General features: G+C 47.0%; 6 protein-coding genes, 3 long non-coding RNA genes, 5 other non-coding genes and 4 pseudogenes across 33 annotated transcripts; 10 read left to right on the top strand and 8 right to left on the bottom strand.

Annotated features, from left to right (window-relative positions):
- Positions 1-180,849: 180,849 nt before the first annotated feature.
- On the bottom strand, positions 180,850-254,874 carry LOC137203976 (uncharacterized). Of its 4 annotated transcripts, XR_010933390.1 has the most exons (5): positions 254,383-254,874; positions 253,574-253,650; positions 215,185-215,231; positions 193,714-193,787; positions 180,850-180,919 (listed from the first exon to the last, which is right to left on the bottom strand). It is a non-coding gene; the product is annotated as an uncharacterized lncRNA (long non-coding RNA). The 4 variants fall into 4 exon arrangements; XR_010933392.1 differs by lacking the exon at positions 215,185-215,231; XR_010933389.1 differs by lacking the exon at positions 180,850-180,919 and having other exon boundaries at positions 193,664-193,787.
- A 229,767-nt stretch (positions 254,875-484,641) lies between these two features.
- Positions 484,642-894,299, bottom strand: TMEM132B (transmembrane protein 132B). Of its 4 annotated transcripts, XM_067701186.1 has the most exons (10): positions 894,102-894,299; positions 892,414-893,272; positions 717,884-718,775; positions 666,718-666,864; positions 573,688-573,874; positions 523,733-523,876; positions 498,706-498,911; positions 494,103-494,373; positions 492,140-492,331; positions 484,642-490,494 (listed from the first exon to the last, which is right to left on the bottom strand). In XM_067701186.1, the coding sequence occupies exons 3-10, from the start codon at positions 718,579-718,581 to the stop codon at positions 489,346-489,348; spliced, it is 2,994 nt and encodes a 997-aa protein (XP_067557287.1). In that variant the 5' UTR covers positions 718,582-718,775; positions 892,414-893,272; positions 894,102-894,299; the 3' UTR covers positions 484,642-489,345. The 4 variants fall into 4 exon arrangements, with proteins under 4 accessions (XP_067557287.1, XP_067557286.1, XP_067557285.1 ...); XM_067701185.1 differs by lacking the exons at positions 892,414-893,272; positions 894,102-894,299 and adding an exon at positions 869,847-869,909; XM_067701184.1 differs by lacking the exons at positions 892,414-893,272; positions 894,102-894,299 and adding an exon at positions 869,164-869,515.
- LOC137204211 (nucleolar protein 56 pseudogene) lies at positions 600,675-601,434 on the bottom strand (annotated as a pseudogene).
- A 3,995-nt stretch (positions 894,300-898,294) lies between the features above and the next one.
- On the bottom strand, positions 898,295-943,073 carry AACS (acetoacetyl-CoA synthetase). Of its 5 annotated transcripts, XM_067701188.1 has the most exons (18): positions 942,801-943,070; positions 938,242-938,345; positions 936,247-936,367; positions 935,576-935,689; positions 930,987-931,084; positions 927,992-928,106; positions 927,724-927,805; positions 923,936-924,083; positions 918,865-918,945; positions 914,939-915,063; positions 910,734-910,798; positions 910,476-910,598; positions 908,506-908,619; positions 907,680-907,805; positions 902,871-902,940; positions 902,244-902,302; positions 901,224-901,426; positions 898,295-899,448 (listed from the first exon to the last, which is right to left on the bottom strand). In XM_067701188.1, the coding sequence occupies exons 1-18, from the start codon at positions 942,931-942,933 to the stop codon at positions 899,311-899,313; spliced, it is 2,019 nt and encodes a 672-aa protein (XP_067557289.1). In that variant the 5' UTR covers positions 942,934-943,070; the 3' UTR covers positions 898,295-899,310. The 5 variants fall into 5 exon arrangements, with proteins under 5 accessions (XP_067557289.1, XP_067557290.1, XP_067557292.1 ...); XM_067701189.1 differs by lacking the exon at positions 901,224-901,426 and having other exon boundaries at positions 942,801-943,071; XM_067701191.1 differs by lacking the exons at positions 936,247-936,367; positions 938,242-938,345; positions 942,801-943,070 and adding an exon at positions 935,774-935,914.
- A 14,968-nt stretch (positions 943,074-958,041) lies between these two features.
- On the bottom strand, positions 958,042-979,657 carry BRI3BP (BRI3 binding protein). Its single transcript, XM_067701193.1, has 3 exons — positions 979,297-979,657; positions 968,446-968,548; positions 958,042-963,037 (listed from the first exon to the last, which is right to left on the bottom strand). Exons 1-3 carry the CDS (start codon positions 979,495-979,497, stop codon positions 962,616-962,618), a joined length of 726 nt encoding a protein of 241 aa, XP_067557294.1. The 5' UTR covers positions 979,498-979,657; the 3' UTR covers positions 958,042-962,615.
- A 2,611-nt stretch (positions 979,658-982,268) lies between these two features.
- On the top strand, positions 982,269-1,013,207 carry DHX37 (DEAH-box helicase 37). Its single transcript, XM_067701183.1, has 27 exons — positions 982,269-982,481; positions 986,176-986,345; positions 989,159-989,271; positions 990,836-991,166; positions 993,285-993,433; positions 994,603-994,695; positions 996,703-996,799; positions 997,688-997,801; positions 1,000,481-1,000,582; positions 1,000,805-1,000,919; positions 1,001,504-1,001,599; positions 1,001,804-1,001,886; positions 1,002,451-1,002,583; positions 1,003,038-1,003,114; positions 1,003,437-1,003,669; positions 1,005,500-1,005,611; positions 1,006,977-1,007,083; positions 1,007,244-1,007,432; positions 1,007,852-1,007,976; positions 1,008,075-1,008,191; positions 1,009,452-1,009,624; positions 1,010,894-1,011,008; positions 1,011,133-1,011,270; positions 1,011,470-1,011,564; positions 1,011,655-1,011,728; positions 1,012,397-1,012,494; positions 1,012,650-1,013,207. Exons 1-27 carry the CDS (start codon positions 982,376-982,378, stop codon positions 1,012,733-1,012,735), a joined length of 3,441 nt encoding a protein of 1,146 aa, XP_067557284.1. The 5' UTR covers positions 982,269-982,375; the 3' UTR covers positions 1,012,736-1,013,207.
- Positions 1,013,208-1,014,639: 1,432 nt separating this feature from the next.
- Positions 1,014,640-1,014,711, bottom strand: TRNAA-UGC (transfer RNA alanine (anticodon UGC)). Its single transcript has one exon. It is a non-coding gene; the product is annotated as a tRNA-Ala (tRNA).
- Positions 1,014,712-1,014,959: 248 nt separating this feature from the next.
- On the top strand, positions 1,014,960-1,015,031 carry TRNAD-GUC (transfer RNA aspartic acid (anticodon GUC)). The gene has a single exon. It is a non-coding gene; the product is annotated as a tRNA-Asp (tRNA).
- An 822-nt stretch (positions 1,015,032-1,015,853) lies between these two features.
- On the top strand, positions 1,015,854-1,021,374 carry LOC137203975 (uncharacterized). The gene is made up of 3 exons (XR_010933388.1): positions 1,015,854-1,016,598; positions 1,017,436-1,017,550; positions 1,020,844-1,021,374. It is a non-coding gene; the product is annotated as an uncharacterized lncRNA (long non-coding RNA).
- On the top strand, positions 1,016,998-1,017,070 carry TRNAF-GAA (transfer RNA phenylalanine (anticodon GAA)). The gene has a single exon. It is a non-coding gene; the product is annotated as a tRNA-Phe (tRNA).
- Positions 1,017,534-1,017,605, top strand: TRNAD-GUC (transfer RNA aspartic acid (anticodon GUC)). The gene has a single exon. It is a non-coding gene; the product is annotated as a tRNA-Asp (tRNA).
- TRNAA-UGC (transfer RNA alanine (anticodon UGC)) lies at positions 1,020,713-1,020,784 on the top strand. The gene has a single exon. It is a non-coding gene; the product is annotated as a tRNA-Ala (tRNA).
- A 5,447-nt stretch (positions 1,021,375-1,026,821) lies between the features above and the next one.
- UBC (ubiquitin C) lies at positions 1,026,822-1,029,351 on the top strand. 2 transcript variants are annotated; one of them, XM_067701180.1, is made up of 2 exons: positions 1,026,822-1,027,072; positions 1,027,905-1,029,351. In XM_067701180.1, the coding sequence occupies exon 2, from the start codon at positions 1,027,908-1,027,910 to the stop codon at positions 1,029,279-1,029,281; it is 1,374 nt and encodes a 457-aa protein (XP_067557281.1). In that variant the 5' UTR covers positions 1,026,822-1,027,072; positions 1,027,905-1,027,907; the 3' UTR covers positions 1,029,282-1,029,351. The 2 variants fall into 2 exon arrangements, with proteins under 2 accessions (XP_067557281.1, XP_067557282.1); XM_067701181.1 differs by lacking the exon at positions 1,026,822-1,027,072 and adding an exon at positions 1,027,250-1,027,274.
- Positions 1,029,352-1,029,484: 133 nt separating this feature from the next.
- SCARB1 (scavenger receptor class B member 1) lies at positions 1,029,485-1,139,708 on the top strand. Of its 9 annotated transcripts, XM_067701175.1 has the most exons (14): positions 1,060,809-1,060,931; positions 1,100,967-1,101,058; positions 1,103,188-1,103,345; positions 1,105,825-1,105,966; positions 1,109,291-1,109,494; positions 1,111,873-1,111,968; positions 1,113,806-1,113,921; positions 1,115,924-1,116,090; positions 1,122,343-1,122,461; positions 1,127,208-1,127,281; positions 1,130,728-1,130,779; positions 1,131,681-1,131,827; positions 1,134,935-1,135,063; positions 1,138,725-1,139,708. In XM_067701175.1, the coding sequence occupies exons 3-13, from the start codon at positions 1,103,224-1,103,226 to the stop codon at positions 1,135,061-1,135,063; spliced, it is 1,368 nt and encodes a 455-aa protein (XP_067557276.1). In that variant the 5' UTR covers positions 1,060,809-1,060,931; positions 1,100,967-1,101,058; positions 1,103,188-1,103,223; the 3' UTR covers positions 1,138,725-1,139,708. The 9 variants fall into 9 exon arrangements, 7 of the variants coding, with proteins under 7 accessions (XP_067557278.1, XP_067557277.1, XP_067557280.1 ...); XM_067701177.1 differs by lacking the exons at positions 1,060,809-1,060,931; positions 1,100,967-1,101,058 and adding an exon at positions 1,029,485-1,030,665; XM_067701176.1 differs by lacking the exons at positions 1,060,809-1,060,931; positions 1,100,967-1,101,058 and adding an exon at positions 1,029,485-1,030,680.
- Positions 1,034,212-1,035,999, bottom strand: LOC137204071 (large ribosomal subunit protein uL11-like; annotated as a pseudogene).
- LOC137204226 (U6atac minor spliceosomal RNA) lies at positions 1,034,670-1,034,780 on the bottom strand (annotated as a pseudogene).
- Positions 1,046,182-1,048,311, top strand: LOC137204193 (uncharacterized). The gene is made up of 2 exons (XR_010933460.1): positions 1,046,182-1,046,974; positions 1,047,077-1,048,311. It is a non-coding gene; the product is annotated as an uncharacterized lncRNA (long non-coding RNA).
- On the top strand, positions 1,054,150-1,054,472 carry LOC137204191 (E3 ubiquitin-protein ligase RBX1 pseudogene; annotated as a pseudogene).
- Positions 1,139,709-1,153,433: the final 13,725 nt, after the last annotated feature.

Below are 1,153,433 nucleotides of genomic sequence, written 5' to 3'. Positions count from 1 at the left end.
GATGAGTGAGGAGGGGCAGACGGAGCTACCTTAGCTGAGCAGGTTGGGGACGGCATCTCTAAGGAGATGGCATTTCTGCTGAGAGCTTATTAAACAGGAGCCAAGTCTGGGGAAATTTCGGGAAGCAAGTCTCTGGAAGAGAAAAGAATCAAGTACAACAGCCTGAGAATCGCTTTTGCAGAAGCAAGTCTTTTTTTTTTTTTTAATTAATTTAGTTAGTTTTGGCCGTGCTGTGTGGCTTGTGAGATCTTAGTTCCCCTGACCAGCGATCGAACCTGCACCCTCGGCAGTGAAAGCGCAGAGTCCTAACCCTTGGACGAGGGAATTCCCTGCAGAGGCAAGTCTTGAAACGTTACCTGATCAGTTTTGATTAGAATGCAAAATGGATCTCGATTCTGCCATCTGACACCTGAGTGATGGCGTATTCACTTCCTAGAGCTGTCAAGACAAGGTACCATCAACTTGGTGGCTTCAAACAAACAACATAATGTACTTTCTCACCACCTGGAGGCCAGGAGCTTCAAATCAAGGGGTCGGCAAGACCGTGCTTTCCAAGAAAGAATCCTCCCTGCCTCTTCCAGCTTCTGGTGGCCCCAGGCATCCTTAGCTGTGGCAGCATCCCTCCAATCTCTGCCCTTGCGGTCACACGCCTTCTCCTCCCTGTGTGTCTCTAACTGTTCTCGCCTCTTCCTGGAAGGACATCCGTTATCTGATTTAAGTACCTCCTTAAATGCAGAACAATTTCATCTCAAGATCCTGAACTAATGATATCAGCAAAGATCCTATTTCCAAATAAGGTCACATTGGAACTTCCAGATGGATGTGAATCTGGGGGGACACTATTAACTCTGTCTGAGTAGTAAATATTCTTGCTGATTCCGTTATGATCATGTAGGTTTGTGACCTCATTCTTTGGTCTCAGCCCGGCAGGGCAACACAGGCTAGAATACATTTGGACACCTTTTAAAAGTCACAAAAGGCATTGAGCATGGGGCATTCCCACGGGTTTATTATCTTTGTGACCCATCAGCCCCTTAGGTTTCAGGTTCTGGAACCTCATGCATCACTTTGTTCTCAGATGTGGCCTCTGAGCCTTGTTGTATATGGAGCTTCAACCATGCTTGGGAGAAGAAATCTGGTCACATCCGGGCCAATGAAACAGAAACACAAGATGAACTCTGGGACCCTCTCCATACTCAGCTGGTCAGCTCCCCACAAGGCTCTTGAACTGCATTTGCATTTCAGACTTTTCCATTCCCCGAGAGGCTAGGAGATTCTCAGAGCAAAGCTGATCGCCAGGGGGGCTGGTTTCCTGACTTACAAAACTGCTGTGTCTGCCCTGTGTCCCGAATACCCTTCAATGAAACCATCTTCAGTCATTGTAGACCTTCGTCTTGATGTACATGAAGATGAAGGTCATAAACAATAGGTTCTCTACAGGAGCCAGTTCTGTAGTATCTACAAATGAAAAAGGATTTAAACTGAAGAGCTGTATGGTTTCCAAAGAACACTCATGGCGTAAGTGGTAAATGAAACGCTACTGGAATGTATTTTTCTCGTTTAGACAACTTGCATCACCTACTTGGGAAATAGGAACTATAAAAGATTTCATGTTTCTTTTAATAATAAAAGAAGGCAAGAGAATTATTGTGGTGACACATGCTTTTCAAAGCAAGGATGCATGTCCGCGAATGTTATCTGATGAAAAATGCATAACCGTTGGTTCAATCATCAGACAATTCACCTGCCTCCTATCCCGTGGGGGTCCAGGCCAGGCCACTGCTGCTGTCAATTCCTAAGCCCACCATTCTGGTCCTCTGGAAAGGGTCAACTGTTCTGTGTCAGGAGATCAGGTGCTGTAGACATTCTGCCCCTATTCAAAAGGATTGTGATAACTGGTGTCCCCTTAATAAATGGAGAGAAAACAGAGCTCATAACCCAAGGTGCTAAATGACCTCATTCCACCCTAAATATATGTGCCTTTGCTCATGAAGAACACAAGGAATCCAGTCCCCAAATAGCTAGAGGGTGCAGGTCATACATACCAGGGCCCTGTAAGGCCAACAGGGGCATCAGCTCTTCCCAGGACTTTGGGTACCATGTCAGCTGTACAATTCAGCATCCATAGAGTCAGGTGTCAAAGCCAATACTTTCTCAGCACAGATGGACTCAGTGATTTCAGAACTAAACTCTACAGTTAAGAGCCCCATGGGCCTTGAACAAATGTCTTCCAAGAACTCTCCCATCCCCAGCATAATCATACTCTGAACCCTCGGTGGTAACTTCTGAATTCCTCTACCACAGAATTAGCCTGGTAAATTTTTAAAACTATAGTGACAAGACATTGCATAATTACCACCTAATTGCAGCCATTTCTTTGCCAGGAAGTCACATATTGTTTTCCTAAGACATTCCGATAAGCCTATTCACACAAGATTAAATACTTCTAGCGCCACATGGCTATTATACTTGACAGCCTGATTAGTAAGTGTAGGGAACTGCAAAGTACAGTCTGAGTAAATTGGATGCTTTAAAATTCACTAGAAGGATGCCTTTCATTACACTGGCATAGCTAGAGAGTCTCTATATATGGTTTTTTCTCAGTAAAGTAGATTGTGGCACCATATGCGGTGCAATTTCTGACTAATAATGCTTAATGGAGGCATGTCAAGCCAACAACTTGTAATATTCTCATTTATGTTCAATCATCCCTTACTGGTTTTCTAATTGTTCTCCCAGCTTTATGGCCGGGACGCTCTCCTATACCACAACAGAACTTCTGTGTCCAAACGAGCTAACTGTTCTCGCCTCTTCCTGGAAGGACATCAGTTATCTGATTCAGGTACCTCCTTAAATCCAGAACAATTTCATCTCAAGATCCTGAACTAATGATATCAGCAAAGATCCTATTTCCAAATAAGGTCACATTGGAACTTCCAGATGGATGTGAATCTGGGGGGACACTATTAACTCTGTCTGAGTAGTAAATATTCTTGCTGATTCCGTTATGATCATGTAGGTTTGTGACCTCATTCTTTGGTCTCAGCCCGGCAGGGCAACACAGGCTAGAATATATTTGGACACCTTTTAAAAGTCACAAAAGGCATTGAGCATGGGGCATTCCCACGGGTTTATTATCTTTGTGACCCATCAGCCCCTTAGGTTTCAGGTTCTGGAACCTCATGCATCACTTTGTTCTCAGATGTGGCCTCATGGGTTCTTAAGAATACATGGGTTCTTAAGAATTCAAAACCATGAGGTTAGGGGAACAAGAGAAGGGGTTTCTGATGGGGCCTGACTTCTGGCTTTTCCATTTTAACACTGACAAAGGCTCCCTCCTTGATCAAACTTCAGCCAGACTCCATTGTAAAGGAGTCTTCTTCTCTACAAGTTCTGAACGTTGGCCTTCCATGTCCTTAGGCTGCTAAATCAGTTCGTCAAGGATCTTCACACCCTTGATTTCTGTCTTAGTCTGTTAGGGTTGCCATAATGGAGATACAGTAGACTGGGGGACTTAAACGCCAGAAATATGGCTCTCACAGCTCTGGGGCTGGAAAGTCCAAGATCCAAGATCAAGGCTCTGGCACATTTGGTACCTAGCGAGGGTCTGCCTTCTGGGTCACAGATGGCCATCTCCTCACTGTGTTCTCACATGGAGGAAAGAGGTGAGGGGGCTTTGGAGGGTCTCTTTTTATAAGGGCACTAATCCCATTCACAAGGACTCCACCCCCATGACCTAATGACCTCCCGCCAACACCACCTCCTACACCATCACATTGGGGGTTAGGATTTCAACATACGACTCTTTTTAGGTGGTGGGAGAGACAAACATTCAGTCATTTTCTGATCACATTCCTCTTCCCCCATCTTTGACGGCTAGGCCTTTGGCTTATCTTTAGCAAGAATCTTGTTAAGACAGTTGAGCAAGAAGCCCCCTTCCCTTGACTTCCGATTTCCCCCCCACTGATCTCCCTCAGCCTGTCCTTCGGCTATAAATCCCCACTTGCCCTTGGTGTGTTCAGTATTGATTTCAGTCTTTCCTCTGTATTGCCATAAGCTTTTTTTTAAATTTATTTGTTTACTTATTTGTATTGAAGTATAGTTGATTTACAATGTTGTGTTAGTTTCAGGTGTACAACAAAGTGATTCAGTCATATAGAGATAGATATATAGATTTTTTTTCAGATTCTTTTCCATTATAGGATATTACAAGGTACTGAATATAATTCCCTGTGCTATACAGTAGGTCCTTGTTGGTTATCTTTTTTATATATAGTAGTGTGTATCTTTCTCTCTGGGCTGGGGTAGAACCCTGGGCGCTGAAAGCAGACCTTGTGCCCCACTGCGAATGAGTTTAACCTTCAGGTCCCACCAAGATCAGAGTCAGGAACCTGTAGACCTTTCGCCCGGTGGCGAGGGAAGTATTTTTCTCACCTCATGCCCGCGCCCAGGCGTCCCGGGACCCCTGAAGACCCACTGTGAGCACAGCCTCAATCCGGATGGAGGCGAGCCTCTCTCCTCTCCAGCCCCGCGCTCACCCGAGCCTGAGCGGGGCGTGGAGGGCACACGTGGTCGGCTGCTCCTGGGCGTGGAAGCCGCCTCCTTCCCTACTGATCTGGGTCTGCTCGGCTCCACCCCGATGCCACGTGTGCATCATAAAAACAGCAAAGGTAATAAGCTTGCCTCTGATCTGGAGATGCACCCACTGCTCCCAGATACCAGTGAGCCCCACAGTCCCGATGAGCACTCTCCCAACCGCCTTGGACCCGGGGAGTTGCCCGCGGGGATGATCCCACACCTCGGCCAAGAGGGGGGCTCCCCGCGAGCTGCGCTGGGAGCGCGAGTCATTTCCGAGGGTCTAGGCCGGCTCTCGGGAGCAGAAGGCTGGGGAAAGACGGGTTCAGAGACCGGCTCACCCCTTGGATTCCCAGTCCCAGTTTGACATAATTGAGGTGAGAGACGGATCGGGCCCCGGGATTTGGGGAAAGAGTGCAAAAAACTCGGCTCCCCATTCCGAGTCCCACAGTCCCTCAGAGTATTGGGGTGCTCGGCAAACCGTGTTCAGCACCCCTTCCTTCGCTGCCTTGTACACCCATGGATCAGGAACCGGTCTGCAGGTGGTCTCAGGTAGGGGAGACCCGGTACGCAGAACCCAATGGGGTCCGCAATTCCAGGGATGGGGCCCCCCGCCGAGGGGCTCCAAATGGGACCAACTCCCTTGCCAGAGCCCGGAGAATGAACTCAAGTTCAGGTTCTCTCCGGTGCCCCTGGAAGCCTGGAGGAAATTGCCCAGCGCTGGGGGCGGGGTGGAGGGGAGAGACAGCCGCGCTCCTGCCTCGCCTTTCCCGGCGCGCCAGCATCCAGCTCAGCGGCCGGCACAGCCCCGGGGCGCACCCTCGGGGCGCATCTTGAGGTCCCGCCGTTCGCATCCCGCCGCTGACCCGCGCGAGTGGAGGACCCCGCGACTGAGCCCCAAGCCCGGCAGCGTCTCGGATGCCTGCGCCCCGGTCCCTCGGTGCCCTCGCCGCTGCCCGCGCTCTGCCACCAGCAACTTTTCTACTGCCGCCGCCCCCCTGTCCCACCCCCGTCTCTGTCCCCGCCCGGGGCCTCCAGGACTATCCCCGGCCCAGGGGCGGGGCCCCTCCCGCGCGGATGCTGGGCTGGAGGTGAGCGGGGCGCAGGGGGAGAAGCGCGCGGGCGGGGATGCAGGGTGCTTGTGCGCTGGGGAAGTGGCACTGCCGGAGGCAGATGGACGTGCCGGGGCGGCTCTCACCGGTGACCCGCACAGCTCGTCCGCGCAAACCGGCTCCACCCGCGAAGAAACTGCAAGTTCGCAGACTCGGTCCTTCGCCCCTGCGGCGCTGGAATTCTGCGCCGGGTACCTGCTACTGTGATGCGGATCCTTTCCCCACCTGCCGGCCGTCCCTTGGGGCAGGCTGTGGGCGCCTCCCACTTGTAAATTGCTCTGCTGTCTTGGGAGCTCGCGATTTCAGGAATTAAAAATCCCATTCATCTGATGTGTAACCATCTTCGGCCCACTAAGAGAATACACAACAGTGAACAAGGGATCTATGCTTATATAGAGGGACATTTACCTGTATTTTAGGTACGCGTGTGTTAAGACTCAAAACATACGTGTAGAAATACACCGTTAACTGCTAATGGAAGAAAGGTTAACTGTTCACTAGTGACCCTTGTTTACTCATGGAGTTTTAACGCAATGTGCTTCAGTTAACTATTCAGGAGGGAAGAGCCCCCTCTCCTGCAGAATTGTTCCCGCAATAGCATTTTCAGCTCAACTTCCCACCGCCCCTCATCCCCTCCTCTTTCCCCCAGATTTTCACCAGCGCCCCCAGCTTCTCCCCTCGCGGTTGCCTCAGGTGCCGCCCGATCAGGTGCTTCCTGTTCCTGTCGGTCTGGGGGTGAGTGGGAGGTAGAGCGACCCGCCTCCTGACAATACACCAGCGCAGAGACCCCTGCTGCCACCCCTTCCCCGCGCCCCTGGCCCAGCGCTGGGACAGCCTCCTTCATCTCCTCTTCTGGGACAGGGCTCAGGCCGCCCTTCTCTCTCCGGAGGCTCAGTCTAGCCTCGGAAAGGAAGCCAAGCTGACTGTGCCCTGTGTCACCATCTTTCTGCGACCGAGGGCATCCTGAGCCCAGAAAGCTTTTCAAAAGAAAAGAAAACTTAAAATCCCGTGAGTGGATGAGAATCAAAGAGAGAGAAAATGAGCAACTGAAAATCCTTTTGTGTCCCCAGACTCGGGCACACGGAGGTGCCAGGCCTCGGAGGAGCTGGGGGTGGGCTGGGCAATGCAGTCAGCGTGGGGCAGGTCCCCCAGGAGATCACCTTTGGAAATCTGGACCCAGGCTGGGGTGAAGGCAGCTCACTGGGTCCCCACGTTGATTCCACTTGGCGGCAGTGGGAGAAGGCAGCCTGGGACACAGGACACAGGCCCGAGGGGTCATAGTTAAATGCCAGCTCTCATAGGTCTGGGGAGCGAGGCTTGTGGCTTTTACTGTTTGCTTGTCTTTGTTTAAAAAAAAAAGAAAGAAAGAAAACTCTTGCTGATAATTTCCCAAGATTCCTTCCATTTGGCTAGCCTAGATGTGACCTCAGAAGCAGATGCAGTTATAAAACACATGTGGGCTGTCTGGTGCCCCTAAAACAGCAGGGCTATCTTCTTCTGTATCTGCTTCTGCTACTCCTCTCTCTCTCTCTCTCTCTCTCTCTCTCTCTCTCTCTCTCTCTCTCTCTATCACTCTCTCTCTCCCCAGCCCAAACACACACACACACACACACACACACACACGTTTCTCACCTTCTGAATTCATCCAAGAGTGCGTTATACTGGCTGATGAATCAGGCTGTTCACCTTTCCCTCCTCCTATAAGATCATATGAACAACAAAACCGTAAAAATAGCCCTAAAAATGTATCCAGCTTCCCCCCGCCTTTCCCTCTTCTCTGCAGGCTTACAGTCTGCACTTCCTGCTTCCCTATCATCTCTAACCTTCCAGCGCTGAATATTACTCTCTCCAAGTTGTAGAACTAATGCAGTTCCCAGTCCAAAATACCACGGGGAAAATAAAAAACCCCTTTCTGACTGTGATGCCCACGTTTATCTTCCTTCTAACGTATCCTCACACCCTCTGTTTCTCTCTCTCTCTCTTTCTGGATAAAGATTTAGTCCATCCTATGCCCCATCTAGTTGTAACTACGATTTACTGAGCACTTGTTATGGGCCTTCCTTGCTTCATTTTGTTGTTCATTTATTTGTTTACTTGCTTATTTGTCCCCAGGGCCACCCGTCCAGCCCTCAATGAAAGCTCCACGGAGCATGACGATTCAACCCTCCAGCTCCTGGAGCCATGCCCGGCATAGTGTGTAACTCGTGACCATTTGTTGGGTGAATTATTCTTGTAAAGCTCTGCATATTATCCATTTTACCACTCAAGAAACCAGGATTCAGAAATATTAAATTAAAATGGCCTAGCTTGCAATGACAATAGTATTTTGGAGCACATAAGTTAGATGCTCTTCTGGGCATAAGGAGTGAGTTGACGCATTGAATCTTTATGCAAACGCTACAGGTATATGCTCCCCTTAGAGCCATTTTACAGGCAAGGAAACAGATGCTTAAAGATGTCCAGTCGTTTGTCCAGGGTCACACAGGTGGCGGGGGCTGGAGCTGAATCCATCCCAGGCAGGAGGCTTCTGACTTCACATTCACCAGGCAGCTCGGTGCCCGGGTGTTTCCAGAAGTTGTGTCCCACCCTTACTGCATGACACGCCGATGGCTTTGTTACCGACCAGGGTCCTTGGACTCTTTAATAACTAGCAATTGATAAGAGGCTGGAAGAGACATTCAGGCAAGGCGTTTTGGGGATCCTGCTGCAGCAGGGGAGAGTGAAATCAAGTGGCAGGCTCCCTTGGGGCGCTCGCTCCCTGAGAAGAAGGGTGGGTCCAGGAGTCGGGCTGGAGGGGCAGCTTAGGTGGTCTGTGCACCCCCTTGGGGATGCTGTGTGCAGGGGGCATGCGCGGTATCCTGCTTTTGTTCCAGGTACCTCAGAAGTGGCAGCTGGGTTTTGGCCTTTTTGTATCTTGTTGTTCATCATTTGCCCCAACTGCGCCTGCGTGCGGTTACTTTTAGCCCCTTACAGTTTCTTTGTATCTGTTGCTTGCAGAGGCGGTTCATCCAGGTGCGAGCCCTCCAGTAAGGGGTCCCAGGTCCCAGCCTGTCTCAGGTTCTGTTGCCTCCTATTTGCTTGCTCATCTCTGGGTCAGATTTTACTTGCTAGAACTTTCTACATCAAACAAAACTGTTTTTTGGTAACTTCCGCTTCTTTTCACACTCCTAGAACCAGCCTCATCACAAGCTTAGGAGACACCAACCCACCCTGGGCAGGGCCACCTCCTCAGAAGTCTGGGTCTCAGCCCCAGAGGGGTTCCGTCTTGCACCCTCTGGAGGCAGCACCAACCCCCGGGTTGTGGTCTTTCTTCTGAGGTCCACACTCGTAGGTACCAACAGAACCTCAGGGTTTGGGAAATTAAATAAAATATTTCATGCAAAGAGGCGTCTGTGTCCAGCAAACCCCGGTTCCGTGTCACTCACGGAGGGCCCCTTTAAGAAGAAGTCGCAAGTACTTTACTTTCCAACATTTAAAGCATACCACAGTGTAAAACATTCTGATTTAATGCGAAATATTTGTAGGAGGATCTGAGTGATTTTTACGGTGAATTCGCTGAAAGAGCTATGAAAGAATTTTGTAGAGAAAACATATTCTTCTGCCCGTGTAAATACATCATAATCTATATTGGAATGTAGCAGGGAACTGATGGGAATATAACAGAACGGTCCATTAGCTCTGATTTTAAAAAGGTGTAAAATTACATAAATAAAAGAAATATGTTGGCTTAAGTGGATATGGGTACAAATCAGGGGAAGAAATGCCACAAAATATTGCTGGTAAATGGATTCGTATATTTTATTTGTGGTATTATAAAAGCAAACGGCAGCACTGTGATTCAGAAAATATGGGTGCCTGAAAAGCAAGTCACAATATAAAATTGGATGGGATAAAAATGAATGGCTTTGTTGGCAAGCGAAGAAATTAAGCAAAACGAAAACATACGTTGGACTGAATTCCCACACAGGTTTGCTGGAGGAAATGTTGACAAGCCAATATTTCTGTATAAATCAGTGCAAGACATACAGTAAAAAATCGAGCTGAAGGAAACCCAAGGTCATTCTTATGCATGCAGTAAAAGCCAATATTTTTCTGGCTATTATTCACACACTAACCAGTGGCAGGGGAGAAAAAAAGAATTGTAATAGAAACTAGCTTGAAACGTAGCTTCAAGAACATCCTAGAAATTCCATTCCTCTTGAAGCCTTGGCTTGTGGTAGTGAGAAATTTAAATTTAAATCTCGTAAGGAAATAACCCAAATTCTAGCTCTGATTCGTTGGGTGGGTAACGGGGTGTTACTTATATAGAAAATCATGCTAGGATGGGAATCTGTCTCCAATCTTTTCTGTGATGTTTGTGTTTCCATTTTTTGCCACTAGAGGTAACGATGTTACCATAGTCTGGAAACCCGCTATTCCTGTCTCCTTCCCTGCTGGGTTTTCAACAGGCTATCTTGGTTCACTAGACATGGGGTAAAGATGTGGCTTTTGGAGAAAGATGGACCTGGCTCGCTGGCAAGTAGAGTAGCTCTTAACAAAATGAGGAGTACATACACTCCATTCAAAGGGTGACCAGAGACAGTGTAAGCAGGTCGTCAACAGATTGTTGTACCTTGCTAATTACTAGAGAAATGCAAATCAAAACTACAATGGGGCTTCCCTGGTGGCACCGTGGTTGAGAATCTGCCTGCCAGTGCAGGGGACATGGGCTCGAGCCCTGGTCTGGGAAGATCCCACATGCCGCGGAGCAACTAAGCCTGTGCGCCACAACTACTGAGCCTGCGCGTCTGGAGCTTGTGCTCCGCACCAAGAGAGGCCACGAGAGTGAGAGGCCCGCGCACCGCAATGAAGCGTGGCCCCCGCTCACCGCAACTAGAGAAAGCCCTCGCACAGAAACGAAGACCCAACACAGCCAAAAATAAATAAAATTAAAAAAAAAAAAACCTACAATGAAGTACCACCTCACACCTGTCAGAATGGGCATCATTAAAAAGTCTACAAATAACAAATGCTGGAGAGAGTGTGGAGAAAAGGGAACCCTCCTACACTGTTGGTGGGAATGTAAGTTGGTGCAGCTACTATGGAAAACAGTATTGAGTTTCCTCAGAAAACTAAAAATTGAACTACCATATGATCCAGCAATTCCACTCCTGGGCCTATACCTGGACAAAACTATACTTCAAAAAGATACATGCACCCCTATGTTCATTGCAGCACTATTCACAATAGCCAAGACATGGAAACAACCTAAATGTCCATCAACAGATGAATGGATAAAGAAGTTGTGGTACATATGCACAGTGGAATACTACGCAGCCATAAAAAAGATAATGCCATTTGCAGCAAAATGGATGAACCTAGTGATTATCATACTAAGTGAAGTAAGTCTGATGGAGAAAGACAAGTATCATATGATATCACTCATATGTGGAATTTAAAATATGGCACAGATGAACCTATCTACAAAACAGAAACAGACCCACAGACATAGAGAACAGACTTGTGGTTGCCAAGGGGGTGGAAGGTAGGGGAGGGTAGGACTGGGAGTTTGGGATTAGCAGAGGTAAACTATTATATATAGGATGGATAAATGATACGGTCCTACTATATAGCACATGGAATTCTATTCAATATCCTGTGATAAACCATAATGGAAAAGAATATGAAAAAAAAGAATGTCTACGTGTGTATAACTGAGTCACTTTGCTGTACCGCAGAGATTGGTATGACATTGTACATCAACCATACTTCAATAAAAAAACTAAATTATAAAAATAAACAGACTGTTGTAAACGAACCCAAACTTCTTTGCTTCATTCTAGGTTGAACATTAAATATAATACCAGCGGCTCAAATTTTTGTTTATTTTGTTTTGTTTTGGTGTTTCTTGAGTAGCAGCCTTGGGGACAACTCCAAGAAGCTATTGCCACAATTTTTTCAAGTATGCTATTCATTGGATTGATCATTAGCAAACTGAGGGATAGATAAAACAACACAAGTCACAGGAGTTTAAAACATTCAGGGCTCTTGATTCCTGGTGAACAACTCTTTCTTTGAGCCTGGAGGATTTATAGGGAAACAGTGAGAAATGCAAAATTTTAAAGAGAGAATGGGTTTTGTAAGACGAAATGTATTACAGTGATTTGCTGTGCCTTTTTGTGGCCTTTTTCTGAGTGGCTGCATCTCCACATGTAAAAAGCAAAGTAATCTTGACTTCAAGCCAGTTTCCTCTCAAGCGTGGACTTGGGATGATTCCTCATTTAAGATGCTTCCACCCTAGCAGCCGCATAGCACAGGGATATCAGCTCGGTGCTTTGTGACCACCTGGAGGGGTGAGATAGGGAGGGTGGGAGGGAGGGAGACGCAAGAGGGAAGAGATCTGGGAACATATGTATATGTATAACTGATTCACTTTGTTATAAAGCAGAAACTAACACACCATTGTAAAGCAATTATACCCCAATAAAGATGTTAAAAATAAAAAAGATGCTTCCACCCTTCACTGTCATCCTTTACCAACTTTCTTTAGGTGATTGTGATCGATCTGAGAGCTTAGAGTCCCCTTCACGGATGGGGGATACAAAGAGCAGACACGGATACAGGCTACAGACATGGAAACAGCCTCTGTCCCAGCCACATGCCTGAGACAGCTCAGAAGATGGCCAGCCCATCCCAATTTACTACCACCATCCTCGCTACTCATAAAAGAACAGCTCAATATCTAGCATGCCTGTGCCTCTCCTGGGAATGTTAATAACGTGTAGATTCTGATTTGGTAGGTTTGCGTTGGGACCTGAGAGGCTGCATTTCTCATTAATTTCCTGATGGAGCTGATACCTGCATCCCATGCGGTGATTTCTCTTAGCCCGAGGCGGGGAATGAAACATTCTATCCAGCTAGACATCAGGCACTGAAATGCAGGCATTTTCTGCTCATGAACTGTAACAGCTAGTACAACAATACTGAAAACAGCCACCATTTGTAGACTCTGCATATTGTGTGGATATATAACATGGATGCTGTAAACCTCACCCCACCCCTGCATATGATGTTACAGATAATTAAGTACTAATACTTACTGACCTTTCCCATGAGCCACGTATTTTTCTAAACATTTCATGTGCATGAGTCATTCTGACCTTCACCACAAGCCTATGAGGTGAAGGGTGTTACTGTCACCGTTTCAATGGTGATACTTTGAGACACAGATAGTCACATGGCTAAATCTCTCCTTTTCTTCAGGTGTTTGCTCAAATATATTCTTCTCTTTTTTTGAAGATGTTGGGGGTAGGAGTTTATTAATTTATTTATTTATTTTTGCTGTGTTGGGTCTTCGTTTCTGTGCGAGGGCTTTCTCTAGTTGCGGCAAGCGGGGTCCACTCTTCATCGCGGTGCGCGGCCCTCTCACTGTCGCGGTCTCTCTTGTTGTGGAGCACAGGCTCCAGACGCGCAGGCTCATTAGTTGTGGCTCATGGGCCTAGTTGCTCCGCAGCATGTGGAATCCTCCCAGATCAGGGCTCGAACCCGTGTTCCCTGCATTAGCAGGCAGATTCTCAAGCACTGCGCCACCAGGGAAGCCCTCAAATATATTCTTAAAGACTCTTGTCACCTCCTGTTTCAAATTGTCACCCATTCCCATCACTAGCAACCCGGATCGCCACTATCTCTTCCCTTTTTATTCGCCACTGTACTTATGACCTTTCAGAATTTAACACAACTTAATTACTTCTGAGGTTTATATTTTGTTGTTTACCCTTTTATGAAATGTAAGATCTCTGAGCACGTTTCCTCTATTTTTTTCCACTGATGTATCTTCAGCACCAAGGAGAGCGCTCGCAATACAGTGGAGGATCCAAAAACTATATACCGGTGGAAGGTTGAATGAAGAGGTGAGGAATGTGCGGGAGGAGAGGGTACATCTGGGAACGGCTGTCAGCCATGGCTGCTGTGGTGGGCATGGTGATGCGGGACTCGTTTGGGGAGCACTGCTTACTTGGGTGGAAGCTAGGCTTGGGAAAGATTGAGAGCCACTAGTCCCCCTGAGTGCCACTGGCAATTCTCTCTACAGCACATGCTAACATGAAGAAGGGTGATTCGCCCAATCCCCTGCAAGGAAAGAGGAAATCATTTGATTGAGTGGTTTAGCAACATGTACATCAAAGAAATCAACCATAACAAATTCCAGCCCATTCAGATGGACAAATAACGGAATGCTCTCTGTTTTGGCCGTTTGTTTTGTAGCTACTTGTAGGTCAAAGTGACTTCAAGATATATGGTAAAACCTCCCCCCAAAATAGTTTAACAGTCAAAGGAAAGAGGCTGTTGAGTGCCCCTGCCCGTTGCCTAATGTACTGACTCTTGCAAAAAAAATTCATGGTTGGGGGGAAATTTTCATCATCTTCACTAATTAGGGGCTGAGGATCTAAGCTGTTGAAGAAGTCTGCTTGGGTGGTTACACTGTGTTCGGATACCTGATTGGAACATCCAGGATCAAAGCACTTGACTAGTGATTGAACATCACAGAGTGTGGGCATCAGTAAACTCCGCACATTATTTGTGCTGATAAAAATAAGAAGTATCTGATCTGCACATCAGCGGTGCTCATGGAGAAGGATCCCTGGGAGTGAATATCACAGAAGAGATACTGTATCCGTGAGACAGAGGTGGGATTACTATCAGGGTCAACATGGGCACACCCAGAAGGAGGTCAGCATGATTCTTGTAGCCCAGAAAGGGAGTATCTCTGACAGCACATCCTACATGCACAGAATAGTGACAGTGACAGCACCAGCAAATGTGTCCCCGTGGAGGGGATCCTTGACAGACTGGATTTCAGACCTGGGCATGGTGTTTTTGTTTATGGAAATTTGAAATGCCAGAAGGGGAGCCAGTTGACGTGAGGGGTTCAGACAGAGACGGAACTCAGACAGTAGGAAGCCGCACGTGAGAAGGACAAAGCCAACAAAGGCACAGTCAGTAAATATTTAGTGAATGGATGGATGGATGGATGAAAATGGCTAAATACAACACTTATTCTACCTTTTAAGACAAACCCAAGGTGGTCGGCATCCTGAGTACGACAAGGGTGCCCCCGTGCTGCAAATTCTTCAGGCTACTTGCCTGACTATTTGAGCAACACAGAACATCTAATTCAAAATAGCAATGGTACAAAAGGGAGTTTATTGGTGTAACTGCCTGTGAGGAGCATTGCATTTAGACAGGGCAGGGATCGGTGGCTCAAACAATGGCACCAGGACTCATCTTCTCCTCCTGGCTCTTCTCTCGTCCATGTTGATGTAATTGTCAAGCTTCACACGGCAGCAAGATGCAACAGGGAAGGGCTCTGCTTTTCAGCTCAAGTCCTGTTAAAAGCATGTCTTCCTTCTCAAAACTAGCCAATAGGGCTTCCCTGGTGGCGCACTGGTTGAGAGTCCACCTGCCGATGCAGGGGACACGGGTTCGTGCCCTGGTCCGGGAAGATCCCACATGCCGTGGAGCGGCTGGGCCCGTGAGCCATGGCCGCTGAGCCTGCGCGTCCGGAGCCTGTGCTCCGCAATGGGAGAGGCCACAACAGTGAGAGGCCCGCGTACCGCAAAAAAACAAAAACAAAAATTAGCCAATAACTAAATAAATAAAACAAAATAAAATAGATTGCTTTGCTTCCTCATCTCATGGGGTCAAAGGCCACCCCTGGCCTTCTGGGGCCATGCCAATAAGATGCTTTGACTGCCTTAATATAAGGCACATGTTTACTTCCAGAAAAGAATGAGGTTATTCTCTGTAATATAATTAGATATTATAATTACTGACTGATTTTTTAAAAATCTACTAAAATTAGTGAATGTAAAAAAAAAAAAAAAAAAAAAAGCCTGAATCTAGAATAACAGAACAAACATGAGTGAAACCACATTTGGAAACTAATTATGCTTTGGCACTGGAATAACAAATAAGTAGTTCTTATTAAGCTGGGCCTCATTATTAGTCAATCTTGATACTTTTCCTTCTAACTCCAGATGCCCCTTCAGAAAAATCTCAGTACACCTCTGGGCAGTGAACCATGCTTTTGGATTTGTGATATGAACTGAAGTGTCATTGTCATTCTTTATGGAAAGGATTGGAACTTGAGAGTTCAGTGGTTCTGAGTTCAAACACCAGCTCCACCTGTCACCTGCTATCCAGGTGAATGTACACAGTACAACTCCTGTAAGTCTCAATTTTGTCCTTTGGAAAATAGGGAAAATAAATCTTTCAAGATTACATGAATATATGTAAATAGCCATGTTTATAACCCATGCAGTGCTAAATTACAAGCAATCTTCCCTTCCCTCTCCCTGAGAGGTCCTGTCTGCACTGAGTGGGAACTCTCTTTTGGAAACTGTAGCCAAACAAGCCCCAGCCTATGATCAAGTGGCTATAACTCTCCCTCTGCAATCCAAGTTTGAGGGTTCAGCTCTTGCAAATCTATTCATTCTGTGCAAACAGTCTTGAGACAAATGATATACTTGGAAGAGCCAACGTGGTTTGGGATACTCAATCCATGATTGGAAAGATGCTGGCCAATTCAGTGCAATAGTCATAAGATGTCAGTGGAAAACACCAACAATGGCACTAATGATGCTGGTTTTCTGAATGCTTTAGAGGAGATGGCAGCCTCCTGCTGCCTGTCTTAGGGACCAGCCTTGCCTCTGAGACACTTAGAGAAAATCAATACCTCCTTGATAAGTTTCTCCTTTAGAGCCAGTTTGTAACTTTCACCTCTGAAGAAACACAATCAATCAAACACGAGCAATTGCTGAAGTCTGAACTGGGCACCGGTTTCTTATACATCAAAAGTTTGGAGGAATAATTTCAATTCCAAGATGTACTTTCTGTAGCTTGTTCACCTGGAAGGTGCCCGTTGCCTTTGAGTTGAAATGTAGCCTGCCCTGGAATTTGGTAACAATGTTCAATGTTTAATAGAAGTGTGAAATAACATTTCTTTGGCTCATCCAACTTTTATTTGGCAGGTGTTTTTGAGTATCAACAATTTTATCAGGCCCTCCATTATGTGTCAGGGGATGAGCAAAACACTTGATTCCTGCCCCCTTGGTGAAATCTACTATCAAGTAAAAAGCCAGATATGAAACAATGAATTTCAAAATTAATCATTTAATTACATTTGAGATAAGACATCAACTAGACGTGCATGATGCTTTTTTCTTAATTAATTTATTTTTGGCTGCGTTGGGTCTTCGTGGCTGCACGCGGGCTTTCTCTAGTTGCGGCGAGCGGGGGCTTCTCTTTGTTGCGGTGCGCGGGCCTCTCATTGCAGTGGCTTCTCTTGTTGCGGAGCACGGGCTCTAGACGCGCTGGCTTCAATAGTTGTGGCACGCGGGCTCAGTAGTTGTGGTGCACGGGCTTAGTTGCTCCGCAGCATGTGGGATCTTCCCGGACCAGGGCTCGAACCCGCGTCCCCTGCATTAGCAGGTGGATTCTTAACCACTGCGCCACCAGGCAAGTCCCTCAGTTGGTTTCTGAATAAAGTTTCGACATTGTTAGCATGAAAGAAGCAAGCAGTCTGACTCTTCTCATAAAGATGAGAAACATACGTTGCCGTACCACACCACTACCAGCACCAAGTAATTCCTCAAGAAATACAAGCCTCATTAGTAAAGGTAACAATTCCCGTCTTGATTTCCTCCCATACTAAAGCCTTCAGTATCCATGGTTGCTTTTATAGTTCAAAAACAATCGTCTTCTTGTTAAGTATCAAGCAGAAAAGGAACTTCTGTCATTACTCCACAGGGCCACAGGGGGCAGTGTTGAAGAGAGGTTCTGTGAGGATCTGCAAACTAATTCGCTGCTGCTCAGATACCAAGGTTCAGGCCACGGTTGCGTGCCACGGTACCGGTCTTTTTAGTTCATGTGCAGTTTTAGCCATTCTTCTCTAGATCACCATGGTTGTTGAAACTCGGCCTCTGTTCACGCAGAGACAGAGTTTTGGGTGAAGCAGAAAAGAGTAGCTTCTATGGTTTTGCCAGGCAAAGGGGGGCCACAGCAGGCTAATGCCCTCAAAACGCCCCTGGAGGGGGTAGTGAGGAGTTTTATAGCAATGGTTCAAAGGGGAGGGCGTGGTCAGCTTTGAACAGTCTTCTGATTGGTTGGTGGTGAGGTAATCGGGAGTCGGCATCATCAGCCTTCTGGTTCCAACCCGTCTGACGTCTACATGCTTGTGGTCAGCGTACAGGTAACTTCTCCCACCTGGTGGGGCTTTCAAGTATCTGCAGAACAGCTCGAAGGACATGGCTCAGAATATTACCTATAGCCCTTGAGGAGGAACTAAAGGTCCTTGACTTTGTTTAATAGCTAAAGTATTATTCTTTTGTCTTGCTTGACAATTTTCCTTTCTGCATGTTCTCACTTCTCTGATTAAATTTCTTCTTTGACTAAAGTTTTTCTACAGACAAAAGGCAGGTGGAGGACATGAGGGGGTGTCTATTCTGGGAAGGCCTCATAGGGTCCTGCTAGATTATACTATCTCTGATAAATACTCCCAGAATCAGCTGTGTGTTTTGTTTTGTTTTGTTTTGTTTTCGGTACGCGGGCCTCTCACTGCTGTGGCCTCTCCCGTTGCGGAGCACAGGCTCCGGACGTGCAGGCTCAGCGGCCATGGCCCACGGGCCCAGCAGCTCCGCGGCACGTGGGATCTTCCCGGACTGGGGCACGAACCCGTGTCCCCTGCATCAGCAGGCGGACTCCCAACCACTGCGCCACCAGGGAAGCCCAGCTGTGTGTTATTTTGAAAACAACTCTCTGAATGGATCTGTATGACCTTTAGCTGAGCCGGGTCACTGGCTGAGACTTGCATCTTCCATGAGTTGATTTTATTTTGGGTAAATGTACCCCTCTGAGTAGATTAATTAGGGTATTCACTTCTACCTGACCAGGAGGTCCTGGATTCCTTATGAAAACTGAGCCCTTTACTTTCCAGAATTAATTTTGTAAACCAAGAGAGTGATGCCATTTTTGCTCAGCCATTGGGATAGAAGCGTTATGAGGGAATACGCTCTGTCCTTTCATAACCCCATTTACTGATTTGAGTAGAAGCCCAACCTTTCAATGAAATAAATGGATGATGAATGAAGCGACTTAGACGTTTGTTATATAAGGATTTTAAGCAAATAGATATGTATATAACTAAGAGGGATGGTTGAGTGACCCTTGTTGAGTCTTCATTCCCATGGCTGGATGAAGTAGGGCCAGTATCATTTTAAATACGCTGTCAGGAGAACCCCGATAATCTCAGTCTTAAGAGACATCCTGCTTTGTACTGTAACAGTCTCCTAAAGATGCCACGGGCCCCTATTAAAAAAAGAAAGAAATTTTCTCATTTTTAAACACAAAACACAAAACATAAAAACATCTCAGCCTGAAGCTTGTCGTGTGGACTAGCTTACTATCTGCCCAGTAACAATGCTTAAGTCTGCGCCTTACATATGTATGTGTAAAACATTCTTGACAGCACTCCAGACTCCCTGGCCCTTCTGTTTACAACCTTGAATAAAAAATAGGATCTAATTTCTCTGCCTGGATCTAAGTGGCCAAACTCCACTGGGTAAAGTCATGCAAGAAGGCACATCTTCATAATTTGAAATCAACGTCCTCCCCGAGGTGCAGAAAGCCCGCCACATCTTCTTCTCCCTCTCATGCTGAAAATACATTTCCACGTCCCCCTCTATTCCCTTCTATCCTCACCTACCATCTTATTTTCAGCAGAGGAGTGTGTCTCTTATTTCACAGAGGTAATTAAGCACTTCAAAATGTTCTCCCAGGGCTTCCCTGGTGGCGCAGTGGTTGAGAGTCCACCTGCCGATTCAGGGGACATGGGTTCGTGCCCCGGTCCGGGAAGATCCCACGTGCCGCGGAGCGGCTGGGCCCGTGAGCCATGGCCGCTGAGCCTGCGCATCCGGAGCCTTTGCTCCGCAACGGGAGAGGCCACAGCAGTGAGAGGCCCGCGTACCGCGCAAAAAAAAAAAAAAAGAAAAAGAAAAAGAAAAAAGAAGGGACTGTCTTCCTTTCTAGAGTCAGTTCCTTCGCCTGTTGGCTGTTGCCCATTCCAGACATCCTCTCTAGGGCCTTACATGGTCATTCTTCTTTCTCATAATCAACCTCTCAGCTCGATTCTTCCCATGTCTTTACTAACGTGTGTAGTTTTCTCTGTTCAAATCAACTACAAGCAAAGCAGACTTTCTTCGACTCCGTATCCGCCTCCATCACTTTCTCTCACTTGCTCTTCAGCATAACACTTCTTGGCGTGATGAAACAATCTGTCTACGTATTTCTGACTCAGCAAATGGTTTTTGAGCTCTTGCCACCTGACTCCCCTATTCCTTCATCACTCACTCAAAATATCTCTTCATCGTACTCCATACCTGTCGTTTTCCTAACTCTAGTAGGTGTATTTCAAAGCATTTGTTCCAATCTACCTGCTCCTTCCTGAAACCCTCTCTTCCACTGATTTTCTTGATTCCACACTTCCCTGAGTTTTCTTCCTCCTTTTGGTTTATAACAGGTAAGTTTCTGTTGGAGGCTTTTGACTCCTGTACTCAGCAATTAGATGTCAGAATTTTTCAGTGTTGGTTCCAACATGATCATGAAAGCCAGGAGTCAGAATTCAGAGGCTCTTTGACTCCAAAGACTGGACTGATTAATCTAGAGCTTAATTATTAATTATTACTTAATTAGGAATTAATACTTGCTAGTTATTTGCCTAAATGTCTCTCAAAAGAAAGAATATAACACAACATTGTAAATCAGCTATATTTCAGGGACTTCCCTGGTGGTCCAGTGGTTAAGACTCTGCCTTTCCAATGCAGAAGGCGTGGGTTCGATCCCCGGTTGGGGAACTAAGCTCCCATATGCCACATAGTGTGGCCAAAAATAAAATTAAATTAAATTAAAAAATAAATCAACTATACTTTAATAAAAAGAAAGAAGGAATATAATGTCCATAATGAAGCGGCTATGTCCCTGTGTTCTGTTGGCCACAGGTCGTTTCCTATGTCACTCCCAACAGAAAAGTTTCTCTCTCCAATGAACACTCACAATGGTGCCGCTTCCCCCGTGAGCGCTGGGTGGGCTGGGGCCCGGTGAGAGAAAGCCAAGGCTGGAGAAGGAAAAGTGAGGGGCACTGTGTCTTCCTTCTTTGGCACTTCCAGAGTAGCCTTGGGGAAACCGGATTAAATTAAGAAACAGTATACATTTTCCCCTACATTTAGACAAGCTACCTAGGTAGAGGACATAGGGATTTATGCCAAAGTCCTGGCCAGGGATACAGATGTTGCGTAGAAACATTAGGCCAAGTGACTTGAGAATATAAGTGAGACTTGGCAGGGCAAGGGTCCAACAGGGAGCAGAACCCTGAATACATTTTTGGAGGTGAGACGAGGCATACAATAATTGAACCCTTTTGTTATGGGCTGAACTGTGTTCCCCAGGCCTTGATATCCCTTCTCTATGTCTGAAGCATCCTGTCCTTGTCTCTATTTGCTGTCACAATTTTTTAGGAACTAATTTGGAAAACATTCAGGAAACGCTTACCACCTTTTCTTCACCTGAATTGCTTGTGTATGTCCCAGCCACAATCCTGGACTGTAGCGAACCCTTGAAAATTGGGGCAGTGGCAGTAATCACAGTGAAAAACTTGAACTTCTTTTTTTTTTTTTTTTTAGGCTAGATGGATTCCCTCACAATTACCAGAACCTCATTAACAGCTACGGTATCATAAGTAAAGAGTTAAAATTATTGACACAGAAAGGTATTGTAACAGAATGCTAGCCTGTGTCATTACTTCTGTACAAAAGCTTCCACAAGTTATACCCATAGAAGTCTCTGCAGACTCTGACAGGTTGATGATCACAGACACAATATATCTTCCACCTGTTACTTTTTCTCCCCCTCCCATCTTCTCTCTCTCCCTCCCTCCCTCTTATTTATTTATTTTGGCTTTGCCATGAGGCACTTTTCCTGTCTTGATTACACTGTATTAAAACGAGGGCTATAATGAATGCAACGCAGATACAAAGATTTTTTCAGGCAAGTCATTACACACGCAAGCTGTGATATTGTTTACGCTGATGGGATTCTCCTCTCATTAATAATCTTATAGGAAGGATCCTGATTAACGAGGAATGGGGCTGAAAAGGAGGCAATGAATGGAATAAAGAAATAAACAAACATGCACGGTGTACATAACATCTTAAAAGCCACCTGGGTTGCACAGCTAGAGGGTCAGCAGAAATTTTGGCTGCAGTAACTGGATCTGGTCATACACTGGAGTCACATGAAGTCTCCAATTTTCCAGTCCTTTTCTGAATCTAGATGCTGATGAGGAACGCAGGCAAAAGCTGACAGCCCTGTGTCCTCTGGTGCATTTCCATAGCGCTGAGTCCTGTAAACATGCTGGGACCACCTGGGCTTTAGTCTGCATCTTGTGGTTTAAAAAGACAGAAAGCTTCCCCCGACTGCAACTTCTCTCTGGGCTCGGATCTCCCAGTGTGCGCCAAATTGTTTTATAATTTCTTATTAAGTAGCAGTGAAATAAAAACACACAATTAGGACCAATTTTAATTATATGCTGCTCTCCCAAAGAGGACTTAAATTACAGTTAAAAATTAGACAGTCACATAAAACCCAGGGAAATAACAAGGAACAAAGAGAAATCTCCAAAGATCCTGGCACGGAGAGCAGGTTTCAGATAATTAGAGATAAACTCGGAGATCTGACTGCTTGACTTTACTTCTAAGAAGGAGACGTTCAATTTAAAACGTAAGTCTGATTTTTTTTTAAAGAATCAACAAATCCGGGCTTCCCTGGTGGCGCAGTGGTTGGGAGTCCGCCTGCCGATGCAGGGGACGTGGGTTCGTGCCCCAGTCCGGGAAGATCCCACGTGCCGCGGAGCGGCTGGGCCCGTGAGCCATGGCCACTGGGCCTGCGCGTCCGGAGCCTGTGCTCCACAACGGGAGAGGCCATAACAGTGAGAGGCCCGCGTACCGCAAAAAAAAAAAAAATCAATAAATCCTTGTAGTGATGGGAAGATATTAAAATAATTCATTATATTTAAATACCAAAATGGAAATTATAGCTTCATGCTAGCAAAAGTAGCATATGATAGCAACATTTACATTCAGGTATGAATCTTTCAAACCTGCTATCAAAAAGTCTCACGATCCGTAACAGAACTTTATTAATTTTAACTTTATGAAATAGGCAATATTATAGTATTGTAAAAAAAAAGTAGACAAAGGAACCCAACATTTGCATATAGATAGAAAAGAATTCAGCTTCAGATGACTAGTGGAAAATAATGATTTTCAATATTTCCAGCTAATTTTCAGTAAATTATCATTTAGGAATGTCACTGTCATGTTATTTAAATATGTAGATTGGTTCTCTCTTAGCTTATCATGTAAAAAATAAAAACGAGATTGCTTTCTCCAAGAAACTGCAACACCATGTGGTTGAACTCCAGGAGAACATCTTTGGGTTTGCCAGGTTTTAACCAAACCCAGCCAACATCTATGAAGTATGTATTTTCCCTTCACTTCATTTCACTACTTTTGACTCAAATTCATAGATTTTTTTTAAAGATTTCACTGTATATTTTATTAGTACATAAGCACAATTAATAACAAGTATAACAGGTACTACGTGTCAAATGCCAAGAAATTCTGCTCATGGAGCTATCACTGTCCTTCATCCAAAGTCATGGGGTCGCTGAGTAGTGGGGGACAGAATCTGAACCCGGCTGGAGGTGGTTTCAAAGGCCTAGCTCTTTTTATTTGTTTGTTCATTTCTTTATTTTTTGTTGAATTACAATGTTGTGTTAATTACTGCTATACAGGAAAGTGACTCAGTTATACATACATATATATACACATTCTTTTTCATATTCTTTTCCATGATGGTTTATTACAGGATACTGAGTATAGTTCCCTGTGCTGTACAGTAGGACCTTGTTGCTTATCCATTCTATTTATAATAGTTGGCGTCTGCTAAACTCAAACTCCCACTCCTACCCTCTGAGTTAGTTTCTGCTGTACAACAAAGTGACTCTGTTATACATATACCTATATCCACTCTTTTAGATTCTTTTCCCATATAGTCATTACAGAGTATTGAGTAGAGTTCCCCGTACTATACAGTAGGTCCTTATTAGTTATCAATTTTATATATAGCAGTGTGTAAATGTTAATCCCAATCTCCCAATTTACCCCTCTCTTCCCTCACCCCCTAGTAACCATAAGTTTGTTTTCTACATCTGTAACTCTATTTGTTTTGTAGATAAGTTCATTTGTACCCTTTTTTTAGATTCCACATATAAGCAATATCATATGATATGGAGAGACAAAGGTTTTTGACAATGGGAATTCACATTTTCTAATCATAGGACATATTTAACTATAAAAAGAGGGCATCCCTGGTATCATTTATGGCACAGACATTTAAGGAGCCCCTGGTACCGGGGTTAGGCTTGTGACCTTTGAACCTGCTGAAAATGACATGTGCCTGAGTACACACTGTTGGCTTCTTGCTTTGTTCTGTTACAGATTTTCCTGTTCTTGACGTTCTACTGAGATTCTATTAAATGATGGGAAAAAAGCACACAGACTGCCTGATACTTTTTCCTCAAGAGAAAAGGTATTAAAGGCAACATCTGGGTATTTCTCCAAGTATCGTACCAGGGGCTGCGGAGGCCTCTGGGTGTGGCAGTCTAGACCTTCCATGGGAGCCTTCTCGGGATCTTCGGAGCGTGCCTCCCGGAGGTGGTGGGAAGTTTTCCACTTGGAGTCGTGTTTAATGTTTGTGTCTGATTCTGGGCAGGCGGCTGGCTGGGACCGCTGTGCGGACAAGGAAGGGCTCCTGCAGGAACACGACTCAGGTGGCTCTGAGGACCCCATTCCCTGTCTGTCAGAGGCTCAAGCCCGTGGTGATCAGGTACAGGAGATGGTCAGCAGACCCAGAAACTGGCATCATCACTGTAAACATTTTGTGCCGTGAGTAAGTAGCACAGACACCACAGCACGTGTGGAATAAGCCCGGCTCCTTCTCTCTGACTCGAGGAAATGTCAATATCGGGCACTGTGCTTGACCAAGCAATGCAGTGCAAAGCCGTCGAACTAGGCCCCTCGATACAAGGAGAAAAAGATATATTTGAAAACCAACGAAACCGCTGAAATGAACTATGGGACGGAGCAGGACTGCCCTGATATCTCACACCTGCTTCCCAGGCCCCCGGCTGCACGGGCTGTCCTGTGTATTAGAAGTAGCGCTAGGATAGAATGAATGAAATTTGTTTCCTCCGAGCTGATGACTTGTGTCCTACAATATGCACTACCTACAAAATCAACTGAATCTAAAAATAAAATGAATGAATACTCCAATTTGAAGCACAAAATGGATGTAAACAATATGACTATCTTTTAGGCCAAAGAAGGCAAAATCCCTCCCCCCCCTTCCCCTCTCCTTCCGTTTCCCCTTCCACTTCTCCTTCTTCTTCTCTCTCTCTCTGCCAATCCACTGGTAAGCCACGATTCATTCATAAAGGTAGCCTCGTTCAATGTCTTAGAAAATGCAGTTTATTTGGCCTTGTTATTTCTAACTTGGGGAAAAGGTTGGACAAATTACAAGTCCCTGGACTCATTTTCTGTAGAACAGGGAAATGAGCTTATTGCCTCCATGACGGATCATCTGCAGATCTCAAATATAAGCACATTAACCCCATATTTATACATAAAGGTTTTGGCAATTTTTGTGCTAGGAAGAGTGGAATACAAAATACATCCATTTTGGAAGATGTGCATTGTATATTTTAATACCTGAAAATACTATTCCATGATCTTCCTAGTTTTGCCTAGAGAGTTTGACTAAATTGTGCTCCGGTACACTGGGAAGGAAATACTAATATTAAACATGTGCAACGTAATCCAGACTGACAGACCCTCTAATCTCAGGATTACTGACTGGAAGGGGCGGTCCCACCACCATCTCTCCCCAGAACTCATTTAGATTTAAATTATCAACATGTATTTATTTAAAAATTCACTGATTTCTTCAAACCCTTGCTTCTCAAGCAATGCTTTTCTTCTCTAAAGGGTTTTCACAGTTGGATTTGGCTCCCTCAGCTCTAGGCAGCGCCGAGGAGGGTGTACACTTAATCATAAATGAATGCGTTTACAACTGCCTTCACGGGATTACCGGGACTCATCTCAAATGCCTCCCAGGTGTTCTCACATTCTTATAATTTCCTGGAAAGGTTTTTTAGATGGTTTGCGCTTTTTATGGGCCATAAGAACTTGACATAACCTAAACTTTATCTGCCACATTCCATTTATTTCTGTGGTAAATGCAAACTAGAGTAATTTAAGTTCTTAAGCAACGCGTGAGAAAATGAGAAGACAAAAATGGGGACGGCCTGATTTCTGCCTTTTAAAATTCTAGCGAAATGAAATTAACATCTCAAGTGCACAATATAACACATGCCATGAGAATCAACGCTACATGAGAAAAACATAAGAACATAGATTATTGAAAACCAAAGTAGGTAAGGAAGAATACGAACAAGGCTGGATTGATCTGGGTCTGATTACACTCGATCGGTCATGAGACCAGGTCTGGAAGGAGAGGAGTCTTGGGGGGGCAGCAGCTCAGTTAGAAAGACTTGGATGGAACTTTGTCTTTTGGACGAAGGTGTCTGGATCCTGGACGCTGGGTGAGAGAGTGGAGTAGCCCCAGCGCGGGAACCTTAGCCTGCCCTTCTCCTGCCTCTTCCCATCAGCCTCCTATGCAGAGGCGGGTACTTTGCAGATTCTTGGCCTTTGTCTACCCTCCAGTACTGCCAAAGAAAGAGATCCCTCCTTATCACACACTGGCTTTCAATACTCAGAAGAACGCCATGAAACAGGTGGTCCCTCGGTTTACATACAATTAACCCCTGCAGGGGTGTACCTATGGGAAACAACCCATAATCACATAGCTGGCAAGACACCTTGTGTTTTCATTTTGGGAGAAGTCAAAGGAAAGGAGGGCTTTGCCACGAGGGCCAACTGAAAGGCAATGGGAGGCTCTAACCCTGACTCTTCCATCAGGCTTCTTGGTGGGGCATGAAGAGGGGGGGGTCTCATCAAGAGTGAGACCCCCTCCTTTGAATCCCATCTCTACCTCGGGCTGGCTGTGTGATTTGCTCACACAGTCACGTTGCTTGACTCTCCTGTGCCTTGTCAGTAAAATGGGAACAGTAACAGCTCCTAGTCTATACGTGTGCGAGGATTAAATTGAATGACGTGGCATAGGGGAGGGGTCTCCTTCAAGGTGGGCTCTGAATACATGGTGTGCAGAGAAAAGTTATCATAGGGGGCCCGAGACTGTTATCCTTGGAACAGGAAAACGGCTTGCAAGGTTGGCTGGCGTCAGAGAGCTAAGTTGACTCTCAGTGTCGAATGGCTCCTAGCCGATAGTTAATAAAAGGGGCTCACTGTGCCTAGGCTGTCTGTGCAAATGATACGGTTCGTGCTGAACACCTGCTGTCCTTGTCACTGTCTGGAATTTTGGCCAAGCCAGGCAGATGGTGCCCTAAGTCACCAGCCCCCAGTAAAAGCCCTGAGTCTGAGTCTGGGCAGAAACCCAGCGTGCATGCTGCCGCATTCTTATAGCTGGGAGCAAGTGTGTCTGTGTGGCCCTCATTGGAGGGACAGCACAAGGGGGCTGCATGTGGACACCCCCAGACCCACCACTGTCCCTTACAGCCCCCCTGAATATCATATCTACGCCACTGAGCTACACCTCAGCTGTGCGAACATCTCTCTGCCAATTCCTGTGAGTCTTTCTAGAGGGTCTCTGAACATGGGGCTGGTCTTGGGAACCCCTGAAACACATAGGGACCAGCATTACTTCCTTATTTTATTCTTTTATGAATGTCTCTCAATTTTCTAATGAAAAAAAAAAAACGCTTTTGTAACTGAGCTGAATTTACTTTTTTTTTTTTTTTTTTTTTTGCGGTACGCGGGCCTCTCACTGCTGTGGCCTCTCCCGTTGCGGAGCACAGGCTCCGGACGCGCAGGCTCAGTGGCCATGGCTCACGGGCCCAGCCACTCCGCGGCATGTGGGATCTTCCCAGACCGGGACACGAACCCATGTCCCCTGCATCGGCAGGCGGACTCTCAACCACTGCGCCACCAGGGAAGCCCTCTTCCAGTGATCTTTGAGGTGACCTGCTTTATTAGTCAGCTTCTGCAAAACCTTCTTTGAGACAGAACTATGTCTTCTTGAGTTCAGAGCAAGGAATTGGAGAGAAATTATTTTTATCCTCATACATTGGCCATATCTTTGAAACTCAATATATATGGTGGTGATATTTTTTTACAACTCTGTAAATACATTTGAGTCTGGTGAAACACCAGCCACATTTAAAAAAATTTCTATAGCTTTTTATGATAAGCATTTTTATTGTTAGCATTTTTCATATGATGTATTTCATTTATCTTTGAAAGGGCAAGAGGAGAAGCCAGTGTCACCAGAACTCAGGGCTGGAGCCTTGGAGGAGGGCTAATCTTCTTCTAGGGGCTGTAATCTTGGAGTGGTGGGATTACTGTCAGAGTCTTGTCACCAAATCAGAGAAGCAGGAAAGAAATACCCTGATACGTCTCTCCTCCTGCTGTCTGTGGTCTGGTTGGTGCTTCCCATTGGCCAAACCCAATTGGAAGGCAGAAGATAAAGGTCAACTTTCTAAGGTTCAGAAAGGCTGTACACGTCATCGTACAGTAGAACCTAACACAACATTGTAAAGCAATTATACTCCAATAAAAAAAAGAAGGATGTCATAGTTGCAGTGTAATAGAGTACATCTGGATTGGTAAATGCTAAATAATCAGGATTAAAAATCTGACATCCAAAAAAAAAAAAAATGGCCAGAAAATAGATCTTGTTGCGAATGTTTGAGAAAGGGAAACTGAGTCTTCCTCGGGGTGTTTCCCACTTGCGGGCAGGGAGGCTGGTTCTGAAAAGCTTCTGAGTCACTTCTGTCTGCTCTCTGGTATTTGCTGGCTGAGAATCCCTGCCGTTATTCAACTTCTCTGAGGTCCTGAATACTGGGAATGCTCACCCCAGCCTTGCTCGGTTATGGGTGTGAAATGCCTTGTATACTAAAAAGGGCTGTGTCTGTTCTAAGAAGATCCCCACCCTCACACGGACCGTTTTCCCCCGGGTTCAAGTCAAACAGACTCAGAAATTAGCAAGTCACTCCCACTGCTGTTCGTGCATTGCTCATCTCTTAAATGTGGTTTAATGAGTCGATTTAACTTTAACTGAAAATTCATTAAAATGTATTTGCTCTAAGTAAATATTTAAATGAATATAACACACACTAGGGAAGGAAGAGGCTTGTTTAATCCCATCTGGCTTCTCTCTGGGAGTAATCTTGGTTTTCCCCTTCTAGGCTGATTTTTCTATTAACCACAGCATCTCCTGCCCTGGGGAAGCCACACTGAAATTAACCAGGCCCCACCCAGATAGAGAGCATCTGGGTTTGGGATACAGAACTTTGTTGGAATTGGCTGCCTTCCAAGCGTTTGTGGTCCCTCTGTCGGTCACACAACTACATCTGTGTCTGGATGATATGAAATATTAAACCAGGTATGCATTTTCCCCACATTCCTTTGCACTTTTGTTTACAACCAGGCAGCTGGGGCATTTCTGGCTTATTGCCCAAATGACAACAGTTATGGAAGAGATGCAAATAAAAGGCAAACAAGTCTATGGCTATAACTTTTGAGATTCATCACAGAAATTTTAAACTCAAGACAGAGCCAATGCTCTCCAGACAGCACAAAGTCAGAGGATGGGGAGAGGGGTGGGCGTTGAGTCAGAAGAATCTTGTTCTCTTGAATTTCAGATTTTAGGTTCTGATCTAAGCAGTAGGGAAAGAAGAAAATGTGATTTGTCAGAATGAGTTTCTCTTGTTCACCTGGAATAAACAATCCACGTGCCTGGGGGACGGTGAGACGATCTGAGAGAAAAGCAAGCACGATCAGGAGGTGTTCTAAGCTGATGGTGGTTGAGTGATGCGTCCCCTATATAGTTTGGGAGCCTGAAAACAGAAGCAGCCTGTTACCCATCCTGTTTGTTCTCCATTCCCACGTGGAGTCCCTCATGCCTCCTTGGTACTGAAGGGTAGTAATGGCCACACGTGGGACTCTGGCAGAGGGACCTGGGGTAACCCTCCAGCCCTCTTGTTTCCCCCCCAAAAGAAGGCACTAAATACTCTCTGGTGTGGCTGCGATTCGCCCGCACGCCTTAGCAAGAGATGGACGAGAAGCCTGGGTCTCCTCGCTGGGACGGGGTCCGGCCCCATGGGTGAGAGGTGGTTGTCCTTCCCAATTATCAGGCAAGGAATATTGAAAGGAGAGGATTCACACGGACATAGAGAACAGATTCGTGGTTGCCAAGGGGGAAGGGGTTGGGGGAGGGAGTGAGTGGGAGGTTGAGGTTAGCGGATGTGAGCTTTTATAGAGAGAATGGGTAGACAACAAGGTCCCACTATATAGCACAGAGAACTATATTCAGTATCCTACAATACACAATAATGGAAAAGAATATGAAAAAAAAGAATGTATATAACTGAGTCACTTTGCTGTACAGTGGTAATTAACACAGCATTGTAAATCAACTATATTTTGGTTTAAAAAAATTAAAATATTAAAAAAGTAGAGGATTCAATCCTCTTTGACATCTAATCAAAATGGAAATTCCCTATTATAAGAGTTTACCTGACTACGCAGCATGTACTAGGATAACACATCATATATTTTTCTTCTTTTATGAAAATTGCACAAAATAAACTTTATCAGAAAATGCAAAGCCATACAGCACATAGCAGACATGTCACATGTATTAGACATCATAAATATCAATGTTAAAAAATGTAAGGAATGCTTGATTTGTATATCATTATACGAAAATTGTATTTCAAAATCATTGTCATGTAAAGAAGCTCTCAAGGAGTACTCAAAAAATATGTGTAAGGACAGTATTACAGAGGTGCGTCAGGCCATTACTTAGTGATATTGCATTCATTTCCTGAAATTTTGTGATATCTGTGGCATTGATCAACTTTTTACGATATTTAACCTGTTGTGGTTTAGGTTCTCTTCCTAAGTAAATATGCACATCCATTCCTGATTTTTATTTGTAATTTTAATTTTTTTTTCTTAGAGATAGTCCCTAAAATTGTATACTCTCAAGACTTAAATGAGAAAGTCAATGGGATTAAAGTAGATCTCATTTCTTTTTTTAAGATTCTATTTTCTATACATCTTGGTCTTTAGATTCATATTTGCACCCCTCCTTTCCCAGAGTGTGGTCCTCTCCATAATCAAAGGAGCCTTACAGTTTCACTTACAGAATTTGGAGATCACTTCCAATGAGACCACACTCTACAAAGTCTGGCTGCTGTATATGAATCTGTTTACTTCTTACCTCCTGGTAATCAGAGCCACAGAGTTGAGATTAGTTAGAGGGCTATCCACAATATGTGAGAAATTGGCCTTTTCTGGTGTGTGTTAGGCTGCAGTGACTTGTGGGTTATTTGTTACTCTGTATATGCTTGCCTTTGCTGACTGCTACACTCCCTAAACTCACTTAACCACATAAAGTAAACATAACTAACCTTTGCAGCTACTTAGATTCAAGCAATTACTCAGCTATTATATAGAATAATAAGTTTGCTGTGAAATAATTAGGATGTGCAGAAATAAATGTTATTAATAGAGCCGTGTTACCTATAATAGTGTAATGAACTAATTGCAGAGTTTAGAAGTCTCGTTTGTTTTGAAGTAGTTAAGGTGACGATTTTTAACGTTGTCACTGCCCTGATATAGTCTAGAGATGAAGCAATTTCTACCTCTGGCGTGGGTGTATCCTGGCCAGTGGGCTTCCCTCCACTCTAACTCTATTTTCTAAAATGCCTGTCAGGGCATTTTAAAAAATAACTAGCCTGCATCCTTATGGAGAACAGATTTACATCTAAAAATTCAGCAAGGCACATACATAAACATCACGAAACTCAACGAAAGTACCTTTCAAGCTTTTGTCAAGCACAGCCACATTTTATAACAGCGCTTAAATCAAGGGTTTGCGTGGCTTATTTTAGCCTTGGGTTTCCAAGCAGTTGACATTAACAGTGGTCGTAGAATCAGCGTCTGTATTTTCGCATTCTAGATTATTTTTCTTTTTAAAGCCAAATATTCAAAGCTGCATCAGTGAACATACAGACTTTCTGCAAAGGCCACTTACTTATCACCCTCATTGATCTGAGAGTCCTCCCTCACGGCACCAAGACTCTTTCCTTTGTGTGGCTAGTGAGGGTTCCTGAAAGAGCTGTGCCTTGTTCATCAATTGCTATTCAGAACCAAATCTTTAGTGTGCGGTGATTTTTGCGTTTCTGAAGAGCTGCCTGTCATTGTACAAGATTATCTCGCTGTTAAAATGGGATCACCTAAGCATACTAATCTTCCAAAGTGACTCGCGCCTGAAAGAAGGCCAATGAGTGACTTTCTTTATGTGTCAATTAGCAAGTCCCAGCTTCTCAGCTGGAAAGATGAGAAAGATGGGGAATCCAATATGGTCCTTATTCTGCCAGAGAACAGCTACTGGGTGACTTTTACGTGCCAGGAACTATGGGACAAGGGTCCTTGCAGAAGGCTACTCAGGAAAGAGGAATTTTAAAGCTAAGCTTTTGCATTTATTTAATGTTTCCATTTTTCTCCCTTGGAATTTGAAGGATCAAGGGGAAGCCTGAGGGCAGAGACAGCACGATGATGTGTGTTTCTTGCTTTGATCCAGAGAAAGGGAATTTAGAGACATGTGAATATCAGGCGTCCAAGCATGGGAAGCCTTATCATCTTGAGGTCAGAGGTGATTGTTTTCCTTGCCTACTTTGTTGTTTTTCTTAAATTTTCAGGAATAAAGATGTTTTACCTCTGTCAACTAGAAATGGGCACTCACCATTGGCTCTTGCCATCTACCTCTACAAGGATTAAATCATGTGATGCTGCAGCCGCTGACTTTCAGCGGCCCCTGAAAGGAGGTCAGGGTGGAGAGCAGGAAGGAGGCCCTCTGTGCTCTGGGAAAAACTGGCAGAACAGGTCTTCAGAGAGTTAGAGATTTTCAGGAGCTGATTTTATGAGCCCAATTCTTGTGTCTCCTCGTATCTAGAAAAGCCCTAAAATCCTTCACGGTGACGACCGCTCCTTGAGACTAGCAGAAACCTTCTGCAAAGAATATGTGCTCAGTTGCATGTACTCCCCCTTCACCAAAATCACATATATTCTGACCTTCTCCCCGCCTCTTTGAGCAGGTCCTCAGAGCTACCTGAAACGCTGTCTCCCGGGCTGCAGTCCTCATTTTGCCCCAAATAAAACTTAACTCGCACCTCTCACGTTGTGCATTTTTTTTTAAGTCGACACATCCAAGGTTAAGAAAAAAAGAAAAACAAAATCCCATCTGTACCCTGTAGGATGTTTCACCTATAGCAATAGAACCACTCAAGCAGTAGTGATTAAGCCATAGACCAAGAAACGTTTCATTCGCAGGGAGTGCAGAGGGTGGTGGTTTTGTGACTGTTCAGCCTCTCCTTGATGTCACTTGGCCTGTTTCCCTCCTTGCTTGCTGTCATACTTTCCCAGTTGGCCTTTCATCCTCATGCTGTCGCCTCACGGTAACAAGATGCTGGAGGCAGGTCCACACGTAACTTCCTGACACTCGTGTCTCCTGGAGAAGGAAACCTGAAGACAAAGCGTGGCCTCAGTTTTATCAGGTAGGGGCTGGGTCTCGGCCACTTCCTACTATATCTTCTCAGGTCACCTGACCACTGCCAGGAAGGACAAGAAAATGTCCAGCAAAGCCATCTGGAGCGCCATGACTAACCACAGCCAATCAGAATCCACACCCTGAGGCTGGACACGTCATTGCTCAGAGGCAGTTAAAAAGGGAGATAATGGATGGGTTGACCACCCAGGGTCAGCTCCATCTTCACCAGACGCTTCATCCAGAGACCTGAGAAGTCCAGCCTGTGGCTGTGTCTTATGTGTGTGCTGCACATGGCACAGGAAGGCTTTGGTCTTGAGTCCGCTGGCTCAGCTCTGTCACTCCACACCAATGCTCCCTCCCGGTCCCCATCACAGTGGCTTGGATAGACGGGCCATCAGCTGTGACTCCTGTGTCCCGCTGACCCCTCTGCTATGTCTCTGCCACCTGAATACCCGTGGGTGGACCTTGGAGGTTTAGACAAGTGCCACCCTCTTCCCCCCGCGTTATGGTCTTTGCATTCTTTGGTAAAAGAGAGCAATTCCCCCTGGGCAAGCATGGGGGGCCTTCCCCAGGGGAAATGAGAAATTATGTCTCTTGGCCACGACGTCCACCAGGAAATGCCCTGCTTTCCGAGAACCGAGGGAGAGAGAAATAGCGTTCCCAGCCCCTTCCTGAAGATGAACCACTGCCTTTCCAAGTCTTCTCTTTTGAAAGCAAAAGCACTTCTTATTGGGATCTGGAAGAATAAATCATGCAGGAATACCCTAACATATTTCAGGGGTGGAGATGAAAGAGGTTTGATTCCTTGTGGAAGAAATGGGCAGAAAGAGCATTCTGGACACAGTGAGAGGGTGGATGAAGCTGCATCCTGTGGCAGGTCTGGGTTCTAAAGAGGAGAATAAGATAAAAACCATGTCTAGTCAAAATAACTCCATAAGCCCAGCAGAACCAGGGTTACTGCTAAAGTGCACATAGATCATTATTGTAATTGTTAAGGGATTATGTCGTATAAAAAATGCAGGTCTTGGGCTTCCCTGGTGGCGCAGTGGTTGAGAGTCCGCCTGCCGATGCAGGGGACACAGGTTCGTGCCCCGGTCCGGGAAGATCCCACATGCCGCAGAGCGGCTGGGCCCGTGAACCATGGCCGCTGAGCCTGTGCTCCGCAACGGGAGAGGCCACAACAGTGAGAGGCCCACATACCACAAAAAAAAAAAAAAAAAAAAAAAAATGCAGGTCTTTTCAACATCAAAAATGCACTCAGTGCAAAATGTGCCTCCTTTCATGACACCCACTTCTGCTGCCTTTTAGTGGACACATCTACAGAAACTCACAGCACAGGGAAAGTGGGTGCATGCAGAAATGCGGGGACCCATCTATCCTGGCACCGAACGCTGTCTCTGTGTGTGCTAATTGGTTAGAAATAATATCCCCAAACTAGGGAAATTCACAAACCTTAGATCCCTCTGCAGTTCAGACTCCAAATTTATTTATTTTTTAAATAAAAAGGGCCACTTTTTCATGAGAAGGATCGCATTTGGGGGAGTAGCTGTCTCGTGATGTGATAACTACAGCATAATAGCAGTAATTATACTTCCTGTTAACTGGCTTTCATTTGATTGTGGAACAGACCTATTAAGTCCAAACAAGGCATGCCATCATTTAATAACATACAAGAAAACCGGAACCGTTCTGTAATTAAGTTTTCAGGGCAAAGATGACTTCAGGAAGTGACCTAAATATTTCTTTTTGACAGAGGAGAATTTTTTTCTCAGCAAACAATTTGGGAAGAAATAGGAGGATTAAAAGACAGAGTAAATTGAATAACCCTGGCAGCAAACAGAGCAGTTGGATTTATTCACCCTGTTGAACAAATGTGATCTTAAGTGATGCTCACAGAATGCATGTTGGGATAAAAAAACAATAAAGCGTCTCCTTTAGCCCCATATGATTTAAAGAAATTCCTGCTATAAATTAAAGATCAGTCTGTGTATTTGTTTTGACTCAAAATACAAGGTGACAGCCAATGGATTAACTTGACAGATGTGCAAGGAAGTTGTGTTAGGTTTGCCCAGGTAACATAAAAGTGTTTATTAAGAAAAGTGGTAACATTCTAGGCAACGGTGCTCCCCCCAAAAGCGTTGATCTGACAGAATATAACCAACAAGCCCACAGAGCACAGTCATACAATAGCCCCTTCCAAGAGAAGCTGTCTTTTTACCCCACTGAAGCCCCTGCCACGCTCTGGGTCTGGGAAAAACCACATGGAATGAGAATTACAAGAGCCTCCAGAATCGGAGGCTCTTTGCCCCAAATAAAACTTAACTCACAGCTATACATCCTTTTTATACGTCCCTTTTTCTCTGGGGACTCAAACGCCTGGGGGATCCAGACCCAAAATATAAGTAAGTGATCCCCACTAAGTGATGAGTGTGAAACCAAGTCCCCCTAAAACTGAGTTCCTCTGCTGAGTTTATGATTAACCTCTCTACCCAAAATGTCATTCCCTTTCTCATCCAACACTGTTCCCCTCAAGACTGAGGAGTATCAGAGAAAAGAGGGGATGGAAATTGCACACAAGCCCCTGTGTCCCTGTGTCTAAAGTAAAGGCCAGGCCTGCGCTGAGTCTCAAAACACTGGCTCAAGAGTGAGTGATTAGGAAATGTGAAGATGGGAAAACAAAGAATGCCTGTTGGCCCGGGAAACTGGTAACAATCTAGACTACAAGCCAGCCCCATAGTAGAGTCACTGAGCTCCCAGTTTCCTAAAAGATGGAGATAAAGGTGTAACTCACATTCCTAAGTTGTTTGTTTGTTTTTTTTTACCTCCACCAGCTGAAAACTTCTGACCGAAAGCACGTACACCCCAGACCAGCTGAAACCAGAAAATTGGCGATGCTCAAAGCTTCAACCTTGATGCCAGCCCATCCGAGAACTGAGCACGAGCTGATCATGTCGCCTGCAGCCCCCTCCCCCTCCCTCCCACTGCCTTTAAAACCTTTGTCTCCCGACCGGTAACTTGGAGATGGTCTTAGGACATTAGTCCAACATCTTCCCGGGTTGCTGGCCTCCTGGATAAAGCAAATTTCCCTTTTCTACAAACACTTGCCTCTCAAGTATTGGCCTTTCAAGCAGCGAGCATCTAAACTTGGGTTCGTTACCGGCCTCACCAGGTTACAAGTTTATCAAGTAGGGACCATGCACCATCTAAGGGGAGGGAGACTTGAGACCCAGTCCTGGGTCCCACTGTCATGTGAGAAGACAGACTAGGGGCACCAGATCCTATGATTTCAACAGGATCTAGAAACCTCGATTTTTATGTGACACCTCCCACCCTTATTTTTATTAACTAATTTAAAAATATTTTACCCTGCCCATTGGATCCAGACTATGGGTAACCCCTCTTCATCGCCTTATGGCAGAAGACGTTTTCCATAAGAGTTGAGAAAGAGGACTTCCCTGGTGGGGCAGTGGTTAAGAATCCACCTGCCAATGCAGGGGACACGGGTTTGAGCCCTGGTCTGGGAAGATCCCACATGCCGTGGAGCAACTAGGCCCGCGCGCCACAACTACTGAAGCCCGCGTGCCTAGAGCCCGTGCTCCGCAACAAGAGAAGCCACCGCAATGAGAAGCCCGCGCACCACAACGAAGGGTAGCCCCCACTCGCCACAGGTAGAGAAAGCCCGCGTGTGGCAATGATGACCCAACGCAGCCATAAATAAGTTTATTAGGACAGGACAACCCGGTTTAAAAAAAAAAAAAGTTGAGAAAGAAAGGCTGTGCTTGCAACTTCACAAGGATGTTGAGGATATCCTAATTCACCCTAATTCACCCCATTCTAGATATAGCTCTGCTTTTTGACTCAGTTGATGAATATCAGGAGTGTTATTTTTTATTTTTTTATTTTTTTTTCGGTACGCGGGCCTCTCACTGTTGTGGCCTCTCCCGTTGCGGAGCACAGGCTCCGGACGCGCAGGCTCAGCGGCCATGGCTCACGGGCCCAGCCGCTCCGCGGCATGTGGGATCTTCCCGGACCGGGGCACGAACCCGTGTCCCCTGCATCGGCAGGCGGACTCCCAACCACTGCGCCACCAGGGAAGCCCAGGAGTGTTATTTTTGCCCCAAATTATCTATGGATTCTGTTCCACAGGAAGACAAAGGCTCCAGGTTGCCTTCCTTGCCCCCTGAAGCAGCTCTGTCTTCTAACTTCTGCCCTGTGTCCCCAGGAAGTGTGACCTTGGGTCGGCTGCCCAGCTTCTGAGTCTCCTTGGATGTCCCTCGGAAAGAGGACAGACGTCTGTCCTCTGCAGATATTTGCCATATTTGTCTGTCTGAGAAACATAGCAGATATCTGCTTAAGCCACTCAAAATAACTGGATTCCATTCAGCTTTGGAAAACCACATAAAATGAGTTTCCCTAAACACTTCCCATGAACGATGTGTAGAATTCACCATCCTTTGTTGGGTGGTACTGTTGATGGTTCAATTTATGCCATTAGGGCTGAGACTAAACGACCCTGTACATTCAAGACAGTGATAACCGAAAATTAGGAAAAAGCAAAAAACATTTCCTCTCTGCCACCTGCCACCTTCCACTTACATACACTCTCGCTTCACCTCCTGGCCCGAGAAGAGTCTGCCTCATCTATTTTAAGAATAGTGCATTTAAGAAAGTGCATTTTCCACTCAGCTCTGACCAGGGCTATCAGGGTAATCCTCTCAATTTCAGCAATTGCAGAAGTTCTCTTAAGTGCCTGCCTGTGTAAGAGGGTCCTGTAATTACAGATGAAATGGCAATCAGCTTTCAATTTTGAACACACGGCGGGGGAGGGGGGGATGTTTTCCACCGTGTCTAGTAAAAGTTTATCAGCTTGTTTATTTTGCTAATGCATTTCTATCCCTAACCACCATGACTTGTCGGGGAGCTCACTGTTAATTAAGGGAAAAGCTGGTTGGGCAGCGTTAGAAATATTGCTGCTTTTTTTTTTTTTCTTTTTCTGGAAACAAGCTCACTTAGAGGATCATTAATGGATGACAATATTCCCAGACCCCAGCTTCTTGGTACCTAAGAGAACAGAAAAAAATTATATCAATTAAAAAGCTTTATGGGACTTCCCTGGTGGCGCAGTGGTTGATAGTCCGCCTGCCGATGCAGGGGACACGGGTTCGTGCCCCGGTCCAGGAGGATCCCACGTGCCGCGGAGCGGCTGGGCCCGTGAGCCATGGCTGCTGAGCTTGCGCGTCCGGAGCCTGTGCTCCACAACGGGAGAGGTCACAACAGTGAGAGGCCCGCGTACCGCAAAAAGGAAAAAAAAGCCTTAAGAAGTAAATTAACCTCCGGAAACTTTAGGAAAATAAACTATTCGTGGAGGTCTCCTGGGAGGCCCCAGTGGGGGTTGAGTGTGTTGGAAAACGGCAAACTTTCTGCAGTGGATAAGAAATGGAATGAATGAAGCCGTGAATATTGGCACAAACAACACAAAATGTTACAAAACACTTTCAGAGAAAAGACTTCCCTCTTCAATGTAAATCTGCTTCTGTGTTAGAGTCCGTGGGGGTTTTATACTCTAGAAAGAATGGTTATGATATGACAAAAATAGTAACAGTAGCCAATGTTACTTGAGCTGCATGTGAAAAGCACATTTCTACTGATTTTCGTGGACAATCTCATTTAATTTTCTCATCCCTAATATATGTGAAGGAGATAATGATCATATACGGACTAGAGATTAGTTACTCCGTGACGTCAAATCACTCAGGGTCTCAGCTAATGAGTTAATGTGAGGGTGTGAATCCCCGCTTCCTTCACATCCCACGACTCCTGTAGCTCACGCCTCCCCAGAGTTCATGTAAGTCCATGTCCCTTTCCCGTGGGATCTGTAAGGATTTATGGATGAAGCAACCACCTGTCTTCCAGATCCACATACCATCAGGGTGGGTCTGGGTTATGGTTCCCAAGCAGTTGCTATTATAAATAGGTTTTCAACTTCCATTCATGTGTGTGTGTGTGTGTGTGTGTGTGTGACATTTGTTAGCAGGTGCATTTACGCATCTAGCCGACTCAAGCCTGATTGCCTGGGTCCAAAATTATCATGCACTTTGACTGCAAACAGGGAGATGATATTGAGTAATTATAATAGGTTCTTCATTTTCTGTAAACACCTCTTCATTCAAATTGGGAAGTTTACTCACCCTTCGATGTAACAAGCTCCCGAAATCTGTCTGGGCAAATAAATGTTAATATTAACAGCTTGCACCAGATGGCAATAAAAATGACTGCTATGACTTAGATGAGAGTGAAGCCCTCACCGACCAGAAAGTCCTAGGACCTTGAAGTTATTGAGAAGATATCCACTTTGCAGAAATTAAAGCTAAAACCACAAATAACCAACATGCCTAACGTGTGGTTTCTGTACTGGAGTTTGCTCAAGTACATTTGTTTTCTGGGTTTTCCACCCTGTCACGGTACTTGCAGTCATTTCTGTAAGTGCCCTCAGGGAAGCTAAATTCGTATGGTTAATAAAGGCGGAATGAGCGTTCTCAAGCCTGTTCGCGACCACAGAACCTCCACGACAGTACGTGAGCATCCAGAAATGAAAACTATGGTTTTTTGTTTTGTTTTGTTTGTTTTTTGCGGTACGCGGGCCTCTCACTGTCGTGGCCTCTCCCGTTGCGGAGCACAGGCTCCGGACGCGCGGGCTCAGCGGCCACGGCTCACGGGCCCAGCTGCCCCGCGGCATGTGGGATCTTCCCGGACCGGGGCACGAACCCGCGTCCCCTGCATCGGCAGGCGGACTCTCAACCACTGCGCCACCAGGGAAGCCCGAAAACTATGTTTTGATACAAGCCAGCTCCACTCCCCAGGACGCTACTCCAGGCAAAATGAAAGAGGAAGGGTCATAGTCTCGAAAGCTCCTGCCTCCTGCCTTTCCCTTTCTTTAGATCTGCAGATAACTTCTCTTGTTGAGATGCTTCTGTTGAGATGCTTGTGAGCTCCTCCCTGCTGCCTTGTAACAAGGACAGAAATGCTTGTTCCAAGGCCTTGTGGAGAAAGGAGCCTCCTTTCATCTCCAGCCTGTGCCTCTCCATCCTATATGTCCTATACCTCCCAATCACACCAAGCCCCCGGACATCTCCCTACTCCCAGCTCCGAGTGCAGCAAGAGTCTGAAAACATTGTATTGAATCCTTCTAAGTATCTGGGGTGTATTGGGAATGCAACGGCAGTTCCATGAACATTTGTGGAATTACCTTAAAAAACACCAGTTGTTTTCTTATCTAGTTTGGATACTAGCTCCTTTATCAGATAGATGGTTTGCAAATATATTTTCCCATCCTGTAGGTTGCCTTTTCATTCTGTGGATGGTTTCCATGGTTGTGCGGAAGGCTTTTCATTTTCTGGAGTCCCACTTCTCTATTTTTGCCTTTGTTGCCTGTGATTTTGGTGTCATGTTACTGCCAGGACAGCTGTGCCGTGACGAGGTTTATTATGTGACACCACTTCCAAGCCTCAGGAACAAAACACAGCAGGAACTGAGGGGGATCTCGATCCAGATGCCTGGGCTGAGTCAGGACCTCGATTACACCCAGGCTCTTGAAATTCCTGAGAACGTTGGAATAGTTACCCCAGTCCCTGCCCCCCAGAACACAGACCCGGTCCCCCCATCAGTGACAAGGGGGCCACGCGGTCAGATGTGTGGGTACTCTTGCTTCCAGATGGGCACTTCCTGTGTGTCGTTGGATGCTAGGTCCTGCTGAAATTCACCTGCTCCAGAAAAACCACTGGGAAAGAAAATCTAAATCTAAAACGTTCCTTTTAATTTTGAAGAGCTTCTGTTTATAGGATAATATTGCATCATATGGATAATTTGAGAAACTCAAAGCTTTGGTGAAATACCCTTTGTTTAAGGTTCTTAGTTTTCTGAGACTCAGTTTCCCACACTGAGGTCATTCACGTGTCATACTCTGCTCTCTACAAGGAACACATGTTCTATTATTTACCTTGTTCTTATAATTTTTTTTTTACTATAAATTGACTCTTTTAAACTTTAATACTTATTTTCCCTTTGTAATAGGCCAAAACATCTATACAATTATGCATCTGATGTCCCAATCATGCTTCTTTTTATATAGAACAAGAATGAACGTCACCATAATGATGAAATCAAATGTTTATCCATATATCTTAATATCTCTCACCTCGTGGTATAAATGTCACACTGGGCTAAATGTTCTTTGAAGTTTATGCATGTCTGCAGAAGTCAGGGTTTTATCAGAGAAGAAGAGATAAAGCAAATTATACAAAATGTAAGATGGACTGTAGGGAAGAGATCACAGGAGTCCTGGGAACTGCCTAAGAGTCCGATGTAAGGATTCAGTCCCTGCTTCTTGAGTGTGGCCAGAAGTTGGGAGGAGAACACACACATGCAGCTGGGGAGACTCAGGACAGACTAGCACTTCTGGCTTCCTCTGTCGAGTCATCTGAATTCCTTCTCTTTACATTCTCCAGAGTGATGCTTCAAGGTTGAATGCTGACCTTGACCATCTATTTTTTTTAAAATCTTTGAAGGTTCCTCATCGCTCTTGGCTAGAGTCCAAACGCCTTCATTGATTATAGGTCCCCGAAAGATCCAGCCCCTCTTTCCCGTCCTGTCTGGTGATACACAACTGTTTCCTTTGCAGCCCAGCCTCAAGCCACATTGAAATCTCCGCAGGTCCTGAGCTAAGCAACTCCCATCTTTGAAGAATGGACATGTCCTTTTCTTTCTGCCTGGTCCACCTTTCACTATTCAAATACATCCCCATCTGTTTCTCCTCCAACCTTAATTTTCTATTATTCAACCTAGAGGCATCCTCCCTAGAGGAATGCTCCCTTGACCCTTACTAAATTTTTTTTTAAAGAGATGTCACAGTTAAAAATGCTTCTGGGCTGAATAATTTCATTTGTTGGATCCCAAGGAGATGGAGGCAGAAAGTGGTCCAACGGGGTTACCTTCCACTCAATTGCTTTCACATGCAGCACCCAGACTGCTACCTTCTCCATGGAAGGAGAAACTTCCAGTTGTCGGTCCTGAATCTCTGAGCTGGCTTTTCTTACAGCTGTGGGTAGGAGACGGGGGATGCTGCAGCCCACTACCTAAGTGCCGTGGGGGACCCTCTGCCCTGTTGGGAAAAAAAAGAACTTCTCCCTCCAGGGAAGGAGCTGTACATCATTGATATTTGTTAGCATCCTCTATCTAAGCCCAAATCCATTATTTCCTGCATCCATAAAATCCAGTTTCAACTTTCTTTTGCATCATTTGAGACACAAAGGGATACGTCCCTCTCTGATTTATTCAGGGCCACTTTTCTGCCAAAAGTGCTTGAACACATCAAAGGAGGTTGAGGAAATGAATCGCATCTTATCCACGTGCCCTGTGTGTTGCAATATAGATATTTTATAGGAATGAGTGTGATGAGTTTGACACCATCTATTACCCTCATCTCTTCCCTTGGAGGGGTTAAAAAAAAACATAAATAAAAGGCAGATGGGAGTCCAATTTGGGAACCGAGATTTTCCTGAGAAGCCTCCAAATTACATTCCTAGGGATTCCTGAGATACCGTGTTCAGGGTCCGGATAAAGTACTCACCGTGTAAGAGAACCATCTCTTCACTAGTCTTTGACCCCAGGAGCTTGTGAATCAGGAAACCTAGCCAGCGGGTAATATGAGACACTCAATAAATGCTTAGAGAATGAATGATTGCATGAGATTGTTTAAATTCTTTGATCTGATCAAAGACATAATTTTGTTTTAAGAATGGATGGTAGCTCTAGTTTTAGCTTTTTGAGGAACCTCCATACTGTTCTCCATAGTGGCTGTATCAATTTACATTCCCACCAACAGTGCAAGAGGGTTCCCTTTTCTCCACACCCTCTCCAGCATTTATCATTTGTAGATTTTTTGATGATGGCCATTCTGACCACTGTGAGGTGATACTGTAAGTTTGATTTGCATTTCTCTGATAATTAGTGATGTTGAGCATCTTTTCATGTGCTTTTTAGCCATAAAAGAATCTTAAAACGAGTGGATAGATGTATAACTGATTCACTTAGCTGTACACCTGAAACAAACACAACATTGTAAAACAACTATACTGCAATAAAATTTTTTTAAAAAAGAATGGATGATCTGTGAGTCTCTTGCCTACCCTTAGTTCAAGACCACAGTTAGGCAACTCTCGGGTGTATTGTTTTTCCAAGTAATACCCCAAACATTTTATTCTTCCATACATATATATTTTTTTAATAGCACAAAGATTTCAGTAGTGGCTTCTGTTTATGTGAGAGATGTGTGGGCAGGAGCTCCAGGCATAGGCATCAAAAACGAGTTAAAAAAAAACAACAGACAAGTTTTAAAAGCCTATGAAATCCCGTGGAATAAGAAACATTCCACCCATCCTGCTGGGTTGCCTGATTAACATCAGAGTCTGATTTAAAAGACAAAGAATCTAAATAAGAGGTTCCTTTGAAAGGGATGTACAAACTCAGGAACCAATTTAAAACCCTTGAAAAATGTGTTTCTGAGCTGTACGTAAGGGGCCTGGAGGGCACCAGGCCACCCCCGTTGCACCACTGAGTTGGAGGTATAGGAAGTAATTTCCATTCTTTTTGTCTTATAACAAGGTTCTTGATGAGTATGAAGATAAAATTGCAGTATTTGGCAATCCCTTTCCTTCAAGGAGCCTGGATCCCTTAGCTGGACCTTAACTTGTTAGGAGGTAATGGGAAATCTGAGGGTGAATTTGACCTACGATGGACTAACTTTTGACACCTAATAAAATCCGGGTTCATAGAGTCTGTGGATGTGAGAAGTGTATCATTTTCATCATCAAACACCTTTCCATTTAATCGATTGCATTCTCTAAATACAATTGCAAATTAATGGGATTCGACCCAGCACATCCATCACCTGGAAATTGGCAGGAGGTGAGGAAGGGCAGCATCTCCTTGTTACACGTGGACCAGAAGAAAATCCTCAGTCAGTTTCTACGTAAAAGAGCTTCCATCTGGCTTTGCAGAGACAAGTCACAGCAAGCCTGCGATGGGGTCTGGAAATGTTCAAAATTGTCCTGCAGAAGTAGTCGTTTGGGGAAAAACCTAATTCTCTGAAGTCATTTATGCCACTTAAAGCCCCCAACATGCTTGTGGCTCCTTTGAAACACAGAGATAATTTGCGTGATTTTAATTATGAAGGTACTTTTCAAATTTATTGCATTTTTAACTGATTTTTGTTGTTTTTAATTGCAGAAGTCGTACCCAGTTGATTCATAGATATATAAGGAGAAAGTCGCCCGAAGATCATTGGGTCCAGAGCTCAACCAGAGCTTCCAACTCCAGTTGGAAGTACTGTTAAGAACTTCTTACACGTTCTTCCAAATCTCACTCTTTCACTCACTCTGCAGCCCACCCGGCCATTTCTAATAAAGCTCCCTTTCTCTAAATATTTACATCAATGTAATTTGATTTCTCATATACAGCTCCATAGCTCACCCCAGCGGTACTTTTAAAGGGTGGATTAGGAAAAAAAAAAAAAAGACAAACAAATAGAAAAACGCCTTTCTCAAGAAAGTTTGCCACAGTCTACCAGAATATTGTCCTGAGTATTTTGAAAATCTAAGATCACTGTGAATATGAACTATGACCCCCCCAGAGTTGCTCGCAACCTGCACAACTGTACGTGGTGACCCTCGGCCAGAACATGAGATGCTCCCCTCCCTGCACCCACAAACAGCCCTCCCCTACTCACACACCCCATCTGCAAATACCTGAGGGCCTCACTTCCCCATGGTCACTTCTGTGCAATTCTTCTGTCCGGTGTTTCTTTCTCTTTTCCCTGTGTCAATCCAGACACCAAACTGAGACTGATTTTCTGGTTCAATAACGTCCCATCCTAACAAGGATTTCAGAGGTTTAGTTCAGTGGTTCCCAAACAGGGTAACTTCTGCACCCTTGGCCAGGGGATATTTGGCACTCTCTGGAGACATTTCTGGTTGTCGTGTCCTGCAAGGGGATGACAGTAGGTAGATAGAGGCCAGGGATGCTGTTAAACAGCCTACAATGCGCAGGACAGCCTTCCCACAACACAGAGTTATCCGACCGCAGATGTCAATAGGGCCAAAGTGGACACACCCTTATTTAGTCCCTTTGCTGAGGGCATCCAGGGCTGTGGGGAAAAGTCCCATCACTCTGCCTCCTGCCACCCCCCTGGTTCCCACCCCAGCTCTCTCCACCCTCACATCCCTCTGCCCTCAGAGCTCTCCATTCCCCTTGACCTCAGGACAAATGGGCTCTTTGCCAGAGCTCCCCACTGAGCAACACCCTGCCCTCCCTGAATCTTTATAGCCGGTCACTTAGTAACTCGTCCCACAGAGACGTCCCCAGCCCAAGGGGACTTGCCAAGACATTTCCCTGGGAAAGGTCTCATGTAAACCAATAAGGGAGCAGAAAACTTCCAGCTTTGCAAATACATATGGAAGTTATATTTTATTCAAATTTGAAACATAGTTTAACCAGTGTGTGATAAGAAACACGAATTCAATAGGACTGTATTTGAATAACTGGGAATAATGGGTGTCACGTAAATTAGAAATAAATCTTCAAGAACCAAGTTACTTCACAGCTGATTGGCTGAATAGATTGTAAACTTAGCTAATGTTACTGCTCCATTATGGCACCAATTTCGCCAGGAAAATAAAAACACCAGCAATTTTCAACTCATTCTCCCCGACATCAGGGCTTGGGATCTGAACCAGAGAAGGGAGACATTACGTATGAGTCTTTTTAACAATACGATCTCAGTTTATCTTTATGCTACTTGGTGATGTGGGTGTTATGATGGTCTTCATTTTATAGACCATTTAACCCAAATTCAGAGTAGTAAAATCAGTTTCTAAATCAGTTCATATGATCTCATCTAAATAAAATTAAATATTTAAAAATATATAAACATGTGAAAAGAAAATATTTCACCTGAGAGGATCATTCCTGAAAAAAAACCCAGAAGCCTACAATTCAGAACGTGATAAATCCAAAGTCATCCAGGAGTGACTGGAATGTTTTCTTTTTACTGGTTAAATGGGCACCTCGCTGACACATTTAGCCTCGGGAGGGAGACAAGGAACCCCTCAGGCAAGATGCGGAGATGAACTCAGAACCTCTCCCCAGCCTGGCGTGTCCCTGGGAAGCCTACAGAATCCTGCGGATTGCACGTCAGACTTAAACCCTGTCCCACCTGCGCAGACCCTCACTGAGATGCTGTAGCAGTGAACCCTCATCCCAAGTCACACCCGCTACAGACAGCACCACTCTCGTGCCCTCCTTCATTATATCTGCCCTTAAACCTCACAAAGCCCCATTCTCTTTCAACCCTTCCCTGTTTTTCCTGTGCGTTACATCCCTTCTTTTTTTTTTTTTTTTTTTGCAGTATGCGGGCCTCTCACTGTTGTGGCCTCTCCCGTTGCAGAGCACAGGCTCCGGACGCACAGGCTCAGCGGCCATGGCTCACGGGCCCAGCCGCTCCGCGCCATGTGGGATCTTCCCGGACCGGGGCACGAACCCGTGTCCCCTGCATCGTCAGGCGGACTCTCAACCATTGCGCCACCAGGGAAGCCCTGTTACATCCCTTCTTGATGAACTTTCTGTCCTCTGTGGATCTCACGAGCAAGCCTCTTAATTATCCTTGTACAAAGACCATCACGACCTGGTCCTCTCGTCTTTCCACTATGCTTACCCAGCCAATTCAAAACTCCTGAGGACTTCAAACACCTACCTAGGCCATACCCATGCCCAGGCTGTCAGGGGCTAGAGGACAATCTCTCCAGATATTCTTGATTTCTCTACTAGTTCCTGGTCTCCAGCCCTGAGCTGAACCCCAAGGCCACTCAACTCTCCCAGGACATGAATCCAGGTATCTTCCTCAACAAGTTCCTTTCCCAATCTCTGAATCATTTCCCACACTCCCAGCTCTCAGGGAAACTCCTGCCTCCCAAGTCTTGGAAGCAACAGAGACTATCAGGTGGGATGGTCCTTTGTTTCCTGACTCACTCCTTGTCTTTACCTGCTATCACATTCGGGAAATTATCACCTTGTTGGTTTCAATGGTCCAGGTCTCACCTCGACATCCTGTCTTCTCCTTTATTCTTCATTCTTCCCATTCTCATTCTCATGCTTCCCATCCAGACGTTCTTCTGAAATTGCCCCTAGAAGATCACTGATGACCTTCTGATGGCCAAAGCCACGTGCCCTTCTTTTCTCTCTTCTCACATATCTTGCTCCTGCTTTATTCTGATTCCTTTCTCTCTCCCCTCCGGACACATCACTTTGAGAAGTTGAGGGCTCAGACTCTGAGATCAGACTTCTTGGGTTCAAATCCCAGCTCTACTGTTTTCTCACCTGGGGACTTTGGGCAAGTTATTTATTGTCTCAATGCCCCAGTTAGCTCATCCTGGAAATAGTTGATAATAAGCAGTATCACAGGTCATGAGGTTGACGTGAATGTTGAATTCTTGGCTTTGATGGTTCTAGCCAAGATTTCTGTATCGAACACTTAGCCCCTGGGAATACTGATGTGGGCAACTGGTTCCATAAGTCAAAAGAATTTCCTGTCATTAATTTGTCTAAAAACCCAATTAATTAAAAAAAAAATCTTTACTCTTACTCTCCATCAAACAGCCATCATGGCTCCTTTATAGATCTTCAAAGGTCACTCCTTTTTCTTCTTCTGCACAAATACTGGGACTCCTTTTATTTTCAAAGGTATATTTGATCTCTTTTAAAAAAAATATTGACCTCCTTTCAAATGCGTATTAAGTTTCATTGCAAAGCCATCTTGCTGATGAATGAAAAGCTCTTTCTCCCCTGAAGATCACAAAGAATCTTTGGAATGAGTCAAGGAATGGGTGACATTTGGGGCAAATTCAGGTGGAAAAGAAAGTCTGCAATTTTGACGTCTTGCGATGTGGATTATGATGGACTCAACCTGTGGGTGCGGGGGACACGTCTCCTTCTTTCTTACTGTTCAGTCTTTATGAATCAAAAGTGGGGGTTTTAAATTCTGCACTTCCACCATCTATTCTCCCACAAGAGTATAAATACAGTCGTTATATTGTAATATTTGATGTCTCTTAGTGTGTGACAGTCTTGAGGGCCTCCTGTCTGTTGTTGTCACATTTCTTTCTCACCTGGGTTCTCCTCCAACTTTCCAAAGCCCCCCGCCTTTTTTTTTTTCCACCTGTATTTATCAAGGAGAAAGTTGAGAGGAGAGGAGAGAGGCACCATGATCAAAGACATTTAATGGTGCTTTGCCAAGGCCAAGTCTGAATCAAATCTTCTCCATGCCAAAGATCGTGCTTGTGTTCTGACTCTGAACAAGGGATCGGGGCAGCGGGGGCAGAAAGCAACTCCATCATCTAATTTCAAACCAAACTTCGACCCCAGGTCATAAAGATACGGGACGCACATCCTATTCCAGCAAAGACGAGGGAAAGGAAGTTCCATCACATCTCCCAGCGCAAATAGTTCAAGCCTGTGGGGTTCCCCCTCTGTTGGCATGAGTGGGACGCCAGTGGTCAGTGACAAAGGTGGTCCCTGCCTCCCCTCTGTCTCCTGTCCTCCACCCCCAGCTGTGTCTGCTGTAGGCAGCACTTGGGGGACCCTGGAAACAGAACCCCCAAAGCATACAGCGACCTTTCAATCCAGTGACTGCGACTAGACTTTTCACGGTTCCCAATCCAGATAAATTTGACTTTCTGTTTTTTTTTAATCCTATTATATTATCCAATATTTTGTTAATTCTCTAAGCTATTCTCTTATATTTTCCAGATCTGCCTTAATAGTCGGCCCTCAATCCGCAGACTTCTACAAATGTGTTTATCTACACACTCAAATGTTACTGATTTCATTCACAAAGGCCAATTATAGCCCAGAAGAGAACTGTTCCTAAGGACTTTGAGAACAAACAGGCAAACAGCTCACGTGGATTTCACTGAGGTCTGATATGGCGTGCTTGAATTCATGCCAGTTGAATTTACTAGACGAAAGAAAAATCAGATTTCTTTGAAGTAAAACACCTTTTATCTCTGGGGTTTAGTTGAGAAAAGCTTAACAGAAAAGAACGTGCCAAACGTAGGGCTGCTAAAGTCTCATTAAATTGGAAACTGGAGAATTATCGACCGTTAAATAATTCACCTTCATTAAGAGGAGAGGGGGAAACATCAGAAAAAGATGTGCATCTTTTCACCCTTGAAATGCATGTGTTTGATTGTTTTCTCCAGGTTAACATTTGTACTAAGGCTCTTCTCCAACACTTCTGCAAATCATTCCTGACAAGTCTTTTCCTTCTTTCCACTGTTCTGAAGTGAACTGATAAGGGCACAGCAATGGAAACATCTCCAGCCTTCTTAGAGGGTGACTGGGCCTCCAGGAGCACGAGATCCTCCTTCCTCTGCAAACTGTGGGCCATCCTACAAGACTTACTCCCAAGAGCATCTTCACTATGTAACCTTTCCTGTCTCCTTGTGGATATACACACACAGGCAGAGCTAATGTCTCCCATATTTGTGTGCCTATAGACTTCCTGACATACCAACATTTACAGATGTGTTATATTTCATAATTTACACTGGGGCCCACCAGCTGAATCCAGCTGACAGCCTTCAAGTTTAAACTGGTAAAACAGCTTCTAAGGAACTCCTACAACTCAATAACAGAAAAAATAAATAAATACACAATTAAAAATGACAATTATAGGGGCTTCCCTGGTGGCGCAGTGGTTGAGAGTCCGCCTGCCGATGCAGGGGACACGGGTTCGTGCCCCGGTCCGGGAAGATCCCACGTGCCGCGGAGCGGCTGGGCCCGTGAGCCATGGCCGCTGAGCCTGCGCGTCCGGAGCCTGTGCTCCGCAGCGGGAGAGGCCACAGCAGTGAGAGGCCCGTGTACCACACACACACAAAAAAGACAATTATAAAACGGGCAAAGGACCTGAATAAACGTTTCTCCAAAGACGATATACAAATGGCCACCAGGTCTATGAAAAGGTTCTCAACATCACTAAACACTAGGGATAAAGCAAATCGAAACCAAGATGAGATATCACCTCGCATCTGTTAGGCTGGTTATTACCAAAAAAACAAAGATACCAAGTGTTGGGGAGGAGGTGGAGATATCGTGACCCTTGTGCTCTGTTGGTGGCAGTGTCAAATGGTGTATCCACTAGAGAAAACAGTGCGGAGGTTCCTCAAAAAAATTAAAAACAGAGTTACTGTATGACCCAGCAATTCCACTTCTGGGTATATATTCAAAAGAACTGAAGGGATCTCAAAGAGATATTCTACACCTATTTTCATTGCAGAATTATTCACAATAGTCAGGACGTGGAAACAGCCCAAATGTCCATCAACAGATGAATGTGTAAAGAAAACATGATACCTACATACAATGGAATATTATTCAGTATTTAAAAAGAAGGAAGTCCTGCCATATGTAACAGCATGGGATGGACCTGGAGGACATTATTCTAAGTGAAATAAGCCAGAAACAGAAGGACGAATGCTGCATAATCCCATTTATATGATGTATCTAAAATAGACAAGCTCATAGATGGAGGTGGGGGGGGGGAAATGGTGACTTATTGGCCAATGGGCGTAAAGTCTCAGTTATACAAGAGGAATAAATTCTAGAAAGCTGCTGTGTCATGTAGGTTCTATGGTTAACAATACGATGTTGTGTACTTAAAATAATTTTAAGGGGGTAGATCTCATGCTAACACAAAACAAAACCAAACCAAATAAAAGAGACAAGAGGAAACTTTTGGAGGTGATGGACATGTTTAATACCTTGATGGTAGTGATAGTATCATGGGTATATACAGTACGTCTCCTACATACGAACAAGTTCTGTTCCGAGAGCACATGTGGAGGTCCCATTTGTTCGTAAGTCCAACAAAGTTAGCCTAGGTACCCAACTAACACAATTGGCTACAGAGTACTGTACTCTAATAGGTTTATAATACTTTTCACACAAATAATACACTGTACATAAAAACAAACACACAAAAATAAAGAAAACATTTTTAATCTTACATCACAGTCCCTTGAAAAGTACAGTAGTACAGTACAACAGCTGGCATCCAGGGGCTGGCATCCAGTGAACAAGCAAGAAGAGTTACTGACTGGAGGAGGGAGAGGAGGTGGGAGATAGTAGAGCTGAAGGATTGTCAGCAATAGGGGATGGAGGGCGAGCTGCAATTGCACTCACGCCTGAGCGCACGTTCGCATGTTTGAAAGTTCGCAACTTGAAGGTTCGTATATAGGGGACTTACCGTACATATGTCCAAACTCATCAAATCATATGCCTGACTCACGCACAGCTACTTTTGTGCATCAATTACACTCAAGAGCTCTGCATGTAAAGAAGGTGCCCCTCCCTCCTAACGAGTAAAAACCTGAACAGACTGAAAAATGAACAACTCTCCTTGAATCCATAAGAAAGGGGAGGACACAGGTCAAACCGCTGTGGCCATCAGGACCACAATGAGGCCATTATCTTTCACCCTGACGAGTGTTCACCACATTCTTGCTGAACATTTCAGTAGTGTTTCATCAATCACTCCAAAAAAGGGGGGGGGAAGATAGAAATGACAATCCCTATGAAAATATAAAATAAAACTTTTAAAATTCAACCCAGGGCTTCCCTGGTGGTGCAGTGGTTGGGAATCCGCCTGCCGATGCAGGGGACACGGGTTCGAGCCCTGGTCCAGGAAGAGGCCACATGCCACAGAGCAACTGGGCCCTTGCGCCACAACTACTGAGCCTGCGCTCTAGAGCCCGCGAGCCACAACTACTGAGCCCATGTGCCACAACTACAGAAGCCCAGGCACCTAAAACCCGTGCTCCGCAACGAGAGAAGCCACCGCAATGAGAAGCCCGCTCACTGCAACGAAGAGTAGCTGCTGCTCGCCACAACTAGAGAAAGCCCGCATGCAGCAACGAAGACCCAACACAGCCAAAAATAAATAACTAAATAAATAAAATTCAACACAAGGAAATTAAGATTTGTAAATAGTAAATAATAAGCTGAAAATGTAACATCCAAGCACTTTATTCCGCCGTATTTTATAGCAGAAAGGATTCACTCTCTGAACTATGTCCCTGCTTGGTTACTTCAACTCATGATGCAACTCTAAGAAAATTAGGAATTATACCAGAAGCGCAAGCAAGTCTCCACTGTGAAAAATAAAAAATTCTAAAACCATGATTTACAAGCCTGTTTGTGATAGTAAAGATTATTCAGCCATCCTTAATTCCGGATAATGTAATAAAAATGCCGGTGAGTTAACAATCATTGAAGATGTCTATGTACAATTAAATTCATTCGATACAGATATGCATTGCAATAACGTCTGTCTAGGGGAAGCAGGCCTATTTTCAAATTCTTATTCTTTAAGCCAGCTTCATGTAGGTACAAACTCTAAAAAGCAGCGCACTATTTGCAATATTAAAATTAAACACTCCAAATAAGTAATTTTATACACCGTTTTCCAGAAAGCCCTTCAACCCCCATCTGACTGTAACCATGAGTGCAAAATAGCATTTTACAATTTTATTGGCTGAAGGAGCAGAACAGATTTAAATATATGTGTAATTCTTCTACATGGTACATATCGTAGCTCTGATTTCTCACACCGGATTTACTTAATTTTCTAACACAAAGTGTGGTTTCTGATAGAAATCGAATTTCCCCATATAACTACGTCTAGCCATATAAACATTTTTAAAAGTTGAGTACAAAGTACGTTGGAATCATTATATCAGCTTCATGGGATGGAAGGGGAGCTTTAATCTAATGATACCGTAGTCTCTAAAAGAAGTTTTGGCTTTTTGAAAGAGTGAAAATATGGAGGTCAGAGATTGAAAACTGGCAATTTTCAGATAAACGATAGGTGCTCTATAAAACTCCGTTTAGGTGCACTGTGGTTAAACTTGATCTTAATTAGTTCCCAATTTTTTTTTAAGAGTGAGATTTTTAGATAAACAACCATATTTCAGCCCTCTCTCCTTCTGTTAGATTTCCTTAATCCTGGCCGGAATTCCTACGCGGCAACAATCAGCTGGGTCTGAGAATAAGGACCCCCAGTTCACCCCAGTCCCGATGATTTCCCATGCCTCCCACCCCTTGCTTCTCACTCAGGTATAAGCGTTCACTGCCCCAGTAAGATTTTAAATTGTTTGTGGCAGTCTAGGAGTTAGGCGCACTTAGAATCAAACCCGATACAAAATTTGCCTGTAAACTGATGCCTATCTAAGCCTTAGAGGGTATCAGAGGAGAAATTAAGAAAACAATCCCCTTTAGCATCACATCAAAAAGAATGAAATACCTATAACAAGAAACCTACCTAAGGAGGCAAAAGACCTGGACTCTGAAAACTATAAGACAGGGATGAAAGAAACTGGAGACGATCAAATGCATATTTTAAAATAATAAATGAGCATGGTTCATGCTGTCAGTTCATTGGAAAACTAGTGGGAGAGACAAACTAAACAGATAAACGGGGACATTAACAAACTAAGAACAAACTGTGAAAACTTTAGGAAAGATATAAACGTGGTCGCTTGGGAATAGTGGTGTGCTAGGTGGGAGGGCTTCCCTGAGGAGGTGACATTTGGATGGAGACCCGGATGGTTAAGAGGGAGACACTAGTTGAAGACTGAGCAGAACGTTCCAGGAAAAAGATAGCACATTCAATGGGTTTTCAGTTTCCATCAAGAGCACCCATTCTTCTGCTCTTAACATGTCCTAGGGCTCCATTTTTCTTTCCATGCAAATGTCCTTCTCTTGTTGACCAGGGAAGACGAAGGCCACAGTGACAGAAGATTCAAAGGAACCTGATAGGTCAGCATGCGAACACACCACTTCAAGCTTCAGAAGACCTTGATTTATACTGCCAATTTGCCTCAAACATCTTCTTTTAGAATACAGCTGGGGCTTGTCCAGAAACTCACAATTCATTTGTTCTTGGTCCTCACCTCCTGTTAATTATCATCCCTTTAAGCCATTCTACTGAGCACAAAAATACCTCCACAAAACAAAGACAGATTGTTGACCTTCAAAAGCGAAAGTGTAGAAGTTACCATCTGATTGCAAAATAAACAGAGCTCATGCCACAGAAGCATCCCATCTCGTTGGGGTGAATGCCGGCCTCTCTCAGAAGGCAGATTTTACTTAAATGCTGTAACACACTCAGGTCTCCACTGGATGGCAAAACGTCACCCCACTCTTAGCTGAGTTAGCTCTCCACACGTTATTCATTTATTTTTGAGGGGCGTTGAAGTGCTACATACCTAGTAATTAATGCCAGCAATTCTTTCTGCTATTTCTCTTTGGACGGTGATTTCACATTTCACAATAATTCTTCATTTCTGTCTTCTGATTGTCTTCTCCCCCCACACACATTTTAACGGATGTGTGCCTCCCAAAACAATCAGTTGCTTTTGGTTAATGGAATGTTGATAAAGGAAACTGTCAAAATCGAGTTCCATCAGTATCCACGATCATTTCTAAGATAAGATGAAATCAAATTCACTGAAAGTAGAGATTAAAATTTTTGTTCACTCTTTCATGGGCCTGGGAGCATTCCTTGTTTTACTGTAGGACTCAGTTCAGTGGTAAACACTTTGAGTTGGCCACCTTACAGCCATCCTGTTCCTTCCTTGCCGTTCTTTAACCACAGAGACCGGGAAGCAAAAATATTTTCTGGATTCTCTTGTAACTAGGTGTCATGTGACCCAGTTTGAATCAGGGTCACATACCTGAAATTTTTTAGGGAAAGCAAACCTATTCAAATAAAAAGCAAAGACCTGTGAGAAGAAGTCTGTTGGCACCACCCCCTTTTCTCTCCCTGGAATATAGATGTAAAGGATGGAGATATAGCAGTCATTTTGTGACCATGTGGCAGGAATCACCCGCTGAATTGGGGGGAAAATGAGGGAAGGATCTGGACTCTTGATGACAACATGAACGACCACTTCATCTATAAACTGCCCATATCCAGGCTTCTTACTACATGAAAACCTAAGTTCTTTATATATTTATAAACTGTAACAGGGATTTATGTTACCCAGAGCTGAAAACATAATCTTACCGTACCTCCCCCTCATTAAGAGCCTTGGACTTAATTCTCTGTGTTCTCTCAATAAAGAATCTCCCCAAAGCATACCTTTTCTTATTATCCTTCTCCATGGTTACTCGAAAACTCCATTTCCTACCTATCAACACAGGAGCATGGGGTACAGTAGAAAGAGGACGATAAGTGAAGGTTGAAGTTTCTTATCTGTGTCTCCCTTGCAGTATCTGCCAAGTTTGTGCAAATTGCTCTATTTCTTGGTTGTTCTGTCTGTGAAGTCTTATGCAGTGTACAGATCAAGGATAGTTAAAATATTCCAGTTCTCTAAGCATTCAGTGTTGCCCTTCTAATCTGCAGCCATTCAAGAAGCATTTTTTTTTATGTGATTTAGCTCAGAAAATGTGAGCTTTCATGTTGGGGGGGAAGGGACACACCCCAGGAAGCCCTGTGGTCAGTTCCCCATGTCATAGCTTTTTGTTCTCTTCCTACTCAGAGGATCCTAGTGGAAATTAAGGAGTATTATGTGGGAGATAGTAACACACCATGACTGCATGTCAATTACTGGCTTGTGACAACTGCCTCACAGAGGGTCTGTGCTTAAGAAATTAAGAAAACACCCATGTGAACTTGGCTTATCTAAGCTCCTGCAAAACGAGAGTTTTGGAAAACAGTATTAAATTGTCATGGGCCAATTGTTCCCACAATTTCATAAAATAATGGTTTCTATATTAGCCTGAGTTAATAAAAATAGTCCTTTGATGAAAAATGTATGTGATGAATAAAAGATGAGCATTTTTAATCAGTTCTTGCTCTTCCAAAAGCCCTAATTACAATTATTTTTTGTATTCACGCAAAGATTTTTATTTTCAGAAAAGTAATCATGGTTTAGTCAACTCAACAATGTTGAACAGTGATGCGGATCATTTTTTTTCAATTTTGGTTTGCAAAGCATTTCATTAAAATGCCTTTTGCTCCAGGTTTCACCCAGTGAATGGAATCTGTGAAAACAGAATAAATGTGACACCGCCTCATCACCTATTTTAAAAAGTGTCCTTGCATAGCTTCCAGGTGATCATTAAGCTACTTTCTGACTCTGTAGATTTACCTGTTCTAGACACTTCACACAAATGAAATCATGCAGAATGCGAACTTTTGTGAATAGCGTATTTCGCTTGGCATCACATCTTTAAGTTTCATCCATGGTGTAGCACGTACTTCTTTCTTTCTTTCTTTTTTTTTTTTTTTTGTGGTACGCGGGCCTCCCACCGCCGTGGCCTCTCCCGTTGCGGAGCACAGGCTCCGGATGCGCAGGCTCAGCGGCCATGGCTCACGGGCCCAGCCGCTCCACGGCATGTGGGATTCTCCTGGACCCGGGCACGGTGTGCCCTGCATCGGCAGGCGGACTCTCAACCATTGTGCCACCAGGGAAGCCCCTTCTTTCCTTTTAATAGCTGAATATTATCCATTGTATTTTCATTATCTATTCATCACTGGTGGACGTTGAGTTGTTTCCATTTTGGGCTATTATTAATAATAATATTATAAGCATTAAGGCCCAAGTCTTTGTGTGCATATGTGTCTTCACTTCTCTTGGGTAAATACTAGGTCATATAGTAATGCTATACTTATTATTTTCAAGAATTGACAAACTATTTTCCAAAGCAGCTGTACCACTTTGCAGTCCTATCAACGGTGAACCATTGTTGAGATTCAACCAATGGCTCAACAACACTTGCTGTTATTGGTCTTCTATTGCATTTATCTGTAAGTTCCTCCCTTGCTTCTGTCCTGTTGTTTTGTATTAAGTCTTGAAATAGAGAAATGTGAATCCTCCAACTCTGTTCTCCTATTTTCAAGGTTGTTTGGCTATTCTGGGTCCTTTGTGTTTTTATCTGAAACTTACAGTGAGCTTGTCAATTTCCACAAAGAAGTCAGCTAAAATTTTGGTTGTGTTTAATCTTTAGATCAATTTGGGAGGATCATCATCTTAACAGTATTAAGTCTTTTGATCCAGAATCATGGGCTATCTTTCTGTTTATTTAGATCGTCCTTAATTTCTTTCAACCATGTTTTTAGTTTTGAATATATGTTTGTACTTCTTGTTAAAATGTACTTGTATTTCATATTTTTCCTGCCATTATAAATGGGTTTTTTTGGAATTTTATTCTCAGTTTGCTCATTGCTACTGTCTAGAAATACAACTGATTTGAAACCTTGCTGAACTCATTTACTATTTCTAAGAGTTTTCATATGGATTTGTTAGGATTTTCTATGTATAAGATTATGACATCTGCATGTAGGTATAGTTTTACTTTTCCTTTTCCAATTTTGATGTCTTGTGTTGTGTTTTCTTGACTGTATGCCTGAGCTATAAAATTAATTTCTTTCAACACTTTTTTTTCAACATCTTTATTGGAATATAATTGCTCTACAGTGGTGCATTAGCTTCTGCTGTATAACAAAGTGAATCAGCCTTACGTATACACATATCCCCGTATCCCCTCCCTCTTGCGTCTCCCTCCCACCCTCCCTATCCCACCCCTCTAGGTGGTCACAAAGCACTGAGTTGATATCCCTGGGCTATGCAGCTGCTTCCCACCAGCCATCCATTCTATATCTGTTAGTGTATATATGTCCATGCCACTCTCTCACTTCGTCCCACCTTACCGTTCCCCCTCCCCGTGTCCTCAAGTCCATTCTCTAAGTCTGGGTCTTTATTCCTGTCCTACCCTAGGTTCTTCAGAACCTTTCTTTTTTTTGTTTTAGATTCCATATATATGTGTTAGCATACAGTATTTGTTTTTCTCTTTCTGACTTACTTCACTCTGTATGACAGACTCTAGGTCCATCCACCTCACTACAAATAACTCAGTTTTTTTCCCTTTTATGGCTGCGTAATATTCCATTGTATATATGTGCCACATCTTCTTTATCCATTCATCTGTCAATGGACACTTAGGCTGCTTCCATGTCCTGACTATTGTAAATAGTGCTGCAATGAACATTGTGGTACATGACTCTTTTTGAATGATGGTTTTCTCAGGGTATATACCCAGTAGTGGGATTGCTGGGTCGTATGATAGTTCTATTTTTAGTTTTTTAAGGAACATCCCTACTGTTCTCCACAGTGGCTGTATCAATTTACATCCCCACCAACAGTGCAAGAGGGTTCCCTTTTCTCCACACCCTCTCCAGCATTTATTGTTTCAACACTGTTTTGTAGCTTTCAGAGTACAAGTTTCGTGATTCTTCTGTCACATTTCTCTCAAGCATTTTTTTTCTTATGAAGCTGTTGCAAATTGAATTGTTTGCTTGATTTAATTTATATTATTCATTCCTAGTGTATAGAAATACAGTTTTTTTTGTATATGTATCTTATCTCCTGCAAGCTTGCTGCATTGCTGAACTCTTTCATTAGTTCTAAAAGGTTTTTAAAAATGAATTTCTAAGCAGTTTCTAAATACAAAATCATGCCATCTGCAAATTGCACCATTTCACGCCTTCCTTTTTAATCTGGATACCTTACATTTTTATTTTCTTGCCTAATTGCCTTGGCTAAAACCTCCAGTACAGTGTTGAAAGGAACATGCAGGAGGAAACTTCTGTGTCCTTCATGATTAAGAAGAAACATTCAGAACCATCAAGTTTGATGTTAACTGTGGAATGTTTGTAGATGATATTTTCAATTTCAAGGAAACTCTGTTACATTCTTACTTTGTTAAGCTTCTTATTATAATAGGGTACTGAATTTCACAGAATATTTTCTGAGTCTATTGAGATAATCATTGGGTCACTGACATTTTTTCTGTCGGTAGACTGTACTACATTAATTGGTTTCCAGATGTTAAAATGACTTTCCTTTGCTGAGATAAATCCCAGTTGGCCATGGTATATATTATTTTCCATATGTCACTGGATTAGTTTACTACTACTTTGTTGAGGATTTTTGCATCTCTACTGAAGAGATATTGGTCTGTAGTTTTCTTTTCTGGTGAGGTGTTTGCAGGATTTGGTATCAGGTAATCTGGGCCTCAAGAATAAACAGAGAAGTGTTCCTTCCGCTTTAAATTTTGGGAAAGATTTTATGAAGAATTAGTATTAATTCTTCTGAAATATTTGGAATTCACCAGTGAAGCTCTGTGTCTGGGCCTGGACTTTATGAGAAGGTTTTAAATGTATAATTCAATCTACGTAATCTATGCTCTTCCCTGATCTGCCCTCTCTCCTCAAGCTCTGTGTCCTGGTGACTCAGCACCCTCTCTGGGCTCAGCCATTGCCTTTTCCCAGTGCAGAGTAGGAAGGAGATCATTCTAAAAGTTCTCCTTACCTCTGACAGCGTATGTTTTCATGACACCACCTTCCTTTTTAATCTGGATACCTTACATTTGTACTTTCTTGCATAATTGCTTTGTCTAAAACCTCCAGCCCCTGAACCAACCGGCCATGGAACCCTTTGCCTGTGGTACACAGGACTCATTATTATGTGAAAAGACAAATTTCCTTCTTTCTTCAGGCAGTATGAATTCAAATTTCTGTGATTTCAATTTTTTTTATATGTGAAATAACCTAAACTTATAAAAGCCAGCATTCTTCCACATACATAGGAAACAAAACTAAACAAAACTTATGTGTCTAGTACAACAGAGTAGATCTAGGAACTGAACTTAGTTCTGCAGGTGAAATCAGGTCAGAATGAACACCCTCATATAAAGCGGTTGACCATATGGACTCAAATGTGCTTTATGTGCTGGGAGAATGGTCAGAAGATGCAGTCATTTCAGGTTCATGTTTCTCCAGGGCAACAATTGCCTAGAACTGGGCCCAGCCCTCTTTCAGAAAGGAGCAAATACCTTTAGTTCCACATGGTGTCCACGATTCCTTAATTATGGATAATAACCCCATTTCCCTTCCTTTCATTGCCTTCCCTGGAACCTACTGGCATTTGAGTTTCCACAAGGAGGAGCTATCTCAAGTCAGCATCCTAATCTCTTTCCCTGCTTGGTGGGATAACTAAATCCCCGATGTCCTGGATGGGCTCTTCCTTATTGTGAGCCTGGGATGCCAGCACACCACACAAGGCAAGGCCGAGGTGAAGGCCAGACAGATTGCAGTGATAAAGACACAGAGGTTGCCTTTAGATTCAGATGGTGTATCACTCACATAGATGGAAAAGGACAAATAGATACAGTGAAACAAAGCAGGACCCTATGGTCCTTCCCCGTGATGTCCTCTGCCTGCTTTTTGTCTCTGGAAAAACATTAGCCAAAGAATAAGTTTAATCAGAGAAGTAAGAAAATGTGGAAACAAAGGAAAACAGTCAAAGGAGACCAAATAATAATAGTTTAGTCACTAAGCATCATCAAGGCCCTTTAGTTCCCCCTCAAGGGCTAGAGATCATATTCTGAGCCGTGTCCTGGGAGCTGTTTTGCAGATACTGAAACCCTACCAGGTGGAAGAAGTTAACTGCATGACGACCAGACTGTAGCCATGACAAAATCTGCCACAGTTCTGAGAACTGGCCTCAAAGGAATGGGAACAACCAACCAACTGTGCCTAAAACAATCAAGATGACACTGGTCAGACCACCAATGACCAAGTTCAAGAAGCCTGTGGGAGCTTCCTGTGTTGTTTCTGCACGCAGCCCCCTCCCTCCGTCTATAAAAGCGCTTGCCCACGACTGTCAGCGTCCTTTGGACGGGCGTCCCCCTCCCCAGGTTGCCGGCATCCAAATTAAAGCAAACTTTCCTTTCCACCAACCTGGCCTCTTTAGTAGCTTTCGAGCAGCGAGGGGCCGGAGCCCACTACCGGTGACAATAAGAGCTAGTTCCCCATAAGCCTGGTCCTACACCTCAAGGGGCCAGGTGACTGCCACCCTGTTCCTGGGGCCTCTGCTCCATTTTGACGGAGGTAGGACAAAATGCCATGGGCGGTGGTCTCAGACCAGACCCTACAGGCATCCCACCCTCTTATGCTCTGGGGGAATACTCGGGGGTCCTCCCAAGCTCTTCCTTATGTGGCCTCTGGGGATAAGTTCCCGGATATTCGCCACTATGGGGCTGTCCGCCTACAGTAGGCCTGTTTGGGAATATGGTCAAAACATCCATGAGTGTCAAGTTAAACTATGATAGTGAGAAGAGTCAGAATTGTCCTTTCACTGTTTCACTCTAATAGAAAATTTAGGGAAGTAAAGTCAATAGTTGCCTGTCACTTCTGTGAACTGACGTTTTTCACAAAACGATCTCATGGTTGAAAAATATATTACTATTTGGGCAGGAACGTACAGGTTTCCTTATAATGTTTAATCATCTTTAGCTTTTCGTTCTCTGAAAATATCTGGTACTCGTGATGCCAAGGTTTGGTTTCTTAAGAGTTGAATTAGGTTTTTGCAAAATTTTTCAAGGGACACCTATGGATTTTTTTTTTCTCCTTAACACATACATTTATGGAAGCAAAGAACATTGATTTGCAATTTAGAGCCCTTAGTGAAAGCTGTCAATCACTGAACCCTCCTTATTACCCAGACTAATCTTTAAACCCAATCTCAACACTGTCTACACAGTAACTGGGAGCTTTTGATTACAAGTCCCTGTACAAGTCGGTCACCCACTGCTAATTCTTGCTGCCAGGAACATGCTGAGAAATTAAACTCTTTGCCAAGAGGAACACTTCACCTTTCTCTCTGGGAACGAACAGAAATTTGGTCGTTGTCTCCTGGGAGGGCTTGGAGCAGCGATGACCACTGACGAGAACATGTTTTTAAAATAGTTTTCACCTCATGGAAAGAGAGCGGCTTCCTGATTCTCACATGGTCATGTCTCCCTCAGGTGACAAATCTCTAACATTTAGACCGTTTAGGGTTTCCCAACATGAGCTCCGGACCCTGGGCCAGATGGTCCTTTGTTGGGGGCCGTCCTGTACATTGTAGGATGTTGTCAGCATCCCTGTGCTCTACCCTCTACTCCAAACCCCACATGGGCACGACCAAAAACGTCTTCAAGTTGCCAGATTTTCTCAAGGGGACCAACTTTCCAGGCCCCGGGTGGGAAGCACTGCTTCAGATGCTTAGTGGTAGGTAATGCCACAGATTTCTTTTCCCATTAAATAGCAGTGTTGTTGAACCAAACTTGGGTCCACTCACCCGTGCACAGTAAGGCCAATCTACTGACACCAGGTTGTGGTGAAGGAAACTGCAGCGCTTATTGCAGGTGCCAAGCAAGGAGTCCAGGGCCACTAGTGTTCAAAAGACCTGAACTTCCCAGTGGGTTTCAGCAAAGCATTTTTAAAGACCGGGTGAAGGAGGGGGTCCCAGGGTGTGTGATCAGCTCATGCACAGTTCTCTGATTGGCTGATGGTGAGGTAACAGGATGGTGTCACAGGGGGTCACGTTATCCATCCTCAGGCTCCAGTAGATCTGGGGGCTACGTGCTCGTGGTCATCAAGTGGTTAACATCTTCCATTTGGTGGGGGTTTTAGCATCTGTAAGACAACTCAGGAATGTGCATCAGATACTATTATCTGGGTACTTCAGAGAGGAGTTAAAGCCCAGGATATGGGGGAGGGTCTGTCCCCGGAAGATCCCAGAGGGTTCTGCTCAGGTACAATAGCAGAGTTCAGAGACAGACAATGAGCAAGGTTCACCTTTTTTTCAGGAGGCAAGTCCCTCTGGTTTAGCAATTGGAATATCAAAGTGAAGCACTCAGGGTTTTTCTGCAAGTAAATTGTACTTCTCACGGAATTGTGAAAGAAAAAGGCACAACAAAAGCTCTCAATATCGTTTACTGGAAATGGAGAGTTTAAAGGTGAAGCTGAAAGGTGGAGATGCAATAATGGTAAACAGTTTGTGCATGCCTTAAATTAGGAAAGTGAGGGAGAGTTATGAGCCACGGACTTAGAACACAGTGAGTATGAGAGTTAGAGTTGCATATACTAATAACATAGAACAGGAGAGGCTTAAATTCAATAAGACAGACCTGTTTTTTCTTCCTATTGTCTAACATGGAATCCTGCAGTGGGGAGTCCAGAGCTAGTGCAGAGGAAATTCATTGCCATTATATTTTAGACTCATTCTATCTTTCCACTTTGCCATCTTTATCACCTGCTTTTATCCTCACAGTTGTCTCATTGTGCCAACAGGCTTCTGTTGCACCGGCCACTGCATCAGCATCCCGAGGAACGGGAAAACTATTTTTTTTTTTGCGGTACGCGGGCCTCTCTCACTGTTGTGGCCTCTCCCGTTGCGGAGCACAGGCTCCGGACGCGCAGGCTCAGCGGCCATGGCTCATGGGCCCAGCCACTCCGCGGCATGTGGGATCTTCCCGGACCGAGGCACGAACCCGCGTCCCCTGCACCGGCAGGCGGACTCTCAACCACTGTGCCACCAGGGAAGCCCAGGAGTCAGCATTCTTTTACGGAGCTTTCCTAGAAGTCCTACTCAATAGCTTCCGTTTAAATCTCACTGTCCAAAAATAGTCACCTGGCCGTTTCTGTCTGTAAGCAAGACTGTGAATACTAGTCTTTATTTTGACCTTGGCCTATGGCTACCCCGACCTGTCAGAGCACCTTAAGTATGACACCCAGGATGAATGGACATTGCTTAGGTAACATTGGAGCGTTGGCCTCGAAAAGACTGAATGTTAAGGTAAGACTGGGAGGAATATTAGAGTTAATTTTAATATTTCACAAGCATGTTAATTATGCACGACTTACAGATTTTTGACCTTTTTTGAGTACCACGTCTGTCTTCCTTTTCTTAGTGTTTGCCTTTGAATGTACTCATTTGTTTAAGTTGATTTTGTTTGCAAAGAGAACTTTATGTTACACAGTAAATGGAAAACCGCTTTGCCCCTAGGGCAGAGTCACGACCCTTTACAGATGTTTCCACACTCTACCAGCTACTCTCACAGCTCTATCAGGCCTAGTTTTTCTGGCAGTACTATCGATATTTGGGAGCAGATAATCTTCGTTGTGGTGATCTGTCCTAGACAAGGTAGGATGTTCAACAGCATCCCTGGCCCCCACCATGAGACGCTAAATGCCAGTACCACAAGCAAAATGTCTCCTGGGGGAGCAGCTGACGTTTCCCTGATTGAAACACTGGTATCACCTCTTATTCCTATAATTGATTCTTATTCTACGATACTCATTTTAGCTATGCTTCTCTGATGGGATCCTGATGGATGCAGAAGATAATTGTAAAATACAATAAAATTATTCAAGAATATAAAATTCTTGCGGGACTCTTACATAGAAAAGATTCCAAGCCTGAAGTTGCGTCTCTCTTCGCTAAACAGGGAGATTAAAAAGTGTAAAAATCCTGCCGGGACCAAAGAGACTCTCCTCTTAATGGAACCAAAATCAAAAGGTAATTGAAATGGAGATCATTTCTCTCTAAGTGATTTAATGTTATTTTATGCCGTGCCAAGTGCCACCTAACACTAGCTTGTATGGTGACTGAGCCACGCTCCTCCGTGCTAGGAAACACGGATCTGATCGAACAAGTGGAAAGGAAGCCCAGGAAGGGAAGGAGATTTATCCAAGATTTGGGTGGAGGCGTAACTCATTTCCGTAATTTCTACATTTTCTAAATCTCGAGCATCTCTAAATTCAAGAACATCCCAATATGTGTTTAAGAGCGTCAAGGTGTTCAGGTATGCGCGACGCTTGGAGCCTAGAACACAAGCTAAGAGGCCCCGAGCAACCCCAGCACGACGTCACTTGAGTTTGGGAACCAGCTACATTCCCAGCATTCTGCAAGGTGATTTGCATCAGACTTTGGTTTAGCAAATAGTTTTTGGTACCTGCCCTTGTGGAATGTAAAACCTAATGGCTGATTTGTTTAAAAAGTACAGTGAAACAAGAGTAATAATAACACAGCAACCACACAACACAAATTCTTAGTCCACATCAAAGCAAAAGCACGTAGCTTACTTCAAATAAAAAAAATTGCACTGACATTTTTTTTTATTTTTGTGGGCTTTTATTGATGGATTTCAGTCCCTAAAAAAAAGACCATGACCCTCGATTCGACTCAGTCTTTCACTGAGATACGGAATCATTTTTCTTCTTTGGACATTCAATTGGAACTGACAGAGAACAGTACTTCTTTGAGTTAAAAAAAACACGAAATTACTTTATTTCTTTCCACAGGAAAAAAAGTCAATAGATTTTCAAGTCAAACTTGATTTTATTTTCAATGCTTTGCTAAAACATATGCCATGGTTCTATGTAGGATTACAAGAGAGCAGGTGAAAGGTTAAATGGGGACAAGCTGAGATCAGTCCTCATAGAAGGGCAGCATAGACTTTTGGACCTCATTTGTTTATGGACCTCAGTGGCACTTGCAAATCTTATTCGTTTAATAGGAACTATGCCCACTCATAGGCAAGGAAGCTTGCCCTGAATCTAACCCAGGAGAATTCGTGTACTTACTTAAACTTACTTTTCCCCTATCATTGGTATTCTTATGAAATTTTTAATTCAAAGCTGAGGTTCAAGTTCCTCGCAGAGCTGAGACATGAGCGGAGGATGGAAGGACATCCATCCATCTTCAAGTGATAATGCCCTTAATATGCTGGGAGGCTTTGCGCTCTGTGGCTAATGATCAATTATGCAAGTTCATTCTTCCACGCCTCCGGGCTCAGATGTGAAGTTCATGTCTTAAGTAGCTGGAGCCTGTCTCCGTGGCCTTGAGTTAGGAGGGAGCCACTCAGAACCCAGAGCCCCTGGGCCCATCCGGCTGTGCTCACAGCGCCCAGACCACTTGTGTGAAACTATGCCCTGCAGCTCACATCCCAAACCAGACACCGAAGCTGGAGGTTTTAAGCTGATCTCCGCAGGCCGTAATTTCTCTAAGAGCCGCGTTCTCTTTCTCATAACCCCTTCAGTGTTAACCTGTGCCGTGTTAAAAATCAAAAGAGAGTTGGATAGTCTGAATTTGAAACTGGGAGATTTCACATTCAACTCTGCTTCTCTTGGAGAAACGATTTTACCTGATAACCCTGGGACTTCATATCTGCAGAGCAACACACCTGAGAAGTAAAGAGACAGTGTCTGTGTCTAGACGGCTGTGGGATGTGCCTCCCCAGGGGCCTTACCGCTTTCTCTTTCGTCTGGTCAATTTACTTTTACTTGTCTTGTCCTAGCAAGCATGTGGGTTCAAAGTTCTTAACTCCCTATATACCACCCAGATGCAGAGTTTCATATTCACCCGTCTTATTTGAGTCCTGTTGGGCAGGAAGAAATTTTCCTCTCCCTTTCGAGGTTCTTCTGGCTGGTCTAAGAATTAAATTGACATGAGACAGATGAACAGGAGAAAAATCAAACACAAGTTTAATCCCATGTATACATGGGAGAGACCCAGGGAAACTGAGTAAGTTGCCAACATGGCCGAGACCCTCACCTTAAAGACCATCTTCAGCTAAAGACCAAAGAAGATGCTGAGGTTAGAGGAAGGCAATTCACATGGAGATGGAAAAGCAAATGTCTGGTAAGTAGATGTTTGCTGAGCCAAGCAGGGACAGTGGGACACAGAGGAATTCTAACAAACAGACTGCTGGGTTCCCCCACCCCGTCTCCACAGCTAGTTCATACTATGGTTACCTATGGTGACGCTCCCTTCCTGGAACAGGTCCTCAATCTATAATCTTTTAAGAAGTTAGGGGGTAGGTCAAAGTTTCTCCCTGAGTCTTTTGGGCCTTGATTGTTTTCGGCTGGAAATCATCCACATGCCAAAACATTCCAGGGTGGCACATTTTGTTCTCCTGCAGCCCGATCACATATTCAATGACGTGATGTACAACCCTCTATTTTAGAAAGCGACTGCCCTTTGTGGTTAAGAGCAGTTGCTTAACTTTAGCTCAAGATGGTATATAGGCCCCAATTACCTTACAGCCAGGGAGTTTCACATTTTTATGGGGCACCTATACATACAAATTTTGTATTTTTCTCCTGTTACCGTCTTATGTCAATTTAACTATTAGACCAGCCATAGAACCTAGAAGGGAAGAAGGGAAATTTTTTCCCACCCTATCTGGTTATCCTGGAGCCTTTGCATTTCTGCATGAAATTAAGACTCGGTAGAGTGGTACCCATTGCTGCCTAGCACGTTACCAGAGACGTGCATCTTAAAACAGTTCATCCACAGTCGGACAGGTTCTGTGGGTCAGGAATGTGGCACAGGCTCCTGGATCCTCAGCTTAGGGTCTCACCAGACCGCGACGGAAGGAGGCTGCCAGGCCCGGGTCCTCATCTGGAAGCTTGACTAGTAAAGGGTCCACGTCCCTGATCCCTCAGGTTGTTGGCAGATTCATTTCCTTGCAGCTGAATTCACAGAAGTTTGCTTCTCCGAAGCCAGCAAATGAGAGATCGTAGAGCGAATCTAGGAACTACGACTAGCAAGTAGCAGTAATCTAGCCATGTCTACTAGCGAGATGGAGTCCTACCTAATACGCAATTCAGAGTGGCGTCCATCACTTTTGTTAGAATCAAGTCACTGATTCGATCCACACTCAAGGGGAGAGGACACACAGAGGCACGAATATGTAGAGGACACAATCACGGGGATGTCTTGAATCCTGACGCCACGCTCAGCTTGCGAAAGCCTTCCAGGGTTGTGACTGGATTTCACTGAATGTATAAATCAATTTGGGGAAAAATGGCATCTTAACAGTATTGAGTCTTCTGATCCCATAGCACTCCGTTTATCATTTCTCTTAGGGATTATTGTAGCTTTCCTCTTGGATCATAAGCTATAAAGATATCAGTAATGATGACCTGTAACCAACTGCATAGGACTTTTTGAACTTAAGATGATTCTTTTTTAAATACACATTTTTTCTCTTTTGGATCGGAAGCTATAACGATGAAGTTTGGAATTCTCTGAAGACATCACTGCCGCTAATGTGAAGGGACTTCATAGATTTGATGCCATCACACAGAAGAAGGCAGATCTGATGATGTTTCTGCCACACCTCCCTCCCCTGGAATTTAACTTTGCCTGAAGCCTGTATCACACCTGGCTTTTCCAGTTACATGAGACAATTTGCCTTTTTTGATTTTAAAATTTACTAATATAGTTTCAGTACTAACTGGATCTTAGAGACCTCTCACTTCATGTACAAGGAAACTGAGGTCCAGCAAGCTGAATTGGCTGGACTAGAAACTCACGCAGCTGGTCCCCTAACTTGCACTCCCTGTTTCTGCAGTATTTGACACGCTACATGGTATGTACTTGAAATTCAGGGTCTCTGCCAGTAGCTGCTTCCCGTTACACCTGAGCTGTGTCAAGGAAGACAGAGAAGAACTTTTACAAGTAGCTTCAGAGGCAAAATGCATGACTAACATTGTCCCATTCTGCGTCTCCCTTCCCAATGTAAATTCCCAAAGCCTCAGATTTCTCTCTGTTTTAACCTAGAGTCTTTCTGGAAGACAGAAACTATATGATGAACGTGCATTTCCAGAGAGTTTGAAGAAGTGGTTAATGAGGCAAAAAGAACAGACAAGTTCCTTTAGCTAAGAGTGGAAATATATTATTTCAAGGACTGAGTCTCCAGATACTTCCATGGTGTTCACAGTTCGTGTTTCCACAATGGGAGAAATCACAAAAAGGAAGATATTCCGTTCGTAGTAAGATCTGCCAAAAAAGACACAAACCAGAGTCAACTATTGTGGTCGCCTCCATTTATTTTGCTAAAATACTCATGCTTGAGTATTACTTGAGTAATACTTGAGTATTACCAAGCAGAAGCTGGTGTCCTACTCTCCCTAATTTTAAGAATAATGGAGATAAAGTAAATAAGTGTTTAAAATGTGTTGAATGGGGCTTCCCTGGTGGCGCAGTGGTTGAGAGTTCACCTGCTGATGCAGGGGACGCGGGTTCGTGCCCCGGTCCGGGAAGATCCCACATGCCGCGGAGCGGCTGGGCCCGTGAGCCATGGCTGCTGAGCCTGCGCGTCCGGAGCCTGTGCTCCGCAACGGGAGAGGCCACAACAGTGAGAGGCCCACATACCGCAAAAAAAAAAAAAAAAAAAAAAAAATGTGTTGAATGTTTATATCTATGTATATACACAAACATGGAATTACTTCATTAAATCATGAAAATAATCCCGAGAGATAGGTGCTTTATCTCTATTTTAAAATTAGAAGTTGTAAAGCAACCATACTCCAATAACAATTAATAAGAAAAATAAATAAAATTAGAAGACTGAGGCGGTCAAAGGCAGTAAAGGCTGTCGCGTGTTACAAAATTCTGATATTGATTCCAATGATCTGAAATTGGCAAGTCTAATTGTCCCACTGGCACCTTCACTTGGAAACTTTCTACTACATTGACACTGATTTTACGTAGCATGTTTTTAAAGCGTGTATGATGTAAACATGATAAGAACTAATGACCTGTGGTATAAAACCCCAGTAGGATAGCGGATTAAATTTACACAGGAAGTGAAAGTATACCTTGTTTATCCTACCTTTAATGCATATAGTTCTATTTTATGGTCACTGAAATATACACGTGTGCATCTCAGTCAAAGACTGCAAACAAGAAGAGAGTGCTGATTTTTATCAGTTGCTTATCATGTAGGCAATTCACCGTTTTGTTCTGATGAAATAAAAATTCATCAAAGGCAAGAGAAACAACATTAAACAGAATCTTTTCTCTGCCCGATGTGGCCTCCTCCCTCCCCTCCAGTGTGCCTTGTGCGGTTGCAGTGTGCATTAACCAGACCTCCCCAGTGGCAGAAATACCTGCTCAACCATAAAGATCAATTTTTCTCCTTCTGGCACCAGCCATGTAACTGGTTAGGAGATAAGATTCCTCTTTCAATCCTATAAAGGCTCATGATGACCCACCATTCGCCTTGTCCGTGCAGACATCTTTGGTGAGCTTTCTGTACTATGCCAGTGTATCATCTCCCTTAAAGGTAAAGATTGGTGCAAACAAAACAGGCTGGTCAGACGAACTGGGGAGACACTGGGCCACACCTAATGGAAGTTCTTGGCTTCAAGACTTACTTATGACATTAGTAGTGTCACTAGCTATATTCCTTGTGTTCTGCCTAGTTTACAGGATTATTGTTTCTGTTTATTATTGATTATTGTTTCATTTAGCCTCCAATAAAAATAATGATGACTATGCAGCTTGGAACAATTGACCAATTATACATTTCTATGAGATCAATGATTGTAATAGTGTAACTCTAAATATGGGAAGAAGCAACAAAAGGGAACCATTTCCTGGACCATAACAGACCAGTATGACAGGTGGCTCAGAGGCCTTTGATGACTGTTAACAGGGGCTTAGTACAGTAAGAGCACACTGCATGGCCCATCAACGAAATCCTCACCTGAACTGGGAATGAGCATTCCCAGCACCATGAGACAGATAGGTCCTGAAATGCCTCCCAAACCTTGGTTGAAATTAAGACCAAAAGGGAGGGGATTGTAAAAGAAAGAATGTTGCCCACCATCCAGTTCAACAAGAATCAAGTCGTTAGTCACCGTGTTTGCTGATGTACGAGACACCCTGAAAGGGATTCAGGGTGAAGGTCAAGATGAGACATTTTGTGCTCTGAGAAAATGCAGAAGTGGCCATAAAACAGATATTTTCAAGAGAAAATGCTATGAACCCAGTTTCTTGCATCTTCCCATACCTGGAAAAGCATTAAAAGCACTAAAACCATGAACTAAAATATCTGTTCCTCATGAACATAGTAACCTTTTACCAAGATGTGATTACACACACCCCTTGATTAGAGGTACCCCTTCGCCAAACTCACATCTATACTGATCTCCCCCCACCACTTACCTCTTCGGAAATATCCTCAGAGCTTTCTAAAAGGCTGTCTCCCAGGTTATAATCTTCAGGTTGGCTCAAGTAAAGTTTTCAATTTCTTTCTTAGATCGGCTCTTGATTAATTTTTGTGTCTACATTTTTCACGCCAGATGTTCACCAAATTCAGTCACTGTTTTTCCCGAGCACAGGAGGATTGTATTCTGTAGCTCCTGCGATTCTTTAAGGTCCATATGACAAAATTCTAGTCAACAAAATATGGGCTGGAGTGATACATGTCGCTTTCAGGCTTCAAAAATGCATGGGCTGCTGCCCTGCGCTGTCCTGTCTCTTCTGCATGCAGGGTGGGACTGAAGGCTCGTGAGATGGTGGAACCACACGATAGAAAGAGCCTTATCTCCGAGTGCACGGAGCAGTCCGCAGCAGTGTTACACCCAACCGTGTGCCTGGCGGAGTTCCAAGGCGTCAGCCTCCTCTTGCAAAGGCCACAGATCCGACAGGCGTCTCATTGCATCCTGGGAATAACGTTTTCCTCTTGCTCTTTAAGCTTTGGAGGAGTAACTGCTTCCCACTCTTGCTAGGTCTTGGGGGCTTCATCATACTTCATTGGTTACCTTAATCCTGTCCACACCCGTTTAAGGGGTCCTGCGTATTGATATTTGATCACCCACTTGTGTATGACATACGGTCTTTCTAGGATCATGACTGTTACATTTCATGCACAATTGCAATACGGAGGAACAAATCTGACTCCATAATGGATCTGTTTCTTTTACTTTAACCTTTGTGTTTTATTGCTTTCGTTACAAGTTAATCACTAAAGGGATGTTGCCTATTGCTTAAGGTATGCATAATGGCCCATCTCCAGTCCCCTGCCTCCCACGCCTGAGTGCTAAGCTAAAATATCTTCATTTAAGCTCACAGGAAACATCCTGATCAGGCCCACCTGTGAATGGCTGCAGGAAAGAAGAAATTACTGCATCCCCTCTGGAGTCTGATGAGGACCAGGCAATATTTGCAGCAACGTATTTGCCTTTTTTTTGTGGTACGCGGGCCTCTCACTGTTGTGGCCTCTCCCGTTGCGGAGCACAGACTCCGGACGCGCAGGCTCAGCGGCCATGGCTCACGGGCCCAGCCTCTCCGCGGTATGTGGGATCTTCCCTGACCGGGGCACGAACCCGTGTCCCCCGCATCGGCAGGCGGACTCTCAGCCACTGCGCCACCAGGGAAGCCCCCGTATTTGCCTTTTTTACTTTACTTCCTTCCTCACTTCCACCTTGTTGTTCTGTAAAAGAAACTAGCACCCAAACCTGGGCAAGACGGTTCTCTGGGACACGAGGCCACCAGCTCCTAGGTCTGAGGGCTTTCTGAATAAAGTCGCTATTCCTTGCCCCAGCACCTCCTTTCTTGATTGATTGGCCCGTCATGCAGACGGCAGGACGAGCTTGGACCCAGTAACACAGTGATAGCTACAGCCGGCACTTACCTATGGCTTACTTCATGCCGTGCTGTCATAAATGCTTGGGAACTATTGATACTACACCCACTTTACAGATGAGGAGACTGAGGCATATAGATTGTAATTTGCCTGAAGTCTAGCAAGTAAGTAAGTAGCACATCTGGGATTTGACCTGGGACAATTTGGCTTCAGGAAATTGCAGTTTTCTACTTCTAAAATCCAAAATGGGGACTTCTCAGGCTAGCGATTTTTCCAATTGCCATGTCAGTGGTGGAATTTATTACACAATTTACTTTGCATTATCACCGCTCACTGTGAGAAGTGCTTGTTCAAAGTCATTTGCTGAGTTCTCCAAGCACCCAGTGATACTTTCAATGAATCCGTTAGAAAAGCTTTTGCTGCGCACCAACCAGTCTGCTCTTATGTATGAATAATTAGTGTGCAGCGTCTCTTATCCAGACAATGAAGAAAAACCAGGCAGGAACAGGGATGATTTATATATAATCAAAGAGGATTATGTAAACCCCTTCACAAATTAATGGAGGTAATAAAAAAATTCACAGCCATTTTTACACCTAAGCCTTCCCATATTTCAAAATAAAGGCAACTTAGTTGGTAAGAGTGATATGCTGAAAGCCAGGTCATGCCAGCTTGCAAGAGCTGATTCCCAAGCATTCTGTGAGCTTGTTGTAAATACAACCATTATCAACTAATTTAAAACCGAACAATGATCCGTTCCCCTGCAACTCTTCCAAAGGCAATAGAGATAGTTGGCACTACCGCAATGAGCAGTGCTGAAGCTGAAAGAGGTTTCCGTCTAATGAATCTAAATCATTTGAAGGTGAAAAATCATTTCAAGTAGATCACAGATCAGATACAGCGACGATATGCTTAATGGGAAGAACAGAGTGAGATGCCCGGCCATCGGTCAAGTCATGGTTAAGCTGCAACCATGTTGTCTCCTGAGAGACAAGACCCACAAAAATCAACAAAAGTATTAACTGAGTATCAATTAGCTAGATGGACTTTACGATAAATAACATATTTTTATTATTAATTGTAAATGGTGCTTTACACATGTTTTACATCAGAACAGCTCATAATAAACTTATATAGGAATACACGTATATATGTTTAACAATTATAGCTATTTTCTCACTACCCCATAAAAACCCAAAGCATGTTCACTTTATTTAAAAACATGGCCACGTAGATAACAACAATATAAGAAAATTATAAAAGTCGTCGTCTCGTCACCTGTTCTACTTTACTGTATCTGTGTAACAGAGTCCACCAGAACTGAGTGATCGGATTGTTTGCTACAACTCACAGTGAAAAACACATGCAGTCACCCCTCCGGATCCACATCTACAGCTTCCACATCTGTGGATTCTACCAACCACGGATCAAAAGTATTCGAGAAAAGAATCTCAGCAAGTTCCAAAAAGCAGAACTTGCATTTGCCACCCCATTTACATTGTATGAGGTATTATAAGTAACCTGGAGGCGATTTAAAGTATAAGGAGAATGTGCATAGGTTATGTGCAAATACTATGCCATTTTATATAAGGAACTCCAGCATCCATTGTGTTTGTTATCCGCGGAGGGAGTTCCTGGAATCAATCCCCCAGATACACAGACAACTGTGGTAAGAAATATATTTCATGTCTCACTACCCATGCAAACACACACTCTTGTACAACGGAAGCAAAATTTTACAAATCTTTAATTTCTTTGTTACATGCAATGAGCTTCAATATTTTCTTCTTTCTTTTCTGTTCTATTTTGTTCTGTCCTGTTCTATAATACTTCACGTAAAATGTTGGTTTCAATAAATAAAGAAATACACATACGTACATAAAATGTTGGTTTCAACTCTTACTGAGCGGCAGCAAGCCATTATGACCTGTGAGAGATCCATGGAAGAGCGTTCCCCAACAAACAGGTGACAAGAAAAAGTCAGATTTTCATTTAAAATGATACATGTACTATTGCAATAATCATCTCACAGTATATGCAAATCAAACCACCACACTGTACGCCTTAAACGTAGCGATGTATATCAATTATTTCTCAATAAAACTGGAAAAAATACTCATAGACTAGAATAGAGATTTAAAAAGAAATGTGCTACAGAGCTACGGCGAGACATGGAGGAACCTTAGAATGTTAAGTGAAAGAAGCCAATCCGAAAGGCTGCATACTGTATGATTCCAACCCCTGTCGTTCTGGGAAAAGCAAAGTAATGGAGACAGTAAGAAGATGGGTAGTGGCCAGGAGTTGGGGGGAGAGTGACGAAGAGGTGGAACACAGAGGATCTGGGGGCCGGTGCACCTTACATGTGTGACACTGTAATGGTGGATACAGGGCATTTTGCATCTGTCAAAACCACAGACGTGTACAACACAAAAAGTGAACCCTAATGTAAACTACGGACTGTAGTTAATAATGACACGATGTGAGTTCATCCTTTGTGAGAAATGCATCACACTAGTAGTGGAAGAAGCTGTGTAGAGAAAAGGAGCGTATGGAAACTCGCTATATTTTCTGCACAATTTTCCGTAAACCAAAGGCTGTCTTAAAAAATAAAATTTATTTTAAATGTAGACTAAGATGGAGATTGTGTGGTATTTCCTACGGCATTTGTGGAGACGTTTTTTTTTGCAGGACTGGCAAACTCCATCTTTACTAGTGGTGACATTTTAATATAATCCCCACAGTCCTGACTGTGCTGAAAGCCTTTATCTTGACAAGGATGTCTTTCTAGCCATACTTTTAGGTGACACGTTTATATACCGCACAGAGAGGTGAAAATTCATTAATGGCTTTCAAACCATCCTCCAGTTTTCTGTGCCTGTGCATTTCCTGCTGATCCTCTAACTGTTTATGTTTTGATGGCTTGTTTGGGGAAAGTTCCAGAACATGAGACGGCTTCATCTCAGATATCTATGAAAAGGAGACTGGATGACAGAAAACAATGGCGTGGAGAAGGAAGTTAAGCCGAACCTTTAGTAAAAGCAACAAAAACTGATTTTGGCTAATATAACAAAAAGTGGGGAGGGATTCTAGGAAAGACAGGAGTTTTGTTGCCGTAGCAGAGTTAAAAACCCAGGGTCCAACGGCACCTAATTTAGCACAGAACACTAACTTGGCTATTTTCTGACAATATCGTGATCTTTCTTGTTCTGCAAAGAGTGCTGTGGTTTCTCGATGCTTTGCCACTTGAATAAGTTTTGCGATAGAGAAGGGGGTCCAATTTAGAAAAATGAACATCCAGATAAATGAAAATTAGTGAACAGGTGACTGTGCCTTGAACAAGATGGCAGGAGGAAAACGAATTCTCCCTGGTCGTAAAAACACCATTATTCATTTGTACTTGAAAATGGGCTTTCCGAGTGTCTAATTTAAAACAAAGGAGCTCATTTTTAATGGTTTCTGTCCTAGACAGTTTGACACGAGGTGCGTGTAATGAATTCATCACAGAACAGCAGCTACACTTGTAAACATCAGGCGGAGAGGCAGGGGACCTGGCAGCCAGGGTGTGGGAAGGTTAGGGTGGATACTGAAACAAAGGCTCTTAATTTTTCTAACCTCTAATCCCTCAGGACCCATCAGATTGTCTCAGGAGGACATGCCCTCCCATCATTTTCCCAAGAAGATTTGCAAGAGGAAGTGAAACGGTCTATATTGTCTTCTTAAAACTGACTCTTATTGCATTCATTAAGAATGTCTTACTAGGGGCAAACGGTTCATTCCAAGGCTTTTTTGTACCTGTGATTTTGAATAAGCCATGAGAGGATTTCCCATCGCACATACAGACACAAAGCTTTAAACTCAATATTGGCCTGCTAGGGAAGGGACATTCAAATGCTTCAAGATTACACAAAACTGCTCCAGGGTCTAACACTGGCAGATTGCTTGAGCTCCAAATATCAAAATGGTTAGCTCACCATCCTCATCTTAGGGATGGGATGGGAAATGTGAAGGCAAAATGTTAGCAGGTGTTTGCTAGCAATTTTTTTTTTTTTTTTTGCTGCGCAGCATGCGGGATCTCCGACCAGGGATCGAACCCGTGCCGCCTCCAGTGGAACCACGAGGTCTTAACTACTGGACTGCCAGGGAAATGCAGATGTTTGCTAGCTTTGAAAGTCCCTTCTGATGTATTTGTTGTTGTCCATATCATCCACAAATATGTACTAGGCTACCATGTGTATTTCAGGCTCTAGGCAACATTCTTTTACCAAAGGCGCAGAGCCAGCATGACTCAGCACAGGCAACAGAGCACAAGGGTTAGAGCTAAAGGAATAGATCCAACACAGTCACGTTTGCTCTTCTCTGTTACACTTATAATTCAAAGAGGAAATAGAAGAGGGGTCAATGTCACAGAGGGATTTGAAATGCTACAGTACTCGTTTTCGAGATGGAGGAGGGGCCATGATCCAAGGAACGCGGGCAGCCTCTAGATGCTGGAGAAGGTGAGACACAGATTCTCCCCTGGTGCCTCTGGGAGAAACTAGCCTTGCCCGACACCTTGATTTTACCCACAAAATGCCCCTTTCCTATTCCTGATTTCCAGAACTGTTAGACAATAAATTTGTTGTTTTAAACCGCTAAGTGTGTGATAATTTGTTATAGCACCAAGGGACATCTAATGAACTATGCATATTGGGGAAAATCACAGGGACCTGAGTTAGTCTAAGTGCTCTAATTAGCTGTGGGTAGTGTGGAGCAAGCCACGGACATTTCCATGGTCAGGGTCAGTTCAGGCCTTAGAGACCATCGAAAACAGGGTCAGCAACTGTGGCCTGTGGGCAGCCTCTAGTCCTGCAAAGCCCACATGCTAAAAATGTTTTTACCTTTTAAATGAATATAGAAATAATTATATAATGTTCTCGAGTTTGCCTTTTCTGGCCCGCCAATAGATTTCCTATTTGGCCCTTTGCAGAAAAAAAAAAAAAAGTGCTGACCCTTGATCTAGAACAAGCAAAAACCAACAACAAAACAAAGCAAAAACAATGCCTCCCTTTGGGCTCTTTGCATTGTTTAACCGGTGGCAAAAGCTACACTGAAAAATAGGTCTTCCCATATTTAATTCCAAACACTTCTCAGGAGTCCACCTGAAGACACTTATGTGTGGGGAAGATGATAGACTGTAAATTTCATAATTGATTTTTCGAAAGGAATAACAACGTAGAAACCACAGACCCAGGATCATCTTGGAATGTGCCACGGATCTTGAAACTGTGGCATATGCAATTAAAGGTCCCTCCGCAGGCCGTTCAGCCGTGAAGTTAACGGCATATTTTGCTCTCAAAATTTGCTTTCTGCTTCTCCAATATTTAGAATCCAATTTCCACCGGCACAGATGAATAATGACCCACCCCAACCTATATAGTCTATGTGGAGAAGAATGATGATCAGACTATTGATTTTCCTTCCTCCTTCTTCTTGCTTCTAGAGACTGGAGGAGAGATAACCTTGTTTTCCTGGGACCCTGAAGTGCTTCAGATGAAGTAAATAACGGGCAACTCCAAGAAGCAGCCGTTAAGTTCCCAAATTAGTAAATATATTTGGGCAACAGTGTACAGCTCTAGGTTTGGGGAGAGAAACTCGGGAGTTTTCAACGAACAAAATGATGTTCAGGACAGCCCTCTTAGGCATTTACAGAAAATTGGAAAGAACGTTACCCAGCGTAGAAAAGATGTTTTGTATAACTTGGAGCTTATTTCATTTACTCGTTGCCAAGAATCTTTACGTGTTTTCTCCATTACCTGTTTTAAATCAACTTTGGGGAGTGTAATTAATAGACAATAAGATGCACCCATGTTAAGTACAGTCAGATGAGTTTTGACACCCCTGGGCCTGGGTCTTGGGGTGCAGAGCCCCCCTTGTCCCCTCCCCTCCCACTGTAGACTGTAAACGCCCACCTTTATGAGAAAACACAGGGATAACAGAGAGAAACCCCTAAAGCTATAAGTGGTACCTGAGTTCTCTACTGGCCAGATAGTGGGAGCCCCTGAGCCTCGGTTTAATAACTTGAGTTTGAATTGAATAAAGCTTCAACCAGTGACACCAAAGAGCACACAGTTTCTGGAGAGTGATACTGATTAACGTGGATAAAGCCATTGTACTAATCAAACTTCTTCTAGCACTTAGAGTAATTAGTTTCAAATACCTTCCACTGAGGGGTACAGCACGACAGACACTTTAATATATATTTTCCTTTAAAGACCATAAATTAAAATGTTGATTTGTGTTTGCTTTGGTGGTCAACCTTCAGTGCAATCCATCGGGATAAAATTGGCCGTTAGAAGCCCAGTGAATCCAGTCTGGATACCTGAACTCAATGACAAACAACCATAAATTATTTTAGAAAGTTCTTCAATATTCCATCACCTGATTTCCTTTTTTTTCTTTTTTCCCCTCTTTTTAGTCAGAAATATTAGTTTTCAGAGCATTTCTTTTTGCTGTGACATAACTACAAAGTTGGACTGTTCCATGTTTGTGCAAATCATTTGATACATAACTAAAATATTATCAGTAGAGATGGTATACTTAATATGTTTTGTTATTGGAAAGGTCAAAGTTTATTTTTCAATTCTTTTTCTTCTTGGTCATATTTTCTATCTATATCTTTGATTTTTCCTTTTCCACCTGTTAGAGTTCTTTATCTATTAGACATCAACCAAGGGTTTATAGTCTATACCATATTTGGAAACACATAAAATTCCATCTTAACACAGATTTCATATTTAACAAGATGGACATAATATTTCTTACAATGATCTTCTCCTCATTGTAAATTCTCCACAGTTTGAAATATATGACATTACATTCCAAAATACAAGGACGCTATTTGAGAATCAGGCCGTCTGCGTATGATCAGGGATTTTTTTTTTTTTTACATCTTTATTGGAGTATAATTGCTTTACAATGTTGTGTTAGTTTCTGCTTTATAACAAAGTGAATCAGTTATACATATACATATGTTCCCGTATCTCTTCCCTCTTGTGTCTCCCTTCCTCCCACCCTCCCTATCCCACCCCTCCAGGAGGTCACAAAGCACCGAGCTGATCTCCCTGTGCTATGCGGCTGCTTCCCACTAGCTATCTATTTTGCATTTGGTAGTGTATATATGTCCATGCCACTCTCTCACTTTGTCACAGCTCACCCTTCCCCCTCCCCATATCCTCAAGTCCATTCTCTAGTAGGTCTGTGTCTTTATTCCCGTCTTACCCCAAGGTTCTTCATGACATTATTTTTTTTTCTTAAATTCCATATATATGTGTTAGCATACAGTATTTGTCTTTCTCTTTCTGACTTACTTCACTCTGTATGACAGACTCTAGGTCTACCCACCTCATTACAAATAGCTCAATTTTGTTTCTTTTTATGGCTGAGTAATATTCCATTGTATATATGTGCCACATCTTCTTTATCCATTCATCCGATGATGGACACTTAGGTTGTTTCCATCTCCTGGCTATTGTAAATAGAGCTGCAATGAACATTTTGGTACATGACTCTTTTTCAATATGGTTTTCTCAGGGTATATGCCCAGTAGTGGGATTGCTGGGTCATATGGTAGTTCTATTTGTAGTTTTTTAAGGAACCTCCATACTGTTCTCCGTAGTGGCTGTACCAATTCGCATTCCCACCAGCAGTGCAATAGGGTTCCCTTTTCTCCACACCCTCTCCAGCATTTGTTGTTTGTAGACTTTTTGATGATGGCCATTCTGACCAGTGTGAGGTGATACCTCATTGTAGTTTTGATTTGCATTACTCTAATGATTAGTGATGTTGAGCATCCTTTCATGTGTTTGTTGGTAATCTGTATATCTTCTTTGGAGAAATGTCTATTTAGGTCTTCTGCCCATTATTGGATTGGGTTGTATGTTTTTTTGATATTGAGCTGCATGAGCTGCTTGTAAATTTTGGAGATTAATCCTTTGTCCGTTGCTTCATTTGCAAATATTTTCTCCCATTCTGAGGGTTGTCTTTTGGTCTTGTTTATGGTTTCCTTTGCTGTGCAAAAGCTGTTAAGTTTCATTAGGTCCCATTTGTTCATTTTTGTTTTTATTTCCATTTCTCTAGGAGGTGGGTCAAAAAGGATCTTGCTGTGAGTTATGTCATAGAATTGGGATGTTTTATTCACATACGATCTTGCTACTTGCACAGGTTGAATATATCATGTCTCAGTGATAAGAAAAAGCAAGATGAGAAGCATAAAAACAAAGCACTAGGAAAGTACAAAATCAGATTACGGTCTTTTTACGCCTTGAAACGGCTCAACAGTCCTTATCTTGAAATTAGCAGGTGCATCCGGATTAGGGCACACGCGCATTCCCAGGCTGTGACGCTCTTCACAGAACAGCTCTTGCCAAGTTGTCTAAAGTCTGGGATACATTCTTCCATCAGGGATTCTCCGTCTAAGAGACGGGGTTCAGCTTTCTCTTTCTCTGCCTCCTTATACTTTCATGTCCTTGGTTAAGAGCTCTGACTCCCCATGTGATTTGAGGAGACCTGGTGCAAGTGTTCTAACCTCACAGGCTCAGTTCAGCTAATGTGTTAACTACCCAGCCCATTCCCATAGGAATCCACTCTTTATCTTTAGCTGAAATGCTTCCCAAACTCTACCCCAGTCCTTCTCCCAAAGGGGAGCCTGCAACATCATTGCGGCACTGATTTCTGTTGGTGTCACCGACTTGGTTTTGGTGCATGACGTCATTAGCATGAGGAGGAGGTCTTTTAACTGCTGCTCCTCTAGAGAGACGCTTCCGTTCTAGCCAAGGTGTCTGCATTCACCAGATTCAAGTCCAATTACCTATTCGAATCACTTACTTTTTGTCATTAGAAGAATGCAGCCTCCCTGCAGTTGCCTCTTCACTCCCTTGCCTGGGAAAATGTGAATTTTCTTTCTGCACATTTTAATTGTAGTTTCTCTTTTGATTTCTCAGAAGGTGCCAAATTCCATTGAACTTTTTTGCAAGTCTTTGTAACAATTTTAAATGCATAAGTGGAGGTTGGGACCCGGCAACACAAAGAAGTTAATTTCAGAAAAAGAATAGCTATACTTAGTTCTTTCTTCTCTTCCCCCCACCCCCCCCCCCCACGCCAGGGCTTGTTTTTCCTGCAAGGTTTTATACATGCATTGTTATAGTCTAGCTTAGAAGCAAATTAAATTATCTTAACGTACAAACAAAATGGATAAGGGGTAAAACTCTTCATTTAAATATACTATGTTCTGGATGAAAAAAGCAGGAGTAAAAATTGATGAGCAATTAAAAAAAAAAGTACTACAAACCAAGATACCGCCTTCTAAAAATACTGGTATCATTCAATCTATTTAAAATTATACAGTGTTTCCTATCCTGTAGTATCACATACTAGTGCCCCTGAATCCTTTAAACACATTTATGGTTTACTAATCACTTAACCTAGATTATATCACATCTTCACAGAAATAGATTTTCCTTCTGTTCAATACTGTCCAGCTTCACACACTGCCATTTCTCCACCTTATATTCAAGCAACAGCCAATTAAATGTGGTGACAGGCGTGGGAACAAAGAACTTAGACCATGCTCTGACCACCTGTTTTTGAGAATTTTATTATCTCTTTCCCTACCATGCTCTTTCATACTTTCATACCTCCGCCTGCACGAATCTCTCTTGTCCCATATTTTTTGCCAGGCATTCTTATGACCCAATGGGGCATCATCCCTTCACAAAGCTTTCTCTCTACCCCAAGCTGCACTAATTACCCCTCCAGCAAGCCCCACCGTGCCCTTTATATGTCTATTGTGTGCATCTCATTATGTAGTTTCTGTATTCGGTTTTCACTTAAAACATAAACTCCTTGAGGAAAGGGAGTGGGTCTCACTTATACCTGAATTCCCAGTTTCTAGCACAGTCCATGGCACATAATAAAACATTTGCAATAAACTGAAGGGATTCATTAAGATCATTTTTAAAAGCCCTTTCAGCTCTGATATTTTATTCTACCTATTGGGTAAATGGTCAAAGAAGGACCCATTATTCTCAATTTAAGATGTGTGACGTGTCAGACTTGGGGCTCCAGCTGTATTCACAGTAGATTCGGTAAAAATTTCTTATGATTTATGGAATCTGCTTAGCTCACGTGAACATAATTCATCACTCCAAGCCCAGGGAGCTCCAGCCCTCTGTCAGATTTGGGAATCGTGTCCTTGTGACCAGACAAAGGCTATTTTCGAGTCTGGTAACTAACATTTCTGTCACCTCTGCAGTCACCTCTGGCTGAAGCACAGAAATTTTATTCCTGGATGGTGTTGACTGAAAAATAGGCATTCCTGTATCTGCTGCAGTGGGCTTGGGAGGAGGCATTTTGGAAGAGTCAGGGTGTTTATCGCCAGAATCACACACACTCTGAAATCTCAGTGGCTTGAAATTGTAAAGGTTGACTCTTCATGCACCTGTGATGCGCCTCTGGCATCTCCTCCCTAGTAGCTGCGCTACTGCAAGTGGTCCACTAGGTCCTCACATCAGGGGAAAGAGTGATAGAAGAAACACTGGATTTTAAATACCTCTTCTCAGAAGCCATATATGTTACTTGCCCTCCCAGAGCAAGTCATCAGTCCCAGTGTAGCTGCAAGAGAGGCAAGGAAAGATGTATAGGGAGGTATATCGATATACGTGAGGCACTTCCTGTCTCTGCCACACGTTCCCAGATATTTGAGATGCCATTCATCAAAGGCATCCTAACAGGCCATTTGGAATAAACGCCATGTTTGGAGAAAAATTCCCTTTTCAGTTTTGTGCATTCAAAATCCAGAGTCTGATAACTTAATTTTCCCTTCCCTATACAGCAGCTTCCGGCTTCAGGCACAGAAATTCTTGGGCGTGAAGCTGTTATATTATGTTAATGACTTTGGGCACAGAAACACAATAGGATGCTTGTATGAGAAAACAAGATTCTGACAGAGCTAGTGGTGGACCAACTTTATGCTCTGGTCTGCTGCCTGGGACTAGTGTCCTAATAAGCTTTTAATGACATTCCCCTGATACCTGGGCGTGAGTCACTCTGCCCACTGCCATCTTTTCCTAGAAGACAAATCAATTAAGCCCCAGGGCTTCCTGACCTTGTCTTTTCTTCTGCCTTATCCTGACAGCATGTGTTTCATTAGCACACTTGGAAAGGCCTCACCCCAATTTGTTTCTCCAGATGTTTTGCTCATCGGATGTCACATAAGATACATTCTGCCTTCAAACAGCCCAGTGGTTTAATGCTAGAGGCTGGGCAGCCATTTTTGGATATTAATGACTCCTTCTAGGGGAGCGTCATTGCGGAAGTTCCCAGATGTCTATAGATGTCATGATCTTTAGTGATTTCAGTGTTTCCCACGGGTAGCTCTTCGGGGTCTGTGCATGTGTTATTTTAGCATCACTTGGTGGTACCTGCTCACAACATTCATTCCTGTAACATTAGTCTAATGGGGATTTTCCATTTCACGCATAGTTTTTGCTTTTTTCATTGGGATTCTACTCTCAGACACACTGGCTCTTCTGTACCATTAATTGATTGATTGATATTATATCAATTCATGGATACTTATTTTATTCTATGGGTTATTAGCCAACACTGTCATAGTTATTTTGTTGTACTCATTGTTCTGGCTTTGAACATTCTGAGTTCCTTCAGGTTGGTTCTTGTAATCTTTCCATGTATTTCTGTCACATCTGAGCACTTCCTTGTACCTTCCTTGTACCACAAGATGCTCCAGGTTCATCCAGTAATTCTTCTGCCTCAGCCCTGGGGTCAGCATTTTTTTTCCCAAGAGCCCTGATTCCTATTATTAAAAATTGGTATTAGAAACCAAGATCTGAGCATTAGGTGTTCTCATTGTTACGGGGGTGTCACTGCTTCTAAGTCCTCTTAGAGGACAGAGCTAGGAAATGTTGGTATACACGTGTGTATACCAACCTGTGCACACACATATATCTATATTTGTGTGTGTGTGTGTGTATGTGTGTGTGTAGTACTTTATACTAATACCTGATTCCAGTCTAATGCCATGGGATTGACTCCCATCCTCTCCATTTCCATATATATAACTTTTTTCTCCAACATTAAGAAATCTGGCTCTGCAATATATCTATGTATTTTTTCAATCCTAGAAAACATAAAAAGTTTAAAAAGTACTTTCATAATTGCTAACCTATACCTCTGTTAAAGAAAACACTAAAGTTTCATTTCAAAACACATGTATTATATTATATTTCACAGACACCAAGAATGCAGGGTCCTTGTAAACCATGGTGATATTTTCTAAATTCCCTTTTTCCTCGCTGGTCTCTTCCTCCACACACAGACACTGCTGTGGCTCCTTTGTCACCCTAACAACTCCTTGAAAACTTTCTTTTCTGCTCTTGCCCGAATACTCCCTGTTTTGCTCACTTGCCTTCTTATTTCCAGCTACAAATCTCAAAGGAGCATCTGGCCAGGCTGGTCCCTCTGTAGGGAGAGGGTCAGAAACTTAACATGCCATGTCGGAATCTTCTTTATTTTGTGGGCGTGGGATGGGAAAGACTGGATATTTTTATAGTAATAATTTTTTTTAATTGAAGTATAGTTGATTTACAATATTGTGTTAGTTTCAGGTGCGCAGCAAAGTGGTTCATATAGTAATTGTGTTTATATTATCACCATGGTTGATGGATGCAGTTGAACTTCATTAGGGAGGTGGTCAGTAGGTTCACCCGTTGGTGTGAGAGGTTCCCAGGCAAGAAGAGCAAATGATCCCATTGTCTCTGTTCTGGTGCTTTTCTGTGGGAGACGCTATAGGTGTTTGGGGTGCACCATTTTCATAGTGAGGTCCCATTCTGGTCATTTCAGGCTCTCACCATCCCAGGCCCTAAATGCCAAAAGGGTGCCATAGTCAATGCGACAGCTCAGATCTCTCCATTTCCAAGTGTCCCATTCTGGGGTGGGAGGGACAGAGCAGGGCATTATCTGGCCCAGGTAGAGTCTGAACCTAAACCTGCTGTGAATCATCTTCTCATATTCTCATTTCCCTGCATCTTGGGGTACATGGGTCTTAAAAGCCACACTGTTTAAGCTGTCGACTGACTAGTTCTCTGAAGTGGAGAAGAATGACCTGCTGGGGGTGTGACAGTAGCAGATGGACGCTGTGTCTCTTGTCCTTCTTCAGCCACGCGTGGCCGACCTGCCGGAGTCCTCATCACGGCTCCTGTTTCCTGTCTGTATCTGCAACTTCAGAGAACATAGGTTAGTCTCCAGCAGACCTTGTAGAAACGGAAGTACATTTTCTCTTCTTCCTTTTTTTTTTCTTTTTTGATGATTATCTGGTTTTATTTGCAATTAGCAAATTTAACTTCAAAAAGCACTATTCCAGGGCTTCCCTGGTGGAGCAGTGGTTGAGAGTCCGCCTGCCGATGCAGGGGACACGGGTTCGTGCCCCGGTCTGGGAAGATCCCACATGCCGTGGAGCGGCTGGGCCCGTGAGCCATGGCCGCTGGTCCTGCGAGTCCGGAGCCTGTGCTCCGCAACGGGAGAGGCCACAGCGGTGAGAGGCCCGTGTACCGCAAAAAAAAAAAAAAAGCCAGTACATAACCTACCAGACTTAAAAAGAAACAATAATAATATAATATGAAATAAATATAATGTGATATATAATTATATAATAGTATAATATCATTACTAGTGTTGCTAACTGATAAATTATATAATATAAATGTAATAAATAATTATGCACATACTTTTTAAAATTTAACATAAATATAAAGTGGATATCTGCACATTGTATATTAAAAATAATAATCATATAAATTATATATTATTTTGTATCATTTACTTTTATGTTATGTAAATGGTATTAAGTAAAAGGAAAAAAATAAATAGATAAATAAATAAAAGTAGCAGAGTGATTAATATCGGACTAATTAAACAAGTAACATGTGTGAGAACATGTAATGATATTTCGCAATGTCTCTGTTCTCCAAAACAATTTACTTTAACGGCTTTTTAACTCTTTATTGGAGATTTAAATTTTATAGGCTCTGCCGTTGAATATTCTTAAGATCCCTAAGTGTTAGACATTCAGAAGTGTTAGACTTTCAGAAAGAAAAGGTAAATGCAATAGGACTCATTAAGCAGACATTAACTTATATTTAATAAATAGCAATGGCATGTTTCTTTCTGCCCTGTGGAATGATAGGGTATTTTTATTCTTTCTGCTTCCTTTTCTAATAAACGTTCTCCAATCTGCCTGCAGCCTCCAATCTGCCCGCAGCCTCCAATCTGCCTACAGCCTACAGGCTGCCTGCAGCCTCCAATCTGCCTGCAGCCTCCGATCTGCCTACAGCCTACAGGCTGCCTGCAGCCTCCAATCTGCCCGCAGCCTCCAATCTGCCCGCAGCCTCCAATCTGCCTGCAGCCTCTGTCCCTTTGAGAAGCGGCTGTGTTATCAAGTCTACATACCACTGACTCCTGGTGTTAGTCCAAGGCGATGTTACCAAGCTAAATGAACTCCCGACAAAACAGTCTGTGCATGGAACTTAAGATTTTATTTACTAGAACAGCATGGTTTCTGGCCTTGAAGAATCAGTCCCCAGCTTTCCCAAAACATTCACCACTTTCTATCTGCAGCCGTGTTTCGAAAGACCAGCGGTTTAGTCAGCTTCTCTGCATCAATATGCCAAGCTACTAGTAGCCTCTATTTTCAACTGAGCGTTGGTGTCTTTGGGGGAGATGAGGAAACTTGACTGATTTAAGTAGACCGACCCTTAAAAAAACATAGTTTTGAACTGCACGGATCCATTCATACAGGGATTTTTTTCAGTAATAAATACGACAGTAAATACTGCACACTCCGAGGTTGGTTGAATCTGTGGATGTGCAACCTCGGATACAGAGGAACTTGGAATACTGAGGGTCAACTATAAGTTATATGCAGATTTTTCAACTACTGGGAGGGTTGGCGCCCCTAACTATACACCCCCCTCCCAGGTTGTTCAAGGGTCAACTGTACTTGCCTGTCTCTTCAAGTATAGTTGATGTATAATGTTGTGTTAATTTCTACTGTACAGCAAAGTGATTCAGTTATACTTATATATACATGCTTTTCCATATTCTTTTCCATGATGGTTTATCACAGGAGATTGAATAGAGTTCCCTGTGCTCTACAGTAGGACCTTGTTGTTTATCCATCCTATACGTACTACTTTGCATCTGCTAATCCCAAACTCCCAATCCATCCCTCACCCGACCCTGTAACTATGTTTTGATAGGCACTCAGATAACTTGGAAGAGACTTGCTGGCATCTCCTTAACGTGAGTTAATTGTGTCACACAGGTTTCCACAGTGGTGGAACTGCACCAGTTCCAGCTCACTTAATGAAACTGAGGGTGGTCATCAGACCCATTAAACTGTAACTTGCTTAATAAATAATGAATTGTAACCTGCCTTCACTTACCAAGCTAATTTTAATTGTGTTTACAAAAATGTGTGTGTCCTCCAAACATCATGTAGCCTAAACAATAAGATGTTTGCCCAAGCTGTTTTTCAGGAACTTGGAGTCAGCTGGTTCCAGTTTGAGTCGGGCCGGCTAAGATTGGTCGAGACTACCTCAACGCTAGAGGCCAAAACCCCACACTCAAAAGATGATAACGCCTGCATTTTCTGAACATGCAGGCCTGTAGCTTAGCTGCACCTGCATAGAATGACAATGACCTCACCCTTTCCTTTTCTCCAATCACCTTTCCCCACACTCCTCATATGCCTCAGACCACCCACCCTGCTTCTTTTTTTTTTTTATATTGAAGTATAGTTCATTTACAATGTGTTAGTTTCAGGTGCACAGCAAAATGATTCAGTTATACATATATTCTTTTCCATTACAGTTTATTACAAGATACTGAATATAGTTCCCTGTGCTGTACAGTAGGACCTTGCTGTTTATCTATTTTATATATAGCCACCCTGCTTCTTTATCCCATAAATATCCTGAACCCCTCACCTTCAGGGAGGTGGATTTGAGATCTGTCTCTTTGCTTGGCTGCCTCGTGAATAAACCTTTTCTCTGCTGCAAAACCTTGGTGTCTCAGCATTTGGTTTGTTATGGGGGTAAACGAACTTGGTTCAGTTACATTAGAAGTGTTACTGAAATCATTTTCCTTACGTTAAACTGCAGAGACCGTTATACCTGGTCCAGTATTGTATTGCTCAGCGTTTCTCCTTTTCTTATTGACTGCTGAGTACCCCCTGGATACTGTCCATCGATCAGGGTCAAAGGGAGAGACCGTCCCATCCATCCTTCACCACTTTCTCTTCACTGACATTCCCAGCCACCATGCTTCAGAAATCTATTCTTTCCCCGTCGCTTTATGTTGAACCCCTCTTCTATTTTTGCATCTCCCTGACAGCCCTTTCCACTTCCTCTGCCTCCTCAGAGAAGGAAATCCCTTGAACAAAAAATGAGTGAAGGAAAAGTAAACGAAAGCTACAGTCCCCTAGTTTCAAATATTCAACTTTTGCAGTTTTTCTACCTTGTGAATTTTTTTATATTGATTAATTTATTGTTTACTTCATTGGGTCTTCGTTGTGGTGCACGGGCTTCTCACTGTGGTGGCTTCTTTTGTTGCGGAGCACGGGCTCTAGGCGCGTGGGCTTCAGTAGTTGTGGTGCGTGAGCTCAGTGGTTGCTTGCGGGCATTAGAGCGCAGGCTCAGTAGTTGCGGCGCACGGGCTTAGTTGCTCCACGGCATGTGGGATCTTTCCAGACTAGGGCTCGAACCCGTGTCCCCTGAATTGGCAGGTGAATTCTTAACCACTGCACCACCAGGGAAGCCCTACCTTGTGAATTTTCTTAATCAGAACCCTAAATACCCTCTGTCAGATGGTCCTGAGTCTCCTGCATGTGGGTCACTCACCAGTGGGGAGGTTTACACGCCTGTGAGGGCAGCTGTATGCATGGCAACCTCTGTGCTCTGGTGCTAGAGTAGCCCATCTGCTGGAGCAGAGCGAAGTGCACTGTGGGAAACTTGCCCACGCCACTGGTGCTGAGAACACTGCCCCCTATTGGCTCCAAGCCATTCAGAATAAGGACCCGCTGTGCCTTTCTCTCCGAGATCAATCTAGATGCTTTTGCAGGGCATGGCGATGCAACTGGGGAAGAGATCAATGTGAACCGAACGTCAAAACCTCACACTCCAGTAACTCAAAACTGCCTATGTTTCTCACGCTCCAAACAGGAAAATGACACTCTAATTTTACAGAGGCTGAAGGACGCTAACAAATGCCATTCATCTGAACGTGGGTAAAAAAGATGCTGTCATGTATATGCTCGGTTTTGTTCCCCAAGGGAAGCTGTGACATGAGACTGAGGACGGGCTCCTGGGGCGAGGGAGACCTGCTGTGTTTATATTTTATGCCGTTGACAGGTCACTTGCTGTCCCACACAGAACAAGTAGCAGCAGATTTCATAAAAAAGCAGTGCAGGCTGCAGGGAATTACATATACACGTTCGCGGCCCTTCTCTGAGAATGGAAGCCATCTGGCCCTTGCTGGATGGGGAAGTATAGCCAGTCTGGTTACTGGCCATTCAGTCGCTAAGCGTTCCATGTTGAAGAAGATTTTCAGACAGACAACAAAAAACAGCCTTGCTGAGCCCGCACTCTGCACCCCGAACCCGATTTCTCTATCTTTAAAGCTTGGTCAATCATAAAGCAAGATCATTTAAATCATTAGAAAATGCTGAAAATGAACCTAAATGCCTACAGATCACCTATATTTAAGGTAGATGGATGGCAACACAGAGGCCTATTGAAAGAGGTAGGACCACAGTAGCCTTTCTCTTTTGCCAGAGGAAATTTCTGTAACTGGCAGCTTCCCGCCCTCTCATCCCACCGGGTCCTGAGTGACCACAGGCAGACTGAGCTCCTCAGATGGGCACGGAGGCCTGTGGATGCGCACGGATCAGCAGAACAAGGCAGGCGTGAGCTGCCGGGGAAGAAGCGGAGGGATTCTCTGCAGGTAGCACACAACCCAACTCTCCACCTGGAGATGCACCTCTCCCACCACGGGGGCAGCCTTGCCCAGCAGGCGTCTGGCTCTGATGCTGGACGTCTGGGTCCCAGGGAAGCCTGGGTCCGCCTCCACCACACAGGGGGCGCCTCTGCCAATGGGTTAACCTCAGCCTCCACTCTCTCGATGGCCACTGCACTGCAGCCACTCCGCCTTGATGGTGACAAGGAACGGAGGGGTTCTACAGAGACAGAGAGGCTAGGTATAGGGCAGATCCCTAAATCAGAGAGCGCCTGCCTGAACCCGGGGCTGCGAGAGGTTCTTGAGGAATGAATGGGCAGTCTGCAACGGTCAGCTTGAAGATTAACAAGGGAGGGGCCTGTGTGGTCCTCACACCGGGGACCCTGAGGGGCTAGGCTCCTGGAACCCCGATGTAGTACTTCGCATCTACATCCAACTATGGGTCGGTGGGTGGCTTGATATCCTGCATACCTAGAGCTTTTTTAATCACAGATCGCCCTTGGCCTGGAGAACACACCACATTCACTAGAACACTGTTTTCTGTGAATAACACACAGCCACACAGCCATAGGATATTAATGGTATAAAGTAAACAAAGAAATTGACAAAGCCACACAAGTGGAAGAAAGCTTGTCATGGTTACTAATTCCCACTGGCCTGAGAAATAGGTTCTTGTAAAGATTAAATGACAAATGGGAAAGGTAATTATAATCTACGTGACATATAGTACACGTACAGGTGATATAATTCAACATACAGACCCCAGGAACGAAATTTATTCATTAAGTTTTCAAAGTTTGGAATAACAAAGGACCAAAAACATCGTTGATAGCAACCAATTTCAGAAAGCAAATTTGGAATTCTGTTCTGATTTTTTTTTTTTTATGTTACTAGGACAGCGTCAATTTGATACAAAATTTTATATAATAATTTTGTTCCATGTGAATTAATTCTTCAAAACCTACTATAAAGAAGTGACCCTACATGTGATTTAACACACTTGCTCTGTTTTTTATATAAATCGGTGGTTTTCATCTTTCTTTCATGGATCTTCAGATTCCACAGAAAGTAAGTCATATTTGGGGAAGGACCTGGGGTATTGGTGAGAATACAGTAGTGAAAGGTTCAGCGTTTCCTGCCTTGAGAGACACATCATTTAGCCAGGGAACCATGTAATGATCTCTTTGGAACAAAGGTAATGGTCTTAAAAATAATATTAACTCAAATAGATGATGGAGTGGCATATCTGCTAGGTGGTGTTTGGCTGTAATTAACAGAAAACTGAGCTCACAACGGCTTCAAATAGACAGTCTCCCCAAATTGAACATCCATAATTAGTTATCTGTTGCTGCTGTAATGAATTACCATAGACTTAGTGACTTAAATCAAAACAAATTTATTGTCTTACAGTTCAGGGGGTCAGAAGTCTTAAATGGGTGTCACTGAGGCAGGAGATAGATGGGCTCCAGGTGAGACATTTACAACTGGTCTCCTGTTCACACTTCTGGGGGGAGAAGAAGATGGGCTCCAGGCCAGACATTCATTACCAGCCCCCTGTTTACATTTCCTGAAGCAAGAGACAAACGGGCTCCAGGAATACATATTTATGACCGGACTCCTGTCTATATTTTGAGATCTGCACCTCGATATAAAAACCAGTAAGAGAAATAGGGTAAATAACCGGACATTGGACATTTTTGTGGCAGGGACAGAGTGGGACTAAATCGTGTTAAAAGATCAAGAGGCCATACATCTCCCATCCTTGGGGCAAGGGAGACACTGCACATGCGCAGAAAGCCTCCTTGGGGGTCAAAAAGGAGGGGGCACCACCCCATAATAGGTGATGCTAAGGCCGTCCCATAGGCCTCTGGGCTGGGATCCATCTTGGAAAGAAGCTGCACGCGTGTTAGGGAGGGTCCTAGGGCAGAGCAGATGTGGAGAAGGCAACCAGATAATTGGCCAGAGGTGAACAGAGACCCGGAAGACCTGCCCTATATAAGTGACCTAACCGCCTCTTTACTGGGGTCCTCCTCGTTAGGGGGGACGCCCACACCCTTGCTCTCCGGGTGTGCATCTCTGCCCTGCTTCTGTCTTAACCAAACAAGCTGTTTCTCTGTGTGCTCTCCCACTTGTTGTTGTGCTGTGTCTCTAATAATAAACTTTGCACCTGTTTTTACAGTTTTGCCTCCATGAGAAATGCATTTTTCACCGGGGGCAAGAGCCAGGGGGTGTGGTGGCTGGGATTCCTAGTTTTCATCCAGGCTCCCCAGGTTCAAGTCCCGGGCAGTGAATTAAGATCTCGCTTCATGCCATCACTCACTGCTGCCTCTCCGAGATCATCACGGGGCTAAAATCAGATGTCTGCAGAGCTGCGTTCCTTTCTGGAGGTTCTAGAGGAAAATCCCATTCCCTGAATTTTCCAGTGTCAAGCGGCTTCTGGCATTCCTTGGCCCGTGGGCACGTCCTCCATCTTCAAAGCCAGCCATGGCCAGTCCAGTCTTTCTCTCATGGCATCACTGTGACGATGACTCCTCTGCTTCCCTTTTTCACATTTAAGAACCCTGTGATGACATGGGATCCGCCCTGTTAATCCAAGATAATCTGCCTGGTCAACAACCTTCATTCCATCTGTTACCTTACTTCTCTTCTGCCGTGTAATGTAGCATATTCCCAGGTTCTGGGCATGAAGACGTACACTTTTGCGACTGTTTTGCCCACCACAGTGGGTGTTCTCAGGATTGACCTGGAAGTAACTGGAAGTCTTCTTTCTTCCTTCCATTCCACAGTTCTTGGTACACAGCCTGTTTTCCAAGGCTCAATCCCTCGTGATCCCAGCATGGCAGTCTCCCATCCAGGTGTCACATCCTCCAAAACTGTATATACAGCAGGAAGGCACAGGACGGTGGCAGGAAGCTCTTTACCCTGTGTGAGTATTTTTTGTTTATTAAGGAGAAAAGTATTTCCCAGGGCCCCAAGATCACTTCCCCTCCTCTCTCCTTGGCCATAAGTGGGTCACATGCTCATGTCTAGACCAATCACAAAGGAGCACCGGGTTGCGATGACTTAGACTAGACTTGATTCATCTTCAGGGCCTGGGAACAGGGCAGCCTGACCAAATCAGTGTCCTGGCAGCAGGGAAAGGAGCACAGCTGTGGAAGAGCCAATAACAGTGAAGCCACAGGAGACCAATAGATCTGAGGGCTTTTCAGCACTAGTTTTCTGGCAGTTAAGGTCAGAGAGAGGAAGAAGTGGGAAAATATTTTTTGCGAGGACTTTAGAAAAGTTTTTATTGTGTGTGTATATATATATATTTTTTTAATACACACAAATTAAGTTCAAAATTGACTTTACTCTCAAGGAGAGAGCATATCGCAGTTAATAAAGACCGCTCCTTAATTTTTTTCGGAACTGTACCCTAATTCTTCCCAAGGTTTATCTTTCTCATTTCATCCAACAAGGAGGGATGAGCTCTTTATCTCAATAAGATGTGACCATCTTAAAGGCACATCAATTCACTAGAAGCAAAAAGCATTTTTTTCAGAGCTGAATTATAGGATTATTGGGGGTCCGTTTTGATTCTGAAAGGCAGAGATAGAATTCTTTCAAAGTCACTTAGGAAATCGAGACCCTTCGAAGTGGCTGAGGAGGACTTTATGTTAAGAACAGTTATTTCATTGGCACCTCTGCGGTTTTCTAGGTCTTACTAAACTTGATCATTTAATGACGTCATATTGCACAGTCATTAAAAAAGTTTCAGGCATTTGTTTCAAGTTGGAAGCACAGTCACAATGATAAATTTGCCAACTTAACAACTGTATACTAAAAAAAAGAGAACGGGACAAAATTCATGTATTGTGATGGGAGTAATTATGGTAAGTATGACATCTGTGTGTCACACACGTGCACTGCAAATGCATATGCCCTGAAATTCATTCCGTATGAACGTTAATCAAGTCCATGTGAACTCGTCGTGGACAGATTTGTGGCTGATCTCTGACTAGGTGCATAAGGAAATGGCCATCGTACTCATTCAGCCATCTCTGCCACCAGCATGCCCTAAATCACGGAGGCGCTCAGCAATGATTCATGCCTTCAGTGCATTTCAGGGAAAAAAGTGTGAGTTTGTGTGAGTCATGAGACTAAGGGAAGGTGAACATAAATGAACGTGAAGCAACCACAGCAGTGAAGAGCAGCGTTTTTCCATATCAGACTGAATTAGAACACCAAGCAGGTGGATAAGAGAATGTGCTCACAAGGACTAGCCTGCCGCCTCATTTTCAAACTGATAACGTGCTGTGTTTTAAAGTCACCGTTCCATTTTCCTGTAAATACTCTGAATTACATGAAATACCATCGTTTTAGAATCATCACAACATGCAGATTATTTTTAAGAGAAAGAAGATTGAAAGTCACTAATACCCTGTCACCAAGAGGCAAAAACAGTTGATAGTTTGGTGACTTTTCTCGGACAAATATACACCTAAAATATAGTGTTATACAGGTTTGTTTGTTTTCAACAATTTTCAAGTACATGCAATTTCAAATAACTCTTCCAAGACACAGAAACATGAAATTTCAACCCACACATGGAAAAGCAATGAGTCAGACGTTTCCCTCGACGCCTGAAGGAGTTTATGGGATGGACGCGTGTTCCGCAGCCCGGCCTCTGCGACCACCTGTTTACATCTCTTGGGTCTGGGCTCAGCCACATCCCAGGGGAAGCCCTGTTAGGCTTGTAGCTCTTTGTGGCTCTGTTTCTCAGACACAATTTTACAATCCGCTGTAAACTCCTCCCGAGGTCAACCTATACCTTCTAAATATGTCTCCTGTATTGAGATCAATAATCCATTGTCCACAGAATCGCCAGCTGCTTTATATCTGGGTGACGCATTGTCATTGTAAGACTGGATGCCTTCTGACTCCCAGAAACGGCCAATTTAACATGACGCCATGCTGATTAGACAGAGCTGTGGACCAGGCAGGCAGGCGTTAGGGGACCTCAGTAAAATCTTGAACAACTAAGACTGCACAGCAATTTTCCTACCTCTTCCTGTCCTCATACACATCAAAAAAAAAAAAAAGAAAGAAAGAAATTATTTTGTAGAAATTTAAAAATCTCTCTCTCTCTTTGGGAGAGGGGGTATTGGGCCAGCAGTTGGCAATAATTTATACCAATTGAATTGTGAGTTTTTTTTGTATAAGGTATTTATTCCTTTCTTGCTTCAAATTAATAGTATTTTTAATTTTTATATAATTTTAAAAGGTCACTGTCCATTTACGGTTTTTACAAAATATTGGGGTTATATTCCCCATGGTGTACGATACATCCTCGAGCCTCTCTGACACCCAGAAATTAAGAGTAGTTTTAAACAAACCTGATTACGTATGGGTATTTATAAATTTGACTTTTCTTTGTTCATCTTCTCTTTTGTCTTTATTATAAATTTTTAAATAAGAAATGCAAACTGTATTATAAATATTTTAAATTCTTTCTGCATATTATGATATTTTGACATATTAAAAATCCTTTCTGGCTGAGAAAGGACCACCCCTCCAGGGACTAGACAATTCTTAGAGATAATAAAGGGCCCAGATGGGAGTTTGCCTCTAATACACAAAATAACGAACCCACAGCCAGACCTACACCCCAGGAGGCATTCTTCCCTTATTTTAATCATCCCAGGGCCAGGTGCCGTAAGCAGGGGACCATCCCTGTAGCACAGAAGTTTTCCAATGAGTCAACCCTGAACTGTTTACTCTGCTGTCTTTGCCTTTCCCCAGCAAACACCCATAAAGGTCACGGGAGTTTCCTGGGGAAAACTTCCCCTCACCGTCTTACACCTCCTGACTGCCCTGGTGTCTTTCCATGTGGTCCTGCATGTTATGTGTGTCTCCCAACTCTAGGACTTGTGAGTATAATAACCTTTGTTTTTGCTGAGTCTCCCCTGTGTCTCCTTCTGTGGCTGCGTCTGACCACCACAATAAAATATATATATACATGCAAAATTTTGCCATTTGCAGCAACATGGATGGACTCGGAAGGCATTATGCTAAGTGAAAAAAGACAGAGAAAGACAAATACTGTATGATGTCACCTGTATGTGGAATCTAAAAAATACAACAAAGTAGTGAATATAACAAAAAAGAAGCAGATTCACAGATCTAGAGAACAAACTAGTGGTTACCAGTGGGGAGTGGTGGGGGAAAGATAAAGGTCGGGGGGTGGTGAGAGGCACACACTCCTGGGCGCAAGATAGGCTAAAGGATGTATTGTACAACACAGAGAATATAGCCAATATTGTGTAATAAGTGTAAATGGAAAGTAATTTTAAAAATTGTATAAAAAATTGAAAAAACCCCAAAACAACAAACAAACAAAATATATATACACATTATTTACCAGAAACCTAATGAGCCAGAAAAAAAGTATTTTTAATTAGCAAATTGCATATCTTAAGTCATGCACTAATGGGAATTCCGCATATGGACAAATTATGATTTTATAGCGTTTGCTTGTGTGATTTCCTTCTGAGATTACATGCGTTATCAGAATTCTTTCTCCTGAACAAATGGAGACAAAATTCAAAACTCTAAAGAGAAAAAGATGGAGGCCGAGGCGAGAAGTCAGTAAAACGTCAGATGAGTTGATAATACTAGATACATACCCCAAAGGCCGCTGTCTTTCAGTAAACATTTTTCTTTTTCTCACAGAGTTTTCCCCGTGCAATGATACCGCTGCACCTACACCTTGTCAACAAGTGGCCGTTCGTAGAAGCTGCTAAGAAAACACAGGGATGGAATGAGCAGCTTTGCTTCCACTCCTACAGGGACCAGGGATGCGTGTTGCTCTTCTCTGAGTAACAGGACGTTCTACACCTGAATCTTCCACAAGTTTCAAGGGAGGAGGGTGCACAGGCAAACACAGCATCCTACCCCTGACCACCACCGTCATCTCCACCACACCTGCCCTTCTTATTCTTCAAGGCCTTCTAGCGTATCACGAACTCAAGCCCGAGGGTGAGGGGCGCGGACTTTGCCTCCCTTGGAACTTGGGGAAGCCACACTGTCCCTAAAGCCTGACAGCGTCCAGACTGTGAGCTCTAGCCTCTGGATCTGAGACCTGCCCATTGCTGATGGCCCCATGACCTCAGGCCTGCCCCCAATCCTCCCTTGACCTCTCAGTTTCTTCACCTCTAACTTCTGGATCCTATAGTTGACAATATTCAGATACCAGCTGGAAATATCTATCCTGGTCATTTTTGGTAGGCAATAGCTATAGAGAAACAACTGGTAAAGTGAGTATTTTAACTGTGCAAGAGTTAACTGGATGTGTCAACATGACTGGGCCATGGCCGGGGCGGGGGACCAGATAAAACATTGTTTCTGGGTGTTTCTCTGAGGGTGTTCACGGGTGAGATTAGCCACGGAATTAGTGTCTCTGTATATGGCCCTCCCCAGTGTGGGTGGCCATCGGCCAATGTTGAGGGCCTGAATACAGCAAAGGGCCCCTTCCTGCCCGCCTAAGGTTCACCTGAGACACCTTTTTCCCCTGCCTTGGACTGGACTTACATTTAGGTTCTCAGGCCATCAAACTGTGACTTGAATCACCCCAACTTTCCTGGGTGTCCAGCCTGCAGACCTAAAACTAACCCTAACCCTAACCCTAACCCTAACGTTAACCCTAGCCCTAACCCTAACCCTGCAAATCTTGGGGCCTCTCAGCCTCCACCATCAACTGAGCCAATTTCTCATAGTAAATCCCCATACGTCTATGTATATCTCCCATTGGGACTGTTCCTCTGGAGAACCCTGACTAATACAAATAGGAATCTTGTACTTCCTTTGTGCACGCCAGGAGGGAATAAAACATGTATAATACCCACCTTTCTGTATGTGTGCAAAAATGAATAAATATACATACACAGATGTCTTGTTTTTTGTAAGTTCTGAGACCATCATTCATTCGTTCCATAAATATTTATTGGGTACGCCAATTAGCTTTTCTTGCATGACAAACGATGAACAACCAAAGTAGCTTTAAATACAACTATCTGTTTACACGTGATGCTCCAGGCTGGAGATGTGGTCTGGCCTCAGCTGCGATGGGCTTACCCTATGCTGACAGTCACCAGGGTCCAGTGGCCTCATCAGGTGTTTGGCAGCTGGGGCCGGCTCTCAGCGAAGCTGATGGAGGTCACAGGCCACGTGCTGTTCACATTCACAGGCTCACCCAGGCTTACTGGGGGGTGGAGGGCAGCCAACAGGATTTCCAGAGCAAGAGAGGGCAAGCTTCAAAGGGCAAGTGCTGTTTAATCCTCTGTTTAAGCAATATTTACTAATTTACTAACAGGCAGAGCGATCCCCAAGGCCAAGTCCAGACACAAGATGTGAAGAAACAGTCCCACTTTCAGTGGGAGCAGTGGAAAAGTCATTTGCAAAGGCGTGTGAATAAGCGGAGGTGAAATTTGTGGCCACCTACCTCAATGGGCACCTATTCTGTGCCCAGCACTAGGTGATGTGATGACAAATGACCCCCCTCCAAAAAGACAAAAGTGAAAAATAAGCAAAAAGAAAAACGGACAAAGTAATCCCAGCCCTCATACCGTAGAGAGACAGAGCTTAAACAAACAGACACATAACACATAAATAGGGCTTCCCTGGCGGTGCAGTGGTTAAGAATCCGCCTGCCGATGCAGGGGACACGGGTTCGAGCCCTGGTCCGGGAAGATCCCACATGCCGCGGAGCTACCAAGCCCGTGCGCCAAAACTACTGAGCCTGTGCTCTAGAGCCTGTGAGCCGCAACTACTGAGCCCGTGTGCCACAACTACTGAAGTCCGCGCGCCTAGAGCCCGTGCTCCACAAGAGAAGCCACTGCTTGCCACAACTAGAGAAAGCCCGCGTGCAGCAACGAAGACCCAATGCAGCCAAAAATAAATAATAAATAAATTTAAAAACAAACAAACAAAACATATAAATAAATGTGTACAGAGTGTAAGAAGGAGTGCCAGGGGAGAACAGCCAGCTAGAACCCTAGCTTGTGATCCTCAGGGCCCTGTAAGGAAGTGAACCTGATGCCACCTGCCCAGGGGGAGGTACCAACCACAGGGCACTCTGGACCCTCAGATCAGGCTGTGACCAATCAGGACCCTATGGGGCTTTCCTGGCATAGGACCCCAACCCCTCATGTCCTCCGCCTGCCTCTTGTCTGTAGAAAAACTTTAGCCAAAGAATAAATTTAATCAGAGAAATGAGAAAAATGCAGACGCGATGGAAAATCAGTCAAACAAGACAAAATAATAATAGTTCAGTCACTAAGCATAGTCAGGGCCCTTTCGTTCCTCCTCAAGGGCTAGAGATCGTATTCTGAGCCGTGTCCTGGGAGCCGTCTTGTAGACACTGAAACCCCTGCCAGGTGCAGATGTTAACTACATGATGACCGGACTGTAGCCATGACATAAGCTGCCACAATTCCGAGAACTGGCCTCAAATAAATGGGAATTGACCCTGGAACTGAAGACTAACTGTACCTAAAACCATCAAGATGACGCTGATCAGACCACCGATGACCAAGTTCAAGATGCCTGTTGGAGCTGCCTGTGCTGTTTCTGCAGGTAGCCCCCTCCCTCCACCTGTGCACCCCTGAAACTTCCCTTTAAAAGTTCTTGCCCCCTGATGGGCAGTTGGGAGTCTGGCTGTGGACACAAGTCCGCCTTCTCCCCAGGTTGCTGGCCTCCTGAATAAAGCAAGCTTTCCTTTCCTACCAACACTGTCTCTTGAGTATTGGTTTTCAAGCTGCGGGCAGCTGAACCTGAGTTTGGTAGCAGGGTCCGTGAAACCAAGTTCCATCTGGGGTCTTTGAAGGAGTTTGTTCTCTCCGAGAACTGATGAAGGGGGGCACCGGCCTTTCGGGGGGAAGCTTGACTGCTTTGACATGGCCTTGAACTACAATGACCAAGAGCCTTCTTTCTCTCTGTGGCAAAACAGACAGGGCAGCATAAACACGGAATCCTCAAATCTATTAATTACTTTGGGTGGTAAAGAATAAAAATATTAATTTTGTTGCTATTGTTGTTTGTTTTCTTTTAAAAAAAAGTTCTATTGGTGAACATTGGCCCTTACGTATCAGTATATGTCACACGTTTCCAGGACCAGAAGCCTGATAGCCTGGTTGTCTTGAAGCATCCCAGCCTTTAACGCCATGTGTGAACCTCACACCTAAATGATGCTGCCCACATACTACACCAGCATCCCAGCCTTCACCCTACTTCCTCCCACTCACAAAGCACAAAGTCATATACACAGGGTCAGAGAATGTACCTCCTATTCTCAGCCAAAAGGATTCCAAAAAGCATCTTAAATCAAATGATAGAGTAAACCCCCAAGAAAGCAAAGCCCTGAAAGAACCTTATAATTAGGATGGTGACATAACTTATTCCCCACCCTTGGACATTTCTGAGTGTGAACGGAGAGTGCTATAAATAATTAGCTAGGACGATAGGCATAAATAGGTCTGCATCACATGTCGTTGACAGATGAGCAATTCAGTTACCTAGTTACAGATATTTTTATGAGTGAGAATGATTCCATGCCCATTTAAATGGTGTTACATTACTCTAGGAATTATCTCTTATTTTAAAAAATCATTTGTCTGAATTTAGGGAGCAACTATTAATAGTATGGAAAACAAATTTTGCATTAACAGTCAAAATGAAAAAGGACTAGGAAACGTATAGGAGCATGGACTTATTTGAAGAAAATACATTTGTCCCTCCATAAAGCAGTTTTTCAGGTCATTTAAGAAAGCAGAGTTGATGGGAAAGTCATATGGAAACAAAACAAAAAGTCCTTTTGCTTTGTGGTGCATCACCTTTCATGTTTTAACTTCCTCCTCTCTTTTGAAGTTTGAAAAAAGCTTTCTTGATAATTGGGCTGAGTGGTACTTTGCTGGTTCCCTAAATCGAATCCTTCTGGGAGTGAAGAATACGGCTCTGCAGTAGCCATGCTGATGGTGCGTGAAAATGACTGGACGATAAGTGGGACGAACCCACTGGGTGTCAGGTGCCTCGTGTCTCCATTGTCTTGGGAGCCTGGAGCTCTTGATTAGAATTTCTGTGGGCTGTGAGTCGCTTACCTTTTTTTATTTTTATTTTTTTGCGGTACGCGGGCCTCTCACTGTTGTGGCCTCTCCCATTGCGGAGCAACAGGCTCCGGACGCGCAGGCTCAGCGGCCATGGCTCACGGGCCCAGCCGCTCCGCGGCATGTGGGATCTTCCCGGACCGGGGCACGAACCCGTGTCCCCTGCATCGGCAGGCGGACTCTCAACCACTGCGCCACCAGGGAAGCCCCGCTTACCTTTTCTAAAAGGGCGAGCAAAAGACGTCTCCAGAGTGGCTAAGGTTGGCATCTCCCCAGGCCATGTGTTGCCCATGTGACTAGCTTGTGAACAATGGGAGAAAGTCCACACATTGGCTGAAAAACATGCCCGTGAAGCTATTTGTAAAGCTGTGGGTACTCTTTAAAACAGGGCATTCTGGGAATTTGACAAAATAACGATATAGCTGGGATTTCGAATAGGATTTCATTATTATTCAGAGCGACAGGAGTTCCCTCTACAAGCCCACACTTGGGGAAATATTTAGAGACAGAGGTGAAGAGGGTCACTTAGAATGATGCCCTGGTGACTTCTGATGGTGAGTGAATGGGTGCCTATTCCAGCTGGTACTTCATTAAAAAAAAAAGCCCCCAACCATTTCTATCTCAGTAATGGATGTCTGGCTACAGGGCCAAGAAAACAGCATGAATATAACAGGGAATACCCAAAGCACCATTTATTTTTAGGAAAAGAGGTGTCACATTTGAATACTTGGGCCTTGACCCATGGCTCTTGAGGGAAAAAAAAAAAAAGAAAAATTTCAACCAGCTATTGTTAACCTGAAATAGAAAAGATCACCAATATAAACAGTATCAAACCCAAACTTGGGATAATTCAAATAGTTTATAATATCATTTTTAATAAAAGCTCTATCTCTCTGGCTCTATAAGGGGACTACATTCTCAAGCCAGAAGATTCATTAATGCAAAATCTCAGGGAATTCTTATTTTCCTTTAATTAGGATTTTTCATGGGCTAAATTACCAATTTCTTTCAGGAGATTTTTACCTTTTGGTTCCAGGAATTCAATTTACTCAAATTTAGATATTCAGCTTAAGCTAAGTGACATGTTTTAGACAATCCCTTCTCAAACCTAATTATTTTATCTCCCTTTATAAGTTACTTCCATATATAAAATGTGATATATGTGGAAATGCAAAAAATTGTGCCCTGGAAAACATTTAAGACCTCCTCCAATGTTAACATTTGTATGATATCAAAACATATTTTAAGATATTTTATTAAAAATGCTCTGCCACCTTCCATTTTCGTCCACATTGTTAAAATGAATTGTAGAGAAATAGAAAGTTAATAATTAGCATTTGGATGGAAAAATCCCCAAAGTTCGGATAAACAAAATGTGGTCTATTCATACCATGGAATAGCATTCAGTTCTTAAAGGAATGAAGCAGTGACCCAGGCTATGGTGTGGACGGGCCTTGGAAACACGACGCTAAAGGAAATAAGCCGGGCACAAAAGACAACGTATTGTGCACTTACATTTACGTGAAATGTCCACAGTAGTCAAGTCCACAGAGACAGAAGATGGGTGGTTGCCCAGGGCTGGATGTGGTGCGGGGTGACGGGGAATGACTGCTAATGGGAACACGGTTTCTCTTTGGGGCGATGAAAATGTTCTAAAGTCAGGTTTGATGATGTTGTTCAATTCTGTGAATATACTAATAAAATAAACTTTGACTTAAATTGTATATTTTATTTTATATATTTTTAAATAAATTTATTTATTATTTATTTATTTTGGCTGCATTGGGTCTTCGTTGCTGTGTGCGGGCTTTCTCTAGTTGCGCTGAGCAGGGGCTACTCTTCGTTGGGGTGCACGGGCCTCTCATTGTGGTGGCTTCTCTCGTTGCAGAGCACGGGCTCTAGGCGCACGGGCTTCAGTAGTTGTGGCACATGAGTTCAGTAGTTGTGGCACACGGGCTCAGTAGTTGTGACTCGTGGCCTCTAGAGCACGGGTTCAGTATTTGTGGTGCACGGGCTTAGTTGTCCCGTGGCATGTGGGATCTTCCCGGGCCAGGGCTCGAACCCATGTCCCCGGCACTGGCAGGCGGGTTCTTAATCACTGCGCCACCAGGGAAGCCCAAATTGTATATTTTAAAAGGGTGAATTTAATGGTATGTGAATTATATCTCAATTAAAGACTGGACTTAGCCAATGGAAGGCACTGATGCTAGACTGTCAGGCAGGAGGAAGAAAGAGTCCAGGGTGTTCCTCCCCTTTGTTCTTTTCCTCAGGCCAGGTTTGCAGCAGTGGCTGACTCCCCTCCAACCTCTGTCTCCCACTCGACATGTCTTTTGAGGGTCTATCTCCACTGGGTGATACTGGGATTTAGTAACACTGCTACTGAGCAGGACCCTCTGTAACCAGGACAGATGCCACCCACACCCATGTCCTCTGCCTGCCTCTTGTCAGTAGAAAAACTTTAGCCAAAGAATAAGTTTAATCAGAGATGTAAGAAAATTCAGAAGCAAAGGAAAACAGTCAAACAGGACAAAATAGTAATACTTAATGGCTACATTAACAAAGTCAAGGACCTTGAGTTCCTCCTCAAAGACTATAGATAATATTCTGAACTATGTCCTTTGAGCTGCTTTGCAGGTATTGAAACCTCCACCAGATGGAAGAAGTTAACTATATGATGCCCACAAGCATGTAGACCCCAGACCAGCTGGGACCAGAAGGTCGATGATGGTGACTCCCAGTTACCTCACCACCATCCAATCAGAAGAATGTCCACAAGCTGATCACACTCCCCACAACCCTCTCCTCCACATGTAGCCCCTTCCTCTTTTCCCTGTATTATCTCCAAGTGAAATCTGAGGAGTGGGGAGTTGGTTTTTTGGGACATGAGTCCACCTTCTCCCGAGGATTGCCAGCTTCCTCAATGAAGCTATCTTTGCTTTTACCCAACACTTGACTCTCAGTATTGGATTCTTGAGTGACCAGCAACCGAACCTGAGTTCAGTAACAACATCATTGCCTTCCTTTGCCCTTCAATCTACAAAATGTGCAGGGAACTAGGAAGGCAACAGTGGAAATAGAGATATCACCTACCCGTGTGGAGTTTACAGCCTAGTCGGTAAATGCCATTCCATTTAAAAGTAAAATGACAGTGGCTGTACAATTCAAATCGTACCTGTGGTCATGCAGTCCTTGACACTGAAAAGTAATGATTTTTCTTCTCCACAGTCTCTGGGATGTCCTGTGCTCTCCTTAAGATATTTGCAAAACCTCAGTAAATTTATGTTTGTGGGGTTTCTTCTATAGTCACACTCCAGAAGCTGTGATCTCCACCGTCTCACATATCTGAATCCCCAAGCTGTCTTCTTTTGTTCTGCTCTAGATCAAAATCCAGCAACTTTTCCATCATTCCCCCAATCTTCCACCCAAAATTTCACTCAAGTCATTTCTAAGTTGAGCAAACTTGAGAAGAGCAATCAGAAGGTCTTGTTGACCCTCAGAGCCAACTTCAGCACACAGACAACTTTCTCCAAAGATATGCCCTCTTTTTGGCCTGATTTTCAGAACTCTTCAACTTCAATCCTTTTATATTCTCAAGCTTACTTTATACATGGTAGTCAGCACCTCACTTCGGAAAGTGGGTGTACTTGTTTCCCATTGTTTTCTTGATCCAGAAGAATTCCCACATAGAGATGTTACAAGAATAAAGAATAATATAACCAATGCCCGTATACACGGAGCAGAATTTGGTTAAAATATTATGAACACTGTTGAAGCCTCCTGGGGGCCCTTCTCCAATTTTATTCTCTCTTTTTTCCCCTGATGGAACTACTATCCTAAATCTGGTTTTAAGCATCCTCTTGGATTCCTTTAATTAGGAGTTCTCAATTCTCCTTGGCTTTGAACACATCACCTTCAATAGCAGGTGAGATGATTCAAAAAGGGGAGATTTCACATTTAGACTGAGGGTTATCAGATCTAATGGACACTAATATTTCATAAAAAGACAATCTATTTCATTACCTTAATTACTTGGTCTAATACATCATTTGCCACCAGGAACACTGACAAATTAAGAGGCTTAAAAAATGGTCTATATCGTATCTGTCATGAATTCACGCTAACCCAGATAGAAACACAGACTCTACCTTTGTATTGTTTTCTTGCAAATAATTCAGTGTTCATAATTAATATTAACTTAACATGTGACAAAGTGCTTGTTTCTGTCAAATGAAAAAGTCTGTTTAAATATAAAGTGGGAATTTTTCCTCTAATTACAGGTTTTAGTGATTTCTGTGCCCTGTTTTCCAGTCCTACAGTATCGCTAGCAGCGCACTTGATACGGGAAGAGAATTTAGAATACTCTATGGGGGGCAGAGGAGAGAGTTGAAATAACTGATGGCTGTGATAAAGTCACAGAAAGCTGCAGGGAGGATTCACATTGCTTAACTCGGCAAAAAGATTACCTTGTGCTCTGTAGTGGTTGGTGGCAATAGAGCTTATAAAAAATAATGTTTGGGGCTTCCCTGGTGGCGCAGTGGTTGAGAGTCCGCCTGCCGATGCAGGGGACACGGGTTCATGCCCCGGTCCAGGAGGATCCCACATGCTGCGGAGCGGCTGGGTCCGTGAGCCATGGCCGCTGAGCTTGCGCGTCCGGAGCCTGTGCTCCGCAACGGGAGAGGCCACAACAGTGAGAGGCCCACGTACCGCAAAAAAAAAAAATAATAATAATAATAATGATGTTTGGGTAAAATCTATATGCCTATTTTGTATATACAAGCAGGTAAACTGGAAACTCTGGGAAATGTATAAGTAAATAAGTGTTTTGTGGGTGTCTTGGGTATAAATGGGACGTATCAGCATTTACCCTTCATTCCATGGCTCACGGGTCCAGCCGCTCCGCGGCATGTGGGATCCTCCTGGACCAGGGCACGAACCCGCGTCCCCTGCATCGGCAGGCAGACTCTCAACCACTGCGCCACCAGGGAAGCCCTTACCCTTCATTTTTAACTTATCCAGAAAACGGGGTGAGGAGATGAGCTGTAACACCACGGGTGTATGGCATTGTGGAGGAGGGGCTGTCACATGTCATTCTTGGAGGGAACATTTAACATCCTTGAAGGGAAGTGGAAACATCCCCTTGTACCTGACTGTCAAAGGCCAACATTTATTTAAGCCCTCAGAGAATGCAATAAACATTTCATTAGAAAACATCTGATCCTAGAATGAATATCCTTCTTTAGGAAACTGCATGTTGACTGCTTACATTTGTATAGAGAAGCACTGTTTGCAGAAACTGAGATCTATAGAGTTTCAGAAGAAAATGTTTTCACTCTGCAATAACTGCATCGGACACTTGCATCTTTAGACGCTATTGTATACTCTGGCCAATTTTTTCTTTGGACCTGGGGAAAAATATAATTTTAAAACACATGAAAGGGATATCGCCCCTCAAGGGTCTGTTTGTGAACAATCTGTGAAAGCTACTCTGGTCAATATTTTACATATTTTGAAGGAGCCTCAGAATGGGAGGCATCACCCCTCTCTGATTAAAATGGATTTCACTAAATATAATAATTCTTGAAGTAAGAGATATTACAGTGTTCTGGAATAAATGTGGGGGTGGGATCAGCGCTGTCTGCCACGGCTGTGGGTCATGGCCAGCTGTGTGTGTGCCAAAGTGCTGGAGCGCGTCTCTGGGCATCACCTCTGTGCCGCTCTCTCTCCACTTGGTCCTCAAAGCTCAGAGTCCTGAGATCAGGGCTGCAGCACCGGGGTGTGGAGGCCATGCCACTCTGAGTGATGACTGCTCCTCGTCTGCTGTACCGTTCACTCATCTGTACAGACGCAGTGATGCCTGCTTCGTCATCAGCCTCTCTAGCCAGTGCCGAGGGAGGCTGTTATCCTCACCCCATGATGGAGAAGAAAGTTCTTGCTCGAGAGAAGATGAGGGTGCTGGGGGCTCCAGGCTTCTGTGTGCAGACACTCCTGCATTGTTGTGTGGATGTAAATTCAGGATTATATGAGAATAGGAAAAGTTTCACCCCACTTCCAGGCACTAGACTTCTTTCACCATCATTCCATCGGATTATCTGTGGATCCCTTTTTTTTTAATTTAATTTTTATTTTATATTAGGGTATAGTTGATTTACAATGTGGTGTTAGTTTCAGGTGTACAGCAAAAATGTTTCAATTATAGTATACATATATCCATTATTTTTCAGGTTCTTTTCCATTATAGGTTATTACAGAATATTGAGTAGAGTTCCCTGTGCTATACAGTAGGTCCTTGTTGATTATCTATTTTATATACAGTAGTGTGTATATAAGTGGGTTTCTTAAGGAATCGGTCCCATCACAGGTTGATGGAGACCTAGGTGATTCCATTTTGACATAACACACTAAATGTTTTAACAGTGGGATGCCAAAATCAGATTACAGAAACTGTGATATGTTTCAACTGTTTATTTTCTCTGAATTCATACTTCTAACACATGACAATATTTTTACATAGGTTCTTGTGCTATAGCTACATACAGTGACACCTCTTAACAGATACTGATTCACACCACACTGTGGATTTCGTTGTCTGGTACTGTGTGAATTTTAAAACATTGTTGAATTTATTGTGTCATGCCTTGCTGCTATCGAGACCCAAAAGAATAAGAAGTCAAGCTGAAAGTTCTATCTATCTAAAAATCCACCTAAAAAAATGCTATCAAGCTGAAAGTTCTATCTATCTAAAAATCCACCTAAAAAAATGAAAAATGTAGCGGAACATCCAGATGGCTGTTCCCAATGTACCCGCCCAGCGTGAGGATATTTACAAATACCAACGAGTCTGCGCACTGCAAACGCCGCTAACTCTCGTTTCCTCTGCACTCTGTGGATTGCTCATCACTTCACCCAAGTCTTCCAAAGCGGCTGCAATTAATCTCCTTGTGTGAGATTCCATCAGCATGGTCATCTGGTTTTTCTCCTGACTCAATTTGGTTGTTTTTTTTGGAAACAAGATAGCAATCACTGTAAAATTGAGATAAAATCTGAGTTTCTCAGAAAGTTTTCAAGGGCAGCTTTGGAGAAAATGAAAGTAAGGTTGTAGCTCTAGAGAAAGGATCAAGTGGATGGAGTGAAACAATGCTGTGACTTGAGAAAATGCAAACCATGGATGTAAAGGGAAAGATGGCAGATTTATAATTCACAAGAGGGAATTAACTGTAAGGTAGAACGTTCCCTTTTTGTTTTCTTGCTCTCTTTCTCTTTTCTTCTTCTCTTTCTCATAAACCTAACACTGAGAAAAAGAAGAGAAGAATGGAAGGAGGGAGGGAGGGGTAAAAATCTTACCTCTAATGCTGATTTTCCATTTTCCCAATAAATGATGAACTTTTTTAGTGTAAAAGGTGTAAAAACATATCAACAATCCATCACTTTGTAGATGTATCCTCTTCCATGAGGTGAGTGATGGGGAGAGGGCTGAAAATAATTCTTAGAAGGCAAGGGAGTTAACAGACGTTCAGTAATAATTTGAATTGTTGAGAAAAAAGGATCCATTTATTCACTGGCCAAGGCTATTTCTGTTAGGTTGATTCTGTCCAGTAAAATGTAAATGTTACTTATTTGTCACTGGATAATTAATCAGCATGTGGTATTAGTGTGCTTAGATCCAAGGATTAATTATCATTATTTAGTATAAAAAATCCATTGAATGAAGTTGTCTTTTAGATGGAAAATGCACGTTATCGGTGGCCTTTTGCCTTGGTCTCACTAGACTATACAGGTGCTATGCTGTGTGTGTTCCTTGACTGAGATGAATTTTAATTTTTGCCAGAATGAAGGGCACAGGGAAACTTGCAGATAGCAAGTCAGAGAAGAAAAACAATATGTCTTTACTTTTGTGCTTGCTCTTTGCTTTTTTTTTTGTCTTAGAAACCTGGCTTGCATTCAAACTCTGACCAACTAATAAAAAAAAGAAAATTAAACAAGGAAGCTATGATATTAAATACTTATGTCTTTGTTCTTTTTTTTTCTGATTAAAAGACACTAAAAGGTGAAACTAGAACATCATGGAATAGGCGAGACTGACAATTTAAGGGGCTAAAAAAGACTTTAAGTTGAATGAATTCATACGGAAAGTTTGAAATTAACACTGCTTTAGAATGCTATTTATGCCAAGTTCATTCATGCAGACAAAATGTGTTAAAAATCAGAGGATCTGTGTTTGATTAAAGTGGAAGGTTGCCTCCGTGAATTATTTTCACTCCCTCCCAAATTGCTGCAACAATAACTGTGAATTGATTTTATTTTTAAGGAGTAAATCAAGAAAGACTGAGAGAGACAAAGGAGACCACAGGAACAAAAACCGCTGGATGCTAAGCTCAATCATATTCCAACAGGGAAAAGCTAAGCGTCAACCCAGCTTATTCCAAAGAACCCCTCAGAGGTTCAGGAATCCTGACACCAGAAGCAGCTGGACAGGCAGGGCTGGCAGCAAGAGCATTTGCTGAAGAAGCTGGATCCCTTCTCTACCGCCTTTCATCCTTCCCAAATGTGGCAGAACACATGATTTCTTTCCTGTGATGACTGAAAAGGGAGGGGGCTCAGGTACACTTGAAGGTGAGCTATTATACTCAATACCATCAGGGCTTTCTGAACCCTGATGAGACGCACAGCCCTCCTCACCAGCTGGGCTCCAGAGTGATGACTGCCAGACCACGCCTTCCACACCGTGTTCACAAGACACCTCTGAGGAATTGCAGGAGCAACTGGGAAAGACACCAAGGTACTGGCATCAACGGTTCAATGAAATAGCCCAGCCCAGCCTGCACTGGACATTCTCCACCATGTCCCTTACTCGTAAATGGGAGTCAGCGGGGTTCACATCCATGAGGAAATCTTCCAGCCCAAAGGTACACACTGAAACAAGCAAGCACATAACGAAAAGCAACCTGAAGGAATTACAGCTTTGCAGAGAGAAGAAAATTTATAAAAGAAAAATAAATAAAGATCAAGACCTAGGGATGGGGGCTTCCCTGGTGGCACAGTGGTTAAGCAATCCGCCTGCCAATGCAGGGGACACGGGTTCGATCACTGGTCTGGGCCCACATGCCACGGAGCAACTAAGCCCGTGCGCCACAACTACTGAGCCTGCACTCCAGAGCCCGTGGGCCACAACTACTGAGCCTGCACTCCAGAGCCCGTGACACAACTACTGAGCCCGTGTGCCACAACTACTGAAGCCCACGGGCCTAGAGCCGTGCTCTGCAACAAGAGAAGCCACCGCGATGAGAAGCCCGTGCACTGCAACGAAGAGTAGCCCCTGCTCGCCGCAACTAGAGAAAGCCCGCACGCAGCAGCGAAGACCCAACGTAGCTGAAAATAAAATTAAAAAGAAAAAGAAAAAGACATAGGGATATAATCAGAAGATACTGGATGTCGAAATTACTCTAAAAACAAATCACTTAGAATTAGTAAGAGTTTGGGGTAAAAAATATAAATAATAAGCCTTACTGAATTATTTGACTCTATGAGGTTGTAAATGTCTAACTTCGACTTTTTTTAAACATTCATGCCATTTCTTTCCAAGTTTTCTTCCAAAAGTTTAGATTTTCATTGAAAAATGGTTGTGACATGTTGAACCATTTGATAATCCCTTAAAAGAGCCTGACTTCTCATAGTTCAAATAATCTTATCCATGAATTCACCCTGCTCTGTGGGATTATGGCCAAGACGAGTCCAGATTCATCAGAATACAGTCAGCTCAAAGGTGAAAAAGTGAAATTATAAAACTGCTGCACACAGCCAGCTGGTTCGATCCCATTACCGGACAGAATCCATTTCAAAACGACTTCAAGGAGTACAATTTAAGTGTTTAACATGGAGATATCGAACTGATGACGCAAGGCTAAAGTATTACTGCTGAAACTCAAAGACATCCTGCAGATAAGAAGTATTCATGCAGAAAGGAAGCTGCTTTTGATAGAACATTCATTCTAGTACACAAGAATCTTTAAAAGAATCGCTTAGTACTAGGAATTATGAAATGTAAAGATGGTCAAAGTAGGTGGAATTAGTGTCTGCTGTAGGGCCGCCATTAAAAAGAGTATCTAGGCAAAGGGTTTCTGTTGGTGTTTCCCATAGTTTACTTACAGTCTTGGAAACCTGTGTTCCTTATCATGTCCCTCCTGTATTCTCAATCCCTTTTGCATTAGAACACACATGGCTAGGTGTTTGGGCTGAATATCTTGGGATTATAGGTATTAACACAAAAGAAACAAGCAAACCAAAGCAAAACAAAAAGCATTGTTTGACTGTTCCTCATGAGAAAATAAGAATTGTGGCACTACGTCTAAGATTTAGGGTGGGAATAGAGTGTGTTAGGCAGGGAAGGGCAGGGGAGACACCGAGCACGGGCTAGCCCACCCCAGGATGTTGGTAAGCAGAGCATGGGGTGAATTTCTGCCCCTGCCTAGCCTTTCTGCTGGTGCCCTTACGCCCTGCATATTCAAGTTTAGTGGACTTGGCCAAGAGAGAGGAGTCCCATAGATAGTTGGAACAAGGGATTCCGAAGACGTTTCCCTATGGGTGAGAAACCAGAGGATGTTTTAAGTGTAGGTTTATGAACAGAGATGCCTTACATTCAGTTTGCATGTTTCTGTAATGGAAACCCTTCCTTTGCCTCCTCTGCCCACCACCCCACTTCAGCAGATTCTACACAACTCATAAATGCTTTGTGTAAGTAAAGATGGTGTAAAAATGAAGGAAGGCACTGAGTTTTAAACCTGGGGTTTTCAGCTTGTAAATGAGAGAAAAGCTTAGAAATAAAAGCCAAAGGGAGACGTGACTATAGGATGATAAGCCTCAGGAATCCTCATAACACTGGGGTAAGGCTTTAGACGTTCACAGAGAAAAAAGGGACTTTCAAACCATCTTATGCAAATGCCAAGGTCCAGCAGGTCCCAGCCAAACCCTGGGCAACCTGTATAAGAAACAGGGCAGATAGGGAGGGTGGGAGGAAGGGAGACGCAAGAGGGAAGAGATATGGGAACATATGTATATGTATATCTGATTCACTTTGTTATAAAGCAAAACCTAACACACCATTGTAAAGCAATTATACTCCAATAAAGATGCAAAAAAAAAAAAAAGACAACCTGGATGAACGGAGTTGATCTTACTTGCCAAAACGAAACACAGGCCACGTGCCGTCTGTATTCTACATTGCGAATGGATAACGAGGAAAAGATTTCCAATGATGGAAGCCCTGAATCACATTTAATTATGTATTTATTTAATCATCTTCATTGAAAAGAATAGCATTCCACAAAATGAGGGTAGTCCTAAAACGGAAGTCTGTTGAAGGGGAGGCCGTGTCGATTCACTTTCTTCTCCGTTTGCCGTTTATTTGGTTGTGATGTGTTAGAAAACTTGTATTATGTAACTTGACGTGCATTGTAACTTTCACCTCTAAGAAGAAGGCCTCTTGGTCTTCAAATGAGGTCTAAGGGTGACTGATAAATTTTGATTAGTTTGGGGAAGTTTAAAATGACCAAGGGTTGGTCCAAATAGCCACGAATAAAAACTCATGTTCTGAAAAGTGCATTTCCCCCAATATTCACAGCATGAGGCTTAGAACAGAAGATCCTGAGACCTAAATCTATATATTCCACAGAAGCAATTGTGAGGCAGCTCAGCTGATTCACGGGGGTCTATGCCTCTGCTATGACCACGGACTTTGGTTCAGCCAGAAGGTAAGTTTCAAAAAATGATAGTGAGTGATCTCAAGGTCAAGGTCAAAGTCACACACACATGCAGTAAACACTCACACAGAAACACATGTGCACACAAACCTGCATATATGTACATGCACACACAAACACAACCTATACCCATGCACACACACTTATACTTGCACACACCTACATGTAGGTACATGCACACACATCACACAGACACAACATATACCCGTGCACAGACACAGAGTAAAGATGTGTTTCCCTGGCAATGTCCACAAGCAAAGTTCAGCAGCCAGAGTTGTGGAAATCTGTGCCCCTTACTGTCACCTCTATATTCTATATTCCCTAGACTATTACATACCTACCCACTTCTGAGACTGGATTCCAAGACTTTCTAAAGATGGCCCCAGCCTGCATTTCCTGCCCCACCTCTGAGTTCTCCCTCCTACTCCGTCTAAACTGGATTCGTCTTGGCTATTTACAATAGCCATGTTTCTCATAAAGTCACTGACAAGGCCTGCACCACTGAACATGAGCCGTACTTATTTAAATTAACGAGGGAAACCTTTTTTTTCTGTCGTTTTCCTCTGCCTTCCTAACTATGTTGAGAAGATCCAGAACAAAATCATAAAGTGAAAATTGCCACAAACAGAAGATGGGCAGCCTAATCTGGAGGCTTTCATCACTTTTTCTAGTCCTTGTAGGCTGAGCCCATCTCCTACAATTTTGGCTTAAAAATCACAGATACTCACATTTGCAACCTCCTTTGAAGGCACAGGTGAGCAAGTGGCTCAATTCTGACCAGTGAGAGGCTAAGGAGCATTTTGGTGCTTCTGGGAAAATATTTTCTGTCCAATAAAAACAGAAACGCGGGCTTCCCTGGTGGCACAGTGGTTGAGGGTCCGCCTGCCGATGCAGGGGACACGGGTTCGTGCCCCGGTCCGGGAAGATCCCACATGCCGCAGAGCGGCTGGGCCCGTGAGCCATGGCCGCTGAGCCTGCGCGTCCGGAGCCTGTGCTCCGCAACGGGAGAGGCCACAGCAGTGAGAGGCCTGCGTACCGCAAAAACAAAAACAAAAACAAAACAGAAACGCACCCTGAGGTCTCCTCCCCTCCTCCTTCTCCCTCTTTTGGTGTTATTATCATGGGAGACAGTGTTGCCCTAGAGCAGCAGTAGCCACTTTGAGACCATGAGGAAACAATCTGACCATAAGACTTACGAGCTAAAAAGATGAAAAAATCTTATGTCTTGATGACATCATTGATCCACTGACCCATTACTGGAAGTATCCTTCTGGAATAGTTATGAGATAATAATTTTTAAAAATAAGTTGCATATTCTGGACATTTCATATAAAAGGAATCATACAGTATATGGCCTCTTGTGTCTGGCGTCTTTCACTTAGCATCCTGTTCTCAAGGCTTATCCGTACAACTCATGATGTTTTACAACACTTAACTGGTGATAGTAACGGACAATTAGGTTTGAACACCCATGGGTATTAGGACAGAGGGACAGTCTCCACAACACTTAGGACCATGTCTGGCGCTGAAACTGTTTAGGTTTCAATCCCAATTCTTCCCCTTCCCAGCTGTGTGGATCAGAGAAGTTATCTAAATTCTCTGTGCCTCTCTTAATTACTTGACTGAAAGGAAGTTGTAGCACTTATTTTATAAAGATTTTAAGAGATTCAAGATAATCAAGAGCTTGCAAGAATGTCTGTTAAGAGTCAGCCTCTACTGAACTATTATTACTATCTGTCGAAGTCTTGAGTAGACGAAATCCCCCAAAGATGTCAATTTCAGGCCAGGAAAGGGAGCATCTTTCCATCTGCCCCCTGAGCCTTATTCACCCCTGTAGCCCAGGGCTGGGAAACCCCAGGGCATCTGACACATGTTTTCTGGGAGAATAAATCCATATTGAGTATGTGTTCCTCGTAAAGTCCCTTTTGCCTTTTCTTAAATTTACTAAATCTTTTCATTTTCAAAAAAAGGCAGACACCAAAATATTGTATGAGATCTCACAACCATTAAACATTAGTAAATCAATGAAAATATTCAAATAAAACGTCTTGGCTGGTCAAAGGCTTCATGTTTCAAATTCTAAGATATATGCGTTTTGTTGCTTTTTTCCCTCAAAAACAAATGGGTAAAAAAACAACATTCGTAAGTGCAGGAAAGTAGATTCACTCTCATTGAAGCAGCAGAAATTTACCGACGGGCATAAAGAGCCTCACAGAATGACTGAAGGCGAGGGAGGGAGAGATTCTAGACGGAGCTTCCAGGAACACCCCCCAGAACCACTTAATAGGACTGGCTTGCGACGGGAACCCCAAAGACTCTGCCATCACGGAAGCCTCCATCGCTATCCTTGACCCCAGAAATACGCGGCTTCCACCATCTATACCCACAAACAGATGCTCTGTGCTTCTGTCTGGTTGCTCAGCAACGCCTCCCGCGGGTGTGCCTGAAGATGAACTGGGTTCACGTGCTCACAGCGCTGCACGCAGGAAACTGAGAACATCATCTTCCGGACTCTGTGTTGGGGATATCAACTCACAACAGATGTTAGCCAGAAGTAGAGTTTTAAACTGGAGTAAAGTGATAGATGGTTACAAGAATCTAATTCCATTTCCTCCTGGGCTCCCAGCTAGCTGTGCGGCATGTCTCGGCATCCTTTGCAGTTAGGAGATGTCACGTGACCAGGCTCTGTCCAATGGAAGTGGTGGAGTCACGGGAGCTGCTTTTGGGCTTGGCCCGTAGACTCCTCCTCTTCCTGTTCTCTCTCTCCTTCGGCTGGCAGGATGCACAGCCCCAGCAGAGGACTCTCAGCCCTAGGGATGACAGGGCCAGAGCATGAAAGGGGCCTGGGTCCCTGAGTGACTGTGTGGAACAGAATACCCCATGCCCCCGAGCTCATTGGACTCTGTCTGGGTTAAACCACTGAGATGCAAGAGTGTATCTGTGTCTACAGCCACCCTTATTTTAAACTAATACAGGGCAGACCTGAATAATAGATCGATGTCCCAGAGAATAAGCACTTGCACCCTCAATTTTAAATTAAAGCTTCAATCCCTAAAATTGCCAGGCATCTTTAAAAGAATAATCCCCATCACTCCAATTAGACTTATTATGGGTTCAGCAACCGATCAGTGTTCAGTCTCTATACCAACACACACCAAACATTTATAGAGCTGTCAATGCCTTGCCATACGTGCTGCCCAATAACAGGCTTCAAAATGCAGTCATATAGGGCTTCCCTGGTGGCTCAATGGTTGAGAGTCCGCCTATCAATGCAGGGGACACGGGTTCGTGCCCCGGTCCGGGAAGATCCCACATGCCGCGGAGCAGCTGGGCCCGTGAGCCATGGCCGCTGAGCCTGCGCGTCCGGAGCCTGTGCTCCGCAACCAAAACCCTTGTAAAACCTCTGTCAAGAAAACGCACCTAACTCACTTTATGACCTGCTCTATCAGGTACTGAAATGTTTGCATATTTAAAGGTTTTCATGGTGCAGAAAATCATTTCTTCTTCTTTACGGGTCATCTACTTTCCTGCATGTTAAGTTAACAGGAGAGAAAAAAAAAGCTGACATTTCCTCTAATACGTAAAATAAATGTGTATGAGTCTCAAATGCATTCCTCCAGGGGAGGTAGGGTGTGTGAACCCAGGGTGTTGGTTCCCTTCAGGCCCCAGGAAAGGTTGCTGTAATGTCTCCGTAATTGACCCTTCCCCAGAAGTTCACCTTGAAAGCTCCCTGAGTGTGAAATTTCTAGTTCAATCATTATCTTCCAGGTTATCTAAGTACTAATCTTTCACCACATTTTAGGAACCAAAGGGAATACCTTAAAAAGTTGAAAAAATGTGAAAAAGTCCCACGTGTAACTGTTACTGACATTTTTAAGACTGGGATCCTTTACGATCCAGAAAACCACTGACTGACTATCGTTCACCTTCTACTCTCCGATTCTTTGTATTTGGCCTGGAAAGGGAAGTGGTGGCATTATGACCTTATTCTGTGTGATGTCGCCCTTGAGATTAAACCTTGTGGTTAAAATCTTGGATTCTGGATTTGAGAAGCCTGGGTCTCAATCCTGACTTCACCACTAACTTGCTCTGTGACCCAAGGGAGCTTTCGCTTCCCCTTTAAGCCTCAGTCCTCATCTATAAAATGATAAAACGGCGAACTCTCCCTGGTGTGTGCGGGTGGTTAATGAGATAAAATACACAGGGCAGTGCCCATCACACAGTTAAGGTTGTTTTAATGAGGTAATGTTATTTGTTTTACTTTTTTTTATTTAAAAAAATTTTTATACAATTTTTTTTTTTTTTTTTTTGCAGTACGCGGGCCTCTCACTGTTGTGGCCTCTCCCGTTGCGGAGCACAGGCTCCGGACGCGCAGGTTCAGCGGCCATGGCTCACGGGCCCAGCCGCTCCGCGGCATGTGGGATCTTCCCGGACCGGGGCACAAACCCGCGTCCCCCGCATCGGCAGGCGGACTCTCAATATACAATTTTTAAAGGTTACTTTCCATTACAGTTATTACAAAACATTGGCTATATTCCTCTGTTGCACATACAGCCTTCAGCCTACGTTACACCCAATAGCTTGTACCCTCCCCTCCCCTACCTCATAATGCCTTCAAAGTCCATCTATGTTGCTGCAAATGGCAAAATTTCATTCTTTTTTATGGCCGAGTAGTATTCCAGTGTGTGTGTGTGTGTGTGTGTGTGTGTGTGTGTGCGCGCGCCATATCTTTTTTATCCATTCATCTGTTGATGGACACTCAGGTTGCTTCCATATCTTGCCTATTGTAAATAGTGCTGCTATGAACGTTGGGGTGCAGATATCTTTTTAATTTAGTGGTTTTGGTGTTTTACGGATATACGCCCAGAAGTGGAATTGTTGGATCATATGGTAGTCCTGGTTTTAGTTTTTCGAGAAACCTCCATATTGCTTTCCATAATGGCTGCACCAATTTACATTCCCACCAACAGTGTGTGAGGCTTTCCTTGTCTCCATATCCTTTTGCCAAAATTTATTATTTATCGTCTTTGTGATGACAGCCATTCTGACAAGTGTGAGGTGATATCTCATTGTGGTTTTGATTTGCATTTTCCCCGATGACGGGATGTTGAGCGTCTTTTCTTGTGCCTATTGACCACCTGCATTTCCTCTCTGGAACACACAATTCATGTCTGGCACATCTCGGTTCTTATTTTATTTGGACATGGAAATATTTTTCAGTATCCATGAGTGTTTCAATCCCAGAGCTGCATTAGCAACAAGTAGGTCCGTTTGTCTCAGTCTCTAGAGAAAAGACCTCAACTTCACTTTAAGGGAAGTTTCATTCATTCTTCCCTTTGACTTGAGATCCACAATGCGCCAAAGATTGGGCGCAAAATAAAGATACCAAAAATATTGCCCTGGTCTGAACAAGCACTTTGCAGGAGTCTGGGGGAGCTGTTCTCTGTCCCTTTTTCTTCCCGTGGCTCACACTCTCCCCCAATTGCCCTCAAGATGGCAACAGTAGTCTACAGACCCCAAGTAAATCTATCCTCTTGAAACTCCATCCTCCCTAAAACAACACAAAATCATCCTCTTACAGTTCTGGAGGTGAGAAGTCTGACCTGGGTCTCAGTAGGTACAATCAAGATACAGCTAAGGCTGGATCCTTCTGGACGCTCGAGGGGAAATCTGTTTTTCTGCCTTTTCCCATTTTTAGGATCCGGGGAGGGGGCTTTACATGGAGAGGGGTGGCTCCACGCTTTTCCTCTCTCCAACTTCAACCCCCCTGATTCCACCTTTCTCCTCTGACAGCCCCCAACCATCCTGGTCCAGACCCTGGGATATGGAAGAGAAGCAAGATTAGGAGACACAACCTATGACATGAGTCTCTCAGAGACAGGGCAGAGCTGGGAGAGATCCGAAATGATAGGAGTGATCAGCCATTGACGTCAGGCACATCGCTGACACTCCTGGGACTTGGCCAGATGGAGCACAGCGCAAACGGATGCAATCTGTGTCTAACGTGGAAACAAGGCAGAAAGGCAAACATAGTGATTCTCTCTATTTCTGGTAAGTCCTTATATATGTACAACAATCCGCATATAGACACCAGGACAACAGCAGGGGGTCGGGGGGAGAAGAGGCACCTGCTCTCCAGTTACCAGGTCCCTCCCCTGACCCACCATGTGCCTTCATCTGAGGGGGGAGGTGAGTTCCAATTCATCCTTAGGCTCTACTTTTGCTCTTACTTGAAATCGAGTTAAGGGGAAAGTGAGGTTTTTTTTCTCCTATGTTTACTTTCCAAAGTGGATAAACAAAATCTAGACCAATAGGGTCGATTTTTTACAGAAAAGGGGTAGAGCTCATATGTTTCTGTGAAAGTATAGAATTATTACCCTGAGTGTCTTGTATGCCCCCCAAATGTGCCCCTTTTAGAAATATCAGAACATTTTATAGAGAGATACGACCAAGCCTTTGTAAGTACTTGAGATGGACGCCCCTGGCCCACATTTCAGTGTCTTCAGACAAGGGACCCAACACAGACTCCAGTCCAGTGAGATACAAGGTCTTTTCAGTTTTGCTGGAACATAAGGTTCAGGGCACAGATATCGTGGTGGGCACACGTTGAGGATGAGGTCAGTGTTAGAAGTTCCCCGCTCTTTCCATTCTTCTAACCTCAGATGAACCAAATCAAGTGCTATTTGGGGATAACTATATTTGAATAAATTGTTGAAATATCATTTGGCCCCAGGACAAATTAAAAATGGCTGCTGTGGGCTTCCCTTATGGTGCAGTGGTTGAGAGTCCGCCTGCCGATGCAGGGGACACGGGTTCGTGCCCCGGTCCAGGAAGATCCCATCCGCGGAGCTGCTGGGCCCGTGAGCCATGGCCGCTGGTCCGGAGCCTGTGCTCCGCAACGGGAGAGGCCACAGCAGTGAGAGGCCCGCGTACCGCAAAAAAAAAAAAAAAGGCTGCTGTTAGCTTTCCAGAGGGTCTGGCCAAATTGGTGTTTACTCTCTCTCAACTCTGCAGAATTTCCGGTGCCTGGAAGGTAGGAAAATGTATTATCGGAGGCTGATGTCTGTGTTTTATAGTATTTGTTGATAGGTATTAAAGAGGAAGATATAATTAGAGTTGTATGAAAGATGAAATCTATCTGGTGCTTGTGAGGATTGTCTGTTTATTCTGTTATTTGTCAATGTTCATTTCCTCAACAGGCAAGTTTTTTAAAAAAAATTACAGATAAAAGTAAAAAGAGAAACACCAAACATGGTTGCGTTGGCTTTGGGAAACTGTCAGATCCATGGCCATATTTAGTTAAAAGGCTGTAGTTAATCCACCTTTAATGCTGTTCACAGACAGCTTCTGATTAACGTGTCAGCACTAACTTCCCAGTCAGATGAGTGTCACTTTGGGAGTGGATTTTCCTACCTAGTAACTAACCCCAGTCAGACCTTCAGATAACTGAAGCCCCAGCCCAAACCTGATACCAACATCATGAGAGATGGAGAAGCAGAACGGCCTGATCAAGCCATTCCTGAATCCCTCACCCACAGACACCATAAGTGATTATCAAAGATCATGACATGAAACCTCTCATTTCTGGAGGTGAGTTTTATACAATAATGGATAACTAATACACTTACTGAGTTTCTTGCAAAAGAAAAACAAGTGCAGACTTTATTCACATATATTCTCACATTCATTTATTCAGCAGATATTTACTGGGCACCAGCTCTGCACTGGGCCCTGAGCCAGAGAGAACATGTCAGCCAGACCCACCACTTCCTGAGTCCCCCATAATTAAAAAGTCAGCCAAGCACAGGGGTCACCACATCACGTGGGGCAGGGGCTGCTAAGTCCAAGAACAGCACACTCAGGATGCAGAGGGGCTGGTCCTCAGTCCTGCAAGCCCAGGTGGGCTTCTCAGGGATGTCAGTACCTCTCTGTTCAACAGAACTTCCTGGTGATTCTGGATACATGGGAATTGGGGTTATTAATCCTGACTCCAATTACTTAGTAAAGATAGACTGACCAAAAGGTGTGGTTTTAGTTCAGTTTCAGGTTAAGGTGGTACATGAGAATCTGAGTGAAAACATGAAAAATTATTGGCTGTTGCCACCCCTAAGCTCATGAGAATCTGCAGTATAAGTCATATGTGATATTTTTAGGAAAAGAGGGGGGAGACGGTGTAAAGAATTTTCCACTGATAAGAGAGAATCTATAATTGTCTATTCATTTATTTAAGAATTATGTTTAGGGCATCTGTTATATGTCTGGCGTTGTTCTGGGTTAAATGATGACGAACGATAGAAACAGGGTCCATCTCTTTATGGGGTTTACAGTCAAGGTAGGGGAGAAAGAGAACAAGTAAAAAGTAAAGGGGTGGGATAATTACAGAGCATAGTGATTATTTTGAGATGCATGAGATAGGAGAGTGACTGAGTTCCAGGCCATTTTGGAAGGGGCTCTCTGAGGAGCTGCCGTTCCAGGTAAGACCTAAGAAATCAGAAAAAGTCATCAATGTAAGAATCAGGAGTACAAAGGGGGAGAGAATAGCAAATAGCATGTGCTAAGGTCCTGAGGTAGGAATGAGCTTGGCTTGTTGAGGAAAGAGCTGGAAGGGCCATGGTGGCTTGAGAGCAGGGAGCAGAGAGGTGGATGGGGAACAGGTCATACAGAGACACGTGTGTCCATGAGGTCTAGAGTGCTAAGTGCGTAATATATGCAAAGCCCTGGGCTGCTCAGGTGTTCGAGAACACAGGTGCACAGTTGTGACCTCTAAGGAGCTTGCACTCCAGATAGGGAAAAACTACGTGAAATTAAAGAACTGCTGAACAAGAAATGCCCATCATCCGTCCCCTCCATTACTCCATTTTCGAAAGCGAGCCCCACCCAGGGCCTGACGGAAGCCTCCCTACTCTTATTACATTCTGACCTCATCTCCCGGTCCCAGATGATTGGTCCAGAAATGAACACCTGACCTCAGCCAGGCCAATCAGATGCTGTCTCCTTGATAGTCCCTCCATCAGTGACATGGGCTTACTTTGTACCCGGAAACCTCAAAGCCAAGGGGCAGCTGAGAAACCAGACGGAGAAAACGCGATGACAGCATGAAAAAAAAGGATAATAATAACAGTAATAGCATAGACTCCATAAGCACATACTAGGTCCCAGACTTTATTCTAAGTACTTTAAATATTAATATATTTAATCTTCACAACCACCTGTGAAGTTGGTATTGTTATAGCCATTTTGCAAACTATAGAACTGAGGCACAGTTTGGAAATGAAAAACACAGAGAGAGGACAAAAAGATACCATTTGGTCCCAGAGACAGAGGACGAATGATTAGCTGCTAACGATCTAAGATCTCGGTGGGATAAAACTGACACAGCTGGGGCTTGGCATGTGAACGGCACTCACTGCTCTGTTGTCTGGTTTTCCACGTAAGGCAGCATGTCACAGCCCACCCCAGCCTTTGAAGAGGTTTGTTCAGGAGCTCCAAGCCCTCATCTGAAAGCGCACAGGCCAGGGGGCTCTGTGAAATGACAGCTGAGGGCGGCCCCCGCCCTTCTCTCTCCTCAGGGTCCTCAAGAAGATCATGTTGACTCCTTCACCCAAGGGGCATGCCCTTCATACTCTCCAGCTGGGCATAAGGCAAAGTTTATATTCAACATACCTTCCTATACTATCTAACCTGCGAATGCCAAGCCTCTGTGCATCTGTGAAGTCTCCTTTTATGCACACACTCTTCCGTTTGGTTCTTAGCATTACCACCTTGCTTCCTAGAAACCATCGTGCAGCCAGAATGTCATGACGTTGTCACTGAATTAATTCTGATCCTGGAGCTCTAAAGTTTGGAAAACCTTGTTGTAGAAGGCCGTTTCCTCTAGCAGACAGCGAGACTAATATTACAGTTCGCTGTAGAACAGTCGATTTGCAAGTTGTGGGATGTGGCAAAATGGTGCCAGAGGTTGTGCAGGATCTTTGGCCAAGAGGGAGGAGGGGTTTCTTGAGGGCCAAGTGGCTCCCCCAAAGGCCATCTTGCCGAACCGAGCAGTGCCTTCTGGGAAAAGCCCAGCGAGGGCTTCTGAGGTTGGCAGTGAGCAACCCTGATTGGGCTCCCAGTGTCGCGTTAAATCTATCCACCAAATGTCGATTGAACCCCTTCATGGGGCACTGTTCTAGGCAGGCAGAGGTGGCAGGGAGAAAAGCAGACAAAGGATTCTGCCTTCACGGAGCTTCCGTTTGAGAAGAGGAAGGTAGAAAAGCCAACGAGATAAAGTATATTGTACGTCACAGGAACACAAATACAGATGAATAAAGCCATAAGGGGGATTGGGATTTTTGTCGGTGGAGATTGTTATTTTAAATCAGGTAGCTTGGAAATGCTTCCCTGAGAAGGTGACATTTGAACAGCTTGGGAGTAGAAACACAGAAAAACCCAAATAAATTGATGATGATGATGATAACAATAGTTACAATAATAATAAACACCTATATAGTACTTAGTGGGTACCACTACTGTCCTAACACTTTACCTCATTGAGTCTTCATTTACAGATACAGAAACTAGGGAGCAGAGAATTACGAAGCTTTTGCCCAAGGTCACACAGGTGATAAGCTGCGAAGACAGGCATTGACCCAGCCAATCTGGCTCTAGCGTCCATGCCCTGAAGCACCCTCTGTCTTCCTTATAATACAGTAGAGAATGGATACGTTTGTGTGTCCAAAAACAGACGGAACTCAAGAGTCCTGCCTTGGCTTCCCACTGTCCCCGTGACATGGGAAGTCATTTACTTCCTCCTGCTTCTTTTCAGAACATCTGTGACAATAACAGGACCGGCTTCCCAGGGTTGCCGTGAAGTTAAAATGAGCTAGAGATATCCAGCTCTTAAAAGAGTTCCTGGCCCGTGGCAAGTGCCTCGTAAAGGAGGTTAGTATCATCATGATGATTGTTCCCTTTTAAATCATGGGTACGGTGTAGGGGAAAATAAAGTCATCCTTGGTGGAGAGAAGTTCAGGAAACACTGATCTGTCATCTCTGGGAGCCTTTCACAAGGACCCACCTTTCCACATTTCTTACTTTTTCAGCCGATAAACAATGTGTCCAATGAGATTGGACCTTCTGGTCCTGACCATTGACAGAGATAGATGGGATGTGCAAACAGGAGGAAAGTGGAGGAGAAGGAAATCCTGTGATTGCCACATTGGGTCCCACAAGGAGAGGCGTGTGTCCTTGTAACACCATCCCATGGGTTTGGATGCTTGATATTAACAACAGCATTAATGTTCCATGATTCTCTCTGTTTAGGGAGGTGTCATGACTTCTCTGGTTTTAAAGATTAGCAGGACCATCTATCCTGCAGCCTCTGTGGGCAATAACTTGTTAAATGCCCACGGAAAGAAAATGCTAGCCTAAGATGGGGCCAGTAGCCCCAAAGAGGAAAACCTAGAGAGTCTTACCTTGATTTTGGACATTCTAGGATCACGAGAGCATCTTTTATTTCCCCCAGGGAAACACATTTTATTTCACCTCTCTAGCTACACTCTGGAATAGTTCCTGCTTTTCTCAGCAGCAGCCTCTGACAAAATTCAACAAACTTTATTGACTGAGAAACTCAGACTCCAACCACTGACGGGCACATGAGAGGGAAGGAAAAGTGTCTGATGCATGGCAGGGAGCGAGTGAGGCTGCACTGCAGGACGGGGAAGAAGCAGGATCTCTCAGGTGTGTGAGCGGGGCTCCTGTGAACTCTAACCACTGTTCTCTCATTTACACATTCCAATTTCCATTCCTTGTGACTCTCAAGAAGTGTAATATGTTACTTGAGCCAATTACCTATGTGCCTTTTGCTCTTCCTCTCCCTCTTGGGCAAAATTCTGATTTAACTTCAACCCACAGGCCAGTTGGGCCCATCACCTCTGAATGTGATTATACAGACGTGAGATGGCTCCAACCCAGATGCCCCCTGTATGTGCTATTGTGGATGTGGAGAGAAACGTTACGTGTTGTACTTTTCATGTTCCACACGTGGTCTCAAAATGGCCCCCAGGCACCCATATGGATTTGGTAGCTGGGGTTCCGACCTTAAAGCCCTTGAGAAATTCTAACTGGGGGACTTTGGGACTATCCTCCAGTATCTGTGGGATCTCTATCTATGCCAATCCATCAGTACCCACACACAAGTCAAAACAGAAATCCAGGCATTTGGGACATCTGGTCTACCCGCCACACTCCCTCTAGCTCAGAGGTTGCACCTGCCTCTGTTGGCTGTTTGCAGTCACAATAATTTCACGTAGACGGGATGTCTTGCTGTCGGAGTTAAACACATTTGACCCAATCAATGGAGTTATTGTTCCGAGGCCAAAATATCTCTGGCTCATAACCTGACTGTTGTTTCCCATATTAAATGAATGTGATATGACTTTCTAGCCCTGCCTTGGTAGAATCCGCCCAGCCCTTTAAGAAGATGAAAGAAATAAGAACAACGTCCTCTGCGCACTCCCCTGACGCACCTTTTCATTTCACCAGTTACACCACAGCAGCAGAACAAATACTACAGCCTGCTGTAATGTTCTGTAATGAACCCAATAAATGGCGGGAGCCTCCTATCCTCAACTGTTCTCATTTGGGATGTGCTTTTCCTCTAATATGTTTCTCCCCCAATTCTTTGTGCCGTGGATCCACTAAAGTAAAACGCTTTAAGAATCTGAAATTCACCGGGAGCCATCCTCCGCCTACGGCACAGAAATTGCTGGCTCTGGCACTCTCCGCTCTGTCAGTGTGATCGGAACATAAATGCAGGTACTTGCAGCAGCAGTAGCGGTCACTGACGTAAACCCGTCCAACTGTCAAAACAAACTTGGAAACCCTGCCTGAGAAATGTGCTCACTTCGCTCTCTTTTACTGCTTCTCCTCCCCCTTCAGCTCAACCCAGAGGACTGCAGGGGTCCAGTTACTATCTTTCTTCTTGGAAAGAGTTGGGGCAGCCACCTTCTACCGCAACCTTTTCTAGAATCAAAACCCAGATGCACAGGGCCTTTGCTTGTAGCAAAAGATGATCAAATCACGGGACCTACACTGTCTTAACATGGCTGCTCATTGGCAGTGAAACCTGACTTTGAAATAAAGACAGAAATTCAAACGTGATAACCAGTCTCCAAATTTCAGATTATTCTCCATTGTAGTTTATTACAGGATACTGAATCTAGGTCCCCGTGCTATACAACAGGATCTTGTTGTTTATCTATTTCATATATAGTAGTTTGTATCTGCTAATCCCAAACTCCTAATTTATCCCTTCCCCACGCCCTCTCCCCCTTTGGTAACCACAAGTCCATTCTGTAAGTCTGTGAGTCTATTTCTGTTTTGTAAGTAAGTTCATTTGTATCACTTTTTGAGATTCCACATATAAGTGATCAAATATCGTATATCTGTCTTTATCTGATTTACTTCACTTAGCATGATAATCTCTAGATCCATCCATGTTGCTGAAAGTTGCATTATTTCATTCTCTTTTATGGCTGAGTAATATTCCATTATATTTATATTCCATTACGCGCGTGCGCGCGCGCACACACACACACACACACACACATACACATATATATATCTTGCATCTTCTTTATCTATTCAACTGTTGATGGACATTTAGGTTGTTTCCATGTCTTGGCTATTGTAAATAGTGCTACTATTAACATTGGGGTGCATGTATCTTTTCTAACTAGAGTCTTCTCCAGATATATGCCCAGGAGTGGGATTGCTCGATCACATGGTAGCTCTATTTTTAGTTTTTTTAGGAACCTCCATACTGTTTTCCATAGGGTCTGCACCAATTTACATTCCCATCAGTGCAGGAGGGTTCCCTTTTCTCCACACCCTCTCCAGCATTTATTATTTGTAGACTGCCCAAGTTGTATTTAATTTATAATTGTCTTCTTCTTACAGTGAGTGACAGTGGTTTTCCAACTGTAGGGTAGATGCCATTTCCTAATTCTCTGTATTTAAGTTAAATAAGCCTGTTTCAAGATAATTTTAAGTAACATTAATACTAGTATTTGTTATATTGTGGTAAATAAGGCAAAAGTCAACAATGTGATCTAAAATGCTGAAAGTGAGGAAAAGCTGTAAGAAGAAGACAAAAAGATGTATCTAACAAACTCACAGATATAGAGAAGAAACCAGTGGGGAGAGGGAAGCGGGGAGGGGCAAGATGGAGTATGGGATGAAGAGGTACAAACTATTATGTATAAAACAGGTAAGCAGCAAAGATATATTGTACACAGCATAGGGAGATATAGCCAGTATTTTGTAATAACTTTAAATGGAGTATAATCTATACAACTATTGAATCAAAAAAATTAAAATAAATAAAATAATCCACAGTCTTGTGTGCCTGTGTGCATTCCGTAATTACTAAAACCACCATTTACAAAAGTCGTGATGAGTAATGCAAGAGTTCATACCCTCTGAAACCTTCTGTTTTAACCTAAATATTTCGTTTTCCTTGGTATTGTAGAAAAAAAGAATGTTGAGTCTACTCACTATATATTAAACAGCATTTCCTAAAGTGTTGGGACTCCCCTGGGTGGTGCCCAGTGTGATTTTAGGGGACCTCCCTCCCCGGCCCCAGACAGAACATTAGAACTGAGAACCATATAGTGAGAAATTGTATTCCCTCTTCAATTCTCTTTCAATCCTTTCCATTATAACAAGGGGAAAAAATCATTTTGAAGGCAGAAATCCTGAACAGCTCTAACATTTGCTAATACTGTTTTTAACCTAGAGAGACCTGGCCTTAAGCCCAGAGCCTTTGCAAGAAGCAGAAGAATCTAACTAGAAAAGTCTGTTAGTAGCAATTACATTTTGTGTCACTGAGGTGATCAGAGTCCCAAGGGACAGTGCCGTAATAACAGAGATTTTAAAAAATTCTTCCCATGAGCAGCAGCCTGTGGGGGGAGGCGGGGGAGAGGGGGTCTCCAAGGTTTTTCAGCTCCTGGAAGGTATCAGAGATCTCGGGCCCTGTCTCTGCATTTCTGTTAGTCTGTCCAGAAGGCCTGGAAATGGGTGACTTCAAACATCAAACCCGCAGGCATTAGCCTCCCAAACATGAAATGTGATGGGTAAGGTCACCCCTTCCCTCACGCCTGGAAAGGCTTTCTCCTGAAAAGACTGGTTTATCTAGGAGCTTTCCTCCCACCTCTGAGCCCCTGTCTGTCTTGGGCTAGGACTGCATCACATGCCCAACCGTGGTCCAGGCACGGAACAAAGCGGGTGGGGTCACCGCGGCTTAGGGCAACCACGATCCGCCCCGCGGATCAGGGGAGGGGCAAGACCCCGTTCCAGCAGGACCCAGGCCCGTACGAAGTTTGCTCGGTGTTTATCTCACAGCCCACCGTCCTGTCTCAGGCAGGAGTACTCTGAATCCATCCCTCCGAGAGCAGAGAACCTCTTCTGTCCTCAGAGGCCTCCTGGGCGCCACACTGGATCTGAGGCTGTGTCTTTAGTATGAAACTCGCAGCCAGCTTCCCCAAGACAAAACACGGGCTCATTCCCTGTATCAAGACAGGCTGGAGCACAGGTTACGACTCTAGGATGGACAACTTCCTGTTACCCCTTTACTGATCTTGAGCCTAAGATGAAAGAGGAGAAGACATTTTTCTGGAAGAACGGACGGGGCCAGGCAGGTTTGAGTGTGACTGAGTGCAGGGTTCTCTCTTTCTGGAGTCTTGCATCTCTTTTTCAAAGAAAACTCCATTACGGATTCAGAAGTTCAGCTAAACCTCTTCAGTGTTAATTAAGGGGAATTTAAGATCGTGTTAAAGTTTGAATTATGAAATTTAGAAAAGAGATATGGCTTTGCTGTCAAATACAGTAGCTAAGGTAATTCAAATAAGACTGTTCAACATTAGGAAACAATGAATAATGAATGATGATAATGAATAATGATAATGAATTCTCATTATCCTTTTGGGTCAATAGCCTGTTTTCATCTTTCTTTCCATGATTATTTTCCCTTGGATGTTGTAATATTCCCACTCTTTACCCTTGTTTGTACAACTAATTTGGATTTGCTCACCAAATGTTTTGTTAATAAACTTATAACATGACCCTGTTCATTACCATGAGTTTTATATCAGAGATACCTTAATGGATAGGCTGATGGCATCCTGAGCAACAAATAGGTGACTGTATTTTAAGAAAAATGTAGCCAGCTTGCAGGCTGCCATTACTAAGCTCCAACAATGCCCCAAGCGTTATGCCAAGACCTTTGGTCATCACATCAATAATGTGGCCGGAAATACTAGAGGGCATCCATGGGGGCTTCAGTAAAGCTTTTCCTTACTTAAAGAAAAAAAAAAAAAGGAGACAAAAGTTTGCCATCTTCCTGTCTTTGAATGCAAACAAGTGAGGATGTGATTGATGTGAGGATCTCTGGCAGCCATGTTGTGACCACAAGGAGACAAGACTAAGGAGCAACCAATATGCAGTGGGTTCAGTAGAAAGACAGAGGGAACCTGAGTTCTTGGAGACCTGGGAGAACTGCTGGACCTGATCTGAAACTTCCAGGCTTTTTGGTGTGTTAATAATAACTTTTTGTTTGAAACATTCTGGTTGAATATTCTGTTATTGTCACAGGGTAGCATCAGAGGATAAACATAGAAGCTGAGCTTCCAGTGTGAAATTCCAAAATCTTTGAGGTGAATGAAGAAGATAGTCAAGGGTTGGATGTGACCTTTCCTGAGACCCTAAAAATGCAAAAGGTAAAACACTGCCTATGTGTGTTAAGCATGAAATTGACCCTGGCACAGTAGTCCTGTCTTTCTCAGAGCAATTTCAAAATGCTATCCCCTGCCTGTGTGAGCGTGAACGCTGCTGTGTGTCCTCATGAAACACTTGACCGTGGACAGATACCTCAGATGCTCTTATTCTGACGTGGATGCACAGGGTGGAGAGTCTCAATGAAGACTGCCAGACGCAAACAAAACCATGGGTGTGTGGAGCTGAATGGGTAAAGGAATCTGCCTGACTTCTTTCGATCCCATGTGTTAGGTGTAATCATGCTATACCATCAACTGTCAGAAGTTCACATAGAAAATATATACATGAACACAAATAAATAGGAAGATATCCATGTTCAAGTTTTATGTGTTAACATTGTTAAAATGTCCCTACTACCCAAAATCATTTATAGATTCCATGCAATCCCTACCCAAATTCCAAGGGCATTTTTCACAAAACTGTAAAAAAACATTCCTACAATTTGTATGGAACCACAAAAGACCCCAAATAGCCAAATCAATATTGAGAAAAAAATACAGCCAGAGGCACCGCACTTCCTTACTTCAAGCTCTATCACCAAGCTACAATACTCAAAACAATATGGTACTAGCATAAAAGCAGACGTATAGATCAATGGAACAGAACTGAGAGCCCAGAAAGAAACCCATACATATAAGGTCAACTAATATTTGACAGGGGAGCCAAGAATACTCAATGGGGAAAGGATAGTCTCTTCAATAAATGGTATTGGGAAAACTAGACATTCACATGCAAAAGGATGAAATTAGACCCCTCTCTTACACCACTCACAAAAATTAACTCAAAATAGATCAAGGACTTAACTATAAGATCTGAAAGTATAAAACTCCTAAAAGACAACATATGGAAAAACCTCCTTGGCAATAGTCTTGGGAAGGATTTTTTTGAGTCTGACACTAAAAGAAACAAAGGTAAAAATAAATAGTGGGACTACGTCAAACTAAAAAGATTCTGCACGGAAGAGAATCAACAAAATGACAATGTAAGGAATGGGAGAAAATATTCGCAAATCATATATCTGATAAGAGGTTAATATCCAAAATATATAAGGAAATCTTAGAACTCAATATAGCCAAAAAATCTGATTGAAAAACGGGTGAGGACCCGAACAGACATTTTTTCAAAGATGACATGCAAATGGCCAAAAATTACAAGAAAAGGAGCTCAAAATCACTAATCATCAGGGAAATACAAGTCAAAACCACAATGACATATCACCTCATATCTGTTAAAACGGTTATCATCAAAAAGACAAGAGATAAATGCTGGCGAGGGTGCGGAGAAAAGGGAACCCTCGTGCGCTGCTGCTGGGAATGTAAACTGATGCAGCCACCATGGAAAACAGTATGGAGTTTCTTCAGAAACCAAAAATAGAGCTACCAGAGGATCCAGTGATCCCACTTCCGGGTATTCACCCAGAGGAAATAAAATCACTATCTTGTAGAGATATTTGCACCTCCATATTCATTACAGTATTAATCATAACAGCCAAGGCATGGAAACAGCCTGAGTGTCCATCAGTAGCTGAATGGATAAAGAAGATGTGGTATGTACATGGAATGGGACAACACGGATGGACCTAGAGGGTATTATGCTAAGTGAAATAAGAGAGATAGAGAAAACCCAATGCTGCATGATCTGACTTATAGGTGGAATCTAAAAATGTTGAACTCATAGAAACAGAGTAGATTGGTTGTTGCCAGGAGCTGAGGCCCGGTGGGTGGGGAGGGATGAGGTGACGTTAATCACAAACTTCTGGTTAAAGTGATGGGAATTGAATATACAGCAAGGTGATTATAATTAACAATACTGTATTGTATACTTGCAAGTTGCTGCGAGAGTAACTTTTAAATGTTATCACAGTAACAACAATAACAAAATGGTAATTAGGTGACATAGAAGATGTGTTACCTTGATTGTGGCGATCATTTCACAATATACATGCGTATCAAATCATCACACTGTACACCTTAAACTTACACAATGTTATCTGAGAATCGTATCTCAATAAAGGTGGACGGGGGAGCGGGCGGGTGGAGGGGGAAGAAAATATACACATGAAGCTTCCTTTCGTCTGCCTGGTAAATAGACTTGTAAAAAATCCAATCCCCCGTAACTATAAATACAAAAAATATTTTTTTCTTACAGTTCAGAAATATCCATCCTTTCTCAGATCCCGGGCTGACATCAATCCTGTCTAGACATTTCGTGTGATTGGATGCCCTCCCCTCCAGCTGAGTCTCCTACTGCATCCACCGTGGGCTTATACACCTGTCAGAATGTCATCCGTCTTAGTTTCACCGCCTGATGAAAGTAGAGATTTCATTTAAAAATTGCTGCATGACAGATTGAGAGGATATAATTTAGGGAGATTAAATAGTCTGGGTTTTAGATGCCTGTAAGTGTCTACGTCAGTGAGCGGTATCAGAATAGCTGGGGAGTGATGCATGGCCGACCCCAGGCCATTTTTCAGCTGAACAGCTGACAGTCACCCACACGATGTTCCAAATGTGTGTGTTTCCTCCCATAATGAGGAATTAAAAATAACACTCTCACTTCTTCCTCTGGGTATGATCAGCCAGCCAACTGCCACCAGGCAATCCACAGGAGAAAACCTCAGCGGATATTATAGAAAGGCTTGGGAATAAAATATATAACATGTGCATGTTATTCCAATAAAATTTTAATCGATTCAGAACGAGTTCCCAAACTTCCTGAGACCACTCGTGATCATGGATTCTCTGAGCTCTTCTTCCAGCTTGTCCTGTCACGCTAAATAGACTGCATCTGACAACACTGATGGGAGGAAAATGTCTTACTGCTGGACTGTGGTTTAGGGGATCTGTTGAAATATCTTAATTCCCCTCTTCCAACTTCAGTCTCTCCCTGCCTCTTTGTCGGGAGGGGTGACATGGATGGGTTTTGCCTACACTTTCTGAGCTGCATGGGAAGTGTCTCAACTCAAGGGAGCTTGAGGTTTTCTTTCACTTGCATCCTTGAAGACAACCCCAGTCGTTCCCCCAACCAAAGCATTTCATGCATGGCACAAGAGTGACGCTGAATCACCCCTGTCCTTATCTCCACAGCTTGAGAGCCTCATTCTCTATTGAGTACCACTCGGGGATTAGCTGAACGATCAACAACCCGAGAGTCTGAGGGCTTGAGTTCTGACCAGGGATCTTGCATCAACTCATGGGAAATTTAGGCAAGCTACACCTGCTTGGTCTCTCCACTCATAAAGTAAATGTTAACTCCAATCTGACCTTCCCAAGGGCCTTGCAAAAGTCGCATGAGATGAGTGCACGAAGCGCTTTGCAAAGTGCTAAGTAGCTCTAAGATTTGGCCCCCATCAGGTCCTACTCTTGTGGCCCCAAAGCTGCAGCCAGTCTCAGCCGTGCCGTACCCTCGTCGGGATGGGGAGTCCCAAGGACAGGATGGACCAGAGAAGGGGAGGCTGATCACGATTTTGACATCACGATGCTATTTGTAACACCATATCTCTTCATATTTCCTCCCAATTCCATGAGCATATGACACACTGAACATAAATAGATATCATGTGACAAAACACAACGTTTCCTCCCCTGGACCTTTCAAATGTATTAAGGGATAATTTTCCCCTGTCCCTGCATGAAAAGTCCAGCAGACCTCATGATGTCTATGCTTACTGTTAGGTAATAGACCAAACTTTGCTTAATTGGGGTCCTGACCATTGTTTCCATTCATAATTAACACTTCAGGGGAAGATGGAGTAAGTCCCTCACAGCTTGTTTTCCCCATAGATGACAAGTAAAACCTGGACAAAATACACACACAAAACAGAAACAAAAGCAAAGCAACCTCAAAAAAATAACCAGAGAACCCTGGAGGGTGCCTAATATCCTCTCAGTTTATTCTGTCACTGCCAGAGCTCCACCAGCCATTTGTGCTGGGCGTCCTGAGCCTTCTCCTGGACATCTGAGGAACACCTGTAGTTCCTAGGCTCTCCTGTCTCCTCCCCGGAGCACCTCCCTGCAGTGAGATGGGGCTGCTAGGGGTAGGTGGTGAAACCAGAGGGTACAGGGTAGTTCAGTCCTGATGGAGCAGAACTTGTCCGGAGGAAAACACTCGTGGCTTGTTTTCTCCTGGCAGCCCCTCCAGGGAGTCCTGTGCATTGAATGGAGCACAGCCAAGCAGCCCGCGTGCCTCTCACTGCTGTTGCGGTTATTATGATATAGGATTAGGGACTTCCCTGGCAGTCCAGTGGTTGGGACTCTGCGCTTCCACTGCAGGAGGCGTGGGTTCAATCCCTGGTCGGGGAACTAAGATCCCACGTGCTGTGAGGCACGGCCAAAAAAAAAGGAAATCGGATTGGGCATGTAGCTCACACACACAGCCCTTGGTGCTCAGGCCAGGACCAGGGTGACGAGAGTGAGGCTACTCTCAGGTGCAAATTTTAAGGGGGCACCAAAGAACTCAGTCATCTAGATAAAGGACATTTTAATGAAATATTTTTTAAGTCAAAATTCATCTAAAATATCTACGATGGACAGTGTCAACATGTTAAACAAGAGCAGACTCTGAACCCGCACTTGCACCATTCTGCGCCACTCACCTCACGCTGATTCAGGCTGTGTTTGCCCCACACACACCCCCTAACACACAGTGCTCTGGCTGAGCTGAAGTTTGTAGGACAAACGCACACACACACACACACACACACACGCACATCCATAGACCTCTCCACAACTCAAATTGTGCTCAAGAAGAGAAATGTAAACTTTCCATTAGAGCAAATAATGGTTTTCACAGCTAATCAACCTGAATCCTATTATCAGTTCATAATTATACTTGGCTGTTGATCCCATGACCCGGGTCTAGAATGTCACAGGGAGCTATGGAAAGCCATTCTCAATGTGCTTTTGAGACGGGCTGGGACCTGGGACCTGGGACCCTCTGCTGCAGGACTTGCACCTGAATGAATGTCTCCTCCAGCAACAAAATACAAAGAAATTATAAGGGACTAAAAATAACTGCATGTATGCGCAGTTGGGGCAAATTATGGACAAGATACAAAAAGACCCAACCAAACCAACCAACCAACCAAACAAAAAAAACCCAGCTGCCACTTCTGAAGAGCCACGAGCAAATACAGGGTGTCAGGAGAAAAGCAGGGTACTGTGCATGCCCCCTGCATACCACGCCACCAAAGCGGTGGGCAAAACACCTAAGCCATCTCTCTGGCCTGACCCCTGAACCCACCCCTACCCTCATCTGATATAAGGAAACAGCTCGCCACGCCCCTGCCCCACCCCGAGCCAGTGAGCAAGGGAAACTGTCACCTGTTTTCGCTCCCCGCCTGCTGCAGCAGGGGTCCCAATAAAGCCGTGCCCGAGCTTCTTGTCTGGACGCTAATCAGTTTCCATTGATTGGGGGGAGGCCAAGGGCCCTGGTCAGTATCACTCTGACATTCTACCTGGCTGTATCAAGAAAGCTGACAGAGCCGGAAGACTTCTGAGCTGGCCTAAGACATTCTATCTGCTAGAGCTACAGGTAACAAAGGAAATGTTACTTTCTATCAAATCCTCGGTAATTACAGTGTGTCATCACACGATGATATTAGCCCAACAAAATGAAAGAGTGTACTGATTCCCGGAACAAAGGAAAAGTTTGTCATTTAAATATAGTTATTTACAATATTAAATACATCATCTTTTGGTATAGTTGTAAATCTGATGTATCATTCAAAATATATTTGCACGTAAGATGAATGCATCAGCAGTGGTTTTGTGTGATGATATATGTTTGCTATATTTGCCTTAAACAATTGATCACATTTTGAAGTTATTTAAGTCCTAAGACAAAATGTCTTTCTATTTACGTATAAAGTATGATTTCCAGTGCTCTTAATTTCTTTTTGGTAACTCCAGGTTTCATCTACTTGAAGAACTTTAAATTTTTTTTTTTTTTGTAGTGTAATTCTGGTGAAGAAAATGTTCACCTTTGTTCTGAAAGACATTTTCATTGGGCAAAATTTCTAGGTTGACAATTGCTTTCGGTTTTTGTTTTTTTCCGTGCTGTGAAGATGTTGTTCTCATTTCTAGTTTGCATTGTTTCCAATAAAAAAAATCTCCCGTCATCTCTCTCTGTTCCTCTATAGGAACTGTACCTTTTTATTCTGTCTGTTTTCAGGATTTCTGTTTATCAGAGAGCTCATTGCTTTCAAGCAATTTGATTATGATGTGTCTTGGTTGGTGTCCATTGACCTTTTTGATTCTCTAGGTTTATAGGTGGTTTTGCTCTTTGGTTTTTTGCTTTTATAAAATCAGATTTGGAAAATGACCTGCTATAAGTTCTTCAAACTTTTATTTATTTTTCTCTCTCCTTTGTTTCAGGAAATCCAAATACATGTATATTTGCCACTTGAAAATTTTGTACTGTTTATTAAGGCTCTGTTTATATTTTTCCAAGTTTTTTATTCTTAGTGTTCCATTTTTGAATAGTTTCTACTGATATGTCTTCAACTTCATTAATCTTTTATTCGCCCTCAATATCTACCATTCATCCTGCCTGATGTATTTTTCATCTCAGATATTGTCGTTTTCGTCCCTAAAATGTGATTTTTAAAAAGATACATGAAAGGGTAAGCTGGGACGAGGTGAGAGAGTGGCATTGACATATATACACTACCAAATGTAAAATAGATAGATAGTGGGAAGCAGCTGCATAGCACAGGGAGATCAGCTCGGTGCTTTGTGACCACCTAGAGGGGTGGGATAGGGAGGGTGGGAGGGAGACGCAAGAGGGAGGGGATATGGGGATATATGTATACATATAGCTGACTCACTTTGTTATACAGCATAAACTAACACAACATTGTAAAGCAATTATACTCCAATAAAGATTAAAAAAATAATAAAAATTAAAAGATACATGATTTTATTTAATATGTTCAGTCTTTCCTATAGCTTCTTAATTGTGTATAATAAAGTCATAATATTTGTTTTAATATCCTTCTCTACTAATTCAGTTATTTGAGTCTGTTTTAAATTCTTGATTTTTCTCTCTTCAAATTTAGGTTACATTATCCTGTTTTTGGACTAGACAGGAAATTCTTACGATGCATTTTTAATCATGGTGTTACTTGACATCAATTTATCCAAAATCACTTCAGAAAGCCCTCAGTCTGCTCCAGTCACATCAGAAGGCCAGGTATTACTTGGTTGGTAATAATAATTATGTTTCGCTCAAATGCTGTGTTATTTCTCTTGGTAGTAGTCTCCAAAGATTTTTGATTGCCCACTACCTAAGCAAAAAACAAAGTCTGTGTAGAATTCCTAATATCATTGTTATGATGAGTATTAGTCGAGTCCACCCTTTCCTGACAAGAATCATGATGATAAGATGATAACTGCGGGCACCCTGTGTTTGTGTGTCAGCGTGGGGTTACTCCTGCCCTATTCATGCGAGCAGATGTTATGTATGCTGTAAGGTAGGGGTGGAGTATGTGGTGGAGAGATGTAATTTACAATTGTTTATACCACCGACATCACTACCATCATCCCGTCTACGGTGGGTTGGAAAACCCTACACGCTCTGAACCATTTCCTCAGTTCATCCAACTTCCTCTCATACCCTTTCCCCTTGGGTACAGCACTGGATCTTTTATTGTTCCTTGAACACAGCAGCCATGCTCACCGCGTAACCCTGGTGGCGCAGTGGTTGAGAGTCCGACTGCCAATGCAGGGGACACGGGTTCGTGCCCCGGTCCGGGAAGGTCCCACATGCCGCGGAGCGGCTGGGCCCGTGAGCCATGGCCGCTGAGCCTGCGTGTCTGGAGCCTGTGCTCCGCAACGGAAGAGGCCACAACAGTGAGAGGCCCGCGTACCGCAACAACAACAACAAAAAAAAGACCTTTGAAATTTTCTTCCTTCTCTTCGGAGCAAGCCTTTCCTCCAGCTATCACTTGGCTATCAACTCATTTGCTGGAGGTCTGTGCCCAACTGTCAGCTTATCAGCGACACTTTTTTTTTTTTTCCCTATTTTTTGGTCGCCCCGCGCAGCATGCGAGATCTTGGTTCGCAGGCCAGGGATCGAACCCGTGCCCCCTGCAGTGGAAGCTCAGCGTCTTAACCACTGGACCGCCAGGGAAGTCCCTCAGTGAGTCTTTTCTAATCATTCCCTTTTCAATTATTGTCTCCACCACTGGGTGCTTTCAATGCACCTTTCCCTCCTTTATATTTCTTCATAGACCTTTACCCCACCTGACCTAATGCATTCACTTGTTACGTTTTTATTATTTTCCTGCCCCTGACACACATGCACACCCATAGCTATACAAACGCCATGAGAGAGGTATCTTTAATTGTTTAACATCATGTCCTAATTCCTGGAAAAATGACTGCCACGTGGTAGGTACTCAGTCCATATTTGTTGTAAGAAAGAAGAAAAATTAATCAACAGCTAATATACAAACTCAACTCACATTCCAATGAATGCCCCGCCCTCTCTTTTTCTCCCTGTGCTGCTTCCAGAGAAGACATGAATACAGCATTTTCTACTTTCCTTTGAATATCTGTAACCTTTCCTAAGAGCACTTTCCCTAAAAGCTGGATGAAACTGAAATGATTGCAGCCTCCGTGAGAAGCTAGAAGTGTGGAATTGCCATAGTAATTGAGCCCCTAAAGCAATTTCCAAAGAGAAGTTTCTAGTTTGCCTTCCATCTTTTATCAGCGTGTAGCGCCTCGACCCACAATATTCATATAAATACTGTCCTCGTGGATGTCAGTTCAGGGGCTTTTGCTCTGATGCTCAGACAAAGCAAGTTGTCTGTGAGATGTGCCCATGGCTGCCTTTTGGGTGGACACAGTGACATACTGTGGTAGTGATCTTGCCCAGTTGTGAATAGATTGGGTTATGAATAAAACCACCTTAAATATATTTTGCTATTTTATTTTATTTTATTTCTTCTGCTTTTTGGATAGAAATCAGTATTTTAGAAGAGGAACAAATGTGTGTGTGTGTGTGTGTGTGTGTGTGTGTGTGTGTGTATATATATATATATATATATATATAGTCTCTACCCATCAGTAAATAGATCTATAGATACAGATATACAGATACTGATATAGATACAGATGATATATAGAGAGATATATAGATGATACAGATATAGATGATATACACATGTAGATGCAGATGTAGCTATCATTGGATTATGATTAGGTCATTCTTTCAACAGCATTTGATTTGGTTAGATGATACCATAAAGAAGAACAGCTTATTAATAAAGAATATTTGTTTCTTCACCAAAGCTTGCCGTAAGTACCATACCCACATGAGCAGAAGCCCCAAGTCTGACTATGTGCGCTCTCCCAAGTTCTGCACCTCTTGAAACATTCTGGGCTCGGGGTGGCTCGAATGTATCCGCGTCCTTCAGGACACATGGAGAAGCTCCTGACAGAAAAGAACCAGAAGGGCAGTGACCCTGGTCTACTTGCTACAGTAACAGAAAAGGCTCAGAACTCTTGTCACTGTTTATTTCTTCAGATTCCTGGGCCCCTCAGAAGGGCGAGTATGAGACGGAAGGACACTTGAAGACCTGCCACTGACTCGGTTTCTTGCCAAGAGGCAGATGGGTAATCGAGTCCCCACCTACAGCCTTAAAGAGCAGCCCCTTTTCTTTTGACAGTTTATCACTCACTTTGCATCCCTATTCCAAGCAGCTGAGTCTTGCCTACTTTTTCAAAAACTGGATATCCTTTAAATCTCTTTTCACATAAGACTTATCCTCCATCCCTTCCCTTTAACTCCTTTAAATTTATCTAATGAAGACTCTGAACCCCTTGGCCTGTAAGATTTCCAAGATCCCAGGTTTCTCTTTCTTTTATGTTCCCTGAATACGGGCAGCTGAATCCAGAGACTGAGTAAGACTCAGTTTTAAGGTATTTGGAAAAATTATAGTGTTTTACAAAGTGCAGCTTTAATCTGTTATTTAATCTTAGCAACCAATGATGTTTACTATCCAAACTTATTCACTCCTCGGGAGTTATGAGATGTAAATGCAATATGTGTGTATTAATATATAATAATAAATATATTATAAGGACAAATTTATATGTTTGTGAATATACTATAGGTCATATAAACGGCATATGCTCTTGAATATGTTGATATATGATCTACATTATATAACTATAGTGTTATATTTTATTTTAAAATTAAATGTAACAAGTTTATGTCAGCAAGTGTCACATGATGTGAAGAAAATAACGCCAGGACCTAGAATAATGTGACCAGTGGTGGTGGATGATGCTACCTGGGAAGCCCTTATGATGAAACTTCCAAACCTCATGGCATTTGAGTTGAGAAATAAATACAATGTAGGCTCAACTAGGCAAAGATCAGGAAGCTTGCACTAGGCAAACAGAACAGCAGATAAAAAGACTCTTAGTTGGGAGCGATTGGGGTGTGTTTTAAAGCACAAAGACAGAAACTGGCAAAAGGTCCATGTAGCTAAAACATAGTAAGATGGCAACCATATTAGGTGAGATTTTTGTCTTGCTGCAGGGTCACTGCCTTGCAGGTCACAGTTACTATATTTCAGACACTATAAATGCCTTAAGTTACAGAGTCAGCCCGAAGGCTGTCCTTCCAATGCAGGCTCTTATTTAGAGACACTCCTATTCCAATGCCCCTTTTAGTGGTTCAGTATATTCCCTACAACGCATACACAAAGCTCTATCATTTATATTTGTGTGTAACTTTCCGCCATCCATTTAAATAGCACTCTTTTGTGGAAAAGATGATATGCATTACATTATACAGGGCTGATTTTATAGAAGAAGGTCCTCTTGGTTTAAGAGACATTTGTGCTGTATCCACAGAAAGAATGAAAAGTAGATTTATTATCTGAGTGGAGAAAAAACCTGTCTCAATTACATGTAAATTCCAGGTGGGAAAATCCACGAGTATTTGCTGCTCTTGGAACAAGCCATTCTCCCAAAGACACAGTCATCACTGTGACCCCCACATTCTTCACGTAAAACGTAAAGACATCTTTCACAGTTCTGTGGCTTGCTAAAGAAGCTGTTCATTCCTAGAAAAGAAAAATGTCAAAATCTGCCTTTTCTCCAATTTCACGCAGCTCTGAGTTTAAACTCTGGTACCTTTCTGGGACCACCGCTTCTCCATCCATATATGTTTGGATAGATTTCTAGAGCAGCATCTCTGGGGCAGGGAATCTGGCCTCACCTATTCCCACGTTTTGGGTGTGGTCTTCTTCTAGAATCTGTACCGCCCATCTTGTGACCTCAGGAAGTTAACTGGTTTGTCCCGTCAAGAGGAATATTAGTACCTGCCTCAGCGTTAGTCTAAGCCACTCCAACCGGTAGAAAAGACAGGATACGTTCTGGGGAGAATCAAATCGATTTTTCCAAAAATAATTTGACATCTCATACGCTAAAAACCCAGATCAATTCAGGGACAGCTACAACTCGGACGCCTAATTAAATTAGCCGGAAACAATTAGAGCCGATCAACATTTAACGACTTTCTGTCGGACTATTATCCGCGCTGATACGGAGACGAGTTAAAAGTTACCCTCATCTCCCACTGAGTTTTTGTTTGATCCTCAGACCTGCTGTTTGTTTCTTCACTTTGAACAGATCAAGTTTTAAGAGTAAAAATGGTGACTGCGCTGATACCCGCGTTGCTCTTGGTAACCCTCTCTCATCCATCTCCACACAGCGGTCTTCCCAGGCGATGCATCCCCAGCCCTGTTGAGAATCGTTGCCACCTTTCAGTGCCCCGAGTTGGCTTCCTACAATACGTCATCCGCGGGAACTGCTGTATTTTGCACGTGGTTTTAATCACAGCCCCCACCGCTGTCTAATTCCCATTGGTGCGCTCCATCTACGATGCGCCCCGCCCCCCAACAAAGTCCACTCTCCAAGCAGAGGTGGCCGGCTGGGCCGCTCAGCCCTTATTTTGCTTAGGCGATTTGGCTACAGAAATGGAGTCCTATAATGGCTTTTCCATTCTTGAGGATCCGAATAGAGAAAAATTGAAAACATCTTTTGAAAAGAGCAAGTGGAGGGACTTCCCCTTCCAATGCAGGGGGTGCGGGTTCCATCCTTGGTGAGGGAGTTAAGATCCCACATGCCTCTCGGCCAAAACACCAAAACAGAAAACAGAAGCAATATTGTAACAAATTCAATAAAGACTTAACAAAAATACTTAAAAAAATAGGGGCTTCCCTGGTGGCGCAGTGGTTGAGAGTCTGCCTGCCAATGCAGGGGACACCGGTTCGTGCCCCGGTCCGGGAAGATCCCACATGCCGTGGAGCGGCTGGGCCCGTGAGCCATGGCCGCTGAGCCTGTGCATCCGGAGCCTGTGCTCCGCAGCGGGAGAGGCCACAGCAGTGAGAGACCCGTGTACAGAAAAAAAAAAAAAAAAAAACTTAAAAAAATAATTTTTTTAAAAAAAGAGCCAGTAGAATCACATCTTTGTGGTCCATCCCAGTGGGCTGAGGGCCTCCTCTCCGTTTTGGAAAAGTACACAGATCTCCTGGATTCATTCTCTAGACCAGGGTTTTTCAGCCTCACGTGATTAGCGTTTGGGGCCAGCAAATTATTTTTTTCTGTTTTTAGTTTAAGAGGTGGCAAGGGGCGCCGTATGCTGTAGGATGGTTAGCAGTATTCCTGGTCTTTGCTGACTAGATGCTGGTGGCATCCATTCCAGCTCCCCTCCACCCCAATCCTGGCCATCAAAGATGTTTCTAGATATTACCAACTGTCCCCTGGGGAACAAAATCACCATGAGGTTAAGAAATGCTCTAATCAATTTGAAAGTACTTTGGCTTTATCTGTCTCAGTTTCCAACTGCACTTATAATATTTTGGAAACAACTCATCCGGGGCTCAGGAAGAAGAGGTATTCTTATTTCAAAACAAAAGAAGCGAACAAAGAAAATTGGATCTACATCTCACACCATACATAAAAATTAATTTCAAATGGAATAAGAACTTAATGTGAAAAAAAAGAAAGCTTTAAGAGCTAATCAATGAATTTGGTAAAGTAGCAGGATACAAAATTAATGCACAGAAATCTCTTGCATTCCTATACACTAATGATGAAAGTATGAAAGAGAAATTAAGGAAACACTGCCATATACCATTGCAATAAAAAGAATAAAATACCTAAGAATAAACCTACCTAAGGAGACAAAAGACCTGTATGCAGAAAACTATAAGACCTTGATGAAAGAAATTAAAGATGATACAAACAGATGGAGAGATATATCATGTTCTTGGATTGGAAGAATCAACATTGTGAAAATGACTCTACTACCCAAAGCAATCTACAGATTCAATGCAATCCCTATCAAACTACCAATGGCACTTTTCACAGAACTAGAACAAAAAATTTCACAATTTGTATGGAAACACAAAAGAATAGCCGAATAGCCAAAGCAATCTTGAGAAAGAAAAATGGAGCTGGAGGAAACTGGCTCCCGGACTTCAGACTATACTACAAAGCTACAGTAATCAAGACAGTAATGTACTGGCACAAAAACAGAAATATAGATCAATGGAACAGGATAGAAAGCCCAGAGATAAACCCATGCACATATGGTCACCTTATTTTTGATAAAGGAGGCAAGAATATACAATGGAGAAAAGACAACCTCTTCAATAACTGGTTCTGGGAAAACTGGACAGCTACATGTAAAAGCATGAAATTAGAACACTCCCTAACACCATACACAAAAATAAACTCAAAATGATTAAAGACTTAAATGTAAGGCCAGACACTATCAAACTCTTAGAGGAAGACATAGGCAGAACACTCTATGACATAAATCACAGCAAGATCCTTTTTGACCCATCTCCTAGAGTAATGGAAATAAAAATAAACAAATGGGACCTAATGAAACTTAACAGCTTTTGCACAGCAAAGGAAAACATAAACAAGATGAAAAGACAACCTTCAGAAAGGGAGAAAATATTTGCAAATGAAGCAACAAAGGATTAATCTCCAAAATTTACAAGCAGCTCATGCAGCTCAACATCAAAACAAACAACCCACCCAATCCAGAAATGGGCAGAAGAGCTAAATAGACATTTCTCCAAAGAAGATATACAGATTGCCAACAAACACATGAAAGGATGCTCAACATCACTAATCATTAGAGAAATGCAAATCAAAACTACAATAAGGTATCACCTCACACTGGTCAGAATGGCCATCATCAAAAAATCTACAGACAATAAATGCTGGAGAGGGTGTGGAGAAAAGGAAACCCTCTTGCACTGTTGGTGGGAATGTAAATTGATACAGCCGCTACGGAGAACAGTATGGAGGTTCCTTAAAAAACTAAAAAGAGAACTACCATATGTCCCAGCAACCCACTACTGGGCATATGCCCTGAGAAAACCATAATTCAAAAAGAGTCATGTACCACAATGTTCACTGCAGCTCTATTTACCATAGCCAGGACATGGAAGCAACCTAAGTGTCCATCATTGGATGAATAGATAAAGAAGATGTGGCACATATATACAATGAAATATTACTCAGCCATAAAAAGAAACAAAATTGAGTTATTTGTAGTGAGGTGGATGGACCTAGAGTCTGTCATACAGAGTGAAGCAAGTCAGAAAGAGAAAGACAAATACCGTATGCTAACACATATATATGGAATCTAAGAAAAAAAGAAAATGGTTCTGAAGAACCTAGGGGCAGGACAGGAATAAAGATGCAGACGTAGAGACTGGACTTGAGGACACGGGGAGGGGGAAGGGTAAGCTGAGACAAAGTGAGAGAGTAGCATTGACATATATACACTACGAAATGTATAGATAGCTAGTGGGAAGAAACTGCATAGCACAGGGAGATCAGCTTGGTGCTCTGTGACCACCTAGAGGGGTGGGATAGGGAGGGTGGGAGGGAGATGCAAGAGGGAGGGGATATGGGGATATATGTATATGTATAGCTGATTCACTTTGTTATACAGCAGAAACTAACACCATTGTAAAGCAATTATACTCCAATCTGTATATATATATTCCCATTAAAATAGATAAAAGTATTATCTTGTTCAATGATAGGGACAATTTCTTAGTCCTGCTTCCAGGAGTATTGCTTTATGATTTAAAAGTTGTTTATCTATTTTCCTCAATAGTTAATTTGGATATATTAAGATGGAATAAACTCTTACCGAAAGGATTTGTAAAGAACTTAAAAAAAAAAGAGAAAGAAAGCTTTAAAATATTTAGAAGACAGGAGAATATCTTCATGATCTCAGTTTACAGAGGATTTCTTAAACAAGAAATATAAACACATAATTTGTGGAGAAAAATAGTTAATAAATTCAACTACATTAAAATTAAGAACTTTTGTTCATCAAAAGAACAACCAGCAAGGGAAAAACAAGCCACAGTAAAATTATATGACGACTGGGATTTGTACCTGGTTCACAAACACAAGGTAACGCCATCAACAGGAGAAAAAAGATCTTCTGGTGTGTCAGTGTCACGAGACTTGGGAAGAGGCCGGTTTTGCAGGGCTGCCACCCATGAAAACCTATTACAAGAGGAAGGCTGAGCTCCTCTGAATAGCTCAGTAATCAGTCATTTGGAGTCGCGGAGCCTACTCCCATGACATCCTGATGCTGGAAGCCACTCTGAGTCCTTAATATTCTATTTCTCAGAGATGCCAATGGCCCAGCAGAGGCCACAGTAAGCCACTGGAGGCCAATGCTTGTTTTAGCAGCTAGCCCATCGTGAACAATGGACATCTTGTACCATATTCCTAATCTGGAATCCTTATTTTGCTTAAGGCCATTGATGTTATTCTTGCACGGATAGTTTCTATTTAAAAATTTCGCACAGCCCTTTATATTTCTTTTTCCCTTGCGCTTTGATTTGCTATCCTCTGTGTTTTTCACAACGGCTGCTTCTTAAACTTTGGAAGCCATTTGTGTTTTACAACTTTTGAAAATACCCATTGCTTTTCCCCCTTATTGCACAACCCGTAAAGTTGTATCTTCTCAGAGGCACAGTTGCACTCATTTCACAGATGGGTTTGTAAGTGCAGGGAAAGACAATCATCATTCTTTTCTTTCTGGTGTATTGACAGCTTTGATCTGAAGTTATTTCCTAGACCATTTCTCTTTCATGCTCATCAGTGGTAACTTTTGTTTGCTTCGGGTAATACCATATATTAACTATAAAGTGATTTCATAAATTCAGCCAACTTAATTGAAGCTTTATTCTCCTCCTAGAGATGTGCTCCACTATTTCCGCATCATTTTCCAACTGTCAGAGGACAAAAATAAGCCTGCTGGTGGTTCACAAGCTTCTCCTAAACTTCCCAAACTACGTGCAAAAAAATAGTTGCTAAAAGGCAATTCTCATTAACAATTAGTGGTTAGATTAATTAGTGGTTTTAAAAATCCCCATTGAGATGTTAGAACCAGAACCCCTAGCAAGCAGTCTTCTGTTTATATATGGGAGTTCAACCAGACGGGCTTATCTCGTGATTACTCTCGGGGTGGCATGAAAACCATATCATGATGGTTTGATTTAATGAGAAGTAAAGATACTAAGAGTTGACAAGCAGTGACTGTTTCCAAGAGTTTGTACATGATTCTGAGGTTTCTTAGTAAATCTGTTTTATGTTAATTTTAGAATTTCTACAAGAAGTGTTTAAAATTGCACCCCTCTTGAACTTAAATTTGCATAAAAGTGTTGAAAGAATTGCATGTGCTTCTGAGTTTGACACAGGGACAGATTTTAGACAGATCTGCTTGTACATTGTGAAATCTGTGTATCTGGCCATGGGCAACTATGTCCTGCTTTCTCAGAACATTGAGTATTACTGAAGTAATGCTGTCCTGATGTGACCGCCAATTGTGTTTATCATACAACATAAGGATGACATAAAAAATCCCATTGTCCAATGATACAGAGGCTTTAAAGAAGAAAAGAAGGCAGGTCAGATTGAAAGCAAGCTTTTTGGATACTGTCTCTAAACTCCAACGTATAAAAAAATGGAGCAAACTAAATAAAAATGGACACCTTATATGGTAAGTTCCACCAAACAAACCGCTTATGTAAAGCAAACAGATCTCTAAGAAAAGCCTGAACATTTCCCCCTATATATTTACAAGAGAAAAAAAGAGAATAAAAGTAAATAAATAAATAAAAAAGAATGTCAAAGGCCAGGAGAACCAGATGTTGGTACCTGAACAAACAACATATGTGCTGACCCGAACTGCCTGGGAAAGATACTGGTGGGAGATTTGTGTGCTTGAAAGACACAGTGACCCAAGTATTTTTTTTTATAACTATTTGCTTAAATCTTAAAGATGGCGGGACATTGGAGTCTTGACAATTATTACAGCAATTCGGAGCCCATTAGTTATGCTTGTTCAAGGAGGTGAAACTGAACTCCCCACTATCAACGTGGCAGACAAAAAAGTAGAGAACTGTAATCCTCCAGCCACACTCTAGCAGCAGACGGGGTCTCGCACAGATAAGCCCACTGGAAAGCACACGGCACGTGGACCTGTGGTTGGCAGATAAAAGCACGTAAGAGTAAAAGTGATCCGTGCCCACTGCGTATGTCTTTCAGAGACAGGACAGACAGGATAAGAAGCAGGAAGAAGCAGGCAGAAGCTTCGAGAATCACCAGTCATAGCTATGAGGGCCGTAGATCTCCTTTGCAGGATGTGATAACCAAGAGAGAGAAGAGGTCTCATCTGACGGGGGACAGAGGCCCTCTGGGAATCCCAGCTGTGTGGGGCTTGTGGAACGTCCTGGACAATCCCCTGTTGAAATTAGCTCTTTAGTCCACCCTGTGAGGCTCCAGGGAAAGAGACAAATCGGCCACCAGCTGCAAGCCAGGTCCACGATAGTGATACAGTGGTGTCCCTATGAGGTGGATATTCCTATCAACTCCATTCTGCAGATGAGGAAACTGAGGCTCAGAGAGATGATGCATCTTAGCCGAAGACGCAGGGTTAGGTTTACACAGAGGCAGTCTGGTCCCCGCACTCATGATCTCAAACTCTATTCTAGACTATCTTTCTAAAAGATAAGAGAACCTACCAGGCAGAGAGGTGGGAGGATATTCCAGGAAGGGCAACGACACGTGAAAGGACTCTGGAAAAGAGAGAAACTGTGGTCCATCTGGGGACACAACGATAGTCAGTCTGGCTGAAGAGGCGGAGAGGAGGCCACGCCGCCAGGTTCCGTCAGTTGCCAGCTGAGTGACCTTGGGTAAGCCGGTCCGGCTCAGCTTTAGGTCCTCATGTGTAAACGGAGATAACGGATAATCAGGGCATTTACTGCCCAACCTCATTGTGTTCACACAAAGTGCTTAGCAGAGCACTTGGCTTCTGGCCAGCCCAGCATCCATGCCAGCCGTCACCATGGTTACTGTTATTTGGGGTGGGGGCGGGGTACTGGAAATGGGGATGGAGGTTTGCACAGGCCCGTCTGCTTTGACTCTAGTGTGCTGGAAATGAAAAGCCACTGCAGGACGTTAAGCAAGGGAATGCCGTGATCCGGTTTATCACAGGGAGAGTTTACTCCAGAGAAAGTCAGAAATTCGGGGGCAGGCTCAGGAAAGGGGACCAGCTTGGAGAGACATTTCGTGATCATGCCATTCCTACCACGTGCCAGATCTAAAGGGCTGAACGTCGGCGGTGAATGATAAGACAGGGTCTCCCTTGAGTCTTAGACCAGTGGGCCTGTGACCAGGTTTGGACCCTGCATCTGAATGATGTGACTCCTGACAAGCAGTCAGAGGTTCCAGTGCTGAGGTCTGTGGCCACGTGCCTGGAATCATCCCGGCAAACCTTCTTCTGAAGAAGGCCTAAGAGTAAACACACTAGCCTTTATGAGCCGTGTGGACTCAGACACAACTATTCAACTCTGCTGCGGCAGCACAAAGGAGCGTGTCTGTTCCAGCAGAAGTTTATTTCCAAAATTTTATTTACAAAAAGAGGCAGAGGAAGAGAAGACAAGATGGATTCAAGTGATGTTTAGGAGACGGAATAACAGAATTTGCAGACCAACTGCATATGGTGACTTGAGTAAGGTCCTCAACTAGCTAATGTCCACATGAAGAGAAATAAGACATATCCTCGATTACCGTCCAATTCATAGACCTTCCTGAAGACAAAGCAATGCAGTGTTTCTCAAACTAGCAATCACAAGCCATTCGTGGGCCCTGACCTTGACTGAACTATCAAAAAGATAACATAGAATAGCATGTTACAGTTCAATAGTAATAAAATCATATTGGATATTAAAGTTAAATCATTTTATTTTAGTCTAATTAGTAAGTGGAATTATTTTCTGTAAGATTTTTTAAAAATTGTGTCTGTGTGTTTTGTGTGATATACGAAATTTTTTAACCATCTTTATTGGGTATAATTGCTTTACAATGTTGTGTTAGTTTCTGCTTTATAACAAAGTGAATCAACTATATGTATACATATATCCCCATATCCCCTCCCTCTTGCGTCTCCCTCCCTCCCACCCTCCCTATCCCACCCCTCCAGGCAGTCACAAAGCACCGAGCTGATCTCCCTATGCGGCTGCTTCCCACTAGCTATCTACCTTACGTTCGGTAGTGTATATATGTCCACGCCACTCTCTCACTTCATCCCAGCTTACCCTTCCCCCTCCCCGTGTCCTCAAGTCCATTCTCTATGTCTGCGTCTTTATTCCTGTCCTGGCCCTAGGTTCTTAAGAACCATTTTTTTTTTTTAGATTCCACATATATGTGTCAGCATACGGTATTTGTTTTTCTCTTTCTGCTTAGTCCACTCCATATTTCGTTCTAGGCCATGGCCAGAAAAGTTGAAAAAATACTATATAATGGAAATACTGTAAAGTGAAAAGAGCACAGAGCTACGAAATGGAAAGACTGGGTAGGTTTTAATCCAATTTCTGCCACTTTTTAGATTTGCAGAAAGATTTAACATCTCTGGAACTCAAATTTCTTATTGGTAAAATTAAAACATTCCTTTTTCTCTTTTTTTACATCTACTCATTGTTCTAGTCACTGGAAATACAAGGATGGACAAGCTAGGTCCCACTCTCAGGAAGCTAACATCCTGCTGGGGGAGATACATACATAAACAAACACATGAAGGAGGATGACAGTAATGGGCTGAGTGGTTATGGGAGTGACGGGTTATGGGAGCGGGTGAAGGAAGGCCTGGCTGGAAAAGCCATGGCGATGTGAGAGTCCCGGTGAGGGGAGTCGGGCAGTGAGAACAGCCCGGGGAGAACTGACGGTGAGGCTCAGAGGTGAGCGAGTCCCTGACTTAAATCAAAGTCATCCAATTAACAATGGCTTTGGATAAACCTGAACACGGGTTTTCAGTCCAAATCTCAAACTCTGCATCATTACGCTGCTTCAACATGGATGTGTTCCTCAAAATTGCCTTTCCTTATGTAAGCTGCTGGATGGTTTTAAATAAATGACAACAAGCTAACCTTTAATGTGGTCCACGTATTAGAGGTCACATGTTACCAGCCGCCAGACTCAATTGACACCTTTATGTACTGCAGCCTCGGTTCTCGGGTTCTCCTTCTCAAGCGGGTGATTTCCTGATTGGAGAGGCACAAACACACCCCAGTTCATAGTTGCCATTTCTCCCCTGCTGCAGATAGGAGTCTCTACTCAACCTCTGCCCGTACAACAGTCTACGGATAATACCAACATAAAACACGCCTTTTCCTTATGCTGGTTTGCGCTGGATTTCCTTGAGTTGCAATCAGAGTCTTAACTACTTCAGATGCGTTTTCCCAAACTCTGTTAGGCTGAATGCGAATGGAGCCTCTTGGGGAAACCAAGCGTTTCCAGGCATAGTTTAAACATGAAAGAAGTCTCAAGGTGTGAGCGCATCATCTTCAGAGAGCGGCTGCGTGCCCCGTGACTGCTCCCCTGTGAATATCCCGAGTAAAAGACAACTTCAGAAAAGGCTGAAGGAAACCCCAGAGGTATCTTCTATAACCAAGGCCAGAGGCAAATCTGTGGGCAGAGAAAATTCAAACAAGAAATAGGAGGGGAGACAAAAACCCACAGAGAATCGGGAGCTCACGAATAAGCCTCTGATCTCCCTGGAAAGGTCTGTTACCAAGAGACAGGACGATTCGATGCCCAACAGCTTGACTTCACATCCTGTCTTTACACAGCTCCATGGAGGGTTTGGGGTAGAATATTTCAGCTATCTGCTCCAGACCCCCATCTGTAAAATGGGGCTAATAAAATATTAACTGCCTGAGGTTATCGTGACACCTTCAATAAGTGAACACAAATAGAGGATGTAGAAAGACCCACACGGTCAGCTCTTGGGAAAATCTTAGCCTTTATCATAACTGCCCTTACTTTCTTGTTCCGGTCACACACCACCTGCAAGAGGCAGCAGAATCCTGCAGTACAGAGGCAGGTAGCCTATCACTCACAGCCTCAGGAACGGCCTGGTCAGAAAGCATGACCCTTCTCTCTTTCCTTTTATAACCTGAGGAGCTGCCAGGGCTGAGGGATGCACAGAGCAAACATTGGCAGCAGACCTCGTCTTCTCAGAGACAGCACCGTCCACATAAGGAACTCGAAGACGTTATTCAGCACAGAGCGTCTCTCATTTAATTCACTCTGTTGCTGCCCAATGGGAGAGCAGACTCTGCGCTCCATCCCCGTTTTTCTTCCTGCCTTGAAAAGCAGCTATTGCTCCCGAGGCGGGCATCTTCTCTCATTATGCCCCCATGCCGGGGACTTCGCTGCCTCAAAACATTTGATTTCTTGAGCAGATAACGATTTCCAAAACTAAGTAAAAGAAAACACTTACATCGGATGGTGCTTGGGGAATTTTTTTTTCTTTTATTCCTAGTGTGTTTACAATGCATCTCTCTTTCATAGGCTCTCTGACACATTGGTTGGGGAACTGCTGCTATAAAAGCGAATTGCGGTGGCTTTAAATTGTTTTATGGCAAAATTAGAATTGAAACCACACGACCCCATCTGAGTCACCCCCCGCCCCAGCTTCGAGCTCCAACCCTGAGGTGACGCCCTGCAGTGAAAGGTAGGTTGTAGCCAAGGTGATCAGTTCTCTGGGTGAAGGGGAGGCACGAGTACGATAATCTGAGTGGGACAGCCTGGGAAACTGGCCTGAACCCTGTGTTCTACCCACACCTTATTCCTCCATCGCCCGGCTCTGCAGCCTTTCTGGGCTCTGCTGTTCTATGGGACCAGGGTTCCCAGGACGTGGACTCTCCCATTTGTTAACCAGGGACATGTATATATATATATATATGCTATATATAACTGTGCCCCGCCTTCCACTGCCAACGCAACCAGGTCTAAACTGGTCACTTTCCTGCTCTGGGGCACAACATTCACCTTCTGCAAAGTGGGACTGGGACTCTGGACTCACATCCACCCCATATGCCCTCCAGATGTGCAGCATTGACTAATCACAGAGAAGAGGAAGGGCACATACCCTGGGTTTTATCCCAAGTGCATCCCCTGCCTCGTCCTAAGAACTCCGCTGGGGTCCTGGGTATGCAAATGCAGCAGAAGTGCAGGGTGGATGAGATGTGGTCACCCAGCAAGAGGCCAAGGTTGGAAGAAGGAGTCCTGAGTGCGCCCGTCAGGACTCTATCCCTGCTGCTTTAAAAGGCAAAACAACAGAAATCGACACCAAAAACGTTCTCTCTTAACATCCATACACATGACAAAAATGAAGCAATTATTTTCTAGGTAAGTCCTGCTCGACCCGCTTCTCCACTCACTGAGAGGTTTGGATCCTAGAGAAGGATGACACTTCATAGGATGCTGGGCCTGCAGGAAGGCATCTTCATCCTGAGACCCCAATCTCGCACCTCAAGCACAGAGTCCATCTTCCCTCCCCCGCACAGAGCCCCATAGAGTCCACCAGCCAGTGGCTGCTACTCCATGAAGGGGATGCTTGGAGGTTTGTAGCATCCACCACTGGCTGGTGGTCTGGAGGACACTTCTGTGTCTCCCAACAGCGTTCTCTTACCTGTTCCGTCCCCTCCCCCAACAAAACCAACACACACTCATACGCATGCGTGTATATTCCCAATTGAGGCAATCATCCCTGCATTGGGCACTTTCATGATCACATTTGCTTTAAATTTTTTTTTTTTTTTTTTTTCCGGTAAGCGGGCCTCTCACTGTTGTGGCCTCTCCCGTTGCGGAGCACAGGCTCTGGACGCGCAGGCTCAGCGGCCATGGCTCACGGGTCCAGCCGCTCCGCGGCATGTGGGATCTTCCCGGACCGGTGCACGAACCCGTGTCCCCTGCATCGGCAGGCGGACTCTCAACCACTGCGCCACCAGGGAAGCCCCAATATTTTTAACCTTAAAAATTTTTTTAAAACTTTCTACAAATTAAAAAAAAAAAGATGTTTAGGTTTTCTATATCTCTTTGCTGCATCTTTATTTCCAGCTCATTCTTTTTTTCCCCAGATAAAACCATCTGTTACTGCTAACCCACTGCAATTGACAGGGAATGTGCAGACAGCTGCAGTGTTTCACTCGGCTTGGGTGTCCTCTCTGTGGCCATGGGTACTTCCCCCTGGTTCCACATCCTTTCCTGACTCATTCTCACAGTCTGGTCACCCTAATTCCTCTGGATAAACTCTTCAGTGCCTCGTCAAATGCAAGGATGGGCAGAGCCCTCAGCAAGTTCACTCCCAGAGTTAAAGGTGTATTGGAAAATAAGTCACTATTTCCTGACACTGGCAAGGACATTATTATTGGTATATTTCTTTTCTAGAAGGTATAGACATGATGCATGTAGGCTTTGAGTGAAGGAACCATGATTTATTCATTGGTTTATTCCTATTGGGGCATCCCACAGTGGTTTGCTCTTACAAACAGCTAAAATATTTATTTCCGAATGAGTAAGTCAGTGAATGTTATAAAACAAAAAGGAAAATAAAAACAAAGACTGTGAGACTCAGAGCACAAGAATGACAATCACACGAGAAAGGGCACAGTAGGAAATCACAAAAATATTACTCATTTCTTTTCTAAATGCTGGGAAGGAGAATGTTTGCCATAAGAGCGTCATCCTGGGGTTGAGTGGGGAAACATTTTCTCCATGGGAAGCTCAGCTCTGGGACAAATTGTGGAGGATCCAGTGATTTCCAAATCTTATCATTACCAGGGAGAATTTTCTGAAAAATCTCTCATTTCCAGAGCCCCAACTCATACCAACTAAATTAGACTCTCTAAGGGATGAGGTCATGGAATTTCCATTAAAACAAAAAAGGCTTTTCAGGTGGTTGCAACGCAGAAACCCTGGTCTAGTTGGTGGGACATAAGATTCTAAGACAGAAGACCTGTTCGGATACTTGCTTCTATCGCTAACTAGCTGTGTGACCACGGCAAGATACTGCACCTCTCTGAAACTATTCCATTTCTATACCTTGTAAAGGAAAAGATAACAACGACCATCCCTTGCCCATCTCGTGCCTGTCCTTAGCATCAAAGAAGTCAACGTGTCGTCTTTTTATGAACTGCAGAGACGTGCAGAAGAAGGTCACTGCTGTGATTATGACTTGGGGTGGGGAGGTGGGTAATCCTTTATACTCAAAACTATGAGTTAGCTCAATCCTTCTTTATCTGGGGCCAGGGACCCATCTTTGTGCTCTCGGAAGGAGGGGACCAGAGAAAGTGAAAGGAGAAGAAAACCAATATGCGAGGGGTGACTCCATTCAGGCAAGCGTTTGTTTAATTGTTTAATTTCAATCAGCCCCTTTAATTGCATGGCTCTTGCCAGTAAACGGTCATTTCCGGTTCAATCCAGACGAACGCATTCCGTTGGCATTTCTGCATCCTCTCTGCAACCCCACTTCCATCTGTTCCTTCAACTCTGTCACTTCCATCTTTCTCCTTGACTTCTAGCTGAAGAGGTTCGACTGACTCTAGGCTCCTTCTGGAAAGTTCCTCATAATGTACCCTCGCACCCCTAAGGGCAGCGTTTCCGCTGTGCCCACCTGCCCCGGCCCCTCCTTAGGCAGCCGGGAATCACCCAGGGATCACAACGCATGCTTTGGCGGCGGGAAGAGGGGCGGCCTGGGGTGTCCGGCGGAGCCCCCCAAGCCCCACCAGGGCACCCGTCCCCCGACCCACCACCTGGTCCTCTGGCTTCTAGTTGTTCATCAGCTGACTGCTCTCCCTTGTCCTTGAAGAATACTTGAATGTCAGGGGGCCTCGTGAACTAGTGGGGGGGCTTCAAGCCCACTCCGTTACAATGGACATTTTGGGCTCAAAAGACTAAAATTGAGTTCATGAGAGGTGGAGATCTCAAAGGCAAGTAACAAATCAAGGTCCAAGAGCGTGGAGTGAGGGCTAAGACGCGGCCCCCGCAAGAGGGGCGCAGGGCGCAGAGACCGGAGGACAGAGGATGCAGGATGGCGGGGCGGGACCCGTGACGATATCACTTAGCAGCTGTGCAGTCTCAGTGACACCTGTGAAAGTGGGTATTGATGTCTAGCTTTACAAAGCTCTTGGAACTCAGGGGAGTTTGGAAATGGTGACTTCCTAAATAAATATCAGGCCACGCCCTGCTTGGAGCGGTGAAAGCAGAACAAGCTTGATTGACACAAGGGGATTAACAAATCGAGAGCCAGGTCTGGGGCATCCCACGCTGCGACACCAGGCGCTGTAACAAGGGAACCAGTCACTATCTATAGCTGAGGAAAGATCTTCAGGATAGATAGATAGGTATTGAATATAGTTCCCTGTGCTATACAGTACGTGCTTCTTCATCTATTTTATATACAGTAGTGTGTATATGTTAATCCCAAACTCTTAATTTATCCCTCCCCTGTCCCATTTCCTCTTTGCCAGGATGTATTATGAAGCGAAACAAAGTACAGAAACAGGTACAGGATGCTACATCTTGTATAAGAACCAGGGGCTGGGGATATAAGGATAAGTACATCCTTATTTGCTTTTATTTGCATAATAAAACAAAGAGACTATATATGAATTAATAGATGTATTTCCTTTCAGATGGGAGACCATAGGGTGGGGATAAATGGGATAAAATAATATTTCTCAATGCATATATTCTTATTTTGAGTCAAAAATTTTAAATGGAGTCTCAAAAACATCAAGAAGCATATTTTCTTAAATCCTTCCCGTTTTCAGGCTGTAGATCACATTTTTCTCCCCCATAGATCACATTCTTAAACACTGCAGTGTCAGGGCACAGAGAAAATATACCTGCCTAGACTGTTCAGGATCAAACCAAATTAAGATGATTCTCTTCTACTGCAGGTGGACTGTATTCATCGAATACCATTGTGAAAGGATTCTCTTCATGGAAAAAAATCTCCTCAGTTCAAGTAACAAAAATATTTTCTGAGCTGTGTTAGTAATATGCTTCTGAGGCCAAGTTGCTGAATATCTCCGAGTGCTGTGAAAACAGATCATCCTGTCATTTGTGTTTTATCTTTTTTTCCCCAGACCCTGAAGTGTTTTTTTGCCTGTAACACACACTGACACACCTCACCTCAGGGGAAACAGCTGTTCTTTCTTTTGGCTGCACACGTTTGCTTTTGACTTCCTATCCCTTCAGAAAAAAATTATGGCTTAAAGACACTCCAACGATCTGAGACAGGCAAAAAAGAGAAGTTAAATAAATGAGGCAGTGATAAGAGCTAGTGAAAAAATGTCAACCAAGGGTATAAAATCTATTTTGAATAATAGGTCATGCTTTTCATTTTAGGTTCTCACCAAACCTAATTAAACTGCGCAATCAGCATGTATTCTTGAGAACCAAATATGACTTCAATTCTATGTCAAAACAATATATGATCACAGGTATTACATATACAGATATGCACGTATATGCCTCTGACATCTACTTGAATATGTAGTCTTTGATATATGACTTCTATATGTCAGACAAATACGGATACATTGTGAGCTAACAGAAGAGCTGGAAATCGTTCAAAATGAAATTCTGCGCACAGACTCTCCGCGGGCACACGCGCACACACGCCTCTTGATACTAGTTTCAGGCGTTTATCTGCACCAGGAGTTGTCAGTGTGCTGGGTTCACGGATGTATCTCGCCCAACAGTTCGTTTTGTTTATACTGAGCAGTTCAAAAGTATTTGAGAGATTTGTTTGGGTTTTTTTGCGGTACGCGGGCCTCTCACCGTTGCGGCCTCTCCCGTTGCGGAGCACAGGCTCCGGACGCGCAGACTCAGCGGCCATGGCTCACGGGCCCAGCCGCTCCGCGGCATGTGGGATCTTCCCGGACCGGGGCACGAACCCGCGTCCCCTGCATCGGCAGGCGGACTCTCAACCACTGCGCCACCAGGGAAGCACTGAGAGAGTATTTTCAAATTGGCAAGTTTCACTTAAAAATTCAAAATGTTAGACTCTCTTGAAAAAGTAGAATAATTGGAAACTAAATCAGCGGCCCCACATGGCGCCAGCTGGCTGGAACAGATAACTGTCTGTTTTAACATGAGGGCCCTGGGGTCCTGATGGGGCTTCACCACTGAGCTGTTGTTTATCATCATGTTAGTTCTGTGTCCACACTTCCCTCAAGTGTGGGGATATCACAGGTAACCACACAGGGATGCGTTTTAGAAGAAAAACTGTAGAGTTGACATAGTGCTTTATAAAGTGAATAATAGGTCTCTTTTTTTATGCAAAAATAAAGCAAAGCAAATTGACCCTTTTCATCCAATGTGCTATCCCCACCCCAACTCCTATAGGCATCAGGCTTTGTGATCTTTGCTCAATACTTGTTCACCTGGACCTGGGACAGGGGACCAGGCACTGAGGAAGAGTAACATCTAGCCCTTCTCCTATAGGCGTTTATGACAAAGATGTGAGGAAGAATCGGAGAATAAGACAGACAGTAAATTAGTGGGATTACAGTTCAGGTACTCGAATCTATGGCCATCAGATTGGCTGGGGTTTCTTGAGATCTTAAAAAGATTTCTATGACTACTAACCCTTGAACAACTTGGGGGTTAAGGGCACTGACCCCTCTGTACAGTCAAAAATCAATGTGTAACTTGTAGTCAGCCCTCCTTATACACAGTCCTCTTCCTCTGTACTCGAGGTTCTGCTTCCAAGGATTCAAATCAACCTCAGGCCGTGTAGCACTGTAATATTTACTATTGAAAAGTTTGAGTATAAATGGACCAGGCAGTTCCAACCTGTGTTGTTCAAGGGTCAATTGTATAAAGATAAACGACACCACTGAAGAAATTTCTCCCAAACAAAATAGTTCACATTAAGACAGGAAGAGCCTTCTTAAACTGATTATAGCACAGCTCCGGGGAGCAGCAGTTATTAAAGCAGGAGATTCTGGAATTCCTTGAGTGTTTTCATCACAAAGAAAGGAATACAATGATAATAAAGAGGGTGGGAGGAGACTCTTGGAGGCGATGGACATGCTTATGGCATAGATTGTGGTCACGGTTTCGGGGATGGATACTTAACTGCAAACTCATCTGGGTGTATACATTAAACATGTACAGCGTTTTGTATGTTAATCATACCTGAATAGAGTGGGATTTTTTTTTAATCAATTACTTGAAGATTCAGCGTCTCCTAAAGCTATTTATCAGAGTAAAGAAGACGTGGTACATATATATCCAATAGAATACTACCCAGCCATAAAAAAGAATGAAATAATGCCATTTGCAGCAACATGGATGGACCTAGAGGTGATTATACTAAGTGAAGCAAGTCAGAAAGAGAAAGACAAATACCATATGATATCAGTTATAAGTGGAATCTAAAACCTGACACAAATGAACTTATCTATGATACAGAAACAGACTCACAGACATAGAGAACAGACATGGGATTAGTAGATACAAACTATTATATGGATAGTATACAATCCTATCCATATATCCATATATCCATCTTGATGGATAAACAACAAGGTCCTACCGTATAGCACAGGGAACTACAATCAATATCCTGTGATAAACCATCATGGAAATAATATGAAAAAGAATGTGTATATATATACATATATATATATATATATCGGAATCGCTTTGCTGTACAGTAGAAATTAACACAACATTGTAAATCAACTATATTTCAATAAAATACAAATTTTTTGAAAGAATATTATCAGAGGCTATCTGAGAAAGAATTCAATTCCCTCCTAGAAAAAAAAAAAAAAGAATAAATGGTGTCTGTCAAACACCAAGGCCAATGATGCAGCATAGGAGTGTGGGTGTGGATGTTTTCCTAGATTTGCAGTTACACAGGTTTCCTAGAAACAACTTACTGTCAAATAAAACCTGGTCAGGTCGTTTAAACACCAAAGGCTGTGATGGGGAGTGAGGCATTCGTGAACCTTTCCTGTCCCCACTGAACACCTCTCCCGACTCTCCCATCCCTCCCTTTGATGACCATTATTTAAAAAGAAAGAAGACAAATGACCAGCCATGTAAGTCACAGGGCGCTGAAAATGTCACGCTAACAAAGCCCGTAGCTGCCTTTTAGAGTGTGTTTGAAGGATTTAAAACCTCATTATTGTGTCCAGGATTGTAAAGAGGAAATGTTAACAGGGGTTTCAATAAGAATTCCCGGCAGAAGAGCTGACTATTTTCTTGTTACGTTAACAGCACATGTTACTGACACAACGAGGAGCCCAGGTGCCATTGCTTCAGGTACTGTGCGGATGTACCCAAGCAGAACCCTAGGGGACCTTCCCCAGACAGACCTGTCTCCCATATCCTCTGCTTTTGCTCCTTTCTGAAGTACCTTTATAATAGCATCTCATGCATACTTCCTGAATTTTTCAGATGCTAAAACCACCACCAAATGGAAGAAATTAACTACTTGATGACCATGAGCGCGTAGCCCCCCCAAGACCCACTGGCGCCTAAGGATTGATAGTGTTAACCCCTGTGACACTGCCCTGTTACCTCATCATCAACCAATCAGAGAACTTTGCATGAGCTGATCACATGTCCTGGAAAGTCCCTCCCTCATCTGGCCTTTCAAAATACTTTCCTGAAACCCTTTGGGGAGTTTGGAGTTTTGGGGGCATGAACCACCCATTCTCCTTGCTGGGCCCTGCAATAAACCTTTCTCTACCCCAAACGCCAACGTTTTGGTTTGTTTAGCCTCACTGTGCATCAGTCACATGAACTTGCATTTGATAACAGGGAGACTGAGGACACCCCATTAGGGCACCCCTCTCCCTCTCTGGAGCCTGGGCTGGGAGCAGCTGAGGTGAGACACCTGCTTCAGATGCCAGGACTCAGGGTTCCATCTTACCATCATCTTCTGTCCTCACCTAACAGTGAGACAGGCTTTGTGTTGATGAAATAAAATGTTATCACAGGAGTTCTGCCCCTCACCTTCCCCTGCTTTTCAGGTTTCATCATCTATTTCTAGAACTTTCCCCTTCCTAGGAACACTGCCTATATTACTTCATTTGAAGGATTTCTCATTCTTATTTGCCACTATATGTTCCATGTCTGTTTACTTCCCCCCCCAAATTCCTGATTCAAGACATGTCTTCCAGCTTTATTGGGGTATAATTGACAAGTAAAAGCGTGCATGTGTACGGTGTGCAGTGTGATGAGTTGATATATGTATGCATGGTGAAATGATTACCACTATCAAGCTATGTGATACATCCGTCATCTCATAGCTAATGTGTGTGTGGTGAGAACACTTACGATCTTAGCAAATTTCAAATGCCCAAGACAGTATTATTAACATGCTGTAAACTAGATCACCGGAACTTATTCATCTTATAACTGGAAGTTTGTACCTTCTGACCAGTATCTCAAGGCATTTTCATTCCATCTCATAACTATAGGATCAGAGCCAGCTTTGAAAATCTTTTTTTAAATTAATTTTTATTGGAGTATAGTTGACTTACAATGTTACGTTAGTTTCTGCAATACAACAAAGTGAATCAGTTATACATATACCTATATCCACTCTTTTTAGATCCTTTTCCCGTAGAGGTCATTACAGAGTATTGAGTAGAGTTCCCGGTGCAATACCGTAGGTCCTTATTAGTTATCTGCTTTATATATAGTAGTGTGTATATGTCAATCCCAATCTCCCGATTTATTCCTCCTTCCCCTCTTTCCCCCTTGGTAACTCTAAGTTTTTTTTCTGCATCTGTGACTCTATTTCTGTCTTGTAAATAGGTTCATTTGTACCATTTTTTAGATTAAGCTTTGGAAATCTTAAGCCTCATTTTATACAAAGGAAATGAAAGCCTTGTTAGAAGATACCACGTTCAGTGGCATTTATCATTAGAAAGACTGGTTAAAACCTCTACCTGTAAACGTTCTTGTTCAACAAAGCTGGAGAAATTAACCTCCCATAACCAAATGTAAGAGTTCCTTAATTTGAAAAGTTCTGATATGGGAAAACCTGAATTTGCATGAGAAGAAAAAAAAAGGCAAAACCAAACCAAAACAAAAACCCAAACATCACAATTTTATCTAATGTATCTGTAACAGAATTCACTTACAAATTGCCGTTTATCCATAATTTTCTCAGAGCCCGTATCCAGGAATATTTCATGAGATACTATTAAGATAAATAAGCAAGAACCACAGCATAAAAGATAACAACAGGGAATGCCATCAACTGTGGCAAACAGGAGTGAACATACTGCCAAAGGGACAGCCACTGATCGGATGAACTGGATTGCTGCCAGGCGGGAATGCTGACACAGTGTTTCCGAATTTTCAAATTTTTCAAGAAAAACAAGAGATTGATAATCTATTTTTTAAAATTATCAGTAGGTAATTAAATGTTTTTTAAAGCAAACAATGCAAATCTTGAGCCGTATTTGCCTCAACAGTCACTGCATTTTAACCTCTGGCCTAAGGTTACCCTGATTGTGTGATCCTGATTCTACTGGAAAGGCTCTGAGGTGGATACGTTGTTTTTCATCTGTTTGTTTGATTGTTTTAAATATATAAAACTTTAGGGTACAGATACTGGTTGGCCTCTTTTGCAACATTAAAAGCTCTTTCCAGCTCCACAGACTCTGCCAGAAATAGGAAGTAGGTTTCATCTCACTTGCCATTTCAAATCAGGTAGTAGTGGCAGCTGGAGAGAGTTCTGTCTTGAGATGGAGTGGGCTCTAGCAGGAAGCAGTGCTGGGATCGATTAGTTATGTCTACCATGAGCACATGCTAGGTAGTGGTGACATGCAAGTCTTATCTCTACCATCTGGGCTCACAAATAAAATCCAAATTCCAACATATATTTCAAAGCTTTGGAAGACCCTACTTACATTTATAGCATACTACACTGCCGATCCCTTTCTTCCAATATGTATCTTACACAACCTCTCCTTCCTCACACACGTGTATAAGAAGAGGTTTCTCACTCACCATGTTCCCACATTCTTCCAAATTTTTGATAATGAGTACCACTGTCTAACATGCAATCCGTTCTTTCTGCTGTTTGCCAGGTATTCAACATTCAACATTCAGCTCAAATATGGTGATATTTGTATATCCTTTCTATATATGCATATATATATATCTCATTTTTTAACTTATTATTTTATATTGGAGTATAGTTGATTAACAATGTTGTGTTAGTTGCAGGTTTACAACAAAGTGATCCAGTTATACATATACATGTATCTATTCGTTTCCAAATACTTTTCCCAATTATATTGTTACAGAATATTGAGCAGAGTTCCCTGTGCTATACAGAGGGTCCTTGCTGGTTATCCATTTTACATATAGCCGTGTGGACATGTCAATCCCAAACTCCCTAGCTGTCCCTCCTCCCACCCTACCCCTATATATATATATACTTTGTATATCTGTCCTAGACATCTGATCTCAATTTCTCTATGCTCCCGCTAAATTTTGTGTCCACGTTTACAGGAAACTTTTTCAAATTGTATTATGCTTCCCATAATACATCGTGAGCCTTTCAAGGGCATAATTTATGTCTTCATTACCTGTGTATACCTAGCATCTAGACAGAACCAGATTCTGTGTCTGTTGAATGAATGAGCAGATGAATGAAGCAGTTACCTTGGATGACACACAAATTTGATTCAATGGCATCTCTTAGGTCAAACTTCCCCAGACTTCAGTTATTCATGTGGTACTTTCACAAGTTCTGCTGTACCAGCATTCCAAAAGTGACTTACAATTTTTAAGTGTCACTGAAAAGAACACGGCATAGCGTGGTGCTTTAAATTTAGAAAGTGAGAAGCTCTATTGTGATTTGTGGGATCAGATCTCTCCATCCTTCTGAGGCAGAAAGCAACTTGCCAAAGTTTTACATCCCTGTGCACACCTGACTATACACCTATAATTCAAGCAATACCATCCATTGGCCATTGTTTTCATGTTAAACTTACATTAATTTTCAATACATATTCAAATAAATATGAGTATTAAATAATTTTTTTTAAAGTTTGTCCCTTTATCATTGAAAGCCATGTTATAAACCATCAGGGCACATGCACCATGCTTGAGGAAATAATGATTTAAGTGATTTGTTCTTGAAAGCACACCGTTTGACACATCACACGGATGACCCAACAATCACTGAGAAGATGCCATTGACTTGAGGACATCTATTTCATGGATGATTAAACTGAAGCCCCGGGTATACAGCATCTCCTCAGTGAGCGTCATGAAGGTAGCTCAAACAGATGGTGTGACACACAGTTCTTATACCCTAAATACCAGCTGCTAATTCCCTGTGCAGAGCAGTTTTATTTTAACAAGATTGCAGCCTGCATGATCCCCTTTTATTCCTATACAAATGGAACTAGTTATTGATTCTCCCCTTTATCACAGAGAAGCACAATTTGAAATCACAGTAGTCATTTGTAATACATGGACACCCATGCCTAATAGCTTCTAGGTATCCTTGTCAGAATAAATCACCAGCACTGCCTACCATAATGAGGCCAGTTGCCCAGTTAGATGCCACAGCAGGCAGAGAGGCTGGGCGTCTTCAGGGCCCAGAAGAACCTGCAGAACACACATGATAGAGCTTCTCAGGCAAATGGGTTCTGGTTCTTTGCCTGGATTTTGTTCACAGAGATTCTGCGCTCCAGTCTGAGGCCCACTCCCTTTGTCCAGCAAGAGTACGGTTAGTTGTTCCAAAAGGAGAGGAAGGAAACTCACGTCACACAAAAATCCCAAATGTGCCGCTGGGTACTAAAATCTCTGCTGCTTTGTTTCTTTTTCTCTCTCCCGTATCTTAATAATAATTAATCACATTTTAAGATGAGTTCATGTAATCACTGTGGTGATTCCATACTGTATTCAAGAATTTTCCATGCCCTTATACCACTTTGAATGTGACTCACTCAATACTTCATAAGAATTTCCTTTAAGTTGACTTTATTTTTTTTGCGGTACACGGGCCTCTCACTGTTGTGGCCTCTCCCGTTGCGGAGCACAGGCTCCGGACGCGCAGGCTCAGCGGCCATGGCTCACGGGCCCAGCCGCTCCGTGGCATGTGGGATCCTCCCGGACCGGGGCACGAACCCCTGTCCCCTGCATCGGCAGGCGGACTCTCAACCACTGCGCCACCAGGGAAGCCCTAAGTTGACTTTATTTTTAACCAAAGGCTAAAGCACTCATCAGTGACTGTATATAATGAAACAATTACCCAACTATTATTTTTAAAAAGTTGGTCTCGGCATCCTCTGAAATCGTTTCACCTCACTTTTGAGAACACTGAACTACGTCATTTGACTACCAGAGAGTCTTTGGGGCAGTGTGTTAGTTATTAATTTATTTTCCCTCATTGCCAAATTCACTCTTTATCATCTGCATTGCCAAAGTGGACGTGGGCCCTTTGAATATTTCTCCATTGCTAGCCGGTACAACATTAAGCTTTGTCTAGAGCGACTGAGAGAAACATTGCAAGAGGAATGAGTTTTGCTTCTCCATATAAACACATGCCCCTCTGGACCACCCCTGTGGAAATCTATGGGGGGCAAAGGAAACTGTGGTAAAGATGAAGTACGCTGTGAGTAGTAGAGTCTTTTGTCTCTGACCCTGGAGTCTCGTGTCTTCTGCTGGCATTCCTGAGACTGTGGAAGAGCAACTGGTAGGCTGTCGGTAGAGCAGAATCTCAGACTCTTCATGATTCTTGACAGTGGGATGGAGAGAGATTGACCAGGGGCTGTTCTCAGAGGTGGGTCTTGCAGGTCCTCGTTGGCCATGCTGTACATAAAGGAAAACGTGAACTTGTAATGACCATGTGGTTCTCTTTCTGCTGGTTCTTTAACCTTGCAACCTAATTATCTCATAAATATTTTTTTAGTTCCCCATTTAAGTGGTCCAGTGGAGTTTTCTTTCCTAAGATAGAAGAAGAAACTTTTCAAGGATTCTTTCTCTTCTCCAATCCACATCCTGCCCAAATCTCATCTGCTTTCAAGGATTTTCTCAAAATTCTCTTCTGATTAAATATTCCAGTGCTTTTCCAGTGGTGACAAAATGCAGCAAAGTCCTTGCCTTGGCTGAAGTGACCATCACAGTTTAGCCCTATATGTCCTTCCAATCTTACCTCCTGATCAATCCCCTATCACCTATGCATCTCTGCCAGGGAGGTATGATTCTATCAAAGCTGGTCCTCCTGCAGGAGGAATTTTTTTTTCCACTAACTACTAGTTAACTCTCCTATAACCATCAAGACCAAGTTCCACTTTTCCCCAAGTCATCAAAATAAAGTTCAGTAAACTCTGTTCTATGTTTACTTTTCTTCCCCGTCTAAATTTCCAGAGGCAGTCCAGGTCATTTAGTGTAATGTCTGTATGTGCCGATTTCCCAAATCAAGGGCTAAATTTGGAAACAGCTTAAAGTCTTCATCTTGCTTCTCTGAAGCAAAAAACCTCAGAAGGGATCTCATCTTTTGTGACTGCATGGCAATTCTTCCACTTCCTTCCAGCCATAAACCACTGTACACAGGAATGGACACATGACCCAAGAAGGACCAAACCCGTCACCAGCCCCTCAGTACGCTCACCCTTCCCCCACCACGGCAGCTGGCCAAGGGGCTGGGCTGGTAACCCAAGCAGGTGAGAGCGCTTCTTTAGGAGGCTTTGAACTGAAACTGGTGAGAAAAAAATTTGTTTTTGGTTACAAGGTTGTACAAATATGAGGCTAGGTCTGTATTTGGCCTCAATCCCTTCCTTGTGGAAAAGTTTCTCTGGGGAAATGAAGACCAGGCACAAAAATGACAGCAACAAAACAACAAAGAAGAACCCAGGAAGTATCTGGACATGGCTCATTTTCTTTTTTTTTTTTTTTATAGCATTCATTTTTTAATTGAAGTATAGTTGATTTGCAACATATTAGTTTCAGGTGTACAACATGGTGATTCAAAATTTTTAGAGATTATACTCCATTTATGGTTATTGTAAAGTACTGGTTACATCCTTTGTGCTGTACTATATGGTACCATATTGTAGCTTATTTCGTTTTCATACATCTTTATTGGAGTACAGCTGCTTCACAATGCTGTGTTAGTGTCTGTTGTACAACAAAGTGAATCAACCATTTGCACACATATATCCCCACATCTCCTCCCTCTTAAGCCTCCCTCCCATCCTCCCTATCCCACTCTCTAAGTCCTTGCAAAGCACCCAGCTGATCTCCCTGTGCTATGCGGCTGCTTCCCACTAGCTATCTATTTTACATTTGGGAGTGGATACTCTCACTTTGCCCTATCTTCCCCTTCCCCGCTCCCCGTGTCCTCAAGTCCATTCTCTATGTCTGCGTCTTTATTCCTGCCCTGTCACTAGGTTCATCGGTACCATTTTTTTTAGATTCCATATACATGTGTTAGCATACGGTATCTGTCTTTCTCTTTCTGACTTACTTCACTCTGTATGACAGACTCTAGGTCCATCCACCTCACAACAAATAATTCAATTTCGTTTCTTTTTATGGCTGAGGAATATTCCATTTTATATATGTACCACATCTTCTTTATCCATTCATCTGTTGATGGACACTTAGGTTGTATCATTTTCCTGTAACTCTCATTGTGAAGGCCATTTGATCTTCTACTTACTTTGAGAATGGATAAGCTCCTCCTTGCCCGTTTGTTCTGGGAGGTGAGTTACAATGACCGCCACTTATTACTAGGACACTGTATTAATTCGCTTCTACTTCTAATTCTGAAGGTCATGCCCTGCGTCTGAATACTCTGCTCTCCCTGGCGGGGAGAATAAACATTGTCAGGAATAAATGGTGTCACCTCACGGTATCTATACTACAAAGGGGGAATATTTTGCTTCACGTAAATTGGTTTTCATTTGCACATTGCTTACACTGGAGCAAATGTCAAATGCCTTTCTTTCATCCCCTTATTTCGTTCCTATTCTTGTAGTCATTACAGCCCTATCTTTAGAGTTAAATCTTTGAACTACAGGGACCGTTAGAATCGACTTTCTGAAATAACTCTATTAAGGATTAACGTTTTATTCAGCTTAGAAATGTGGGCCTATTGATTTAACTTTAAATATCACATTCTTCATTTAGAGTGGATGTTTACTTTTCTACAGTCTGCAGGGTCTGTGCTGTCTAAGAGGCATCGGTCACTAAAGTTCTATAGATTGGTGCGAATCACCAATTACCTGATTTTCTAGTGAACCAGTGAACAATGCAGAACACATATAGATTCCCATTAGTTCAAATAAAAGGCACGTCTCCTTTAACAAGGAAACATCTCTGTTTAGTTTTCTGTGTAATTAATTTCAGCAAAACAGTAAAATGCAATTGCTCTATGAAGAGAATAACTCTGTCTTGGGTGTGGTCCCATATATATGTTTGTTCTTCCCCAGTCTTTTTGAGGGAATCAGATTCTCATTCTAGAGCCGTGAATAGTCACAGCACACATGGGTACCGCAATCTAGCCTTCACTGTAAAGCTGTCGTTCAGCTAAACTTACTGGGTCCCTCCCATCATCTCCACACCTCAAAGAGCACCCCCGAACCCCAGTGAAAATCCCTTGAGCTCCATCAACTCTTTCATAAGTTTTTACTCTTTCAAAAGTTTTTTTTAGAACATATTAAAACCAGCATCACACACCCAACAGAACACATATCCTGGGATAAGGTAAACCCAAAATCAAGACCCATTTCCATGAGACATTAAACTTCTCTAAGCCTTCAGCTCCTTGTCCGTAAGACAGAGATGCTATTACTCATTATAAGGACTTTCCCATGAAACAGCCTACCCAGAGGACGTGCTAGAACTGTCAAGCACCTGGAAGGTATTCAACAAATTTGGGCCTCCATTCTCTCCTGTTCTGAATGAAGGGGGTTGAGGAAGAGCGATAGGAGAAGGCAGAAAGTGGGGCTTTTTCAACAAATAATTGCTAATAAGGAAATTGACAAATTTGGATTTAATATATTATATGGACCTAGTACTTTACTACAGACAATAAAAAAAGTGTTGGTCATGGCCCCTGCTCTCTGATCATAGGATAATGGTATGATGACGATGTACAACTGTAATGGTCTTTTTCTTGCAATTACATGACAGCACACATTTTGTGTGGGGAGATGAAGCCTCCTCGAAGTTCTGGAGATGGTTAGGGGCCGTAGGATACCAGATACTACCACTACTTTTTGGCCGAAGAGTAGACTGAAGCCAGAAATGCTAAGTGTCTTGCTGATGGCGGACAGCATCCAGGTGGCAAAGGAGGTGAAGCATCATCTCCTGACAGCCTGATCTCTTGCCTTTTCCACCATCCGTTTATAACACATCCATATGGAAACAATGTGGAACGATAATGATGAGGGGGAACAAATATTAATGGTTTACCACATGTCAGACCCTGTAATAGGCCTTTTTAATATACTTTTGCGATGGTTCATTTTATGCGTTGACTGGACTGGGCTAAGGGGTGCCCAGAGAGCTGGTAAACATTCTTTCTTGGTGTGTTTGTGTGGGTGTTTCTGGATGAGATTAACATTTGAACCGGTGAACTGAATAAAGATCTCCCTCACCAACAGGGGTGGGCATCACCCAATCTGTTGAGGGCCTGAATAGGACCAAAAGGCAGAGGAAGGGTGAATTTTCTCTCTCTGCTTGAGCTGGGACATCTATCTCCCTTTGCCCTCAGACATCAGCACGCCCGGTTTGTGGGTGTTCAGACTGGACAGGACCTTACACCACTGGCTCCCCTAATCCTCAGGCCTTTGGGTTTGGACTGGAATTACACCACCAGCTTTCCTGGGACTCCAGCTTGCAGACGCAAGATCATGGAGGTTCTTAGCCTCCATAACACCTAAGTCAATCTCTCATAATAAACCTCTTTCTATATAGCTACCAAACATGTATCCTATTGGTTCTGTTTCTCCGGAGAACCCTAATACAATTGCTTATTTTATCCATCTTGTTTATACTGCCAAACGTTTCTGGTACAGACCCAATATGCTAGACCACGGTTCCTTCTGCCCCAGTTGTAGCTACGGAGAAAGGAAGGGTAACTATAACTGGCAACTCTGCAGTTCTTCTTAGCACTATTATCACCACCCCACAGGGCTGTCTATAAGGAGTATGGGAAATACACAGTCCCCCAAAGTGGGTTTTCAGATACAGAGAAAACCCCGAAAATGGATGACTAGTGTGTGTTTGCACAACTGTACTCAAAAAAAAGTTGATAGTAGCCCCAATATTCATTGAATGATGCACTCAAAGGATGTTGGGTAGTATTTGATTTATTTGTTACACTGAGTTTGGCAACATAGTTCCTGGGAAACTGTAAGATAGAAACCCTTAGTTAATAGGAATCGCTTTTGGCAGGAAAGACCATAGAAAGTTGTCTTTATTGGGCAGTGCTTGGGGTCCCTGCTTTAATTAGGAAAAAAAAAATCATGCAGGGCTTGGAAAACTTGCTTCTAGAAGAGACCAATAACATAAAGACACGTTACTAGCCGACCTTTTTATTTTTCTGGGAGAGGTGAATCCTTATGAAAGTTAACCTGATCCTACAGGGAAGAAGAGAAGTTAAAAATAAGGCAGCACATTGGAATCTGTGTGAGTTTCTTGTCCGTGTAGCTTAGCCCATACGTGGTAATGCGACTTCATCGGTAAATGAAATCTAAACAGCAGTGTAGAAGATGTGATTAGAAAAGAATGAATAAAGGATATGAACAGAAATGATCATTTGCTGCTACTCCCACTTGCCAGTAAAACTGAAAGAGAGAATTTCCTCCTTGTTTAATGGATGAGTTGTGTAAGTCTGAATCCTCCCCTTGCTTTATAATCTCACGGGGTTCTCAGCTCAGCCATGATTTCTGTTTCCTCGAGCTCCTAAAGCCAGGAACTCCTTTCGAGCACCCGTATTATCCAAGTGAGATACATCAGTAAAGAGTCATTCAGTCACTAAAGTCCCTGCAGATTTGGGGAGCAATATGATTTAATCAAAAGAATTCTCTCATCTCTGCCTCTATTGGTGCAAATACTTTCTGACTAGAAAAGAATTTCAGGTTCTTCTTTGTGGTATTTCTTTGTGTGTTCCTTAATTCCTAGTATAAGCCAGTATATATTCATTCATCTGCAATGGTTTAGGGGAAGAAGAACACATGTTCATCTCTGACAGACAATAACTTTCAACTCTCACATTTTACTTAAAACAAGTCCTTTTGTAGACAATCCAAAAGCAAGAAAATAAAAGAAATAGAAGTGTCCTCGAAATGAGCAACATCTCTCTTCACCTTGGGCTGTGTTTTGTGGAAAATTGGAGTGCTCTCTTCACGTGACGGGTAAGATCACACGCTCTGGAATTCAAACCCCTACTCTGCGCCTGGCCAATTGGGTTACCTGTGATAAATGACATCACTTTTCTGTGCATCAGTTTTCCCATCTATAAAATGGGATTCATAACAGTATTACCCCCACGGTGTTGTGGTGAGGATTAAGCGAGTTAAAACACAGGAAGCAGTGAGAATAGTGCCTGGTACACTGGCATACATTTAGTGCCCAATCAGTGCAAACCATCATGGATGTTGTTATATACAAAGGTGGTCTCTGCTGCTCACTGTGTACAGCGGATCGCATAATACTCCTCAGAGGGTGATGACAGAGCAAAGATCAGATTACCTCCAAATCTTTGTCTTTTTCCCATAATTAGGGGTATAGTTTTCTGGGATAAATATGCTTCCTTAATGGATCACACTGAACCGCTTAGGATCGAGGACCTCATCTGTACCTGGACCTCGTGTTGATCCCAATGTCTTGGATTTTGAGTTGATGCTCTGAAAGGGTGAGCTTTTCAGGAGATCTTGGGAGGTGAGTATTTTGCACAGAGGAAGAACAGGAATAATCTACGGCCAGAGGGTAGACTGTGGTTCTTTTAAAATACGTTCACAAATTCTTCAACTCTCCTCCCCTCTAATAGGTGGAGACTAATTCCCCTGGCATTGAGCGTGGGCTGAGTTAATGACTCATTTGTCGTGAATGCAACATGTGAGAAGGGACAGTCTGTGTCTCTGAAATTAGGACATGAAAATCACTGCGAATCCCACCTTCCCTTCTCTCTTAAATCCCTCACGTTGGGGAAATCCAGCTGCCGTGTCATGAGAACAGTTAAGTGGCTCCACGAAGAGGCCACGGGGTAAGGAACAGAGGCTCTGATAACACCCAGCGTGAACCTGACAGCTCCGTGAGGGACCCATTCCGGAAGGGGATTCTCCAGCCCCAGACAAGACTCGAGTTGACTGCAGCCCCCATCACATCTTAACTGCGAGCCCACTGGAGACCCTGGGCCAGAGGCACGCAGTGGAGCCACTCCCAGATTCCTGACCCACAGAAGGTTTGTTTAAACACAGGCTTATTTTTCTAAGTTGCTAAACTGCGGGTGACTTGGGAGGCAGCAACATATAATGAGCACAATTAGACACTCAGTAAGTATTTAGTGGCTAAAGTGCTTCTCCAACAGTTTGCAGATGTCTCTGAAGACTTGCCATGGTGCCCGCCACATGGCAGACTTTCTATCAACACTCCTGACTACATTCTTCCTAAAAGAATGTAGGTGATATTCATAGGGAGTCTTCATGGGAAACTTCATGAATAATGGTCACTCTTTGCCCGTCCGGTCCGTATCTCTCATTTGTTGTTTTCTCAATTCTACCCTGAGGATGAAGAGTTTGAACTCTCACTCCTGGCTGCACGTTCGGATACACGATTTAAATATTCACAATACGTCCAGGGTGCTACTCGTTCAGGGATGAACACAAGGACCAAGTCTGTTCAACAAGGGATTCTTGGGAGCTCAGAATTTTTGAGGACGAGCCACCCATTCTCCTTGCTCGCCCTGCAATCAACCTTTCACTGCTCCAAAAAAAAATGGGGGGGGGGGGGTGGAATTCTCGGTGAAATGTCTGGAAATAAAAATCTTTCCATCTGCTAGATTTGAAATTAGAAAGATAGAAACCCTGAAACTGTTGGGGGCCACCCCACAGTAAGAGCCTGACTGGGTCTGAACACAACACAGAGGAAATCCGTATTGAGAAATGGAAAGAAACAAAGTCCTAAGAAAGCCCTCAGTCCAACTTTGCAGTATAACATAGTGGCCCTTTTCAGGTGCATGATCCAGCTAATTGCCTTATTTGGTTTAACAAATTTTGACTTGAGTTTTCATAATTTGTAACCAAAGAAGTCCAATGAATGTAGGGATGTGTGTGAGACCTACCAGATCCTGCTGTCCGCCACACCTGCCCACGTTCTCCTAAACCTTCCATGATGCCTTGGACTCCATTATTGCAGTTCCAAGTGTCGCCTCTAGAGGCTCTCATTCAGAAACCATGCACCTGCCATCTTCCCCTCTCTGTAAACCCAACCCTTCCGGAAACCTTGGTCAGCGAGCTCTTTCTAGATGCTGTGCCTTCATCCAGTCAATGCAGATGCTATTTCAAAGCCAGAGTTCTTTTGTTTTGTTTTGTTTTGTTTTCTATTTAGGAGCCAGCTTGTTACACATTTCTAAGCAAGGAGCAGGACAATTTTAATTTTCCAATATGACAGCCCATCCATCAGAAGACACTGCCTTAAGCCAGATTCACAAAGTGCTTCCCTGAGGCAGGGGAGACTTAAACATATTCACGTCTTTTTATTAGGTCATTAGCAGCTCACTATTGTCTAGTCCAGCTGAAACCAGAACCCTGGGCACAATGATTGCAGAGATAAGTTGGTGGGCACTATTTCTGTGCCAGCATGGATTTATTTCCATTTCTTTTCCAAGAATGAAATAGCTAAGCCCCTGCTAATGATGTGGGACAGGCTTCTGGGGTCCTGGAAGCCACAATTTATGGATAAACATTGTAACCACCAGCCCATAAAAGCATAAACCCATCATTTTGCCAGAAGGAGAAACGTGAAATGATGACCACCCCAGAAATATATGTTTCACGCTTCCTGTGAAGACCTTCAAAGAAACTTGGCAATGAGAAGAAAACATGCTTCTCAGGTGAAGTGGTTGAAAACAGCAGTGTGTATAAAATTCAGAAAAGCTCATTATCCACCAGCCAACCCTTCAGATGGAGAAGCAGTAGGACTAGTACTTTGCTACAGCTCCTAAGACACCCCTCTCGCCATGTTGTCCACAGCCTCAAAGGTTGACAAAGCGATAAAGCACAGGGGTTAGGAGGTCAGGCTCAGAGCTGGTTCATAGCTGGGAACCCTGTGTCTCCACCACCCACCAGCTGGGTGACCTTGGGGAACTTATTTACCCTCTTACCCTCTGATTCCTCATCCGTAAATTGTTTTAAATGTATTTATTTTTTATACAATTTTTAAAGGTTACACTCCAATGACAGTTATTACAGAATATTGACCGTATTCCCTGTGTCATACAATAGATACTTGTAGCCTGTCTTACACCCAATAGCTTGCACCCCTACTCGCCCACCCGAATGTAAATAGTAATTACCTCTCTTAAAGTCTTGTTTGAGGCATACATATGTCGATACTGATAACGTGCTTATAATAGTGTTTGGCCAATAATAAAATTTAGCTACTGATATCCATTATCTACACTGCAGGCTACTAAGGGCAGAAGCCAGAGGATTCCACTTTTGTAGCTCTCTAAATTTTACGAGCATTACCCTGCACACAGATGTTCAGTGACTATTTGTGGAATAAACGCATTCCATGAGAACCAAAGAAAACTGAGGTAACTACTTAGATCTAAGTCTGCACCCAGTGAAAACCCATTGGACTAGACAGCTTCCATATTCCTTTTCTTACCTCCAGTGAAAACCCATTGGACTAGACAGGTTCCATATTCCTTCGCTTACCTCCAGTGAAAAGGAATTCACAGGAGTTGTTCCAGAAAACACACAGCATGCAAGCTACTCCTTCCCTCATTGGATCCTTCCTCCCCTCCTCCTTCTCTTTCTTCCAACTATTTTCACTGAATCCCTACAGTGTTCCAGGCACTCTGCTAAGCCATGGAGAGTCCACTACTTAATGTAACACAGTCCAAGAGTCCACGAAGCTTCCAATCAAGCTGATGTTACAACGTACGATATACATACAAATACCCACATACTGAAGGTCAAACATTGTGAGGTCCTTTTACAAACACAATCTTACTTTATTCTCCCCCAATGGCATTAAATGTGTGTGCATGTGACAATTCAATTATATACGCTGAGAATAACAGAAAGTGAGAAAAATAGAAAACCTACGTGTGATTCTTCCTACACCCGCTTTTATTTATTTTTTTTTCGGTACGCGGGCCTCTCACTGTTGTGGCCTCTCCCTTTGCGGAGCACAGGCTCCGGACGCGCAGGCTCAGCGGCCATGGCTCACGGGCCCAGCCGCTCCGCGGCACGTGGGATCTTCCCGGATCGGGGCACGAACCCGTGTCTCCTGCATCGGCAGGCGGACTCTCAACCACTGCGCCACCAGGGAAGCCCCTTACACCCCCTTTTAAACCAGACTTTGACCTATAAGGACCTAAGGAATAAGCAACAGTGAAATGCAAGGACAGGAAAGAAAATTAGTTCTTTGGTTTTGAGATTCAAAGTGCTCAAGTCCTCGTATTGTAAGTTTAACTGAAGGAATTTTGAAGGTTCATTATGATTAATGGTAGTTTAGGCCGTAAGCACTCTGATTTAGAACTAACCTCTGGATTAGGTACAAACCACTAGACCTTTAACATCTCCATGTCACACATAAGAAATTAAGATCTCAGGAGTTAACATAACTTGCCAAAAGGTTAAATAGCTAGAAAGTGATGACGTCACATTCGAACCAATGTCTAAAAAATTTAGCCATCATAAAACCCTGCTTCTGAAATGTCTATTTCTTTATAACGAGCTAAAGTTGGTTTCCTTTGAGTTTCTACTTTAGAGACCCAGAAAGAAAGAATAATTCTCCTCCATCATCTACACAATGGCCCTTTCAGTGCTTACAGAAAGCTCCCACGCCTCCCCCATCACTCACCCCTGGGCCCTTTTGCTTTCCCCTCACTCAGCTGAGCACGTTTCTTCTGTAATCTGATTTCAAGGACCCTCAGCCCCCTGGACACTCTCTGAATGAGCACATTGCAATTTCCCAGTGTGACTTTTATAACCTGGAATGAAACAGAATTCTAGGACACAGTGGCGGAGGGAGGGCTATTCATTATTTGCCCGTTTTATATAGAGACCAGTGTGCGCTGAGTTTCCATTCTTCCGTGAACTCTATTCTTAGAAAACAAGCAGTACAAGTGGGACGAGAAATGACATGTGTCCCCCAGCCTTCATGCGGGAGAGGCTAGAGGGCCTGGTGGGGACTGAGGTCAACTGGGTGCTGTGTAACAGGCTCAGTGGCTATTCAATCCCCGGTGACGTCACCAAGCAGGAATGCAAGCCTACCTCAAGCTTCTTGAGAAAAGCAGAAATCGAGTTTTCTGTTTGAAATGGCCCATTTGTATAGGTCTGCTATCGAAGTTGTCTCTGGTTCAAGGTGCAGCCTCCTTCAGATGCTTCACCCTGAAGAGTAGGCTGAAACAGGAAGAAAACATCTCCTCCCCTGATCTACTGTAGAAAGGGAGCTGAAATCAGGCTTTTATTTCTATCTTAAAGATTGATTTGGCTATGCCTGAGCTAAATCTAAACTCAAGTGCTGTATTAAGAGCAGGGGGATCATGTATGGTAACAGAACTCAGAACTGTTCTGATTTTCCTAAAATGAATTAATAGATTGGAACTTAAGAGATTCTTTTAACAACTTAAAGGAGGACAGGTGATACTGAAACCTCAACATTTTCCCCAGATCTTTTAAGGGCAAAAGGAAAACTCCAACCAGTGTGTTCAAAACACTCAGAAATGTTTGGAGTTCGAGCAGACTCCTGCAAATAGCATGACAGAGCCAGGGACGGGATGCTGGCGTATTTGTAGACACAGCCAAATAAAATTAGAGGAAAAATTAAGATTTTAACTAGCCAACTAACAAAAAGTGGAAAGTGCTTTATAAGAGTTTGCCAAACTGTGGCATTTTTAAAAAAACGTATGAAATTTATTTACTTTTGGCTGTGTTGGGTCTTAGCTGCTGCACGCGGGCTTTCTCTAGTTGCGGCGAGCGGGGGGCTACTTTTTGTTGCGGTGCGTGGGCTTCTCATCGCAGTGGCTTCTCTTGTTGCAGAGCACGGGCTCTAGGCACACAGGCTTCAGTAGTTGTGGCACGTGGGCTCAGTAGTTGTGGCTTGTGGGCTCTAGAGCACAGGCTCAGTAGTTGTGGTACACGGGCTTAGCTGCTCCACAGCATGTGGGATCTTCCCAGACCAGGGCTCGAACCCGTGTCCCCTGCATTAGCAGGCGGATTCTTAACCACTGCGCCACCAGGGAAGTCCCCAAACGATGGGATTTTTAACGCTGGTAATACTTAACATTATTTTAGGTGATGCGTAGATGAATTTGTCTTTGGTTTCTTTTTTTTTAACTTTTAACATTTTAATGTGTATTAAGAAATATAACACACAAAACTCATGTCTTCATGGATTATAGATTTGGAGCGTGGCTAAATATAGGGTGTTTTAAAGTCTAAAAGGTGAATTAATTCACATGTACAACAGCACAGACAGACTTGGAGGGTATTACGCTAGTGAAGTAAGTTAGACAGAGACAAATACTGTATGTTATCACTTATATGTAGAATCTGAACAATAAAACAAACTAGTGAGTATAACAAAAAAGAACTCACAGATACAGAGAACAAACTAGTGGTTACCAGTCGGGAGAGGGAAGGGGGTAGTGGCAATCTAGGGGAAGGGGACTAAGAGGTACAAACTACTATGTATAAAATAAATGAGCTACAAGGGTATATTATACAGCACACAGAATATAGCCAATAGTTATAATAACCATAAATGGAGCATAACCTTTAAAAATTGTGCAGCACTATGTTGTACACCCGAAACTTATATAATATTGTACATCAACTATACTCCAATTAAAAAATAAAAGGTGAATTAATTAAAAAAAATAATAAGTACACAAAGGCACAATGTTATGTGCAGTCCAGTTGGCAAAAACTGTGACGGTGGTGTGAGAATGCATTATCCCCCGAGAGGGTTTTTTCTGCTAATGTGCAAGCTGTCTATTCCAGGGGGAGGGAAGCAGTGTCGCCAGCTGCAGCTCCCTCCCGATCCCGGGCGAGTCCCTGTCATCACTCACTCCTAATCGGGGCCAGCTTGGCCTCCAGCCCTTTGGAGCCTGGGATGCTCAGATCAAGACCCTGGACAGAAGGCGGCGAGGGGGTGGAGAAAACAAGTAAACCATTAGATCTGTAGATAAACAGAGACAAACAGCTACAGACTGACAGAGAGAGAAAGAGAGGCTGAAAGATGCTTAGAGGCAGAGACAGAGAGAAAGACAGAGACTTGAAGTAGAAGGAAATAAAGACAAAGGAAGGCAGAGAACATTCTAGTGTAAACTTGGATCTAGTTCACCTGTGTTTCTCTGACCTGTGCTTCCAACAATTCAGTCTGGGCTTCACACACCCCGGCTCCAACCGCTTAAAAATAATTACCCAAGTGCTTACTTTTCATTCCTTCCCTGTACCTGCAACTCTTAGCACTTGAGCAAACTCTGCTTCATCTCCACTGTACCCTATTAATAGCATTCTTTTGTTGTCGGAAGAAATCTTCTTACCCAGTTTGGGCTGAATTAAAATTTCATAAAACATCAGGTTGTCATAGGACTAACAAGCACATGACAGCTGTTTAATTAAAATTTAAACTTGATTAGTTGGCTCTACAGAGAGACACACTCCAAAGGGAAAGCATAAAACTGTGAAAAATCAATCCTTGAAATAAAGACTTTATTTAAATAAGTAGTAGAAGCTGTAAATTGGTCGGTGCCATGGGGGTTCCAACGGCTAGTCTTGGGCTGAGACCTCTGTCGCTCACACAGGCCCCATCTCTGTCTGCCTCTTGGCTGTACTGGGAGCCCCTTCAAGGTAAAGAATGGGTATAAATTAATTTTGTAAGTCGGAGCGTAGTAAAGGGCTTTAAAGTGAGAGGGAGCTTCAAAACAAAACACAAAGTATCACAGCAACCTCTCATTTCTCACAGATGCAACTGTCTGAGATTGAGGTACTAAGTGGGAGTAACTTGGAGGAAGGACAAACCCTGCTGTCTCCTCCTTTAAACCTGGACCTGCCACGGTGACCCAAAACCCGACATCTAAGATGCATCTTAGATCATGAATAATGAAAAACCATTTGCGGAATAAACTACTGCAGAAAAGCAAAGCAGAGCAAAGAAGACAAAACAAAACAACGTCCTTTAGGGAAAATTTGAGAGAGAACTCTGATCCCTCTCGTTCCCCCAAAACAATTTAATTTCTTTCTTTTAAATAAGAAAATGGCAAAGACATACAGATGGCCGGCCAACAGGTACACGAAGATGTGCTCAACATCACTAATCATCAGGGAAATGCAAATCAAAACCACACTGAGGGCTTCCCTGGTGGCGCAGTGGTTGAGAGTCCGCCTGCCGATGCAGGGGACGCGGGTTCGTGCCCCGGTCCGGGAGGATCCCACATGCCGCAGAGCGGCTGGGCCCGTGAGCCATGGCCGCTGAGCCTGCGCGTCCGGAGCCTGTGCTCCGCAACGGGAGAGGCCACGCAAAAAAAAGAAAAAAGAAAAAAAACCACACTGAGATACCAGAAGGGCTATCATCAGACTGTAACAAACATCAAGTGCTGGCCAGGGTGGGAGACAAGGGAACCCTCGTGCACTGGAATGTAGGAACGTAGATTGGTGCAGCCACTGTGGAAAACAGGATGCAGGTTCCTCAGAAAATTTAACATAGAATTACCAGAGGATACAGCAATTCCACTTCTGGAAATATATCCAAAGGAAACAAACACACTAACTCATAAAGATATATGCACCTTCATGTACATACCAGCATTATTTATAGTAGCCAATATATGAAAACAACCTAAGTGTCCATGGATGGATGAAAGGATAAAGAAGATGTGTACACACACACACACACGATGGAATATTACTCAGCTATAAAAATAATAAAATCTTGCCATTTGCGACAACATGGGTGGAACTTGAGAGCATTATGAAATAAGCGAAATAAGTCAGACAGATAGACAAATACTGTATGATCTCACTTACATGTAGAAACAAAAAACGTCCAAAACCTCAAGCTCATAGATACAGAGAACAGATTGCTGGTTGCCAGCGATGGGGTGGTCAGGGGTGGGAGAAATGCGTGAAGGGGTTCAAAAGGTAATAAACAAACAGATAGATAAATAAATGTAAGTGTTAGGCTTTGGGAAATGAAGTGTGTACATTTTCCGCTAACATGGACTCAGGCAATTATCAAATTCAATGGAAAACAGATACACTATGTCCAACAGAGAAAGTCAAAGTACATGCAATAAAAGAATGGGTGGGTCAAATGTCATGCTCAAATCTTAAAAGACTGCACATACTTCTGCAATAAACAGACACAAAATTGGATTTTGGGGGATGGGCGAATATTTGAATAGGATAAGGAGTTTACATGATGTAGAATAACCAGGCCACTTACACTTTTTAATAAAGCTGTAAAAAGAAGAAAGAAAATAATAAGGAACAGGATTCTTTGAAAATTATACTCTCAATAAATTATATATAATTCTATACTATAAATTATATAACTATTTCTTCCTCATTGAACTCACCAAAAGGAAACGTGAAGTTAGGGGGAGCTGGACAGATCAGAGATACTATGAGAGAATTCTAATGCTTCATCTAAAAATAAAAATTATGATGACAGTGATGACAAGCATCTTTTGTGTGATAAATTATTCACTACCTTTTCCTTCAGATAGAAAAGTAAAGCACTATTAATCGGGTTAGCCAGCTTAACATATAAATCACAGGCTTTGCCAAATTATTATAATTCAAAGAAATTCTGACGTGCTTTTCATACATTTACACATAATATTTCAGGACACAGATATATATTAAAGAAATTGCTTTGGCTGCAAAGCTGTTTTCATTTTCCCACATCACATCAAATCCAACCCTATCATTTCTTAAGTCTTAGAGCGGTGCTGCCCAATAGGACTTTCTGCAATGATGAAAATGTTCTAGCCTCTGTTTATCAAAGCAGAGTTGTGGCTACTGAACACCTGACACGTGGCTAGAAGGACTGAGAAACAAAATTTTTTAATGATTCGAATGTAAATTGCCACATGTGATCAGTGGATACTGTCCTGGATAGTACGGGGGTGGGTAAATGCCACTCTTTCTTCTTTAACAAAAGAGAAGGAAACCATTGTTTTGTTTGGTTGCTTGCTTTTCTTATTTCACAAAGGAGTCTTAAAATGCAGAAGGACGGATTGGCCAATGCAGGTGTCTCTTTTTCTTAAATGCAAATCATGGCATTCAGCAATTTACAAACGCTTAGTAATCTGGAAGGTTTTACTATTGCTTTCAAAGAATTTATGCTGGAATAGGATGCCTGTCTACTTTTATAAGAGGAATGGACCATTAATTTAGCACTGTCCAAGAAGTAATTCTTTCCTCTTCGATACTAATAATCACATGCTCTTATCTAAAAGGGGCCACCAGCTGGGATGCAGGGGTCAACAGGAATTGAAGGCTTTAAATGCCTTTGTTTTGGGGTGTGTGCCAGCTGTGCTAGCCTCTGCTAGAGATGGAAATGAGAAGAAATAGTATTTAAACGGGGGCAAGGTACCAAAAGCAGTTTGGTAATTTCTGTCAGGTGTGTAGCTCATGGACACGAACTCATAAATTCCATTTGAAGGGGGGACCTCAGGCCAGCAATTTTAGTTACTTTATTCGAGTTGATCCTGCTACTGGACAGGGCAAAAAAAATCCATGCTCTCACTTGATACTTCAATTTATTTATTTATTTTTTTAATTATTTATTTATTTATTTAGGCTGCGCCAGGTCTTAGTTGTGGCAGGCAGGATCTTCACTACAGCATGCAGGCTTCTTAGTTGTGACATGCATGTGAGATCTAGTTCCCCGACCAGGGATCCCCTGCTTTGGGAGCGTGGAGTCTTACCCACTGGACCACCAAGGAAGTCCTGATACTTCAATTTAAAGACTTGTGTCAGACATTGGGAGGCAGTGGATGCATGACTGAAGGATAGAAGCAAAATTACCAAACCTAGTGATTAGGGTGTATAATGCATTCACACAGAATCTGTCTTCAAAAAACAAACAAATAAAAACCCTATCCTTAGAAAGAAGAACAAAGCTGAAGAATTCACACTTCCTGACTTCAAAATATATTACAAAACTATAGTAATCAAATCAGCATGATGCTGACATAAGGACAGACACATGGAACAATGGAACAGGATAGAGTGCTCAGAAATAAACCCATGCGTCAGTCAACTGATCTTTGACAGGGGAGCTGAGAACACACAACAGGGAAAGGATAGTCTCTACAACAAATGGTGTTGGGAAAATGATATCCACATGCAAAAGAAGGAAATGCAACCCCCATCTTCCACTATACACAAAAATCAATTCAAAATGAAATAAACACCTAAACATAAGACCTGAAACTCCTTGAAGAAAATATAGGGGACAAGGATGACCTCAGAAGGATGGAGGCCAGGAGGTCCCTGTGCTCATTTCCCTCACAAAAACAATAAAAATGGTAGAGAACCATAACCAACAAAAAATAGCTCTGGGAAAGCTCTGAGTTACAACAAAGAAGCAGTAGAAATGCTGCAGAATTCAAAACCCAGAATGGCTGTGTAGAAAAGCCAAGGAAGCATTTTACCTGTGTCACCCCAACCCCAGCCCAGTGCCACTCAATGCCAAGAGGGATCCCCTTGGAGGGATTTCACCCACAGGGAAAAGGGGGAAGGGGAACCCTACCAGCCTCAGCACCATGGACATTTGTGGCCTTTGCTACCGAGGACACACCAAGGCCCCAGTCCTCACCAACGCTGAGCCCAGATGACAGAGCAGGTGAGTCCCTGCCTCTGTATCTTCTCTCTGGGGCTGGAGCTGGGGCTGTGCTGGGACCTGCCCACAGAGCCCCAGGGGCTGCTGTGCCCCCTCCCCACGATTGGGCTGCCATGGCGCACTGCCACCTGTGGGACCTGAGCTGTCACTGCTCTGTACCCCACTCCATCACCACCCCCAGAGCCCAAGTCTGATCTGCCCCTCAGGGGACCAGCTGCTTCTTCTCTGCACCATTCTGGTACAAAAATAAATAAAAAATAAATATCAGAAACAATGAAACCCTGTAAATGTGTATGTGTGTGTGTGTATACATATATATATGCAGATGGCTGCATATATTTCTCTTTTTTTTGAACTTTATTTATTTTTTTATACTGCAGGTTCCTATTAGTTATCTATTTAATACATATTCATGTATATATGTCAATTCCAATCTCCCAGTTCATCCCACCACCACCCCCCTGCCACTTTCCCACCTTGGTGTCCATATGTTCATTCTCTACATCTGTGTCTCTATTTCTGCCCTGCAAACCAGTTCATCTGTACCATTTTTCTAGGTTGCACATACATGAGTTAATATACAATATTTGTTTTTCTCTTTCTGACTTGCCTCACTCGGCATGACAGTCTCTAGATCCATCCACGTCTCTACAAATGACTCAATTTCGTTCCTTTTTATGGCTGAGTAATATTCCATTGTATATATGTACCACATCTTCTTTATCCATTCATCTGTCAATGGGCATTCAGGTCCTGGCTAATGCAACAGTGCTGCTAATGCAACAGTATGTCCTGGCTAATGCAACAGTGCTGCAATGAACTTTGGGGTGCATGTGTCTTTTTGAATTATGGTTTTCTCTGGGTATATGCCCAGTATTGGGATTGCTGGGTCATATGGTAAGCCTAGTTTTAGGGTTTTTTTTGCAGCATGCGGGCCTCTCACTGTTGTGGCCTCTCCCATTTGCGGAGCACAGGCTCCGGACGCGCAGGCTCAGCGGCCATGGCTCACGGGCCCAGCCGCTCCACGGCATGTGGGATCTTCCTGGACCAGGGCACGAACCCATGTCCCCTGCATCGGCAGGCGGACTCTCAACCACTGCGCCACCAGGGAAGCCCTCCTATTTTTAGTTTTTTAAGGAACCTCCATACTGTTCTCCATAGTGGCTGTATCAATTTACATTCCTACCAACAGTGCAAGAGGGTTCCCTTTTCTCCACACTGTCTCCAGCATTTGTTGTTTGTAGATTTTCTGATGATGCCCAGTCTAACTGGTGTGAGGTGATACCTCATTGTAGTTTTGATTTGCATTTCTCTAATAATGAGGGATGTTGAGCAGCTTTTCATGTGCTTCTTGGCCATCTGTATGTCTTCTTTGGAGAAATGTCTATTTAGGTCTTCTGCCCATTTTTGGGTTGGGTCGTTTGTTTTTTTAATATTGAGCTGCATGAGCTGTTTATATATTTTGGAGATTAATCCTTTGTCTGTTGATACATTTGCAATTATTTTCTCCCATTCTGAGGGTTGTATTTTCATCTTGTTTATAGTTTCCTTTGCCGCACAAATGCTTTCAAGTTTCATTAGGGCCCATTTGTTTATTTTTGTTTTTATTTCCATTGCTCTAGGAGGTGGATCAAAAAAGATCTTGCTGTGAGTTATGTCAAAGAGTGTTCTTTCTGTGTTTTCCTCTAAGAGTTTGATAGTGTCCAGTCTTACATTTAGGTCTTTAATCCATTTTGAGTTTATTTTTGTGCATGGTGTTGAGGAGTGTTCTAATTTCATTCTTTTACCTGTAGCTGTCCAGTTTTCCCAGCACCACTTATTGAAGGGACAGTCTTTTCTCCATTGTATATCCTTGCCTCCTTTGGCATAGATTAGTTGACCATAGGTGCGTGGGTTTATCTCTGGGCTTTCTATCTTGTTCCATTGATCTATGTTTCTGTTTCTGTGCCAGTACTATATTGTCTTGATTACTGTAGCTTTGTAGTATAGTCTGAAGTCAGGGAGTCTGATTCCTCCAGCTCTTTTTTTTTCCCTCGAGATTACTTTAGTTATTTGGAGTCTTTTGGGTCTCCATACAAATTTTAAGATTTTTTGTTCTAGTTCTGTAAAAAATGCCATTGGTAATTTGATAAGGTTTGCATTGAATCTGTAGATTTGGGTAGTATAGTCGTTTTCACAATATTGATTCTTCCAATCCAAGAACATGGTATATCTCTCCACCTGTTTGTGTCATCTTTGATTTCTTTCATCAGTGTCTTATAGTTTTCTGAGTACAGGTCTTTTACCTCCTTAGGTAGGTTAACTCCTAGGTATTTTATTCTTTTTGCTGCAATGGTGAATGGGATTGTTTCCTTAACTTCTCCTTCTGATCTTTCGTTGTTAGTGTATAGAAATGCAAGAGATTTCTGTGCATTAATTTTGTATCCTGCAACTTTGCCAAATTCATTGATTAGCTCTAGTAGTTTTCTGGTAGAATCTTTAGGATTCTCTATGTATAGTATCATGTCATCTGCAAACAGTGACAGTTTTACTTCTTCTTTTCCAATTTGGATTCCTTTTATTTCTTTTTCTTCTCTGATTGCTGTGGCTAGGACTTCCAAAACTATGTTGAATAACAGTGGTGAGAGTGGACATCCTTGTCTTATTCCTGATCTTAAAGGAAATGCCTTCAGTTTTTCACCATTGAGAATGATGATTGCTGTGGGTTTGTTGTATATGGCCTTTATTATGTTGATGTAGATTCCCTCTATGCCCACTTTCTCAAGATTTTTTTTATCATAAATAGGTGTTGAATATTGTCAAAAGCTTTTCTGTATCTATTGAGATGACCATATGGTTTTTATTCTTCAATTTGTTAATATGGTGTATCACATTGATTAATTTGCTTATATTGAAGAACCCTTGCATCCCTCAGATAAACCCTACTTGATCATGGTATATGATTCTTTTAATGTGTTGTTGGATTCTGTTTGCTAGTATTTTGTTGGGAATTTTTGCATCTGTATTCATCAGTGATATTGGTCTGATATTGGTCTTTTTTTGTAGTATCTTTGTCTGGTTTCAGTGTCAGGGTGATGGTGGCCTCCTAGAATGCGTTTGGGAGTGTTCCTTCCTCTGCAATTTTTTGGAAGAGTTTGAGAAAGATGGGTGTCAGCTCTTCTCTAAATGTCTGATAGAATTCACCTGTGAAGCCATCTGGTCCTGGACTTTTGTTTGTTAGAAGATTTGTTTTTTCTTTTTTTTGAGGTACGTGGGCCTCACACTGTTGTGGCCTCTCCCGTTGTGGAGCACAGGCTCCAGACGTGCAGGCTCAGCAGCCATGGCTCACGGGCCCAGCCGCTCCGCGGCATGTGGGATCTTCCTGGACCGGGGCATGAATCCATGTCCCCTGCCTCAGAAGGCAGACTCTCAACCACTGTGCCACCAGGGAAGTCTCTGTTGGAAGATTTTTAATCACAGTTTCAATTTCATTGCTTGTAATTGGTCTGTTCATATTTTCTCTTTCTTCCTGGTTCAGTCTTGGAAAATTATACCTTTCTAAGAATTTGTCCATTTCTTCAAGGTTATAACCTTGGAAGGTATAGCCTTGGAAGGTTATATCTTTCTAAGAATTTGTCCATTTCTTCCATTTTTATTGGTATAGAGTTGCTTGTAGTAGTTTCTTATGATGCTTTGTATTTCTGCGGTGTCCGTTGTAACTTCTCCTTTTTCATTTCTAATTTTATTGATTTGAGTCCTCTCCCTCTCTTTCTTGACGAGTCTGGCTTAAGGTTTATAAATTTTGTTTATCTTCTCAAAGAACCAGCTTTTAGTTTTATTGATCTTTGCTATTGTTTTCTTTGTTTCAGTTTCACTTATTTCTGCTCTGATCTTTATGATTTCTTTCCTTCTACTAACTTTGGGTTTTGTTTGTTCTTCTTTCTCTAGTTCCTTTAGGTATAAGGTTAGATTGTTTATTTGAGATTTTTCTTGTTTCTTAGGTAGACTTGTATTGCTATAAACTTCCCTTAGAACTGCTTTTCCTGCATCCCATAGGTTTTGGATCGTCGTGTTCTCATTGTCATTTGTCTCTAGGTATTTTTTGACTTCCTCTTTGATTTCTTCAGTGATTTCTCGGTTATTTAGCAATGTATTGTTTAGCCTCCATGAGTGTGTGCTTTTTACGGTTTTTTTTCCCTGTAATTGATTTCTAATCTCATAGCGTTTTGGTCAGAAATGATGCCTGATATGATTTCAATTTTCTTAAATTTACTTAGGCTTGATTTGTGACCCAAGATGTGATCTATCCTGGAGAATGTTCCATGTGCACTTGAGAAGAAAGTGTATTCTGCTGCTTTTGGATGGAAATTCCTGTAAATATCAATTAAATCTATCTGGTCTATTGTGTCATTTGAAGTTTGTGCTTCTTTATTCATTTTCTGTCTGGATGATCTGTCCATTGGTGTAAGTGAGGTGTTGAAGTCCCCCACTATTATTGTGTTACTGTCAATTTCCTCTTTTATAGCTGTTAGCATTTGCCTTATGTATTGAGGTGCTCCTATGTTGGGTGCATATATGTTTATAATTGTTATATTTTCTTCTTGGATTGATCCGTTGACCATTATGTGGTGTCCTTCCTTGTCTCTTGTAACATTCTTTATTTTAAAGTCTATTTTATCTGATACGACTATTGCTATAGCAGCTTTCTTTTGATTCCCATTTGCATGGAATATCTTTTTCCATCCCCTCACTTTCAGTCTGTATGTGTCCCTAGATCTGAAGTGGGTTTCTTGTAGACAGCATATATATGGGTCTTGTTTTTGTATCCATTCAGTGAGCCTGTGTCTTTTGGTTGGAGCATTTAATCCATTCATGTATAAGGTAATTATCAATATGTATGTTCCTATGACCATTTTCTTAATTGTTATGGGTTTGTTTTTGTAGGTTCTTTTTTTCTCTTGTGTTGCCCACTTAGAGAAGTTCCTTTAGCATTTGTTGTAGAGCTGGTTTGGTGGTGCTGAATTCTCTTATTTTTGCTTTGTCTGTAAAGCTTTTGATTTCTCAGCTGAATCTGAATGAGATCCTTGCCAGGTAGAATAATCTTGATTGTAGGTTCTTCCCTTTCATCACTTTAAATATATCATGCCACTCCCTTCTGGCTTGTAGAGTTTCTGCTGAGAAATCAGCTGTTAACCTTATGGGAGTTCCCTTGTATGTTATTTGTTGTTTTTCCCTTGCTGCTTTTAATAATTTTTCTTTGTCTTTAATTTTTGTCAATTTGATTACTATGCATCTCAGCATGTTTCTCCTTGGGTTTATCCTGACTGGGACTCTGTGCTTCCTGGACTTGGGTGGCTATTTCCTTTCCCACGTTAGGGAAGTTTTCGACTATTATCTCTACAAATATTTTCTCGTGTCCTTTCTCTCTTTCTTTTCCTTCTGGGACCCCTATAATGTGAATGTTGGTGCATTTAATGTTGTCCCAGAGGTCTCTTAGGCTGTCTTTATTTCTTTTCATTCTTTTTTCTTTATTCTGTTACATGGCAGTGAATTCCACCATTTTGTCTTCCAGGTCCCTTTCCATTCTTCTGCCTCAGTTATTCTGCTATTGATTCCTTCTAGTGTATTTTTCATTTCAGTTATTGTATTGTTCATCTCTGTTTGTTTGTTCTTTAATTCTTCTAGGTCTTTGTTAAACATTTCTTGCATCTTCTTGATCTTTGCCTCCATTCTTTTTCCGAGGCCCTGGATCATCTTCACTATCATTATTCTGAATTCTTTTTCTGGAAGGTTGCCTATCTCCACTTCATTCAGTTGTTTTATCTTGTTCCATCATCTGGTACAAAGTCCTCTGCCTTGTCATCTTGTCTATCTTCCTGTGAATGTGGTTTTTGTTCCACAGGCTGCAGGATTGTAGTTCTTCTTGCTTCTGCTATCTTCCCTCTGGTGGATGAGGCTATCTAAGAGGCTTGTGCAAGCTTCTTGATGGAAGGGACTGGTGGTGGGTAGGGCTGGGTGTTGCTCTGGTGGGCAGAGCTCAGTAAAACTTTAATCCACTTGTCTGCTGATGGGTGGGGCTGAGTTCCCTCCCTGTTGGTTGTTTGGCCTGAGGCAACCCAACACTGGAACCTACCTGGGCCCTCTGGTGGGGCTAATGGTGGACTCTGGGAGGGCTCATGCCAAGGAGTACTTCCCAGAACTTCTGCTGCCAGTGACCTTGTCCCCACAGTGAGCCACAGCCATCCCCCACCTCAGCAGGAGACCCTCCAACACTAGCAGGTAGGTCTGGTTCAGTCCCCTGTGGGGTCACTGCTCCTCCCCTGGGTCCCGATGCCCACAGTAGTTTGTGTGTGCCCTCCAAGAGTGGAGTCTCTGTTTCCCCCAGTCCTGTCAAAGTCCTGCAGTCAAATCCCACTAGCCTTCAAAGTCTGATTCTCTAGGAATTCCTCCTCCCGTTGCCGGACCCCCAGGTTGGGAAGCCTGACGTGGGGCTCAGAACCTTCACTCCAGTGGGTGGACTTCTGTGGTATAAGTGTTCTCCAGTCTGTGAGTCACCCACCCAGCAGTTATGGGATTTGATTTTATTGTGATTGCGCCCCTCCTACTGTCTCATTGTGGCTTTTCCTTTGTCTTTGGATGTGGGCTATCTTTTTTGGTGAGTTCCAGTGTCTTCCTGTTGATGATTGTTCAGCAGTTAGTTGTGATTCCAGTGCTCTCACAAGAGGGAGTGAGAGCACGTCCTTCTTCTCCGCCATCTTGAACTAATCTCTCTGAATACATTTCTATAGACATGAAGAAAATTACAGAAGGATACACACAGGGTGGGATACATTGCATATGTGGGGGATTAGAAAAACTGGGAGAACAAAAACAACAATAAATGAAAGAAACAAACCATCTGATTCAATCTGTCTTTTCCCAGAAAAGGAAATTGAGGCCCAGAGACAGGGAGTATTTCACCCAAGGTCACACAGCAAGGTAGACAGGAGTGCAGACCTAACAGAAGTGCTGGTGGAAGAGAAAAACACCCTCAGAGTGAATAGGGCACAGCCTCCCTCAGTCCCCAGCCTGGTGTCCTCACACCCCCCGAATTCCTGTGTTAAGCAGTGTGTTCCCTTCCAAGACAAGACCTCTCACCCCCACCCACCGTCTACCACTGTACCTGAGCAGGTGAATGTTTATCTTCTGTGACCCCCGACCCCCCACCCCAGGCCTGGATGGCTCACCTCCGGCTGGGATCAACCCTGTGGGAGGATGCCGGTGCTAAGAGCAGCAGTGCCCCCTGCATGGGCTTCTTCACCAGAGCAGGAAGCCTGGAAAGAAAGCTCCTGAACCACCGCCTAGATTAGGGCCAGGCCATCCTTGAGGTGGCATCTGGGGAAGCAGTTCTGGGAAGAGGCTGGATTTTCTAAGCAGACACCACCTCAGAGAAGCAGCCACACCTACGCTCAGCCAGCTTCATTGGCTCTGTACACCCACAGCAACACTTCCCTCACCCCAGGCATCCACGTACCGTTCACAGCTCTGCCATCACTGTGTAGCTACTATCACTCGCATCGTATTTTCCTCTCAGTTGCCTTCTTTCTTTATTTGCACTTAAATAAACGTATTCTTAAATAAAGTCTCCCTTTGCATCAATGGAAAATGTCAGTACCACTTGTCATCGATAAAAGAAACTTGAATTTCACGAAAGAAAAACAGGGCTATTCAGTGGAAAGTGGGTCCTGTCGCTTATCCAAGACACTTAAGTAAGCAGCTGTGACTCCTTGAGCTAACAACCAGAAACGACAGGGAGCAGAGTTGACAGTGGTGGCTAAATAATGTAGGCTCACAGACGGTAGCAAAAGCGTCACTCTGCTGTAGATGTCGAAGGTCGGGGAGACTGTGTGTGTGTGTGTGTGTGTGTGTGTGTGTCAGGGGTGTATTCAGGGACTCTCTGGACTTTCCATTCAATGTTGCCATGACCCTAAAACTGCTCTAACAGTTAAAATCTGTTAGAGAGAAAGAGGGAACTGAAAGGGCACTTAACTCCTCTTACAGAGTCCTTGACACAGCTTAAAGCACTGTAGTCTGCGTGGTCCCACTTGGAACGCCACGCGGCACCCTGTCCCGGGGGTGTCAGCAACCGTGGAAACCTCAAAGTCCACGGTCACTCAGCATATTTGGTTCCCCAACAGCACTTTGAAGGGGGTACAAGCATCCCCATTTGGTAAGCCCACGCTGTATGCCTGCGCCCATGTGGACGGTCTGATCACGCCCCCTTCTCCCCTTAGCTCAACCCACCCTGAACACCGACACCTTTGCCGTTCTCGCAACACACCAAACATGACCCGCACCTCAGGGCCTTTGCACTTCCTGCTCCCCCCCGGGAAAGGCTCCCTTCCAGATGAAAACATTGCTCACTCCTTCACTTCCTTCAGCTCTCTGCTCAGGTACCACCTTATCCGAGAAGCTTTCCAGGACCACTTTCATAAAGTGCCACCGTCACCCCCATCACTGTACCCCCCTCCCTGCTTTATTTGTATTTATAATACTTTAAAACCCTGCTATTGCATATATTTTTTATCTATCTATTGTGTACCTCTTCACACTCTAAGGGTTATTAACCTGAAGACACTTGGGAGCCCAGGGATGGATTTCATAATCTTGGGTGCAATAAAAATGATAATTTTATGTCCGTGGACTTCTACTGTAAATGTAACATTTCCCTCAAATATTCTATTATAAATATAGGCAACAAAACATTGTAGTATTAGCAGTGTCTGTGACTTTGTCACCAGGAGAAATCAAAGATATTTTCATATCATATTACAGTTATAACAGAGGTTTCAAAATGTCAGTTATACTCACCACTACTTCAAAATTATAGCAGCTATTAGACCTGCCACTAGAGCTTGTTACTATTACAACATAGTGGGAAAGAAGTGCGTGTTTTACTATTTCACAGATTTTGATGCTGCGTCCTAGCATAATTCGTTCCCTTTGTAATGCTATGTGCTTTATTTTATGCATTTAAAAGCATTAATGTGGGGCTCCCCTGGTGGCACAGTGGTTGGGAGTCTGCCCGCCAATGCAGGGGACACGGGTTCGTGCCCCGGTCCGGGAAGATCCCACATGCCGCGGAGCGGCTGGGCCCGTGAGCCATGGCCGCTGAGCCTGCGCGTCCGGAGCCTGTGAGGCCACAACAGTGAGAGGCCCGCGTACCGCAAAAAAAAAAAGCATTAATGTGAGATGAGTCTACAGCTTCCATCAGACACCAAAAGGATCTGCAGAACAAAAAGGGAGGGTGGGAGGGAGATGCAAGAGGGAGGAGATATGGGGATATATGTATATGTATAGTTGATTCACTTTGTTATAAAGCAGAAACTAACACACCACTGTAAAGAATTATATTCCAATAAATATGTTTAAAGAAAAGAAAAGATACTACAGCACTAAGCTATTAGTTCTGTGAGGTCAAGGACCACATTTGTTTTGTTTACTGCTCTACCCACTGTGCCTAGGACAGCGCTTGGATGTCATAAGGACCCAGAAAGCATTCACCGAATAACGTACTTAGTGAATTCTGTCAATGAAGAAACTGATGCTTGAAGGATTTGGGTAACTTCACAAGGACACCACAGCTGGGATGTAGAAGAACCAGGATGCAAATGCCTGCCTGGCTTGTCCCACGGCGCATGCTCTCCCAGCCTGAATTCTGCCTGTCAGGGACCATGGTGGGTCCCCCTTTCATCAAACTAGAGCTCTCACAGAATTGCACGCAGACACAGCAGCTGTTCTGTATGAATAAGCATGTGTGTTTGAAAACTACAGTCTGGATGCACCTACGATCAGACCTCCCTGCTTTAACCCCTTCCTATCACAGTGGTGGATGATAAAACTAGAGATACACAGGGTCTCCCCAGAGCACAGAACCCAAAACGCACATCGCCTGCGGTGAGGCAGGCGCGCGCGCTTAGCGAAAGCCTGGCAACGACGCGGCTCCTTCTACAATTTATCCTGTCCACTAATCACCAGGGGCTCTGACGTGCCCTCTGAGCCGGGCAGTATCACCCCCGGAACCGGGTGGGAATGTTGAGGCTCAGGGAGATGGAGAGACTCGCCCAGTGCCTGTAGCCTGTAAGGGGCAAAGCAGGCACTTGAAGCTAGGTTTTCCCGAATCCCAAAACCATCCACTTAAGGAGGGCTTCTCTCCTGCTTCTCGTCCAGCCTATCTGCTCTTCAACCTGCCCTGCCCAGAGACAGACAACAGCCGAAGTGACAACCGGGCCCATGTCTCCATCGGGCCTTAAGCAGCCCCAGGCAGGAGTATCTGCTTCCTAACCTGCCTGCCTCTGCCTTTAGCACAGAGAAACAGCCTGTAATGGAATGACCGAGCTTTCAGCAGCCTGTGCTGGCCATGTGCCTGCTAAGTATTAAGTAAAAGCTGTTGTTTCCCCTGCAGACATCTCTGTTTGGATCTGTATACATCATGTGCTACATCCATGTTTAATTAAACACAGTGAGCTGGCTCAGAGCCCACTGAATGACTGCAAGGTACCATTTCCCATCCTCACCTGCTTTCCTGCTGGAACGTCCCAGGAAGGTGCTGGCTGGGGCAGATCCTACTCACCCTGTCTGATGATGCTGTCAGGACCTGATGCAAGGGCTTTCTCTCTCCTTCTCTCTGTTCTTCATCCCTTCTTCCTTAACAGAAAGAATCGAAAGCGGCAGAGGTATCACTGGCTTTTGTATTCACTCAACAAACCTCATCACTTATTTTGAGTTCTGGCTTTTCCATGCTCCTTGAAAAAGACAAACACACTCTCTTTGGGCTTCGCTTATAAGGGTCAGTGGTCATGAATGGGAATTGCCTGCCAACTGAAAATGTTATTTCTCCGTTTTCAGAGACACCTGTAGAGAGTATGTGAATGAAAAATATTGCCTGCCGTACTGGTAAACACACCATGCTGCAGGCATCAAGCCATCACATTACAGCTGCCTCAGGGGTGAGCCCTGAGGGAAGTCAGCATAGAAACAGGATGCCCTGGGGAGTTCCCTGGTGGCCCAGCGGTTAGGATTCCGGGCTTTCACTGGCATGGCCCGGGTTCAATCCCTGGTCGGGGAACTGAGATCCCACAAGTCACAAGGCTCGGCCCAAAAAAAAAAAAAAGAAACAAACAGGACGCCCCTCCAACAAGCCCTCAGCCACTGCAGTCTCCCCTCGACATGCACCCCGAGGAGACTCCGGATAAGAAAGCACAGGATGCTGGCCCCAGAGAGCTGAGGTGCACATCAAAGGAAGGGTGTCCGTGAGCCTAGACTCTTGCATCTCCCCATACAAAGAAAAGTGCTAAATTCCTTAACGTGAGATATCCGATTTTCTTCCATGAACAGTAATCTTCCGATGTTCCGATGACCTGGTCTTTATTGCAAAAACTCCTGCACATCCTGACTCTTCCCCCTGGCCTCTTCAGAGCAGTCCCTCAGAGCTCTCTGAGACGCTGTGTCCCGGGCTTAAGTCCTCAGTGTTGTCTGCCAAAGAAGACATGAGTCTCAACTTTTAGGTCGTGCTTTCTTTTTTTTAGTCGACAAGTATTAAAAAGAGACTGGAGCCTTCTCCTTAAAGCAGTGGGCTCAGGGCTGCCATCTGAAACATCTCTGGAGAGACAAGGAGCCTGTCCAAGACTCATTCTTAGCAGGACAATTGTTCATCACCACAGCAGGGTTCAGTCCCAAAGAGGAAAGAACGCTAACAGGTTTCTCCTTCTCTCAGCCCCAGCTTCTAATGATTCCCTGATTGGTATTTGCATGGACGTCCTGGTGGCTCAGCAGGCCGCAGGCAGAGACTGCCCTGTCTCCTTTTTTATAATTTCCCTCCAGGCACATAGTACAGCCCTCCTTTAGGTCTAGAAAACTTCATTAGAGGATTAAAATTAGCTGGCTTTTCAGAACTATTTTTTTCAAAGAATTATTTTCTTAAAATTATGTCCCAAGTCCATACTTTTCAGAAGGTGGTAGAATTGATAGAAAAAGGAAGAAATATCCGCTTTCTCCCCCGAAACCTAGCTTGTGTCCAGAGGGACATGGCCTTCCTTACAGGACTCTACAAAGTCGGTCCTTATCTGAGCTAAAGTAAGAGAGTACTTCACCCCGCCACCCCGCTCCTCGGGTCCTTCACGCTGGAAGATGCCTGAGGATCTGCCCAATGATGTCGAGAAATGCCACAAAATAGTAAGATTTTATCGTGTTGTTATTTTGATTATTCGCCAGCAATTCCCCTGATAAAGAACTTGCCTTTAGAAGATAATGGCGACGATGAATAAAGAGCATATACTTAGCATTTTCCAGCACTGTTCTAGGCACTGAATTAACTAATGTCATCTTTGCAACCAACATGTGAACTGAATATTAATACCGATCCCATTTTGCAGATGTGAAAACGAATACACAGACATTTCACAGCTTCTCCAATGGGAGAAGCCTAGTAAGTGGTAGCCAGTTGTCTGTGCACTGAACCTCTAGGCTAGAAAAGTGGTCCAGGCTCAGCTGGAGTGGCTGAAGGAAGAGTCAGTACAGTGTTGGCCGGATGGAAACTGGAACCGCTACTGAGACCCAAACCAGGCCATCGATGTTCACACTCCTAGAGAACAGGATCCATGTTGGAGCTCAATGGAAACCTCTTGACACTAAAGAGAAATTAGCTCAGCCCTTTGTGGAAGGAACAATGCAGAAAGCAGCTCATGCAAGCTGGAGGTCCACAGACCGATTCCAGCCGGTGCAGATACAGAATGATCCAGAGAGTTTCTATAGCCCCCTCACCAAAGGGCTGAATTCACTGTCTTCACCGAGTTCTACTTACAAACCTGAATAAACACTTACACGAGGTCCCTGTATGCAAATTAACCAGAGTGACCACAACATAACATGGTCCTGGGATGATTGGGGCAGGCTCTCTTCACCTGTGTGCCGCTGACCTCTGGGGCCAGACACGATTCCCTGTCATGAAGGGCTGTCCTCTGCAGGGTCGGGTGCTTGCGTGGCCTCTACCCAATGAGTGCCAATAGCAATCTCCTCACCCTCGGGGAGAATGCCAAAGACGTCTGCAGACATCGCCAAGCCTGATCTGGTGGCAGAATCACCCCAGTTGAGAACTTCGATACAGGGGTTTATCATTCTGATAAAGCCACATTCACAGAGGGCTTTACAATCAGAAGAATCCATGAGGTCCAGTATCAGGGAGGTCCAGTCTCCACAATCTGTGAACCCATCTTGATACTGAGCAGGACCCTGTGGGGCTCCTGGGCACGGAAGCCTTTCTGTGTCCCCCGTTTCTTGATTACAGGAAATAGGCTTCATTCAGCCTCCATGACCTTCCCTGAGTTCCAACGGGCAGGTTCAAGCAGTTGTTAGTAAAGGAAGAGATGGGATGCAGAGACAAGGGAGGAGCAGTCAGGAGACAAGAGTGCAGCCTTGGGGCAGGTCCTGGCTCCCCCTCAAGGGATGCACAGAACAATATCTTTGAGCCGTTTTGCAGATACTGAAACCCCCATCAGGTGGGAGAAGTTAACTGTTGGCTGCCCACAAGCACGTAGACCCCAGACCGGTTTGTAATGCACCCAGCTCAGCTCCTGGCCCACAACAGAGCATATATAAATGTTTTCTCCTTTGTAATAATTTCAATTTGTTTTATAATTAATGTAGTCACGATAATACTTCACAATGTTCACTGGCAAATAATAAGTATTTAGATTCATCTGTTCTAGGCCATGAGAAAGGGCTTATAATTAATGGTACTGTTGTGGGAGAAATGTTTGAAGGAATATTAATCTAAACTCTTAAAAATCTGTATTAAACTGAAAAATATTTGTTTTTTTCTTTATAATGTATTAATCTTTAAATATTTTTCTTTACAAAAGTATTGCATGACTACATTTGTGCTATAAAACGCAAGCATTACAGATGAAGTCAGTCTCTCCTGACCTTTCTCCTTCAGTCACCGTCACTTCTGGGTAAGCAGTGTTGTCAGTTTAATGTCTATCCTTTTAGACGTTTCTTTTCACTTATGCACAGAAGGTTGGTGATGCTGACTCCCGATTACGTCCCCACCAACCAATCAGAAGAAGGTCCACGAGTTGACCACGCCCTCCTGTTTGAACCATTGCTGTAAAACTGCTCCCTGCCTCCTCCAGGTTGGGACCCACGGTCTTGAGGGCGTTAGCCCGCTGTGGCCCCCTTTGCCTGGAAAAGCAATGAAGCTATTCTTGTCTACTTTACCCAAAACCCTGTCTCTGAGATTTAATTCAGTCTGGGGTGCAGAGGCTGGATTTGGCTTCAATCTCAGCATTTTGGGTTCCTCTCATGAACTTCCTACAACCATCCTCAACGTTGGGAGGACGCTGTGGGCAGCCACCCACCAGCATCGCCTGCAGTGATGCCCTGGGGCCAGCACGTGGTTCCTTGGGCCCAGAGACTATTTCACACCCTCCTTTCAGCTGTGCGGTGGCTCAGGTGCCCTGTTTCAATGTCTTGGTCAGTGAGGGTAACGGACCCTCAAGTCTTAGCCAGACCAGGTCCCAACTGTACAAGATTTTAAAACAATATGGCAGGACCCTGAGACACGTTTACAGATGCTGCAAGGACCCTGCCAACCACTCCCCGGGGACCCCCAAACCCAGTCCTCGCGGTCCTACACTTAGCATCGTTGTAGCAGCTCTGGAGGCTTCAGAGATGGAAAAAACAAAGAAAAATGCATAGCCTGTGCTCTCTAAGAGGGCTAGGATTGACAAATAACCACCTCCAAAGGTTGCAAATGTACTTTTTGTTTGTTTGCTTGTTGGACGTTTTATAAATGGCCAGTTGGTTTTTGCTTGTCTTAAAAAAGAAATTGGAGGGTCTGGCCATCCTGCACTCCCATCCCCACATATAAACAATCAGTTGGAATCAGTCCTGGTGCCTCTTTTATTTAAATGGAAAAGTGTTCTCTAGGTCATCTGTCTCTGTTATTCCTTAAAATTTTGCTTACACCCCACCCCATTCACTCATCCACCTTACATGCCTGATTCTCAGGAAATTTTATTGTAAGATTCTTGCACTGACGGTGTGTGAAGCCCTGTGCTGAGCACCATGAGAATTTTATGAACATTTGACCACGGTCGCGCCCTCGGGAGCTGATGGTACAGGAGACCCAGTAGTGCCTTAGAAATCTATAGATCAGTGTTCCTCTTTAGTTGAGTTTCACTGCCCTTTACAGTGTGGGGATTCAGAATGGTGAGTCCTCCATGGAGATCCTCTCTCTTCTAAGTTAATCGCAGTTTCCTCCTACCATAGACTCATCACTACGCCGAGCAGGGTCGGTCAGCACACCCTCCTAGAGATGACAGCTGATGCGGCCACACCCGGAGAGGCCAGAGCTCTGGGACCATTTCCTCAAAACTTGGCAGGTCAAAGGAATAGAAAGGTGAGAGCCAGCTTGAAATTCAGCACCAAGGACAGCCTTCTCATACCCTGTCCCAACCCACTACTCAAAAAAAATCTGACTGTTTTGCATGACTACATCTGCAATGTAAATACTGACTAGGCTCGTAAGGGAGAGTCACAGGCAAACTCTGATGTGGACATAAAATCACAGTGTGGAGGCCCCTTCCATCCTAGGAGATTAGACTGTGTTCTGTCCCAGTAGGTTCCCTCTGCCAAAAAGGCAGATTAGTGTGCTAATTTACTGCTTCCATCTGCAAGCTCTCCTCTCCCCCTTGGAGACAGAGCAGGACCTTATAATCATCACTTAGAACGATTTGGTTTATCAGCCAAGGGTGGAAATGTTCCAGAGCCAGAGATGGTTCATGGGAAACTGGGAAGGTTGACAAGTCGGCCTGGAATTCCACACCAGCTTTTCTAAGCAGATTTCTTAGAAATGGCCCTACTCCTAGTACTATCCATAATAAAAGCTCTAAGAAAATAGGAATAGGATAGGATACCCCACCCAAAGGAATGGAAATGGACAGTTATGTTACATCTTAATAAACATCAGACTCAACGATGAAAGACTGAGTTGTTCCCCCCCAGCCCCCCGAGATCAGAACCAAGGCAAGGATACTTGCTCTCACTACAGTACTTTTATTCAACATTGTTCTGAAGATTTTAGCCACTGCAAAAAAAAAAAAAAAAAAAGAATTATTCTATTAATTCTAAAATAGAGTAGAATAGAATAACATAACAATTTTAAAATACAAAATAACATAAAATAAAATGTCATAACATAAGGAAAATCGGTCTGGCGGTCAGCAAGACATGAAATTGTTGGGCTTCCCTGGTGGCACAGTGGTTGAGAATCTGCCTGCCAATGCAGGGGACACAGGTTCGAGCCCTGGTCTGGGAAGATCCCACATGCCACGGAGCAACTAGGCCCGTGAGCCACAACTACTGAGCCTGCATGTCTGGAGCCTGTGCTCCGCAACAAGAGAGGCCACGACAGTGAGAGACCCGCGCACCACGATGAAGAGTGGCCCCCGTTCGCCGCGACTAGAGAAAGCCCTCGCACAGAAACAAAGACCCAACACACCCAAAAATAAACAAATAAATAGATTTATTAATTAAAAAAAAAAGACATGAAATTGTCCTTATTTACAGGTGATAGAAAATCCCAGGGAATCTACAAAATGGTTACTAATTTTTAAAAAGATTTTTGCAAGGTTATGCATACAAGATTAAAAAATAATCAGTTGGATTTACTTGCAGCAGCCAATTGGAAAATGAAATTTTTTAAAAGTCATAGAAGACCCAAAATATGAAATACCTAGGAATAAGTCTAACAGATACATTTGGGACTTGGATGCTACAAAACACTGCTGAGAGAAATTAAAGAAGACCTACATAGGGATTTCCCTGGTGGCACAGTGGTTAAGAATCTGCCTGCCTTTGCAGGGGACATGGGTTCGATCCCTGGTCCGGGAAGATCCCACATGCCACGGAGCAACTAAGCCACAACTACTGAGCCTGAGCTCTAGAGCTCATGAGCCACAACTACTGAGCCCACGCACCACAACTACTGAAACCCGCATGCTCTAGGGGCCATGTGCCACAACTACTGAAGCCCTCGCACCTAGAGCTCATGCTCCGCAACAAGAGAAGCTACTGCAATGAGAAGTCCGTGAACCTCAATGAAGAGTAGCCCCCGCTTGCCGCAACTAGAGAGGAAGCCTGGGCCCAGCAATGAAGACCCAATGCAGGTAAAAATAAATTTTAAAAAAATGCTAAAAAAAAAAAAAGACCTACATATATAGAAATGTATACCATGTTCACTGAAGTGGAAAAACTTCAGTATGATTAAGATGTTAATTCTCCCCATACTGATCTATAAATTCAATGTAATCCAAATACAAATTCCAGCAGGCTGTTGGTAGAAATTCACCAACTGATTCTACAATTTTCATGGAAATTCAAACAGCCACAAAACAAAACAACCCAAACCAGAGAAAATTTGGAGGACTTACTTGATTTCAAGACTTACTCTAAAGTTACAATACTCAGGGCAGATACATTAAAAAAATACATATAATCATCAACATCACAGGATAGTACTCAGAAATAGATCCATCTATGAATGGTCCTGATTTTTGACAAAGGTGCCAAGAGAATTCAACAGAGAGAAGAAAGTTTTCTCAACAAATGGTGATGGATAAACTAGATATTCATATTAGAAAAAAAAAACCTTATTTCATACCACAGATAAAACATAAATGTATCATATAACTAAATACAATCTTGTAAAGGTATAAAATTTCTAGAAGAAAATATATGGCATTTTGGGGGCAAATTTGGCTATGGAAATATTTCTTAGATAAAACACTAAATGTATGAGTCACAAAAAAATGTATTAGACTTCATAAAAATGTTAAAGTTTTGATCTTTTAAAATACCATTAAGAAAGTAAAAAAGCAAGCAACCAACTTAGAGAAAATATTCACAACACTTGTATCAGATGAAGACAATCTATAAAGAGTTCTTAAGGGCTTCCCTGGTAGCGCGGTGATTGAGAGTCCGCCTGCTGATGCAGGGGACATGGGTTACGTGCCCCGGTCCGGGAAGATCCCACATGCCGCGGAGCGGCTGGGCCCGTAAGCCATGGCTGCTGAGCCTGCGCGTCCAGAGCCTGTGCTCCACAACGGGAGAGGCCACGACAGTGAGAGGCCCACACACCGCAAAAAAAAAAAAGAGCTCTTAAAATCAACAACAAAATCAACAAAAGAAACAACCCAATAAGAACATGGACAAAGAATGTGAAAAGACACTTTATAAAAAAGAAACATGAGTTGTCAGTAAGCACAGATGTTCAAAATCATTAGACAATAGACAAATGCACATTAGTATCAAAACGAGATAACACAGCAAACCTATTCTCATGGCTAAATTTTAAAACAAACAAACTGACCTTGCCAACTGTTGGCAAAGATGCCATACAAGTGGAACTCTGACATACTGCTGGTGGAACTATTAAATGACCAACAACTTTGGAAAACAGTTTAGCGTTTTTTAATGTTAAGTAAATATATAGCATATGACTGACATGTTCCTCTTGTTTACCTAAGAGCAAAAAAATGCACATGAAAAAAAAAATGCACATGCCCACAAAGACTTGTTTACGAATGTTCATAGCGGCTTTATTTTTGAAACCAAAAACTAGAGACAACTCAAATGTCTATTGACAGATGAATGGAAAAACACATTTTGGTATGTCCATCTAATGGAGTATAATTGGCAAGAAAAAGGAGAAAACATCGGTGAGTCTCAAAATCATTATACTGAGTGAAAGAAGCCATGCAAATTAGATTTCATAATGCCCACTGGTATAAAGTTCTGGGAGAAGCAAACCAATCTATCTTGGTATCTAGCTACTGATACCAATCGATCAGTAGCTGCCTGGGGATGAGGCTGGATGAGTAAAAATAGGTATGAGGAACTTCTGGGGGCAATAGAGATATTTCTTATCTTCATTGCGATGATGTAGCTTTGGGTGTTTACATGTCAGAACAGCAAACTGCACACATTGTGCTTGTTAGTTCACTTCAATGTTACTTCATTACGGTTTAAAAAATCATTAAGAAAAGATCATGACTCTCTCAATTTTCATAGTGCAAGTATAAACTAAGAGGTACCTAAAAGCTCACCAAACTCTAGTTGGTAAAGAGATATAGCCACTTTAAAGCATAAGTTTTTAATTATGTTGCATAATTAGTGTTAGTTGTATAACAGTTAGAGAGCACAGAAAAGTCAAAAAGAAGAAATGCATTCACACTTCTGCAATTCCGAGAAAACCATCATATTTCCTACTGTGCAAATTAATAAAGGGAAACCTCACTGAGATGGAGTCGGAAGACCAGAAAGGGGAGCTCTCATGCACATACCACTAAATGTCAATACAGATCCCAAGAGGAAGAGACAAAGTCTGCATCTCCATCAGGAAATGACACTACGTTACCACCTGCAGCAGAAGGAAGAAAAATTTTCTCTACGCCTAGCAACAGCTCAGCCAATGAGAGACCATCACAACTCAGCCAATGGAAAGCCACTATACATCAATCTCCCAGTTTCCTCCAATGGACTTTTTGTTTAGAACAGCCCCTCCCAACTTACCCTGTCCCTCTATAAAACAGAGGACTCAAGGTCTGCTTCATTCCTTCTCCCAAAGTTTCATAGGCTCCTTCCCTCCCAGTTGTGTCCTCTTGCCTCTCAATCAGCTTCCACACCATGAGGACTGACCCAGCAAATGTGCGCCCGTGTTCTGTAAGTCGAGCGTTCAGGACGCATCACAAGAGAGGACGCCATTACTAGCAAAAATGGTTTGATCCTCTGTGCCAGAAATTTTATCAGGATAGTCTTCTCCCTGGAACAGGAATAATCTCTCCAAAAGCCTGATGCTGAAGAGCTCTGACGTACTCAGCCCTGCCAGCCCTGCCAGCCCCTCTCCCAGGAACTTAATGTGTGTAACACGTCTGCCAAAACCTAGAAAAATGCTCACGAAAGAGGATTCAGCTGTGAACATGTGCCAGGATGAAAATGTCAGGCATTTTTGGAGACGATGTAGAGAAGAGGAACGCTCACACATTGCTGATGGGAGGGTAAATCGGCATCACCCTTTGGGGGTACAATTTAGGGATATGTAGTGAAGTTGAAGCCGCGCTTGTCCTGCAAATCAGAACTCCTACTCCTGACTGTATGTATGTGGCTGTACATATGTGTATACACATACAGATACACGTATATGTATCTGTGCGTACACATATATATAATGTGTTTGTACACATGCACACACATAAAACATAAGAATTTTAAAGAGAAAGCCAATTGCAAATGGATCGTCACAGTATAATAGTATAATATCAATACTATTACCCCCAAACCATAGAGAGTTGGGATGATAGCTTTCTATTTATAAATACAGCATTCTATATACATATATGTATATATATATATATATATATACACACACATTCCTCAGAATGACCAAGTTTGGAAGAATAGCTACCTCCTGGGAGGGAGATAAGAAAATGCAGCCAGAATTGGTATGTTAAGGCTTCAATTTTATCTGTCGTGTTTTCTTTCTTTTAAACTACAGGACATTTGACAAAAGTATTAGGATTTGACAAACCGAATGACAGGTTCATGGGGTTTGTTATGCTCTATTCTTTAGTGTTCTGTAAACTGGAAATACTGAATTTAAAAATAGAAAGCTATCATCATCCCAACTCTCTGTGGTTTGGTGGATTGCACTGGTGTTGTTTGAGTCTAAACAACATATTTTTATCAGAAATTCTCCAAGAAAACTCCTATCTGACTCCTAATTCATCTCATAATATTTTACAACCATAGGAAAATTATAGGGGGTTCTTTTTCTTTTTCTTCTCTGTTTTATTTTTTTCCATTAAAGAAGCACCTACCTTGCGGATTGGTTTGAGTGACCTCATTTTTGCTGAGCTAACACTTCTCCAGAATCCAAAACAATAAATCCCAATAACGAGCAAACGTCAGGGGTTTCGGTTTTCTCTGCCAGATCTACAACTGTTTCTCATACTAATAGCTCGTCCTCACTTCCAGCTCACGCGACTGTGTAGAAATCACCATGACACGTCTGGGGACATCTTAGACAACTGACCCAATTATACAGTTTTTTCTGTCTCTCTTGGTCTTTGATGATATCCCCAACCCCTTCTAGAAAATGCAGGTACAGAAAGCATCTTGCGCTGATTCTCTAAATGCAGGCTTTAGGAGCTATTCTTCTCTCCATTCTCCACGTTAAGGTCCAGAATGAAAGCTCTTATCGTGCATAATAATTTAAATTTCCTCTGTAAGCAAATGCTCCTTTTTAAGTCTCCTAACATAAAAAATGAAACCCATGCTTATCGGCTTATGAAAGAATGTGACAGACCCTCACACTATCCGTAATGGGTGGGTGTGACTGCAGTGGTTCTCCTCATTATCCCAGAGGTGGATGTTACGGGATTTGTCTGAGCCAGGATCTTGGGGATTTGCATTTTGATTTGTTTCATTTAATGATGTTTCAGATAAATAACACATTCTCACATGGTGAGAAGCTCAGAAATTACACAGTGAAAAGTTGGCCTCCCGTTCCTGTAACCTAGCTCCTCTACACCCCCCTCTTCATGTCAACAGTGTTATTATCAGTTTCTTTACGAACCTGACAGAGATAATCAGCGCATCTAAAACAATGGTGTTGACTGTGCACATCTGTAACACTCGGACTGGCCCAAAGGCAGAAGGTGCCCTGGCAGTTCTCCACACAGACCAAGGAAAGCCCTGGCCTGGAAGTGATGTCCATCATTTCCACTACAGCCTCACTAGCCAGAGCAGCCACATGCCACCTTTGACCACAAGGGAGCCAGCAACTCAACCCTACCATCTGCCCAGAAGTTAAAAGAGCAGGAATGCTTGGTGAACAGCATCATTAACATGAGGACATCAAGGCTTAGAGGAGCCAGAGTCCACAGCCTTCCCCGAGGACTCAGAACCTGATCGTAACTCTCCCGTCACCGTCTCATGGATTTCCCTTTTATTGAGAACTCGGCCCCATCTCAGTCATGGCAACACATACAGTTAAGGAAGCAGAGCACCCTCGACTTTTCCAAAAATGTCTGCTTCCACATGACGCGATCCTCTGCTATGTTGAGCAAGGTTGCTCTGCCCCGGCATTAGGAAGAGCCTCACTAGCTCTGGTACCTTCATCACCTAGAGGGCAGGCTGGCTTCTCCAGATAAGAACAGCTGTGGCCAGAGTACCAACTCCTTTGCATGCTGGTTAGCTAGCTTCTCCACAGAGACCTTGGAGGGTGACCAAAACGCCAGCCACCTGCAGGCTATGCTGGTCACCAGGGGACGAAATAGCAGCTGCATCTGACATCAGTACCAATTTGTTCTCACTCTTCACCTGCCCTGGCATCTCAGCATCAAGATCTTCACACACAAAGGATGACACTGTAGTTTCAAACTCGTTCTTACCAGACAGGGTTTCTCATTCTGGGCACTATTGATTCAATAGACTAGATCATTATTTTTTGTAAGGGGGACTGTCTTGTGCCCTGTAGGATGCTGAACAGTTTTCCTGGCTTCCACCAACTAGAGGCCAGTAACATCCCTGTGTGACAACCAATGGTGTAGCCACAGATTGTCCACTGTCCTCTTGGGGACAAAATGCCCCCCTCTGCAAACCACTGACCTTGGACAATTATTCTAAAGTAATTCAATCTAACCACACAGTTAGAAAGGACTATGGGGATATAACTTTTCTTACTTGTTCTTTGCTGGTTACAGCCATTCAAACGCCCCTGAAATATCATCCGTGGGACTGTGCTCACGCTTCCATCTGCAGTAGTTTTATTCGGAAAAATGCATTTGTTCTGAGTAATTATGAGCGAAATGCCTGTATGAGGTGATGGCAAGTAGGGATAAAAAGTAATACATTTCTCTTTTGTCCCTTAAGACTTGCTCATGGCTCCAGTTACGGGACATGGAAACAGAAAGAGGCTCCGTATAAGGAACGGCCTCCATGTTCATTACTTGAGGAGCTGTTTTTCTGGATCCCAGGAGAGGGGAAAATGAATTCACTCAGTGCTCCGGAACACATAAGAGAGATGATAAAGATGGATTGAGAGATAGCATCCGTAGTGCATTTTCAGATGACAAGAATTCCAGGTAATACCAAAATCCGGATGGGAGTCAGTCCCAGGCCAGATTCTGGAGGAGGAAGGCCCCGGAATGCAAGGTGATGTCCCTTTTAATGGGTGAGCTGGGCTGACTCTGCCCATGCTGCACTAGTGAGGGGCCGGGGGCCGTGTGATGGTCCTCCGGGAGACCGACCTTTGCCATTGTGAGCACGCCTCCACTTTCTGCCCAACTTGCTGCCGCAGGGGAGGGTCAAGAGTGCTCTGGAAACAAGCTCAGCCTCCTGGGGCGTTGGGTCTCAGGCCCCAAATCTCAACAAAGAGCCGATTTCTGCTCCAGCTCTGAACATTCAAGGTCAGAGCCCTGAGAGCCCATATTTTTGAAAAGGGTTGTGTCCCAGAGCAGAAACGTGTCTTCTCTCTGATCTGGGGGGGGGGCTGACTCACCTTAATGAGAGGGTTTGAGTCTGGAAACCACGCTCCTTGAATACAGAATCAGAACACGTGGTCTATTAGGTGGTACCTTATTAAAGGAGCATCATATTTGAAGTTAGGATAGTCCTAGAAAGCCCAGGCCAACATCCCTAGGATGAAACAAGACACTGAAGACACACAATCACCAAGGCCAGTCTACACATGCACGTGCCTTGGGCAGACACACATCCAGTGGACACACAGCCCATCTTGAACAGCTACTGCATGTCAGGCTCTGTCCTAGGCACTGAGTAGACAGCAGAGAACAAGGCAAGGGTGGCTGTGTGTATAGTTCCTTATATACTAGTGGGAGGAGACAAGTAACCGTAGTGAATGGGATAGACATGAGTGCCCTTCTCAGATACCTTCAGCTCACACAGCCTGCTCAGCACACGGCAGGACTGCACTTCCTGGCCCCTGTGGTTGGGTGGCCCTGGGACTGGTTCTCTGAGCACTTCATGAGCAGAACTGATGTGTCTCTGTTGCCGGCAGGAGCGTTTCATTGCTCATACAAGACCCTCCGAGGACCGGTGACGTACAACATGGCGGCTGCTGCTTCAGCCTAGTTCCCTGGGCAACGACGGCCATCAGAGTCATCCAGCTGACCTGAGATGGCCCCGTGGCACAAGGGAGAAATAAGCCTGTGTTATTCAACGATTTTAAGGTTGTTTGACATCTCAGCATAAACTAGTCTGTTTAACTGATACAGAGATAATGCAAAGACAAAGATGTGAAGGAGAGAAGGATAATTTAGATATAGTCGTGAAGGGAAGCTTCTCTGAGAGCCTTCGACTGGAGCTGCAATCTCAGGGCTGGAGACACAGAAACATCAGGAGAAAAGGTCCTGGGGTAGGAACAGCATGTCATGTCCAAGCAATCTGTACACACACCCTTACACAAAGACTCGGATGGAAAGAGACAAGAAGGAGGCAGGAGGTGAGGAAGGGCTGCCCTTGGCCCCCCTGCAGGCACATCCAGGAGATCCAGTCCATCGGTGGTTAAGTCAATTCGGTAAAACATTGTACCATCCAAGCACTGGCTGCATTTTCCAGGGGGCAGGCTGAACTTTGGTCCTCCTTTGGATGCAGAGACCTAACACCTTGTGACTGACCATTGGCACAGATTAATAGCAAGATACAGCTCAACTACGAAAATAACTAGACAACCAAGAATTGTGCAGGTTTCCCCCATGAGGTGCTATTTACCACTCCAATGAGGGCCCTGAAACTTAGTGTTTTCAATCACATCCCTCTGTATCCCCCAAGTAGCTGGGCAAGATGCCTTTTTCATTTACGTCTCAAAAGAACCCTCTGAGGAAGCTACTATTACCATCAAATGGCACAAAATGAAATTGAATTGGAAAAGTTAAGTGGCAAGCCTAAGGTATCCCAGTCAATAAGTAGTTGAGCCAAGATTCAAAACAACTCTGACTTTAAAATTCATGTTCTTTCTACTGCACCATGTTACCTCTGAGCTAGAACCGCATCCACTTTGGGGGCTTACTTTCCTGGCACCCCCAAAAACAATACAGGATCTGCATACCTCCAGATGAATTCAACCAGTAGATTTCTCTCATCCGTCAAAAGTCGGGTGTCAACCCACAGCAGGCATCACCTCCTTCCATATGCAGTAATTCTGACAGTGCTCTGTGACGTGTCACCCTCCCCTCTGATGGAGCCGTTCTCCAGAGTTCCAGGAATCCAACTAACTCCAGCATAGATGAAAATTGTTGCTGTACTCCTGCTCTAACATTTCAAAGCATCATTGTTCTTCTTTGGGAGGAGTGACCCCTTGGATATTTACAATTCTCAAGCCCAAACTCATCTATGACTTCCCTGTTCAAAGTAAAAGCGAGAAAAATAGTAAATCTCCCTGAAGCATTCCAGAATATCCTGACCTTGATTTCCTCCCTAGTTCACTCTGTTCATCTGTTATTTTGATCCGGGACACAGAGTTATGACTGAAGACGTGCCCCGAGTGCAGGACAAGATGACTTTGATTTCTTGTATCTGTGGGTGGCCAGCTCTTTGCTCCCATCCCAAACTCTTGTCATTGTAGTTCCCATGTGAGTGGACAAATGAAAATAAGACACAGAACATCTAAATGATGGAAGCCCAACTTTAATATATTTTTTTGCCTTTGTTCACGCAGAATACAAGAAATCTCAACCCAAAATAGTCAGGGCAGGGAGAGGTGCAGGTGAAAGTCTCCAGACGTTAGCAATACAGTTTGGGGAGTTTAAAGCCAAGGGAGTGTTCGTCTTCCCAGGAAACGTGCTAATGTTGCCATCAAGCCACCTATGGGGTTAATCCAGTCGGACGCCAATGCTCACGTCTCCTGAGCAAGAAAGGACACAGAGCATCAGGACTGAACCTCAGAGTGAAGGAGGCTTGCCCTTTTGCAGTGATTAGTGCCCTCTAGGGCTCCCCTTTCTCCTCCAGGGAATCAAGGCTTAGCAGCTAGAACGTGAACTCTGAATGCTGCCCTCTGAGCTCCTCTACCCAGGACCAGCCAGCCAGGCTGGTGTGTAAATCACAGGGTAAAAAAGATGACTGCATACAGATGGCCTAATCTCAGTCATTTCTCTGTCAGAAACGCATGCCATTTATTGCCGATACATGCTGCTAATCGCCTTCAAAACGTGATTAAACACCACCAGCCAAGAATGGCTATTATGCTTAACAGACTTAACTAGCAAGAGAGGGGAGCCGCAAACTACACATGGAGTAAATGGGATCTTCTAAATTACACTAGCTGATCTATCGTCATTTTGTTTTTAGTGCAACAGATTGTTACACATATAACTAATAATGCTAAGTGGTAAATGTCAAGCTTCAACTCTTAAGAGCCTCATTTAAATTAAATTTGTATTTATTGTCCTAATTATTTGCCCAGCCATCTGACCAGGACACTTCCTTACACCATAGGGAAAGGGCTATCATCTCCCTACCATAGGGATAATTAAAATACACTGGTTCTTGAGTCAAAAAATTGCAGAATGGAACCAGGCGATAGACATTCTGCTAAAGCCTAACTTTTTCTTTTTTTCCAAGGTCACATTTTGCAAATAGTTTAGAAATTGCAAACTAGTCGCTTACTAGTTAAATGGTCATGAGACCATAATTTTAATTAGAAGCACCACCTCCACATGAACAGTGTAACTGACAGGTCCTCCTTCCAAGGCATCTGCCCAGGTTCTGATAAAAAGTCACCGCTGCGATCTTCCTATGCAGCTCTCAAGGGTCTCTGTTTAGACTCGTCACAAGAAGTAAACAGTCCCTGAGCATCTGGGGACGAATTCTCCCAGGCTGGAGGCAGTTGCCAGGAATGAAACTGCTCTACACTAGACGTATATCCATCTATAAATTGTGGGCCACGTGTGTTACTGCAGGGTCCACTAGCTGGTTCCCGAATAGTTCCAATCCCAGCCCTGCTCTCTTCCGTGTAGTGTAGATGGAACTGACCCCACTTCCTAACATAGGGAGGGCCACATGGCCTCAGCCAGGCGCATCAGAGCATCCCATCCACCTAGGCAGAGGAGCCCACGAGACCCTATGGGGACAAAGCACCACGTGCAGGACGTTAAAAGAAACTTTTAGGAGTTGTCGGTAAAGCACACCTCTCTGTCCTTTCGGGATTTAGAGCTATAGGGACCTGAGTCTGGAGCTGCCAGGTGTTGGTACATGAAGAAAGTCTGCCAGAGACACAGAGGAGGTATGGCCCAGAGATGGTTAAAAAGTTGGTCATGATGTAAACGTTTGAGACCCTCGACCCATTATGCCTGGGTTTTAGTTTTTTAATAGACTTTGTGTTTTAGAGAAGTTTTAGCCTCACAACAAAATTGAGCAGAAGGTACAGAGATTTCCCAGCTACCTCCGACCACACACGTGCACAGCCTCTCCCCATTAGCAACATCCTGCATTTGTTACAGTCGATGCACCTACACTGACTCATCATTGTCACCCGAAGTCCACAGAGTTCACTCTTCTGGTATGTTCTATGAGTTTTGGCAAATATATAAAGATACGCATCTACCGTTACGGTATCATACAGAGTAGTTTCACTGTCCTCAACATCCTCTGTGTTCTGACTCTCCATCCCTCCCTGCCGGCTCCTGGCAAGCAGTGATCTTATAACTGTCTCTGTAACTTTGCCTTTTCTAGAATGTCATAACGTTGGAATCACACATTATGCAGCCTTTTCAGATTGGCTTCTTTCACTTAGCAGCAAGGTTCCTCCATGTCTTTTCATGGCTTGAGAGCTCATTTCTTTTTAGCTCTGAATACCATGCCAATGTCTGCATGGACCATTTATTTATCCATTCACCTACTAAGGGACATCTTGATTGCTTCCAAGTTCTGGTAATTCTGAACAAAGCTGCTATAAACATCCTTGTGCAGGTTTTTGTGAGGACATAAGTTTTCAACTCATTTGGGTGCCTGGGCTTTTTAGTTCCCTGAGCCTATAATGATCTTTATTACTCAAGCCATTAAGAGTTGGGTTTTCTGTCATGTGTAATCATGGGAGTCCTGATTGCGCAGTTACTTCCCAGGTGATATGTGATTTAGTCAGAAACTACCTATGTGACCTCGGATGAGTTACAAAACTTCACTTAGCCTTGTCTCGCACTCTTTAAGGAGGGGTAAGAATATCCTTGTTCAGCATCACAGAATTGTCAACTTCAGAGACTAGGACAGAACACAGCAACAGGCGATGTTCTTAGCAGGCGGCATCACAGAGGCTGTGGCTCTCGGGGTGTTAAACACGCCCCACACACCTGCATCCTAGCGCCAGCCCTGATTACACGTGGACTGGGGTGCCCTCTCCATGGCTCCCAGACACCATCTGAAGGGTCTGGGGACTTGAACCCAGGCCTTTCATGCTGCTTCATGATAGTCACAAGATTTGACCATAAAAAGGGGATCGGTATACCAGACCAGCCTGAAACAGGGGAACTGGGCCAGATGATTATGCGTTAAGTCCCTTCTTGCTAAAAGATAAGTAATAAGCTTCCATGGCCAGTGGCTACCATGTTCAACAGCACGGATATAGAACATTGCCACCATCGCAGAAAGTTTTATTGGTCAGGGATGTGCTGGAGCACCATGGTATCGTTTGAAACATTGGTTAAGCTTCTCTTAATGTTGCTACTGTTGCCGCTCTACACCTGTGGGTATAAACATTGTTGTAAAATTCATGCTGGCTTTTAAGTTGGCATCAGATGCTAATGTAATGTCACATCAACTCTGCACATGTAATTACATCACAATATGTTTTAGTGAATATCTGGGGAAAGAAAATGATAAAAGGGGGTAAAAAAATAAGAAAAAATTATGATGCGCAGTGTAAAAGAATGAAAGATAAGATTTTTTTAGTAGTAATAAAATAGTTGCTTAATTCAGAAAGGTAACACAAGTTGGAACATCTGTCTCCTAGGAACCACTACTATTTAAAACTTGACTTTCTCACACATGTAACTCTGTGGAAAGGAATCTAAAATTTTATTCTAATTTCATACATCATGGTGAGACTTGGGCAAAAAGGTGTGAAATAATTCGTGAGAAACATCATAAAACCAATCTTCCTCCCCACACCATTTTACATTTGGGGGTGGATGGGAACTCACTCGATGTGGAGTGTTGAGGGTGTTTTGGAAGAGGATGCTTGGTCACTTTTTTTAAAAAGGTTTTTTACTGAAGTATAGTTGATTTACAATGCTAATTTCTGCTGTACAGCAAAGTGATTCACTTATACACACACACATATAATATATATACACATTCTTTTTTATATTCTTTTCCATGATGGTTTATCACAGGATATTGAACATAGTTCCCTGTGCTCTACAGTAGGACCTTGTTGTTTATCCATTCTATGTATAAAAGCTTACATCTGCTGACCCCAAACTCCCCCTCCATCCCTCCCCCAACCTCCTCCCCTTTGGCAACCATCAGTCTGTTCTCTATGTCCGTGATTCTGTTTCATAAATAAGTTCATTTGTGCCATATTTTAGATTCCACATATAAGTGATATCATATGATATTTGTCTTTCTCTTTCTGACTTCACTTAGTATGATAATCTCTAGTTGTATCCACGTTGCCGCAAATGGCATTATTTCATTGTTTTACATGGCTGAGTAGTATTCCATTGTCTATATGTACCACATCTTCTTTATCCATTCATATGCTGATGGACACTTAGGTTGTTCCCATGTCTTGGCTATTGTGAATAGTGCTGCTGTGAACATAGGCATGTGTGTATCTTTTTGAAGTAGAGTTTTGTCTGGATATATGCCCAGATGCCTGGACACTTGCAATTAGACTAAGGAAACAATTCCGATTCTATGCCAGCTCTACTAGCGCCAAGCTCTCATCTACCCCACACAAACGATAACCTGTGTCTTCAGGGCCTGTACACATTTCCTCCCACTGTGTTTGAAATCAAACTCAAATTCATACCCCTTTTTTAAGAATACTATATATCTTACTTTCACGTAGAGGTGTGAGAATGAGTCACCAGAAGGATCAAACTCAAAAGCAATCATGTCCTAAATCATGTCCAAAGTTTATCAGAAAAAAGGAAATGAGCTGACCAAATAGCAAAGTGGTAGAACTATTAGGATTTATTGGACAGATTCTTTGTGTCTCACTTAGCCGACGCTCTGGCCTCATGAGAGAGAATTCAGCAGAAGTATTTCTCTAGGGGAGATCATTCTTTATTCACCTTCTTTTTCTTTCTCAGTAAAACAGATACATTTGTTTCTAGGGCCTTTATTATGGTTCTTACTGAAATAAATTTTATTTAGCTTTGGGAAACTTACGTTCTTTCAGTTTTAGTTAATGTTGATCAGCTGTTGACATATTTGGTAAAATTCAAACATAATTAACTGGGTATTTGGGATTTTAATTTGCTTCTTTCTTAGAGTGGATAGCATGGACTCTGTTTTTGTGCGCTAGGCTGACTGGAGCTCTAGGGAGAGCTTCGACTCTTATCTGGAAAGGGGATGTTACCTTGAGAAGAACACAGCACCATCATAGCTAGACTAAGCAAAGCACAGGATTTGTTGACGGTATGCTGGGCTCACTTATGAAATCGAAAGTTGTAATAATAAGGCCAGAAGTTTACCCAGCTCCAGAGCCCGAGAGGAAAGGATTCCTTGACCTCCCTCCAATGCTCTGCTTTTAATAATGACCTGGCATTTCCACTGCAGTCCATCTGCCTCTAATCATAATCTTGAGAGGGGGCATCAGACTGCCTCTCTCTCTCCCTGACGCCATTACGGGTCAAATAAATACAATATTTAAAGCAGAACTATTGTAATTTGCTAAAATGGGAAGGTTTTCTCTCAGGCCAACAGTTCAGCTAAAAGGAAAACTCTAAGGGCGGCTCTCAGAAGGGCTGTGAAGTCAAGAAATACATCAGAGTGCCAGAAAAGTGTAAGAAAAGGGTGAAAATTGGCCAAAGAGGGGTAATCATCTTTTTAAAGAAAGTGGCCATTTGGTTGCCTGTATTTGAGGTCTGTGGTCTTTCGCCTCGCTCTTCTCTCTCCTCCCCCGACCCCGGAACCGGGATGGGAAGGTTTCCTTTGGCACATCTGTCACAACTGCTTTTTGACTCATTAAGTTTTTGTGATGGCAGCTCCCTTTCATCTGTCTCACGACATCCCTTCCGATGGCTGCTTTTAAAATTCTTCTTCGTGTCTTGAAGTGTCCTCCAAATATTGTTTCATGCCTTTTAGACAGCTAATTAGAAGCATCTGATGTCTGGCGGAATAAGGGTGAATTCATCTCTTCAAACTTGTCTTCCACCTTTAGACGAAAGTCTGGGCTTGAGAGGAAGAGGAGAGAGAGATTTTTGACGGTGCCTTGATTTGTTTTAGACTCTGGTGCATCTCCTCAGTTACGGTCACATGATGCCCTAATTATGTTTGGAAGGTTTTGCCAAGTTGGTACAGGTCATCATGACTGATTCACCTGTGAACCTCACGCACAGAGGTAGGGACCAATGGGCCAGAAACTACCCCGCATCCAGGTTCACGTGTAGGAGTCCATCAGTCCTCTGACCTACTAGGGGAGCTTTTAATGGAAAACCATCAGTACACCATATTGGTACATTCGTGCACTCTTTCATGATGTTATGTTCCCCCAAATAGGCCTTGATCCTTGACTGTCTCATTATTTGCAGAAACATTCTTGCATGAATTTCTGGTCTTCAGTTTTCCTCTTTGGTCTTGTAATGGAGGGTATGTTAAGATAAACAGTTTTTTGGTTTTGAACTTTCTACATAGATCTTTTGTACAGTAGTCTAACGTCCTTGACCTTATGGGATTCCATTAGGTTCAGCGTTTTGAGAAACCACCAAACCACTTCATTTTTTCCCCAGTATTATTGAGATATAATTGACATACAATACTGTACAAGTTTAAGGTGCACAGCATAACGGTTTGACTTACGTACCTCATGAGATGATTATCACAGTAAGTTTAGCGAACATCCATCACTTCCTATAGACACAGAAGAAAAGAAAAATATATTTTGCCTTGCGATGAGAACTCAGGAGCTACTCTTTTAACAACTTTCACATATAATATACAGCAGTGTGAATCAGTCATGTTGAACGTAGTTATTTACCAAGTGCTTGTGCCATTTTACATTCCCACCAGCAGCGTCTGAGAGTTCTCGCCCTTCTACATAGTGGCCAATGCTTGATACGGTCAGCCTGTTAATTTTAGATGATCTAATGGATGTGTAGTGGTATCTTACTGTGGTTTTAGTTTACATTTTCCTAATAGCTCATACTGTTTATTTTTCTCATTGTTTGTAGCAGGAGGGTAAGCTAGACCCAGTTATTTACTTATTTAGATAGATAGATAGATAGATAAAATATAGATAGGTATATAGACGTAGAAGCGTACAGATGTAGGAAAAAGCGTGACCTTTGCAGTCAGACTTGGATTTGACTCTTGCCTCCCAGACCCTACCCGATCCCTGGGTGGCCTTAGAAAAGTTACTTCACTTTCTAAGTTTCAATTTCCACATCTTTAAAGTGGGAATAAGGTTAATGCCAACCTTGATAGGAGGTCGGAGGATTCAACTGAATTATATACATGATGCTCTGAGCGAAGTGTAGACCAGATAGCATGTGCTCTAAAAATCCCACAGGGTAGAATTTTCCCCTGTGGGTACATCATTTCAACATATGCGACCAGCTACACATAAAATGATGAGACCAGCCAGGGACTCTTTCAGCCAGGCCAAATGGTCTCTAACAGTTAAGCAGCCCAGAAGTCTCATGTATCATTCCCTCCATGGTACAGACGCAGCAGGTAGTGCTATGATAATTTCTACCCAAGGTAAGGCACAATGGTGTATGCCGTGTGACCTGGTTTGAGTGCAGAGTTGTATAACGCAGGCCTACTCAAATGTAATGTAAGACATACTGTTCATCTGATGACTTGTCTGCAGAACTCACAACACCCCAGAGCGTACGGGGAACGGAATGACTGAATTATAATTATGCTACGGAGTAGAAAATGCAGAGACAACAATAACTCTAGAATCATCTTCATGCTTTCTATCGAAGAGAAGTCCTCTGAACACTTACTACTAGAACGTACTGTACGTGGATGTAACTGGGGGCCCCTGCACTGGTGAACCGTATGATGTCATTTGGCTTGCCCTGAAGATTTCACCACAGCTCTTGCAATCATGCTACGTGAAAGGCTAAGACCTGCTTCGGACAGTCACATTCAATCCTCCATAGAAGAAACCCCATCCTTAGTGCGTGCTCTGGGGGCTTGGCAGCCGCGTTTACGCTCAGTATCAAAGGAAGATGCTACCTTTGCCTCTCAGGGACGTCCCCTTTCAAAATATTCCCCACCTTCAAAAGAAGCAGGGGACGGGAAAGGAAAACTGACAAAGAACTTGCTGTCACCCTCAGGCACTTTGATGTCATTCAACCTCACCTCCAAGTAGGGAAACCATCAAAATATTTAACAAGGCACAGCCGGGCATGAGTCTACTAGCTCAAAACCGTAGCTTTTACCTTCCAGCCAGGACTGCAAAGAAAGTATTCAGGTTGACAGCTGACGGTGGTAGAAGAAGGGCCTTCCATTCAATTTTACGTCTGTTGGACAAGAGTACGTCTTTCTCCTTTAATTCATTCTCCATGAAAAGGAGCATTTGGAGAAACTGTCATCGTAAGGGGTGACTGGCTTCCAAAAGCAAAAAAAAAGACTCCCGGAGGAAAGCGCAAACTTAAAAGTTGTCAAAGGACACAAATCATTTTGTTTCTGTCTTACAAATAATTAGTAAATCTGGAGAAGGAGCTAATCCCCCAAATGAGACCTCCTCCATCATAATTCATTTTCAAAATGGCATTAACAAGCATCTCTTATTTACAATTTCTCTCTGCTATTTCTTGCCTACAAATTTAACAACAATAAAAGACGATGTTTTTCAAACTTTTTTTTTTTTTAATTTTTTTGGCTGCATTGGGTCTTCGTTGCTGCGCGCAGGCCTTCTCTAGTTGCGGCGAGCGGGGGCTACTCTTCCTTGCGGTGCACGGGCTTCTCATTGTGGTGGCTTCTCCCGGGACCACGGGCTCTAGGCACGTGGGTTTCAGTAGTTGTGGCTCGCGGGCTCTAGAGCGCAGGCTCAGTAGTTGTGGCGCACAGGCTTAGTTGCTCTGTGGCATGTGGGATCTTCCCAGAGTAGGGCTCAAACCCGTGTCCCCTGCATCGGCAGGCGGACCCCCTACCACAGTGCCACCAGGGAAGCCCCCACATCTACTTTTTATTGAAGTATAGTTGATTTACAATGTTGTGTTAGTTTCTGATGTACAGAAAAGTGATTCAGTTACACTGTATACATATATACATATGTATAATATATTGATACTATATAGATATTCTTTTTCATACTCTTTTCCATTATGGTTTATTACGGAATATTGAATATAGTTCTCTGTGCTCTGCAGTAGGATCTGTTGTTTATCCATCCTATATATACTAGTTTGCATCTGCTCATCCCAAACTCCCACCCCATCCCTCTCCCCCCTCCCCCACTTGGCAACCACAAGTCTGTTCTCTATGAAAAGATGCTTTTAAGGTGCAGTTCATAGAGCCTTCATGCGGTAGCTCATATATAGAGATTAGAGGAGAAGAAAAGAAATTTGCTATTAGACCCATTTATACAATCCATTTCACAGGAATGTAACTCAGCCATGGGGTGTTCCCAGCTCTAACCAGCAAACTGGGACTTTTAACTTCTGCATGCCTTCCAGAAATGACGATCAAAAGATAAAATAAGTTGTATTTTAATGCTGGGGACTTATGAAGTCATCCCTGTCTTGGCTACTTACTACTGCTGGAAAATGTCTCCCTGAGCAAATCTGGCTGCACCGACCCCACAGAAGCTCTTATGGGAAACACGGAGGAAAGCTCACAGCTGTGAGGCACAGTAAATGCTGCTGAGTTCCTGATACCAACACACTAACGCACAATTCCCAAGTGGAAAGAAAAGAAAGGAGAACGTCCCTTTCCCTTTTGCACAAACTCCTCAACATCCAGACGGCCATTTCATTAAACAGTTGCAGTTGGAATATTTCTACGAGCAAATGACGTGAAACGAAACAAACAAAGAGAAATCTCATCGTTTTGAAGGGAAGATAAAATAGGGAGAGCAACACCTATCAGATTCTGCCCCGGACTCATAAAGCCTTGTACAAGTCACTGCATGTTTTCCTGTGGCTTCTTATGTCAGGTTCCTGTCCCACTCTGGTAGGCAAAATAATGGCCCTTTTGGGCCATTATCATTATTATTATTATTATATTAGCCCTACCCCCATCGTAATCCCTGGGACTATGAATAGGCTAGGTTACATGGAAAAGACGAATGAAGGCTGCAGACGGAATTAAGGTTACTAATCAGCTGACCCTGAGATGGGAAGATGGTCCCGGATTGTCCCAATGTAATCATAAGGTCCTTAAATGTGGAAGAGGGGGTAGAAGAGGAACCAGGGCAGGCAGTGTGACAAGGACTAGACCCGCTATTACCAGCTTCAAAGATAGAGGAAAGGGCTTCCCTGGTGGCGCAGTGGTTGAGAGTCCGCCTGCCGATGCAGGGGACGCGGGTTCGTGCCCCGGTCCGGGAAGATCCCACGTGCCGCGGAGCGGCTGGGCCCATGAGCCATGGCCGCTGAGCCTGCGCGTCCGGAGCCTGTGCTCCGCAATGGGAGAGGCCACAGCAGTGAGAGGCCCGCGTACCGCAAAACAAAACAAAACAAAACAAAGAGGAAGGTGAAGAAAGGGAGTAGCTTGCAGAAGGTGGAAAGGGGAAGGAGATGGGTTCCCCCTGGGCCTCCAGAAGGAACACAGCCCTGTCAACACCTTGCTTTTAAGCCAGTGAGACCCTTATTGAGTTCTAGCCTACAAAACCATAAGATATTATATGTGTGCTGTTCTAAGCCACTAAGTTTATAGTAATTTTCTACAGTAGAAAAGGAAATGAACATAACCAAGTATCACAAGAGGCTCTAGGTGACGGCAGACGGTACACACTGAAGAGAGAAAGCTTTAACAAGCTTTAATACTGACGTAAACTAATATCCATTAGTGATTGACACTTATTAGGCTATAAATAAACACCTGTTGACATGTAATGAGGGTAAGGTACTTTGTTAAAAAAAGAGAGCCTCTCATGTAACTATGAACAATTACAAACAATTTTGCACTTGTCAGGGGTGGTCGATGATGGTACCACAGGCTCCCTACACACACACACACATACACACACACACACGTCTGTACAGGAGGAGGCGTGGCCTAACCCTGACCAATCAATGTGAAGTGCTAGCCACTCGGGGCTATTTACTAGAACTTTTTATATATTCTCTCTCCTGGATACTAAGCTGGTGGAAGACAATCTACAGATACTGGTGGCTGTCTTTCAACATATGAGGAAACTGCCTTAAAAGGAAGGTAACACAGAAGAAAGTAGAGCTCTGAGATGGACAGAGTCAGAATCTTAAAAACATTCCTTGGGCACCTGAGTCTACCTGTTCATGACACTGATGCAATCCCCTCTCACTGTCCCCTGAGGCACACACTGTCACACAGTCACCAGCACCCCTTTGGGGGTGAGCGAGATGAGAAAACATAGAAAAGTCTTCCTGAAAAAGAGCTTCAAGAAGGAGGCACCAAAGACAGTCAGAGGTGCTTGAGCCGCTGGTCTCATTGGAATTTGTTCTTGGACTCCTACAGTTGTGACCTGAGGAATTAGTCTGGAACGTCAAGGGTGACTCCATTCAGCCCCTTTCAAGGATTCTGGGTTTTTCTGCCTGAGGTTTAGTCCAATATCCGTTCTCTACTTTCCTACTTGCTTATGTATTTAGTTAACAGGACAGTGTAGTGAGTTAAGATAAGAACGTGAATTCAAACCCCAGGGCTGTTAGTAACTGCAACTTCAGTGCATCAGTTTCCCTGCCTGTAAATGGGATAGTAATACTACCTCCTTCAACACCCTACAGAGCAGGAGGCTCGGGCGTAGTCCATAGTAATCCCGGGATGCGCGCTTTAGAGCTCGCAAAATTACAGGGACGGGAAAAAAGCAGGAAACAGACCTGCAAATAGTCACATTTATATATTTCAACTTAACACAATGATTAAATCAAATCGTTCTTAAACCAAAAAGCTAATTTGGAAATTTAATTATTTTGAAGGACAGGTCCCCTATGGCTTACTTATCCCATGATGTTGGAGTGGGAAAAAAAGTTAATAGCTTTCTAATTATATCCATTTTCCATTTAAAAAAATCTGGTTCTCATTTATTAGTCTGTCAAGGGATTATCCAGCTACTTGATTTACGCTCGTCACTCACAAGGCAGGAATAAATTAGTGCAGATGTATTAGATCCTGTTCCCTTAAATCTCCCCTCTTTAAGTTGCACCCGTTAAGCCCATCCGTTTTTGTGGAAGTTGTTCATAAGCCTATTTATCAAAAATTTGACTTTATTAAGTTTAGTTAGTAGTTTTCATGAAATAACCTAAGGAATACTGTACACTCGCTACCTCAGATCTGCACACCTGACTTCAAATGACAGAGAGAGGAACAAAAGCAAAAAATAAGGAGTTCATCCAAGTTGTCGCAAACGGCAGGGTTTCCTTCGTTCTCCTGGCTGAATAATTCCACTTATATATAGAATCTAAAAAAAAACAAACTCACAGAAACAGGGAACAGACTGGTGATTGCCAGAGGTGGGGAGATGGAGAGAGGGGAAAGTAGGTGAAGGAGGCCAAAGTGTACAAACTTTTAATCATAAGACGAATACGTGCCGGCGATGTACTGTACAGCATGCGGACTACAGTTAACAATATTGTATTGCGTATTTGAGAGTTGCTAAGAGAGTAGATTTTAAAAGTTCTCACCACGCAAAAAAACACTGTAATCATGTCAGGCAATAGATGTGTTCAATAATTTTATTGTGGTAATTATTCTGCAATATATACACATATAAAAGCACTGCACTGTATCACATATGATGTGTATCACATAGGATATCGCTTATGTGTGGAATCTAAAAAAATGATACAAATGAACTTTACAAAACAGAAATAGACCCACAGACATAGAAAACAAACTTATGGTTACCAAAGGGGAAAGGGAGGGGGAGAGATAAATTAGGAGTTTGGGATTAGCAGATACACATTACTATATATAAAACAGATAAACAAGAAGGACCTACTGTACGGCACAGGGAGCTCTGCTCAATGTTATGTGGCAGCCTGGATGGGAGGGGAGTCTGGGGGAGAATGGATACATGTATATGCATGGCAGAGTCGCTTTGCTGTGCACCTGACACTATCACAACATTGTTAATCAGCTATTCTCCAATAGAAAATAAAAAGTTAAAGTCACCGGGGGAAAAAAAAGTATCTGAAGATGAGTAGATATATGTATATGTATAACTAGAAAATTTTGTACACCTACAAAACATGCAACATTTTAAATCAATTTTACTCTAATAAAAATTAAATAAAAAAGAATAGGTATATATATATCATGTATAACTTAATCACTCTGCTGTACACCTGAAACTAACACAACACTGTAAACCACCTGTACTTCCATAAAAGAAAAAGAAAAACAGAAAAAAATCACTGCATTGTATACCTTAAAATTACATAGTATGCTAATTATATCTCAATAAAGGCAGGGAAAAAAAGAAAAAAAAAGCTGAATGTGATAATTATCTGTGAGATAATTTCAAGTCATTATTGCTCTGAATTCCAGCCTTCCTATGTGGCCTTACCCAGCCACGTCACAATAAAACGTCATCGGGGGCTTCCCTGGTGGTGCAGTGGTTGGGAGTCCGCCTGCCGATGCAGGGGACACGGGTTCGTGCCCCGGTCCGCGAAGATCCCACATGCTGCGGAGCGGCTGGGCCCGTGAGCCATGGCCGCTGAGCCTGCGCGTCCGGAGCCTGTGCTCCGCAACGGGAGAGGCCGCAACAGTGGGAGGCCCGCGTACCGCAAAAAAAACAAAACAAACAAACAAGTCATCTGATCTGATGACGAGGCTCATTCATTCAATGAATGCTTTTTGAGTGCTAACTCTGGTCCTAGAAATGTTCTAGACTCCAGAGGTAAGGGGTGGAGAAAACAGCCCCTGCTTTTATGGAGGTGGCTTTCTTGTGGAGTGAGAGGAAACCTAAACCCACTGCTCTCTACAGGGTCTGGAACCTAAAGGTGCCAAGAGAGTTTCATGGAACATGGATTAACAAGGAGAAAGAACTCCACGGCTGGCAACAGGGTCTGAAATGACAAAGACCAGAATCTAAGTTTTGCTCTTTTTATATTCAGAACTGACTAAAAATAATAGGTAAATGATATCCTTTCAATTCCATCCATTTTCTTAGCAATTCCAAGTTACTAGGAGGAAAGCAAGAAATGGCGATCTCTAAGAAGGTGTGATTGGAAGAATTTTTTTGTTCTGGTCACAGTGAGTGACTAAGAGGGATGGGTGTTGTCAAAGAATGACGTAAATGGAGTCCAGGAAGCTGGGCTTAAAATACCTGCGCGCGCGCACGGGCGCGCGCGCGCACACACACACACACACACACACACATTTACTTAAGAATGAAAAATCTAAGCCCAAATAAGGACAATAAAATAAAACCCATGTAAAAGGATGACCTAGAATATCACTGACTAACCAGGGAAAAAGATGAGACACTATTTTGAAATGCCCCGTGTCGGAACCATTGAATTTGACTGCTTGATGTCACTTTAAGAGATCAAAGAACTCCTATCCTGGGTTCTGTCTTAGGTATTCCCTCATCCTAGAATGTTCTTCTTAGGAAACTTCTAAATCTGACTCCTTTTTATTATTCAAATTTCTGCTAGGAGGCCAGTATCCTCAAGAGGCTTCCCCTGGCCACCCTCCTGTAGTAGGAATGCCCAAGTACTTCTAAGTGGAATTACCCAATTTAATTGGCCTAATAAAATTATACCTAGCTTGAACTAGGTCAGGTATACATTCAGTGAGAAGCTTATTATCTTTCTTTTCTACTAGAAAATAAGCTCTTGGAAGTCAGAAGCCTGGTCTAGTCCCATTTGCTGCTGTATTCTTAGTGCCTAGAAGAATTTGGAACAATCTAGAAATATCTGTTGAATCAGTGAACGAACCTAGTTATGCTATAGAAAAGTAAACTGGGGCCCAGAAATGTGAAGTATCTTGATGGGGGTCGCATAGATCAGGGGTCCCCAACCCCCAGGCCACGGACCAATACCGGTTAGGAACCGGGCCGCACAGCAGGAGGTGACCATCCCCCACCTCCACCCCCATACGTGGAAAAATGGTCTTCCATGAAACCGGTCCCTGGTGCCAAAAAAGTTGGGGACCGCTGGCATAGATCACTAGTGGCAGAGCTGGGATACAAAGGCATGACCTGTGACCTTCAGTGTGCTTGGGTTTGCGAACTCTTGTTGAAAGAACCCTCACATTTGCATTCCTTCTTTCACCTGGATCCTTGCTGCTTGTAATAACTTCAACGGTGGTGATGTGGAGACACACAGAGATGTTAAAAATGCCTTTTTTTTCATACCGTAGAGTCCTGCCAACCCGGAAGAAATTAACATTGAGGAGTCTCTGAATCACTAACATTTCACGTCCATGAGAGGTTTTGGGAAATTTCCTCTCCCCCAAATGACATTAGCCATTTAAGAAACAATTTAAAACAAAAGGGCATTTCAGAATATTGCCAATAACAGTTAGCAAATCTCATTAATGAGATACTCTAATGTGGAAATCACCCCAATTCTTTTTCGCTGCAAAATGCTGTAATTAAGCCGTTGTGTGTGTGTGTTATTTAGCAAATGAATGATTACACTATGCCCTTGAGGCTTCCTGCTACTTTGGAGCGTCAGGCTAATACCCTTGCAGTCTTGTCTGGAACTCAATTTAATGAGCAATATATTCTGAGCCATTCTCAGGTCAATTGACTGCTTTATACAAGAAGATATTAGAGCCACAGCAAAATTACCCAGTGTGCTGCAGGCCATAAAACATGAAGGATGGCTGATATTTACTCAGACGGCGTTTAATTCTGAAAAACAGACCGTTGTTAATTCTGCAGTGGTCACTGAGAACCTCATGTGTGACAGCCTGTGTTCGAAAGTAGGAATATAAGGACGACACAAGATGCTGAGAGGTTTGTTGTCTGTTTAAGGGCGTTTACAAAACATCACAACATCCACGCCATTGTAAGGATGTAAAAGGATGGATGTAAGGATGTAAAAAAAAAATGTATATGTATAACTGATTCACTTTGTTATAAAGCAGAAACTAACACGCCATTGTAAAGCAATTATACTCCAATAAGGATGTAAAAAAATGTATATGTATAACTGATTCACTTTGTTATAAAGCAGAAACTAACACGCCATTGTAAAGCAATTATACTCCAATAAGGGTGTAAAAAAAATGTATATGTATAACTGATTCACTTTGTTATAAAGCAGAAACTAACACGCCATTGTAAAGCAATTATACTCCAATAAAGACATAAAAAAAAAAAGTCACAACATCAACTTGGAAAAATGACAATATCATCCTCTATGCCACCTCTAACTTCTGCTCTTCCCCCAAATCCAAAAGTTAACGCTGTACATTACTTCACCAAGAAGACGTCTGACATCGTGAATCCAAGAAGACTTGAGTCAGACCCTCCATCACTTTTGCAGCTGCCCCAGCTTCACCCTGTGAGAAGACCCTGTGGTCAGAAGGAGTTCAGCTGGTTTCACATTAACACCGTTCACCAGTTGCATTAGCGCAGCCTTTTAAACAACTGGTAATGTCAAGTTCTTCTGAGAGAGATCTAGATTGGATTTTATTAAAATCATGGTCCGGACCTTTCTTGGTGAATAACTTGCAAGTGACACCAAGTAGCCTGACCCCAATGGAACGGGTTTCCTTCAAATCCTGTGCCAATGAAAACACTGACTAACAGCACTGGCCCCCAAAGAAGCTCTGGAATCACCTTGCAACTGCTGCTCCCCCGCTGACTCGTGGCTACAAGGTGAAAGAAGTGGAAATGGAGACACGGTTCTGTCCAAGACTGAGGCGGATTGTACTGGAGGAGGGACCGTGTGTTCGATTCAGTGAGAAAACACATGTTTTCAGTCAATCTTGCAGGTCGGCTCTTGGCCGGTGAGACACTGGAAGAACGTGAGGCCAAGAAGAAAGCTACAGGGTTTGCACTCCTACGACCTCCGGAGTGAGCGAGCCAGGATTAGCTCGGGTGGCTTACTAAGTGTGGAAGGAGCCTCCAGTCTACCTGAACTGCAGGGTCTCCAACGGCCGGTACCCAAGCTCTTATGTGCCCTCCTCCTTCTAACGACGCTACGTTACACGGTCATGTTTGAAGTAAGTAATCAGGCCTGGAGCCCCAGGATGGCTAGCTAGTCTCACATAAGCACAAGATAACAGAGGCGTTTGGGAGGAGGGTGTATAACAGACAAAAGATGAATTTATCAGAAGATCGACCTGAATTGTTCCTAGAAGAGGGACAGCAACAAGCCTTGTGGTCTGTAGCTCAGTATCCATCCATCTCTGTAGTGTGTTGTAGGGATTTGGGGGCCCATCAAGTGAAATATATAACCACGAGATGGCAGCAACACACAATGCGTTTATTTGGGCACGAGGACAGGATGGCAGGTAGGGGAAGTCCCTCTCAGTGTGGGACTTTCCTGCTGAAGTGCAGGGCCCACCGGCCAGGAGAGGAAGGCTGGGGTAGAGGGCAACTGGAAAGGACCTCACATTTCTAGGCAATGTCTCTCAGCGCCTGGTGGGGAATCTCTGAGTCAGAGAGCTCCTAAGGGCAGCAATGGCTTAGGGTCTTATCTATGGCTAGCAGATGCTGACTGCAGTTTTGTGAGTTATGCAAAGCAAGCAGGCACTAGGTGGCTAAAAATCTGTTTATTTGGTAACAAATGCTGGAGAGGGTGTGGAGAAAAGGGAGCCCTCCCACGCTGTTGGTGGGAAGGTAAGTTGGTGCAGCCACTGTGGAGAACAGTACGGAGGTTCCTCAGAAAATTAAAATAGAGCTACCATATGATCCAGCCATCCCACTCCTTGGGCTCTAATTCAGAAAGACACATGCACCCCTATGTTCACAGCAGCACTATTCACAACAGCCAGGATGTGGAAACAACCTAAATGTCCATCAACAGTTGAATGGATAAAGAAGATGTGGTACATATATACAATGGAATACTACACAGCCATAAAAAGGAATGAAATAATGCCATTTGCAGCAACATGGATGGACCTAGAGATGATCATACTAATGAAGTCAGTCAGAAAGAGAAAGACAAATATCATACGATATCACTTATAGTGGAATCTGAAATATGACACAAATGAACTTATCTATGAAACAGAAACATAATCACGGACATAGAGAACAGACTGATGGTTGCCAAGGGGGAGGGGGCTGGGGGAGGGATGGAGTGGAAGTCGGGATGAGCAGACGCAAACTGGTATATATAGAATGGATAAACAACAAGGTCCTACTGTAGAGCACAGGGAACTCTATTCAGTATCCTGTGATAAACCATCATGGGAGAGAATATGAAAAAGAGTGTCTACATGTGTATAACTGAGTCACTTCGCTGTACAGCAGAGATTGACACAACACTGTAGATCAACTATACTTTGTTTTAAAATATGTTTAGTTGGGTTATATTTAAAACAACTGCATGTACAGAAATCTGATTTGGGTGCCAGCAGGCCTTATAGCAAATGAATTTCGCTGTGAAGAAGTGAGCAACAGAGGGCCAGTAAACAGGGGCCCTCTTTGGCTTTTCTTACATAACAAACCTCCTAAAGCAAATGTTTGTGAATCTGCGTTGTCTTGTCTGTCCTGCCTGAGGTCAAGGTAGCACGGGAAATAACATTAATACAGCCAGAATAAAGAGACAGCAGGGTTTGCTCTCCTGGTGAGGTGGCCTTTGTGAACTGACTTGGGTTGCCAGCAACAGTGGGAATGGACTTATTACCTCTTCCCAGGTCTTGGTACAAGAAGGAGAAGCAAAATCAAATGAGCCCACGCCCCCCCCCCCCCCCCCCCGCCCCCAGCCTGTGTCCAGAATGGCCCTTCGCACCGCAATATAAGGCTTGGTTCCTTACAGGAAGGGAGTTAACAGTCAACCGTAATTCTCATGTCTTCTGCGGCATGCTGGATCTTAGCTCCCCCACCAGGGACTGAACCCACAGCCCCTGCAGTAGAAGCGCAGAGTCCTAACCACTGGATCTCCAGGGAAGTCCCGTTTTCTGCCTTTTAAAAAATAGGTTTCTGAAGCCAGTATGGCAGAATGTTAATCTGTAACAAAGCTAGAGTGTATATTTAAGTATGGTTCAAGTAATTCATAACTTTTTTTAAAGTTAAAAACACAATTTTAGTAGAAACCTTTGTTTCCAAGGCACACCTATGAACCCACAGCATGGTTGAAAGTAACTATCTTTTTTTTCTTTTTCTATTTGCTTCCAGTTTTGCTTTGTTTCTTAACAGGAGATGGTTTTGCTTAGCTTCCCCGGCTCTTTAAGTGTTGCACCTGTCTGAGACTTGACCCTGGCTTGTCTCCTATCTGTAGCAAACCCTGTTAAAGTTTCCTGTTAGACTAACGACCCCCATTGCAAACCTGAAGCTCCCACACCTATTAGCTTCTGTTAAAGAGTATTGCCTTCTCAATTTTTAAAAATAGGTCAGATTCTTAGAAAGTCTTGGAAAGGTAGGAGAATGGATTTGAATCTTATGTGAGAGTTTAACCCTTACATGTGCATAAGGTAAAAAAAAAAGGGGGGGCCTATTATTTCCACTTCCTTTGAATATCCCTTAAACTGGACGTAATGCACCTAATTTGTAGCTTTTACTAGGAAAGGACCACCCTTTTTTTTTTTTTGAGAACTAGGTTTTAAGTAACTAGCTTGTTTGTAGACCCATAAACACCAGAATCACACACGTGGGGAGAAGCGGCGGCCGTGCACTTGCTGGACAAACTGAGGTTAAGCAGGGGAAGGACAGAGCCACTTCCTCACCCTACACCAATTCTACAGCAGACGCCTCTCGAGCGGAATGGTGGTGAGAACTGGCTGCATTGTATTTACCTTATTATTGTAGTTTCTCTCTTTTCCGCAAGTGTTTCAGATTAAACGTGTGCATGTTACATGTGTGTATACTATGAATGCCGTGTATACTTAATCTGCGTGACAGTAGCAGAGCGCAACACGACAGAACTGGACACATCTGAACTCCAGGGGTGAGAAAGCCCTCCAGAGGAGACGCCCCAGATGGCAGGAGGAGCATGGTCCTTCCCTGGTGAGATCACTTTGAATATCCCAGAGACCTGGGACCGTGTCACAGACGCAAACATCTCTAGGTCGGGTGGGTGGGGAAAGAAGAAAGGGTGACGAGAAGACACAGAAGAGAGTAAAAGCAGTATGTACTGAGTGCCTTTGATGCCGCCAGAGACTGGTTTCTCTGGATTAACTCTCTTGACCTCCATCAGAAATCCTGGAGTTTGTCGGCATGAGTGTTCTCGACTTGGATTCCTACCTCGTGGGATGTGTCACAGGGGATGTTACATCAAGCCCGTTCTCAGCACAGGGCTCTTACTGCCTGGAATCCGTCCAAACGTTCCACATGGCCTCCGGAGTCGCATCCTTAGTGTTTAACCCAGTGGTATCTGCATCTAACTGCTTCTGAAACTTACGCCCACCCTCGTAAGGGACTGATTCATCTCCTCAAAGTAGCCCTCCCTTCCAGGCCCGCTCTCCCCAGAAGCTCCATCCCCAAAGCCTCCATCCCCAGCCACTATCAATGCTTTCATTGCACAGAAAGCAGTGGGTCTCAAGTTACTCAGCAATGTGATCCTAGCCTCCCCTTAACCGCTTCAAATATTTTGCTGGATTAATACCCCACCTATGCAAACAGAACCCCCTGAAAGATTGGCTCTGGATTTCCAAACAGGAGAGCAGGGAGAGTATGCCTTTGGTCTTAATCGTATCTTGAGTTGGGATTATGATAGAACAAAGTGGGTGGGAATTTTTAAAGGGTTCTTCTATTCTTCTAGACCATAAAGAAGCACAAACTTTTCTTCCTGGGCTGGACCACTGAGCTTTTCAGTCAGTCTCTATTCCCATTGTTAAGGTCAAGTCAGGCTCTGTAGGATGGTTTCTGGTCACATAAGAAGATGCAGTTTACTTCCTTTGAGAATTGCTTCCCCATGACACAGACAACAGTCGTTCAGCGAACAATGCCCTGTGCGTGCTAGCTGGTGGCACAGGGTCTCCGCAGGACACGTCCCCTGGGTGGCCTGCATCTCCTTTGGTCCCATGTTACCTGTCAGAACACTCTGAGCCTTGCTTGCTGTCTCTAATCTCTTCCACTTTGGCAACACTGCTCTTTACTACATGGCTTATGCTCTCATCGCTCACATCTCTTCACAATGAGTCCACAAAAATATTCCAAATGAAGAGTTTTTTCTTTTTCTTTAAACAGAATCCACCAAGTCTTTCCTTATAACACTCTTTTTTAATTAGTAGATTTTATTTTTTTAGATAAATTTCAGGTTTACAGGCTAAAGAGCAAGAGCAGAAAATGTAGGGGATTCTCATCCATGAGCACTCTTCACAACACTTGAAAACTTCTTTCAGGCACTTTGCACCTTATGTTGTTGCAACTACACTGCGCCCAGGGTTGAGACAGAATGCAGAGATTGCAGCTTTTTGTGCTGTGCTCTCTTGGGAATATATTCACATCCACCCGGTTTGCAGCCCAGTACATTCATTCTGTTGAGCACACGCGTCACATCTCATTTGATAGCATCATCCAATGACAACCAACCAAAAGAGGCAATTATTTTTTCACATGTTAAATGGATTTTACAGGGATATTAGCCAGGCATAAAATATCATTTGAAAGGAAAAAAAGCACGTCTTATGGCCCAGGTGGGCTCAAATAGGTAGGTAACAGGAAGAAGGAGAAGAAAGGATATTGAAATGCTAAAGGTCTCATATCTATGTTACTTTGCTTAAAGGTTTCTTTTTCCCCTCACATAACCTTTTATCCCAGCTAAAGAGAAGAAGAATTAATCCTCACAAACCAAAATGATTTTACATCACTCTTTTTTTTAAAAAATATTACAACTCAATCAGTCATATAGTCAAATAAAATACATATTTAAAAAAATTTACAAGTACTTATTCTGTGCAGGAGTGCAGAGATGTCAATTACAACATTATTGCCCAGGCAAACAGTTAGGAAATAACCAAATTATGGATTTCTTTTCAAAGGTAATTTTCAAATTGTGGGAAGTATTTTCCTCCATGGTTAAATATGAGATGCTTGAAGACAAGGTCCTCTCTTGCTGAAAGAGCTGTGTGTGTTCGTGATGTCTGGAGGCTCTGCAGCCATCTTGAGATCATGAGGGAGCCAGCCTACTGATGTGGTTGAGTGGAATGACAGAGAAAGCCTCTGGGTGGCATGATTTGGCTGCAGAATCAACCAACCGTGGAACTACCTACCGCTGGACTTATTATGAGAGGTAACAATCCCCTCTTGTTTCAGCCACTGTTAAGCAGGTGTCTGTCTCATGCAGTTGAAAGCAAACTGCTGAAGTAAGGGCTCTTTCCCATGTATTTTTCACTCGAGGTTTGAAACTGTTCAGCAGCAAACAGAGATTTCCCAAAGTGCTATAGTTTAAATGAGGTGGCAGACGGCCAGTCTCTTTCAGTAGCTGTAATGGATGCTGACCCGGATGTAGATCTTGAAGTAGGAGGCATTGGATTACTGGGTCACTTTTTCCCTTGAAATAAAACTTGAAAAGAAGGCAGAAGACATCGCTGGATAACGTTTGCTTCAGTCTACCAAGAATGTAGCGTCCCTGTCTATACCCACTGGAAAAGGCGAGTTCTATCCATTATGCAATTCCTCATTCATTCACTCATTCATTCAGTCAGTCAGTGAGTCATTCACACAAAATAGTTTATTAAGCATCACTTTGTTTCCAACACTGAATTTAAAAGTGATTATAGTCTAGGGACTTCCCTGGTGGCGCAGTGGTTAAGAATCCGCCTGCCAATGCAGAGGACGCGGGTTCGAGCCCTGGTCCGGGAAGATCCCATGTGCCACGGAGCAACTAAGCCCGTGAGCCACAGCTACTGAGCCCACGAGCCACAACTACTGAAGCCCACGCACCTAGAGCCCGTGCTCTGCAACAAGAGAAGCCACCGCAATGAGAAACCCGCGCACCGCAACGAAGAGGGGCCCCCACTCACGCAACTAGAGAAAGCCTGCACACACACAGCAATAAAGACCCAATGCAGCCAAAAAATAAAATAAATAACAAAAAATTTTAAAAAAGGTATTTACGGCCTAGAGAAGAGAAACAGATAACAAATTGTAACAAAATATATGGCGATAAGCACCAAACCCCAAACCGAATGGCCTGTGAGTTGACAGTGATTTGAAAGCAAGGGAGGGCCTAGCCCAGAGTGGCCCACTGGCCTGACCACTTGAGCAGCCCCTAGGAGAGGCGCTCAGTGAATGGGAAGCACAAGAGGATCGGGTAGATGCCTTTTGCAACAGGGACCACAACTTGTTTTGCCTATTGGATGATGCGCAGCTACCATCATGACCTTTTTCTGCTTCCAGGTGAGTCCCCGTCAACTCCAAGAATGACCTTCAAGACAGAGAAGAAAGGGTGCCCACCAGAAATGCAACGCTCACCTGGGTCACTATTCTGAAATCGTGAGATGTTTTCACTCTCACTAAAAAGCCAGGACGTACCCAGGTGCTCAAGACGCAGGGTGACAAGCGTGAGCCCAAGAGGCCAATGACCCCACAGGGGCGCCACCCCAGCTTTGCACATCAAGGTGTGAGCCTTTGCTGTCGGCTCTCTAGCCGTGTCTAATTTTTCCGTTTCAGTCCTCAACTCTGTACTGCCAAACACAGTAAAAATAACAAGAACGACAGAGTGGCATGGACATATATACACTACCAAGTATAAACTAGATACCTAGTGGGAAGCAGCCGCATAGCACAGGGAGATCAGCTCGGTGCTTTGTGACCACCTAGAGGGGTGGGATAGGGAGGGTGGGAGGGAGAAGCAAGAGGGAGGGAATATGGGGATATATGTATACACATAGCTGATTCACTTTGTTATACAGCAGCAACTAACACAACATTGTAAAGCAATTATACACCAATAAAGATGTTAAAAAAAAAAGAACGATAAATTTTTACAATATCGTTACCAGAATCTTCCCTATGACAAACGTGAACCCAAGTAGCTCTTGCCACCTTAAATCAAATTAAGTCATCTGTGTATAAAAGGCCAAAGAATAAAAGCCTCACAGGCCTGCCATGGAGCCATTCAGAAGCTGCAGGACTCAGCTGTGCTGGTCACGTCGAGGGGCATCACGCTACAGAGGTGCAATGATGCATCGTTCTGCTATCGGGTCTCGCGGGTCTCGGGTCTGCTATCGGGTCTCGCTGCCTTGAGGGTTTCAGCTGTTCTCTGTGTCTGGACTGTGGCCACACAGGTGAGGGATGGCGGAAGATAGTTCTCTAAATGCAGCTCGTTTCTGTTTCCCAGGATCTCCCACTGGCCTTATTTGCTGACTTTTACAGAGACGTCTTTACTCCTGCACTTCAGTGTGCTAGTCGGAAAATGTATCCAAACGGTCCTTTGGTTCTAAATAGATGGTGAGGCAAGAGCTGGTCCCTAGGGGAAGACAATCTATGTCTCCCCTTTCCTCTGGAGATACGGGCAGGGTGACCAAAGACGGTTTTGTCTTTGAAAACGTCCTTTTATTTACCAACACCCTGACGTAGGAGCTCCAGCACTTTGCCATGTGTGTTCATTTTCTGTTTAATCGGAGTCTGAGAACCAAATCACTTTCTGCTTCAGAAAAGTGACGGAGATGAGACGGATGTGTCTGGCAGGCGTGGATGGAATCTGGGGGCCGGTTCTGCCCCTGGGGACGGGAAGGGCCCCCATGAGGTGGGAGGGTCTGAGAGGTCACAGGGGCCGTGCCATCCAGGGCACCGAGGGGGAGGCGGGCTGTGCTGACCACACTGTGAGACAGACCGAGGTACCTGCTGGGGCTACTGGGACTGCTTTACTTCCCTGATAAGTAAGACGAGTATCAGGGCTTGGCTCTTTCCATACTACTTCCTGCCTTAAATATGGCTGTGATGCTCGGAATTCCAGAAGCCATCCTGCGACCAAGAGGGAAGGTCAGAGCCCACCATAGAGACTGCAGGCCTAATATATCTGAACCACTAAACTGACACCAGCAGATGCCTAGATCCAGACATCCTGCTAAGTCAGCAAAATCAAGCACTATCTCAAGTAGGTTAAGCCACTGGAGTTTTCTTTTACTTGGCAGCGAAAGCATTTCGAGCAGACGTTAGCCGTGTGCGCTGGGTTCAGGTTATCTCAACACTCTGAGATTTTATCACCTGAAATTAAAAAGAAGATCAGGTATCTCTTGTCTCCAGTAGCACCAAAACTGATTCTAAGGCAACTTCCCAGTGTGGCCACTTGAAGGAGGAAGAAGAGATTAAAACACACGGCTACAGAGAAGGTGCTTTAATTTCGAGGCCAGTCTGGCTAAAAGTCAGCCTATCACATTCTCTCTCTCCACCGACCATCACTATGAAACAGTTCAGCTACAGCAAGAAAACCCTATTAATGATGGAGTGTGGAGTGCGATCTATACTTCTTAAAAAGAGGTGGCAGCCACTAGCTGCCCCTTCCTCTCCTGACATTAATTATGTAACAAAATATATATAAATACACACATAATTTTGGAACTAATTAATCATGTAACTAAATGACACCCACACACTTGAATCCTGATCTGTGGATTTCCTCATGGCAGTCCATTCTCTTTAGAATAAAAAAAGCAGAGAACAATGTGTCCCTATTCTATGACTGGCTATAATTAACTCCAGAAATATCTGTCCTTCACTCGCATAACAGCACTTTTTACAGTCACTGGAGGCATCGCTGATATACTATACATTGGCGCTGCATTCTAAGAGCTATTAATAAGACGCGGCTTAGATGTTTCGTCTCCACTCAAAGTTCATTCCCCGCCTCCCAGCTTGTGAGTGGCTGCTCTATTTTTAACTGAGCTCAATCGCTGTGATCAGAGATTTGAGATCGGAGATTGAGTTTCTTACAGGAATCCAGGATGAGCTGGGTTTTTCACATGCACATATACACACAGGCTGTCTCTTTTCGGGTCTCAGCTCAAATATTATAGTGCATTGTGTTCCAATTGCAATAAAGTTTCTGAGACAATATCCATTATATGCGAAATTTACATACACGTGGCGAACAACTGCTGCTACGCCTTGGTCTGTGGATCAGCAAATCCTATCCGGGGCTTTATGAACGTTCTCAGTGATGGAAATGCCGTACCCGATGCTCTGGATTCCAGCTGTGCACTCCAGCCCTGCTGCAAAATAGTATCTAACTCCTCATGGCTTTTTTTTTTTTTCCCACAACAGGAAACCGCCAGAATTCAGTTATTGAATTTATGCTGTAAGAAGCATTGGAAATATCCACCCAGTATCAATTTCCATCAAGCCACAAATGTTCTCCTTTCTTCCCTTCATTCCGGTACCTAATGATCACTGGCCAGGAGCACAAAAAGGTACAGGTTGACGCATTCAAACTTCAAAATACCGGCCAGCAGCAAGTCTAGGCCAGAAAAAAAAAAAAAACAGATGGGGGAGGGGGCCTGGAACTCTGCAGTAGAAGCTGCATTAGGGAGCCTTGGATGAACAGCCCAGAAACTTCCTTAGGGAGATAATCTTCCCTCCTCTCTCCGAGTTTCAGGGTGAACCCTGGCAACCTAGACTAGGACTCATAGAATTGATAAACGACTGGCCAAGTCACCAGCACCTTTAAGACCAGCTGCCTTCAGTGGAATTCAAGTTTCAAAAGTCAGTTCAGATTTTTTGGAGAAATTTTATTTACTTATTTTTTTAATAAATGTATTTTAAAGTAAATACATTTATTAAAAAAATAAGTAAATAAAATAAATACATTTATTTACATAAAAAAGTGGTCATTTTTAATTAAAGTGGTCATTTTTAATTAAGTGGTCATTTTTAATTAAATTGTTATTTATATTAACACTTAACGGTTTATTACATAAGTAAATAAAATAAATACATTTATTTATTTTTGGCTGCGTTGGGCCTTCGTTGCTACACGCGGGCTCCTCTAGGTGCGGTGAGCGAGGGCTAAGCGTGATTCTTAGTGGGGCCCAAGCTGGAGTCCGCGATGAGCCTGCTTTCCACTGAAAAGCTTCCAAATGCCTCCACATAACCAGACCTGGAACACAGGGTTTCTTCTGTTCTGGATTGAGCATCACAAGCGTTCTGGAGAGTTCCACGACTAGCCTGAATTCCCATCAAACCAAGAATCCAAATCCAACACTTCTGCTCCCGGATGAAGAGGAAACATTTTATCTCGAAGATGGAGGGACCAAACAAAACCCATTTGCCCACAACCTGTTTCTAACCACTAAATCTCCGATATCATTTGTGATAAGTGAAGGTCAGACAGCTGTTCAGAAACCCAGCATCACAATGACAGGTGCCCAGATCTGGGAGCAGAAGCTAGGCTCAAGAACCCTCCTGAGGGTCCCAGAGAAGTGGCAGGGACCCCTGGCCCCTGTAACAACAGAAATGTTACAAGCAAAGATTTTCACATCTGGCCGTGACGAGACGCCACTCAGCCACAACCCGAGCTGTAGTATTAACGCAGCAGGCCAGCGTGTTGGGTCCAGAGGGAACAAGCCTGTTGGATTATGACAACCGCCTTCTGCCAGGGATCCAGGGATTTTGCCCGGCGTGCCACCTGCTAAGCTGAGAGAGAGCTGCTGGACCGGGAGGAAAAGTAGTGCATGGTGAGGATGGATGCATAGCATAGGAGGTGGTGCTGGGCCGGAATGCACACGGAGGGAGGCTCCGTGCTTTGCGGAGCTGGAAAGGAGGAAGGACGTAAGGTGTAGATCCGATGAGCTCCAGAACCCCTCCTGAGCATCTGAACTATGTGCACCATTCCATGGTGTGTCGGGATCACTGAGACAGAGAATTGATTTCCCCAGGCAAAACGCCAAGGGATGTCCCCGGAGACCCTGTGTCGCTGTCAAGCAGGACCACCTGAAGGACCCATGATGCACAGACTGCGGGACTCGGGAAGAGCAGGACACGATGCCGCTTATCATCATACACTGACGCTGTGCTGTGCTGTGCTGTGCTGTGGACACCCGATCTGGTCCAAAGTGGCCCTTCCCCTCAGCAGCACCAGAATGGCCTCGAGGCTCTGCGATTGTTCTGTGTGAGCAAAAGGTAAAGCAAACTTTTCTCCAAAAGCACAGCCAGGGACAGTGAAACCTGGCGGGTGAAGCCGTGCGATGGGCTGGCTCTTGTTTCTACGGCTCAGTATTGAGTCGGGCTGATGTTGCCTAGGCTTCCGGCCAAGGGACAACAGGGGGGTGAGAGCGTGTGTGCACTGGGTCAGGTCCCACCAGCTTCCCGCCTCACAGGACCTGCCACAGCAGATCACCCATCCCTGGCTCTAACCCTCTGAGGACTCTGCCCTGCTCTCCCATTTGTAAACTGCACCATCGAGATGACGTTCTCCTGACGGTGAGCCCAAAATACTTAGCTGTGCTTGACCAACACATTCTTCTGTGTGTCCTTCTGATGTGGATAAACAAGGAAATCCTTCTCTACTTAAAAGTCTTTAAATGCTAGAGATGACACAGATGCCAGCCCAGAGAGACTTTGAAAGGGCACAGACAACACTTATCCTAAGGGAAGGAGGGGGAGGGTCGACTGGCATCTTTGATGTCTCGATTTCCATAACCATGAACGTGGAAGTCTGTGACTCCAGGTGAAAGGAGTCAAACCAAATGATGAGAAATGATCATCATACAAGTTCTTTTCATTTGGCTGAAATTTGGGGAAAAAAAGAAGAATCCCATTGGGTTCCACTGTGTCATGCAGTTGGAAACCCTTGTTTCATTTTTGTTTCAAAAGAAGTTCCAGAAATTAACCTCCATGTTTAAATAACAGGACAAGGACATTTGTTTATTTATTTTTGGCTGCGTCGGGTCCTCATTGCTGCACGCGGGCTTTCTCTAGTTGCAGCGTGGTGCATGGGCTTCTCGTTGCGGTGGCTTCTCTTGTTGTGGAGCACGGGCTTGCTCTGCGGCATGTGGGATCTTTTAAAATTTATTAACCCAATGAAAAATAGCAATAAACCGTTAAGTGTTAATATAAATAACAATTTAATTAAAAATGACCACTTTTTGGGCTTCCCTGGTGGCGCAGTGGTTGAGAGTCTGCCTGCTAATGCAGGGGACACGGGTTCGAGCCCTGGTCTGGGAGGATCCCACATGCCGCAGAGCAACTGGGCCCGTGAGCCACAACTACTGAAGCTGCGCGTCTGGAGCCTGTGCTCCGCAACAAGAGAGGCCGCGATAGTGAGAGGCCCGCGCACCGCGATGCAGAGTGGCCCCCGCTTGCCACAACTAGGGAAAGCCCTCGCACAGAAACGAAGACCCAACACAGCAAAAATAAATTAATTAATTAATAAACTCCTATCCCCAACAACAACAACAAAAAAATGACTACTTTTCAAAACAAAAAAATGTGAGAAGAGTGGCATAGCTTTGCACGTTTGCACATCTCTCGTGCCTGGCTTAATAGAGGATGGCTGAGTTCTCATATCAGTGTCTGCATTCAAACTGTTGCAATATCACATATCATGCAGCTTCTGGAAAATTCACAGTACACACAGGAAAGAACAAACGTGAAAAAGCAAATAACACCTTGCTGCTGCTGCTGGTCGTGATGAAAGAGTCTTAGGGACTCCAGGGGTCCCTGGAGCCCACATTGAGAACCACTGCTTTATCTATTTATTTTTATTGACATATAGTTGATGTACGATATTAAATAGGTTACAGTTGTACAATATAGTGATTCACAACTTTTAAAGGTTATACTCCATTTAGAGTTATTATAAAATATCGGCTATATTCCCTGTGCTGTACAATACATCCTTGTAGCTTATTTTATACACAATAGTTTGTACATCTTCATCCCATACCCCTATACTGCCCCTCCCCACTTCCCTCTCCCCACTGGAACCCACTAGTTTGGAGAACCACTGCTTTAGATGGACATCATTCCATCGATGAGTACCATCCTCTGAGTATAAAAGGCCATTTATCAGTGGTCTCACATTCGTGATGTGGGAAAGTCTTTCCTAAGAGGCTCTGCTTGACTCAGTTTCACGTCACACCCTCTGCCTTGTATCTTTCGTCCAACCCTCTGGCAACTTTGCCCAAAGAAGCAAATGGCCTATTTTTAGTGTCTCTAAACTGGCTCCACCAAATCTTGGTATAGGAAGGTGCAGACACCGAGGCTCAAAGAAATTGTGTCACGTCCAAGATCTAACCACTGGTAAGTGGAAGCAGAATACAGGCTATGCAGTCAAGTAAGATAATCACAGACAAGTCTCCACCCCTCAAGTGCCCTCCTGATGGTCTGGCTGAACTGGGTGTGTCTATGGCTCACGCGTTCATTCTCTTGACCTTCCCTAACAGAGGGAGAGATCCTGGTATTTCAGATTTTAAGGAAGAAGTTATTCCCGGGAGATGAATTTCAGGAAGTGAGAGGCTCATGAGAATACCTTTCTTTTCTTGCTAACAATTTCTTCCACACCCAGCCTAAAGGAAGATCCCTAATTAGGAATTCCAAAGGTCAGACCGGGAGCCTCTGCCCAGCAGAGGCGCCAACAAGTCGATCCATCCCACAAGTAACATCTGCCCTCCGGAAATCGTCAAACTGGTGAGGAATAGTTACGCAAAATATGGGTCAGACGGACAGGACACGGCCAGGGGCTCTGACTTGGAGAAACTTGAATCTGATAGGATTTATGAAACCGTATTTCTTGCTTTCTATCACAAGGTACCACAGCACATGAGTTGATCATGCATTACTTATCCCACAAATATTTACCAAATATTTACATGTCAAGCAGTGTTCTTAGCCTTGGGGAAAATTTCAGTACTTCAGGCACCGTCCCTGCCTGCACAAAGCTGACGTCATGGTGAGAGCGCCACGGATGCTAAAGAAATAAGTAGGATTATTTCAGGGAGTGATGAATGCTATGGAAAAAGTAAAGCTGGGTAATGGGAGAGAGTGACTGGATGCGTCTCTCTGGGATGGCATAGGAAGGCTCATTACACTCAATGATGATGAGAAACCAGCCATGCATTCTAGATGAAGAGCAGAAGAACAGAATGTCTTGAGATGGGAACCAGCTTGGTGACCCATGGAGCCCACAGAAGGCCCACGTGGCTGGAGCGCAGGAGCAAGGAGGGGGGCTTATGGGAGCAAGTGAGGGCGGATAACAATGTTTGGAGAAGTATTCGAGTTTCTGAGCCCTGGGTTTGAATTTTCCTCCTGTTCCATCACCACTCATCTGTTCACAGCCAAATCTTTCTCAAATGGGCAGAGAAAAAAATCGGCCTCTCTATTTGACACCCAAGCCAGATTTCCAATATGCAAAACTTCCAATATGCAAAAAAAAAATGAAGTCGGATCCCAAGCAATTCAAAATGATCACTTTGCTGGCTCAGTAGAATTTCTCTTTCCTCCAGAGAAACAGCTCCTATAACATTGATCCCGATGTGCCGACCCCAAGGGCAGGTGGAAAGAATCTTTAGCCAAACCCAGCGAAGTACAAGTATGGTATAAAAGTTCTGATTTCCATTTAGAGGGAAAGCTCCAATATATTTATTAAGTCTGAAGTGCAAGTGCATTGCTATGGTGAGAACAAAATCACCACTGAGGACCCTGGAGTTTCATGCAAGATTTTTAATACAGTATTTCAAATTTAATTCAATTCAGCAAATATTTAATGAGCTCTAACAAGCTGCGAGTCTTGGGCTGGGGATGTAGAAGCAACCAGTCAGCAACTGTCAGCAAGGAGCACATAATCAAAGGATGACACAAATTTAGATAGTAAGTTCTAGTGTTTTGAATAAAATATAAAGGGAACAAAGAAGGTAGTGTGAATAATTATTTGCAAAGAGCTTTGTGGATTTCGGCTACATGGCTCAAAAACTGTGCCAATTACCATAATTAAAATATCTAATTTCATAATTAGGGATTATAAATTATAACAATATGGAATACATTATCTTCTTCTTTTCACTCATTAAGTGGTCTTTGAAGTCCTGTCTAAATGACACTGAGCGACAGTCAACCTAAAACACAACAGAAGTAGAGGGTTTTTTTAAATGAAGTTAATAGAGATAAAGGTATATTCCATTTATAGAAGAAATCCAATTCTCACCAAACAACACCCCTCTAATTAGGATAAAAATCACAGTATGTGCCTTATACCCCTGAGTAGCGCTGTCCCTTTGAATTTTTTTAGATTGTTTACTGCACAAATCATTGTTAAGCAGCCATGAAACTATAAAATGTGGGAGAAACAAACAGAAACAGCTATCTACACAGGAACCAAACGCAAAAATGTAATAGGTCGATTCAGCAGACCACGGGCTTTTGCTGTTGCTATTTGTTTAAGTAAAAAACTCTCAAGTGAGCAAAAAGAAGGGTTTTCTGGAAATGCACATGGAAAACTGAGAAAGCCTTCTGAGGCCCTCAGGAAACAACCCTGTCTTCACCTCCAGGACTCTGGAATTCAGAGCCTCACTTCTGCCTTTACGCAGAGGCAGGTGTTTTCTTTCAGCAACTGTGAAACAAAAAACAAAATCCAAATTCGATATTTGGTCTCTCTCCACTTCCTCCCAAGAGCGGGGGCGGGGCAGGGGGCAAGGGGCGGGGCATTTGCCCCTTTTCTGTGCTCTGAGCCTCTCTCATCTCCCTCCTCACAGGGATCTCTTGGGAAATGCTCCTGCCTCAGGGCCTTGACACTTCGTGGCTTCATCTGCAATCCTCTCCCTGGAGCCCTCCGTGGCTGGCAGCTTCCCACCGTTCAGTTCTCTGCTTCATCCCTTAACAGAGCTTCCCTTCCTAGATGACGTTTTCTGATAAGCTCTCCTCCCCACCCAAGCCCTGCTCATCACTCCGTTCACAGTACTCGGGCTTAGTCTTCAAACTCCTTTCTACCATTTGAAATCAGCCTGTGGATTTCTGTACAACTGTGTTTGGATGCTGACTTTCCCGCTACAGGAGAAACACCTTGAGAGAAGGACTTGATCAGCCTTGGTTCGCACTATATCCATGCGGCCCGGAACTGAGCCTGAAAACAGAGAAAGCCCTGGAGTCTCCCCACACTGCAGAAGAAACCAAGGCAGAGGAGTTGGGTGGCTTGTTCGGAGTCGCAGAGCTGGAGAGTATCGTGCTGGGATTCCTACCCCGACAGTCCTAACCAGCAGGCTGGACCGTCCCTTTGTTCACACCCAAGTGCGAAGGCCCTCACAGAGGAGTTAGGGTGCCGGCCTCGCCGGGCCAGGCTGGGCTCTTTCTGTGACCCAGGGGAGAGGGCACAGAAATACACCTGCTCCGTTAGCAGCAGGCTCCCAGTACGTACGGGAGAGATCAGGAGGACAGAAGCTCACATCAGTGGGGGGACTCCGTGACCTCAACCTTCCACCCCGACCCTGTCCATCCGTGATCCTTCAGCATTCTGAGGCTTTTGTGGTAGGCAATGTCCCCCCAAAGATGCCCCTGATCACATCCCTGAACCCCGTGAATATGTTACATCCTGTGGCAAAAGGATCTTTGCAGACGGAATTGAGGTTAGGGACCTTACAAAAGGGAGGTTAGCCTGGATTATCCCTGCAGCCCCAATGTAATCACGTGAACCATTAAAAGCGGAAGAGGAAGGCCAAAGAGTCAGACACAGAGGTGCCGTAGCAGAAGAAGAGGCAGAAGATACTGGAAGCATGGGAGGGACCAACCCACCATGACTGGCTTTGAAGATGGACCAAGGGGGCTCTGAGGCGAGGAATGAGGGCATCCTCTAGAAGCTGAGGACAGTGGACGGCCAGCCAAGAAACAGGGACCTCAGCCCACAACGATAAGAAACAACCTGAATGAGCAAAAAACCGTATTCTCCCCGGGAGCCTCCAGAAGGAATGCGGCGCTGCCGACACCTGGATGAGACTCACATTGGACTTCTGACCTACAGAACTGTGAGGCAGTAAAGTCCGTGGTCACTTGTTACGGCAGGAGCAAAGGACGACTGCAGATTTAGAGAGGAAATACCGTTTTGCCTAGATGACAGGGCTGGTCAACCTTTCGGGAGACTCGTGAATTGGTAAGTGTGCCTTTGTAAAGAGAGCAGCAGGGGTTGTTATCAGATGTCTTCATCGATGAGCTGCAACCTGATTGGCACGCCAGGAACATTAAAAATAGACAGTGCATTGGCTTCTCTGTCATCTGAGTGCACTGCAGCAGATGGGGCGTCCTGCCTTGGAGACGCCCCAGGCACACGCATGTGTATGATTAACCATAACATCAAAAGAAAGCACCCCAGAGAAGGGAGCCCTTTATGTCTCCTGTGAGTCCAGGCTCCTGGCATGCTATTCTTGGAAACCACCCAGCCAGGAGCCCAAGACGGAAAGCACAAGTTGAGCAAGGAGTTCTAGTTCAGAATGTGTTTCTGAAGTAACAGGGCAAAAGGAAAGGCTGTGGTGAACCTCAGAGAAAGAGCTTGGAGATCGTTTCAGCGGCATCTCATCACTAACGTCTAGTATCCTCCGCCGTTCACGGAAAAGTCTCCTACTTTCTTTCTGAGAAGCCACCCTGGCTTGATTCAGCCCGTGTGGTTTGACTTGAGCCCACATTTTCTAGGGGTGGACATGTGACCAGGCTTAGTGGACATGTGACCAGACTTAGCCAATCAGAGTATCCCATCTTTTGGGTTTACAGTCATTGGTTCAGAGATGAGCTTCTGCCTCAAATCAGGCCAATCAGAGGCAGCCTCAGGATCTTTGCTGCAACCTCAGTGTTTAGGACAGTGGCTAGCACAGAGTAGGTGCTCAACGAACATTTAATAAATGAAAAATAGATATGTGTTATTTTATTGCAAGCAAATCAGATTTGGCAAATATACGTATGTATTTTGGCAATGGTTTAACTAATGTCTGTACTGATTATCTCTATAGGTTTGCTTACTTTGGAGGGAGGAGGTGTTTCCCCTGATAGAGTGTAAGTTTCCACCAGGGCAAGGATCACATTGCTATTGTTTCCTGCTGTAGCCCCAATGCCTGGTAGAATTCCTGACACGCTGTCAGCACTCAGGAAATATGGATTGAACGGATGAATGACACTCCCATTCCCAGCCCCAGTACTGTTGTTCTTCCTGGATCTTATGTTTGCTCAGGAAATATGGATTGAACGGATGAATGACACTCCCATTCCCAGCCCCAGTACTGTTGTTCTTCCTGGATCTTATGTTTGCTCAGGAAATATGGATTGAACGGATGAATGACACTCCCATTCCCAGCCCCAGTACTGTTGTTCTTCCTGGATCTTATGTTTGCTCAGGAAATATGGATTGAACGGATGAATGACACTCCCGTTCCCAGCCCCAGTACTGTTGTTCTTCCTGGATCTTATGTTTGCTCAGGAAATATGGATTGAACGGATGAATGACACTCCCGTTCCCAGCCCCAGTACTGTTGTTCTTCCTGGATCTTATGTTTGCTCAGGAAATATGGATTGAACGGATGAATGACACTCCCGTTCCCAGCCCCAGTACTGTTGTTCTTCCTGGATCTTATGTTTGCTCAGGAAATATGGATTGAACGGATGAATGACACTCCCGTTCCCAGCCCCAGTACTGTTGTTCTTCCTGGATCTTATGTTTGCTCAGGAAATATGGATTGAACGGATGAATGACACTCCCATTCCCAGCCCCAGTACTGTTGTTCTTCCTGGATCTTATGTTTGCTCAGGAAATATGGATTGAACGGATGAATGACACTCCCATTCCCAGCCCCAGTACTGTTGTTCTTCCTGGATCTTATGTTTGCTCAGGAAATATGGATTGAACGGATGAATGACACTCCCATTCCCAGCCCCAGTACTGTTGTTCTTCCTGGATCTTATGTTTGCTCAGGAAATATGGATTGAACGGATGAATGACACTCCCATTCCCAGCCCCAGTACTGTTGTTCTTCCTGGATCTTATGTTTGCTCAGGAAACATGGATTGAACGGATGAATGACACTCCCGTTCCCAGCCCCAGTACTGTTGTTCTTCCTGGATCTTATGTTTGCTCAGGAAATATGGATTGAACGGATGAATGACACTCCCATTCCCAGCCCCATTACTGTTGTTCTTCCTGGATCTTATGTTTGCTCAGGAAATATGGATTGAACGGATGAATGACACTCCCATTCCCAGCCCCAGTACTGTTGTTCTTCCTGGATCTTATGTTTGCTCAGGAAATATGGATTGAACGGATGAATGACACTCCCATTCCCAGCCCCAGTACTGTTGTTCTTCCTGGATCTTATGTTTGCTCAGGAAATATGGATTGAACGGATGAATGACACTCCCATTCCCAGCCTCAGTACTGTTGTTCTTCCTGGATCTTATGTTTGCTCAGGAAATATGGATTGAACGGATGAATGACACTCCCATTCCCAGCCCCAGTACTGTTGTTCTTCCTGGATCTTATGTTCGGAGCTGAGTATTTAGTTTGAATTCTGGTTCTTTGATTTGGGAATAGTGAACACAGCTGTATACAACTTTCTCCATCTAATTCCCTCAGAAACAAGGGCCAAGAACAGACTCATTGTACTTTGCCTCTAAGAAAGCCTCAGCCCACGGGTGGGGGTCCCCGATGCAGGATGCAGCCCAGTGGATCAAATAGTTGATGTGTATTACATGCAAAACTGAGCCAGAGCCCATGTAAATTCATCTGTATGTCTCCAACCCCTTCAAGTTCCTCGTCTCAAAGTCCACAGAAAATGTGCCAGTGTGACCACTATATGGCCATCGCTTGAAAATGGTTAAATACATCAGGCAGCTAAATACTGCAAACACCAACCATTCTGTCCCACCACCTAGCTTAGGAAGTAAGTCTCAGAGAGGCCCTAAGGTTCCCTGGGGACACCCACCTCATCCCACCCACCCCCTGCCCTCCCCAGAGACAACCTGACGTTTATATGTATTATTTCCATGCATATTTTTTATTTTCTACTTTTACCACATACATATGTACTCACAGAAATGCATGAAATTACTTTGCACGTTTTAAGCTCGTGCGGTGACATCTTGGTCTAGGTACACTCTGACAACTTGCTTTTCCGTTTTTCTATTCAGTCTTATGCTTTAAAGGCGGGTCCAAGTTGAAACACGCGGCGCTAATTATACTCTCCATGGCTGGTGAATGCGTCCTTGGATAAACACAGGCGCACCTGCATCTCCATTCGCCTGCTGGTGTGCATTTGGGCTTAAACGCTCTGTGATGCTGCCTTTCTGAACAGAGCACAAGAGTGCGAAATCAGACTCCGTGGACGGAAAGAGCTGGCTTCAAACCAGCTTCCTTAACTTTGCTCTCTTGTGAAAGCCACTTCACTTTCCTGACCTTCCTTTTTCTCATCTGGGAAGTGGGGAGCATTCTCATGAGTACTTCTGAAAACTGTTGTGAGGAATTTAGACGGGTGGACAAAAAGTTTTCAGGAACTTTCGAGATGCTGAAACAGGCAGAGTTGACATTCCAGGGAGTGGAACTTCCAATCCCATTTTACTAATGCCCCACGAAGAGCAGTGGACCTTCACCAGCTTGCATTCATCAAGCCAAGCCCCACTCATCCTCCCAAGCCTCCTCCTCCAGGAAGGCTCCTCTGGTTTTCCACCTGGACTTCACTGTCCTCTCTCTTCTCTTTCTCAGGTCACTTCCTGTCCACAACACTTCCTCGGGGTCTTGAACAGCAGCTTGTATGGTCAGAGAACCCCCAGCTCAGAGGTTTCCGTCTCCCTTGAAGCTGCCACACAGGCCTCCATAGTAGGTACTCTGCTGACTCATGTTGATGGACAGTCTTCTTTGGTTCAGCAAGAAAATCCTGATGCCTTCTGCAGAAGCTCATCAGTATTGCTTCATCTCATTCTAGAATTCCTAAATGGAATGTTGAATTCTGCTATCATATCTATTTCTGGATTCATTTATTCAATAGCTACATTTTTGCCTAGGGAAGAATATTTGTTAATTTACACATTTGCCTTCTCTCTACCTCTAGAGAGTCTGTGAGTTCCATGAGGGTCAGGATTATTTATCAGAAAAAAAAAAAGAGAGAGAGAGAGAAAGAGAGAGAGGAAGGGAGGGAGGGAGAGAAGAAGGGAAGGAAGGAATGAATGAACGAACGAACGAATGGATGAACAAACTAAGAGAGGTAGGGGGGAAATTAACCAGAATTTGCACATAAGAGATGGTCAGAAAATACCTGTAAAATGAAAACTACATTCTAGCCATCTCTAGGAACTACAAACTACGAACCCTGAAGGAGTCGACTAGATTTCTTGAGTCTGAGTCAGGGATCTTGGACCATTGAGGCTGACCACCAAGGGGCTGACTTGGGTACATCTGAGCCTCAGTTTTTCTAATTTCTGATGATGAAGAAATTGTGGGCCAGTTTTTCCAAGGCCTGACATTGCTCCTGGTTCTAGATATGGTTTGATGCACAGACCAGATCTTAAATAACATCGAGTGACCGAGTAAGACAGCTGTCTCCTTCAAGTTCTCCTGCAACCCTCTGTATTGAGACGTCAAGGAGAAGTCTCAGTTCAGTGCTAACCTTTCTGTAACACTGACTCTTCTCCTTTGAAATAGAGACAGCAGGCCTCCAGCCCAGGCCCTTCTGTAAGCAATGGTGCCTAGATGGAATTCAATATTGTTGCTTTGCATATGTGGTATTTATATTTATGATAACCTTTTCTTTATCACAAGTCAGTTTTCTATTAACGGTGGTGGATGTCAAGCTTCCTTTTTAGATGAATTTATATGTTTTTTAAAGTGAGTTGACTTAAGTTGTGAGTAAATGATTCTACATGGGGTGCATATCATAGTTAAATTCATGAAGATGACCAATCATAATGGACGGACAACAAGGTCCTACTGTAGAGCACAGGGAACTATATTCAATGTCCTGGGATAAAACATAATGGAAAAGAATATATAAAAGAATGTATATATATGTATAACTGAGTCACTTTTTGTACAGCAGAAATTAACACAACATTGTAAACCAAATACGCTCTAATTAAAAAAAAGAAAATAGATCAGGCCCATCACTGATATGACAAAAAGTAAAGTCACCAAAATGGTAGATGGTTGGCATTATGGAAACACAAGACAAAGCATATATACTTGAAATGATAAATCATCTCTAATGCCAGGCAGGAGGAGGAAACCTTTCCCAGAATTAGACAAATGTCCCTAAAGGTCCTAAGCTTTCATACCCATTACACTTTTATTTGCTGTGTCACCCATCCTTCTGGCGTTGACAATCCCACATACTTCATTTTCGGATCAGAGTCTTACACTACGTCTAAATTCAACTGTTCCCCCAACAAACGTGCACTGACCACCAAGAGGACACATGGCAAGCCCAAGGTTGCACAGGTAGTTGGGGGGTGACTGGCATTCACACCCAGGCAGCTGGAATTTAGTCCTCACTCTGAACCTCTCTGCCCCACTGTCCTATGAGGTTTCTCAGATCTGAAGGGTCTCTCTGTGATGGGAAGAAGGACTGCCATTAGAAATCAGGAATGAACTTCCCCAAGATCTCTTTCAAACTCTCTTGATACCAAGACCAGTCCGATCCCAATGCAATGCTGCCCAGCCCCCAGCAGCGCACACCCTCCAAACCACATGTCACGGCCACTGCTGAAAGTTTCTCAGGGCACTGTCAGATTCAGGTACCAGTACTTAACCTGAAACCAATTACATGTTTTTGAACAAGAAATTGAATTCCCCCTGAAATCCGCACTTCTCAAACTCAAACTGAAACAGCAATGTAACTAATATGTGAGCAGAAAATTCACAAGGTACAAAAATGGCTCCCAAACATAAGAAAAAGGGTTCAGACTGACTTTATAATTAGATGCAATCTGAAACAACACTGAGATACCATTTCTCACCCAACACACTGGCAAAAATTAAAAAGCACCCCAACACATTCTGCTGGCGAGGCTGAGTGGAAACGTTCTCGTATATGGATGGCGAGAGTCCAGACTGGCACCGCCCCTCTGGAGGGAAACTTGGCGAAACGTAAGAAAACGTCATGCGCGCTTACATGTTTTGACCCAGAAATCCCGTTTCTAGGAAGCCACCCTGAAGGTATTCCTCCAAATACCTAAACATCCACGCATACGCGTTTACTCCTTGTAGCACTGTTTGCAGCTGCAAAATATTGGAAACAACAAAGGATATCTCCACATGGGGGGGTCTGAGTAGCCGGTGGCGCGTCTATAAATGAAGCACTTCACAGGCATAAAAGAGCATGGGGTGTGGGATGTTCACCGCAGGGGAAGTTGAGACATGTGCGGGGGGTATACGGGAACTCTGTACTTTCTGCGCAGCTTTGCTGTGAACCTAGAACTGCTGGGGTGGTGGTTGTTGTTGTTGTTGTTGTTTTGGCTGCACCTTGCATCATGTGGGATCTTAGTTCCCCGACCAGGGATTGAACCCGCACCCTCAGCAGTGAGAGTGCGGAGTCCTAACCACTGGACCACCGAGGACGTCCCTGAAACTGCTTTAAAACCCAACATCTGTTTAAAAGGGGGATGAAGAAAGAATGAGGACCCGAACTGGAGGAATTTCCACGCTATACTGTTAAGTGCACAGAAGTGCGCCCATAATACACTCTGGTTCATGGCAGAAAGAAGATCTAAGAAAATGCACGGGTATCTACTTACTGGTGCAAAATCGTTATAGGAAGGAAAACCAGAAACTAAAGAGATTGGTGTGGAAAGAAGGGGGGTATGGGAACGGGGGAGTAGGGATGAAGGGGGAAGGCGCACCTCTCTGAGCAGACAATTTGTATAGCTCTGACTCAGAACCAGAGCAGCGTTTCAGATATTCTAAAAGTAAACACATGATTTTTTAAAACTCAGGATGTAGGACAACCCAAAATGGAATATAAATGGTAATAATGAGCCAAACTATAGTACACACGAGCAACCTGCCACCCTAAAGGAAGCGAGAAAGAAAAGATCTAATCTAAGTAACTTTAGACACTGTATTCATTGGATAGTGTAAGGCTATAAACAACTAGCAATTCTGAAACCACACACACTAGGATTGAAGAAATACGTAAATGTATGAGAACATGAAAACCAGGTTTCTCACCGTCAGAAAAAGAAGTTAAAAATAAGGAAAGGGGGAAGGTTAGCGTGAACCCTGGTGATTTATTAGAATCAGTGTTATCAATATGAATCATGTTTTGGCGGGGGAGAGATGAGGGACGGATGAATGGACGGATGACGGATGGGTGGATGGATAATGGATGAATGGATGGATGGATGGATTGATGAATGGATGGATGGATAGATGAATGGATGGATGATGGATGGGTGGATGGATGATGGGTGAATGGATGAATGGATGATGGATGGATAGATGAATGGATGGATGACAGATGGGTGGATGGATAATGGATGAATGGATGGATGGATGATGGATAGATAGATGAATGGATGGATGATGGATGGATGAATGGATGATGGGTGAATGGATGGATGGATGGATAGATGGATGGCTGGATGGATAGACAGATAGATAGATGGATGTGTGTGTATGTGGATACAAGGGCTAGTATGCATATGTACATTTCGTAGCTCTCTTTACTAAGTTGGCTTAGGAACAATGATACCTCAGTAGCAACCAGCACGCCTAGCACTGAGACCTTGAGATGGAAGTATAGGGCTAGGCAACCTTCCTTAAAACCCCTGCTGTAGCACAAGAATATTTTCCATTTGAAGGGAGCAGACACACAGCCAGACAGACTTGAGACTAAAACATTCAGACTGAACCTTCTAAGTAGATCTTTAAATTCTCCCTGTGTTTTAAATACAGAAAAGGCAATTAAAGGAAATGCAACTCTTAAGTAAGCTTTAATTACAGACAGGTTTATGACATCTCCTAAAGATCGATTTACAAAAAATTTAAGGCTCTGTCCTCTCTCGCAATTCATGTGGCAAATGCTTCTGGGAATTCTAGGAGCTTTAGACTTCTGACCCACCACACCTCAAGCCAAACGGAAGGCAAATTTTTTCTGAAAGCTTATATTGAAAGTCATAAACATCTGCTGGCAGATCCTCATTTTGTCCCAGAGCCAGCTGACCACAAAATGCTGTATCAGAATGTAGGAACATGTCATGAAGCCACAGGGACGTGTACCGATAAATGCCTCGTGCTCGGACAAGCCATCCTCCCTCCGTTTAATCTCAAAATTCAGTGCAGTGGCCACTCAGTGGGTGTTACAACCGACGTCCATGTGCTGAATGAGAAATGAAGCTCTATGTGGTCCCATGTTTCCTGAGATTGCTTTCCCACCCCACCCTTGTCACTACCCTGACTAGGAGCCCAGGAGAGAACTAAGTGCAGAGTTTGGAAAGACAGCCAGAGTCCATGGTGTGCACCGGGCAGAGAGAAACTTCTGGGCGAAGATCTCCTGACCTGGCAGTGCCAACAGACACTGTCTCTGGGGGAGGCCCAGAGACAGCTTCAAGGGCAACACTCATGACCTTCTGGAATCCAGCAATTCACCACCACCCCGAACTCTTGGTGACCAACAATTTCCTCTCCAGCTCTATAAACCTGTCATTTCAAAAACTGTTATATATGGGGAAACAGTATGCATGGCCTTTCTGGCCCTTTTGGGGTGGTTTTTTTTCACTCAACCTAAAGCCCTTGAGATCAATTCAAGCTGCTGTATCAACAGTACATCCCGGGACTTCCCTGGCCGTCCAGTGGTTAGGACTCCGCACTTCCACTGCAGGCGGCCAGGGTTCGGACCCTGGTGGGAGAACTAAGATCCCCGCATGCCCCGACGCTCAGACAAACAAAACAATTTTTCTTAAACTCCTTTTATTGCCGAGTAGTGTCCCATGGTACGGATGTTCTATGTATTAACTATTCACCCGTTAAAGGACCTGTGGATTGTTTCCAGTTTAAGGTTATTACAAATAAAGCTGCTATGAACATTCATGCACAGGTAAATAAGTAATAAAAGAAGTAAACGCCCAGGAGTGCCATTGCTGGCTTGCATGGTAAATGTCTGAATTTCATGTTTGAATTTCGAAGAAACTGCGCAACCGTTTTCCACATTGGCTGTACCATTTTACATTCCCAGCAACACGCGTGAGAAATCCATTTCTCCAAATTCACACAAACATCTGGCAGTGTGTGTGTGTGTGTGTGTGTGCACGCACGCATAAATATATATAAAATAAATGATGATATACATACACGTATAAATTTTAGCTATCTTAATAGGTGTGTAGTTATTTCTCATCTCGTCTTGGTCTTACTTTGTATTTCCCCAATTGCTAGTAATGTAAAACATCTTTTTCATATGCTTACTTGCCATTCATATTTTTCTTCAATGCAATGTCTTTTCTTGTTGTTTGCCCAATCTTGCCAAAATACACCTTTTTTTAAATATTATTGAACTTCGATTTTTTTCCGTCAGATATGTTGTTTGCAAATACTTTCTTTCAGTCTATAATTTCTTTTCACCTTCTTAACAGAGTCTTTTGCAGATTACATATCTTTAATTTTGATGAGGTCCCATTTATCTTTTTTTTCTCTTTTATGCATCAAGCTCTCAGTGTCAAGTTTAAGAATTGCTCACCAAGTCTTAGGTCCTAAAGAGGTTCTAGGTTTCCTGATAAAAGTTGTACTAGTTTACATTTTACATTTAAATCTGTGATCCACTCTGAGTTAATTTTTGTAAAAAGTGTGACATTAAGGTCAAGGTTCATTTATTTTGCCATTGATGTCCAATGACCCCAGCACCATACATTGAAAAATGACTGTTTGCTTTTTAATTAAGACATGATATACCTCTGCTGAGTAATTTTCTTGTGGACAGCCTTCTGTTAGTCTGCCACTGTCATGTCACCCTAATAATTGAGACTTTCCCAGGTTTTAATGTGCTAACACTCTATCTCAACAAGTAAAAAAAATAGGTGTTAGTCTCAGCGTTTTTTTAACCCAGAATGTGATGTCAAAATACTTAGATCTTCTTCTTACACCCTCTTGCTGCACGCATTCGACCTTTCAGCTAGTATTCTCATTTCTGCAAAAGAAGGTGACAGCCTCCTCCCCTTCAATGAGAACACAAGGTCTAAGTGGCCACGTCACTGTCCTGTCTTTCTACTGGTATCCCTGCTGGCCCACTCCCTCCCTTTAGGTTTAGACTGTATTTCTGTACATGCACATGATTTGTCCTTCAGTCTCACGCCAAAGGCTTTCTGACATTAGAAACTATTTTTTCTCTTCTTGAACATACATCTCCCGAGCCCTGGGCAAAAATCTCACCTGCTTCATGCCTTCAACCACTGGCCGACCCCAGGGCAAGTATCTCACAATGAACAAATCAGTGATAGTCATGAGGGCACTGACCACCACGTCTTCCTGTTTGGCAATGCCCCGATGACAACTTTGTCTCCAACTACAGCCCGCTGAGCTGAGAATGTTCCGGGCCCCATAAAGGCCAAGGGTGCCAACCTCTCTGCAAGTGGAACATGATTTCATCCAGCGTCTCCTTCCCTAGCTGGACAGCACCGCCCATCCTGATATTACTGATGGTACAGTGCTCACCTAGCTGCACTTGGAAATGAGCCTTCAAGACTCCCTTCTGATGGGCCCACAGACATCTTAAAGCAACCCCTGTGAGAAAACTGAACCTTCTGGACAGGAGCTGGTATCCTCATTTGAACAGAAGTTCCAATCCCATGACACAGTCTGACACCTCTGAAAAGCACAGCAATTTTCCCATGATGCTTGGTCTTCCTAATCTATTTCTTCAATGTAGAAAATAATCTGCACTTTGGATCAGCTCAGGCAAATGACACACCTCACATGAACTTCTGAGTTCCTATTAAAATGAAACTAACATGTTTGCCTTCAAAAGCTTAAATCCGGCATTAATCCCCCAAAAAGAAAGTATTCTCCAAAAGAAAAATACTAGCCCGTAAGGATAGCTTGCATGTAACACTGGCAACCAATTAGCTTTGAATATAAATTATGACTTACCTCTGCACTGTGAACTTGAGTTCCTCAGAAAACACTGGTTTCTTCCAGGAAGGTGATATCTGCTCTGAGGATGTGACCTGTCACAGGAAGAGAGTTCACAGTGAGAACAATCTTTGTATGATGTCAATGGCCTCCTTGGTCTTCTATGGCTAAGTAGGAAGACGAAGGAAAGAAAAAGAAAGATGCTGAGTTAGATCAAAAAGCAGTTTACAAATGAAGTAGAGAAATCTGAGCTGCACTTCGTTAGTGATGTCATATGTCTGTGAAAGGAATTTGTTCTGTAATTTGCAGGAAATGACTCTCCGTGGTACATGAGTAACGTGGTAGCATCCTTGGAAACAGCCTGCACACTACATACGTGTGTGAAGTGGAATTTGCATGAGTGATCACTTGCATGTGGCTAAAATGTATACGAACGGTCTTTTATATCCTCTTCTCTCACTCAGAGTTCATTTTTGGTGAGCAGCCAGGACCCTGGGCCCAAACATCACTTCTTTTTAACTTTCATGCCCCTTCCTCCATCCTTGGGTAAATTTGCCATGGAATCCAGGTCTCTGCCCACCAGGAGACTCTCAGCCTCCTGGCCTCAGAGCTGGGATCCACTGAAGTCCAAGTAGTACAAGGGTTTGGGCAAAGTCAGCCCGACGTGACCATAGAAATTAATTCAGGGATCCCCATGCAACCCACAGGGACAGGAAACTCTCTCTGAGGAGGAAACCTGATGCTAATGCAAGAAGCTGGGAGACCAAGAACCCAGGGGCTGCCCGAGCTGTCTACGCAAGCCCGCACCAGAAGGGAGAGAAACCCACCCGGACCGTGTAGCCTTCTCACAAGCCCTGGCGTTGAGAGTCGGCCTTCCCAGGCCCAGCGCGTCTTCTGTGCCACGCTCTTAGATCCGGGACGCTGGGCTTCCCCCAGAAGCCCCGCCCCAGAACCGACACTTGCATCTCATTGGGCATATTCATGTCATGTGACCGTTCATTTCTGCAAGGGTGTCTGGGAAATGTAGTATTTTTTTATCCTGAGCTGGGCATACTGGGTTGCAAACACAATCTGGATTCTTTAAGTGAAGAAGGGAGGAAAATGATTACAGATAGAGTAGCATTAGAGTTGGCCACATTGATAAACAGCTCTACTAGGAGGCGATGGCCAAAAGAAATAAAAAACAAAAACTGATAAAGAGTTTTAAATGGCTCCCCTTAGGAGCAAGGCTAGAAATAGGGAGAAATGGAGGACAATTTTGCTTTTTAATATATGCCTTTCTGGATGATCGATGTTTGATTCTAAATAAATCACATGTAGTCCCATGAGCTGAGAGAATTTAGCAATCCTTCCATTCAATGTGCAGTTTCCTCATCCCTGATCCCATGTGATACTCGCACTTGACATAGTTGCTCCGGTTACACAGCTATTTCCTCTGATCTGGACTACTGGTTGGCTTGGAATAGAATCAAAGTGTTTCTTTTTTTCTGTACAGTCTCCTTGAATAAGAATATTTATCTGCACTGGAAGTGGGAGGGGGTTTAGAATAGTGATGAAGACAGAACTTTCTCAAGATTTTATACACTGTTTTATACGCTGAGTGTTGGCCCAGTTGTGGAGTGACTCTTTCAAACAGCAGATCTTAGAAGATTTATGTTTCACCTGATGTTGGCACCTTAGTTTTTTTCCTGGAAGGGCCTGCTTAGTTGAGCATAAATTACAGGGACACCACACACTCCAGTTTGTTTAAACAGCTTGTTAAAATCTCTCCTCCTCATATAAGGATGTCAATTTCTAAAGTATGCAGTCAAGATTATGCCTGAAAAGCACCTTAAATTGCCCATAAAGAACAGAACAATTCCACCTCTTAATAAATCCAGAATGGCCAGCTTCTTCTGGAGTGTTGTGTCAGACTATTGTTTCTTTGGCCCATCTCTAGATGAACTTGAGTTTAGGCACATTTAAAAAAACAACAGCAGGGGCTTCCCTGGTGGCGCAGTGGTTGAGAGTCCGCCTGCCGACGCAGGGGACGCGGGTTCGTGCCCCGGTCTGGGAAGATCCCACATGCTGCGGAGCGGCTGGGCCCGTGAGCCATGGCCGCTGAGCCTGCGCGTCCGGAGCCTGTGCTCCACAACGGGAGAGGCCACAACAGTGAGAGGCCCGCGTACCACAAAAACAAAAAAACAACAAAAAAACAGCAGGTATACATACACACACACACAACTTGTGCACAAACACACGGAGACTGAAAGCTGTCTCAAGACTAGACTGATAGAAGGAGAATTTCAAATTTCAGGAAAGGTGGATTTCTGAAGAGCAAATGCAACTTTTTAACATCAGTTGGTGGTGTGTCTCAGTATCTATCAAAGTGCATCAAGCTCAGCTTAAAGAGTCTCAGGAAGAAGAGAAAAAAAGATTCCCATTGAGTTGGATTTAGTTTTTGACCGTCAGCTCATGCAGGGGCTGGAGTGGAGCCTGGGCAGGGAAGCAAGACGCAGAGATGCCCTGGCCCCGCTGCCAGTGCCTTTAACCCATGCGGCCCTGCAGACCCTTCGCTACTGCGCAGGCGGCAAGACAAACACATTTTCACTTTCTGTCCTGCATCCGCACCCCAGGACCCTGGCAGAAGCCGTGCGCCGCCTGCGTCCCTGCGGGGCTGAGGCCTGTCCCCTCGCAGGTCCCCAGGGCCACCAAAGCCAGTGCTGGGCGAGAAAAGGCGCTTGATGCCACCTGCGCCAGGAGCTTGGAGACCACTCTCCCGCCCCACCCGCCGAGTCGGCGCGGTGATCCCCGCCCCAAGTGTGCACAGTGAAAATAACAGTAGTCGTATCACCAGCTGGTCTTCTAGTGAATGCTCCAGGCTCTGGGCTGTGTCCGATGTGTCCATGACATTCCCTCCACTCCAAGAGGCCGCGCGTTCCCCTGGGGTGAAAGGCTGCAGGTAGGGGACTCCTGGGAAGCCCGGTTCTGTTCCAGAGACTCGCACCCACCAGCGTCTCTGGGCCCGACACCCACTACCTGCACCCCCCAAATCACATCGGACCGAATCTGGGGTGTCAGGGGGAGTCCCCGAATCTGGGGTGTCAGGGGGAGTCCCCGAATTCAAACCCGGCCAAACCCGGGTTTGCTGTAGCTGCGTTGTGAGCGCGCCTTCCTCCGTTATCCACGAGCAGCTCTGGGACCTGGGGTTGGGCAGAAGGGGTGCGAAAAGCCAGGCTCTCCGCCAGTCCCAGTTTGACAAGGTGCAGATGGGGGGTTGGAGGTAATCCTATGCTTGGCGGAAAAGGGGTTCACATAATCGGACCCCGCTTACTGGATCCCAGGTGTAGACCCCACGAAAGCCCGAGTGGGCTGCAGTAAACCCATGCCCTCAGCCACGCCCCCTCCTCTCCGACTCCAGGTGCTTCAGATGGCTTCAGGTCGGGGTTCTGAAGATCCTGGAACGGACACGTTTGCCCCAGCCCCCGACGAGGCTGCCCCAGGGTCTGCCCATCCAGGGAAGGGGCCCCACAGAGGCGCTGCCGGTGGCAGCAGCGCCCTCTCCAGATTTCCCCAACAAACCCCAAGTTCAAGCGACCCCCGCCCAAGGGCCGGCGCGACAGACGCCCCCGCCCCTGCCTTACCTCTACCCGGCAGGGTGCCCCGCACAGCCCCGGGGCCCTGTGTTTGGAGCGCATCATGCAGCCCCCGGGTTCACGCCTCCCGCCCGCGGCCCCCGCGGCTGCCCCCGACCCCGGCGCTACCCGGGCAGCCGAACTGGGCGGGTCCGGCTGCGTCTCCGTAGGTCGTGCCGGATCCCCGCTGGGTGGTCCTCGCCCCGGCGGCTCCGGCTCTGGCGACGGCTGGGGCTCGGATCCCACAACTTTTCTACAGTCTCTGGCCTCCCAGGCTCCGGACCCTCGGGACTCTCGGCCCCGCCCCACCCTGGCCCCGCCCCTTCCCCGGCCCCGCCCACAGGCGCTCCGCCCGCCCCGGCCCCGCCCCGCCGGAGGTGGTGTGAGAAAGTGCGCCCACCCGCGGGAGAGCATCCCTCTAGGCCGCCAGAAGCTTCGGGAGAGAAAGAGCGAAGGGGAGAGGGGCGGTTTCCATAGGACCTTCAGAAATTCGCTTCTCTGCCGCTAAACCCTACTTTGTGCACCTTCGTGCCTTACCTCCCCGCTGCGTAGCCCTGGTGAGTTCTGATACGGCTCACCAAGTCACTGCGGGAGGGGGAGGGTGGTCGACACTCTTCGAGATGTTCGGATGTCTGGAATTAGAATGGGGTAAAAACTCTGTGTGTGCGTGTGTGTGTGTGTAAAAGCACACAATTCTATGTGGCCCCGCAGCACTGGGAGATACTGGTTGCCTCAGGAAGGGGACTGGACGGTTGAGATTGGGGAAAAATTAATTCTACTTGCCGGCCAGGAGCAGAGCGCAGCTAAGAAAACGCTTCCAACCAAAAAGGTTAACTCTAAAATACTGATTCTTAGAGTTCTAGATGCGAGCAGAAAATTAATTTTTCAACGAAGTACGCTAATTCCCCAGTTCTCCACTTCATGTGGAGAAGACTCAGTGGACGTAGCTGCCCGTGGCCACACGTAGCAGCAGGGACGGCTCTTTCTTGCATGGTTTATCACAGGATATTGCATATAGTTCCCCGTGCTGTACAGTAGGACCTTGTTTCTCCATTCTATATATACTAGTTTGCATCTGCTGACCCCAAACTCCCAATCCATCCCTCCCCCACCCTCCCCTCCCCCTTGGCATGCACAAATCTGTTCTCTACCTCTGTGAGCCTGTTTCTGTTTCGTAGATAGGTTCGTTTGTGTGATATTTTAGATTCCACATGTAGGTGATATCATATGGTATTTGTCTTTCTCTGTCTGACTTGCTTCACTTTCCATGATAATCTCTAGGTCCGTCCAGGTTTGCTGTGGGGATTGGAGCTCTGAATTCAGATGTGCTCTAACGGGGTAGAGGAGGGGACGAGAAGATGAGTCATTAATGTGAGCTAGAAGGAGCTGGGCGACGGAGCTGCGACCCCTGACATGGCTGGGAAAGGGATCCTCATTTTCATCTCCCCCCGGATGTGCCCTTGGACGCTGAGAACGCAGAAGCCCAGGAGAAATTGCCTTCACCGCCTTCTCCATCTCTGATTAAGGAAGCAAGTGTGCCTTTGGGGTGGATTAGAACATTCATGGAAATCAGAAAGATACACAGGGCTAGGGTACGAGGTAGGATGGGGCAGAGTTAGCAGAACCGATTATTAGAGTTAGCATAAACAAGTGAGTGTTTGTTTGACTCACATAACAAGGAGTGTGGAGGTAGGGAGCCCAGGATCCAGACAATGGCTCAGTTCATAAGAACCCAGGACTGTTCCATTTTCTGCCCCCATCATTAGCAGGTTGGCTTGTCATGTCACCATGGTGAGATGGCTGTTGTACCTGCAGGTATCTTGTCTGTTTTCCAGGCAGGTGGAGGGGAGCAGGGCGCAAAGACAGCAAGCCTGCCTGTGGAGCTTGGGGGTTTATTTCGGAAGGGATGTCCTCCCCAGCAGACGTCTAACCAGACCCTGGGTGGCAGGCCCACCAGTGCCTACATCCGGGGTGAGACCACCGTGATGTCTCAGCAGGCTGACGTTATTAGGCTGTGCAAACCGGGGGTGGGGCTGGGCAGGACCCAGGGGAAGCGGGGGAGGTGGGAGGGAGGAGGGGCTTTGCCAAGCTGGCCGCTGCCTGGCGTCCAGCAGGAATCATTGTTCCACCCGTGGTGCCGGCTCCTGAGAGGGGGCGGGAAGGAGGGGGACTGAGGCGGTCCACCGTGAAGGAGGAAGGAAGTCGATTTCATCCCCCACCACCTTCCATCGGTCATAGTTTCACCCTGTGAGCGTGAACCCAGCGTGCACACCCATTGTGCACCTGGATGCCGAGCGGTCCTCAGCCCTGCAGCATCCTTCATCTCCGGCCAACAGGGGTGCCCGGGTCAGGGAACAGGGACCACACCTCATGGCTGTTTCGGAAGGTGTGCCAGGCTGTGGCCATGAGGCAGGGCCTGGAGGAAGTCAGATGGGTTGCATCCTCATGACGTCAGTCCAAGTGCTCCAGGGGCCAGGTGACATCCCTACACCCAGATTTCCCTCCATCTCACCACTGACTCTCTGGCACCAAACTAACTCCAAAAGTAAACATCAGATGACCTACTGTATAGCACAAGGAACTCTACTCAATAACTGTAATAACCTATATGGGAGAAGAGTGAAAAAGAATGGATATATGGGGACTTCCCTGGTGGCGCAGTGGTTAAGAATCTGCCTGCCAACTCAGGGGACACGGATTCCAGCCCTGGTCCGGGAAGATCCCACATGCCGCGGAGCAACTAAGCCTGTGCGCCACAACTACTGAGCCTGCGCTCTAGAGCCCGCGAGCCACAACTACTCAGCCCACGTGCCACAACTACTGAGCCCGGACGCCTAGAGCCTGTGCTCTGCAGCAAGAGAAGCCACCTTAATGAGAAGCCCTCGCACCGCAGCAAAGAGTAGCACCCACCCGCTCGCCGCGACTAGAGAAAGCCCGCACGCAGCAATGAAGACCCAACGCAGCCAAAAATAAATTTAAAAACTAATAGTAATGGGGGCTTCCCTGGTGGCGCAGTGGTTGAGAGTCCGCCTGCCGATGCAGGGGACGCGGGTTCGTGCCCTGGTCCGGGAAGATCCCACGTGCCGCGGAGCTGCTGGGCCCTTGAGCCATGGCCGCTAAGCCTGCGCGTCCGGACCCTTTGTGGTGAGAGGCCCGCGTACCGAAATAAAAAAAAAAAAAAAAGGATATATGTACATGTATAACTGAATCACTTAGCTGTACACCTGAAACTAACACAACTTTGTAAATCAGCTATAATGTAAAATAATAATTAAATTTAAAAAATCAAATGATTCCAAAAAGATCAGCCTTTGGTTCCCTCCCCGTGTCAGACTATTGGACATATTTGGTTTTATTTAAAAACAACAACTGGATTTTGAAATGGCCATTGTCTGCCTTTAAAAACTACACACAAATCCCATTTCTTCCCTCGGAACTGTCTTTACAGTGTATCTCAAGTGTAAATTTGAATACATTGACACAAGCCAAGCATTTGCATCAACTTTTTTTTTCTCTTTTACTTTGTACTCTTAAAAAAAAAACACCTTTATTGGAGTATAATTGCTTTACAATGGTGTCTTAGTTTCTGCTGTATAACAAAGTGCATCAGCTATACGTATACATATATCCCCATATCCCCTCCCTCTTGCGTCTCCCTCCCACCCTCCCTATCCCACCCCTGTAGGTGGTCACAAAGTTAACGATTTAAGAGGACATTTGAGATTAACATTTGAAAGATGTTCTCTTCACTGCTCAGTGACTGTTCCTGGAACTGGGCAGGAGTGACAGGAGTCAGATTTTTTAATGGATTGAAATTTCTGTTCAGATCTGCTCTAGAAGGACAAACAAATAACATGTCTGCTTCTTTATGGTGTGTATTGCTTCTTCACAGAACATCCTGGGGTTTTGAGTTTCATTTCCACAGACTAAAAGTCCTGGTTAGGGAGAAAAACAAAAGCATTTTTTTTCTATCCAGGCTTTTAAAAAAGAGGAGACATTTGTAACAAAAAACACTGATAATTGGGTCCATATGTCCCTGGGGAATAGAGTCCTCCACTGAGATCAATATGAAGAGATGTTTGTAATAAAAAGGTCAGCAGGAGACGTACTGAGAAATTAGTTTGAAAACTAATTAGTTTGAAAACTCCAAATGCTTTCACAAATGCAGGCATCAGACGCTGGGTCACCAACATTCTCCCTAGTTTTAATTTATTAAAAAAAAAAAAATCATTCCACCAATTCAGAAAGCCCTCAGGGCTCTGAATGTGTGCTTCCTGTACTCCATTCTGCGCTCTTGCAAGCTACTTGGCGCCATGTCCAATTGTAACTATCCTTGAACTAGAGATTCAAGTTTTGTCTGGGGGGTGGAGATGTGTACTCAGATGAATCACTCCCCAGCTGGGCCCAACTCTGACAGCACTTTGAGTGTGAAAGCTGGCGTTTGGAGAATTAATAAATACTGTGATGCTTATTCACAGTCCAATCAAAGATTCCCTTTCTTTCTTTCAGTGTTAGCACTCCTGGTCCGCAGCATTATATCCGCTTACAGATCATGAGCTATAAACGTCTAGCCCGTCGCTGACTCTTCATTTGGAGCGGAACAGGATTTAAAAGCTGGCTTGTGCAAGCATGAGCAACGTAAAGCTGACATGTTAGGTTTGCATTGGAGATTCAAAGACACAGGTGATGTTTTCTGTTAATTTTAAAAAGAGGAATAAGAGTTATCAGAATTATATCCCAGTGGCTGAAGGAGGTGTCTGTGACGTGAAATGCCTTTTGGCTTCTCTTTGAAAGGAACGTGGATATTAAAGAGAGACCTGTCCCCAGGGGCCTCCTTTGTTCCCTCCCCTGCAACAGGTAAATTCTAGCAAACTTTTTTTTCCTTTGCTCTGGACCTTTATTTATTTGTTACCATTTTTTAAAAATTAATTAATTTTTTAATTTTTGGCTGTGTTGGGTCTTCGTTTCTGTGTGAGGGCTTTCTCTAGTTGTGGCAAGCAGTGGCCACTCTTCATCGCGGTGTGCGGGCCTCTCACTATCGCGGCCTCTCTTGTTGCGGAGCACAGGCTCCAGACGCGCAGGCTCAGTAGTTGTGGCTCACGGGCCTAGTTGCTCCGCGGCATGTGAGATCCTCTCAGACCAGGGCTCGAACCTGTGTCCCCTGCATTAGCAGGCAGATTCTCAACCACTGGGCCACCAGGGAAGCCCCATTACCATTTTTTAAGTGTAGTTAATTTGCAATGTCATGTTAGTTTCAGGTGTAAAGCAAAGTGATTCAGATTCAAAGTGATTCACATAGATACGTTCTTTTTCAGGTTCTTTTCCATTGTAGGTTATTACAAGATACTGAATATAGTTCCCTGTGTTCTACAGTAGGTCCTTGTCATTTATGTATTTTATATATAGTCGTGTGTATCTGTTAATCCCAAACTCCTAATTTATCCCTCACCCCCGATATCCCCTTTGGTAACCATAAGTTTGTTTTCTATGTCTGAGAGTCTATATTTTGTAAATAAATGCATTTATATCATTTTTTAAAGATTCCACATATAAATGAAATCATACGATATTTCACTTTCTCTGTCTGACTTACTTAATATGATAATCTCAAGGTCCGTTCATGTTGCTGCAAATGGCATTATTTTATTCTTTTTTATGGCTGAGTAATATTCCATTGTGCATATGTACCACATCTTCTTTATCCATACATCTGTCGATGGACATTTAGGTTGTTTCCATGTCTTGGCTATTGTGAATAGTGCTGCAATGAACATTGGGGCACATGTATCTCTTTGAATTATGTTTTTCTCCAAGTATATGCCAAGGAGTGGGATTGCTGGATGATAAAGTAACTATTTTTAGTTTTTTGAGGAACCTCCGTACTGTTCTCCATAGTGGCTGTACCAGTTTACATTCCCACCAACAGTGTAGGAGGGTTCCCTTTTTCTTTGCACCCTCTCCAGCATTTATTATTTGTGACTTTTTAATGGTGGCCATTCTGACCAGTGTGAGGTGATACCTCATTTTAGTTTTGGTTTGCATTTCTCTAATAATTAACGATATTGAGCATCTTTTCATGTGTCTGTTGGCCATCCGTCTGTCTTCTTTGGAGAGATGTCTATTTAGGTCTTCCACCCATTTTTTGTTTGGGTTGTTTGTTTTTCTAATATTAAAGCTGTCTGAGCTGTTTGTACGTTTTGGAAATTAGTCCCTTGTCGGTAGCATTGTTCGCAAAGATTTTCTCTCTAGGTTGTCTTTTCGTTTTGCTTATGGTTTCCTTTGCTGTGCAAAACAGGGAGCTCTTTTTTTATTGGTGGTGGTCCCAAGAAAAGTGGAGGAACGGGTGGAGAGGGTGGGGAACCTCTCACAAGGGTCTAGGAGCCGCTAAGGAAATATGAGGTCTTCTTCAGCCCACCTTTCCTGCTTCCAGCTCTGCTTCTTCCTTCCCCAGCTCCACACACGGTATGGCCTCAGCCTGTGTAACTTTCTCCGTTGTCAGTGTGTCACCTCAAAATTATTTCACACTCTTTACATGAATCATATTTTGGCAAAAACCCCTCTGTTGGAAATATCCCCCTAACTGGAGATAGCCTGCTGCTAGAGGGGACCTTGGGCACCTGCCCTCCATCTGTGAAACAAGGTTGGCGAGTGAGGCGACTCCCAAGATTGCTTCCAGCATGAACATTCTGTTATTCTAATTTAGAAGTCCATAATCCTATGCTCTATAAAGTGAAGATAGTCTTTATTTTGCTACATTTTCAGACATAAGGGGCAATGCTATGAATACCCTCATTTAAAATCTTAAGCTTCCAAGTCTTTATTTTGGAAGCTATTTCAAGTTTCCCACATTCTCCAAAGAAATCTCTTCTTTGGTGAGGAAAAGGGATATAGAAGGGGAGGAAAGAGAAAAAAAAAATGCAAGTTGGGGCCAGACAGGGTTGTCTGAGGATAGAGATACCAGATTTAACAAAGAAAATAGAGGACATTCAGTTCACTTTGAATTTCAGATAAACAATAAATAATTTTAGTGCAAGTATATCCTATGTAATATTTGGGATATACTTATACTAAAAAAACCCAAAGTTGTCATTTCTATGAAATTCAAATTTAACTAGCTGCCCTATGTTTTACAAAAATTCTGTGCTTGGTAAATGCTACTGTCCTGTTATTCATTCAGTATGCCTTGCAGAAATAGTTTATTTTCTAGTCCATAAGACATAACCGAGTATAAAACACACTCATTTCTTTAAGACAGATATTTATGGTGGAAAATCCAAGTACTTTACATCATACACGGTTGGGAAATGATTTTAAAATTGTTTTGTAGGAAAAATATATAACGTTGCTCATGTAAATACAATATGCTGTATATTATATATGAGGAAACAGTTCTGGAGTTGAAATAATAGCCAACCAGTGCTGAAAAATTATAAAATCACATAGTTAAAAGAAATACATCAGCGAATAATACTGGAATACAGCAGAAGAAATACCACAGCTGTGCCAGTGAAATGGACCTATTCCTTACATGTATCATTATGATAACAAAAGGCCAGTATGGTAGTTCATAGAATACTGGTAACTAAAAAGCAAAGTACACTGTAAAATAAATGACATTAGTATGAATTCCTATACTGTGCTTGTAGTCAGGGTAAATCAAGCAACAAAACCAACAAAAATATAAATTTTGAATGAATTCTCACCCAGGTTGTCAGATTAATGTAGACAAAATCAGTATTTCAGTAGAAAACGCAGACAGGGAATAAAACCCAACTGGATGAAATTCCAAGGCCATGCTCATCCACGCAGAAAAAATATTTATCTCCCCGAAAATATATATTTCTATTAGTATAGAACAGGCAATAAGGGATCATTAAATGAAATCTGGGAAAAGCTAGCTTGATCAAGAACTCGCAAGAATTTCTATTACTGTTTGAGACATACATTGCAGCAGAAATAAATATAAACCAAACACAGACAGGAAGTAACCCAAATGCTACCTGTAACTGTCTGGGTATCCCAGGTCTTACTATTTATGTGAAGCAAACCAGCCTAAGATGTGGGGTTGCTGTCTTTACTCTGACGTTTTGGGTTTGCATTCTTGGCCACAGGGAACTAGCAACATGGCTGCCACTTTGAAATTCACTGTCCAGCTCATATCAGAGGTGGGAGGGACATACTCGCTTTCAACCTGTAACATGGGTTGCCTGGATATACGATAATTTTTAGATGAGTTGCTTTTGAGAAAAAGCTAGCAAACGTATCACAACTTGAACGAAGTGGGAGGTGAAAATATTTGATTAGAGAGGTTGATCAGCAACAAAATATAAACAGAAAAAACTGTTATATGTCAACTGCAATTATATGTCAACTGCAAAATTCTTAATTCAGCCATGATTAAAAGGAAAGACAAGGGGCTTCCCTGGTGGCGCAGTGGTTGAGAGTCCGCCTGCCGATGCAGGGGACGCGGGTTCGTGCCCTGGTCCGGGAAGATACCACATGCTGCGGAGCGGCTGGGCCCATGAGCCATGGCCGCTGGGCCTGCGCGTCTGGAGCCTGTGCTCCGCAACGGGAGAGGCCACAACAGTGAGAGGCCCGCATACCGCAAAAAAAAAAAAGTAAAGACAAAACCACAGAATTGTCTAACAACTTTCAGAGAAACAGTCAGAGGCTATTGACATGAATATTTACATAAATAAAAGGAAAAGCTAGCCAACATTTACATTCCACCTTTATCTTAACATTTAAATCAGATTTATTCTTATTCTGTATCATGTCATCATAAATTTGAGTTTGTTTCTAAAAAAAGGCAAATGATGTTCTTGTAATATTGATATATGTATTTGTATTTAATGATTAAAAGGACTGTTGATTTTTTTTTTTTTTTTCTGGTACGCGGGCCTCTCACTGTTGTGACCTCTCCCATTGCGGAGCACAGGCTCCGGACGCGCAGGCCCAGTAGCCATGGCTCACGGGCCCAGCGCTCCGCGGCATGTGGGATCCTCCCGGACCAGGGCACGAACCCGTGTCCCCTGAATCGGCAGGTGGACTCTCAACCACTGTGCCACCAGGGAAGCCCAGGACTGTTGATTTTTAACCGTGAACCTGTGAGTGCTGTTACTGACAGCTATATTTGGTAGACAATGTTTGGAAAACAAACAGATGACTTTAATGATATAAACTAGTTTGCCAAAGGCATTGATTTTACTCAAGAACTTAGGATAATTAAACTGCTGACTCTGATCTCACAGATCTAGCTCTGGTCAATTCAACCAGGATAAAAAGACTCAACAAAATCCACCCGCCTCCCTTTTTTTGTGACCCAGGCCAACGAGAGCGCTGTCCAGGTAGACAGTGGAATAATGAACGGTAACATTGGCCTATTTCTGGATGATCCAGGAGGCAACGTTTTTAAAGTATTTAAGCATCTAACACATCACCCCAGAGAGCTAATTACACTGAATTTAGACAACTTGGGAACTTTTATTTTCATTTTGCAGAAGGAAACAGTAAAGGTCAATTGCGATTGCTCTATGCCCCTACGTTACTGCATTGTCCCCCATCTAAAAACTTCTCAGAAGCCTTTCGTGATCCTGACTGACGGCCCTCGCTCCAAGCATTCCCCCCACCCCTATCCTCCAGTGCCTTCCTCTCATTCTGGAACCTAGGAGCAACATACATGTCTTCTGCAGTGCCTCTCCACCGCCCTCTACAGACAAAGCTTCAGTGTCAGCTGGTAAAGGGGAAAAAAAATAAGGGCCCAGATTCATTTTTGCAGACTGTACTATACAGGGTTCTCCAGAGACACAGAACCAATTGGATATACAGAGAGATGTACAGAAGAGGAGATTTATACAGGAGTTAGCTCACCTGGTTCCAGAGGCCTAGAAGTCCCACCATCTACCATCTGCAGGCCGGAGAACCAGGAAAGCTGGTGGTGTAATTCAACCCTAGTCCGAAGGCCTGAGAACCCGGAGTTCCAATGACCGAGGGCAGGGGAAGGTGGATGTCCCAGTTCCAGAGGAGAAAACTTGTCCTTCCTTTGACTTCTGTTCTGTTTGGGCCCTCAGAGCAGAGGGGGATAACCACCCACATTGGTGACAGTGATCTTCTTAGTGTCCTGAATCAGATGCTGATCTCTTCCAGAAATACCCTCACAGACAGACACACAGAAATAATGCTTTGCCAGCTCTCTGGGCATCCCTTAGCACATTCATGTTGACACCTAACATTAACCATCGCATAGGCCAAGCAAAAAGGGGGAATTTATGGCTGGGAGGCAGAAATGAAGTCCAAGTGGCTGTATCCCATGAAAGCCGCAGTGGAGCAGGAAACAAGAAGTTAGAAGAGAAACCAAGAATCTAGTTAGGCACAGAGTTGGAAATCACCGGAAAATCCTCTGCGGTGAAAGACCCATGATGCAGGGGCTCATCTGCCTACTGTGTATGCTACAAGGAACCTGGCACCCAAAAGACATTATGGAGTGAATAAACAAAATGAAATTTAATTCCCTTAGCACGCATGGAAATTCAGAGTGAAGATAACGAACTCTCCTAAAGATGTGGAAAAGGAGGGTTAGCTAATTAGCTAAATATCGAAGGTCAGATTGGCTTTAGCTGATGTGTGTGCGCGCGTATGTGTGTGTGTGCCTCCACTTGCGAAGAGGATGAGATGTGGTTCATTAAAACATGAGTCGGCTATCTTTAAGTAGTCTATTGTCCCGTATATTTTTTAGTTTTATCTTTTCCCAATGAATGTATGTGATTTTATAATTTAAAAAATAATATCCATTGAATTAATAAAAGAAGACGCCGCCAAACTAAGTGACGAGTGGGCCATAAACAGATGGGATATTAATCCTCAGGCCACCAGCTTTGGCCCTGAAGTGATTTTCATTCTTCAAATCCCAAGCCTGGATTAATACCATAACCCCCAAGAACAGGTAAGAGTAAAAAAAATGGAACAAACTGCATCATTGCTTCTTGGGTAACGTATGTCCAGGGCCTGTTCTGATACGGAAGACCAGCAGCATCTGGTTTCAGCATCTGATCACGGTCTCATAGCTTCCCTTCTCTCGGGCCATACTTCACAATTATGACCCCAATCGGCCTCCCCCATAAGTGTTTCTGCTAGCTGCCACCCGAGGAGGAGCTTAGGCACTCAGATTCCTTTTCCAAGGGGAGGCCCCAATGAGCTTAGAGGACCCTCACCAAAATGATAGTTCTTTCTCTGTAATTTTGCCCAGAAAACAGTGTCTCACCTCTGGCTTATGTTACACTCCAGGGCTTGGGGTGTAATGACAGAGGCCACCAGGGGTGGGAAACAAAGGCAGCCTCTGGGAAGAAGGATGCCCCTGTTACCAAGTCGGATCTCTACTGCTCACACGACACGCCAATAAATGGAGAGACGACGTGCAGGGGCAATGAATAGCGACTTTATCTGGAAAGCTAGCAGACCGGGAAGATAGTGGAGTAGCGTCCCATAGAAGTATCTTACGCGAGTTAGATTTCAGGTTTCTTTTGTGCTGAAAGGGGAGGGGCTGTGGCTGGTCGTTACAAACTTATTGGTGCAGGAATCCTTTGTTCTTTCAGCTGTGCATGTAGGTCAGGTCACCATGTTCCTATAAACCTCCACAAGACTATTGTCATTTTCTGTTCGGCAATTTTTTATCTATATGAATGGAAAAGTGTTACACCTTTAAAGGTCAGGGCCTTGAGAAAGAGCTCTCCTGTGTATTTCAGGCTCTAGGCAACATTCTTTTACAAAAGGTGCAGAGCCAGCATGACTCAGCACAGGCAACAGGAGGCAAGGGTTAGAGCTAAAGGAATAGATCCAACATAGAGTCCGGTTTGCTCTTCTCTGTTACACCCCTACCCACTGGGCATCAGAGGAGGGATTGGAGAGCCCAGTGCAACACACCGTGTAGGATGGCCACTTTTCCATCCCAAAGCTTCACTTTCCTCTGGGAAATGCCCCCGCCTCTAAAGGGAGTTAGAGGGACCGTCTTTGAGAACCTTGTGGCAACTACAGAGCCTGAGAAGCTGGATATAAGTGGCTGAATTTACCAACGTCCAACACTGCAGGGAGGGTGCTGGGTGGGATTCAAGCCTCTGTAATCCTGTAAGGGAGCTGAAGTACCTTCAGAACTTGCTTAACATAGAGCTGGGCAAGAGGGGGAAATAATTGTTCTTTTAACCTTAAAAGGAGCTCACGTATCTGGGGAGGAAGGAGACTGAGAAACGGCACCTGACGGTGTACGGTAAGCGGTGTCCATGATGAGAATAGATATGCAGATAATTATCTGTTCCAGATAAACATGCTAACGAGGGTTCATACAGTCCCCGGGCAGTAGAAGTCGGCTTTGCTTGTGTGATTTCCTTTAAGAAGCAACAGATCTTATAAAAAACATGCGTTAGTGCACCTTCACACATGCGTGTTCCTTTAACGTGAAACTTCAACCCAGGCAAAAACCTAGAGGTTGCCATCACCCCAGGGCTGTCGCTGAGCACAGCCCTGTCCCATCAATCAGTATCCATCGTGCATATCCCCAGCAGGAGTCTGTTCCCTTAAGGCACGGATGAGATCCCGGTGGTCCACAGACAGATGGTTGGGGGTTTTCCTTGGGAAAACTGATGCTGTGGTACCACTGGTCCTACACGCCCACCGAGTAGCAATTGTCATGCATTCTCCACCTGACTACAGTCCCCATCTCTCCCTGTTCCCTGTCGTAGAAACTGAGCATCAGTGCCATTTATCATTGCACCTGAGCTGTTATTTTCTTACAGGAGAGCTGAGAGAAGCATGAAATATTTCATGTGTCAATGTCCCTATCCGAGTGAGAAATTTTAAAACTGGAGTGGCCCGTGTGTTTCCGGCAGAAAGGAAGGGAGCCTTCTTTGTGGCAATGACCACTCTTCCTTCACGTCTCGTAGGCAAATCGTGGCTGTGCCACAAGGGGTCTATTCTGCTACTCTCACTGACTTCCCAGGCTGGCCTGAGGTTATTTCTGCTTGGGCACCTGCTATAGGGCTCTATGTTATATCAGAGGACCTGCTCGAAGGAGGAACAGTCATGTGGGAGAGGAAACACTTGCTGACTGAATGATTGATGGAAGATTTATGCTGAATAATAAAGATCCAGACGGGGACGTGTAAAATTGGGCTTTAAATTGGCTGGTTCAGAACATTCAGAGATGGAAGGAGGCAGTTCAAGCTGGAGTGGAAAGGGCGCCTGTTGGAAATGATGACACTATCTAGGTCTTGAAGGATGACCAAGGTCAGGAACAGCTGGTCAGCTTGTGCTTTTCAGTTTCTTTATCATAATCCACAAGGAGAAATGCATTTTATATTGGGACTCACCACACACACACACACACACACACACACACACAATTTAAATGAAAAATTTATTTGAAAGAATATGTACCTTTGTTCCAAGAATATACTCTGATTTTTTAAAATTCTATTCTATGCACTTAAAATATGATAGAAGTCTCTTAAATTAATGTCGGAGCTCATTAAGAGTTGACCCATGGTTTAGGTCTAGGAAATGGAATGTCCACTGAGGTGGTACCTGCAAATGAACGTTCTATAATCTAGACACATTCTAGCTCTAACCATTTTCTCCTTGCCCGTTTTCTGAGTTACCACTGTCCCGGGCTCTCTAAGCCTGCCCAGATGGGAGGACACCACAGCGGTGCAAACGTCGATTTTGGAGGACTCATTTTATTTGTGTCTGATTTTTCCAGTCAGCCCATGAAATCTCTCCGAGTTGTGGCCTTCCCATGGGCAGAAGCCATTTCCTGCCTCAGGGTGGCCAAGGAAGGGTCGATGGCTCTGGTCTGGCTGAAGTGAGGTGCGAGAAGCTTTTTGCCTTGTCCTAAGGAGGAAATAGACTCGGACTCTCCCTGGATCAGGACGTCCCATTCAGGGTCATTGGGAGGGATGCCAGCAGCCTCAGGCCACTGGGCTGGTCTCCAATCTCAGAGAGAACCCAACCTGAGGCTTTCCCGAGAGAGACTACACATCTTCTCTCTTGCAGATTTAATGAGAATCCATCCGGCAGGAACACCTGGTGGACGCCACCTTAGACCGGAAAGGGCTGGAGTGAACTGCTGGATTCTATGACGTGACTCTTCAAGACACTGCCTTCCAAGCTGTGCCTGGCAAGGAATTGCTAATTCACAAACTGAAACTAAATAGGAAAAATCAAGGCTAGAAATGTTGGTGCAATTAATTAAGCCTTCATGAGAAAACAAGGCCTATGACAACAGGAACTGTCTTCTGACCCAAATCGGACGAGCCCAAGGCAGGCTAAGCCCAATATGGTTGGATTGTGGCAAATGTCAGAGGCAGGCTGACATTCCATACGGCACAGGGCTCCTGCAAGGCCTCTGGGTGTGCAGGGATGCTTTACTTCCCATGTACCTTCATCCCTTGGCAGGTGGTCCCACAGCAAGTGGGACTCTGATGGGTCACACGACCACACTGAGCCAGTCACAGTTGCCAATTTGATGGACTACTTGGATTGGCTTTTCCTGGGTTACAGTCCTACCCTGGAGGGCATCTGGAGTCCCTGTGTGATGGGGGTGGTCTCGACCATGGAAAATCAGGAAGCTATTTCAAGAATCAGGGGCTTGAAATCCAAGGAAGAAAAAAATCATTTGTTTCAGTTACACAGGAGTGTAGGGTACTTGCAAATATTTCTGAATTCTCGGAAGCACTTCCCAATCCTTAGAACCTAGTTTCTGGATGTTTTTAATACACACTGGAGTACAATGTAATAGCATGCATCATTAGATTAAAAATAATTTTTACACATTTACCCTGTAGAGTACAATATTCCTTTAGGAGGGAAACCGCACATGCATAGAATGACGTATGTTCACACACAAAGTCAAATAGTGGTTCTCTCTCTCTCTCTCTCTCTCTCTCTCTCTCTCTCTCTCTCACACACACACACACACACACACACACACACACATGCAGCTTGAGAAAGCATATATTTTGCAAACCCAGACACTTATTCTAAAGCTCTGACCCTGGTCTCTTGGGACACACTATGTGAGTACTGTTTAGCTATTAGCCAACACAAGACTCATAACCCTGGCTCTGAAATGCCAAAAGTGATGAAGAGTTGACAAGAAAAGATGTATCCTAAGCCTCCTGCACTAAAGGCCCTTTCAGAATGTTAATTGCTCCTTTTTGGTGTGTGTCCTTGAACTGAGTTTACTTTTATTGTTTTAATGCCTGTCATTTATCGGCAGACAATAATTAGTTCAGAGACAGACTTATGGCAAGCATGCAACTCACAAGTGAGTCATCTTCGCTGTGGAGCCGCCCTCCGAGCATTGCTATTTTCAGGAAGGCAAATTTCCCTCATCTAGTTCCAGAATGAGCTCATCCCTGGCCCACTTTAAGGATCTCTCTCTCTCTCTCTCTCTCTCTCTGGATTTCCTGGACGGAGCTCAAGATCACAGCACAGTGACACTGAAAGCTGAACACTAAATATGGGACAGTTGGGAATTAGGGCGTCGGGAACCTGGGTACTTTCAGGTTCTCTAAGCCATGGGAGGGGGCGCTATGAACACCATCTTAGGACAGCAGCATGTGTCAGCACTGCCGGGGCAAAACGAGATGTAGGGACATCCTGCTAAGCAGCCTTTTCCCCTGCTTGATCTCTTACTGTTCACTCTCCTTCGATATCCCTCTTCTATGATTGAGCCCCATCCAGGCCAAATGCCACCTCTTCCATGAAGACTTCCCATCCTTGATTGACACGGGTCCAGGGATGTCTCAGTCTTCAACTTATCTAACGCTTGGCCTCTTGGAACACTGATGTCATGGTTGACGTCCATCCCCTTTGTGTTGCTGGAAACAGAAACCCAACTCAAACCGCCTTAGTCAAAAAGAAAAAAAAATGGGGCTATGACCTGGGTCTCTAAATGAATTGTTTTGAGTATCGGTTTAGGCACTGCTTGGTCAAAGGACTCAGTTAAGGATTGGAGTCTCTCTTTCTCTGTTCTCCTATGTGTTGGCTTCAATTTCAGGACCTCTCCTTTGGAAAATCAGGGCTGTGGCACCACTGGGACCTCATGCTCACAGAATAACAGCTGTCCCCCTTGGGTGGGACACATTCTCTTCCTCATTGCAGTCCCTGCCTCTCCTGTTGGGGAACCTGGGGTGGGGGGAAACGTGGGTAGAGGATGGGTGAATGGTGCCGAGCAGGCGTGGAGAAGAGATATCAGCCACGCCAGCCCATCCTTCTGCTGAAAATACAGCCCAATGGGCTGAAAAGAGTGTTTTGACAAGAAAGCAGGAAGCCACGACCAATGGTTCTTATTCCTTGGAAATTCCTTCTCCGTTCAGTTGAGGGAAGTAATTGTCATTAGACAACTCCCTTTTTTGAAGCCAGCGGAGGGCAATGGAATAAACTGTTTTATTAACACTAATATTCTTCCCCTGCCCAGTTCCCTGATAATTCTCTTTGCCCGGAAAGAAGGCAGGGGGCACATTCAAATCAAGCCCACTGTACTTAAAGACATTAATCTCACGGAACGATCGGTATTCATGGCAGAGATGTCCTTATATCATGATACCCTTCGTCTGTCTTTGCGCAAACAGCGTAATCTCCAAGGCTTCGGAGCCAGTGCAATTCTTGTGCGCGTGCCCGTGCGCGCGCGCCTCTTTCTTTTTCCTTTTTGGAACTTCTTCCCCTCTGACCACAACGAAGAGCATTTTCTATGAAAATAGCTGAAAAGGTGCAAGGTCATGTTTGGCTTACTTATGAGTCGTTAGCGTAATGATCGTTTTCTCTCTCGTTGTACACTTTAACTTCCTGAAATCCACTTAGTGGATACGTTTAGGACTTAAATGTCACGTTCAGGTCGTTCACACTTAACCTTCAGCCGCTGGACCGGAGAAGCTGTCTTTCTCTGCTCCTGTTTCACTTCCCTCCCAGAGATCAGCATGTGACCCCACACTGCACCCACTCCTGGAACTTTCTAGAGGACACGATGGTGACTGTTTGTCCACATGGAGCCTGGAGATGATAAGACCCAGGGTTCTGCATCCAGCAGCCAAGACTCTTTTTTTGTAGCGATACGCGGGCCTCTCACTGTTGTGGCCTCTCCCGGCGTGGAGCACAGGCTCCAGACGCGCAGGCTCAGCGGCTATGGCTCACGGGCCCAGCCGCTCCGCAGCATGTGGGATCTTCCCGGACCGGGGCACGAACCCATGTCCCCTGCATCGGCAGGCGGACTCTCAACCACTGAGCCACCAGGGAAGCCCTCAGCAAAGCATTTTTAAAGGCCAGGTGAGGGAGGGGCATCCCAGGGTGTGTGATCAGCTCGTGTACAATTCTCTGATTGGTTGATGGCGTGGTAACAGGGTGGTGTTACAGGGGTTCATATTATCGATCCTCAGGCACCAGTAAGTCTGGGGGCTACGTGCTTGTGGCAATCAAGTAGTTAATTTCTTCCACTTGATCGGGGTTTTAGCATCTGGAAAGCAACTCAGGAAATGTGCATGAGATACTGTTATCTAGGTACTTCAGAGAGGAGCTAAAGCAGAGGATGTAGGGGAGAGGGTCTGTCTTAGGACAGCCCCATAGGGTCCTACTCGCTTACACAGGTAGAGTGGAAGAGCAGCTGCTCCTTTAAATGGGGCTCCCACTCAACTCGCCACCACTCCCTCTTGTCTCTTTCACCTAGACTGCTAACTATGCGTCACGCCTGGTCCCTGAAAACCTCTGGTTGCGTGACCCCTTCCCATGTTCATTCATCAACAGTATCTAACCACCTATGATGTCCCAGGGTTACTGTACCAAGCCCTGGAAATGCAGATGAAGAGAACTCAACCCTTTCCTCAAAGAGCGCAGAATCAGTCACAGAAAGGGTGTAGCCAAGGGTCGATTCCAACAGTGATGGCCGTCTCTTAGAGAAATGGCCGAAGAACTGTGAGGGCCCAAAGGAGGGGGTCTTAATGCAGACTGTGTTGGTCAGGGGGCGATTCTCGGGGTAAATGATGCCAGTAATGAGCAGCAATGGTCCAAGCAAAGACAGGAGGATCTCTAGTCCAGGAACAGGTAACAAAAATCAGAACACCTTCAGGAGACCACGAGAATTTCCCAACCCCTTAATGATTCTTTGTTGCTGTGAACACGGAATGGCTCAGGCCCAGTTTAAAGACCTTCATACCCTTTATGACGACCTGATTAAACCCCTGATAAGCCAATGCTCTTGTGCTCCCTCATCTCAATTTTGCAACACTGGACTGTCCAGGTGACTACAAGTTCCACGTGGGAAGGGACTGTCTTCCTCCCTTTCTATAGTCTCCAAGTGTCCCAAAAGGTCTAAGTTCATGAGGGGGAACAGTTACGGCTAACACAGGAGGCACGGCTGCTTGGCCGTGCGTGTCAGCTGAGAGGAGCATTTGAACGACAGTGAGGACACAGCGAAGCCTGTGCCCTGGGATGCACATTCCCCCAGTCCTCGACCGTAACTCTCATCATCAGGGCTCACACTGTCTCCTCCTGAAGCCACAGGATTGAGCTCAGTGGCAGGAACAAATCAGGGACCCTTCACTTTTTGTTGAATGAATCAATCGACACATGAAAGGAAGGGGGAAATTATTGCTCAAAGTGAAAGGAAGTGAGATTTCAGAAACCTTTTCCCTAATCTAGAAGTTGGCAAACTTTTTCTGTAAAGAGCCGTATAGTAAACAGCTTAGGTTTCTGTGGTACAGCCCCGCTGTTACAGCACAAAAGTAGCCATAGACCATCCATAAATGGTGGAGCCTGGCTGTGTCCCAATAAAACTTTATTTATAAACACGGAAATGTCAATGTCACATTACTTTCAAATGTCACAAAATACTATCTTCTTTTGATTTAATTTCAGCCATTTCATAATGTAAAAATCATTCTTAGTTCATGGGTCATGCAGATGTGGGTGGAAGATTGGACAGGGCCTTCAGACCACAGTGTACTGACCAGCGGCCGGATCCACACAAGCATATTCTGAGCTCCAGCAGCTCAGCTGTGGACCAGCCATCCCCTGTTGAGGGTAGACTTCCTGTCTTTCATTAACAGGAGCTAATATATATGGAGAAATCAATCTGTTTTAACTTAATCTAATGTAGTCCTCAAATGCTTCTCTCCCTTTATTTTCTAATACAGAAGTGCAGGCAATAAAATTCTACACCGGCTCCATTAGGAAGCCAAAGAATTAAACAACTCGGCAATCAGTGGAATAATGAAAAACTTTTCCATTATGTTACATCATTACTTGGAGCCAAAGGCATCTGCTCATACAGATGCAGACAGGGCGCGGGGAGCAGTGTGGGATCACCTTCGGTGTTCTAGAGAACTGGTGCGCAGATGGCAGCCCAGGGATGCCAGCAAGCAATTTCGTTGTTCATCAGACCCTTTAATTTTCATTGCCTCTGACAACTTCTCTGAAACTCCCTCTCCAACTGTCCCTAAAAAGGAGCTGACAGACCACGTGCTGCTGTGCCCCTCCCATCACGGTCACTTCTTCGGAATATACCTTTTTCTCATTATAACATCTTCACTGTGAGAACAGGAGATGCCTGTTGCCAGGGCAACCCGGTGTGATGCTTCGGGATGTGTCTCACTGCAGACTCTCTGCTCTGAGAGTTGAGGTAATATACAAATTCCAGCCCCTCTGTTTTCTGCCGCAGATTCTTCCAATGTCTTCCCGGATGATACGTCGTTTTCTTCTGCATTCCCTTATGTGACTCTCCTCAGTTTAAAAGGAAAGTCAAAATACCTCTCTAGAGCTACAGTTTTGCAAAAATAATAACCAAACCTCCTTTATAGGCTCATTCTATACAACAATATACTTTCTCAGCTTCAGTCTGATAGGTTGACCTTCCGGTCAATACTCTCTGTCATATCCAGGGAGGAAATGACCCCACGGCTGCGGCTGCCAGCTTCATGTTGACATTTGAAATAAATGATGGAGAAGGTAATAATAATAATAGCAGCAAGCATTTATACCACGTTTACTGCAAACCAGGTACGTCTAAATACTTTATTCACCAATCTTACGGGACGGTATTATTATCTGAATTTTACAGGTGAGCAGATTGAGGGATAGTAAAGGATATTCAACATAGGAGGAAGGTTTGGAACAAAATAAGGTGCAGAGGTCAGAATATTCTGGTGAACAATTTTTTTTTTTAATCCAGGTGAGTTAGAAGTGCATGGTGGGGCAAGGGAGGTTGAAGATCATACACAGGGAGCCTTGAATAATGCAGAGGTGACTTATTTTTTGCTCTCCTGGATTTCATGAACTAAGTTGGGGGTCATAAAGTATCAGTGTCAATTGTAGGTTCATCCTTGTGTACTTTGCCATCAAGTGTTGGGACTTCTCTTCAATGCCACGCCTAGAATCTCATCTCCTTTGTACTTTGTCTCTAGAAAATCCAGCCCTCTGTGTGGGCCAATTTTCCCCATGTTTTAACTGCACAAACAACCTCATTTCTTTTTTTTTTCCCCAGGAAACACATCTCTTTTTATACTTATTCACTCATTGGCATGATGATTTGATTAATAAAGAATTGTCAAATAAATACATAAATAGCTTATTTCACAACTAAGTAAAATCTTATTCAAAAAATAAATTTTCTACTCACCTATATTTTCCTCCTGATAGCTTGAAGATGATGATGATGTTGATGACAGTACCTAACACTTATTGAGCTCTCACTATAGGCTAAGCTAAGTGGTCCATTCGATTTCCACCATACCTCTGCAACACAGGTAGTACTGCTATTTTCATTTTATAGAGAAAGAACTAGGCTTACTTTGTTTAAGGACCCGCACCAAGTTCACAGGGCCAGCTGAGTCATGGAGCCAGGATCCTGAGACGATGTGACCCCAAAGGCTGGGCTGATGTGCTCCTACATTCTGCCTATTGATTTTTCAAATCCTCTATCACAGGAGTGAGTATGATTTCCATAATTAAGTGCCCCTTAGTCTCTTCCCTTCTGTTGGCTTCAGTCTCTTCTCCTCCAGTGCCACTGCCGTTTCTAAATTTAAGTTCTTATGAGAAGCAGCAGGCTTGCTACCCTTTCTCTCCCCATGCTTATATCCCATGCAAACAGACTATATCCACTGGGGCTGCAAAGAGCCCTTTTATATCAGGACCGCGGTGAGAGCAACAGGGAAAACAATTTTTTTAACTTGAACTTCCCATATCTTCCAATGAAATGTTCAGTTTCCTGAAATGCCCTTCCTAACCTATAGCAATGGTTTCCAGAGTAGTCTCTGGACAAGCGGCATCCTGGCTGAGGTACAAATTCTCAGGTCCTAGAGCAATCACACCAGAAACCCTGGGGTCTCTGCTTTCACAAGCCTTCCGGGTGGTTCTTATGTTGATGACCATTGACCTGTAATATCTTCATAAGTCAATCATTAACGTAACAGCATACTAGAAAGCACGTTATGGGTTGCTCCTTTCCAGAAGCATCTGTAGGCAAGTTCAAAGAAGGTAGCAACCTCTGGGGGATCATGTGCCATGTTGATCTCAGAGGCGCTGTCATTTTCAGCTGGTATTTCCTCCTGCTTGTGTGTGTAAGGAGTGAATCCTTGCCTTGAGCAGACTAAATTAAAACAAGTGCTAGAATGAATGCCTCACACACACAGACATGACATTTGCAGGCAAGTCACTAAGCCCACATGTCCTGATAATGTTCATTCAATTCTAATGAATTCGCTTCTCATTTATCATCTGGTAAGAATGACCCTGGCTCATGAGGACTAGGTCTGGATGGGAAGGAGAAAGGGAAGGAGAAAGTGAAGGAGAACAAAGCAGATGTTTTTGCAATGTTGCCAACAGCCCTGAAGACCAATAGGGTCAAAGAATTGCCTTTCAATGTGACCTTTCCATGGAGGCTTGGGTTGTAGACACCATCCCTGGGTGTCCACGGAGGCTGTCATTCTGAAGAATTTCTAGATGCTCGTGACTGGTCACACTGGATTGGGGTTGGTCTTAAGTCTCAGACCTCTCTTTGATTTTTCTGGCCTTTTCTGAATGTGAAAGACTAGGACACCCCTCTGCCTTGTTTCCTCTCCTACTTGTACTCTGCCACGTTCCAAACAGGCTATCATCATTGGAACTCTTGTCTGCAGAAAGGAAGTTGAACGAAAAACACACTGTCCCTAAATAGCAGGTGTTCTCTGGTCACTCATCTCCCTGCAGGGACCAAATTGTTTCGTAGTTTCTCATTAGGCAGCCACTAATTAACAACCTGTAACTAGCAATCATTTTAATTATAAGCTGCTCTCCCAGTAAGGACTTAAAATACAGTTAAAATGGAAGCAGTCAGACACAGGGATTACCAGGCAAATACAAAATAACTAAGAAAGGTCTCACCCAAAAGTCCTTACTGTATACAGGTAGAAGGTTGCAGATAATTAAGAGACAAAGTTGGTGTGTCTGCCCATCAGATTTACTACTAAGAGGCAAATCCTTCTTTATAAAATTCAACATTGATTTTAAAAATCAATACATCATTATACTCTTGGGAAAAAATAGAATAATTTCTCACATCTGAATATGTAAATAAGCAATGTCAGCTCTATGCCCATTTGGAGTCAGGAATGCATTTTCTTAACCTCGTATCAGAATGGTTTCACAAGACACTTGACACTCCTCATCTAAACTTGTAGGAAATAAATACTATGTCAGCACTGTAAAAAAAAAAAAAAAAAAAAAGGCTCAGGAATCTTACATTTGCATATAAATAGAAAATAACTTGGATCCTGACTACAAGAAGAAAAATAATTTCTACATTTTTATATCATTCCCTGGAAATTCGCTCTTACAAATGTCCTGTCCTTGGGCTTCCCTGGTGGCGCAGTGGTTAAGAATCCGCCTGCCAATGCAGGGGACACGGGTTCGAGCCCTGGTCCAGGAAGATCCCACATGCCGCAGAGCAACTAAGCCCACGTGCCACAACTACTGAGCCTGCGCTCTAGAGCCCGCGAGCCACAACTACTGAGCCAGAGTGCCACAACTACTGAAGCCTGCGTGCCTAGAGCCTGTGCTCCGCAACAAGAGAAACCACCGCAATGAGAAGCCTGTGTGGCGCAACGAAGAGTAACCCCCGCTCGCCACAACTAGAGAAAAGGCCGTGCACAGCAACGAAGACCCAATGCAGCCAAAAATAAATAAATAAATAAACAAACAAATGTCCTTGTCCTTTTATTTTAAAATGGAAGTTAATTTCTGGAACTTCTTTTGAAACAAAAATGAAACAAGGGTTTCCAACTGCATGACACAGTGGAACCCAATGGGATTCTTCTTTTTTTCCCCAACTTTCAGCCAAATGAAAAGAACTTGTATGATGATCATTTCTCATCACTTGGTTTGACTCCTTTCACCTGGAGTCACAGACTCCCACGTTCATGGTTATGGAAATCGAGACGTCAAAGATGCCAGTCGACCCTCCCCCTCCTTCCCTTAGGATAAGTGTTGTCTGTGCCCTTTCAAAGTCTCTCTGGGCTGGCATCTGTGTCATCTCTAGCATTTAAAGACTTTTAAGTAGAGAAGGATTTCCTTGTTTATCCACATCAGAAGGACACACAGAAGAATGTGTTGGTCAAGCACAGCTAAGTATTTTGGGCTCACCGTCAGGAGAACGTCATCTCGATGGTGCAGTTTACAAATGGGAGAGCAGGGCAGAGTCTTCAGAGGGTTAGAGCCAGGGATGGGTGATCTGCTGTGGCAGGTCCTGTGAGGCGGGAAGCTGGTGGGACCTGACCCAGTGCACACACGCTCTCACCCCCCTGTTGTCCCTTGGCCGGAAGCCTAGGCAACATCAGCCCGACTCAATACTGAGCCGTAGAAACAAGAGCCAGCCCATCGCACGGCTTCACCCGCCAGGTTTCACTGTCCCTGGCTGTGCTTTTGGAGAAAAGTTTGCTTTACCTTTTGCTCACACAGAACAATCGCAGAGCCTCGAGGCCATTCTGGTGCTGCTGAGGGGAAGGGCCACTTTGGACCAGATCGGGTGTCCACAGCACAGCACAGCACAGCACAGCGTCAGTGTATGATGATAAGCGGCATCGTGTCCTGCTCTTCCCGAGTCCCGCAGTCTGTGCATCATGGGTCCTTCAGGTGGTCCTGCTTGACAGGGACACAGGGTCTCCGGGGACATCCCTTGGCGTTTTGCCTGGGGAAATCAATTCTCTGTCTCAGTGATCCCGACACACCATGGAATGGTGCATATAGTTCAGATGCTCAGGAGGGGTTCTGGAGCTCATCGGATCTACACCTTACGTCCTTCCTCCTTTCCAGCTCCGCAAAGCACGGAGCCTCCCTCCGTGTGCATTCCGGCCCAGCACCACCTCCTATGCTATGCATCCATCCTCACCATGCACTACTTTTCCTCCCGGTCCAGCAGCTCTCTCTCAGCTTAGCAGGTGGCACGCCGGGCAAAATCCCTGGATCCCTGGCAGAAGGCGGTTGTCATAATCCAACAGGCTTGTTCCCTCTGGACCCAACACGCTGGCCTGCTGCGTTAATACTACAGCTCGGGTTGTGGCTGAGTGGCGTCTCGTCACGGCCAGATGTGAAAATCTTTGCTTGTAACATTTCTGTTGTTACAGGGGCCAGGGGTCCCTGCCACTTCTCTGGGACCCTCAGGAGGGTTCTTGAGCCTAGCTTCTGCTCCCAGATCTGGGCACCTGTCATTGTGATGCTGGGTTTCTGAACAGCTGTCTGACCTTCACTTATCACAAATGATATCGGAGATTTAGTGGTTAGAAACAGGTTGTGGGCAAATGGGTTTTGTTTGGTCCCTCCATCTTCGAGATAAAATGTTTCCTCTTCATCCGGGAGCAAAAGTGTTGGATTTGAATTCTTGGTTTGATGGGAATTCAGGCTAGTCGTGGAACTCTCCAGAACGCTTGTGATGCTCAATCCAGAACAGAAGAAACCCTGTGTTCCAGGTCTGGTTATGTGGAGGCATTTGGAAGCTTTTCAGTGGAAAGCAGGCTCATCGCGGACTCCAGCTTGGGCCCCACTAAGAATCACGCTCAGGCACATAATGGCTCCCAGAGAGAGTCGCATAGAGCCCTCTGCTGCTTTGCCACAATGGTTTTGAATTGGTGGGCACAACGGAGGGCAGACTTGAAGCAAGTCTTGATAAGTAAGCTGTTAGCTGGTTCACAGGAACGAGCATCTAAGCCATTTGCGCTTTCCCCAGGACTGTGTAACACAGGGAGAAGCAAAAGAATCCCATTGCTTCTTTAAGTGGTCTTTCTGCTTTCTTCATTTCCGCTAATGCAGGAGTTTAAGAAACTGAATGCATTGTGTGCTAACGAGCAACACGTATCACATTGATTATTTTTCTTAGTGCCACCCAGTTCTGGCTCTGCTCCATCCATCTGGTTTGGCGAGAAATCAATCCTGGTAATTTTCAGGGGACTCTTTACCCCATCTGTCATGGAACTTTCTAGATTCCTGGAGCTTGCAGAAATTAAGGAAACCCTCTGGCCTTCCATCCTTCGTGGCTGCTGCTCCTTGGTGCCTCCAACCTAGGTTCACAGCATCTGCTCAGAGACATCAGCTCCCTCCTTTTAAGCCACCCTGGGGCCAGAGAAGTTGTGTCCGCCCTGCCTGGGAAGGTCCCCACTTGCCGCCCCTTAGGATGCTGTCCTTGAGTTACAAGATAGAGTGACCAACCAGCCCAGTTTGCCCAGGACTCTTATTTTAGCACAGAAAGTCAGAAAGTCTCACTTCCCAGGAACCCATCAATCCTGGGTAAACCAGGACAGCTGGTCCCCTAAATTACAGCTCTTCCTCCTACAAATTGCGTCACTTGCCTTGGTAACCCTCTAAATAGGCTACACCCCCTCTGATGGAACACCTAGAACCCTCTTTTCTAGGGAAGATTCAGCTAGCCACCAGGGAGAACTCAGACTTTTGAAATCCAAACCTTCTTCTCTATTCCCTGACACAAGGGAAATGTAGATTTCTAGGAGAGAAACCTACAGTGTAAGCTTTGTTCTTGAAAGGGGGACAAATATACATCTTCCATCGTTTGGAAATGGTTCTCAGCCCTGAGTATATGTTAGAATTATCTACGGAACTTGAAAAATTCTCCCATGTCTGGACCCCACTCCTGGTCAATTCAATAAGAATTTATGACACGCGACCTGGTCATCAATAGGGCTAAAACCCATTTGTCAGGGGGCAGTGGAGAAAAGGTTTTGTTTTATTTCAGTTGTGGTTGTAAGAAGTTCAATAAACAGACACAAGTGGACATCTGTGTCCATAAACTATGACCCTTAAAGTCTCAACTACTGACCCACGAAAGTCATAGAAATACAGCTCATGTAAAACAAAAGGTATCCTACAGGCTGAAATTTACTGACGGTGAAAATTTCTCAATTCATCCCGTTTCAGGTGCTCCAATTCTCCTTTTTATGTTTTTTATTGAGGTATAGTTGATGTACAATTATTATATGTTTCAGACGTACAACAGACTGATTCACAATTTTTTAAAGTTATACTACATTTGTAGTTAATGTAAAATATTGGCTATCTTCTGTGTGTTGTATAATATATCCTTGTAGCTTACTTATTTTATACAAAGTAGTTCTTCTGACTTCCATAAATGTTAAATATAAAACCCAATGCTTGGGGCTTCCCTGGTGGCACAGTGGTTAAGAATCTGCGTGCCAATGCAGGGAACAGGGGGTTCGAGCCCTGCTCCGGAAAGATCCCACATGCCGCGGAGCAACTAAGCCTGCGTGCTGCAACTACTGAGCTCGAGTGGCACAACTACTGAAGCCCACGCACCTAGAGCCCGTGCTCTGCAACAAGAGAAGCCACCCAACGAGAAGCCCGCGCACTGCAACAAAGAGTAGACCCCGCTCACCGCAGCTAGAGAAAGCCCGCACAGCAGCAAAGACCCAATGCAGCCAAAAATAAAATTAATTAATTAATTTTAAAAATATATTTTAAAAATTCCAATGCTTCACAGACTGGGCTGACAAATCCTATAATCTCAAGATTTGGGAACAGAAAGATGTTCACCCTTCCCCATCTTCTCCTGAAACCCAATTGAACTCATATTATCAATATTATTATGATCGTTTTAAATTTCCTGATCACCTTCAAAACCTTGCTTAGCCAACTGTGACTCTCATCTCAAAGTTGGATTTTGGTTATGCCAGCTCTCAAGAGTACACAGGGGTGTGTATATTTAAGCATATATTTAATTGTAAATATAATTGTTTACAACCACTTTTTTTTTTTTTTTTTCTGTGGTACGCGGGCCTCTCACTGTTGTGGCCTCTCCCGTTGCGGAGCACAGGCTCTGGACGCGCAGGCTCAGCAGCCATGGCTCACGGGCCCAGCCGCTCTGCGGCATGTGGGATCTTCCCGGACCGGGGCACGAACCCATGTCCCCGGCATCGGCAAGCGGACTCTCAACCACTGCACCACCAGGGAAGCCCTACAACCACTTTTAAATGCTTACTCTCGACTCAATCTCAAATGCCATGCTTTTACACATTTTGACATATTTATAATTGGCTGGAAGTATTTCTCAGACAACTGACATTTTTATTGGGTCAGAAAATCTTGATGTGACCTAAATTTTATATAGGACTATTTATTTCTGTTGGTGATGCAAAATATTGGAATAATTTAAGATCCTGCTGAGTGGGAAAATCAGAAGAGGTAAATGGCATGATTACTGCCTTTTAAAATTCTAACTAAATAATTCAAAGAAGTTTGAATAAAATATATGATACAAAATAAAACTACCTGGGAAATGTTCAAGATCGTCTATTATTTAGAACCAAAGTACGTTGGTAAGAATATGAATGAGTGTGCCGATCTGGGTCTTTTCAAATGTGGCCACTAATGGAAACAGGCTTCAGAAGTGTTGAGTCTTGAATTAATAAGTCCTTGGCCGGAAACTCCAGACCAGAGCTTCTCTTCTACGACAGTGTGGCTAGAGCCTGGAGAGTCCTGGGACCAGTGAGGACAGACCCCAGCTCAGAGACTTAAATTCCTCCTTGGCTCTTTTAAATGTACATACGCTAAATGAAAGCAATTTTTAAAAAACTAAAACAAAATGAGAACATAGATTCGAATTTTAACCTCATTTTGTATTTCTTATTTCTTTCAAGTCTATTTGAAGCCTCAAAATTGAAGGAACTTCAGTATTGGATGAGGGGGTGACCCCTTAATGTCCCTTCCTGCTCTCAGACACTGTGTCCAAGGAGATGAACACTGGGTGACATCTAGGGCTTTCTTGAGGCATCGTCCAGAGTAAGTTCACAAACAAAAGGGCCCACACTTCAGTATTCCTCTTTGGCCTTCTGGCTATGTTCTGGAATTCCTTTTTAAACTTCTGTTATGGGGACTTCCCTGGTGGTCCAGTAGTTAGGACTCCGTGCTCCCAAAGCAGGGGGTCCGGGTTCCATCCCTGGTCAGGGAAATAGATCCCACATGCTGCAACTAAGCTCAGGCACAGCCAAATAGATAGATATAATCTATCTAATTGATTAATTAAAGTTCTCTTATGGAGACACCCAAAAGAAGGCAGAGCACGACTGATTTGCAAGATACCTAATTGCATTAAGGATCCAACTCCTCTTAGTTTTTCTGGGACTTTCCCAGTTTAAGCACCGAAAGCCCCTTGTCGTGGGGAAAAAGCCCAGTCTCAACCATACTGCAGGGGTCGCCCCCCTAGGTTTAGAATATTTTTTGTTTGGCTTTCTCATATTCAGACACAAAGAGCTAATATCCACCGCATGCAGTTCTCTACCTGGAGGATGTGCAGACCACGAGAATGGAATTGGAGCTGCTCAAAGGAAGGAGCCCAACCCGGTTTATCTGCACATAGTCAAAGTCAGATCAGAGTGTGGATTTAAAACACATGAGTTCATACAGACATAAAGAACAGACTTGTGGTTGCCAAGGGGGAAGGGAGCAGGGGAGGGGTGGATTGGGAGTTGGGGGTTAGCAGATGCAAACTACTACATGTAGAATGTATAAATAACAAGGTCCTACTGTAGAGCACACGGAACTGTGTTCAATATCCTGTGATAAATCATAATGGAAAATTATAGATCAAGAATGTATATATATGTATAATTGAATCACTTTGCTGTACAGCAGAAATTAACACATTGTAAATCAACTATACTTCGATTAAAAAATATATATGAGTTCATTATGGTTGGGGGCACTGAAGAAGATGGGGTCCCTGGTCTTCAAATCAAGTGTCCTGTTTTGAAACAAAATGTCACGGTCCTTTTGCTGTTTCTGGAACTGAAAACAAAATCCTCCTTGATCTGAGCCACATCACGATGAGATTTCACAAAGGATCTTTATCAGAGGAGGGGAGAATATTAACTCAGCCATGTTAACTATTATGGTGGAGACCGGGTGCGTAATTCAACATTTATCCCATTCGTCTTGTAGGTACTCTTTACAGCTGTCACAACAGCTAGAAATATTCACGGGAATTACTAGGAATTATCATCTTCTAGTAATTATACGAGAAAAGGTTGGGGGGAACTTTTTATGTTGCATTTTTCTCCTCCCTGACCTCTGTTTCCAAGCTGCTGGAGAGAAGCCAGAGTGTGCCAGAGGCTTTCTGGACGACGCGAGTGATGCAGTTCACAGCACAAGTGATTCAGAGTGAACTAGTTGGGTGTCTGGGGTGGGCTGACGAAATGCAACATGGAAAATTAGCCTGGTCAAACAGCTATAAAATTTGAGTCACAGCATCATAAAAACGCCAACAGACCAAGAACAATAAATATCACAAGCAGCTAAGAACACGGCTGGTTACCATATGCACAAGCCTGGAAACACCGTTCCCTGTCATAACGTTCTTGTTGCAGTTTTAATTAAGCCAGCTCTGAAAGAAAAGTCAATGGATTGAAAAGAATGTAGCCCCCATAGATGGTGGGGCAAATGTTAACCCTGAACTGACTTTCTATTTCTTTGAATCAAAAAATCTGCAAAGACGGAGAAGCAGGAATAACCGAGTTCACTGTTTCCCCAAATAGAAGTCAATGCTTGTTGTCCGTGGTGGTTGTGTTGTATACAGTCATCGTGAACATTGAATTAGCGAATACGGAGCTAGTGATTCTAGAGGAAATACAGATATGGATTCCTGGGCGGCTCTTGTCATTTCTCTAGTTGCGGAGAGCAAGGGCTACTGTTTGTTGGAGTGCTCGGGCTTCTCGTTGCGGAGGCTTCTCTTGTTGTGGAGCACAGGCTCTAGGCACGTGGGCTCAGTAGCTGTGACTCGCGGGCTCTAGAGCTCAGGCTCAGTAGTTGTGGCACACGGGCTTAGTTGTTCCGTGGCATGTGGGATCTTCCCGGACCAGGGCTCGAACCCGTGTCCTCTGCACTGATAGGCAGATTCCTAACCACTGCGCCACCAGGGAAGTCCCATAACGTTTTAAAATGTGTGTTTATGTTTAAAGACAACTTATTTAATATATATTGTTAATTCATTAACATTGAATTCTCGGTGTGAGAACTAGCACCAAAACTCATCCTTATGTATTGATGATTCTCTTTAAGGCACATGGCAGTACTTCAGCTCTAAGCACTATTTAGGGTCCATTTTAAACCAGAAATCATCAACAAAAATGCAAAAAAAAAAAAAACCAGTAGCAACACATAGGTCATGAAAAGGGTGCTTGTTTACAGTAAGAGAGCTGAGACAGAAGGCAGAGTGTCACCTTATTCGACCTTACCTGGGACCCTGCACATTGGCGACTTAGATTTTTTGCTGCTCTGAATACACCCCTGAATGACCCTGAGAGTACTGTGAGTAATGATAATAAATTCCCTAAATCCACTGAATTGATTTATTTACCGCTTGTGAAAATGCATAAAAGAAGACGTCAACTAAAATTGTGGTTGGAAGGCCTGTATAGAGAACTCTCAAATCCCAGCACCCGTCAGCAATTATCCGAAACAGGAAGACATCAGTTACTGACACCATCAGGAAGAGACACCGGCACTCCTAAACAGGAAGTCCAGCTACTCACTATCCCAACAGGAGGAAGAAGACTTTCTTCCTTCCCAGCCAATGGGAAATGCCACAGCTCAGCCAATGAGAAGCCGTGGTCACCTGAACGTCTACTTTCCTCCAATGAACTTTCATTTTTTTCCTCGCTGATGACTTCCTTTCCTTGTCCCACCCTTCTTACTATAAAAGCTACCCCCATGCCGTTTGCTAGGTGAGATGTTGCCCAATTCATGAATCATTTAATAAAGCCAATTAGACCTTAAAATTTACTCTTTTGTTTTTTGATACCCTGAACAGTCAAACTGTTGTTATTTTGAGAAGATTGTGCAAAAACAATAAAAAGGCATATAGTACAGTGAGGATGCCATTAGAAGAGAGCCCTAGAGAGCGTGGACCCTCATCTCCACATCCAGTTGTGGACCAATATCACTTCCTTCTCTTACTGTTTTCCAAATATGTCCAGAGACGGACTCTCCATGAGCCAGATCCCTTTGCCTGACACTGCTGAAGACAGGTCATCTGTTTCAATTTCTGGTTTGTACCGAGGGGAAAAAGCAACCTATCATCTCTTAGGGGAGACAAAGCCATTTGGAGGAATCTATTTTTGTACGGTCAAAACAGCACTACTGGCTCTTGGGGAATATCAAGTAATAATAGTGGAATGAAGGAAGAGGAGAAAGAGAAGAGAGAGAGAGGGAGAAGAAGGAAGAAGGGATGGAAAGAAGGAGGCGGGGGAGAAAAAGAATCTTCAGTCGCCCATAGCCTCTGGACACTCCAAGTAGTCAATGCACAAATTTCTTTGCCTCTTTTCGCATATGAAAAATGAAGCCACATAAGTAATTTTTCACATAAAATTTCATTTAAGGCACCAGAACATAAGCACAGAGAATGAAAATTCCCTTGGCATTTTCTCACAGTATTTTGTGGCTAAAATAACATTCTGCAATGTTACCATTTTGTAATAATCTTCTCCTCGGAGTTTCTCTTTTTTCTCCCCTTTGCTGTTCACCAGAGGCAGCCCTCTGTTCATTGCCTTTTGGAAGGTATAAGACGAGTGGAAAACAGAAGCCAGAGAGGCACTAGGTGTCTACATGGCTGGTCCTTAGGGGATGATGACGGTTCGCACGTACAGAGCACAAGGTGCTGGACACCAGACTAAGCTCTTCACGTTCATTAATTTATTAACATGGGCAGTAGCTTTAACATCATCCCTGTGTCACAGAACAGAAAAATGAGGCCATAGAGGTTGATGACGTCGCCCAGGTGTGCACAGCTAAGAAGTGGCAGAGCCAGGATTTGAACACAGGCTCCTAAGTCCCTCTGGACCCCCGGCTGCAGGGTTTCACAAAGCCGCAATGCTTCACGACGCAAAACCGGCGTAGATTAAACATCATCTACCATGACAGCTACTCAGTTGCCAGCAAACCCTCCAGAATAACATAGAACTATTGTTTTCTGTTTATAAATCGGTATGTACAGCAATAAAAGCTGTTGACAAGATCCCTCTTGCTTGCAATAAATTAATCAGGTAATGGCACACTTCATAAGGATCACTCGTTTTGAAGAAGGTGGCGCGTTTAACCTTCCATGTGGCTGCCCAAGTGTGTTCCAGCGGCAAAGCAATTTCCACCATCAGCCTGGATCTACCTTGGCCAAATGTTCTTTCTATTCTAATTGCCTAAAATGTCCCTTGTTTACATTTGCTAAAGAAGCAGGCTGCGTCCTTACCCAAGCCAGATTTACATGATAAAAATTCAACGATGCACATATATAAAAGTTAACAAGCGTACACAAGCACGTTTTAAGCTTTCGTCAAGTCCCACATTTTCCTAAAAGAACCTCAAAGTAAAGGATTGGATGTCTTTTGGTAGCAACACGTTTTAAGTTTGATTGACATCAAAAGAGTCAAAGACAATTCTTTAAAATTCTTTTTTATTCTCCTTTATGTGTTTATATCTTTTTAAAATGAAATATTCCCCAATGCATCAGTGTGTATCTCAGCCTTCTGACAAGGCCATTTAATTATCAGGGGCACTGACTGGAAATCTCCCCCTTATCAGCGCAGAGGCCGCTTTCTTTGTGGAGCCAGCTGGTCTTTGAAAAGCTTTACAGAGCTAAGTCCTAGTGCTAGGAGATTTTCGCCTTTCCGAAAGTCCGCCTGTCATTGTGACTGGATTATCTAGCTATTAAACTGTGGTCCCTTCAGTACGTCAACCCTCCACAGAGATTGTGCTAGAAACTCAAGAGGTAGGCAAACAAGAGACGCTAAGTAGAGATAAGCAGACTTCAGCCTTACTCCTGGGAAAGACTGAGATTCCAAATGCGCCAATTATTTAATCTGCAAATAGCTAACCCGGGTACCCTCTCTATGCTGGAAGCTGCAGGATGGCAACCTTTAGAAGAGGACTTTAAAAGTTAGGTTGGTGGGTTAAGTTGGGTTTTTTTTTTTTTTTTCTAGTTTTGGAGTTGGAGAATTGGGGAAGTAGGGGATGAAGGAGACAGACCAAAGCCTAAGTGTGTTTCCCGCTTCATCATGGGGAAGGGGGGATTGGTACAATATGAATTGTAAGCAAAACAGGACTGAAAGGAGAAATACTTAATCATGATGAGATTACAGCTGATGGGTCCCATTGGCAGGTGAGGTTGCTCTCCGTTGTTGCGGTCCACCCTGCCTGGTGTCTCGCCCAAGGCACAGACCCCGCACTTACGCCCCCATTGGGCATCTTCTCTCACTTTCCACCCTGATTGAGGACAGTGTCCCCTGTGGGTTGCCTGTAGATTTGGGCTGTGGACTTATAAAACTTCTTATACAAGTCTTTCTGAAATACACTTAAGGCCATTTTCCTGCACACCCTCATTCATTTACTGAAATCCCTCGTTTGCCAATTTCAAACCTCAGTGGCACAGACTTTAAAGACAGTGAGTTCCTTATACTCACTAGCCACTGGAAAAATTACCTTGTCCCATTATTGGTCGTTAAATTATACCCTTTAAAAGGGTGGAGGGAAGATGGAGGAAAGATCAAAGGATCTAATCAAGGGACTGTTCTAATTTTAATTTCAATCAGCTATTAGTACCCAAACTATAATTTAGTGGCCATGAAGGACAGATGGAAAGTATTTAATTCTGTGGTTCAACGCTGTTGTTTTAAAACCATTTAACAATATTTAGCCTTGTTGGCACACATAAAAAATAATTTTCCTTTTGTAACATCTAAGGGGCTAAGGTACACTCAGGTTAAATATACTATTTTGAGTGAATCATAAACGGTATGAACTAACAAAAGCGCAATTCACATTTAATGACATCTCATCACCAATCTTTCTTCACAGCCGTTGAAGGCATGGAACCAGGCAGAGCAGCGTCCAATGGTGACGCACATGGTCTAGGACCTTAGCATCCACTTCCCAGGTGTATGTCATCGATTCACTCATTATCTGGGTATTTTGACAGAGGTGAATTTCGTGCTAAATAGCCAGGTGTTTGGTTAGGTTCACTCATATTTGTTTTTAAGTTTGCATATGTTTGCATCATCATTTTAGAGAAGAAAAAACTAAAAATTATAAGAGTTGAAGTAATTTGACCAAGAAAACTTCCAGCATAAACCTGAATCTTGATCTGTGGCTTCCTTTGCCACTCGACTCCCATAATTTTATTTTATTTTATTTATTTACTATTTTTTTGTGGATTCTGTCTCCCAAATATATTTTTCTTTTTAAATTTAATTAATTTATTTTTATACAGCAGGTTCTTTTAGTTATCTATTTTATACATATTAGTGCATATATGTCAATCCCAATCTCCCAATTCATCCCACCACCACAATTCCCTCCCACCCCGTTTTCCCCCCTTGGTGTCCATACGTTTGTTCTCTACATCTGTGTCTCTATTTCTGCCTTGCAAACTGGATCATCTGTACCATTTTTCCAGATTCCACGTATATGTGTTAATATACGATATTTGTTTTTCTCTTTCTGCCTTACTTCACTCTGTATGACAGTCTCCAGGTCCATCCACGTCTCTACAAATGACTCAGTTTCGTTCCTTTTTACGGCTGAGTAATACTCCCTTGTATATATGTACCACATCTTCTTTATCCATTCGTCTATCAATGGGCATTTAGGTTGCTTCCATGTCCTGGCTATTGTAAATAGTGCTGCAATGAACATTGGTGTGCATGTGTCTTTTTGAGTTATGGTTTTCTCTGGGTATATGCCCAGTAGTGGGATTGCTGGGTCATATGGTAATTCTATTTTTAGTTTTCTAAGGAACCTCCATACTGTTCTCTATAGTGGCTGTATCAATTTACATTCCCACCAACAGTGCAAGAGGGTTCCCTTTTCTCCACACCCTCTCCAGCATTTATTGTTTGTAGATTTTTTGATGATGGCCATTCTGACTGGTGTGAGGTGATACCTCATTGTAGTTTTGATTTGCATTTCTCTAATGATTAGTGATGTTGAGCATTCTTTCATGTGCTTCTTGGCCATCTGTATGTCTTCTTTGGAGAAATGTCTATTTAGGTCTTCTGCCCATTTTTGGATTGGGTTGTTTGTTTTTTTAATATTGAGCTGCATGAGCTGTTTATATATTTTGGAGATTAATCCTTTGTCCGCTGATTCGTTTGCAATTATTTTCTCCCATTCTGAGGGTTGTCTTTTCGTCTTGTTTATAGTTTCCATTGCTGTGCAAAGGAAAAATCCTAGCTCATTTGCTAGGATTTTCTGATTTTTTCCTCCCTCTTCTCTTCATCTTTTCCTTCTGATCTTCCTATTTTTCTCCCTCCCTCCCTTCCTCCCTCCCCTCCTTCCTTCCCTCTTTTTCCTTCTTTCCTTCCTCCCTTTACTGTTTCTGTTTTTCTTTATTTCTTCTTCTCTCTGTTTAAGCATCCATGAAACAGGTTATTCCTCAAAGCTAGGCTGAATTTTGATCTTCATAGATCTTCCTTCTTGTTCCATTTCTTTTTTGGGAATACTACAATTTGAATTAAAAAGAGTTCTTTCAGGCCAATATTTTGCCTACATGAAGCAAAACATCTCTACTTGTTGAAAGCCTTATTTTAAAATTCCAGGTCTACTCTATAACTGGTGATGTACACCTGAATCTCAGAGGAAAGTTTCAGCCTGGGGGTACCTATTTGGCAGTCATCATCATAGAGACGGTAGTTGGAAGAACCATAAGAATAGGCAAGATACCAAGACATCAGCCCATTTGCCGAGCACCAGTGCCCACTAGACCCTAGATTCTGGTCTCCAACACTAACTCAGCCAAAGGAACCCAGCACTTATTGGAAAGTGGCTGATTCTAAGCCCTGGGGCAAAAATGAGGTCAGCAACTTGCTGTTGTTGCCAGAAAGCAAGAATATTTTTAAAACATGGGAAGGAATTCTAAAGGGGAAGAGATCTTTAACGAAAGGCTCATGCTGGCCCAGTTGTGAAAATCTTGAGCATTAAAACACAAAATACTCATAGTACCGGTTTATGGTTAATTGAAATAAATTGAGTTTGTGAAAGGCAATGAGTTAAATTTATTCAAAGAAAAACTGATTCAAAAGGAAAAAAATAATAGGACATTTAATTTTTTTTTTCACTTTTTTTTCCTTTTTTTAGCTGTGCCACAGCATGCGGGATCTTAGTTCCCCGACCAGGGATCAAACCCATGTCCCCTGCGGTGGAAGCGTGGAGTCCTAACCACTGGACCGCCAGGGAAGTGCCTTATAGGACATTTTAACTTAAACAAGTACCCGGTATTTGTGGACACATATGCATGTGTATGTATGAATTTCATTTATTCTATTAATCATTTGGCTGTATATATGTGTAGCTAAATTAATTACATCAATTATATGGTGTTTTAGAATATGCTGAAGTATAAGTAGAGTTATAGGTTTTTAAAAATAAATTTATTTATTTATATTTATTTATTTTTGGCTGCATTGGGTCTTTGTTGCTGCACGCGGGCTTTCTCTAGTTGTGGCGAGCGGGGGCTACTCTTCATTGCAGTGCGCGGGCTTCTCATTGTGGTGGCTTCTTTTGTTGCGGAGAACGGGCTCTAGGCGTGCAAGCTTCAGTAGTTGTGGCATGCGGGTTCAGTAGTTGCGGCATGTGGGTTCAGTAGTGGTGGCACGTGGACTCAGTAGTTGTGGCTCACAGGCTCTAGAACGCAGGCTTCAGTAGTTGTGGCACATGGGCTTAGTTGCTCCGTGGCATGTGGGATCTTCCTGGACCAGGGCTCGAACCTGTGTCCCTTGCATTGGCAGGCAGATTCTTAACCACTGCACCACCAGGGAGGTCCTGGTCATTGTTTTTTAAACTATTTTTCTGCCCCCACTTTCCTTTGGGGACTCTGAATATATGTATATGAGGCTGCAGGGAGGGGGAAGGGGCAATATAGGGGTGGGGGCGTGGGAGGAATAAACCATTTAGTATAAAATAGGCTCAAGGATGTACTGGACCACATGGGGAATATAGTCAATAATTTTGTAATAGCTGTAAATGGAAAGTAACCTTTAATTTGCATAAAAATGAAAACATTTTTTAAAGTTGTTTGAGGTGTATACAGTTAGTTTAATATCTGCGTTTTGAATGCAAAGAACAGGATTCTGGAAGTAGAGAAATACACACAAGGAGCACAGCTTGTAAACAAGGGAGGCAGGGTTTGAACCCAGACCATCTGTCTCTGGAACCTGTGTTTTCATTGAATAACGTTCTGTCCTGCCTGGACCAGGATGGAGTGTATCAACCATGATGAGGGATTATTTTCAAGGCAACACCTAATCGTGATCTTTCATGACAGTAAACCTCTTCCTTCAACGTACAACCGCGTCACTGCAAATCTTCTCTCTTTTAAAGGGGACAGCAGTTTCCTGTCCTTGCCCGGAGACAGATGAGCTGGCTTATGCTCAGAAAAACTCATGGCTACGTACATGGCTTAGCAGTGGAGCAGGGGGGCCGTGACCCAAGGGAGGGAGAGCGGAAAGGAACGCTTTCAAGTCCCTTCACCAATTACATGGCACTGGCTATATGCTATTCTTAGAACTTTACATGGTTACATTTCACCCTCACAGTGACCCCAGGAAATGGGTTCTCGGACTACCCCCAACTCAAAGATGAGAAGGCTGCGGCTCAGAGAGGCTGATTGTCCAGGATCACACAGCCAATAGTTGGTGAAGGTGGGACTCACCCTTAGGCCGTCTGCTCCAGATTCCCCATTCTCAAGGAAGAACTTCCCTTGCCCCCCAAGCAAGTGATGTGAATTAACCATTTCACCCTCCCAACAACTCTGCGAGGTAGGAACTATTATTATCCACAATGTACAGATGAAGAATCAAAGGCACAAAGAGTGTAACTGATTTCCCGGGGGAAAAATTTCCTGTGCATTCGACCTTACCGATGATAACAACAGAAATAATGATAACCAACATTTACTGAGGGTTTATTATATAACAGACATCATTCTAACCACTTTATCTGTATTAGGTATGTTTGCTTATTAAATAGTTTCAATCCCTTCATGATATAGATTCTGTTATTCACTTCAACACGTGAGGCCACCCAAGCATGTGCATTTGAAGGGGCTGCTGTGGTTCATACGGGTGACTGGGGAAGAAGTGAGATCTCCCCCCAGGGCAGGCTGGCTTTGACCCTCACTCATGACCCCTAAGTTACAGTGTCTCACACATATGCACACACATATGCACACACATCTATAGAAACATGCACACACTCTACACAAAAGCGTGTACACACTCATATGCAAGTGCGCGATGTGCTTAACATACACACATGTCCACATGCACAAACGCACACAAATATACCCAAATTCAACACAACATACACACACGCTCATACACTTATTCAACACACATAGACATACACACACACATAATCACATCAGATATCATATTCAGCTATATACTTTATATATATAAATCTTATTCATATTCTTTCCCTTATGGTTTATCACAGGATATTGAATATAGTTCCCTGTCTTATACAGCAGGACCTTGTTGTTTATCCATTTTATATATAATAGTTTGCGTCTTCTAACCCCAAACTCCCAATCTTTCCCTCCCCCAATCCCCTCCCTCTTGGCAACCACAAGTCTGTTCTCTGTGTCTGTGAGTCTGTTTCTCTTTCGTAGATAAGTTCATTTGTGTCATATTTTAGATTCCACATATAAATGGTATCTTATGGTATTTGTCTTTCTCTGTCTGACTTACTTCACTTAGTCAGATAATCTCTAGGTCCATTCATGTGGCTGCAAATGGCATTATTTCAGTTTTTATGGCTGAGTAGTATTCCATTGTATATAAGTCCCACTTCTTTCAGCTATATTCTTAATTACTCTACAGTGATTCTCTGCGTTAAAAGTCAAATCATGAATCCCTCCAAACATAAAAGTTTAGGATCTGCACTCCTCAATCCATACATGTCAGATTTAGAAGCTTTAAAATGCTTCTGGAAGGGCTTCCCTGGTGGCACAGTGGTTAAGAATCCACCTGCCAATGCAGGGAATGTGGGTTTGAGCCCTGGTCCGGGAAGATCCCACATGCCGTGGAGCAACTAAGCCCGTGCACCACAACTACTGAGCCTGTGCTCTAGAGCCTGCGAGCCACAACTACTGAAGCCTGTGTGTCACAACTACTGACCCCGTGCTCTGCAACAAGAGAAGCCACCGCAATGAGAAGCCCGCACACAGCAACGAAGAGTAGCCCCAGCTCACCACAACTAGAGAAAGCCCGTGCGCAGCAGCAAAGACCCAAGTGGACAAAAATAAATTAATTAATTAAAAAAAATGCTTCTGTAGCTACTTTTGATCATCCCTCACACAAAGAGAACTCTAAGCCAACAAGAGTGAAAGGCCTTGGACACAGCATCTGTCTGATGTGTATTTGCTGTTTCTTCTTGTATTAAAATGAAGTCCTGCCCTGAGGAGGCTGAGGCAGGGGGTGATGAATTGCTGGCACTGGGGGGGTTGTCAGGTTTAGTAAATAAAAATACAGGACTCTCAGTTCAATTTGGGTTTTTTTTTGTGTTTTTTGGGGGGGTTTTTTGTGCGTTTTAAAAATTTTTTTATTGGAGTATATTTGATTTACAATGTTATGTTAGTTTCAGGTGTACAGCAAAGTGCATCAGTTATACATATAAATATACCCACTCTTTTTTAGGTTCTTTCCACATATAGGTCATTACAGAGTATTGAGTAGAGTTCCCTGTGCTTATATAGTAGGCCCTTATTAGTTATCTATTTTATATATAGTAGTGTGTATATGTCCATCCCAATCTTCCAATTTTCCCTACCCCAACTCTCTCAGTTCAATTTGAATTTCAGAGAAACCATAAATAATTTTTTAAGCCTAAGTATTTCCCAAACGGCAACCTATCCTATATCTCATCTGAGGACTCCATTTTTAGTAGCAGTATATCCCCAATTGCATTGTATGTTCTATACTTTATCTGGTAAGCCTGAAGCCAGGGAAAGTAGACTGAAATCTCACACGGTGTTAGGGGAGGCTGCCATGTAGTTTTGGAATTTTTGTCAGAAATGGATTTAGTAGGACTTCCCTGGCGGTCCAGGGGTTAGGACTCCGTGCTTGCACTGCAAGCGGCGTGTGTTCAATCCCTGGTCGGGGAACTAAGGTCCCACGTGCTGCCTGGTGTGGCCAACAACAGCAACAAAAATAGATTTAGTAAACACAGGGGTCTCCTGAGCATATTATTTCAACTTCAGAACCACCTGACCGCTTCCGTTGGTCGCTGTGTGCCTCATTTCTGTTCTGCCGGTTACAGGTAACAGACCTGCAGGAACTTATGTCCCCAGGGAAAGTGGGTGTCTGCAGGAGCAGTGGACAAACTCTTTTGTCTTCGCAGAGAATTCATGAGCTAGAAACTCACCCCACCTGAGATTCGTCTTTCCTGAGTAGCAATAGTAAATTATAATAATTTAAATACACAAACCTCAGCCTACAAAATGAGTTCTATTTAAATGGGGCAAATTGCTCATGAAATGAAGCACCTTTCAGGATGTGAATTTTTCTCGATAAGATACCTAACATGTGCGGCAATAATTCCCAGTACTCGGGCCCCACTTGGTTGTGTGGACAGAACTATTACATTAAGTAAATTGCGTAGAGTTACTTAATAAAGGAGTTTTAATCCATCTGTTTTTCAGGGATTAAATGACTTGATCTAAGTATTTCTTTTTGACAGAGGAGAATCTTTCTCAGCTAAGAATGAGGAAAAAGTCACAGGTTGAAAAGGCTGAGTATATATTTAATACCCTCGGGAGCAAACAGAGCAGCCAGCTTTATTCAACTCACTGAACAAATGTGATATTAAGTGGCCTTCACCAAGTTCATCCTGAGACAAAACAAAGTCTGTCTTTTAGTTCCCTATGATGTAATGAAATTCACGCACCACTGCTTTGTTATAAATTAGAGATTAGTGTCGTTTTTTGGTTCGGTTTCAAACACAAGGCGACAGAGATGAATTAACTTTACAGATGTTCAGAGAAATTGTATGAGGTTCACCCACGTAGAACAAAAGGGAGGTAGTTATTAAGGAAAGGGATAAAATTTGAGACAGAAGCTCTCTAAAAGAAGCAATGATCTGCTAGGGTGTAACCTACAGAGAAACTCCAGAGCCCACTTATGAATTCACACATCCAAGGGGTGCCCCTGCCAGGCTCTGAGTCTGATGATTCCAAGGGTCATTAGCCAGGGCTGGGCTTTACAAGAGCTTTGAGACAATCGAAGGGATCAAAGCATCCGAAACAGGCCATTTCCTATCTTCTCCTTTTCCTGGCTTCTCAAATTCACATGCATGCAGAGGCCAGACTAGACATTTAAATAAGGACTTCAGGTGAAAACTGTGGGCCTGGGGAAGGTAGGCAACGTTGAAAGTCATACATCCACCTGGCCCCAGCCACTTGCTCCCATGTGGGAATAGCTCTTCCAGTTTCAAGAGACTCTAAAAATCTAGATTTTTAAATTTATTTTTTAAATTAATTTTTACTGGAGTATAGTTGATTTACAATACTGTGTTATTTTCTGCTAGATTTTTAAAAATTTTATTGAAGTTTAGTTGATTTACAATGTTAATTTCTGCTGTACAGCAAAATGACTCAGTTATATATATATATATATTTTTTTCATATTCTTTTCCATTATGGCTTATCACAGGGTATTGAATATAGTTCCCCACGCTATACAGTAGGACCTTGTTGTTTATCCATTCTATATACTAGCTTGCCAATCCCGAACTCCCACTCCATCCCTCCTCCACCCCCGCCCCCTTGGCAACCACTAGTCTGTTCTCTATGCCTGTTAGTCGTTTCTGTTTCGTAGATATGTTCATTTGTGTCATATTTTAGATTCCACATCTAAATGATATCACATGGTGTTTGTCTTTCTCTTTCTGACTTACTTTGCTTAGTATGATAATCTCTAGGTCAATCCATGTTGCTGCAAATGGCATTATTTCATTCTTTTTTATGGCTGAGTAATATTCCATCGTGTGTGTGTGTGTGTGTGTGTGTGTGTGTGTGTATCTATCTCACATCTTCTTTATCCATTCATGTGCCAATGAATGTTTAGATTGCTTCAATGTCTTGACTATTGTGAACAGTGCTGCTATGAACATTGGGGTGCATGTATCTTTTCGAATTATGGTTTTCTCTGATTATATGCCCAGGAATGGAATTGCTGGATCATATGGTAGTTCTATTTTTAGTTTTTAAAGGAACCTCCATACTGTTCTCCATAGTGGCTGCGCCAATTTACACTCTCACTAACAGTGTAGGAGGGTTTCCTTTTCTCCACACCTTCTCCAGCATTTTCTGTTTTGATTTATTGACTTTTTGATGATGGCCGTTCTGACCAGTGTGAGGCAGTACGTCACTGTAGTTTTGATTTGCGTTTCTCTGATGATTATTTTCCAGCTACTCTTATTGGATTTGTTCTGAGACGTCATCAAATACCGATCGTTGCAGCAGGGAGGCATTGAATGCCAGCTCTGTGCAGGGCACTGTGCTAGGCACAGGGATATTCGGTCAGGAGGACATAGATTCTCAGTCCCCCAGAAACCATTGGTCAACTTGAACTTCCTCCCCAGGACCCCAAGCCCCAATACCTCACCAGCTCGCAGTCTGAGCTCTTCTCTCCTCTGTGTGCCACCTTCCCTCTTGCCCTCAGCATCTGTCACCTGGATTCCAGGACCTGTCACCTGGATTCCAGGACCTGTCTCCTGGCTACTGGACTTTGGAACTTTCTCACCCAGAGACCCCCCACTGCCACTGCCATGTTCCTAAGAGACATCGCCTGGACATATAAGACCCCTCTCCAGAGTTTCCTTGTTCTCCTCTCTTTCTGGGTAGCGGCCGCCACACCACAGCCTCTAGACAGTCTCATGAGGTAGGTGACTTCTGTCCACAAACTTGTCAGTGTCCCCCAACTAAGCCCATTGTCTGCTACTGCCACCTTGTGGTCAAATATTTTCCTTGCTCAGCCCAGCCCGGAAATCGCTCAAATTCACCACACCTCCTTAGATTGTCCCCCAGTGTAAATCTATTGCCATCACTACTTAGGAGCTGAGGGACAATTTTCCATCATCCCCGTGTACAGAGTGGATTCTCAATCAGTTCTTGTGTATGAATGAATGGATGGATGAATAGATGAATGGATGGATAGGTGGGCAGGTGGATGGGGAGACGGATGGATGGGTGTTTAGATGGATGGGTGTGTGGACAGATGGATGGGTCTCACTTTACTACTCTGTGATCTCCATGAAGCCTGGATCTGCTGTCCTCACTAGGGTATCCTCCATTGAAAATCCTCTGCCATCATTACTCTGGATCCCTGAGCCAAGGTCCCACTGGCAATTATATACGATCAGTGCTTAATAGATGCTGTGAACTGATCAATAAGAAGAGGAAACCACCTGCATCCAAGTAATCCCTGATTTTTGGTAAAAGAACAGGGATAGAGCTACATTGCTTGAACCACAGCATCAGCTTCAAGCCCTAAACATAGATACCCAGACCCACATGCCTGTCTCTGCCCTGGAGCCTCATGACACAGGAAGCCAGGGCCTCCCAGCCTTAGAATTAAGCCCTTTGATTGATAAAGGGTTTAACTGAAACTCAGAGCAGTCACATGATGTTTCTGAGGTCAGGAGGGGTTAGTCAGCGAGTCAGGGCCAGATCCCCCGGACCAAAGGCTCCACCATGCTGCTATCTTCCACGTGCCCCAATGTTTCTATCATTTCCTCCGGTTTCTGTATACATCTCGATGTGTGAGCAACATTTGTTCAGCCACCACTGAGGAAGTCTGAAGTCTGTGCTGTGTGCAAGGGATACCCAGGTGAATGGGGCACCGTCCCCAGTGTCTGCTTCAAGCACTAGGCTGCCATTTGAGCATCACTTCATGTATTTATTTACAGCAACTTGCTCATTACTTTCAGATCTGATACGCACAGAACAGAGCACACTGGATGCTGTAAGGAAGCTGCCTGAAAACCAGTATGAAGTCCTTCAGATTTCTTCTTCCTGCTTCTTCCTTGAGCAAAATGACCGTCAATCATCCCAAAATGTATATCCTCAAAAATGAAGGCTTGATTTCTAGCATTTGGGGAAAATAGAATAGAATACTCCCCCGCGCTATGCTCCTGACTTGAATTACTGTCTAATTACAGAACGCAGAGTTCTTTTGGACAGTTTGAATGTGTGAAAGCAATCATATCAAATGATATAGCTAGAGTGACCCGTTAAGGCTGGTGAGAAAACGTTCCTGGCCAGGCCTGTTTTCCCATTGTGGAGGGAGGAACTTTGATCAATTAGGCTTTGTATTTTTAAGGGGTAGGCATCATCTATGGCCACGAATGAACAGAAGGTGTCATTGTCTGAACGCCCTGGGCAGAGTGAAGATGAAGTTGTCCTGTGTGGTAGGATCTGACGCTATGAATGACTGCCAAGGTCAGTACCACGAGGACCACTGCCAGCCGCCAACACAGGTATGAATCAATGAGGACTTGGAAAAGCATTTCAGATGCCCAATCCCTGCTTCGCCCGGCTTCCAGCTGTGGACCTGCTTATACTACAATACATGAGACATTCGTTAAAAATAGAGAAGTCCCCATCTGATTCTAACTAGAATCTCCCCCGAAATTACACTGTATTCTCTCGAGGATACGCTTTTGTTTTGTTTTGGTTTTTTTGTTTGTTTGTTTGTCTGTTTGTTTGTTTGCGGTATGCGGGCCTCTCACTGTTGTGGCCTCTCCCGTTGCAGAGCACAGGCTCCAGACGCGCAGGCTCAGCGGCCATGGTGCACGGGCCCAGCCGCTCCGCGGCATGTGGGATCTTCCCCGGACCGGGGCACCCGTGTCCCCTGCATCGGCAGGCGGACTCTCAGCCACTGCGCCACCAGGGAAGCCCAAGGATATGCTTTTGATCTAGCGGAGTTATGTCCTTTTTCGGCTAATGCATTTTTTGGCTGTGACCCACGGAGTTAATGTGGGTGAAGTCCTCTCCGTGGACATTTCAACGTGGTGGCCAGAGAGGTAATTATTTCTCCCTTCAAGTTGAATTAACAATTTTAAGAAGATGTCACTTTTGTCTTTGCAGGAGGAAAACCAGCTTCCTCATTATCCTTGAACCCTGGGACCCTTTCCCATGGTGTCTGTGTTAGAGTTCTTTATTTAAAACTCCCCTACTGCATTAACACAAGAGAACCATCTGGATGGATGCATTCCAAGAGGGGCTTTGGCAGGAAACAAGGACTTAAGAGCTCTGCCATATAGAGGAATGTGCAACAGAAGTTATATGGTCAATGCAAGAGTCATACAATAACCAGGTATCCTTTTTTTAGAAACTTTCAGAATTCAATTTAATGTGATCAGTGATTTGGGATACGGGAAGGGAGGAGAACGAACTCATAGAGGCCTTTGCCTCATTTTACCTAGTAATTTAAGTATAAACCCTACTTCGAAGTTTATCCAGAGGAATTTCCGTACCTGCTGTTGTATCTTCAGCCACCAAACAGTATGCGCACCAGAAACATCCCAGGTGGGACAAATTCCCAGTCACTGGGGTGGGGAATCGGGGGGAAGAAAGAAGGTAACAGGCAGAATTCACAGGAGACACTCTTCTCCTGCAGGACCCCAGAAAGTTAGACAGATGCTTTGAGCAGCCATGTATTTCAAGGGAAAATAGGTAGGCAAGCTTCAGAGGTTCCCAGGACATTCAGATCCCCTCCCCCCAGATCTGCTCTTTAAGGGGAAACACCCATGTACCTTCTGGCAACACAGCACCTGTCACAGTAGGTCAGGCATGTGCTGGTGAAAATGTCCTAGTGACTTCCTTTTGGGGCCATATGGCACCTGCGACGGAGTGGCCTTTTCCTGACACTGGAGGTGAATTTGCCAACAATCCAGGTTTTCTATGCTTTATTTTCTTTCCCTAAGTTTCGTTCGAGTGATACCCCAAGATCCAGAGAACCATGGGACTCGGCCTCATCATGATACGATCAACAGGGAAAGGAGAGTTGGGCTTAGTCCAATTTATCAGTTGTGCTATAAAGACAAACAAGCATTTGGTACCCGGTGTGGAAGTATGTGTTCCCCAGTAATTACCTCTGAGAAAAGCCCCTGGTACTGTGAGGCAATGTCCCAATGATATTATTTTCAACAGTGAGGTACGCGCTGGGGAAGACACTTCATCCGGAATCAAGCTTGGCTGCTGCTGGATTTGGACATTCATGAGTTCAATGGAACCAAACGGTAAAAAAGAGAGAGGCAAGTCATGCAATAGAGACTTTGCTACCGTCCTTGGCGTCTCACCCTCACAATTGCCGGCCTTGGGGATTTTCTATGAACTTGCAATTTCAATAGGCCCTGAAAATTCTGTCCAGTTGAGACAGGCTGGGACCTGGGACCCTTTGCTGGGACCTGGGACCCTTTGCTGCAGTGCTTGCACCTGGACACACCTCTCCTTGAGCAACAGATACAAAGACCCGGGCTTCCCTGGTGTCGCAGTGGTTGGGGGTCCGCCTGCCGATGCAGGGGACACGGGTTCGTGTCCCGGTCCGGGAGGATCCCACATGCCGCGGAGCGGCTGGGCCCGTGAGCCATGGCCGCTGAGCCCGCGCGTCCGGAGCCTGTGCTCCACAACGGGAGAGGCCACAACAGTGAGAGGCCCGCGTACCGCAAAAAAAAAAAAAAAAAAAAAAAGATGGTAGAGCGGACTAAAAAAACTGCGTGTGTACAGCTGGGGCAAACTCAGGACCCAAAAGACACAAAGAGACCAAGAAACCCAGTTGCCACTTTTGAAGAGCCTGGAGCAAAAACAGAAGGTCAGGAGCGAAAACAAGGTGTCAGGAGCAAATGCAGGGCACTGCGCATGCCCCACCCCCCCCCACCACCGGGGGGGTGGGGCAGACCACCCAAGCCACGCCCCTGGCCAGACCGCTGGACACACCCCTCCCCTCACCCCATATAGGGAACCAGCTCGCCCCCCACTCAGGGAGGGAGGAAGCAGGGGAAGCTGTTGTTTGTTCTCACTCCCCTCTGCTGCAGCAGGGGCCCCAATAAAGCCTCGCCTGAATTTCTTACCTGGCCTCTAGTCAATTTCTATCGATTGGGGAAAGCCAAGAACCCTGGTCGGTATCACCGTGATTGGTTCCCTTGCAGTTATGCACCTCCAGGCACAAAGAAACAAGGATGACTGCCCTAAAGGAATGTTAGCGGCACCGTGGCCGTGATCCCAGCGCATCACGGGCTGCCATTTCTCCAATGACTTAGATATGAAAGTGATGCCCTTAAAATGGATGGATGAGGGCAAGGGTGATGATGAAGACATTATTAATGTCAAAGACGTTTATGAAGAATGCTAGTTGAATTCATGAAATGTGCACATATAGATGAATATATTATTTTACATATGGCTTTAGATAACACAGGTAGACCTAAGTAAACTATTAAAATGTATATCTGACTATCTATATCTCAAAAAAATATGTATAATTAAATTGGCAATAAAAACCTTTTAGGAGATCCTCTCAGTGGAAAACTGCAGCTGATCATCTTAGGTCTGTGGTTAGAGTGGGGATTTTGTTGTCATCTGTGTGCACTCATTGGAAATGTATCAGATATTTGAATGATTCGTGGCATGTCAGATGTGAAGGGACAGGTGAAGTCAGGTGGCATGATCTGGGTCAAAGGTTGCAAGTGTGACCTAGGCACTGGATCTGGCTCTCAGAAATGACCCCTTTGTTCTTGTCAGTGTTCTAACATGTTTGAAGCTTTTACATTAAATATAGGATAGTTGCATTTCAGTAAAATAACTGAAAATGTAATGACTGAGTCCACATACCCACATAGGAGTGATTAGCGGGAAGGGAGGAAGCAGTCACTGCCTGCTTTAGGTGCCACAGTCCCCAGCTCTCCCTATTGCCTCCCAGGGGGTCATGTCCCCCATAGAGACTACATGCCCCTGGCTCCTGTGGGCATGTGTTTGTTTGTTTTTATCAGGGTAGAGTTGATTTACAATGTTGTGTTAGTTTCAGGTGTACAGCAAAGTGATTCAGTTATACATATACATATATTCATTCTTTTTTAGATTCTTTTTCCATCTAGGTTATCACAGAATATTGAGTAGTTCCCTGTGCTATACCGTAGGTCCTTGTTGGTTATCTATCTTATATATAGTAGTGTGTGTATGTTCAGCCCAAGCTCCTGGTTTATCCCTCCCCTGCCCGGCACCCACGCTTCCCCTTTGGTAACCATAAGTTTGTTTTTGATATCTGTTAAGTCTGTTTCTGTTTTATGATTAAGTTCATTTGTATCATTTTTTTGTTTTGTTTTTGTTTGTTTTTGGTTTTTTTTGCGTTATGCAGGCCTCTCACTGTTGTGGCCTCTCCCGGTGCGGAGCACAGGCTCCGGACGCGCAGGCTCAGCGGCCACGGCTCACGGGCCCAGCCGCTCCGCGGCATGTGGGATCTTCCCGGACCGGGGCACGAACCTGTGTCCCCTGCATCGACAGGCGGACTCTCAACCACTGCACCACCAGGGAAGCCCCATTTGTATCATTTTTTTAATTAGATTCCACATATGAGTGATATCCTATGATATTTGTCTTTGTCTGACTTACTTCACTTAGTATGATCATCTCTAGGTCCGTCCGTGTTGCTGCAAATGGCATTATTTCATTCTTTTTTATGGCTGAATAATATTCCATTGTGTATATATGTACCACACCTTCTTTATCCATTCATCTGTTGATGGACATTTAGGTTGTTTCCATGTCTTGGCTATTGTAAACATTGAGGTGCATGTATATTTTCGAATTGTGGTTTTCTCCAGATATATGCCCGGGAGTGGGATTGCTGGGTCATATGGTAGCTCTGTTTTTAGTTTTATGAGGAACCTCCATGCTGTTCTCCATAGTGGCTCCTGTGGGCATTTGGACTGGAGACTCCATGTCTCATCATACTTTCTATTCAATCCCAAAAAAGACTGGGTTCTTCAGAATCTATGGGCTTCTAGGCCCAGTTAAACTTGACCCTGTAAACAGAAATCATCTAATTGGAGACTCAGATGCATGTTTACACTCATCAGTTTGTGGAATTTTCTTTTGAAATAAATTAATTTTTTTATTGCTTAAAAAATGTCCTCAGGGTACAGGGTTGAGCTGACCACACTACGTGATTTGTATCACATTGTCATCACTGGGCCACGAAATGTCCATTTCCTCCCTCTTCCTTTTTTACCTTAATTCGTTAATCCCATTCATTTTGTAGTCAACGGCGCCACCCTAGCCTGTTTGGTATTTGTCTCGAAAAACGCACGTGCCCTTGTGGCATGCGCTGTGATATTTTGAAAATAGGCATGTTTCATCTACATGTGCGTCACCACGCCCTAACTCTCTGTTTCTAGTCCTACCCTCTCAACCCTGTTTATGACCTATCCATGCTGTGTGTAATTTATTCTAAAACCTTCAAGCTGCTCATGTATAGTTGAACACAAACTGGTAAGTATCCGAAAAACCATCTTTGCCGACTATTTCCTGAATCCTGAATAAATGAGAGTTATGGTTGAATTGCAAGCCTAGGCTAGGACTGACCCCCTCACTTTGTATCTGTTCCAAATTCAGTCTTCTTTGGGGGCTCAGATCAGCTCAGAGTTACTCTCTCTTCTCCCTAATCCTGATGGATCCTTTTGAAAATTGATATATAGTTGATTTACAATATTGCCTTAGTTTCAGGTGTATAGCAAAGTGATTCAGTTATATATATTTTTCAGATTATTTTCCATTATATGTTATTACAAGATACTGAATATTATTCTGTGCGTTATATAGTAAATCCTTCTTGCTTATCTGTTTCATTAAAAAATTTTTTTTAATTTATTTATTTTCTTCGGCTGCATTGGGTGTTCATTGCTGTGCGCGGGCTTTCTCTAGTTGCGGTGAGCAGAGGCTGCTCTTCGTTGCGGTGCGCAGGCTTCTTACTGCAGTGTCTTCTCTTGTTGCGGAGCATGGGCTCTAGGTGCACAGGCTTCAGTAGTTGCAACACGCAGGCTCAGTAGTTGCGGCACGTGGGTCCTATAGTATGCGGGCTTCAGTACTTGCGGTGCATGGGCTCAGTAGTTGTGGCTCGCGGGCTCTAGAGCGCAGGCTCAGTAGTTGTGGTGCACAGGCTTAGCTGCTCCGCGGCATGTGCGATCTTCCCGAACCAGGGATCAAACCTGTGTCCCCTGCATTGGCAGGTGGATTCTTAACCACTGCGCCACCAGGGAAGTCCTGCTTATCTATTTTATATATAGTAGTGTGTATCTCTTAATCCCTTACTCCTAATTTTTCCCTCCCTGCCCTTTCCCCTTTGGTAACCATAAGTTTGTTTTCTGGTTTTCTGTGTCTATGAGTCTCTGCTTTGTAAATAGATTCATTTGTATTATTTTTTTAGATTCCACATATCAGTGATATCATGTACTATTTGTCTTTCTCTGTCTGACTTGCTTCACTTAGTATGATAATCTCTAGGTCCACCCATGTTCCTGCAAATGGCATTATTTTATTCTTTTTTATGGCTAAGTAATATTCATTGTGTGTGTGTGTGTGTGTGTGTGTGTGTGTGTACCCATACATATATATATATTCCATTGTGTATGTACTTATACCACATCTTCTTTATCCATTCATCTGTTGGTGGGCCCTTAGGTTGCTTCCATATCTTGGCTATTGTAAATAGTGCTCCTGTGAACTTTGGGGTGCATGTATTTTTTTGAATTAGAGTTTTCGTCATTTCTGGATCTATGCCCAGGAGTGGGATTGCTGGATCATATGGTAACTTTATCTTTAGTTTTTTGAGGAAACTTCATATTGTTTTCCATAGTGACTGCAGCAATTTACCTTTATCTGAAGTATCCTTTTCATTCAAACATCTCACTTCCTGATTTTAAATACTCAGAACGTAAGTCATCTCACCAAAACAGAGTTTTGGTCCATTGTGTTGTCTATTACCAGGAATGCTCTTCCTTTCCTCTTGACACAAACATCCTTCAAGACCTGATTCAGATATCACCGTCCCCAGATACCCAGGTCATTCCCATGTCTTGTGGGCAAGGCTCCCACCCCAGAGAATCTGTGGCCCTACACCTGCATCTCATCCCCCTCCTGACCTGCGTCTACCTTGGACAGCAGCTGTTTCTATGTGCACTGTGTCCTTCTCCTAGAACGAAAGAAATTCCAGGGCAGGGGCTGTGTCTTAGTTTATCTCTGACCTCCTTTGCCTATCAAGGGCTTGCCTGAAAATGCTCAGGGAAATTTTGCTAAAAATAAACGTCATACCTTTTAGATGAGAACCACAGGGCACTTTGCAGTCCTCCCTCCCTCCCTCATGTTCATATGTGACGACTTCAAAATGATGATGTGTTTTGTGTGATATAAACACACACACGGAAACACACGTATGTGAGCTTTCATATCTGCCATGGCAGGGGTATCAGGTATGTTTGATCACTGGAACAAAGCTTGCAACTTGGAATTGGAGATTAAATCAAAGTTGTGAGACATTTCTTCTTTCCATAATAGGATTACAAAGAAAGATAACATGTAGAGTAAAGCATGAGAATAGCTACAGGACTGAACCCTGGGTCCTCAAAGCTGTTTGCCTAACAATGAAAGCCACTATTTTATCTACGGCTAAGAATACAAAAGTGGGACAGGCTATAGGAGGTAAATTTTAAATCATCTGAAGCTGAATGTCAAGGGAAGACATTTTTGAGGTTCGTTTGAACTGGGATAATGTATGTTTCTTCCATGGCCTTTTAATAAAGAGAGAGCTGGCCACCTGTCTTTTTAATACTCCCTAATATCATGCTTTCCACAAACGTTACCATTTAAACCAATTACAAGCCGTTGAAATTGTTTTATTTCAGAATATGGATGTGAGTTATAGTGGTTTCTTATGTATATGATGTCTTTACTAAAATAAGACAATTTTTAAATTGTGTCATTCATTAACTTTTCACCCTGCTGGAGGAAAAGTAAAGTCCTATTCTACTTAGGAAAGAGAGCTTTCTGGAGTTCCCTTTTGGGAAATCTTTACTGGAAATTTTACATGTAAAATAAAATGTTTCTTAGAGAAAGTGGGGAGGGGGCAAGACTGGCAATTACACACGATGTCTTCACTCCTCACAACTCCGTGGGAGTTCATTACATTAGACCCATTTTACAGAGCAGGAAACTGACCACGAGCCTAACCATCATCTTCCAGAAAGAGCCTCCGGCACCTGCTGACCTGCCTTGTGTGGCCTGGGTGCCCTTAGGCCTGGTCACAGCCGCTTGGGTCTCCCCTCACCCCAGGGATCCTCAGGACCCTCTCCTGTGCTGACACCCCCATTTCCTGCGTGTTTCTCTTTCTTGCTTTACTCCCTTGTTTGGGCGGAAACCTTAGTCCAGTAGCTTCCTAACAAGAGTGCAGGACTGATCATTTGTGAGATCATTCTTGAACCACATCTATGTGACACTCTCCGAGGTCCCTAGAACAGCCAAATTCATAGAGTCAGAAAGTACATTGGTGGATGCCAGGGGGCAGGGGCTGGGGGGGAGTGGGAATGGGGAGTTAGAGTTTAGCGGGGACAGAGTTTCAATTTAGGGGGGTGAAGAGTTCAGGAGACGGATGATGGTGAGAGTTGCACAACAATGTGAATGTACTTAGTGCCACTGAAATGTACAGTTAAATATGGTTAAAAGAGTATGTTTTATATCATGTGACTTTGACCACAATTAAAGAGCATTTTTTTTAAATAAAAAAAAAAACCCTAATAATTCACCCTCATTTCAGTGTCCACATGAGTGCTGGCGGCGTGCAAGTATTCTCAGGGACACGGCATGTAGATTTTATTGCAGCTTTGCTCAAAGGAGGGACCTTGAGTAAGTGAGGCTGCAGCCGCAATGACCTGCACCATTCTTTCAACATGAACGAAGCCCTGTGGAGTGACCTGGGTGGCAAGAGTGACAGGAAGTGTCCACATGGAGACGGACAGTGAGAGTCAGGGTATACAGGTGAGGATGGGCAGGCTTTCCAGCACTTCACACCAAACACATTTGAGGACGAATCCGAGATGCAGGGTTTTCCCCTGGGCCTTAGGAAGCTGGTTCAGCACAAGGAAAATTGTACGCAGTCTGGGAAATAAATTAAATATGCAAAGCTACTAAATACAATACCATTTATATAGAAGATAAAAAGGCACGTAATTTGATGAAGCGAAACATCAATGCCTTCCTTCTGCTTCCCAATTGCCACTTCTTTCTTCCCACCAGAGTGGATCATTTTTATTGTGACAGCCGTAGTTTATGGAAAGAAAAAATAATCTGTATTTATAATGGGAAATTGTTTGCATATATCATCTCCACGCTTCACTGTACTGTTCTCCCTTAACAGAAGTTAATTCTAACAGCTGTGCGTGAATCTCTTTAAGACAATCTGATATGTACGCACTTTTTTGGCTAATGGAGAAGTCTCTTCCAAAGAGAGAGCTCAGACTATTAGATAGATATTTTATTCTAATGCTGATCAGTCTTCTATATAAATATCATCTTTCCCCCCACTGCCGCCCCCCAATAAAGCAAGAGAATGTTTTCCTGCAAAAGAATTGAGAAGGGCTGCCCATTTTTGGTCCAGGGTAATGGAATATATTTATCGATGCAGAATCAATTATGCGAATCAGGAGTTCAACTGTGGAGGGTCTCATGGCTCTTACTAATCTTATAAAGATGAAGCATGCTGGGAGTCTAAATGAATGAGACACATCTAGTCCTTTAAAGCACATTCAATCCATAATTTTAACCCAGCGTTCCTGCATTTTTCAGGGTCAATAGCAAAGTGCTATTCCTCCCATCTATTTGGTCTTTAGCCATCTTGTCTTCGTGGATCAGAATCTCATCAGGGAAAAGGAACTAAAGGATAAATCAGCATAATTATAAATACTCTCTGCTTGCAGCAAAATATCTACCCTGATCCAGCTTCTCCCTCATCCATTGTTCTGAGGGACCAGGAGAAACACAATGCCAATTCCGTAGACGAGAGAATGCCTGCCCGCTAGGGTTCCAGAAAGAGAGGGGCTCACGCTATTTGAGATGTGATGTGAGACTTCTTTCCTCTCACGTACATTCTGGGAAAACAATACTCACCATAATGATATTCCCAGTAACTAATGCAAATTCATCGGTGTTTATGGAGTAGTCGCAAGATACAGAGCACTGAATAAATGACACAGTGTGGTCCAAGATTTTTCACTTAAAATTGGACACCTGCAATACAATTTTTGAAAGTTTTTAAAATTAAACTGTAACTGATCTTCAAAGTACACAAATCAGAAGAGAATAGCTTGATGAATTATTACATAGGGAACACAGATGTCCAACCTTCACCTGGGTCAATAAATAAAACATTAGAAATGTCTCCAAGTTCCCTGTGGTTTGCCTTCCTGGTCCTTCTACCCACAATCACTGCCCCAGGTCCCACATCCCAACACCCTAGGTCAATTCTATCTGTTTTGAACTTTTCATAGATGCAATCATCACAGTATATGTTCTTTTACTGCCTGGCTTCTTTCATTCCGAATTCATTCGGTAAGAGCCGTCCCTCTTCGGAGTATATCAGTGGCGTGTCCATTTTCACTTTGTACATGATGTATTTATACTCAGCGCCTTTTATCTTTGGTATATTTCAAATATACCAAAATGTATTTTAACCCATTATACTGAGCATTTGGGTTTGTCTGGTTTGGGGATATTTTAATCATCCTGCTAATAACATTCTTTTTTTTTTTTTTTTTTTGCGGCACGCGGGCCTCTCACTGTTGTGGCCTCTCCCGTTGCGGAGCACAGGCTCCGGACGCGCGGGCTCAGCGGCCATGGCTCACGGGCCCAGCCGCTCCGCGGCATGTGGGATCCTCCCGGACCGGGGCACGAACCCGTGTCCCCTGCATCGGCAGGCGGACTCTCAACCACTGCGCCACCAGGGAAGCCCCTAATAGCATTCTTGTACATGTGTTTTGGTGCACATGTGAAATTGCTGGGTTAGAGGTTATAAATATGTTTCATTTAGATAACACCAAATGGTTTCCTACAATGCTTGGACTAGTTTTGATTTCCACCAATAGAATATGAGAAAACCCGTTACTCAGAATCCTCACCAATACTGAATATTTGTCTGGCTTTCAAATCTTCAGCTATGTTGATAGGTTTTAACTTGTACGTCAACATTTTGATATATTTTTTGATTGTGGATATCAACCACCCACTCCCCAATATTTAAAAGTGCCTTTTCAAATAACAACAAAAAATAGAAAAGAAACAACAACAACAAAACAAACAAACAAAAAGAAAAAAGAAACAAAAACGAAAGTGCCTTTTTAAGAATTCTGCCATTTTTCTAATGGGTTTTAAATGTCTTTTGCTTATTGATTTGTAGAAATCTTATATGCCTCAGATATGAGCCTTTGGTTGATTTTATATGTGCAAATATTTTCTCTCACTCTGTGGTTTAACTTTCCACGTTCTGAATGTGGTCTTTTAATAACTAGAAGTTCCCAGTTTTCATGTCGTCTAAATCATCAATGCTTGTGTGTATTGCTTATTATGTCTGGCTTAAGAAATCTTTGCTTATACAAACAGCAGGTTTTCTTATAGAAATCCTGTGTCTTACCTTTTGCCTACAGCTCTACAATTCACATGAAACTGATTTTTGTATATGGTGTGAGGTAATGATCATGATTTTTTTTCTAGATGCTATCTGAAGAACCCAACACCATTTACTGAAAAGAGTCCCTTTTCCCACCACACTGCAGGGTCACGTTTGCCACCAGTCAAGGGTCCCTAAAGGTGCAGATGTGTTTCCAGGAGCTCTATTCTGTTTCATTGGTCTGTTTATCTTTCCCTGCACCAATACCGTTCTGATGCAATAACTAAAGCATTTTATTAAATCTGATAGCGTAGTTTCTCCAAAGTCACCTGTTTTCTTAAAGATTTTCTTGCCTATTCCAGGTTCCTTGTAGTTTCACATAATTTTCTTTTAATTTAAAAAATTTTTATTTATTTATTTGGTTGCACCAGCTCCTTAGTTGCAGCAGGTGAGCTCATCAGTTGCAGTATGTGAACTCTTAATTGCAGGATGCATGTGGGATCTAGTTCCCTGACCAGGGATCGAACCTGGGCCCCTTGCACTTGGAGTGCAGAGTCTTATCCACTGTGCCACCAGGGAAGTCCCCTCACATAAATTTTAGGATCAGCTGGTTAAATACCCTCTGGGATTTTGATTGACATTATATATAACTGCATTAACATGTTTGCAATATTAAGACTTCAATCCATGAACCATGGTATATCCCATTGGACATCCCTTCTTTAATTTATCTGAATGATGCTTTATAGTTTCCATCGTAGAAGTCTTGAATATCTTTCATTAGATTTAGTCTTCATTATCTTCTCTCTTTATTCTATTTTAAATGGAAACATTTAATTTCATTTTCTAAGTGTCTGTTACTGTGATACAAAAACATGATTGATTTTTTTATATTAATTTGGTATGCAAGTTACCTGACTAAATTTACTTATTGATTTTCTTTATTTTTGGCTGTGTTGGGCCTTCATTGCTGCCCACGGGCTTTCTCTAGTTGTGGTGAGCAAGGACTACTCTTCATTGCAGTGTGCGGGCTTCTCACTTTGGTGGCTTCTCTTGTTGCGGAGCACGGGCTCTAGGCGTGTGGGCTTCAGTAGTTGTGGCACGTGGGCTCAGTAGTTGTGTCTCACAGGCTCTAGAGCGCAGGCTCAGTAGTTGTGGCGCATGGGTTTAGTTGCTCCATGGCATGTGGGATCTTCCTGGACCAGGGCTCGAACCTGTGTCCCCTGCATTGGCAGGCGGATTCTTGACCACTGCGCCACGAGGGAAGCCCCTACTTATTGATTTTTAAAAATCTCTATATCCTTTTAGCTAGTCTGCATATACAATCATGTCATCTGCAAATAATAACAGTTTCATTTCTTCTTTCAATCCTTAAATATATTTTTTCTTTTTATTTATTCATTAGATTGGCTAGGACTTCTGCACAATGGTTAATACAAGTGATCATACTGGGCACCTTTTTCTCATTTTCAGACACAGAAAGATAGCTTTCAATATTTTGCCATTAGTTATGACTTGCTGTAGGTTATATTTTGTGGACATTCTATCACAGGTCAGTATACTTTCCTCCTATTTATGGTTTTACACGTTTCCTTTTCACATCATGGACATGCATAAATTTGTCAGATTTTTCTCCATCTATTAAGATAATTATAAAATTCTCTCTCTCTCTCTCTCTCACTCTCTCTCTCTTTTTATTTTTATTTTTCCTTTTTGGCCGTACTGCATGGCATGTGGGATCTTAGTTCCCTGACCAGGGATTGAACCCATGCCCCCTGCAGGGGAAGCTGGGAGTCTTAACCACTGGACCACCAGGGAAGACCCCCCAATTTTTCTCTTCTATTTGCTGATAATTTTGTGTCCTTTTTCCCATTCAATGTTTCAGAAAATATTTTACTAATATTATAAACTAGCCATAAATATTTTATTTTTATTTTTTAAAATATCTTCACACTGAAATATTTTTAATGAAAATATGAAATCGTCCCTTTTCTCACAATTCCACCCCCAGAGGTTTTCATTCTTTATCTTCTGGTGCAGAATCTTCCCAACCTTTCCCTATAGGGGTCCAATTTTAAAGGGAATTATTAAACATACGATCCACTTTCTTCTTAGCATAGTTCTCCTGGAGGATATTACTATAGCCAAATCTATATTTGATCCCCTGATAGAGAAAAATATATTTTTAGTTTGTGATTTTTCGAGGTTTAGTAAAGACCGTTATATAAAAAGTTATATAACTATCTGGCAAAAAACCAAATGAGCTCTTGAACAAACTCATCAATCGGTTAAATTAATACCAGTCAGCTGAATCTGGTAAACTGATATTTTTAGCCGCCAAACTGAAATGCTTTCATAGATTGTTTTAAAACCACAGACATATTCATTGGATCCGCTAGAAATTTAATGCAGCGTAGAGGAAATAGCATGGGCTCTGGAATCTTTCATTTATCCATCTTTCCCACGGGTGTTGGGCCACACACCACGTGTCAGGCATCTGGGTTGCTGGGGAGGGAGGGGTGAACAGGACAGGCACCCACCTTCACAGAGGGGAAGACAAAAATGAACCTCAGCAGTGCCGAGTACCGTTAGACTGATCTGGGAGCACACGGCACACACATTCGGGAGGGAAAATGGCCTTAGACTAATGGAATCTGGAAACATAGTGGGGCTAGATCCTGGAGGCTCACATGAAATCTGGATTTTGTCCTAACAGCAGTGAAGTCACGCAGCCCATCTTACACAGGGCAATGGTGCAGTCACGTTCCAGTTTGAAATGGACCGAAAGCCCCTTCCCGTTCTCTGGGGCCATTGTAATAGGCCAGGTGACAAACAGTGAAGCCTGGATTAACGTTAGGGCTGCGATCGTGGTGATGAGAGAAACACGGCTAGGAGGTGGAATTGACTAGGCTTCATGATCAGATAGAGAAGCGAGGAGAGAGAGAGAAGATCAAAGACGACATCCACGTCATTCCCATGAACAGCTGGGTGTGCGCGAGATCTGGGAGCGGCCTTATGGGGTCAGCAAAACCTGCTGGGATAGGGCCTTCCATCGCGGGGGCAGGGCGGTGAGCTCAACAGCACCTGTGAACCCTTCCCACCACCCAGGGCCATCATCATGACCATAACTAGTCTCAGAAAACACGCCCTACCCACCTGCTATTTCCTTAAATGCTTAACCAAAGTGAACTCAAGTATTCCTGACCGCGATCCCATAGGATAGGAACGATTTCCTGCCATTTTACAGATAAGATTGCTGAAGTACACAGCAATTGTGGGATGACCCAAGGGTGCCCGGTTAGCCTCTCTGCTAAGCTGAGCTTAGAAAGCTCACAGCAGGTTATATACCTTCCCTGGGCTCCATCCTCTCTGCTGGAAGGGAGGGTCGGACCCACCATGGAAGATGCGAGGATAAAGGGAATCTAATAGTAACACTGGCCTGAGACCATGGCTGTGAACATTAGATGAATCCACGCCCAGAACAGGGTGGGCGCCCAGGGAAGGAAGCCTCATCGTCGTGCACTTCACCTTCGAGGGACCATACCCAGCACCCGCAGAACATTACAGAGGCTCCTGCCAATGGTAAGTCCCGTGGGAATGCTGTGGAGCTCCCACACCTGCCAAGGGACACTAAGGATGTGCCTCTGCACCTCTGGGCCTCAGCTTTGCCACCTGTAAACTGGGTCGCAGCATTCCTCCTGCTTAGGGCGGCCGGGGAATTTAAGTAGGTTCCCGACCTAACACTTGGAGCCTGGAGTAGGGGCTCAGTGGCTGTCAGTCACTGTGGACTACCCTGGGCCAGCAGGGACAGGTGAAACACGCAGAAATGTAGGGCCAGGCCTTGTAGCGACCCTCAGATAAGGGGGGACGGGGAGTTAACAGCTGTCCAAATAGTTCTTCTTTAGTTCGAAAAGCCACTGGTTACTTCTGCCCTTTCTTTGCCTGACACTGCATGCAGGTTAGGTGTGATCAAGAACTTGTCTTTAGCTGCCCAGAGGCCTTTCAGCTCCAAATGAAGTAGGCTAGGGGGGTAAAGGATTAATTCACAGTAATTAGTTACAGACAGATTTTTTTGTTAAAGGAGGGCACAATTTAAGGTTGAGGAAACATATGGAGTGACGTCACCCTTAGTTTCTGGAACTTTTACATAATATGAACCACCTTCCAGGGTCAGGACAAGGGTGAGGCACCCAGGACTCAAAACTTAAGGAGGGGGCTTCCCTGGTGGCGCAGGGGTTGGGAGTCCGCCTGCCGATGCAGGGGACATGGGTTCGTGCCCCAGCCCGGGAGGATCCCACATGCCGCGGAGCGGCTGGGCCCGTGAGTCATGGCCACGGAGCCTGCGCGTCCAGAGCCTGTGCTCCGCAACGGGAGAGGCCACGGCAGTGAGAGGCCCGCGTACCGCAAAAAAAAAAAAACAAAAAAAAAACTTAAGGAGGCACCCAGTGCTCAGTCGCCTGCCTGCACCTGCCCAGCCTGAAAGCAAGGGACTCCTTAAATTTTGCACCCTGGTGTGTGGAGAAAAGGGAACCTCTTACACTGTTGGTGGGAATGTACATTGATACAGCCATTATGGAGAACAGTATGGAGGTTACTTTAAAAACTAAAAATAGAACTACCATATGACCCAGCAATCTCACTCCTGGGCCTATACCCCGAGAAAACCATAATTCAAAAATATACATGTGCCCCAATATTCGTTGCAGCACTATTTACAATAGCCAGGACATGGAAGAAACCTAAATGCCCATCAAAAGAATGGCTAAAGAAGAGGTAGTACATATATTCAACGGAATATTGCTCAGCCATAAAAAGGAACGAAATGGTACCATTTGCAGAGACGTGGATGGACCTAGAGACTGTCATACAGAGTGAAGTAAGGCAGAAAGAGAAAAACAAATACCGTATAATATCGCTTATATGTGGAATCTAGAAAAATGATACAGATGAACTTCTTTGCAAAGTAGAAATAGAGACACAGACGTAGAGAATGGACGTATGGATACTGGGTGGGGGGGCGGGGGAGGGGAGGGGTGGGATGAATTGGGAGAATGGGCTTGACATATATACACTACTATGTATAAAACAGATAACTAATGAGAACCTACTGTGTAGCACAGGGAGCTCTACTCAGTGCTCTGTGGGGACCTAAATGGGAAGGAAATCCAAAAGAGAGGGGATATATGTATACATAGAGCTGATTTGCTTTGCTGTACAGCAGAAACTAACACCACACCGTAAAGCAACTGCACTCCAATAAGCATTAATTAAAGACAAACAAAACAGAAGAAGAAAATCGCACCCTGAGGACTTGCTTGCCGGCCCCAGTCTGACCCCGGCCACCGTCATTGAGTTAAACTTGTCATGTGATTGGTCTCAGCAAATTGCTCAAGCTTCATTGCTGCCAGGAGGAGAAATAAAAAGTCTTACCTCACTCCCTTGTCTCGGACCAAGACCAAAGGCCTGATTCTCTCTACCTGCTACTATCTCCACGATGCTATCCACAGATTTTCTTAGATCCCCCCCGAGTGATTTCCTCACACCGATCTTAGTAATAGCTGCTGACGTGCCCTCCATCACATTGCAGAGCGGATCCCAAGCTGTAACGAGGTCCTATTCTTCTTGGCCTGGAAGGGCTTGAACGATGAAACCAGCTGAGCTCTTTGGATTCGCAGGGTTTCCTCGTGGAGAGGACCCTTTTCCTGCGAGACACTTCGCATTGGAGACCACATCGCTTACAGCTGGGTGACAACTTGAAACTGATTCCGCCAGGGTCAGAGTCACCTTGATATGTGTATACTTAGACATGGAGTCACCATGCTGACAGTATCAGTAAAGAGTCCAATATGTGACCACTTTCTATGGGGCAGACACTGGGCATTTTCACTGTGACCATGACCTTGGGTCCAAAGGGAGGTGCTACTATTATTGCCATATTATAAACGTAATAGCAGCTAGCCAGTATGAGAGAGAGAGAGAGAGAGAGAGAGAGTGTGTGTGTGTGTGTGTGTGTGTGTGTTACTATTCTAAGTACTTTATGTCTTTCCATTTATGGAACCTTCATAGCATCCGAGGAGGTGGGCGCTATTACTATACCCATTTCACAGATGGGATTGAAGGAGATACATGCTTGATAGGCTGTGGAAAAGTCAAGGATTGCGTTTAATCATCTGTATTTTGTTCATGCTATAAACAGCTTCATATGTTTCCAAATTCTTTTTTTTAAAATTAATTTTATTGGAGTATAGTTGCTTTACAATGTTGTGTTAGTTTCTGCTGTACAGCAAAATGAGTCAGCTATGCATATACATATATCCCCTCTTTTTTGGATTTCCTTCCCATTTAGGTCCCCACAGAGCACTGAGTAGAGCTCCCTGTGCTACACAGTAGGTTCTCATCAGTTATCTGTTTTATATATAGTATCAATAGTCTATGTGTGTCAGTCCCAATCTCCCAATTCCTCCCACCCCCCTTTCCCCTCTGGTATCCATTTGTTCTGATTCCCTTCTAAATTACTCAAAAATCGGAGTGTAAGAATCAGTCCATATGCAAACATTAGAGCTTTGTAATTTTGCAATTCCTATAGCATCATTATTCTTTTCCCTTAGTAGGGAAGGTGATCAATGTTACCCGGAAGGGGAAAGTTATTGTGCAGACCCTCCAAGAGGTGTGCAATCGGTTACGTCAATGGGATAACATCACAGACGTAGGCAGGCCTCAGTGACAACCGTCTGTGTTGGGATAAATATGTAAACATAAACCTGTAAGGACTGGTGCCTAAATCAGTGGGCAGAATGAATGGCGGCAGGGATTCTTTTTTTACACGGTTGTCTTTTATGAACTACCACAATCCTCCGCATCATATCCCCTTAGTGAGTGGAAAAGACATGAGGTGAAGAGATTACAAAAGTAATGGACAGGAAAAGAACAGGGGAAAGTGGACAAGGAGGTGAATGCAAGGTTGAGAAAAAGAAAATGACCCCAACCTACCCACAAGAAACTCAAAACCCTCGTTACATTTCCTACAATAAACGTCACCACGCTTTATGTTAAGCTGTGGTTAACGAGGATAAACTGCAAGTGCTCTCACTACCAGAGAATCATAATTTGAGATTTGTTCCAATATATTATTCATAAGTCCCACTTCAGCGAACTGAATATATTTTCTCTCACAAACATAAACTCAAGGGCAGAAGAATGTTTAGCTGAAGACCTTGGACACTCTCGTACTGAGCTGAAGGATTGCCACATGACGAATGGGCATTCCTGTTTCACATGTGAAATTTCTAAGACATGTGCCCTGCCATCTAATTCCCTTGTGCCTCTCAGTGAGATCATGTATGCAATATATAACATCTGTCATATGTTTTAAGCCATTAAATTTGCAGTGATTTTTCCCAGCAGCAATAGAGAGCTGAGAAATACAGCACTAAGCCCTCTGAGAGACTGACCATAGCCCGACCTTTAACTAACATCACCGCAGACACCAGGCGTCCCACAGTGATGCCTGAAAGCCGAGTAGGGGAAATCAACAGGAAAACCATTGTCAAAAGTCATTTCAATTTTATAATAAGTTCCATTTGTATGTATGCAACCATAATCACTTATATGTCTATGTGGCTTCAACATGTACTATGAGCTTTTAGACACAGGATTATAAATACATTTGCCAAGGTATAGAAGCAGGGGTTTTGTTTTTTTTTTTTTTGCAGTGCGCGGGCCGCTCACTGTTGTGGCCTCTCCCGTTGTGGAGCACAGGCTCCGGACGCGCAGGCTCAGCGGCCATGGCTCACGGGCCCAGCCGCTCTGCGGCATGTGGGATCTTCCCGGACCAGGGCACAAACCCACGTCCCCTGCATCGGCAGGTGGACTCTCAACCACTGCGCCACCAGGGAAGCCCCAGAAGCAGGGATTTTAATGCTTATTTTGCAGGTGAAAAGATCAGGGCAATGAGAAATTAAGCATCGATAGTTTCTAACCACGGTCGATGTATCCTTGGTTCTCAAATATGCTACTTGCTTTGCACTTGCTTCTGCCTGGATCAGGGTTTCCCCAGATTTTGCATAGCTTGGTCTTTCTCAGCCCTTGAGTTTAAAATAAAATATCACCTCCTCCTGAGGACCCTCCCTGACCCCCATCTTCATAAAATCACATATCCTTCACTCACTCCTGATGCCCTAGAGACGCTCTGTTCCATCACTCTGCCTTCTTGTTGGAACGGTACATCATTCGTTAAAATTATTTATGTGTTTATCACCATGTACCCACAACATTGGAACATGTGCTCCTATGGGCAGGGATCGTTTTTTTTTTTTTTTGGCTGTGTTGGGTCTTCATTGCTGCGCGTGGGCTTTTCTCCAGTTGCGGCGAGCGGGGGCTACTCTTCGTTGCGGTGCGCAGGCTTCTCATTGCTGTGGCTTCTCTTGTTGCTGGAGTGCGGGCTTCAGTAGTTGTGACACACGGGCTCGGTAGTTGTGGTTCGCGGGCTCTAGAGTGCAGGTTCAGTAGTTGTGGCGCACGGGCTTAGTTGCTCCGCAGCATGTGGGATCTTCCCGGACCAGGGGTCGAACCTGTATCCCTGGCATTGGCACGCGGATTCTTAACCACTGCGCCACCAGGGGAACCCTGGGCAGTGATCTTATATGCTGTGTTCACGATTGCCTCTGTCACCCAGAACAGATTCATTGCAAGAAGATAAGGCCGGATAAAAGACTTGTCAAAATGCGCAAGAAGGCAGACGTTCACGCATTACCTCTGTTGAGCACAACAAATGCAGAAGCGGGAGACGGGTGTAGGCTCTGGAGTCGGGCTGCTGGGACCCCTTGCCAACTCCACTTGCCAGGTCTGTGCAACCCCGGGAATTTGCGTCAACTCTCTGAAGCTCCGGTTTCTCATGTATAAGTGGTGTATAACTTGTACCTAGCTCCCAGGTTGGCTGCGAGGATACCCCGAGATAACTGTCATGCAACGTGCTTTGCACAGTGCCTGGCCCATATTAGAGTCCAAGGTGACCTCTTGCCACTGCAGGCTGTTGCTTACAGAGAGGGCTCATGGAGCTAGAGAGAATAACACACGGCAGCTGATTGGATCATTATCCAAATGCCTCCCTCTGTCTGTATTGATTATGTACACTCTCATCCTTTGCCTTGTGGCTTTGAAGTCCCCCCTACTAGAAGAGGACCATATTTCTCCACCTTACTGATGCCAAGTTTGGCCGTGTGACTTGCTTTGGCGGATGGAACGTGGACAGGAGAAGCAGCGTCCCCCGAGCTGGGATGAAGCTCCCGGAAGCAGCCCCACTCTCTTGTTTTCCTGCGATTACTAGGAGAAGAGCTTGCCGTCCGTCATTTCCCCTTTGGGTATTTATGGCGCCTTGACTCAAAAAGTTTCAGGAGACAAGTCTAATGAAAAACACCTGTTCTGGAATGGACTTCAATTATTTTCTGCATTTTTATGTTTTCCTAAGTGAATTATACTCATCAGACCTTTTGTTTTTTAAGATTACTTTTTAAAAAAATTTTTATGTATTTATTGTCTCGCACCGGGTCTTAGTTGCGGCAGGCGGGCTCCTTAGTGGCAGCTCGAGGGCTCCTTAGTTGTGGCATGCAAACTCTTAGTTGCAGAATGCATGTGGGATCTAGTTCCCTGACCAGGGATTGAACCCGGGCCCCCTGCATTGGGAGCACGGAGTCTTAACCACTGTGCCACCAGGGAAGTCCCCATCAGGTCTTTTGTTGAGAGTGACAAGCCCGTCTCAGATGTGTTTCAGCAAAAAGGGAAAGCCTTGGTTCATGTGCCGAATGAAAGAAGTGCTTCAGAGAAAGTCATTGCTTCAGGCATGGCTGGATCCTGGGCCCAAGGGATAGAAAATGTTCTTTTTCTGTCTCTTCATGGCTTAGCTCCCCCCACCCAGGCTACAAAGACTGAGGGGGATGTGGGAGGAGGCCTTGAATACCTCCATGGTATTGATACAAAGGGAAAAGAGGATGGGAAACAAGATGGTGAGAAGCCCAAAGAATAGGTGCTCTGTCTACTCCTCAGATCTGGAGAGGCCTGGAAAACAGAAACCTTGCTGGAGGAAAATACCATTTAGATTGCTAAAGGAAATTTGCACCAGCAATCGTGCAGTTCTTTAGAGGCAGAGTAAAAAGAGAGTTTTATTGCCATATGCAGTTGTCAAAAGAGAGTGTCTTCTCTGATTCCCTTGCAGGTGAGTCCATTGCAAGGACAGTCTGCAGTTCTGTCCTTCAGGTCTTCAGACTTCCATGTGCAAGAAGCTTTCATATGTGACCAGCTGTTATGGGCTGAATTGTGTTCCCCCCGAATCCATAGGTTGAAGTCGTAACACCCAGTGCCTCAAAACGTGACCGTATTGGGAAATAGGTTCATTGCAGATGCAATTACTTAAGATGAGGTCATTAGGGTGGGCCCTAATCCAATATGACTGGTGTTCTTATAAGAAGTGGAAATTTGGAGGTACACACACACAGAATGCCATGTGAAGGTGAAGGCTGGGGTTGGGGTGATGATTCTACAAGCTAAGGAATGCAAGTGATGACTAGCAAACCAGCCTCTGGAGGAGAGGCCTGGAACAGACTCTCCCTCGGAGCCTCCACAGGAAACCAACCCTGCCCACACCTTGACCTTGGACTTCTAGCCTCCAGAACTGTGAGAGAAGACATTTCTGTGGTTTAAGCATCTGTGGTGCTTTCTCACAATGGATCTCAGAAACTAATGCACCAGCCGAGGAGATACGAAGCTGGATGTGAGATGAACAGATTCCCAGGGTCAAAACACTAAGGGTAAACCCAGGGCCCATCACCCACTGCTCTTGGCCTTTGTCCGTCCCCTTGAAGCATCTCAGTGGAAATTGGATAGAGGGAGATTATGTTACAGGAGCTGGCAGCACGTAACAGCGGCATGCGAACCGCTATAGCTGCGTCAATTGTCCTCAGAGATTTTCTGTGATTAAGAAATCAACTTGGGGAGTCAGCTGATAACGAGCAGCCTTCAAAACAAAGGTTTTGCAAAATATCATTAAATTGTCACAGGCTAGCTGTTTCCACAATTATATACAATAATTCTGTGATGTTAGCCCAAACCAGGCAAAGTAATCTCCTCCTGCAAAATGTATGCGATTAATAAAACATGAACATTTTCATTCGGCCGTTCTTGCCCTTCCAAATACTAATTATATTTATTCCTTTTTATTCATGCAAAGTTTTGTTATATAAACGTAATCATGGTTTAGTAAATCCATGACTGTGTGCAGAACAGTAATGCTGATCACATCTCTTCAGCTAAGACTTGCAAAGTGTTTCATTAAAATGATGTTCTGCCCCAAGGTCCACCCAATAAATTGAATGTGTGACAATAGAATAATGCCACATGCATACCAGGTCCTTTTTCCAAACCTCTTTATTTATTATCAGCCAATGTTGCTGGAGAATGCCCTTGTGCCCAAAGTGATGGGGTAAGGGGGTCAGGATGATGGCGAATACAGAAACACCTCAAGACAGAATGCACGAAAGTCTTTGTTCTAGATTTTTACTTTCTGGCTTGTACTGGGAAACAAGTAATGAAAGCAACAGCCTTGCAGAAATAGTGTGCAAGAAAATGTGAAGATTGTGTCAAGGAAAATGGGCTCCACAGAGCTCTTTTGTAGGTTTCTTTGCAGTCATTGGGCTGGAGGCAATGTACTTAAACTCTCCCCTCCACCAGCACATCCCAGGGAGCTTGGCTGGAGAAAGCACCAGGGGAGAAAGCAGGGAGGGTTGTGCAGAGATATTCATGATGCACAAAAGACCCTGTGGAGGCGAAAGGTTCCGCTGTAGCATCTTACAACACACACTGCATATGCGTGGAACTGGAGGGAGGAAAATGTAACAAGGTACCCAATCTCCTTCCACGTGAGAAAATCATTTACGGTTAATCCCATCTCTTTGACTTTATTCTTCCCAGAGCACCACATTGTGCAAAAAACTCACCAAGAAAGATGTGGGTGATGTGAAAACTTGCAGGTGAAGGAAGAGGTTTGTCTTTCTGTGTAAAGGGTGTGGCGGGGGAAGGCACTAATTTGCACTGATTTTTAGGAAAGCGTCTGTCAGCATCACAAGGATTTACACACAGGTCTATAAAGAGAAAAATCCAGGACAAAGGAGATTTCCTTTTTCTGGTTAAAGGCAGGTCATTCGCCTAGTAGTGAAGTTTAAACATGAAGTCAGGGAAATACAGAGCAGGTTAATGATGAAACGGCTGGTTTACACCATAGCACACCTATCACATTTTTCTATAGCAATCATCTTAAATGCATTTTTTCCCACAAACATTTATGACCTTAATATTACAGATCAGCAGATCTAGATCTACTTAAACAAACTTTTTACTATTCCAAGAATGTACCTGCCCTTTTGAGTAAGCAACCTTAGAGAACAATTCAATTTTATGTTGGTGGGATATAGACCAGGTGTAGGTATAATCTAAATTTTATGGTAGCTGCTGTATAAATATGCACCAACATCTTTTTTTTATTGGAAGCTTTTTATTTGTGGGTAGATTTTTTTTCCTATTTTTTGGCCATGGTGCTCAGCATGCGATGTGGGATCTTAGTTCCCCGCATAGGGATCGAACCCGCACCCCCTGCAGTGGAAACACAGTGTCTTAACCACTGGACCTCCAGGGAAGTCCCTCGCCAACATTTTCTTTATCTCTCTAAGATGGTGTAAAGTCCAGTGCAACATTCTCTCCTGTGTGAAGAGAAAACATAGCAGACCTGAGACCACACTGCTTAGAAGCTCTTGGTTGGTGTCTGGTAAAGGTATTTCCCTATGCCTACTAAACTGCAAATCATATGATTTACGTTGAACACTGCTTTCGTTCTAGGAGTCTGGAATTCCGGTACGTGTCAGGCAGAAGGTGCCTATGTGACCAGCCCCCACTAAATACCCCAGGTGCTGAGGGCCCAACGAGCTTCGCCGGTAGTCAACTTCTCACTCATGTTGTCATAAATTGCTATTGGAAGAATTAAGCACATCCTGTGTGACTCCCCTGGGAGAGGACTCTGGAAGGTTGAGCCCAGTTTCCTCCAGATACTTCCATGTATCTTTTCCCTTTGCCGATTTTGCTTTCTATTGTTTTTTTGTAATAAATCACAGCCATAAGTATGGTTATATGCTGAATCATGGGAGTCCTCCTAGTGAATCATGAAACCTGGGGGTGGGCTTAAGGACCCCCCAATACATCTCTTGTATCTGATTCCGGAGGGAAGTATCCGGTTTTTCATCATTTAATATGATATGAGTAGGTGAGCGGTATGGGTACTCATGCTATTAGTATGAGTAGTATGAGTGTCCACAGGTCCCCAAAGCTACGATATAATCCTAGCTCACATGTGCGGGGTACCTTACAGTGACAAGAGTGAAAGTCTCTGGGGTGAACTTTGTTGGTTGCCTTCCCAATCATCATCACTCTTTCTTGACGGAGTGGAGTCCCAATCTTGTCCAGATGACACAACTCCTACACAGAGCCATAAGCTCATCCTTCCCTAGCTCCGTGGGTACAACTAATTGGTGTCATGGTAAATGGTTTCATTGGCATTGATCGGTTCATCCATTGACATGTGACTTGACATTTTCCAAGAAGAAGGAAGTTCTACTGGGAAGTCCTTGGTGAAGAAAAAATGCATTGATTCCATAAAAAGCCATTAGAAAGAAAAGGTTTCTCTTTTACGAGTGAATATTATGTCTAGATGCTGTTATGTCTAGATGCTGCTACAGCAGTCTTTCTCCCTGCTTGAGGATGAAGGGAAGGCCCGGGATGGTAGACCAGAGAGACAGAAAGAGCCTGGATCCTGGATGACATCCCTGAGCTTCTGAATCCATCAACTCTGTAGGCTGTTGTCAGCTGGACTTCCTGCTGTTGAATAAGAGAAACTTGCTTTTTGCTTAAGACAACCTGAGTCAGGATTATAGACTTTATTTGAAATTATGGAAACATATAAAAATTGATATCATCCTCACTGATGAATAAGAATCTAAGATACATGCTGGATACAACATAGCTTGTCCATGGCAGAGCTAGGAATTGAACTTGGGTCAATTGGGCTCAGTCCCTCCACCATGAAATAGAGAGTGTTCTTTCTCTGAACATGTTAGCATCTGGAACCAGCAGATTCTAGTAGCACCTGGAATTCGAAAAAGACTGGCCTCATTTCTGTCCTTGGAGGATCAATGGACCTTCAAGTACAACGTGGTTTTCTTCTTATTTTATCGCGAAACAAACTTCTTGTGTCTATTTAGGATGACAAGACATCACATGAAGCCTTAAAAATATCCTTAACCTAATACACAGACAACTTGTGTGTTCATGGACTCTGTTTGCGTATATGTTTCATTGGCTTAATGGGAAACACATCCATGCATAATTACTGGATCATGGCTTCCAGCATTTCTCAGGAGAAAGGTTTATACCGACTTTGCTCCTATCACTGGTTCCCTTCCTAAATTTGTAATGCAAAGCTGAGGTTTAAGTTCCTCGCAGAGCTGAGACATTAGCAGAGGATGGAAAGACATCCATCCATCTTCAACTGATAATGCCCTTAATATGCTGGGAGGCTTTGTGCTCTGTGCCTCCGGGCTCAGATGTGAAGTCCATGCCTTACGTAGCTGGAGCCCGTCTCCATGGCCTTGAGTTAGGAGGGAGCCACTCAGAACCCACAGACCCTGGGTTCACCCGGCTGTGCTCACAGCGTCCAGACCACTCATCTGAAAAAACTCCTTGCAGCTCAAATCTCAAACCAAATTTGATGCTGGGGGTCTTACCCTGATGTCTGCAGGCTACATTGCTTCTCAAAGGTCTGTTCTGAGCCTCCCTTGCTTCTTTCAGTGTGGACCTGCACAATGTTAAAAACTAAATTAAATTTGTCACCAACATAAAAAAGCAGGGAGATTTTCAATCAATCCAGGTTGTGCCTCCTTTCCTGCATATCCTCATAGCGATGGCCTGTTTTGTGGCTTTTGAGCTTTTCGGCTATGAAAGTTGGCTTCCGGGCAACCGGGAAGAGCCTAGAAACCCAGCACGTGCAACTGTGTATTTTTATGACTATTTTAGAGTCTGAGATAAAGTGACTTTATCTCATTAGTCTCTTATCCAGATCACCCCTGATTTGGGGCACCACCTGCTTTCTATATTCCAAAATGTCCCGAGGTTAGAACAGTAAAATCTGTTTCTGTTGAATTCAAGCAATGGGGAGAAGAAGACTGCAGGTGACAGAATCCGTAAAGGAATTTGTCTGCAAAGCCACTTGTGAAATGTCTGGTCCCTTCTCTCTGTCCCAGACAGACAAGATGTTGGGTGGAAAAAGGAAAGGCAAAAGGCAAATGGGGACACCTTGTCTACTTTCCCTGGTCACCCCAGCTTCCTCCACTCCTTCCCTGCTCAGGAAAGTTCAGGAGTAGCAGAAAGAATTCTGAATTGTAGACGCAGTGAGGTCACCACTCAGTTATATGACTCTGGGGGCAACCGTCACACTGTGTTTTCTGTGAAGGGACCCTCTCGGGGTTTGGATTTTTAAGGACAGGGGACCACTTGGGAGATTGGAAACCTCAGGCTTTCTTAACTGCTCATGAGCTCATCCATCAGAGCAAATACATTAAAAAAAATTGTCTTTAATCATATTGAAATGTATTTCTCAAGTTGTCAGTCCTCCTAGAACATGCCGTGCACAGAGTAGGGTTACAGTAAGTAACTCTGGTTTGATCAAGCGGCATCAGTAGATAGCTAACAGAAGACATAGATTCGTTCCTGGCGTGGCGTGTTTACTAAAGGGAGGAGAGGTCGGTGTGGATCGGGCCAGGCACTGAGCTTTGCACGCATTTTCTCACCGAATGCTTGCAGCAAGGCTCTGCCGTCGGTGTTCCTAGCACTTTACTGTAGCCATAGCATCTGAGGCACAGTGAGGTTCACTGATTGTCTCATAAGTGATGGAGGCCAGTGCTGAATTTAGACGTGTAACCGCCCACACCTCTCCAGCCATCTTCTGGTCCATTGCCTGGTCAGTTTCTCCTCCTCCTCCTCAACTTTGGACATCCTTATTCCAAAGCTGGCCACTCCCGTGAAGTCCACCAGTTCCAATACCTTCCATAACGGTCTTGGGTAGCAAAGAGCCTGTTATTGGAGAATGAAAGAGGGGTTGATATACAAATTTAGCACAGCAAGGGAAGAAGGACTGGGGGCTCAGAGTTACGACGGCTTGTAAAACAAGACATCCCCACTGGACGGAGAGGTGTTTGAGTCCTATCTCAAAACTTGTAAGGTTTGATGTCTCTTATCGAGGCAGCCACACTCTTCCAAATGGCAAAGCTTCATAAGAGAACCATTGAACCCCCTGAAACCCAGAACAGACAAGACCGATACGTGATGCGGGGACACGAGAGGGCAGCCCTTATCTTGTACACGTCCCTCTCTTGGTGACTTCCTATTCAGCGTGGGCTTTGGGGAGGTAATTCACAAAGGCCATCACTGCCCCGACAACTTGATAAGAGGCTACTTTGGCGGCACTGAGAGAAGCAGATGGGTTCAGAGAAATCACGGTCCAGAAGTGCCGAGCAGCTCGTGGAGTATCTGAAATGACCCGAGAGCAGATCATATGGAAGAATTGCACCAGATTGTTTTTTCTACCTCCATCTTTTTTTCTCACTCCTCGGTTCTTTGAAGGCTGGATATTCCCAAGCATCTCTGTTCACGTAACTTACCACTCAGGGGATTCAGCGGTAAACTCCCTGGCAGCCACTAGACAAACGTCTGCCTGAGCGGGCAAGGCTGCTTCTCCTTACGCAGGTGTGGATTTTCCGGCATCTCAACTTAAAGCAAAATCTGGAAAACGCTTTAAGAGTGAAAGGAAGACATGGCCCTTTAACAAAAACTGTTACATGTTATAAGGGCCATGATATATACAGAATTCTGCGGCTGTTTCCGATTACCTGAAATTGGCTACTGTCTTTGATCTTCTGGCATCCCCACCTGGAGAAGTACCTGCCCAATTAGTTTTGGTTCCATCAGACGTGTGTTTAGAGAGTATTTTGAACTAAATATCATAAGAATCCAGTACAGCTTTTAGCAATCTCATGGGCATGGAGAGGCAAAAATTGTGCTCACAGTGGCCAAAAAAAAAAAAAAAAAAAAAAAAAGCCGGCACTGGAGGGGCCATGATCTTGAAGAGAACAAAGCACAGAGAAGTAAATGCCACCCTCCAGTTTTGTTCTTAAAGCATTTGCCAGACCCTTAAATGCACCGTGGAGAGCTCTCTGCATCGAAACAACCAATGGCTGAAAAGCAGAGCCGTATACAGCATTCTCAAGGTACCGAGGAGACAGCCTTACGAGACAGGCATTGTTTATCCTATTATACAAAGGAGGAAACTGAACCTCAGAGAGCCTGTATCACTTGCTCAAGGGAGCACAGCTGCCTTTTGGCAGAGCTGGGATTTGAATCTGGGTTTGATTTTGCCTAAAGCACTCTTCCCTTGAAACGCTGCTGCCCTCACTTCCATGAAGCTTCTGCCGAAATGTTACCTTATCAGAGAACGTCCTCTGGAGTCTTCAGTATGGGGTGGCCAACTGTTCCAATCCATGGTGCTTCTCACCTCCCTTGCCTGGCTTCTCCGCAGCTCTTACCATCAGCCAGTGTGTCTCTGTGGAACCATTGTGTTCATCACCTAAGTCACCGATGGTGCCCCGAGAGATGGAATTTATTTTGTTCACTGCTGTGTCCCAGCGACTAGGACAGAGCCTGCTCCCCACTAAAAGCCCTGCAAGCATGTCGCTGAATCAAGGAAGGGGAGGCGTAAATTCGAGATCTTGTGCTCTAAAGCTAGGTCTTCAAATCATCTCCATGAATTTTCTAAAAAGACATCGGTTAAAATTACACAATAAGTCATGGTAGTACTATTATTCACAATGGCCGCGAGATGGAAACAACCCAAATGTCCATGAATGGATGAATGGATAAACAAAGTGGGTCATACCCATACAATGGACTATTATTCAGCCGTAAAAAGCAATGAAGCACTGGGAATTCCCTGGCAGTCCAGTGGTTAGGACTCAGGGCTTTCATGCCAGGGGCCCGGGTTCAATCCCAGGTTGGGGCACTAAGATCCTGCAAGCTGAATGGCGCAGCCAAAAAAAAAAAAAAAAAAGAAGCACTGACACCTGCTACAACGTGCGTGAAACTCAGAAATATGATGCTGAGTGCAAGAAGCCAGATGCAGAAGACCACATGTTGTGTGATTGCATTTACATGAGATGCCGGAATAAGCACATCTATTGAGACAGAAGGCAGTTTGGTGGTTTCCGGAGATGGGCGAAGAATGAAGAAATGACGATTTAATGTGTACGAAGTTTCCTTTGGGGCTGATGAGAAAGTTTCAGAGCTCATTAGAGGTGATGGTTGCACATCATCGTGAACGTGTTTCATGCCACTGAAGTATCCACTTTAAAATGGTTCATTTTATGTTATAATAATTTTACCTCAATATCTCTAAATTACACGAGTCTTAGCCCTAGCCAAAGAAACTCTCCATGCTTCAATTTCTTCATTTATAAATGTTTCTGAATATTGAACTGAAACAATCTCATTATGAGGCTCAAGAGTGACTCAATATACGACAGCGATTTGTAAATTATAAAGCATTACAGAAACGCTCGCTGCTGTTTCTAGTCTCCAGTTCTTGAGAGGATGGCCACCAGTTCGGATTCTAGCTAAACCACAGGAAAGTGATTTAAAAAGGGAGTGATGGTGACAGCAATATCTGTCCCTTGATCAGCTCTTAGCAAAGAGAGACATCACTGTATAGGCAATATTTCCTCCATTTCTTTGCCTTGAGTGTCTACAGCAGCTGACCTTGAAGATAACTGTCCTCTGGGTCGGGTAGCTCCCATTCACCCCTCCGGATGCACTGCCCATCCTTCCCGTCCCTGCCCTGTTCTGAGCTCAGGAGACTGGCCTCTCTGTACCACGTCCCCTAAATTCCCTTCCTTCTGACTTCTGTAGCCGATAGAGGCATGGGCAGGTGCGCCAAGGACGAGGGCAGAGAGAGGTCGGGGTATTTGCTCCCCTCTCTCTCCTCCTGCCATGGTTCGGTGGTGTCTCTGTTACTCCAGGGAAGAGTATGCCTCCATTGGTGGGTCCTTTTCCCATGGCCACAGCTCTCACTGGGTCTGGTAAACACTTACTTTTCTTCCCTTCAAGGCTGGAGGTGGAAATGACTATGCTTGTGCATATTCCCAGGCGCTATGCCATCTCTCATTAGCTCCTTTAACTTTGTCCACCCTTCTTCAAGTATTTCCTGTATTAGCTTACTCCAGTTTCTCCTTTGAATGTGCTATTTGTCTCCTACCAAGAACCTGACTGATACACTCTACCTAACGATACTAACAGCACATGCGTGACCCTATGTGTGAGGGTCATACTATTATCAGGAACCGTATTTTATGCATGAGAGAGTTGAGGCCCAGGGAGATTAAGTAATTGACCCAAGGTCCCTCAGCTAGTAAATGACAAAGTAGAGGCATGACCCCAGGCCCTTTGGCTGCACACAATAAAAGCTTTATCCCGTGTGCAATACTGTCCTAATCTAGGGACCTCTCATTGGTTCTGCTTCCAAGTTCTAAACTGAGGGCTATTCAGGCCAGTGAATTTCCCTACCGTAATGTCAGCAGTGGGATTTACTGCCCTATTTATTTTTCATTAGTCACTACTAATTGTAAGAAATGCTTACTCAAAGTCATTAGCTGGTGGCCACTAATCACCCAGTGATATTTCCAATGAAGCCAGTAGAAAAGCCCCTTTGTCACATCTGATATGTGCTTGTTAACGTGCTGTCAGTGTCCAGGGTCCAGTGGTCTGTTTTCCGGATGATGCAAAATGGGGCAGGAGCAGGAACGGTGTAGACACAGAGTGGATTATGAAAGCTCATGTTTACGTTAGTAGGAATAAAAACGTACTTCACTATGTCGTGTTTTAGAATAAACACAGGAAGATACATAGTTATAGATGACACAGTTGTAGGTACAGATATGGATATAGATATATAAAGGCTATCTGCTGTTCACATGCAGTACTAAGGAGTTAAAAGACACAAAGAATACTAAATGAAACAGCCACTGTTCATCATTCTGCATGTTTCGTGTATGCATATGAGAAACACATAATATTGTACAGAAAATAACATCCTTTACAATAACTCGATTGGCTGGCTTTGGCTCACAGGCTGAAATTTAATAATGACCAACGCCTAATGAGGGCTTGCTATGGGCAGGGCACTGTTCTAAGGTTCTGTACATCTTAATTCATTTAATCCTCACCAGAGGCTGGTGAAGTAGGTTCTAGTAATAGATGTATTTTACAAACAAGAAACTAGAAACGAAGCCCCACAGATGTTATTCCACTTGAATAAACTTGCATGGACTTCAAAGCCCATGCCCATAACCTGGTTTTCTACTCAGTGACACATTTTCTTTTTTTTTTTTGAAGTATAGTTAATTTACAATGTTGTGTTAGTTTCAAGTGTACAGCAAAGTAATTCAGTTATACGTATGTATATATACTCATTTTCAGATCTTTTCCATTATAGGTTATTACAAGGTATTGAGTATAGTTCCCTATTCTATGTATTTGGTCCTTGTTGTTTATCTATATTATACATAGTAGTATAATCCCAAACTCCTAATTCATCCCTCCCCCCATTTCCCCTTTGGTAACCATAAGTTTGTTTTCTATGCCCGTGAGTCTTTTTCTGTTTTGTAAATAAGTTCATTTGTATCATTTTTAAGATTCCACATATACGTCATATCATATGATATTTGTTTTTCTCTGTCAGACTTACTTCATTGAGTATGATAATCTCTAGTTGCATCCATGTTGCTGCAAATGGCATTAATTCATTCTTTTTTATGGCTCAGTAATATTCCATTGTATATATGTACCGCATAATTCTTTATCCATTCACCTGTTGATGGACACTTAGATTGCTTCCACATCTTGGCTGTTGTAAAGAGTGCTGCAGTGAACACTGGGGTGCATGTTTCTTTTTGAATTAGAGTTTCCTCTGGATATATGAGTGGCCCCCTTTCTTACTTTCTAATTTGCCTTGAGTGTCAGCTCCGGGTTTCACCAGCTTCAGGGGCCAAGTCGTCCTGTGAACTTTCTCAGCCTTGAGTGAAGACACTGTCCCAAGTGACCAGGCTCACCTTCAACTTGAAGTGAAATGGCCAAGAACACAGTCCCCTTCATCTTCCCAGGCGTGTCAGGAGTTGTCACACCGCCCACATGCCGGGCTTCCAAACAGAGCCCTGAGTTACCAGATGCAATTACCCAGTGAGAATCACAAAATCAAGTTGTCTGAAATATTTCCCTCCCTGTCTCATTTTTAGGACAAACTGAGAGAAAACAAAATCCAGAGCGTTTAAGGAAAGTGGATCCTAAACACAGCCTCTAAGATGCTTCCAGAGCTTCCAGGCAGAAGAAAAAAGCATTGACATCAAGTCCGCAGCCTCAGCAAAACATCCACAGGTGGCGAGACGGTACCGCGACACAGTCCAGTCTTCTCCAGGTGGCTCTGGATAGAAGGTACTCATGGTTGTGGCACAGACAAGCCTGGATCTGCCAGTGTAAGGAATCTCACCCCACTGAGTAACGGCAATAATAAATTGTGGGAATACTTTCCTGTCTTCCACTGCCTTTCCTCAGAGGTGCTCCAAAGGTCCAAGGGGGGATTTATGACAAATTCCTGCACAATCATTAGGCTAGAGGAGTAACAGTCGAGGTCTGTGCATGCTTTGCTCCTATGAGGAAACTTTGGCAGAAATAGAAAGTCTTGTAAGATACTAATTTTTCTCTTTTGTTCTTTGAAAAGTAGCTTTTTTCACATTATTTTAATTCCATGACTGTGATGACGATTAACCACAAGTAAATTTGAGCACTTATTTTGTGCTAGGCTTTGTGATTCTAGTTATACGAATTTTCTCCCTTGACCCTGTAACAACCCAAAATAGACCAATAATACATATAAATATGTATGTATATATATATATATATATATCTATATCTGCAGATACACAAGAAGAAAGAAAAAGAATCTGTACAGGCAGCACCCAGAAAGACCACTCTTAACATTTGTCACGTGATTTCCCAAACTTTCTGTTTTCTCATGATGGTTTGCAATCCCACGTGCATGTGTGTCTGCCTGTCTGGATCTTGACAGTGTTGAATTTTATGTGAGACCTGTGCTCCTGGAAAACAGTGATGGTCAAGAAATATTCCCTACTCTTATGCATCACTGCAAAAATTAGAAGTCACCCTTTCCCATATGACTTAGATAAGACCCAAAGATGACACCGTGTCTACCTAGGACAGGCCAGACACAGGCCCTCCAAATTCCCATTCACTGTCTGGTGAACGATTAGCAGAACTGTTTGTTCCCACCAACCAATCTGGCCAAAATTCCCACTAGTTCGACTTGAGCAAACCTGAATCCGGCTTCTCTCCTTTCCCTGAGCCCCTAAAACTTGTCCCACACTTGAGCATTAGAACAAGGAATAGCCCCTCCTAACAACCACCTCTGACAATCAGCTGACCTCTGGGAAAACCAGTCCTGATCAACTGTCTGATCAATCCCTGGGCTTATTCCACTTCTGACACCAGATCCTTCCTAGCCTTGTGGACTCCTCCCTATAAAAGAAAAGTCCCTTTTCTGCCTGCACTTTGAGAGGTTTGCTGATCTCAGATTGGAACATTCTCCCCATTACAATAGTTCCTTCCCCTATCACAGTGGTTCTTCTCCCCTGTTTCAGTAATCACTTGGCATAAAGTCTCTCCTTACCTAAGTCTAGATCTGTTTCTACCTATCTAGGAAAAGGAAAAGTTAATGAAAGGGGATTGGGCTTGAGATGCTGTCCTTGGGAAGGAAAACCTAAGTCTGGGTCATACTTTCTCCTAAGACGCTCCCCTCCTGACCCAGATACAATGTGGGGGGGATCGTCAAGGCCCCATCCAGCTATTCCCAAACCCTATTCCTTTTCCTCCTCATCAAACAGCTGTGAAATGAACCTCTCAGCCTCCAGTACATCCAATAATTCCTCTGAAATTGGCCTCCAGAGAGGTAAGGAGGTCTCAGAATCCTGGATCACCATCCCCCCCACCCCGACCCTGGGTCTCTGTAAAACTCTAGGTACTAGCTTGGGAATTCTTTGTTAATAAACTTTGGCTATCATTTGCATTCACTCTTTTTTGTTGTCCTCAAAGAAAGGGTTCATTACCTTAGAATGATCGCAGAATTACCTAACTTGCCATGACTGAAAGTAAAACTTTTCATTATTCTTTTATTTATTTTCATTGATTCTTCGGTCAATGATGAATTTTTTTTCATGTGCTTATAAGGATTTTTTCATCTCTTCTTTTGAGAATTGCCTTTTTGATATGATACCAATTTAGAATGAACAACTCCTGAACTATTTTAACCCCTTCTTTTTCATCTCTGAATGAGTGCCAATACAACGAAATTATTTGGGCCATGTCAGGAAATGTTGATTAGGAAACATAAGTCTAAGCTCCTTTTAGAAAAGGATACAAGCTTCTTAAATATTGGTCATTCCTCTGCTTTGGTTGCTGGGTGTGGACAATGCTGCTTATCTTCCAAGTGAATTACACAGAAAAGTTAATTTTCGTCGTGGCTGTTAGGAGAGTATTAATACAGCAAATTCAAATGAAACCTATTTCGTTTCAAAGCTCAAGCTATATACTTAAGACTCTTCTGTCACCAAACTATTGAAGTAGCTAACAAGTCCTCATGTTGATTTATCTGGGGTTTTGCTTCATCCATAAGGTCAAAATATTAAAAGGAAACTATCTAGAGGGTTAAAAGGAAGATAGATTCTATGAAGGGAGCAGGTTTTAGAACAAATGTCAACAGGACCCACTTGTAAATGTCTGCTCCGAAAATCCAGCAAAGGCAAGTTTACAGATCAATAGCCTACCTGGGTGCCATTTGCCTACGTGCGTTCAAAGCCTTTTTACAGATAGAAAAATTGGGCCTGCAGTTAGGAAGTGGTCAAGGATGACACAGGTCCCAATAATCAAACTGCAGACATTCTTCTCCTTATAACCGGAAGCATCTGGACCCCTTGTTCAATGTTGAGGCACATTTCCTTCTAGCCCTCTCCACCAGTTTCCAGCAGTGCCATGTAGAGGGTAATCATCATTGCGACTTTTTGACAACGTGACTGTTCTATGGAGAAGACTTTGCTCCCTGACAAAGCTAGTAAAACATCTGCCAGGATGCACCTAACCCAGGAGTATTCTTACCCATCTGGGTCTCACTGAAAGGATATCAGCCACTACAAGGCAACCACTTGGTCCCTGTTAGGACTGTCTCAGGACATCAGATGATCATGAAAATTCCTCCTGCTGAAGCCAAATCCAACCTCTGTACCCCAGCACCGAATTAAATCTCAGAGGCAGAGTTTTGGGTGAAGTAGAAAAAAAGAGCTTTATTGCTTTGCCAGGCAAAGGGGGCCACGGTGGGCTAATGCCCTCTGTTCCATGGCCCCTTTGCTCAGAAGATATCGACGTTTCTGATATAAGTTTGGTTAGCACTTCCCTAAGAGCTCTAGGAAACAAAAGGTACAACACTAACAGTCATGGGCTCTACCATCCATTTTCCAGAAGGGGCTGGATGGAAGGAGGTAATTTTCTGATATGAACCTGTTTTCCCCCATGATTTCAGAAGATATGAAAAGCGACAATGATGCAATGTCGATGTTTCCTCCTCCTCCTTAGCTCTCACTGTGGGAAGGATCATAACATCCTCGGGGTTCATGGTGGTAGAACACTGCGGATGGTCACTTTGGGACAAGTGGGCCGTAGGCAGAGTGATAAAATCCCCAGGCACCTAACGTTTAGGGGTTGTTGACTAAAACTAGTGCACAACACAGAAGTTGAGAGTTATGTTTTATTTGGCGGACTTTCTGAGAACTTCAAGCCTGGGTGGCAGACAGGACTCTCAGATAGCTCTGAGGGACTGCTCTGAAGAGGTAAGGGATGAGCCAGGATATATAGGGGTTTTTGCAATGAAACCAGGTAGTCAGAACATCAAAAGATGACTGTTAATTAAAGAAAACCAGACACCTCAAGTTAAAGGATTTAGTGCATTTTTTAAAATTTATTTATTTATTTTTGGCTGTGTTGGGTCTTCATTGCTGCATGCAGGCTTTCTTTAGTTGTGGCGAGGGGGGCTACTCTTTGTCACGGTGCGTGGGCTTCTCACTAAGGTGGCTTCTCTTGTTGCAGAGCACAGGCTCTAGGCGCACAGGCTTCAGTAGTTGTGGCTCATGGGCTCTAGAGGGCAGACTCAGTAGTTGTGGCTCACAGGCTTAGTTGCTCCGTGGCATGTGGGATCTTCCTCTACCAGGGCTCGAACCCTGTCCCCTGCATTGGCAGGCAGATTCTCAACCACTGCACCACCAGGGAAGTCCCATAGTGCATTTCTATATATGGGACGTTGCAAAAGTCTAGGCTCATTGGAATCGTTCCTTTGATACGCACCTTAGCTATCTAGGGCCAGTGTGCTGTGTTTTTCCATCCTGAGTCTCCTCAGGGTGCGCTGCCTTGGGGGTGCTGGCTGAAGTGGCTGATGGCTTGATGATGGGGCATCCTGCTTCTATCCTGAGTTTCCTTAGGACTCACTGTAGGGGTAGCTGTCATGCGACGGCTTGATCGCTGCAACACCCTCTGTTTGCTGATGCAAGGGCAACATCTTTTCATTGACAGTCTAATCAGGCTTTTGTGAAGACAAAGTGGGGAGAAGTCCCCTTCCCTAACTGGCACTGCATGTAGCCAAGGAGATCCCGGGGTCCAGCCCTGTCCACCAGTGCCACCCAGCAGCAAGAAAGAGCCAGCACGGTCGTGCTGCGGGTCCCTGTGCCCACCCAGCGCCGCCAGCCTGGGTGCAGCCTGGTCAGTGGGCCCCACCCAGCACCAAAAAAACTGTGCCAGCCTTAGAAATAAAATAGGCAGCTCTTTTCAGCAGCAAAATGGGTTTATTGAGGAATAGCCGAGAACTGCAACTCAGAACCAGCCAGCTATGGTGAGTCGTAGGCGGGTCTGGAGAACGAAGGAGGCGGGCTTGCTTTTATTAGGTTTTAGGAGGAAATTGGGGAGGGTTGTCTTGAACAAACGTTTACTGGAGAAGAACAAGAGTTCAAGGCTGTGGCGGTCCCTCATTGGCTGCAATCGGGGGCTAGTGCCTTGTTGCTGGGGCAGGAAGGGATCTTCCTCCCTTTTTTTTTTTTTTTTTTTTTTTGCGGTACGCGGGCTTCTCACCGTTGCGGCCTCTCCCGTTGCGGAGCACAGGCTCCGGACGTGCAGGCTCAGCGGCCATGGCTCACGGGCCCAGCCGCTCCGCGGCATGTGGGATCTTCCCGGACCGGGGCACGAACCCGTGTCCCCTGCATCGGCAGGCGGACTCTCAACCACTGCGCCACCAGGGAAGCCCCCTCCTTTTTCTTTTTTTAAAAGCAGGAGATAAAATTCCTATGTGAAAAATGTCTTCCTTTGTACCAACAGAAAAGTAACATTCTTATGTCCTTTCTTCCTGCCGGTTATACAGGCTGCAACAAGTTGTACGGGTGAGTTTCCCCTTCAGGGCGTCCTGACTCCATTTAAAATGAGCTTTCCTATATTTATTTTCACAGGTGCACAGAGCGGGTGCCCACCCTTCCCTGCAGGAGCCTGGGAATTGGACGCCTGAGAACCAGCCTGCCTGGCACCACCAAGCAGCAATGAGGAGGTGTTCCCTCCTCGACAAGACCCTGCCCCCAAGGAGCTATTGCCAGTCCAGCCCAGGTCTGGGGAGAGGCCACAAAAAAGGGGTGCCCCGTCACTGGTCACTGTCCCCAAGGTGCTTGAGGGGCACACCCCTTTCTCTTGGCCACTCCTGTCTCTAGGTAACTGTCTCAAAGAGGTATGTCCGACCGGCTCACGCATCCAAGTACGTGGGGCAGAGCTGTGTGGACCATAGCATCCCAGCCCTAGGCGACAGGCAGAGCCCACCCTCTCCCCACCGGGAGCCCTTTCCCCAGGCCCTTCCCAGTAACGAGCAAACCACCCAGAGGCAGGGCCGCCTTCTCCCATCCAAAGGGCTCCTTAAGAACTGGGCTGCAGAGACCCCCAAATCACGAAGGTGCTGCTTAAATGAGTGGAGTTAAGAAAAACCTGTATTTCGCCTTCCCCCATCTTGTACAGTCAGCCATCAGCAAATATTCCCTGAACAACTGAACGTGTGGTCATCCTGCCTGATCGTCTTTATAAACTCCCAGCCACAATTCGAGGGGAATGGGACGGTCCCCATGATTTGGTGGGGAAACAGAGCCTCAGGGAGGCCAGCCCAAGGTCACCGAGCCAGCAACGTGCAGTCAGATGCTAGGACCTGGATATGCCCCCTGAAGAGAAGGAAGGAGGGATGGAGGATGGGAGGAAGAAGCGACTTCTGTGGCTTAATCCCTGTGGTCCACCACCACCAGCTCCAGTTTTCACTCACAAGCCCGTGAAGGATCAGCCCCACAGCGAGAAGATTCCGGAGGAGAAGGCTGACACCTCAGCAGGGGAAGGATAAGAATGACAGTAAAGGTGATGCCACCGCATCAGGTTATAGGTCGTAAAAACACTGACGATCTTGCTGGACAATTTGTCTCTGTTGGCACGGGATTCACAAGGAGACAGAGGGATGGTGACCTGGGAGCAGGCTGGCAACAGCAGTCCCGTTGCAAAACCAGGTCTGGGTTTGGGCAGGGGTTGGGGGATCGAAATGGACAGAGAGAGCAGCCAATCCCAGTGTGTCTTCCAGCGGAACCTCTCTGGGAGCTCGTCATTGATGGATTCAGGCCACATCCCCATTTCTGGGCTTTGGTTGTGTGTTTCTCAGCCTTCCTTTGATCTCCTTTTCCAAACAATAAATGATGTCCAACGGAACGAAAGCACTGACATTTACACAAGTGATATTAATGACATTCACACTAATGATATTAATGACATTCACACTAATGTTATTAGTGACATTCTTGTTCCTTCAACGTTGTTTTTGTGCAGCTTTTGATTCGTGACACACTCATCCATGAGGGGGCATGAGTGAAAGGCTTTTTCAAAATGTCTGATGAATGGAAACCAAAAGAAGCCAATGACCCTTTTTCTCTAACCTTGAAATCCCAAAGATTGACAAAGAACTCTGAAACGGTGCTCTCTCCACCTGGGTGGCTTTTGAAAACTGAGTTGTCCTTCCTGAAACGGTACTCCATCCACAAACTATATGCCCTTGTCTCATAATAAGAAATTGAAAACAAACTCAGAGGAACTTAGAAATAACTCTAAGCGAGCCATAGCTAGAAATAAATGGCATTTCCTACACTTCTCGACTCAAGTAAATAGCATTCCCTGCCCAAGGATGCCAACGCGTTGCATGGTGCTTTCTAGTTTGTCAGATACAGTCACTGAATAAATACAGGTTGAACCTCTTTTCTGTGATCCGTCTAGTGTCTGGAGATGCTGTAGGTCTTTCTCCTTTTGACCTAGGGGACCAGTAGTAAGACAGACATTTGTCTTCTGCAAAGTGACAGCCCAGGGGCCATCTGCTTGCCTGGCATGGTGTGTCCTTTAGTTAAATGAATCATCCACTTTTAAATATCAGAATGTTGCAGGTAAAAATAGCACCTCCTTTTTCCCACTAAAATATGGAAGAGTAATTAATTAGGGGCCCGTTCCTTGCATGGAGACGGCTGACTGGAGGTGAGTGATGGCCGTTCTCTTTAGTTGGGGGCGCACAGGATAGTTCCCCATTGACTGCTCTTTTATTGAATTCACCTTTCCAGCTAGTATTATATGGAGGAGTACGACTTTGAAAAGACAAAGCAACTGCACAAATAATTATCTCATTCCATCTGTAGTCCGTGCTCCAAAGGAAAAGTTAAAGAGTGTGTTATATGTAATGGGGCGGGGAATCTTACCTATTCTCAGGTTCTGACCCCTGAGACTTCTCCAAATTGACGTCGCGGGATGAAGCCCAGGCAGGGCCAGGCAGGTAAGACCACACCGAGCTTTACAGATTGAAGTCATTTCATGCTCCATTGGAGAGCTATTCGTCTTTGCTCAGTCACATACATATGAATCCGGCTAAATACGTCTGTTACCGGGCGCCGGTCTGCTTCAAGAATTCTGCGGACAAGGTCTAGAAGACATTGTCATATTGTTAGGATTTTAAAGCTGTTGAAAAATAATCTTGTGGCAAAGAAAGATGTAAATCCTGATATTTTAACCATAAGCGAGATGCTAAGCTAGGATGGTATTCCATTCTCTAAATGCTACAAGGCAACTGTTCCCAGGTCTGACATGTTAATCCACTTGACATTCAACCAATGACATGGTGTTTTTATAGACTGACACCCACTGAAGGAGGCGAGGACTCATGCCATGCAGCCTGTCCCCTGCCTGCCCCGAACACCTCCATTAATTCAACTATTACTGATATAAAGGGGACACATTTAAATGTTTCAAGAAGAGAAGGTACCTGCAGCTTTCAAAAGACATACCTCAAGGGCAGGGAGACACGCAGAAGGATAAATCCGCCTAGCCTTTTATTCCATCGTCAGGAGGTGAATTTTGGAACACTAATAGAATTACTTTATCCTCAATAAATTCCAGCCCATAGTGGCTTCAGGGCCAGGTACACCTTTTCTATTAACCTTCTTTTATGAAAGCAAAAGAGCGACGACAATGGGCCGTACAGCTTGTCTTCACAGAACCACCTGTGAGTGTCTGTGTCCCACATAAAAGCCTCTATCATGACCAAAATGTGTTGCTCAGATTCAAGTGTGAGGTTCAGGGAGGGATCGTTTCCACAGCCCCTCATCAGCATCCTCAAAACATTAGCAGCTAATTGATAAAGCGCTTGCCACCTTCAGACACGGCTTTAACAAACAGCGCACGGGGCATGTCATTGAACACTCTGGGCAGCCCTACTGGTCAGCTACTTACTACTTACTTACAGCCCTTAGTACTTATTAACTCATGACTTTTACTAACTTTACCAGTGAGGTGACTGAGGTAACAAGAAGTTAATGTGCCCCCAGATCGAACGCTTAGACCTTTAGAACTAGGGAGCAAAGCAGGAGTGGATGCAGGGGGTCAACCTCACGGCCATGTCTGCGCCACAGAGGACGCCCTTCAGAGGGCGGCAGCCGTAACTGACAGCAGTCATAGAAGAGATGCCTGAGGACCCGCAGGCAACAACCAGACCCAAGACGGGTAATACATGATCATTTTAAGCCATTGTTTTGAGTAACCAGTTAATGAATAATCTAGATTTACCAATGACAAAACCGAGGTTATGGAGAGTTTATTTGCCAAAAATCAAAGACATTTTGATGGAAGATCCAGGAAAAAATTCCAGGTTCCTCTGACCCAACTGCTTTTTATTAGTGCGATATAGTTCCCTGTGCTCTACAGTAGGACCTTGTTGTTTATCCATTCTATATATAATAGCTAACATCTGCTAACCCCCAAAATGCCAACCCATCCCTCCCCCAACCCTCTCCCAACTGGCAACCACAAGTCTGTTCTCTATGTCTGTGAGTCTGTTTCTGTTTTGTAGATAGGTTCATTTGTGTCATATTTTAGATTCCATGTATAAGTGATATCATATGGTCTTTGTCTTTCTCTGTCTGACTTACTTCACTTAGTATGATATCTCTAGTTGCATCTATGTTGCTGCAAACGACATTATTTTGTTCCTTTTATGGCTGAGTAATATTCCATTATATATGTACACAACACCTTCTTTATCCATTCATCTGTTGATGGACATTGAGGTTGTTTCCATGTCCTGGCTATTGTGAATAGTGCTGTTCTGAACAGAAGGACGCATGTATCCATTTGAATTATGGTTTTCTCCAGATATATGTCCAGGAGTGGGATTGCCGGCTCATATGACAACTCTATTTTTAGTTTTCTGAGGAACCTCCATACGGTTTCCCATAGCGGCTGCACCAATTTACATTCCCACTGATAGTGTAGGAGGGTTCCCTTTTCAAAACACCCTCTCCAGCATTTGTTAGGAGGGTTCCCTTTTCAAAACACCCTCTCCAGCATTTGTTAGGAGGGTTCCCTTTTCAAAACACCCTCTCCAGCATTTGTTACTTGTAGACTTTTAATGACGGCCATCCTGATGGATGTGAGGTGGGACCTCACTGTAGTTTTGATTTGCATTTCTTTAATAATTTCTAGCTTACTTTATTATAAGAATATAATATAAGTATATAATACATATAGCATACACAATATATGTTCATCAATTGTTTATGTTACCAGTAAGGCTTCCAGTCAATGGTAGGTTGTTAATAGTTAAGTTTTGGAGAAGTCAAATATTAAAAACGGGGGCTTCCCTGGTGGCGCAGTGGTTAAGAATCCGCCTGCCAGTGCAGGGGACACGGGTTTGAGCCCTGGTCCGGGAAGATCCCACCTGCTGCGGAGCAACTAAGCCTGTGCGCCACAACTACTGAGCCTGCGCTCTAGAGCCTGTGAGCCACAACTACTGAAGCCCGTGTGCCTAGAGCCCGTGCTCCGCAACAAGAGAAGCTACCGCAGTGAGAAGCCCGCACACCGCAACAAAGAGTAGCCCCCGCTCGCCACAACTAGAGAAAGCCCACACGCAGCAACGAAGACCCAACGCAGCCAAAAATAAAATGAATAAGACAAATAAATTTACATTAAAAAAAATAAAAACAGATTTTCCACTGCAAGGAGGGTCAGCACCTGTAAGTCCCCATTATTGTTCAAGGGTCAACTGTAATTTGTTTTCTTTCATTTTTTTTCTGTAATTTGTTTTCTAATTTAGGTTTATCACACCTGTTTATGTAGAAAACTATAAAATCAGCTCCCTGATGCTAATAGTAAATGAGGTCAGCACACACTATCCTCCATGGGTCTCCAAACAGCTGCAGCAACTGAAATTAATTTTGAAAACATCCATGGATTACAGCGGTTTTAATCTTCAGAGCAGGGATTCGTTTTCTCCACAGAGTGAAAAATCTTGTCTCTCTTCAATTATCGTTAAGAATAAATGGTCCACAGTAGAGAAACTAGGAGCACACACGCGGCAGCCTGATTCTGCTCCAGCTCTAAGAGCTGTCACTTCTTCCTGTGACTTTGGACATCTTTTTTTCTTTTTAGAGTAACATCTTCATTGAGATATAAACTGAATACCGAAAAGAGTTCCCTCTTAAAGTACACAATTCAGTGGTTCTTTTAGGATATTCACAGAGTGGTGAAACCATCATCACTAATCCCAGTGATGATGGTTGCTAATCATTTCTGGAACTTCCTGAAGAAACCCCATGACCAGCAGCGGTGACTCCCCATCCCCTTCCCCTAGCCTGCAGCTACTAATCTCCCTTCGGGAGATTTCATTTAAGTGGAAGGTTATATAAGTGGAGGAACCTCCATATGGTTTCCCATAGTGGCTGCACCACTGGAGGGTTCATATAAGTGGAATCATACAATATTTGTCCTTTTGTGTCTGGTTTCTTTCACTTAGCATCGTGTTTTCAAGGTTCATCCTGGGGTAGCATGCGCCCGAACTTCATTGATTTCATGGCTGAATAATATTCCAGAGGACAGGTGTACCACGTGGTATTTATTCATTCATCAGTGGATGGACACCCGGGCTGTTTTCACTTCTGGCTCTGATGAATAATGCTGCTATGAACGCTTCTGTATACGCTTTTGTGTGAAGATATATTTTCATTTCTATCAGGTATATTCCTAGGGGTGCAATTGCTGGGCTGGATGTGTTTCTTAATCTCCTGGTGCTTTTGTTTCCCCATCTATAAATGGGCCCAGTGATAGTTACTTCTTCGTGGGATTTCTGTGAAAATTAAATGAACTTAATCTACAGGAAGCATTTAGGACATGTTTCTATGGCAATAAACATTCACAACATTTCATTATCAACATGTCCTTATCTCCATGTGTTCCCCAGCCAGGAAGTTCTACCAAACCCCTCCTTTTGGGTTTTTAAAAAGGCTTTATTACATAGACGTTATTGATTAAATCCTTGGTCATTTGTAGTTGATTCAACCTCCAGCCCCCCTACTCTCCCAGGAAATCAGGGGGTGGGACTGAAAGTTCCAACCCTCTAAATCTTGGTTGGTTCCCTTGGTAACCAACCCCCATAAGGTGTGGTCCAGAGGCCACATGATTTGTGGATCATTAAAGATTTCTATTATATGCATTCGTTTGATACTGTCCTTACTTCAAGTTCCAGTCACACCTAAAAAGAAATCTTGGCATTAGATTTTGTTTGTTTGTTTTATTGTTCAATAAAAAAGAAAAAAATTATGCCTTGTTTTTGGAGAAGCCTTAACCCTTCAGTCTACCTGCCTGGATGAGGGCTCACATGTTCCCTTCAGCCCTTGAAAGAATTACTAACACTCCCTGAAATAGCCATACTTCTTAGTTTTAACTGACAAGCAGTGAATATCAAGAAGGAAATGGCTTATCAAAAGTACGAATAATGTTGACTAGAAAGAACAGAAAGTAGAAAATGGCCAACAAATAAAAACCCAAAGAGATTGCTTCAATGGCAAATTTATGAAAAAGAGAAATAACATAAAATGCTCGTTATCAAATGAGCAAACTCTCCAGATCCTTCTGAATCGCTACAACACATCCGGAATCATCTGTGCTTCGAGGCATCCTATTTGCTCACTCAGCGGTATCTCTGGAGCCAGCTCTGTATTCAAGGAGCTGCATCCTCCTTGAACTCGTGCAAAAACAAACACTCCGGGGTCCTCCTGGATGGGTTCTGTCCCCCACCTGGCAGGTGATAACCCAGGAACCATGACACCGGGGGATCTTCCCTCCCCGCGGTTCACAGAGGGGTGAAATACTCACAGGATCACTTCTCAAGTGCCTCTATGCCCCTGTTGCTTGCTGTGTGTCTTCCTTTCCTCACCCTGACCTTGAACCCTTGGCACATCTCCTGGACTTGCAGGTGGACATCACCTTGTTTTCCTGGGAATCCACCTGTCAACCAGGGCAGAGACAAGGGGTTCCCTGTCTATTTGCCTGTGATGAGTTTCCCTGCAGCACTGAAACTCAGACCTGGTCCTTTCAGCACCCCAATCCCTCCTTCCCCAGTAAAGGACCCCCTGCTTGGGGTTGAAGAGCCCCCAGCTGCCAGCTCCCAGCTACAAGGACAAAGACCCCATCCTGTCACCCTCCCCAAGGGGAAGAAGGCATCAGCTCAGGGGACACGCAGCAACTACACGGGGGGAGGGCTGGGGGGTGGCAGTTACACTGCCAAGCCTGTTCCTGCTGGAAGATTCCCAGCATGAATCCATCATTCCAGTGATGGGGGAGGAGGTAGACCCCCATGCCCACAGGTCCTTGAAAAGTAGGGGAGAACAATGAAAACCAGCAGTCCCACTGCTGGGCATATATCCAGGGAAAGAACAGAAAGTAGAACAGGAAGAACAGTAAATAGTGCCGCAGAAAGTCCACTGCAGCACTATTTACAATAGCCAGGACATGGAAGCAACCTGAGTGTCCATCAACAGAGGAATGGATAAAGAAGATGTGGTCCGTATATACAATGGAATATTACTCAGCCATAAGAAAGAACAAAATAATACCATTTGCAGCAACACGGATGGACCTAGAGATTGTCATACTGAGTGAAGTACCTCAGACACACAAATATCATGTGGTATCGCTTACATGTGGAACCTAAAAAAAGGGGTACAAATGAACTTATTTACAAAACAGAAGTAGAGTCATGGATGTAGACAACAAACGTATGGTTACCAGGGGATGGGGGAGGAGGGATAAATTGGGAGATTGGGATTGACATATACATGCTACTCTATATAAAATAGATATACTGTGCTACTGTATAGCACAGGGAAGTCTACTCAGTACTCTGTAATGACCTATATGGGAAAAGAACCTAAAAAAGAGTGGATATATGTATATGTATAACTGATTCACTGTGCTGTACACCTGAAACTAACACAACACTGTAAATCAACTTTACTCCAATAAAAATTTTTTAAAAAAGAAAAAGAAATCAGAGATGGGAGGTCTGCAGAGAGTGTGAGTTTGAAGAGCGTTGAACGCTATCTTCTGCAGACTCTTCTAGGAACTCTCTGTCCCACGTGGCTGGACCAACAGTTTAGGCTTGAAATGAAATTTTGGAGTCTGAAGTCCTGCACGCGGAATAAATCAATCATGAGTGTGTGTGATAAACTTTAGCCTTTGGCATGTCACGATTTCAAGACTTTTATTGCACCAGCTGTTTCTATAGTTTACCTTCTAAGTTATTTGTGTTCCCTTTATAATTTGTGGAAACGTCTTGCAAAGGGAGTTTTACATAAACTCCTGATTCTGGGAATAGGACTGAAATTTTATGATATTTTGCTATACGTAAATCACATTCAGATTTTGTTCAATATTTTTATTTTTAAAATGATTTCATGTTTTAAAACTTTATTTCTGATAGAGAATATGTTATTTAGTTATTCTTTAGTAAGCACCTTGGTATGTGAATTAGCCTAAGAAGCTCATGATCATGTAAACATTTTTTTCGCAAAATCTTTAGAAATAAAATGTACTTTCATATTTGTTTAACTGTGATTAACATGTGGGCAGAGGACTCACATAAAGAGTCCATAGAAGAATTAAATATACTGAACAAACTTATACTAGAATCAGTCTTAGTTAAAATCGTATTTAAAATAATAATAATTTGTCTTTTTCCTATAAAGTAAGAATTATAAAAAAATTATTGCTAACTATTGGCTAGAAATATTAACATTTTCAAATTATTCATCACTGGTGTGAGAAAATAATAATATGAATAATAATAATGAAAACAACATAAGAAGTACATGAATCTCTTACAATGTCCCAGGCTCTTTGCTATGTTCTGAGTTCTTTATATAATAACTCATTTAATCCTTGCAACAATCCCATGAGAAAGGAACTCTTTAATCTCTAGGTTACAGATGAGGAAACGGAAGCAAAGAGTAGTTAGGTAACATGTCTTAGGATCACAGAGTTAATAAGTGACAGAATAGGTATTTAAATCCAGACAGAGTTGCACAAGTATTGTTCTCACGACCTCAAAATTTGCCCAATACATCTAGAAAATTGTGCCATTACATATCAGGAGCTTGACATCATCATCACCATCCTTTCGCTATTTTAAATAATGCCACCACCTCTTGAGTAATACTCTTTGTGCACAAATGCAGGACTACCACTAGCTCATACAACACGGTGTACAAATTTAGAAAGTGTCACTTTTTCCATGCTTCTGTCAATAAATTTTCATATTATGCTGATTTTGTAAGACTGGAACTTTTTCCTACTGGCTGCTGGAAAAGAATCTGAATAAATAACATACAACTGTGACTACTTTCTCTCATATATAGTCCAGTTGTGCACTGTACAACCTGCACAACTGTACATGGCAGTCTGCTCACTGGGTTAGATCTGTTAAAACATAATGACCAGATATAAGGATATCTCAATTGCAACCCTCAAATTACCTTGCGTAAAGTTATAACTGTACACATTTTCACGAATATGATTACTCTAAACCCGGACATTACTACATTTATTTTTCCTCCCAATCTCGGTAAATATATTTATTTCATTTTCTTTTAATGAGTTTCCCTGATGACCTTCGAGATTGAGAAGGATCGTGTAAAGATCCGCCTGGAAACCTGATTCAAACGTGCCAAAGGGTAAAACAGTCATTGAAACAATCAGGGAATTGAACACTGACTGACTATCAGAAGACGCTAAGGAATCATTGTTAATTTTGTAATGATGTTGCTATAGTTATGCTTTCCTTAAAGTCCTTTTTAGAGATGCAGCCCAAAGTACTTACTAATGAAATGCTTTGATATCTGGAATGCTTTAAAAAATATTCCAGGTGGAGTGAATGCAAAGAAACAAGATTAGCAAAATAGTAATAACTGTTAAAACTTCGTAATGAGTATTTGGAAGTCCATTTACATATTGCTCCATTTTTTATGTTGATGTATTTTGAAATTTTCCATAAAAAAGGAGCGTTACATTTCACGTCGTTAGAATAGAATGAAATAACCCTAGGGAACTAATGCAATAGAGACAAGAACATTAGAATAAGTGTAATAGAAGTAAAGTTTTCCTTTTAAAAAACTGGACATCAATGGATCTTAAATGTCATCTATAGGTTGACATTTACAGAACATGCCTGGACAGGAACAGGAAACTCCTTCTTATGCAGAATATTTTTTAATGCTCCTCTCTTAGCAGTGAGAGGCTGATTATTTTATATCCTAAAGGGTTTCTTTCCTGCCACACTTTTATGTGGAAAGAAAAAAAGGACACAGAGAGGTGGAAATTAACTGATAACTTTATTCCCCAGGTTTCCGTGGGCCTGTGTGTTTCCATCTGATCTTATTCTATTTAAGCTCTTGACTGATGCTATATTTAGAGCAGGATCAAAAGCCCAGTTAGAATTAATCTGGGGGAAGATCTTTCTCATTCAGTTTTTTTTTTTTTTTTTTGGTTTTCATCACAGAATTTATCTCGTGTTCACTGTGTTCCAGGCATTGTGTTGGTACTGGGGCCACAGAGCCAGGTCAGAGAGTCTCTGCAAATATTTCAGAGTTTTGTGTTTACTTGGTTTTGTTGTTGTTGTTTCTTAATCAAAATTAATTTGTGAATAAATGATAGCGTTACAGAATTGGTCAACCGGACCAGTAAGAAAGTAACACCCTAAGCGTGACTCCTCTTGTCTTGATCAAGCTGGAAGGAGTCTCCTCTTGTCTTGATCAAGCATTCGAAAGAAGTAGCCTCGTTCTTTCAGACCAGGCGGTGCAAATTTGTCCCGTCGAGTGTAGGTGTCAGCAGTCTCAGCATCCTCTTCTTCCCAAAGAGCCACGACCGATAAAGCTGCCCCCCAGGCCGGCAGCTAGGGGCGGGGGGCTGTCCACTTCCTGGGCTAACACAGCAGGCGGCTCCCCGTACTGCCTGACATGGAGCAGGGAGAAGTTTATCTCATAAAGAGGCACCAGAAAGGCAGAACTTTGTCTTAACCAACCTCCATCAAAAGAGGACTCCCACGGGAATGCAGGAGAGGAGGGGCAGTTCCATCCCAACAGCCCCTGGGGGAGGGAAGCGCCTATCTCACGGTTCAGCAGGAATAGGCTGCGGATGCTGGCTGGCAGACGAAGAGCAGACACGATGTTTTTAGAAAGATGAACAACACCTGGGATCCGAGATTTAAAATAGCAGAGTAGGGCTTCCCTGGTGGCGCAGCGGTTGAGCGTCCGCCTGCCGATGCAGGGGACACGGGTTCGTGCCCCGGTCCGGGAAGATCCCACATGCCGCGGAGCGGCTGGGCCGGTGAGCTATGGCCGCTGAGCCTGCGCGTCCGGAGCCTGTGCTCCGCAACGGGAGAGGCCACAACAGTGAGAGGCCCGCGTACTGCAAAAAAAAAAAAAAAAAAAAAAAAAAAAAAAAAAAAAAAAATTAGCGGAGTAACTGGTAGAGCAGAGGATCCTGAGTAATCACAAAGAAATTGAAATTGATCCATGAACAGGTCCACAAGCAATATGGTACTTGGCTGTACGTTTCTCCCCCTCTTCCCCCCTTCCTTATTATTATTATTATTTTATTGGTGGTGGAGGGAGTCTACTTTAATCATTTATTTAATGTAAGAATTCCTGGGATCCAAGCAAGCAAAATGCACATGTTTAAATAAAGATTCAGGAGCTTCCCTGGTGGCACAGTGGTTAAGAATCTGCCTGCCAATACAGGGCACACGGGTTCGAGCCCTGATCTGGGACGATCGCACATACCGCGGAGCAACTAAGCTCGTGCGCCACAACTACGGAGCCTGCGCTCTAGAGTCCATGAGACACACACCTACTGAAGCCCGCGAGCCACAGCTACTGAAGCCTGCGCTCCTAGAGCCCGTGCTCCGCAATAAGAGAAGCCACGGCGATGAGAAACCCACGCGCCGCAGAGTAGCCCCCACTCGCTGCAGCTAGAGAAAGCCCGTGCGCAGCAACGAAGACCCAACGCAGCCAAAAATAAATAAATTAATAATAAATTAATTTAAAAATTAAAAAAAATTAACGATTCACCCAATCTCACAATACCCACTGCTCTCTAGCTGCCATGAAAACACACTTTGGGGTACCACTCTGCCATGTTCCCACCATCAGCACCACAAATGCTCACTTCTCATCAGTCCACACTCCCAGGCATCTCTATGAGCAAAGAGCCACATCTCACACAAAACAAGTTTCTATCAGAGAAACAGATGAGCTTGTTAATGGAGGGGATGAAACTTGGAGCCATAATGAGCTACTGTGTCATAAATGAATGCAAATTACATTGTCAGCGCTATTTACAATTTCACATAGCACAGAGCCCTGGAATTATGTCTATGCAATTATTCCATTCAGAGGACTTTTCAGTAAGGGATTCTCACCACGGCCAAAACGCATTTGGAAGCTTCTGTGGTGTGTGGAAGTTAGAACCAGCTCTGAACGGATTCATCACTGCATATTTGGAAGAAAAATTGTGAACAAAGGCTCTAAAGATGGGTCTGGACCTAATAAAAAGAAGGCCCAGGGCTCCTCTGGTGGCGCAGTGGTTGAGAGTCCGCCTGCCGATGCAGGGGACACGGGTTCGTGCCCCGGTCCGGGAAGATCCCACATGCCGCGGAGCGGCTGGGCCCGTGAGCCGTGGCCGCTGAGCCTGCGCGTCCGGAGCCTGTGCTCCACGACGGGAGAGGCCACAGCAGTGAGAGGCCCGCGTACCGCAAAAAAAAAAAAATGAAGGCCCAAAGTCTGGAGACAACATAGATGGCAGTGGACTGTGTGGTCATGGGGTCAAAACACTGAGTCGATTTCCAAGTATTCACGTGGTCAGGTCAGCATAAGCAAAATCTTGGACCTTGTCTGTGTCCACATGTTTCTGCCACCTTTGAAAATCCCTTCAGAGATAGATTCTTTTACATCTAATCTGTAAATATTTGAGTACACTTTTCTGAAGGATAACAACCATTTTTTAAACGCGATCACAATACCGTGTCACACCTAAAATGATGCACAGTCATTTAAATCATCCAGGCCCTCATAAGCATTCAGGTCTTCTCCAATGTACGAACCTGTTTTTAAATCCCCTCTATAGCATGTGTGATTTTGTTTTATTTCCATAGATTAGGATGTCGGCCTTTTCTTCCACTTTGGTTCCATGAAAAGTAGCAAATCCTGTCATTAGATTCACGTTCGCCAAACTGCCCACGGCTGCTGGTTCCCTAAACTGTTCAACCGACAAAACACGGCTTAGTTTGTTCTCAAAGATGAGTTTTCTTACCATCCTAGTGGAAAATTAAAGCACTGATTGAAAGAAAATCAGCTTTTGTCATAATAAAAGTAAGCATGAAGCTTCCAGCTAGTATAACAAAGGTAAGAATTACAACCGCAGGGGAACAACAGTGCACAATAGGGTTGTCTTAACCTATGTAATTTCTAGGGAAACGTCCCCCTATCCCACTATCATGAGACAATGCCATTGATGTGCCGACACGAATGGCACATGTCATACAGCATGTGACAGCTCTGATTCTGTTCTGCCACAAGAGTTACGAACATGGCGTCCGCACCTGGGGATTCTTAGAGAATCCTGTCTGGACACAGTGCCTTCCATGCGTCCTTGATGCGAGTGGGGCACAGATTGTTTAAATGAACCAGCTCACATCCTGCTGCGATCTGGGTAAGAGATAGTTGGAAAAGAACAAAAAACCAAAGCATTTCCAAAGACCGTCCTCTTTCCTCGACAGATCTGGAATCACTGCCCTCAAAAGCTGTCTCCTAGGTGGTCTGTTGACACGTGGTCAAGTGGTCAACGGTCACACCCTCGGGACCCCAGGCCTGTTTCTGTTTCTAGAACAAGCTGAGCCGGTTCCTGCCCCAGATGTTGCCCCTGTCTGTCCTCTGCCTGGAGCTCCTGCCGAGGTCTGGCTCCTTTGCCTGCCCCCTCCTGGAGGACAGCATGCTTGTCCATCCCCTTCAGAACCCTTCCTGGACCTCTCTGACTACAGCTGCTCCATCCCTCCATTCCAGTCTCTCTCCGTCAAATCACCCCGTTTACTTCCTACCTAGTAGTTTCTTCCCACCTAGAAGTTGTGTGTTTATTCGTTTTCATGCGCATTGTCTGAACGGTCCCATTGTGTGTGAGCACCGTGAGGGCGGGGACTCAACTTGTCAAGGTGACCAGAATGCCCCAAGGACTACATCCGTGTGTGGCACACGGGAGGATAAAGGAGGCGTGGAGCCCCTGCAGATGGAGACCAGGCAGACCCGCCTTCCGCTGAGCCCCCAGCACAACCCGCATGGTGGAGGTGGTCCCAGTAACCTTGTCTTCGAGGAGTCGGATCCTCGGCTGAAATCAGGGAGAACATGGTGGGGGGGGAATTTTGCTCTTTGATGTCCAAGTAAGGACAACCTCAAAATAGCAGCAAGTTTAACTTAAAAGTAAGGCTGGGGTGGGGAATGTCAAGGTAACCCAAGGACGGAGCCATGTAACAACAATACAACACGACATCTCCTTCTCGATTTCAGTGATGACGTCAGCCAAGTTTTGGATGCTTCCGGCTCATCACAGCCAGATGCAGGGGCTGTGACAGATCTCCCTGTGTTGGAAGTCTCATCGTGTTTTATTTGAACTCTCATATCTGGCCTCACACACATAAAATTCAGTCCTATTGAAACCGAGCAGGACCCTGTAGGGCTCCTGGGCACAAAAGCCTTTCTGTGTCCCTCAGTTCCTGCGTACAGGAAATTGGCTTCATTCAGCCTCCGTGACCTTCCCTGAGTTCCAACGGGCAGGTTCAAGCAGTTGTTAGTAAAGGAAGAGATGGGATGCAGAGACAAGGGAGGACCAGTCAGGAGACAAGAGTGCAGCCTTGGGGCAGGTCCTGGCTCCCCCTCAAGGGATACACAGAACAATATCTTTGAGCCGTTTTGCAGATACTGAAACCCCCATCAGGTGGGAGAAGTTAACTGTCTGCTGCCCACAGGCAAGTAGACCCCAGACCAGCTCTAACCAGAAAGTTGATGATGCCTACTCCCACTTACCTCACCACCAACCAATCAGAAGAATGTCCACGAGCTGACCACGCCCTCTTTGAACCATTGCTATGAAACTCCTCACTACCACCTCCAGGTCGGGACACACGGCCCTGAGGGCATTAGCCTGCTGTGGCCCCCTTTGCCTGGCAAAGCAATAAACCTATTTCTTTCTTCTTCACCCAAAGCACTGCCTCCAAGATTTCGTCTGGTAGCAGGGTACAGAGGCCGGATTACAGCAACACTTCTTCCTTGCAGCAGGGTCTTTGCTCCCCGTGCTGAAGCTCTTGGGCCTCACGGTGGGTCTCATATGAGCTACATTTAATCAGACACTCCTCCAGCCTCATCCAGAAGACACAAACCCATCCCAAGAATGTTTCAGCACAATTCACCGTAAAGTAGGACCAACGGTAGACATTGGGAATTATATTACCTAAAACAGCCAGAGAGAGAAAATAGAAGGAGGGGTGTGTGTGTGTGTGTTTGTGTGTGTGTGTGTTTGTGTGTGTGTGTGTTTGTGTGTGTGTGTTTGAGGAGGTGGGAGAAAAGGATCATGGGATTACTAGGAATCATCTAAAAAATGATTAAATATCATCTTTGCATGAAGAACTGTCCACAAGCATCCATGTACATTTTTTAAAATTTTATTTTATTGAAGTGTAGTTGATTTACAATGTTGTATTAGTTTCTGCTGTACAGCAAAGTGATTCCGTTTTTTATATATAGATAGGTAGATAGATACACACACACACACATATATATATATATATATATTTATATGTATATAGTCCTTTGTCATATTCCTTACCATTATGGTCCGTTACAGGATATAGAATATAGTTCCCCGTGCTGTGCAGTAGGACCTTGTTGTTTGCATCTATGTACATATTAAACACACTCCATTCAGAAGTTACAAATTTTTTTTAGGGTACATATTTAGGTGATTTATCCCATTGGGTATGAGTGTCAGGCTCCAGGAGCTAGCACCATCTTCATTTTACAAACAAGAAAACTGAAGCACAGAGGGGCTGAGATCCTTCCTGCCAGGGTCCATATGGAGGGGGCAGCACAGCTGGGATCAGACCCAGGCAGCCTGGCTCCGAAGTCTGAGCTCTGTCCATCCATCCTCCCCTCTCTCTGCACCCAGCTCACAGTGTCCCCGTGGTGAGCTGCCTCCTTCCCCACCCCCCTCCCGTGCATGCTCCCTCTTGATCCATTTTTCCTTCCACCGCCATGTCCCCTCTGGGAGCCCATGGATGCCCTGTTCTCAAAGGGTCTCAACAATTTTTAGCACACATAACCACTCTTCTCCTATCCACATAACAAAATAGGTCAGGAGACCAGGGGAGGGAGATGCATGTGGTCAGGGCCAACATTTTCCCTCTCATGGATTTCTGCGGCTTGAATTGCCAAGGATGTGAAAACCTGAGTCTGTCTTCCAAAGCAGCAGAGGCCACAGGGCTTAAGGAAATAATATCCTCTCTCCTGGCTGCCATGGGCAAGATGACACTTCACAGAGAAATCTCCAAGTAGCAGAGACATCCGTGCATCTCTCATCCAACTTTCCATGTAGAAAAACAACAGGTCAGTTGAACTCTGGGCAAAAAAACTTTAAAGTGCAATTAGGATGTTTGCCATTTTCCCCTTGCCCTCGGGTGGCGGGGGTGAGAATTTCAAGTGGCGCGCGTTCATTCGTTTTGCATCAACACTGCTATAAAGGCTACCGGCGGGAACCTCCAGCCTGCAAGTTTTTGTCCAGATGCCCCCTGTGAGGTCCTAAAATAAGCAAAGCGCTGCCTTAGGGATTCAGAAAAGTGGGAAGAAAATTCCAGACTCACAGGTGTTGTTGGATTTTGCAGGGTTTTTATAGTTCGGCTTGCCTCACCCAGCAACAACAAACTTCCAGGAGTTCTGGAAATACACATGAACCAACATAATCAGTCCACAGTTCTAATTAATTTTACCCTGACAGCTAAGGAAAAAAAAGGATTTAGTTTAAAATGACTTCCACTGGGTACAGTGGAACATAATAAACAGTGCAATTTATAATCTCTGCTTCTGGTTAAATTTATTTTTAAAAATCTATTTTGGAGATTCAAATATTAAGCTTTGGTGACAAAACTAGCATCAAATACAATCTCTGTATGTGTCCCTTTTGGGTTAAATTGGTTTTTGGAAGGAACAATAAATACAGCTAGATCCCTGAATTCGGAATGAAAATGAACAGATTCATTCCTTCAGAAACCTTGTCCCCCATACGCCACCAGCTAATGATTTTCCCTTCATCTGCCAACTAAAAACTGTGGTTCTCAAAGCATCTTTTATCTTCACTCACTTGTGATCTCCAAGGCATGTCAATCCAGCTTGTACTGTGTTTGACTCAAATATTGGTTAAATTCCAGTTATGGTTACCCACAACAGTAGTAAAACAGGGATATAATTAATAGGGAGCAAACTCAATATTTCATTCAGACACATCAGCTGGGGAGGATCCTTGCCACATAAGCCCTTAGAAACCTGCACTTTGCAGTCTGTAAGATCCTTTATTACGTCTGATCCCAGCTCAAGAGTATCCTAACACTTTCTTGAATAAAGCGGTAACTTTTTTTTCGGACTACAAAAGCAACATATATTCAAGGTAGAAAATTCAGGGGGAAAAAAGAAAATCATTTGCAGTCTTATCAATTCTACCACCCGTGGTGGTTAACCGTACTTAGTGTATGTCATTTCAGTCTTTTTGTTTTTTTCCTTAAAAAAACAGACACATTGAGGGAACTCCCTGGCGGTCCAGTGGTTAGGACTCTGCACTCTCACTGCCAAGGGAGTGGGTTCAATCCGTGGTCGGGGCACTAAGACCCTGTAAGCCGCGCGGTGCAGCTGAGAAAAAAAAAATTTTTAAATAAATAATAGTAATAATAAAAAAAAGAAAACAGACACATTGACAAAAGCACTCTTCACACCTGGGAATATAAAATGGTACGGCCGCTCTGGAAAACAGTTTGGCAGTTCACTTTAAAACTAAAAGTGGACTTAACACATGACCCAGTAATTCTTGGGCATTTATTCCAAAGAAATGTGAACTGATTTCTATGTAGAAAATGTACACTAATGTTCAGGCAGTAGCCCCAAACAGAAAAATACCTGGATATCTTTCACAGATGAGCAGTTAGATAAACGGTGGCCCAGCCTTACTGAGGAATACGGCTCAGCAAACAAAAGAATGGACCACTGACGCACAGGGTGCCCTGGGTGAACCTCAAGGACATTATTTTGAGTGGAAGAGTCCGTCTCAGAAGGATACATGCTGAAGATGCCGTTCATATAAGATTTGTGAAATAACACAGTTATAGCAATGAGAACAGAATCGTGGCTGCCAGGACTTTGGGAGGGCATAAAGGGACAGCATTAAGGCGCTTTGTGGCAGGGAGAGTTACACACCTGGCTTGGGGTGGTAGCTACACGAAAGTACACGTGTGATAAAACTTCAGACATACACACAGGAATGCACGTACAGTCATCCCTCAGTATCCGCAGGGACTGGTTCCAAGACTCCCCATGAATACCAAGACCCGCAGGTGCTCAAGTCCCTTATGTAAAATAACTGATAGAGTCGGTCTCATACCAGCAAGTTCTGCATTCGTGGATTCAACCAACCGTGGATTGATGTGAAATCGCAAATACAGAGAACTCTCTGTATAACCAGTAAAATCTGAATAAACTCTATAGATTGGACCAGTGTCATTAATTTCTCGATTTTGACCTCACAGTTTTGCAGTATTTTTGATGTTTGATATTACAGTTATACAAGATGTTAATTTGGGGACAGGTTGGGTGAAGACTGCATGGGATCTCCCTGTGTGTTTCTTTGTAACTTTCTGTGAATCTGTAATTATTTTAAAACAATTTTTTAGAAGAATAAAGCAGTAACCTTGTTCTACTAAGAAATGATATATAGTTTTTCTTTCTTTTTTCTAAAACCGTTATCCCGTTCCAGGGCAATTTTAAGATTAAAGTATGAATTAATATGATGTATGAAGAATATTCGCTATTTCACTCAAAAATATTAAAGTTGCTATAGATTTTCTTAAAATAGCATACAGTGCATGCTGCTGGATTTAATTTTCGCTGTACCTAATTGTCATTTTCCCATGTCATTAAGCACAATTTTCTTTTGCAGCATCATTTTTTAAATGCTTTCGGTGTATTTCAGTGTGTGGCTAGATTCTATACAAGCAGTCCCCTGTCCCTGGATATTTAAACTGTGTCATACATGTCACCATCACAAATCCTTTTCGATACCATGATTCATTGCTTTTCTAATTATTTTCCAGGAGAATTTGCTAGAAGTAGAATTTTGCAAGATGCATAAGGCTTGCAATGAACACTGGCCGTTTCCCCCATTGCAGGAGGCTGTGCACGTGTTTATGAGAAACTGGGGTCACACCATCTGGGATGTTGTCATCCTCCACCATGGCCACCTGGCCAGAAGTTTTCTCTCCAGCTGCTGCCTTGATTACAAATGAGCATGCGCTAAACTCCACAGGCTGGGCTCCCCAAATCTGGCTCAGGTCTGAGGACCCGTGAGAAGGAACCCCCAGGGGGCACTTGTTAGAAGTCAGCCCTGCCCTCAGCTGCAGGAGGGGGACTCGGGTTCCTGCCAGCTGGATGATGAAACTCACCTGAACACCGTGAACACCAGGAAGGCTTGAAGACAGGAGAGAACTCTCTCCATCTTCCATCTCAGCAGAGCTTTCCCTTCTCTGGGCCACCTGAGTTCACTGTAATAAAACAGCCATTAGTCGCTCCAAGGTGAGAATCGGTCTACCACCACAGGAAGAAAACGTGATTGGGGGAAAACATGAACAACAAATAAAATATAATTATTTTAGACATCACTGAATTTCCAAGAAGGGAAACAAAAAATAAGTACTAAAAGGAGACTTCCCTGGTGGCACAGTGGTTAAGAATCCACCTGCCAATGCAGGGGACACGGGTTTGAGCCCTGGTCCGGGAAGATCCCACATGCCGTGGAACAGCTGAGCCCGTGCGCCACAACTACTGAGCCTGCGCTCTAGAGCCCGCAAGCCACAACCACTGAGCACACGTGCCACAATTGAAGCCTGCACACCTAGAGCCCGTGCTCCGCAACAAGAGAAGCCACCGCAATGAGAATCCCGCGCACCGCAACGAAGAGTAGCCCCCGCTCGCCGTAACTAGAGAAAGCCCGCGCGCAGCAACGAAGACCCAATGCAGCCAAAAATAAATAAAAGTACTAAACGAAGTTGAAGAAGAGGAAGAGCAGGACGTATTGAAATAAAGTCAATCAATTAAATTTGTAAAAACTGTTCATTGAAATGCACACACGTGGAAAGCGAATATATGATTGCACAGCAGGATGGGGTATCACCTGCACAGCAGAAGCTCCCTTGTCCCCCTCCAGCCATGTCCCCCGCAAGGGCAACCACCTTCAACAGCATGGATTAGCATTGCCTGTTTTTCTGCCTTAAAGAAATGGGATCCCTTGGTAACTTGGGCTCATACAAGTCAACATTATATTTGTGAGAATTGTTTCCACTGCAGTGTGTGGCTGTATATTGTTCATTTTCATTGCTGTATAGTATAATTTATTAGTTCATTCTCCATTCTACTCCTGATAAACATTTGGGAAGTTGCCACTTTCTGACTTGTGCAAACAGTGCAGCTAGAACATTCTAGCACCTTTCTTTCAGTGATGTATTCACACCTATCCATTGGGTATATAACTTAGGAATATCTAAAGTTATATATTTGTTCAGATTTAGTAGATTCCGCCAAGCAGTTGTCCAAAATAGTCGTGCTCATTTCAATTAAACTTTGTATTTTTCTTTCATTTGTGGTTTGGGGAAATGTATAGACTACAAGATATAACTTACTCGGCTTGGATATATGGTTCTTTCTAAAAGGGATGAGGCCGATTCCATGCCTCTGCTCTCGGAACTGTGTTGTCAGAAGACACTAATCTCTTCCGTGGCACGGCCGTCTGGACCCAAACCCTAGCCTGCGTCTGAATCCTAGCTCTGTTACTAGCTGTTGACCTTGGGCAAGCGACTTCACCTCTTGTGCCTCAGCTCTGTCATAGGTAACACTGGAATGTGAAGCGTTCCTGTCCTGCAGGGTTCTTATGAGGATTAAGCTAGTTATGATATATAAAGGACTTGGAAGGGTGCTGGTACACTGAAAGACTGTGTGTGTGAGTTACTCTTACTTTTTAAAGAAAGAATCTGTTGAGGTTTACTGTGCTCCGTGGGCAATTAGAATTTTATATTCAGGGAATACATGGAGATGTTCAAATTTCAGAAGCTTTTCATCTTTTAAAGGATTCTCATTGCAGAAAGCAGACGGGAAGCCTGGTATGTGGTTAAGAACCTGGGCCAGGAGGTAGGAAATGTGGCCATCGAGTCTTTGTACTGGGACTTTGAGTTCCAAGATGGTGGTCCTAGCCCCAGGGGATGGATCCCGTATCTCAGCAGGGATATTAGTGCTGAGACCCAAGTGGAGAGAAGGAGGTGGTTTTAGGAGGCTACGGTGGAAGGGCTGATGGGGAAGAGAAAACTCTGGGCTCAAAGACCCCAGGAGGGAGAAAAACTCACATCTCTGAGCAGCATAAGGAAGGTCAGTGTGGCCCGAGAATGGATACTGATGGAGCTGGAGAGCGAGGCAGAGTCAAATCATGGCAACAACTCTGAATTTTATCCTCCACTCTAATGGCAGCCATTGACATGGGGCGGTGGCCTGATCTCCTGGACTGTGGGTTTCTGATTCATCTTCTCATCAGCTGAACCCGTGATGCAAAGAAAGGATTAAATACACAGGCAAAGAGAAGAATCAACAAAATTTAGCAGGTGATGCAACTGGAGATTTAAACTATTAATGAAGTTGCTTCAAGAATTCTCATTCTGGGCTTCCCTGGTGGCACAGTGGTTGAGAGTCCGCCTGCCGATGCAGGGAACGCGGGTTCGTGCCCCGGTCCGGGAAGATTCCACATGCCGCGGAGCGGCTGGGCCCGTGAGCCATGGCCGCTGAGCCTGCGCGTCCGGAGCCTGTGCTCCGCAACGTGAGAGGCCACAACAGTGAGAGGTCCACGTACTGCAAAAAAAAAAAAGAATTCTCATTCTACCCTGCACATATATCTAAAGAAAACCATAATTAGAAAAGAGACATGCATCCCAATGTCCATAACAGCACTATTTACAATAGCCAGGACATGGAAGCAACCTGAATGTTCATCAACAGAGGAATGGATAAAGAAGATGTGGCACATACATACAATGGAATATTACTCAGCCATAAAAAGAAACGAAATTGAGTTATTTGTAGTGAGGTGGTTGGACCTAGAGTCTTTCATACAGAGTGAAGTAAGTCAGAAAGAGAAAAACATATATACCGTATGCTAACACATATATATGGAATCTAAAAAACAAACAAACAAAAAGTGTTCATGAAGAACCTAGGGGCAAGACGGGAATAAAGATGCAGACCTACTAGAGAATGGACTTGAGGACACGGGAAGGGGGAAGGGTAAGCCGGGACGAAGTGAGAGAGTGGCATGGACATATATACACTACCAAATGTAAAATAGATAGCTAGTGGGAAGCAGCCGCATAGCACAGGGAGATCAGCTCGGTGCTTTGTGACCACCTAGAGGGGTGGGGATATATGTATATGTATAGCTGATTCACTTTGTTATAAAGCAGAAACTAATGGACCTTTGTAAAGAAGTTATACTCCAATAAAGATGTTAAAAAAAAAAGGAATGAAATTGGTATATATACACAATAGAATATTACTCAGCCATAAAAAAAGGAATGAGATAATGCCATTTGCAGCAACATGGGTAGACCTAGAGGTTATCACACTAAGTGAAGTCAGTCAGACGGAGAAAGACAAATATCATATGATACTGCTTATATGTGGAATCTAAAAAAATGGTACAAATGAACTTATTTACAAAACAGAAATAGAGTCACAGATGTAGAAAACAAACTTATGGTTACCAGGGGGAAAGCAGGGGGTGGGAAGGGATAAATTGGGAGATTGGGATGGACATATATACACTACTCTATATAAAATAGATAACTAATAAACACCTACTATATAGCACAGGGAACTCTTCTCAATACCCTGTAATGACCTATATGGGAAAAGAGTCTAAAAAAGAGTGGATATATGTATATGTATAACTGATTCACTGTGCTGTTCACCTGACGCTAACACAACATTGTAAATCAGCTCTGCCCCAATAAAAATTAAAAAAAAAAAAAAGAATTCTCATTCTCTTCGACAGCATCCCTGAGCCACGGTGACATCATGGGGAGAAGGGCTGAGATGCTCGAGAGAGCACAGATGAGAGCACAGATGCTCGCCTGCGTCTCGGGAGTTCATGCCCCCAACTCTGCCACTGCTGCGCTGAGAGCGGTCCAGGACGCCACAGGTCACGCTAGCGGCCCCTCTCCTTAAGGCTTTGGAGGCGCAGGAAGCACGTATACGAGATTGGAACAGACTTCTGCGGTGTCCCTTTGTTTTTCAGTGAAGAAAAAAATGGACAGCCAACTCTGTATTCCCGACAGAATGCATTGTTAACGCACTTCTTCTTTAGAGATGATATGTAAAGATACACTTTGCAAAAGGTGATTCTTCGCTCCCAGGCACGGCTGGTACATCTTGCCTCGGGCCCCGGGGCCCGGGGCCTCCTGCCCACCTGCTGCTGCTGTGTTAAGGGCTTCCCACGTCGCTCCAATCTATCGCTCCGCTCCCTGGGAATTTGCTCTCTTGATGACAGCTGCTTCTGAGTAATGATTTCCTAGTTTGCACGTTTGTTTACCTTGAAGAGCGTGCTACATGTTAACGCGTGGCCCGTCCTATGTGTACTGCATTCTTACGTTTAGTTTAACGCGAATGTTTGTTTTCTGGGGTGGTCTCTGTTTGAATTCATAAAGCGGTCATCTAAGGGGAAAAAGCAAAGATGCTTTCCTCTTGAGCGTAAAGAAACGATCTATAATTGTCAGGGGCAGCTTTTGCCGCTCACGCGTTAGACCTGAGGGATGTGGTTTACCCTCCGGAAGTATGAAGTTGTTTTGGGGACAAGGAGAACTTGCATCTTCAGAAATGCCTCCACCTGTGGGTGTCCTCAACATAACAGATGCTGGGGAGACCTTCCTTCTACCTGGGCACTTTCCCCAAGATCCAGCTGTGCCTCATGCCTCTAGAGAGAGTTGGCAAATACTTTCTATCCATCAATTCTGATTCCTATTCAATTCCTATCAATTCTGATAGCTGGTGTCTTTGTAGAGTGGATTCTGAAAGTTTGTACAGAATCAGTAAACTGTGTCATGGGCAGGCTCGTGGGAGATTACACCAGCACTGCTAGATTAAAGGAGATGGAGATGACCCCCAATTTCCATGGATGGAGTCTCTGTGCCCAGATAAATGCCGGAATATTGCTGCCCATACACTGGACCAGAGCCAGACCATTTTTGTTAGTGGGGTATAGGGTTAGGGGTGCTTAAAACATTTTTAGCCAGAAGCTACATGTCTTAACCTATTAACCCATTTATTTACTCATTCAACATGTGTGATGATGTCCATTATGGCCCCGGCGCTCTCCCAGGCCATTAGTTAATGACAGAGGTCTGATACCAGCCCTCAGAGAGTTTCCGCTCAGAGGGGATGCATCAGTTCCCCATCTGTTGTAACAATTCGCCACAGTCATAGTAAGTCAAAAGAACACAAATTCATTATCTTGCGGTTCTAGAAGTCAAAAGTCTGAAATGGATCTCACTGTGCTAAGATGGAGGTGCTGACCCATCTGTGTTCCTTCTGGGGGCTCCAGGGGAGAATCTGTTACTTGCCTTTTCCAGGTTTAGAGGCTTCCCACATTTCTTGCCTCATGGAAAGTATCCTTCCAACTTCTGCTTCCATCCTCACATCTCCTCTGATTCTGACCTACCTCCCTCTTTCACTTATTAGGACGGCCGTGATCACACTGGGCCACCTGGGTAACCCAGGAGCATCTCCCCATCTCAGGGCCCTTAACTGAATCACATCTGCAAAGCCCCTCTTGCCACATAAGGTAACGTATTCACACATTGTGGGGATTGGAACGTGGACATCTTTGAGGCCATTATTCTACCTACCACTGGAATGGTACAACGTCAATTAATTATGACTGTGGAAATGCAAGAAAAGAAGGAAGACCGGGTTCTTAAAATCTACATTAAAGCTTATGTCAAGTTTCTTTCTTACAACAAGGAACATGTACTTTTATCTGATGAATGAAATCAATTTACTTTCTGTCCTTCAGTTTGGTCTGATTTTTATAGGAATGTAATCTATCCCTCACCACTCTTGTTGAGTTTACGATGCCTCTTTACCCTGTGTATTAAGTAGGTAGAAGTGCTGATAAATTTTATTAGTGAATTTTCAATGAGCGGCTCGTGACTGCAATGTGGCTTTTTATGACTGGGATGCAGAACGCACCATGCAGTTGATGACGCCAATAGCCTTTTGACATAGTAAATCAAAGGGAGATTTCTGGAGACGGCAACTAGGGGACTGAAAGAGAAAAGTGCCCCTTTTTGGCTTACGTGTGGGAGACACCCATAGTGAGACTACATGCCCTCAGGACGATGGAAGGTAGAGGGGATATAGCACAGGGCTTAGAGTCCTGACTCCACCACATTCTACCTGCCAGAGCTGAGACAAGCTACTTAGTTCTTCATTGGTAAGCTGGGCATGATGACAGTTATAGCTAGCTCACATAATCAGTGCTAAGTGTTAGATATTATCATTACTAGTATCCTGTTAGAAAATGCTAAGGGAAAATTAAAAAGCAAAGTTAACAGATCGCAACTTCTCAGAGGTTGTGTGGAGGACCCCAGAGCACATCCTCACAGTGACAGGAACATCTGTGTTTTTGGCCCCTTCCTGCATTTGAAGCCCCTTGCTATGTTTGGGTGTCTTCTGACTTAGGTGAGATATGCCTCCTCCCACTCTAGAGGCATAATATTTAAGAAGAACCCCAATCTCTTAGCCATTGGGATGCTTCAAAGCCAACCTGGGATGAGCCATCACCCATTAAAACAAATGTGTTTTGCTAGAGTTTGGAATGTGTCCATATCAGAGCAGTTGGGAAGGTACGTCTTGGACTGTTGCCCTGATGGAGACCTGAGTGCCATTCAGAGGGTGCTTCCAGACTCTTCTTCAGGGAGACACCCTGCTGTTTTCCTTTTATTTTATGGAAGAAAAGACAGGTGAGTAATTTTTCCCCAGCAGAGTGCACCCCTAACAACCTTTGTCCTTAAAGGTGAGTGGTAGTGGTAGACTCTTGCAAGATGCAATTCTTCCCCTTGAGGCAGAGTGGCTGCATCGGGCTGTGCAGCCCATGATCTCTTCTGGGGATGCTGTGATGTTCGAGGTTTCTTATCTAACTGGGACTACCCACTTACACTCCTCGTGAATTTGTTCTTATCGTGGCACCTACATCTGGTTACTTATCTCCTGTTGATCCTTTTTGATCGCCGCTATCAGCCTGCCACATCGCAATGCCTTACTCGTTTTATTGTGCACCAAATACTTATGGTAAATGGAGGGAAATTGTTTTCTGGATGGATTTTATTTGAGTCAATAAAAAGGCAATATATGAAAAAAAGTATTCCTCACTCTAGTTAAAGAAACAAGTCTGTGGTAACAATATTGTGGCACCTGCTTTCTCGCCAGTCCCAGGAACATGGTTTTTCTTAGGGAATTGCAAAGTGGTTCAAAGCAATGAAGACATCATCTTGCAGGGTAATTCCAATGGCAGAGGTCCAAAGCACAACAAAAAGGTCCCACACATAAACAAATGGGATCTAATTAAACTTAGAAGCTTTTGCACAGCAAAGCAAACCATTGACAAAATGAAAAGACAACCTACTGAGTAGGAAAAAGATATTTGCATATAATATGACAGATAAGGAGTTCATATCCAGAATACTTAAACAGCTCATGCAACTGAATAACAAAATAAAAACAAACAACCCAAGTAAGAAATGGGCAGACGTGAACAGACATTTTTCCGCAGAAGCACAGGAAAAGATGCTCTACATCACTAATCATCAGAGAAATGCAAATCAAAACCAAAATGAGACATCACTTCACACTTTTAATTAAGGTGTGTACACTTTATAGACTACAGTGTAAATATAACTTTTATAGGCACTGGGAAACCAGAAAATTCAAGTGACTTACTTTATTGCGATATTCTCTTTATTGTGGCGGTCTGGAACCCACAATCTCCCTAAGGTCTGCCTGTAGTCCTCTGGAATCTTCTGAGCAGCTACTTAACCCAAGGCCCCCATCCGACCAAACTGTTTAATCTCTTCCATTGGGAAACACCTGAAGCCCCCGGGGGATGATCCCATGAGGCGACATTTAGAAGACTGCCTGGCTATAAGGTATTTTTGTTTTGCTTTAAATACCCACTTCTAAGTGCAAACGTGCCAGCTAGCACGGTACCTTGTGTGGGTGAGTCATAGACTGCTCATGGCTCTGTAGCTCTAACACATTTCGCTAAAGGGCTCCACACTGTGTATCTGTCAGAACTGCGTCTTTTCTGCCAGCAACATTTGAGCTATTTAAGCAAGTGACAGCATACACCTAGGAGAACATATTCAAGGAAATGTGCACCAAAGATCATAATGCGGAATGCATGGACCACTTAAACACAAAATGTGGAAGGGCTGTGGGCTTCTCTCTCTGAGGGGTATAGACCGAGGGGCTCTGGTTTAAATGTGCAGAATTCTCCATGAGCTGCTGCATTAATGCGTCATGAGCCAACCCAGAAAGGGTCAAGTGCTGGGCTGTGCGCATGTTGCTTCTGCTTCCCCTCCTAAACCCCACCCAGCTGCTAAACCTGTTACCCATCCCACATACTCTCTCACGGCTGGGGTCCCCTTGTCCTGCAGCAGGAGCCCCTGGACCGTCCTCAGCAGGGCTCCGGACTGGTTCCCTGTCCTGCCTAGGCAGGATCACCAAAAGCCCCTGTTTGCCCAGGGACATCATGGTTTCTGCCTGTTGCCCCAGCACGGCTGTTAATTGTGACTAGTTTACTCAAGAAAGTGCTACTGAACCAAAGTTGGGTCCACTCACCCGACACACAGCAAAGCCAACCTAGTGACAGTGGTGAAGGAAAGTACAGTGTTTATTGCAGGTGCCAAGCAAGGAGAACAGGCAGCTCATACCCAAAAGACCTGAACTCCCCGATGGCTTTTTTTTTTTTAAAGACAAAGTAAGGGCAAGGGTCATGGGGCACGTGATCAGCTCCTGGACAATTTTCTGATTGGTGGGTGGTGAGGTAACCAGGTGAGGTCATGGGGGTCAACATTATCAGTCTTCAGGCTCCAGCGGTCTGGGGTCTAAGTGCCTGTGGTCAGCATGCAGTTAACCTCTTCCAACTGGTGGGGTTTCAGTACCTGCTAAACAACTTAAGGACATGGCTCAGGATATTATCTACAGCCCTTGTGGAGGAACTAAGGGTTCTTGACTTTGTTTTATGGCTAAACTTATTATTTTGTCTTGCTTGATGGTTTTTCTCTGTTTCTGCATTTTCTCACTTCCCTGATTAAATTTGCTCTTTGGAACCTAGGGAACGCTTAAGAAGCTACAGCTTCTCTACCAACAAGAGGCAGCAGACATGGGGTTGGGGGGAGGGTCTGTCCCTGCGAGGGCCCCACAGGGTCCTCCTTGGTTTCCAAAGTGCCCCTGTTTGGACATAAACGGCTTGATTGCCTAAGCCTGGCCCACACCTGGTCATAAGGATATGCAGCCTCCCAGGTCTTAACTCACTCTGGATGTGTCAGCCCCTCCCCCCAGAGCAGCCTCGACAGCACCTCACCTGGGCAGGTAACCAGGCCCCTCTGAGACCCGCACACATCCTGGGTGGGATTCACATCACTGTTCACAGTCTCCAAGTTCCAAACTCCCCAGGTAGAGGTTAGAAAGTGGTAGGATCAGAATTCAAATTTAAGAAGTTAGTTCCACAGTCAAATACTGGGAACAGAGATGCCTACCAGACACCCACCTGGGGAGTTTCAAAGGAGACCACCAGAGTGGGAAATTAGGGGGGGCTGCGTTGAAGCCAATACCTGAGCTCAGCTTTGCAAGGTGATGACAAAAAAGTGGCAAAGAGGGTGCTTCTGGGCAGAGAGGACCCCATGAGGTTAATGAGCAACACAATAGGCTCTCGGTGTGGGATCTGGACTGGGGGCAACAGGGAGCCTCACCTCATTACCTCACTCATCCCACAAACCTGGCCGAACATCTCATCTGTCACGCCGTTTTCTAGGTCCTGAAGCAGCAGCTGGCACCATCTGTATGTTCAGGCAACTAACATTTTAGCAAGTGAGACAACAAACCAATAAATCATCACTATTTTTTCAGATGGTAATGCACGTTTTGAAGGGCAGGAACCAGAGCGACCTGGTGTGATGGCAGCATGAAGATGCATGCCTAGCACACCCCTCCTTCCCTCCCTGAGGACATGCGTCCCCCTCCCCTCTGCCTGCAGTTCATCTCCTCCTTACCCTGATCTCTCTCACTTCTTGTGTCTTTCCTGATGACGCTGTCCAAAGTGACGGCTAGAACCAAGTTCCACAGACGGCGTGGCTTATAAACAACAGGTGTCTATTTCTCCCAGTTCTGGAGGCTGGGGTAGTCCAAGGTCAAGGCACGAGCAGGTTGGATGGCAGCTGAGGGTCTGCTTCCTGGTTCACAGATGGCTGGGGCTGAGGTGGGTGCAGAAAGAGAGAAACCCTTTTCCCTGCAGTCCTCCAGGCTGAGACCAGCGTTGACGTTCCATCACGTTTAGAATTTTGATTAATAGCTCAGATGGGCTCTTTTCGTTTAGGCAGGACCACTGGACTATTTTTTACCTAGTGGTGGAATAGAGAAAGTTTTCAACCAGGTAGAGGGAGGATTATCCGCTAAACACATTTTTAAAAAGTGTTTTGATCACGTCCCAGGGGCTGTTCCGCCAACAGAACTGCTGCTCAGGTGTTTTTTCCTTCCTTCACTCCTCCTCCTCCTTTCGGAAGAGATTTTTAAATTAATGGAGCAATCATGCTACGGAGGGAGTACAATTATGAGAAATCTCAGCTTAACATCTTTCTTTGAAAGTTCAAAACATTACCTCAAATGCTCCCTTTTAGTCGTTTTGATTTTTCTTTTGAATAGAAATGTTTCCTATGAAACATAGGCTTGATTACATACAGGAATAGCAATAAAGCTATTCTTTTCTACTTCACCCAAAACTCTTGTTTCTGAGATTCAGTTCGGTACCGGGGTACAGAGGCTGAATTTCGGCTATAAGCCTGGTACAGGGACTTCCCTGGTGGTCCAGTGGCTAAAACTCCTCGCTCCCAACGCAGGGGGCCCGGGTTTGATCCCTGGTCAGGGAACTAGATCCCGCATGCATGCCGCAACTAAGAAGTCCTTATGTTTCAACTAAGAAGTCCGAATGCCGCATTGAAGATCACACGTGCTGCAACTGAGACCCGGTTTAGCCAAAGATAAATAAATATTAAAAAAAATAAATAAAAGACTGGTACAGTTCCTAAGATGCTCCCAGAGCTCAGGGTCATGTCTCTCTTCTGATCATCAAAATTGCCTTACACACAGCTTTGAAAATGATCGACGTTCAGAAGATATTGGTTGAATTTCATTCTATTTTGCAAGATTTATCCAGTTGTGCAGTAGCAGAAACTTAGTTGAGACACCCCCATTATGTTAGCCCTTATTCAGCCCTTATTCTTTCCGCCCATTTAACCGATCTCCTACTGAGGTTTTTCCCCCCTCCTTCTTGCTCGATCGCACCCTGAAAGTGACTGCCCCCTAGCTAAAGTTGAGCTACGCCCCAGATGTTTAGTCCTCCAAGATAACACTCCTTTCCCTTGTGAGCATTGCTCATTCCAGAAAGAAGGTCATGGAACAATAACCTCGAGCACCACCAGAACCTGAGCCACCTGATGCCAGACCTAATGATCTCAGTGTTTCAGGGCGGAAAGAAGGATGCGAGACCACATCGGCCCACGTCCTTATCTGCAACCTTATTTTCCACACTGAAACTATAAGACCCCTTCCTGTTTCCCAGGAACTGGGGCACAGTCTTGAGAGCATTAGCCTGTTGTGGCCTCCTTGGCCTGGCAAAGTAATAAATCTACTCCTTTCTACTCCTCCAAAGCTCTGTCTCTGTGTTTCTATTCTGCACTGGTGAACAGAGGCCGCGTTTTTCAGCAACAGTTGCAAGTGACGTAAACACAGCCAGACACAGCTATGAATCGAAGTGGTGGTTTGAGCACGTGTGTCTGGTGGGGGCATCTCATGGACTTGGAGGGAAGAGGGGACAGCTGCAGAGCCAGCACCTTGGGGTGTGGAGAGGATGCAAAGCTGTCCTCTCTCTGCAGGTCAAGTCCATCCCTGCTGAGATGGCCTCTACTCTCTCCCAGAGCAGACAGGCCTTTACCATGAGAGGGAAGCCAGTGCTAAAAGTCCCAACCTCCTTCTTCCAGCCCCAAGACATCAGAGTTACAGCTGCTTCTCCAGTTGCAACTGTAAATTCTCAAGAGAAGGACTCAGAGAGGCCTGGCCTGGGTGTCATACTCATATGATTGGTCGCAATAAGGCCATGTGTCCCTTTTGGCTAAGGGCAGGCAGGAGTGGCTATCTTCCCATGAAAGCAGGGGAAGCCAAGCTTTCTGAGTAGACCGAATAAAGTGAAAATGAAATCTAACCGTTTTCAACTCTAGGTATATACCCAAGAGAACTGAAAACAGCCGTCTACACAAAAACCTAAGCATGAACGTTTCATACCGGCATCATTCATAATAGACAAAAAATGGAAACATTCCAAATGTCCATCAACACATGAAGTGATCTATAAGATAGAGCATATTCATCTAATTGAATACAATTCAGCCGTATAAAGTAACGGAGTTCCGACACATGCCACAGTGTGGATGAACCTTGAAAACATGATGCTGAGTGAAAGAAGCCAGACACAGAAGGTCCCATATTGTATGATTCCATTTATGTGAAATGCCCAGAAAGGACAAATCCGTGGAGACAAAAAGTAGATTGGCATTTCCCTAGGGCTTGAGGGAGAAGGGAATGGGGAAGCCACTGCTAATGGGATGATGGAAAAGTCCTAAAACTGATGGTAGTGATGGTGGTACAACTTTGCGAATAGACTAAAAATCATGGCATTGACTTTAACGGATGAATCTTAGTGTACAAATTATATTGTGAGAAAGCTATTGAAAAGAAAAGAGGCAAGGAAAGGGAAGAATGGAATATGGGGTGATGAGATGGGAAAAAATCAAGCAGAACCTTGGCTAATGCATTCCACAAGCATTGGACTGTCTGCCGGCACCATCATATGCTAAGACGTCAAGAAAGACCAAGATCTGAAACTTCTCCTCCGAGTGTGCAGGCTCTGATGAGTACAGGCCTCTTACCCAACAATCAGAGTCACCCAGGTAAGAGCAAGACAGGGAGAAATGGGAGGCATCGCAGCAGGTCAGGAGAGGGAGTGATGAACTGTGCCCTGGGGAGGGGAGATCAGAAAGGACTCCCAGCAGGGACTTCCCTGGTGGTCCAGCGGTTAAGACTTTGAACTCCCAATGCAGGGGGCCCAGGTTTGATCCCTGGTCAGGGAACTAGATCCCGCATGCATGCCGCATCTGAGACCTGGTGAGCCAAAAAGATAAATAAATAAACATGAAAAGAAAGAAAGGAAGGAAGGAAGGAAGGAAGGAAGGAAGAAAGAGACTCCCAGCAGAGATCATGCCTGAGGCGGGGCTGTGCGTCCCAGTTGCAAAGTGCTGGTGACAAAAAAGAGCAGGGTGTACTGGGGCAGCTGACACGTGGGTTTGGGGAGCAGAGGAGGGACGGGGGAAGCAGGAGAGTCACGTGAGCCGCCACTACCAAGGGCCTTCTCCACCATGATGAGAGGGGGCATCTGATGATACTCTTTTTTTTTTAACCCAGACCCAACTATATGTGGCTTTATTTATTTATTTATTCATTCATTCATTCATTCATTCATTGGTCTCACCGTGTGGCTTGTGGGATCTTAGTTCCCTGACCAGGGATTGAACCCGTGCCCCCTGTAATGGAAGCGCAGAGTCTTAACGACTGGACCGCCAGGGAAGTCCTCTTTTTTTTTCTTTTTTTTTAAATTAATGGAAGAGTTTGATGATTGTGAATGAGAACAACGCCTCACATCAGCGAGGCTCTTCCCACGTGTGGGGCTCTGTGTGGCCTTTGGACTGGAAGCACAGCCTCAGCTCTCCTGGTTCAGGCCTCTGGACTCAGACTCGAGCCACCCCGTCACTCCTCCTGGGTCCCCAGCTTCCGATTCATCCTGCAGGTCTTGGATTTTGCTGCCTCTGTAATTGCATGAGCCAATTTCATCATAAATCTCCTTATAAATATCTATGCAGATAAATGCCTTGCCTTAATTCAGACTTTGTTGCTCCCAGACATCTAAATAAACAAAGAGCCAATGAGACGCGAGGAATCTCATGTGATCAACAGGTGCTCCAGGGGGTAGGGGCCCAGGCTGGGTGAACAGGAGGCTCAAGGGTGCTGCTTGGCAGGAAAAGAGGAAATGACATTCTAATAGATGGCAAAGGCCAGCCCTGGATAATCACAGTCTGCCTCAGGTTCTTCTTAGACTATTAGTACTATGGGAGTAGTTTGCATCGAAATTAAAATTGGACTTCAAAGCGGTTGGAAGAGCTTGCATGTCTAACGATAGAAAAATGTCACAGACAGGTTCCTAATGACTCTGGAGTTCTGTACCAGTGGCTGAGGAGAGGGGAAAAAAGAAATGATGATAATAATAAAGCAGATGAGGGTGCCCTTGGCAGAAAGTACAGGAAAAAGCCATCTGGGTAATCAGAAACGGACCCCTGTCATCCATTATTTTTTGTGGCACATTTTGGATATATAATATGTATATATGTGATCCTTATCGGACATATAATATGCATGTCTGTGCTATATATTATGTCACTTTTTACATTACTTTGCGAAATATTTATGCAACTATAGAACTAATTAAAATAAAACAATATAAGTGCGAGCATGAATCTCTGGTAAGGTGAAGATTATTTCTGTAAAAAGGGTAAGTCTTCCCAGATTTGCGCCTCAGCTGGGACTGGCACAAATCATTTTTTTTCTAGAATTGGTCTCCATTGCATGTTCCATTTTCTTTTCATCTTTGATTTTTGTTTTTTAATCACCCAAGAAGAGGTTTGCCACCTAAACTGAAAAAAGGTAGATAACAAATTTCTGTCTTGCTGTATCAAAAATTCTTTAAGGTCCTACAGATGCAGGTCATTATTACCAAAAGACTTGCATTATAAGGGAAGAGGAGGAATCGGGCATACCCCGACCAGTGCAGGGACTCTGGAGATCCGGGTCACTTCACAGCCTGGGGAAGGTCATTCCTGAGGAGATAACATCTGTCACAAGAACTGAGAATTGGTGGCAGTCTGATGGGGGGCCTGACCAAGGGCCAGTGTCTTCTGTCTCAGAAGTTGAGACCGTCCCAGAAAGCTGGTGCCACATGGCTGCCCACGGCAGCCCTTGGACCCCAGAGTTTATCACATTGATCAAAGTAGACGTTCAAACAGTAAAAAAAAAAAAGAAAAAAGTATATATATAATATTGAAACTCTACATATAAAACACGATATACAGTGTATTTCACAACTTTTGGTAAAGTGTATCTATGACACATGTGCTCTACATGTTATATTTAATAAACGGTACTACTAAGTGTAGAACACATATGTAATACATAATGTATATTTAAATGTATTTGCATGTATACATTGACATTTACTAAATTACATATACATAGCCTTCTTTTACAATTGGTTTCCGAAGTTCGTTTAGTTTCTCCATGATGACTAAAGAAATCGCCTCACTAGAAGAAGTCTACGAGTGAGCTCACTAGCCATACCGCTTCGGTTGAGGGCTTCCCTTTGGTGTCTTGCTTTTCCATCCTAAATATTCATGGGGTCATGAATAAATAAACCTGTCCTCACCAACAACAGGACATGGCTGAGCAAGATGCTGAGATCGACTGTGGCCTTAGATTCCTACAAAATTTCTATTTTCTGTTGTTTCTCTAAAAGAAGAGATACAATTATGGGAAGGGAAACAAATGCCTACTTGACTTCAGTTCTGCCCAGAGTTCTTCACTAATGATGCTTCCCAGTTTCCTTCCCTGGTGCCACTCTGGGCGTCCCCAGGGTCGTATTCCTTCCTTACGGGGTTGCCCTAAATCTGCTCCTCTGTGAGCAGACAGGCTGTTTGGGGGCCTGATTCCTCGTTTAGCCGCACGGCGTGATCACCCTGCGTTTGGAAAAATCCGTTTAAAGAATGTGTGAGGACCTTAGAGAAGCATATTTGCTGGTGAAAGGAGGGTGTGCGGGGGCGTGCAGGAGACCTTACAGACCTGTCCCAATAGAGATCACAGCCATCCTCCCCTTCTACTCTTTTAAACCTGGGAAATCAGATACATGGAAGACAGTTCCTCCCTCTGCTGGCTGCACCTCTTTCCCACTTTCCTCAGTTTCCTGTACTTAATTCCTTCAGTTTCTCAAGGTAGATGACAGCCAGAGGCAATATTTACAGCAATATGACAAGAATTATAAGTCTCTCTCACTTTTGCCCGCCAGGACTAGCCTTGTTTGTGGGCCCAGACTGTCTAATTTTTTTTTTTTTTTTTTTTTTTTTATGGCTGTGTTGGGTCTTCGTTTCTGTGCGAGGGCTTTCTCTAGTTGTGGCAAGCGGGGGCCACTCTTCATCGCGGTGCGCGGGCCTCTCTGTTGCGGCCTCACTTGTTGCGGAGCACAGGCTCCAGACGCGCAGGCTCAGGAGTTGCGGTGCATGGGCTTAGCTGTAGTTGTGGCGCATGGGCTTAGCTGCTCCACGGCATGTGGGATCTTCCCAGACCAGGGCTCGAACCCGTGTTCCCTGCATTGGCAGGCAGATTCTTAATCACTGCGTCACCAGGGAAGCCCTAAAATTTATGTTTATTTCCTTTAGTAAATCTTTATTAAAAAGAAGCTCTTTCCTCTGTATTCAGAGGGTGCATTCTTTCCATTTTATTAATTAATTTGTATAACCCACGTCATGTGTGTGCGTGCATGTGTGTGTGCACACACGTACATGTGTGTGTTCTGTTGACTCATCCATGAAGGAGTGAACACACTTGGAAGGTGCGGATCAGGATAAATGTCTGGGAATTCAAAGGCCTGGGAGATAGAAGAGGATCCAGGGTTCTAGGTGGTCCTGAAAGGGCAGTTTTGCCTCTGTGATGCGTCGTCCTCGCGCTTGGTGGTTCCACTGCAGGCGCGTTCAGCTGTCTGTATCTGGTCTCCTGTTTGGCCTCCCTCCAGGTTGCACAGACCACGTGGCCAGCCTCTTCCTCAGGCTGCCACACAGGGTGGGGTAGGAAAACCGGCCACATGCTGCTGGGCCCTGCCTGATATCAGAGCTTACCACCAGGGCTGCTCTACAGCCTGTCGATTTTCCAAGGACTCCCCAGGGATGTGTGCTCATCTGCTGATGGTCTTCCCTCTCCTCATGTCCCTCCCCCAGGGTAGGACAGGTTGGTAGCTTCATCCAGAAGCCCTGCCCCAGTGGCTCTCCTCCTGCTTGCAGCTATCAGAAAACCCACTCAAACTGGATTCAGCAAAAAGTGGCTCAATGTGGTCTGACTCAAATACAGTGTTTAAGAGCATAGCTGGCTCTGCTGGGGTCCAGGGATTCAAGCAAGTCATCAGTCTCCGGTTCCTCTTAGCTCCGCCCTCGGTGACGACGGTTTCCTTTTCTGATCCACCCCACGGTTCCAGGCTCTAATTATCCATATGCCTTTCAGTCCCTGAAGTTAAAAAAAATATGTTTCTCTGATAATTCCTGCACTAGTCCTGAAATTCGCGTATTTTGCACCAATTTGCAGCCCTGCTACTGAGGCCTTGGGGGCTGGGTGATGCTACGTGACCAAGCGCTGTGGGTTGAGTGACTACATTGGATTTTCATTCTCTTCCATCTGAAATGTGCAGAGAATTTGGAAATAAAGCCACTCGGTCACACTAAAACCGGTCTCTTTCTTACTTCAGAACCATCCCTAGGCCTCCTCTACACATTCTGGGATTGGGGCCACGCACTGGTGTTTATTTTTAAAATTGACCTACTTTCGATGACTGAAGCGGAAAAAAAAAACTATCGGGGGCAGCCTGCCTCTGCAGCATCGGAGAGAAAGGCCATGGAGCTGATTTTGCAGGTGCACAAAAATGTCGTGCCCTGACGGCAGCTGCCTTTAGAGCTTTGTGAAGGTATAAAGGTACCTCGCAGCCAATGGGGACTATGAAACATGACTGGGGATTCAGCACCGTCTTAACAGCAGTGGGTTGAGAGAGAGAAAGTCTTTCAGGGAAGATCCCTTATTGTAACCGGGCGTGAGAAAATAAAAGTCTGTTTCAAAAAGGTTTGGTCTGAATAAAACAACGCCTTCAAGGTAGACTTCAAAACACAGAAATTTGCAGCCAAAAGGCAGTCACCGGCGTATCCATCAGGAAACGGTATTTTTGAAGAAGACAGAAAGACACCGATTAATTAGAGCTCTCTCTGCCCTCCATGTGTCACAGATTTTTTGAGCAATAAAAAGCCATTTTCCTAAGACTCATCTCCAGCTCTGCTAAGAGGAAAGTACACGTTTGACCTGAGTGTGCAAATAATTTTGTTGTCGGTCACTCAGGCACCAGAAGGGAGCTGGGCTGTGAAGAAAATCCGATGGTCACATAGGGTGGTGTTCCATGTCTAATTATAGCCGCCAAGACTGACTTTCCCGAGATTTGGATATCATGGTCTCGGAGGGCACACAGGCTGGCACTCATCCAGAACAGAATACAAAACCATTACTTTCTCAGATTCCCTCTTATGTGCTCTTGCATTTTGATCATCATCTGGGAAGGCAAAACAGAGGAGGCTTTTACTGAACACTTTCCAGAGCTGACTCTGATAATGATCTGCTGCCTCTTGGATAATGGAGAAAGAATTCAATATTTTTTTTATTATCTACAAGGGCATTTAATCGCTGGACTGCCATATTTTTATTGTAAGATTAGTTCCGATTTTAATTAGAAAAACGAACTCTGGAGAGCGCTTAGGCTGGAAACAATGGCTTTTTTCTTTTTCTTTGCTTTGGTTCGCTGGACATTGGCAGGTGGTAACTCACGATTCCACGTGTGTCTCTTCTTTAACTTTGTTTCAGAAGGAACGAGGTTCTTTATGGTTCTGTGTCTGTGGGTAACGCAGCAGCTGCCGGTTATGCTAATTCCTGCTTGCTTGCAAAGAGGCCTGTGTTTATTCTGTGCCTCGCCAGCTGTCAACAAAGACATTTTAGGAATCATTGCCATATTTAAAGGGAGACTTCATTGCTGTGTCCTACTGCGGGCCCTCCCGGCAAAAGGACCATCAGAGTTTTGTGTAGAGACCTCTGATGCTGGAAGGGCAGGCACAGCCCTGGGGGCGGCAACCTTGGCCGGGTTCCCCATCACCTGCCCGCCTTACCTGTGCGGGGAGCGATCTTCACAACAGAATGAACCCTTGCCTTGCATTCCTGAGAGGAGATTGAAATGCTTGGTTTGGGAAAGAGCTCATTTCATGGTGGTTAGGGAGGTTGAAGTTTTCATCTCTATATCATCGATGTCTGAGAAAACTTCCTCTCAAATTGGAAATTCCAACAATCTTCAGAGAGCCTGTTTTACTATCTCAAAAACTTCGAAATGCTTTCTCACTTAGCGATCAGAATGGAAAGCAAAGGATGTTTTTTGAGCAAATAATTGTGTTCCTGATCTTACATCAGGGTTTTAGTTTATTTGTATGTTATAGTCCATATTTTATCTTATCTCATGAGAGAAGGAGAGGAATTTTTAATTGGCTTTTGCAATTGAAATTCTTTACGACGAAGAAGGGAAAGGTCAGTAAATGAAAGCACGTATGATTTCCATTACCTTTTTCCTAACCATTGTCTTATTTCTGCTCAGACATCTTTTTAGTTAATAAACAAATTCAGACAAAATAATTTTTGCAGAAGTAATGCTTTGACACTCCTATCTGTAGCTGTCTATGGAAATAGGCCTCCATTCCTGGTTGTTCAGAAGGCTTAGTTCACCATTGAAATTACTCTTAGGGGTGGGAGAGTGAGAGGTACAAGCTATTTGGTGTAAGATGGGCTCAAGGATGTATTTTACTACACAGAGAATATAGCCAATAATTTTGTAATAAATGTAAATGGAAATAACCTTTAAAAATTGTATAAAATTTTGGGGGCTTCCCTGGTGGCGCAGTGGTTGAGAGTCCGCCTGCTGATGCAGGGGACATGGGTTCGTGCCCCGGTCCGGGAAGATCCCACATGCCGCGGAGCGGATGAACCCGTGAGCCATGGCCGCTGAGCCTGCGCGTCCGGAGCCTGTGCTCCGCAACGGGAGAGGGCACGGCAGTGGGCACGGCAGTGAGAGGCCCGCGTACCGCAAAAAAAAAAAAAAAAAAACTTTTAAAAATTGTATAAAAATTTAAATTATATTCATAGGTTTCTTTTCAATTACCCCAAAGCACAAGGTGAGGACAAGAAGAATCCTACATGCTTGAGGTTTCCTTGAATAATACCCCCACATTCTCCATCCCTCAGCAAACATGCAGATCTATTAGGCTCCCCGAGGGCGGGATTTTATTTCTGAATTCTTCATTTCTTCCAGAGCTCTCCCATGCTACTTGGACCTAACAATAGATGGCAATGTATTCAATATCTAAGCACTGCTCCCTGTGGGTCCGCCTTGTGCTAAGCTCTGGGATGACAGGGGTAAGAGAGCCTTCTTTAACGGAACTAAGGGATAGAGTGAAAACAATACTAATAAGTCACAGTGGCTCTCAGTCTTCTTTGGGGTGAGTGGAAAGGCAGCTGGGGAAGCTTTGGGGTGAGTGGGGCATAGCTGAGCCTTCACAGCACCCTGCAGAGTGAGCACAAATGGGGATAAATGGCCAATGGTTCAATCAATCGTGCCTATGTGGTGATGTTGAAAGAAGGGGGACCCCTTCCAGGGCCCGAGAGTGGGCTCTTTCTAACACTCGGAAATGAATTGTCCGAGGAGACACATGTGCGGACAAAGCAGGAGACTTGATTGGGAAGGGGCGCCGGGGCGGAGGGCAGCAGGGTAAGGGAACCCAGGAGAACCGCTCTGCCATGTGGCTCGCGGTCTCGGGTTTTATGGTGATGGGGTTAGTTTCCAGGTTGTCTCTGGCCGATCATTCTGACTCAAGGTCCTTCCTGGTGGCATGTGCATTGCTCAGCCAGGGTGGATTCCAGTGAGGAGGATTCTGGGAGGTTGGTAGGACATACCAACTTGTGTCTGTATCCTCTCTCCTTTTGACCTTCCCCGAGTTCTTCCGGTTGGTGGTAGCTTGTTAGTTCCATGTTCCTTACCAGGACCTCTTGTTGTAAGATAACTCATGCATGTGGCTACTATCATGCCAGTCCAGGGCAGGCAGTTTTGGTCAGTGGTTCCCCTAACAATGAGGCCTCCTCAAAAAACACAAAAGGACGGGGTTTGAAGGTTTCTGGGTTGGTGAACACGTGGACACTTGAGGAGCAGAGCAGCTGGAGAGGGCATGGAAGCTCCGCCCCTTTTCCCTATACTTTGCCCTGTGCACCTCTTCCATCCGGCTGCTCCTGAGTTATAGCCTTTCATAGTAACTGGTCATCTGGTCAATGAAATGCTTCTCTGTGTTCCATGAACTGCTTTAGCAAAGTAACTAAACCCAAGAAGGGAGTCTTTGGAATCTTCCATCTATAGTGAATCTATCAGAAGCACAGGTAACAACCTGGAATTGTGATTGCCACCTAAAGGTGGCGGGTGTGCAGTCTTGTGGGATCAGATGCTAATTCCAGGTGAATAATGTCAGAATTGAATTGAATTGTAGCACATCCAGCAATTGGAGGGTTGCTTGGTGGTGTGGGAAAACCACACACACACACACAGGAATTGGTACCAGAACTTTACTTGGTGTCAGAATCAGAGGTATAATCCTGCATAATCTCTTATTCCCAAGATACAGACAAAATTATCATGTTCCCCATTTTTTTTTCCATTTAATTTTAGAGTGGAGCATCAGGTCCGGTTTATAGAATCTTTACTACTAATTAGTATGACATCAGATGGTGATGAAAGAGGATAATGTCACATTTGCATTCACTTCACGAGTAATGGCTCTGTTTAGCTGATAGAGCATTTTGTTTCTTGCTCATCAATGTAGCTTAAAAGTTTGTCTCTGTAAAGCACAGATGCCAGATGCTCTCTAATTGGTATTTCAAGCTCTATAGTGACCATCCCCAAGCTATGTCCGTCATTCTCCACTGTAAGGGCCTTGACCCCTTTCTCTAACCCATGCAAGCCTTTTCTTCTGACCCTCACAGCTGCTGGCTTTGTGGACCAGCACTTGTGAGGCTATTTTCAGTATCTTCTATTGGATATCAGATTGGTGTGATCATATGGGTAAATTGCAGCTACATGGATGGCAGGTCCAGAATCCCTGAGATTAAATCTTGGAAGTGGCCCCTTGGCTCTAGGTTGTGATAGTGAAGCCAAGCAGGACCCTGTGCCCACCTCCCACCCCCGGTACAAATCCTTTCTGTGTCCCCTGTTTCTTGTCTGTAGGAAATAAGCTTCATTCAGCTTCCTTGACCTCCCCTGAGTTCCAAAGGGCAGATTCAAACAGTTGCTAATCAGGGGAGGGAGGGGATGCAGAGACAAGGGAGGAGCAGTCAGGAGACAATAGTGCCGCCTTGGGGCAGGTCCTGGTTCCCCCTCAAGGGATACACAGAACAATATCTTTGAGTTCTTCTGCAGGAACTAAGACCCTCACCCAGGTGGAGGATGGTAACTTCAGCCTGAGCTCAAGATTCTTGGAGCACCACCCTGTTACCTCACCACCAACCAATCCAAAGAAAGTCATACACCCTGCAACCCTTACCCCAAATTTTGCCTATAAAAACTTCTCCCTGAAAACTAACAGAGAGTTCAATCTTTTTTGAGCACAAGCCATCCATTCTCCTCGCTTAGCCCTGCAATAAACCTTTCTCCACTCCAAACGCCGACGTTTCAGTTTGTTTGGCCTCACTGCGCGTCGGGCACACCAACTTGCGTTCAGTAACACTTGCTACTCCTCCAACATGAGCTACCGGTCTTCAATAACAAGCTCACCTTCCAAGACAGGGCAAGAGTTGGATACGGAGGCTCTTCTCTGGAAGCAATAACACCATCCTTAGCACAGCTGTTTTGTACAAATGTGTTAGTCTTCAGGACTTTTTGGACATATTTTGTCTTTCCTTCTGGGCATGAGCACACTACTAGTGATTGAATATTTGTGTCCGCGCCCCCCGACCCCCACCCCGCCCACCAATTCATATCTTTAAGCCCTAAACACTAACGTGATGGTATTTGGAAATAGATGCGATGGAATATGTGCAATGACTTCAGAAACTTGGCCCACCTCACCTCCTGCAGTTAAGAACAATGATGGATGTAGTGCAGTGACTGACCCATGGACTCTGGCATCCCCCTGGCCAACAACCCCGTTTATCTCATTTAATTTCTACAACAGCCCCCTGTGGCAGGAGTTATAACCCTCTTTTTGAAGATCAGGAAATGGAACTCCAAGAAGTTAAGCCATTGCCCAAGGTTGCAAAGCATGGAGGTGGCAGAGCCTGGAATCTCACCCAGATCCATTTATAGCAAAGGGCAGTGACCTAACTCAATCACCCTCCCCTTCCTCCTACCTGAGAGCTGAAGTCATTCAAGTCCTCCTCTGGATATTGAAGCCACCCTGGGCCTCAGTTTTATCACCTGTGGAATAGGACCACAGTAGTACAAAGACTTGAATCACTAGGGCGGTTGAGAGCATCTTGGTAAATATGCTGAACTCTCCTTTTCTCAACAACAGGAAATCTAGCCACAGGAGTTCTTGGAACTATTACTAGTATAATAATAAAAATTCCCAGAGACAGGGGGACTCAGAGGGGGGCACCAAGGTGCACTGATGACAGCACTGTTCATTTTGTTCCTGGTTGGGTGAGAATCATGTTGTCATAACCAAGCAGAACCCTATGGGACCTTCCCGGGGACAGAAGACCCCCCCATATCCTCTGCTGTAGCTCCTCTCTGAAGTACCCTGATAACAGTATCTGATGCACATTCCTGAGTTGTTTTACAGATGCTAAAACCACACCAAATGGGAGAAATTAACTACTCGATGACCATGAGCACATAGCCCCCAAGACCTACTGGCACTTAAGGATTGATAGTGCTAACCACTGTGACACCACCCTGTTACCTCACCATCAATGAATCAGAGAATTTTGCATGAGCTGATCACCTGTCCTGGGATGCCCCTCCCTCACCTGGTCTTTAAAAATGCTTTGCTGAAACCCATCAGGGAGTTTGGGTGTTTTGAGCACTAGCTGTCCTGGATCCTTGTTTGGTGCCTGAAATAAACGCTGCCCTTTCCTTCGTCACAGCCCAGTGTCAGTAGATCGGCTTTACTGCACATTGGCGGGTGGACCCAAGTTTGGTTCAGTAACAATGTCTCCTGTATGGGGCTCAGCAACCTCCCCACTCCCCCCAGCCAGGGAGCTATGTGTCAATCCTTCTGGGACTCATGGAGAAATGTGGTAGAAAAGATAAAATACATATTCTGAGAGAGGTCCTGGATCTCTCATTTACCATGCATGAAACTCAGGCAGGTAACTTAACCTCTGTGTCCTCATCTGTAAGATGTGTACCAATGGTACCGCCTTCCAATGCTTCGTTAGAGCAGTTCTCATCTCTGGAATGTACACCTCAAGGAAGACAGCACCCTTATCTCCCAGTTTCTGTGGGATGGGAGTCGTTCAACTTTGGCAGGTGCTTCCCTCCCAAGACCACCCCCTGTCATAAAGATGTGAAGTTTGTTTTTCCTCTGGAGAAAGCCAATTAGCTAACCCAATGATCAGGTAAAGTTAGGACCAAAGCTGTGTGAGAAATGGTGTTGCAAAGTCCTCTCACTTGAGGACACGCATATAATGGGTTGGCTTTATACGAGGGTGAGATTATTGTTTTCCCAATCTCTTAGCTGTTAGGCACTACCCTGTGATGCACATTACATTCTGTTTTAAAGGTTATTCAATAATAAGTCTGTTTTCTTTCTCTACTACGTTTGTGGAGAGGTTTTTCTGGGTTGGGAGAGGATTTTGTTTTCACTTATATTCCAAAACTCCCCCAAAACTAGGAACGTTCTGTACTGGGGATGAGTAGTTAAATGTGACCAAAAAGGTAAAAATGGGGCTGACCCAGACTTAATCAATAATTACTTGAAAATATCAGAAAAAATAAGGAAAAAGTGCTAATTTGCCCCTTTCTCTGCAACTCTTCCCCCCTCCACAAACTCAGCCTTGCCACAGTGGAAAACAGTGATATTTCACTTTGAAAGGGGAATTCTTTCTTCCCAGAATGTGATTCTTAAAAATGCTACATCCATATATGTTCAAAGAAACTTTAAAAAAAATTTTTATTGAAGTATAGTTGGTTTACAACGTTGTGTTAATTTCTGCTCTATAGCAAAGTGATTCAGTTATACATATACGTACATTCTTTTCCATTATGGTTTATCACAGGATACTGACTATAGTTCCCTGAGCTATACAATAAGACCCTGTTATTCAAAGAAACTTTTAAAACATTGTCCTGATCCATCCCACCCTCTCTGCAAACCTGCCGGCACTGCTACCACGCCCTCACCCACCCTCGGCCCTACTACTGCGCCTGCGCTTAGAAGCCGTTCGGCCCCGCCCCGCCAAGCCCTCCACAGCCGCTCTGCGCCTGCGCCCCTGTCCTCCCTGCGGCTCCGACCTCGGGAGGCGGCAGGGGCGGGGCCGAGGGGCCGAGGGGCCGAGGGGCGGGGCCACTCCAGCCACTTGGTGGGGCCGCGGATCAGGGCCCCAGAGCTGCCGCCCAGTCCTAGGACTTCGGGTGACTCCGCCCCCCTTGTCATGAATATATGCGCGTTCGACACCGGCGCCCTACAGTCTTGGGCACCCTCAGGACGTGGACTCTCAGGCTGTGGATTGTGAAATGACATGACGACGCGTGGGCCACCTGGCGTTCACGCGGAGGAATAATCCGGCCCGCGAGGTGTGGAAGGTGTAGGCCCACACCGGGTACGGCGATGCGGACCTACAGGTTGCGGGTTGTGTAGACCCTCTCCAGGTCTGGCGGTGTAGACACGCGCTGTCTCCCCACAGTTGAAGGCCCGCCTTCCTGGGGGGCTCGCACTTGAAATGGAGAGAGGTCGAGGCCACAGGGCTTCAGACGCCCCGTTAAGTCACCCTCCAGGAGTCCCGGAAGGCATCGGCTTCAAGACCATCGTGCATCCGCTTTCCTTTAAGGAGCAAGTCCCTCCCAGCACCCCTGTCTGAGCAGAACAGAAGCTCCAAGATGTGGGGGATCCCAGCAGCACAGGCGTCCGTGGGAGCTCGCGGAATCTCGGATCAAGACCGGACCTTTCCGAGCGGGGTCGCTGACCGAACCATCTCCTGACACGAGCTACTTCCATTTCGCGAACAGTATTGAAGCAGCCGAGGTTTTCCCCAAGCTCCCACCTGCCTGTGACTGCATCCGATGCCTACCCCCCCTACAGCATCTGGGAACCGGCCGGGCTCCTATTTCAAGATCCCTCCGCCTCCAGATGAGGTTGCATCTGTCCTCACCTGTTCGAGGAAATAGCTCCAGCAATTCTCCCTTTCGTCCCCGCACCTTCAGCTGCCCCCTCTTTTCGGGGTCACTCCATCAGGGTGTCTAAACACACATATTTGACAGCAGTGCATGGATCCGGATCCCTGTACGTTGAATGTATTTTATGTAAAAAGTCCTCAAGCACAGAAACACAGAACCCCAAACGAGTCTGATCTTCTGAAAACACTCCTCCTGGTACAAAAGGGCTGTTCTATTGATAGAAAAATTGCTTCTGCCACATTTTTATTATTACATTTGTTCCTGATGTTCTCGGCCCCAGTATTTGACAAGTGTCATCATCCAAGGACTTTAAGAAGAGGACCTGGTTGCCACCCATTTGTGCTGAAGCTTTCGTAGGGGGTTAGTCTTCAATTCAGCACGTAGTACTCCTAGAAGATGGTCAATCTGAACTGTGAACGTTTTCATTCTTTCTCTCGTTATAACGTCTTAGGAAAACTGAATTCTGTCCTGTATTTAGGTATTGTCAAAAGTTTCTTTGCTGTATTAAACACTGCCAAACGGAAAGAAACATTAATTGACATACACACACACATATATATGCAATATATATCCACGTTTACGTATGTAGCCATTATTCAGAAGAAAAAAAAAAAGCCAGAAATACCAATGGTGGTGTTTTCTCAGTAAATTGATGGAACCTTTGAGGCAATTTCGAACTGGTTTCCAAAAGTTTTGCATTTAAGAATCGTAAAATATCATTAGATAATGCCAAGTGACAACCAAAGGCAAATATTTTGTGTTTTTTCTTACTCAAGTCATTATGCAGATTATTTTGTCCCAATAGTATGTTGTATTTTAACCACGAAAATGAAGAGAAAAAACAACGAAAAAATAAACATTGATCTGAATACCAAGTAACTTCACTTCCTTAAATATCTAAGCCTTCCTCTATGTATTATCCATTGCAGGTAATTTGAAAAGAAATAGTAACCAATACATGCAGAGAGAAGCCATGATCCGAGCCCACTTCAGGCCCACCTAAGGAGGGAAGAGACATGCTTCAGAGGTTTATTTTATAAATTACTCTGACTTGGCCAATCCTTGTTTTATTTGCAAGGAATAGCACCTGCTTTGCCTTGTGGAGGCAAAGAGGGGGTTTACTGGAAAGACACAAGGATTCAAAGAGTGATCATTCCCAATAAACAAGACAGCTCCTCTCTTTATCCTGTTTCTAAAGGCTTCTGACCTCTCTTCCTCTGCTTCTCTCTGACCATCTGCCCCTTTCTTTGCCCTCCTGCAGGTAGACTTTCTCTAGTCTGAACCATGGCCCCTCCACTGTCTAACAGAGACTGAATAGAAAATCTGTGTCTCAAGTCCAGAGTCCCGGGAAAGAGGTTCTGAGTGGTCCAGCTCTGGCCTCTGTGCTCACTCTCCTCTAACCATCTTGTTACCAGGTCAAATCGCTAAACCCACCACCCACTCAGTAAGGCATGAGGCAGCAGACTCTCTGAAGGCAGCCAGGCGAGACAGGCACGTGGAATAATTAAAAATGGTGCAGTAAAAATACACCAGAGCTCCAGCATCTCTAACGGTGCAGGGCTGACCTGACACCCTTGACGAACACAAAATGCTATTCAGGGCCGGTTTAGCTGAAAACCAGTCCCAGGAGTTCCAGTTACGCAAAGACCCAACCAGAAATTCTGATAACATTGTTTAACTGCAGCCGGGCTGCCAGCTGGTGAGCTGAAGATGGTATCATGCACAAGAGAAGAGAGATTTGTCTTCTTTTTAAAAATTAACTTTTATTGGAGTGTTGTTGCTTTACAAGGCTGTGTTTGTTGTGCTTATTCTTGACGAAGAGGGGACAACAAAAGATTTATTGGGCTGACACTTACTGTGCTTTGCTTATGCCCCAGAAATTTAAATAATTTGATGAGTAGGGAGGTACCCACTTGCTCCAGATTTTAAGATGAGATGACAAGTATTTACTGTTCTCCTGTCATATCTGTTCACAACACCTTTTGAAGAAAAGACATTTAATGCACATCCAATAACAAAATTAAGTAAAGTTTAAAAAGAAATCATCCCCCCACTTCATCACTCCTTGAAGCCCCCAGAGTCTTGGAATTCCAATGAGTGATTTCAGCAATGTTGGCTGAGAACTTACTACATGCGGTGAAGAATTGGGCTAAGTTACTGGGGGGGACAGGAATCGAGAAATAAGCTCTTCTTCCAAGGGCTCAGGATCTAGACGTAGCCAAGTACGCACACAACTAACCCTTGATACAAGGCGGAGATTAATGGTGGTAGAGTCAAAAGATTAAATAATATAGAAAAAATGAGAGAGAGAAAACAATTCTGACCTTATCTGTACATTCTTTATCTATTCACCCATTATTTTAACAGCATCTTCTGCACTTGACTCTGAAAATAAAATATGAGATTGGTACGTAGGACCTCACCAATAGCCTGTTATATGGTTCTGGATGGTGATGTGGAATTGGGGGAAACATGTAAATGGGAGGATGCAGGGCTCTCTTAACTCTGTAATTTATTTCCACCAGGTTGACCAACATGACACACCAGAAAAATCAGAAAAGTACGGACGTAGCTTTCTTCACAAAACACATTTGAGTTTTTAAAAAAGAATATATAGAAATACAAATAATCACGTCATCAAGACCAACGCCATTAACAATTTAACCCACTGGCAATACTTTTGACACAGATTCAGTCTGTAGTAATCATATCTTTAGGACTTCCCTGGTGGCGCAGTAGTTAAGAATCCTCCTGCCAATGCAGGGGACGCGGGTTCGAGCCCTGGTCCGGGAAGATCCCACATGTCGCGGAGCAACTAAGCCCGTGCACCACAACTACTGAGCCTGCGCTCTAGAGCTCGTGAGCCACAACTACTGAGCCCACGTACCACAGCTACTGAAGCCCGCGTGCCTAGAGCCCGTGCTCCGCAACAAGAGAAGCCACCACAATGAGAAGCCCACGCACCACAATAAAGAGTAGCCCCTGCTCGCCGCAACTAGAGAAAGCCCGCACGCAGCAACGAAGACCCAACGCAGCCATAAATAAATAAACAAATTTATATTAAAAAAATCTGTATGTCATAAAACAACCTCCAAGAAATATCTTATCTTTAAATACCAGAATCCATGGCCAAAACTCACGTTCCATAATTCCAGTGGTCAGTGATATAAACACGTCCCTGAAGCCTGTGGAAAAACATGTATTTTTCTTTGCCTATTTGAAAGTGAGCAGGAAAAACTGGTCTGGCTACAAAGGTATATCCCTTACAACCAATCATGGTTTTGCACCATTCATCAAAAATAGCACTTCCAATCGTAAAATCTTTTCCAGAAAATGTCCATTCTCACAGCTCAAATATTTACACATATCAGGCTTGAGGTGATTTATTTCCGGTTGCTTTTAAGTTTTTTCCTGGGATGTTTCAGATGGAGTCACAAGTTGTTGTTAAATTAGGTACAGGTTCTGCACTGTTACCAAATACTCAAGTTTGATGAGGTCATTAAATGGCGACAGTATCAGTTGCCATAGCAACCACGCATCAATCCATAGTCTGATTTATCCCATGGGCTGAAATCTTTTATGGCTCTTGAAAACTCAGGCACAATGCAAATCAAACCTTTAGCTGCTGAAAGACTTGGAGGCCAGACATCCACCCGTCCTGACTGCGATTGAATCATTGTCAGTAGTCAACAATGAGCAGCACAGGCCATTTCTTTTGCACTGCCCAGGAGTTAAAAGACCTGAGTGTATGTATGCAGAGTAACTTCACCCACATGGCACGCCTCTGTGTCCGACCTCAGCAGGCGACATTCTGAGAATTGATTGGATGAGAAGGAAAAGTCCCCGCCGTAGAAAATGACGTTCTACTTCACTTGTAAATTTCTTTTCAGTCTCACCCATAGAAATGACATCTTCGTCTCCTAGTGATTAATATGAATCAAAGCAGAGTGAGAAGACAGAAGCCAAAACAAGGGAATATCGCCAGCACCACGGACGGAATATATAACTAAAAATATATGAGGCATAGGTAGAATGTGCTTTATCCTGCCCTTCTTTGACAGGCACATAAACCTCCGGTTGCTTCTCTCATCCAAAGCCAAGAGCTAAAAATACGAGGCGGCACCTGTGTTGTCAAACAGTGTTTTATGACAGCAGTGGCTTGAGGGGAACAGTGTATTTTTGGTTGAGGAGACTGTGCTGTCCCAACAAAAAAGGGAGGGGGGATCTAGATTCGATGTCACTTGGAAAGCTTTTTCTAAAGCACGCCCTGAGTTCAGTCTTTTCTGTATGTGATTGCGAACAAGGATATGGTATAAATGTTTCGCTCGAATGCCCCGATCGCCAGAATTTCCTCTGCATCAGCCCTCCTGATCTCCTGGCCCCTGAGGACCAGGTAAATGGAAGATCAAAATGTGAGACACTGTTGGCCCTGAAATACACCAACTCTTGAATCTTCTAGACAAGAAGATTGTCTTAAATAATCTTATTCCTCTAAAAGTTTAGAATAACAACGACTTTAATGGGATCGGCTACGTAAAAGATTTGTTCATTCATCAAATACGTTTGGAGCTCCTGTTACATGTCGGCATCATTCTAGACTCGGGATTCAGGAGGGAACAAACCCCAGATTCCGCCTTCCTGGTGCTTACATTCTTGTTGAGGAAGTAATAGTGGAAATGGGGAAATATTCTAGGTTATAAGAAAAAGAAATGCGTCAAGGACAATTCCAAGGAGTTTGACTGAGCAACTCCATGAATGATGACGCCTTTGAATGAGATAATGAAAACGGCAGGAGATGCACTGAGAGGATGAGGATTAATCTGGGAGGTGTTCAATCTGAAATATATTTTATACGCGTACTAGGAGATGTTATGTTCAAACATGGGTATGGGGTCTTAGAGTCAGAGGGAAGACCTTGAGAGACACTAGTGAAAAATGGTATTTAAAGCCACAAGACTCAATGAAGTTACCCCGGGAAGGAGCGTAGGAGAAGATGTTCAAGACCGAGCCTTGAGAGTCTAGTATCAAGAGGACGGAGAACGAAGAGGAACTTTTAAGAGAAATAAGGAGAAATCCAAGAGCAAAAGGTGTTCCCAGAAATGAGATTGGTGGCTGATGGCAGGTGAGCACGAGGCATCCATGACATAGATGAGTGTGTCAGGTGATGACACAGGCACAGAGGGACGGGCTTGGAAATGGTGTCTCATTTAGGCAAAGAATCCTGCTTTCTGTGGACTATTGAGTCACGGAAAGGTGGAAGAATAACGAGAATACAAAAGGCACAGACAGGTAAGAAGATCTCAGACTGGGGCCACTTCCCTGGCTGTCCAGTGGTTGGGACTCTGAGCTTCCACTGCAGGGGGCACGGGTTCGATCCCTGGTCGGGGAACAAAGATCCCGCAAGCCGCACGGCACGGCCAAAAAAAGGAGAAGATCTCAGACTACCATACTAGCTTCCCCAGCATATACCTCTACTCCACTTGTGAACAAAATACAGCTTCAAGAATATGGCACAAGTGGTAGAAACGTATTTTTGAAATACGAACCCACGTATTAAACGTTGTCTTGTGACGCGTACCCACATCTAGGTAGCAGTAGTGCATTCTACGTTTATTGCCTCGAGGAGGGTAGGACGTGATGGAAAAAGAAAAGTAAGAGTATTCACCTGATTTTGGCGGGGGGCGGGGCCACTGAAAACTCTAAACTCTCCATGGAGATATAAAGAAGATGATGAAAGAAATTTGGAAAAATGCGTATTGGGTCAAAGGAATACTTTACCTCTCTCTTACCCCACTAGGAAGAAAAAGAAGCCCTCCGATTAGGAATTCTGGAACTTGGGGAAGCAGGAATAGACATTGTTGATCCCTGAGGAGCATGGGACATTAGGGGTCCCCAGGGACAGAACCACAAAACCTCAGACAGGTTTGGGGGGCTCGGTCTCCATCCCATTCTCCAGGGAAGCGGCAAGACCACAGAGTACAATGCCTGCCTGATGTTCTAGGAGGAAATGTCAAAGGGTTCCACCACGGCCCAGAGAGTCCGAGAAGCAGTGGGTAAACTCTTCCACAACTGAGAGCAGCTGCAAAGAAATAGCGTGGATTGAAAGCAGCACCACCAAAATCCCCATGGCCTGCGTGGGAGAAGAACGGTAGGAAGATCTGCTGTGCACACAGAGAGCGCAGGAATTACTGAGCAGCAAATCAGACCCCAAACAGCTTATGGCGATGACTCAGCCATGACCTACGGAGTCCTGAATCCACGCACCAACGGGGACTTCTCCACCGATGCCATTTGCGGAGCTAACGTGAAGATTTCATAAAAACACACATATGGGGACTTGGAAAGGTTCTTGGAACACATTGGCTGCCTAATTAACGTCAGCTATGATTCCAACCCAGGTCTTTTCACCCCTTCCTCACTGTCTCCCTGATCAATGGGTACCCAGAAGATTCAGTGTCAGAAAGACTATAGAATCCAGTGAAACACATCTTGAGATATACACCAGGGCAGCAAGAGACGTATTGGGTTGCCCAAAAAGTTTGTTCAGATTTTCCATAGGATGTTACAGAAAACCCAAACAAACTTTTTGGCCAACCCAGTAGGTCTCCCACCTCTGTGAATATACATGGGCATCCAGTACTCACTAGAAAACACAGCCTCTGCCTTGGAGTGATATTTTGAGAATCCAACCTTGGTCCAGATGGTGAAAAAACAAGTGTCTCCTTTCCCATCATAGGTCATTTCAGCACAGAACACCACAACAAAGTAGACACAAAATTTCCCCCAGCATTACTTTCTCCCCCACTTTTAAGAGGGGCCCAACGGCATTCTTTAAGAAAGAGGGAGCCACTGGCGGGCAAAACTGACTCCATGTGGAGCTTCTGGGGCAAAGTGCTAGCTTCTTGGGGACAGTATTCGCCTGTAGCTGAGAGGCTTATGGGAATTCATGTCTTCTGAAAATGTTCCCTGTTTTTCTGGGTGAAAAGATCAAGACCTATGACTTGAATACAGTGAAAGGCAGGGGGGAGAAGGCTGTTGGGCAGATTTTTATGGGGAGGAAGCTTTGGAAAATGGGGATGGGCTTTCACTACATGGGAGGGAGGGGCTGTAAAAATCAAAATACTGAGGCTTGGGCCTTCGGGTAAAATTTCTCCTTTGCGGTCGCCTGAGATGGGATGTTTCCCCCCCACTCTGATGTGCCCCTCCCCACCCAGAGTCTTATATCACAATCCAAGACAGCGACCCTTTTTTCTCTTCCAGCATGGTGGCTGCGTCCACACTGCCTTCTTTGAGGAAGGGAAGTGGATCTGAACCCGTGAAATGCGGCAGAGTGATCCCCTTGAAGTAATACACGGGGCTTAGCCAAGGTTGGCATCCGAGAGCCTGCACTGGTGGTGGCTCTGCTGGACCCTGCCATTCCTCCCCCCTGCCCCCAAGGAATGAACATCCTCCCTCCGTGGGAAGCCAATATTGTAATGAAATGCCGACACGCGGGGAAGGGGCCTAAGTGGCAAGATAGTCAGCGTGGAAAGAGGGCTCCCCGCCTAGAAAACCAATTCCCACCTACACATGGTTTGGAATTAAAAAAAAAAGGAAGAAGTCTTCAGTCCGGGAAAATCAGTTTTCAAACTATAAATGGAAGCAAAGGTGAGACTGTAAATAGCCCAGGGAGGCAGAATCTGAATACACAGGCGCTTAAAGTAACGGAGAGCAGAAACTCAGAGCAGGTCTGATGAATGCAGGGGGTCGGAACTTCCTTTGGCAACAACTGTCTGCAGAAAATCCAAGGTATTTTTCTATACCTCGTTCGAGTCTGTTCCCTAGTCTTCTCGTAGATTCTTTTTTTTTTTTTAAGTTTATTTATTTATTTATTTTTGGCTGTGTTGGGTCGTCGTTGCTGTGCGCGGGCTTCTCATTGAGGTGGCTTCTCTTGTTGCAGAGCACGGGCTCTAGGCGCGCGGGCTTCAGTAGTTGTGGCACGAGAGCTCAGTAGCTGTGACTCGCGGGCTCTAGAGCACAGGCTCAGTAGTTGTGGCGCACGGGCTTAATTGCTCCGCGTCATGTGGGATCTTCCCAGACCAGGGCTCGAACCTGTATCCCCTGTGTTGGCAGGCGGATTCTTAACCACTGCGCCACCAGGGAAATCCCGTTCTCATAGATTCTTGCAGCCACCTGACATTTCTTCCAGATACTTTTCTGATTGCATCAGAGAGCCAGAGGTGATTGCTGTTGTCTGGACCAAAGAGGCTTAATGCTTCAAGTAGGAACATCCATCATCCGGTCAAAACAAATAGCTCCCCAGTCCTAGACATTCGTTTGACATTTCAAGGTCCAAAATTCTCATGATGCTGTATGAAGTGGAATTGTCAGTTAATAAACTGTCCCTAAAACCCTGAAGAACAAAAACAAAGCTGGCACAGAGCCATAATGTTCCCAGGAAGAATGAGTTGGCTTTTCTGCTTCCCAGTGGGAAGCGCTTTCTAGAAGCTTCATGGCCCCAGGTCACACTGACTGAGACGTGTTCCCCTCTCATCGTGGAGGTAGGATTAGCAGCCTTTATGCACGTGGTAAACACTGCACGGCCAAGAACAAAGGCAGATCCCCTTCCATCTGGAGAGCAGCTGCTTTGGCCCTGGGTCTGGTCCCTAACCACTGAACTTCTGTCTCATCCTGGCCACATTCTTTAACCTCCTGAAGCCTCCATTATTCATCTATAAATGAAGGGTCATGACAGGACGGACCTCCCTCACACAGGGGTGCTGTGAACATTAGAGATGGTTAAAGTACAGAGCTTCACGTATGGTCCGTTCGTGATAAATGCTCAGTTAACATGCGTCTTATTACTATTGTGATTGTGGTTATTAAAAGGCCACACAGGACTTCCCTGGCGGTCCAGTGGTTAAGACTCTGCGCTTCCACTGCAGGGGGCGCGGGTTCGATCCCTGGTGGGGGAACTAAGATGCTGCATGCTGTGCAGTGCAGCAAGCAATAACAAATAAATAGCTGCATAGTATTGTGGTTAAACACTCAGGATCTGGGGTTCGACTTCTCACGGCCAAATCTTGGTTTGTCCCCTTACAAACTGAATGAACTCGGACATGTTTCTTAACCGCTGCATGGCTGGGGTACCAGATCTGTAATCCAACAATCCCACTCCTAGGTATTTATCCTGGAGAGAAGAAACCTTGTTTTTCCACGGAAACCTCTGCACAGATGTTCACAGCAGTTTTCATTGTAATAGCCACAGACCGGAAACAATCCAAACGTCCATCAAAATGTGAAAGGATGAATAAACTAAGGCACATACTCAGGATGAAATACTAAGCAATAAACAAATGAGTTACTGATATACAAAACAATTTGGATGGCTTATAAGAGCATTATGTTGATTTTTTTTTTAAAGCTAACCTAGAAGGGTTACATACTGTATGATTTGAATGACCAAATTACGGTGACGGAGAACAGGAGTCAGAGTTGGAGAGAATAGTAACACTAGCGAGTTTCCTGGGGTGATGGGCTGTTTCTGTTTCTTGATTGTGGTGGTGGTCATATGAATCTATAGATACGATTAAACCTCATAGAACTATTCACACTCAAACACACACAAAGAGTGCATGTAAAACTGGTAAAATCCAAAGGAGTCGTATAGGTCAGTTAAGAGTAACGCAGCAATGCTGATTTCTTGGCTTTAGTAATTGCACCATGGTTATGTAAGATGTTATTAGGAAAGCTGGCTGGAAGGTACACAGAAACTCTCAGTACTATTTTTGCAACTTTTATGTGAGTCTAAAATTATTTCCAAAGTTTTTAAAAATAGCATGCATGTAGAATTGAACAATTCAGTAAGCAGATGGCAGATGGTGGGAACCATATCTCTGATCGTGGGAGTTGGAATTTACAGACAAACAAGAAGAGGACACTGGAATAATCCCTGTGGTAATGGACCAGAATTGGAGACATCACTATGAATTCACGTGTACTTTCACATAGATACAGACAGCCACGTATAGAAATATTTATAGATATGTGTTAGATATACAAGGGTTAGTATACCTACATATATCTCCTTGCTTCAGCAGCTGAAAGGGCTTAAAAATAATGACACCCAGTAGCCGTGAGCACACCTAGCATCTAGATCTTGGTTGCTAATATCATTGTCCAATACCCTGTGAACTCAAGCCGCCTTGTCCCCGGGGAATCTCAACTCCATCCCTCAAGGAACCAGGGTTCTTTTGAGAAAGGCTGATGCTAGGACTGGGGCATGAAATACACAAGATGAGTCTGGAACATCTTAAAGTGCCAGAAATTAAGGAAATGCATTTTTAAAATTCCACATTGTTGCTGGTTTGTCACTGGAACACAGGAGCCAACTGAAAGAGCTTCCAGTGGGCAAAGTTGGAACACTTGGAGCAAAGATAAATAAATAAATGAAGCAGTATTGGATTATAACCCCAAGTATAAAATAACTGTCCATGAGTCTATACTGATATAAATAAAGGATGACTAAATTAATAAATGGGGCAAAGAGAAAATTTTCCATGCCACAAGAATTCCAACTAACTTATGTAGACATTCTGCCCTCAAGGAGGATGAATATAACCTGCGTCTCCCACCCCACTCCTTCCGTGTGGGCTACACAGAGTGATTTCCTTCCAAGGAGGACAGCGTGGAAAAGGAGGAATACAAGTAAATTTACAGTGCGGACCCCAGCCAGGAGATCGAGGTCAGCTCAATTATGATAAGTCGCGTTGGTGGCGCGTACACTTGGTATGACATGGTAACAGATGACGCCTTACCTCTGTGGTCTCCTTCCCCCAAAACTATAACCCCATGTGCAAACATGAGAGAAAAAACATCCAGCCCTGGGGCATCCTGCAAAATACTGAGAAGTATATCTCAAAACCATCAAAGTCATCAAAAATAAGAAAGTCTGAAACAGACATAGAAAATGAACTTACAGTTGCCAAAGGGGAAAGAGGGTGGAGGAGAATAAATTAAGAGTTTGGGACAAGCAGATACAAACCACCATACATAAAATAGATAAACAAGGTCCTACTGGAGACCACAGGGAACTATAGTCAATATCCTGTAATAAACCATAACAGAAAAGAATATGAAAAAGAATATGTATATATATGTATCACGAAATTACTTTGCTGTACACCAGAAACTATCACGACATTGTAAATCAACTATACTTCAGTTTTTAAAAATGAATATAGGGGAATTCCCTGGCAGGCCGGTGGTTAGGACTCTGCGCTTCCACTGCAGGGAGCACGGGTTCGATCCCTGGTCGGGGAGCTAAGATCCTGCATGCAGTGCAGTGAGGCCAAAAGAAATAAAAGAATACATATTTTTTTAAAAAAAAATTTAAAAATGAATACAACAGAACAGAAACTGACTTACAGATATAGAGAACAAACTAGTGGTTACCAGTGGGGAGAGGGAAGGGGGAGGGGTCAGATGGAGGAGCAGATAAAGACGTAAAAACTACTATGTATAAAATAAATAAGCTACAAAGATATATTTTATAATAACTATAAATGGAACATAATCTCTAAAACTATTGAATCACTCTGTTGTACACCTGAAGTTAATATAATGTTGTAAATAAACTATACCTCAGTTAAAAAGTATGAATATTCACCTTTAAAAAAAGGTAAGAAAATCTGAGAAACTCCCACAGCCAAGAGGGGGCCCCGGAGACCTGACAAGTATGTGTAATGTGACATCCTGGATGGGGTCATGGAGCAGCAAAAGGACATTAGCTGAAAACTTAGGCCATCAGAATAAACACTGGACTTTAGCTAATGATAATGTATCAACATTGGGTCATTAATTGCAACAAATATATGGTACCAGTACTATGCAAGGTAGAGGAAACTGAGGTAGGGTCTACGGGAACTCTCTGCACTATCCTCACAATTTTTCTGTAAGTCTAAAACTGTTCTAAAACAAATAAAGTCTATTAAACACAGCACCTCCCTCCGAGAGGTACAGTGAGGATTCTAGGAATGATTAATCCCAGATTCTTAGAGCAATGCCTGCCACTTGGAAAGCACTCGATAAACATTAGCTGCTACTATCACTGCCAGTTTTTCTTATTACCGTAATGAGATTGAAGACGTTCTAGATAATCATTTTTCTTTTTTTTTTTTTTTTTTTTTGCGGTACGCGAGCCTCTCACTGTTGTGGCCTCTCCCGTTGCAGAGCACAGGCTCTGGACGCGCAGGCTCAGCGGCCATGGCTCAAGGGCCCAGCCGCTCTGGGGAATGTGGGATCTTCCCGGACTGGGGCACGAACCCGTGTCCCCTGCATCGGCAGGCGGACTCTCAACCACTGTGCCACGAGGGAAGCCCTAGATAATCATTTTTCTTAAGAGGAATATTGTTTTTATGTGAAGGGGTGACATTAATCCAACGTCTTTGTGTACGACAGGCATCTAAGGCCCAAATTTCTTCCTGAGGGGAGGATATTCATATAACTGGAGAATTTGGAGCACCTTGGGTGGGGGAAGGTGAGAACCTCTGAGGTGGAGCTGAGAGGTAGAGATGGGGTGGGAGATAAAGTGAAGCTAGAAATCAGGGGAATTCTGTACCATTTAATCAAACTCGGGTAACCACCCAAATCTTCAATACAGTTCTTTTTTAATTTAATGTTAGTTTATATTGGAGTATAGTGGATTTACAATGTTGTGTTAGTTTCAGGTGTACAGCAAAGTGATTCAGTAACATGTACATATATCCATTCTTTTTCAGGTTCTTTTGCCATATGGGTCATTACAGAATACTGAGTAGAGTTCCCTGTGCTCTACAGTAGGTCCTCGTTGGTTATGTATTTTATATATAGTAGCGTGTGTATGTTAATCCCAAACTCCTAATGTATCGCTCCCCCCAGTACATTTCTGTTATGAGTCGATTTGCTGTGGAGTCTGAGAGGGCGGGACTTTGCAACTGGAGTGATTTGAGGAGAAACTAAGATAACACAGAGGGATCCAGGTGGAGAGGTCTCATCAGACATCCAGATGGCCTTATGTCAGGTTATTGATTTACTGATGTATATTGACATATATCAGGTTACACTGCTATTAGCGGTAGATTATTATTGTTGTCAGATTGTTATGATTCAACCGGGTCTCCTTTGAGTAGTAAAAGCCGTCACTCCTCAGCCCTCTGCCCCTTGGGATAAACCGAAAATCTCTTGTTCCTAGAGACTGAGGATCCAGATTGGTTCACTCCCTGTCGCCCTCTGGTCTTGCCCATCAAGTTGCTGAAAAACCTACTATCTTCCCGGGACCTGTGACCTTAGCACAGGCAAATGGATCTGGTGCGAAGTAAATTAAAGCCACACGTGGCCATGTTCATTTCAACCAGAGGCACAAGCAGAGAGGAACACAAGGAAAGCGATGTCTCCGAGACGAATGGCCCTGGGGAGCACGACACACGTGGTCTGCAGCAGAATTGGTCAGAAGGACCTCAAGGCTCATCACGGGCTTCTTGTCCAACCCAGTGATTTTAAGCACAGCAAACAGCAATAAGGAAAGTATGTGGACCCAGGTGGCCTCACCTGTTCTGTCACCACCCGTGCAGGGAAGAATGCCCTAGAGTGGTGGGTCTCCACACTGGCTGGGTGTAGGAATCACGTGGGGAGTTAGCGGGCCTTCCCCCGCAGAGAGTCTGATGAATTGGTCTGGGTTGGGAGCTGAGCATCCCTGGCTTGTAAAACTCTCCAGGTGAGCGGACTGTGTATCCAGTGTTGGTAAGTGTGACCCGATCAGTGCTCCTCAGGCTTATTTCCGTGCCATGGGGGTATATGAAGAATTTCCACCCCAAGTTCTCAGACTATTCCCAGCCTGTATCAGCAACAGGATTGTTCACCACTCTTTCCAGATGGTTCTGTTCCTCTGCCTCGGGGAGCTTCTGAGACACACAGGCTGATGAGCTCTCTGCTGAAGGCTCCCGGAAAACCCTCTGCAGATCTCCAGGCCCCCCTCCCTCGGAGCTGTCCTCTCTTTGATACCCAAGCCGCCTTGTTCCCGGGGAATCTCAACTCCATCCCTCAAGTCAAGACTTTCACAGGCTCCACCTGGATACCCTTCCTTGCACCGTGGCCAGAAAACCCTCTCAAGACCCTGAGCCAGTGAGATCATAGCTCTCACCTCACCTGTCTCCTGTGTCTCGGGGATGCTGTCTTCTGTGGTCTGATGCCTTTAAAAATGTTGTTTCACATGTTCTATTTTCTTTTGCCGTTGTTTTTTAGGTGGGGAGGGGGTGGGAATCCAGTTCGTGTTACTCTATCTTGCCCAGAAGTGAAATTTGAGTTTATGCTTTTACTTGCTGTCTAGTATTCCATTATATGAATATACATTGTGTTGTTTCCAGGTTGGGTTATTATTAATAAAACCGCAATGGAAATTTATAGCCATGTCTTCTGTTGGATACAGGCACATATTTCTCTTGCGTGTACACCTAGGAGCAAAGATGTTGGGCTCAAAGGCAAGGGTAGGTTTAGCTTTCCGGGACACCCCCAAACCTACTTCTGCTTCCAAAGTGGCTGCATCTCTGCACAATATTGGCTTTATCTCACCAAGAGTGTTTACTATTGCAAGTTTTTTTTCCCCCCGACTTTAAACCGCAGTATCATTGCTCTTGGTAAAATATTGTATATCACAGCTATGACTTTTTGCGGACTGCAGAATAGCCCGGGTACCATCCATCTTGCGTGGATCAGAGGAAGAAAACCTGCCCATCCATTCTCACTGCTTTTTCCTCTCACTGGAAATCCTGGTTGTCCTGACTGCGTGAATGATCGATTCTTTCCTTATCACTTTATTTTGAGTCTCTGTCCTATTTCTGCATCTCCCAAACATCCATTCTCGTGCCCTCTGCTTTGCTACAGAAAATAAAATCCCTTGACGGAAACAAAAGAGAAAGGAAAAGAAAGAAAAATCTACAAATACATCATGTGTGGATTTCAGCCTTTATAACCTCCCTCTTTTGTAAAGCTCTCTATCAAGATCTAATAATCCTCTCCCAAATGGCCAGAGTTCGTGTTTCCGGTGTGCTCACCCCTCCCTGGGGATCTGCATTTTCAGAAAAGATGCTTCGTGCACTCGCCTGCACCGTTACAGCGTCACACAGGGTGGAATGAAGTGTCTTTTGCGGGCTCACCAACTGCACTGCTGGCTGAGAGCAGGGAACCTTAACTGGTCCTAAAACAGTCAAATTAAGGACATGCTGTGTCTTCCCTCTCAGAGATCAATCCAAGCACTTTCCCAGAAGCACGGAAATGCTCCTTGGGGTGAAATAAATGTTAAAAGAATGTCAAAATATCCCCGCCTCCCCCCCCACCCTGCAAAACAGCTCAAATTCATTTTGGTTTCTAATGCTCTAAAGAGAAAGCTGACGTTCTGCTTCTACACAGACCAAAGTCTGCTAAGATATGTCAACACTTTGAACTTAGCAGAAAGGACGTTGGGATGTGTTTGCTGAGCTCTACTGCCAAGGCAGAGCTGTGAACATGACTGTGGGTCTGGCTCTGGAGGAAAAGATGTCAACTTTTTTTTTTTTCTGGCCTCACGGCGTGGCTTGTGGGATCTTAGTTCCCTGACCAGGGACTGAACCTGGGTCCCAGCCGTGAAAGCACCAAGTCCTAACCACTGGACTGCCAGAGGATTCTCAAAAGATGTCAGCTCTTCAGGGACTGTAGGACATTTTCTTCTGCTTGGGGCTCAGTGGCTGCTAATTTAATAGCAGCCCCAGACTGGGGTGACATTGCAGACACAGCTCATGGGCTTCTCAGAAAACAGAAATAATGTGGAGGTCTCCTGAAGACAAAAATATGAACTGGCCTGTGCATTAGCTGCTGGTCTCCTATGGCTCCTACCCTAAAGAATACTAAAGATTTTTAAATAAATATTAGAGACCTCTCTTCTTCTCTCTCTCCCCCCAACCCGCCCCGTCTACCTCTCCCCCCCATCTCCTTATGCAAATGTTGTCAGTCAGAGTCAGAATATTTTAAATCATGAGAGAATGCCGGAAAGAAGCCCAAATGCTCACAAGCTGTATATTTGTAAAGGGGCTGGGTCTCAAAGGTACAGACAGGGCATGGTCTGCTGTCAGCATTGCAGAGATACTGAAGAAAGCACGAGAGCTGCAGATCTTACTGGACAGAAGACATTCCCATAACTAGCACTTCCTGTCTTCTTCTTCCACAGACAGTGACCGTGACTGACCCACAAGGCAGAGAATGGGCATCTCAGACAGGCATCAACTGCGGCTGCTACACATGGACTGACGGGACATGGCCGTTGTGAGCTGCAGAGGAAAGACACGGGAGGATTCTCCAAGGTCAGCACAGCCACCCAGCTGTCCAGGCTGACAGAGAGAGACAGGGACACAGCAGCTGTAAGATCCAGCTTCCCAGGAGGCTGTCCCTTCTTGTGGCTGGACACCCATCCTCGGAGGACCCCTGTTCCACTTCCAGCACATCATCACTATTTGTACCAAGGGTTTTCATCAGCCGATCTGATGGAGTCATCACTGGCTATGTCAAATGCAGCCATACTCACTCTTTGGAAAACTCTAGAGAACGCACAGGATGTGAAGACATTCGTGGACAGCTCGCATGTCAATCGTGGGTCACACAACTTCTGAACTTGTCTCCTTAGGGACTGTGGTGTCACAGACACCAGTCACCATTTTCAGTGGGAGTAGGTCTGTAAAGGTAATTCATTTTCTTCAAACTCACTTTGGAGCCGAGCAAGTTCTCAGGAATTCCCTGAAGCTTAGCATCAAAGCTGCCCTCCCCCTCTAGAACCACCCGATAACTGATGTCCCTGGTATGTAAAACTGTCAGCTCCTCCGTCCCATCAAGATCCCAGTGGCTGCAGAGAAGGGACAATTTACACACACACCCCCCATCCCTGATGTAACCCCTCCTCGATATAAAAATCATGAGTGGTGCATTAGGGTCTTATCCCAATGGTTTTTGAAGAACCTTAATTCAATAGCTCATCTTAAAGTCGGTTGTTACCAAATACATTATATTATGTTATCAAATGGAATGAAAATATGCCATTTTAATGAAGTCATTGCTATTTGAGGAGGGTGGACTTTGGATTTAATCTGAAATGCTAGCCATTGACCATCTAATTACAGAGGCATTTTATCCTCATGAAAATGATGCTATTCGGGGACGGGACACAGAGTAAATGAAAAGTTGTGATGGAAAAAAGTTGCTCTTATTGAAATGACCCTTCAATCATAACAGGTGGAACTCTTAACTCTGGGGAAATACTTGGGAGGCGGAGTTCTCTAAACATTTGGCCTAACGAAGAAACTTGGCAAAATAGATCAACACTTAGTGGGATAAAGCAGTTGGCGCCTTGATTAAATCACAGGTGCAAAATTTCCCCTTTCCATTGCTATTCATCGGAATTAAGCAATTATGGTGTTGACCAATGAGAAATTGACATTTTTAGCATCCCCTTTTCATACAAAGGAAAGGATTATTCCAGCCTTGTGTGAAATACAGCATCCGTCAGCGCACAGAGGGCATCCAACTTCCTTCATGCTTTCTCACGCCTGAGATGCAACTATAGTAGAGACAGGGGCAGTCTTTGCCCACCCGGAGTAGGAAGGATGAGATGCATCTGTAGTACCCACGGATATACTTCAAATCAGTGACCCAGGACCTTGCTTTTTTGTCTCTTCCTTAGTTAAATACTCAGTTCCTTGAACTTGGTGTTTAAACACAAACACCAAGACCAGGACTGAGATAGCCAAGGAGTGACAGCCCCCCAGCCTGGGCTAGAGATTGTTTTATCCCTACTGCTCAGAAGAGAGGCAAGCCATCCAGTCAGGGCATCCATGCCTTCACTCCTTCAAAGACTGCAGGTCTGAGTACACGGAGGAAGAAGAGGGTTTGCTTTCTCTCTCTCTCTCTTTACTTTAAACTGTGCGTTTAGGTACACCCCTCACCTCCCCTCCAGACACACACATCCAAAGTCTTGGCTCTCGTGTATAAACTTGCAGACAAATAAAAACGTCCCATCTCATTTTTTTTTTTAAGATGTTGGGGGTAGGAGTTTATTAATTAATTTATTTATTTTGGCTGTGTTGGGTCTTCATTACTATGTGAGGGCTTTCTCTAGTTGTGGCAAGCGGGGGCCACTTTTCATCGCGGTGCGCGGGCCTCTCAGTATCGCGACCTCTCTTGTTGCAGAGCACAGGCTCCAGACGCGCAGGCTCAGTAGTTGTGGCTCACGGGCCCAGTTGCTCCGCGGCATGTGGGATCCTCCCAGATCAGGGCTCGAACCCGTGTCCCCTGCATTAGCAGGCAGATTCTCAACCACTGCGCCACCACGGAAGCCCCCCATCTCATTTTAATAGCACTCTAGTAAACAGTTCTTGTAGTGTTGCAAACAGTGGGAAGACGATAAAAGCAATATTTCTGAGCCAAGCTAGAGTTTTGCTCCAAAGAAAGGAAATTGTTTCTTAAATTGCTTCGGCATTTTATTTATTTTCATAACAGAGCAAAACAATAGAAGGAGAATGAGAGAACTATTTGTCTGGCCCTTGGATGTCCTGTTTCTTTCTTCTCCGGCTACATTCCTCCCAGCTTTCAATTTAGATCACAAGGTGGCCCAAATTTTTTTCCAATTTCCTCTTCTGACAACCGCTTATGATGAGCACTTGATTCCCTGCTTTCGCCATCTCTCTCTTTCTTGAGGGGAAATAGCCTTTCCCTACTCTGCCTCCATCTGGTCCCACTGGGGCTGACCTAGCCCCAGACTGCAGGAAAGCATCAGTTCCAGACCTGACACGCAATGCCGTGGTGTTGGAAGGGAGGGCTTTGGGGAAGTATTGTGTTACAGCAGCACGAGCTGACTAACACTCATGACAGAGGTGTCTAATGTTCTTTGCCCAGAATGGTTTCCTTCTCTCCTCCAGGAGGAGAGGAATTTTCTTTGATGCTTTTCCCAGTTCTCTGGGGTGGAGGTGGGGTAGCGCTTACTTTCCTTCCATCACAGAGGCCTCAGGGTTTTGTTCTTTTTTTTTTTTTTTTTTGCGGTACGCGGGCCTCTCACTGCTGTGGCCTCTCCCGTTGCGGAGCACAGGCTCCGGACGCGCAGGCTCAGCGGCCATGGCTCACGGGCCCAGCCGCTCCGCGGCACGTGGGATCTTCCCGGACCGGGGCGCCAACCTGCGTCCCCGGGCATCGGCAGGCGGGCTCTCAACCACTGCGCCACCAGGGAAGCCCCAGGGTTTTGTTCTTTTGAGGAGAAGGTATTAGGTAGGTTTTTCTTGGGTCACTTCAAGACCTGGCTCTATGACTCACTGACAGTATAAGTGTAGAAAAAATGCTAGAATAGATACATATATGTGTATAACTGAATCACTTTACAACAGAAACTAACCCAACATTGTTAATCAACTATACTCAAATATAAAATAAAATTTTTTAAAAAAGAAAGAAAAATTGCTTTTACCATCTTTAAGGCTCAGTGTCTTCATCAGTAAAATGGGGAAAGTAACTTTTCCCACCTCTAGAATCATCGTTAGCAGATAAATACTTACAAGCATTTAACGGAGATCCTAGCACAGAGAGTACTTACATATTAAGTACTCAGTAAAAATCTATTCTGTTAGGAGGATTTGAAAATAATTTACCTACCTCTAACTGCATCATCTTTTTGCAATGAGCCAAGGCTTTTTGAAACCATTCAGTGTTTATCTGTGGCAGGGAGTACCAAGGCTTTTGTGTCGTGGCCTGCTTTTAACACAGAGCAGGGCTATTTTCTGAGGAGAGTGCACTCCTGGAAATGGAAAATAATTCAAAATTTGCATAATTCTCATTTGATCCTCATAAAGAGTGGCAGGTGTATCTGATTATTAGTCAAAGTGGCGTTACCACTGTAATGGCTGAAGCTGCACGTTTTAAAGCTCTACAACTGTGAGTGAATTATTACCTTTATGGCAAAACTGTTATTTGAAAACGGGCACATCAAGTGAGATTGTATTCATCTATTTATATCTCACTATTATGACTATCAAAGTTCAAAGTTGCACCAAACATCAAATTCCATGGCAAATCTGCCTCCCGACTGACTTGGCCAGAGGTTTTGATTCCAGGTTTAAATAACAAGGTGTTATGCTTTAAAAATGTTTTCCTAACCGCCCCTACACTTGGAAGAACCTTCCTTCATTTCCCGGCTGTCACAGAACCATGTCCAAGAAAATGAGGTCCTTGGTTTCTCTTACTTGTTCCCAGGCTGATGGGGGCTTGGCAAACCTTGAGTCCTAAGGAAGTTCTGAAGTTTCCATCCCACACGAACTCCCATCCTCGCCTGAGGAAGTTCATTTAGAGTCAATGTGACACTTCCTGGAGCTTCCAAGTTTTTCAAGCAGCAACTTAGTCTTTTCAAACACACACACACAGACACTTATACACAGACACACACAGGTACTCACACACCTACACATACTTACACACATAGACACAAGCTTATACACACACAGACACCCACTTACATACCTACACCTACTTACACACCCACACAGAAACCTGCGTACACACCTACACCTATTTACACACACAGACACATGCTTATCCACAGACACACACACCCGCTTACGCACCTACACCTACTTACACACACAGACAAACACACACGGTTGTACACAGACACACACAGACACCCGCTTACACGCCTACACCTACTTACACACACAGACACCTGCTTACACATCTACACACACAGATACACAACTACACATACTTACACACACAGACACACACTTGCACACCTACCCCTGCTCACACACACAGACACATACACGTTTTGACAGTATGAACCCTCCTCTGTTCCTGACATTATACCCTTGAGATTTGTACCCAAGGAAGGTCTCCAGCAGGAGAGCATCTTTCCATCCTTTCAAACTCCCTTCTAAAGCTCAAAACATTGATACTATCCGTTTTGCTTAGGGCCTGGGAAAAAAAGGCCTTCTTGCACCCTTCTGATGGGGATGCAAATTGCTTAACCTTTTGAAGGCCTTTTGACAATATCTATAAAAACTTTCCAGTGCATAGCAATCTACTTTCAGGAATATATCTAACTCATATTTTCACCAGCCACCAAATCTACAGGCACAAGAATATTTATTGCTGCATCATTTGAGGGAAAATGTCATCGGAACAGGTGTTTGCATAAAGCAACTTCAGCCATTCAGAAGGAATCATGAATATTTATTATAGTGTAGGCACTATGGCCTCATTCATTCCATCAACAGATATATTTATTGAGGACCTATTAGGAGTCAGGAACAGTTCCTGTCATCAGCATTACTTCACTGAACAGGACATATATGATTCCTTCTCTCTTGGAGCTTATCTCATAATGGGAAGAAAAAGATAATAAACAATTAGCAAAGAAACAATCATTTCAGGTAGAGATAAGTGCTATGAATAAGATTATGAAGATTATGACATAATAGAAAATAACTAGCACTAACGTTGCCAAAATTTGGCCTCTGTACACCCGAGGCGAATTAAACCTCGCAGACAGAGTTTTGGGTGAAGTATAAAGAAGTAGCTTTATTGCTTTGCCAGGCAAAGGGGACCACAGCGGGCTAATGCCCTCAAAATTGTGCGTCCTGACCTGGAGGGGGTTACGGAGGAGTTTTATAGCAATGGCTCAAAGAGGGCGTGATCAGCTCATGGACCTTCTTCTGATTGGTTGGTGATGAGGTAATTGGGAGTCAGCATCATCAACCTTCTGGTTCCAACCGCTCTGGGGTCTATGTGCTTGTGGGCAGCCGACAGTTAACTTCTTCCACCTGGTGCGGGTTTCAGTATCTGCAAAACAGGTCAAAGACCATGGCTCAGAATATTATCTATAGTCTTTTTTTTTTTTTTTTTTTTTCAGTACGCGGGCCTCTCGCTGTTGTGGCCTCTCCCGTTGCAGAGCACAGGCTCCTGACGCGCAGGCTCCGGACGCGCAGGCTCAGCGGCCATGGCTCACGGGCCCAGCTGCTCCGCAGCATGTGGGATCTTCCCGGACCGGGGCATGAACCCGTGTCCCCTGCATAGGCAGGCGGACTCTCAACCACTGCGCCACCAGGGAAGCCCTTATCTATAGTCTTGAGGAAAAACTAAAGGTCCTTGACTTTTTTTAATGGCTAAAGTATTATTTTGTCTTGCTTGACTGTTTTCCTTTCTTTCTGCATGTTCTCACTTCTCTGATTAAATTTCTTCTTTGACTAAAGTTTTTCTACAGACAAAAGGCAGGTGGAGGACATGGGGGGTCTATTCTGGGAAGGCCTCATGGGTCCCTACTCTGTTACGCTAAGAAAATAACTAGCACTAAGCCTAACCCCATTGATATCTTATATCATCTTCTGGGCCCCTAATGGCTTGGAGCTCACACCCTGAGATGATCCAGGGTGTTCCCCATCTGAATAGTCTGCCAATGGAGCCAAGATGAAGGAAGAGTCTGCAACAGTCAGGGAAGGCTTCCTGCAGGCGGAGAAAATGAATGGATCATGGCTCTGTCTGGTAGAATTGAGAATTTCTTAAAAATATCCTTCAGAAAAAAAAAAAAAAAATATATATATATATATATATATATATATATATATATATATCCTTCAGGTACAGGAGAGCCTATTTTTTTAACCAGTTACAAAGCTGAGATTTTGATTCGGAAATCTTTGCAAGGAACTAGAAATGATATTGTTCGAACTCACTTCTGTTTAAGCTGCCTGCTGACCACAAATGAAAATTATAAATTGGCTTAAAAACATGCCCATGTTGTACGTAGTCATTTTTTCTATTTGCATTTACATTTTCATTGATTCCAGGGACACATCAAATTTTCCAGCATAATTGTGCTTTGATCTTATGAATCCACTTTCAAATATTACCGTGTGTCAGGTCCAGCCTTATAGAAAGATGCTGAGACAATAATAAAACAATAATAATTAAAAGTGAGCAGGAGCTCACAATCTAAGGGCAGAGAAGACAATAAGCAATTGGTTACTTGTATAAGGAGCCCGTCACCACTGAGTTCAGTAGTTCAGTTCTGGGAAGAAAAAGGTCTGTGGGAGTCTCTTTGTGGTTAATGAGTTCTAATGTAAGGAGGGGGTGAGAAATCTGGGGTAGGTGACAGTCCTAGAAAAAAGTGTTTACCCTCATCTCTCAGAGGCTGAATCACACCCAGACCAGGGGCTTATTCTAAGTCTCTATGTCTATTAAAGTTTCTAGAAGTAAGGTAACAAAAACCATGTAAAATTTTAAATGCTTACAAATTAATGTTCTTTTAAATACTTGCTCCCAAGTAGAATGACGGTCTTTTGAGATAAAGTGATATGATTATATATGAGGTCTTATGTGAGTTTCAGATCTGGATAAATATCCTTTCTGGGCTTCCCTGGTGGCGCAGTGGTTGAGAGTCCACCTGCTGATGCAGGGGACACGGGTTCGTGCCCCGGTGCAGGAAGATCCCACATGCCGCAGAGCGGCTGGGCCCGTGAGCCATGGCCGCTGAGCCTGCGCGTCCGGAGCCTGTGCTCCGCAACGGGAGAGGCCACAACAGTGAGAGGCCCGCGTACCACAAAAAAAAAAAAAAAAAAAAAATGTCCTTTCTACCATATTGTTTCTCTCCCACCCCCGTGATAAACTGTGGACACTTGAGTAGACAATCCATGACTCAGATTGGTTCATTTTAGCCAAGTAGACGTTATTTCAAAATTGCTGATTAAAATCAGATTCCCCAAGAGAATATGTCATCATTAAATTAAAACAGTACCATCCTTTCTCAGAGTGTAGAGACCACAGAACATGGGATTTCTTTAAACATCTGTCCATGACTGATTCATAGATGAATCAAAAGAAGCCCGAGTCTTCTCTCTGCTACAACCCGCAGAAGTGGGGTAGGAATAAAAATCCTCACATCATCACTTTCCATGACACCATCATCCTATTACTCCATGTGGCATGTCGGTTTCAGAAGCACGTCTGTAATCAGTTAACACTGTATTATTTACATTGACAGCGGCTGCCCAGTGTTTCCCAGATGCCGTTTCATGGGAGACGTCTAGTACGTTTCAAAGGTTGTCCCAGGCCCATGTAAGTAACCAAATTCAGTATCTCAACGAAGGGGATTGTCTTTTCCCTTTTCCAAACGTAAAGCAGTGATCAGGGTCCCTCCGCATGGCAAACGGAAATACCAATCCCTGCCGTCTAATTTCAGCTGTAAACTTGCACGATAGGACTCTCGCTCGCTCCTGTGTCCCGGTCTAAAGTATGAATATAGCAGTAAGACCCATCCCACCATGCCCAACCCAGGGCACACACGTTGAGAGTGAGTCATACGTTAGAATTCATCACTTACACGGGCAAAGTCACAGGAGGATGACACTGAAATACATGGATGTCTCGCTTCTCTTCTGAAATGCCACTTAGGGACATACACACTTTCCTATTAATCAAACCAAGATTTTACCAGGAAGCCCAAATCATAACACCGTCAAAGAAGTGAGTTGAGATCATTTGGACTTTTCTTCTGATTCCCGAGCCCATCAAAACCCATTCAGCGCCTCATCTCTTTCATTCCCAAGATGACAGCTCGGTAACAGAGAAAACGTTTCAGATAATATGTTCAGGATCGACGGGTTGACCGAATGCAGATGGCAGATTTTCATGTTAATGAGCCTCTCTCAGAATTAAAAAAAGCAACTCTGAAGGAGGCGACTTTAGGAACAGTTGCAGTCGTGTCCTTGCATTACCTGATGACTTCAGGCAAAGGACTGTAGTCATCTTGGGCTCTTTGAGGATGATGTCAACTGGAGAGCTTCTCCAGTCACGCCAAGGATTCTAATCCCACGCTCCACAAAGCTTTTCAAAGTTTTCTCACCCCGTCTCACCCTCATCCTGTTTGAGGTTGCTGAGTAGGGGAGGAAAGAGTGAGAAACTCATCAACTCACAATGCTTTTTAAAATTTTTTTATAGTTGTTTTTGTTGTTTTAGTTTGGTTTTTTGGTCACACTGTGCCACATGCAGGATCCTAGTTCCCCAACCAGGGATGGAACCTGTGCTCCCTGCAGTGGAAACGTAGAGTCTTAACCACTGGTCCACCAAGGAATTCCCCATAATGCTTTTTTGTTTGTTTGTTTGTTTTTTAGCGATACGTGGGCCTCTCACTGTTGTGGCCTCTCCCGTCGCGGAGCACAGGCTCCAGACGCGCAGGCTCAGCGGCCATGGCTCACGCGCCCAGCCGCTCCGCGGCATGTGGGATCTTCCCAAACCGGGGCACGAACCCATGTCCTCTGCATCGGCAGGTGGACTCTCAACCACTGCGCCACCAGGGAAGCCCCCCATAATGCTTTTTAAATTGCCCTGGATGGTTTCAGATCTGGGAGCTAATGCATATCTTCCGGGGAAAGTCAGAATAACAGTCAGCATTGCACGTGCACACGCGCGCACACACACACATACAAACACACACACACACACACACACACACACACACACTGTTCTCCTGGACTCTTCTCCTGGGACTCTTTACATTGTCCACACTACCCAGGGCATCCTCATCTCTGGGTCCCCTACCCTCCACTGCAAGATCTCCAACCAACTGTGTATTCATCAGGGGTCTCCAGGGAAACAGAACCCAGAGGACATAGATAGATATACGCAGGAAGAGATCTATTATGAGGGATGGGATCACGTGATCGTGGAGGCTGAGAAGTCCCAGCATCTGCCCTATGCAAACTGGAGAACCAGGTCATAGTTCCATCTGGGTCCAGAGAGAAGAAGATAAACATCTCAGCTCAAGCAGAGAGCAAGTTTACCCTTTCCCTGCCTTTTTATTCTCTTTTGGCTGTCAAAGCCCTCATCCCCCATCCGCATCCCGCATACACACACACACACTGGTGAGGACAATTATCTTTACTCAGTCTACCGATTCAAATGCTAATCTCTTCCAGAAATAATCACATCCAGAAATAATGTTTTACCGGCTAGGTGGGCATCCCTTAGCGAGGTCAAGCTGACAGATCAAATTAATCACCACAAACAGCAAAACCCAACAGCACAGAGACGGTACTTCAGCAATCTAGTCTATTGCCTGGTGTGGAGACAGAGACTCTTACAAGCCCACCCAGAACATCTCGGCGTGTCTTCATGCTTGCCGTGCCTTCTGTCTGGAACGCACTTCCCTCAAGTATCCAGATGTTCCTTCATCCCCTTCAGGTATCTGCCCAAATACCCCTGCATTATTTTCCTCCTCCAAACTCATCACTTGACGTATTGTGTGGTATTTAAACACATGCTTGCTGTCTATCTCCTCTCATTACCTTGTAAGTTCAGAGCAAGCAGGGATTTTATCCACTGCTGTAATCCTGGGCCACTTTACAATCATAATCCTCAAATGTTAGAATGTATCAGAGTCTCCCAGAAGCTCTGTCAAAACAGAGGTTTGGGGTCCCCACTCCTAGAGTTTCTGATGCAGTAGGTCTGGGGTGGTACCCACGAATCTGCATTTCTACCAAGTTCCCAGGTGATGCTGATGCTGCTGGTCGGGGATGTTTACACTTTGAGAAGCTCTGCTCCAAAAATTCTTGGTACATAGTAGGTGCTCAATAAATATTCATTAAATGAATAAATGCATGAACACTATGGTGTCTCCCGTATATTGATAAACCTCTGCGGACACACCCAGTGACACGTCCTCAGCCTGGGGCATCTTTTCTCTGGACCTGTGTGCAGGTCACACCAGGCTTTGGGAGGTCAGGGCTCCCTTCCCGGGGCCTTGGTGAATCCCCCCCTCCATAAAAGTACTTTTTATCTCAGCTAGAGCAAATCCCCCCACAGATGTTTATAGCTGAGTTTTGTCTTTTTTATACCATCATCAAGGTTCCCCTCAAGGAGGACTTTCTCTTTTATGTCCAAGAAGAATATCATCACCCTGCTCGTAATCATGAAAAACAAGAAATGTCCTAAATATCCAACAATAAAGAGTTAAGTAAGTGATAGTGTAGCATATGCTGGAGTATCGTTCAGCCATAAAAATTGTTTACGCAGATTGCTTTAATAGCTGCAGTAAAATGGTTTTTATACAATACTATAAAGAATAACGCTGAAATAATACTCTCCTTGAAAACTTGCTTCTGCTGGGGTAGATGCAGGCAGCCTTGCTCTGCAAGCGCACATGTGTAGCAGCGGCAGGGAAGCAGCAGCTTGCTAACATGCATGTTTCGTGAGTTTGGTTTTCTAACTGGAGATGAATGGTGGGTTGGACGCAGGGAAAACAAGATGGCGACAAAGCAATGACGGAGAGAGAGTGGCATGGCATGTTTTCCCATCTAGCCTCTGGACTGGATTATTGTTTATTTAGAAGACAGAGGACCAATTTTATAATAATATCAGAACAATAGTCAATATTTATTAAGCCCTAACCGTGTGCTGGGCACGGCACTGTTTTATGATCTATGCGTGTATTAATTACATTTCATTTATTCAGGGAGCCAATTATTTCAAGAAAACAAATGGAACAGTTTTTATGAAACATGTATGTAGCTGCGGGAACACACAGGCATCTCATGCATTCCTGTGAATTTGCTAGTTATAAAAACGGACAAAGATCTCTGCCTTGGGACGTTTATACTCTGGCTGGGGGTGGGCTGTTGGGAAAAGTCATAGTCTTGTTCAGGCTTCAGAGGCAACAGTAGGCCTTTGACTAAATAAAAACCCTGAAAGAAGCTCCATGCCGAACTGCCGGACCATGTGCCCGTCGGCAGAAACGGTGAAGGTAGGTCTTAAGAACCGACAGATAAAGAAGGGAGTAAGTCGTGAAGCTTCCTGGACCTTGGGAATCTGGCCCGTTCCCAGGGATCAGTGAACACTCTGAAACTTACGACTAAAATATCAAAGCATTTATGATAATAGCCGGAGCTGCGTATTTGCACGTACGCTGATGATTACCGCTTGCGGCGTGGCGTTAAAAGCAGGACTCCTCTGAGCAGTACTGTGAAGTCTCACGCGAGGGGTGGACGCACCACCTGGGACCCTTCCCAACTGCGACTCCAGAATGCTGTTCCGGGGACTTCCCAGCATTGCTTGGATCTGGACGTGGTGTTTCCCCAACTGGTAATGTACGCGCTTTTATCTCTCTAGGTGTTGCTTGTTCTCCCAACTTGGTGATGCAAATCCTCCCAGGTTAGTGATGTTGCTTGTTTGTCCCAATTTGGTGATGTACGTACATTTCTCTCTCTCTCTCTCTCTCTCTCTCTCTCTCTCTCTCTCTCTCTATATATATATATATATATATATATATATATTACTTGTCCTTATACTAAACTTACTACTAATATAATAAATTTTCTTATTTCTTGCTTACTAAAGTGTGGAGTGGTTATTTTGCTGGTGAATTCTCTGAACCTGAAGCTGAAAGCAGGTCTTTCAGCAAAACAGGGTGATAAACAAAAGTAGGCAAATTATAAAGGATATTGGAAAGTGGTAAGTGTTATAAAAATACATAGTAAGGCAGGGCATGAGGGTTGAGTGCATGTCGGTGATTTTAAATAACAGGAAATGATGCCCTTTCCAAACAAATTATAGCTGTTACCTCTGGGAGGGTAATTTCTATTTTATGTTAGAGTAGTTTTCTAAATAATCCACAACATGGTGTATTAAGAACTTATTCTCTGAGGCTAATATTTTTCAGAGAAGCCACAAGACAAAATAGAAATGGTTCGTCTTATCTGGGCACAGAACGTGGTTCTACCACTTAGTAGCTGAACCACCATAAATAACATTAATATTGTCCTCTGTAACAAGGGGCACTATTTAAAGATAAAATGATACAGCATTTGTGTATCAGTAAGAAATGCTTTTGGTTACAGGTAGTAAAACCTGACCACAGTGACTTAAATAATAAACAGGTTTATCTTCCTTATATGACAAGATGTCTAGAAACAGATGACTTTAGCTCAGGGGCTTAGTGATGTCTGGACCAAAAGTTTTGATATTTTTGGTCCTTTGACCCATAATCACAAGATGGCTGCTGCAGCTCTAGACATCACAGCTGTGTCTACAGCAGGAAGAAGAAGAAAGACAGAAGGGAGGCAGTGATTATTAGCAAAGCAAATGCTTTTTACAAAATCCTATGGAAGAGTTCTACTTGTACCTCATTGGCTAGAATTTGGCCACTGCAACTCAAAGATGATCAAGGAGAAGGGAGTTAGATAATGGATGTTGCATTATCCCGTAACCACTTTCTTCCACCCTGAACACTAAAGCACTGTGCCTGGTACAGAGGAGGCCATCTATAAATGCTGGCTATTACTATCATCAAATATTTTTAAAGAGTTTGGTTTTAGAAAGACAGTTTGTGGAGGTACCATGCTTTAGGAAACACTGTCTCCTTTGGGTACCCCAAGGCAGCTGGTTATCCTTATTATTTTCTAGTTATCAAGACTTGAGAATGGGTAGGCTCTGTTCAGTGTGTTCACACTCCAGTTTTCATCAGCTGAAGCCATTTTCCCAGGCATGCCCACCTGTTCAGCTAAGCTGGGAATATCTGGGGCTAATCTACTAGAAGCCACGTGGTTCCTGAGGGCTCCCCAAGGAGATTCAACCCAGAAAGATCTACCACCTCTATCACCCAGACGATCGTCCAACCCGTGTACAGCAGTGGGGACAGAACCACAGCTACTAAAGGAGCCGGCAGATCTGTCCACATCTTACCACTTCCTTCGGCACCAGCCTTGTCCACACACCGTCTCCTCCTGTGTGGGCAGTTAAAGAGCCCCTAGTTGCCTTCCCAATCCCTCTCGTGTCTTTTGTTTTAAATAATAAATCAGACCACACCACCTTTCCACATAAAAGCCTTCAACAACATCTGCCACGTTATTTTTTAAATTGACAACGTATTGATGTTAGGTGTACAACGTGATGGTTTGATATTTGTATAAATTGTGAAATGATTACCACAATGAGTTTAATTAACATCCAGCATCTCACATAGTTACAATTTTTTTCTTGTGATGAGAACTTTGAAGGTCTCCTCTCTTAGTGGCTTTCAAATATACAATATAACTATAGTCACCACACGGCACATTACATCCCTTGAAATTATTTCTCTTATAACTGGAAGTTTGTACTTTTTGGACACATTCTTTTTGCAATTCTTTGTATAAAAATTGTATCCTAATAAACAAATGGGACCTAATGAAACTTAAAAGCTTTTGCACAGCAAAGGAAACTATAAACAAGATGAAAAGAAAACCCTCAGAATGGGAGAAAATATTTGCAAATGAAGCAACTGACAAAGGATTAATCTCCAAAATATACAAACAGCTCGTGCAGCTCAATATCAAAAAAACCAAACAACCCAATCCAAAAATGGGCCAAAGACTTAAATAGACATTTCTCCAAAGAAGACATATAGATTGCCAACAAACACATGAAAGAATGCTCAACATTATTAATCATTAGAGAAATGCAAATGAAAACTACAATGAGGTATCACCTCACACCAGTCAGAATGGCCATTGTCAAAAAATCTACAAACAAATGCTGGAGAGGGTGTGGAGAAAAGGGAACCCTCTTGCACTGTTGGTGGGAATGTTAATTGATACAGCCACTATGAAGAACAGTACGGAGGTTCCCTAAAAAACTAAAAATAGAACTACCATATGATCCAGCAATCCCACTACTGGGCATATACCCAGAGAAAACTATAATTCAAAAAGACACATGCACCCCAATGTTCATTGCAGCACTATTGCATTAGCCAAGACATGGAAGCAACCTAAGTGTCCATCAGCAGAGGAATGGATGAAGAAGATGTGGTACATATATACACTGGAATATTACTCAGCCACAAAAAGGAACGAAACTGGGTCATTTGCAGAGACGTGGATGGACCTAGAGACTGTCATACAGAGTGAAGTAAGTCAGAAAGAGAAAAACAAATATTGCATATTAACGCATATATGTGGAACCTAGAAAAATGGTATAGAAGATCTTATTTGCAAAGCAGAAATGGAGACACAGGCGTAGAGAACAAATGTATGGATACCAAGGGGGAAAGGTGGGTGGGTGGGATGAACTGGGAGATTGGGACTGACATATATGCACTATTAATACTATGTATAAAATAGGTAACTAATGAGAACCTGCTGTATAGCACAGGGAACTCTACTCCACACTCTGTGGTGACCTAAATGGGAAGGAAATCCAAAAAAGAGGGAATATATGTATATGTATAGCTGATTCACTTTGCTGTACAGCAGAAACTAACACAACATTGTAAAGCAACTATATGCCAATAAAAACTAATTAAACATTTTTATCCTAAATGCAGTGGGAGAGTAAGATAGGGATTAAAGAATGCAAAATGGTTTATTGTTCAAACTGTCCATAATCCAACCCTGGACTAATATCACTTCCCCATAGGAGAGTGTGGGATTTCAGATAATGTAGTGAACATAACAAACTTGTTACCTAAAGAGTTGATAAAAAACAAAACAAAAAAATTGAGACTCTGCATGACCGGACCCCAGCTCACTCACCCACCTTCCTCTGGGAGCCCCTCTTCCTCGCTGGGCACAGTGACGGGTTATTTATCCGATGGATGCAGAGACATTCCACCTCCAGGATGGCGGTCTGGTTTTCAGACGCCTTTAAGCTCCTAACTGAGCGCACAGACTTGATTGACATTGCTGATCGACTTTGACAAGAAACTCAAATGGGTGGAGAAAGTTTGTTTTTGGCCGTTCCGGGAAGACGCGCGTGGGTCACAGGTGGGACGAGGTGGCAGCTGCCGGCGCACACGGCACTGAGGGCGCAGGAGCTGGGACGCTTCTAAGCATTTCATCAATCTTGGCAGCGAGGCCGCGATGCTGATGAAGCAGCGAGCGCGGGGAGATGAAAGACGCTCCAGGACTTTCATCTTGGCGTCGTCTTTTCTCCAGACACCAGGGCAGTGGAGCGTCTGCTTCCGCAGGTGACGCGGATGCTGCTCCCTGGCCCAGGGATGGATGATAAACAGACGGAAGGAACTCGCTGATGGGGCCCCTCTCTCCCTCTCCACCTAGGCTATACAATCCAACACCCTTGACACAAAATTCACTGTACGGAGGGATACATGCGAACCTCTATTCAAATGAAGCAGGAGAGAAGCGTTCAATGACATTCATCAGGGGAGCTGTTTAACAAGCCATGAGCACTGCACCCAGGGACGGAGAGGAGCACGTGGCAGGGTCCTTGGCGACGCCCTGATGCCCGGGCACAGCCTCCATCACCTGCCGTTCCCCGCGTGCTGGGGGGAGGACCTGGTTGCATGGTGAGCACAGATGGCCTCACCACTTATTCATGTCACCCCTGCACCCCGTGCCAGGCAAAGAGCAGAAGGAACCCTCCACATTGCAAGTTTATGTATGCATTTAGCTATGCATTTAAAATCATTTAACTATGATTTCTTGAGCATCTATTAGCTGACAGACTGGCAGGACTATAGCAGTGAGCAAAGTGGACGGAAACCCTGCCTTCCTGCAACTTAATTCTTGTGCCGTGTCTCGAAAGAAAAATGGGCAAATGAAATACTTCCCTAATACCTTCATTCCCCAGATAAAAGGGGAACAAAGGAGACAGAAGACACGGAGACAAAGAGAAAGAAAGAGGAATGCAACCAAATGCACTGAGAATGGGGTATGTACCAAAATACAACAGCTGCTCAAAGGGCGTCAATGGCTTAGAAAGTATCGATAAGTCAAAGGCTTGACCTCATTTATGAATTCCCCTCTAGGCTTACAAATTGCTTTTTCTGGAATTTCAGGTGCCACTTAGAACGCAAAACAGTGAGTGCTCTTTGGATGATCAATTTGAGTTGTGTGATCATATAATCCTGCCTGTTATACACAGATTTATCTGGGGAAGGAACCAAGAGAGAATTAGTAGGTCAATAAATTATTGGGGATACCTGGAGGAGCTGACATTTATCAAACATTCATGATAGTCCAAGAGCCATGATTTAATATTATGAATTTTCAAATCCCTACTACTCTTCAAGTCAAGCATTCTTATTTTCATTTTAGAGTTGAAGAAAATGAGGTGCAGGGAGCTAAAGTAAGAGGTTGAAAGTGGTTTGTTGGCTAAATCAGACACACAGATATTTTTGATTTTTTGATCTTGTAATGTTAAAAAAAATTAGTTACCAAAATTTCAAATACATGATATTTCATATTTTTTAAAATAAATTTATTTATTTATTTTTGGCTGTGTTCGGTCTTTGTTGCTGTGTGTGGCTTTCTGTAGTTGCGGTGAGCAAGGGCTACTCTTCGTTGCAGTGCACAGGTTTCTCGTTGCTGTGGCTTCTCTTTTTGCGGAGCACAGGCTCTAGGTGCGTGGGCTCAGTAGTTGTGGCATGCAGGCTCAGTAGTTGTGGCTCGCAGGCTCTAGAGCGCAGGCTCAGTAGTTGTGGCGCACGGGCTTAGTTGCTCCACAGCATGTGGGCTCCTCCTGGACCAGGGCTCGAACCCATGTCCCCTGCATTGGCAGGCGGATTCGTAACCACTGTGCCACCAGGGAAGTCCTGAGATTTCATATTTAAAAATTCAGATTTCTCTTTAAACATTGTGGAGAATGGCAGGATTGGCACCCCGTCCTGCATATAAAATTAGACCTCTTCTTTACATCGTATACAAAAAGTTACTCAAAATTGGACTATAGACTTAAATGTAATTTCTGAATCTGTAAAGCTCTTAAAAGAAAACACGGAAGTAAATCTTCATGACCTTGGATTAGGTTCTGGCTTCTTAGCTACGACACCAAAAGCATAGGTGACAAAAGAAAGACTAGATATTGGACTTCATCAAAATTAAAACTTCTGTTCACCAAAAGTCACCATAAAGAACGTGACAAGGCAAACCTCAATGGAAGAAAATATTTGAAATTCATATAACTGACAAGGAACTTGTATCCAGAAGATATAAACATCCCATACAATTCGACATCAAAAGACAACCTAATTGTAAAAATGGGCAAAGAATTTGAATTAAACGTTCTATATAAAAGATATTCACATGGTGAATAATCACATGAAAGTTTGCTCCACATCATTAGTGGGAAGTGAAAAATCAAAACTACTATGAGGCACCATTTTAAACCCACTAGGACGGCTAGAATCTAAAAGTTGGACAATAACATGTATTGGCAAAGAAATGGAAAAACTGAAACCCTCACACGTTGCTGGTGGGGATGTAAAATTGTGCAACTGCTTTGGAAAACATCTTGGCAATTCTTCAAAGAGTTAAACATACAGTTACTACATGACCCAGCAATTCCACTCCTAAATAATACCCAACAGAATCGAAAACATATGGCTACCCAAAAACATGCACACAAATGTCCACATCATCATTATTCATAATAGACAAGAATTGAAACAAAATGTTCATTAATTGATGTATTGGTAAACAAAGTATGGCCTATCCATCCAATGGAATATTATTCGACCATAAAAAGGAATGAAGTACTGGGCTTCCCTGGTGGCGCAGTGGTTGAGAGTCCGCCTGCCGATGCAGGGGACGCGGGTTCGTGCCCCGGTCCGGGAAGATCCCACGTGCCGCGGAGTGGCTAGGCCCGTGAGCCATGGCCGCTGAGCCTGTGTGTCCGGAGCCTGTGCGTCTGAAGCCTGTGCTCCACAACGGGAGAGGCCACAACAGTGAGAGGCCGGTGTACCGCAAAAAAAAAAAAAAAAAAAAAAAAAATGAAGTACTGATTCATGCTAGGAAATGAAGAATCTTAAAAACAATACACTAAGTGAAAGAAGCCAGACACAGAAGACTATCCTATAATTCCATTTATCCTTGTATCATTTTATCATATGAGTCCATTTCTATGAAATATCCATAATGGCAAAATTCACCAAAACCGATGAGTAGTTGCCAGGGCCAGTGTTTGCGGGGGGATGGAGGTGATGAAAATATCCTGGAATTAGATAGTGGTAATGGTTATACAATTTTGTGAACGTACCCAAAAAAGTCAATTGTATACTTTAAAGGAATGAATTTTACGTTATGTCAATTACATCACAATAAAGATGCAAAAAAAAAAAAAAAAAACCCTGAAGGGCACATCTGATAGGTATTTTTAAATCACCATAATTTTTCTTAAAAATCATGACAACTTCATTGTTGTGAGCTTCCTTTCTCTGTCCATTTTGGTCATAACAGGTAAGAGAAGTTCTAAGACAGGGAGAATCCTAATTAACAAGAATTGATCATTGCCTTACAGTCCCACAAAACAACTCCAGTCTAGCAAACTGCGAACCTGATGCCCAACCCAAATTTATGGCTTATTTTGTTAAACTTTACCCAGAGCTATAATTTACTCTCCTGAGCCATGGCAAAACTTCGACATTAGAACATTTATTTTATCATTAGAAACACATCCCCCCAGATCCTGGCTCTGAGGATTTTCTGCCACTAGTCATAACACAGGTGACACATGCATGCTGGTGTTCATAACAAATGGTCACAGCAGAGTGTATCTCAAGTTTTCTGTCACTGTCACACTTTAATGTGGGAGAACTCCTCCGTAGCCTGTCAGGACATGGAGCTGCCCTGACACACATTCCAATGCAAATGATAAATCATCCCGGCAGAGATCACAGAAGCTGGGCAGTGATTCTCAGCTCTGTCTGCGCATTATAATCACCCTAGAAGTTGTTTAATAATGTCATCCATCAACTGGGTCTCGTCTCACAACAATTGAATCAGAGTCTTTGGGGCTGAGTCCCAGGCATGATTATTTTCAAAAGCTCCTAAGATTATTCACGCCACTGTGCAGCCAGGGTTGAGAAACCCTAATTACATCAAGCAAAATCAACCAAAAGCATACTTGCGCAGTAAGTGGATTCAGTTAACGACAGTGATGCGTATTTCAAAGGCTTGTTCTTTTGTTAATGTCAGCTGTACCCACTGACGTCATTCCCAGGAAGGGAAATCAATATGGAAAGCAAAGCTACTCACAAGGTTGTCTTTGGCTTTTGCCACCTCCAAGAGTTACAGACAAGACAGAAATAAGGGGCAAGGCTGCCGTGCCAAGGAACGCCAGGCTCCTCCTCCCTCCTGGCGTCTTCTGCAAGGACACGATGACCTACAAGGGCGCCATCATTTCTTAGATGGTGAACACCAGCAAATGCAAGTACTAACCATTTGGTTGAAACAAAAGTTCTTCAGACTCAGCCTAAAGACCTTTCACTCCACCCCATGCACAGAAGCCAAGGGTGCATCGTGGATGTAATCAGCTCGAGCTTGAGTGTATGGGGGAAAGAAATTTTCCCTCTTTTCCCACTCAGTTCTTTTGGCTGGCAATTAAAACGACATAAGGCAGATTAACAGGAGAAGATCAAAGGTATTAACATGTGCACGGGGAATCCACGTAATGATGAGGAACTTGAAAGACAGCCAGGCAAGGTGAGGTATGTGTCAATGAAAAATTAATCATTCGATCGAAGAAAAAATTGGAAAGTGCTATTCGAGCCAAATTAGAGGGTTACAACCCGGGAAGAGCATCTCAGAAAGCTCTGAGAACTGTTCCGCCCGTTAGAAGTGAAGACATAGTTTATATGAGTTTTTTTGAGACAGACGGCTGTACATCAAATGACGTATATTGACAGTTTACATAATCCAGATCTAATTGCCATTGTGGTGGGTCATGTGACCCCTTACAAGATCAGGAAGGAATGTCATCTTTTTTTTTTTTTTTTTGCGGTACGCGGGCCTCTCACTGTTGTGGCCTCTCCCGTTGCGGAGCACAGACTCCGGACGCGCAGGCTCAGTGGCCATGGCTCACGGGCCCAGCCGCTCCGCGGCATGTGGGATCCTCCCGGACCGGGGCACGAACCCGCGTCCCCCGCATCGGCAGGCGGACTCTCAACCACTGCGCCACCAGGGAAGCCCAGAACGTCATCTTTTAAGGAGCTGTCTTGTTGATGCTGGGAAAATGTTGTTCTTTATGGTTGAGCAGGTATTTATCTGACGGGGGAGGTTTGGTCGATGCCTAATGCAGATACACAACGCACAGTGCAGGAGAGAGGAGAGGGCAAAGGGCAGAAAAGAATTTTTCACGTTTAAATTTTTCTTGTCTTGCCATAAAATACAAATTTTATTTCACATATGTGTATATATTCTGGACTAAGGAGAAGGAGGTAGGGTCTGAGGCTGAAACCAAGCAGGATCCCGTGGGACCCTCCTGGGCACCAAAGCCTTTCCAAGTCCCCCATTTCTTACTTGTAGGCTTCAGCCGCCTATACCTTCCCTGAGTACCAAAGTGCAGATTCAAACAGTTGCTAATTAGGGAAGGGAGGGGATGAGGAAACAAAGGAGGAGCTGTCAAGAAACAATAGTGCAGCACCCAGGTGGGGGATGGTAACTTCAGGCTGAGCACAAGTTTCCTGGAGCACCACCTGTTACCTCACCACCAACCAATCAGAAGAAAGTCACGCACCCTGCATCCCTCACCCCAAATTTTGCCTATAAAAACTCTCCCCAAACCAGTGGGGAGTTCAGGGTTTTTGAGCACAAACTCAAACAGGAGGGAAGGGGGCAGGGCACAACCTTAAGAAGAATGACGTAGCCCTCGGACACAACATAAACTTATCAGAACCAAATGGGTCCAAGATGGCAGACGAGTCAACTTCCACTAGACCTTGAGCCTCAGTATACGCTCATAGAAACACATCAGCTAAATGACACACCCACAGGCGCCATGACAGTTCCAAGATGACCATAAAGGTAAAAAAGTGGGCAGTGGCCCAATTTCTGAAAATCCCCGCCCCTCGCCCAAAATAGCTGGAATACACCTCTCACTCATTAGCCTATGAAATTACCCACTGCTCTAAAATCTGACAACCCTATACCCTGGTGCCACTCTCGCCTTCTGAGATGGCCCACACTCTGTCTGTGAGTGTGTTTCTCTCTAAATAAATCCACTTCTTACCTATCACTTTGTCTCTCACTGGATTCTTTCTGCAATGAGACATCAAGACCGGAACTTCATTAAGTCCCGAGACCAGGTGTGTGATCTCAGATACAAGACCGTAGGTTCAAGTCCCAGTGCATTGGTTCAAGTCCCAGTCGGAGTTCCACGGTTTCAAAAGCACCCGTTCTCCTTGTTTGGCCCTGCAATAAACCTTTCTCTGCTCCAAACTGACATTTCAGTTTGTTTGGCCTCACGATGCGCCAGGCACACGGACTTGTGTTCGGTAACACTAGTGCTTCCCCTAAACACTTCTGCTGCCCTTAGATGTCACATGGGAGTGACATGTGACGTGCCAAGACTGCAGTTAAGGAACCCACTCAGGCTGGTCCCACACACTCACGAATCAGGTCTTTCAGCTGGTCAGGGAAAGGGCAAGGTGTTCTCTTTATTGCCTTTTGCCTTCAATACGGGCATTTCAGCTGGAACGAAGACCGTGAGAGATGTCACAGATGAATCTGGCCTCCGTTGACAGAAACATTCAATTACGATCCCTCTTTGGTCATGGAGTATTTCATGCGTCTTGTGGTTGACTCTGCTTGCATTAACAGAGGCTGAATGAAGATGGCTGGCCCCTCTTGCTTTTGTGTTAAACTGTTTTTTGTTTGTTTGTTTGTTTTTTAAGACGTGGCAGGGGAAAGAACATCAAAATTACCTCCTTTCTCTCTTTATACATGTGAATTGAATTTTTATGCACATGCTACATCACTTCTTCCCTTTAGCTTCCCTATATACATAAAAATGTATTGCCCTAAGTGTGTGTGTGTGTGTGTGTGTGTGTGTGTACACAGAGACAGAGAAAGAGAGAGTTTTCTGTAACTGAATTTCATTTCTGTGATGAACTCATAAGTGGATGAAACTGAATCTCAGCTTCTGCTAACAAGCGACTTAATCTGTATGGTACCTACTTATACCCACGATGAGAAGCAATTTATGACAAATCAATAGTAATGGCAAGTTAACTGTCTCTGAGCTTTGGACTAAGAATGAGATGTAGTAATGTGTTTACCCAACCTCAAGTAATGCTAATATTAAAAATCAACTAGCAAAGGGAGGTGAAAATTCCTTTGACTTTCCCTTCAATGGTGAGGGATTGGAGTCTTGTAATGCAAATAATACTTACCCCCAGAGGACTAGGTGCTTTGAGTTGAAAATAAAATAAAATAAATTATACTGAATGTGCTGGGCATTTCTTATGTATTCATTTCTCCACGTGATTCCCCCAGAATCAGTTGCTCTTTCTTAACAATCCCATATTTATTTGCATAAGAATTCTTTTTCAGCATCGGATGCATTCTATTCAGCTGGTCACTGTGAGCCAGGCTAGACCAGTTACACCCCTCTCCCCACCTTGAACAGTGGTACAAAGAATTGAATATAGCTTGTGTTCCATTTCACCCCAAAAGTGGCTTGTTTTCTAGTCCCTTTGTGCCAAGGAAGCACTAATGAAGTCCCCATGCCCAGTCTCCCTGGGCTGCCTTGAGCTGCCATTCCCAAGCCAGTATCAAGCTTCCCACTAGTTCCAGGAACCCCCTAATCTCTGTCCATTAAATCACCTTTGGCTTAAGTTAACCCAGGTGGGTTTCTTTCTGCTTACAAAGAAAGAGGTCTCGTCAGTATACCCACATATTTTTAAATATTTTTGATTTACTAATATAGCTACTGAGTACCAATTCCGTGCATGGAGTTTGGCTGGACAGTCGGAAGAATACATAGAATCCTTGCCCATCAAGAACACCCAACCAGTCCATGGATATGAATTGGGAAGGTCTCAGTAAAGGAAAAGAGGAAGCAAGAAATTCTGTACCACAATGTGGACAATACTGCATGTCTTTATATTTTGAAACAAAGTAAGAAGCGTTTTTTCATTTTACACACACACACACACACACACACACACACACACACAATTTAACGCAGGCATCAAAAGGTCAAAAGAGCATTGGCTCCGAACCAGAATACCTGGGTTGGCGAAGACACAGACAGCGACGGCATGGCTACCTGTTCATCAAATGTGCTCTTGCTGGAAGCAGTCGCTCATCCCACAACTATTTCCCAGCATCCCATTTCCCGTCATCTAGATGGAGTCATGTGAGCACACCTTGACTAGGCAATATAAGCAGATATTAAGTGTCTTAAAGATGCAGATGTGCCTTCTCTGCTTATTTTTTCCTTTTTTCCATCTTGTCATGGGATATCACATCCATTTTATTTATTTATTTTTTGGCCACGCCGCGTGGCTTGCAAGATCTTAGTTTCTCGACCAGGGATTGAACCAGGGCCCCGGCAGTGAAAGTACCGAGTCCTAACCCCTGGACCGCCGGGGAGTCCCTCACGTCCATTTTAGAAGCTTTGTGCTGACGTTGCCAGAGCCACACATGGAACAGATTACTGCTTTGAAGGGTTCTAGTCAGCGATTCAGAAAAACCACATGGAGGGCTCTAGCTGTGAGAAATGAACTTCTACTGAGTTTGAGCCATTTTATATTTTTCGGTTTATTTTTTCAGGGTGATTTTTAAAGCTTTTTTGAGGTATAACTGATATACCAAAAAAATGCACATATTTAATGTGTGCATTTTGATGAGTGTGGGCACATGCATACACCCAAAATACCATCACCACGATCAAAGTACTACATGTATCCATCATAGTGTTAGGTTTCTTTGTCATAGCAACCAGAATTATCTTCAATAGCACATTCAGATACACACCCACCATGAAAATTTCTGTTTTTACCTGACTGTTTTGTTTTGGACACTGTATGTATATTCATGCCACACGTGTTTACTGAAATCCTATCATTTGCTAAGTATTCTCCTAGGACCTAGAGATAAGTCTAGTTTTCAATATTCTTGTATGCAGTCAAGTAATAATAGACTTTCCATTTGTGTCACGTGTAATATATGAAGTCATTGTCGCCTCCATTAACTGATGTGATTCCCACAACTTTCCTTCTGTGTGTGCAAGGTGGAGATCGTTAACCCCATTTCAGGTGTAAATCCTGGTATTCACAAATAAAGTTCTCTGAATTTTCTTTTAATAAAGTCAATAAGAACCAGAACAAAAAGGAACGTTTCAATAAAACATACTACTTAGAACTATAGAGATAAATGCCCCAAATGTATCAAAATAGAGTGGTTGCCTCCAGCAGGGGAAAATGGGCAGGGACTTCCCTGGCGGTCCAGTGGTTGAGACGCCACACTTCCACTGCAGATCCCTGGTCGGGGAAGAGCCCACATGCCACGTGATGTGGCCAAAAATAAGGGGGGGGGGGCGGTGATGAGTGGGAAATGGGCAGATGGGACTGTTTTGTTCTTGTTTTGTTTTGATTTGTCACAAGTCTGTTTGCAATGCATGATTCTTTAAATTATGTCATGCAGGGCTTTGACATTTTTCATGCAGTGAATTTTTACAAATTTTCTTTGTAGTTTTTCTCCCAAATGGCCCATTTCTTAAAAGATGAACACGGCTCATACACACCGGAACTTTTGGTCTTCCCTTCAAATGAGCTGATATCTTCTAGTTCAGTTCGTTTGTATGCACTTAACACCTACTGCATAACTGATTGAAAAATAGGTCAGTAAGTCACGCAGCATACACTTCTCTAAAGCCACGTTTATAGAAGTGTAAAGCCTGGTCTGAACTCTCACAACCCCCAAACTCGCTGGAGAAAGAAACTGGGAAGACATCAAAGCCTTAAGTGACTCTGGGCATTTCATACATTCTTACATGACATCTTTTTCAGTTTCGTATCACTTAATTTCAGATCCATCTTACCATCCACAGTGTTTTATCATATGCAGTGTTTGCTTTTTAGTGCTATATAAGATAATGTTCCCTTTCAATGGAGCTTGGTGTTTTTTTGTTTATGGAATGTGTAATTAAAGATTAAGTTATTCGATACAGACTCTAACGTGAGCCTAGGGACAAAGGCAGGCAGGGGAAACTCTTCCTGAAATGCAATCTAATTAGGCCACCTCCTGCTGAAAACTTTCCAGCAGTTCATCACTGCCCTCAGGCGAAAGCCCCAAACCCGCGCTGGGGTAACAAAGTTTGTCCTCATTTGGTTTCTGCCTGATATCAGGAGCCCTCACCCCACACCGACCCGCCCAAGCGTTCAACCCCATCCCCTTCCCCTCCACTGACCGTGGGCAACCATAGAGATCCCAGAATGTGTGAGGCCTCCACTCACCTCTAGGGCTGTTCCCGGGGTGTTGTGTTTCCTGGATGTTTGGCTGATCTCTCCTCAACTTGAAGTCCTCTCTTAAGAGACAACACTTCTGGAAAATGATACAAAGGAACGTATTTACAAAACAGAAATAGACCCACTGACATAGAAGACAAACTTATGGTTACCAAAGGGGAAACGGGGGGAGGGGAGGGATAAATTAGGAGGTTGGGATTAACAGATACACACGACTACATCTAAAATAGATAACCAGGGACTTCCCTGGTGGTTAAGAATCTGCTTGCCAAAGCAGGAGACACAGGTTCGAGCCCTGGTCCGGGAAGATCCCACATGCCGCGGAGCAACTAAGCCCGTGCGCCGCAACTACTGAGCCTGTGCTCTAGAGCCCGCGAGCGACAACTAGAGAAAGTCCGAAAGCAGCAATGAAGACCCAAAACAGCCAAAAAATAAAATAAAAAATAAATAAAAACATAAACCTCACCTGAGGGCGACGCTGCCTCAGGATGGAAGAAAACATGTCTTCAAGAGAGGATGAGGTGCTTTAGGATTTTAGGGATCCCTTTGTTAATTCTCCTGGGTTTTGTGTTTTTGTCTGATTACAAAGACAAAATTATCATTGGATGAACTGACATTGACCATGACCATAATCACTCTGCCTGATGGAAGTTTCCCCTCTCCTTGACATCCCTTATCATTTACACAGTTTTATTTTCATACCAGCAGCAACTCACTTACAAGATCAGGGTGCCCCGTAAAGGCCAAAAAAGCCCAGCTGATTCCTTTCATTTTTTTTTAAAGAGAGATGCCAACACAAGTTGACACAAACTGTGGAGTACTGTAAATGTTGACACTTTCTAAATAAATACTGTCAACACAGGCAAAAACATTGTGACATAACGGTACTAGTCACAAGATAATTATGGCATTTATAAAAATGTTAATTTACAGCCACTGCCAATCTGTTTTTGGCAAATGAGACAGAAGCCTGAAATGGTTTAGTGACCATCGGACGCCTCTCTCCCATCCTCCGGTGGGACTCCTGTGTCGTCACAGCCTTCCTTGTAGACAACGCTTAAGGTCTTCACCTGAGGCGCTTAGTGGAATGGGGGCCCCAGGCAAACTAGTCCTGCAAGCATCCCCCTACTCACCCCCGTCCCATGGAAAGGCCATTTGAATGGATTCATCTTCAATGGTGACCAGCATGGCTTTGGAGTCAGAGAATTGAGTTTCATTCCTGACTCTGATACTTAGTAGGCAAAAGTCATGTTTTAGGAAATTTCAATTTCCTCATGCATAAAACAGAGGTCTGCTGGCTGATTGGAGAGACCATATGAGATACAAGATGTAAAGTAATTACACCACTGCGGTCTCTCAAGTATACTTCTCAGTAATCACTATCATCATTATGAAATAAACTATTAAAATTTTTAAAACAGCAATAGCTATTAAAAATAATTTTACTCTGCACTTTTGATGTGAATTTGAGGATGAAGGGCCGATGTGGTTCCAGTCATGGGTCCTAGGACAGCGCTATTCATGGAGATGGGGCTTGGTGAGTATTGGAAACTTGGGATCAGAGAACGAAACATAATAGTCTACCCTCCGTATTATGTCTTTAAAAATAGTTACCTGGCCAAAAACAAATTCTTATAATTATCTAATAAAAATATATACAAAAATTTAAGTACATTTCCACTCCAAACTAAATGAATGCAGTATTTTTGGCTGACTGCAAAAATGGAAAACTATTTTTTTGTTATCAAATATAGTGCTTCCATATCCTTCTTCTCTCTCTCTCTCTCTCTCTCTCTCTCTCTCTCTCCATCCCTCGCTCCCTCTCCCAGGTCTTGCCACAGACCAATTCAACCACATTGTCTGGGGTGGGACTCAGAGATCGGTTATTTTCAAAGCCCCCCTTCCCCGGCCAATGACTGTCAGGCAGTTTGAGAACCGCTGATCAGTGGTTTCCAAACCCTGCAGGTGATTCTAATGATGCTGAGGTGAGAGCCCTTGACCTTGGTCCTCCCAAGTGTGGATGGGGGATTTCTACAGCCTCTCCTTCCTTACTCACCAGAGCATGGCCATTTGGGAACCAGTATGCTGCTTCCAAGGACCAGATAATTCAAAGGGCTTTTATGGCAACATCTGCGATTCACAGTAGATGGTGAGTCATCCCGGGGGCTAGAGTAATGAGTCTCCGTCTCTGTGGAACGTGGATTTCCCCAACTGGGCAGTTACCATTTAATGAGTATGGAGTTTCAGTGTGGGATGATGCAAAAATTCAGGAACTGGATCTATCTATCATACGATGGGAAATTAATTGGGTAGCAAATGAAAGATGAATAGGGGTAGATGCAAATGAGCGTGAGAAGTTCAGTAAAGAGGCCACATCGCAATAGCCCAGTTCCAGGACATAATTCTTGCATCTTAAAAGGAAAAGAAGCAACCACTGTGGAGAACAGTATGGAGGTTCCTTAAAAAACTAAAACTAGAACTACCATATCATCCAGCAATCCCACTCCTGGGCATATATCTAGAGAAAAACCATAATTCGAAAAGATACATGCACCCCAGTGTTCATTGCGGCACTATTCACGGTAGCCAAGGCATGGAAACAACCTAGATGTCTGTCGACAGACGAATGGATAAAGAAGATGTGGTACACGTATACAATGGAATATTACTGAGCCATAAAAAATGAAATAATGCCATTTGCAGTAACATAGATGGACCTAGAGATTATCATACTAAGTGAGGTCAGACAAAGCAAGACAAATATATGATATCACTTGTATGTGGATTCTAAAAAAAATGATACAAATGAAATTATTTACAAAATAGACATAGACTCAGACATAGAAAACAAACTTATATGGTTACCAAAGGGGAAAGGGATAAATTAGGAGTTTGGGGTTAACATATACACACTATTATATATAAAGTAAATAAAAAACAAGAACCTACAGTATAACACAGGGAATTCGACTCAATATTCTGTAATAACCTAAACAGGAAAAGAATCTGAAAAAGAATGGATATACGTATATGTATAACTGAATCACTGTGCTGTACACCTGAAACTAACACAACATTATAGATCAACTATACTCCAATATAAAATTTTTAAAAATTAAAACAAAAACAGATGCAGGGAGAGTCAGGAGCTGAATTCAAAGGAAAAGTTAAGTGACTAGATATGGACTCAAGGAAGCCAGTGATATCACAGATGACTGTTACTTGACCTCGCTTTCACATGTTAAAACTTAGGTGTCTTCAGGAAATATGATTAAATACCTAGAATGAGTTACTCACCCCAGGTATAAAAGAGTCTAGGAAATACAGTACCAGAACCTGGGTACAGGTCTCACAGAGTAAACATTCCCCTATACGTGAAATGAGTGCAGGAGAAACAGAAGATAAAGCCCTGAGAGATTAAAATCATTTAAATAAACTGGTGGCTTACTTTGTAATAGGAGAGAAGTCTATGAATACTTTTTTAAAAGCGAGTCGACTGGAATCTTAGTTTTTATTTATTTATTTTTTAATCTAGGTATTTATTTTTTAATCTAGGTATTTATTTTTTAATCTAGGTAAGAATGGCCATACGGGCTCTACAGTACAGGCTCAGTAGTTGTGGTGCATGGGCTTAGTTGCTCTGCAGCATGTGGGATCTTCCCGGACCAGGAGATCGAACCCGTGTCCCCTGCATTAGCAGGCGGATTCTTAACCACTGCGCCACCAGGGAAGCCCCTGCTTAGGCCTTTATTAGGCTCAAAATGATCACTTTTTTATTAAATGGAAAAGGACTGTTCAGCTCCTGCGAACAAACATCTCAATCATGTTGGTTTCTATTTCATCCCATGATGAATAGTAATTAATTACACGTTGATCATTTTCATGCTTGGGACCCTACATAATGCCAATGCGATCATCAACTAGCAAAAAGGGGGTGAAATGCCTTTGGCTTGTGCCACATTGATGGGTGATTGGAGTCTTGTTATGCAAATAAAACTCCCCACTGAGAGAGGAAAGATGAGAATAAAAAAGTGTTCTACCCAATGAGGTGGACATTCCCTGCGTAACTTGTGTGTGTGCCTTTCCAGTTTCTCTTCCATAACATCACCCTTTTTCTTTCAACAGAATTACTTTTTATTCGTGGAACAGTTTTGTAGTAACTCCTAAACTTAAGGACTTACTTATTTGAACAATATTTTGTGCTGTCTTGACATCTGGGGAAATCAGGAGGGTCTGGAACTGCTAGTCTCCACCCCTAATCCGCTGTTACAGCAGCCGTTTACATTACATTGTGCATTTCCGTTTTCTACACGACTGGTTAAATTTAACAATGTATATACTGATATTCATCTGCTCCTACAATAAATTTTTGTTTTAGTCTGACTCTGTGCTAAGTCTTCACTAGGAGCTATGGATGAGGCAGTGAAGAAGACAGCTCTGGTCTCTGATCCTCCAGACTTAGCATCTAAAAGATACAAATCAGGTCGTGCGTCCCTGACAATCTCTAAAAGAGACATCCGTCAAGGCCTCTCATTCCCAGAACATCGCTAGAAAGTTGGCAAGACAGGGGCTGTTGGCTCCATTTCCAAGTGTGACAACTGAGGTCCAGCAAAGTAGGGCACGTGGCCAACACGGGTCTCAGGCTGTATGAATTCCTGAGTCCGAATCCAATGTTCCTCCTTTCACCTCCTATCTTAGGCAAGGACGGCACCACTCGTTCATCTGTCAGGATCTCTAAGACTATCCCAGGGAAGGAACCTGCTAGGCAATGATTAAAATGCAATAATCACCCTATGACATGAATGCTACTATTTTTTTCTATCCCGATTTTTTAAAATAATTTTTATTTTTAATGCAATTTTAAAGGTTACACTCCACTTACAGTTATTACAAAATATTGGCTATATTCCCTATGTTGGACAATACATCTTTGTAGCCTATCTTACTCCCAGTATTTTGTACATCCCACTCCCTCCCCATTGGTAACCACTAGTTGGTTCTCTATATCTACTTTTTTTGTTGTTATAACCACTAGTTCATTCTATTTTTTAGATTCCACTTATAAGTGGTAACATACAGTATTTGCCTTTCACTTTCTGACTTATTTCACTTAGCATAATGCTTCCAACTCCATCCATGTTGCTGCAAATGTCAAATTTTCATTCTTTTTTTTTTTTTTTTTTTTGCGGTACACGGGCCTCTCACTGCTGTGGCCTCTCCCGTTGCGGAGCACAGGCTCCGGATGCGCAGGCTCAGCAGCCATGGCTCACGGGCCCAGCCGCTCCACAGCATGTGGGATCTTCCAGGACCGGGGCACGAACCCGCGTCCCCTGCATCGGCAGGTGGAATCTTAACCACTGCGCCACCAGGGAAGCCTAAATTTTCATTCTTTTTTATGGTTGAGTAGTGAGTAGTGTTCCATTGTACATATACACCACATCTTCTTTATCCATTCATCTGTTGATGAACACTTGGGCTGTTTCCATATCTTGGCAATTGTAAATAATGCTGCTATGAACATTGGGGCGCATGTATCTTTTGGAGTCAGTGCCTTTGTTTTTTTCGGATATATACCCAAGAGTGGGATGGCTGGATCATACAGTAGTTCTATTTTTAGTATTTTTATGGAAACTCCATACTGCTCACCATAGTGGCTGCACTAGTTTACATTCCCAGCAACAGTGCAGGAGGGTTCCCTTTTCTCCACACCCTCTCCAGCATTTGTTATCTGTGTTCTTTTTGATGATCGCCATGATGACCGTCATGAGGTGATATCTCATGGTGGTTTTGACTTGCATTTGCCTGATGATTAGCAGTGTTGAGCATCTTTTCATGAGTCCGTCCTGATTTGTTAAAATACCTTTTATTCTCATTTTCACCAAGCTATGTTGTCTCCTTTAACTGTCTGGTGAATCCTTGTAGATGTGAAATATATCACTCATTCTTTTTTTTTTTTTTTTTTGCTGTGTTGGGTCTTTGTTTCTGTGTGAGGGCTTTCTCTAGCTGTGGCAAGCAGGGGCCACTCTTCATCGCGGTGCGCGGGCCTCTCACCATCGTGGCCTCTCCTGCTGCGTAGCACAGGCTCCAGATGCGCGGGCTCAGCAGTTGTGGCTCACGGGCCCAGCCGCTCTGTGGCATGTGGGATCCTCCCAGACCAGGGTTTGAACCCGTGTCCCCTGCATTAGCAGGCAGATTCTCAACCACTGCGCCACCAGGGAAGCCCATCACTCATTCTTTTCTCTTCCTTACATGTCCCTCCCTATCACCTCTCTCAGAACTAGGGTTGCCAGGTGACATAAGGGACATCTGACTAAATTTGAATTTCACATAGGTTATGAATTTTTAGTATAAGTATGTCCCAAATATTGCTTTGGATATATTTACCTTAAAATGATTGATTATCTGAAATTCAAATTTAACTGGCGGTCCTGCATTTTTATTTGGTAAATCTGATCACTCTATGCAGAGCGTGTCTCTCCTCCTCCTTCTTCCATGAAGCATGTACGGCGTCTACATAATTATTCCCATTTTACTTTATGCTCTTAATAAAAGAACTAGATGCTGGGGGGAAATACTTTAAATAATTCCTTTCTACATTGATTACTTACACTTCAAGTCTCAAAGGCAAAAGAAGCAACCTATAAAGTACATGCATAACCCAAAGGCCTGATGCAAAATCCTATTCATTCCCTTCAATACACAGCAGTTTTCAAAACTAGAATTTATAAGGAGGTGATATATTTTTACAAGCTTTGATATTCTAATGCAGGGTTTGATATTTCCAGCCTCAAGAAGTGACATTCTGATGGAAAAATGATAAAAGCTAGAATCCTTTTGTGGAAATATATAATCAGAAGCATTTGATAATAGTGCTTATTGATATGTTTACTGTACATTTTCAAAAGGATAAAGATTTGTGAGGGTCAAGGGAACATTTGTGGAATTTTCAGTAGCGTAGAGTTCAAAAAGATTTCTAAAGGTGCAAGATTATATTGAACAAAAGAAGTCATTAGATTTTGTAATAGGCAAAACGGTTTTAAGATGGCCTCCTTTTCAGCAATGGAAATAGGGTCGTTTGCATTACCACGGTCAGGGTGGGAGTGACCTGGCTCGTACCCCTCGTGATATTAAGAACATGAAAAGGGAATTCTTTTCTCGGTAAAATAAGTAGAATGATCAATTTTGCCTCTTAACGTCCCCCCTGGGGTTGCAGGGGAGTGATGTCAGGGTGCATGGAAAAGAATGCCCACACTTAATATTGATTCTTTAACCAAATGCCCGACATGGTAACATCTGCATCAGTTCACTGCCAGGGAAAAAGCAACTTAGTCTCGATGATTTGGAGATATTTAAATGGATGTGAACAGCTGCTAATAAAACAGGATAGCACTCAAAGAATTTCAAGAGGGGTGAAGTAAGTAAGCAAAGATAAGAAAAAGTTATGGAAGGAGTGATTGTGGTCATCTTTTTGATGGGGTTGTCCTCCTAATCTGGCCACACAGCAAAACCCAATGAAGTACCTGGTCTGACCACAACAAACTATAGTTGACCCTTGAAGAATGAGGGGTTGGGGTGCTGACCCTCCAATGCACGTTTAACTTTAGCTGACCCTCCATATCCACAAATTCAACCAACCATGGATTGTGTAACACTCAAGTATTTACTATTGAAAAAAAAACCCACACGTATAAGTGGACCCACACGTATAAGTGGACCCCCTTGAACAATCAAACCCAGATTGTTCAAGGATCAGTTCTGTATCGTGTGAAAGTATCTTCTAGAACAGAGCTATGAACCACCTGCCTGACCCTCTGTGTCAGGTCTAGTATGAAACACCAGAGAGTAAGCTATATTTTCCTATCCTCTATTGCCCTGGTTAGGTGACTAATCTGGGCTAATAAAGGTTAAGGATCATTGCAAGATAGAGAAAGTAGAGCCATAAAATTTCTGCGGACAGCGAGAGAGTATCACCCTACGACCTGTACCCAGTCCAACAAAACCAACTGCAAAACTGTTTCAAGTGGTCAAACAACAGCATGTCAGGCTTCCCTGATGGCGCAGCAGTTAAGAGTCCACCTGCCAACACAGGGGACACGGATTCAAGCCCTGGTCCAGGAAGATCCCACATGCCACCGAGCGACTAAGCCCATGTGCCACAACTACTGAGCCTGCGCTCTAGAGCCCGTGAGCCACAACTACTGAGCCCTCGTGCCACAACTACTGAAGCCCGCGCGCCTAGAACCCGTGCTCCGCAACAAGAGAAGCCACCGCAATGTGAAGCCCACGCACCGCAATGAAGAGTAGCCCCCGCTCGCCACAACCAGAGAAAGCCTGCGCGCAGCAAACAAGACCCAACGCAGCCAAAAATAAAAAAAAAAAACAGTGTGTCACATCAAGATACAAAATTAATAACACAGAAACAGGAGAATGAATGTCAATTCTCAAAGAAGTAGACCATGATTTTGGACAAACATTAGATGCTTCATTCTAACGCAAGTCATTTTAGATACAACGTTCTGAAACATCCGCATTTAGGGGAAAAAACACATGATTATCAGAAATTATTCAAATGGAAGACAAAGCAGAAAGGCCCCCCCGACCCCCTGCTGTAAAAACACAGTAGAGAAGCTATTATAAAAATAGCCGTGCAAAAGGTTGAGTTTTCAGCTTTTCACAGCTTACTGAAAGTCATAAATTGAAGCCTTTGTTTCAGAGGAAGCAAAGGAAGTATTTGCACAGGGAGCTGTTCCAAAACAGCTCTGAAATCAACAGTCACGTGGAGGGTGCTGAGGAAAGCCCGCAGCAGAGCCGAGCTTTGCCAGCTGGGACGGCTGAGAAGAGGACTAGAAATGGAGCAAAGGACGAAGCTAAGAATATGTCTCAGACATATATACACTAACAAACGTAAGGTAGATAGCTAGTGGGAAGCAGCCGCACAGCACAGGGAGATCAGCTCGGTGCTTTGTGACCGCCTGGAGGGGTGGGATAGGGAGGGTGGGAAGGAGGGAGACGCAAGAGGGAAGAGATATGGGAACATATGTATATGTATAACTGATTCACTTTGTTATAAAGCAGAAACTAACACACCATTGTAAAGCAATTATACTCCAATAAAGATGTTAAAAAAAAAAAAAAGAATATGTCTCAGAAAAACAGGGGGTTCGCACGTGGCTGGGAACACAGGGGAACCCCAGCAAGTCTTCTTCCTCTGGGAGGATTTCATAGCACCTCATAAGAGTCCTGACAGTCAATGAATTATCTTCAGAAGATATAGTCACAATTAGGTATAACAAGTTGAAACGTCAGCCACTCATTAAAACATGCAACAGAACGGAAAGTGGCCAAACCAGTAAGTGGAGGAAAAGAATAATCGCCCAGCTCAAATCATGCAGGAAAGGAAGGGGAAACTAGGCGTAGAAAAAGGCAGAGAGCAAGTGAAACAAACTGAAATGTCCATCATCTTAACATCAGGTGGCAGATCTGTAAGGAAGGAGACCCTATGCTTGAAAGATATATGCAGAGGCCATCTGAGGGGAAAACAGAGCTCTTGAGCGTAAAACAATCAGAAATACTGTTTTTAAGAAGGGTGGCGGGGAGGGATGGGATGTTTAGAATTGACATGTACACGCTGCTCTATTTAAAATGGATAAAACAACGGGGACCTACTGTACAGCACAGGGAACTCTGCTCAATAGTATGTAACAACCTAAATGGGAAAAGGATTTGAAAAAGAACAGATACATGTATATGTGTAACTGAATCACTTTGCTGTACACCTGAAACTAACACGATATTGTTAACCAACTATACTCCAGTATAAAATAAAAAGTTTTAAAAAAAAGAAATAATATTTTTAGCCATTCTTCATGAGATAATGAGAGGGATTTATTACTGATGTATTAATTGTAAAAATAAGATGAGCAGAGTAAGCAGAGGGGAGGGGTCGGAAGGGTAGGAAAGGAGCCAGGGCAGCTATTAGCCCACAAGACCCCTCGTGTGCATTATCAGGGCTCTGTTCCTCTGTCCCAGAACCTGGTGGGTAGAGCAGGAGGTGCACGCCGGGCCCTCCCCCACCTCCTTCACCAGGCGTCTGCACACGGCACGTCTTGCAGGTCTACAGGGAGTGGTCACGGTGGGGACAGGAGTCAACTGAACAGGCTCTGAGGAAATGGCCCCACGCCCGAGGACCCAGCCTCACTGAAAGCCCAGACTGAAGAGTCGGGGTGCTTTACGCTCCACGTGAAGTCATCTGCATTGCTGTGATGTAATGTCACCTTGCTGCCCTTGTCACTCCCACCCTCCTCCCATGTTCAGTGCCGTCTCTTGGGTCCGCAAATTCTTGACATGAACAATGCCACTGTGCGAATCGAGGAAGGGGCTGGGCCGGTGTGTCATCCACATGCTTCCAGCCACAGTGGTTGTTTCGGGAATGGACATTTCAGCCCTGTAGTCCCACTAGGTTAGTGGCCTGCAGGAAATGAGCCTTCTGCTGCATAAAATCTTACAAGAAGCACAAACAGTCCACATTTTAGGAGACCTCAAGCTGGGGGGTGTTTGGCGATGACATCTGCCCATCCATGCTGAGGTCCTGTCGGTTTGGGGAGTAAAGGCTAACCAAGTTTCTTATTTCCCCAATGACGGCATCCGAAAACTCTGAAACGATGACCTGGTGCATTTGTAAAAAGTGCTGTCACTAGTAGTGCCAGCTTACCCACGGTCCACAGATCGTGCAGTGATGGCTGGACATCATACCTGCCCAGCTGCTTTGCAACTACGTACAACGTCTATTCTGTGGACAGGAACCATCAGCTTAATGCCTCAGAGGGGCTGCATCCAGAAAGTCCAGGCAGGACCCTCTCCCACCTACCCAAGCTGCAACCGGAGTGCATCCCAGGGCTTGGTGGGACCTGTTGAGAAATGATATGCTCTTTTCTGCTGCATGTCAGCCTGGAGGGACAGGCAGCCCCTACTGTCTCCATGAGGGAACATCCTGTCTGACAATGGCACACACACAGCAGAAGGCAAGAAATGAGGTTAAGAGAAACTCTATTCTGATGAGCTCCTGGATCCAGTTGAACCTGCAGGCCAAAGTGCCCATGAATACTTTAGCAGCACAAAATGTAATTTTTTGTTGTTTGTTTAAGCCACTTTGAATTGGATTGTCTGTTACGAAAGAAAGAGGCCAACCTGATAGATATCACAAATTCAGGACCATGTATTGTTAATCTCAGTCTCCCTATTTTGTAGAATAACATCTACAGCCAAGTGGACACAGGAAGGAAGGGGGAGGAAGAGGGGAGAGGGAATTGGAGTGGAAGTTTTAGCAGAAAGGCCAACCTGAGAACTAGGGCGGGTATAAAGGGGTGGTCTTAGAATCTCCACCCAAAGAATTGTGTCCACGTGGTATCACCCATGAAATAAAATGTTCTATGAGGCTTATCTGCCTCTCCAATGGGTGCGTTGTAAACTAACAACCACCTTTAAACAGTATACTATTTTGAAAGAAAGTAATTTTAGTTGGATGGTGAATTACTCGGACAAATAGACTTTAGTACACAAGCCTGTTCTAAACCGATACACTGGAAAAAACACTTCCAAAACAATTAATACTGAATTAGATTGTGTGCCTCAGACCTCATCTGGTATCCAGGTTGGAGGATATCTATACCCCCGAACAGACGACCCTCCCCAGATAACCCCAATGGCTCCAACCTCCCTCTGAAAACCTGAAATTTATAAGAGCTTGCAGATCCAGAAAAGCCCTTTCAGAGCTTGCTTCTCCTGGGGAACGAGCAATGATTTCATACACAGGCACACAAACAGCTCAATTCAATGCTTGAAAACTTCCACGTCCACAGAGGAAAAATCTGCCGCTGAAATGTTAAGGATAATTATGTTAAGGGTGATGTTTGTCGTAGCCCTGGAATACTGCTTCCTTTTGGCCACACAGCAAAACAGTAGACGTAGAAGAGCAAAATGTGTCACCCCAAAGTGGACCACTTGGGCACATCGATTATTTGGAATTAAAGTTACTTAAGAAACGGCGGGTGTAAGAAGGATGCTCTGACCCTCTTTTGTCCCCAGAAAAGCAGGAAATAAATCTCCCACATGAAGGGTACCTCCCTGAACTGGGAGATGGAAAGACCTCCTTATCACCAGAAACAGGGAGTTCAAGGCTGAGAAGACGGTATAAACAAACCTTATTCCTCCTTCACTAATTTACTATCCCAAGCCCTAATTTGTTTTCATGTCAATTCTTCACAAATTTATTGTTTCTTTGTCGAAAAGGTATGAAAGCTGCCTGCTTTGGTCACTTCTTTGAGTTTCTTATTTTTATGGACTCCTGCACGTATGAAATTAAATTTTTTCTTCTCCTGTTACGCTGTTTCATGTCAATTTAATGATCAGACCAGTCAAAGAACCTAGAAGGGAAGAAGGGAAAAGGTTTCCTCCCCTGCATAGACCAGAGGGTGTAGAACTGCATTAAGACAAAACTTATGTTTGAAAATCTGAAATGTCTTAGGCATTGTTTGCTTTGGAAGAGACCAATGTTCAGAAGTGAGGGGAGGGAGAATTTCCTAAACATGAATAACATTCCGCTTGTTACTAAAGATTAAAAACAAAGCAAAATATCCCACTACTGGTCATATATCCTAAAAAAAACCATAATTCAAAAAGAGACATGCACCACAATGTTCGTTGTAGCACTATTTACAATAGCCAGGACATGGAAGCAACCTAAGTGTCCATCGACAGAAGAATGGATAAAGAAGATGTGGCACATATATACAATGGAATATTCCTCAGCCATAAAAAGAAACGAAATTGAGTTATTTGTAGTGAGGTGGATGGACCTAGAGTCTGTCATACAGAGTGAAGTAAGTCAGAAAGAGACAAATACCATATACTAACACATATATATGGAATCTAAAAAAAAAAAGTTCTGATGACAGGAATAAAGACGCAGATGTAGAGAATGGACTCGAGGAAACGGGGAGGGGGAAGGGTAAGCTGGGGCAAAGTGAGAGAGAGGCATGGACATATATACACTACCAAACGTAAGGTAGATAGCTAGTGGGAAGCAGCTGCATAGCACAGGGAGATCAGCTCTGTGCTTTGTGACCACCTGGAGGGGTGGGATAGGGAGGGCTGGAGGGAGACGCAAGAGGGTGGGAATATGGGGATATATGTATACACATAGCTGATTCACTTTGTTATACAGCAGAAATTAACACACCATTGTAAAGCAATTATACTCCAATAAAGATGTTAAAAAAAAAAAAAAGCAAAAATCCGTCTTATCAAATCTCAAGAACTTTTCTACAGGTCACTCTGGAAATACACCGAGTTAAACACACTCTAGGGCAGCGGTTCCCAACCCCCCGGCCGCAGACAGATACTGGTCATCTGCCTTTAGGAACAGGGCCGCACAGCAGGAGGTGAGAGGGGAGCTCGCAAAGCTTCATCTGCCGCTCCCCATGGCTCCCCGTCACTCGCATTACCGCCTGAACCATCAACGCCCCCGCCCCATCTGTGGAAAAATTGTCTTCCACGAAACCGGTCCCTGGTGCCGAAAAGGTTGGGGACCGCTGCTCTAGGGCACAGTCCTACATTGCAAGGGGACAGAGGGAAGATAAATGAAGTCATATTGGATTAGAAGCCCACGTACTTCAGTATGACCTCATGTGAACTGCTTACCTCTGTGATGTCCTTATTCCCCAATTTCCAGTCATCACTGCATAATCTGTGCATGGTAGGTAAGACGGCAAAGCTAGCATAGAAATCATTGATGGTGGATCCGGACAGCTGGTCTGGCTGATGGTAGTTTTTATAAATGGATCAGGTAATCATTTCAGGTTTTAAACAGCTCCTACTTAGATGCAGGTGATTTTGTGCCGGGTTGAAATGGGTCTCGTTGTTTGCCAGATATTTCAAGCAACACCAAAGATACAGATTTTTCTGTGAAAGTTTCAGAGTTTTAAATGTTGGCTACTATGATGATTCTGAATTTATTAGGAGACTGCTTGCCAAAGGGACCCCTTCTGTGGTCCAGCGTATATACAGGCAGACCTTGGAGATATTGTGGGTTCGGTTCCAGGCAAATGCAATAAAGAGGATATTGCAAAAAAGTGAGTCACACAAATTTTTTGGTTTCCCAGTGCATATAAAAGTTATGTTTACATTATACTGTAGTCTGTTAAGCGTGCAATAAGCATTATGTCTAAAAAAAAAATGTACATACCTTTATTTAAAAATACCTTACTGCTAAAAAGTGCTAACCATCGGCTGAGCCTTTAGCAAGTGTAGTCCTTTTGTACTAGTCACATCAGAGATCACTCCTCACAGATCATCATAACAAATGTAATAATAATGCAACAGTTTGAAACACAGAATTACCAAAATGTGACACAGGGACACAAAGTGAGCAAACGCTCTTGGAAAAGTGGCACCAATAGACTTGCTCAATGCAGGGTTGTCACAAACCTTCAATTTGTAAAAAATGCAATATCTTGGGCTTCCCTGGTGGCGCAGTGGTTGAGAGTCCGCCTGCCGATGCAGGGGACACGGGTTCGTGCCCCGGTCCGGGAAGATCCCACATGCCACGGAGCGGCTGAGCCCATGAGCCATGGCCGCTGAGCCTGCGCGTCCGGAGTCTGTGCTCCGCAACGGGAGAGGCCACAACAGTGAGAGCAGAAGGGCCTGCTTCATGGGAGCAGAGCTGGGTGGCACACTCCAGCTGTGACACCTGTGACTCCACTGTAGCTTCATCTCAGGCCATGAGTCTCCCAGACTGCCCCCATAGGTGGGGAGCATGGCGTGGTGCCGGGCCATTCCTGCCTGACACGGGGTTTCTCTAATGGTCGTCTTTGGCTCGGAGACTTCCTAATGACCTGGCCAAGACCTTCTCGGGACTGCCCTGCCTGCTCGGTCCTTCCTTCCCCCTCTCCTTTCAGAGGTGTCAGCCCTGCTTCACGGACTGAAGGCTCTCCTTGCCTTCCCCTACCCCACGGGCATCTCCCCCAATAAATCTATCCCGTTGAATCCCCTTTGAGCATATGCTTTGAGGAGGACGAAAACCTAGCACAAAAATGCATCACTTGGAGACCTCATTTTGCTAAATCTGATCCATCATGAGTCCAAATTAGTCAAGAAAGGACCTGGAGAGCTGGGCTGATGGTGTCGGACCACTGCCTGCCTCACCTCTGCCTCAGAATCACTTACGTCTTTGAAATTATTCGTAAAGCTTGCTGTTGGGTATTATCAGTGGTTCCCTGGAGTCCAGTTTGACAAAAGCTGTGTGGTATCTCATCTGCTTTTTTTCTCATCCCTCCCAACCAGGATCCCACTAAATTAATATCTGTAATTTATATATTTATATATACTGTAGATTTTATATATATATATAAACCAAAGGCTCAAATACTGAGAATTTAACACAGTCTTTATGAACACTAGACAAGGACAAACTGAAAAGTCATGATCTACTCCTGGTACGTTGGGTGACAGATTTCTCTCCTGTGCGACTACATTCTGTTAATATCCAGCAGAATCATAACCCAAGGTTGGGCCACACTGCCTGTTATGGAGGTGAATTGTGTTCCACGAAATTCATACATTGAGACCCTAACCCCCAACATCACTGAATTTGGAGATAGGGCCTTGAAAGAGGTAATTAAGGTTAAATGAGGTCATAAGGGTGGGGCCCTAATCCAATAAGGCTGATGTCCTTATAAGAAGAGGAAGGGAGATCAGGAACGTGCTTGCACGGAGAATGACCACATGATACAACAAGAAGGTGGCTGTCTGCAAGACAAGGAGAAAGACCAATGCTGCCGACACCTTGATCTTAGACTTCCAGCTTCCAGAACTGTGAGAGGACGAATTTCTGTTCCTGAAGCCACCTGGCATGCGGTAGTTTTTTATGGCAGCCTGAGCTGACTAATGCACTGGATTAAAGGCAGACAAGTGTCTACACTCACATTTTTATGGTGGCTCTCCGTGGAGTCATTCAGGGACCCAGGCTCCTTCCAGCTTACAGTGTTTGGCCGTCCTCTCCATCTGGCCAAGAGATGAGGGAAGGGGAAGTGTGAAGTACTGAGCAGGTGGTAACATGGACCAGGGCTAGAACTGTGCACATCACATTCCATTGGCCAGAACTCAGTCTAAGGATGCTGAGAACATCATTGAATTAGGTGTCCAGGAGGCAAGGGCAACGTCTGGTACCCAAATAGGCAGTTTCTGAGACAATAATATTCTCCACCCTTGAGCATTGTGGAGACAACGGAAGGAGACACTGCAAGTGCAGATTTTGCTCTATGTCTGGCTCATGACCTAATGAGTATTAGCTATTCTTTCATTAGGTGTGCCGATTAGACCTGAAAATAATTGCAGATACCCAGTAAGCACTGGCTGTTATCATTATTACGATCAGATCATTGTTTCAGAGTTGTATGTGAGCCCTTTCTGTAAAGCCAGTGAGCCCAAAGTGGATGGAAGTCCTCCTCCTAGAAAGGAAAATGGGTACAAAACTACTTGACATCATTTTTCTGGAGACAAACGGATATGAAAAGTGTGCTCTGTGAAAAGGCAGCTTCCCCTGCAGCAGCTTCCTCTGAGCAAACAATGGAGCTCAGACACCCAAGATTTCCTGTTTCCCTCGAAGCTCTAAACCGTTCCTGTGGGAGTAGGCTAAAATATCCTTACAGGTGGAGCAAAAAAAAAAAAAAGAGAGAATTCAATTCAGATGCCGGAGGGACTTTAGAGGTAATATAATACCCTTTCCTTCCATTCTCAGAGGAGGAGAAGGCAATAAAAAAGGTTATGAATGTCTAGAGCTATTGGCAGGAACAGATTTTAAATAACACATTTTGATTCATCAGCTTTGATCCAAAATCTTTATTATAGCAAATGGTGGTTATTAGATAAAGATGCCTCATGTTTCCTCAACAAGGGAGCAATGGTACTTTCAACCCATTTGAGCTGGTTAAGCTTTCATGGATTAAAAGCCTTTTAATAATATCTGCTGAAAAGTATGTCTCTCCCAGTGCCGTGCAGTAACAAAAGTCATTGTACAACCATTATGTGAAGCTTGGACCGGAAAGATAATTGCCTCGGTTTTATAAAGTTAGAGGGAGTGATGGATTATGCCCTGACGTTTCGGCAGTGCAATTCTGTTCAATAAGCACTCAGAAATCCAGATGTTTATCTGAATTTCAGGACCTACAGAGACACGTTTCTGCCCGTCGGCTTGTCCAGGAGCAGTTTTATCTCTTTTTCATCCTAAGGCGCACAGTCAGGTGGCTCAACAAGAGAACAGGGATGGAGAGAAAGGACCAGGCTTTTCTCCTCTGGCACACACACCAGAGATGGGAGCGGAAACCAGAAGCTGTACTGCTTTCAGATGAAACAAGAGCCACCCCACCTATGGCACCTGCAGACCTCCCTCTCTTGGGGACTCTTCGGGACACCCAGGACCCTGAAAGAGGCACAGGGCAGCTTTTCAGGGCAGGCCACATGCTGACATTGCCCTGTCTTCCCTGGATCCAGGTGAGCAAACATCTGTCCAGATTTGCCTTCTCTCCAGCACCTGAGCCCACACTGAGAACCTGCTAGGAGCAGAACCCTTCTCCAGCAGAATCAATATCTCACTATCCATTAGCTTACTTTGCCTTTGAAATAACTTAATTCAATAAACCCCTTTCTCCTTCCCTCCCTTATCCCTTTCCTCATCCCCTTTCCACCTCTTTCTTTCCCATTAGCCCTCAACATCACATTCTCCTTTCTGTATCATTTGTACACAATCAGACTTGAAGTTGAGGTCCTTTGCGACTGTTCCTAAAAGATCATAGAAATGTGTATCTTTTACCGGGATCGCTACTCCGTGATCATAAACCCTTTCTGATCTCCATTTCCCCCCAGTATCAGGAGCCACTTAGCTCGCATCTAGAATAACGGATGAAAAGCAAAGCTATACACCTGCCATAGGTCAGGACTCCCTTGTACTAAGACACACACACACACACCCCTACCTGAGCCTGGGTAGCAATTTTTTTCCACCTAGCATCTGACTCCTTTCAATATCCACCAAAGAAACGAAATGGTGCAAACCATTTGGGACACTTTGTAGGAAGCTTTAACCTAAAGGACATTCATAACGCTGTTTTTCCAAAAGTGTTCTATTTAAGTGAATTCACCAGAGAACATAAAGGAAGTTTTCCCCTTCTTGATCAAAAGGTAACCTATTTTTGAGAGTGTTCTTTATTTTCTCGTGGAAAACAGCCTAATATTGTGGCATAAATATGCGAACAGATTAAAACAATCCCCCCTCTCCTTCAGAGGCCAGAGGTAGTAAATTACACATCCTAGGAGAAAATATGGGCTGCCAGAGGAATATGCTAGTTTCATTTTGGTAGAAAATAAAAGAGCATCCCTTCAGTTATTGTGAAAATGCAGTTATAAAAACGAATAGGGCTTCCCTGGTGGCGCGGTGGTTGGGAGTCCGCCTGCCGATGCAGGGGACACGGGTTCGTGCCCCGGTCCAGGAAGATCCCACATGCCGCGGAGCGGCTGGGCCCATGAGCCGTGGCCGCTGAGCCTGCACGTCCGGAGCCTGTGCTCTGCAATGGGAGAGGCCACAACGGTGAGAGGCCCGCGTACCGCAAAAAAAAAAAAAAAAAAAAAAAAGCAGCAACCCTAAGGGTTCATGCAGAACGTCAGCTTCGCAGTTTTGCAGCTGTTGGTGTTATAGGGAGCAAAGAGAAAGTGAGGATGCCGACCGACCTCCCTGTTTGCTTACAGATGATACGGGAAAGAGCCTTTTGGATCAGCTATGATTCAGGCAATGTGTCCTCTGAAGGATAAAACCAGACCTCCTCAGAAGTCCCCGAAACTCCCTGTTGAACTTCATAACTGTCATGTTTTGAACTGTGTTCCCCCAAATGTGTGTGTTGACGTTCTTATCCCCAGTACCGCAGAATGTGCCTTTATTTGGAAATAGCGTCTTTGGAGATTCAGTTCGTTAAGACAAGGTCACGCTGAAGCAGGATGGGCCCGGATGAGGTATCCAGTATCCTGGGCTGGCCTCACTGCACCTCCACAGGCTAAGAACAAAAACTGAGTCGATACCAGAAAAATTAGGAAGTGATGCTGTCCATGTAAACAAATTGTAACCGAGCAGGACCCTATGGGGCCTTCCCCGGACAGGCATTCCCCCCATATCCTCCGCTTTAGCTCCTCTCTGAAGTACCTAGATAATAGTATTTGATGCAAATTTCCTGAGTTGTTTTGCAGATATGAAAACCCCCCACCAAATGGAAGAACTGCTTGATGACCATGAGCCCGTAGCCCCAGGCCTCCTGGAGCCTAAGGACTGATAATGTGAACCCTTGTGCGCCCACCCTGCTGCCTCACCATCAGCCAATCAGAGAACTGTGCGCCCACCCTGCTGCCTCACCATCAGCCAATCAGAGAACTGTGCGCGAGCTGATCACACCCTGAGGCGCCATCCCCACCCCCACCCCCACCCCCGGGGGGAGGGGTGCACTCACCTGGCCTTTAAAAACGCTTTGCCAAAGCCCTCCCGGGAGCTCGAGGCTTTTTAGGTCATGGGCCACCTCGCCTCCTCGCTGGCCCTGCAATAAACCTTTCTCTGTTCCGAACAACGACCTTTCACTTTGTTTGGCCTCACTGTGCATGGGGCATGTGAACCTGTGTTAACAAAATAAATACGGTTACCATAACACCCATGCATTCCTCTCCTCGGGGCTCAGAGGAAACACCCACTGGGAAGATCTTCCTCCTTATTTCCTCTTTCTCAGCGTTTCCACACTGCTCTCTCTACGGTCCTATTTTGTACTCAGACCTGTCAGTACACACGTTTGTTTGTTTGTTTGTTTTTATATTGGGGCATGGTTGATCTACAATCTTGTGTTAGTTTCAGCCTACAGCAAAGTGAATCAGTTATACATATACATATATCCACTCTCTTTTAGATTCTTTCCACATATAGGTCATTACAGAGTATTGAGAAGAGTTCCCTGTGCTATACAGTAGGTCCTTATTAGTTATCTATTTTATATAGAGTAGTGTGTATATATCAATCCCAATCTCCCAATTTATCCCTCCCTCCCCTTACCCCCTGGTAACCATAAGTTTGTTTTCTACATTTGTGACACTATTTCTGTTTAATACACACTTTATTTTAATTGTCATTCATCTTTCTGAGGTCAATGGTCAAATCCTACCCATCCTTCTACCTCTCAGAATAGAACCTGGCATATTAATTCATCCATTTATACATTCAACAAGTTTACTGCACACCTACAATGCCTGCTCCCAAGATAAAAGCTGGGAATATAACGGGGGTGAAACCAGACCTGCCCCAGCCCCACGAGGTCACACAGTTCCGGTGGGGAAACAAACGTCAATCAACTCTTCATGAAAAGGTGTGTATAACGACCCCTGGGTGAATTCAGAGCTCTGTGGTCCTGCTATCATGTAAAATAGCATGTGATGGGATCCGGGCTACAAAGAAAATCCACGTGGTTGCCTAAGAACGTAGAATAGTGTGGTTTGACCTGCTTTTGTTGAATCAAAGCAGTCTTCCCTAAGAGAGTAGAATTCGAGAGCCGATACCTGGAGGGTGAATAGCAGCTAACCAGGTAACAGCAGGGGAGGAATGTCAGAGCACAGGGAAACCATGGACTAAAGGACATGGAAGAGGACGGCTGTGGAGCTGGGCTGTGGAAGCGCAGGGGCTCCGGGGGTGACAGGCTGGAGGGTGGGCAAGGCTCGAAGGCGCCTGGCCTTGACGGAAATGTTTAAATATTTGCTTTTATTCCAAGAACAGCGGGGAGGAGGAGGTTGGTAGGGAAAAAAGAATAGGATGAGATTTCCACTTAAAATGACAGAGAATGAATCTGAGGGGCGAAGAGGGGATGCGGGGGACCAGTTAGAAGGCTCCAGCCCATCAAGGGGTGTGGGCTACGAGTCCAGGGGGAGTGAGCAAAGCTGGATGAAATGGGGAGCAGGGAACAAAGCATGAAAATGGAGGGACACAGCGGAACCTGGAAAGATCTGTACCTACACGGATGCCCATTTACATGAATATGTGGTAGGTTATTATCTTAGGCGTCTCTTAGTTCTCGTGAGAACTATATGGATGAGGTGAGACAGGTGAATACATTAAAGAGTTTGGCAAATTTAAACAGGTTTCCTTATTGCTAGACATTGAGCTTTTATATCCTGGCGCACCTCGTAAGTCACTTAGATAAGCTACTGTTTAAGACTTCTACGAAATGATTTGGCTGTGAGAGTATTTGTTTTCTCAGAAGCACATCTTTTTTTTTTTTTTTTTTTTTTGACTGTGCTGCACAGCTTGTGGGATATTAGTTCCCCCGCCAGGGATCTAACCCATGCCCCTGGAAGTGAAAATCACTGGACCAGGGAATTCCCAGAAGGACATCTCTTAAGAAGTGTTCCATACAAAACAGAATGGGGGGAAATTCCTTGGCTGTCCAGTGGTTAGGACTCTGCACTGTCACTGCTGAGGGCGCACGTTCAATCCCTGATTACAAGCCGATGGCCCAACCAAAAAAAAAAAACCCTGAATCGAGAAGACAACCCAACTGTCTCATTTTGCAGGAGAGGAAGTGGGAGGGTCTGGAGAGGAAACGGTTTCCCAATTCTCATCCTGGGAGTGGAGGCAGAAGGAGACACCTCCCCATCATCACCTTTAAAAGGGGGCACTTTGGGTTTATTCTAACCCTGGTACCAGTTCTCCCAAGGATGCAGAGCTCAGCCTTTGGAGAGCCACCCCTCTGCTCAGGACTACTTGTGCATCTGATCAACGCCACTGTCACCTACAAATTGGCACTTGCCATCTACCTCTACAAGGATCAGATTATGAGCTTCTGCAGCTGCTGACTTTCAACACCCCCTGAAAGGAATTCAGGGTGGAGGTCAGGAAGGAGGCCCTCTGTGCTCCGGGAAAAAACTAGCAGAACAGGTCTTCAGATATTAGATATTTTCAGGAGACGATTTTATGGGTCCAATTCTTGCATCTCCTCGTATCTAGAAAAGCCCTAAAATCCTTCATGGTGACGTCGGCCCCTCGTGACGAGCAGTAACCTTCACGAGATTTGCAGCAACCTTCTGCAAAAAACATGTGCTTGATTACATCTACTCCCCCTTCACCAAGATCACATCTATACTGACCTCGCCCCTCCCCCCGCCAGCTCTTTGGAGCAGTTTCTCAGAGCTGTCTGACAGCTATCTGCTGTCTCCCGGACTCTAGTCCTCATTTTGCCCCAAATAAAACTTAACTCACCACTGTCACGTCGTGCTTTTTTTTTTTTTCAGTCGACACTACCATTCCTCAACCCTAAACAGAAAGCATCCTGCCTGCAACCACTCCAGAGTTGGCTGTGGTCCAGCTCTGAGCCGCAGCCTGTGACTCTTCCACTCATTCCTTTTGTGTGCATGCAACCACCTTTGCACTTAAAAGTTCACGGGCTCTCTCCCCAGATGCCCCCTTAAGCTGCTCTGGCGTGTTCCCAAGCGGTAATAAATGCATTGCCCCTGCGAAGAGCTGCCTTCTTCTGTGCTGAAATAGAAAAGAACCAAGAACTAAAGCTTTTGGGAAAGTACAAGAAGAAAAAGAGGCTTTGCCATCCTGGGAAGAGTCTTTAGAATTTTGCGCACGACAGATCCACACGGAGTTCTCAGGAGGCAACCCAGGAGGGAGAGAAGGGCAGGAGGAAACATTCCCAATAAACAGAATGCAACATCAAAGGTGAAATTTTTTTTTTCTGGGGTGGATTTTTGGGGTGAAGGAGTTGTAATTAATTGTGGGCAACGTCCATGTCCCAGCAGAAGCCAATGGCAGTGGCCTCAGCGGTGGGCAGCCTGCTGGAAGATGACCAAAGCCGGTCACATGCAGTCTCGTTCATGTTTGAGGGCTTATTCTCACCTAAATGTGGTACCTAGGAAATAGGCGGGTTAGCCCGGCAAGATGGAAAGCCATTGACAACGCCCGAGCTGTGCGCTTTTCCAGAGAAGGTGCTTCCCTGTCTGTGCGTCCATTTCTTCCCCTGGATGGTGGCTCTTTGCAGGCAGAGATGGGGATGGGATTCATTTTCTAGGGCAGCCATGCACATGCCCCAAACCGCTTAGAACAACAGCAATCCATTCTCTCACAGTTCTGGAGGCCAGAAGACTGAACTCCAGGTGTGGGTGAAGCCACACTCCCTCTGAAGGCTTCGATGGTACACAGGCCTCTGACGTTCAGAGACACAAGTTTCTATGCCCACGACTTTCTTCCTTCCCCCAACATCCTTCTCTCAGTAACTGACACCACAGTGCATCAACCAGGGAGGCATCCTCCTTCTTCCTCTTTCTCTTGCACCCGACGTCACCTACGAGTCATGTCAACTCCACCTTCAAAGCACAGCCCAATACTCCGTCTCACCCACCTTGCCCGCCACTGCCCCCTGCTCATAAGCTCCGTTAGGTCTCATCATACCAAGGTCGCCTATCGATTCCTCAGCACGCCATCCCATATGACCTGACCCCATGGTCTCTGGACCTTGTCACCCTCCTCCTATTCATGTCTACACCCCACCAGCCCCTCTCTCTTCCTTGAACATCCCCCCCAAGCAAGACATCAAAACATCTTCACAGACTGCTGTTTACATTTTTGTTCAGATTTCCTCCTTTTTAAAATTTTGTTCATTTATTTATTTTTGGCCACACCGTGTGGCATATGGGACCTTAGTTCCCCGACCAAGGATCGAACCTGCAGTCCCTGCAGTGGAAGCACGGAGTCTTAACCACTGGACCACTGGGGAAGGCCCTCTCCCCCCGTTTATACAACAAGGTCAGCAATTTTTTCTTCAGTAAATGCTCACATGGGAAATAGTTTTCACTGCGGGAGCCCTGTGGTCTCTGTTGCCCTTGTCACACAAAAGCGACCACAGAAGATACTTAAACAAATGACTGTGCTGTGTTCCAATAAAACTTTTTTTATGGACACTGAACTTAGAAATTCAAATCACATTTATTAAAAAAAAATTTTTACTGAAGTATAGTTGATTTACCATATTGTGTTAGTTTCACGTGTACAGCACAGCGATTCCGTTATACATATATACATGCCTTCTTCTGCTTCACCTCCCTTATAGGTTACTGCAAAATATTGAGTAGAGGGCTTCCCTGGTGGCGCAGTGGTTGAGAGTCCGCCTGCCGATGCAGGGGACACGGGTTCGTGCCCCGGTCTAGGAAGATCCCACATGCCGCGGAGCGGCTGGGCCCGTGAGCCATGGCCGCTGAGCCTGCACGTCCGGAGCCTGTGCTCCGCAACGGGAGAGGCCACAGCAGTGAGAGGCTCACGTACCGCAAAAAACAAATAACAAAAAATTGAGTAGAGTTCCCGGTGCTCTACAGTAGGTCCTCGTTGGTTCTCTATTTTATACACAGTACTGTGTATACGTTAATCCCAACCTCCTAATCAAATCACTTTTCCATGCCATGAAATATCCTTCTTTTGCTTGCTGCCCCTCCTACCTGTCTCCTTGTGGTTCCTTCTTTATTTCTTTAGTTGTAGAAAATGTTTTCTGCAGGTCTTCAGGTCATTCTCATCAACAGTTGCTCAGCAACTGGTTGTAATTGTGGTGTGCCGGTGAGAGGATGTGAGTTCAGGGTCTCCTTACCCTGCCATCGTGGCCACACACCTCCCCAGCCACTAAGTGTTATTGATCCGTGAGCGCGTCACCCTATACATCACAATCTCCCTGAGGGTGGGAACCAGGTAGGGCTTATTCACCGAGGCATCCTCAGCCCTAGCACCATCTAGCCTGCGGAAGACCGTCAATTAATCCCTATCAAATAGACGCATGAAGGGCAGTCCAGGGGAGTAGGATTTGAGCATTTGCAAGAGTGAATTTCAAACATGTACATCTGAAACTGTGAAATAACATGGCCGATCTTTTCTCTTAACACAGTTTTTCTGACTACATTTAGCCTTGATGTTGTCAATTTTCCTTGAGTACCAACAACCATCTTTGATTTCTTTTACTTCTTTTTTGTTTAACTTTTATTTCTAACTTTAAAAAAAAAATCCTGTCTAGTGGTTGAATGCCCATTTACCAACAGGAATAAACAGATGTCTCTCATCAGTACAAGATGGCGTTCATCCTTCCCACAACTTTAATTTTATTTTCTCTTTCCGTGTTCCTCAAGAGAGCATACAGAATAAAGCCTTCAGACAAATAATACAATTTCACAAGTTTCCACTTTGGCCAAACCTGGGGAGTTTAGACAGAGGACACTGCAGATCGTTGACCTGCTCAGGGGCCAAATGAGACACATTTCCCAAGGAAACAACATCACCAATACCACTAACGAAAAGACAGTCTCTGTGTCATTTGATGTTATATCCCTGATGCTGAAAAGCGCTGGGCATTTCCTAGGTAATTACTAACTATTTAACAGCTGGATGAATCAAGAATGAAAGGAAGAAAAACTCATTCACAATGTATTTTGCTTTCCCGGTCTTCTTGGTCCATATACATCCTAAATAATTTTGTCGTTATTGTGATTTTTATATGTTTTAATTAGTTTATCAGCCACCTGCAAGAAGAGCGTAACCCTCAGAAATCTACCATGACTTCAGGGTCTTGGAGCTGAATACTGGACAGGACCTAGAAAAAACTGGCTGGGAAATGGACAGGTCAAGGGCAGAAAGGGAAGGATGGCACAGACTGGCTGAGTAAAAGCTAAAGTTTGAGGATAACTGGGACATAAATAGGAGTAACTAGGATCAACGTATTCATTAGCAATGTGTTCAGCTGCAAGTAATAGAAAATTCAGTTATTATTTCCTTAATCCATAAGGATACTTATTATTTAGCAAGAAGCACTGAAGTGCATGCAGAATTGGGTCAACAACCCAACGATGCCATCAGGGCTCCAGACTCTGACCTCCATCCTCAGCACATTGGCTTATGTACGGAACCTTGGACCACGTAGTATCTAGATGGCTGTGATATATACAGGCACTGCATCCTCATAGCATAGCCCCAACGGGAGGTAAAGGGGCAGAGAGGGGCCTTCTTACATTGCTTCTACTTTCATCAGAGAAGAAAAATTTTCTTGGAAATGCCAGCAGATTTCTCAGTATGTCTCAGTGGGTCACACGATGCATCCCAGCACCACTGATGGGCACAGAGGAAAGGAACTCCCATGACTGGCTCAAACCAATCAGGATCTGTGCTCGGGACTAGGGGACCAGCAAAATGCTACTACCTAACATCTGAACAAAACTGAACAAAGACCCAACCACATCAGTGACTGTGTGTGAAGCATAACTCATGGTGGTGGAGGGGGTGATTTTCTATGACAAGTTGACGGTTTCCAATGTTATCCAGCTGGAGCTTATAGAACATTAAATTCACAGCGAAGAAGTAAGTGGTCCCCATTCCAGTTTTGGGGGGGATATTCTAATATTGCTTCCCCACTCTGTTTGCTGCTAGCTTCTGTCAAACACATACTAATCTCCCTTTTTAACAAATAGGAAGCCGGCATCGGGATCACCCACGGTGTAATGTTTTCCTTTCATTGTATCTATTTTCATAATTATCTTTTATTTATAGCCAGTGATATTGCTTTTCCATTCATAGTGTTCATGTGGTTTCCATTGTAAACATTTTTTGATTTGAGCAACGTATTTTAAAAGGAAAATATTAAGTAATTAACAATGCAGATGGCACTGAAAATATGATCATCATAAGAATGTCAAATAGGGCTTCCCTGGTGGCGCAGTGGTTGAGAGTCTGCCTGCCGATGCAGGGGACACGGGTTCGTGCCCCGGTCCGGGAAGATCCCACATGCCGCGGAGCAGCTGGGCCCGTGAGTCATGGCCGCTGAGCCTGCACGTCCGGAGCCTGTGCTCCGCAACGGGAGAGGCCACGGCAGTGAGAGGCCCGCGTACCGCAAAAAAAAAAAAAAAGAATGTCAAATAAAAGACTGAAAATTGGGAACCTGGGTCAAAGGAATGGGAAAGAAAGTTTGGGGGCCTCTGAAAGCCTTTAGAATAACTTAGACCTATTAGGGGAAACTGAAGCTGTACTTACACTCATTTAAGGCAAAATCAACCAAACCCTAAGGTTGTGTCAGGTCTTATTTTCCCAGGATGCCATCCCACCTCTCCAAATAGACCCCCAAACAGTCCGGGGGTTGTTGTAGATTTCTGTCTGGACAGAGAACAGGTTGTTTTATCGCTCGCTGAATGCCACGTGGCCACTTCTCCTCGAGGGCTGCCACAATGCTATTTGTTTCTAAAAAGAAGCTGAAGTATGCAAGGTCATGATTCAGGAGACATTGATTTTTGTCCTGAAATCTCAACTTCTAATGATGGGTGGAAGCCACGAGCTGATACATTTATGTCAGTGATGTGTGATGTATCTTTCAATCCTGTTTCTAAGTAAAGCAGTAACTTGAGTAAAGGAAAAGTGCTCAGTGGACAAGGTCATTGTGAGATGGTGTGGGGTGAAGGGTGGATTTTTTAAAAATGCATGAGGATGACAGATGAATGATGGACATCTGGGAAGGACTGAGCTCTAGCCATGCAGGGAAATTTGGGCAGAAGTCAAGATGCCTTTCAAGCAGAATGCCGGCACCAAGGAGAGATCTGTGAGTAACACTTGGTACTATCTTTCCTTCCGTCTCCACACAGAATCCGCCCAGACTGAGAAGCTCTTCAATTTCTGAAGGTCTCCTGGGTACCACCGTGTGTAACAGAGTGTGAAGCAAACTGGCAAAGTGCAACACAAATTAAGCATGTTAAACAAAACAAGAGTGTCATTTTCTGTAGCCGGAAAGGACCACAGTACACAACTTCACCTCTCTGTCTAGACAACTTGTGATTTTCTTGATCTAGGACCTGCGGTTTTGAGAAAAAGGGTAAGGATAGATTCTTCTGGAAAAAATTTTTGACAGAACCCAGGAAAGCAGCATGTGACAAGTGCCAGCTAGCAAAGGGAGGCTCCAATTGCCTTTTTTTTTTTTTTTTGGTGAATATTTATATTCTCTTTTTCAGCGCAAACTCTGTTGAGTCCTCCGTGGAGAAATACATCAAAACCTCTTCAATACTGACTCTTGTGCAGATTGAAACGTTTAAAGAATTAGAAACGTGAAAAAAGAAATACAATGTTATTACTGTCAAATTCACATGGAAGATAATTTAAATAATGTGGACAAACATCAAAGCTCAACCGTTTTACATAATAATGAACACTAATAGTAAATACTAATGAACGTCATTATCTTGTCAGGACTGAGAATTCTGTTGTTTTTCCTTTAAGAGTTTGCAGTACCCCTGCCCGTTCCTCATAGTTGTCATGTCAACTTGGGCTCTTTTTCTCTGCGTGTTAAAGGTCTTCTTAATGACCTTTCACCTCGCTTCATCCCAATTACCATGACTTTCAAGTTCACCGCATCTGAATCAGTGGGGTTTGTGGGATCCTACATTGACAGCTTAGCTGCACTGATGGAAAAAATCACAGGAAGGTTTTCGATGCTGTACTCTTTTTATTGAAGTATAGTTGATGTACAATATTATATAAGTTATAGGTGTGCAATATAGTGATTCACAATTTTTGAAAGTTACATTCCATTTATAGTTATTATAAATCAGCTGTATTCCCTGTGTTGTACAATATATCCTTGTAGCTTACTTTATACCTCATAGTTTGTGCCTTTTACTCCTCTTCCCCTGTGTTGCCCACCACACACCCCCGCCCTCTCCCCACTGGTAACCGATAGTTTGTTCTCTATATCTGGGAGTCTACTTCTTTTTTTTTTTTTTTTTTTTCCCTGTACGCGGGCCTCTCACTGTTGTGGCCTCTCCCCTTGCGGAGCACAGGCTCCGGACGCGCAGGCTCAGCGGCCATGGCTCACAAGCCTAGCTACTCCGCGGCGTGTAGGATCTTCCCGGACCGGGGCACGAACCCGTGTCCCCTGCATCGGCAGGCGGATTCTCAACCACTGCGCCACCAGGGAAGCCTGCTGACGTCAATTTTGTGAGCCGTGCCGTTATTACTGTGTAGCCCGCAGCCCGGGCGTTCTGCAGGCCGCCCCTAGGCCACAGGAGCGGCATCTGAGGCCGGGCTCATCCCTGCTCCACATGCCTCCCCCTCCCTCCACAAAACAGCAGCCCTTTCCTGGTTCCACCAGACGAGGGCCACGCCCAGCGGAGAGACAAGGAGTAGCACGAGTGCCGGAGGGGCAGCTGAAATGCCCACCGGAGCCAGGAAGGTCCAGGCGTAGGAGTGGGGGACGGCGGTACCCAAGGAGCCAGGGCCTGGCCTGACATCCCCTCCCAGTGCCCCGCCCCCAGGATGTGGACCCACTGTCTCTGGTCTTCTGTATTTTTCACAGGAGGCCAAAAATCCAGATCTTTATACGATCCCTCTTGAATTTTCAGGTGCAAGAACACATAAATTATTTCTGCCCATTTCTACCACATTAGGTCAGTGTGTTGCATTCAGGCCGAGCCCCCTGCCCCGATTCTGTACATCGTTTTCCTTCTGACTGACGGCTGAAGGCCCTCCCAAGGGACCCTCCCCACATCCCACCTCGTCCCATGCTCTACTGCTTCCAAATCCCTTCTCACGCCTCATCAGATCTGAAGATGTTCCCAGAAGGAAAAGGAGATGGTAAATCAATGCTCAAAGAAGATAATGACCGGTAACAGCTTAACCAGTGACCTCTCCCTGGAGGAACCCGGATTCAAAGGCCTTTTCTGGGGCAAGGATGCCCTGACTGCCCACCAATGGCCCCCTTCTTCTCTTCATTGCTGGCAGCCCACATCCCATAATAGATACTGGATACTGAGTTACTTTCTCAGGCTCTTTGGAGATGACATGTGACCCAATGTCGGCCAAAGGAGACTTGAGAGGACCCTGATGGGGGCTTCTGTAATGCTCCCTTCTTAATAAAAAGAGACACACAGGATGGTTCACCTCTGTTGGAGCCAGGCCTCTCCTTTCCACCCTCCCCGCAAAGCTTGCCTCCTGCCTGCCTTTGGATGTGAATGGATGAGGGTGTGATGCTAGGAGCTCTGACAGCCATCTTGTGGCCATGAGGAGACAAGACAAAGAACCACCTGAAATGCTGAGGAGGCTTCTTGGTGTGTGAGATAATAAGTCCTCTGGTTTAAAACCTTCCAGCTGAAGCTTCTGTTACTTGGCACTAATACAGGGTAGATCTAGGAGGCCCAAGAAACTGAAATTCTATCTGTGAAATTCCAAGACCCACAATATGTATACGAAGCCTATTTTCTGGGATCAGGTGTATTCTTCCCCAAAGCTCCAACGATACCAAGGGTACAGCATGGCTTACGTCCCTTTATAAGATTAACTGGAGCACAATGGCCCTGTTTTTTTCAGCTCAATTTCCAACTGCTGTGAGTCTATGAGAGCTCTGCGGTATGTTCACACGACCCACTCATGAAAGTGGACGGGCACCTCTGATGCTTTTACTCACAGTTCAGAGCTCTGACCTAGATTTATGGGGTGGAGAGGACGTCAAAAGGACGACTAGTTAAACCAGGGTATGTGGAATACAATTATAGGGGTCCAGCAATCTGGCTGACTCCTTTCCATCCCGTGTGAGAGGTGCAATCTTCCTACACCACCATCTGCTAGAAATTCACAAGGAAAATATTCACACGAAGCTTCCTTTTGTCAGACCGGTAAGGGACCCGACAAAAAACTCCAAGCCCCATTAGCCAACTGTGAATACAAACAATTGCTTTCCAGTTCGGAAACATTCATCCTTGCTCAGAACCCAGACTGACATCAAGTCCCAGACATTTTCTGAGTTAGGACGCCCCCTCTCCCCAGCTGAGTCTCCTACTGCATCCACGGGGGGCTAATACACCCATCAGAATGTCATCCATCTTAGTTTCACTGCCTGATAAACGTGGAGATTTCATTAAGCAATCGCTCCATGACAGACTGACCAGATATAATTTAAGGAGATTAAATGGGTCCCATTTTAGACACCTATAGAGTTGATGTCAATGAGCAAGATCAAAATAGGTGGAAAACGATGCCTGGCCGACCCCAGGCCATCTCAGCTGAACATCTGATAGCCGCCCCCCTTAATGTTCCAGATGTGTATGTTTCCTTCAACAGTGGGGAGTTAAAAAAGCACTCTCACCTGTTCCTTTGAGTGAGATGGTCGGCAGGCTCACTGCCATCAGCCTAGCTGCAGGAGGGAGCCTTGCGACTTACCTGGGAGACAACCAACAATAAAATAAGTAGCATGTGCGTATTATTCCAATGAAATTCCAATTAATTCAGGACTTGTTCCCAAACTTCCCGAGACCGCTCATGATCATGAACTCTCTGGGCGTCGCTTCCCCCAGCTCCTGATGTCACACGAAACGGCCTGCGTCGAAAATGCTGACGGGAGGAAAATGCATTCGTGCCGGACTGCGGATTGACTCTGTGGTTTCAGGACCAGATGCAATATCATAATCCCCCCTCCCAACCTCAGGGCCTCTTCTCCCTCCCTCCTGCAGCCTCACCAGGACGGGGCACCAGGGGGCAGGAGGGACAGAAGAGGAGACACAATAATTTTGTAATCGTGACGTTGGCCATGACACAGCACGTTTTCCCATCTCCTCCCAATTTCACACGTGTCTGATACATTGAACGTGCAATTTGTAATGTGAGGTCAAAACACCATGTTATTTTGCCTTCTCCTGCCCCTTTCAAATGTCCTAACTGGAGAAAGGAGAACTGAAGAGAACAACTTTATTGATTTCAGCTCTCCACTGAATTTCTCATCTTGCGTCAGCGGTCACACAGATGGCAGCCGTCAGCATTGGAAACCACATTTTGCTAGAACTTTGTTTGCAGGTTTATGATCTCTTGTGTGCAGACATGTCCTTTGTTTATTCACTTTTTTTTAATTTTTAAAAATTAAAAAAAACTTATTGGAGTATAGTTGATTTACAATGCTGTGTTAGTTTCAAGGTGTACAGCAAAGTGAACCAGTTATACATATACATGTATCCACCCTTTTTCAGATTCTTTTCCCATATAGGTCATTACAGAGTAGAGTTCCCTGTGCTGTACAGTAGGTCCTTGTTGGTTGTCTATTTTATATATAGTAGTGTGTATATGTCAATCCCAATCTCCCAGTTTATCCCTCTCCCTCTTCCCTGCCCTACCCCTGATAATAAGTTTGTTTTCTACATCTGTGGCTCTGTTTCTGTTTTGTAAATAAGTTCATTTGTACCGCAAATGCCTTTTTTTTAAGCAGGTTCTTTTTTTTGATTAATTAATTATTATTATTTTTTTTTTTGGCTGCATTGGGTCTTTGTTGCTGTGCGCAGGCTTTCTCTAGTTGCGGTGAGCAGGGGCTACTCTTCATTGCGGTGCGCAGGCTTCTCATTGTGGTGGCTTCTCTTGTTGCGGGGCACGGGCTCTAGGCGCGTGGGCTTCAGTAGTTGCAGCATGCGGGCTCAGTAGTGGTGGCTCGCAGGCTCTAGAGCGCAGGCTCAGTAGCTGTGACGCACGGGCTTAGTTGCTCCACGGCACGTGGGATCTTCCCGGACCAGGGCTCAAACCCATGTCCCCTGCATTGGCAGGTGGATTCTTAACCACTGCGCCACCAGGGGAGTTCGCAAATGCCCTTCTTGAGGGGAGGACTTTTGCCTCTCTTTCTCACTCAGTGTGCTTGTGTTTTCTCACCTCAAAGCCCCAGCATCTACCCCCCATTCGCCTTCTCAGTTGACCGTCGTTCCACCTCTTTTACTAATAAAATGGGCACAACCGAGGAAATAAATGTCTGCCTCGTGGTAGATGCTAAATTAATATTTGTTCCATGAAAGCGGAGATTAGAAGCATCGTATCATGTCAACTACAAATGGGCACTCACCATTGGCTCTTGCCATCTACCTCTACAAGGATTAAATCATGTGATGCTGCAGCCGCTGACTTTCAGCGCCCCCTGAAAGGAGTTCAGGGTGGAGAGCAGGAAGAAGGCACTCTGTGCTCTGGGAAAAACTGGAAGAACAGGTCTTCAGATGTTAGAGATTTTCAGGAGCCGATTTTATGAGCCCAATTCTTGTGTCTCTTCATATCTAGAAAAGCACTAAATTCCTTCGTGGTGACGTCTGCTCCTCATGACTGGCAGAAACCTTCTGCAAAAAATATGTGCTCAGTTGCATGTACCCCCCCTTCACCAAAATCACATATATTCTGACCTTCTCCCCGTCTCTTTGAGCAGGTCCTCAGAGCTACCTGAAACGCTGTCTCCCGGGCTGCAGTCCTCATTTTGCCCCAAATAAAACTTAACTCGCACCTCTCACGTTATGCATTTTTTTAAGTTGACAATCGTAAGGAAAATCTGGGTTTTCAAAAAAATTTTTTGAACACATCCCTGGTTACTGTCTCCGAGCAAACCAAAAGGAAAAGGTAAAGAGTATCATGTGTGTCTTTCCTGACAGTAACAGGATGGAGCTGGGCTCTAGGAAGCTGGCCAGTGAGAAACGACACTGTCCCCACCAGAGTCAGGGATGAAGACAAGCTAACTGAGGGGCTCAGACCGAGAACATTCCAGCTCCCTCCATACTGCAGCAGTGGAAGGACATCACCGCGACGCCCCCAGCATGATGCAGAGACATCTTCACGGTCAGCACTGACCCCTGAGACCTGCTGAATAAAATGCTCATTATTATTCTTCTGGTGATTTACTGATGGACACGGCAGTTAGAGAGAAACAGTGGAACGGCTATTGTGCTCATCGTTAAATGCCTCATTATGGGAAAATGTTCCCGAATGGTGCAGTGGGGTGACCAATCTACCCAACCTACATCCTGTCAGCGGAAAATGAGGCTGGTCGATTTGGAATTATGTGAAAAGAAGTACATTTTTGTCCTGCCAAGGTTGCATTTTCAAATGGTTCCCAAACCAAATGTCAGATGAAAACGTTTGCCTTCTCGCACATGCTGGCCGTGGATCCGCTGCTAAATGCAGTTTAGCAGCTGAGGTGCAGCAGAGAAATGCGTTCATTAGTGGGGCGTCATCCCCATCACGGCCATGGGCTTCCCGGGGTCACTTCCTGCTCAGGGTCCCCAGGAACCCAGAGATGCTGTCACTCAGCCTGTCTGGTGTCCTCTGAATGCCATCAGAAGTGCAGGCTGCCCCTGGGCTGGCAGAGAAACTCAACTCCACTCACCGGAGGGAGACAGCACGGGGGTGATTTCTCCCCTCTGTACCACAAGGTCTCCTAGGTCCTGCCTGGGCTGCATACACAGGAACAAGCACGGCTCACAGAGGCTGATGTATTTCATCCTTCAGGAAATATAAGCGAAGTTGACAAGGGCACCACCTTACAGGATATCAAAGATGGGAGGATGGGTCTGAAAGGTGTCGGCATTGAAAGCCTCTCTCCATCATTAGAGCAAGAACTTTCCTGTGACAGATACGTGAGAGGATGCAGGGCTGAGTGGACAGCCTCTGACCCCTGTGAAGGAAATCAGAGCAGGTGAGGGGAAGAGAAAGTAGCCAACGGGGAGATGGACCGAGCTCCAGCCACTTCCCTACAAGGGAAATTCTAATGGCATCTCACTGTCCCCCAACTCCTGCCACATTGCTCTCTGCTTCTGCATCCACTTTAATCCATGATTTATGAGTGGAATTAATAGAAATCAATCGGGCATGGCTGTGCCTACAGTGCCGTGTTCAACGACAGATGTTTCCCAAGGTAATTACGTTAGGATAATAACAACACAGAAGAAGTGCCTGGTCATCAGCTGTGCATCGTGAGCTCTAAAGAGATGGGTGATTTCACCAAAAAACACCACCAGCCAAGGAAGTGGGAGAAAAGACACAGGTCCAGGGCTGGCCCGGCTGTCTTTGTGTCTTGAAATCCGTCCTTCCAACTTTCTGTGCCTACATCTCCTCCACTGGAAAACAGGAAGAAACCTCGTTCACTGTCTCAGTTGGTCCTGCCAACACATCGGGGGAAAACCAGTCTGGAAGATGGAGGAGACATTTCTCATGGAAACAGCCCGTGGCCCTCCCAAGTAACAGACTGTGTAGTACAGTTTGTTTGCTTGGTTTTTTCATGCTATCTTAACCTGGTTTTGAGGTCTCTGTTAGAGGAGGGTCCATTCTCCTTCTCGAGCAGCTGATTAAGTCACCCCCCCCAGCCACTTGCCTTATGGGGCTCCCAACCACAATGTACCTCCGTAAGTGCCCTGGACCAGGTGCCACTCGGGACAGCCTCCATGCCCAAGAGCCCATGAAATTATTCAAATTGCCAATCCACAGGGGGAGCTCAAAACTTAGCTACACCCACCCTGCTTGCTGTCCCCTACAGCCCAGCTTCTGTTACCTGTCCCCAGGTGCAACCCCCTGGTGGCCCTGCTGGCAGCCTTCTCTCATAGTATAACCCAAAGTGGGGTCCAGCTGCTCGCTGCTCAAAAGCCAATAAAGAGGCAAGTTTGGTGGAAAGGAAAGTTTGCTTTATTTCAGGTGCCGGCAACCAGTGGCGGAGGGGAACTCCTGTCCAAAGGCGAACTCCCCACCACGCCCCGCTGACAATCGGGGACAACAGCTGTTATAGACAGAGGCGGGGTGGGGCTCCACGCAGAAGCAGCACAGGCAGCTGTGACAGGCATCTTGAAAGTGATCATGCGGTCGTCTGACCAGCGTCATCTTGATGGTTTTCAGTACAGTTAATCTTCAGTTCCAGGGTCGGTTTGTTCCCATTTCCTTGAGGCCAGTTCTCGGAATTGTGGCAGCTTATGTCATGGCTACAGTCTGCTCATCGTGTAGTTCACTTCTCCTCCTGATGGGGGTTTCAGCATCTGCAAGACGGCTCCCAGGACACGGCTCAGAATATGATCTCTAGCCCTTGAGGAGGAACGAAAGAGCCTTGACTACGCTTAGTGACTAAACAATTATTATTTAGTCTTGTTGGACTGTTCTCCTTTGTTTCTGCATTTTCCCACTTCTCTGATTCAACTTATTCTTTGGCTAAAGTTTTTCCACAGACAAAAAGCAGGCCGAGGACATGGGGGTAGGGGCACGGATCATAGGGTCCTGCTCCGTTTCAACAGGAGCTGTAAATAACAGAGTTCTGCCTTCCATCTATCTGAGGGTCATTGTGTTGTGTCCCTCTGTCAGAAGCATCTTTGAATCTTAACAACCACTGTCAGCATTTGGGGTCTAGAGGTAGGAACTCTGCACCTTAGCCAGCCTTCAGCTGTCCCCCCACTGTGTAACCCAGCTTGTTCCCCCTTCTGAGTCCCAGTTCTCTCCTGTATTCCTCATGCAGAATCGGGATAGCTCAGGGGTTACTCTTGACCAGACGTCCCTGGGTGCAATTCCTCATGCCCCTCATGCTTGTATAACTACATCCCTGTGCACCCCACTCCCCTCCTCCAAGAAAGGGGGTCAGTCATCCACCTCCTTCAGGGGCTGCTATGCGACAAGTCCAGACGCACATCACACACACTCACTAAGGCAGCCACTGCTGTTACCAGAAGCCTTAGGAAGCTTCCAGGAGCGGGGGGCACTCAAACACTCCCTGGGCCCGCACATGCCCAGGTGCTGGAAACAGGAGACAGAAGCCAAACGCTTCCATCAGGGTACCTTAGTGGGGGGTTAAGAGCAAATATAGTTTGGGCTCGGTCTCCACGTTCTTAAAGCAATCAAGCTGGGCCTTTTGATGTCACATCCAAAGAAAGGTACACATCCGGTGACAGAGCAAACAGCCCTTCATCACACCAGTGAAAACTTCTGTCTGCATTTCCTGAACTGTGCTGGGAATGATGTCCCCAAATCCTCCAAGTGTCTTGTGCATTAGGTATTATACCTTTTGCAATTTAAAAGCACTTGCTTATTCAAACGTGAGCACTGAGAACATACCACCTTTCTGGAAGTTCCATGTAGGCTTTATTTGTATTAAGTAAAGAAGTCTGGGGGGAAAACAGAAATTTAAATGGCCTGATCCTCTCTTTAAAACAGAAGGCCTGATACGGCCAGGACTCCTGTGAATGACCTTCGGAAAGGGCCTGTGATCCGCAAAAATTTGAAATTTCCAGCTGCGTCTGTGCCCTTGTGCAAGAGGGTTCACCGATTCAATTAGATTATTAGAAGTGGCGAGAAAGGACAGAACAGGAAAGAAAGAAAGAAAAGAGAGGGAGGGAGGGAGGCAGGAAGGAAGGAAGAAAAGAAAGAGGGAAAGGACAGGGACACAAGCAGCGGAGTAGGCTGCGCTGTGAGGTTGGGAGCGAATTCGCCTCCGATGCCGTGGCCGCCTCTAGGTCCTGGCGCCGCGCGGTGCATTCCCGCCAGCCGACGCTAGAGGGCGCGCCCACGCAAAGCCCGCCCCGCGCGGACCCCGGAGACGCTCCAAGGGGCCGACAGGGGGCGCTATATATGGACGGACGGAGCCCAACCCGGAGACTCTGAACCTGGCCACCTTCCCGGTGGAGGAAGGCTCCGCGGCCCTGGGGCTGGTGGGCGAGGCCGGAGGGAGGTTTTCCCTGCGCACCAGGGGAAGAGACCCCACCTCTTCCAAATGCCGAGGTCGCCTTTTGCTTTGGGGTCGCTGGTGGGAGCTTTGCACTGAGTCCAGTGACCTTTGCAAAATCGTCTCGGGGTGTCTCGGAGGCAGGTGTCCCTGGATTAGAATCTCAACTCCTCCCTTCGCTGTGTGACCTTGGACAAGGAATCCACCTCTGTGAACCTCAGTTCCCTCCACCCCTAAAATGGGGATAATGACATGCCCAGATGGTACAGCCAGGGCGAGAATTAAATGAGACCCTGTGCCTGCAGGCACCCACGTAGCAGAGTATCTGGTACACGCACGCGCAACACGCACGTAAAAACCCACTCTCTGCTCTGTGAGCAGATGCTGTTCATGAAGAGAAATGTGCACTTTCCCTTAAACCAAATAATGAATCTGCACAGCTAATCAGCCTGAACCTCATTCCATTATTTGTTCGTGATTAGATCTGGCCATTAATCCACTTTTCCAGGTCTAGAATTAGACTTTAACCCTGAGCTAAGCAGAGTCATTCTCAGCGGCTCCAACAACTTACCTGGCAGCAGAAGGACACCTGGTGTGGTGAAGGGCTCCTCCCCATTGGCCTCGAGGACACCAGGAGCTAAAGCTACAGGTGGCAAAGGAAATCTAATTTTCCCCCAAGCCCTAGGTAATTAGAGGATGTCATCACAGCCTGATGAGTATTTACCCAGCAGAATAAAACAATGTGATGATTCCTGATCCCTCCAAAAGCTTAACTGTCACTTAAATAGGGCATGGTATTTAAAATATTAATTTAATTATCTTCCAGTGTCTTATCATTATACATCTAAAGCGTCACACAGAATATATTTGCATGCGTAAAGAATCCATCATTGTTGTTTCCCCATGGCAGAAATGGCTGTTGGCTTGACTTCTGAATCTGAGCATCGGGAAAGCGATGATATAATGTGTTTTTCTGCAATAAAGCTTGCTCAATGTTGGAGAAATATACAACACGGGATGAAAGGATAGAAGGGCAGCCGGACAACGGGACAAGGTGGAACTGTCACATCCATCACCTGTGATGGCTTCTTGACCTCTGTGTGGTTTGACGACTTCACCCTTTTTGCTGCCGAGTCAGCCACTAGAATAAAAGTCCCTTCAGAACTGCCCAGAGTCCAACACCAGTCACACCCAGAGCCTTGGAGATGACCTGACTGCAGAATTCTCAGGCTGGAATTCCTCTTAGTTCTTTGAATCATTTTGATTGTGTACTTGTCTCAGTAAACATCTTTGTGCTCACGTCCATAAGATAATAATTCTACAGCAGCTGTCAGTCCTGCTTTGCAATAGGCTTCTAACGCTCAACCCCTTCCGTGTGGGTGGGGCCACGTGATTAACCCCGTGAGCCCCGCGGGCTGGGAACAGACATGACGTGTTACAAGGGAAATTTGTTTTCGGCAGGCAAAAACACCACTGCTTATGTCGCCTGTCCGCTTCCAGAATGTTCCAAGCCCCCGTGGCTCCCAGATGGGAGCCCTTTGGTCAGCGTCACTGCTGCTCTTCCCCTGGTGTAGCTCTGGTCAGCTTTCTGGACCTCGGACGCATCAGGCGTGCATTAGGCTTGGGACCTTCGCAATTGCCGTTCCTCTTTCTGGAACACTCCCCTCCCCCAGATATCCCATGGCCTACCCACTCACTTCCTTTAGTCCACGCTCAGATGTCAGCTTACCAGTGGGTCTTTGTTGATTATTTCTTTTTCGACTCCCATCTCCACCACCAGCCACTCGCTATGCTGTGCTGTTCTCCATAGATCTTTACCCCACCGAGCCTACTCTATAATTACCTATTTATTTGTCTATTATCTGTCTCCTGCCTCAAAAGTATAAGTTCAGTTTACCATCACATCCCCAGTGCCTGGAACAACGGCTCTCATAGAGTGGGTCTCAATAAATATTTGTTGGAAGAAAGAAAGAATGAGTAAATGTTCGCCACACACGTGGGCCGGATGGATGGTGGTCCCTTTCTCTACCCACACCTGTTTCTAGAGAGTTGAAATTCTACTTCCATGTTTTCAAGAGAAGCAAGGGAACTGGATGCCTTACAATGCAAAGCCTGATTTTCCAAGTGTCAGCCATAAAATTCTAAAGTACAGAAATCAGTGCTCCGCGGGCCAGATAAAGACCCCAGCGCTTCCCCTCTTCCACGCCCCAGCTCAGAGCTCATCTTAGAAAAGGTCCCCCATAAACAGGATTGTCATGGCAATGACAACAAAGGGAACAGCCGGCAGGGTCTTGCCCTCTGTGTCTGGGTCCTGACCTACAATTTTATAGCTGGATCATCTTCCGAGCTGGCTGCACTGCTGTATGGCCTTACACCGGAGGCTTCACCTCTGTGAACTTCCGTTTCCTCCTCTCGAAATGGGCAGGATACAACCCGTCTGCAGTCGGTTGTTAGGACTGCCCCCCATATTTGCAAATTGCCTGTGTCTGACACAATGACTGGTAGAAGGCCATGTTGGAGAGAGAACACTTCTTATTACTGTTGCTTCTTGGTCCCATCCTAGCACGGTAAGCATCTGTTGGTGGTGGGGAAATGATCCGTTGGTAGGTGTTTTCTGTGCACAGACTTAGACCCCTACCGTTGGCATCTACCATTCAGACTAGAAAGAGAGCTGAGCCCGGATCTGGGGGGGCAGGTTTTCTTCTCTAGCCCACCCACTCACAAGTCTGGCTGACCTCCTTCCGTGTGCCAGGAGCTGCTCTACGCTCTAAGGGCACAACAGTGTCCAAAACAGGGACCCGCCCTCGTGAGGCTGAGACTCCAGAAGGGGGAGCCGTGGATTGGAGGGCATGGGAGACTATGATGACCGCTCTGGAGAAATACAGACCAGGAAAGGGAGACAGGGAGTGCGGGGATGCAAAGAATGAGTGTGGTCAGGAGAGCAGGGACCTCCGGGGTTGGGGGGAGGGAGCCCGGCTTCCCTCCAGGGGGAGGGGGAGGGAGCTATACACTCACTTCCTCTGAAAGGTGAGGGGTGCGGTGCCGGGGTTAGATCTTTGCAGGCAGAGGGAGAGAAGTACCAAGGCCCTGAGGCAGGAGCCGTCCCGGTGTTTGGGAATCAGTGGGGATAGAGGGCCAGCAGCAGAGCTAGTGAGGGCGGCAAATGAGATCAGAGAGGGCAGGAGACCAGAGCAGGGGTGTCCGTATGGGTCTTGGTGAGGGTGCTGGCTTTTTCCCCGAGAGACGAGAGCTCTGGGTGTTTGGGGACATACTATGGTACTAAATGTAGCGTGAGGCCGTCAGATTCCCTTTGTGACTCACTTTCTTTCGAGGCCGATCGTGTCCTATGCAGAATTAATACGCCTGCAACTTTCCTACAAACAGCCTCATATTCTGGGGTAACAACTATGTTTTCTATTTCAAAAACTACTGGGTAATTTATTCCTGACTTCTCCTTTTTTTTTTTTTTTTTTTTTGCGGTACGCGGGCTTCTCACTGTTGTGGCCTCTCCCGTTGCGGAGCACAGGCTCCGGACGCGCAGGCTCAGCGGCCATGGCTCACGGGCCCAGCTGCTCCACGGCATGTGGGATCTTCCCGGACCGGGGCACGAACCCATGTCCCCAGCATTGGCAGGCGGACTCTCAACCACTGCGCCACCAGGGAAGCCCCTGACTTCTCCTTTTTCCGAGGAAAACAGACTTGTCAATTTGTTAAAGCTAAAGGGTTCTGGGGGTTTTTTGGTTTGTTTCTTCATTTACTGCTTCTAGTCTATTTGGTGTCACCTTGTACACGAGGATGCGCTACTGACCGCACGTAGCTAGCTTGTCGGTGTAGCCATCAATGTGACAAGGAACAAAGTCAGGGGAAGGGATGACGGGACATCCAGTTTTTATGGGAGAAACCGGGACACAAAAGCAGATGTGGTCTCACCTTGCAAAGCAGAGGTGGTGGTCTGCAAAGCAGCCCGTTGAAAACTTGCCCAAACGGGCCACATGTTCTGGCAGATGTGACTTTGATTTTTGAGTTGTTTTATTTTCATTTCTCCTTGGTCTTCAGCTGACGGAGCCGCCTGACGATTCAGCTCGAAGTGTCTCTCCTCACCATCCTTCAAGGAGTTCGCTTTGCACAGTCAAACCTCCCTTCCGGAATGTCGCGGTGAGATTGTAAGCTGAGCCTCTTTGCGATGTGTCACCTCCACTCTCTGAGACGCTTTGCGATAGATGGGTTTTCCCCCAAACTGGGGGACCACACAGTACACACAGGGTGGAGAATAATGGGCTACATGGAGTCTGGAGGCCTGGGCTCAAATTCTAGATCTGTTACCTGCCTCTGCTGGTTTGTTTTAATGTCTAAGCTTCAATTTTCTTAATTGCAAAACTCAGAGGTAAATAGGATCTCAGTTATCGGGGAGGATGGCAGCTTTTATCATTGTTAATAGAAGTATCCTGGAAGTTCTTCTTCCTTCGGATGTTCAGACAAGGCTTGAAGGATCCCCCAAGCGTGCGGCCGGATGAGACAGCTGGCACAGTGTGTAACGTCAAAGGTCGTTGTGATGCCCTGACCTGGTCCCAGCGTTCCACCAAGGGACCAGCGTGGATATCATGGGTTGTCTGCATGTGCTCATTCAGGGTGTCATCCAGGACAGGGTGGCCTCAACCCAATCATTTAACAATTATATGTTGAGTCCAACCGTTGGCAAGACATAGTATATACGCAGAAGGAGAATAAGATGGATTAAATGTCAACCGTCTTGTCTCATCCCATTTAATTCCCAACCATCACCCTACAAGGGAGGGAGTCCTCTCCCCATAAACAGATGGAGAAACAGATCAGGGAGGGCAAGTCACATCCAACATTCTGCACCATCTGCGTGACCATGGCTGGATTCACAATCATGGTTTTCTGATCCCACAGTCCATGGTGCCTCAAAACCCACTCCCACCCCTGGCTTTCCCTCTTCTGAGTTTGGAAGATCCAGACCCAGGGCACTAGATTTGTCCTTCATCCTACTCGGTCCTTCCCCACTCCATTCCCAGGAATAACCAATCTTGTATCGCCACCCTCGCCCTCATTCATTGTCTCCAAAGCCACCACTTCCATGAAATCTCAACAACTTCCTTCCTCTCATGCGCTGCAGGCAAAGCCAACTGCACAGGTGTGTGACCTGGGCAGGTGCATGGGGCCCCAGGCTAAGAAGGGCCCCGTGGTTGGTTTAATGCTCTGGTGTCACCATCTTAAAATTCTTAACAAGTTTATCTTTGAACTTGTGTTTATAAAGGAAGTCAGATGAAGCATCAGGCCACACGTGAGAGCAGAGGACATACATGTAACGTGTGTGTCTGCTATTCCCTGCTGCCCCATTCTCATATGGCAGCCGTGATACCGGATCGCCAGTGGATCCATCTTCAGATGACAAGCAGGGTCACTGACTGACCCTCTCCCTCACTTTCCTTTTGAACCTGAACTTGCTCTGAATGCAAAAAGAAGCAGCATTCTAAGAAGCATGAATGACCAGAGAACCCTACCATGGACTTTCCAACTCACGTTACTCTCCTACACTGAGCATCTACTGATCCTGAAAAGGATGACCTAGAAGAAAAGAAAAAAGAAACAATCTAGAGTTCCTTTTCTTTCCATCTCTCCCTTATTCATCAGCAAGCTGAAGGGAGAGATTTTTCATAGAATGTGTGCATCTCAAGATGTGAAATAAAAGAGTTGAGTCGGTTTTGTGCAACATTTCCACTGTCCTGGCAAGAAGAAAATACATATGCATTTAGAATCTATAAAATGCATGTTAAATGCACTGATATTTGATGATTCTGCATACAGGTTAAATGCACGGGTATTTACATCTAAAACTGGTCTTGCACAGTATAAAGATTAATGGCAAAATTTGTTGCCATTATTTAAAATTTTTATTTACCTAGAACAGCACTAAATAGCAAATAAGAAATACCATAAGTTGAGAGAGAGACCACAAGAAAAAGCTTAATATTTTGTTACCTTGGTACTTTTATCCTTTTTTTATTTAATCCCACCTGCAGATTACACAGCCAGCCCAGCCCACAGGGCTGTGTGTGTTACGTCCTCAATTTACACTTCAATCGTGACCTCATTCTCAACAGTAAGGCTGGTACCTAATCAATCTTTGTGACACCCCCAGCAACCAACATGAAATTAAGTCCACTAATAGGTGCTCGTGCTTGTTTCTTGTTTTGGCTTTAGAATGAGGAGGTGGGAGTGGGTGTTTTCACCAGTGGATTGAAAAATGGGGACATTAAGGAGGAAACTAGTCACGCAGCTTCTGAAAATAACTGTAAGGTTGGTTTCCGCTTCTTATTCACTTCTCCTCCATCACAAATAAATGTACTTTTAAAATCCTTTAAAGTGCCTCTTGGCTACACACAAAACATGCCATTTGTCCCTGTCAGCTGGAAATCTCTCCATTGCAAATAAGAGAAAACTGCACTCAAAATGGCTTAGAAAGTGAAGACAACTTATCGATTCACATAAAGTTGCACAGTGCACCTCGGGGCAGCTCTGTCCAGCAGTTCCACAGTATCTCCATGGCCCCGGTGCTTTTCTGTTCTTTGTGCTTCTTCTCCACACCGCCGGCTACATCCTAGTCACACCCACCTCATGATCACAAAATGGCTGCCAGCAATTTCCAGGCACAGGAGCTTCCTCGTTTCTGTCTCTTTTTCCAATTAAATGTGTGTTTATGGGGACTGAGCTGGCAGAAAGTCATTCTAGATCAACTCGGGTCCTTATCTGCTAACGATGGAGAAAGCTTATCTGAAAATGAGGTCAATGCAGAAGAAAACATATCTGAGAGATGAAGAAAGAGAATGGGTCTGGGGGGGTGGCTTCAGATTCTTAGGAATATTGATTGAGCAGCTGGATCAAGCTATGCCTGAAATCATATCCCTGACTTTACACTTACAAGGGCCAATAAATTCCTTGGTTTTTTGTTTTCTTTTTTGTTGTTGTTGTTCTTTTTGTTTGTCTGTCTGTTTGGTTTTGAGTTTGGGTGTGTTTTTTTGCTTGTTTGATGGATTTCAGTTACTGTCGATCCTGAGAATCCTGACAGAGAATCCTGACAATCATAAAACTCGTCCATTCAAATATTCATTCACCAACTGTCCTCAAGCACTCTTCTGTAACAGGCACTGGTCTCTGCTTTTTTTTAAATTTTTTTATTGGGGTATAGTAGATTTGGTATCAGGAACTGGTCTCTGCTTTTTTTTTTTATTTATTGGGGTATAGTAGCTTCTGTATCAGGAACCAGTCTCTGCTTTTTGGAGCCTGCAATCCAGAGAAAGAGGATATACCCCAAGCAAACATCTGGAAGGGATTAATCTTATATTCGTGAGATCTGGACATGTCATAGACAGCTTGGGCAGTAGCAATATCCCTCCTCCATGAGCCACCTGTCAGGTTCGATTTCTAGGAACCTAGTTGGAGAGAGGGCTGCAAAATGCTTAGATAATATATAAGTACAGGTAAACCCCTTGCACTTAAATGTTAAATTCCCTGCCCCAATCCCAACATCTAATCAAAAAGGCAGGCACAAAATAATATGTCTATAAATTACTTTCATTAGAGATGATATTTTTTTCTACTGAATTTGGGCAGTAGAGAGAGGAAATAAATCTAGCAGTTTAAATACTCAGTTTTTCATCGCGTTCATTCCTCCAGCTTCTGCCGAGTTCTGTATTCGAACAGCAGGGGCATAAGAACCTTTTGATAAAAGCTCTGATTTAAGCCACTCCAGATAATTCGTGTCTGCCATGAACTTTGTTTTTCCCTACGTCCCTGTGCTTTCTCGTGGTGCTCAGGGCCACCAGCCAATTCTCTGAAATTTCTAATCTCTTAAATAAACGGACGTGGACAAAAGAGACTGCTTCCTTCCTGATTCTACATCTTCTGAGGGGTGTGGCTGATTTTTTTTTTTCATGCATTTTGGAAAGTTTCTTCTCTATCCCCAAGTGATTCATCTCCTCATGTAATTTTCTGTAGAGTTTCATCACATGCTGTTGTTATAATTCAGGCTGCATTTTAATCTTCCCGGAGTTTTCAATTTTCCCTTTCAGACAGCACTCTCTGACTACAGAGATCCTGGCTCCCTTTTGGAGAGTGTAATTGGATGCTGAGTGCTTTGTTTATTTGATCCCCTCCTGGTAGCTTGTATATTTCCTAACTTTCTCCTGGCACTAACTTAGCTGCAGAAAGTGTGGTTTCTACTAAGCAGCTTTGATGTGATGAATTGTTTTCTGATTCGTTCTTTGTATTCAAGTTGTCACTCCTCGTGTACCTTGTTGGAAAGCAGGTGGTTCTGCCATCCTTGAGCTGACCCTCGTTCTGACGATTCTCCGTGCACAGCGTTGCTTGAGTATTGTTCTCTGTTCAGTCAGACCCCTTTCTCTTACTTTCCCTCCTTCTGCTTCCCATGAAAGCTTAGACTTTCCCGAAGGTCAGTATTTTTCTCCCAAATCATCCATTGGTGATATCAGACGCCGTTGCCATTCATCCTAAAGGGTTTAACCACTTGAGATTTTTTTGGCCTTCAGTCACTTGAGATTGGAGATCATTTGTTTCTAGGGACCATCATGAATTCTATGATATGTTTTAACTTGTGCGGAAAATCTTCAGGCTATCATTTTTTCCTTCCTTAAAATAATTTGTGTATTGACTATGAAAGCAATCGGCAGTATTTACCACCATCTCCCAAAGGAAACCCCAACCAGGACCTGTCTCAGAACCTCAGACAACACCATAGACATCCTGCCCAGCTTTTCCAAGACGAGTTATGATCAACAGGCTGTGGCGGTCAGTGCCGAAGGGCCCTTTGGGGGCCAGTCCCCTGCTGGGCCACGACAGGCCACACGGAACCCCATGGAATATTTCACGTGGACCCCAATCAAGAGCCTGGCCCAGGGACTTCCCGGAGGTCCAGTGGGTAAGACTCCACGTGCTCCCAGGGCCGGGGGCCAGGGTTTGATCCCTGGTCGGAGAACTAGATCCCGCATGCACGTTGCAACTGAGAGTCCGCATGCCGCAACTAAGACCCGGGGCGGCCTAAATAAATAAATATTTTTTAAAGATATTTTTTAAAGATATAGAATTTCTTCCAAAAAAAAAAAAAAAGCCTGGCCCAGGGAAGACCATTCATGAGGCTGAGAGGAGGCCTGAGGTGCCGTAAGGAAGGGTGGTCCCACCTTCCTCTGCCAGGGCGCACACACGACGACAAAGGTGGGAATGAAAAAGGATGCTTGAGCCAGAGATGACCAGCCCATGCAGGTCCCACGGGAAACCAAGAGCATCCCAGTTAAGCCAGTCTCCCATGCTCTGCACCTGGGGCTCAGGGCGTCAAGGTGGGTCCTTCCTTTCTTCATTTCAGGTCTTCCTCCCTCCAAGCCCGAAATCTGGTCCCGCCCACAAAGGTCACGGAAATCTCCCTCTCCCAATTCTCCTGCCCGGTGTTCTTCTGGTTGTTTTTTTGGGGGGTGCGGGGGTGAGGCGGGAGGAGGGCAAAGGGGAGCAATTTTGAGACTGGGGTAAATCTGGCCACAAGTAGGGACAGAAGCAAAAAGGTCCTCACCACGGGTATTTGGGGGTTGCTCGCTTTGTTTGTATTTTTTGGAAGATTTTTATTTCATGACATTATTTTGAGTATAATTTGCATACAGTTAAAGGGACAGGTGTTAAGTGTATAGTCTGGTGAATTTTAAAAAGGCCTTCACCGGGCTTCCCTGGTGGCGCAGTGGTTGGGAGTCCACCTGCCGATGCAGGGGACGCGGGTTCGTGCCCCGGTCTGGGAAGATCCTACATGCCGCGGAGCGGCTGGGCCCGTGAGCCATGGCCGCTGAGCCTGCGCGTCCGGAGCCTGTGCTCCGCAACGGGAGAGGCCACGGCAGTGACAGGCCCGCGTACCGCAAAAAAAAAAAAAAAGAAAAAAAAAGGGCTTTACCAATGCCAGCCAGTCCCCGATCAAGACAAAGAAGATTTCCATCACCCACGTCAACGCCCCTACTGGTCAACACACACCACAATAAAGGCAAACACTCCTCTGATTTCTACCCCCTTGGATTTTTTTTTTTTTTTTTTTTTTGCCTATTCTTGAACTCATGTAAGTGGAATCACATAGTAAGTACTCTCATGTTTTGCTTCTTTCATTTCACTATGCCCATGAAGTTGCATGCTTCGGAAGTGTGTTCCTATTTTAGTTACATTCCACTGTTTGAAAAAGACAATTGTTTATCTGTTCTCCCGTGGATGGCTGTTTGGGTTATTTCTGTGTTTGGTGTGTATTATGAATAAAACTGCTATGCACATGTCTTCCTGTAGAATCATGTTTTTATTGCTCTTGGATAAACACCAAAGAACACTATTCTTAGCTAATATGTTAAGTATATGTTTAACTTAACCAGAAACTGGCAAGATGTTTCCCAAAGCAGTGATAGTATTTTACAGTTCTACTAACAATGTCGGAAAATGTTTCCTCAACACCTTTGCCAACGCTGGGTGTTTCGTTCTTTTTAATATTAGCCATGATAGATGGTATGCACTCGTATCGCGTCATCGTTGAAACTGACATTTCCCTGACAGCAAACGGTGGAAGGTACTCATTCTTGTGCCCATCACAGATCTTCCTTTGGGAAATTTCTGTTCAAAACTCTGACCCATTTTCAACTGGGCTGTTTGTCTTTTCATGGAGCTGCAGGCATTCTTTGTATATTCTGAATACAAGTCTTCCGCACCGAGAACATTTTCTCCCATTCTGTGGACTCTGCCTGTTTATTTTGGTCATGATGTCTTTTGCAAAACAGGTGTTTAGTTTTGATGAAGTCGATTTTATTGATGTTTTGCTAAATGACCTCGTGACTTTAGATTAAGAAAGCTTTGCCGACCCCAAAGTTGAAAGAAAAATATTCTCCTATGCTTTCTTTGAGAAGTTGTAAATTCTAGTTTTTATATTTAGGTCTATCCAGGTGTACTAGGTGTACCAAGCTTAAGGTACATCTTAACCTTGAAAGCGTTGTTCTGAGTGAAAGAAGCGAGTCACGAAACCCCCATGTTGCGTGATTCCATTCATCTGAAATGCCCAGAAAAGGCAGACCTATGCACACAGAAAGTAGATCAGAGGTTCCCTAGGCTTGTAGATTGGGAGACTTGGGGAGTAACCTGGTGGTGGGATAGGGTTTCTCTTAGGCACGATGAGCATATTCTGAGATCGATTATGGTCAAGATGGGAATCTACTGAAAGCTACTGAACTGTACACTTTCAATGAATGAATGGTGTGGTAGGTGAATTCTATTTCAATCCTGTTTTTATAAACAAACATCAAGGAACAAGTAAAAGCAGCTGGTTTCAGTTTTCTAATGCGAATGTCATCTTAGTGTTTGGCCTGATATGAGACAGATTCGTTCTTATAAAATGGATTTTTTTTTTTTTTTTTGGTACGTGGGCCTCTCACTGCTGTGGCCTCTCCCATTGCGGAGCACAGGCTCCGGATGCGCAGGCTCAGCGGCCATGGCTCACGGGCCCGGCCGCTCTGCGGCATGTGGGGTCTTTCCGGACCGGTGCACGAACCCGCGTCCCCTGCATTAGCAGGCGGACTCCCAACAACTGCGCCACCAGGGAAGCCCCTTAGGTTTATTTTTAAACTACAATTCAGGTCACATCTCTTGCCTGCTGGGGGCCTCTGACCCCTCCCTGCGAGAATCATAGTCCCAAACACAGGCTCGGCCATGAGGCTCCCCAACCCAGCCAGGATCCCCTGACCCTGAGGGTTCAAGCACATGGAACTGGCTGCCTTTGCATGTTCTGTTCCCTCTACCTGGAACAGTATTTCAATTTCACATGCCCATAACGACACCACCTACAGTCGCTACTGCCAGCACCCTCTCCTCCCGAAAGTGTTAGGGACCCACAGACATGGAGTTTGATTGCCTTTTTGTCGCATCCATGAAGCTGGTAACAAAGTTAACATTTTTGACCCTTTACTGTCACATTAATCAAGTGAGTTTTAGCTCTTTACTGGGCATTTCATATGAATGGAAATATTCCCCTTGACGTGGAAAGCAATCTGGAGTTTTCTTGCTTTGTTCTATAATTTTATGTTAATGTCCAGTAAAACATTTTGGTGGTTTTAATATCTAGAATATTGAAGGCTAAGGTAACATACGTTTTTAAAGAGTATCTAATAATTTCCCAACTACAGGTTCGTTATCACAGATAGATAAAATGAAAAGTGATAAATGTACCTGAAACGGAAGAGGGCCCTATGGTCCTTCTCCCCCATGTCCTCTTTCATCTGTGGAAAAACCGTGGCCGAAGAATAAGTTGAATCAGAGAAGTGAGAAAATGCAGAAACAAAGGAAAACAGTCAAAGGAGATCAAATAATAACGGTTTAGTCACTAAGCATCGTCAAGGCCCTTTAGTTCCTCCTCAAGGGCTAGAGATAATATTCTGAGCCGTGTCCTGGGAGCCGTCTTATAGATGCTGAAACCCCTACCAGGTGGAGAAGTGAACTACACGATGACCAGACTGTAGCCATGACATAAGCTGCCACAATTCCGAGAACTGGCCTCAAAGAAATGGAAACAAACCGACCCTGGAACTGAAGCCTAACCGTACTTAAAACAATCAAGATGACACCGGTCAGACGACCGCTGACCAATTTCAAGATGCCTGTCGGAGCTGCCTGTGCTGTTTCTGCATGCAGCCCCTCCCCTCCGTCTATAAAAGCTCTTGCCCACTGATTGTCTATCTTTGGACAGAAGTTCAACCCCACACACCGGTTGCCAGCATCCGAAATAAACCAAACTTTCGTTTCCAATAAACTTGCCTCTTTATTGGCTTTTGAGTGGCGAGCAGCCAGACCCCGCTTTCGGCTACGTACCCTCAGTTCCATAATTTGCTAATAGGTCTCCTGTGACTTGTGTCTTCTCTGAACACATGCCTCATCACTGGGAAGAGAAAATTCCAGATGGTTGGTCCCTGGAACCAGGGTTCTCTCGAGGGCTCAGGAGACACCCCAAATGTCCTTCCACCTAGAGGTTCTACTCCAAGGCATCTCGAACATTTATAATAAAACCACATGGAAATGTGACAGGTAATTCTTTGATAACATGATTATTTTGCCTCTGAAAATATCTAGCTTTAAGCAGCTCATTACTGTTCACAATGGGCCACAATTTCTTGGTGATCACTATACGCCTTCAGAAATGCTCGGAACGCTATCTCACCCGTGAGTTGTTTTCAAAAGTCACGAAAATGTTATGGGTTCTAAACTTCACAGCGAGTGGAGATGGCATAGTATTATCTTGCAAGTCATTTTGGGTTCAGTAGTTCCCTCTTTGCATTTTAAATGTTGGGTACAGGGGTTAGGACTGCCCTAGGGCTGGGGCAGGTCTCCCGAGGTCAGACCTGGATTTCAGATCACTGAAGGCTGGACAGGAAGTTTGGAGCCTCCCTGAGAAGCAGAAAAGGATCAGAACCAAAGACCTCATTAATTTAAAGATCCTTCAGGCCCAGAGCAGCTGCTTTCTCCTCTAATGAGCTTCAAAGGTAGCATTTCCCGATTAAGCAGGGAGGAATCCTCCCCAGGTAGATCTACCCCATGTGGGATACAGTGATGAGCAATAATTATGCTCCATTCCCTGGTTCTCTGATCACCTTTCCAATGCACACAGTAAAGGACGTTATTCTTTCAATGGACAGGACACCAGAAACTGTACCATCCAAATTATATTCTGATTTCTGCTGAAAGGGACAAAGCCCCTAGGTCATAGATGGTCTTAAAATTTTGATAAAGTAAAAAAAAAAATAAAAGCTCCCCCTGTGTTCTATGAAAAAAATAATACTATTAGGGAGTGTCAACTTCCATACCGTCTGTTGCTAATCTTGCCATTTAATATAAAAATATCTGCATATACAACACTCAAGTTCATGTGAACTATTTTTAGGTCAAGCATCATTTATAAATTTAGGATGCAAAAAAATCCATTTTCAACAGCATTGAGGCATCGTGGAGCAAGCAGCAGTCTCCTTCGTGTGCGGTTCAGTCCAGATCCCCCTGGAAACTCACCTGGAGTTTCTTCATGTCCATCAGTCTGGCTCCAAAGTGGCTTCAAATGTCTTGGATAGGCTGCCTCCTTGAGCTCTGCTTGACCGCATTGTTTAAACGAGAGTCAAGGCAGAGAAACTGTGTTTGGGGACTTCCCTGGTGGTCCAGTGGTTAAGACTCCCCGCTTCCACTGTAGGAGTCACGGGTTCGATCCCTGCTCTGGGAACTAAGATCCCGCAAGCCCTGCAGCCCGGCCAAAAAAACACCAAAAACCCAGAAAACCAAGAACCTATGTTTGCAGCCCAGTCATGCTTTGTTCATAGTCATTGCCCTTTGCGTGAAGGGAAGGGAGTTTTGTAAACACCTGGTTGAGAAGCTGCCATTGGCCCCTGTAACTATCGCGGTGAACTTGGGAGCATGGACGTCGGATCAAGGTTATCACAGGTGCCTGAGGCAGCTGCCCTGCCTCTGTCCTGGGAGGGCACGTGCTTTCCTAAAGCTGAATTTTGCAGAGGATTCCTCAGCCATCCTTTTAGTTCAGGCAACATAGCTGTGGAGCCAATCATCTGTAGAGGGCATGAGTGTGGTGTGATGAGAGTCCTTTTCCCGGTTAAACTTTACAGGGTGGAGGAGACCCAATGTACTGAAATGTGTGAGTTGTCCCGGAGTCAAATGTAGCACGTCCCAAGACAATGAATGTGAATTGGAACGTCTGATGCCTCACTTAGTATTCCTGGGACTCCAATTTTATAAACAGAATTGACTTCTGCCCGGCTGGCAGGGACAAAACTGAATAAACCTTTTCTGCTCATTAAAATTTAACTTTATAAGCCTTAAGGAAAAATGGACTTTTCTTGGCTTTCTCCAAGAACTGAGTTTGCCTGTCTGCACTACAGAAAGTCACCACTGTCATCTTTCTGGAACGAACCTTCTTAATGTAGGGAAAGTTCGTTCAACTGGCTGGTTAGCCAGAGTGCTTGCCCTAGGGCACAAAAGCAAGCCTCTTTCCTTCGGAATCTTGTTCTCACACTTAAATACACCATGCTTTCCTCAGATTCTCAAGGTCTCGGCCAATGACTGTCCTCAAAACCCTGAAGACAGCTGCCCCTACACTGAAACTAAAAACTTCTTAATATCTTCCTTTGAACAATTATGAGAGGATGAGATAATTTCCTGGCGCTTACCCATTGATTGTTTTACTATGACAAGGAATCATCCAACACATTTCATTTCTTCATTTTCAAGATGTTTGGAAGTGCCTTTACAGAGAGGTTAAATATACTGTGGGACAGATACAACGGATCAGTCATACTGAAAGCCGTGGGTAGTATGAGACGGGTTCATGACACAACCAAAAAAGTATAGAGAAGCACAATGCTGTAACAGCATGCTCTGTTTATAATAGCTGGTGTTTACCAGGGAATAAGAATCCAACTCAGAAGAACGGAGACAGAAGATCACACCCCCCTTTTGTTTTTTTTCAAACGCCAGACAGAATTTTTTCCCACTGTGTTCGTGGCCTTGAAGCCACTCAAAAGTTTAGAACTGGCTGGGTGATGTGGGTTTGGTCACCCCCTGTATTTGGCAGCCCGGATGGGATCCACCCGAGAAGAGTCTGGGGCTGGGAACTGACGGCTGAGGATACAGATTTAAATCGTCAGCGAACAGCATGCCCTTCAGACACGTGTCACAGATAAGCAGCACTGGAAAAACTGTTTGCCACGGGGAGACACATGTGACTCCCTGCAAGAGCACGGATCTGCTGTACACGATTCATTGTGTGCCAGGGAGTGGCAGAGCTACTTCTTTTTTCCTGGCTTTGATCAGTTGCTTATTATTTCATTCTCCACTCTCAGCCCCTGTCTTTCACAGTTTGGGCGTTTGCTTAAACCTGCACTGATGTACCTAGAACACCAACTGTCACGGGGTTCGGGCAATGGGTTTGTTCTTGGAATCCACGTTGGGTTTTAAATTGATGCCCTTTTGCTAGAAGTCCAGAAAAAGGCTCCCAGGGGAAGACAACTACAGAAAGAGGGAATCACTTGCTTGGTGGTCTGTGTGCAGAGGAAGTACTTGGGTCCCTCCGTCTGCCAGTCCTGGCATCTTTTGGCACATAAGCTGGTGGTACTGAACCATTCATTGCTCCGGAGTAACTGATATGGTAGCAGATCTGATGCAAATTTTCAGATACGCCAAGTGGCATTACAACCAACCAGAATAGTAAAGTAAAGTGTTGAAAACCTGGAAGGGTGTGCTTAACACTGCCCAGCGTGTGGCCCTTGTCAGCCTAAAATATTTATGGGAATAAAGCACGCTATGCGAGAATATACATGGCTTAAATGGAGACCCTACAGTGATCACAACCGGGGGAAAAAAGGCACACTGTCGAAGGAAGCATCTCTAAGTGAAAAAACTATATCAAAAGGGAGGTGTCTACACTGGCCTCTTGGGTTATTTCCTTCAGTGACTCAGATTCCTATAAGAGGTAACAATAAAATAGCAGATCATTTCAGCTCCAACCTTATCAGGGAAAAAGAAAACGTTGCTCACATTCTTTGACCAATTGAAGTAAAGAAAGAAGTTTCAGGTCAGAAGTGATTTAAGCCATCTTAGAGTAGTAATGTTGTCTAGGGGGTGGAAAAGTCAACATCACACGGACCCTGAATCCCAAAGCAATATCCGTCCCTCTGTTTGTAAAGTGCTTTATTCCGGTGGGCGGCGTAGATGTATAAACTGACCTCAGTGGCTGCAGCACCTAAAGAAATTGCAGTCCTCAAGCTAAAAGTAAAGGTTTCATCAGAACAACTGACCAAGAGCCATGGAAAATATAAAGGCATCTCATGAAATGGGAAGATTGTCCAGTTTGTCAGTGGACGGCATGGCTGCTTTCTTGGACGGGTAGCACAATTTCCCTATCAGACTTGAATTGTTACTTCCCACCTGGAATGTGATCATGTCCTGCCATCTTGACTCAGAAAAGGCTACAAACACTGTAACCAGGTTAGAATGTTTCTGCACTTTTTTGTGTTTTAAAAAGAATGTTTAAAGCAAACAACACAAAACCTCTGTAAGTGATCTAAATTATATAAACCAATAAACTACCTGTGTAACTGATCTAAATTGTATAAAACCATAAAGAAACTAACGGGCATTAAGCATTTCAGTATCAAAAAGTTTGCAATGCAGTGTTTGCGTTTTGCTCACACAGAGGTCTAAACCTAAAGGGTTCACTATTTTACAAGCCTCATTTCAAACTTTCTTTGTTCCCTCTTTCAGAAACCAACTTTACTAAACTGCATACATGCACGCTGAGATCTGGGGAGAGCCTTCGGGGTCTGTGGCTCTGTCCTCCACCATTCCAGGAGGAAAAAGAAGAAGGGGCTGTTAGTGGGAAACACTCACCCAAAGTGTGAGAAATCCTGCCGATGGGGGCATGTGTGGAAACCGGGAAAGCATCTGGGCTCATCTGAAGCCTGTGACTCTGCAGGTTTCATTTCACAAGGCCAATTCCTAGGTTGACACTCACTTCCTCATATGATCTCTGGAGGGCCCAGTGAAAGATCAGGCTCGGGGTGGGGCATTTATTATGACATGTCAAGTTACTGCCATAGAGACATCCCTTTTCATCCTGATAACGAGGAGTGCCATTTGCCAAAATGCCAAAGATGATGCTGGCAGCGTCAGAAAGGGCATCCAAGCCACAGAGAGCTGTGGGGACTCAGCAATGCACCCGGCAACCTTTCAGCTGAGACATCATCAGCCTTCCAAGCAGGATCCCCGATTCTCTTGTGTTTTTCTTACACGTCTAGAGCTCTACCTATTCTGGACTCTCAGCACCACAAGCCCCTGCCCCAAATATGGAAACAGGAGTGAGTCATAGATAAGTAGAGACCAAAAGGGAGAAGACGGCAGGGCTGACGCATTACATGTCAGCACTGAGTCCAAGATAGTTTGACCCTGGGCAGGGACCTGCGAAACAGGAGTCCTCCTTCTGAAACCTCAGGGAAGAAGTGTCCCTCAGTCTGCTAGGACAACACATGAAAAGTTTACCTTTTTCAAAGGTCAAAGTTATCTGCAACTTTCAAGAAACATTTTCTTTTGGTTTCCATTTACTGCTGCGTCAAAGGTGTTAAAATCTCCAGCTAAAAAGAAAAACATATAAAGAGAGTCAAATCATAGAGATGCTGCGAGCAAAAGATGTGGATAAAATAATGAAACCACTGGAGAATGTTTAAATGTTTATTTTCATGTTAAAAAGGATGAATTACCCTGTGGTTAGTATATACCTTTATGCTGGAAAAGGATGTCACTTTATTTCTGAGATATTTCCAGGAAAAAAAAAAGAAAAAGAAAAAGGGAAAAAAATCCAAAAGTAAGGAAGAGGAAGATCAAAATGTTCTGGCAGATTCCATCAACAACCCCAACAGAAGTCATGTCCTCTAAAGGCTGCACGTTTAACTGAGTGCATTTCACGACGTCAGGTTCTGAGGTTTTCCCATAATCAATTTAGGTATTTCTGAGCGGGATGTCTGTACATTTAAAAGCTATAGCTTTGCATGCTTTTATGTTAAAACGTATTTATTCCAACACACCTTTCAGTGTTTCAGTATATTGCCTATATTACATACAAAAATATCTGCTATATCCGTATTTTAGCGTAACTCTTCCACCACCCATACTGTTCCTTTACACAACAGGTGACACGCAATACATTACACGTAATATAATTTTGAGGGAGGAGATGGTCGCTGGGTTTATAAACCATCTACCGTGTCATTTACAGAGACTAGAACGGAGAATTGAGGCCATTTTTGAGTTGACAAGAGTAGAAAAACAATGGTGTCAATGGTAAAGGAAAGATTTAGATGAAACCACCCTCTGTGGTCAGTGGAGTTGGAATGAATGATCTTCTCAGACACTTTACTGTGGTCCCAACATTGGGAAGACACCCTTCTAAAAGAGTGAGACAAGAATGGTGATCAACATGCACAAGGGCAGACTTCCTAAAACTTAAAGTTATCCAAGTACAAAATACTTCATCTACAGATGTAGCAAAGGGACAGAAATTAATCCATTTTTTCCCTGCAATCTTTATAAATAAAAACTCTCTGCCTACGATTTAAGGATGATTGCAGTCTGGGAACTCAGGCTGACCAGTGTGCAAAAGAAAAGAGCCAGGAAGTCAGTTATTCCCTTTTGGTTCACACAGCGTATCCTGAGATCTGCTAGCCAGTGTGTCCTTTGGGGGAAGTTTCCAGGGGAAACTTCCAGTGTCTTTTCTTCTTTCTTTCTCTCAAATGCAACACTGTAGGTTTAACTCCAGGACTTCTGTGTGGCAGCTGCTCCTTGATAGCTGTACGCTGGCCTGGAAAGCAGCCTGTTTGGCCCCTGGAGACAGTGGTCTCACATCCTCCACGGGTGTAGGTCACCTGGCCCTCATGGGGCATCTGAATTGCCCTCCGTGTGACTCATGGAGCTCGCGGCCTGGTGTCCCCTCTAGAGGCTGCTGGTGTCTGCCTCAAGGGGAGTCTGAACATCCCATTCTCAGGGGAGAGGAAGGGACTCTATTGACATCGTTTCTTTCAGGTTATTGACAACTGTCCTTTGGATATCTCAGCCGTAAGAACCTGGGAAATCCAGGCAAATGCATGGCCCTCAGCGAATCATATTTCAAGCCTTAGCAATTTACGTCATTTCCCCCTATTTTATTTATTTATTTATTTATTTATTTATATTTTTTGGGCTGCATTGGGTCTTCATTGCTGCGCGCGGGCTTTCTCCACTGTCTCCGGCGAACGGGAGCTGCTCTTCGTTGCGGTGCGCGGGCTTCTCATTGCGGTGGCTTCTCTTGTTGCGGAGCACGGGCTCTAGGCGCACGAGCTTCAGTAGTTGTGGCACGCGGGCTTCAGTAGTTGTGGCACGCAGGCTCAGTAGTTGCGGCGCACGGGCTTAGTTGCTCTGTAGCATGTGGGATCTTCCAGGACCAGGGATTGAACCCGTGTCCCTTGCACTGGCAGATGGATTCTTAATCACTGTGCCACCAGGGGGGTCCCATGCCCCCCCCATATGAGCTGAAATATTTTGGAGGTATAGTTCCTATTTGTTTTAAATTGATTAGTTGGAAAACAAGCCGATATAACCCATAGTTTCTAGTCAGCAGGGAATATTTAGAGCGGAAAGAACTTCAGTGACATTCTGTTAAGCTGAATAGTGTCCACACCAAAGCTGAGAACAACTGACAGTGTTGATTCCCACAAAAAAACTGAATTTCTGATTCTTCACTATTCACGCACACACGTGGGTATAATACGTATGTGCGTGTGCATATATGGGAGTGTGTGTGGTATGGTAAAAGGGATCGCTGCCCTGAAACCTTCCATTTGATCTTTATTTTGAACTGACTGAGTCTCAACAGAAACCAGCAAAGGTGGTTTATGTAGCCTGCATCACTCTGGGTGACGTTGTTCGCTTACCCAAGGGAGGCGTCTTCAGAACCACGGTCAGTTCCCGGCTCCGCAGAGAAACCCCTGGCCCTTCCTGATTCTCCCGTTTGCTTCCTGCGTCACGTCAAGCACTCGGACCACAGGAGATGCTCTAACTTGTATGCCCCTTAATAAGGCTCCCCGTGACAATAGTAACTTCCTTTGTCCCCTCCCGAATTATACCCACGGGAAGTCTTATTTTACCAGTGCGAGGCAGCCTGCTGTGTGTGAGAGAGAGACTCACCCCCTGTATTAGTTGAGGGTCCTCAGCTTCAGAAATGACATCCCTACCCTGTCTGGAATGTCCAAGACCCAAAGGGAGAGAAAATGGAAAATATCTGCCAGGAGTAGCAGGGCTCCCGGGGACAGCTATGTTTCAGCGAGTGCCTGAATCCCTCTCTTTGAGCTACCTCCTTGCCAAGCCATTTGAAAAGCAGAGGCAGCTTCCTCTGGCCACCAGAGGCGCTCTTCCTACAAGGTGTCAGCCATCTCTTTGCAAACTCCTTTGGAAGCTGATGCCTGGGTCTCCTGGCTTTATTCCCCAATCAAACTGGAAGATCTGGGGAACCTCAGCAGCTTCAGCTCCTAACCCCCATTTTAAACACAAGAGCAACTGAACACCAGCCTCTGAGGTCAGGCAGCGTTATCACTGGTAACTTAGGTGCAGTTTACAAACGTACTGTAGTCCTGTGGGCAAGAGACACAAGGAGAATTCTGTGTCTGCCGTGTCGCGGTTGGAGAAGGCTGGTTGTCACACTCCTGTCCACGGAACCCTAGAAGAGAACCAGGGAAGCACACCCTTTTGAATTGCCCAGTCAACAGCCATCAGGAGTCAAGAAACTGTTTCAACACCTCCTGCAGGTCCTTGACTGTTTGGGCCTTTAAAATTCTACCTCTCAGAGATGCAAATGGATCAAGAAAGCTCAGAATGAGGCATATACTCATCCAGTGTCTGATTTTCCAGCTAGCGCATCTTCGTAGAACGTTGTCATGGTTTCCTAATCTGAAATTCTTGCTTTGCTGTTCTTTGAAAAACATTGTTTATTTAAAAATTATGCAGGAATCATGATTTTTTTTTTTTCTCTCTTGCCACTTCGATTTCCCAATAGCTATGGTTTTTCATCACAATTGCTTCTCAAGCTTCTGGAAGTCATTTATTTTATGAATTTGGGGGGGTAAACCCATTGCTGTTCTCCATTAATGGACACCCTGTATAGGTTTTATCTCTGCCAGAGTCATGACTGAGGATAGATATATGTTTTGGGTTTGTTTGTTTGTTTTTTTTTTGGTGGTGGGTGGAAATCATTGTATGGGTAGATTTCTACATATTGCTAAGTTGAAACATCATTTCATTTACTGTTTTTAAAAAGTTTTGTTCTGGTAAGAGAAAAGTTTAATCTGAAGATACTTGCTATGCAATTTCCTTTCTCTGCATATCATTTTTAGATTTCGATTTCAGTTTGGATAACAAATGGTGTTGACCACAAAACATTAGTATAAATACAACTATTTTGAGGACTTTTTTTTTGTCCTCAGAAATGCACCCCAGGAAAGAGGTCCTCATGACTCCCGCAAGCAGAAGATAAAAGGAAAGGTTCACTGTTCACAACTTTTCTCCAAAGTTTTTAAGCTTCATGTAGAAAACTGTAAAGAAGACGGCCCTCTCTTACAGTATATTAATATTTTAAGTAAAATCCCATGTCCCCGTCTGATACAAGAAAGTTCAACAACAAAAAGAAAGAAAGACGGCATGAGGCTAAGCTTCTTAGACACTGCCCCTAAGGGATGCAGTGAGGAAAACTGGAAAGACCCTGAACGCCTGCACAGACACCCAGGAAATAACAGGACGTGGCACACCACAGGGACTAAAATTCATATGTAAATCAAACAGATTTCAGAGAAAAGAATGAAATTGCTTGTCTTCATGTTTCAAAAAGAATTGCAGAGGTCAAAGGAACCAGGTGCAGGTGCAAAGATATATAAAAATAATGAGCAGTGCTCGTAACAAATATGGGCGGCTACATTCAGCAGCTTTCACGTGTGTCCAATCTCAGGCCAAGGGCAAGAAATGTCCACTGTGCTTTAAAAGGTCTAGGAGTAGAAAAATCAAACCCAAGTCTTTTCTAATTCCACACGGCTGTTTCGCCACGAGATGATTAACAATGTCTGTGGGGTCTGGTTTATTATATTTGAACTGAGCTAGTACCAGGCAGCAGAGAAAACCGTGGTCTCAGAATTTCTCCAGGACCCCCTGGGAGCTTATCTGGGGCACATCCTGGCTTCAAACCCAGCTGCCTTTGCTCTCCCTGATGGCTGCTTCGAAAGGGATCCCGCCAGACCGCCACAGACGAAGCTTTGTTAACTCATCCCCTATTGCTGGTCAGACTCGGGCTCCACCATTCAAAAAGCAGAAGGCATAAAGGTGAATACAGACATGAGAAAGGAGTTTACATCTGGTCCTGCAGCCTCTCCATGTACTCTCTGAAGCCCTGGGACGCCCCCAGCCCCATGTCTGGGCACACCCACTGGATGCTGTCATCACTGTCAAACGGGATGGAGTTGGTGTACGGACCGCCGTCCTCCGGGAGGATGGTGGTGTAGGACGTAAACTTGACCCTCTTCCTCTTTGGGCCGGACGAACTCAGAGGTTCGTTTTTCATGTCTTTCTCATAGACAAAGTCAGAAGGTCTGAGCAGCTGACTAGGGAAAGTCTTCTGGGAACCGCCATTCAGAAGGAAGTTCCTCTCCTCGGACTGCAGCCCCCTGTCGATCATGGTCGTGCACTCCTCCGACGGGAGGGTCACGTCCACCGGGTTCTCCAAAAGCTCCACGTCGTTCCCCAGCCAGACCCAGTCGTGGGAATGGGGGATGTCGCCTTGCTCGCTCACGGCGAATCTTTTGTGTCTGTATTTCCAGGCAAACGCCACACAGTTAATTAAGAAAACCAAAATGGCCAGGCAGAAGACGCAAAGCAGGGCGTACATGCCGATCTCCAAGTCGGTCAACCCCCTGGAGGTCACCGTAAGGTCACTAGGATTATGGGGTTCCGGTAACTTCCCTTGAGTGGGGAAGCTTGTAAAGGCGTCTGGACCACCACTCTTGAGCAGCTTCTTATCCTTTCCTTCCATGGGAGACTGCGCGGTTGTGCTTTGGTTGGTTCTTTCCCCGTGGCCGCCAGGGGCGCCATGTTGGAACCACTGCTGCACTGCCCTCTCCTGGCCTCCTTCACGCTCTATGCTGTTCCTCACGTGGTCTTTATATTCCCGACTGCCGCCCTCAACGTCGTTGGTGCCTCCTTGGTGCTCACCAGTATTTGCTTCAAATTTGACCTTGACGTTCCCTTTACCCACGGCAAGAACGCTCTTCCTCTTGGTCTTCTGACAGGGCTCACTGATCATCATTTCCAGTTTAATCAAGGGCCCTTGCCCTTCCCCCTCTGCAACGACAACCGGCCATTTGGACTGAAGGTTTGCCTGGACAGACACCACCATTTCATCCAATGATGAGACAGCAACCGAAAAATCCTTGGAATCGTAAATGTCTAAAGGTGTCACCGAACCGTCACTGAACAGAATCCAAGAACTGACTATTGCTTCCTAAGAAAAATGAAAGCAAAGCATTCTGTTATAATCAGGTTCCTTCAAACCTGCAAATGTAAATGCGATTTCCTATGTAATATTATTTAAACGTACGATCTGAGAAAAACTGATTTCTATGTTTTATCATCGTGAATAGCTCTCGACACTGCCTGGAAGCGGACTCGGCCCTAAGCTATAGCTATAGTTGATGTGAGAAACAAACAATACGCTTTAACAAGTGCATGAAAGTGTATATTAATTTACTGCATGCCAGACAACAGAACTTGACTTTGACCTTTCTGAAAACATTTTGAAAGATCAGACAATTTATCTGAATCATATTCAGGTGCAACTAGTCAGGCGCCTGCTCAAGAGAATATCCCTTTGAACGTTCTTTGTTAGGAAGCCCATGCTGATTGCTGGAACATGCACTGGCTGGAAGCACTTAAGGAAGGATGCATTATGAGACCCGCTGGCTTGAAAGGCACAGTGCCCTGGTATCTTTATCAATGACACGTCAAAGTTTAAAGATGGGGGAGAGTTTGAGAGTTGGCAATAATTGTCAACAGTGGTGATTGGGTGCCTATTAGCCATGCTTGTTCAAGTAGCTGAAATGGAATTTCTGAGTGCAGTAAGTCCCCTACATACGAAACTTCAAGTTGTGAACTTTCAAAGATGCGAACATGCGTTCGCATGTCCAATCACGTAAACTAGTTCACATGTCCGGCGTACGTTTTCACGTGCCTGCATCCTCTGCAAGTGGTTGTGCTTTTGTGTCCTTTGCTGCACAGGACTGTATAGAGTACAGCAGTGCTCTACCATATCCCTCGTCCTCTCCTCCAGTCAGTAACTCTTCCTGCCTCTTCACTCGATGCCAGCCCCTGTGTGCCCGCTGTTGCGCTGTACTACTGTACTTTTCAAGGTCCTGTACTGTAAGATTAAAAATGTCTTATTTTGGGCTTCCCTGGTGGCGCAGTGGTTAAGAGTCTGCCTGCCGATGCAGGGGACGCGGGTTCGTGCCCCGGGAAGATCCCACATGCCGCGGAGCAGCTGGGCCCGTGAGCCATGGCCGCTGAGCCTGCGCGTCCGGAGACTGTGCTCCGCAATGGGAGAGGGCACAACGGTGAGAGTCCCGCGTACGGCAAAAAAAAAAAAAAAAAAAAGACTTATTTTTTGTGTTTGTTTTTAATGTATTATTTGTGTGAAAAGTATTATAAGCCTATTACGGTACAGTACTATATGGCCGATTGCATTAGCTGGGTACCTAGGCTAACTTTGTTGGACTTAACGAACGCACTCTCGGAACGGAACTCGTTCATATGTAGGGGACTTACTGTAGCAAAAGGCACCTGCTTTGGCAAAAGGGAAAACATGTGAGCCTCTGGTCACGGTCTAGCAGCGGACTGTGCCTAAAACAGATAAGGCTGCTCTAAAGCAAGTCGCATATGGGCGTGTGGTGGATGGATTAGAAACACTAAGAGGAAAATGTATCTAAGCCGCTGAGTACTTTCCTCAGAGACAGGACAGACTGGATAAACAGGAAGAAGCTTCAAAGTCACCAGTCCCGGCCATGAGTGCTCTCTCTACGGATCTCCTTTGCGGGATGTGACTGAGAGAGAAGTGGTCTCCACTGGCCAGGGACGCACGGGTTCTGGAATCTTACTTGCTGTGGGGCTCGAAGCACATCCTGGGCAACTGCTGTCGAGATGATGGCTCTTTTGTCCAACCTGTGAGGCCGCAGGGAAAGAGACAAGCCGGCCACCAACTGCACGCCCAGGTCCACGATGGTGACACGGTCATCCAGGACGGTCACCGTCTTCTCAGCCAGGATGGAGTCAGAGAGAGGTGACAGGACCTGCAGGGTCAGCGAGACACCTCAGTCTCTGCCCCTCACACCATTCAAAACTCCTTAACTGGTGTTTGCACCACCGTGTTCTCCCAGGTTTCCCGACACGAGTGCACGTATGGAAATTGTGTGTGTGAGTGTTACGCCCCTGTTCAATTATGCTCTCCAAGTGAAGGAGTTTTACAAGTATCATCTTGGTCCCTTTTCTTTACTTTGATTCACATCATGATAACAGCACTGTATTTTCAAAAACAAAAAAACCCAAACAAACCATGATTTAATTTAAAGGCAATAACTAAAACTTGCCCACCTGGGTACCAAGCACCAAAGAGTAACATCTTTCCAACAACTAATATTTAGGTGTGAAAATGGCAGAATTGTGGTAAAACTTTAACGGATCCGTGCTCGGCCATCTCTCCCCGCACTTATTCTTTTCCGTGGGCAGTTAGATGTCCACTACGGGCCGTTAATCACCATTGCGTGGGCTGTTGTGTCATCATCGGATAAACCAGGAAAGCAAAGTGGGAAAGAGAATCTTATTCTCCTTCTAAGAAACCACTCCGAATGCACCATCTAGCTTGCAAGCGGGGGTGACTAACAAGTGGAGAGGAATATCTAGGAGGCAGAATTTCTAGACCTGTCCTGCCCAAGAGGTCCCGCTTAATCTCTCAAACCTGTGACTATGATGAGACATCACCCTCCCGACTATGTTATAGGATATAGCATAGCTGGCCTTAGAATAGACAGGTTCTTCTGGGTTAGCCGGGTGGGTCCCCTGTAATCACACGGGCAGAGTGCTTTCCCTGGCTGGTGGAAGAAGGGAGAGTCAGAGAGATTCAAAGAGTGAGAATCTGGTGATGGAGAGGCCCCATGAGAAGGAAGGCAGGTGGCCTCTAGGAGCAGAGAATGAGCCCTGGCTGACAGTCCACAAGGAAACAGTGTCCTCGAGCCCACACTGCGAGGAACTGCATTCTGCCGGCAACCTGAGCTGGGAAGCAAATCCTTCTCCCAAGCCCGCACAGAAGCCCAGCCTGGCCCACACCCTGACCACAGCCTTGTGGTACAGTTGGCTTGGTACTCCAGGCTCACCTGGACTCCCCAGCTTCAGAACTCCGAGTTGATAAATTAGTGGTGCTTTAAGTTGGGAGACTGGTGGTGACTTGTTACATAGACATAGAAGAGTAATGAAAATATAATGTTGAGTACAGCTTTGTCAAAAATTAACTTTGGCAAAACCTAAAATCTGACTTAATTAGCTCTGAGCGTTTACCAAATTAACATTTTAATTTGTTATTCAAAAATGATGCTGCACTCTTTCTGCAGAATTATCCCGTCAACGTTGGCTAGAAAATAGTTTTCCTATTACTACAATAAAATGGAGAGCGCTTTTTATTAATTTTAGTGCAATACGTTTTATTTTTTAATTTCTTGTCCACTGTTAAGGTGAAACATAGCTAAATGTTTAATCCTCAAGTTCAGGAAAATAAAACTAGCTTTCACAGGTTCTACTGTCTCCTATCAGTGATACATGAAAAGTAAACTATCATATTGGGGGAAAGATTACTTAGACTGTGTGTTTAATTCAGCTTTGGTCAAAGAAATGAGATTTTTTTCTCAACACGAGATATAATTTGAGTCTAGATTGTTAGAACCGACGAACCCTGTTACTGCCCATGATTCTCTGACACAGGCGCACACCGCCCTGCACGACAGCATCTACCTGGACCCTTATCAATACAGACCGGGGCTGTGGGAGGCGGCGAGGGGCGGGTGCCTGTACCTGCACGGTGGTGATGCCCGGCTCCCGGCCCACCAGGGTCCTGCCGTCCTGTAGCTGAGCAATTCTCGGCTCTTCCACCTTCATGAAATCCATCACGAGGTCAGTGACGTCAAACTGCCAGTCGGGGCCCAGCATGTAGCTCAGCTGACCCGAGTCGGGTGACTCGGCCACGAACTGGGTGAGGACGCGCACGAGGGCGCGCTGATGCTGCAGAGAGCAGCCCCTCCCCTTCCTCTCCTCGTCTTCTTCGTCCTCGCTGTCTCTGGCGGGCCTGGGACACACACACGGCAGAGCAAACGTCATCGCTGCGGGGAGGTGTCTCGCGCCCCCCTCTGTCCTCATTCCCCGTGACTCTGCCCTGCTTGGTGTGAGCTGCTCACCATCGGGTCACCCGCCGTCTGCTCCTTCGTTCATTCCCCGGGCACTGTCTGGTGGTCACCGAGCGCCACGTGTACTGCCACGTGCTCGGAGCACAGAAGCCCAGCTCGGCCCCTGCCGCGCCCACCCAGCACCAGGTGGGGGGACCAGCCCCACACGGGCAGAGGCTGCATCTCTGTCCTGTGTTCTGGAAGTCTGCAACTTCATCACGATCCCCCGTGCGGGGATGAACTGGGGCTAGAGGAGGGAACGGGAGGTCTGGGATCAGAAGAGCCGTGTGGAGGCTGGCCTTGAGCCATCAGTCACTCCCACATGGGCACCTCGCCTTGGGAGTGGAGATGACAAGGACCCCCCTTACCGCCCTGCAGGTGTGCTTGAGGAGATGCAGGCCAGGTGTGACGACACCTGAGGGCGGCCCTCGTGAACCATCACCTGGGGATGGTGCCCACACCCAGCTCCTTCCATCTCTACAGAAGCAGCTTCCTCTGAGCTCCGGGCCCTAAAGGTGATCAGGATAGAGCCTCCTACCTCCCATCCGCCCTGATCTGAGTGGTCACCGACCCGCAGAGGTGTTGAAACTACTGAACCACGTCTGGCACCTGCGTCCTGGCTTCTCCCCCTTCCTCCTGTCCCCCTACTCGCCTACCCACACCTGCCCTGAGAAACCCTCTCTGGCTCGGTCATTCTAGAACCTTCTCCTCGAGATACACCTGTCCCGTGTCCTTTACGAAAGGACCTGGTTTGATGGCTGCTGACTGGTCTGTGGCCCTCGGTGGATGGGTCTTGGGTCAGGGGAGAAAGGGGCAGAGACTTATACGCGCTGGGTTAGACCTAGCGTGTGCCAGGTCCTGCCCTGCGTGCTCCCGTAAAGAGCTGACGTAAATGGGCCATGTGCCACCTGCCAGCCACACACAAGTGACCCACGTCACCTGCACAGGCCCCGAGGAACAGGGTATTCTAGGAGCTGATCTCGCCGGTGAGGAAACCGAGGCACAGAGAGAAGGGGCAACTGGGTCACAGCCACACAACCGGTCACCTCGACGCGGAGTCCAAGCCTGGCCGCTGTCCCTCTACTGGTGTCCTCTCCCTCTTTCTAAAGATTAAAAAAAAATTTTTTTTGCTGCACCGCACAGCTTGTGGGACCTCAGTTCCCCAACCAGGGATCGAACCCGGGCCCTCGGCAGTGAAAGCCTGGAGCCCTAACCACTGGACCACCAGAGAAGTCCCTTTCTCTCCCCTTTTATAACGGACTTCATTTCTCTTCACAACAGCCCTGAAGCGTGCTCCTGTTTCTACACGAAGAAACCAAGGATCAGAGCAGTTAACACGAGGCCCAGAGAGCTCGTTATTAGCAGTTTGGGACGAGCACCACATCACTTCTGAAACCCACTTTCTTAACAACATGTCACTCCACCTCCCTGAAAGGTTAACCCTCAAGGTTAGAAAAGTAAAACTGGCTTTCACAGGTTCTACCATCTTCTATTGGTGATGCACATAAAGTAAATTATCATACTGGGGGGAGATCGCTTAGACTGAGTTTAATTCAGACTTGACTGGTAAAAGAAATGAGATTTTTTTTTTCTCAACACTCTTTAAAATGGAAAAATTAATTTGAGTTTAGATTATTAGTTACAGGAAAAAAATTTCACCAGCACCTAGCAATTTGAGTTTCCCAAAGTGAGGGGTAAGTGTCCTTGCTGTTAAGTGAGATGATTTTAGGTGGCAGTAAAAACACTGACTGACATACAGAAAGGTTATTTCCATTTTATTTTTCAATCATCCTGATTATATCCCAGGGAACGTCTCTGTTTGGTGCCAGGCGATCTTTAAGGGCTCTCTGATACCTGCTAGTCTCTCCCAGCTCATAAAGACAAATTCAGACAAACAACTGTATCTACTCAGAATTTAATAAAAATATTTTATTTTCTTTGCATTAACTTTTACTAGTTGGCTATTTTTTGATAGTGATGTGGAGTTTCTCCTAAATAAATAGATAAAACTGAAAAAAGAACAGCAGTAAGTGTATTCTAGGTGGTACTCAAAAGTTGCAGTCTCATAAAAGTGGTGAGTGAATAAATGAAGTTTTAGAAATACCATATTCATAAAACAATTGCATTCTGTTGTGTTAAAAAAAACTTTAAATTTCGAGGTCATTTCAAATTCATTGAAAGTTTAAAAGATCATACAGGGAGGTCCTGTATACTGTTTACCCAGCCCCCCAGATTTAACATCTTGCATACCTGTGGTACAATACCCAGACCAGCAAATTGACGTTGGTACAAACCACAGAGCTTATTCAGATTTCGACAGGTTCATGAATACCCATTTGTGTGTGTGTGTATGTAGTTCTATGTGATTTTTATCACATGCAGCTTCATGTAACCATCACCATAACCGAGATACAGAACGGGCCCGTCACCACAGGGGTGGCCTGTGTACTGCCTTACACTTCTACACCACCTTTAACTCATGGCAACCACTAATCTTTCTCTTTCCTATATCATCATAAATGGTACCACACTGCAGGTAACCTTCTGAAGCACTGGTAAGGATGTGGATGTGTGTGTCACTGGGTGACTTAACACACTGCTGGTGGGAATGAAAAATGGAGCAGCCTCTCTGGAAAATAGCCTGGCTTCCTTTAAAACTAAATATGCCCTTGGGCTTCCCTGGTGGCGCAGTGGTTGAGAGTCCGCCTGCCGATGCAGGGGACGCGGGTTCGTGCCCCGGTCCAGGAAGATCCCACATGCCGCGGAGCGGCTGGGCCCGTGAGCCATGGCTGCTGAGCCTGTGCGTCCGGAGCCTGTGCTCCGCAACGGGAGAGGCCACAGCGGTGAGAGGCCCGCGTACCGCAAAAAAACCCAAAAAACAAACAAACAAAAAAAACTAAATATGCCCTTAACATACAACCCAACAATTCCCCTCTCGGGCATCTTCCCCAGAAAAATGAAAATCTACATTCATACAAAAGCTTGTATGTCAAGCTTTTGTCATAGTATCTCTATCCAAAATAGCCCCACACTAGAAAAAACACGTGTCCTTCCATGGACGCATGATTAAGCAAACTGTGATACTCCCTACCAGGGGATACACTCAGCAAAATAAATAAATGAATTATGGAAACATGCAACGACTGGGGTGGATCTCAAGGGAATTACGCTGAATAGAAACATGTCCATTCTTAAAGGTTTCATACTGTATGGTACTATTTACCAGCTAGAGAAAACTTTCTGCTTTCAAAGGGCTCAACTGATGGGTCAGGCCCACCTGGATAATCTCCATCTTTTAAGATTAACGGATTTAGAATTTTAATTACATCTGTAAAATCCTTTCACGGCAGTCCCAGATTTGTGCTTGACTGAATAACCAGGAGATGGGACTCTTGAAGGGATGTTATCTTTAGAATTCTGTCTACTGCACGATGTATCCTTTCACTGAATTCTTGGGATAACTCTATTCAGTAACTCTATTGTCATCTCCAATTTATAGATGAAGAAACAGGAAGAGAGGGGTTAAGTGACTTGCCCAAGGTCACACAGCTATACGTGAGAAAGCCAGGGTGAAACTCAGTGGCCTTATTGCAGAGCCCACAACTTAACCATTGTACTGTGCTTCATAGAGGATGGTTGGCATTTATAAGCAGGAAACTGAGGTAAGGTAGGAAAGAGGAACAGGGAAGTAGGGAATAGAAAAAGAGCTCTTCCCTTAGGGCTTCCCTGGTGGTGCAGTGGTTGAGAGTCCGCCTGCCGATGCAGGGGACACGGGTTCATGCCCCGGTCCGGGAAGATCCCACATACCACGGAGCGGCTGGGCCCGTGAGCCATGGCCGCTGAGCCTGCGCGTCCGGAGCCTGTGCTCCGCAACGGGAGAGGCCACAGCAGTGAGAGGCCCGCGTACCGCCAAAAAAAAAAAAAAGTACCATAAGAGCTCTTCCCTTAAATGCCAGGCCTTGTGCTAGGTGCTCCTTATGAGTTGCATCGTTTTACTGAATCCTAGCAACTATTCTACGAGGTAGAGATGATTATTATCCCTATTATAATCGCCTCCTGTCAAAGTAAGTACCCAAGTCAGATCCATCTGAACTCCGATCCCACTATTACCCACTGTGGATGCAGCTTCCCTAGGGCCTGGGTCCCTGAGGACGTCTGCCTCAGAGCGGAGCCCCAGGAACCTCAGAACCACAGTCCTCGATGAACTTCCTTCCCCCACCCCCTTGGTTCCTCACCTTCGGTTGGAAGCCACTGGGATCCTCCACCCTTTGATCTGGCTGAGCTCCGTATCGGAGATGTCGACCTGCAGGGGGAGTCTGGGCGCCCAGACGGTGACCTCTAACTGGGAGGTGAAGTGCTGGTGGGTGAAGTTCACGATCGTGTCCACTTTGCTCTTCATCTCCTTCCCATTCGCAAAAATCGAATCGCAGCCGTTGGAGACCTTGGGGGAGGGGACAGAATCTCCAGATGCATCAGCAGGAAAAAGCCCGTGAGAAACTTGACAATGAAAGTTCATGACCTGCAACAGCTCTGATTTATGAGACCCAAGACAACCAGGAGAACATGACTTGAACAGAAGGTAATTTGTAGGCACTAATTAGGGACAAACGCTGATAAACAGACTCCAGGAAAACCATTTTGTATTACGAACCACTGACAAGTAAAATCATAAACATAGTTTAATGGAGTTCCATAACCTTTGTTGCCTTTTGTGTGTGTGTTTCTCCCTTTACCTCACCTCCTTTATGTACTCAAACCACCGCTAATCAAACCCCACTTGCAACACACTTCACTCTTGCACCGTATCTGGAGATGCTTGAAAAGGTATCTATATGTTACTAAAACAACACTTCGGTCTAGCCATAAAGGGGATTTTTTTTCCCCTGAAAAACCAAGAGAGCTTTGCACTAGATTAAAATCCTTGCAGGAAAATACTCATGGAATGCACTAGAAATGTGGACGTAATTATTTTTGCCCCATTACACTATAATAATTTTGCAGGATGGAGGTGAGGACGCAGCATTTTGTTACGGACTTCTGACTCAGCACGCGGAGGTACGCTTCAGCGTGCATGCATTCGCGGGTTGGCTGTTAGACAACGTAAGCCCCCATTTCACTTCACGTCTTCCGGATAAGCAAGGAAAACGTTGATGACTTTCTCTCCTGGACCACCAGGAGAATGAATGTCTTTTACGTATGTATCTGGGTCGGGCGGGGGAGGGAGCAAAGGTCACGTTATGTGCAGAAGACACAAAACCAACACTCAGTTCAGCACAGAACCACAAAACTGCCAGGGGTCCACAATCTCATTTTACAGATGAAGAACCTGAGGCCAGCAATGCGACGTCACTGGCTGGAGGTCACACACTACTTTGAGGGGTACCGTGTGGTGCTGGGCTGCTGTCAGGACTCCCCAGCTCACCTGGAATGCCACCAGGCAGCCCGTTTTGCAAGCCACAAACGAAGACTGCAGTACCTGCAGCCCAGGCCTCTCTTCCAAGCCCGAGGTGCACACGTCCAACTGCCCCCTCCATGTGAACAGGTGAACGGCTCAGAGCAATGTCAGCAGTGCCGAGGTCGAAACTCAAAGAACAAACCTCCATGTTGTTCGGGACAAATGATCATCACCTCCCTCCTCCCCCCAAAAAAGGGCGTGAATGTGAACTTTCTCCCACGAGAAGGAAAAGATGAGCCTGGTTCACTGTAGAGTGAAATCAAAGACTGAGGAGAAGATAACTAACGAGATGCTTAAACCCCTTCCCGCATCAGCCTCGCAGACACAGGTTCCTGGCATTGCCACCTCACAATGGCACCAACGCCTTTAGGAATCTTTAAGCATAATTAACCAAGGCCACTAATGGGACGATGGGCAGAAATCAGTGACACTGACCTGATAACCTTGGGCCACAAAGCAATGAGCAGCCGTGCTGGAGGGAAACTGCGTCAGGCTGAGTTCATCTGGGGAGCCGCTTCCCCACCCTGTCAGAACTTAGCCTTCCACAGCCCCTTGCCCTCCAGGCTCTACTACCCTGAGCAGCAAATCTGCCCGCAGATGGCAGTGGAAAGTGGCAGCTAATGTGTTTCTCCCCCTGAAATTCCAGTGGGAGTTGAAAAAAGACAATTCAGGGGCTTCCCTGGTGGTGCAGGGGTTGAGAGTCCGCCTGCCGATGCAGGGGACACGGGTGCCCCGGTCTGGGAGGATCCCGCATGCCGCGGGGCGGCTGGGCCCGTGAGCCATGGCCGCTGAGCCTGTGCGTCCGGAGCCTGTGCTCCGCAACAGGAGAGGCCACGGCAGTGAGAGGCCCGCGTACTGCAAAAAAAAAAGACAATTCAATCACTTTTCGAAGCTTAAAAGAATCTACTTCGCCCGTCCCCTCTCTTTGTCTGCTTTACTTTTTAAAAGGGAGAAGAAAAACCATGAGGCGAGCAAATCAGCTGTCTTTTAGGGCATGTTGGAGGGATGTAAATCTGCATTATTGTGCCCAGGATTGTAAAGAGAGCAATCAGAACAAGATTTTCTATTAGAGCAGAAAATGGAATGGAGCGCCATGTTCTTATTTTCAATTCCTGCGATGGGGACCCAGTGCTGAGCCCGACTGCCCTTCCTTAAGTACTTAAAAAGGGGTGGAAGACCCATTCTAGAGAAACCCCTGCCTTCCCTCCAGAGCACTGCCCCGGGAGACATTCGCTAAGACCGCTAAAGACCCCTGCGCTCAGTGGCTACACGCAGACCCATCTCAAGAGAACAAGGCTCCTTACTGACAAGAACTCTACAGTGGATGCAGCAGGGGGCTCCGCCCTCAGCTTCCTCTGGCTCAGGTGGGCGTCACCTACTGCTAGAACTTTCCCCATCCTACCTTCTACAGTACAGACCTCAACTGTCCTGAATTTTCAGGATTATGATGATCTATATGAGATGTACGTATGTGTGCATGTGTTATTTCCTCTCGAAGGAATGGTTTAGTATTTGCTAATTCAGTGTTTGCAGTGACTTTATAAGACATAACTACTGCAAATAATGAGAATTAACTGCAGTAGGTACCTCTTATTGGTATAGGACCTCACTGCCTTCCCCTCTCAAAGCCTTAAGCCCCACAAATAACGCTGTGGGGCGGGCATCATGATTTTCATTTTACCTGGACCGAATCCAGTGTAGAGAAAGGGAACATCACTTCCCAGGGCTTCACCTGTGTGTAATGATGCCCGCCAGCCCCCAGGACTGCTGACGCCTGGCCCAGTGCTATCCCCCCTGCCTGTTCACGTCAGTCCCCGCCAGAGACTTCCCACGGTACACGGGGCAAAGTCCAAACTCCTGATCACAGCTTACAAGACCTAAGGACCTGGTACTACCTCCTTCTCCAGGCTCCCTTTGCGCTTCCCTCCCTGCCCACCCTGCACACACTCCCCACCAGTCCCCCATGGGTCTTCTCTCCCATGGCTCTCCTGAGCTTATCCCCCTCCGGAGGCCTTAGCACGATCTTCCTGTGACTGAGACCTGCCTGTCATTCAGGTCTGAGGCAGATATAACTGGTTGTCTACGGGCCACTCAATCACACACCAGCACCGCTGCCCCATCACATACACACACACACATCTTCCTTTTTTCTGTCCAGCCATATGCTCCTTGCCAGTGAGTGGCTTAGGGAAAGGCATGTGACACAATTCTGGCCAAGGAGGAGTGAGGAGTCTGCTGGGGATTCTGGGAAGGGCCTCCTGGCTTCGAGATGCCCAGAAAGTGGTCCCTCCTCCCACTGGATGCTGCCACATGGGAGGTGACAACAGGAGCTGCAATGGTGATCTCAGAGCCTAGGAGGGCTGGCCAAGGACCAGGCTGACACGGCGAGCATGGAAGGAGAGAAAGACGGAAGGAACCACATCCTCAGTGACCACCTGGATGGACCACCGGACCAGCCCACCTGGAACCACCTGACTTTTCAACTTCTTATCGTGTGTTTTTCTTTCTGTTGTTGTCAAAGCCATTTTGGTCCATGGTATTTTGTTACTTGCCACCGAAAGTGGCCTAAATGATGTAGGAACTCAGCTCAAATGTCACTTCTCAGAAGGGATTGCTTGAGTCATTTCTAATGTAAAGTTGCGCGCCCCTCACCTGGCCACTCTACTACTCTCCTCTATCTAATTTACTGTGTGTGCTACTATGTAAACTATATTTACAGTATTTCTGTGTTACTGACAGTATGTTATACTATTCATATTGCTTACACGATGTTAGTTACACTGGATTGCTCTATCCGTGTTATATTTCATGATTTACTTTTCAATATTTATCACTCTCTGCATGCTCCTGGTTGTTTATTGTTTCCTATCTCTGTTCTCCACCTGGAAGTGATCTGCTTGAGACCACGGACCTGTCTCCTCTTATCTCCTGTGTCTCCACTTCTAGCGCAGCGATGGCCCACATAAAGTGTTCAGTACATAGGTGTTCAATGTGAGTACGACACTGGTTTCCTCTGGGTCCCATTCATTCTTGTGCCCCAGGAGTAGCCTGCGTCTGGGTTAGAAGTGGGAGAAGGTGGCTTAGGCAGTGTTATGCTCTGGATATCATGAGAGGAGATAGGCTGGTAGAAGAAACCTAGTCCAAATCCTAAGGAAGTCTGAGGTCAATGAGATGAGAAATTTGGATTCCCCGTGGCGGATTCGGCCTTCTGGCTAGGAATTGAGAGACCTGACCTGTGTCATGTCCCACGGTGAGGGCGTGTGTGTTTTTGGAAGAGACAGCTAGACACTGCAAGGTAAAGATTAGATCAGGTTCCCACCACTCAACCAACAGATACCTTCAGGGCTCTCTGAGCCCCCGGAGGAAGCTGGAACAGCCAATGCCGTGAATCCTAGTATAAGAAGGGTTGAGGACAGGAACGTGGAGATTGAAAATGACGGCTCGTGCCAGGTTAATCTGTGAGCATGCGCCAGGTGGCCTGTCCATGTCCTTTTAGGAAGGCTGCCTTTGGAGGCTCATTGTTTTACTGTCAAATTACACTTTCACAGTTTCAGTACTTTAGAGTAATAGAGGCAAACGGTGGTCTCCCGATGTAAATATGTTTCCTTTGGGGATCTTGTGAGAGACAGCATTCGCTTCATTTTCTATTCAGGAAAGAAGCAAGAATTGAGTCTGTGTATCAGTGCCCTCCCTCTGAGTCTGCCAGACGGCTGAGGCATCTGTGTCTGCACCGTAGGAGCTGCCCCTGCTGTACAAGGCTTCCCTCTTAATTAACCCCTCCCCGTCTTGAGAAATGTGTTAGAAAGAAAAAACCTACATCATCACGGCAATGGAAGCAGTCTCTCTCCTTGGCAACTCGGTAAGAGAAGTTAAAGAAGGGTAAATGGTGTTTGTTTAAGGTAAATAAAGTGAAGGGAGCCTTCTGCAATGTTCGTAATGAAAATAAAAATGAAACAATGCCTAGTTCAATAGATAGCAGTGCATACAAATTAAACACTATGGATCCTACAATAAATTTAAACAAAATTTAAGAGAAAGGAAAAATAATCATGATATAATATTTAGTGAAAAAATGATGGAGTTAAAATTATATGGACACACTTATATAACTGAATCACTTTGCTGTACACCTGAAACTAACGCAACATCTTAAATCAACTATACTTCAATAAAATTAAAAATTTTTAGAATTATATGGACGCGTTAATACTAATTTTATAAATATATGTTATGTGTGTTTGTGTATTAATGAAGAATAAAAAGATTTGAGGAATGGGGGAAGCTATATAATCAAAGAGTATGTTTCTCACAAATTCACGATAAATGCTGAATTACATATTAAGATAGGCAAAGAGAAACTATGTAAAGAAAAAACATCTTTCAATTCAATTATCAAATCAAACATTTTGTATTTGTTACCAAGTTTAGCAAGTACATTTTGTCTGAGGAGCAGTGAGTACTCAAAAAATATTCGTTTTGCCTTAAGCTTTTATATCCCCAAGAAGTACAAAGAGCAAAAATCATAGCTGTCATGTATTGGGTGGTCACTATGCATCATGCATTGTTTTTAAAACTTTACATAGAATGATAGCCATTAAATCCTCCAGATATCCCACTCGTGAAGTGTTTTGTCCCTATGTCGTAGATGGGGAAAATGAGGCCCAGGAGAGACAGCTTGAGCAGAGATCACAGCTGGTGAGAGGCAGAGCAGGGATTCACACTCAGGTCCTCTGAATCGGGGGGCAGGGGGTCCTCAAACTGTGTGTTACCCCCTCTGTACAGCCCACAGAAGGAAGACCTGATTGGGAAAGGCAAGACCTCAATACACACGTTGGGATTTTTTAAATGAAACTCATCAAGGTGTAATTTCTGTTCAATGCACCATATCCGTTTGGAGGGTAGAGTTGGATGAGATTGACGGTGCATACGCTGTGAAACCACCGTCATGCCTGGACACAGAACACCCCCATCCTCCCGAAACATCCCTTGTGCCCCTTTTTGGTCCATTGCTCCCTCTGCCCTGGCCCCAGGCCACCACCGGGGTGTCAGTAAGCATGAGGTATCAATTAATTAGAGGCCAGCTTGATAGCTAGTACTCAAGACCAGGCAGAAGGAGCTGGAAGCAGCAGCTCGGTGCCTCAGCCTGAGGTCCAGTAACCTGGGTCCTTGTCCAAACTCTTCCCCTCATCATGCCTGAATAAGTCACTCTCCATCTCCGGGCTCAGATTCTGCATCCGTGAACCCATGGGTACCGAAGTTTCCAGCTTGGACTCCCTCCCATCCTATCATTGGAGGATGGAGAGAGCAAGCTCAGAGTCCCAGTGTATTTTGACATAGCTTTTCTCTGCCACAGATCCCTCATCTGTAAACTAAGAATAAATCATTCACTCATTCAGTAAATATTGATTTAATGTCAATGAAGACCCAGGAGCTGTCCTAGGTGCTGGGGATAGAGTGACGAACAATACAGTCCCCGCCCTGATGGAACTGACTGTGGAATGGGGGAGACAGACAAACCCAACACACACCTAGATATAAATGTAATATCAGGTAGCGAGATGGGCTTAAAAGGAAAATCAAACAAGGTAAGAAAGCAGTGACAATGGCTTTAGTTAGAATGGGCAGGGAAGGCCTCCCTGGAGAGATCACATTTGATTAGAGGCCTGAATGAAGTGAGGGAGTGAGTCACGAGCACATGCAGAAGATCAGGAAGTGCAAAGGCCCTGAGACAGGCGTGTTCTTGCCATATTCAAGGACCAAAAAGGAGGGCAAGGGAGCCCAAAAGTAGCCAGGGGGGCTGGACTGTACTCCACTGTGTAAGTATAATGAGAAGCTGTGGGGTTCGCGCCCAAGGAAGTAGCATGATTGGACGATATAACAGAATACCTCTAGCAGGAGTGGCAGAAGGGGAGCCCATGCGACAGAGACGTGAAAGAGGTTCCCATCAGGGTGGTGTGATGCAGGGAATGAGATGTGGTCAGGGTCAGGATGCCTCTGAAGGCAGCCCTGGCAGGAGCTGCTGCTGGAGTGGCTGTTGGGTGTGAGAGAAGCAGAAGCCACAGATGACTGCTAGGTTTCTGGCCCGAGCAACCAGAAAAATGGCATTGCCATCCCTGTGATAAGGGAGGCCTGCAGGAAGGCAGATGTGGGGAAGAGAGAAAGAATCCGGAGTTCCATTTCAAAAATACTAAACGTGAAATGTTTATTAGACATCTGAATGAAGACGCGAGGTAAGAAGTTGGAAGCACAAGTGCAGAGTCCGTGGAGAAGGGCTCAAGCTGAAGAAATAAACTTGGATTATGCCAGCAAACGCAGTATTTAAAGGCAGGAGATTGAATCATAGCCCACATTTCAGCTTTGAACCTGCTAACACTTAGAGCTCACGGATATAAGGACCTGACAACATGGGGCCAATCTGTTAAAAAGGAAAAGCCAGGGGGACTTCCCTGGCGATCCAGTGGTTAAGACCCCGTGCTTCCACTGCAGGGAACTCGGGTTTGATCCCTGCTCAGGTTCGATCCCTGCTCGTGGAACTAAGATCCCACATGCCACGCGCGGCATGGCCAAAACATTTTTAAAAACTGAAAAAAGAAAAAGAAGGAAAGGCCAGAGAGAGAGAATGGTATCTCAGAGGTAAGTGGTGAAGATTCTCCGAAGACAGGGTGGGATTGATATCAAACACTGAGAGGAAGTCGAATCAGTTGTGGACTGAAAGCTAACCATTGGAATTGGCCGTGAACCCTGGAGACCCTGACAAAGGGACTTCGGCGGAGAAGAGGAAAACTTCTGATGGTGTGGGTTCATGACAGAATGGGAAGTGGGGGAATGTGATACGGAAAGCTTTTGCAAGGACGCTTTCCAGCACGGGACACAGAGAAATGAGACAAGGGATGATAATTCCTGCCCTAAGTGTTAAATAAGATGCACCACAAAAATCACTTAACAGACAGCAAGTGTCTTCTGAGGGCTGATCTTTGGTCCAGCTCTTCCATGCTAAGTCGACACAAGAGTTTCCAGCGTGCACTGTACAACCCAATGGCCCCGTACTAATGCCAAACTCACCAAATACCCACTCTGAGTTCGGAGACTGAGATGAGAGAAGAAATGAGTTGCCTGTCACCTGGAGCTTCAGGCAGAAAACAATCAAAGAAAATCACCATTTCCTGGGCTTCCCTGGTGGCGCAGTGGTTGAGAGTCCGCCTGCCGATGCAGGGGACACGGGTTCGTGCCCTGGTCCGGGAAGATCCCACATGCTGCAGAGCGGCTGGGCCCGTGAGCCATGGCCGCTGAGCCTGCGCGTCTGGAGCCTGTGCTCCGCAACGGGAGAGGTCACAGCTGTGGGAGGGCCGTGTACCGCAAAAAAAAAAAGAAGGAGACATCAAGGAACATTTTCGGGACCGAAAGGTGAAGATAAGTGAGGAATCCTCTTACATATGTATGACCTTTCTCTTCAGCCCACGGCAGGGGGACAGATGGGAAGGAGGAAGGAGGGGTACACCTTTAAAGACGAAACCTGACACATACAGCGTTTTACAATTTATCCCACTTGACAGTCTCTCTCTCTCTCTCTCTCTTTTTTTTTTGGCCGTACCACATGGCTTGTGGGATTTTAGTTCCCTGACCAGGCATTGAACCTGGGTCCTCAGCAGTGAGACCACAGAGTCCTAACCACTGGACCGCCAGGGAATTTCCCCCTCCACCTGACATTCTCAATTGCGTCATGTGGTACATTTCAGTGCCACACCCAACACTGCACCCTCACCCTCTGCCTTGTGAATTTGTGGTTCCCCCCACCAGAGGTAAAATATGCTTTATCTCAACGATGTTGGGTTTGGGCAAATGACTCCTTTTGCCCAGCAGAATTTTAACAAAAACTTCTCCATAAAATACTGAAAACACAGAACAGGGAACTCTGCTCAATATTATGTAACAACTTAAATGGGAAAAGAATTTGAAAAAAGAATAGGTACATGTATATGTATAACTGAATCACTTTGCTGTACACCTGAACCTAACACAACATTGTTCATCAACTCTACTCCAACATAAAATAAAAAGTTTAAAAAAAACATAATTAAAGGATTGGGTTTGCCCTCTTGGTGTCTGCAACCTTGATGAGGTGAACCCCAGCTGATCTGAAGACCTGTGAGCAATAAAAAAAAGCTCGTGGTGGCATGTGACTAAGATACTGGGGCTGTCTGTTATGCAGGTGTAACTAACTGATACAGTCTATGACAATGTGTCTCAAATAGTGTTTGAAGCACAACCCACATTAGAAAATACATCTTACAGTAGGACCAATACACAAAAAGTATACATAAAGGCAAAAGCCAAAGTTTCATGAAAAAATACTTAACCTCATTACTTGCCAGTCACTCTGAATTTTCTCTTCTGTTTTATCCCATCCCATTCTATTCCACTCCACTCCACTCTTTGCCATTCCAGTCCAGTCCATTCTATTCCTTCACTTTTTACAAAATGCTGGTGAGATCCCATAAAAACTGGCCCTTAATCTGAAAAAAATCCTGCACTGGAGCATTGTGGGAAAGTTATCCTTTACCCATTTTACAGATGAGGAGACTAATGCTCAGTTAGGTCACCTAGCCAGTAACGGAGGGCCAGTGTCCCAAGCGGTGTATTCTGACCCAACACTGTCCTTTTCTATTGGTCAAATAGCTGCTGCGGTAACCGCTGATCCCCTCTCTATATTCAGTTCATTCTTAGTTTTCACTTAAAAGTATTCTTAAAATGAGGGGCCTGGCTTATCCTCTGCTTGATAAAAATCAGAGACAAAATCAAGTCAGCCAAGTTCCAGTTGCAGTTCAGAGAGGTAGACGGCTGAAAAGAGCACTTCTCTTGCCCTTACCAAACTGCAAACTAAAAGCTTTTCTTAAACCCATCGGAGAACTGCTGATGCAGGGCTACAGACTAACCTGGAATCTGGAGACAGACACATGCCCACAGGGAGGAAGAGAAATCGAGCATTTGCTTCCCCAGGGTGGACCCTGCTGGATGTCACATAAGCTAGAAAAAAAAGAATCCAAGGGAAAAACTGTACTGACTTGCTAACGGCCCCGCAGGGGCTGGTGTGAGTGTGAAGCTTTAGAGCCTGTAAACAACGGAGCTTGTAACCCCCAGGCTTGCTGTACGAATCCCATCGGGCCCTCAAGGGAAGAGCTAGCAGCATCCCCGGGACAGCTGGCTCAGGAGGGGGACAGCAGCCACTGCGGAAACTCTACACAGTTCCATATCCTCTGTCTCCCCTATGGGGCAAAAGTCTCAGTCTTTAGGCAGAAGTGTAATAAAAACTACCATTTAGGGCACTAGGGGGATTCCGTTGTATCTAAAGTAACCAGTTTGAGTTAAATTTAAGCTGTTTTGTTAAAAAGAGGCCTGCCTGACTCTAGCAAACAGCTATGTGCTCCTGGTGACTAAGTTCCCTCATTAAAGTTTGTACAATAAGATTTATACAATAAGAAGCTCTAGGACATAACAGCTCTCCTGTCCCCAGTGGGTCCCCAGACTATGCTTTCGCTGGTCAGAGGCATCCCCCTCTCTGAGTCATAACTGTCTACCCCTTCCCTTCGATAAGTAAACATACCACCTCCATCATCTTTTTTTTCCCCTAGAACATTACTGAAGTGTGCTGAATAATACCGTGTGATTCTGAGCAGGTAATTTAACCTGAGTTTCTGCTCCTTCGTCGGTAATGTCAATTGGCCTTCAGCTGGCACAAATACAGCATTTGCCTATAACATACCTCTTTCTTTTCTCAATGTCCCATGCAAACAGCAGTTGGGTTCTAAAGTTAACTGAAGCAAAATTGCACCCAACCAGTATTATACAAGAAAATCCCTATTTTCATTCACCAGGCACACTGGTGATTTTTAATACATTGATTTTTAATACAAAAAATATGTAGTAACATGTATGCATAAGATATATAGATAGATAGAGATATAGATATATAAAACATATATATATATAAAACTACAGGTAGCATGCAATTGTACAGATGGGTGGTATATGCAAATTACTCAATTATTTCTCTCTGCTCAGAACCCTCGAGCAATTTATAGTGTGTTGGCTCTCCCTGTGTGCTTTCTCACCTACACCTTCTGTAAAAGTATCTTCCAGTTCTTCTAACATTTCATTAGTCAAGCGTTTCTTGGAGGCCTCAGTTCAGTCTTTAATGTCTTCCTGAAGGCAAGAGGTCATTGACACCATCACCATGACTCACTTGCTTGGCCACCAGAAGAAGGCATCACACACCTCTGGAAGATGGGGAGACTCTTCTTGTTGTGCTCAAGTGCCCCCCACCAGTTGTGCCAACATACACTGACGAATACTTTACCAGGCAGAGGAACAGAGATAACCAGATTAAAAGATGCACAGTTTCTACCCATATATGTGTATATGTATGCATGTAAGTGTAAGGACACCGCGTTATTTGGGGCCAAATGCATATAGTTGAATTCTCAAGAGTTAAACTATTCATGTGGTACAGCTCCAAGCCCTTTGGGCCCCTCATACAATCATGGACACAAAGCCAAACATTAGAACTGAAACCAAGTGGCAGTGATTGGGTCTACTGACAACGGTGCATGTTGCTTACACAGTCTATAGACTATCATAAAAAATGGATATGCAAAGTCAAGCAATTCTCATGAAGATTTCTAGGAGGTAAGTCCATGGATCTTGGCTCGAGGAACCTTCTATCCACCTTTGTACCTTCATAGACTCTGACTTAATATAGTAATGCTTACTTCTCTGCCCCTCCTAGATGATAAGGCAAGCCTTTAAGGACAAGCATGTTGCCTTATTTAATTTTCTGCAGCTCAGGCTCGTGGCACAAGGCCTGCTACCTTGTAGACATACGGGAACTACGCAGAATCAATGAGAGAGGAAGTGCTCTGCTCAGGATCGTACAACCAGGAACGGGAAGGTCTTGTGAGCCCCTCCCGCCTCACCCATCCATCATGCCCATCACTACACTGAAAGCTCCACTCTAAGGAGATTCCTTAATTCACTGTCAAGTTCTGATCATGAGGCTTTGCTCTCAGGCTCCTTTATTCTTATCAATTCTTTCTTCATGCAGATCAGTCTCACCTCCCTAGTTGGACCATGGCTGGGATGTTATTTCTTCCTCTCTCCGAAGCAGTGTGCCCAGCACCCAGCCCGGAACTGACTGATCGTCCAGGCCTCCCAGCAAAGGCAGATCTCGGAGCCAGCGTGGGCAGAATGGAGACCACTGCGCTTCGTCCCTTCCTAGCTCATCCAAAACACATGCCTTCCTTAGAGAATCTTAAAGTCTTGGTGCTAAAAAAGACCTCAGAGAATGCAACTCTTGCGCAGCCCAGAGAGGACGAGGATCCATGTCAAAGGCACAGAGAGGTCACAGAGAGTCTGAGGTTAACACTCAGTGATGATACATGCTGGGTTCCCGGCAGGGCTTTGAGGACATAAAGCAAACCCAAGTGTCTCTGCCCTCGAGGAGGTCTTTGTGGAAGAGACAGACTCCTGTGCAAAATACTGTCAAAAACAGTGACTGGGGGCTTCCCTGGTGGCACAGTGGTTGAGCGTCCGCCTGCTGATGCAGGGGGCACGGGTTCGTGCCCCGGTCTGGGAAGATTCCACATACCGCGGAGCGGCTGGGCCCGTGAGCCATGGTCGCTGAGCCTGTGCTCCGCAATGGGAGAGGCCACAACTGTGAGAGGCCCGCGTACAGTAAAAAAAAACAAAAAACAAAAAACAGTGACTGGTAGAACAGTAAGGTTTGTATGGTGTTTACAAGATGGTCGGGCCTCATTGGCTGCCTCCAGCCCACCAAACTTCAAGTCACCTTCGTCCGAGATGCTCAGGACAGCCCTCCACAACAGACCCACGGACAGCCGCTCCCACCCAGCCTCGTCTCCCCGCTCATCGGCAAGCATCACGGGTCAGCTCCTGCATTCTGCTTGTTGGGTCACCTCCACGATAAACCCCCAATCAAATCACGTTCAACAAGGTGTGATTGTACCCTGACAGGCGAGTGCTTCCAATATCGTGCCCCTTATGAAAACCACGCCAGCAAATGAGGCCCAAGATGATGGTTTGTTGTAAAGTTTAGCATACGCTTATCTGGGAAATGTGTTCATTTTAGCTTTTTACCCCTCAACATTGGGAGAGTTTCAAAGCACCACGAACGCTTTTGAATTTAGGAAAAGATCCAAGCACTTCCTAGTCATCAAACGGTGGCCCCGGAGGGATTAAGAGCTGTTCATCTGGTGAGAGCCCAGCATATCGCGCTGCCCAGCCTCCTGCACTAGCTCTGACTGCAGACACTGAACCTGGTGGACAGAAGTGCTGGGAACGAGGCTCCATCGGCACAGGAGTCACAAGCTTAGGTGTCCGGGGTTTAAGCATCAATTAGTCACATTAAAAAAAGGCATTGTGGCAGGATGAGCATATTCTCAGGGGAATGAGGGTCTGCAGGGTTTGTGTTTTCCAAACTTATCTTGAAAGTACTTCTGAAAATTTCCCTAAGAAAAGAAACTTTTCTATCAAAGAATGCTGTGAACTGAGACCTCAAGGTATAAAAACCGGCAGCTGAGAGTTTTTTAATCTCTGAGGCTCCAGGGGAAGGGAAAAAGAAAAATGCCAACGATGACCTCACCAATTTCTCCAAAATCAGAATGTAGAAAAGAGGGGGGTTGAAAGGCGCAAGCGAAGATCTGGCAGAGATGAGACTGGCTCAGCCCTGCCAAGAGAAGCCTGGGCGTCCAGACTCACACTCTCGGCGATTTCCAGAGAGACCAGCAAATCATACCCCAGCCAGGCTGAGCCAGTCACGGAGGAAGGGGGGAAGCACAGCAATGCCTCAGCAGCACAGAAGTCCCTGGAATTCACCCCCTTGATCAACTTGGAGTCCTTGCCAGTGTGACGTGGGCTAATTAAAATCCTGGGTATAAAAATTCCAGTCTGAACAGCTTGAGAAGTAGCCCCCATGGTGAAATTACAGCTGTTCTTACACTATGTGACTCTGCCTTGTGAAAACCTCTACCTATGTTAGCAATGAATTAAAATAATTGCATCTAATACATTGGTCTAATCCATCTCACTTAATACAACTAACTTATCTAATATATTTGTAATAGATTTCAGTTTACCCGTATAACTCACCCAGATTGTTTTCAGCACAATTGGCTAGGGATGGTGGAACTTCCAGGGATTGACTCAACATATGGGGAGGGGGAAGGGTAAGCTGTGACAAAGTGAGAGAGTGGCATGGACATATATACACTACCAAACGTAAAATAGATAGCTAGTGGGAAGCAGCCGCATAGCACAGGGAGATCAGCTCGGTGCTTTGTGACCGCCTGGAGGGGTGGGATAGGGAGGGTGGGAGGGAGGGAGACGCAAGAGGGAAGAGATATGGGAACATATGTATATGCATAGCTGATTCACTTTGTCATAAAGCAGAAACTAGCACACCATTGTAAAGCAATTATACTCCAATAAAGATGTTTAAAAAAATAAAATTAAATTAAAATTACAATTAAAAAAACAACAAAAAAAAAACAATCAAATCCCTCCTGGCCCAGGGAGGTGACATAAATGGGGAAGGTGGGTCTGCTGTGAAGGTCAGGGAACTTGGGGATGGTGAAAAACTTGAGGGAGCACCCCAAACCCTGCCCAAAGGGGACAGCAGCTACTACCTTGAGCCCACCGCTGCCACTGCCCTGAGCCCACAGCTACCACATGGGCTGTGTTCAGAGACCTCTGGACTTCGCGAGAGAAACGGAATTCCAGAGCTCTGGTGAAATCTACTAATGTTTGAATGTTGGCATCTAAGTATATACATTTTCAAAGTACTTTGCTCTGTCTGGGGGCACGTCTCGGGGTCTGGATTTGCCTCAAGGCCTATCATTTTATGACCTTTGGCCTAAGGACATCCTGATACGGATGACAGGATGCAGAGCAATGGCACAGAAATGTTGTTTTGGTTTTTTTCTCCCTCCAATATATCAAACTTTGAGGTCCACATCACGGCCTCATTAGCATCATGCTCTTCAATGCTTAACAAAACTTTTGCTAGTTCCCCACAGACTTTACCAGCAATAGGAAATATGTTCGTCTCACTTGCCAATGCAAATCACTTCTTAGCTGCTGCTCAAGGGACCTCTGCTGGAGAAGGAATCTGGGCTGTCGAAGGACGGAGTGCTGGGATTGATTAGTGATGTCTGGATTGGCACATGACAGGAAGTGGGGTCTTATCACAAGTTTTGTTTTTTCTATATTATTTATATCCTATTTATGAAACCAAAATGCTTTGGCCCAATATCCTTAACCAAAGTCCCTTCTGTCCCAACCCAGGCCACAGTGCAAGCACTGGTATCAGAACTGGAAAATCCTTCAAGATCCTCGGTATCAGTCTTTCACTGAAAGGGGCTGTCAGGAAAGGCACATGGAAGTCTACCGTCCCTATGAGTGGGCTTCAGACACAGACAGTCTCAGCATACGGCCACCGACTGCTCTCCCTACAAACTCTGCTCACAGGAAAAGAAGTCAGAGTGTAACCCAAATATTTATTAAGTGTCAGACACAAAGGATGTCAGGAAGCCGTGGATAAATTCATCTCTCTGAAAGTATTCCCTGGGGAGTGACACGATTGAAACCCTTGATTATGGAAACTGCTCTGTTGTCCAGAGCATTAAAAGATGACTATAGGGCTTCCCTGGTGGCGCAATGGTTGGGAGTCCGCCTGCTGGTGCCAGGGGACACGGGTTCGTGACCCGGTCCGGGAAGATCCCACATGACGCGGAGTGGCTGGGCCCGTGAGCCATGGCCGCTGAGCCTGCACGTCTGGAGCCTGTGCTCCGCAACGGGAGAGGCCACAGCAGTGAGAGGCCCGCTTACAGAAAAAAAAAAAAAAAAAAAGACTATATTAGGGCAATCGCTTCGGGCTGAGGCCTTTCATTTTAAAAAAAAGCCTGTTAAACTGAGCTTCAGAAGTGGTCAAAATGATCTGAAACATCTGCAGAGGGGCCCTTTAAGAAGGGTAAGGCAAGCTGCAGGGGGGAATAGGAGTGGAAAGCAGTGCTTTGAAATCTGAGACCGTCTCTTTGCATTTAAACCTGAAATGTCTCCAGGCAAGAATCCAAGAGTCCTTTAGAAGGAATACACTGCGTATATACATTGAATATAAATGATCATTGCCTGCTGGAAGCCCGTCCCTCTTGAAAATGAATTAGAAGAGATATGAGCCCATTTGTTTAGTAGGTGGCTACGTAATCCAGTCCATCCGGTCCCAGGAAAACCTTATCCCGTTGTTTCTGACTGAGACAGAATCTGTATTTCCACCTGCTGCTAAAGGCAGCATTACTTTCTCAAAGTCCATCTCAGCGTAGCGATATATATCAATAAAGCATGAATGAATTGCTCATGCAAGACTCCTGCATATTCCGGGGAAAATGGGTGAGATTCTCCGAAGACTTCTCTCATCTACGCTCACTGAGTCTCTGCTATACGAGGGAGTCTTGGCTGAAGAAGTCAGTTCTAGCTCTTTGTGGGATTTCTTCTTACGTTCACCAGTTCCTAACATCCCTGAATGTCCCTCTAGACATCTGAAATGTTTCAGAGAGAAGAGGGCTACGTTTTTATCTTTGGAAAGTAATCTTAATCTTAGGATATGTATAAAATAAGTCAGTGTACGGATAATCCCAAAGTAGGGGGGAAAGAAGCCTGCCCCTGAAATAGGCACCCTAAGTTCACAGGGCTAAGTTCCCTGTGAAATTGGGGTGCTCTCTGTAAAGCGGGGGCCGAGAGCCAAGCTTCCTGGGGTCAAACCCCAGCCCTGGCACTTAGCAACTGGGTGACCTGTATTTGGGCAACAATAATTAAATGCCCTGTGCATCACTTTTCTTAGACAGTTAACGTCTAAAGTTTATTTAAATGAGGGGGAGGGGCAATATAGGGGTGGGGGAGTGTGAGGCACAAACTACTGAGTATAAATAAGTTCAAGGCTGTATGTACAACACGGAGAATACAGCCAATATTTTGTGATAACTGTAAATGGAAAGTAACCTTTAAAAATTGTATAAATTAAAAATTTTTTTTAAAATTAAGTGTATTGAAATGATTTGAGTGTCTTTAGGAAACTCAATGAATTTGAATACGAAGCTGATCCATTCTGCCCACCATCAAAGCTCACGGAAGGAGTTTAAATTGTGAACCAAGCCCCCAAACATCAAGGATAAATGTGCCAGGAGACAGAGGCACAGCGGCCGTAGTTGACCCTGCCTGATATTCGAAACACAGTCACAGACCTGATACTGAGCAGGACCCTGTGGGCTCCTGGGCACAAAAGCCTTTCTGTGTCCCCCATTTCTTCATTACAGGAAATAGGCTTCATTCAGCCTCCGTGACCTTCCCTGAGTTCCAACGGGCAGGTTCAAGCAGTTGTTAGTAAAGGAAGAGATGGGATGCAGAGACAAGGGAGGAGCAGTCAGGAGACAAGAGTGCAGCCTTGGGGCAGGTCCTGGCTCCCCCTCAAGGGATACACAGAACAATATCTTTGAGCCGTTTTGCAGATACTGAAACCCCCATCAGGTGGGAGAAGTTAACTGTCGGCTGCCCACAAGCACGGAGACCCCAGACCAATAGGAACCAGAAGGTTGATGATGCCGACTCCCGGGTACCGCCCCACCAACCAATCAGAAGAAGGTCCACGAGCTGACCACGCCCTCTTTGAGCCATTGCTATAAAACTCCTCACTACCCCCCTCCAGGTCAGGACACACAGTTTTGAGGGCATTAGCCCGTTGTGGCCCCCTTTGCCTGGCAAAGCAATGAAGCTATTCTTTTCTGGTGCGCCCAAAACTCTGCCTCCGAGATTTAATTCGGTGTCGGCCCAAGACCTCAGTAACACCATCTCCCCAGTGCGGCTCTGTTTACTGAGGGCCCGAAGCCGGGCGGCTGCAGATCTACACTGGCTAGTCCCAAGGTCTCTCTGCATGATGCCCAAACAATTCCAGAATGTTAGTTCTTCATTAGAGATGCTAAAGACAGAAAGGAACAAAAGATCTCATTAATATTGAAATCTGAACGATGCTGACAGGAACAAAAGGTTGGGGATGGAGCAGTATCTATCCTCTGGCCAACAGGAAATATATGACACATCTCCCATCAGAATGGAACAATGCAAGTCCAAATTACCAGCAACAAGGAGGACAAAATTAGGCAATAACGTCCAAACTGCCTGACAACTTATTCTTAGCTGCCTGGCTCCTGGTGACGGGTGAAGGGGAGGAAATTCATGCCGAGAAACAGAAGAACGGTGTTTCCTGTAGGCATGTTTGCCGAGCCTTGCCAAAAGAGAAAGAAATGGGCTTAAACCACTTTTGGATTTTTCTCCATCTCCTTCTAATGACATCAGGACCCGTCTGAGGGTTTCTCCGGAAGCCCGTTGGAGCCCACAGCAGACAAGGGCCCTTTGGAGATAAGTCAGTGCAGAGAGACTGTCCTGAACCTATTTCATCAGCACTGCGGGATCCCAACAAGGTCCTCAATCCCACCCCCCAGGTGCCTGGGCCTCACCTTCCATTAGGTTGATCTCCTCCTACGGTGCAGGACACGTGGAAGATGAGAACCACAGCCCCCGGGCAAAACGCGTCTGCACATCTCTTTCAATTGGATGACTTGCCAACAATCAAAAGTCTTACATAAAATGTGGACTTTCAGAAACACCTGTCTTTAATTCTGTCTTTACAGGAGAGAGGAAATAGAAAGGGACTGTGTGTCCACTTTTCGGTACCATGAATTCGCACACGCAGTGGACTAATGCTTACTCACCACCCACTGAGCCCAGACACTTAAACCTCTCCCGCCTCAGTTTCCTGGGCTGTAAAATGGGCATAAGAGTAGTACCTACTCTGTCGGGGTGCTGGGCGGTCGGGGGCTGCAATGTGTAAAGAACCAGTGGACCAGAGTCTGGCGTGGTGTCACCGTGGGCTGTGGCTGTTCTCGCTGCTCCTTCTAACAGACCCTTCGGGGCAGGAAGACAAGTGAGACACGGACCTGCCCTCCAGGGGCAAACCTGCCACCTGTACAGGGACACACGACATGCTGAGTCCCTAATACGTGCACCTACACAGGGCACAGAAGCACAGAGGTGAGGACCCTGGTGTGGGAGGCGGGATGCAGAACGGCAGGAAGGAGGCGGCTGCACAGATCCCAGGGGCACCTGAGCCAGAGTCCAGAGGACACAGCTGGGGCGTGTCCAGATGCAGAGACGGGGAGGGACAGCTGGGGCGTGTCCAGATGCAGGGAGCCGGGGAGGGATGCTGGGCCCAGGAAGTAGCACGGGCCCAGGAAAAAGATGTGAAAACCACACAGAAGAAGGCAGAAATCAGAGAAGGAGAGAAATCGAGTCCAGATGTGCCTCTGGATCTAACTCCGTCTATAGCTGCATGAGTCCATATATTTCCCCTTTCCGGGCTTAAGACAGTTGGATTTGCGTTTCTGTCACTTGCAACCAAAGCAAAAGAAAGCTCGCCCACACAGGATTTCACCGCGGGCCTGCCAGGTCCCACTGCCCCCTCCACCTGTCCAGCCCCCTCCACCTGAATCGCGATGTCTCCGGCTCAGTGACATCAGCTCTCAGATGCCTCTCTAAGGACCATGTTCAGGACACGCCCACCTTCCACCTTATCCTCTCTGTGAATCCAACCACTTAAGGAAAATCGGGTCACACGGCCTTTTGCAGGGGCTACGTGATGACCCAGGAAATGCAGCTGCTCTCTCGAAGCTTCCTGCATCCTCCAGCGGTGACATTGGGCTCTATTTAGTGACCCCACACAAGCGGCAGAAACCTCTGTGTTTTTTCTCCGACAGCACATCTGCCGCCTACCCTTGCCCTTCACAGACGAAGTTTGGAAATAAAGACCTTCCCTGGGGCAGAGAAGGCTTTAAAATGTTAATACCCTTTTAGGAGGCCTTTAGCATCTCATTATTTCAAGTCCGGCTGATACCAGAAGGCTGGAAACTTAATTATTGCAGCCAAAAGTTGGAGGGTACCCTCTTCAAGACAGCATGAGTTTACACTGATTTCTCTCCAAGCGTGAATGAGTTCATCCCCTGCTGGTGACGTATGCCGGGGCTTCTGTGGTTCTGGAGACTGCAACTCACTGACCAACAGTACAATTACCAACACATTAAACACAGAAGGCCATCACTTGGTCGGCAAGATAGACACTGAAAGATTAAATCACAATTACAACATGGAGATTGCATTTTTCTTCCTCCCTCTGAAGACCTTGAAAGACACTTAGCAAAGAACCACAAATGTGCTGTTGCTGGCAGCATAAAGACCCTCAAAGCTGTCTAGATCTTAATCCCCCAAACCTCTAATGTGTCACCTTACACGGTAGGTGGAACTGTGACCCCAGAATGATATATCCAAGCTCTAGCCCCGGGAAGCTGTGAATGTGACCTTATTTGGAAACAGGGTCTTTGCAGATATAATTAACTTAAGGATAGTGAGATGAGATCATTGTGAATCAGGGTGGCCCCTAAATCCAATGACGAACGCCCTTATAGGAGAATAAGGCCACACAGAGACAGAAGAGAAGTGAAGATGGAGACAGAGACGGGAGGGATGCGGCCACAAGCCGGTGACACCTGGGGCCCCCAGAGGCTGGAAGAGTCAGGGAAGGATCCTCCCCTAGAGCTTCTGGAGGGGGTGTGGCCCTGCTAACACCTTGATTTCAGACTTCAGGCCTCCAGAACTGGGAGAGAACAGGTTTATGTTGTTTTAAGCCACTGAGTTTGTGGGAACTGATACGGCAGCTCTAGGAAACTAATACATGTGGCAAAGGGACTCTGCACATGTATTTGAGATAAGGACCTCGAGGTAAGGATAGCCAGGTGGGCCTAATGTAATCACAAAGGTCCTTATTAGGGAGAGGCAGGAGGCTCAGAGCCAGAGAAACAGAGGTGGTGATGGAACCAGAGGTCAGAGAGAGAGAGAGATTTGAAGATGCTACGATGTTGACTTTTAAGATGGAGAAAGGGGCCACAGCCCAGAAAGGCAGGCAGCCTCTAGAAGCTGGAAAAGGCAAACAGATTCTCTGCTAGAGCTTCCAGAAGCAACGCAGCCCTGCCAACCAAACCATTTTAGGGTCCTGACCTCCAGTACCATCAGATAATAAATGTGCATTGTTTTAAGCTACTAAATTCACGTTCATTTGTTACAGCAGCAAGAGGAAACTGACACACGTGCCTTCCAGGTCATGGGGGTGGAAACAAAATTCCTTTGCAAATTCAGAAAACTTAATTTATCAACTGACTTCCTGATGGGAAAGCCATAGGAATGACACTTTACTACTAGCTCATAAAGGTGCTCCCCCACGGAGTCAAGATTTGAACAGCCATCAGCTGTTTGGAAGCCTACCCCCGCCCCCCAAACTCACTCCCTCTGCATTCTTTTTCTTTATGTTGAGCTAGAGTGGTTCCCTTTTGACTTCCACTCTTGAAATCTAAAAAGCACAAATCTACCCCATATTCCGAAGGATGGCCCTTGAAAGGCTTCAGAAGAGCTGTCATGTTTCTCTCTTCACCTCTCCCTGGGCCTTTTCTTCTCACCACCAGGCTCAACACTCACACTTCCTTCAATCATTTCTCCTGTGATTTGATTTCAAGGGCCCTCAGCCCCTCAGACACTCTGACAGAATACGATCCAATTTCCAGCTTCCACTTATGCCTAGAAAGACACAGAATTCTCCATCAGAGGGACGAGTGACATGTATCATCTTTGACTTATAGAGACCAGGGGACAAGAAATAGCTCCCTTTCCTCTGAAACCTACTATCAAAAAACCAGCTGCACAAGTGTGACGAGAAATCACAGACGTCCCTCCACCTCCACGCGGGAGGCAAGAGGAAAGGGTGGAGACTGCGGTGACCTGGATGCACCGGCCTTACGCACAGGGGCGTCCTCTGCTCACTTCCGGGTTGAGGGTAACAGGAAGCAGTGTGGGCCCAGGGCTACTCAACTTTGTGAATTTCATAAGAGGCTAGAAATACAGATTTCTATGTGATTTGCCAATTTTTACAGGATGGCAGCAAATTAAATACACACACACACACTCCTCTGAACCAGATGCAGCCTGCAGTCTGCCCACCTGTGACCTCTGTTCTGGGGTCACGCACCCATTAATGCCAACAAAAATCATATCAGCCTGTGGCAGCCACTTCAGACAGGTGGTTCCACAGGGAATTAGAGCCATGATCTTGTAATAACTTTTAATGGAGTATAAGCTATAAAAATATGGAATCGCCATGCTGTACACCTGAAACTAACACAATATTGTAAATCCACGATACTTCAATTAAAAAACACAGCTGGTTCATCAGATCTCACTGTGAACAAAACAGCCAAGGTTTCTTGCACACACACACATGCAATTAATATGCATCTTCTATGCGTTTTTTTTTAACACAGAAGTACTTGTCCACTTAAAATGGGACACAGATCGCTTCCAATCTCGCCAAGGTTCCAGCCCTTCAACATCCTTCATGTCCTCAGATTTATTCCCCCTGATGTCATACGGTCCCAAGTCGAAGAAGCCGATTTGTGTATCACTACAATTAACACCGTCCTGAATTTATACCTTGTCCCTTACCTAAGTCACAATCCCAACGCTCAGAATTGCCATCGCATGACGATCTTTGGTGAAACCTGCAAGACTCTCCCTGGGGAATCACACAGCGTTTCCTGCACCGTGAGGAAGTGACTGGCTGACAAATCCACAGACCAAGGGGGTCTCTCCCTGGGGTGCTAATGAGCACCCACGTGTTTAGGTGCCCCTGGGGTGATGCCCAGGCCAGCGGACAGCTCTGAGGACGACGCTGTACATCTTAGCGTTATGACAAAATTTATGACAAATATTGACACGAAAGCTGTGACAAATGCATCACAGCCATTTAGTGAATGCCCCTCAATTGACCCAGGCGCCAGGATTTGCAACGGAGCCTGGGCTCCCCTAGAAACGTCTTACAGCAGCTCTGCACTTGGGGATCTGCACGCTCTCGTTTGCTAAGATCAGGCCACAGTTAGCTAGAGGAGAGCCCCATCTTCATGAGGCCACGAAAGCGACCGCTGAGCCAGAAACTACGCCTTCCAAAGCAATTTCTCTCTCAGGCTCAGGGGAGGATGCTTTTAGTATATTTCCACAAAGGGGAGACAGCCAAGTACACGGCAACGATGGGATCCATGAACTTGGGCTTGCCTCTGTAGGGTAGAGCTCTCCAGGGCAGGACAGTGGAGGTCCCGCCCAGGGGGGCTCCACACCAGGCTCTCGGGAGGGAACAAGGCTGAGGGGTCTACAGAGCTGAGCCATCTGTTTGAGCCCAGGGTGGCATAACCACACAGATGCCACCTCCATGTGCCATCCCAATGTCTCCCTCCTGGAATGACGGGGGATGGTAAGTAACAGGCATTTTCAAAGGCAACCAAGGGCAATGAATCAATATTTTTCATTCTGTGCAGATGAGTTTGTATGACTTGGCTCAGATCTTTCTAGACTCAGAATATCGAAGGCTTTAGATTTGTTTAATCAAACCTGCCCACAGAGTCCGAGGCCTGCCAGGAGCCCCAGGGCAAGGCTGTGTGTCCTTTGAAGCCAGTCCACCTTCTGTCTCGAGGGGAGAATTAACATTCCGCCCAGAAAGAAGGCGATGTCAAATCGGGGTTTCCTAAGGATTAATTTTGTTTGTAATTAGGTCTCACAGACACATCAATTCTTCCTTATCAAAACCATCTCTGGCTTAAGGCACAGCCTCCTGCAGGTCACTGTAAGAAGGAAGGAATCTCTTCCAGATCTTTTCCGCCACAGGGAAAACCCTGCAGAATTTTCTGTCCACCACAGAGTTCTTCAGACGGGGACCAAGTTTCATTTCACCTCTGAACAGGAGCCCGCAGAGCAGAAAGAAGGAAGAACTCAGCGGTGCTGTGTTTTCCTAAAATGAACGAAGACATAGGACCTGGGAGCTCTCTTCGCAGCTTAGAGGAGGAAGGATCATTCTGAAGATGGAAGTCCTTTCTCTCGGGGTCTCTGCTGCAAGAGGAAACTGCCGATCAGGGCGCCAAGAAAAAACGGGCAGAAACTCTAAATTCAGTGACTCAAACAGACCCCTGCACAGATGTGGAAAAACATCGTGGGCCGGTTCCTGGCTGAATATGGAGTCCTAAATCCAGCTAATTAGGATGCAGGACGCAGCAGAAATGTGCCACGGCCAGATTTCCCCAGACTGTGAGCTGTGTCCCACTGGTACCCAAGTGAAGTTAGGGGGCACATGGATGGACTTTTTAAAAAGTTAATAGTCGTTTATTTTTATGTATATTAAGAAAAAGTTAGTACATCAAGCTCATGAATTTTATTGTCTTCTAATGAGACATTTAAGATATTTAAGGTTGAAAAGTGAGGCACTTAAAGAAAATATAATGAGTAAATTATATTATTTGGCACAGGAAGTTGGCAGAAATTGCGAAGATGGCAGGTAGCTGGCTAAAATTCAGGAAATATTGTCCTATGAGCAAAAGAATGGGAAGAGAATTGTTTCCGCTCAAGATTAAGACGGGCGAAGGAAGCAGCACGGCGCGTGCAGCCTCCTCTTATTCCAGGCGAGTCCCTGCCATCACTCCCTCCGTCCTCAGCATCCTCATCCCGGTCTCAGCCCTTCGGAGCCTGGGATGCTCAGAGCAGCCCCGAGACAGAAAGGGAGGGAAAGGACCGAATGCCTGGGGATCTGGAGGTAAAGCCCGCCGTACCTTGACGACGTCTTCATCCGCAGACCTGCATTCCACAGCCTCCGACACGTCCACCACCGAACCGTCCTCTTGAACGGCCACGACCTTGACGGGAACCGAAACCACCTTTCCGGTGAGAATGGCCGTGTTCAGAACCTCCGTGTCCTGTGCGGGAGAAAAGAGGGCGCGTGTCAGCCACAGGCACGCCCGTGAGCCCCGGGAGGGGTCACCAGCAGGCTACCTCCGACCTTAGTTGTTGTTCTACAATTTACAAAACTGTCTGTGCCCTACAGACACACCTCGCACACAGCGCAGGAGTTCTTTTCGATATTTGCCAAATCTTAGCTCGAGGTTCATTTGGTAAACGACGGCCTATGTTCAGGGCTTATTCACATAGTGAACACAGTCTTCGTTTTGGTTTCAAATTAGGAAAGACAGCAGCACAGAGAAGAGAAGAGAACTAGCTGCAGGTTATAAGCCTCCGCACTCCTGAGCTGACCACCAGCGCCCTCTACCCCCAAACCTCCAAGCGCCCCCTCCCCGGGATTTCCCAGCCAAGCCCGGGAAATCACAATCCCTGCGCTACTATTGTGAAACTGACATCATGTTAATTTCTCTCCTCCTCTGACATCCTTCAAAGTTCTGTAGGTTTTATCTTCCTATAATCTCCCATCGGTCAAATTGTTGTCATCCCCAGGACCAATTCCTCCACGGAGGGAGAATGCCCCCCACTTGGACAACCATGACGGCCCCTAACTGGCCTCGCTGTGCCCACTCTCTTCACAGCAGCTGGAAGCTAATCTTTTTTATTTCAATATAATTCAGATGATTTCTCGCCTAAATTAAAACTCTTTGAAAACATCCTAGGGTTCTTAGAGATGAAGGCCAAACTCGCTGACCTGGAGAGACCTAACCCTCGCCCACCTCTCTAGCTCCTTCTTGCCCCTTCCTGCTGCCCCCCATCACTGTCAAGCCTCAAACACAGGACTTTTCTGTTCTTCCAACAGTGAATCTCATTCATGCCTTCCGCTCTTTCATATGCAGAACTCTCTACCGAAAACACGCCTCCCTGTTCCTTCCATCCTTCAGATCTCAGCGTAAATGTCCACTTCTTTGGAGAAACAGGGCTTTTCTGCCTGTTCACAGTGTGTGTTAGCACTGCATTATTATTTCTCATAGCACCTAGTCTGTCCTGCATGGTAATAACCACAAGTGGTCACTATATACTTATTTTGTGTTTATGTTTTAATCTCTGACTGTTCCTGAGATTGTAAACTCCCCAAGGGTCAAAGCCATCATTGCTCTGACCTCCGCTGCACCCAGAGAACCCGGGACAGTATCTGGCATGGGAGAAGCAGTGCAGAAGAGAGCATGCATGGGTTCTGGGACTGGACTGTGTTTGAAACTGGCTCAGACTCTGATTCGGTGAGGATCTACAGTTACAGAAAATCTGACTCAAGTGAAATAACCCAACACGGGTTTATACGCTTCACTCATAACCAGAATTCTGGAGCTATGTGTCTGCTGGCTCTGGTCCAGTGACTCAGTGAGGGGAGGGCTACTACTTCTCTGCAGCTCTCCTGGCCACTCCCTCAACATAGCAAGATGGCATCTATCACACCAGCCATCTCCATCCACTGTCTAAGCGGGGGGAAGGCTGAGGGGGGAGGGGTCACCTGCTGCACCTGCTCCTCATCATCAGGAAGTCCAAAGCTTGTCACACGGCCAGCCCACCTGTAAAGGAGGCTGGGGAAGTGGGCTTTGATAGTGGAGCTGGTCATGGAGGAGGGGTTTGTAAATGGCTTTTTATAATCCATTAACGGCACCTGCCACAAGATATTTCCCCATGTGCCAGGGTTCCCTGATCTGAAATCCAGGGATAATAAAAGCACCTACTGTGTGGTGACCTTATGGGGATATAATGGGTCAATCTATGTACCAGATTTAGAACAGAGATGGCACATAACAAGCCACAAGAACACACTAAATACAGAGATTACAGTGGATGCTGCAAAAGATGTGCTTCACGAATGAATTAGAGAACCACTGAGTGGGTTCACGAAGGGACTGTGGTGGAGATACTACTTCCACACTCGTCTGAAGAGAAGAAGTCAACTAGAGAAGCTGCTGGACACGGGGCAACTCAGCTCAGCAGTGAGATTCACCAAACACTCAGCAACTGGCTCCACCGGAATGGACCACACAGACCATCATTTCAAGTGTTCCTTTCACTCCTGGGAGCCCCTACTCTTAGCTCATGCACTGAGCGGGTCCCACATTCAATGTTCTAAATCAGCCCCTCATTCTCCACCCCAAATGTGAAAAAGGGTAAGAGATGCGGTTGAAGAAGAAGGAGAAGGAGGAGAAGAAGAAGAAGAAGAAGAAGAAGGGGAAGAGGAAGAAGAAGAAGAGGAAGGGGAAGAGGAAGAAGAAGAAGGAGAGGAGGAAGAGGAAGAGGAGGAGGAGGAGGAAGAGGAAGAAGAAGAAGAGGAAGAGGAGGAGGAGGAGGAAGAGGGAGAGGAAGAAGGAGAAGAAGAAGAGAAAGAGGAAGAAGAAGAAGAAGAAGAAGAAGAGGAAGAAGAAGATGAGGAAGAGGAAGAAGGAGAAGAAGAGGAAGAAGATGAGGAAGAGGAAGAAGAAGAGGAGGAGGAAGAAGAGGAAGAAGAAGAAGAAAAAGAAGAAGAGGAAGAGGAAGAAAAAGAAGAAGAGGAAGAGGGAGAAGAAGAGGAAGAAGAAGAAGGGGAAGAAGAAGGGGAAGAAGAAGAAGAGGAAGAAGAAGACAAGGAAGAGGAAGAAGAAGAGGAGGAGGAGGAGGAGGAAGAGGAAGAAGAAGAAGAGGAAGAGGAGGAGAAGGAAGAGGAAGAAGAAGACGAAGAGGAAGAAGAGGAAGAGGAAGAAGAAGAAGGAGAAGGAGAAGAAGGCAGCAGAGGAGGAGAAGGAGGAGGAGGAGAGTTCTGAGTACTTTACATGTAATTAATTGCTCATTGACTTTTCTCAGCAACCCTCCTAAAGTAATTACTAGTATTGTTCCCAGTTTATAGATTGTTTTTCATTGATATTAAAGCTGTAAATAGTACCTACTTGTCAATAGGAAACATCAGCTTTGTAATGAATGTTTGAAAACAATGCCAACCCAATCTACGAGAGATGAAAAACTAAGTTGTTGGCTGTTCTTTTACATATTTCTTTTCCTCTAGATGGAATCTCAAGGAGATACACCCAAAAGAGTGTAAATATAGTCCATGTTCCTGAGGATGCCACAGTCACCAGGGAGATGAAATTTATGTACTTTTACATGTAAGCTGTACAGCGAGGACAGGAAGCAGGAAGCAGTGCAGAAGCTGAGATGAGAACCCACCAAAGGCGGGATAATGGTGTGGAATAATCACAGTGTGTACGAAGAACAGAGACGGAACCACAGTTCTAGAACAGATTGCTAAATTCAGCTCATGATACAATTGGAGAAATCAGTGTAGGTGTTTTCTGTGTGTAACAGACAGGCATTAACTTTGCTTGATGTACATCCATGGATACTGAACATCCACCCATCCTCCCTCTTTTTGAAATGACATTTCATTTTTTCCTTTGGGTATCATCCCACTCTGCTATCAATGAATGTGGCTTGGATGGCACCGACGCAGGCCACCCAATCAGGCTTCACTCATGAGCAGATTAACCAAATTGTGGTCCATCAAGGTATTCCATCTCCATGTCCACAAAGACTGATTCAAGTGAAACCCAAACAAAAGAAATCAGACACAACGGTAGGAGGCAGACAGATTTCCAGGAAAGATTTCTGGGCTCCTGAACACAGCTACATCTGTGTCTGTTATCTTTGGAAATTTAGAGATATAAAATAAACTGTTTTACTTAAGCCACTTTTAATTGGGTTTATGTCACTTGAAACTGAAGGTCTTCACTAATGCACATGAGATTAGGCAACATGCTGGGCTCTAGGGAAAGAGAAAATACAAAAATAAACATCCATCTCTACCCTGAAGAAGCTCACAGCCTTTAAAGAAGACACTATCATCATTTTCCCAAACTGTGTTTCAAGGGAGGTGACTTTATTTTTCATAACAACACATCACAACCAATCGGAGCTTTGATTTTATTTCAAATACACTTGCGACCATGTTTCCTTCTGTAGCTTTTTCTGTGTGTGGCTGAGATTTTTGCAACAATGGTTTCCAGTGTCCACCAACAGCTTCTCAAAAATCCCAAAGGCAGTTTCAACCTGCCTCTGGCACAATGAGAAAGCAATTTGTCATATTAAATATTACATTTAAATCATCCCCTGGTGCCAGAGACTGCTAAAAATTCACCATCTATCAGAATACAACTCTTTTATTGTGTTCCTGTTTGTGCCAGCTCTAGGTTTCATGTCTTGAAAGCATATTTATATTCCTTTATGAAGATGTTTCCATTAACGCTTCACATTAGTGTGACATCTGTGAAAATGGCAAAGTAGGGACATCTGAAAATTCTCTCCTCTGTAAAAGCAATGAGGAAATTGGCCAAAAAAAAAAAAAAGAGTCAAAATCAACTTTTCAGAACTCTAGAAATAAAACAAAGGTTTGCACAGCCAGGAGAGCATTTATTCAAGAAAAATGGCTGAATCTTGGTAAAAACAGAGAATTTTGTGGCATTTTAACTTGACTCACTCCCATTCCCTACTCTCCAGCTCAGTAGTAGCTTTGAAAAATAACAGCTCACATTCACAGAAAAATAACCACAATCTGACAGCCACAGAGAGCAGATCAGGGCTGGAGATCTTTCAAAACTTCATTCCCAAAGAATTGCTGTTATTTGACTTGTCTGCTACTTCCCTGGAAGATCCCACTTGGAAAGCTGTCTGTATCTGACCTGACTCTGAACTCACCCAGTGTGAAAAGCTTTTTATGTAGAGGTATTTGTTTAAAGCAATTACAGGCAATTAGTTAACTTCACAGCTAGCTGCCTGAGGCAGTGGATAACAGTTGTGACAAACAACAGACTAATCAAAAAGCTTAATAGGAAAAGATGAGGAATGGAATGTCCAGGGGGCTTTGAAAGGTTAATACATATTCTGGGGAATCTATAAGACCATGCTTATACTTAGGGCTGTGTGCATGCCCAGGACCCCTTCATACTCAAGGAAGACCTGAGAAAGCTCTAAGCGCTCACCTCTGGTTGACCTTGAAGTTCTATGGAAGCAGGAAGTGAAAGCTAAGGCAGAGCTGTCTAATGCCTGACTGAGGATTGAAGGCATGTGTGAACACACTCAAAGAGACCTTTGGTAGTTTGGGATGCATTGATTTCAGATGCCTAAGGAAATCTCTGTCCAATCACTGGCTGACCGCCAACCTAACCAAACAGAGAATCAGTGGCCATGTGCAACAAAGAATAGAGACTTTACAGAATTCATTCACAGAAGTCACTAAACAAACAAACTACTACCACTGCTGCTACAGACAACAATAAAAACAAACCCAAGGAAGGGGACATCATCTAATTTTCAGTTGCTACCTTATATTATTTAAAATGTCTACTTTTCAACAACAACAAAAAATTTAGGAGAAAGGCAAGAAAACAAAAAAGCATGGTCCAGCCACAGGACAAAAGCTATCAATAGAAACTGTCCTTGAAGAAGCCCAGATGTTGGATCTACTAGACAAAGATTTTAAATCAGCTATTTCAAATACATTCCAAGAACCAAAAAAAAAAAAAAAAAAAAAAAAAAAAAAAAAAAAATCATGTCTAAAGAACTAAAGGAAAGTATGAGAAAGATGTCTCCCCAAAGAGAGAATGCCAGTAAAGGGCTATAAATTATGATTAATTATGATAAAAAGAACCAAATGGAAATTCTGGAGTTGAAAAGTACAACAACTGAAATGTATCTTCTCCAATAAGTATGGAAAGAAAGTAGAAGGACATAAGAGGAGGAGATGTAGGAAATCCACAAACAAGTGAAAATGTAAAAGCTTCCTTTTAAACAACCAATTGTTCAGAGAAGAAATCACAAAAGAAATTAGAAATCACAAAAGAAATTAGAAAAATGCTTTGAGGTGAGTGAAAAAAACCCACAACATACCAAAACTTATGAGATGCAGAGAAAGTCATACTTAGACAGAAATTTATAGCTGTAAATGCCTATGCAATAAAAGAAGAAACATCTCAAATCAGTAACCTAGACTTCCACCTTCAGGGACCAGGAATAAAATAAAAAGAGCAAACTAAACCCAAACCCAAGCAGAAATAAGAAAGAGTAGAAATAAATAAAAGGAATAGAAAACAATATAATCAGTAAAAATAAAGCAAGAGTAAGTTATTTTGAAAGATTTAAAAATGGGCAAAGCTGTAGTTAGATTGATGAGAGAGAGAGAGAGATGGAATACAGACTTCTAAAATCAGGAATAAAAGAGGGACCAAGCTTATGGAACAAAAAAATTATAGAGGCATACTAGAGCAATAGTATGCTAAAAACGAGATGCAAAAGAATAAATCCCTAGCGAGACACAAACTACCAAAACTGACTCAAGGAGAAGTTCAAATTTTGGTAGACCTATAACAAAGAGATTGAAGTAAAAATCAAAATATTTCCCCCAAAGAGAAGTCCAGTACCACATGGCTTCACCAGTAAAGTCTAAAAAATGCTTAAAGAAAAATTGTCTCCAATTTTCAGAAATTCTTCCATGAATTAGAAGAGGAAATAGTCCCCAATTTATTCAATAAGTTTTCATCTTTTTCAGATATATGCCCAGGAGTGGGATTGTAACTCCAATTTGGAAAGACACATGCACACCAATGTTCATAGCAGCACTATTTACAATAGCCAAGACATGGAAGCAACCTAAGTGTCCACTGACAGATGAATAGATAAAGAAGATGTGGTACATATATACAATGGAATATTACTCAGCCATAAAAAAGAATGAAATAATGCCATTTGCAGCATCATGGATGGACTAGAGATTATCATAATGAGTGAAGTAAGTCAGACAAAGATAAATATTATATGGTATCACTTATATGTGGAATTTAAAAAATTAACACAAATGAATTTATTTACAAATCAGAAACAGATTCACAGACATAGAAAACAAACTTATGGTTCCCAAAGGGGAAAGGGGAGGGGAGGGATAAATTAGGAGCTTGGGATCATCAGATGCACACCACTATATATAAAATAGATAAATAACAAAGATTTACTCTATAGCACAAGGAACTATATCCAATATCTCTTAATAACCTATAATGGAAAAGAATCCAAAAATATATATGTATAACTGAATCACTTTGCTGAACATCTGAAACTAACACAATATTGTAAATCATCTATACTTCAATTAAAAGAAAAAATTTCCTTATCCATATACAAACATTGAAACAGAATTTTCATGTAAATCACAAAGAAAATTTAATGGACTTACAAAAACATCTAATGCTTTCTTAAATAAAGTTTCTCATCTCACTGTTTAAAAAAAGAAGAAGAAAAGTTCACTGTTTTTAGCTATGAAAATCTAGGAGTAGCATGTAACTTTTTTTTTCAACATCTTTATTGGAGTATAATTGCTCTACAATGGTGTGTTAGCTTCTGCTGTATAACAAAGTGAATCAGCCATACATATCCCCATATCCCCATATCACCTCCCTCTTGCATCTCCCTCCCACACTCCCTATCCCACCCTGCTAGGTGGTCACAAAGCACCGAGCTGACCTCCCTGTGCTATGCAGCTGCTTCCCACCAGCCATCCATTCTACACTTGGTAGTGTATATATGTCCATGCCACTCTCTCACCTCATCCCATCCCACCCTTCCCACTCCCCATGTCCTCAAGTCCACTCTCCATGTCTGCGTCCTTATTCCTGTCCTGCCGCTAGGTTCTTCAGAACTTTTTTTTTTACATTCCATATATATGTGTTAGCATATAGTATTTGTTTTTCTTTCTGACTTACTTCACTCTGTATGACAGACTCTAGGTCTATCCACCTCACTACAATAACTCAATTTCGTTTCTTTTTATGGCTGAGTAATAGTCCATTGTATATATGTGCCACATCTTCTTTATCCATTCATCTGTTGATAGACACTTAAGTTGCTTCCATGTCCTGGCTATTGTAAATAGTGCTGCAGGGAACATTGTGGTACATGACTCTTTTTGAATTATGGTTTTCTCAGGGTATATGCCCAGTAGTGAGATTGCTGGGTAGTATGGTAGCTCTATTTTTAGTTTTTTAAGGAACCTCCATACTGTTCTCCATAGTGGCTGTATCAAGTTACACTCCCATCAACAGTGCAAGAGCATTCCCTTTTCTCCACACCCTCTCCAGAATTTATTGTTTGTAGACTTTTTGGGGGTGTCTGACTGTTGTGGCCTCTCCCGTTGCAGAGCACAGGCTCTGGATGTGCAGGCTCAACAGCCATGGCTCACGGGCCCAGCCACTCCGTGGCATGTAGGATCTTCCTGGACCGGAGCATGAACCCGTGTCCCCTGCATCGGTAGGCGGACTCTGAACCACTGTGCCACCTGGGAAGCCTTGTTTGTAGACTTTTTGATGATGGCCATTCTGACCAGTGTGAGGTGATACCTCATTGTAGTTTTGATTTGCATTTCTCTAATGATTAGTGATGTTGAGCATCCTTTCATGTGTTTGTTGGCAATCTGTATATCTTCTTTGGAGAAATGTCTATTTAGGTCTTCTGCCCATTTTTGGATTGGGTTGTGTGTTTTTTTGATATTGAGCTGCATGAGCTGCTTGTATATTTTGGAGATTAATCCTTTGTCAGTTGCTTAGTTTGCAAATATTTTCCCCCATTCTGAGGGTTGTCTTTTTGTCTTGTTTATGGTTTCCTTTTCTGTGCAAAAGCTTTTAAGTTTCATTAGGTCCCGTTTGTTTATTTTTACTTCCCTTTCTCTAGGAGGTGGGTCAAAAAGGATCTTGCTGTGATTTATGTCATAGAGTGTTCTGCCTATGTTTTCCACTGAGAGTTTTGTAGTGTCTGGCCTTACGTTTAGGTCTTTAATCCATTTTGAGTTTATTTTTGTGTATGGTGTTAGGAAGTGTTCTAATTTCATTCTTTTACATGTAAATGTCCAGTTTTCCCAGCACCACTTATTGAAGAGGCTGTCTTTTCTCCATTGTATATTCTTTCCTCCTTTATCAAAGATAAGTTGACCATATGTGCATGGGTTTATCTCTGGGCTTTCTATCCTGTTCCATTGATCTACATTTCTGCTTTTGTGCCAGTACCGTACTGTCTTGATTACTGTAGCTTTGTAGTATAGTCGAAAGTCAAGGAACCTGATTCCTCCAGCTCCATTTTCCCTTCTCAAGATTCCTTTTGCTATTCGGGGTCTTTTGTGTTTCCATACAAATTGTGAAATTTTTTGTTCTAATTCTGTGAAAAATGCCATTGGTAGTTTGATAAGGATTGCACTGAATCTGTAGATTGCTTTGGGTAGCAGAGTCATTTTCATAATATTGATTCTTCCAATCCAAGAACATGATATATCTCTCCATCTGTTTTTATCATCTTTAATTTCTTTCATCAGTGTCTTATAGTTTTCTGCATACAGGTCTTTTGTCTCCTTAGGTAGGTTTATCCCTCGGTATTTTGTTCTTTTTGTTGCAGTGGTAAATGGGAGTGTTTCCTTAATTTCTCCTTAAGATTTTTTGTCGTTAGTGTATAGGAATGCAAGAGATTTCTGTGCATTAATTTTGTATCCTGCTACTTTACCAAATTCACTGATTAGCTCTAGTAGTTTTCTGGTAGCATCTTTAGGATTCTCTATGTATAGGATCATGTCATCTGCAAACAGAGACAGTTTTACTTCTTTTTGGACTTGGATTCCTTTTACTTCTTTTTCTTCTCTGACTGCTGTGGCTAAAACTTCCAAAACTGCATTGAATAATGGTAAGAGTGGGCAACTTTGTCTTGTTCCTGATCTTAGAGGAAATGCTTTCAGTTTTTCACCATTGAGAATGATATTGGTTGTGGGTTTGTCATATATGGCCTTTATTATGTTGAGATAAGTTCCCTCTATGCCTACTTCCTGGAGGGTTTTTATCATAAATCAGTGTTGAATTTTGTCAAAAGCTTTTTCTGCATCTGTTGAGTTGATCATATGGTTTTTCTCCTTCAATTTGTTAATATGGTGTATCACATTGATTGCTTTCCATATATTGAAGAATTCTTGCATTCCTGGGATAAACCCCACTTGATCAGGGTGTATGATCCTTTTAATGTGCTGTTAGATTCTGTTTGCTAGTATTTTGTTGAGGGTTTTTGCATCTATGTTCATCAGTGACATTGGCCTGTAGTTTTCTTTTTTTTTGTGACATCTTTGTCTGGTTTTGGTATCAGGGTGATGGTGGCCTCGTAGAATGAGCTTGGGAGTGTTCTTCCCTCTGCTATATTTTGGAAGAGTTTGAGAAGGATAGGTGTTAGCTCTTCTCTAAATGTTTGATAGAATTCGCCTGTGAAGCCATCTGGTCCCGGCCTTTTGTTTGTTGGAAGATTTTTAATCACTATTTCAATTTCAGTGCTTGTGATTGGTCTGTTTACATTTTCTATTTCTTCCTGGTTCAGTCTTGGAAGGTTGTGCTTTTCTAAGAATTTGTCCATTTCTTCCAGGTTGTCCATAGTATTGGCATATAGTTGCTTGTAGTAATCTCTCATGATCCTTTGTATTTCTGCAGTGTCAGTTGTTACTTCTCCTTTTTCATTTCTAAGTCTATGGGTCTGAGTCTTCTCCCTTTTTTTCTTGATGAGTCTGGCTAATGGTTTATCAATTTTGTTTATCTTCTCAAAGAACCAGCTTTTAGTTTTATTGACCTTTGCTATCATTTTCTTCATTTATTTCTGATCTGATCTTTATGATTTCTTTCCTTCCGCTAACTTTGGGGTTTTTTGTTCTTCTTTCTCTAATTGCTCTAGGTGTAAGGTTAGGTTGTTTATTTCAGACGTTTCTTGTTTCTTGAGGTAGGATTGTATTGCTCTAAACTTCCCTCTTAGAACTGCTTTTGCTGCGTCCCATAGGTTTTGGGTCATTGTGTTTTCACTGTCATTTGTTTCTAGGTATTTTTTGATTTCCTCTTTGATTTCTTCAGTGATATCTTGGTTATGTAGTAGTGCATTGTTTAGCCTCCATATGTTTGTATTTTTTACAGTTTTTTTCATGTAATTGATATCTAGTCTTATAGCGTTGTGGTTGGAAAAGATACTTGAAACGATTTCAATTTTCTTAAATTTACCAAGGCTTGATTTGTGACCCAAGATATGATCTATCCTGGAGAATGTTCCATGAGCACTTGAGAAGAAAGTGTATTCTGTTGTTTTTGGATGGAATGTCCTATAAATATCAATTAAGTCCATCTTGCTTAATGTGTCATTTAAAGCTTGTGTTTCCTTATTTATTTCCATTTTGGATGCTCTGTCTACTGGTGAAAGTGGGGTGTTAAAGTCCCCTACTATGAATGTGTTTCTGTCGATTTCCCTTTTATGACTGTTAGCATTTGCCTTATGTATTGAGGTGCTCCTATGTTGGGTGCATAAATATTTAAAATTGTTATATCTTCTTCTTGGATTGATCCCTTGATCATTATGGAGTGTCCTTCTTTGTCTCTTGTAATAGTCTTTATTTTAAAGTCTATTTTGTCTGATATGAGAATTGCTACTCCAGCTTTCTTTTGATTTCCATTTGCATGAAATATCTTTTTCCATCCCCTCACTTTCAGTTTGTATGTGTCCCTAGGTCTGAAGTGGGTCTCTTGTAGACAGCATATATATGGGTCTTGTTTTTGTATCCATTTAGCCAGTCTATGTCTTCTGGTTGGAGCATTTAATCCATTTACATTTAAGGCAATTATCAATATGTATGTTCCTATTACCATTTTCTTAATTGTTTTGGGTTTCTTATTGTAGGTGTTTTTCTTCTCTTGCGTTTCCTGCCTAGAGAAGTTCCTTTAGCATTTGTTGTAAAGCTGGTTTTGTGGTGCTGAATTCTCTTAGCTTTTGCTTGTCTATAAAGGTTTTAATTGCTCTGTCAAATCTGAATGAGATCCTTGCTGGGTAGAGTAATCTTGGTTGTAGGTTTTTCCCTTTCATCACTTTAAATATGTCCTGCCAGTCCCTTCTGGCTTGCAGAGTTTCTGCTGAAAGATCAGCTGTTAACCTTATGGGGATTCCCTTGTATGTTATTTGTTGTTTTTCCCTTGTTGCTTTTAATATTTTTTCTTTGTATTTAATTTTTGATAGTTTGATTAATATGTGTCTTGGCATGTTTCTCCTTGGATTTATCCTGTATGGGACTCTCTTTGCTTCCTGGAGTTGATTAACTATTTCCTTTCCCATATTAGGGAAGTTTTCAACTATAATCTCTTCAAATATTTCTCAGTCCCTCTCTTTTTCTCTTCTTCCTCTGGGACCCCAATAATTCGAATGTTGGTGCATTTAATGTAGTCCCAGAGGTCTCTGAGACTGTCCTCAATTCTTTTCATTCTTTCTTCTTTATTCAGCTCTGCGGTAGCTATTTCCACTATTTTATATTCCAGGTCACTTATCCTTTCTTCTGCCTCAGTTATTCTGCTATTGATTCCTTCTAGAGAATTGTTTATTTCATTTATTGTGTTGTTCATCATTGTATGTTTGCTCTTTAGTTCTTCTAGGTCATTGTTAAACGTTTCTTGTATTTTCTCCATTCTATTTCCAAGATTCTGGATCATCTTTACTATCATTACTCTGAATTCTTTTTCAGGTAGACTGCCTATTTCCTCTTCATTTGTTTGGTCTGGTGGGTTTTTACCTTGCTCCTTCATCTGCTGTGTATTTCTATGTCTTCTCATTTTGCTTAACTTACTGTGTTTGGGGTCTCCTTTTCACAGGCTGCAGGTTTGTAGTTCCTGTTGTTTTTGGTGTCTGCCCCCAGAGGGTAAGGTTGGTTCAGTGGGTTGTGTAGGCTTCCTGGTGGAGGGGACTGGTGCCTGTGTGCTGGTGGATGAGGCTGGATCTCATCTTTCTGGTGGGCAGGACCACGTCTGGTGTTGTGTGGGGGGGTGTCTGTGAACTTATTATGATTTTATGCAGCCTCTCTGCTAATGGGTGGGGTTGTGTTCCTGTCTTGCTAGTTGTTTGGCATGGGATGTCCAGCACTGGAGCTTGCTGGTCATTGAGTGGAGCTGGGTCTTAGCTTTGAGACAGAGATCTCTGGGAGATCTCTCGTCGATTAACATTATGTGGGGTCAGGAGGTCTCTGGTGGACCAATGTCCTGAATTTGGCTCTCCCACCTCAGAGGCTCAGGCCTGACAGCTGGCTGGAGCACCAAGACCCTGGAGAAGATGGGCTATGAGTTCGGTGTCAGCCACTGCCCTGTTGTAGCTGTCTCAGCTGTCTCCAAAGGTCCCCCAGATACATTGGGTTATTCCACCATTCCTCAGAACTTGCACATGCCAGTCTGGGCTTTGTAGATGTCCTCCTGATACTCTTAATTGAACTACCTTTGCATTCATGGTGGTGAGAGATACGCTAATAGTCTTGGTTCTCTGCAGTTCAGAGGCTGGGACAGTCTGAGCCTTCATGTGGCCAAGTCAGGGGCAGCTGGCCACTGGTCCCAAAGTGATCACATGTCAGATTCCAAGAAGGCTTTCTGTAGCACCCGAGCAGTAGTCCCAAGCAGCCCCTCCACTCAGCTGCAGCACTCTGACCGGGGAACTCGGTGGGACCCTCAAACGAGGATTTCTGCCGGCCCTAGAGCCTGACTTGCCCACCCAGGCAAGGAGCTGAGGAGGGCGTCTCCCGGCCCCGTGTCACCAGAGCGGGGACACCTGGAAGCTGCGCGGCCAACAGCACGGGAGCTGAGAGGCGGGTCTGCGTGTAACTTTTCAGCGTATTATTTTGACTACATACTCTCAGGCTAAAGATCAAAGTAACTTTAAACACACTGAATTCTATTTAGGTTTGTCTTCCACAGCAGTACGGGTTAGCAATTCCAAAGCTACTTTAGTGTGTTCTAGGATGGAGCAAATAACATATGTTGGTTAATGAGAGCCGGGTATTCTCACTGCTAGAGAAGTGAGTTTAAAAATGGAAAGAAGAGTGCACTCTGTGGTCATGAGCTGGAATTAGAAACACCAGCATGAACTCCTGGGGAAGGTGGGTGTAGGCGTGTTTCTATGTGTGTAAGTGTAGGGGTGTGTGTGTATGTATGTACTTTCCGAGTTCCGTTCGCTGAGAGGGCTTAGATACAGACAATGGTGCCTTGGTAATCAGCACACCTAGACCCAGATTTTAGTTCTAAACACCATTCTCCAAGAGTGGAAACAGAGCTCCTTAGAGAAATGGCTGATTCTAGGGCCAAGGGCCAGAAAGTACAAGATAAAGAGCCTAAAATATATTGTGGACCCAGAAGGTAACAAAGTGCTCGAACAGGTGTCAAAAGGACCCAGGAGACAGCTTGAAGGAGCTCCCACTGGCCAACCTGGGACAATTTTACAACACTACAAATAACTGTAAGTGCTAATAATATAACATAAAATATATAATATATTACATGTAATACACAATAAGCTTCTGAGTCCACACTGATATAAACAAACAAACAGAGGAGAAAGAAAACTTCATTCTTAGGGTAGAATTCCAACTAATAAATGTAAAAAAGAATGATGAAATTAGAATACCATCATCCGGCAACCACCATTTATCACTATAATTGTTTCAGGCAGGGATCATTACGGATGCTGCTAGTGATTAAAAGTACGATAAGAAGGAGGATATTTGTAGAGTGTCAGTGTACCTCTGTGCGAGAGACTTATTAATTTCAAAGAGGAAAGACAGTAACTTTATGGTACCAAAAGCTAGCATACATCACATTATCCACGTGATCAAAGATAAAGTCACTAGTAATGGGATAAAGAGGCACCACATGTCCTAAAAGAGGATATAACATTTTCTGAAGTGTTCTCCCTCACCCCCCCGCAACAAAAAATAATGAAGAAACATCAGACAAACCTAAATTATGGGGCGTTCTACAAAAGCGTTGGTCTGTACATTTCAAGTACATCCTAGCCTGAAAGACAAAGACTGAGAAACTTCCAGATCAAAGGGGAATAAGAGACATAACAAAGGTGTGTGTGATCCTAGATCAGATCCTCAAACAGGAAAAAATGCTTTTCTTTGGCTTTCAGGACTGTTGGTGGGACAATCGATGAAACTTGAACAAGGTCTGGGGATGACATAAATCCTAGTACCAGTATTAATTTCCTGATTTTGATAATTTCACTCTACTTATGGAAGGGCTTGGGGGCAATTCACGCTGAAGTATGTACAGGTAAAGGATCATTGTGTGTACAACTCTCAAACGTTTCATAGAAACGGTGATAATGTGTGTTTGTGTAGAGAAGATGTTAACATTTGGGGAATTTCGGCGAAAGTACTTGGCAAATGCATTTGTTCAGATTCATGGGAAATTTTTAAATCCCATGAAGAACCAAAAGAACCTACAATAAAAGCAAGTCAATGAATAAATGAACAAAGATAGAAGATATGGTACATCCCTACTGAACATAATTCATGACAATTAATCTTAAACACTTAGATAAGTGTCTGGTACCGTGCTAAGTGATTTACATGCATTACCTGTTAATAATGCATAATTATAATAAATACAGTATAATATGAATTGACATCTAACACCAATAAAAGCAGTACAGAACAGCGCCTGGTACGTCTTGATAAATATTAATTGGTTTTACTAATCTCACTTAATCCTCACACATCCCTATTGAAGGATTACTATTTTCATTCTCATTGTACGAACGGGGGAACCAAAACTGAAAAGGATTCCTTAATCTGGCCAGAATCACTCTTCTGCTAAGCAGCCCGGCCAGGGCGTGACTCCAAGCCCGCTGCCCTGGCTGCCGTGCTACAGCTCTCCTCCCAGCCTCTCACCTGTAACATGGACCTAACAATCTACTTGGCCTCACTCAAAAGTTTTAAGGATATGATAGATTTGTAGAGGCTTTGATTTTAAAACCGATAAAAAGATGTTTTACAAAGGTGAGGATTCCATTTGTGTAGAGATGGCCAAGTAGTCCCCAAGCCCCACGCCGCGACCACATGTGGCTTCTGGTACGTTCCATTCCAGACTCTCCCCCAGCCTGTGAAGTTCTGGATCTGCAAGACAGATGTAAACTTCGCTCAGAGATAAGCAAGAGGTTGGCTCCAACTGAACTAATGGCTCTCAGCCCCGCTGTTTGTATTATGTAACTGCAGTCAGCCCAGTTCTTTCTCTCTGGGTAGTTATTTTTGGATTCTGGTCATTTATTATACACAAAGCAGTAAGTGATTTCAAAACTCAGCTCTTTATGAATCCTTGAATAACACGAGGAAAGTTTTCTCAAACAGGATAGCACTGCGAAAATCCTATCCAGACGTCTTAGCTTTGAGGGAAGAGGCAGAAGTTATTCGGAAGGAGTTTCCATCAGGCATCACCAGTGCCCTGGGCAAGCCCATTACTGTGGGTAACCACGAGCATGAGGGGGAAAATGCTCCTTAATGGACATGATTAGGGGTCACACACAGGAAAGACGGTTGTGCAATGGGCCTTAAGGTCAAATTTATCTCCAGGGCCGACACGACAGGCTATCCATGGGTGAGTCCCTACACCTCTCTGTAGGGAGGGAGGTTCTGTAGGGAACGGAGGCTGGGCCAATGAAAGCCATGAAGAGACTGAACTCCATGGGGACAGGGACCAGGTTTCTTTTCTTCCTGTGACCCCCGCACTGCCTGGGATGCAGTAAGATCTCAAACATAGCCGAAGCCATCCAACTGTGATGTGAGAGTCAAAGACAGAGAACACACAGCTTTAGAACAGAGCAAAACAGAGAGGGGGGAAGACAACGAAAACACACAAGTTTGAAAAATGCCAGTCAGACAGAGACAGAGTGAGACGGGCAGAGAGAACAACAGAGCACAAGAAGCTGAGACACACAGAGACAGGCACAGAGGCAATGTGAAAGGCGGAGAGGCAGAGCGACAGAACTCACAGAGATTAAATTCCACTCCCAGGCATTCCTGTTTCCTCTGCTTCCCCCAATTCAGGTGGGTCCAGGTTATCCACACCTCTGAGCTCCAACACTGAATAATAATTATACGTGTTTTCTCCAATTCATTCCTCTACTTAACTATTAGCACTTCCTTAATTACAACTGTAACCTGTAAATAGTGTTTTTTGTTGTCTGGGGAAGCGGGGTGACACCTTCTCATCCAGCTTGAAGTAAATTAAAATTTAACACAACTTCCAGTTGCCAGAGACTCAGCAAGCAAGTGACATCGGTTCAGTTAAAATCGAAACCAGATCTGATGGCACTAATGAGAGAAATGGTTCCCGAGGAAAAGCTTAGCTCTGTTGAAACCCAAGCCCACAATAATAACTTTATTTTAATATGGATAAGCCCTCCTGCACAGTGACTGTGAACTCGCTGGTGCTTTGGTGAGTGCAGTGACGGGTTAGACGCTTGGCTGGAGGCGTTGGGCTGGTTCTCAATGCTTAAGTCAGACCCCATGTGTGGAAGGATGGAGAAGAGAGGGAGAGAGAGGGAGGGAGATGGGGAGGGAGAGAGAGAGATGGAGAGGGAGAAGGGAAGGGGAGGGAGAGGAAGAGCTTCTGGTCCAAAAGAGAGAGAAAGAAACACTGAGAACTTAGGGCCCTACAGAGAGAGAAAGAGACAGAGAGCATGAAACAGACAGGGAGATAGAGAGAGAAAGACAGATTGGGTGAGAGGACACAGGGACACGGACAAATGGAGGAGAAAGGCAGAGAGCCAGTGAGTCAAGAAATGAAGCCAGGCCATGATTGGCAGGAAGGAAGACAGGGACAGAGGCGACGGGAAAGAGAGAAAAAAAAGACCTGGAGCTTGTGAGTCACAGCGCTTTCTGCTACGAACGAACAAAAGTGGCTCAGTGCACGTGCTGAAGGACTCACCTGCCCCAGGCCAGCCCTCTCCACCTTTGCACCCTGGGCCGTTCGGCTGCAGCTGACTCCGCCCAGCTCCAGATCGGAGGGTCATTGTCACATGCTGGGACAGTGGGCAAAATGCCCCTGGAAATGGGGTGCACCCACCAGGGTTCTCAACACGGTCATGCCCACCAAGTCTTCCCAGTAGAGCTCAACACAGCTAAAAACGCTTGTTCAGCTCAAGGCATTGTTGGGCATAAAAGTAATCGAAAAGCAACAAAAATTAGCAGGCTCTGTGGAATACTTACGATGTGTGGGTTCTATGTATGTAATAGGGAAGAACAAATCGGACTCCATATGGAATCTGTTCCTTTTACTTTAACCTTTGTATTCTATTGCTTTTGCTACAAGTTAAGAATGTTGCCTGGAGCCTAAAATACACAGGAGAGCCCATTCTCAAGGCTCTGACCTTTAACGGTGTAACACTTTCCCATTCATATAGAGATAAAAAGTTGCAGAACAGAGAATAACATTTATCCCATTGGAGTTTTATAGATACATTGTGACCTGACTTACTTGGACAGCTGCAAGAACAAAGGAGTCTGACACCAAGAAATTTGTAACAACTAACCACACCACCTGCTCTTTTAATATAAAAGAAGCCTGCATTTTAACTCAGGTAAGATGGTTCTTTGGGACACTTGTCCACCGTCTTCTCAGTCTGCTGGCTTTCCAGCAAGGTCTCTAGTCCTTGCCCCAACAATTCATCTCTCTATTTATTGATTTGTCGTGTGGTGAGCAGTACGAGCTTGGACTCGGTAACATGTATACCTTACATAGTTTTGTTTGTTTAATTCTGAGAGTGAATCTATGAGGAGGAACTCTTATCATCCCCATTTTACAGATGAGAATGTGGAGGCACAAAAATCACACCAGAATTTATATCACTAGATATTTGATTAATATAGTAAATATCTCATTGTACTATCAGAAATTATATTACTAAAACCCAGAAAGTCTCACTCTAGCGTCTGTGCCCTTATCCACTGTGCTATTCTGCTTAGTAAGGATAATATCAATATGATGGGACTTCCCTGGTGGCGCAGTGGTTAAGAATCTGCCTGCCAATGCAGGGGACACGGGTTCGAGCCCTGGTCCGGGAAGATCCCACATGCCGCGGAGCAACTAAGCCTGTGCGCCGCAACTACTGAGCCTGCGCTCTAGAGCCCGCGAGCCACAACTACTGAAGCCCGCGTACCTAGAGCCCGTTCTCTGCAACAAGAGAAGCCACTGCAGTGAGAAGCCCGCGCACCACAATGAAGAGTAGCCCCCACTCCCCCCAACTAGAGAAAGCCTGCGCACAGCAATGAAGACCCAATGCAGCCAAAAATAAATAAATTAAATAAATAAATAAATAAAATTTATTCTAAAAAAGAATGAAGAACCTAGGGGTAAGACGGGAATAAAGACACAGACCTACTAGAGAATGGACTTGAGGATATGGGGAGGGGGAAGGGCAAGCTGTGACAAAGTGAGAAAGTGGCATGGACATATATACACTACCAAACGTAAAATAGATAGCTAGTGGGAAGCAGCCGCATAGCACAGGGAGATGTGCTCGGTGCTTTGTGACCACCTAGAGGGGTGGGATAGGGAGGGTGGGAGGGAGGGAGACGCAAGAGGGAGGGGATATGGGGACATATGTATATGTATAACTGATTCGCTTTGTTATAAAGCAGAAACTAACACACCATTGTAAAGCAACTATACTCCAATAAAGATGTTAAAAAAAGAATAATATCAATATTAAAATCATAAACACGCCATGCCAGTAGAATGCTGAGCACTTTGCATGTTCTAGCTCATTAATACTGAGAGGGAGGGTCTTTTTGGATTCCTCTCTCCCTTGCATTATTTCTACACATTATTTTATTTTATAGGAATTACCACAGTTTGGAAATTTTCTTCTCCTTTACTTGCTTTTGATCTACCTCACTCATCAAAGCTTAATTCCTGGGCTTCTGCTGCCACTCATGACCCAGAACTGCTCCATCCGCTATAACTAGAAAATCAGACAAAATACATGAAACAACTGTCTTCAGACACTAGAAAATGGGCAGAAATTTAAAACAAAAACAAAAACGTAAGGTGAGTCCCTTGGTTATCTTGAGAAGAGTAAATCGAAATAAAACTCCACAGTTTCGTTGAGCCGAGAAGACAGAGGCTGGCGTTCAGGGAGGTGAAAGCAACTAGAATCTGTGAGGCAGGTAATCGGAGAGGAGGGCGCTGCGGCAGAGAGAAAGAATCCCTAAGATCTGCAGAGGAGCCTTGGGGTCTCTGACTCACTACGTCATTCCTCGGGATCCACAGGGGATTGGTACTCCCCAGGGTACCAAACCTGCGGATACTCAAGTCTCATATAAAAGAGCAGAATGTTGGCATATAAACATCTTCCCATATACATTAAATCATCTCCAGATTATTTATAATACCTAATACAATGTAAAAGCTATGTAAATAGTTGACAGTGTGCAGCCAGTTCAAGTTTTGCTTTCTGGAACTTTCTAGAATTTTTTTTCAAATATTTTCCATTCGAGGTTGGTTGAATCCAGGGATGTGGAACCTGCGAATATAGAGGGCTGACTGTACTCATCTGTGCACGCAGGGCCAAGGAGAAAACCTCAGAAAGCAGCAAGTTGAACAATTCCAGAACTTACACGGGGCTGAAAAGGGTCCACATCCCCACCCGTCAGGCCGGAGAATTTGCAATACAGGGGGCGCTGGATAGAATGCTCAGAGGGGTCATGCCGAAACAGTAGGGCTAAATTAGCCCAAGTAAAGGCTGCTCTAGACCTGCCCTAACAAAGCTTAAAGGCAGCCTCAAAAGGATCAAACCTATCTGCAAGAAACAACTGCATGCCAGAACGAAGTCAGCATCACGAAAGCAATGTACCAAACCCCAGCACTCAACAAGGTAAACGTCACCATCCACAGAAGGAAATCAAAAAGTAACCAGGAGGAGGGGCTTCCCCTTCCCCGGTGGCGCAGTGGTTGAGAGTCCGCCTGCCGATGCAAGGGACGCGGGTTCGTGCCCCGGTCCGGGAAGATCCCACATGCCTCGGAGCGGCTGGGCCCGTGAGCCATGGCCGCTGAGCCTGCGCGTCCAGAGCCTGTGCTCCGCGACGGGAGAGGCCGCAGCAGTGAGAGGCCCGCGTACTGCAAAAAAAAAAAAAAAAAAAAAAAAGTAACCAGGAGGAAAATCAATCAATAGGAACAGACCCAGAAATTGTGGAGATGATGGAATTATGTCTATGGGGTAGGGGGATTGTACAGACAGAAAATATTCAAGTTAAAAGGCAATGGGGGGCTTCCCTGGTGGTGCAGTGGTTGAGAGTCCGCCTGCTGATGCAGGGGACACGGGTTCATGCCCCGGTCCGGGAAGATCCCACGTGCCGCGGAGCGGCTGGGCCCGTGAGCCATGGCCGCTGAGCCTGCGCGTCCAGAACCTGTGCTCCACAACGGGAGAGGCCACAACAGTGAGAGGCCCGCGTAGCGCAAAAAAAAAAAAAAAAAAAAGGCAATGGGGTGACTTTTGAGTGCTCACCCAGGATAAATGAAAACTTACATCCCTACAACAACATAGAAGCTTTATTCATATGAGCCAAAAGCTGGAAGCAAGCCACATGTCCATTAACTGGGGAACGGATAAACAGATTAGGGCAGAGCCATACGATGGAAGAGTATTCAGCAATAGACTACTGATACATGCAAAGATGTGAATGAACTGCAAAACAATTACGCTAATGAAAGAAGCCAGAGTATATACTGTATGATTTTACTAACATGAAATTCCAAAAAAAGGCAAAATTATAGTGATAGAAGGTAGATCAGTGGTCACCAAAGACGTGCTAGAGAGAAGAATGGTTACAAAGAGGCAAGAAGGAGCTTTGGGGGCTGACGGAAATGGTGCATATCTTCGTGATGGTGGTGATCTAGCTACTCATAAAACCCATCAAACTATAAAATGGGTAAATTTTACTGAACATACATTATATCCCTCAGTAAACATAACAAAAAGCTAGATCTTATTTTCTGATTGTTCATTACTGCATCCCAGTATTTTCCATTCAATAAACAGTTGTGAGAAGAAAAGGGAAGGAAGGAGGAAGGATTCAGGTGGGTCCATTTACCAATGGTCAGTCCACTGCTGATCCTACTGTGTGAAGAAGCCGAAGTTCAAGGTCCAGTCACTTCCTTGCAGTGCAGCAGCTGGTAAGTGTCACATACTGTCCTCGGGTGGATAAACCTCATATACTCTCCTTAGCTACTCACGGGTTGCCAACTTCCCCTTTTCCCGCATTGCCCCCTTCTGCCCAGAGAGCTGGCGGTGTGGTGCAATGGTTCCAAGTTAGGCTGGGGAGCCTGACCCCCTGCTCCCCGTCTGGCCTGTTTCCCTTGGGAAAGTCACTGAAACGCACTCTGACTCAATTTCCTCATCTGTCAGAGGTAGTCAATAACCCCCTATGCCTCAGAAAGCAGCCATGAGTGATAATTAAGGTAAGGCCTTTAGAGCACTTGGAACACTGCCTGGCCCATTGCAGGTGTTCAGTGAAGGCTTGTTACTGGTTTTATTACTCCTACCTCATCTTTCTTTTTCATGGAAAAACTCCACTCATCTTTCAAGACCCTACTAAAGTGTTATCTCTATGCAAAGCCTTCCCAGGTGACGTTCCCGCAGTCAAAATTAACTGCTTCCTCAAATATGTCCCCATAGCACCTTATAAATAAATGCCCCCTTTTCACACACGGTGTCATAGTTTGCGCGGCCTGTCTCTTGGGTGTGCTTTGGTGTGTGCTTTGAACGCCCCGAGTCTGGTACTAGCCTGGAGTCATTAAAGATGTTTGAACAAACGTAACAAATACCGATTTATTTGGTATTTACCAGAACTCACATAGACTATAAGGGTAGTAAGAAGCGCCGATGACGTGGGGGATAAAGCAGGAACTCGCCTCCTCAGAAAGACAAAACCCAAGTAGTTTTGTAGGCGCTTTAATCCTGGGTCTAGCATTCTCCTTTCAAGAATGAAAACCCACCTCAGAAGAGCTTATCTAACTAAGAAACCTTCATGAAGTCTGTCTGTAAAGAAGACGCTGCATGGCATCATAAGCAAACCTAACCAAAACAACCACACTTTTTTTGCTCAGAGCATTTTAGAATTTCTGTCTTAAGAAAGGCTGAAAGAAGGTAGCAAGACTCAGAACTCAGTGAAAATTACGTCCTATTGTCTATTTTTTCCACATTGAACCTGACAAGAGGAAATGTGTGATGTCAGGATAAAAGCCATCCTTCCAATCTGTTTGATAAATTATTCACCATCTTTCCCTTAGTAAATGTAAGTATCAAGATTAATATATAAAGTAAGCAGTTTACTATATTATTATAATCCAAAGTCACTCTGCAGTGTTGCCCCAGCATTTGTGAAGTCGTGCCCCAAGGATTCAAATTAATGGAACTGCTGGCTGCAAACCTATTTTTGTTTTCCCAGCTGTGTTACATCAAATCCAACTGCATCCTTTCTTTGCAGGAATCTTTAAGCACGTAGTTGGCTTGTATTCATTTTCTAGGGCTGCCATAACAAATTACCACAAACCTGGTAACTTGAAATAGCAGAAATTTATTCTCTCACAGATCTGGCAGTCAGAAGTCTGAAATCAAGGTACTGGCAGGGCCACACTCCCTCCAAGGGCTCTAGGGGAGGATCCTTCCTTACCTCTTCTAGCTCCTGGCAGCTCCAAGCATCGCTTGGCTTGTGGTAACATCACTCTGACCTTTGCCTCCATCTTCGCACAGCCATCTGCTCTGTGTTTCTCCTCTGTATCTCTGTGTCTGAAGTCCCCTTCTCTTTTTTTCCCCATAAGGACATCCGTTTCTGAATTTAGGGGCCAGGATGATCTTTTCTTGAGATGCTTGACTTAATTACATATGCAAAGCCCCTATTTCCAAATAAGGTCATCATCACAGGTACCAGTGGGTAAGAACTCGGCCATCACTTTTTGGGAGTTACCATTCAATCCACTACCTGGCTTGTTTTCCAGGACTGTATAAAGTAAGGCACAAAGTGACCAGCCCTGACCTTTATGTTACTAGGAAAACAACAACAAAACTCTGGCCTTCACCTGTATTGAGAGAAAAGCTTGAGCTTTCTCTTTGTTTAACAAACAAATCCCTCACTACTTTGGGGAAACGACTGGGGTGGTTTTTTCTTCCATTTTCATAACAAATTTCATAACAAATTCAAACTGCAAAACAAGCAATTACCCATTGCCCGTACCTCCTTACCCGTAAATAGGAATCATCATATTCAGTATACACACTCTGGAAGGTCAAAAAGTTTCATTTTTGCTTTCAAAGAATTGACCCAGAAAACAATGGTGGGCCATTTCTAAGAGACAGGAGTAGTGTTAACTTAGCTGTCCCCGGGAAGCCACTCTCTCCTCTCTGATGAGGTCAATGACACGCATGTCTCTAAAACATGCCACTGGCTGGGCCACAAGGTCTAAGCAGATGGAAGGTCTGAGATACTGTTTTACAGCACCTGCTCAGGTCGCGCACAGGCAGGGGTTACCAAGGAGTGTGGATGACGGGCTACCCACCTCCTCCAGAAAAGAAAAACGAGCATATTTATGGCTACACGGGAGTCATTTCCTTCAGGCTTGCCACCTCATGTAAATTCCTCCAAATTCCTTTTGAAAGACGGGCCCCAGACAAGCAGTTTTCAGTATTTGATTTGAGCTAATCCTATTACTAGACAAAGAAAAAAATCCATGCCTTTACTTGACACTTCAATTAATGAGTTGTTTTTGATTTGGGGAAGGCAGGTGAAGCATGACTGAAGCAAAGAGACAGTTACTGAACCCAGTAATTTAGATCGTGGAACGTTCACTGAAGACCAGAGTTAATCTAAGGTCTACGCTGATCTGTCATAATGGTTCTGGAAACTGTTTTTGAAGGGTCATCAAAACCCCAAAGAGAGAGAGGATAGAATGACACTGTTTCCGCAAGCGGAACACGGCCACGCCCAGACTCCTGTGGTCAGATGAGCACTGGCCCCAACTCGGCCCTGATTCTCTTCCATCCTGGGAACTTGACCCCTGACCCCTCTCAGCGCTTGTGGCTCCCGCAGGGCGGATGCCACCGCTTGTTCCGGAAATGCATTCTGGGACTCAGGACTACAGCCAATCAGCCTCTGGCATCCCTCTTGCCCCAGCGATTGGTTCAAGAACTGGCACGTGACCCTGGCTGGTCCAATCAGATCAGGCTCCTGTACCTTGTAAACAGCAGCCTCCTGGCTGACCCGAAGGCTTTACAGACGGGGCTCTAAACCTCACTTCGTGCCTCTGAGTTGCGGCTGACTTCCTCGTGCTGTGTTTAAGAAGCCGGCAGGGCTGGAATGCAAGTCCTTTTCAGTGGCTCCTTAAGAATTGAGACACCACGTGCTCCTGACGCTTACCTGATTCGCAGGTAGACTGAAACAATGTAGAGTCAGTACTGGCCTAAATCCAGTGACTGCCTAATTAAGAGAGCAATCGTCGCTTAGGACGTCAGTCTCAATTAGAGACCAAAGCAACACTCCCGTGTATAACAGAGCCCCGGGGTCACCACGGTGTGTGCTCAGTGAGCTCTAATCAATTTTTTCTCCTAATTACACTTGACACCTACCTCCCCTGAAAGTAATTGTGACTTCACTCCCACAGCACCCATGCCACTCACGCCACCTTTATATCAAGAGATTCACAGCGTTGCACTTCCCTGATGGTTCAATGGTTAAGAAGCCGCCTGCCAATGCAAGAGACACGGGCTTGAGCCCTGGTCCGGGAAGATCCCACATGACGCGGAGCAACTGAGCCCGTGCGCCACAACTACTGAGCCTGCGCTCTAGAGCCCGTGAGCCACAACTGCTGAGCCCGCACACCTGGAGCCCGTGCTCGGCAACAAAGAGAAGCCACCACAATGAGAAGCCCGTGCACCACAACGAAGAGTAGCCCCCGCTCGCCACAACTAGAGAAAGTCCGCTCGCAGCAACGCAGACCCAATGCAGCCAAAAATAAATTTATTTTTTAAAAAAGAGAGAGAGAGAGAGAGAGAGATCCGCAGCATCCCTGAGAGGTAAGCAGGGAAGACAGGACCATCCCCATCATACAGAGGAGGAAACTGAGGCTCTGAGAGGGCACCTGGCCTGCCCAAGGTCTCAGAGCTGGTTATGACATCTTCTCAGAGCAGGAACCTATGCCGTCTATCTTCCAGGGAAATGTTTCTACTGGGGCAGTTTTGTTATTACTTATTTTAGTAAGGGATTGAATATATCTGCAGTGTGGCAGTACACTGTAGACATATTCTACATACACAGTGTATGTGTATATACTGCAGTACAGGGAAGACGAGGGGGTCTTTCTTGACCTGGAATGCTGGACCTTCCACTCCCTGAATGGACTTAGATAAATGACTTATTTTCTCAAAGACTCAACTTACTGAATTTCTGCCTACTTGTTCTAGCAATTACTGAGGGAGAAATATTTAAACCTCCAACTACAACTGTAGATTTATGTATTTATTTCTCCTCTCAGTTGTAGAAACTTTTGCTTTATGTATTTTGAAGCTTTGTTATTGAGTGCTTACAGCCTTTAAAATAAAGAGGGTTCCAAGTGTAAAGACTAGACTCCATAACCTCGGCAGGATGATATAAAGGTTGCAGACAGAAATCTCAAATGCCTGTTTTCTTCAAGAGCTGTATGCATCCTTCTGTCATAGCGAAATAGACTATCACTCCTCCTTCCCCTGAGACTTTGGCCACGGAAGTGCTCAAAGGGGAAATTCCTAATCGTGACAGGAATGATTCCTCTGGCCCCAAAAGACCTAGGTGGATAAAAATTCAACTCAATGTGTTATAGCGCCACAATTATGTGGAATCTTCTCAAGCACCCCTTCTTTCTTCACAGATACTAAGTTAAATGCTTCAAAGGATGTGTTGACAAATGTTTGACAAGATCAAAACAAGGGCTCTTTAAGGGACCAAGCCCAAATCCTTTTTCAAAGGAAAGAAACTTTCTGCAATGGTAAACAATGAACCCCATCTTGACATGTCCACGTCTGAATTTCCCAGGGAGAACTACAGAACACTGACCCCGCTAGACGCCTACGAAATCAACTCCTCCGCTCCCCAATCACGTTGCCAACACTGTCAAGAATGAAAATATACTGTGCTGGCAAAGAAGAGACACAATGGACCCTTTCATATGCTGCTGATGGGAATATGAGCCTGGAAATATCATTTATAATGAATAATCCACAGTTCTTTGATCCAGCAATCCCAGTAATAAGGATCTGTATAAAATTTATTTGTTCCGTTACTGTTTGTAGTGCAAAAAATGAAAGGAGGAGAGAAAGAAAGGAAGGAAGGAAGCAAAGAAGGAAGGAAGGAGGAGAGAGAGAGAGGGAAGAGGGAGGGAGGGAGGAAGGAAGGAAGGAGGGAATGAAGGGGGAGGGAGGGAGGAAAAACAATCCCTTCTTTTGTGTCACAAAAGAAGATTGATTAAATCAATTATGCTCATCCTATGAAATATTATGTGTCTATTTAGGAAGAAAAATGTTTGGGGTCTCTATATATCAGCCTAGAGACATGTCATGATTTTACAAAGAAATGTGCATAGAATACTCCTGTATTTCCCTGTGGGGCTGTATACTTAGACCAGGCACATTGAAGGAAGTGATGATGGGAACCAATAGCTAGATTTGCCCAGGACAGCCCCGTAGACAGTACTTGGGGGAAGAGAGTAAAGAAAGCCGCCTATATTCCATGAGACGTTTCCTTAGGGAGCACAACCACTCCTGTGTGCAGCCACTGGTACCCACGCAGCACTTCCCAAACTATAGTCCTTCATGCATGGTCCTCAAAACGTTTGCTATAATCATGGGCCATAATCAATATTTCTTTGAATCAATTCATATTTTACAGGATTTTACTTAGATACTTAAACATACATATTTGTAAAAGACTTTTTAAAAAATATTTATTTAGGCTGTGCCAGGTCTTAATTGCATCATGCAGGATCCTTTTTTCTTTTTTTTTTTCAGTTGGGGCATGCGGACTCTTAGTTGTGGCATGCGGACTCTTAGTTGTGGCTCACATGCGGGATCCAGTTCCCTGACCAGGGATCGAACCCAGGCCCCCTGCATTGGGAGCGTGGAGACTTACCCACTGGACCACCAGGGAAGTCCCTAAAAGACGTTTTCTTTCTTTCTTTCTTTTTTAAATTTATTTTATTGAAGTATAGTTGATCTACAATGTTGTGTTAGTTTCTGGTATACAGCAAAGTGATTCAGTTATACACATATATATTCTTTTTCATATTCTTTTCCGTTATGGTTTACCACAGGATACTGAATAAAGTTCCCTGTGCTCTACAGTAGGGCCCTGTTGTTTATCTATTCTGTATATAATAGTTTGCATCTGCTAATCCCGAACTCCCACTCCATCCCTCCCTCACTTCCCTCCCGCCGGCAACCACAAGTCTGTTCTCTATGTCTGTGAGTCTGTTTCTGTTTCATAGATAAGTCCATTTCTGTCATATTTTAGATTCCACATATAAGTGATATCATATGGTACTTGTTAAAAGACATTTTCTGTAGCATACATGGAAAGGGTCAGCATTACTTACCACAAATAAAAAGAAACTTAAAACTAAATATTCAGAACTGGAATATAACATTTAAAAATTGTGAGTCACTAGGTGGTACACCTGAAACATATAATATTGTACATCCACTGTATCTTAATAACAAAAGAACCCTAAATATACAGGCAGTCCTTGCTTTGCAAAGTTCTGCCATGCACAGATGTCAGTTACCACAGTTCAGTTAAATAACACAAATCTCCCCTACAACACAGTTCAATTTTCAGTGACCAAGATCTACTCTATTCACTAAAATATCTAAAGTACAAACTTCAAGTAAATATATAAAGTGCAAACTTCTAGCTAGCTATTCACATTTGCTAGCTCTTCAGCCCACAAATTACTATGTGAATAAAGAGAAGGATGTCATTATGAGTGACCAATCATATCAATTACTTCACAGTCTGTTGGTGACTGATAACTGTGCATCTGTTATTCAGTTCACACCCAGACGGCAAAGTATGAAAGTGTGTTGTCTCCTTGTCTCTCAGTGATAAGACCACCTGCCAAAACGGATCATCGAATGGTGGGATAGGCCAACAGAGGTGAAGATGCAGCAAAGAAATGAAAAGCGATGATGCTGAAAGTAAAATTAAAATTAAATGTGGATGGAGTCATAGCAGAATAGCAGGCTGGTGGAGCAAATGTTGACACTGTCAAGAGTTCAGAGACTACAGCTATGGAGTTAGAGGAACTTAACACAGGTGAACTCATCAACATAAATGAAAAAAAAAGTGGTCGTAACAAAGACACCAAAGGTGTCCCAGAGGAAATGACAGCAGCCAACCGAATCCCACATTAAAGAAATCCTCGGAAATCTTTCACGACATTGAAAGTGCAAAGGATAAAATGTGAGAAGCCGATTCTAGATCTGAAGAGTGTGACAGTCTGCCAAACCATGGAAAAAATGCTCACTTCCTATCGTAAGTTAAACAATGAGTAGAAGATAAACATTGTTCAAAATGTTCTTGATAAGTTTTATACAAGGAAATAAAATACTTTCTCAATGTTGCTACTGTTTTAAATTACAATTTTTCCAAATCAGTATTAGTTTTACTGGTTTTTTTCACTTCCCTATACGTTTTATAATCAACAGTGAGAGTGGTTTTAATGTTCCGACAAAACTTTTTAAAGGTCACAAAACAAACACAATTTTCCCCATTGATTAGTAAGATTGCTTTGCATGGTTTTGGTCTGCAGGGTCACTGACGTGGTCTGACACCACCATGCAAAGACAGGGCTACCTGTAATTAGAGCACTATTATTAAATGATATTTGGATTGCCTGTCCAAGGTTTTGGCCAAAGGCTCACTAGTTCGCTAGGAAAGATGAGTAAATGTTTACGAATTGTTAAAAACAGTAGAACCCAAGAGAGACTTCGTTCTTGACCTAATCAAAAGGTTGAAAGAGAATTAAAGGAAAGCATTTTCTCCCGATGTCGTTCGGTTTTACTTAACACGGTGTTCGTGCACTGTGTAAACTCATCATACTTGCTCTGCAGTGTCTCCAGGAAACCCTAAGCCTTCACAGCTTTCTTCCTTCAGACACCCCCCCGACACTGTCCGACCTCACCTGCCACCATGGTCCTCATCAACCTTCAGAGCCTCCGCGGGGCCCTCAGCAAATCTGCTCACTCCCCATCTCCTGCTCTCACAGCACCCCAGACTTGCCCATTATAGCACCTCCTACAGTTGTGATCACACAGCCAAGCGTGTCCTTGGTCGTTTCACAGGTGACTTCCCAGTTAGAATGGAGGGACTAGGTTTTTTGTTCCTTTCACTCTCCATTGCATCCCACGGGCCTCGCCCTGGGACTGGCATATAATAGGTGTTCATTTAATATTTGGTAAGTGTTGAATGAATGATGACTCTGGATCACTGCAGGAAATAATACGTTCCCTAAAAAAAATTCTATTCAGAAAAGCTATTGTTAGCTCATTGCAAATTAGAAGATGGTGCCTCTTCCATCCCGCAGAAAATTGTCATAATATACCAATTTTGTTAGAATGAGGCACTTTATTGCCATCTGCTATACGACTGTCCTACTTAATTCCCAACTCTACAATGTCTGGAGTGTGGCTGACATGGCCGTGGCCATGCCCATGAGCAGTGCACAACCTGGACAACCTTACTTGGCAGTCCTGAGCACGCTCAGGCTGGGAGGCCACTCGGCAGGAGCAGAGCTTGAATTCTCTTCTGCAGCCTGGATCACCGCGTGCTCCTCTCCTTACCTCTCACACAGCAGTGTGCCCTTCACCCCCCAGGAAATATTCGGATATTTCCATCGATGGATACAGTTCAGACTCTAAAGCCACAGAAAGGGATTTCAAATAAGAGGAAATGAAATGAAGCAATGAAGCTAGTGATCTAGAAGTTTATCTACATCCTGAGGTTAAACCATTGTCCAAGAAACAGGTACAGGGAACCTTGTAGAGAAATAAAATAGTGACATTCTAAGAAAAGGGAGCTGAGAAAAGGGAAGGGGACCCATCTGGTGGGGCCTCTGAGGACCCACGGGAGGGCCTGGGAGAGTGACGAGGTGGGCTTTGGATGTGTGACTTTCGGTTTTCTTGCAATGGGATTACATCACACAAGGACTCTCAGGGGCCCGGTTACACTGTTCTGTCTGGACTAGAGCTTGAAAACATGCTGACAACAGGAAGTGGTTTAAAAAAACGGAGCCAGGCAAAGGGCAGGGCCACATTCACCCACATCAAGCCTCAGCCCAGAGGTCCCCTCTCTCCACCTCTGCTGAGGAAAAAAATCCAGTTCCCCCACCGCAGGGAGACCCGTGAAGAGAGTCCCAGGCGCCTGCATTAACCCAGACTGGATTTTCCTCTTCATTTCCATTTCTGTGGGAAGTTTAAGCTATTCAACACTTTCACTGGGAGCTTAGAGCCCGCGTCAAATAGAGTGCCATGATCTAATAACATAATGATTATTTTTTCCGCATAGTCAACTGTGAAGAAAATTATACAGGTTATTTTATCAGATGGTGTTTTAAATGAGCTTGAGTATAAATAGATAACGCAAAGTGACAGGAGCTATTACCGAGAGGAACTCAGGAGAAGGTGAGAGCGTTTTTCTCCTTTGCATATAGGAGGCTGGGGCGAGACGCAGAGAAAGAGAATCATTTGTCCTCTCGTGGCAAGGAGGCCAAAGAAGCAGTGTTCCTGTTCTCAGCCCAGGCTGCAAGGCACTGAATGCATTTCTGCTTGTCTTTTTTTTTTTTTTTAATTTATTCTATTGAGGTATAGTTGATTTACAATCAATGTTGTGTTAATTTCTGCTGTACAGCAAAGTGATTCAGTTATACATACATACAGATTCTTTTTCATATTCTTTTCCATGATGGTTTATCACAGGATACTGAATAGAGTTCCCTGTGCTCTACAGGAGGACCTTGTTGTTTATCCATCCTATGTGTACTAGTTTGCATCTGCTAACCCCAAACTCCCAATCCATCCCCCCAACGCCCCCTCCCCCTTGGCAACCACAAGTCTGTTCTCTATGTCTGTGAGTCTGTTTCTGTTTCATAGATATGTTCACTTGTGTCCTATTTTAGATTCCACATATAAGTGCTCTCATATGGTATTTGTCTTTCTCTGTCTGACTGACTTCACTTAGTATGATCATCTCTAGGTCCACCCATGTTGCTGCATACGGCATTATTTCCTTCTTTTTTAGGGCTGAGTCTGCTTGCCTTCTTGTGTGTCGACCGTGGTCATGAAAAGAACAGGCCCAGGCTGGTCCCAGGAGAAGGATGAGAGCCAGAGGCACCCCATGCGATCACCCCAGCTGAACTCCCCCCACTGGCCCAGCTGCCTCAGCTGCCCAGACACCGCATGAGTGACCCTAAGTGACTGTGGCTTTAAGCTGAATTCTAAGGAACTTTATCATGCAACGGTAGCAAACCAGTCCGACTCTAAAACAAACAAAAATACCCCGAAAGGGTAGAACGTGAAATAAGACCATCTCTTGTTAAAGACAAGACAGGTGCACAGAAAAGAACCTGGAATTACACGCATCACAACGTGTCTCTAGCGAGTGGGAAAAAAGATGATTTTTATTTTCTTCTCTACAGGTGTCTCCGTTTCACAAATTCTCTTCGATGAGAAAAAAATATTTTGAAAAATGAAATTATTTGCCTGACTCGACTTCCTCATCCTGTGTATGAAAGAAACAGAAAGGAGGTTTCATTCTGTGCTAGAAAAGCAGTGTAGTGGAAGGGAAATTGGGTCTAAGATCAAAAGCCCTGGGCTTGCTTTCTGCCCCACACCAACCCCTCGTCTGCCTACAAGATACTTCTTTGAGCCATAACGCAGTAAAATGAAATCAAGGCATTTAACAGGATAGTTGTAAGGATTAAGTGTGAAAAATATACACAGAAAAGGCCATTTGATGGTAAATCAGAGTACTCAGCCGCTAGATGTGAGGCATAAGAATCCACATTTTAAACTAGCTCCCCGACTGAGTTGACTTGCAAATGACTAGTTGACATAAATGTTATGTTTTATAGGCATTTGATTAAAGATACATTACTTTAAAAAAAACTAGCTCCCCACATGATTCTGGAACTAAAGAGTGAGAATCTCCAGTCTAAACCATGAAGTGTTCAGAAAAGAAATGGCGTGATTGCTTTTCAGTATCTGTGATCCTCTAGTGAGCTTAAAGAAAATTATGCTTTCATTCACTGAAAAGGTAGCCTGAAAGTATCCTGGGGAAACATATTTAAACATGATCGGTCAAATCAGAAGTGGTTATGGGAAATAACCATTAATGTCTCTTGATGTTAGTACATCACCATATATGGTGATATATCAGTTAAGAGTCCGGTCAGGAGACGGAAACCGCACCAGTCGTTTGATCAGGAAAAAATTACGATGGGAATTTCCAACTAATGAAAGGTGGGTAACCAGGAGAGAAGAAAAGAAGTCTAGAGAATCTAAGAATGGCAGACGTGAGCCCCAGTGACCAGCTCTAGGGCCGGGGCGGAGAGCCCAAGGAAGGATAAAACATGAAGAGCATCCTCTCCCCAAAGCTGAGGTTCAGACTCACTGCAGAGGACGTGGCTGCGGCCCCGTGCTGATGGAGAGCACGCTGGGTGCCATGGGCAAGCTGGTCCCCGGCAGGTGAGCAGGAAGTCACCCACCTGCGGGCCAGTGAAACTCACTGGGTGATGATCACCACAGTGTCTTCGCATGCTGTTGGCAGCTGTGCCACAGGGGACAAAAACAAGACCGCAGTGAAGCCAGTTAGAAAACCCTGGCCCCTGCTACATCTTGCCCTGTCTCTCCAGCGGCCTCTGCTGGAAAACTCCAGCAGTGCACCAGCTGACAAAGGAAAAACATGTTTGCAGGGTCCAGCTCCAAGATCCCACAGGAGGAAGAGAAGGGCAGAGTGGGAGCTGACAGGCAATAAAATGACAACTGGCACAGCGCTTGTTAAATGTTCTTGAAGGTTCGGGAGCACCTGTATTCTGAAATTCCCTCCATGTCCTAATACAAGAATACAACACGTTCCCTCGTCTGGGTGTTCTAAATCTGTGATCAGTGAAACGTGAACCTATCTGAAAAGGTTTGCTAGATGGTTACAATAGTTCGCTTTAGCAGAATCTGAATTTTCAAGAAAGGAAACGAAAACAGAGATGTTAAGGAAAAAAGCAAAAGAGGAATGAACTAAAAAAATAAAACGTGTCTCCCAGGCCAGTGCTGAAGACCTTCCATCACATCTGTGATCTTTAGATCAAGAGAATAGAGTGACCAAGTGTTCCTGAGGGATTACAGAAGCTCTCTGCCATGTTCCCACCGAGCAGAGAGGGCTGAAATCCATTGCCAAGGTGGGTGCTGCTGACCCGTTTCCCACCTTCTTGCCTCAGCTGAGCAGGAACAAAGCACAATTAGCTCCCACCTCTGGCGCCTGTGCCATGCATAAGCACCCTCTCCAAGAACACCTTGACACAGAGCAGGACCTGAAAGGCAGGCTGAGACCTCAGAGTGTGGGTGCGTCCACAGAGCCGGGAAGACAGACTCCCGGGGAATCAGCCGCCTTCATTAACCTCAGAGATTAACCCGTAAACGCCTGGCAGCTGTGACAACACATTGCTTATTGTCACAAGAAGCACAACTTATCTCCACGATGATAAACAACACATCACAACAGCAGACAAAGTCTGCCTCACGCAGTGACACTTTCAAACGTAGCTGATATCCAATCACCTATTCTTAGAAACTTCCTTCGGGCTAACCATTTCCTATTACGTAGAGGCAAATTTAAAGGGGATCTCTGGTAACAACAACTGTAGCTGATTATCAATACTTTATTCCTAATTCATCATGAAATCCAGAATCCTCAAATGGTTTCCTTGCAGGGCAAGAAAAAGAACCAGCTCGAAGGCTCCCCATCAAAAAGCACACTTGCGGGCTTCCCTGGTGGCGCAGTGGTTGAGGGTCCACCTGCCGATGCACGGGACACGGGTTCGTGCCCCGGTCTGGGAAGATCCCACATGCCGCAGAGCGGCTGGGCCCGTGAGCCATGGCCGCTGAGCCTGCACATCCAGAGCCTGTGCTCCGCAGCGGGAGAGGCCACAACAGTGAGAGGCCCACATACCGCAAAAAGAAAAAACAAAGCAAACAAAAAGCACACTTGCAATTCTGCTCCTTGATAATGTCTCAGCGTCCTTCTCAGTGTAAGTCCAGTCCCGTCCTGCCTGGACCATTGCAGTAACTGTACGGCAGATCTTTAGAATTTATTCCTCTTGCATAACTGAAACTGTACCCCTGTTAAATAGCAACCTCCCATTTACTCCTCCCTCCAGCCCCATTCTACTCTCTACTTCTACAAGGTTGGATATTTTACATTCCTCACTTAAGTGAGATCATATAGTATTTGTCCTTCTGTGACCGACTTATTTCACTTAGCATCTTGTCCACCTGGTTCATCCTTGTCATTGCACAGGACAGGATTTCCTTCTTTTTTAAGGCTGTGTAATATTCCATTGGACGGCTCCATCACTTTATCCATTCATCTGTCGAGAGACCTTTAGACTGTTTCCAGTCTTGGCTACTGTGAATACTGCCGCAATGGACATGGGAGTGCAGGCATCTGTTAGAGATCCTGCTTTGGGTTTTTTTTGCCTTGTTTGGAATTTTCCTCTCTGGTTTCTATCACATGTACCTTATCCACTGATGTCAGGGTTTTTCCTTCAGATATAAAAATCATGACCCAACTGGTTCAAACCCAATCGCACTGCATTTTGGAGACTAGGACTAGGGAGATGAGGGGAATGAGCCTGTTCTGCTGTCCCCATCCTTCCTCTTTGCTCTCACGCCCACCACCCACCGATCCACATGCGAACCTGGTCCTGGAGAGGCTGATGTTAAGCCCGGTGACCTGTGGTATCTGCAGCACTGCAGGCACCGCAGCGTTTTATAAACGTGTGACTGTGTGCCTGTCCTCAGGAGGCTTAGCATCCCAAAGACAAGAACCCTGTGGAGCTGCTGGGCGGGGGGACCCGGCCACGTGCTGCGCCTCGCGCTGTTTCCCTGGCCCTTTACCCTTTTCACCTGGGAGATGCAGACTGATGGCCTCCTCCCTGGGGACGATGCCTCATTACCAGCAGCTTCGCTTCGGCTCTGACGTGTGACCGCCCCGAGCGGCAGCGCATCCCCCCGCCCCCAAGCGGCAGCGCATCACCCCCCCACCCAGCGGCAGCGCATCACCCCCCCGAGGAGGACGCGGCAGGGTCGTCCTCAGTTTATTTCATCCTTCTCTAAAGCAATTCCACACACACACACACAGAATTCTGCTCCTGGGCACAAAGTCCTTTTGACATCACTGATGCCAAGAACTGTGTCCTTCATCCGTCCTGGTTCCCACCCCCGTGCCTGGCACACGGGCAGGTGTGTGAAGGAATGACCGACAACCTACCCCTTAAACCGGAACCGCGCGCTACGGTTTCTAAAGAAGGTTGGGATTATGGTGGATGAACCACTGGACTAACCTCATTTATCCTCGAGATCACATTACAGTGGGAATAAAGGAATTCAAATGTAATCCCCCAACAGCATCAAAAAAAGGCCATCGGCAGATAAAAGGCATGCACCATCTCTGAGGATGGAAAGCAGCAGATGGCCGGGGGGTAACGGATGAAGCGGATGAGGCAAGCAGGACCGGCTTCCCGTAGTCAGAGAGTTGACAGTGAAGGGACGTAGCAACTAGGCTCCATGGAGGGCATCGACGTTACAGACTTTAACAATGTAAAACTTGCAAAACCAATAAATACTCGGATGGGGGAAATGGCAAGAAATCTCAGCGTGCCGTTTCTTCTACTTTCAAATCAAGGAGCCGACGTCACCGGCTAAAATTGTGTCATGGAAGAAATAGAGACGGTGTGGCGATGGACGTGGAGGCGGCAATAGCAGCTATAGTGACAGTAATAAGAATAATAGTAATAATAATAATCGTTCCAAACCTTGGTTTGTTTTTTCCACAAACTTTTCTGTCTTAAATGTACCAAGTAGTTTAAAAATAAAAGTCTCTTCTCGTCGGCTAGCTTTTCTATTTTTGCTCGTTTCTTTTATGAAATACAACTCTACTTCGGATTCTTTGTCCTCTTTATCTGTAAATAATTTAACACCTTCACGAATAAAATACAGCTTTAGAGTAGGATTTCGTTGCTATAAAATATGGTGTCCAACCACCGTCTACTTACCCAGCCAGCCACTCCTCTCGCTGTGGATTCACGGATGTAGACCGCCCCGAATGATGAGTCTCCAATATAACTAACGTCATAGGGGGGGTGTTGGGATTTGGGCTTTTTTATTATGTTTAACATTTTTATAATGACTATGTATTATTTCACACTAAAATGATAAAGCCTTTCGAGAAAAGCAGCCACTCGCAGGCTCCATCCAGCCGCAGGGCGGGCGGTGATGCTGGCGGAGAGGCCGCACCTGTCCAAGGGGCCGGAGGCCGCGGGCCAGGTGCGGGCCAGGTGCGTCTCATGTGCTGTGCTGAGCGCTGGGTGGGGCTGCGGGAGGGGCCTTCATTTCTCACACTTGAGGCCACCGGGACTCGCAAGTGAGCAAAGGGCTGGATGAAGCAGTCAGCTGACTGGGGAGAAGATTGGGCCCGGGGGGCAGATGTGTTCGGGAGCCTTCTGGGGGAGGGGAGCGCAGGCCCAGCGCGGCCACGAGCTGGTCGGTCTGTGAGCGCCACCTAGTGGGCACCCTGGGGACTGCCGCCTGTGGTCCCCTCTCCTCGGAAAAAGTTCAAGCCAATCAAAAACGCCATCTTGGCAGTTTGCAAAATTAAAGTTATTTAGAAAAAGATGTGCTGGACTCTGCGATAAGCTATGCAAAGAAAAAAAAAGCACTGAATTTTAACTTGCCGTTTCTCTCAGGCGGGGCCGATGTACAGCTGGTGTGCGCTGGGGGGAGGGGAGGGACTTCGACAATTACTTACAAGCTGCATCTAGTCCCGTGGGTCACGTGAGGTCAGTGACCACGCCACCCTGTTAGGAAATATTTTTAATTTCACCACTATTCTTAAATGTCTCCCATTTAAGCATGTTGGGTAACTAATAAAAAGAAGTTGATGACATCTATGGTATTCTTACTTTGTAACAAGAACTGCACATATAATGTTGCCTCATTTAATCCTCAAAGTAACCTGTTGAGGTTGTCCTAGTAGGAATTATATTACATACCCCTTTTGCAGATAGGATGACTGAGGCTCCAAAGGCCGGCTCAGATCACAAAGTTTAAGTAAATGGCAAGTTAGATCCAAGCTGCGGCAGCTTGACATCTCTTACGCACACATGCCTCCACACCTCCCCAGCTGTGGAGAAGGTGCTGTCCCTTCACTGACCAGCACACAGGTGGGCAAAGTCCTCTCTTTTGCCAGGACTCTGGTTTGTCATTTCAAACAGGAACCTCATGGATGGACCTAGAGTCTGTCATACAGAGTGAAGTCAGAAAGAGAAAAACAAATACCGTATGCTAACACATATATATGGGGTCTATAAAAAAAAGGTCATGAAGAACCTAGGGGCAGGATGGGAATAAAGACGCAGACCTACTAGAGAATGGACTTGAGGACATGCGGAGGGGGAAGGGTAAGCTGGGACGAAGTGAGAGGTTGGCATGGACATATATACACTACCAAATGTAAAATCGATAGCTAGTGGGAAGCAGCCGCATAGCACAGGGAGATCAGCTCGGTGCTTTGTGACCACCTAGAGGAGTGGGATAGGAAGGGTGGGAGGGAGGGAGACGCAAGAGGGAAGAGATATTGGGATATATGTATATGTATAACTGATTCTCTTTGTCATAAAGCAGAAACTAACACACCATTGTAAAGCAATTATACTCCAATAAAGATGTTAAAAACAAACAAACAAGCAAACAAAACAGGAACCTGAGTCTCAGAGGAGGCCCCTGGAGGTCAGTACCCAGAAACACTTGCATATGGGCAACTCCATCTTGTGACAAAAAATGCAGGTCACCCGCCAACAGTAAAAGAGATTTTATTTTTCAAAAAGAAATTGATTTCTTCAGAATACAGCCTCTGTGTTAAACGGAAGCACAAACCCTTCACCTAATTGATCTCAATTTTGTCATTCAGCGCTCATCACCCAACAGAACAGAACAATTCCCGAGCAGGAGTCTTTGTGGATGTGCCGCCTGACGGAGGTTTTTGGTGAGACAGATAGGTCATAAATATTCATGGTATTGACAGAGCCTTGGGAACCTGTCATGTCACATTACTGTAACAGAAACACCCAGACTTCCATCCCTTCGTTCCTTCAACTGTCAGCCACCAGTTTCATCCCTAGGCTTGCTTCTTGGGTCTGTTTTTCCAGTTCATCTTCAGATATTATATGTCAGCAAAGGTTTGCCAGAAAGGCACGGGTCAGTGGAACCAAACATCTTAATGGGCTTCTTCCTTCTCCTTTTCCACTTAGCTGACTCCAGTTCACTCTCCAAGGGCAATCCTTTTTATACTGTTATTTTTAAGTAAGTTAGGAAATGACAGAACAGCTACAGCCAGCTATGGGGCCACTGCGGCGATAGGTTCACTGAATACGCTCACTGGCGTCACGCGCCCGGATAACGCTTGGCTGTGGGGAGCTGACCTGCATCCCGCACTTTGACAGGTGCCTGTGGTGGTACTTACAAAGCGTGTGGCTTCAATCTAACCAAGATGGTTATTTCTGGTCATTTGTAAAGCATGTCCACTGGACACACCTTCTCCTGGACAATTCAAATTGCTCCTTTCAGCTGTGAACAGGTTGGCTCCATCAGGTGAAACTCTGACTATATAGCCAAGGGAACGGCTGCTTGCAGACCACCTTGCTCTTTTCTATATATAAGAAAAGCCTCAAAGACAGCGCTGAGTCAGGCTTACCCTGGATTCCTACAGCAAGGTGTTGTATGTAATCTCCAGCAAGTAATTACACTGACTCACTAGCTTTGGTGGAAGAAGGGGGACGCAGGTCATCTGGATGGACTTTGGAAGTCAGGGTTCCACAAACATACCTTTCAGAGGCATTGGAATCTCTTTCTTTTCCTGGTAAGTGGAGTCTAATCAACACTACAGAATGTGAAGGCTTTGTAGCTGACTTAATGACTAAAGACCTAATAGCCTTTTAGAGTCATTTTCCAGAGCATCAAATCGCACTGAAGATGTTGAAGGTGTAGGACGGGGCTGCCCTAAATACCACCCAGATCTTAGTTGGCAGGTCGGTGGCCTATGTGTAGCCCCTCCCCGCTTCTTACCCCTGTAGTAGGTTAAATAGTGTCCCCCCCCCCCTCAAATTCATGTCCACTGGAATCTCAGAACGTGACCTTATTTGGAAAAAGGGTCTGTGCAGATGTGATTAGTTAAGATGAGGTTATACTGGATGCTTAAATTCAATGCCCAGTGTACTGTTAAGGAGGGGACACGCAGAGACGCAGACACATACACAGCCCTGTGATGACAGAAGCTGAGATGGGAGTGATGCGGCCACAAGCTAAGGAATGCCTGGGGCCACCTGAAGCTGGAAGGCAAGGGAGAACCTAGAATCTTCAGGTCCTCAGAGGCAGCACGGCCCTGCTGATACCTTGTTTCTAGAACTCTGGCCTCCGGAACGGTGAGAGAATCCACCCCTCTTGTGTTAAGCCATGCAGTTGGTGGTAATTCTTCATGACAGCCCCAGGAAACTAACAGACTATTGACTGATCACCAGTTTCACCCTTGCCTCTAACAGCCCCTTACACCTTTCGGCACCTGATCTAGAACCCACTTTTCACCCTTAAATCAGGTGGAGTTTTACAAGATTCATGGTAGTAGAAGAAAAAAAAAAGAGAGAGAGAGAGAGAAGAAAAAAAAAGAAAGAAATAGAAACCACCTAAGTATTCACCAGTAGGGAAATAAACTACGGAATAGCCTACCACAGGCTACTAAAGAGCAGGTTTTTAAAAAATGAACGAGGCAGCTCTATTCACACGGGTATGAAAAAGCCTCTGAGACAGAGTATTGGTTGTAGAGAATGTGAGACGCAGCACAATGCCCTTTGTTTCCACACAAGGCCACGGATAAAACAAAATCCTTTGCTGTCTGCAGCCACGTATCTGTGTATGAAGGTAGATACAGAGCCCTGGATGAAAACAATAAAAGGATAAAACGGAGTTCATTTAGGGAAGGGGGTTGGAACTGCGGGTAGTCCGTGAACCCTTGAGCCTTATTTTAGGATTTTAGGAGGATGCATTCAAGCGCTATTCAGTTCGATTTTACTTTTAAGTTTTAAACAAAACAAAAGACAAAGGACAGGGGAAAAAGCTATCCACAAGCCTTCAAAGCTTTCTGAATTACCGACTTAATTACTTAAGACCCCCTGGAGCTGTAACAGACCCCAAGAGGCCCAGGAGATGCCTGCTGGACCTGGCCTGGGGCGAAACATCCCTCCTTAGAGGTGGAGACTCCCAGGACAACTTCTGCCCCCTCTGCATCCTGGGCCACATGCAGAGCCAACGGGCAAAGAAAACAGCCACAGAGGGAGGGAGAGAGACGCCCTGTGACATGAAGCAGGAGCTTCAAGCGATTTAAGTCCCTGATTGTTTTGCGCCATCAGGACTATGATCCCAAGAAAATACAGGGTGTACAGAACACTTGGAATTTCAACAAGGCAAGCGGAGTGAATTGCAGCCGCTGGACCGGCAGCCTGGACCCAGACAGCAAGGGAGCAGAGTGCCAACAAATCAATATGGTTTCACATGGCTTTGCCCTGGGCGGCGGGGACGGGGAAGCGGGAGGAGGAACGCCTCACTCTATGGGAGCAAGAATCGAAGAGAAAGAAAGGAAAACATCTTTCAGAGACATAACTCCCCACCTGCAAGCTAGAGTCAGAATGTTCATCAGCCTGGGCTCCCCTGACACGGTCCCCCTCCGGCTCTGCAGGCTCCCACTGTGAACACTTCTCTCTACACGTCACACGTGTCTTGTCTAATCCAATGACCTCAAAATACCACGGTGCCAGAAGTCCCTCCTCTTGTCCACTCTGCGTGCTACTACCGTCCTGAGCTAACGGCCACCACTCCTATTTCGGACAACTAATTTAATGCCAGGCTCTCTTCTGGGAAATTCCCACATGTGACTTCACCACAGCCCTGGGCCATTTTCCCAATGGGGAAACTGAGCCATCACAGAACACTTAAGTCACTTGCCCAAGGTCACGCAGCTGCGGAGGCACTGCCTGACACAGAACCTGTGAACATGTGACCTTACACAACTGAGGGGCTTTGCAGATGTGATTCAGTTAAGGATGCTGAGCTGGGGAGAGTGTCCTGCGTTATGCAGGTGGCCCGGCGTGATCACAAGGGTCCTTACAAGAGGGAGACTGGAGGGTCAGCATCAGAGAAGGAGACACGGTAACAGAAGCAGAGGTCAGAGTGATGTGTGACATGGGGTCATGAGCTAAGGAATGCGGGCGCCTCTCGAAGCTGGAAAGGGCAAGGAAGAGATTCTCCCCTAGAGCTTCCAAAATAATGCAGCTCTGCTGACACCTTGATTTTGTCCTCTAGACCCGTCTCAGACTTGCGATGTCCAGAACTGTAAGCTAGATTTGTGTTGTTTAAAGACACTATGCTTGCGGTAATTTGTTACAGCAGCAAGAGGCGGCTAATACAGACACCAATAACTGGACACTGGAAAGCCCACGAAAGGTTATCTGTTACTACCAAGGCCTGCAAAAGCTGCCCCTGGCTTCCTCTCCAATCTCATCTCTTTCCCCTGCCTCCCCCCCCCGACCCCCGCCTTGCGGTCTACATTCCAACAGCCTGGCCTTCTTTGAGTTCCTCAAATAAACCGAGTTTAATTCTGCCTGGAGATGCGCACTGTTCCCTCCGCCTGAAATGCGCTTCCCGCACAGCCTTCCGGAGCTGGCTGCTCGTCAGTTAGTTCTCAGAGCAAATGCCAGGTCCTTAGACAGACAGCTTCCTGATCGCTTAGCACTGCCCGCCTCCATCCCAGGGTCTCTGTTCTGTGACCCAGCACGAATTTCTCCACAGCGTACATCACTATCTGAAGTGATCGGATGTACTTGTCTCTTATATTCCGTACTCTCCTCTCCTAGAATGGAAGCACCGGGAGGGCTGGGACTCTGTGTGTCTGTTCATCGCCATTCACTAGAACACAGAGTAGACACACAAATATTATTTGAAATAAAGAAGTATTTGTGCCCAGGCCTTGCTCTAAAGTTTCAGGCCAAGACGGCTAAAAAGGCATCTGATTATCTCTCGCTTTTTCCTTGCTTGCGTGCCCAGTTGCTTAGAAACTCACCAAGCAGGCTCATTTGTTGATTCCAACTTTTTGAAAGATAATGTGTTTTTGATCTGCATGAGTAGAGCTGGGCTTTTTAGTTTTAAGAACTGTAGTGGAATGGTGGGCTGCAGCCCTAAACTCCAAGCCACCCACGGAAATAAATCTCTAAGCTCAAAGTTCAGTAATTGGACATAAAACTGCAGAGAGTTGAAAGGGAATGAGGGACAGAGTTGGGGGGGGGGTGGGGGAGAAAAGAAAACTCATGCTTTCATAAAGAAAAGAAGGGCTTTTCTTTATGAAGGGAAGAGAAACAGGCACAAAGTTGGCATTTCCCAGCCATGGAGGGGGCAGCACAAAGACTATTTTTAAATTTTAGATTTTAAAGATGATGCAGAGAACATCGTTATTGCCCTAGGTTGCGACACTCCTCTTTTTTGACTGCCCTTTTTAAGATGGGATTTTTGAAGGTGTTGACCATCTGTGCTGTCTGCTAAAATGGAAACATTAGACACAATGGTTTCCAAGGCCTGGTGATCAACTCAAAATTTCCATCAATTCCATTTTATCCCTTTCCATGCACCAAAAAGTAATGAATCCAGCACACAGTGTATGCTAAATAAGTGGCCGATTGTATAACGATTGACCCGATGGATGGATGGATGGACGGATGGATGGATGGATGGATGGATGGATGGACAGATGGATGGATGGATGGATGGGTGGATGGATGGATGGATTGATCAATCGATGGATGGATCGATGGACCATCGGATGGATGGATGGGCAGATGAATGGACAGATGGGTGGACGAATGGACCAAGAGATGGATGGATGCATGCATGCATGGATGGATGGATGGATAGATGGATGGACAGATGGATGGACGGATGGGTGGATGGATGGATGGATGGGTGGGTGGATGAGTACATCACCACTCTCTGTCCTTCTACAGACCCTCCTGCCTGGACTATTGCATCAGCCCCCACCCTGGCTTCCACGCCTGGGGTCTCTTCCCAGTTTTATCATGATTTCCCCTAAAGCTGCATATTTACCTTCTTGAAGTAGAGGTTGGTTTGCTACCCGAGGGGTGTCCACAGCACCCCACACTACACAGGGTCACACACTGTGGCAGCAACCTTCTAAATCATAATACTGGGGTTGAATCCCAAGATAGCAGTCCCTCCTCAGAGGATGCTGTGAGGTTGAGTGAGATGTTCAGGGGGCAGCAGCCGCCTTGACTACCTACCCACCATCATCATTCTTCTCCACCTGCACCACAGCTGTATCTGATTCATCAAATCGAGCTCTTTCTTTCCTCTAGGTGGGGAATCCACCACCCGTACCGAGATTGAACTTCTGTTTGACCCTCGCCCAAATCTGACACATATATTTACACGTGGTCAGACAGCACAATGGTGATGATGAAAACAACGATGGCTAAATATCATTGAGTGCTTACAATGTGCCAGGCCAACGTGCTTTTTTTTTTTTTTTTTTTTCACAATAGGCACTTGAGTTTGTTAAATAATGTGGGTTAAGCAAGCGTTGAGGAGTTCCATGGAATTGGGGGTGGAGGGAGTGGATCTCAAGGAGAGTTTGGGGTCCTCTCCCTCCCCTGGATTTTTGTCAGCTGTGTTCCTGCAGTACGTCTTTAATCCTCATAAAACTCTAAGAGGCAGGCAACCTCATTTTTACATTTTACAGATGACGAAGGTTGAGTTTCAGAGAGGTTAAGTGACAAAACTAGTAAACGTTGGGGTCCAAATTTCCATCTAGGCAGGCTGACCCAAGAGCCTGTACTCTTGACCAAAATATTTCCTTGACAACTAACTCAAAGGAGAAAACAATTGAGAATTTTGTCAGTATGGACGCCCGCCCCCCCACCAGGTAAATCAATAGGGTAACAAAACTGGCAGAAACCCATTTCAGACTTGTGACCTCCAGACTCTTAAGATAATAAGTTGGTGTTCCTTGAAAGCATTAAGTTTGTGGTGATTTGCTACAGCAGCAAAAGGAAACTAATACAGCAGATGAGGGCTATCCAGCCAGTGGGTTCAGGTTCTGATGGTAAATATAACCATTTGCTCATTTGCTGAGCAGACACTGTGTATCAGGCACCACGTTTGGTGCTGAGAAAACATCTGGTGAGCAAAACAAACAGGGTCCCTCCCATCGAGGAGCTTGTGATCCAGTGGAGAAGACAGAGAGTATTCTGGTAATCAGTTCAGTGCCTCTTGGCTCCAACCAAATTCACCCCCCATGACCTGCTCTGGGAAAATGGATCTGAGCCTTTAACAGTTGTCCTTTGCCAATGGGCAAGAGTTACGCTATGTCAGTAGGGGGCGCTGGAGAGACACTTGAGTAGGAAAGTGTTTGCTTTCTGATTCTGGGGCACTCTTCCAGCACTGGTGGCTTCCCCCCCACCCTTGTATCCAGCTCCTGCAGCACCCAGTGCCCTGCAGCTTTCACCAGCATCCACTTTGAGTGGTTTGGTAGCAAGTGCTTCTGAAGAGACAGCTCCCTGTGGACAGCTGTCCCCAGACTTCCAGCAATTTCCACTGGTATGCTACCTCAGCAGCTTCTCCTCAGTCAGCAGGCTGTGAATGTACCCTCTCCGGCAAGGTCTGGATCTCGGAGGGTTGGGGGAAGGCCTCTGGCTCAGATGCCCTAACTCCGTCCCAGGGCAGCGGAGGCTCCTGACTCAGCCATTCCCATATTCTTCAGGGTTCTCCTCACTTCTTAGCAAGCAATCTCTCATCACTCTAGTCCCTGTTATAATTAACGGTCCTTTATATCAACCTCTCCCTGCTCAAATTCTTTCTCGTGATTGGAGCCAGACGGAGACAGGCAATGCACAAAGCATCACGTGAATAAGCATGAATTATAGACGAAAGAGAGAACGAATTTAGCTGGAGTGGCCAGGAGAACCCTCTGTGAGAGTGGGCTTTGAAGGTGAAAGAGACAAGAAATCAACGAAGTGGAGCCTTCTGGGCCAAGGGTGAGCCATGAGAAGACGTGAGCAGGACCGAGGCTCAGCGTGGCCAGGTTCTCAACGGACAGGCTTCTGGGACACCTTGGGACCTCAGGCTCACATCGTACAACAAAAGGGCATCGGCCAGAGCCTGTCTGCCCTCAGATCCATTCCCAAGCCTTCCCCTGATGGGTTCTGGCTCCCAGAGGCGCTGATCCCAAAGACGGTGTTCCTTAGGGGACCCCAGCCCTGGGCCCCAGGATCACCTCCTCCTGCCTCCCAGCCCAGGGGTGGGTGGATTCCCACTCCGGCTATGGTTCCTGAGTCTCCTGTGTTCTGTTCCTGGCTTATCATCTGTCCTACTTCCTGTGTACCTGAGTGCTTCCACTTCAAGTTTTTCTGTCCTAACTACAAAAGTGGCTTCCGCTCCTCTGATACAATAGCAAGCCCAATTTTGTTTGAACATTCCATGGATGAGTAATCTAGCACCCTTACATCATGCCTAAGTTGTCCAGGGTTAGTTGCCACTGAGAAGAAGTAGGAGGGGGAGGGGGAGAAGGGAAAGGAGAAGAAGGGGGGCGGGAAGGAAGAATTACATAAAAGTTACTTACACCCTAAGAGCAGTAGGCAAAATTCTCCCCTGAAGGCCACTCTGGCAGTTACGGGTTTGGAAAGCAGCTAAAACAACTGATTAAAGAGAAAGGATGAACTACCAACTCTGGTTCCACCGCAAACTTTACTAAATAGCTCTGGTCCCTTGGAGGCATTTCAGAGCCACTCTCCACGGGGATGCAGGAGGTGCGCTGCGATACATGACACCACCCAACCATCCAACCCTGGCACCTCCCAGCCAGTGGGAATTAAAGCCAAATGCAAGAAACCATCCCTAAGTAAAGATCAGCCAGATGGGGAGACACTACTCGCCACAGACCTGCGGTGAGCACAGCAGACAGACCACAGCCTCCTCGGAGAAGCCAGGGAGGAGCACGCAGCTCAGCTGGCTCCAGCGGGGGAGAAGCTGGGGGATGGCGGAGCGAGTGCCACAGAGAACAGACCAGCGCCGGCAATGCAGCCAAAACGAGTGCACCGCTCGCATCCGCTGGACCCCTCCCAGGGCTGCACCAGGCACCTGTCACTAATACAGGAACAGCACAGAAGATGAGCCCCACGGGGGAGTGCTGGCAGCTGAGGAAAGGTTGTCCGAGCCGACCTGTATCTTGGCCTCCTTCCCTGTTCTGCCAGGCTCTCCATCCTTGCCCACCTTTCACCACCTCCTTCTGCCCTAGGTTCTGTCCCATCCCACCACGTGCCCTGACCCAGTGATGAGCACCCCACTCAGACCAGTGCCATGAGTTAGGTCTTCAGGCAGCATCATGACAGAAGAGTTCACCTCTGGCCAAAGAGCGTTGGAGGGTCTCACCAAGCAAAGGTCTCATTGGGAAAGGCCACACTAGGAGACAGTATGGGCTGAAGCCCTATAACAACAGAATAATAGTCCCCATTCACCAGTATTCTCCTTAGGTTACTTTACTACAAGATGTTAACATTAACGTTCTGGCCAAGGATACACTTTCTGTCCCAGATGCTCACCTCTGCCATCACGGCATTAAAGCAAACCTAGACAATCCAGAACAAATGAGGCTGTGTTCCAATAAGACATTTTCTACTAACGCAGGCGGCAAGCTGGATTGGTCGGTGGGCTGTACTGGGCTGACTGCAGGTCCATACCCCGTCCTGGTTCCAGCCTCCTGGCAGGTCAACATACATCACTTTCTAGCTCCTCTCGGAACCAACACCTGCCCACGAGAGAAAGGCACGACCCTCATCGTTACAAGTAGCAGGAAGCTGCAGAAGTCCCAGGGAACTGACTGCTACTGATGAGACACACAGCAAAATCCTAAGGACTTCGAGTAAAGAGATGACACAACCTCAGCCAGATCTTCGTCGATCTGGAGAATTGACAAGAAAGGTCCTGGGAGAGGGAACATAGGACTGTCTCACTCTGTCCCAAAATCCTCATCCATCCACCTCTGCCCCTTCACGGGGCTCTTTCCCACAAAACTGTGGCCACCCTCAAACCAAAATGCAGATCACTGCTGGTGTAGATCATCTCCAACCGCCTAGCCTTCAAGAACTAGATGATCCCGGTAGCTCAGATTACAGCACGGGATTCAGTCAGTCACTCGACAGATCGTGAGTGCCCCAGGCATTGTTCTAGGTGCTGGGGACACAGCTGTGGACAAAACTGACGGGAAGCCTACCGTCATGGATCTCTCCTTCTGGGGAGGAACACAGATGATGAATCCTAAACCTCAAACACTGATAATATCTATGAAGAAGATGGAAGAGGATGAAGATGTAAACAGAGAGGGATGGGCAAGGGGGATGGAGAGCCAGCTTGGCTTCCCTGGTCAGGGAAGGTGCCTCTTAACAGTCGAATCAAGAAGGAGCCAGATATGGGAGATGTAGGGAAAGGGAGTTTTGGGGCAAAGAGTCAAGAACACAAACATGGGGATTGCAGAATTAATTGTAGGACAGAGGCTTTTATTTGCAAGGATCTCAGCCCTGGTATCCAACTTTGAGTAGGGATGATAGAAGTACCCCCAGACTGTCCTAGAATCGCTCGGTGTGGACCCCCATGCTTTGGTCCCAGACAGGAAGGTCAAAGCAGTGCAGAATGTATTTGGACATTTCCAGTGTGGGAAAGGGCATTAGCAATACTGCACTCCCAGGGTTTATTAACCCTGTGACCCATCGGCACCGTCTTTTAAGGTTCTGGAACCTTGTCCACGACACTGTTCTCAGAGGTGTTCCCTGAGCCTGACTGTGAATAGAGCTTCGGCCAAGCTCAGAGGAGAGAGCTGGTCACCCCCAGGCCAGAAACAGAAACACATGTGGTTTTATGGTCTCTGGGACCCTATCCAGGTTCATCTGGTCAGTTCCCAACAAGGCTCTTTCGGTCCATCTGCATTTTAGAGTTTGCCAATCCCCAAGCTACATGGGAACTCTCAGGGCAATTGACCAGGGGCTGTTTACTCAGCATATAGAGAGGCCGTTCCCACCACACACTCCTGATGCATTTCAATGCAACTGTCTTCCCTCAGGACAACACTCGATCCTGAGATGCACACAGGCTGAGGCAATAAAAAACACAGGCTCCCCGGGACACGGTTCAGCAGTGTCCACAAAGGAAAGCGGATTTACACAGCAGGCCCTAGTTTCCACGGAGGCGTTACAGAAAGCAAGTAAATAAAATATAACTTAAGTGTATTTCCCTTGCTCAAGCAACTTCAAGGTGCATAGAAAACAGCAGATTATAAAATGCTCACGTTTCTTTGAATATTAAAAGTACTCAGGGAATTCCCTGGCGGTCCAGTGGTTAGAATTCCAGGCTTTCACTGCCAGGGGCCAGGGTTTGACCCCTGGTCGGGGAACTAAGATCCCACATGCCACACGGCGAGGCAAAAAAAAAAAAAAAAAAGTACTCAGAGAAAACATCTTTGTGACACTGATTCCGAAGCCCGACATCTCACCATTGCGAGCGGGACGATGCCCACGAAGGAGGTGTGGCTGACAAAGATCTCGGAGACAACCAGCTCCCTCGCGGCGTCCTCCACCGGGTACTCCACCTGCCAGGTGATCTGCTGGGCGCCAGCCAGGCCACTGCTGTTGTCGATTCCAAAGTCCACCTGCAAGATCTCATAGAAGGAGCCATTTGTTCTGCAAAACAAACACACAGTAAAGTGCAGTTTAAAACCTGAGACTCAGCAGAGTGTCAAGAACGCGATAAATTGCCACATTCCTCTCGGTCAACCCAAAGAAGGCTCGCCAGGTCCAACAGGTCACAGGCGGTGTCGACAGAGCCTGATTCACAGGCTGCCCACAGACGGCCCACACCTCCGAGTGGACAGGCCATCCGTCTTCAGGGCCCTGTCCTTCCCTGAATGAGCAGCTCGGGCAGCACTGCATCTCTGGGCACTGTCACCGCTCAGTCCTCCCCAACCCCACGCCTGCGGACACCACGATCCAGGTACCACACACGGGACGTGGCCCGACACCGTCACCTAGGGCCACCATTACTCCAATCGTGAGGCACAGCCTGGATTCTGGCTGTTTCTACATCTACTTGCTGACCTGTGTGGCTGTGGACCCGTGGTGCAAACTCTGAGCTTTAGAATTTGGGGAGAACATTGGTGCCTACGTGGGCTTGTGAAAGCATCGTGAGACCAAGGATGGGAAAGGACCCCATAAGGTGCCTCATCCGTGACATCAACTATGAGCTACATGAATAAGGAGCTACGCCGGGTTCTTCATGTCCTCAGCCTGCAACGGGATGGGGTGGGATGTAAGAAATCCCCCATGAATAAGGAGCTATGCCAGGTTCTTCATTTCCTCAGCCTGCAATGGGATGGGGTGGGATGTAAGAAATCCCCCCCTGCCTTCATTCATGGAGTGACCACATTGAACACTGCACAGTGTTTGGAGGAGGGGGAAGAAAGTGGACGGGGCACATATAAGTGAAAAGGGCAAATGTCATTCTCAGCATCTTTCTACACAGGGAGAGCCTCTCATAAGGACATGAACTTATAAATTATAGGCTGACTATTACACGGATGGGAGGAGTTACTAAACAGAGAGGTAAAACAACGAGCCATCCAGCATGGGATTTGTGGACGACTTCTGCTCCATAAGTCTTTGACCGTCACCCTGAATCTAGCTGTATCTGGATCCAAGCAATATGACAGCAGAGTGAAGGATTCACAGCTCCAAAAGCCTGAGTGACCCCAACCAACCTGTTCCTTTACCAACAATGGGCCTGCCGGGACTAAAATGAGCTGGGAAGCCTCTTCCCTGTCTTTGGGGATCTAGGGCAAGATCTGCAGCCCAGACACCGAACTCACAACCTGTAGGGAAAGAGTTTTTTGTTTTGTTTTGTTTTTTGCAGTACGCGGGCCTCTCACTGTTGCAGCCTCTCCCGTTGCGGAGCACAGGCTCCGGACGCGCAGGCTCAGCGGCCATGGCTCATGGGCCCAGCCGCTCCGCAGCACATGGGATCCTCCCAGACCGGGGCACGAACCCGCGTCCCCTGCATCGGCAGGTGGACTCTCAACCACTGCACCACCAGGGAAGCCCAGGAAAGAGTTTTGAAAAAAAGCCTGTTGCCTGTTGCTTGCCCAACAGAATCTCCTACCGTGGACAGTTCCTCCACGCCCCCAACCACGAAGACTTAAGAACAGGGTAGAAACCACAGTATTGACAGATAGCTATAGTACATTTGTTCTTTAAATCTTCTAGCTCCTTGTGAGAAAGACAAATATCATATAATATTGCTTATATTTGGAATAAAAAAAATGGTACAAATGAACTCATTTACAAAGCAGAAATAGAGTCACAGATGTAGAAAACAATCTTATGGTTACCAGGGGGCAATGGGGAAGAAGGATAAATTGGAAGATTGGGATTGACATATACTCACTACTATGTATAAAATAGATAACTAATAAGGACCTACTGTATAGCACAGGGAACTCTACTCAATATTCTGTAATGACCTATATGGGAAAAGAATCTAAAAAAAAGTGGATGTATGTATATGCATAACTGATTCACTTTGCTGTACAGCAGAAACTAACACAACATTGTAAATCAACTACACCCCAATAATTTTTTTTAAAAAATAGCTATAGTACAGCTATAGTGTTGGCAAAACTAAGTTACAGTGACCTGATACGGAACTCTACCCCAAACAGAACTACATTAGAATTTGTCACATCCAACGTTTTTTCCATTTAGTCAAGGTTTTAAGAAACTCTCTGATACTGCTCTGTCCAATACAGTGGTTACCGGCCAGAAGTGGCTATTTAAATTGAAGTATAAATGTATTAAAATTATCTAGCCAGGTTGTCCTGGTGTGGGTACCCGTGAGCTATGAATCATCACGTTATCTATTTGCACATGCTGCCTTGCACGGGGAAGGGAATGTGTGTTGAATAAGGGACCTGGCGTCATGAGAGGATGACAGTGGGCTCACATGGGAACAGGAGAGCCCTATTTCCCGGGGCCCTGCAAGAGGGATTTCAGGAGCTTAGGAACTTGGGCGCTCGGTTCTCGGCTTCGGTCGCCTCCCTTTCCCAGCCACCACACCCCAGCCTCAAGTCACTTCTCTGATCACAGGGATTCTCCACTTATCCATCTGTTAAGTCTCCTCCTGTAAGAGATGCTCGGCCCTGTCAGATCAGATCTTCAGTTTCTTTTGAGTCTGCACCGTGCTTGTAAGCAGATCTAAGGAGCTGCTGCTAATGCCTCCTGGGTCTCAGCACTCAGTCAACTTCAGAAAAACTACCGCCGAGAAAGTGAAAATCCAGCACAAGAAGAAAAGGACCGTAACTCTCTCTGTTATCAGCAGTTTAATCCTGCTATATCCGCACTCCGGTCTTGGGGTGCAGACGTGGCCAGTCTTTGGGCAAAGGGGGCAGGGTCTGCGTGGGAAGGCTGGCCCTCCCTTAACTGTGGGTTCTTCTTCTCCTGTGGACCTGCTACAGGAACCTGCCCAAGACCAGCTACAAATGGAGTAACACTCCAGTCAGAGTCACTTTTATGCATCAGTTTTTATTTTAAGTCATTTCCCTCAAACCAGAGGAAGGGGGTCTTTGACTTCTCGGCCGCTGGCGTGCCCGCTAATAAGTCCATTTCTATGGAAATGGGTTTATAACTATCAACTTTGCCCGTTCCTGATCTATTCTTGATGAGCCTTTCCACTTAGAAAGTGTTCCATGATTCTCTCCATTTAACAATTACCAGCTGCCTTTGGGGAACCAGGGTCAGTCATGAGATAATCATCAGATATTTTTCTTTTCCCTGGGGTGGAGAAGTGTGTGTGTGTGTGTGTGTGTGTGTGTGTGTGTGTGTGTGTGTGTTGGAAGGGTCAGGAACACTGCTTGCCTGTTTCTACCCTCAAGCTAGAACACACAGCCTCCTCCCAAAAGGACTTGCTTCCCAGAGGCCCTGTTTCCCATGGAAACCTGTCCTGTAATAAAAGCTAAGCCCCCTCCACGTGACCGTGGGACAGCTTTCGAGTGCACAGTATGGCTGCAGCTCAGACACGCCAGCAAGAAGGAGGCGGAGAAAGGGGAGCAGGGGAGATGGATGGGCCCCAATCCAGCAGCTGGTCCCCAGGAAGCGCACCCTGCCGTTTCTCAGCAGATCCCTCATGATGACAGCGATGATCGTTTTGCGGAGGGAGGGTGGTGGGGAGGGAAGGCAATAGTGGGGGAGAGAGCAGTAAAGAACGAGGGAGAGTTCAAAAGCGTGAACTGCTCTGTAGCAGGTTGTACCATTTACCTAAACTATTTTTTCTCCCCACAAACTTCTAGATAATTCTGAGCTACCAGACGGAGATGCTTTCCCCATATAAGTTTTTTTTTTCTATAAATGGAGCAAGAGAGGCTGTCTCTGGTCTCAGGGATTCTGCTTTTTTCTTATGAACCTTTTTCTGGGCATTATTTTAAAAGATGATCAAAAAGCCAGGTAAATACTGAACGATGATTACACTGAGCAAACGCCCCAGAGTAAGCCTGCTGGTTACTGGCGGTAAATACAATGAGACTGAACTCCGACTTCCTCTCTTGACTGTTCGTGCCACCAGGACAACAGTGTACCTGTACAGTTGCTGCTCTGACTGTGGCAGCTGGAACGGTGCCTGGAAAAGTGTAGGAGTTCCATACGTATTTGTTTAAGTCTCTGAACACACTCAACAGACCAAGTAGGACACCCTGTCACTTTGTGTGTAGGGGGGTGTCATATGCATTCTGGGAGACAAGAAGCTACCAGGGTTTTTTGTTGTTGTTGTTGTAATTTATTTATTTTATGTATTTATTTTTGGCTGTGTTGGGTCTTCGTTGCTGCACGCAGGCTTCCTCTAGTTGCACCAAGCAGGGGCTACTCTTCATTGCGGTGCACGGGCTTCTCATTGCGGTGGCTTCTCTTGTCGCGGAGCACGGGCTCTAGGCGCGCGGGCTTCAGTAACTGTGGCACGTGGGCTCAGTAGTTGTGGCTCACGGACTCTACAGCACAGGCTCAGTAGCTGTGGCACACGGACTTAGTTGCTCCGCGGCATGTGGGATCTTCCCGGCCCAGGGCTCGAACCTGTGTCCCCTGCATTGGCAGGAGGATTCCTAACCACTGCGCCACCAGGGAAGTCCCAGTCAGCTGGGTTTTGAGCCCTATTCTCCTGCCTGCCTGGTACGTATATTGATATTCTCTGCTTTGATCAGATGGGTCTGTCTCTACTACTAGAATGTAATTTTGTTTTAAAGACTTTATTTTTTTAGAGCAGTTTTAGGTTCACCGCAAAATTGAGGAGAAGGTACAAAGGTTTCCCATATACCCCTTTCCCCCATACACACAGAGCCTCCCCCATTATCAGCATCCCCAACAGACGGTACCTTTGTTACCATCAGTGAATCTACATGGACACATCATTATCACCCGAAGTGCACAGCTTACATTACAGTTCACTCTTGGTTTTGTATATTCTATAGGTTTGAACAAATGGACAGTGACACGTCTCCACCATTATGGTCTCATACAGAGTATTTTCACTGCCCTAAACATCCTCTGTGCTCTACCTGTACATCACTCCGCTCCTCAACCCCTGGCCGGCCACCACTGATCTTTTCATTGTCTCCAGAGTTTTGCCTTTTCCAGAATGTCATAGAGTTGGAATCATATAGCATGTAGCCTCTTCAGAGAGGCTTCTTTTACTGAATAATATGCATTTAAGGCCCCTCCCCATCTTCTCACGGCTTGATAGCTCATTTCTTTTCAGCACTGGGTAATATCCCATTGTCTGAATGGACCACAGTTTATTTATCCATTCAGCTACTGAAGGACAGCTTGGCTGCTTCTAAGTTTTGACAATTATGAACAAAGCTGCTATAAACATCCGTGTACAGGCTTTTGTGTAGACATAAGTTTTCAACTCCTTTGGGTGAACACCAAGGAGAACAACTGCTAAATCTTATGAACATAAGTTCTCAAAGGTCAAAACCTATCATAACACCATGGTCACTACAATCCCTGGCATATTCATTTATTCAGTGACATTTATTAAGCAGTGAATATGTGTTAGCCATGGAGAATTCACTGGTAGACAAAATAGAGGTGATTTCTCTCTTAATAGTCAGGTAAATAAACAAACAAGGTAAGCCCAGGTCATGATAAATCCTATCCTAAAAATAAAACAGAAGAATGAGATTTCTTTTTAAAAAGTTAAATAAGGTTTTTTCAATTAAAAAAAATACAATTTTATATTTATACCACATGACCCAGCAATTCCACTCCTACGTCTATAGCCGAAAGAACAAAAACACTAATTCAAAAAGACTTCCCTGGTGGCACAGTGGTTAAGAATCCACCTATCAATGCAGGGGACACGGGTTCGATCACTGGTCTGGGAAGATCCCACATGCCACGGAGCAACTAAGCCCATGCGCCTCAACTACTGAGCCTGCGCTCTAGAGCCCACAAGCCACAACTACTGAGCCTGCGAGCCACAACTACTGAAGCCCGCGTGCCTAGAGCCCGTGCTCCGTAATAAGAGAAGCCACTGCAATGAGAAGCCCACGCACAGCAACAAAGAGTGGCCTTCGCTTGCCACAACTAGAGAAAGCCCGCGCACAGCAACAAAGACCGCTTTCATTTTTTGGCACTTGTAAGTAATGCTGCTATGAACACTGTGGTACATGAATCTTTTTTTAAAAATTAATTTAATTCATTTTCAAATTATTTATAGTTTATATAAATACAATTAGTATTTACTTATTTATTTATCTATCTTTGGCTGCGTTGGGTCTTCGTTGCTGTGCGCGGGCTTTCTCTAGTTGTGGCGAGCAGGGGCTACTCTTCGTTGTGGTGCGCGGGCTTCTTATTATGGGGGCTTCTCTTGTTGCGGAGCACAGGCTCTAGAGCCAGGCTCAGTAGTTGTGGCATGTAAGCTCAGTAGTTGTGGCTCGCGGGCTCTAGAGTGCAGGCTCAGTAGTTGTGGCGCACGGGCTTAGTTGCTCCGCGGCATGTGGGATCTTTCTGGACCAGGGCTAGAACCCGTGTCCCCTGCATTGGCAGGTGGATTCTGAACCACTGCACCACCAGGGAAGCCCCGAAAATGTTTTCTTTATTTTTTTGTGTTTGTGTTTTATGTATTATTTGTGTGAAACGTATTATAAACCTATTACTGTACAGTACTATATAGCCGATGGTTTTAGGTGGGTACCTAGGCTAACTTTGTCAGACTCATGAACAAACTGGACTTACGAACGCGTTCTAGGAACGGAGCTCGTTTGTATGTAGGGTACTTAGTGTATAACATACTAATTAAGTTATTTATCTGTTATGTTGACTCTCTCTCTCTCTCTCTCTCTCTCTCTCTCTGTATCTCACACATACACATAAGCACCAGGAAAGCAGGGATTTCAGCCTGTTTTGCTCGCTACTGTGTCCCCAGCCTGGGACCTAGCTGGTGCTCATTAAATACCCGTTGAAGGAAGCACTGAATATCAAACAACAGTCTGAGCGAGAGCTCAGAGGAATGTGTGCTTAGTGAAGCCAGAGAGGCTGTGTCACGGTGTTGGCAGGACAGAGAAACTGGCAAGTCAGGGAAGGCTTCCTGGAGGAGGTCGGACTCAGGCCGATCTTTGCAGAATGGGCTCAGACAACAGGCAACACTGCTTGGGGCCCCTCATCACACCCTCTTCCCCTCCAGACGTCCTTCCCACTCTGTGACTCCCCCTTCGCCGACACCAGTCCTCCCAGAGAGGAACGGCACAAACCCCTCTGCTCACCAAACCCATCAACAGGGCAGAGGGTCTTTTTTTTTTCTTAATTTTTTTTTAACTGGAGTCTGATTGCTTTACAATGTAGTGTTAGTTCCTGCTGCACAATGAAGTGAATCTGCTATATGTACACATGTATCCCCTCCCCCCTGGGCCTCCCTCCACCCAGCTATGTGGTCACAGAGCACCGAGCTGAGCTTCCCGTGCTTTATAGTAGGTTCCCACTAGCTAGCTATTTTACGCGTGGTAGTGTATATATGTCCATCCCCATCTCCCAGTTCGTCCCACCCTCTCCCTCCTCGCCGTGTCCACATGTCCGTTCTCTACGTCTACGTCTCTATTCCTGCCCTGCAAATAGGTTCATCTGTACCATTTTTCTAGATTCCACATATATGCGTTAATATATGATATTCGTTTTTCTCTTTCTGATGTACTTCACTCTGTATGACAGACTCTAGGTTCATCCACATCGGGAAGAGGGCCCTTAGTCCATCTCTCTGCCTGTCACGCAGCTCTTTTCGTCATGACCTCATGACCAGCTCTCAGAACCTGGCATGAATAAATCATCTCCTTCTGCAATTTCACAAGATCCAGGCACTGCCTTCTCATGTCTGCTTTGACTGCTCTCTCTGAGCTCGCTGTGGAAAGAATGTTGCAGGTTGACCAATCAGACTGTAGTCGGCAGGCAAAGGTCTAAAAACATTGAAAAGCCCCTAGTTTAGAGCAGGGACTTTTGGACTCAAAACCTTCTCTCCTCATTGGTTTAATTTCAAGACTTCTCATTCAATTGCTATCTAGAACCTTTAAAAAATTGTAAGACTGTGTCAGATGGGAATAGTCCAAGAACAGGTGTTCATTTATTGCATTTCTAGCAGACTAGGAAAGTTAAATAGAAAGCCCAGAGGTTACAATGTGGTACCTGTGCTGCACGTGGCTAGGGCCATAGTTATTAATCACCTCCACTACTGTGTTTTCACGAAATGTGACTTGGGTGCCAATGTTTTTAAATGCAGAATATTCACACCAAAAAAAATTTAGTATTTCTGGCTTCTTGGAAAAATTGGAAGAGCAGGCAACACTATCTATCCCACATTCCCACGTGGCAACGATCAGCTAGAACAGCAGGATGCTGTTCACACAAAGTGGATCAAAGACCTAAGTGTCAGAGCTAAAATTATAAAACTCTTAGGAAAAAACAGAAGCAATAATCTCTGTGACTTTGCTTCAGGCAATGGTTTCTCAGATATAACACCAAAAGCACAAGCACACAAAAAAAAGAAGAAACAGAATTTAAAACTTTAATGCTTCAAATACTATCAATAAAATGGAAAGACACCCTATAGAATGGGAGAAAATATTTGCAAATCATATATCTGATAAAAAAAATCAGTATCCAGAATATATAAAGAACTTTTACAAACTCAATAGCAAAAAAAAAATGGGGCAAAGCATTTGAATAGACATTTCTCCAAAGAAAATATAAAAATGGCCAATAAGCACATGAAAAGATACTCAACATCATTATCCACTAAGGAAACACAGATCAAAACCACAGTGAGATACCACATTCAAACCATTAGGATGACTGTAGTCAAAAAGATAGACAAGGGGCTTCCCTGGTGGCACAGTGGTTGAGAGCCCACCTGCCGATGCAGGGGACACGGGTTCGTGCCCCGGTCCGGGAAGATCCCACATGCCGCGGAGCGGCTGGGCCCGTGAGCCATGGCCGCTGAGCCTGCGCGTCCGGAGCCTGTGCTCTGCAACGGGAGAGGCCATGACAGTGAGAGGCCCACGCACCGCAATGAAGAGTGGCCCCTGCTCGCCGCAACTAGAGAAAGCCCTCACACAGAAACGAAGACCCAACACAGCCAAAAATAAATAAATTAATTTTTTTTAAAAAAGAGACAAAAATATGTGGGCAAAAATGTGAAGAAATTGTAACCCTCATGCATTGTTGGTAAAAATGTAAAATGGTACAGCTGATTTGGAAAACAGCTGTGCAGTTCCTCAAGAAACTAAACAGAGCGTACCACGTGAACCAGCAAGTTCACTCCTAGGTATATATGCAAGAGAAATGAAAACATACGTTCACGTAAAACGTTGTGCACCAGTGTCGATTGTAGCATTATTTTTTTTAATTGAAGTGTAATTGATTCACAATATTGTGTTAGTTTCAGGTGTATAGCAAAGTGATTCAGTTATATATTTTTTTGGTTTTCATTATAAGTTATTACAAGATATTGAATATATTGTGGTTCCCTATGCTACACAGTAAATCATTGTTGCTTATCTGGAAAATAATCTGGAATATATGTGTGTGTGTGTGTGTGTGTGTGTGTGTGTGTGTGTGTGCCTGTCTGTCTGAATCACTTTGCAATACACCTGAAACTAACACAATATTGTAAATCGACTACACTTCAATAAAAAAAAAAAGAAAGCTACCATCATCAGCTCTCCCTTGCTTGGTTAATTCTCATTTTGTTGAAATATCAAATCCATTTTTCTGCGGTAAATACTCCCAGAAACTCTCCACCTGACTCAAACCAGCTCATGATAAGTCGACCAACTCATTGCCCCACTTTCCAACCACAGAAAAAAAAAGATATTAAATTCTTCTTCTTTTTTCCATTTTTAAATATTTCAAAGAACCTCACAGACTGGTGTGAGGTGTTGCTTACCAACATTTTCCCAGCTGAGAACAATGAATCTTGATAATGAGCGAACACCATGGGCCCCTCCGCTCTCTCAGCTGCCAGGTCCTGGACTATTTCTCACACTAACAACTCACCCTCACTTGTAGCTTATTTGATTCTATCAGCATCACCATGGCAAGCCCAGAGACAGCAAAGACAACTGCCACAGTTAATTTTCCCCCCTCTGCCTCTGTCTTTCTGACAACATTCTGAAAACCTTTGTAGGACATGAAGGACCAGAAATCACCTCCCACCGACTTCCTGAATACAGCTTCTCAGAGTTGTCTTCTCTCTGTTTCTTCCTGCTACCAACCTTGAGCGATACTCTTGTTATGCACGATGACTCATGGAATCTACTGCTGTTTGGTTGTTTGGGGTTTTTTTTAATTTTTATTTTTTATTGGGGCATAGTAGATTAACAATGTTGTGTTAGTTTCAGGTGTACAGAAAAGTGATTCAGTTATACATATACATGTATCCTTTCTCAAATTCTTTTCCCATTTAGGTTGTCACAGAATATTGAGCAGAGTCCCCTGTGCCGTACAGTAGGTCCTTCTTGGTTATCTACTTTAAATACAGTAGTGTGTACATGTCAATCCCAAACTCCCAATTTATCCCTCCCCCCACCTTTCCCCTTTGGTGACCATAAGTTTGTTCTCTAAGTCTGTGAGTCTGTTTCTGTTTTGTCAGTAAGTTCATTTGCATCATTTTTTAGATTCCACATAGAAGTGATATCATATGGTATTTGCCTTTCTCTGTCTGACTGACTTCACTTAGTATGATCATCTCTAGGTCCATCCATGTTGCTGCAAATGGCACAAAGTTATTCGTTTTCTCATTGGTCCTCCAGAGATAGTGCGGGCACCTACGAGCCTGAACGTGAGTGATTCTTTGCTACGTTTTTACACAAACAGAGCACTTTGTACACTCTGTTCTGCCTCTAGAACATTTGATCTCTGACGGAAAGGGAAAGGAGAGCTCTAGTCGTTCTCTCCCTGACAATGAAGTGCTCTGGTCTGGAAGTGAGGACGGAACCAGTCACATGGCCCCATCTGACCAGGGGCCTCAGCAAGGACCATCCTCCTCCAAGTCCGATGGAGGTACCGATGGAGTCTCGGGGGTTCACCACCGGTCTGACTCCAGAGATCATGCCGGAGGGAGAGTAAACATCACACTCACTCATTCATTCATGCTGGCACGTTTATAGAAAGGACCGTGTCCCCACCTCTGTCCCAGGCCCAGTGACATATACAAGCAGAGGCACACACAAGACTCTAATTATCTTTCAAAGAGTCTGTTTCTCAGTGAAAGCCTTTTTCCTGTCGTGTTGCACAGGGTTTCTCTGCACGTACCCTGGGGAGGGCCTCATTATACGCGGATTCTTCTGCCTATGGGGCAGGTGGCTCCTCTAAGGAGAGCAGCTGCTAATGAGGCTGGGGTCCCCGGGTCGCACCCCACGTGTGCTGCTTTAGCTGGACTCCAGGTGGCTGTGGAGGGCATCTATGAGTCCAGCATCCTGCAGGCTACCCTGGTCACCAGGGGCCAACTGGCAGCTACAAGCAGCGCCAATGTATCACCTGTCCTGGTGTTCTCCCTGCTGAGATACGGGAGCAAGACCCTGCCCAAAGGATTGCACTGGGCTCCCCATGAAGGGGACCGCAACAGTGAGATGACCGGGGGAACGTTCGCGGCCAACCCAGCAGAGATCAGGCCGCAGATGGGCCGCCCGCAGAACCCTAGACCAGAAGGAAGCTCACATGCACCTACAGCATCATTTAAAGACCACAGACACGGGACAGCAAAGCACCTGGAGGATTCACGGCCCTTAAGGGGTGGAGGCAAAAGGGGCAAGAATCGCGAGGTTCACAGACACACAGAACAGACTTGTTGTGGTTGCCAAGGGGGAGGGGGTGGGGGAGGGATGGAGCGGGAGTTCGGAATTAGCGGATGCAAACTATTACCCGTAGGATGGATAAACAACAAGGTCCTACTGTAGAGCACAGGGAACTATATTCAATCTCCTGGGATAAACCATCATGGATATAAAACAAGAATGTACATATATACGTATAACTGGATCACTTTGCCGTACGGGAGAAATTAACACAACATGGTAAATCAACTGTCCTTCAATAAAATACATTTTAAAAAAAGAGAGAGGATCGTGAGGTTTAGGACTTGTCTCCCAAATTCCAGACTGTTGTCCAACTGCCTATTCAGCAGCTCCACTTAGGGGTCCAAAAGGCACCTCAGACTTGACACCGAACTTCTGCTCTTCCCCAAGGCCAAGACCACACCCCCATCAAAGGCAAGGCCATCTATCCTTCCAGTTACTCAGGTCAAAACCTTGGTCATCCTGAGCGCTTCCCCTTCCTTAGTAGCCAGCATCTGTGCTGTCCAGAAAGCCTGTCACTTCCACCTGGGAAATACCGTTTTTAAATACCTTCACTCTCTCCGTATCTACTACACCTACACTGGTCCAAGCCGTTATCTGCCTCTTGCCCGGTTACCGTAATCACCTCCTAAATGATCCCTCGCTTCCGCCCTCGCCCCCAGCCCTCTACTCTATTCTCTCCACACAGCAGCCAGAGTACCCCCGTTAAATCAGAGGCAAATATTTTCACTGTCCTGCTCAAAACCCTTACGGAATTCTCATCTCATTCGCATAAAAGCCCATTTCCTTACAAGGATCTATAAGGCCCTCCACAACCCGGTCCCCCTGCCCCAACGCCTGTTATTTCCCTGAACATCTTTGCTACCACTGTCCCCTCGGTCACTCCGTCCGGTCCCTCGCTGTTCCTTCAGGCATGCGGCTGCCTTGAGGTCTTCCCACTGCCTCTCCCTCTACCTGGACCCCCTTCCCTACGACATCTGTACAGCTCAACCCTCACCTTCAGGGAAGGCCTGAAAAGCTGCCTCCTAAGTGTTGTTTCCTTAGGTGACGCTGCTGAAAGACCCATCTCCTACACGGGCCAGCCCTCTCCCCCCTGTCCCCTGCTTTTTCTCACTTAACGCCATTGAACGTACTCTTCCGCAAGTCCCCTACATACAGACGAGTTCTGTGCCGAGAGCGTGTTCATTAAGTCCAGCAAAGTTAGCCTCGGTGCCCAACTAACACAATCGGCTATATAGTACTGTACTGCAATAGGTTTATAATACTTTTCACACAAATAATACATAAAAAACAAACACACACAAAAAATAAGGAAAACATTTTTAATCTTACAGTACAGGACCTTGAAAAGCACAGCAGTACAGTACAACAGCTGGCATCCAGGGGCTGGCATCGAGTGAACAGGCAAGAAATAAAGATACTGCACTGCTGTACTCGACACAGTCCTGTACAGTAAAGGACACAGAAGCACAGCCACTTGCAGAGGACGCACGCACGTGACAATGTACGCCAGACACGTGAACTAGCTTATGCGACTGGACATGTGAACGCACGTTCGCATCTTTGAAAGTTCACAACTTGAAGGTTCATACGTAGGGGAGTTCCTCTATTTATTTACTTGCTTTTGCTATGGGCTGTTTCTGTCTCCTAGGTTGTAAACTCAATGGGGCAGGGATTCTTCTTCATGTTCCCTGCGACACTTCCAACGCCTAGAAAATACCTGGTCCATAGGAGGAACTCCGTAAATACATCATGAATGAATGAATGAATGAGCTGTCAATCTCGGAGTGCACCCTTCAACCCCACACCTCTTTGGCTTCCTCAGAGTGTAACATGTGGATCCCTGAGTGTGAGGTCCCCCCAGTCCGTCCCTAGCTGGGCCCATCCATGCATCACTCATTCCCACTCTCTTCCAATGTACATATTCCTCTGTGGGCATCTTTATGACGGCACTGAGAAAGCCTGGACTTTCTGAGTTCCAGCTTCCCTGCCTGGGGCCTTCCATCAGTCTGTAAGTCATAAAATGGGTGATTCACACACTGCTGTTCCCTGGTGCCAGGTGTCTGCTTCTTTTGGTCACTCTCTACAACCTTCAGGTATCTGGGTATTTTTGCACTTTCCACAGAGTCAACTGTGAGAGTATTAACGTGATACCAACTCCTCAGCCATTACTGGACTTGGAATCACCAATGCTATTTTTTTCATCGTGGTAAGAGCATTTAACATGAACCTACCTTCTTCACAAATTTTAAGTGTATAACACAGCATTGTTAACCATAGGCAGGGTTGTACTGCAGATCTCTAGAACTTATTCACCTTGCATCTGATGCTAATTTTTTTTTTAATTTACTTAGCAAGCTCTCCATACACGGACTTGCTTGTTTTAAATTTCACTTCCATCAATTTTTTATTTATTTATTTTGGGCCGTGTTGGGTCTTCATTTCTGTGCGAGGGCTTTCTCTAGTTGCGGCAAGCGGGGGCCACTCTTTATCGCGGTGCACGGGCCTCTCACTATCGCAGCCTCTCTTGTTGCGGAGCGCAGGCTCCAGACGCGCAGGCTCAGTAGTTGTGGCTCACGGGCCCAGTTGCTCCGCGGCATGTGGGATTCTCCCGGACCAGGGCTTGAACCCGTGTCCCCTGCATTAGCAGGCAGATTCTCAACCACTGCGCCACCACGGAAGCCCGATGCGAATGTTTTGAAGGCAGGTACTGTTACAGTGGACTCGCTGATAAGTGAGGATAATAGGGACCACTTCTCCAAGGAGTATCACAAATACTCGTGATTTTTACCAGTTTAATCTAAGGAGGTAAAATATCTACCTTTGGTCCTAGCATTCTCGAAGCACCTCCAAACCACCTGGAGTTATTTCAACATCACAGGAGCAAACAAAACAATGAAAGACAAGCCAGACAGACAGACAGACACTCTGGGGTGTTCAAAAACAAACCCAAACAGAATCTATAACCTCATTAACCTTAAAACGGAGTAGAGTTAAGAGAATCCCACAAATAGACCAACATTCTGAATTCTGAATGCCGTCTGGGTCGAAAATCAGATTCGAATTCCTGTAACCTTCCATTTACCCGGCAGCTTTTCAATAAATGTCAGCTGGGCAGAAATTCAATGCAGGTAATTTGCAGGCCCCTCTAATTCCCACAGTGTGTAAATCTCCCTAAGAGAGAAGCTCCCCTTCGGGAAACAGGAATTCTCCTGTCACCGATTAATTAAAACCCAATGATCCCATCACATCTCCTACTTGGCCCACTGTATTAATTACAATAACCTCAAAAAATCTTTCTTATAGGCCAATTACTCTATAGAAATTGGGTCTCAAGTCAACTGCAGTTAGAAAGGATTATGTGCATGTAACTTCTTCAACTTCCCCTTTGCTGATTATATCTGTTCAAGCAATCCTGAAATTCTTTACATAGAATTGAGCCTAGCCTGCCATAATTTAAGAGACTAATTTGGTCCAGAGGAGCAAGTATGAGCCAGAATCATGCATGAAATAATAGGAAACGGTGGTTAAAAGTTAGATTTTTTGTTGTTGTTGTGCAAAGCTATTCATATACCCCATTACAGGATGCAAAAATAGGATGTTCCAGGACAGGGAAAGACCTCTGTGTATAGGTTCCAGGGACGGAGACGTTGAGTTCACGTAGGATTCCTGTACCAGCACCTTGAACTTGCCCAGTACTCGCCCTACATCAATCTCATTTCCCACCTCTGTATGATCTCAAGGAATGAAAATGATTCCAGATAATGATGAGACCCGATGGAAGTCAGCACCAGGTCAGACCCTCGGAGGAAGACGACCACTAATTGGCCTGAAACCACGGGATGAAAGGTAACATCTGTTCCGGGGGCTGAGCCAGACTGCACTAATGAGCGGCTCTGTGGCTTCGCGATGGCCATTCCGCCAGACGACCTTTGGCATCCTGAGTGCGTCCCCATGCACCCTCCACCACCGGGGCTGGGGCGGGCAGGAGTGTGCTGGGAGACGGGGCACAGCTGGGTGAAAAGGGCAAGTTTGGACATCCGAGCAAAGAGAAATTCCTACTTCGCCTCTGAACCTTCAAGGTCAGTGCCTGCGAAGCCAGTTTCCTTGGAAACTCTATTCCGTCTTAAGGCCACAGTCTGCTTCCTCTGATGCACACTGGCTGGATTCATCCTCCCGAGAGATGCTAGGAGTGGGGGGACCACGCTTTCTGAGCACAGAATGAGAGCATGTTGCTGGAGGTCTGTGAGCCTCTAATGGGAACCAAATGTCTTAAGTTAGGACTGTCCCAGAACATCACGGTCAACGTGCCTAGGAAGACATAAAAAGAAGCTTAGTCTATACCCAGCTTCTAATCCTGCCAGGGTTTCGCAAACTTACACTCTTCGCTGGCTCTCAAGTTCTGGACTATGTAAGTCATTCATTCAAACGTCTGATAAAACGTGTTGGCATCTCGTGGGCGCCAAGCTCTGTTCTCCGCACTGGGGATCAGTTGTGAGGAAGGCGGGGGGTATTCCTGCTCTCCTGGAGTTTATATTCTGGTAGAAGGAGACTATTACAAAGCAAATATAAAATTAAATGAGGCCACTATTAAATAGTGAATTTGATAGTCATTAGCGACTTGCCCTAAATACTTGCCGTTTCCTATTTTCTGGCCCACTAGAGGTTGGATGGAGCCTGACCGACACATTGTGTGTCTCCCTTCTGGGCAAGTATTTCGTCACCAGTACAAGCCTCTAGTTCAAGATGAGGCGCCGTTTGGGCCGCCTTCGAGATTATGATGGTCAGAGTCCCGAGAGGCTCACAGTGTGAGTGCAAAATAAGCCTTTGTTGTTGTTTTTTTTTTTTTGCGGTACGCGGGCCTCTCACTGTCGTGGCCTCTCCCGTTGCGGAGCACAGGCTCCGGACGCGCAGGCTCAGCGGCCATGGCTCACGGGCCCAGCCGCTCCGCGGCACGTGGGATCTTCCCGGACCGGGGCTTGAACCCGCGTCCCCTGCATCGGCAGCATCGGCAGGAGGACTCTGAACCACTGCGCCACCAGGGAAGCCCAAACCTTTGCTGTTTTAAACCGCTGAGACTTGGGGGTGGTTTGTTATCACCGCATCAACGAGCCCATCCTGACTGATGCAGAGATACACAGAGATGAAGATAAAACGGGGTAAAGAGATGGGGAGAGGGACCATTTGGACAGAGTTGTGAGAAGAGGCGCCTCTGAGAACAGATACTGGAGAACCGAGATTTCACTGATGGAGGACATGGGGGAACAGCAGGGGTGCAGGCCCTGAGGCGGTAGTAAGTTTGCCACATGCAAGCACGCACGTCCTGCACACACATGCACTCACGGGCACACACGCAGAAACACGGCACAAACTCACGGAGGGAGCAGGGAGCAGAGGGTAAACAGGTGGTCCATCTGCAGATACTTCCATGGACCAGCCTTCAGCCCCGAGAACCAGTCAGCACTCATGCAGCCCCTTTTCATAAAATCTCACACATCCCACCAAGGGACAGGGCTTTCCAGAAACCAGCTGCCATTGTAGACCCCACCCCTGGCTATGGAGACCTAACCCCGTCCAGTTCTCCACCAGCATAAAGTGAAAGAAAAGAGTTCCAAACAATGAGACGACCATAGACGTAAGGGATGCTACGGTTCTGCAGTTGGGTTAACTTTCTCTCTGAGCCAAGGCATGAGCCCAGGTGTTTTATAACAGCACCCCGCCCGGTACCTGGCATGTACCAAGCACTGTGCCAGGGCCTTCATGACTTAAATCTCACCATGGCCCTCCGAGAGAGGCTCTATCATTGCCAAGTTACACACGATGGGGCAGTCTCAGAGATGCTGTGTGACTTTCTTACAGTGCCACAATTAGGAAATCATAGAAACAGGATCCAGACCAATCCCTGGCTCCAAGGTCATGACCGGAATATGCTTGTTAGGAAAAGAGCTGAGACCTAATCCATGCTACGGTCCACAACCTAAAGAAAGTCTGCACTAACAAACAGAGAGTGGTCTTTGCAAAGCACAGAAAGAAACGGGGTGGAGGAAATTAGGAAACTTGGTCTCTTTAGAGAGGAGATTCTGAGCTGGTAGAATTCCGCTCTCAGCCTATACAGAGCACCTGCCTGAGGATGCAGGCAAAGAGGACGTCGACGCCGAAGAGGTGACGGAGGCGGGAGCAAGGGGAGAATTACAGCTTAGGAGGTCCTAGCGCCAGCCAAGGAGCCAGATTCACGCCCTGGACTGTCCCAGGACTAGAGCCAAAGCACTGTCTCTGATATCTGGTTAGCCGCTTTAAGCCCCTTCTGCTTGCAACTAAAAAAAACTGATATAAATACGATCGCATTCAAGTCTACCATGAGATGGAGACGCGGTATTTCACGATACGCGAGTGGCATTATCTCACTTGCCTCATAATTTCGGCTCTGGTGACTTTCAGTGGCATTCAGCCATGTTTCAGCTGATGTAAGGGGAGAGCCGAACAGAGCAATAAGTCAATATCAAGTGCTAGCAAACCTCCTTTCTTAAAGTCTAGTATTGCCGGCCATGGGCACCCTCACATTTCCAGAAAATGGACCCAAACGCCAGTATGAAACCTCCTTAAAATGCCTAAGTTACTAACACTTACCGTGACACATCTCCCAACCCCATTCTATAAGCTCGTCTTGAAATCCAGGGAGATCGTTTCCCGGTTTATTTTTTTCTGTTTCAAAATCTAGAGCTAAGTGACTAGCATCCATCATAGCTCAACAAGTGAAGAACGCACAGAGTTGAAGATAATATAGTTTCAGGAGGACAGGGTATTGTGTTGTTACAACTCAAATGGATCAAAATGAATTCAGCGTCTCTCGCAGCTTCTCGACCATCTTGCACTAAAGTGCATTTTAAAATGTTCAGGCTAGTCTCTCAAGCAACGGCAGTCAGATATCAAGTCTTTTTTTATTAAAGGACTTTGTGTTAAAAGACCAAGACATATTCAAGAACCTGCCACCAAAGGAATGCTCGACATCCTTCCAGCCCCAATATTATTCAAAACGCAGTAACCCCAGCACACGTGGGATATGGCAGGGGACGGTCTATCCCATCTGCCCGTGTCCTCTGCAGGAAGACATCAGCAAGCCCAGGCACACTGCTCACTGCTTTACTCACGGTGAAGTCTCAGGGCTGTTGCCTGGTGCGCCCGTAGTGGTCCCAGCAGGAAGCAGGGTTCCACTCATATTGGTTTAATGGAATCGTATGGGATGAAGGGAATATCTGCAGAGGAACAAGCGAGGATAAGAGAAATAACAAGGAATGTTGGAAAAGCCAGAGGTGAGTGACAGCAAAAAGTTGTCACTGCCCCAAGTTTGAAGGGCTATGGGGGGAGTGGAGGAGAATAGTGTTGCTGGAGCCCCATGAGAGCTGGTGGATGGGGGGCCATCTAGCAGGAGCTGTAGCCTGGCGGGGGGACACATGCAGGAAGGACCTTTCTCTTCCTTCCCTCTGGTCTCCCACTAAGGCCTCCCACTGGTTGAGCCCCGCCAGAAGCCAGCTGCAAGGGAGCCCAGGTGACTCGATCTCTTGGCATGAACCCCCAAATCACACAGCAGAGGAGAGTGCAAGAGTGCTTGAGGGCCAAGAGAGAATAAGTAGCGAGCCTGTCATGCGAGGTTAGCTCTGGTGGGACCCACAGGACCCTCCAGATGTGTGCCCCATGCCTGTTGAGGTGCCGGCTCTGCAGAGCGCCAGCCTGGCAAGGCTGAATACATCGCCAGCACTCCTGTGTCTGTGTCCAGTTAGGCTGGACCACCAGAGAGCTTCCGGATTCTGGAGGGCAGAAGGGGGGCATATAGAAATATGGATCCATTGCAACTTTTACATACTGCAAACGTCTTCCCAGATGTCTTTTGTGCCTTAGCTTGAACCAACTGACGGACCTAAGACAAACTGCCTCGTGACAAAACGCTTCAAACAAGCAGTGTGCTCAAGGTCCTCGCGAAGCTGAGCCTGGGGAGGTGAGGACCTCACTGTGCTGTTGAGAGGATTAAAGGAGCCCATGTGTGGAGCAGGTAGAAAACTGCTCTGCACGGAATTACTATCATGGTCGCAGCTTTCCACCTGCAGAGACAGGACTTCTCTGCCCGCATTTGCGTCCCCTCCCTTTCACTCTCTCTCTCAGAGCTCGCTGAACTCTCACAGCGCACGCCGCCACCCAAAATTAGGTGCTTATGTACATTTACGGGTTCATCTTTTTCTCCCTCACTTGAATGTAAGCTTCAGAGGGCGGGAACTGTGTCCTTTTTATTCACACCATGTCCCCAGGACACCCACAGCGTCCGGCACCTCTCAGGAGCTAAATGAAATCTTCGCAGGACTGAGTGAAGGACAAAGGGGGTTCCTTCACGTGATTGCCAAGAAACAGGACCAGAGGAGCCTGTGTCCGCCTAAGGTGGTGCGTTTTTCTCCGGACGCTGCCCCATCCACCCCTGCAGTGATTGGCTGGCTGAGAAGGGAAGCAGGGATGCTGACGGTAGGATCACGTTAGCCCTTCTGTCACTCTCACAGAGTCCCCACCACCTCCAGGACCCCAAGGACCCCATGGCCTGCCCAGAGCATCACTCGTACAGCCTGACCTGCGTCCACCAAGTCCCGGCCGCAGGTCCCCCTGAGGTCGAGAAACTGCAAAGGATGATGGGAGATGGACTTGGGAAGGCCATGGGGGATGTGGGGTGCATGGTACCCAGAAACGGGGAAGAGGCAAAGCCGCAGCCCGCATTCACACCTGCCCCGCCAGACGTGGGATACATGCAATTAGCTGTGCAAACAGCATGAGCAGTATTTGGAGAACACCACACAGAGCAGCAAAAAAGTCGACCAGCAGTCACGCCAGGAGACAGACAAAGGCTGAGCTTCAGATCTGAACTGAACCTAGAACAGTCTGCACAGATGGTCAAAGGCCCCGTTTGCTCCCCAGTCCTGTGAGGCAAGGAGGGAGGGGAAGCAGGGTGCTCTCAGAAACCCACGGAAACCCAGGTCCCCATGACCCTGGGCCACTTCCACTTGAAAGGGTTATTGGGCCTCCTGGATGAAATGCTCCCCTTTTCTAGGAATCTTCCTGAAAATCCAATTTATTAATCTGATTTAATTGTCAATCTGACACCTGGCTTTGCAGACTCCTTTTTACCCCAACCCTGTTTCCCAGAGAAAGAGGTTGCCTTTTCCATTCCTGCTCATTCACAGTGGCCTGTTTGAGACTCACAGACTTGGAAAACGAATTTATGGTTACCAGGGGGGGGATGGGTGGGGGGGAGGGATAGTCAGGGAGTTTGGGACTGACATGTCCACACTGCTATACGTAAAATGGATAACCAACAAGGACCTACTGTATAGCACAGGGAACTCTGCTCAATATTATGTAACAACCTAAATGGGAAAAGAATTTGAAAAAGAATAGATACATGTATATGTAAAAAAAAAAAAAAAGTGGTCTGTTTTAAATATTGTGCTATGTCTTCCAAGGTGGTCTCGGGTAAGAGCAGAAAAGAAATCCTCAGTCTTTGATGCACTGAGAAGACTGGCTGCATTTTCTGCCCAGGTCAGGCCCCATGGTTGAGTCAAACAAGCAAAGGTCTATCGATCCACTGAGTCTGTGAGTCATAGGGACAATGCAGTAAGCTCAGCTGGGTCCACATGGGTAGTGTCAGCTCACAACAGAATATCCCATTCTCCTGTGGGCTCACAGGTATACAGGCAGCCACACTGGAGAAGGTGAAAGGCCAGGTACAGGGCTCTCCACTCTTGCAGAGGTATCACCTGAGACCTGTGTACCCCAGTGGCCCACAAGCAGCATCGCCTGAATGTTTAGTGAACGTTATGACATTGGGGGGAAAACCAAGCTACCCTCATTGAGTTGTGACTTTGAGGGGAACTTGACTAATGCAGCCCTTAGCAGCTCAGGGTTGGCGTTCACTCAGACAGGGCTACCTGGGTTCACGTCTACCTTGGAAGGGCTTGTATTCAGTTATTTAGTGCTGCCTAACAAATTATCCCCCAATTTCGCAGATTAAAACCATGAATATTTCACAGTTCCTATGGATAGAGGGAGTGAGCTGAGCTGATGAGTTCTTTTTTTCTAACTTTCCATTTTATATTGGCGCACAATTGATGAACAATGCTGTGTTAGTTTCAGGTGTTCAGCAAAGTGATTCAGTTATACATATACACGCATCTATTCTTTTTCAAATCCTTTTCCCATTTAGGTTGTTACGTAACATCGAGCAGAGTTCCAGGGTCACTCAAGAGATTGCAGTGAGGATGTCGGCTGGGGCTGCATCGTCTAAAGGCTTGACGGGCTGAAGGAGCCACTTCCAAGATGGCGCCCTCACATGGCCATTGGCTGGGGACTTCAGTTCTTCAACACACAGGCCTCTCCAAAGAGCTGCTTGGGTGTCCTCATGACACGGTGGCTAGCTTTCCACAGGATGCAAGATCCAGGAGAGAACAAGGAGGAAGGCGTAATAATGTCTATGACCTGGTCTCGGAAGTCACACACCATCACTCCCACCACCTCCTATTCCTTAGAAGTGAGTCACTAAGTCCTGCCCACGCTCAAGGGGAGGGGAATTAAGCTCCACCTCTTAAAGGAGGGAGTGTCGTAAGAATGTATATACCTATTTTCAAACTATCCCAGGCCTACTGAGCAAACATCAACAAGAGTTGAACTTGGAGGCTAGACAGACTTGGGTTTGAATCCCCCTTTTGTCATTTTTTTACCTTGGGTTTAACCCCATCACACCTCAGTCTCCTCGTCTGTAAATGTGGATAATAATACCTACATTGCCTCGTTATTGTGAGAATTTACTTAGATAATATATGCAAAGTGTTCAACACAGTGCCTGGCTTCTAGCAAGAATTCAGCTCATCATATTAATATTTTAATTGCTATTAAGAGTAAAGGAGAACAATATAGCATCTTTTGCACATTAATCTCTGGTGTAACCCTCCCCCTTCAACATCACTAAAATGTTATAAGTGGATATACATAGTTCAAAAATAGATAACTATTTATTTAAATGTATAACTGCTAAGTTTTTTTTGTAGATACTTTATTTATTTTTAACATCTTTATTGGAGTATAGTTGCTTTACAATGGTGTGTTCGTTTCTGCTTTATAACATAGTGAATCAGCTATACATTTACATATATCCCCATATCTCCTCCCTCTTGCATCTCCCTCCCACCCTCCCTATCCCACCCCTCTAGGTGGTCACAAAGCACCGAGCTGATCTCCCTGTGCTATGCGGCTGCTTCCCACTAGCTATCGATTTTACATTTGGTAGTGTATATACGTCCATGCCACTCTCTCACTTAGTCCCAGCTTACACTTCCCCCTCCCCGTGTCCTCAAGTCCATTTTCTTCGTCTGCGTCTTTATTCCTGTCCTGCCCCTAGGTTCTTCAGAACCATTATTTATTTATTTATTTATTTTTGTGGTATGCGGGCCTCTCACCGCTGCGGCCTCTCCTGCGGAGCACAGGCCCTGGACGCGCAGGCTCAGCGGCCATGGCTCACGGGCCCAGCCGCTCCGTGGCATGTGGGATCCTCCCGGACCAGGGCACGAACCCGTGTCCCCTGCATCGGCAGGCGGACCCCCAACCACTGCACCACCAGGGAAGCCCCCAGAACCATTATCTTTTGTAGATTCCATGTGGCATAGAGGTAACTTACCTCAACATAATAAAGGCCATATTTGACAAACCCACAGCCAACATCATTTTCAATGGTGAAAAACTGAAACCATTTCCTCTAAGATGCGGAACAAGACAAGGTTGTCCACTCTAAGTGCTAAGCTTTAAACAGGGTCCTACAAATAACAACGTGATATAAGGTCATTGATGTCTCCAAGACATACTGAGTTGTACTAGTACACAACCAATGCTCAAATTTCATAAAAGTTTTTAGGTAGATTCTGCGTTCAAAAGACGCCAGAACCAGTTGAGGGTTCTACTCTTGCCCTCTTCCATCTAGGAGCATTCCCATTGGCTGCCTCTTCTTTTAAGTGGACATAAGTCAGAGAATTGTGACTGTGATATCAGAAGAGCATTGACCCCAGCATCAAAAAGCCTAGCTTCTAATATGATACTAATATTTCTACTGATAACACATACTTTTGCTCTACGCTAGCTGTGTGACCATGGACCAGTCTCTTAACCTCTGTTAGCCTCAATTTTCTCAACCATAAATGAAGGTAGTGAATACCTGATTTCTCATGTTCTGTCAAGTGCTAACCATCTTCGACTTCTCTGAATTCATCTGTGGGTGATATCTGAGATTGGATAACAAGAAAGCTTTTAAAGACAAACTCAGAGATAATTAAAGGGATCGTTGCATATGCAAATGATGATTGCAAGTGCATCGCTTGAAGAAAAAAGTCTCTCAGGATCAACATCTGGCCCCCCAAAATGCTGATTGGTATACATATGCTTAAATGTGATAAAACCAGTTTCTTCAATGCAGTACTGTTCCTAATACTAAGATCTTCGTAGTAGACTAGAATATCACCCACAGATAATGAGCGTGTTGCCCCCTTTCTTCTAATTGTATCAGTTAGGTTTCTCTGTGAAATGAAGCATCCCAACTTAGTGGCTACAACAACAATCAACTATCCAGCAGCTGGCCACCAGTACAAGAGAGAAGTCCATAAAAAGAATTGCCCAGCTGAGCCCCACCAGCATTGCAGCCTCGCATAATTACACACTAAGTAAATGGTTGTTATCTTAGACAACTTCATTTTAGGGTGATTTGTTTTGCAGCAAAAACTGATACATAATCTTTTTAATTTGTTTCTTTCCCATGTGTTATTGTCTTGGCTAGACAATCAGTACAATGTCAGCCGTGATACCAACACACTTCCTCCTCTTTTGTCCTAACTTTGATTTCCTATTAAACATAATGTTTATTGTAGGGTTCTGAAAGATACTGTCTATCAAGTTAAGAAAGTTCCTTTCTATTTCTACTTTGCTAAGGGTTTCTGCATAAATTAAGAGCTAAAATAGGCACTGCTCTCGCTCTGTAGGTACTAAGCAGCAACCCCTTCCAGACAAATGGAAAACTTCTTCGGAGCCGAGCCGACCACTTTGGGAACATTTGGAGCAGGTGATGGTGGGAGAGACAAGACTGAGACACAGAAACATTCAAAGAGTAAAAGACACAACAGCATACAGTCAAATGACGAATACGAAAGAGATAAGGTCAAGTTCAACAGACGTCCAGAGCGGAACATGAGTGTGACTTTCAAAAAGGAGGGAAGGAAGGAAGGGAGAAAGAGAAGGAAGGAAGGAAGGAAGGAAGGAAGGAAGGAAGGAAGGAAGGAAAAGAAAACAAGTAATTCCATGAGAAGAAGACAACGTAAGGGTGGAAAACGGCAAAATATACTTGACAAGTGCATCAAGGCTATATCACACGTTCACCTCGCTGCTTTTTCTTCCTGGGCACACAGAACGGCTACGCTTGCCAGCCTCCCTTGAAGCCCTGTCTCTGCCTACTGACCAATGAAATGTGGAGAGAGGTAACATAAGCCACTTCCAAACCTGGCCTTTGAAAACACCCAGTGAGATCTTCCAGGGTTTCCATGGAAACTTCTAAGGATGGCATGGCAACAAGCACAGTCTCCAGACGGTACCGCACGGGACAGAAGCAGTCCCTGTCCACGGCCTGAACTTGGATGTAGCTCAGAAACTCCATCCAGGCCTCGCTGGACTGTGTTACGCCCCTGAGATACAGGGTTATTTGTTACAGCAGCTAATATCAATCGTCTTAACAAATACAAAGAGCTATGATGGGCTGCGTTCAAAGAATCTAACAACTGGAATATCCCAGTGAATTCCTGAGAGACCAGTCACCCTGTGCTAGGCCCACTGGCCTGCAAGTCTAGCCTTTACCTTCCATTTTCAAAGACAGCCTTCATTTCTGGAGCTAAGGAAGAAAGAACCTTATTGATTTTCCTGGGAAGAGGGAGGTACCTGTTGTAATAAACCTACTTCCACCAAGGCTGTTGAATAACTGGGTCCTGAAAGATATGCTAAATAGTATGACAAAGGAAAAGTTAGAACACAGACTGAGGCATTCTCTTCCCAAGCAGACTGGGGAGTTAGCGCCCGGGGAACGTAATTCAGACCTCCTGTGGTTTCAACACAATCTCAAAACAACAACGATCCAGTAAGGAGAAACAGACAAGGCTACTCAGGGATGCACAGTGTCTTTGGGAAATTTCATCTTGTTCAATTCCCATGTCATCCCCTTAACTTTTTTTTCAATTTACTTTTTATTTTATATTAGAGTATAGTTGATTTACAATGTTGTGTTAGTTTCAGGTGTATAGCAAAGTGATAAAGTTATACATATATCCACTCTTTTTCAGATTCTTTTCCCATATAGGTTATTACAGAATACTGAGTAGAGTTCCCTGTGCTATACCATAGGTCCTTGTTGCTTACCCATTTTATATATAGTAGTGTGTATCTGCTAATCCCAAACGCCTAATTGATCCCTCCCCTCCACATTTCCCCTTTGGTAACCATACATTTGTTTTTGAAGTCTGTGAGTCTGTTTCCATTTTGCAAATAAGTTCATTTGTATCATTTTTTTTGAAGATTCCACATATAAGGGACTTAGCTTGAGAAAACAAGGACTTCAAATAGCTGAATCAAAGGCAGTACCCTGCTACTTGTATTTTTTTTTTTTTAAATGTGGGCAACTCAGTTTGTTTTTTGTTATTTATTTATTTATTGGCTGTGTTGGGTCTTCATTTCTGTGCGAGGGCTTTCTCTAGTTGCGGCAAGTGGGGGCCACTCTTCATCGCGGTGCGCGGGCCTCTCACTGTTGTGGCCTCTCCCGTTGCGGAGCACAGGCTCCGGACGCGCAGGCTCAGCGGCCATGGCTCACGGGCCCAGCCGCTCCAAGGCACGCGGGATCCTCCCGGACCAGGGCTCGAACCCGTGTCCCCTGCATCGGCAGGCAGATTCTCCACCACTGCGCCGCCAGGGAAGCCCTGCTACTTGTATTTTAAAACAATGCTGATGATCTTTCTGTTTTTGTTTTGTTTGGTTTTGGTTTGACTTCTATTGGGCTATAGGGGATGGGCTGGGAAATATCCCTGCAAGTTACGCCCCACTAGGGAAGTGTCCATCTCGTCTTCCTGGGAGAAGCTTTCGGAGCTTTTTCTTTTTCTTGGAGCTGCTGTTCTCGCGGCAGCAGCCTCTTCAGGTCCACTGCTGAGAGGCTCCCCCTTGCAAGAGAATTTCCTCTTTTTCTTGGGGACCCTCTTGCGTCCTGACTCTTCAGGGTCGCTAACTGGTTCCTCTTTGGGGAAAGGTTTCTTCCTCTTGGTGACACTTCCACTGCCAGCTGTCTCCTCAGGATCACTACAAACCAGCTCCTCCTTGGAAAAAGATTTCTTTTGGGGGGGCTTGGAGAAGGAGACGGATGGGTCTTCCATTCCATTCTCCTGAGGAGCTTCCTGGGGGTTTTGCTTTTGCTTCTTTTTGGGTCTTTCACTTGTCCCCTCACATTCTTCTGGGGTCTCACTGCTGTTTTCTGAGGACGCCAGGGCAATCGCAGCCCGCCTTTTCTTCTCCTTCTTCAAGCGTTTCTTCTCCTGTTTCTCCAGCTTCCTAGTAATCTCGGCCGCTGCTTCCTCTGCCTGAACCACTGCCTCCTTCATGACATCCAGATTCTTTCGTGGACTATCTCCAGTCTCACAGAAGGACAGCCGCTCCTCAACTTGTTCTCGAAGCTTCTCCCCAGATACACGGGTAGGTACCTCAGAGAAGCAATCAGTTCGTGAGGCAATACTGCATTTGTTTGCCAGGTATCGGGAGATGCGGCCTTTGTTCAGCTGCTCGGCCAATGAAGGTAGAGTGGAGAATGAGTCCATATTTTGGGGTGTCACCCCTTGTCTTCAGGGCTCTGGAAACTTGGTCCCTTTGCTGGGCCCAGGGAATGATGATCTTTCTTAAGCCACATGCCTTTCTTCCCTAGAAGCTACACTATAAAATGGCATTGTATAGCAGGAAGTCTAAGTGGGGTGGCATATGGCATTCTTTACCTTCTGATCTTAGCACTTTCAAGTGAGCTACTGCATACTGTATCAATCCCCTTAACTTCAGCAGGGAGAATAACACAAGCAAGACACATCAAAACTGACCCCACCCCAAAGGGAGGTCATAATTAATTCCACTAAGATATTAAGTCAGTCCAAAAAAAAAATTGGGGACGGTCAACAATTAGGCACATTTGTCTCCTGACACCAGGAAATAGAAATTTAGCAGTGGCCACACCCTCAGAGGGTTCTTAGAGCACCTGAGAGTTTCGTATTTAGAAGACAATATTACTCCACAGCAAAATAAGGTTCTGGGACTGCAGAAGTTCAAGAGTAACTGTCACAGCCCATCAGGCCTCTGATATCAATTCTCAAGGCCTTCAGACGTAATACATTGAGAACCCATGATCCTTCAGGCCCAGAATTTTTCACATCTGCACCAGACTGCTGTAAGTACAGCCACCCTGTTCTAATAACACCTCAAAAATGTGTTTCTTGGTCAAAGCATCCCAACTCACCCAAGGTCACACAGCCAGCACACAGTAGGGCCAAGCCGTCTAACATCACAGTTACTCTCTCTCATAATCAATGCAGTGTAACACAATATAGTAACACACAACATCATATGCTAATATTCTATCACTAATCATATAATACAGTGGAGTGATATACTACAATAAAGCAAGGATCACACCCGATTTTATGTCCATGCCCTTTCCACTGAGGAATCATTCTAATTTTCTCTTCACCAGCTCTTTCTTGCTCAAATATAGATTTTTTTTTAACTGGACACATCTCAGGGCTGAGAAGAATACAGCATAAGCTAGCCATAAATGATATTCCTTCCAGGGGCAATTTTATGATGCCCTGTACCACCACTACTCTGCCCATAATTGTGCTAACACACACACACACACACACACACACACACACACATTATTTTCCTAGTCCCAGGTAATTCTGGTATTCTTGCCAATACTTAAACTGGACGACAAGTAGGTCCTACAGTTGAAAGCTAGTAGAAAAAAAAAAAAAAAAATGACAGCTACGTCTGGACTGCAGTTGGTGCTCAGAATCGAAGATGGAGAGAAACAGTAGCTTAAGAGTGGTTCCACCGGCAGCGAGTGGCAAAAGTCAAGAAGCCATAAGGCAGCTGTGTGGGGTCTTTACTTCCAGCCCAACTTGCCTAATCTCACCACGTTTAACATTAAAATTCAGATTCCAAACCTCCCCCAGAGGAAAGACCCAGAGCTCTTAATTCACTCAATGGATGAAACCACAAGACCTTCAATGCATTCTAAAATGGAAACTCAGGCACAGGTTTTGGTAAAAAGAATAGTAACACAATTCAATGTGATCAAGATTTATTGAGTTCCCCTAAGTGCCAAGTACTGGGTATGGCCTAACAGGTAAGAAGGGAAATCAGACCTTGTTCTAGCACTCACGAAGGTCACAGGGGAATGAGGAGACCTTGTCCCAGCTAAGTATGTTACAGTGTGCTGCTCCTTCTAAGCGTGGTAGTGACGTACGAGCAGCACAGAAACTGCAGCGATGAACACCACTGGCAAGGGATCACGGTGGGAAAATGGGAGTATCGGACAAGAAGACCCGTGTCAGGAGGGAAAAGAGGCCAAAGGCAACTCATTTTACCTTCGCACTTTGCACCGATCAGAAATATGGTCAGTTAAGAGAGAAGGCGATTTTATAGAACCTTAGTGAATCAGGGTGTTCAAGAGCTGACCAGACTGAGTTAAGTGAGAATTTTTAGAGCCTTTTTTTCCCTTCTTTTACAAATAATTTCTAGAGACTATCTTCCGGTCCTAGTAAAAACAGCCCAGTGACCTTAACTGACACTCTCCTTTCTGACAAAGGACCCACACCCCCAAGTTTTCAGAGCCACTCTCCTGACTTTCAACAGTGAATCAGTTAGGGCTCTGGGGGTATAAGCAACAGACACTGAATAACTTAAGCAGAATTTGTCGAATTTGTTGGAGGACACCAGGTGGCTATAGCTCACTGGTTGAAAAGAAAAGCTTAAAAAAATAGGTCTCAGAAACAACGGAAACCAGGGCAGCTGGTAACAGCTCATACTGTCTTGTCCAACCTTGCGCCAACTTAGTCCAGACTCAACGTCCCAGGAGAGAGCATCTGATTGACTGACCAGGTGATGTCCCCATAGCATGGTCAGTGCATGTAGGACACCTTAATTTGCAGCCCATCCACGATGCTCGTGATAAGAGAAAGGAAGACCCCAGAAGGAAGTCAAGACGTTGCATGAAAAGAAGCAGATATGGACGTGGGGTGGCCCAAACTTAACAATGTTCTCACCATGTAGTACGTGCACACAAAGGTAGAGAAGATTAGGTTACATAGATGTTACCCAACAAGAGGGGTAGGGTGTGAGAGGACACCTTTTGGGGTGTCTCCTCAGCTCATAGCCCATCCCTGACTCTTCCGAGGTTTGGACTCCAGCAGCTACGTCTGTGTTAGGTGATTCTTTCTCCCCCACCAGCCTACAGCTAGCCCAACTGATTGGACCAGAGCAATGTCTGACCCATGGGAAGCCAGTCCATGGGATAGCAAAGAGCCAATCAGATTTTCTTTGGATAAACTGAGTTTAAAGAATAAGATTGAGGGACTTCCCTGGCGGTCCAGTGGTTAGGACTCCGCGCTTCCACCGCAGGGGGTGCGGGTCCAATCCCTGGTTGGGGAACTAAGATCCCGCGAGCCACGCGGCACAGCCAAAATGAATGAATGAATGAATTAAAATAAAGAATAAGATTGAGAGATAAGACAATATTGAGCACAGAACCCTGAAGTGAGTCTCTTGGAATTCCTTCCTCTGAGGTCTTTAGAAATACCTTTGGCTTTGATCTTCCTGTAGCTCAGTCATTTGGTGGACCTCCGAATTTCATGCACTAACCTAGCATCCTCCCAATAAACTACCTTTTTTTACTCACATCTGGTTTTCTGTTCTTCCCAAAGCAATAGTCCCTGCCTAGTCCAAGATAAAAAATGTCACCCAGACCTCAGCTAATAAGACAGACACCAAAACACGTGATGTTAGGGCTTCCCTGGTGGCGCAGTGGTTGAGAGTCCGCCTGCCGATGCAGGGAACGCGGGTTCGTGCCCCGGTCCGGGAAGATCCCACATGCCGCGGAGCGGCTGGGCCCGTGAGCCATGGCCGCTGAGCCTGCGCGTCCGGAGCCTGTGCTCCGCAACGGGAGGGGCCACAACAGTGAGAGGCCCGCGTACCGCAAAAAAAAAAAAAAAAAAAAAAAAAACACGTGATGTTTCTCGTTGCCAAAAAAACCCAACTCAACCAATTGACAGAACCAAAATGCTTTGATCTGCTCTTTAAACGGAAGCAAATTAAAAATCCAAAATGCCAAGATAGGAATGTTTGAACTTTACCCCTCAGAACCTCGACAGTCGGTCAGTATTAATTACGGTTGGAAGAATAGAAGAGTCCCAATACCAAAAATATAATAATTTTGTCTCAGAGTGGGAAGAGAAAAAAATTCAGATTCTTGGAAAAAAATAAAGGGATTTTCTTAAGAAAGAAAAATCAGGTGAAGGAAGAGTTAACTAACTTAGCTTAAAGACTCTTCAGAATTCTTTCTCATAAGGAAAGGGGTGGATTGTGCACTAGAGAGAAAATCTGCACCATAAATCGGGATAACTGCATGACTTGGCTCCAAGTGGCTCCCTTTTCTCCCAATAATTTTTTTAAATTATGATAAGATCAGTTTTGAGTTTGAATCTTTTCGTAATCCATTCGGACGCCTTTAAGTGAAAGTGAAATGTACTGTACTCTTAAAAAAAGGAGATACATACCCAGGTTTGATTCAAAAGCCAGTGAGAAGTAAAGTGTGCAGTGGATGAAAACATAAATTATCATCTGTGTGGAGCTGATGAGAGCCTGCTTCTAATAGGGCTGGCGTTAACTCAGGATTGCAGTAATGCTGTCCTGCACCTGATTACACGTATCCAGACAGATTTTCCCAAAGTACACTCAGCAGTCCATGCATAACAGGCTGCCATCCACTAACAGCTACAGATGTGGGTGGAGAGGAAGATGCTGCTTTACGATGCTTTCTGCAAATCATTTCTCACCATTTGAGCCTGACCGATGCAAATGAGCCCCAGACTCTGTTCCAGTCTCCCATGGAGTTGCATATCTGTGAGGAAGACCAGCTTTACACATGTCTACTTCCTGGAAGACCGGTCCCATCTGGCATTCAAGCCCGAGAATTAAGGTAGATGTTGTCATTATTATTTTCAAAAGGCAATCCTGGAAACAGGTTGGCATTTTCTCAAAAAGTTAAACATAGAATTACCATATGAACTATAGCAGTTCTTCTCCTAGGTATATACTCCACGGCCCTAAAAAAAGAAAGCAGGGACTCCCGCAGATCCTAGCGCACGGGTGTTTATAGCAGCACTATTCCCAATAGCCAACAGCTGGAGACGGCCCAAATGTCCATCGACTGATGAATGGATAAACGTATCGTGGTGAATCCACTCAACAGACTATTGTTCAGCCATAAAAGGAACGACAGACTCATCCATGCTACACTGTGAGTGACCCTCAAAACCACTCTGCTGGGCTTCCCTGGTGGCGCAGTGGTTGAGAATCTGCTGCTAATGCAGGGGACACGCGTTCGAGCCCTGGTCTGGGAAGATCCCACATGCCGCGGAGCGACTAGGCCCGTGAGCCACAACTACTGAGTCCACGCGTCTGGAGCCTGTGCTCGGCAACTGGAGAGGCCGCAACAGTGAGAGGCCCGAGCACCGCGATGAAGAGTGGCCCCCGCTCACTGCAACTAGAGAAAGCCCTCGCACAGAAACGAAGACCCAACACAGCCATAAATAAATAAATTTTTTAAAAAAACCACTCTGCTAAGAGAAAGAAGCCAGACACAAAAGGTCACATGTTGTACAGTTCTGTTTATATGAAACATCCACAGAGATGGAAAGCAGGTCGGTGATTCCCGAGGACAGGGGTGGGAAGCAACTGCTTCAAACGTTTTTGTAACTAGAGATGCTGGAGGCGCAGCCCTGCAAATGTGCCAATCGCCACTGAGTTGTTCACTTTAAAACGGTTAATTTTACGTTACGTGAATTTCAACTCAGTGAAAGATGATAACAGTTTGCCTTACCCCCGAAAGTCAAACCTTAACATTTTTATAATGTATAGGCTCATACTGTCCAACTTGCCTTCTTTAAACACCTTTTGAGCCCCCTACTCCCCAGACATGAACGCAAACACATCATGTTTTAATTACAAGGTACAAAAGTAGGTGACAAAGTTACATATCCAACGAACGTCACCAGAAAAACCAGAGCTAAACTGCACAGCCACTTTTATACTCAGGATTGGTAACAGCAATCCTTATACAGAAAAAAACTTAACTGATGTCTCAAATGCTTCCTTAATGTTCTAGAAAGAGAAGACAAGATCATGTACTTCTCACCATCACTAAGAAAGGTATAGGGAGAATTCACTTTTTTCCTCTTAGTTCTATTTAAAGGGAATATGCATCTTGACACATTTTGTTATATAAAACAATAAAATAAAATACCATAGTAACGACGGTGATGACAATGCCAATCATACTAACCTAAACTACAACCTCCATTGACTGCTTGTGAGCCAGGCACTGTGCTGGGTGGTCCCACACACACCTCGTTTTTTCAAACCTTCCTCTAAACCTGTCACCCAGGTGAGGTGACATCTACCTGTCACACACCTGAGTCTTCTTAGGGATCAACTTCTCCCTCACTCTGTCCACTCTGTCCAGGTGGGGCTGACTCCACCCCGGGCTCCTTCCAGGTGTGGCCAGTCAGAACCCATTTCCGGGACTTTGCTTGGAGTTGTGAGAACAGACATCTTTCCCAGGGGGGCTGTCTGATGCCAGGAGGTAAGCCTAGAATTGACGGAGGCCCCCCTACCACACCCAGGAGAGAACCCACCTCAGGGTGGCACCATCTCAGGATCCACGGTGCCCAGAGGCTGGCAGAGGTTGTATCCTGATGGCAGCAGCGGGTCGCCCCAGAGGCAGCTGTGCCTGAGGCCAGCCCTGCCCTGCACGCATCAGTTACGCCAGCCAATCATTTTCCTTTGTGCTGCTAAGCTGCGATCTCAGGGTTAACTAGAGCTGGCCGGGACAGGGAGGGTGCCTACCTCATCTCAGCAAAGCCGACCAAGACGGTTCTCCTCTTGGCCTGGTCTAGGCGAGGATGAACACTTACAGAAATACGGGGAGGGGGGCTTCCCTGGTGGCGCAGTGGTTGGGAGTCCGCCTGCCGATGCAGGGGACACGGGTTCGTGCCCCGGTCCGGGAAGACCCCACATGCCGCGGAGCGGCTGGGCCCGTGAGCCATGGCCGCTGAGACTGCGCGTCCGGAGCCTGTGCTCCGCAACGGGAGAGGCCACAACGGTGAGAGGCCCGCGTACCGCAAAAGAAAAGAAAAGAAAAGAAATACGGGGAGGCAGGATGATAAAGCAGGGTAAACGACTCCCAGAGAAAGATGTCAACTCAAAAGATGTCCAGGCATCCAAACCATTTCCTTACTCTGACCCCTGAACAAATCAGCGACCCCAGATGGGGAGCTGGCCTCCCCAAATAGGACCCGTGGTGTCTGGATTTGCTCCCACCCTCATTTCCAAAGTGACACGAACTCGGAACTTGTCTTTACAACCTCTTTTTGCTATTTCTTCTCCCCACCCCCAATGTTGAAGACCAGCCACTGAGACGTGGCTCATAAAGAAACTGGGTACAACGGCTCAGGAGCCAGAAACATCAGGGATGTAAAGAGAGGAAGCATCTTGGACCCTGTGTTATTTCGATGCTTCAAGAGGCAGATGCTAAAATGGAGCTGGGAGTGAGGAAGTTGAGAGTGATACCCTGGAGAGAGAGAAGGAGGAGGGAGAAAGATGGGACAGGGAGAGGCTCCCAGCGCAGAGCTCTGGAGCAAAGATGTCCGGGAGACAAGTCCAGCCTTGGGCAGGGATGGCCGGAGCCCAGACAGAATCCGTGTGGTCCACAGTCGATGGCTGGGGGCTACCCGGAGAGAAAGTGGCCTCAGCTCAGCTCTGTAGCCCAGAGGGACCCTGAGGGTGGGTGGTAGCAGCTGGGAGCTGTCACACACTGTCCTCCTTGCAGCGAGATGGAGCAGCTCCACCTGGCTGTCCTAGACCCACATGTACCATCCCTAACGCGGGAGTCCAGCTCTGCCCTGGTGACCCCAGCTATAACCAGCAAATGGGATTTTCAACCTGCACATGCCTTTTGAAGATGGTCACTGGAAAGCAGAATAAATTGTATTTTAATGTAGAGGAGTTACACAGCCTCCCTGCCTCGAATACGGCCTGTTCCTGGACATTCCCTAGAGCACATCTGTCTTCACAACACGCAAGAGAACCTTCTGAGGAATGTGGTTTGGAGGCTCAGGCTCTAAGGCGTGAGGAACGAAGCTTTCATCTTGATTCCAGCGCTCTGCACACACCTGTCTCATGGAAATACAAGAAAGACGTTTTTATTTTATAGCTGAATACATGCCTCAACTAGCAGGCAGCTGTTTCAATAAGCAGTTGCATTTGAAGGATTTCTCCTGCAATTTCACAAATAAAACACAGCAGCTCACCATTTGAAGGGTAAAAGACACTCCGCTGGAAGATGGGAAACCTGGGGTCTAGTGGAGACCACCCTGCCTCGCATCAAACTGAAAAACTGCACAGCCAAAGGAACAATCCACAGAGTGAAAAGGCAGCCTACGGAATGGGAGGAAACATCTGCAAAGCCATATATCCCATAAGCGGTTAATTTCCGTAGTATATAAAAGAGTCCCGCAATTCAACAACGAGCAAAAGATAATAGCTTGATTTTTAAAATGGGCATAGGACTCGAATAGACGTTTCTCCAAAGAAGGTATACAAATGACCAACAAGCATATGAAAAGATGCTCAACATCACTAATCATCAGGGAAAGGCAAATCAAAACCACAGTGAGGGCTTCCCTGGTGGCGCAGCGGTTGAGAGTCCGCCTGCCGATGCAGGGGACACGGGCTCAAGCCCTGGTCCGGGAAGATCCCACGTGCTAGAGAGCAACTAAGCCCGATGCCACAACTACTTAAGTCCATGCACCTAAAGCCCGTGCTCTGCAACAAGAAAAGCCACCACAATGAGAAGCCCGCGCACCGCAACTAGAGAAAGCCTGCGTGCAGCAACGAAGGCCCAACGCAGCCAAAAATTAAAAAAATAAATAAATACATTTAAAAAATGGCTAAGATGGTCAATTTTAGGGTACGAGGGTTTTTTTTTACCACACAAAAAAAGAACTAAAGAAAATGTATTGGCTCCTATGACAGAATATTGCAATGTGGACGGACTGGATCTTGGGCTCAAACAACATCATCAGGACAGAGTCTCTCTCTACTTCTTTGTGTTGTGACCCCAGGTTCAGGAGGTGGTGTTTGGGAGTCCAGACCCCCTCATCCTTCTGCTGACACGCTCCCTGGAAAGAAAACCTTTTTCCAAACTGTTCACACAAAAGCTCATGGTTGAGTCTCACTGGCAAGACCTGGGTGACATGCCCAAGCCTTAATCACAGCTCTAGAGGGGTGACGTCATCGGAGTGTCCAAGCCCAGGACACGTGGCCACACCGGGAACAGCGAAGGGCGTGACCTCACCCTGAACAACACGGACTGAGAGTGGGGAGGACAGTTCCCATGACACAGTAGGGGTGCACCTGCCAGACCAATGAAAACTAGATACTGGACGTGATAAAATCTGTCAAGGTTCCCCTCAGCTGTGAACGTCCAACAGAGGACAAGCAGTGACGTGATGGTAACTCCCTGGACTGGCATTTGTAGCACTGAAGGGGTGTTTACGAACACCATGGCAACACTGGAAGTTCTTCTGATAGAATGGTAAATGAAAAAGTAGAACACAAAAGTACATCATTTTACATCGGATGAATGGATAAAGAAGATGTGGCACATATATACAATGGAATATTACTCAGCCATAAAAAGAAACGAAATTGAGCTATTTGTAATGAGGTGGATAGACCTAGAGTCTGTCATACAGAGTGAGGTAAGTCAGAAAGAGAGAGACAAATACCGTATGCTAACACATATATATGGAATTTAAGAAAAAAAAATGTCACGAAGAACCTAGGGGTAAGACATGAATAAAGACACAGACCTACTAGAGAATGGACTTGAGGATACAGGGAGGGGGAAGGGTGAGCTGTGACAGGGCGAGAGAGAGGCATGGACATATATACACTACCAAACGTAAAATAGATAGCTAGTGGGAAGCAGCCACGTAGCACAGGGAGATCAGCTCCGTGCTTTGTGACCGCCTGGAGGGGTGGGATAGGGAGGGTGGGAGTGAGGGAGACGCAAGAGGGAAGAGATATGGGAACATATGTATATGTATAACTGATTCACTTTGTTATAAAGCAGAAACTAACACACCATTGTAAAGCAATTATACTCCAATAAAGATGTTAAAAAAAAGTGCATCATTTTACTTTTTTTAATTTTTATTTTATACTGGAGTATAGTTGATTTGCAATGTTGTGTTGGTTTCAGGTGTACAGCAAAGTGATTCAGTCATATATATATATGCTTTTTCAAATTCTTTTCCCATTTAGGTTATTACAGAATATTGAGTGGAGTGCCCTGTGTTATACAGTAGGTCCTTGTTGATTATCTATTTATGTATATAGTAGTGTATATATGTTAATCCCAAACTCCTAAAAAAGTGTTATCATTTTAGGCGAAAAGGCATGTGTGCACAGGTGTGGACTGGTAGAGACGGACCAATAATATCTACAGTTTACCTACCGTGCCCCAGGTATTATGCAAGCTGTGTTGTTTAGAAAGACTGGACTATAGGTCTAGTTCTTCTGTACTGTTGTATAACCAAAGAGAAATCATTTAATGACTAAAAAAAAAAAAAAAAAGAGGGTTTCCCTGGTGGCGCAGTGGTTGAGAGTCCGCCTGCCAATGCAGGGGACACGGGTTCGTGCCCCGGTCCTGGAAGACCCCACATGCCGCGGAGCGGCTGGGCCCGTGAGCCATGGCCGCTGAGCCTGCGTGTCCGGAGCCTGTGCTCCGCAGCGGGAGAGGCCACAGCAGGGAGAGGCCCGCGTACCGCAAAAAAAAAAAAAAAAAAAAAAGAACAAAACAACATCCGGGATGCACACTGCTCCCCAGTAAAGGTGGTAGAAACTTAAGCCCCTAAGAGACAAGTGAATCTTCCCACGATGTTCATCGTAGCTCTAGTTTGCATTTCTTTGTTCATTTCATTAGCCACCCAATGAAGAAAGAGAAACTTTCACAACAGTATCGCTCCAGTTTGTCTGCAGTTGTGTGGTTTAAAATATCCCTGTTCTGTTGAGGTATAAGCTGCAATCTTTGGTCAAGTTAGAAGCATTAACAAATCATTCCAAAAAATACAAAACTCCGCCCGCAAAAAAACACAACCAAACCCCAAGTTATCAGCTTTCTTGGTCCACACATAGTAACTACAAAAAAATGTTCATTTAGCAAAGGTGTTGGAAACTAACGGCACAATGAACTAAGTCTGTCCACTCATACACCCCACTAGCTCTTTCTCAGTCTGACAGCCAAGATTCCCCAAATCACAATCCCTCACCTTGACCTCCTGGCCTTTCACACACCATATTCCCAATAGCCCAGATCGTCTGCAATTCCTTGAACATCCTTTAGGCTTTCCCACCTCCACGCTTTAGCCTATGCAGTTCCTTCGGTCGGAACTTATTATCCCTACCGACACCACACATCAAAATCATCCTTCCAAAATGCACCAAATAAAACTCTTCCGGGCAAGGGACAGAAAACAGAGCTAAAATAGTCTAGGCCAAAACCAACAGATATTCACACCCACTAGGATGGCTTTCATCCAGAAAAAGAAAAAAGAAAAAAGAAAAAACAGAAACTAACAAGTGCTGGGGAGAAAGGGAAGAAATTGCAACGGTCACACATTGTCGCTGGAAAATGTAAAATGGTACAGCTGCGCGGGAGCACGATCCAGCAGCTTCTCCAAAAGTTACCAGAGAATTACCGTAGGACCCAGTCATTCCACTCCCAGACAACTGAGAGAAATGAAAACAGACACCCACACAGCAGTGCTGTGACGGAGGGAGGACTGTTCTCTTCCCTGGCAGTAAAAGAAACGTCTCGGTCCTGGTACCAGGCAGAGCTGGATCATAAGCCCATCCCCATGTCGTCACTACGGGCAGATACAGGGACAGCCTTGGAAAAGTCTTCCTGGATCCACCAGGAAAGTTTGTCAGTCCCTCCTTAGACCATCCCTGTGCCCTCATTTTAGCATGTAAACTTCATTGGTTTCTGTGTGTGTCTCCCATCAGACCCTAAAGGGCAGGCACATGTCTCCTACCCCTCACTGTCCAGTGCCAGGTCCAGACTAATGACTCATTGTCACAGAAATACACAAACAAGTGGGGTCTTTGCTGGCAAACGGTCCCAGGCCCCTGTGAAAGGTACAGCCTCTGCACAGACCCAGGATGGAGATGGTCTGCAGCGCCAGGTGGTAGAGCCTCTGCTCTCAGACTTTCACAGTCCAGCACTTTCTTCCTTTCTCCCCAATTACAAAGAGCCTCTTTTTCTACTTCTGGCCACTAGCCCGTGAGCTACTCAGAACTCCAAAACGCTATAGGCTGGGTACGGAGGCGTCTGCACCATGTGAATCATGTTAAGTTGCTCTGGAGAGCAGAGCCGTGATGCTCGAAACAGGAAGGGATCTCACCCGTTGCCCTGGTGAGATCTACCCATAAAAGACTGTATCCTGTTTCCCCTTCCCCACTAATGACACGACAAAGAACAGGGTGACTTCCGCTACACTGTGGGCCGCTCTCTCGCAGCACAGATTTTCACACCATACGCCGCTGGGCACTCATCCCGTTAAGCGGCTTCACCCTGGCTGCAGTGAGACAGTCTACGGACTTGGGTGGGACCTGACCTCACCCTGACGAGGTGTGGGAATCATGGCATAGGAGCCAATATGTGGTCCAGCTCCTGTGGGAAAAGGTGAATTGAGGGGATGATGATAAAATCTAGGAAACCATGAAATGACGTGTTTAATACCCACTCTGCACTGGGGGCTCCCAAAGTTATGTCTCCAGGCCAGACCTCTCCTCTGATCTCCAGACTGCCTACGTGGATGTGGAACAGGCATCTCAAACTTGCTGTGGCCAACAGCAGTCACATGACGCCACCCTGTTCCCCGGCCGGCCCCTCCCAGCACGTCTCTCCAGGTCCATAAATGGCAAGTCCATCTTCCAGTCACTCGGGTGAAATTCTGCTGTGATCCCTGATTCTCGTCCTTCGTTCACACACCAGGGCTCCAAAACGTCAGCAAATCCAACCAGTTCCACTGTCGGAATAAGCCCAGATTCTGAGGGCTCACTCCCTGCTCTATGGCAGCCTAACCCAAGCCAGAATCATCTCTCACCCGCACCATCACAACAGCTGCTTCGCTGGTCTCCCTGCTTCTGTCCCTCCTCCAGAAACGACTCCCCAGGGGCAGCCAAGATATCCTTTGAAAACATAAGCCACTCTTTCCCATAACTTCGCACCTCACTCAGTACAATCCACGGTCCTCACCAAGGCCTACGACACCCAGAAGACAAAGGCTCCAGCATCTCTCTGGCATGACTTCCCCTCTGTTTGGCAAAAAGAAGTTGGCCAATGCTCCAGTGGCACTGGCCAACTTCTTTTTGCCAAACACACCAAGCACACCACACCCCTGCCTCAGGGCCTCTCCAATTTCTCCTCCCTCTGCCTTAGTTGCTCTTTCTAGACACCCACGTGCCTGGACCTCCCATTTCCTTCAGTGCCACCCTTTCATGGAGGTCTTCTCTGCCACCTCATCTAAAACAATCATCCACCCCCTCACAACCAAGCATAGCCCTCTTCTACTGCATTATACCATCTTATGTCTTCATAGCATCGACCCCTGCACACAGTTTACATGTATGTACGTGTGTTCACTTAACTTGTGCGTATGTATGTTACTTCTCCATCAACAGAATAAGCCCATGAGGACAAGGACCTTTCCTATCTTATTCTCCACTCAGCTCCAAGAACAGAACCTGGCACCAAGTAGGTGCTTAGTAAAAAACTATTGAATTAGGGCTTCCCTGGTGGCGCAGTGGTTGAGAGTCCGCCTGCCGATGCAGGGGACACGGGTTCGTGCCCCGGTCCGGGAAGATCCCACGTGCTGCGGAGCAGCTGGGCCCGTGAGCCATGGCCGCTGAGCCTGTGCGTCTGGAGCCTGTGCTCCGCAACGGGAGGGGCCACAACAGTGAGAGGCCCGCGTGCAGCAAAAAAAAAAAAAAAAAAAAAAAAAATTATTTAATGAACATCACACAGAAGAGAGAGACGCCCTAGGAGAGGACAAGACTTAGACCTAGGAGGAATCCACGAAAGCTCACCTCCACTTAAATCACACCTGGAGATTCATGATGAATTTCTGAAAGTTCCAATTTAACAACCAAAGAGTAAATTCAGAGAACTCACCATTATGGAAATGACCTCACACTGCAGTGGGCTTTAAAGGGCTGGATCAATTGATAATGAAAAAAAGTCTCCAATGGGACATTAAATAAATGCCGCGTATTTCTGGAATTCACTGAAGATGGAGTCTGGTGCCATGAACTCGTCACACCACGGTGACTTCACACTTAGTCCCGCGCCAAGTGCTGTTCGTATGCTATCTTATCAAATTAACACTCACAACAGTCCTATGAGGCACGTACTATCATTCCTGCCATTTTACAGATGAGATGGCCAAGATTCTGAAAACTAAAATGACTTTCCCCAGAGACTGCTGGGCCAAAGTCCTCCAAGCATTTACCTTTCATCATATATATGAAACTTGAAAAGAAACAAAATACTCTCACAAACATCGGAGCGGCATTTGACCCATGCCCTGACCTTCATTCAACAAATAATTTCACGAGCATCTATTACGCACCAGACTGTCTTCTAGGTGCTGAGGATATAACAGTATTAAAAGAACCAATAAGGTCCCTACCCCCATGGAGCTGACATTCTAAAACAGAGAGAGACAAACGATAAACACGCAAAAGCAGAATTTCAAAATGCAATTGCTAGAGAGGAATGAAAACAGGCTGATGTGATAGACACTGGTGAAGAAGGACAACTTTGGGTTCATGGTCAGAGAAGGTCTGCCTTTGGAGGTGACGCTTGAATGACCCCAAGGGGCTGGCGATGCAAAGATCTGAATACAGAGTCTAGATGGGATTGTATTATTGTTTTATTATATATTATTAAAGTTGATATCGTTACAACCACGTTTCAGATGGAAAAACTGAAGCACGTTTTTAGGCACTCAACATGAAGGAATGCATGTATGAAGGAAGGAAGGAAGGAATACAGGAAGACACTGAGTTCTCCAAGGTCAGGAGACTAATGAGTGGAATCCAGCATGAGAGGGGCTAGTGCTGCCTGATATCTAGACATATTTCTATACGTGGATCCTCCAAGCAATTTTTAGAGACCAGACAAACACTAGCCTGAACAAACAAGTGAACTGAAGCAATATCGTGGCCTGATTGTGCCAAGATGCTTTCATGGGACATGGGCCATCAGGAAGGAGGAACCCTCCTGTTGTTACTGAAGCCTGACATCAGGGCCAGAATTAGGGCATAAGATTCAAGAGGACACCAAGAAAACTCAATAATCATGATAAATAACTGTTTGGAAGATGGGGTCCTGATTAGTGGGTTGACCAGATGCCCCTTCAGGAGGTTCGCTTAACCAGATGGACCATGGAGCAACTGGCCTGAGAAAATTACAATAATATGTAGAGGGTAGTGTTCACTGGAAATGGGGCTAAGAGCCAGAGTCTGTCCATCCAGGTGGGACTCCCTGGGTCAATGGGTCCCAAGGTGGTGGGAAGCCAGGTCCAGGCCTGCCCAAAAGGATTTGAACCAGGCTCTAAGATTATTCACTCTTTAGCAGTGTATTGAGATGCATCGGACACTGTCAGTGAGTAGTTCATTTCTAGATACCAGGTAGACACATAAAGGCATAATGCATTCATAGGAAGAATTAGCGCCTTGCCCTCTGAAGACGTCAATTATTTAGTCGCTGCCTGGTTCTCCTAATCCACTTCATGAATTAGGATAATATCAACACTGGTTAGAAATGCCAGCACTTTTCATCATTAGACCTTGCTGAAAATAATAGGTGAATTACAATCTTAAATTGCATATTATTTTTCAGGCAATTTCTAATCACTGGGAGAGCGGTAAGAAAAGTGAATACCTCGGAGATACTGCGGGTTTGGTTCCAGCCCACAATAAATTGAGTCACATGAATTTGTTGGTTTCCCAGTGCATCTAAAAGTTATGTTTACACTATACCATAGTGTATTAAGTGTGCAATAGCATTATGTCTAAAAAAATGTATATACCTCAATTTAAAAACACTTTATTGCAAAAATAAATGCTAACCATCATCTGAGGCTTCAGCAAGATGGGGGGAGGTCTCGCCTTGGCGTTGATGGCTGCTAAATGATCAGAGTGGTGGTTACTGAGGGCTGGAGGGGCTGTGGCAGTTTCTTAAAATAAGACAACAGTGAAGTTTGCCGCATTGATTCACTCTTCCTTGCACTAATGATTTCACTGTAGCATGCAGTGCTGTGTGATGGCATTTCACCCACAGAACTTCTTTCAGAATTGGAGTCAGTCCTCTCAAACTCTGCCACTGCTTTATCAACTAAGTTTATGCAATGTTCTAAATCCTTTGTTGTCATTTCAACCATCTTCACAGCATCTTCATCAGGAGTAGATTCCACCTCAAGAAAGTCCCTTCTTCACTCATCCATAGGCAGCAGCTCCTCGTCTGTTAAAGTTTTATGATGAGATTGCAGTAATTCAGTCCCACCTTCATGCTCTACCTCTATTTCTAGGTCTCTTGCTATTTCCTGCGCGGCTACATCTGCAGTTCCTTCCTCCACTGAAGTCTTGAACCCCTCCAAGTCATTCACGAGAGCTGGAATCAACTTCTTCCAAACTCCTGTTGATATTTTGATCTCTTCCCATGAATCCCAAATGTTCTTAATGGCATCTAGAATGGCAAGTCCTTTCCAGAAGGTTTTCAATTGACTTTGCCCAGTTCCATCAGAGGAATCACTATCTGTGGCAGATATAGCCTTACAAAATGTATTTCTTAAGGAATAAGACTTGAAAGTTGAAATCACTCCTCGATCCGTGGGCTGCAGAATGGACGTTGCGTTAGCAGGCGTGAAAACACACTAATCTCATTGTACATCAGAGCTCCTGGGTGACCAGGTGCATCGTTACTGAGAAGTAATATTTTGAAAGGAATCTTTTTTTTTCTGAGCAGTAGTTCTCAACGGTGGATTTAAAATACTCAGTATATCACGTTGTAAGATGAGCTGCTTTGTTCTTCCATTTGTAGAGCACAGGCAGAGTAGATGGAACATAATTCTTCAGGACCCTAGGATTTCCAGGATGGGAAACGAGCATTAGCTTCAACTTCAGGTCACCAGTTGCAACAGTCCCTCACGAGAGAGTCAGCCTGTCCTTGAGGCTTTGAATCCAGGCATTGATTTCTCTTCTCCAGCTATGAAAGTCTCAGATGGCATCTTCTCCCAAGAGTAGGCTGTTTCGTCTACATTGTTGCTTAGTGTAGCCACCTTCATGAACTGTCTTAGTGAGGTCTTCTGGACAACTTGCTGCAGCTTCTACATCAGCAATGGCTGCTTCCCCTTGGACTTTTATGTTATGCAGACATGGCTTCGTCCTTTAAACCTCATGAACTAACCTCCGCTAGCTTCAAAATTTCCTCTGCAGCTTCCTCAGCTCTCTCAGCCTTCATAGAATGGAAGATGGGTAAGGTCTTGCTCTGGATTAGGGTTAGGCTTAGGGGAATGTCGTGGCTGGTTGGCTCTTCTGTTCAAACCACCATCACTTCTCCATATTAGCAATAAGGCTGTTTAGCGTTCTTCAGTGCATTCACAGAAGTAGCATTTTTAATTTCCTTCCAGAACTTTTCCTTTGCATTCATAACGTGGCTGTTTGGTGCAAGAGGCCTAGCGTTCAGCCCGTCTCAGCTTTCGACCTGCCTTCCTCACTAAGCTTCATCATTTCCAGCTTTTGATTTAAAGTGAGAGACCTGAGACTCTTCCTTTCCCCTGAACACATAAGAGGCCACTGTAGGGCTATTAACTGGCCTGATTTCAATATTGCTGTGTCTCGGGAAATAGAGAGGGCCAAGGAGAGGGAGAGAAATGAGGTAACGGCCAGTTGGTGGAGCAGTCAGAACACACACACCATTTATCAGCCAAGTTCAAGGTCTTATATGGGCACAGTTTGTGGCGCCCCAAAACAATTACAATCATAGCATCTCTGATCACTGATCACAGATCACCATAACATAACAATAACGAAACAGTCTGAAATGTTGCGAGAATTAGCAAAATGTGACACAGAGACACGAAGTGAGCAAACGCTGCTAGAAAAATGGCGCCATAGATTTGCCTGACGCAAGGTCGCCACAAACCTTCAATTTGTAAAAAACAGACCACGCCGTACATGCAAAGCGAAGCGCAATGAAACAAGGTGTGCCTGTGGAGCATGAAACTGACAGAGATGATACAGGGCGAGTCCCAGCCTGAATTTCACTTGGTGGAGGCAGACAGGGAAGCAAGAGGCCAGGAGAGATGGGAGGTTTAACACATAATAAATAGTGAGGTGCTTGGGACACCAGCTAAACCTCAGTAAGGACACAAAAATCAGACCCAGGACAATAAGTAAACAGCGTTGACTCAGGCGAGCCTGAAAGAACGGCGGGATACAGCTGGAAACGCCTGGGGACTTCCCTGGTGGTCCAGTGGTTAGGACTCCGTGCTTCCACTGCAAGGGGCACGGGTTCAATCCCTGGTCGGGGAGCTAGGATCCTTCAAGCCGCGCAGCGCGGCCAAAAAAAAAAGAAAAGCAATGGCTGGCACAGAATTCTCTGGATTTTAGAGCTGGATGACACTTCAAGGGACCCGCCTACGTGGCTGAGAGTTTGCTCTTTCCTTTGCCTGAGCGGCTCATCCTGTAAATTTTGCAGATCTGGCTCCTTTGCTTTAATCAGCTTTCCAATACCACCACTTCCCCATGTCCCCATTCTCAGAGAGGCTTTCCCTGTGCCCCTCCCACAAGCAGCCTCCCCCCTCCAGTCCCAACTGTCTCAATGACATTTTTATTTGTGTCATAGAATGATCTCATTTATTCACGTATGTGCTTATTGTCTGTCTTTCCCACTGGAATATAAACTCCTGGTGACTAGGAATCTTGTCTGCTTCTCTCGTCATATTCCTAGTACTATACCTACAACAGTGCCTGGCTCAGTAGCCACTCAGCTAATATGTGAATAGAAGAATGAACCCACTTGTTTTACATATTAGGAAACTGAGATTCACAAAGGTTAAAGAATTTGCCCAAGGCAAATTATTGTGTGGACCGAGGGACACTAGGCACCTTTGGTCTGCACGGTAATAGCTGTGTGCAAGTTACTCAGTTGCCCTGCGCAGCTACCTAGTGACAGGGCTGGGACTCAGACCCAGGACCCTTGAGTGTCAGTGGGGTTAATCGTTAGCACCCCTGAAAAGAGCCCTGACACTTGGGATTCTTAATGCTGGGATTAAAACAAATACTGATGGTGCGGAGACATACGAAGATGGTAAAGATGGTATATTTTTACACAGTCAAGTCTTGAAACTCGGGAAGAGATAAACACTCAGGCTTTCTCAAACACAATGATTTCACCTCCAAAAGATAGTCTGGAAGCCTTCCTCTTTCATAAACGACACAGGCACATTAGAAAATCATTTCAAACCAAAGGGCACGGCGGAGTCTTGCCAATAAAAGTAAGCAAAGTCTCATTAATAACAGACAGTGACACAGAAAACATCACCATTCTTTTTCCCAGCAAAACTACTATAATTAAGCCAGAGCGTTGTCTGTGTTATTTAGCAAAATAAATAATTACCCTATGCCCCTGAGGCTGATCGCTGAGCTCAGCCTTGGGCTAACAGTCTCGCAGTCTGGTCTGGAAATCAATTCCAGAACCCAGGCGCAGGGCAACTAAGTAACTTGCACACAGCAATTACCGTGCAGACCAAAGGTGCCCGGTGTCCCTCGGTCCACACTCTGCAGTGATGGCTGGTGTCTGCTGAGACTGGCTTTAATTCTGCAGATCATGGTCACTTTCTGCCCATTCCCTGATCCAAAAGCGGAAGAGGGAGGGAACCCGGCCCCAAGCAGACATCTGACATTCTAGACTGAATCAGAGAACAGCCCACAGAGTCCAAAGGTTCACCTCTCACCTCACAGCTGCCCAGGGCTGACTGACGTCCTCTCCCAGCAGAGGTGACCTCTGGCAGAGAAGAAATTCACTGGCTTCATGTTATGTTAATATTTTTTCCCCATTAGCATCAGGTCAACCTTTCAAATGGACAGATATTGAGTGACTTTCCGGGACCACACAGGAGAGGAGGAAATCACCCTCCATTTACCATCCTTCTAATTCTTTCCCTCCCAGCAGAGAGAAGCTCGAGGTGAGCTGTGGCTCCAGGGCTTCCTTTCAAACCAGAGCGGGTTGAGATGGCGAGGACCCTGCTGTAAAGTGGCTGGATAATTCACTTGCTCATTTCCTTCAAGTGCACACTCATGGGTTTCCAAGGACAGTCAGTGTAGGCAATCACAATCGTAGATAGAGAAAATGCAAGAGAAATAACATTGATTTTATACATCAAAAACGTGAGACGTCATCAGCACAAAGAGGGGGAAATCTATGAACAACTAACAGAGTGTTTATCTTAGAAAAGGGAGAAGAAATGTGATCCTGAAATGCACGTCACCCTCTGAGCCCAGCCCATCAACATCCAATCTATTGTGGCGATATTTTATCCCCAAGGATGTAGCCACGCAGACCACTCCAGTCTCCAGGGAGGGTCGGCTAACAGAGCGCGATGAAAATTGCACTTTAAAAATATCCTGCCACTAATGAAAACCCATTGGCTCACAAGTAAGATTTGAATGAAGTAGTCTGGGTCAGGAGAGGATTGGAAATGTTATCAGATGGAAGCTTTAGCTCAGAAGGAGATGTCCAATGCTTTTAGTGTACTTAATATTGGGGAGATCAATTCTTTTTTTTTTTTCTTCTTTTTTTTTTTCGGTATGCGGGCCTCTCACTGTTGTGGCCTCTCCCGTTGTGGAGCACAGGCTCCGGACGCGCAGGCTCAGTGGCCATAGTTCACGGGTCCAGCTGCTCCGCGGCATGTAGGATCTTCCCGGACCGGGTCACGAACCCGTGTCCCCTGCATTGGCAGGCGGACTCTCAACCACTGCGCCACCAGGGAAGCCCTGGGGAGATCAGTTCTGACCCTGCAAACTTTAAGTTGGAATCACTGGATTATGAGCATTTCAAGAACGTTCCAACATCCTGGGTACTCGTTAGCTTTCTTGTGGGAAACTTCATTCTTGGGGCCAAATGCCATCCCTAAGCTTGGCTAGTCAGCTTTTCACATGGGCTTGTGGCTGCTGGGCATGAGGCTTTGTGGATGGTTCAAAAAGACCGAAAATACCAACGTAATTATATAGACCCAAAGTTCACCGGCTGCTGATAGGGGATCAACCAATTTTACCTCCAGAAAAAGGACAGCCAAGTTTGTAAGGTGGTAACAATCATCCTCAGAAAATTCAAAGCAGCTCTTTTTTTATTAAGAAGTCTTTATAGGGGCTTCCCTGGTGGCGCAGTGGTTGAGAGTCCGCCTGCCGATGCAGGGGATGCGGGTTCGTGCCCCGGTCCGGGAAGATCCCACATGCCGCGGAGCGGAGGCCCGTGAGCCATGGCCGCTGAGACTGCGCGTCCGGAGCCTGTGCTCCGCAACGGGAGAGGCCACAACAGTGAGAGGCCCGAGTACCGCAAAAAAAAAAAGTCTTTATAGAAGTTTAACCCATGCCGCTAGATATGTCAGTATCCATTCTGGGTTTAACGAGCATGTGGAAACAACACCCATCCCCCAACCCGCCCACCACTTCACTTAGGTGACACCAACTTACCGTTCAGGTCTCAGTGTGAGGTCCCCTCTTCAAGAAAGCCATCACCCCTCGACTCTACCAGACTTCCCTGTTTTACACTCTGAAGTTCCTAATGTTTCTCCTTTAACAGCACTTCTCATAATTATACTTAATTATCTGGGTAATTCTTGAGAATCCAGCTTCACTGCCAGGCTCATCAGAAGCTGTCCCTTTCTGCCTGTTCAGCACAGACAGACACAACCAAGCACATCACACAGCGAATAAAAACAAAAATATTTATGTATTCACTTACTTTAATAAAGAACTGGATTACTATCTACTTAGGGATAAAACTGGCTAAGAGTCCTGGCTTACAAATTCTAAATTTTCTAATTTTGTCGGAGATCCAAGTGTTGCAGACGTATATGATTTGAGCCAACCTAGCATCTATTTCCTTTTTTCTGATGACAGTAGAAAAACGCACGCCACACTTTTAGTCCTTGTGGCTCAGATGGCCCTAGGTTCATCTGAAATTCCAGGGGTCGTCATGGGAAGGAGGCCAGGCCAATCAGTGTGCTCCATTTCATTGGTCACAGTGATTGGTTCAGAGATGGACACATGACTCAGGTTGGGCCAATGAAACACAAGTTGAGATTTCTGTTGGAACCACGGGGGAAAGAGGCGTATCCATGGTGAAAAGACTGCACTACTGAGGGGGTGAAAGCCTAGAGCTGCTCTGGGCCATCTTGTCACCCCAATGGAAATTAACAAAACCTAGAGAAATCCAGAAGACGGAGAAACAGATTCCTGCTGGTATTATTATAGCACCTAGATCCAGCTGTACCTGACGTCAGGGGTCCCCTTGGATTTTCTTATTACATGAGCTAATTTGTTTCCTTTATGGATTAAGACATTAGAGTTGGGTCTCTGTTGCTTGAGGAGAGCCTCCCGTAAAATGCCAATGAAGCTAGGGACCTTGAGACCAGTATATTTTCCAACAAACCACTTCATGCACAGAATTGGGGCAAAATGAATTCAAAATCCAGTTGAAGAGGGTTTCTCAGAAGATGTTGGAACTGGGATGGCCTTTGAATGGTAGATGAGTAGAAGGGTAGAAGGGTAGAAGAAGAGGACCTGCTGGAGACCTGCAGAATAGCACAGAGAAAAGACTACTGCCATGTCCTGCCCGACATCTGCTGTACACAGGGGTGTGTTGCTCCAGGACCTTGCTTCAGACATGTAAGATCTCCCTATCCATTAAACCATTGATGTCTCTGTCACTAGAAAAAAAAAAAAAGAAGAAGAGCACAGAGGAAGGTAGTGGGATCAAAGCAAGAGGAAGGGGCAGGGGAGCAATTTTCCTGACTTGGTGAGACCAGTGGGGTAAAACAGATGTCAGGCACAGCAGGCACGGCAGAACCTGAAAGGAATGCCCTACTTGGATGGAAGATTTAGGCTGAGTTCTGAGGTTCTGGAGGGAAAAAAACATAACGTCAAAAGAACCTTCAGCAGACAATGGAAGAGGGCCACTTACAAAGTTTATAAACTGGTCTAAAGATGTGCTGCCCTTCGTGGTGCTTTTAAAGTGTCATCATTTGGGGAATTCTCTGGCGGTCCAGTGGTTGGGACTCAGCACTTTCACTGCAGGGGGCCCAGGTTCGATCCCTGGTCGGGGATCTAAGATCCCGCAAGCTATCCCGTGACGTGGCCATAAAAAATAATAAAATTAAAATAATAAAATAAAATAATGTCATCAATTGAAAACTGAGATGCTTCACATCAAACCCAGAAGTGCATCTTCTTTTGAAACAGTCAACAGGAGATGCCCTACTTGAAGAAGTTTCCAGAACCTCCCAGCTTTGCTGTCTTGGGTGTAGTCAGCACCTCCCCCGGCGAACATTCTCATCTAACTTTGATATTATTTCTCAATAAGATCACCTTCTTGATGGCCTTTATCATTCAAATGATTAAGGAAGCCCTTTGCAATAAACAGACTCATAACTCAGATGGTTCCACTGGGGAGAGACCCACGCCCCTTCCCTTTGCTTCATTAATGAAAAACACAGGAGATGTGGGAAAATAGAAGACAAAGATAAGTTTCTGGGAGGAGCTGAATTTTAAAGAGCTTCTTAAGAACTTCCAAAATGAAAAGCTACAAGGATGATGGTCCATCATCTTCAGAAAGAGCAGAATTAAAAAATGACAAAGAAGGGCTGAGATTAGATTTCATGAACATTTTCCAGCTCCTCGCCTATGAGGTCAGTAGCTAGTCCTCAAAAGAAGTGGTTTCCCTTCAAATCCAGTGTCAATGACATGCACTGACATCTGGGGTCTCAGATGGACTCAGTTTTATTTCACCACTTGACTCTGGGCTATGGCTTGAGAACAGAGAAATGGCCCCCGACTCAAAAAGAGAGAAACACTTAACGTGATACTCCCACGGTTCAAGAAGGAGATGGATCCAGCTGGAGTAGAGATGATGTGTTTGGTTCAATGAGAAAAATGAAGATGCGTTCTCAGTAGTTTTAGAAAGATGTGCCTTGGTCAGCAAGACCCTGGGACCAGGGTTGGAGTTGGAGGCTGCCGAGAATTCAGACTCCCACAACCTCCAAGGTGACTTGAGCCAAGAACACAGTTGGTGTTTCCCGAGATGCAGAAGAGGGTCCCTGCATTGGAACTAAGAGGCAGTCTTCCCGGCAGCCTCAGTTTTAGCCCCCTCCCTGTGTTAATCTGCATGGTCCCACCGAAAGTAGTAACCAGCCCAAGCCTGAGGAGACCTAGTTGTCTCCACGTAGGCAAAAGATTGATGGGTGTTCTGGAAGGGACTGTGCAATGGACAGATGCTGAGGTCCTGAGAAGATGCTGGGACCACACCCAGACTGAGCTGTAAGGCAACATACTTAGGACATCAATCGCTGGTGGGACCTTTGCGTGTGCAGATACTGTGAACATGCATGACTCCATACCTGGCCTCGTCTGTACACGGGGGTGTTAGGGCGCAGAAAGAAGATAAGAACAGCCGGGTGGGCAATGATCCTCCCACTGGGTGGCTTTGTGAACAGGACTTCACCCTCCTCTATTTTTGTTGGTCCTTCCATTCCCAGCGTCCACATGGGTCATCGCAATGATGCTACTCAGTGTGACAGCAACTCAGGGCAGGACCTGCTTCCATCAGGGTTCCCAGGCCAGCCATCCTTAGAGGTGGGCACCCCCGACAGCTGACTCTTTGAACATACGTCTCACCTCCAGGGGCCGTGCTCCTGGCACAGTCCATGCCCCGATTTCCACCCAGCTGCTCCGAACATGACCGACCCCCAGCCCTGAAGAATCTCCAGGAATTATGTAGCTCACAGCTCCCCAGTCCCTGCAAGGTCCCACCCAAAGCAAGTGACCCTGGCTGGCTTCCTGGGGTCGCAGCCGCCTTTGTTTCCTTCCCTCGTACATCACAGGTCTGTGCCACCAGTTTCATGTCTGAAAGCAGTCGTTTCATGTCGTCTGGCCAGGTTTCAGCGTTTGCAGAGGGAGGGCAAGTACAGCCAGTGACGCCACCATGGTCACAGGCCATGAGCAACCCTTGAAAATAAATACACGCGAACCAGAGCTTTTCTCCAGGCCCACATTTCAACACCTCGGCCTCCTGCTCCGCTCCGGTCGGCCACATGGAATCTGGCCCGGTTCCTGCTGCTTCCAGCCAGACTCCGCCCTGGAATCTCTGCCCTCCTCCCTCCCACTCGTCAATCTCACTGACGTTACATCACGGCAGGCCTCTGCCTCTCGTTCTTCCGGCCCCACCAGGGGCATCGTCCTGAGACACACCCGTCACACCACAGCTGTGCTCATCCCCACCCAACCCCTGCTCACAGCGGCCTTGCTCTCCATTAGGAGGGCACTCAGGTCACCTCATCCCCACCTGCCTGTCTGGAGGCGGTCCCTGCTCCTGCCATTGCACGTGCCTGCCTGTGCACACCCGAGGGCCCCTGAACCAGGCTCACCTGGATGTGCGCATGCAAGGGCCTCTGCCCAGGCTCACCTGGACGTGCACAGCCGCGGGCCCCTGATCCAGGCTCACCTGGAAGTGCACAGCCGAGGGCCTCAGATCCAGGCTCACCTGGACATGCACACCCGAGGGCCCCTGATCCAGGCTCACCTGGACGTGCACAGCCGCGGGCCTCTGATCCAGGCTCACCTGGATGTGCGCCCCAAGGGTCTCTGATCCAGGCTCACCTGGACACGCACACCCGAGGGCCTCTGATCCAGGCTCACCTGGAAGTGCACACCCAGGGCCTCTGATCCAAGCTCACCTGGACACGCACACCCGAGGGCCTCTGCCCAGGCTCACCTGGATGTGCACAGCCGCGGGCCCCTGATCCAGGCTCACCTGGACACGCACACCCGAGGGCCCCTGATCCAGGCTCACCTGGACACGCACACCCGAGGGCCCCTGATCCAGGCTCACCTGGACACGCACACCCGAGGGCCCCTGATCCAGGCTCACCTGGACACGCACACCCGAGGGCCCCTGATCCAGGCTCACCTGGACACGCACACCCGAGGGCCCCTGATCCAGGCTCACCTGGACACGCACACCCGAGGGCCCCTGATCCAGGCTCACCTGGACACGCACACCCGAGGGCCCCTGATCCAGGCTCACCTGGACACGCACACCCGAGGGCCCCTGATCCAGGCTCACCTGGACACGCACACCCGAGGGCCCCTGATCCAGGCTCACCTGGACACGCACACCCGAGGGCCCCTGATCCAGGCTCACCTGGACACGCACACCCATGGGCCCCTGATCCAGGCTCACCTGGACATGCACACCCGTGGGCCCCTGATCCAGGCTCACCTGGACACGCACACCCATGGGCCCCTGATCCAGGCTCACCTGGACATGCACACCCGAGGGCTCCTGATCCAGGCTCACCTGGACACGCACACCCGTGGGCCCCTGATCCAGGCTCACCTGGATGTGCGCCCCAAGGGCCTCTGATCCAGGCTCACCTGGACGTGCGCACCCGCGGGCCTCTGATCCAGGCTCACCTGGACACACACACCCAAGGGCCTCTGATCCAGGCTCACCTGGATGTGCACAGCCGCGGGCCCCTGATCCAGGCTCACCTGGACACGCACACCCGAGGGCCCCTGATCCAGGCTCACCTGGACACGCACACCCGAGGGCCCCTGATCCAGGCTCACCTGGACACGCACACCCGAGGGCCCCTGATCCAGGCTCACCTGGACACGCACACCCGAGGGCCCCTGATCCAGGCTCACCTGGACACGCACACCCGAGGGCCCCTGATCCAGGCTCACCTGGACACGCACACCCGAGGGCCCCTGATCCAGGCTCACCTGGACACGCACACCCGAGGGCCCCTGATCCAGGCTCACCTGGACACGCACACCCGAGGGCCCCTGATCCAGGCTCACCTGGACACGCACACCCGAGGGCCCCTGATCCAGGCTCACCTGGACACGCACACCCGAGGGCCCCTGATCCAGGCTCACCTGGACACGCACACCCGAGGGCCCCTGATCCAGGCTCACCTGGACACGCACACCCGAGGGCCCCTGATCCAGGCTCACCTGGACACGCACACCCGAGGGCCCCTGATCCAGGCTCACCTGGACACGCACACCCGTGGGCCCCTGATCCAGGCTCACCTGGACATGCACACCCGTGGGCCCCTGATCCAGGCTCACCTGGACACGCACACCCATGGGCCCCTGATCCAGGCTCACCTGGACACGCACACCCGAGGGCTCCTGATCCAGGCTCACCTGGACACGCACACCCGTGGGCCCCTGATCCAGGCTCACCTGGATGTGCGCCCCAAGGGCCTCTGATCCAGGCTCACCTGGACGTGCGCACCCGCGGGCCTCTGATCCAGGCTCACCTGGACACACACACCCAAGGGCCTCTGATCCAGGCTCACCTGGACGTGTGCACCCGAGGGCCTCTGATCCAGGCTCACCTGGACACACACACCCGAGGGCCTCTGATCCAGGCTCACCAGGACACACACACCCGAGGGCCTCTGATCCAGGCTCACCTGGACGTGCACACCCGAGGGCCTCTGATCCAGGCTCACCTGGACACACACACCCGAGGGCCTCGGCCCAACCTCTCCCTTTGCCCCAGGATGCTCCTCTTCTAGGCTTGCCCTAGGAGAGCCCCTGGCAGCTCCACCATCACCTGTAAGATCCTCTCCCCAGTCAAACTGATTGTCCCCACCTCTCTCTAACCCTCCTCTGGCGTACGTCACTGGCTGCAGGACGCCTGGTGGGCTGTGTGCGCCTGCCTGTCCCCTCAGGATTGCGAACACTTGGAGAGCAGGAACCGCCTGTTCCAGATCCCCGGAGCCCTGCCAGGATCCCGCACACACTAAATGCTCACATTCTGGCCGAACTGGATCAGGCCCCCGTGAGCAGCAGAAGCAGGCTCTGACTGATACGGACATCAGGGAACCCCAGAAAGCAGGCCCCAGCTCCAGCTCCGAGCACAGGGCACTGATCCATCTTCCACCCCACACAGGACCCAAAGTGGTAGCATTACATCAGCAAACCAAGTCTGAAAGCAAATGTTCAAGCCAAGCCAAAATCAGGAGGAAAAAGACAGTCTTGAGGGAGAGACGGATGAATCCCCGCGAAGAACGTGACGAGAGGGTGGGAGCGAAGGACACAGTTCCTGGCAGCTCCCCCGCCTCTCAGCCTCTCGCCACTGTGTACACACAGCTTTATTATCAAGCGAGAGAATAAAAAGTCCCCTCTGAGTCACAAAATGGGCATGAACTTCAGAAGGGCAGGCTGCACAAGGGCACGTCCCAGCCCAAACCCGCCAGCCGGTGTAGGGGAGGGAGCGCCGTGGGCCGAGGATGTGTCTCCGAGATGAGAAAAAGAGGCGATCGTAAAGGAAGTGGAGTAGGGTGCGCTTTGGAAAGAGGTTCTCCAGCCAACAGAGCAGAGGTTTTAAGTGGGAATTCGAAATTCCGTGGATTTTGCTACCGAAATTATAAGTAAAATTCCAGAAGTTCAGGCGCAGGATTTGAGGGTCCACAGGAATTTCCGAAGCGACAGCCTCCGAGGACACAGAGATGAATAAGGCAGCGTTCCCTCCTTGGAGGAGCACAGAGAGATTGTATGGGGGAGATGCGAAAATAAACACAAGAGGACGCAGCGTGACGGATGGCGTGGCTGAAACAGACACGAGACCCAGGAGAGGCTCACAGGAGAGCGCAGTAGCAAGGTAGACTGGAAAACAAATAAAAATCTTTACCTTGGGACTTCCCTCGTGGTCCAGTGGGTAAGACTCCATGCTCCCAATGCAGGGGACCCAGGTTCGATCTCTAGTCAGGGAACTAGATCCCGCATGCTTGCCACAACTCAGATCCCCCGGCATGCCACAAGGAAGATCCCCCGTGCGGCAACTAAGACCCGGTACAGCCTTAATAAATAAATACATAGTTTTTTAATGTGCATGCAAGAACTTAAAAAAAAAATCTCTACCCCCATCATCCCCACAGGCCTGTCAGGACCCCCGCTCTCAGATCCTTTTCATAAGGCCACCTTTTTTTTTTTTTTTTTTGCTGTACGCGGGCCTCTCACTGCTATGGCCTCTCCCGTTGTGGAGCACAGGCTCCGGACGCGCAGGCTCAGCGGCCATGGCTCACGGGCCCAGCCGCTCCGCGGCATGTGGGATCTTCCTGGACCGGGGGCACGAGCCCGTGTCCCCTGCATCGGCAGGCGGACTCTCAACCACTGTGCCACCAGGGAAGCCCAGGACACCTTTTTTGACTGTTCCCTGGGAACAGTTTTAGAAGCATCAGAACAGTTAGGAGCACACAGCTGGCGATCAATAAATGCAGATTTAACTGACACGGTCTGGGGATTCACCCTGACCATCTTCCCAGGAAAGCTGCCTCACTTTTATAAACCAGAAATTGACCTCATTTCACCTTCTATCAGTCTAGGTACGCAGAGGCCACAAACCACCCCAGAACTGAGAGTGGCTGAAAAAATTAGTTTATTGCTCATGTGACAGGCCTGGCAGGGACCGGCTGGGTGCGCTACTCTGCAGATCAGCAAACTGAGGCCCACGGGCCAAATTCGGCCAGCCTCCGGCTTTCGTAAACTGAAGGGCTATCAGAACATGGCGTACTCACTTGCTTACTGCTTTTCTGCACGCTGTGCAAAGCGAAAAATATTTACTACCTGGCCCTTTATAGAAAAAGTGTGTTGATCCCTGGTCTATTGCCTGTCATTTGACTCCAGAACCAATCCCCTGGGGAAGAGTTCCAGAAAGTTCCACAGCAGTAAATAAATGCTCCGGCATGAAATTACATGTGAATTACACACGCCGCCACTCACAACTCATTGGCCACAAATGGTCATGTGGCTCTACCTGACCACAGGGGCTGGAGGTGCGATCAAACTTCTGATGAACTACAGGAGTGACCACACACACCTTCAGATGCCTTTCTTTAAAATAAAGAATTCCGCAAACCCCCGAAAACGATCTATCCCAGGCAAAAACCACATATGGAAGCCACCTGGTCCGCTGGCCTTTTCAGGAAACTCAGAAAATAAAGTCAAGAAAGAATAAGGACACCGTTTCAAAAACACACACACACACCAACACACATATTCTTTCTTTGATTAGTATTTTTTTTCCCAGCTTCTCCCTTCTTTATTGCCAGAGATCAACAAACCTGCCTTTTGCATTTTAAGGATTTAGAATAGCATGTATTACTATTAGTAGTAACAGTAATAGCTAACATTATTCATCGAGAATATATAACGTGCCAGACCCTTTCACATGCACTCTCTCATTAAATTCTTACAAACTCCTGTATAAAAGGTATCACTGTTGCCTTAATTTTACTGATGTAAACACTGGAACTTAAGGAGATTGATTTGCTCAATGTCCGATAGCTATTATGTTTTGTTTCGTTTTGCTTTGTTTATTAATTTTATTGGAGTAGAGTTGCTTTACAATGCTACGTAAGTTTCTGCTGTGGAGCAGAGTGAATCAGCTATACGTATACGTATATCCCCTCTTTTTTAGATTTCCTTCCCATTAGGTCACCACAGAGCACCTAGTAGAGTTCCCTGTGCTACACAGCAGGTTCTCATTAGTTATCTATTTTATTCATAGTAGTGTTTCTATGTCAATCCCAACCTCCCAATTCATCCCACCCCCAGTGTTTTTCTTTCTTATTCAAACCTCCTGGCACCCCCATATCCTTGCAAATCTCTCTCAAGCCCTTTCGGAGAGTCTTCTGTGCCTTCCTGAACTGGGCACCATTTCAAATCTGATTTACTTTAGTCGCTACGTGCAAGCTGTGATTCCCACAGATGTCCTGAAGTGCCAGGCTTTATCCTTGAGAGCATTCTGTTCCTGTCTCTCAACCAAGGCCTCCGTTCCCAAGACAGCGCTGACCACCAGTGTTCAGGGCTCTCAAGTTTCCTCTCCTTTTCTCTCTCCCAGCCGGGTCTTTATTCTCTCTCCCTCCATCCCTCCAATTTCCTTCTACCCCATTGTCCCCACTCCTGAAATGTGCACTCGCCTCCACAGCGCTCCAGACTCTCCCCGACCTCGACCCCCCAATTAGGAATTAGTCCAGAATTCCCTTGAATCACCAATGGCTGTTTGTTGCGGTCTCTTCAACTCAAACTGCTTATTTCTTCTTTTAATACATAGAGCACCTTCTGTTCAGACTGCTGGAGGGCCTTGGATGGTGAGGTGTCTTTTCAGTTTTTAATGAGTCCAATTCAGCGTAGACTCATTTTTAAGACCCACGTTGAAAGTTCTCTTATTAGCTTCACAGAGCGCGGAGGAAAAGTACCAGCGCATGGCATTTAAAATTTCACTTCTTAACCTAGGGATATTTCAGTCTCCATTGTCATTGAAAATAAGCATCAAAGAAGACGCCAGATCCACTTAACGAGAAAAACAGCAAAGGAAATAGGAAAGTGTTCAAACGCAGAGTCAACACACTGAGAAGTTTAACAAGATCCCGCAGAATGGAATGGATTCTGTCTCCTTACCACTATATTTGTAAATGTTTTCCTAAGAGATAAATATGCTGATTTCTGGATGACAGAAATGTTTTCTCTTTTATGCCTTCGGCAAGATGTTTACCGTGTCAGCTCTATCTTTGCAAAATGCCTATATGAACGATCTTAAATTCATGAAGAGGCCAAGCTATCTGCTGGCATTTGGCTTCAAAACAGAGGGATTCCTCACCCGATCACCTTCACGTCCCGTGGGGCGCTGGGAATGACCAGGAACATCACACGCATGCGTGCGCGCGCGCACGCGCGCGCACACACACACACTTCTGTTTTATGCAGACATCTCCTTCTGCCATTTTTCTGAACAACTGCTGCCTTGAATAGGCTCATGGTGGAAAACTGAGCCAGGAAGAAGAGGGGCAGTGAATTCAACGCCAGGATCCTATCGGACACCTATTGTTTGATTTCAGAAGCCACATCAGAGTTAGACCGCAGTGCTTCTTAACTGTAAACTTGTCATCATCATAACTGTGCTGCCTGTTTCTGAAAATGCAAATTTGGCATTCTCCACAGGGCACAGTCAGCCTAGGTGGGTCCAAGCCAGAACCCAGAAATCTCTGTTCAAACAAGCCCTACTTGAAAGCTCCATTCAGCTCTCCAGAGCCATGTGCAGAAGCGAAACAATAGTAAATTCAGCAAGGACAAGAGATGTCTTCTGTCAGGCCTGGCCCTGTTCCGAGGGTAGGGGATTAGGACAAGCTGCCCAAACAGTAATTAACAAGACAGGGACAACCCCAAAGGGCGGTGTGATTGGACAAGGCAAGCGGGGTCTGCACATACCAGGCTGAGAATTCCTGCATTGTCCGGGGTTTGGTGACAGTCACCTGCCCCCATCAGCTGGCAGAGTTTAAGAAGCTAATGTGCATTTGGAATCTCCAAGAGTAGAATATGAATAGAGAATACAGTATGAGGCATTTTCCAAACGTATTTTCCCAACGTATTCCAAATGTTTCATGGAAGGTCTCTAAGCAGACTAACCTACTGCATGTGACCTTTGGGAAAGAACTATGCTAGAGAAGGTTTTCAATGTTTGTTTTAGCTTTATTTTATTTTATCTTATTGCCCCTGGTTTTCAATGTATAATTTATTTTCAGGCCAAAGGCCTTAAGCAACACTGATACAAGTCTTTTAAAAGAATCAGCTTCATCATGCTAGTATTGTATTGTATATATTATATATAACATCCATAAGATGTTACGGAAAAACCTGAATGGACTTTATGGCCAACCTAACAAAAATAGGAGAGCTGGAAAAGAATTTTGAGATTGCAGACTTAACACTCTCATTTTAAGGTAGAGGAAATTGAGGCCCCCAAGAGAGAAAATACTGGTGCATATGGACAGACACACAGCAAGCCGGGTGCATACGGACAGACACACAGCAAGCCGGGTGGTGGTCAAGATTCCGGCCTGTTTTCCCCTGGAGCTCGACCCAGGGCTCTGTCATCATTTTATGCTATGGCTTCTTGTCATCATTAGAGGAAAAATAAACTAGAAAAGATGTGATGGGAAAAGCAACTCCTTTTGCAGCCTACAAAAAGGTCACCACATGCTCTCATTTAAAATTCATACCACAAAATCTGAAAGCGAAATACAGGCAGCAAAAGCTCACAATATGTGAGTGAATAACAACAACAACATTTAATATTGGATTGTATATCTACACAAGTCACTGGGATGCAAAACAATAAGCAGGATTATTAGGAAAATTATAGGAGACAAGCTTTAAGATTTTAGTGTAAGAGATAAAATGCCAAGTCACAGAACATAAGATAGGTAATTCGACTCTCATAAAATTTTAAACATATGTAACAGAAGATTTCACAAAAAGTGAAGGGACAGGACGAAGTAAAGACAATATTGGATACATAAATAAAAAATTAATATCCAAAATACACAATGAGCACCTATAAATCAGTAAAGAAAAATCAACGCATAGTCAAATGATATGAAAAGAGATTTCCCAGAAAAGGCAATGTAAATGGTCAATACACATAGGAAAAGATGTTCGACTTCCCCAACAGTCGCTGAAATGAAATAAGGAGATACTGTCACTCATCAAACTGACATTATTTTAAAGATTGTATAACACCAAGCACCGAGGCAAGTGGAGGGAAATGAGAACTCTCAGACATTGCTGGGAGGGTGCCCACTAGCACAGCGATTTTGGAAACCAATTGGCTGCTTCAAAATATTCAAAACGTGCAAACCCTCTGACTTAGCACTTCCATTTCCTGGAACTTTTTCTAGAAAAGTGCTTAACACATGTTCATAATGAGACATGTGCAAACATAATTAACCCACCATTATGGGAAACAGAGAAAATTTATAAACTAAACATCCACCAATACAGGACTGGTTAAATGACTGACGCTTTTGTAGCAGTTGAAAGAATCAAGCCGAGGGCTTCCCTGGTGGCGCAGTGGTTGGGAGTCCGCCTGCCGATGCAGGGGACGTGGGTTCGTGCCCCGGTCCGGGAGGATCCCACATGCCGCGGAGCGGCTGGGCCCGTGAGCGGTGGCTGCTGAGCCTGCGCTCTGGAGCACAGGCTCCGCAACGGGAGAGGCCACAACAGTGAGAGGCCCGTGTACTGCAAAAAAAAAAAAAAAAAAAAAGAATCAAGCCGAAGATACATGTACCCCATATTCACTGCAGCATTATATTCACAGTAGCCAAGAAACGGAGGCAACCTAAGTGCCCGTGGATGGATAAATGGATAAAGAAGATGTGGTTTATACATACAATGGAATATGACCCAGCCGTAAGAGGAGAAAGCCCTGCCATTTGCAAGAACATGGATGGACCTTGAGTGAAATAAGTCAGACAGAGAAAGGCAAGTACTGTATGATCTCATATGTGGAATCTAAGAAACAAAGAAACAAAAACAAGCTCATAGATACAGAGAAAAGATTAGCAGTTGTCAGAGGTGGGGGAGTAGGGGGGGCAAAATGGATGAAGGGGATCAGAAGGTACAAACTTCCAGTTATAAAATGAATAAGTCATAGGCATGTAATGTACAACACAGCGACTTCCGTTAATAATACTGAGTTGCATATTTGAAAGTTGCTAAGAAATTAGATCTTAAAAGTTCTCATCACAAGAAACAAAATTTTGTAACTGTTGGTGATGGATGTTAACTAGATTATTATGGTAATCATTTTGCAATATATACAAATATCAAATCATTAGGTGATACACTTGAAACTAATATAGTGTTATATGTCAATTATATCTTAATTTTTAAAACAGAATCATGCCAGAAGACCCCTGCTTTCAGTAATGGTTGCCTGGATAATCCAAACCAGCTCTCCTACTGAGGACACAATAAAAGCTGTTCAAAATGTAAGGATGACTTAATGAAGGCATCAGAGAAACAAACAAAAAAGGGAAGAATTACTGCACCAGAATCCAGGAGCCAGCGGAGGGCCAGGAATGAGCCTAGGACTGGAGGTGTCATTCCCTCTGCAGGCATTTGTCAGTATCGGAGGAGACGGCTGAGGGGCTGAGAGCTCCTGACAGCCTCACAGGGCTGCGGCAAATACTGGAGTCCAGAGCCCACAAAGGGGCAGAGGCCTAGGGAATCTACCCATGAAACTGCATTCTCAAAAAAACCTATATTGAAATTCAAAAGACTTACACTAGCAGAACAATTCTGAAACAGAGATGAAAGTTGAAGAGCTTACACTACCTAGTTTCAAAATAATCAAGATAACGTAGGCAAATAAACATATAGCTACAAGGAACATAATGGGGAGCCCAGAAATAGACTTGCAAAGGTATAGAGTCAATTGATTTTCAACAAAAGTAGCAAGATACTTCCAATGGGGAAAGAATTGTTTTCAATAAATGTGCTGGAAAAAAAAAAAAAAGGTAGCAAAGAAAGGAGAAAGGGACAGAGGCAGAGAAGAAGGAAGGAGAGCCAGAGGGAGGGACAAACAGGAAGAGAGAAAAAAAGGAAAAAGAAAAGAAGAGAACCTGGGCCTTTACCTCCTGCTATATACAAAAATAAACTCTGATGAATTATAGACCTATAACTATAGAACTCCTACCAGGAACTATAGTACAAAATCCTTATGACTTCAGGGTAAAACTGATAGGACACAAAGAACACGAAACATAAAATTAAAAATTGGTAAATTTTGTCCTTCAAAAAGCATTGGTAAGGACTTCCCTGGTGGTCCAATGGCTAAGACTCCGTGCTCCCAATGCAGGGGACCCAGGTTCAATCCCTGGTCAGGGAACTAGATCCTACATGCTGCAACTAAGAGTCTGCATGCCACAACTAAAGATCCCGCATGCTGCACTGAAGATCCCGCATGCCACAACCAAGACCCGACGCAGCCAAATCAATAAATTTTTTTTTAAGAAAGAAAGAAAATAAATGCTTTGCAATGGCTAGAAGACTTTAAAAAAAAAAACGAAAAACAAAAGGAATTGGTAAGAAAATAAAAAGAGAAGCCACAGACCAGAAGAAAATTTTGCTGATTATATCTACTAAAACACTAGTATCCAGAATATAAAAACTGCTCTTACAACTTAATAATTAGAAAACAGTCAACCTGATTTTTTTTTTAATGGACAAAGGATTTCAACAGACATTTCAACAAAGAAGATACATGAATGCCAAATAAGCACAGGGAAAGGTGCTCAAAATATTTAGTTATTAGGGCAAAATGTAAATAAAATCACGAGATACCCTTATATACTCACTAGAATGGCTAAAATTAAAGACTGACAGTGTCAAAAGTTGACAAGGAGTAGGAGCAACTGAAACTCTCCTACACTTCTGTTGGAAGTATAAAATGACACAGTCACTCAGAAAAACAATTTGGCAGTTATGAAATTAAACATACACCTTCCATATGATCCAATGATCCTGACTATTTAACCATGGGAACGGTGAACATTTTTCCACACAAAGATTTGTACATGAATGCTTATGGCAGCTCTATTCATAATAACGTGAAACTGGAAACAACCTAAATGTCCATGAATGGGCAAATAGATAACAAATTGTATCTATACCAGGGAGGGGTGAAGGAATGAAGTACTAATACACACAACATCATGGATACATCTCAAAAGATTATGCTGAGCAAGAGATGCCAGACACATCTTTCCATCTATATTAAACTGTAGAAAAGGCCAATCTAAGCTACAGAGATGGAAAGCAGGTCAGTGGCTGCCTGGGAACAGGAGTGGGGGAGGTTGGAATAACACAGGGAAACCTTTCATTGTCATCGCAATATTATACATCTTGCTAGTGGTACTTATTAGTTGGGTGAATAAATTTGTCAAAACTCAACAAAATGTACATTTAAAGTGGGTGTGTTTTATTGTATCCGAATTGTACCTCAAGAATTTTTTTTTTTGCAGAACGTGGGCCTCTCACTGTTGTGGCCTCTCCCGTTGCGGAGCACAGGCTCCGGACACGCAGTATCAGCAGCCATGGCTCACGGGCCCAGCCGCTCCGCGGCATGTGGGATCTTCCCGGACCGGGGCACGAACCCGTGTCCCCTGCGTCGGCAGGCAGACTCTCAACCACTGCGCCACCAGGGAAGCCCAAGAATTTTTTATTTTTTAAAAAGCAGCCACAGAAAAAAGAAAGATTGCCTTGAAAGTAAAAATAGACTGACGGTAACTTCTCAACACAAACAATGTAAACCAGAAGACGGTATCATGCTATATTCAAAGTGCTGACAGAAAATAACTGCTAACTTAGATTTCTACTACCAAGCAAATCATTCTTCCAGAACAAAAATGAATAAAGGCATTTGCATTCCAACAAAAACAGATAACATTTATCTATAGCAAACATTACTAAGTAAAATACTAACAGGGCTTCCCTGGTGGCGCAGCGGTTGAGAGTCTGCCTGCCGATGCAGGGGACACGGGTTCGTGCCCCGGTCTGGGAAGATCTCACATGCCGCGGAGCGGCTGGGCCCGTGAGCCATGGCCGCTGAGCCTGCGCATCCGGAGCCTGTGCTCCGCAACGGGAGAGGCCGCAACAGTGAGAGGCCCACATACCGCAAAAAATAATAATAATAAAATAAAATAAAACAAAATGCTAACAAAGGCAGAATAAAAGTTATCCTGAAGTGTTTCAACTGATTAGATCAGGCCCACCAGATTATCCAGGATCATCTCCTTTATTTAAAGTCATCTGATGATGAACACCAAGCACATCTACAATATACCTCACAGAAATACCTAGATTAGCGCTTGATTGAACAACCAGGGACTATAGTCTAGTCCCAAGTTAACACATAAAACTGACCATCACAAGTATTAGCTAATACTTTCAGAGAAGCAGTCTTCCAAAGCACTGAATAAGCCTTTAAAATATCAATATCCAGTACCATCACTTCTGCAAATGGACCTAAGAAAATAAGCTAAAGGACCAAGCTTCAAGAATTATTAAGATCAGAAAAACATTTAGAAACGACCTAACTGGCCCCATTCAAGAAATTAAGCAAACTACGTAACATCCATCTGAAGAAATAGCGCAGAGCTAGTGAAAGGTTTACAGAATATTTACAATTATATTCGTAAATGCCTGTGATGAAATTTAAGCCAAGAAAAGCAGGAGAGAAAATCGTTTATACAGAATGTAATAAATTCGGAGAATAAGAGCATTAGGTGGAACTAGAAAAATATGGTAACAGTGATTCTTTGTGCTTCTGTGTTTCAATTTTCTGACAATGACCTTGCATTACTTTTCGCATTACACGGAGTGAAATAAAGAAGAATGTTCCATGCAAACTAAGGAAGCTTGTATAAAAGCGAGATGTCATTCCAGTAATTAGGAGTGTTTTGTCCTATTAGAGACCCCAAGTCTTTTGTATGCAAATGAGGTCAACGAATGACCTATTCTCATCTTTAAGAGAAAAAAGAGAAAAGATTGAAAGTGAAAAAATGACACTTCCCTCCACCCAGCAGAGACCCCAAATAGATAGGACATTTCCCTGCCACAGTTACCTTCCCAAGTTACTGTGAAGGTAACTTGAATAAATTACTGGAAAAAAAATACACTTTCACCAGCCTTGCCCTTCCCAATTCAGCTCAATTTCACGGTGCAGGACTGCCTTCTATTTTATTGTCACTAAGGCACCAGAGAAAACAAACAGAATAAAGACTACCATCGCTAGCAGACGTTTTGAAAAAACTGGGTTTTTTTCTTACAGTTCCAATGGGTTATTTAGTTTCAATGGCATCTGTTGACAATGCGAAATGTAACCACCATAGCTATAAATCTGCTTTGGTTGTAAATGTTTAATTATAATGTTTCCATTTCAATTTAAGATAAATTTGCTTTCTATCTTAAGAAAACTGTTCCCAAGGAAACGGAGTGGGAAAGTATCCACAGCAGTGATTGTTACCCAGCCCCCCAGAACTCTCCAAAAGCAGGAGTCCAGTCAATCCTTCCCCCAGGGATCCCAGAACTGCCACTTAGGAGTCTTTACGGGACCGACAGGTAATCACAGAGAGGAGACAAAATCAGTTTCCCCACCAGGTCCTCAGGAAGTTCTCGCGCTCCACTGAAGTTCACAGAGAAAGAGGTCGTCCTACGCTCTCTCCCTGCACCAAATAAAGCAAGTTTCCAGCCGCGGACACTCATAAACGTTTCTCCCACAGACCTCAACATTACAGGCAGCCCTCCACCCACCAGCTGGACCTGGTGGATTTCTCTAGAACAACAAGGGACAATATCCACTGCAGCCTGGGTCTCCTGCTACGGATCAGGAAAAGGGAAACCAACAGAAGCCCATTCTCTCCCTTGGAGAAAAAAAAACAGACAGAAGTGCCTTAAGCCGCATCACACACAAATGCCGCTCAGAGACTCCTGGTCCTGATTGTAATTATAAGATAAAATCTGAATGTACTCCCCACCCCCCAGCATAAGGAGAAACTGGACAGCCACACCCATCCCTTGGGCTACTTCTCACAACTCAGAGGGATTGCTCAGTGTTTGAGAGTTGGCAATTGGAGAGGAGGGGCCAACTCTGACCCCCAGATCATCTTCGTTGGCCCACTCAGCATGTGTCAAAATAGTGTCTAGAGATTTCATAGAAAGGTATGTATTTTTGTGTCCAAAACTTAACCCTACTTGCAGGATAGACTGTGATTTTATGCATGATGATCAAAAGTTGGCACAGAGAAAAACCCCTCCCATGGTCTCGGCTTACATGGGGTGGTGTGCCTTATTGAGCCTTTGTTCCTTGCTCCTAACTAGAGCTTCTTCTTTCATCTTTTTAAGGAGATCACTTACGGAGGGCTTACTCTGCTCTAGACACTGTACTAAAAACTTAGGGGACTTCCCTGGCAGTCCAGTGGTAAAGGATCTGCCTTACAATGCAGGGGATGCAAGTTCGATCCCTGGTTGGGGAACTAAGGTCCCACGTGCTGCGGGGCAACTAAGCCCATGTGCCACAACTACTGAGCTCACGCGCTTCAACTAGAACCCACATACCACAAACTACAGAGCCCACGCGCTCTGGAACCCACGTGCCACAACTAGAGAGTGAAAAACCCACACACCACAACTAGAGAGAAGCTAGTGCACTGCATGAAAGAGCCTGCACGCACGCTGTAACGAATGATCCCGTATGCCACAACTAAGACCCAATACAGCCAAAAATAAATGAAATAAATAAATAAATAATAAATAAATCTTTAAAAAAAAAACCTTCAGATAATTATCTCATTTAGCCCCACAGCAAACCTCACAGTAAGTATTATTCTCTTCCTCATGTCACAGATGAGAAACTGAGGAACAGAGAGACTGAGTCACCTGTCTGAGGTCACACAGCTAGGAAATGACAGGGCTAAGATTTGAACCCAGATCTGATTCTACAGACTGTAATTTTCAATGACTAGAGTATCTACCTCCCAGTAGACAATTCGGGCAAATCCCAAAACCATCCCCAGTTTATAGGTACTATTCAAATTCCCAATCCTAGGAACCTTGGCTGCCATGAAATTTAAACAGCTATCTGCTACTTCTCTCTTTCAGAATCACCAGCTCGATCTTCCCAGAGGCAGTGAAAGCACACGGACAACAGGTTTCACAGCAATTTTCTCTCCCGAATACTTTCTAAACCTCCTGTCTTTTCTGCTCCTTGATAAATCATAGTCCAGGCCCCTGGCAAAGCTATTCCTTTATTTGCTGTTGCCTTTGAAACAGGTAAAGATGGAATCCAAATGGGCTTCTGGGGAGAAAAACAAAACGTACCTTGAAATTCTCCTTAAGGATACATTTGCTTTTGCCTAATTGTGTGTTTGGGGTCAATAAAATCAGTGTTAGAGGGGGAAAAAATCTTTAAAAACACAGCATTTGGATTCAAGTCTTTATGGTGGATTTTTTTAAATTGAAGTATAGTAGACTATCATGTTAGTTTCAGGTGTACAGCAAAGTGATTCAGTTATAGATACATATATATATATATATATATATTCTTTTTCAGATTCTTTTCCCTTATAGGTTTTTACAAAATATGAAGTAGAATTCCCTGTGCTCTACAGTAGTAGGACCTTGTTGGTTATCTATTTTATACATAATAGTGTGTACCTGCTAATCCCAGCCTCCTTAGGGTGGATTTCTACGGAGGGAAGAAACTGTTAAGAGAGCATTTACAAAGCCTGGGCTGTTCTTTCTATTGTACTTTATTTAATCCCCACAGTGAGCCTGCAAGGAGATTCCCACTTCACAGAAGAGGTTCAGAGAGTTTGTCACCTGACTCAAGTCACACAGCTGGTCACAGATGAACGCACCACAGTGGAACCCAGATCTCTGCTCTCAAACCCCTGGCTCTCTGCCTCTAAAAAGCTCCCTTGTCCCTGGATCTGAGAGACTCTTTCCAGATCCCACCGGGGCTGCTTCTGTCACAGCCGGATGCTGGGTGGCGTGCGGGGGTCTCAACGCCAGAAGGGTCAGCACACACCCTCAGAGGCTGAGACCCCTGCAGATACAACACACGAGTGTGGGTCTCGAAAGCAGCACTCAGCTAATCTACATTTAGAAAGAAACCCTCTTGAAATCTGGGCCTTTTTATCGGTTCATTACGTTTTTCACCATCCATCACTTCTGTGTGTTTATCACAGTGGTACAAAGGTTTATTTCTAACGGGTGCTCTAAATTGTTTCTTTCAACCTGGAAATCTTTTGTTTTCATAGTAGCCATACAGGAATATTCTTTGGTACTTACTTACTTTAAAGCACATCACCTTCTATGTTGATCTTGACCCAGAGGTGGATATAATAATATTAATTCTGCATTACTTACAGGTCACGTCCTCTGTGCCAAACCCTGCTGTAAGCAGTTTAAAAAGATAAAATAGCTTAATCCCACGACAGCCCTACCAGTAGATACAAAAATTTCCCTAAAGTTGAGGAAATGGAAGCACAGGAGTTCAAATAACTTGTTCAAGGTCACATAGCTAATAAGTGGTGATATCAAGAAATATTTCCTAAAGAGAAAGACAAATACCATATGATACCACTTATATGCGGAATCTAAAATACGACACAAATGAACCTATCTACGAAACAGAAACAGACTCACAGACATAGAGAACAGACTTGTGGTTGCCAAGGGGGAGGGGAGTGGGGGAGGGATGGAGTGGGAGGTTGGGGTCAGCAGATGCAAACTATTATATACAGAATGAATAAACAACAAGGTCCTACTGTAGGGCACAGGGAACTATATTCAATATCCTGTGATAAACCATCATGGAAAAGAATATGAAAAAAAGAATGTCTGCCTGTGTGTAACTGAGTCACTTTGCTGTACAGCCCAGATTGGCACGACATTGTAAAGCAACTCTACTTCCATTTAAAAAAAAAAAGAAATAATTCCCAAAAGAAAAAAAAAACACCACTGTGTGCTTAATGATAAGTGCCAACTAACCGCCAACCCCAGGGTGATACTGTGATTTATAATAAGAAAGATCTATTTGGTCTTTGCCCCTGTTCCTGGCACAGAGCTCCTAAAACCCTTGGAATTTCCTAAATGATGAGAGTAATAAAGGCATCTTTTGTTCCGTTAGTGAGGTGACTTTTGGAACTCACCTCAGGATGCTGGCTGGTCGCCAGGGCAACCAACTGTGTGATTGGAGGGTTGGAACTTTCAGTCCCACCCCCCGACCTCCAGGGAGGGAAGAGAAGCTGGAGGTTGAATCGCTTGCCAATGGACAATAATTTTTAATCAATTATGCCTCTGTAGTGAAGCCTCCATAAAAACCCAAAAGGATGGGGTTCAGAGAGCTTCCGGGTTGATGGACACGTGGAGATTCAGGAAGAACGGTAGCCTAGACAAGGCATGGAATCTCCATGCCCTGTCTGCATTCCCTGCCCTGTGCACATCTCTTCCATCTGGCTGTTCCTGAGTTACATCCTTTTATAATCAACCCGTAATTTAGGAAGTAAAAAGTTCCTCTGAGTTCTGTGAGCTGCTCTAGCAAATTAATCAAGCCCAGGAGGGGGTCGTCGGAAGCTTCACGATGTATAGCTGGCCACTCAGAAGCACAGGTGGCAACCTGGACTTGCGGTTGGCATCTCAGTGGGGGAAGAGAGGGCAGTCTTGTGGGATCCGATGCTGACTCCAGGTAGACAGAGTCAGAATCGAGTTGTATTGTAGGACACCCAGATGGTGTGGGAGCCCTGCTTGGTGTGATGGGGGGAACCATCCATCCCCATATACACACACACATTAGAACTGGGTTCAGGCTTTTTACCCAGTTTTGGGAGGACAGTAGGGAGTGGAGAGGACTGTGGTGAATAAGAGAGCTCAGTAAACTGAGCGGCCACAGGCAGCATCAGCAGTTGTGCTCACCCAATATCAGCCTGACTCCATGTTGCCGACCTTCCGCTTCTCCAGAGATGTCTAAAATGTGTATTTGCAGTCAAAGCTCCTGATTTTTAAAATGCTGGCCCAAATTGAAGGGGGAAAAAAAAAACATTCAGCAGGTCACACAAAACGGGTTCAAAGTCTACCAATTTGCCACCTGGATACAGGAGATTCCAACTGACCCCATGCTAAGTACCAATAGTTCGTACGTCTACACAGTTCAGGAGACCTGGTGGGCTCTTGAAAACAAAGACCTTGCTTCACAACTGTTTAATCAAAGGGGAGATGCAAGGTGCCTTTTTTAACTGGAAAATAACAGTGCCTCCTAATGAGTCACTCAGTGTCAAAGTGCATCGAATTCATCACCGCTGCTTTTGTTTTTTGAAAATGATTAAATACCCTTTTCTTTCCCTTTGGAGTAAGATCCAAGTGACAGCCGATCCATCAGCTTATCTGCTGATGGTTAACTACAGCATTTTGCAGTCATTATTTTCTACTTCAATCATTCTTTGAAAAAGAGGAGTAACTTCATCCTGCCTCTTGACAGCAGAGAAATTAAATGGCAAGACTTTAAGATGAGTGTTTCCCCAACCAAACACCAACAGCAGATCCATAAAACTAAGCCAGAAGAACATCAACCCCAAATAAGACAGGCAGGGACTAGCTTCTGAAAAACTCCTCTCCTTTCCAAAAGTTAAGAAACTTCTAAACTCAACGACAACTTGCCAGTTGGTACAACCACTTCAGAAAGCCGTTTGGCCACAGGTAGAAAGCTGAAGATATGTACACCCAAGGATGCTGCAATCTCATTGCTAGGACAGACCCTGGAGCTTGGACATCCCATTTTTTTACTCCAGTCCCCAGTAAGGAATAGATTTTGCATGGCCACTCAGAAAAATCACACATGAGCAACACTAAGGTTTCATGAAATAATAGTTTTCTCTATTAAATGCTATGGACTCTGATATTTTCTATTCTGTGCTAATCTATTCAATTTCCCTTTTTTTTTTAATACTTGTCACTACTCATTAACAGTCACAACCCTCAGTTTAAAACCACTGTCCCAGAGGACCTGGTGCAAACATTTAAGAGGGCACATACAAGAATGGGCACCGAAGTCTAGAAAGGCAAAGATTTAACATAGGAAATGTTGCACTGAGGAAAGGAGACAAGTTACAGAACGATCCTGATAGCATGATGTCATTTACATAGTTTGAAAATATGACAGACCCGGTTCTATGGAATTGCACCTGTCTTTGTTCGTGTGGACTGCTCTAACAAAACACCACCCACCGGGGAGCTTATAAACAACAGAAATTTATTTCTCCCAGTTGTGGAGGCTGGAAGTCTAAGATCAAGGTGCCAGCAGATTCAGTACCTGGTGAGGCCCATTTCCTGACCCACAGATGGCAACTTTTTGCAGTGTCCTCACATGGTGAAAGAGGGGAGGGACCTCTCTGGGGTCTCTATTATATGGGCACAAATCCCATCATGGGGGCTCCATCCTTATGACCTCTAAGCATCTCCCAAAGGTCTCACCTTCTAATACCATCACCTTGAACGTTAGGATTCCAGCATATAAATTGGGGGGGTGGGGACACAAGCATTTGAACCCTAGCAGTATCTACGTAATAACATTAGATAAACATAAGAGGGAGAAGCATGTAATTCCAGATAGGGGTTAACTGCTCTAAGGAGGAAGGAAGGAGAATACAATAAGGATAGTTTGTTGTTCGTTTTGGGGTTTTGTTTGTTTGTTTCTTTTTTGTTTTGTTGGCTGTGCTGCATGGCCTGCTGGATCTTAGTTCCCCGACCAGGGATCACTGGGCAGTGAAAGTGTGGAGTCCTAACCACTGGACAGCCAGGGAATTCCCTTTGCTTTTGTTTTTTTTGTTTTGTTTTTTGCGGTACGCGGGCCTCTCACTGTTGTGGCCTCTCCCGTTGCGGAGCACAGGCTCCAGACGCGCAGGCTCAGCGGCCATGGCTCACGGGCCCAGCCGCTCCGCGGCACGTGGGATCCTCCCGGACCGGGGCACGAACCCGCGTCCCCTGCATCGGCAGGCGGACTCTCAACCACTGCGCCACCAGGGAAGCCCCGGCAGGCAGATTCTTAACCACTGCACCACCTGGGGAGTCCCTTGAAATCATCCTTAAAGAAAGAAGAGTAAAGAAAAACAACTTGTCCACTTAGAGAGCAGACAGCAGTCAGCTTCCTTGCTGTTTGGACCTGCATGTGCAACGTGGTGGATCATGGGTGTCAGGGCATCTGCTTGTTCCCAGTTTTGCTTTGCCTCTCCGTGGTGGGTGTTTTAGCTTTGCCTCCTTGCTCTTTCAAGAGTCACACCTCTCTGGGATTGAATCTGGAGCCATTGCTAATTCTCATAAAGCCTTGCTAGGATCCTTCCTATGGAATAACCACCCACGTGGAATTGGAAGCTCTGAAATTATTAGCTTTGCATTCTTAAAAAATAGGTTTAATTCTTGGAAAGTCTCCCTATAGCGAGCAGAGCGGGTGCTGATTCTTGCACAGGGGTTTAGTTTGAAAGACCACACGGATGGTAAAAATTACATGTCAGAAATAGCCTCTGAATATCTCTTAAAGGGGCCTTAAAGCACACTGTAGGTGTTTTTTGCTGAGAAAAGAACTTCTCTCTTTTCTGTTGTTGTTGTTTCGGTTTCAGTAAAATGCACATAACCTTTTGACAGCATACAATTCCGTGGCATTAAGGAGATTACAATGTTGTGCAAATATCACCACAATCTCGTCCTGGAAGTTCTTCATCACACTGCAAGGAAACTCCTTACCCACTAAGCAGTCACTTCCCATACTCACTTCCCCCCAGCTCCTGGCAATCTGCTTTCTGTCTCTGTGGGTTTGTCTATTGTGGACATTTCCTATGAATGGAATCATACAATATGTGACCTCTTGGACCTGACGTCTTTTGTTTAGCATCATGTTTTCAAGGTTCTTCTACATTGTAGCCTGTGTCAGTGTTTCATTTCCTTTTTATGGTTGAATAATAGTCTACTGTATAGATGGACCACATATTCTTTTTTTTTAATTTTTATTGAAGTATAGTTGATTGACAATGTTGTGTTACTTTCTGCTGTACAGCACACTGAATCAGTTATACACATACATATATCCACTCTTTTTGAGACTCTTTTCCCATATAGGTGGACCACATTTTCTTAATTCATCCGAAGATGTGTTAGAAATCAGCACCCTTGTAAATTGCTGGCAGGAAAGGGAAGTGGAGTAGCTGCAGTTCCTCAGTTAGTTACACACAGAATTACCATATGACCCAGCAATTCCTGGGCATCTACCCAAAATAATGAAAAACAGGTTTTCAAACAGAAACTTATACATGAGTGTTCATAGCAGCACTTTTCACAATAGCCAAAAGGTGGAAATGACCCAAATGTCCACCTCTTGTTTTTGGTAGCTGGCTTGTGCTAGGGTCATGTTACATGAAAATTTGAGATCTGCAAGCCCCAGGATGTCAGTCAGTGTGTGGAGGTGCTCAGGGTACGAGAAACCGAGGGAAAGTGTATCCAGACCAAGGAAGGGCAGGGCCACCCTCCTGTCTCATGCTCCCTCCAGGGCAGACTCTCCTGAGTAGATGGTGGGCAGGGCTACCTGCATTCAAGGTCTTATTTGGGTTTCCTTCCCTAATCAGTGCTTTTGGCCAAATATCTATTGGCTAAATGAGTACGTGGCATGAATCCCTGATTCCTGTGTCCACCAGAATTACCCACCCAGACACATCTGTGCTCTGCAGATGAGCTGTGCTTGAGGGTCAAAGGCCACCTGGAGCCCAGAGAGAACCCTCCCAGGTGGTGGAATGGACTTGCATCCTCTCCTGGGGAGATCATTCTGAGACTTGGAAAAGAAGATGGGCTGCAGCAATCCCACTACTGGGCATATACCCTGAGAAAGCTATAATTCAAAAAGAGTCATTTACCACAATGTTCATTGCAGCTCTATTTACAATAGCCAGGACACGGAAGCAACCTAAGTGTTCATTGACAGATGAATGGATAAAGAAGATGTGGCACATATATACAATGGAATATTACTCAGCCATAAAAAGAAACGAAATTGAGCTATTTGCAGTGAGGTGGATGGAACTAGAGTCTGTCATACAGAGTGAAGTAAGTCAGAAAGAGAAAAACAAATATCGTATGCTAACACATATATATGGAATCTTAAAAAAAAATGGTTGTGAGGAACCTAGGGGCAGGACAGGAATAAAGACACAGACGTAGAGAATGGACTTGAGGACACAGGGAGGGGGAAGGGTAAGCTGGGACGAAGTGAGAGAGTGGCATGGACATATATAAGGTACCAAATGTAAAACAGATAGCTAGTGGGAAGCAGCCGCATAGCACAGGGAGATCCGCTCGGTGCTTTGTGACCACCTAGAGGGGTGGGATAGGGAGGGTGGGAGGGAGACGCAAGAGGGAGGGGATATGGGGATATATGTATATGTATAGCTGATTCACTTTGTTATACAGCAGAGACTAACTTTACACCATTGTAAAGCAAGTATACTCCAATAAAGATGTTAAAAAAAAAAAAGATGGGCTGGAACCACACCAGCCACTGAACTGTAAATAGTTCCGTCGCAGATCTGTATTCCCGGGAGGGGGACAAAGGAAGAAGGGGGAAGTGTACCCCTCTGCCAGGGCTGCCGTAACAAAGTGGCTTAAGCCACAGAAAAGTATTTTCCCACAGTTCCGGAGGCTGGAAGTCCAAAATCAAAGTGTTGGCAGGGTTGGTTCCTTCTGTGAGCTTCAAAGGAGAATCTGTTCCTTGTCTCTCCCTGGCTTCTGAGAGATTGCTGGCGATCTCTGGTGCCCCTTGGCTTGCAGAAGCCTCACCCCGATCTCTGCTTTCACCTTCATATGGCGTCCTGCCTATGTGTCTGTGTCCAAATTTCCCCCTTTTGGAAGGACACCAGTCACACTGGATTAGGACCACCCTACTCCAGTATGACCTCATCTCCTTAGAACTTTTCTCCATCTTATAGTAAATACTTATTATTGTCTGTTTCCTCCCACTAGAATGTAAACTTCACAAGGGAGAGACATTGAGTGGATAAATGTTTCTGGGCAGTCCTGGACCCTGATGCTGGCTGGCGTGTCCTTGTTGGGCACCAGGGTGGACATGTCTGAATCCTCTCCCTGGAGAAACTGGGAGACTGTCCTGGCCCCGGATGGGCAGGGCTGGGGGCTCCACTCCTTTCTGCACCCCAATCTTAGTGGCAACCAAACCCAACTCTCTCCTTCCTCTCTTGGAAATCAAATGCAAATATCTCCCCAGATAATCACAGAGATGTCACTCAAAAGAGCAAGAAAGCAGGCCCTCCCAACCAGGTGGCCTCAGGCAGGGGGTTTGCAATGCTACAGTGTCACCCTGGAAGGGACGACTTGAGCAGTCCCTGTCGGGAACCAGAGACAAGGGCCCCAATCTGTCCGTCTGCTTGCAGCGATGGGGTGAGGGATGGCTCAGGTGCACTGAGGGGGTATTCCTCAGGGTTTCCAGAACACTTAGTGAAGCAAGAATCCAAGGCTGGCTCAACCACCGCAGGCCCTCCTCTCATGCACTCTGAGTTTCATACTGAAAAAAAAAAAAAAAAACCTTCAGTGTGACGGGGAGCTCTTGGCCCCCAGCCTCACTGAATCAGGCCACTGTGTGAGCAGGACACAAACTACCTCAGGAATAAACAAGAAAGGGAATTTAGGGCAGGGAATTGGTTGCCCAAGTGACAGCAAATGTGAAAAGTAGGATGGGACGGTGAGAAAGCAGAGATCAGAAGAGCAAGAAGCCAGGACCACCTCGAGGCTAGAGGAGCAATGGCGGGAGGTGGGCGGACAGGAGCCCAAGGACCCCTGGATGGAAACTGACCACAGCTACCCGTCCGGCAGGAGCTGGGCTGTGAGGAGGGTGCAGCCACCGCCGGGGCCAGCGACAGAAGGGATGTCTCCACGCTGCCTCCTTTTCCTCCCATCCTCTGCTCTCCTGCAGTGGTGCCCACAGGCCAGATCCAGACGGAAGCCCGCTGACCCAGCATCCGGGCACATAAGCCCGGGAGACACACATCACAGATTCCAATTTTGCGGGATTGCAAATACACAAGGGGGTTAGCAGAAGAGCATCGCCCAAAGGCACCCACATCCTGAACCCCAGAACCTGTGATGCCTTAGGTTGCCTGTCGGATGTAGACACAACCTTCAGTAGACACTGGCTCAAGCTCAGCTGGATGCTTCCCAGAGCTCCAACCCACCACCCAGGCACCACCTGCTCTTCCCTCGGCCTAGAAAGTCCTTCCCCAGATCATCTCGTGGCTGGCTCTTCCACACTCCCATTTCAGAGCCAATGGTGCTTCCCACACAGACCTTCTCTGCCCACCCTATCTACTGCAGCCCCAGCCCCATGCCGGTCACCCTCCATCACATGTGACTCTGGTTCCACTCTGTGGACACGCGTATCACTGTGTGCAACGGCTAAAGTGAAACTCTGATGGATGACGTGAGGTCCAGATCTCCAGTGTACCCACCGACCGTCAACGCTGCAGCTGAGGTCCCTCTCTGTTAAGGGGTGGCAGAAGTCCAGGAGGTGAGGCGTTCCTAACTAGACCATCCTTCATTATTCATGCAGCCACAGTCATTTCTTATTTAGCACCTAACATGTGCCACGCATGGCGCTGGGCAACAGCAACTCTGTGTGGAAAGACACACAGTCCTTCCTTCAGACACACAGTCAATCCTTCAGTCCTGGAGTTCACAGACGAGGTGCAGTTAGTGTGGGAAGTGAAAATGGAGCAGCAAGGAAAATCCCAAGTACATTTTGCAGACAGTCCACCACACGGGAGGGGACCAAGGCTCCCACCCTTAAGTATGGGCTGCGTTGCGACTTCCTTTCCAAGAGGACGGTGCGGACAGCAAGGGATGGCGTAGCTTCACAGTGGGGAAACCTAGCAGACGCTGGCTGCCACCAGGTCACCAAGGTCAATGTCAACAGTGATAAGATAGTGTTGGTCGTGGGCACTCTCGGTGTGATGTGATGAAAATGACACTTCACCTCTGTGGTCTGCCTCCCCAAAACTTATAACCCCAGTCTAATCAGGAGGGGGGGGAATCAGGCAAATCCCAGTGGGGGGACATCCACAAAATACCTGACCAACACTCCCCCCCAAACCCATCGAGGTCACCAAGAACAAGGAATGTCTGAGAAACTGTCACAGCCTGAGGTGACATGGTGACTAAATGTGATGTCGTGTGCTGGGTGGAATCCTGCGATAGAAAAAGGACGTTAGGTGAAAACTTTAAAAAATCTGAATTAAGTATGGCGTTTCATTAATAATAATGTATCCATATTGGCTCATCAATTATACCAAATGCAATTTACTAATGCAAAGTGTTAATAATGGGGGAAAGCGGGTGTGGAGTGGTGGGGAACGTATATGGGAAATCTCAGCTCCATTTTTCTGTAAATTTAAAACTGATCTAAAAAATAAAGTCTAAAGTAAAAAAAAAAAACCAACAAAAAGAAAAAATAAAGTCTACTAATTAAAAAAGTGGATCTTCTGATGAGACGGAGGAACGTCTTTGGAGGTGGAAGGCTGCACATCCTTCCTGCAAACAGCGTCAAGTGCCTTTAAATAGTTATGTTTGGATACAAGGTGACAGAACGTGGAGACACGTTGCACCTGTACCCACGGAAAGCAACAGAGGACGCTGGCCATGGAGCTGGATAAAACCGAATCAGATGTCCTTTCAGAAAACATAGAGAAAAAAAAAAAAAAAAAACATAGAGGTTTCTGCTCACACAGTAAAGAAAAAAAAAGGTAACCAGGTATACTACCTCTTCTGTAGGTTTACAGGAATTGATGCTTGGTTGAGGCAGGCTGCATTAAATGAATACTTTCCAATCACAGAGTATTTTCTCCAGGGAACCGTGAGGGAAGTGTAGGGGCGGGGGAAGTGCTCGAAGGTTCATTTGATTGCTTTTGTCAAAGATTTGCACCAGATCTGAGGAACGTTTCCTAGCTCCAGTGGTCATTTGGTCAATGACATCTATAATGTCATCATAATAAATATGTCAAAATAAGTAAATAAATACATCACAATAATGACATAAAAATGATTTAATGGAGCGGCTGGGGTTTCTGACAAATACCAACCTAAAAGGTTAAACAAAGAGTCATTCCCAAGAGCATCAACTTTGCAGGTTACCCTCGATTAATTTCATCAACCGCCCATCAGAAATCTGTTGCAAAGGTTCCCATGGCAGATCACCATTTGGGCAGACCTTTGGAAAGAAAGCCTCCCGTATCCTCTGGCTCAATTTCTGCCTGCATCAGGGAACTACAGACGTTAAATCACACAGAAGAAATAAGATCTGCACTCAAGAAGAAAGGGCATGTCTGAATCTCCACGATACTTGAGTGTCTGAGAGAAACTCTGTTCTCTACTTCTATTTCTATTATGGGTCTAAAGGACCCATAATGCATGAAGCTGATAAAGCAATGATGGAGGCTGAGCTTCCTATAGCCTCACACAATGTTGCTTAAATTGGGGATTTGGGGAGGCCACCAAAATCCTGCCCAAGTGTTGACCTTTGGCAGAGTTTCTCTTCAGCACCACTCTCTTCTCTTTTTCCCTGGTGCTGGGGAAGGAGTCTTGGGCTTAGAATGATCTGACACACGTTTGTTGAGTGCCTACTGTGTGCCAGGCGCTGTTCTAGGATCTTGAAATCTGGGTTCCAATCCCAGATCCACCAGTCCTAGCTATGGACCTAGCTGTGGACCCTTAATATCTGAGCCTCACCCTCCGCATCTGTAAGTGGGGTTATTTGTTCTACCTTCTTCATGGGTATATTTTGATAATTCACAGGGATAATATACAGCATAGAACCTGGCACAAAGTAGGTGCTAAATAAGCATTGCATTTAATAGGATCTGCTTCCAACACCCCCTGAAAACTCCTCCCACGTTGGCACCTTTCAAGACTATTCAAAACGGCCCCATCCAGATGCATCCCCTCTCCACAGATGCTCCATATTCTGAGACAACCCAACCACTATCAAACTTGTGCATTAAAGAACATTCTGGAAAACGAACACAATACAGCGTTAGTATTATTTAAAGAATGGCTTAATAGGGCACCTTCCCAGAACTGCTTAGGTTTAAACTTCCACTCATCCTTTAAGGACCAATTCAAATGTCACCTCCTCTGAGATGACTTTTCCTCCATTGCATCCTCTTCTTTGTTGTGCTGCACTTGGGCTCTTGTCCTAAAACTGTACAGAGCGCCACCTACTGGCTGAGTTCGCTGTCCCAGCATCTGTCTCTTGCACCAGAGTTCTGAGCATCTTGGGTGACAGAGAGAACCCCGCTTCTAAAAAGACCATAAAAAGTCAAGCCAATTGTTTAGACTTCCAGAGACAGGCAACAGGGAACCACTAGGTGGTGATGAAAGCGGTATTTTAAGATTAGCCTGGCAGCTGGTAGCAGAACGGATTAGTGGGGAGAGACCACAGTCAGAGGCCATGTGGTGGCCACAAGGAATTTCTAGGAATGAGCCTGCCAGGAATACAGTCCTCTGCCAGCACGGCCCTCCTGGCCAGCAGGAAGACTCAGCGGCACAAAGTAAGACACATTGTTTTAGCAAAAACCACACCCAAACACCCAAATATACAGGTTTCTGCTCCAAACGAGCCATCCTGAGAATTAGGAAAACTTCTTCATCACATAAATGTAGCCACTTTGAAACCTCTGAACTTATTCCCTACATGGTATCGCTACCCAATATGTATATTTGATTAAGAGAATGAAAAGACAAGCCACAGACTGGGAGAAGATATTTGCAAAGCGCATAACTGATAAAGGATGGGCATATAAGATCTACAAAGACCTCTTAACACACAGCAATAAGAAATAACAACCCAGTTTTTAAAATGGGCCAAAGATCTGACCAGACACCTCACCAAAAAAGAGATACAGATGGAAAATAAGCCCGTGAAAAGCTGCTCCACGTCACATACTCTCAGGGAGCTGCAAATTCAAACAACAGTGAGAAACTACTGCACACCTATTAGAGGAGCTAAAATCCAAAACACTCACCACCAAATACCTGTGAGGATGCGGGGCAGCGACAGGAGCTCTTATTCCTTGCTGGTGGGAATGAAAAATGGTGCAGCCACTTTCAGCGATAGTTTCACAGTTTCACACAAAACTAAACATAGTCTTACCATAACGTTCAGCAGTCACGTTCCTCGGTGTTTACCTAAAGGAGTTAAAAACTTAAGCCCACAAAGATTACACACACAGATGTTTATGGCAGCTTTATTCCCAACTGCCAAAACTTGGAGGCAAGCAAGATGTCCTTTGGCAGGTGAATGGATAAATAAAGCGTGGTTCATCCAGACAATGGAGTATCATTCAGTGCTGAAAAGAAATGAGCTCTCAAGCCATGAAAAGACGTGGAGGAACCTTCAATGCATGTTACTAAGCGAAAGAAGCCGATCTGAAAAGGCTACATTCTGTGATCCCAACTCTATGACATTCTGGAAAACGCAAAACTATAAGGATAATAAAAAGATCAGGGGTGACCAGGGGTTTGGGGGGGAGGGAGGGAAGGATGATTAGGTGAAGCACAAAGGATTGTTAGGGCAGTGAAAGTATTCTGTAGGATGCCGGCATGGTGGACACGTGTCATTATGTATCATCCAAACCCAGAGAATGTACAACAGAGTGATCCTTAATGTATGCTGTGGACTTCAGTTAACAAGAATGCGCCTTCATCACACTAAGCGAAGTAAGTCAGAGAAAGACAAATATCATATGATATCACTTATATGTGGAATCTAAAATACAACACAAATGAACTTATTTACAAAACCGAAACAGACTCACAGACTTTGAAAACACACTTATGGTTACCAAAGGGGAAAGGTGAGCGGGGGAGGGATAAGTTAGGAGTTTGGGATGAACATATACACACTACTATATATAAAATAGATAACCAACAAGGACCTACTGTATAGCACAGGGAATTCTACTCGATATTCTATAATAACCTATATGAGAAAGGAATCTGAAAAAGAATGGATATCTGTGTATGTGTATCTGAACCACTTTGCTATACAGCTGAAACTAACACAACACTGTAAATCAACTATATTCCAATATAAAATAAAAGTTAAGTTTAAAAAACAAAGAACGCATCTTTAATATTGGCTCATCAATTGTAATAAACGTGCCACACTAATAATGCCAGGTGTTAATAATGGGGAAACCGTATGTCGGGGAGTAATGTGGGAATTTCCTGTAATTTCCACTCAATCCTTCTGTAAACCTGAAACTGCTCCAAAAAAATCTTCATATTTTTTAACTGTATATTTGGATACTCTTTGTATCAGTCAGGATAGACTACTCACGTTGTGGTAACAAGTGAATTCAAACCTCGATGGCCTAACAGGCACATGAAAAGATGCTCAACATCGCTAGGTATCAGAGAAATGCAACTCAAAACCATAATGTGGTATCACCTCACCCTGTGCAGAATGTCTACCATCAAAAAGTCTGCAAATAATAAATGCTGGAGAGGGTGTGGAGAAGAGGGAACCCTCGTGCACTGTTGGTGGGAATGTAAATTGGTGCAGCCACTATGGAAAACAGTATGGAGGTTCCTTAAAAAACTAAAAATAGAGCTACCATGTGATCCAGCAATCCTACTTCTGGGCTATCAGGAAAAGACAAAAACTCTACTTCAAGAAGACACATGCACCCAATGTTCATAGCAGCACTATTTACAATAGCCAAGACATAGAAAGTACCCATCAACAGACAATTGGTTTAAGAAGATGTGGTGTGTATTTAAAAAGTGGAATATTACTCAGCCATAAAAAAGAATGAAATCTTGCCATTTACAGCAACATGGATGCACCCAGAGAATATTACACTTACTGAAGTAAGTCAGATACAGAAAGACAAATACTATATGATATCACTTACATGTAGCATCAAAAAATAATACAAACTGAAAACGCGCAGGGCCCTCAGGGGCCCTCCCATGCACAAAGGCCCTTCCATGTGCCCTGTCTCTTGTCTGTGGAAAAGCTGTAGTCTCCCAGGCCTCCTCTGAGCCACTAAAGAGAAGGCGGAGGCAGCTAATGGTTAGGGCAACAGCATCACAGAATCTTTAGTTCCTCCCTGAAGGACTTAGATAACAGTGTCTGACGCACATTCCTGAGTCGTTCTGCAGATACTAAAGCAGCCACCAGAGGGAAAAAGCTAATGGCGTGATAACCAGACTACACCCATGACACACGCTGCCCCGTCTAGAGCCGCACTGAATCCACGGCTTGCACAGTTCCAGGAACTGGCCTCAAGAAAAGTGGTAATAAACCAACCCTGGAGCTGAAGATGACGCTGACCAGACCACCACACGACCAGTTTCAAGATGGCTATCGGAGCTGACTGCTATTCTGCACGTAGCCCTCACGTGCACACCCTGGAAGCTTTCCTTTACAAGCTCTCGCCCCCTGATCGGCGATGGGGAGATCATCTGGGGGACGCTAGTCTGCCCTCTTCCCGGGGTCACCAGCTTCCTGAATAAAGCATTTTTCTTTTTCCACCACCCCTTGTCTCTCAAACATTGAATTTTTGAGAGACAATGGGCAGCCAAACCTGAGTTCGGTTCCGGCTCAGGCTGGTAACGAAATGACTCTAGATACAAAACAGAAACAGACTCACAGACACGAAACCAACTTCTGGTTACCAAAGGGGAAAGGGGGAGGGATAAGTTAGGAGTTCGGGATTAACAGATGCAAACTACTATACATAAAATAGATAAGCAACAAGGATTTACTGTACAGCACAGGGAATTATATTCAATATCTTGTAATAACCTATAAAGGAAAATAATCTGAATACACACACACACACACACAAATCACTTTGCTGTACACCTGACACTAAAACAATATTGTAATTCAACTATACTTCAATTAAAAAAAAAACCACCCTCAATGGCTTAAGATGACCAAGGTTTAATTCCCACTCACACTACCTGCCTCCGCCAGGCCAGCAGTGAGCACTGCCCTGTGCAGTCACTGGACAGACTCTCGCTTTAACCCAGCTTGAGACTGGCTCCTCTGAGCCCTCCCTCCTCCTGACGGTGGCCGTGTCCTTGCCACACCTGCGTAGCCCAATTACAGCGAGAATCCTGCTAAGTCAGTTTAGAGGCATCCCACCCCACCCTTGATAGCTGATCACCCTCCCTATCCAATCAAATTCCTCATGCCCACGCGTGCTGTCTGATCGGTCTGGCCTGCCCTCAGCAAGCATCTGGTTTGGTCAGTCTAGCAAGAAGCCCCTTACCTTCACTGTCTCCTTTTGGCAATTTGCCACCTACCGACACCACGCCCACTCTGTTCTTGGCTGTAAACCCCCAGCTGTCTTTACTGTATTGGGAATGGAGCCCAATTCTACCCTGGGGTCTCTCTTCCCTCATTGCAATACTTTCTGAATAAAATCTCTCTCCACCACTTTAACCAGCGTCTGGCTCTGGTTCTCTCTGACACCACTCAGAGGCTGGGCTGATGGGTGGTCTTTTTTTTTTTTTTTAAATATTTATTTATGTATTTATTTGGCTATGCCGGGTCTTAGTTGCTGCATATGGGATCTTTTTTAGTTGCAGCATGCGGGATCTAGTTCCCTGACCAGGGATCAAACCCAGGCCCCCTGCACTGGGAGTGTGGAGTCTTACCCACTGGACCAACAGGGAAGCGCCTCACGGGTGGGTTTTGACAGAGCCTTTCACGCGTCCTGCTTGTCCCTACACCATCCCTCCTCCAGGTGGGAGCCCTTGACTTGAAAGAAAATGATGACTGGATTGGACAACACAAAAGCCTACAACATCGCTAAAGTCAGAATACAAAAATAACAAAAGAAACAAACAAGACACTAAAGACAACAAGTGGGGAAAAACATTTGCAGTCAAACATGACAAAAATTGTTAAACTTCACCAGAAATTACGTCAATGCAAGCAGACAGCCATATTTCAACTATCAAATTATCTTTTTAAGGCAATGCCCGAAGTTGGCAAAGGAACGGAGAACTAGGCACTCTTACGCAGCTGGCAGTGCAAACTGGCAGGAAAATTTCACAAAAGCGTCACGAACTTAAAACACAGTCATGTCTTTTGAACCTACCCATTCACTTGCAGCTTTCTCTCCTAAAGACTTATCTACAGGAATATGCAACAGACATTTTATTTTTTTAAAAAAAGAGAATGTTTAAAAGGAGGAAAACACAAAACATCATACAAATGGCCAGCAGCAATGTTTTAAAGAGGAAAAAACGAAACACGGTAAATGAATGGAACACACCTCTATCATATCAACAGAATACTGTACCACTTTAAAACATTACGTTAAAAATGACAGGTTCACGGAAAGGTCCCATTCATTTGAAATTGTTAGAAAACAATGTTTATGTGTGCCTATTTGTAGTTTTGGGGGGGGAAGAATCCACCACTTGCATCAGTTTTCCAAAAGGGTTGATCATTCTTTTGATAGTTAAATATCTAACGACATGAAAAGATGCTGCCATGTATTTATTCTACATTATTACTGAAAACAACAGCTTTCAAAGGTAAACAGATTCTAGTATTGACAAAAATCACGTATTTATGTATACTCACACACATGTGAACAAATGAGCATGTGCAGATATACTCATCAAACTATGAACAATGGCAGCCTATGACTCATACCTTGGTTCAGAGATGACCTTTACCTTCTCCATTTTACTCAGTTGTATCTTCTGAATTTTCTACAGCTAAACATCTATTCCTTTTGAAGTAAGAAGCTGTCTATTACACTTAGGCTGAAACTAGCCAGCTGCATAAATGAACAAAGAGTTTCACACTGGTTAGGAAAAGAGGAGAAATATTTTTTAAATATTTGTTTTCTTTTCTTCAGCTGGTCTGGTCCCTTTTGCGGGGAGGGGAAGAGTCCTCTGTTTCCTATAGGTGAATTCTGTTGCCACTTTCTAGAGAGAATTACAGATGAGTCCAGGGCACGATACGTTTCTATGCATCAAATCTTGATTTTGAACTGTTGCGACAGCTGGTACTCAGGGGTCTCCAGGCGTGCAGTGGCAAATGCTACTGTAAACCCAAGAATTCCGCGTTCTAAGTCAATCATTTTCCAATCCTAAAATTGTTTAAACAACAAAGTACCTTTATCTTCTTTATGGTGCTTACATTCATTAACATTTCATTTATTCCTGTATCCCTGGCTACACATTAAAATCACTAGGGTTTTTTTTTTTTTTAAATAACAATGCCTGTGACCCAATTAGGGGTAGGGTCTAAGGAGTGTGTGCTTTTTAGAGACTCCCAGGCTATTCTGAGAGACATCTAGGATTGAGATGCCTTGATTTATTCATTTGCCAAGTAGTCATTAAGCCCCCGTATTCATTTCCTAGGGCTGCTTCAACAAATTACCAAAAATGTAATGGCCTAAAACAATAGAGATTTATTCTCTCACAGTTCTGAAAGCCAGAGCTCCAAAACCAAGGTGTCATCAGGGCCTCCAGGGGGGATCCATTCAATGCCTTGCCCAGCCTCTGGTGGCACCAGGCTCCCTTGGTTTGTGGCTGCACCCCTCCCATCTCAGCCTCCATCTTTACGTGGCCTGCTTCTCTGTGTGTCTATTTCTTTTTTAACATCTTTATTGGAGTATAATTGCTTTACAGTGGTGTGCTATTTCTGCTTTATAACAAAGTGAATCAGTTATACATATGTTCCCATATCTATTCCCTCTTGCGTCTCCCTCCCTCCCACCCTCCCTATCCCACCCCTCCAGGAGGTCACAAAGCACCGAGCTGATCTCCCTGTGCTATGCGGCTGCTTCCCACTAGCTATCTGTTTTGCATTTGGTAGTGTATATATGTCCATGCCTCTCTCTCACTTTGTCCCAGCTTACCCTTCTCCCTCCCCATATCCTCAAGTCTATTCTCTAGTAGGTCTGCATCTTTATTCCCGTCTTACCCCTAGGTTCTTCATGACCTTTTTTTTTCTTAGATTCCATATATATGTGTTAGCATATGGTATTTGTTTTTCTCTTTCTGACTTACTTCACTCTGTATGACAGACTCTAGGTCCATCCACCTCACTACAAATACCTCAGTTCTTTTTATGGCTGAGTAATATTCCATTGTATATATGTGCCACATCTTCTTTATCCATTCATCCGATGATGGACACTTAGGTTGTTTCCATGTCCTGGCTATTGTAAATAGAGCTGCAATGAATATATCTTATATAGACACGTCATTGGATTGAGGGCCTGCCCAGATAATCCAGAATGATCACCTCTTCTCAAGATTCTGAGTTACCTCTGTAAAGACCCTTTTTCCAAACAGGGTCACATTCACAAGTTCCAGGGGTTCGGATGTGGACACATCTTTTGAGGGACCACCCTTCAACTCACTACAGCGCCTATTTCCACATGCTAGATGGTCTGCTAGTGCTGTGGATGCTGCTTTTTACTGAGTTTTCAGTCCACTTAAGGCAAGAGAGCTGAAAGATGGGGTGGGGGGGAAGGAGAGTGCACAGCAGGGGCATCTCCTCATGCCTCGTGAAGAGCCCAGTGTCGTGGACAAGACCGTGGACCCGAAAGGCAGAGTGCTTTGGCTACTGACTGGTTCTGAGACCTGGGGGAATCACTGAAACTGTGCCTCAGTTTACACATCTGGTGAATGGGAACGATAATAGTTATCTGCCTCCTAGGGCTCTAGGATTTCCGAGTTTTAAAAGTGTGTTTTCCCGCAAAGACTTACAACGGTGCCAGGCACCAAATGATATGGTTTTTCAAGAAGTTTTTCAAATAAATAAGGAACACGATCACACAGAACTGCCCTCAGAGACGCACTACAACGTTCCACGTGTTCTATCTTTTACGTCTCAATAAAACATCTTACAGAAGGAAAGTAACCACCCTGAACTGAGCCTGGTGGGGAAAATCTACTTATACTTCTTAGAAACAGAGGCAACTGTTACCATCACTGACCTGTCCTCTCCCTCCCCCTCCCCCTTCTTTTCTTCTTCTTCTCCTTCTTCTTCTCTAACTTGAATAAGACGCCTCAAGCACAATAAAAGATTGAGCCTGGTTCGTGTTTCACGGATCCATAAAATGACACAGGACATGGTGACTTTTCCTCTATCACCATTGTTTGTTTCTTAAGGTTCAACTGCTAAATCTCACAAAAGGCAATGAGTCAGTCAAGTTAGTTGAAAGGGTGATCCCTTCTTCTGCTCAACCCGTTATAATCACTTCTGGATTAGAGCAGGCCGAGAAAGACTCCTGAAACAGTGAATCCAGATGTTCAAACATGGTAACACTTCACAGTAAACATTTGACTTTGAGGTCGATTTCACCTTCAACTGGGCTACAATCATGTGGGGTGTGTCTATTTCTTTCAAGAACTTTTCACAGAAAAATCTCAAAAATCGATTAACAGAAGTTTGTTTTTGCCATGCTTTTCATTATATACAACAAAGGTAAATTTAGGGTTTGGCTTTTCTATCCTATGGAGAAGCACAGACTCCCGTTTCTATGGTGCACCCCGGAGCTTCTCTCTGCCTCTGTACCAACTTTCAGATGAGAATGAGCTCTGCATTGTGGTTTCTGACCACACAGAGTGGCACCTTATTTTCTCTGAGGTTTGGGTCCCAACGGCCAGACAGAAATCACTGAAGAAGCAACCTCATCTCAACCTAGCTGGTTGCACGTGGTTTCCCACACCAAGAGTCCATCATCCGGCTTTCATTTCTCTTGGTTTCATTTTCTCCGTTCTGAACACTTTCAAATTTGCTCATTTTTCTAATCCCTTCTCGTTTCGTTGGGCAATGCGACTCGTTATCTTGTGGTTTCCATCTTTTTTTTAAGATTTCATTTTATTTAATTTTGGCTGCGTAGGGTCTTCGTTGCTACGCGCGGGCTTTCTCTAGTTGCGGCGAGCGGGGGCTACTCTTCTTTGCGGTGCACGGGCTTCTCATTGCAGTGGCTTCACTTGTTGCGGAGCACGGGCTCTAGAGTGCAGGCTCAGTAGTTGTGGCGCACGGGCTTAGCTGCTCTGTGGCACACAGGATCTTCCCGGACCAGGGCTCGAACCGGCGTCCCCTGCATTGGCAGGTGGATTCTTAACCACTGCGCCACCAGGGAAGTCCCTTGTGGTTTCCATCTTTATTACTCACATTTCCTCACAATGAGTGTTCATTAAAATATTTTGAATTAAGACCTTTCTGCCTTCTTAACCGAGCCCATTGAGTCTTCCCATACTGACACATTTTTAATTCTTATCACAGAACTTCAGGCAGTTGGTACCTTATATTCTATTAAAAACCCTATTCCGCCCAAGGTTGTCACAATTCAGAGATAACAGCTTTCCTCGGGATGTTTTGTTAGGGATATATTCACAGATTCACTTTGTTAGCCTGACAAGCACAGTCCATGAGCTGGTATTTCACACCTCATTTGATCTCACAATTCAACAACCAAAAAAAAGTATAAAAAGAAGCAATTATTTATTTAGATTATGGAAGCGATTTTAGAGGGATATTAGATAAGCATAAATTGTCATGCCAGCAACAATCCCTGCCCTTCTAACAGCACAGGGAAGGGCAAAAACGGAAAGTGAAGTCAGAGAAGACGATGCTGCAATGTCTGATACTTATGTAACTCTGGTTATGTAACAACTTTTTTTCTCTTGTAACTTTTTTAATCTCTTCTAAAGAAAATGCAAAATTGATTCTCTCAGAACCGAAAGTGATAACCACAGCCTGTGTTTTCCCTTCAATTTAAAACATCACCACTCCATCAGCCAGTATTTCAACCAAGTCAATTTCCCATGTGCAGACCACTGAGAGTTAGAGACCCACACGGTGACTTCTGAGGGTGTAAGTCCAGGCATCCCACTGGGGCTCCTCCAGCCCAATAAGAGGGTCAGCAGGACTGTCGTCACTTCCTGGCCACCTCTTGTTTCTGCCCTCCCATTTTCCCCCAAGAACCCTCTCCCGTACTCTGAGCCCAAGTCATTCAGGTGGGTTCACCCATCCCCCACTTTTTTTTTTTTTTTGCGGTACGCGGGCCTCTCACTGTTGTGGCCTCTCCCACCGCGGAGCACAGGCTCCGGACGCGCAGGCTCAGCGGCCATGGCTCACGGGCCCAGCCGCTCCCCAGCATGTGGGATCTTCCCGGACCGGGGCACGAACCCGCGTCCCCTGCATCGGCAGGCGGACTCTCAACCACTGTGCCACCAGGGAAGCCCCACCCATCCCCTACTTTTACAGCTGGCTACAGAGATTGGTTCAGAGTGAGTACAAGATCCATGTTACTCCAGGCAGAGCCAGTGATGAGCAGCCCCAAGACTTGCGCTGGATGTGATGGAGCAGAACAGCGTTCTCCTTGAAGTGACCAAGCCAGTAGGATTGATGCTGGGAAGACCTGCTGGAGATGATGCCAACCCAGAGGAAAGACAGAGCCAGGTTGCTAAGAATGCTGCATCCAGACACTTCTGGAACCTGTCCCCCCCGAATTTCTCCATCTGCACAAGGAGTCAAGGAGCCCTTTCTGCGTGGGCTTCAATCGTGTGGTACCTAAGGGCATCAGTCAGACAAAGTCCACTGGATAAACACCCCAGCAAAACCAAGAGGAAGTCTTCCAGTGGAGTCAAAACAGAGATCAAGGCACGACCCTGGACACATCCCACCTTTAAGAAGCGTGGCAGATACTGCTAGCTGACCATCCTTCTCCCTGACATCAAAGACTATCTCTCAGTACAAAGTCTGAAAGTAATACCAGATATTCAACTTTCCAGACTACCCTGCTTCTTGAGCAAAGGCATGGAACTACTGATGAGATCTTACACTTCCAGGGGAAGTCTTCTTTCCAGGTGGAAAGGTCTTCTTTCCCGGCAAAAAGAGAAGCCCCCCTCCCTTCCAGTCTTTGTATACAACTAGATAAGTTTGTGATGCCTGGAACTGCTGCAGCCATCTTGCAGCCGTGAGGAAACAAGCTGGAGGATGACAGCCAGTGAATTGGGCATGATAGAGGAGGAAGACGGAATGCACCTGGGTGACACAATTGCGCTGCTGGATTAACCAACCACGGAACCACCCACCTCCAAGCTTCCTGTCACATGAGATGACAAAATCCTATTGCTGCAGCCACTTTTAGGTGAGAATTCTAGTACCTGCAACTGAGCAAATATAAACATCCTAGACTCTTTCCAGGTATCGACAGCTCAGGACAGGGGAGTGTTCAGACAGCAGATTCAGATTTCCAGGGAAACCATGGGCCACATGAGGCTGCAGACTAAAAGCTCTGTCAAGGGATGTGAAGGATGATGACCGGAATGTTGAGCTGGGAGTGAGAGGAACCCAGACCACCTGATCAATATTCCTAGTCAGAGGCTTCTGATCACTCAACTTGAGTCACTCTTTCCCTTTGAAAGAGCTCTTCAAAACCAGGCAGAACAGAGTTCTAGCTGAGGTTGGCTGAGGTCACCCAAGCAGAGACAGCCCTCAGCCTAGAAACCCATTAGAAAAGGCAAGAGCTTCACACAGTCTCTCCATTTCTCACGCTCCCACCCACCCACCCACCAGCTCCCTCACTCATCCACCCAGTGCCCCTCTGGTGCCCAACATCGTGGACCTCAAAGGGTTTAAAAACAAGAAAAGAGGGACTTCCCTAGTGGTCCAGTGGTTAAGACTCCTGCCCTTCCATTGCAGGGGGCACAGGGTTAATCCCTCATCAGGGAACTAAGATCCTGCATGCTACGCAGTGTGGCAAAAAGAGAAAAAAAAAAACAAAACAAGAAACGAAAGAAAAGAGAACAGGTGATGACACTAGAAGATGATAAGTGAAAGATCTAAACAGGGCTCTATGCCAGCCTGAGGAGTAGGGGTCTCATCCTGGCTGAAGTGGGAGCCATTGGTGGTTTTAAAGCCGGGGGAACTGCATGGCCAGCATTGCTCGGTCAAAAGGGAAGAGAAGAGAGGCCAAGAGACTGTAGAAAAGACTGTGGCAACAGGGGTGAGAGCTCGTTCTGCCTGTTGGGAGCCCAGATGCAAGATTATTAGCAACAACCTCCTTCTGCTTCCCAGGCAAGCTCAGCCCCATAAAACCCAAGGCTGCTATCGGAGCTGGAGAAGAGCTGCCAGCAGTGCCAAGTTCCCCAACTTCACATCCCGAGCCCATATGCCAATACCCAGGTGTGATAGCTGCAAAACCACTACCTTTAAGCACTGGGAGACAATTACGTGACAGCTAGAGGCACCCTCAGTTCACTCATTAAAATGTACATTTCCCCCTTGCCTCTTAAATCATTTCTATTTTCCCCACTTCATTCTTCAGCTCTTCACTGCCAACAATAACAATAACAATAATAAAATTTTAAAATAATGGTTATCAAACCCTGCACTGTGACAAACAGGAGTTCAGGTAATTTTTGAGACTGCCAACCTAATTAGGTCGTTGATGTATAAAGAGCAGAAAGGATAAAGCCCTCATCCTGCAGCACATCCGATAATACATTCAGAAGCTGTAGGACGGAGCTGAGCTGATGAATTCAAAAGAACACATCTCCCATTAAATGCAGAGGCACCTAGAAAAATGGTGCAGGTGAACCGGTTTGCAGGTCAGAAATAGAGACACAGAGGTAGAGCACAAACGTATGGACACCAAGGGGGGAACGTGGAGCGGGGGGAGGGTGGTGGTGGGATGAACTGGGAGATTGGCATTGACATATATACACGAATATGTATACAGTGGATAACTAATAAGAACCTGCTGTATAAAAAAATAAATAATTTTTTTTTAAAAAAAGGCACAAAAAATAAAAATGCAGAGGCACCTCTTCATTTATACACTCATTATTTTCCCGTCAGCATTTGCAACCATCCCCAACCCACCACTGCCGAGGTACCATGAGCATCTCAGCGCTTACCTGCTCTGTGTGTCCGGGTGATGACCCACGCAGGTGAGGGTGGCTGCTGTCTGAACACTGTCATTGTCAATTTCTTCCTGGACTGCCCACTGGTCTTCGCTGCTGACTCTCACTGCGGTTATTTTCACACCTGCTGCTGCCTTAATTCTGTGGGGTAGAAAAAAAAATTATATATATATAAATATATATATATATGACCATTTTAGTTCAAAACAGGGAGCTAGAACAGCTCTCCCCTTTCCTCTGGGACATGTAGGGAAGGGTGGCCATAATGCCTTTCCTTTGAAAACTAAGTGTCCTGTTACTTTTACAAGCGCCCCAAAGTAGGAGCCCCAGCGCTTTGCCACGTCTGTTAATTTTCTGTCTGATCGGTGTGTTGGGAACCAGATCGCTTTCTGTTTCAGGGGTCCCGTGGGACGGAGGCGAGACGGATGTGTCTGGCAGGCGTGGATGGAATCTGGGGCCCGGTTCTTCCCCTGGGGATGGGGAAGGGCCCCCATGAGGTGGGAGGGTCTGAGAGGCTGCAGGGGCCGTGCCATCCAGGGCACCAAGGGGGAGGCGGGCAGCACTGATCACACTGTGAAGAGGAAACAGTGGGACCATGCGGTCCTCAGAGGAGCAAAAGAAACACAGCATTCAGGCAGGCTGAAGTGGCCAAGGACTGCCTGGTACGATGCTTGCAGAACTCAATTCCCCAAGGAAGAATCCAGGGCCCCAGCTGCTTCAGCCATTGAGCAAAGGCCAAAGAGAGTTCCCAGCCTGGATTGTCTGCCGTTTCTTCCCTGCTCCTAAAACTATCTTCATGTTGCTACTAACCAGAATACATCTCCTCTGTAACCACGGGGATTGCAAGGCAACATCCAAGTTCTCTGACAATGGCCTTGGGACTTGCCCAGATGCTGTGGACTTGTCTGGAGAACAATCAGGAGGAAGACAGGGCCATGGAAAGCCAAGCTGCTTGCTGTGCTTAACTAAATGTAAGTAATACGAAAAGGGTGTCATTGGACTTCCGGGTGCATGAACTAATGCTGCAGAGGGTCAGCACATGCTTAGCTGTGAAGGTACCTGAACCCCCTCTGCTTCCCAGAGGCCTGTGGACTAATAAGAAATGCCCAGTGGGGCTCTGGGCATCCTTTTCCACAGAGAAGGCAAAAGGAATGCCACGATGCCAAAAAATGGTATGTGTGCCATTACAGGAGCATCAGCAAAGACAGATCCATCAGGACAGACATTCCACTGCCACCAAGAACTTAGAAGCAAAGATTCCCTCCAAGAGTTTTATTAATCAAATCCACACATAACAGCAGGGTCTAAGATGCAATTAAAAACATATGAATGTAGGTGAAAGGATACAATGGGAGGATACATCCACAAATCATATCTCTGATAAGGGTCTAGTATCCAGCATATATAAAGAGCTCTTGCAACTCAACAACAAAAAAAGACAAATAACTCAATCTGAAAATAGATGTTTCTTCAAAGAAGATATACGTGGCCAACAAGAACATGAAAAGATGCTCAGCATCATTAGTCAGGGAAACGCAAATCAAAACCATGAGAGACCACATCGCACCCACGAGGATGGCTATCATCAAAAAAGAGAAAATAATAAACGTTGATAAGGATGTGGAGAAACTGGAACCCCTGTACACTGCTGGTAGGAATGTAAAATGGTGCAGCCACTGCGGAAAACAGCTTTGCATATGCTCAGAAAGCTAAACATAGAATTACTGTATGACTCAGTCATTCTACTCCTTTATGTAGACCCAAACGAACTGAAAACAGATACTCAGGCAAACCCTTGTACATGCACCTCATGGCGGCACTGCTCACAACAGCCAAAAGGCAGAAACAACCCAAATGCCCATCACGTGATGAAAGGGTAAACAAAATGTGATATATACGTATCACGGAATACTATTCAGCCACAAAAAGGAATGAAGTGCTGATACATGTTACAACGCGGATGAACCTCAAAAACATCATTCCAGGGCTCCCCCGGTGGCGCAGTGGTTGAGAGTCCGCCTGCCGAGGCAGGGGACGCGGGATCGTGCCCCGGTCTGGGAAGATCCCACATGCCGCGGAGCGGCTGGGTCCGTGAGCCATGGCCGCTGAGCCTGCGCGTCCCGAGCCTGTGCTCCGCAACGGGAGAGGCCACAACACTGAGAGGACCACGTACGGCAAAAAAATAAAATAAAATAAAACAAACACATCATTCCAAGTGAAAGAAGCCAGACACAAAAGGCCATGTATTGTACGGTTCCGTTTACATAAAATACCCAGAATAGGTAAATCCACAGAGATAGAAAGCAGATCAGTGGTTTCCAGGGGCTGGGAGGAGCAGAACGAGGAGTAGCTGCTTAGCTAACAGGTATGGGGTTTCCTTTTGGGTCATAAAAATGTCTTGGAATTAGACAGAGGCGGTGTCTGCACAACACTGTGTACTAAACGGCAGTGAATTATTCACTTAGAAATGGTACATTTTATGTTATGTGAAATTTGCTTCAATTAAAAAAGAAAGAAAAGAAGAAAAAACAGGTGAATGGACCCTCCCAGGAGCGACTGAAACTTTAAAAAAGGATTTATCAAAATCCAAAAAGGACCCAAAGAAGGGAATCCCTAAAGTCAGAATTTCAAGCAGCAGGAGAGAATGTTCTGGACTCAAGGGTTGTCCTAAAGCCCCTGATTTTGCTGCCTACCATAAGGTACCCCAGGGTGGAATTAGGGGACTCAAATACTTGCATATCTAATTAAATTTTTTTAAGTTTCTGCTTCCTGTATTCCCTTCTTATAGGACCTTACACAGATGCTAAAACGTAACACCTGCTCGCTCTTGCATTTGGCGTTCCTGACCCCCTCCAGAGATTCAGGCGCCATTCTTTGTCCCAACTGGATGGTTTTTCCTGTTGAATTCTGGTGACTACATATGCTAACTCCTCAAAGCTTTCTTTCTTGCCATCACAAAGTTCCGGGAATTAATTTATGCAAGCCATGAATAGAGGCGTCTCATTGTATCCCTGTTTCCAGCCATTCCATCTTGCTGCCAAAGGGGCAACTGGAGAGAATGTTCCAGAATGCATGTCTCCATAAGCAGAGTCCTCCCACTGTCAAGAGCACCTCCTCATTTCTACAAGTACTTGCCACTTTAATGGCTTATCACATGCTTCCACATACACGGATCACAGGGCAATTTGACCAAGCAGCCCCATGATCAGGATGATTACTATTGTTCCCAATGTCCTGATGATCAAACTGTGACCCTCACACCCCCAGAGGGAGCAACCAGCTGGAGGTCACAGAGCTAGACAGTGACAGAGCCAGAATTAGAAACCAGATCCCCTGACTCCAAAACCTGCTCCCCTTCCCTCCTGCTCTGCCCCATGCAGAGAATTCCCTGCAGAGGAAACAAAATTAATGCACAGAAATCTTTTGCATTCCTATACACTAATGATGAAAAATCTGAAAGTGAAATTAAGAAAACACTCGCATTTACCACTGCAACTAAAAGAATAAAATATCTAGGAATAAACCTACCTAAGGAGACAAAAGACCTGTATGCAGAAAATTATAAGACACTGATGAAAAAAATTAGATGATACAAATAGATGGAGAGATATATCATGTTCTTGGATTGGAAAAATCAACATTGTGAAAATGACTCTACTACCCAAAGCAATCTACAGATTCAATGCAATCCCTATCTAACTACCACTGTCATTTTTCACAAAACTAGAACAAAAAAATTTCACAATTTATATGGAAACATGAAAGACCCCAAAGAGCCAAAGCAATCTTGAGAAAGAAAAACAGAGCTGGAGGAATGAGGCTCCCTGACTTCACACTATACTACAAAGCTACAGTAATCAAGACAGTATGGTACTGGCACAAAAACAGAAATACAGATCAATGGAACAGAATAGAAAGCCCAGAGATAAACCCACGCACATATGGTCATCTTATCTTTGATAAAGGAGGCAAGAATATACAGTGGGGAAAAGACAGCCTCTTCAATAAGTGGTGCTGGGAAAACTGGACAGCTACATGTAAAAGAATGAAATTAGAACACTCCCTAACACCACACACAAAAATAAACTCAAAATGGGTTAAAGACCTAAATGTAAGACCAGACACTATCAAACTCTTAGAGGAAAACATAGAACACTCTATGACATAAATCACAGCAAGATCCTTTTTGACCCACCTCCTAGAGAAATGGAAATAAAAACAAAAATAAACAAATGGGACCTAATGAAACTTAAAAGCTTTTGCACAGCAAAGGAAACCACAAACAAGACGAAAAGACAACCCTCAGAAAGGGAGAAAGTATTTGCAAATGAAGCAACTGACAAAGGATTAATCTCCAAAATTTCCAAGCAGCTCATGCAGCTCAATATCAAAACAACAAACAAGCCAATCCAAAAATGGGCAGAAGACCTAAATAGACATTTCTCCAAAGAAGACATGCAGATGGCCAAGAGGCACATGAAAGAATGCTCAACATCACTAATCATTAGAGAAATGCAAATCAAAACTACCATGAGATATCATCTCACACCAGTCAGAATGGCCATCATCAAAAAATCTACAAACAATAAATGCTGGAGAGGGTGTGGAGAAAAAGGAACCCTCTTGCACTGCTGGTGGGAATGTAAATTGATACAGCCACTATGGAGAACAGTATGCAGGTTCCTTAAAAAACTAAGACTAGAACTACCATACGACCCAGCAATCCCACTACAGGGCATATACCCTGAGAAAACCATAATTCAAAAAGAGTCAGGTACCAAAATGTTCATTGCAGCTCTGTTTATAATAGCCAGGACATGGAAGCAACCTAAGTGTCCATCGACAGATGAATGGATAAAGAAGATGTGGCACATATATACAATGGAATATTACTCAGCCATAAAAAGAAAAGAAATTGAGTTATTTGTAGTGAGATGGATGGACCTAGAGTCTGTCATACAGAGTGAAGTAAGTCAGAAAGAGAAAAACAAATACCGTATGCTAACACAAATATATGGAATCTAAGAAAAAAAAGGTCATGAAGAACCTAGGGGCAGGACAGGAATAAAGACACAGACGTAGAAAATGGACTTGAGGACACGGGGAGGGGGAAGGGTAAGCTGGGACGAAGTGAGAGAGTGGCATGGACATATATACACTACCAAACATAGAATAGATAGCTAGTGGGAAGCAGCCGCATAGCACAGGGAGATCACCTCGGTGCTTTGTGACCACCTAGAGGGGTGGGATAGGGAGTGTGGGAGGGAGGGAGATGCAAGAGGGAAGAGATATGGGGATATATGTATATGCATAGCTGATTCACTCTGTTATAAAGCAGAAACTAACATACCATTGTAAAGCAATTATACTCCAATAAAGACGTTATAAATAAATAAATAAATAAATAAAGCAGTGTGTGTGTGTGTCAATTCCAAACTCCCTAACTATCTCTTCCCCAAAAGAAATACAGTCTAACTATTTTTGCCTTTGGACGGTTATGGAGCACCAGGCTTTCCTACCTGCCTAGGAGAGCTGGATGCTTCTAAGGATGAAGGTCAGGGAGGTGGTGGAGTTAGTGATGATGACAATGAACTAGCCGTGAGAGTTTGGATACCAATCACTGAACATCTGTGACTCAGTTTCCTCATTTACAGAATGTGTGTAACAATAATATCTACCTGTAGTGTAGTTTGTATGAAGATTAAGTGAATCACTGTATGTAAAGTGCTTAGAAGAACACCTGGGACAGAGAAACTGATCAGCGTTAGCTATTATGATTTTTCTCACCATGAACTACTGCATACTCCCTAGAGATCATACACTCAGGATCAAGCCCCCTCCCTGTGAGATGTCCTCTGTAACTGCTCTAAGTCTCCACGCAGGACCCCAGCCACCTCCTCTCTAGATATGATTTCCCTGATTTGACTCCTTTTCCTTGGCAGGAAATTCCTCTCAAATCCCAAGACGGCGCAAACCCTCCATTTGCCGTAGTACATCCTTTTATTTATTTTTTCCATAAAGGTTACTCTACACTTGAACCCTCGACGCTTTGGGTTCAAAGGACATCAGTGTGCACCTGAGAAAGTCTCGGAAATTTTCTGTGGTTGTTGTTGACCGAAGAAATAATCCAATTCTGGTTCATGTCTAGTCTACTTCAATGTCCAGAAGTAGGACCAGCTTTAGAAGTGGCTGACCACAAAGGTTCAAATGATGTCCCCACTTCCCTAGGCACCTGACTCTGTTCAGGTCTCACATATGTGGGTTTTGGGCACCGATAGGCTCTCTTCTTGTGGTCACAGTATGGCTGCCGACAGCTCTTGATCTCACCGCCTCATCCACGAGGGAAAAGCAAGACTGTCCTAGAACAAACTCCTGGAGCCAGGTTTTCATTGGTTGAATCTGATTGAGCACTCAGCCTTGGACCTATAACTGTGGCCTGGGGGGGTGAAAGGACAATGCTTATAGGTTTACCCAGACAAGGACCATCCTGCCCTAAGAGTGAAATTAATCCCATCTGGGATCGGCGGGGAGTGGCTCCCAAAAGGAAATTCGAGTTACAACAGAAGAAGTGGATGGTAGGAATCAAAACCACAAGCCTGAAGCCAAATTACTGAGGTTCTGCCTCCCTCCTACACACAAGTTACAAAATTGTTCCAAAATCCCAGTTCTTAGTCCAAATCCTTCCCAGTTTTAGATTCTATTTGTTGGAACAATCTAAGCCCAGAAAAATCCATGTCTTGAATATTCATTAAGTTTGTTTTAGAGAAATATTTTTAGGCTTGGTGATATTCTTAACTCTTGTTATTTAAAAACTACAACAATCTAAACCTTGTGACAGCGATTAATGGTCTCAGCACTGTGATGAGCTTGAGGGATTTGGGGGCTGAGCAAGGGAAAGATATGACCACAAGGTGGCAGTAGCACGCAACAAGCTTTACCTAGGCAGCAATTGGACAAGTTTGTGTGATGCGGTAAGTCCCTCATAGCCTAAGACCTTCCAAATGACATGGCATGAGGGCCACTAGCCAGAAGGGGAAGAGGGCAGGGAACCCCAGGGAGAAGAGGATCAGAGAGGGCGCTTACATGTCACTAGGCAGCACTGTGGGAAGTCTCCAGGTCAAACAGCTCCAAAGGGCAGCTGCAGCTTGAGGTCTTACAGCTACAAGGTCTATGGCTAACAGACACTGGGAACAGTTTTGCAGGGTATGCAGAGCAGGCTCTAAATGGCTAAAATAGGCTTATTTAGGGTATATTTAAAACAATTAGATGTGTAAAAAACTGAGTTTGGCTCCTGAGCTAACAGGTCCCAGTCTGCTATGAAGAAATAAACAACACAGGGGCCAACCTACAGGGACCATCTCCGGCTCATTTGTATAACAACTACTTCCTGACATTCACAATAAAAACCTTACATTCATACTTCGATAGGGTCTTCATTATACAACTATTTGTTTTCTGTATTCTTGAAGTTAAGGGATTACATAGAGGAGAATACATTGGCAGACTAAGAAACTATCGATATTTGTTGATGAACTGAGCCTTAAGGAAATCAGTCCCCACTCTCACTTGACCCTTGGTTGACAGTGACACCTACCGCAGCCCTGCTGCAGCATCTCTGCCTTTGGTAAGAGTGGGCTGTCAGGCTCTGCTGATCGTCCGCTGTAAATACAACGCAAACGCAATGCACATCTACTGCAGAGGGAAACCACCGAATCTTGTAGCGCTGGAGGACTGACAAATGCCAGCAAAGCTACAGAGAAAGAGGATCCAGCAGAGCTCCACCAACCACCCCTCCAGACGTATCTCCTGACAGTTCACAAGTGAAGGAGGGAAAGTCAACGAGAAAAGATAAGTGCTTCAAAAGAGAGCAGTCTGAATAGCAAGGCAGAGTGAAGCTCTTGGGGAAACTGGGGAAAAGCCCTGAAATACTTCCGCTAAGTTGATCCTTTTTTGTGATCCTGTTGGCAACGTCAAGTGTGAAATGAAAAATGCAATACTGTGCAGTTATATAAAATTGGAGGAAAATAACAACAAAAAATTGTCAACGGGCAGTGCATGCTTTGTTCCGAGCGGCACAGAAAGGGAGTTACTGAGCCCGAATTTTGTTTACTGTAAGATAAGACAAACTTGTTTGTGTGTCTTTCTTTCATTTCTCAAGGAAGAAAAAAAATCCCAATCGCGTTTCCTTTTTCTCAAGATGTTCTACATGAGTTTACGTTCCCATTTACAGTGGATTAATTTTCATTGGCCGAATATTCTCAAATTAAAGAAAACTTCCCATAACTCACCTGTAGCTTGAAATGGCAACGGTCTAAAAAACGCATATTTTATGGTGTGAAATACGCTAACGTTCTGTATTGGCCAGGAGCTGGCTTCCTCGTGGTTCCTAGAACAGCACGTGTCTTCCTGTCTTTAAACCTTTGTTCTTGCTGTTCCCTCTGCCTGGAAAGGTCTCCCCTGACACCCACAGGACTCACTCCCTCATCTCCTTCAGGTTTGGGCAAATGTCATCTCTTTGAGCTTTTTCCAGACCACCCGATCGAAAAAAAAAGCCCTATTTCATACTCCCAAACTTTGCTTCCCTTGTTTATTCTCTGCATTCCCCCACTGGATGGAAGCACCAGGAGAGTGAGGAGGGTTTTTTTGTTTTTTTGTTTTTAATGTTTTGTTTCCTGCATTATCCACGGTTCTGAGAGCCACGCCCGGGAAACTGGAGGTGCTTAATAAGTGTTGGTAGAATGAAAGGTCTCTATCTAAGGTGTCATCTGTCTCTGGGCGCTCCATAAATATCAGACTGAGGGCGGAAGATGTCCAGTAAGGGACAAAAGCTACCATGGTCACGGGAGGGAGGCACTGGAACCCTATGGACCAGAGGTTCTCGGGCTTTTAAGCACATGAGCATCACCTCCTTACAGGTACCTGGATCCTACCTCCAAAGCTTGTGATCCAGTAAGCCTGGGGCGGAACCCAACTGTGCCATGTTTTCAAACAGGCTGCCATTCTGATGCGGGGGGTCCCCAGAACATTCTTAGGATAAGAGTGCTTCGGACACATTTCAGACAATCACATTCTGTCGAGGAGAGTAATGCCAGGGAACATCTGGTGTTCGAATCACTTTCTGAGAGAAGCCCAGCCCTGGGCGCTGGAGCACTTTGAGGATGTGTAAAGATACGTTTAATTTGGATTCCCCGGCAAACCACTTTCTCTGTGATAAATTAACCACAGAGAGAGATGTGCGCCTCTCCCACTAGGCACCTGGAGGCTGGCAAAGGCAGGCTCTGCTGAGAGCTCATTTCAGACCACAATTTAAACTTGGACAGATTACAGGGCAGGGGAAAGAGTCAAGGCGAGGAGGCCACCGTGCTCATGACCACAGAGCAGGTAGGGCTCCCCCTGGTCCAGGTGGCTGAACCTGGATGTTGAGGACAGATATTGTTGGTCTCGGTCAGAAAGGGAACAGGAGCCAGCCTGAAGGACAGACAGATAACCAGTGCTGGAAAATCACATCCAACAGAGCAGACTGTTGGAGGGCGTGGATTTCAGCCCCGAGAACAGGGACACACAAAGTGGGACCTTTATGCAAGTGAGAACGTTCCCAAAGTAACACACGCTGATTCCCATGGGGCTAGCTCCCCTCTCTTGTCTCACTTGTTAATTTAACCTTTCACCCAAGAAAGTTAAAAATTAAGCAAACTATACGTATAGCTTTTGACAAATCGGAAATTTGACAAATCACTCCCTTCTTCACACTTCCTAAGGCATTAGGATAAGCACATCCAAAACCCTGCCTTGGCCCCAGACATCCAAATCCAGCAAAAGGAAAAAAAGACTGGCTCCAGCCTAGAGTGTGTCTTCCTCGGCCACTTAACTGTTTCTGGGCCGTACCGCGTGTGGCAGACAAACTCTGGGGTGGTCCACGATGACCCCCGACTCCGGGTGACCATACCTTTGTTGAATCCTTTCCCCTTGAGTGTGGGGAGGGCCTGTGACTTGCTTCTAGCTGGAACAGTATGATAAAAGAGATGAAATGTCATTCCATGGTCCCATTACATTTTATAAGACTCCATCTTGCAAGCAGACCAGCTCCAGAGAATCTCCCTCCCGGGTGTCTTTGAAGAAGTAAGCAGCCATGTTGGGACACCCATGTGACAAGGAGCTTGGGCAGCCTCTAGCAGCTGAGGGCCAACAGCCAGTAAAAACCCAGGGCGCTCGGTCCTACAATAGCAAGGACATACACTCTGCCACCAACGCCAGTTCGTCTGGAAGCCGATTCTTCCCCGGTCGAGACTCAGATGAGAATGCTGGCATTTAAAGGATTAGGGGGACTTCCCTAGCGGTCCAGTGGTTAAGGCTTTGCCTTCCAATGCAGGGGGTGCAGGTTCGAGCCCTGGTCGCGGAGCTAAGGTCCCACATGACTCGGGGCCATAAAACAGAAGCAACATTGTAACAAATTCAATAAAGACTTTAAAAATGGTCCACATCAAAAAAATCTTTAAAAAAATTAATAAATAAAGGATTAGGACCAGAGATGCTGATTTCCCTGCTGTGAATGGAACAGTCCTGCCCCGCTCCAGATGCCAACAGTGCCCCCACTAAGAAACACCGTAGGCATCTGATTTTTCAGCCTCTGTAGAGATAATATCCCCACCACCACCTGCCCCCAACACAAATGCCTGGGATCGCTTTCCCGGGCAAACTGGACCCCAGGTTGAGCTGCAGACACTCCCTAACTGCTCTGCCCCTGTCCCCATGTGAAGCACATGCTGATTTTTCAGTGTCAGTGGACAGGAGGGGAAGCAGCCCCCCTACAAATTCTGGATGTGCTGTCACAGCCATGAAGCCAACGTGTGCCCCAGTTTCAAGACCATTATGGTGGTACCATCAGGAATATAGTCTGTTCATCCACTTCACTTCTCTGCAAAGCCCCAAGTGTTGGCTCCCACCATGAAAACCAGTCCACCTTCAGATCACCTTTCAACGTCTGACACAACAAAACACAGAAAGCTTTACCCTCTGATTCCCAACCACTGTCTCTGATCATCATGTCCCACAGAGCGAAGTTAAGGACAACGTGCGCCTCTCTGATAGCAGAGCTGTTCACTACACACACGCAAAACAGAAACACACACACACACACTCACCCCCGAGCGACCCACGCGGCAGGAGCAGGGAGGTTGATAATTTCTCAGGGCCCGATTAATGGCCTCTCATGATCCAGCTAGCAAGGTAATATTGTTTTACGGGAACCTAGGATTAGTCAACGTACAGCCATTAAGAACCAGAAATGCTTTTGAAATGAAAGGGATTTTGGAAAGCAGATACCGTCAGCCTCAGGGCTTTGGAATTCAAATGTGACTGAGAAGTATTTGATTTAATTTAAGGTCTACACACGGCATATCTACCACATGCCAGGCATTAACCACCTACTACGTGCAGGAGAAACAGTCCTACAAAACAGACAGACGGAATAGTGAAGCTGAGACCACATTTCTGACTTGAAACTTGGACTCTAAGAAAGAAAGAAAAAAGGACACAAGAGAACACACCTGGACTCCTGCCGTGTGACCTTGGAAAAGTCATTTAGCCTCTTTGTGCCTCAGTTTCCTAATCTGTAAAATGGGACTATTAATAACAGTACTACTGCACAGTGTCATTGCAAGGATCAAATGGAGACGGTATATACAAAATGCTTAGAATGGAGCCTGGCATATAGCAACTATGCAGGGTTCACTATGCTGGTGGTGGTGACAGGAATGCCCATGTGATGACCCCATCCCAGCTCTAAATGCTGACGTTTCAAAGAACCACCCTCGGTGTTAAAATGCTCCAGAACAGACTGAGAAGTGCAGAAAAGCTGTCACGAGATGTCACGAGAGTTATCCAACAAGTTCCCAACCCCGGTCACCTGATCCACAGAAGACCAGATGGACAGGTAGAGTCTACCCAGCGTCCATCCTCCTCTTCTGATGCAGCTCCTACCTAGACTTCCCTGCTCAGTCCAGGTATGTCAGGCTAGGCCGACCCCACCCTTGGCTTCAGGAGTTGGTATGTGTAGCCATTCAAAGCATTGAGTCCTTCTGGACAGTGACTGGTTCAAGGAGGAAGCACATGACTCAACCAAACCAATCAGCATATCCCATCCCCTGAATTGATCGGCCCAGAAATAGACATGTCACCCAGAATGTTTCAGGGAGAGTTGAGCCCAGCTCTCTTTTCACTAAGCAATAAGTGTTGCAAGAGCCCACCACCTGCCTGAGAATGACACCAGTAGGGGAAAGCAAAGGTAAGAGGTGGAAAGAGATGGCTTCCCGGTTACACTGTATGAGCACTTGGATCCAGCCAGACCTGAGGTTGTCCTTCAGTTACATGAGCCAGTAAATTCCCTTCAAGCCACTTGGAGCTGGGTTTCTCCTACTTGCATTTGAAAGCGCACTGACAAAAACAGCCAGGTTCTGACATTTCCACCACTCAGAGCACCAAATAAAATCCTCCCAAAGTTCACAGAGATACACATATAAAGTCACCACCTGTGATGCAAGGACAGGAGAACAGATGGTGAAAGGATGTTCAATATTTCCAAGTCCTTGTGAGCACAGAGAGCAAATATTAAATAAAGGGAATCTACAGAAACAATCAGAGATCCTCTCCCTTTGTGATATCCATCCCAAATATTAATAAACAAAGCTAAGGTATAAAAATTCAATTCATAACTCAAAAATAACCTGACCTTTTATGGAATTAAACTCATTTTCTGTCAAACCAATTTTTTTAAGAATGTTTAGTGATATAAATGTTCGAATGCCTAGTAAAGAATCGTTTCCTCATGGTAATTTAAAGCATTCTGTGAGCCACTATGAATGTTTTTCCTCCCCAACCTGGACACAAGCAAGGGATCACCCTGCTACATTGGATATTTCCTCTCCATGAAAACTTGTCAGTAATTTTCAGTAACTTGGTATTTACAGCTCCTGAGAAATAAATTCTCTCTCTCTTCCTCTCTCTCTCTCTTCCTCTCCCTCTCACACACACACACACACACACATCCATTTTCCCAACTTCATCTACCTTCTAGAGTATGATGATCCACAAAGTTATTTTTACAACACAGAACTTTCTAAGTCCCAAATGCATAGCTAAATGAACACTTGAAATCACCTCTTAGAAGTCTCAAAGGAAAATCAAACTCAACACATCCAAAACTGAACTCACGATCAACTCAGCCAAAAATAAAAACAAAAACCACCTTACTTCTCTTGTCCTCTTTGAGAAAAGACCACTCTCTTAGCTCAGGATACTATAACAAGATACTACAGATTGGGTGGCTTAAACGACTGAATTTGTTTCTTGCAGTTCTGGAGTCCAGGAAGCTCAAGATCAAGGTGCTGGAGATTCAGTTCCTGAGAGCCCTCTTCCTGGTTTGCAGATAGCTGCCTTCCAGCTGTGTCCTCACGTGGCAGGGAGCAGAGGGGGAAAGAAAGCTCTCTCGTGTCTTTTCTTATAAGGGCACTTATCTCATCATGAGAGCCCCACCCTCATGAACTAAGTATCTCCCAAAGGTCCCATCTCCAAATACCATCGCACTGGGGCTTGGGATTTTCACAGATCAATGCAGGCCGGGGAGGCAGGGGGATACAAACATTCAGTCCATAGCAACCACCATTCAGTCCAGGGCAACCATCATCCCCCAAATCACTGAAACCAGAAACATGGGCGTCAACCTTGACAGCCTCCTTTCTGTAACTGCCTCCCATATCCAGCCCATCAGCAAGTCCCCTGCCATCGTCCTTGTGTGTGTCACTGCTGTAAGCACCCTGCAACCACTGCTACAAGCCACAGAGCAATCAAGGTGAGCTGCTCCAAATCCTGAGCCATCAAAATTCCAAGCTTAAAACTCTTCACTGGTTACCACCTTTGTTAGAAAAAGCCTGAAATCCCACAAGACCCTGCACGGTCTGAACCATGATTAAGAGATCACAAAATTGCCTGGTAGAGGCAGTGGCTAATAGCGTAGTGGCTGAAAGCACAGACTCTGGAACCAGACTGCCTGGATTCAAATCCTGGCTCTAGCGTTTATCCACTCTGCGATCTACTCAACCTCTCTGAGCCCCAGTTTCTTCATCTGTAAGGTGGAAGCACAGAAGCCATCTCATAGGTGTCATATGAGGATTGAATTTTAAGCACTTAGCAGGTGCAATTTTAATTCTCTCTTTAGGATCGTGGCTCTGTGATTTCCTACGGTTCCTTCTCAGTTCCTCGGAAGCCCCAGACTTTCCCTGCACCTGGCTATACTGGTTAGTCTCTGTTTGTCCTGCAGACCCTTTGTCTATCCTTCTCTTCTTGTCCAGTACCGCTAGAGGCTGACAGCTGTGCACAGCATCAATGGAGGTCCCCTTACCCTCCCTCTGGCTTCCAGTTGGGTTCAATCAATAGAAGGCACAGCAGGAGATTAGATGGTGAGAGAAGAGAAGTTGGGGTATTAATACCCCTGGCTTCTCCCTGCTGGTGACAGTGGCTGAGTTCCCCTCCCTGTGAGCACAGCTCCTGTGGTCCAGCCCTGTCCCCCAGTCTCCGCTCTCCCTGGGTTCCTGCAATTCCTCCCTACCCTTGGGCCAGTTACCACCTTGACCCTGCCCCCACTCAGTCAAAGCCCCTCCATGAAATTCTCTTTGGGGTACCAGCTCTTTCCCACCTGAACCCTGAATGCTTCAGGCCTTTGCAAATACTCTTCCTTATGCCTGAAACTTTTCCCTCACACCACCCTCCACCTCCAACTACCCAGATCATTCCTTTCCATCCTTCAATTCTTAATCAACACCTCCTCAGGGAAGCCTTCCCAGGTACACAGGACTGAGTGAGTTTTTTTCTTTTACGGCACCTCGATTTTCCCTTCCCAGCACTTATCACAGCTAACACTAAATAATTATCTGTGTAAGTTTCTATATACATTATGGTGCCCGAGACTGGAAGACTCACACCAGCAGAGACCACATCGGGCTTGTTTGATCACATCCTCCACTTCATACGCTGCTTTGCACACACGTGGTACTCAGTGCACACTTGTCGAATTAATCAATCACACAATGCAATGCAGTGGGTCCCCGTAACTGGAATGACCAGGTTTCATCCAACACAGGAGGAAACAGAGCAGTGATGTCCAGGCCAAGCCACTTTTGCTTCTCAACCTAAGGCAGATGCGCTCAGAAGAGGCCTACGCCCGCACCTCTCTGAGGCTGAGACGGTTGCTAATTATGAAGGCTCTCTAGTCAAACTTGGTATTGGAGCCTCGGTGGCAACTTCGGGCACAGAGGCAGGCTGAGCCTGGCAGGGAAGCTGGCGTGGATTTCGAGGCCCCGGGACGAAGTCTGACCCCATCCTCGTGTGTGGCTTATAGTAGCCGCAGAAACAGCGCCTCACATTCGGTTACCACCCGAATGCTTGCCAAGGACTTTCTCATTTGTTCCTCGTGAAAACCTGTGAAACTGCCACAGAGAAACGATTCACACGCCCACAATCACACAAGTGGGCAGACACAGAACCGGGGCTGCATCCCTGTGGTCACGGCTCCTCCCAGGAGGATGCCAGCCAGCCCCGCCCCCGAGGGCTTTTCACCCTCTGGGCTGTTTGTCAGGTGAAGTGCTCCAAACGTCTTCCAGGGTCCCTTTTATCCAGATGGAAAACGCCTGAAAAAGCACTGCAACAGAGGAGTTAAGAGCACACCTCCAGACGCTGATGCCTTGGTTCAAAGCCAAGTTTTGCTACTTTCTATCTGTGTAAGTTAACACTAATTATTTTAACCTCTTTGGGCCTGTTTCCTGTCTATAAAATGGGGATAAAGTGCCCACTTGGATGGTAGCCTTCAGTATTCAATGCGTGAATGTATTTACACCCCACAGTACAATGCCTGACCTGGCACATGGCAGACAAGTCTGCATTCGCCCCCTCTGTGCACCTTCTAACCATCATCAACCTAACCCGTCCTCATGAAATAACAGCTAGCCTCGGGGGAAAGGTGGACAACTTATTCCACTTTGTTCCACCTCCTACCGGCCCGTGGACGGGGGGCAAGACGTGTAATAGGTATGACCCTCAGTCCACAAACTCATTACTTTCTTTACTTCCTAAAATTCAAATTAATTTTGATTCTCAGCCCCATTTGGCCAGGCTGGTTTAAAAATAAAAACTGAAGGTAGTCTTGCCAGGGATGAAGGAGGAGTGGGATTCTGTGGATGGACAAGGATGGGAGGGGACAGAGGGCTATGAGAACTTCCGTTCTTCACCGACGGTCCCTGAGATGTCCGTCACAGCGGCTCCCGTGGTCCCTCAGGTCAGGGGTGGGGGTGGGCGTGGGGGATGTCTTTACTACTTCTCTGCCAGCCTTGGGGCTAGGAGGCTTCTAGAAGGCTACCCAGGTCCCAGCTCCTCTGACCCATGACTGTAAACTCAAGTGCCTCCAGGGACCAGGCAGGTATAAAGGTGAGTAACTGGACAGGTGGATACTACAGTGAACAGGTAACTAACTCACACGTCCCAACCTAAGGGGATGCCCGTGAGAAACCTCTGCCTTCAACACGTCGAAGGAGCCCTCTGGTAACAAGCCCTTCCACCCACTTGGTTGTGTCCCGTACGTAACTCCACTTGTATCCACTGAAATGCAGCGGCTCTGCAGCCCCGAGGCTGCTCTCTGGGAGGTGTTCCCAGAGTAGTTTCTGCTCTCTCCACCCCAGGACAGTGTTCCTCCATTTACTCAGCCCAGGAGCACAATCTCCCAAGACCACGCTGACACAGAGTCAAGCACACATGCACACACATGCACAAACACACACACGATCCTTCCGTCAAATCCCTGTTTTCATGCTGCTGTGACCAAAAAATGAGCCATTAGTTCAGATCCTACAGATGCAAAAAAGCTGGGTGACACATCAGTTATCAACTGCGGTAACTGTGGGAGCGTCGAAGACCAGGGAGACCAAGCTGCAGGCGACACTGCCTTGCTTGGCGTCCTGTCAGGGGCAATTCCGTCCTCTGCACACAGACCAGAGACCCATCTGTTCTCTGATGAATGAACAACCAGAGAACACCGCTGGGTACCTGTGCTCTAGGCTCCTGTATTTCTAGCTGTGTCTGTGAAATAAGCTCCAAAGTTAGAGACTTGGAAAGTGAGAAGCAACCGTATTTCTTCATCTTCCTTTCAAAAGCGAGGCTTCCTATGCAATGGGTCATGGACGCACCCTGAGGGGGCAGAAGGCACGTACTGTAAAGAGACCAGATTTCTGTCTGGGCTATTCAAAGCCTTGGATCACGCAGCTCAGGGTGTTCAGAACTGTCTTACGCACAGTCTCCCCTGTCCAGCAGACTCTTTAACTGTGTGTCATCTCTTCAGAAACAGCCTTCAGAGACAGATTATAAACATTACACATTCACGGTGTGGAGAATAGGGAACCCTCCTACACTGTTGGTGGGAATGTACATTGATACAGCCACTATGGAGAACAGTAGGGAGGTTCCTTTAAAAACTAAAAATAGAACTACCATAGGACCCAGCAATCTCACTCCTGAGCATGTAGCCAGAGAAAACTATAATTCAAAAAGATCCATGCGCCCCAATGTTCATAGCAGCACTATTCACAATAGCCAAGACGGGGGGCAACCTAAGTGTCCATCAACAGAAGAATGGATAAAGATGATGTGGTACATATATTCAATGGAATATTACTCAGCCATAAAAAAGAATGAAATAATGCTATTTGCAGCAACATGGATGCAACTAGAGATGATCATACTAAGTGAAGTAAGTCAGACAAAGACAAATATCATATGATATCAGTTATGTGTGGAATCTAAAAAAATGATACAAATGAACTTATTTACAAAACAGAAATAGACTCACAGACTTAGAAAACAAGCTTATGGTTACCAAAGGGGAAAGGGAGGATGGATAAATTAGCAGTTTGGGATTAACAGCTACACACTACTATATATAAAACAGATGAACAACAAGGACCTACTGTATAGCACAGGGAACTATATTCAATATCTTGTAATAACCCATAATGGAAAGGAATCTGAAAAAGAATATATATATATAATTGAATTGCTTTGCTGTACACCTGAAACTAACACAACAGGATAAACCAACTACACTTTAACTTTTTAAAATATAAACGTCCGGAGGCGCATAAGACAAGAAGCCCCACGTCTTAGAGAGCGGGAGATTTACTTCAAACTCGGGCAACAGTTCCCGGTGTGATACCAGCTGGATCATGACACTGCTTGTTGCGACACCAAAACTGCATCTCCGAGGTGCCTTCATCTGGTGAACTGTTCTTATCTCTGCAGAAGCAAAAACTCAATCAGATAGGATTGGATGTGGGAACACCCTCCCCCTTTCTCTTCCTCCTCAAAGGCAAGATTATTCGCACCCTGGAGCCTGGCACTGGCTGTGCCTACTTAGCTCTGCCAGTACTCCGTCATTACGCCCATCTCACTGGATTCAGCCTCTTCACTCATTGATGTACCCTGTCTTGTGTCCACAGGCGTTTTAAACAGCAACAAACAAATCATTAAGTAGAGAACAAAAGGCAACAAACTGTTAAGAACAAACATGTGGAAGCAGGCAGGCTCTCCTAATTTGCTCTTCTGCGATGGGCATTTTTCCATTAGCCGGCAATGCTACAGGATCACTTTTATTTTCTTTTTTACTGGGATATAGTTGTTTTACAATGTTAGTAAACAGTGTTAGTTTCTACTGTACAGCAAAGTGAAGTAGAGTTCCCTGTGCTACACAGCAGGTTCTCATTACTTATCTATTTTATACATATTAGTGTATATATGTTAATCCCAATCTCCCAGTTCATCCCACCCAACTTTTCCCCCCTTGGTGTCTATATGTTTGTTCTCTACATCTATGTCTCTGTTTCTGTCTTTCAAACCGGTTCATCTGTACCATTTTTCTAGATTCCACAAAGATGTGGATGGACCTAGAGACTGTCGTACAAAATCGCTTTTAATACACCGCTCCCCGATTCAGAAGACATCAAGAGTCCCAATGCTGACCCATGTCCAGACCATTCTTGGCCAGATATTCTCTCTCCTCACCAGGGAGCTGACCTTCCCTCCCTCCCACCGTGGGTCCACCTGGACTTGGCTCCATTCAAAACCAGCAAGCCCTCCAGTTCTTGTTTGGTGCAGAAAACAGGACCACCATAAACACCAGAACACCAAGGGCCTCACCTGTGAGGATATGAGCTCACAAGATCAGAGAACTACATCCTTCCCCACTACAGAGTCAGCACGATAACAGTACCTGGCAAACGGAAAGCACTCAAATATTTGTTGAGTTAATAGATGAATGAACCTCCCTCAAGACACAGTATATGACACTGATCTGTCTCCCATGGGTTAAATGAAAAACATACTATTAAGACCCTGGCATTCCTCGGAAACTTGTTCAAATAAATCCCTCGTATTTCTTTTAGTTGCCAAACCTACTCTGAAGTACAGGAAAGTCACAACAATAATGGTGTTTTCCCCTGGGAAACTGTAGCCTGAGAGTTACATTAGGTCTGTGTGGAACACAAATTTTATCGGCATCTGTTGTCACGTGACCTAGAACATTCTGGTTCCCTGTTACTAAAAAGGCTCCTTCTGGACAGAAAGTGCAAGGGCATCAACCAACACCAACAACAGGGTCCATCAGGCAGCCTCCAGTTGCCAAGCCCCTCGGCAGGATGGGAAACAAGGGGCTAAGGGGGGCTTCGCTCGGCAGCCCAGAGATGGGAAGCAAAGAGCTAGGAGCCAGGGCCCCTCCACCCTTGGACATCCAACGCTCAAGAGGCCACATACAGTTTTTTCATCCCATCAGATGTAGTCAGGAAGGAACAGAGATAAAAACCAAGCTTTCATCTCGCCCAATTTTAAAATACTTTCAACTCATTCCATTTTTTAAATGCCTGAAATTAAATGTGTTTTTTTTTTATTTTATTTTTAACTGTGTTTTCAGGACGTGGGACAAACACCTAAGGGCACATGAGACTATCTTAGGTGGCGTGACAAGGACATAATATTAAATAATATTGAGTTGGAAAAAAGACAGTTTCTAATTTTTATCAACCCTTTTGATTAAGAAAGGTGGAAAGTTCCAGTTGAGTGTCTTAATGTCTTTAACCTCCTCCAACACTTGCAAATCTCCCTTTTAAACAGAGAAAACTAATGAGCCCCCAAATCAAGGCATTTTAGAGCCTGCCACCTTCTCGCTTGAACGTTACAACACTGGCTTTTGTGCACAATTATTATTACGGCTGCCTTCTATTTACAGCAAATGATACTGGTTTTCTATTTATAGAAGAGATATAAAGTTCCCGTTATAGGTAAATTCAAGAAAAATAGGAGCTGATTTAAAGAAAAATATTAATTGAACGGCAGTACTGGTGTTCCATACAGGCGGAAGAAATAGTGAAATCTCGTGGGAAAAAGACAATGCCAACTGCCCAGTCTCTCTGGTCAGGATTCCCAAGGGAAACAGGTTTGGGTGACAAACTCATTCCTACCATAGCTACACATTTATTTTAATGTGTACTAGAAAAAAAATAAAGCCATAAAATCAAGAGATTAATCTTCTGCCTTGAGGGAGCAATGTAAGATTTTATTTTGAGATAAATGTATTGCCCCCCCCAAAAATGGGTATCAATTGAAATGAAAATAGTAAGGGAAAAAGAGTTTGGGGTGGTGGGTAGGGATGGGAGAACTGGAATTCTGGGAAACACCAGTTCCAGGGACGACCTGGACCAGCTCTCACAGGCAGCCTCACACCCTGCAGCCAACCTGCAGCTGCACCCAGGGGTCTTCAAGGTGCAAATCAAAGAGGCAACTTTCTACCACAAGAAAGCCCTGTGTGGCTCAATTCAGCTGAGGGCAGAGGAATCTGAGAATCCCACTCCAGGTTAGGTTTGCTCGACAGCTCGGAAGAAAGAAGGAAACCTATCTGGAGAAGGAATCGAGCTGCTGAGAAGGAACTGAGTTTGTCTTCAGTTGTCAAAGCACTCCGCTGGGGAACACAAGAGCACCCTGGCTTCACCTGTCTACATCTCCTCTGTCTCTGCCGCTGGTGAACGGCCAAGAATGGGAAGCCACAAACAGAAAGGATTTTCAAGCAAAGAGAAGGCAAAGAAAACAGATTTTTCAAGAGCAGAACACCCACAGCTTTCACAAATTTAGACTGAGCTAGAATAATCTCAAGAGTGGTTCCACCCTGAAACACACTTCAAGAGCAGTGTTATCAAACTGGGCTTAGTGGAATTTCTGGGCATCTGACTACAGCCATCAAACCACCTATCTTTCCTGGGCTTTTAAACATTTCAAGGACCTCTGTACTTGGGGTACATCTCAGCTGTTCTAATGGTTTTATGATTAAGAAACTGAGGCTCAGAGAAGTGAAGTGACCTGACTAAGGTCCTAAAAAGCCAGGACTAGAACTCAGATGTCCAACCGCTGGGTGTCTTTCTTCCCTGCCATCCAATATCATGCTTCATTAAGAAGGCAGTAAGACGGCTTCCCTGGTGGCGCAGTGGTTGAGAGTCCGCCTGCCGATGCGGGGGACACGGGTTCGAGCCCCGGTCCGGGAAGATCCCACATGCCACGGAGCGGCTGGAACCGTGAGCCATGGCCACTGAGCCTGCGCATCCGGAGCCTGTGCTCCGCAACGGGAGAGGCCACAACAGTGAGAGGCCCGCGTACGGCAAAAAAAAAAAGAATGCACTTCTTCATCCTCTAGCACCAAATGTCCTGTCAAGAATTATCATTCAGTATCCTGGGACCATCTATTGGAATGAAAAAGATAAAACCAAGTGATCTCAACTGGAAAAATAAGAGATGATAAACTGCACTGAGAAACTACATTTGCCTTTGAAGGAAAGGTGAACCATATCCTACTTTTGTCTCTGTTTTAGGAATCTAAAGATATTGGGGGCACAATGGAAATTATTTATGTTTGCGATAAAATCATGTGATAATAACCTAAAAAGTTAAACACTCAAGGAAGTCTATAAGTTACAGTTCTTCACTTGCACACAATAGAAACCCCATCTGGCCAGCTTATGAGAAAGAGATTCATAAGCGAGACTGCTGGGTCATATGGTAGTTCTATTTTTAGTTTTTTAAGGAACCTCCCACTACAGGGCATATACCCTGAAAAAACCATAATTCAAAAAGAGTCATGTACCACAATGTTCATTGCAGCTCTTTTTACAATAGCCAGGACATGGAAGCAACCTAAGTGTTCATTGACAGATGAATGGATAAAGAAGATGTGGCACATATATACAATGGAATATTACTCAGCCATAAAAAGAAATGAAATTGAGTTATTTGTTGTGAGGTGGATGGACCTAGAGTCTGTCATACAGAGTGAAGTAAGTCAGAAAGAGAAAAACAAATACCATATGCAAACACATATATATGGTATCTAAAAAAATAAAAAGGTTCTGAAGAACCTTGGGGCAGGACAGGAATAAAGATGCAGACGTAGAGAATGGACTTGAGGACATGGGGAGGGGGAAGGGTAAGCTGGGACGAAGTGAGAGAGTGGCATGGACGTATATACACTACCAAATGTAAAACAGATAGCTAGTGGGAAGCAGCCGCATAGCACAGGGAGATCAGCTCGGTGCTTTGTGACCACCTAGAGGGGTGGGATAGGGAGGGTGAGAAGGAGACGGAAGAGGGAGGGAATATGGGGATATATGTATATGTATAGCTGATTCACTTTGTTATACAGCAGAAACTAACAGACGACTGTAGAGCAATTATACTCCAATAAAGACAGAGAGAGAGAGAGAGAGAGAGAGAGAGAGAGAGAGAGAGGGAGGGAGGGAGACAGACCAGGCATCTCATAGGATGAAGGGGAAGGATGGAAATCCAAATCCAGAGATGGGCCCAGATCCAGGGCAGGGAAGTGGCAGGACTCCCACCAAGACCATCTGATCAGAATCACCAGACCCCACCCAAGCAACCGCTTCAGCTGGCACCGAACATCACATGTACCTGTGATCTGTAGTAACTGCACGTCCCACAGACATCCAGAGAAAATTTCCCTCCATAGCAGATGCATACCACTTGTAGACCAGCCAGTAGGAGGAACCGCAACTTTGCCCAACCCAGTCCCTGTATGAATTATGCATGTGAACACACACACATGCATATGCACACACACGCGCACGCACGTATATACACAGAAGCAAACGCGAACAGAGCACACACGTGTGAAGTGTCCCTCCGCATCCCCGCCTCTCAGCCCGCCCGAGTTCAGCACAGCCCTGGTGGACAGCTCCATGTGCCGATGCCTGTGGCTTTTTTTTTTTAACATCTTCATTGGAGTATAATTACTTTACAATGGTGTGTTAGTTTCTGCTTTATAACAAAGTGAATCAGCTATACATATACATATATCCCCATATCTCCTCCCTCTTGCATCTCCCTCCCACCCTCCCTAACCCACCCCCCAAGGTGGTCACAAAGCACCGAGCTGATCTCCCTGTGCTATGCGGCTGCTTCCCACTAGCTATCTATTTTACGTTTGGTAGTGTATATACACTGCCTGTGGCTTTTAACCAAAGTGTTCTTGGCTTCTCTGATGTTTCTTCCCAGTTACTTCCCCAGGGCAATATTCAACTAACTGGGATGGAAGGCAGCAGATAAACGCTCCGGCCACCCCATCTTCCAGTGAGAGAATTCTGAGGTGCCTCCTGCACAGCTCCAAGGACGGACGAAGCCCCCAGGGACCCCTCCGTTCAGCTTTATCAGCCTCTCCTCCTTCCCTGCTCCACTTTCCCCACCTCACACTTCTGGTTTCTGCCATCTTCTCCCAGATGAGCCACCTGGGCCCCAGTTCCTTGTCTTAGGATCTGCTGGGGACCTACACGCACATCTTATGCTCACTTGTGTACCATGCAACGTTCTTCACAGAAGAAGGTTAGGGCCTTGGACTCCCCAGCAGGTTGGAAGTTGTGTGGAATATAAACCCCTAATGTCCTACCAGACCCGCTTATGAATGCCCCAAGCTGGGACAGAGCTGAGGCAGACTTCAGTTCGGGACACAAACTACGCTTGGTAGCGAGGCTGACACGTAAAATCAGCACCTCCCTTTCTCTCCCCAGATCTTCTGAGGCCGTAAGAGTCTGGTCAGGAGACCAGGGAAAACCCTGAGCATTTAAAACAGAGGATAGCTTCCCTGGTGGTGCAGTGGTTGAGAGTCCACCTGCCAACGCAGGGGACACAGGTTCGTGCCCCGGTCCGGGAAGATACCACATGCCGCGGAGCGGCTGGGCCCGTGAGCCATGGCCGCTGAGCCTGCGCGTCCGGAGCCTGTGCTCCGCAACGGGAGAGGCCACAACAGTGAGAGGCCTGCGTACCGCAAAAAAATAAATAAATAAAATAAAAAAAGATTAGCACAAGTTTTATATGTGGAATCTAAAATATGACACAAATGAACCTATCTATGAAACAGAAACAAAATCAGGGACATAGAGAACAGACTGGTGGTTGCCAAGGGGGTGGGGAGAGGGTAAGAGTGGGATTTGGGGATTAACACAGTGGTATATACAGGATGAATAAACAAGGTCCTACTTATAGCACAGGGAACTATATTCAATATCCTGTGATGAACCATAATGGAAAAGAATATGAAAATGTATATATATGTATAACTGAGTCACTTTGTTGTACAGCAGAAATTAGCACATTGTAATTCAACTATATTTCAATAAAAAATAAATTTAAAAAGATCAGCACAAGTTTGGGATTGATATATACACACTGCTATATACACACTACTATATATAAAACAGATGACTAATAAGGACCTACTGTATAGCACAGGGAACTCTACTCAATACTCTGCTATGGCCTATATGGGAAAAGAATCCAGAAAAGAGTGGATCTATGTATACGTACAACTGATTCCCTTTGCAGTTCACCTGAAATTAACATGGCATTGTAAATCAACTATACTCCAATAAAAACTAAAAAATAAATAAAATAGATAACCAACAAGGACCTGCTGTAAAGCACACAGAACTCTACTCAATACTCTGAAATAACCTAAATGGGAAAAGAATTTGAAAAAGATACATGTATATGTATAACTGAATCACTTTGCTGTACACCTGAAACTAACACAACATTGTAAATCAACTATACTCCAATATAAAATAAAAATTAAAAAAAATAAGACTAGTGCAGGAGGAAGCTTCTAGACCCCTAGTCTAGAAGGACAGAAGGAGGAAGTAATGGTCCCAGAGCCAGGGACCAGGGTCACCTGAAGAATGATAGAACCACAGCGGGCTCATCAATCAGAAGGGCAGCTGTTGCCATAGATACCGTAGACGCCCAGAGCAGAGAGCAAAGGGGTGGAATCCACCAGGTGCTTCCTTCCCCTTGCCCTCCGGTCCTTGGCCAGTGCCTCCCACTGGCTGCAGCCAGCTGGAGGGAAACTGAGACCTGCAGGGCCAGCCCTCTGTGATACAGGCAGAGCAAAGAAAGCTCCAGAACTGGATCTGAGGGCAAGAGCCAGGCACCACACTCCAATCACTGTGCTGGGGGTCAACCCACAGATCCCTTCAGTGCCTGCAAGGATGGGCTGAGCTCCTTGCCCACTGTCGTGGGTGGAAGGGTGGCTCCCCAAAGATATGTGCCCCCAGAACCTATGAACGTGACCTTATTTGGAGAACATAATTTGGTGAGGATCTCAAGATGAGACCATTCTGGGTAAGGTCGGGCCCTAAATCCAATGACACGTGTCCTTATAAGAGAAAAGAAGACACAGAGAGACTGGAGAAGGGGAGACCACATGAAGACACAGGCAGAGATCGGACCCCTGTAGCCACGAGCCAAGGAGCACCAAGCATCGCCAGCCACCACCAAAAGCCAGGAGAGAGGCGTGGAACAGACCCTCCCACAGAAACTCCAGAAGGAACCACCCCTGCCCACACCGTGACTTCAGACTTCCAGCCCCCAGAACTGAGAGGGAAGACATTCCTGTTACTTTAAGACACCAAGTCTGCAGTAGTTGGTTGTGGCCTCGCTAGGATATGAACACACTCATCTTCAGCTCCATTTTTTTCTGAACCCTAGCATTCTCTCTTTTCCAAATGAAGGCAAATCCTCCATCAGGAAAACAGGAGCAAAATAAGAGTGCAGAGGCTGTCTTTTTTTTTTACTTATTTATTTTTGGCTGCATTGGGCCTTCGTTGGCGGTGCACGGGCTTCTCATCGCAGTGGCTTCTCTTGTTGCAGAGCACGGGCTCTAGGCGTGCGGGCTTCAGTAGTTGTGGCACGCGGGCTCAGTCGTTGTGGCTCACGGGCTCTAGAGCGCAGGCTCAGTAGTTGCGGCGCACGGGCTTAGCTGCTCCGCGACATGTGGGATCCTCCAGGACCAGGGCTGGCACCCGTGTCCCCTACATTGGCAGGCGGATTCCCAACCACTGCGCCACCAGGGAAGCCCGAGCCTCTGTCTTTTATGTGACACTGTAATCTGGAAAGCCCTCATCGCTCAAAACCCCAAATCCCACGTGTCTCTCCCTGTACAGCATCACCTAGGGAGCGCCTTTGCTTCACTCACAACGGAGAGTCATCTCTGGAGCATTTCCTTTGCTTGGAGACCGAGTGCACGGCAATCCTTCAATCTCAATCCATCCCCCTTTCGTAATGGGCTCTGCTCACTGACAAAGCCATCTGCCACCTCTCCTCTCAATGGATCAGTTAAGGCACTGTATTAGCTTCCAATTGCTGCTGTAATAAACTACCGTAAACTTAGTGGCTTGAAACAGCACAGATGTATGATGTTATCATTCTGGAGGTCAAAAATCCAAAATGGGCTAAGATCCAGGTGTTAGTAGGGCTGCATTACTTCTAAGGAGGGATTTGAACCACTCTTCCTTGCTTATTGGCCCATGCTTTTTTCCACAATACCACATAGCCTTCTGAAATGAGAGAACGCTAAGAGAAGGGATCCACCCCTACATCCACAGGTTAATCCCAGTATAAATCTCACCAGCCTCCTGATCACAACAGCAACATCCTTCCCAGCTGGGCTACCCACCACTCTACACTCAGTGCTGCCATCTGTACCAGAGGAAGAATACCTTTCCCCCTCCTATCCTCATACCCTCATTTATCCAACCTCTCACAGCCAAGATCAAGTGACACCTCCTCTTTTCCGGGCTCCTTAAACACCTACATTTCAAAACATTCCTAAAACACCCATAGCATCGAGCTTTGTCATTCATCTGTTTGTACGTGTGCACTTCATCTCCAAACATTTTAAGAGCTTTGTGGGTGAGCACCCCAGCCAAGGTTTCTTGGTAACTTCTGAAACGCAAGCTGAGGAGGTGCTCAATGAATGGCTGTTAATCGGAACCCAAAGCAAGGAGCGAGAGTTGCAGGCATGTGCAGAAGAGACGCTCTTTAAAGACAGTGATTCCTTCCACATCCCTAGAGGGTCTGTCCCAGTCAATGAGGATCCTTCAAGGATGACCATGATGTCCCCTGAGATACACTGGGACCTACATAAGTGGGAAAAATTATAATAACAAGGAAAAAATAATCATTAGAGCTATGTTCAGGTCCTGTTCTAAGCTATTTATATAATTAATCTATTTACACTTCATGACGGTCTTGGGAAGTAGGTACTTCATTATCCCCATTTTATAGAAGGGGAAACTGAGGCACGGGTACATATGAGAAGTGACCTCACTCCTTGCTCTATTCTCAAGACCTCCTCCGCTATGGTCTCCCTACCCCACCTCGGCGTCACCTCTGCCTTCTCCCACAGTGGCACCCACCATCTAGTTCTCCTGACCTCTGACCTGGGCTTCCTCTGGGGCTCTCCCTCTGCTTCAGTTGCCCCTTGACCTCCAGGATAAGGGCCCTCCTGGGTCAGCCCACCTCTGAGAACTCTATTTTATACCCCCAAGGGCAGCTCCCATCAGTCTGAAGTAGACACACCCTCCAGAAGGAGGATCATCACGTCCCTCCACACACCTGCACAGGTGCTTCCCATCCGAGGCACACAGAGCACGGAGCAGACTGCATGGGCAGCAGTGCTTCGACCCCTTGTAGCGATTCTCATGCAGTGAGTCTGGATGTGGCCCAGGGATCCGAGTTTTAACAGCCTACCCTCAGGGATACTCTTGCCAGTGGTCCCCAGAGCACACTGGAAGAAACTTCAAGAGACAGGTTTTCTGATGACTTAAAAAGCTGGTCACTCGGTTTTATTCTCCCATCCTCACAGCAGAACAGGCATTTGTTTTAGGAGAGTTCTGCTTCCAGATCACTTTGATGTCTGCACTTTATACACAGGTGTGCTTGTGGGCATCAGCTCAGCTCCCTGGAACATGTGCCAGGTGATCCTAAGATCCCTGCATGGACCACTCAGCTTCCCCACTCGTGATGGAAGTCCCGGGTCAGCCTCAGCCCTCAGAAGGGGCAGGGGATACATTCACCCTCTAAGGACACCTCCTTCAACCTGGATGATTTGCCCCTGTAGATGACCCCCTCCAGACTCGCCTTCAGGAAGCAGTGTCATCCCATTTTAGAGGGGAGAGAACTGGGACAGGAAAAGTTTAAATAGCTCCTACCAGGGGCTTCCCTGGTGGCACAGTGGTTGAGAATCTGCCTGCCGATGCAGGGGACACCGGTTCGGGCCCTGGTCTGGGAAGATCCCACATGCCGTGGAGCAACTGGGCCCGTGAGCCACAACTACTAGGCCTGCGTGTCTGGAGCCTGTGCTCCGCAATAGGAGCGGCCACAACAGTGAGAGGCCCGCGCACCGCAATGAAGAGTGGCCCCCGCTCGCCGCAACTAGAGAAAGCCCTCGCACAGAAATGAAGACCCAACACAGCCAAAAGTAAATAAATAAATGAATGAATGAATTTTAAAAAAATAGCCCCTAGCAGCCAGCTGGCCACTGGTGAGAGCTGCCAAGACAGGGCTCTGTAAAGGTCCACCTCAGAGCCAACCCTCCCAGCTACTTCTACAGAAACAAGTCCAAGGGCAGCCTCAGCTGAGGGAGCCTGACTCAAGGGGGCACGTGCTGTCAGACCAACCTCCCCAGTCTCCAGGCATCCCCGCACCATGCCATGCTCTCTTACTAAAGTACCATCTGTATTATTTCTTACTTAATATTTTCTTTTAAATCTTCTCACTGCGTTTACACAAATTTACTGCGTTTACACAAATTTATCTGGGGAGGAAGTGATGTATCCGCACTTAAATTGAAAAAACCAGTATCACTTTCCATAAAGAGAAGAAACCCCTGAAATAATAATAAGAACAATGTTATTGAATTCTCGCCAGCCACTACTGCCTGCCAAAGGCTCCCGACCTGGGGTGTGGACTTGCACTGTTCAAAGAAAAACCAAAACCAACCAACAATGAGATCAGCAAGTGGTGAGGGGATGCGAGGGGCTTTGGAGCATCAAACAGAGACTATCTCCTTGACTGAACCAGGAAAGAAAGAGGAGGCAAAAGGAATCTACTCTCACTGGATAACTCAGTGTTACCTAAGCACCTATGTTTAGTACTTGAAAACCTACACTCATCTCGGGCGTAGCCTGAAATAACTCTTCCCCTGAACTCGTAGTTCCCAAAGTGTAAGGTACAGACTGATTTTATGTGGTATCTAAGATGAATTTAAAGGGAAAAGTCATTCTAGAACCTGGTAACTTCTGAAGTAAATGAAACAACAAAATTAAGAACTCACGGGAACACAGAAAGTGATTGAAGGTATGTGTGGGTCTCATCGAATAGTCTAACCACTTTCTCTGGATTCCAACGTTACTATGGGAACATGAGGCAGTGGTGGCCAAACTTTCTAACCAGGTGTGACAGAATGTGATGTACGCTCCTGAACAGCAGCCACTGTCTGCTCACCAACCCCAGGATGCTAATTATGTAACACAGCTGACATCCGCATTCCTGAGTCCCAATTTAATTTCTTCATGTCAGTTGAGCTTCTTTCAGGATAAAAGCAAAGGTGTTCCTCTCTTCCTTGACTAGCTATAATTAACTTCAAAAATACTTGTCCTCTAGCAATGAAATCGGATCTTTACAGTCACCTAGGGTGTCACAAAAGGAAGGACTGGCACTGGATTGAGATCAAATAATAAGGCAAGACGTGGGCACTCCTTCTCCCGTGGAAACTCACCCCCACCTCCTAGTCTTTGAGTGCCTGTTGCATATTTAAATGAGCTTGTCCACGGCGAGCAGAGATTAGATTCAGAGTCTGAGACCAAGTTTCTTAGAGAAAGCGACAATGAGCTGGCTTATTCATACGTGCATACACACAGAGGTGGCTTTTTGTGTGTGTATCTTAGCTCAAATATTATAGTACATTGTGTGCAATCCAGTTGCAGCCCAATTTCTGACACAATTTCCATAATAGCAAAATTTACGTACAGATGGCAAATAAATAAAATTTTCTGCCGCTTGGTCTGCCGTTCTTATGGTCAGCAAATCCTATTATGGACTTTATTAACCTGCTCAGTGATGGAAATGTTATATCTGATCTTATGGATTTCAGCTGTGCAATCCAGTCCTGCTACAAAATGAAATTTAACTCTCGACATGCAACATGAAGCCACCAAAACTGAGGGTTTTTTTTTTCCTTTCTGTAGGCAGCGTTGGAAATAGCCACTCTTTCCCGTTTCTCTCTCGAGCCACAAATGGTCTCTTTTTGCTCTCCCTTTTCTTGAACAGTACATAATTGCAATTAGCCAGCGACCCCTGAGGGAGACTAATTGACCAACACACATGATTGCCAAGCAAGAATGAAGACTCCTAGACACACCAGAAAGAAAGAGAAGCAGGGGGGAAGGGAGGGGGCTTCTGAAATGGAAGAGGCATTAAGAAGGCGTGGCTGAAATTCCCAAGAAGCCCCAAAGGAGGTCTCCTTCCACGCGTCTGCCTGTTTCAAGTTGAACCCTGGCAGGAAACATCTAGGACTCAAGGGACTAATTTACTGGTTAAACCCAGCCACCTTCTACATCTACACAAGGAAAGAAACGTGTTTGTGAGTGAGCTAAGAGCTTCGCCTCTCTGCAAACTCTCACAAGAATTCTGTAGGATACTGGAGAATTTCCTGTGCCCCAGGAAAATTTAAGTGGAAATGTCATCTCCCATCTAAGAAGGGTGAGGCTCCAAGGAGAGGACTTTGGGGAGTAAGAAGGTCTTGGTAAGATCTTTCCTTTTGCCCTAACAATGTTCTTCACACCCAAAGTCCAGAGCAAGATCCTTGTGGATCAAATATCTGTCAAGCAGAGACCCCGATAAATCAATCCAACCCCAAAATAAAAATCTGTGCTCCCGGAAGTCTGAAACTGATAAAGAAGCAGAACAGAAAACGAAGGAGTCACGAAGGAGAGGATCAGGGAAGGTAAGAAACTTCTGAACCACCAGCTAATTCTATGAAAAGTTATTTGTTTTCCGTGGCAGAGCACTGAACTCGTTTTCTAGGGATGCCATAATAAAGTACCACAGACTGGATGGTTTAAATGACAGAACTTTATTTTTTCACAGTTCTGGAGCCTGAAAGTCCAAGATCAAGATGCCATCTGGGTTGATTTATTCTGAGGTTTCTCATCTTGTCAGTGGCTGCCTTCTTGCTGGGTCCTCACATGGTTTTTCCTTGTATGTATGTCTGTGTCCTCACCTCCTCCTCTCATAAAGACACCAGTCATATCTGATTAGGGTCCGTGCTAATGACCGCATTTTAGCTCTCTCTCAATAGTCAGATTCTAAAGTATTGGGGGTGGGTTGTTAAGACTTCAACACATGGACGTGTCGGGGACACAATTCGGTCCATAACAGGCGTCCACCCACGAGTTAACTGCTATATCTGGGATGGCAAGGGTGTTTGTTCCCCATTTGCTGAGTCCCAGTGACAAGACAGGGGCATGTCCCTGCCTGCATGAAGCCAGCATGCCAGTGTAGGAGAAACAGACAAGAAATAAGTGAACAAATATTGATAAGTAGCCTGGTTTATTTCAGGCAGTGATGAGTGCCAGGAAGAAAAGAGGCTGGAAGAGAGAAGCACGGTTGGCGTTGGTGACCATTTAGGAATGGTCTGGAAGGCTCATCTTAAGAAGGGATACTGTATTCAAGGCATTCCTTGGCGGTCCAGTGGTTAGGATTCCACGCTTCCACTGCAGGGGGCCAGGGTTCAATCCCTGTTTGGGGAACTAAGATCCCACAAGCCGTGTGGACAAAAAATAAAATAAAAAATAAAAAGGGATATTCGAGGTAAGAAGTGAAAGGTGATAAGGGGCCAGCCCTGCTCACCATGGGGGAGCACCCCAGGCAGAGTGAACAAACAAAATGCCCTGAGTTGGGAGCAGACGTGGTGGTTTCTGGTAACCAAGAGACGGTATAGGTAGTTGGAACGTAGTGAGAGATGAGGAAGGAGAGGAGGACCCGGTCTTGATCAACATTCGGTCTGTCCTCCTTATATTATCCCCTGCTTCCTTAGGTCACAATCACGATCACAGTAAATCTGCAACAGGAAAGGTGCCACTTTACTTTTCTCCTGCCATTTAACCCAATCAGAAGTTCAAGTACTGTGTATAAAGTATCCGCAGCTGTGATCCTCATCGATGCAAAATGAGTATCTTTATTTCTACTCCTTCCCTCTGGAAAAATGTCTCTGAACGCTGATCCTGACGTCCCAACCCCAAGGGCAGGCAGAAAGCGCCTTTGGCTAAACCCACCAGGGCACGAGTCCTGGGAAAGATTTTTGATTTCCCATTTAGAGGGAGACTGCCCGTGGAGTCATGAGGTAACAGGTGCAACTGTGTTGTCATCAGTGAAGAAAAATCATTACTTGGGACCCTGGAGGTAAATGGCAAGTTTTCTTATTCTGGATTTCAAATTTAATTCGACTCAAGGGAGACTTCATGAACTCTAACTGGCTGCCTGCCACTCCTCGCCGGGGACACAGACTGACAAATCAGTAGTCCCCAGCTGCAGAAGCGAATAAGCAGACACTGACACAAATTCAGTTAATTGTGATGTGCTGGGATAAAGGTTAGATCAGAACTGTGAATAAAATACTCCAAGAACATGGAGGCGTGCCTGGTGAATTTCTTGCAAAAAGTTTTGTGGATTTAGATCACCTAGATAGAAAGAAATGCAATTTAAAAATCTAACCTTAAAATTATGGATTATAGCCTTCACCGTTATATAATTCATTGTCTTCCTCCTTCCTGGCTTTATGAAATTTATCTAAATGACAGTGAATGGTAGTCAATCTTACCATAATGGAGGTAGAGACTGTATTTTCATTTTTAATGGAACCAACAGAGAGACGAATAGTACACTACATTTTTATTGGAAACCTAATGAAACTGGCACCGAGCAATACTCCACCGATCAGGATGAAAGGATCACAGAGTGTAGTTTGCATCTCTGATTAGTGCTGCCCCTTGGAATTTTTCTACAATTATTTACTGCCCAAGTCGTTGGTCGTTAACTACAAAATGGTGAAAGAGCAAAATGAACCAGCTTCACCGTAACGAACCACGTGGATCCGATGTACTGTGCACACAATTACTTATTTTTTAAATAAAATTCTTGACCACTCTAAAGTGAGTGGGCGCCCAATTGTGTCTTGGAACTCTACAAGGCACACAGGGGAGGTTTTTTTTGGCCCTGGGAACTCAGCCCCACCAGGACTTTGAGCTTTGCTTCCGCATTTAAACACATACAGGCTTCCCTCAGCTTTAGGCAGAAGAATCCTCCTAATGCCCCAGGTCCCCAGTTTACTCTCCGGCTTCTCCTCCTCTTCCCAGCTCAACACTGGAAATGACATGAAAAGACACTGTGCTCCCTGTATTCATCAAGTCACGGGTGGTAGATACTGCTAACTGCTCACCCAATATCCATCCTCCATTTCTTCCTCAACAAGAAAACCCTGATATGGGGTGAGGACACTGGCATTATGCCCAGTTAAACACCTACAATTCCCTACTCGCCATGGATGGATTTGATCATGAGAACAGTTTGGTCATTGGGCATTAATCAAAAAATGCTGATTGGGCTTCCCTGGTGGCGCAGTGGTTGAGAGTCCGCCTGCCGATGCAGGGGACACGGGTTTGTGCCCCGGTCCGGGAAGATCCCACATGCTGCAGAGTGGCTGGGCCCGTGAGCCATGGCCGCTGAGCCTGCGCGCCTGGAGCCTGTGCTCCGCAACGGGAGAGGCCACAGCAGTGAGAGGCCCGCGTACAGCAAAAAAAAAAAACAAAACAAAACAAAAAAAACATGCTGATTGATGCTTCTGGAAGATCTCCCTAAAGTGAGGCAGGCTCAGGTGCACATGACTTTTTGCCCCCTCCCTCCTTCCTCCCTTCTGCATGGAATGTAGACATGATGGCCACCACTGCAGCAGCCATCTTGTGACAATGAGGGAAAGGCCAAGGGAATCATACAATCCTTGATGCTCTGACATCCTTGATCCACCAGACTGATACTTATCTGTAGAAGTTCTTGCCTTTCCCTAAATCTATCCCTGTCTTGGTGAGGTCAGTGTTCTTTGGGATTTCTACTACATGTAGGTGACCTTAATCTCTAACTAATATATCTTATCCCCAAACCCCTGCAATCTAGCTTTTATCCACAAGAGTCCATTAATCATCTTATTAAAGTCACCAATGGCCTCCAGATGTAAAATGCAAAGGATAATTTTCATTTCCTTGCCCGATCTCTCAGCAGCATTCACCTCTATTGACTCTCCCGTGTGTTCTGTCTCTTCTCTCGGTGTGTGTTACATCACATTCTCCTGGTTTTTCTGCTCCTTCTCTGGATGCTCTTCTGAAGACTCTCCTCTATTATTTATCAAACTATTAAATGTTGATGTTCTTCAGGACTCAGTCACAAGCCCTCTTTTCTTCTCAGCATTTTTACTGAAAAAATCTCATCCTTCCCAAGGCTTCAATTATTATGATCAAACTACCCAAGACACCTAAATTTCCATCTCCAGGAGAGACAACTATTTTGAGTTTCCATGTTTCTAACTACCCTTTCCACCTCTCCGTCCAAACATCAAACTACAATATCTGAAAACAACATTTCACTTGATAAATTTAATAGCTAAATAAAGATGACAAAGAAAAGATTCAGTGATCTTGAAGACAGGTCAAGAGAAGTTATCCAATGTGTATAGAACAAGAATAAAGACAGAAAAAAAATTAATAGAGTGTCAGAGAACCATTAGATAGTAGCAAATGATCTCAATGACAGCCTACAGTTGACATGCAGAGGGGCGAGGAAATGAGACAGAAAAAAATATTTGAATAAATAATGGCTGAAAAGTTCTCTAAGTGGATGAAAGACATAAATGCACAAATTCAAGTACACAACAAACCCAAGGGAAGACAGACATGAGAAGGCCGTGCTTCTGCACATCATAGCCAAACTGTTGAAAGGCATATAAAACAAACAAACAGCAAAAGGAAAACAACACATTCTCTACAGGGGAACAACTCCATGCGTGGTTGTCTTCTCACTAGCAACTATGGAGGCCAAAAGAGAGTGAAACAACATTTTTAAAGTGCTGAAAGAAAAAAAATAAATCTGCCAACCCAGAATGCTATAAATAGCAAAAATACTCTTTGAGAATGAGGATGAAATAAAGACATTTTCAGATAAAAGGAACTCAATGCCAGAAGATTTGCACTACAAAAAACTTCCAACAGAAGTCCTACATATTGAAGAGAAATGGCAACAAATGAAGACAGACCCACCAGCAGAAGGGAATGAAGGGCATCAGAAATGGCAAACAACTGGATAAATGCAAAAACCTATTTTGTTTTTTGCTTTTTCTTCAATTTTTTATAATACACAAAACTATTTATGGCAAAAATTATAATACTGTCTTCTGGGGTTTTTAACATATTTTATGTTATGGAATTATATAAAATAACTTTAGCTCTCAAGGACACGGGTGGTATAACGGACCTACTATCTAACTACATTTTACTAGAAATGACACAGGAACTCAAAGTAGACTGTGAAAAGTTGTATATATATTGCAAGCCCTGAAGCAACCATTAAAAATATAATGCAGGGCTTCCCTGGTGGCGCAGTGGTTGAGAGTCCGCCTGCCAATGCAGGGGACACGGGTTCGTGCCCCAGTCCGGGAAGATCCCACATGCCGCGGAGCGGCTGGGCCCGTGAGCCATGGCCGCTGAGCCTGCGCGTCTGGAGCCTGTGCTCCGCAACGGGAGAGGCCGCAACAGTGAGAGGCCCGCGTACCGCAAAAAAAAAAAAAAAAAGAATGGGACAGCCCCGGGGGGACAGCCAACCCCATTTGGCTCCGGCCCCATCAATACTACCAACTACGAAAACTCCTAGCTGTCCTTCACAGGGTTAAATTTCTGAAGAGGAGACAGACCCTAACATGGCAACCAGACCCTCACTTTCAGCCAGGGAAGCATGTCAGGCAAACCTTCAAAGGTAGTTGAAGCGGTATCCAGAGATCTTCCTCCCTGACGACCCCACTGGCTGACTCTCCATGGTGCCCAGCGGGGCCCCAGCAGGTCTCAAGAGGGGCTGTTCACAGAAGTGTGTGGGCAGGGCAGAGAGGACTGACTAGGGTGGTGAAGCATCCCGGTGTGGGCAATACTGGGGACCCTTGTTCAGTCGACACGGAATTTTTAACTTTATTTTACTTTAATGAATTGAAATTTAAACACTGATACTCAGTTGTTGGAAATTCTTTCAGTATGTTTGGAACAACGTGGAACCATGAATCTACCATGTTACCCCTAGTCTAAAGGGACGAGAGGAGGGAGTGATCACTAAATCCCAGAAGTACCGGAAAGGAGCTGCCAGCAGTTGCAACGGCAAGAGATGAAGGGATGCAACCACACCACAGCCCAGCAGAGGGCAAAGAGGGGGACTAGCTATGCTGTCCGCTCTCTCTCTGCTCTCTCTGTCGCTGTCCAGACTCTTGCCCAACGCCTGCCATTGGCCAAATGAAACCAGATGATGGAGACACATGTGTATGCGCACACACACACACACTCTCTCTCACACACACACACACACACTCACATACACACAGAAACAAGCATCTGACGATGTCTGAGCTGCCAGACTGGTGATGATGTGCCTGATACACCCCTGGATGTGACGGAGCCGCACCCTGCAAGCATTTCAATCAGTGCCCCGGGAACAGGGCAACCCTGAGCAGGGAGAGGAAAGAAGGGTCTTGAGGCTGGGTGCCAAGGTCCTGCACCAGCCACCTGCAGACCAGCAGCCCCACCACAAGTACCTGGCACAGGAGAGCAGCGGCTGACACTGCTGGTACTCGCCGCCCTCTCTATGCCCACAGGCAGGAAAAGGTTCTGGAAAGGAGAGGGCAGGCTAGGTTTCCCAGTCCATAAGACAGCCTTGAAGATAACCACCGCAACCTCCTAGCATGACTGCCGAGGTTAAAGCAACGACGCGTCTACGTGTGGCTTAACTGAATGTGCACCAAGGTTTCGGTCACCACCCTGATCTAGGTACACTCCAGTTTCCCAGACTTACGACCTGAGATAAAGCTATCCACACAGGTCAAAAGCTCCTTCTGTTTGTTTTGGTTTGGTTTGGTTTGTTCGTTTATTTTTTGACTTGTTTGCTTTTTTACATTCCACATATGAGTGAGAACACATAGATACAGAGAACGGAGTAGTGGTTACCAGAGGGGAAGAGGGCAGGGAGGGGGAAACGGGCAAAGGGGATCATCTACTGAGGGATGGATGGAAACTAAGTTTTTGGTGGTGAGCAGGCTGTAGTGTATACAGAAGTAGAAATACAATGTTGTACACCTGAAACTTACTTAATGTTATAAGCCAAGGTTACCTCAATAAAGAAACAAATTTTTAAAACTCCCGGGAACGTCCCTGGTGGCGCAGTGGTTAAGAATCCGCCTGCCAATGCAGGGGACACAGGCTCGAGCCCTGGTCCGGGAAGATGCCATGGAGCAACTAAGTCCGTGCGCCACAACTACTGAGCCTGCACTCTAGAGCCCGCGAGCCACAACTACTGAGCCTGCGACCCACAACTACTGAGCCTGCACGCCTAGAGCCCGTGCTCCACAGCAAGAGAAGCCACCGCAATGAGAAGCCCGCGCACCATGACAAAGAGTAGTCCCTGCTCGCTGCCAACTAGAGAAAGCCCGCGCATAGCAAGGAAGACCCAGTGCAGCCAAAAATAAATAAATACATTTATTTACAAAAAAAAAAAATCCCCTTTTGAACCCTCGTACACTGTTGGTGGAAAGGTAAATTTGTGCAGCCACCATGGAAAACAGTATGGAGGTTTCTCAAAAAACTAAAACTAGAACTACCATATGATCCAGCAATTCCACTCTTGGTTATATACCCAAAAAATACAAAAACACTGATTTGAAAAGATACATGCACCCCAGCGTTCACAGCAGCATTATTTACAATTGCCAAGGTATGGAAGCAACCTAAATGTCCATCCACAGATGGATGGATAAAGAAGATGTGAGATATAGATAGATATAGATATAGATATATAGATACAGATATGGAACAGAATACTACTCAGCCATTTAAAAAAGAATGAAATTTTGCCATTTGCAGTAACACGGATGGATGTGGAGGGCATTATGCTAAGTGAAATAAGTCAGAAAGAGAAAGACACATACTGTATGATATCACTTATATGTGGAATCTAAAAAAATAGTGAATGGAACAAAAAAGAAGCAGATTCACAGATGTAGAGAACAAACTAGTGGTTACCAGCGGGGAGAGGGGAGGGGGGAGGGGCAAGACAGGGGTGGGGGAAAGGGTTATTATGGGGTTATGTGAAATCATATGTGTGAAACTTTCGAAAACTGTAAAGCACTACAGAATTTAAAGAATCTTTCATTCGGGCTTCCCTGGTGGCGCAGTGGTTGAGAGTCCACCTGCCGATGCAGGGGACGTGGGTTCGTGCCCTGGTCCGGGAAGATCCCACATGCCGCGGAGCGGCTGGGCCCGTGAGCCATGGCCGCTGGGTCTGCACGTCCGGAGCCTGTGCTCCACAACGGGAGAGGCCACAGCAGTGAGAGGCCCACGTACCGCAAAAAAAAAAAGAAAAAGAATCTTTCATTCAATAAAAAAAAAAAATCCCCTTCTGTAGCTAGAATCCTCAAGCCTCTGAAATTTACACTTGCTCCCTACCTCCTTCGGAGCTCCCAGACTCCAGTGAACTTGGGAGGGAAAGCAGGGTAGAGTTGGGACTGAGCACCGTGTACTAAGTAACAGAAATACACTCACTGAACGCAGCACATGACGTTTGGAGCTAGGTAAACACGCTGTGGAGGTTATGGTTTGTTTGGGAAATAATCACCTGCCTTCCTTTCTAAGCTCTGCTGAAACCTTAGCTCTAAGCCCTAGACTTGATCTGGGCTCTGAGATTGCAGATTTCAGACATCTGTGTCTACACACAGTTTCCTCAAGGGAAATCTGAGTTTTCTTTGGGGGAAAAAATTAATAAAGCCTGGATTTTGGGTGCCACCTGAGGTATCTTACTCAAACAGGTTGCTATTAAGTATGAAAGTAAGCGTTGAGATTTTTTTTTTTACTTTTTTTTTTTACCTTTTATTTATCTATTTTTTTGGCTGCGCCGCACGGCGTGTGGAATCTTAGTTCCCCAACCAGGGATCGAACCCAGGGCCCCCAGCAGTGGAAGCGCGGAATCCTAACCACTGGACCACCAGGGAATTCCCGAGTTGAGGTTACTAACATCTGAAATGGGGGGCCTTGAGATGGGTGAGGGCTTGAAGTGGGTGGGTCTGGTTGGAGTCCTGGCTCTGTCACTTTCTGGCAAGTGCCCTAGTGCCTGTGAGCCTGTCTCTTCATCTGGAAGTAGAGGAAACAGGTAAGTTCCAGAGCTGTCACAAGGACGCACGTAAGGTCTAGAGGGGAGCCTGGCACGTGACTGATGCTAATTAAGTGCATGTGGCGGGAATCCCCATAGCGTGTGCTGGAGGAAGCTTTCAGATGCCACTTAGATGCTGCTGAGAGTAGCACCAAGCATCGCAGGTAAAACTGAAGCCAAGTACCTTCCTGCATTATCTCGTTTACTCCTCACGGCCATCCCAAAAGACAGATGCTATTACTAGTTTCCTTATATAGGAGAGGAAGGCAAGGCTCAGAGAGGTGAGGTAACCTGTACAAGGTCACACAGCCAGGAAGGGGGAGTTGAAATTCGACAGCAAGCCTCAGTGATTCTAACCCTTTAAAAAAAACTTGCCTTCCAAGAGTGTCCTGGGCACACCACACTCTTTGATCATACTGCCCTACCGTTTTCCTTGAACTGATCAAAACCTGCCCATTCAAGCCTGCCCTGGTTAACCCCCTTGGACTGCACTGATCTCACTCCTCCGACCTCACTTCCTGTCCACACCACTTCCTCGGGGACTTATCCTGTACCTTGCACAGATGTTGCACAGATGTTGCACAGCCTTGCTAGTTAACGCTCCAGGTCAAGAATGCCAGTCACCTCAAAGCCTTGTGGACTGCCTGAGTACATAGAGAATCTTCCTTTGTTTCAACAGAAAAAGTCCAGTGACTTCGGTGGTGACTAATTGCGACTGGCTCACTTCCTTATATACAAATAAGAAATGATCAGAGCCAAAATTCTCCTGTGATATATCCACTCCTGGTTCAATTATTTTAAAAATACTGCATTCTGGGCAAGAATGATCAACAGATGCTAAAATTCAAAAGTATAACATGAAAGAGGATGTTGGTAGTCACAAAGTATCGTCCCAGATGTTATTACTAATTACAAAGGGGGGAAAGCATACTTGCAATGGAGAAACTGGAAAGATGCCACTTTAACAGGGTAACCTAAGTAAACATCACTGGTAATGAGGCATGTCAACATCACGTACCTCCCACATGACACTGAGACGGATGAGCACGTCATTGGGATTCCTGACAAATACATACACTCTCAATCTAATCATAATACCAGAAAAACACAAATTGAGGAACATTCTCAGTATTCTTCAGAAGTATGAAAGTCATGAAAAAGATAAAAAGGAAAAAAACAACTGAAGACCAGAATCCATCAGGCTAAGGAAATACGACAACTCTATGCCATGTGGGCTCCCGGAGCAGAAAAAGGATGTTACAGGAACACAGGGCACTTTTTAATAATGTCTGTAGACTAGTTAATAATATTAGGCCCGTGTTAACTTCCTAGTTTTGATATTTATACTGTGGTTACCTAAGATGTTCACACTAGGGGCAATCTGGATTTTTTTGCAACTTTTCTATAAGTCTAAGATTATCCCAAGATAAAAAGTTTTAAAAAATTAAAATAAATGAAGTTTAAATATACTGCATTCTGTTTGTTTCCTTCATGGCCCTTGGCATGGGTTTTAATGATGTATAATTTTGTTTATTTACTTGTTTACTGTCTTCCTCCTTGGAGAGTGTGAACTTGATGAGGGACGAGAGCGTGTGTGGCTTTTTTGAAAGAAAGAAGGAAAAAAGAAAAGCAAACCAAAGGTGGGCGACACCTAATAGGTGATCACAAAATATCTGTTCCATCAGTGACAGCTAGATTCGAGCCTGAGGGCTCACCCACCCCACAGTCAACTAGATTTTCTGCCTCCGACCCCTTCTGATCTCGCTTCTGCCGGTGCTGAAATGAAGGAAGATGGTGTATGTGCTCAGGGGATCTAGAAGGCTTTGGGGTGTCTGACATTCTCAACCTGGAGCATTAACTAGCAATGCAAGGTACGGAGTAAGTCCCCAAGGAAGTGGTGTGGAACAGGAAGTGACATCAGAGAAAGGACATCCATGGGGGAGACTGAGCTGACCAGGAAGTGATGCTTCCTGGTGCCTCCTTGATCCCGTGGATGAGAAAGTCATCATCAGCCAGTTTTCCCAAAGCCTGGTCCTGGGTCTGCAGATGGTCCTGATGTTGCACAGACGTGGCTTAAATAACAGGGAGTCACTGAGTGAGACTCCTACAGGACCTGTGATGATTTCCAGGGGAAAGTCTCCGTGGCCCTCGCCTCTCAGCAGCACATGCTCAACTCCCTTTCAAACAGAGAGCAGACCTCAGGTTCATGGCTTCCACAGGTGATGGTACCTACTTAGAACTTAGTAGTGGGTTGTTTTTTGTTGTTTTTTTTGCTGCTGTTATTATCGTAATTTATCTTTGTAATACCCTTTCATGTGAACAAGCAATACTGGTTTATGGTGGCAGATGTGAGGTGTCCTTTTAAATGTATTTATATAAGTTTTTTAAAGTGATTTAAAGAAAAAGAGCAAATAAAAATTGCATGCAGAAGGCACATGGATATGACTTAAATTATGATGGTAGGATATGGTGGTATCTGATATGACAAAAAAAAAAAATCCCGAAGGTGGTGTGTGAATTACCAAAGTTTAGGATACACTGGCACTGCCCATCATTTGAATAGAAATGATGAATCCATTCTCACATTGTGGCCAAGAGGAAACTTTTGCTAGAATTGGATCCTCAAGTGTCCCTACCTTCAATATTTATGAAACCCTTACTTATTTAGTTCATAAATTCATAGTCTTGACAATTCATACCCTTCATCCAGCAATGATGCCTTGCAATACTTCCAAATTCATTCATTCATCCAACACATATTTCTTTCTTTTTTTTTCACATCTTTACTGGAGTATAATTGCTTTACAATGGTATGTTAGTTTCTGCTTTATAACAGAGTGAATCAGCTATGCATATACATATATCCCCATATCTCTTCCCTCTTGCATCTCCCTCCCTCCCACACTCCCTATCCCACCCCTCTAGGTGGTCACAAAGCACCGAGCTGATCTCCCTGTGCTATGCGGCTGCTTCCCACTAGCTATCTATTTTACGTCTGGTAGTGTATATATGTCCATGCCACTCTCTCACTTTGTCACAGATTCCCCTTCCCCTTCCCCATATCCTCAAGTCCATTCTCTAGTAAGTCTGTGTCTTTATTCCCATCTTGGCCCTAGGTTCTTCCTGACCATTTTTTCTTTTCTTTTCCTTTTTTTTAGATTCCATATATATGTGTTAGCATACGGTATTTGTTTTTCTCTTTCTGACTTACTTCACTCTGTATGACAGACTCTAGATCCATCCACCTCACTACAAATAGCTCAATTTCGTCTCTTTTTATGGCTGAGTAATATTCCATTGTATATATGTGCCACATCTTCTCTATCCATTCATCCGATGATGGACACTTAGGTTGCTTCCGTGTCCTGGCTATTGTAAATAGAGCTGCAGTGAACATTTTGGTACATGACTCTTTTTGAATTATGGTTTTCTCAGGGTATATGCCCTGTAGTGGGATTGCTGGGTCATGTGGTAGTTCTATTTGTAGCTTTTTAAGGAACCTCCATACTGTTCTCCACAGTGGCTGTATCAATTTACATTCCCACCAACACTGCAACAGGGTTCCCTTTTCTCCACACCCTCTCCAGCATTTATTGTTTGTAGATTTTTTGATGATGGCCATTCTGACCGGTGTGAGATGATACCTCATTGTAGTTTTGATTTGCATTTCTCTAATGATTAGTGATGTTGAGCATTCTTTCATGTGCCTCTTGGCCATCTGCATGTCTTCTTTGGAGAAATGTCTATTTAGGTCTTCTGCCCATTTTTGGATTGGCTTGTTTGTTGTTTTGATATTGAGCTGCATGAGCTGCTTGGAAATTTTGGAGATTAATCCTTTGTCAGTTGCTTCATTTGCGAATACTTTCTCCCTTTCTGAGGGTTGTCTTTTCGTCTTGTTTGTGGTTTCCTTTGCTGTGCAAAAGCTTTTAAGTTTCATTAGGTCCCATTTGTTTATTTTTGTTTTTATTTCCATTTCTCTAGGAGGTGGGTCAAAAAGGATCTTGCTGTGATTTATGTCATAGAGTGTTCTGCCTATGTTTTCCTCTAAGAGTTTTATAGTGTCTGGCCTTACATTTAGGTCTTTAACCCATTTTGAGTTTATTTTTGTGTATGGTGTTAGGAAGTGTTCTAATTTCATTCTTTTACATGTAGCTGTCCAGTTTTCCCAGCACCACTTATTGAAGAGGCTGTCTTTTCCCCACTGTATATTCTTGCCTCCTTTATCAAAGATAAGGTGACCATATGTGCGTGGGTTTATCTCTGGGCTTTCTATCCTGTTCCATTGATCTATATGTCTGTTTTTGTGCCAGCACCATACTGTATTGATTACTGTAGCTTTGTAGTATAGTCTGAAGTCAGGGAGCCTGATTCCTCCAGCTCCGTTTTTCTTTCTCAAGATTGCTTTGGCTATTCGGGGTCTTTTGTGTTTCCATACAAATTGTGAAAGTTTTTGTTCTAGTTCTGTGAAAAATGCCATTGGTAGTTTGATAGGGTTTGCATTGAATCTATAGATTGCTTTGGATAGTAGAGTCATTTTCACAATGTTGATGCTTCCAATCCAAGAACATGGTATATCTCTTCATCTGTTTGTATCATCTTTAATTTCTTTCATCAGTGTCTTAGAGTTTTCTGCATACAGGTCTTTTGTCTCCTTAGGTAGGTTTATTCCTAGATATTTTATTCTTTTAGTTGCAATGGTAAATGGGAGTGTTTTCTTGATTTCACTTTCAGATTTTTCATCATTAGTGTATAGGAATGCAAGAGATTTCTGTGCATTAATTTTGTATCCTGCTACTTTACCAAATTCATTGATTAGCTCTAGTAGTTTTCTGGTAGCATCTTTAGGATTCCCTATGTATAGTATCATGTCATCTGCAAACAGTGACAGCTTTCCTTCTTCTTTTCCAATTTGGGTTCCTTTTATTTGTTTTTCTTCTCTGATTGCTGTGGCTAAAACTTCCAAAACTATGTTGAATAATTGTGGTTAGAGTGGACAACCTTGTCTTGTTCCTGATCTTAGTGGAAATGGTTTCAGTTTTTCACCATTGAGGACGACGTTGGCTGTGGGTTTGTCATATATGGCCTTTATTATGTTGAGGTAGGTTCCCTCTATGCGTACTTCCTGGAGGGTTTTTATCATAAATGGGCGTTCCAACACATATTTCTTGAGCACTTACTGTGTGTCAGACACTGCTCTGGATCCTTAGGACACATCAAAGAACAAATGAGGCAAAAGTCCCCGCCCTCACGGACCTCACATTCTAGCAGGAAGAGGTGGGCCATAAACACTGATATAGTATGTCATTAACATAAATGATAAGTATGTCCAAAAAATCAGAGCAGTGCAGCGGGCTGTGGGGTAGGGTCAGATCATGCCAGGCCTGTGGGCCCATATGAGGACTTTGGCTTTCGCTCAAGACCTCAGGGGGCAAAGATAGAGGCCGGGAGACCTGTCAGGAGGGTCCTGTAGGCATCCAGCCAAGAGGGGACCCTGGCTTGACCTGGGTCATAGCAACGGCAGTTGTTCAATCCTGGATATTTTACAGGAAAAGCCCCAGGACCTGAGGATCGTTCAGATGGAGGGGGATGTATAAGAAAATGGCAAAAGTCAGTCCGGTGGTTAGATGTTTGGCCTGAGCAACCAGAAGGATTGGGTGACAGTAGATGAAATGGGAGAATCTGGCTGAGCACAAAGCTGGTGCTTCCTAAACAGCCACTTAGAGCATAAACTGCCCCCATCTAGAGATGGGGGAACCGTGGCACAGAGAGGTTAAGTAACCTGCCTAAAGTCACCCAGCAGGTACGTGGTAGAGCCAGGATTTGAACCCAGGATGTCTGGCCGCAGGGTCTACAATCTTAACCACTGGGCTCCACAGCCTAACAGGATGAGAGGTCAGCCCGGGAGGGTCTCTATGTGAGCTGAGAAAGAGCTATTTTCGTAAATCAGGGATAAAGTTTCTCAGGGTCACTCTCAGCCTTGGAGACGTTATAGATGGAGTGGGGAAATTTTCACAACATGTCAAACTTTCTTGGTTTGAAAGACTTCCCCCGAATCCAGCCTAGCACTGCCCTGCCAGCAGCCCCCAACCCCTCCAAACCACCCTTTTTAACCCTTTGCTAAAAGGCTTTTCAATATAGGGTCCGTTTTAGATACTAGCATTTAACAGAATCTATTTGTTAGAGAATAACCAATCCAACTTTTGTTCAAACTGGCCCCAGTACAATATGCAGTCAGAAATAGCAACGCGACACATGAAAACTGCACCCATCTGTCCCCTGTCCATACGTCTTCAGCTCTAAAATGAGATCTCAGCGAATCCTGTGCACGTTCACTCTTTGATCCGGGGTCTCATCTGAGCCGGAATGAAATATGTCACATTTCATTCATAAAAGACACGATTAAAACAGACAATTAGTTATGCTGGGAAATAATACGTTCCCCGAGGCCCAAAACTGTTTTACTTTGAGAGCCTGAATGCACAAAAAGACAACAGCCAGACCATATATGACAATAAAACTCTGACCCATCACCTTGCAGCAATGAAGCCAAAACGCCAAACCACAGCCTCGGCAACCATCGGCCCAGAAAGGTCTGAAGTTGGCCCACGACTGCCAGCTACCCTTTCTACAGCCTCTGCTTCCAATTCAAGGTCAACCAGAAAAAAGCCAAATATGCCCCCCAGGTCCGTCACAGAAGATGCTCACTGCTAGGGAGCCTACCTGCAGCCTCCCCACAGCAACAATCGGAGCAGACCTGAGCCTCCCTGTTGCCATGAAAAACTTCCCCCCTTCCCCGTCTGCCCTTGAGTCTCTGCCACACGCCAGGGATGGCGACTGACCCCCTTGCCATACAGCAAGCTCTGGATAAACAGGCTCTGTGTGTCTTCACTTGGGTCATCTTCGTTTACTGCCATAATTTCAGTGCAGTCTTCTCTGGCCATAAAGTACAGCGTACGAAATAATAGTCATCTATACTCAATATCTTGTAATAACCTATAATGGAAAAGAATCTGAAAAAGAATATATACATATATATGCATGTATGTATGTGCAAATGAATCACTTTGCTGTACACCTGAAACTAACACAACATTGTAAATTAACTACACTCCAGTAAAAGAAATGAGAACTTTATCCTCGTATAAGAATGCAATTGATAGTTATATACTGGTTTTTTAAATCAAATTTATTGTCATATCATTTGCACGTGAATAAAGTTTCTGTAAGCAAACAAACAAAAAGAAATGAAAGTCCTGGGCTTCCCTGGTGGCGCAGTGGTTGAGAGTCCGCCTGCCGATGCAGGCGACATGGGTTCGGGCCCCGGTCTGGGAGGATCCCACATGCCGCGGAGCGGCTGGGCCTGTGAGCCATGGCCGCTGAGCCTGCGCATCCGGAGCCTGTGCTCCGCAACGGGAGAGGCCACAATAGTGAGAGGCCTGCGTACCCCCCCAAAAAAAAAAAAAAGAAATGAAAGTCCTATCTAGGAAGGCATAAAGACAAGAAACTCTAGATGCTGACCCAGAAAGATTCGAGAGGTAAAGCTCAGTCCCCACCTACGCAAGCAGAACCGCCGGAAAGAGTGTTTTTAAAAGGGAGTTCTCAACTCCTTCATGCAGACCCACACCCCAGTCCCACCACTTCCCCACTGCACAACTTCAGGCAGGTAACCCCTAAGCTCTCTGAGTCTCAGTTTCCACATTCACAAAATGGGCATGAATACTTTGTACAGTGCCTGTGATAATACAATGAGAGATACAACTTAAGCCTGGCACAGTATACATAATTATTAAAAAGCATGAATTAAGAGTATCGATTGCATATATCTGGAGAAAACCATAATTCAAAAAGATACATGCACCCCAATGTTCACTGCAGCACTATTTACAATAGCCAGGACATGGAAGACGAACGGATGAAGAAGGTGTGGTACATATATAAAACGGAATATTACTCAGCCATAAAAAAGAATGAAATAATGCCATTTGCAGCAACACGGATGGACCTAGAGATGATCATAACTAAGTGAAGTCAGTCAGACAGAGAAAGACAAATATCATATCGCTTATATGTGGAACCTGAAAAAATGGTACAAATGAACTTATTTACAAAACAGAGATAGAGTCACAGATGTAGAAAACAAACTTATGGTTACCAGGGGGGAAAGAGGAGGTGATAAACTGGGAGATTGGGATTAACATATACACACTGCTGTATATAAAATATTAATAGATAACTAATAAGGACCTACTGTATAGCACAGGGAACTCTTCTCAATACTCTGTAATGGCCTATATGGGAAAAGAATCTAAAAAAGAGTGGATATATGTATATGTATAACTGATTCACTTTGTTGTACAGCAGAAACACAACATTGTAAATCAACTATACTCCAATAAAAAATTTTGTTAAATAGTATCAAATTAACACATAATCGTATGAATTTGTTAAATATTAAATTAACACATAATAGTATGAATAACAGCATCAATTATAGTAAATAATAGTATCAATTAACACTTTCTGAACATCTACAGGGTGCCAGGCACCCTTCTAATTGCTTTACATGAAGCAACTAATTCACTAAATAATGCCGGTGATGATGGAGGGGATGTTTCGTTTCCTGTGATGCACCCACTGACCACTTCTATCTCCCTGACACACAGTGAATGAGTCGGTGATGCCTGCCTCCATAGATTAGAATCTAGCCCCTCTTCTAAGCGTTGCATCCCCCTTTTTTCAACACTATATCAGGAGTTCTTAAATGCTCACAGGAGCCAGATAAGTGAGTGCAATGGGCCAGGTGTGGGACGATAGGGTGTAGTGGGGACTGGGGTGAACTAGGCGATGCATGATCCATCTAAAGGGGAAAGCCACTCCCTAACTACAGCCAACTGTTGCCAAGTTACCAAATCTTCAACACTTTCCAAGTAAATGACACGTGAGATCTCCCTATTATTAGAGGTTGGCAACTCTTTTAAATATTTTAAGGGATGCCATATGAGCTTTAAAAAGAAAAAAAAAAAAACACCAGCATACATCCGTGGCCTAGATTTGCCATGACCACCAGTTTGCAAACTCTAGGCTAGACGTTCTTCCTTTGGGACAGTCCCAAGGCCCCACAACTAACGGCCCTGTGGCTACTATTTCCTGGAGACTGACAATTCACGATTTGACCTCTCAAGGGAAAGTCAGTGTTATAGTCCGTTTCAGCTCTAAAATTAACTTCTGTGGGAAAGAAAAAACTTGAGGAGTTTCTACTCACCATGAAGGTAACACTTCAGGAGTTTCTACACTGTGGTTGCTGGAACCTCTTCTGGTCTCAGCAGCCTCTCCCTCCCTAAATTGACCCTCAGCTCTGGCATGACTGAGCCACATGCAGCCAGCGGGGGGGGGGGGGGGGCGGCAGCTGCCCCCTCCTGTCTTCGAAAGGCAGTGGGCCATGGGGGTGAAGGGCACAGGCTCTAGAGCCAGACCACCGGGATTCACACTCACTGCTCCCTAGCTGTGTGACCTTGGGCAAGCTACTTAACCTCTCTGTGCCTCGGAAAAATGGGGATGATAGCCGTACTTGCCTCCTTGAGTTGTTTGTTGTCAGAATTCAGTGAGTTAAGGCATGTAAACAACTTAGAATGTGGCCTGGACCATTCTACGTCCTCAGTCAGTTACCTAGTACTGTTTATGACATTCCCCCTGTTCTGAAATGCCTTTCCCAGCAAGGCTCCCAGACTTCCCCAACCACCAGGTCACCTGCTCTCCCTTTCCTCAAACTTCTCACCCAACAACATTCTCTCTACATCAGGGATGGCAAATAAGTTCAGTCTTAAGTGTCATACTCTCTACCTCACATGAATTGGTAGGGGCTGCCTGGAGTTCTGAGCTCAGTGCAGTAGATTAGTAATGTCTGCCACAGCACAGGGAGTGCTGAGGTGCTGCAATTGACTGGTCATGTCTGCCTCGGGAGAGGGAAGGGCAGGAAAGCAGAAACCATCCCTTGGCCATCCTTGGTCTATAGTGAGCAGCTTGCACTACCTTGCATTGGAAGAATCTCTGCAGAGCAAGAACTGGGTTTTAGACCACCCCAGCCCCACCAGTGGAGTGACTAGCACAGGGCTGGGTCCACACCAATTTCTGAATCAGTTTTACCACCAAGACTAACTCAAGGGGCTCCGAATAGGAAGCCCGCTTCCTGCGGGCTACTAAACCCACCTGGGATCTGCCAGAGCCTCGGGATCCTGTTGCCAGGCTCTGAACAAGCGCACCTCCAAACAGACGTGATCTGGTACATCGGCCTCCATCAGAATCAGAAGGACCATACTGGACTCACGATTAAATCTTATTTTTCCTCACCTGCACCCAGCAAAACAAAGCCCCACGTGCATTGCAGTTTATATGTCTACCAGCTCGGCGTCTGAGGACCAGGAAACACCACAGCCTAAATTCAGTGGAAACCCCTCATGTGCCAGGCACTATTCTAAGAACTTTGTTAACTTGTGTAATCCTCACAACAACCCTGGGAGATAGATCCCATCATTATCCCCATCCTACCAAAGAGGAAGCTGAGGCCCAGAGAGGTTAGGTGACTTGCCCCAGGACACACAGCCGGTATGTAGCAGAGCTACTGCTGCTTCCTACTGCTACCCAGGAACCTATGTGAGCAAAATAAGCTAAAGACAGGTTTGTCCCCCTAGCGCAGAAAAGTTCCTCACTTTCTGCAATCCTAAAACCAAGTCTTTGTCATACAGATAGAGACAGCTGCTTTGCTTTGACAAAGGATTCTTTACTGATGAAAAGCTGCGAGGTGGGAAACACTGTCTCAGAAAGCTCCTTCGTGGATTTAGAAACTGGAATTCATTCACAAGGTGTCCACTTCCGGGCATTATGGGATTCTGCCTGGCACATCAAGGGGGCAGTAAGAGGTTCAGACTATCACGTGAGAGCCTGAAGGGACAAACTTGGACCTCACAGCCCGAATTGCTGCTCTCAACGCAGAAGTTTTAATCCTGGCTTCACACCAGAATTATACTTAGGGGGTGCTTAGAAAACAGGGATGCCCAGGGCCCACCCCCAAATACTCTGCTTTACGGTGTCTGGTGTGTTGTTTTGCTGGGTCTTATTTTATGTTTGTAAGTTTCCTCACGATGCTGGATCCTCAGCAAAGCATCAACACCCACTTGACAGACTAACAACTCACTGACGATCAAGAGTTGATTTGCATCCCACCCAACCCCGCAAAGCCTCTCACCTGAGAGTGAAGTGGTCAGCCACAGAGCCACTGGCCAGAGAGACCAAAAAGGTGGCGGTGTCCCCTTCCCGGACGAGGTTCAGAGGTACGGAGAGAACGACGTTCTCATCCAGGCTCAGCAGGGACCACCTGAGATCGTCCTGGGTCGGGTAGACCACGACACTCCCGATCCTCTCCCGGGCAGCTGACGCCGGCGGGGGGCTGTCCTGGCCCGAGTGTATGTTGTTCTCCCACTTGCTGTCCTCCTCCAGGGGACACTGGCCGGCCTGGTCGGCCGGGTACAGCGTGAAGAAGAGCTCCATGGCCGTGCCGCCCAGCAGGGCTGGGATCTCCTCCTCGGGCTCCAGGTCCAGCCCAGAGCTGAACCACTCGGGCAGCACCTCCAGCTCGGCCACACACAGCCCAGGGGTCCCTTGCAGCCGACAGCTGGCCGCCACTTCCCTGGCCTCCGGGAACGCAAACATCTTGACGCAGGGGAGCTGTTCCGCTGGGTCGCCGTCGGCCCAGCCCATTCCGGTGACGTAGAACAAGGTCTGCACTTTGGGTCTGTTGGAGTAGATGGAGCTGCCGAGGATGTGGGCCTTCAACTTCCAGTTGAAGGGAAACTGGCCCATGTTGCCAGAGGGTGCAGACGTCAGCATGAACTCCCGCGGGACCGTCTTCTCGACTGAAAATGGCCCATAGCTGGCATTGACCATCGGGGGGCTCCTGGCTCGGTAGATAAAGAACGACTCCACCCGGGCCTGCAGACTGCAGTTCCGAGTGACGTCCTGGTTGGCCTCTTTAAGGAAGAAGGACTCCTCTGCGTTAGAGATGTGGAAGCTCGTGGGGAGGTAAGCAGGGAGCGAGGAAAACCTCTGCAGGCTGTCCACGATGGCGCGGCTCTCCGTCACTGCACGAGAAACGGAAGCAGAGGAAGAGTGAGAGCCGCGTCCGGAGAGGTAATGAAATGAACGCAGGGCCGCCTCCACCCATCCACACAACACACCGCCCACCCGAATCCTGGCCACGCCCACCCGAATCCTGGGTCTCCTCGCGGTGAAAGTCCTGTCATTACATAAAGTGTGTTCCGAAATAACCGGGGCAAGGGTGGGAAGGAGCCCCGTGTACCACTGAGCCAATCGTCCTGTGACTGAATTACGCCCCCGCCCCCGGAGGGAAAACGTCGCACCCTCTTTTGCTCTCGCAAAGCCCCGAACTCAGAGGATCGTGGTCATCTCTGTTGTAATCACCCCCCAGAGAGTAGGCTGCACACCTACCAAGCCCACCATACAACCCCGCATTGGACCATCGTATATGACGTGTTAATACTTGATTACTTTGATATTTATGCTTCTTCCCATCCCTCCTAGATGTGGTGTCCACGTGGATAAACGTTTAGACATCGCCTAATTCCTTCTGAAGTGAGGGTGAAGCGATGGCTCAGCATTCTCACTTCGAGAAATCTCTCCTTCCGAAACACGAGTGAGAATTCATAAAGATCTGTTTATCTACAAGGATGTCCACTGCAGCATCCTTCTGAATTGCAGACAAACTTATTTTATGTGCTGGAGCCAGAAGCCTGGATTTGAATCCTGGCTCTGCCACTTCCTAACTGAGCAACCTTGGGCAAGTTGCTTAACCTCTCTGTGCCTCAAATGTCCTCATATAAAGTAGGATATAAATATAAATGATTGTAAGGATTAACGAGTTAATAAATATGAAGCGCTTAGAACAGTGCTGACACACATAAATGCTCAATCTTTACCTGCTATCATTATTATTATTTACTAGTTTAAACCATTCCAAAGGTTTATTATATTAAGAGGAGACCAGATAAACTATACACTTTTACAATGGGGTAACAGGCAGCTCTGTAAGAAAAATGAGGCATGTTTGAAAAAATGTCCACAATCTGTCATTAAGCATAAAAAATTATAAATGTATCACATATGATCCTATTTGGGTAATTTTTTAAGATTCTATATGTACATAGGTAAATGTACATATATCTATGTTTGGTATCTATAGAATCCAGAAAGGATTTTTGCCTTTTACCACTTATGTTTCTACCTTCTTAAAACTTGTTATGATAATCATGTATTACTTTGTTAATTAAAATACATATAAATATATATAAACATGTATATGTGGACATGTGTATATATACATGTGTGTGTGTGTTTCTTTCAAGGGGGAAACACAAACAGCAAAGACCCAGCAAGCTTCTTCAAAGTGAAGACAGCCCACCAGGAACCAGGGTTGGCAAATCAGGCCAAGAACAGACAGGAATTCTTCCTTGCCCTGAAATAAACCTCTGCCCCTGGAGCCTGGCTTCCAACCAGAGCAAGAGGAAATAAACCAGGCAGCAGTGTTTACAGTACAGCATCACCAGAGGATAATAAAAGGCAAATAAATACTCCATTGACTCTGACTCCTGGTAACATTTTTTCTGCAGCCGTTACAAATTCTGTGAAATACAGTTTTCTGTTGACTTAAATAATTTCTGGCCTTTACAGGGCTGTCCTTGGTGAGCTTTCCTTTCCTAGTGGATGACAAAATTGTAATTAGGAGATTGTGAAACAGATACCACCACGAAGGGGCTGACGTATACTTTCTCCAAGAAGGTGTTCAGAAGGCAAGTTCTCTGTGAAATGCTGCACGATCTCACTTACGTGCAGAATCTAAAATAGTCAAATTCGTAGAAGTAGAGAGTAGCATGGTGGCTGCCAGGGGCTGGGGGGAGAGGAAGGGGGGATGTGGGTCAAAGGGTATAAAGTTTCAGTTAAGCAAGATGACCATGTTCTGGAGAGCTAATGTACCGCAATGTGACATAGTTAACAACCCTGTATTGTACATTGTAATTTGCTAAGAGAATGGATTTTAAAATCAATCTTCTCAACACGTACACACACACACACACACACACACACACACACACAGAGTGAAAACTAGGTGGAGGTAATGAATATGTTAATTAGCTTGATTATGGTAGCTTGAAATTTCACAATGTACACATATATCAAAACATTCAATTGTATACCTTAAACATACACACTTTTCACAGGTCAGTGATATCTCAGTAAAGCTGAGGGGGGAGGCACCTCCCTGGTGGCGCAGTGGTTAAGACTCCGTGCTCCCAATGCAGGGGGCCGGGTTCGACCCCTGGTCGGGGAACTAGATCCCACGTGCGTGCTGCAACTAAGAGTTCACGTGCTGCAACTAAGGAGGCCACGTCCCGCAACTAAGAAGCCCGCGTGCCGCAACTAAAGGACCCCGCCTGCCTCAACTAAGACCCAGTGCAACCAAATAAAATGCGTATGGGGTCCGGGGGGAAGAAAGAAAGAAAATTCTCAAGTGTCATCAATATGGCCAGTCCTGGTCAGATTAATTACTGGAGGAGAAGTGTTATTCGTTATTCATTTCTCCAATTATCTATCTAAATATATTTACTACTCTACCTAAATATATTTACTTACTATATTTCCAGCCCTGGTAGGGATATCACAGGGGCAAGACAGATGCGGTTTCCGCCCCAGGGAGCGGGCAAACTTTGGAGAAAGGCACGGCTAACCTACACAAGGCAGCTACAAAAGTGAACGTTCAGACCCTTCCAAACGCCCGTCCCAATAATTCTCCACCTAGGAATTCATGCGAAGGAAATAAGAGATCATCAGAAAGGAGATTAATGCGCAAGCGTCAACACGAGTATGATTTATAACAGCAACACACAGGAAGCAACCTAAAAACTCATCATGAGTGCAGTGATTATATAAATGATTGAAGTCTTCCTCTGTGTGAGATATTAAGCGGTCATCAAAACCACGATTTCAACAAATATGAGGCGCCGTGAGAAAATGCTTACGACATCGTAAGTGAAAGAACAGACGTCAAACCTTGATTTAAGTTATCCCACATCTGTTTAAAATATATTTTCAAAAGTAGATACTGTATGTATGTAATATATATACATACATAAATACGCATACGATACATTCACTTTCATAATATAGACCTGAGTTTCCTCCAGATTGCATCCCCACAGATCGGGCAGGATTCGGATCAAAGACAGAGGAGGAAGACAGATGACTTTGAAGAAGGAACCTCATCCTAAGGAAAGTTTTAGCTGTTGCCGCCACCAAGGGGCAATTTGTATTTTGACAATGTCAAGCAATGCAGAAACGCCATTCCAGATGAAATTTAAATTATTTTTTGGTTGGTTTATTTCCCCTCTCCAAACCAAGAAGTTAAATTCTTGGTGAATTTACCCATAAATTAATTGGCAATGAGGCAAGTCTGTCTTCCACAGCCTGACAATATCCTTCAGCAGAGATGGGTGGGCATACAGTCGACCAGATTTGGGAAGAAAGAGGTTCAAATTTTACCTTCTCATAAAATCTAGGCAAAGCCCAAGGCAAGGTTTAAATTCTGACTTATCTACAGATGTGGAAAAGGAAATTAAAATAAATGCAAAGTTTAATATGCTCTGTTTCCACTGTGGACTTGTTCTATTTCTTCATTATCATTTATATCGATATTTTATACCTCTCAAAAATTGATTTACAAGAAATTTAAAGCTGAGCCTTCTCTCTTCTTTATTATGGCCAAAGCCTGCATTTTATCTGAAATGACAGTGTGAAGTTTACAATCCTGTCCCACCATAACTCAAGCAAAATGCAATACAAATTTTGTCCGAAGGCTTATATGGAAAGCCATAAACACCAGCTGACAGATCCTCATTTTGTCCTCAAACCAGATTGCCACAAAATATGACATCCAAATTTAGGAGCATTTTATGAAGACGAGAGACTGTCCTTAGACAGACACCCAGGGTCTGAGAAGCTAACACCCCTACCTTTAGCCCCCTAATGTCACATAGTGGCACCATTCTTCTTCCCGTTGGCAGGTAGACCGTGTGGCCAGAGTTCTGAATGTGAAATGAGGCCCTATTCAGTCTGCTGATTTCCTAGAGGGCTTTTCACCACCTGACTGAATGAGGTGGGTCCTGAGAGCAGAAAATGAGGACATTTTGGGCTTCCCTGGTGGCGCAGTGGTTAAGAATCCGCCTGCCAATGCAGGGGACACCGGTTCGAGCCCTGGTCCGGGAAGATCCCACATGCCGTGGAGCGACTAAGCCCGTGCACCACAACTACTGAAGCCCGCACGCCTAGAGCCCATGGTCCGCAACAAGAGAAGCCACCGCAATGAGAAGCCCGCGCACCACAACAAAGAGTAGCCCCCGCTCGCCGCAACTAGAGAAAGCTTGCGCACAGCAACGAAGACCCAGCGCAGCCAAAAATAAATAAATAAATAGAAAATGAGGACGTTTTAGTGAGGCCCAGCTGCAAAGGGCTTCTCACCACTGCCCCCTTATGAGCCAAGAAGAAAATCAAGTGCAGGTTCACCAAGAGCACAAGGTGCTCCAGACGGATGCCCTGTGGTTAAAGGATGCTCTGACTGGCAGATGGCTCCGAGCAAGCCCCAAAGAGAACCTCGGGGGGAAACTAACAACTTCCCAGGATGAAGCAACTCCCAGGGCGCTGGGAATCCCGGCAGGGACTCTGTGACCCAAAGTGCGTGGATGGACATCACTGCTGTGCTTGGCACGCAAAAAATACTCCTGGGCACGTGCCTTTGTCAGGAGTGGAGGGATAATGCGGCCCACAGACTCACAAACCTTTCCACTGCCATCGCCAGCCCTACCTGGAAGCTGAGTACCAGTCTTGTGGCTCCTGGTCACCCACCTGAGGGTCAAGGCCTGTGACGTGTCTGCAGCTGAGTCTCTGCTCACTCCCACAAGACAACATGGACGTGCACAGCCAGGAACAGAAGGCTCTCCTTCCAGAGGGCCAGATGGCCAGGTCTTTGGAAACCAACAGCAAGAGAAATTGCTCACTGGTCTGTCCAAGGGTGGTCCTGAAGAATAGCTGGTAGTTTACTGCCACCATCTGGGCACCCCCATGTCCATGGTCATGGGGGCCAGAAGCTACAAGGAGGCCCTTGGGAGCATTCATATCCGTTCAGAACGGTGCAGTGGAAGTTGCTTCTGGGATGAAGGAATGAACTAGGAGTTCATTCACACTCGTGTTTTCCTGTCTGTCTCCACCCTGTTTCTGTGTCTTCCTCTGTGAACTTTTGCACTTGCTGGGAAGCTCATCACCCACCTGTGAGTAGAGCAGACTCCTTCCCACCAGGATTTCTCAGCTCAGGAAGGGTTTCTCCAGCCCTGTCCCTGCTCTTCTCTGCATCACAGGAAACTACACTTCCCAAGCTCCTTTGCTCCCTGGCCTCTGGATGCAATGGGAGGCTCTGGCAGAAGATGGAGCATGGGAGGTATTTCTCCCCTTGTCGGCCAGCATTTCCTGGCAGAGACGGTGCCTCTTCTCTGATTCCAGCCCTCTTCATGCTCCCCACCATGCATACAGCTCTCCTAGCAGTAGTTCTAATATCTGCTGGATGGTTCCAGCTTCTGGGTTCTGATGATCCAATTTCCCCACTTTGTCCCTTCAGCCCAATTGGTAGCAGCTTCCTGTTGTTATTAATTTCTGGATTACTTTACATTCCCAGAAGGTGTTTACCATGCCCGACTTGGTTTCGCAGATCTTCCATCACCCGAGTAACTAATTCCCTTGATTAAATTCCCTCTGTGGAAATAACTAGAGTGGTTTCCCTTTTCTTGGCTAAAGCCGGACGAATACATCCAGTCACGAATCACACCTTCCTATTATATTTCTTCAAGGCCACTGTCGCCATATGAAATTAGCCTTTTACTTGTTTACTTGTTGTCTATCTAGTCTCTCTATTAAAATTCAAGCTCATGAGAGCACAGGCTTTGATATCCAGTTTATTGCTGAATCTCCAGTACCAGCAGAACGAAGTAAACAAATAGGTACTGAGTGAATGTCCATCAACTAAGGCTGCCCTGGTTTAATGCTGAGAGAATAAATCTCTCTGTGTTCCTTCTGAGCCTTTCTTTGGCGTCTCCCCAGGGTTGTTAATAGATATCATTAGTATTAACAAATCACTGGTCCATCACATTATTACTCCATGCATGTCCTCTCAAATATCACATCGCTGTGGTCACTAAGCTGGTTGCTAGGTTTGCCAAGCAAAGAGCTGCACTGCTCACATGGAAGGAAAAAATACCACTTAAAGGAGAAACAGCACTTGTGATGTGTCAACACACCTGGGCATGTATAACTGCTAAGTTCACTGATTATCACAATGGTTGTGAGATGAATAGTTAGTCCCTTTTGGAAAATGGTGAGACTGAGGCCCAGAGAAATGAAGCAGTTTGAACATGGTCGAAGGTAGGGTTCCAACCAGCTCTGTCCCATTCCAAAGGCTTTCCACTTCTCTGTATGGCCCTAGGGCCAACTGGCCTGCTGGTTCTACCATGAGGCCAAGGCTATATGCAGGTCAGCTGAAGGGGCTGGAACTCAACGCTCACTATTCCAGGTTCATGGACAAAATCCCTACACATCCAGTGAGGCTTTCATCACTCTACCGTCACAGGTGACTGTCTCCCATCCCAGGTACCAGCCTGGATTCCCAGGTAGAGCAGGAAAATAGATACAGTTGACCCAGTTGATGGCAAAGCAGCCAGAGATCCATACCTTTAAGGTAACAATAAATGTGGGAAAGCGCTGCTACCTGTAAACCCCTGCACGTGGCCGGGAGCCTCAGGAGGAGGAGCCAATGCAACAAGTCAAACCAAACGCTCTCCGGTTAAGGAGGAGAAGTGCAAGTGGTGAGTTATTCATTAACGACCAGCTGTGGTGGCATTTATTGCACATCCTCATCCAGTTTGCTCCCACCCCCAACTGCATCCCGTCACTGTACCCTGGGGACCAGATCCTTCCACGCCTCTGCATTTGAAACACAAGTCACTGATCACATAACCAAGAAAAGGCAGCAAATACTTAACTACTGAATTCAAAAGCCACCCATATAACAGCAAGATGGGAAAAGTCAGATGAGTTTCTGTCTTTCTCAACCAGATAAAATATACCGTAGCTGAGAGAGAAGGACAGACCATACAGACAAGAGGGCATGAAACCACCAAGGCCAGCTGGTCCTCAGGCTGGAGGGATGCTCGCCTTTGTCCCAAGATTCTTCTCAAATTTCAAACTGGGGAGCCCTGTGTGGCCAAACACGGGTTGTTCACAAGGACAGGAAGCAGATAAAAAGCAGACCAGAAGCAGGGGGAAAGCAGGAAGCAGAAGAGCAGACAGGAAGCGGACAGGAAGCGGACAGGAGAGAGCAGGTCCCTCCTCCCAGCTGCAGCCCTGCAATCTCCTATAGCCCCCCCCCGCCCCCCGCCGTTAGTGGAGACTAACAAGAAACAACTGGCTAAGAGAAATGTGGTTTTCAGACGCCAGCACCCAGCATTAAAGACCAGAGAACAGGGCTTCCCTGGTGGCGCAGCGGTTGAGAGTCCGCCTGCCGATGCAGGGACACGGGTTCGTGCCCCGGTCCGGGAGGATCCCACATGCCGCAGAGCGGCTGGGCCCGTGAGCCATGGCCGCTGAGCCTGCGCGTCCGGAGCCTGTGCTCCGCAACGGGAGGGGCCACAGCAGTGAGAGGCCCGCGTACTGCAAAAAAAACAAAACAAAACAAAACAAAAAAAGACCAGAGAACAGAAAGATGAGTTTGGAACTAAGAAACGGTAACTTAACAACTGAGATCCCATTTGTCAGAAGAGAAAATTGCAGCAGAGAGGCGTTAAGTCTAGTAAATGATGGTTCCAGGTCAGGATTCCAAACAACTGGCTCTATAGTGTACACCCCTAACCACCGCCCTACAGAGCTTCACATCGAGCCCGCTGGGGAAAGGAAGAGCTCTTATTCCTTGATCTCCAGGCTGTCCCATAATTCCTTCTTGGTCCAGAGGGAGACAGGGAGACTCTAGAGAAACACAAAATAAAACCCAGAAAATGAGGGTTTTTAGAGAAAAAGCCAGGAATCCAGAACTGTGTGTCCCCATCAGAGGCTGCGTGATCGTAGCAGGAACCACGGAGAACTCCCAGGTACTACACTGTAGTTTGTAGAACTATCAGTGGAATAGAGAATACGGGACTAACATGCGGTGTGGAGGAAAAAGATACGGACTTTGGTTTGGACACATTCGAGTTAAGGTGAAAGGGAGATGATGGGGAGCCAGGTGAAAATATGAATGGGATTCAGGAGGAGGTGGACACCAACTTCATCTCCACACAAAGGTAAACTCCTTTTAGACACAGCGCCACATCCTAAGATAGGGATTCTGAACTCTGGCTACCTAGTAGGTACACACGGTAAAGAAAATATGTATCATACCCAGCCCTGCCCACCAGAATTCATTTTAATGGTCTCAGGGAGGGGCCCAATTGTTCCCCTGTTCTCTAGATGACTCAACTGAACAGCAGTGGAAAGAAACGCCACTAAAAGTTCAAAGACACTATTGGTACACAGTAGGTACTTTGTGGATACAGGTTTCCCCCGCTACCTGAAAGTAAATCATTCCTGTGAAGTCTTTCGTAAGCCTAAATGGCACAAAGCAAAGAAGCAATTACCTTAGAGCACATCTTGCTAACGGATGCACAAAACAAAGGGAGATAAAGCACAGGTGCTCGTACGGTTCAAAGCTATGGCGACTTGATGCTGAGATGCTGAGTGTACGTAGTTCCGGGGAAGGAGCTCGGTGGTACCACTCTCACCCGTCGGGGTGCGCGATACCTCTGTAAAGGCTCACTGTAAAACCAACGCTGAACTCTCTTTTCACTTTTCGCCTTTTTGTGTAAAAGGGGAAATCCTCCTTAGATTTCTTTCAGGTTAGCGAAAAATGGTACTAATGTAATTCTTTCGTAAAAGCCAAGAGGCATAAAGTGAACTTTCAAAACGCAGGCGGGTATCGGTACTCAGAAATGAATAGTCACTCCTTGTCTTGAGGGCAAGTCTTGGGTCATACACCAGTAAATCCACTGAGGATTAGATATGACTATAAGTTACAGTGATAATAAAAAGTACAGAGAAATAAGGGCAACGAGAAAAGAACAGAATCATTATCACAGTCATCATTTATTTACAATCCTTATGACGTACCAAGCACTAGTCTAAGCATTTCACACGTATTAACTCTTTTAATCTTCAGTTTTTGGATTCTGAGGATTTGATTATCAGCCCCACTCATAGATGGGGAAACTGAGGCACGGGGCAGTTAAGTGACTTGCCTAAGATCGCAGAACTAGTAAGTGGCAGAGGGGAAAGTGGATCCAAGTTGTCAAGCTCCCGGCAGAGTTTACACCCTTAGCCACTATGTTCTGCTGCCAGGGGAAAGCTTAGTGAGCAAAGTCTACAGTGTGAGAGCTTCGGCAATGATTAAAGGGACTGCAAATGGGCCTCTGAATTGTCCGGCTCTCAAAGCACGAGATGAGGTCACCAGTTGGGCACCATTCATAAGATGAAAGCAAGAAGCAAAGCTTTTCCTGGCTCTGAGAGAAATTCCTCCGGTGGTGGTGCCCCGAGGGACACAATGGCATCCCTACAATACAGTGAATTTATTAGCAGGCTCCCCATGGTGCCGTCCGCACAAGGCGGGATGCGACAGTGAAGGACCATCAGGCAAAGGTGATTATGCAGAGGACAAAGGATTGCGAGGCAAGACAGCTGACAGCTCTTGGAAGGTCTGGCCTGATGGAAAAATAAGATGCAGAATAAGACCCTAGAGGAGAATTCTACCCTTCAAACTCTCCTCCATGAACGTGCTTTCTTACCAGACCAACTAAGGTCTTAGAAAGTGGTAAGTAGCAGAGGTCTTGAGACTATATTCTCTGGCAAGATCTGGGGGCACAAATATTCTACATAGACCATCCAAGGCCAGTGTCCAAGATTTAAAACACAAGGAAGAGGATTAACCTTTTCTACACGAGGTCCACCACTTCTTTTATGCCATAAAGACCCTTCCCAATATCCCAAGATCAAATATCTACTCACCTATATTCTCAACTGGGTTTCTATGGGTGGGTATATGTATATTCATGTGTGTGACTACATTTTTGCATTTAATCCTTTTTTATCGAGGTATTTTGGGCCATTAAAAGTTGTATATATAAAATAGATCAACAACAAGGTCCCACTCTATAACACAGGGAACTATATTCAATATCCTGTAATAAACCATAATGGAAAAGAATATGAAAAAGGATATATATATATATATCTGAATCACTTTGCTGTACGCCAGAAACTAACACAACATTGGAAATCAACTATACTTCCATTTTTAAAGAGGAAAAAATGTTGTATATATTCAAGGTGTACAATCTGATGGTTTACATTGTGAACAAATGACCACAATCAAGCTAATTCACATCTCTGTCACCTCAGAGGATGAATCTGAGGTGATGGGTGTAGGAATTGATACTTTTCGTGATGAGAATACTTCGGATCTACCCTCTTATCGAATTGTACGTATTACATTTAATTCTTGAATCCATCTGCAGTTCCTTTTGGGGTATAATGTAAAGTGAGAATCTGATAGTCGTCGGAAACTCGCACACAACTGAATAAGCCGGCAGAAGTATTTTATTTGACTTCATAGTTTAATGGTTTTTTAATTGAAAAATAATGTGACTGTATTTTTGGGGATAGAGGCTTTAAAGAGGTAATTAAGTTAAAATGAGGTCGTTAGGGTGGGCCCTCATCTGTTATGACGGGTCCTTATAAGAAGAGGAGATGAGGACACAGACACACACAGAGGGATTAGCACGTGAGGACACAGGGAGAAGATGGCTGTCTACAAGCCAAGGAGAGAGGCCTCAGAAGAAACCAGCCCTGCCCACACCTTGGCCTTGGACTCCAGCCTCCAGAACCATGAGAATAAATTTCAGTTGTTTAAGTCACCCGATCTGCAGTACTTTGTTATGGGAGCCCTATAACTGAGAGATCACCCTACTTTATCAAACTTCTATCAGTTCATCTTGCCTATTTTTTTTTGTCTTCAGGATGACTTTAGATTCACTCCGTCAAGTTGCCCCAAACCCAGTCAGACCCTTACCTGAAGAGGAAGGTCTGCATATGGGGCTTATGGGTGCCTTGCCACTGTCTGCCATATTTTTCTTCATTATCCCTTTTCTTTTTTTTTGGCTGCGTTGGGTCTTCGCTGCTGTGCGCGGGCTTTCTCTAGTTGCGGCAAGCAGGGTCTACTCTTTGTTGAGGTGCGCGGCCTTCTCATTGCGGTGGCTTCTCTTGTTGCAAAGCACGGGCTCTAGGCGCGCGGGTTTCAGTAGTTGCAGCACGTGGGCTCCGTAGTTGCAGCACGCGGGCCCTAGAATGCGTGGGCTTCAGAAGTTGTGGCTCGCGGGCTCTAGAACACAGGCTCGGTAGTTGTGGTGCACAGGCTTAGCTGCTCCATGGCATGTGGGATCTTCCTGGACCAAGGATCAAACCTGTGTCCCCTGCATTGGCAGGTGGATTCTTAACCACTGCGCCACCAGGGAAGTCCATTCTGCCACATTTTTCTATGTGTTTTCAAGTTTTCTAGAATGAACATGTCTTCTTGTTTATTTAATCTAAGAGAAATACTGACATTTTTTCCCTTAAAAAGAAAGGTATGGAACTTGATTTTAAGTAACAAACTGAACACACTCATTTCCTTGCATCTCTACAGAAACCCCGGAGAAATAAAAGCGTAGAAGTACAGAAAGGAATAAACTTACGAACAAGAGAAAGGGAGGAGGGCTATCTGAAGATAAAATATTTCAACAGATTTATGGAAGATAGGAAATGGACGAAAGCGCACTGATGGGGAAGACAACAGAGGAAAGCTTGAGCTGGAACTACTCCACCCACTGGAAGCCCCAAGGGGCTCTCGACTCCATGTTGGCACACAGAGTAATGACAAGAGTAGAAAGCGGTTTTACCCCCTGAAAACCAAGGCAGTGACTGAGTTCTGCAGATGGGACACCCTGTCCAGGCAGCCCTCCTCCCAAAGTCCCCACCCATAGTAAAAGGCAGAATACGTGGTCTTTATCTCCAATCAAAACTCAGCTCTTCTCTAAGGAAACTGAATTGACCCTTGATGGGAACCTCAGGTTTAAAAGTGTGCGTGCTGGGACTCCCATCCTGAGAGGGGATGGAGGTGAAACAGCCACCGTGTTCACTTCACGAACACGGAAGGTACACACTGAGAAAGTAATGCCGGAAGTCAGAAGGGACAAGTCACAGCGTGAGATTAAAGAACCAATGGAATAACGTCAGCTCCCACTTGCCTAAGCCTAACCCAACATGACTGGGGTGCTCGTAAGAAAAGGCAATTAGGACATAGATACACACAGAGGGATGACGATGCGAAGACACAGAAGGAAGACAGCCACTTACAAGCTATGATGGCCAGGGGTTTCTGTGACTTACAGTCAAATACAATGTTAACCGGTAAGAAAGGAAAGTAAGGAGGAGTGTAAATCAACTAAATTCTCGTCTTTTATAAATTTGTTAACGCAAGGATTAGAGGTATAGGGAATGGTATGTAGAATGATAAAAATAATCACCACTAACAGAACTAAAAGCAGAAATGGCTGGACCTGGCTGACTTCAGGGAGAGAGATCAAAGCTGCAGAGGGATGGAAGACGATTGCCTTTCTTTGCAAGTTATCCTGAGCCATTTTATTTTCCGTATATGCAGGCATGACTCTGAGGGTGAGGAGGCTTTGCCTGCAGGAACCCAAAACTAGCCATGCAGGGGAGGACGGTGCTGAACAGACGCTGGAAACTTGAGTGTGGGGGAAAGGGAGAGTGGCCTTCATCTTGCCCACAAGGCATCGGGTCTATGGGAGAGATGGCTACCTGTCAAAAAAGACAGCAGCAGAAATTTTCCATCCATTGTATCTCATACGGCCACTCGGCCAGGGACCATCTGGCCTCTCCTGCATTCCAGCATGGCCATGTGACTAGTTCTGACCAATGAAATAAGAGCCTGTCTTGCGTTATCACTTTGAAGTCAGAATTCGTATGTTTTACCTTCCACCAGGGAGAAGCAGGCGACTCTGAGGCCCCAGGCCATGGCAGAGCCGTAAGATGGGAGGAGCCTGGACCCCTGAGTCTCCACCTGGGGGAGAGCCACCTGCCAAATAAGGCACCCACATTAGATGGGAGCAAGGAAGAATTTTATGATGCATTGAGCCACTGCTGGGGTTTATTTGTTACAGCAGCTAGTGATACCTGACTAATACAACATTGTATAGGCTAACAATGTGGACGGCTTTGATCCTGCCCCTACTAAAAAGCTGGAACAAATTTCACATGTCTTCCTGAAGGTAAACTGTGCTTTCATTAGCAAGGAGATACAGGCACTCGGAGAAACAAAGTGAAGCGCTCTTAAGCCAGCATGAGAGGTTTCCATGGGGCACCAGATGTAAGAAGAGCATTATTAAACGGATTATAGAGATCTTAGTGACAGGAATTTTGACCTCCTGTTAAGGCACCATCAGCTGCTGAACAGTGGGAAATGTTGATGAGCTTGTTCTAATTTCCATTTGTATTTATTCTAAATTGGACCCCACAGAGATTGTTTAAGTAAGAGAGGGAAATTCACTAAGCAACCCTGACAGCTCTGCCATTGCCAGATACAGGGAGGTCGCTGAGGCTTACAAGAGACAAAGGACACCTGGGCTGGCCTCCCACGTCTGCCATCAGCTCAATTTATGCACCAAGTCACTTCATCCCCCTGGGATTCACCTTCCCTCTGTGTCAAATAAGGTGTTACTTCCTGCCACCCATCAGGGACATACCATGAGGGAACCCAATAAGGCGACCTGTGATTGTGTGACTGCATTAGTAGGAATGTCGTACGTGGAGTGTCTTCGCTTTAGATTTCCCACTAGTTCAGACTAGCCTTCCCATCCTCTGGCCCTTGTTGATATCGAAAATGATTCTTTCAATTCACAGAAAATCCGCACCATGCAAGTCTAAACAAAACTGGAATTTAACGGCAGTCACAGCTGGAGAGAGAGGTTGGCTTCAGGTCTGGCGGGATGCAGCGTGTAAACAATGTCATCCCCATGCATCTTCACAGATCTCCTTCAATGGGTGAATGGATAAACAAATGGTGGTACAGCCACTGAACGGAAAACAACTTGGCAATAAAGCAAACGATGGATATACACACAACAGCATGGATAAATCTCAAACACATTTTGTTGCCTAAAATAAGGCAACCTGTAAAGCTACCTATTGTATGATTCCATTTTTGTGACATTCTAGAAAAATCAGAACTGGAGGGATGGGGGAGCAGAGCAGCGATTGCCCGGGATCAGGGCTAGGAGTTAACTTTAAAAACTTTCAACAAAGAATTAGGGATGGGATGATGTGTCCTGATTGTTGCACTGATTACACGACCCTATGCATTTGTCAAAAAGTCATAGCGCTATATGCCAAAAAGAATGAAGTCTACTGAAAGTAAAATTTTAAAAAATTTTCATCTATCACTCTGCTCTCTTCCATGGAGCTGGCTTCATTCTCAATCTCCATGTTTCAGTAAGATTAGCCTCGCCAAGTCTCATATTTTCCTTCCTTCAAAATCCAACAAGAAGCAGTACGTGTCTCTCTCCTGAAGTTCAGGGAGGGGGAAAAAAAAAAAAATCTCAGTGCATCTTCTTGTCTCTGATTGGTCATGTGCCCATTCCTGAACCAATCACTATGGGGGGGGCGGGGAGGAGCAGCCCATTCTGATTGGCTCATCCAATGTCATGTGTCTCTTCCCAGGAGCCTGGAGATAGATGGGCTTTAGCTGAAGTATGAAGTGGGGGATGCCCCAAAGCATCATCAGGGTACCATTTTGACAAGAAGAAAAAGGATGTTCTTTGTAGGAAGCAACACAAAAGTCTACTCTATTTACACCAAGTCAAGGCTAATCTCTTTACTGCCAGTACTATTGTTGAACAAAAACTCAGGAATATGCCTGAGACCACAAACAAGACGTTTCATTAATTACCCTGAAGAAGTGTGTTACTTTTAGAGTTTGACGTTCTCCGTATGAAACACAAGTTGGAGAATCTGAACCCAGGGCCCAGAATAAACCAACCTCCACTGCAGGGCTAATATGTTTACTTTAGGATATTGAGTCTTCGAAAGTGATCTCAGCGGGCAGTGACAAAGCAGAAGTATACAAAACAGAAGTATACACATGCGTCCTAGGCATGTGACCTATGCAGTTACACAGGGCCCCATGCTCAGAAGGGCCCGGGCTTGGTTCAGTGCCCTGCGGTCGCGCTCTATACCTCTGAAATCCTTAAGAGTTTTATCTTTGAACTTGTGCTTTGTAAGTCAAGTCTAAGGCGACAACGAAGCATTCGCATGAGCAAAGGAGGTACATGTAGTTGCTTGTGTGCTGGTGCCCTATTTGCATACCGTGTTCTGGAAGCCCTGTGAGCACAGAATTCCGGTGGCCCTGATGCACGAGAGTTCTGTCCGCAAGACACAAAGCCAGTACAAGTAAGTGTAGTGCATCTACGACAAATCAGCAGGGCCACTGACAGCTCAGAGAGGGCAAGCTTGCCATTAAACCAGAACTTTCTTCAAATGCAGCAAAAAAGGCAAAGGCAGTCTATGACACACAACCAGCCAAGAAACCCCATCCTGCTCATTCTTAGTCCCGTTACTTTCCTGCATTAGACAACTGAGGCTGAAAATGGGTGGCACAGAAAGAAAGGGAAGAAGTGTCCCTTTCCCGCCAGCCCTTCCTCCCACATCCGCAAGCTGAAGCTCACCCTGGTAGAAGGTGCCCACATCCACAAGTGAAGTGAAACCAGTCGAGGCAGTTCTGTGCGGCGTTTCCACTATTCCGGTCATATTAAAATGCGTATGCGTGTTACGATCTATTAACCGTGAATTGTGTCATTTTGAGGATCCCGCATGTGGGTTCATTGCTCTTCTATTTGCACGTACCACAGGTATTGCACAGTCAAAAGACATGTGATGCACCACATGAACAAAAAGAAAGAGAAAAACCCTATGTATGACCATCTCAACAGATGCAGAAAAGGCACTGGATATGATATACTTTATAAATAATATTATTATATCCATTTTATGACTGAAAAACAAAGGCACAGAGATGTCAAGAAACATGCCTAAGGTCACACAGCATGTAAGGGGTGGAGCCAGGACTGGGCTCCAGAGTCCAGGCTCTGACTGCTATTCTCTGCGGGTTCCTGGAACATTTCTGCTTATTCTCCTCTGTTTGGTCCCATGGCGGCTAACGTCCCAGACTCAGTCATCTCCCTTCAACCAAAGCAAAGAAGGGCTCCATTATAGCTTTTGACCGATAATATGACCCAGAATAAAGCCCATAAAGAACACAAAGAAATAAAAACATCCTCCACACATTGGCCCCAGAGGCTGTGCCGTGAACCCCTGTCATACGTAAAACTGCTTCTCAGCACAGCTTTGGGGAGTCTTGGTGGGGAAAAACAAAGCCAAAAAACCCTCAGTCCCTTTTTTCTCAAATTTAATTCAGAGTTTATTCTGTGTTGGGCAGAGTCATCCTGGAATTTAAGGGACACAGAGGACAGCATCCCTGAAGCTGGGGGCAGGTCCCTGGGGATGCCGCGGTGTGGGCACCTGCACCCAGCCCGGGACACCCCCGTTCGGGCACTAGGTTCACCCCCAGCTGCCCCAGACCAGGGCTCCCCTCTCCAGTCACCTCTGCAGGAACAGGGGCCTCGTGTGCGACAACACTGCCACCTAGTGGCCGAGGTTGTTCCCACTGAGCCAGAAGCAGGTGGTTGGTTCCCCATTTCCAGAGCTGAAACGCAGATTGGGGGCGATTTCGAGCGGTTTGGGGACTTTAACCAAGACCCGTTGCTGCTTTCTGCCAGAAAACCATTATACAAAGCACGATGACTCTCTAGGACCAAATTCTTTGTGGGCAAGCAACAGAAACCCCAACGCGGGTGGGCTTAAGTGAGAAAGGGTGTCGCCTTCCCCCCCAGACCTCAGCCTGGGACAGAGGGGACCACAGGCAGCAAAGGGGTGGGGGAAGGGGAACTAGCGTCCCTGCACTCTGGAAGGGCGTGAAAGTGCACCCAGAAGGGAGGAGACACCGCAGACTCCACCGGAGACACAGCTGGGTTTTCCCCACCACAAATGGGCTACGAAGACCACTGATCGGACAGGGGGCTGCACAGATGACCCTTTTCTCTCCCTTCCCTTTTTCCACTAGCTTCACCCTGAGAAATCACAGAAAGGAGAAGAAATGATTTTTGTATCAGTCACATCCTTCCAGGGAAGTTCTGGTGGCTTTATGAAAGGGGTTTTCTTCCCTTTTTTTCAGTTTTATTTGTTCCAGGAGGAAATCTCTCCAGTCTCTGACTCAAACTGTCCTTGATCTCCCCTCTCAGCGACCACCTGAGCGCTGAGGGGCCCGGGCAGGGGAAGATGTGAAAACACCGATCCCGACAGGGATGAATCCAGCCTGCGTGGGGACAGTGACATGAGGACAGGACCACCCAGCACTGAGACGTCCATTAGGGAACCGTCCCCACGGAAGGACACAGCCCATCACCTGCTCTCCATCCAGCTAGAGATCACTCAGGCCCTGCCCACACTCCTGGCTTCCTTGAAGCACCCCCCCTCAAACCCAAGAGTAGGGGAGGAGCCTGGGCTCCAGAGCATGTGACCTTGGCTGGAAAATCAGCCCACCTCTCAGTCAGCTGGTTACCACGGTGAGCAGCCCAGCCCACCGCCCCGAGAAACACAGGAAAAAGGGAGACACGAAGATGATCCTTGGGGTATGGGCATCACATGGGATGGATCAGCCATACCTACTGCCTTAGTCGGTGCAGGCTGCTATGACAAATACCACAGGTGCGGCAGCTTAAACAAGAGACATTTACTTTCTCACAGTTCTGGGACTGGGGAGTCTAAAATCAAGGTGCTGGCCGCTCTGACGTCTGCCGAGAGCCTGCTTCCTTGCTCACAGATGGCCAGCTTCTCCTCATATCCCCACACGGCAGAGACAGAGAGCACTGGTGTCTCTTCTTCTCCTTATGAGGGCACTTATCGCATCACGGGGGCTTCACCCTCATGACCTCAGCCAGACCTGATCACCTGCCCACAACTCACCTCCTGATACCATCACATTGGAGGTTAGGGCTTCAGCATAGGAATTTGGGGGAGGGGGAGACAGAAACATTCAGTCCATATGGCCATTCATCCACCAGGGATTCGCTCAGTGCTTATCATGGGCCAGCTCTGTGCTACCCCAAAGGCAGAGGGCACAATGGATCAAGGAATTTTGTCTAGTTTGGAGTTTGAACATAAATAAGCCATTCCAGTAAAGGAAAGCAAGAGTCGTGGCAGTGGAGGGGCCCCTAATGCAACCTTGATGGAACCAATGCAGATGGGACCTGCAGTGGATTAAACAGTATCCACCAAAAACTCATGTCCACCTGGAACCCCAAAATATGACCTTAGTTGGAAATAGGGCCTTTGCAGATGTAATTAGGTCATACTGGATAAAATCCAGTGATTGGTGTCTTTCTAAGAGAAGGGAGAGGGATTCTCATGCACAGAGAAGCCATGTGAAGACGGGGTCAGACACTGGAGTGAAGCACCTTCTAGAAGGAATGCCCGGGGCCACCAGAAGCCAGGAGAGGCATGGGATGGACTCCCCCATACCTCCAGAAGGAACCAACCCGGCCGGCACCATGATTTTCGACTTCTGGCCTTCAGGACTGTGACAGACTAGGTGCCTGTTGTTTTAAGACCCCCTGGGTGTGATCATCTGTTACGGCAGCCACAGGAATCCAGGGTAGTGCCCAGAGGATGAATGGAATCAACCAGGTCAAGAGGTGGGAAGAGGGTTTGGGGGAAGGAAAGCAGCGCGGTCAAAGGACCAGAGGCGGGAGCACAGAGCCCTGCCGGAGCGGGTGTGGGGAGAGAGGAGAGAGAGGCAGACAGGCTGGAGGGGAAGGAAGGTCCAGGTCATGCAGGGCCAGGCGGAGGCTGCTTGATGGTGCCTGGACTTCATCCCAGGGGTAACGGGAAGCCTCTAAAGTCACTGACGTCATGGGAACATGGCCCCATTCGATGCAACTGGTAAACCATCACCCTGGAATGATGGAGAATGGGCTGGAGACAGGAGTGACTGAGACAGACAGAGACACAAAGGTCCAAGTCATAGAGGGTGGTGACCTTGTTACACAAATGGACCAAAGAAGATTCCTGTCTCCTGCCCACGTGTTTACTTCTCGAGACTAGGCTAGAACCATTAGCCCAAAGACCGCTGGTGCCAAACTCAATTTTTCACATGTGCAATGGCTTTAACTGCAGCCGAAATAAGCGTGGTTTAACTATTTAGATACTGCTTGCTTTGCATGCGCCCGACATCTGCGACCTTCCATAAGAAAAACCCTGGGCTGTAAAAGACCCCCAGGTGCTATGGCCCTCGGGAGCTTCCTGACCTCCCACCAAGCCGGCAAGGGACGTCACCTGGAGCCCCCCGGCTACTGCCCATCTCCCCCAGGAACGCTCTGCCTCTCTCGTGGTTCCTGCCATCCCACTGTCATATCTTTTTGTTTGATCAGCTCCGATATCCTCAAATTCACCCCAGTCTCTACTGCAAAGAGGGCCATCAGGATGGAGAGAGAAGGTTCAAGAGATGTTGAAAGGACAAGGAAATTACTAAGCTCTGGTGGGAAAGAAAAGGGAGCTGGGAGAGGAAAGAAAGAATTAAGAGTTGTGTCGGGTTGAGGCTTGGGCAAAGGGCAGGACAGTCACTGAGATGGCGGAGAGCAGCCTTTGGGGAGGATGATGCCTTCTGCTTGGGCCACACTGAGTCTGAGAGATGTGTGGGCCCACCCAGGAGAAATGCCCACCGGGTCATGCATTAGACGCAGCAGCTGCAGCTTGGGGGAACTCGGAGCAAAGAAGTGGGTGCTGCCGGAAGGGAGGTGGCGGCAGAGGTCACTGGAGGAAGCAGCCCAAAGAGACACCGGCGGGGTGGGACGAGACCCCCTGACGTGTGAGGGTGTGGCAGGGGACAGAAGCCTGCAGAGAAGGCTCCGAGGGGCATCCAGGGCAGGGGCGGAAAAGCAGATGGACATGTGTCAGAAGAGCCATTGGAGAGCTGGGGAGACTTCTGAGAAGGAGGGACCCTCCCCCGAGCAGAGCCCGAGCACGTGACAACGGCTTGGATGAACTCAGTGGAGTTTCAGTGGCGACGTGGTGGCCGGAAGCACAAGGATGGCGACGAGGAGTGGGCAGAACACGAGGGGGAGCGCCGAGAGCAGACAGCTCTTTCAAGAAGTGGGCCATAGGGGCTTCCCTGGTGGCGCAGTGGTTGGGAGTCCGCCTGCCGATGCAGCGGACACGGGTTCGTGCCCCGGTCCGGGAAGATCCCACATGCCGCGGAGCGGCTGGGCCCGTGAGCCGTGGCCGCTGAGCCTGCGCATCCGGAGCCTGTGCTCTGCAACGGGAGAGGCCGCAACAGTGAGAGGCCCGCGTACAGCAAAAAAAAAAAAAAAGAAGAAGTGGGCCATAAAGGGAGGATCAGAATAGGAATTAGAGGACCCTCCCTTGGGTCTGGTCTGAAACCCTCTCCTGGTAGCTCCAACCCATTGCCTTTGGGGGTCCCCTGGTGGAGCCGGAAGTGATGTCTGCCCAGACATCCCACTGAATATCTCCCTATTATCTGGAGCTGAGACTAGGGTTCCAAATCTCCAGCTTTCCTCAAAGCCCCTCAAGTCCTAATTCCTGTCACCCCTCCCCTTTGAACAGCATTAAGCCGGGACTTCCCTGGTGGTCCAGTGGGTAAGAATCCACGCTCCCAATGCAGGGGACCAGGGTTCGATCCCTGGTCGGGGAACTAGATCCCACATACCACAGCTAAGGGTTCGCCTGCCGCAGCGAAGAGCCGGTGTGCTGCAACTAAGACCGAGCACAGCCAGAATAAATACATAAATAAATATTTTAAAAATAAAAAAAATAAATAGCATTAAGCTGATGTTTACCACCCGAGTTGCTATGACAACGGAATGTCAGAGCGTGCTCCATCTTGAGCTCATACCGTCTTTATTGAAAACAGGTCAGTGAAGAGGGCGGGTAGCTTTTTTCAGCAGAATCTGAAGCACTGAAATAAAGATTGTTGAGCCCCAGACCAATCACTCAAAGAAAGAGTCATTCCCCTCAAAGCAATGAACAGATCCCAAGTTGATTCTTCCAAAGTCCAAAGGCACGGGGACTGGCCAACTGCCAGACTCTTACAAGTCTTTTTCTTATTATTTAGGCATCTGTTAGCTGCCTCCCCAGTATCTGTTTCTCTTCTCTCCCTTTGGGGTAAACCTTGCCCATTTGGTCATTAATGGGCACGTGACCCAATGCAGGCCAGTTGCAGAGAGATACAAGTTCTCTGGACCCCTGCAAAGTTCCCCAAAGGGACCCACCCTCCTCCCAGGAGCAGTGTAGTGTGAGGATGGCGCCTGGGAACTACAGAGGGATGTAGTTCTGCACTGAGCAGGGAGCTCAGAGCTCCAGGGACACAAGTCCGAGCCCACACCACAGAAAGCAAACCGGAAGTCAGCGAGAAACTGGGTCCTTAGAGCTGCTGGGTCAAGTCGCTGCCTCTATCACATAATATCGCTTATATGTGGATCTAGAAAAATGGTACAAATGAACTCATTTGCAAAGCAGAAATAGAGTCACAGATGTAGAAAACAAACTCATGGTTACCAAGGAGGAAAGGTGGGGTGGGATGAATTGGGAGATTGGGACAGACATATACACACTACTATATATAAAACAGATAACTCATAAGGACCTACTGTATAGCACAGGGAACTCTACTGTGCTCTGTGATGACCTAAATGGGAAGGAAATCCAAAAGAGAGGGGATATATGTATGCATATAGCTGATTCACTTTGCTGTACAGTAGAAACTAACACAACAGCGTAAAGCAACTATACGCCAATAAAAAAAAATTTTTTTTAAAGTCACTGGCTCCGATTAGAGGTACTCTTGCACGCACATATCCTGAATCCATGGCATCCTGTGAGGTTCCGTGACTTGTGTAGAAAGAGGAGAAACTCCCACCAGAAGACAGGCAGCCAGAAAGTTCCAACTGAAAAGTTGGAATCAGAAAACAGATAGTCCTTTAAAAAACAAAGAGCGAAGGGAAATATACAAGAAATGAACATCTCCTCGCACCATAAAAATGAGCCAGCTTCCAACGAGACACCGGAGGCCCCGTGTTTCTGGAATTCTTTGCAAGAATGTCAGATCTCTGATAATGACTTTCCAATGCCCACAGTCCATGCGTTCAAATAATCATTCTTTGAAGGCTGAATGAATAAATACATTGACAAACAGATTACTTGCTAATCGTTTTTCCAACGTGGCCACTTCTTCCAAACAGTCAGATCCAACACAAGCCACTCTGAACCGGAAAACCGCTCCACTTTCCATAAGGCGTGTGCTTTTCACGTCATTCTCCTCCTGCCCGGATTGTGAACGCTTCTCACATAGCCACGCATTTTACGGTGCCTCAGAACGTTCATGTTTTGATGAGAAATCAAAAGGCTTCTTGTCGGCTCTGGGTTTCGTGTGTTTGTGTTTGTACCTTACCCATATGTTCCCGGGACATGGCAGCTGTGTCCTGAGAAATCGTTTGCATTTCTTATTCAATTTGCAAAATGTAAACGTGATGTAATCGGCGCCACAGGCTGTGAGGTCTTCCCCTGGTTACTAGCTATCTCAGTGGAAAGAATCCCAGAAGGGCTCTCTTGTTTTGCATTTCCAGTAGAAAACAGGCTATGCCAGTGAGCCCGAAGAGTTGTGTTTCAACCCCATTGAAGTTGAGGGTTTTTCCCCCCCAAACTGGGAGATGCCACCTCTAACCTCTTTGGCTGACAAAAATCAAAAATATCAGATCTACTGCCGTTCGGTGAGGCTCTGGGGACACAATCTCATTCATCACTCAAAGGTGTCAAATTGATCATATAGCAAAATCCATCCAAAATTATTCTGCACCTGGGAATTCCCTGGCGGTCCAGTGGTTAGGACCCAGCACTTCCACTGCAGAGGCACGACTTCGATCCCTGGTCGGGGAATTAAGATCCCACAAGCCACACGTTGCGGCAAAAAAATACCCCCCCAGAAAAGAGAAAAACGAAACAAAATTAATCTGCACGTATCCTTTGACTGAATAATTGCACTCCTCAAAATGTATCCTAATATATATACCTGCACACTGGTCAAATGACAGATGTGCAAGTTTCCTCTTGGAAGCAGTCATTATACTAGTTAAGGCTTTACCTAGAGTTTCTGTGCGCCAGGTACCACTTAAGCACCTTCTATAGGTGAGTCACCTCATCCTCACGACTATGGGAGGGAGACAGGTGAGACCAGGAGCTCCACTGAAAGATGAGAGACGCTGAGAGACATCATGAGGTGAAGCAACTTGGCCAAGGATTTATGTAGGGGCCGAAGCCTGGAAACGAGCCAAGTGTCCACCAATAGAAGAGTGACTGCATCAGTGAAGGAGCAGCCATAGCATGAAGCGAAATGACAGCACGTGAAAAAATGCAGCTCTTTATGTTCGAGGCAGGTCTCCGAGACGTATTGTATGTTAAGTGGAAAAAAAGCTAGGTGCAAAACAGTGTTTGTGGTTTACTAGTATTTGAGAGGGGGAAAAAAACTATACATAGTGTGTGTGTGTATATATATATAAATACATGGTAAGATATATTTATGTGCTTTTCCACGCGTGAAGCTGTCTGAACACACTGGGGAGAACATAATAATATTGCTTGCTTGGGCAAAAGAAAACTGGATCGCTGTGGGGCAGTCAAGATTTATTTTTATTATAATCATCATAATCACTTTTTTTCATTATCATCATTTCTACACTTTCTAAATGTCAACCCTATGAATGTATTTTGTCTTCACATATTTTAATAGTTTTACTGAAGTACACTTTACATACCGTGAAATGCACCCATTTTAAGGTGTGCAGTTCAACGTGAATGTACAGGTGCGTCATCATCACCGCAATCCGGTTTTAGAACCCTTCCATTGATCCCCTAAAGCTCCCTGTGACGGTCTGCAGGTAACCCCAGCCCCACCCACGGCCCCAGGTAACTAGTGCTCTGCCGTCTGCCTCTATAGTTTTGCCTTTTCTGGAAATTCATATATGTATGTAGTCATGCTATATACAGACTTCTGCATCTGGTTTCTTGCACTCAGCATAATTATTTAAGATTTACCCACGTTGTTGCATGAATCACTGGGCAATTCCTTTTTATTCCACTGTATGGATATGCCATAGTGTGTTCATGCATTCACTAGCAGATGGACATTTGGGTCTTTTCCGGTTGGGGGCAATGATGAATAAAGATGTTAGGAACATTTATCAACAAGTCTCTCCTTTCTTTTAGGTAGATACCTAAGACTGGAATTGCTGAGTCATAGGGCAATGCGGTTTAACTTTTTTTTTAAGTCTGTGTAACTTTTCAAGAAACTAGCAAACTGTTTCCCAAAGCAACAGCACCATTTTACATGCCCACCAGCAGAGGGTTCCAGTTTCTCCACAACCTTGTCGACACTTGACGTCAGCCGTGGTTTCTATTTTAGCCATCCCGCTGGTTATGCAGTGGTATCTCATTACAGTTTAATCTGCATTTCCCTGATGACTAGTGCTGTGGAGGATCTGTTTCTGTCTTCACAAGATACTTAAAAATCTGAATGTGAAACTAACCCATAGAAAATGAGGAATTTCACATAAAAATCAAGAACTCTGATCTCTCTCCCCAAAATCAGAAAAATCGGACAAATCTGACATTCACAGAGACCCAGCACCTCTCTTCCAGATCTGCTTCCTAGTTTTTCTGACATAGGAAAGCTATACACCGCATATACCGCCTAATAGTAACATTTTTAGTGACGTCTAGAGCAGCATCCTTTCATCAAACCAACAATGGTTCCAAAGTCCAAGATAGGAACACGCATCCTCGGTGTCGTAAGTAAAGTTATAAGTGAGTTCAGGCGCGGTTTTATCACCAAATAATTCTGCTGAAAATCTACCCAAAGCATTTTAGTTTTCAGAGTTTTCAGGATCTGGAATTTCAAATGAGAGATTATGGGTCTGTAACACCTGCTCCCTCAAAAGAAGGTGTGTGCTTTCCAAATCCCGACAGTGCCCACATAGAGGACTGCCCTGACCTCTGAGGGCATTTTCCCCGGTCCCGTGAGCAGGCTCAGGATTTGGTTAAATGTACTTGCTTCCATTTAAGTCGGTCAAAGACTCTGAGATCTGCTTGTATCTCCCGCTCTTGGAGCCTCCCCTGTACTTAAAGAATGAAACGACGCCTGTACTCTTTACAGAGCAAACAAACCTTTTCCTTTTCCTAGCTGAGTTCCCCCTGGCAATCCCACCCGACGCCCCTTGCATCCTCTCCTCAACAGGCCTGCTCCACACCCATAAAAGCTGACTAGTGGGATTCCCTGGTGGCGCAGTGGTTGAGAGTCCGCCTGCCGATGCAGGGGACACGGGTTCGTGCCCCGGTCCGGGAAGATCCCACATGCCGCGGAGCGGCTGGGCCCGTGAGCCATGGCCGCTGAGCCTGCGCGTCCGGAGCCTGTGCTCCGCAACGGGAGAGGCCACAACGGTGAGAGGCCCGTGTACCGCAAAAAAAAAAAAAAAGCTGACTATTTCAAAACCTACTGGCAAATCTTATTAAAGTAATCCCCCTCCCTGAACCCAGATTATTACAGCCACCTTTATGACAGAATAAAAATTAATTTTCTCCGCTATAATTAGAACTATAAGAATGAATCACTTGGGACCAAATAAAGATTACAATTAGCTCCAGCAGAATAAATCTAAATGTAACACAGGCCAGCAATTTCGCGCTGCTCCTATTTCCTCCCTGCTTCCTGTATGAAGGAGGCCGCTGGGTTAGACTCCCTCTCCGGGCCATTGTTGACGGTTCCAGCGAGGGGCTCTGGGCGAAACGCCAGGATTCAAGCCAACGTCCCAAACAAAGGCTACAGGCTTAGTTCAGGACTTGGAGACATTACGAAGGGAGACCAAGCCCTTGTCAGAAACAATGGCTTGTGCTGCCTGAGACGGGTAGCTCCCTTCTAGATGCCTGTGGACATCTGTGGTTATTAGCCATTCGGCATGATTATTTTCCCCCTCCTGGTAACTGCACTCCAGTTTTCCTTTGGGAACTATCTCCTCCCTCTCTCTGTATTTCAGCTAACTGCAATTCCACTCTCATCTCCAGGAATGGGTACTTGACCCAGGCCTGGCCGATCGGAGACCAAGCTCAGGTCAGTGATAATTAGGCATAGTACTTCCGTTTGAAATACTTGGCAAGAACTATTAATTCCCTCTGTGCTTTACTGAGAGGTCATCTTATCCCCATATGGAGGCACCGTATAAGCTCATCCTCAAGAGAAATCCAAGACAAGGAGAGATATTAGGTCCTGGTAACACTATCTGAACTGCTGGATCAAGCCACACCTGAAGCTTTTCAACTACATGAACCAATGCATTCCTATTTTCCCTGTCTAATGTTTTCTGTCTCTTGAAACCAAAAATGCCTTTACTGAGGTAATCACTTTTGAGCCTATCATAGGAAAATGACCCCATCATTAAACTGGGCCCTCTGTGATAATAAATAGGGTGTCTGGTTCCTCAGAGGACTGGAGAAGACAGGATATCACCTACCAAGACATAATGCCCCAGATCTAGGTCCCAGGCAAGCAGGAAAGCAAGGGGGTGATACAAGGAGCATGGCTGTCCAATCAAAACCTGGGGGTACAGCAAGGGTTAACTGCACAACAAGGTCAGCTTCCCGAAGGGCCGGGGGCTCTGCTCTCCACCGGGAGGGATGGGCCCGAGCTTCCCAGGTATGGGCTGTTGGTATTTCCAGATCACTTTGATAAACAGCTGGCCCTCCATGTCCACACTGCCTGGTTTCAAACAGCCTGGGAATTTCCCCACTAACAAGGCTGCTCTCTGCCTAGTTCCAACAAAAAGTGGGTGAGCCCGGGCAGTGACCCTCCATGCAATGCAAACCCCACACTGTAAGTTCAACAGAATGCCAGGACCCCGTAGATCCCACCACACGGCCGATGGGAAGATGGGGCCTGGTCTTTCTTCCCCTTCCTCCTCTCTAGCTTGTAGGTTTCCTCTATCCCCAAGAAGCTCTATTCCCTGTGACCTTGTGGAGTGCTTCCTACACCCTGGTGCAAAACAGGTGGCCAGCCAGACCAATCCGGCTTTCGTGACAAAAAGGAGCTGAAGCGGTCCCGGAAAGGGTTTGCCCAGGGCCTCTGACTGGTCCCCTGAAGAGCAAGCTCTCTCTCCGTTTGAACAGAGCCCCTGCTCTGTCAGAGGGAAGGGCCCACCCACGAGCAGAGGGTGGACAGGCCGCCCCTACCACCCAGGGTCAGTGAGAGGGAGGGCAGCCCAGCCCGGCCCCGAGGGGAAGCACAGAGTCAGCGCCTGGCCCAGCAGGATGGGGAGGTTAGTCTGAGGTCACCATTAGTCACGGGATCTGCAATGGGTCAGGGTCAGCCTGTGGCCAAGAGAAAAGAAGCAGTGTGTGCAACCAGAACAGAAGGGAAGGCTGGGAAGCAGCGTGAGTCAGAACTGCTCCTCACGGGGCTTTGAACGTGAGACAGTAGCGGCACCTGGAGCTACCAAAGCAGAAGTCTCTGCTGTGGAGGGCATGTCCTCGTCACTTCCCCCCTCCTTCCCTCCACCTGTCGCTCCTGGGTTCATTATCATCACTAACAGCATCTACTATGTCCTGCACATTCACGGCACCCAGTTCTGAGCCAAATGCCCTAAGGCACCGTCACCCCCAGCAAGTCCCTGCACCTACCCTGTGAGTATAGTTACAGGGGCTGAATTCTCCCCATTCTACAGGTGAGGAAACTGACACTCAGAGAGGACCCAGATCTTATCCAAGGTCACCGGGACGATCCAGCCACCTCTTCCGATTCTCTTACCACAGCACCACCCTACCTGCCTGGGAAACCAAGGTCCCACTGATGGCCTCTGGGGACACCCAGGGGATCCCAGAGGGTCAGGGCCAGGGAGGAAATCAAGGACATCCAGTCCAGTACCTTTCAGACTTATTTTTTTAGCTCTACAAACTTTTATTCAGACAAACTATATACGATGTGATATTTAAGATTTACAAAAGAGCATTTGAAACACAACGAATGCACGTGTAACCAAAACTCGGCTGAAGAAATAAATCATCACGAGTCAGCTAAAGGCCCTGGGCCCCCTCCCCGATCACTCTCCCCTCCTGACCCCAGAGGAACCCCTTTTCTGAACTTGAACTTCATCATGGTTGCATCCTTTGTTACCTTGGTTACAGTATGTCATGTCTACTTACACTCTGACATGCTGTATTGTTTCTGGAATTTTAAACTTCCTATCAACCGTAGTATATTCTATTCCTCCGTAATCTGCATTTTCCACTCCACACTGTATCTGTGAAACCCACGTCTATCGATGCACATTGCTGTCACCCACTCATTCCGCTACTGTCTCGTATCCCATTGTATGGAAATATACCATATGGATCTACTCTCCTGCTGGATTTTGAAAGGGGTTCCAAGTTGCTGTGGTGACGTGTCATGTTTTAAGAAACACTTCTCGTACGTGTCTCCTTGTTTACGTTTATTTGCATTTCCACTTACCTAGGAGCAGAGTTTCAGGAAAGAACAACTTTCTTACAGGGAAGCCAATCAAGAGGAGAGCTAAGAGCTTTCTGGATGTAGCAGAGGCAGGTCTGGAGCCCCTCCCAGGAGTGCCTACCCGCCCTCTCGGCAGCCCCAAAGGGTGAAGGCTGGGGTGGAAGCCCAGCAGGCAGGATGATTCGCCAACAGGCACCCATCACGGAAACGGCAGGACCAGGATCGCAAGCCACTGTCCCACTCCCAGCCCAGGAAAAGGCAAGGACAGGGGCTCAGAGAATGTCACCCCCTTCTCAGCGCTGCCCGGCTGGCAAGCCAGGGATGCATGTGGCCTGGTGCTTTTAGCACATCAACTACTTATGAGAAGCGGAGGCTCGTGGCCTCTTCTCCATAGATGTCTGTGAGGCCACGAAAAGCTCTCGGTGGATTTAAATAACAGTGTTTAATATTTACACAGCACTCACCCTGTGCCAGGGACCCAGCCCAAGCACTTCACATGTATTAACCCGTTTTCACCTTCCCTACAAGCAGAGGTACCATGGTCAGCTCTATCAGGCGCCGAAATGGAAGCACAGAGAGGTTAAGTCACTTGCTCACGGCCACACAGCTAGCAGGGGCGGAGGCAGAATTTGAACCCAGGCAGTTGCAGGTTGCCCACTCTGAGCTCCTACTGGTATCTAAGGATGTGGTTCGAAAGCCACCTGTGGGACTGACTCAGCCTTGAAAAAACACCAGGAACAACTGGAAATCGGGGACCACCAACACAAGCACAAGCTGGGCCGGGAAGGCGGTGCAGAGTGAAGTAAGCGAGCGGGAGAGAATGAAGAGGTTCTTGGGAGAAGCCCCGCGGCATATCCTCTGTAGGAGACATCGCATCCGCACCCAGGCAAACTATCGATCGGTTGCAATGGGCGATCGTGCCGTGCCTTTTCTAGCCCTGAATCTACCTTCTCTGGGTGCACGCCCGCGTGGTCTCTGTGGCTGACAGAGTTGGCGAGCCTAGGAGGATGCTCTCTGGGGTGAGGACAAACAGTGGAAGCCAGGCCAGGGCACCGAAGAACCTGACCCAGCTAACGTCCCCCAGGCGCCCGCACTCCGCCTGAAAGCACAGCGCTCGCCCATCCACAACCTGTGCGGCCCGGGTCTCCCCAGCCAGCCCGCTGGCTGGCCTCGCAGACCTCCCAGGTGGCTGCCACGCCAAGGAGAGCGCTTTGCACAAAGAAGACGTGTCTCAGCTCATCTCGATGCTAATCGATGAAAGAACAGCCGGGCGGACTGGTCATTCGCGCCAAAGAAAGTCAAGTCCATCCCGACTCCTAATCCCTCAGACTCAGCCCAAAAACGACAACAGCCCCTGGCGATTTCGCTAATTGGGGCTGGAAGAAAAGATCTTTGTGCCTCCCTCACGAGGGTTCGTGACCTTGAGCTGTTCCCAGCTTAGAGGCTTTGCCGGGTCCAGGCCCTGGCTCGCTCGGCCTCTTGCTGGAAGAAGTGGCTGAGCCTCTCGTGAGCCTGTATGCAGAGGTGCCTACTCAATGCGGACCATGATGCCCCCGGGAGCCCGCGTGTCCCCCGTCCCCCGGTCCTCCCTCCTCACCCAGGGCAGAAGGCCGTTTCTACTTGGGAACCTGCTCTGAGCGGGATGGAGGGGACGGCCTGCCCCCTGCCGTCAAGTTGATGTCAGATTTCAGCAAGACCTCCACCTACTGAGGACAGGCTGTGGAAAGCAAGACCTTGTTAATGTTTTCAGACCCCCACGCGGCAGTCGAGGCTGGTTCCCAAAGCTGAGCCGGCTGCTTGACTGAAAATTGCGTGGAGATTTGCAGAGAAAGAGAGCATCATCGAATTCACTCCGCACACTCAGCTAAAGTGCTCTGCACGCGGTTATATACGAGCTCACACACCGCCCAGGCGGGTGCTGGATGGAGAGAACAGAGGCGGGAAAGGATGCACTGGCCCCAGTGATAGGAATTCCACTCCATCAGTATGTATACTGAAAGCCCCTCGTGTGCCTGGAAACAGAGAACCAGAGACGCCCCAACAGAGAGGACTGCCTTGGTGACATGCAGCACCCACTGTGGACTTAGCAGGGCCTCAGGCAAAGTGAAGACGCAGGAGCCCTTGTTCAAAACTTATTAAGAATTTCAAGCCAGTGACAGCAAAGCACTGAACGAAGTACGAGAGCCTCCTGAGGGTGGCGCTCTGTGTAACTGCGCGGGTCATACATCCACGAAGCCAGGAGAGGATGCGCCTGACAGAAACATAGTTCGAGCCAATGGCAGGAAGGAAGGAAGGAGGGAGGGAAAGAGGCACGGGGGGTCAAGAAAGAGGAAATTTTATATTTAACTCTAGAAAAGACCAATCTAATCCACAGTGGCAGAAAGCAAGACAATGGTTACCTGGGGCTGGAGGGGGTCAGATGGAGTGGGAGGTGTACCGTATGGAAAGTGGTACAAGGTATTTGGGGGGTGATGAAAATGTTCTATATCTCAATTATGGTGAAGATTAAATGGGTATATAAACTCAAAATTCACCAAAATACTACACACTTAAAATGGGTATATTATATTGTACATAAATGATACTTCAATAAAGTTGATTTTAAAAAGAAAAGAAAAAGAGGAAAGCAAAGAAAAAGGAAAAGAAAAAAGAAATGTACTGGACCATGCAACTCACACTGCAGGAACTGTTTACGCCTGCCTGGACCCAGCGATTCGCATAATCATAAATGTCAGTGTTTATCAAGTCTTGCTGTGTTTCGGCCACTGTTCTAAGGGATTTACACGTATTAACTCATTTACTTGTCATAACAACTTTCTGAGGTAGGTTTCTACCGTCTCCACTTTGTTTTTCTCATTGCATCTCGTGACGTATTTTATAGCTGCAATTTTGTGCTTTTTTTCCCCCTTTGATTCTATTTTATTTCTTTATTTATTATTGAAGTAGAGTTGATTTACAATGTTGTCCCAATCTCTGCTGTACAACAAAGTGACTCTGTTATACATATATAGACACTATATTTTCATATTCTTTTCCATGATGGTTTATCACAGGAGATTGAATAGAGTTCCCTGTGCTGTACAGTAGGACCTTGTTGTTTATCCACTCTAAATGTAACAGTTGGCATCTACCAACCCCAAACTCCCACTCCATCCCACTCCCTCCCCCCGCCCTTGGCAACCATAAGTCTGTTCTCTATGTCTGTGAGTCTGTTTCAGGCACAGGATGATTAAGTAGTTTGCCCAAGGTTCCAAATCCAGTCCGTAGCCAAGCCAGGATTCAACCCCTGGCGATCGGAGCCCGAGCCCGCGCTAGAGATGTTCCAGAGAAATCATACAGAGTCCACGCCCTCAGCGTGGACAGGCTTCTGCACGACACAGGCAGCACCCAGTGGCCTACGGGGCAGAGGCAGACAGTCTTAAGGGAGATCTCTCCATGGGTTTATGGTCTGTGCTTTAGGGATGACCCATTCCAGACACCGCCCCATTATGGGTCTCCCAGTAACTTCACAGTAACGGACAGACAACGGACTGGGGAAAATGACACGGTCTACAGAGCCTGCTCTGTCACCTCTGAATGCACACCTGAGTCTTGACAGATTTCTGCGAGATGAAACCTGTAAGAGCAGCTCTCAGGGAAAGTGCCTATCAGACATTTCTTGGGTGGCTGCCCCAAGTGGAATGCAACCGTCCAGATGCATCAGCTGCGTCGTTCATCAGCCCCGCAGGACCCGGGAGCAGAGGCCAATCTCCGCAGAGATGGTGGCAGTCAGCCTGGGGTTTTCCAAACGGTGCAGAGACATCTACCCGGGGATCCCAGGGGGCCACCCTAGGAGCAGATCTGGCTACAGCTGAGCATTCGTTTTGAACGTGGGTTTACTATCACCTTTGTAAAACAGAGCTCAACTCCAGGATTCTTGTAGAAATGGTTGATCCTGGAGCAGGAATGTACCAGATGAACCTAGAATAGCTTGTGCCAGGGAAGAGGAGAACGCTCCAAAACTGACAGGGATGCGTCAGGAGGACACGTGAGGCAGCTTGAAAGGAGCGCTTGCCGGCCGAAGCTGGGATGATTTAGAGCATCCGAACGAGGCGTGACTCCGTGGCTGAAACACGTGGAGTACGCTAAGATCCCTGCGTTCACAGTGATAGTCAAACAACGAAAACAGGCAGAGTCCACAGGTCCGGATTCCTGACTTCTCTTGAAAACCTGGAAGATCTAGCAGCATCAGACCCGCATTCCCACGTGACTACAACTGGCCAGGGCTGGGGAGTCGCTCAGAGGCTGAGCACACAGGTCCCTGCTTCGCCAGTCCCCACCACACTCCCTAAATACCTGACCTAGAGAGAGAGTCCCAGGAGCTCTTTAGTTTCCGTATGAGCACCCAGTTCACTCTTTTACACCACGGGCCTGTCACTTTGATCTGAAATGTCCTTCCCGATCCGGCACAGCCCTCATCCAGCCATCCTTGGAAGTCAGATCTGGCCTGCCCAGTAAAAGGAGATACCACTCCAGCTTCCCCCAGGCTGCTTCTCACAAGGCCAGGAAGGACATAGCAAGCTACTGAAAACAGATGTATCATACTCCTCATGCACCCTTCCTGCCCTCCCTGCCCTGGACTGTCCACTCTCTGCCCTGTTTGTTTGGGGTTCCGAGCAGAGAGGCACTGCGATATGATTTACATTTTTATAGACTCATTCTGGCTCCTTAATGAGAACAGACTGTAAAGAGACCAGCATGAAAGCAGGAAGACATGATGGGCTCATGGCAGATTCCAGGCAGGGTGCGATGGGGCTTGGATCCAGGTGGAGGGGAAAGATGCGGTTAGATCCTGGGTACCTGAAGCTAGGGATGACGTCACTTGTGCACCTGAGCGAACCGGAAGGACGAATCGCCATCAGTTGCCGGGTGTGTTTTGTGAGTGTAAAATGTTCATGTCTACCGCAATTAATTTAAAATCCCCATTAATTTTGATTTTAAACCACCATTCGGAAGCGGCAGCTGCCTCCCCTCATAACCCAGGAACATAACCCTGAAGAGCCAGGAACATCCTTAAGTGTGAATTTCCCTTTGAAAGGGCCACACGGACTACAGAATTCTTCCGCAAACACCGCCACACACCCACCTTTCGTCATGCTCAGTTACGTCTAAGAATATGTGAACATCTTCCCAAAATAGCACAGAGGAACGGGCAGGAAACATTCCACCCTGAGAGGTCTTTTACAGAAGAGTTTGGAAGCCTGGAAACAGGTGTGTATAATTGAACAGTCTCGGGCGCCAGGACTCAGTGATGGGCCACCTGACGTGACGTCATATTTCATTTTTATAACTGCTCCGCCCGTGCCTTGAGTCAAGGAGACGTCCTAAGACCATTTCTCAAATCAACAAGCCCATCAGCGGACAGATAAGGAGGTGTCCTCCTGACGCCTCTCTCTGCTCAATAAGGGAAAGAACCACTGAGTGGGGGGAAGGGAGAAAGGTCACAAGTGTCTCTCTGCGTGGCTGGCCACTGTCGCCATGGTAACCGGAGGCCTAGCAGACCAAGTGGCCGTGGAGAGGCAGCCCCGTGGAATCCCACGGCTGGGAGCTTTCAGAGCAAACAGAGAAGCCTTGCCTCCCTGGAGGATGCAGATGGTTATGCTGACTTGAGGAAGGGACTCTAACGGATATGCCTGGGTTCTGGCCCAAGCATCCCTGCTTATTAACTGTGGACCCTGGAGCTTACGTAAGGGCTCCCAACCTCAGTTTCCTCATCTGTAAAATGGGAGAGACAACAGGTGTTGTGAGGTGTTAAGGAGACAGTGCAAGGTCTCAATACATCGAGTAGCCCTCAGCGATTCTGCTACCATCCCAGCCACAGTCCGCACGGCCGTCTCCATCCAGGCAGCCATGCCACTGCCCACCGGCAGATCTGGGTGAACACCTGTCCAGGACTAAGGACGGCTTTGCCCACCTCGTGGTGGACGGTGTTTTCCAAAGATGGTCACACCAGTATATCCACGCCACATGCCCTTCCTACGACCGACATCGACACACCTCCACGGGCCAATGTGCCCTCCTCTTGAGTATGAACTGGCCTGTGACTACACCAGAAGTGACTCCATGTGACTTCTGAGACTAAGGCAATGCAGCTGCTGCCTGGTCCCCTTGGGATGCTCAGCCTTGCAACTCGCCGCCGTTACTGTGAGGAAGTCAGGCAACCACACGGGGAGCTGTCGTGGAGGCGGCCCAGCCACAGCCCAGCTGAGGTCCTGCTGAGAGCCTGCACCAACCTCCAGACCCGTGAGCCAGCAAGTCTTCAGATGATTCCTTCCAGATGCCCCAGAGGATGGTGAAAGTCACAGAGACGGCTGCCCCTGCCGAGCCCTGCCCCCGCCGTCCATTAGAAAGCAAAATAAATGTCATCCTTGGGCTGGCTTGTTGTGCAGCAACACATAAGCAGAACACCCCTCAAACTGCTCACCGCAAATCGCCTTGAGCGCTCAGCCAGGAGACAGACTTGGCCAAGGAAACACATCTCCACTACCTCTTCAGTAATGAACTCTAGAAGGGGAAGAGCAGGTGCTGAGTTATGCCTGTTACAGTGTCCATTTCCCCCAAGAATGGAAATCCATGACCACAAGGACCACGTCTGAGCTGTCCCTGCCTAGAACAGAGCCTGGCACATAGCAGGTACTCGGCGAGTATCGGTGGAATGAAAGAGAACATCCAACACAAAAAGATTCAAATAATTAAGATCCTGGAGTGTGGGAATTTTCCATCTTGATGTCCATCGGTAACGACAATAACCAAATTAATTAAAGCAACCTGTAAATATCCAGTCTTTCTATCCTTGAAGGAATCAGCGTCTGGCGGGTGGAAGAAGACAGATAAAGTGGGAGTTTTCTTTTCAAAGCTATTTCTATGTCTATGAAAAGAAAAAGAGTATCTTACTCTGCATGGCATATAAAACCAAAGCACTATAAAAATACACAGTGAGGAATCTGAATGTTTTCTGACTAGGGTGCTCATCTCAGGACTGGTTGTAATAGCGGATCTCTGGAGTCAGCCTAAATGCCCATCATTTGGAGAAGAGGAAATAAACCACGGTGCAAAGGAATATTACACAGCAGGTAAAAAGAATGAGGGAGGGCTAAATGTGCTAAGGAGGATAGGTCTACAAGATACATTGTTGGCTGAAAAAAAGCAATACAACACTGAGATAAAAATTTTAAATGCACAGAAATAATATATTGTTCATGGTTCTACATATAGGTAAAATATAAAAATGGTTTGCAAGGGTGCAAGATAAATTCATAATTGTGATAGCCTCTGGGAAGGAATAAATTGTGCAAAAGGGAATGTCAACTTCTTCTGTAATGTTGGTTGTTTTTTTTTAATAAAATAAAGACGTTACAAATGTGACAAACTGTTAACAGCTGACATTCCTAGGTGCTAAGTACACTGATGTTGGTTACGTTACTCTTTGTACTTTTCACGTTATTTTGTTTCTCAAAATAAAAATTACAATTAAAAAAAAAAAGAAAGTAACGGCTTTTCACACCCTGCTAGGAGACTGTGAACGGCAACACCATCTTAGAGGGAAATGTATTAAAATGGCAAATGCATCAACCTTTGGACACAGCAATCTCACGCCTCAGTGTCTACCCTGGAGAAAGGCATGCGTGTTCACGGGGCAGATGCCAGGATGCTAACCGAGCACCGTTTGTAGCAGCAAAAACTTGGAAAAACCACGGAATCTGGAGCCACCCCATATTCTACAACAGTATATAGCCGTGGCGAAGAGTGATGTGGACATCTATGAAATGGTGTGAAATCATCTCCGCAATGTATGGTCGAGAGAGAAAAAGAAAGCAAGTTGCAAAAAATTATGCAAAGTATAGCATTTATTTGTCTAAGTACTGTATTTTTCTACAGATACGTATGTTTATATTTAACTGCATAGAAAAGTTCTGAAATAAAGAAAAAGTTGTAATAACTGTGGTTATCTCTGAGGAGAAAGTGTGGTAGAGAAGCGGGGTTTGGGATATTGATCATATAGCTGTGACCCCTATTTGTGCCATTTTAATTTTCACGTAGCAGTAATAGTAATACTGCAAACCTTGAGATGTTGCCTCCTACTTGCCAGACGCTGTTCTACGTGCTTTTCATATGTTTATCCATTTAATCCAACGTCAGCCTTAGGAGGTTGGGTGCTATCATTATTCCTATTTTACAGGAAGGATCCCACGGCACAGAGAGGTTAAGAAGCTTATCTAGGGAATTCCCCAGCAGTCCAGTGGTTAGGACTTGGTATTTTCACTGCCGTGGCCCCAGGTTCAAGCCCTGGTCTGGGAACTAAGATCCCGGCAAGCTACGAGGTTTGGCCAAAAAAGAGAAATTAACCGAAATCAAAGAGAGTAACAATTGTGACAGACTGAAACCTAATAACTTTGTATAAATCCATGCGTTTGTCATAATAATGCAGAAAACCTTCCTGAATCTACACCATTCATTCACTCGTTTAAAAATGAGTCCTCTCCACGTGCCGGGAAGAAATCCCTGAGCTCGTGGAGTGGACATTTTAGTGAGAAAAAGAAAGATCAGCCACAGAATAAAGAAATAAAATGTATAGCGTGTGAGACAGTAGCAAGGGCCGTGAAGAAAGATAAAGACAGGAAGGGGGATAAAGAACGCTGGCAGGAGTTGGGTGGGGTGACCACAATGTTATGTAGGAAGGTCAAGAACCTTCTCTCAGCAAAGGGCCACTGACAGAAAGGTCTGAGAAGGTGAGGGTGAGAGAAAGGATGAGGTTCCAGGAAGAGGGGAGAGCAGGTGCAAATGTCCTGAGGTAGGAACTTGCCTGGGAAATGCCAGTGGGTCAAGTCAACAGATAGTGGAGACCTAGTGGAGAAGCCTGATCACTTAGGACATTCTGGTCCATTTTAAGGATACTGGCTTTTACTTGGAATGAGACAGGAGCCATTGAAACATTTTGAACAGAGGAGGGATGTGGTCCAATTAACACTTAGCAGAGCTGCTCTGGTTGCTGTGGTAAGAGAGGATTGGGGTGAAGTGAGGCCAGGGAGCAGGGAGACCAGGCAGAAGGCTACTGCAATAGTCCAGGTGAACAATGATGGCGGCTGGGAGCGGGGTCCGGCAGTACAGGTGGGGAGAAGGGGTCAGATTCTGGATATATTTAGAAGGTAGAGTCTCAAGAATTGCTGATGGCTTGGATGTGATAGAGGAGAGGAATCAAAGATGGCTCCAGGCTTTTCAACCTGAGCAGCTGGAAGGATGGAGTGGCCATCAACAGAAATAGGGAAGGCTGCAGGAGGAACGGGTTCAGAGCAAAGACCAGGTAAGGAGGAGATGCCCATGAGACCTCCAGGGAGATACGTCACGTAGACAGACAGAGGAGTCTAGCGTGCAGGGGAGGGGCTGGCTGGAGATGAATAAGCCTCATGAACCACCTGCTAAAACCTGAGATTCCAAGAGCTACACTGGACTACAGGTGTGTTTTGTGAAGCTTGCATAGTATTTTTAATTTAGATTTATTTCCTACATTTCTCATAAAAGTCCAGGTTTCCAGCCACGGTTGAAAAATTGGAAAATCTGGCAACTCTGGACCCCAATTCCTGCCTGAAGACGAGCAGCGTCTGCTCTCATTGGACCAGGCAGAGAAGGCAGCCCCCAGCTGGCCAAACGAACTCATCACATTACCTGCCTTGCCCCTGGGGCATCTGAGCTTCCGTTCCTGGCACCAGACTCCTAAAAAAAAATGAATCTCTGCTTTGACAACCGCTATAGCGACAAACCTAGTGAAGCCTGGAACTTCTGATTTTTCTTCTTCTCTCTCCAAAAAAGCACATTACGACGCTCTCTCAGACAAAACAAATTAATATAATCTCTAACTTCAGTGGAGTATGAAGTTGTTAAACACATACGGCAACAGAGAAAGACAGAGACTCAACACCAGCCAGCCATGAATGAACACTAACAGTCCCATCTGGTCTGCATTTGCCTCCTCTTTCAAACTTGAGATCCCCACCAAAACAAAAATTACAGGTCGGTGACCTGTTCGGAAGTTGTCGGCCCCACCACAGCACAGAGATTTCCACTCCCCGCCCCACATCAGCCAAATGAAGATCAACGCATCAATAAAATGCAATGACGCGTTAACGCAAAACTTAAAAAAGATTAAATGCTTTTTAGCCCAATCTTAGGAAAACCTAATACAGAATTAACTATCCACACACCATGGAATTTCACTTCAGGTTTTACTTTATGTCAGGACTTCTTAGGTCATTAACTTTAACAGACAGGCTTCCCCCAGCTTTGGGACATGTGGCGGTCATCACACACGGTGCTGACAGGTCATTAAAACGGGGCTCCTGCTTCCCATCAGAACGTCAGGTATGAGCTCCAGCGGACGCATCCACGCTAGGACAGATCCCAGCCTCGGGAACAGCACGTGGAGGTTTGCAGTTCAAAGATGTCAGCAATATTCACTCCCTCAGACCTCTGAGAGCTGAAGTGGAACTCCCCAACTACACTCCTGCCCATGTCTGAGCACCATGATGGCAACTCCCGGAGGAAGTGGGAGGATGGGCTGGAAAGTAGGCAGGTGGTCCTTGTAAGGCTGCAGGAGCACATCGACATACTCCAAGGAGCTGGGGCGTTCTCCTCTCCACGAAGAGGAGGGTCCAACCTCCCCCAGAGTTGCTAATAAAAAACAACGAGGCCAGGCTTCCCTGGTGGCACAGTGGTTGAGAGTCTGCCTGCCGATGCAGGGGACACGGGTTCGTGGCCCGGTCCAGGAAGATCCCACATGCCGCGGAGCGGCTGGGCCCGTGAGCCATGGCAGCTGAACCTGCACGTCCGGAGCCTGTGCTCCGCAACGGGAGAGGCCAGAACAGTGAGAGGCCAGCGTACCACACCAAATGATGGGAGGTGGTACAGGAATAACTGTTTTTTAATTTTAGTAAGATTTATTTTAATATCTATTAGAAAAATACACAACTGCCATATTGTGACAGAAACTACCAAATGTTCTCTCTCCCCTTCTTTTATGTCAATAGAATCCCCAAAATTTCTGGCAGAAGAAACTACATATCCCTGCTTCCCTTGCAGCTAGGTGCAGACATATGACTGAGTTCTGGCCAATGGGATTTGAGCAGCAGTGATGACAAAAGGGGGTGTGTCCACCACATCCTCTTTCCACCTTCCCATTGGCTGGAATGTGGGCGTGGAGGGGGCCATCTTGGACCACGTGGTTGAGTGCATCACTTAGGGAAGGTGGAACAAGATAGGAATACGAGTCCCTGACTCTGCACCGACTCTGGACGGCTTCCACCCCGGCTCTTAGTATGTAAGAGAGAAGTAAATGTCTAGATTTATCTATGCCACCATAACAGTGGGGTTCTTGGTGGGGGGGGGGTCTCTCTGCAAGCAACCTAAAGTCTAACTAAACCCATGATTTCACAGAGCATTGCTTAGGGTGGAGAATTCATTTACAAAACAGTGAGTTGAGGTGACTTAAAGAAATATACAGAAAAGACTGTCCTCGAATTAGCAGGTGTGCTGTCCTGGGCTCACTTAGCACAACCTAAGAATGCCATCCTTTTGTGAGGAGACTCCCCAAGCTGCCACCATACGTAAACTTTGGCATCAGCAAAAAATACCACCCAAAAGTACTATACTTCTAGGAGTTAGAAGTTTTCTTAAAACATTTCTAGATACTGTTGCTTTAACTTTTAAACAGAAGGAGACGGCCTGCAAACGTAGGTCATTCCAGAATGATGGTGTAACTATGCAGATACTCTACACCAGGTCTTACCTCTGTGTGGATAGAACACAAATCTCACAGCACAAGTGGTATTTGGATGAAGCAGAAATCATGAAGGTGGTATACAAAGGTGGAAAACGATAGTTTCCTGGATGATTTGGGGGTGCAGAAAATCCCCCCACTCTTAAATATCTTCTGCTTTCAGGAGTCATGGGGCCTGAGATCACACCCCCCCCAACGAACTCCATCAGGCTTAGCACGGCCCTTTGCGGTCTTTTTAAGATGCGCTCACACTAAATAAGGTCCTTGAAGTCAGCCAGCATTTGCCTTAATAGATGACTTCCTCATCCACAAGAAAGAGGTAGAAAGCAGCGAGAAGTGTGAGCTTTCAGGGAACGGAGGGAATCCCCGAAAGATGGGAAGAACACTGGACGGGTCAGTGAGGCTTCTCAGAGCAGAACGTCTGCTCCAGGACTTTGCCTGGGAAGAGCCTCGGGTACCCAGTGGGAAGATGAACAGAGAGTAACAAAGAGGCAGGACCATCACTGGTCGGAAGAGAAATGTATCCCCACCACCCAGCAAGGACCACGGGCTGACACTGGTGGCCTCTTGGAACTTCCCTGCATGTCACCACCCTCAACCCACAGGTCCCAGGATGGAGGGTGGCTATTTGAGGTGGGGCGGCCAGTGAAGGCCTCTTTGAGAGGGTGACATTTGAGCAGGGATGTGAAGAAAGAGAGGGAGTGAGCCTCACCGATATCTGGGGGAAGAGCATTCCAGGCAGAGGAACAGCAGGTGCAAAGGCCCTGAGGTGGGAGCAGGCCTGTTATGTTGGAGGAACAGGCAGGAGGCCAGGTCTCACAGGACCTCCCAGGCCCTCATCAGGGCTTGGTTTCTGCTCTGAGCAAAATGAGAAGCCAGTGGGGAGTTGAGAATAGGGCAATGACGTGATGTGATTTATAACGTACAGGAAGTGGGCTCAGTGCCGTGTGAGAGCAGACTGCAGGGGGGCGGGGGGACAAGGGTGGATGCAGACGTGTCCACCCTGGAAGAGTCTACCGCCATTGTCCTGGGGCACGAGGGGTCCCTCAGGCCGGGGCGAGAAGAAGCAGGATTCCAGGCGTAGTTTGGAAGCAGAGCTAGCAGGATTTGCTGGTGGATTGGACAGGACGTGTGTGATTGAGCCTGGGAGGGCGGGCAGTGAGTGTCAAGGATGATGCCAGGGTGTGGGGTATGAAGGTTTTCTGAGATGAGGGATACCCAAGGAAGGGCAGGTCGAGGGAGCTAGAGGCTAGGTCTCCAAGGCGCTGCTGGGCGGGTCTACAGTTCAGGGAAGAGTGAGGGTCCTCGGAGATACACAAGCATCAGCAGCAGAGACCGGAAGACATCATCTGGGGAGAGAGTGTCCACAGGGACAGGCTCATGGACCAGGTCCTGGGTGGCTCCAAGTGCCAGGGATCAGGGAGATGAACAGGGAGCCGCAAGGAGATGGGGAAGGAGCTGCCAGGGAGGCAGGAAGAAACCAGGAGAGTGACGAGTCCACGGCCAAGGGAAGGATGCGACCCAGGAGTGGGGGAGCTAGTGACCGAGTCAAATGTCAGAGATGATAACAGGAGGTTGAAGGCAGAGCCAAGAGTGACCTTAACAAGCGACGCTCCTGGAGTGATGGGGGAACAAAGCTTGACTGAAGTGGGTTCAAGAGAGAATGAGACACGAGAAATGATGGCCATGAGCAGAGGCTACGCTTCCCAAGAATGTTTCCTATGAACCGGAGTAGAGAAATGAGGGAAGTAGCTGGTGGGGAAGGATGGGGGATGGGGATGTCAAGCGTATTTCTTTGAGATGGAGCATGTTTGCTGCTGGGAATGGTCCAGCAGAGAAGGGGGGTCAGTACTGCAGGAGAAAGAACTAATGAGAAGAGTGGTCGGGTAGAGGGGAGGAGATGGGAACCAACACGTAAGTGTTTCCGGATTTCTCGCTCTGTGGTGTGTCCACCATCCCTGGAAGACCTTGCCTTCGTCCCTTCCAGGGCTCATGTTCCTAACATCACACTGGTGGGTGAGCGCACCCTCCCTGGGATGGGCCAGTGCTGGTGCTGAACTGGTGGACATTTTGGACACCCCCGCCGAGCATCTCAAGTCTTGATCCCATTACCTGGTAGCAGGTAAGCGAAGGCGGAAACTACAGCTACTCCGTCTTGTAAACCCAGTGTAGAGCACAACGCATGATGCATAGCAGGTGTTTAATAAACGCTGATGGGGTGAACAGCCAGCTTGGGCAGCCGCCGAAGTGTCCTGCTCGGCTTCCGAAGTTGTGGCGGATGGATGGAGTTGGGGCACCACTAAGCCAGAAGGCTGACCATCGCCCTCCCCGCTGGGGTCACCGTGCAGAGGATCCCAGGAAGAGGCCATCTGGGGGCAGCAAGCCAAGGAAAGTAGGCAGAGGAGGGACCCCTCTCAACCCCTAGGCACGTGTCAGGTCTACACCTGTGGCAGGAAGGCTGAAATGACAGTGCCAGCCAGGCACCTGCCTGGGGACAGGAGATAATCCCCTTCCGAGGGATGGCAGGTCTCTCCTCCTCCCGTCACCCCTGTGATATAAAGATGCTCACTCCATCGAACAGGAAAAGCCATCCAACACTGACCCAGGCAGGACCAGGGAGGGGCCCCAGAGTGTTCTGACCTGTATCCAGCACAGCAACTTCCAGCCCCATCACCCTCTCTTCGACGCCCTCCTATGGGCCTAGAGCACAGAGACCAGGCAAGGCCATTTCCCCAGCCCAGCTCATTAACAGGCTGCTCGCACCGACCAATTAGGGACAAGCGCGCATCCTCTGTAGCAGCCGCTGGAAATCTGCAAGGACTCCTGTGCATGTTAAGAGATTACCCAGCCCGGGCCAGCTTAACAGCTTCCCTTAGCTCCTCTCACCCTGATCCCAGACTTAACGTAAGGAGCCTGGACAGCCGTGGTGCCCTCCAAACAGCCTGGTCCTAATTCTCTGATTCTTGGCACAGTGCTAAAGGATTTGTCTGAAAAGACGCTTTGCAGCATGCGTACCCATTCATTGGACAAAGAGTTGTGAGCGCCTGCTACCAGTCAGGCTCTGTGCAAGGCACTCGGAACACGGCAGAGAACAAGACCTGTGTGGTCCCTGCCTCACGTGGGATGGATGGGTCTTCTCGTGGGAGGAGACGGACAGCAAAGCACAGACATAGCAAGTAAGTTATGTAGGCTGTTAGAGGGGACATGAGCAGTGGGGAAGCAGGGCAGGACCAAGAAGGATCGGCGTGCTGGAGGGTCAGGTGGTGTGACGGTGTGAAGAGAGAGGTCACCAAAGGCCAAGTTGAGTGGCGGGATCTGAGCAAAGCTGGAAGGGGGTCAGGGAGTTGGCCAGACAGGTATCTGGGAAGAGCACTCCTGAGGCAGTGAAGAGCCAGGGCAAAGGCTCCGAGACAGGAGGTGCCCACGGGTTTAAAGCAAAGCAAGGAGGCCAGCGTAGCTGCAGTAAGAGGGTGCGGAGGAGAGGGCTGAGGGACGTCACAGGTCAGATCGTGCTGCACCTTGGAGACCGCTGTAAGGATCTGGCTTTTATCTGAGTAAGATGGAGTCTTTGTAGGTTCTGAGCAGAGGAAGAAGATGATCTAACTTTGGTTTCAAAAGGCTCCCTCTGACTTGGAGTAGCTGTAAATTACACTGAAAACTCAAAGGCAGCCACTAAATAAAGTTTTTTAAAAAGGAGTATATGGGACTTCCCTGGTGGCTCAGTGGTTAGGAATCTGCCTGTCAATGCAGGGGACACGGGTTTGAGCCCTGGTCCGGGAAGATCCCACAGGCCGTGGAGGAACTAAGCCCGTGCGCCACAACTACTGAGCCTGCGCTCTAGAGCCCGCGAGCCACAACTACTGAGCCCGCGTGCCACAACTACTAAAGCCCGCGTGCCTAGAGCCTGTGCTCCGCAACAAGAGAAGCCACCGCAACGAGAAGCACGCGCACCGCAACGAAGAGTAGCCCCCACTCACCACAACTAGAGAAAGCCCGTGCACAGCAACAAAGACCCAACACAGCCAAAAATAAATAAATAAATAAATTTATTTAAAAAAAATAAAAGGAGTATAATCGATATACTAAGAGAGGAGAAAAACTGGAATCATATAAAACATTCAGTTAAAACCAGAGATGCAGAAGGAGTGGAACCCAAAACAAATAACAAGGGCAACAAATAGGAAGCAGTAACAGATAGGGTAGATATTAGCCAAACGTGGAAGCAACCAAGATGTCCTTCAATAAATGAACAGATGAGCTAACTGGTACGTCTATACATGGGAAATTATTCATCAATAAAAATGAGCTACTGAGCCAGGAAAAAACATCGAGGAACCTTAAACGCATACTGCTAAGTGAAAGAAACCGATCTGAGAAAGCCGCATACTGTATGACGTTCTGGAAAATGCAAAACTACGGAGACAGTAAAAAGATCAGCGGCTGCCAGCATTTCAGCGAGAAGGCATGATGAACAGGCGGAGCACAGAGGGATCTTTAAGGCACTGAAACGATTCTGTATGACACTGCAATGGTGGACACACGACATTCTGCATTTGTCAAAACCCACGGAATGCACGACACAGAGAGCAGACCCTAATGGAAACCATGGACTTTAGTTAATAATAACGTATCACACCATTAGCTCATCAATTTTAACAAATGCTCCATGCTAATGCAAGATGCTAATAACAGGGGAGACTGGGGTGGGGGGAATATATGGGAACTCTTTGTACTTGCTGCTCATCTTTCTGTAAACCTAAAACTGCTCTAAAAAAAATAAAGTCTCAGGGCTTCGCTGGTAGAGCAGTGGTTGAGAGTCTGCCTGCCGATGCAGGGGACATGGGTTCGCGCCCCGGTCCGGAAAGATCACACATACCGCGGAGTGGCTGGGCCCGTGAGCCATGGCCGCTGAGCCTGCGCGTCCGGAGCCTGTGCTCCGCAACGGGAGAGACCACGACACTGAGAGGCCCGCGTACCACAAAAAATAATAATAATAAAAAAAATAAAGTCTCTTAATTAAAAAAAATTACTACTGTGGCTACTGTGTTGGGAATACACTAGAGGAAAGAGAGGAAGCAGAGAGGCAGTAGGCAGTCGGGGTCGGGGGTGGGGAGAATAAACTGATTCTGGACATATTTTGAAGGTACAGCCAATAGGATGTGGGATGAAATATCAAGAGAAGTCGAGGATGACTCCAGGGTTTTGGAGGACAGAATTGGCACCAAGTGGGATGAGAACATCTGGGAAGGACTGTCGGCCAGGAAGTCTGTGCTGTCACGAACAGTCCTATGGGTTTCATCACAGACCCAGGCACCCGGCTTCAACTCCAAAGGCCCCAAGTTACTCCTGCAAAAGCCAGGTGTGAACACGTATGCACACTTACGTTGGAGTTTACATCGGTTTTTATATGTACCTTCAGATTTATACATAGACGCCAGGACCCCCAACTCAAATGCCACCTAGGGCCAGGCAGGAGAGGTAAGTGAGTGAAGCAGGCCAGGGGTGAGGCAAAAGGGAGCGGTGGGGACTATGGCTAACTGCAAACTCACCCCCATCTCAAGGCAATACAGCTCTTTAGCTCCAGCCCACTGTTGCCAAACAGGAAGACTGGTCCAGGGTGCCTCAATCTCATGATTTTTCAAGAGAAGCTGGAAATCTGGATTTTTCTTTGAAATCTATTTTTAAAGTTTGGTAACTAACTTCCTTTTTTTAATTCTCTGTGGGCCGAACACTAAGTAAGCAAGCCAAACAAAAGACATTCACGGGCAGGATTAGGCACATCCCTACCCACTATAACTTCTACCCTAAAGGTTCCTAAGATTTTTTTGGTTTTTTATGGTTTTATGGATCTAAAAGGGTTTACCTCTGAATCAGCAAATATTAATGGACTGAAAGATGACAATTTTGATAATAGTACAGCAACGAAAAGTAAAGCAATGGATCTGGAGAAAAACATGGTTCAAAAGGATACATGCACCCCAACGTTCATTGCAGCACTGTTTACAATAGCCAAGACATGGAAGCAACCTAAATGTCTATCGACAGATGAATGGATAAAGAAGATGTGGCACATACATAAAGTGGAATATCACTCAGCCATTAAAAAGAATGAGATAATGCCATTTGCAGCAACATGGATGGACCTAGAGATTATCATACTAAGTGAAGTAAGTCAGAGAAAGACAAATATCATATGATATTGCTTATATGCGGAATCTTAAAAAAAAAGATACAAACGAACTTATTTACAAAACAGAAACAGACTCACAGACTTAGAGAACGAACTTATGGCTACCAGGGGGTCGGGGGGAGGGATAAATTGAGAGTTTGGGATTGACATGTACACACTGCTCTATTTAAAATAGATAACAAGGACCTACTGTATAGCACAGGGAACTCTGCTCAATACTCTGTAATAACCTAAATGGGAAAAGAATTCAAAAAAGAATAGATACATGTATAACAATCACTCTGCTGTACACCTGAAACTAACACAACATTGTTAATCAACTATGCGCCAATATAAAATTAAAATTTTTTTTAAAAAGTAAAGCAACGGTACAATATACAACACCTACCGGGTACCAGGTACTGGTATGTACATTCGCTTAAACCTTGCACAACCAATTAACCCCATTTTACTAATGAAGAAAATCTAGGCAAACAGGTAACTTTCCCAGGATCACACAGCTATTATGTAGCAAAATAGAGACCTGAACACTGGAAGTCTAGATCTAGGGTCTGTGCTCTTGGCCACGAAGCTACACTGCCTTCTAGACATGGTTACCGTTTGTAGATCTATTAGCATTGGCTCATTTGGCTACTTAACTAAGCCAAAGCTAGAATTCAGTTTGACACATATTTTGCAAAGCATACGACTAATAGGTAACATTTACATGTGTCTGGTACCATTCTTAGGGCTTTACATTCATTCTCACAACCTTAGGAATCGATGCTACTGTTACTATCCCCGTTTTACAGATAGGACACAGAGGCTCAGAGAGGTTAAGTAACTCACCCAAGGTCACACAGCTGGAAAGTGGATCTGAGACTGGATCCGAGGCAGACTGGGTTTGCAGCCCACAAGGATCATCTCCAACCCTACGTTTGTCCAATATGGTCACCACTAGCCATGTGTGGTTATTGAAACTTGGAATGTGGCTTCCGCCACTAAGGGACTGAAAGTTTAATTTTATTTCATTTCAATTAATTTAAATCTGCAAACTGACATTCGATTCAGTTACTAGAGGGACTTGAGTATGAATCTACTTTTTCAACTATACATTTTATGCAACCTCAACAGAGATCAAACATTTCTGGTGAAAAGTGGGCATCCAAGTCAGGAGATGATATAAATATAAAATCCTCAGCAGAGTTCAAAGACCGAGGATAAAAAAAGAAGGTAACATATCTCATTAATAATATGTTCATATTGATTACATGTTGGAAAAATAACATTTTGGATAGACTGGGTTAAACAAAATACATGATTAAAACCCTACCTATTTCTTTGTTTGTTTTGTTTTTTGTTTTGTTTTGTTTTTCTTTTGTTTTTCTTTTTTTCCCCCACCTATTTCTTTTTACTTTTTAAATGTGGCTACTGGAGAACATTAAATGACATACGAGGTTCACAGAGTATTTCTGTGGACAGATCTGCTCTGGGTGACTCTGCAGCCACCACCAACCATGGATAACATCGTTACAATCTGCGTTACTACCTGCAACAACAATCTTCTAGCAGCAGTGCTAAGGGCTTCCCATTTGCATGATACTTCATTTCTATTTCATTCTGGAGATGAATCTGTGAATAAGGTAGCATCCTTGCTCCCATTTCAAAGAAGGCAAAACTGAGGCTCTATCCTATCTTCCCCAAGGCCAAGCCACTAATTCATGGTGGAGTCAAGTCTCAGATTCAGATCCGCGCCTTAAGCACAACACACTTCGGGCCACACTTGTAATGAGTGCACACTCTCAGAAATTAATTCAAGGGAGACGTTTAAGGAGACACAAGACATGGTCCCAGTACAGCAGTCTTCCCCAGACACCAAGTCTGTCTGCCTCTTTCTAATGCACACACGTGAATATATGTGCGTGTGCGCGTACACACACACACACACACACACACACACACACATATACAAGGCTCAAGGGGGAGACAGCCAGCCCATGTGACCGACACCTTCCCAGAATCTCTCCTCCATCCCATGATGTGTGCTTCTGTCCCATCTTTTTCTTCCCATGCTCCCTTGCAGCTCCTGCCCCAACAGGCTAGATCCCACCCCCTCTGTCGCTACAGGAGATGCTAGCAGTCGTTCCTTCCTGGAACCCTAGCTGGAGGAAGCAGTCCTGCCCAGAGCTCGGGGGTCCGCTCACCCTGGCCCAGACACAAAAATTTCCCCCACTCGACTTACAGAACAGAGGCACAACACAATTGTCATAGCAATGTGGTTTTTTTTTTTAACTAACAAGCAACTTTCCCTCTCTTTTGTCATTTCATTGTTTAATTAGGCTTGACTATTGCTAACTTTTGATCGCATCCTTTTTGAGCTTTTGTCTTCTGTAGCATTTGCTTACAGCAGAAGAGTTAAGATACAGGAAAGCTCAGCGTGTCTCTTCTGCACACAATCCTACACTTCTTGCTCTTTTTCTCTACATAGTATTAATCAGTTGATATCTTATTGAATATACAGCTTTCCTTCTGCATTTTTCCTCCCACTTAACTGAGCATAAACACTTTCTCCTATTACTAAAAATTCCCCATACACATCATTTATAAAGACTACCTAGTATGCCACTGAATGGTTTTACCATAGCTTTTCTAAATCATTCTCCTGCCACACACACATCAAGCACCCAATGGGAGCCAGCTTATTTTATCCCCCTCATTGGAAAACTAAGTTGTTTTACATTTCTTCCTACTATGAAGAGCACTGTAATGAACATTTCTGTACATAATGCTTGATTCATTTTTCACATTTGAGATTATTTCCTTCTGATAGATTTCTAGTAGTAGAAACACTGGGCCAAGCAGTATCTGGGTAATACTGAAAACTCTGCCAATTCTGGCTTTGTCCACAGATACTGCCAGCAACGCGAGCATGCCTGTTCCATTGTCTGCGACCTAAGAAACCGCCTCACGTTTAGTGGTGTAGTCCAACACCATTTTATTATACCTCACGGACTTTGTGGGTCAGGAAGTCAAACCAGGCACAGAGGAGGTGGGCCGTCTGCTTCACAGAGATGGCGGTCTCAGCTGGGGAGACCTGAATGGCTGGGCTGACTCTAAGAATTGGACCTGATTCATCTGAAGGCTCTTTCACTTATACATCAGTGCCTGGGCTTGGGTGGCTGAAGGCTGGGCCCAGCTGTCAACCAGTGTCTATACATGGCCTCTACATGTGGCTTGGGCTTCCTCACAGCATGGCAACTGAGACAAAAGCATCTCATCAGAGAAATTCCAGGAACCACGCTGCGTTTAAGGACCTAGACTCAGATGTCACGCAGCATCACTTCCACCACAAGGTATAGCCACAAGTCAGCCCAGATTCAAGGGGAGGAGACACAGAGCCCACATCTCTCCTTGGGAGGAATGTCATAAACGTGTGACAGGTTTTTTAAATTGCTGCATATCTTTTACTATGAATTGGCTCAATAAAGTAATGCGAGGGAAACACATCCTCTTATGTGTAATAAGCAATTACGAGTGAACAGAGAGTCTGGTAGATTTTGCCAACAGTGAGAGAGAGATTGGATTGAATCTCCCACTATCATGACTTTCTCTCCATAGAGACGTGTGTTCGTAAGAAGGCTGGTCCCAGCAGGGGTCCAGCTGGAGGCCACAGCACAGAGCTCCCCAGCTCTCAAAACAATCAAACCCATGACCTTGGCTTTAAAACTCCTGGCTGAATGAAATAGCCATTGTCCTTGCACAGCCAGCAACCATTCCCCACACGGTCATTAACAACATCTCAATTTTCCTTTGGTTTGGTTAGGCATGTGACCCAGAGACGGCCAATCAGCACTGCCCAAACTTCTGGCCACAGTAATGAGTTCAGAGCAGGTACGTGACGCAAAAAAATCCAGTGAGAGTCTGTCGTGTCACTTCTGCTAAAACAACTGGGAAAGAGAAGCTCTTTTCCATCACCAGCTATAAGGATGGCATGACCATGGATTGTCACAGGCTACTCCTTGAAGGGGCAGCCTGATAAACAGGCCAGTAGCCAAGGGATGGAGAGGGACCAAGTCCTGATGACCTCATTTGAGCCCCTGGATACAGCCAAGCCTGAAGCTGTACCTCTGAGATATTACAGTTTTGTGAACCAATCTTCTCCTTTCCTTAAGCCAGTTTCGAGTTGAGTTTCTGTCACTTGTGTCTCATCATTATCGTTTCCTTGGCCTTGATCTTACACCCAACATCAACCCATACTACCCCAAAACATAAATAAATAAAATCTTCCCTGGCTGCAAGCCACCAGTTCCGAAACAAGAGAAAGAAACATTTCACATGTGTTCCAGTTCATAAAACCTTTCAAGCTAACACCTAACATCTCCCTCCCATGCATGCTGTCACAGCAATTTAAAAAATAAAATGGTGGAATAAGACTGTTTCTAAGCAACAAATTATATATGTAATGGGGGAGGGGGAGGAGAATTAGCAGGTCTAATCTAGTTAGAAACAAGTTCCATTTCTTTCTGAAGTGGCTACCTGCGTGAAACCTCCACAGGAGAATGACACAAAGGTTGAGCTATTCTTCTCTATGTTGGTAATAGCTGTACCCTGGGAAGACTTGAACGGTGATACTCAGCAAAGGCAAATGAGTGACACTTACTCGGGTAAAATAATTTCTGTAAAAGTGTCATGGCTCTGGATATTGTATTAGTTTTCTCTTGCTGTTTACGAATTACCGCAAACGTAGCAACTTCAAGCAATGCCAGTTTTAATGGGGACAGAATTTCATTTGGGGAAGATGAAGAGGTTCTGGAGATGGGTGGTGATGATGGTTGTACAGCCATGTGAATGTACGTACTGCCACTGAACTGTACACCTAAAAAATGGTCAAATTTACCACAATAAAAAATGCAAGTTTGGGCCTTCCCTGGCGGTCCAGTGGTTGGGACTCCGCGCTTCCACTGCAGGGGGGGGTGGGTTCAATCCCTGGTCAGGGAACTAGGACCCCGCATGCCACGTGGAGCAGACAAACAAACTTGTTCTAATGCAAATTTATTTCCATTTCCATAGGTCAGAAGTTCAGACACAGTGTGTCTGAGTTCTCTGCTCAGACTCTCACAGGGATGGAATCAAGGTGTCAGCTGACCGTGTCCTTTTCTGGAGCCCAGGGTCTTTCCCAGCTCACTCAGGTGGCTGGCAGAATGGAGCTCCTTGCGGTTGTAGCACTGAGGTACCCTTGCTGGCTGTGGGGAGGGGCTGATCTCAGCTTTTAGAGGCTGGCTGTGCTCTTTACCACACGCCCCCTCCATCTTCAAAGCCAGCAATGGAGACTCCCCCTGTGAAAACTCCTTCTAATACCTCAAATCTCTCAAACTTCTTGGTCTCTAACCCATAGATCTTGATTTGAAGGGTCTGTTGATTAGATCACATTCACCTGGATAATCTCCCTTTCTTAAAAAAAAAAAAAAAAACTGCACCATAAAATGTACCCTAATCTCAGGAGTGGGATATCCCTCCTATTCAAAGTCCCAGGAATCATACAGGACATCCACATCAGGGGGTGGGGAAAGCTGGATACCGTCTTCAATTCTGTCTTCCACACAGGCCCTAAAACCTGGCAATTCCAATCTTACCTATATTCTCCAGAGAAATTCTTGTGATTGTACACAGGAGATGTACAAGAACACTCACTGCAACATTGCTTATCACAGTGGAAAACAGCAAGCGGCCTAAATGCCCATCAGCCGGAGAATGGATGGATACAGCGTGAGATAGTCATGCCGCGGAATACTATACAGCAATGAAAATGAACTGCAGCCACGTGTCTCAGCACGACGACTCCCACAAACGTAGCAAGGGAAACAAGTTGCAGGAGGATGTCTGTAATAAGATGCTATTTATATAGTTTATAAACATGCCTCATGCTTTATGTAGCTCGTGATCACCTAAAAGGAGAGCAAATGAGAAAACATGCTAAATTCAGGCAGTGAATTCCTCTGGGGAAAGAGAGAAGGAAATGAGATCTGGGAGGAGTAAACAGAAGCACTGATTGTAACTGTCATGTTTTATTTCTTTGGTTGGGTGGTAGGTGCTTGGTGTTCGTTAAAATATTCTATCTCCTTGGATGCCTGGAATATTTCATAATTTTCCAAGCAGTAAGGTTTCATAAATCAATAAGAAGAGAGGGCTTCCCCGGTGGCACAGTGGTTGAGAGTCCGCCTGCCGATGCAGGGGACAAGGGTTCGTGCCCCGGTCCGGGAAGATCCCACATGCCGTGGAGCGGCTGGGCCCGTGAGCCATGGCCGCTGAGCCTGCGCGTCCGGAGCCTGTGCTCCGCAACGGGAGAGGCCACAACAGTGAGGGGCCCGCGTACTGCAAAAAAAAAAAAAAAGAAGAGAAACTGAAACTCTGGAATTGCCTGCTGTTGAGAAGCTTCTGCAGCTGGGTGAGAAGCTTCTGCAGCTGGGTGATTCGGATGTACAATGAGCTACTCGAATGAATTACAGCCCAGCACCAGCGAAGATTCATGGACGGCTTTCATTCTGTTTCAGTTTTGGATTTGAAAACATACCAACTTTGTGGATTCTAATGAAGAAACAATCACCAGCTAGAAAAACACGTGTTGCATCTCCAGGCTTCATCTTGCAAATAGAGTATATTTTTGATTTAAGGGGGACGTAAAGCATGACGGATTATCATTGGGGGATTGGAGAATGTCCAGATATGTCACCAGGATGACTAGGCGGAGAAATTCTCCACAAGCCTGGGGGCTATTCCCAAGGTGACAATGGCCAGGGCCACTGTGGCTTTAGAAATCCTGGTTTCATCTGTCCAGAGGCAGTGTGGCCTGATGGCTGTGCCCCTGCACCCTGCAGCCTCTTGGGTTTGGATCCACACTTGGCCACTTCAGCTGTGTGACATCGATCAAGTTACTTGATCTCTCTGTGCCTTGGACCTCTGTCTACAACATGTGGGTGACGAAAGGACCTCCTTCACAGGGCTCTTCTGAGGATTGAACCTGTGAACACGTATATAGTACCTGGAACACAGCCCGGCATGTGGCAGACGTGTGTTAAGTGTCAGCTGTTGTTATCATTTGTCTGCGTTTCATTGTAGAACAGTACGGTCCTAACACAGTGGTTGAGGGACGATGCCAGAGCTCACCTCCCTGGGTTCAAATCCCAGCTTCACCACTTGAGAGTCATGCTGCCTGGGGGAAAAGTTACACGCCCTCTCTGAGCCTCAGTTTACTCCCCTGTCAAATGGGAATGATAATAATGCGGGGAAGATTGTGAGAATGACAAATTAATACAAGAAAGCCCACCCAAGAGTGCACTGGGCCTCTGCTTTGGGGAGATTTATTCTATCCTCATCTCAGAAAGAGGGGGGAAAAAATCCTCTCAAAGGACCAGGTGGTTATGTGTTTGTTTGGAGTCTTTTATGATATAATTATAATACAGAAATACTTCAAGCTCAGAGCAGAGAGTGGGGGCCGTGGCCAGGCCAGGGAAAGGGGAGACTGCAAAGCCGGGCATGCAGGACACATCCCCACAGAACATTCCAGATCAAGCTGGACAGAGCTCAGACAAGTTCTCAGGATCAGGTAGGGTGCCAGTCACTGCGTAACTCCCAGCAACAAGGTTTAAGATGCTCAGCGTCACCCACCTGCCAACTCCAAGCTACAGTCTCCTTTGCAAGCTTCCTGCTGACTCTGCATGGCACTGCCCTGGGAGCCAGCCAGGGCCACCAGCCACCTGCCACGTGGGGCAGGTTTCTAAAGCAGACCCCCCCTCCACCTTCCCACTGCGAGGAACTCCCCTAAAACAGAGATTCTCAAAGCGGGTGACTTCCTCCCAGAGGACATTTGGCGATGTCAGGAGACATTTATGGTTGTCACAGCTCAGGCGATGGGCACTCCTGGCATCTCGTGGGTAGAGGCCAGCGATGCTGCTCAACGGTCTACAGTGCCCAGGATGGCCCCTGCAACATGAATTATCCTGCTCCCAATGTCAAGAAACCCAAAACGCTAAAAATACAGTCACGGTCATTGTCTTAGACGTGACGTCCAAGCATACCCACGCAGAGTGTCTGTGTTCACAACAAGCTGGGGACCATCAAAGTAACCAACAAGAGGAGACGAGTTACAAAAATAAATGAATGAATGATGTGCCAGCGCCCCAGTGAAAGGCTGGGAGCTTTTTAAAAGAAAAAGCGATGTCTACCCGCTGGGGCCAAAAGATCTAAAAGAGAATAATGTGGAAAAAGGTAAGATGCATAATGCTGTGAATAAGACGATCTCTCATATTGTTTAGAAGGGAAGGTACAAATGGATGCATTTATTCTGTTGTATGCATTAGTCTCTTGTTTTCTGGAAGGAATCTTCTAAAACTGTAAAGTGGTTACCTTAGGGGAGAAAGTATGCAGGTAGCGGAGGACAGACAGCTCTAACTTTCCATCTTGTATCACTCTGTCCTTTGCACTCTTTAACCTTCTACTAATACTACTTGCATTTTTCTGTTTAAATGTCAAAACTGGAAAAATTATCCCTTGGGGTTATCCAGACAGGGAGCTTAAGGCCCTTTTCTGTTTTCTTCTGAGTATCCATCTACATGTGTCTTAAAAGGCTGAACAATGGTACATTTAAAAATAGTTACATAGGTGCTAGATAATGAAATAATTAAAATGATCTTAAGTGGACTGAAGTAGACAGAATAAAATGCCTCCCCCAAAGATGTCCACGTCCTAAGCCCCTGAGACTACCGTTACCTTACATAGCAAAGGGGATTTTCCGGATGTGATTAAATTAAATTACGGATTTTTGAGAAGAGGAGATTATCCTGCATTATCCTGTGGGCTCAGTGTAATCGCAAGGGTCCCTGTAAGAGGGAGGCGGGAGGGTCAGAGACAGAGAAGGAGACGTGATGACAGAAGGAGAAGAGAGGGGGTAGGAGGAAAGGAGGAAGAGAGAAAGTCAGCCTAGAAGATGCTGTACTGCTGGCCTTGAAGATGGAGGAAGGGGCCATGCGCCAAGGAGTGCAGGCAGCCTCCAGATACCGGAAAAAGCAAGAAAATGAATGCTCCCCAGAGCTTCCAGAAGGAACACAGCCCAGCTGTCACCTTGATTTTAGCCCCGTGAGACTGATTTCCAGCTTCTGATCTCCAGAACTGTAAAATAATACACTTGTGTTTTCTTTTCTTTTCTTTTTTTATACCTGTGTTATTTGAAGCCACTCATTTTGAGGTCATTTGTTACCGTAGCAAGAGAAACCTAATACGTGTGCAAAAGGCACTTGTATTATCTTCCCGTAAAAAGGTATTTTTGCTAACTACTTCATTTGATCCTTGATGAACTCTGGGCTCGGACAGTATTCCCTTCTGTATATGTGGGAACTGAGGCCCAGCATTCTGAAATGACAGGCGCCAGTGATCATGCAGCTACCTGGTGTCACAGTCAGCACTAGGGCTCAGGCCTGCTATTCCATTTCACTCTCTGACACACAAACTGGCACAGACAGAAGAAGGCTGTACGCAGAGCACAGACTCTGGAGCCAGACTGCCCGTGTTCAAATGCTGGCTCTGTCCCTTAGTGGCTGTGTGATCTTGTGCAAGTCAGTTAATCTCTCTGTGCCTCTATTACCTCATCCCCAAATAAGGATCGTAATAATACCTACCTTAGAAGGCCGCTGTGGGAATGAAATCAACTCATACGTGTGAAGTACCCGGCCCTAGCATGACTTCAATACAAGTGAGCGTCGTTACTCTCGTTAATCTCAGGTTAACGTAGAGTTTAGCATGGCTTTTTCCCCATCACTCGTACTTCGTAAATAGGTGTTGAGTGGAATGCTCTTGCTAGAGGCACAGGGCTTCCAGGAGAAGTAAGCACCCCAAAAGTCCTTTTCAAGGATGTTGATCTTCTCTAAACTTTAACGACGCCCATCCCCAGCTTCTGTCGCCTCCCTAGGGCCTGCCCAGCAGCCATTAAAGGCTTTGCCTGAGCCCCAAGCTCACTCTCACTTCCTCTCCCCCTTCTTGCTCTTTCCTGGGGTTCTTTGCCTGTGAACCTCCATACCCGCAACGTACCGCCCTTCCTCTGGATAACAGAACCCTTTCACTTTGGGGAATCCCCTCACCCACCCTCAGTCCATGTGGTTTCTGATGATGTCAGCTCCACCCCCTAGCCCCAGGGGTCCTGGCCTGGCCAATCATCTTATTCCACTCTCACCCCCACCAAAATGATTGGGTCAGGGATTGTCACATGACCAACTTAGTCCAATGAGATTCAATCCTGAGACTTGTTATTGCTGAGAGGAAGGCTTCTTTTTCCTCCAACCAGGAAGACTGATGGAAGACTGATGCGCGTGCAGAATCTTGGGAATATCAGCTCCAGGAAGGCCAGGATTTGGGTATATTTTCTTCTCTGATATATGCCCAGCACCTAGAACATCTAGCCCTTTGTAGGTGTGCAATTAATAGTATTGAATAGGGATTTAATAAGGCTTCTTATTCTGAGAATGAAGCCAAGTCGGGACTGAGAGATCAGTTCCAAGTGATAGGTCTGAGTACCCGGATATAGCCACACCTGAATACCATCCCTGTGGACGTTTTACTCACATTGGTCAATAAACTGCCGGATCTCCTTCCACGTGTGCCTATAGGAATATTCGTAGGAGGACCCTGCAGCACTGCTTATAATAGCAAAAAACAAGCCAACTAAATATCTATCAGTTAGGTACCGGCTCAATAAATTATGGTAAATCCACACAATGAAGGGCAACACCATGGTCGTAAAGAAAGAGGCAACTCCCTGTGAGCCAGTAGGAAGACAGTGAAAGATATGTTTACGTTTGTTTTTTGTTTGTTTGTTTTTGCGGTACGCGGGCCTCTCACTGCTGTGGCCTCTCCCGTTGCAGAGCACAGGCTCCGGACGCACAGGCCCAGCGGCCATGGCTCACGGGCCCAGCCGCTCCGCGGCATGTGGGATCTTCCCGGACCGGGGCACGAACCCGCGTCCCCTGCATCGGCAGGCGGACTCCCAACCACTGCGCCACCAGGGAAGCCCCTATTTACGTTTTAATACAAGCACAGAACTATGTGTAAGCTACCATAAGAGAGGGGTGGGGGAGGGAGAGATTGTGAGGTCTAATGTCAGCTCCATGGCAACATGATCTCTGTCTCGCTGCCGTAGCTCAGCACCTGTAACAGAGCCTGCCACACAGAAGGTTCTCAATAAATTGCTGAATGAGTGAATGAACCAACAAACAAGTGTTTGCTCCTGTGTGCATGGAAAAGTCTCAGAAAGGAGATATAAAACATCTGATGATACCGGCTGCCTCCGAGAAGGAAACCAGAAAGGCCAGGGAGCAGGTCTGGGAGGGAAGGAAACCTCATTTTCAACATATACTTTTTGATCTTTGAACCATGTACGTGCACATCTGTTCCGAAAATTTAACTGAATAAATAACAAGACAAAATGTCGTCTACTCATAGAAGGAAAAATATCTCTTGTCTCTCTCTCTAGAAACCCACATCCCTTAGGAAACAGGGCTGTTGGCCATGCTTGATCTCTGCCCTGCATCCTTTGGGGGTGGGGGTGGGGGGCGGGTGGCAGTGCAGGTGATGAAAGCAAACCAAAGTCAGGAGATGGATGTTCAGGGACCAACTGTGGCTACTGACTCACCGGGAGGCTCTGGGAATCCCACTGCCCTCCCTGGGCCTCAGTTTCCTCATCTGTAAAATGAGTTGGCCGGTGATCTCAAGCTCTGTCCTAAAAATCTAGCATCCCTCCAGGAGAGAGTGGCAGCCAGAGCGGCAACCTCAGCATCCTCGCTGTAGTCATTAGCACTCGTCCCCCTGGGAGGTGGCCGTGCGCTGGATTTCCACGTGGGAGCATTTGTCTTGACCTGCGTCGGCGTGTCACAGGACTGCCGCCGGGAGCTACTCAGAGGCTGAATTATTCTACTCGACATATTACCTCGCCCCCTTCCCTGGTCATTTATGCTCTGCATTTGGCCCTATCAATGCCTCATTACGGAGACTGACACTCATGGTAATTACGTGTTTCCTCAACCAGATTATTCATTCTAGGCGTCTTCCTGGTTTTTTATCACTCTTGTTCCTTTATCAAGGACAGCAGAGCATCTGCCAGTGATGCCCCAGTAAGAGCCGGCACATAGCGAGTACAGAAGACAAACCCGGATAACTCTAGTTTTCTCACTTAATTTTCATAAGTTGGAAATATTGTTCTGAAATATAATACATATTCAACGGGTTGAAATAAAAACCAATTTTGACTGCCAAAGCTCAAAAACTTGGCTGGAATATGATAAGGAGGCTTCACTGTTAAAATAGTACCTACATTAAGGAAGGAAACCTAATATATATGAATCCAAAATCACATAGCAGAACAATTTGGTGACTCTGCAACTTACAAAAGCGTTTGTCAAAAAGGTTGCTAATTGGCAAGTCCCCTGGGACTTCTAAAAGGGGGCTCACGGTGAAGCAAATCAAATTGAAATTGCACACAGTTGTTTGAGAACACAGCTGCTGCCTAAAGGGGGGAAGTAGTGCCTGGGGCTCCCATGGACTTGGGGTTTTTCCACGAGTGGATAGATATCCTCTTTCTCCTGCACCCAGCCATCCATGGCATCTCAACTCCTAGTGCCTCCCAATCAATACCTGTAGGACCAGACCAGTGAAAGATCTGCAGTGAGATGGTCACATGAGAACAGGGGTCGGGGGACTTCCTTGGAGGTCCACTCCACACTTCCACTGAAGGGGGTGCAGGTTCGATCACTAGTGCTGGTCGGGGAACTAAAATCCTGCCTGCCACACGGAGTAGGCAAAAATCCAAAATCTAAAAAAGAAAGAAAGAAAAAAAAAAAACACGGCACGGGAGGAAAGGAGGAGGAGGGCAGAGAGAAAAGAGAGAATAATAGCCACTACCAAATATTAAGTGCTTTCTGGGTGCCCAGATCCAAGAAAGCAACAGACACACATCATCTCACTGTATGCTCCCAGTGACTCTCTTGGTATTATTCAAAGAGGAATCTGAGGTTCAGAGAGATCAAGGGACTTAGCTAAGGTCACACCACCCTAAAGCAGCGGCGCCAGAATCCCTGACTGCCACACCCAGGTCCCTAAGCAGCACATTTCCACACTCTGCCAACTCAATCACCCAAATCCCATTCCCTGCATAGGGAAGCAGCGTGAAGGTTGGGGTCAGTGGGTATAGGGGTAATGGAGCAGCAGACAGCGTGGGTGCCCTCGGGGAGCTCAGAGTCAAGAGAGGCCAGCTAATGTGCACACGGAAAGGACACCAGTGCCTAAATGACAGGCTGTTAGGGGCTGTATGTCGAGGCTACGGAAGAGGTGGTGAGTGCTATGGGAATTCAGAAAAAGATGACATCCTTTGGTCCTGAAAAGACCAGGGCAGGGGTTGGGAGGGTAGAGCTGCCCTAGTCCATGAAGGACAGCACAGATCTAGATGGGCGGGGGAGTGAGAGAAAGAAGGCAGGCAGCACAGAGCATGCTCAGGGTGCAGTGAGTTGACCGCTGATCAGTTTGAACGCAAGGAAGGATGCACAGAAGGGAGGGGTAAGAAATAAGCTCAGGGGACTTCTGGTGGCGCCATGGTGAAGAATCCGCCTGCCAATGCAGGGGGCACAGGTTCGAGCCCTGGTCCGGGAAGACCCCACATGCCGCAGAGCAACTAAGCCCGTGTGCCACAACTACTGAGCCTGTGCTCTAGAGCCCGCGAGCCACAATTACTGAGACCACGAGCCACAACTACTGAAGCCCACACGCCTAGAGCCCGTGCTCCACAACAAGAGAAGCCACAGCAATGAGAAGCCCATGCACCGCAACGAAGAGTAGCCCCCGCTCGATGCAACTAGAGAAAGCCCGTGCACAGCAACGAAGACCCAACACAGCCAAAAATTAAAAAAATTAAAAAAAAAAAAGAAATGAGCTCAGATGAAAAAGTTTGAAAGAGCTCAGATGAAAGTAGTTTAGCCAACCAAGGATGGCAAATATGTGGCACACATAACATCACCTCCCGTGTCTGTGACAGACACCAATAGCAATTGTACCATTCTCTCTCACTGAGCTTCAGAATCCTTCTTAACACAGGCTCCAGGGAGCCATTACTCCGAATGGTTTGGCTCTGAGACGGACTCTCATTGCCATCATCCCTAATTAAAGAGAGGAAAATACAGGTACATTATAGAGAGGACCTACTGTGTGCCAAATAGGAGACTACATTACTACTCACCATCATCCTGCTAATAGCATACCTAGTGAAGAATATTAAGGCTCAGGGGAGTTAAATTCAAACACAGAAAGCAAAATAAAAAACTGACTGAAAGCCATGAGAGTGTGATTTCAAAGGTTGGTTTCTTTCCACCACACCCTGGGACCTCATTCTCTCTTCCCACCAAGTCAGAATTTTAATTCTGCGGGGGAACATTTCAACACCTATTCTGCGACCCTACCAGCCAACCTGTACTCCCAAGACCCACACCTCAAAAGCAAAACCCAGGTGCCTCCCTGTCCGTGCCCTCTCCCACTTCCTAATCTCACTCCCACTCCCCTAAACCTTGCATTTGCTTTTGCATTTCGCAAACGCCCCTCCCTCCTCCCTCGGCGCCGGCCTGCACGGTGCAGGGGTGAGCCTCGCAATCAGGGGGGCGTGTCCGCATCCAGGAACCGCTGGGGGCGCCCCGCTGGGGCACTTTCTCTCTCCCTCTCCACCCCGAAGGCCAATCCGCCTCGGATTTCTTTTGGCAATCATTCCTCGGTGTTGCCTTACAGAGGAGAACTTCACGTCGTTCTCTAATTGAATTGTTGTCATGGAAATCACTTTCATTTGCTTTGAAAGGACTGAACTATCCGGCACCCCAGATTTCTCACTCCTGCCTTTGACAAGAACCAGCTCTCTGCCACCCCTCTGCTCTCAACTCCCTGCTCGTCCCTCCATGAGCAGTTTTCCCCCAAATCTGGAGTCAGGGAAAATAAGTTTTGTGGTTGCTTTTCTAATCCTTGCTGTAGTACTGCACGCGCTGCTCACCAGCGAGTCTACTCTCTGCCTTCCGGGTCCGCGGTGGGGTTCACGTCCAGGCTCCCTTGTGCGTGGGCGGGGTCATGGGACGCTTCTCACCAATGAAATTTGAGCAGTCCCTGCTGGGCTGCTGCACCCAAGCGCAGATGCCAGACCCTCCGTCTGCCAGGTTACTCAGCAGCCCGTGAGGATGGTGGCCGCTCCAGCAGCCTGGGTGTCCCTAAGTGAGGACCACACCGAGCACAGCCCCCGGCCAGCCTGGGATGGATATATACATTGGTCAAGGGAAAAAATGTTGTTATTTTAATCCATTGAAATTTTGAGCTGACTTGTTATCTCAGCTTATCCTCCCCGATTTGCCCTCCATCAGAAAAGATAAAGACGGTATTTAGCCTCTTTAGACTAAAGCTAGTTTTTCAGAAGGCACTAGCCCCAGTCATCATTCTGCAAACAGTCCTGTGTTTTAGGAGGATCTCAAGTATCTGGGGGCTTCATTCTCAGCTCTGCTACTTATGAGCTAGCTGACAAAGGGAAGGTCACTTAACCTCTCGGTGCCTCCGTTTTCTCATCTGTAAAATGGGGATGAAAGTAATACCTACCTCTAAGAGGATGGTTAAATTAATCTGGTTAAATGGTTAAATGAGTATTAGTTATTAATATAATCACTGACACTTTTATCATTAGCATCAAGGCATGCGCTGGATTTCTTTTAATGCTGGAATTGAGTTTATAATAAATCGTCCTGCCTGGGGGTTTCCCAAGACCACTCACACATTTAGTGATTCACTAGGACGACTCATGGGACTCAGCATACAGCTGTCCTTATGGCTAAGGCTTATTGCATAACCTGATCAGCAAGGGGAAAAGACACAGGCAGAGTGCACAGAAATCTATGCACAGGCTTCCTCATACTGTCTCTCTCCCACCAGGGTCACACAGACCTCACTCTTCTCTTAGCCACAGAAACACAGAAACGCGCATGTGCTGTTCCACGCAGGGAAGCCCATTCGAGAGTCAGTGCCACGGTTTCTACTGGGGGCAGGCGATGGAGGTGCCCTCTGCCTAGCAGGTGCCCACATTCCAGGCTCTCAGAAGGAAAGCAGACGTTCAGCATAAATCACATGGTTCATACAGTCTGGGAACAGTGAACCACACGAATCATTCAGGGAACAGTTCAAGGGCCAACTTCTCAGACGCCAGCCGACAGCCAACCTTGCAAGCAGACCTTTCTAAGGATAACAGCCTCGCATCAACAATGTTGACCATTTTCTCACACATCCACACCCTCCAAACAGCCACACAGCCTGGAGGGGATCGAACTGGCCTTGAACAGAAGGATGGACCCAGACAGTCAGAGATGAGAACTCTGGAGGTCAGCGGGGCGTGGGATCAGCTGGCCCAGCCTGTGCCCTCCAATCCAGGAAGGGCGACGGGTGGTTGCTCGCCAGATAGCCCCCCCACCAATGACCCCCAGCACTCCTTCCTGGTGAGCAACACACGATGCCGAGGTCTGCTCAGTGCTGGGCTAGAGACAGCCATTCCTGCTGCAGCAGAAGTGGGTCACCTGATCTTCCATTCCTGGGTGACATCCAACCTGGGCAGAGCTGTCGCTTCCCAGAAGGTCAGCAGAGAACTTTCTCTCTGCTACACTTTCCAAGATTTACCACCTTGAGCAACAAAATCTTCCTCCCTACACCCAAAACAATTCCCTTCTGCTGTTGACGTCATTCTCTCTCACGCAGTCCTCTGTGAACAGCAAGAATCAGTGTTTAATATCTTGCCCTAAAAATGAAATATGAACGTTTGACAAGAATGATGGCATAGTCTACTGGCTCTCTATATCTGAATTAAATAACCCCAATCACACACTCCCTCCTCATCCTAAAAAAAGAATCTTGGGAATTCTCTGGCAGTCCAGTGGTTAGGACTCTGAACTTTCACTGCCAAGGGCCCGGGTTCAATCCCTGGTCGGGGCACTAAGGTCCTGCAGGCTGTGTGGCGTGGCCAAAAAAAAAGATTTGCAAAAAAAAAAAATAGATTCTCAATGCTCAAGTGTGGGGCTTCTTAGCCAGTCCCGACTAGTACACATAAATTTAAAACATAACTGCCTACATACCCATTAATAAAGAATTGGTTAAGTCATAGTACTCTATGGGTTTTTTTAATGATGAAATTCACATTTATTGCCATGGAAAGATGTCTTTGACTGACAGTTAGGTTTTCTGAAATTAAAAACCAATATGAATTAGCTGCCTTCATTCAAAAACAAGGAGAATTCATGTAAAAATCTGGATTTCTTGATTCTCCAGAAGGGGGTCAGCAAACTCTTTCTATAAAGGGCCAGATAGTAAATATTTTAGACTTTGTAGGCCAAATGGTCTCTGCTGCAGCTCCTGAACTCTGCCATCGTGGTGTGAAAGCAACCACAGATAATATGTGAACAAGTAGGCATGGCTGTTTTCCAATAAAACTTTATTTATTAACACAGGTAGCAGGCTGGATCTGACCCATGGGCTGTGGTTTGCCATCTCCTGCTCTAGAAGCCAGAAAGCCAGAGATGGGCCCTTTCTCAACCCTTCCATCCCAGACCTATTGTGAAAGAAAGGGCCACAAACTCAGATACCTAGAGGGCTCGATGGGAAACACAGGGAGGAGAGGCAGACAGCTAGAAGTGGTGATGACTGGGATAAAATGCAGAGGTCCAGAGAGCTCCCATCTGAGAATGCTGGCCCTACGTAGACAGATCTGATGTTTCTAGAGGTGCCAGAAATCCCAATTTTTGCATGAAATCTCTGTTTTTAAATGGTAGGCATAGGAATTCCCTAGCGTTCCAGCGGTTAGGGCTCCATGCTTCCACTGCAAGGGGGCATGGGTTCGATCCCTGGTTGGGGAACTAAGATCCCCGCGTGCCATGCACCGCGGCCAACCGTGCACTGCGACCAAAAATAAAAATAAAAATAAATGGTAGCCACTAATCCAATTTTTTAAAACCACTCAGTTTCCTAGGGCAACCATAAATAATTACCGCAAACTGGATGGCTTAAAACAACAGAAATTTTCCTTTTTCACAGTTCTAGAGGCCAGAAGTCTTTAGCCAAATCGTCTGCAGGGCTGTGCTCTCCCTGAAGCCTCTAGGGGAGAATGTGTTCCATGCCTTCCTCTTACACGCTGGTGTGGCCAATCCCTGGCATTCCTTAGCTTGTCACACATCACTGCGGTCAATCTCCGCCTCCATCCTCACATGACTTTCTCCCTGTGTCCCTCTCCTCTTCTGATAAGGATACCAGTCATACTGGATTAGGGTCCACCCTAATGATTGTACTGTGACTAGACTACATCTGCAAAATAAGGTCACACTGGCAGATGCTTAGACATATCTCTTGGGGGGGACATGATTCAACCCACGACACCCACACATCCAACTCAGGGTCCTCCAGTTTGCAGCCTCTACGTTAAAATCTAACACATGAAGCCAAGGTGATGCAAGACAACTTTATTAGAATCCAAAATTCTGCCCAAATTGGATTTTCAGGAGGACCTGAACCCCTGCCTGCCTTTCACCAGTCCAGTCCCTTGGAGAGTCCCCTTTCCAGTTTAAAACATTACACGCGCACCTTCTGGACGGCAAGTCAAACGTCCCCGCACTCTGACAGTAGTCACCACGCCAGCTGTCAGGGGAGATGCCAGTGGTTCTGTTTATTTGACTGACAGCTGCACCAGGGTCAAGGCAAGCATCGCTTAACAGACAGGCAGCCCCCAAAGGCATGAGGGACTCACACCCATACAAACACTCTCTCGAGACTTCCCCCCCGAGAAAAACATCTCATTCCCAACTCCTGCCCAGCCGTTCAGCCTTGACTAACACTCCAAACAGCCTTGAGACGCCCGGAATCAAGCGCAGCCCAGGACCAGCTCATCAGAGATCCCGTCTAATGATGGTTAGGACGGAGTCTGGGATGGATCGTTCATTTCACCTGACGGCTTTGTTCTAATTAACCAAGTGCTCACAGTGACTCTGTGTAATTCTGGCCACGTGTGATCAGACCCACAGTTTGAGCTAAACAGCTGAAAAATGCTCAGAGAACGCACCTCGGTGGTAACAGCTGCTGCCACCAGCTGGAGTCGGCTGACCCCAGCGAGGTCAGGAGAGAAGGCAGGGGAGTCCCAGTTCTAAGAATGCAGTTTATTCTATTTTCCTTTATCTTTTATTCAAACATCCAACAGATGCAAACTATGCATTCAAATAAAAGGGTGAATGCATAGAAGTCACCTCTCGTGTTGACTTCTCACCTCATCTCCAACGCGTGAATGGCCAGAGCCAAGACTCCACGGTCAGTGGAAGGACAGCTTTCAATTTTCATGAATATTTACCTTTTAGGGCCTCCCTGGTGGCGCAGTGGTCAAGAATCCACCTGCCAAGGCAGGGGACACAGGTTCGAGCCCTGGTCCGGGAAGATCCCACATGCCGCAGAGCAACTAAGCCCGTGCGCCACAACTACTGAGTCTGCGCTCTAGAGCCCATGCTCCGCAACAAGAGAAGCCACCACAATGAGAAGCCCACACACTGCAATGAAGAGTAGACCCCGCCTGCCGCAACTAGAGAAAGCCCACGCGCAGCAACGAAGACCCAATGCAGCCAAAAATAAATAAATTAAATAAATAAATAATTTAAAATATATATGTACCTTTAAAAAATTGACTAGCCAGGGACTTCCCTGATGGTCCAGTGGTTAAGACTCCATGCTCCGAATTCAGAGGGCCCGGGTTCAATCCCTGGTCAGAGAACTAGATCCCACATGCCACAACTAAGAGCCTGCACGCCGCAACTAAAATAAAAGATCCCGCATGCTGCAACAAAGATCCCACAAGTGGTAACAAAGATCCCGCGAGCCGCAACTAAGACCTGGCACAGCCAAATGAATAAATAAATACATGTTTTTTTAATAAAATAAAAATTGACTAGCCAAGGTTTCCAAGGATGAAAAAAAAAAAAAAAAAACTACAATAATCCCCAGAGCTAAGAAGACAGGATACAGTTAATTTACCGATACAGATTCCTAACAGCTATTTGGCCATTTGTGCAACTCCTACTCATCCTTCAAAACCCACTTCAAAGTTACCTTTCATCTGGGAACATTTACCCAACTTCTCCTGGCAAAGGAAGTCTCTTTAATAATCTGAGTATTCATCCTATCCAAAGTCACATCACATTGCTCTTGTTTGTTTCTTTAATTTTTTTCTGGAAAGCATGTCCCTGATAAGGGCAAGTAATTCAGTTTCTTTATCTTTGACTACTTCAGCCATTATCATCAGCCTTAGCACACAATGGGATCTGCTGAATATTTCCTGGAAGAATGAGCCTGGACAATGTTAGTCCCTCAGGGAAATATAAAGATGAGGAAAACTTCTGAAGATCTCAGATGAAGGAAGCAAGACTTACATCCCACAAAAGGCTAATAGAATATGATTAAACAGGAAAAAGGCTAAACCCACAAACAAATCCTACAAACACAGAGGACCAAGTAAGCCATGTGAGCTGGTACGAGCTGGAGCTCCATGAAAGGAGAGAAAGCTCCAGGTTAGCTAGGTTTGGGACAGGTGAATTAGAGGCACATGAAAATGTAAGTTATAAGAGATAGCATTGCTAGTTGTGTGTGTGATGGTCTGCAGGACACCTGCGATGTTGTGATTTATAATAAGAAACACGTATTTATTCTTCATACCTGTTCCTGGCACAGAGCTCCTAAAACTCTCTTGAAATCTCGTAAGTGATAGAGCTAAAAAGGTGAAAGAAGAGTGTTTTGTTATCCATAACAAGCCCCTTTCAACCACATCTCAGTTTATATTAATCAGGTGATTTGGGGAAGGCCCCAAGATAGCCACAGGAGGGGGCTGGTTGCCAGGAGAACCCACCGTGTGATCAGAGGGTTGGAACTTTCAGCCCTACCTCCTGACCCCCAGGGAGGAGAGAGGGGCTGAAGGTTAAATCAATCGCCAATGGCTGATGATTTAATCTATCATTCCTATGTGATGAAGCCTCCATACAGACCCCAAAGCATGAGGTTCTGAGAGTTTCCGGGTTTGGTGAACACGCAGAGGTGCCGGGAGGGTGGTGCACCCGGAAAGGGCATGGAAGCTCCGAGTCCCCTCCCACAGGCCTTGCCCTGTGCATCTCCTCCATCTGACTATTCCTGAGTTGTATCCTTTGATAATAACCAGTAATCTAGGAAGTAAAATGTTTTCCTGAGTTCTGTGAGCCATTCTAGCAAATGGTCAAGCCTGAGAAGGGGGTCATGGGAAACTCCAACTTATAGGTCAGGAGGACAGGTGAAAACCCGGACTTGGCACTGGCATCTGAAGGTGAGGGCGGTCTTGCGGGGCTGAAGCCTTGACCGTGGGATCTGATGCTGTCTCCAGGTAGATAGTGTCTGAACTGAGGTCAATTGCAGGACACCCAGCTGGTGCCAGAGAACTGCCTGGTGATGAGGGGAAAGGCATCTCCCCGCACATCTGGAGTAGAAGTGTTTTGGAAGCACAGCGTGAGAGTGGAGAAAACACACAGAGCTTTTTCCTTTTCAGCACCCTTAAGGGACATCCCTCTTTCCCACCCGAGTTCTCAACCAATTAGAACAAAGAAGTAAGGCTGCTATAGATCCAAGTATCAACTTTATTCCTATAAAGTTCATATTGGAGGATAGAGCTTATTTACAGGAAGATGGACCTCCTCATACTGAGTCACAGAGTTGGGCAGGCTGGCGACACAACGGTCCCAGGCAGCCCTGGAGATATAAAGGTACAATGAGATACCATCCTGCACCCATCAGACCGGTAACAATTGAACAGTCTGGCAGCAAGTGATGACAAGGATATAGAGCAACCAGAACACCTCCAGTGTTATGCCCCTGTTGCCAGTAGGGGCATAACACTGTACCATCGGGGACTTCCCTGGCGGTCCAGTGGTTAGGACTCCACACTTTCACCGCCAAGGGCGTGGGTTCAATCCCTGGTCAGGGAACTAAGATCTCACAAGATGCGTGGCGTGCCCAAAAACAGACAAACAAACAAACCTGTACCACCACTTTGGAAAATTGTTTGGCATCATCTGGTAAAGTTGGACATGCAATGAACACATGACCCAGCAATTCTGGACACAGCGCCTGAAGAATTCAGTCCGGCGTGCATCAGGATACACGCAGAAATATGTTCCTAGCAGCCGTTTATTAGAGCAGCGGGAAACCATTCAAATGTCTGCCAGCAGTAAAACGGATAAATTGTGATACATTCCTACCATGGGGTAGTATACAGCTGTAGAGGTGGATGAATTACCGCGACATATAGTAACAAGGATGCATCTCCGAAATGCAACATTTAGTGGAAGAGAAGTGACACCAAAGAAAACTCAGAGTACAGTTTCACTCAGAGTTCACAAACAGACAAACCAAAGTAACAGACCATTTAGGGATGCAAACATTGAACAGCAAAGGAATGAGAAACTAAAATTTGGAAGAGAGGTTCTCTGTGCAAGGAGAGGGAAACAAGATTAGAGTGGGAGCTCAGAGAAGGCTTAAAAGCCGAGTAGACACAATTATCACCCAAACCCGAACCTATTTCAAGAATGAAAAGGGATGTTATTAAGGGTTTTGCTAAGAAAAGGAGAAAGCTGGGAAATCAAGACATATTGTCATCCTGTACATGTCACCATTTTCCCGTATGTGTTAGGTACCTGGGTGTCCATTGTAGGCTTGGATTTCTTACCTGTAATTTATACAGATGATTTTGCATTTCTTCAAGTCTGTAAAAAATTATATATATATACACACACACACACACACACATACATACATACATATGTATATATATGTATGTATGTATATAGGTGTGTATATATGTGTATATATGTATATATGTGTGTGTATAGGTGTATATGTGTGTGTATATAGGTGTATACATATGTGTATATATGGGTGTGTGTATGTATGTGTGTATATGTGTGTATATGTATATAGGTGTGTACATATGTGTATATATGTGTGTATGTGTATATATGTGTGTATATATGTGTATATGTATATAGGTGTGTACATATGTGTATATGTGTGTGTGCATATATGTATATAGGTGTGTACATATGGGTATATATGTGTATATATGTGTGCATATACATATATATATACATGCATGTGTATATATATATACATATACACACACACACAAAGTGGCATCCACAGTAGCACCTTCCCGAATGTTCCGTGGCAGACAGCATCTCCCGATGAGTTTGCCGGTGGCCCCCCTGACCCTCAGCATCTGGCCGCATTTGAGCTGAGAATGACATTCAAATGCAAACAGATGAGCCACACCAGTTCAGAACATTGGAAATGGAAATGCCAACATCTGTAGCAGAGATGGGTAATGACCCGCCAGGCAAGGCCACGACATTAAATTAATCCTTAATGTGTTTAAGAGCTTTTTTCTTTCATTGGGTCATTTAGTAATGTGACGACTCACTTCTTTCCTCTGCCTTCAACTCCCCCATCGCCATGGAGACGATTGTGAATCAGCTATCATAAATAAAAGTAATCCAACGGCACACGCCCGCGCCACACGCCACTTGGATGTGGTACCAACTCCATTTTATTTTTTTTTTGTGCCCAGAACTCACGGGAGCTCAAGCAACACAGGACACTTCTGGAGGAAGGGATGCTATTCAGTGACTGTTTAAAGACAGAGGTGGGCCCATCGGGTCATAGGTTGCCTCTCACCGAGCACTGGACCAAAGAGAGAGTCGTTTGCCTAAACGGGAATCTCCCTTTAGGGGACAGGGAAGCCCTATTCATCAATAATTCTGCTACTGAAACAAACTACTCCTGTGCCCCGAACAATCCCCCAAAGTATCCAAGAAGACCCCCTGCCAAGGTACCAGTCTCTTTTGCCTCGGCATTCAATGCCCTCCCAAAATTGCCCTCGCCAGCGCTTTCCTAGGTCCAGTCTCTTTTGCCTCGGCATTCAATGCCCTCCCAAAATTGCCCTCGCCAGCGCTTTCCTAGGTCTCTGCAGCAGTGTGGAGGGCCATTTACCAAATGTTTTCAGGAAGATGAAATCCCACAGTTAGAAAGTTACTACTTTCTTAATTCTCCTATAACCCTTCTCCTAAAAAGAGAAAGCCTCCGTTTCGTGCTAATGAGTCTCTAACACACGGCTAATGGCCCTTGTTAACCAAGAGACAGGAGGCCTCCATCTGAGAGCCCTTGGCAAGCAGCAGTCTCGAGCTGGGATTCAAGACCATTGTTTTGCTTGCATTGTCTTTATTTGGAAGAGTTTCATCGATTTATGGCAAGTGATGCTGGCTTGTGTTTGTGAGAGTGATAGTGACTGCTTTTAAAATAAACATATTTAAGCAAAATCAATGAGTCAATTTTACATTACATATTAAATTTAAAATAGCACATGAGGGGCTTCCCTGGTGGCGCAGTTGTTAAGAATCTGCCTGCCAATGCAGGGGACATGGGTTCAAGTCCTGGTCCCGGAACACCCCACATGCCGCAGAGCAGCTAAGCCCATGCGCCACAACTACTGAGCCTGTGCTCTAGAGCCCGCAAGCCTCAACTACTGAGCCCACGTGCCACAACTACTGAAGCCTGCACGCCTAGAGCCCGTGCTCCACAACAAGAGAAGCCACCACAATGAGAAGCCCGTGCACCACAACGAAGAGTAGCCCCTGCTCGCCGCAACTAGAGAAAGCCCACGTACAGCAACGAAGACCCAACACAGCCAAAACTAAATAAATAAAATAACTAAATTCATTTTTTAAAAATAGCACAGGAATACCCCAGATATGGCAAAAAAAAAAAAATGTGAAGGGAATGCATTTTAAAGACTAAAGTTTGGGAAACACAGCCTCCTTGGTGTACCTTCTGCTCCTTTCTACCAATTCAGGGACTAGGTGTACACATAATAGGTTTGCAGTTCAAGTCTGTTGAAAATATAAAGGAGGACCAGAGACAGCAGAAAAGGGAAGCAGAGGTTGGGATAAGCTGAAAGCCAATTCCAGAGTGACCTCTTACCACTCCATTCTAACCAAATGTTTAAGTTTTTCTCACTGAAAGCTGAACTGTGAGTAGTTGCAAACCACTAGAGGTCAGGGAGAGCAGACTCTCAGCAGGGAGCCTTCTACCTCTTCACAGACGCACTCGTGGCAGACATTACCAGTCGATCACGGAACTCTTTCCCACAACACCTATCACCTATAACAGCAAGGTGTATGCAAATGTTTCTAACACATGAAAATGTTTTAATGAAATGTGAAGTGACAAAAGCTTTTTTTAACTATTGTGCTGTATCTTTGTATTTTTCCTGTGGGCTACAGCACATCCTGTTTTGGAAATAGGGAACACATAAACACTTGAATACGGAAAGAAAGCTGCCTCATTTGCACATCAATCACAACTACACAGCAACTCATCCAATCCTGGAAGTTTAGAAGGTAACTTGGAGACTATCAAATTGGTTTTATTAAAATTATCATAATCTCTATTGCTGAAGGTGCAGTAAAATAAAAACAATACAAACAAAAGACCCTCAGATATCATTGGTGGGATGTCAACAGATAATCTATCTAAAAACTAATTTAGCAACATGAATTGAAAGACTGAAAAATAATCATACCCTTAACCCAGGAATTATATTCCTAAGAATCTATAAGAAATAATCAAAAAAAAGAAATAACCAGAGAAACAAGAAAAATCAACTCATTGCAATAAAGCCATGGCAGTGAAAAATCACAGTAATCTAACTGCTCAAAATTATAGGGGCTTGATTACACTTTGAAAGGTGTGCCCTGGGCTTCCCTGGTGGCGCAGTGGTTGAGAGTCTGCCTGCTGATGCAGGGGACGCGGGTTCGTGCCCCGGTCCGGGAAGATGCCATGGAGCGGCTGGGCCCGTGAGCCATGGCCGCTAAGCCTGTGTGTCCAGAGCCTGTGCTCCACAGTGGGAGAGGCCACAACAGTGAGAGGCCCACGTACCACAAAAAAAAAAAAAAAAAAGGTGTGCCCTTGCATGGAAGTGCTATTCCATCTTCAAAATTCATTCTTAAAGACTAAAGACATAAGAGAAAAATAAGTTTCACCAAAGTGAATTTTATGAAAAAGTAATAATAAATGATATAGAGAAAATAAAACTTCATTTAAAAATCTAAAAAAAAAAAAGACATAAGAACATGCTCTAAAGCTCATGTAAAGTGAAAAAAAATCAAGATATAAACCTTTACATTTAGGGTAATCACTTAAGTGGGGTGTGTGTGTGTGTGTGTTTACAGGCATGTTAATATGCACTGTAAAAAGATTGGGAGAAAGTAAATTACTGCCGTCTTTTCCCAGATGGTTTTTATTTCAGTTCTTTACATTTTTCTGTATGCTCTAAATTTTCAATATGAGTTTGAAAATCAAGGTTGGGAGGAAGAGTGCTTTCTAAGAATTTTTAGAAGAACTAGGTTTTTTTAAAATTTATTTTTATTTATTTTTGGCTGTGTTGGGTCTTTGTTGCTCCACGTGGGCTTTCTCTAGTTGCACTGAGCAGGGGCTACCCTTCATTGCGGTATGATGGCTTCTCATTGCGGTGGCTTCTCTTGTTGTGGAGCACGGGCTCTAGGCGCCTGGCCTCAGTAGTTGTGGCTCACAGGCTCTAGAGCGCAGGCTCAGTAGTTGTGGCACACAGGCTTAGTTGCTCCGCAGCATGTGGGATCTTCCCGGACCAGGGCTTGAACCTGTGTCCCCTGCATTGGCAGGCAGATTCTCAACCACCACACCACCAGGGAAGCCCTAGTTTAGTTTTTCATATCCATCGAGTTTGTTTTATGTTTGAGGGGTAATAGCTTAAGTTTGTGAATATTTTTAATTGAAAGTAAAGGGGTGGCAGTAAAAATTGAAAAGATAACGAGCTCTTGCCAGTGCCAAGGTGCCTCGGCCTCCAATACATCCAAAATCCAGCAGGAGGCAGTGTCCCACTTTGAGTAGGGCTAACCTGTTGGATGATTGATTCATTCATGGAGCTCCCTTTTTTGGAGATCTCTGTGATGAGCCTTGAGTAGTAGAAATTAGGAGTAGTTCTAAAGGAGAGCCACTCTGGGAAGTCCCTGGCAGTCGAGTGGTTAGGACTTGACACTTTCACTGCGGAGGGCGCAGGTTCAATCCCTGGTCAGGGAACTAAGATCCCACAAGCCACACCACATGGCCAATAAATAAATAAATAAATAGTAAAGTAGAGCCCACTGCTGATCTTTCACTGTCCCCTTCCCCTGCAATAAGGCATGAGCTCGGAACTGCACCCCAGCAGTGGAAGAGGCTGCACCCTCTCTCACCCAGGAACCAAGGGCACACACTAGAAAGAAGTTACCTGGGATCAGAGATACAGAGTGTTTCCATCCATCCATCCCACAAAGACATTGGCACCAATTGTGTGCCAGGTCCTAGAAACAGAGCAAAGATCAGGATGGACACAGCTCCATCCCTACCCTCACCGAGCACACAGTCACACAGTGGAAAGATCATCGAACAGGAAATAGTGATACAGTATTTGCCATCAGAGCCTCCGGTGGGAGAAGCGTAGCCAATGTAATGTTCAGCAAAAAACTGAAGGATGACCAGGAGTGGCTAGGCCGGGGCAAGGAGGGGGAGAAGACTCTGGACAAGAGGAAACGTCACGTGCAGAGGGCGTCAGAAGAGTGAAATTCTGCCTGGAGTGTGGCTCCAAGGCAGACAGGCAAGAGACTAGAGAGACGAGAATCAGCTCCCAAGGGCACTGAGAAGCTTCTAAGGAGCAAGTGACCTCTGCATTTGTATAAGTCACTCTGGAAGTCTATAAAGGACAGACCGGAGTTGGGAGAAAATGTTAGGGTTCCATCTGTGGACAGACCCTTAGCAATGCCCCCATGTCCATCTGCTTCCAGGGGGAAGACAGACCACCATGCTTGTTAGACTGTGTCCAAAGCAACAGGCAATAGGCTTCATCTGGGTTCTTAGAGGCCATCCTTGAATACGTGCTCCAGTACATGGACTTTGATGGCTACCTTGGCCACTCAGAGCCCTTTTATATATCCTCAGCTGAGTTCCAGATCATTGAGATTGACAAATCCCTAATTTGGGAACAAATAAAGATTATGGTGTGCCGGATTCTACCATTTGTGTTCCAATATCCTTTCAACAACAACCATACCCCCGGCTTTGTTTCTTTTTTTTGGTTTGGTTGGTTTTTTTGTTTGTTTTCGTCATCGTTGTTGTTGCTTTGCTGGGCTCAGGGCCACCATGAATAAAAACTACATTTCCCAGATGCCTTTGCAGCTGAGTGAGGCTGTATAACTAATGCTCCATCTTGCATCCTTTCCACCCATCCTTTTGGTTCTAGCCATTGTTGCAGCCACAGGATCTGCACACCAACGTCTCTGCAGAGATTCTTTCCAGCCATTCTGTGCATGTAAATAATTCAAATGCAAGGGAATTAATGAGCAGAGAGCAACGCTTGACCATGGGGTACTGCAGCCTGTGGGCAAATCCTCCCCTCTATCGCATCTCGGGCAAACAATCTCAAGGTGTCCTTCCCACTACTCCTGGACTGAACCCCAGTTGCCAAAAGTGGTAACCAACTCAATATGCACCCTTGAATTGATTTTCTCTCCTTCCCTGCTTCCTCTCCCCAGTTAGCCCATCACAACTTCCCTTGGATCCGGTCCCAAAATAAATCACCTGAACATAAGCCTGTATTTCAGGATCTGCTCTCGGGGTGGGGATGGGGAAGCCAAGTTGACATAACTAAGTTCCGGAAGTAGGACATTAGGGAGGTTTTGCAAGCAACTTCTTTAAAAGTCATTTTAAAGAGCAAGGGCATGTACTTCTTGCCCTTGACCATTTCCTGCTGCCAGGACCGGGCAAGGGATGGCCGGGGCTCTATCTTGCACCAAGAAGAGAGACCCACTCCTTAGGAATGGCAGCGAGCTGGAAGGAACTTGCCCTGAGGGTTTGGCAGTGGAGCTGCCGTACCAGGTCTGGATGCTTCTTTATGCCCTTTCAGATGAGAGAGAAATACACTCTATCTTCCTTCAACTATTACTTAAGGCCTCAGTTAGCAGCAGCCAACCTATACTGTACCTAACACATACAATCTAAGGGATCATTCACACCCCACGCTACATCCTACGGGACTAGGGAGATTTAAGTTGACAGTACAATCCCTGGACACCCGGATTGCTCATTTTGTTTCAACAAGGAGAAAGTTCTAATTCATCTTTGGGTCAGAACACCGTATATCCTCTGCCAAGCTCCCCTGACAAGCGACTGTGCTGAAACTCCTCAGGACACAGGTAAAGAGCTAATTACCAGGCTCCAGTCCCAATGTGGCTCCAAACACCTCTCTCATCTTCAAGAAAACTGTCATTTAAACAGCATCTCTGCCAGGGTAACGGAAAGGCTGCCTGTTTCACTCCACAAAGGCCCCACATTTGTCACCCTGCTTTCTGACGCCAAGAAATCATTACTTTTCCCGGTGCCCCTGCAGGGAGGTGAAGTAGCAAGGACCCTCCAAGTTACCGGGACTCTAACAATACTCAGAGGACCCCTGGCCCCTGCCTCAGTTGCCAAGGTTACCAACGCCCAGGTGATGAAGCCAACGCATGGGAACTGGTCCAGGTGTGCTCAGCGAACTGCAAAGTAACTGTAGATATAATCAGAGGTGGCTCTTGGAGCCCGAGATCCTGCAGAAGAGGGTCTTGCCTCAGGGCTGTTATTATTAAGGCAGAGGAAAACAGCAGCTCTGGCAAAGAACCAAATTAACTATATCAGCTGGTAAAATATATTCCAACTTGCTAGTTAATAAGGTAGAGAAATTCTTCTGAACCATCTCTAAAGGCAAAAACCAGCAGCGTGGGAAGATTGCCAAGGAAACACAACGCAGTGCTGGGAGATGCAGAAATGGATGCTTGATCCTGGCTCCAAACTGCTTTGTGACACTCGGGAAACACCTGCCCTCTCTGAGCTTCACTGATCTTTCTTGTCTTGTAATCTTAGTTTATAGGTAGATTATTTACATGGTTCAACTTCAAACGGTACGAGAATCTCAAGTAAAATACCACTTCTGCCACCTTCTTTCAGCCGCTCGAATCTTCAGAAGCAACCAATCTTATCAGTTTCTTATGAACCTTCCAAAAATATTTTATGCATACAAAAGCACACACGCGCACGCACACAAACACACACATATCTATATTCTTTTCCCTTTTTTAACATAAATAGTTGCATACTATACCCTGTGTTCTGCATCTAGTTTTGTTTTGTTTTTCACTTAGGGTTACAGCCGATGTAGAGAGTGTTTGCATTCCTTTTTTATAGCTGCTTATTGCTCCATTGTATGAAGGCATCAAAATGTATTTAACAAGTCCCCTCTTGATGGACATTCAGGTTACTTCCAGCCTTTCGCTACTGCAGGGCCGCAGTGAACAACATCATTCATAGGTTAATTTGCACATGTACAATCTCTCTGAATATGTTCCCAGAAATGGAATGGATGGGTCAACGAGTGTATTGCATTTGCAATTTTGATAGACAATGTCAAATCGCCCTCCAGAGGAAGTGAGCCGGCACTGCCATCATCAGCGTAGAAAAGTTAAGTCTCAACTTCCTCATTTATGAAGCTGATGATGTATCCTCAAGCTCTGCCAGTCAGAAGATAACATGGTCACGACTTGGCATAGTTAGGACAGAAATCATAAATTGGAGGTCCGCAGGCCAAATGTGCCTTGCACACCTATGTTGATTGGTCCACACAGCACTTCTTAAATTGAGCCAACATGAAAAAATCAAAAAATTTCTCACTTAAAAAAAATCTGATTTCTGGCTCCTCTTAAAAAATCAAGTCTATTTACTCTCAGCTTGCATTCCTACAGGGCAATATGCCGCAATCACTGATTAGCAGCTGCGCTCCTTGCGCAAGCTCTCCGAGGAGCCGCCGTCCCCACCACTCTGCCTATTGTCTTCCCAACCATGAGTGCGAGTTTCAGTTACCGATGTTCATCCCACCTGTTACTGTTACTGCGCTGTTACTTTCCTTACAGTAGCCAAGCAGCCCTCTATAACCATGTGCCTACCAGAAGTAGAGCAAAACACTGGGCTGATGTGGCAGAAAATGGCTAATTCCAGTGTCCTTTCTTACCTTCTTCCTCCTGATAATAGAACCCCCCGGCCTCAAGCTTGAGCTGTGCCCAAGGCTAGATATTACCTTTTCCAGGCTCCCAGCAGCCAACTGTGCCCACATGGCTCAGGTCCAGGCTCTAGGACATGAGCTAAAGTGATGTGTGCAATTCCCAGGTCATATCCTTTGAAAACGAAATGTCCCACCCTCCACTTCCTGTCTCTTTTCCCTTCCCAACATGGGATGAGCCATGGGGATAAGACAACCTCCACCATGAGATGCAGACACCACCTTAGGGGGGGCCAGAGCAAAGAGAGAGAAACCCCTGCATGCCAGGATGATGCCAGAGATTACGGCAAATGTCTACCTGGGACCTCCTGCCCACATCGGGATGGTGAAATGAGAAAGAAAAAACTATCTATCTTGTTTGAGCCACTGGACCTTGGGGTCGCCATGATTCAGCCCCTCTCTTGGTCCCAAAGATGGAGAGAAAGCATGTTTCTTTGTGAACAGGAAGAATCTTCCCAGATGTTGAACGTGAAAACACGGACCTGCTTCACCGTGTACACTTCCTGCCTGGCCCCCAGGCCCCTGAGTTTGCAGAGTGCCCATCCCTACGTCCAGTACCATCAGTGTGGGCCTTACTGGGGAGCCCATTCCAAAGTGCCAGATAACATATTCAACTTAAATGACTTTGCTTCAAAACAGTCAGAAAAGGATGCATTATTTGATCATTCATGTTGAGACAACTGAGAAGCTATTGGGTGTGGCTGTGGAGCCCTAATTCACACTAAGGCTAAAGTACCTTCCAAATATCAAATAGGAAGAAACCACAGAAGCACCAGAAGAAAAATTGGGTGACTTTTTTCTACAATTTTGCAGAGGAAAAGGCCTAACCCCCCAATCAAACCCCACACGCCAACCCCGACCTTCAGCCCCAGCTAAGCCAAAGCAGAAAGACCTCCAGGTCATAGTTGCCAACCTCTGTTCTGAGGCATCGGGGATGAACGAGCACGGATGAAGCCCTCCCAGCATTTGTAAAGGCAGACCCAGCTCCTGGGCCTGGAGACGCAGCCGCCACCTCGCTTCGCCTGGGCCCCTCCTGGCTGCAGCCCCACCAGAGTATCCTACCCCTACCCCCTCTGATGCCCCAGCGCCCTACCTAGCTACAGCTGGCAGAATAATGACCCCCCCGCCAAATGTCCTCATTCTAATCCCCAGAACCTGTAAAGTTACTTTACATGATAAAAGTGACTTTGCAGAGGTGGTTAAAGTTCAGGATTTTGAGGGACTTCCCTGGCGGCACAGCGGTTGAGAATCCACCTGCCAATGCAGGGGACACAGGTTCGAGCCCTAGTCCGGGAAGATCCCGCATGCCGGAGCAACTAAGCCTGTGTGCCACAACTACTGAGCCTGCGCTCTAGAGCCCGCGAGCCACAACTACTGAGCCCATGCGCCACAACTACTGAAGCCCGCGTGCCTAGGGCCCGTGCTCTACAACAAGAGAAGCCACCGCAATGAGAAGCCCGCGCACCGCAACGAAGAGTAGACCCCGCTCACCGCAACTAGAGAAAGCTCGCGCAGCAATGAAGACCCAACGCAGCCAAAGATAGATAGATAGACAGACAGGTAGATAAATACTGATTGTATTTCTATAAGCTACAAATAAACACTTTGAAAATGAACTAAATTAATTTTTTTTTAAGTTCAGGATTTTGAGATGGAGAGATCATCCTGGGTTATCCAGGTGGCCCCGCATAATCCCAAGGGTCCTTATAAGAGAGAGGCAGGAGGGTCAGAGTCAGAGAGGAGATGTGACGATGGAAGCAGAGGTTGAAGCGATGCACTTTGAAGATGAAAGAATGAACCACAAGCCAAAGAAAATGCAGGCGCCTCTGGAAGCTGGGAAAGGCAGGAAACAGACTCTCCCCTGGATCCCCCAGGTGGAACGCTGTCCTGCTAACATGCTGATTCTAGCCCTTCAGACACTTCAGACTTCTGACCTCCAGACTAGACGATGATAGATCTGGGTTATGTTAGGCCACTAAGTTTGCAGTAATTTGTGACAGCACGAATAGGAAACTAATACATGAGCCCGAGGGTCTCCCCAACAGCTGCACCCAGGGCCACGAAGGCGAACTTACCCCACAATTCCCTGAGATGGTTGTGCCTTTCCACATCTGGTCCCATCCCACCATAAACCATTAACAAATTCATAGATACCAGGGTTTCACAACCAGATTACATGCCCCAAGCCACCTCTCGCACCTGGCAGGGACACTAAAATCCTTGGTCACACCACACGTCTGGCTTCTGGTTTGCAGACTGTGTCTTTGTACCCATATCTCAGATGCACACTGACTGCAAAAATCATCCTGAAACCATCCATTCATCCTTTCTTGCAATAACTGTTTATTGGCCAACAACTAAGGGCCGGGAACTGTTCTAGGTGCTGAAGTTACATCACAGAACAAAACTACTCTGTGTGTTGGAAATATCGCCGTGAACAAACACAGATGGTCCTTGCTCCGTGCCAGGTCCTAAGAACTTTACACATAAGAGCTTATCACTGATCACAGCACCCTTACAAGGATAAGTGTTGTTATTATTAGGCCTACGGTACAAATGAGGAAACTTAGGCCCACAAAGATTAAACAGCTTTGCACAATATCACAAGCAGTTTGCTTTTATCCACCTCCCTACACCATCCAGCAAGAAAGGACCCGCTTACATTAAGTTTTTTTTTTTTTTTTTTTGAGGTACGCAGGCCTCTCACTGCCGCGGCCTCTCCAGTTGCAGAGCACAGGCTCCGGACGCGCAGGCTCAGCGGCCATGGCTCACGGGCCCAGCCGCTCCGCGGCATGTGGGATCCTCCCAGACCGGGGCACGAACCCGTGTCCCCTGCATCGGCAGGCGGACTCTCAACCACTGCGCCACCAGGGAAGCCCACGTTAAGTTTTCATTCCACTCTGTGCTGCCTTCCATGTCTGGAGGGTACGGAGACATGATATAAGGAAAATCTGACCTCAAACTGAGCAGGGGGGGGGTGTCAGTGTCCCCACAGATGTAAAATCGCCACCCTCAATTCCACAGGATGACACACAAAAGCAAACTCGGTTGTTTGGTTGAGGAGAGAAGGACAGGGTGGTTGTAAGTGGAAAACTGCTGGGTAAAAGGTTCCCCTGCTGTGAGCTATTCAATTCATTCATTAGGGATGAAAGAGACTCCCATCCACTCCATCCCTAAGGTGCCCAGGAGGCCAGTTTATTGCGTCTGCGGGCACCAGGCTCTGCAAGGGGCTTCCCAATCGACTGTCAGCCTGCTAGAGTCCCTCCCTGACCTCTTAGCTGAATCCAAGGGTCAGAAAGTCAAATGCCTGCAGGAACCAGACAGCAACAGTGAAAGAAGAGAGACAGCCAACGCACTTGCCTGCATATTAAATACGTAAGAATGATCTTTACTTCTACTAAAATGTTCTCTCTTATTGTTCTCAAAACACACAGCTCTCTGGAATTACCTCTCGCTTTTGACAGAGTCTGAGAAACAGAGAAATCCTTTAAGAAAAGGATCCTTTAAGAAAAACTATGGTTCAAGGAGAATTATGAATGGTAAATGACAGCCTCAGTGCAAGACAAGACGGGGTGCTGGTGACTGCAGCCAAGCGTGAGCCCATGCCTTGTCCAAAGGGGTGTGGCCTAGTTAGTGCCACTCCAGGAGTCTGTTTCCAAGTGAGATTGCAGGGCCAGTGTTTTCAGAGCTTCCTCTGGTTCAGGACAGACCAAAACTTCAGATATTTATGAGCAATGATCTAGTTTAAGTGGGCACCTATGTTCTTTTTCAGACATTCCATAAGCAAAACAAAATATATCTATTGGTCAGATTCAGCCCAAGGGGGCATCATTTTGCATCTTTGGTTTAGGAGAAATAAGGGCCATGGATTACGGAAGCAAATTCCAGTGTCCGGGAGCACATACAACCCTCCTTCTTGGCTTTCCTCTGGTTTGAGAAACCTCCCATTCGGCCTCCGCACAACTCAGATATTCTGAAATCATCACATGTTTGTGCAACGTCATTCTTTCAATAAAATCCATTGATTAACCGCATAGCTAATAACAATTTGATTTCTCCACACTCGTGAGGCATTGCATATTAATAAATTTAGATAATACATCCCGATTTGGGGTCGAGGAAATATGGTCATGGTATATATGAGTTTGCCTCTCCACCAACGAAATGAGCAGCATTTCCCTCTATCTTTCAGCTGACCATTGAAGTCCAACTTAATGGGCCAGACCTTTAAGTCAGACAATGATATTAGAGCAGCTAAGACCGGCTGGTATACAGTCCCATTCTAAGCACTAGGATAGAAGCAAGAGAAATATAATAGTGCATTTCAGGTCCATGAAAAAGGACCTGTCACTCTGGGTAACTCACTCTGAATTTTCTGCAAGTCAGTCAACAGGGATCTGAGAAAGTCTTTCTTACATCATTTTGCAGGAAAGAAAGAAAAAAATGGGCAATGAAAACAGTCACAGGATGTAAGGCAGGATCTATCTTTGCCCCTAAAACACCTGGGCCAGAAACCTCTTTCTGAGCTGATGTATTTCGCCAGGGTTCTCCAGAGAAGCAGAACCAAGAGGATACATACATACACAGAAGGCTTTATTCTGAGGGACTGGCTCACGGGATTATGGAGACCATGGTCTGCCACCTGTGAGCTGGAGGCCCAGGAAGGTTCACGGTGTAGTTCCAGTCCTGAGAATCAGAAGCTCCGATATCCAAGGCTGGAAAAGACAGACGTCCCAGCTCAAGCAGAGACAGCAAACTCACCCTTCCTCCGCCTTTTGTCCTATTCAGGCCGTCAACAGATTGGATGCTGCCCACCTTTACTGGCGATGGAGATTTTCCTTACTCAGTTCACCAATTCAAGTGTTATGTTAATCTCTTCCAGAAACATCCTCATAGACACACCCAGAAATCACGTTTTACCAGCTTTGGAAATCCCTTTGCCCCAGTCAAGTTGACACATAAAATTAACCATCATAGGAGCCAACAGGTAGAAGTTGCAAATTTCACAAGGCTGCCAAAGTAGGAAATAAGATCTTCGCCTAAGCAAACATTTTACTTCTCGAAATGAGATACGCAAACCACAATGGTAGGGAAGGTGACTGGGTAGGACATAGTATTATTTTAGGTGGTGGACAAAGGAAATTTTTAACACATATATTTATTTTATTTATTTTAGTATGAGTGAGAAAGAAATATAACGAGCACAACAAACCAGGATGAACAAAGCAGTAAGATTTACAACTTGGGACAAAGCTAAGCTTGGCACTTAAGTTTAAAAACACGTGGGTTGGGACTTCCTTTGTGGTGCAGTGGTTGGGAATCTGCCTGCCAAGGCAGGGGACACGGGTTCGAGCCCTGGTCTGGGAAGATCCCACATGCCACGGAGCAATTAAACCCATGCGCTGCAACTACTGAAGCCCACGTGCTACAACTACTGAGCCCGCGCGCCTAGAGCCCGTGCTCCGCAACAAGAGAAGCCACCGCAATGAGAAGCCCGCACACCACAACGAAGAGGAGCTCCCCGCTCACCACAACTAGAGAAAGCCCACGCGCAGCAACGATGACCCAGTGCACCCAAAAATAAATAAATAAATATTTTTAAAATTTTAATTTAAAAAAAGTGGGTCAATTTCAAGATAAATATTAAGAAGTCATAGTAGCATTGGTATATGGTGACAAGGTTGTTAGGAAGTAACAGCAGCTTGGGAAACACTGGAACTAATTCACGTAATGATACACTCCAGGGACCAAGATTCACCTTGAGAAAACCACAGAATCTCGCCTAAGGCTTGCACACAGCTGGAGCTCAAAAAGCGTTGACCAAACATGTAAACGTGTGATGGCAAAGTGACCAAAAGAAACAGATCCCGGGACACCAACACCAACTCTGATCTCTCTGTCCTAGCTCCATCCTGGTTGGCACAATGTCTTCTGTGATTATCAGCGGCTTCTGCCAAGTTAGCCTGCAAACACGGCTCACTCAAAAGGAAAGTGTAATTTCTGTGGTTATGAGAAGCCCTCCCCTAGGGCAGTGGCTGCTGAGTGTGCAACCGAGTGAAGAGACGGTCTCCTCTGGGTTGACAGGATTCATCAAGAACTGACCGGAAGATGCCGCAGGGAGCTCGACCCGAAGCCATAAGGATGGCCAGACACATCCATCCTCTCTCGTAACCTTTGGATTCTAAATCTCAGCTCCTACCGGGATACGTGTCCTCATAAATCTAAATGAACCTGAATCATCAAAGTGACAAGTCTCTGTGTGCTGCCTTCCCCCATAAACAAGCAAGATTTATCCCTTCCCAGGGCTATTATCCAGGCACATTTATCTTTATTTCTGTGCGTAAGTAATGGGTGTGATGCCTCTGTTGACAAGTCCCGGGGGATTCATGACAGAAACCGTGGATGAAGGGCTCCTTAGGCTTCTCTACCTCCCCATTCTCAGCGAATTTTTCAAACCAAGGAAAGAGAATTTCATTTAAAAAAACAATGGCCCGAGGGACTTCTGGTGGCGCAGTGGATAAGACTCCACACTCCCAATGCGGGGGGCCTGGGTTCGACCTCTGGTCAGGGAACTAGATCCCACATGCATGCCACAACTAAGGAGCCACGTGCCGCTACAACTGAGACCCAGCACAACCAAATATATATATATATATATTTATTTTTTTTTTTAAAGAAACCTGTTGTATTGTCCACATGATTAAAGGCTTCTATTAAAAAAAAAGACCAGGGCTTCCCTGGTGGCGGAGTGGTTAAGAACCCACCTGACAATGCAGGGGACATGGGTTCGAGCTCTGGTCCAGAAAGATCCCACATGCCGCGGAGCAACTAAGCCTATGCGCCACAACTACTGAGCCTGCGCTCTAGAGCCCGTGAGCCACAACTACTGAGCCCGCATGCCTAGAGCCCGTGCTCCGCAACAAGAGAAGCCACCACAGTAAGAAGCCCACACACCGCAACGAAGAGTAGCCCCCGCTCGCTGCAACCAGATAAAGCCCGCGTGCAACAACAAAGACCCAATGCAGCCAAAAATAAATAAATTATTATTTTTTTTAAAGACCAATAGCCCGTGTGAATAGCATTGTTCCTGGGTTCCAACTCGACCCAGTGACAGATTTCCAGTGTCCAGGAGGCTGACAACATTCTTCTGCTTTTCTCTAATTACTTAATCTGGTGACCATTACCGAAGCTACCACAGGTCAAAACTAACGAGAAACTCTACGCCAGGCAGCCCTGTGGCCGGGAGGTGGGCCCACTCTGAAATGCATCATTTCCTTAACTAATTTTTACCAGACACCTACTGTATGCCAGGGGCTCCAATAGAACACTGAGAATGCAGGTTTCCATGTCAGACAACATCCTCATTCTCATCTAGTGGGAAGAGATAAAGCATCAACAAGTGGACAAATGAGGTTCTTTCAGAAAATGGATAAATGCAAAGACAATACAATAGGATGACAGGGCTGTAAGACAGAGTGATGGGGAAGCTAAGCTCACTCTCACCCCAGGGACGTTGCCTTTGGTCTTCTCTCCGCCTGGGACATCACGGGCACAGTCATCCTCATAACGCACGGCTGGCACCCATTCCGAATGGGTAGTGTTCTTGCTGAGTGGTCAACGCTGGACCACACGTTGGTAAAGATACAAATATCTCCCCCAGCCTGGACAGGTCTTCCCCATGGATTTTGCCAAGGCTGGCTCCTTCCCATTCAGAATTCAGATTCAATGTCACCTTTCAGAGAGGACCTTAGCACTAACCCCCACATCTCAGTTACTCTCATTCCTGTTATCCTGTTTCATCATCTTTACGGCATCTTCCAAAGATGGCGGCAATACATCTCCCATCTGGCATGCTCTTCTACAATGTAATCTTGTCATTCCTTCCACCAAGAGGTTAGGCCTATATCCCCTGCCCTTCAATCTGCGTAAGCTTGCGACGGCTTTGACCAGTAGAGTACAGCACGTGTGACTTTGGAAGCAGGGTCCTAAAAGGCCATGCAGGTTGCCTCCAACTTGGAGCCCAGAGGCCACCATACTGCAAGGAAACCCAATCACATGCAGGGGCTACTGAAGATACTCTGACCAGCAGTTCTAGTCTTCAGGTCACTCCAGCCGGGAGCATTGGGGCGGCGGTGGGGAGGACAGACATGTGAGTAACGGAGTTGTCAGTGATTCCTGCCCCTAGCCATCAAGTCACCCACAACTTTGCAGACTTCCAGCTGAGGCCCCAGGCACTGTGGGGCAGAAATAGTCAACCCCACTGTGCTCTGGTCAAATTTCCAACCTGCAGAACCCGGGACTCTAAGAAAATGGTTATTATAAGACACTTAGTTTGGGGGTCATTTCTTATGCAGCAGGAGTGCCTGGAACATGGCATTTACCACTAAATGAAAGCACCTCATTCATTTGTTGATTGTCTGCCCCACCCACGAGGCACAACATCCCATGGGGCAGGAACTGTGCCTGTTTTGTACACAGTCCCTTGAACAGTGCCTAGCACACAAGAGGCTCTCAATAAACATTTCTTGAGCAACTAAAAAGGGAAACAATGGCCAAAACTTGCACAGCTGAAAACTGTAGTATTAGTGTCCTATGGCTGCTTAAATAACAAACCAACAAATGATTGGTTTGAGCCAACAAATGGTGGCTTAAATAACACACGTTTGTTCTCTTAACGCTGGAGGCCAAAAGCCCAAATCAGCGTCACTGTGCCAAAATCAAGGTGTCAGCAGGGCCACACTTCCTCCGGGGGCTCTCGGGGAAAATCTGTTCCTGCCTCTTCCAACTTGAGGTGGGTGGGGTGTTCTTTGGCTTGTGGCCACATCACGCCAGTCTCTGCCTCTGAGGTCACAGGGCCTTCTCTTCTGTCTGTCTGTTAAATCTCCCTCTGCCTCCTTCTCGATAAGGACACTTGTGATGGCATTTAGGGCCCACCCAGGTAATCTAGGATAATCTTCCCATCTCGAGAGCCTGAACTTAATCACCTCTGTAACATCTTTGCCGTGTAAAGTCACATGCACAGGTTCCAGAACTGAGGATCATCTTGGGAGGGGAGGGGACATCACTCAGCCTAGCACACCATCCAAGAAAGCAGATCCAGGGCTTCCCTGGTGGCGCAGTGGTTGGGAGTCCGCCTGCCGATGCAGGGGACGCAGGTTCGTGCCCCGGTCCCGGAGGATCCCACATGCCACGGAGCGACTGGGCCCGTGAGCCATGGCTGCTGAGCCTGCGCGTCCGGAGCCTGTGCTCGGCAACGGGAGAGGCCACAGCAGTGAGAGGCCCGCGTACCAAAAAAAAAAAAAAAAGACAGACAGCAGATCCAGCTCCTGGCAGCACGGCAGGCGCCCGGAGCATCCTCCACATGCACAGCTTCTACCCACGGGGCTCTGCCAGCACCACACCTGTGGCAGATGTCACACCCGGAAACGCAGAACCTCTGTATGTTTCGAGAAGCAGGAACAGAGATTAAAGCGTGCGAAGAAGAGCCAGCTTGGCTGTTTACTCTCCCTCCGCTGACCTTTAAAGCCTCCGGTATAAAATGCACAAGTATAAGGTTGAAGCATGTGAAATTCCTGCTCTTTGACCATGTTTTTACCTACAGGAACTGCAGTTTCTAACCAGCCCCAGGCCTGATGATGACAAAGATCTCCAACTTCTGCCCCCAAAGCCCACTTGTCAGAAATGCTGCCAAGATGCAGAAATCCCCCCAAAAAATTGCCCCAAAAAGGTAAAGCAAAGGTAAACGAGCGGCCCGCAACAGCCATGAACCAGCTGCATGATCTAGTCGCCTTGATTTTCATTTTCACTCTTGGAAAGGGTATCATGGCGGCGAGGGGACGGGACACGGCAGCTCTAAAGGCAGCTGCAAATAATATGTAAATGAATGGGCACTGCTGTGTCCCCATTAAACTTTATTTACAAAGACAGGCTGGGGGCCGGATTAGGCTCACAGACTGTAGTTTGCCAAACTCATCCCTAAGTCCAAGCTTTTACCTTCCAACCTCACTGGCGATCAAACCTTCAGAACAAGCTTTGCAGCATCCCCACAGACCTGACCTTCCTCAAAGCGCAGCTGACGCTTTTGCAATTCCTTCACTGAGGCTGTATTAAAAATATATGAATCCCGTGGACTGACACACTCCTTCTTTTAAAAAAAATGCTACTGTGATTTCCAAACTACCTCCCCGTTTCCTGGCATGGCTATCAGAGAGAAAAGAGCAGCTGTTCCTGAAGCTAGTCTCCACCTCGCCGCAGCAAAAACTAATCATTCTTCAGTTTCAGCAAGATCTTTGGGGCGGGATGACAGGTGCCGGGACGTGAATGAACCGACGGACCGAGCATTGCTTCTGTGACACCCAAGCGGGTGTAAAGAAAAGCACACACAACCAGATGACTTAAAACTCAGTGATGAAGGTTGACAACGGCAGCCTAAGACAGCACCCAGGTAAACGTGCTAATTGTTCCCCAGCATTAGACACTAGTTCCATCAAACCCACAGTCAGTTGCTGTGACAACTTCAACCAGAATATGTCCTTTCGGGGCCACCTTTCCATCTTGACTTGTTGAAAGATGTTATTTTTCCCTCAGACATATCCACTCTCAAGAACATCTCATTTCACTAGTGTTCAAACCATCCCTGTAAGACAGAAATAAAGTAAAAAGGGAAAGAAAGAGAAAGGTCAGAGACCTCATTCCCAGGCCCTGGCTCCCGTGTGGCAGCCTCCAAGGTCCAGACTCCAGAAGGCACCCAGGGTGGACCATTTTGACTAATTGTTGCCCAAGAGAAGACCCCTCCACACCACGAAGCTGAACCCTAGGGAGCAATTATTAGACGATAAAAAGAAAAGGCATCTGTACGCGGGAGGATCCATTTGCACGCTTTTCCATTTCATTACAAGAGTCTTGTGTGGATTTTTGACAGTCACCTTGAACAGAATTAGAGACAGAACTGATAACTGCCTAAAGCCTACAGCACAGGCATGCCGCCCCTGTGGGCAACTGTGGCTTGACAACCCCCCGTCAACACACACACACTCTCATACACACACTCACACACACACACCGTCACACACAGTTTGCTCTGCAAGCTGCTACCCCTTCCCCTGGCCCCCACTTTGGTTCTGAACTAGGGATGGGGGGTGGCCAAGGTGGGGACTCGTCACGTGGGACTCCGCTAACCCCACTGAAACGCAAAGTGACGCTCCAGCCAGCTCCCCTCATTTCCGCACGTTCCATCGGATCAGAGAGGGTGAGGGCTCCCTGTCATTTCCTCGTCATAGTTCCCACCTTTTAAAAGTAGGAAGAGGGACTTCCCTGGCAGCCCAGTGGTTAAGAATCTGTGCTTCCACTGCAGGGGGCACCGGTTCCATCCCTGGTCGGGGAACTAAGATCCTGCATGCCACGTAGTGCGGCCAAGAATAATTAAATTAATTAAATAAAATTAAAGTAGGAAGAGATTTGTAAGCACACTCCCAGGCCCCAGGAGAGGGGAAAATGCACTTAACCCAAAACGTAATTCCATCTCTGATCCCAGTACCCCTGAAGGGATAAAGGACAATCTCCCCAGGTCCTTTGGGGGTGACGGGTACAGAGATGCCCCTGGCAGTGTCAGCTCGCTTAGCTGTCAGGCAAAACTAACCACTTACGAGCAAACACCTCAAGGAAACATCTGCTGTTTTCAGGTCTTAGCTGGCTGCGCAGAGTGGACAGAGCCTGGTCTAAGTTCACTTCAGAATTTTCCCAAACAAGCTCTCCCCCCGGGGTCACCTACGAGGTTTTGACTTTGCCCTTCTTCCCAAAGTTACTTTTGGTTTCTTGCTCCTTCCCTCCATCCCTTCTTTCTCTCAAGCTCCTCGCGTGGGCTACGACCCGCAGAATCGAGGACGAATACAAAGTTGTAGGAGACAGCCATGCCAAGTGCAAATGCCAACGTCAGACCCGGGTTCAAATCCCAGCCCCACCACTTCTTGGCTGGGTGACCTTGAATGGGTTATATTCTCTTTCTATGGCTCTAGAATGGAGGTGATAATAGTACAACCTCGGGAGGTTATTATGAGGATGGGCGATGAGATGTACACGTGCTCACAGCCGTGGCCAATATAAAGTCATTATCATCACCATCATCATTATTATTATTTGATTAACGCATGTTGGATAAAAGTAACCAACTACTCCTTGTGAGGGACCTCAATGGGGGCCAGGCACATAGCGAACGCTCCATAAATGTGAACTCGGTTATTTTCATCACGAATGGCCAGGCTTCAACAGGACACAGCCGTCCTAAGAAGACAGACGCAGTGCTCGAGAAACACAGAGGCGAGAGTGTTTAATTCTGCCTGGGGAGGAGGGGGTCAGAGGCGGCCTCCCCCAGGGGGTCATTTCGTCTGCCAAGCTTCTTCGTGATTACAGATGGATTTTTCAAAATCAGGCAGCTCACAATGCCACCTCGGCCTCTCGCAAGGGAGGCCAGCCCCTGCCTAGCTCCACGGGGCTCCACACACAGAGCGGGCGGATTTCTCTAAGCTGCTTTCATCTCCTGGTGAAAGCTCTGAGTTCTTAGGAATGTCACTATTTTTGCAACCGTCCCAGAGGGCTGGGTTGGGATCTGATAGCACATTTCAAGAAAAATTGGACCAACGAAAGCTTTTCCTGAGGGAGCGCCCAGGGCAGAGGAGGACCTTGGGACTCACTGTTCAGGAACCGGGTGGAAGGACGACGAATATCAAGCCAGGAGGCAAACATTCCAGGGAGAGGAGTCCCCAGTGATGGGCAGGGGTAGCTCCATGCTTCCTCGGGAGGCGGGACGAAGACAATCTCCCTGAAACAAAGCTTAGCTCAACAGAATCAGATGGACACGCTCTGCACTTCCAGCCTGTCTGCAAAGCAGTTACCTGAGCCTTGAAGACGTTCTGGCCATTCTGAGCATCACGAGAACAGTGCACCCAGGCCGCTGGCCCGGTGTGTTGAGGTGCCACCTTTGTTCTGTGTGAACTTGCCCCGTGACCATAGCTGATAGGACCAGGGCTGGACATCTGACTCCAGGTGAGCCAATCAGATTCTCTCTCCAGGGCATGTGGACTTGAGACCCAGAGACAGGGAGTGTGGGTTTCTGTGGGAAGCTGGAACAGAAGCTGTGAGGCAACCACATCCTGCCAGGGGGACCAGCGAACCAGGTGAAAAGCAGGCCCTGGAGCGGGAAAAGAGGAAAGCAAGGGTGCGGAGAGGATTCTGGTGACTTTCCATTTCCTGACCTCCAGGCCCTTCCTGAGGCCCATCTGGGTGCACTCTGCCCTGAGGCTTCACAGGACAGCTTTCATCCTGCCTTGGTTTCCGTGCCTTAGCACCCAGGAGAATTTACTACTACAACTCTGGCCAGTCAACAATGGGAATTCTACCTCGTTAGGTAGTGAGCACACCAGCAGTCGGAGTATTCTAGAGGAAGGTGCCTCTCCGTAAGAAGGCTGCACACATAACTCTCCTAAATTAAGGAGGTTGAATTTAGCACACCCTAGGAATCCTTCCAGCAAATTCTAGAAAACTTGAGGTCATACTAGAGGCCTTTGGACCAGTTGTGGCGCAGAGATGTGTTTCAATTTGCTGCTGTTCTTTGGTTTGGTTTTGCGCACCCACTTTTTTTTTTATCGTAATTCATTGTAAAATTGGAAGGTTTCACGTGAAAATCCAAGTGTGTGGTCTTTTGGAAAAAGTCAGCGCCTGTATTCCTACGTGGAACTGACTCGCTAGAGCGGAGATGACCTGTCCCCACCGCTTTCATCTAGGGCACGTGGTCTCTGGTTCACCACAGCCCTCTCCAGTCCCTACTGTCCCACCAGCCCGGAGTCTGGGTTATCAGTTGCTTTGTCAAGCTTACACTTGTTGTTTTTCCTAGAGTAGAGCAATATTTATCTGTACCCGGCTCCCTATCCAAACAAGAATCAAAAGGTAGGCAGAGAGCAGCAAACTTCTTCCACCCAGCCGGACTCTTTCCCTTGCATTCTTGCCTGAGCCCTGCAGGTATCTGAGTTTGCAATCCTTGGTTTAAGGCTCATGTTGCTGCTTCCAGCAAGGGACCTAGATACAACTATATCTGAAGGCCCATCCTTGATGAAAAATCTCAAGTCGCAAAATACATTCCCAACCAGTTATTTTTTTCTAAAACGCTTTTTCGTAGTATTTTACTATTGAATTTAAAATCTAGCTGCATTCAGCCCAAATTAAAGATACTTTTTGATACTTTCAAAACCAGTCTCACTTTCTGAGCCAAATGGACTACGTCTTAAGCAGCAAGACCCTCTCCTCCATGCCATTCAATTCTCAAACTCCCAGGCCAGCCCCAGGAAGATACCTGTGCCCTACTGAAATCTGTTGAAACAGGCGGTGTGGAAATAAAGAAATCAAAGGAGACCCCACTCACTCTTGAGCGTTGCTGCTGCACCTAGTGCCAGATTAGCAATTGTTGGAAATGCTCTTGTCTTTGTAGACAGAGACACCTCATTAAACGTTACTACAAAATCAAATAAGGAGACGGAGGCATTAAAGCAGAAAATGCTGAAAGGTCACCTTAGGAACTGACGGCGTGTGATGCTGGGCTTCTTAACGCAACAGATGGAGACCCAGACTTCCAGGAAGTAAAGGGTGAGGACAGCCGCGGCCGTTTCCCCAGCAGATTTCAGGGGGACCCTTCAGGATCGGGAGCGCGGATGTGTTTAACGGTGTTTTCTTAGATTCACATCTAATGGATGGCATCCATCCATTACACAGCCCATGATATTAACTATATTTTCTTATTTTCTGTCTTTTTGATGTTCCGGCATTTGGGAGCCTCACGGACCCGGGCAGAGGCTGCCTCTCTAGGACTGACTGATTCCTAGAGATGGTAACAGCCTGCCATGAACGCACCTTTCATTCACAAACCAACCAATCCCGAGTCCATACCCCCAGTGACCTCCTTATCTAAGTCTCACACCAAGCCGGTATTGCCCCTGCCCTCAATCATCCCAGGGCCAGGTGCCACGCCACTAGAGACAACCTCTGCAGCCCAGAACCCACGGGAACTCTTCCAACAAGCCAATCCCAAAGTGTTCACTCTGCCCTGCCTGACCTTCCCCGTGGAAAGCCCACTAATGGCTCTCAGCTTCCTCCCTGCCCCTCGTTGCCTCCTGGCCACCCCGGTGCTTCCCCCATGGCCCCACCTGCCATGTGGGGACCCCCTCTCTCTGTGCTCTGTGAGTATAATCAACCTCTTCCTTCTAGGCATCATCCTCGTCTCTTCCTGTAGCCCCACTGGCTTCACGCCATCATAGCCAACACCTACATTCTTAGGACAAGTTGGGATGATATTTCTGACACAGAAATCGCTGTGTTTGCTGGGCCCAGAGCTTCGCTCTCACTCTCAGCACCCCCTTTCCCATCCAGCTTTCTGGACCTTCTGTGTTCACTGCCTCTGGGAAGGAGGGACCTAAAGAGAGCTCAGCTTCTGAGTTTCAAAAGCCTGGGCCTCATGGGGTGCACTCAGTGCTCTTGTGTTTCGACAAAAGATTTGACAGAATATGTAATGAGTAAGAGTGAAGCTTCCTGCCTGGACACTGAGTGGGTTCCCCAGACTAGGGGGAAGGGACAGGGGAAGGGGGCAAAAGGATGCTGTGAGGTCACTGGGGCCCAGGACCAGGGCATCCAAGGAGCCAGAGAAGATCTGATAAGCACAAGATAGAACATCGAGGTAACTATTTCTGCCAAAACCAAAATGACTTGACATTTTCTTTATGCAACGGGGACTTAATTGCAGGTAAATGAGCCAGTTTTCTGCAGGCTCCTGAAATATCAGGACTAGTTTATCAGGAACCTCCTCCACGGCTCTCACATCCTGCCCCCCACTTCCTGTGATGGCCACAGGGACACATTGCCCAGATCCCCCTGCCATGAGGGCCTTATTGCCCCAGCTCCTGTGAGTATGGGCTACACACAGCCTTAGCCCACAGAGCCCAAGGTCACACCTATTCCCAGGGTGACCCACAGCTAATGACCGATAGAGGCCAGGGGTGTGAAAGCTTAGCCATCTCAGCCCAGTGGGGACACTCGTAATTAGACATCCTGCACTCTAACCTCTGCCCCAGAGTCTTCTCCCTGGGAACCCAACCTGCAACACCTCCTGTTATGAACTGACTGTTTGTGTCCCCCTGAAATTCATATGCTGAAATCCTAGCCCCCAGTATGATACTATGAAAAGGTGGGGCCTTGGGGAGGTGATTAGGTCACGAGGGTGGAGCCCCCATGAATAGGAGTACTGCCCTTCTAAGGAGAGCTTGCTCTGCTCTCCACCTTACGAAGATACAACAACAGCAAGGTGGCCGTCTGCAAGCCAGGAAGTGAGCCCTCACCCAGGACCAGGCTGGCACCCTGATCTCAGACATCCAGCCTCCAGATCTGTGAGAAATAAATGTTGTTTAAGCTGCCCAGTCAACAGCATTCTGCTATAGCAGCCAAAACTAAGACAACTCCCTCCTATTAACTACCTGCCTGGCCCCCAGACTGGTAACCACTGGTTTAGGGCAAAGGTGAGGTTTAAGTGGCACTAAGTCCTTTATGAGCTATGGGACCTGGGGGTGAGGGTGAAGGAGGAAGTCTGGGGGCCAGGTAGCTGGTTAGTAAGAGGGAGATGTCACAGGTTAGGTTCCCCAGGAAGAAGACTGTGATGGGGGGAATACTGAAGGCTGGTTATTGGGGTGCATCCCTGGGAGAGCACCTGTGGAAGGGAGGAAAGGGGAGCAGGAGTGGGCAGAGGGAGAAGGGGAATCATGGTACAAGCTGACGACTGACTGTAACAACTTCTGGGCAGACGCTCCCCAACTTCTGCCGCCCCTCCCCCCATGAGGCTCCTTCCCACAATAAACACCAGCTTGAAGCATACCCAAAATATAAATAACACAGCCTGAATCAACTGGGTTTATACCTTTAAGTGGAATAGACAGATTGCTTTATAATTGATTAGCTCTTCCAGGGGGCACACTCAGACACAAAGCCATGAGCACACTGAAAGGTTTTTTGTGATGCATCCAGCCATATAAACTCTATCAGACGCTGTATAAACCCAGATAAAGGTAATAAAGTTGGTGTAGTAAAGGACCAGTGGCAACGTAATAACTGATGGCCCCTGGTAACCTACCTAAAATATTACAATAATTCAAGTCTGCAGTCAGAGATTTCATTCTGTTTTTCTCCTCTGAGATAAACCCATTTTGAGCTCTAAGATATTTAAATAAGGCTGGATTGAAGTAATCTGGTTTACATTCAGAAAGCTGCTTCTTCAGGTGTCTCTGAGGTTCCGTTTTCTTAGATGTGTCTCCACACCAGCTCCTAATTCTCCCCCTGCAGTTGGATAAGATCAGGGGCCCCAGAATTGCAGAACCGTTGCTTCAACTACTAGCAGCGGGTATCAACATGCCTGTGGACGGTATTTCAGAATCTCCTTCCTGGCCACCATCTCCAAGATTTGCTTCTGGGAATAAAAACCACGCTGGTCGGGATTTTCTTTAAAGTATTCTGCTGTGCATCCTGGCTGCACAGAATCTATGTGCAAATACAAAGTAATGCTGAAGGATGTGCCCTGAGACACTAAGTGCCTCAGGCCGTTTCTTAGCTGCAAATCACAGAAAACCAACTCAAGCCGGCTTAAGTGGAAAAGGGAGTTTATTGGCTGAAGGAAATGAAAAGGCAAGTGGGAAGTTCTACTTCATGCCCTCTGGCGGGGGGGCGGGGAGCGGGGGAGGGAGGATGACACAGACCACATTCTCGCACTGTCCCAGTATAAGTTCTGAGATGGTCCAACAGGGCAGGTCCATCCCAGAGCCGGTGACAGCGGCTGGGGGAGATGCTATGCTCTGATTGGCCAGAATGTGATCTCTGATTGGTCACATGCCTCCCTGGGATTAAAGGTATATCAGCACCCCAGGACCAAAAATGATAACTGGGGAGGGGGCAAGAATATCAGGGCTGGGAACCAGCCACAGAGCAAAACCTTCGAGGAATGTCTTTCAGCAGAATGCAGACAGGAGAGGGCTGGCTGAGGCAAATAGACTAGCTCATATCCCATCTTCTGTGAACAAGCAGAATCTTGGGGGAACCCGCAAGGACCCCCCAGAACTGATCTCCTGGGAGGTTCTGGACTAGATAGAGCCTTTTGTATGAAATTGTCCCAGGCAAGCTGTCAGCAAACTAAAAGCAGCAGGGAGAGAATGTTTGTCAAATAGGTAAGCACGGTCAGACATGTTCTGAACAACTCTGGACACTCAAAGGGGTGGATGATTATGGGCACAAAGAAAGAAAAGAAAAGCAAGCCATGACAACCAGATCTGAGCTTTGATGGATTGAGTGACCTTTCTAAGTAGTGAGCACCTCGTCACTGGCAGCAATCAAGAAGCACACAGAAGGCATGTCCCTGCATAGGGGCAGGGAACCTCTCATATTCCTTTCACTTGACTTAATGTCTCCTAAAAATATCCATCCCATGCCCAGATGGTAATGACTTAAAACAAGTGGAAAACACCGTCCCCTGCCCCCCTCAACCATCCACCCAGGCTCTCCCGATGGGAGATAAGATGAAATTCTGAAACTCCAAAGAGTGTCACATCAGAGACACTGGAGATGCTTAACAAGCAGATGGAGCCAAAATGACGGATTCCTCCAGACTCTGCGAAATCCATCACTTCCATCCAAGGGAACAAAGGGCAGGATGAAACACGCCTGAGAGCCGGCTCCGCTTTAAGAATCAAAGCACTTGAACATTCCACAAAAGGGCCCGAAATGGGAAAATCAGTATTTGTTTGTACACAGAGGCCAACCCTGGAATCTGGGGCTTCTTCCTTAAATGGCACTGTGTGCGCCAGAGACACCGAAATTGTCCCCAAGTCTCGCGTAGTGTGTATTCATGCCGAAGCAAACGGGGGTCACTTCCTAAGGGCCTCCAAATGCCGCCACACAAATAATAACAGTAATCACAATCCTAAGACCGGCACTCTGTTTCGAAACACGGCATCCGAGTTGGGACAGCACGTCAATAAACAGGGCGAGGGATGCAGCCCAGGAAGCTGACTCCCTCGTGGATTTAGCGAGGGAGTTCATATTCATAATTCTGTTCTGTTCATATTCATAATCCTATGCATTATTCCCACGGATGAGCTACCTCCCTAACCCCAAACAGGCTCTCATTCCGGTGGTGGCAGGAAAGGTGGGAGAGAGGAGGGGCGCTGCCCAAGCTCACGTTGACAGCGATGGGGGTTTCATGATCTAACGGGACTGACATTCCATTCAGCCCAGCAGTTTCCACTCGACCCTGAGCTATCCATTGTCACCAAGCGGAAAGCCAGTTAGATCGCAGGAGAGGTGCCACTGGTCACCGCCAGAGCCAGAGCCCCACAGTCAAAAGGCACCTGCTTGCCGTCAGTGGCACGGCTATGCCTGTCCTGCCTCGTGGGAGCAGCACACAAGCCTCCTGGCTTGCATCACCTTGGGCATCGTGATCGTGGCTCCCCCAGCCTGCAGCGGGCCACAGAGACGTCTGGGCAAAGTCAATTCAGGCACCTCAAAGCGGGCCTGGTCTGAGAGCTGGTGATCCCCGCTTCAGAGCCTGGATCTTCAGGTGCAGCTGGCGGGCAGGGCAGTGGGACAGGTCCGCGGCACCTGCAAGGCTGCAATGCAGAGCAAGCCAGAGGCGGAGCGGGTCTGTGCCCCCTGCCCAGCTGTCCCCGCGTGGGTGGTCTGCACACCTGGCAGGAGAACCCACGGGACTGAGGCCTGCGCCCAGTGCCAGGTCCCTCCCGTGCTCTGGGTGAGCAGGGAGCCAGGGTGCTTGCGCTCCAGTCAGCCAGATGTGACGTTGGTTCTTGGTTCCAGAAATGACTGCTGGCCCTCCGAGTCTGGCCGCGTCGACCTGCACCAGCTCCCACTAAGGCCCCCATCCTGGCAACTGGCCCTCTGGCCGCGAGGCACTAGGGGACCCCCAGCTGGAGTGCAACAAGCTCTCCACAGACTGTGCCCTGGCCACGCCTTCCAGGGTCAGAACCCCGAAGGATGCTAGTTCCTACCACGGCTTCCTGCAACCAGGATTAACTTGCAGGGGTGGATGAGGGGAGGGCCAGGCTTGCTCAGTAGGGGTCTTTTCCCGGCAGGCAGGGTCGGGGCAAGAGTATCAAGCCCTCCAGCCACCCCCATAACTGCATCGTGGCTCGGCTGGGGAAGGGCAGGGGCTGCCGGGAACAAGGAAGGGTTCGAACCCTCTTTCCCGGGCCTTGGTTTGCAACACGGCTCTTTCATAATAGGATTCCAAAAAGAAACTATTAAAATGAAAGGAAAGATGAAAACCAATAAAAACAAAAGGAAGCCAACGAAAGTACTTTAGTTGTTGCCTCCGAATTATTTCGAGGGACACTGGTTTTCCATTCGTGCTAATACCGGTGTATGGTTGCTGTCAGAAGGAAACATATTTCAGTGAAACATGAGTTAGAGACAGCTGATGCTGACTGAAATTTGGGAAACACTAAAATGGTTCAATCCCCTAATCGCACAAATGGGGAAACTGAGGGCAGAGCTGAGAGACGGCAGTGACTGGTGCAGAAGTTAGGAGTGGGGGCTGTTTGCAGTTTCCTTGGGGGGCATTTTCAGACTCCCCATGCCTCTTTCAGGGCCTAATGAACTTCAATCAGCACTCACATCTAGGAGGGGCATTTCCATTTTTTTAAATGTGACCATCATTTCATCTAATTGAATCATATAATTAACAAAATGCACAGATCCCATCACACTGAGATAGCTCTTGGAAAGAGAGAAATGGCGTCTGAGTCAATGTGCACGCTTACCTCTACCCAAAAGCCTGTTATTGATAGTTTTGTATCACTATAACTATAATCAACCATTTTTAATAACTTTTTTTGTTTAATTCATACTGCTGTGCCAGTCTCAGGTGTACAGCAAAGTGATTCAGTTATACACATATATATACGTATGTTCTTTTTCATATTCTTTTCCATTATAGAGTATTACATGATACTGTATATAGTTCCCTGTGCTGTACAGTAGGTCCTCATTGCTTATCCATTTTACATATAGCAGTGTGTTTACGTTCATCTCAAACTCCTAATTCATCTCCCCCTGCCACCCACTATCCCCTTTGGTCACCATAAGTTTGTTTTCTATGCCATTTGCAGCAACACAGTTGGACTTAGAGATTATCGTATTAAGTGAAGTAAGTCAGAGAGAGAAAGACAAATATCATATGATATCTCTTATATGTGGAGTCTAGAAAAAATGATGCAAATGAACTTATTTACAAAACAGAATTAGACTCACAGACATGGAATTTTCATTTTAAAGCCATCCTGCAGTGACTGCTTCCATGAGGAAAAGTATCGCCCCTTCCCAGGCTTTGAAGGTTTTCTTCCAGGGGGGTCTCGCTGTCACCTGAGTGAACTGAGTGAAGTGGGGGGGAGGGGAGGAAGCTCTTTTGACCACGGGTCAGATCAGCAGAAGCTGCTTCAGTGGCACTAGGCTGGTGATGGGGACAAAGGGTGCTGGGGACAGATGCAGCCTGGCCATGTCAATGAGGGCAGGCCTCGGTCGCCACATGGGAGTTGATTTGGCAAGAGCAGCTCATGGGTGGACCAGGGCTGCGAAGAGCTATGCCATCATCCCCTTGAGACCACAGTGATAGCTCAAGCCCACGTCCATCCTCATTTCAGAAGCAGGCTGGGGCTCCTCGGTAAGTTAGACCTGCAGTTCCCATGTGACCTAGCAATTCCACTCCTGGGTACACGCCCAAAGGAATTGGAAACCAGTGTTCAAAGACTTGTGAGTGTTCACAGCAGCAGTATTCACAACAGCCAAGAGGTGGAAACCACCCACATGACCATCAACAGATAAACAGATAAACAGCATGTGGTCCATCCTTCCAATGGAATGGGATGCAGCCATAAAAAGGAATGAAGTACTGACACGTGCTACGGTATAGGTGAGTCTTGAAAACAGGACGCTAAGTGAAAGAAGCCAGATGTTGTATGATCCCATGTACATGAGATGTCCAAATCAGGCAAGTCCACAGAGACAGCGAGTAAGTAAGTGGTTGCTAAGGGGCAGGGGGAAGGATGAGGAAGACGGATGAGCTCAAGGGGTGTGGGGTTTCCTTTGGGGTGATGAAAAATTCTGCAAGTAGACAGTAGTAATGGTTACACAACATTGCTAATGTACTAAATTTCTTTTTTTCTCGTATTTTGATATCTGGATTTCAATAAAATTGGTTTCCTTTGTGATTCAATTTTTTTAATTGGTATTCATTGAAAGACATTTTCCTGAGACAGCTTTGCTTAACTACCAAAGGGGCCCAGGGTGCAAAATAGGCTGAGAATCCTTGCTTTAAAGGAAGCTGCTCTATCCCAGCCCACCATCACTTGCCTACTTTGGGAGATCTGGAGACATTTATACCCCCCCATGCGCTCACGGGATCACTCATTCAGCAAAGGTGTCTCAAGCCCATACTCTATATCAAGTCAGCATCAGCGTCCTGGCCATTCAGAGCTTCCAGCCCGGCGGGAGTAGCAGACGTCTCCCAAGTGATCACACCTAGACATCCCCAATTACAAACTAGGATGAGCTGAGCGCATGAAAACAAAGCACAGAGGGGCCAAAGGGAGATGCGAGGGGGAAACTGAACCTGGTCTGGAAGAAGGATAGGCAGTCCAGGAAGTGGCGTTTGAACTGAAAAGATCTGCTTTCAATTTCCCAGGAATTCGCCGTTATAGAAGTACTTTTAAAAATGGTCTCCTGGGCTTCCCTGGTGGCGCAGTGGTTAGGACTTGGTGCTTTCACTGCCGGGTCCAGGGTTCAGGGTTCAGTCGCTGATCGGGGAACTAAGATCCCGCAAGCCGCAAAGCGTGGCCCAAAAGAAAAAGTGGAGGAGGTCAAGCGAGGGTATCAAGGACTCACGCCTACCCTTTGACTCTAGACCATCCCGGGTCAGAAGCTTCATTTATGTGGGGTTTTTTTAAGGTCCATGAGTGAGACCTTAGCTGCAAGGTAGCTCAGCAGGGCTGGGGACATGCACTGGTGAGCCCTGGGAACATGTCAGCTTGAATAACAGGTCCTGTCAAAGGGAGCAGACAGCTGAGAAACGTGCCGCTAATCAGCATAGCAATCCCGGGGAGTTTGTTCTACCACTGACACCGTGCAAGAGACAGGGACTTATTCCCAAACCAACTTGGGAGTGCATTCCCTCGGCTCCAGCGTGACGGCCTCAGCCACTAAACGTGTTGGTCAGCGTTTTGTTGCAGACAACAGAATCCACTGCCATTAGCTGAAGCAGAGAGAGACGTCTTAGAGGGAAGCAAAGGGCTTACGGTGGATCATTGGGAAGGTTGAAGAAGCAGGCTCTACAGGTTAATATTTCAGAAAGGACCCTCCGAGCCATATGGAGGATCCAGGGCACAGAAGAGGTATTGTCCCCGGATGATGAGGAAGCCACCAGCTGAACTGGGAAATCACCCACAGCTGCCCCCTCCAGAACCACACCACCTCTGCCACCATCTGGAAGCCAGTACCCCAAGGAAGCCACTACCATCCAGAAAAAGCCACAAACTACAGGTTGCCACTGTGGCACCATGCCTGCTGCGGTCCACCCCATCAAAACTGGTCCCCACGCCTGCCTCTCCACCCCCTCAAAGCCATGAGCAGGCAGTGGCTTTGCTGACTCTGCCCCAGAAAAGCCAGGCACCTCCGCCATGACACTTGCCTGGAGAAATGGAAAAAAGGTAGCTCTCCCTAATCTCCACCTTCCAAACCTCAAGTGTGTGCACCTGGGCCAACTCGCACTCAATTCCGGGACTTTGGCACCATCGAGGAAAAGGCATGATGTTCTGCTGGGCCTACAGAAAGGCAAGGATGTAGGTTGAAACTACTGACAGTCATCCTGCCACTGTGAGAAGAACACAGAAAAGAGCAGAGCCAAGAGACTAAAAGAAAGAGACCAAGCTCCGATGGAACAAACATCCTCAGTTCCTGGATCCAACCATGCCTGAAGCCAGCCCTCTGAAGTTTTTCTTTATATATACCCAAATGGGAGGGAAATTTTTTCTTTTTTCTTTTTCTTTTTTTTTTTTCCTTAAGCAGTTTGACTTGAGTTTCTGTTTCCTACAACCCAAAGAATCCTGTCTATGACTCTGGTTCAACTCCCAAGGCCAGAGAGCCTTAGGTCTATCCCTGGGGACACATGCCACAGCAAATCAGAACCCCCTGGTCTGGCTGCATCATCAACACTTATAAATCTCTCACTCCTCCTCGCTTACATTTTCTAAGCCTGAGACTTCAGCTCATCTTCTCCCTTCTCTGTCACTCTCCTGAATGGACAAAACTGAATTGCCCATTCATTACCTCCTCCTGGAAGCCTTCCCTGACCCTCCCATGCCTGGCATCCCAGTTCTGCCCTCCCATCTTCTCTCTGGGCACATGCTACCATAATACCACGCTGGACTGAAACTTGGTCTCCCTCTAGAGAATGTAAGTCTCTCGAGAGCGAGGGTCTGTATCTTTCATCTTCCATTCCCAGCACTAACTCAGAGACTGGGACTGCGTGGGGTTCTACTGATATTTTCTTAACAAAGAAACGAACGCATTTCCTTCAGGTCTACTGTCTGCCTTATCTCCCCTTTTTCTTAACAACTCCCTGATCCCCTTCCTTCTAATTATTCTCAACACTTTTAAATGCAAATAAATACCAGCATTTTGAGAGGAAACAGATCAATAGTGGTCTGCAAAACTATAACATTCCCACGTGAGCCCAGCCCTCCACTTTGCTTAGCCATCTCAATCATCTTTTCTCATCTTTTTCTTCCATACATTTCTCTGACTTTGAGCTTTCCAAACAAAATCTTTCTTAAAAATCAAGCCCAGAAAACGGAACCCCTGACTTACAAAAATTGCTCTTTGAATGCGCTGTAAGAAATGAACAAATATAAAATCAACACCTAACACTCCTGGGAATTAATTTCAGCAGAACAGCCCGAAGCTTGAAAGAGAAGGGACAGAGAAAGGAAACCAAATTGCATAACGCAGAGAAAGCAAAGCTCAAATTTGAGATTCTTTTGACAAGCAGAGGCGGTCACGTGACAGAAAATATGTAATAACCTCCAAGAAATTCCCCAACGTCTTTACTCTGAGAAGCCAATCCCTTTAGGAAAAAAAGAAAAAGGAGGAACACAAAATCCAAATACAATCAAGCCTGGTTTTGAAAAACAAACATGCTCTGTGCTTCCTGCATCTCAGGCTTTTGTGCATATTCTCAGGTGAAAAGCGCCAAAGATTAGGTCCTTGGGACATCAAAACCTGCTCCTGGAACCGCGGCCCTTCTGCACAAGTCAGTGGGGAGATCAGCGGACGTTGGAGCCGCTGATTCACTCACTGGACCATATATACCGGGCATCCACTGTGCGCCAGCATTGTTGCTAAGCACAAGGAATACGGCAACCAGCCACGGTGAGAGCTGCCCCAGGAGGCGAACTTGACTTAAATAAGTATGCCAGCTTACACTGGCAAGTTGAAATCACGTCTGTGAAGGAGAGGAACAGGATACCAGGAGAGAGAACTTAACGGGAAGTCCAGAGAAGGCCTGTCAGAAGCATGGACATCAAAGCGAAGCCACATCCTCTGGGCGCCCCCTGGAGGTCACCTACGGCATTGACGGGCAGCTCCCAGACACGTGACTTCTACCTGGAACACCCACCTCTCTCTACCTGAGGCTCTCCTGGCCCCTGGAGCATGTTCAGCCTGGTGTGGGCAGTGCCAGCCAAGAAGGATGGAAAGGAGGTGATACATCTCCGCTTCTTTGCGCCCGGGTTGGACTGCTTAGAGGTGTGTTCTACCCAGTCACCCAGGGGGAGACAGCCCCAGGTGCCCTGTGATCTGCCCACTAGCACACCTGTGATTACCTGCCCTCTCTTCCCTGTCTCCACTCCCCACTCTCTGCAATCTCCCCTCCAATGACCTACCTGCACCCAAATCTTTGTCTCAAGGTCTGCCTTTGGGGAGATACAAACTCAGGCAGCCATGAAAAGATTACAGGAAAGCGAACAGCCTATCTCAAAGTCAGAGAGCTCAGGTTTTCAAAGAACAGAAAGGTCAGGGAAGTGGACAGGGAGGGCGCGGACAGATGGCATGAGGTGGTGTTTCGACAGGTGTTAGATGGGTCAACAGGCAGCACAAGGGACCAAGACAGTGGAGGAGAAGCACTGAAGTAGAGTCATAAGCAGGGGAGAGGCATGACACTACCTTTTAAAATTTTTTCTGCTGGCCCAAGTGTGCATCAATGAATGAACAGATTGGGAAAATGTGGTCCATCAGTACAATGGAATATCATTCAGCCATAAAAAAGGAACGACGTGTCGATCCATGCCACAACCTGGACCTCCAAAAAAAATGATCTTAGGGACTTCCCTGGAGGCACAGTGGTTAAGAATCCACCTGCCAGTGCAGGGGACACAGGTTCGAGCCCTGGTCCGGGAAGATCCCACATGCGGCGGAGCAGCTAAGCCCATGCGCCACAGCTACTGAGCCTGCGCTCTAGAGCCCGTGCTTCGCAACAAGAGAAGCCACCGTGATGAGAAGCCTGTGCACTGCAACAAAGACCCAACGCAGCCAAAAATAAATGTATTTTAAAAAATGATCTTACATGAAAGAAGCTGAAAATAAAAGGTCACATATTTGTATGATTCCATTTATATGAAGTGTCTAGAATACACAAACCATAGAGACAGAGAGCTGATTGGTGCTGCCAGGGGGCTGGGATGACAAGGAATGGGGAGTGGCTGCTAATAGGTACAAGGTTTCCTTTGGGGGTGACGGAAAGGTTTTGGAACTAAACAGAGATGGTAGTTGCACGACAGCGTGAATGTACCAAATGCCACTGCATTGCTCAGTTTTCACTGTTTAAGTTCATGTTATGTGAATTTCAAAGGAGGAGGAGATGATTCCACTGGCTCATGGGTGCAGCACAGGTTGGGTGGAGGAGGGAAAGCGGGGAGAGGAGCTGGGAGGGACAGCAATCTTCCGGGCGAGAGACGGCAGTGGCTTGGATGAGGGGGCAATAGGGAAACACAGAGAAGTGGACCATTTGCAATATATTTGGGGAGTTCCAAATCATAATTTGGTACTGCCAGGCTGGCCTCGAACTTCAGCACAGCACAAAGTGAAAGCTAGCAGGGTTCTCCCTTTGTTTGCCACCTGACCTGAGCTGAACTTCCTATTAACCCCTTATTGTATAGGTGAGAAATACAATGTACCCACTACCAGGGGCCCCACCGCCCTCTGCCCACCACTACCATCAAAAAGCAGCGGCAGGGCTTCCCTGGTGGCGCAGTGGTTGGGAGTCCGCCTGTCGATGCGGGGGACGCGGGTTCACGTCCCGGTCCGGGAAGATCCCACATGCCGCGGAGCGGCTGGGCCCGTGAGCCATGGCCGCTGAGCCTGCGCGTCCGGAGCCTGTGCTCCACAACGGGAGAGGCCACAGCAGTGAGAGGCCCGCGTACCGTGGAAAAAAAAAACAAACAAAAAAATGCAGCGGTAGCCTCCCTGGAGTTTGGAGGATCAGAGTTGGGATGTGTCCATCACCATCACAGCCCTCACCCCTGATAAAGCAACAGCGATGTAAACGTAATGTTAATAATGGAGCAGGAACTTTCTCCTCCACAGAGGAGAGAAGGCTTATCTTTTTGGTGCATCCGGACACCAGGTGACACAGGCAACCTTCTCCTGAACACTGCAGCGATCTGTCTGATCCCGTGTCAGGACCAAGGACAGCGCTTGGATAGATGTTCCTCGGATTGCTGGCCCCGAGCCACCTGCATCAGAATCACCTGCACTGCTTGCTGAAAATACAGATTCCGGGGCCCCAGCCTAACCCTTCTGAATCACATTGGTTGGGACCCAGACTCTGCATTTTTTTAACAAGTACCTAAGAGATGATGTTACACGGCAAAGCTCAAGAACCACAGGCTTAGATCACATGGGTCCTCCCCAACATCTGGCATCAGCAGATAAGGCAAGACCAAAATCATATCAATCTACATATTCCATATGGGAAAGATGAAAATAATTCCAGCTCTGGGCCAAAAGGGAAGAAATGTCCTCACCTGATCACAGATGTTACAGAACAATGAACGTTCTTACCCTGGAGTCTACAGATGAGCACTGGTTGAAAAGTAGCCTGCTGACCACAGCAAATAAATACCTACAGAGGACTGACTATGTGCTAGAAACTGTGCTAAGGGATTCCCAGGGAAAGTGCCCACATGCCCGACTACAAGAGCCTTTGGTCTCTAGCGGGAAAGACAGACCCTTATACATACTTCTATAATAATATCAGTAAAAGACTTTCCAGTGCACTATTAAATTAGCAGAAAATTCAATTACCAAACCACAAGTACTTACTAAATGGCTGCTATTGTCCAGGACTGTGCCAGATTCCTAGGGAGGCGGTTGTGTAAGACAGGTCCCCTGACTTGGAGACACTGCTTATGTCTCCGTGAAAAGGGTCCTTAGCAAAAAACTTTATCAGCTCAGTGTGGGACTTCTGAGGAGACCATTCAAAGAGAGCTAAAACAGCAAGCAGAGGCACCTGCTTCCTCGAGCCACTGCCTAGAAGGTGGAGGTGATAGCTGGAGCTCTGGCAGCCACCTTGGACCATGAGGTGACCATGAGACTAGCGTCACAAGCCGAGGATGGCAAAGCAAAGGGTAGAAGGAACCCATGATTTTTGATACATGGAGTCACCACACCAGTGGTGAGAGATGAAAATTAATTTCTCCCATGTTTAAGCCCTTATTATTTTGATCTCCTCTGCTCTAGACAGCCAAACCTAATCTCAGATGACTAAAGGCCTAGTAACAACTTTTACCAGACACTTGGGTTAGGTAAGAATCCTATTCCCGGTCTGGATAAGTCTCCTTTCCCAAGGTTAACACACTGACCCACCTAAGGCAAAAAACACCCAAAGTCAGTGATATCACAGATATATATACAAGCCAGTATGACCCTCAAAGAGCTATGGAATAGCTGAACTGGAAAAGTTTTGTCAGCTCTCTGATCCACACAACCCATTTGACAGATGAGGAAACTGAGACCCTCAGAAGGAAAAAGATTTTCCCAACTTCTCCAGGCTAGAACTTCTTATATTCAAGTAACTTTCATCAGATAGGTCTGCTCATTCACTAGAGGAGTCCATAATAATACTTTTGCCAGATCTAAAAACAGAAAAGAACAAAACAACTTCGCTGAACACCTCAATTAATTAACTGCCCAAAGAAGTCAAGCTTGAGTCCTTAGGAACAACATGGGAGCTATTTATGTACTATGAGAGGGAAAAAAATGCATAACGTGACTTTGCACGTTTAACCCTGTCCCAATATTTACAGCATATCCCTGTCGGTCTTGGCAAGCAGGTGTCAATTCTAATTTGTGCCTAAAACATTCTCCTAAAGCCAATTTATAAATCAACTAATCAGGAGATGTTTATTGGCTGGGAATACATCAGGAAAATTCCATGATCAGGGGCTGTCTATTGCAGGCATTTGTCTAGAAAAGAGAAGTAGGTTAAAAGTTAGAAAAGTTAGAGGACTTCCCTGGCGGTCCAGTGGTTAAGCCTTCGCCTCCCAATGCAGGGGGTGTGGGTTCAATCCCTGGTCAGGGAGCTAAGATCCCACATGCCTCAGGGCCAAAAAACCAAAACATAGAACAGAAGCAATATTGGAACAAATTCAATAAAGACTTTAAAAATGGTCCACATCAAAAAAAATCTTAAGAAAAAATAGTTAGGAAAACGAGAAGTTGTTGAGGTTTTTTTTTTTCAAGAAGAAATTCTCGGCAGAGGAAATTTAAGAAATCAGATGCCTGTAATGTGGTGCTATCACCTCACTTTCAAATTTCCACCTCCTTCAAATGTGAAGCCCTCTCCTGGAGAAGCTCTAGAAAGAATTAAGACAGGGTCTAGCAAAGGAACTGTGAGTAACAATGCATGAGAAAGGCAAAGGTATTCACACCAGCATTGTGTATCGTGGGGGAAGAAACTGGAAGCAACATAAATATCCATCAGCGGGGAGGTTTTTGAAGTAAATTATAATCTATGCAGGCAGTGGAATATTATGTAGCTATTAAAAGGATAAGGCGGATCTATATGTGCATTTGTGGGGAAAGCTCTAGAATATAAGTGAATTTTTTAAATCAAAGTACAAAAGAGTGTATACACTACGCCCTCCTTCACACAGACGAAAAAGCACACACACACACACACACACACACACACACACTGACTGCACATGCATGTAGGATTTTTCTGGAATGACAGATGGTATCTTTAGAGTTAAAGACAGAATTGGGGGGAGGGGAACACAAAAGAAGTTTTGTTTTTTTTTTTTTTTTTTGTGGTACGCGGGCCTCTCACTGTTGTGACCTCTCCCGTTGTGGAGCACAGGCTCCGGACGCGCAGGCTCAGCGGCCATGGCTCACGGGCCCAGCCGCTCCGCGGCATGTGGGATCTTCCCAGACCAGGGCACGAACCCGCGTCCCCTGCATCAGCAGGCGGACTCCCAACCACTGCGCCACCAGGGAAGGCCAAGAAGTTTCATTTTATAATTTTATTACTATGTACTATTTGACCTGTTTTTACCAAGTCATGTGTACTTTTAAGTATTAAGAAGGAGGGACTTCCCTGGTGGTCCAATGGTTAAGACTCTGTGATCCCAATGCAGGGGGCACCAATTCGATTCCCCAGCGGGGGAACTAAGATCCCACATCCCACATGCCGCACGGCACGGCCAAAAAAATAAAAGGTATTAACAGCGATTGATATGAGTTATAAATGTATAAGCAATTGTTTTCAAACTCTGTTCTCTGGAATCCTAGAATTTAAAAACTATGTCTGGGGACTTCCCTGTGGTTAAGAATCTGCCTGTCAGTGCAGGGGACATGGGTTCGAGCCCTGGTCCAGGAAGATCCCACATGCCGCGGAGCAACTAAGCCCGTGCGCCACCACTACTGAGCCTGCGCTCTAGAGCCCGCGAGCCACAACTACTGAGCCCACGAGCCACAACTACTGAAGCCCGCGCACCTAGAGCCTGTGCTCTGCAACAAGAGAAGCCACCGCAACGAGAAGCCCGTGCACCGCAATGAAGAGTAGCGCCCGCTTGCCACAACTAAAAAAAGCCCACGTGCAGCAACGAAGATCCAACGCAGCCAAAAGTAAATAAATAAAATAATTTTTAAAATAAATAAATAAATAAATGAGAAAAGAAAAAACTACGTCTGGGCAAAGAGTGGGCAGCTTCTAACCTGGCTGGAGTCAGGGCTGCTGTGTTTTATAGCCCATGCTCCTGCACAATATTTTTTGCAGGGATAAAAGAGTTCCACCATTAAAAAATATATTTCAAAAACCACTGGAACAAGGGCAGTGTAAATGTGCAAGCTTATTTATATTGTTATTTACTGAGAAAAATGTGCCCAAGGTTTCCTGCTTGGACTTAAAGTAAGGTTCTGCTTATTCAAGCCTCAGGGATGGATGTGGTCTAAAACGTCACATTTCTGGGCTTAGTAATCCATGTAGTTTAACAGTGCCCCACCCAAAATTCATGTCCACCTAGAGCCTCAGAATGTGATCTTATTTGGATTTATGGTCTTGGCACATGTAATTAGTTAAGATGCAGTCCTAACTGGATTAGGGTGGGCCCTGAGTCCAATAAGTGGTGTTTTTATAAGAGGAGACAGAGACACACAGGGAGAAGTGTTGTCACACTCAGGTGACAACAGAGATAGAAACTGGAGTGATGGGTCTGCTAGCCAAGGAAGGCTAGCAATCACCAGGAGCTGGAAGAGGCCAGGAAGGACTCTCTCCTAGAGCCTTTGGAGGGAGTGTGGCCCGACCAACACCTTGATTTCAGATTTCTGTCCTCCAGAACTGTCATTTTAAAGCCACCAGGTTGGTAGAAATTTGTTGTGGCAGCCCTAGGAAACTAACACAATTCACAAAAGGAAGAGAGAGGATAAAACAGCCGTGTTGGGCTTCCCTGGTGGCGCAGTGGTTGAGAGTCCGCCTGCCGATGCGGGGGACATGGGATCGTGCCCCGGTCCGGGAGGATCCCACATGCCGCGGAGCGGCTGGGCCCGTGAGCCATGGCCGCTGAGTCTGCGCGTCCGGAGCCTGTGCTCCGCGGCGGGAGAGGCCACAACAGTGAGAGGCCCGCGTACCGCAAAAAAAAAAAAAAAGAAAGAAAGAAAAAAAACAGCAGTGTCGATAGGTCACAAAACAGCAACCAAACCAAAAGAGGTTTCCACCTCCACATTCTCTATTGAGTAGCTGTCAAAATTTAGCACACTCGGATTCACCTGGAGGGCTTGTTAAAACACAGATTCCTGGGCCTCACATGCAGAGTTTCTGGCTGCCTGGGTCCAGGGCAGGGACCTATGAATCTGGATGTCTAGCAGGTTTCCAGGTGCTGAAGTTGCCAGCCCAAGGACCACACTTTAAGAAGCACTGTTCTACTGATTCAAACAGATGACAACCCACTGCAACCCCCTCCCAGAAGCTGCAGAGGCTGAAAAGCACCACATCCTTCTCCTTTACATGCTGGCCTCACATGTAAGATTTTTTTTTTAAAACAAAAGGCTCTACAACTAGCAATTAAAAAAAGAAACTAGAGGAAATCTGCAGCGTCTCCTCTCCTCCCAAAATACCTTAGACTGTGCAGGAGACATCTGTTGTTTTTGCCGCCTGCCTGAGCTCCCGTCCTCTTCTCCTGTTCATCACTCCTAGCTCTCCTTCGGGAGCCCTCCTCCCCTCTTCCTAGCCCATGGGGTTGGGGGAGACTTATGCCAGCCAGCACCTGACCCAGGCCAACTGGCATCCTCTATCGTCCTGAGCAGAGTGATTGGTTCCAGGTTGGACCCTAGCTGGGCCCTGTCGATGAAATTCTGGGAGAAATGGTGAAATTACTGAGAAAGAGCCATTCTCTTTCCACTAGAATTGCAAAACTGGGAGGATGGGCACATACAAATCTGGAAGCATCAGCAGCTATTCTGACACCTCAAGAGGAAAACCTGCCCAGGAACATAGCCAAGAGAAAAGCAAAGCCAGGACAAGGAAAGGAAATTCCCAATGATACAGTTTGAGCCCCTGGATACAGCTATACCTGAAGTTGCAACATTAGAAAATCTGTGCCTTGATTTTTTCATTGCAGAGCCCCTCAATTCTTTCAATAGACAGAAAGATAGATAAATAGATTATTTAGCCCATTTGAGTTGGGTTTCTCTTCACAGCAACCCCAAGATCCCTGACTAATACAGACGTCAATACAGTCTTCTAGGAGGGAGAAAAATGTAAGTTCTGACTCTGTAAAGTGCTGAGGGTTCAAAAACAAGTCCTGGAGCAAGTGTTGAAATACTAAAGAATCCCCCAGAAAGACTTCTCAGAAGTGACCTTATCCATCACTACGGTGTTTGGCTGAAATAACAGAAAGCCCAACTAAAAGTGGCTTAAGCCATAAGGGCGTGTTATTTACTTAAGGAGACAAATTCAGAGGTAGGCGGCTACAGGACTGCTTCAGAGGTTCGGTGGTGTCTTTAGGGACCCGGCGTGTTTCCAGCTCTTTGCTGTGCCTTCCTGAGCATGCTCGCCAAGGCACCGCGGCTACGCAGCTAGTCAGCACGTCCTCACACGACTGCATCCCAAGCAGCAAGGAAGCGTGCAGCAAAGAAGAACTTTCTGCACCCACCCTCCCCTCTCCCCAGGGAGTGCATTTTCCATAGTGCCTTCTGCACACTTGCTCTTCTACCTCATTGGCTAGCACCTGGTCACATGGCCAGTTCTAAACCAATCACTGGCAAAGAAGGAGCTGATTGACACATAGCCTTAGACCAATCAGGATTCATGGGGGCCCATCATCTCCAGAACGAATATTATTCTAGCCACAAAGGAGAAGCGACACGGGCTGTTGGGGGGGCTCCCAGGGATGTCTACGGTAGAGGATATTCTAGCCATCGCCGCTGTGCACCACCAACCCCCTCACAGGTTTCCAACCACAGAAGGGAGCCTTCCAAGCTTGAAAAGGTTCAGAAATGCAATGGTTGAGAGTCCGCCTGCCAATGCAGGGGACACGGGTTCGAGCCCTGGTCCGGGAAGATCCCACATGCCGCGGAGCAACTACGCCCGTGCGCCACAACTACTGAGCCTGTGCATCTGGAGCCTGTTCTCCGCAACAACAGAGGCCGCGATAGTGAGAGGCCCGCGCACCGCGATGAAGAGTGGCCCCCGCTTGTCGCAACTAGGGAAAGCCCTCGCACAGAAACGAAGACCCAACACAGCAAAAATAAATTAATTAATTAATAAAACTCCTACCCCCAACATCTAAAAAAAAAAAAAGAAATGCTGAGGTCGGGAGAGCATCGAGGCCCAAACTGTTCTGACTTTTCCCCAAAATCTTTTCAGGGTCAGCAGCCGAGAGAGTTGCTGCTGCCTTCCCACCGCAAAGGTGCCAACCTCCACAATTCCCCATTAATCAACATCCAGATGCCAAATCCCTCCTCACACGCCGACCATCTGCAGTTGTTCACACACGTGTGTTCTGGCCCCGGGAGCCGCTGAGGTGCTAATGAAGGCAGCTGGCCGGGGAACCAGAGGCCATGCAAATTCCCGCCGGTCCAACCTCAGTGAAGCTGCATGGTCCTGCAGTGGGGCTCAGAACCCAAGGGCAGGGGCGGGGGTGGGCTTCCCGCGCCGCTGGCTCCAGACGATGGTGGAACTGACCCCAGCAACTTTTGGGAACCTCAGAAGCAGATCTGAGACAAGAATTAGAGTGGAGATGGAGGTGACCCCAGGAAACATTGGGCGGGGAGTTAAAAGTGAGGAAGAGATGAGTCAATAAAGAGAGTGTTATCAAGCTAGAGCACTCTTGATATAGCACGGTGCACTGTGACCAGCTGGGCTCCATCCTGCTGGGCAGCCCTGGAAGACAGTGCAGGAAAAACTCAGTGTTATCCCATCCCAAGGAGCTGGACTCCTGAATTCATTGTTTCCAGGCACCTTTGATCAGCCTTACACACAAGCAGAGGAGCTCTCATGGCCAGAGGAAACCCACGGGAGTCAGTGGTAGGATGTTGGACCAGCATGGTAGTGGCGAGGGGTGAGGGCAGGGACCACAGCATCTTCTAAACTTGTCAAATTTGCCCTGGTCTCTGAGCTGCTGATTCTGCATGATCCTGTGAGAGAGGTGGTCCTGGGATCACAAGGAAACCATCCCAGGTGAGTCCCTATAGCATCTGCAACGCCACCCCTCCTGGCCTGGAAGGAGTCTGCCCTTGTGGCATGGCAGGCACCCCTACCCTACCCCAGTACTCCAGACCCATTGCAGGAGCCCCACAGAGCAAAATGATTAGAATCACAGGTCTAGAGCCAGACTGCCTGGATCTGAGCCCCAGCTCTGCCACTCAGGAGTTGTGTGGTCTTGAGTGAGTTACGCTATCTCTCTGTGCCTCGACTTCTTCATCTGTAAAACGGGGATAATGATAGTACCTTCCCTGTGGGGTTTTTGTGAGGATTAAATGGATTAATACATGTAAAGTACTTCCAGATCTGATACAAATTCAGTCCTTGACAACCGTAACTCATATTAAGTCCCAAGGAACCTGGGTCTCCCCCATACCTTTCTCATCACTGCTCCATGCAGACACCTTCTAAGAGACAAGAGAATTTTCAATACCGTTTCTACCTGACACTGGTACAGGACTTAACATTTATGACACATGTGATTACCCATTATTATAACTACCAGTCCTCAAGGGCTTACAAAGCACTGAGTAGTCAGGAGCTAAACGTGCCTTTGCTCTAATGCTAGGGAACCTTCCCTCTAGACTGTGGGTCCTGTGAGAGCTGAGACCTTGTAACAATTCTCCATCACCCCCCAGTGTAGGCTTAGTCCTGGCTGAACGAATAAATGGAGTAATGACCAATCCAATAAACCCTGCTAGGTAAACTTTATTCCCACTTTGCAGATGAGAAAACTGAGACTCAAGGAAGGGCAGAACTGATTCTGAGGCTAGCCATTTTCCACCGCACCCATACAGCCTTTTTATCAGACCCTCCCAATCACTCTACTAGTTAAGGAGCACATTTATTAACTATGGAATCTTGGGCAATCTGCTGACCTGTCTGTGCCTCGGTTTTCTCATCTGCAAAATGGGACAGACATAAGTACTTTTCTCAGAAGTTTTTTGTGAAGATTATATGTATCACTGTGTAAAGAGCTTAAAACAGTGCCTGGCACATAGCAAGTACTCAAGAAATGCCAGCTAATATTATTATCAACCCTGTTAAAGTCGAAGAGGTTTAGTAGTTGGTCCAAGGCGGAGCTGGGGCTGGAAGCCAGGGTGCTAACTCCCAGGCTCGAGCCCCTTAATTTCGTCTGACACATCTATGTGGGACTCCGTCATATGCAACTTTGACACCCATATCTGTGAGCAAGCTACTAAATGGATGGGGAGTTGTTCCTGCTGCATTAAGATGAAAACCGAACAGGTATATTTGAATTTGCACACAAAGATGAACACATGAGGACACGCACACTACATTTTTTTCACAGAAGGCAAAGACTGGAAGCAGCCCCAATATGCATCACATGGTAAAAATGGGATTTTTGGATTGATAGCAAGCTAAGAGCAGAAATTCCACCAATTAAAAAAAAACACGACGGGACTTCCCTGGTGGCGTGGTGGTTAAGAATCTGACTGCCGATGCACGGGGCACGGGTTCAAGCCCTGGTCAGGGAGCATCCCACACGCCGCAGAGCAACTAAGCCCGTGCGCCACAACTACTGAAGCCTGCGCACCCTAGAGCCCACGCACCACAACTACTGAGCCCACGTGCTGCAACTACCGAGGCCCGCACACCGGGAACCTGTGCTCCACAAAAAGAGAAGCCACCGCAATGAGGAGACCGCGCACAGCAACGAAGAGTAGCCCTGCTCGCCACAACCAGAGAAAGCCCCCACGCAGCAACGAAGACCCAACGCAGCCAAAAAAACAAAAAAATCATGACTTAGAATTACCATATCGTAATTAACATAGAGTTAGCATATAACATAAAATTACCACATGACCCAGCAATTCCACTCCTAGGTATACACCCAAGAGAAATGAAAACAGGTGTTCAAACAAAACCTTGTACACGCATCTTCATAGCAGCACTAATCACAATAACCAAAACGTGGAAACAACCCCAGTGTCCATCAATGGAGGACTGGCTAAACAGAATGTGGTCTATCCATACAATGGAATATTATTCACCCATAAAAAGAAAGGAAGTACTGGGCTTCCCTGGTGGCGCAGTGGTTGAGAGTCCGCCTGCCGATGCAGGGGACACGGGTTCGTGCCCCGGTCCGGGAGGATCCCACATGCCGCGGAGCAGCTGGGCGCGTGAGCCATGGCCGCTGAGCCTGCGCGTCCGGAGCCTGTGCTCCGCAACGGGAGAGGCCACGGCAGTGAGAGGCCCGCGTACCGCAAAAAAAAAAAAAAAGACATGAAGTACTGATACATGCTACAACATGGATAAAGCTTAAAAAACATTACGCTAAGTGAAAGAAGTCAGACACAAAAAAACAAATATTCTATCATTCCAGCTACGTGACGTGTCCAGAAAAGGTAAATCCACAGAGACAGAAAGTAGACTAGTGGTTGCCAGCGGCTGCAGGAAAAGGGAAACGGGGAGTGACTGTTAATGGATGTGGTTTTATTTTGAGGTGATGAAAATGTTCTAGGGAATTCCCTGGCGGTCCCGTGGTTAGGACTCGGCACTTTCACTGCCGGGGCCCGAGTTCAATCCCTGGTCAGGGAACTGAGATCTTGCAAGCCACACGGTACAGCCACAAAAGACAATGTTCTGGACCCAGATGGCGGTGACAGTTGTAACAACATTGTAAAGGTGCTAAATGCCACTGAAATGGACACTTTAAAAGGGTTTAAATGGTGAATTTTATATTCTGTGAATTTTACCACCACAAAAAAAGGCATGCATGACTAGGACTTTATATATATAAAAAAAAACCGAAATAAAACTTTTACAAATAAATAAGACTGTTTTCTTACGTTTTACGAAATGTAAAGTATAAATGCAACTATGGGCCAATCCTTAGACCAAAGCATGAGTAAACAGTTGAGAGCAATCATCTAATTCATCCAACAAAATCGTTAAGCGCAGGATGCAATGTCCTTCCCTGCTCGTTTGACTTCTGTAACATGATCATAAAGATGCGTGGTTTGGCTAAAACATTTTACGGCATCATCCATTTCCCCAAGGTCATTGCTTAATCCAAATTCTCTTAATCCAAATTCTCTTAATCCATAGAAGCTCAAATCATTCTATTTTGAAGCATCCATTAAATTAGCAGTTTGGTCAATTTCCTCTTCTTCAGGCGTTAACTGCTCCAACTCTGAGAGTTCCGCATCGGTCCATGGTTCTGCTGCGGTTCTGGCAATTCGCCAATATCACTTTCACTGACATCCTGAAATCCTACATTTCTTGCAAGACTTGCGATTTTACTTTATGACCTGCACTGAATTTACAGTTCATTATGATGTATTGAATCTACAGTTCCTGCCCAATCCTTCAACAAAGATATTGATATAATGGGATGGGTGGGAATAAACATTACCTTTCACTAGAGGGCCGTGGTTCTCAAGCGGGGACAGTCTTGCCTCCCACCATGGGACATTTGTCAATGTCTGGAGACACTCCTGGTTGTCACAGCTTGCGGGGGTGGGGAGGGTCTGCTACTGGCCTCTGGTGGGTCGAGGCCAGGGATGCTGCTAAACATCGTACAATGCACAGGACAGACCCCACAGCAAAGAATGATCCAGCCCAAAATGTCAAGAGTGCCAAGGCTGAGAAACCCTGCCCTAGAAAAATGTTGACTAGAAGCTAAATTTATAAATAGTTCATTGGAAAGCACTTCATGTTATGACACTTTTGAATCCCCAGGCAACCACATAACTGCAGTAATTCCGATAAGGAATCTTCCCACGAGGAAGAATCCACGTTGCTGTATCGGGACCCTGTGCTCATGGAAAGCCTGTTCCTGCGATTATTTCCTTTGTTGCCCTGGCTGCCAGGATGCTCAGGCCAAATTTACACTCAGTCTCTCTTGGTATATTTTTCTGACACAGACCCATCCCAGCATTACACTATTTTTTTTAAGATTTTATTTTATTTTATTTTTGGCTGTGTTGTGTCTTCGTTGCTGCATGCGGGCTTTCTCTAGTTGAGGTGAGCGGGGGCTACTCTTCGTCACGGTGCATGGGCTTCTATTGCGGTGGCTTCTCTTGTAGCGGAGCATGGGCTCTAGGCACACAGGCTTCAGTAGTTGTGGCACATGGGCTCAACAGTTGTGGCTCATGGGTTTAGTTGCTCCGCGACATGTGGGATCTTCCCAGATCAGGGCTCAAACCTGTGTCCCCTGCATTGGCAGGCGGATTCTTAACCACTGCGCCACCAGGGAAGTCCCGCAATACAATTTTTCTTATACAGATGTTCAGAGGGAAGATTTTACGTGGGTCCGCATCAAGACAGTTTCACACACCTCAAAAGACAGACTGCAGTGGCCCCACAAGTCTGAGCCGCAGCCCTTGGCAGGGAGACCATTCCATGAGGGGGCGCCATTGTCCCAAGCTCATTGGCTTGGCCAAGGTACCTTAGTCAGGAAATCTACTCCCCCTTCCAGTCTCCCCTGCCACCACAACTTATCCGAATTCTACCAGACCTTCAAGTCCCAACTCAAGTCACACCTCCTCCAGGAAGTCTTCCCAGAACTGCCCCTGGCTCTCCCTTCTTCTCTGAATTTCTACTGTTCCTGCAGGGGTTAATTACACTGTTTAATAACTTTATTTCAGGCAGCCCAGTTATCTCCAAAGCATTTTTTAAGACTTTTCCAGGCTTCTTCCTTTTCAAGGCTTCCACTGTACTAAACATATTGAAATGCTCCTGCAACCCATACTATATAAAATTATTTTATGACTCGACACAAACTGAGGATGACTGATCAATTTTTCAACTTTATATTATGTTTTATGGTTGTGTGAACACTAGCTCTGGTATTACCATTTTCTTTGCATATTCTGGAAGCAATAACTTTTTCAGGTCTCAAACTTTTGTTTGTTTCTTCTTCTCATTTATTTCCAAACAGGTATTTCTAGCTCTGTGTACAGAAGAGCGAAAAGTCAGAAACAACCTTAATGTCCACTGATTCGTTAAAATTAAGGAGGGCAGATTACAAAGTGTATGAATACCAAGCATAAGATATAAATACACACTTGATTACTGTAACTACTTTGTAAGTTTTTTCCAGGTTCACTGAGGTACAATCCCAGAGACGCTAGTGAGCCCAAGGCACTGTGCCTGTAAATAAAACACACGGATAAAATGATTCCATTCACCTCTCTAACTAGACGTTACGCTGCTTGAAGAGAAGGGGCACGTCTTATTCTCACTAAATCCTCATGTGTCGAGTACACGACAAAGTAAGTGCTCATTAAATATGCTTCCAACTAGTATTTAATGAGCGCCTACTATGTGCCAGGTGCCGTGCTAGGTCCTGGGGGTACACCCAAGAACTAAACAAAGGAAGTCACTGCTCTCATGAAGCTGACACCCTAGTGCAAAACGCAGATAAACTGAGAACTATATTCTGGGGCAGGTGACTATAAACGCTGAGGGAAAACAAAGCAAGAGAAAGGAGGAACAGGGTTGGGTGCTATTGGAGCCAGGATGGTCAAAAAATGTCCTTTTGATATGATGGCATATGACCGGAATTATGTTGAACTGAGCAAGTAAGCCATGCAAATGTCAAGGAAGAGCATTCCAGATGGATGGAACGCTGCACGCAAAGGCTCCGCGGTAGGTGTGCGCTTGGCCTCTCGGGGCCGGTAATGAGGCCAGTGGCTGGTGAATAACAAGTAAGGGGATGGGGCCTTGGGGGCTGTGCTCAGGACTTTGGATTTTTACACTTAGTGAGCTGGGATCCACAGGAGGACTTGGGGCAGAGGAGAGACAGGAACTGACTGAACATCTTAAAAGGCTCACTCTGGCTACGATCTGAAAACCAAACACAGACGGACAAGCAAAAAAGCAGGGAGACCCACTAGGAGGCTACTGCAGCCTCCAGGACCTGCTGACTGCCTGCCCAACCAAGAAAACATCAAAGCCAGGAGGCCGGTGTTGCCCCCACCCACTGTCAGAAAACACAAGCCCAGTCAGTGTTGTCATCCCAGACCTCTTGGAGATGCTGAGAAAGAAGGACCTGCATCACCATCTTGGCTTCCTCCAAGACTGGCAGGACGCCCAGATCAAATCAATACTGAATACACAGGGATTTAATCTGCACTTGTTTAAGGATTGGCTGGGCCTCCATGAAATAGCATCATCTTGTAGGCTTGTTAAAGGTTTGCAGCCGAACAAGATCCCCTAGACCTCCTTACAGATCTCCAGGCAGTGAGGCTGGATCGCCCCGGGGTTCTCACACAGATGCAGGTTAGGACAAGCCTCGGTTCAGAAAAAGATGTCTGGAGGAAGGAAGGAGTCCCTTTCCCAAACGCTCATGCAAAACAACCTCCGTTTACCAAGATGTACTGCTAAGCATGCCACAGAGCAACGCAAAAGGAGGCTTCTTTTCCTTAAGAAAATTAGAAAACATAAAAGAATATATTAGTAATTGCTTGGATGTGCACAAAGAAACTCTTGAAGGAGATACAAGAAACAAGCACCTCTGTGTAATATGACAGAGAGCAAAGACTGTAATGGGCTGTCAGCATCATCTAGAATATTGGTCCAAACTCTGGTAATGCACTCCTCCATCTCTGCCACAAGTCCCTGAGCTGCTGCTGGTAACCTCACTATTCAGGCTACGTATTCCTTTTTTATTGATTGATTTATTTTTGGCTGCACTGGGTCTTAGTTGCAGCACACGGGATCTTCGTTGCGGCATGCGGACTTCTTAAGTTGCAGCATGTGGGATCTAGTTCCCCGACCAGGGATCGAACCCAGGCCCCCTGCATTGGGAGCGTGGAGCCCTACCCACTGGACCACCAGGGAAGTCCCGGGTGTTTGAGATTTTTAGATTTCATTTCTGTATTTAAAATCTAGAAGACAGATACAGAATGTTACAATTCCCAGCAAAGAAAAATTACTCTGGAAGTTCTCTGTCACAGGGACTAAATGAGAAAATCTGTACAAAGTACTAGACTATGCGCTTTTTTCCCGTTTTAGGGGGGGAAGGGGGGTTGGTTGGTTGCTTTTTTTAATTTTTCTTCTAAAATATTTTTAAATTAAATTAATTAAATAAATAATAAATATACAACGGCACCAGAATGAAAAGATACACAGCAAGAATTGTCACCTCCCCTCCTGTCCCCCAGACAACCCTTTCTGCTCCCAGGAGGAGCTGCCAATTTCACGGGAATCAACATTTGTAAACACATATGTATTTTCTTTTGCGCACACACACACACACACACACACACACACACACGGTGGTACTCTACACTCCCTGTTCTCCATCTTGCTTTCTCCACTAGCAGCACATCTTAGAGTCAGTTCTGTATCACTATTAATGGACCTGCCGCGTTTTGTTTTTTTACAAGCTGCAAAGTATTTCTTTGCTTGGATATACCATGATTTATTTAATCAGTTTAGCCTCTTCCCAAATCTCTCCTGGGACGAACAATCACTGCCGTGACTATTAGCACAAGTTCCACATTTTTGCACATATGGAAATGTATCTGAATGATAAATATCTCAGCGTGGGGTGGCTGGGTGAAAGGGAGGAATGGTTTTTAATTTTGATAGATAATGCCTGTCAGCACGTTTTAGAATCAAGGGTGAAGAGAGGGGAAAAGATCATATGCAAAACATATCCCAGGACGATCCGAGGGGCAAGTGTTGGTACCCCCATTTCTGAAATGGGGAAGCTGAGATTCAGAGATGTCGGGAGTAACCCAGCCGGGTACCAGACTCCAGCCTCTGCTTGTTCACCATCCAGCGCCCGGCCACGCTGCATCTAACTCATGCTCCCCAGGGCCGGGCCATGGCTGGCTCTCTGCCTTCCAGCCCCTGAACTGCAAGTGCCCCAATCTGTTGATTTATGGTTTTGCTTTGATATCCGTATTAATCACCATAACTTTTAATTGAGCTAATACAAGCATCATATGTTGCTAATACACAGTGCAGATGAAAAACTCTTCCAGATGAACTTAACTGCTCAATCTAATCAGAGTGGCAAGTTGTGTTTTAATTACAAACCAGAGTGTACAGAGAAGGCATCTGTGCAGCTCAGCGACTCAGGGGCCCGACGGCTGCAGCTTGCAAAACGCCAGAATCACAGCCAGCGGCCACGGCATCCTCCACGCAGAGCCGGCTTGGGTGGTGGAGGAGGTGCGATGCCTCCCGTAAGCTCACAGCCCCGGGGTGGACCCAGCCAGGCCCCTTCTGTCCGGACATCTGTGCAGCCTCAGGCTGCACCCCCATTCCAGCCCAGGAGAGGAATCACAGACTCCTCTTCTCAGAAACGATTCAAAGGCCTGTTATCAGTGACCTTTTCTGGAACATCCTTTAACATCCTGTCAATCTGCCCCCACTCACAGAGCAGAGAGAAGCCGGCCACGTAACAGAGTAATTTCAAGGGTGAGGCAAGACTGAAAAGGGATCTGGGCTCTTGTTTTCTCGACAAAGACACAAAGAGGGCCTTCAAGGCTGAGGATTAGAGAAAGAAGCATAGGGAGGGGAGGTGCTAAAAACTGAGTTTTGTGTCCCCCCCCAAAAAAAATCATATGTTGAAGCCCCAGCCCCCCAGTGTGACTGTTTTTGGAGATCGAGCCTTTATGGAAGGAGTTAAGGTTAAATGGGGTCATAAGGGTGGGGCCCTGATCCAACAGGACTGGTGTCCTTGTAAGAAGAACACGAGATCTCTCTCTCTCTCTCTCTCTCTCCACCCCATGAGGAACAGAGGGATGGTGGCTGTCTGCAAGCCAGGAAGAGAGTCCTCACCAGGAACCAAATCTTGATCTCAGACCTCCAGCCTCCAGAACTGTGAGAAAATAAATGTCTGCTGTTTAAACCGCCCACCTGTGCTATTTTGTTATGGCAGCCCAAGCAAGCTATGACAGCCCGACAGCAGGCAGATGGCATCAAGGCTGCCAGGGAAGCCCACGTTCAGAGGTCAAAGAGGTTTTTAAGAGGAAATGGACAAAGGTGTCTATGGAAGGGAGAACAATGGTCTCTCCCCAAAGATGTACGTGTCCTAATCCCCGGAACCCGTGCATGTGACCTTACCCAGCAAAAGACACTTCGCAGCTGTGATGAAGTTTAGGCTGTTGAGATGGGAAGACTGTCCTGCATTATCCAGGTGGCCCCAGGTGATCACAAGCGCCTTCATGAGAGGGAGGTAGGAGGGTCAGGGTCACAGAGAGGAGATGGAAGCAGAGGTCAGAGAGACAAGAAGATGCTCTGGGGTGGCTTTGCAGATGGTGGAAAGAGCCACGAGCCGAGGAAGGCAGGCATTGCTAGAAGATAGAAAGGGCAAGGAAGGGACTTCCCTGGCAGTTCAGTAGTTAGACCTCCATGCTTCCACTGCAGGGGGCACGGGTTCGATCTCTGGTCGGGGAACTAAGATCCCACAAGCCACGCGGTGTGGCCAAAAATAAAAATAATACTAATAATTTTTTAATAAAAAAACAAAGAAAGGGCAAGGAAGCAGGGGAGCTCCCCTGGAGAATCTTCCTAGAGCCCCCGGAGGGAACACAGCACTGCCCACACCTTGACCCAGAGAGACCCATTTTGAGCTTCCAAACTCCCTGGAAGATAATAAACTCAAGTCCTTCTAAGCCACGACATTTGTGCTCACTTGTTGCAGCAGCAACAGGAAACTAACATGCTAGCAAAAGCCCATAGGGGTCCTGGCAGGAAAGAGAATTCACCCTCCAGGATGGTTCAAATGGGGAGACTTCAATGAAAAGGACACAAGCAGACAGCAACAATGGTGAGGGACCGAGATGCTGGCAGGAGCAGGAAGCTGTTACTTTCCGGGGCCTCAGGGGACCAGGAGAGAGCACAGTGTGGTGGAGCCAGTGGCAGTCACATCTGGGAGGCGAGGCTTCCTCACTGGAACAGGAGGAGATGAAGCTCCTGGCAGAAACCTGGAGACAGAGCAAGAGAAGCAGGGAACAGACAGCTCCACCCTCTCCTGCCCCACCCTTGGATCCCCAGCCTGGTCTCTCACTGGCCACATCCAACTGGAAGTTGAAGAACAAAGAGGGCCAGACGATGCAGCCCTGGGGCCAGCTTCCCAGGGACAGGGAAGGGCAAAGACGGTGCAGAACACATCTGAGTGGAGGAAACCAAGCAAAGTCCAGCACATCCTTCTTTAAGCACAATAAGCTCTTCTTAGTTCTTTTCAGCCTGACTCTCAGAAGGGGCCCCTGTGTTTCTGGCTCTTCCCGTGGTGGTCACGCCCCAGTTTTTCTTTGCAGGACCCCCTCCGCTCCCTGTCCAAATGGTATAGGTGGAGTAGTCCTACCCCCTCCCTGCCTCCAAGAGAAGCCACATGACCCAGGCCTGGCCAATCAGAGTCACAGCAATCGGCTCAAGGATTGTCACATGACCCAATCGTAGCCAGTGAGAGTCAGATCTGGGGTTTTTGCTGGAACCATTGGAAAGAGATGGTCACTTCCTCACTGTGGTTGCTCAGCTGGTAGGATGAGAGCCCTACTTAGTGTCCATCTTTGAAAAGACCCTGCCTGAGAAGAGAGCCACGAAAGAAGAAACTAGTGCTGAGAGACAGAGAGAGACTGAGTCCTGATGACATCAAGTGAGGCCCTGGATCAAGCCGTACCTGAAGCCCTTACAGGACATTCCAATAAAACAATTTTTTTAAATTCTCTTTTAGTTATACCACTTTGAATTAGGTTTCTGTTCCCTGCAACCAAGATCATCCTAACTAACACACCTCTTCCTGAAGCTAACCCTAATGGTTCCTACTGCCACTTCACACCTCCACAGCGTTAACTCCCTGCACTATATCAGGACCCGTCTGTCTTTCAAACAGACTAAGAGCTCGTTGATGGAAAGGGCACTGTCTTTCTATGCCCAGCACTGAAGTACACTGCCAGGCACAGAGTGAGCATTAATAAATATTTGTCAAATGACTAAATGGATGTATGAATGGGTTGGTGACTGCATGAGTTATTCCAAAGGCAGTTTTGGCAGCAGGCTCTGACATTTTCAGAAAGTAGTTAAAGTAGATTCTAACCTGACGCTGTTCACCGAGAACCCCTCTAGGTGCTGGGAAGACAGGGGTGAACAAGGTAGCCCTGGTCTCCATTCCCATGGAGACCACACTCTGGTCTAGAGCAAAAGAATCGAGATCATATACAAGTAAACCATCCATCCAGGCAACAAAGAGAGATTCATTCAAATGGTGACAAAGGCTCAGCAGAAAAATCAAACAGGGTGGTTGTTTATAGAGAGAGCCTGGGCTGGAGAAGGCACCGCCGGACAAGAAGCCACAGAGTGACCAGTGAGAAGCCATTTGTCTAACAGTAAAAGAGTCTTTTGGCAGGCTCAGAACTCCAGCTCCCCACCCCCCATACTGGCCCACCCCCACCCACACTCCAAGGCAGGGTCAAAGGTGGTTCCAGTGGCTCCAGTGGTTCTCACATGGGTTACCCATTAGAATCGTATACGGGGCTTTTAAAAAACACCCAGGGAGACCCACAAGAGTGGAGAACTGGTGCTCCAACAAATACGTGTCCACGAATGTTCACAGCGGCACTGTTCACAGTAGCCAAAAGGTGGAAACAACCTGAATGTCCCTCAACAGATGGATGAACAAACAAAATGTGACCCATCCTCACAGCAGAACCCGATTCGGCCATTAAAAAGGAATGAGCACCAGCACAGGCTACCATGTGGACCAACCTCAAACCCATGACGCTAAGGGAAAGCAGCCGGACACAAAAGGCCACAGAGTGTATGATTCTACCTATAGGAAATATCAGGAACAGACAAATCCACAGAGACAGAGAGTAGACTGGTGACTGTCAGGGGATGGGGCTGGTGGAATGGTGGGGGAGTGCTAACGCGTACAGGGTTTCCCTTTGGGCTGATGAAAATAGTTTGAAACTAGATTGACGCAGTGGTTGCACAGCACTGTGAATGTACTAAAAACCACTGAACTGTATGCACTTTAAAATTGTTATGTTTTATGTTACATGAATTTCACCTCAATTTTAAGAAAAATAGTGGAGCTAGCTACTTAGAACCTGTTGCCAGTAAGTTCCATAAACCTTAATTCTACGTTGATACTTTAGCTCACACGCAAAAAAATACTGAAGCATTAAACAGAATTTTCAATATGGGAAAGACAAAACAGAAAAGGTACCCAGGCCACACCCACGGAGATTCAGCAGGTGCGGACCCCGCCCCTTCCCCCCCAAAAGTGGAAACCCCTCCCCCTTCCCTCCCTCCCTCCCTCCCTCCCTGCAGGCGATTCTAAAGGCAGCAGAGTAGGGAAGCCCTGGGTTAGGAGGTAACCCCTGCCATCCAGAACAAAGCCACGCCCACCAAGCATGGGACCAGAGATGGAGCAGGCAGCCCCTTGGCTGTGGTGGTGCAGACGGAAGACTCTGCAGAGGAGGTGGGAGACGGGGAGCTAAGGGCTCTAGAGAGTTAGGAAGAAAGACAACCCAATTCACGAATTCCGATTCCTGTGCAAACAAGCGCGCTGCAGGTTCTCTTGAGTCTCCATTACAGGCCGTTAGTGCCCATCAATGAATGAAGCTGGGGGCATCTCACAATGGTGCTCACCTCCCACCCCGCCCGAGCCCCCCGCCCTGCCCCCAGGCCCTCTCTGCAGGCAGGAGCAAAGGAGGAGTCCGCGGGTGGCCGACACAGCAAAGCGACGGGGCATCCCTCACTCACCCCTGCCAGCAAGGAGCCGGGAAATCATGACTTTTATTCCTTTTGGTGACAGAGGAAGCCAGGCTGCCTGCGAAGAAGGGATGGGGGGGTTGGGGGGGAGGGGGCTCCCGGCATGGGCCCGCTGCCTTCCTTCGGTGTTTTAACTTATTTGTTTGGATCCCCTGGTTTTCCACCTGTCCCGCCCTGAGTTCTCCCTCCAGGACTCCGCCTCCGGACCCGACACAGCTCAGATGCCCAGGCCAGGGGGAGGCGGTCTGCAGGGAGGGGCAGCAGCGTTCAGGGTAGTTGCAGACTTGGAGGGTGATCCTGGGGAGAGGAGAAGACGACACAGTGATGGAGGGCTGGCTGGGGGACAAATACTAATATCTGGGGCGGGAGGCAGGTAAAGGTCTCAATGCCAGACCCACGAATCCCGCAGTACACTTGGCACCTCTGCTGGGAACAGGCATCTCCAATCCAACGCGGCCCCGAACAGCTGCCACCCTCAGACTGCCCCCAGCTGACCTGGTGCAAATCAATTCTTCTAGGAGCTCAGGCCAGAATCTCGGGGACATCCACGGCCCCACACTGCTCCCTACCTCCGCTGTCACCCCATCGCTGCTGCAGCCTCCTCCCTGGTCTCCTGCCTGACCCCCACCCCCCACCCCAGCCCGGATCAGCTTGTCTCCTGCAACAGAGTAGAGGGAACTTTTTAAAATGGGAATTAGTCCAGGTCACTTTGCTGTTCAGACTCTCCAATGGGTCCCTTTCTATTCAGGGTACAAGTCAAACGCACCGTAAGGGATCGCTAAGCCCTTTGTGATCCGGCCTCATCACTAATCTGATCTCCTCCGCTCTATGGACCCTCTGGTCACACCCATCTCTTCACTGTTTCATGAACACACCTGGCGTCTCCTACCTCAGGCCCTTTGCACTTGCTGTTCTCACAGGCAAGAGCACCCTTCCCCCAGACAGTCACGTGGTTTGCTCCTTCATGCCCCCAGGACCTCTGCTCAAGCATTACCTTCTCAGCCAACTCTCTTCTGACCTTGACCACCCTCTCAATGGCAACCCCCCAACCCAGGGTTCCCCAACCCCTCCCTGCTCTGTTTTTCTCCATAGCACTCACGTCCCCCCTAGAATCTCCACGCCACGACAGAGCTGGGATTTTTGTCTTCCTCCTTCGTTGATACATCTGCAGAGTCTAGAACGGTGCCCGACACAGAGAATAAATACTCAGTAAATTAGTATGTGCTGAGTGAACACAGGTGAGACTCACAGAAGAGCATCTGGAAAGACACACAATTCCAAGAGTAGAGTCATCTCCGGGGAAGGAAGAGAGCATTCAGGATTGGGGAACGTTTTCATTTTCTACTAGGAGAAAATATACACATACAACTTCATCATTTCATTTTTTAAATAAAATCGATAGCCATCGCACTGCATAGTGTAAAAGAGAAAAGAAAACTCGTGGAAGATGAAGAGCCGCCGTACAAACCAGAAGGCTGAGTCGCCGAGACGCTGAGCTCCACCAAACGGCTCAGACCTACGACCAGCAGGGTCTGACAAACAAGGGACAAGTGTCTCCATGCTCCAGGGGTGACCAGCACCATGGTGGCCAGGAAAAGAGGGGCACTGAGAGGAGACGGGGGTCCTTGAGCCTGGCCCTTCTGTCAGAGACTGGGGCAGGGCAAACCAAGTATCTGCCCCCTCCCCAAGGATTCCACCCCCCAGGATGGGGCAACTGGACAGAAACCTGGTGGCCTCCTGCCCCCAGAAGAGCTCTGTCCCCGTGGCCAGGATGCTCCTCTACCACACCAACGTCTGTTCTGTGGAGGCAGCACAAGGAAGCCCAGCTGGCCACTGGGCCATCGGGGGAGAAAGTGGGTCCCTGAGCCTGTGCCCCACCTGGCGCTGGCTAGCTGTGCTGGGCCGGCCAGGTTCTGAACGTTCACAGGCGCAGCACTCACTTATAGAGACAGATGCCTCTCGTGCTTGTTCGGACTGCACTGGATGGAGGGTCTCATTTTCCTTTTTCCTCTCTTTCATCCCCAAGCCTCACACACAGATTGAAAGTGAGGGGATGGAAAAAGATATTTCACGCAAACGGAAATGACAAGAGAGCGCGGCTCGCAATATTCATATCAGACAAAATAGACTTTAAAACAAAGGCTACAAAGAAAGAAAAAGAAGGACACTATATAATGTTAAAAGGGTCAGAACAAGGAGAGGATTACACCCATCAACATATATGCACCCAACACAGGAGCACCCAAGTATATAAAACAAATACTAACAGACCTAGGGAGAAATAGATGGGAATACAATAATCCCCAAGCCTGCCATCGCCACCCACTGGCCCCCACTTCCCAGGCAAGGCCACCTGGAGCACAAATCCTTCTCCTGAGTGTGGAGCTCCCTTCCCAAATCAAATCGATTTTCCAAACATAATTTGTCTCATGTGAATCACTGACCTGCGCCTTGGCGGGCATCTGAGCAGCAAGAGGCACGTGGAAAGGGACCCCCCACCTCTCAAAGCTCAAATTAATTCAGAAGGGGGTCCTAGGAGGGTTCTTGTGGTGACAGGGTGAGGGACGTGTGAGGATCTGGGGTGGCGGCTGGGACAGCCCCGCGCCTTGGACCCCAGACGCAAAGCTGAAAACTGGCTTCAGAGAACCCAGGGAAGGAAGCCCTGTCTAGCACTGGGCTGCAGAATGGGGACTTAGAAGAACACGACCCCCCTGCCAGAGACCCTGTGTGGGTCCCCGCTGCTCTCAGACAAAGTCCAAATTCCTTCATGCATGCCGGGGAATATGACTCAGCCATAAAGAGGAAGGAAGCACTGACATCTGCTACAACACGGACGCACCTTGAGAACATGAGGCTACATGAGAGGAGGCAGACACAAAAGATCACACACTGTATGATTCCATCTCTGTGAAATGTCCAGAATAGGGAATCCATAGAGACAGAGAGTAGACTGGTGGTTGCCAGGCGCTGGGGGAGGGGGAGGATGGTGGCCACAGTGGCTGCTTAAAGGGTATGGGGTTTCTGGACGATCCAGTGGTTAGGACTCTGCGCTTTCACTGCCGAAGGTGCGGGTTCAACCCCTGCTCGGGGAACCAGGGTCGCACAAGCTGCGCGGCAGAGCCAAAAAATAAAAATAAAGGATATGGGGTTTCTGCTGAGGTGATGAAAATGTTTGGGGACATTTTCAGGCAATGGTTGCGCAACAGCGTGGATGGACTAAATGCTGCTGAATTGCACATTAAAATGGTTAATTTGTACGTGACTCTCACAGAAATAAATTATCTTTTTAAAAATCCAAATTCTTGGGCTTCCCTGGTGGCGCAGTGGTTGAGAGTCCGCCTGCCGATGCAGGGGACATGGGTTCGTGCCCCGGTCCGGGAAGATCCCACATGCCGCGGAGCGGCTGGGCCCGTGAGCCACGGCCGCTGAGCCTGCGCGTCCGGAGCCTGTGCTCCGCAACAGGAGAGGCCACAGCAGTGAGAGGCCCGCGTACCGCAAAAAAATCCAAATTCTTCCCCTTAGTCTACAGGGCCCTGCATAACCTCAGCCCCGGCCATCTCTCCAACTATTTCGAATGTCATCCCCACCCATTCACCGTTTAACTGGTATTCGTTACACTGGACATCACAGGTGAGCCATCAAGGAGATCTGCGTTCCAATCCTGACTTTGCACAATCCACGTACCTCAGTTTCCCCAACTTTTAAATGAAGGAGTTGGGTTAGTTGACGAGCGGAAGATGCAAATTCAATTCCTTAGAGCCACACTGTCTAATATTTTAGCCAGTAGCCAAGTATGACTGTTTAAACTTTAATTCTAATGAAATGGAATCATAAGTCCAGTCCCTTAGTTGGCCACATTTCTAGTACTCCACAGCGACACGTGGCTAGCGGCTACCATATTGGACAGCACAGATGAAGAACAGTCCTATCACCGTAGAAAGTTCTACAGGACAGTGACCAGACAGGTGACATAAATGAACGATGCCTTCTAGATGGAATGGGAGCTCCTCGACTATAAGGGCTGCGTCCCCAGCACCTACAACAGTGCCTGGCACACAGAAGGTGCTCAACTAGATATCTGATGAATGCATCGGCAAATGTCACTGCAGCCACTTGTCACTCCCTGGACCAGCCCGGCTGGCCTCCAAAGAGAAGTCGAAAATCCAGATTTTAATACTAAACCTTCCAGACCTTGAAGAAAAGCTCAAAAATTATTAAAGCACGGGGCTGGCCAAACAGATATGCTCCCGGGCTGTATGTGGCCATGAGATACTGGTTTACAGCCTCTGGATCAGGAGGTAGCAAAGATTCCTTCCACGTGTGCATCAGGACGGGAAGCTCCAGGACCCTGCATGGAGAAGCCAGCAGGGCACAGAAACTCTACAACCTCCCATTCACTCCCCCAGGGGCTTGCAGAAGAGGTACAGGAGGAAGGAGCCAATTACATTTTTTCCCCTTTTAAATGTGTGCTCAACACAGAAACCATGTGCAGAGCCCCAGGTGAAATTAATATTCCAATTCAAGCCTCTCTCAGTGAGGAAGGTATAGCCCCGCCACCGTCTGAGAATGCTAAGAACTCCCAAAGAATCCCTTTGAAAGGAGTGAATGAGCAAATGAATAAAGAGGGGGACAGAGGCAGGTGGAGAAGAAATATCTGGATACCAAAGCCACCGCCAGGATATACTGTACACAAGGCCACTGCGGCTGTGGCTAGTGGCCCCGTGGTGGAGGACCCCGCACCAAACCTGCTGACCAGGAGTCAGGCCAGAGACTATAAGGGACCACGTTTAAATCATAGACCCCCATAGGCAGGTCACCAGAAAAGGGCTCAGGGCATCTGGTGCCTCTGAGGAAGACCAGCAGGACATTATTACAGCAAGAAAAACTAAGAGGAGGACTTCCCTGGCGGTCCAGTGGTTAAGACTCCACGCTTCCACAGCAGGGGGCACTGGATGGATCCCTGGTTGGAAAGCCAAGATCCCACATGCCACACGGCACAGCCAAATTAATTAATTAAAATAAATAAAAACTTCCTTTAAAAAAAAAGAAAAAGAAAAACTAAGAGGAAAGGGGACCAGGTCCACCGCCTCCCAGCTGGGGGTTCAGGCAGCCCCACCCTCCATCCCACCGATCACAGCACAGCCTTCCTGAATCCAGGAGCAAAGACGTTCCTCTCTCCCCACCCCATCACTCCTTCGTTAGTCAGACTCATCACTGACCAGAGGCCACTCATCACCCATCACAGGTCAGAGGGCTGTTAGACGCTTCGCTTTTTAATCCTTGTTGAGGCCCCTCTGCCTGCAGCCATCTTTCTCCAAAGCACTTGTGATGGCTTTAAAATATATCTGCAAATTCCTTGACACTCTTCCGATCATGAGGGGGAGGAGTCAGGTTCCCCTTCCCTCGATTATGGCTGGCCTCCGGTGAATAAAATGTACTTGGATGTGACCCTGAACGACTTCCGAGGTTGGGTCGTGGCAATGGACTGAATACATCAATGAAAAGCATATTAAAATGGTTTTGTGGAAAAAGCATGTATTTTTTATATATTGGCATCCAATAGGAGATCATACATTCTGGCTATGCAAGAAAATTCTACTAACCCTAGAAAAATTATAAAATCCTATCACTAAAAAGAAATATGTTGGTAGTAGCACTATTCACAATAGCCAAAGCATGGAAACAACCTAAATGTCCATCGACACATGAATGGATAAAGAAGATGTGCTACATATATACAATGGAATATTACTCAGCCATAAGAAAGAATGAAATAATGCCATTTGCAGCAACATGGATGCAACTAGAGATTATCATACTAAGTGAAGTAAGTCAGAAGGACAAATACCATATTATAGCACTTACATGTGGAATCTAAAATACGGCACAAATGAACCTACCTATAAAACAGAAACAGTCTCACAGACATAGAGATCAGACTTGTGGTTGCCAAGGGTGAGGGGAGAAAGAAGGATGGACTGGGAATTTGGGGTTGCTAGATGCAAACTACTATATTTAGAACGGATAAACAACAAGGTCCTACTGTACAGCACAGGGAACTATATCCAATCTCCTGGGAAACCATAATGGAAAAGAATATTTTTCTAAATGTCTCTATGTGTAAAACTGAGTCACTCTGCTGTACAGCAGAGGTTGCACAACGTTGTAAATCAACTACACTGCAATTTTTTTTAATTTTTTGAATTAAAAAAAGAAATGTGTTGATATCAGTAAAAGTTCGCACAGGGTCATCATAAAAGTCATCAGTTAAAATCTAAAATGTTAAGGGAATCCGCCAAGCGACACCTCTGATCAGTTCTATTGCTTGTGACTCGTCATTTATGTTAGGATGTGACCCACCCAACGCTGTGAAATTCACACTCTCACCGCGATTTCTGTGTGCAGATGTGCGCTGCCGCTGGCGGGTAGCATCAGAGATGTTTTCGCCTCTGACACCCAGGACCCCAACCCTAAGCCAGGTGCAGGACAATTGAGATCATTTCTGAGACAGTTTTGATTGGCAGTGGGAGGAAGAGCCTCTCACACTGGTAATTACTGGCAGATGGCATCCGCTGTGTCTGACAGCATTAAAGCAAGAAAGAGGGGTTAAAAAAACGCATGCAACTCTGCCCTCCATGAGCTCAGCCTAGAGGAGAGATAAGGCATGTGGCATTTTCTAGATTTTAGTCAAGCACACAGAATGCCAAAGGCTTTCCAAGGAGGGGCGGCCACTGCCAGGCAAGGAAATGTGAGAAGCCTTCCCAGGACTTCACTGGGACACTTGCAAGTGACAGGAACCCAACTCAAAGTAGCCTGAGGGGAAAAATAATGTATTGGGTCTTGTACTGGGGAAATTCAAGATAAAGCTCGTACCAGAAGCAGCTACTTTTGGGTACTCCAGTATGGTCACAAGGAAACTCTCCCCCTCTCCCCCTCTCGGCTCTGTTTTCCCCCATGTTGCTTCATTCTCACACAGATCCAGAATGGTAGGTAGCTGCCTTTTTTTTTTTTTTTGCGCACCGGACTGTGCGGCTTGAGGAATCTGAGTTCTCGGACCAACCAGGGATTGGCCCCAGGCCCCCTGCAGCGCAAGCGGAGAGTCCTTACCACCGGACTGCCAGGGAATTCCCCGGTAGGTGGCTTCTAAAATGATCTCCAGTATTCTCCACCTGACGGCATTCATGGCTTTGCGTGGTCCCCTCCCCTCGAGTAAATTCCTTCTGAGCAATATCTTACCTCAGTGTGGAAGGGCGATCCCTTCTGTGATTAGGTCACAAGAGACTGTCAGTGCCTTTGGTGAAGCCACTCTCCTCCATATGGAGAGGACCACGTGTCAAAAAAGCCAAGGCCCTCAATCTAAGAGCCCACAAAAACTGAATCCTGCCAACAACCATGTAAGCACAGAAGCAGACTCTTCCCTGGTCCAGCCTTCAGATGGGAGCCCAACCCTGGCTAACACCCTGAATGCTGCCTTGTGAGAGATCCAGAAGCAGAGCTAACCTGTGCCTGGACTCCTGACCCACAGAAACTGTGAAATGATACATGTGGGTTGTTTTAAGCCATCAGTTTTTGGCAATTTGTTACACAGCAATAATAACCGCTACATTCAGGCTCCCATCCTCCCAGCTTAGCAACTGCAACAGAAAAGGAAGCCCTCCCCCACCCCTCCCCGTGCTTGCAACAAACATCCCAGAGCTGGCTCTCATTGGCCCAGCTTGGGTCATGTGCCCAAGCCTGAGCCAATCCTTGAAGCCTAGGAGATGAGCTGTTCTGATTGGTCAGGCACAAGTCATGAGCCCACCCGTGGAGGAGGAAGAGGAGAAAGTTAGCAATACCCAGACCACAAAGCAGGGGAACAATGGTTCCCCAAAATAAAATCAGGGTGTTATTCTCAGAAAAAGGTAAAAAAATAGCAGTCAACCACTATCATATCGCAAGATCTGGTATGAAGCGATGTGGAAGAAGAGATGAGAAAAACCACAAAAATGAGCACCAGGGCATATAGTAGGTGTTCAACTAAACACTCAATGGCTGGAGAAGAGGATTTAAAAGGGCTAACGTTTATTACAGACCCATGTGGATTTAAGCACTGTGTTGAATTCTTACACAACATCTCCCTTAATCCTGACAACATCCCAAAGAGTAGGAGCTCCTACTTTCCCCCTTTCACAGATGAACATGCTATGGCACAGAGAGGTTAAGTAACTCACCCAAGGTCACAGAGCTAGCAAGTGGTGGAGCTGGAATTTGAACTCAAGCAGTCTGCCACCTGAGTTCATGCCCTTAATTTCAGAGATCTGCTTGAAACAGTTTGTGAGAGCAGCCAGAGGAGCAAAGAATATCTAATCAACCAGTGAGAGATAGAAAGCTGACAGGAGATGCTATAGAAGTTCATTCCCTCACTCTAACACTTATTAAACACTTTCACAAGGAAAGATGGGGACCATGTGACGCAACCAAGGAGGCCTGGAGCCGCAACTAAGGAGCCTGCCTGCCGCAACTAAGACCCGGCACAACCAAATAAATAAATAAATAAATATTTAAAAAAAAAAAAAAAAGATGGAGAATAAGAGGAGGTAGGGAACCTTGCAGGATGGGAAAGACTGAAAAAGAAATTCCAGCAGCTTCCTCCCTCATGTTGCCCTCCACGCTACAATGAAGAAAAGCAGAATTTAGTCGCCCTTACATAACGACCTGAGATGACAGGCAGACTGATCAGGTAGGAATATGAGGCCACTTTGGAGCGTGTGTGAGTGAAGCTGGTGCAAACAGTAAAGCCAAAACCTCCGCCCCCAACACTTTTCCTCTTGAAATATACAGACCCTCTTAACAGCTCAGCCCGTAAATTTAAGAGAAAAACACTTTAACTGGGCTGGGCGTGGGGGGGAGAGTGGGTGGAAGGAGAAAAAAATATCATAGGGAAATTAAAAATTCATCATAAATTCATGGTGCTCCCTAAAGAGCCTCTTGCATTAGGAAGAAATGTGTTTGTGGTAAGTGCTATGCAGGCACACACTGGGGGACAGAGATGTCTCTCTTCTAAGACTGAAGCTTCCGGAAGCTAGAGAAATGCCATGAGTAGATGGGCTGGCACTCCAAGTCCTTTGGGGATCAGCCACAGCTGGAACCACTGGGAATGGAGCCTTGGGCAGCATCGGCAAGTCCTTGCCATCAAGGAGCAGCAGCTCTCGGCAAGAGGCCTGGGTTCTGAGAACCAGCCCTCCTCATCCCCGTTTCTCTGTTAACTCCGCTTCTTCAAGCGTCAGTCCTTTCATCCACTATCACTCAGTCACACCCTGTCTTTCCTCAAATGTCTGCAGATCCTGGTTGGATGCTGATTTCTGCACAGTGTTCCTGCTGGGCAGGATGGCCATTTGCAAATCTTTCTAAACCTCCTTTCTATGTCTGGGAAATCCTCCATCTTCTGAGGCAGTGGAAAATCACTAAATACACCTTGATATTTCCCTGCCATGGAATACCATGCAGCAATTCAAAAAAATAAGATAGTTCTAGGGACTTTCCTGGTGGTCCAGTGGTTAAGGATCCACCTTCCAACGCAGGGGACGTGGGTTCAATCCCTGGTCGGGACTAAGATCCCACATGCCGTGGGGCAATTAAGCCCGCGAGCCACAACTACTGAGCACCCGGGCCACAACTAGAGAGCCCACTGCCGCAACTACAGACCCCACGTGCTCTGGAGCCCATGTGCCACAGCAGAGGATCCCGCATGCCACAACAAAGATCCCGTGTGCTGCAACTAAGACCTGACACAGCCAAAAATAAAATAAACAAAAAAATAAGATAGTTCTATATGTACATGGATATTGGGGAACAGACACGATGTATACTATTAAAAGCAAATTTAGGGCTTCCCTGGTGGTGCAGTGGTTGAGAGTCTGCCTGCCGACACAGGGGACACGGGTTCGTGCCCCGGTCCGGGAAGATGCCACATGCCGCAGAGCGGCTGGGCCCGTGAGCCATGGCCGCTGAGCCTGCGCATCCGGAGCCTGTGCTCCACAACGGGAGGGGTCACAACAGTGAGAGGCCCGCGTACCGCAAAAAAAAAAAAAAAGCAAATTTAAAACATTATATTATATATATATATATTTCCTACAAGGAAAAATACACAGCAAACTGATAAAGAGTAGTTACCTTTTGGAAAGATATGAAATTGTTCAAAAGGGACTTCAGATTTATCTCTCATATTTTTTAAACCACTTTCACATCGTTTTCTTTTTTTATTTATTTATTTTTGGTTGCATTGGGTCTTCGTTGCTGCACACAGGTTTTCTCTAGTTGCGGTGAGCAGGGGCTACTCTTCATTGTGGTGCACGGGTTTCTCATTGCGGGGGCTTCCCTTGTTGCAGAGCACGGGCTCTAGGTGCCACGGGCTTCCGTAGTCATGGCACATGGGCTCAGTAGTTGTGGCGCACGGGCTTAGCTGCTCTGCAGCATGTGGGATCTTCCCAGACCAGGGATCAAACTCATGTCCCTTGCATTGGCAAGCAGATTCTTAACCACTGTGCCACGAGGGAAGTACCCACTTTCACATCTTTGACAGAGATAATGTTATGCAGTCACCAAAACTGCCTTCACTCAGAAAAACTGTATTTCCCAGGTTCCCACCTTAGGAGGCAGAATAAAATCACACACACACACACACACACACACACACACACACACACACACACAGAGTATGATTATAAAAGATCCTGACTGTTTACACCTTCTCTTCAAATGCCGTGCTATCCCTGATAGGGTATTCATCACCAGCTACCAATTATCCCCCCAATATCCATCCTCTCCTTTTTCCAGAGTAACAGAACTTTTGATTTTTAGCCACTTCAAATTAAGGCTGCATTTCCAAGCTTCCCTGGTGGCGCAGTGGTTAAGAATCCGCCTGCCAACGCAGGGGACATGGGTTCGAGCCATGGTCCGGGAAGATCCCACATGCCGCGGAGCAACTAAGCCCATGTGCCATAACTACTGAGCCTGTGCTCTAGAGCCCGCGAGCCACAACTACTGAGCCTACGTGCCACAACTACTGAAGCCCGCGCGCCTAGAGCCCGTGCTCCACAACCAGAGAAGCCACCGCAATGAGAAGCCCGTGCACCGCAAGGAAGAGTAGCCCCCGCTCGCCTCAACTAGAGAAAGCCCGCGCGCAGCAACGAAGACCCAACGCAGCCAAAAATAAATAAAAATTTAAAAAATAATAAAATAAATTAATTAATTAAAAGAAAAAAAAGACTGCATTTCCCAGATTCCCTTGCAGCTAGATGCGGCCATGTGACTTAGTCGCAACCAATAGGATATAAGTGGAAACATCATGGGGCTGCTTCTAGGACTCTTCTGTAAAAGACAACTGATGCATACCCTTTACCCTTTCTTTATCTGCACCCCAATCCCGGTGCCTAGAATGAAGATGCGATGGCTGCACCGGTACCTGCCATTTTACACCATGAGGACAAAGACCTCAACCTTGAAATGGTAAAAGCAAGCACAGGTCCAAGAGGATTTCACGGAACAGAGACAACCTACAGTCCTGGGCTTCTGAGCTCTAGAATCTGGCTTGGGAGGGAAATAAACTCCTACTTTTTAAGCCATTACTTTTTTTTTTTTTTTTTTTTTGGCCGCACCGTGCAGCTTTTGGGATCTTAGTTCCCTGACCAGGGATCGAACCCGTGCTCTCAGAGTCCTAATCACTGGACCATCAAGGAATTCCCAAGCCATCACTATTTTATTTCTCTATCTTTCACTGTTTCATTTGCAACAAATATGCCCATCACACCACATCCAGTCTTCCTTTCTCCCAGTGAAACACCAAGCAGCATCTCTCCTGGGTCTGAGTTCCACGCACCTTAGCCCCCGGCACCAGCAAAGCACAGCAGCAAATTCAGAGGGTCTCCACTAAGGCATTCTCACCAGCCCCAACAGGGACCCAGAAACCCTAAGAGAAAGCACTGGGCTCTCTACTTAAAAATCGGCATTGTTGTGGCTGAAATGTCTCAAACATTCCTGGTTTCCTCCCTTTAAGTCCCCACCAACTCCTTTCCCACCACCCCACCAGTACCACCCACGTCATTCCTTCACTGAGGTCAGTAGTCCAGCCACACCTTTCTCCACACTAATAAAATAATATAAAGGCATGTGTGTGAAGGGATGCAGTTGGGGTGGGCAGTGTAAGAGGCAGCATGGAGTGAGGGTTAAGATCCAAACTACCTGGATTAAAACCCCAGCTCCACCACTCGTTAGCTACATAGCGTTGTTTAACCTCTTGGTGCCTCTACTTCCCCTTCTTTAAAATGGGTATAATAATAATACCCACACACCTCTCAGGCTTGTTGAGAATATGTGTAGCTATATTAGAACTGTGACTGGCACACAGAAAGCACTATATAAATATAGCTATTTTATACACATAGGAGACTTTTGGTTGGTTGTTTATATTAAAATGGCATTGCACAGGGTAAATTACCCTGACACTCACTTTTCTCCTTGACAATAAGCCCCGGTCATCCCTCCAGGACAAGGGATGTCCAACCCACTGTTTTTAACCGCTACCTGGTGGTCCAAGCACGGAAATACCACCATTTAGTCCAGAACTACTTTACTGATGAAAAGTTAGGGTTTTTTCTCTTTTTTACCACCACAGACAATGCTGCTATAAATATCCGTGAACATACAACCTTAACAGTGGTGCTTTTTATTTCTAGAAAACATAGGATTCCCAGATGTGAGACTGCTGGGTCACAGATCAAGTTCTCTTTTCATATATATTAGCAAATTACATTCCAAATAGTCCATGTTTTCAACCAAAGCAACTAAGACATGTGTGAGATCACTGGACTGGATCAGAGGTCACACGTACAAAACAGAAGCCCCAGGAGATTGGACAGCAGCCAAGAGAGAACCCACAAAAGGGCGGGAGGGGAGGGGTGAGTGTTGACTCCTTGGGGGAGGGGCACCAGAGGTGTCAATCCAGGCATGAGGGCTCTTCTGACCTGGCGGGAGGGAGGAGGGTCCCCACCTCACCTGGTAGCCTGTCACAGTAAAATTTTCTTCCTTCTGCTGGAAGCACCCAGATTTTCCTCTGGGAAATCATCCCTTGCCTATCTCTCTGGCAAGCGGCTTCCAGTTCCAGCTCCAGAGACACTTAAGTGTGACTCATCGGCTGCAGGATTCCATCCCCACAGCCACCGTCTCTAGTTGAGAGGTCAGCACACAACCCACACTAGTCCAGTAAAAGTCGGTCCTGGGATTCTTGCTGGGACAATTAAGAAAGAGACATTTGATTTCTGCTGGACAATTAAGAAAGAGACATTTGATTTCTGCTGGTCAGAGGAATGTCTAGAGCCAACTGTGGCCAACTTTGCCATAAGGTGGAGACAGCCTGTCTGAGAATGAGGTGAACACAGGGAAAAAGAGAACCAAGAGACAGAGTGAGAGCAGAAGTTCTCATTAGGAGAGTAAGCCCCTGGATCCAGCCATGCCTGAAGCTGTTTCCTCCTTAAGCGTCCCACCTTCAGGGACTAGTAAGTTCCCCATTTTGTCCCTTGCAACTGTGAGAATCCAGATTTAATCCACTGACATACCTTTGCATTTGACACATCACCTCCATGAGTGCTCTTAAAATCTTAAATCTGGAAACTTAAAATATCACAGACTTGGGCGTCACAGATAAAATAGAGAAGGATACGTTCATCTTTAAAACAACCAAATAGGAAAAAACACAAGGTCATAAAAGAGATCCACTGATTGGAGTCTTTCTGAATATAACATAACTACGCAGTAGGTTCCTTTAATACTAGTTCCCTCCAGCAGCATCCCTCCAAGGGGTCTTCTGAGCTGTGAGCCATGGAGCTTTGCCTGCAGAGTAAAAACTATCTCCCACACACGTGCTACTATTTTTAAAACGCTACATAAATGCTACTGTAATTACCAAAACCCACTCGTTCAAGAGCATTACTGAATTGATGGCAACTTTCAATCAATATGTTTTTCTTTTTTAACCAAGGGATAACAAACCCACAATTCTTCTCGTTCAGACGAGCTGGATAATTTTTTTGACATTAAAAGCGGGTACTTGTCTTGACCATATGGTGCTATAAACACACATTTACATGACCAGGGCTTGACCATTTAAAGCAAACTTTGTCTTTAAAAGAGCCAGACAGTAGGTAATTTATTTAGGCTTTGCAGACCATAGGATCTGTCACAACTACCCAACCCTGCCCTTGTTGTGAGAAAGCACCCATAGACAATAAGTAAACAAACAGGCATAGCTGTGTTGCAATAAAACTTTATTTACACAAACAGGTCGAGGGCTGGATTTGGTCCATGGACCATAGCCTGGTGATGCCCGATTTAATGTGTACAGAAAATAACAAGCAACAACACAGGAGCCAAGGCCAGCACAGGGTCAGATGGAATTTACACGTCTCTCAACTGTTGTGGAATTGGATGGAGAAAATAGAATTTGATTGACACACAACTTTTCACCTACACACCTACTAAATGAAGCAAGTACACCTGCACTGGCAACGTGACAATAATAAATTATGCCAGCACAACCACATCATGAAGACAGGAGGAATTTTTTTCTTAGAATATTAGTGGTTCCAGCAAGAAAAATGAACCCCAAGCTAAATCTGACAGCCCACAGCTCAGATCCAACCTCCTCCTCCACGTAGTTACAGGGGCAAAGAGTACATCTGAGCCCTGGTTTCCTCGACTGTCCTACCAACATTATTAATAACTGCCCCCATTTATTGAGCACTTACTATGTGCTGGGTACTTGCTAAGAAGCATTTGCATCTATTGTCTCATTGGATCCTCTTAACTTTACTCTCCTTAATGATGTCGCTATGTCCATCTCACAGATGCAGAAACACGGGCTCGTCCATCCCAACCTTCTCCCCAGAGCTGTTGGGAAGAGCACATAAAAGGCAGAAGCCCAACTCACAGGTATAAGTTCTGTTTGCTAATTCCACCACTAACAAATATTGATTTGGCCCCCAAATCAATACAGGGGTAGGCATATAGTTGGCTCCCGATAAATAGTTATTGCACGAATCTATCAATCAGCAAACCCCATAGCACAACTTTCAAACTACACCCCAAATCTCACCACTTCTCACCTCCTCTCCAGCTGCCACTCTGATCCAAGCCCCCATCATCCCTGCCTGGACTATTGAGTAGCCCCTTGGGGCTCTCCCTGCTTCTGCTCCCATAAGTGAGAGCACCGTCTCCTCTGCTCAAACCTGTCGATGGCTCCCACCTCACTCGGAGCAAAAGCCACAGTCCTTTTCAGGGTCTGGTCCCTAACCTCATCTACTACTCAGCCCAGACTCACTGGTCTCCTTTCTGTCCTTGAACCTGCCAAGCACCTTCCCACCTCAGGGCCTTTGCACTGGCTATTCCCTCTACTTGGAACACTCTTCTCTCCGACAGCCCCCTGGCTGGCTCCCTCACCTCTTTAGGTCTTTGCTCAAATGTCACCTTTCTGAGTGACACCTGCTCTTTCAAATGGCAAAACATCCCTCCCCAGCACTCCCTGTCTGCTCCCCTGCTTCATGTTCCCCCAAAGCACTTATGACCATTTAATAAACAGTGTATTTTAGTTATTTAACTATTTCAGTCTCTGTCTCCCTGCGCCTTAATGCTAACCCCACAAGGAGAGGGGCCTTTGCCTGTCTTGTTCCTGCTGTATCACCAGCTCCAAGTACAGTGCCTGTCACAGCACAGGTGCACGAGAAAACACGTGTCCGTGAACTAACGCAGAATGAAGGAGGAAGCAGACTGGGGTGAGGTTTCGAAGATCACCAGCAGGGGATGCAGGGTCCGTTTTACAGATGGGGAAGCTGAGTCTCAGAAAGGTCAAGGAGCCACACCAGCGCTCCCAGATCTTCCAGTTTGTTGAGAGAAGCCAGAAACCTGGATACTAACATCTCCCACTTTTTAGATGCTGGTAACTGACAAGAGAAGCCTGCAGACCAGATATGGCCCAAAGGCAGCCAGCGGCTCTCCACTGGCCTGGCAAGTTCCTCTGCACTGCCACCCTAGAAACAACTTTTTCCTGGCAAAACAACATCTTCCATCTACACCATGCCCCGCCCCTTCCACTCCCCCTGCCGTCTCGGAGCAGACTGCAGGAAAACAAGGTCCCCTCCCACCGGGCCACTGCTTCCTCATCCCTCTGCCCCGGTGTTCCCATCCCCACTCACCTGCCCCCATCAGCTCACCCGGGAGAGCCTGCAGCAGCAGATGACACAAACGCAGAGGAACAGAGCAATCCAAGGATATAAACCCAACGACAAGTAACAGGGCACAGAGAGGACCGGGCAAACAAAGGGAGCCAGGGATTCTGAGAGCCAGGAGACCAGGCAGGGCCAGTCCGGCACTCCAGAGTTCTGGGAAGAAAACCAGGACCCTCCAGCAGGCCCACGGTGTCAGCCCCGCGAGCCAGGGCTGCAGCCGCAGCAGCATTTTTATGTGTCCATTTGCTCCGATGCACTAAGAGCCCTGGTGGGAGGCATTCCAAGCACAAAGCAGACATCAGAGGCGCAGTATTTACTGAGTCACCCTTCCGAGGCGCTGAATCCTGGGCTCTGAAGCGCAGCCATGGTGAGTTAGGTCCCCCAACAGGTTAATTTAGGTTAACGCCGCAAAACAGCCAGGCTCAGAAGCCCCGGGCAATTCTAGACTCTCCATCCCCCTCAGTAATAAAATACAGCAAATCCAACTGGACTCTACTGATTTTTTTATGTCACTATTTTGGGACCGAAACATAAGGAGAGGGTATTAATCGGTTCAGGAGTCACATGCGCACACCCACTGAGGCCCCAGGTGGGATGAACAAGAGAAGATGATGGAATTCCACTCCAAAGCACCTGGGCTCCTTTCCCGCCTTCCCCTGGCAGAGATGGGGCATCAGGGGTCCATCCGGCCCCTGAGTTTCCAGGAAGATGCAAAACAAGCACCCAGATGGAGAATAAAAGTGACAACGAGTGACCCTGCTTTACTTCTCCCGGTAGCGCTATCACCACCTGACATTAAATTATGTATTTGTTTGTCCAATGTTTTACGATTGTCTCGCTCTGCCAGAATGACAGCTCCTCAGAATGGGGGATATGTCTCTTCTGTTCCCTGCTGTGTCCCTAGTGCTGAGCGCTGATTAATACATGCCTGTTGAATGAATGAATGGGTGAGTGAGTGAGTGAGCTGGGATCTCTTGATCACATGCTGTGTGCCAGGCACTGTGCAAAGAACCTTGCAAGGATTCAAATTCCTCCTGCCTGGGACACCCTTCTCCGGGCTGGCTCTGGTCTGATCACATTTAGGTCTCAGATAAGATAAAGGCCACCTTCTCCAAGAAGTCTTCCTGGATCACCTAGACCTTCCCCATCAGATTGCTTTGTCTTGAGTATGAAGAGTGTAAATTACTGCCTGAGACTTTCCTGCTTATGCATTTGCTGGCTTCCTTTCCCTCGCTCCATCACACCAAACTTGCCCTATAATGCAAGCCCCTGAGGTCACAGGCACCTAAGCCTGAGGGTGGGGAAACTGAAGCAAAACTCCAGGACGAGGAGGTGCCTTAGGGGCAGGGGAGACAGGAGTCAGAGATTCTGGGGAGGAGACCCTGCCTTGCTACTCATGGCCTGTGCTGTCTTAAGCAAGTCCCTGAGTTCCTCTGAATCTCGGTGCTCCCATCTGAGAACACATTGGAGCCCTTAACCTCTCCCTGGGTGGCAGGGAAGAATCCAGGGAAATCCTGAAGTGAGAAACCACTTGGGAGGCAGCAGAGGGGCCGTTATCCTTCTCTTTACAGGTCTGACTGATGCAGAGAAGAGCTCATCAGCCCCTCCCTTCCTGCCTGCCCTCTCTCCTGAGAAACCACAGGCCCCGCAGGACAGCACCCCTCTCACCCCCGCCATCACCCTGCTGGTGTCTCCCAACCTTGTGATGAGATCAGCAGAGGATCAGGGCCTGCTGTAGACTGAATGCTTGTGTCCCCCCAAAATCCATCAGTGGAAAGGTGACCCCCAATGTGATGATGTTAGGAGGTGGGGCCTTTGGGAGATGATTAGGTCATGAAGATGGAGTCTCATGATGGGATCAGTGCCTTTATAAAAGAGGCCCCAGAGAGCGCCCTCATCCCTTCCACCAAGTGAGGACACAGTGAGAAGACGGGCATCTATGAACCAGGAAGAGGGTTCTCATCAGAATGTAACCATGCTGGCACCATGATCCTGGACTTCCCAGCCCCCAGAACTGTAAGGAATAAATGTCTGTTGTTTATAATCTACCCAGCCTCTGGTACTTTGTTATAGCAGCCTGGATGGACTAAGACAGGGCCCATTCTACAGATGGGGAAACTGAGTCTTGGAGAGGCCAAGGGGCTAGAAGGGGTTAGATCAGATCTCCCAGTTTCTCAAGATAAGCCAGAAACCTGGCTGGTTATATTGACATCTTCCACTTTTTAAATGTTGGCAACTGAGAAGCCCTCAAGCCAGACATGTTCCAAAGGCAGCCAGCAGCCTTCCACATCGGCTCAATTTCCCAAAACGGCAAGCCCTGGATGGACCTAGAGATGATCATACTAAGTGAAGTAAGCCAGACAGAGAAAGACAAATATCATATGATATCATTTATATGTGAAATCTTTTAAAAAATGATACAAATGAACTTATTTATAAAATAGAAATAGACCCACAGACATAGCAAACAAACTTGTGGTTACTAAAGGGGAATGGGGTGGGGGGGGAGGGATAAATTAGGAGTTTGGGATTAGCAGATACACACTCCTATATATAAAACAGATAACCAACAAGGACCTACTGTAGAACAGAGGGAACTATGCTCAATATTTTGTAATAACCTGTAAGGGAAAAGAATCTGAAAAAGAATATACATATATACACCATATACATATATGGTATAACTTTGCTGTACATCTGAAACAAACACAACACTGTAAATCAACTATACTTCAATTTAAAATTTAAATTTTAAAAAATTACGTAATACTGGGGCTTCCCTGGTGGCGCAGTGGTTAAGAATCAGCCTGCCAAAGCAGGGGACACAGGTTTGAGCCCTGGTCCAGGAAGATCCCACATGTTGCAAAGCAACTAAGCCCATGCACCACAACTACTAAGCCTGTGCTCTAGAGCCCGCAAGCCACAACTACTGAGCCCACGTGCTGCAACTACTGAAGCCCACGTGCCTAGAGCCCATGCTCCGCAACGAGAAGCCACCGCAATGAGAAGCCCGTGCACTGCAAGGAAGAGTAGCCCCCGATCGCCGCACTAGAGAAAGTCCGCACGCAGCAACGAAGACGCAATGCAGCCAAAAATAAATAAATTTTCAAAGATGATTTAAAAATAAACTTTTAAATCCTAGAAAACATCAAGTGTTAATAAAACAATATTTTGGACCAAAAAAAACACCAAACCCCTCCTTGTCGATGCACCCCTGGACCCTAAGCCGACTTTAGAGGGGACAAAATTCCCCAAAACGGTTTCTCAAAAAAGACCCAGCTCTGCCCACAACTTGAAACACATCCCTGGACCCAAATTAGTCTCAGAATCCATAAGCTGCCCACAAAACTCAGTGCCTACAAACGCAGAGAAGGTAGCAGCAAAGAGCCCCGACTCTGAGACGGTTACACTGTGGGTTCACATCCACGGCCCATCCCTTTGCAGCTGTGTGACCTTGACAGGTCACGGTGCCTCTCTGGGCCTCAGTTTCCTCATCTGTAAAATGGGGCAAACACAAGTCCTTACCCCACGGGAGCCACTGAGGACTCAATGAAGTAAAATCAGCAAAGGGCTTAGAACGCACAGTATGTGTAGATCGGGGTTAGTTGCAGTGTTGCTTCTGATTCTGAGCCTCACTGACGCGGGAGAACCAGCGCAGGAGACCAAATGGAAAGGAGGGGGGTGTCTGCCTGCCAAAGCCTCACCCTTTAACGTAACCGTCTAATCCCTCGAGGGCACAGAACTCAAAGGACTCCTAGTTGCCTGCAGAGCTGACTCCAATCTGTCTGATTTCTATGGCTGGAAACCTTAGCTCGCATTTATAGGTGTATCTGTTGCAAAGAGAGAGCAGAAAGGAAGTGAGAGGGACTCCATAACCACCCACCATCTTGGAAGGTCAGTCTGGCTTGTCCAGGAGTCTGTCCACACAGTTCTGCGCAAGGCTGTGGAGGGGAATCTGGCTGTGAGGTGGTGCGTAAGGCACAGACCAGCACCTGGGCTGGAATCCTGACCCTGTGTGACCTCAGGCAAGTTATTTGGCATCTCTGGACCTCAATATCCTCATCTGTAAACTGTGAATAGTGAGGGTGTCCATTTGCCAGAGTGGTGAGTATTTCACCCTGTTCATACGAGGAAATGCCTGGGATGGTGCCCACAACACAGGGAGCGACTTCAGAAGCATGCGTGTCCATCATCACCCCATCGTCCCATCACCATCACCACCATCAACATCACATCACCATCATCATCATCACCATCATCATCACCATCACATCACCATCAAATCACCATCACATCACCATCATCATCATCACCATCATCATCACATCACCATCATCACCATCACATCACCATCATCACCATATCACCATCACCACCATCATCACCATCACCATCATCATCACCATCACATCACCATCATCACCATCACCATCATCATCATCATCACCATCACATCACCATCATCACCATCATATCACCATCATCATCACCATCATATCACCACCATCATCACCATCACCATCATCATCATCATCACATCACCATCATCACCATCATATCACCATCATCATCACCATCATATCACCACCATCATCACCATCACTATCATCATCATCATCGTGATGATTTGCTACCTGCCTTTCTGAGTTGACATTTGCTATTTTAGCCACCCCCCAGTGGCTGCCTGTCTCTTGACCTTGGGCTCCTTAAATGAAGTCACAGTCCTCTAAAGGACCAGACAGTAGAACTCCTTGACCAGAAAGGCTCCACTGTGTAGGGTGAGAAAGTCCTGGGCAAGCAGTTTTTAAAAAACGGAGAAATTGTGAGAGCCACGGGCCCTAGTCTGACACCAGTTCACCGTGTGACCCTGAGCGAGTCACTTCCCATGCCCAAGTCTCCTCTGCCACCTGCAGGGGGAGCTGTTGGAGGAGATGCTTTAAGACACTTCTTGCTCTCCAAGTCCACTCATTTACTCTGGGGAAGAGGTGGTGGTACCACGACCACCCCATCATGCTGCCTCTCGTGCCAGGGTGCCTCCGTCTCCCCACTGTGATGGGAGGCGATGCATCTGCTGAATCCCGTCGCTTCAAAGGGAACTGCACCCTCTCCATCCCCATTCAATTTCTGAGCCAGGAGAGAAGAAAGGAGGTGCCCATCCGCACACAACGTAGGGGGCACAAGGCCGCTGCAAGGGCTTTGCTGACCCAGAGACCACCCTCCCCGACTTCACACCCACCCACAAGCGAGGGCTTTCTTGTGCTCCCTTGGACCATGGCAACCACCACGCTCATTACTGGCTTCAAGCATCGCAGCTCATGCAGAAGCCTCATGCCTCCCAAGTTCCCTGCATCCAGGGCAGGGGCGGGGCAGGGACGAAATGATTTACTCTGGGAACCTCAACGGTCCGGCCATTAAATCACCCAGGGGGAGGCGACAGCATTGGTACACGGCTCCCCGCCAACCCCAGTGCCACCTCTCTGAAAAGAAACACCACCCATGGGCACCCCACACACACATCACTGTTGCAACGAGAAAGAAATATACCACACACCACGCCAAGGTGCCAGGAACGGCTAAGAGCATCTCTGCCTTGAAGCCAAAGTCTCACCGCTCCCTCCAACTAGCAGGCTCTGTCGCTCACAAGGACCCTCTGTCGGGGGCTCTCCACCCACCCTGACTTTATAGACCTTGAGCATAATGGGTCAATGGAGCAAGGCGCGTCCATTTTCCCCAGCAGGGACAGTAACAGCGCTGCTGATTTGCAAAGCCATAGCAGGCACAAAAGTGGCTTGAATAATAGGGGCCCCCTGGTCGCCAAGCTGAGGGATTTGTGCTGACTCTTACCAAGTACAGTTCCATATGTTTAAGCGCTTGCAAGGCTGAAAGAAATACACCCACCACACTCTTTACCATGGCAGCTACCCACGCGGGAGGGGGGAGGGGGCACAAAGCAGACAGTCCCTGTGTGTGATGGGGGACAGATCGCGTCCTTCCTCGCCTCTGAACTCTTCCAGCCCCTCTCCGGGAGCCTTAGCCAGACGTGGTCGGGAAATCATGGCAGAAATTATCCAGAAAATCCAACCAGCTCTGAAGGATGCTCTAGCTCATTCCTCCGAACCTTTCAACCAACGGCAGGCAGTTAAGTACCTTTCAGGAATTTCAGCCCTGTTTTTTTTTTCCCCCCAGCTCTCCTAACTGGTGCTAAATATAGAGTTATCAAACTGTCGTCTCTTTGTGTCCCTGGTGGGGGCCGGTGAAAGGCTTCCATGTGCTCGCAAGGACCTGGCGACGGCACTGGGGACTCTGCTCTAGCAGCACCTGCCAGTAGGAGCTGCCCAGCTGAGACCCTCCCGGAGAGACTCTGGAGCCGGGCCAGCACCAGGTTTCCGGGGTGGCATACCTTCCCAACCAGGACTGGGCCGCCCAGAGCCAGGCACAAGCTCTTCTGTTGCTAGGGAAGGGGGGAACGGAGGGTTCAAATGTTCCCTTAACAAAGCTCGAGGCAGGCAGCTTCTCTGAGAGATTTCCGATATTCACTTAGGAGCACTGACCCCCGTGCAGGGACAAAATCAAGACAAAACTGCAATTTTCCAGTCCAAGGGACTGTGCACTATGGGGAACGGGCTCCAGGGCTTCAGCTAAGAGGAAACAGCCTCGACTCCAGCAACGCGGAGAGCAAAACAGCTATCAGAGCTGCTTATTAGACAAGCAGATTAAAGATTCATCCACGTCAAGCCCAGCACCGCTCTCTACATTGAGCCAAAGCTGAATGCCGATGGATGCCTCTGACAAAAGGCTTTCTCCGAGGGGAAGGCTTTATTAAGTATTTTGGGTCACTTAAGGGCATCTGGAAGGAAGACAGTATTTACTTTTTCCACGCAAATACGTCACACATTAAGTTGGCATACGAGGCTTGCTCCTAACTGCAACCCTCCAAGACAGTTAAAGCTGAAAAGTTACAGTTGTATTCTGCTGCTGCGTTCTGGGTGGCTGTGTGGTTTGTTTATTAAGAAGATGAGAAGAATCTTCTCAAGCAAAAGCTACCTGCTCCCAAATCACGGGTCCTGATGTTAACAGGTTTGGAGAACCGAGCTCTCCAGATGCACATGAATGGTGCTGGTGACTGTCCCGGTTCCTCTGAGCCTTCAGAATTTTCTCCGCGGCTTGGGGTGGGAGGCAGGGAGGAACTGGCATTTTAGGGTAAACGGCCTCTAGGACCAACGTGTAGCCACACCAAGCTGGTAGAAAGCTTTCCAAACTCCAGCGGAGACCCAAAATACCTGTTTTGCCTTTCCCACTCGCTAGGTTTCGGCGACAGCTGCGCCGGTGCCAGCGGGGAGCCCGGCTCCACGGTACCCAAGCAATGGCTCCGGCCAGTACCACGTTCCAGGCGGCCCTGCGCGCCCTGAACTGCCTGGCCGCCCTGGGGTCAGGGCGCTGGGGCAGCCCGCGTTTCCAGGAGGCGAGCAGCGGGCTACGCAGCAGCCGAGGGGAGGCCACTTGGGGAGGGGGCACCTTCGGCAGGGATGTAAAAGCAGGAGGGTGGGGAGGGGCTGCGGACCAGCGAGACGGCTCCGACCGAGGCGACCTCAAGGTGGGGCCCCGCAGGTGTCCTGGGAAAGCCGGCGGTGCGTCCGCGGGCATCAGGAAACCGGCAGAGGGGGCCCACCGACTCCCTGCCACCGCAAAACCGCCGCGGGAACCGGGTCCTGGGGGGACGCTGCCCCAAGGCGGGGCGGGGAGGAGACTCGGTTTCTGGAACCCGCCTGGTGAGGCTGAGCGCACCCGGCCGGTTGCCCCCCTTGCGCCCTGAACGGATCCGCAGGGGAGCCGGAGGTTTGGGGAGGAAGGCGGGCGGGCTCTCGCGTTGGGCAAAGGGGTACGGGCTGGAGACCCCTGGGTTCCCAGAGTCTCCCCAGATTTGTGCAAGTCCGGGAGACGCAAGCTACCGGGGACTTGAGAAGGAGGTGGCCGCCCCGTGCGGGAGCCAACTTTATGCGCGGCGGCCGGGGTCGGGGATGGGGTCCGGGGACGCGCGTTACCTGGGCACTGGAGCGCCGTCAGCGCCAGCAGGAGCCCGAGCGGCGGCGCCCGGCCCGGGGGCGGCATGGTCCTCGGCGCGCGGTGGGCCCGGCCCGCGGCTCCCGGGAGCGGCCCCCGCGGCTACGCTCGGGCGCCGGGCATGGCTCGCTCCCAGGGCGCCGCTCTTCCCCAGACGCAGGCGGCCGGCGCTGGCGGCGCTTCCCGGGCTGCGCCTCAGCGCGCTCTCTCGGGCTCGGCCGTGCGCGGCCGGGGAGCCGGGGGCCGCGGGGGCTCAGCGCCTGGCGCCCTGGCTGGCGGCCCCGCACTTGGCCCGACTTGCTCGGCCCCCGCCGCGGCCGCCGCCGCGGCTCCCGCGCCCGGGCGCCCGTCCCATCCCGGTCGCGCCGCCGCCGCCTCTGCCCGCGCCAGCTGCTGGCCGCCCCTCGAGCCAGCGAGAGAGTGAGCGAGCGCGCGAGCGCCTGGGAGGAGGGAGGCGAGGCGGGAGGGGGGAGGGGCCGGGGAGGCCGGGGGAGGGGCCCGCCGCCGGGAGACGGGGCACCAGGCGGCCGCCCGGCGATAGGCGGCGGGACGTGCCACTTCCCGGCGTCCCCGGGGGAGGGCGCCTGGCCGCAGAGGCCTGGGGAGCCCTGCGGGGGTGGTCAGGGCGTTGGCGGGGACCGGGACCGCCGGACGGATGACCTACTGGGCAAAGTGCGGACAGATCCGGGCGCGTTCGGGCCGTAGGCGGGAGTTCCCAAGGTCGCGGGATGAGGGAGACGGGGAGGGTCCTCGGAACGGGGCAGCGACGTCTGGAGGGGCGGTGTCTGCGGGGGACGGACTGGGAGACGGAGCGCAGCCCAGAGGTCCTGGGGTACATCTGGCACAGCTTGGGGGTGCCTGTGGGGAGGGGAGGACAGGGGTGGCCTCCGGGAGTCGGGGGCTACCTGAGGAGTTCCTACAGAGCCCTAGGATCGGGGCTGGGTGCGCTGGCTGGGCGCGGTCAGGGGTCCTGAGCGAGACCGATGGCGCCTCAGGGATGGCGCCCCACGGGTGGCGAGAAGCGGAGACCCTCGGGGGCCCTTCTTTACCCGAGCGAGAGGCCGCGCCTGCCCATTTCTCGCAGGCCCTAAGAGCGCGCGGAGGGAGGGGCGCGGGCCAGAGCGGTCCCCGGAACGGGTTCCCGGCGGCGCGGGGTCAAACAACGACCGCGCGGGGGTGTAGCAGAGGCGGGGATGGGGACCGGGTGGTCGGATTCCTCCAGCCCGTGGGCAGGGCCTCGGCGGGGGCCACAGTACCCGTTTTCCGGAAGTCCTAGATTCCCCCCCTCCCCCGGGCGTCCCAACCCCCAACCCGAGCTAGGCCACGGGGGCGAAATAAAATTGATGAAGCAGAAGCATGCTGGGCGCACGTGCGGACACCGCCCGCAGGCCTCAGATGCCTTGAAAGTTGCCCCACAGCCAGAAGAGCGGGGGCCTGGCGGGGGGGGAGGGGTCCACCTGCGTCGGAGTCTTTGCTCTGCCCCCAGCCCCATCATAACAGCCACTGGCTCCAGAGTCTCGGTTCTCCGTGAAAACAGTGGGTCAAACTCTTTGGAAACAGTCAATAAGGCAGCGTACGGAGGGTGAGGCAAAGACGAATTTGGGGAAGACTTCAGAGTCATGGAGTCCTGGCAGAGAATCCCGGCTCTGCCACTCTAGCTGTGCCCTGGAGGGAGTCATTGAACCTCCCCAGCCTCAGTCTCCCCATCTGAGAAATGGAAGCCATTGCAGCATCTGCCTGGTGTCCCAGAACACGTATGTAAAGCCCCTGACCTATGAAGTAAGAGCTCATGTAAAGGGATCCGCTGTCCACATTATCATTCTCATCATGATGGTCATTATTATGATGTATCTGGTTTTCCTCTGTGGGCCCAGCGCGCACATCAGAACAATCCTCTGCCCCTCCCAGCTGGCCAGGAGAGATTGGAGTGGGGGGGGGGGCGGACAGGGCATCTGCTTCATTAGTACAGACAAGCTCATTAGCAGAGGCGGTACTCAGCTCTTCCTAGATAAAAGAACGAAGAAAGAACTCGGGGCAGGTGGCCAGTCGCAGGCCCAGGTTGATTGGAGACATAAAGGGATTTTCCCCATAAGCTAATAGACTCCCTTTGCAAGGAACCCATGCCCTGGCTGAGCCCCCTTTGGGCTCAGAGCCTGGGATGCAGGGAGAGCCACATGACAGGCTGGACGGTGGGCGGTCTCCTTGGGACTGGGGTGGCCTTGCACGGGGCCCACCTGTCCCCTCTCTGTGACCATCTCCCCTTTCTTGGGATCCTGCGTGCCCAGCTGCCAAAGCCACCTCTTCTCTGTCCCACTTATTCGTTCATAAGTATTTGCTGAGTGAGCACCTACTGCGTGCCAGGCCCGTGTGCGGTGATGGCAGGGGTGAGTTCTCTAGCTCATAAGAGGGGAAAACCCAAACTCAAGGGATCTCGAGGGACAGCCACCGCAGGGGCACAAAGTAGGAGTGACCCACGGTGCCCCAGGCATCTTGACTAGGCAGCAGGGTTGGGGGAGGGGCTGTGGCCAAGGAGGAGAAGTCATTTTCTAGCAGGGGTGCATGGGGAGGGGTTGAATGGGTCCCGTGAGTCCCCAGGCCAAGGGTCACATGGTATCCCAGTGACGACAGACAGTGATCGCCTGCCTCCGCCCACTCAGGACCACCCTGTCGCACCCCACAGAGCCACCCGCTGCGTCTGCACCCCAGCCGGCCCCACCTCCCTAAGGATCCTGGGCTCGCCCTCTTCCCACCTCTACGTCTTTGCTCTCGCTGTCTCCTACTCTTGGCCCAGCCTTCTGGGGTCTTCCCGCCGCGGCCTCTTCTCCCTTCAGATCTCAGCTCAAATGTGGTCTCCTCAGAAAGGCCTTTCCAGACCACACCACCTAAAACAGACTCCTCCACACAGCCCACTCCCTCTGGAGCCCCGCTCACGTATTGTTCTAAGTCCTGCTGTTCAGGAGCTGAGGTAGACACGGTTCCCCCACTCCCTGATCCAGGCTGACGATGGTGGAACCAGAGGCTGAGAAGAAGGATCTGGTTTTGAAGGTGGCTTTTCCATGCCCGGGCTGTGTGACTTTGGACAAGCCCCTAACCCTCTCTGAGCTCATACGTCAGTAGAGATGAGAACTCCAGCCCTGCCTCAGCCTATCCCGCGGTTGGGTGAGAATTTCTGCATATTAATCAGGCCCCTGAGTCTCTATCTAATGGGAGTATTTCAGGGGTTATTCTGAGCAGAAAAGGCCTTCCTGGATCCTGAAGGTGCGCGGGCAAGGCGGGAGGGACTGGCAGTAGCGACCTAGGAGATCCCAGGCCTCCCACCCCATCCCCCCACCCAGCAAATCCCGGAATCTCACCCCCAGCCTGCTGGCCTCAGAGCTTGGGGCAGGATCATAAGAATTACACAGTTCAAACTCTCCCCTTGTGTACAGATGGGGAAACTGAGGCCAGGAATGGTCCTGCCCTACGTTCTGTAAATGTGGGGAGGCAGATCCAACTAGGAGCCAGCCTCGGCCCCCGGCCCAAGGCCCTCTCCTCCGGGCTAGGCTCCCCCAGGCCCCACCACCGCCTACCTACCCGGCAGCCGCACCCAACGCGGGCCCTCTGGCGCCCTTCCCCGCCCCGCCGCTCTGCTCCAGCTCAGCCCACGCGCCCGCCGGGCAACAAGCGTAGAGCGACATTGCCATCTCGTGGCTGTCGCTGGCACTACGGGCCTGGCCTGAGCAGCGGAAGAAAGACTGCGGAGAGGTCGGGGGCAATGGGGGCACTAAGCAGAGAGATTTCCCCACCACCCCCAACTCGGAGAAGCTTTAAAAGACCCCGTATCCTCTGCACCTCCAACGTTTCCAACCCGCGGGCGGCGATCCCCATCGTGACTCACTAGTCAAGATGTTCTTTGCAAAGAGTGACTGTCTTTGTTTTCCAATGCAAATGCTCACGGTTACCTGAACCGTCGCTGGCATTCTCTCCAGGGAACAGAATCGACTCAATCACTACTCCGCCATCCCGTAAATGGTGGGGCAGGGGAGCGTCTCAAAAAAGCGATCGGGGCTTCCCTGGTGGCGCAGTGATTAAGAATCCGCCTCCCAATGCAGGGTATACTGGTTCGAGCCCTGGTCCAGGAAGATCCCACATGCCGTGGAGCAGCTAAGCCCGAGAGCCACAACTACTGAGCCTGCGCTCTAGAGCCCGTGAGCCACAACTACTGAAGCCTGTGTACCTAGAGCCGGTGCTCCGCAACAAGAGAAGCCACCGCAATGAGAAGGCCGCAAACCGCAACAAAGAGTAGCCCTGGCTCGCCACAACTAGAGAAAGCCCGCGCAGCGACGAAGACCCAATGCAGACAAAAATAATAAAATAAAATAAAAAAGCTATCAAACTCACTTATATAGGAAATCAAGAATGATACCATTCCTGGATATCTGGACCAGTGATGGAAGGAAGGGCGCCCGTTTCTGACAACCTTTCTGGGGACCCAGGACCTCAAGTACCCCATCTCTCTCTGTCCCCTTTCCCCACTTAATTTTTCTGCATAACAGTTACTACTGGCATCATGTGTACAGGAAGTAACTTCTTGACTGCTGGTCTCTTCCACTGCCCCTGTCTTTTTCACCAAATGGCTGGTGTCAAGAACAGTGCTGAGCGCAAGGGGAATGTCCAATAAATAGTGGTCAAGGGGCTTCCCTGGTGGCGCAGTGGTTGAGAGTCCGCCTGCCGATGCAGGGGACACGGGTTCGTGCCCCGGTCTGGGAGGATCCCACATGCCACGGAGCGGCTGGGCCCGTGAGCCGTGGCCACTGAGCCTGCACGTCCGGAGCCTGTGCTCTGCAACGGGAGAGGCCACCAACAGTGAGAGGCCTGCGTATCGCAAAAAAATAAAAATAAAAATAATAGTGGTCAAATGAGCAAATGAATGAAGGACAGTTGATTAAGGGCTGAACCCAGGGAGGCTGCAGAAGCCCTGATGAGCATGTGAAAATGGAGAACAGAAGGGCCTGGAGTTCACTTTCAGGTAGTGCCCCAGAGGGTGGGGAGACCCCCGGGGAGCATCCTAGAGTGTTTATGCAGAAAGCACCATAAACAGCTCGTCCTGTAACTTCCAGCACGGCCTGGAAGCAATAGAAAGTTCCCTGGATGCCCAGGAGCAGTGGGGGGAGTGGGTGTGAGAAAGGTACCAGAGGGGTGGGAATTTTTAGCAAGATTAAAGATGCTAGGGTAGGGACTTCCCTGGTGGTCCAGTGGCTAAGGCTCTGAGCTCCCAATGTAGGGGGCCGGGGTTCCAGCCCTAGTCAGGGAACGAGATCCCATATGCCGCAACTAAGAGTTCACATGCTGCAACCAAAGGATCCCGTGTGCTGCAACTAAGACCCTGTGCAGCCAAATAAATAAATATTTTTTTGATTTTTGAAAAATAAAGATGCTAGGGCAGAACAAAGACTCATCAGGAGCAAGAACATGGTATTTAACACCTGCCGGGCAGGGACTGCTCAGAGTGCTTTGCATGGTTTGTTTTAATTGTCGTAAAATATACATAAAATTTACCATTTTAACTATTTTAAAGTGTCCAATTAAGTGGCATTTAGTACATTTACGATGCTGTGCAGTCATCACTTATATTCAGTTCCAGAACTTTTTCATCACCCAAAGCAAACACCCTGTACCCAGCTACTCTCCCCTCTCTCAGCCCCTGGCAACCACCTGCTCTCTGTCTCTAGGGATTGACCTATTCTGGACATTTTACATGAAAGGGAGCACACGACATGTGATCTTCCGTGTCTGGCTTTCTGCACTTGTTTTCAAGGTCCATCCACATTGTAATATGGATCAGTACTTCATTCCTTTTTATAGCTGAATAATATTCCATTGTGTGGATATGACACCTTTGTTTACCCCTTCAGCTGTTATTGGATATTTGGGTTGTTTCCACCTTTTGGCTGTTATGAATAGTGCTGCTGTAAACACTTGTGTCTAAGTTCTTGTTGCAACACCTGTTGTCCATTTTGGGGGCTGACATGTTTTAACTCACAACCATCCATTTGTTTTCTGATCGAAGAAACTGAGGCACAGAGGGATTAAACAATTTGCCTACGGTCACACTGCCAGCAGGGAGTGGCCGAATCAGATTTGACCCCAGGCAGTCTGACTCCAGGATCCATTAGCCCCCGAGAAGGATGGGTTTCACCTCCTCCACCCACTGTTGCCCCAGCACAATCCAGGACCCCCAGAAACTCAGCATAGCCCTATCTTCCTTCTCAACAGACTCCCAGTTGGTTTGAGTGGCAGTGTGTCCAGCCCTGGGAGCAGGGGTATGGATTCTCATAGGTCTCAACCAACCACAAAGCCTCACACCACGGACTCTTCTGACTGAGGCATATGACCCAGTGTTGACCAATGAGATGTAAAGCAGAGTTGTGGCAAGATTGCTCTCCCTGATCGGATGAAAGAGGCAAAGGGCCCTTTTTCCTCTACACTTCCTTCCTTCTTCTTGGTGTCTTGTAGAGTGAAGGTGTGATAGGAGGGCTCTGGCAGCCTCTTTTGACCTTGAGGAACTGCAGGACACACCACCAACTACAGATGGCAGAGCAGAAAGACAGAGAGCTCCTGACGACACTTGAGCCACAGTGTCAGCCCCAGAAGAGCTACCTGCAGGCTTCCAGTGCGTTGAGATGATGTGATAAACTGGGTCGTTTAAGAACTGCCATTTGGACATCCATTACTTGCAGCCGAAAGCAGCCTAATTGGTAAAGTCAGGAAAAACCCAAATAGACTGATATACACTTACCACTCAACAAAATAACTTAAGTCAAATGGTAGAAAAAAATACAGAAAATTGTATTTCCCTTATGCTGACTTTGTGAGGGTTAAATTATTTTTCAAATTATGTGTTCCTGGCAGAAACTCAAAAGATACGAGGATTGAAAAATCATAACCCACCCCCAGCGATAACCACTCCTAATATCTTAATGTTTTTCCCACTAATTTATTTAAAATGGGCTCACATGGCAAGTATTGTTTTAACTTGCTCTTTGCACTTAATTATACATTATGAACATCTTTCCACGCCATTTAAACATTTTTCTACATGACAGTTTTAACGTGTGCAATCCTATCATTGGAAATGCCATCATTTGTTTAACCAATTTCCACGTGGCTAACATTTGAGGTCATTTACAATTTTTCACTGTTGAAAAGCAACAGTCCCATTCCTACACCTTTATACAGGCTCAAAATTACCTCTTCAGGGTGTAAACCTAAAAAAATTGTCAATGAAAATCTGTGCAGTTGAGGGATTTTCACATCAAGTGCCTCTCGGGAAAGTTGCACCCATTGAAATTCCTATGAGTTCACGGCAGTGCCCATTTGCTCACATCTGGATTTGAGGTCTACAAATTCAACCTTGTCTGTTTTATTTAATTCATTTTTAATATACATTCTCTGGTGTATGCAATTAATGAAAGATTCCCCCTTCAGATTAGTTCTTTATACATTACGAATTTGTAAATACCCAGGAGATGGTGGCCATGAAATTTAGAAATTTAATGAAATCATCACTAGTTGCAATGTTATCCTCACTCATTATCATATTTTAAGCCACTCCTCTTTGGTCGAATCTGTGTGGGAGGGAAGATATGGTACCAATGTCAGGAAAATACTGGGCTTGTCCTGTCTGTGTAGCTCTTTCTCCTGACCACGTATGCCTGTGTACACTTTTAAATACTTTTTGTTTCTCTCACAAATTATATTTAGTCTTTGTTTAGGGGAGCTTCCTGTGGGAAAAGTAGAGAGCATTTAGAACCACACCAGGATTAATGTTAATTAGCTTCTCGGGTTTTCAAAGCACAGCAGCTCCGCAAAGGTACAGTAAATGATTCAACACAGGACAGGCTGTGTGTCCTTCAACACAGGACAGGCTGGGGTGGAACTGTGGAAACATCAATGGAAAAACGAGACCAGTGCTTGGTGGACGTGGTCCTACCCTTAGAGAAACCAAGTTGGAATTGATTGTCTTGTCAATTCACTGCATTTAGCCTGCAAAGGGCCAAGAGATTTCTTGTCTGAGACCGTAGGGCTCAGAGCAGTGTTACATTTTACAATGACACAAGCTTAAGTTAAAAGCGATTTATTGGCTCACACAAAGCGTCCATGGCTTCAGGCTTGGCTGGTTCCAGGATTCTAGGTCAGCATAATGGCAGGAAAGGAGTATCATTGACCACAGCGAGGTCACATGCCTATTTCTGGACCGGTCACTGTGCCCAAGGGGATGGGATATGCTAATTGGTTAATTGTGCCCAAGGGGAGGGGATATGCTAATTGGCCAGGCCTGAGTCATGTGTCCAACTGTGGAGCTGGGAGGGGCCTCAGCTTGCCCAAACCGCACCCCCATGGTGGGGAGAGGTGAGTGTCCCTAGAAGAGCCAAGGTGCTTTTTCAGGAGATGGATACATAGAGAATCAAAGGACAGATGTCCACTGCAGGTGGATTCCGTGGGAAAAACAGACCTGGAAAGGACACTGCTCTGTTGATGAGGGAGCTTCCGCCTCACGCTTACAATCCCCAAATGCCCGTTCATTCAGCAGGCGGAAGACGGAGGTGAAGGCATGCTTATGCTCTTAAATGCGTAAAAACAGAATTTTAAATGTGGTTGCATTTCCTTAAGCATATTTGCGTTGAGCAAGTCCTGCACTTTGAACCCTAGAGCTGGAGTACCCCAAGTTTTCACAGCAACACCTGTTAGTAAGGCAGGAGGTCTTGGTTAAACATACAAGCAGAGAAAAACGCAAACCAGAGCATCATTAATGAAATTTTCAGCATGTTCGGGTCCAGTCATTACCCTACCCCGGAGGAGGAAACCCGCCGTTATGAGCTCAAGTGCCCAGGTATGCGTGCCCTTTAATATCTGATCAGTTGAATATGATCATCTTTGTCTTACTGTTTAAGACCTTCCAATGTGACAAACCGTTTAAGCATCCCAGTAAAGTCAGAGCGGGGGGTTTATCCCCATTTTACAGATCAAGAAACTGAGGCTCAGGGGTTTAATCAGTTTGCTCCAAGTCATTCAGAAAGCAGAGCTGGGGTTTGAACCAAGACCCAGCTGTCCCCAGAGTCCTGTCTTAGGCACCGCAGTGCGCTTCCTCTGTCTCGTCAGAAAGCTACCCCTGATGTCAAGACGCAGAGTTGCCTGCCAGAGGGATAAAGCACTATCTCTGGGTCACATCCACCCCTCAGAAGAACTGCCTCGCTAGCTTGGTCACACAGTTAACCACTGAGAACTGCTTAAACTTTTCCACCACGTTGCACTTGAACAGGAAATAACAACCGGCGCTATTAGGACTGATGATGGAGCCTCACATACAAGAACTGATTGGCTGGGAAAGCAGGGACCTGGCATGAAAATTCATGTGCGCTAGAGATGCCGAAGTACTGAGCTCCGCGGGGGCCTCAGGCAGACCCAGCACCTGTTCTGGGGCAGGGGAGGCCACCGAGTTTATTAAATGCAGCTGCGGAAGTCCCCCTGGGTATGGCATCCTTGGAACCACACCATCTAAATTTCACGGCAATCATCTCCTTGATAGTCACAAATTCATAATGTATAATGAACTAATCTGAAGTGGAAATCTTTTATTAATTGCATACAACAGAGCGTGTATATTAAAAATGAATATATGAAACAAATGAGGTTGAGTCTGTAGATCTCCGATAAACTGGCCGTGGAAGGAACCTTCATACACATGACTCCTTGGGATTTGAGGAGTGGGCCACTGGCTGAGAAGGCTCTCGAAGAGGCTTATGCCTTCCGCTGTCGTTGGGTAGGTCCCCAGGCAGGGTGTGAGCGCTCCCGCCAGGACAGTGGGCACTGTTTTGTGTCCTGGCTTTTGCTAATGTCTGCTGCACGTTTCAGAAACACAAGTGAGTCTCCGAGTTGGAGATGCTGTGTTGCCTGAATCCACAGAGACGTTGGGATATCTGAGGGCACTCAAGGACACACAGCTAACAAGTGGCAGAGCTTAGATTGGACCCCCATCACTCTCTTTCCATGCTGGCCCTCGGCTTCTCCTATCTTTGTGATTTACAGAACAGAACTCGCCTTCCATCCCTAGAGGTGGAGGCTCTGAGCATGACACTGGCCATGGGCTGATCTTGAGGTCAGGGCTGCTGGGCCACCACCACCCACAAGCCCCCCGTCAGCCCCCAGGGCCACCTTGCCTGGTGCCAGGAGCCCTCTCTCCCTGCTGAAGCGAGGCCTAATTTCTGAGGCTCCTCGGGAGAGCTCATGCAGCTGAAATGGGAGGCTGGAAACGCTAAGTATAACCGCTTGAAGCAGTGCTGACAGCTTCTTGCAGAACGAAGGTCCTGATTATATAACAGGCTGCCTGGGGAAGGAGGACTTGTGCCTGTTCAGGTTTTGCCAAAAAAAGGAAAAGGAAAAGGAAAAACAAATGAAGAAAGTCAAAACTGTCCTCCTTAACCCTCACTCACTCATTCTTTGGACAAATATTTATTGAGCCCCTACTCTGTGCCAGGCACTGTTGTGGGCATTGGGGACTGGACAGAGAATCAGACCAATTTCCCTGCTCAGGGGAAGCTGACCTTCTAGCGTGGGGAGAGAGACTATAAACCAAATAAACTGGCAAAATATATAGCAGGTCAGATGAAAATAAGTGCAAAGAAGAGAAATAAAACAGGTAAAGAAGTATTTTTAGAGTGGACGGGAAGGGAGTCAGAAAAAGCTTCACTACAAAGACAACATCTGAGCAAATATTTAAAAGAGTGAGACACGGGTGCTGTGGGGTGAGCCTTTCAGGAAGTGGGAACAGGGAGTGCAAAGGCCCTGGGGTTGGATGGTGCTGCTATTAAAAAGGCACAAATGGAGACCCATAGCCCAGATTGGGGCCTTTGCAGACACCATGGACCAAAGAAGGTGACTCCCAGCAACCAGAAAACAAAAGGTGCCGCTGCCAACGAGGACACGTGGTTGGGCCGGAAATGGCTTCCGATGCGGGCGGAAGAGGGAGGGATGGGGGGTGGGGGGTGGATTCATTCATGCGTTCTTTGGTAGGCAGAATTCTAAGATTTGGGCCCTGTAAAATCCCCAGCACTGTGAATATGATGGATTTGAGTCCTGGATTATTCCTGTGATTCGGTTATGTTATATGGTCCAGTTGACTTTAAGAAAGGGAGGTTATCCGGGGCTTCCCCGGTGGCGCAGTGGTTAAGAATGCGCCTGCCAATGCAGGGCACACGGGTTCGAGCCCTGGTCTGGGAAGATCCCACATGCCGTGGAGCAACTAGGCCCGTGAGCCACAACTACTGAAGCCTGAGCACCTAGAGCCCGTGCTCTGCAACAAGGGAAGCCACTGCAATGAGAAGCCCGCGCACCGCAGCGAAGAGCAGCCCCCGCTCGCCACAACTAGAGAATGCCCGCGCACAGCAACGAAGACCCAACGCAGCCAAAAATAAATATTTTTTTAAAAAAAAGAAAGAAAGGGAGGTTATCTCAGGTGACCCCTTAAAAGCAACTGGAAGTGGGACTTCCCTGGTGGCACAGTGGTTAAGAATCCACCTGCCAATGCAGGGGACAGGGGTTCGAGCCCTGGTCCGGGAAGATCCCACACGCCCCGGAGCAGCTAAGCCCCTGCACCACAACTACTGAGCCTGTGCTCTAGACCCTGCGAGCCACAACTACTGAAGCCCGCGCACCTGGAACCCATGCTCCACAACAAGAGAAGCCACCGCAATGAGAAGCCCGCGCACCGCAACGAAGACCCAATGCAGCCAAAAATAAATAAATAAGAAATCGTAATTTTTAAAAAAAAGTGACTGGAAGTGAGATTCTCCACTGCTGGCTTTGAAGCCTCCCAAGCCTCTGCAGCCCCGTCTCCTACTGTGCTCTTCCCCTCTCTGTGTGCTGGCCAGCTGGCTCTCCTTCCCTTCCTAAACACACCAAAAGCTCGCTCACCTCAGGGCCTTTGCACTTGCTGATTTCTCTGCCCCAGATCATCACATGCCTGGCCTCTTCTCATTCTTTCCAGTGTCTCCTGAAATATCACCTCCTCGGAGACCTTTGCCAGCCAGCCCATCTGAAGAAGCCCTGCCCACCCGCAAATCTATTTACTCGCCTAGCTTTACCTCTTCATAGCATGTATCATTCTCATATGTTATTTGATTTATTAATTCGCTTGTTGCTTATCTTTTCCACTGGAATATAAGCTCCAGCACTGCAGAAAGCATGTCTTCCTCTATTTCAAAGAGTTTAGAACAGCTCTTGGGGCACAGAAGACACTCAGTAAATATCCATTGACTGAATGATTGGAAAATTCCTCTGATTAGTCAGTGGTTGTTTTTATTTCTTCCAAGGGGTGGGGGGAAAAGCACTGAATAAGGAATAATTCATGGAAAAATGAAAATCCTAAGCTACAGCAAGACAGTCATTTGCATAATGACAAGCTTCTGATTTTTTAATATAATTCCACCTCCAAAGTAAAATGTTAGCTATTCAAATGAAGCCAGGCCCCATGAAAGGGCTCAAATAAACAGGAGCGGGAATCACAAGGGTGGAAATCAAAATCCTTCTGTGGTTGTTTCCCCTCCATCACAGAACGATTTTAGTTTTTGCCATCTAGAACTTGCCAGCTTTTCCAAGCACTGTTAGCTATCTAACCCAGCGTCCATTCCCAACTTCTTTCTCTCTTTCCTCCTCACTCTCTTAGAGATGAGAAAGCTGAATAGTCATTTTCCCAGACTCTCTTGAAGATCTACTTCTATCCAGTAAGATGGAATGGAAGAGATCTAGAGATAGTCTGGGAATGCCTTCGCCTCCCAGAAATAGGAACAGAGGTACCTGACCAGGCCCTAGCCCTTCTTCCTGCTTTAAATGTCACCATGATGGCTGGAGTTGCAGCAGCCATCTTGTGACCATGAGGAGAAGGCCAAGAGAATCAGAGATGAGCCCTTAAATTACTGAGCAGCTTTATCATCATCCAAATATAACCACCTCTACAATTCTTGATATATGAGAAAAGTAAATCCTTATTAAGACACAATAGTGAGGTTTCCTGTTACCTCCAAGCAAAAATCATTTCCTAGGGCTTCCCTGGTGGTGCACTGGTTGAGAGTCCGTCTGCCGATGCAGGGGATGCAGGTTCGGGCCCCGGGTCGGGAAGATCCCACGTGCCATGGAGCAGCTGGGCCCATGAGCCATGGCCACTGAGCCTGTGCGTCCCGAGCCTGTGCTCTGCAACGGGAGAGGCCACAACAGTGAGAGGCCTGCATACCGCAAAAAAAAAAAAAAATCATTTCCTACCAATATACAAGCTGTGTGGTTACAGACAACTCCCCGTAAGTGAATAAAATTTTGTCTTTTGTCAAAGCAGTTTCATACCCATGATCTCATCTTACCATCACAACACCCCTCAGAGTTTGAGTGAACAGACTCTAGTCTCCCCATCTGGTAGATTAAAAACTCTGAGATTCAGAGAGGTGAAGCGACTTGCCAAGCGTCACACAGCTATGTGGTGAAACCTGAGACTCAGAACTACAACCTGGGCTTCCAAATTCCTATTCCAACACATGGAAAGACAAGAACCCATCATATCAAATAGGATCCCTTAGAAGAAAACCTTCATCATAAACCTATGTTTTACGGCTTTAGACCAACAGAAAACTGTCATAAGCCATTTAGAAACCCAGGACCCAAGTGGTCCAGTAGTTGGCCCTCCAGATCCACAGATTTCGCCTCCCCAGATTCAACCAACCATGAATCCGTGGATGCCAAACCAGTGAACGCGAGGGCAGGCTATTCACTGTACTAGGTCATTTTATACACAGGACTTGAGCGTCCAAGGATTTTCGTATCTGCAGGCGCTCTAGGAAGCGAGCTCCCCTGGACACTACATTGTGGGATGACTACACTGTGGTCAGATTAACACTGCCCATCAATCATAAAGAAATTCCAAAATAACTCAAGGTCCTTTTTTTTTTTAGTAACAAGCTCCTGGTCTCCTTTTTCTTTCGGCCGCGCCACACGGCACGCGGGATCTTAGTTCCCCCACCAGGGGTTGAACCACTGGACTGCCAGGGAAGTCCCAGGGTCCTTATTTACATTTACAGTTACTTTACCATAAAGGACACTCCACAGAAAAATATTTCTTAAAATTCTCCTTTCCCTGGTCCACATCCCTCCTACTTCATGCCTCCTCTCCTTCCTCCAGACCTTCCTGAAACCTTCTCTCTCAGACTCCCAGGTCTTTCTCCCTGAGCCAGTTGTCACATGATTATCTCTTAATCCCAAATCCACCCTTCTTTGCCCTGCTTCAGGACACTGGAGCTGGCCCCGTGAGCATTTCTCCTCTGCCAGCTGGTAGAATGTGGGGCTCTGTCCATAGAGGCATTAGGTGGGCAGCCCCTGCTCTTTTATTCAGAGCAGAAGCCCAGCTGCTCTCACACAGGAGTTTCAGCAGCGCTGCAGGTCCTCCTCTCCTCACCTGGCAGCCCGAAGTACACCCTCAGACCACACTCTCCCCAGCCTGTGGGCCACTCCCAGAGAGCAGCTCACACCCTCCAGCAGTGGAGGACTGTATATACGGACCAGCTGCAGCCTTCACCTTCTGACACGCTTCCTCACTCCAGCAGCCTGCGGGGGTTTTGTTTGCCTGTTGTTGTTTTTTTTCGCCGCACCACACAGCATGCAGGATCTCCGTTCCCAGAGCAGGGATTGAAGCCACGCCCCCTCCAGTGGAAGCGCAGAGTCTTAACTACTGGACCGCCAGGGAAGTCCCAGACTGCGTGTTCCTGTGGTCGCTGTGCCCTCTTCAAAGAATCTCAGCCTCGGGAAGGAGGGAGGGGCTGTGGTCCGTTCATTGTCCTCTTTCCTTCAGCTGTTCTTTTGCACCTGCTGCTTCTGGACCCCTCAGGGTCTTCTTTTACCCCCCCCCTTTCTTTTTCAATTTGGCAGCACCGCGTGGCACGCGGGATCTTAGTTCCCCGACCAGGGATTGAACCCGAGCCCGCTGCAGTGGAGGCGCGGAGTCCTAACCACTGGACCGCCAGGGAAGGCCGTTCTTTTACCCCTTTAGTTAGTTAACCACCTCTTCAGAGCTAATGATTCTTTGTAGCCAGCATTTCCTGTTCAAATTACTGATGTCATTTCTGTCTCCTAGTTGGACCTTGACTGATACAGAACTCGCTGTGGGAATGATTCCAGGACACAGACCCTGAAAGATGGGATTTTGAGATTATGTTGTTCGTCTCCTTGGGGTTGAGGGCAGTACAGAGAGTTTGGCAATGTGTAATATATATACCCATATAGGGCTGGATAATATTGTGTACTCGTTTTATCCTTTTCCTCCTATCTAGCAGGTGACAGACTCTGGCTTATTACCTCAAGGAGGGGATGTGGCGTCCATGAAAGTAGACACAAAAGCCTTTAGGTTTTAGCCTGTTGTCTTCCAAAACCCCCAGCTCTTTAGCTCTAGGATGCTAAATTCAAATGCCCACAGGAATCGAGCTAAGCAACATAAATGAGTGAGACAGCGCAGTTGCAGAGCAGTAGGGAGTGGTATGGACTGTGGTAAACTGGAGGATGCGTGATCTGCTTAACGGCACTCACGTTTCATTGTTAAGGAGCAATCCTGGGGAACAGGCAGGCATGTCCCCGGACTGACTGAGAGATCAGGAAAGCACAGGGGAATCGGGGCTCAAAATAGAAATACATTTGAGCAGTAGAGAAAGGAAAGGGAATTATTATGGGAAACATCTGTCACATGGATCATCCTTTCTACATGTGGGAAATTCCCCACCGTCCGAGTCTTCATGAGAACAGCAGCTGCCTTTCATCATCAATGACAACTGATACATTTAAAAGCATAATAGTAATGCCTCAAACTCAGAATGCTTGCTCAGTTACTTCTTCGACCTCCTTCACGTATATTCTGTCATTTAATTCGCACACCCCTAGGGGGGTAGGCACAGTTATCATCCCCATTTTGCAGATGAGCAAACTGAGGCATACACGGCACCCAGGGTCGCACAGATAAGTGGCAGAGCCTAGATGTGAACCCACCCAGTCTGTCTCCAGAGTCTGTGTGCTTAACGCCTGACCTGCCTTTCAGCAAGGGCGCGAGTGTGTGACAGAGCCTGGCTGACTCGACTTTGAATTGAGAACTCCTGGCCTGAAGAAGCAGACATGGAGAAGCTATTCTGGTGGCCGCAGCCATGTCCAGTGTCCGGGGGCATCCAGGTCCAGCAGCAGTGGCCTCATCAGACTCTGTGGCGTGCTTCTCTGTCTGGACATCCTCGTTCTATTTATCCGGGGAGTATATTTTTGCAGCTTCTCAACAACCCTGTGAGCTCCCCTGGCATCGTTACAATAAATTCCTCTTCAGCTTGAAGCAGCTGGACTCTGTACCCGGCTCACTCACATCCGGGTACCCTGACAGGTACGACTCTATCTGATGCACACCTGTGCTCTGGGGCCGCTGCGCTTACAGTAAGCTCCCTCGGGACCTGAGCATCTTTAAGAGAGATTCTGGTCTTTGCAACTCACCAGTCCTGGATTCAGATGACCCTGGCTTTCCAAACTCTGAGGCCGTACCAGGAAGGGACCGAGACTGCAAGGTAAGCTCTGCTCCAGAATGATCACAGCTGTCCTGGTGACAGCGGCCAGGACCGCAGTGGAGTGTGTGGTTTGGAGCTGATCCAGATGAGGTACCTCGAGCTGATCCAGATGAGGTTTTTATCGCAGTTCATCATTATTAAGAATTAGCTCTGTGTCATTAGCACACCAAGCTATCGACTCAAATCCATCCCACCATCTGGAAGGGGCTTCTGCAAACAGCATGGGGCTCAGATGGATTTGTTAGGAGAGCCGTGAGCGGAGATCAGCTGAGAGGGAGGGACAGACAGAGCGAGAAAGAGAAATAAAGTGAGAGACGGAGAGAGAGACAGAGAGTGAGAAACAGGAACAGGGTGGGATCCGCTTGCCATCTGCCCATGTCATAGATGCGGCTGCTGAGTCCCAGAAGAGGTGATGTGACAGGCTGGCTGAAGGCCAGGCCTCCTGATTTCACAGCCTTCCAAGGCAGACCTGATGTTGGTGCCTGACCAGCAATGATTCCCCTTCTATTCTGGCAAGGGGACCCGGATTTTCCTTTGGGGGACTACAGCTCTCTTCTTTGGGTCAAGTTGTTTAGACATGGACGACCCCGCCCACAAGTGGCCACATGACCCAAGTCTGGCCAATCAGATTCACAGGGAGGGTTCCAGGATAAGCACGTAACCCAACTTCAACCAACAGAAGCAAGGCCTGAGAATTTTGCTGTAACTCTTGGTAAAGTTGTGTTCCTTGCCCCTGGGAAGTCCAACCTCTTAGAAAATGACCCTGGTGTGTTAGTTGGGTGGTCTGGGATGCAGACACTGAGATGAGGTTAGGAGAGAAAGAGACTTATTGGAGGTGACACCTGTGAAAGATATTGAATAGAAGTGGGGGGGAGGGAAGCAGGAGTGGGCAGAAGCTTTCAGACCATCATGCAGATCTGACCACACAATGCAACAGCATAAGCACTGAGCAGAAACGACCAAGCCCTCATCCCACCACCATTGGCTGGGGTCACCTGGGATCAGCAAGGCCGGGCCTCAAAAGCTCAGGCAGACCCTGAGGGAGCTACAGCAGGAGGCTGTCAGCAAACTGCACTCCTGGTGCTGATGACAGACTCCTCCTCCAGAGGAGATCCAGCCGCACGCCTCCTGGTGGGGACACATGGAACTGCGGGTGGCCTTCTTGCCCGACAGTGACTCCAATGCTGAGGACAGCAGACCCTTGGTGAGATGGACGGAGAGCACTGGAACATTGTTGGAGCTCCTGGATCCAGCCATGCTTGAAATCCGTTCTCGGGCTTCAGTCGTATTAACCAATAAAGTCTTGCCTTTTCCTTAGGCCAGATGTGTCAAGTTTCTGTCACTTGCCCTCCAAGCATCTGACTAACATTCTTAGTCAAGTCAGCTTCTTTAAGTTCAACAAGTGAATATTTTAGTTAGTGGAATCCCGTCAAAACATCTTCACAGATCAAACTGTCTGAGCAGGAGACCAGAGCCTGTTGTGTCAACACGTTCTATCCCCTCAGCCCTAGCGACTGGGTCAAGCACGGCCATGTGACACAGTGTTGTGATCTAGCTCTACAACAAATGTTAGGAAGTTACATTCACATTTCTGCCTCTGAAAGACATTCAGATATTAACAATTAAGTGACTAAAATGAAACTATCTCATTGATAGTCTTTTATGGGATAAAGTAGGTAATCACATTTTTCTCTGAGATTCAATAATAAATTCAAAGTGGTGGCCCAGAGTACAGACCCTGGGGCCAGCCCACCTGGGTTTGAGCCCAGCTCCAGAACTTTCGGGCTGCGTGACCTCGGGCAAGTCACTCAGACTTTGTGCCTAGATTTCTTCATCTGTAAAATGGGGGAAATGATGGCACCCACCCCAGGGGCCTGGCAGGAAGATTAAATGCATTACTCCATGTAAGTGTGCCTAGGACAGTGACTGCTGTGTAATAAGTGTTACATATAACCGTCATCATCTAAAACGTTTCCAACGCCACCCTTACACATTTCCGTTTTCCCGAACTTGACCTTCGTACAAAAGCAAAGGCTGCTCCCCACCCCCACCCCCCCAGATTAGAGGGAGCCGGTGGGCAGAGCGAGCGCCAGCCACCACCTTCTGTCTGTCTTCCTCTGAGGAAAAAAACATGCAAGCAAAGACGAGGCTCTGTAACCCATCTGAGTGTCTCATTACAATTATCTAATGCTATTGCAGGCTTTGTGTTTTATTTGGCAACTTGTTAAAGTAATTGAACAAATTATAACTAAGGAACAATTATAATGAAGTTTGTAATTAGGTCCTTAAAACAATTAATATGGAAAATATTTCAGATGCTTTTTCAAAAACGGTACTCAAGTGAGGTGAGGCAGATTCAGAAATCAGAGAAAGCTAAGGATGCTTTCTCTGGTTTCTAACGAATAAAGTCCCCCCCAAATCGTTATCCGGCATCCATAGGCTAATTTGAATGAGACAGTGGATGTGAGTGTGTAACCCAAGGCACGGCACATAGTACGTGTACAAGAAATATTAGTTCCTTCCCTCCCATTGGCAGGAAGGTCAATGAGGGAAGACAACGTCATCTATTGCTGTCTGCGGTTTTTTATTTCTTTTTTCAATTTTTATTTTATTCTGGAGTATAGTTGATCTACTATGTTCTGTTTGTTTTAGGTGTACAGCAATGTGATTCAGTTATACACAGACATATATCTATTCTTTTTTGGGTTATTTCCCCATATAGGTTATGATAGTGTTGAGTAGAGTTCCCTGGGGTCTACAGTAGGTCCTTGTTGATTATCTAATTTATATATATTAGTGTGTACATGTTCATCCCAACCTCCAAATTTATCCCTCTTCCCCCGCCATTTCCCCTTTGGTAACCAGATGTTTGTTTTCTAAGTCTGAGTCTGTTTCTGTTTTGTAAATTAGTTCATTTGTATCAATTTTTAGATTCCACAAAGAAGTGATATCAAATGGTATTTGTCTTTCTCTGTCTGACTCACTTAGTATGATCATCTCTAGGTCCATCCATGTTGCTGCCAATGGCACGATTTCACTTTTTGTCCTGTCATCTGTGTTATATGGGGCCTCGCGGGGAGCTCTATAGTGGAGAACCCTGTCAGACCCCACCTCGGCCAAGGGATCACTCTGCATCATGTTTTCAACGTTTACCCATGTTATAGCACGTATCAGAATTTTATTCCCTTTTATAGCTAAATAATATTCCACTGTATGGAGAGACCACGTTTTGTTTATCCATTCATCTGTTGATGGACATTTGGGTTGTTTCTACCTTTTGGCTACTGGGAGTAATGCTGCTATGAACATGGGTGTACAAATATCTGTTTTGAGTCTTGGCATTCAGTTCTTTTGGGTACATACCTAGGAGCGGAATTGCTGGGTCACATGGTAACTCTGTGTTTAACTTTTTGAGGAGCTGCCAAACCGTTTTCCAAGCAGCTGCGGCATTTTATATCCCACCAGCAATGCAAAGGGTTGATTTTTCCACATCCTCACCAAAGCTCAATTTTTGCACACACATAGATAAGCTCAAGTAACTACCACAGGGATCAAGATATAGAACATTTCCTGCACCCCAGAGGCCAACCTCGTGGGCATGCGTATTGGTGAAAAGCTCCCCAGCAACCGGGTCCGAGAACCACGCCCTTAAGTCTTTGCGGCCGACTCTCTGGGAAGGCTGGCTGATTCCCAACCTAAAAATAAACCTCAGGTCTGAAGATGGAATATTAAAAATGACATTGTCACCTTGACAGAGTGGCTAATAATGCCACAGTGGGCAGAAGCCCGTCGATCATGGGCTGCCGCCTTCCTCTGGAGAGCTGAGGAAGACCCGGGGATGCAAGGGGTTGCGGGACGGATGCAGGACTCACCCGAGTGGATGCCCGGCTGTCCATGCCCTGCACAGAAATCTCCGCCTGCAGCTCCCCAGGCCTCTCCCCAAACTGTGAACGTGAAATCTAGCAGCCAGGCAGAAGGGCTCACCTCCCCAAATTCAATTTGCAAGGTCAACCATGCAAGAACCCAGGCCTAATGGAATTGTCACATCTGTGTCGTAGCCATTTACAACATGCTCTTGCGGGGTCTGAACATGAAAGCAATTATGTGATACATACTTTGGCAAGAGCCTGAGGTCCCCATCTGGGGGAGAGAGACACTGCCGAGTGAGGTTATTTAAAAAGAAAGACAGAAAAGAAAAGAAAAGGAAAAAAGCCACAAAAACACAATCATTATGAAAATTTGAAAATTTCCGCTTCCCCAGAAATCACATGTGAAGACCCAAGAATCAGAATCCTTTTGAAAGCTCCATTGTCTTAAGAGTATAAATAGCATGCTGTGAACAAGCCACAACTTCAATCAAGCTGGAATAACGGGAAGGACCATTCATGGAACGTCGTCTTTTAACATTTCATGACACATGAATTGATTCTCCTCCAAATCTAATTAGAGGCTCAAACATATGAGAGGGTTTGTGACGGCGTCAAAGTGACTTGGAAACCGTATGTGGCAACTGATCCTCCTCACTGAGGTGTGATTTTTTTTTAATCAATCTAGACACGCAAGAACTACCCACCCCACCCCCCAAAAAAGAACTACCCAGAAAAAGGACCACAGAATGAGGTTTTGATTATCAAGAAGGGGATTCTCTCCACTCTGCAAGCCCTTTCCAAAAGGCTCAAGAGGAAGGTCAGGACCAGCGCCTGGCATCCAGCCCTGAGTGGCCTCGGGCGAGTTCCTTGAACTTGGTGCCTTATTCCCCATCTGCAAAATGGGGATAATGATGACATTGACCTCCCAGTCAGGATCACGCCCTTGCAACAGTGCCCAGCACATGGGCGATGTTGCCTATTATTAGCACCAGCCAGCCTAAGGCCCAGACAAATGGCTCCAGGCACTGAAGCTGTGGTCCTGAGCCCCACATCCGTTATAGAAGGACAGCTAAACAGACAGTCCAGCAGGCGCCACAGCCCTTGGCCACCAGGACAGCCCAGACTGACGAGAAACAAGCTCGTTGCCTTTGGCACCTGGCACCTGGTTCAGATGTCAGCGCACACAGGGGACCCAGGCCGTCATTATCAGCACTGCAGGCCCACCGTCTGCTTGATGCGGTGTGACATTCATCAGCTCCTTCCAGCGCAGCCTGGGTGGGAAATGAGCACGAGCCGCACCCTCCGGCAAACACCTTTGCTGCTTCCTGTTCCCACCAGTGGTCCTTAAGCATCGCGGCAGGTTGAGGACCCCTGCTCAGGGCCACTCAGGCCTTCCTTCCTACATGGGGACCACACTCCAGCAGGTGTGGCCAATCAGAACCTTCCATTCCCCTGGTCACAGTGACTGTGCTCATGACCTTGGCCAGACCAGGCCTTTTGTTGGAACTTAGGCAATAAGTCAGAGATTAACACCTATGCAGAAGAAAGTAGGGACAAGATTTTACAGCAGTAGATGATGTTTATTGAGTGCCTACTATATGCCTGGCACTATCTATAGGCCATGTGCTTACTTCACTCTCACCACAACTCTGTGAGTGCATAGTCTTTTTAATCCTCACTTTTATAGATGGGGAAATGACGCTCAGAGAGGGTAAGTAAATTCTCTATGGCCACACAGACAGCGGAAGAGCCATAATTCAGATCTAGGCAGCTGGTTCCAGGGTAAAGGCGACAGACTTAGTGAAACAGAATGCTCAGTTAAGTTTGAATTTCAGATAAACAATGAATATTTTTTTGGTATAAATATGTCCTGTGTAATGTTGGGGACATACTTACACTAAAAAGCTATTCACTGTGTATCTAAAATTCAAATTTAACTGAGTTTCCTGTATTCTATCTGGCAACCTAATTCCAGAGCCCATGCTCTTAACCACTACACCCTACTGCCCTTACAAGATGCCATGAGAGCATGATGCTGAATGCTGATCACATCATCCCAGCTCCTGGATCCCGCTGTGCCTGAAGCCTGTGATAAGAGATGGCTTTTTGTCACGGTGCCAGTCCCAGTTCAAACGAGCATTTTATTGAAGGCTTACTCTGTGGTTGGGACTGAGGGGTGGAGATACAGAGAAGGAGGAGGAGTCCCATCTTCAAGGGCCTGAGGGAGGCTGAGGAGAGAGGTCTCACACACAGAGAGGTGGTAAGTGGGGTGTGATCACACCCGCTGAGGCCCGGGCCATTGAGAGGGTGTATTTGTTTTCTATTGCTTCATAATAGATTATCACAAACTTAAAAGGTTTAAAACAACACACACAGGGCTTCCCTGGTGGCTCAATGGTTAAGAATCCTCCTGCCAATTCAGGGGACACAGGTTCAACCCCTTGTCCGGGAAGATCCCACATGCCACGGAGCAACTAAGCCCGTGCACCACAACTACTGAGCCTGCGCTCTAGAGCCCGTGAGCTACAACTACTGAGCCTGCGAGCCGCAACTACTGAAGGCCATGCGCCTAGAGCCCGTGCTCCGCAACAAGAGAAGCAACCGCCATGAGAAGCCCGCGCACCACAAGGAAGAGCAGCCCCTGCTCACCGCAACTACAGAAAGCCCACGCACAGCAACGAAGACCCAACGCAGCCAAAAATAAATAAATAAAATGAATAAATTTATTAACACACACACACACACACAATCTTACCATTTTCATTGGCCAGAAGTCCAGGCACTGCTTAGCTGGTTCACAGCTCATGGTCTCACAAGGCTCCATCAAGGTCCAGGAGGTCCAGGGGAATTCCCTGGCGGTCCAGTGGTTAGGACTCTGAGCTTCCACTGCAGGGGGCACAGGTTCAATCCCTGGTCGGGAAACTAAGATCTCACATGCTACGTGGCGCAGCCAGAAAAAAAAGGTGGAGGTCCAACTGTGCTCTGTCTGGAGGCCTGATTCGAGAAGGCTCTCCTTCCCAGCTCTCTCAGATTGCTGGCAGAATTCACTTCCTGTGGCTGCAGAGTACATGGTAGCTTGCTTTTTTAAAGCCAGAAATTTCTGCTGCTTGGAGTCTCTGACTTCAGGGAAGGCCTGGGACTTCTTTTAGAGGACTCATGTCATTATTTCAGGCCCACCTGGACAGACTTCCTTTTGGTTAGTGCAAAGTCAACCGATTATGGGCCTTAGCTGCATCTGCAAACTCTCCTCTCCTTTGCCACATCCTATCGGTTAGACTCAGGTCATAGGTCCCACTCACATCAAGAGGAGCGGGCAACACACAAGTGCGGGTGCTAAGGGTGGGGGTTATGGGGCCATTGTAGGGTGTGTCCACTACAGACGGGACACGTCAGCCCAGACTCGCACAGCAGGACGGGCTTCCCAGGGAGAGGGGATGTGAGTCCGTTTCGGGCGTGGTGGTCTGAGGAGTGAAGAACTTCAGGCAGGTGCAGGGTTTGACCTGAGTGATTCTCGTGCCTTTGTTTACAGTGATTTCTATCTCTGGCCTCACTGCAGCCTCTCCCAGCCATAGCAGGTGGTTGTTTCTTATCATCCCACGTCTTGAGTGAGGAAACTGAGGCACAGAGAGGGAAAGTGATTGGTCTAAAGTCAAGAGATGGGAGGGGTGGGGAGAGAAGGGGGAAGAGGGGAAGAGGGGGAGGGGAAAGGGGGAGGGGAGGAGGAGAGAGGAGGAAGGAGAGGGGAGAGGAGGGGAGGGGAAGGGAGCAGGGGCCCCAGGTGTGGGCAGGAGGAAGAGTGGCACTGCGTCAGCCCCCCAGGCGGGCTGAGCCCACCTGCCCACACCGCAGCCCCTGGCCCAGCACCTGGGCTGCAGAGGCCTCAGAGGGGGGCAGCTAAATGTTAACCCAGAGTCTCACAGACTTTTAAAGGCAAACGTAAGATTTCAGAGCTTCACTTTGCAGAGTTTAGGTTACGCAAAAAACAGAGCACATTTCTCCCCAGCCCACCCCTATTTTCTTAATCTGGAAATCCATTCTAAGTCACCAGGACCCAGCTCGTTTTCCAAGCAACCTGAGATTCTGTCGAGCTGGGGTGGGGCCCAGGAGCAGGGAGAGAGACACAGGTGAGAGGGAGTCTCTCCTAGAGAAAGAAGGAACCCGGAAGGAGAGAAGAGAAGGGCTGACACCTAAGAAAAGATGAAAAGAAACAGAGGGGCTGGTTGCTGCCTCTGCTTTTTTTTTTTTTTTTTGGCCGTGCCCAGCCGGCTTGGGAGAGCTTCGTTCCCCGACCAGGGATCCAACCCGCTCCCCGCGCAGTGGAAGTGCTGAGTGTTCCTCGGAGTCTTAACCACTGGACCACCAGGGAAGTCCCTGCCTCTCCTTCTTACAGCAAAGCCACACGCTCCTCCAGGACCCACCTCCCTCACCCTCAGTCCCGCTTACTGGAAGGAGCCGGCTCCACGCCTGCCGGGGAGTCATGTGACCCAGGCTTAGCCAATCAGCATAGTCTCTCCTCCTGGCCACAGTGATTGGCTCAGGTTTGGGCACGTGATCCAAACAGTCCAATGAGCTTCAACATGGCCACTCACGTTGGAACTGCTAGGGGAAAAAAATGCTTCTCCCCTCTCAGCCCTGTGAGGACGTAGCCTGGAGCTGTAAGTATTCACCTTGCTCTTCTGAGAGGAGAAGCCAACTGAGAATGTGATCAACACAGAGGAGGGCAGAGCTGATATGGGGGCAGAGAACACTGATGACATCACGGAGCCCCTGGATCCTGCCACACTTGAAGCTAGTCGTAGCACTTGAGTTTTCAGAACTGTGGGCCAATAATACCCTTTTTTCGCCTGAGCCAGTTTGGATCGGGGTTTCTGTTACACGTAGCCAGGAAAATCCTGAGTCATGATTGAAAAATGCAAGCGGACACCAAAAGGAGTGAGACCACGCTCAGCAGGTAAATGGTGAGCAGGACTGATGAGACCGGCAAGCTCGAAGCCCAGAAAATGAAAACTGGGTCCAAGCTGTCCCTTTTCCTCTCCCCAAAACCTAGCCTGACTCCTGATTTACAGTTCGAGCCAGGGAAAGAAAGAGTAGGAGGAAGCACAGGGAGGGCGTCCCAAGATGAAAAAGTTTGGAAATTGTTCCAGAGCGTAATGAATTGACTTAACAGCGGTTTCTCCCCTGGAAGTCATCTAATGAAATTATAAGACCGTCCACTTACTGCTGGGACAGCCAAGGGCACGCTCCAAGATGATCAGCCGTGACAAGGAGCCAGCACTTAGCTGGCTCACAGTGCATTTTAAACATCATCTAAGCGGGCCTTTTCCATTTATGACAGCCTTCAAGGCTTGGGGACATGATGGCAGCAGGCTTTTAGAATGAGTTTGTGTTGATGTAAACGGCAACTCGGCTCATCAACGCCAGCTTGGGCTTCCCGGCGGCATCCGACAGGCTCCCCATCACCTTGGCTGTGTGTTCAACACCTATTTGCTTGATGAACCGGAACCGTTCTTGTGATTTGTGCACGATGGTGCTCGGGGTGACAGGGTGGCGCTGGGGGAGGGCGGGGGCGGCAGGGAGGGTCTGGATCGGGCGCCGGGTGGATGGAAGAATTTTCCAGAAGTCAGCTTGCCCGTTTTCTCCTGCCCTACTCTCCGCTGTCACCCGTGGGAGGCGACCAGGGGCACAGAACTTCACAGCCCCGGCCAGGCCGCGCTGCAGGTCCTAAGGCTCCCTGGAGCTGCTGCTGGGACACGGGTGGTGTGGGAACGGGAAGGACAGGAGCAGGGAGGAAGGCTCAGTGCAGCTGGCCGGCAGGTGCCGGGGTTTTGAAGAGCGATGCTGGGGCCAAGGCACTCCACGGGAGAGCTGGCTCCGCGGGCGATGGAGTGGGCTGTTGTTCCAGCCCATCTGTCTCTCGTTAATGAAGTTGTCCAGCGCGGCTTATTAATAAGGACGCGTGAGCTCAGCCGGCCCAGGACGTCTTGCCAGAACTAAAGGGCAGGGCAAGTAAGCCCTAACGACTCCTCAGGCACAGCCAATATGAAGTGGCTTCCAAGCACCCGGCCGGAGGAGAGGGCCGGGGGTCCCGGGTCTGACCTTAGCCCTGGGAAGGAGGCTGGCAGGCCGGTCAAACGGGGAGGATGAGCCCCGCCCGGGGGCAGTCAGCAACCAGGGGTCCCGACTGTTCACTCCCCCGGCTCGGGGCTCACGCCTTCCTGACCACCACTCTTCCCTCTTCCTGCCCTACAGCACCTGGCAGAGTTTGCACAGCCAGGTAGGAAGAATAATCCCACTCCCACCCCCAGAAGGATGCCCACATCCCAATCCCTGGAACCTGTGAAAACGTTAGGTTATGCGGCCAGGGGCATTTAAGGCTGCAGACAGAATTAAGTTTGCTAATCAGTAGGTGTTAAAATAGGGGATTATCCTGGACTATTTGAGTGAGCCCTCTGAGTGAGGGTAATCACAGAGGTCCTTGTACGTGGAAGAGGGAGACAGGGGTGTTAGACTGCTGCAGCCTTTGAGGATGAGGGATGAGCCCACCAGCCGAGGAGGGAGGTGCCTCCAGAAGCTGGACGGCAAGGAACGGGCGCCCCCTAGAGCCCGCAGAAGGAACACCACCTGCCGGCGCTCTGATTTTAGCCCAGCGAAACCTGCGTCACACTTCCGACCCCCCCAGAACTATAATAAATTCATGCTGGTTGAAGTTTGTGGTAATTTGTTACAGCAGCAGCAGGAAACTAATACAGGCATACTTGGGAGACATGGCCGGTTCTGTCCCGACCACCGCAATAGAGCGAGTCACACGAAGTTTTTGGTTTCCCAGTGCGCATAAAGGTTGTTTATACTATACTGTAGTCTATTAACTATGCGATGGCATTATATCTAAAACAAAAATGTACGTACCTTAACTAAAAAATACTTTATGGCTAAAAACTTCTGTCTAAGCCTTCAGTGAGTTGTAATCTTCTTGCAGGTGGAGGGTTCGAAATATTGCGAGAATTGCCAAAATGTGACACAAGGACACGAAGTGAGCAGACAGCACCAACAGATTTGCAACAGGGTTGTCACAAACCTTCAACTGGTAAAAAAACCCAAAACACAATATCTGCGAAGCACAATAAAGCGAAGTGCAATAAAATGAGGTATGCCTGTACACAAAGGTAACAGGCCCGGTTTAAAAACACTCAGCTGTCCAGCCTCCCCCGCAGGGAGAGGTGGCCTGTGGCCAGTTCTGGCCTCTGAGGCATAAGCAGATGTGCACTGGGTGGGCTTTCCAGAAAAGCCGTTGTTTTGCTGATACAAACGGGGCATGCTGAGGAGGGACAGGCTCTTTGCCTCTCGCCTGGCCCTGGTCACGTCCTCCTTCCTGCCTGGGACGCGGGCGGGGTGAGCAGCCCCACGCGAGCACGGCGGAGCCCAGGGCACAGGAGGAGCCGGGCACCTATCGCCCCTACACCCGCCCTACAGCGGCCTCTAACCTGCCATGACGCGAGAAAAATGAGCCCTGCCAAGGGGCAGCCCGGATGCTGCGACACAGAGCCAGGCACGACCCAAGTGGCCCCCGGCTCCTGCAATGATGAGAAAGTGCTGTCCAGAACCCCGGCGGCCCTGAGCCCTGGGGGAGCCCAGGGTGAGGAAAGTCCTCGTCCTCTGGGGGGTGGCTTCACACTGAGAAGGGCTCTGGGGCCATTCGGTCACCAGGCACGGCCGCTAACTCGCAGGGACCCAGGACATGCCCCCGCCACCTGGGCCAAACATCTCCCAGCGGGTTGCGGCTCCTGGCTGCCCCATCTGCACCAGCTTTAGGCCCCCAGATCCAGCCCCGGCTTCAGAGAAAACACGCAGCACGCCACTCGCACGGGGGTGTGCACATACACGTATATGCTTACTGTACTAAAACATGCCTCATAGCACCTGCCCCGTTGTCTTTATGAAGTTTGAAATAGTTTGTTAAACATTGTGTGTCTGCCTTCAAGTTGGCAGAGCCCTATCCAATCTCTTACAGTGCCCAGTTTATGCTTGACATTCACACTTGACAAGAGCAGTCCAGCAGTTAGCCATGACAGGCGCTGCTGGCCAATCCTGGCGCATTTCTTCTCAGCTGAGATCTGGCTTCAGAGTCCTTCTGAATGGGACACTCTGCCTATCTCCAGTTTATCAGAGCTGCCACCCGAGGGGAAACCTCTTTACCATCCCGGGACAGAACCACTTTTCCGGACTTTACTCTGCATTTAAAATGTGGTCATAAATGAACTCCAGTAAACTCAGCGCTGCCCCTTTTCTATAATCCATGAGAAAAGGGTTCAAGAAAGCTTCTCACTGTACTCGGTTTCAAAAAATACAAAAATGAACATTATGATGACAGGAGTGTTAAGAGGCTGAACTGAACAGTACATTCAAAAGTACATACAGCTGCTGGCGACGAGCTTTGGATGTGCAGGTCCCGGCCCCCTGTGCAGTGAGGCCACGTCCCCTGAGGCCCAGCGGCTCTGCCGCAGCAGGACCCGTGGCCTGGGGGCTCGTCCGCATCCCTGAGTGACACTCCCCAGGCGTGGACATCACCCACGCCTTCAAACACCCACACACCACACACTTAATTAACATTAAAAAAATTTCAAACCACTCAAAGCCCGTGAAATTAAGAGATCCTATTAAAACGTGAAACCCACTCATTCTCCAAAGGGAACTGGAACTCTATCTGCTGGGGAGCACCGGTGGCTGGGTGTGACACACGGTTCCCCCAGGAGCTGCCCAGATTCTGTCCGTGACACACAGAGAGCGGGAGCGGTCGGCCCGGGGTCCTGAGAATCTGCCGTGAGATGCTGTAAAGTCACCCTGGGACGGGCGCCGTGACAGGTAACGTGCCACAGCAGACAGATGGGCCCTGAAGGGTGGCAGCCAGAGCCGGGAGACGAAAACAAAGGGAAGGAAGAGATCTGGGCCTTAAGAGAGGGAAATGGAACCACAGTACAAGGCTGCAGGCTGGTCACTGCCCTGGGGTGAGCCGTCACCAAGATGCCTGCGGGCCCTGGATGGAGACCAGGCGTCGGCCATGCCGGTGCACGCACAGGAGACCCCATCTCCTCCCTGCGAGTGTGCAAAGACATACACTCTCCAGACTGCCACACACACAACCCAAACCCTCCCTTTCGGCCCCTGAAGGTCAGGATCCCCCTGTGGCGGGTGGAAGACTCAGGGATCCACCAGATGAAACCGCAGAGCAGAGAATCGTTCTTCCCCAGGCCTACAGACTTGGTGCAAACTCCTTTTCTAAGAGCCGTAGGTTTCTAAGTCATTTCTTTTTTTTTTTTTTTTTTTAATTCATTTATTTATTTTTGGCTGCGTTGGGTCTTCGTTGCTGCCCCCAGGCTTTCTCTAGTTGCGGCGAGCGGGCTTCTCATTGCGGTGGCTTCTCTCGTCGCAGAGCACAGGCTCTAGAGCACAGGCTTCAGTAGTTGTGGCGCACGGGCTTCGCTGCTCCGCGGCATGTGGGATCCTCCCGGACCAGGGCTGGAACCCGTGTCCCGTGCATTGGCAGGCGGATTGCTAACCACTGCGCCACCAGGGAAGTCCCTCTAAGTAACTTCTTGAACGCACAGAAGTGACAGTACAGACATGTGTGGCTCAGGGACGTGCCAGCTGGCCTGGTTCAAAAGTCCTGCAGCTCGGGGACGTCCCGGTACAAATCCAGGGTCTCGGGGTTCGAGAAGGCTTTGTGGTGCTCCACGGTTTTCCCAGCGATGATCTGCTTCACGGCCATTTCCACTTTCTTGCCGTTGAGGGTGTACTGCCAGGGGAGGGGAGGAAGCAGACAGGAAGAGCGTTTAGACCCGAAGGGGAAAGAAGTCCCTCAGCTCTGATATCTGGGCACGTCCAAGCCGAAACGACCATCGTGACCTGGGGTGACCAGAGCGAGCGACTCTCGGTGGGTGACCGTGAGCGAGTTCCTTAACCTGGGTTTGTCCCCTGGAACATCACCTGGGGACCAGAGCATCACCCCGAGGCTGTGGGCAAGCTGATGAGTGAAGGCACACACAGCTCTCGGACGTGCCTCGCTGTTACGCTGCCTCTTTCTTACTTACATTTACCTTCTTACACTGTTTATTATATTAGAAAGACTAGCTTATTTCAGGAGTGGGCTGGCTTCCTGTGACTGTCCCTGACCACCGGAAAGTGAGCTACGTCCAAGAGCCTCGCCAAACTTCCAGCAAATCTTCCCCCAGAACCGTCATCTGAATGAGATGGGGCACTGCTTTTCCCATAGTCGGACTCTGTCCAAATGCTCAGAGGCCCCTCTAAAATTCATAGCACGCGTTTCATCTTTAACCCCAATGGTCATTTGGCGGCTGTGCTGGCGTGTTTAGGGACCAGGAAAATTCTGGAACAAACAGAGAGCCCTTTAATAAGCCGCCGGTGCCCTGATCTCTCCTCACACTGGCATTTTTTTTTTTTTTTATCCTGAGATGTAATTAAAATTCATTCATTGAAAACCTCGGTCTACGTGTGAACTAATTAAGGATCTGAGCACCGGCTTCTGAAGGACCACCTGTCACTGGGGTGTTGTCAGCCCCTCTTGCCCTGAAATGCAAACGTCTCACGTGCTTTCTGTGCTTTAAAGCCCCAAGAACAGCCTGCATCAGCTGACAAAACAAACAAGACATCGTTTTAGAAGAAATCCTTCCCCTGGGCTTCCCTGGTGGCGCAGTGGTTGAGAGTCCGCCTGCCGATGCAGGGGACACAGGTTCGTGCCCCAGTCCGGGAAGATCCCACATGCCGCGGAGCGACTGGGCCCATGAGCCATGGCTGCTAGGCCTGCGCGCCCGGAGCCTGTGCTCCGCAACGGGAGAGGCCACAGCAGTGAGAGGCCCGCGTACCGCAAAAAAAAAAAAAAGAAAAAAAGAAATCCTTCTCCTGCTTCTTGGTGAGAAGGGCTGGGGTGGGGCAGAAGGTCCTTGGACTCCTGCTTGGCCCCCTCCCTACCCCCCTACCCAGGAGATAAGGCACAGCCTCCCGTCAGGATGGGCCAGCACATCAGCTGTGACCAGTGACAAAGACCTGCTGAGATCAGGGCAGTCATGGCCTCCGGGCCCTCCAGCCTGGCAGGGCCTCAGATGCCCGTTTGTGTTCCCCTTGGTGTGACCAGACGCCCGGCCGTGACCTTGGCCATGTCCAGCCCCGAGCCCCTGTGGCTGGGCCAGACCCCCCACCCCCCAGCCTGGTGGCACAGGGCGAAGGCAAGAGGAATGGCACCCCAGCGACTCTTTAAAAAGTTAAAATTAATTTTTGCATTAATAATTTGAGCACACGCTAAAACCACACAGAGGAAAAGCCAGTTGGACGTGCCGGGCGGGGCCTGCTTACCCTCTGAAGACTGGTATTTAGCAGAAGTTGCTTTACATGCAATTTAGGAAGAGTTAAAAAAAAAAAAAAGAAAAAAAAGAGAGAGGGAGATGGCCGAAAACAGGATGGGGTTGCCAGGCAACGGGGACCAACTATATATAAAGCCTGAGCAAGCATCTAGATGAGAGCTCCGGAAGCATGCGGGCTCGTGGGGGGCCGTACCGGGATGCCCTGGGTCTCCAGGACGAGGCTGGGCACGTGCCGGGCGGACAGGCCCAGGCGGATGGCGCTGCAGATCCTCTTCACCAGGTCGGGCCGGAAGGTGTGGCCGGAAGCCATCTTCAGGAAGAGGATCACCCTCTCCTGCCCGTCCTTGTTGTACTGGGGGACACACAGGCTGTCCAGGACCTCCTTGAAGGCCTCCACTGCAGAGACAGGGCCAGGGCCTCACTCTCACACCATCCCACCTTGATGGGGACTGCCGTGGCTCCCCTGCCCCCCCTGGCAGGTGCCCCGGGGAACAGGCAGAAGGACACCTATCACCAGCAGAGTCAGAGAGCCGTAGCTCGCGCTGGAAGGGCTGACGTCTTACAAGGAGCCGGGCACCCGCCTTACTTACTCAATTACAAATTTAAAAATAAGAAAAGGAATCAAGTGCCGCAAGGGTACTCCAGTGGTGGGAGGAAGAAAGGCTGGAATCACATGGATCGAGATTCCACCCTGATTACACAACCCTGACATGACTTTGGGACTCTGCCATCCGCATGAGGCCGCCTCCCCGGGAGGCTGATTTCGTGGCCCCGGTGGGACATTTTAAGGCTCACGGGTGACTCTACTGTGCACCCATAAGGCCCACTGTCTTTATTTGGCGTCCTGGATGGTGGTGCTGTGTGACTGCCAGCAATCACACAACCTCTCTGTGTGTCTTTCTCCACCCATAAAGAGTAGACACAGTTGACCAACCTGATGGAGCTCACCATGAGGATGAGATGTAACGGAATGGGGATGGGCCACGGGACCTTAAGGATCCTGTCCTGAGGTTTTTTGAGCTACAAGCAGTGTGGACAAGGATGTTCTAGAAAGAAGGACACCCTCATACATGTCTATTCTCACGCCCGGAGGCAAAGGGGCAAGAGTTATGCCAAAAGGTGGCATCTTTGGAAAGCAGGTCCCCGCTGAGACACTCCTTGCGCCGCTCCTGGATGACTTGAGAATAATGCCGGGACAGAGGAGAACGCTCACCGATGTTATAGATTTCCGAGCTGCCGAATCGCACTCCATTGGGGTTGAGTGTGCTGTCGCTGGAGAGAGAGACGAGGTCGTGGACACGTGGCGGCTCCAGAGTGAGGCCCATCGCAGGGGCCCCAGGGACAGTCACCCCGTTTCCACGACCACATGCCGTCAGCACCGGCGCCTCCCCAGCTCCTAGTCCCAACCACCCCCTTTCTCCCTCTAAACTCAAAGCTAGCTATCAAGGGGGTCCCCTCTGTGTGGGGACATCGGCCACCTCCCTGCCCCTCCCCCCGCACAGGTGCCCCCTCCCAGGTGCGGGCACCCCTCCCCCCTTCACTCCAGGAAGGGCGGTAGCGACGGCAGACAAGACGTGGGGCGCACGTCGGCCGCAGGCCTCCCACCCCAAAGCCCCCCAACCCACCACTGCAGGGCACAGAAATGTGGGTCAGGCCCAGACCCACCCCTGGGAAGCTGACACAGGAAGAACCCAGGAAAGGCCCCAAATGGGGCAGCCAACCCACCCCGCAGGCCGAGCAGATGGAAGGGTCCAGGACACGGGAAGCGCCCCCCTCTCCCTGCCCGGATGCCTCGGGAAGCGGGGCCCCAGGGAAGAGAAGCCAAGTCCGCGGCCCTCACCTTCGGCCCAGCATGATGACGCCCCTGGTCTTGGGGTTGATTCTGCAGTAGTCGCCGTGCACCCAGACACCTGCCGGGGGCGGGGGGGGGGGGGCAGAGGGACTCGGTCACCCCAAGGGGACAGGATCCTGACCGGCTGCCTGGACAGACGCCCTCGGAAGGCATGACACCAACGTAACTCTCGTCAACAGACACATCCGAGGCCCAGAAGCAGGTGTGATGTGGGGCTGGGGGCGGAAGTGAACCAGACAGCTCCCACCCCCAAGGGCACACCTTCTAGTGGGGTCCGCCCTACACCCAGGTCTGAGATGCGGCAGCGCGCAAGAAACACCCCTCCCGCAGGTACCAACGAGGGTTGCGGGAATTCACGGGGCCTGAGAGCAACCCCAGCAGTGAGGATGTGAAGGGGGGGACTGGGGAGAGCAATGGAGCTTTGAGGGGGGCCTCTGAATGGAGGGTGGGAAAGTACAAGCCCCACCTTGGGAAGAGAGGGTGGTCTGGGGCGGCTGAGGGAGCAGGTCCGGAGGGGTTGGGGCCCACCTTGTAACAGAATAAGCAGAAGGAGCATGACCAGGCGGGAGGCGACTGCAACAGTCCCAGTAACCCAAGCCTGAACTAGGGCACCAGCCACGGGGACAGAGGCTTAACGAGCAGCTAAAACCCGGGGCACGTGGAGGGCGGAGACAGAGGGAAGAATCAGGTGACAATGACACCGCGCGCCCTGAGCCACCCCGACGTGGCCCGCAGCGTGCAGCTGGGCCCTTGGGCTGGTGTCGTTCATGGGGAGGCCCCCGTCCTGGATGCCCCAAAGCAACAGATCCACGGGATCAGGCCCCAGCTTTGGACACATCCTCCACCCGTCACGGAGCAGCAGAGAGGAGCCACGCCTCACAGGGGAACTGCCTGGAGGCCTCCTCCCTCGGCGGGTCCCACAAATAGAGGAGGCGTCCCGGGGGAGGGAGCGGTCAAGAGCACAGCTCTGCCGGCTCTGCGCAACTCGGAACTCATTTGCCTGGCCTCCTGGAATAAGCCCCAGAGCCCCTGCGATCCAGCCAGGGGAGAATGGCAGACCAAGCCCGCGCAGGGTCCTCACGGACGCCATCTCTTCCTTCTGAGTTCTTGACACACGTCCCAACTGTGAGTGCTAATAACCCAGTCAGCCCGTGACTCTGAGCTGCTACCCCTCCAATGACAACATACTCTGTTGAGGCCCTCATCCCAACACGTGGCTACAAGCCACGACCAAGGCTTCTCCGGAGATGAAGCCCAGGTCCCCCGCCTGCAGGGATCGTGCAGTGCGTGGGAGGCCACGGACGAGAAGGAAAGGCCTCATGAGCTCATTTATTCTGAGCAAAGAGGACGGGAGGCCTCGAGGGCCTTCTTCCCTCCTCCCCAAGCTAAAAAATAAAACCTTTTCTTCTTTTTCCCCACTAGGTATTTTATTCTTTTTGGTGCAGCTCTAAAGGAATTGTTTTCTTGCTTTCTCTTTCCGATAGTTCATTATTAGCGTACAGGAAAACAACACATTTCTGTGTCTTAATCTTGTGTCCTACAACTTTACTAAATTCACTTATTAGTTCTAATAGCTTTTTGGTGGAGACTTTAGGGTTTTCTACATATAGCATCATGTCATCTGCAAACAGTGACAGTTTCACTTCTTCCCTTCCGATATGGACGCATTTTCTTTCTTTTTCTTGTCTGATTGCTGTGGCTGAAACCTCTCTTTCTAATTGGATATTTAAAGGGTTCCCCTACACAAACGGGTGGAAAAGTCATTCCTAGGCTTGCAAATGACATGCCAAAGTTTTGCAGAAGCACATCTGTATGGCTACACAGAAAACCAGGCTTATACACGGTGGTCCCAGGAGACAGCAAGCTGCAGACAGAGCAGCAGGGCCTGTCCCACCCACCTCCCGGGAATCCTTGTTCATTTTGGAACTTGGGTGCCAAGATCCACACACAGTCCGGCTCATATGGAGTCAGACCTCCCATGAGTCTGATCCTTACTGAAGCCCTGGAAATGCAAAGAAAAAGGAAGATGCAAATCTCCCGGAAGAAGTTTTCATTTGTGAAAATGAAATGACATGCTTCAACCTCTTGCAAAACCAAAGCTGAGGGGATGAATCCACAAGTGGCTGGAGGCTCTGGTGCCCGGTTGCCACGTCAGAGAAATTAAGGGTTTCCTTCTAGGTTTCCATGCCCCTGGGCCTGCAGTTCAAACTCTCCTGTTTTCATGGCAGGTGATTTTGCTTCACTCTGATTTTCCTCGTGCTCTCCCATTTCCGTGATGGGACCCGTGAACAAATACACCAGGATGAATGGGCAAACCCAGCCTTTCTCCTGCTTTGAATTCCTGGAGGTCTACTGCCTGAAATCTTTTTAGAGTGAGCATGTACACCTGTACATTAAAAAAAAAAAGATGGCCCAGCCTTCCATGTACATAAATGTAAATATAAATAAACAACACATTGCACATACACGCTTCTCTTATTCAAGGACCTGTGACCACTGGACCTGTTTAGCTAACGAGGGCCAATGGAAGCTCTGCCTGCTCCATCTCATCAAGCTCAAAATCTTGATGGCTCATGGGCAGGCCTGGTCTCCTATTTGGAATTTACCATCTTCAGTCACCTATACCCATCATACTTCCATTTTTGCCTTGGCTACCAGGAAACTCAGAGCTGAAATCATTGCTTTGAAGAATCAGAATGATCTAAATCTTTCTAAAGTCTGCTTTTAATTTCCTTTTAAATTTTTATTAGGTTTTTAAAGATAATTAAAAGTCACAAAGAAAATCAAAATGGCTCGTATTATTCACACACATACATTTCCTTTTAAAAACTCACACAGAAGGCGTACAATGCCCTCGGTTCCGCACTCCTTTTTTTTTTTTTTTGCGGTACGCGGGCCTCTCACTGCTGTGGCCTCTCCCGCTGCGGAGCACAGGCTCCGGATGCGCAGGCTCAGCGGCCATGGCTCACGGGCCCAGCCGCTCCGCGGCATGTGGGATCTTCCCAGACCGGGGCACGAACCCGTGTCCCCTGCGTCGGCAGGTGGGCTCTCAACCACTGCGCCACCAGGGAAGCCCCCGCACTCCTTTTTGACACTTAATAAATTCTTGGACACTTCTCCATATCGGCACCTTGTCAGTTTACATTTTCACCCGGCCTAATTTTTCAGGGTAGTGATGTCTGTAAGTCGGATGCCTGTTGCAGAAAGGAAGACCTTGCTTCTTTGTTGTTTTCTTTTATCATCGAGCCATGTCCTATACAGTCCAAGAATCTCTCAGTGCTGGGCCTGGAGAAGTGGTCTAAGTTCAGCCTGTGTCCACCCTGACCATGACCAACAGCTTCAGATCCCATTATCTTACCTGCCCTTATTTCTCCGTATTTATTCGTACGTCACGCCTACTTCCAGAAAGTATTTGAGGAAGCTACCTATAAAGCCAACTATATGATGGGATTATTGAAAGGATCAGAAACTCTGCACTGGGGTGAGAGGACTGCTACAACAAGGCAATGATGGCAGCTCTGAGCTTCCTGGCAGCCAAGGCAAAAATGGACAATATAACAGGTCACCAAGTATTTGTTTCCTCCAAGAAGGAATATCAGAGCTTTGGAAATAAAGACTTTTTCTGAAATTAATCCTGAGAGACATTTATCATGAGAACCCTTGCATATATAACAAAAAGTGACAGAAAAGAGTTTTCAAAGAGCAGTGCTGCAGAAGATGAAGAGATGTCATTTCTTAGATGGATCTTCAAGCTGAGGTTCTAATCCCGTCCTAGGACAGGAGCCCCGACTCCTCTTCAAGGTCATTTGAGGAACTTCTCTCTCTCTCTAGTCTGCTTTAGTCTGTCTGAACAGCTACACACTGGCAGGACCCAAGGTGGGGCTTAAATGCAGAGGCATCCAATGGAGGCCAGGCCACATGGCGGGGAGGGATGCTCCCACTACCCTCAAATGCGACGTGCTATGCCAGGTACAATGCCTTTTATGTGGGACATTACACGGGAACACGCAAGGCCGAGTAGAGAAACGGGACGGACCCGTGGCACCTTCTACCCCCAATGGTCACCTGCCGCTTTCTGATTCACCACTTGTGATTTATGCAAAACAGAATTACCTTTCTAGAGGTTGAAGAGAGCAAGTACTTAGGTGTAAATAACTCTGGAGCAGAAGGCTCGCTACATTATGAGTTACATAGCTGCGATCACTCGAGGTTGCTTATGAAATAAGATAAGGAGGCAGGAATCAGAGCTTTAAATAAAGAGACTTTCCAGCTCTGGGGCAAGACACCACTCCGAAGCTGAACGGAGGGTGGCAGCCTGAGTGAGTGACGGCCTGGAATTAATCATCCCGCTGCAAAAGCTCTCTTCTCCCATCACCTCCACGAGGACTGGTTGATGGGATGTGAGACAGAGGAGACCCCAGCCAGACACCTCTCGCACACGCATCTCTCCCCGAACAGGCAGACGAGCCTGGGTAAGCGAGCAGGCCTCCAGCCCTACGCAGCCAAACCAGCGGGTCGTGCCGGCGGCCAGGAGCAGGGCTCCGGGCCAAGGGGCTCCGGGCACAGAGGGTGGTTAAGAGTAATCTAAACCCAGATTAGGGTTTCGTAAGATGGCTTCAAGCTGACGGTGACCAGATACTGATCAAAAATTCATCATTGCCCCCCTGGCGGAATGAGCTGCGAGCAGCCTCACCGGGCTTTGCGGGGGGCCGGCAGGGGGCAGGCGCCTACAGAATTAGACACCGAAGGCCCAGCCCGGGCGGGAATCTGGGCAGCTCCACCTGCATCCCGACCCACCTGGGAATTTGGAGAAATACGCCTTCCGGTACTTGCTGCCGTTCTCGTCGTTCCAAAAGTGCGTGGGCTGACAGGGGAGCGGCTTGGTACACACCAGTTCACCGCTCTCCCCCCAGACTGCCTTTCCTGGCCAGGGAGAAAAGAGAGCTAAACTGAGCACACGCCACAGCCAAACACCCCGGCTCTCTTTCTCTCCTTCTCTCCTTTTTTAAGCTATGAGCTATCACAGAGTATTTCAGACACATCCAAAGCCATGCAGCCGGCCCCGCCCATATGCCCATCAGCCCGGCATCACCGAAAGCCACGCTACTGCTCCCCACCACGCTCCCCCCGCTCTCGCTCAACTTCAATCCTGTACCGTTCCCTTATGTGGATTAATAATTTTACCACACCTACATACACCTGAACAACATGTCATTTTGCGTGTTTCTAAACACCGCACAAACGGTATCGTGCTGCCCCTCGGGTCCTGCATCTCACTCTGGGTCCTCGCCAGGGTCAGGGCACGAGGCTGTTGAGGCAGTGGGGTGGCCTCAGCAGCGTCCCCAAAGTTTGCATGCCTGCCTGGCGTTCCAAGCACGTGGCCCGCCGTCTGTGCTGCAGGCCAACACCTACTCCCCTCAGCCGGACGGGCTGCAGGAGGCCGGGGAGCCCGGCGGGTGTTCAGCCAGGCTCGGGGGCTGTCAGTCTGCGAGCAGTGGCAGGGGCCGGCCCCTCAGACGGGGCCGTTTTGGAGAACTGGCCCCAAGCAAAGTTACTCATCCAAGCGTACCCAAGTTACCACTCACACCTCGTCACAGAGAGAGAAAGGGTTTGGAGCCATCACCTTCCTCGTTCCACACCTCCACGGCCATGCCCAGGTTCCGGGCCTGAATTTCCCCTTTGTACACAGGAATTGAAGGATTCTGGCCCACGAAGCAAGACATGATGTCGGTGCCACCTGCAAACAAAAGGAGATTCAAGATTCGAAGACCGGGACTTCCCTGGCGGTCCAGTGGTTAGGGCTCCAGGCTTTCACTGCCGAGGGCCTGGGTTCGATCCCTGGTTGGGGAAGTAGGATCCCACAAGCCACACGGCACGGCCAAAAAAAAAAAAAAAAATTTCAGAAGACTGAGACAAACTGTCCATGTTTTTTATTAATGAACAATAAAGGAGAAAGACCCCAGAGGACAAATATATACTACTCTTTCTCCAGATAAATATAGAAAAATTCCCAGAGAGCTGAGCTTCTCTTCAGGGAGGGAGCGGGGAGGTGACTTAGAAACTGGACTGAACCTCCCGTGTCCGGGTGATTTATCGTTCTGACCAGGGCTACGTGCTGAAGGAGACACCAAATAAATGACCTCTTGTGGTCGCACGGAAATCCTAGACTCAGGTTCACGGAAGTGGAAGCTTCGCCCCATCAGGCCTGTCTGCAGGAACTGCCGCGGCAGGCGGGTCACGTGCAGAGTCTCTTTGCTGTGGTTTATGTTCACTTAATCATCGGAGAAGCAGAAACCCTGTGGTCCCTGGAGTGCGAGTCTCCCGCACGAGAGCACGTGCTGGATGCGAAACACTCCGCTTCAGGGAGGGGCTCGAAAAAGAGTCGGACCCCAGGTGTCATCGAGAGGGAGTGGCATTAACGCCTGAACCTGGGCCCAGCCAGTGACAACTGCCCCCTCGCACGTGCCCGCGGTGCGGGATGCTCTGTGGGCAGAGGGACACGCACGGAGCCCACCGGGGCGCACAGGGGTTGGAGACGGCAGCCCAGGGAGGAAAGGGGGGGAGGCTGTGGGCAGAGGGCATACACGGAGCCCCGACTTGGTCCCTTCCTAGACTCGGCGATCCGGACACTGGTGTCCGTGCTCCCCTTTACACCTGTTTGTACACCTGAAAAGACAGCCTTGTGATTTAAGAAGTGTCTTCTCCCTGATCACGCTCTGTGTATACGAACGGGGTGGGGCAGGGTGATTGAAACCCACATAAAATGTTTCAATGCTTCAACAACTGGCAGGATTAATTCCGGGCAGAATCGAAGCGTGCTGACCTGCCTCCCTCCTCCAGACACCTCGAGGTACCGGCTGGCACGTCCCATGAAGACGGGAGAATCGCGTTCACGGCCGTGACCAGCAAGCTCGGGACAGTCTCGCGCCCCAACGAAGCACAGCGCTGGGAGCAGAAGTGCTGCTTCCGCTGCTTCCGGATTGGAGCTGGGGCGCTTGGGACAGCGGCAGGAGGACAGGCCAAGAGCCTAACAGACGTGGCTGCCCCGAGATGGGCTGGGCCGGCCCAGCAGACAGCTCCACGCCTATCCGACAGCAGCACCCCTGCCCACCAGGCGGGCTCCGGGGAGGACCAAAGGATGCGCTGGGCGGGCGGGAAGCTCGGCTGTGAGGCGGCAGGACCGGGTTTGAATCCCACTCTGTACCCAGCTAGTGGGTGGCCTCAGGCCAGTCACTTGGCACGTGCGAACCTTGTTTTCTCTTTTGTAAAGAAAACAGAATCTACCAGGATGAGTTGTTTAGGATCTAAGGTTACGATCAGGGTGCGGAGTGTATGTACGCTCTCCACCCCCGGCAAAGGTTCAGCAATGGCTAACTCAGTGTTTATAGCCTCTCCCTAGAACATAACTACCGAGAATAAGGAACATCGACCGTGCAAACGTGCATGCCCTGCTGACTGTTCACGCAGATAAATTCAAGCCGGTGGACTCGCTGGGTCACAGGGGAAGCACGCTTAACGGCCAAGCCTGGTCCCCGAGTCCTCTGGCTCTTCCAGAACCTTCTCCACGGCACAGGCACACGGCGGGGGCCGTACCTGAGATGGAGCCCAGGAGGACGCTGCTCTTGATGCACCTGTAGACATAGTCGTAGCTCTGGGCGCTCAGGGGGGAGCCGGTGGACAGGATCGTGTGCAGCGTCTGCAGACTGTGAGTTTCCACTAGAGCCAGAATCACTGAGAGATTAGAGCCAAACCCGACACCCTCTGCCTGGCTTGCAGGAACCAGGTAACAGAGTGGGTCTGACTTGCGCGGCTGGCGAGACAGGGAACGGACACCCTGGGAGGCACACTTACCTGGCTTCGCGTCTTTCTCTTCCAGCACTGACAGCCACTTCGCACCTGTTCCAAGGACGGTGATGCTGGAGTTAAGACGACACCGGAAGCTCGTCAAGGCTCTTGCATATCCCAGGCGCCGAGGCTTTCTCAATTAGTGACCATTTCGGGCGGGGTTGCAAAACCCAAGACACGCCATTTTTCCGGGTTGAATTAACGCTTAATATGCAGTTGAAAGCCAGTTACAACGCCTGCGCTACTCCGAGGCCAGCACTGACGCGCCTGCAGAGCACCCGGGCTCCCTTGCCCTTTGGCTCTACTTAAAACAACTGTCTGCACACAGACCCACCATCTTCCCAGCTGCAGGACGTTTTCTCTCAGGGGGACCAAAGGAGGACACAGAATCAAGACCCCTCAAGTTCTGAGCGCTCGCGATCGTTTTCCAGGGAGTGGAGAGGCCGTGGGAGCTTCTGTTAGGACAGGTGCCAGGCCTGGGATTCCTGACCCATCTCCCGTTCTTAAATAAGCTCACATTTTTATGAAACTTAGAAAACCACTCTTCTTCTCTTTTTGAACATTTAGAATCTAGTCCTTTATCCCCAAGTTTGCATTGAGAACAACACGTTATGCTGAGTATAAGTCATTGTGTTTTCAAGGGGAGAGCGTTACTTCATGTTCTGTTTCCTTCCTAGAAAGCTCTACCTTCCTAACTAATGGCTGTTTTCTCCTGGGGGCTGAAGGAGGCCATAAAATCCAGGTCCCTCCTGCCCCTCTGGGCGGCAAAACCCATCCCTTCGCACCTGGCTGGCGAGATTCATTCCAGGGAGACAGCCCTGTGCTATCTGGTGCTTGACAGAGCTCAGAGGCACAGACACACAGAACCAGGGCCGGCTGGGCTGGGAGGGGCAGAATCCACGGCTCAAAACTACTGTCCTTCATGCCTCCAGTCCCTTTCTCTTCTTCACTTCACCGGGACACCCTGCAACCACTAAGACCGCGGACACTTCCTGGGTCGCTGTGTCCTTGGTGAAGGCTGTTTTGGGAGCTGGGAGGTCGTGGGGACCAGGAAACGTACACAGTCCCCACCCCCTCCTCACTTACTCCATAAACTCAGGGAGTCTGATTAGCTGATTCCAGACCCTCTGAGAATGAAGGCGTCACCCGTATTTCAACAGGAGACCAGGGGCCCATCACATGCTGACGGACAGCAGTGACGGCCCCAGCCACAGGTAGAGATCTCCAGCCACCAGCCACACAGCGCAGCACGCGGATTTCTGCTCAGCCCCCATCCGCCCCCTCTCCCCAAGTCGCAGGTGTCTGTCTGCAAACCGCGCCCTCGGCGATGTGTAAAGACTGCCACGGCGTCCCCGGGGCTGGGCCCCAGGCCTGCTGTGTGAAGGAACGGCCAGGCCTCCCCGTCTGTCTCCAGGCTTGGGTAAGGCAGTTTAAAAATCACAGAGCTCATGCAGCGCAGGCGCCCGTGCCTGTGTGCTCGGCGCTGTGTCTTTTTCGCGAGTGCTGCTGGGAAGCACCCCACGAGGAACGGGGCGGCTCCCCGGCTCACCCCAGCCCGGAGCCCTGCAAGGAGCCCCCTGCAGACGCAGCTCCTCCACGGCTCCGCCAGCCTGAGCCCCGGTCTCCCCAGTCTGCCCTCGACCCCGCAGTTCGCGGGGGGATCGTGTAGCGCCCCCAAGTTCAACGCCCCAACGGGGTGCCACGTCACGCGGAAGACACCCGCCCCGAGGCACAGCCCCGAAATCCCTGGGGGACCCTGCCCTCCCCCCTCATCCAGCTCCACCGCCCGAATCGACTGCCCACATGCAGCCACGAGGGCCTCCTCCCAGCCTCCGCACGACCCCCATCTCGGTCCCCTTGGGGCCTCGGCACCCGCCGCTGCCCTGGCCTGCAACACGCGTCCCGCAGTCCTAAACGTGAACTGCCTGCCCAGTTGCAAACCCGGACAAAGACCCCAGAGTTCTGCCCTGACCCCAACCAGAATGTTCCCCGGCCCAGACCTGGAGAGCCCAGCAACACACCCCAAACGAAGAGGACAATCCCTCCTTCAACCTTGTTCACGTCTGCAAAATAACTGCTCAGTTATGAAACGTGTTAGTAAGCCTGTGCGCTGACACGATGACAATCAACGAGGATTTCGTCCCTAAGCGCATCAACGTTATTTTAAACATGAGAGGCCCTTAAGTCGCACTGCGAGGCCCCTGCCCGCCCTGCCAGCGCTGAAGCGTCGCTCCTCCTGCCACAAACCCGCAGGATTCTAGGTGAAAGCACGTTTGATTTGGTGTTACTTCAGCGTCAGGAGGTGGCAGAGCTGGAATGAAGGCATCTCGCCCCGTCTGACCTGCCCCCTCTCCTGTCACCCGCGTGGACGGCTGGAGCGCCGTGCTGCCCTTCGGGCACCCCTCACAGGCCAACGAGTGGCACCTGCCTCGCTGACCTCAGCAGATGAGCCCCCCCAGCCGGGTGAAGGGCCAGGCCAGAGGGGCCCTGAGGACGGCCAAGGCCACGGCTCAGCTGGCGTCCGGGGCACAGGCCAAACCAGGATGTAAGGCGGAGGCCCAGCACGTGCGTTCTACGCAGACCCAAACCACAGTGCTGCGAACGCACTCCCACATGCACACAATCACATGCATGCACACACACACTCATCCACAGGCATGGGTGTTCTCACACCCACGTGTGCACATACTCTCACACACCCACTTTCCTGTGCACATAAGTGTATGTGCACCTGCACATACACATGTGTGCACACGCACACCTGCACACATTCACAGACATGCGTGCTCACACTCGTGCACCTGTGCACATGCACATACACACTCACACGTTCGCACTCAGGTGCATACACACTCACACGTGTGCACGTACACACGCTCACACGTGTGTACGTTACACACTCACACGTGTGCACGTACACACACGCAAAGCTGGGTCTGCCTGGGCCTTCCATCCTTCAACTTCATTAGCTCTAAGCACCGGGGATGTACCTTTCTCTCTCCATCCCTCCTCCCGTGGCACAGGCATACACGTCCAGAGTGTCTCCTCCTGAGTGTGGCTTACAGGTATTCAGGGCAGAGATCTTCCCAGGGATTTGATTAACCTTTCACTGGCAACAAGCTCATTAGGAAATAAATTTCCTCGCTAATACTGTGAGCCAAATGTCAGGATTTAAATATCACCCAGGCCAACGTTATACTTCAAATATTAATGCCCAAGGATTTAAGAACATTAGCGGTTCCTCCTGTTTCCCCAATGTAAATGGCCTCAAAGGTAACGTAATTAGAACATTGCAGAGCGTGGCTAACTTCTGGGCCACGGGAGCCCTGCCAGCTTCCGTGTTCTCGTTCTTGGGAACACGATCATTAGGCCAACGGCGACCAGCAGCCGCAGTGGCGAGAATGCGTCAGCCGCCTATGATTAATTCATCAGCAAAGAAAGGGCCGACGGAACAGGGTCTTGGACGGTTCCTGGCGATGGCGATGAGGGGCTGGGGGAGAAGAGGGGCCACTCCACCCTTCCCCCGATGCTGCCCCTTAGCTGGCCGCTGCCTCTGCCATCAGGATGCCCGCTTGCCGTCCTGTTCACAGGACTGCGGGGAGGCCCTTCTGCAGTACGGGCAGCAGGTCATCTGGAAGCACCCTGCTGAGTCTTGGGAGACCCTCGAGGCGCTGGCCAGCCCTGAGGGCTCGCAGAAAGGCGGGTGGGAAGGCCAAACGCTGGGAACGCCCCAGAGACAGACCTGCCCTCCCCTGGATGGGCATCTCCACACCGTCCCCCGAACAGGTATGTACGTTCAGCCTGGGTCATTCTCTATCACCCTTGCGGCCACGGGCCCCGCGTGAAACAAAGCTCTCATCAGCCCTCAGTCTGCCTCTCTTCTGGGTCGCAGCTCTGCAAGTTCTTAGAATCCAGAGTTACCAAAAAAAGACCACGTTCCCTCTCCCGGTGCCCGAGGTTTCAGAGCTCACCCCTGGGCCCTGAGGGGTGGGGCAGCCCCCTCCGCACTACATGGGTCTCCATGGTCAGTCCCTGTCAGGGGCGCCCACCCCTTCCCACCCTCCTTGACAGCTTCACCTACTCCTGGCACCTCCAACCCTCACACAGCCACCCCCACCAAGAGGGGGACATCAAGGGTGGCAAAGCATTCCAGAGACGGCACCCAGATCCTCAGAGCGGCCACCCTGTGTCTGAGTGTCCCGGGTACCTACCCGATCCTGTCGACCAGGTCCCAGAGCACATTGGGGGTGGGCACCAGCGGGGAGCCGTCGTATAGGACCACGGCCGCCCCCGTGGCGAGAGCAGACACCATCCAGTTCCACATCATCCAGCCGACCTGGAGCAGACAGAAGGGAACACGTGTCAACCCAGTGCCGGGCCAGCTCCCCTCGGCCCCGTCACGCAGCCTCTCACATCCCCAGAAAACCACCCGATGCTGAGCCAAAGTAGCCAAGAACTGCCCGGCCCAAACGCACAACACTCTGCCCCAGCAATTCCCGTCAACGGTTTACGGTAAGGGACTTCCCTGGTGGCGCAGAGGCTAAGAATCCACCTGCCAGTGCAGGGGACACGGGTTCAATCTCTGGTCTGGGGAGACCCCACGTGCTGCGGAGCAACTGAGCCCGTGTGCCACAACTACTGAGCCCGCGTGCCACAACTACTGAGCCCGTGTGCCACAACTACTGAGCCCGCATGCCACAACTACTGAAGCCCGCGCGCCTAGAGCCCCTGCTTCGCAACAAGAGAAGCTACCATAATGAGAAGCCCACGCGTCGCAGCAAAGAGTAGCCCCCGCTCGCAGCAACTAGAGAAAGCCCGCGCGCAGCAACAAAGACCCAATGAAGCCAAAATAAAAATAAAAATTAAAAGAGTTTATGGCAGGGATCAACGCACACGTGTGCACTAAGACATGTCGGAGAACGTTTCCTGCAGCCTCACTGGTGACAAGGGACCGAAGGCAACAGAGATGCCCGTTGCGTGGTCACGTGGTGCACACGTGCAGGGAACCCTGGGCGCTGCAGCAGGCAACCCGGGTCGGACGTGGGAAACAGCACCTGGCACCCAGCAAGCACTCAGGAGTCAGCCACTGCGCAGCCATCCAAAAGAACGAGGCCTGGCTCTGTGCAGAACCGTCTCGAAGACAGACCGTAAAGGGGCAGGGCCAGCCCGGCAGAGGGTGTGCAGCGCCCCATTCGTATACAGAACCCCCAGCCCCACCCCTGGGCTTGCAAAGGAGCCCGAGGGGCAGGGCAGTGAGCAGGGCGGACGTGGCTGCCTCTGGGCCCTGGAAGACGCCAACCTCTCACCAAGTTCCCATGTGCTGCATGAAATGCTTACCACGTGTAAGTAGAGCATTTTTTTTTTAATTAAAAAAATTTTCACAGCCAAAGAGTGTGCTCATAGCCCCACTGACAATGGCACTCCCATCCACGCTGGGAGAATTTGTAGGAGATTCCGGCCTAAAGCAATATAGCGACAGAACAAGGAAGCAGGAATCTCTGTCCAGAGGGCAAAACAACCCAATTCCAGCCCGTAAGCAACGAGGGCAGGCGGATGCCCATCCATGAGCCTGGAGCAGATGCGGCCCAGTGTCCCAGGTCACCCGGTGTCCCCAGGTCAGAATCCCGCCACCGGGGACCAGGCGGCCACGTGAGGTGGCACCCAAGTGGCAATTAAGAATCCCCAGACAGGTCACAACAGTGTGAGTGACGCGGGCAGAAGCACGATGACCAACCTGTGCTCCCCCTTTGGCACCATGGAAACGGCAAAGGGAACCAGGGGGTCACACGAGAACCTCCATTTAGTTGAGTTGCCTTTTTTTTTTCTTAAGGGTTTTAACATCCTAAGTTGAGTTTCTTCTAATAAGGAATCTTTTTTGCTTTTCTTTTTTTTTTGGCCTCACAGCACGGCTTGTGGGATCTTAGTTCCCCAACGAGGGATTGAACCCGGGCCCTCGGCAGTGAAGCTGTGGAGTCCTAACCACTGGACCGCCGGGGAGTTCCCAAGGAATTACTGTAATAGGCAGCACTGCATCCCGGCCACCTCACTGTCCAGCTGTTAAAGTAAGTCAGCAAGCGACAGCACAGGCCTGGCTGGGGCCGGCTGGGGGCACCCAAGGCTGCTGCTGGCACCCGGCATCCTCCACCGAAAAATGCAACAGCCCCGTCCTTCGTGGGCAGGATGCTTCCCAGAAAAGTGAACTGCTTTCGAGAGAACTGCTCTGGATCCTTGAGTCCTTCCATTGTCCCCTCACCGTGTCCCAGGGAGGCAGCTGAGTTGGAGGTCAGCGTAGCTGTGGCTGCCCCGGGGGTGGGGTTCTGCAATTCAAAACGCTGCTCCATTAACGCCCCAGGGCTGGGCTTCCTGTCTGAAAGGGCCGGAGCCTGGCAGAGCCTGGCGGGGACCCAGCACCACTCACTGTTCACGATGGGGGAGGGGGATAGAAGGAAAGCCTGCAGCTGAAAGAAACCCAAATCATTTGGCCCACAGCCCTGGATTTACGGCTGGGCACACAGGGAGACCTGCGCCTGGTCGCACGTCAGTGCTCCCTCCTGTGTCTGCAACGGGTCCTGGGGCCCTGGCACCAGGGAAGCAGCAGGGCCTGGGCCTCGACCTCCCAGGTTAGGAAGATGCCTCAGCGTTCTGCTTCCTTGAGAACTCAGACCGGAAATGGGAGCCAAATCACTCTGGAGCCCCTGGACATTTGCGGTCTTGGAAAAAGCTGATTTTGAGTTTTCTTCCCTTGGGACAAACAGCACTTCCTTCGGCTTGTTAACCGTTCACCTTCCAGGGTTCAGCAGCGTCGGGAACAGCTCCAGCACCTTGAGCTCAAGCTCTGGTTCGATGACGCCCGCTCCACACTAACCCACGGGAAGGGCTGGAAGCAGGGCCACCTCCGTCCTGGGCGCAGGACCGCGGGCCTCCCGCGGGCGCTGCAGTACAGCGGCGGCTCTCAGCTGCACGCGCAGCCACCCGCAGGCCCCGCCTGGTCTCACGCCTGGATCCCCAGCCATGGAAGTAACTGCTCGAGCCACCCTGCATGCCCTTTCTCTGGCTGCTGTAAACAACGGCCACAAACCCAGTGGCCTAAATGTACTGTCTGAGAGTCCTGAAGGTCGGGTGTCCAAACTCAGGTGTCAGCGGGGCTGGGAGTTCCTTCTGGAGGCTCCAGGGGAGGGTCTTTCTTTGCCTTTTCCAGCTTCAAGGGGCCCCCGCGCTCCTTGGCTCATGGACCCACCGCGCTCTGGCCTCTGCTCTGTCGTCCGCCCCCTCTGGCTCCACCGCTCCTGCCTCCCTCTTGTAAGGACCCTGGTGATCACCCTGGGCCCCGGATAACGCAGGACACTCTCCCGGTCTCCGGAGCCGCAGCCGAATCACATCTGCAGAGCCCCTTTGCCGCATCAGGTGACACGCACGGGCTCCAGGAGTGAGGACATGGGAACCTTTGGGGCCGTTATTCTGCCTCTCAGCACGCCACCCCACGGCCTTCCAGTAAATTCCTTTTCCACCTCAACTGGTCAGAGTCCCTTTACTATTGCACACGACTAAGAACCGACCGTCCTCATGGCATCTCTGGTAAGTTCCTGTCCCCCAGGTTGAGCCACAGATTTCCGTCACGTGACACTCATCCCCACCTCCACAGGCTCAAGAGACTGAAGTAACAGTCTCCTCGGTCTCTCTAGATTTCCCCAGGGCTCCAGGGCTCCCAGCGGCAACCGAGGTCAACACAGGGGGACGGGCCAGGCTGGTGCTCGACCTTGGTGCCGAGATTCAAGTGGGCAGCCGCCGGGAGGGAGAGAAAGAGAGCAAGAGCGAAGGATCCCGCAGGAGGGGCTGCTCGCACGCGGCCCGGGGTCTGGCGCACGCAGCCCAGGGTCTGGCGCACGCGGCCCAGGGTCTCGCACACGCGGCCCAGGGTCTGGTGCACGCGGCCTGGGGTCTGGCGCACGCGGCCCGGGGTCTGGCGCACGCTGCCTGCGGCTCGAGCTGCGCTTCTGGCTCCTGACATGTGCAAAGGTGCAGAGGCAAAAAGAAGAGTAAAGATAAAGTCCTCCCTACCTGAATGAACCAAAGCCCGTCCTGGGAGGGGCGCGGAGGAGGGGGAGGGCACCCGTCTCAGCACAGCACCCGCACTCACCGTGGTGTAATACAGGATGATGTCACTGCTGGTCATGTTGCCGTGAAGAATGTGCTCCTTCAGGTGCTGGATGAGGGTCCCCTGGGGAGAAGCGGGGGAATTCCGCGTGAACCAGGCTGCTTCCTCCGAGGGCACAGAGGCGCGCGCAGCCCAGACGCTCGGCCCTGGGGCAGGAGAGGTCAAGGAAGAGGCAGAGCTCTGAGCACCCTCACCATGACGAGCAATGCTCCCGTCCCTCTGCCACCTGACCCCTAAGACTCGCTGGGGACACGAGAAGAAACCCTGACCCGACCCTGCCGGCCTGCAGGCTCTGGGCGCCAGGTGATCAGAAGCACTGGGGACCCACCAACCTCAGGCAGAGAGAAGCGAAGATCACGGAGCGGAGAGTCACGAAGATGAAGGTAAAAGGCTGGGTGCAGGGACACCTGCCCGCCCCAGACCAGGGCACTACAGGCCAGCCTTGCTCCCTCGTGGTGGATGGGGAAGACTGGATGCCTGGGCAGGACTGTCCCCGGGGTGCACAGCCGCTGCTGGGTCTGCAGCTCCGAGAGCCTCGGATCGGAGCTCAGGGACTCCTTGGCCGAGGGGTAGCTCAAGACCCTGCTTTCGGCTCCAACGCCCAGGCAGACCCCTCTCCCAACCCCGACATGTGATCTGTTACTTTTCATTTTAATGTTCACTGGGCAGTATATTCGCTTGGACCGAATCTCAAAAGCATACACCATGACAAGCCCCCGTCCCCTCCTGCAACCAGTAACGTATGTTTCCCGCGTACATTTCCAGGTATGCTGCTTGCCTATCTGCGTGTATTTATTTATGCTGGTTTTTTATCTGGACGCACTGTCCTGCAGTTGGCTTTTTCCATTTATCAACACAGGGAGTTTCCCTCATGGTTTTCGTACAGCTGTATAGTATTCCACTGCCCAGACCCCACTTGTTCCAGATGACTCTGTGTCACCTGTGGCTCACAGGGAGGACAGGAAGCTTCCCAGCCCCAAGCACAATGCAGAGAGCAGAGCAAGGGGACCCTGAACCAGCTGCTTCATCTCTCGGTTTTCCCATCCTTTCAATGGATCTCATACAAGATGCTAAGGCTAGATCAGGGACGCGGCCCCTCCGAAGCCCCTGAAAAGGCCAACCACTGCGCTCAGTCTGGCCACAGACGGGAGCCGCCAGCTGACGGCAACGGTGGCCCTGGTTGTTTAGGGACTATCGGGACCCACGTATTAAAACCAGCCTTGATGACCCTCATTGTACCCAAGGGAAATAAAAAACAAGCCAGGGCTTCCCTGGTGGCGCAGTGGTGAGAGTCCGCCTGCCGATGCAGGGAACACGGGTTCGTGCCCCGGTCCGGGAAGATCCCACGTGCCGCGGAGCGGCTGGGCCCGTGAGCCATGGCCGCTGAGCCTGCGCGTCCGGAGCCTGTGCTCCGCAATGGGAGAGGCCACGATGGTGAGAGGCCCGCGTCCCACAAAAAAAAAAAAAAAAACACAAGCCAGTAGGAGGAGATGATCCCTTTCAAAGCTCAACAGAAACAATCCTACCCAGCAAATTCCCTGACTCCAGAGCCAGCGCCCCTATTCCCGAGTCTGTCCCAGACGGCACCCCGTCACCAGGCCCGCAGCGGGGACGCCTGCCCTGGGGATGGACCACGTGGGGCTCGGAGAGACAGCGGTAGAAAGGCTGCTGGGAGGGAGAGCCCGTTCTGAGGGCTCCCCGAGGCCACCCTGGGTCTGCACGCGGGAGCCAAGAGCCCGGTGGCTTCACCGTGCGTGCGCTGCAGGGTCAGGGACAGCATACCCGCGCCCACCCAGGACAGTCACAGGCTTCCTCAAAGTCCCTAAACACACACTGCTCTCACTCAGAGGAGGCGGGCGACCACGTGGGGACAACAAACATTTCAGGAACCCTTTCCATGAACGCTGAGTGTTCACGTGGCAAATCCACAGAAAGGGCTGGGAGCTCCTGGATTATAGGAACCCGTGGCAGATCCCCCTCGACTTCCCTTTTCACTTAGATTGGCCTTTAAAGGGCATCTTCGCCCGTACGGTCTGCCTCTGTGAGCCCGGCCTATTCATAACCCGCCACGTGCTCACCGGCTCAGCAACCTCACTCTCTCGACGGCACAAAACCCTCCTTTGCTTCTCTCTGTGTGAACCTTAACGAGTCGCGTCAACAGCTGGGCCCTTAATTTCTAAATATTTATGGCAAGTCTGAATGCTTTCCCTGAGCGTCAGGAAGTATCAGCAGCGTGGTTTCTGAATCTCAAGCAAGAAGAGTAATTTAAAAGAAGGAAGACGGAAGCTGTTTTCTGGGCTCTTTTGTGGGCTTAGAAAGCACAAAACAGCAAACGGGGATCACAACGTCCCAACCCAACCCTGACCCTGCTGCCAGCCCCAGGGGCACTGTCGGCGGTCCCACCGCACTGTTTTCAAGTTTCCGCTCGAGATAACGCTTGAAAACAGGCAAGGTGCTTAGTCACTTCTCTGGAGATGCAAGAGCCCAGCGAAGCCAGAATTAATATAATTTTTCCTGACTTTTCCATATTCTGAATATACCAAGCACAATGATTTTATGAGCAAACTACATTTCATCTAATACATTTTTATGTTCCACTCCCAAAAAAGGGACATTCGCTAGGCAAAGAGCACTGAAAATAAAAGTACAGTCGGGCACGGCAGGTTTTCCTAAAATGTGCTGTTTTCCCACACACACACCCCGCAACGCCCTCGCCTGCCAGGTTTCTAAAAACACTCATCTCTGTGGCCGGATATCGGGCCTCCGACCAGGCACACCAGGGGTCCCCCTCCAGGCAAAACGCGATGCCAGCAGCTACACCTTAGGCTCTGAACACGCCCGACTCAGTATGATAAAACAGGCTGGTAAGCAACAAGCACTCGCTCCTACAAAGAGGCCACTCTTCCAGAAATCAAGGCTTTGGCCCCCGATGTCCCCTCCCTCCCACTCCGTGGTTCCTGAGAAGTCACCCACTGTCTGTGAACAGGCTCGTGTGTAGCTGGCGGTTATCATTCCTAACCTGCCATCGGATCTTCCCTGGATGCAAATCCAGGTGATGACAAAGTTGTGTTAACCTCTTTCCACGTTCTCATGAGAACACGGTGTAAAGAGCTGTATGAAGACGTTAGAGTGATTCAACGGCAGGGGCTCAAACAGCTTCTAGATGTTCTAGCAGAGAACAGCTGTAAAAGCTGCATGAGCTGGAATAAGAGAAATTCCGTATTTCATGTTCAAATACCGCCATCTGACCAAGCGATGGCTAGAAGGCTCTTAGACAACGTGAGGTTTCTCCACTCAGATAATCCTCAGGCCTCCTAGAGGGGAGGAGGTTAAAACGAGGCCGATAGGGTGGGCGCTCGTCCACCGCGATGGATGTCCTTACGAAGAGAGGAAAATTAGATCCCAAAGAGACGCCGGGAATGTGCGTGCAGAGAGGAAAGAGCGCGTGAGGACAGAGCGAGAAGGCAGCCCCCTGCGAGCCGACGACAGAGGCTCAGAGGGAACCAACCCTGCCCACACCCCGGTCTTGGACACCCAGCCTCCAGAGCCGCAAGGAAGTAAATCTTCGCTGTTTAAGACCCCCCTCAGCCCGTGCTATTTTGCTACGGCAGCCCGAGCTGACTCACACAGCACGGTAAGTCCTCCCTCGGTTAACCGCACTTTATAACATAACCCGGCGGCTTTCAAACTTTTTGACCCCAGCCCACGGTCAGACAGAAGTTTGGTGACGCTGCCTGGCACGTGCACCGTCCGTACCCACGCTTACATGACAGCTTTGAGAAAACACACCAACACCTCTTAGGACCCTTGATGAGCTGATCTCTTCTCTTCTCACCTAACCTGTTTCCTTCTGTTTAAAATGCCGGCAGATGGCCAAAAAACACATGAAAAGATGTTCACCATCACTAATTAGAGAAATGCAAATCAAAACTACAATGAGGTATCAGCTCACATGGTCAGAATGGCGATCACCACAATCTACAAACAACAAATGCTGGAGAGGGTGTGGAGAAAAGGGAGCCCTCTTGCACTGTTGGTGGGAATGTAAACTGATACAGCCACTATGGAGAACAATATGGACGTCCTTAAAAAACTATAAATAGAACTACCATATGACCCAGCAATCCCACTCCTGGGCATATACCCAGCGAAAACCATAATTCAAAAAGACACATGCACCCCAATGTTCACTGCAGCACTATTTACAATAGCCAGGTCATGGAAGCAGCCTAAGTGTCCATCAACAGAGGAAAGGATAAAGAAGATGTGGTACATGTATACCATGGAATATTACTAGGCCATAAAAAGGAATGAAATTAGGTCATTTGTAGAGACGTGGATGGACCTAGAGACTGTTATACAGAGTGAAGTGAGGCACAAAGAGAAAAACAAACATCGTATATTAACGCACAAATGTGGAATCTAGAAAAATGGTACAGATGATCTTGTTCGCAAAGCAGAAATAGAGACACAGACACAGAGAACAAACGTATGGACACCAAGGGGGAAAAGGGGGCGGGGGGGGGAGGAATTGGGAGATTGGAACTGACACACATACACTACTGATACTATGTATAAAATAGATAACTGATGAGAACCTACTGTAGAGCACAGGGAACTCTACTCAGTGCTCTGTGGGGACCTAAATGGGAAGGAAATCCAAAAGAGAGGGGATATATGTATAACTGATTTACTTTGCTGTACAGCAGAAACTAACACAACATTGTAAAGCAATTCTACTCCAAGAAAAATTAATTTAAAAATAAATAAATAAAATAAAATGCGGGCAGGGCCCATCTGTTGGACTCACAATACCCTAAGGGGTCATGACATATAGCATGACTGTCACCGGCTCGCCCGGCGCAGGCCTTGCCCTGGTGGCGCTGTGGAGTCCCAGGACCCCGTGGCGACGGGGCCACGGCAGCTGGGGCAGCAGCCCCCCACCGCCCGGCTCGAGGCCGGATCTCGGCGCAGCACCCCACCTGGAGAGCGGGGACGGGGTGCCGCCCTAGCCAGCAGGAAGCCCCCAGGCAGGGATGGGGTGCAGACCTACCCCGACCGAGTGCACCATGCACTTGGGCGCTCCAGTCGTGCCCGACGAAAACATGATGAAGAGCGGGTGGCTGAAGGGCAGCTGCTCGAACTCCAGCTGAGGGGCTTGCGCACCTTGCCCAGTGGCCAGGAAGTCCTCCAGGAACACGCTGTGGGCAAAAAGGCGCAGGAGACAAACGGTGAAGGTTCTAGAACGCCTGGCGGGGCGGGGGTGCGGAAATCTGTCGAGTCCTCCCGTTCACCCCCCGCCACGTCTACCTGGGTGACGACCTAGATTCCAGGGACCTGCCTTGTCTGGAAGCTTCCCAAGAGAGAAGGGAGAAGTCGGGGCTCAAGGATTCATGCTAATTGAATAAAAAGTAACTGAGTGAAAATTTCCGGTTGCTTTTTTCTTTTTCTTAATATTGATTTATTTATTTTGGCTGCTCTGGGTCTTAGTCGCGGCAGGCATGCGGGATCTAGTTCCCGACCAGGAATGAAACCCGGGCCCCCTGCATTAGGAGCTCGGAGTCTTAGCCACTGGACCACCAGGGAAGTCCCGAAAATTTCCGGTTGCTTTATTAGCACTGCTGATGGGGCCGAGGGCTGTCTCTCCAGAGAATCTAAGCGCTTTAATAAGCACTGTGGAGGAGGACCCCTTGCATTTAACACGTTGGCTGCTTGTACGCAAACTCCGGGAGGGGCTCTGAGGTGATGCTCAAGTCCCTGGAGCCCAGGCGCACCTCCCGTTTGCTACTAACCTTCTGATTAGCAGATGCCTGGTTTCCCCAGGTTCCCCAAAGGCAAGCTAGAGCCCAGGGTGCCTGAGTCCTTCCCTTTCCCCCCAGGAGAAGGGGGGAGGAGGTGCCGGGTTATAAGCTCTTCTGACACCTGAAGGGCACAGCCAGAAAGCGGTGCCAACCTGCGGGGCAATTGTTCTCACTGCTTCCCTGTATCCTGAGGTTTACAACGGCCAGATGCAAGTATCTGTCCAGGAACAAATACAATTCAGCCCAGCTACTGGCTCCAGCCTGAACAGCCTGCCCTGCCCTGCCCCCAGAGCTGCCGTAAAGCGCACTGCACGTCACCAAGAACCGCCGAAGGGGCTGTTTTCTGAGCAGAAACAGGGTAGCGGAAGCCACAAAGCCACCTTGGGAGAGAGGCAGTTTCTCTAGTTTGAGATCGGCGGAAACATCGATTCCAAAACCCCGGCCCTGTTCCTCCACTGGTTTAGAAGGGAGAAGAAAGGGGAAAAATCGAAACTACTGCTTTGTCAAACGGAACTTTCTTTCAAGGAAAGGGGAGAAGTCAGTTAAACGCGGCCTGCAGCCAACTGCCAAGGAGAATTACTCTGAAATACAAACGGATGCACACGAAAGTGAAGAAGTGTGCTGTCTTGCATGGAAAGGCCCCCTTAAAGATGAGGATGTGGGACTTCCCTGGTGGTCTAGTGGGTAAGACTCCGCACTCCCAATGCAGGGGGCCTGCGTTCGATCCCTGGTCGGGGAACTAGATCCCGCATGCATGCCGCAACAGAAAGACCCCAAATGCCTCAACGAAGATCCCGCATCTAAGACCCAGCGAGGCCAAAATAAATAAATAAACACATAAAAATAAATCTTTAAACAAAAGAAAAGATGAGGATGTCTCCTGGGGGAGGTGCGGCCATTTGAAATGGGCACCCCAAATAATTCTGAGCGGTAAACAAGCAGACCCTTCCTCTCCAGAGCGGCAGGAAGATTATTCACTGTGGAGCCTTCCAGCCAATGAGAGCCCCAGTCCGCCTCCACCTCCCATCCGAGTCCCATTTACACAAAGGGCCCAATCGAGTCGAATGCTCCACACAGAGAAAAACGTTTTCTCTCCATCGGTGTATAAATCACAGTAAACAGCGATTACTTTTGTTGCTTCTTCTCAAAAGGAAAAACCCAAAGGGCAGTCCCCCCACAGACGCGCAGAGGCGCTTTCGGTTTATCTGTGGCACCCAGGAATCAAAGGCTGGAGAGCGCTGGGGGCCTGCTTCCCCGGGAGGCGGGGGACCGGGGCTGCGGAGCTCTCCGCACTGCCTGAAGCTAAACCAAGTGGTTAACGTTACTTCTGGATGCCCTCACTTTCTATCAATCACCAATGAACACATTCAGAAAAATAAAAGCCGGGCCACCGCGGGGCCAGCAAACCGTCCTGTTTTCCTCCTGGCCTTTGTGCGTACGGCCCCATCAATAAAACCAGGGGAGCTATATTCACGGCAGGGGTGTAATTTATCAAGGTCGGCAGGGTTCCCACAGTCTAGGGGACAGTCCATGCCCCTGGACCTGCCTGTAAGGACCTGCACATCCTGACCCGGATGCTCCAGAGGACACAGCCCACTCTGGCCTGCAGCTGTCACCTGCCCATAATGACAGACGACGTTACTGAGAGCTAACTTCATGCACACTGCTAAGCCTGCGAGGAAGGTACTGTTATCCCCGTTTTGCAGATGGGGAAAACAAGGCACAGAGAGGTTGATCACTGGCCGAGGGCCACACAGCTGAGATCTGACCCCGAGCAGTGTGGCTCGAGACCATGGCCTTAGAGGAACAGTCACTTTGCCGCAGCTCCCTTCAGCCTCTGGAGCCCTGGTACTGCAGCTGTCCCCAGACCCTGCTCACCTCTCAAGGTCCCTCGGGTGTCACCTCCCCCAGGCCCCACAGAGAAGCAACCACGCCCTTCTCTCACCTCCTGGGCACTTCCTGTCCCCAACTCAGTGAGCATGGCTGTGTCTACGGGGCCGAGCGGTCACAGCTCCCCCTTCCTGCGGGCGTGTCTTGTCCCCCCAGCTCGACTGTAAACGTGGGGGACAGCACATGAGCTTTAGCCCCCTCCGTGCCCCCCGGAGGGCGCCTGCACAGCGCCGCTCAGCCACGCGTCCACCCCATCTGCCTGAGTAGCAAGGCCTCCTCGCCGCCTCCCTCCCCGCCACGGCACACCCAGGATCCCCACCTGCGGCTCTGCCGCCGCTTCTCATGGGGCCTGGGGCCACTCAGAGACTCCTGCCTGCAGCCCAGATGCGAGGCTAAATGGACAGGTTTACCTGCGCAGGTAAACACGCCCGACCTCAGAACTCGCTCCTCTATGATGGCTTACAGAGAGATGAAAGGTGTATAACAAGAATTTGGGAAGAATCTCAACTTGGACCAAATCATGATCCATTTTCCTAACTTCTGTTCAGAATTAAGGTGCTCACCATTCTGTTCCACGTCAAGGCCTGTGGCCTACCGGCTTATAAACGTCAGAAAAGCAAAGGAAGATGCCATGAGCAATGGCAACAAAAAATAGGTTGTAAAATGAAAGAAAACCCCCACATATATGCATGTGTATACCTTTGTGTGGCTGCGTGTGTGTACATACGTGCACACAAATACACATACGTATGAACCACGTACACAGAGGTGTACGTGTGTGTGTGCACATACGCACATCCACACACATACGCACCTGTGGATACCCATGAGTCACTGTTCAGAACTGCTGTGGCCGATCCGGGGAGCCAGCCTGGCCCCATCCAAGCCCACCACTTCCAAGGGACATGAGACAGGAAGAGTTAGGATGCCTGGGACAGTCTCTGTTCTGCCACTAAGTTACCACGTGGCCCCGAGGGATTCCCCCTGGGGCCCTCGGGTCCCCATCTACAGAATGACGATTTTTAACCAAGACATCTTGCACCTCTGAAACACTCCAACCCCAAGTGCAAAGATCCACTGAACCTGCAGCCCGGCTGGGACTCTGAGTGGGTTTCACATGCAACCAGTGATCAGCACGCGGCTGGCTTACCTATTTGGAATCCTGGAAATGTCTATCTTCTCTCGGGAGGAAACGTAAGGAATCACCACCACTTTTTTCAGGTCTGCTAGTCCTGAAAGCGGCGGGGAGGAGAAAACACAAGCTTGCAGGACACAACATACCTAGCCGCTAATCTTTTTCTTTTTTGCTGAAACGTAACACGACCTAGGACTGAGACTACTCCGTTTCTGCAGGGCTCTTGGGACCCCTGGGGGGGGCTCTCGCCCCTGCCCCCCGCCCCCCACGCCAGCCCACGCACCTCTAACGACCTGCTGCAGCTTGTCCACGTGGTCGTGCTCCTTGCCATTGTACACGACGGCCTCCACGGAGAAGATGAGCTTTGGCTGAATCTGAGAAAACCGGTCCAGAACGCCCTAGAGTGGAAGGAAAGAGTCGTCATTGTTCATCCAAAAGGCAAAATCCTCCAGCAGCTGAGGGCACGGCTGCATCTCCAGGGATGCACGTGAGCAAGCGCTGTGCCTCGTGACGCGGACCAGGGCTTCCCGGCCAGGAGGGCTCAGCCCTGGGAGCTGGCAGGTGGTACCAGCAGCCGGGGGCCCTCAAGTCACCAGGCTGATGCGCTAACCGTCATTCACTGCTCAACAATCACTCCAAAGGATCGCGCACACGGCTACCTGCCTCTGGCTCTACACCAGGGTCCCGGCAAAACGAGGACCGCTTCCCAGAACTCAGGGCAGAGCGAAGCATCTTAGTAGAACGGCGTTTGGCCCTGTCACTTTCTGACCGAATAGAGGGCTCTCCTGAGGCCCAGGCCATCACGCCCTCAAAGATCTCCCACAAGCAACTGTGCTGAAGGCCGTGGCCAGGGCGGAGCCAGGCTGCCATCTAGTGCGTGTGCGCTTCCAACGAGAGCCGCCACCCCGGAAAACCCGAACTAGCCTCAAACCAGGGAAGGAACGCCAGGGATGCCGCTCCAGAGCCAGCACTGGCCGCATCCTCTGCACAGCAGGACCTGGGACCAGAGTCAGCCAGACTGGCCTGCGGTGCTGACATTGTGCACAAGACAGACCCACGAGGATGGGCGCAGGGTCAAGGCCAGCTGCTGATGCTACAGGCAAGCAGGAGGCGGCTGGGCCCCAGCCCGTCCCCTAAGCCTCCCGCCCTGCACCAGGTGGCTCAGACCCACCACCCGAGGCCAACCCAGGAGCTCTGCTCTCTGTGAAGCACTCAGGCAGGGGCCTCGTTCAGGCCCTAGAAGGCCACGCCCACGCTGCCATGCTGCACAATGCTTCTCCAACCTCACAACTGCTTACAAGTTCCAATTCACTCAAAAACACCCACTCCCTCCTCATTAGGAACAGCTGACGTTCACCGAGCTTGGGGGGTAGGTCTGAGCGCTGCCCAACCCCAGATGGGTGTCAATGGTGTTGCCCTCACAAGCCCTCCTACGGTGTGTCCCCGAGGACACAGAGACAGGAAGCGGCAGAGGCGGATTCAAACCCAGGCAAGAGCCTGCCTGCTGGTAACCTCCACGCCACATGCCTTCTCCAGCCCCAAGGCTCCTTCACCGCTTCCCGGCAGCGCAGCCCAAGGCCTGCTGAGGGATCCAAGGACAACAGCGCCCAGGGACGGGGTCCCAACCCTCCAGGACCCGCCCCCCCCGAGGATGGCCTGGTCCCAAGCAGCTCACACGGCCTCACAGAGGGCCTTGGGGACCAAGAGGCCCCCTGGAGCTCCAGGCTCAGGTCAGTCCTGCCTGCCCTGGGTGGTCAGGGGTGGAGGCGATCTGGGAGAGGCCCAGCAAAGCCCCAGGAGGCACAACCACGGCCACCAGCAGTGAGGTCTGGGGTGACCACCCCCTCCCCGAACTCAGCAGGGCCCAGTCCTCAACCCATGGGGCCAGGGCCGGCCTCAGCCAATCGCCTCACTGCTCCAGGCCTCTGTGTTGCAGAAGCACGTCTGTCCCTCCTCCGCACGGTGTGGGAGGAGATGAGAAACACCTTGAGAGACCTCCCTGGTGGTCCAGCAGTTAAGACTTCGCATTCCCAATGCAGGGGGCCCAGGTTTGATCACAGGTCAGGGAACTAGATCCCGCCTGCCACAAGTAAAAAGATCCCGCGTGCCGCAACGAAGACCCCGCGTGCCACAACTAAGACCCGGTGCAGCCAAATAAATAAATAAATATTTTAAAAAAGCAAAGAAATACCTTGAAAACCTTTTCCAGAAGAGCAAGGCTCAAGGCAGAGGTTGAGTATCAAGCTCACACCCAAAATGCCCAGCCTGTGGACAAGGCACATGGACCGCAGAGCACGGAGCCAGAACAGCGCCATCCCTGCACCTGTATCCTAAGTGTATCAATCCTCCCGCGTCAATCACAGGCCCACGCAGTCTACGCTCGTATCATGAGACTCTCTCTTCCTGATGCCCCTGCTTTGCACGTGAGGATAAATAACTCACCCAGGGATGCACGGCCAGCAAAGCCAGGCCAGCCCTTAGACCCTGGGCTGCACTGACCAGTGCCCAGAGCAGAGGAAGAACGCTCAGGGACGTGGATGCCCGGCATGTCCTCTAACAGGCCCGGCCTCGTGGCTCCTGAGGGTCCCTCATCCCCGAGGTTCTGCAACCAGGAAAGGTCCCTGATCAGGAAGTGGGGGTCCCAGTAAGTCCTGCTCTGCTGCTTCTTCCTTCCCCATGGTGGGGCTCAGTGCGTGCTTCCTGCCTTGCCTGGGCCACGCCGCAGCTGGCGCACCCTGGTCCCTGGTGCCCCTGGGGCTTACGGGGATAAAGAGGCCCGCCGCCCTCCCGCACAGAGCACACAGCTCAGCCCCAAAGGAAGGGATCAGAAACGGCAATTATGGAGCAAACTCTCCGTAAGCAAACCTGCCACGAGCAAATCTGCAGACGACGGACATCAGAAAACCTCACGTGGTCGTGAAGTCACAGGAGCCGGGGCCGGGCGTCTCCTGCTGGATACTCGCAACACCGCCTGCTGCACGTAACACACACTAACGCACAATGCAACGGCTGGGCGTGGGGAACATTGGAAAGGAAGCCAGGATCGTTCACTTTTACACTTAGAGAGAGATCCCACTACTTCTGGCTCCTTCTCTCCTGCTGATTGCGAGTCACCAGCCGGGGAGACGGGAGGCCATCGTGACACCGTTTCCTCCTAGCCTGGCTGGTCCTGCCCCGCAGCTGCCCACACCCCAACCCAAGATGTCATGGGGAAATCACATGGAATGTTCCCCTGCGGGGGCCGCACACCCAGGGCACTTAAGGGGACCCCGACTCACGTTCACGCCGAAGTCTGGGGACGTGGAGCTCCAGATGGCGCCAATGCTCGTGGCCGCCAGCATGGCCTCCACGGCGTGCGCACTGTTGGGTAAATAACCTGTGGGGGGGGACACAGGGAGAAAGCTTGGCTCAGGGTGTGAGGATGCCGCGGACTTCCAGAAGCACCTCCCGGAGTCACGGTGGGAGTAGGGAGAAGGGCTGGCTGTGAGCGGCTCACAGAGCAGGGCGAGGCCCAACCCAACCACCTTGACATCTGCTCGGATGACCCGATCACTGACGCCAGCCTGACCGCTTCCTGTCATCACCCCCTCCGACGCATGCTGATCAGGGATCCCTACACGATCCTGGCCTCTTCTCACTCCGTTCCACCTCCCACTGTGGGCTCGGTCACAACAGCCTCCCTTCAGTTCTAAGCTCCCCCTGCCTCAGGGCCTTTGCACAAGCTGCCTGCGTTGCCTGGACACTTGCACCCACACCAGCCCCCCCTACTCATCCTTCAGCTCCAAAGGCAAATGGAACTCCCTCAGGGAAGCCCCCTCCAAGGCCACCCCAAGAACTCAGGTCCCCTGGCCAGTCGCCCACAAAGCACACCGTATTTCTCCCTCACCAGATCTAGCATAATAATCACCTAAGTATAATCATAACTGGCAACTTCATATCTGCTGCTCTCGTGAGGGCAGGGACGTTGCCTGTCTCGCTCCCTGCTTTACCAAATGCCTTTTGGTATGCCCTGCAGATCAAGGTCCGCAGATACTGCTCTACTGGCCGGCTGGTGGGAGGATGCTTGGATGGAGGGAGGGAAGGAGAGGCTGCAGGGGAATGAAGACTGAGCAGACCAGTCAAGACATATACAGTCCTGCAAGGGACTCAGCCTTCCATCTAGTAGGAAGCTGAGTTTTGTTTGGTTTGGTTTTTTGGCCGCACCACTTGGCCTGCGACCAGGGATCGAACCCAGGCCCCCTGCAGTGGAAGCGTGGAGCCTTCACCACTGGACCCCCAGGGAAGTCCTCTGGGCTTTTATGATAATAGAGGCAGAGACTCTTTATGGACGAAAAGACTGCGATCAGTTACACAGACCGTCCTAAATGCTCCAGAGGGAAAAGGATTCGTGCACAAGGCACCAGGTAGCAGGTCCAGGGCCTGCCCTGAGCACGGCTCCCTCCCTGGGCGACACGAAAGCCCTCTGGGCTCCAGCACCCCGTGGTGCCCTGAACAGCTCTCGCGCTGCCCCTCCTCCCATGGCTCTGGACGGCCTACTTGACCACAGAGGTGGGTACTTCGTTTCTTTGGGTTCACGGCATCTTCCCTGCTGGGTGTCCCGTGGGGCAGGGGTTGTGCATTGCTCCCACGGCCCCCGGGCCCCGCCCAGCCCTGGCACACAGCAGGCCCGCGGACGGATGTCGGCTGCCGAGAAGAGACTTGGCTGTGAGCGTACTGAGGTGTCTCCACGGTGCCATCGCCCCAGGCAGGGCGGGACTCACCACCCAAGGAGGCTGGGTGACCTGCTGGCTGTGGGGACTGACATGCAGCCAGGAGACGCCCGCTTCACAGACAAGGAACAGCGCCGTGAGCAGTGAGCAGCTGTAACCGCATCTCTGGAGGCCTCCAAACATCTCCCCATTCAATCCCCCTCTGCGCTCTCTTCTGGGAAACACAGTCCCCTGTCCTAGTAACTGTGATCAGGTCAAATTAGAATCCAAGATGTGACACTCAAGAAGGGGGTGTCACCAAGCACCAGCCTGATTCTGAGGAGTGAAGGGCAATGGAGCAGGCGTCCCCCACGTAAGCACGGCCAAGCGGCAGCCCCAGGATGTCCTGTTCTCCGTTTCTCCTTCTCAAGAAACATTTGCTTCAAAGGGAGATTTTTAAAAATGAAAACTGGAGGGAAGAAAAATTACTGGAAGGTAGAAGAAGCTTTTGAATTCCTTTTCTAGACAAATTAAATTGGACCACGAAGAACCCAAGATATTGAGGTTTCAACCACAAAAATGCCTGCTCTGACCCAGCACTCTCATGCATTCATCCAATAAACACTCGCTATACACCTACTATGCGCCAGGTACCCACAGACTGAGATGCAGCAGTGAACAGAAGACAAAGCCCCATCCTCTGGTACTGGAGGACAGACAGACGTGCACACACACACGCACACACACACGAATAATCCTGTGATTTCAAGGAGGCAGCAGGCGACAAAGGAAAATAAAGCGGGGTGCAGAGAGAGTGGTGATGGATTTTTCCACAGGACAGCACGGACAGCTTCTGAGCAGAGACCTCAATGAACCAGGGTAAACCCTTGGATCTGCAGAACGTTCCATCCGGGGCCGAGACAGGCGATCACGCGGCACATCCCCTACCCATCCTTTACTATTCATTCCTCTCCAGTCAAGTAACACAGTGAGCGGTGGCTCCATGCCCAGCTCCATCATCTGAGAAGGACACTCGGGGTCTGGCCCCTTCACATGGTTTACACAGGGTAAGGCTGCCCTCTTTGCAAACACACGCCGAGCGCCCACTTGCAGTGAGTCCCACGGGAGAGGCACGGTCACGCCAACATGCCGGTGGCTTCTCCTGCTGACGGCCCGGCCTGCAGCCCTGGTCCCGTGGCCCCCAGAGGTGGGGAGGGCAGCCCAGCAGCCAGACCCCCAGGCCTCATGGGTTTTAGAGCCAAACAAAGGAGACTGATGCTCAAATAATCACAAAACCAAACAGGTAACTACCAATGACGCATCCTTTGAAGAATGAAAACGAGATGCCGACAGAGGGTCCAACAGGAGGGCCTGGCTCAGGGGCAACCAGGGGGCTTCCCTGAGTGAGGTCATCTGGGGACAGAGCTGGGGGCAGGCGGGGCGGAGGCCGGCTTCCCAACAAAGGCTCTGCCGGACCCTCTTAGGAGGATGGGGGCCGGGAGGGGAGTGCAGAGGCAGGAAGGAAGCGAGCGCGCGGGGCCGCCGACCCAGCTGCAGGTTCTCATCCCCACCCTAGAGGCAGCGGGGGTCGGCAAGCCTCCAAGCAGGGGACGGACACCATCGATGCCACTGGGGTTGATGCCACGAGTGAAGTCGTGCGGCCAGAGGACAGAGAAGCCCTCTTCTTTGGTTTAAGAATAAGATCTGATGCCTGATCCCGGAAGGAGCAATTTAAACTCTGACCCCAGCACTGCAGCAAAAAGCACACAGAACCCCAGCCGGACCCAGACTGGGAACCGCCTCTGGACACATCCGTCGTTGTCACCAGCCCCTCCCGGGGTGCGTGTGGATGGGCGGGGCCGAGAAAGCCCACCTAACTTCTCTGCCCACGGGAGACTCTGCATAACAAGCCCCTCAGCCTCTCTGCTGCCCTGTTTAAAGATGCAGAAACTCGAGGTCCAGGGAGGAGAAAGTCATCCAAACCCACAGGCCCAAAGGCAGCACCAGGCACCGAGGGAAGGTCTCCTGACTCCAGGGAGTGGATGCTGCTAAACAAGTTCTCACCAGGAAGAACTAAGTGGAAGAAGCCGCACTGAGTGAGGAGGCCCAGGTGGGGGTCCCAAGGAGCAGCGTGGCCTGGGGCCACCAGCCGGGCAGCAGGACACTCGGGCCCAGGCGCACGCTGCCGTATCGCGGCCCCAAATAATTACAACCCATCGTCCAACAGACGTGCGATGAAGTGTCCTGCTATCAAATTTCATGCCTCACTAACTCTCAGGGAACTTCCTGGCAGTCGAGTGGTTAGGACTCTGCGCTTTCACTGCCGAGGGCCCAAGTTCAATCCCTGGTCGGGGAACTGAGATCCCACAAGTGGCTCGGCCAAGAAAAAGTAACTGTCTCTTTATTATCTCCAGAGGCTGAGCATATCCACATACTTTCAGTTAACGACCTTATGAACTGCAATTGTCGACACTGTTTAAATCAACACCCATTTTTTTAATAAAGTTCTTTCCAAGTTTAAAAAAAAAAAAATGATTAGTTTACTTTTCTCTTCTGGGCCTCAGTTTTTCATCTGGGAAACAAGCAGGCTGGTGGCGCCTGCCCTGGCGTCTGTGGGTCAGAGGAAATCAGTCTAGTGAGTCTCTCCACTGATAAAACTCCCTCTGCTGGGTTTTGGGGGTTAGGCATCAGTCTACAATCATGTCAGCACAGATGGCGAATATCACAAAATGGAAACCAGCCCTCAGGAATTCCTCAGGAAAGCATCGAGTTGGAGGTGGGCAGACCCAGAAAGTGCAGCAGCTTCTCCCGACCCTGGAAGGGGTCCTGGCTTTGTCATCAAGGACCTGATGAACTTTCTGGTTTGTGTTTAGTTTAAGGACCACATTTCATTAAAAAAAATAATAACTAATCCATTAAAAAATTATTATTAATAATAATGTAGACGTCTGTGAGCACTGGCTCAGGAGGACGTGCCCACATGGAGGCCGGGAGCCGGGGACCCTCACAGCCCAGCTCACTCTGGCTGGGCCGCACTCGCAACGATCGTCCCTCTTCGTCTGGTTTGTGTCGCACGTGTACACACGCGAAGCCGTGTGCGTGCAATCTGATCCGACGCCACCTCATTCCTTCCAAGCCACTCCCCTGCCCCCACTGTGACAGGCACCAGCAGTACCCACCGACGACCCGGTCTCCTCTCCTCACGCCCATCTTCCTCATCGCCGCGGCGTACAAAGCCACCTGTCGCCGCAGCTCTTCAAAACTCACCTTCACGATCTCCTCCCTGCCTTCCCCTGGGAAGAGAAAAAGGACAGGTCATCCTCGGACCATCCTAAAAAGAGAGGTTCTGAGTCACAGACACGGATGAAAACTCACACCTGTTCAAACACAGGTTAGAGATACGCGCCCAGGAGACGCTACACAGGTGCACGGGATGCAAACCAGATGCAGGTTTACCCGACGTTCCGGAAAAGAAAGGCTTGGGAAAGGGCATCCTTGAGACGCACGCCCAGAATCCTTTGATTTGGTTGTGATTTTTTTAATATAATTTTCCAAGGCCTGGGGGAGGAGACGGGGAAATCAGTGTTTAGTGGGTACAGAGCTTCAGTGAAAAAGTTCCAGGGATCTACTGCACAACAATGTGAACATACTTAACACCACTGAATTGTACATTTAAAAGTGGTTAAGATGGTAAAGTTAGTATTTTGTGTTTTTCACCACAAAAAAAAAAAAAAGTGCCGAGCTATTGTTTGGAATCATATACTGCAGGTTCTGAGTGCTTCAGAGCCTCTCTGAACACGTGGCCCCGTCACACTAAGAGAGGAAAATCCGAGTAGCTGTTGGGACTCACGTGCCACGTAAAGGGCCACTCCGTCATTTTCCCTGTGTTGCAGGAGGTTTTCTGCGTAGTTGAGGCGACTGCCTTTGAACCACTCGGGGACGTCCGCAATCCCTTTGGACATGTCCACGACCTACAGAGGACAACAGCAAACCAAGACACACACGTGTGTGAGAGCAACATCAGATGCAGAGAAGGGATTCCGCGTCACAGGAGGCCAGCTAACTCGCCGGCCCAAGGCATCACTAGATCGCTGTACAGACTGAACGCTGACCTGGCCCAAAGGCTTGAAACTGAAAATAGAAATGAATGCGATATTGTGTACCTGACACTTGCTGAGAGTAGATCTCAAGCATTCTCACCACAAAAAAAAAAAAAGAAAAAGGTAACTGTGTGAGGTGACGGATGTGTCAGTTAACTTGATACTCATTCTGCAAGGCATATGTATATCAAATCATTCACGTGTACACTTGAAATAGATACAATTATACGTATCAGGACCTCCCTGGTGGTGCAGTGGTTAAGACTCCGTGCTCCCTATGCAGGGGCCCCGGGTTCAATCTCAGGGAACTGGATCCCACACGCATGCCGCAACTAAGAGTTCACATGCTGCAACTAAGGAGCACACCTGCCATTACTAAGACCCAGCGCAACCAAATAAAAAAAACAAATTAGATGTATCAATTATTCCTCACTAAAGTTAAAAAAAATTAATGCCAAGGGAAAACTCCGCCCCACTAGTTTAGTCTGTTAATTATTAAGCACCTACTTTATGAGTGATGCTGATGACAAAAGGACAGACAGACAGACACGGCAGCTACCACATGTTCCAGGGCTGACCCGAGCATGGAAACCAGGAGATCAAAGTGCACGGCCCACCGGACACCCCGCCACAGTGTTTAGGAAGTTGGATCCGTGCCTCCTCCATCAGGGCTGGAACCTTGGTTTCTCCTTCAGGTGAACCTTTCAGAATGGCTCACCCCATAATCAAACCAAACATACAACAGACTTCTTATTCCCTGGATATTTATTGAGGGAATAAATAAAAATCTCTAAAATCCAGGTAAATAACAAAACTACTGATAGTTTAAAAAACAATTACAGGGGGCTTCTCTGGTGGTGCAGTGGTTGAGAATCCGCCTGCCAATGCAGAGGACACGGGTTCGAGCCCTGGTCCGGGAAGATCCCACATGCCGCAGAGCAACTAAGCCTGTGCACCACAACTACTAAGCCTGAGCTCTAGAGCCCGTGAGCCACAACTACTGAGCTCGCGTGCCACAACTACTGAGCTCGCGTGCCACAACTACTGAAGCCCACATGCCTAGAGCCCGTGCTCTGCAACAAGAGAAGCCATGAGAAGCCTGCGCACCGCAACAAAGAGTAGTTCCCACTCGCTGCAACTAGAGAAAGCCCACGCGCAGCAATGAAGACCCAACGCAGCCAAAAATAAATAAATAAATAAATTTTAAAAAGGAAAAACCATTACAGTACGGGGACTTCCCTGGTGGTCCAGTGGTTGAGACTCCACACATCCACGGCGGGGGGCCCAGGTTCCATCCCTGGTTGGGGAACTAAGATCCCGCAGGCCGCACAGTGCGGCCAAAAATAAATAAATAAAACAAATAAATTTTTAAAATGTGAATGTATGGAACATCACTGAACTGTACACTTTAAAATGGATAAAATGGTAAATTTTGTATTATGTGTATTTTACCGCAGTTCTAAAAAATTTTAATAAAATAAAAATACAGCGATGCCCTACTCTTTGGATCACTCAGATTCCCAGGACAAGGCCTGGGTCCACACACATCGGGGGGCCCGGAGCCTGCAGAGTCCCCATGAGGTCCGTGACCCCAACACAATTTCCTGCCAACTCTCTAGGGCAATGATTGTTTCCCGCTGATGTGGGGATTTTAAAGAAGATATGATTTAGTCTTCCTCAAAATTAACACTTCATTTTGGATCAGAACCACGAAAAGATAATGTGTAAGCACAACCTCTTCTTACCTCATCATACGTGTGTGAGAAGACAATTCCACTGAATTTCCAGAACTCTGCCCAGAAGTCCGAATATGACTCAACTGACCAATGATATAAGTCATCATAATTTTCTGAAACAAAAAAGAAAGAAAGAAAAGGCACATGACTCCAACAAATCTTAGGAGGAAAGTCTTGGTTCAGTGATACGATGGATACACCTGAGGAGTTGTGTGTCTGAGGGGTTCGAAGGCACCTGACGAGAGAGGGTCTTGGGAGCGCAGGGCATCTTAGTTTGTTAAAGCAAACCCACCACCGCTACTCCCCAAATGAACAAAAGTCACGAGGCGGTGATTTTATACCTTAACCACCATGCCTAAAAACCATGGACTCTGGACCCAGAAGGCCTGGGTTCAAATCCTGGCTTGGCCATGTATTAGCTGTGAGGCCTCAGGCAATCTATGTAAGTGCTTTTTATGTCACCTTGGTCCTCACAAATTGCAAAGAACTCCAGCACCAAAAACTCCTCCGGGCTGACACGAGAGATGGCGCAGGGCCTCCCCTGAAGACCTGGAAAGCCCATCATCACCAAGGGCGCCACCACAGCATCCGGGAGGGCGGAGGATGTAACCAGCCTGCCGACCCGGGGAGCGAGCAGTCACAGCAGCATCTCAGCGCCGCGAGGACCCTAGCGGACGGCGGAGGAGTGGGCGGGCTTTGAGCGGAAGCTTTCCCACCGTCCACGACTCAGCCCAGGTATCGACACGATTCTCCAGTCGAGCAGGGGCTCCCGGGGCTTCTGCCCACACGTGTCCCCCGCCATCCCCCCGCAGCTCACAGGCTGCGATCTGGAAGCCTGGGGGACGGACCACCGGCGCGTTTAGTTCAGTCTGCGCGATGCTCAGGAACTGAATGGGCCGACGTTAAATTCGGTTTCCAAGTAAAGTGCAGGATTTCTGGCTTCTCCTGAGAAGGCAGGACGTCTGGCCATGGAAGCCGGCCAACGAGTGTCACCTCCTGGTATCTACATCCCTGTGTCGTCCCCTCCCCCCGCTGAGCCCGGCCGGGTCCCAAAGTCCTAAGGACACTGCAGCTTCCGCCTTGATCACTTGCTCTGCAGGAAGCCAGTGGCCATGTTGTGAGGACACTCAAGCAGCCCTAGGCGGCGTGAAACGGAGGCCTCCCGCTCACGACCAGCACTGACTCACTGCCACGTGAGCCGGCCCCTGGGAAGTGGGCCTCCAGCCCCAGCCCATGGGTGGATGCAGCCACGGGAGCCCCAGAGCCAGAACCACCAGCTAAGCCACTCCCAGGAGCCTGGCCCGCGGAAACTGAGAAATACTAAACATTTACCGTCGTTTTACGTCACTAAGTCTTGGGGTGGTTTGCAACGCAGCAATAGGTAGCTGGTGCCCTGTCACGGCACACGGTGACAGTCAGCTGAAGCAGCTAACAGCTGCCCCACCTGGCCCTTCACACCCACGCGAGAGGCAACCTAACCGGGCGGTGACGAGCACTGAGCCCAGCTCCACGGCTCACAGCTGCGAGATCTCAACCAAGACTCTGAGCTTCCACTTTCTCAGCTGGGAAACGAGATCAAAGCTGCAGCTACTTGGCCAGGTTACTGAGGATTAAGTGAGTTAATCCGCGTAAAGTTCCCGAACGGGGCCTGGCGTGCAGGAAGCGCTCACTAAATATTAGCTGTTATTAATACCCCTGTCACCTGCCTGGTCCCCGCAGGCATCCGAGTTTGTAAGCCTCGCTTGCCACTTCACCTGCTCCTTCCTCTCCATCTGTGAGAATTCTGACCAGCCTACACCTTCAAGTCTCAGCTCAAGATCCTGCCGGCCCTCTTCAACAGCATCCTGATAGACCCGGAGCTCAGAAGGCGGACAGCACACACCCCTACCCCCACTGCTCAGCGCTGCTACCTTTGCACGAGCCTTCTCCCCACAAGTACACCTGAGCTGCTGGAGAACAGAGACCAAGCCTTCTGTTTGTTGGCCAGCTCTGTCCCAGATGCTGGCATGCAGAGGCGAGTTGCAGTTTGTGGTATAAAGACACTTGAGGACTTCCCTGGCGGTCCAGTGGTTAAGACTCCACGCTTCCACTGCAGGGGGCACAGGCTCGATCCCCAGTCAGGGAACTAGGATCCCACATGCTGCTCAGCAAAAAAAAAAAAAAAAAAAAGCTCACAAATAAATGACCAGGCAAGACGGGCCGAAAGTCCAAATTACATGCACTTGGAGAGCAGAGGAGAGGAGAAAACGGTCAGAGAGAATAATCAGACAGAAGGCAGCATTTCAGTTGGCTCTTAAAGCAAAGACCAAAACGTCCAGGGCCAGGCCCACGGAAAGGAGAGAAGCAGGGTGGGTTAACCACCAGTCGTGGGAGAGGAGGAAAGAAAAACACCAAGGTCTAAGCCACCCCCAGACCAAGAGAGGAGCCCCACTCAGCTCAGCTGATGCCGTCACGTGCGCACACAGACCCAGCAGCACGGGCCTTTGGGTTTTCAAAAGAAGTTGCAAATCTCACTTCTCCTATGCGGTCTTTCGGTGTGTGAGCCACCCGAACTAAGTCTGCAGGCCCGACATGGCCCGCAGGCCACCAGTCCCAGCCTTGAAGGGCAGAGAGGAGCTGGGCAGGCAGACGGGGAGCTACTGGTGCCTCTGCCAGTGTCTACTCAGCAAACCCCAGAGGCTGGGTGCGGGCGGGCGCTCCGCCCGATCATCTGTCACCCAGTGATATGGGTCCTCTCATTATGCCCATTTTACAGGTGAGGAAACCAAGGCTCGGGAGATCGGGTGACTTCCTTCTGATCACACAGCGAGTAAGTGGTGGAGCCACTTCAAAATCCCGGCAGTCAGATTACAGCTCAGTCTCACGCACCTCACAGGACTGCCCTTCTGTGAAATCATTCTGTAAAGCAGCAGGGGGAACAGCTGGCAGAGGAAAGAGAGACGGAACCGCGGCACGGTAACACAGAAGAATGCAGTTCCACTCCTGGCTCTTCTTAGGAATCAAGTCTGTCCCCCAGGGAATTCCCTGGTGGCCCAGTGGTTAGGACTCCGTGCTTTCACTGCCGAGGGCCTGGGTTCAATCCCTGGTCGGGGAACTAAGATGCCACAAGCCGTGCGGCGCGGGGAAAAAAAAAAAAAACGTCTATCCCCCAATCCAACACACATTACCAACTTCTACCTGAAAGAAGGCCCGGCGAGTAACAAGCCACACCTGTCTACAGGGGTTCACCGTCCAGGGGGCAGGAGGGCGGGAGAGGGGTGCAGCTGGGCTAGCCAAGGGAAGGGGCTCCGTGGAGGCTACGACACCCACCGTGCTGCGGAGGACTTGGAAGCCGCCAGGCGGCAGGGTTTGCAAATCCTCAGTCAACAAGGAGCCGCTGTGAGCCCTGGAGCCCAGGCGTGACAGAGTCGGGCCTGTGCATCAAGGCTGCTCAGGCAGAGCCCGCACGCAGGCGGTACTGAGGGCAGAGGGAGAAAAGCAGGAAGCAGGGAAACCAGCCAGCTCAGGGCAGAGGAAACGAGGGCCCCAGGGGAGATGCTGACACTGGGCTGGAAAGGGGACGAGGTAAGAAGTCAGACGGCCCACGCCTCCATTTCTGTGAGGCTCCCTGAGAACTGTGATGCCACCAACAGAAACACAGCGGTCCCTGCAGCCAGCAGAGGGGCCCGAAGAGGAGAGAAAGGGCCATAATGAGTTGCAAACCCCTGAGGCGGGGAGGGTGAAGAAGGTATAGGTAGACCAGCCAGGTGGATGCGGGGGAAAGCGTCTCATCCGGAAAAGGGCCTCCTCGCCCAGGTCCACACCCAGCCAGGTGGCTCCCGAGGCCAGGGCGGCAGCTGGAAGGGGGGCCCTTGACTAGGTCCGGTTCGGGGCTGGGAGTGTAAACACGTGAGGGGACGGAGTTCAGCCCCAATCCCAGAGGCAGACTCCTACCTGACCACCCTTCTCCCCAGTGCCCAGAATCCATGCTGGCCTCTAGCAGAGTCAGCCTGGGGAGGGGATGAGGGGGCAGCACGAGGTACTGTTGGCTGACAAGTGACTCCCCACCAACAGAAGGGAAGAGCTAAAAGCCAGAAAGGCCCTGGGTCGGGGAGGAAGCCCCCAAGGCTCGAGGGCAGGACCCCAGGGAGCACACCTCACAGGTAGGCACGCCTAGCAAGGGACCTCTCAGTCCACAGGGGTTCCAAGACCAGATGGGGAACACTCTCAGGGAGACGGATGCTGCAGTGAAGAGGGGACCCGCTCCCTGAAAGCAGAGGAGGTGACAACCCGCACAGACAAGGGGGCAAAACCGCACAGTCAGAAGATGTCCCACCCCTGGGGAGGGGCCCCCTGTCCAGCGGCTCGTCCAACCCCCAGAGGAGAGACACTGGAAATCAGGAGACCATTCCAACAACTAGAAAGGACCCTGACACCAACGCCCTGGAAAAGGGGGCGCCCGGGACCCCAGGAGGAGGGTCCCTCTGTCAGGTGGTCCCTCGGACCCCCAAGGGGGGCGCCCGATTTCTGGAAGCTCCTGGCCCCGGGAGGTGGCCGGGGAAACCCCAGGACGCGCGCCCCGCACTCACCCAGCGCCAGGCCGTAGGCAGCGCCCACGACCGCCCGGAAGCGGTCCATCTGCGTGTTCTTCTTGCTGTCAGGCTCCCACATCACCTGGCACTCCAGGATCTCCTCCCGCCCACCCCGCGGCTCCTTGGACATGGCTGCGACGGGGACGACCGGCGGAAAGGCCGAGGCTGCGCGAGGATGGGGACCGGGCCGCGGGACACGGGGCTGAGCGGAGCGGCCGACGTGGATGAACTCTTAGAGGAGATGCAGCCGTAACTGGACTCTCAGCAAGCCCCGCCCCCGAAGGTGCCGCAGCTCGGCTGTCCGGCCCCGCCCCGAATGTAACCCTCCGCGGGCGCCGCGCCTCGCAAAGGAGTGCTGCCGCCGCCGGGACTAGAGCCTGAGCCCGCCGACCCGGTGGGGCTGCGCAGGCGCGTTGGGCCCGGGCTCCCCGACCTCACCTGGAGAGCGAAGGGGTTAAAGCAGCGCCGGAGGGCAAGAGCGAGAGGCCGCAGGCTCGTTCATGTGTTCATTCATTCACGATTGATTTATTCTTCCTGCCCTTATTTACCGAGCGCCTGCTGGGTACCGGACACTGTGCGGGCTTTGCAGATACAACACAGAGCGAGGCAAAATTCCTGCCCTCTGTCAACAAGAGATAAGGGGTGGGGGACAGGTGTGGGGAGAGGCGGAGTCAATCAACAAATATTATACATTATATATATGTCATACATAGTATAATATATACAATAAAAAACAGTATACCAAGGAGTATCATAACATACATAATAGAGTAATATGTAGATTATCACTCATAAAGTAAAAGGTAATAACTGCTATGAAAAATCAGGGGAGGGTAGAAAACATGGGAGGAGTGTTTCTATTTAAAAAAGGTTGTCAGGGAAGGTCCCATTAAAAAGGGTACTTCTATCAATAACTTGAAGAAGGAGTGAGCTATTTAGTATCTGGGAGAAAATTTTCCAGGCAGAGGGAACAGCAGGTGCTAGGGTCCTGAGGCAGGAGAGTGTTGGACGTGGTTAGTGAACTAGCAGGGAGGCCAATGTCTTTCACTAGAGAGACCTAGAGTAGAGAACAAGGTCAATAAAGGAAGAGGTGGAAGCTCAGGTGCGTCCTGGAGACTGTTGAAGACTTTGGTTTTACCCTGGGTGACATGAGAACATTGGAAGGTGGTGAACAGAAGGACATGCTCTGACTATAGCTGTCATAGGAATCCCTCCAGCTGCTGTGTTGAGAATAGCCTTCAGGAAGTAAGGACATAAGTGGGGGGGCTGGTTACGATGATGTTGCAAGAGATGATGGTGGCTGTGGAGAAGGAGAGAAAAATGGGATGGGATGTATTTTGAAGTTTTATTTACTGTAATCTCACTGCACGCTGGCACTGCAGTGCCATGGCACCTTCCCATGTTCCTCGTCGTTCTTTATTCTAACAGCAACCCAATCAGCTTCCCCCAATACAGTTTTTTGCAGTGTTGGAGTTTTAGGAAGCCACCCCTTACCTCCACCACTTAATCCTAAATAGTGTCCATCTCCCAGTCACGACAAAGAAACATAGATTCTAACTTAAGACAGGGTGCTTCCAGAATATCCCCCTCCCCTGACCTCCAAGTTCTGGACCAATTCTAGCTCCGTCTGCAAGTCGTCTCCTTTGTGAAAGCATGAGTCCATCTCAACCCAGAAGAAGACTCATCTGCGAGGGATTCATGTATGTATGTTCATCCCTTTAACACTGGAATGCACATTCCACGGGAGCAAAATCCCTGTCTAACTGGTCACCACAAGGTCCCCAGAGCCCGATCCATAGTAGGTTTCTTTCTCCCCACCTGCCCTGCCCTAGGACCCTCCCAAACATGCGTGTGCAACTTCTTTCCAACATGGATTACAGCCCAGATGCTTATACGACGACCTTAGCATCACATATTATGGGGTGGTGTCCCCTCCTTTTTGACCCCCAAGGAGCTTTTCTGCGCATGTGCAATGTCTCCCTTGCCCCAAGGATGGGAGATGTATGGCCTCTTGATCTTTTAACACGATTTAGTCCCACTCTGTTCCTGCCACAAAAATGTCCAATGTCCGGTTATTTACCCTATTTCTCTTACTGGTTTTTAAATCGAGGTGCAGATCTCAAAATATAGACAGGAGTCCAGTCATAAATATGTATTCCTGGAGTCTGTTTATCTCTTGCTTCAGGAAATGTAAACAGGGGGCTGGTAATGAATGTCTGGCCTGGAGCCCATCTTCTTCCCCCCTCAGGAAGTGTGAACAGGAGGCCAGTTGTAAACGTCTAGCCTGGAGCCCATCTACCTCCTGCCTCAGTGTGATCTCCTATGAAAGCACCAAATAAGTACTTTTCTCATGATTTCGTTCAGAACTGAAAGCTTTCATGGATATGTTGAATTTGACATACACTTTGATGAAGGTCAAATACATATAAAAGAAATGAAAGGTGGGTGAATATTTTCCGTGGCGTACAGAGGCATGAGCTGAGGCATGGGAAAATGCAAGGCTCATTTGGTTACAAAAAGCATGAGTAGGAGAATGGGATGAAATTTTATCAGTGGTTTTCACATAAAACCTGTTTTTTGATAAATTGGTAAATCTGGCCAGTTCTGCTGACCCAGTGAATTGCTTATTTGGCACATTGGCATTTGGTAAATTGGTTCTGGATGAATTGGACCACTTCTGGTATCACGTGACATAGACATTTGTTATTAGTTCAACTGTCATCCCCTCCCTTAGGCCCTCCCCAGCCAGCCAACAATTAGATACACCTTCCTTCCCCTTCCCCAAGCTACAAGTATTTCGCTCTGCTTCCTTCATAGTCTAAGTCTAAATCATTCTGCTTATTAATTGCTTTACTTTTTTCTATTCTGTCTTCTCCCACTGCCATGAAATTCCATGAAAGCAGGGTCCCTTCTCCTTGTGGTGGCACATGGCAGGCAGGAAATATGTGTCACATGAATGCAAATGTCCCCTACAGCTCACTGATCTCTACCACTTGATCAATGGAATATTTATAAATGGAATATTTCCTGCCATATCAATAAACAAAGGATGTCACAGTCACCAAAGAGTGCAACCCTCTAACGTGAGCCCGTGAGCCCTGAGGAAACTCAGGATGTGAAAATACAGGTTACTGGCCCCAGAGAGCTGAAGTGCATCTCAAAGGAATGATTTCAGTGAGCCCAGACTCTTGCATCTTCCCATACATAGAAAAGCGCTAAATCCCTTAACTTGAGATGTCTGGTTTTCTTTAATTAACAAGAATCTTTTGACATTCCCGGCTACCCGCCCTTTGTTGCAAAACTCCTATATATCCTGGCTCCCCCCTCACCTCCTTGGAGCAGGTTCTCAGAGTTATCTGAAGCGCTGTCTCCCGGGCTGCAGTCCTCATTTTGCCCCAAATAAAACTTAACTCGCAACCCTTAACGTTGTTCATTTTTTTAAGGCAAACACCCAGAGGGCACAGGCCACTTTCTTGTGTTTTCTGTAGGACACTCAGCCACTCAAGATCACGCACAACTCGGTGATACACTGTGTACTGGGTGTTAAGACTGCCCTAATCCTTCTGAGCCAAGTGCTTCTGGTGAAAGAGGTATTCCTGCAAGCAGAGGCCTCATTTAATCCTGCAGATTTAAAACAGCCGTACAAGTTCTCTAAGGCTTGCCATGGTTTCCTCTCTATACTCTCTCTTTTTTTTTGTTGTTGTTGTACGCGGGCCTCTCGCTGTTGCGGCCTCCCCCGTTGCGGAGCACAGGCTCCGGACGCGCAGGCTCAGCGGCCATGGCTCACGGGCCCAGACGCTCCGCGGCACGTGGGATCTTCCCGGACCGGGGCACGAACCCGTGGCCCCTGCAACGGCAGGCGAACTCCCAACCACTGCGCCACCAGGGAAGCCCTCAATATTGTTTTCAACAGGGCAAGACACGAGGACCAGATGAGGTGACTTGCCACCCTCTGGCTCGATTTGGCTTCTTATGTATTTGCAAAGTTCATTCTTCACGAGCCAGGCTCCCAGAAGGACTGTATTTCCTGAAAACTTGTCTCTAGTCAGGGGGCACAAATGGTGAAGGGGGGGATAGATGGTGTAATAAGATGCAGAGAAATCTTATTTACACACACACACACACACACACACACACACACACACACACACGCTTCCCCCACCATCTCATTGTAGGTGGTTACAATTCAAAATACTGCCCAGATTCTCCACCCTAATGGCCGTTTTTTTTCACCCACCGCGCTAATCACCATCTGAAACTAAGTCCTTGGTATGCTTCCAGGGCAGCACGGTTGCCGGGACAAAGTAGCAGTTCAATAAATACTTATGGGGCGATGAAAGATACTGAGGGTTCAGAATTTGGCTGTCTGTATTATAAGTCTCTACTGGGCATTTCTTTTGCAAATTTCGGGCAATTGAAATCTTTTATTTTTATTAGCGTTCTTTTACTTATTGTGTGCATTTGTACTCGAGATTCTTTTGTTTTTGTTTTTTAAACTTTTAGAATGCCACGAAAGAGTCTGAATTTGCTGGAGGGGGTCCTTAGAAGGAGGGAAAGCGCCCTCTGGACAAAGCCGCCGGCCTCCGTCCCTTTCTCATCCAGCCGGCACGACGGCACTCTCTACGGCCTCTCCCAAGATACCGGACCCCGCCCCGACCCTAACGGAAGCCTAACCAGGTGCAACCAGCCCAGACAGGAGGCCGCGCCCGCGGCGGCGGCGGCGGCGGCGGAGGGATCCGAGTCGCACGGTCGAACCACACTCAGATCGCACACTGATTGGCTGGCAGAGAACTGGCCTCGCATCAGCCCAGTACGTCGCACCGAGGAAGGCGGGCCAGAGCGCCACCAATCGCAAGGCGTTGCGGTGCGTCGAGGCCGCGCCTCTCAGCCAATCGAAAAGGGGATTCGGAAAAAGCCGTGCCCAATTGGCGCTGGGCCGCGGGGCGGGGTCCTACTTCGACCTCTGAGGCGGAGTGCTGTCACCTTGATACCTCAGTCCTGCAGCAACTGTTTGTCTCCCCCAATCCCAGAATATTCACCGTTCAGTCGAGCCCCGAGCTCGATTCCTGTGGGGCTAAAGGGGGGGATTTGCGTCTGAAGTGTCTGAGACATGCTTAGTCTTTCATGTGGATGTTCAGATGTGTATAGTGGGCTCCTAGTATGTGCGAGACTCAATGCGCTGGGGGAATCAGAGGGAACCCGACAAAGTCCGGTGGGAAGAAAGTGAACAAATTCATCAGATCACTCAAGTTAGTGAGAGGTGCCCGAAGATGATAAAGTCACAGATTAGAGAGTGGCGGGGGGTGGAGGTGAGGAGGGGGCTACTTTTGATGTGGGCATGGCCTGAGTTAACCTTTGGGCTCTTGAGAATTACAGATGTGATCCGTGCCGGAGGCATTTGAAGCTTTCCTGCCCCAATTGGTCCGACCACACTCATTCCCCCTCCTGAAGACAAAATGAGCTTGAGAAGCTATCAACTTGCCTCTTTAGGGCAGGACCAGGATATGTTTGTGTTTCGTACACGCACATATCGTACGTTTCCAAGGTTGTGCTGCCTTGGGGTGCGGTCTGAGGAGCTGAGGGATCTTGCAAAGGTGACTGTGGTCGGATCCCATGACACGACTAAGCGATGCAGGCATTTCAAGGCAGGCCTGTGTCTTGTTGGAGACTTAGATCTTCACTTCCTTGCGGAATGTCCCACCGCCCCAAGGACAAAACCTTAGAAAAATGACTCTGCTTTTCCTTACAGGAATTCAATCTTTCAACATTTATGGAGCATTTCTTCTCTAAATAGTAATACACTACCTACCCAAACTCAGAGGCTGAGAAAGAGGACCAAGCCACTTACATTTTTTTGTGTATAGGATAAAAAAGTGAAGAAATGCTGGAACTGGGTTATGAGTTAAATGTCTCTCTTTTTTTCTTTTTGCCACCCAGCTCGTGGGATCTCAGTTCGCTGACCAGCGATTGAACCCATGCGAGGGCAGTGAAAGCACTGAATCTTAACCACTAGACCACAAGGGAACTCCCAGAAATGCCTATTTTAAATGTTTATATTGAATAAAGTAATGCTTTCAATTAATGCTAATTATTTTAATACAATGTTGGAATATATACACAGTGCAATGCTTTGTGCTATTCGGGGGAAATTTTTAGGATTTATTAAAGATTTTGATTATTACGTACTTACAACAGAGGGTGTGTTTAAAGTCGTGTGATGAAAATGGTATACTTGCAAAACAGTGAATCTGTGACTGTAGAAACAATCACTCCCAGAGATAAGTTCACAGGCTAACTTGAGACTTTTGTGAAGGTGGTAGCTAGAGCCAAATAAAAAGAAATATATACATGTGACTGAAAATACTAAAGTAGAAGGAGGAAAGTGACACTCCAGTCATATAACTCTAGAAATAAAAAGATAATTTAACCTGAGTTCAGAGCTTCTAGCTCTGGTAAGGCTCCATAATGATCTGTTTCCTTTTCTGTTATTTTCTCCAGCTCTGTGTCTTTTTTTTTTTTCATTTTTCGGCCACGCCGCGCCACTTGCAGGATCTCAGTTCCCCGACCAGGGATTGAACCCAGGCCCTTGGCAGTTAGAGCACCGAGTCCTAACCGCTGGACCACCGGGGAATTCCCAACCAGTTCTGTTCTTTGAAACATTTTCTAAACATACAGATATGTATAGAATATGTATGTATAGCTTATATTTGCATTCTCAGATTTTTAAAATCAGCACTTTTTAATGGTGGTATTATTTTCTGACCAGCCTTATAAACAGAGACTTGCAATCACTGAAATATAACACTTCCAGAAGAATTTCGACACAGAAAAACAAATGTAAGAGAGGAGAGAATTCATTGTCATAATGCAGGGCAAAGTGTAGGCACTCAGTACGTATTTATTCACAGATACATTTTTACCCATAATCTGATAGGGGCCTTTCTGACCTTTGTCTAGACCTGAACAGGTTTCATCATTAATCCTTTCTTTAGATTCCTTTTCTTTCTCCAATTGGTTGACACTTAAATGTTGATTTCATTCTCTTCTATGAGATAACTTTTTTTTAATAAATTTATTTATTTTATATATTTATTTTTGGCTGTGTTGGGCCTTCGTTGCTGCGCGCGGGCTTTCTCTAGTTGTGGCGAGGGGGGCTACTCTTCGTTGAGGTGCGTGGGCTTCTCATTGCAGTGGCTTCTCTTGTTGCGGAGTGCGGGCTCCAGGTGTGCGGGCTTCAGTAGTTGTGGCACACGGGCTCAGTAGTTGTGGCTCATGGGCTCCAGAGCGCAGGCTCAGTAGTTGTGGCGCACGGGCTTAGTTGGTCCACAGCACACAGAACACACAAAATCTTAGTGCATATGCACCACTGAAGAATAACCCCAAATCCCTGGGCCCTGAATGAAACTGGCCTGCCTTAAGGAGCCCTGGGATTAAATACTACCACTCTTCATCTCACTCTGGTTAATAACGCTAAGCCTCATTGTGTTGCAACTGGAATAGATGGGACAAATGACATGTTTGGGGGAAAAAACAAAGCAAGCTTATCCATTAGACCAGGGGTCCCCAACCCCTGGGCCATCGACCGGTACTTGTCCTCGGCCTGGCAGGAACCGGGCCGCGCAGCAGGAGGTGAGCGGAGAGCGAGTGAAGCTTCATCTGCCGTTCCCCGTTGCTCCCCATGGCTCGCATTACCACCTAAGCCATCTCTCCACTCCCTTGCCTTTTGTGGAAAAACTGTCTTCGATGAAACCGGTGTCTTGTGACAAAAAGGCTGGGGACAGCTGCATTAGACTAATGATGTAAATGCACCTTTTTGTTCGATCACCACAGATTGGTTTCCGATTTTCTGCACCAAGGGAAAGATGGGTAAAATGAAATTAACAGCCTAGTTTCTAGAAGACTACCGGCAAAACTAAACACCCAATAACAATATATTGTGTTATGTCATATAACAGTGTTACATTGTGTTATATAATAATGTTACATAGTTTTATATTTGCACTAAGTGCAACCACTTGCATAAAAATCACAGAAACACAATGGGCACATAAGGTAAATAAGTCAATTTAGGAAGTGCAGCCATTGATCAGAACAAAGTTACCAATATCCTTAATAAAGGAATAAAGGAATGGTTAAATAAATTGTGGTATATCCATAAAATGGGGTACTATCAGCCAAAGAACGGTACAGCAAACTGAGGGGTATGTACAAAAAAACAAACAAAAAACAGGGACCAGAAAAGTGTGTATAATATACTATTATTTGTTAAATGATGGTAAACGCATACCTACTACTGCAAGCATTTGCCACCCCTAGCAGGAGTCATGAGAAACTGATGAAGGGGTCGCCTTGGGGAGGAGAGTGTGGTGGTCGGGGGCAGGGCAGGAGCAAGACCTGGTGTTCACCCAACACCCTTTTGTTCCTCTGAACTGTGTACTATGTGATCGCTTAACTTTGCCAGCAGGTCTTGAACTTTCTGGTTTCAGGACTGCTATAGATGGAATGTCTGTGTTTCCCCAAATTCACATGTTGAAACCCAACCCCCAATGTGATTGTATTTGGCAATGAAGCCTTTGGGAGGTGAATTGGTCATGTACGTGGAGCCCTCATTAATGGGATTAATGCCCTTATAAGAAAAACTAGCTCTCTTTTTCTGCCATATGAAGACACAGAAAGAGGACAGCTGTCTCTGAAGCAGGAAACGGGTCCTCACCAGACACCCAATCCGAGGCTGCCTTGATCGTGGACTTCGCAGCCTCCAGAACTGTGAGAAATAAATCTTGAAGCCACCGAACTGGTGGTATTTTCGTTATAGAAGCCCAAACAGATTAAGGTGAGGAACTTTATATATTCTTTGACTTACTGAAGACCCCAAAAGCTTTTGTTTCTGTGCCTATCAATTAGAATTCGAATCTGTCAATTAGAACTAACAATCAAGTTAGAAATAATTACCAAATGAGAAATAAAAACTGAGAACCAATATATAGGTATGTGTATATATATATATATATATATATTCATTTAAAAGTAATAAAAAGTTCATTCCATGGTACCATAAATATTTTTGGAAAAATAACTATACTTTTCAAAACAAAAAAAAATTAGTGGGAAGAGTGCCATCGTTTTCCGTTTTTACAAATCTCTAATATCTCCCTTAACGAGAACAGCTGAATCTTCATCTCAGATGCAGCGGTCTACCTACTATGGTGTCACCCGTCTTGCAGCCCCTGGAAAACTCCACCGTGCATTTGTGAGACAATGAGGGTGAAAAATGCAAGCAGCTTGCGGCTGACGGCGTCCTATGCAAGCAGAACCCAGACCACACTCTGAGAGCCGTGCATGAATAAAGGGATAAATGAGTGAGCACTTCTCCCCCTCCCCCACCCAGCCACACCGCGCAGCTCGCGGGATCGACCCCGGGCCCCCTGCTTGGGAGCACGGAGTCTTAACCACTGGACCACCAGGGAAGTCCCTTCTTTTTTGTTGATCTTTTTTGCTTTGAGTGAACAGTTTTAAGCATCCAAGTCTTCCTCCATGTGAGAAAAAATATATATGTGTCTATATATACACATATATTATGTATCTATACATATACACACACACACATATATATACACATGCTTGTGGGATAACATTCAAATGATTTTACGTAATTCACACAGGGTGTTCTAAGCAATATAAGGAAAGGGTTTAAAAACTAAGTCAAGGCAAGGGAAAAGCAACAAATAACATACAAGGGGATCCCCATAAGGTTAACAGCTGATCTTTCAGCTGCAGAAACTCTGCAAGCCAGAAGGGAGTGGCAGGACGTATTTAAAGTGCTGAAAGGGAAAAACCTACAACCAACATTACTATACCTAACAAGGATCTCATTCAGATTCAATGGAGAAATTAAAACCTTTACAGATAAGCAAAAGTTAAGACAATTCAGCACCAGCAAACCAGCTTTACAACAAATGCTAAAGGAACTTCTCTAGGCAGGAAACACAAGAGAAGGAAAAGACCTACAAAAACAAACCCAAAACAATTAAGAAAACAGTAATAGGAACATACATATCGATAATTACCTTAAATGTAAATGGATTAAATGCTCCAACCAAAAGACATAGACTGGCTGAACGGATACAAAAACAAGAACTGTGCATATGCTGTCTACAAGAGACCCACTTCAGACCTAGGGACACAAACAGACTGAAAGTGAGGGGATGGAAAAAGATATTCCATGCAAATGGAAATCAAAAGAAAGCTGGAGTAGCAATTCTCATATCAGACAAAATAGACTTTAAAATAAAGACTATCACAACAGACAAAGAAGGACACTACATAATGATCAAGGGATCAATCCAAGAAGATATAAAAATTGTAAATATTTATGCACCCAACATAGGAGCACCTCAATACATAAGGCAAATGTTAACAGTCATAAAAGGGGAAATCGAGAGTAACACAACCATAGTAGGGGACTTTAACACCCCACTTTCACCAATGGACACATCATCCAAAATGAAAATAAATAAGGAAACACAAGCTTTAAACGATACATTAAACAAGATGGACTTAATTGATATTTATAGGACACTCCATCCAAAAACAACAGAATACACTTTCTTCTCAAGTGTTCATGGAACATTCTCCAGGATAGATCATATCTTGGGTCACAAATCAAGCCTTGGTAAATTTAAGAAAATTGAAATCGTATCAAGTATCTTTTCTGACCACAACGCTATGAGACTACATATCAATTACAGGAAAAAAAACTGTAGAAAATACAAACACATGGCAGCTAAACAATATGCTACTAAATAACCAAGAAATCCAAGAGGAAATCAAAAAGTACCAGAAACAAATGACCATGAAAACAGGACGACCCAGAACCTACGGGATGCAGCAAACGCAGTTCTAAGAGGGAAGTTTATGGAGGGAGAATGACCAAATGCATGCATTTATACATTCTCCAACTGTCAGGAGAAAAGCTTGTTATACGTAAACTTTGGACAGTTTACAGAGGACACAGTTACTGAGGACAGTTTACAGAGGACAGTTTACAGAGGACAGTTACAGAGGACACACTCTATGCCTCCGCACACTCCATCCAGTGCAAAACTGGACGTGGAGTCTGCAGTACTGAGTTTCGGTCCTGGCTCCCCACACTTCTTTTCTTTTTTTAAATTTTATTGGAGCATAGTTGATTTACAATGTTGTGTTAATTTCAGGTGTACAGCAAAGTGAATCAGATATATATATATCTCTCCACTGTATCGTCAACATGAATCAGTTATACATATATCCACTCTTTTTTAGATTCTTTTTCCCTATAGGTTATTACAGAATATTGAGTAGCGTTCCCTGTGCTCTACAGTAGGTCCTTGTTGGTTATCTGTCTTATGTCTAGTTGTGTGTGTATGTTCATCCCAAGCTCCTAATTTATCTGACCTCTCCACCACGTTTCCCTTTTGGTAACCATAAGTTAGTTTTCGAAATCTGTGAGTCTGTTTCTGCTTTGTAAATAAGTTTATTTATATCACTTTGTTAAAAAAATTAGATTCCAGGTGAGTGATAGCATATGAGATTTGTCTTTCTCTGTCTGACTTAACTTCACGTAGTATGACAATCTCTAGGTCCATCCATGTTGCTGCAAATGGCATTATTTCGTTCTTTTTTTATGGCTAAGTAATATTCTCCCCACACTTCTTATTAGCTGTGCCATTTTGTCCAAGGAGCTTAACCTCTCTGAGCTACATACGAAACAAGAATTTGTTGTAAGTCTTAAATTTTCTCAGAAAATGGTAAACTGTAAAACAACAAAAACTATCTATCATTATGCCCAGCCGCCACTCTTCAGCACAGAGAAGATGGTTGTTATTTGAGGTTTTCTGGTTGTCATCCTTTATAGTCATTGTTTTGGTGACTAATGAATATCTTTACTGATACAAGTTTGGAAAAAAAACCTCGAAAGGCACAACTTCACCAGGAGAGAGACCATAAAGGGTATAATGACTTCTGCCATTTGATGTTGGGCAGTATTCCTCAACGTCTCTGAGCCTGGGTTTTCTCGTTTGTATTACAGAGATAATCCCTTCTTGGCAAAGAGGGTGGGTAGCTTCAACAAGCCAGGGCAGGTAGAGCAGAGCTGACACACAGAAGGCTCTGTGTATGAGAATTACTGCTGTCACTTACAGGGACCATGTAATCACCAACCCTCTCCTCCTGTTACCTTTCCTTTTTTTTTTTTTTTGGCCACGTGTGAGGCTGTGAGGCTTGCAGAACCTTAGTTCCCTGACCAGGGATGGAACCCACGCCCTCGGCAGTCGAGTGTGGAGTCCTAACCACTGGACCACCGGGGCAGTCCCTCCTGTTACCTTTCACGTCAACCTGTGGGACCCTTGGTCTTAAAACTCATCTAAGAGAAAACCATTGAACACTCTGACCACCAAATGTGTGGGGTTTTCCCTCACATCAAGTACTCCTGACACCAACTACCAGAAGTCAGTGCAGACCCCACCGGTTAAAGGGTCAGTCCCACAAGACTGTCCCCCCCAACTTCAGATGCAGATCAAAAGTAGGTGGGTCCCCAGGTTGCCCACACTTCTGTCCAGCCTGGCTACGAATCAGAGTTTCCATGACACCCTCCTCAGGTTCAATAATTCGCTAGAACGGCTCAGAGTACTCGGGAAACAGTTTTATTTACTATCACTAGTTTCTTACGGAGGATGTGACAAAGGATAAAGATGAACAGCCAGCGGTAGATAGGGCGAGGTCTGGAAGGGTCCCAAGTATAGGAGCTCTTGTCCAAGTGGAGATGGGGGTGCGCCATCCTCCCGGTACAAGGATGCCTTCCCCAACCTGGAAGCTAGGGGCTGGGGAGCTGAAAATTCCAATCCCCTAATTGCACTGTTGGTTCTTGTGGCAGCCAGCCCCCATCCTGGGGCCTGCCGAGAGCCACGTCATTAGCATAAACTCCAGTAAGGTTGAAAGGGCGTGTTACGAATAGCAAAAGACGCCCCTTTCGCCCCCATCACTCAGGAAATTCCAAGGATTTTAGGAGCTCTGGGTCAGGAACCAGGAATGAAGACCAAATATATATTTCTTATTATATCATAAAATCACATCATCGCTCCCTAGGACCACTCCCCGCATTTCTCTAATTCCAGCTCGATAACTGGAAATCCTCCAGCCTCATCTTTATCTGATGCTCTGGCCATTCCACGATGGTGTGCAGGACAGAGGAACACTGTCAAGCTGGAATTGATTAACCTGAGGGTTATCAGGGTAGATTATCCTAGGATGAGACAATTTCTAGGCCCAGACTCAAGTATACTTTGTATTGTGCAGATGCATTACTGTCCTGAGTTACAAGATTCATTTGTTTCCCAACAAATATGCATTGAGCCCCTGCGGGGCATAAAGATCCCTGAAGTCATACTTCTTCCCTCCCCAGGGGCCACATAAGCCCGCAGAGCCAGGTATCACCACCGCTATGCTTCAGGGTAATGAGCACCTGAGTGATTGAAGTTGGCCCTGTTCCAGCGCTGTTTATATAATTCAGTGAGGTCTGGGGAAAATACAATGAAAGCCACAAATGCAAACCACGTGTGTAATTTAAAATTTCCTAGTAGAGACTTCCCTGGCGGTCCAGTGGCTAAGACTCCGCACTTCCACTGCAGGGGGTGCCAGTTCTATCCCTGGTCTGGGAACTAAGATCCCACATGCTGTGCGGCAGGGCCAAAAAAAAATAAGTAAATAAAATTTCCTAGTAGCCACATTTTATTATTATTTTTTTAAAAATTTTATTGGTGTCTCGCTGACGCACACTGCTGTGTTAGTTTCAGGTGCACAGCAAAGTGCATCAGCCATACACATGCTCATATCCGTCCTTTTTCAGATTCTTTTCCCATATAGCTTACCACAGAATATTGAGTAGAGTGCCCTGTGCTACATGGCAGGTCCGTATTAGTGATCTATTTTATTTCTTGGCCACCGCCGCAAGGCATGTGGGATCTCAGTTCCCCCACCAGGGACTGAACCCTGGCCACAGCAGTGAGAGAAAGCACCAAATCCTAACCACTCCCTATCTATTTTATATACAGTAGCGTGTATATGTTATTCCCGATCTACTAATTTATCACTTCCCACCCCCGTTTCCCCTTTGGTAACCATGTTTGATTTCAAGATCTGTGAGTCTGTTCTGTTTTGTAAATAAGTTCATCTGTATAATTTTTTACTAGATTCCACATATAAGTGACATGAATCATATTTGTCTCTGACTTACTTAGTATGATCATCTCTAGGTCCATCCATGTAGCTGCAAATGGCATTATTTCATTCCTTTTTATGGCTGAGTAGTATTCCATTGTATATATGTACCACATCTTCTTTATCCATTCATCTGTCGATGGACAGTTAGGTTGTTTCCGTGTCTTGGCTATCCCAAGTAGTGCTGCTAAGAACACTGGGGTCCGCGGATATGTCTTCTTTAATGTACTCTTGCAAAATGATTAATCAGATGTATTTAACTCACTCAAATGGGCAATGTTGTCATTCCTCCTTCCCGTCCCCACTTTCTCACCCAGCACTGATGCTGTGACTCACTGCTGCGTTGTCCTCCATGGTGTGAGGTCCCTGCTGTTCGCTCTCCCAGTGCTGGGCCAGCCAGGGGGCCTCCAGATAACGTCACCATGACTGGCCTCAAACTGTCCCCTGGAGACCCCTGTGAGATTTTCTTGGCAACATAAATATTCCCAGGAGCAATACTCTCAGGTCAAAAGTGTATTTAACGTCTCCGTTCTCCTCTTACATTTGTTCCTGAATGTTTGCTAAGGCTAGGGAACAATTTTTAGTACCCACAAAAGCATTCCAGTTCAGGGTGGGGTGGAGGTGTGTACATCAGTTGCTATATCCTGCTAGGATTGCCTGAATGAGCAAATAAAAATATACAATGCCCAGCTGAATTGCAGATAAGCAACAACTCTTTTTTGTTTTTCCTTTGGTGTAAGCATGTCCCAAATATTGCACAGGACATACTTACATTAAACAAGCATTTGTTGTTTATCTGAAACTCAGATTTAACTGGGTGTCCTGTATTTTATGTGGCAACACTACCTCCAATCAAACAATTAAATTCAAGATTGTATGACTCTCCTTGGACTGGGGAACAGAATCATGGAATCAGCATTACAGGTCAAGATTGGGAAAACTCCACAAGTGCTTGGTTGGAAGTAATGAAATACATTTAGGAAGCCTGTACAACAAAATTACCATAAACATTTATTAAGCTGTAATTTTCACAATATTTTAATTCTGTTCTGAAATCAGTCTACAAATATCTCTACATAACACCAAAGCCAGTGATTTAATAAATAAGAGGGATGTACGGATCGCTCTGCCAAAAGAATAAGCCTTATACATTTATGTCTATTTATGATATTTGTAGAATCAGTTTCCCAAGGCTCATGAAACTAAAGTGCGCACACGCCACATACGCACACACACACACCACTATATTCAAATCAAGTGGATTTATAGTATCAAATTAAATGCTACGTAAAATTTATAACCAGATACACAAAATACAAATTTGACTCATGAATACGCTGTGGATGATGGGTACCATACCTCACAAATGTGATTTCCAGTTAAGAGGGAAATAATTGCTTCGCTGGATTTTAAGTGAGAGCTAATCACCACCACAAGAAATCAAGTTAATTACAGTATTCAAAGATTTAACACGCATGCGGATATTAAACTGACACTACAATAAAACCTTTAAGTATGCAAAAGGACATTAGAACATATGGTTCATAATAACATTAGCTGCCGCAGATCTTCAGTAGACGGTGCAAAGGACGATCGGCTTTTTACGCCACCACCAGGGAAAAACTGGTCCTGGGGTACCTCCTACCTATCAAGGAATCAATGAAGAGCAGAGCACAGAATCGAGTACGCTGGACAAGGTCTGTTCATCCCCGATACTATATATCATATTGCTGGTCATCCAATACTAATTTTAAGGGTACTGTATTAGCTCCTGCGAAAATATATACTTCTCTTATTCACAAGTGAGGAGGGAAGGTTCAACGACTCAAATGGCCATAAACTAAAATGATGATGTCTTATTTTAAAAAGCTGGGGGAGCAGGTTGACACCTTTAGGACCTTAAAGAATTCCTTTTATTTTTAATTTTCTTTGGCCGCGCCGAGCAGCTCGCAGGATCTTAGTTCCCCAACCAGGGATGGAACCCGGGCCACGGCAGTGAGAGCACCGAGTCCTAACCACTGGACCGCCAGGGAAGTCCCAGGCATTCCTTTTAAAGTGAGCTGGCTGGATGGGAGAGCTGGTTTTCGGATTACATCAGCCAATTCAAAACCCATCAGGGAGAAGTGCTCAGGTGTCACGTTGTAAGGCAGGTATCATTCCTCAAAAGCATCTTAAGAAGCAGCCGGAAGCACGGAGATGAAGTAAAGTGGGATTCCCACTAGTGAGAAGGTGTCTTCGCCATGTTTCAGATTCTGCACTGGACATCTGACATGTTATTCCTAACCAGAAGGCTGCTGAATCACAGGGCCAGACTAACGACCAAAGTGATTTGCATCTTTCCTGCAAGCCAGCCCTCGTGGGTGTGCAAAAGTCCTATTATAACCCTCCCAAGCACTGACCCCATCCTACATGTTCACCCTTAGTTCCAACAGGTGATGTCCCCAGCTAGCTACTTCCCACCACAGTCAGAAGAGCACAGACCCAGTTCCCCTCCGTCTGCTTCCTGACCCTGCGCGTATCAGGCTTCCTGTGGTCCCACGTGGCATGGTATGCTTGTTGTCTCCAGGAACCTGTGGGTATTAAAAGCCTTCTTTCAACGGCACTAACCTCTCTCGGTGCTGTCACTCGGTCACCTTCATAAGTTAAGACCCCTGGCATAAGTCACAAGGCTAGCTTTCAGGAAATTCTGTTGCTGCACTTTGTTACCAGAAATGATGTGGGGTACAAAAACAAAAACGAGCAAACCAAAAAACCCGGAAGGCAGGTAACGCGGATTGGTACTGGAAAATATATTTACAGAAGGCTGATGTGCCAGGAAAGCATCTTTGCTAGGATGTCAAGGAAGAGATTGCTCCAAATATTATCCCCAAACACCCACAGAAATCCAGCAATCTGGAGGTAGCTGGTCCTTTTTCTCTTCTGGACTATTTTCTGTTCTCGGTATTTACTGTGATACTGAAGCACTGGGCAATTAACATTGATGGCTTGAAGGTATCTAAAAAACTGAGTCTTAACTAAAACAGAGATCCACAGTAGTTTTCGTCAGGATGTTTACATACCACGTTGAAGGATGTGTTACACTAATATATACTACAGCCCTGAAGGTATACAAAAGGTTTCTCTTCAAGGTATGAGATATGGTACAAAAATACATTTCTCCATGTACAAAAGAGAGAAAAAAGGAAGAGATGAGGAAGGAAGCTTACCCTACAAGCTTCCATGGAATGGAGAAAGCAAAAAAAATTAAAAACCCAAATTATTTGGGGTTAAGAACACACCCAAGCAAAAGTCAAATTTACGCATTAAAAAGCAGGCGTTATTCAGATCGAACATCCATGATTTCTATCAGAATTTCAAGGACTGTTCTACCCTGAAGTGATACCTCTAGTGAACTGATTAACTATTTAACTTTTGTTAAAAATAAAGACATCATTCCATCCCTTTGAGTGTACTGAGCTATAAAACTGGCTTCACAGCCTACACTTAGCCAATCTGGAAAACAAGGTGCATATTCTCGACGGCAATCTCCAGTTGATGCTGTGGCCTGAGTCCACCAGCACCTAGACACGTGAGCCTCCCTCGATCTACTAGAAGTTAAAATGGTTTTCCTGCCTGGATCTCGGTACAGCACAGTGCCCAGCAGGTTTCCATGTGTGAGGGTGGGTGAGAGAACAGAGTGGATGTTAGACCCAGACCCGTAATTTAAGACTTAAAAGTTTTGCGCAGAGAATGTCAATTTCCCTTCTGGCTAACAGGAGCAAATACCTAAATATGCCAGATACACAGAAGCTAAATGCACAAAAGGAAGGAGGGCAAAGATGACCTCCCTGGAGTTCTTCACACCCTGCGCTAAAATAGATTTGTCCGTAAATATCTAACTGACAAAACTGGAACGGTTCCAATGCAAAAAACACGGGGGTCAAATGCCCATGGGTAAAGATTTGCCCAAGCAAATTCTAGAGAACATGCGTTTCAGGAAGCGAACTGAATGCAGGAGTTTGGGTCCCGTTATCGTGCACCTTAATAACAGAAGTTTCATAAACATCCTCAGAAAACATTTGCTTCCGTTTTCCAGGTACTTGTAACCCCAAGTAAAACGTCACAGAAGGGCGGCACAGGAGGAGTTGGCAGGCAGCTGAGTTTTCCCCCAAATGATACCTGGACCAAAAGGTCTTGGTCCTACCTGATCTGACAGGGGTCTCTGCAAACCTGCGTAGAGGGGCTCCTGTGAGGGGGCTGCCAGGGCACGACGCAGGTAGGCAGGGAAAGACAGTCACAACCCCCGGCAGCATCCTTTCCTTGCTCTCCTGTGCTTGTTGGTAGCCAGAAAGGGGCATCTCCACTAGCCCCTGATCCAAGCCTTGCAAAGCCCCCTTTGTCCAGGACCCCACAGCTGTCTGCCCTGCACATACCTCTCTCTGCCCTGAGGGACCAGCTAAAAATGAGGTCACCCCAGACTCCAGGCAAAAAGCACCTAACACATGTACCGTAAAAATTTCAGGAAAAATAATTCAGATCTTCTCCAAGTCTGGCTTATTCCTGCTTACTGTTCCTGAGAATGCGTTATAAGCAGCAACAGACTCGAAAATGTTATTAGCTGCTATTGGTTTTCCTTCTAAGGTCCTGAGTCACCCAAAACCGAGATGAAACAGATAATCAAAAAAGCCCAGAGAGTGTATCTTTCCTGTATCAACCTAGCTGGCAAATGGCGAAATTAGGACATCAAATAGATTCCTGAATGAGTTTACCCAGGCGGCTCCCGGCATCAAACCCCAAAGACATTTCTTTGCCCGGTCCTTGAATTTCCCTTTACAAAATGTTGAGGTTAAGATACATCAAAGTACAGAAGGGGGAAAAAAATCTTAGGTTTTCTACAAATAGTGATGTCTTCATTTAGAAATAGGATTGAAGGGGGCTTGGCTGGGGTCACTAGGATCCAAAAGATGTTTAGTTTCATCCTTGAAACCCAATGGCCCACATTCAGAAGTGACAACATTCATGAAATTGACATCAACGAAAAACAACGTGAAACGAAGGTCACAGCTTTGGAACCTGAAAAGAATGCACATAGACCTCACCCACCAATCCCTACGCTGCAAAAACAAATGCTTGCCTTGAAACTCTTCCAAAAGGTCGAATTAGCAATTTCTTCCCCTCCGTGTAAAGTTTTAAGTTTATTAAAACTTAACTCCATCTGCCTGTGTTAAAAAACCTTACAAAAGGTGTATTTAAACGCTTGAAAAAATTAACTTTATGCTCTATGCACAGATAAACTTCTCTTCCTGTACAGCTAATATGGTTATATCCTTTGTTTAAAAAAGATTTTTTTCCACTAATGACACTTGGTGGGTAGTTCTACACCAACGATCTTGTCCCATTCTTCTCGGAAGATGTCCTAAGAGTTGACACGTGGCTGGAAACACCCTCGCAAAGCGCCACTCTCCTGCTCAGACATGTTTATTAAGATTGTTTGGGGTTTGGCGTTCTTTTTTTTCTTCTTCTTTTTTGCTTCCGGAGAGAGGGCACTGGGAGGAGGGGACCCGGCCGGCTGGCTGGTTGTCACTTGCCGTTGGAGCGGTCAAGACTCTCCAGCACTCGGTTGAGACGGATGTTGAGCAGTCTGACCTGGTTCTCCAGCTGTTCCAGCTTCTCCTCCACGCTGGGGCCACTGGGGCTGCTGCGCCAGTAGAAGCCCATGGGCCCGGTCATGAAGTAGACGGCCACCACGAAGCACAGCGGCAGCACGGCGTTCTCGGGCTCACCCTCGTACTTATGCAAGATGTACACGCACGACATGGAGAACAGGATGACCCGCACCACCCAGAAGAAGCGGCCGAACACCACGTGCAGGACGCTGAAGGTGAAGCCCAGGGTCAGAGACAAGAACCAGTAGGCCAGGAGGACGACGCCCACCAGCAGGAGGGCACGTGTGGGGCTGTTGGCCACCGAGCTTGGATTGAAGTACTGGGACAGGTTCGAGACTGCAGGACAGAACAGAGGGACAGCGGCCGGTTACACGGGGTCAGGGGGTTCTCTGCAAGCTGGGGGTGGGCAGCTCAGCTCACTGGCTGCGCCTCTGCTACACCCAGGGAATTAAAGTTGGTTGCCTCATTAGCCTTTATACCAAGTCCTGGGAAAAGACAGGGCAACGCGGTCATATCGTGGGTTTGAAACACCTTTCAGGTGGGGCGGAGCCTGAAAACTGGCTTTCAATTTCCTTTCTTCCTGTCTTCCATAGTAACAAATGCCCAGCATTAGGCTGGGCACACGGCTGCCTAGGATAAGGGCATTTCCCAGCCTCCCTTGCAGCTACATAACTCAGCTTTGGTCAAGGAGAGGTAAGCAGAAACGTTTTGGGGTGGCTTCCTAGAAGTAGTGGGAATATGCCCTTTACCTCTTCTTCTTCTGCCTGCTGGAATGTGGATGTGATGGCTGGAATAGAAACAGCTGTCTTGTGTCATGAGGGAAGGGAGGTCACCTATTGGGGAGCAATAAGATGGGAGGGGCCTCGGACCCGAGGAGAATGTGCTACAAAGCCACCTACCTGCCTAACCACCTACCTGTGAACTTTCACATAAGAGAAATAAGCTTCCATCTTGTTTAAGCTGCTGTTATTTGGGGTCTCTGTTACTCACAGTCAAACCTAATTGTAACTGGTACCCACACATGAAGTTCCATCTTAAGAATGGAGTGAGGGCTTCCCTGGTGGCGCAGTGGTTGGGAGTCCGCCTGCCGATGCGGGGGACATGGGTTCGTGCCCTCGTCCGGGAAGATCCCACATGCCACGGAGCGGCTGGGCCCGTGGGCCGTGGCCGCTGGGCCTGCGCGTCCGGAGCCTGTGCTCCGCAACGGGAGAGGCCACAGCAGTGAGAGGCCCGCGTACCGCCAAAAAAAAAAAAAAAAAAAAGAATGGAGTGAAATGGAAGACTTGCATCTTCTGTGTGCCTGACTTAAGAAAATTTTCAAATAGAAAATTTCAAAGGATAGTAAACTAAATACTCCTATCAAAACCACCTAGGCTTAACAATGGTTAACATTTTGCTCCATCTCTAGTCACACATCTTTTTTTTTTTACCAAACCATTTGAAAGAGGCACACATCCTACTTCAGCATGCAGCTTTCTTTCCTAGTTTTACTGAGATATAACTGACATACAGCACTATATAAGTTCAAAGTGTACAGCATGACTTGACTTACACATATTGCGAGATGACCACAAGTTTAGTTAGTATCCATCACCTCATATAGATACAAAAAAAAAAAAAGTTTCTTCCTTTTCCTGAGAACATTTAGGATCTACTAACTCTCCTGATAACTTTCAACTATACGGTACATAACTTTCAACTATAACGGTACAACTATACTACACATCATGTTGTACATGACATCCCCAGGACTTACCTACCCTATAACTGCAAATTTGTACCTTTTGACCATCTTCCCCCAATTCCCCTGCCTCCCACTTGCTGTCTCTGGCAACCACAAATCTGATCTCTCATTTTATGAGGTTTTGTTTTTTTTAAATTCCACATATAAGTGAGATCCTACAGTATTTGCCTTTCTCTGACTTATTTCACTTAGCTTAATGTCCTCCAGGTCCATCCACGTTGTTTCAAACGGCAGGATTTCCTTCGTTTTATGGTTGAATAATACTCCATTGTATATATACACACACCAAAAATTCGTTTTGTTTTTTTTCTAATTTTATTTATTTTTGGCTGCGTTGGGTCTTCTTTGCTGCGCACGGGCTTTCTCTAGTTGCGGCGAGAGGGGGCTCCTCTTCGTTGTGGTGCACGGGCTTCTCATTGCAGTGGCTTCTCTTGTTGTGGAGCACGGGCTCTGGGCGCACGGGCTTCAGTAGTTGTGGCTCGCAGGTTCTAGAGCACAGGCTCAGTAGTTGTGGCGCACAGGCTTAGTTGCTCCGCAGCATGTGGGATCTTCCCGGACCAGGGATCGAACCTGTGTCCCCTCAACCGGCAGACAGATTCTTAACCACTGTGCCACCAGGGAAGCCCACACCAAAATTTCTTTATCCATTCACCTGTCAATGAACACTTAGGTTGTTCCCACATCTTGGCTATTGTAAATAGTGCTGCAATGAACATGGGTGTGTAGTTATCTCTGTGACAGGGTGTTTTTGTTTCCTTCAGATATATTCACAGGAGTGGAATTGCTGGATCATATGGTAGCTCTATTTTTAATTTTTTTTTTTTTTTTTGGCCACACTGCATGGCTTCTGGGATATTAGTTCCCAGACCAGGGACTGAACCCATGCCCTTGGCAGTGAAAGCGTGAAGTCCTAACCACTGGACTGCCAGGGAATTCCCTATTTTTAGTTTTTTGAGGAACCTCCATACTGTTTTCCGTAGTGGCTGTACCAATTTACATTCCCACCAACAGTGTACAAGGGTTCCAATTTCCCCACACCCTCACCAACATTTGTTCTCTCTTATCTTTTTGATAATAGCCATGAGGTAATTAATATCTCATTGTGGTTTTTTGTTTTTTTTTTTTTTTTTGCAGTACGCAGGCCTCTCACTACTGCGGCCTCTCCCGTTGCGGAGCACAGGCTCCGGACGCGCAGGCTCAGTAGCCATGGCTCACGGGCCCAGCCGCTCTGCGGCACATGGGATCTTCCCAGACCAGGGCACGAACCCGTGTCCCCTGCATCGGCAGGCGGACTCTCAACCACTGCGCCACCAGGGAAGCCCTCATTGTGGTTTTGATTTGCATTTCACTAATGACTAGTAATGTTGAACCACTAGTAATGTAGTATTGATACATTTTCTTGTACCTGCTGGCCGTTCATATATCTTTTTTTAAAATTAATTAATTAATTAATTAATTTTTGGCTGCATTGTGTCTTTGTTGCTGCGCCTGGGCCTTCTCTAGTTGCGGCGAGCAGGGGCTACTCTCTGTTGCGGTGCGCGGGCTTCTCATTGCGGTGGCTTCTCTTGTTGCAGAGCATGGACTCTAGGCGTGCGGGCTTCAGTAGTTGTGGCACGCAGGCTCAGTAGTTGTGGCTCATGGGCTCTAGAGCGCAGGCTCAGTAGTTGTGGCGCACGGGCTTAGCTGCTCCGCGGCATGTGGTATCCTCCCGGACCAGGGCTCGAACCCGTGTCCCCTGCATTGGCAGGCAGATTCTTAACCACTGCACCACCAGGGAAGCCCAGGCCTCCAATTCTTATTAACGATGGGCCCCTTTGTGCCAAGGTAGAGCCAGGTCCGAGGTTGCAGCCTGGAGGAGGTGGGCAAGACCCCACTCATGGGATCTCAGAAGGGAGATGCGTAACACACGCACACGGAAAGGAGATGTTACAGCTGAGGGTGAGAACTGAGGACCAGGTTCCTCACACAGGGTAGTCAGGAGGGGCCTCTTGAAGGAGGTGTCACGTACCAGAGACCCAAGCATGGGAAAGATGGGATCAGGCAAAGGGCTGGGAGGATCACCCCCAGCAGGGAACACCTGGAGGGACTAGAAGGTACCAAAGACCCCAGCGTGTCCAAGAACAGGATGTCCTTGCTGCTTGCAGTGTCCTTGGTGTGAATCTGGTTGATTCCAAGTGCAGCAAGGAGTCGCTGGGCAGCTTTAAGGACAGTGACCTGACCTGCCTTCTTTGTTTTTTTTTTTAAATCACTACTATAAAAGCAGTAATAAAAAAAATTGCTCTGGCTGATTTGCTGAGAAGGGACCCTAGTTAGGAGCTGTGCAGGGAAGAGTTCACCCAGCAGGCCTGAGGCCACTCTTTAGAAACACCTGCTGGCAAGGTGGGCCCTTGGCTGGCATCTGGGAACTAGGATTTCTGGAGTGTGAGGTTGTGATGCATAATAAGAAACATGTATTTGGTGTCCATCCCCATTTCTGGCACAGACTCCTAAGACCCTTGGAATTCCCTAAGTGACGAGTGCAATAAAAGTGTCTTGATAATTCACAGCCCCTTTTACCCACACCTGTGCTTGTTAATCAGCTGATTCTGGAAAGCCTCTCAGGAGGTAGGCTGGTTGCCAGGGGAACCAACCAGATGATTAGAGGCTTGGGCCCTCTAACCTCCAGGAGGGGCTGAAGGTTGAATCCATCACCAGTAGCCAAGGAGACAAGAGAACTCAGAACTGGAAGCTCCGAGTCCCTGCCCACCAACCCTGCCCCAGGCATCTCCTTCACCTGGCTGTTCCTGAGTTATATCCTTTCATAATAAACCAGTAATCTAGTGAGTGAGTAAACTTGCCTGAGTTCCGCAAGCGGCTCTAGCAAATTAATTGAACCCATGGTGCGGAGGGGTCGTGGGAACCTCTGATCTACACTAGTCTGTCAGAGCACGGATCTGTGACTGGTGTCTGAAGTGGGGCCGATTGTGGGACTGAGCCCGTGACCCGTGGGATGAGATGCTACCTCCAAGGAGATAGGGTTAGAATTGAGTTCAACTTGGGGGCTCCTGGTCAGCGTCCTGGAGAGCTGAGTGAATTGCGTACACATTGCAGTGAGGGCTCCCTCCTCTCACCAAGAACAGGGGCTCCCTGGCTTGGAGGTTTTTACAATCAGTGCGGTTCACGCTGACACCTGCTTTCCTTCGGGGAGTCGGGAATTTGGAAGGTGCAGGCAGAGAGCGCCTACATGACCAGCTGCCAATAAACACCCTGGAGGCTGAGCCCCTATTGGGCGTCCCTGGTAGATGACACCTCATTCGGGGAATAAAGGGTATCCTGTGTGACCCCCCTGGGAGAGGGCTCTGGGGGCCTGTGCCTGGTTCCCCCAGACTTTACCCCGTGAGCCTTTTCCCTTTGCTGACTGTGCTTTGTGTCCTTCACTGTAATACACCACAGCTGTGAGTACGACCACATGCTGGGTCCCGGGAGTCCTCCTGGAGATGCACAGAACCTGGGGATGGTCTAGGGGACCCCGACACAGACTGCTGCAGGCTTCCTGGAGAGAGGCAGCAGACTGGACCAGGGCCGTGAGCTTGAATTCAAAGGGTTCCAGCAGCTGCCGTCCAATTCCTAGACCAGGGCAGCAACCCCCTGGGGCGTCACACATCGCTCCTTCAGCCCTTTTGATGATTGTGTGAGCGCCGCATTCCCTGAACTAAATCCCTTTCTGTCTAAGTAACTGGAGTAGTTGGTTACGGACCCCAACAACCTAGAGACTCCACCTCCAGTCCCCGAGGTTTGCCTGGGGGCACACAAGTTGGCACTGCCCACCTGCACCTTATCCTAAATAGCATCTGGGAATCTCAGCTATTTACACACGCAACAATGACAATAACAAAGGTCCTCTCGTATCCTCACTGCCCCCCTAGTCTTCTCTTGTGCCACCCGCCGTGGGTACTACTCCCATAATTTGACCAGCACCAGAATGAAACAGTGCCTTCAAATGAATGCCCCCCACACCTACCGTCAAGTCCAAGGACGTCCAAGAGCTCTGCCCAAACTTTCCACAGGGTTTCCACAAACATGTCCACTCCCAGCACGAACCTCTCGGTCAGCCTCGTCAGGAACTGCAGAAACAAGAGAGAGATCATTACCGACCCGGCCAAAGCTCCCTCCTGCCTAGTCCGGCCAAGCTTACACTTGGACGAGAAAACACAGCCGGCCGATGACGAAGCCCACACCAGGACTGGCCGAGTAGCCCAGGGGACTGACGGAGCTCGGGACTAAGTGTCCAGGTGCCAAGAACCAAGCGAATCTAGACAAATCTCCCTCCTACGGGGGAAGGGATGCATCGGGGGAGCCGGGAGCTCTCTGCAAAGCTGCTCACTCCACCTCCGATTCCTCCTGGAGCCCTTCTAGGCCAACTGTTTTGTCAAAGTCTCTGCCTGATTTCTCATTTTTAAACAGTGGGAGGTGCTGCAACCAACCTATTTCCCCCGGAGGCTGGGACGTTGCTGCATGGGAGCAACTCTGAAGGGCGAGAACTGTGGTTCTCACACTCAAGTCCCATCAGCATCTCCCTAGCGTGTGCAAACAGTGGAGAGAGGCCACGTCCATCCCAGCTTTAAGGACCCAGGGCTACTGAAGCTCTCCGAGGATGAATATGAGGTGCAGCTTCATTTCACTGTATTTAAAAAAAATATTTATCTTTTTGGCTGCGTTGGGTCTTAGTTGCGACACGTGGGATCTTTCGCTGTGGTGCCCGGGCTTAGTTGCCCCCACGGCCTGTGGGATCGAACCGGAGTCCCCTGCATTGCAAGACGGATTCTTAATCACTTAATCACCACCAGGGAAGTCCCATTTTGTTGTATTTTTTAAAAATAAGTGATATTAAAAAAATAATAATAGTAAGTGATATTCTCGGACTTCCCTGGCAGTCCAGTGGTTAGGGGTCCGCGCTTTCACTGCTGAGGGCCCGGGTTCAATCCCTGGTCAGGGAACTAAGATCCTGCGTGCCGTGCAGTGCGGCCAAATTTTTTAAAAAGTGATATTCTATACACATGGTATAAAGTCTCACTCCCCGCAACCCAAACCCCCTTCCAGTGGCAGCGCTGTTACCACTCGCTTGCGGATCCTCTCTTAGATGCACCGGGTGAGAAATGGCAGAAATATTTCCCCCATAGACGGCAGCATATGTGTACAGTTCTGCCGTGTTTCTCATGGAACACTCAGCCTCGATTATTCAACTTCAGGCAGGACAGAGAGGCCTCATTCTTTGCAAAGATGGCATACCTGCAGCTGCTTATCCAATCCCCTATGGATGGGCACCTAGGTTATTCCCAGCTTCCCAGGGGGACCAGAGTGTTGCAAGGCTCACGTGTAGAGGTTAAATGCCTCGAAGTGAATTGGTTACAGCATTTAAAATTGGATGTCCTGGTTGGAGCCATCCTCCAGGACAGGGGGAAAGAGGAGTAGTGTTGAATCAGTGGCCAGGAGAGCAAAGGATGCCATTGACCTCTGTGCTACTGCTGTCGCTTGGCTGACAGCATGCGGGGCTGGGAGCTTAACTGTCTGGGTTCAAGTCCCAGGTCTGCCCCTTATTTGCTGGGTGGCCATGGGTAGAATATATATGTGTTATATACCAGGGCTCCACCTGACAAGTGGAGTTATTAATAGTACCCATCTCAGCTGGTTGTTGTGCGCGTTAAATGAGATTTGTGTGAAATGCTTTGACGCACCCAACAGAGGTTCAAAACGTCTACTGACATCCGATTTTTTTAAAAATTTATTATTTACTTAGGCTGCGCTGGGTCTTAGTTGAGGCATGAGGACTCTTAGTTGCAACATGCATGGGGGACCTAGTTCCCTGACCAGGGGTTGAACCCAGGCCCCCTCCAGTGGGAGAGCGGAGTCTTACCCACTGGACCACCAGGGAAGTCCCTGATCTTCTAACAGAAGCTTTGGCCCCAAGACTCTTCTGCAAGGACATCATCCTTTTAGCCTTAAATTTCCTAGCTGCAAGCACCAAAGGGATTTGTATATTTAAAGACCACATGGATAAACCTGACATATCCACACCATGGGATATTATTCAGCCACAAGAACGAATGAAGTACTGACACATGCTTCGACAAGGATGAAACTTGAAAACCTTACACTAAGGACAAGAAGCCAGATACAAAGGACCATAAATTGTGATTCCATGAATAGGAAATGTCCACAAATATAGGAAATGTCCACAGTAGGCAAAGCCATAGAGACAGAAAGTAAATTAGCAGTGGCTGGGGTTAGGGACAGAGGTTGAGAGCTAAAGGATTTCTCTTCAAGGTGATGAAAATGTTCTACTGTTGACTGTGGTGATGGTTACACAACCCTGTGAATATACGGAAATGATATATGAACGACATACTTTAAATGGGTGAACGGTATGGTATGTGAATTATACCTCAATAAGCTGCTCTTTAAAAACTGGAAGGGTACTAACATAACATCGTAAATCAACTGTACTCCTATCTAAAAAGAGGTTTTTTTAAACTGGAAGAGGAAAAAAAAATAATGGAAGGGTTGATGTAAAAAAAAAAAAAAAGGAGGAAGTATGTGTGTCTGAGAGAAGAGAGGGTCACTGTCCCTCTCTTTGGCAGTGGGTGAGGGGATTTCAGAGAATGTATCATCACCTGGAGAGAAGGCACACTGGTGTTGGTTTAGTTATAATTCTTTTTTGGTTAGAGATTTACTGACATATCATTTACATACCATAAACTTCCTTCCCCATAATCTAACGTTAGAACATTTTCATCGCCCCAAAAGGAGTCTTGTCCCTGTCAGCAGTCACTCCCCATCGCCTCCCACCCCCAACCTAGGCAACCACTAATCTCCTTTCCATCTCCACGGATTTGCCTTTCCTGGACTTTCCATACCAGTGGAATCAGGCAATCCGTGACCTTTTGTGCCTGGCTCCTTGCACTCAAAATAACATTGTCAAGGTTCACCCGTGTTGCAGCATGTATTGGTACTTAATTCCTCTTTCTTGCCAAAGAGCATTCCCTTTCAGGGCTCTACCGCGCTGCTGCTCCTGTCGTAATTCTTTAAAGTACGCGTGATTTGTACACGTTTGCCAATAAGTAGCAACTTGTACATTTTGTTCAAGTGGAGGAAAGAGGAAAGAGCTCCACGCCAAAAGCTACCGGGCTTTTCAAGGGCACCAGCTCTCCTAGAAAGGGTGTGAGGAAGTACTTATTTGGGGGGGAAGAGACAACAGTTGCTGCTGTTGCTGACCCTGTCTGTGCCTCCACTTTCTCAGCTGTAAAATGGAACTAAGATAAGACAGCCAGAAGAACCTGTAAAGGCCTCAGGACATGGGAGCTACTTGGGTTGCTTGTGTCAGACCCGAGGATTTGCTGGGTGGCAACCCAGCGCTCCCAGCAAGGATGGAGGTCCGGCCCTCTCTCCAAACGGAGCCATCCCCTTCCCACCTAACAAACGTCTTCAAGCAGGTGCTCAGAAACCCACAGGCCCAACCAGGGTCTGGCCTGGCTCAGAGGAAAGTCAGGCCCACCCTGGGGACCGGCCAGGGCAGGAGAGGGTGTTGCAGGGACAGACCCATTGTGGGCCTTTTGGACTGAGCGGTGGGAACCACACTTGCTCTCTGCCCCGGGGGGTAGCACCACTCACTGTGGCTTCCCCTTGGGCAATGTGACTCCTTGGCTCCCTCGTCTGTGTGAAGACACAGGAGCCCTCAGGGAGTGTTGCGGGCTGCACCGTGTTCCTCCAAATCTCAGCAAGGGTGAAATGGGATCAGTATGAGGGACCCTGATCCAACAGGACTGGTGGCCCTACAAGAAGAGATGGGGACATAGACACAGAGGAAAGACCACGTGAGGACACAGGGAGAAGCCGGCCATCTGCCAGCCAAGGAGAGAGGCCTCAGGAGAAACCAACCCTGCCAGCGCCTCGATCTCAGCTTTCCAGCCTCCAGAACTTCCAGATGATACATTTCTGTGTGAGCTGCCCAGGCTGTGGTCCTTCCTCACGGCAGCCCTGCCGACTAAGACGGGGGATCGGCGGAGCCCAGAGCCTGAAGCAGTTCACAGAAATCAGGTGAAAAGCTGAACCTACGGCACAGGTTGTATGTTTTCTACAACCTATAAAATATGGCCAACATCTTATAATAACTCTCAATGGAGTATAACCTGTAAGACTTGTGAATCACTATGTTGTACCCCTGAAATTTATATAATATTGTACAATTTGTATAATACCGTACATCAAGTATACCTCAATAAAAATTTTAATAATAAATAAAAAATTTAATAAAATTAAAACAAAACAAAACAAAACTTGGGAGTTCCGTGGTGGCCTAGTGGTTAGGGTTCTGCACTTGCACTGAAGAGGCCCGGGCTCAATCCCTGGTTGGGGAACTAGGGGACTAAGACCCCACATGTGCGCAGCGAGGCCAGAGAAAATAAATAAACAAAAATGAAGAGAGAGGCGGAAAAGACAGACCAGTGAAATGCAAGTGTAGACTCTGGATTCCAATTCAAACAAAGCAGTTACGCATAAAGACGTTTTGAGTCGATCAGGGAAATCGGAAAATGGACTTGGGTTGGTTATTAAAGAATTGTCGGGGCTTCCCTGGTGGCGCAGTGGTTAAGAATCCGCCTGCCAAAGCAGGGGACACGGGTTCGAGCCCCGATCCGGGAAGATCCCACCTGCCACGGAGCAACTAAGCCCGTGTGCCACAGCTACTGAGCCTGTGCTCTAGAGCCCGCGAGACTCAGCTACTGAAGCCCGCGTGCCACAACTACTGAAGCCTGCGCGCCTAGAGCCCCTGCTCCACAACAAGAGAAGCCACTGCAGTGAGAAGCCCACGCACCACAACGAAGAGTAGCCCCTGCTCGCCGCAACTAGAGAAAAACCCACGCACAGCAACAAAGACCCAATGCAGCCAATAAATAAATAAATAAATAACTTTTTAAAAAAATAAATTAAAAAAAAAAGAATTGTCATGAGCTGTGACGACGGTACTATGGCTACGATCTTTGCAAAATGTTCACCTGTTAAAGACGCAGACCGAAGTATTCAAAAGTAAACCATTATGACTTGGATTAGCTTTAAAATACTATGCCAGGCTTCAAAAACTTTTTTGATGGGGAGAGCAATGTAACAAAAATGGCAAAACTGAGTGATGGGTACTGGGGTTCATTATACATTTCTTTCCCCGTTTGTGTCTGTTGGACAATTTTCAGGATGAAAAGTTAAAACGAGGGAGATTCAGGTGAACCAACTCAGGAGGCCTGCGGCCGTGGCCATGGCTATGGGAGAAAACACAATTACTCCAGCTCAGGGTTTCATCACCCTCCTCCTAAATCTGGAGGACGTCCCGCATCCTAAGTTCTCCTCGCCCCTATCATCCCCAGGCACGTGCAAACTGGCTCCCAGGAAATCAGGCTGTAAGGGCACATGTATCTTCACGAACAAGGCAGAGAAGGGGCGAGTTTCTGCAGTTCAGAGGTTGCCCAAGCATCTGAGAAACACAATGAGAGACGCAGGTTACGTGAACTGAAGGTGCTGGAACACACGTGCAGACCACCTGCACGAATGAATTACAAAGGGGAAAAGGCACCTCCAGGACGGAAGGCCTCAACTGAAGATCAAAGTCATGGGACAAGCCGACACCCTGTGCCTTGATGTGCTGCCCCAGCAAGGACACAAGACCCTCGCATAGAATTCCTGCTGGAATTGTAATTCCTCAATCTAACCCTGGGGATGCAATCAGGTAAGATGCATCGTGGGAAAATTCAAAAGTCAACTGGCCTGTCCCAACCCCACGGAGATACCATGTCAGCCCCACTAAAGTGTCTACACTAAAAGAGACAGACAACTGTCAACAGATGAATGGAGACAGATGTGGTTCACGCACACACATACCCCGGAATACTACTTGGCCACAAAAAAGAATGAAATTTTGCCATTTGCACCAGCTTGGATGGACCTGGAGTGTACTACGCTTAGTGAAATGTCAGACAGAGAAAGACAAAAACTGGGGCTTCCCTGAAGGTCCAGTGGTTGAGACGCCACGCTTCCTGTCAAGCAGAAACAGAAACATAGATGTAGAGAACAAATGTATGGATACCAAGGGGGAAAGGGGTGGTGTGGGAGGAACGGGGATTGACACATACACACTATTGATACTATCTATAAAACAGACAACTGGGGCTTCCCTGGTGGCGCTAGTGGTTGAGAGTCCGCCTGCCGATGCAGGGGACGCGGGTTCGTGCCCCGGTCCGGGAAGATCCCTCATGCCGCGGAGCGGCTGGGCCCGTGAGCCATGGCCGCTGGGCCTGCGCGTCCGGAGCCTGTGCTCTGCAACGGGAGAGGCCACAGCCCGCAACGGGAGAGGCCTCAGCGGTGAGAGGCCCGCATACCGGAAACAAAAAAAAAAAACCCAAAACTTGCACATGAATGTTCAAAGCAGCACTATTCATAGAATCCAAAAAGTGGGAACAACCCAAATGACCATCAACTGATAAATGGATAAATAAAAAGCCATAAGAAGGTATGAAATACTGACACAGGTTACAAAAGGGATGAACCTTCAAAACATGATGCTGAGTGAGAAAGAAGCCAGATGCAAAAGACCACACTGTATGATTCCATTTGTAGGAAACGCGCAGAACAGGCAAACCCATAAAGACAAAGAAGAAGATGGGTTGTCAGGGGCTGGGGGAGGTGGGGTGACCGCTAATGAGTGTAGGGCTTCTTTGGAGAGGGGTGAAAATGTTCTAAACTTGACTGTGGTGATGGGTGCACAGCCCCGTGACTATAATAAAAATCACTGAACTTTCAGGGAATGAATTGTATAGTATCTGAATTACAGCTCCCTAAAGCTATTTAAAAAAAAAGACATAAATGGCAATGTCGTAAAAGCCTCCCTTACCCCCAGATGGGTGGAGGGACTTTGACAGACTAAAGGGAACTAAAGAGACAAGCGTTGATTGGGTGCTGGCTTTTTTTTAAAAAGCTATAAAGGAAATGCAAATATGGGCTGTATATTACAAAATATTATTGTACTAAATTTAAGTTTTGGGGTGGAGGGGCCACAGTATTATGGTTTTGTAGGAGAAAGTGTCATGATGTCTGCAATTTACTTTCAAAAAAAGTGTGTGTATGTGTGTGCCTGTTAGTGAAAGAGAAACAGTTTGGGGGGGGGGGGGGAAATGGTGAACCCAGGTGGAGTTTCTAGTTGTTCCTTATTCAATTCTTTCAGCTTTTCAAAATAAAAACGAAATATTATTTTGATTGCGGTGATGTTTTCAGGGGTATATCCATATGGCAAAATTTACCAACGTGTGCACTTTTGTCCCACTTTAAATATGTGTAGTCTATGTCGACTACCTCTCAATAAAGCTGTTAGAATGTTGGTGGGAAAAAAAAAAAGACTGGAAACTGTCAAAGTTACTCTGCTCAAAATATTTGCTTACAAAGCAAAAGAATGTAAGCCTCTTAAAAAAAAAAAAAAAAAAAAGACCAACAGTTCAATAATGGCAAAGGAAAACAAAAAGCAGTTCCCAGAAAAGAAGACGCCAATGGATTCTGGATAAGTGAAAAGACCAGATATCTCACAGTAAAATAATAAAACCAAAAAGTTTACTGACACTTCGTTGGAGAGGGTTTGGGAACCAGCCCTCACACGTATGATGGGAGTATAACTGGAAAGCAATTCAGTAACATCTCTCAGTACTAAAAAAGTACATGAACTGGAACTGTGCATAAAGGACACGGCAATCAAAACTAATTTACGCTGTCAGAGTCAGGAGAGGGGTTGTCTTGGGGCAGGGGGATTTCGACCATACTTTTCTAGGTCTACATGCTGGTCACATGGGCGTGTTTGGTGTGAGACAATTCATTATGTTGTATAACTTACACAGAAAAGTGCACCAATTATTTTTCAATTACAGATTTTAAAACGCACAGATCCTTTGGCTCAGCAATGACGTTTCTGACAATTTACAGATGAACTTGTCTAAGCGCGCTCCAAAAAATTTATACAGGAGGACCTGGACTGCAGCCAGGATTCACGTGGCAAAAGACAGGAAACTAGTGAAACACTAGCCATCAAGTGTAGGTTGAACGACGGTGCTTCCTTACACTAAATTACATCAGGTGCTTCCTTACACTAAATTACACCAGAAGATATAAATATCTTCTACCATTTACTAAGTGCTTATTAAGTGCCTGGCGTTGTACAACCTGACTAATCACATTCAACCCTCCAATTTACCTCCTTTGCACAAATGAGACACACAGAGGTCAAGCAACCGGCCCAAGGTCACAGAGCTAGTGAGACGCAGAGCTGGGATGAACCATGTCTGTTGGAGAGCAAGGCCCATGCTCCACCAGAAGAAGGTCAGGGGTTAACTTTAGACAAGTCCTAGATAGAACATGGAGTGTTTCATTAAACGCCCTCAAACTTCACAACCCACTAAGCAGGTCTGGCTCGCTGAAAACTACAGTCCCTAGCAGATCCAGTTTCTTTTAATTAAGATTAACAAAACAATCTCCCCCAAGACTGGCCGGTCTAGGCTACACTAGGCAGGAAGTATCGGGGCAGCCTCATTCTAGATGCCACAATGATTAGGGGAATCAGGAAGGGTCATGATGCTGGGAGACCAGTGAGGGTACCAGTGTGGTCCCCAGACCCACTGTGCCTGGTTCAAATCCTGGCTCTTCCACCCAGTCTGACCTGAAGCCGGTCACTTCCCCACTCTGTGCCTCAGTTTCCCTATGTGTAAAATGGAAACATTAATAGTACCTACCTCACAGGCCTGTTCTAAGGATTAAGTGAGTTACTCTACCTATAAAAGGACTTAGAACATTGGACCACCTATTTGCTAGAAGGGATGCTGCCCAGTTCATGAATTGCTGAATAAAACCAATTAGATCGTTTTTAAAAAGGCGCATTTGGGGACTTCCCTGGCAGTCCAGTGGTTAAGACTCTGCGCTTCCACTGTAGGGGGCTCAGGTACAATCCCTGGTCAGGGAACTAAGATCCTGCATGCCTCTCAGCCAAAAAAAAAGGAAAAAAGGTGCATCCTAAACAAATAAATTAGTATTATTGTCATCTCTACTGAAGGCACAAAACTTCATTTACCAAAAACTTCAGTTCTGACCTCGAGATTCTCAGATTCTTTGCCAGAATACAGCTGTCTTATTGGCACCAACGCATATTAAACTCTTAAGTATCTATTTTGTATTTCACGTCCGCGGACCTTATATTCTCAGATAGGACCGTCGGCCAAGACATGGGTTACTTGTGCTTACCCTCCTCAAAAAAAGTCACACTTCTTTTTGCTGTAAAAGGAATGATTTCTGCCTTCAAATGGCTCAGGCACATGGCAGGAGGGAAGTGCAGATTCACCCTTCACACTCAGGCAGACTGGATGGCCACCTTTCTGCACTCAGGTGTTTTTGTTTTCTCCCTCCGTGGCCACCTACAAAGAGATCCCGCCAGAACCCACAACTTCTACGGAGGCTCAGAACACCCATAGGAGATGGTAGTCAGAAGTTAGTTTTTCCAACAAATTAACTTGTATTTCACCTCATCCAATTAGAATATCCAGCCAATCTGATTTGGGCTTTAATGTTCTTTTCTTTCCCCTCCACCTCAAGCACCAGAAAACGTTTTTTAAACCCTGAAAGCCCTTTCAGCGGGGCTTTGCAATGTTGATTTGCTCCTTGGCCAGGATATTAACTAACAACAGTAGCTCACACTGATTCTGCCATTACTCTGGGCCAAGAAGGTACCAACGATTCATAATTACAAACTCATAACCAAGAGGATATTATCATTAGCCCCATTTAAGGAATAAAGAAACGGAGGCTCAAAAAAGTGAAGCCACTTGCCCAAAGCTATCCAGTAAAAGCTGGAACTTAAACCCAAACTTATCTCCGCTCCCAAACCCCAGGACTGGTGCAGAGCAAAGGAACTGGTGCAGAGCAGTAAGGGCTGCACTCAATGAACCGCCTGACCACAGGTAACTGTCCCCCTATTCACTTCCCCTTTCTCGGGGGACTTTTACCCCGAATGGCTACCGAGGGCAAAGAAGGGAGAAAGAACTCCCTGCGCTTCTCCGGAGCGCTCAACACCATCCCCAGGGGTCTGAGGCTCCTCAACAGCTCCAAAGTAAACAAAACGTTCCAAGTGAAAGGCCCAGCACACAGTAGGTGCTTAAAAGGGTTGTTACGGTGCCAGGTTGCCAAAGCAACAGAGCAGACTGCATTACTCCCATTTTTAAAAAATAATTAAAAAAGTAAAAAGCCTAAATATCTTCAAAGCAGAAGAAGGAGGGCCTCAGGTGCTCAGGGGAAATGGGTCGGGTGCAAGGCTACGGGAAATTCGGGGTTGCTGGGGAGAGCGCAGCAGCGTGGGGACAGGGCGCGGGCGCTGGCTGGCAGGGCGCCCCCCGCCCCTCCCCCCCGCACCGGGCAGCCGCCACGATGCCTGGCTCACAGTAGGCGCTCATTCAAACGTGTTGAATGAATGAATGAGAGGCGCGGCCGGCGTCAGCGCCGCCCGGAGGAGGCCCGGGCCGCGCACCCCCGGGGGCAAGGTCCAAGGAGAAGTACCGCGTGGCACAGAGGGCGCACCGAGGCCCTGCGCCGGAACCGGCCCCCAGACCCGACGCTGGCTGGGCAGGGCCTGGGCGGCAGGCGGAAGGCTCCGGGGCTCAGACCGGGCTCCCCCGCCCCAGACCCGGGCCCCCCTCTTCCCGCGCCCCGGCCGGCCTGCAGCCCCGGAGGCCGCGCACGGCCCAGGCGGGCCCCGGGTGCGCGGCGGCTGCGGCAAGGTGACCGCGGGCGCGGGCGCGGCGCCCACCTTCTGAGCGGCGCGCACGTTGTCCTCGCCGAACAGGCTGCTGACGCTCTGCGAGAAGGTGTTGACCGTGCGGCGGTAGCTGTTCTTCTCGGTGCCGCCGCGGCCCCGTGCCCCTTGCACGCCCGGGGCCAGCAGCCCGAACAGCAGCAGCAGCAGGAACCCAGCCTGGGCCCGGGGTCCGCCCGAAGAGCGCGCGCCCATCCTGGGGCCGGTGGGATGCGGGGTCCGGGAGAAGGGTAAGAGCCGCACAGTGGGACGCCGCGGCTCCGGCGGGGACCGCGTTGGCGCGCTCGGTGGCCAAGCACCGCACCTCTGCCCGCGCTGCCGCCGCCGCCACCGCCGCCGCGCCACCTGCCCCGCCCCGCGCGCACAGCCTCGAAGGCCCCGCCCACGCCGTGCCCCGCCCCCGGACGCGGGACCCGCCGGCGACCTGGCCGGAGCGCGAGAGGAGGCTGTGAGGTTGATGATCTCCACGCCCCCACCGCCCGGAAGTCTTCCCTGACCTGGTGGGGCTTTAACCTTTTCTTTTTTAAAAAATAATTTTTATTTTTAACTTTTCTATAAAAAGCAACCCAAGCTTGTAAAAGTGGAAACAGCCCCAACAAGGACGAGTGCAATTGATTGGAAAATATGAACTGTAAACATTTTATATATCGCTGAATTTATAATGACACCCCAAAATTGGCCACCGTTGCCGATGGCATGGGCACGAGCTTATTCATTCATTCTGAAATGTTTAAAAGAAAAGCATTAAGCATCCCTCCTGCCCTTCTTCAAAGAACTCTATTTCAGAGTCACAAAATAGTCGAGGACCGAAAGTTCTTTTTAGGAAAGTCCCGCTAGTAAATGAGGAGGGAGTGAAAGAGATTAGAAAATCCGTTTGCACTCCTTAATGAAATGACGGGTCCAGGCCACAATTATCAAGACACTAAAACCAAAGGGTGGCAGGTCGGTGGGGAACTTAAAAAAGGAGGGGCCAGGTGGTCTGGACCTGGACCCGCCAGTCTTAGTGGCAGAAGTACCAGCGCCACCTATGATGGATTCTTGCCAAACACTTTGAACCCAAACTTGATGTGGCCTCCACATCTAACCAACAGTTTACAGGAAATATGGGGGATGGAGGAAAAAAATTAGAAGCAGCAGAAGCAATCAGCTAAAGCCAGAATGTGGAGCATTCAACAGGATTAACGACCCAGTTTCCTCAATAAGTAAATGACATAAAAAATAAAAGCAGGGGGGCTTCCCTGGTGGTGCAGTGGTTGAGAGTCCACCTGCCGTTGCAGGCGAAACGGGTTCGTGCCCCAGTCCGGGAAGACCCCACATGCCGCGGAGCAGCTGGGCCCGTGAGCCATGGCCGCTGGGCCTGTGCGTCCGGAGCCTGTGCTCCGCAACGGGAGAGGCCACAACAGTGAGGAGCCTTGTTTGCATCCTAAATCAAACCATGTCCAACCAGACATTTTTTGAGACCACCAGGAAAATAAAACTTAACTTTTGTCAACCCAAAGAGTGAAAAATTGCCTCTTTTTGAACTTACATTTTTCTAGATTCCTGGTGAGGTTTTTGTATATTCACTGGCCTTATACTTCTTTTTTTTAAAGGAAACTTTTTTTTATATTGAAGTATAGCATACCAACAGAAAAATACACAAATCATAAGGTGCCTCTCCATGAATTTAAATGACACACAAGGTGACCAGCACCCAGGTTGAAAAAAGGAACATTACCAGCTTTGCAAAACGTCTCCCTTTGCCCTCTCCCATTCACTATGCCCCCTCCAAAATTTAGGGGATTCATTTTGCCTGTTTTTGAACTTTATGTAAATTGGATCATAAAGTATGATCTTTTGTGATTGGCTTCTTTTGTTCAACATTATATTAATGAGATCCATGCTGTTGTGTATTTGCCTTTTCTCCTTTTGCTTTATAAAGTGTTCTTTATAACTTCTGGAGATAATACTTTGGTATATAATATTTTAGAAGAAAATATAAGAGAATGTTCTATTACCTACCTAATAATTTGAAGATGAACACACTTTTTATTTACTTAAATAAACATATTTAAAGAAGAAACTGTAGATCACTATCATCCTAAGCAATAAAACCTATGAAAACACAGGTTTGATTTGCTCATTATAACGTTTTCCCCCCAAATCCTTTTTACTTAATTAAAAGCATGTTCATATGTATACTATGTAAATCCTCTCACGCACCACCTGTGTGTTCGTGGGGGCTTTTTTTTTTTCACACACACACACTGTATTTTATTTTTACAAGAGATAAATAAACTGATACCAAGCATTGTAAATGGATGATCGCAACAAAAGGGGGGTATATTTTTGTCTTTGGGGGGAAGAGGGGAGCTCATCCAAATTAATCACACCATTTATTCATTCAAACCAACAACAATTTATTGCTTACCTGCTCTGCAGCATATCTTGTTCTGCGTTGGCTCAGGGGCCCAGCCGCTCCACGGCATGTGGGATCTTCCCGGACTGGGGCACGAACCCATGTCCCCTGAATCGGCAGGCAGACTCTCAACCACTGCGCCCCCAGGGAAGCCCCAAATAAGTCTTAAAAATAACTTTATCCTTTCTAAAATTCTAAAATAACGCCTAGTGTCTTCACTTTTTTTGTGATATAATTTAAATGTTTGCCCTTAACCAATTAATGCTTTTAACAGAAAAAAGGAGACACAATATAGATGTTCTAGTCGCAAGATACAGGATTCAGAAAATACATTATTTCCCAGTGCGCTACAGACAATGGGATGTGGTCATTAGAATTCAAAGTTGTCTAATAGATGCCTTCTTTTAGTTCTACCTGTCAAACCTCTGTGAGAACAGTCCTGGGCTTAAACTGAGTCCCTCCTCTAACTTGGTCCCGCCTCCGCCGCCGGCCGGCCCTGGCTTTCAGCGTGGCCCCTCCTCCAGCCCCGCCCCCAGAGATTCCGTTAGTTTCAGCTCTCGCGAGAACTCAGCCCGGAAATTTTCCGGCCGGAACGTTCGGTGGGTTCCCACGTGGGTTGGGCTTCGTAGTGTGCTGGTCGTAGGACCTGCGGGAGCAGAACAGGAGCCGGGCGCCATGGGGAAGCTGCGCCGGAGGTACAACATCAAGGGGCGTCAGCAGGCGGCCCCCGGCCCTTCGAAGGGTCCTCCCGAGCCGTCCCCTGTGCGGCTGGAACTGGAGGGTAAGTAAGGCGCCCCCGGACAAGGGCTGGGATTCGGGGGAGGGACCAACCAGGGCCTCGCGGCAGGGCTGGCCAATGGGGGCCGAAGGGCTCCCGGACTATGCCCTGCCTCCGCGACTCGGGCGGGCGACACGGAGAGACACCCCTCTCCCAGATGATACAAAGGAAGGGGGAATAGTGACCGTTTCGTTTTAACTGAATTTGGAACAATACCTGGAGTTTTTTAACAGTGGGGTCCAGCCCAAGTATAGCTCTAGGGGGAGTTTGGGCAAGGAATTACAAGGTAATTCCATCCATTCTGATGGCTTCGATTATAACCTCCCTACCATCGACCCCTAAGTTTGTACTTTTCAGCCCAGACCTGTCTGCTTAGCTCCAGGCTGCTTAACATTTCTGCCCAGACTCCTCCGTTTTGTTAGGAATGGCTACTGTGTGCCAGGCACTATTCTAGGAGAGTAACAGAAGAGGAGATTAAGGGAGAAACTCCCTGCCCTGCAGAGTTCAGATGCTTCTGGGAAGAGACAAGCAAAGATAAACACAAAATACATAGGACGTTTTGCATACATTCATACTAAAGAGATAAAGCACAAGAGGTGTTTGGGCAGGTTGCAGTGTTTCATGGAGGTGGGGGGCGGCGGGGAAGGCCCTATTGAGAAAGCGTTGAATCCTTTTTTAAGTCCTGAAGGCAGTCAGAATGGCTGAGTGGAGATGAAATTTTAAATGGGGCAGAAAAAAATAAAATAAAATGGGGGCAGGATCTTGTAGGGCCTGGTGGGTCATGGTGAGGATGGTGGCCCTGCAGAGTTGAGAGCAGAGGAGGGACACAGGATGGGCTTAGGTTTTTTTTGTTTTTTAATAAATTTATTTTATTTATTTATTTTTGGCTGCGTTGGGTCTTCGTTGCTGCAAACAGGCTTTCTCTAGTTGCGGCGAGTGGGGGCTACTCTTCGTTGTGGTGCGCGGACTTCTCATTGTGGTGGCTTCTCTTGTTGCAAAGCACGGGCTCTAGGGCGTGCGGGCTTCAGTAGTTGCAGCACGCGGGCTCAGTAGTTGTGGCTCGTGGGCTCTAGAGCACAGACTCAGTAGTTGTGGCGCACGGGCTTAGTTGCTCCGCGGCATGTGGGATCTTCCCTGACCAGAGCTCGAACCCGTGTCCCCTGCACTGGCAGGCGGATTCTCAACCACTGCGCCACCAGGGAAGCCCAGGGCTTAGGTTTTAACAGCATCACTTTGCTGTGTTGAGGAAAAGCAGTAGAGGGCAGAGAATCTGGGCGATCTGATAGGAGGCTGCTGAGTACATTGACTCTGGCAGGAGTTGACGCTTGGACCAGGGAGGCAGCAGTAGAGGTGGTGGATTCAGGATGTGTTTGGAAGATGGAGCTTTGTTCTGGCTGTGCACAAGAGCAGAGGACACGTCAAGAACAAATCCCAGGCGTGCGGCTGGAGGCTGAGAAAGCAGGCATGGGCAGCTTGCGGGGAGGCCAGGAGCTTGGCTTTGGATATGAGTGGTTTGGCGGGCCTGTCAGATATCCAAGCAGAAGGGTCAGCAGGCAGTTGCTGAGTCGGACGCTTGAGAGAGGCAAGTCCAGGGGAGAAGCAGTTTGGAGTCATCTGTGTATAGATGATATTTATTTGAAGTCTGAAGACCAGACTGGCTCGCTGAGGCAATGAGTCCGGTCCAGTGAGGTGGGAAGAGAACCTTGGGAGAGTGTGGTTGTCCGGGGACCAAGAGGAGACCTGCCGTCTGTGTCAAATGTGGCCGTAGGATCAGGCAGGGAGAGAAAGGACCGTGGATGTAACACTGGGGAGGCCATCGGCGACCATGATGGGTCCAGTTTCGGGGGAGAGTTGGGCTGGAGTGATTGAATGGGTTCAGCTGTCTTGCAGGCCCCTGAGACTGAACACATTCCAAAGTTGGACTCATCCAGCTGCTTGTATAGGATCCCTGAGGGCCAAGCAGATTTAGGTGTTAGGGAAGAGTGAGTCTAGATTCAGAGGTGGAGGGAGGGAGAGAGAGCCGGGGCCGCTGGGGAAGCCTGCTTCCCTCGACCCGCTAATCAGCCTCTTCTTCCACACTCTCCTCTTGGACCCGGAAGGCAGTGGGGTTATAGGAAAGATTGTCAGAGTGGGAATCTGGAGTCCGAATTCCCTCCTTGGAAGTTTCAGGGATAGGCTGGGAGTTGAAGCAAGTCGCCTGACATCTCTGTGCCTCAGTGTTCTCAGCTGTCAAATGGGTCCAGCAGTAACAGTCATCCTACCTGCTCTCAGAGTCATGGAGGTGGTATTTTGGGAGAATATGTTTGTGACTGAAACGAGAATGCTTTGAAAAGTAAAGACAAGCTGTAGAGATGTGATGTTGTCCTGTGATGGGCGTCATCCATTGTAATAGCAGTGACAGCTCAGGAAGTGAGATGGCCCCTCTAAGAGGGCAGAAGACCCCTGGACTGACAGTTGGGTGAGAGCAGAGGGACCTGAGGTCTCTTAGACTCAAAGATTTGGGGAAAGTTGTTTCTCACCCCAGAACAAGACATCTCTGTCTATCCCTGCCTTTCTCAGGGGCCAGAGTGATCTTACAAGAATATAAAGCAGGTTACCTTCTTCAAAGAGCTTTCCCCGATCCAATATCACCCTTTTTCTTATTTTTATTTTTAGCACATCTCCCCCGCCCCCTTTTTTTCTATAGCACAGTGGTTCTCAAATTTTTTGCACCAAGAACCCTTTTACATTCCTAAAAATTGAGGACCCCAAAATGCTTTTGTTAGTGTGGGTTGTGTCTGTCGATATTTACCGTGTTAGAAATTAAAACCGAGAGATTTTGAAACACAAGCGCGTACAAGCACACACTCCTTTAGCTGTCACCATGTCACACGATTTGGAGCCTTTGGAAAATGCTGCCATACACTCTTTTCTTTTTCTCCCCCTGCTTTTAATTTGTTTGAGAACTGCAGAATGGATGGCTTGCATGCTTAAAATAGTCTCATTCTTCTTACTGAGGAGCACACAACCTCTCCTACACTTGGTAATGTCATAAAGTTGTACAAAGCCTGAGCAGTTAATAAAAGTCAGACACTGCCTGTACGGGGACTCCAGCGTTGGGTGTCAGGCAGAAATAGGTGCTCCCCAAGCCCCCTCCTCCCCATGGTGCTGCAGTAGGTTGAAGCAAATCGCCTGATTTGGGATCGGCTTTTGGGATCTTAGTTCCCTGACCAGGCATTGAACCCGTGCCCCTGGTGGTGGAAACGCGGAGTCCTAACCACTGGACCACCACGGATGTCCCAGACTCCACCATTTAAAAATAGATGTGACGCAAGCTTGGTACTCAGTCCACTGTACACGTGTGAGAGAGCGTCTTTCAGAGTTATTGTAAAGATGGTTTATTGTAAAGATGCCCCCGCTGAACACAGGGCCCCGCTGGGAGGGAGGTGCTGTTGCAGCCTGTTCCCTCCTTGCTGCGCCCCCATCCCTCTCCCCGCAACGCGAGGACGGCTGACCCGTGGCAGGTGCTGGGTGGACCGGTGGAATGAAGGTGTGACGGGCCTGCGCCCCCGTTCCTATGCGGGTGCCCGGGTGGCTCTCACTGTGGGCAGGAGGGTCAGCCCGGAGGAAAACGGCGTTAACGCAGCATCTTGAGACTCGCAGGCGTCCGCGCTTTCTATCCTCCAGGGCTGTGGGTCAGGCAAGCGTGTCTTTTCAGATGAGGGCACGTTGAAAGGAGTCGATGCAAGCAACGCGCTCGTCCTGCCCGGCAAGAAGAAGAAGAAGACCAAAGCCCCTCCCCTGTCCAAGAAGGAGAAGAAACCCCTGACCAAGAAAGAGCGGAAGATGCTGCAGAGAATCTTAGACCAGAAGGAGAAGAAGCTCCAGGTATGCACGCTCTGTCTGCACGGTGAGGGATGGGTCGGGGTGTCTGTGACCTCCGACGTGATCCCTGTGGCTGGACTGTCGGATAGAACTTTCCAGAAGGAGGGACAAGTTCTGTGTCTGCAACGTCCAGTACAGTGGTCACCAGCCACATGTGGCTGTTGAGCGCTTGAGATGTGGCCAGTGTGGCCGAGGAATTGGATTTTTAATGTGATTTGGTTTTAATTAACTTAAATGCAAATAGCCACGTGTGACTAGTGCCCCATATGGGACACACAGATCCAGAACCTTTCCAGTCCTTGGGAGATGTGCTACTTGGGTATCTGTCAGTCTGGGACAGGTCCAGCTTTGTGGACGCCACATGATTGTTGAACCAGGAGTTGGTCGATCAACGTGCTCACTTTTTATTTTCCCCCCTCATTCATTTTGTTGTTTATTTTTTAACTTCATTCTGGAGAATTTTAACCTTTTTTGCTTAATATTTTTTTAAGGAGAAAATTTTGTAATGAGAAATTCAAACATATATAAAGGTAGAGACAACAGTGTCATGGACTCCAGTGTACCTGTCATCAGCTCCAACGGTTGTCAGGCTCATGGTCAACCTTGGTCATCTCCACGGCCGGTCACTTTCCCACCCCCTGGGTCAGAGCCCAGGCAGCATCAATCTGTACTAGTTTCTGTGGCTGCCTTGACAAGTGACCACAAACTGGGTGGCTTAAAACAATGGAAATGTGTTCTCTCAGTGATCTGGAAGCCAGAAGCCTGAAATCGAGGTGTCAGCAGGGCCGTGCCCCTTCTGAAGTCTCCAGGGGACGGTCCCACCTGGCCTCTTCCAGCTCCTGTGGCTCCAGGTTTCCTCGGCTCATGGCCACATTGTTCCAGTCTCTGCTTCTGTCTTTATGTGGGCTGCTCCCCTGTGTGTCCCTCCTCTGTGTATCTCTGATAAGGACACTTGTCTTTTTCTTTTTCTTTATTTTTTTTGTTTTTTCTGTTTGTTTTTCTGTTTTGTTTTGTTTTGTTTTTGGCGGTACGCGGGCCTCTCACTGCTGTGGCCTCTCCCGTTGCGGAGCACAGGCTCCGGATGCGCAGGCTCAGTGGCCATGGCTCACGGGCCCAGCCACTCCGCGGCATGTGGGATCTTCCTGGACCGGGGCACGAACCCGTGTCCCCTGCATCAGCAGGCGGACTCTCAACCACTGCGCCACCAGGGAAGCCCTTCTTTTTTTAAAAAAAATGTTTTGGCTGCACCATGTGGCATGCAGGATCTTAGTTCCTGACCAGGGATGGAACCTGTGCCGCCTGCAGTGGAAGCGCAGGGTCTTAACCACTGGACCGCCAGGGAAGTCCCAAGGACACTTGTCTTTGAATTTAGGACTCACCTGGATAATTCAGGATTTCATCTTGAGATCCTTAAGCTAATTACCCTTAACTTAAAAAGGCCCTTTTTCTGAATAAGATCCAATTCTGGGACATGGATATATGTTTTCAGAGGGCCACCGTTCAACCCATATACATATCCCTGAATATTTCAGTTTGCATCTCTAAAATAAGGACCGTTTCAAATTACCACAATGCCATTAGCATGTCTAAATTTTTTCAAAATACCATTAGATATCCAGTAAATAGTCAAATTTCTAATTGTTTCATAGATGCTCTCCACCCGCATCTCTTGTCTTTTCTCCTTATATTTGTTGGAGAGATTGGTTTGTTTGTCTCAGAGACTTTCCCACGGTCTGGATTAAAAACTTTTAATCTCTGATATAAACGGAGGGTCTTCCACCCTCCGAATTTCCTATAAATTGGTATTTGGGTCTGGGGCAGTGACTCTCAACTGGGACCGCTTTGCGCCCCCCCTCCCGGGAACATTTGGCCAAATCTGGACATATTTGGGGTTGTGACGATTTGGGGGACGCTACGGGCATCTGGGGGGTAGAGGTCTGGGATGCTGTTAAACAGCCTGCAGTGCTCATAACATCAAAAAAATGATCCGGCCCCAAATGCCAGTAGTGTGAAGACTGAGAAGCCCTGATCTAGAGGCTTCAGGAGAGTCTCTCTCGTTAGTCTTTCTGGCACAGTGACCACACAGCGTGCTGTGTCCACCAGGGGACACACAGGCCTCCCGTTAGCAGCTCTGACGCTTGGTCCCTGGAGCCCTTCATGCAGGGGAGCCTCACTGTCCTGTGCGTGTGTCCTATTTGAATGCTGTGAGCATCTTTTCTTGCTGTTCTGTATGTTGTTTTTTATCGATTACGAAATGTGTGTGTGTGTGTGTGTGTGTGTGTATATATATATACATAAACACGTATAAAAGCAGATATAAAATATCTGTAATTTCAAGAATAACAAAACAAACACTCATGAATTGCTCACCCGGGGAAAGGAACCCACTGGACCCACCCCCGCTCACTGCTTTATTCAAGGCAGAGTGGGGACCACTTCCTGTCACACACTCAGCTCTTCTTCCCTTGTACTAACTGCGGGAAGTCTTGCGTTATACAAATGGGCCCTACTTTATTTATTCCGTCTCCCGTTGATGGGCATCTGGATAGTCGATGATCTTCCCTTACGACACACTGTGGTGCAAAGAGAGCCTTGTTTATCCAACCCCAGACTCCGTAAGGGGGCAGAAAGCCACCCTAAGCTCACGCGTCTGTCGGCGTTAAGAACTCCATGAAGGATGGTAATTGCAGTTTGACCTTTGGTTTAAAAAAGACTGTAGGTGTTAGTGATGCTGGAATTTTATTTAGAGTCTCAGCTTCCCTTCTGAAGAGGGGATCATGATGCCAAATGTGTGACACACTCATTTCCTTCTCCAGCGAGCAGAGATGCTCCAGAAATTGAGCGAAGTCCAGGTTTCGGAAGCTGAGATGAGACTGTTTTACACCACGTCCAAACTGGGCACCGGGGACCGCATGTACCGCACCAAAGAGTGAGTCGGCTGGCTCCTCCCTGAAGCCCATCCTTCCCGCCAGGGCTCCCAGGGGGGCTCAAGGGTCATGGCATCTTCTGGGGTTATGAGAAAATACATTTGCAATGACGCGTGTGCTAAAATGCCTCAAATGGGTAGAGGCCTCAGATAATGCAAACTATCCTACCGTGCACAGGATGCTGGTGTTTTCCTGCAGCGCTGAGTCCTGCCTTACAGGTCCTTCCAGCTTTTGCAGGGACGAGTAGGCTAGAAGTTGTCATCAAGGAGGTCAAGGATTTGATTTAGCCCATTAGCAGGTTTGTTTGGTTCACGTAGCATCATTAGACATTTGGATCTTCTGCACATGTATGAGTCTCCTAGGGCTGTGGTAACAGGTCACCACAAACTGGGGACCTTGAAACAAGAGGAATTTATTCTTGTGGTTCTGACTGCCAGAAGTCCAAAGTCAAGGTGTTGGTGGGGTTGGTTCCTGCTGGAGGCCAGAGAATCTGTTCCAGCCTCTCCCCCAGCTTCTGGTGATGCCAGCCATCCTGGGCGCTCCGTGGCTGGTAAACACGTCACCGCAGTCTCGGCCTCGTCGTCACGTGGCATCCTCTGTGTGTCTTCCATGGCCTTCTGTCTGTGTCTGGGTCTCTGTTTTCTTTTTGTTTTTTTCTGGCCACGCAGCATGTGGGATCCTAGCTCCCTGACCAGAGATTGAACCCATGGCCCCTGCATTGGGAGCATGGAGTCTTAACCACTGGACCACCAAGGAAGTCCCCTGGGTCTCTGTTTTCTTATAAGGACACCAGTCATTGGATTTAGGGCCCATGCTAATCTAGTATGACCTCATCTTAATGACATCCTGAAGACCCTGTTTCCAAATAAGGGCACATTCTGGGTGGCCATGAATTTTGGGGAGACGCTAGTCAACAGTCAACATTTAAGAATTAGGAGATTTCACATTAAAATCCAGGGTCCCCCCTGGTCTTGACCAGTTGGATGATGTGGCCGCACCAGCTGGCCTTCCCACAGAGCAGCTGGTGCTAGATGGGGCCAGTGTGCTCCCCCCAGCCCACGCCCCTTCCCACTGCTCTCACACTTGGCCCTCTCTGCTCATTTCCAGTACTGGCCTGTTAAGCCTTGTGCATTTAACGACTGCTTATCAAGTGCAAACTGCATCTCAGGCTCTCCTGTGGGCCCTAGGAATAGAGCAGTGCACAAAAATTAAATTTCTTCCCTTAAGAAGCTCACATTCTATGGTGGGGAGATGGGCAGTGGTCCAGTGAATACATATATATTTAGTGTTGGTGAGCACTAAGCAGAAAAGAGCAGGTGGAAGGGGATGGAGGGGGTGGGGGAGGTGATTGAGGCTACACGGTAAGGGAGAGTCCTCCTGAGAGGCGTCCTTGGAATCAAGTAAGGGAGCAGTTGTCTTCAGGGAGCATGGACAGCGGGTGCAAAGGCCCTGCGGCAGGGAGGGGCGTGACCTTTGCGTCCTGGCCTCTGAGGAGCCTGCAGCAACCCAGAGCTGCCTCAGGTTGACTGGCCCGTCCTAGGCTCTGACTTCTGGCTCTCCCGGCAGGAAGCCCGACAGCATGGCAGCCCAGGGTCTGGAGAAGGTCAGCAGCCTCAGCGGGGCCCACCGGAAGCGCCACCACCAGGAGGCAGAAGAGGAGGAGTCTGAGTCCTCAGCGGAGTCTGGACCCGAGGAGACCCCAGCGGACAAGCCGGCAGAGGCTGGTGCAGGGTCGTCCCCAGCGCATCTGCCACCAGCTCCGCCCGGGGCCAGGGGCCAGAGCCCAGTGCCCAGTGGTCTCCCTCCACCAGCTCCTCCTGCGGCAGCCTCTGCCCTGGCCAGGCCCCCGGCGAAGCCCGCTGTCTTCGTCCCCGTGAACCGCTCCCCTGAAATGCAGGTTGGCCTCTCTGGTGTTTGATTAAGGGCTTAGGTGCTCAGGTCAGTGCTGTGAGGGGGCTGAGGGTGCAGAGAGAGGGCATCCCAGGATCTTAGCAGGTTGCATTGCCTTCTGTGCCTCAGTTTCCTTGCCTGGAAAAGGGGGATAGCTGTACCCACCTTGCAGGGTTGTTGTAGGGCTGACGAGTGGGTGCCTGGCACGTGGTCGGGGCTGCTGAGATGGGTGTCCGCTGCCCGTATCATCGTCTGGTTACCGTCACCTTCAGCCTCTGACCACAGGTCCTGGTCCAGGCATCTGCTCACTGGGACAAGAGCTTGGGCTCTGGAGTCAGTTGACCTGGAACGGAGTGCTGGTGCCCCCACCTTCCAGCTCATTCTGGGCCTCGTTTTCGTCCGTAGCATGGGGGTACCCGTCTACTCACAGGGACTCCGGCTCTCTACACTTCGTATCCTTGTCTGGTAAAATGAGGGTCTCACTGGGTTGTCATGACAACGAGATTCAGGGAGGTGAAGCCCGAGGCCCATGGAACGCACTTGGGGAGCCGTGAGGCTGGTGATGCCGCAGGGTCTGGCCCGTCACGGGTCTGGTCCGTCCACACGTTTCCACGGAGCGCGTGCTGTGGGCCAGCACAGGAGGTGGAGCGATCTGCAGTCTCGGAGCTCTCGGTCCAGCAGGGGAGACCGAGGTCGACCACACATGGGACAAGAGCCACGGAGGGCAAGATCGGATACCATGAGCGGGGGTCACAGGAGGGCCTGGCTTCATCAGGGAGGGCATCCGGGTCGAGAGCTCAGGGACCAGATGAGAGCATGGGGGCCGTCCCACACCGAGAAGTGCGTGAGCAAAGGCCTGAGGCAGAGGGTTCCTGAGTCTTAGAGCAGCTGTTTAAAACCACAGATTGGATTGTGGGAATGAGGTGATTTCAGTCACGGGTACTTTGTGTGCTGATATATAAGCGATTAGGGTGAGCTGACTGCTCTAACAGACCCTGAAGTGCCGCTGCCTTCACGCCACAAAGGTTTCCTTGTAGGTGACGTCAGAGCCCCATGCCGTCCTCTGCGAGCTGGGGTGTGAGATTCTGCTCCACACGGCCATTCAGGAACCCGGGCTCCGCCCTCCAGTGTCCCTGGTGCCCCCTGGGGTTCATCCCCGCCTTTCTCTGTGGTTTTTCCACGTGCATGTATTTAAGCCTAGGTTTGCCTGTTTTTATAAGCGGCCTCGCATCATATATATTTTTCAGCACTTTGCTTACTTGTTAGTCGGCATGGTGTTCCTGAGATGTGTTTATCCGTGTAGATGTGCGTCACCAAGGTCCGTCTGGGTTTTGTTTTGTTTTGCTTTGTTTTCACGGCTATAGAGCATTACGTTGCGTGAATAGAGCCCATTTTAAGTACCCTTCTCTGGCTGGGCATTTGGGTGGTTTTAGCTTTTTGCTACCATCTTCACTGCTGATTTAAACATTCTTGCCTTTTTCTCAAAGCCACAGGTACAAAAATTTGGGGGGGAGCAGCGTTTACAAACTGGAAGTCACAGCCATTGTGGAGTCGTGAGATGGCCGCACCTTTTTTTTTTTTTTAAACCAATAGAATGGAATAGAGATAGAGAACAGAATGTTTAAAATTAGCGTGCTAGCATGCTTCACACATAACAAGGGCAAGCAGGGGTTCAGGAAACTTCTCCCTCACTGTGTAATACTTGTGTGAGCATGTGTATGTGTGTGTGCACGTGCACCCATGTGTGAGTACCTAGGAGAGGAATCGCTGTATCTCACATTCTCGATTTTGGTAAAATTAGCACCCGGTTGTTTGCCGAAGTGATTGTGCCGTGAGTGTAGTCTCCCCCCAGCAGCAGGCAAGAGTTCCTTGTGCCCAGAGGGGCTTCTCTGCACCACGCTGTCCCCGAGGACCCAGCCCATGTCTCTGCCCCTCCCCAGCCGTCAGGGCTTCCAGCGAGCGCACCTGTTCCCCTTGGCTGGATGCCGGCTGCTGCCTTTATAGGAATCACGTCACCCTACGTAATCTTGCTTTGAGCAAAGCCCCCCATCCCCTCCGCCCTTCTGCAGGGGACGACAACCCCCCACCCCCATTCCGTGAGCGCTGACTTCCCCTCTCTCGCCAGGAAGAGCGGCTGAAGCTCCCGATTCTCTCTGAAGAACAAGTGATCATGGAGGCAGTGGCCGAGCACCCCGTTGTCATCGTGTGCGGCGAGACCGGCAGCGGGAAGACCACCCAGGTGCCCCAGTTTCTCTACGAAGCAGGCTACAGCAGGTGGGGGCTGGCCACAGGGTCCCCACAGGTCCCTCAGGTGACAGTGAGACGTGGCCCCCGGACGTTGTTAGGAGCAGGGCTCCTGGGGATCTAATTCCGGCTCTGCCGTTGCCGTGCTGTGTGACTTGGGGCAAGCTCCTTAACCTCTCTGGGCCTCAGTTTCCTCAGCTGTGACATAGGGTTCATCACTGCACCTACTTCACGGGATTGTTATGTAGATGAAATGACTGAATTTGTGTAAAACGTTTAGGTTGGTCCCTGGTGGGAGGGATGACGTGTCAACTCCTGTTGGCCCTTCCGACCCATGTGTGTCAGGGTCCCCAAGACCACCCCCAGGTTCAGCAATTTGCTGGGAACACTCCCAGGACCCAGCATGTAATCGTACTCACGGCTGTGATATATTACAGTGAACGACACAAAGCACAGCCGGCAAAGGGCAAGGCTCACGGGGTGAAGTCTGGGGGAACCAGGCCCAGGCCCCCAGAGCCGTCTCCCAGGGCGGGGGTCACACAGGACACGCTTCATTGCCCGTGTGAGATGTCATCAAACAGGGACGCCCAGTAGAGGCTCAGCGCCCAGGGTTCTTACTGGGGCTGGTCACACAGGCGGCCTCTGCCTGGTACCTACCCAATTCTAGACTCCCCAAAGGAAAGCAGGTGTCAGCATGAGCCACCTTGTTTGTACAGGCAGTTCAGGCACAGGGAGCCCCTCTTGTCCGTCAGGGAGAGGCGGGAGCCCTCCTGAAATCCAGGATCCCAGACACCAGCCAGGGGCTGCCCTGGAAGCAGAGCTTTGTAGGGAGAGCAGCCTCGGGCCTGCTGGGCCAACGCTTTCCTGCCCAGAATCCACCACCCGTCCCCTGGGTAGGTTCTGTGGAGGCGCGTGTGCTCGGCTGGGTTGGACAAGCCCCCCGGCTGCAGGCTCAGGTCCACTAGGCCTCGTTCTTCTTTGCGGCTGCCTGGACCCCTTGGCCCCGTGATTGTCGGAGCGTCTCCTGTAGAATGCCCTGTGGGCCGTTCCCTTTTGCTGCTGTTAAGTGATGCTGTGGTGCCTTGCCTGGCGCCCGTGTCCCGTCACCCCCAGTGAGGGCCGCTTCCAGAGCCGCATGTGACTTCGGGGCAGACGGGTGGGGCGGAGCCCTCCTGATGCCTTGTGTTCTCCTCCCCCAGTGACAACAGCATCATTGGCGTCACGGAGCCCCGCCGAGTGGCCGCCATGGCCATGTCCCAGCGAGTGGCCAAGGAGATGAATCTGTCACCACGGTGAGGGCTCTGCCTCCTATGGGAGAGTTGGGGGTGGCCCTCTGGCCCCACCAGACCTGAGCCACGGCGCAGGCCCTCGTTCCCCCGGAGGGCGCCACGTCTGCATCTAAGCACAGGGCGGTTCCCTACATGCCGACAGTAGGACCCTCCTGCCAGGGGCGTCGTGAAGCAGGGACAAGCCAGCCAGGCCCTTAGTGAGGGGACAGAGTGGCCCTTACAGGCCTGGAGGGCAGAGCAGAGCAGCAGGTGGCCGAAGGCAGGCAGGAGGCGAATGGCGTGGCTGGGTTAGTTTACAGCTCAGGTCTCCAGGAGGAAAGCCCTCTCCCGGCAGTAAGGCTGCAGGACTTGCCTCGGGAAGCAGTTTGAACACAGCACAGCCCTGGCCTGAGGACGGCTCCGCGCCGTGTTGGTAACGCAGACGCCTGCGTCTCAGCCCAGACCGTCCAGTTCGGGCTGGAAGGGGCGGCGTGTCCAGTGTGGTCTGACCTGTAGGGAGTACCCCGGCGGCCCAGTGGTTAGGACTCCACGCCTTCGCTGCCGAGGGCCTGGGTTTCATCCCTGGTCAGGGAACAAAGATCCCACGAGCTGCGCCACGCGGCCAAGGAGAAAGAAAAAAGAAAGCACAGAATCGTATAGAGGCAGAGTGCCTGCCATCCACACTGGCATCAGATGTTTACCGACCAGGACCTGCCATGCGTCAGGCCCGTCCTGGCTCTGGGGACAGAACCCTGCCCCCGCTGGGCCCAGCACGCAAACTGGGGAGCCTTGTTGTGTTCGCGTCTTAGGTGGGCGAGGCGCCCCAGCTCCCCTCCCCGGTGGCCGCCACTGCTGCACATTTCCTGTGGCTCCTCCTAGACAGTCGTGTGCACAGACGGGCAGTTCTGTGTGTCTGTATTCCTCGCTGTCTGGCTGCTGCGTGAACGGTTCATACGGTTCACGCCCTTCTGTATCTTTCTTGTGGCATTTCAATGCGTACCTTGAAAGTTACAGTACATACAAAGCTGCCCCTTTCATTCTCTTCAACTTTTAAATTTATTTATTTATTTGTGGCTGTGTTGGGTCTTCGTTTCTGTGCGAGGGCTTTCTCTAGTTGTGGCAAACGGGGGCCACTCTTCATCGCGGTGCGCGGGCCTCTCACTGCTGTGGCCTCTCCCGTTGCGGAGCACAGGCTCCGGACGCGCAGGCTCAGCGGCCATGGCTCACGGGCCCAGCCGCTCCGCGGCATGTGGGATCCTCCCGGACCAGGGCTCGAACCCACGTCCCCTGCACCGGCAGGCAGATTCTCAACCACTGCGCCACCAGGGAAGGCCAATTCTCTTCAGCTTTTTAGTGTAAAATCTTCAAGCGTGTACAAAAGTGGAGAGGCTAGTATGATAAGCCCCCACGTACCCGAGACCCAGTTTGGAGCAAGTCTCAGGTCTTGCGTCATCTCAGCCTCAATGTTTCACTGTGCGGGGCTGAAAGATCATGAGTCTGGGGTTTTTTTGGGTTGTTTGTTTTCTTGGCCGCGCCCCAAGGCTTGGGGAATCTTAGTTCCCTGACCAGGGATCGAGCCCGTGCCCCCTGCAGTGGAAGCGCAGAGTCCTAACCACGGGACCACCAGGGAAGTCCCTGGTTTGTTTTTTTTTAAGAATAGGATTCTGAAAACATAACTGCAGTACCGCCACTAAAGAGTGTATCATAACTCCAGAGTGTGCTCCGGTCCGTGTTCCCATTTCCCGGGTTGTCTCCTAAACAGCTTTTACAGTTGGTTGTTCACATCGGACTCCAGCCAGGGTCCGTGTGTGTGTTTGATTGACGTGCTCTTCACTTGCCCGTGACAGCTCCTGGAGAGGGAGGCGGGGTGGGCCTGTGTCCGGGCCTTGCTGGGGGAGCCGGTGGGCCCTCCCCTCGGCCGCCTGCGCAGCGGGGCCAGGCCTGCTCCTCTGCCCACCTTGGAGTGGCTGCACGGCTGCAGCCCCAGGCAGCTGCAGCTCTGGGGGACCGAGCCGTAGCCTGTGCCCACAGGGTCGTCTCCTATCAGATCCGATACGAGGGAAACGTGACTGAAGAGACCAGAATCAAGTTCATGACCGATGGCGTCTTGCTCAAGGAAATCCAAAAGGTTGGTTGCTCATCTGGTGTCACAAAGCAAGGCTGGTAAGCCTGGGGGCGGGGGGCTAGGCTGTCACCTGGGGTGTGAGCAGTGAATGTTGGCAAACCACTGTATTTACCACCGTGCTGCTGTGTGACCTTGTGCAAGTTACGCAACCTCTGTGATCCTTGGTTTCTCCATCTGCAAGCTGGTACCTTCCTCCTAATTGCTTTGAAGCAAAAATCGTGTGACACACGAAAGCACCTTAGCACACCACCTCGTAAGTGCTCGTGAAACCTGAACTTGTATTTTCAATGTGGTTTGGTTCACAGACTGTGTGTTAGCCAAATGCATACTGCTTCTCTTGGGCTGTATGACGTCCCCCGGGCAGGGGTCACTGGGAGAGCAGAGGTGACTCCTGCCTCGAGGCCACCTGGGACGGTGGCTGTGAGTGTGTTGTGGTGTCGATGGCCCCTTCCTGTATGGCATGTGCTGAGCTCTTGCCCCTGGTCCCCAGCCAGCATCCCCTCGTTCCTGTTTCCTGCCTGCCCTCCCCGCCCCCTGGGCATCTGCATTTGGTAGCTCAGCTCTAAGAGATCGTAGCTGTCTTTTCTCTAGAAATTTCTCTGCCAGGGCCCAGGCCCCATGCTGTGTACTTTACAGATAGTAATTGTCATCGAAACTTCACCATTGACCCCGTGAGATGGGTCCCGTTGTCCCATTTGACAGATGAAGAAAGAGGCCTGGGAGGTGAAGCAGCTGGCCCGGGGTCATAGGCCAGGACTCCCCGCAGGCCAAGTGCTCTCAGATCTGTGCTGGCTACCAGAGGGGCTCCTTGAGCAGGCACCTTGGGGTGCACAGTGACCCTGGGGTGCTCAGGCCCGGCTGGCTGGCCTCACCCCCGACCTCCCCCACCAGGACTTCCTGCTGCTCAAGTACAAGGTGGTGGTCATTGACGAAGCCCACGAGAGGAGCGTGTACACTGACATCCTCATCGGCCTCCTGTCCCGCATAGTGTGTCTCCGGGAGAAGGTAGGTGAGGGTGCCGGGGAGCCCCGAGTCCCAGGCCACGGCTCCCACAGCCCACGGCGGTCTACACCCCGGCTGCTGCCGTGAGAGGGTCTCCCGGGACAGGACCTCCCAGGCCCGGTGCTGGGCTGCGGGTCTTGGTGTAAACAGACCTTGTGTGGTCCCTGTCCTGGGTCCAGCCTCATCCACTGTGACCCTTCCCTCTGTCCAGAGCAACAGGCTCAAGCAAGGAGACCGTGGTGGGCCAGGCTCCACTGCAGCCGGCTCTGAGACGCCAGCCGGGTCTTCGGAACCCGCAGCGCTGGTGGGGCCACCCAGCCAAGCCCTTACGCTCCACGTGCTCTGAGATGCTTGCCTGCGCCCGGCCTGGGGTCTGCCTCTGCCTGCATCTCCCCCACGCCAGGTCAGGCAGGGGCGGACGTCAGAGGGCTGCTGCCCTGGGGTGGGAGCTCTGCGGAGCAGTCCTGTGCTGGCCCCTGCCAGCCCCGCCGAGAGGTCAGCACTTCACCACGCCCAGAACCTTTATCAAGTAGACATCCGGTCTGTGTGTGCTGTGTGCCAGGCACCGAGCACATCACAGTGAACAGGACAGAGGCTCCTGCCTTTGTGGGGTTTCCATTTTCATGAGGGCAACTGACAGTAAGCAAACTCAGGAAACCTGTGAGCTGGTGACGGACAAAGCCGGGGAGAGGGGGCAGTGCCAGGCAGAAGGTGGAGGGTTGGTAGTGAGAGAAGACTCTCTGAGAGGGTGACCTTTGAGTGGGGGGCTGGAGGAAGTGAGTGAGTGAGGAGGGGTACTGGTGGGAGGAGATTCTGAGAACTAAGAATAGCCGGTGCAAAGGCCCTGGGGCGGGTGTTATCCTGATATCTCGGTGGGGGGTGGGACTTTATTTTACGTAATGGACGCCCTTACAGTGTACGATTCAGTGGTTTTTAGCATATTCAGAGTTGTTATATCATCACCACGATGGACTTTAAAATATTTCTGTCACCCTGAAAAGAAGCCCTGTGCCCTTTGGCTGTCACCCCGTCCTCCTGCACTCCCCCATCTCCAGGCGTCCGTCAGGGCACTTTCTGTCTCTGTGGATTTACCTAGTCTGGGTATTTCATGTAAGTGAAAAGACACAACATGTGGCCTTTTGTGACTGGCTTCTTTCACTTAGCACATTTTCACAGTTCATCTCCATTGTGGCCTGTGTCAGTGCTTCCTTCCTTTTCATGGCTGAGTCATCATGTGTGGAGGGACCACATTTCATGTATCCATTCATCTGTTGGAGGACAGTTGGGCTCTTTCCGCGTTTTGGCTCTCGTGAACGTCCGTGTCCGGGTCTCCGTGTGGACTTGTTTCCTTTCTCTTGGGTCTGTGCCCAGGAGCAGAGCTGCCAGGTCCCATGGGAGCTCTGCGTTTAACCATTTCAACCATCCCAGACCATCTTCCGCAGCGGCTGCGTCCCTTATGTTCCTGCCAGCAGGGTACAGGCTGCCAGTTCACGTCCTCGCCCACGCTTGGGACTTCCCGTGATTTTAGTCCTCGCCATGGTCTGGATTTGTGTGTTGAGGCCTGTCAGGCAGCCTAGGGTGGCGGAGCGGAGTGAGGGAGGTGGGGAGAACAGGAGATGCAGGGAGGTACGCGGGCTGGGGCAGACGGGGAGGTTGCTGCAGGAAGGAGACGGGGCCTTTGGTCTGCGCCATGCCTCTCACCTTGGCTTCTGTTCGCCGAAAACGCTGAACTTCGGGGTTTGGACCTTACGAGCCTCAGAGGACAGCTTCCAAGGGCTCGAGAGCAGAGCCTGCCGGGGGCACAGTAGGTGCTGCCTAGGGGGCTGGGAACCAGGCACCCGCCACCGCAGTCACAACGTCGAGGGGGAGGGAGGGCTGAGACCACCACACCCATTGTGCCGGTGTGCCCGGTGGACCCCAGGCTCGGCCCTCCCGTCTCGTCTCACACCATCAGAGCTTGACTTGGAGGAATCTTTTTTTCATTCCTTTTGGCCACGCCGCACGGCTTGTGGGATCTTAGTTCCCTGACCAGGGATTGAACCCACGCCCTCAGCAGTGAAAGCACTGAGTCCTAACTACTGGACCACCGGGGAAGTCCCTCGGGGCTATTTTTTTTTTTTAATAAATTAATTAATTTGTTTATTTTTGGCTGCACTGGGTCTTCGTTGCTGCGCGTGGGCTTTCTCTAGCTGCGGCGAGCAGGTCTACTCTTCATTGCGGTGCGCGGGCTTCTCATTGCGGTGGCTTCTCTTGTTGTGGAGCATGGGCTCTCGGCTCACGGGCTTCAGTAGTTGTGGCACACGGGCTCAGTAGTCGTGGCTCTTGGGCTCTAGAGCGCAGGCTCAGTAGTCGTGGCTCATGGGCTTAGTTGCTCCGCGGCATGTGGGATCTTCCCAGACGAGGGCTCGAACCCGTGTCCCCAGCATTGGCAGGCGGATTCTTAACCACTGCGCCACCAGAGAAGTCCCTTTGGGGGTATCTTAAGGGCTCCTTTAACAAGCCACTGCCGCCCACTTCTTTCTTAGATCTTTGGCAACCAGAAAGAGGATTGAGGATTGAGACGAGGTGGGGCTGGAGGGAGGCCAGGCGGGCAGGGCAGGTCTCCCCCAAGGGCTCCCCCTGCCCCCCATCAGTGTTCCTGACCCCGGGCGGCTGTGGGTTCCCGGGTCTGTCGTCCCCCAGAGGCACTTGCCGCTGAAGCTGCTCATCATGTCGGCCACGCTGCGGGTGGAGGACTTCACCCAGAACCAGCGGCTCTTCGCCCAGCCGCCCCCCGTCATCAAGGTACCGCCCAGGCCGGGGTCTCAGGGTGCCGGGGGAGGCCGGGCCCCTCTGTCGACTGCGACAGAGCGCAGGACGCCTGCTGCGGGGGAGGTGGGTGGGATCGTAGCACCAAACGGAGACCTTCGTGGTCAGAGAGTTCAGGGAAGGGGAGGGCCCGGGCCTGGGCTCAGGTCACCCCTGACCCCCGACCCCGACCCCGTGCTTCCCTGGGCGTCCTCGTAGGTCGAGTCCCGGCAGTTCCCGGTGACCGTGCATTTTAACAAGCGGACGCCGCTGGACGACTACAGTGGGGAGTGCTTCCGAAAGGTCTGCAAGATCCATCGCATGCTGCCCGCAGGTGAGGCCCCGGCCGGGAGGAGACAGCGGGACTCGGGGTCACTCGGCCTCGCTGTGCCTCAGCGTCGTCACTGGTCCAGAGCGCTCACAGCACCTGCCCTGCCGTGTTCCGCCCCAAGGATCACGAGGCTTCAGGGACTAACTGGGTGGGGGTGAGGGGGTGGAGGGTGCCTTTTGTCCCCACAGACGCAGGGCAGGTGAATAGGTGTGTCCCACCTGAGTCTCACTCCTGACCCCCTCACAGTTCTCACCATATCCCCGTGGCACGTGCTCCATTAGTTCCGTTCACCAGGTGGTGGACCCTTGGGTTGCTCCCACTTCCCCAGAGGAGAGCTGCTTTCCCCGTGTTTTGGGCTCATAGCGGGGGATGGGATGCCGGCTCCCACGGCAACTGTTGAGCTCCTTGTCCCAGCGCCCTCGGTGTGCGGGCAGCTGCCTGTTGCTTGTCTGGGCCTCTGCAGCCCTGGTTTGATCAGCACTTCCTTGCGCCCCAGCTCTCAGATCAAGGCCTGGCACACGGTCACGGCCAAGGCAGCGTCTGCTGCGTGAACGAGCGGGTCACAGCGGGGCTGGTTCTCCCCACAGGCGGCATCCTGGTGTTCCTGACGGGGCAGGCAGAGGTGCACGCGCTGTGCCGCAGGCTGAGGAGAGCCTTCCCGGTCGCCAGGCCCAGGCCTCCAGGTAAGCCCAAGCTGAAGCCCCTCACCCAGGAGGCTGCGGGCGGTCAGCCTGGGCTTCGGAGCCTCCCCGGAGAGAGCCGGCCCTCTACCCGCCTTCCCATCCCCCCAGTGCATGGTGATAGATGCAGTGACCCTACCCGGGACCCTGATGACCTGGCACCAGCCACAAGATGGCCTGCTCCCTAACTTGCTCATCTTTTCCCAGAAAAAGACGATCAGAAAGATTCGGTAGAAGAAACACGGAGGTTTAAGAAGTCGCAGGCTCGGGCAAGGAAGGCCAAGGCCACAGTACGTAGAGGCCAGAGGGGGCAGCTCAGGCTCTGCAGCCGCCTTGTCCATGTGGTGGCCGCTAGCCCTGTATGGCTGCACAGATGTAAATTTAATTAAAACCAAATAAAATTAAGATTCAAGTCCTCAGTCGTGTTAGACACACCTGGGGCTGTGGGTGGCCTTGCTGGGCAGCAGGGGTCTAGAACCTTCCTGCCGTGGAGGGAGGGGTTGACTGGTGCCGCTCTGGAGGCTGCAGGGTGGGCTGCGACTTAAAACATTCCAGGCTCCCGGTACTGGGGGCCTGGAGGAAGTTTCTGGAAGGCCCAGCCCCGAGCCCTGAGCAGGGCCTGCGTGGATGCCCAGGGCAGTGGTCTCAGGGCTGCACGTGTGTTAGCTCATAGCGTCCTCACGGCAGCCCTTCGAGAAGTCCCGTGATCATCCCCAGCTCTTAGATGAGGACACCGACGCAGGACGGGGCCGAGTGACCTGCCCAGGGTCACGTGGCCGCAGGCGCTGCTCGCAATGCCGCTCTCTACGCAGGGTCCCTCGCAGCCCGCGGTGCTGATGTCTTGTTTACCGTAGACGCTGCCCCAGATCAGTTTGGACAATTACTCGGTGTTGCCAGCGGGCGGAGGTGACGAGGACAGGGAAATGGACGAGGAGTCCCTGGGCTCCGACCTGGACCTGGACTTAGGGGACGACGGGACGGACGGAGGTGGGACCCGCCGCGGCCTCTGCTCCCACCACATGGGCTTGGGTCGAGCGATGGGCCCTCTCCAGCAACGAGCCCCAGGGGAGCTGGGGTTCCTGCTTGCTCTGCCCCCTGCTGTCCCCTGAGCTCCTGAAACCGCCTGACACAGAGGAGGCCCTCAGGTCTCTGTTGTGCCGGTTGTAATGGGGGCACCAACCCTGGGCTTGGCTTTGCTGGGTGAACGCAGGCCTTGGGGGTTTGCGGGGGGGCAGAATCAAGCCCTTAGGGGTCCCCACACAGGGCCTGGGACTCTTCCGAGGAGGAGAGGCTGCAGCGTGGCTGGCTTTGCCGACCCTCTCTGCCAGTGCCCAGGGTTGAGCCCTGGCAGCGGGGCTGCAGGGGGGCCTCCCCGGCGGAGCGGGCAGGGTTGCTGGGCAGCAGGGGAGCTGGGAGCCGCAGGCCTCTGCCTCCCCTGCAGGTGAGCAGCCCGATGCCTCGCTTCCCCTCCATGTGCTCCCTCTCTACTCTTTGCTGGCCCCGGAGAAGCAGGCGCAGGTAACCGTGCGGGGCCTGGGACGGATGCCCGGTGGGGAGCGCCCAGAGGCGTTGAGGTGGGAGCAGGTCAGGCGCCGGGTCACCCTCTCCGTCAGCTGTCTGATCAGCGCCCCAGACTTTTGAGAGGGTATTGGGATCTCCTGCTCGGAGGACGGAAACGCTTCCCTCATTTAGTTGGGGAGCAGTGGCCCAAGGCGAGGAGAGTCACCTCCAGGCCCTGCCCCGCCTGGCTGACTTCTTCTGACCTCTGTCCCACAAATTCTTCCCTGACTCTGGTGGGACAAAGGTAAATTTTATTGTTGCTCCCGTCCCCGCATCCTAGGTCTTCCAACCTCCCCCAGAGGGGACACGGCTGTGTGTTGTGGCCACCAATGTGGCCGAGACGTCCCTCACCATCCCAGGCATCAAGTACGTGGTGGACTGTGGAAAGGTCAAGAAGCGGTACTACGACCGTGTCACCGGCGTGTCCTCCTTCCGCATCACCTGGGTCTCCCAGGCCTCGGCCGATCAGCGGGCAGGACGTGCGGGCCGGACGGAGCCCGGCCACTGCTACAGGTGGGGCTCCCGGGGGCCCCTCCAGTGACGTTGGGGCCACTGTGCAGTGGTCACCCACCCAGGGGCGAGGAAAGGGGGGTCCCGTGTCCCGCTGGAAGCCGTCCTTCGCACCCCCTTTTCTGTTGGCTTTCAGGCACTTGTGTTATTTCTTTATTCTGCTGACGTCAGGCCCTGTGTTTATCAGCACCTCGATTTTTGTTTTGTTTTATTAACACCTTTTTTGAGGTAAAGTTCACATACCATAAAACTCACCATTTAAAGTGTGCAATTCTGTGGGTTTTAGTATATTTACAGTGTTGTGCAGCCATCGCCACTATTAATTTTTAAACGTTCTCTTCACCCCCAAAGAGACCGCATTTATCAGTTGTACCCATTGATCAGTTTCTCCCTGCATCTCCCTACCACTCCCAACCCACCAGCGCCCGGCAGCCACTCATCTACTTCCTATCTCTACGGACGTGCTCATTCTGGACATTTTCCCTAAATGGAATCGGACAATATGTGACCTTTCGTGTGTGGCTTCTTTCACTCAGCATCATGTTTTCAAGGTTCATCCACACTGTTGCCTGTGTCAGTGCTTCATTCCTTTTAATGGCTGAGTAACATGCGTTGGCGTGGAGGGACCACATCTCACTGTCCATTCATCTGTGGATAGACTCTTGGGTTGCGTCCACATTTTGTCCACTGTGAATAGTGCTGCCGTGAACACTCATGTACAAGTATTTGAACGTCTGTTCCCATGCCTCTCGGGTGTATACCTAGGAGTAGAATTGCTGGGTTGTACGATGACTCTGTGTTTCACATTTTGAGGAACGACCAGACTGTTTTCCACGGCGGCCACTCCATTTTATCTATACATTCTCACCAGCAGCGTGCGAAGGTTCTAATTCCTCCACATCTCACCAATGCTCGCTATTTTCTACTTTATAAAAATGAAAGTACGAGGTGGTATCTCACAGTGGTCTTGGTTTGCATTTCTCTAATGACGTTGAGCATCTTTTCACGTGCTTACGGGCCATTTGTGTGTGTTCTCTGGAGGGATGTCTATTCAGATCCATCATTTCTTTTTTTCTTGTTATAGTATTTGTTATTTTATTTTATTTACTTACTTGGTTGTGCCAGGTCTTAGTTGCGACAGGCGGGCTCCATAGGCAGGCTCTTTAGTTGAGGCTCGTGGGCTCCTTAGTTGTGGCTCGTGGACTCCATAGTTGTGGCATGTGAACTCTTAGTTGCGGCATGCATGTGGGATCTAGTTCCCTGACCAGGGATCGAACCTGGGCACCCTGCATTGGGAGCGCTGAGTCTTAAACACTGTGCCACCAGGGGAGTCCCTATCGTTTACTTTTCAGTCAGGTGGTTTGTGTTTTGATTGGTGGGTTGTAAGTGTTCTTTCTGTAATCCTAGTGCTGGGTCCTTGTCAGAGGCATCATTGCAAATATTTTCTCCCAGTCTGTATGCTGGGTTTTATTTGTTTGTTTTCAATAGCTGTATGCTGTTCTTTTCAACGTTGCTTTACGTTACAAAAGAAAAGAAAATTGAGAAACTATGCCAAGAAAACTCGTAAGCAATAACGTAGTTAAAACGTCCCGAGTGCCGTGTGCCAGGCAGTTCTAAGCAGTCTTATGTGAAGATACCTGAAGTATCTTCACCAATCCCAACGGGGCAGCTGCTATGTTCGCCCATTTCACAGATGAGGAAAGTGAGGCAGGAAGAGGGTAAACCCCTTGCCTAGTGAAGTGGTGGAGTCAAGATTCAACGCCAGGTAGCTGGGCTGAGTTTCTTCCTTATTCACTTAACATTTCCTAGTCTCTCGTGCTTCCTTCTGTTCAGACTGTATTCATCTGCGGTTTTCGGGGACTTTGAGAAGTTCCCCCCTCCTGAAATCACCCGGAGACCTGTCGAAGACTTGACCCTTCAGATGAAAGCTCTCAACATTGAAAAGGTCAGTTGCAGCCCTAGCCCTGCCATCACCCCACTGATCTGCCAGGGTACCAGTGTCTGGTCTGGGGGGCAAGGGCGACCCCAGCCCCTCACGGGCTGTTCCTCCTTCCCTGCGGCCCAGGAAGCTCGAGGAGCTGAGCCCTGTGGTGCTTGCCCAGCCCCCTGCCGGTTTCTTGTGGGCCCCCCACCTCCTCAGTGCTGCACCCACTGAGTGTGTCCAGGGGTGCCCGCCTCTGCCTTGCTCCGGGAGGGCTGGCGCAGGCAGAGAGGACCGCCCCCGTCAGCAGTCAGTCCCAGCCCTCGCTTCCCCCCAGCCCCTGACACCCACGAGGCTGCTTTCTTGCTGTCCCTACGGATTGTACATTTTGGACGTTTCATAAAAATGGAATCATATGATATTTGTCCTTTTTTGTCTGGCTTCTCTCACTCAGCATCGTGGTTTGTTTTTTTCGGGGGTTTTTTAGCCAATGTAAACGTCATTTATCAGTTCAGTACACAGTAAGATGATAGAAAAGATAGGATCATGCTTTTCATTGCTAAAAGTTTTTACATTAGTTATGTTTGGTATTTTATTTTCAGTGTCAAAGAACCTAGCTGACAGTTTGAATCAGAGTCAGTTTATTTCAGCAAATATTATAAATCGATACGTGTTTTATATTTCTGTTGTTTGGACCATCCACAGCTGAACTTAGCAGCGTTGTGTTTTAAAGGTTCGTCCACGCTGTAGCACGTGTCAGAATTTCGTTCATTTTTATGACTGAGTCACACTCCATCGTAGGGATGGACGCTGGTTTATCCACCTATCGATGGATATCTGGGTTGTCCCCACCTTTTGGCTGCCGTGCCTAGTGGCGCTGTGAACATCTGTGTACAGATGCTTATTTTAACGCTTGTTTTGAGTTGGTCGCTCTAAGGTGCCACCCTCCCTGACCCCGGTCACTCCCTGTCCCTGATCTGTCCCCTGATCATCTCACTGTCTGGGCACATTTTCTCCTGTGATGACGTTTATTCTCGTGTATACTCACTGGTCGTCTGCGGCCCCTTCTGGCTGAATGAAAGCTCAATGGAGGCTGAGTCCTTGTCTTGTTTTTCTCTATCTCCATCGCCAAGAACAGCCTCTGGTGCACACGAGGTGCTCAGTACATGCTTCTGAGTGAGTGGATGATGTGAATGAATGAAGGAAGAGGGCCTGTGGAGTTTCCCCGGCACGTGGACTTTGCGTGTGTCCAGGCCCCCGTGTCCCATGTTCTGAGCGTGAGTGGTGCTCGGAGGGCAGGCGGTAGGAGCCCCGTCCTCCTGCCAGGCCTGGTCCCCTGCTTCCTCCTCCGCATTCACCTGTCTCCTGCCATGTCTCCCTGTGTCCCAGGTCATCAACTTCCCCTTCCCGACGCCCCCGTCCGTGGAGGCCCTCATCGCCGCCGAGGAGCTGCTGATCGCACTGGGTGCCCTGCAGGCGCCCCCCAAAACAGAAAGGTAGGGCAGGAGCTCGGGGGAAGTGGGGAGCCCAGGGCCCGCCCCGTTCCCTGCCCTCTGCCCTCTGCCCTCTCCCAAGCTGGCCGAGCACCAGGCCTCTTGGTGCCGAAGGCTTCTCGTGGAGCCTTCCCCGCACCCATCACAGACCTCCATCCTCCAGGGTGAAGCAGCTGCAGAGGTCCCGGTGGAGCTGCCCCATCACTGAGCTGGGCAGGACCATGGCCACGTTCCCCGTGGCACCGCGCTACGCCAAGATGCTGGCGCTGAGCAGGCAACACGACTGCCTGCCGTACGCCATCACCATCGTGGCTGCCATGACGGTCCGGGAGCTGTTTGAGGAGCTGGACAGGTGGGGGCCGGGGACTGGGCATTCGGGGGCCGCCTGCCCTCGGCTGTGCCACAGTGTGGAGCCTGGCCTCCTGGGCATCACTGACCTGTTGAGTGGTCTTGTGCGAGACCCTTGCCGCCCTGCGCCTGGCAGTGTTCTCATCTCTACCGAGCTCTGTTTCTGTTTTTGTTTTTGTTTTTGGCCATGCTGTGTACCTTGTGGGATCTTAGTTCCCTGACCAGGGATCAAACCCATGCTCCCTGTAGTGGAAGCGCAAGAGTCCTAACCGCTGGACCGCCAGGGAATTCCCACGATCGTGGTCATGTTGATCAGTGACCCCACCAGGCATTTTTGGGCTCACCCTGGGTAACTGGCATGTTCCCTGCCTCTGCAGCCCTGCGCGGCCAGGGCAACAGCCTGGGTGCTGTGTGTGTTCGCAGGCCAGCTGCCAGCGACGAGGAGCTCGCCAGGCTGAAGGGCAAGCGGGCCCGGGTAGCCCAGATGAAGAGGATCTGGGCGGGGCAGGGAGCCTCTCTGAAACTCGGGGACCTTATGGTGCTGCTTGGTGAGTGCCCTGCATGGCGTGGAGTGTGGCTGGTGGGGAGGTCACGCGGGGTGGGACGGGGCAGCGAGAATGAGTGACGCCCGCCCCCCCATCCACAGGCGCCGTGGGAGCCTGCGAGTACGCGGGCTGCTCTCCCCAGTTCTGTGAGGCCAACGGTCTGCGGTATAGGGCCATGATGGAGATCCGGCGCCTGAGGGGCCAGCTGACCACTGCGGGTACGGCCCTGCGCCCAGCAGAGAACTTGACCCTGTTGACGTTTAAAGTCGCTTTTGAGCGACGTCACCCACGTACTGTCGATCTCCGTTATTCACAGAGTCCACATTTGCGAATTCACCTATTTGTTAAAATCTGTTTTAGTGCTCGCCACTTTGGTGGTCCTTCAAGGACACGCACACGAGCAGGGCAGTGACATGTGCACGCTCTCCCGTCAGGCTGTCTGTCCGTCTCATCCTTTCCTTGGTGACATCCCTCTCGTCACCCTTTGTCCCGGCTCTGGCCTGGACCAGCTGCTGGCCGCACCTCCTGCCCAGCAACCTCGTGCAGGGGTCCCTGCTCCCGAGTAGGGTCCGGCCCTGGTTTGCTTCTCCAGCAGTGGAAGGGGCCCCTCTTGTTGGAGTCGGGGAGCAGCAGACGGTTCAGCCCCTGCTTTCCGCTCCTGTTGGTCTGAGTGGTGGTGGGGACCGGACCCATTTGAAGCCACATCAGGGCTGGGCGTGGGTGGCAGGTCTTCTGCGTCCTGTCCGTGTTCTGCCTTCTTCCTGTTTCTTTCCTCTTCTCTCGCTTTTTAAGTTAAACAACATAGGTGTCACTGAAGGTTTTGTAGGGAAGACAGATTTACATTGCAAACCTCAGAACAGAAAGCCCTGGACTTCCCCGGCGGTCCAGTGGTTAGGACCCCATGCTTCCACTGTAGGGCCACGGGTTCGGTCCCCAGTCGGGGAGCGAAGCCCACTCTCCCCACCTGCGTCCCCCGTCCTGCTCCTCTCATTTTGTCCCTGCCGCCTCCTCCCGCCACAAGCAGCAGAGCCCAAAGCCCCACCTCCTTTCTCCCCACCTGCCAAGTGTTCCAGAGCTTCAGATCCTTCTCATGCAGAAGAAGGAGGCCTCGCCCTGCGTCTCGCGCCTGGGCTCAGCAGCGCAGGGCCCTCGAGGGGAGAGGTGGCCTCCACACTTGTCCTGCTCAGAGAGCGTGACTCGTCTGTCACGTCTCCTGGCTGGGCGTGCTCCCTGCCCCAAGGCCGACAGGGAGTCAAGTGCGAGCTCTCGCAGCAGCACGGTCCGCCGCCCGCAAGGGAATTGGGGTTCGTCCCGAGGACGAGGCAGGCATGGGTGTGGGTGGGCATCCTCGGTGGACGGGGGCCGAGATGCGCAGGTCGCTGAGGCCAGAGCTCTGAGCTGATCAGTGTAGGGCCTTCCAGAAGGCCGGGCGGAGCCAGCCCCCGCCTCGCCTTCCTCACGCCTGGGTCTGCCCCCAGTCAACACTATGTGCCCCGAGGCCGGGCTCTTCGTGGACCCCAAAATGCAGCCGCCTTCCGAGAGCCAGGTGACCTACCTGCGGCAGATCGTGACGGCCGGCCTGGGTGACCACCTGGCCCGCAGGGTCCAGAGTGAGGACCTGCTGGACGACAAGTGGAAGAACGCCTACAAGGTTGGACGCTGGCTCGGGGATGGGCAGCAGGGCAGTCGCTGCGCCCGGGCCCCCCGCCCTCCCTGCCCTCCGTCTCACGTCCTGGCAGCCGGGGCACTCCAGACGCCCAGCTCTGGGCAACATCAGGACGCCTGTGAGGGGCAGCTGGAGGCACCCTTGGGTGTGGGTGGGCCTATCCTCCCGGGTCACGGGTCCCACTGCCTCTGGGAAGGCCCCACCCAGGGCCGAGGTGGGGTGACGGTGCAGCCGCTTCTCCCTTGGGCGTGAGCTTCACCCCAGCTTCACTGAATGGAGATGGAAGCACACCTCATACAACTGGCCGCTGTAAAGTGTACAGTTCAGGGGGTTTTAGTCCATTCAGAGTTGTGCGCCCAGCACCACAAGTAATTCGGAACGTGTCTATGACCCCAAAAGGCTCCGGATGGCCACTGTGGCCGCCCCCCGTTGCCTCTGGGTCCCCCCACCCCCCATCCCCTCTGGGTCCCCCCACCCCCCATCCCCTCTGGGTCCCCCCACCCCGCGGATCTGTCCCCTGGGTCCCCCCACCCCGCGGATCTGTCCCCTGGGTCCCCCCACCCCGCGGATCTGTCCCCTGGGTCCCCCCACCCCGCGAATCTGTCCCCTGGGTCCCCCCACCCCGCGGATCTGTCCCCTGGGTCCCCCCACCCCCCACCCGCGGATCTGTCCCCTGGGTCCCCCCACCCCCCACCCGCGGATCTGTCCTCTGGGTCCCCCCACCCGCGGATCTGTCCCCTGGGTCCCTCCACCCGCGGATCTGTCCCCTGGGTCCCCCCACCCCCCACCCGCGGATCTGTCCCCTGGGTCCCCCCACCCCGCGGATCTGTCCTCTGGGTCCCCCCACCCGCGGATCTGTCCCCTGGGTCCCCCCACCCGCGGATCTGTCCCCTGGGTCCCCCCACCCCCCACCCGCGGATCTGTCCCCTGGGTCCCCCCACCCCCCACCCTCTGTCTCTGCGGATTTGCTGTTCTACGCGTTTCACACGAGCGGACCCTCCACCGCGTGGCCTCTCGCACTGGCTTCCTTCGCTCAGTGCTGCGCTTTTTGGCGGGTCGCGCTGCTGCCCGTGTCAGTACCTCTCACGGCAGGGTACGCGCTCCGTCGGCGGACACACGCCGCCAGGGTGGCCGTTCGCCGGTTGACGGATGCTCTCCTTTCCTGGCTGAGGGTGTGACTGGATTCAGGGGGTCAGCCTCACCTGGCGCTCACGCATGCCCCAGGCTCACGCCCATCCGCCGTCTCTCTCGCAGACCCCCCTCCTCGACGACCCAGTCTTCATCCACCCCAGCTCCGTGCTCTTCAGGGAGCTCCCCGAGTTTGTGGTCTACCAGGAAATTGTGGAGACCACCAAGATGTACATGAAAGGTAGCGCAGCTGGCCAGCCCCTCGCCTGACCCGCGTGGCTCTGGTGAGCCGTGCCGCTGGGCCCTTGAGGGGAGAACCCACGAGCCTTCGCCGAGCCCCCAGCCCTTCTTTCCCGGGCCCCCAGGCGTCTCGACGGTGGAGGTGCAGTGGATCCCGGTGCTGCTGCCGTCTTACTGCCAGTTTGACAAGCCTCTTGAGGAGCCGCCCCCCGCCTACTGCCCCGAGAAGGGGCGGGTGCTGTGTCACCGGGCCAGCGTGTTCTGTGAGTCAGCGTGACTTCCCGGCGGCCTTGGGCTCCACTGGACACGTGGTCCCGCCTCCCTCGTGCCCTGGGCGGTGTGTGTGTCCTGCGCCGTGTCATCCCAGGCTGCGGGCCCCCTTGGCAGGCGGGGAGGGGACTGGCAGGGGAGGATGACGTGGGGCTCCATCGTGGCCCCTGCTTACCGGCTCACGCGCCCCAGGTCGCGTCGGCTGGCCGCTCCCCGCGGTCCAGGTGGATTTTCCGGAAGGCCTCGACTGCTACAAGCACTTTGCCCAGGTTCTGCTGGAGGGGCAGGTAGGCGACAGCTCCCTCGGCCCCTTCCTTGGCACCTCGGGTGGGACGTGAGCCCCAGATCTCTCACCCCATCCTGTGGTCTCTCCCCAGGTCTTCCACAAGCTGGCCTCGTACAAGGGCTGTTTGCTGTCCAGCCCCAGCACGATGCTGAAGACGTGGGCCAGGTACAGTCTCTCCCGGGGGCGTCGGCTCGGCAGGTGGTGGTGGAGGGAGCTGAGACTAGTGTCCTGGGGCCGCCGTAACAGATCCCCAGCCACTGAGGGCCTTAGGACGACAGGAGTCTCTTCTCTCGTGGCACTCCCGGGGACTCGGGGTGAGGCTGTGCGTCCAGGAGCCCCTGCCGGCCAAGTTCTCCAGCCAGCACTTGGTTCTGAGCATCCGCTCTGTGCCAAGCACATCCTCGTGTTAGGGTCGAGCCATGACCCTGTCCCGTGGCATGTCCCAGGGCAGGGAGGTTCTCCCCAAACAGAACTAATACAAGTGGCAGGGGTGGCACAGCTACGAAGGGTCAAAGCAGGATGTGGAGGTGAGGCGGCGGGCGGGCGGACTCAGTCAGGAAAGGCTGACGGAGCAGCGTCAGGGGAGGCAGGGCTGCGAGCCGGGCGGGAGTCTGGAGGAAGGTTCCAGATGGACAGGCACCGTGTGTGGGAGCAGCCTGGGCGGGCGGGTCAGAGGCAAGTGGTGGGAGGCGATGGAGTCTGGATCCTTCCATCCGGCCAGCACCCCCGGCCTGCTGGAGGGAAGGGGACTTCCTGCAGTTCCTGGGCAGGCCTGGCAGTGGTACCAGCGTGTGGGCCTCGTGACGCCCCACGTCCTGCCTCCCCACCCGCAGGCTGCAGCCCAGGACAGAGAGCCTCCTGAGAGCCCTTGTTGCTGAGAAAGCCGACTGCCGAGACGCCTTGCTGGCTGCTTGGAGGAAGAACCCCAAATGTGAGTCTGACCAGGAAGGGTGCCCCGTGGCGAGGGCATCGCGGGGGGAACAGGGTGGGGCCACCGAGGGAACCCAGGCTTAGCAGGAGGGTGTGCCCTGCGGCAGGCGGGCGGGCACAGAGCTGCTCTGACCGTCCTCCCTCCCACCCCTGCAGACCTGCTGGCCGAGTACTGTGAGTGGATCCCGCAGGCCGTGCACGCCAACGTCGAGAAAGCCTGGCCGCCCACTGCTGACTGCTGACCTGGTGCCGGCCTGCAGGGCCGAGGACTGGCCTGCGGACCCAGGGGCCTGGCAGTGGCCGGTGTCCGCCATGGGCACCCTGACCCCAGACTGCGCCCAGCAGGCAGGTGGAGCCCCTGGACACCCGTGGTCGTCTTGGCTCGGTTCTCGGCACAGCTCGCTGTCGCCCTGGGCAGTCCCGCGCGGGGTGGCTTTCGTAACTCTTTATTACAGGGTGGGTCATGGTTTCATCTCCCATGCTGGTCCTGCTTTAAACGTGCTCTGTGGACGACATTAGTCCCTTGTAGAGCAGCAGGCGATCACGGGCCCTTCCTCCGCTCCCTGTTCCCTGCGGGTGTGGTGCACCCTGCCCACAGCCAGCGAGGTCCGCCAGGGCTCCCGCCGGCTCCTGTGGAGTGGGCGTCCCCTCCCCGGAGTCAGCTCCCCGCTGGCTACGTTGCTGTAATAAACCTTGACTGTGACAACAGGTGTATACCGCGTCTCCTGAGTTCTTTGGGCCAACCCCTGAACATGGGGGTGGCCCGGGGACAGCCTGCACGTGCGCGTACACACACGTACGTGGAGACTAGTTTGGACGGATGCTCATGAGCGTGTTAGTGGTAATCCTGTGGCACGGTGAGCCTGTAGACGTTGATCATTTTTCTCATTTTTACTTAGGTATTTTTCCTGAATCAGTTTGTGTTAATATCAACACATAAATTCGGGAATTTCCTGGTGGTCCGCTGCAGGGGGCACGGGTTCGATCCCTGGTTGGGGAACTAAGTTCCTGCAAGCCGCGTAGCACAGCCAGAAAAGTAAAAAATAAACACAAATTCTGTAATATAAACACACACGTAAGACAAAACAACAGAGATACGTGTTTAATATTCCAAAACTATTCACTTTCTCCACAGCCTAGCTACTAACCCTACTGTTCCCCCAAACTAGGCGGTCTCCCCTACCCCACTCCCCCCGCGTTTAAGCCATCTGCAAGGTCTTGTTAGTCCACGTCCGGGATGTGTCCAGAAGCCCCTCGTGTTCCCCACTTCCCCTGCTGTGCGCTTCCAGCGAGCCTCCAGCAGCTCCCGCTTGGGCCACGGCAGTGGCTTCCTGGCAGGTCTCATGTCCACTCTTCCCACCTATGGTGGACTCCACATGGCAGCCAGAGGGAGCTGTTTTAAAACCTAAGTAAATCACGTCATTCCCCTGCAACAGGCCTTCCAGTGTCTTGAAAGATTCAACCCTCTCCTTCCCTCATTCATTAACCCTGCACAGGGCTTTTTTCTGTCCCCTCAATGCAGATTCCTCCCCCTACCCCGCTTCAACCTCAGGGCCTTTGCACCTGCCATTTCCCCTTCCTGCAGACAGGCCCCCCTGACACTTTATCTGCGGCAGCCTCCACGTCCTCCCCCTTTAGTCTCCATCTCATCACAATTACCGTATTCATAAAGCTCATTGCTACGTGCTTATTGCTAGTTACCTAGACTGGAATACTGAGGACAGGAGGGCTGAGAAACCTTGCCCGGGGTATCCAGGGATACAAGGGTACTTGACGCTACCTGAGCACACAGTAGGCGCTCGATGTGTCCACATTTCTTGGCACTAGGTGCTCAGGAGTTACGGAATGAATGGACAGTTGCAAAACCCTCCTTAGAAATCCAGTGTTTCCTAACTGCTTGATGACGTGAGTCACTAGGAGTGTTTGTTTAAAAACGCAGCCCACTGCTGACCTGAATCCGAATCTCCAGGGGAGAGGACACGGGCATCTGTGATTGAGACCAAGGGCGTTTGACTAGCGCCGCCCTCTCCAACGGAGCTCCCTTAAGCCAGCTGATGCGGGGGCTTTGGGTCCCCTTCCCTGCTTTGCCTTCTGGTCGTGTGGCTGTGATCCAGAGGGGGAAAAGATTAATTCTAGGCGAAAAACATGGAGATGCCGGGGATTGAACCCGGGGCCTCATACATGCAAAGCATGCGCTCTACCACTGAGCTACATCCCCAGACCCGTAGAACTACCTGCTGGAAGTCAGGATATACGAAGTAGCGACTTCGCTCCTCCACGTCTCTTCCGTTCTGGTGGCTCAGCGCCTTCAGAGACGCAAGTAAGTCTTTCCCGTCCCAGGAAGCCCACCAACCAGGGGCGCGCGGCACTGCGCCCGTGGAGACCAGTGTTCGGAGTAGATGGGTGTAGCAGCCGAAGAATGGTGTTTCTTTATGGGTTTGGCGGGAGAACACTCGCCGTAGCTCGTCCTCGTTAGTATAGTGGTGAGTATCCCCGCCTGTCACGCGGGAGACCGGGGTTCGATTCCCCGACGGGGAGGCTGCCTGATCGTTTTAACTCATTCCAACACACACACAAGATATTTGGGGCATCTTCTCTAAAATGATACGACTATGATAGACAGATATGCGTGGAAGCGTGTAAATTTGGTTTTCGGAATATGTCCATTTCCTCAAGAAGATAGTGGAGGATGCTGTATACTCAGCCACGAGCACTATAGGCTCCCTTCTATGTGAGAATAAATATACATAGTGAGTATATTCGTATTTATGACCGGATCACAGCAACAACTAGAGCGAACTAGCTCCCATCATGCACCAGGCAGTATTCGTAAGCGCTTTACAGGTGTGCACCCACAATAAGCCTCGGAGGGGCTATTTTATCACATCAGACAGATGAAATGCAGGCACAGAGCGTGGATCCAGTAACTTGTCCGAGGTCACATGAATCAGTCTGGTCTAGACCCTGGTTACTTCCGGGGAGAAGGACTGGGATAAGGTGGGAGTGACTCTGCCTTTCGGTTCGGTAGTTTTCTGGACTGTTTGAATTTTATTTTATTTTATTTTCGCTCTCCTTCCCTTCCTTCCTTCATTTCTTCCTTACTCGATTTTTATCACATTGGTACACTTAGTTTTTCAAGAACTACTACGCTTTTGTGAAAAGCAGCAGTAGGGTCCCCTGCTGTATTGCTCCTGAAGGAATTTAGGACATCCCGTTTTGGTGTACTGTTTCTTTTGAGCTGTCAGCACCTCACTGGTCTCCTTGCTGCCACTTGAGCCCCTCCTGTCCATTCTCCACACAGCAGTCAAGGGAGACTTTAAGAGGTAAATCATATCACTCACTCCCCAGCAGCTTTCCAACACAAGAGAAAGTACAAACCCTTCACCGTGGCTTTCAAGGCCGGCACGATCTGGTCTCTGCCCACCTCTTTGTCCTCGCCTCCTATCTTCTGTCCCCTCACCCTCTTCACCTCTTCCATGCTGACTTTCTTTCCATTCATATAACTAGCCGGACTCTGTTTCAGCCTCAGGGCCTTTGCATCAGCTGTTGCCTCTGTTCCAGAGTCTCTTCCCCCCTGCGGGCTCTTCATTCTCCAAGTCTTCTCAGCACTCTCTCCTTCTCTTACTGCCCCATCCCAGGTGTTCCATCCCATCACTACCATTTATTTTGCTTCTTAGCATTGCTATTAAGACGAACTATTTTGTTACTGTATTTGTGACTGGGTTACAGGGTCATTAGGTGCTTAGCAAACGCTTATTAAATGACTTCACATCATGAAGGACGTCCACGCTTGTTCATCCTGTCCCAGACAACACTCCCCAGCCACCCATCTCCCAAAGGGCAGGGAAGCAGAGAGAGCCAACCTGGATGCCGACCTGTTGATTTCCTCATGCCTTGAAGCTGAGCAGTTGCCACAGGTGGGGTGGCCATGCTTGGAGGCCGGATCTCAGTCACTGCCCCAAGGAAAGCCCATACGGCCTCCCACATGCCCTGGCGTGGTCCGCATCCCTGCCGTGCCTTGGGCTGCTTGGTGAGCTGCACCCAAGGGGAGACCTTGTTCAGTTGCACAGAGAAGGGAGCCTGAGAAAGCGGAGCTCTGAGCCAGGTAAGATTCGTTCTTTCCTTAATTCAGCAAATATTTTTAAGCACCTATTAGGTGCCAGGCACTGTTGTCGGCCTTAAGCGATACAGCAGTGACAGAGGCTGATGAGTTCCCTGCCCGTCGTGGGTCTGTCATTCTAGCCGGGGGGGACAGATAATGGACAAGGAAAACAATACCTAAGCTAACAGTAAACAATAAAGGGCTGGGGTCGCGTAGGGAGGCGTGATCAGGGAAGGCTTCTCGGAGGCGGTGGCTTTGAAGGACGAGAAGGGGCGGGTACGGGCGAGCCTGGCAGGCGTGCGTTCCCGCCGACCCTGGTTCCTCAGCAGCGGATCCCCAGATCGAGGACCCAGGGCCATTAGACGACGAGGAGGCCAGAAGCGGAGGTTAGCGGCAACAGTAGCCGAAATAGCTCAGTTGGGAGAGCGTTAGACTGAAGATCTAAAGGTCCCTGGTTCGATCCCGGGTTTCGGCAACTTAGTTTTTCTTCCCATGTGTCGGGGGAAAACAAAAAAGACAAAATGATTCTTTCAAGTGAATAAAGGGGTTTCATTTTCTTTGTTTAAAACATCTCCGAGCAGTATCGAAGGGAAGCCAGAGGGTATGGGAACCTCTTTACAACTCCCCAACTGGAAAGATCCGACAAGACCAAGAGTTCCTTAACTCCGTTTCTTTCACTTCATAGGCATTTAACCTCTGTTAGATGTCTGTTAGTTAATTTTTGCTGTTTATTAATTTTTGCTCTCTGAACCCTCACGGCTAAATCATGGACCAGGGAGGAAAAGTATTCTTTAAGATGGAATTAAATAAAGTGGGATTTTCCCTTCTTTTGTTTTGTAGGAAAAGATGAAATATTTAACCTTTTGGAACATGTGACTATTTAGGGAACGCTGAATGTACCTTTAAGAGGAGAGCCGAAAGGCGGCTTACAGAGCTCGTCCTCGTTAGTATAGTGGTGAGTATCCCCGCCTGTCACGCGGGAGACCGGGGTTCGATTCCCCGACGGGGAGGCGCGACCTCTTTTCGAGCTGTAGTACATTTTCTCACTTCTCTTCCAAACAAATAACTTTCATAAAAATTCCTTATTCTTTGAAAGAATCAACCCGGCAGGCAAGCGAGATTTGCACCGGCGGTTGTCTATCATCCGCTTGGTCTTAGTCACGGACGAGTGTCCTCCCGTCACACGGTTACAAGAAAGAAAAAAGGCAAAGTTCTCACGTTGAAGTGGAATTTTCCACTTTCTGCATGCCACAGCGCCGCTGTCAAGTGTTTGATTTATATAATGATCTCCCAGAATAAAACTGTCAACTCCTAAGGCCAGGAAATGCTCATTCGGCTGCAAATTTTTTTTTTGCAGCAAATATTTCGTCTTCTTATGTCTTGCGCTGGCCCAGAGGTTGGCCCTCAGAAAATGTCTATGGATTTGAGACAGAAGGTAGGGTGAGTCTAAACTGGACGGTTTTTTTGGTCTTACTTCAGTTGCAGACTCAGCTTCCTGAACATGCCTATATCACCCTTCCCAGGCTCCTAGTCTTCATTCATTTATTTGTCTGTTCATTTATTTTTTTTCACATTAATTCCATACATATTTACTGAGTATTTATTATGCGCCAGGCACTGTTCAAGGCTCAGGGGATAGAGCAGGAAACAAACCAGGCAAGGCTCTGCCCTACTGAGCTTAGGACCAAGGCATGGACACAGACAATCAGCAAATTGTATAAAAACAGGTTCTGAGAGTGATAAATGCTATGGAGAAAAAACAAATCGAAGTGATGCGATAGCGAATGCATGGGATTCACAGGTCCCTTCTTTTTTTTTTTTTTTTTTTTTTACTTTTTTTTAAATTAAAAAAAAGTCTTGGCCACACCGTGCAGCATGCAGGATCTTATTTCCCCGACCAGGGATCAAACCCTCAGCCCCTGCAGTAGAAGGGCAGAGTCTTAACCACTGGACCGCCAGGGACGGCCCCATAGGTCCCTTTAGAGAGGTGGCCAGGAAGGCCTTCCTGAGGACCCCGCCAATGAAAAGAAGCCAACCATGAGGAGATCTGGGGAACAGCTTTCCAGACAGCGGGAATGGCAAGTGCAAAGGCCCTGAGGTGCATAGCAGCCTGGTCGCCTGAGGAACAGCTAGGAGGCAGGTGTGGCTAGAGTGCCCATAGAGAGGAGCAGGAGCGTAAGGGAGGGACGTTATGGGGGGTCAACAGAGGCCAGATCACCGAGGGCCTTAAAGGCCAGAGTTAGGAGCATGGATTTGATTCTAAGTTTTACACAGAAAGCAAACATAATCGGGTTTGTTTGGAGCAATCAGGGGCACCTGCTGAACTGACTACAAGCCCTCAGCTCGCTCCCGAACCGCGTCCAAAATACCACCACTTATGTTGCCATCCTTCTTCCGTTCTGTGGCTAAGGTCGCTTGCTCTCATGGCTCTGGAGCCAGAACAATAAGGAGAGAGGATGGCTTTCAACGGAGCCCCATTCCGCAGCTCACCCCATCGCCCTCCTGCTTCTTTCCTGTTTCACCCAAATAGTATCAGCAAAGCGTCAGTTCACACACGGGGTGAATATGAGAAGTAGTAGGTCTTCGCTGGAGTTCATAAAATAACAGCATTTTTAATCATGGGAACTGGCATTCCAGAGCACGGGCCTCGTACTGGGCACTGTTCTACCCCTTCTCTGTGTAACTCATTCAGTGGTCACAACCACCCTGTGAGGAAGTTACTATTCAAATCTCCATTTCACAGATGAGGCCCAGAGAGGTGAGGTAATGAAATCACAGCTGCTGGGTCCAGTGTCCCGGGCACCAGCTCATTTGGGACTTGACTATGAGGGGTTTCAGGTACGGGCAGGCTGTAAGGGAGATGATTAGTTAAAGACTGAGGTGGCAGTGTATTTTGGGGTGCGTTCTCCACATCATAGTAAAGTGACTCTATTTCTTGCCAGGAAATCTCAAATGCTGGTGGAAAGAGGCGTAGCCTCAGTTTTCGGTGTCTCCTTGTCTCTCACCGAACCAGTGAGTGGCACCTTGATGACTTGAGGGACACTCCATAGCATTGTGACTTCTCTCCCCTTGGGGAGCACTCTGGAAAAGAGGTGCTAATTGACAGCTAAGGAATGGCTCTTTTCAGTGAGCTATCTCACGGAGATTCCTTCCTTCCTCAGCGTTTTAGTGGGGGTGGATCTGGTTTTTTTTAGTTTGCTGTTTTTTTTTGAATATACCTTTTTTAATTGAAGTGTATATATGTATATATTCTTTTTCAGATTCTTTTCCACTGAGGGTTCATGTTGACATTCAGAGCTCTTTTTTTTTTTTTTTGTCTGAGTTAGGTCTTCCTTGTGGTGCGCGGGCTTCTTATTGCGGTGGCTTCTCCTGTGGCGGAGCACGGGCTCCAGTTGCACAGGCTTCAGTAGTTGCGGCTCGCGGGCTCAGTAGTTGTGGCTCACAGGCTCAGCAGTTGTGGCTCACGGGCTCTAGAGCACAGGCTCAGTAGTTGTGGCTCATGGGGCTCGGTAGTTGTGGCTCGTGGGCTCAGTAGTTGTGGCTCACGGGCTGTAGAGCGTAGGCTCAGTAGTTGTGGCGTATGGGCTTAGTTGCTCTGCAGCATGTGGGAATCTTCCCAGACCAGGGCTCGAACCCGTGTTCTCTGCATCGGCAGCTGGATTCTCAACCACTGAGCCACCAGGGAAGTCCCAATAGTCAGAGTTCTTGTTGGAGAAAAATAAAAAGAAAAATAAACGGTCTGCAAACCTCACAGTCACCAAAGGTTGGCATGGTTTTAAAGACCAGGAAACCGGAGATTTCTGGGTGGAGGTGCGATGCAGGCAATGTCCTTATTTATTGGAAAGAAACCCTTTTATTTTCTGTTCCTTCTCTTCTGTCTGTGAGGAGCAACATTCAAGAATAGGTCTGTCTCCCTTTGCTCTTTGGCTCCGGTATCAGCTGGAATTTCAGCTGCAGAGCTGTGAACGATGGGTTTAGTTGGGAAACAGAAAATGATTGATTTTGGTTTGCTTTAAACTTTAACACCCATTTAGGTATACAACATTTTAATTTAGGGAAAAAAAATTTAAAGAATAGACTATAGCAGAGAATTTCAGAAAGCAAAAAGAAAGGGGAGGGGGATGTAGCTCAGCGGTAGAGCGCATGCTTTGCATGTATGAGGCCCCGGGTTCGATCCCCGGCATCTCCACTGTACCGTCCCTGATTTATTTATTTTCCCTCAAATTTCTGCCTCTGTTCATCATACAGACACCATGGACGTGATTATAACGGGTATTACTCCTCCGGTCACTACTTGGAAGTGGGATTTTCACAATAGGTGGGATCTGCCCTTCTTGAAGTCCCTAACACTCCAAATGTAATTTTATTAGAAGAGGCAAAGAGAAGCAGTTACAAGAAACATGTAAAGGCAAAACCTGACACGATGACTGAAACCACGGAAAAAGTGAGAATGATCATTTAGGGAAGGTACCCTACGCTTCCTGGCATTGTGACTGCAGTCAAAGGCCTGGAGGCCTGGCGACTCACTCCCGGCCATCAGACGGCAAGCGCGGGCGTCATTCAAAGGTCTGAGCGTCCGTGCGGGCCCTTGCCCTTCAGTTGTGCTCTCAATGACTCCCTCCGAAAATGAAGCCATTTTCGGAGGGAGCCACCCAAAAGGAAACCAGCAGACACGGCAGGCGGGACCGTGCTTCCCGCTTCCTCAGCGACAGGCCACGTATGAACGCACGAATGGCTGTGGCGCACATACTGTTTAAACCTATGTTTATACACTGTACTTTATCATTAAAAATAAAAGCTATTTTATTAAAAGAAGGGGTCCTGTTGCACTCTGGGTTCGCTGGTTCTTTGTCTGCGGAAATAATGAATTCCTCGTCCATCAAATCCTGTCTCTCATTTGATTTGACCTCATGTTTTAAATCATAAAAACATCTCATCTGGAGGGATCTGACTCTGCACAGCCTTCGTTTTTTGAGATGAAACAAATCATGAAATGACTCCCAGTTAGGGAGTGGAGTACTGGTGACAGCTTCTCTTTGTAATGAACTTCCATGAAGGTTATTTCTCCCTAAATGTCAACAAGGTTTTAAGAGAACAAAACGTTGAGGTTATCTCTAAAGTTATCAGGCCTCAAGTGAAATGAATCATATGATTCTGTTTTACTTTGTATCTTATGCTTAAATATTTCTAATAGCACAATGACAAGGAAAACACCATAAGGAAAAAAGAACAAGGTGTGCTGAGAAATGGAGCTTTCTAGAAAAGATGTCATAAATCTTTGAAAAAAATGTTTTCCAATGATTAGATTTGATTTTACAATGAAAAAAATCAAAATCCATTATATGAGGTACCAAAGGTAGTCACGTTCTTGCGACTTCCCGGCGGTCTAGTGGTTAAGCCTCCGCGTTCCCACTGCAGGGAGACCCAGGTTAGATCCTGGTCTAATATCTAAAATTTAAAAACTAGCCAAATTCATAGAAACAGAAAGAATGATGGTTGCCAAGGGCTGGGGGTGAAGGGTTAGTGTTTAACGGGTACAGAGTTTCAGTCTTGCAAGATGAAAAGTGGAGATGGATGGCGGTGGTGGCTGCACAACAGGGTGAAAGTTGAAAGGTAGCAGAACTTGCCCCTGACGTTATTTTGAGCTACCAGCACTTGAAAAACAGCAAATGCAAGGCTTTTCACTGAACTCCCCTTCTCCGCCCAAAGACAGATCGTTCCAAAGGAACTCCATGGTCCTAGATCCCCTCCCCAGGAGTTTCAGCAACCAGGGAAGATTGGCTCTTGACACAGGAGAGACTAAAAGTTGACACCAAACTGTGTCACAAGCTATCATATCTCTATCCATTCTTCTATTCTCCCAGTAAAAATCATTTACTCTCCCTTAAGAGGACTTTCCCTGTTAAGATGGTATTTAAGCCTAAATTCTAAAGTCACATCTTTGAGTGACACATTTTCCCTCCGGGGTAACTCCCATATATTCAAGACGTGTGCATGTTAATAAATTATTGTGCTTCGTTTTGTTTTGTTTCTCTTGTTAATCTGTCTTTCATTACAGGCATCTCAGCTAAGGACTCAGAAGGGTAAAAGGAAAATTATTTTTCCTCCCCTACAATATACTTAACACTGCTGAACTGTACACTAAAAAATGGTTGAGATGATATGTTCTGTATGTATTTTGCCACAATTTAAAGGCAACAAATTAAAACACAAAACAAAGGCCCAATAAGTTAACTAACTTCTTAACGTTCCTATACTAGGCAAAATTGGGGACTGGAACTTTCTGACTGGGGGGGATGAAATGGGTTCTTTTGAAGCCGGAGCAGTTTGTTTTCTGCCACACAATGCAAATACACAAATGTAAGCAGGAAAAGGAACAGAGCCTCTAGGGCTGCTTCTTCTTCTTTTTTTCCCCCTCTAAGGCGCAGATTCCCTTGACTTCCTTTTATGGTTATGTAACTGATGACAACACAAGGCAAACCTTTCCCATCCAGCTCTCCGATTTCACCCTTTCCCTTAGGAGGAAAATGTTTGCTGGTCGTTGTGCGAACATTCTCATGATGCTGAGTTAAGTCCCATACAAGGTTGTGTGACCTTCAGGGGAGCTGAATCCTTTGGGGGAAGGAGGAAAGGCAGGCGGACAAACAGGCACCAGTCCGACTCCCTGCAGCCCAACACCCAGGCCCTTTGTGAGCTCAGCTCATCACGTGCTCACGCCTGCCCACCAATCCCGCCTTGTTGCTGGGTCTCTGTCACGCTTCCATTGGTGCCAGCTCTGACGCAATCCCTTCTGGGGCGCCTGCAAAGGATGGGTCAGTGGATGAAGGAGCTGAAAATGGATCCAGTGACTCAAGCTGCTTCTAGCACGTTCTAGCACATTGCATTCCAGGTCCGGGGATTTTAGGAGCGCGACTTGATACCCGATTCCTGAATCCAAGTGGGACATTCAGACTTCGGGAGCCCTTCTCAGCAAATAGAAAAGCAGTTGTAACAAGAGCAACAAAAATCCCCTGTACAGCAGGGTTTATCAACCCAATGGATTACTGACATTGGGGACCGGGTAATTCTGTATTATGGGGGACCGTCCACTGAAGGATGTTTAGCAGCGTCCCTGGCCTTTATCATTGGGTGCTAGTGGCATTCCTCACCCCCAATACCACAGTATGACAACCACAAATGTCTCCTGGGAATTCCCTGGCAGTCCAGTGGTTAGGGCTCAGTGCTTTCACTGCTGTGGCCTGGGTTCAATCTCTGGTCAGGGAACTAAGATCCCGCGAGCGGAGAGGGGGCAAAAAAAAAAAAAAAAAAAGTCTTCAGACATGGCCAGATGTCCACCGATGGGCCAAATCACTCGTGGTTGAGAACCACTGCTCGAGGTAAACAGCAGCCACCTGTCTTTGGGGCAGTCATTTTTCCCTCCCCTCCCCCTCACCTCAGTGCCCTTGGACAAATGTTTATTTCTATTGTGCTTCAACCGAACCCACAGTTAGACTTAAGTTAGGGACCGCAGGGGTGGTGCAGAGAATTTTTCTGCTAGAGACAACACAGTGTTCTCAGCTCGTAAGAATGTTGTTCTCTCTTTGGAGATAACCCCGGGCCCATTCCCCCACCCTCTGAGCCTCTCTTCTCTCTCCTCTCCCCCCTCTTTCTCCTTCTTTCCCTCCCTTGCCTCTGAAATCAGGCCTGTTTTTCTCTGTACCTTTTGGACCATGAAAAAAACTATGTCACAAAACTCGTGACTCAGCCTTTAAACAACAGGCATCACAAGGTTTGCAGGAAAGGAACAGCCCAAAGCAAACAGGGTGTGGTTTGAAGCCAGGTCTGGTCACCTGAGAACGTGTCTCAGCTTTTTGTTCCTCTAAAAACTTCTTTCTGAAATTTAGGGAGAAAAAAACTTTATAAAGAGCCTTGATGTTCTGTTCCTTTAAACTCCCTTTCCAAAAATTTAGAAATAACGTTCATGGAAGTCTGTACTGGAAGTCACTGTGAAACGGCAGAAATGCGTCTCGCGGGGGTGGGAGGCTCCGAGGAGCTCCAGTTCTTTATGTCTCAGCTCAGAAAGAATTCAGCGAGAGGCAAAGTGATAGCTAAGGAGGGATTTATTAGACTAGGACGCTTGTGAGGCTTCCAAGTGGGTGGGCGAGAGGGGGCTGCACCTCGAGAACTTAGTGGGCTACAGTTTTAGAATCCGACAAAAAATGGGGAGGGGGAAAAGACCACCTTCTTCCTCATTCTTGAGTAGATGTTAAGCTTCCATCATCAGTTCCTCCGCCATGTCAGGCAGGGGAGTTTTCTTGTCCCTCCATAGTCAAGTCAGGACTGTCATGGCACAGTGGAAATGAGCAAAAAGGTGGTAACATATATTAAAAATGGTAAATCATCTCAGGTTTCAGTATAATGTCACCCTCTCCTTATATGTTTGTTTTTAGTATGCCCAGAGGAGCATGTCCTAGGGATCATTAAGTTACTGAGCTCACTGGGCACGATATGGGTCTCCTTCCACCGTTGTTTGTTTCGGGGCATGTCTCATGCTTCTGTTGCATGGGTTTTTTGTTAAGCAAGCCTGCTGGTTCTGTGGTTAAGTAAACCTGCTTTCTTGAGCGAAAGACCCCTTAACTTACATACTTTTTTCTCTACTTACAATCCCCTAGTGGGATTAACTATAATGTTTAATCACCAACTTTGTCTCTTTACTCTGTCCCTGTCAACTGGGGTCTCCTGCTAACCTGAAAAATGACATTTTATTTTTCTTATTCATTCTAATTTCCCAGTAATAAATTCATTCTGAAAAATGTTAAAAATGATAGAGGTTAAAGTCTATTTTGAAATTGCTCAGACCTTTTTCATAAGTGCATACCCTGGTTACCAAAGAAAATATATAGCAGTTTTGTTCTGATTCACGTTTTAAGTATAATGTTTAAATAATATAATGTTCATAATTTCAAGCACGAATGTAGTCTTTTCCTAACGGCAGAACATTTTTTAGTCAGTTGCCCCTTTTTCTCTCTATATATTTTTGAAGGCTTTAAGGGTAAAAATTAAAAACACCCTCCCCTCATTTGTACAATTAGGGAATATTTCTAGAAGAGTCCAGAAAGAACGGTGGCTGGGGAATTGAAGGCATGAGGAAGATTTTCCACTGTAAACTTCAAAAAAATCTGTTGGCATCATGTTCGTATATTTCAAAATACTTGAAAAATCTGCTGGTGAAAGGACATAGAGATCATAAAATAGATTGTCATAAAAAAAGGAAAAAGATCTAACTGACGATCTTTTTCTCTTCTTTTACCCAAAGGGAATTTGCCTAGGGAATTAAATTTTATATTTGGGATATTAATTTTTTTTCCCCAGGAATAAACAGAACTTAGATTCAATAAGTATCTTCTTAAAATCTCGGGCTTAAATAGGTTTGATTTCTGATTTCTGAGCTCAACTAAATGTCAACAGAATTCAAATTCCAACGCCTCCCTGTTGATAATCAAGCACAAACCAGGAAGGCTGAAGAACAATCTGGAAAGTTCTGTCAGCTTTCAAGTCCAGCGCAAAGAGTTTTACACAGCTATGTGGAATTTCTGCTTTTCTTTTCAAAATTCAGTGTAGACCTGCCATAGGCATTTCTCCCTTGGAAACTTAGTTTTCACTCCTGTGTTCTGAGGAATTCCTGAGGCGCCTGACGACCCGTCTGAGGCGGGCTTGAGGCCGCGGCCCTGGGATTTGTCGAGTCATTCGTCTTGTCTAGGTGCCCGCCCGGTGGGGGATGGGCGCGGCCGCCGCAAGTTCGGGGGCTGGGCTCCCAGAGTAGGCCTCGCGGCGGGCTGAGGATGAGGGGGAAGTTCAGGGCAACAGAAACACTACCCATATCTAAATACGACTCACAATAAACACCCCTCTTTACTCGCGGGGGGTAGGGGCAGGGCGGGGTGTGCGCTGGGGGAGCGGGACCCCGACTCGGTGTGACGCGCTCGGCCGGATCCCTGTACGCCTAGGGCGGGCCTCGCGCACGGCGGGTCCCGTCCGGGCCGGGGGGAGGGGGCATCGAGGCCGGGCGGTGGAGACGGCCCGCTCCGGACGTCTGGGCGACTCCACGCCGGGTTTTCAGGCCGCCCGCTCCCCACTCTCCCTCCCCCCAATTCCAGCCCCGGGCAAGTCCGCGGACGCAGCGCTCCACGAGCGCGCTGATCCCTCCGCCAGGCCTCTCGGGACGGCGGCCCGCTCCGCGCCAGATTCGGCCCCAAAGCTCCAGTCTTCACAGGAGAGCATTTTATGAGTGGAATTAGTTGAGTCTGGGGTTTCTCTTCAGAGGGCAGGAGGGCTGCGAAAAGTAGTCCCTTCTCGGCGTTTCTGCGGAAGGATCTAGCGGAGCGGCGCTCCTGTAACTATATAAGGCAGCGCCGGCGGGAGCGGTGCGCAAGCAGCTTCGTGAAGTTTGGGAGTGGAGTTGCGGTTTTTCTGCGTTCGCTGCCGACACCACCATTTGGTAAGGAGGGGGCCCGGGGGTCTCGCGGCCGCGGGGGGCGCGGGGTGTCGACTTGCCCGCTGCGGCAGAGGGAGCAGCCGAGGCCTTTAGTCACCCGGGGCCGGCTAGCAGCAGGGCAGCCCTGAGAGGGAGGAACGCGGCAAAATGGCGTCCGTTCCCCGTCTCTCGGTGGGAGAAGCCGGACTCGGAAGCGGGCTGTGAGGTGGGAGAGAGAAGATGGTGGGCGGGGGAGGGGACTGCGGCTGAAAAGGAAACGCGGGAGGCCCGGGAGGCCTCCGTGGCGGCGGGGCCCAGCTTTTTGGGGAACGGGGTTGGGCGGCGTGTGAGGGAAGCGAACATGAGGTCACGGTTTGACTCGAGCGAGAGCTCGGTTTCCCGTCCCAGTAAGGGGACAGTAACGGCCGACGCCACGGAGCCGTCCTGCCCCCGCGGTGGGGGAGGGGACCCGCTCGCCACCGCGGTTCCGAGACGTCATCCCTTCCGTGGGCTCATAATCGAGGGTGGGGCCGCCTGCTGGTCTGTGCGGAGGGAGAGTTTTTCTGGTCTCGGGGCACAGGTTTTGGGCCTGGGGTGGTCGCTGCCGTGTTGGCGGGGGCAGCCAGCCAGTGAGGGGGGAGGGTAAGTGAGGCCCGCGAATTGACTGCTTTTCTTCCTTAAGTGCGTGAAACGTTGGTTTTGACCTTATTTGTCAAGCTTTTGAGTTTTTGGGCAGGTTAGTCATTTGGTTAGTATATAGTGATGTATAATTTCGTACCATTAGGTATGTGTTGACCTCTGAATTACCTGTTAAACGCTGGGGTTATTTTTTGTGTTAATTTTTTTGTTGCAACAGACAATGCAGATCTTCGTGAAGACCTTGACTGGTAAGACCATCACCCTGGAGGTGGAGCCCAGTGACACCATCGAGAACGTCAAGGGGAAGATCCAAGAAAAAGAGGGCATCCCACCAGACCAGCAGAGGCTGATCTTTGCCGGGAAACAGCTGGAAGATGGGCGCACCCTGTCTGACTACAACATCCAGAAAGAGTCCACTCTGCACCTGGTCCTTCGCCTCAGAGGTGGGATGCAGATCTTCGTGAAGACCCTGACCGGCAAGACCATCACCCTGGAGGTGGAGCCCAGTGACACCATCGAGAACGTGAAGGCCAAGATCCAGGATAAGGAAGGCATCCCCCCAGACCAGCAGAGGCTGATCTTTGCAGGCAAACAGCTGGAAGATGGCCGCACTCTCTCTGATTACAACATCCAGAAAGAGTCGACCCTGCACCTGGTCCTCCGTCTGAGGGGGGGTATGCAGATCTTCGTGAAGACCCTGACCGGCAAGACCATCACCCTGGAGGTGGAGCCCAGTGACACCATCGAGAACGTGAAGGCCAAGATCCAGGATAAGGAAGGCATCCCCCCAGACCAGCAGAGGCTGATCTTTGCAGGCAAACAGCTGGAAGATGGCCGCACTCTCTCTGATTACAACATCCAGAAAGAGTCGACCCTGCACCTTGTTCTCCGTCTGAGGGGTGGTATGCAGATCTTCGTGAAGACCCTGACCGGCAAGACCATCACCCTGGAGGTGGAGCCCAGTGACACCATCGAGAACGTGAAGGCCAAGATCCAGGATAAGGAAGGCATCCCCCCAGACCAGCAGAGGCTGATCTTTGCAGGCAAACAGCTGGAAGATGGGCGCACTCTTTCTGATTACAACATCCAGAAAGAGTCGACCCTGCACCTTGTCCTCCGTCTGAGGGGTGGTATGCAGATCTTCGTGAAGACCCTGACCGGCAAGACCATCACCCTGGAGGTGGAGCCCAGTGACACCATCGAGAACGTGAAGGCGAAGATCCAGGATAAGGAAGGCATCCCCCCTGACCAGCAGAGGCTGATCTTTGCAGGCAAACAGCTGGAAGATGGCCGCACTCTTTCTGATTACAACATCCAGAAAGAGTCGACCCTGCACCTGGTCCTCCGTCTGAGGGGTGGTATGCAGATCTTCGTGAAGACCTTGACTGGCAAGACCATCACCCTGGAGGTGGAGCCCAGTGACACCATCGAGAACGTCAAGGCGAAGATCCAGGACAAGGAGGGCATCCCCCCAGACCAGCAGAGGTTGATCTTTGCTGGGAAACAGCTGGAAGATGGGCGCACCCTGTCTGACTACAACATCCAGAAAGAATCCACTCTGCACCTGGTCCTGCGCTTGAGGGGAGGTGTCTAAGTTCTCCCTTTTAAGCTTTCGACAAGTTTCATTGCACTTTTCTTTCAATAAAATTGTTGGCATTCTCAAATAGTGTAATTTATTTCTTTTTAATAAGTGTTTGCAGAAGATTCTTTTTAATTAGGGGTGGGGTGTGAGGGATCAAAGTTTTGGTCTACCAGATGATTCTGTGGTAACCTAGAGGTAAGCAGTGTCAGTAAAAGGTGGCCTTAACATAGAACTGTAGTGGGTGAGTATAAATAAAACCCAGACAAGTTGGAGGTTGAAGTTAGAATTTGCCATGTGGACGCTTAGATGTAGGTTTACTTGTAAACTACTGACTTTAAAAATACTGAGTTTGGGTGTGGTCCCTGAGAGTGGGAGAGTTTCTGGAATACCAGCAGGGAGGAGCTATTAGAGGGCCGGGGTGGTGGAAGGGAACCTACAGAAAAATCAGTTTTAGTACATAGCTCTGTTTAAATTCACATTGAGCTACATAGAAAGTCATTTGACCAGATGTTTTTTAAAAAGGATGTGGCAATGTTTTTTTGAATTTTATACAGCAGGTTCTTACTATCTATTGTATACATATTAGTGTACATATGTCAATCCCAATTTCCCAATTCATCACACCACCACCCGCTGCCACTTTGCCCTCTTGGTGTCCGTAAGTTTGTTCTCTAGGATGTGGCAGTTTAATTTTTACTAAAGTCTCATTAGGCGTTATGCTAGAAAGTTTAGGAGTTAGTAGTTAGAGAAGTAAAACTATTGTCATAATTTTTGTTAAGATAAAGTTGTCAAGATTCCTTAATTTTCTGTGAATAGGTGAAAGATTTGTATATAGCTAAATTGGTGGGTGAAGACGTTGGCTCTTGGTCTTTTATAGTAGTGACTTACCAATCAGATGCTACTGGTAAGTATCTTTGTATGTCATAACTAGAGCCAAAGGTGAAAGTTGCAGGGAAGCTGATTTAATATAAGGAGCTGGCGCACTGGTTGGTAGGTACCCCAGAAGTCAGAGGCTTATTTGAAGGACTCGAAATAAGGGATTGTTCTCCAAAGAGCATCACTCCCGCTAGCTTCTCCCTTCGTCTCTCCCACTTTTAGGGTATGCATGTGTAACTTCTGATGCAGAGGAAATTCTGTATTACTGCCAGTCCTAAAATACCTGAAGTCAACAGGCATAAGTCCTCGCTTTAGGGCATCACAACTAGGAAATGCCATTTGAAAAGTTTGTCTTAGGCAAATCTGTTTCTTATTGTGAGTTTTCACTTCATTGACACCAGAGCATGTATAGTTCACTGGATTTCCGTGATTCACCCATGCAAATGAACATACAGGTCGAGAAGCAACATTACAGAAATCCCTGGAACTCCACCAGCACCTGTAACCACGTCCAGTCGCTGTGAGTAGTTTTTGTGTAATTTTATTGCTCATTAAAAATAAGTGGTCACAGCATAGGGGTAAAACGTCAATAGCATCTTGAAAATGACCGCCGTGCAGGACAGGCTTTGCAAGCTTCCTAGGGCGGTGTTAGTGATGAATGCTTTGTCTTCGAGTGTGAGGCGGTCAGTGGCTAGTGATGTTTCAGAATGTGGGGCTGGGTCAGCTCATGGGGGGAACCATGTGTGCGACACGCAGTTAGAAGGATCTTGGCATTAGAGCATAAAGCTGTGTGGGTGTCCTAGGGGTGGGGATGCTCAATGGAGAACTTGCTGAGGAACACGTGGCTCCTTCCTGTCAAGTTTAATGAAAGAAATTGCTAACTACAGGTGTAAACACTAGAAAAGATTTGAAAAACAATTAAAACCAGTAAAATCAGTGATGGTACAAACTATATGTAAATATATTAAATATTAAAATATGCATAAGATAGTACAAACATTAAAATCATGATAAAGGAAGTGAAAGTTACACATAAGCTTACTCCCAGGAAAATGAGTATATTTGCCTTTTACTGTATCTAATTACAATGTATACATTGTTTTATAAAGTCAAAGGTAGCCCAAAGTTCCTAAGTAGTTAACTAACCATATTCCTTCCTAGTGATAACTAATTTTAAAGTTTGGTATTCCTTTGGGCTTTCCTCCTGTGTAGTAAATACATAGAGATGTATCCATAAATACAAATAGGACCATTCACAGCATAGTGTTTCTCAGCTTTTTTTTTTTTTAAACTAGGTAATTATGGACATCTTTCCATGCCAGCATATCAGGATCTCCATCATTTTTAATACTCCAGCTAGTACTTCATTGTATAGATGATCTGTGACTTAATTTAACTTGTCCACCAACATTTGATTCTAGGTTTTTGCTGTTACAATCCTGCTGTAAAGTACATCCTTATACACATATCTGTCATATACTAATATTTTGAAAGGATAGCATAAAAATACAAGATTTCTATTTAATAAGGCTCTTGGGGATAATTTAAAAAATCAGCCTTAAAACATTTTTATAAATAATGATTACTGTATTTGTTCCTGTCTCGTATTTTCCTACTTTTATCTTTTTGAGTAGATAACACGTTCATGTGTTTCAGACATATAAAAAGTTTAAAACAGTATATAATGAAAAGTTTTCAATTTTGTCTCCCAGCCACTTGGTTCTCCACCTCCCCTAGTATGTGCTTTCAGAGTTTCTCTATGCATGTACAAGCGACTACTAATAATTAATTCCCCTTTATGCAAAAGGTAGCATACTGGCTTGCAGTCTGTCCTGCACCATGCTTTTTCACTTTATGTCTTTTATAGTTTTGACAGAGTTCTAATATCCTTTCATTATAAAGGAAAAATACCTTTCATGTAATGTTCTCAAGAATAAAGACCCCGAGAGCAACACAATCCCTAGTGAACATTTACAGGACCCTTCACCCAACAAATACAAGCATGACAGGAAAAATAGTGATATAGTGATGAACGAGAAGCGTTTCTATCATCAAGGGATTCTGAGGCTGAAGAACAGAGATGCTCGACTTGCTCAGTTTCGTTGAATGATCTTAAAGCACCCCAAAGTTTGGTTTCACACGTGAGTTAATACTACGTAAGGATTCATTTACATAGATGTGATTGTGTGAATCTTGAATAAACCAGAAGAAAAATGCGTGGCTCATTTGTTTAGTGTTCCTTTCTATGTTTCGTCTGAAAGCACAACGAAGTCCTCGTCAAATTATTATAAATACGGTCCTCAGAGAGATATGCTGTTTAGAGATTGGCAAGCGCTTGTTGACTCAAGGATGTCAGCCTTAGTGTGCAGTGATATCTCTGCCGGAAGAGGGAGCTACTGGAACAGACTTTGGTTTAGTCATGAAGCCTGCAGCGCCCCCAAGCGGTGTGGCTGACTAGGCAATTTGTGCTTTTACTTCTTTCTCACAGTGGGTTGTTTACTCATTGGTAAAAGTTAATTTACTGTCCTCCCAAATGCCTTTTACTTTATCCTGTTTCTGCCGGTCCTGAAGCCATCTCCATTTTTTAAAAAAATTATTTTTTGGCTGCGTTGGGACTTCGTTGCTGCATGCAGGTTTTTCTCTCGTTGCTGAGAGCAGGGCTACTCTTCATTGAGGTGCGCAGGCTTCTCATTGCGTGGCTTCTCTTGTTGTGGAGCACAGGCTGTAGGCGCACGGGCTTCAGTAGTTGTGACGCACGGGCTTAGTTGCTCCGCGCCATGTGGGATCTTCCCGGACCAGGGATGGAACTCATCCCTGGTTCAATTGCATTGGCAGGTGGATTCTTAACCGCTGTAACACCAGGGAAGCCCCAAGCCATCTCCTTTTCCATTCCAGCTGGAATGACTCCTCCATAGCATCTAACGTAGCTATTATTCAACGTAGATTCTCTGTTTCTTACAGTATCTCATCAGATCTAACCCCTCACAATGCCCTTCTCCCTCATTCTCTTATCTGCTGACCACTTTCTTTTTCCCCATATGCTCCCTGACATTTTCTACGTCCTTGTTTCACTCCAGCTGCTCCCTCTTTCTAAAATACCACCTTTCCCCTATGTCTGACTTTAATAAAAACAAGTCTATAGCCTTGGCTGCAGTAAGGAAAGAGCTGGGTTCCTGGGACAGCACAGAGAGGTTATATTGCAGCCCAGAGAAGGCGTGTATAGGATGGCAAGAGGTCACTGGCAGAATTTCCTGAGGCAGGAGGCTGGCTGAGCAGCAAGGGGCTATCAGCACAGATTTGTGGAAAGTGTAAGCATTCCTCAGAAACCCCCAAAAATACCAGGGAAGGGAAACTGGTAAGTGGACTTCCTAGAGGCGGTCACACACAATGCAGAACAGACCGGTCATATGGGCTTTAAAGGAAATGCTGACTCCTCCACACTGGCCCACACAGATGCTGGGTCACAACTCCCTGCCCCCTCCCTGTTGGTCATTCCCCTGGCATAGTCCAACCTGATGGGCTTCATGAGAGTTTTCAAAGGCCCCCGTCCAAATGCTCGAGACTGTAAAAAACACATTGTATCCAATATATGAAAATTATAAGATTGAATTTAAATATTTTAGAATCTTCAGAAGGTAACACATAAACTGGCACAGACTTCAGTGCTGACATAGGGACTTGTATTAAATGGGGGTACTTTTTAATGCAAAATAGAATATGAAATGCTTTATATTTGGCCGTGGCATCCAAAGTAAAAATGTCTAGAGCCTACATGGGTCTTAAAATGGCCCTGTTCTTTTCTTTCATTTAAAAAGAAAATTGAAAACAGATTAGACATTTTTTTTTCAAATGTTTCCCTGCCAAAAGAGAATTTTGAACGTTTTTGGAATAAATCATCCCAAGAATGTCAGTATAGCTGATTTATTTTTTGATCCAGGATCCAGTAAAGATTCATGCTTTGCATTGGTTATTATATCTCCTTTATGTTTCTCTCTCTTTTTTTTTGGTTTGGATGTGAAATGATTATTTATGTGCTCCTTTATTGAAACACTTCCCTTTCTAGTTTTTAACTAACTGGGCATTGCCTGGCACCACTGTTGATGTCATCTTTCATGTCGTGATGGTGGTGGCCATCAGCACAGACTGGGCAGTGCTCAGGGTCTCTTGATGGTTCCAAGAGAATTCTCTCACCAAAGACTGGTGCTGCATCTGTCGAGCAATGTTGACAGTCCCATCAAAGTGATACTCCCACTGTGCTTAATGTTTTTCTGCTGCTTTCCGTCTCTTGGCCGTTCCTTGAGGACTTTGATGATCAGTGCAGAGGCAAAACATACCACCTCAGTCTGAGCCTGTTGGTTCTGAATGGTCAGTTTCACTGTCATCCTCAGACGCTTCCAGTCACTGGTTGCCTTGGTAATGTCATCACCAACCTTTTTTGGAGACAGACCTACGGGGCAGATCTCAGGGGTCATGGCAGATGTGGCACTGAATTCCCCACCAGTGTACCTCAGGCACACAACTTTGAGAAACCGTGGGTAGGTGGCTGTACTTTAACCATATCTGTGTTGTCAGGCCTGAGGGCCTCTTCTATCCTAGTCCAGGGGAGAGCTAACCTTCTCTCTCTTCACACAACACCTCTCCTCTGTCTCTCTTTTTCTTTGGCTGTTCAGCGTGGCCTGTGGGATCTTAGTTCCCTGACCAGGGATTGAACCCAGGACCTCAGCAGTGAGAGGCAGAGTCCTAACCACTAGACGGCCAGGGAATTCCCCACACCCTCTCTTTCTCTTAATCTAGAACAACCCTATGTCTTTTGTATTTCCTAGGACACTGACTGAAGAACCAGGCCAGCCGATTTAACTAATGTCTCCCGTTCTGGATTCGTCTGATTGTTTCCTCATATGTGTGTGCCGTTTTGAAAAATATATATAATAGAACACATTTATTGTCTCCCAATTTGCACTCCACCTGTCTGTCCCTTCGTCTTTCTGTCTCAGCTAATATCTCCTCTGTGTCTTCCTGTTCCAGCCAAAGTCTCAACCTCTCTTTCATCCATCCAGTCCAATTCATCAGCAAATCCCATCCACTCAGCCTCTAAAACATAGCCAGACTCTTGTGGCTCTTTCTCCAGGCCAACACCCTGATCCGAGGCACCCATTTCTTTCATCTTAACCCCCGAACTGGTCTCTGCTCCCACTTGGGCCCTGGATGACCCACCCTCCTCCAAATAGTGTGGGATGTGCAGAGTTCCAGAAAGTTGATGGCTTGAGCCTATGTTCCTCATTCCTCATTTTGGACTCACTCTTTGGGCAAATACAACCATCAGGAGGATGTGAAGGGCATGGGGAGGGGGATGAGGCCCAGGGGACCCCCAGAAGGTGACAGTGTGTCAGCACATGGACCGCCGGCCCTCGTGTCCAGGTCTTCCTGCTTGCTGGTTTCCCATCCCAGTTAGTTATTGAAAACAAGAAGCCCTCCCCTGCGTAAAAATCCCCAAAGACCAGCAGTCCTATCTCTCGGCCTCATTGCTGCTCTTCTGCCCCTATTCATTCTCCCTTAGCTGCACAGTTTTCTTTATGGCTTAGAAACAGCCCGAGGCTTTTCCTGCTTCAGGGCCTTTGCACTCAGCTCTGCCTGGAATGCCCTCCCCTGGATCTTCCCATCAGAGGACCCACCTCCTCTCTCAGGTCTCAACTCCAACCTCCTTTCCATGACCACCATTTTAAACTAGTCCACTGGCTTTCAACTAGTCTCATCCCATGATCCACTCCTAGGTCCTTCATAGCGCTTCTCAGTATCTGGAATTTTCTGACTGGTTGGATATTTGTCTACTGTTAGTTCCCCTACCTGTTAGCATACTGATAACTCAGTCCTCATCATGCATGGCACTCCAATCCGAAAATTCTTCGTTGTCCTTTTATTTTTTTAATTTTTTTGGGCTGCTCTGTCTGGCCTGTGGGATCTTAGTTCCCGACCAGGGATCGAACCTGTGCCCCTTGCACTGGAAGCTCAGTGTCTTAACCACTGGACCGCCAGGGAAGTCCCAGTCCGAAACTTCTTAACGACTCTGAGACCAAGGCACGGTGAACGTCCAGATTTTATTGATGTAGAAGCTGAGGTACAGGGAGGGCACCAGGCAGTCTGGCCCCAGTTCCACACTCTTTTTTTTTTTTTAATGTTATAGAATATATATTTGCATAGATTTTTATTTATTTTTTTGTATTTTTAATTTTTTAATACAATTTTAAAGGTTACTTCCCATTTACAGTTATTACAAAGTGTTGGCTCTATTCCCTGCATTGTACAGTACATCCTTGAGCCTACCTTACACCCAATAGTTTGTACCTCCCACTCCCTCACTCCTAAATTGCCCCATCCCTCCCCTCCCTACTGGTAACCACTAGTTTGTTCTCTGTATCTGTGAGTGGGCTTCTTTTTTATGATATTCACTAGTTTGTTGTATTTTTTAGATTCCACATTTAAGTGATATCATACAGTATTTGCCTTTTTCTATCTGACTTATTTCACTTAGCGTAATGACTTCCAAGTCCATCCATGTTGCTGCAAATGGCAACATTTTGTTCTTTTTTCATGGCTGAGTAATATTCCATTGTATATATATGTACCACATCTTCTTTATCCATTCATCTGTCGATGGACACTCAGGTTGCTTCCATATCTTGGCCGTTGGAAACAAGGCTGCTAGGAACACTGGGGTGCATGTATCTTTTTGAATTAGTGTTTTTGTTTTTTCCGGTTATATATCCAAGAGTGGGATTACCCTGCTCCACGGCCTTTACCACTATGCTCTCAGGTCCCCGTGGAAGCACCACGAAGATTGGGGTTTTTTCTGTTTTATTGCTCTGACCGCAGCTCTCGGTGCTTGGAACCCAAAGCGTCTGATTCAGGCTCTGATTCCAAGAAGAAGCCTTTTATCTTCTTGCTGGGCTGGGTAGTAGAGCCATCACAGCAAGCCCAGGGCCTCAAGAATGGTCTGTCGTGTCTCACGTTTAGGAGCGGCAGGATGAACGGCTTCAGGGAAGTCTCAGGGATGATTCATTAGTGTGGATAAAAGAAAGACAAGGCCAAGTTGTTAGAAGTTCATAGCTCGATTCCAGGAAGCTAACCACACATGGCTATTTACATTTAAGTTAATTAAAATTAAATAAAATGTGTTCACCCATTGCACTGGCCACATGTTAAGAGTCTAGTAATGGGGGAATTCCCTGGTGGTCTGGCGGTTAGGATTCGGCCCTTTCATTGCTGTGGCCTGGGTTCAATCCCTGGTCGGGGAACTAAGGTCTGGCAAGCTGTGTGGCGAGGCCAAAATTAAAAAAAAAAAAGTTTAGTAGAAACATGTGACTAGTGGACATGTTTCCATCATGGCAGAAAGTTCCATTGGGTGGGGCTGGTGTAGGTGGACCATCACTAGTTAAGCATCCTTCTGCTGTTGGCTATTCACGTTGCTTCCAATATTTTTCTACTATAATCAGTGGAACAAGATAATCAGACTATTCTTTTTTAATTTTTTTTTAATTTTTTAAAATTAATTAATTAATTATTTATTTTTTGGTACGCGGGCCTCTCACTGCTGGGGCCTCTCCCGTTGCGGAGCACAGACTCCGGACGCGCAGGCTCAGCGGCCATGGCTCACAGGCCCAGCCGCTCCGCGGCACGTGGGATCTTCCCGGACCGGGGCACGAACCTGTGTCCCCTGCATCGGCAGGCGGACTCTCAACCACTGCGCCACCACGGAAGTCCAAGACTATTCTTTTTTTAAATAAGGTTTTGTTTTGTTTTGTCCTCACTGCGCGGTTTGTGGGATCTTTGCTCCCCGACCAGGGATTGAACCCAGGCCCTCGGCAGTGAGAGCTCAGAGTCTCAACCACTGGGCTGCCAGGGTTTTCCCTATATGGCTATCCTTACACATAGATCTTTGCCCGCGTGCGCATGTATATCTGATAGATACGCTTCTCAAGGGAACTTGTGGGTCAAAGGGCACATGCTTTTTAAATTTAGACAGACTTTGCCAAGTCCCCCTCCAAAGAGGTTACACAAATTTACACTCTGCCAACAATAATCAACAGCCCCTGTTTCCCCACACCCTGGCCAGCACTGGGGCTTTTCAAACTTTGATCTTTGCTTGTCCGCTAGGTGAATAATGGTATCTTACAATAGTTTTAATTTGAAAATTATTTTAAGTTTCCCCTAACCTTATTCATTATTTCACTGGCAAAAGCACTTTCAATATGAAGAACACTTCTCCAAGTTCTCTGTATCTTAGTTGGGGACTTTGCCCTTCAGGGCAGCGTCTACCGTTTATATTGATTGCCTCACCCGTCACTGGTGTTGAACTGTGTGCTGCTAATTATTAGCTATGGTGGATTCAGAAGGAAGGGTAGAATTGGATATGGAACGCCCAAAGCTACGACAAATTATAAAAGGGCCCGGCTGTCACTTAAAAAAAAATATGATGTTTCTCATAAGAGACTCCATCATCAGGTACAGATTGTTCATTTAACTGCACAGGTAAGGGGCTGTCACTTAGTCCTTTTCCTCATGAGTAATTGACTTTTTGCTCTCGGAATGCAAATCTGCAGTGGCAGATACACAGGACTGTTGACTTTTAAACTATATAACATTTAAAGATAATTTTGGTCCACCCATGTTCGGAGAAGCACTATTCCATAGCCAAAAATGTGGGAAGAATACAAACGTCTATCAACGGATGAATGGATAAACAAAAGGTGGTGTATCTATACATTAGGATATTATCCAGCCATGAAGAGGAAGGGAATTCTTTTGTTTTTGTTTTTTTTTTGGTACGCGGGCCTCTCACTGTTGTGACCTCTCCCGTTGCGGAGCACAGGCTCCGGACGCGCAGGCTCAGCGGCCATGGCTCACGGGCCCAGCCGCTCTGCAGCACGTGGGATCTTCCCGGACCGGGACACGAACCCGCGTCCCCTGCATCGGCAGGCAGACTCCTAACCACTGCGCCACCAGGGAAGCCTGAAAAGGAAGGGAATTCTGACACAGGCTGCAACATGGTTGATCTTGAGGACATTGTGCTAAATGCGATCAGCCAGTCACAAAAGGGCAGATAACGTGGGATTTCAGTTATATGAGGTCCCTGGAGATGTCAAATTCATGGGGACAGAAAGTAGAATGGGGGTTGCTGCCAGGGGCTGGGGGAGGGAGATGAGGAATTGTTTAAGTGGGACAGAGTTTCAGCTGGGGAAGATGGAAAAGTTCTGGAGATGGATGGTGGCACAACAATGTGAATGTACTTAATGCCACTGAACTGTACACTTGCAAGATGGTTAAAATGATTAAAGAAAAACAGTGCACACATGGAAAAGTGTTTAGGAAATAGGTGGAGAAACAGAAAATAGTCATAGAGGCTCCCATTTGGGAACTTCTTCTATTAGGGATTGAACCCATGCCCCCTGCAGTGGACACACAGAGTCCTAACCACTGGACCGCCAGGGAGTTCCCTGTTACGTGTCTTTTTATTTATTTATTTATTTTTAAAAAATGTATTTATTTTTGGCTGCATTGGGTCTTCACTGCTGTGCGCGTGCTTTCTCTAGTTGTGGTGAGCGGGGGCTACTCTTCATTGCTGTGCACGGGTTTCTCTTGTTGCGGAGCATGGGCTCTAGGTGCGTGGGCTTCAGTAGTTGTGGCACGCGGACTCAGTAGTTGTGGCTTGCGGACTCTAGAGCACAGGCTCAGTAGTTGTGGCGCACGGGCTTAGTTGCTCCGCGGCATGTGGGATCTTCCCAGACCAGGGCTCGAAGCTGTGTCCCTGGCATTGGCAGGCGGATTCTTAACCACTGAGCCACGAGAGAAGCCCTCTTATGTGTCTTTTTAAAATCACAATTTAAAATGTTTAAAAAGTATTTTTAAAAAACAAGCGCACCAAATATGTCATAATATTAAGGTTCAATAGAGCTGGATGCTGAATATGTTATTCCCTATCCTTTCATGAATGTTTAAAATATTCCACAATCAGGAAAAAATTCTGAAAGTAGTTCTTTAGGATACATGGGCAAAAAAAACTATGATGTAGAATCTTTTTAGCTTTTATGTAAATCTTTAGACTGTAAAAGCAGCAATAAGGCTTTATCTTTTTAAAATTATAAATTTATTTATTTACTTATTTATTTATTTGGCTGCGTTGGATCTTCACTGCTGTGCGCGGGCTTTCTCTAGTTGCGTGAGCCGCGAGTGGGGGCTGCTCTTCGTTGCAGTGCATGGGCTTCTCATTGCGGCGTCTTCTCTTGTTGCAGAGCACGGGCTCTAGGCGCACGGGCTCAGTAGTTGTGGCGCACGGGCTTAGTTGCTCCGCAGCATGTGGTATCTTTCCAGACCAGAGCTCGAACCCGTGTCTCCTGCATTGAGCACAGAGTCTTAACCACTGGACCGCCAGGGAGTTTCCTGTTACGCGTCTTGTTGCAGAGCACGGGCAGATTCTTAACCACTGTGCCACCAGGGAAGTCCCATGCCTTTTTTTTTTTTGGGATACGCGGGCCTCTCACCGTTGTGGCCTCTCTCATTGCGGAGCACAGGCTCCGGACGCGCAGGCTCAGCGGCCATGGCTCACGGGCCCAGCTGCTCCGTGGCATGTGGGATCTTCCTGGACCGGGGCACGAACCCATGTCCCCTGCATCGGCAGGTGGACTCTCAATCACTGTGCCATCAGGGAAGCCCCCCCATGTCTTTTTAAAATTAAAAAAATACCTAATACATATACACGATTTAAAAAAATTCAACAGCATTGCTTTGATTATCTATTGCTGCTTCATAAACCATTCCGAACTTAGTGGTGGAAAACCACTATGATCTATTACGATGATCTCCCATGGTTCTGGGGTGAGTGGGCTCAGCAAGGTGGTCGCTGCAGGGATCTCTCCTGTGCTTGGGGTCAGAAATGGTTGGAGGGGTCGGGGAGGCTTCCTCCCTCACTCGTTTGGCATCGGGAGCTGGTTTTGGCTGGGACCTCAGTGGGGGCTCTTGCCAGAACTCTACGCAGAGCAAGTTCATGTGGTTAGGGGTTCCTCCCAGCATGGCGGCTGGGTTCCAAGAGCCAGCAGCCCTTGAGAGCCAGGTGAACACTGCATCACTTCTGCCACCTTCTATGCATGAGAAGCAAGTACAGCTAGAAGGTACAACTTCAAGGTCATGTTATTAAAAAGGAACCTGGTTGTCCTTCACTCACTTTCCCTCTGCCCTCGGGCTTGAATGGGGACGGCCTGCCAGTGAGCCAGCTCTGACTCTCTGGGCGGGGTGTGTGTATGGCAGAGCAGCGAGACAACTGCCTAAACATTCAAGGGGAAGAGAATTAGTTTCTGCCTTTTTGTTCCGGTTTTTGCTTTCTTTCCCCGCCCCCCGCAATGTGGTTAAAAAACACATAACATATAATGTACCATCTTAACCATTTTTAAGTATGCAGTTCAGTAGTGTTAACTATATGCACATCATTGTACAACAGATGCCCAGAACTTCTGCATCTTGCAAAACTAAAAGTCACTGAATAACAACTTCCCACCCCACTCCACCCAGCCTCTGGCAACCAGAATTCTACTTTCTGTCTCTATGAGTTTGACTACTCTGGGTACCTCATATAAGTGAAATCATACAGTATTTGTCTTTTTTGCGACTGGCTTATTTCACTTAGCATAATCTCGTCAAGGTTCATCCATGTTGTACCATGTGACCGGATTTCCTTCCTAATTTTTAAGGCTGAATAATATTCCATTGTATGTGTATACTACCTGTTGTTTATCCATCCATCAGTGGACTCTTGGGTTGCTTCGACCTCTTGGCCGTCATAAATAATGCTGCTATTTGCATGGATGTGCAAATATCTCTTTGAGATCCTGCTCTGAATTCTTTTAGTTGTATACTCAGAGATGGAATTGGTAAATCATATGGTAATTCTATTTTAATTTTTTGAGGAATTGCCATACTGTTTTCCATAATGGCTAAACCATTTTACATTGCCACCAACAGTGCCCAAAGGTTCCAATTTCTTCACATCCTTCCCAACACTTGTTATTTTCTGTTTTGTTTGTTTGTTCATTTTGCTTTGATAGTAGCCATCCTAATGTGTGTAAGGTGATATCTCACTGTGGTTTCGATTTGCATTTCTCTGATGATCAGTGATGTTGAGAATCTTTTCATATGCTGGTTGGCTATTTGTATAACATCTTTGTAGAAATTTCTATTCAAGTTCTTTGTCCATTTTTAAATTGGGTTATTTGATTTGGGGGTTGTGGAGTTGTAAGAGCTCTTTATATATTCTGGATTAACCCCTTAGTAGATATATGATTTGCAAATATTTTCTGCCCTTCTGTAGGTTGCCTTTTCGCTCTGTTGACTGTGTCCTTTGGTGCATAACGGGCTCCACCTTTTCATGGATAAATGTCAAAGAATTCACAGGCATGTTTTAAAGCTACCACAAGCATGAAAGTGTTCTGGGGGGGGAGGAAACGTCTCCCTCTGCTCTGACTGCCTTCCACAGAGATAACCTCTGTCACTGGTTTCTTGTGCAGCTTTCCAGAGGTTTTCTTTGAGGCTTTGTGATGTAAATTTTCCATAGAAGTTGTGCACAGTTTGTATTTATGCAAAATGAACTATGAGGTGGACCTTGGATCCTCTGGAACAGGTCTCTCAGGACCTCATAACCCTCATTTGTAACATAGGACAGTTGGAGTGGGTGATTTGCAAAGACCCTACATCCTGGATGAACACGGGCCACATGCTGGAGAAGAGCACTTTCCCACGTGCTCCTGGAGCCTCCTTTCACTCGGTTTATGGAGGCTTGGTCTTGCCTTTCGCTCTGAGCAGAGTCTGAGTTGCTCATTCACGGGAATCTAAGAGTTTGTGTTTTGTTTCACTTAAATAAGAACACATTTCCTTTTGTCGGGCTTCCCTGGTGGCACAGTGTTTGAGAGTCCGCCTGCCGATGCAGGGGACACGGGTTCGTGCCCCGGTCCGGGAAGATCCCACATGCCGCGGAGCGGCTGGGCCCCTGAGCCATGGCCGCTGAGCCTGCGCGTCCGGAGCCTGTGGTCCGCAACGGGAGAGGCCATAACAGTGAGAGGCCCGCCTACCGCAAAAAAACAAAAAACATTTCCTCTTGTCAGTTCTGTGCTGGGCAAAACTCTAATTTCAGTTCTTACTTTTCAAAAATTGCAAAGGATGTGAAACGTGGCACAGGAAGAAACAAATTTGCTCTCTTGGCCTAAGATTCTTCTCCAATCTGAGATTCGTAGTGTTGAATGAAGAAGGTTCTCAGACTCCAGTGAGTGTCATGATGGGCTGGATTGTGGATTAACAGTGCAGAATTCTTGGAGTTTCAATCCATACCTGCTGAATCAATCTTTGGACTTGACTATAAAAACACAACTTTACTTATCATGGAAGAAAAGATCCAATTTACAATAGCAACCATAATGATGTAATATTTAGCAGCAAACTTCTCAAGAAATGTGGAGGATATAAATATAAAAGGTGTTAAAATTCTGCTATTAAATGTAAAAGGAAGCTTGGATGAGTGGCGAGATGATCTTTGTTCTTAGAGAAGAAGAATCCATTTTGGAATGATGTCAGAGTTCCCTAAATATAGCCAGAAATCAGTGCAATCCCAGTTAAATAACCAACAGGAAATTATGGAGGACTTTGAGAAAATGGTGCTGAAGTACACAGAAAAAAATGAATACGTGAGAATTGTCAGGAAAATTCTGGAAATGGAGACTAGAGAAGGGAGATTAGCTTTACCAAATATTATAATGAATTATAAAGGTGGAGTATTAGATACAGTTGGCCCTAGAGAAGGAATGGCTGGATTGAGCATTGTCGAAAGAGAAGAATCCAGAGAGAGATGAAAGTATATAAAGAAACTGGCTTGTTAAAGATGGTGACTTCATTCAGTGGAGAAAGGACTTGTAATACATTGGATTGGCATAACTGGATTCCTTTCTTACTCCATAGCTGAAAACAAATGAATTCCAAATGGAGCAGAGATATAAAAATAGAAACACCTAAAATCACTGGAAGAGAATGCAGATTTTTAAAAAAATGCTTGGTTTGGGAGACTTTTCTGAATATAACACAAAACTAAGAATTCATAGAAAAAGTAAATCTGATCACGAGAAAATAAAATTTCATCTTTTGCAAAATATTGAACGCAAAGCTGACTTGGAAAATATATTTGTAACTCTGATGTTAGGCAAAGAATTGGTGTCCTTCATATACAAAGAGCGAGTGCTAACAAACAAGACAGTAGAAGAAACGATCACAGGAGGTCAACGTGAAGTTCACAAATGGCTGATAACTATACGAAAAAATGTTCCGCCTCATTTATAATGAAAAGAAGTGCAGAGCCAAGCAATTAGTCATTTTTCACCTCTCCAGTGTGCGAAAATGAAGAGTTTGATAATACCCAACTGTTGAGGATACAGAAAAGGTTCTTGTGTCTACTGTCACTGGGAGTATAAATGGTGATACTCTTTTTGGAGACTGGCTTGGAAAAGCTTTTCAAAATGAAAAAGGTGCATACTTTGGATCCAGCGGGCTCAGGGCTGGGTGTTCAATCCCATGGAAATGCAGGTGGCACTGGTGGTTGCCCTGCCAGGATCTTTCTCCTCCTTCCTCCTCTGGGGCAGAATCCCCTCCTCTACGACGCACGTGTCCTGCGTGAATACTGATGGGCCCACCCAGCAAGATGTAGACAGGGCCTCCAGCAAGCCCCTAAAATAAGACTTCTGGTAATATTTTTTTTTTTTTTTTTTTTTTTGCGATATGCGGGCCTCTCACTGTTGTGGCCTCTTCCATTGCGGAGCACAGGCTCCACACGTGCAGGCTCAGCAGCCATGGCTCACGGGCCCAGCCACTCCGCGGCATGTGTGATCTTCCCGGACCGGGGCACAAACCCGCATCCCCTGCATCGGCAGGCGGACTCTCAACCACTGCACCACCAGGGAAGCTCTCTGGTAACTTTTAAACAGAGGCTGAAGTCAAAAGGACGGAGAAGCCGCAGCTGGTCGGAGAATCTTTCCAGGCGGCGGGAACAGCATGTGCAAAGGCTCGTGGCTGGAGGGAACTGCAGCCGTAGGGGTGTGGGTTTCTGGGTCATATCACTTTGAGGGCTCTGGGTGGTAAGTAAGGAAAAATCCAATCAAAAGCGACTAGAACAATAGAGACCTTTGTTACGTTGCGTAACAAGACGCCAGAAGTGGGGCTGCTCCAGTAGGGGTTAATTTAGTACCTGAACATCGCCACAATGACCCAGATTCTGGCTTTTCCCATTGGCTGTCAGAGCACAGAATTGAATGAACTGTAATCCGTGGTTCGCACCCCAACCTCATCATTTGGTCCATTCAAGTCCTGCTTACGTTCTTTTTAACAGTTGATTGGATTCCATCTATATGAACTGTGCGAATAAGCAAACCCACAGAAACAGAAAGCAGATGAGTGGTTGTCGGGGGCTGGGGGAGGGGGAGCAGGGAGTGACTTTCTAAAGGGTATGGGGTTTCTTTTGGGGGAGATAAAAATGTTCTGGAATTAGATGGTGGTGAGAGTTGTCCAACATTATGAACGTACTAAAACCCATGGAATCCTATGCCTTCAAAGGCTTAACTTTATGGTGTGTGACTCAATAAAATAGTTTTTTTAAAGAGGAAGTTAAGGGACTTCCCTGGCGGTCCAGGGAAGACTCTGCCCTTCTACTGCAGGGGGCCCGGGTTCAATCCCTGGCCGGGGAACTAAGACCTTGCATACCATGCGATGGGGCCAAAAGGGGGGCAGGGGAAGAAAAGTTAATTGTTTATTTTTTTTTAACGAAAAAAAATATTTTTGGCCACACCGCACGTCATGTGGGATCTTAGTTCTCCCACCAGGGATTGAACCTGTGCCCCCTGCAGTGGAAGCGCAGAGTCCTAACCACTGAACCGCCAGGGAAGTCCCCCTGTTATTTTATTTTATTTTTGCGGTACGCGGGCCTCTCACTGTTGTGGCCCCTCCCGTTGCGGAGCACAGGCTCCGGACGCGCAGGCTCAGCGGCCATGGCTCACGGGCCCAGCCGCTCCGCGGCATGTGGGATCCTCCCGGACCGGGGCACGGACCCATGTCCCCTGCCTCGGCAGGCGGCCTCTCAACCACTGCGCCACCAGGGAAGCCCTCCACGGTGAGTTTTAAGAAGCTCTGTCTGCCTGCGGGTGGGGGATGGAGAAGACAGTTTAGGCCAGTTGGGGGATGGGTCTGTCGTCCAGGCAGGATGATGGTGTTTCAGTGATTCTCAAAGTGTGGTCTCCAAAATAGCAGCGTCAGTGTCTCCCGGGAACTTGCTAGAAATGCAAAATTATAAGCCCATCCAGACCTACTGAATCAGGCCCCCTGGTTGCGGGGGGCAGCTCTTTGGGTCCCCCCTACCACCATCCCAGCAGGTGATTCTGAAGTGCCTCAGGTGTGAGAACCACTGATCTAACCAAGGCAGTGGAAATGGTGCATTCATTTGCGAGTGCTGCCGTAACAAAGTACAACAACCTGGGCAGCTTCAAACAACAGAAATGTGTTTCTCAGAGCTCTGGGGGCCAGAAGTTGGAAACCAAGGTGTCGCATGCTCTCCAAAGCCTCTACCGGAGGAACCTTCCTTGCTTTTTCCAGTTCTGGTGGCTGCCGGCGTTCCTTGGCTTGTAGACCCATCACTCCAGCCTCCCCTGTGTCCCCTCCTCTTATAAGTACACCAGTCATTGGATTTAGGGCCACCCCAATCCCGGATGACCTCATCTTCACTTGATCACACCCGCAAGACCCTATTTCCAAATAAGGTCACACTTACAGGTCCTGGGGGTTAAGACTTGAACATACATTTTTTGGGGGACACAATTCTTCACTTGATCACACCTGCAAAGACCCTATTTCCAAATAAGGTCACACTCACAGGTCCTGGGGGTTAAGACTTGAACATATCTTTTTTGGGGGACACAATTCTACCCACTACAGATGGAGAGAAATAAAAGGATTTGAGAAATATCAAGACAAGCGAAATCTTAATGGTTAGCTGGGGGTAGGAGGGAGAGAAAACAGAACGAAGAGGAAAAACGACTCAAATGCTTTTACATCAATAACAAAGCCTGGGCTGACGCTGGTGTCTTGTTGCTCTCTGAATGAGTTCCTTCGGGTAGAGTTTCAGGAACTTGATTCCAGTATCTTAGGACCGGTAAACACCTTGCTGAAATAAACTCCTTCCCGCCTGAGAACCTGTCTCCCTTCCCTGCGGGGCAGGTCTGGGGAGAGAGGAACTGGAAGAGAAGATGCCCTTTGCCCATGGAGCCCCCAGCTGATTGCACTAACTTCAATTCAGGCCACACTTGAGAGCCAAAATCAAAATCAAGGTCACAGAGCCCGGGGACATCTGAAGCTGCTGCAGATCTCAGCGGCCTCAGAGGAAAGGATGGAATGGGAGACCATGGGCCTGTCTCCTGGTAGAGGAGCTGGGGGACCCGTCAGCGTGGGAGTCCCTCCCTCCCAACCACAGGCTGCACTCAAAGCATTTGTTCTTCTGGAAGATTCTTCTCCTCCCTTCTCGCAGTCCCCAGGAGTTCTGATCCCCTGGACGGCTTGTGAAGACCCAGATACTGGGCCTCGCCCTAGAGTGTCTGACTCAGCAGGTCTGGGGTAAGGACCAAGAATTTGCATTTCTATCTTGTTCCCATCTCTCAGAACGGAGAACCACAGCCCGAGATGAATGGCTCTGAGCCCCCGTTGCACGTGGGGGTCACACAGGGAGTTAAAAACACCAACCCCAGTGCTGGACCCCGGACCCCGAAAATCTCCGAGAACGGGGCATGAGCTCTGACTTTGAAGCCCCCCAGGATTCTAAAGGTCAGCTAAGTTTGAGGTTGACACCATTCCCTCACTATGATTGGCTGAGAAGTGGACACATGACCAAATTTTGGCCAATAAGACATGAGGGTGGTGTGCTGGGGGACTTCCGGGTTGATGGCTGCCAACTTGCCTTGCAGCAGATGCTGGGGCAGGAAGATGGAAAGAACGTGGGTACTCAGTGATGTCCATCCTTGACCACGGAAACTGAGAACCCCAAAGCTGCTCCGTCTCAGGACTTCCCCCTTTTGTGGAAATAATAAATGTCTTCATTGTTAAACGGCTCAGGTTGGTGCTTTCTAGTACTTTCAGCCAAAAGCATCTCAATGGCTGCAGGTGTGAAACCCTCTGGCAAGTAGCCAGCAGCCGCAGTCAACAGCTTTATTGATTTACTTATGCGGTGAATGTTTACTGAGTGTCTTCTGTGTGTCAGGATGGTTCTGGGAACTGGAGAGCATGAGAGAGGTCCCTGCTGTTGTAGAGCTGCATTCCCGCGGGGGGACACAGACACAAAAGCAAGTCCACAAATAAACCAACAGAATAATTTCAGACAACGTTCAAGAAGGAAAATAGAGTGGTTTGCTGGAGAGTGAGGGAGGGTGGGGCTTCTCTGGGAAGGTGACATTTGAGCAGAGAACTGAATGAAGAAGAGCCAACTATGTGAAGAGGGGCAGGGGAAGGATTCCAGGCAGAGGGCACAGCAGGTGCAAAGGCCCTGGGGTGGGAGTGAACTTTGTTCAAGGAACTGAAATGTGGAATGTGAAGGTGGCATGATTATGCCAGCAGCCTTCAGGGAAGTATCTAAAAGCACACAGAAGCCCCACGGTCCAGCTTTTTCTCTCTTTCTCTCGATTTCTTAGGGCTTTTGTTTTCAGGTCCAAAGTGTGCTAGCGCTGGTTTGTTGAAATCTGAGTGGAGTTTTTCAGGCTTCTCTTCCTAACTCAAGAGAACCACTTAACCTCTCACCGTGTGTGGCCTGCTATACACTGGCTTTCTTCAATGAAAGCCAAGTGTTCGTGCTTCAGCCTAACTAAACGGCTCTGTCTGCAGCAGGTCCCCATCTGTTTTGCTGTTTCTCCTGACAGAACATTTTCTGTCCTGCCCAGAAAACTGCAGCTCCTGTCACGGCCCCTTCCTTTACAACACCCACCTTGTCTGCCTGGGGCCTGCCGATGCCTGGGGACACATCCCACAGCATCAGAGCAAGAGGACGGCCGCTGTGCCGCCAAGCAGGAGTGTTGTTGAGGCCAACGTTGGTACAAAGAATCCTTTAGGATAGAAAAGGCCTTTGCCCTTTTAAAAAATTCCCTCAACTGTAGAACAGCAAAGTTGCCATTTTCTTTCCTCAGTGAGGACACTGCTTCTGGACACCAGGTTGAGGTGTGTGCCGGGGGTGGCTGAAAGCCAGGTCCAAGCAGGTTCTGGAAATATTCTTTGGCAAGAAATGGATGGCAACACCATTCTGCACACGGCTGCCAGCAGCAGAAACTCCTGTTTGGGCAGACATGGGGTGGTGCCGAGAGGGACCACAGGACACTCACTCACAGGGTTCTTTGTTTAACTGTGTTTACTGAGAGTTTCCTGTGAGCAAGGGGGGACACGGTCTCACACAGGTCCCAGACCAGTGGGGACAAAGATATTATTCTCACACCACTGGGTCTATAATGCCACCTGCACCTGAGAAAAATGCTCTCAGGGAAAGGAATCTGCTTCTGGGAGGGTGTATTACAGAGGTCACAGAGTGAACCTTTTTCAAAGCAAACAGGATCGAGTTACTTCCTGCTTAAATCCTGCACTGTCTTCCCGTTGCCCAGGTATAAAGCCCAGACCCCTCTCCAGGGCCCACAAGGCCCTGCAGCTCTGGCGCTGGTCCAGGTCCCCCACTTCTCCCCCTGCCACTCCCTGAGATGCAGCCTCCCTAGCCTCTTGTGGATCTTCTGATGTGTTCAGCCTGTGCTCACCCCAGGACCTTGGCGCGTGCTATGCTCACTGCTCTAAGCACTTTTCACAGGTCCCCACATTCTCCCTCAAAGTCTGGCTCTGATGCCACCTCCTCAGAGAGGCCTCCCCTGGCCGGCCCATCTCAAGTAACTCTCCTTACGACGTCTTCTTGTTTTATTTTCATGGCACTCTAATTTTACCCAGCCTGATTGCTTATGTCTGTGCCCCCCACTGCTATGAAAGCACCACAAGGGCAAAGACATTGCCTGTCTTCACAGCAGGGCCCAATGCATGCCATGGTTTGTGGAATGAATGAATGAATGATTGAGGAACCTGACCCCATCTGGGCCAGCCAGTGAAGGCTTTCTGAATTGACATATGGTGGAAAAGGAGGGCCTCACCTCTGCTTTTTTTGGGGGGCCTCACCGCACGGCATGTAGGATCTTAGTTCCCTGACCAGGGGTTGAACCCGTGCCCCCTGCAGTGGAAGCCAGGAGTCTTAACCGCTGGACCGCCAGGGAAGTCCCACCTTTGCTTACTTTTTGACCTCACATCTCATATTCTCACCTCTCCTCTCTACCAACCTGAGATCTTTCAGTTTGTTTGTTTTATTAAATAAGCACGCTAAAGTTCTAAGGGCTTCACAGATAGGAGCTCACTTGGTTCACACCACAGCCCTCTGAAATAGGTATTATTAGCCCCATTTTACAGATGAAGTCCAGAGAAGTAAGTATCATGCCCACACGTGAGCCGAGATTTGAACCTGGATTATCTGGCTCCAGACTTGCTGTTTTTAATGACTATTCTTTCTTACCTCCAGGCTTTTCCCCAGAATGCTATCTCTAGGATTCTCTTCCTCTTCTCTAATTAGTTCCTTTTTCACCACAGAATCAGTTCTCATATCTGTCAGGGTCCAAGCCGGAAGGGGACAGTGCATTAGAACTGGGAGATTTTGAAGAGGTTTTAACACAGGGACTGTTTTAAAGGTGTGAGGAAAACAAAAGGAGTTGTGAAGCTGTTCTCACTCCTAGGGCTGAAGGTTGGAGGGGAGGGAATGACCTTGGAACCTGGAAGGAGAGGGGCTGCCTTACTTGGAAAGGGTCGTGGCCAGCCTGAGCATTTCTGTTATTTGTTGCTGCAAAAAAAAAAAGCAAAACACCCCAAAGGTAGTGACTTAAAACAACAAAAATTTAGTATTTCTTATCACCTTCTGGCTTGAATAGTTCTGGAATGCCAGGGTGCCGGGCAGGTCCACAGATGCTGGCTGCCAGCTGGGCTGGTGGCTGGGGGCATGGTCCTCACTCACGTGGCTTCTCCACACAGCTGCTTGGGCTTCCTCACAACATGGTGGCCGAGTTCAAGAAGGAGTGTTTTAGGAGGTGAAGGTAGAGCTGCTGATGGCTTAAGGTCCGCTCTTGGAGGCTACCTAGGGTCACTTCTGCCACAGTCAACCCGTGGCTGACAGAGGTCACAGTGTCAGCCCAGATTCTGGGGGAAGGAACATGGATTCTCAGTAAGCGGAGTAGCAAAGGAGCATGAACGGTATCTTTACTAAGAACATACCACCAGAGGAGGCTGGAGAACGTCTCATTTTCCCTCACTCAACTTCTTCAGATCTCCTACCTCCCCGTGGCCAGAGCCAGCTAGAAACCAGAGGACAAGGGAGGCTGCTGACCTGGCTTCTGAGGGTCACCTTCTTGGGGAAGACGTCAGGATGGAGAAGCAGAAGGTGGTCCTTGAGGGACAGAACAATATCCTGGCGTAGGACCTCCCACTCTCAAGCTCTGCGAGAACTCTCTCTTTTTCCTTTGTTTGTAATTCTAGACCTCTGTGATTATCTATTGTCAGTCTCTCCTCCAGTACGGTGAGCTCCAAGAGGGCTGGGATCACGGCTGCTTCGCCCACCACTGGATCCCCCAGCGCAGCACTGTGTCTGGCACAGGGTAGATGCTCAATGAATCTTTGTTGAATGACTGAGCCCTTCCTGATAAGACACAGATTTCTTCCCTGGCTTCACCCCTCACCCCTGATCCATCCATCCCAAATACACCTTCCATCCGTCCAGGTCTCCCTGGCTTCCCCAACCCAAGTCACTACAACCCAGGCTGCGCAGGGCAACCTCATTCTCATCCTAGCAGAGCCACACTTTTTACTCTTGACCCTCAAGCAGCAGTCAGGGAGAAGTATTTTTATTCTTTAAAGAAAAAAAGGGAAATTGTCTTAGTTTGCTGTGTCTGCTGTAACAGAATACCGCAGACTGGGTGTCTTATAAACAACAGATATTTTTTTTCCTCATGGCTCTGGAGGCTCGAAGTCCAAGACCAAGGGGCTGGCAGATCCTGTGTCTGGCGACAGCCCACTTCCTGGTTCATAGATGTTATAGGTTCCCTGTGTTCTCATGTGGCTGAAGTGGTGAGGGAGCTCTCTGGGGTTTCCTTTATACGAGCACGAATTTCATTCAAAATGGCTCCAACCTCATGACCTAATCACCACCCAGAGACACCCCCATCTCCAAATACCATCACGCTGTGGCTTAAGATTTAACATACGAATTTTGTGTGTGTGTGTTGTGTGTGTGGGAGGTACAAACATTCAGTCTATTCTAGGAACAGACACAAAAGTAGAGAAAATCGTACCATGAACCTCCATGGACCCATTTTTCAGATTCAACACCTATCAAGTTTTTTTGTTACAGCTGCTTCATCCAGCCTCTTCACTTTCTCTTTTAGTGAATTATTTTGAAGCTACTCTCAGTCACGATGGCCTTTCTCCCCTACATCCTGCAGTACGCACCTCGAAAATGCTTCACGTAACAGTTATCACCCCTTCAAAATTAGCAATCATTGAAAGCTTTGTTTTTTTGGTCGCACCGCGCAGCACGTGGGATCTTAGTTCCCCAACTAGGGCTCGAACCCGTGCCCCCTGCAGTGGAAGCGTGGGGTCTTAACCACTGGACCGCCAGAGAAGTCCCATATATTTTTTTTATTTTTTGGCTGTGCCGCGCAGCTTGTGGGATCTTATTTCCCCGACTAGAGATTGAACCTGGGCCCCGGCAGTGAAAGTGCAGAGTCCTAACCACTGGACCGCCAGGGAATTCCCTGAAAGGTATTTTAAAATCTAAATCAGATCACTCTGATTTCAGTTACTCTTCTGCTATGAGATCTCCACGGCTAAAATTGGAATTCTTTACCATGGCCTAAGAAAAACCTAACAATTAATTTATTGCACAAACTTTGAGAGTAAAAGGGGGAGGGTGCTAGTAATAATCATATTGGGACAAGAGATATAAACTGGGCGGTCATGCTATCTGAGGCGCCTGCCCTTCATGGCACCGTCTCTGCTTACCTGTTCCTTGAACAGATGGGACATCTCCTTGCCACAGGGCCTTTGCACTTACTGTGTATTTTGCCAGAATGTCCTCCCCAGTCTCACCCTTCTGGTGTCACCTCTCCACCCCCTCATTTCTCTGTGGTGTTACCTCATCTGTTTCTCTCACTGGCACTTTAGCATCATATAAAATCCTTATTTATTTGCTTAGGTGTGTTTTGTTTTGTTTTAAAATCTCTCTCCCCTGCTAAAACGTGAGGCCAGGACAGAGGGGACCTGTCTGTCTTGTTCACTATTCTATCCCCTGCCCGTAGCACACAGTAGGCCTGGCACAGTGTGGGTACCGGGTGAATATCTGCTACATGAATGGATGGATGGATGTTCATCCCTGCAAGTCCGGCGGGGCCAGGTGACCTCAGAGGAGCCTCCTGCGTCCTGGGACTGGAACCATCCTCACGTCTCCAGCCGTCTGGGCTGTGGGAACAGGCAGAGGCTTTTCTCTTGTGATCCGGCAGACACAGAGCAGAGTTGTTAGCTCCTGGTTGCCAGCTGAGCCCTCCCACACACTTACACCTTTGAGATGGAAGGTGGTTTTGCGTTGGAGACTTAGCTCTTGCCAGAGAGACATACATGTCTCAAGTCCTGAGATGCGGGGGCAAAGGTGAAGTTCAACTGGCAGCTTTTAGTGAAGGAAGACGTCTGGAGACTCCCGAGGTGGTGGGTGATTCTGCAGGGAGTCAGGGTTTTGTAGGGGCTTGGCTGAGTCTCCTAGGGGGTGTGGTGGTGGTGGTGGGACTCCGGAGACCTCCACTAGCATTAACATGCACACAGCTGCGAGGGTCTGTGTGTTTCCAAAATGGCGGCGGTGATGGATGTGGATACCTGGGGTGGCACCAGCATCAGTGCAGGCAAGAAGCGCTTTGACATGAAAAGGGGGAAATGTGGTAGCCCTCTGAGCCTGGGATAGCGTGGTTGGTAACTGTGCCACCTGCAGGAACCACGTTATGAATCTTTGCATAGAATGTCAAGCTAACCAGGGGTCTGCTACTTCTGGAGATGCGCCGTTGCATGGGGGAGTTTAAGCACTTCCCCTGCAACTCCTGCTGCCTCAAAACACGGTAGTTGTGTCCGCTGGACAAGAGAGAGCGGGAATTCCAAAAGTATGGGCATTAGAAAAAGAGCATTCTTTGATCAAGCTCAACTGTTTTGTTCTTCATTTAATGACCTGCCCTCTGTTACTTAATTGTTCAATAGAACTGTGTCTCTCCTGCTTTGTCTTTTCAGTTTGCTCTTCCTGCAGCCCTACTGTACTCTGTGTCAAATAAAATCTACTTTCCTAAATTCTAAAAAAAGTGTTCTGGGAATTCCCTGGCAGTCCAGTGGTTAGGACCCTGTGCTTCCACTGCAGGGGGCATGGGTTCAATTCTTGGTTGGGGAATTAGGATCCTGCAAGCAAGCCGCCTGGCATGGCCAAAAAAAAAGGATTGTAAAAAAAAATTGCAGGAGTCATTTTCACCTACTGAAGAAAAACAGCTCCTAAGAAGTCATTTGCATCAATGGGATATTACAGCATCTTAAAGAGCATCTATCCAGGCACACTCCTGCCTCAGGACCTTTGCACTGACTTGTTGCCTGGGCCTGGAAAGACCTTCCCCAGATATCTACGTGGCTCGTTCCTGCACTTACCTTAAGTCTTTGCTCAAATGGCATCCTCTCACGGAGGCCCTCCCCCAACCACCCCATTTAAATTGCAACCCTGCCCACTGGGGGCACTTACCCTGTTCTCTTATTTTTCCTGCTAAATCATGTATCATCCTCTAACACAGTGCAGTCCAACAGAAATGTGCAATTAAAAAAAAAATTTTAGCGGCAGCATTTTATTTATTTTTTGGCTTGTGGTATCTCAGTTCCCCAACCAGAGATCGAACTCGCACCCTCAGTAGTGAAAGTGTGGAGTCCTAACCACTGGACCACCAGGGAATTCCAGTAGCTGCATTTTAAAAAGTAAAAAGAAACAGGAGAAATTAATCTCAGTAGTATATTTTTAATTAGCCCAACATATCCCAATGTTGTCATTTCAACGTGTAATCAACATCAAAATGTTGAGATATTTTATGATCTTTATTTCACAGTAAGTCCTTGAAACCTGGCGTGTGTAGGACACAGCAGCTCTCACGTGAACATCATTTCGAGTGTCTTGTCGCCGCGCGTGGTCAGTGGTTACCATATAGGGCAGCGCAGCCCTGGCATGTTATAAAATTTACCCATGATTATGTTCACCATTTATTGATCTTGCTTGTCTGCTGGAATAGAAGATCAGCAAGGCTTTGTATGTTCACTGCTGGGTCCCCAGCACCTAGCAGAGTGCCTGGAGCATAGTAGGTCGATATCGGCTGAATGAATAAGAGCAGCGAATGTGAACTCTGGGTCTGTCTTCACCCGGTGGCGACCTAGGTGGCAGACGTGGCCAAACGTGATTGTTTCCTCTTCCTCGCTGGCTTTTTCTTTTTTCCCTGTGCTTTCTCTCACTCTCCCCAACTACTTCCTCTTTCCCCTCTCTCCACTTTTTCTTCAGCAAAGAGAGTAATGATTCATGTCTGGGCTCTGGAGCCAAGCGACTTGCTTCCATCCCTGCCCTGCCACTAACCAGCTATGACTCTTCTGAATCAAGCCATTCAGCTTCCATGCAATACCGCTCATGCATTGCCCCAGGTGGTAATAATAATTCTCCCTGCGCTGAGGTGGGGCGGACCAGGTGTGGCAGCCTGCAGGCAGTGATGATCCCATGTAAGGGTGGCACCTCGATAAGTGTGTAACCAGGATTAGCTCATTTAATCCCATGACTAGGAGGTGGGCTCTGTTGAGATGATCTCTACTGCATAGATAAGGAAGAAGCCAGGGCACAGAGAGGTTAAGCAACTTGCCCAAGGCCACACAGCTATGTAACCTGGCTGCAGGTTCTTAACCATTGGGCTCTTATAGCTGTTGTTTATCAACGCCTATTGATTAAGGACCTACCGTGTTCCAGGCACTGTTCTAGGAGTTGGGGATACAGCAATGAACAAAATAGACAGATTCCTGCCCTCGTGGAGACTTTTTCATTCCAGAGGAGGAAGAGAACCAATAAAACAAGCAAATACAGGAATAATGTAGTGTTGGATGGTGGTAAGCATAATAGAGAAAAATAAAACAGGGCAGGGAGATGGGGGGATTGTGGGTGTGGTTGTAATTTGAGAAGGTTGATAGGAAGGAAGTCTTTGCTTTGAAGATGACATATAAAGAAGGACTTGAAGGAAGGGAAGGTGACCACATGGAGGTTTGGAGAAGAGTGGTTTAGCAGAGGGACCAGTAAGTGCAAAGGCCCTGAGGCAGGGGCAAGGCAGCAGGTTTGAGGAACACCTAGGAGGTGGAGCAGAGTGGGCTGGGGGAGAGGGGGACGCGAGGTCAGGGAGATGAGGGTGACCCACAGAGCTCACAGAGGGGGCTGTGGTGAGGACTTGGGCTTTTACTCTGAGTGAGGTGGGAACCACAGGAAATATGCTATACTTCACATAGCACACAACCCGCTCGTGTAAAATGTACAATTCAGTGGGTTTTAGTCTATTCACAGAGCTGTACAACCATCCCCACAATCAATCTTAGAACTTTCCGTCACCCCAAAAAGAGCCCTTAACAGTCACTCCCGATCCTCTCTGCCCCCAGCCTAGGCAAACACTACCCTGTTTTCTGTCTCTGTGGATTTGCCTGTTCCGGACATTTCATGGAAATGGAATCATACTGTATGCGGTCTTTTTTTTTTTTTTTTTTTTTGCGGTACGCGGGCCTCACACTGCTGTGGCCTCTCCCGTTGCGGAGCACAGGCTCCGGACGCGCAGGCTCAGCGGCCATGGCTCACGGGCCCAGCCGCTCCGCGGCATGTGGGATCTTCCCAGACCGGGGCACGAACCCGCGTCCCCTGCATCGGCAGGTGGACTCCCAACCACTGCGCCACCAGGGAAGCCCTGTATGTGGTCTTTTGTAACTGCCTCTTTCACTTAGGGTAATGTTTTCAAAGTCATCCGTGTTGCAGCATGGATCAGTACTTCATTTTTAAATATTAAATAATATTCCATTGTGGGATATTTCACGTTTTATTTATCCATGTGTCAGTGGGGGGTATTTGGGTTGCTTCCACCTTTTGGCTACCGTGAAGAGTGCTGTCATGTACACATTTTTGTGCGGACACAGTTTTCATTTCTCTCATGTGTACCCGGGAGGGGAACTGCGGGGACTTATGGCAACTCTGTGCTTAGTCTTTCGAGGAGCTGTTTCCAGACTGTTCTCCACAGTGGCCGTGCCATTTTACAATCCCACCAGCAGTGTATGAGGGTCCCGATTTCTCCACCTCTTTGCCAACACTCCTACTAACTGTCTTTCGATCGTGGGAGGGTTTTGAGCTGAGGAGGAACGTCATCTGACTTGGTGTTTACAGGATTTCTCTGACATGCACGTTGATAATATTTTACTATCATTAATCTTTCTTTTCCTTCTGCATCATTGTCTTGCCTCATCCTGGCAAAGCCTCTCTCTGAAACATGATGAAGTCTTTTCTCTGGCTTCTTAGGTCACCGCCCCCTACTCCCCCAGTGGATGTGACTCCCCACAGCGAGGTCACGGCTGGTCATGTGTCTCAGACATCCTTTCATCTCTGCTTTCTCTCTTGTCAAGTGACAGTGTGGCGTGACATGAGAACACTCTTGCCGTGGCCTTGGGGGCTCTCTTGGGTAAGCATCACGTACATTTGGACCTTGAAGACTTGAAAGTTAGATTGGGTGAGATGGTCAAGGCGAGCCAGTCCTTGCTGAGGGAAGCTGGGTATCAAAGAAGGGGGTGGCGTCAGGGCGAGCACAGACCCCAGATTTTAGTTAATTAGTTAATTCCCAAGAACTACAAAAGTCAGCAAACATAAAACAATCCCCACAGCTGATGGCCGCTGAAGGCCTTAAGGAATTCAATGAAATTATATTAATTAATGAATGAGTTGGTTGATTAATTAAAGGTTAATTATTTCAAGCCTTTATTGAGTATGTACTAGGTGCCAGGCATTGTTCCAGGTGCTGGGGTTACATCCACTCGCAAAAACAGACCAGCTTCTGTCTCTTGGGAGCTGGGGAGAGAAAGAAGTAAACAGATAAACGAATAAGACAATTTTAGATAAAATGGGGTGATTTGATAGAGAGTGACTGGTGGGTTGGGACTTCCATTTTGGGCAGATTACACAGGGAAGGCCTCTCTAAGGAGCAGGCTTTGAAGTGAGACCTGCAGGAGGAGAAGGCGTCAGGTGTGGGGAAGTGTATTCTAGGCAGAGGGAACAGCAAGTGCAAAGACCCTGAGGCTGGAAAAAGCTGGGGCTGTTTAAGGAACAGAAAGAAGGCCCAGAAGCCTGGGGTAGAGAGAACAAGGGGCAGAGGTTGGGACATGGGGGCAGAAAGGTGAGCAGAAGCCAGGTCAGTTAGGACCTCGGGGCAGCAACAAGAACAGCTAGCCTCATGGTGCTCTCACCTTGGGGCACTATTCTACGCACTGGCACATCTTCCCAACTCATTGAATCCTTGCGATAGCCCTTGGAGAGAGGCTCTTATTATCCCCATTTGACAGGTGAACAAACTGAGGCACAGAACGGGCCAAGCCACTTTCCCCAGGACTCTAGGGTAGGAAATCCTGCAGCATGGACTTCTTGGAACCTGTCCCCATCTGACACCACAGCCGCCTCATCTAGCCACCTTTGCTCCAGCCATCTTGATCTAGGTCAGGGGTTGGCTCCCTGCTCCCGGTACCCTGGACAATGTCGGGTCTCCCAAGGGGAACACAATGCCAGGCAAGGCTCTCTGGCTAGTCACAGCAGGTGCCTGATAAATACTGACTCAGGCCAGGCTGTGTTGCTTAAGTGTGGGCCTGGGAGAAGGCTGCTTCCTTCCAGGGTTGAAGAAGAGTTTCAGAAGGCCTCATTCTGAGCCCTCAGGGACTGGCCTGCCTTACGCAGGGGCTGGGGACACTGCCCTCCTATCCCTGCGTGGCCCCCACTAGAGACTGAGGGGACTGGTCTACATCAGGGATCCAGAGGTCCAGGTGGGGTGGAGGGCTGCAGGCATTAGGAGCAGGTGGGCTTGAGGACTGCAGCGGAGCACGCACCCAGGTTTCATTTTCTTGGAGCACTTATCTGCAATCCATCGTTCATTTGTTCACTTGCCAATCGTCTGTTTCCCTGTTCGTTAGAAAGCAGGGGCTTGGGTTTGTTGACCTAACCCTCTGTGCCTATTTCCTTATCTGTAGAACGGAGTCGCTGTGGGCCAGGCACTTAGCACAAGGACCCCACCTAGAAGGCTCCTCGCCGATTCATTCTAAAATGTTCCTTGGGAGCAAGCGTTCCCAGCCAGGCAGCGCTCAAGCTTTGTCAAGAGACGAAGCTTCTGCCTGGAGCATTCTAGCGCCTGGCGATGGTCAGAACGCAAGAACATATGAACGTGGAACAGGCCAGGTGGTGGCCCGGTGATAAGGGTGAGGGGTGAGGGGAGAACTGCCCGCTATTTTATTTCACACAGGGTGGCAGGGAAGAGCCTTTCTGATAAGGTGGCGGAGCAGTCGTGAAGGAAGGAGCCGGGCAGATATCTGGGGGGGACAGAATTCCAAGTCGTAAGGTACAAGGTCCTGAGGCGGGAGTCTGCTGGGCTTGTTCCACGGAGAGAGAGGCTGCAATAGCATGTGTGTGCGCACACGCGGGAAGGTGTGTGTGGCGCCCTGGGGGGAGAGGAGGTCGCAGAGCTGGGGGCGGGCGCTCTGGAGTCCCTGCCAGAGTTGGGCAATTCGTACTAAATACGAACAGTGACGACGCTCAAAACAGAGGAAGTGGGAGGGGAGGAGAGGAGAAGAGGGGAGGAGGAGGGTCTGGGAGGCAGGGGGAGGAGGGAGAGGCGGGGGGGGGGACGAGGAGACAGAGGAGGAGGGGGGAGAAGATGGGGAGGCGGGATCAGGGACAGGGGTGAGCGGGGAGCAACTGGGAGTGAGGGAGGGGAGAAGGGTTACGAGGTGGAGGGGGTCCAGGCGCAACGTTGCACGTAGCCCACGCGAACTCCGCGCCTCCCTCCGGCGGAAACGGAAGCTAGAGCTTGGGGCCGGCGGCCGTGGCCCCGCCCCAATCGGACCATCTCTCCGCGCCCCGCCCCGGCCACGCCCCTTGCTAGCTTAGGCCCCGCCCCTCAGCCCCCGTCCTCTGGCGCCCGCCCAGATGCTCGCGCCCGCCCAGATCCTGGTGCCCAGGGCGTCCCGGGGGCGGTCCGCCCCGGCGATGGCACATAAAACCGCTGGCCACCTGCCGGGCCGCTCCTCCGTGCGCTGCGGTCCGGGGCCCGCCGTGCCGCTGCGGCCCGCGTCCGCGGAGTCGCTGCTTCAGTCACGTTCGTCCCCGCCTCGGTCCCTCCACAGGCGCGGAGCTCCGCGAGCACCGCGCGGGCGCCGGGGCGCGCAGACATGGGCAGCCGCTCTAGAGCGCGCCGGGTGGCCGCGGCGCTGGGCTTCGCCGGGCTGCTGTGCGCCGTGCTGGGCGTTATCATGATCGTGATGGTGCCCTCGATCATCAAGCAGCAGGTCCTCAAGGTGGGTGAGGGGCCCGGCCGGAGGTCAGTGCACGCGGGCCCCTCAGGGGCTGGAGGGCGCTGGGCGCCGAGGAGGGCCGGGTGTCCTGGGCGGGGGCCCCTGAGCACCGGAGAGCCCAGAGGGCATGAGGAGGGGCAGCAGGCCACCTTCCCAGGAACCTCCCCGACCCAGGACGCAGGCTGAGTTTGGGGGCCAAGGAGGGCATCCAGGGCTTTTGCTGGAGGTGCAGGCCCGGGTTGGGGAAGCCTGAATTAGAGACCACCTGGGAGCCTGACCTCACCCTAAGGGTCTGGGGTCCGAGGCGGTCCTGGAGTGTGGCCACGTTTCTGGTACTGCCTGGAGGAGCCCAGGAGCGGGCTCACATGCTTCTTGCCTCTTCTGTGGCAGCCTGTGACAGTGTGCGGTAAAACTAGGGCTGCACTTTGCTTGTTTCCTGTGAGCACAGGAGGACAGGAACCCTCCATGCACGTGCACGTGAGACTCGCATGGGTGCCCAGGCCGGTGGGTGCTCAGACGGCGGTCTCTGCTGTCCAGAGCCTCCCCATACAAACCCCTTCTCAGAGGCAGAATGGGCTGCTCTGTCCTTCCCGGACGCTGCCTTCCTGATGCAGATTGGCAGCGATAAGCCGCTTTTCTCCCCAGATCCACACAGAGGCAGGCATAAGCCCAGGGCTGCATAAGCAGGGTCCTCGGGGAGTCCACAGCCTGAGAGCTTTCCTGCGATCCTAACCTTATACACCACTGCCCTTTCAACCAGGGAGACAAATGAAGGCTGTCAGCTGGCCTTCAGACCGTCAGACTCTGCCCTGGGTGTCTGGCGGCATTTTTGAATGAGTCTGGAGTTACTGAAGGACAGGGAGATTGCAGAGTATCACGCTTGAGGTAAAAGCATTCAGCTCTTTGAAGGAAAGGCCAGCACCTGCAGGGCCGGGAGGGGAGACTGAGGCTCACCTTGGCCCAAGATCCAGCCAGAGACATAAAGATGTGGCTGTCATCACTTGCTAGTTGATTTCTCTTTTCCCCTTAACCGGCTTCTTTAGGCGAGTTTCTTGAGAACGGGGACTTGTCCGCATTCCGTGTCTGTGCCCCGTGCCCAGCGCAGGATGCCTGGGAGATGAATGAATGAGCGAATGAATGAAGGCTGCATCTGCGTGGACCTGGCTGCCAGTTTTTGGCTTTACAGATGGAGCAAGTTTGGTTTTTCTCGAGGTCTCTGGGTGAGCAGTTGTCTGAGTCATCTTGGCCACACTGTGTCCTTTGTTTTGTTGTCAAATCTTGTCCCATTAAATCCTGTAATCTGATTGCAAGGAGATCCTGGCCGATGGTGACATTGAGCTGCGAGTTTCTCTTAGTGTTTTTTTTTTCCTTGCCCGTGAAGTGGCGGGGAAAAGTTTCTTGGGGAAACCTGAGAGCAGCCAGAACTGCTTCTTTTTCTCCCGTGGTGGCCAACGGGTGTATCTGTTTTGCTTTTCAAAGTAGCTGTGAGAGCTTTATCTCAGTGAAAGCCGGCCGTAAACGCCCGCCAAATTTGTGGTTTCTGTACTGTGTGAGCCCTGGAGAGACCATCACTTGGGTGCTGTAAGCGTGGCAAGCCCGTCGTGATCCCGTGCAGAGAGCCTGTTGCTTTGGGGGTGTGGGGATGAGTGGCATTTATAGCTGATGCAGAATCTTGTCAGCCCAGTCCTTCTTGGACTATAATTCAGGTGTTTTCTTTTCACGGCTCTCAATCAGATGAAGGATGTCTCTCTCTCTCTCTCTCTCTCTCTCTCTCTCTCTCTGTGTGTATGTGTGTGTGTGTGTGTGTGTGTGTGTGTACATGCACACCCGCATGCCCTACCTAATTTCCCACTCCTCCTCAGGGCTTCCAAAGAGGAAAGCGCCACTGTCCTCAGTTGTCCCGGAACTAAGATTTCTGGGCTTAAACTTGAGTGAGAGCCAGCCAGCGTCCTCCGTGAATATCCCAAAGGTGATTGGTTTGTGGCTGAGTGGCGTGAAGGCACGGAGGCAAGTCCAGCCTGTGACAGTTTCTTCTTGGACAGCTCAGGCTGAGCCCTAGCCAAGATCCTTCCCTTGGAAGAAGGGCATCTGTGTTCAGGGGACCGAGTGGGTGGGATGCTAGGAGAGGGAGGGACGGCCTGCTGGTGTTTTCTTTGGCTGCACGTGTCCATGTGCAACTTGAATGGGAGGGCTTGTGCTTTGATTTCTACTTTTTTTTTTTTATGCTTTGGGGTTAGAGAAGTCCGTGTATATAAAATACATGGATTCTTGTTTGTAAAAAAAAAAAAAAATTCAAGTGGAGGGAAAAAAAGGTTCCCCCCATTTTATTCCCCTCCTGGGATAGTACCACTGTCATCCGAGAGTATCTTTCTAGATTTTTATGGAGGTACACATCACAAGCATGATTTAGACACATTAATATATATATATTTACATTTATTGAACTATAAACTACATCGAAATAGCCTGCAGTTTGCTTTTTAATTCACAGATATCACTTGGGAATTTTTCCATGTCAAAACATTGAAATCGGTCACACTTTTCACTGCTGCATAGTATTCCTTTGAATGGCTGTACGCTTAATTACTTACCCGTTTGTCCGTTGACTGATAATTTTCTCATACCTACTTCTCTGCGTGCCTGGACGAACACCTCCACTGGGTACATTTCTAGAAGGGAAGCCTCTAGTCCAGATGGTGTGTCCAGTTTGCATTTGGGCACAGACTAACGGCCCTTCTGAAGACTGAGGCCGTTTACAGTCCCATCCACAGAGTATGGGACTAGTCACTCCCTCACATCTCTGCCATTATTGGGATTACCGATTTCTTATTATAATTTTTTTGGGGGGGGGTTAATCTGATGTGTGTGATTTACATTTCTCAGGTCACTGGTGGGGTTGCATAGGGGTGTGGCTCGTTTTGAAACCGATGTCAGTTTCCAGAGCTCAGGGTTTGCAGACCTGGCTGTACCATTTGCTGACCGGGGGCCTCAGGCCAGTTACTTCACCTCTGAGCCAGGGCATGTGTCTTCAGCTCTGAGGCAGGGGGTGGATTTAGTTTGTTTCCTGGCAAGATGATAAAGTACAAAGGCGGTGACCTGTGTGTGAAACTGCTCTGGAGGTACCCGGTTTACACAGCTCGTGGCAGTTTCGGGCAGGAATCCTGACCCTGCCAAATCTGGTCTGCGTTTCAATAGGGGCATAGGAATTAAAGCAGGAGTGCTTCATCCAGTGGAGTTCTAGGTAAAAGTTAGAGAGAAGGAGCTAGATATTTACGTCTGGGCACAGAAAAGTAGAAAAAACACATTACTAATTGAAAAAAAGCTTTGAGGCTACTCATGTTAAAAAAAAACAAAAAAAAAAAACTCCAAAAAACCTCCACAAAACGATACTCTGTCTTTTCACTGGGTTTCTATCAGTGCATGTAAAGGCACAGAAAAAGGTGTGGAAGGGTGTGCACCAGACTGACGAAAGTGGTTACTCTCAGGGGACTGGGGGTGTGGCAGGGGGAATATTTATGCATTATCTGGAAGGCTCATACTTTTTCTTTGTAAATAAGGAGAATGTATTCACGTATTGTGTGTTTAGTTAAAAATTAGTAACGAATCCATAGCTTTCCCCAGAGAATGGCCAAATGAGTTAGATGAAGAATGCAGGAGGCACACAGTGGAGGGGCCCTGGAGATAGAGGTCGCTGGGAGAGGCCCTGGGGGAGAATGAGACTCATTTCTTCTCCTTTCCCCCAATGGGTGGGGCTGGACAAGAGGTGTGCAGACCGAATGCGCTCTGGAGTATAATCGAGGATGACTGTGCGCCAGGCATCTTTGTAAATGTTGATCATCTCGTTTAGTCCTGGGAGAATTCTGGGACACACATCTCACTGTCATCATCCACAGTTAGGGAAACAGAAGTTTAAGAGAGTAATTTGCCCAAATTACCTTGCTGGTGTGTGTGTGTGTGTATGTGTGTGTGTGTGTGTGTGTGTGTGTGTATGTGTGTGTGTGTGTGTATGTGTGTGTGTGAAAAAATCCTGAGGCAAACCCCAGCAGGACGGGCGCTCTTATATCCACAGCCTAGAACAGAGCCTGGCATGCGTGGCCCTCTGTGTTTGCATGGATTAGGAAGCACAGTCCAGGTCCCTGGGCGTGTATTTCCAAGTTACTGGGTGTCTCTGGTCCACCAGGGAAGGCCCCGCTGGGCCACAGGGGAAGGGGTTCGTTTGCTGGGCCACCATGTGCAATGATGGGCCTGGTGGCCTTCTCCACGGCCGGGGGTCGGGGGGGAAGCTGAGTTCCCCTCTGCTGTCTTTTATGTTTTCTAGTTGGAATCAGCCTTGGGTGCTATATCCGTGAATTTTTCCAGCTGCCAAAGTCTTCTCCCGTCCGTGTCCCCATCTCAATAAGTGATATCTCCATTCGTTCCCTCCAAGGGTAGAGGCAAAAACCTTGGGTCATCCTTGACTGCAGGCTTTCTGTGATACCCCTGTATCTGGTCCATCGGCAAATCTTATCGGCTTACCTTCAAAGGCATATCTGCATACTGACCCCTTCTCAACGTCTCCACCACTCTGCCCTCCTCCATTCACTGCTTGGACTAGTGCAATAGTCTCATCTCTGGTCTCCATAGACAACCAGGTCATGTGCCCCCTCTGCTCACCACCCACTGAGGTTTCCCGTGTCACTCTGAGTGAATACCAAGGTCATTTCAGTGGCCTGAAGTCCCCCCGCCACCATGCGGCCCTCCTTCCCTCTGTCGCTGCACTCCCTCTTGGCTCCTTTGCTCACCTGCCATGCTTATCTCTTTGAAGTCCTTGAACCCAGCAAGCCTGGTCCCACCAAACTCTGGCTTGCTTTTTCTACCGTCCGGAAGGCTCATCCCCAGATATCTGTACAGGTCACCCCTCATGTCCCTAAAAGTCACCCCCTCATGTTATATGTTGATTTGTGCATTCTCTTTCTGCCTCATGAGCCGGGGCGCGGGCTGTCCTGTCGCTGTCCCTGCAGTGTCCTCAGGACCAGAGCAGTGCTGGGGTTCACAGTAGGATGGTGGGATGGGCGGGCGCTGAGCGCTCTGAGGTCGGGCTGTCTCCTTAGCCTCTCCCACCGCCGCCCCCAGCCTCCGACTCTATTTTGCCCCCCCCTCCCTTGGCGAGGGCCACCCAGAGAGCCTTCAGGAGCACTGTGCCCTGCCCCCGTGCTTCGTGCCCTCTGGCGAATCTCCTTTGCCCATCAGTTCAAAGGCAGGGGCTGGGGAGAGAGAACAGTCAGTGGACGCTGATTATGCACTAGACACTGGCCTACGTGTTTCACCTGTACTCAGTTGCTTCATTTCGTATCTAAATAGCTCCCTCTGCCTCTCTCTTCTTGAGGGAAATGGAAGCACAGAGACGGAAGGACACTTGCCCCAGGTCACACAGCTGAAGTGGCGGAAACAAGATTCCAGCGAGTCTGCCACCTGTGGACCCCGTCCTCCCCACTCTCTGTGCAGTATTTCTGAGCAGCTCGACTTGACGTGGGGGGCAGGGCAGGCCCTTCCCCTGTTCTCTGCTTGGGTCCACCTTTCCTTGTCCTTTTCCTGCACAGACAGTGGGGCAGCGGGGTCCTTCCCAGGCCTTTCCCCTGATAATCACCTCCCCCAAACTGCGAGTACAGAGTACGTCCTGACGTCTTCCCTCCAGGGCTGTCTGCTAGGCCCGGGCAGCTCTAGAATCGCAGATGCCAAGGGAAGCTGGGGAGGGCAGCCTCTCCCTGGCCCGTGGTCCCAGCGACCCTCAGGGTGACCCCGCCTGTCCTGCAGGGTCTGCTCGGCCAGCTCTGTGCCCTGCCGTCCGTCTGAGCCTCCACAAAGCCCCAGGGTTGCGTCTCAGAGGGCGTCACGGCATCGCGGGCTGACCGCCTCTGACCACATCAGGCTCCATCTGGCCGTGGACTTGACCCGTGGCCGCGGACGGTGGGGCAGTGCTCCCTTCTCGGGGGGCAGTGGGGTCGCAGGTGTGCTCCGATTCGGCTGTGTTTTTCTTAGTCTTTCCTGCCGGGAGCTTCCTATCCCTCCAGAGCCACAGCTGAAAATACGGGCTATCTTTAGTCTCCCCGAGCGTTGGTTATTTTTGTTCCCCTCTTTGCTGCTGACAGATTCGTTCCTCTGGCTTCCTGTGTGTGCACACGTGTGCCGGCTGTACACGCTGACTGGTGACACAGGAGCGTGTGTCGGCATGCGCCATGCACGCCTGCGTGTGGCCACGTGCTGAAGCACGCACACACAGACAAGTGTTATGTGTCAGCGTGTGTCGGCGTGGAGCACAGTGTCTCTGTGATGGCGTACACGTGCGTGTGAACGAACACGCGTGCACACTCATGATGTGTGCCCGCGTGTGGTAGCCTGGCACACGCGTTCACACGTGCGGTTATGTATGTGTCTATGTGTGGCCTCACACATGTGTGTTGACACCTGTTGAGTGTACAGTTACACACGGGGACATGTGGACACACGTGTTAACACGTGTCCGTGTGTGTTGGGGTGTGTGCACAGACGTGTGGCCACGTGTCCCACCATGGTCTGGCCTTCCCGAGGCCCGGCACGGGGCTGTGTTCAGTGCGCCTGGCTCTTCCCATTTCAGGACATGTTCCCCATCCCTTCCTAGAATGACTCATGCTGGCTGGGCCTCTGCTCTGTGACTCATGTGATTAGCTAGTATTTGGTGACACTCAGCTACCTGGAATCATCCCGTTCTGGCTTCAACTTCTAGCAAACGGGACAGAAGTGAGTCTGTGTCGAGGACTTGTTTGTTGAAGAGCTTCCCTTGGGCAGTTTGGTCCCGCTGGAGCCCCGGCACAGGCATGTCTGCTCCGTCAATGACCGTGGGTCCCGGCGGTCATGGTGCCCGGAAGGGTGATCCTATGCCCTTGGCCAGCAGCAGAGAGGCCCCTGGGGTCATAAGCCGCCCCCAAGGCTGGTTTCGGCCACAAGGCTGACTTTTCTGGCTCATAATCTTAGAACTAGAGAATTCGGTTATGGGGAGTCCAGCCTGAGCACCCACCTCCCTCCCACACCCCCGGCCCTTCTGTGCCACAGAGATCTAGCAGCTTCGTCCCCATAAACACATTTATGGTGCAAAGAATTCAACTGTAGCAGTCGGCCAGAAATACAAAAGCAAGACAAAAGGTGAAGTCCTTTCATGTGCCTCGTCTCCCTCCCCCTTGGTCAAATGAGACCTTGGCCTCCACTGGCTCTGGGAGTGGCCACCAGAGCTGAAACGCAAAGAGAAACGAAAACAACACACAGAAGTTCACTCTTGGCTTTGGAGGTTTCCAGGGCCCAGGAGCTGCTGAGTTATAGGTGGTTCTGATTTGAAGCTCAGGATCGTTTTGCTCAGAACCTCCCCAAACCCAGAGGTCCGGGCCCCTGATGGCCCAGGGCACAGCTGGCTTCATTGTCTTGCTTCCTTCCCCCACCTCCGCCCCACTGTTTCCTCCTGTTCCCCGATTGCTTCGTGCTGGGGGGGAGGAAGGAACAGGAGTGGCCTGACCTGTGCTTACTTCCTGGTATTTGGGGTGAAGTTCCTTCCACCTTTTCTGGAAGCTTCTAGAAGGACTCTTTTTTTTTTTTTAATACAGCAGGTTCTTATCAGTTATCCATTTTATACATATCAGTGTATACATGTCAATCCCAATCTCCCAGTTCATCCCACCACCGCCCCCAGCCCCCCTGCCACGTTCTGCCCTTGGTGTCCATACGTTTGTGCTCTACCTCTGTGTCTCTATTTCTGCCCTGCAAACCGGCTCATCTGCACCATTTTTCTAGAAGGACTCTTTAGACGCTTTAATGTGTGCTCTCTTGGGCCGCTCTTGGACTCAGATGCTGGTGTCTCCTTATCTCCCTGACCGCCGGCCATTGGCACGTCCCAGGGCTCAGGCCTTTCCTGGCCGCGCTCACCCAGTCTCACGTGTCAATGCCATCCCTGTCCTGGCACCTCCCAAATTGATATCCCAGGCCCGGACCTTTCCCCTTGAGCTCCAGCCTCAAGCATCCAGTGGCCAACTCCATATCTCAACCTGGGTGGTCAAAGGCAGCTCATGCTTACCCTAGCCAGCGCCTGACTTCCCATCACTCCCCGTGAAACCCACATTCCCATCTCAGGCCGTTGCTTGTCCATTCTCCAGCTCCCCGGGCCGAAAGCCTTGGGGTCAGCCTTGACTCTCTCTCACTTCTCACGCTGGACCATCAGGGTATTTTATGACTCCATCTTCAAAATAGAACCAGAATCCAACTTCTCTCCACACCCACGGCCACTGCCCTGGTCCAGGGTGCCATCGGCTCTCACCTGGATTCCTGCAGGGTCCCTGTGCCCACCTGTGCTCCCTGGTCAGGTTTTTCAGCACAGCAGCCCAAGGAATCCTATGAAAATTGCACCGTCCTCCTCTGCTTAAAGCCCTGCCGTGAACCTGCCCCATCCCCTCCGAGTCAAGGTGAGCCCTTATGTTGTGCCTTGAGGCCTTTGCCATCCGATCCTGACCCCTTTCCGTCCTCCCCTCACCTTGACTTTGCACATGGCCCTTGTAGCACTTCCTCAGACTTACTGGCACATGTGCCTTCCTAAGTTCTTCCCTCTGCCCACATGCCCACAGCTCTTTCCCTGATGTGACATGTGCGTGATTCACTCTCCCACCTCCTTTAGGCCTTTGTTCGGATCTCACTTGCCCACGGAGCTCTCTTTTTGAATATTGCAAGTTCCCTTCCCATTCCCTGGTGCTCTGAACCCTCCTTACCATGCTGTTTTTTTCTGTAGTCCTGTCACCTGCTGAGATACCGCGGAATTTACCTATGCACCCCGTTTATCACTTATTGTCTGTTTCTCCCTGTGAGAATGTCGGGCCCACGAGGGCAGGGACCTTAGTTTTTGTTCATCGCTGTGTCCCAAGCACTTGGAACGACGCCTAGCACATAGTGGTAGGTTCTCAAATAGTTACTGAACGGATGTTTAGAAGACGAGGGTGGTCTCACTGGGAGGTTCCCGATGAGTGTCAGGTTGTCGTCCTGGGCGGGGACCTGGGGACCGCGCCCCTCCCCCTGCGCGGCCCCCACTCCACATCCAGCCCTTCCCCCTCTCACCTGCCGCAGGAGCTTCCTCTCCTCCCTGTCCGCTCCTATCCTTGCCACTCTGTTGTCAGTTTCCCCTGTCGCAGCTAGAATGCTCTTTAAAATAATGCACATTGGATCATTTCACAGCCCTGATGAAAACCTTCTTGCGTGGGGTCTGAAACCCGTCTGCCCACCATGGCCTGTAAGCCACTTACCTCCACTCCCTGCACTTCCGCCCTGCTACAGCCTCACAGGCCTTTCTTTTCCTCCAATACACTATGTTCTTTTCTGCCTCAGGACCTTTGCACAGACTGTTCCTTTCTCCTGGCTTTTATGTTTGGTTCCTGTTATGTTTCAGCTCAAATGTGACCTCTTGAAGAAGAGACCCCCCCTCCCCCCATGAACCACACCCCATCTATGTTATAAGCATTCCGTGTTACTGTCTTCCAAGCCGTCACCATGCTCTGGAATTATATTGTTCACTTGCTTGAGGTTCCATGAGGCAGGGGCCTATGTCTCTCTCCTTCATGACTGTATTCCATGGTTGGGGACCCTGGTCCAGGGCAGAGACCTGGCTGGGGTGGGACCTTGGGTCGAGGCAGTGAGACGATTCCAATCGGGATCCTCAAAAGCACAGATTTTTGAAGCCAGACTCCTTGGCTTCCAATACTGGCTCTTCCCCTCCTATCTGTGTGCCCGGCACCAGGGAGCACCCGGGAGCCTGCTGTCCATGATGTGTTCGTGGATTCAGGGCCTGAGTCTTAACAAGCCCTGCCTGGGTTCCAGAGACGTCTCTCTGACTCCAGTGACTGGGTGTTTCTACTGGCTGAGTGTTGATTGACCCCTCCTCTGTCCCAACGTGAAGGCGGAGTCGCCAGAAGGAAGGGACACAGGTTTACAAAGATGTCATGGGGGCCATCTGGGGATGGTGGGTAAAGAAAGAGCATCTGTCCTGTCTAAGGGGCCAGCGGAGGCGTGGAGGCTGGTCTGAGGCTGCCTCGCTCTGCCTCTTGGAAGGAGGAGGGATCCTCATGCTGGCATCTTGGCCTCAGCTGGGTGGCTTGGGCTGGGGGTGTGGCGGTGTTTCCCTCCTGCTGCATTTAAGCCCAAGTTCAGCCTTAAAGTGGAACCACTTGCGTTTCCTGTCCTTAGGAGTGGAAACCTCATGAGGCTGGAGTCGGGAGACCCAGGTCCAGTTTGCTGGTGATACGTACTTGCTCTGTACGTACAGGATCGCACATCAGCTCAACCAGGCAAAATCTTTTACCTGTTCTCAGGAAACCACAAGTCGACTGGGTTAGTGTTGGCCTGGAGAATGCAGAGAGGGTGGGGAGCGAGCTTCTTGTGCTCTGCCCTTCCTCCTGTGGGGTCCCATAATGAGTTCAGCTTGAATGCAATCCAAGAGTTAAAAATTCATTTTTTGTATGTGTGCTTTCGTATCACTGGCCAGCAGCTTTATCTGGGGCTCAGATGGCCATCTGTACCACATGGGGGAGAAGCTGGCTCTTTTGAATTTCCCTGGAGGTCTCCAAAGGGAACCTTATGGAGGGACCTTCAAAGATAATTAGAGAATTTTCCCAGTGGCTGGGAAAAGTTGTGGTGTGAATGCTCTTGGGCTCTGATTGGCTGGGCTTGTCTCTCATGCTTATCCCTGAGCCAATCACTGTAGCTTGAGAAATGGACTGCTCCGATTGGTCAGGCTTGGATTACATGCCTATTCTTGGAGCTGGAGAAGGAGGACTTTTCTTCCCCAAAGCAGAGGGACTGAGGTGGGGTGGGGTGGTGCCCTAAAGGAAGAGGTGTGTGTGTGGGCACTGTTAGCAGAAGGAGGAAAGGGTGACAGGCAGCAAAAATGATTGATGTGCCCTTTTCCCCAGGGTAGCTTTCTCACTTCATCTCATTGCTTCTTGTTATTATAGTATTAGAGATTATTTTCTTTGGCTAGACCCAAGACCTCTGGAGGAGATGGTAGCTTATCAGCTAATTGTTTTTATCAGGGAAGGTTTCATACACTCAGATTGTTAGATCTGGAGCTTGGATTTTACTCAGTTCCATCTTTTATTTTTTCTTTGGGGAAACCAGAACCCAAAGGGAGCAAAGATTTAAGTAAGGCCACAGAGAAAATTAGCAGTGAGTACTGGCAGGGAAGACTGTCTCAAGTGGGCGGGGGAAGTAGGTGGAAGTCAGATGGGCCCCCGGAGCAGGGCTTGGAAGAAGCCAAGTAGTTGTAAAAGCAAGTCATTAGTTAGCATTCTTCAGGCAGAAAGTCCCCAGGGTCCCCTGTCTGCATTCCTGTCCGCCCACCTCCTGGCAGGATGGGAAGGAGGTGTTTGTTGTAAACTGGGAGAGGTGTCAGGGCTGGGGTGTGCCAAAGTGCAGGCTTTGTCTGCCCCGGGTGGGAGGCGCCAGTGGTGTGCCCTGGAGGGGTTGGGGCAGAGGAGGGATGAGTAAAGACTCTGACCTTTATCAGAATCTGCCCAGGTACAGCTGCAGAGGACTTGATCTGGAATCGCTGTTGCCAGCAGGTGTGTTCTGCAATGTGAACCAGCACACCTGTCATCAACAGTCCCCCGGATGAACGGCTGCCAGCTTGTTGGCCCTTGCCCCAAACTCTGAGGCACACCCTTCTTCACCTAGGACAGCAAGGAGCTGTGTGTGAGAGGGACCTGCCTGGACAGCCAGGCCCCCAGGGCCTCTGGGAGCATCCCTTTGTGTGCTGAGAGAGCCCTGTGTGCCCACATGAGAACCTTCCACCTGAGTGAGAGGCATGAGGCAGACTGGAACACGGGGAGCTGGAAGGCAGTGGTGGCATGTCACCGTCTCAAGGTCAGGCATGGGTTCTCAAACCCGCATGACTCTCTCTAGCCCTTGGCCAGGGTTTTGGCATCCAGGAGTTTAGGTGGACCCAAGAGCATAGACTTTGGAGCCAGACAGCCTGGGTTCAAATCCTGGTTCTGCCCCTTCCCAGCTGTGTGTCTTTGGACAAGTAACTTAACCTCTCTGTGCCTTATTTCCCCCACTGTAAAATGGCATTAATGGACGTATCTCCTGTACAGGCCTCTTATAAAGATGGAGGAGTTGGCACATGTAAAGCACTTAGAATAACAGCTTGGCAAGTGTCACATAAGTGTTTGCTGTTGTCATCATCTTAGCCTTATACACACACCTATAGTAGGATTAGTCTGTCTGTCATTTTACCGAAACGGGACCATACTACGCCCACTTCCCCGCATCTTGCTTTTCTCACTGCGTCTCTTCTCTAAACTTTCCCCGGTTGCTTGGGTAGCTCTGACTGGGTGTCTAGATGACTGAACATCCCACGGTGTGGATGCACGAGCCATTCCCAGGAGGGAGCTTTCAAACTTGTGAAATAATCCATAAAGCAGCCGAAAGTGTTCTTCTCCCACCTCGATGTTTCAGTTTGAAAAATTTTATTTTGGAAAAATCGCAAGAACAGTGCAACGAATTCCTGTAAGCCGTTTCCTGAGCTCCACCAATGTTTACGATTTGCTGCCTTTTCATTCTCAGTCTCTGTCTGTCTGTCTCTCTCGTTGCCAGACCATTTGAGAGTTGCTTGCAGACGTCAGGACACCTCGCCCCAGAATACTGCAGCGTGCGTGTCTTAAGGACAAGACTATTTTCTTCTGTAACCACAGACCACAGTCACACTCAGGAAAGCTCGTAATAATTTACTTCTTTGATGCTCAGGTTACATTCAGAGTCTCTTATTGACCCAAGAGCACCCTTTATAGCAGTTTTTTGGTTTTTATTGTTTAAATCACGTCCTGTGTCCAGTTGCCTTGTTTCTTTCTCCTCCTTTAATCCAGACCAGGCCTCCAGCCTTATTCTTTTTGCTGGGTCCTTCACAACACTGGCGTTTATTAAGGGACCAGACCAGTTTTTCTGGCGGAATGCCTGTCGATCTGGATTTGTCTAATTGTTTCCTCGTGAGTGCACGCTTTCTTCCGACAGAGTCCTACACAAAAGCCTCCTTGTGTGAGTCAGATGGGAGTAGAGCTCTCCTGGCTGAGGTGGGATGGGCGCCTGGACCCCACCCCCATCCCAGCTTGGTGACCCCATCCCACAGCCGGCCTGCGCCCCCAGGTGAGTTTGAACCTCCCCTCGGACTGGAAGAAGCCAGTGATTCCATCAGGCCTTGCCTCGCTCAGCTGTTCCTCCATCTGCTTCCTCATTTTCTCAGCTCTGATTCCTTGCCCTCACGCCCAGGCGTGCGGATCCTTCCAGCGGCCCTTGGCCAGCCTGTCTCCTCCCCTCCAGCCCTCGCCATCTCCCAGCGCCATGGACTTGGGGGCCATGGGCTGGGTCAGATGCCGCCTCATCCTCTGGGCTGGAAAGGCGTTGCAGCCCTGGGGTGTCAGGGCCTGTCTGGTCGAGATGGGGTGGCAGGTAGGAGGGCTTCTCATCTCCGCCGCCTGTCCCTCTGAGGCTTGAAGAAATTCTTGTGCCAGGTCCCCCTGGCCCCATCTGGCCTCTTGGCTGGCACAGGAAGTCACTGTGGCTTTACTCGGCTGGGAGCCCGCTGTAGCTGGAATCCCTTGGCAGCTTTGAAAGACTCTCTAAGCCTCAGGACTTCCTTAGACAGCCTGTTCCCAGGATCCCTGGATTCCACCTGCTGCAGCCTCCTGCTTTGGACTTTCAACTTTGATTTCTTTTTATTGTGAAATCTTATGCACTTCAAGGAAAGTGCCTAAGACACACACAATTAAATAAATAACTAAAACGAACACCATTGTGATCATCCCCAGATGAAAAAGCAGACCCTCATCTGCCCTCCAGAAGCCCCTGCAGAGGAGACTTGTTCCCAGCTTGCTTGGCTTTTTATCGTGTTACCCCATCTACATCCCTAAACACTGGGCTTAGTTTTGTCTGGTTTTGAGCTTCACTTGAACGGAATCATATTGCTATGGTCTGAATGCCTCAAAATTCATGCATTGAAATCCTAATGCCCAAAGTGATGGTGTTAGGAGGTGGGGCCTTTGGGAGGTGATTAGGTCATGAGGGTGGAGCCCTTGTGAATAGGATTAGTGCCCTTGTAAAAGAGACCCCAGAGAGCTCCCTCACCTCTTCCACCATGTGACGACATAGTGAGAAGTCTTCAAGCCAGAAGAGGGCCCTCGTTTGACCATGCCGGCACCCTGAGCTCAGACTTCCAGCCTCCTGACCGAACGAAATAAATGTCTGTTGTTATAAGCCACCCAGTCTGTGATGTTTTGTTACAGCAGCCCAGCCCTGACGGAATAAGGCACATACTCTGTATTTTTTATTTTGTCTTGCTGTTCTTGCTTCCCATTATATTTGTGAGACCCATCCGTGTTGCTGCAATAAACCGCACCCCATCTTTTTTAAAATTAATTAGTTAATTAATTTATTTGGCTGCGTCGGGTCTTCGTTGTGGCGCACAGGCTTCTCTAGTTGTGGCGTGTGGGCTCTGTAGTTGTGGCGCGCGAGCTTAGCTGCCCTGCGACATGCAGGACCTTAGTTCCCGGACCAGGGATCAAACCCATGCCCCCTGTGGTGGAAGCATGGAGTCTTAACCACTGGACAGACAGGGAAGTCCACAAGTTTTTTAGTGAATAACTTATAGAGATGAAATTCAAACAACATAAAATTAATCATTTTGAAGTGAACCATTCAGTGGCAGTTAGCACATTCACAGTGTGAAACATCACCTCTTTCTGCTTCTCAAATGTTTCTGTCGCCCCAAAGCGAAACTCCACTCCCCATCTTTTCTTCCTTCCAGCTCCCCCACTCCCTGTCAGCCATTAGTCTGCTTTCTGTATCTGTTCCGGACATTTCCTATAAATGGAATCCCACCCTGTGTGGTCCTTTGTGCCTGGCTTCTTTCACTCGGCATCACGTTTTCAAGGGTCTTCAGATTGTAGCTTGTGCCCGTGCTTTACTCCTTTTTTATGGCTGAATCGTATTTCACTGTGCAGATGGACCACATTCTGTTTACTCCTCCACCAGTTGAGGGGCACTTGGGTTATTTGCAGCCTTTGGTCACTGTGAAGAGTGCCGCTGCGGATATGTGCGTACATGTGCCTGTTGATCTATTTTCCCTCATCTCCTTCTATTCCCTCTTCTTCCCCTTATCCCTCTCATGTCTCACCCCTCCTTGCCCTGGCACCCATCCCCTGGGTGGTATGTCTTTAAATAGGACGTGTGTGTCCTTGTGCCACAGGCGGTGCCGGGAGTCTGCTCACAGAACAGCGGGCTGGAGCTCAGTTCTGGAGCCAGGCGGGCGTGGGGGCCAGTCCTGGCTTTGCCACTTGCCTGGGTGACCTGGGGTAGGTTCCTCGGGTCTCGCGTTTGGATAGGCTCCTGCAAAACGGGACAAACCACACCTTCCGGTAGGGTTGAGGTGAGGACTGGGCAGGCTAATAAGTGGTAAGTGCTTTGAGCTGGGCGTGGCCGAGCAGGCCCCACGCGCAGCACATGGGCTGCCGGAGCCTGGGGAGAGGGCGACCTCTGACTCCTGCTCTGAGCCCTACTCTTCTCCCATCACGCTCTCGGAAATCTATCTATGGTGCCGTGTTCTCATCTGGCCCATGGCTTCTTGCTACTGCCTGGGTTTCCAAGTTTACATTCCTCATGTTTTGTTTATTCCTGGTTCCGTCCACTCCTTCCCCCCCAGACAGCAAACATCCTGGAACCTTCCATCTTAAAGTTCCCAAGAATTTCCTCGGGATGTGTGGGGAGTGGAGCTGCCAGGTCGAAGGGCACGGGAGGGGGAGGCAGGGAGCCAGTGCCATCAAATGTGCCTTCCAGAAGGGCCGTTGCCGTTCCCTCCCCCATCTGCTCCAGCGCCCGATACCGTCTGGCATTCTAGGCTGTGTGTGGTTGTGACGGGTGTACTTCTGAGTTGTGTGTTTGAGCCTTCTTCCTTTTCTAAGTCAGTGGGGGGATGGGGTCTGAGGCTCAGAGAGTTTGAGGGGTTTGCGGGTGGGGGGGCACACACAGAAAGCTAGGGATAGATCCCGGGACTTGGACTTGGTTTAATCAGAAATCTTTGGACCCCGGTGACTGAGGTCAGCTGCAGGGAGAGGACAGAGGATGTGAGGGGCCTCTCCCTCTGAGCTGAAAAGGCTCAGAGGGAGACGTCAGCCTTGTGCAGGACGGAGAGGGAATGTGGCTGACCCCGCATGCCCCCCTGCTGTCTGCAACCGGCTTAGGGGTCCCCTCCTGCGAAGGGCGGGACTGTGGCCTCCTTGCTGTGTAACTGTAATGTGTGTATTACTTTCCGAGGCCTTTTTCCTCACATGGCCGTCCCCTCTGTGTCCTTGCCTCTTCTTTTTTTTTTTTTTTTTTGCGGTACGTGGGCCTCTCACTGTTGTGGCCTCTCCTGTTGCGGAGCACAGGCTCTGGACACACAGGCTCAGTGGCCATGGCTCATGGGCCCAGCCGCTCCGCGGCGTGTGGGGTCTTCCCAGACTGGGGCACGAACCCGTGTCCCCTGCATCGGCAGGCGGACTCTCAACCACTGCGCCACCTGGGAAGCCCCTTGCCTCTTCTTATAAGGACACCTGTCATTGGATTTAGGGCCCCCCCTAAAGCAAGGATGATGTCATCTCGAGATCCGTAACTCGTTCGCATCTTCAAAGGCACCATTGCCAAATAAGGTCAGCTTCTGAGGTTCCAGCTGGACGTGAATTCTGGGGGACACCATTTGACCCACGACCAAGTGTTTGCCCGACCTGCAGACCCACAGAACTCCGGGCTCAAATCCAGGTCCTAGTTCTTGGGTTCTCTGGGAACTTGATTTTCTTTAAAAGCCGATGTCCTCTTTTGCAGTTGGGGCTGATTTTCTTACCTCCCACAGACTAAAATTCAGGTAGAGCAGCCTCGGATGGTCGCGTCACTTATGACAGCTGGATGGGATGTGCTGGGCAGGGCCAGCTGTTGCCCAGAAAGCCCCCACTGGCATCAAAAATAAGGGAAGTACAATAGGGGTACAATGAAAAAAGATGGAAAGCGTGCAGAGAGTTACAACCTCAAAAAAAAAAAAAAAGGCACAATGTGAAAAGTCACCACTGCCTCTCCCCACAGTGGGTCTTGGCTCCCAAGGCAACTTGGGTTAATAGTTCCTTCCTGAACAACATTGTTTGTGTCTACAGGGACCGGGATATCCTCCTGTCCCAGGCCCACCCTTGAGGACCCTGCATGCCTTTTTCCACCTTGGGTTTGGCACTGAGGGGTGGGTCTTGGAACTCGCCCTCCTGTGGCCTGTGGGCCTGCCTCTCTGCCCTGAGGGTTTTGTACACAGAGCGCTGCAAAGGACGGGGCTGTTTCCCTGTTACTGCTGGAGCAGTGATGAAAGGCCTGCGCGGGAAGGAGTCCTCGTTCGTTGGCAAGGGAAGGTGCAGGTCGGGATCTATTCTAGAAAAAATCTTCCTGCTGGAGACGCCTGTGTGTCTTCTGGAGCTTTCTCAGGGAGCATATGTTTCCTGGGGCTGCCGTAAACGTCATCACAGACGGGTGGTTTAGAATAGAGATGTATTCTCTCCCGGTTCTGGAGGCCAGAAGTCTGAAATCGAGGTGTCGGCCGTGCTCCCACTGAAGGCTGTAGGGGAGGATCCTGCCTTGTCTCTTCTGCTCCCGGTGGCTCCAGGCATTCCTTGGCTTGTGGCCGCATCCCTCCAATTTCTGCCTCTGTGTATTCTCTTCTAAGGACACTCATCGTTGGGTTTAGGGTCCACCCGCAAAATCCAGGATGATCTCACTTTGAGATCCTTAATTAAATCGGCAAAGACCCTTTTTCTAAATAAGGTCACATTCATAGGTTTTGGGGCAGAACTTAGTATGTGCCAGGCACCAAGCTGCGTGTGGTACAGGTTCATTGTCTTCATAACCCCCTCCGAGGTGTGGTTGTGCTTAGTTTCTGGCTGCAGTTCTGGCGGCTCAGAGAGGTTGAGGCACCTGCCCGAGGTCACACAGCTGGTGGTAGAAGCGGAACCTGGAACCCTCACTTTTGTCCCAAGGTTACAGCCCAGCCTCTCCCAGACCCAGACCTGGCTGGAGAGGTGTTTTGTGTGGCCCACGCTGGTATGAAAAAAAATTATATCGGTCGCCAGCATTTAAAGACAGGCAGATTTAGATCCAAATCTACATTTTGAGGCACTCCTGACAGTTTGGAAACTCTACATGGCCGCTGTCGGCTGGGGGCTGCCCCCGTTGGATGAGGTCTGTTCCTCGGCAGACCTCATTCTCACCAGGTTGATGCTTCCCAGCTCCTTGGCCGTGGGCAAGTGACTTGGCCCCTCCAGACCTTGATTTCCTCATCTGTAAAATGGGGATAATCATAGCCCTGGCCTCATGGCTGTTGCTGCAAGGGATCAGTGGGCTGATAAGTGGGGAGTGAGTGAGCGCTGCTACGTCAGGCTGGCCTTGTGGCTGTTACTTACCAACCTTCTTTCGGAATAAATTCAGACTTAGTTCATGGAGGCCATCCAGGGTCCTGGGTGATGGACGAGTTCATCACAGAGGAAAACCGGGCAGTCGGGAGCCCCTCGGGGTTCTAATGCCGCTTATGGCCTTAGGCTCATTGTGAGCCTCCTGCCTTAGTTTCCTCATCTCTAGCAGCACCTGTTCTTTCTACCTGCTCAAATGAGAGAATAATGAAAAGAATTTAAAAATATAATTTTTTTTTTTTTTTTTTTTTTTGCGGTACGCGGGCCTCTCCCCGTTGTGGCCTCTCCCGTTGCGGAGCACAGGCTCCGGACGCGCAGGCTCAGCGGCCATGGCTCACGGGCCCAGCCGCTCCGCAGCATGTGGGATCCTCCTGGACCGGGGCACGAACCCGCGTCCCCTGCATCGACAGGCAGACTCTCAACCACTGCGCCACCAGGGAAGCCCTAAAAATATAATTTTTGACTGTAATTATGAATATATGTGGCAGTATATATAGAGTTGAGGATTCAGAAAACTGGCCATGCTTGGGCAGTGACCTAATCTCCCTGAGTCTCAGTTTCCCCAACTGTAAGGTGGGATGATGTTAGCATCCAGGGCATGGAGCCGTCGTGAGGACTCAGGGAGCAAAGTGCTTCGAGTGTTGCCCGCTCCTGGTGAGAGCAGTGGGGATGGTGGGGGTAGGGGTGGTGGGGCGGTGGTGATGAAGGGTGTGTCAGCACCTGCAGCGTCATGGCCTGGGGGCTTGGGAACGGATGTGGCTGTGGCCATAGGCCTGGGTGGGAGCATGTCCTTGGGGGGCAGCCGGGCCCTCCCTGTCCTATCCTGCAGGAGAATGACGTCACCTCCGTGCTCCCTTGGGCTCCGGCAGCTTGTGTGTGGCCGCGGAGCCCAGATAAGTGGGGCACAGCTGTCAGCAGTCCTGGCCATCTGTGTCCTTGGCGGGGGAGGGAGAAAGGCCGGGGGCTGGGGCAGCGTCCAGCTGAGGTTTCAGAAGTCCTTCAACCCGGGGAGCAGGTGTAGGGAGGATGTTCTTTGACTCCTCTTTGTGGTTTGGGACGTAAGCAGCCTTCGGCGTGTGTGTTCTGAGCTCGTACTGTGTGCTGGGCATTGTACCAGGCAGGGGAGCTGCAGTCCTGGACACCCCAGGCCGGGTCCTTCTCCTTTGGGTGGGTGGTCAGGAGGCCCTCCCTGAGGAGGGGCCGTTGGAGCTGCTGAGGAGTTGGGCGTAGGAACAGCACGCCAGGCACAGGGCACAGCAAGTGCAAAGGCCCGGAGGTGGGAAGTGGCTTGTCACATTGGAGTGAAAAGCAACCTATCACTCCAATGTGATTAGCAGGCCGTGGGCTTGGGGAGAAGTGGGTGGTGAGAGGGGAGAGGCGGGCCGGGGCCTTGTAGGACATGGGGAGGAGTTGAGATTTGGGTTTCAATTCCTTGAGATGCCAGTGGAGGGTTCTGAGTGGGGGGCGGGGAACGATCTGATGCGTGTCTTACAGAGCCCTCTGGCTGCTGCGGCGCGGGGAGGCAGTGTTGGGGGGTTGAGAGGAGGCACGGGAGGACGGTGGGTGCCTCGGGCCAAGGCAGAGGCAGTATAATTGGAAGGAGGGAACAGAGTCAAGGTTCCTCTTGTAGGGAGCGTGAACCAGGGATGCCGATGGCTTAGGCTCGGGATGGGAGGGGAGGAGAGAAGTAAGTCTCTTGAACTTCTATCTGAGGGATTCAGTGGCTGGCGGAGCTGTTTTCTAAGATGGAAATATCCGGGAGGGCAGTCAAGAGCAGATGGAAAGTGTGGGCCGTAAATCTGGTCCTAAATTCTTGGTGGGACAACTCATTCACAACAGAAACCGACCCGATTAGAAAATGCGCCGAGGACTTCATAGAGATTTCTCCGAAGAAGACACGCAAGTGGCCAACAGGCACACGAGGAGGTGCCCCGCATCACTCATGATGAGCGGAGTGCAAATCCTAACCACAGTGAACCATCACCCCGTGCCCACCGGCCTGGCTGCTGTCAAAAAATGACAGCAATTAGTCAGGATGTGGAGAAACTGGAACCCTTGTACAGTGTTGGAAGGAATGTAAATGGTGCAGCTGCTGTGGGAAAGTCTGGCAGTTGCTCAGATAACTGAACCATAGAATTACCATCGGATGCAGCAATGCTACTTCTGGGTACATATCCAAAAGAATTGAAAGCAGGGACTTGAAGAGATATTTGCACACTCATGTTCACCGCAGCACTCTTCACAGTAGGCAAAAGGTGGAAACAACCCAAGTGACCATCACTAGATGGATGGATAAACAGGATATGGTCCCTCCATACACTGGAATGTGATTCAGCCTTAAAAAGGAAAGAAATTCGGACACAGGCTATAACATGGATGAACTTTGAGGATATTATGCTAAGTGAAAAAAGCCAGTCACAAGAAGACACATATTATGTGATTCTGCTTATATGAAGTCCCTATGGGGGAGGCAAATTCATAGAGACAGAGAATAGAGGGTGGGTGCCAGGGGCTGGGGGAGGGGAGTTAGTGTTTAATGGGAATAGAATTTCAGTTGGGGAAGATGAACATTTCTGGAGACCGATGGTGGGGATGATTGCATGACAGTGTGAATGTACTTAATGCCACTGAACTGTACGCTTAAAAATGGTAAAGATGGTCCATGTACTGTTTTGTGTATTTGACCACAATTTTAAAAAGTGATGGGGGAAATTCCCTGGTGGTCCAGTGGTTAGGACTCCACACTTCCACTGCAGGGGGTGCGGGTTTGATCCCTGGTCCGGGAACTAAGATCCTGTGTGCCGAGTGGCCCAGCTAAAAAAAAAAGAAAAATAAAAAGTCATGATGGGGTTTAACCTGAGGGGAGATCAGTGCCGGTCCCCCTCCCGCCCCTCCCCACCGCCCCGCCAATCCGGGCGTCAGGGATCGGGTTCGGGTTCGTAGGTGGTAGACTGGATGGCCCAGCCCCTGGCCAGGGTGATTACAGGACGCTGAGCCTCTTGCAAAAGATTGAGCTTTTGGAGGAGACAGCCCCTGAGCCTCTGATTCCTCCGGGCTCAAACCACCGTTGCGCCATCTTACGAGACCTTGGCAAGCTTCCGCACGCGTTCTGGAACCAGGGCCAAGGTGAGTGGCGGAAAGCTCATTTAGCAAGCGTCCTTGTGGCCCGTTTACACCCGGGTGCTTTCTTCAGATCAGTGCATGTCCTTGTCACTTGATTCTCGGTGCTGCCACCGAGGAGGAGGGGGAGGTGCTCACGTCTCCATGTGGCCGGTCAGGGGACCAAGGGGCAGAGAGCAGGGGTTGGCACACTCTCTGTAAAGAACAAATAGTAAATATTCTCAGCTTTACGGGCCAAACAGGTTCTGCCTCAGCCTCTCACCTCCGCAGCCGTGGTGCAGAAGCTGCGTGGACCATATATCTGTGAGGGGGCTGGCTGAGTGCCACACAGCTTTATTTGTGGACACCAACATGTGAACTTTATGTAACTTTCATGTGTCTTGAGTTAGTATTCTTCTTTTTTTTTTTTTTCAAACACGTAAAAATGTAAAACCGTTGTGAGCTCCCGGGATGAAGGGCAGCAGGCCGGATGTGGCCACAGGCTGTAGTTTGCTGAGCCCTTTCTTGCGAATTATTGGGGTGAAATTGTGGTGTTTGAAGGAAGGGCTGTCCTCTGCCTGAATTATGTGGAGAGAGTGGGGCAGAAGTCAGCCCCGGGGGAGACTGTGCTCGTCCTAAAGGGCACAGACAGGTAGACTGCCTGGAGTTCCCATCATGGTAGTGTAGTTGGTGGGTCCAGGTGAGACCCCGGCTTACAGGTGGAGGGTGAGATTGTGCTTGATTTTCCTGGGAGCCTGGGATCGGAACTGCGTGCGCCTTCCAGCAGTCATCTCCCTTCCCTGTGATCCTTATCTGTCCACACCTGCGGTGAGCCTTTATGGAGGCAGTAGAATGTTAGAGCTCAGGCTCTGGGGGCAGACTGGAGTTGAGGACCCTCTGTCACTACTGGATTTGTGCCCTTGGGCAAGTAAGTAGTTTAATCTCTCTGTGCCTCAGTTTCCTCATCAAAAAAACAAAACAAATAATCGTACCTACCTCATGGACTAATTGTCATATTTAGATGAAAGCAAGCATTGCATCGAATGAGATGTTTTGGGCTGCAAGCAACAGAAAAGCTGCTTCCAAGTGGCTGGTATAATACAGAGGTTTATTATTGTGCTTCATGGGAGACCGGAGGTGGTGGATGTCTCCAGATTTATTCAGCTGTTCAGTGATGTCAGGGGACTGGGTCAGTGTCTATGCAGCTCTCTCAGCTTTGCCCTCATAGCCTCATGATGGCTGCCACAGTGCCAGACATCACACTGTCACACACATCATTCAAAGCCAGAAGGAGGGATGGTGCCGTGGGAGGGCTCTGTTCAGTTCTTCCTCTTATTGGAAGAGGATCTTTTTTTTCTCAGAAGCTGCCAGCAGACTCCTTTTCCTTCTCATTTGTTAGACAGGCTCATGGGCCTGGTCTACTGTCTGGGCCCATTTTCTCTGAGATTTAGGGCTTTCTTTCCAATACTAGAAGCAAGTCGGGGTTCACTTAGTGGGAGGAGGGGATAAAGGTGGCCTTTGGGCCTGCCACATCGAATGCTCATTTAGCATATGGCCTGGCACCCAGTAAATGCTGGCATCGTTGTCAACGTTAGCCTAGTACATGTCGGGCAGGCAGAACTTTCACAACTGAACATCCCCAAGTAATCAGCAGCGCCCCCAGAATCCCCTTGCACTCCCCCCTGTTGCTACCCAGCCCCAAGGGTGACCGCTACCCTCACTTCTTCCAGCATAGCTTAGTTTATCGAAATGGAATCACCCAGCGGGTACTGTTGTGGTCTGGCTTCTTTGCTCAACATTAGGCTTGTGAGATCCACCCACATGGCTGTGCTTTCTCACTGCTGTGTGAATGTATGTGATGTCTGGTTAATATTTGGGTTGTTTCTGGTTTGAGGCTACCAGGAGTAAAGCTGCTGGGAACATTTGTGGACAAGTCTTTGTGTGGGCATGTGTTTTCCTTTCTCTTAGGTGATACCCCGGAATGGAATTACTGGGATGTAGGGCATGGACTTTAGCTTTAGTAGCTAGTGCCCCAACAATATTCCAAAGTGGTTGACAGTCCTGCCAATGTTAAACAATGTTCTGGTGCTGGCCAGTGGTTGCCAATAAATACATTTGATGAGCTGAGCTCTTCCTATTGTGTGTCTGAGTCATTTGTGAGTAACCTGTCATTTTTCCAATCCCTGCTCAGCTCCTCTCTGATGAACTTTGCCCCCCATAGCACTGAGGACCAGCTTTGAGCATATTAGATGCTCAGGCAGGGTTGGAATGAATGAATGAATGAATGAGTACCATGTTCTCATCCTGTGTTACTGTAGGACAGGCATTGCAAACTCAGATACCCGTGAGGGCCATGCAGCAACTCCAGTGAGTGAAGCCACCTGGTGTGAGATGATAGGAAGCAGTGAGACCTGTGGTAACCTGGAGAGCAGATCCCACACCAGGAGCAGCTGCTACTCAGCTCAGCTGGGCCATGCGGGGAGGCCCAGGCCCAGTGCTGGCACGTCTCCTGGTTTTTCAGAAGAAGCCGGAAATCCAGAATTTATCTGCCATTTTAATTTTTATTTTAAAAAATTATTTATTTATTTATTTTTGGCTGTGTTGGGTCTTCGCTGCTGCGCGCAGGCTTTCTCTAGTTGCGGGGACTACTCTTCGTTGCGGTGCGCGGGCTTCTCAATGCAGTGGCTTCTCCTGTTGTGGAGCACGGGCTCTAGGCGCGTGGGCTTCAGTAGTTGTGGCACGTGGGCTGAGTAGTTGTGACTCGCGGGCTCTAGAGTGCAGGCTTCAGTAGTTGTGGCACTTGGGCTCAGTAGTTGTGGCTCGCGGGCTCTAGAGCACAGGCTCCGTAGTTGTGGCGCACGGACTTAGTTGCTCCGCGGCATGTGGGATCTTCCTGGACCAGAGCTCGAACCCGTGTCCCCTGCATTGGCAGGCGGATTCTTAACCACTGCGCCACCAGGGAAGCCCTATCTGCCGTTTTTAAGATGTTGTCAGCAAATTCAAATATTTTGAAATACCATGTGATCTAAAACTCATCACTGGCCAAATCAGACAGTTTGTGGAGTTGGCTTCAGGAAGACAGAAGACCTGTCTTTTTCTTTGGGGGTGGGGGAGGGGTTCGAATCTTTAAGTGGTTTAAAAGAAACTTGTTATGAAAATTTCAAATGTCCCTGAAAAAAAAAGAGAGAACACGGGACTTCCCTGGCGGTCCAGTGGTTAAGATTCCGCGCTTCCACTGCAGGGGGCGCGGGTTTGATCCCTGGTCCACATGCCGCGGGGTGTGGTCAAAAAAAAAAGAGGGCTTCCCTGGTGGCGCAGTGGTTGAGAGTCCGCCTGCCGATGCAGGGGACGCGGGTTCGTGCCCCGGTCCGGGAAGATCCCACATGCCGCGGAGCAGCTGGGCCCGTGAGCCATGGCCTCTGAGCCTGCGCGTCCGGAGCCTGTGCTCCGCAATGGGAGAGGCCACAGCAGTGAGCGGCCCGCGTACCGCAAAAAAAAAAAAAAAAAGAGAGAGAGAGAGAACAGTATGATTGCCCTGTGCCACTTCTCTGCGTTAATGGACATTGAGGCCCGTGCCCTCCGGTTTCATGTGTACCACCACCTGCATCCATTTCTCCTTCCCCGAGTTATTGTGAAGCATGTATAGAGGTTCGTCTGAGTCTCTAACACGGTGGTTCGCTAGCTGTCTCCTGCAGCAGAAGCCCTGGAGGGCTTGTTAAAACACAGATGTCTGGGCACCCCCCCAGCGTTGCTGAGTCGGCAGGTCTGAGATGGGGCCTGAGAGCCAGCTTTTCTATCAAGTTCCCAGGTGATGCTGGTGTTGCTGGTTCAGGGACCACGCTTGGAGAACCACTGCTTGAACAGGTCCATGGTAAACAAGGACATGAAGCAGAAGACCCCCTGCCCCTGACGTTGCCCCCATGCTGTTATCCCGTGAAAATGAATTCCAAGGAGTAGTGATGAGTTTTTGAAATGAGGAACCTGATCAGCTATTCAGAAATGCCCTGCGTCCCCACCCCCTGCAGTTGGGTCCCTTTTGGGGGGCTGAGGAAGTGCGGCTCAGTGGTCGATCGGTCTCTGCCCAGCCAGGAAGCTTCCCGAGGCCCCCTAGAATCCCGAATCGCTCTGTCATCTGACCTTTGCTCCCCCCAATCTGTCCTGTGGGAACCTGTTGGCTTTTGGAGGCCTGCTTTGGGGAGACGCCCCCCTGGTTCTGATGTTGCCCCAGGAGAGGGGAGGCTGGCCTTCTTGGGCCCCTCAGTCCCTCCTGCGCCGTGTTCCCAGCTGACACTGCAGCTGGCTGAGCTCTTTGGGGGGTGTCTCAGTTCCTGTTCTGAGGGACACCCTTGTGTCACCGTGAAGCCAGACTACCCTTTGGTCTTAGAATTCGGGAGGAGGCAGGGGCCCGTCTGCAGCCCAAAAAGGGCTTCTCTGCAGATCCAAGCTTTGAGAACAAAGTCCCTCCCACCCCGCACTGCAGCACTTGCAGGAAGTCCCACGCAGACTGTGTTCAGCCCTGTGTTTCTTTTAAAGAGGGTTGGACCGAGCGTCCTGGGCTGGGCGTGGGGCTGCACTTCGGGACAGGGGGCTTCCCACGGCGGGACCTGGTCCACCGTGTCCCCGGCGGGGGCCCCGCCTGTTGGCTACAGACAGCGATGCTCTGGAAAGGAAGCGGTACATGAGGAACAAATGTCCCTCTGCTGCGGCGTTTGGGTGCTCCTGGGTGTGGAAGGGGCTGTATGGGAGGAAGCCCCGCATCTCTGAGTGGGTGTGGCAGGCGGGACGATGGCCCCCCCCCCAAAGACATCCTGATCCCGGGACCTGTGAGTGTGTTGCCCCACGTGACAAAAGGGACTTCGCAGCTGTGATTAAATTAAGGATTTGGGGGATGGGATTATCTGGGTGGGACCAGTGTCATCCTAAGGGTAAGAGGGAGGCAGGGGGGTCAGAAAGAGTGTGATGATGAAAGCAGAGGCTGAAGGAATGCAGGAGGATTCTAGAAGCTGGAAAATGCAGGGACTTGGATTCTCCCCGAGAGCCTCCAGAGGGAGCGGGCCCTGCCGACACCTTGATTTTAGCCCTATTTCGGGGTGAGACCTATTTTGGACTTCTGACCTCCAAAGCTGTAAGGTACTAAATTTGTGATGTTTTAAGCTGGTACATTTTCGATAATTTGTTACAGTGGCAATAGGAAATGAATGCAATGAATTTGCTTCCATTAAAGCCAGGGAAGTCAAATTATAACAAATTCTGGTTCCCGTTTAAGTAAAATATTTAAACGTAAAATCATATTCTTTTAACATATCTACTTTTTTTTTTTTTTTTTTTTTTTTTTGCGGTACGCGGGCCTCTCACTGCTGTGGCCTCTCCCGTTGCGGAGCACAGGCTCCGGACGCGCAGGCTCAGCGGCCATGGCTCACGGGCCCAGCCGCTCCGCAGCATGTGGGATCTTCCCGGACTGGGGAACGAACCCGCGTCCCCTGCATCGGCAGGCGGACTCTCAACCACTGTGCTACCAGGGAAGCCTAACATATCTACTTTTAAACATTTCAGTATTTTTTCAACGACTTTAATGTTCTGGGAAAAAAATGTATCTAGGGGCTCACATTCTTCCTTTGCTTCAAGCTCTGATGTGACTTGGCCAGGCACTGATTTGAACCTCATGGTAGCCCTGTGAGATAGGTCCTGCTTTGTGTTTCAATAGCTTCCTATCTTAGAACAGTTTTAGATTTACAGAAAAATGGAGGCGATAGTACAGCGTGTACCTCACACCTGGTCTTCCCGTTGTTAGCATCTTTAATTAGTGTGGTCCGTTTATTACAGCGAATGAACCAGTGGTGATACATTGGTATCAACTAAAGTCGCCACTTCGTTGAGATTTCCTTAATTTCTATTTCACCTCCCTTTTCTGTCGCAGGATCCCGTCCGGGACACCGTGTCACACTTAGTCACTGTGTCCCCTCAGGCTCCTCTCGGCCGTGCCCGTTTCTTAGACCATCCTTGGTTTTGGTGACCTGGACGATTTTGAAGAGCACCGGTCAGCGCTTTTGTCACATGCCCTTCTATTGGGATTTGTCAGATGCTTCTCTCATGATTCGACTGTGGTTTCTGGGTCTGGGGAGGAAGTGCACAGAGGGCGAGTGCCGTGCTCATCCCGTTATGTCAACATGACGCCCCTGTTGAGGTTGGTCCTGCTTCCAATCCCTTTTTACAGATGAGGAAACCGAGGCACAGGAAGCTGTGTCGGGCCCCTGCTGGCAGGAGGAGAAGGGCAGGAAGTTGGGAAGTAGGGAGCAGCTCACTGCAGACGTAGGGCTGGGTCTCCTTGCTTGTAGGGGGTCGCTCCCAGCCCCCCCGCCCCCCACCCCGCGTGCCCCCATTGGTCTCCTCGCTGTTCTCCAGGGGGCAGGCGGAGAGCTTCAGAGGTCAGATTTTTTTTTTTTTTTTTTTTTTTTTGCGGTACGCAGTCCTCTCACTGTTGGGGCCCCTCCCGTTGCGGAGCACAGGCTCCGGACGCGCAGGCTCAGCGGCCATGGCTCACGGGCCTAGCCGCTCCGAGGCATGTGGGATCTTCCCGGACCGGGGCACGAACCTGTGTCCCCTGCATCGGCAGGCGGACTCTCAACCACTGCGCCACCTGGGAAGCCCAGAGGTCAGATTTGATGGAACGCAGCCCCCTTGTTGAGCCTTTGTGGGCTGAGGCTCCCCTTGAGGGAGTGATAAATGGCTTAAAAACACTCACCTCCATATTAAAATTTTTTGCTTTAATTTTCTTTTTCATTAAAAAAAAATCTAAATTTAGGGAATTCCCTGGCGGTCCAGTGGTTAGGGCTCTGTGCTTCCACTGCAGGGGGCACGGGTATGAGCCCTAGTTGGGGTACTAAGATCCCACAAGCTGCGCGGCTCAGCCACAAAAAATAAATAAATAAAAAAATATCTGAATTTAACATCCATACAGGAAAGTGCACAACCTTAGGTGTGGAGGTTGATGAATTTTTACGTGGGCGTGCACACTTGCCATGCTCACCTGTAGAAAGCTCTCCTGCACCCCTTTCTGTCAACGCCCACCCCTATCACCAGAGATTAGCTTTGCCCGTTCCCTGGAACAGCACATAAACGGACTCATACAGCGAGTTCTCCTGGGTGTCGAGCATCTCTTCGTCACGTTGTGCTCGTACGGTTCATCTGTGTCCACTCCCTTTCCTTGCTGGGTGACGTCCCATTGTACGAAGGTGCCCCCATTTGTCATCCATCCACTTGTTTGTGGACATTTGCGTTATTTAGCTTTAGGAGATAACGCCACAGTGCTTTCTATGGCAATCGTACCGAATTACACTTCCGCCAGCCGTGTGTGAGCATTCGTGGTTGCTGCACATCCTTGCTGACATTTGTTATTGTCAGTCTTTTTCTTATCCTTTTTTTTTTCTGTTATATATATGTATTTAATTATTATTATATGTGTATTGTTTCAGATTATTTTCCATTATAGTTTATTATAAGATATTGAATGTTGTTTCCTGTGTTATACAGTAATCCTTGTAGCTTATTTATTTTATATATAGTAGTGTGCAACTGTTAATCGCATACTCCTTATTTATCCCAGTAGGGTTTTTTTTTTGTTTTTTTGGTCAGTCTTTTTCATGTTAGCCTTTTTGGTGTATGGTGTAGGATCTCCTTGTGAATCTAATGGACCTTTCTCTGATGACTACACTGCCCAGGGCAGGTGGGGTGGCTCTGTGAAGCCACGGGGATTGAGCTTCCTATCTTTCTACTCTACCATCCTTTGTGCGTGGCTTCCATTCTCATGACTGCCTCATGATCCAAGGTGGCTGCTGTAGCTTCGTCCATCATGTCCGCAGTCCAGGCAGCAGGAAGGGGGACTTGTCAACAAATACGTAGGAACTGCCGATGTTGATGATGCTGGGAAGACAAAACAGGTGATGGATAGAATGTGATGGGGGAAGGGTTACTTTAGAAAGGGTGGTTTCTTTGTCCATTTCATTCACTGCTAGAGTCCCCAGACCTAGAACAGAGCCTGACATGCAGTGAGAAACCAGTTAATATTGTTGAGGGAAGGTCTCGTTGAAAAAGTGACATCAGACTTGAGAAATGAGGGGGTCACCTATGTGGGCATCGGGGGGAAGATTGCCCTTGGAGGAGCAAACAGTCAGTGCAAAGGCCCTGTGGCAGAATCTTGCCCAGTGGGCTCAGGAACAATGAGGCCAGTGTGGCTGGATCAGAGTGAACGAGGTGGACGGCAAAGGGAGCTACGATTGGTATAGCTGCAGGGAGCCAGATGGTGCAAGACCTCGTAGGTCACTGTCAAGAGATTTGGATTTATTTCCAAGATAAGTAGGGAGCCGTGGGAGGTGTTTGAGTGGGGGGAATATCATGATCAGATGTACCTTTTAAAAGGGTAACTCTGATCTATGCGGGAAATAGACTAGGGACAAAAGCAAAAGTGTGAAAGCCAGTGAAGAGGTGACTGCATCTGTCGGAGCAAATGATGTTAGGAGCTGGGGTGGTTGGATGGATTTTTTGTGCATCTTAGAGCAAGACTTCCTGATGGATGGTTTTTGGGTGGGAGAGAAATGGAGGAATCAAGCATGACTCAACTTCTTAGCTTAAGCAACTCACCCCGCTGTTTCAGCAACGTGCTTGGGTTTTCTATAAAAAACCTTTTCTTTCATTCTTCTTACCTTTAAAACCAAAAGAAGTTGGAACATTAGCCAAGGGTGTGACGTTCCCAAATTCCAGACTGAATCAGCCCATGCTGCAGTCTTCCCTGCGCTCATGGGCCCCACGGGGCTGGGGACATCTCTGGAGCCCTCGGATGCAGGGGGTAGGAAGTGACTGGAGTGGGAAGGGTCTGGTCCTGTCCCAGAACCTGGCCTCAGACAGGTGAATCAGCCTCCTGGCCCATCTGGTCAGAGGTGTGTTGCCTGTTATCACTGGGGGAGGGATTGGGTTTTGCAATTCAATGGCCAGGTCAAAATTAATGATTAATTTGCGAAACTCCTGTCCTGTGTGCTCTGAGCTCAGTGGGAGAGAAATGTGAGGGCACTGGCCTGCATGTTGGTGCAGGACCTGTGGCTTGGTCTCTTCCTGCACCTGTGACATCGGGGTGGTAATTGGTCCTCGAGCTTCAGTGTCTGTGTCTGTTCCATGGGCCTTTGAGAATGTAATGAGGTGAGGTAGGTGGAAGTGTTTTGCTACCTGAGTAGTGCTTTACAGATGGTGGATAGGATTCTCCAGCTCCCCGACCCTCCCCCAGCTTCTCAGGGGCCCTGTCTTGTTCATCTTTAAATTCAGAACATGTCGTCTAGCACAGAGTGGGTGACTGTCCACAGAATGACCTGGGTCCTAATTAGGTCAGAGCAGGCTCATCGTAGGTAGTTCCCCAAAGGCTTCGTGGAGGAGGTGGCACCTGGAGAGTGGGGTTTTGGATTTGGCACTCAGGGCCATCCTGGGAGCAGGGAGAGTGCCGTGGGAGGGCAGTGGCCACTTGTGGGTTCAAGCGACACCCTGATCACTTCGCTTTGCCCTGACTTTTTGCCCCTGGGTTGGGCTGAATAGGGTCCCCCCCAAAAAATATTACTTCCAAGTCCTGTCCTAACCCCCGTTACCTGCGAATGTGACCTTATTTGGAAATAGGGTCTTTGCAGATGTGATTAAGGTAAGGGTCAGGTGGGCCCTAAGTCCAACAAGAACGTCCTTATAAGAAGAGGACACATAGAGGGGGGGATGTGATGACAGAGGAAGAGGTTGGAGGGATGCGCCTAGGAAAGCCTGAGACCACCAGGAGCTAGAGGAGCAGGTTAGGAGCCTGCCCTGGAGCCTTCTGGAGGAGCATGGCCCTGCCCACGCCTTGATTTCGGACTTCTGGCCTCCAGAACTGGGAGGCATTACATATTTTAAGTCACCCAGTGTGTGACTTTGTTCCAGTGGCCCAAGGGGCCTAACGCAGATGCTTTACTGCTCGGGAGATGGGCGAGAAGAGATTTCCTGGTAGGTGGTTTCACCGGGGGTCACGGACTTCCTGGCCCTCGAGACCCGGCAAGAGATGCTTTTTCTGGCCTCTGTGAGCTGAGGTCCCGTGCTCTGGCTGCTGGCTCCTGAGGGTGAAGGTAGAGGTCCCTGGAGTCATGGGGCCCCTCTCAGCCTCTGCCTGCTTCTCTACTCCAAGCTCATCCCATGCGTGTGCAGGAGGCCTGCCTGGCTGGCCTGAGGCCCCTGGAGGGACAGCCATGTGAGGCCTGGGCCTCTCCCCTGCCTTCCGCTGGCCTTTCTGTGAAACAGAAGGCTGGTCTGCTGTCCCTCACCCTGCATCCTCTGGGCCTCAGGACATCTGCTCTGCCCCTTCCCTAGGCAGGGTCCTCACCGCCTGGCCTGGAGAGGAGATGGGGTCTGTTGGAGGTGGGACCACCCTTGGATGGGATAGTGGTCTGAGTCTCATCATCTGTCTACCCCAGTCCTGAGGCTGTGGCCTGGCCTGTGAGGTTGCAGCTCACATTTTTTTTTTTTTTTTTTTTTTTTTTGCGGTACGCGGGCCTCTCACTGCTGTGGCCCCTCCCGCCGCGGAGCACAGGCTCCGGACGCGCAGACTCAGCGGCCATGGCTCACGGGCCCAGCCGCTCCGCGGCATGTGGGATCTTCCCGGACCGGGGCACGAACCCGTGTCCCCTGCATCGGCAGGCGGACTCCCAACCACTGTGCCACCAGGGAAGCCCGCAGCTCACATTTTTATTAAAATGGTAATTTTTAAGATGTATTTACTTGAAACATGAAATTTGCATTTGTTCCATCACACGTCCACTGAGCTGCTTGGGCCCCAAATAGGCCATGCTCTCTGTGTATTTAGAAAAAAAAAATTATCTCGGGAATTCCCTGGAGGTCCAGTGGTTAGGACTGTGCGCTTTCACTGCTGTGGGCCTGGGTTCAATCCCTGGTCAGGGACCTAAGATCCTGCAAGCCGCGCAGCACGCCCGCCTCCTCACATTCCCCCATTACGAGCTTTTTAAAACATACACAAAGGAGAAAGCAGATCGCCGCTCCCTAGACGTTTCTACTTGGATTCTATTTGTTCCCGAGCTCACGTTGCTGAGCGCCAAGCACTGTTCCAGGCCCTGAGGTACATCAGTGAGCAGCTGAGGATCCAGTCCTGGTGGGTTTCTGATCCAGCGGGGCAGACAGATGAAGAACAATAGACACAATTAATTATAATTATGCCGGAAGGTGACAAGGACTATGGAAAACCCAGAGCAGGCTGGGGGGTGTTCAGGAATTTGAAGTGGATGGGGTGGGTCTTCCTGAGAAGGGGGCATGTGAGGAAAGATTAGGAGGGGCGAGAGATGTGGCCATGCTGCTACCTCGGGAAAAACATCGAGGGCAGAGGGAACAGCCCATGCAAAGGCCCTGGGGCAGGAGTGTGCCTGCATATACAGGGGACAGCAAGGAGGCCAGCATGGATGGCCTGAGTGAGTGACAGGGACATGTAGGATGTGGGGCCTGGAGAGGCCACAGGGGCCAGACCAGATGGAGGGACTTATAGACCAATGCTGAGCTGGCAACTTTTAGGTTAATAGCATTTTCAAGAAATAAAATGTTCCACATTATTTTGTGTGTTTGAAAAATTCATGTGAAGAGCCAATAGTGACTGTTACCTTTTCTGCAGCTTGCCTTTTTTTTCCCTCAAGATTCTTTCTCTGAGCCTTATCCAGGTAGACCCGGTCCTTTCATTCATTTTGCCTGATATAGTTGTGTGCAGAAGCCCAATTTATCTCTGGCTGAGAATCTGCTGAACCGTCTGTTCCTTTTCGAGATTCGACGATTCTGAGGCATGCAGGATCTTAGTTCCCCGACCAGGGATCGAACCTGTGCCCGCTGCAGTAGAAGCTAGGAGTCTTAACCTCTGGACTGCCAGGGAAGTCCCTCGACGATTCTTCTGCAGCCCTCTCGCACACACGTGGGACTGTCTGTAGGGCAGAGTTGTCCAGTTGTGGGCTGTGATCCGATAGAGGGATGTGAGACGATTGGGGTCAGTGGGGGCCAACACTGTAAAAACAGGATGGACTGGGAGAGAATATCTGAGGAGCAAATAATCCGTTGGGAGTGTAAGTGGCATCATATTGGAAAGGCGGGTGTTCTTTCCTGAAGCTTGTTTCAGTCACCCCAGGTGTGTAGGTCTGGTCCTGGGCGGGGCCAGTAGTGTCTGAGAGCCAGTGTGCAGAGCAGGGGACCGCAGGGTCATGGGGGCGTGCCGTGCTCACGTTCTGGGGCACCTCCGTTTCCCCACACCTTTACCCGCACTTGGTTTTCTCAGGTGACTTAATTTGTGTCCATCTTTTGGGAAATATCTCGTTTTAATTTGCAGCTAATCTTTTTTCTTTTTGAAATTGTGGTGAGATTCACTTAACATAAAGCTCACCATTTAAACCGTTAAAAAGCGTACAGTTGAGTGATATTTAGTACATTCATGATGTTGTGCAGCCATTACCACCGTCCGGTTCCAGAACATCTTCATCACCCCAGAAAGAAACCCTATACCCGTTAAGGAGCCCCTCCCCAGTGCTCCCCTGGCAGCCACCAGGCTGCCTTCTGTCCCTGTGGATTTGCCTGTTCTTTTCTTTTTGGCTGCGCCGCGCCGCTTGCAGGATTTCAGTTCCCCGACCAGCAATTGAACCTGGGCCACAGCAGTGAAAACCCAGAATCCTAACCACTAGGCCACCAGGGAACTCCCTTGCTTATTCTAGACACTTCACATAAACGGAATCATACAGTGTGTGTCCTTTTGCGACTGGCTTATTTCACTTAGTGATGTTTTCAAAGTTCATCCATGGTGTATAGCCTGGGTCAGAATTTCCTTCCTTTTTAAGGCTGAATAACACTGGATACACCACATTGCATTTATCCACTCATCCATCGATGGACACTTGGGTTGCTTCCACCTATTGGCTATTGTGGATAATGCTGCTGTGAACATAGATGTGCTCATATACACCCTTTTAAAAAAGGCTTGATGAAAACGTCCCATCTCTTGATTTTAGTTGCCACACCGATGAGGTATATACATTGCATAAAGTTCAACAAACTACACATAAAAAGGATGCGTGATCAGGACCTCGATAACCTTTTGCTAAGTGAAAGAAGACATATGTGGCCTTTTGTGTCTCTGCTTGTTTTTAAGAAATAGAGAATTAGGGACACATTTGAAGACTTGTATGATTCTCTTTATCTGAGAAAAGGCAAATCCATAGAGACAGAAAGTAGACTGGTGGTTGCCAGGGGCTGGGGGAGGGGATTGAGTGCTAATGCGGTTTTGTCTTGGGTGATGAAAATGTTCTGAAATTAGATGGTGGTGATGGCTGCGCAACTCTGAGAATAGACTAAAAACCATTGCGTCGTACACTTTGAATGGATAAATTGTGTGGTGTCTGAATCAGATCTCAATAAAACTGTCAGAAAATCTTAGTGTCGTGTTTTCAAGGTTCATCCGTAACATGCATCCTTTTTAAGTGTCGTTCGATGAGCTTTATCACATGTATACATCTCTCCTGTCTGGCAGCCAAAATCAAGGGATGGGACATTTTCATCACCCCAAGGAGCTTCCTGATGCCCTTTTGCAGTCAGCTTCCTCCCTCCCCCGAGCCCCTGGCAACCACCGATCTGGTTTCTGTCCCTCTAGAGTTTTCCCTTTTCCACAGTGTCATATAAGTGAAATCATATAGTATGTAGCTTTTTGTATCTGGCTCTTTCAATTTAACATAGGCTTTTTTATCTAATTTTTTTTTTTTTTTTGGCCTCGCCGTGCAGCAGAATCTTAGTTCCCCGACCAGGGATCGAACCTGTGCCCTCTGCCTTGGCAGCTCAGAGTCTTAACCACCGGACTGCCAGGGAAGTCCCTAACATAGGCTTTGAGGTTCATCCATGTGGCGTTTATCAGCAGTTGGTTCCTTTTATTGCCGAGCATTTATTCTGTTGTGTGGAGGCACAGCAGTTGGTTTATCCATTGTGATGTTTGAGTTGTTTTAAAAACATCTTTGTGATTGATGGACATTTAGGTAAGTCATGCTCTTAAAGGCTTCCTAGCCTTTGCAGAGGCGGGGCCCCTGCCAGGACCGCCCTCCCCATCTTCTTTCCCTGGCAAAGCCCAACTCCTTTGTTCAATCCCCAGCTCACATGCCCTCTCTTCCAGGCAGCCCTCCTGACTGTCCAGAATGAGCCTGGAGAATCTGGTTGGATAAAAGGGAGTGGCATCCAACGAGGGATCACCTTGGCCTTCTCTCTCAGTCTTTGTTTTCGGGCTGTGATCTTTGACCTTAGGGGAGGGGGCAGGGATAGAATCAGTTGTTAGTCAAAAGGCCCTGAGCTTGGCCTGTGCACTGTTATCTAATCAGCTTCCTGGTCCTGATGCCTGTGGTCCGGTGTGACCGAAACAAAGTTATCCTGTGGATCGCAAGCGGTGCAAAGTCCAACCCCCACTGGAGGTGGGGCAGTGACAGGGGGAGGAGGAAGGGCTGGTCACTTCGTGCCAGGTAACTGCATGGCTGATCTTCTGGGTCCCCAGGCTCTACTGGACCCTGTTCTAAGCACTTTACCTCTACATACCCACTTACTTTGGACGCTATCATTACACCCATTTTATGGATGAGGAAACTGAGGTGCAGAGAGGATCAGTGACTTATCCCAGAAAGCAGAGCTGGGTCACAGGAGATTGCCCGATGAACAGGGGTGGGACCCCAGGGCCCCAAAACCCCTTCTGTTGGAGGGAGAGACACATGGCTTCATCTGGTGACTCATCGGTTTGGCACTGATTTATCCCTGAACTGGGTGGGCAGGCCAGGAGATTAGGAAAGCACAGAGGGATTCCGGAATTCCAAAAAAGCCTTGTCCGTGTCCAGACCTTTGCCAAGAAACAGGGCTGGGGGAGGGAGGCAGGAACTGGAAACTTTTTAAAATTTTAAACCACTTTATTGAGGTATGATTGACATTGGAAAAAGCTATATGTATATAATTATGCAACTCGATGAGTTTGGAGAGAAGTATACACCTGTGAAACCATCACCATGATCTGTGAAACCATCACCATGATCTGTGAAACCATCACCATGATCTGTGAAACCGTCACCACGAGTTTGGAGAGAAGCATACACCTGTGAAACCATCACCAAGTGTACACCTGTGAAACCATCAGCACGATCAAGATGTCCATCACCTCCGAAAGTTTCCTCCCAACCTCTTTATTTATGTTTGTTATTATTGGTAGTAGTAGTAACAGTAGTTACGCATGATGAATAGGAGTTAGCAATACTGCATTGTATATTTAAATGTTTGCTAAGAGGGTAGATCTCATGTTATATATTTTTACTACCGAGTCCAAGCTCGCTCTGCTTGCCGCACGACAGGCCAATAAATTGGAGACGAGGTGTTGAGGCAGGGAATATGAATTTTTTAAAAAAACATTTTTATTGGAGTATAATTGCTTTACAATGGTGTGTTAGTTGCTGCTGTATAACAAGGTGAATCAGCTATATGTATACGTATATCCCCATATCCCCTCTCTCTTGCGTCCCCTTCCCACCCTCCCTATCCCACCCCCTAGGTGGACACAAAGCACCGAGCTGATCTCCCTGTGCTATGAGGCTGCTTCCCACTAGCTGTCTGTTTTGCATTTGGTAGTGTATATATGTCCATGCTACTGTCTCACTTCGTCCCAGCTTACCCTTCCCCCTCCCCGTGTCCTCGAGTCCATTGTCTATACAACTATTCATTCGTAAAGCCAGCAGACGGAGAAGACAGCCGACTAATGTTTCAAAGTAACCATCTTACAGGGTTTGGATGCCAGTTTCTTTTCTAGCACAGAGAGGGGGAGGAGATGAGGAAGACAGTACAGAGGCCATAAGTTTTGCGAATATCCCCTGGAATGGCCAGCCCCGGGGAGGGGATGTGTTCATTTCTTCTTTCTTGCAGCCGTGCACAGGTGGACAGGGTCCGGATGCTTCCCTGAACAAAGGCATTTGGTTTAACATTCAGGCAGAGGGACAGGGTTCCCCGAGGCAGGCGGTTCTGTATAGACAGTCCTTTTAGTGAACAAAAGCAGCGGCAAGCAAAGGTTAAAGTGAAAGAAACAGGTCCAACATGGAATCAGATTTGGCTCTTCCCTGTTACATTTTATCCCAAACACGTCAAAAGAAGGAAACTGGATCGATGTCGCTTTTCTCCTGGCCGAGTGCCTGACTGAAGCCAGGACAGGCGGGCCCCCTACATACTAGCCCCGGGTGTATCTGTTCTGTGGATGGGGGATGGAGAGAGGGCGTGATGGCACTGCCCCTCTGTCGCTCCTCCCTGTGGGCCTGTCTTTGTTGCTTTGGGTTAAAGATTTCCGTCCTGCATGACTAACAACCCTGCCCCCCCACCTGCAACCCCACGAGCGGACTCCAGGCTGACGTTTGAATTCCACTCTCCAAGCCTTTGGCTGGTGGGGGTGGGGGGTGGGGGTGGGGAAATGGCCTCTGGGGTGGGACCTGTTGTGGGCCAGTGGGGAGGGGGAGAGCTACCCAGCCTCGCGGGCCCCAGTCCCGCCCCCGCCGTAACACGGAGAGGTCCCCCCCTCTGGGAGATGGTGCAGGTGAGGTGCTCCGGCAGGCGTGGCAGAGGGGCATCCCGGCGGTCCAGCCGTGGCCTTAAGATGTGTGACCCGCCTCCCGGGTGTGTTTTTTTTAAAATGTGATGGAACTGCACATTTTTTAAAATTTTTTAATTTATTTTAATTTTTTGGCTGTGTTGGGTCTTCGTTCCTGTGCAAGGGTTTTCTCTAGTTGCGGGGAGTGGGGGCCACTCTTCATCGCGGTGCGCAGGCCTCTCATTATCCCGGCCTCTCTTGTTGAGGAGCACAGGCTCCAGACGCGCAGGCTCAGTAGTTGTGCCTCACGGGCTTAGTTGCTCCGCGGCATGTGGGATCTTCCCAGACCAGGGCTCGAACCCGTGTCCCCTGCATTGGCAGGCGGACTCTCAACCACTGCGCCACCAGGAAAACCCCCAGGTGTGTTTGATTTTGAAAAATAAGTTGCTGCCATTGAAACAATTGGGAGATGCCATAGAAACATCTGGATTTCTGGTAGCTCACAAAACATGGGAGGAGCTGGAAAAACCCAAGCCCCGGGGACCTCAGGGGCCCAGAGGGAAGTTGCAACTGCTGCCTTTGTTTTAGGGGGGGTGACCCCTTCCGTTCACCATGTCCTCCCCCACCTCCGTGCTCACCCGAATTGCCCTCTCGGTTGTATGTGTCAGGACTGAGCTGGGGACGGGCCCTCCCTACAGCTGTGCACGGGGCTGCCACTCCGTCCCTCCTCCCCTCTCCTGGCCGCCCTGGGATGTGCCCTCATTGGGCTCTGCAGCTCCAGAGCTGGGGGCTGGGAGGCCCGGATGCTGGCTTCCCCCTCCCTGCATTAAACTTGGGAGAGGCGCGCTCAGGGCTGGCCCCCACCAGGGTCTTGTGGCCTTTTCCCTCGCACTGAAGAGGTCAGCTGTCACCTGTCACAGTGGACCCTCCTGCACCCCGCACCGAACTCCCTCACTTACGTCTTCATTAAAACTGACAAAGGAAACCAATAATAATAATAGTAATAATAATGATAATAATAATAATAGTGGCTGCCTCGAAGGATCGTGGTGCTAGTCAGGGAAGTGACAGTGCAGTGAAGAGTCTAGAACAAGCACCTGACACACAGGCCCACTCGGGAAATGCTCGTGTTTTTTTTTTTTTAGTTTTATATCGGAGTATAGTTGATTTACACTGTTGTGTTAGTTTCAGGTGTACAACTAAGTGATTTATATATAGTAGTGTCTATGTTAATCCCAACCTCCTAATTTCCCTTTGGTAACCGTAAATTTGTTTTCTGTGTCTGTTTCTGTTTTGTAAATAAGTTCATTTGTATCATTTTTTTTAGGCTCCACATACAAGTGATATGTATGACATTTGTCTTTCTCTGTCTGACTTACTTCACTTAGTATGATCATCTCTAGGTCCATCCATGTTGCTGCAAATGGCATGATTTCATTCTTTTTTATGGCTGAGTAATATTCCACTGTATATGTGTACCACATCTTCATCCATTCGTCTGTCAATGGGCATTTAGGTTGCTTCCATGACCTGGCTATTGTAAATAGTGCTGCAGTGAACACTGTGGTGCATGTATCTTTTCGAATTAGAGTTTTCTCCGGATATAGGCCCAAGGGTGGGATTGCTGGGTCATATGGTAATTCTATTTTTAGTTTTTTGAGGAACCTCCATACTGTTCTCCATAGTGGCTGCACCAATTTACATTCCCACCAACAGTGTAGGAGGGGTCTCTTTTCTCCATACCCTCTCCAGCAGGGAAATACCCGTTTTTGTTGCTTTGTACGAACCATGTTTACTAGTCACCTTTATTTGCAGGTACTGGATGCTCGGGTTATAAAAATGATCCTTGTGACTCCTGTAGCTGGTAGGAAGACGTGTTTATCAATAAAGGATTGTTACACCTGAAGGCAAGTCTCTGATCTCCTGATATTTTCAAGAGAACCCTGAAGTCCAGGTTTTATGTTAAATCTCCCAGTTTTTTGTTCTTGGCAATGAGTTCAACTTTTCTTCATTTAAATGCCACGTAGGTCAAATGAGGCACAGCTGAGGCTATAGAGTCACTGGCCCCATTGTACAGATGGGAAAACTGAGGTTCAGGGCCGACTAACTTGCCCGGAGGGCCCTCGGGTCAGACTCCCTCCAAATCTGCTCCTTCCCAGAGCCTGCCGGTTGGATACATGGGGCTGAGCCTGATCTCCAGCTCCAGCCTTCTGCCTTCTCTGGGGCTGCTGCCCATTGGTTCTGGGACAGTCTGTTTGGGGACAGTGGGGGTGGCTGTCCTTGTCCTGGAAGACCACGTTCAAAGATAGGGTGAGGGTGACGCAAGCTGCCCAGACATCTAGCTTTGCAACATTGAGCGTCTATCTGATGGGCTGGGTCAGGCTGGGCGGGGGCAGGATTGGGGGGACCTCCTGTGTCACTGGGGCAGGGAGCTCAGAGCTGAAGAGCGAAGCAGGGATTAGAGGCCAGTGTATCTGACAGACTCTCCGAGTGAGCTTCAGACCTGTCATCTTCCGCCGTTTAAGGAAATCAAGTTTTGTCCAAGCTTTATAAATCTGGAGACTTAGAGTTTATATAAATTTCTGCCTTGCTGGCTTTTCGTGGAAAACCGCTTCTGTTCTCATCTCCTTCTGCTCTTCCCCTCAGAGACCCTGCTCTGGCCATGCTGGCCTCCTTGCTGTTCCCGAATGCTCTGTCTCAGCTCCTCCCTGCCTCAGGGCCTTTGCACGGACTGTGGCTTCTTCATAGACTTACCCACCACCACCAAATACACGTGTTCCCCTCAGTGCCCTTAGTTTTTAATTTTGGTTTAGTTTTGGTCTTTTGTTTTTCCTTACATTTCACCTGCCTTACTCCTCTGTTTAAAATTGCAGCCTTCTTCCCTGTCCCTGCTGTGTTCTCACTATGCCCTGTCACCTAGCGTGCACTTTACCGTAATTATTGAAGACCTCTCCCTTACTGGAATAAGAGCCCCACGACGTTGGAGATCTGGGTCTGTCTTGTTCGCTCTCCTATCCCCAGCTCTTAGAAGAGGGCCCGACTTGTAGTAGGTGCTCAATAAATGTGTGTTGACAGACATAGAAAACAAACTTATGATCACCAAAGGGGGAAGTGGGATGGGGAGGGCTAAATAAGGAGTTTGGGATTAACAGATACACACTACTATATATAAAGTAGGTAAACCAGAAGGACCTACTGTATAGCACGAGGAACTATATTCAATATATTATAATAACCTATAATAGTAAAGAATCTGAAAAAGAATATATATATATGTAAAATTGAATATTTTGCTGTACACCTGGAACATTGTAAATCAATTATACTAAAGTTTTTAAAAAATGTGTGTTGAATGAATGAGTGAATGAATGAATGACGCATTTGGCACACAGAGCCCACTTTCCGCTGGGTGCCAAGTGCTGTGGTCAAGCAGCGGCCACCTCCTGGTCCCCCAATCAGGCTGCCGTTATGAAAACACATTTTAAAAATAACACATAAGGGCTTCCCTGGTGGCGCAGTGGTTAAGAATCTGCCTGCCAATGCAGGGGGTACGGGTTTGATCTCTGGTCCAGGAAGATCCCACATGCTGCGGAGCAACTAAGCCCGTGTGCCACAACTACTGAAGCTCACGTGCCTAGAACCTGTGCTCTGCAACAAGAGAAGCCACCGCAATGAGAAGCCCGTGCACCGCAACGAACATTAGCCCCCGCTCGCCGCAACTAGAGAAAGCCCGCGCGCAGCAACAAAGAGCCAACGCAGCCAAAAATAGAATAAATAAAAAACAAAATAAATTTATAAAAAAAAAATACCACGTAAAAATAATATTACCTATTAACATTAATTATGTCAACTCCAGAGCAGCGTTCCCACCTCCTCCTGCCCCCAGAGCACCCCCCTCCAGGGAGCCCCTTCCCGGATGTGCCTGTGGAGTCTGCAGCACAGGCTGGCACCAGGCAGCTGTTTGGGAGCCGGGTGGGTAGGTGGGCGGGGGCCCTGGCCCTCCTCCTCACGGACCTGTTCTTCTCATCCCCCACAGAATGTGCGCATCGACCCCAGCAGCCTGTCCTTCAACATGTGGAAGGAGATCCCCGTCCCCTTCTACCTCTCTGTCTACTTTTTCGATGTCGTCAACCCCAATGAGATCCTCCAAGGCCAGAAGCCGCAGGTGCGGGAGCGCGGACCCTACGTGTACAGGTGAGGGTGGAGGGGGCTGGGCTGGGACTCAGGTCATCATCACCCCATTTTACAGATGAGAAAACAGGCCCCTCGCAGTAGTGGGGCTTGTTCAGGGTCAATCTGCTTCTCCCAATCTGGTGCTCTATTGCTTGAGACTTGGAGAGCGACCGCCTGGCTTTGCCACTCAGCAGCTCTCTGACCGTGGGCACAGGCCTTTCCTTCCCTGTGCCTCAGTTTCCCGCTCTGTAAAATGGGGATGACAGTACGCACTGTGGGTGGTTGTGAGGATTGGATAAGATGCTTAGCGGAAAGCCCAGCACAGTGCCTGGCATGTAGTAAGTGTTCAATAAACATTAGCTGTTAACATATTATTGTTACCTGAGTTCAGCTGCTCGCTGCTCAGAAGGCAAGTGTTGGGACTTCCCTGGCGGTCCAGTGGCTAAGACTCCGAGCTTCCACTGAAGGGGGCACAGTTCCCCTGGTTGGGGAATTAAGATCCTACGTGCCGTGAGGCCAAAAAGTAAAAAAAAAAGGCAAGTGTTGGTTGAAAAGGAAAGGTTGCTTTATTCAGGAGGCCGGCAACCTGGGGAGAAGGCGGACTCATGTCCAAAAACCAGTTCCAAAGATTCTGCTTGACCATGGAAGTTTTTAAAGGGAAATCATTTGGGGAGCGAGTCAGAGCCTTCATCACCTCCCACTGTGTGCAAAACTTTCTTCTGATTGGTTGGTGGTGAGGTAACTGGGTGGTGTCCCAGGAATCTTGTGCTCGGCCTGAAGTTACCATCCTCCACCTGGGTGGGGGCCTTAGTTCCTGCAGAACAACTCCAAGATATTGTTCTGTGTATCCTTTGAGGGGGAACCAGGACCCTGCTCCAGGCGGCACTATCGTCTCCTGACTGCTCCTCCTTTGTTTCTGTATCCCCTCCCTCCCCTGATTAGCAACTGTTTGAATCTACCCTTTGGAACTCAGGGGAGGTCAAGGAAGCTGAATGAAGCCTATTTCCTACAAACACAAAATGGGGCACATGGAAAGGATTTGTTGGGGTCCTGCTCCGTTCCATTCTGACCACTGCTGCCACAGCCTCTTCGTTTGATTGTTTTCTTTGAGAGGGTGCAGATCTCCAGTGGCTACTGGGCTCGTTGGATTGGCCCGAGCAGTTTTCCGAGAGGCAGGGAGGCCTGTCGGAATACGAGGCCCGACTTCTTGTTCTGCCTGTTGTGCCCTCAGGAAACTGTGACCCTGGCTTTGCTCACCCATGAAAGGCTTCTGTGTCAGAGCTGAGTCTGGTTTGCCAAAGTTCCTATTTATTCCTTCATTCCGTAAGCGTTTATTGAGTGCCTCCTGTGTGCCAAGCACTGTGCCAGTTCACTGTTTTTGTTTTGTTTTATTAAATATTTATTTATTTATTTGGCTGCGCTAGGTCTTAGCTGCGGCAGACGGGCTCCTTAGTTGCGGCATGCAAACTCCTAGTTGTGGCATGCATTTGGGATCTAGTTCCCGGACCAGGGATCGAACCCAGGCCCCCTGCATTGGGGGAGCAGAGTCTTAGCCGCTGGACCCCCAGGGAAGTTCCCCCGTTCACTGTTAAAGGCAGACAAAAGCCCCTGCCTCACAGAGCTGACATTTCGATGGGGAGCGGGGAGGGAATAAACAAGTGGACAAGTAAGGTAAAACCAAGCAGCGTAAATGCTGGCGTGTTAGGAGTGAGGGGGATAGTGGGAGAGAGGAAGTCTGAGAACGGGATGGTGTCAGATGGTGAGGACCCCGGAGGCCACAGTAGGAGCTTGCTTTTATCCTGTGTGCAAAGGAGGGTGGTGGGCGAGAGGATGACGTGATCTGATTTCCCCTTTCCAAAGATTCTTCTGGATGCTCTGTGGAGAACAGTTTGCAGAACAAGGGAGAATAATGACAGCAGAGCAGCAATGAAACTTGCCGCTGATTTGTAATGTTTTCAATGCATCTGACAACCATTAACTCACTTAATCCTCACAAGTAGGGACCTAATGAAGTAGGTTTTGTTATTACTCCCATTTTATTTTATTTTATTTTTGGCCTCGCCCTGCGGCATGTGGGGTCTTAGTTCCCGACCGGGGATTGAACCCGTGTCCCCTGCAACGGAAGTGCGGGGTCTTAACCACTGGACCGGCAGGGAAGTGCCATCACTCCCATTTTATAGGTGGGAAAACTGAGGCTGGGGTAGTAAATGATGGAGACGGGATTCAAGACCCCACCCTCTGTCTTCAGAGCGCATATGCCTCACCACCATCCTCCCTGCCCACCCCGGAGGAGCAGGGAAGCCGGCAGAGACTGATGAGGGGCGGCGGCGGCTTGGCCAGGGGGAGGGCTGTTGGGATCTGGTTACAGAGGCTTTGGTGCCGTGCCCTGCAGTGGGCAGGTGGCGGGAGGACAGATGGAGGGGAGGTGGCCAAGCTTGGTGCAGACATCCGAGGGCCTCTGGCTCCCAGGCAGCTGACCTGCCGGCTTCCTCGCCCACAGGGAGTTCAGACACAAGAGCAACATCACCTTCAATGACAATGACACGGTGTCCTTCCTCGAGTACCGCAGCTTCCAGTTCCAGCCTGACAAGTCCCGCGGCCTAGAGAGCGACAGTATCGTCATGCCCAACATCCTGGTCTTGGTGAGGCGCCCCTTCTGTCTCTCTGCCCCCTGCACCGGTCAGTCCCTTGAGGCACAGCCTGTGGCCCCTGCGGTGGCATTAAGCCCAGTGGGCTTCCTGGGTGCATCCTGGGCTCTGGTTTGGGGATATTGGCCAAAGTCACGGTCTTCCTCTTTTCAGTTCTGCAAATCTAAAATCTCCAAAACGAGGTACTGGCGGGGGGGCGCTGAATGGGGGTCCGTGTCGTCGTCTGTGGTGTTTAGGGGGAGGTTAAGGGCAGGGTGTCCGTTCTCTGCAGGTGAGAGTCATTGTAGTAGCTGGATTTACTGCCTGCCATGAGTGTCATGGTCCCCAAGACCACCCCCAGGTTCGCTGACTCACTAGGAGGGCTCACGGGACCCAGCAGATGTGGTCCTGCCCTTGGCTGGTTTGGTAGAGTGGAAGGAGACAGAACAGAATCCGCAGAGGGAAGGGGCACGTGGGGTGGAGACCAGACACAGGCTTCCAGAGCCCTGCCCCAGGGGAGTCACACAGCGGACGCTTCGTTCCTTCAGCGGTGACTTGTGACAATACAGGTGGGTGTCCTCCACCAGGAACGCCCACTAGAGACTCAGCGTCCAGGGTGTTTATTGGGGGCTGGTCATGTAGGTCCAGTAAACCACGTTGGTACAGTCCAGGTGCAGTGAGCCCCTCTTAGTTACGGGGTGGTGAACGCCCTCCTAAAGCCAGGATCTCAGACACCAGCCAAAGGCCGGCCTGGCCAGGAGGCCTTTCTAGAGAGAGCAGTCTCAGGCCTGCCGGACGAGCATCTTGCTAACACTGCATGTTAGAACTTGTGCTTAAGGCTGTACACATGTTACCTTGTTTACTTGTCAGCGATCCCATGGTCGTTAGGTACCATTATTTTCTCCATTTGTAGAGGAGGAGAACTGAAGAACAGAGAGGTTAGGTGACTTACCTAAGGTCACTCAGCTAGTGAGTAGCAGATTAGGGTTTTGAACCTACGAAGTTTGGGCTGTGAGTCTGCCCTCTGTGGCACGCAGACTTCCATTCAGTCCTCTGTCCACCCAGTTGAAGGTCATCAGGCATTTGGTCTGGGCCTGGCCCAGGGCTGGGCTCAGGATCAGACGTAAAGGCACCTGGTAAGTCCGTTGGGTGGACAGAACAAAAGCTCAGAAAATGCAGCCCAAAGCCTTGCAGCTGCCCCCCTCAGAGATACACATGTTTTGGCAGTGAAGTCATTTTCTCCCACCGAGCCGGTTGGCAAAGACTGTGTGATAACGCCCAGGGCTTAGGAGCGTGTGTGGAAACAGATACTGTCGTTAGGCACGGAACTGGTATGAGCTGTTGGAAGGTAGTGATTTTCAATATAAATTGCATGTGCCTTTGACCTCAGAAATTTCATAGGTAGGAATTTGTCCTCTTGACAGAATAACCCATGTGGGCAAAGATGTTTGTTCTCAAGGATATTTATTTCAGCAACGTTTTCAGAGCAAACTTCTAGAAACAACCTAAACGTGTGTTATGTGGAGTTATGTTGTGATCATCTACCGTGGGCAGGCAGTGGACTAGTATAAAGCCAGCAAAAGGAGGCAGGGCTGCAGGGGGTGTCATGGAACAGTCTCTTAGTTATATCTAACTGGGGAAAAGCAAGGTGCAGAACACATGTGTGAGGCCCCTACTTCAAATATTTCTAAAGGAGAAATACTTGCACGCACGTACCCACTTCCACACAAGCGCCTTTACGTGCCTAGACCAGGGTGAGCTGCTTCTGTAAAAGGCCAGATAGATATTTGAGGCTTGGACGCCTAGACGTTCTCTGTTGCAGCTGTTCAACTCCGCCAGCATAACACAAAAGCAGTCCAAGACAAAAACATAAATGAGTGGGTGTGGCTATATTCCAATGGAACTGTTTCATGGATACGGAAATGTGAGTTTCATATAATTTTCATGTTTTTCAGAGTAGTCTTCTTTTGTTTTCCTTTCAACCATTTGAAAATATAAAAAAACATTCTTAGCTCCCAGATTGTACAAACACAGGCCGTGGGCTGGCTTTGGCCCACGGGCCGTAGTTTGCTGACTGCTGGTGTAGATTCTCTCTGCAGGAATACTCAAGAGCCCAGAGCAGTGGGTTGCCTTGGGGGAGAAGAATAGGAAGAGGGGGGTCAGGGGTCGGAGAGGGACTTTTGCTTTGTATCCTTTTATGATTTTTAAAAACCATCTATTTATTACCTTTAAAAAATCATGACGTAAAGGAGACCCTTGTGAGTTCCCATGGAGTCAGACCTCTATGTTTTAGGAAATGCTGGCTCTGTTCCCTTTTCTACAGGTGGAGATTAGCTTTTGGATGAGGTGCCTTTAAAACATAAACCAAGTGCCAAGACAGTATCTCCAGAGGAAAGCAAAGATTAGAAAATAAACTCACCTAAATTCTAAGCACCCAGATATTGGGTAGAAGAGGTGCTTGGGGTCTTGGAGTTTGGGAGGGCTAAGGAATTAGAGTCGAGTCTCCATGAAGATTGTTTTGGTTACAAGGTTATAGTAGAAGGTGCTCTGAATTGGCATAAGCAAAAAGGGCATATGTGGGCTCTTGTTACTGAAAGGGCAGGAGTGGTTTCAGATGTGGCTTGATGCAGAGTACAAACAAGGTTGCCCGGATCTGTGATGGTTCCATGCACTGGCCGACCTGCCCCTCAGGGTGGCTATGGCCTTGCACACCCCACGTTCAAGGACAGCCACAGGCACTCCCCCTCTCTACCCCACAGTCCCAGCCGACTGGCTCCTTGGGGCTTGTTGGCTGTGATTGGGCTACGTACACAGAGAGGAACGTTTCTTTCTTACTGTTTTTTTAAAAAATATTTATTTATTTGGCTGCATTGGGTCCTGGTTGCGGCACGTGGGATCTTTCGTTGCGGCGCGCGGGCTTCTCTCTAGTTGTGGTGTGCGGGCTCCAGAGCGCACAGGCTTAGCTGCCCCGCGGCATGTGGGATCTTAGTTCCCCAACCAGGGATCGAACCCACGTCCCCTGCTCTGGAAGGCGGATTCTTAACCACTGGACCACCAGGGAAGTCCCGAGAGGAACGTTTCTGATTGGCCAGGCCTAAGCCACATGCCTGCTAGGGGTGGAGTTAACTCGGCCTGAACTCAAGAGCACAGGTGGTCCTATTCCTGAAGGATCAGGGAATGGTTCCGGATGACCCAGACGCCCCGCGTGTCCACTGCAGGGACCCTTCTAGGCCTGAACGTTTCTCTAGATGGGCTGTGCCTGGAAGCCTGGCTTGAAGTTCAGGGAGGACAGACCAGCTGTGTCTGGCCTCTAACCCGTGGTGTCCCCTGGCTCTGCAGAGTGCAGCAATGATGATGGAGAATGGGCCCATGAGCCTGAAGCTGATCATGACCTTGGCGTTCGGCACCCTTGGCGAACGTGCCTTCATGAACCGCACTGTCAGCGAGATCATGTGGGGCTACGAGGATCCCCTCATCCACCTCGTCAATAAGTACTTCCCAAACATGTTCCCCTTCAAGGGCAAGTTCGGGTTATTTGCTGAGGTAAGTGTGGCCCAGTGAGACATTCAGGGCCTCTGTCTTGTCCTCCACTGACACAGCCTGGGAACCGGTTACCAGCTCGCTTTTGGAGCTGGTTGGGGGCCCAGGAGCTGTGGGTTGTAAATTACAGAAAACTCTAACTCAAACCGGCTTAAGCGAAATAGAGAATTCATTGGCTTATATAATTGAAAACTCTAGGGGTGGTTTCAGATGCAGCTTGATCCAGGCGCAAATGATGTGACTGTTGCTGAAAGAAAGGGGCGTGGCTGCTGGGGAGGGAGGCGGGTCACAAATGTCAACTACAGCCTTGCTCTGAGTTGCCTGCTTTTTCTTAACCTTGACCCCTGCTGACCTAGTAGGGTCAGTGATTGGGATCCTGAATCATGATCTGATGTAGAGGCAGATCCCTGACCTTGGCTCCCTCAACCACAAGTTGTAACCAGTCCTCTGAGTTGCTCCAGCTTCAGCCTCCTTTTGGGGCTCCGCTGATCTGGTGTTGGGGGCAGTGGGAGGGAGGAATCGTGATTCTGTTCTGGGCGGATGGTAGCTGCTCAGTACATTTTTGACTAGGATGACAGGTGCTGGGTGTGTGGGTAAGTTGGCAAGTTTAAGGTAAGTGACATGATTCTTGTCAAAGCAAACTGTAAACTTGTAAACAAATGAAAGTTATTACCAACTGAGTAGCATGTTAAAACTTATCTTTGAGTATGTATAGTGGAAATCCCAAAATAACAGTCCAGCAGTGACTGTTCAGTGTTCCTGTGGTGGTTTCACACTCTTCAGGGATCTAGAATTCTTCTACTCCTCTGCTCTGCCCTCCTGAGGGTGTGGTTTCCATACTCAAGATTACCACATGGTCCAAGATGGCTGCTAGAGCACCAGCTATCACATCCACATTCTAGGCAACAGCAGGAAGTATGAAGTGGTGGGAGTTTTAGGGGCAGTCAGGGGAGTTGAGGACAAAACAGCATGTCCCAGCTGTTTCCCTCTTTAGGAGGGAGAAAACCAATTTCCACTTGCTTTCCATTGCCCAGAACTTAGTCATGTGGCCACACTTAGCTGCAAGGCAATCTGGAAAATGTTACCTTTTAGCTAGTGTGTTGATGCCCTGAGTAAGGTTCGGGTTTTGTTAGGAAGGAGAAAGGGGAGAATGGACTTCGGGTAGTGACTAGCAGTCTCTGACACACTTTGTCTATTATAACTATTGTGTTAGTATCCTTTTGGGTGAGCATTTATTAATAATAATAACAACAACAACAATAATAATAATAAAGCATTTTGAGTTCTTATTATCTCTCAGACACTGTGCTCAGCAGTTTTTACACATTAGCTCTTTTAATATTCTCAGTACCTCTTTGTAGAGGCTCCTGTTACTGTCCCCTTATATTGGCTAAAGTTTGGGTTCATGAAGCTCTAAATGGACGGATGACAGAATACACAGATATTAGGAAGCCAGAGCAGGCTTTGAACTTGGGCCCTGCTGGCTTAACCAGTCAGTAACCGATGTAGCTATTCGGCCACTCAACACCCCCTACTGAGTTCCTAACGGGTGCTACACCGTACATTGTATGGCGTCCTCGGAAGGGTGCTTTCTAGATTCGACCCAGCAGCCACTCATTTCTTTGTACGCTTTGCATGTTTTCGCTCTGAATTAGAAATCTTTTTCTAAGAAATACCCTCAGAGTGCCAAAGCCTGTGCTTCCTGCCTAGAAAGTACTTGATAAACATCAGGTCCTGTGTGCCTGTATGCTTCAGGATATGCCAGGTTTAGCAGCCCCCAGATCTCAGTGGCTTAAAACAACAAAAGTTTATCTCTTGCTTATATGCCATGTCCAGTGCGGGTGGCCAGTGGGCCTCTGCTCTTTGTTGTCACTCAGGGACCCAGGCTGAGGGAGGCTCCAGCTGGACACACACTTCCCTGGTTTCTGTAGCAGCGACAGAAAGCACGGTGACATTGCATGCACTGGCTCTCAAAGCTCCCACCTGGAAGTGACAAACCACTTCTCTCCTCATTGATCGTTTTCACTGATCAAAGAGGTCATGTGGCCATGCTTTATTTTAATTTTGGGGGAGTAACGGGGTGGCCCTACTATTCACCTAGGAGGAGAACCAGACTCTCCTAGAGTCTGGGAGGGAAGGTGGGACTCTTTCTGGGACGGATGCTGTCATCAGGGGAGTGTCCCTCCTAGAAAGCCCCCAAGTCTTCCTCCTCTTGACCCCCACGTGCTGGGGATGCAGCGGTGAACAAGATAACGAGGCCCCTGTCCTCCGGATGAAGAGGGAGCCGTCTGTAACTAAGCGGGCTGGCTTGACTACTGGTCCCCGGGTCCTTTGCCTCCATCCTGGGGCTTAAAGGTGTCATTCTCTGCCGTTGTCTGCAGCTCAACAACTCTGATTCCGGGCTCTTCACCGTGTTCACGGGGGTCAAAAACTTCAGCAGGATCCATCTCGTGGACAAGTGGAACGGGGTCAGCAAGGTGAGGGCAAGAGGCGCTGGCCGTCCCGTACAGGGGCCGGGTAGGGATGGCAGGGGCTGCCAGGGCAGGCCACCCAGTGCACCTTCTTCCTCTTCAAACAGGGGTTTGGGATTGACATGTACACACTGCTATATATAAAATAGATAACCAACAAAGACCTACTGTATAGCACAGGAAACGCTGCTCAATATCCTGTAATAACCTAAATGGGAAAAGAGTTTGAAAAAGAATACATACTCGTATATGTATAACTGAATCACTTTGCTGTACACCTGAAACTAACACAACATTGTTAACCAACTGTGCTCCAATTAACAAAACAAAACAAAACAAAAACACGAGGGGGTTGCATCCGCAGGGAAGATGCTCTCAGAGTTGGGGATTTTACCTATGTTTAAGGCTCAACTAGGACTTCCCTGGCGGTCCAGTGGTTAAGACTCCGGGCTTCCACTGCAAGGGGCGCGGGTTCAATCCCTGGTCGGGGAAGTTCCACATGCCGCAAGATGCGGCTAAAAAACCAAAACAAACAAAAAATCCCCAAAATCTAGCTCTTTGTTCCAGGTGTGTGTGGGGGGGCATAGACACTGATTATTTACGTGTATGCTGGGAACAGAACTGTTTCTTTGATGCCTCACTAACGAGAATGCTTCAGATATTACACTGATGATATAACCATCCACTGCAGTAAAAGATTATTGAGTAAAAAAAAAAATTACGCTAGAAACACAGGAAGACATTCGCATGAAAAAATAAAATAATAGATATAAAGTGCACTTTGTACGACTTCACACATCCAGCCCCACTCCCACCTGAGTCACAGAGGAAACCCAGAGTTATCAGCGTTGGGTATATTCTTCCTATTTGTAGCGATTTGCACGTGTGTTTTTTTTTTTCTCCTTGGAGCAAAGTGAAATCATCCTATGTGCATAGTTTTGCAACTTGCTTTTTTTACCTGGTGGCCTTTTGTTATCATGCACGAGAATGACTGTGCAGTGGTGGTGCTCACACCTTCCAAACGCTTATCTGGGTGATGGTGGCAAAGACCTGAGCGGGGGGAACAGGTTATTCCCCATCAGTGCCCAGAGAGGCAGGGTTACCATTTGCAACCATTAGTAACCGTTCCGAATGGGCGCTACTGAAATTCTCTTTGGCTTGCTTTTTCAATATAAAAATGTACAGGGACTTCCCTGGAGGGCCATTGGTTAGGACTCTGTGCTTCCACTGCAGGGGGCCTGGGTTGGATCCCTGGTCGGGGAACTAAGATCCCACAGGTGGCCCAAAAAAAAAAAAATATATATATATATATATATATATAAATGTACACATGCCTAAAAACCTTCTCCTAGGACAGAGGGGTAGAATGTGAGAAGTCTGTTTTCTTTCTGTGCAGGTCTCACTCCCCAGAGGCAACTACTGTTTTGAGATCTGGTAGCCACCATCATTATTTTAAATATTTTGCTTACTGGGCTACCTTCTAACCTGATCTGTTCTCAGGAAGTGTCCTTCCTCTCTGAGAGGTGAGGAGGTCAGTGTCCCCTGCTCACTGTGCTCCTTGGAGATGTGAGTGATGGGTCCATTTTACAGATGAAGTAACTGAGTCCCCAGCAAAGTTGCACATTCAGGGATCCATGGTTAGGGAGTGGGGAGCTGCAGTCGACAGTGTCTCTGGCTGTCTACACAGCCTGCTCACCTTGCACCAGGCTGTCTCTCCGAGGGGACAGGCTTCTGGCAAGTGGGTAGTGGCATCCCCCAGGGCACATGGCCCGTGAGGTCACAGCTCCAAGTCAGGTAGGAAATGCCCGAGAGCATTTCTTTACGAGGCCTTGCGTCCCCACAGGTCAACTTCTGGCATTCCGATCAGTGCAACATGATTAATGGGACTTCCGGGCAGATATGGGCGCCGTTTATGACTCCTGAATCCTCGCTGGAATTCTACAGCCCCGAGGCCTGCCGGTAATTGCCCCGACGTGGGACATTCTGGGCCTCCTGGGAAATCTGCCTTGTGGCTGCTCAGAGCGGAATCAAGCGGCTTGTGGTGTGAATTGCAAAGCGCTCGTCTCTCTGTGTGTCCGGCGGCCTTTGGCGCCATCTTGAATTCTCTTTGGTTGCCCATGAAGGGCAGACGCCAATCGCTGGTGCTTTTGCAAGGCCCAGACAGAGGCTGCTGGCGGTTGTTGGAGCTCGGTCGTGGTGGGCAGGAAATGGGCAGGACTGCCGGGGACCGTGCCATAAGGCAAGCGATGGGCCCCCTGTGCTGTTTGCTCGGCTGCCCTAATTTCCCATTGGGTGCTGTGGCATCTGGGTGCCTCTCCTGCAGCCCCTCCAGTCTCCAGAGTAGCAGCCTCGGAGGTCAGCTTGGGGCTGAACAATGGCGGTGGCCCCGGCCGAGGGGTGAGAAGAGACAGTGGCTCCTAGAGCTCTTCTCTGGGTGCTGTCCTGTCCTCGGCTTCTCTGTTCAGGCCACTCTGGAAAAACCCTTTGCTTGGGATCTCACTGATGTGAACTCTGACCCACCTGCCTCCCCAGCAAACCCTGATGGAGCCCTGTCTTTGCGAGACACTGGGGTCCCCACAGAGACAAATGGTTCCCTGGGAGTCATGTCCTGGTGGGGGACTCAGGCCCACGCACCCCAGGGGAGCGTCAGAGAGCGGAGGCGCTTTTGCTGTGTGTGTGTTCACTTCTTAAAATTAGGAATTTCAACCTAGAGGAAAGTTGCGAGAACGTGCAACTTTCTGCACATCGCCTTCCCCAATTTCCCAGTGGTTTCTCTTTGGCCCCTTCTGCTTTATCCTCATCCCACACTTCTCTCTTTCTCTCTCTCTCCTTCTGTATATTTTTCCTGGACCCTTTGAGAGTACATTGGACGCCTAAATACTTCAGTGGGTGTTTTCTAAAAATGACATTTTCTTACATAACCCCATCATGTCACCAAAATGAGGAAATTCAGCATTGACATGATACTATTGTCTAAGCCAGCACTCTCCAATAAAAATATAATTCAAGTCCCATCTGCAGTTTAAAACTTTCTAGTGGCCGCATTAAAGAAGAGTAGCGAGAAATAGGTGAAATTAATTTTAATGATGTTTTGTTGGACCCAGGAGATCCAAAATGGTATCATTTCACAATGTGTAAACAGATGTAAAATATTGAAGAGCTGTTTTCCATTGTTTGGGGGTATCAAGTCGTAGAAATGTGGAGTGCATTTGACACGTAGAGCTGCATCCTGACTTGGACAGGCCCTGTTTCAAGGGCTCTAAGGCCACGTGTGCTGAGTGGCCCCTGTGGACAGCACAGGTGGAGCGGTTCTGATCCACAGCCCATGTTCGAGGTTAGACGTGTCTTTGAGAAATACGGCAGGGTGAGCAGAAGAGGGAATAGGGTGTCGGCCACGTTGCTGCTGCCTACGGAGCTGACAGCCGCACCGTGACCTGAGTGAAGAACTGAGGTCTGATGTGGGGATGAGGGAGGAACGTTCCAGGCACCGCACCGTGACCTGAGTGAAGAACTGAGGTCTGATGTGGGGATGAGGGAGGAACGTTCCAGGCAGCAGGAGTAGCAGATACAAAGGCCCTGGGGCAGGATGGAGCATGTGGGAGGAATACCACCTGTGGGGTGCAGTATGGGTAGGCAGGGGCTGGACCCTCTACAAGCTTGTGGGCCATGGTGAGGACATTAGATCTTATTCTAGATTAGACTGGAAACAATTGCAGTTGTAAGTGGGGTCGCGATATATTCTGTCCTTGTTTTAAAGCTCCGTCTGCTTGCGGAGAATGGATTGGCGTAGGCGGGGGAGGCAGGGAGACCCATAAGGGAGGTCATTGCAATTCGCCGGGCGAGAGACGGCGGCTGCTGGGACCCGGGGGGTGGCCGTGCCCGTGGGGCGTGGCTCAACTCGGGCCACCCACTTCCAGCCACCTCATTCTGGGGTGTCATCCTCCATCGTTTGTCCCCGCAGGTCCATGAAGCTCATCTACAAGGAGCAGGGGGTGTTCGAAGGCATCCCCACCTTTCGCTTCGTGGCTCCCAACACCTTATTTGCCAACGGGTCCGTCTACCCGCCCAATGAGGGCTTCTGCCCGTGCCGGGAGTCCGGAATTCAGAATGTCAGCACCTGCAGGTTCAGTATGTGTCATTCCCCACGGGAGGGCGGGAGGGTGTGGCCCGTGATGAGGGGCTTATCTGTCTGTTTACACCATGGCCTCCATACTCTTGATAATCCCATTAGGCTGGAGATAAATAGGGCAGCAGAAGGATAACCAGAAAAAAAAAATACGCTTTGGGTATATCGGTTGCTGTCGTAATAAATTCCCACAAACCTGGTGGCCTAGAACAGCACAAGTTTATGATCTTAAGCAGCTCCGTAGTTTAGGGGTCGGACACAGGCCTCTCCAGGCTAAGATCCAGGTGTCAGCGGGCTGCGTTCCTTTCTGGAGGTTGACGGGGACTCTCCGTTTCTCTTGCCTTTCCCAGCTTCTAGAAGCCCCTAGAATCCCTTGCTCAGGTTTCCCTTCCTCTGTCTGCAAAACCAGCAACATCACAAGTCTTTGATCCCACTCCTGTGGTCACATCTCTTTTTCTGAAGCTCTTCTGCTTCCCTTGTCCAGTTTTAAGCGCCCTGGAGACTATATCAGGCCCACCTGGATAATCTAGGCCACTGCTCTCTATTTTTAGCGGATTAGCAGCCTTCATTCCTCCTGCGACCTAATTCCCTTTGTCGTGTAACCTAACTTATTCACAGGTCCCGGGGATGAGGGTGCGGACATCTTTGGGAAGGGCATCGTTCTGCCTCCCAGGTCGTGATAGGTGGCTTGAGAGGCAGGCTTCATGGGGAGGACCTTCCACCCCACCTGGGGAGGGAAGGAAGCTGGCAGCAGCCTGATGGTTCCGTGAACTCTTGTTCTGCAGTTGTGGGCTTGGATGCGGCCCCTGGCGCTGGCACACTGTCCTCTGACATCGTCAGTGTTTTCCAGCTGTGTGCCAGTCCCCGAGACGGCCCCGCCTCACATGCTCAATTTGGACACTTGGATGTCAGCTTGATTTCCCTCTCCCAACCCTCATCCAGGTCGCCAGCAAGCCCTGTGCGCCCTGCCTGCATCCTTGCTTTCTTCCGTTCCCCCGCCGCTTCGTGGTCCAGGGCCCTTTAGCTGGCCCTCCTCTTGCATTGTGGCCGCCCCGTGTACCATCCGTTTCCCAGACTGTCCAGTGCGGTCACCGCTGGCCTCGTGTGGTTATTTAAATTGAAATCGGGGACTGCCCTGGCGGGCCAGTGGTTAAGACTGCGCTTCCACCGCAGGGAGCACAGGTTCAATCCCTGGTCGGGGAACTAAGATCCTGCAGGCTGCATGGTGCGGCACCACCCCCCCCCCAAAAAAAAAAGGTAAATTGAAATTGGTTTGAATGAAATCAAATTAAAAAGGCAGTGCATTCCTTGCACCGGCCACATTTCAAATGATTCCCACCCACACGTGCCTAGAGACTGCCCTGTGGGACGTACAGTGAAAAAAGAGAACATTTTCATCATCGTAGAAAGTTCTATTGGACACTGTTCCAGCAAGCAGCCCAGGGGACCTTTCAAAATCTCGGATTGCCACCCAATCCTTTGCTTGAAATGTCTACTAGCGCCCCGTGCGTGTAGAGCAAAATCCCCACAGAGGCCCCAGTGCCGTCAGGATCTGGCCTCTGCCAGTCTCTCTAATGTCATTTCTTCCTGTACTTTCCCCACTGATGTTCTTCAGCCCCGCCCCTTCTCCCTGTTTCTAGGATGTAGCTCGTTTGGTCCTGCCTCAGGGCCTTTGCATCCGCTGTTCCCTAGGCTGCTGTAGATCTGTGTGAATCATTCCCTTACCTGCTTCTGGTCTGTTCAAATGCCACCTCCTCCAGGAGGCCTGCTCTCTGATTTCCATCCTGAAGTTGCCCCCCTGCCCCGCCTCCCAGCTGCTCCTGTCGTTTCACCCTTGATTGTCCCCGAAATCACTGAGTGTGTCTTTTATTTCACTTATTGTCTGTCTCCTGTATTGGTTTGTAAAAACTCCACGCAGGACTCTGTCCTGAGCTTCTAGAATTGGGCCCAGTATGTAGTGGGTGCTCACACAGTACGGGAACGTATGGATGTGTGGGTGTACCTTGCACCGAGGGAATTGAGGCTCGAGGCTAGGGTGTGACACCCTAGCTGGTAGGACAAGAAGCCACGCCTTATCTTCCGAGGTCTCGCCTTCTGCGGCCCGTTTGGTTGGAACCACATTTCCAGCTGGAGATGGGAATTTGGGAGGCGTAGTTTGCTGCAGGGTTGGGAGGAAGGACTGCCATCAGGTTGGATGGTTTCCCCAAGTTCAGGCAGTGAGGTGCTCCGTGCGTGAAGGGTTTGGAGCTGGGGCCTGGAAGTGCCCACCTCTGTCGTGGCCTCTTCTGGCCCACCTGCCCTTGTTCCCTGTTCGCTTCATTCTTTCTTCACTGGTGTTTACAGGAACTTCTGCTTGTAGGTGGGCTGACAGTGCAGACACCTGGTGGGCTGTGTGCTACACGATTGCCGTGGTAAGTGGCAGGTGCTACACCAGCCTGATTAGGCCTAAAAGGGTACTTCTCGGTTTACCTTTGCATTAGGCATAGCTCTAGAGCTCAGCTGTTGTCCGAAGCCGCCTTTCGCCATGTGCTAGCTCAGTTTTCCTCCAGACCGCTTTGTTGCGAGGCAGGCTCTCCCCTCCAGCCTCCAGGCTCACCTCCTCCCAGCTCTGGGTCCTGCAGAAACGGGACAACTGGCTCCTCTTCACTCCAGCAAAAGTTCTAGAGTTTGCTCTGATTGGGCTGGCTTGCATCACACGACCAGCTGTGAACCAGTAAGTGTCCAAGGGTGGCCTATGCTGATTGGCCAGGCTGTGTCACATGCTCAGCCCCTGGCTCCAGTGGGTGGGGCCAGCACCCACGTGACAGGCGGCTGAAAATAGGGGAGGGGCTTTCTCGGGGTATAGGTTCCAGGAGAAAGAGTGGGTGCTGGACAGGCAGAAACTACATATCCGTCCACTGCCAAGGGCTAGGGATGAACATCGCACGGCCTCATCTTAGCACACATGCCTAGAGAACTTCAGAAGTGCAAGGGAATTATGTACGTATTATGCAAATAAAAATTTTTCTTTTACGTTGAAATAGACGTATATACAGGGAGAGGCCCAACTGACACGTGCACTTTGAGATTCCACCAAGTGATGGGGAAAGAGGACAGGAGTGACCTCCCCCTCCGTCACTGGCCTGACTGCTGGCAGCACAGCTTTGCTTGCCTTTGGTGCTTATGTGAGCGGAATCCTAAAGCATATATTCCTTTTTCTCTACTTATGTCCTCTTTCGCCCACTTTTGCATTGGTGAGGTCCGTCCCCGCAGTCGTGGGTGCCCTCTTCCTTGCTATATAGTATTCCACGGTGGGACCACACCTCCATTTCCTCACCTCTTTTGCTGTTCATGGGCATCCGACGAGGTTCTGCTGTGGACAGTTACCCCAGCGCTGCTAAGAACGTTCTCTCATACATGTCTTCGGGTGCACCTGTGTCTGTATTTCTGTGGCATTTCATCTGAAGATAAGAAATACCCACACATTTCCCTTGCTGGGCCTTGAGGAGTTCTCGGACCCAGAGAACTCTTCCTCCTCCAACCTCTGTGCTGTGTAGGGTCCTGAGGCTTGCTCAGTGGAGGCCCTTAATCTGTGGTGATCCCGGGCCATTAGGTCTGCTTAGATGCGCCATAAAGCTATAAATGAATTACCATTTATTACTTGGGTGTTGTCTCTCAGTCTGTTTGGAAATAAAATAGAAAGAAACACGTACATGCATGCATGCTATTAAAAAACCAAGCAAGTTGGCCTTCCCTGGTGTCGCAGTGGTTGAGAATCTGCCTGCCGATGCAGGGGACACGGGTTCGAGCCCTGGTCTGGGAGGATCCCACATGCCACGGAGCAACTAGGCCCGTGAGCCACGGCCGCTGAGCCTGCGCGTCTGGAGCCTGTGCTCCGCAACAAGAGAGGCCGCGACAGTGAGAGGCCCGCGCTCGCCGCAACTAGAGAAAGCCCTCGCACAGAAACGAAGACCCAACACAGCCAAAAATAATAATAATTAATAAAACAACAACCAAGCAAGCTGAAGCAAGGGAAGGTGACGGCAAGTCGGTCCAGCCCGTGTCAGTCTCCCCCCAACCCTGCCACCCTGGCCTTGGAGGCAGGATGGAGCTTGTTTGAGATGCGCCGCCTGCAAGGGCCTGGCTCGGTGACTGCTTCCCTTACCGAGGGAGGGGGGCGGTCCTTGTGTTTGCTCTGTTGATCTCCTTTCACAGTGAGAGGGGAGAATGGGAAACAGCGTTTTCCAAATTGTGAAACATTGTCCCTGGTGGTGCCCAAGACTTCAAAGGTCCAAAGACGTAGCTTTATATAACATTGACTTACGTGGTGAGAGAGGTCTTCTGCTTTCCATTCTCTCTCTGTCCTGATCACTTCCAGAAGAAAGTACCTGTCTAACACTCGTCTGTCTTTCTTTTTGACAGAGAAAGAGAAAGTCTCAGGGTCTAAGTCTCACGTAGGTAACAGTCTCTAGTTAGAATCTGCAACATTCATTCATCCGCATTGTATTTATTCCTATATTTATTTTCTGATTCTGGCAAGTGTTTGCCAGTTATGCCTCAGATAGCAAGCTCGTCCTTGAAAATATAGCTGTTTATGTAGAGCAATAGCAGTTGCTTCAGAGAAGCACATTGTGTAACAGGGCAGGGGGTAGCTGAATATGGCAACACATCAAAGAGGTACTAGGATGAATAAATTAATGTTGAGAAGCATTAAGGCAATGAATGTAAAAGGACTCTGGGAAAAATGAAGTCAGACAGCGGTTAAATCTCAGCTTTTATTCCAAACCAGTGCTTGGCTTTGCTAAGAAAAGCAGAAAGAATCTAGACATTGGAGGTTGCCAGACACACAGAAACAGGAATGCGGGTCACCTGGCTGGCAGCAGACGGGCTGCTGGTTTTAGGGAAGAAGACCTTGTGAGTTTTGTTTGTTTTTTCTTTCTTTTTTTCCGTATCGAGGTGAAGTTCACTAATCCGCAATTAGCCTTTTTTTTTTTTTTGCGGTACGCGGGCCTCTCACTGCCGTGGCCTCTCCCGCTGCGGAGCACAGGCTCCGGACGCGCAGGCTCAGCGGCCATGGCTCACGGGCCCAGCCGCTCCGCGGCACGCGGGATCCTCCCGGACCGGGGCGCGAACCCGTGTCCCCTGCATCGGCAGGCGGACTCTCAACCACTGCGCCACCAGGGCAGCCCCGCAATTAGCCATTTTAAAGTGCACAATTCAGTGACATTTAATACATTCAAAACGTTGTGCAGCCACCACCACAATCTAGTTCCAGAACATTCTCATCAACCCAAAAGGAGACCCCGTACCCATTTACACTCACTCCCCATCTCTCTGCCCCGGCCCCTGTCACCGCCAGTCTGCGTTCTGTCTCTGATGTGCCGGTTCTTGATCCTCGTCAGTTTTGAGAGAGGCTTATTCTTTTCCCCGCTGACTTGCTGTCCATCGGGCCTGTTGTGTGTTGTCCTGAGCACACGAGCATGCATTGGCGTTTGCCTCGCTTGGTCAGTTGATGGACAGCTTCAGCCTCGGGTGTCTGGGTGTGAATTTCCCACTCAGAGGGACCCAGGTCAGTCCCTGTTCTCACACGTTGGCGTCCCTCCCACAGACCAGCTGCTGGGAGAGAAGGAGCAAAACAGGTGTGTCTTCTCCCCTCCCGTGGACGTTAGGGAGACCTGGCTGCAGGTGTGCACACCTGAGCATCTCTGATCATTGCCGTGTCGCCTGCAGAAGACAGTCCGGGCTGCTTGGCTTGGCGGTCCAGATGCCCCTCCTCTCACCCAAGTCCGAGTCTTTCTGTCCTCAGCTGCCGTCATTCCCCTCCGGGCGCCGTCTGCTCCACATGCACCGCGCACCTTCCCACCTCCCTGCCTTGGCTTCTGCCATCCCTTCCACCTGGAACGCCATTCCCTCACCTTCTCTGTCTGGCATCTTTGAGCCGGCTTCTTCTCCTTCCTTTGATGTCTCCTGGCAGAAGCAGCAGCTCCTATGTTACCCTTCCTGTGGCACCGAGCTTGTCCCCTGCTGGGTGGGTTCCGGTTCCTGGTGCCTCTTGGGCGCTTGGTAAATATTTGCAGACTGAACGGATTCTCTCTGTCTAGTTATTGTTGTTTGCATCTCGTCATCATCATGAGGGGGGTGCACTGCAGGCAGTGGCTGTGTTTCATCACCTACGCATCCCCTTGCCCAGCTCAGGGTGTGACAGGGGCAGGTCTCTGGATGTGCCAACATGCTGCCTTTGTCTGACATCCCCTCTCTGCCCCTCTGCCTTCTAGACGCACCCTTATTTCTCTCCCATCCTCACTTCTACAACGCTGACCCAGTCCTGGCAGAGGCAGTGTCTGGCCTCCACCCTAACCCAGAAGAGCATTCCTTGTTCCTGGACGTCCACCCGGTGAGCCCCTGCCTGTCAGCCTGTGGGTGGGCGCGGGGATTTCTGTTTGGTGCACACCTGGCTTTCTCCTCTCCCCACTAGGCACCAAAATGTTCCAGTGTGGGGGTGATGGGAAGCCTGGATTTCTTCGGCAGTGATAGCTTCTAGGCTATCAAGCCTTCAAATTGCCCCGACTTCATAGTGCAAGGACTTTATCTCTTTATAAGGAAATTGTCTCTATAAAAGGATTATAAGAAAGTAAATTAATTAGGAATTATCAGCCTGCAAATTAGCCAGAGGCAGCCCTCTGGCTGCGCCAGCATACCGTAAAGATCTTTAGGTGCGGACAAGAGCCTGGAACATCTTGTGGATAAACTGGGTTCTGGGGAATTTGTCCTGTGTGTTGTTTTGTCTGCGAACAGGGACCAGGAGGGTATCAGACCTGTACGTGTGGCCCTCCCGTGGGCATGTTTTTACCCAGTTGCTTCTTTTCTTAGTGCCTCCGTTCCCTGGAAATTTGCCCATTTGGACTCGGTGGCTTTTTATCATTGATTAAATAAATTCTGTGGGTTTCTGTTTCCTGAGTGGACATTTGTGGTCTCCCCCACAGGCCTTTTTGGAAGCTCTTCTACCCGGTGCTGTTCCCTGCCGTTTTCCTTGGTACTCCTCAGATTTTCTAAGCCGCTGACTCAATCCCCAGCCCCCAGCACTCCACCTTCTAGCTCTCTCTCTTTTTTTTTTTCACTAAAAATCCAGGCTGAGCCTTTCCTGGCGGTCCAGTGGTTAGGACTCCGTGCTTTCACTGCCGAGGGCACGGGTTCAATCCCTGGTCGGGGAACTAAAATCCCGCAAGCTGTGCGGCTCGGCCAAATTAAAAAAATAAACAAAATAAAATAAAATAAAATAAATAAAAATCCAGCTAGTGAAGTCAGCTATGACTGCACACACTTCACATTCACCAAATATTTATAGAATGCTCATTATGCTACAGGCATAATTCTAGATGCTTCCACCCACACCAACTCATTTAATTTTCACAATAATCTGAGAGGTGGGCATTGCTATTCCCATTTTACAGATGGGGAAACTGTAGCCCAAATAGTTAAGTGCTACAGCTAGTAAATGGGATTCTTGGCTCCATAAGGGAAAGGTCTGTTCTGTCTTGTTAATCGCTTGGATTCTAGTAGTTACCACAGAAGTACTAGTATCTCAGTAAATATGGGTTTGATTTACTGAGATATTAGTGCTTGAGAGTGAGTAAGGGATGAGGCCGAATTCAAACATAGGTCTTCTTTGTTTTTTTTTTTTGGCGGTACGCGGGCCTCTCACTGTTGTGACCTCTCCCGTTGCGGAGCACAGGCTCCAGACACGCAGGCTCAGCGGCCATGGCTCACGGGCCCAGCCGCTCCGCGGCATGTGGGATCTTCCCGGACCAGGGCACGAACCCGTGTCCCCTGCATTGGCAGGCGGACTCTCAACCACTGCGCCACCAGGGAAGCCCCATATGTCTGTTTTTTAAAAAAATTAATATACTTTCATTTTTGTTTGTTTGGCCGTACCATGCGGCACATGGGATCTTAGTTCCCCGACCAGAGATCGAACCGGCACCCCCTGCAGTGGAAGTGCTGATTCTTAACCACTGGACCTCTAGGGAAGTCCTTACTTTGGTTTTTAGAATAGTTTTAGGCCTACAGAAAAACTGAGCAGAAAATACAGAGAGTTCCCAGACATCGTTTTCCCCTGGCACGAAATTTGTCGCAGTCGATGAATGAACATTATTATTAACTATAGTCCATAGCTTACATTAGGCTTCATTAACTATAGTCCATAGCTTACATTAGGCTTCATTCTGTGTCCATCAGGTTTATGGGTTTTGACAAATGCATCGTGACCTGTATCCACCATTACAGTCTCCTGCAGAATGGTTTCGCTGCCTTAAAAATCCCGTGTGTTCCACCCACTTATCCCCCTCCTACCTTCACTCCCATCCAACCTTTGGCAGTGACTGACCTTTTACCGTCTCTGTAGTTTTGCCTTTTCCAGAACGTCATATAGTTGGAACCGCAGAGTATGTAGCCTTTTTTTAAAAATTGAAGTATAGTTGACATACAATATTATACAAGTGACAGGTGTGTAATGTAGTGATTCACAATTTTTAAAGGGTATACTCCATTGACAGTTATTTAAAATATTGGCTGTACGAACAGTTGTTTTAATGCCCACTACGTTCTGTCCTGTATTAATATGTAGTTAATTAAGTGGGTATTAATGAATTAAGTTGATAGTAATTTATTAATAGGAATCTATTGCGTGCTCTATGTTAAATTCATCCTTTATTGTTAGTTGTGTTAAGGCTTTTCCATACTGTCTTAAACTTTTAACCAGTTTTTAAAAGGCTTTTATTATAAAGCTAACAAATGGTTTTCCACTTTCTCTTTTAGTTCATCCACTTCACTGCTTCTCTCTCTCTCTCTCTCTCTCTTTCTCTCTCTCTGCTGGCTTCTGGGTATTCCAGCAAGAGCAAGATCTTTTCTCTGTTGTCACTGCATTGTGCTGCGTGGATTTTCTTTTTTTTTCCCCACATTGAGAGAGAAACAGTTAAGTTTGGGAGGCTGGAGAAATGCAAACAGCTGTTTTGCAGCAGCACATCAGCTGATGCAGAAGTAGACTTCTACTTCTCATTTCAGGTCAGGGGCAGACGGGGAGAGGAAGTGGCCTTGGATTTTGTTGTCGATTTGGGGAGGATGGTCATGGGGTCGATTTGCTGGTTTCTGATCTCATTAGCCCGGAAAACAGAATGCCTGCTGGAAGCGGCTTCTCTGGTGCCTTCTTTCCTGCTCCTGAAACCGGGGTGTGTGTGGTGTGTGTGTGTGTGTGTGTGTGTGGTGACAGACGTGGGCTCACGGGTCCAAGTTTCCGTTCTGAGATTGCGGGGTGGTGGGGGACAGGCGGGGCTTTGCCCAAGAAGAGGGGGCTGGACAGTCAAGGAAGGAAGGAGACACATTTCCTGGAGAAGGAAGTGGCCTGAGTGGAGACCCCAGAATGTAGAGTCTAGAAAGCAGGATGTGTCGGGTCTCCAAGATCACCCCCAAGTTGGAGGATTTGCTAGGAGGACTCCCAGGACCCAGCATATGGTGGTACCCACAGCGGTGATGCATTGCAGTGAAAGACACAAGGCACAGTCAGCAAAGGGAAAGGCGCACGGGGTGAAGTCTGGGGGAACCAGGCACAGGCTCCCAGAGCCCTCTCCCAGGGTAGGGGTCACACAGGACACCCTTCATTCCCCGAGTGAGGTGTCCTCTACCAGGGACGCCCAGTAGAGACTCAGTGCCCAGGATTCTTACTGGGACTGGTCATATAGGCGCTGTCTACCTGGCACAGACCGAAATTCCGGACTCCCAAAGGAAATCAGGTGTCAGCATAAACCACAGTGTTTGTACAAACTGTCCTGGTACAGTGAGCCCTTCTTATCTGTCAGGGAGAGGTGGGAGCCCTCCTGAAATCCAGGATCGCAGACACCAGCCAGGGACAGCCTTGCTAGCAGGGCAGCCTCACCCCTGCTGGCTCTTTTGCACACGGGTGATCTCACTCCCATCCCACCGGGTTCTCAAGTTCAAACTCTCCCCCGTCCTGGGAGCATGGCCTTTGGCCAGTTGCTCTGTGCCCCTGGGGTCCCAAAGGACCTCAGGATGCCAGGCTATATTGGAAGATAATGCCCTCTCCGACTGGTGTATGTGATAACAGCACAGCATTTATAGCTCTGAGTGTGGCTGTCTTGCATCCCTTATTTTGCCCTTGCAGAAACCCTGTGAGGTGGGCAGAGTTGTCTCCACTTTCCAGATGAGAAGAGTCTCAGCTAAGAAGCAGCAGTCTGTCCTCAAACCTAGGTTCCTTTCCACTCTCATTTCCTGACATCATTCTGGAAGCACCTTCCTGGTTTTGGTCCTATATGTGTGTCACTTTTTGTGTTATTGACTTACTACTTAAAAAAAAAAAATCTCATAAAAAAAAATTCCTGCACAAAGGAAGCTTTCTATCATGACCTCAAATCGGAAATTAAAAATGTCTCTGAATAGGGAATTCTCTGGCTGTCCAGTGGTTAGGACTCTGCGCTTCCACAGCAGGGGGCGCGGGTTCGATCCCTGGTCGGGGAACTAAGATCCCGCAAGCTGTGCAGTGCAGCCAAAGAAAAGAAAAATCTCCAAGTAAAGAACGCAAAATATCACTGGGCTCTCTGTAAAATAGCGTCGCCTGCCCTTGGCACGAGCCTGAGGCCAGCTCTGTTGAAATGGAGGTCAGGTGGAGGTGTATTGCAGAGGCACTAGGGGCCGAGCCAGCTCCCTGCAGACTTTCTCTTTGAGACGCTGGTGGGGAGGGAATGGGGGGTGAATGGAGAAGATAGTGACTTTATTAACATGTAAATCTATTTTATTTTATTTGGAGGCTGGAGGGAGGGGCGATGACTGGGAAACGTCCTTCTGCACTGGGGGATGCATTATGCAAGAGAACAGATGGAAAGGGTTAGTTCTTTTTCCATCCAGAGCGAGGCTGGCTCACCAGAGGGGATCCCTCGAGGTCGTGGACATCAGAGCCATTTGGGGAACATGTGTTTACCCATCAGGGCTTTGAATGGGTAGCGGAAGCCCCATCGGATGGGCAGTTCATTTGGGATACGTACCCTCTTGAGCGTGACCAGGGAGAGGGCCATTTGAAGGGGTCCCCAGGGCTCCAGGGAAGCCGGGCCCCTCACTGCTCTTGTCACTGCAGGTCACCGGAATCCCCATGAACTGCTCTGTGAAACTGCAGCTGAGCCTCTACATTAAGTCTGTGAAAGGCATCGGGTGAGTGGGGTCTGGGAGCCCCGGGCTGCCTTGCTGTTGAGAGATCAGGGACTCGGGACTCTGGCCATGTCCTTCGGAACCTGGCATCTGGGGAGAGAGATGGTCCTTCGGGATATGGAATCTGGTCCCTGCCCCTTGAACCCCTGAGGGGGGTCTTAGCTCTCAGCCGAGCCCAAACTGCATCCTGACATCCCTGCCCTGTACTCTCTTGACATTTGTCCCCCAAATTAGCCAGACTCTTCCATCCAAGCTGTCTCCCATTCGACAGAGTAGCAAAAATTAAATCCTGCCAAAACCAAGTGTCTGTAAGTGGAAACTTAGCAAACAGTCTTCTGAAGTGAGACCGTTCACTTGATGGGAGGAATTCTTTAAGCACTGGGTTTCTTTTTCTTTTTTTGGAGTTGGTTTTCAGTAACCGCTTTATCAAGATTTAATTCACACAGTATAAAACTCACCCTTTAAAAGTGCACAATTCGGTGATTTGTAGGACATTCACGGAGCTGGGCAGCATCACCCCAATCAATTTTGAAACATTTCCATCCACCCCCTCAAAAGAAACCCCACGCCCTTTAGCAGTCACTGCCCATTTCCCCAGCCCCAGGCAACCCTTAATTTACTTTCTGTTCCTGTGGACTTACCTATTCTGGCCATATCATGTGAATAGAATTATATAATATGTGTCTGGCTTTTTTCACTTAACATGATGTTTTCAAGGTTCATCCACGTTGTGGCCTGTGTCACTGCTTCATTCCATTTTATGGCCGAATAACATTCCATTGCATGGAAAGACCATGTTTTTATTCATCAGTTGATGGACGTTTGGGTTGTTTCTACTTTTTGGCCATTATGAATAGTGCCGCTTTGAATATTTAAAGTTTCTGTGTGGATGTGTGTTTTCTTGGGTAGACACCTTGCAGCAGAATTGCTGGGTCATATGGTGACTCTATGTTTAAGCGTTTCAGGAGCTGCCAGACTGGTTTCCAGGGCGGCTGCGACATTTTACACTCCCACCAGCAGCGTGGGAGGTGCCAGTGTCTCTACATCCTTGCCAGCTCTTGTTATAACATCGAGTTAGGATAGAGCTGGGTGAGGGAGCACACTGGTCGTTACGTCAGGGTCTGTACTTCTTTATTTTTAAAAATTTTTTTGGTCGCGCTGTGTGGCATGCGGGATCTTAGTTCCCCAACCAGGGATCGAACCCGTGTCCCCTGCCTTGGAAGCACAGAGTCTTAACCTCTGGACCACCAGGGAAGTCCCCTGTACTTCTTAGCATATTTGAAATAGTTTCATTAAAAAAAAAATTCCCCCAGAAAGATCCTGGGCTGCAGGAATGTGAGCATCTGTTTGGTTTTGTGAGATGCCTCTCAGCTGGAAAGAATAACACTTTGTCTGAGCTGGTGAGCATGTCAGTGCAGCTCATCCTTACTCCCCCACTAGCTTTTCATTTTTACATTTTGAGGCTGCTCAGAGAGTTTGTTCCTGAAGCGTTTGTGGCGGGTGAAACAGCCCCACGCGTGCGTTAGGTGTCTGCTGCCCAGACGTGAGCTCCACAGGGCTCCCGTCCCTCAGCGCCTGGGCTGCTAACTTGGATGTGCAGGGCCGGCAGGTGACTAAGTGGAACCCGTGGGGATGGGACCAAGGGCCAGCCTCTGTCCAGCGCCAGGGCCCACGCACTCAGTGTGGCCACATCCTATGCATTTGCAAATGCATTTTTCAAAATCTGGATGTTAGCACACATTCCACCTGTTGGGAGTTCATTCAGATTTTTGACAAATGCTGCTCAAGCCAGCAGTCTGTCTGGGTGGCTGGATTCTGCCTGCTGGTGGCCCTGAGCCAGCACCCTGATGTCTCTGGGCCTCTGTGTTCCCATCTGTTCGGAACCAAGGCCGCACAGCTGCCTGGCTGCCCCTGTGGGCTGGGATGGTGGTCTCAAGGGCGGTGGTCCAACAGCAGTGCTTGTCAGCATCTCCCAGGGCTGTCGAGGAACCTGTGTGGGAAATGTCTGGAGACCGCCGCCCGCCCGGAAGCAGAGCTGTCTGGCTGTGACTTGTCTGAGGAACTTTTGTGCTGTTTGCTCACAAGATAAAGGCAGCAGGGTTGCACACTCTGTGCATTCAATTGACATCAGTTCTTACAAACTCAGATTAAAGAGGCTGAAGTGAAGGGGATGCGCCATTGTATTTCCAGAGCGTCCTCCATGTCTGTCTCCTCTGTAGGTGATACGGTGTAAATTCATTTCACTGCACGGTACTCTATTGAACAAGCGCTTTTTGAGAACTGTGATTGAGGATTTTGACCTTCTGTGCTGACTCTGGTGCCTGTCCCCTGAGAGAGTGCCAGCTCCCCTCCAGCTGTGCCTTCTTTAAGCAGACCCAGGAATGGTGAAGTTACAGAATATTTGTTTGTCCAGTTGTTTGCAGGCATTTGACAATGAGACAACAATAATAAACGTCGAGCACTATATGTCTTTTTTTTTTTTTTTTGGCTGTGCCACACGGCTTGTGGGATTTCATTTCCCCGACCAGGGATTGAACCCAGGCCACAGCAGTGAAAGCCCAGAATCCTAACCACTAGGCCACCAGGGAACTCCCCTAGAGCACTTTTTATATGCTGGGTATTTTTCATGGTGTCACGTTCCGTCCTCACTAGAGCCCTGTGAGGAGTCCATTATAATCCCCATTTTACAGAGGAGGAACAGAGAGGGTAAGTAGCATGGCCAAGGTCACACAGCTATCTAGTAGCTGACTGTGTCGGGGGTCCCCAAGACCACTCTCGGGTTTGATGATTCACTGGGAAGACTCAGGGGACCCAGCATGTAGTTAATAGTCACGGCTGTGATTTACTACAGAGAAAGGATTCAAAACATAATTGGCAAAGGGAAAAGGCTCACGGGGTGAAGTCTGGGGAAACCAGGCACAGGCTTCTAGAGCCCTCTCCCAGGAGGGTCACACCGGGACACGCTTCATTTCCCCAGTGACAAGTTGTGACAACACGTGTGAAATGTCCCCTACCAGAGATGCCCAGTAGAAACTCAGCACCCAGGGTGTTTACTGGGGGCTGGTCACGTAGGCGCCTTCTGCTTGGCACGGACCCAGATTCCAGACTCCCCAAAGGAAAGCAAGTGATCAGCATAAACCGTGTTGTTTGTTGTCTGGGCGTATTGCCATCCGGAATAAGATCGGGGTTCTGTTTCTAAAAAAGAACACATGGCTGTCAGCTAGGTCCCTGGCAGCCCCTCCACGTAAGAATTTTTCATTTAAAGAGATATTGTTGGGTCGTCAGTTTGCGCCCTGTCAGGAGATGCCCATCGCTCAAGCCCATGCCGACCAAGTTGCTGCAACGTCAAATCCCTCCTGACCCTGGGGCTTCCAATCGCAGGTCCAGAGCTGCCTGATCTAAGACACCCTGACATAACTTCTCACTTGCTTGGTCTCGCTTATTTCCAGACAAACTGGGAAGATCGAGCCGGTGATCCTGCCACTGATGTGGTTTGGAGAGGTAAGGCTGCTTCCCTCTCCCCGGGTACTGGGCACCCGAGGGCGTGGTGTCTGATGCCTCAGTGAGGAGTTGATGTGGGCATTTGGGGCAGGAGGCTGTGTGTGGTGGGGAGGCTAGGCTGGGGGAGCTGGACTGAGTAATGCAGAACCATCTGTTAGAAACTTCGCCCTCTCCAAGCACTTTATGTCAGTTATCCCACTGGGTTGAAAGGATCACACGAGATGAGGAACACAGGAGCTGCATGAAACTGTAAAGTCCCTGGTCAGGGTGTAAAATAATTTTGTTAATGCACATGGCCCCTTCTCCTGAGATGAAGGGAAGTTGGTTTTCAGGGTGTCAACTTTTTATTGAAATTTCTTCTCTCCCAGCTTTTCAGGGTTCCTTCTGGCTTAGCTCGTTTTAAATCAGGGTGAGCTAACCGCTGGATCAGACAGGCTTCAGATGTCAAGCTCACTTCCCACTCACATCACAGTCTGATGGGGGGCAGGCGGAGCTCTGCTCCACGCAGACATTCAGGGACATCCAGGCTCCTTCCATCTTCTGGTCCTGCCCTCTTGGAGATCTTCAGAATCCGTCTCCATTTAGTAAATTGGGAAAGAGATGGAGAGAATCATATGGGAGCCAGGCGTGGAAGTTGCAGCATCACTGTGCCCCCATCCCATTGGCCAGAACAAGTCATATGGGCCTGCCTAGCTGCAAGGAGTCTGGGAAATGTAGTCCTGTTGTGTGGCCCCAGAGGAAATAAGAGGCATGGCTGGCTCCATCCATCGCATGCTCTGGCCAGTGGGCTTGAGATGGGAAAGGGGTTGGGGGACAGAGGGGTGTGGTGTGGGGTGGCGTCTGCACCCTCAGCCCACAGTACGTGGCACCAGTCCACTTGTTTGTCTTTCTCCTTCGCCAGAGCGGGGCAATGGAGGGTGAGACCCTTCAGACGTTCTACACCCAGCTGGTGTTGATGCCCAAGGTGCTGCGTTATGCCCAGTACGTGCTCCTTGCCCTGGGCTGCGTCCTGCTGCTCATCCCCATCGTCTACCAAATCCGGAGCCAAGTAGGTGGTGGCCAGAGCCTGGCCGGGGCCGAGTGGCCCCTTGCTTGCCTGCTTGGGGGAAGGAGGGGCTCAGATCAGATCCCCCAGCAGCCCCTTCCTGCTGTGCCCACGGACACCTTCAGCCTGCAGCCTGCCTCGGGCGGCAGTCCTAGGTCTCCGCCTGGGCTGGGGAGCTGTTGCCGCATCCTTGCTTCTCTTGCATGTTCTGTTGCCACTTCTCTGCCTGTTCTGGGAGGCCTGGGGACCCTCCCTTGGAGGGGCTGCAGGTGGTTTTGGATCAGGAGACCTGGTACTTGAATGGTTTGTTCTTCAAGTCAGCAGCTGCTGGCTTTCAGGCTCTGGCAGGTACAGGGACACGACAGTGAACAAGGCAGTTGCTACTCCCGGGGGAAGGGGGGTGCGGGGACTGGCATTCTAGTTGGAAAGACAGGTGGAAACCAAGTAAATAAACAGAAGAGATGATTTCACCGATGATAATAGAAAATGTGATGGGCTTAGGGCAGTGCTGTCTGATACGAATACGACATGAGCCACGTGTGTGATTTTAAATTTTCTAATAGCCACCTTAAGTAAAAGGGAATTAATTTTAATCATATCTTTTATTTAACCCGAATATATCCAAAATATCAATATGACCATGTCCACGTGTAATCAATATAAAAAATATAATTTTTTACATTTTCTTTCTGGTTAAGTCTTTGGAATCCGGTGTGTATTTTACATTTACATCAGGTCTTGACTGGGACTCGCCCCTTTTCGAAGCCTCAACGGCCATACGTGGCTACCAAGTTGGACACCGTAGCATCCCAGGGCGTTGGCGACAACTATAGAGATAATGTCAGAAAAGGTTTCTCGGAAGAGGTCGAATTTAAGCTTAGAAGTGAATGCTCAGCACAGAGTCAGGGAAAGAGTGCTCCGGGTGGAGGAATGGCCAGTGCAAAGGCCCTGAGGCAGGGGTGGGTGAGGTGTGTTGGAGGCTTCCGCAGGGCCAGGGTGGCTGGAGGGGAGTGGGCATGGGGGCAGCGGGGGAGGAGGTGGCGTCTGAGAGGCCGACGTAGGTCATGCCTGGTCCTGTAATGCAGGGTGAGCAGCTTGGAACTGATTCTGGGGGTGACGGGAAGCTGTTGGAAGCTGTAAAGGAGAGGAGTGACTAGGTCAGTTAACGTGTGGCCGCTTGGTCTTCAGATGGGAAAGCGGAAGCAGGGGGACCAGTGAAGAGGCCCAGGTGAGCGAGGATGGTGGCTTGGACCAGAATAGGAGCAGGTATTTGGGGAAGGGAGCACGGATGGAGAAGAGCTCTGAAGAGCCAGCCCTGGGGCATCTACCATTCAGAGGCAGGAAAAAGAGGGGCCAATAACAAATGCCCCCCTTTTTTGGCCACGTTGTGAGGCATGCAGGATCTTAGTTCCCCAAATAGGAATCGAACCCATGCCCTCTGCAGTGGAAGTGCATAGTCTTAACCACTGGACCACCAGGGAAGTTCCAACAAATACACCTTCTTGATTTGCATCATTCATTCATTCATGGCATTCACTGACACCTTCACAGCTTATGGGGGGGTCACTGTGCACAGTTCTGGGGATACAGACATGAGTAGGATGTGAGGTCCGGAGACCAGGGGGCTTTAAGCAAGTTACTGCCGTCACATGGTGACAAGGCCCGTGGATGCAAGGCCCCCGGGGCAGCGGGGATGGGTGGGCAGCTACCTGGTGGACAGGGGACACTGCTCAGTGGCAGGGAGTCTTGAAAGGCCATTTTGAATCCATGAACCAGAACCTCCCCCCCCGGTGCCCCCTGCCCCCCGAGTTGTCCTGGAGCCACAGGCCTCAGCCTCGGTCGGGGGCTGCGCAGCTCCCCTGCTGCCCCTCGGGCCACCTGCAACGCCTGCTTTCTTGCTTTAGCTCCGGCCAACAGCGTTTTCTCTTCTTCCTCTTCCTCGGAGGCAGCTCGCACGCTCGCTCGCTTAACTTGCTTGTTTGCTGGGGCGAGGATAAACCTTTCCAGGCTCTTAACCTGGGCTTTCAGACCCTTAACCTGATTTCCCTTCCAAATTCCCAGTCCTTTGGGGGAAAAGGTTTGCACTGGTGTGAGGGTACCAGGGCCTCTGGTGTTTTGAGCCCCCAGTGAACGTTGGGGGCCCGGTCCTCTGTCACTGCCCCAGCCAGAGCAGAAGGGAACTCCCTAGGGTTTTTGGAATGAATTATGCTGGGAGGACAGAGGGGCCAGAAGCCCTAGCCCCCAACCCATGGATGCCTCCCTGGGGCCAGCATGGGTTTCCAGGAGTGAGGCCCAGGGGAGCAGCGGTGAGGGGCTGGACCAGACAGCCTCTGCCCTCTGTCTCTCCTAATGGTCCGTCAGAAGGGGGAGGGGGAAGACGGTGAGGATGAACAATGTGAAAGCTTCCCTGCTTCACATCCCCCATCCGTGTCCCCCAAATCCGATAAGAATATCATCGTCTCTACTGACCATGGTTGAGGCCCCCTCCCCGCAGGTTTTGCTGGAGGCCCAGTCGTTGAAATTTATCCCATTACGTATTTTTTGGTTTAGCAGGGGTTAGGCCTTACGTGTTTTTATGTATCTGTCCTGATAGGGGAGAAAAAAAAAAAAAGAATGGCATGTCGTTAAACTCAACGTATTTTAATTTCTCTTCAAAGACGTTTTTGTCAAGTCATTCTTGAAAGAAAAAAATTTTTTTTTAGACAGAAATGTCGCTGTTTCTGGTCGATTTAAGATGCCACCCACTAGCTCAGTCAGTGGAGCATGAGACTTAAAATGCCACTTGCTCAACTCTCTGAGTCTCGGCCAATCCACCTTGCCCAGCACGGCCCATCTCCCCTCCGTGATTCGCCTTAAATTTTCAGGCTGACAAACCCTTTTCAGCTCAGCTTGCCCGTCTGACCAAGTGTGTTTCCTGAAGATGCTCGTCTTTCTGTCTTTGGTGAAAGACACCATCACTCCCCAGGTCTCAGCCAACTCCAGTCACTAATGGTGGTTGGACTCTAGAATTCTGTACCCCACCCTCTGCTTTTTGGAAATCGGAGAACCGTGTAAAAACCGTGTGTGTTCGGCTGCAACGTCAACTATAAATTAGCTTGGTTATCTTCTAGGAGAAGTGCTATTTATTTTGGAGTAGTAGTAAAAAGGGCTCAAAGGATAAGGAGGCCATTCAGGCCTATTCTGAATCCCTGATGACATCAGCTCCCAAGGGGACTGTACTGCAAGAAGCAAGACTGTAGGTGGGTACCAGGTAACACCTCTCGCCCCCCATCCCCTCCCATAGTGAGTAGAACTCTGGCGGCTTGAAACGCTTGGGATCTCACACATCTCTTCAGCCTGAACTTCACCTGGAGTGTCTACAGATTGAAAATACGTATTTGTGTATTTTGTTGTCTTCTTACGTTCCGAGTGATCCCAGGCGTGGTAGGCGATGGAGGGTGACTAGTGGGCTGGTGTCTTGTTTGCAAGGTTGTCTTAGAAAGGCAGGATCGAGGTTTAGGTCTCAGCTGCTTCTCAAACCTCTGGTGCGATATAGACTCTTCTGGGAAAGTCTGCGAAAAAATGCAGGTCCACAGACATCCTTCTAGACCTCTTGGAATAGCGTCATGGGTGGGGCCCAGGAATCTGTATTTTAATGGCCCCCTAACAGGATCCTGATGTAGATAAGTTTAAATAAATCCGGATGACTGGCCAAGACAAAAGAATTTAGGCATCACCTGGGCACCAGGTGTAGATCTAGGACTCGGTCTGAGGGTATGGTTGCCAGACTGAGCAAAAACAAACAGCCCCAGAAACAACAACAACAAACGGACGCTCAGTTAAATGTGAATTTCAGGGAAACAGTGAATGATTTTTAGCCTAAGTGTGTCCCATGGAATTATCAGGACACGCTTCTACTGAAAAACTGTTTGCTGTTTACCTGAAATTCACATTTAACTGGCTGCCCTCCTTCATCGGGCAGCCTACCTGCGGGAGACGGAGGCTAGTGCCTTTGGGGGTTCACCTCCTGGGCTGTGTTCCTTTAGGTCTGAGGTCTTAGGAGAGCTGAGTCCCACCAGGGGATGTGACAGGCAGAGCTCTGGGCCCTACGGTTGGGGTTTGGGCGGGGGTGAGTCGCCCTATGCTTATGCCTCGGATTATAGCTTTTGGTTTCTGAAAAATGTACCACCTCTCCAGCTTTTGGGGCTGGGCCTGCTCGGGTTTAAATAGCTTTCCTGAGAGCCACAGGCTGGGGATGAGGTGACAGCCCTACTCTTTGGGACCAGTTGGCGGCTTCCAGTTTGCTTGGATTGCCAGGGCCGGAGGAGGAGATAAAATAGAACATGGGCGCTGGGCGTGGGTGTGTTTGTTGGCAGGTACTGCCAGCCCTGCAAGGAGCGGGAGGGAGGGACCGCTGTGCCCCCAGCCAGGCTCTGGGGGGCTCCTACTGCCCATCTGGGGATAAGAGAGCCCGACCACGTCAGGGCTGGGTGTTAAGGGGGTTGTCTTCCTGAGCTTAGGGGGCAGGGTGTCCTAGCTGGAGACGAGCCCCCCGTTGCCTTCCTCTCTCCCAGAATTCCTCTTGGGACGCCCTTCTTGTGTACAATTTGGCCCCATTGGCACCCCTGCCCCCTTGCAGCCACGATTCCCTTCTGCAGAAACTTGCCTGGTGTTCTCGCGGTGCAGGGGTGGGGTCTTCAGGCACAGAGATGGGGGTTATTTGCTTTTAGCATAGATAGAGCTGGTGTTTGTGAGGTCTCAGCCCCATGGCTGCACCTCCCTGGACACAGCCAGGATGTCCTGCTCCCTGCCCCCCCCAAAATAAAAATAAAACAAAACCAAAGCTGGAGTCTCTTCGTGATTTACCAGCAGAATCCAAATGTCAAGTTATTAGGGAAGTTTTTGATTAAAGAGATGCTACTGCTCTGTCTTCTGGAAGACAGGTCAGCCTTCAGCCCGGATGAGACCCCTACCCCCCGGTCACGTGTACTTGGGGAAGGCAGTGTCCTGTCGGGTCTGCTTTAGGGGACCAGGCACCTGGGAAGCGGCCAGTGGTCCTGGAGACCTGGAATCCCTGCAGCTCGGCCTCTAGCCTGTGCTGAGTCCCTGGGGACGGTCCTATACCTTGCCCCGTGTCTGGGCATGGGGGTGGCCTTGAGGGGCTGCTTTGCTCCAGGAAAGGGAGGACATGGGGCCTCCACTAGCCCAGAAGGGTGTTTTTGTGCGAATAAGAAAAGACAGCTCCTCTGTGCAGACATGGCCTGCTTTAGGGCTGAGGGCTTGGCAAACAGAGTACACCCCGTTTATACCCACTTGGCTGGGTGCCCCTGTGCAGTGAATAGCCTGGACAATGGTACTGGGCAGCCCTTCAGGGACATGTTCCAGGATCACCTCTTGCAGTCTCATGATTTCTCTCGTTAATTCCAAGTCCTCATTCCTCAGTTAAACGGAAGTGTATTCCCTGAAGGTTTGTACATGTGTCTTTCTTGGGAAGACAGTTTCCCCTTTGCAATTTTTTTTTTTTTTTTGTGGTACGCGGGCCTCTCACTGTTGTGGCCTCTCCCGTTGCGGAGCACAGGCTCCGGACGCACAGGCTCAGCGGCCATGGCTCACGGGCCCAGACGCTCCGCGGCATGCGGGATCCTCCCGGACTGGGGCACGAACCCGTGTCCCCTGCATCGGCAGGCGGACTCTCAACCACTGCGCCACCAGGGAAGCCCTCCCCTTTGCACTTTTGAGCGAGGCTTTCTCCAGTCGTGGCTCTCTGGGCCCACATCGCTAAGAATCCCCCGCCCCCCGACCCCCGCTGTCCCGTGCTGCCTCTGTGTCGGGGGGTGTGTCGGCAGAGGCGCACGCCCACCCCTCCTTGCCCCTGGCTGGAATGTGGCTCGGTGCGCGGAAGCCTGAGCTCTGTCCCCGAGGAAAGGAGTCAGGAGTCCCCCAACGCTCCCCACCCAGAGTGGGGTTTGATTTACCCCACCCCGCGGTGAAGCAGGCCCCTGGGGGTTGTGAGCAAAGGCCCAGGTGGGTAGGGGCGTCCGGGGTTTTCCGACCACAGCTGCTGGGCAAGGAAGCGTCTCCGTTCTTCGAGGGGAAGGAAGCCAGGGCCTGGGGGGATGAAAAGTTGCCCCCAATTCTTATCATCATGGCTACCTTTAAAATTTTCCTTAAATTGAGAAACTTAAAAATGTAAAACTAGATGAACTGCACGCTCTGAGTTCCCTCTCACCCAGACCCAACAACCCTGCTAACATTTTGTCGTATTTCACCTTTTCCCTGTGTGTCCTTTGCCCCCCTCGCCAAGTCCCACTGCCCCTCCCCCTCTCCCCAGAGACATCCATCGCTAGGAATTTGGTGTTTGCATGTTTCTTCCCCTCTAAGTCTGTATATATGTATCCACGAACGACAGATAATTTTTAAAAAGCTTACCTCCGTGGTGTCAAACTATATGAATCACTCCGCAGCTGGATTTCCCCTCTTCAGTTTTCTGTGTGACAGCTGTGTAGGTTGACTACGATCTTGTAACTCTGTCTTTTAAATGCATTCTGATATCAGTGGACATTTAGGTGGTTTCCAGCTTTTCTGTGTTAACGGTATTGCTTATATAAGCCCTGGACTCCTTGCTCTGCCCTTCTCACTGTATTAGGCAAGTCTCTTAGGGTCTCAGTTTCCCCATCTCTAAGATGGGTGAGAGCATGGCAAGATGGTGTTTCATGAGATTAGGAGACCCTTTGTAGTGGAGTCCCAGGAGTCTGTAGGTCACTCCAGTCTTCTCTCATCTCGAGCTTGATGGGGGGGGTGCAGATGGGGGCTCCAAGGGGGGTTTCCATGCTGGTGGAGGATGTACGGGGCGGAGCCAGGGTCCGGGCGGGGCTTGGTGGGCGGGGCTTAGTGATGCAGCACCTCCCCTTTTCTCCACAGGGTCCCGAAGATGCCGCCAGCCAGCCCAGCTTGGCTACTCAGCCAGACCAGCTCTCCAGCCCCTACACCCCGCTTCTTCAGGACTCTCTCAGCGGACAGCCCACTAATCCCAAAGTCTGAGCCACCCCCTGCTACCACATGCCTGTCGCACACTGCACACACCCCCAGCACGTGTCCACGTGTGTGCACAGGTGTGTGCAGACACTCAGGGATGGAGCCGCTGCTGAGGGGACTTGGGGAGAGGCTCGTCAACAAGGACTGTTCCGGAACCTTCTCTCCAAGTGATCCACAGGCCCGACCACAGGTGTTGTGGGCACAGGGTCCCCTCCCTTGGGTGAGCGAGCCTGAGCTCTTGAGGACTCAGGTCACCTCTCCCCAGCGGTCCTCTCCGTCAGTCTCGAAACACTGCAGCCCCCGCCTGGTGGCTCGCCCAGGCAGGACAGGGCCTTTACTCCGAGGGGCTGTGGCCGCTGTCCCGAAACCTAGCCCAGGAGTGCAGACTGCTTGTGCACCAGCCAGGTGGGCCGCGGGCCGTGGCTCAGCGCCCAGCCCGGACCCGGAGCTGTGGCCACTGGACACCCATCTGGGCCTCAAAACGGAGATGCCGCCGACCACATCCTTAACCCCCTGCAGGATCGTGATCTCCCTGAAGTCTACACAGGCGCCGGATTTGGGTGTCTGCGCCCCTTCCCTCCAGCCTAAACTGACATCATCATGTATACTGAGCCGGCCACTCCCTGGCTGGGGTGGCAGGAGGCTGTGCCCCGAGCCGCCCCCCACCAGGGTCCTCAGCTCTTCGGTGCCTGGGAGGAGGTGGAGAAGCCCCGGGCCCATCAGCCTGGGTGTCTGGTCGGGTGACCCGTCTGCCCGGGGCTCCTGGTCTCCAGGGCAAGCCTCTGTCTCTTTTCTACTGGAAGAGAAATGAATTTTATCATCTTTTAAAAATAATTCACAGTTGAAATAATAAACCTTTTTAAAAAGTGACTGAGTCTGTGACAGCCTGTTTGAGGGGGGATGGGAGGGCCCCCTGGGAAGTTCTGGGCTCTTCTTTTCTTAGCCAGTAGCTCCTTTCTGGTTACTGCCATGAATGTCTCTCAGGGACTGGGCTGCAGACTTGCCTTTCCCTTGTTTTAAAATTTACTTATTTATTTATTTTTGGCTGCGTTGGGTCTTCGTTGCTATGCGCGCGGGCTTTCTCTAGATGTGGTGAGCGAGGGCTACTCTTCGTTGCGGTGCGTGGGCTTCTCATTGCGGTGGCTTCTCTGGTTGCAGAGCACGGGCTATAGGTGCGTGGGCTTCAGTAGTTGTGGCTCGCGGGCTCTAGAGCGCAGACTCAGTAGTTGTGGCGCACGGGCTTAGTTGCTCCGTGGCATGTGGGATCTTCCTGGACCAGGGATTGAACCCGTGTCCCCTGCATCGGCAGGCGGATTCTTAACCAACTGCGCCACCAGGGAAGTCCCTAAAATTTAAACTTGTGTATATTTAACATTTTATATAAATTCTGTGTGAATTCAGTTCTTGTTTAGAAAGCATAGCATCCACGTGGACCACTCCCCCGACCCCGCTTTTGATCGTTGAGTAGAATTCCATCGTAGGCACGTACCACAGGTTTCCAAGCATTCATGAGTTGAAGGACATTTCAGATGTTTACAGTTTTTGACGATTATGAATATAAAGCTACTAAAAACACGAATGTACAGGTTTTTGTGTGAACATATATTTTCTTTTCTTTTTCTTTTGTTTTGCTTGCGGGATCTTAGTTCCCTGACCAGGGATCGAACGGGGGCCGACAGCAGCAAAAGCGCCGAGTCTTAACCACCGGACCGCCAGGGAATTCCCGATTTTCATTTCTCTTAAGTAAAATACCTAGGAGTGAGAGTGCTAGGTCATATGGTAACACGTGATATAGGTCTGTGTTTAACAATATTCACGGTAACTGCACCATTCTGCATTCCCACCATTAAGGTATGATCGTTTCACCTGCTCTGCATACAGGCTGATACCTTGGCACTTCCAGCTTTTAAAAAACTGTCGTCATTTGTAGTGGTATCACACTGTGTTTTTTATTTGCAGGGAAATACATCTCCTAATGAGCTGGTGATTTCCTCTTCACCCCCAACGAATTTATGTATCTATGAATGACTGTTACTGCCAGGATGCGACCAATTTTGTCGTCGATTCTATTCTTATTTTGTATAAGTGCAGAGAAGCCTTGTTTACATAAGTACATAGCTGGCAGTGGAAGGAATATCTTAATAGAGTCACTCAATTCTTAATACTGCTGAGTAATGGGCAAAAATCAGGTGACAATCTGTCATCAAAAAGTATTTTTACTGATTTATCAGCTGACGCGTCCATCTGACCTTTCTTCACATTTGTAGAAGGCAGCAAAGTGGAAACCATGGACTTGCAAAAGAACTGCAAAAAGATTACTCAATCTTTAGATCAGTTCTCGAAGCCAGTGTTTGGGAGTGTCCCTCAGGTCGGGGCTGGAGGGCTGGGGAGAGCTGCGCCTGCCTGCTGCGGGGTCGGGGGCCTGGGGAAGGGCGCCTGCCGCCTGGCCCTGATCCCTGGGAGACCCGAAGGTGAAAAGCGTTCCCCAGCTTGAGTCTGATGACCACTGAGAGGATTGTTGACTTCCCTGTGTCCAAGCCGCATCACAGACACCTGCAACTTTTGCATTCAGCCCTGCCTGCTCATAAAGAGAAAAAAGAGACAATCTCCACAAAGCATTCTGGTGTGTGTGTGTGTGTGTCCTCCGAGGGAACATGGGACGGAAGAGGTGAACTTACCCTCCACATGTCTCATTGTGTGAACATCTTGCTTGTGAACACCTTGGTAAGGTTCAAGCTGATTTGTGTGGTTTTTTTTTTTTTTTTGGTACAACTGTGGTCCCTAAACCCAGCCAATGACTTCATCCAGGGCTCAGAGGGAAACTGCCCTCTGGTCCCACACGGGAAGGACGGGCTGTGAGGCCACCTTAAGGGACATGGCATCAGACCTCCTCGTGGCCTCAGGAATTCTCAGGGGTGTCTTTGACCCTGAGGCTTGATTCCTACCCTCTCACTTTACACCGCAACCCCACCCACTATGTGACTCTGCTAACAATATATTTTTTTTCAATTTGAGCCACTTTTTTACTTAAATTTTCTTTTAAAAGAAAATTTTTCTGTAAAAAGTTTGTTTCTTTTGAAAAAGCAGTTTTATCTGGACTTGTGGGTCCAACAGGCAAGTTATATTTTTCTAGTATCCATGAAAATAAATACTTAACTATGTGGAATCTAAAAAATGAAACAAATTAGTGGGACTTCCCTGGTGGTCCAATGGTTAAGGCTCCCCACTCCCAATGCAGGGGGCCTGGGTTCGATCCCTGGTCAGGGAACTACATCCCGCATACCACAACTAAGAGCCCGCATGCTGCAACTAAGACCCGGTGCAGCCAAATAAGTAAATAAATATTTAAAAAAAAACCCACTAGTGAATATAACAGAAAAGAAACAGACTCACAGATGTAGAGAACAAACTAGTGGTTACCAGTGGAGAGGGGGAGGGGGGAGGGGCACGATAGGGGTAGGGAACTAAGAGGTACAAATTACTATGTATAAAAAAATTAGCTATAAGGATATACTATACAGCACAGGGAATACAGCCAATATTTTACAACAACTATAAATGGATTCTATAACCTTTAAAAATTGTGAACCACTATGTCGCACACCTGAAACTTACATAATATTGTACATCCTTTATCTCAATTAAAAAAGAAAAAATAGGGCTTCCCTGGTGGCGCAGTGTTTGAGAGTCCGCCTGCCAATGCAGGGGACACGGGTTCGTGCCCCGGTCCGGGAAGATCCCACATGCCGCGGAGCGGCTGGGCCCGTGAGCCATGGCCGCTGAGCCTGCGCGTCCGGAGCCTGTGCTCCGCACCGGGAGAGGCCACAACAGTGAAAGGCCCGCGTAACGCTAAAAAAAAAAAAGAAAACATATTAAAAAAAATACTTAACTGTTAAAGCTTAAAGATGTTCCTCCAGGTGCTACCAGACCTGCCCTATTTGAGAACACTTCACTGTGCCTATCGTGTCCTGCACTCCCTCATCTTTCCACTCTGCCTGTGGAATAAGTGTGTGGCAGGTTCCCCTCCTCTGTCTGGCTCAGTCCTGGCCATCATCAAAGACTCAATTCCAACTATTGCCCCTCCTCCAGGAAGCCTCCCTGGTCACTTCTGCTCACTCAGCTCTCCCCCCTCTTGGAATTCCTGGGTTGCTGCGTCTGTACCCTAGATGATACTAGAATGTTCTAGAATACTACAAGTCCTAGCTCCAGTTGCTGGAGCCCCTAAACCCCAAAGGCCTGTAATGTAATCCCTGGTACCTGCAATTGCACGGGAAACTGGAAAATTGCTTAACCAAGATGTTTACTCTCTATTCCTTCGCTAACTCAGATGATCACTTTTTCCACCAGTATTTATCGAGTGCTCGCTATGCACTGTGACTAAAGTTACTAGGGTGGCTTTTCTCGTCTGAAAAAAAAAGGGGGAGGGATAATCTAATACCTGCCTGGCAGGGTCAGTGTGGCATTCAAAAGAGTTGGCGGCCCTGCGTGATGGGTTCAGCACTGGGGACCCTGCATTCGAGCCAACTGTTCCAGAGCTGTCCTGACTGACGCCCCTGGGGTCTCTGCCAGCCTGGCCCACTTGGCTCCCACAAGTGTCCTGTGCGGTCAGTTCTCCAAGCAGCGGCCTGAGAGGTCTTCCTGAAATGTAAACTATCAGTAGGTTCATCCCTTGTTTAAATCCTTGGGCGGCTTTCCCACACCTGGAGGATCAAGTTCCTTTCTCGAGGGCTGCTGGGAAAATCCTTCCCGGTTTCTGGCTGCGATTCTGCGCTTCTGGGCAATTCCCGGAAATTCCGGGCTCGGCCACTGGGGGGCGAGCTGCGCACACAGGTTGTTCAGAGGTCCGCGTTCTCAGAGGTGCTGAGATCACCTCTTACATTCCTTAAATTGTGGGGTGTTACCTGGGGGTCACAGTCTGGCTTCAGGAAATTGCAACCTCCAGAGATTTCATTTTATGCCTATGTCTGAGCATTTTTTTTTTCCTGGGAAGCGTTTTCTTAATATTCTTCAGATTTTCAAAGGGACCTTGACGCTCTCCAAGGGTCCCATGGGCAAGAGTGACACTCCTAAAATAAAACCAGGGTCATGGGATATTCGCGCTTCCTTAGCATGTAAAGGAAAGGGATCTGGCCTTGGAGGCAGGCTGCCTGCATGCTAATTCGGTTGTGCCAGTGGCTGCGCAGCCTTGCAGCAATCTGTAACCTCTCTGAGCCTCAGGTTTCCCACCCATGAGAGTGAAGATCGCTGCTCTGTGAATCCCCAAGAAGCCTTGTGAGGGTGGAATAGAAATGGCTGTGTGAGCATGCTCTACGGGGTCCAGGACCATTGTGAAAGATCTCAGATGCTGAGCCTCCGGCAAGCATGTATTAGATACCTACTGGGTGCCAAGCACTGGCTGGGCACTGAGAGGGAGTCAAACTGGAAGACCAGCAGGTACTAGGTTTTGAATGCGAAAGTATCCGGAAACCAGAGGGACTCAGAAACAGTCAAAAGGTGTCTGTTTGGATTTGTTAGAGCACCAGTGTTATCTGCCTCAGAAGAACAGTGGTGGAAAAAGCAGGAGAGGTCCCTGCCCTCGTGGGTTTATCTTCGGGTGGGGGAGACAGTGAACAAGTAAATGAATAAGTGAGATAACTCCAGAGAGTGATGGGTGCAAGCAATGAAAGAAAACAGGTGCTGTGAGGAGAGGAGGTGTTTGGGGGAGGGAGGTGCTACTTAGATGAGAGATGTGACCTCTGAGAAGGGCCATTTATGCTGATTCCCGAAGGATTTTGAAGGGATCAGGAAAAGAGCCCGTTAGGAACTGAGAACTGCACGTGCAAAGGCCCTGGGGTAGCGACACACAGACCAGAAATGAGTGGGGCGTGGCTGGAGTGTGGTAAGCTGAGAGGCTGACGAGGTTGGAGAGCTAAGCAGGGGCTAAACACAGCAGGGCCCTGTAGTTTGGATTTTAGTACAATGGGAGCCTTTGGAGGGTTTAAGCTGGGCAGCAACGTGATCGCTGATTGGCTGTATGGGGAATTGCGGTGGGGGGCAGGCGGGATGCAGACACATTCGGCAGGAGGCACTCTACAGTTTACAAAGTCTCTCTTGCCCCCTGCTCTTGCCACGGGACCCTCGGAGGCCCCGTGAGATGGTGGGGCAATAGAATCAGGCCAGTTTTACAAGTGGGGAGACTGAGGCACCTTCCTGGCTTCTCCGTCCTTTTTGCTGCCTAAGTGATCCCTTTAGGGGAGGCTGCATCCCTTTGCTTTTCACTCTCAAGGCCCCTGCCCTTTGGGCTTTGATCTTTATTTGTGTGTAAGCAGTTGGTTACGCTCTGCCCCCGCCCCCAGACTGTAAGCTCCTGAGGGTCGGTGCTGGGTCTGTGAGGCTCCCGGCTGCATCCCCGAGGGCCTGGCTGGAAGGTGTGTGTGCAAAGTCTCTGTGGAATAAAAGAACGACTCGTTGGGGAGTGGTGGCGTTGGGGGGTGTGGCTGCCGGAGGAGAGAGTGCAGAGCCCGCCCACGTGCAGCTGCCCCGCTCCGCACCCCTCCCTCCTTTCCCCCCCTCACCCGCCTCCTGTATTCAGGCCTCAGAACCCGCCCAGGGCGCCGCCAGATGCTGGAAGTGTAGGCTTTGGTCACCAGGGGGCGCTGTGGGCTCGCCCTCCGAACGGCAGCTCTTGGTCCAGCGTACAAAGACCTGGGCTCACCTTGGGCCTGTCTGGCCAGCCTGGGGGCCTGAGCCACGTCTGAGCCACGTCTCTATTTTGAGGATCTGGGTATATTAAAAGTAAAAAAAAAAAAAGAAGAAAGAAAAAGAAAAATTGACAGACCAGGGCTGCATAACCTGTGCTCCTTGTATGTTTCCATGGAACATGTTAAGAGTCTCTAGGCATAAAAATATGTGTAGCATTCCTGTGTGAAAAATAGGGTCTATAAAGTTATTAATTAGCAATGTCCACAGAGGGCAGGATTAGCTGATGGGAAATGACTACGATTCTTTCAGTCTGGGTGGCCGGGCTCAAGGACAGTACGTTCACCCTGGTCTGGAGAATGGCTCCTGGTGAATGCAGGGCCCAGGCCGCGGGGCTGAGGGCTTCCTACGTGCCATGCACTGTTTTAAATCCTTGATCTGAGCGCATCTCATTTTCCTCACAACCCAGGTAAACGCTATTATCGTCACTGTCCTCCTTTTACAGAGGAAACAGGTGCAGAGAGGCAACGTAAACGCCCAAGTTTTTGTTTGTTTGTTTTTAAAATTATTTATTTATTTATTTGGCTGCATTGGGTCTTAGTTGCGGCCTGCGGGATCTTTAGTTGCGGCATGCGAACTCTTAGTTGCGGCATGTGGGATCTAGTTCCCTGACCAGGAATCAAACCCGGGCCCCCTGCATGGGGAGTCTTAGCCGCTGGACCCCCAGGGAAGTCCCCGTCCAAGGTCTTATGGTTGGAAAGTGTCAGGGTCCAGATTTGAAGCTCAGCGGGCAGGTCCAAGGCACGTGTGCTCAGCTGCTGCTGTCTTCATCTCCTCGTGGTCCAGTTAACCAGGACGCGTGACTGTTGCTGGGGAGTCTCCACCAGAGACTCCTACTCTCTTGTATCCCCTTCTGGAATCACGCTGGGGAAACCAGCTTCGAGGAACGTCATTTCCAAGCAAACTGTACAGACGGGTCCTGATTCTGGAGGATCTGAGATTGAAAAACTCATTTACTCCAAACTCAATCCCAGCTCCATCCAGCGTGTGCCCAGCGACTGACTCCTCCGGAAAAGCCTCCAGCAGGGAACATGCAGGCTAGCGACTGACTCCTCCGGAAAAGCCTCCAGCAGGGAACATGCAGGCTCATTCCAGAGAGGTCGAGAATGGGAGGGGAAGGAGAGGATTAAGAATAAACATTTCTAAAAATAGCGCTTGGCTCTCTCATACCCACAACAAAACTCCAAAGGGAGGGCAGGGGAGACTGGAGGAAGCCACCCAGGACTTTTGCCAGAGGGACGGCTACGGTCCACCGCTTCGGTGGGAGCCATTTCTCTGACTTGTCTCAGGTGCCAGCTCCTGAGGGTTCCAGGTCTGGCGTGTCTTCCCAGAGGGTGAAGGCCAAATGGCTGTGTCTTGGAGTCTGGAGTCATGAATGTTTCCAGATTTTATGGACACATTTGCCGTGAAGCCTGAGCTGCTGCAAACTTGGCAAGATCCGGAGTCTTCGGCTAAGCACGAAGGGGGGCCTTCGAGACGGAGGTGTTTGTTTTTGACTTTAAGCGACAGATGTGGGAACAACATTAGCCACGATGCACATTTCTGCAAACTGGATCTCGCTTACCTCCTCCACTTCCATTACAAAATGGGACTTCCACTGCCCTGGGAAAGCATCCCAGCAGATGGAATGGAATGCTGCGGTGTGGAAGGCATTCACGTGGTGGCCCAGCCTGTGGCAGGCTTTCAGAGCTGTGGAACATTCTTCTGGTCTCTGGGACCTTCTGTCTGTGTGTCTTCCATCTGCTATTCCCTGGGCTGCTGGAATTGCTTGCATTTTAGGGGACAGGAACTCCCAGATGAGACACTAAGATCTCTGGTCCTGTTCATGGTATACTCAGCCCTATGGTCTCCAGCTGTGGCAGCAGCAGCTGTTTGGGGGAAGGATGTGGTTTCTCCCATGAGATCAGCCCCAGAGATTAGGCAGGTGGTGGGGTTTGGAAGCCAGAGCTGTTTGCAAAAGAGGCCTGGACATGCTGTGTCCTGCAGGCAAGTCACTTTGGCCCCCTCGGCACCCCTGCCCCCTCTTCTTTCCAACAGGCACTCTAACTCCTGCTGCGTTGATTTCACAGGTCCTCATGGGGGTCACACAGAAGGACATTTTATGCACTTCAAGATGAAAGTAGTTTGAAAATACTTTATTTTATTTAAGAAATTTTTTTGGCCACGTATGCAGGAATCTTAGTTCCCTGACCAGGGATTGAACCCGTGTCCCCTGCAGTGGAAGCACAGAGTCTTAACCACTGGACCACCACGGAAGTCCTGAAAAGACTTTCAAATGTGTCACAAAGTACTCCTGAAACAAACAGGAAGGTTCAGGACACAGTTTATCTAAATATTTACAAGGTCTAGTAGAGCTGAGCTGTGAAACTGTACATCACCAGGAGATGTCACTGTCACACACGGCATGGGCAGTCTCACACTTGAATCATCCGGTGGCTATCCTATTGTGAAAAACTAGCTTCTTTAAATGGTGTGTTAGATCAGTGGAGGCGAGTTCAGCCCACAGAGCAAAGCAGCAGTGTCAATACGCCCGGAAGCCCAGATGTTTGGTCTCTGAGCGGTAGGGTAGCTAGTGGGGGAAGGTTTTACCTGCCCAGAGCTTAGCTAGACAGCGGGTGGGTATGCGTGGGGACGGCCGATGCTTTCCTTCCCCAAAGTGGCACATTTTCAACATTTTTAAAGGTACACGGTTGACACCATTATTGCTAAGACTTCAATGGAATTATGTTAAAGTGTGAAAGTGAGGCTGTTACATCTGTAGTTAAAGAGAGCAGGATTTTGTGTCTTGGGTTCTGGGCTAATTGACACCCCTCCTTGCAGACTCCAGTCCAGGCTGCCTTTCTGTCATCTGAGAACCTAGTTTTGTCTTCGGTCACGCTGACGACTGCCTTATGGGAATGCAGGCTCTTCCTGCCAGGTCTTTCCTTTTTTTTTTTTTTTTAATTTCAAGAGAAAATGGTTTTTGAAAACCTGAAATCTCCTGATTTTTAATTATTGGCAACATATTCCAATTAAATAAAATACTCTGTGGGCCGAAGCAAACATGCCTTGGACAGGACTTCGTCTATTTGTTTTTGAGCAGTATTTGCCTTTGCTTGTTAGTTGTGTAATTTAAGTATAAGTGACCGTGGTGATACGCCCCTTTCTGGAGGTGTGTAGGTAGGTGTCTTGCATCAGCCCAATTCACTGAAATGAATTTTAATCTTTTTTGGGGGCAGCGTTGCATAGCTTGTGGGATCTCAGTTCCTTGACCAGGGACTGAACCCGGGCCACGGCAGTGAAAGCCCGGAATCCTAACCACTAGGCCACCAGCGAACTCCCAGAATGTGTTTATCTTATGTACAAACAGGGTAGAACAGCTCATACTTTGGGGTTTATAAATGATAATGGCTGAGTTACTAGTTTCTAGAGTCAGACAGAGCAGGGTATTGGATCCCAGATCTGCTATTTACTAGCTGTGTGATCTTAGGCAAGTCACTTAACCTCTCTGAGCTTCAATATCCTCATCTATAAAAATGAGGATAATAAAAATACCAACGTGGTAGCCATTGGTAGTCTGTACACCAAATCTTTTTACTTTCACCTTCTGGGCACCTGGGAGGAAGGTACTTCCTGGCCTCTGCATGGTTGGATAGGATCATGTGATTCATTCCGGCCAATGAGATGAGAGTGGAGTATCACTTCTTGGGCTGCAGCATTTAACTGTGGGGTTGAGAACCTTCAGAACTCCTTTTCTCTCTGCCCTTGTGACAGGCAATGTCTGAGATTTTGGGTACTCCACCAGCCCAGGTCCTGGAATGAGGACTCCACAAAGTATGGCCCCATGTTGACTTCTCTAATGTGAGCAAGAACTAAACCTTTGTTATTTTAAACTACTGAGATATGGGGGATTGTTTGTTACTGCACCATAACCTAGACCATCCTGACTGATACAACCCACCTCCCGGGAATGTAGTAAGGATTCAATGAAACAGGCCCTGGGGGATAGAGTAGTGAACAAAAGAGACCCAAATCCCTGACCCACCGAGTTTCCTTTCTAGCCACCCGGTGGCTGTCTCCTCCAGGTGGATTGAAGGAAAGTCCACAGATGCAGGGAAGCAGGGATTGGGGAGCCCCTCCCCTTGGAGGAGGAAGCAGGCAGGTTGTGGTCAGGTTACCCCAGGCTGCCCACCGTGATGTCATTAACAGCCAGGCCTTGGGCAGAGGCCGGTACTGACACTGCCTGGGGAGCAGGAGACACAGAGCTGGTACAAGACACATCTGCGTGAACTTGGGGAGGAAGGCACCGCACATCTCAGAACACCTAAAGGTGTAAAGCTTTTGGTTCAAGCTCTTCGATACCTAAACCAGGAAGCAGGTGAAAAGAGGACGTGGGGAATTTCTGGGAGGACGCTAACATTTCAAGTGCCTTTTCATGTGCTTAGTGCTCCTTAATCTTATGCCTTTCAGTCCCTACAAATTCCTCCTACAAGGAGAAATTCATCCCAGATTACAGGTGAGGAAACCAAGGCTCAGAGAGGTTGAGTGAGCTGGCCAAAGCTGCACAGCAGGGTCGTAGGGCAGCTGGGCTTCAAACCCAGGTCTTCTACCCTCAGGTCCTATGCTAAGCTCTCATGATATTCTTGGGAACAAGAGGAAAACACAGACAAGACAGCCTTGGGGCCCCTTCTCTTCTCCCAGAGAATCCAGCCAAGGCCATCTTGTATTGTTCCTTTTGGTTTCGATGATTTTTGCCCTGGTGACTGAGAACTGCTGTGTTCCGGGCCCTGCTGGACACCCTCATTCCATGATCACAGCGCCTCACAGAGGTCCATTATACAGATGAGGGCACCGAGGCTCAGGGAGGTGACCTGACTTAGCCAGGTGGCCAGCTGGCTTGGGGCGTCTTTGTGGAGATGATTTGGCTCAGAGCTCTGGGGACAGGTAAAGGGTCAGCGAGCTTCAGGTGCATGTTCGCTGGGGCCCATTGGCAGGGAGCCACCATGGCTGTGTCTCCGGCCGTGACCCAGGGCAGGTGAGTTCTAGGGTAACTCCAGGCCGGTGTGAGGTCATCACCCAAGGGAGAGGAATGGCCGTGGACCAGACCAGAGGGTGCAAACCAGTGGCCTATAGGATTGTTGTCTTTGGCTTATGCAGTGTTTAAGGAGGGTGGGACCTGAATTCGTGGCCAATATTTAAAAATCAAGGGACTTCATGGAAAAATCTGCATTTCAGCTACTTTTGCAAAATCTAGTAAGGATCTGGCCACAATGGGCCCTCGTGCCTCCCTGGCAGCTGTCCCCGTCCCCCTCCCCTGGGGTCGTGGCTGCTCTGAGCAGGGACACACATTCTCCGTGTCACTGCCCAGGCCAGCTGCGCTCGATAAATGCTGACGTGCCCTGGTGGCATCTGAGCCCTCAACCTTGCACTGAACCTGAACTCTTGGGACAGACTTTTAGAAGCTGGCAGGGGGCTGTCCAGGATGCGGGAACACGTTCTGAGAAGCAGGGCAGCGCCTCATTTCCATCCTGCTGCCACCTTGAAAACGACCCCTCGACGCTCCAGGTTTTCTCTTGAGAAGCAGCATTGAACAGTGGGGAGCAAACCAGATTGAGGGGGCGTGGGACGGAGCCAACGGTAATGATGATGATTGTGTGTCCCCTCCCTCACGATGTCCATGTCCTAATTCCCAGAACCTGGCTTGGTCTCTCCCCCGCCTCCATGCATGATATTCCTTCCCCAGCCCCTTTCCCTGTTCCCCTGGCAACAGCTCCGCACTGGTGCCGGCCCCTGGCTGCCTCACCACCCCTGCCCAGCATTGCCCACGTCTCTGTCCGTGGTTCCTTTGATTAAAATCTCCTAAACCACTGGGGCTGGCTCCTATCTCCTGCTTGGTGTATAAGGGCCATCTCAGCTCATTCCTGGGGCAAACTCGTGGGGCAGGTTTATGAGCCCATTTTACAGATGAGGAAACAAAGGCCCTGAGAGGTCAAGTTGCTCACCCAGTGTGACCAGCTGGCAAGCGATGTGGCCAGGATCTGAGCCCAGGCCACCCTCTTCCCGGGACCCCTGCGTCTCCCTGACTGCCGTAGTGACTGGGCATTCCTACCTGGGGAACCTCCGTTTCCTGGTCTGTAAAATAAAAAGAAAACATAATAACAGTCTCAACGGGCAGATGAGAAAACTCAACCGAGACAGGGTTGGTTTTTGTACTTATACTCCAGGATAGGCTGCTTTCTTTCTTTCTTTTTTTGGCCGTACCACGCAGGATCTTAGTTCCCCAACCAGGGATCCAACCTGTGCTCCCTGTAGTAGAAACGCGGAGTCTAAACGACCGGACTGCCAGGGAAGTCCCAGCATGGGCTTTCATATGCTCCCCTTTCCCCGCCATCTAGAAACTATAGGTTGTATTCCCTCCTTTTAGAGGCCCCCCCGGATGTTTAAGCTATGTATTTGTACATTTTCTTCACAAAGTGGGTAGCTATTTCTAGATTCTTCTCAACCACCATCAAGGCTCTTTGTCTTCTCCAACAAACTCACCAACCCCTCCCCTCTCATCACCATCACTGTTGACCTTTGGACCGGACAGTTCTTTGTGGTGGGACCATCTTGGGCATCAGCATCTCTGGTCTCTACCCACTAGATGCCAGTAGTGCCCAACCCTTGGTTGTAACAACCAAAGCCGTTTCCAGACGGTGCCGAATGCCCCCCCCCGCGGGGGGAGGGCAAAACCACCCCTGGTTGAGAACCGCTGGTTGAGAGTTTGAGTTTTCACTGGTTTGTGTTTGGAGCACTGAGACTTCCAAAGCGTGAATTCACTCGGCCCTTTTTGCTCCCAAAGTGTCAGGTTCCCATAAATGTTAATCTTATGAGTCTGACTTTTGGTTGACCCCTTTCCGCTGTCCACCAGTTCCAAAGGGGTGTCCAGGTTTCTTTCCTGCGTCATTCCAAAGCCGCTGCATGCCCTGTCCCCAGGCACCCCCTCCCGGAACGCTGTTCCCTCTGAACTTCAGCAGATGTTTCTTTGGCTCTTAAGGACCCAGAGGAGTTGCAAAATGGGATTTCCTCCAGACTTTCTTCCCTCGACCTCTTTGCCCCTGAACGGAATTAATTTCCTGGGGAAAAAAAAAAAAAAAAGCACTACCTTTCTCCTCTATGCTCATAGCAAACCGTTTTGCAGGACTGGAGTTGAAGCCTTATTAATTGTGATCAGGGTGAAGTGCACTCCGATTTGGGGATGGGGATGGATGGGACGGGGTTGGGGTGCAAGCCCAGCTGATGCCCTGAAATCATCACTTCCCTGCCACCTCCCACCACCCTGTGAGCTTTGTCATTGAAGAGGCAGGACACACACGGAGCCCCCAGAGATTCATTTGTCTCCCCTCATTTGCAAGCGCTGAATGAAATCGTTCAGCATTTCCTCGACAGGACAGAATGCAGCAACTCCAAACGAGCTATTTATGGGCCATTTTTTTCAGCATTACTTGCATATTATAATTAAGAGATAATGTCAGTGGAATAGAACATTGTCACCGGGTAATGGTTTCCCGCTGCTTCCGAAATGTCAAGGCAAAGTCACAGCATTTATCAAAAATAAATGTTGGCGGGAAGACGCGACGTTTGTTTTCACAGCAGGGACATTAATCCTGGGACAACATTACGGCAACATCTTTATTTCTTTTCTCTGGAGTGACGGATGCCAGTGGATGGTCGTGTTTGACGGATGCGGGGTCTTGGGGATACAGAGGGAGGCCAGCTGGGGCAGGGGTGCCGGGGGCAGGGCCAGGTGGCCACGTTTGGATGGGGTTGGCAGGAGGGTTCTGGCCCTGTCACTGCCCAGAATCAGCAAATTCACTCTCCACCGATGCGCTGGAGGTG

Source organism: Pseudorca crassidens, chromosome 12, assembly GCF_039906515.1.
Source record: "Pseudorca crassidens isolate mPseCra1 chromosome 12, mPseCra1.hap1, whole genome shotgun sequence".
NCBI classification, from domain to species: domain Eukaryota; kingdom Metazoa; phylum Chordata; class Mammalia; order Artiodactyla; family Delphinidae; genus Pseudorca; species Pseudorca crassidens.
This window is presented reverse-complemented; position numbering and strand designations above follow the sequence as displayed.

Bases quoted from the DNA above. Each gene is read 5' to 3' on its own strand.
- TMEM132B (XM_067701184.1), bottom strand. From the start codon at position 869,230: ATGCCGCCCCCGGGCCGGGCGCCGCCGCTCGGGCTCCTGCTGGCGCTG. The intron at 498,912-523,732 runs GTACGGCGGGCT...CCCTCCCCCAAG, and splicing joins CGGATGAAGACGTCGTCAAG to GTCTCCAACGGCTGCGATTC. The intron at 492,332-494,102 runs GTACAGGCACCC...CTGACCCTGCAG, and splicing joins CGGGCATCACCACCGTGCAG to GTCCTGTCACCTCTCTCTGA.
- AACS (XM_067701188.1), bottom strand. From the start codon at position 942,933: ATGTCCAAGGAGCCGCGGGGTGGGCGGGAGGAGATCCTGGAGTGCCAG. The intron at 924,084-927,723 runs GTAAGCCAGCCG...TTTTGCCCACAG, and splicing joins ATTTCCAGGATTCCAAATAG to CGTGTTCCTGGAGGACTTCC. The intron at 907,806-908,505 runs GTGATGGCTCCA...CTCCCTGGCCAG, and splicing joins GGAGGTGTGGAACGAGGAAG to GAAAGGCAGTCTGGGGGGAG.
- BRI3BP (XM_067701193.1), bottom strand. From the start codon at position 979,497: ATGGGCGCGCGCTCTTCGGGCGGACCCCGGGCCCAGGCTGGGTTCCTG. The intron at 968,549-979,296 runs GTGGGCGCCGCG...TTGTTTCTGCAG, and splicing joins ACGTGCGCGCCGCTCAGAAG to TTCCTGACGAGGCTGACCGA. The intron at 963,038-968,445 runs GTAGGTGTGGGG...TCTGTCCTGCAG, and splicing joins GGACGTCCTTGGACTTGACG to TCTCGAACCTGTCCCAGTAC.
- DHX37 (XM_067701183.1), top strand. From the start codon at position 982,376: ATGGGGAAGCTGCGCCGGAGGTACAACATCAAGGGGCGTCAGCAGGCG. The intron at 982,482-986,175 runs GTAAGTAAGGCG...GTGTCTTTTCAG, and splicing joins TGTGCGGCTGGAACTGGAGG to ATGAGGGCACGTTGAAAGGA. The intron at 996,800-997,687 runs GTTGGTTGCTCA...CTCCCCCACCAG, and splicing joins TGCTCAAGGAAATCCAAAAG to GACTTCCTGCTGCTCAAGTA.
- UBC (XM_067701180.1), top strand. From the start codon at position 1,027,908: ATGCAGATCTTCGTGAAGACCTTGACTGGTAAGACCATCACCCTGGAG.
- SCARB1 (XM_067701172.1), top strand. From the start codon at position 1,060,806: ATGGGCAGCCGCTCTAGAGCGCGCCGGGTGGCCGCGGCGCTGGGCTTC. The intron at 1,109,495-1,111,872 runs GTAAGTGTGGCC...CGTTGTCTGCAG, and splicing joins AGTTCGGGTTATTTGCTGAG to CTCAACAACTCTGATTCCGG. The intron at 1,113,922-1,115,923 runs GTAATTGCCCCG...TTGTCCCCGCAG, and splicing joins TACAGCCCCGAGGCCTGCCG to GTCCATGAAGCTCATCTACA.